Source organism: Canis lupus, chromosome 6, assembly GCF_048164855.1.
Source record: "Canis lupus baileyi chromosome 6, mCanLup2.hap1, whole genome shotgun sequence".
Classification (NCBI taxonomy): domain Eukaryota; kingdom Metazoa; phylum Chordata; class Mammalia; order Carnivora; family Canidae; genus Canis; species Canis lupus.
In genome coordinates, this window is record NC_132843.1 from 50,263,854 (window position 1) to 51,296,722 (window position 1,032,869).

Here is a 1,032,869-nt window from a genome sequence, read left to right on the forward strand (position 1 = left end):
GATAAAACAGAATTAAGTCAGAAAGGTAGGAGGGTTCTAGACAACTAAGCCAGGAGGCACTTCAGTATTCTTCATGCAGATCCAAACTGCCACCCACCCACCCCATCACCACCATATTCACAAAGCCCTGGGGGCCCAGAGTATACTCAAGGTCACAAGCCTCAGGAATTAGTAGCACAGATGCTGCTGATTTTCCCAGTAGGAAGCAAGTTTCCTTTCTTGCTGCCCCAAATCAACATTCGGCATGCTTGCAGTAGCCATGAGAGCCCGTGCTGGCCATCCATAGGACTTGATTGTTGTCCAGTATGTATGTAACCCACCCTGGGTAAATATTGGTTGGTTAATGGAGAAAGAAAAAAATCGCCAAAGTTAAAGTTGCTGGAATTAAAGTTAAAGTGGTGAATGGTAACTAAAAATAAATTCAGGGTGCCTGTGTGACTCAGCTGGCTGAGCGTCTTCCTTTTGGTCAGGTTGTGATCCCAGGGTCGAGCCCCTCATTAGGCTCCCTGCTCCGCGATGAGTCTGCTTCTCTGTCTCCCTCTGCTCCTCCCTCTTGCTCGTTCACATTCTCTCTCTCAAATAAATAAATAAATAAATCCTTTTTAAAAAATAAAAATAAATTCAGGCAATTTATAGTTAAGATTTGTGTCAGGAATTAATGGAAGGTAAGGGGAAAGTGTCATGTAAGAAATACTCTGACTGGCCCACAATACCATTACCTTCAAAGAAACAAGGTTGGTAGCAGAGGGTGGTGCTGAAGGGGAAGCGATGATCAACTTCCCTGGGCAAGGCCAGCCCTGGTCACCATTGGGGCCATTTCTCTCCTGGATGAGAGAAATGACCTGCCTGGATGACCTGCCTCTAGGCCAGCAGCCACTCAGTCCTGCTTTGCTTCTTCCACCACTTCCTGGGCTCTCTGTGCTGGGCTAGTCCATGTATTTGCTTTTTCAGGGCAAAGGACCCTATCAGGATGCCCGTGTCTCCCCACAGTGGTGACATAGGTAGTGACCACCACTGAAGGCTCCACTCAAGGCATGGCTGGTCCAGATCAACCCACAAAAAACCCGCTCTTCCAAAGTTACAGGCACTGGAGTCGTTTTCGCTACCTAGTTCACTGAATCTTTTCACCTGCTCTGTGGAGTCAGTTCTATTATTTTCCCATTTTGCATTTGAGGAAACAAAATCAGACAGGTAAGTCATGTGTGTCAGACCGCAGTTCCTGAGTGGTAGCTGTGGGACGCACACCCAGGGAGTGTGACTGTGGCGCCCAACTATTTACTCACTGTTTTCTATGAAACATAGAAGAGGGAAAGGAAGAGAATGGAAATAATGGCCAATTCCACCAACAGAGATGACTACTGGTTTCATTTCCTTCCTGCTGTCCTTATTGCAAGCTCCATCTGACATCACCGTGGCAGTAATGGCAGCTTCCCAGGCACGTTCCTGTGGGAAATTGTCTCTCTTCTTCCCTATCAGTGGCATATCTCAAGACCACCCCTGAGAAAAGCTGCACCCCTGCCCCCTCCAGGTGACCCCTGTGGGGCCCACACCAAATGAGTCTCTTGACCAGACCCAAGGCCTGTTCTGTCCTCCCTTCCCACACCAGGGCCCGGTTCCTGAAGAGGCCTGCCCTCCTTTGCGTACAGCATGGCTAACCTAATCATATCAGGTCATAATGCTGAAGCGGTAAGTCAGTTACTCCTCTTACTCCTCACAGGTGACATGTTTCTAAAGAGACAGGAATGTTTGAGAGATACTGTGGTTTTTTGCTGCAAGCCCAATGTAGAGATAACACTGGGATCCACCAGGCTTTTGGCATTTTCTTGGAGCATGTCATCTCTATTTTGAGGCTTTACCAGTGGGAAAGAAGTGTTTTCACGGTAAAAGCACCAGATGTGGAGCTGTGATGAGGAGTGGTGGCAGGTGGGCAGTGGGGAAAGATGTTTCATCTTGTAACACAGGAAATCCCCGACCTGGGAGCCACTGAGGACTCTGGTGAGGGCAGCTCATCTTGGAGGTTGTTCTTGCCTCAAAGCCTAGGCTGACTACAAGGCTCCTTCTGCCCCCAGAGCACAATTAGAGAGAACGGAGGGCCCGGGCCCGAAAATAGAGCAGTGCAGGGAGAAGGAAAGTTGGGGACAGCCCTCTCGGACACGATGCTTCCCTTTTAGGAGAAATATTTCTTAATATCCCTTTTACTCTCTGCAAATAGAATTCTTAGATAATATAACCTACCTACACACATTTTTTTAAAAAAATCAATATGATCTCCTACCTATAATATAAAGTATAAATAAAAAGAAAGTAATCATAAATAAAATGTGTTTAAATATGTGATCCTAGGGGCATCTATCTGGGTGGCTCAGTGGTTGAGCATCTGCCTTTGGCTTAGGTAACAACCCTTGGTCCTGGGATCGAGTCCCACATTGGGCTACCTGCAAGGAGGCTGCATCTCCTTCTGCCTATGTCTCTGCCTCTCTCTGTGTGTCTCTCATGAATAAATAAATAAAATCTTTAAAAAAAATACGATCCTAGCACACGAATACACTGGAGGACATAGCAAAGAGCCAGATGCTTGCACCTTCACTTAAAATCATCATGAGCACAACAGCTACAAAGATTGATATAGGTGTGGTTAAAATTGGTGAGTTAATATCAGAATAAATATTGCTGTCAGAAACATCCATTTACAAAATTGTGAACTTTAGGTAAAGTGCTAAACAAAACATAATATCATCTTCCTTTGACTCACAGTTACATTCTAGGCTCAGAGAATTATCTGTAGGATTTTCAAACATCTAGGGCAATTTCCCAAAGTCATATAAGACCCAGAAGAGCTGCTGTAAGGGAGGATTACCTTGTGCATTTCAGGAAGCTCAGCATCCTTGGTCCCCTCCCTAAAATGTCAGTGGTACCCTCCAGTCTGTGACAAACAAAACTGCTTCCATTAATTCCCATAATTCTCCCAGTGGTGTGACCATCACTGAGAATTGATGTCTGGGGAGACCTCAGGAAACTATTTGCAATAAGATCCCATGCCCTAACTCCATGTATGGTATGAATAATTCAGTAGCATCCTGGAAACAGAGGCCCAAAACCTGATAAACAGTACAGGTACATGTTGGTGACATGTTTCCCAAGAAACTAAAACTATGCTTGCCCTTAGACCAAACTATAAAATCAACATAGTAGGATTCAATCAGGGATTTGCTAAGTCATCCTAAAGAGCTAGAAGTACCTAAGACTAGAAATTTAATGCTAACCTAAATAATGGTAGTAATAAATCCAAACAACTTTAGGTAAACTTGATGAAAATCAATTCATCAAACATCAATTCACCGAAAGATAAGTCACTCAGTGACCAATTCCTCAAAAGCCAACATGTTGAAAATTAATTTGCTGAATGATTAATTTACCCCAGACTGCCAAATCTGGTACCTGAAATCTTAGGCCTCTAGATGAGCTCATCAGAGTGATTTCAGTCCAAGCCAGTTTGCTACAGGTGTGTCACTGAGGCTGGCCAACTGCTAGTGAATTTGGCACTTTGGGTCTATGTCATTGTGTAACAAGACGATTTTGTACATTTGAGATCTCATGCAGTGGGCACATCTTCAATGTCAAGGATTTGATAAATAATAAGGTAGGTTTCTCTCTGCAACTATATTTAGCCCATTGTCTTTCCTATTATCCTTAATCATGGCCTTGTGAATAAGTTCAAACAAATATATTGTGCATGTTTCAGATTTCAGACTCCTTTCACTTTAATGTCGTATATGTGGAAGAATGGTTTGCCCTTTAAACACAGTTTTATGCCAGTTTTCCCTTCCCTATTTTTGCTGACTTTATCAGTCTTTTGAACAAAAATTTTTGTCTACTTGTTAATTTTGCGTATCTATAACAAATGCGGAAACTAGAATTTTCTTTTCATGAAATGAGTTCTATATATAACTTTAGGTGTGTGGCCTATAAAATCCAAGTTATGCTTGAAGCCTCAAAACAAGAGAAGGTACGAGGCTGTGCTGCAGAGTGAGCTCACCTGTTAACATATAAAATGCTGTGCAGTGGAGATCTAAAAGTAAAAAACATAAGGCCAACATTCAACCAGGTCAGGCTGACAAACTCTCAGTAAAATTGCCGGCTGAAGCAGCTCCCATGAGCCACACCAAACAGACACTGAGAGTGACGCCGCTTCAGAGACAACTGAAGCAACGTCATACAATCCATCTGCGACAAGCTCCATGAATAGGTAGCAGAAGCAAGGTTTTGGAGAATCAATACTTTGGTAAGTGGTTCACTCTGCAAATTGAGGATTCAGGACCTGACTTTCAGCAAACTGGTATATCGGCTTTTGGAAAGTTGGTTTGCTTCACTTAAGAAGTGATGTTGTGGCGCAGCGGTTTGGCGCCTACCTTTGGCCCACGGCGCGATCCTGGAGACCCGGGATCGAATCCCACATCGGGCTCCCGGTGCATGGAGCCTGCTTCTCCCTCTGCCTGTGTCTCTGCCTCTCTCTCTCTCTGTGACTATCATAAATAAATAAAAATTAAAAAAAAAAAAGTGATGTTATAGGCAGAAGAAAATAAGAGTGACAAAAGCGAGCATGGGGGGAAGCCCTCCCAGCACAGCACATTCACGAAGGTGTCCGTTCTCATTCTGACCTGCGCGTGGATGCTCCTTGGAGACAGCGGCCTCAGGCTAGCTCAGCCGCTGCCAAGAACAGGTGACTCTCCTTGCCAATCCCTCTCTGACTCTGCACTCACCTGGAATGCTTCATGATTATAAATGATCTTCCCCAGTAGATTTCCCCTAGAGAGAGAATTTATAGGTCAAGGGTCGGAGGTACCTAGTCACCTTGGTGGACATAAATCTAAATGTGCATTAATAAAAGGGCATCTCTGTTTTGCCATCTGTATTTTATGAGCTTTGTAAAGTGTGGGTCAAAGCCACTGAGTCTGATCACCCCCAGGACCTTGGTAAGATGAATTTTTCACAGTGTCTGTGAATAATGGCTGGACCCAGGTCTGTTCTCGATTCATCCAGGTAGTTCTGCAGCCTTATTGTAAAATAATTATATAGAAATAAATAATTTCTATATTCAGGGAAAACATGGCTGAGGAGGACTCTACATTTAAAAAGTGGACCTAAAGTAATTGCAGAGAGAATAAAATATTTTTATTATATATTTTACATAAAACCCTGATGTAATCATATGCATCCAAAGCCACATTGGCCAGGAGGCTAAGATAGGGTCACATTAGCAGAAATAAACAGTATTTCTCTTCAGTGTGCTACTGTGGGCCTTGCACACACGTTATTTAGGGGGTTCCCATAGAGCTCTTGTGTGCCAGGGAAGAGACCCCTCAGCTCCCCCTGCCACTGCCCTGCCCTGCTTGGCTCCTGTCATCTGGGCCCACTGCCTAGAGAGCTCCTCACGACGTTCACAGCCAGGTGGGCACCAAAGGGCAGCCATCTGCTCTGGGGCCTTGTCCCCCTGTTTCTCCAGCTGGATCTGGATTTGCAGAAGCTCCTCCAGGTCTTCCAGGTGCCAAGACTGGGCTTTCCTTGCTGCTGTCCTCCTCCTGACACTTGTCCTCCTCCTGGCACTACAGGGAGAGTGAGGAGTAGCTCCCTCTTCTCCTTTTCATCGCAGTGGGCTCAGGACCTTGCAGCACTGCCACATGTCTCCAAAGAGTTGCCACAAACATCCGTAGGACTCAACTAAGGCTCATCCTAGGCCCAGCTAGAGGAGCGGTTGACCATCGCTATGCAGAACTGGAAGGTAAACAGGCTCCGTGCATCAGAGAATCAGGAAGTGATGCAGAATCGCCCAAAGAAGACACGTTCCATCAGCATCAGGGTAAAAGGTTGGCTTTACCCCTTGGCTGCCTCTGATCTGTCCTAGCAATCTGGAGAGAGATGGGAGCATTACCATCAAAACCACACTGAAGAACATAGGTCACTTTTATAACCATAAAAAAAAAAAAGGTAGCGTTTTAAACCATCATTGTAATAACAGCATACACTCATTTGTTTAGTTTAATGCTTTAGTTTAATGCTTAGTGAGGTGTGTGCACTGCCACCGGAAGTCCCAAGAACGTGGGTACGGCCACTCTCGATGAATCATTTTGCTGTCTCCATAAAGTCACAAGCGGACAAAACCCTTTAGGTGGTGTTGAGAGATACCCGGTCTAACTGGATCCCACTAAGAGCTGCATCCGATATTCCATCACCCTGAGTGGGCAGGCCAGGTAACGATTTTCCCATCCACCTTCTTTTCCCTGCACCTTTGGAATGGGACCTCAGTGGGGTTTGGGCCTGCCTGGCCCTGCCCAGGTTCCCTTTCCAACCCCTCCCCTCCCTCGTCATGTATCTGAACGATCATGTGCACACACACATGCACACACATGTACACACATTTTGCTCTTGGTCTGGGTGATTTCCAAGACTGCTGATCAACCCTAGTACTGCTTTCTTGATTAATAGTCACTCTATCCAGGCTTCACCTCCATAAACTTGAAGAATTTTCCCTGGTTCTGCTCTGCTGCTCCAAGAAAGCGGAGAACCTCCGAGCAGCCTGGAATCCCACCTTTCCCATGTCATTTCCAGACGGGATTCATGGAGGACATCTGTGTCCTCCGGGAGGCCTACATTCTTGTTCCACAGGTACCTCTAATTGACTTCAGCATTCCCTTTCTTGTGAAATCTTTTATTCCATGTGTCTTTCTCTCAGTCTCGCTCTTCTTTCAAACCAAGTGAGAAGAGGGACTCTGCTATTTATGGTTGACCTTATCCTGTGTTTTATAAGGTATGCTAAAGGATTTTCTCCCCACCTCTGCCACGGGGTTTTAAAATTAATTTTGAAAGAGAATGCAATTTCTGAGGCTGTCCTTCCTTGAAGGACATTTTTTATTCTCTCTGCAGAATGCGTACTGAGGATTATTCTATAGAAGAAATTGTTCCTGGACCTCTGTTTTATTTTATTCTTGGTGTTGTTTCAGAGGGGGGGGGGATAGGTGACCTGGTGACCCAACTAACAGGAAGGCAGTGTCCCCCCTCTCAGGCTGAGGTTACTTTACAACATAATCAGGGTGAGCGGTGGATATCCTGAAATACTGGCGACGCTCTCTACAAAAAACATCCTTCTGCCTCAGGCCAAACCTATTCACCTTTGCGGTTATTCTTGCTCAGTGTCTAGCATTTTGCTTTCAGCTATCATACTTGGTTCCTCAGTGATTAAAAAGAAGACACAGGGCTTGTTTTACACACACACATATACACACAGACTCTGGGAGAAATGTGCCTTCCAGAAGAGTTCCTTTTATTGCTACTCAAGCCTGAACCTCTTCCTTGAGAAGAGAAGGGCAAAAGGAGGGAGGGTGTATGTGCTGTGTGAGTTTGGGCCTGTGTTTCCTCCACCTCAGTGGTGGTCTGCAGTTGGAGTTGGAGAGGGAAGCAGTCAGAGAAGCTGAAAGCCAGCCGCCACAGGATGAGCACTTCCTTTCTCCCAGTTCCATAGCCTGGCTAACACTCCAGCACACATAGGTAGGAAGCAGAGATGGACAGCACTGCTATGTCCATATTCCTGTTGGGGACCTTTTCATACTCAAAACCAAAATATGTCATGCAGGGGACACCTGGATGACTCAGTGGTTAGACATCTGCCTTTGGCTTAGGTCATGACCCCAGGGTCCTGGGATCAAGCCCCGCATCAGACTCCCCGCAGGAAGCCTGCTTCTCCCTCTGCCTGTGTCTCTGCCTCTCTGTCTGTGTCTCTCATGAATAAATAAATAAAATCTTAAAAAATATATATGGCATGCATATATATTTCTGAGTTCCTTCTAAAGAAGTGGCAAGACCATTTGTTCATGGAAATCCTCCCAGGGTTAACTGTGAATATTGTCATTATCGGTTTGAGGTGAGCATAGTGGTGATGGGTGTGTGCCAGCATGTGGCTCTGTTTCCCCTGCTTCTCTCTCCTGGTTTCTACTTACTCTCACATTTGTCAGCACTGGCAAGGGCAGGCAATCATTCCCTATTATTACCAACCATAAAGCACACAAAACTGAAGGCAGACCACTCCTGAGTCCCTGACCACTGGTTCTACCCAACAGCATACAGCCGTTCCAGGGTGGGGATTTATCATTTACCATTCAGAGTGACCCCAAAGGCTACCACTGTAAATATACGTATCTGACTATATTTTTAAAAGAAAGTGAACCTAAACACAAACAAAACAAACAATTTGCTGAAATCCAACTAACTAGAACTCTTACTTAATTAGGATTATAAACTACAAAGAAAAGAAAGAAGCAAAATAACAAAAAAGATAAAAATTATAGCTATTTATTGTGTCACTTCTGTGCACCAGGAAGTTATTTTATAACCTATTTGTACCCACCTGTGGGAAACCCTAAGGGTCATAGAGGTTTAAGTAACCTAGACAAGATGCTACTACTACTTGCAAGTGACAGAGTCAAAATTCAAACCCAGGTTCCATTTTCTAAAGAGCTATGCTGTGTTTATCTTGTTTTTGTTGCGGTGTTTTGTTTTGTTTTGGTTTGGTTTAGTTTTTGTATTTGAACCCTCAGTCATGTAGTGGGTAAGAATTTTACATCTATAGGGATAGTTATTAGTTGTTCACCAAATATTTTCAGATCTCCACCTTTTTGGGCACAGACTTCCTGACGTCAGCTGGTTGCACAAGGCCCTGTGACCCATTCCGGCCAATGAGTTGTGAGTGGAAGTACTAATTGTGGTGTGTGTCAACACCAGACCGGGACCTCTCAGAGCTCCCTTCCCTCTGTGAATGGCCCAGTTCCAGCTCCATCAGTATAGGTCCTAAAGCGAGAACAACATTGAGCCAACCCCCAGCAGGTAGATATGCTGTGTGCTGAAATTTGGGGATTGATATTGCAGCATAGTCTAGCCTACCCTAACTGAAACAACCTAGAAAGTACAAAATGTACCTTTATTTTCTCTTAACTGAACTCTATGAGCAAGCCCTCACTTTTACCAACGTAGAAAATCTAGTCTTACTCACTCTACTCACTTTCTTTTTTTTTTTTTAAGATTTTATTTATTTATTCATGAGAGACACACAGAGAGAGAGGCAGAGACACAGGCAGAGGGAGATCTACTCACTTTCAATGTAATGGTCAGCCATTTTTTGAGGGAGGAATACTTGGTAAACTCAAGGTTCTGCTCCCTGCCTTGTCCAGTGGGGAACAGGATAGTACATCTAAGTTCTAGGCAATGGAGGAAGTGAGAAGAGAGGCACAGGGGGACCCCTTTGCTCCACAGCTTCCATTCTGCAGGCCATCATGGCCGTGTGCCTTCCCTCTCAAGCTCTGTAGTGGATGGCCAGCACTGCCAAGGCCTGCGAACACCAGATGCACCACTCTGGCACCTCCTCATCCCAATCCAAGGCCTCTGGTATCTGTTAGCCTACTCACAGCATTTCTCCTTCCCCTATGGACCGCAAGGTCTTTAAGATGCTATGAATTAGTCCTCAGGTACTTCATTCAGCCCCAGGGACCACCGTTCCGGCACCAGGCCACATCGCAGGTGATGGCAGGAGATGTCTTTCCCTAAGAACCTCACCGCCTCCCGAGGCTAGTCCTTGGGTAGCAAGGCACAAGTGTCTGCTCATCTTGGGCCCCACCTCCCTGAATCTATCAGAGGTGTCTGTCCATTTGGTCCTACCCAGTTGCTGGGATTAAGCCCAAGGAGAGGGGTCCAGGGTGGTGGTCAGGATTCCAAACATTCTCACAGGGAAGTACCACAGTGACATCTCTGTCTCTCGCCTCCTGTTCTGGGACTGAAAGTTGTCTCTTCCATCCTGCTACTCACGGTGCTGGTTTGCAACACAAGAGGGACGCTATGCTGGCATGTGAATCAACACACTGTTCCCTTCATCGAGGAAGTCTGGCTACTAAAAAAAAAAAATAATAGTGCCAACTGAACTAAGTAGTGTTCACAGTGATAAAGTTGATTTACATTCTGTTATGAGCTCTTTATCTCAGTAATAAACAGTTCTCAGGAGGCAGCCGACTCTGTCGTACATTCCTACCTATTCTGTTTTGTGGATAAATGTTATGCCCAGCTTCCTTCCAGTTTGGCTTTTGATGTTCAAAGCCAGCCTCTGAAATTTAAAAAACCTTTCTACTCTCTGGTACCTTGCCTTTCAAGACTATTGTTTCAGCTGTGACTTTGAAACAACCTCATTCAACAATCCAACCGACTTCTTCGTTCCATTTTGTATCTGCCCTCATCCTGAGAATAGTTTTTAAAAAAATCATTGCCGGGAGACTGCTGAGGAAAAGCTAACATTGATACCTTTGTGCTATTTAGCTTTTTAATTGTATTTCCTGTTTCCCTGGTTAGAACACTGCATAATTCTTAAGGTAGAGACCTTAAATGGGAATTAATTCTCTAAGTATTCAGATTAATCAAAGTTTGCCTAGCTCTTGGTATAGATGATATTTTCTTTTACCAGTCATGTTGAATCTGTTCCCTTCTAACAATACACATAATCAAAAAGTTGTCTGATTAATGTGATGTTTAGCAAGAACCTGTAATAACATGAATAAATCCTTCTTATAACTTGAACTGAAAAATGTGTGTTATAATACGGGGTACACTGTGAGAATAACTTTAAAATCGACCCAAAAAAGACTAAGAAAAAACAATAGAAAAGTATTCATATGTATTCATACTTTTAACTTATATAATGCTCTTTAATAGAAAGAATAATTTTAATTTTTTTTTTAAAAAGTGACCGAATTTCCCAATTGACTTATAACTTGAGCAACACATTATTTTTGGTTACATTTTGTCTTCTATTGTTCCTTAGTTTATCTCCTCAGCTTCTTTTCCAAGAATCTTTTCTGCCAAATTTTAACAATCTTAGAAGGTAATGAAACCCTTCAGTTATGGTACATTATTACCATCATCAACCCATTTAAGACCCTTCCCCTCATCCCTGACCATCATTCCAGCCCAATCCCAAGGACCTGTTTTTGCCGCAGGCCTAGGAAGACACACCATGCACTTTGCTCACCCAGCACCGTGTTTCGAAGATTTGTCCCATCACCAAACACTTTCCATGTCCTATCTTGGACAGTTAATATGTTATCATTTGTGACTGGCTTCTTTCACTTAGCATAGTGTTTTCAAGGGTCATGCACAATGGGACATGTATTTTATTTCTTTTACCAGTCAAGCGATGCTCCACTGCATTGATATCTAGTATCTTGTGTATCCCATTGGCCTCTACAAGGAAAAGCGTATCACTTCCAGAGCCTACACTATGGTCAGTTTGGAGATTGTTGTGATGTTTACTTTCTATCAAGTAATTCGAATAAATGATGTCTAATTTTTAGACAATTTAGGAATTTCAACAAGATGAAGGGGGAGAAAGAGACAAAAGGCTGGGGGGGGGGAGAGAAAATTTCTGTATTTTTCTATTCTTTGAGAAAAATGGAATTTTTTTCAAACCAGAAATGCTTTCCCACTTTCCCTCTGTGACCGCACGTCACGTGATGCTTTCCCCAGCCCTGAAAACAACACGCGGTGCTGTGGCAGCTGGGTGCTGAGATCCCAGCAAGTGCTGAATGAGGGATGGTGAAGAGATGAAGGCTGGCACCTGGTGCCCTCACTCCCTGCTCCCCGCCCCCCCCATACGGGTCTTTTCCTGGTGCCAGGGCTTGAGGAGGCAGCAGTGGGGAGGGTTGCAGGAGAGCTCTGGAGTTAAGCTTAATTACAAGTAAATACAATTTCTCTGGGACCGCTGGGAAAAGGCAGCAGATAAGATCAGTGAAAGTGCTCAGAGGGCCTTGGGAGGCAGCTCCTCTACAAATATGGGATTGGCTTTTATTGTTGCTGCTGTTAATAAAACAGATGTTCTCAAAACATTCCTCCAACCGCTGACAGGACTTGGAAATGGCTGTCCCTTTATTGGTTGCTGAAACCAAATAAAAATCAAATTAAAGTTTAATTTACCTCATAATTTTCTTCGTGGCAGTTCTGCTGGGCCAGCCGTGAGGCAGAGCCAACGTCCCCTCCTCCGTGGCATACATCACCTTCAGCCTGAAGCCCCCAGGGGTCACCTGCTCCTTCCCCCTCTGCCAGAGGCCCAGCGTGGGTGGTATGAGCAGCTGGCAGAAGGGCCACTGCTTAGGCCAAGATGAGAGAAGGCTGGAAGCTGCTGGATGATACCAGAGAGGACCTCCCTCCTCTTCTCCTCTTTTCCGTGGGGTCTCCATGGTAACGGGGGGAAGCTGCTAGGTATTCCAGCTATGTGACCTGGGCCGGGCATATTCCCCAGGCTCCCGAGGGGTGCTGGGCGCAGAATCTGAGGCCCATGACCTCGTCCGCCATGTTCACTCCTACATTCCTTACACCCAGGACGGCGCCTGGGATAACCGGGGCTCCATGAACACTTCACGTATCTGTTCAGTGTTCTGTTCAACTACTCCACGAATGCATGAAAGAAGAAATGAAGTCATTCTCCAGCTCTTTCCTTTTTAAATTGTCTCCATTCTTTCCTCTTCTTCCTACGTTCCTTATGTTTTTTTCCCTACAACATATGAATAGTCTAGGACTTCCAGGGCACCATTCCAACTCTGGCCGATGATTCCACACATCCTGGGAGTTAACCCCTTGCCACCAGCCGTAAACTCCGAGCTGGGCTCTGCATCAAGTGCTCTACAAATGCAAGCCAGTGATGTCTTCGTGTAAATCAGACAAGACACAAAGCCGAGGAGGTGATATCGATGGAAGCAGGTGCTGACACAGTCTTCAAGGTCAAGTGCCCCAAGGAAAACCATGGCAGTGATGCAAGAACCTCAGCGGTAAAACCCAGGCAGGGCTTCAAATCCCCCTCAGAGGTAAGGCCTGTCAGCCCCTCAGCTGGTCAGGTACCATTTCTGGGCCTGCGTGGGGACTGGACCCCCCAGGGATGAGAGTGACCAGAAGACTGATGCACGGGGGCCTGCAGGCTAGCAGGGAGGACACGGGGAAAGATGTTGTCACCCTAAAATATGAAGAGGGCTTCAGCAGAGACACAGTGTAGACAGGGTGCTGGCGGGATTCTCGGTGGGAGTAACACAGGATGGAGTAGGTTTGGTGGAGTGAAGATGAGATCAGGAGGGGCCAGAATAGGATGGAGAGAGGGTGTTTCTTGGTCATCCTTCATCTCAGTACCGTCTGAGGTGGGGACCGCCTCCACCAGGCATTTCCCTCCTGTCTTGGAGACACTCCAATGGATGAATTCAAGCAACATTGATCTTTGCACATACGACTGGAAGTTTCTCTTAAAGAGAACTAATCATGGCATATCTTCTGGCACAAGTTTAAAGAGAAGAGGATGTGGAAATGACGCCGTTGTTAAGAGAGATACTTTTCTTTCTTTTAGAGAATGTAATGCATTTTCTGAAACCGTACGCCAGCTAGACAACTTACGTTTCCTCTATCACAGAAGTAGCTGAGCAGTTAAGCATTCTGATTTCAGTTCATGAACCAGGAAATCTGTCACGGCAGATCCTGGTGAGTCTTCAGTTTGGCTGCTGACGGATACAGAAATGTGCTCTCTGCAGTCCTTTCCTCTCATCCCCTGTTCTGCTTCCCATACTCCTCAGAGCTGGCAATAGATGCTGTTGACAGTTGGCAGAAGGTAGCCGCATGCTTGGAGAGCTGAAGTTTGCTCCACAGGCAGCCCCAGAGACAGGGAAGGGCTTTTTCAGCACCATGTTGGGGTCACATGGTGGCTACATGTGCTCTGAGTGTCACTCAATGAGGCATATTTTCTTTCTATTCTTCTCCCCCACCTTTTAAAAATTTTAGCATTTCCTGGACAAGATCAGGCTAGTGCTAAAAAAAAAAAAAAAAAAAATTCAGGCTAGTGCTAGGTAAGGCTGATGTTAAGTGAAGGAGAAAATCAGGGAAGGAAATGGAAGAGGAAACGTGGGAGGGAGAGGTTGGGGAAAGGGGAGGAGGTAGAGGGTGAGGAAACTGGAGAAGCAGAGTTAAAAGAAAGGGTAGACAACAATAGTACTGACTTTCTAGCATTGTCGTGAGGGCTTACCTCAGGGCCTTTGCAATTGTTGCCTCCACCAGGAGCTCCCTCTCCTCAATGTTGTCACTTTCTCAACTCACTTCAAATGAAGTGAGGGGCACCTAGGTGGCTCAGTCGGTTAAGTGTCTGCCTTCAGCTCAGGTCATGATCTGGGGGTCCTGGGATCCAGCCCTGCGTCGGGCTCCCAACTTAGCAGGGAGTCTACTTCTCCCTTTCCCCACTGCTCCTGCTGTCTCTCTCTCTTGCTATTTCTGTCTCTCTCTTTCTCTCAAATAAATAAATAAAGATCTTAAAAAAAAAAAGTCATCTCATGATGAGGCTGTCTTGATCTCCCTATAGTCCCCTCCCTGTTATCACTCTAATTGCTTAACTGGTTCTTTTTTCTTCAAAGCAATTATCATCACCTGCCTTATGATGTTTTTTGGTTTGTTTTTCTTCCTTCAAAGAAATGTAAACTTCATCAACACGGAATTTCTCCCTCTTTTTTTGAATTACTATAAATTTTTTATCTAACTTTAAGAAAACAAGGAGTCCTAAGCGTTCCAAAACTACTCTGCAGAAATAAGAGCAATATCCTATAGCAACATTTTAATAGGAATATTTCACATAACTAATATAAACATCTGAAACACTTTGTGCTATTTTTTTTTTATTTGTCAGTGATTAACTCAGCACTGTCTAGGACATTTGTATGTCTTGGGAATTATTGAAGTATACGGTCTACCATTTTCTTTCTTTTTTTCTCTCTTTTTTTTAAACTAAGGTATATTGGCATATAACATTGTACATTCAGGTGTACAACATAATGATTTATTTGTATACATTGCAAAATGATCCCCACAATTACTGTAGTTAATCTATCACCATATATAGTCACAAACATTTTTTTTCCTGTGATGAAAATTTTAAGATCTACTGTATTGGCAACTTTTTTTAAAAAAAAGATTCTATTTATTTATCTGAAGGAGAAAGAGCATGTATGAGAGAAAGAGCATGAGTAGGGGGAGGAACAGAGGAAGAAGGAGAAGCAGACTCCCCACTGAGCCCAACTCAGGGCTCAATCCCAGGACCCTGAGATCATGACCTGAGCTGAAGGCCAACGCTTAATGGACTGAGCCACCCAGTGCCCCATTAGTAACTTTCAAATATGCAATATAATATTATTAACTATAGTCACCACATACATTACATTCCTATAACTTATTTATTTTATAACTGGAAATTTGTACCTTTTGACTCTTTCATCCATTTCTTTTTTTTTTTTTTAAGATTTTATTTATTTATTCATGAAGGACACAGAGAGGCAGAGACAGAGGCAGAGGGAGAAGCAGGCTCCATGCAGGGAGCCTGACGTGGGACTCGATCCCAGGTCTCCAGGATCATGCCCTGGGCCGAAGGCAACGCTAAACCGCTGAGCCACCCAGAGATTCCCCCTTTCATCCATTTCACTCCCCTATCCCCACCCCATTCTCTGGCAACCATCAATCTGTTCTCTGTATCTGAGGTTTTTTGTTTGTTTTTAGATTCCACATATAAGTGAGATCATAGGTATTTGTCTTTTTTTGTTTGACTTATTTCACTTAGTGTAGTACTCTCAAGGTTGAGCCATGTTGTCACATAGAGCAGGATTTCATTCTTTCTATAGCTGAATAATATTCCATTATAGATAAAATAATATATAATACACACAAAATATTTATGTTATATATATATTTATCACAATTTCTTTATCTATTCATCCATCAATTGATACTTTGTTTCCACATCTTGGCTATTGTAAATAATGCTGCAATAAACATGGGGGTGCAGATCATCTTCTCAAGCTAGTGTTCTTTTCTTCAGATAAATACTCAAGGTTTTGGCACCAAAAAAAAAAAAAGATAAATACCCAAAAGGGGAAATGCTTTATATGGTAGCATATGGTAATTCTATTTTTAACTTTCTTTTTAAGACTTCATTTATTTATTTGAGAGAGAGAGAGAGCATAAGCAGGGGGAGGGGCAGAGGCAGAGGGAAAAGCAGGCTCCTCACTGAGCGGGGAACCCAACTAGGGGTTCAACCCCAGGACCCTGAGATTACTCCCTGAGCCAAAGGCAGACACTCAACCATTAAGCCACCAAGGTGCCCCTATTTTTAACTTTTTGAGGAAGCTCTGTACTGTCTTCCACAATGCACCAGTTTGCATTTCCACCAATAGTGCACAAGGGTTCCCTTTTCTGCACATCTTTGCTAACACTTGCTATTTCTTCTTTTCTATACTAGCCTTTCTAATAGATGTGAAGTGATAACTCACTGTGGTTTTGATTTGCCTTTCTCTGATGATGAGTGGTGTTGAGCACCTTTTCATGTACTCATTGTGCTATCTGTAGGTCTTCTTTGGAAAAATGCCAATTCAGATCTTCTGCCCAATTTTAAATCAGATTGTTTGTTTTTTTTGCTATTGAATTGTATGTTTTTTTATATTTTGGGGGATATCTGATTTGTAAATATCTTCTCAGTATTTTGCCTTATAGTTTTGTTGATGGTCTTCTTTACTGTGCAGAAGCTTTTTAGTTTGATGTAGTCCCACTTGTTTATTTTTGCTTTTATTGCCTTTACTTTTGGTGCCTTTATTTTATTGCCTTTTATTTTATTTGCCTTTATTCAAAAATTGAAAATTGATGTTAAGGAGCTTACTGCCTGTTTTCATCTAGGAGTTTTATGGTTTTGGGTGCTGCATTCAAGTCTTTAATCCATTTTGAGTTAATTTTTGTGTACAGTGTAAGAAAGTGGTCCAGTTTCATTCTTTTGCATGTGGCTGTCAACTTTCCCCAGCATCATTTATTGAAGAGACTGTCTACACTGGGAAGTTTTCAATTTCATTTCTTGCTTTATCCCAAGCATCTAGAATAGTGTCTTGTACATAGTTGATGTTCAATAAGTATTTGTTGAATGAATCAATAAGTCTAGGGACTCCTTAAGAAAATAAAATAAAGCCGTCCTCCTTCCCCATCCAATCTCACAATGTCTCTAAGGAGAAAGGGAATTTTGATGTAAAATCTTTATCTCCTGGAGAGAAATTGTTTTATTTGCTTATAGTTTGAAACTTACCCTCCTTTTCATAATTTTTTCCTAACAGCACCCCAACCCCCAACAGAGAGAGTCGAAGATAGAGAAAATTTATGGATGAGGTGCATGCGCCATTAAAGGAGTCCTGTCTTTCATGGCCATCCTTTGGGACAAACGTTGTGTCTACAAGGCAAGGACACTGATGATTCCTTACCACCTCCCGGAAGAGGATGGGGAAAACCCAGTCACAAAGGGAAGAGCATGATGAGAGACAGAGCTCACATCACAGAGATCCTAGGGGATGCTATTTTTTCTCTTCTTTCTAAAGTCTCTGTAAAAAAGCTCCAGACTTTTGTTTCTGAGTTGTGACCACTTTAAAGAATGTAAAATCCGAGCTAAAGTGGCTGCCACATGATTTCACCTCTGGCTGCTGGTGTGAGACACAGGGGTGGGGCTCTGGGGGTTGACATCTGACTCTCAGCCTTGGGGAAGAATGTGGTTAGAAAGAAGGGGTCTCTGATGTGATGCTGCTGCCAGTGGAGTTTGGGGCTTTGTGCCGTAACTAGAAGCAATTCAGGCAGGAAAGGCTGGAGGAACTGATGAAAAGGAACAGCAGGCAGAAGTGGAGGGAGATGCAAGGCTGTGGAAAAAGGAGAAAATAAACAGAGGTGACTCACGCTATCTCTAATCCATGCCAAGCTCCCCTGCTCCCCTGTGTACAGGGACCAGGGGAAATCTTCAACTTAGTTTCTGGTCAGTGTAGGCCAAAAATCTACACTTGCAGTAACTCTTCATCATTTCATAAAGCTTTCTGCTCAGAGCATCTTAGTTGGTCTAATGAATTTGTAAAGGTATAAAGAATTCGTGTGATTTTTTCCCCCAGGCTCCTAGCATGGAGCTTCTAACATCCTCGGGATTTCCTGAATGATAGAAGTACCTCTGTTATTCGTGAGTCCTGTCTATCACTATGCTATCATGAAGTTAACGAGGTGACTCATTTGTGGGACCCTAAATAGCTTCAGAATGGGAGCTGGTCACCAGGAAGACTGACCGTATGATTAGAGGGTCTTTAGTTGGCTCTTTGAGCTAGCTCTGGCTCCAGGGAAAGAAGGAAGACTGGTGATTGAGTTTAACTATGGGGCCAATGATTTAATCAATTATGCCTATGTAATAAAACTCTGGATGCCAAAGCTCAGTGGAACTTTCTGACTGGTGAACACTTTGATGTGCTGGACATGATGCACCCTCACTCCATGAGAAGACTGCCCAGGACCCTCCCAGACCTCATATGTGTCTCTTCATTTGGCTGTTCCTGATCTGTATGTATTTTTTTAATAATAAAAGTGTACTCATAGTCTAGCTCTTTCCTGAGTTCTTCAGTTGTTCTAGCAAACTATCAAACTACAGTGGTCATGAGAACTCCTAAATTTATAGACAACCAGCCAGAGGGCAGGTGGTCTGGGGACCCCCTGAACTTGTGGCTGGTACATGAAGTGGGAGCAGTCTTGGGGGACTATGCTAGCTCTGGGAAGTTAGCGCCAGTCTATTTATTATCTATTACCTATAATATATCTGTATTTAAATAACAATGCACATATCTAAACATACGTACCAAGTAAATTTCTTATTCCTGACCATAAGCCCCACAGCAAAAACATATACCTCCTCAAAAAGGGGTTGTGTATGTGGGGCAACCAGGGGTACATGGGATAAAATACAAAGTGGAGGCTCAAATTGTTTGGGTTTTTTTTTTTTTTATGAGACAGAAGGGCAGGTGATATCTATTTCAAATACCTCAATGTGTATTTAGGTGCTAGAGGTAGGTAAGAAGATGCAGTGAACAGTCCTAGGAAAATCACCCATGCCCTGTCCACAGAACAGAGAATCATAGCTACTCCAGAGAGAATGCCAAATTTGTAGGGAAAATGGATGAATCTTATTATTAGTTAGTTTTTCATCTCCAGGGCTGCAATTCAGCATGGTTGTGCACAATTTCATGTCCAGCCCCAGCTTCCAAGAATCCCTTTGCACATTCCATCCCATCTTAGCCGCAGCCTGGCCCCATTCTCATCAGGGCCTCTCACCAGCCTCTCCTTAATTCCCCCTCCTCATCTCCCCCTCCTCCCTTCCTTCTGGAGCTGTAGCAGCAGCAGCTAGCTTTCTATGCCTTTAATTGGGGCTGTGAGGTGGAGGATGTGACAGGAAGGATTATATTCTGAAAGTCTTTTGAGCTTCAACATGGACTAGGATGACTGGTCTCCAAAAAGGGACAAGGTTCCAGAGAGGATCCAGATCTGAAATCAAGGTGCAGAGGCTTTTGCAAACTGGGTTCCAGCCCCAGGAAAGAGGGAAGAAGAGGGAGGGGAGTGCTGGCCCCTTGGGAAGACTGGGTCTGGGGATAATTAATGCAATTACCCCTTTGGAATTTAGCTTAGGAGATGGAAGAAACAGACCAGAGATGACAAGCTTGAATATTCTCATTTTAGTTTGTTTCCAATCCTCTGCTGCTTAAGGAGAGGAAGGAAGGAGGAAGAGGTGGAAAGACACTAAGCAAGTGTGTGAGGTGGCAAGGAGGGTGGCCACCTGTTCTCATCTGATCCTGCGGGTTAACACTGGCCCTTGGGCAAGAGTGGGTGCTAATTGTGATCTCCCAGAGGCCTGACTGTGGTTAAAATGCATGGCTATGGGGCAAGGTCTGGGTGGCAGGGAGAGCAGGGAAGCCAACCTACTTCTCTCCACAGCCAGCCAGACAGCCAGGCAGTCATGACACAGGAGCTCATGATCTCTCTCCTCACTTGAGAGATTGGTCCCTGGCTTGAGGAGGCCCAGAAACTGGGAGAAGAGCTGGATTCATTGTATCAGTGGGTGAACAGCTTCCTGCTGTCATCTCTGACCCTCAGAGCAATACTGCCTGGGCTTTTCTCAAGGTTCCAGAACAGTGGGAGCCTGAACCTGGCAATGCTCAGTGCACCTCACAAACTAGCTTGAGATGAACACTGTAGGATGCTCATATGTTAGAGGCTTTCCCCCTTTCTGGTATCTCTCAGTTAAGAGACCCACACATACCAAGCTTGAGGTTACTCTCTCAGGAGATGGTGTAAGCATGAATTCTAAGCTGGGAAAAATCTCACAAGCTTGCAGATGAGTTTGAATGCTTCTCCCTGCTTCTTCCAATTCGTTCCTTTGTTAAGAGGATAAAATCAGCAGTAAAGCCAATAAAATCTGGATGTTTGCAGACTCATCCATAAACAGCGATGCAGTAGCGTTGAATGGCCATTAGCACTCACTGGGAATGCCCACTCGCAGTTTGGAAAGGACCCTCCCTTCATTTTCCCACCTCCGCAGCCCAAGAAGGATGGCTTTTGGCAGCCAGCTACCAGTCCCTGGTTTAAAGGCAGAGTCTCTGGGTCCAAACCACCTGTTCTGATCTGATCCTGTGAGCAGCCACGTGCAGGAACGTGGGCTGGCTGAAGATACTGCTGCTCAGTGTTCCTCCGTCTGTGTGTTTGCACAGCCTGGGGCAGGACTGCAGGAGCTCCAGCTCTCTTCCCTGCATTTACCATCCCAAATATACATCAGATTTCTTTTCCATCCCCAGGAATCCTCCACTAATCTACAGCTGTGGAAGGCAGTTTGAATTTAACTTGGAATATGGACTATCTGTAGCTGCATCAGCCAGGACAGGCTGGATTGTGCTGTGATAATAAACAACTCTAAAATCTCAAGGCTGACAACCATGAAGATTTACTTCTTGTTCAAGCATCACATCCATCTTGGATCAGCTGTGTTGAGCTCTATGTTGCTTTCACTCTAAGACCTGAACTGGTGAAGCAATCTTCTTGTGGGGCATAGCTGGCATCATGATAAAGAGAAAAGAGACCATGGCAAACGCAGGCTGGCTTTGAATGACTCCGTACTGTGTGAAACAACCCACATCACTCATGTGTATTAACTACCTATGGCAGCATAACGAATCACTCCAAAAAAAAAAAATAGTGGCCCATGTATTAATAACTGTATTATCTCAGCTTCTGTGGTTCAGGAGTTCGAACAGTGCGGTTCTCTCGGTGTCTCTTATGAGAGTCCAAGCTGGGGTTGCATCATCCAAAGACTTGTCTAGAGCTGAAGACTGTCTTCCAAGGTGGTTACTCTCAAGGCTATAGAGTCGTCTCCACATGCATCTCTTCCTGGGGCTGCTTTAGTGTCCTCACAGGACAGTGGATGACCTTTCCCAGACCGAGTGATCCTACAGAGAAAGGCAAAAGCTGCCAGGCCTTTCAGAGCCTCACCTTTGAACTCATGCATTTTGCCACAACCCCTGACTCCGTGAAGACGGGGATTCCACAAGACCACAGATAACAGAAGGTGAGATCAGTCGGGGCCATATGACTACCTCGCTCACATTGCTTTTGCCAAGTTGTCTTGGAGCCAAGTTTGGCATCAGTGAAATGGCCACATGTATCCGCCTTTGGAGGGAACTGGAATATTTAGCAAGCTGAAATAGCATCTGCCATAGTGGCTCATAGACTAAGTTTCACCTTCTCTGTAAGACATCACTAACCCTGGCAGCTTTGTTTCTCCTGCTACTGCTTCTCAAAGTTCTTGCCTCTTCAATAGCATGGCCTAATCCCGCTTCACTGGGCTTAGGGACCACTTTCAGGAGAGCCATGGAAATGTAAAACCAAAAGTCCTCAGTGGGATGAAGAAGGCTAGAGATCACTGGAGTGATGACTCTTATGTCTTTTTCTGTAAGCCAAGGCTTTGGGAAGGTATGCTAAAGTCAGCTAGGTCTGCACAGAACAGTGGGAAATTATGGCAGAGCCTTGAGGTAGATCTGAGAGCTAGACATAGGCTCAAGTCAGACTTCCCTGTGCTGGCCAAAAGCAGGCAGGCGGGGCTCTCGTGGCCCAGGGCAAGAAAAAACAAATCAAACACAAGAAGAACAGAGCAGCAGAGCCAGGTGGATGTAGGTCTTGAGGAGGATGGTAAGTGCTATGCTCATGTATTATGTCAGGAAGTGAGGAGTGGAGGGTGGGGGTGGGGGTCAAGGACCAGAGTCATAGCACCAAAGAGCCCTCAGTTCTGAGAGAACTTCCTGTCTCAGACCTTAGAATAATATTGCTCTTGATTTTATCTTCTAGACATGTCCTATTTACATTCAGTACAAAACCAAGAGTGGGGTTTCTACAGTTATTATAATATTGAGTTCTGTGATTTTTATTACAATACAAAGCTCTGTCTTTGGTGGGTGCTCAATAAATGCCTATTGACTATCAATAATCTCTATCAATTTTCAAAACAAAATATATTGGAAAATGCAACACATTTTCAGGGATCGAGGTCCTGAATTTTGAGTCTCCCTCACCAGCCAAAATTAATGATCTCACCAATGAAAGGGAACGTAGGGAAGCAAATTAGAGTTATTCCCCGCCCCCCCTCAGAATCAGGGAAGGTTTGGCTGCTTTGATCAACAGAGCATGGTGGAAGCGATACTGTGCCCAAGTGGGTCTGGCCATTAGGAGAACTGACACTTCTGTCTGCCCTAAGCTGCTGTGTCTGACTCTGGAGAGACACTGTGGAAAAGCCCTGAGAAGACACAGGAGAGGAGGAGGCCCAGCTGAGCCCATCCTTCCAACTGCCCCCACCCAGCTGCCAGGGTAATGACAAAGCTGTCTTGCATCCTACAGAAAAGCCCAACTGCTACCTGAATCCTACCAAGTGACCTTCTTCAACCACATGACACACAAACACACCACAGACCCCCCACTTTGACTGAGCCCACAGACTCCAGGTGAGCATATCAGAAAACACATGTTTATTTATGTGTCAGAAATCACATTCACATTTCAAGTTTCTCACCTACAAAGCTCTTAGAGTGCTTTAAATAAGAGGCCTGCAATTGCCAAGTATCCTTACTGTTATCAGCCCCAAGCTCCACCCACAAATCCCATTACAAAAAAGCTGTACGGAAATTCTGTTTCAGCGATAATGTTTAACTGCTTACCACTCTGTCATCAAAGAAAATTAGAGGAGCCAGTTGCAGGCCAGTAGAGTGTAATTCTCACATGGGATTTAACCAAGTGGTTCCAGGATCTCCTGCCCTCAACCTACTCTCCTATTCAAGAAAGGATAAAAAGGGTCAAGATGCAAAACTTTTCAATTATAACATAATATAATGTAACTTGGAAGCTGGCATCTCCTAGAAATCCTTTTTAAATAGCTAAGCACTGGTGTGGTCCATACTTGACGGTGGTCTCATGGTGGTACCCCCAAACTCTGATGGCCAGACCAGCATTGGGCTGGCTGCCTCAACAGCACCCAGGGAGCTTATAATACAGCTTCCAGGCTCTCCCTCTGGTGACTGATTCTGTAGGTATGGCGTGGGGTCAGGGTGAAACCAAAGCATTAATGGGACTGATTAAAGCTACAAGCTAATGAGCACAGCTGCATCTTTTTACCCTTCTTTCCTTTGGCTTTCAATTTTCCTGCCTCTCCTTTGGGGAGATGGATTTGAAGCTTGCCTTCCCGTTTCCTCGTCTAGCTGCCTCTAAAACTCTTTCCTTGCTACAGGTGATGTCTCAGTTGATTCTCTTTGCTGTGCATCAGGCATACAAACTTGGGTTTGGTTACAAAAAGATGTGGATTTTTCCAAAAGCTCCCAGGTGATATTGACGCACAGCCAAGTCTGGCAACCACTAGATGAACATCAGTTTAATTCAATAAATCAGGATCCGCCTGACATATACCAAACCAACTGACACATAGAAGAGTCAATACTAGTTACACGAATGCTGAGTGATAATACTGCCCTTTGGGGAAAAGATAACAGACACCTACAACTTTATCAGTGATTGCGTGTATTTAACAGAAGCTTCAGTAAAAAAAAGGTGCTTTATTATAAAGAAACAGGACCTTACCGAACCCCAGATTGAGAAGCAATGGACTGGAATAAAAAACCAGAAAGCTGTCAGGAACCAGTGTGTCTTTCTACAACATTAAAAAACAAAACCAAACCCTCTGCTTTTGCCATTGTTCCCCTTGTTTCTCTGAAGTCTGGCTATCTCTACTCCGGATGCACAGACCAAACACAGCAACCACGGCCCCTGTCCTGCTTCCCACATACTGGCCAGAGCAAGCTCACAGGGCAAACTGGTGGTCTCTATCAGTTACAGCCAGCAACTAGGTTTGTCATGGACAACACAACTTTTTAAACGTAAAATCATTTCAACATTGTGAGATTTCATTTTTTTTAAGATTTTATTTATTTATTCATGAGAATGCACAGAGAGGAGAGAGAGAGAGGCAGAGACGCAGGCAGAGGGAGAAGCAGGCTCCATGCACCGGGAGCCCGACGCGGGATTCCATCCCGGGTCTCCAGGATCGCACCCTGGGCCAAAGGCAGGCGCCAAACCACTGCGCCACCCAGGGATCCCCATTGTGAGATTTCATATAAAAACCTGAATTGAGGACTTCTATAACATCGGAAAACCTGGCAAACTAGGCTCACATGTGACAGCATCTGGCTGGAGCTGAATAACAGCCAGCCCTTTGCATGGAGCACCAGCCCTCCAGCCTCCTGGCTCTCGCTCAGGATTGCACCTGCCCTCATCTGTCCCAGCTGCTGTCCCAAGAATGCAATAGATTGGCATCTTACACACTGCACACTGACTTCTAACAATTCTGGAGAAGTTATAGAAAATCTGAGATGAGGGTGCCAGACTGGTTGAGTTCTGCTGAGAGCCTTCTTCCTGGAAGAAAGGAGAGGAAGAGAGAGGATGCACGTTTTCTCATGTTCCTTCTTACAAGGGCACTAATCTGTTCACCAGGACCATGCCCTCATGATCCAATTATTTCCCACAGGTCTCACCTCCAAATACCATCACACTGCAGACTGGAGTTTCAACATAAGAATTTGGGGGGACACAAACATTCAATTCATAGCAGGGTCGCTGAGCCCAAGATCACACACAGGTCAGGTGAAAATTGTGCTCAGAAGTCATGTTGTTGCTTTCCTTACACCTGGCCAGCATCATTCACTACATTACCTGTTTGATCTTTACGGGCATTTGAATTTGCAACCCCTGTGACTTTTCTAAGTGTATATTCTAAACTCTCAGAAGCATTAGACTGATCCAGCATGACCACATATCTGCACCCTGGTCCAAACAATTTGGCCACAGGAGTCATGTGACACTCAGCGGGACCTGCGGGAGCAACAGTTCTGAGAAAAAGTTGAGAGCAAGTTCTGCAAGAAGACAGGAGGGGGTTGGAGGGAAAGTGATTATGGATTTTTTTAAATTTTTTATTTTGTAGGGAGACAGTGGGGAAGGACAAAGGGAGAAGGAGAGAGGGAATCTTAAGCAGCCTCCCTGCTCAGTGCAGAGCCCGATGTAGGGCTCCATCTCACGACACTGAGATCATGACCCGAGCCTAAATCAAGAGTCAGACACTTAACTGACTGAGTCACCCAGGCGCCCCATTAATGATCCTTGTATACAGGATTCATGCACTTACCCTTCCATATTTTATCTCACTTCTCTTATGACCAGAGAATAGGCATTTGCAAGGTCAACAGAGTTTAAGGATGCAACTGGGTTGGTAGACGGTGAGGAGCTCTGGGTGAAGGTTTGTTGTTAATTCCACACACTAAGAATAGTGCCGGATCCATAGACAGGCCCTATACACATGTGAATGAGGAAATCAATGAACTGAGCCCCTGCCATATACTGAAGAGCTGTGGTTCTTGGCTAGGAGTGCCCTTGGAATTATTTGGAAAGCTTTTAACAGTGCAGACTCCCTGGCCACATCTTAGAGCTATTGAAATAAAGTTTCCAGAGATAGGGCTAAAGAGTCTACATTTTTTAAAAAGCATCCCAAGGGGGTACGGATGAGCAGAGGTTATTAAAAAAAAAAAAAAGGAAAAACTCTAAGATCTTTCCTGATGTCTCAGATTGTTTTCTAAATTCCATAAAATAACTAAAGAAGCAGAGGAAGGGAGATAGAGGAGGAACAAGATAAACAGAAAAAATTGAAAAACAAGATAGAGAAAACAAGTTTTCAAGCTTTTCAAGCAAGCATTTCTAACAGTGTTTACTGAGCACAAGCTACATTAGCACCGACTGGATTTTAAATCTCTCTGAAAACACACTCTACATTAACTAACTGGAATTTAAAGAAAAACATTAGGGACACCTGTATAGCTCAGTGGTGGCACATCTGCCTTTGATTCAGGTTGTGACCCTGGGGTTGTGGGGTCGAGTCCTACATCGGGCTCCCCATAGGGAGCCTGCTTCTCCCTCTGCCTGTGTCTCTGCCTCTCCCTGTGTCTCTTATGAGTAAATTTTAAAAATAAAGTCCTTAAAGAAAAACTTTTTTTAAAAGGTTTTATTTATTTATTCATGAGAGACACAGAGAGAGAGAGAGAGAGAGGCAGAGACACAGGCAGAGGGAGAAGCAGGCTCCATGCAGGAAGCATGATGTTGGACTCGATCCCGAGACTCCAGGTCCACACCCTGGGCTGAAGGCAGGCGCTTAAACCGCTGAACCGCCCAGGCTGCCCTAAAGAAAAACTTTTAAAAAATTAATAGGTGCTGAGGATTCAGGAGCGCCCTTCCATGAGCACTGGGTGTCGTATGGAAGGGCTGAATCACTATATGGTACACCTAGAACTAATAGCACACCATATGTTAACTAACTGGAATTTGAATAAAAATTTTAAAAATAAATAAAGCTCTCTGAAAACAATTTCTCCTATTCCCATTGCGGAAAATCAAGCAGGCACTTTATAATTTGTAAGATGTTTACTCTCAGTGAATGCTTGGCTATACTGTGAGAACGTCTAAATGGTCTACCAGATTCTGTGTTGTTTGGTCTCAAAGGAATAAATTTTGCCCTAAATAAATTATAGAGAAAATAAAGCTTGAAATAAGTGTGAATGGGCATTAAGGCTAAAAATTAATCTGCCCGAGGTTGGCCAGCTGTGGTTTGATCAGAGACCTAGAAACCGCCTGCTCTGGCATCAGCCTTGGTGTCCTGGAGGCAGAGCGGGGTTTCCAATGATGCTGCCGAGCTGCAGTGAGGCCGTGCTGCTCACGTGAACCCTGGCGCCTGGCTGCCAAAAGGTCACTGGCATTTTCAGGCGTGGCCTGGGCAGATGGTCAGGCTTTGCTTTCATTACGACAAGAATGTGAGGACTGTCAGCACTGGACATCGAGAAGGCTTTGCCTCACTGTGGTGATCTTTTCCCCACGTCCCAGATGGTTGGTGATTCCGGGCTCAGGCAGGAAGCTCATGGGATGCTGAGAATGGGAATCGTGGGCACAGGGTCCCAGATTTTTGTGCAGGAACCTGACAACAGAAACAAGCTGGGGGGTGGCAGTGCAAACAGGACTCTAAAGGATCTAAGCCAGGGACGCCTGGGTGGCTCAGTGGTTGAGCATCTGCCCTCAGCTCAGGTCGTGATCCCGGGATTGATTCCTGCATTGGGCTCCCCATGGGAAGCCTGCTTCTCCCTCTGCCTATGTCTCTGCCTCTCTTTCTGTGTCTCTCATGAATAAATAAGTAAAATCTTTAAAAAATAAATAAATAAAGGATCAAAACCAGTGACCTAAGAACTCAGGGAATGAACTTACCATCTTCTTTGTTCTCATGTTGTATGTAAGTGTGAGCTGGCTGGAACCTTATACCCAGCATTTGTGTTAAAAAAGCATCCACATTTATATGTGTAAGTGGTTGCTTCCTTATGCATACGAAATCTCTGGAAAGACACGCAAAACATAGGTGATAATAGTTGTTTGCGGGGAAGGAAACTGGGTAGCTGCCAGGTTTACTTTCTTCTCCATCCTAGTGTGACTCTTGCATGTTCTGTCAAACAATAATTTTTTCACCTATTCAACAAGTTCTGTGACAGTTAAACATTGTAGCCATGGGGAGAACGTACATGTTGACGGGAACTCAGAGTTGGTACCAAGCACTGAGAACCCTACATTCTAAAGAAAACCCCTGACCCTGGGGAACAGACCACTTCCTCAGGCTCAGCAGACTGGCCCTACCAACCCCACACCTACCACCAGCATCCCTGTCCTCCAGGTTTGATAGGAGAGAGAGAGAGAGAGTCGTTGGAGCACAGGCCACTGTTCATCCTTCTGTTCGGTGGGTGTAAGCTGGCTAGCTCACCAGTCTCCTGGGGCTGGCTCCAGCTACCAGGACACCTCTAGCTACTTCAGATCAGGCTTTGTCGTGCTGAGGTGGCTTCTGGTATCAGTGGTCTGCATCCACTCAGCCCCTAGAAGGGCTAAAGACACTGACCTTCCGCAGGTTGGAAAGAATTTGTAATTTGTTTTTTTGGTTTTTTTTTTTTTTTTTAGAATTTGTAATTTGACTGAAGCTCTCACCCCGAAATTAGGGAACCTGGTAGAGGCCTGCTGGTTTGGGTACCTGTTGGGTTTGTTTTTTTTTTTTAAGATTTTATTTATTTATTCATGAGAGACACACAGAGAGGCAGAGACACAGGCAGAGGGAGAAGTAGGCTCCCTGCAGGGAGCCCAATGCAGGACTCAATCCCAGGACCTCAGGATCATGCCCTGAGCTGAAGGCTGACGCTCAACCACTAAGTCACCCAGGTGCCCCAGTACCTGTTGGTTTAACATACATTAGCAGTAAAATCCATAGACTGGGGCAACTTGGCAATTCAGCATTGTCTGTGCATCACTTAAGTATGAGCTTTGATTAAAGGATCTTCACAAACATTGACACTGCCAGCATCCAGGGAGCTAGGGAGAAGCAGCCAACCAGAGCTAGTTGCTATCATCAGTCTGGAGGGGGAAGAATCAACCACTCAATCACCCAACCAACCAAACACATGAAAAAGAGAATATTTCAAATACTGATTTGTACAATCTGTGGAGTAGTATGAGAATTGATTGATATAACCCATTATACTCAAAACCATCACTGAAGGAATTGTGCATATGAAAATATATAAAATGATTAGTTTCATTTATGTTGACTATGAATTTGTTTCGGAGAGTCAGATATACTGGGAGAAATTCATGCCCTAGTGCCTGCTGGGCCACTGGAAATATACTGGATGGATTACACTTTGTCCTTGAATGTATTTCTCTTGTTACTAGATCCTGTTACCACAATTATCTCAAAAAGAACACCGTACCTCCAGCTTGTGGCCCACTAAGACCATTAGGCCTTTCTCTTATACCATGTCTGCTTTCCATAAGGGGGAGGATGCTTCTTTGTCCAATCAACATTTTCCTCCCCCGTTTTAAAAGGTAATATTGCCTTCAAGCCTTCACAAACAACCCTATTCAATCTGTCCTCTGAAAAAGTAATGAACGTACCAAAAGTCCATCATCTAAATTGTTGATGAAGATATTAGATGCCTAGAATTAAGTTCTGCAAGACAGTCCTTAACACTATATGCTTTCATTGGCTTCACATCAGCTGGGTACCATCTAACATACTCTACGCACTAATTCCAAACCAGTGGGTCATGAATTTGGGGAGTTTGGGAAGAAAGCTGCATGGGCAAAGAGTTACCCCTAGGTTTCTGTGAATCTCTCATTGTTTGTAGATGTTTGTAAATAGTGCTTCATGCATAGGTGTATTTCTGCTTTTAAAATGTACCTGAAAGAGGCAGCCCCGATGGCACAGCGGTTTGGCGCCGCCTGCAGCCTGGGGTATGATCCTGGGGTCCCAGGATGGAGTCCCACATTGGGCTCCCTGCATGGAGCCTGCTTCTCCCTCTGCCTGTGTCTCTGCTTCTTTCTGTGTCTATGAATAAATAAATAAAATATTTTTAAAAGTAAAAAATAAATAAAATGTACCTGAAGGATATTAAGAATACTAATTCACAAATCCATTTGAAATTGTGACTAAATTCATATGAGATTTTGGTCATTATGCATTTATCAATTGATGTCCTATAGTATATTTGCTGTTTTGTAGAAATCCTCGAGCAATAGTGTATATGTCCCCAACTATCCACTACAATTTTGTTTATAATATCCCCAAAGTTGGAAATAACCTGGCTATAGATTAGTTAAGTAAATTATAGTATATAATATAATGGTATACCATTCAACTACTAAAAATGATTGTATTTATATTTATTTACACAAAAAATGTCTTAGGAGCAGGCGGCCCAGTAGGATAAGCGTCTGCCTTTGGCTCAGGTCATGATCCTGGGATCCTAGTAGCAAGCCCTGCACTGGGCTCCCTGCTCAGTGGGAAGTCTTCTCCCACTGCCCCTCACCCTGCTTGTGCTCTTTCTATATATACCCTCAAATAAATGAATAAAATCTTAAAAAAAGAAAAGAAAAGAAAAAAGAAAAGAGAAAAGAGAAAGAAAAGAAAAGAAGGAAAAGAAAAGAAAGAAAAGAAAAGAAAAGAAAGAAAAGAAAAGAAAAGAAAAGAAAAGAAAAGAAGGGACGCCTGGGTGGCTTTGTGGTGGAGCATCTGCCTTTGGCTCAAGTTGTGATCTGGGAGTCCCAGGATCGGGTCTCACATCGGGCTCCCAGCATGAAACCTGCTTTTCCCTCCGCCTGTGTCTCTGCGTCTCTCTCTCTCTCTGTGTGTCTCCCATGAATGAGTAAGTAAAATCTTAAAAAAAGAAAAAATCTTAAAAAAAAAAAAAAGAAAGAAAAATGTCTAGAACTTTTCGGGGCAGTGAAATACTATTTTATGATTTCCCGTCTTAATATTCTTTGATTTTTTTTTTTGAAATATGAGAATATAATTTTTTCTCTTTTTTTTTAAGATTTATTTATTTATTCATTCAGAGAGAGCAAAGAGAGAGGCAGAGGCACAGGCAGAGGGAGAAGCAGGCTCCATGCAGGAAGCCCGACATGGGACTCGATCCTGGATCTCGAGGATCACACCCCGAGCTGCAGGCGGCGCTAAACCGCTGCACCACTGGGGCTGCCCGAGAATATAATTTTTCAAAAGCAAGAAAACTATTGTTAAGGATTCCTACAAATACATGTTAAGTATATATATATGACCACATCTTCTTGGTTTGGCTATAGGGAAAACTCAGCAAAATTCCAATCTTCACTGTGTATCTTCTTGTCCTTTATTTGTATAACGCATCACTCAGTCATGGAAATAACTCAAATTACTTTGGCATAATGTATTCACTAGGACCCTACTTTGTGAGGGCTTTCGCATGGCTAGCATACTCACACATACGTGGAATTCAAACTTTTGCACTCCACAAACAGGAGGACACTGAACTCTCACATAGTAGCAATGCCTGCCAGTCCATTTGTTCAGCTTCAACAGCAGCATTTTTGGCTCTGAACTTGTTTTGGTTGTTTATTTAAATTTTTCTTGTTGTTACTCAAATCTCTTGTTATCTTATTTAAAAATAGAATATTAGAGACTTCTACTTCTCTAAGCATGAGTTCTTGAACACACTTTTTCATCTCTTTTTCCCCCTAAAGCCCAACTAAAATAACAGTAAAGAAATAAAAAGGTGTAAACAGAGAAAGAAAATGGAAAAGACAAACTAAAGAAACAGAAGAAGGATCTAAGAAGACAGACAATGCAGGGAGCAGAGGCTAATTCACAAAAGGCATAAGTAGTATGTACAGACAGATAAAAATATATTGCACCTATTAAGTAAGAATATGATGTTATGAAAAAAATTAGAAAATGAGAAAGATCTCTTCATAATAAAACAACTGCTATATAATATCAAAAATTAAAAGTCCAGTGGAAGGGTTGGAAGATCAAGTTGAGAAAATATCCCAGAAAATGGAGCAAAAAAAGGCAAATAGAAAACAGAAAAAAAATATATAACAATTTAATCTACAAGGTACAAAAAATCCAGAAAAGGAAAGAAGAAACGAAAGAGAAGAAATGATCAATAAACTAAAAATAATAGCAAGCCTTCCATGCTATAGGGAGAAAGATACCATTTAAAAAGTTTCTGGGAGAGAAGAAGAGAAAAGAAGGAAAGGAAGGAAAGAAAGAAAGAAAGAAAGAAAGAAAGAAAGAAAGAAAGAAAGAAAGAAAGAAAGAAAGAAAGAAAGAAAGAAAGAAAGAAAGAAAGAAAGAAAGAAAGAAAGAAAGAAAGAAAGAAAGAAAGAAGAGAGAAAAGAAAGAAAGATTCAAAGGACCAAGAATTGGAAGCTAGAAGGCATTGGAATAATGCCTTTAAAATTCTGACGGAACAGCATTGCCAACCTGAATTTCTAGTCCCAGCTAAATATTTAACTAAGTAGAGAGTAGGATTAAGATTAAGAACTCAAGAAAATAGAATAAAATAAAATAAATTATTTCTTGTGCAACTTTTCTCCAGAAGCTACTGCTGGATTTGTTTCAAAGGAGTGACAGGATAAGTCAAGGAAAAGGAAAATCTGGGGGCACCTGGGTGGCTCAGTGGTTGAGTGGGTCCATGCCTTTAGCTTAGGTGGTGATCCCAGAATCCTGGGATCAAGTCCCACATCATGCCCTCTGTGAGGATCCTGCTTCTCCCTCTGCCTATGTCTCTGCCTTTAGCTCCGTGTCTCTCATGAATAAATACATGACATCTTTAGAAAAAAAAAAAAAAGGAAAATGTAAGCTGAAGGAAGGAGGGGATACTGCAGAGGAGCACAGGGGATTCTCAGGCTGCTGGCAAAGAGAAGTTCAAGATCAGCAGGCTTCAGGGGCACCCAGTATAGGTCAGGAAGGACGGGGAGGGCCCTGGAGAGACTGCTCCAAGAAAAACACAGACATAAAATTGATAAATTTATGTTTACTGTATTTTGAAGAGTATCCTATTCCCAGAAAGTTTAGGGATGAATTCATAATTATTACATGGAAACCTAAGCAAACAAAAAAGAAGACAATTATTTACTTTGGGGGGAAAAAGGTAGTACCTAACAGTAGAGACAATCAAAGAAGATTCAGTGGTTCAACTGGGGCCTATGTCTGCCAAGTAATAAAAATGTCACATCTGATTTTAATATTGTTTAGTATAATTTTAAATGTTGATTTAATAAAAATAATAGTAACATAGATCTTTAGGTAGACAGAAAGTGAGAAAGTATGTGTATGGTGGTGGTGGGGTGGCATAAGGAAACTAAATCCTCATCCTCTATAATTGGAAGTAAATAAGCAATGTCTAAAGTAGAAAATTTTGAAAAATTAGCAATATAAGAATATTTAGAAACACGAGAGTCAAAAACAGAAGAAACAGCTAAAAGATTTTTATATGGTTGCCTCCAGGAGCAGGCAGTAGAATGGGGAAAGAGATTGGGCACATGGGTGCATTCATAAATTCTAGAAGTTGTAGTACTATTGAGTAATATGTATACATGTTTTACTTTGATATACTTAAAAAGTTTTTAATGACTGGAGAACAGGAAATAAAGTGTTCTTATTAGTGATAGGAGGCAAAGTTCTCATTAATTTAATGGACTTAAGACAAAGATGAAAATCATTGTGCTGCAGTGTCAGTCTTTAGCCTAATACAAATGTCCATTGGACTTAATGTTGTCAATGTAAACAAAACAAAACAAACCCCACACCCTAATTCTATGTGTTGAATTATAAAGGCAAAGAAAAAACATGAAAATAAAATGTTTGAAATAGATTAAAGATTCTGTCTTAAAGGCAAGGTGAAATTATGGTCCTTAGGGTATTTTTAAGATTCCAAAAATGAAACATAAATCCATTTATTCTCTATTTTATGCCTACTTTCCAGGCAGATCCTTAGAAAAATTTTATGTAAGGGTGGGGGAAAAGCATATGTGAAAGTCTAGGAATCTTGCTTAAAAGAAGCAGATCATCATAATTTTCCTCTTCAATGAAGGACACTTCATTTTATCCTTCCCATTTCTCAAAGACTCATTCCACTGATGCGTTTTTACTACATAGAATTCCTTGTAATTATTAGTCACTTGGGTTTGTACAGCAGAAGACTTCTTTCAATCAGTGGGACTTGTATGCTTCTAGTCAAGAAGAAACTGTCTTTCCTCAGATTTTCAGATTCTCTTTTGCATCTGAAATCATGGCCAGCTAGTGGACTACTGGGTTATTGCAAACTACAGATTTTGTTCAAATGATTCTCTTTCCCCCTGCCCCCAAAACCATCACCATCACCAGTCTGGACAGGTGATTCTTCTCTTTTTAAGAAAGCACAGAGCAAATGTCAGGTGTGTCAGATGTCTTATAAGAGAAACAGTGTTAGGCAATTTCACAAACTAGTGACTTCCAGCAAACCAAGTTCTCCCTTCCAGTTTATCTTGGTCTCACCAGTAGGTAGGTTTTGGCTCAGTTCATCGTGTGGCATGGAAGTGGACTAAGCTTGCTTAGTGTTCAGATTCTAAAAATATCCTGGCTAAGAGGTGCATTGGAAAGCAGAGCAGCAGGGAGTGTAACGTGTTGAGGGATGGTTTGGGCTTTCAAGAGATGGAAGAGGTAGGAGAAGGAAATATGGTGAGTAATTTGGCTGTTGTTTCTTGAGTTTCTTTGTAGCCATAGTTGCATTAAGGCAGCTTTTTAGAAGGCTTTCACAGTGAAGCAGGGAAAGATTCATCATCCTCCCTACAGTGTGAATGAACACCTGGCAGGTACTGGGTCTGCCTTTCCCTCTCAATCATGTCAGGAAGAACAGAGCTGAGAGGCTTTTCATGATCTTCTGAGATCTCCAAATAGCTGCCAAGGAGTGCTTCTCCATTCATCTTGTGAATTTTGAAAAGTCTTCACCTCCAAGTGCAGAAATCCAGATTATCTCCCCAAAGGGATCCTCCTCTCTCCAGGATGACAAGTTCCTCAGGACAGAAAAAGTTCATATACAATTTGGTGTTGGACACCACGCCCAACAAGCATCTTGTCCGTGGCAGGCACCCAGTAGATGCATGGTCAATGAGTTACTAAACATGCCTAGAGAGATGTCTTCTCAGAGCTTTGCATGTTTAAAAGTGATGATTTAAGGGGTGCCTGGAAGGCTCAGTTGGTTAAACGTCTGACTCTTGATCTCAGTTCAGGTCTTGATCTCAGGGTCGTGAGTTCAAGCCCCGTGTTGGGCTCTATACTGGGCATGGAGCCTACTTTATTTACTTCTTTTAAAGATTTTTATTTACTTATTCATGAGAGACACAGAGAGAGAGAGAGAGACAGAAACACAGGCAGAGGGAGAAGCAGGCTCCATGCAGGGAGCCCAACGTGGGACTCGATCCTGGAACTCCTGGGCCAAAGACAGGCGCTAAACCACTGAGCCACCCAGGGATCCCCTGAAGCCTACTTTAAAAAAAAATAATTAAAAAAAATTATTTGATTCAAAATCACCCGTATATTTATAGCAGCATTATTTACACTAGCTGAATTATGGAAGCAGCCCAAGTGTCCGCTGATAGATGAATGGATAAAAAGAAGAAGTGGTATATATACACAATGGAATACTATTCAGCCATAAAAAAATAATGAAATTTTCCATTTGCAATGACATCAATGGACTACAGAGTATAAAGCTAAGCAAAACAAGTCAGTCAGAGAAAGATAAAAACCAAAAAACAGACTCTTAACTATAGAAAACTTTATCACCAGAGAGGAAGGAGGTAGGGGGATGGGTGAAATAAATGATGGGGATTAAGGGGTACACTTGTCATAATGAGCACTGGGTGTTGTACAGAACTGCTGAATCACTATATTATACACCTGAAATTAATATAACACTATTATACGGTTATAACAATGTTAACTATATTGAAATTTAAGAAACATGATTATTGTTCAGGATATATATTTTCTTTTAAGATAAGAAAATAATGATCCTTCTTGTATATAGCCAATGAACAAAAATTCCAAGAAGCGATTTTAGTTTTTAAACAAACAATAGCAAAAAAAAACAATAGCTGCACTCATAAATTTTCTTCCCAACTCAGGCTAGCAAGAGAATATTTTAAGTGAAAATTAAAACTCCAAAAACATTTCTGAGGTATGATAAATATCATTAAGCCAAGAGCTCTTTTTTAGGCTGTTGGTTCTGTTATCTCTATGGAATGATCCTTATTTCCTTTAAAAAATTATCAGGACACATACAAGCTATTCCTCTGCTTTGATTACCAGGGCGCATCCCCTGATCTACCTTTAAAGCCCAACCAAGAAGTCACCTTTTCTAGGAAGCCTCCCCTGCCATTGTCTTACCTCCAAACTAAAACTAAATGAGGTTATATGCTCCTCTGTGGTTGGAACATCTTTTGATTGTTATATGAATCACTAAATTGTAATTTATTGTTTACTTTGTAAGATCCTTGAGGGCAGGGATAATGTCATATTTACATCTAGATTCCCTTGACCTAACTTAGGAACTGGCATATCATAGAGCCGTCAGTAAATGTTGGTTGAATTTAATTGAATGGTAATAGAGAATGTTTTCTTATTTGTGAATTTGATCATATGAAGCTTTACAATGATATAAAATGACTCCATATTTAGTTATATATCTAACAAATTGCCTTTATTAAAAAGATTAAAATTACTATGAAACCAGAGTATCCTGGAACATGCTAGACATATGGCCATATGGCTTTAAAGTTGCATATTACCAGCAGCTTGGACTTATTTAATTTGACAAAGTGAGGTGCTCATTGGCATTTAAAAGAAATGTCAGACAACACCATAGGGATGGGGTGGGGGGATGGCGGGGGTGGGGGAGTTGTTTCAATTAATTTCTGTTGGCAAAGGGAAGTGATTCACTTCCAAATGATTTGTTTTGACTCTGATATTATTTTCCTAGCACAGAGACTGGTCTTACATCTTCTAGTAATTGATTTAATACCATGGGGTGTTATCTGGCCCTTTTTCACATGTGCACTGAACAACTCACTTCTAAAATATAAGAAAACATTTGTTTTAAGAACTTGCTAATTAAAGAGCTAGATTCTCCTAGTTAAATCAGGTTCTCAGGGAAATTAGGAGGACTATTAGTACAGAGTTACTCTAAAAGCAGTGAAAACTATAAGGGTTAAACCAATTTGGATGATGAAAGAATAGGGGATGGTGGTGGGAATCTAATCTTTCTATGCTGAGAAACAACACCTGCAGTATAAACCATTTCATTAATTTATTTGTTCACTCAAAAAACTCATATTGAGGCTCACCAAAAGTACTGTAGTGACCATAGCATATAATAGCATCCTCCAAAAAGTGGTAGAAAGAATGTCCCAGAAGATTGACAATTTAAATGTCCTTCTCTATGAACTCAACTGAATGTCATAACTTATTTTGGTGGCTGAGGCATCAAACAAGTTATAATTGGGGTCTCAGAAGGATGGTCAACATAAAGCTGAACTCAATCCCATTTGAATTGGATTAACCCTGATATTATATCCTTAACTGTATATTTCACTGCAGACAGGACTTAATCTACAAAGAAGCACAGGTGTTAACAAGGTTTGTGTGTGCAGAATTAAACCCTGAGTTATCATTTATTTGTTTATTTGTTTGTTAATGAGTTATACTCTTCAGTATGAGATAAATAGGTGATTAAGAGTCTAGAATCTGGCTCCTTCTGGACTTCATTCTTTGTTTTCTAGAATCTCAGAATCAGATCATTGAATGTGGGTATTCATCTGAACCAACAAAGCTGTCGTATAAAAACATTTTGTACCTATTACGCCTGCGAGGCACTAAGGATGCCAAAAGTATAAGCTATGGTCTATGTCTGGGTTTATAGACTCTCAAAGGGCAGAATGTGTATAAGAAAAAAAAACATTGGAGAAACATGCAAAATGCTTACCGTAATATAGACTAAAAGTCCATATAGTCTATAGAGACTAGAGTAAGTTCAGGGGTAGGGGATAGTCTAGTTGGGGAAATGGACGAAGGAGAACTTGACAAAGGCCTTGAAAGAGGGGAATGTAGGAATTTAGGGGTGGGAGAACAGGAGGGCCTGGCAAGGAGGAGGGAACATGAGGGGTGCTGGAGAGCAATGAACAGGCTAGATCTGCTCCAGTACCAGGGGAACATAGAACAGAGTTTATTAACTGGAGCCTGATCTCTGATTTGGGGCTGTGGTATATGTGTTATTTGACCCAAATGTAGTTTGAATATTGAAAAACTGATAGAAGTCACATCAACAGTTGGCTTCTTGGTATTCTCTTAAAAATTGGGAAGTCTGGTAGTAATAGGTCTGTGTTCCTGAAAGGCCAACATCACTGCCATACCCCTTGGAGCAGAGCACAAGTTTTCCTTGGACTCAGTCCCTGCCTGGCCCATTTGCTTTACTTCCTCACTCTCATGCTTACTGTATTTAATGAGCCCACTTTTGCTAGGTTACGCTACGGTAACAAACACTCCCCAAAATCTCAGTCACAACCACAAAGTTTTATTTCTCACCCTTAATGCATGTCAGTTGGCTGTGGCTGTGCTCTGTGTCTCCTTCCTTCTGGGATCTGAAGAAACAGCACCTACTCAAGATGTACTGTTCTCAAGTGAGACAGGAAAAAGATCAGAAAAATGGCAGAACTATGAAATAGCTCTTAAAACCTTTGCTCAGACACGGCATCCATCACTTCCTCTGAGAATGCATTTGGTCAAGGCATGTGACATGTTAAGCCTATGTCAGTGGTTTGGGAAAATACAATCCTTTGACAGGGAGGTTCAGTGACTAACTGGGAACATATAATGCAATCTTCAGCAGCATTTGAATTTACCACTCCCCTGATGAGAAAACATTTTGGAGTGAGGGGTAAGAGTGAGCTGAGAATGCCAGCTACAAGGCTCATGACTGCCAACAAAGTTCCAAATGCACATCTAACAAACAGACAAACCAACAAACAGACAAACAGACGCCACCAGGGAAGGTCTGACTCTGGGAAGCAGGGCTTTCACACACGCCCTCATAAGAAGCATGCAACTGAACGTGACAGAAGCTAATAGAGGAGGAGGACAGGGTTGGATCCCTTTGCTCCTGTCTTTATTTACAGCAAAGGACAGAACACTTTGTCACCTTGGAAACAGCCAACAAAGGCAGTGTGTAAAGCTCTAAGAAATCCCTGGCTGCTCTCTCAGAGGTGGCTGGGGCTAAGTGCAGGGGTGGGGCATTCAGCCACTCGACTGCCCTGGGCCTTGGGTATTGTGTAGTCAGGCAGGTAGCTCCAGCTGGAAGAAAAAGCTGTTTGGCTTTGATGGTCACAGCTGACTGCATTATATGTACCTCCTTGTCTTTTGTATTCAAAGATAACCCTGCTGACAGAGGAGAGCGTGGCCGCAGTGTTGGAACCTGTGACCTGCACTGGGGACAGTCCACTCTCTTTGCTGTATGGCTTTTCTTTGCAAGTCCTATTGTAGTCAGTGATTTTACAACCTGTACAGCGTTTCCTCTGATTAGACCATAACAATCTGTGAGACCGCGCCGTCATTCCCAAGGTCATCTCTGTGTCACTGCTTGCATGTGGTTACTAACCTTCTCTTACCTTTTTATCCTAAGTTGCATAAACACTGCACTAATAAAATTCCTTTTTAAAAAGGTTTTTATTTCTTTATTTGAGAGAGACAAAGAGTGTGAGCAAGGGGAGAGGCAAAGGGGAGGGAGAAGGAGAGGGGGAGAGAGAGAATCTCAAGTAGACTCTGCACTGAGCCCAGAGCCCAACATGGGGCTCGATCTCATGACCCTGAGATCATGACCTGAACTGAAACCAAGACTCAGTCACCACTCAGGCATCCCACTACTAAAATTCTTAAGAAGCTCTATGTGCTTCTGTCACAAACCAGAAGAGGACTCTAAATTGGAACATTGATCACACTTATTGCTGTGTCAGCTTAGACTTGTGATGTCTAATGCCATGTTGATGCTACCCTGGCACTATCAAAATACTCTTGGCCCTTGAAATAGGGTTTTGAGCTTCTTGGACTTTCCAGATAGTATCAGTTAAGAGCACACAGTGAAGATATCTCAGCACATCTTTAGCCCACGAGGTAGTATGTCCACTCTGTAGCACTTGCATGCCTGAGGCTATTCCTACATGATAGTCATAAGTTGTGCAAATATTTTTTTTTGCATTTTGTTGGAGAAAAACACCTAGTTTGTTCAAGATCAAACATTACTGAGATCAAGACTTTATAATAAATTCCAGTTCATTTGAATACTAAACTTCAGATTATTTATATGTCTCCACATACAATATCATCGAATAGCAATGGCAGCAGATTGAAGGAAAATGAACTTTCTTTTTTTAAGATTTATTTATTTACTTGAGAGAGACAGAGAGAGAGAGAGGGATGGTGTAGAGGGACAAGGAGAGGGAATCTCAAGCAGACTCCACACTGAGCACAGAGCCCAACACAGGGCTCTACTCCACAAACCCAAGATCACGACCTGAGCCAAAACCAAGAGTCAGTGGCTCAATCAACTGCACCACCCAGGCACTCCCAAGGAGAACTTTGATTTCAGCTCAGCCACTCATTATGTGGTCGAAGACAAGTTTTTATTCCTCTATAAAGAGTGGACTAGAACAAATAAGAGACAGAAAACATACGACTAATATTCTATTACTCCTAACAACTTTACCATGGCAGACATGACTAATCAATCATAGCCCTGATTACTACCAACCCTGGAATAATCTTCAGGATACTTCTCAGTACAGAGTTCCAGGCAGCTGCTACCAGTCCCTGGACCTGACACTTAAACTGGAATCTACATACAAGTCTTGGTCTCAAAAATCTACAAAGTATGGAGATAGCATGTACAAGTGCTCTTCTATGTTGTACAAATTTAAGGTCTTTTTTTTTTTAAGATTTATGTATTTGAGACGGAGAGGAGCAGAGGGAGAGAAAGTCTTACACAGACTTTGGGTTGAGCACGGAGCCCCACTTGATCTCACAACCCTGTGATCATGACCTGAGCCAAAACCAAGGTGCACTCAATTGACTGCACCACCCATGTGCCCCCAAACTTAAGGCGGTGTTATTATTATTATTACCATTATATTAGTGATTGTTACAGAGAATTTGTACAGATTGTGTTCAGGAATATATGAGGTGTTGATGGTGATTTGTGTCTTACCAACATCATCCATAGTTGTATTCTAATAGCATATACTAAGTGCTTCTGGCATTTTTAACTAAGCATATACTAGGAAAGCAGCTTCAAAATACAGAGCAAGGACAGCCTTGGACTGCCTGGGAAGCCATCAGGGAGACATGCTAACCTGGATTTGAAGCCTGACTCCACCTTTTAAGTGTGAACACTGGGCTGTCACTCAGCCTCTCTGAGCCTCACTCATTTCTCATCTATGAAGTGGGCTTTGGAACTTCGTCTTAGGGCTGTTGCCAAGTTTAAGTGAGTTAGCATGTGTAAACTAAAAAGCAAAAACCATGATTCATAAGCAGTGCCCTATAAATGTTAGTTCCTGAGGCTGAAAAACTGGTTTATGATGAACAGCAGTCCAGGAATTCTTACTTTCTGTTTTAGCAAAAGATTAATAAACAAGAGTCAGAAAACAGGGCAGCCCAGGTGGCTCAGAGATTTAGCGTCGCCTTCAGCCCAGGGTGTGATCCTGGGGACCTGGGATCGAGGCCCATGTCAGGCTCCCTGTGTGGAGCCTGCTTCTCCCTCTGCCTGTGTTTCTGCCTCTCTCTTCCTGTCTCTCATGAATAAATAAATAAAATCTTTAAAAAAAAAGAGTCAGAAACACTTTCAGTTAGAAATAATAGTTTTTTTAGTGCAAGAGATAAGCACCCAAACTTAGATCACCATCTTGCTTCAAAAGGAAGGTAAGAGCTAGAGCACAAGCTCTCCCTCTGTGAGATTTGCGTCTTCTACCAAAAGAGATGTTGCAACTTATTTTATTTAAAACAATTAGAAAACTTCAAGGGGATGATAACTCAAAAGCTGCAAATGCTGTATGGATGGTATTCAATAAGGGGAAAATGCTGACTCAGATAATGTACTCCTAACTCCTAACTCTGCAAAGGTTTGAAACTGTCATGTTCTAAGTGCACAGTGCTTGATCATGTAGATGAGAATAATTCAAATCCCCCTGGGAATGTCTGTGCTGCTTCTCAGAGTGATCTGTGTCAAAGTTCCAAGCACCTCAAATAGAAGGCTTCTAATGTTCAAAGTCTGGACACTTCTGCTGTTTCTACCCCAAAGATGAGAATTTCTTTGAACCTGTAAACTTTGCAGTTTCTTCTGCCTCCACTATCCCTATCCTCTGCCTCCTCTTCACCAAGTTTATTATCAGTACATATTTTTCATATCTGGAGATCAAAGCTATTTTATTACACTGGGAGGAAATTTTGAGGGTACAAGCTGTATAAAGCAGGTTTCAGAGGTAGAGTTCAGTGATTCATCAGTTGCAAGTAACACCCAGTGCTCATTACATCAAGTACCCTCCTTAATGCTCATCATCCAGTTACCCCAACCGCCTACCCACCTACCAGGAGAATCACTTTTTAAACCATTACTAAATTCAATATGGAGACTACTTTAAAGATAAATGTTAGTGTGTGTGTAGACATATATACATATAATGCATGTACACATATGTAAATGTGTGTGTTGTATATATATGTATATGAGAAGCGTCATTCCTCTGCAAGTTGGAGTCATTCTAAAATACTGTTTATGTATGGGGAAATAGTTATTTCCAATTAGTCTCTTCTGCTTACAGAGACTCGTGGAAGCAAGAGTGGTGAGAAACACAAACATTTTAAATCCTCATCCTCTCTGATGCTAAAATAGGAGGTTGAATGATAGCCTCTTCAGAGTACCTCAATGTGTCTGGATGAGCAGATGTGAGCCAGAGTGGAGTCTAGAGGGTGGAAGAGTGAAGTTTTGCTGAATTCATGATAGGGAATCCGAAAAAGTGCTTAACTTCCACTAGGCCCACTGATTATTTGGATTGTTGTGAAGGCAGAAGAGAGGAAAGCCTGGCAGTGGGCTAGAAGTGAGGTCAGAGGTCAGCCAGACCAGGGCTCAGGGACAGAAGTGACCATGAGACCATTTGCTTCCAAAATTGTAATATTATATTGAGGGAAGTAGAAAGATAGGCATTGCAGTTGGCAAAAATGGAAGTTAGGTAATTATATTTAGATCTCAAGGGACCAGAATCTCTGCAGACAAAAGTACCCATTTATAATTGTTTAAGCATTGAGTCAAGTCCAGAGAATATGCACCAAACTATCCCCATCATAACCACAACTTATTTTTAGAGGTTCTAATTCATCACATTTGGGGCCCCTAAATATGTTTATTCAAAAGTTTATTCAGGGGGTGCCTGGGTGGCTCAATCGGTTAAGCATTTGCCTTCAGCTCAGGTCATGATCCTAAGGTCCTGGGATGGAACCCCATATCTGGCTCCCTGCTCAGCAGGGAGTCTGCTTCTCCTGCTGCCTCTGCTCTTTCCCCCCTGTACTCTCTGGCTTGCTCTCTATGATAAATAAATAAATAAATAAATAAATAAATAAATAAATAAATAAATAAATAAAAGTTTATAAATAAATAAACAATAAATAAATATAAAACTTTATTCAAGAAAGTTACCAAACACTGATGAGAGAAATAAAAGACCTAGGGGCGCTTAGGTGGCTCAGTCGGTTAAATGTCTGCCTTTGGCTCAGGTCATGATCCCAGGCTCCTAGTATCAAGCCTCATATTGGGCTCCCTGCTCAGTGGAGAGCCCGCTTCTCCCTCTCCCTCTGCCCCACCTCTCCACCCGCCCCACCCCTCCGCACACACACGTACTCCCTCCCTCTCTCTCTCTCTCTCTCAAATAAATAAATAAATAAAAATATAGAGACCTAAATATATACAGATATATACAATATTCATGAACTGGCATATTGAATTTTGTAAAGATATCATATCTCCCAAAAGTAATCTAGCTCAAAATCCCTCAATCAAAATCCCAACACATTTTTTTCAGAAATTCAACAATCTGGTTCTAAAATATATACAGAAATGCAACTGACGAAGAATAGCCAAGACAATCTTAAAGAAAAAGAAGAGGGGATCCCTGGGTGGCGCAGCGGTTTAGCGCCTGCCTTTGGCCCAGGGTGCGATCCTGGAGACCCGGGATCGAATCCCACGTCGGGCTCCCGGTGCATGGAGCCTGCTTCTTCCTCTCCCTCTGCCTGTGTCTCTGCCTCTCTCTCTATGTGTGACTTTCATAAATAAATAAATAAATAAAATTAAAAAAAAAAAAAAAGAAAAGAAAAAGAAGAAAGTCAGAGTACTTCTATGCTATCAGATATCATGACTTATTAAAAAGCTAAATAAATAAAATGGCACAGAAAGAGATAAAAAGATGAATGGAACACAATAAAGTCCAGAAACCAAGCTGCACAATTAATTATGACAAAGTCAACACTGCAAAGCAATGGAGAAAGTCTGGTCATTTCCATAGATAGTGCTGAGTGGTTGGTATCCATCCATAAAGGGAAGAAAATAAATGTTGGCCTCTACCTCACACCACACACAAAAAGTAAATTCCAGATGGAGTTTGATGTAAATGTTAGAGATACAGCTATAAAGCTTCTAGAAGATAACATTGGAAAATATATTTGTGACACGACAGGCCCTGTCCCTTCAAACAACAATAAGAACCACCTAGCCTAGAGTGACCAACCACTGTGGCTTACCTGGGACTGTCCTTCTTTTAGCGTTGATATCTCATATCTGGGCAACGGATTATTTGGATTGTGTTATTTCCAGACATTTTCGAATCGTTGGTCACCCTAATAACCTATAAGTGAAAATATCGACAAAGTGGACTGCATTAAAACTAAGAATTTCTGCTCATCAAAATACATCACTGAGAGAGTGAAAGGGCAAGTATTGAAATGGGAGGAGATATTTACCATACCTCTAGCCAACAATGGGTTAGTATATAATGCACTCCTACAAATCAATAAGACAATACAATACAAAAATGAACAAAAACTTGGAAAAGGCATTTCACAAAATAGCTAACAAACATACTAGAAGTTATTCAGCTCTGTAAATCCTGAGGGAGATGCAAATTAATACCACAGTGAGAAACCACTGCTCTCTCATGAGATAATAATGGGGGAAGAGGCACAGTCAGATTTTACTGATATTGTCTTCAGCCTCAAGATGCCACGGTATAGGCTGAAGAAATGTGGCAGTTCTCAGAACAGGGGGCCAGGGGCAAAGGAGCTGAGTTTCTGTGCAAGATTGGGTTTTAAGGGAGAGTTTCCATGATTACTAAAAATTTTTTTTAAATGTTATGACTCCATATAGTGGCTTTTTTAAAAAGGAATTTAAGAGTTTCAGGCACACTTTGGTGGCTCAGTCGGTTGGGCAGCTGACTCTTGATTTTGGCTCAGGTCACGATCTCAGGATCCTGGGATGGAGCCCCACAACAGGCTCCATGATCAGGTGGAGTCTGCTTGAAGATTTTCTCTCTTTCTTCTTCTGCCCCTCCCACTCTTCATGCTTGCTCTCTCCCTCCCTCTCTCTCCTTCTCTCTCACCCTCTCAAATAAATAAATAAATCTTTTTTAAAAAAGAAAAGAATTTAAGAATTCCAACCATGAAAAAAAAAAAAGAATTCCAACCACGTTATGGGGCATGATACTCTAGCTGAGCCCCAGGCCCAGCTGGTGGTTGTTGAGTAGAGCTGCTGGGCCCGTAGCTGGCAGCCCCAAAATCTGTGTTCCTTGCTATGTTTGTTGGAGAGAGGCATTTGAAAGGGAGGTTTGGGGTAAATACCTAGAGAAAAGAGGGCAAAGTGAATTAAGAATGGTGCCTGTTCCTGGGCTGAACTCAAGGGAGAGAAAGGATAGTCCGAAACCAAAGAAACAGTTTTCTTAAAGTACTTGGTGGGATTTGAGGCATGAGCAGTGATGCTTCTGGGCCAGGCGACAAATTTGAAAACAGTGGTAGAAGGGACGCCTGGGTGGCTCAGTGGTTGAGCATTTATCTCTGGCTCAGGGTGTGATCTGAGGTCCTGGGATCAAGTGCCACATTGGGCTTCCTGCATGGAGCCTGCTTCTCCCTCTGCCTATGTCACTGCCTCTCTCTCTGTGTCTCTCATGAATAAATAAATAAAATTTTTAGAAAAGAAAAGAATAGAAAACAATGGTGGAGTGAGATGTCCTGTCTCCGTGTAAGCCAAACACCCAGCACAGTAGGCCCAGGGGCTGGTGGGCAGCCCTGGGAGGCCACCTTCTCCTGCCTGGTAGGGACGGCAGGGTGGCTCTGAGCAGAGGCACACGAAAGGACAACTCCCACAGGGTGTGCTGATGTTCTGCAGTGATGGGGATTGGTGCTGTGAACAGGAGCTTTGGAATAATCAATGATAATTTGACTTCGTTTGTACCCACAGTCCAGTAGGGTCTTGAGACATCTGGGGTGTATGATATCAGTGTGATTTGTGTGATCTGTTTTTTTTAAAACAGAGAAAAGAAGATTCAACTTATGTTGTATAATAAGACCCTCACTTATTTTATATTATTAGGAAATGTGATATTCTAAGTAAGTCAATTTTCCAAACGATTGAAATAGTCCCCTAAGATTACACTATTTTAATCTTTCTGATGGAAAGATGCCAAAATACACTACACTTTGATACTTTCTTAAACAGAATAAAAGGATGAATTTAACCATTCCTTGATATCTCCAAGTCATCATGAGCACGGATTACTTTTTGTACCATGATATTGCAAGGCCCTCAGGCTCTGACATATGCAGGGCTCTGCTCTCCTAAGATAAATTGGGCTGATCTGCTCTGCTCTCTGGGTTCCTGTGTCCACTCTGATAGTTATTTCCACTTGCATGGTTATCCACTGTCCATAGACTCTTCTTGCATCTCTTGAGGAGACAGTTTCTAGGAATCTACTTTAACCTCATCATCCTTTTAATTTAATATTTAATCTGCTTTGGATCTAGAAGTCACATGACTCTTATAAACAGTCTCTCTTAAAAAAAGCAAAAAACAAAAAAACAAAAAACAAAAAAACAACTGCCTTCTGACACACTGTTGGAAAGGTTTGCCTAGGAATGGAGGGCAAGTATTTAAGATAGTTATTTGGTCTATTTGGAGGCATTTTGATTTAACTTTTGCTCTTGGCTATGTTGCCCCAAATTGAAGTTACCGGATAAGGGACTTCCATATAATTGAGATCCTGGGGAGATGGTAACAGACGACAATAGCCCACCATCTTACCCTGAGTAACATTATCCTATTCATTTTATGGAAATTGTAGTTAATATTCAGAATTAATTAGATTGTACAATCAGTTTCAAAAGCATAATGCAGTGGTGTATAAAATTTAATAATGCATAGAACTTGTTATGGAAATTTAAAATTTTAGGACCTAGATGAAATTCAAACATGAATTTTGTATGAAGAAATGAAACAAAATAGTTTTATTAGAGTAATTTGCTTTATTACAAGGGAGAACATCCACGGCATCATTTAAATACTATACCATTCATCACATGCAGTGCTTCCCAGCAAACTAATTTAAGATAGACTCCAGACTTGATAAATATCGAAAGGGTATATCACTGTCCTGCCTCTGCCTGTTTCTCTTTTGAAGATCAGCAGGCTTAGTAAAAACAGATTTTTTTTTAAATAAGCATTATCATATACAGAGAAGACTGGAAATCATAAATGATGTGAGCAACTTCCCTTGATTATGACAGGAAGCCTGCATATGTAATCTTTGTAGCGAATAAACATCTTCAATTTCTAGTATTATATCATCCAATTCCAGGAAAACATTATCATAATATGAAATAGATGAGAAAGTAAATAGCAATCAGAACTATCTGGAAATGAGAAATACTAGGTTTTTCTCTCTCCTGAGTTGGGGAAGCCTGGCTTAATAAGGAAAGCCTATGTAAGGTGCTCCTGGGTTCAAATCTCAATGCCTATGTGACTGGGCAAATTACTAAATTTCTCTCAACCTTAGTTCCTCTGAGCAATGGAAATGATCTTTCCTTCACAAGGATGGATAATGTTTCAATGAGATAGTGTACATTTAGCCCTTTCCTCCACCCTACATCCCCTCTGTTGGGAAACTGTAGTCTACACCATTGGTGTACTGGTCCTCACCTCTTCTATGTATTATCTTTGTAGGGGCTTCCGGCCACCCAACCAGGAAGCCAGTGGTTGTCTCCTCCCTCCCCTTCCTCCCACTGGCTCTGAATCACTCCTTGTCCCCATTTGAGTTAGCAGTCAGATGTGTCTACTTTGAGACTGACTGATCTACGCATACTACAAAGTGTGTACTTAACCTACACTGGTGAATAACCTAAAATTTTCTTGAGGGGAGGAATTGTAGTTTTTATATCCGGCAATGATACCTATGAAACTGAAGTAAAATAAAAGAGAAATAGCCCCAAAAAATCCCAGTTTGCTCTCTCCCTATTCCTGCTTACACTCAAGATGCTGACTTGTGTGGCTCTTGTGTGTCACTGGCTCTTGCCCTGCCAAGCCATGCAGGTCTGGTCTCCGAGGGTATTTCTGGGAACCTGTAGGTATGTCCCATGCTCCTACCACCACCTGCAATGACAGCAACACTAGAGAGCACTGTGATCTCCAGGGCATTCTTGCCTGAGGTGAAACAGTAAGGGGGAGAGGCAGAATGGGATGGATCTCAGGTCTGACTGATGTCAGAACTCACCTAACCTTCTCACTATCTTTTCTCCTTCAATACATCAGGCTGGGTGGCTCAAGTCGTGATCCTGGGGTCCTGGGGTCCTGGGTTCAGGCTCCCCACTCAGCGGGGAGCCGCCTTCTCCTCTTTCTCTACCCCTCCCCATCCTTGTGCTCTCTCCCCTTCTTTCAAATAAATAATAAATAGGTAAAATCTTTTAAGAAATGTGTCTCAGGGCAGCCCCGGTGGCACAGCGGTTTAGCGCTGCCTGCAGCCCAGGGTGTGATCCTGGAGACCCAGGATTGAGTCCTACGTCGGGCTTCCTGCATGGAGCCTGCTTCTCCCTCTGCCTGTCTCTGCCTCTCTCTCTCTCTCTGAATAAAAAAATAAATAAATCTTAAAAAAAAAAAAAAAAAGAAAAACGTCTGATCAGTTACCCATGGCATCTCCCATTTTATACCCTTTCGTTTACTTAGTCTCCTTTCCAGCACTGCAGTTTTTGATTTGCCAGAGTTGGTTGGAGTTCTCTCTCTCCCCTGCATTAACCTTGACCAGAGGAGTACCAGAGCTCCTTGTGTCTCCATGTCCTAGAGCAAGTTTCATAGAATAATCTTTATAGAAAGGGCTGAAATTCATCAAGTATGCCCTGGGAAGGCATGGGGTGCAGCTGGCATCTACTCAGATGGGTTGCTTGTCTGTTCTGTTTGGTCAATGCTCAAACCAAACTGGGTGCTAAATATTTTGAGTATCACCTCTGCTTCCAGAGCTACCTCTCCACAGGAAGCCATAGATGAGTGCTCATGGGAGTCTGAGCCAGGAGTTCAATCTGAGTTTAACCAAAGCATAGTTGCCTTTACCCTTGAAAGATCAAGATGGACTTGGATGTATGGTCAGGCTGTCAGTACCAGAATCGTTTAGGATAGTTTTTCTCTCAGAAGTTTCTTTAGAAAAAAAAAAAAAGAAGAAGAAGAAGTTTCTTTAGACCTTTAAGTAAACAGTTGTCTATTGATCCATTTCACACTGCTAGATATGTCCAGACACAGCTAAATATTAATGGTCTGCAGTTTGGGCTCGGTCTTGCCAGGGTTCCGACTCACTTGATTGTAACAAGATGGGAATGGGCATCATACTTTACATTTCTGGTTAAGCAATAATTGGGAGAAACACCTTTTTCATTGAAGTCTTCTATGCTTATGATCTTGTCAGTCTTTGTAATTTAGTTTTTATTTTATACATTTCAAGATAGGTTGTTAGTTGCATACAAATTCATAATTTTTTAAATTTGTATTTTGAAGATATTTTTATTTATTTATTCATGAGAAACCCACAGAGAGAGGCAGAGACACAAGCAGAGGGAGAAGCAGGCTCCATGCAGGGAGCCCGATGCAGGGCTCCAACCCAGGACCCCTAGTCACAACTTCAGCCAAAGGCAGATGCTCAACCACTGAGCCACCCAGGTGCCCCTGTTGTAGCTTCTTTTTTTTTTTTTTTTGTTATAGCTTCTTGATGGATTAGCCTTAACATGTATTTTTATTCCTTTGCCTTAAATTCCATTTTTTATGATATTAATATTGCTTAATAGCTTTTAAAAAATATTTTATTTATTTATTCATGAGAGACAGACTGAGAGATAGAGAGGCAGAGATACAGGCAGAGGTGGAAGCAGACTCCATGCAGGGAGCCCGATGTGGGACTCGATCCCAGGACCCCAGGATCATGCCCTGGGTCCAAGTCAGGCACTAAACCGCTGAGCCACCCAGGGATCCCCGTTTTTTTTTTTAAAGATTTTTTTTTAAATTTTTATTTATTTATGATAGTCAGAGAGAGAGAGAGAGAGGCAGAGACACAGGGAGAGGGAGAAGCAGGCTCCATGCACCGGGAGCCCGACGTGGGATTCGATCCCGGGTCTCCAGGATCACACCCTGGGCTGCAGGCCCAGGTCTCCAGGATCCTGGGCCAAAGGCAGGTGCTAAACCGCTGCGCCACCCAGGGATCCCAGGATCCCCGTTTAATAGCTTTTTATAAAGGATTTCATTCATGTTTTCTTCTGGAATTTTTATTTTTATTTTTTTACATTTAAATCTTTGAACCATTGGGAATTGATCCTGGTCTAGTTCTGAAGTACAGACCCAATTTTATATGTAATATATATTAACATGTACATACATATATTTTGCTTTTGAAATACATATATCTGTACACATACATGTGTACATATTTTTTGAAGTTTTTCTCCTTTCTCTCTCTTTTGCTGTTTAATAGTTTTGTGATTATTGTCACCCTACCTGCCAGGTCTCTAGTCTATTCTGGGTCTTCTGGTGGTGGTTAGGGTTCCAGCAATATTAGAGAATTCCAGGGAGCAGATCCATTCACTTCCCGGTTGTAAGGCTGTCTTGGTCTTCCTACTTGGCAGATCCTCAACTTCCTAAAAAGCCATAGCCTCAGGCAGCAGTCAGGAAGCAATTCTATTCAGCCTCCATTCACAAAGGTGTGTGGGAGTATGAAATGACTCAGGAAGAAGGTTGCTCACTTTGATATTGTGAGTAGCAGGAAACTTTGTATATAGCTTGTCCAGCAAGAGAGGAGGACTGGTTGAGTAAACCAGTTCACACACACCATGAAGTACACGCAGCTATAAAAAAAATGAGTAAAATCTCCATGATACGATCTTCTTAATATACAGGTACGTGAAAAAAGCAGGGTACAGAACAATATAGATGGAACCACTCTCTTTTGTGAAAGAAAAGGAGAAAAATAAGAATTTATATAGTTGCAAGAAGAGATGGATAAGGATAAGCAGCAAATATAAATGGTTTCCTAAAGAGGAGGAGAAGTGGGGAATGGGGCGAACATGGGAATTCTCTGTATCATAAAATGCTATATTTTTAAGTTGTCATTTTTGTAAGATAATCAAGATGATTTATGTAAGATAAAATTATAACAAAGCCCTACAGATACAAAAGGTGTGTGTGTGTGTGTGTGTGTGTGTGTGTGTGTGTGTTCTGGTTTGTCCTCTTTGTGGCACTAATAATACTTCAGGCACCATTGCCTGCCTCTGGGCCTATACTCTAATAGGCCCACTGCAACAGACTCACTCATGGTTTGTGTTTTGTGCTCTTCTTGATTCCTAGAAATGATAACTGCTTTTGAGCCCATTTATTTTTGGTTATCCGTCTTTGCATTTTATCTGTCATTGCTGTATATTTACAGCAGAGGAAATGCTTGTATGTGTGAAACTTCTATGGCCGTGGAAATCTTTTTCCTCTTGTTTTAACCCGTATCATTGAAAATCCCTTCAAAACATTTCTTGTCCTGCCTTAAAAAGTCTAGTATATACTCAGAATAATTAAATATTTCTTGGATGATAAAACATATCAGAATGAAATATCTAAACCATAAAAATTCATGTAAAAACCATATTTCATGGAATTTAAAATGCTACCGATTGTAAGATAGACCATTATTTTATGTACCATTAAAAAATGCTGCCAATTAAACTATGATGCAATGTTTTCCTGCACATTCTTTGTAAGATGCATCTTGATTTCAAAGATACTAAAATGTGAAAAAATGTGCATCTTAAGATAGATCAAATATAGTTATAGATACAGACTTGAAAGATAAAAAGGTTGAATTAAATGTGCACTCATCTCAAGATGTTCCAAAAATCAAAAAGAAATATTTTGCCTAGAGCAATGCCAAGCACCTGGTAGGTACCTGAAGAATACTTATGAGAGAATAAAGGCTTCTCATACACCATTGAATGGTCACTAAAATACAGAGAGAAGTATGAAAAAAAATGGTTAAACATAGACTATGTCCAGCCCCTGAGCTGTTACTTTAAGCATAAAAAAGATATAAAAAAAATGAGGACAAGATGGACCACCCCTGGAATAGTTTATACTCTAGTGAAAGAGACAAATGTAACAAACATAGTCTGATGTTGGAGGGGAAAGCAGCATGAAGGTGTAGATTTGGGGGTTGTCTTCAGAGGGATAACAGCTGAAATTGTGGGGATAGATAATGACATGAGGCTTGCAGCAATGAGGAGAGGGATGAGGGTAAATCCTTGGAGAGTACCTATATTAGATGGGGAGAAAATGAGGATCCAATGAGGAAAACCAAGACACGGTCAAGATAGCTAAGGGGAGAAATTGGAGAGCAATTTGTCACAGGCCAGAGTTAGAAAGATGGTTTTAAGAAGGGAGGAACAATCACCATTGTCAAATTGTGGAGAGATGGAGCAGGATGAGGAGTGAAGATGTTATCAGATCTGGCAGTTAGGAGGTCATCAGTGACTTCCAATAAAGTAATTTCAGGAAAATGATTGGAGCAGATGTCAGACTATAATGAGTTGATGAGTAAATGCAGGAAGAGTTTATCTAGAAAAGCTTATGAGAAGGGATAGGAAGAGGCAGGAGAAAACAGGAAGGGCAGATATGGAATCAATGAATGCAGGAAAAAGTAAGCACCAAAAAAACCTCATGGAAACAAAGCCCAGGGCTGAATGTCTAGACGTAGGCCAAATGTCAGAATGGGGAGGCAGATGGCCGGCAAGGCAGGGAGCAAATGTGGGGGCCTTAGAGAGGAAAGGCAGAGAAGGTAAGAGATCAGGCAATCTTTGGTTCAGTTCTTAGCTCTGTCCCTTACTGTATGAATTTGGGCAAATGTCTTAAAACTCTGCCCTTCAGATATTAAGAAAGAATACCCAGAAAGAAGATAGACACTCCAAAAACACTCCTACAGTAAATATGATACATTTCTCAGAGGTTTTTTTTTTCTTATGATTTTAATGTAGGCTGATGACATAAGTCCAAAGCATAATTCTAGGAAAGAAGCCTACAAGGGGACAAAATGATGTATTTCAAGTGCACAGCTTTGTGACAGTTTAGCTTTTAAGAGTATCCAGGGTTGGAATTACAAATGGATTTCATCCTGCATGCCAGCACTGATGAGATGCCAATGACTGCCTGAAGCACTGGTTGGACAGAATCATGTTTGAGGGAGTCTAGGCTCAGCATAAGAAAGGGCTATGGATTAAAGAAGTTGGCCAGAGGCTTGAGAAGGGATGGTAGGAAGAATAGGGTCATGAATTTGCTGACCCTGAACCAGGGGAGGAAAATGGGCTATGTATCCATCAGATAGTTTTCCATCAATGATATTGAGCTTTTTGATAAATATTGACTTGTTAAAAACTTCAGTGTACATTCTCTGAGGAGTACAAATACTCCACGTTATACATTAAGAGTAGAAACATAAATTGCAGCAGTCAGCTACAGCCAGTAGGTTTGACATCCTTTTATGAATATTAATATATGTGATCAGAATATATTCATTCACTTACTAGAAGCCCTCTCCACCTGTTCAAGGTAGAGGACCATGGAAGTATCTAAGGCAAGATCAAAAATCTTCCTTGGAAAAACTCCTGGTTATGAAGTAAGATGTGGAGGAAAAGGAGATTAAGCTCCTGATGCTTCATATACAATAGCCATGGATCATTTTATTTTGAAAACTTTTAAAAGTTACTATTGCTAAGCTTATATATATATATGTAAGCTCCAGGTGTATATATATACCTCCTGAATAAAGAAGAGGTAGAAGGTTGGTTTTCATCCTACCTTAAGGCCGGCCTTAAGGGCTTCACGAAACATGGCTTGGAAGCCTCTGCTGTAAGATTAATTAGTTACGAAATGCACTACCAGTCACTAAACACATTAATTTGCTCTATTAGAATGATAATGTTTATGAATGGGCAAAATGTTGGAGATATTTATAAAAAATGACCATTTTTAATTTAGTTACCTACGGTAATTACAGTCATTAGAATACATCCTCCAGAGTCTGGATTCTTCAGTCTAACAAAACTAACATAGCAGCACCCAGAGTTAAGTTCAGGTGAAGGAAGGCAATGCCACGCTCAGGCCCAGGCTTCTCTTCAGCCCATGGAGAAGATCGGATTTGCTTCTTGCTCCTCACATGGACTGATCTCTTGAGAACATCACCCCACAGCCCAAAAGATCTGCTCGAATTTTAGTCTTGGCATCTATGTTCCAGATGAGAAAAAGGGAGAAAGAGGAAGGAACGGGGTGACCCTGCTGCAAAGGCTTACGTGGTTCCCTTTAGCAAGACATACTGACACCTTCCCATTTGCATATTTCTACTGTTAATAAAGGAACACCTGGTAACAGGAATACCTAGGCCGACTTACTATCATACCGTTGACTGCTTCTATACCTGTGTGTGTGTGTATACATATGAATAAAACCATATGTATAGATTTTTATTCCCACCAGCCCAATCAGGATACAGAACAATTCCATTACCCCAAAAATCCTCTCACATGCCTATCCCTTACAGTTGCACCTTCTCCCGCCATTATCTCCTGGGAACCACTCATCTGTTTTCCATCACCATAGTTTTGGGATTTCAAGAATGTCGTACAAATGGAATCAGATAGTAGGATTCCTTTTGGGACTGCCTTCTTTCACTCAGCACAATGCCTTTGAGATTTGTTGAAGTTGGTGTGTTGGTAGTTCATCCCTTTTTATTGCTGAATAGTATTCCACAGCATGCAGGTATCCCTGTTTGTTTATTCATTCACCTGCAGAAGGACATTTGGATTGTTTCTAGTTTTTGACAGTTGTAACAGAGCTGCTATTTATGTATGTTTTTGTGTGAATGTAAGTTTTCACCCATGTCTATGTTTTTATTATGATGAGATTACATACAAGGACCTAACCATTAATATGTTCTCTTCCCACATTGAAATATATGAACCTCCAGGATTTTGCCTGATTCAAAGCAAGTAGCAGACTGGTACCATGAAGAGTAAGCTCCTGGCCTGTATACTTTTCAATAGTGGTGTGGCATTAGGCAAGTTACTTCACATCTCTATGCCTCAGTTTTCCCCGTCCTGAAAAATCGAAGCAACTGGTAGGATCCCCACGTTGGTTCCCTGACCTGTGGAGTGAGACTATTATAGCAGGAAAGGCCATATGGAAGCCACTAGATCTACTTGTATTTAGGAAAATAATACACTAAAAGCAACACTGCATATTGGAGGGATTGCAGAGATTAGTGCCACCATCAAGGATTTGAAAGATGGGGATCCCTGGGTGGCGCAGCGGTTTAGCGCCTGCCTTTGGCCCAGGGCACGATCCTGGAGACCCGGGATCGAATCCCATGTCAGGCTCCCTGCATGGAGCCTGCTTCTCCCTCTGCCTATGTCTCTGCCTCTCTCTCTCTGTCTCTCTCTGTGACTATCATAAATAAATAAAAATTAAAAAAAAAAAAAAAAGGATTTGAAAGATGTAGGGGTGGTCGTTCCCACCACATCCCCATTTAACTCTCCTATGTGGTTTGTACAGAAGACAGGTGGATCTTAGAGAATGATAGTGGATTATTGTTAAACTGAATTAGTGGTGGTTGTACTTGCAGCTGCTATACCAGATGTGGTTTTGTTGTTTGAGCAAATTAACACATATCCTGGAAACTGATATGCAGCTATTGGGCTGGCATGCTTTTTTCTTTATCCCTGTCAATAAGAACCACCAAAAGCAGTTTGCTTTCAGCTGGCAAGGCCAGCATTCTACCTTTCCTGTCCCACCTCAGAGGTATATCAACTTTCCAGCTCTATGTTCTAATTTAATTCATGGGAATCTTGATCTCCTTTCCCTTCCACAGGTTGTCACACTAATCCATTACACTGATGATACCATGCTGATTGGACATGGTGAGCAAGAAGCAGTACCCACTGTAGGCTTATTGGTAAGACATTGGAAATAAATCTGGCACAAATTGAGGGGCCTTCTATCTCAGTGAAATTTGGGGGGAATCCAGTAGTGTGGGGCATGTCAACATATCCCTTCTAAGGTAATGGATAAGTTGTTACATTTGGCCTCTCTTACAGTCAAAAAAGAGGCACAATGCTGAGTGGAACTCTTTGGATTTTGGAGGCAACATATTCCATTGGAGTGTATTATTCCAACCTATTTTCCAAGTGACTCAAAAAGCTGCTGAATGAGAAGACTCTGTAATATGTCCAGAGTGCTGTGCAAGCTGCTCTGCCATTTCCGCCATATGATCCAGCAGATCCAATGGTGCTTGAAGTGTCAGTGGCAGGTAAGGAAGCTACTAGGAGTCTCTGGCAGGTCTCAACAGGTGACCTGCAGCTCAGACTCTTAGGATTTTAGAACATCCTCTATGGATAACTATTCTCCTTTTGAAAAATAGCTCTTGGCCTGCTGCTAGACCTTAGGAGAGACTGAATGCTTAATCATAGCCACCAAATTACCATGAGACCTGAGCTCCTCATCATCTGACTTGTGAGGAGAGACGCTACATTCCAAAAGAACTGCATGAGTTTTCTAATTTATACAGACAGAAATCTGGGGAACACGTGTGAGGATGGATATTAAGGGTATGGGATAATGGTAGAAGGAACATAAAGTGACTTCTCAACCTCCAAAACTGTATAAGCAAATTCCTTATAACAAATCTCTTTCATATATACAGTTGGTCCTTGAACAACATGGGTTTGAAGTGCGCAGGTCTACTTATACATGAATTTTTTTTATCATAGAGTACTGTAAATGTATTTTCTTTTCCTTTTGATTTTAATAGCATTTTTTCTCTAGCTTACTTTATTGTAAGAATTCAGTAACACAATATATATAACATACAAATAACACACAAAATGTGGTATATTTATTTATAATACATATAATACACAAAATAGTGTTAATTCACTGTTTGACTACTTATGTTATTGGTAAGGCTTCCCCAGTCAACAGTAGGCTGTTAGCAGTTAAGTTTTTGAGGAATTAAAAGCTATACTTGAACTTTCACTTGCTTGGGAGGGTCAGCAATCCTAAACCCTGCCTTGTTCAAGTGTCAACTGCATAATGAAAGTCATTCATATATATATATATATATATATATACTCCATTGGTTTTGTTTCTCTGGAAAACCCCAATAAAGGCAAGTAATGTAAATGTAACATCTCTGTGTCTCAATTTCCTCATCCTGGAAAATTGGGATTAACAGTTTCTACCTCCCAGAGTTGTGAGGATTAAAAAAAATAATTGATACGCAGAGTTTGCTGAGGTCAAAGCAGTGTTTTCTACATTTTTTATTTTTATCACTTAGTAAAGTTGATGGCAGAATGCAGATGTTGATAAATATTTGTTGAATAAATGACTTAATCATTTTTTAAAAAATAATCTTAACATATATAACGGTATTATTCATTATTTTTATTCAGCAAATATTTATGAATACCTACTATGCCCAGGCATAAACGTTTTCATTAGGAGAAAAATGAATTATTGATATAGACTATTTTAAACTGTTTTTTTTCCTCACAGAGCTATTCTTCCTTAAATAAAAATTCATTCTATGAAAATTTCTTTTTATGGAAATGAGATACAGAATGAATAGCACATGCACAGGCTTCAATTACTTTCTGAGAGTCATATTAATTTGCTTTTTTAAACTAAAGAGCAAAACAAAGATCAAGATAGAAGACAGGAATTTAAGTATTTAGGTTCTTTTTCTTGGAGGTATTTCCTTGCCCTCAGAGCAGGGACCTGTAATTAACTTTGCTTCAAATAGGTTGAAGATTTTGAGACTTCCCCTATGGTAATGCCGGTGAATATAACTTATTTCCGGATTAATTGTAACACCATTGAAATTTGCATTTCCTTAACTGTGTGTTGGTTGGCCTGGCTTGAAATAATTAGATTATATGGTGGCCCAATTATTTGGTTTGCACAGTCAAGCACACACCCTACGGCTTAATTACCATGAATAAATCAATCCCACCCCAAATTCATTGGCTGTCACTGACAATAGCTTCATCTGTACTCGCACAGTGTAAGGAATTCAATGAGGAGGCTAAGACCCGTGATTAAAACTTTAGCCGTTAGAATAACCGTTCTCTTAGAGATCCGTTTTTCTTTTATGTGGAATCGGCAATTCTACTCCATTTAAACTTTACAGTCATTTCTCTCAAGACAATCTAGGATTGAATTTCTTTTTTATTAAACAAACAAACAAACAAACAAACAAACAAAACAACTAAGCTCTACACCAAAGGTGGGGCTTGAACTCAGGACGCTGAAATCAAGAATCACAGACTCAACCCACTGAGCCGCCCAGGGGCCTCCTGAATTTCTTTTTTTCTAACTTCACTTAGGAGAGATGCTTTTCTATTCAGCCTCAAAAACAAAGACCAAAAACAAAAACAAACAAACAAACAAACAAAAACCCAAACTGGAAAAATCTTAGGGCTTTTTTAAAAAAGAATTCGTAAAATCATTGACCTGGGTCTTGTCCAGGGAAATTTACCTTTAAAGATAAATCTTAGAACATGACTGAAATAAAAGAGATTTACAACACAAAACGCCTGCTATCTTCTTTGCTCTGAGAAACAGTGACATTCTGGATGAGGCTACCGCTGATTTCGAGATTTTTTTTTTTTTTTTTTAAGGTCATCAGTTTCCAGTTTACGGCTAGGTTTTAAGTATGTTCCCAAGCCAAAGTCAGGGGAGAACGGCTTCCCACGGCCCAGGGCGCCGGCTACGCGCTCCGGTCGGGCGAGCGGCGATCGGGGCGCAGGAAAACCCCGCCAAGGGCAGGGGCAGGGGCAGGGGCAGGGGCAGGGGCAGGGGCAGGGGCAGGCACGGGCCACTGGAGCGTCCGGCGCCCCAGAAGCGACCGGGGGTTACAAACAAGTAGAGCAGAAGGGATGGGAGGCTAATTAGAACCAGCACGAGACCCTCCCCCGCGCGCTCGCCCGGCCGGGTCTCCAGCATTCGCGGAGCTGGGGGCGGGGACTCGTTAGGATTCAAATTTAAAGCGGGACGCCCGCGCAGAGCTCAGCAGGTGCCTCCAGCCCGGCTCCCCGCGGCGGGCGTTTCCGCCCCTACCTGCCCACCGGGCCGGAAATTACCTAGCAGGGGAGCTGCCCCTCCTTTGTTGTCAGAGGTTCAACCGCGCGGAAAGCCTTAAAAAGCGCGCAGCGGAGGGGACGCCGGGGCTGGTCCTGCCCGCGGGTACTCCACGCGTTTCCACGCTCTGGGCCGCCGTGCCCCCCGCCCTTCTTTCAAAATGCCACTGTCCATTGGGGAACGCCGGAGTGAGGCTGGGAGGGCAGTGGGGCGGGAGGAGAGGGGGCATAGTAAGAAGGGACGAATGCTCAACGTGCTACACAGGTTACGCTTCAAGAAGGAGCCCAGGAGAGGTAACGCATGCGCCGCCTGCATCTCAGGCGCGTGGAAAGCGTTGCGCATGTGCAGAGCCGAGAGGGGCGGGGGGGCGGGGGGAAAGTGCAGCAAAGGGGTGACTGGCAGGTTGAGGGCGCTTTAGCTACTGGAGAGCCACGGCGACCCGGAGGCGCGTGCGCAGAGCGCCCGAAGGGGTGGGGCTCCTCCTAGGGGACGGCCTCGCGCGCCCCCTGGCGCGAGCCCGGGGAGAGGAAGGAGCGGGAGGGGGCGGAGAGGAGGGAGGAGGCACGGAGGGCGGGAGGGGGGAGGGGAGCCGGAGCGAGGGAGGGTTTATCGACCGGGCGATTTTGGTTAAAATATTCAAAATGGCGGACGGAGGAGCAGCGAGTCAAGATGAGAGTTCAGCCGCGGCGGCAGCAGCAGCAGGTAATCATTACAGCATTTTACATATTCATATTCATACTCAACCCCGGCTCCCGCTGCCCCCCCCGCGACTTAGCATAATTTATTAGTACTCAGGATTATTATAATTAACGGCGGGGAGATGGGGGGCCGGGGAGCACGGAGCCCCCGCCGGGCGCCGAACGGAGGGGAAAAGAGGCTCGGAGCGGCCAGGCGGAGGGGGAAGACAAGGGGCAAAGGGGGCTGCGATCCACCGCCCTCCTCCTGCCCCCGGCCCACCCCGCCGCCGCCGCCGCCGCCGCCGCCGCCGCTCGCCCGCCCGCCCGCCGGCACCGGCCCTCCTCCTCCGCCGGCCGCCGCCGCCTCTTCGCCGCCGTGCCCGAACCCGAGCGGGTCCTCGGCGGGGCCGCGGGGCCGGGGCACAGGGAGAGGACAATAAAGACATTTTACATATTCATAGCCGCTGGGCCGGCGGGGCGCGGGCGGGCGACCCGGGCCGGGCGGGCGCGGGGTGGGGGGGGCGTGGAGGGGGATGGAGGTGGCGGCGAGCACAATGCCGGGGAGGCGGCGGGGCCGGAGCGGACCCCGGCGGCCGGACAGCCACCCGCGTCCCCCCCGGGAGAGGGCCCGGGCGGGGGGGGGCTCGGCCCGGGGGTGCGCCCGGGGAGAGCGTTCTGCCCGCGCCCCGCCGCCGCACGGGGGTCCGAGCGGGGCTGAGCCCGGGGGTCACGGCCCCGGGCACCTCGGCCGCGCCCCGCTTGTCCCCCGTGTGGCGGCCTGACCTGAACCGGGCCTGCGCCCTAGGTGGGTAGGGGCAAGCGGTCGTGGGCGCTGTGAGGTGGCCTCGGGGCGGCGGGGGTGGGGAGCCCGCGCAGGGGTCCGCTTCGCCCCCTCCGGGGCGGACGGGCTGGGAAGGCGGCCCTCGTGGAAAGTTCCCCTCGGAGGGGGATGCCCTCCGGGGCAGCCCCATGTGTTCCGGACCGTCGGTCAGCGGTCCCCGTGGGTCGTGCTTTCCCTGGGGAGTTGGCTGGAGGTGTCTGGCGTGGTCTGATCTCCGTTCCCCCCCGCCCCCGCGCCCCTTCCCGCGCCCCCGCCCCCGCGCCCAACCCGGGCGGACCGGGCCGGGGGCCCTCGGGGGCCTCTGGCTCTCAGGCCCCAGAAGCACCCGGAGGCCTCTCAGGAACTTGGATGTAGAGAGGGCTGCCCTCCTGCCCCTGCCCGAGCACCGGCTGGCCTGACAAGTTGATAATATTCTAGATTTCCCCTCTCCTGTGGGGAGTTAGGTAGGGGCGGAGATCCCCCTCCCCGGTCCTGTGGTGTCGGTTTCTTGCTGGGTGCTCGGTCCTCTCTACTCTCGGCTTAGCCGAACCTCTCTCATTTGAATAATGTCTAATTCGGGGAGGTTTATATTATTGAAATGGCCGCCTGGCTTTCCCCGCCTCTCATGTTTAGTAATTCAGACCTTTAATAACAGCCACTCACAGCCCAACGCCGTGTTTATATTTTACATTCGCCCCATGTGCTTTTGTGGTTCGATATGATTCTTTTTTTTTTTTTTCCTTGGCAATCCACGGGGCTCTGAGATCAAACCCAGGCTGTGCTGGGAAGAGCTGGGGGAGAGCTAGGCCTTGGCTCCTCTAGCAGTTGCCTAGGCCTCATTCTCTGCCGCTTGATTTATTTACTAATAACCAAAATGACTTTCCCCTACCAACTTCCATACACATACCCGTCCTCCGCGGGCAAAACAAACCCTCCTGGGGCCTTAACCAGCAGTAAAGCAGCTCCTAGCTAGGCTTCAACTCTGTCGTGTTTTGTTTTCTCTTAAAAAGACTTTCTTACAGTTTGCAGTAATATTAGGCCTAAGGAAAGAAAATCTTCTCATTTTCAGAGGCGACTGAAACCTATTTTGATTTCATACAAATAAATCACTTTACTTTGGTGATAGTTCTCCCCTGCCCCTTGGCTTCTACCTCCAAGTTAAACACTTTCAGGCTTTGTAAAAGGTCTGCAGTATTTGTAAAACCCATAGTTTTTTTCTAGGAGTTGTAGAATAACTAAATGTTTTAGAAGTTCCAATTAACAGCACTTTCAGAATGTCTCAGTGCTGCATTTCCTTTTCAACTTCTTCATTCTAATTTAAAAGATGGCTGATATTAATTTTGTGCTATCCCTGTTAAGGTTTGCTTATTTTAATGGTAGCACTCCTAAAAACAGAAATGGGGTTATGTTTTCTTTAAGTATTTGTGTCATGGTTAAATGAGTGAACATAGTAGAATAATAAACATAGGCATTGTGTCTACCCTGATCTTGTAACTTATTCTTCTCCCAGCACACCCACCCCTCTTTAAGTTGTCAGAATTGATTTTATGTTTTATGTAGAATTAGGACAGTTGGTCTGTGAAAGTCAGGCTAACTTCCGTAATTCAGAAGAAACAGTAATTTTCATTTTTGGTCTTTCCCTTGTTAAAGTTTTCTTTCTTTTTTATTTTACATAGTTTTAGTGTTTTTTTGTTTTTTTGTTTTTTTAAAAACAGCGTTGCTTCTCATTGGTGGTTTTTTTTTTTTTTACCCCTATTAGTAAAGTACCAGAGAAGTGTTATTTAGCATTGATGTGTTAAACCTTTGAAAATATAAGGCACTTTATGGTCAGTTGCTAGGTACATATTTTGGGAGACATTAGTCTTCAGTTTAATTTCTAACAAAATTGTAGATTTGATGGGCTAAAAGCAAGCCAATTTCCAATGACCAGTTCTTATCATTTTTCCTTTTTCACCTCCACTAGGCAGGCCCCGAATGCAGCAGGGAAAAAAGTCTGTAGCTTTCATGTGAATGTTCAGGTGAATGACTGCTTCAGAGACCTGAAGCATGAGGTCGAATGGACAAAAAAGCAGTAATATGATTTCATGCCTTAAATAGCATATGTTTTTGCACCCGATTCCCAAGATGTGGTCAAACTGATGATGTCATTGGACTGAGGACAAGGTGCAGTTAATTTGATTTATTGTCCTGAGGTGAAGTGTAGCAGTGAAACCTTCTCATAGGGAAACCATTTATCTCGGGACAATTTCCTTTATAGCTGCAATTTAACCACTACCGAGGCTGTAGATATTTTATCCAGGATGATAAAATGTACGCTGCATTTTATAAACAAAATTCCACTGTTAGAATTTTTGTAATAGAGGAAAGGATGAGTACTGTTAACTGGCCTCCTATTTTGGTTGGCATTCTATGCTTTGTAAAAATTCACCCCCTCAAATTCTCAGAAGGAGACCATGGGTTTTAAGTAAGTATAATCATGGAAGTGGATCAATATAAATGCTTATTTTAGAGCTGTTCTTTGTGACCTCCCAAACTCAAGTAAGAAGCTGCCAGGCTAAAGAAGGAGAGATCATTTGCCTTAGAACCTATTTCAGTGAGTAAAGTGAAGTTGAAGAGAATGAAGGCTGTATGTTTTTAGATTGAAATTACAATGTTTCAAATAAGGTAGATACTTAGAAGAAAGTATTTGGTTTGCAAACAGGTTTTTAAAAAATAATTCAAAATTATTTTTGAATTTGTCTTTAGTCTGGACAAATTTGTTTATTTTGATAAGTAATTTTTAGAATTACATTGTGAGGTAGTGCTTCCACCTATGATTTCTGACATAGAAGACTTCTTTTAGACATTTTTCATCGTAGTTTTTACCAGTTTATCTTGAAGTGCTGAATAAAACGCCCTGGGAATGCGGTAGGATGCTGTGCTTTTTAGCCCTTTCAAGCTTGATACAGAATTTTAGATTACTGTTGAGCCTTAGTAAGTTTATAATCGGCCTGTCTCCTTATGTGTCTGTCAGGCAGCTTCTCACAAGTTTTCAGAAGACCCACTGTTGCTTCCTTCTTAACTTGCCCCACCTGTTAATTATAATGGTACTTTGAGTCCAGGTCTTGAAAATTCACGCGACAGCCGACCAAATGTTTTTAATATCTGAAAGGACCATTCTGCCTCCAAGCTATTATTGTAAAGTAATTTTTAACATCTTTCCCAAACTAATTTGATTCCTTTCATTTTGTCATTGTCGAAAACCCCAGTAGTCAAAGGAAAACAAAGTGACTATTCAGGTTTAAATTGTATAGTATTCTGTCATGTTTTAAAATGTATTATTCTCTGCATCATAAAGCAGAAGAAATAAAACATGTTTTATTTATTGTTGCCTCGATTGCAGTAATTGTTAATCTACTATATTCATCTGGTCACTGGATTTTGGAATAAGTTTAGGGCTCAGAATGTTAAATTGCTGTTATCAAGCCACCAAAGATGTTTAAACGAGCCCTGAATATCTTAGGCCAGTGCTTCTATAACGACAGAACTGGAAATTTGAAGGTTATCTTTCATAAGTATTTTGCACTAAAAATGAACTATTTGAAGTTTCTCGAATCTGAATTATTTCATCTTGGATTTAGTTGTGTGTGTATGTTTAAGTTGTTTTTAAAATTGGTCACTCACTTTCATGAGTATGTTTCCTAGTCCTAGGAAGACTATGATATTGTGTAGGGGTGATTGCCTTATTATTAATGGGTGTTTTTGCTTTGTTTTTTATGTTGAAAACCCACAGGTCTAGTCTTTGCATATAAGTCTTTCATGCACTATTAGAAATAATTTTCTTTGAAAATACTGGTACATGACTCATTAACTTGCTTTTATACAACAGTATTTGCTCAACTACAGTTTTTGTGATTAGTAAATACTTATTATGAAAGCGCGATTTTAAGCAGGATGTGTTTTCCCAATGGAAGTGATTATGTTTAGAACTATCTAAATAATTATTGTTTACTGAATGGAACAAGTCACAGACAAAACATGCTCCTTTTGGGTCACTTTGTTCTTATTTGTTTTTTCTTTTAATGTTAAATACCTGAGCAAACATGCTTATTACTTATTTCTTCAAGGAAATCCAGTGTTAGGTATTACAGTGTAGATTTGATTATTATACATTTGTCTTACTTGAGTTTCTGTATCCTTTCTGCATGAATTTTTCCTCCTCCTCTTCTCTTTTAAGAAACTGGGCAGGAGTTTTGCTTAATTTTTTTATTGTATTGCTTAAATAAGATAAATCTTTTTGAGGGGAATCAGGGTTGAAAGAGGTAATGATTACAGATCATAGAGAATAGCAGGTTCCTTATCCATCTTTTGCTCAACATTTTTGCACATTATTGACATTTTGTGACATTTTGCACATTATTGACATTTTGCAAATATCTTCTTTGCAATAGAAGATATAAACACATTTTGTGAATAAAGATAATAACTTTGCAGATTTATATTTCTTCTTAGGTTATTTACACTGATGTGAGTGTTATCTAATTGTATCCATGGAAAGAGGCAAGCTTAGGGTGCTCTTTCTTTGCCATCTTCCCAGACTCCCCCCTCTATTTCTTTTTAGTAATAAATCTGTTTTATTTTGTACTGAAATGTTTCTATGTTCTAAACTGGCTGTGAGCCCTTATAAACTCTTTCAGCACTAATAGCAAGGAAAAAAAAATAGCATGAGTGGAGCCATTGCCTGACTTTCTGATCCACTTACAGTATATTTAGAATTTGGAATATGAGAATTATCTTGTATTTCAGAGACTGCTATAAAGAAGCTCTTTACATAGTGTGCATATAGTTTAGAGAGTGCTATGTGTTTTTACTAGAGGGTGTTTGTTACTGAGCATTTGATAGGTTATCTTGTTTGTCAGTGGCTCATATAGCTTCTTTGGGATTTTGTTTTTCACAAATACCAAGTCTTCACTGTTACCTAGATTTTGCTGACAAGACTAGCACTGAGCAAAGGAAGAATCAGTAGACCTCTAGATTTATCAGATTTTTAAAAAAAATTTATTTATTTATTCATAGAGACAGAGAGAGAGAGAGAGAGGCAGAGACACAGGCAGAGGGAGAAGCAGGCTGCATGCAGGGAACCCGATGTGGGACTCGATCCTGGGTCTCCAGGATCACACCCTGGACTGAAGGCAGTGCTAAACCGCTGAGCCACTCGGGCTGCCCAGATTTTTTTTTTTTAAAGTACAGTCCAGGAAACTGGATATTCATCCAGAAAAGGATACATAAAATTAATTAAAAAAAAAAAAAAAGACAATGTAAAAAGCACAAAACTAAGCTCAATATGAGTATTGGTAGTAAGTAGCTTTACTTAATCTACAATGTTGAAAGTCATTACAAGTACAGTTTAATTTGTCACATGATTTATTTCATAATTCTCTGTAACTTTATTGGTTTTTATGTTGGAATCACAATAGTGGATAAAGTTAAATCAGAAAAATAATAAAACCTATGTAGGTTTTTTGTTTTGTTTCTTTTTTTTTTTTTTTGGACTAGTCAGCTTTCTCTTTGCAATAGAAGATATAAACACGGGGATCCCTCGGTGGCTCAGCAGTTTAGCGCCTGCCTTTAGCCCAGGGCGTGATCCTGGAGTCACGAGATCGAGTCCTGCATCAGGCTCCCTGCATGGAGCCTGCTTCTCCCTCTGCCTGTGTCTCTCTCTCTCTCTCTCTCTGTCTCTCATGAATAAATAAATAAAATCTTAAAAAAAGAAGAAAAAGAAGATATAAACAAAAATGGCTGGGAAGTGAAGTGAACATTATGTTTTTGTTTAACGTGATCACCTTAAATAATGGAGTTGTACTGACTGGTGTTGTAACTTACGGAGTAAATTTACTTTTTTAGAAAAAAAGTGACTTACCTGTTTTCTTGTTTAGTACACTTATTTTAATGGTCTGCTTAATGAAAAAAAAAGTCCTTTTTTTGCTGATTCATACTGCAGCAAGGAAGTATATTATAATCAAGCTTTTAAAGATACTTACTTCATCGCTTACAAAAGCTATTTATCTGCTGTGTACCTGGTCTTATGCCAGTTGTTTTTGGAGATAACAAGGGAAATCTAAGACTGCTGTGGAGCAGTTGGTATGTTTTCTTAGCAGGGAAAATTTAAAAACAATGTATGTAATTACATATTAAAATATATAGCAGATAATAACGATCAGAGTAGAGATCAAAGTGTGTCCAAATTTGTAGGAACCAAAGCATCCTAGAGCCGTTATAGCTGGAAGGTAATGTAGATACCATCTATCTTAAAGCCTTTATAAATGAGGAAATGCTCTCACAGTGGTTTAGTGTCTTGCCCTCAGTTTCTTAACTGTTGAGTTAGCCGTCAGAATACAAGACATCTGACTTTCTAGACTCCTCCTACCCACACCTCCAATCTCTCCCCTCTCTCTACCTCACTGCTGCCAAAGAAGACGTTAAGTAGAAGATGAGTCTTAAAGCTGAGCTTAAAAAGGCTAAAAGAATTTGGAGGAATGGGAAGACAGGGAAGCACATTGCTGGGGAAAAGTTCAGGGCTGTAGATAAAGAATGAGGCAATTGTTCTATGTGCAGGGAGTCTTTTGAAGGTTTTTGAAGTAAGGAATTCTGTGATAAAAGTGATATTTTAGGATTAATATGGTGGTGTACAAGATGGTTGGAAATAGGAAGCAGAGACTGGATCCATGGAAACCAGTATAATAAAAATTGAGGCATGTGGTTTGTTGACTAATTGCTTTAAACACTGTTAGAGCTACAAACAGGACAGTTACCTGACCTCGACAGACTTTCAGTCTAATAATAATGTAATAAAATGGAGAATCCATGATAAATATGCTGAAGATGTCCAGTTAATCACGTGGAATAGGAACCTTTGGGAAAAATTCTTGTCAGGTTTTTTTTTTTTTTTTTCTTGTCAGGAACTGTTTTATTTCTGACCAATCGTTTTGTTTTTAGTCTCTGGACATTGGATTGTCTTATTGTCTTAGTTTCCTTTTACTCAAACTGTAGTGTTTAGACCACATTATTAACCTGAAAGATGAGATAGGAATTATGGTATGCATTTTTCTTAGCCTCCTCATTCCCATTTCCATTTCATGTCCTTACACCTTTTGTTTTATATTTCTTTTATTGCTTCTATCTTGAAAGTCTTGTTATTCTATGTTTTATGTGGGCTGCCTTTATATCCTTTCTGGAGCAAGGCTGGTGTAAATAAAATTACCATCACCATGACATAATGATAATGTCTGTATTTTTATAGTACTTTAAAGTTTATAGCAGCACTCTCATTTTCATTACCTTAGTTGTTCCTTTCAGGCAAGTATTATGCCCATTTTATAGTTGAGTAAAATAAAGCCTAGATTAAGTGATTTCCCAAGGTCACGTGCTCAGTAAGCACAAAGTATATTTGGGGAACAGCAGGACTTCCAGGTTAGTTCTTACATAGGCTATACAGTGGGGTGTGGTGGAAGGTAGTTTGGGACTCTGTTCTGGAGAGCTCTGAATGCTCTGTATTGGTGGTGTAGAAGTTTGGATTTCTTTTGCGTAGGCAGTACGGAGCCATTGAATTTTTTTTTTTTTTTTTTTTCTGGACTAGCCATGATCAGAGCCCTGAATTTTAAGTGTTTAAAACGCAGCTAATTAGAGTCAAGGTGGGATGCTAAGGTTTTGGACTTCTATTTCTAGGACAGTGCCAAATGAAAGGAAGTAGGGAGGTTGGAAGGGGGAGCTCTTTGGAGAATAGGCAATGAATTCAATTTTGGAAATGTCATTTGAGACATGATTGGGTGGATATTAGGTTATAAACTCATTGTGAAGATCAGAACAGTTTTACTGAAGTAAATGTGTGATAAACATACAAATATTAGGATTGAGATTTGTGCTCATACCACAAATGTGTGTGTATGGATTGAGTCGGAGCATTGTAAATACTAGACATCTCATTTTGACTTTGCCACTGACTTCTGTGGTTGTTTCAACAGTAAGATGGTGATAATACCAGTGTTAGAGTGATGCTGTGGGGAGTAACAAATTGATAACAGAAGTATTTTTAAAGCACTGTAATAGTTTTTCTTACAGGAGCACAAGAGTAAAATCAGCAATTTCATTACTTGTATTGTTGCTGTAGTGAAGGAGAAGCGTAGCTTTAGATTGATTCTGTGGGGCACCTTACTGCAGGTTGTACATTTCCTTGTGCAGCCAGCACCTTGCAAGAGGGAGTATACTCCCTGCTACTCCTGAAAGTTTTACATGGTGGTGGTGTTGCATTGTAGCAAACATAAACTTTGAAGGTATTCTGCTATCTAGTCCCCATCCCTGCCTGTGCATCCTTATCTTATGCTACTTCCTTATAGAGCCTGACTCAACACTTCCACCCAGGAAGTCCCCTTATAGATCCGCCACACAGCTGCTTTTATCAGGTTGTCATTTTTTATTTTTTTTATTTTTTTATTTTTTTAAATTTTTTATTTATTTATGATAGTCACAGAGAGAGAGAGAGAGAGGCAGAGACACAGGCAGAGGGAGAAGCAGGCTCCATGCACTGGGAGCCCGACGTGGGATTCGATCCCGGGTCTCCAGGATCGCGCCCTGGGCCAAAGGCAGGCGCCAAACCGCTGCGCCACCCAGGGATCCCAGGTTGTCATTTTTTAAAAATCTACTTAAAATTTTGTGTTGAAGAGCTGTTCAGGGAAGGTTGCTATATTTTGTTCTGATGCTTATTTGGGCTCTTTCAACCTCCTTTCCCATCACCTACCCATCCTGCTCCACAGTCTAATCCCAGTTTGAAAGTAAACCTGATGTTTTGGTCAGGCTGGCATCTGGGATTCTTTGTGAGAACCTCTGCTCACATTGTCCCCTCCTTGGGAATGTCATAGTGTGTGACATGGTATAGTGAGCTGAGAGACCTGGGTTCTAGATCACTAATTAGCTTTGTGATTTTGGGACAAGTTACTTCACTGATGCCCCCCCCCCCCCCCGCTTTTCTTCATATTTGTAAATAAGAGTTTTTACACTTAAAAGCCATTTGAGTGTTTTGGGTTTTTTTTGTAGTTCCTATCTATCTATTTATCTATCTATCTATTTATCTATCATCTATCTATCTTAGAGTTCTTTTTAAAATGAAGTTTAGACCCCTGGGTGGCTCAGTGGTTGAGCATCTGCCTTTGGCTCGGGGTGTGATCCCCGGGTCCTGTGATCCCAGGGTCCTGGGATGAGTCCCGCATTGGGCTCCCCACAGGAAGCCTGTTTCTTCCTCTGACTATGTCTCTGCCTCTAATGAAAAAAAAAAAATCTTAAAAGAATAATAAAATGAAGTTTAGGCCGAAGCTTACTATATGAAAGCTAAGAGTGGACTTGTTCCAATGGAAATGGTTGTCAGGGCCAGAAAAGCATCCTCTCTCTCTTATCATTGTGGCCCCTAAGGCACTTCCACAGGATTCTTACAGACTCCTGCTGAGCACTGTTGGAAAGCTGTTGTTCTTGTTTATCATAAAGGACCTATCTGTTATTCTGTCTCCAAAAATAGCTGATCTCTCAAGCCTATGCTACTGTCCTAGTTTCTCTGAGTTTAGCACTTAATTTGTGTTCATTTAGCTAATTCAGCACTTCATTATACACAGTCTTATTTTCTTCTCTAATTGAGTTATATAAGTAAATCTTTTCTCCTCTAAGAGGAGAGCAAGTGTGTTCTTGAGAGCAAGAACACACTGCTAAGGACAGAATAGACATTTAGCAGATAATGTTTGATTGATTAAATTAGGGTTCTTAGTCTTTGTTGGGATAAGAATCACCCTTGGAACTTTCTCAGCATGCAAAGGCATAGGCCTTTCCTCCAGAGTTCCTAATACAGTAGAGGTATGGCCATCCACAGTTTAAAAAAGCTTTACAAATGGGGCGCGTGGGTGGCTCAGTCAGTTAAGCATCTGCCTTCGGTTCAGGTCATGATCTCAGGGTCCTGGGATGGAGCCCCACTTCTGGCTCCCTGCTCAGTGGGGAGTCTATGTCCCTCTCTGTCCCTCCCCCATCCTGCTCTCACACGCATTCTCTCTTAAATAAATACAATCTTTAAAAAAAAAAAAGTTTTATAAATTAGTAGCATTGAATGATTAGGATAATTTAAATTAGGATAGTTTCATTTCAAGACTATTGCTTAGACTATTTTGAACAGTGATTCTTGATATACTAAAGTGGCTCTACTGTGGAAAGACAAACAGAACTAGTAAACCTAGGTCCTTATTCTGTTTGTAGCACTGTGTAGCTTTCTGATGATGCTTCACTTTTCTGGCCCATAGGATTCTCACGGATATATTGTAGATTGTCTTCATACTTTTTTTTTTTTTTTTTTTTTTTTGCTTTTTAAGCTACAGAGTTCGTAATATTTCTTGGGTGAAGGCCAGTAAACAGATACTTTGAATAGCTTGGCTTTCATCTGAATACCATTTTAATAAATATATTAAAAATATAGAGCATGATAGACATGATCCTATCTTAGCAACAGAGCTAAATCATGAGATGGGTAGTCCAGAAAGGTGGAACTAAGTTTTGAAACATCTTACTACAGTGTGAATGAATAAAGACAGTAAGCTTATCAGAAACTGTAATAGTTTTCAATGTGAGCATGAACTGGATTATAATTAACCAACCTGACTGGTCCTTCTGCATTCATTTAATTCAGTAAGTATTTATAGAACTTCTTTATTCCTTGCCATGTACCCAACACTGGAGATAGAATAGTGAGAAGGATGGATATGGTTTTTGCATTCAAAGCTTACAATCTGTTGGGCAAGTCATACATTAAATAACACTGTTCCTACTTAACTGAGTAAAACATGGAAATCCGGGGTACTCTGAATAAGATAGGGTCATCAACTTAAAGATAGGGACACCTAATCTGGACAAGAGGATTTGGGACGGGCTCCCTAAGCAAGTGATGTTTATACTGAGACATGAAGGATGACAAAGTTAATCAGTCCAAGACTGAATAGGAAGTAGGATTGCAAATGTTCTAGGCAAAGGGAACAGTATAGTACATTACTCTTGAAACTCGTGGAAAGCATAGCACTTTCAAGGAACTCAAGTTGGGCCTGTCTAGTCCAGATTTAGCTAAAGAGGTGATGATGATTTTATTATAAGGCTATTTTTATGATCTTTGTCCTTTTTAATGGCTAAATATACAGGCAAAATCTGTGGAAGAGACTCCATACCCTCCACCAAATGTATTGATTTCCAGTGACAATAATAAATAACATTTACCAAGCCTTTGAGCCAGTTACAAAATGCTTGACATGCATTTTTGTATTAATCTTGACAATGACCCCATGAGGTTATGTGCAGTTGTTATCCATATCTTTCACGTGAGAAAACTGTGGTTAAAAGAGGCTAAGTGGCACATCTAGGTCTCTGGCCTATTTTGATTGTGGCAGTAGCAATTAAGAGAATTATCATGCTCTTAACCATTAAATTCTGTTTCAGGCCACTTGGATGAGAAGTATGTAGCAGCTATTACTTCTGAGTTTATCCTTAGAGCACTTAAAGCTCCCATGCCCAAACTGTGTGGTCTAGAACCAATTGTATATTCATCTCTATTTGCAATTTGGAGAGGTGGACAACTGATTACTGCCTCTATTGTTAACCTATCTTTCAGGTATCTCCAGATGTTGATTATAAAAATATCTTGCAGGGTGCCTGAGTGGCTCAGTTGGTTAAGTGTCCATCTCTTGGTTTCGGCTCAGGTCATGATCTCAGGGCATCCAGGTTCGTGTTCAGCAGAGTCTGCTTGTCCCTCTGCTCTTCCCACTGTTCTCTCTCTCTCTCTCTCAGATAATAAATAGAATCTTTAAAGAAAATATTTTGAAACTATTTGTGTACACATTGCTGAATCTGATAACCCATAAATCCTGAACATTTTGGATTTCTGTTAAGAATTATATCTAAGGGGTGCCTGGGTGGCTCAGTTGGTTAAATATCTGCCTTCAGCTCAAGTCATGATCCCAGGCTTCTGGGATTTAGCCCCACATCAGCTGCCTGCTCAGCGGGGAGCCTGCTTCCCTCTCTCAGAGCTTCTGCCCCTTCCCCTGCTTTCCCTTCCCCTGCTTTGTGCTCTCTTTCTCTTGCTCTCTCTCAAATAAACAAAAAAATAAAAAAATTAAAAAAAAAGAATTGTATTTAAAACTGAAGTTGCAGTTGTTAACAATTAGATAATTTTTATTTGGGGCATCGTTTATTTTCTATTTTTTCATGACCCAGTATGCTACATAGGAAATTAGGACTTACTCTGTTTTGTATTATTTTGATTAACATGTGTTTAAAATATTCTACAGAGAGGGAGGCAAACTGTAAGAGACTATTGACTAGAGAAAACAAATTGAAGGTTGCTGGAGGGGAGGTGGGGGGGATGGACTAAGTGGGTGATGGGAATTAAGGAGGGCACTTGTTATGATGAGCACTGGGTGTTATATGTAAGTGATGAATCCCTGAATTTTACCCCTGAAACTAGTTCTACACTGTATGTTAACTAACTTGAATTTAAATAAAATCTTGGAAGAAAATATAAATAAATAAATAAATAAAATATTTTAATGTTTAATGAGTTCTAACTTAAAATTGATATATAGGCAAATATACTATGCATTTGTTTCCCTTTCCCTTTACCCCTTACCAAACTGTTATTAAACCAGAGGTGTAGGGACACCTGGGTGGCTCAGCAGTTGAGTGTCTGTCTTTGGCTCTGGGTGTGATCCCAGAGTCCAGGATCAAGTCCCACATAGGGCTCCTTGCAGGGAGCCTGCTTCTCCCTCTGCCTATGTCTCTGCCTCTCTCTGTGTGTCTCTCATGAGTAAATAAATAAAATTTAAAAAATATAAAAATAAACTAGAGGTGTAGCTTTCAGTTGAGGAAACATGGCAGTTGAATATTATTTCTTATAAGTTAGTCATTTAATAGTATTGGTGTTCTCTATCATATATACCCTATTTAGTCTTGCTCAGTGTCACCCAGTTTAGTTGTTATACTGTTCTTGTCTGAAATATTTTTCTTTACACTACCTTGTTGAGAGCTACTCCCCTCCAGTCATCTAGTATTTTCTTACACAGTCAGCCAAGAATGCTATTTAGGGAGACTAAATATTAGGAGACTAATACACACACACACACACACACACACACACTCATACACCAATCAGTTAGAAGGGAATTGGTGAGAATCCTTTGATGTTAGATACTGTAAACATCACTATAGCCTGGGAAGATGAATTAATAATGCATATTGCTGGAAGAAATCATGTTGTGTTTTCAGGGACTTAGACTCTAGTGTCAGAGCCACTGCCCGCTCATGATGCTGGAATCATGTCTTATCAGTTATATAATGCTATAACAACCAATATAATGTTGGTTTATTTTTTTTTAAAGATTTATTTATTTATTTATGATAGAGAGAGAGAGAGAGAGAGCGAGAGCGAGGCAGAGACACACAGGAGGAGGGAGAAGCAGGCTCCATGCTGGGAGCCCGATGCAGGACTCGATCCTGGGACTCCAGGATCGCGCCCTGGGCCAAAGGCAGGCGCTAAACCGCTGAGCCACCCAGGGATCCCCTATGATGTTGGTTTAATTACTGAACCCCTTTCTGGAATGTACTTGTGAGTATGTGTAGACACATACCCATTGGTGCATAGTGCCTACACATATCCACACTTACACCACAGATGTGTCTGACTCCTCATGTATGTACATTTAATTTTAAAAAGGAATCCTAGTACACCTGTTACATAATTTGCCTCCATCCCCGTTTCTTAAATTTTTGCAAGGCTTCCTATTCAGGATTTTTTCAGGTAAACTTTTTTTATTTGCCAAGTGTAACCTTTGGGTAATTTCAAGGCTAACTTTTTTTCCTCCTCCTTTTTCTTTTAAAGATCTCTGAACTTTATTTAGTTGAGTAACTTCTAGTGGCATAAGTAACAAATGATAAATTAATTGTTGAATTATGACTCAGGGTGGCCGTAGCTGATCAAGGGTGATTCTTAGGTTAAACAGAAAGGCCCAATGAATCTTAGCAGAGGAGCAATTTTTTACCTTGTCTTATAAACTAGAAAATACTGACATGGCTACAAGTTTCAGTTTTTCTTAAGATTTTATTTATTCATTTTAGAGAGAGGAGGGGGAGGGGCATAGGGAAAGGAAGAGAAACAAGCAGATTCCCCACTGATTGGGGAGCCCTGACTTGTAGGGTGTGGTCCCAGGACCCTAAGATCCTAAATTCATGATCCGAGCCCTGAGCCAAAATCAGGAGTCTGAAACTCAACTGACTGAGCCACCCAGGTACCCCCTAACCTGCCTTTTTTTAATTTAACAGTTGTTCATAAATATTCTTCCACGTCTCACCTCATCCTTCTGAATGCTTGCATAGTACTTTATTGTATGGATGAACTAATTTAAATTTACTTGATCCCTTTTGATGTGTTAGATTTTTCCCCATAGTTACAAGCATTCCTCTATACTACTGGGTTTTTCTAAAGATTTTATTTTTAAGTAATCTCTACACCCAACATGGGTCTCTAATTCACAACCCCAAGATGGAGGTGCATGGTCCACTCACTGAGCCAGCCAGGCATGTCCCAATAGTGTATTTTTTTTTATATATAAATTAAGAATAAAAATTGTAGGATAAAAAAATTACACCTGTAAGAATTTTACATTTTGTCATTGTATATTTTTACCTATCTACAATATATATTTTATCTACAGTATTTAATAGTGTCAGTTTCTCTGTAAGTTCTTTTAAATTATTGCTATGTTGATAGATGAAAAATATTTATCAACATTTTCATATATCTATCGTAAGTTTGCATCTTTTAAAATATTTTTCTTTCATATTGCAGTGGTTCTAGCCTTTCAGAATATTTGTGGTTTTCCTGAAAATTTATAACTTAAATATTCTCTTTCTATGAGTAAGTACCTCCCCCTTCTTCCATCTAATTAATTCTTATCTGTCTTGAGAAGTAGTTTAGGGATGAGAGGAGAGATTGGGTCACCTGTTGGGAACTCAACTTCTACTGCCTTCCCCATTTCTCCCAGACTCAAAGTCCGAGTCAGAGTTAGTGACCTTTTCTGTTTCTGTAAATCCTATTTAGCCATCTATCTTAGCGCTTTTAATTACAGGTTAACTTTTTTCTCTTTTTCAGAATAGCTTAAGCTCTGTGTGGTTAAGGACTGCATTTTATCCCTGACATTTAACATATGCTTGCTGAGTATTTGGTGCTTAACAGGGATGTTTATTTATTTGTTCTCTGCTTTTACAGAATTAATTTTACACCTGTTAGACCAAACAGCATTTTAAACACTGACATACATAAACTCCTAATAAGATAAAGACAGAAGAAACAACACCATCACTTTATAGTCTTCTAGAACTATTGCAGTTTAACTTTTCATATTTGACAATGTAGACAACTAGTTTTAACAGAGAACACTTAAGCAGATATGACTGCTTTCTTAGGTAAGAATTTTACAGACATTACCTATATTACGGTGGAGCTGAAGAGCATTGGTCTTCTCCAAGCTGCACGGCGGGAACCAGCAACGGTGCAGTGGAACTTGTAGCCCTTTTCATGGCCACGGCCTTGGCGGGTTGCACATGCCAGCCCTCACGTCTCCTTGTGCTTGCTGTGGACTGGTGTGGTGAGGCACTGGGTGGCAGGAGTTCCTCTGATAGCTTTACGGAGTGGACCAATGAGGATAGCCACTGAGATCTTGCCCGCGGAATCCTCACCAACCCAGTAAGAACTGGGGACTCTGAGAGTTGCATAGCGGGGTCCAGCTTGCTCCTGGGCAAGCCCGAAGGCTTCAAGCCGCCTTGAACTGGTTTACACCCCCGCTGGCAGGCCTGGGGTGGGTGGTGCCTTAGGAGCGGGCCTTGCGGGGTGGGCGGGGCCGGGAGCGTAGGAGCCCCGCCTCCCCTCCCCGCTTCCCCGCGCGCCCTGGCCGCACCCCCGAACCTCTGGCAGCTCTTGCGCGCACTTGGAAGCTCCCATCTTGGCATCGTTTTCAGCTGATGGCTGCTGTCAGCCTGGAGGGGTCAACAAGTATTGATGGAGTGATGTTTTGATTTTCAGATTTTCTTTGATTACCGTACTTCTAGTGGAAGAGGATAATGAACTTGTATCTTTAAGAGAGCCTGGGGCTATCACAAAAATTTCGTGGCCCATATAACTAAAAATAGTAATTATGAATTCTTTATTCTCTTTTGTAATGCATTGGTGTTTGTTTTATATATCAAATATTTAAAATTATTCAACTTTGAGTAAATTTACTTTCCAGGGAGATCTAGCATGTTTATCTTGTGCCTTTGAGTACTCTCCCATCGATCCTTGGTATATTGATCTCCCGCCATAAGGAAGTGAAAGGAGCTCTGTCTCTGGAACCGGACAGATTTGGGTTGGAATCTTGGCTTTGCCATTTACTGGCTGTGGGCCAATGGGCTAGTTATTTAGTCTCTTTGTAGTACTCTACAGAATGATTCATTTTATTTAGCAAGTTTATGCATAGCATATATTTACTGAATGTTTACAGTTTTCAAGGCACTGTTCTAAGTTTGTGATTGTAATGGCCATAGTGCTTATCTTTATGGAGTATTCCATGTGCCAAGGTTCTCTTATCTGTGACTGTTACACATTTGCCCTCTTTCCCTGGATCTGTGGCTAATTTCCCTTCTACTTAACAGAGCTTCAGTGACAGACAGCCAAATTTTACTAATCTGGAAGCAGGGTATGCAGACTAACCATTGTTTAAAAGAAATACTGGGGCATCCCCGGTGGCTCAGCGATTTAGCCCTGCCTTCAACCTGGGGCCTGATCCTGGAGACCAAGGATCGAGTCTGCGTTGGGCTCCTTGCAGGGAGCCTGCTTCTCCCTCTCCCTGCATCTCTGCCTCTCTCTCTGTGTCTCTCATGAATAAATAAATAAAATCCTTAAAAATAAATAAATAAAAGGAATACTGCATGTTTGAAAGAATAAGAAATGATCAGCAGAAAAATCTAAACGATCTCTCATTGACCCCTGCATGGTAACCAATAAATGCTAGCTGTATTTATCACCTTGGTAGTCAGATACTTTCTTTTTCTAGCCATCTCTTAGCTGTCAGTCATAGAGAGGGGAGAATTGAAGTCTAGGAGGGACTGATCAGCTGTAGCACTGTAATCATGGAAAGCAGAATCCTATCTCACCCTTGTACAAAATGTTCCTTTTAGCACAGGCAACTTGAGTGAGTATAATTTTTTACTCTGTGTGCTCATAAGACATTTTGATTTTTTTTATCAAATATTTGAGAGGGAGGATGCCTAGGTGGCTCAGTGGCTTTGCCTGCCTTCAGCCCAAGACGTGATCCTGGAGTCCCCGTATGAGTCCCACATCGGGCTCCCTGTGTGGAGCCTGCTCCGCTCCCTCTGCCTCTCTCTCAGTCTGTGTGTCTCTCATGAATAAATAAAAAAATATATTTTTAAAAAAATATTTGAGAAGGGAAGAATAATAGAGGAATGGAAAGATAATGCTGTTTGGGCAGTCTAGGAGTTTATTTAGATTTGACATACTTAATAGGACTCAGTCTTTCCAGTGCTAGATTTAAGTGGGATTTAACCTTTGAGCAAACTTGGGGTTCTTGGAGGCATCAGTCTGTTTGCTTTTACAGGTAGTACCCTTTTAGCCAATTTTGTCAAGCAGTTTCTATGTTTTTCTTTATCAATGTAACTGTTATTTTTATGATGTTGAGTGATTCCTGTGGAATAATAAAGATTTCTAAATATCATATATAACTTTAACCATACAGTAGGTTTGGTTAAGTTTACAGAGTCATTTTTTTACTATCTTTTGTCTAATTTATATAAATAATTTGAGATAGTCCCTCATCTTTTCTCTGTACCTCTTCTCTTGTTAATTTCTCTTCCCTTCTTCCCCAGTTAATTGAGAGTTGGCTGGGTTTTATTTTTTTCAATCCCTACATCCTATTCTCCAAATCCTTCTTCTCCTTTGACTTCTCATATGACTCTTTTTTTCCTAACCCCTTAAATTTAAAAAGAAAATTGTCCCTATGATGCATTAATGCCGACTATCCATTTGTTTTATTTTGTCCCTTCCCCCCAAATTTAAGGTGGTTTATAAAGATTCATAAACTAGCAAGAAATGCGAGCTAAAGATGTAAAATAAAATCAAGGCTTAATATAAAAATCCAATATTTGCTTTCAGTAGAGCATAAATATTTCTCTAAAGTTCATATTAGGTGGTACAAAAAAAAAAAGAAGAAACCTGGTCGATTTATGTCCATAACATTTAAAAGCAAATACACTTTTGTTTAAAGTAAAGCACAATTCCTTGACACTAAGGTCATAAGGGAATTTTTTCTTTGAGGCTCTATAAACAGGACTCCCTGGGACGCCTGGGTAGCTCAGTGGTTGAGCATCTACCTCTGGCTCAGGGCATGATCCTAGTTCTGGGATCGAGCCCCACATTCGGCTCCCTGAGAGGAGCCTGCTTCTCTATCTTTTTCTTTGCCTCTCTCTGTGTGCCTGTCATGAATAAATAAATAAAATCTTAAAAAAAAAAACAAAAACAGGACTCCCTGTTATGGAATGAGCAGTAGCCTCATTGTAGCCCACGATGGATGCACCAGCAGACTTTGGAACACCCCTGTATAGGCCACACATCAAACAGATCACCCCATGTAAAGGCATTTATGCAGTAGAGAGGTGAGAATGATTCAGAACAGAGTCTGAGCTAAAAGAGGAAAAGGTTTTGGAATATTTAGAATGATAGAGATATTCTTATATTCATATTCTTAGTCAATCTTCTATAAATATTCCCTCTCTCAACTTTTTGTTCAAGGAGTAAGTATATCTGTGTTCACATTAGTTCAGGAGTAATGGCAGTAGGAAGTTTTGTCAGAATAAATACTGAAAATACTGAACTGCACTGTTTTTTTTAAATTTTTATTTATTTATGATAGTCACAGAGAGAGAGAGAGAGGGAGAGGCAGAGATACAGGGAGAGGGAGAAGCAGGCTCCATGCACCGGGAGCCCGGCGTGGGATTTGACCGCGGGTCTCCAGGATCGCGCCCTGGGCCAAAGGCAGGCGCCAAACCGCTGCGCCACCCAGGGATCCCTGCACTGGTTTTTAAATTGTGCGTATTATTGAAGGTAGGGAGAGAAAATGGTCTTGTTCAGGAAGACTAGTTGGCTACTCACATGGCCTCTCAGGGCAGCCCTGGTGGCGCACCGGTTTAGCGCCGCCTGCAGCCCAGGGTGTGATCCTGGAGACCCTGGATCAGTCTCACGTCGGGCTCTCTGCATGGGGCCTGCTTCTCTCTCTGCCTGTGTCTCTGCCTCTCTCTCTGTGTGTCTCTCTGAATAAATAAATAAAAATCTTAAAAAAAAAAAAAAGGGTATTACTACATTGGCAGGCTCATTGGCAGGCCTGCTTCTCTGAAACTCAGTTTTGTTACCATACTTGCAGGTAATTGGGTTCAGAGGAACTGAGTCTTGCTAACCAAATACAGGATGGGACGGAAATAGAAACAATGCTTGTGCATTTGCCTGCAGTTCAGGTCATGATTCCAGGATCCTGGGATCACGCCCTTCATAGGGCTCCCTGCTCTGCTCCCTGCTCTGCTCCCTGCTCTGCAGGGAGTCTGCTCCTTTCCCTCTCCCTTTCCCCTCTGTGTGTGCACACTCTCTCTCAGAAAAGAAAAGAAAAGAAAAAAGAAAAGAAAACAGTGCTTGTTTGTGTTAACCTAACATGAGAAGTATATTTGCATGGTGGACTAGAATTGTTGGCCATTCAGCAGTATGTATTCTTGCTTTAGGAGAAGCCAAATTATAATTAGAAGAGTTGCTTAATGACTCTTCCTTAGTCAAGGCCAAGGAAATTAATTAATTATGCTGATGATCAAGACATACCTTTCCTGCCGGCTAAGGTATATTTAACCCTGAACGGTGCTGGTCACATCCTGAAAATTTTGGGAATTTTCTAGTTTTCCCTTTCCTATTCTTTTTCTTTCTTTCTTTTCTTTTTTCTTTCTTTTCTTTTCTTTTTTTTTTTTTTTTTTTAAGATTTTATTCTTTTATTCATGAGAGACAGAGAGGCAGACACACAGGCAGAGGGAGAAGCAGACTCCCCATGAGGAGCCTGATAAGGCACTGGATCCCAGGACTCTGGGATCACTACCTGAGCCAAAGGCTCAATCACTGAGCCACCCAGGCGTCCCTCCCTTTCCTATTCTTAATCCAGGCACTGCCTTCTAAAAACATGGACAGAGAAAATTTAGTTAAATAGTCTGCTTAAAGGGTGTTATAAATAAGGGAAAAGGTTGATATTTGATATTTGGATTATATGTGAATCTCAACTCCCCATGTTGTTCTTGTTTGTCAAGCTGTTAAGGCATAGTGAGCTCTCGGTTATAATAAATATGTATAGCTTGCATAGTTTTCACTGCTTTGCCAGAGTAAAAGAGTATATCTAAAAGTGCTACCCATAGGCAGCAGTTTAGGTATTAATTTTAATGCATATGACAGGTGTACACATGCATAATTAACTGCTCTGGTGGCTTAATGGTTATATTTTGGCATTGTAGTCAAATTTGATACTCCCATTCCACCTTTCCCTTTTATTTTCAGTCTGGCAGGTGCTGGGAATGCTTGAAGCAGAATACGTAGCCCCTTGAACAACAATATGCTTTGAAAAGTGATCACTTTGATGCAGACACGAAAGTTTCTTGTCAGCATTAAACCAGAGTTTAGGAGCATGGAATGATTGAAATTGACATAGGTATAGGAACCAGGTAGTATTAGGACAGTTGGCTGTCTGAAAGAAGAAATTGTGTGTCAGGGTCATACCTTATGTAATACACAAAAATGAGTTCTGGAGATATTAAGGATTTGAATGTTTAAAGAAAAACTCAGAATAGCACTAGGACAACAGGAGGGATAATTTTAATTTAATTTTAGGAATGGAAAGCCTTTTTGACATGACACACAACTCATAGAATGAAAAGATTTGATAGATTTGTGTAAAATATATAAGGTTCTGCCTACCAAAAGAATGTACAGATATAAATAAGGTATGTAATATGTGGGAGAAAATATCAGTAGCCTATATGTTAGATTTAATTTTTCCTTAATGTATTAAATCCTCTTAGACATCAAAAATAAATGACAAATATCTCAATAGAAAAACGGTCAAAGGGATCCCTGGGTGGCGCAGCGGTTTGGCGCCTGCCTTTGGCCCAGGGCGCAATCCTGGAGACCTGGGATCGAATCCCACATCGGGCTCCCGGTGCATGGAGCCTGCTTCTCCCTCTGCCTGTGTCTCTGCCTCTCTCTCTCTCTGTGACTATCATAAAAAAAAACAAAACAAAAAAACAAACAAAAAAAAAACGGTCAAAATGTATGAATAGGCAGTTCAGTTAGGCGTATAAGCGTTTGAACCCTGATTAAGATTCTCAGCTGCAAAAACCAGAACCTTCTTCCAGTTAGATAAAAAATGAAAGATGGGGGCAGCCTGGGGTGGCTCAGCAGTTTAGTGCCACCTTCAGCCCAGGGCCTGATCCTGGAGACCCAGGATCGAGTCCCACGTCGGGCTCTGCATGGAGCCTACTTCTCCCTCTGCCTGTGTCTCTGCCCCCCTGCCCCACCTTTCTCTGTGTGTGTCTCTCATGAATAAATAAATCTTTTAAAAAAATGAAAGATGAAGACATTGGCAGATGTGTCCTTTTGGTGGGGTAATGAGGAAATTAACATGTTAGGGGAAAGAATAGAGTTTAAGTGAATTCTGGCAATTATTTAGCAGTAATTTATGAGGTTTTTTTTAATATACTTGGTAACTTTATTGCTTTAAAGGAGGAACAAATATTTAAAATCAGGAAATAGTTAAGTAGAGAAGGGATTCCTGCCATTCCTGATTTAATATGAGGGACAACAGATGAGTGATTTGGGTTTATGCCTTGCCTGAGCTTGCGCAGTAATTGTTCATTTGTTCCAAGATAAGTGTCTCACAGATAATGGAAAGTCATCTGTTGTTCTAACTCACTTTTTCTTGTGCTCCTGCACAGACATCTCTAATAAATACTTCCTGTTATTGATGAAGGTACTGTGTTGCAGTGATTTGAAGCCTCCCCGAGTTTTCCAACATTTTGTTTATGGGAATTTTATTTGGATTCAGAACTCAACTCTGCAACTTTTTTTTTTTTTTTTTTAACTCTGCAACTTTTGAGTTAAGGGATTACATGTTTTGTAATGAAATTGTCACCCAGATAGGAGTTAACCAGCAATCCTCCTTCTCTCCTCTTTTTTCATTGGCCAGTAACCTTAGCACAGTCATCTCTCTTGTTATGACCTACTTGTCTTCTCCAGGCATGACTCCAAATGATCTTACAGAATCTTTTTTCTAGTGCCAGGTGAAATAATGAAAATATTTGTTTAGAAAGGAGTCAGAAACTGCTTTGCTTCTAGGTGCTGCTTGGTTGTGAAAGTGATATCAGCAAAGTTAATTGAGGAGATGAAGTGATGCTGTTACAAGAATTTTAAAGCAAAATTTGCTATAGGTAAATAAGTTAACAGCAAATTTTGTTGCTTGAGCTAAAAAATTAGCAAACAACTTCATTTGGTGGTATTAGCTTAAGATGGAATGGTTCTGGGTTATAAAATAGCAATTTATCAGGTTTGTTTTTAGCTCATTGCCAGTCACTGGTTTTTGTGGATTATCTCATTGAATTCCCACCTCATTGAATTCCCACCTCAACACTATGATGCACACACATATTGTTACCTATGTTTTGTAGATATGGAAACTGAATCACAGGGATGTTACATAATTTTCCAGTGTTAGCATAACTAGGAATTGATGAACTAAGACTCTGAGAACTTACCTATAAGAATCCTTCCTTACAGGCAGCCCCAGTGACTCCTCCATAACTCACTCAGAGTCTCCCTGTGTCTGTCCATGTTCTAAATCATATTGCCAGTTTTCTACTCATCCTGGCTTTAAGAATCCTGAACACTGGACCTGAGATAGCAAAAGTCCTTGTTATCTGTAAGGCTTAGTGAAGAAGGGCTGGAACAGTGTTATCATATGGTTTCTGGAGCTTTGGAATTGGCAGTATCTTTTAGGTTGGAGACTAGCATGTAAGGGAAGAGGGAGCAATTTTGTGGGTCATATATCTGGGCATGGCTTAGCTGAGTCCTCTGCTTCAATCTCTCAAAAGGTTGTAATCAAGGCATTGGCCAGAATGTGGTCTCATCTGAAGGTTCAAGTGGGAAAGGAACTGCTTTCAAGTTCACCTACAGGGTTGTTGGCTGGAGGCTGCCCTCAGTTCTTTGCCATGTGGGCTTCTCCACATCACTTCATCAGAGCAAGCACATAAGAGCTAGAGGGGTGCCTGGGTGGCTCAGTCAGTTAAGCATCTGACTGGCTCAGCTTATGATCTTGGGGTCTCTGCATTGTGCTCTCCGCTCCGTAGGGAGTCTCCTTGTCCCTTTTCCTCCCCCTCTGCTTCTCCTCCTGCTTGTACTGCCTCTCAAAATCTTAAAAAAAAAAAAAAAAAAAAAAAAAAGCTAGAGAGTATACAGTTGACCTTTGAAAACCCTGTGGGCTAGGTGCCTAGCCCTGCCCCCTGCATAATTTTGCCTCCCCCAAAACTTAACTACTGGTAGCCTACTTATTGACTGGAAGCCTTACTGATAATATTAACAGTTGATTGACATATATTTTGTATGTATTATATGTTGTATTCTCAGAATAAAGTAAGCTAGAGAAAAGAAAATGTTCAGAAAAGCATAAGGACAAGAAAACATTTTTATAGTACTGTACCTATATTTATTGAGGAAAAATCTGCATATAGGTTGGCCTGGCCAGGACAGGAGTGATGGGCCTGGCTGGGGAATAGTAATGTTCTGGGTTCGTGGCCTTGGCTCAGCAGGGTCAGCTGCAGGGTGGTCTGAGGCAACAGTGGCCCGGAGGTACCCAGACAGCTATCCCAGCCACCTGGAGGTGTAGCACTGGCCATAGCCACTGGAAGCTTCAGCCAGCCACACAGTGAGCCGCCTCTGGGAGACCTCCAGACTGAGGTACTGCCCCATAAAGGGATTGATGCCTTGCTGGGAGGGGCCCCAGGTCTGCAGCCAACCTGATGCATAGCTGGGACAGGGAGTGGGGCACCCCTGCCCAGTCCAAACCTTGCCTCTGCTTCAGCCCAGCCTCCTGCCCACAAGACCCCAGGGTTCAGTCCCACCAGATCACCCACATGGGGTCCCCCAGGAGCTGTTGATGGTTTCCCTAGTACTCAAAGGGCAGCAGGTGTGACCCCTGTACTAATAGCCTTAGATTCAGTCATATGGAGACGAGTGGGCAGTTGTAAATAAATGGCTCGTGGTTTTTGCTGTCAACTCTTTAAAATAAACAAAACAAAATAAAATACTATGTATAAGTGGACCCACCCAGTTCAAACCCATGTTGTTCAAGGATCAACAGGAAAGGAGTATTAGAATTCACAGCCTTTGTAACCTAATCACAGAAATGATATCCTGTCCCTTTTGCACTATTCTGTTAGAAGCAAATCACTTGGTCTGGCCCTACACTCACAGGGAGGGGACAGCACGAAGGTACCAGTAGCAAGATTTGGGACTCGTTTGGGGCCATCTTAGAAATCTGCTTACTACAGGGCCTTTAATAATTTTTAGAGATGAAAAGGGGTCCTGAAATTAAAAAAAAAAAAAAAAAAGAGAACTGCTAATAGACATACTAAACTTATGGGCTATGTGTGGGAGATAATCCCTCCCTTGAAAAGGTATTTTTTTGGAGTCAGAACTTGGGCCTGTAGAGTGAAAATAAAATGAGAAAGCCTCTGATTTTTATGTACCTCATTTTCTGAAGAGAGGCATCCTAATATTACATATTTATTACATAGTCATTTTCCAGCAGCATCTTTTAGGAAATGACACAAACATAACAGGAAAAATAGCAAGGTTATAAAAGCCAAAACATCTCTGAAATTTATCATAGCTGCCAGGAGAACACAAAGCACAATTTTGTCCTAGTCATTGAAACTTCATGTCATTAGTGGGAGGAGAGAATGTAGATACTTAGGGTACCTGAGTGAGAGATGAAAAAATAGCATCTAACTAACATTTGTATTATCCTGTAGGACCTGAGAAGCTAAAATGCTTGGTTTCTCATCCAGATTTTGAAAAGATTCCACTATCCATTTTGCCACTGTTTACTTCTGTGGTCTTAATCTCTATGGGCAAAAATTTCTTGATGTAAATGGAGCCACGATGAAGAAGGTTCTGTCTATCTTCAAAGTTTCTGGGGCGCCTAGGTGGCTCAGTGGTTGAGTGTCTGCCTTTGGCTCAGGTCGTGATTGCAGGGTCCTGGGATCTAGTCACAAATCAGGCTCCCTGCATGGATCCTGTTTCTCCCTCTGACTGTGTCTCTGCCTCTCTGTCTCTCATGAATAAATAAATAAATCTGATAATAGTTTTTTTTTAATATTTTATTTTGGAAAGAGTTGTTTGAGTAATGTGTGTATAAGTTATTTGAATAATGTGCATGTGGCAGCCCAGGTGGCTCAGCAGTTTAGTGCGCCTTCGGCTGGGGACGTGATCCTGGAGATCCAGGATCGAGTCCCATGTCGGGCTCCCTGCATGGAGCCTGCTTCTCCCTCTCCGTGTGTCTCTGCCTCTCTCTCTCTCTGTGTCTCTCATGAATAAATAAAAAAAATCTTAAAAAAAATGTGCATGTATATTCTGAATTTAGAAACATTGCGGGAATTTATGTGTGGTAATTCTTTGGAGTGTAATGCTCTTTAAGGACTCTGGTAGTTATATTTTTTAACTTGAGAGTTTAACTGTAGCATATGTTATAAATGATAGACGTTAAGTTAGTAGATTAATTTGTTTACTCTGTTCCATAAAACAGTCCTCTAAGACTAGAATAACTGATTTACTCACTGATTTTTAACATTCATTGTTACCCGTCGAGTATGATGTTAATACTGAATTATGTACATCACTTATTCTTAAACCCCCTTAACTTTAATCAGAAAAGATAGCTCCTGTCCTGGAAGAACTCCCAATTTAGCTTGGGGGAGGGGAAAACAAATGTATCACTGAAAATTACAATACCCTGTGATAAATACTGTGAGAATGTAAACCCAGTGTGCTCTGGACAAATAGAAGAGATTCACTTAACCCAGCTGTTTAGCAGGGAGGAGGGAGAGAGCGAGCCAGGGGAGACATGTCAAAGAAGACCTGGAAGGCTAGTAAAAATTAGGTGGGGTAAAAGGGGATCAGGAAAGTCCAGTACACTCTTCTGTAGTGGACTGAACACAAAAGCATCTAAATAACATTTTAAGTTCTTAGCCAGAATAGGAGCTAACATTCCATATAATGCTTATTACGGTCCAGTCACCATTCCAAGTATGTTCTATGTATGAACTCCTTTCATTTTCACAATAACACTATTATATAGGTATTCTGTTCATCCCCATTTTACAGATGAGAAAACTGAGATGCAGAAAGATATATGAACTTGTCTGGGAAATAGCATGGCTAGGAAGTTGAAGAGCTGCAGTTGAAACCCAGGCTGTCTGATTTCAGAGTTGGGGCTTTTACTATGTGAGGAATTAAACTGTGGGTTGCATTGGAGATAAACCCTTTTCAATTAACTTGTATTACTGAAGCAAATATATTATTTCTGTAAAATGAAAGCAATGGATCCCACCCATTTCTTTCTGCTTCTGGAGGAATGTTGGACATCTTTATCTTCTCCTTGCCTCCAAAAGGCTCAGTTACCAGCTCTCTTAAACCTCAGCATGAGCCAACTTTGTTTCTGCTCCCTTGCATACCAGCCTTTTGCTTCTTATCTCCAAGCTTAGAGCATAATGTAAACTCAACTCCCTTCCTCTGCTAAACGCCTTTAATTTCTTCCTCCACTCATTAAAATCTGGGTTCTAAAGAGAGATTCATGAGGACACTTGCTGGATTGTGGAGGACCAGCCTGCAGGACTGTGCCTTCTATTTTTAATTTTGCTAATAGTGCTTGGAAGCCCAAGGTATATGAGTGGAGAAGGCAGTCAAATGGAATCTGCGAGGACTGGGCTTTGTTGGGATATATAGCAGAAGGACAAGGAAGCCAAGGAGTAGAAAATATTGACAAGAAAGTATTAATGGACCTTGTGGTCTTTGTGGAATTGAGACAGAAATGAAGAAAGGAGTTATTAATGGTCTCAGGGGAAAGAGTTTGGGGCAGGAGGTCTGCCTGACTTACTGGATGAGTTGGAGAGTAGTTGGTCTTTCATGGGGTTGAGGGAGTGACAGATCCAGGAGTAGGGTTGGATTGAGAGAGTTTAAGATATTAGAGGAAGAAGAGTTCTAGGTGGTGATGGAGTTCAGGATCTGGCCATTGATGTGAGTGACTGAAGGAACAGTTATTAAGTGGAGGCTACTGATTCCCTCTGGTGAGGAGGGGCCTTATGTGTACAGCAGTGAACACTGATGAGCCATGAAAGAATGAATGCAGAATTTGCAAAATGCTTTTTATTTATCTCTGTCCCTTGCTAGCTGTTAAATGATAGATACTCGTTTTATTAATGGGGATGTATTTACCTTTGTAATTGACATTTTATTTTTGTTTGGATAGAATAATGCAAAGGCTTCAGTGAAAAGGAACATTATTTGTATGATCAGATTCTTGTATGTGTCTTATTTTTGGTATGTTTCCTAACATAATTTCTCATGTTAGCAGTGTTTTGACCTTATCTGTCATTCTGGACAATCTGTTCTGGCATTTTCTTTCCAGAAGTCAAAGAAGAGAAAGGATATGAGATGAAGATGTGGATGGACACTCATCTTGAGCTCAGAGTGTTTGAATTATGCTGATGATTTTGGGGAATATTCACCTGAGTCAGGTAGACAGAAAGCTGTAATCATAGCTTAGGAAATATTGTTTTCTTTTTGTTGTTTTTATTTGTAGGTTCTTACCAGAATTTGAATTATGATGTTTAAATTTTAGTAAAAACGGAAAATGATGCTTAATAGTACTTTTATTTTTGAGGATGTCACCACAAGAACATCAGAGGGAAAAATGTAATCTTATGTTTGAGAGAATTAGTTTATTGTTGTTAGCCTCTCCCTGAAAGGATACCACTTTGGGGCTAAACATTGATGTATACAAGCAACAAACAAAGTTTGTTGGTTTTCTATGAGCTTTGGCATAACTATACTTTAAGTGGACTCTGGGAGTGCCACTCCCCATGCTACCCTCTACCCCCAAAGCTGCCTTTTTAAAAAAAGTCAACAGAATGGATCAAATAGAGTCTAAAAACTGGTTTCTAGTCATCTTCTAAACAGAGGAAAACTAAATGCCTGGAATATATTACATACTTCAATTTTCTTGTGTACTAGAGTATTATTTTAAAATATGTATCTTAACACCCTGTCTTTTTATTGTAAATTATTTTATTTCTTCAAATTTTATTACCTTTCCTACTTATGTTTAGATTAGATAAAAAATGAGTACACATACCCAGTCTATTTTGCTAGGATTCTATAAAAATAAATTAATGTGTTATTTTAGTAGTTTCAGAATTGTGTTCCTCAAGAGATCAGTAAAGATTTAACCAACAATAGTTTCAGGTAATAATAGTGAGATTTCTGTGTGTGAGAAAGAGAAAGGTATTAAAAGAAAATCTCATGAGCAGACTATGAGGTTTTTAGCTTTAAAAGTAATCTTGAATTCATTTGTACCTCAGAAAATTAGGGCCAATATTTACCAATATTTCCCGGAGTATGGAGAGAAATAGAGATTAGAGAAAGAGTTTCAATTAATGTTAGTGGGAAATTTTCATTTTAATTTTCTTTCATCTTCTCTCCATATCAGGTACTAGGAAAATAGCATTTTTCCATTAAAAGATCATACTTCTTAGAAATTCTCCTGGTTTGACAGCATGAGCTTGTTGTTCTGACTATAGAGTGTTTCCTGCTTGACATAGTAGGCTTTGCAAAGTGAGTGAAGACTCCATACCATTTTTGTCATCACTGAATGTATGGTGTGACAGGCTTCATGATGTATAATGTAAAATGATTTCCTGTATTTTGTCACAATTATGAGAAAATTGATATGACATAATATTAAGCTTTTCCTGTTTCTTGATATATGGATTATTTAAGTCAAACACATTTCTTTTCTAAGGGTTGGCAGTTTTCTCCCAAGTTTTCTTATATTTTATGTCATAACAAAATCGCTTTATATGCTTCTACAAATGAAGGCCATTCTATTTGCTATTAGGATTATCTGAATAGACCTCTGGAGAGACTATATTTAGAACCAGTAGTTCAGGTTTCATGTGTTCTGTCTTTGCAAATGAGGAGAAGCACAGATGTTTGCAGTTTCTTTTAGAATATCCCTACAGAACAGCAGTCCCCACCAATTCCTCCCTGAAAGACTTGAGGAATTCAAGTGGGCTTTTCCAGAGTTCTAGCCAAACTTAATTCCTGTATGGTTTTCCGTGTTGCAGAAGCTCATGCAGGAATTGCTAATAGGAAATTTTGTGGGGGGACCCAAGATCCTCAAATCTGTTTTCAGTGTTAATTTTTTTCTCACCACGAAGGGGAACTAGCACCATAATAAACTCCATTGTTGATCATCTGAGAGCACAAATCAGATAATTATCTGTATTCTGTATAATTGCATAGTTAAGTTACAGCTTTTATTAGATTTGGTTTTTTACTTTTTGCAAACTCCACACCCAAGAATGTTCATAATTGAACCACAAGTGGCCAAATGAATAGTATTTCTGGGCAGTAAGAAAGATTTAAAAAAATTCTTTCAAAGTGTAACTGTACTTGATAGTTTCTTGCTCACACCAGCATCAAGTTAACATGGATGACAAGTTTATAGCTTTCAATCTGATGCATGTTGACAGTAGGGGGGGAAAAGCATGTATCCCTCTAGGATGGCATTTCTAATACTTCCTATGCCAAAGACTGCTGCCTGGCATTTTGCCAGGAGCTTTGGGTATTGACTGATTTATGTATACATTTAATTCAAATTTACATAATCTAATTGGGCCTTTGGGTTTTAAAAATGGCCTTGTTTTATTGCAGTACAGTGTTCATTACAATGCATATTTTTAAATGGGCTGGCCCAAAGAGCCCGTTATGATGAGTTTGCTAATGAAATATGTCTGAAACTTGGACAAACTTGATCATCGAGGGACAAGTTCACTTATGAGGCCAAGAGTTTCACTTCAAAAGAGAAGCCTACAGTATTTACTTTTAATGGTTTGAATTATGTTTTTATCTCTCAACAGCCGAAGAGTTTGTATTTGAGGGTCAGAGACAAAACTTTTAGCCTTTGAGAATTTACTCTCTTGTACAACAGGTGTCATTTGTTTCCCCACTAAAATGTTTCATCCTTTATTTTTCTAGTTTTTTTTTTTCCCAAGAGTGAAACTTGGAACAATATTAAGAATTTTTTCTTTTTTAGATTTTATTTATTTTAGAGAGAGACAGAGAGTGTGCCTGAACATAAGCGAGGGGGGAGAAGCAGAAAGAGGGGGCAAGAGTGGAGCCTGATGCCGGCCTAGGTCCCAGGACCCTAAGATCCTGACCTGAACTGAACTCAGGAGCTGATAGTTAACTGACTGAGCCACCCGGTGCCCCCTATATAAGGATTTTTTTTTTTTAATTTTAAAGAAAAAAAGTTCCCCTTAGATTTTTTTAGTTTTAACTTGGTGCTAGGTTTGTTTGTCTCAGTGTGGAAAAGAATAGAAAATACTGGCTGAAGGAAATTTTGATGTCTTTGTTGTATTATTTCATTTTTTCCTATTCCCTGCTTTTACGATGCAACTAGGGGGGAAAAAAAAGGAACATCTGTTTTGTGTGGAGAGTCTTACTCCTGTCCACTTGCAGTCCCTGCCCTGATAGGTGGTTCTCACTCTGCTCTGGCATTTAGGACTGTGTACCCCTAGGCAAGCGATCGGTTCAGATGGACAGTTTCTCAAGTGAAGCCAACCACAGTTTCTGTTTGTTTTTGTTTTTAGATTTTATTTATTCATGAGAGACAGAGAGAGAGAGAGAAAGGCAGAGACACAGGCAGAAGGAGAAGCAGGCTTCATGCAGGGAGCCCAGTGTGGGACTTCATCCTGGGACTCCAGGATCACACCCTGGGCTGAAGGCAGGCACTAAACTGCTGAGCCACCCAGGGATCCTGACAGCTTCTGTTTTGGGGGGAAACTATGGAACCTAAACCCAGTCTGATGAAAGGCAAGAGTGACTGCAGTTAGCTGGGGACCATGTGACACCCAAGATTAAAGTCCAAATAAGAGAGACATGTTGAAGGGAATTAGGAGGGGTGGGAGAGGGAGAAGGAGAGAGAGTGAGTGAGTGAGAGAGAGAGAGAAATCAGGTCTTGAAGATATTGTTTGAGGGTCAGTAATATGTTCTTCTTCTGGCAATTCCAGTTACTTGCATCACCCCCACCTCCTCCTTCACCTTTTTTTTTTTTTTTTTAACTTAGCTGTGTGTATTAGGTTTCTTGTGCCTTAGAATTAATAGGATCCTTAACTGATAGAGAAACGATGATTTGTTGTTGTTTTTGAGACAGAAGAATAGATGGTGGGAGTAAGGTGAATTTGTAGCTGAGGAATTGGTAAGCATATTCACACACCAAATAACCTTGAGTTCCTAAGTTGGAAACAACTGAGGTTAGGTGACTTGTTAAAGATCAAGCATCCGACAAGTAAGAGCTGAGCCTAGAATTCAGATCTGGGACTTCCAACTCAGTGATTTTTATACCATATTATCTTACTTATGCTAACAGAGGTGTTTAAAAAAATGTTAGTCTTTTGATCAGCTGCCTGTGGATAAAGGGAGACATGAATTTTTTTTTCTTTTGGTGATGGTATTTGAAAAACTCTTTGGAATATAGCAGTACAAAGACTTTCCTGCTCTGAAGAGCCTCAGTGTATATCTATTGATATATTAGGGTCTGGGTACTCTGGTTATAGTTACACAAATCTTTATTTTGAGGCAGTCATAATTTTGAGTTGCTTCGGGGAGAGAGATACTTATAAAGCAGTAAAATCCTGTTTGAATGTAGCAGTGCCTTTTCACTGTCTGGATGTGCTTGTGGAAAATGTCTCCCTAGGACCTTTAATTTTGTTCCTAAATTTATAACAGAGTCACTTCTTGATGCTATCTATTGCTCAAGGTACTTTTGGTGATAAGATTGTTATTAAGTTGGGTAGGTGAGCTGTAGACTGTGTCCTGCAGGGAGCCATTTATTGTTTTGTACAAGAATAGGTAGTGCTGAGGAATCATGTCTCATTTTGGGCATCAAATGGTCTCTCACTTTAAAATCTGACATTGGCACTACTTTTTCCTTGATTTAAGCAGAAAAACCAGCAAATGCTCATATGAGCATGAGAAAGATAACTTAAAAACAACCCCTTTTGAGGCATTGGCTCTGTTTTATTTGTTCTATGGAAAATAAAAACGAGGAAGAACATTACAATAACATGATATATACCTATGTCCAAATGATGAGAAGTAGATGGCAGTTTGGTTCAGTGTCAGTTACTATAATTCTTTCCCCTAGAAAAATATATTTCTTTTGAGCCCCAATATTGATTTTCAGTTGGAAGTGTTGGAAATATACAGGGCTAAGAATATAGTAGCTTGAAATCTAAAGAAATTTGCTGAGAAGTAAAGTAAAGGTGTTAGTTATTAAACACTGAGGAAGAAGAGTTTTAGAGAATATGGACTATAAATGACTGGCTTTGTAGGAAATACTAAGGGATCTGTTTAGATAAGACTTTGGCAACTAGTTGTAATAATACCATCATTTATTTATCATTGATGTTGTGCCAGCACTGTGCTTAACTGTATTATTTTGTTTAATGCACAGGAGTCTTAGGATGCAGATGGTGTTTTAAACCCTCATTTTACAGCAGAGAAATCTTGAAATTTAAGTTAAATAACTTGCCCAAGGTTTCAAAGCTAAGCTATAAATATTAGAACTGAGATTTGAACCTAGGCACACTGATTCTTAGCCCCACTTTTAACCAGTATGCTCTACTGCCTCTGGTTGTGTTGTAACTTCAGAAGTGACCACAGATAAAATTTACCTCATTTTCTGTTATTTCTCATGGTGTGGGTACATCTCCATCTTTTGGGGGCAATGACTTAAGGGGACAAGAATCAGCAATTCCTCCCCATCACATATTCTTCATTTTCTTTTCTCTCTCTCTCTCTTTTTAAAGATTTTATTTTTATTTATTCATGAAGGATACAGAGAGAGAAAGAGGGAGAAGTGGGCTTCCTGCAGGGTGCCCATTGTAGGACTCCATCTTCAGACCCTGGAATCACACCCTGAACCAAAGGCAGATGTTCAACCTCGGAGCCACCCAGGCATCCCTTTTCTTCCTTTTCTGAATGTGATCATTAGGTACTTCTTGTCATCCTGGTTATTATCTACTTCTATCCTTTATTTCCTTCATAGCAATTACCATAAATTGCAAATCATTGTATAATTACATTAATTTCTTTGTTTATATTTTTTTCTTCCTCACTAGTAATATCCTGTATTTAGCCTTTCCTAGTGTCAGGTGTGTTCTGTATATTTTGACTGTTATGATTATTTCTAATAACTCTTTCAGATAGATAACAGTTAAAAAAATTAAAGCATGAGGAGTTTAAGAACTTGCTTAAATTTACACAGGATACAGCATGGCTGTTGCTCTTAGAGGCTGACAAACTTTTTCTGTAAAGAGCCAGGTGGTAAATATTTTAAGCTTTTGAGACATTTTGAAAATATGATGTAGGTTTTCTTTTTTTTTTTTTTGGATGTGAGTACTTCTATAACAAGAGAGGGAACAAATTCCATGCATTTTTATTTTTTTTCATTTTTATTTATGATAGTCACACACACACACACACACACACACACACACACACACAGAGGCAGAGACACAGGCAGAGGGAGAAGCAGGCTCCATGCACCGGGAGCCCGACGTGGGATTCGATCCCTGGTCCCCAGGATCGCGCCCTGGGCCAAAGGCAGGCGCTAAACCGCTGCGCCACCCAGGGATCCCTCCATGCATTTTTAGTCACTGAAATTCGAAATACTGTAATTGGTTAAAAATTTTTGTAATACAGATCTATTAATGAGAATAATAGAATTATTGGGGGGGTAACATTTCACTTAATTGGAGTTCAAAGTTAGTGTTCCCTATCATCAAATCAATTGAAATGTTCTTCTGTAAAAACTATTTTTAACTTGTGGACCATACAAACCAGGCAGCCGGCCAAATTTTGCATGCAGTCTGTAGTTTGCCAACTCCTGTCCTTAACTGCTACCATGGTACTTAATCTTACCAAGGTGGTGATTCTCCATACAGGGTGCATGTTACAGTTACCTGGGAGCCTTAAATTAGAATTTCTGCCAATCATTATTGTGGGAGCTAGGGAAGCAGTGACAAACACAATACAAATCCCTGCTTTTATGAAATTAGCTAGTGTTAAATGCTAAGTAGGAAAATAAAACAGGGAAGGGAATATAGGGCAAGGTGTTTTGGGAGGATTGCAATTTTAGGTAGGGTGGTTAGGGAGGTTCTCCCTGGGAAGCTTTGAGGCCCCTGTGTACCTCTCCCCAGTGTCATCTTTTCCAAACCTTCAGATAACCATCATTTTTCATAAATATGTAGTATAACTCTGAACAAGGCTTTTAAAACATGTGTAGAAAAAAAAATTAAAAAAATAAAACGTGTAGATATGATAACATATTTTTGTGCAACTTTTTATGCATAACAATATTTTAAAAATTCATTTCATATTAATATGTATCACTTTAATCCTTTTACATATCAGTTATCTATCACTTTGTAACGAATCCACAAACTTACTGACTTAAAATAACAACCATTCATTATTGCTCAAGAGACTTGGGTCAGCTAGGTGACTCACTTATCATGGCTAGGCTTGTTCATGTATATCTATGGCTAGCTGGGTTGGCTGAAGTTTTGGTAGGTCAGAATGCTTTGGTGGAGACAACTTGTTCTCTGCTTCACATATTTTATCCTGTAGGAGGTTAGCCCAACATTGACTGAGCAGGGTCACAGGAGAGCAAGAGGAAGTGTGCAAGGCCTGGAGGCTGAGGCTAGGAACTGTCACGTTCTTTTATTAATACACATTAATGCACATTTCTACTGTTTCTAATTCTTGGCACTTATAAGCAAGGCTACTGTGGATAATGTTGTGTGCATTTCCTTGGATACATGCACTGCAAGAGTTTCATTAAGGTGTGTGTGTGAACGAGAAAGAGAATGCATGTGCAAAATATGTATGTACTTACATAAACTGGAAGTGAAATTGTATGCTCATTTTTAGCTTGACTACATATTGCCAGAGTGACTGGATCAATTTACAGTCCTACTAAGTAGTGTAGTTCTCATTGATGCACATCTTTGTGAAGAAGTTTTTGTTTTTTGCCAGCCCCCAATGGGTGTGAAATGGTATCTCTTAGAAGGTTTTGTATTTTCTTTATTATTGAGGTAAGCACCTTTTCATACCCTTATTGACCATTGTGTTTATTTTGTGAATTGCCAGTTGATATATCTTACCCATTTTTTTAAGTAGTCTTTTTTTTTTTTTTTTAAGATTTTATTTATTTATTCATGAGAGACACAGAGAGAGGCAGAGACCTAGGCAGAGGGAGAAGCAGGCTCCCTGTGGAGAGCCCGATGTGAACTCGATCCCAGGACTCCGGGATCATGCCCTGAGTCAAAGGCAGACGCTCAACTGCTGAGCCACCCAGGGGTCCCTATCTTACCATTTTTAACTGGATTGTTTTATCTTTCTTTGATTTGTAGACAATTTTTTGGATTCTAATCCTTTATTGGTTTTATGTGTTATAATACCCTTTCCCAGTCTGTGATTTGTCTTTGCATTTTTTTTTTTGTCTTTGCATTTTTTTAAAAGAAGACTTTATTTGAGGGAGAGGGAGACCAAGGGGGGGAGAGGAACAGGGGGAGTGAGAGGGACAAGCCGACTTGGCAAAGCACAGAGCCAGAAGGAGGGTTCTGTTGATCCCAGGACCCTGAGATCATAACCTCTGCTGAAAACCAGGGTCAGAAGCTTAACTGACTGCCCCCCTGGTTCCTCTGTCTTTCCATTACTTAAATCTTGATTTTAAAAGTTTTTAATTTTAATACTGTTGAGGGACGCCTGGGTGGCTCAGCGGTTGAGCATCTGCCTTTGGCTCAGGGCCTGATCCCGGATTCCTGGGATCGAGTCCCACATCAGGCTCCTTGCATGGAGTCTGCTTCTCCTGTCTCTGCCTCTCTTTCTGTGTCTCTCATGAATAAATAAACAAAATCTTAGAAAAAAAAATTATTTTAATACTGTTGGATTTTAAGCCTTTTCTTTCATGGTTTGTATTTTTTATGCCTTATTAAAGAAATATTTCAGGGATCCCTGGGTGGTGCAGCGGTTTGGCACCTGCCTTTGGCCCAGGGTGCTATCCTGGAGACCCGGGATCGAATCCCACATCGGGCTCCCGGTGCACGGAGCCTGCTTCTCCCTCTGCCTGAGTCTCTGCCTCTCTCTCTCTCTCTCTCTCTCTCTCTGTGACTATCATAAATAAATTAAAAAATAAAATTAAAAAAAAATAAAGAAATATTTCTTTCCTTTTCCAATTTCAAAATCTTATATTTTCTGGAAGTTAAGAAGTTTGTTTTTTCACATTTTGGTCATAAATCAGCTTTGAATTTATTTTTGTGTATGGTGTGAGGTCAGGACATACATATGGATTTGCAGTTCTTCCAAGGCAATTTGTTGAATTGTTTTTTTCCATCTGCTTTTAAGCAATGTCAGCTCTGTCATACATTGAGTTTCTATGTGTACATAGGTTCTGCATTTCCTTTAATGTGAATTTTTTTATATAGTGTCAGGGAGGAAGACCTTCCTCTGCCCTGTAGTCCTTCCAGCTGGATGCAGAATCAAATTGACATGAGACAGATTAACAGGAGAAAATCAAATTTAATAGATGTATGTATGGGGCATCCATTCAGACATGAAATTCTGAAGACTTTAAAGCCACAGGAAGCTTCTAGGAGCTAAGGCAAAAGGGGAGGGGCTGAGCACTCATAAGGGAGAAAACTCATTAACAAAAAAATGAATGGATTTGTTTTGAAAAACAAGACTATTCTGTTATGCAAATGATGCCTTGAGTAAAGGGGGCCTCTGTTAATACACTGCTTGCTCCTTGTTACAGGCTCTCTTTTTCAGTGTAAATCTAGGCAGTTAGGGAGAAGGCAGAGAGCCTTCTTGCTTACTCTGGGTTTTTATTACTTTTAACTTGAAATCATCTTTATGCCAAAGGGGCATCTTCTGGGGCAGACTGCCCAGGCCACTACACAATAGAAATGCCTACTTTTCACTTTTGAAGCTGATACTTTTAGTTTCCTACAGTAATCCCCCATCATCTGTGGTTTTACTTTCCATGGTTTCAGTTACCTACAGTCAGCCATGGTCCAGAATCAGCTGATCCTCCTGACACTCGTCAGAAGGTCAGTAGTAGCCTAGTGCTACGTCACATGCCTACATTATTCCCTCACTTCATCTCATCACGTAGGCATTTTATCACCTCGCATCATCACAAGAAGGGTGAGTATAGCACAGTAAGATATTTTGAGAGGGTACATTCTCTTTTTTTTTTTTTAAGTTTTTTTTTTTTAAATTTTTATTTATTTATGATAGTCACAGAGAGAGAGAGGCAGAGACATAGGCAGAGGGAGAAGCAGGCTCCATGCACCGGGAGCCCGACGTAGGATTCGATCCTGGGTCTCCAGGATCACGCCCTGGGCCAAAGGCAGGCGCTAAACCGCTGTGCCACCCAGGGATCCCGAGAGGGTACATTCTCAAAACTTTTATTGCACTGTATTGTTACAACTGCTCTTTTTTTATTATTATTGTTGTTAATCTTTTACTGTGCCTAATTTTTATTTTATTTTTTTGTGCCTAATTTTTAAATTAAACTTAATCATAGTTATGCATGTATGTATGTATGTGAAGAAAAAACTAGTATATACAGGGATTCTGTACTATTGGAGGTTTCAGGCACCCAGTGGAGGTGGTGGAACATATCCACCATGGATAAGGAGTCACTGCTCTAATGTGTTATTGCCTAAGTAGTCCTGACTGAGATAGGATCCTTAATTCCTTTGGATAATAATAATAATATGTCTTTGTTGCTTAGTGTGTGCTAGATTTCTATTCTTAGTGCTTTAATGAATTTTAGTTCATTTGGTCCTCATAACCATACTATGAGTTAGCTGATTCTGTTCTCATTTTAGAGATGAATAAACTGAGGCACAGAGGAAGCCTGGGTAGCTGGGATTATGAACCCAACCCAGCTGGCCTGAGGGTCTCAGTTTTAACCACTATGCTCTGCTCTCCTTCATTTGAATGAGTTTATAAGTTACTTTTCTAATCTGAAACATTTGAACCGTAGATTTAACTATATCTCAAGGAAAAAGTTTGTCCGATTACGGATGTTTAAGGAGGTAATTATTAGAATGAGGCAGGCAGGGCCATGAAGATTTATTGTAATTTGTTTTTAAAATTTATTTGGCTTCCTAAAATGGTCATCTTTGCAATTTCCTTGTCTCCCTTCACATTGCATGTAAGGAAAATGTAGAAAATGATTTTGTGTTTTGGAAAATGTTGTGTTTTCAAATTTCTGGACTTTATTTTTATTTTATTTTATTTTTAAGATTTATTTATTTATTTATTCATGAGAAACACAGGCAGAGGGAACCCGATGCGGGACTCAATCCTGGATCCTGGGATCATGATCTGAACCAAAGGCAGGCGCCCAGCCGCTGAGCCACCCAGGCATCCCTGAAATTTCTGAGTTTTATATCTGAGTGCTAGTAGAGGACTTCTCTGTGTGCATTGAATGAGGTCAGTGAGCATGTACATTTATAGGTCAGAGACCCGGTGCTCTACTTGGGTTATTATTTTTTTAAACCAAGATCTAGGAGGAGGATATGGCTATTGGAGCAACCTGGGAACACATTGTTTTGGATAATCTTGCCTCTTCCAGCTATGACTCTCAGAAGCATTCTTCATCAAAGCCTTGCCAGCTGTGGCCTCTGCATTCTAGACTTTCATGGCACTTGTTATTTATATCAGCTCTTTTGAAATTCATAGTTTAAAATTTAATTGTTTGATAGTACTTTTATTATTTTTCTGATTGCTGTGGAAATTGTCATATGTTCCTAACATTATTAATAAGCTTCTTAGGACAGGGATGGTATTTTATAGTTATTTGTAATCATGTGTTCTCTTAGCACAGTAGCCAACTGCAGTACAGTTGCTTAATTGTGTGTATGTGTGTTTTTACAGAAAGGGAGTGGGGACAAAACCAGAAGGAGAGGGAGAGAGAGAATCCCAAGCAGGCTCCATGGTCAGGAGCTCTATCTCACAACTCTGAGATCATGACCTGAACTGAAATCAAGCACTGGATGTTTAACCAACTGAGCCACCCAGGCACCTCTGTTCTTTCTTTTAATGTGGCTCAGTGAATAAGATCTGAGTGATAAAAGGCAACTTTATGTTCAACTTAAATTTTTGTGTTTTATTCAACAAAGTTGTTTAAATACATACTTTGTTCAAAGAATTTCAAGAAACAAAAGGTGAATCAGAAACAGTTCTTGCCCTCAAAAGGAATAGGCTCTTAGAACAGTTTATAAATTGTAAATACAGTTGTTAATTTTGTGTACGTAAGTATCCATCTTTCTTTCAGAAAAGGAAGGGGCTAAAAATTATTTGTGATTTAATTAGGAAGCTCAAACCTACAAGGAAAAGGTCATCTAAGATAAGAATGTAGTAAGTTACAAAGCGCTGGGGCTCTGGGTGTCTATAGAGGAAGAAGTCATTTTGTATTAAGGATGCTGGAGAGAGACTGTGCATCTTAGAAGCATGTGAGCTGAGTCCTGAAACAGGAATGCAGGATTTTGACAGGTGGATTAGGAGTGGAGGGTAGAATTGCATTTCAGAAAGATGGAACAATATGATCCAAGGTCTGGTGGAGGCGGAAAAAGCTGGCTCTGTTGGAGCAAAAGTAGTTCAATTTGGCTAGACAGACTATAGGGTAGTAAAAGCAAATAAGTTGGGGCCAATTTATGTAGAGTCTTAAATATCAGGCTAAGGTGTTTGGACTTAATTCAGTAGACAGTGGGGAGCCACTGAAGTTTTTTGAGTAATATGATCTGAGCCATGCGTTTGGAAGATTAATCTGATTGCATTAGAAGTAATGAATGAATGGGAAAATGAAAGTATTTTCCATTGTTGGATCAGTTTTTGTTTTCTATACAAAATATAATTAAAACAAATGTATGCTTAATTTAGTCATTAAAATAATGCTAAGAATCCTCATTAATTAATAAGTAAGAAAAATATATTTGTGTTCTTCAACTGCCTTTTAAAACTAGTTGAGGCCTTATTCACCTGTTGAATTCTAATTAAAAATTTTCTGTATGACTGGCATTTCTTTGGGGGGCCTCCCCACTGTCAGAAGTACTTGTTGCATTTATTTTGTTTTAACAAAAATACAAGAGAACAAATCTACACATTTATTTACTTTTCAGTACTTGATGCTTGAGGGGTACAGCATCTCATGGACTCTGTGGCCAATGACATTAGCAGGAAGCCTGCTTCAGAATTTAGCAGGAACCATCCCATTGTTTCCATGATCACTAGTTGCTTTTCTCCAGATTATTCTGGGGTTTTTGGGTTTACCACCAGGAGTCACTGTGTTGTTGTGCTTTGCTTTGTACACATAAGCATATCTCTCGCCTAGATAGAATTCAGTTTCATCTCGAGCGTAAATACCTTCAATTTTAAGAGCTGTGTGCTCCCTCTTGTTCTGGAGACCCTGCTTATCACCAGCAAAAATGGCCTTGGACCACAGCCTTCTAGGCATGTTTGTTGTTTTAGAAGCCCTGTTCCCAGCAGGCCTCCACAGGCTCCAAGAAGGCTGAAAAAGCAGAAGTACTTGGTGCATTTGGATTCTAATTAAATTTTTGCATTCAGGGGCACCTGGGTGGCTCAGTGGCTGAGCGTCTTCCTTTGGTTCAGGTCATGATCCCGGGGTTCTGGGATCAACTTCTGGGATCGAGTCCTGCATCGGGCCCTCTAAGGGCAGCCTGCTTCTCCCTCTGCCTGTGTCTCTGCCCCTCTCTCTCTCTCTCTCTCTCTGTCTCTCATGAATAAATAAAATTTTTTTTTTTTTTTAAAGGAAGTGAATTTTTTAAGCTGAGAATTGAAATGTGAGAGCTCCAGCTATCATGTAGGCAAGGCCAAGAGTGAGAAGGGCATTTCAGGCAGAGAGAACAGTATGCTCAAAGCTCCACCCCATGGAAAAGAATTTGGAGTAGTAGAGAACCTGAAAGGACAGTGTGGCCAAAATGTATTTTGATTACTGAGAAGTAAGATGAGGCTGGAGATTTAGGCAGAGACCAGATCTTGCAGAGCTGTTTAGGCCATATTAAGGATTTTTCATTTTATATAAAGTGCAGTGGGAAAAAGGTGACAGTTGAAGGATGTTTGAGTTGAGGAGTGGCACAACTCCATTTATGTTTTAATACTAAGTTGTATTAGTATGTTTTAAAATACTAAGTTGTGATTAATAATACATCCAAAATCCAACTATTTCTTATCTTCACTAACCCACTCTGGTCTAAATCTCATAAATTAACTGGTCTCTGCTTCCACCCTTGTAGCCCTTCAGCCTATTCTTGACATAGTCACTGGTATTTTCCTTTAAAATATTACAGCATGGGACGCCTGGGTGGCTCAGCGGTTGAGTGTCTGCCTTCAACCCAGGGCATGATCTTGGAATCCCGGGATCGAGTCCCATATCAGGCTGCCTGCATGGGGCCTGCTTCTCTCTCTGCCAATGTCTTTGTCTCTCTTGGTCTCTCATGAATAAATAAATAAAATCTTTAAAAAAAATAAAAATAAAAAATAAAAAAATAAAATATTAGAGCATGATTCACCTCTGCTCCAAGTCTTCTAGTGGTTTCCCATTTTGTGCAATGTAAAGGCAGAGGCATGCCCCCAACTCAGGACCTTTGTACTTGCTGTCCTTTGCCTACAATGCTTTCTCCAATATCTACATGGTTCACTTCCTAACCTTCAGGTCTTTATATAACTGGTGAATCTATCTTTGGCCAGACCCCATCCCTGCCCATCTTTCCCTACCTTCTCTTCAAAACACTATCCTCTTATATATTTTATTTTATTTTTTTGTTTAGAGATTTTATTTATTTATTCATGAGAGACACAGAAAGAGAGAGGCAGAGACACAGGCAGAGGGAGAAGCAGGTTCCATGCAGGGACCCCGATGTGGGACTCAATCCCAGAACTCCAGGATCATGCCCTGGGCTAAAGGCAGATGCTCAACCACTGAGCCACCCAGATGTCCCTTTCTCTCACAAATTTTATATTAGAATTTAAGTTTCCCTAGGTAAAGGATTTTGTAAGAGAATTTTATGCACCAATGTTTTCTTAGTGCATGGAGTGCCTGACACATAGTAGACTTCCATGAAACTAGTTGAATGGATGAATGAATGAATAAATGAATGGAGAATGGGTTGGAAGAGTCGAAAGTAAAAGCTGAGTAGAAGCTGAGAGAACATTTAAAAAGGCTCTTTGTATGAGAGATGATGTTGGCTGAGATGAAGGTTGTCCAAGATGCAGAGAAATGATGGATTCAAGATATATTTTGGATATAGAATCAACAGGATAGTTCACAATAGTTAAAATAACTCAAGTTTTTACCTGAACAAATTTAATATTCTTTCTGTTAAACCGAATGAAACCTAATTGTTAGCTAGTAATATGTTAGTAACCAGATGAGTCTTTTTTTTTTTTTTTAAGTCTGTGTCTTTGGTGCTGTCATATTCACTGATGGCAGTAGATGTGATGAAAGTTAATAAGAATTTGATAAATATTTCGAGTGTTTAACATATTTGCATACTTTAAAAATTTAACATGTGAGATCATGCCTACGGAAGTGAGATGCATGTGATAGTTGTTTTAGTTAGCATGGAGTAGTGGTGGTTCTCAAATGGGGATGATTTTGCCCCCTAGGGGTTATGTGGCAATGTGTGGAGACATTTTTGTCGTCATAACCTGTAGTGTGGTATTCATGGCAGTAGTCATTGGAGGCCAGGTATGTTGCTAAAAAACATCCTGCAGTACACAGATCAGCCCTCCTCCCTCCAGCACAATTATCTAGTCCAGAATGTTAGCAGTGCCCAGGTTGAGAAACCCTGCCTCAGGGATTAAAGCTTTATCAGTGCCAAATTTACAGTTATTCTGTTACATCCACAGGCTGGTACAACTAGAATGGTTGTGCTTAACTAACTAACTTTCTTTCTTTCTTTCTTTCTTTCTTTCTTTCTTTCTTTCTTTCTTTCTTTCTTTCTTTTTTTTTTTTTTTTTAAGATTTTAGTTATTTATTCATGAGAGACACAGAGAGAGAAAGGCAGAGACACAGGCAAAGAGAGAAGCAGGCTCCATGCAGGGAGCCCGACATGGGACTCAATCCCGGGACTCCAGGATCACGCCCTGGGCTGAAGGCAGGCACTAAACCGCTGAGCCACCCAGGCGTCCCTGAGCTTAACTTTCAAACAAATTTAGTATAACTGACACACATGCATAGTGCATAGTATAACTGCACACACACACGGGGATCCCTGGGTGGCTCAGGGGTTGAGTGCCTGCGTTTGGCCCAGGGCATGATCCTAGAGTCTCAGGATCGAGTCCCACGTCAGGCTCCCTGCATGGAGCCTGCTTCTCTCTCTGCCTGTGTCTCTGCCTCTTCTCTCTCTCTGTGTCTCTCCCTGAATAAATAAATAAAATATAGAAAAAAAAAAAAGATTCTCTTAAAAAAAAAAAGAAAGCTACATCTTCAAAATAGTTCCCTTAAAAAGGTTATTTGTTTATGTGACCCTACCTCTTTTATAGTTGCTTTTGAGACCTGTGGGAAATTCTTTCAATCTCCTTATTGGTACCATATTTTTTTCTGAGTGTTTAGAAATATCCAGTACTTTCTGATTATACTCTGATGAATAATGAGGTTGTGTATTAATTTTATTGTAAGATGAAATTGAGATAAGTGACCGTAAAGAAATAATTGGTTCTAAACGTAGTTTAAAAGTGATGTTTCTTCTAACACAATATCTTCATCAGTAAATATTGAAGTAAATGTATATATTCTCATTTTGAAGAAGTAGTTATGTGTGAAAGTTCTAAAATGATTTTTTATTTATTTATTTATTTATTTATTTATTTATTTATTTATTTATTTATTTATTTATTTTAAAGATTTTGTTTATTTGTTCATGAGCAACACAGAGAGAGAGACAGAGAGGCAGAGACACAAGCAGGCTCCATGCAGGGAGCCCGACGCAGGACTCAATCCTGGGTCTCCAGGATCACTCTCCGGGCTGCAGGCGGCGCCAAACCGCTGCGCCACCGGGGCTGCCCTCTAAAATGATTTAAAACTAAAGCTGTGATTATTAAAATGTCAAATACTAAAAACATAGTTGTCTAGGATCATGGGAAACAGACATTCTTACATAATATTGGGAAGACAACTTGACAAAACTTTTGGACAGCAATTTGATTATACTATTAAATTTAAAAATGTTTGTACCCTTTCACTTAGGAATTCTATCTCTAGCCGTTAATTTATAGAATCATTTAGACCAGTGAGCAAAGGAACACATATATAGTAATATATAGTGCTATTTCTTAAAATTTTGTTAGTAAAGTGGAAAAAAATAGAAATAGCTCAAATATATAGTAATAGCACATTGGTCATTAATCCTTAGTGTGTCCTTTCAGTGGATTACTATATACTACCAAAAAAATTTTTTTTTAAGATTTTATTTATTCATTCATGAATGACAGAGAGAGAGAGGCAGAGAGAGAAGCAGGCTTCATGCAGGGAACTGGATGTGGAACTCGATCCCAGGACCCCAGGATCACGCCCTGAGCTGAAGGAGGAAGCTCAACTGCTGAGCCACCCAGGTGTCCCTCCCAATTTTTTGAGATTTTTAAATTTATTTATTCATGATAGACATAGAGAGAGGCAGAGACACAGGCAGAGGGAGAAGTAGGCTCCATGCTGGGAGCCCAATGTGGGACTTGATCCCAGGACTCCAGGATCATCCCTGGGCCAAAGGCAGGTGCTGAACCTCTGAGCCACCCAGGGATCCCCTCCCTCAAAATTTTTGATATGAAAATTTTGATATGATACCTGACATGAAAGGAGGTACAAAATATATTAAATCGAGGTAGGAGTGTGTAAAAACAGCAGTCCCAAACTAGTATGTGTGGTATACAATACAAAATTATGTATGTAAGATACACATAGAAGAAAGACCTGGAAGAAAAAAATACTAGATCTAACAGTAGGCGTAGAATAGCTTCCAGTATTTCAGACTTATTTGGTTGTTGTATAATGAATGTAGTGTTTTACAATCAGAAAAAAATAAATCTATTTTTAAAAAATATTTATTTACTTGAGAGAGAAGAGAGAGAGCAAGAGGAGGAGCAGAAGGAGAGGGCAGGCCCAACATGGGGCTCCATCCTAAAACCCCAAAAGACCATGACCTGAACCAAAACCAAGAGTTGGATGCCTAACCGACTGAGCCACCCAGAGCCCCCAAATAAATCAATTTTAAAGTCATGATCTTTTATTGTTTTGAAGCAACCTTTTGTATTAATACATAACATAGCTAAGGATCTTTGAGTCCTGTATTTATATTTATGAATACCTAAATTGGCCAAAGGTTCCTACATTTTTGTTCTCTATCTAAAGTTATTCACTCGTTTTTAAGAGTTTTTTAAGTCTTGACATTAAAGTGAAAGTGTCAGGGCAGGGATGGCTCAGTCAGTTAAGGGGCTGCCTTTGGCTCAGGTCATGATCTCAGGGTCCTGGGTTGGAACCCCCACATTGGGCTCCCTGCTTAGCAGGGAGCCTGCTTCTCCCTGGCCCTCTGCCCCCCTCCCCGCCCCACTCGTGCTCTCTTGCTATCTCTCATAAACAAATCTCTAAAAATCAGTCAATCAATCAATCTTAGGCTTTGAAATGTTCTAGAATGCTCATCTGTATATATCCTGCAGGTGGTGCTGGTGTTTTTGCAGTGTTCCTGGGCACTGTTTATTACTCAAGTATAATTCCCCTGAACTGGAAAATTATTTAATTATTGGTTCTGGGTATAGAATGCTATCTAATTATGTAATTGTTGAAAATCAGGTATTTTATTACTATTATTTCAAGAACTGTGGTATAGCAGAAAAAAATTGTAACTGGTTATAAGGACATAATTCATTTTGTTCCTTATTTGTCTAGGTTATTTCTCATTACAATCTCTGGAAAAATTAATTTCAACCCTGAATGATATTCTCCAATTCCTTTAAAGTTCCAAAACTTCATCAAAACTGGCAAGAGAACTAATTTTTTCAAATGAATTCCTTTTGAAGTCCCCCCCTTTCTCTTCTCTTTGTGTGTTCAACTCCCCCCGCTCTTCTCCCTCTCTTTCTCTCAGTCTGTCAAGTTCAAGAGCAGCTCAGATGCCATGAATTAGGTGAAACACAAAAGGGGGAAAGGAGACCCTTTTGAAGAACAAAGGCCTCCCATTAGGCTGCCATGTTCTTTTTTGACCAAACGTGCACCCTACATGGTTTCTATTGTTGTCCACATGCCCTGCACATAAGGTAAATACAGTAGATCCTCATTACCTCACGTTTTCCTCCTCTTCCTCCTATGCCACACACAACCAGTGAAGCTTTAGGTCTTTGATGTCTTTAAGCATTCTTATACAGTTGCTTTATCTCCTTTAAAAAACGACAGGGCTAGAAATGGAAGTGGAGAGCAATGCACACCAAGTAAAACTCCACACAGAGAGAAAATTAGCTGATAGAGAAGCTGCAACCCAAGAATCCAGGGCAGGTGGAAGGAACCAAAGATTTTACTGCTATTATTCTTCCACTCTGTGCCTTTTAATATCCTGTATTTTTAGGGCAATAACTTTGATTTACACTCCCTATAGATTGGTGAGTTAGTTTCTGCTTTCTTTGTCTATGTAACAAAACATACAAATGGGAATAAATTTAATTGCTGAGAACAGTTCTTGTAATAATGAGAAACTCTTGCTAATCTGCTCCTGCTTATTGGATGTTTGCTCTTTAGTGTCATGTAGATGGCTTAGCTGTAGGTTTGTTGTCTTAATGGTACTTTTCATTGGAATGGAACTGAGAAATAAGATTTTTTTAATAAAAAGCTTTAAATAGGAAATAACAAAAGAGATAACCTATGTAGAACAAACTTAAAACTTCAGAGAAAATTATTGAAATTTTATGTTATACATACTTGAAATTTAGCCAGCTTATGGTCAAGTTGTTTTAATGTTGCTTTTGCAAATAGTGTATGATTCTAGATATTTGCCTACTGTTAATCATTGAGAAAAACATCAAGTTAGCAAATCTTTAGAAATGGCCTTAATTCCTTGCAAAGATGATTAGAGTTTTGGACCGTGGTTTGATTTATTTTTATTCTCTTGAAGAAATTGGATAATAAGTGCTGTGTGGTAGGGTTCAGGGGACTGTCCAAAAGAGATGGAAGAGGGAGAAGGATGATGGGGGAAAAAAGAGCAGTGTTTCCCTTTATTGTATTTTTAAATTAAAAATTGCAGTGTAGTGAAGAGCAAGGTTAGAATTTCTGACAATGTGTTTTATGTTTTAGCTGATGTTAAATTAATGGCGGGCAACTTGTGACAACATGCAGTTAGGGTGTCTGTCTTTTTAGGATCATGGGAGTCATTCAGTGGAGTAAAAAGAGCATTAAAAAAGAAATTTCTTTGTAGGGACAGTAGTACCGTTTTATTTTGAAAATTTCATGAATAAGTTTTTAGTATTTGTTTCTTTCCCCACATGCATTCAAGTAAAAATACATAGTACAAGTAATCCTCCCGTCCTCTTTTTTTTTTGTCCTAAGGATTTCTTTTAGAATACTCAATCCTAGCTAGTGCACTTAAAAAAAAAAAAAAATTAAATGTGTTAACTACTAGAGGAAATGTTTTAACCTTTAATGGACCCTGGATGTTGCTTTTCAGGAACTGTATCCCTTGGTTTCTTGTTTTTGGTGGGGGGGTACAGTGGTTTGCAAGAAATCCTTTGGTTTATATACTTGACAGCAGAATAAAAGGCAAAGAGCTTCTTGCTTTGTATTGTGTAGGAAATTACCATTTCTGTTGTCTGTGCAGGATGTTGTAAAGATGTAGCCAGGGAGTCTCAGAGGGGAGAGAGAGAGAGAGAGAGAGAGAGACTTGCAGTTCTAATCTTTTCTTGCTTTTGCCTCTGGTCATAGGATGGATTGTTTTTCTGCTTTTGTTCCTTGGGGTGGCATCTGTCTTCAGGAGAAATCACTTCACAGTCAAACACAGATTGCTGAACTGTGGCATTTTTGCCCTTACTGTTATCCTGAATTCACTGGGAACTGTTTTAATATAGGTGCATTTAAACACTTGTTATTTATGAATGGGGAGAATTGGAGAGTGAAGTCTCATTCCTTATTAAATGCTCCATCTCCTGATCATCACCTTTCAAGAACACAATTCTGTCCTAGCACAAGGCTTTTTCACTAATGCCCGAATATTTATGCTAATCTGAAAGAGCCCCTGCAGCAGGGACTACACATTTACACACTTCCCACATATAAAGAGATACTTATGAAATGGATGATTTCTTGACACTTTCTAGTTTAAGATTGTACCTTTCCAAGTTTTAGTATTGATTTTAACTTATTTCAGATGTTACACTCTGATGGGTTTAATGCCTACTTACAATGGTTCAGTTATTTAAGTAATTTAACATTTTAGGACTCTGTAGCTTTAAATTTAAAGAGATGCAAGTTTTTTACATATATGAAATGTTGTCCTAGTAATGATGTTATTATAACAATAATAATAGTAATTAGAAAAGTGATAAATAATTTTAAAAATAGAAAAGAATCCTTAACCAGCAAAGTGGAAACAGAAGCATTTTAAACTAGTAGATCACCTCTTTTCTTGAGACACCATTTGAACAGTTAGTTAGTGGCAAGATTTTAAACATTAAATGTATTTGTGACTAAAACCTTCCTTCTTAAGAATGCAGCGTAACTGCCACAACCTCACAGGGGTCTCATTGTATAGAACCAGACTTAAATGGCTGAAAGAGACAGAGCATAATAAGATTGGCCAAATCTATACTTATTGAAAGATTGAGCATGAAAAGATTTGGAGCTTTACAGTAGTTCAAGGAAGTAGGATTTATAAAAAAAATTGTGATGAGTGACTTTTTTTCCTGACATGGGTAGATTTTGATTTAAAAACATCCAAGGGACTGGCAAGCTGTACCCTGGGGAGAGGGATGTGCAAGGAGGGAAGGAATCTGATGAAATAGGACTTTAGAAAGTTTCTGTGGAAGGCTTGGAACTGGGAATGGAGAAAAGAAATTAAATATTAAGAAAAATATTTTTATAGATATTTGTAAATTTTTATTTCTGCAAATGTTGATAGAAATAACACAGGAATGGCATCAAATGGACCTCTAAGAATGAATTTACATTTTTAATTGGAAGAAATAAAAAGCATGATATTTTATGACACAAAAATTCTATGAAATCGACATTTCTGTATCCATAAATAAAGTTATATTGGGACACAACCATACCCATATGTTTAGTATCATCAGTGTATTATGTATGACTGTACTTGTGCTACAGTGGCATAGGTAATTGTTCATAATGACTAAAATATTTGCTTCCTGGCCCTTTCCAGAACATATTTGCTATAATAAAGGATTGCCTGCAGGGTGGACTTTTTGCTAAGGTTAGGTATGTTTGCCATTTGTGGGTGTTTTCTGTATTTTTGTATATATTCATCAATAATCAACGCTTTTTCTAGTGAATTGTTTCATTAATTCTGCAGAATGTGAAAATAAATATGGCCCTTTGGGGGGCTCCTTATTTTGGGGTGGAGGTGTTCTTAATCTGGCTCATTAAGTATATTCCCTACTCATTAAGATTTCAGAAGATCAAACCATATTGAGGACTCATTCTAAACTTCTAAAGTCTGCTAAGAGTTTTGTTGCACTCTTTGGAGCATGGGAGATTCCACTGTTTGAACACCGGGAGAGCTGTTTACTGCTGTTACAAAATAAAATTCAGCCAAGGAAATATGAAGATGTAATTAGCTTTATTAAAGGGTTCATGAATTAGGTAGCATCCCCTGTAGTAAGTAGAGGGGAGCTCTCAGGAGTTATACAAAAATAAAAAGTTTTTATGGGAAGAAGGATAGGGTGAGAAAATTATTAGCAAAAGAAAAGAATTGTTCCAGGCAGGTTCACTTTTCCATAGGGGGGAAGAACAGGTTGTCTTATCATGCAGACTACTACATCATTTTCCTTTGGGGAGTGGAGAGGACCCTTGTGCCCCATTACTTCACCAGTGGGGGTCAGAAAATTCCTGACTAACCAGTTATGAATACATTTCTGGGTGAGGTTGAAACTGCAATCAGATTATGTATTAAACCCAGACTTGGTGACTTGGTTTAAGTGATGCCATTTGAGCCTGTGGTTTTTTGTTTTATTTATTTATTTATTTATTTATTTATTTATTTATTTATTTATTTATTTATTTATTTATTTATTTATTTATTTATTTATTTATTTATTTATTTATTTATTTATTTATGATAGGCACACAGTGAGAGAGAGAGGCAGAGACACAGGCAGAGGGAGAAGCAGGCTCCATGCACCGGGAGCCCGACGTGGGACTCGATCCCGGGTCTCCAGGATCACGCCCTGGGCCAAAGGCAGGCGCTAAACCGCTGCGCCACCCAGGGATCCCTGAGCCTGTGGTTTTTAACGCTGCTGTTAGTGAAGTTTAAGATCTTAGATTTGCACACACAAATTTTGCCCCATTGGAGCCAACTACATTGAAATGGGCAGTGAATCTTTCTTGAAAGCATTAGATCATCCAAAATTTGTAAACCAGGCATTTAAAAATGAATTTAAAGAAATGTAATGTAGACTTTTTCATTAAAATACTTGCTTTTTTGGGGTGCCTGACTGGCTCAGTCTGTACAGCTGGCGACTCTTGATCTTGGGGCAATGAATTCAGGCCCATATTGCGAGGGATAGGGTTTACTTAAAATTTACAAAAATAATGAAAATTAAAAATAAAGCTTAGATTCTCCTTGTTCTCTGGTCCAGTAGCTTCTGCTTCCCCTATTATACCTGTGAGGAATGTGGGCCTTGTTGGGAAGTAACTGGGAGCTCTCCTGGACTTCCATAGGAAAAGCTGGGATGACCCATATTACGATCTACTGATTTGCCTGTGTAGAAGAGTAGTGTAGACAAGAATTTGAACTTGCAGCCCATTTTCTCTAATTCTTCCACCTTCCTCCCTCCTCACAGCTTCACGTACTTAGGACAATAAAATTAGGGATTTTGAAATGTCACAGTGAAATAAATTATTGGGCTTAACAAAGTTATAAGAGTCATAGTTAAAAATAAGTTATTTAATTTTCTTGTATTTCTTCTCTTAAATAATTGGGCCTGAACCATGATCACATTGTTTATAACTAATCTCTTTGTAAAAAAACAAAACAAAACAAAGGTAGTAACTGTAGGTCAAACTCCTGATTTATTCTGAAGACAATAGACTGCAAATTGAGTGATTTCTTTTTCCCCTAACTAGATTTTCTTTTCCTTATCATACCTAAACAATGATAAGGTTGATATATATATTTTTAACTTGTTTTGGTTCACCCAGAATTACTCTATGCAGGATTTTTTTTTTTTAAGATTTTATTTATTCATAAGAGACAGAAAGAGGCAGAGACATAGGCAGAGGAGAAGCAGGCCCCATGCAGGGAGCCCCACGGGGGGACTCTGGGACTCCATCCTGGGTCTCCCAGGATCATGTCCTGGACTGAAGGCGGTGCTAAACCGTGGAGCCACCCAGGCTGCCCTCTATGCAGGATTTTAAAAAATACTTTATATAAGTTCTTACACGTCTTTTTCCTCATTTGTTAGAGATGTAATCTCTAGCAGGTAGTATTTTGCAGTTAATCTGTTGCTTCTGTCTCCTAGTAGCCCCCCCCCCCTCTTTTGGGTAAAGTTCAAGGAGTTTTATAATAATGTGCCTGGATAGAGAATGAGCCGTCAAAAATCCATATGGCTTTTAGAACTAATAATACTATTCAGTTTGACTATTTTAGATAATTCCTTTACCTAATTTTTCTTTCTTGTTCTTCTAGCTCTGAGTATTGCCTAAAATATACCTTTTCTGGTAAATTTGTATACGAGATGTGGCAATATTGAAGAGGCAGATTTTATTTTATTTATTTTATTTATTTATTTTAAAGATTTTATTTATTTATTCATGAGAGACACACACACACAGAGGCAGAGACAGAGGCAGAGGCAGAGGGAGAAGCAGGCTCCATGCAGGGAGCCTGACATGAGACTTGATCCCAGATCTCCAGGATCAAGCCCTGGGCTGGAGGGGCAGCGCTAAACCAGACCTACCGGGCTGCCCGGCAGACTTGATTTTAAATAAGAAGTTACCTATTCTTGCTATTTTATTGGCCCTGCTTTCTGAAGAATTTGCTGTATTTGGTGCTACATACTCTGCCTTAGAAACCAAAAGTTTACCCACTACTGTCGGTTTTAACATAGTTGATACATTTGGTAATTAGTAGGATTACCTGTCTATAGATTCAACTGTGCTGTCAAAAAGATTGGGGAGTTAAAGTAGTTTGGTGCTTATTTGTTGTTACTCAGTTGTATGTATAAACTATGAATTTTAGTAAAGTTATTCTTTTTTAAAATAATATTTTATTTATTTGGGGGAGAGAGAGAGAGAGAGCACAAGCAGTGGGGAGGGCCAGAGGTAAGAGCAGACTCTCCCCACTGAGCAGGGAGCCTGATGTGGGACTCAATCCCAGGACCCTGGGATTATGACCTGAGTGAGCCAAAGGCAGTCGCTTAAGACTGAGCCACCCAAGGAGCCCTACTCTCTCTCTCTCTCTCTGTCTCTCTTTTTTTTTTTAAATTTTTTTTTAAAATGTTTATTTATTTATGATAGTCACAGAGAGAGAAAGAGAGGCAGAGACACAGGCAGAGGGAGAAGCAGGCTCCATGCACCGGAAGCCCGATGTGGGATTCGATCCCGGGTCTCCAGGATCGCGCCCTGGGCCAAAGGCAGGCGCCAAACCGCTGCGCCACCCAGGGATCCCTTTTTTTTTTTTTTTTTTTTTTTAAATAAATCCAGTTTTTGCAAGAATTCTTGTCACTTTTCATTAATACCAACATCTCCATCTAAGAATATTGGCACTCCTCCCACTTTCCTCTGCAGTCCTTTCTTGTTCTGTCTTTTTTCTGGGCTTTCTGAAGATTCTCGTTTGGAACATGCTGCCGTTAGTCCTCAGATTTGCTACTGCTGAGTTCCAGGGTTAGTTTACCCTCAGTCAGACAAGTGTGATAGTTATAGCTGATAGGAGCACTGTGATAGGACCAATAGTTTTTTCTTCCTTTCTTTTTATTTCTTTTGGAAATACTTGTATATTGCAGCAGGAGGGTAAGGTAGGTCACTGTCACCGTAAGGAGCAGTATCAATTTGCCTAAGAGAGGAATTACAGTATTTTTGTAAGGAACATAGAGGAGTGGTTTATTTTTTTATTTTATTTTTTTAATAAAATAATTTTTATTGGTGTTCAACTTACCAACATACAGAATAACACCCAGTGCTCATCCTGTCAAGTGTCCCCCTCAGTGCCCGTCACCCACTCACCCCCACCCCCGCCCTCCTCCCCTTCCACCACCCCCAGTTCGTTTCCCAGAGTTAGGAGTCTTTATGTTCTGTCTCCCTTTCTGATATTTCCCACACATTTCTTCTCCCTTCCCCTATATTCCCTTTCACTATTATTTATATTCCCCAAATGAATGAGAACATACACTGTTTGTCCTTCTCCGATTGACTTACTTCACTCAGCATAATACCCTCCAGTTCCATCCACTTTGAAGCAAATGGTGGTATTTGTCGTTTCTAATGGCTGAGTAATATTCCATTGTATACATAAACCACATCTTCTTTATCCATTCATCTTTCGATGGACACCGAGGCTCCTTCCACAGTTTGGCTATTGTGGACATTGCTGCTATAAACATCGGGGTGCAGGTGTCCCAGCGTTTCATTGCATCTGAATCTTTGGGGTAAATCCCCAACAGTGCAAGGAGTGGTTTAAATTTTATTTTATTTTGTCATTCTTGCAATGATTGTCTTATGTTTTTTTTTCCTGCAAATTAGGAGTTTCATTTTACTGTTGTTTTTTTAAGATTTTTAAAATTTATTTATTCATGAGAGACTCAGAGAGAGAGAGAGAGAGAGAGAGAGGCAGAGACACAGGCAGAGTGAGAAGCAGGCTCCACGTGGGGAGCTCAATGCGGGACTCAATCCCAGGACTCCAGGATCACACCCTGAGCCAAAGGCAGATGCCCAACCGCTGAGCCACCCAGGCATCCCTCATTTTACTGTTTAATAACCTCCCTTGATATGTCTGTGATAAAGAAATAGGACTGATTAAACCACACAAGAAATCCAGTCTCATTATTTAATACTTCATTTCCTTTTTAAGTAATTTTTCTCCTTAACATTTATGTGTATATTTTAAAAGTCATGGTTTCCCCTACTGTTATGCATGCTCCATGAGGGCACAGGTATTGGCATGTTCTCTGTGCTATCCCCAGCACCTGAACAGTGAAGAGAGCTCACTAGGTGCTCAGAATACTTGTTGAATATAGGGCAGCCCGGGTGGCTCAGTGGTTTAGCACTGCCTTCAGCCCAGGGCGTGATCCTGGAGACCTGGGATCAAATCCCACGTCAGGCTGCCTGCATGGAAGCCTGCTTCTCCCTCTGCCTGTGTCTCTGTGTCTCTCATGAATAAATAAATAAAATCTTTTTTAAAAAAAATAGAATACTTGTTGAATAAATACACCTGTGTACACACATCACAGGCCATGGTTGGAGAGGGAGTGCTTTTGTCAGGGAGTACCTTGGTGAGAAGAGACTATGCTCCCACCAGTAATATTTTCTTAACACCAGGTCAGAGACTTAGGAGTATTACCAGTAGCCCCTCACTCTCAGCTTCAAATTCTTATTATAGCAAAATCTTCTCTTTTTTTAAGATTTTATTTATTTATTCATGCGAGACACAGAGAGAGAGGCAGAGAAGCAGGCTCCATGCACGGACTCCAGGGTCACACCCTGGGCCAAAGGGAAGCGCTAAACCGCTGAGCCACCCAGGGATCCCCAATATTATAGCAAAATCTGTAAGTTTTATATCCTTTAGTAATTCCCAAATCTGCCCATTTCTCTCAGTCCATGTTCTCTGCCCCAGTCCAAGGAGCAGCAGCATCTCTGTCTTGCAGAATAATACCAGTTCCCCCAATCTTCCTTTAATTGATTTTCTACACTGAAGCTGGGATGATCATTTGAAAATACAAATCCAGTCATGTCATTCTCCTGCTTAAGATTATTCCCCATTGCTTTTAGGATAAAGACCAGCATCTCGCATGCCTGCTTCTTTAGCCTTTCCTCCCTCTTGGTACTTGAGGCACCCAGGCCTTTGCTCACATCCTCACAGGGACCATGCTCTGACCCTCCACATCCCCTTTTGCTGAGTCAATTCCATTTAATTCTTCAGAGCTCAACACAAAGAGAGTTTCTGTAGAAAAATTGCTTCTTGAGATATATCTTTCCTTTTATAGAATTTATCATAATTTATCATTATATCTGTCTGCAATGAGACCAAAAACTCCCAAGAGGAATGAAACCTTGTCGGTTTTATTCATTGTGTTCTGAACTCCAAGTATCTCTAGCACCTGGCACCTGGTAGGTGATTAATAAATACTGGTTAAATGACTAGAGTTTGTCTTTTCTATAGATTTAAGGTATCCTTCACTGGTCTATAAATTTTACTTTTCCCATAAATTTTACTTAGGGCACAGCATAATCTTTTAGGACTCAAATTTAAGGATAGTATGCTTATCATTAACACAAGTCAGAAACTAAAGATCCAGTAAAATCAGCCAATTTTTGAGCTGGACTTGAATCTCTTCAGATTGTCTCTGAACTCTATTTTTACCTGTCCTGACATGTTTCCTTAAAGAAGATAAACTGACTTAGAGATTTTGCTTTCATTTAGCAAACATTTGAGGGCTTATATTATGCCACACACTTGGGAGACTTTAATTAGCTACTTTCCCTTTATTTGTCTTTCTATGATAATGGAATTTAAAATAATTTTAAACTTAGATTTGGTTTTCAAGACCTCTGTTTCCCCATGGTTATGTATTTGGGTTTATGGTTATGTATTTTATTTATTTGAGAGAGAGCATGAGAAAGAACCAAGAGAATGAGCACAAGTGAGGGGAGGAGGGGCGTAGGGGAGAAGCAGACTCCTTGCTGAACAGGGAAGACAGATGGGATCAGGACCTCCAGATCATGACCCCAGCAGAAGGCAGATGCCTAACCAACTGAGCCACTCAGCTGTCCCTGAGGATTCTTTAAAAAAAAAAAAAAAAAAAAGGAACTTTATGGGGATGCCTGGGTGGCTCAGGAGTTGAGTGTTTGTTTACTTTTGGCTCAGGGTGTGATCCTGGTCCCAGGATTGAGTCCGGTATGGCATCAGCATCCCCACAAGGAGCCTGCTTCTCCCTCTGCCTGTGTCTCTGCTCTCTGCCTCTTTTTGTGAATAAATTTAAAAAATCTTTAAAAAAATGCACTTTATAAATAAAATGCTTACTTGAAAACTTTTCTCACTTGACTGGTTAGTTAGTAAATTCTCTTTAATTTATACATAATTATGCATGTTAAAGGTATTCAAATGCTATTGGATTAAGGTTTGTGTCCCCGAGTTCTTCTCTTTCCCTCTGATCATGATAATATTCAATTCATATAGCATAAGCCTGACAGTATTTAATGAACACACATTATATGTAGAATACTGCCTAGATATTTGGTAGAGGTTGGCAATGTGTAACAAATGTCATTATGGGATGAGACTTAGCAAACATAATTGGGGAGCAGGGCAGGGTAGAATGCCTGGGTAACTCAGTGGTTGAGCATCTGCCTTCGGCTCAGGGCATGATCCCGGGTCCAGGTTAAAGTCCCACATTGGGCTCCATGTGAGGACCCTGCTTCTCCCTCTGCCTATGTCTCTGCCTCTCTCTCTCTGTGTCTCTCATGAATAAGTAAATCTTAAAAAAAAAAAAAAAAAAAAGCCGGGGAAGATTCAACACTGATAAAAAAATTCAGTCTCTTGTTTTACAAATATAATACACCGATTTCTACTCTAAGATACAGACCAACAACTGTTACAAGTTTTCAAATGTAGGTTTATGCTGAACCATTTCTTTTGTAGATGTCCTCCCAGCCATGATAGAATACATACTCTGGAGGTAAGGGAATAACCTGTGACCTACCCTTGCAATTCAGATAACTACAGAAATACTTGATAAATTAGTAATAAGAGCTTGAGGAATACTTAAAAGGTAAGAAGAGATATGATCTAGAGTTGGGGCAGAAATGCAGTTTTTCATAGAAGGAACTACAGCATAAATGTTTCAAAGGGAACATGCCAATATTGGTTGGATTTGGCCAATGATGACTGGGATCAAGTAGACGGCTTTTCAAGCAGGGTTCTTGTGTAGGGGAGAGAATTTTTTCCTCTGTCCTTCTAGGTTCTTTTGACTGTTTATTAATTAAATTTACATTAACAGGAGAGAACTCCAAACAGGTAATGGAGGTTTATATGCATCCTGACCTAAGGGGAAGGGGGTAAGGGTCTGGGGCCTCAAAACATACGAAGATGATTTCACAGGAAGATGAGAAGAGCAAATGTTAGGTTAACAAATATTTGTCCTACCACATGGAGACAGTGGGACACAGAGAAGAACCTGAACAAATAAGCCCTGCAAATACCCTCCAGTTTACTATGCCTACCCTGTATTCATGGTAGTTGTCCCTACTGACAACTTTCTTTCTAGACCAAGTCCTCTATCTTACAGGCAGTTACAGTGGAGGTAAACACACACACACACACACACACACACACACACACACACACAAAACACAAAACCTTTTTTCTGAGTCTTTAGGGCTTTGATCATCTTCAGGTAGAGAAAAATCCACCTGTCAAAGTGACACATTTTGGGGAGTCTCTTTTTGAACCCCTTCATTAGTATAGAGTGAAGAAAAAAGGTATTAGTTGGAATTATGATTGGAAACATAGGCTAAGAATTCTGACTTAATAAAATGATTTGTATTTAAAAACAGGACAAATTTGTGATGTAAGGAAGAATAAAACTTCCTCTGTTGGTCTTGTGAAAATGAAAGTGGACATGATAGGTAGCAAAGATATTTGATACTTGAGCTTGAGTTTTTTGTTTGCTTTGTTTTTGAGATTTTATAGCTGGTCTATTCTTTTTTTTTTTTTTTTTTTAGCTGGTCTATTCATTTGGAGAATGTGGAAAAATAACCCTGAACACTTCCCATTAGTGAACATGTTGTTAGGCTCTCAACAAAATAATTTCTACAGTCATTTGTTCTGTGCCAGTATCAGCCAAAATTACTTAAAGATACTGTTGAAGAGGAAGAGTTTCCTCTGCCCTTCAAGATCTTTATGGCTGGACTAAGAATCAGGTTGAAAGGAGACAGATGAACAGGAGAAAATCAAATTTATAGTTTCTGTCTGGGGAATTCACATAGACGTGAAATTCCAAAGACAATGAGGCTTATTGAGCCATGGAAAGGGTAGATGCCTGAAGGCACAAAAGGGAGGAGCAAGCTCATTAACAGAAGGTGAGGAGATGTTTAGAAAACAAAGATGTTGCCCTATTCAGATTGAAGAAGCATCTTTGTTAATAGCTCCCATGCTGGTAAAGCAGACGGCAGGTGAAGAGCTTTCCCTGAACCTACAGGGTTTGGATTGCTTTTAACTCAAAGTACTGTTCATGCCCAAGTACGCCATCTTGGGCAGCCTGTCTTTGGACCATACAATATGAATAGTACTATGATAGTTACCTTTACAAAGATAGTTGACATTAGGTTTTTATATGACCCTGTCTTTTTTTTTTTTTTTTTTTGGAAGGTGAATATCAGCATGTGTCACAAACCAATTTTGCTTTTCTTTGAAATTATTTTAATTTAGGCTTTTGTGAATGTTTGACTTTCTTTTTCATTGAGATGGTTTCCTTTGCATGTTCTTTCCAGTCTTAACCTTTATTTTTCAACCCCAGCTAAGCATAAAATGATCTTTCTTCTAACCTCTTCCCTGAAATTAATTGTGCTAAATTACCAGCTTCTTAGATATCAAGCAATCCTCATGCTAAAGGCATTTATTAAATGTCCATATGTGCTTGCTACTATGCTAAGTGTTGTAGTAATAAAGTAGGAACTCTCGGGACTCACATCTATTAAGTGCTTTTAAAGTGCCAGGTAACACTAATGCAAATCACATTACCAAAGGCATTCATATAAATGGTGTCCCTCTGCCCCCATCCCACCTAGCTAAGTGCCTTAAATGCTTTAAGATTGCATCCCCATAGGAGGAGGGTGGAGTGTTTAGTTTTCATTTGGGTCTGGTTTAGATGACGAAATACAAGTTATACAGTTCTCAAGAGGTCCATTTATAGACTGGTCTTACTTAAAATGTACATAAAGTATTTGGGAATACTCTCCCAGTAGCAAAATGCCTAAGACTGCGATTGTGTGAATAAGGAATAGTGGCAAAAGAGCTATAGTGTGCAAGTTTAAAATAATGTATTTGGGGACATATTCTAGTTACACTTGTTAGGATTATGGTTTTCAAGTTACTGTTAGGGAAGAGAAATGAAAAGTTATTGTTTATTATTATTGAAAATAGCAAAAAAAAAAAAAAAAAAAAAAAAGAAAGAAAATAGACTGATGTACTGTGATCAAAAGATTAGTTCCGGATTCCAAAAGAGAGCTTATTGGAAACACAAAATATTTTTCTACTCTTACACCTAAATGATCTCTGTATACTATATGTGAATTTGAACACATTGTTTCAGCAAAGAAGGAAGGTCCAGAAGATGTATGATTAAGGACCAGAAAGCCAAAATAATTACAACACTTCAATCTGGAATGAATGAATGAATGAATATATGAGATTTTATTTATTTATTTGTGAGAGACACAGAGGAGAAGCAGGCTCCCTGTGGGGAGTCTGATGCAAGACTACATCCTAGATCCTGAGATCACGACCTGAGCCAAAGGCAGACAGATGCTCAACCACTGAGCCACCCAGGTGCTCCAATCTGGATTACTTTTATAAAATTTAGGATGTTTAGGCATTCATTCAGGCAGCTATTTATTGAGGAACAACTATGTTCTAGGCCTTGTGCTGAGTTCACAAAATGTTCTTTGTTGCCTTTGTCAGACAGTATACTACTGGTCCGTGCAAACTATGCCTCACTAATTGTTTTTCTTATGCTGTTAGGGGAAAAGAAAAGAACAAGAAGTACAACACAAATAAAACTTTGGGATTATATATGATCACAGGTTATAAAATTTTGAATAGGTGGAATCAAGAGATGCAGAGTTTTTTTAAATCAACCTTTGGGACACAGAGGGGTTTGAGAAATGGGATTCTAGAGCTAGACTATCTGCATTTGAGTCTTGGGGGGCTCCCCACCCCTATGTGTCTTGGCTGCCTCATCTATAAACTAGGCTGTTCTGAGGATAATGTATGCAAAGTGTTTAGAACAGTTATTGAACCACAGTAAGGGCTCAGTAAATGGTAGCTATTAATTTGAAGAACACTAGAACTTCTTAAGGATTTGGAGAACTAGATATTGGACAAATGAAAAATAAAAAGCACCCCCACAATTAATCAGCATGTCCTTAAATAAATTTACTGGGAAACTGAAGATCAGATCCAGTGGAGAATGCCTTCCAGTAGCATGTAAATATTCATGTTTTTAGAATTCTGGGATATAATTATGGTGCTTGAGGTTTATTAAAAGGGGGTTTTAAGGGTTGTTTGAATGACAAAAGATTGGCCTGCTGAATGTAGAAGAGCATTCCAGGAATCAGGATTAGTTTATGAGAAGAGTTCAGAGCTGGAAAGATGATGTTAAATCAGTTTATATGGGTCTAGCTCAGTCAGTGTTCTCAAACATGGGCACATTTGCCTCTCGGGAGACATTTTTAATTGTATTTCCCCAAGTTGGGGGAGAAGGGTGCCACTGGCATCTTGTGGTTAGAGGCCTGGGTGCAGTTAAACATCCTACAGTGCACAGGATAGTCCCCACAGCAGAGATTTGTTAAAATTTCAGGAGTGCTGAGGTTAAGAAACAATGTTCTAGCACAAGGTATAATAAAGGCCACCTGGTAGTAGAAGCCTACATTTATAATATCTCCACCCCTTCTTGTATAAAACAAAGAATACAAATTTAGCTCAGGTTAATCTAATACGCCATGATCCATACAAACACCTCCTTACACTGACCACCCTGCTGTCAACATTATCATTTGTTTTTTCCAGTAGATTACTTTATTCTCAATGGAAGAAAATAACGATAAATTTAGATTAAACATATCAGAGATCTCATCCCAGCTTTTCCATGAATTTCCCATGTGACATCAGGCAAATTGTCCTGCTTTCCTGAGCAGACTCCACCCCAGTTTTTTCACCTTTAAAATGAGTGTAGTAACAGTTACATCCAGGGCAGCTCCTGTGGCGCAGCGGTTTAGCGCCACCTGCGGCCTGGGGTGTGATCCTGGAGATCTGGGATCAAGTCCCACGTCAGGCTCCCTGCATGGAGCCTGCTTCTCCCTCTGCCTGTGTCTCTGTCTCTCTCTCTCTCTGAATAAATAAATAAATAAATCTTAAAAAAAAAAGAAAAAAAAAACAGTTAATCCAGAGTTGATACAGGGATTAATGAATCAAGGGCAGACACTCAAATGGAAACAGATTGTCCACAGTTGTGAGGGCTCTGGAAAAAGCCTCACAAGACAGGTTTTGTTGTCATAGTTTATATGCCAAAGTTCAAGATTTAGTCTCCAGTGAGATGGGTTCAGAACCCCATTTATCAGTACATGTCTTTAGATAGGACTCTTATAAACCAGGCTCAAGAATGCCAGTTTGTAGCTTTAAATTGTTTCCATTGCTGAATCTTCCTTAATCTTCCTGACCTCTAAATGTTAGAGTGCCCAATACTCAGAATCAAACCTTTTCTCTTCTTCCTACTCTCATTCCCTGGGTATGTTCCTGGCTACAAATACATCTGCAATTTTAACTCTCAAATTTCTATATCCGGCTCTGTCTTCTCCCTTGATTTCAAGGTTTTTGGTTTGTTTGGTTTTTTGTTTGTTTTTCTTTTTTTTTTTTAATTTTTTTAAATTTTTATTTATTTATGATAGTCACAGAGAGGGAGAGAGAGAGAGAGGCAGAGACACAGGCAGAGGGAGAAGCAGGCTCCATGCACCGGGAGCCCGACGTGGGATTTGATCCTGGATCTCCAGGATCGCGCCCTGGGCCAAAGGCAGGCGCTAAACCGCTGCGCCACCCAGGGATCCCTTTTGTTTGTTTTTCAATAGATAGTAACTAATGTTACTGAAATTTCCATGATGCCAGATGCCTGGCTAAGTGTTGTGCATACTTAAAAAAAAAAAAAAATCCAGTCTAGTTAATATACAGTGTTATGTTACTTTCATGTGTACACTATAGTGATTCAACAATTCTATACATTATTCAGTGCTCATCATGATAAGTGACTTATTCTTAATCACCTTCATTTTATATACAAACACACCCCCCACCCTCACCCCCAGTAGCCACCAGTTTGCTCTCTATATTTATGTCTCACTTTTTGTTTGTCTTTTTTTTAATTCAATTAGCCAACATATAATTCATCACTAGTTTCAAATGTAGAGTTCAGTAATTCATCAGTTGCTTAGTTTGTCCTTTTTTTGTCTATTTGTTTTGCTTCTTATTCCACGAGTGAAATAATATAGTATTTGTTTTTCTCTGATTAACTTATTTCATTTAGTGATATACCATCTAGATCCATCCATGTTGTTGTTAATGTCAAGATTTCATTCTTTTTTATGATTAATACTGCATTGTATATTTATATACCATATCTTTATCCATTCATCTATGGATGGACACTTGGGTTGGTTCCATAATTTGGCTATTGTAAATACTGCTGCAGTAAACATAGGGGTGCTCTTTATTCCAAACCTGTTAGTTCAACTATTTGCTAAAACTCTGCCCTAGGTACAGCCACTTAAAGGTATCCAAACTCCTTCTTTTCCCCATCATTCCCACATTTTCCCTTCTTGTGCTCATTTTCTTAAACATTTTTTAAAATTTTTATTTATTTATGATAGTCACAGAGAGAGGGAGAGAGAGAGGCAGAGACATAGGCAGAGGGAGAAGCAGGCTCCATGCACCGGGAGCCCGACGTGGGATTCCATCCTGGGTCTCCAGGATCGTGCCCTGGGCCAAAGGCAGGTGCTAAACCGGTGTGCCACCCAGGGATCCCATTGTGCTCATTTTCCTCTGTAGCACCACCAGGGCTACTCAGGGCTCCAGCTTGAAACTCGCCGTCGCTCTGCACATCTCCTTCACTTAACTGAGCATTCAGAGTAGTACTCAATATTGTTCATACCTGTTTCTTATCCATTATCTTGGCTGCTACCTTTGTTCTAGCTTCCATTCTTCCTTCGGTTCATGTGTTGGTTCAGTTTTCAGACTGAGCCCGTATAACCTGTATTTATACAGCTATCAAGTAAACTCTCAAAAAATGTTTTTTAAAAATTATTATATTACTCTTGATTAAAACGCACACAACTTTAAGGACAAAATTTAAACTTTCAGTTGAGCTGAAAGTTAAATTTGAGGAACTTGATTCTATCCTTGCTCACTTTTCTCCTCTCACCTCCTGACATCTCCTCACCCTTCACTCTGGCCATCTCGTCGTAGATTTGCCATTTCCTGGACTTGTCCTGCCTGCCACATACATCTCTTTTCCCTTCCTGTGTTTGACGTTTTCTTTTTCCTTTATTTTTAGTTGGAGTGTAGTCGAAAATGTTCTGCTTTTTCTGTACTTGTTTACACCAACTTGTTTCACCTGTTTCTACTTCTTAAGGAAGGCTGCTCTTGACTGTTCTCTGATTGAGATGTTGCATCTCTTCTCTGCCTTTTTAGCATGCTACTGGAGAGGCTAAACACAGGGCTTGCTCCACAGGCAGTTTTAGCAAATAGTTGAATTTACAGGTCTGGGATAAAGAGTACCTCTATGTTTAACTGGTTTCATATATTTTGCTTGTGTAGATTCGTAGAAATAGAGCAGGCTGAGTAATAGCAACTTTAAACCAGATTCTTTAGGGCACCTGGGTGGCTCAGTAGTTAAGCATCTGCCTTTGGCTCAGATTGTGATCCTGGGGTCCTGAGGGGAGCCTCCTTCTCCCTCTGCCTATGTCTCTGCGTCTCTCATGAATAAATAAATAAAGTCTTTAAAAATAAATAAATAAACCAGATTCTTTAACATTTTTTTCTCCATTCTTAAGGACTCTGGCCAAAGCAATTTACCCTCTAATTTTCTATTTATGGCACTTAAACGGTTTCTTTTCCTTTTAATTTCGTTAATGATTCAATTTTCTATTTGCTCTAAATACTATATGTCTTTTTTTTTTTTTAAGATTTTATTTATTTATTCATGAGAGACACAGAGAGAGAGAGAGAGAGGCAGAGACATAGGCAGAGGGAGAAGCAGGCTCTATGCAGAGGGCCCAATGTGGGACTCGGTCCTGGGTCTCTGGGATCAAGACCTGAGCCAAAGGCAGATGCTCAACCACTGAGCCACCCAGGCATCCCTAAATAGTGTATGTCTTAAAGTTAACGTTTAATTATAGTAAATATTGTAGTAAATATTGATTTTTTAAAAATTAATTTAAGGGCAGCCCAGGTGGCTCAGCAATTTAGCGCTGCCTTCAGCCCAGGGAGTGATCCTGGGGCTCCGGGATTGAGTCCCGCATCAGGCTTCTTGCATGGAGCCTGCTTCTCCCTCTGCCTGTGTCTCTGCTTCTCTCTTTCTGTGTCTCTCATGAATAAATGGGTAAAATCTTTAAAAAAAATTAAAAATTAAAAAACTCTATAAAAATTAATTTTTTAAAAGTTAATTGGAAACCACGTGCATATTTCTAATCTGAAAGTACCAAAATGTATTTCACAGATTGGTCAACTACTTAAAATCACAAAGGTGCTTAGTAGTTTTTTGTTTTTTGGTTTTTTTTTTTTTTTTTTTTTGGTACTTAGTAGTATCTGAGAGGTAGAAGCCCAATCCTTTGGCTTCCACAGTTTTTTGCTCTCTGGTAGATCATACCGCATCTCCTGCTGTCCTGGTCTAATGGATGTTCTTTGGTGGAACTAAGATAAATGCATTTTAATATATGTAGTGCTCACCTCTGTATTCTGATTTAGAAGAAAAACCCTGCTCTGGAACCCTGCCTTGTGGAAAAAACTTGATGTCAATATTAGGTTACATTTTTCTCTTTAAAGGGATTTTTTTTTTTAAACAAAAAATGGGGACTAATTTGATGTTTATTTATTTATTTAAAAGACTTTATTTATTTATCTCACAGCACAAGCAGAAGAGCAGAGGGAGAGAGAGAAACAGGCTCTCTGCTGAGCGGGGAGCTGAAACGGGGCTTGATCCCAGACCCTGGAATCATGACCTGAGCCAAAGGCAGACTTAACAGACTGAGTCACCCAGGCGCCCCATAACTTGATGTTTAATTTTTAGTGTTAAGCTATAAATTTTCCTTCATGCTACCAATGGTAGATTCTCTGCTTTAATATTTTTCTTAGGCTTTTTCTTTTAGACATTTATTAATGTCTTTTGCAATAAATATTTGTGTTTTATTTTAAAGATTTTATTTGGGCAGCCTGGGTGGCTTAGCGGTTTAACGCTGCCATCAGCCCAGGGCCTGATCCTGGAGACCCGGGATTGAGTCCCAGGTCAGGCTGTCTGCGTGGAGCCTGCTTATCCCTCTGCCTGTCTTTCTGTGTCTCTCATGAATAAATAAATAAATAAATAAAATCTTAAAAAAATTAAAGATTTTATTTATTTATTCATGAGAGACCCAGAGAGAGGGGCAGAGACACATGCAGGGAGCCCGATGTGGGATGATCTTGGGACTCCAGGATCATGCCCTGGGCTGAAGGCAGGCGCTCAACCACTGAGACATCCAGGCGTCCCAATAAACATTTGTTGAATTGAACTTGCTGAGTAGATGAATTGTTTGGCTTTCCTGAAACAAAAATTCTTTTGCAAGTATAGAGGAATAATTTGTGGCTATTTGCTATCTATACTGGATTTATTCTTGTCTATGATATTGTTCCCTCCCCCAAAGATTTTATTTATTTATTTGTTTGTTTGTTTGTTTGAGAGCAAGGGAGAGCACTAGTGGGGCCATGGTGGGGAGGGGAGACTCCCTGCTGAGCAGGAGCCCAACATGGAGTTCAATCCCAGGACCCCAGGATCATGACCACAGTGGAAGGCAGATGCTTAACCAACTAGCCATCCAGGTGCCTCTATGATATTTTTAAAGTATTTTTTCTTACTTATTTAGATGTGGAAGTTAAATGATATTCGAAATCACTTATCAGCTGTGATGTTAGTATAAGAGCAGTAAGCTTGAAATTGAAAGATCAAGTTTGTGCCTTGACTCTGGCACTTGGATAGCATTTGTATTAGGACAACCTGCATAGATTTTTCTCATTTGTAAAAGGAAGAAGAGAGTAAGGCCTCACAGAGTTTTTGTTAGGATTAAATGGGATCACATTTAAGCTTACCTAGCACAGTATCTGGTACATGAAGAGTGAATAATAAATATTTACCAAATTAAAAAATAAATAGCGCTTCAGGTATATCTTAAGACTATTTACTAGAGATTTTATAGAATCACAAAACCTGGGGATCCCTGCGTGGCTCAGCGGTTTGGCGCCTGCCTTTGGCCCAGGGCGCGATCCTGGAGTCCCGGGATCGAGTCCCACGTCGGGCTCCTGGCATGGAGCCCGCTTCTCCCTCTGCCTGTGTCTCTGCCTCTCTCTCCTCTCTCTATGACTATCATGAATAAATAATAAAAAAAAATTTTTTTTTAAAAAAGAAGAATCACAAAACCTTAGAATTAGAGGGACTATCAGAGTTCAAGCTCAGCCTCCTTTTAAAGAACTTAATTACTTCTCTAGTATCCTTGTCAAGTGTTAATTTCTCAGCTGCTGTTAAGTTTCTTCTAAGACAGGACACTTTTAGATTTTTAGGAAGCTGCAGAGTTGTATAAGGCACATATATTCTTCTCAAGGAAATAGTTCAGGGCAGGGCCGGCTTCACGGAAGACCTGGCAGTGAAGGTAGCTCTTGAAAGATGGTTAGGATCCAGATATTTAGAGGGGTTTCTGACTACGGGAATAGGTGCAACAAAGGAAAGGATATAGGGCAGCTACAGAAAATAATGAATTTGAGTAATTCCATTTAATAGGACATTAGGGGAAGGTAAAAGGATAGTGAGAGATAAGGTTGGAAAAGATTATGGCCAGAGAGTAGAATCTTGGAGGCTGCCTTCAGATTGACCTCATACCCTCTAATGCAATACAGAGCAAAAAAAATTTTTTTTTTAATTTTATTTATTTATTAATGAGAGACACAGAGAGAGAAGCAGGCTCCATGCAGGGAGCCCGATGTGGGCTGAAGGCGGCGCTAAACCACTGAGCCATCCGGGCTGCCCCATAGAGCAAAATTTTAACTAGAAGTGATATACTCAGATTGATTCCATTTTATAATAAATGTTCTGATTTTTAAGTAGTTCTCCCTTATTATTAACTTGAAATATGCTCCCTTTTTGTAACTTTCATCTCTCTCCTCTTTAAAAAATATTTTTGTATTTATTTAACAGAGAGAAAGAGCCAGAGAGCACAAGCAGGGGGAACAGCAGAGGGAGAGGGAGAGGGAGAAGCAGCCTTCCTGCTCAGCCCTGATGTGGGGCTCAATCCCAGGACACTGGGATCATGACCTGAGCCAAAGGCAGATACTCAACCATTTGAGCTACCTGTAACTTTAATCTCTTTATTCCAGTTCATTCTCTATAGCCTTACAGAGTCGATATCTTTCTCATCCCTTATATCAAATCAGACACTTGTCAGCTCTACATCTAAAACACATATAGAATCTGTCCCTTTTGCTACCAACTGAGTTTAAGTCACCGTCATCTCTTTTCTAGATTACTGTCATACATGGCCTAGAATCAACCAGTAAGTTTACATTTCTGTTGTCCTGTTTTAGAGCACTTGTCAAAAACCCTTGTAGTCCTTCATTCTCAAAAAACCGTAGAGAGCAAGTGCAAGTCATGTCACTGCCCTTGATCCTTATCTCCAAAGTTATAGCGAAGCTAAAGAAACAATTTGCTTATTCTTATTTTCTTGTTGTAGTCCAAGCAGGAATTGCTGAGGTATAGTCATTGTTCATGCGTTCCCTCGCGTTGCTGAACACCGGGTATGTCTGTTGAAATCAGAGCAGGGAGGAGATGTCAAACTCATGACACGGTGGGGTAAAGGAAGAGCCATGACAGAGTGTGCGCTGGGTTGTGGGAACACACAGAACCTGACAAAACTCATTTAAAGCTCGCTTGTAAAGATTGAAGTTGTTTTAAAACTTATTCTCAGAGACTTCTGGCACTACAATAGATTATTCTAAAGTATTTTGCAAAACTCCTACAAATGCCTGTGATATATATCCCTTTAATGTTTGCTTGCAAGCTTAAGGATATAGGGGATTTCCCCAGGGCCAGTGAAAAGGAAAGGGTATGGTCAGTCAACCTGTGTAGTCTGGGAAATCCAGAAATAAAAAATAAAAGTGATCTTGGGCTAGAAGTGCCTCACTGGGGCAGCGACAAACTTATGGTCTTTTTGAGGGAATGCGCTTTCAATCCAGGCTTCTCAGACTCCTCCTCCAGAGCCTGTATCCCCAAATTATGGAACTTGGAAGGAACAAGCCAATATCAGAGTTGCAGCAAAGCAATCAACAATAGAGGTAGACTCCCCTTATCTCCAAGGATCTCAGATTATTGGAATTAATCAGATTTATTATTATTCAAATTAACTTACAAATGTTTTAATAATAAGAGAAGTGATTGAAAATATGGGTAAGAAACAAAGTAAAAATGACAAGGCAGATTTGGCAAAGAAACCATTTCTAGACAGGAAAATAGATAGTCATTGTAATTTTAAAAGCTCAGTGGACAAGCTAATGGTAGAATACAAACTTTTTGAAGAGTGAATTAATGATCCAGCTCAGGAAATTAACCAGATGTAGTACTAGTAGTTACAGATGAAAGACAGGAATGGGAAGGTAAGAGATCTGGAGGATGGGATGAGAAGTTTAAAATGAATCTAATTTTGGAGTTCAGAGAGAATAGAAGGAGTTCTCAGCTGTTATCAATTCAAATACTACATACTGGCTGAGAATTTTCTAGAATTGATGAAAGGCATGAATTCTAAGCTTTAAGGAAGCATAGTGAAACCCCACACAGGATAGATAAAAGTTCTATCCCTAGATATATTATAGTGAAACTACAGAAAATCAAATATAAAAAGAGTATCTTTAATAGGGGATAGGAAGAATAGATCATTGCTCATAAAAGAGCCACATTTCACAGTACTCAAGAGCAGCAATGGAATCCTGAAGACAATGAAATTATCAAATGCTGAGAGAAAATAACTACAACCTTAAAAAAATTTTTTTAAAAGATTTTATTTATTCATGAGAGACAGAGAAAGAGAGAGACAGGCAGAGGGAGAAGCAGGCTCCACACAGGGAGCCCGATGTGGGACTCGATCTTGGGACTCCAGGATCACGCCCTGGGCCAAAGGCAGGTGCTGAACCACTGAGCCACCCAGGCATCCCCCAACCTTAAAATTTTTACCCAGCTAACCTTTTATTCAAAAATAAAGATGAATTGACTTTTTTTTAAAAAAAGGTTTTATTTATTTTTTCATGAGACACAGACACAGGCAGACATGGAGAAGCAGGCTCCACGCAGGAAGCCCAACATGGGACTCGATCCCGGGTCTTCAGGATCATGCACTAGGCCGAAGGTTGTGCTAAACTGCCGAGCCACCAAGGCTGCCCTGAATTGGCATTTTTAAACAAATAAAAGCTGAATTTGCTCCCATCACACCTTAACTAAAGGAACTTGTAAATGTACATAAAGAAGGAAATTGAACTCAGATGAAAAGACCGAGATGTAAGAGGGAATGGTAAGCAAAGATGTCGATAATGTAGGTATATCTGCGTAAAGTCTACAAACCTGTGTTTAGACCTTGGCCCATAGTAAATGCTTGATTGACAGATAATTGGTCCATCAATTTTCCTGAAATAGTGTGCTCTCCTGTTCCTCAATGGCAAATAGAGGAATTAACTTCTTAATCAGAATTTTTCAAGAGACGCTGGAATTTTAACGGGATTCCCAACATAATTAGTCTTATTTTACAAAGTTAGGAGGCACGGTTGGTCTTTTAGGTGTGATTTGGAATGGCTCAGTTTCTTGAAAGATTTGTATCTATTTATTGGTGAGCAAAGTTTAATTTAGGTATTAACTAACTTTACCCCGTTTACCAAGATCCTAAATGTCACTCTTTATTTATATTTGAATCTGGAATTTCTACACAAAATGTTCTTAGATTTTTCATCCATTATTTAGAATGCAGTTCTAAATTTATTGTTTCTGAGAACTCATGCTAATCTAGGGGAAGCATTAAACATAATAATAAATAAAATAGAACTTGGTCCTCTAAATGTCCAGGAATCTCACAAACCAGAAACTGTTCTTTGTCCCTTATAGTCTTGCCTTTAAAAAGAAGTATTTGCTAGACAGAATTTTTTCTGTTGGAATTCAGATATGTTGTCAGTAGTATACTTACAGTAGGATTTTGTTAGAAGGGCCAAAATCAATAGATGAGTTCTCTCAGCATATATTTTTATGTGTTTTTGAAATAGTTTTTCTTTTTAAGGAGTGTTGTGGACTTAAGTTGATATCCCTGATCTATTATTTATTAGGCTTTCTAAGCACCATTCCTTTATTTAACAGATATTTTTGAGCACCTGTCAGATTGTCTCCTGCACAAAGGTTGCTGTAGTGAACAAGATTAATAAGGTGCCAGAGCTTGGGGAGCTTGCTTTCTGGTGGGACAAGTAAATGAGTTTTAAAATTATCAAAAGAACATAAAGAGACTAAAATAGGGTGACACAATAGTAACTGGAGGAGGGGGGCATGTGTTTTAGGTTGAACGGTCAGGGAAAGCCTTTTTGGGGAGATGACACTCAGAGCCTGGAATAGGGAGAAGAAGGCACCTGAGCAGAAGCATCTTCAGCCGAAGGAACAGAAATTGCAATATAAAGGCCTGCTGTATGGTGTTTGCTTCTGTGGGATTATAAGTGCTGAGAGAGCATATTAATGTGATGGTTTAAAATGACTTACCATTTTGTAGAAATTAATTTTGATTTTATAATGGTATGAAAATCACACCAGATTGTCATACCTTAAATTCTATCTTTTACTGACTCAAGCGTTGTTACTGTAATTTTTACTCTATTCTGTTTTCAGCCAGTGAACTCGGTAATATTTGGTTGGAGATGTTTGATATATTTGCTGGCATGTGGTCGGTTCTCATTTGGGCAGTTTTTAGTGACTCTACTGTAACATAAAAACATTAAAATATTTAGCTAAACTTGGTTGAATTACAAATCTAGGTTGTTTTTTTTTTTTTTTTTACATAGGAGACAAAGAAGAATGACAAATGATCATAGTGTTTTCATGAAGTTCTTTTTAAAGAAACTTTAAAGGCAGTATCCAAACCCTCAAATTATGCTATAGAATTTAAGCACCTAGTCTGTTTTCTTTAGAATAAACTATTTCATAAATATCTAGTTACTTATGGTTATTCTACATAAATAAGCCCTTTAAATCACCAGAAAACTGTATTTTTTGTGTTAAAACATGCATTTATTTGTACCCTTTTGTCAAAAAGTAAAAACTTTTTTTAAGCTAATTTAGCTCTAATAGAGTTCTTTTGTCTGTTCTGTCTTTTCAGTCCGCCAGACTGAAGCTTTCCAAAGTCAGAATCATGTCTAACTCATCTTTCTGATCCCATGGAGCAGAGTACAGTGCCTTATACATAATGATCTCTTAAAATTACTGGAGTGCCTGAACAAACGAATGAATGAACATATGAACGTTTATTATAAAGTTAGTGTTTGGAGAATAATTACCAATAATCAGTATACTTAAAAAGACATCACTTTTTAAAAAGTGCCTTTATAATATTATTGTTGGAAAATTTAAACATTTCTGAAGGGGAGGTGGCCATTGTGGAGAGAACTCATATGGGTTAAGAATCAGAAAATGGATCTGAATTTAAGCTGTGTGCCATCACTCACAGAGTGTTCTGAAATAAATCATGCAACCTTGCACATAATTTCCTTGTTTGTACAGTGAAGGGATTGGATTGATTGTTGCTAACATTTCTCTCTGCTCTAAAACCCTCTGATTTTTATCCTTTGCTATTTGCAAGAGCCAGGAGAGATAAAGGTTGCCTTTTATGTTAGATTTGATTCTAAATCTAATGATACAGGACAGTGGTGCTTAAATTATTTTTTGTTAAACAGTAAGGAAACGCTGAAAAAGGTTCAGTGGTAGTATGAATACACACTGTGCTTTGTTACGACTAACTGCTACTTTTATTTTAATGGCCTATACTCTTCATCTGCCTATCTAATTTTTCTCTTAGTATTATTATTTTAGCACAAACAAGGAGTGCATTTTTAAGAAGGGACTTAGCCAGTATGGTAAAATGTCTGGATCATTAAAAAATAATAATAATAAAATAAAAGATGTCTAGATAGTTGATAAGTTTCTAAGTATGAGCTAATCTACAATATAATACCTTTTTTTTAAAAACAAAAGGTCTTACTTTTTTAGGGTGGGAGGAGGTGCTAGGTACCTCTCTCTTTCAAATTCAGCCTAACATTCTCTTTTAGGGATACCTGGGTGGCTCAGCGGTTGGGTGTCTGCCTTCTGCTCAGGGCGTGATCCTGGGGTCCCAGGATCAGGTCCCACATTGGGGTTCCCTGCATGGAGCCTGCTTCTCCTTCTGCCTGTCTCTGCCATTCTCTCTGTGTCTCTCTCATGAATAAATAAAAATCTTTTTTTTTTTAATTACTCTTTTATAACATGTTAGCATGTTGTTGAGGAAGTTTTCTAAAGTGAAAATAAAATCTGTTTAGTAGCATATTCAAGTTTAGAATAGAGAATTTTATAAAAAATTCTATTTTTAAGTAATCTATATACCCAACATGGGGCTCAAACCCACAACCCCGAGATTCAGTAGTCATATGCTCTATCAACTGAGCCAGCCAGGCGCCCCAGAATGGAGAATTGTAATGGCCTCATTTTGTCTACCAAACAGGGTAAGGTGGTAGAAGATTATTTGAGTAATAACATTACGGTAGATGCTCTTGTTTCTTCCCATGTGGTAGGCAAAATGAAGCCTAGCTACCCTGTAGAAGTGCTGCTGGCTTGGAGCTCCTCGGATCCCATTTTTGTCACCCTGTCTTAACTTGTTTTCTTTCAAATTCATGTTAGAGGGATCCCTGGGTGGCGCAGCGGTTTAGCGCCTGCCTTTGGCCCAGGGCGCGATCCTGGAGACCTGGGATCGAATCCCACGTTGGGCTCCCGGTGCATGGAGCCTGCTTCTCCCTCTGCCTATGTCTCTGCCTCTCTCTCTCTCTCTCTGTGTGACTATCATAAATAAATTAAAAAAATATTTTAAAAAATTCATGTTAGAATATGCACTCACAAATATTTCTGTTGCCTTAATTATCTCTTCTTGATGCTTCTAGACTGGGGAGAAAGAGTTAGGGAGGCTTCTTACAGGCAGATTATGCTTCTTTTTTCTATCTTTTTGGTCTCCTTTGTAGCACTCTATTACAGGAGAAAGGAGTGACAGTATGGAATAAAAACAAATTCAAGACAGGTTCTTGATCTCATTTAGCTAAAATGTTCCCTGTTTGTTGATCCTTTTTCTAATTGTCATTAATTATTCCTCATTACTTGGAATTCTTATAATGACTTTCCACTTTGAAAGTTACTGGCAATTCTAACGTATGTTGGCTTTACTGTCTGGAAGGAGCACTGAGTGAACAGGGCTATAGAATCATCTGCTGTTAGGTTAATAGTTTCAGAATTTTCCTATAGGGCTTTAGAAATTCCTGCAATCATTTTTGTGGCGTACAAACATTACTTCAGAGGCCAAAATTATAATGAGTTTTATTTTTTTAATGGCATTGTGAGGAATCATTTGCTTGGTGTTGTCATAACCAGTGTAGTGTGAAAGGGTTGTAGAAGGTCTTTCTCTCTTCCATGTTGACCAAAAAGCTTTTCTACCATTTGAACCCCTTAAGGGTCGCTGTTAATATTTTGTTGCCATTTTCTGATGAATGGTTCAACTATTAAATAAGCAGAACCTCTGGCAGTCTGGGTGGCTCAGCGGTTTAGCACCTGCCTTTGGCCCTGGGGCCTGATCCTGGAGGCCCAGGATTGAGTTCCCCGTGGGGCTCCCTGCGTGGAGCCTGCCTCTCCCTCTGCCTGTGTCTCTGCCTCTCTCTCTCTCCCTCCCTCTCTGTCTCTCATGAATAAATAAATAAAATCTTAAAAATTAATTAATTAATTAATTAATTAACTAATAAGCAGAACCTATAATAGAGGTATGTTCTGGAGGTACTGCTTTCTACTAAAGATAGTGCAAAAAGGGTCTTGAGTGGCTGCCATAATATTTAAAAAAACATTAACAGGGGCACCTGGGTACCTCAGTGGTTGAGTGTCTGCTCTTAGCTCAGGACGTGATCCCAGGGTCCTGGGATCGAGTCCCACATTGGGCTCCCTGCATGGAGCTTGCTTCTCCTCCCACTGCCTCTCTCTCTGTCTCTGTCTGTCTCTCTCTCTCTGTGAATAAATAAATAAAATCTTTAAAAAACAAAATTAAATTAAAAACAAAAAAAATTAACATTTTTATTTTGTCTCAAAACAAACTGTACAAGTAGAAAATTTTGTTTACTTCTTGTATAGCTTAGTCAGGAGTTGACAAAGAATTTACCTTACTGAAGGAAATAGATTATTGTATGTTCAGAGCAAGGACAGCATTTTGAAAGTTCATCCAGTTAACATTTTTTGCATTTAGGTAAAACGAGACCTTCAGGCCAAATGTAGAGATGGTCAAAAAGAATCCAGTTTTCTATTATTTCTGAGCAATTAGAGCTTTGTTTTTGGAAAATCTTCCTTTGTATTTGCTTGTTTCCCTTAATGATAGAGCTTCCTCATATTATAACAAATTTTTATATTTAAAACCAGTATTATCAAATGCATTAAAAAAGTAAGTAATTCAGTTTAAAAATGTTTAATTTTTAACCCCACCCAGGGATCCCCTCTTTTGAAATATTATAAGCTAGAAATGTTGATGCAAATACACAAGTAGATAACTAAATTGATACATGAAATAGGAAGGAATAATTGAGACTGAAAACCTATAATTTGATCATGCACAAATAATAGGACCAAATTTTGGAAATTCCGCCTTGTACATTATGTGCTTGTACATTAAGAGTTTTGCGGAGTTAGGATGCCTGGGTGGCTCAGCGGTTAAGCGTCTGCCTTCATCTCAGGGCATGATCCTAGAGTCCCAGATCAAGTCCCACATCGGGCTCCCTGCATGGAATCTGCTTCTCTCCCTGCCTATGTCTCTGCCTTTCTCTCTGTGTCGCTCATGAATAAAAAATAAAAATCTTTAAAAAAAAAAAACACTTTTGCAGAGTTGCCTCTAACATAAGTGGCAACCACATTTCTTAGCAGATTCCAGTAACTAATTCTAATTGATGAGCACAAAATTAGTATCTCATTTAATAAATATATGTTACTGGTAGATTGCTTTCAGCTACAGATAATGGAAACTGAGTCTGGCTTAAACACAAGAGAATTGGCTTGGATCACATGATTTAGAGACCTGAAGCTTCAGGACTGGGTTCTGTATGTTCCTTTGCCCTCAGGTTCTTTCCCTGGTGGTTGCAAAACACCTGCTAGCTTCCTTATGAGAATCTGAAGAATAGAGAGTAACCACTTCTTTTCTTTTCTTTTTTTTTTTTTTTTTAAAGATTTATTTATTTATTCATGAGACAGAGAGAGAGAGAGAGAGGCAGAGACACAGGCAGAGGGAGAAGCAGGCGCCATGCAGGAAGCCCAGTGTGGGACTCGATCTTGGGACTCTGAGATCACGCCCTGAGCCAAAGGCAGTTGCTCAACTGCTGAGCCACCCAGGCCTCCCAACCACTTATTTTCTATTAAAAATGAGAATAACTCTCAGAAAGATCTAAGCTCTTTCCTTGGTTTCATTGGCTACAACTGAGTAATGTTCTGGTTTGCAGTCTATTCCTGAACAAGTCAGTAGCTACGGGGATCGGATTGATCATTTAGATCTTTCCCTGAGCTGAGGTCATATGCTAAACAGAATTACTTCTTACCCAAATGGGGAGAATTGGAATGGCAACCAGCATGTGCTTAGTATGTAGTCTGAAGTGAAACTTCAGAATGGGATTAAGAAGTACAAATTTCAGTTTTGAAATAAATAAATGATGAGGATGAAAAGTACAGCATAGCATAAGGTTATAGTCAATAACAGCCTAATAACACTGTATGGTAGCAGATGGTAACCTCACTTCTCATGATGAGCATTGTGTAATGTATAGGATTGTCAATCACTGTGTTTTACACTGAAACATATGTCAACTATATTTCAAAATAAAAAATTTTTAAAAATCAATAATTAGCATTTGGGGATCAGTTCTGGTCCACTAGTAGCACAAAGACAATACTTTGGGAATCACTGGTATAGTGAGAGTGGACTGAGGGCAGACCCTGAGCAACACCAGCATTTAACAAAGAGAACGAGAAGCCTGTGAATCAGTCTTCTTATTTAAATTTATTTTGTATGTATTTTTAATTATGAGCTACAGAAAGCTATTCATTTGGCCTTATTTAATCATTTCTAACAGCATATGTCATATTTGATTTTCCCAGTAGTTTTTCTCTATTATATCTCTCTGTGTCTGGTTACTTTAATGTCACTAGAATGGTGTTTCTTTGATATGCTGCTCATTATCTTAAAGGAAATAGGGAAATAATTATACATGGTGTCCTGAAGTTAAAAGTGAAATGTGTATTTTGTAGTACATAAAGTATCTAATGATTAAGATACTAAAGAACTGCAAGAACTGTATGCTTTTTTTTTTAAAGTTCTTATAAGTAGTTCTTTATAAGAAGTGAGTTATGTTAAAATTTATGACAAACTTCAGACTTATACCTACTACATGTTAGGTATCTTAGAAAAATTACTATTTTTTTTACTATAAAAGAATAAATGGTGAGATTTACTACCCTGTGTCTGAAGACTTTAATGATTAGAAATGGGTTGTGAGGGCGCAGCCCCAGGGGCCCAGCAGTTTGGTTTAGCACCGCCTTCAGCCAGGGGTGTGATCCTGGAGACCCGGGATCGAGTCCCACGTCCCTGGTCGGGCTCCCTGCATGGAGCCTGTTTCTCCCTCTGTGTCTCTGCCTGCCTGCCTCTCTCTCTCTCTCTCTCTCTCTCTCTGTGTGTGTCTCTCTCCTGAATAAATAAATACAATCTTAAAAAAAAAAGAAATGGGTTGTGATTTGTAGGGGGCTATGCGTGGTAGTGGATCATGTGTCTTATTTGCAGACCCTCCTCTCCTTGAGTAATCATGAGCCTACACTATAATTTTTTTTCTTGTACTTGACATGTGTAGGAAGGATAGACATGATGAACCACTGCTCATCTCTGCATATTTTTTAGGCAGTGAGTTACTAGCCAACAGAACCAATTCAGGAGGCCAGTGAGTTCTCCTTTACATTTTATTACTATGCCTCACTTAGTTCCAAGGAGTGAGGTAAGGCATTGCATTTTCTATTTCATATATCAGTCTTCTCTGAGGTTTGGCACTGTAAATCAGAAGTTCTTGAGCTTTATCATGCATAAGAATATTCTGGAGGGTTTGTGAAAAAAATTATTGCTAGGCTTCCAACCCCCAAAGTTTCTGATTCAATAGGTCTGGGGTGGAGCCTGAGAGTTTACATTCCTAATAATTTCCCAGATGATACTGATGATACTGATCCAGGTACTGTACTTTGAGAATCACTGTTGTGAAAACATTTGACATGTAATAAAAAGCAAGGAATTCAGTCATACTGAATTTATTTAAGGAAAAGATACATGGTATTTACTACTGTTTAGATTAGACTTTGTATTGCTTTTCTCTCTCTGGTTGTTGGCTACTACATTAAGTGACCCACAGGGAATATTCTCTTAAATTATGTTTCTTTACTAAAGAGTAGTTACCATTTGGCAATTGGCATCTCTTAACTTTTCACAGATGCATTGATTATTGCTGCTGGGCTGTTTCAGCAATAACCACTTTTGGCCTAGATGAAAGCACTTTGCATTATTTTGCTTGATGATCCCAAAGATAGGATTTTTTTTTTTCTATCTGTTCTTTACTAAGATATCGTAATTGTTATTTCACTCAGTAAGTATTGAAACTTTAAACCAGTCTGAGGCCAGTACAACCCCTTTGCTATTGCCAGCTGTGCATGTTTCTATGGAAACTCAATAGGGGCCAGCAGGATTACTATTGTAAGGACCACACCTGGCTTATTTGCATCCAATTTAAGTTGGGGAAATTTCAGAAGAATAAAAGGTCTGTAGATGTGTCGATGGACAGCCAGAAAGAGCTTGTTTGTAACCATCATATTGGTCTAAAGAGGAAGAGTTGGGTGGTTTTCCTTATTCATTATAGTTCATGGTTTTGGAGGGCTTTGGTGGGTATGTTAAAATTTGTATTTGTTTTGTGTATTTGTCTCGTGTTTTGTTTCTGTTTTAGGAATAGCCTTTTAAATGAAATATCCTAATTTATATCTTTAATTAAATATCCTAATTTTATGATATTAAAATTCCCTTAAAGAATTTAAAGTACATATGGATCAGACTCTTTTTCAAGGAAGAAAGAATTTACTTTCTTTCTAGTTGTATAAGGTAAAAATATCTTAGTTTTTGACACTGTTGCAGAATTATGGCAGAATTTTGTGTTGATCTCCACTTTCAAGTGTTATGAGCTGCTGTGAACCCCTTCTTTCACAAAAAATAAGACAGTTGGAATTATTTACATATTTGATTTTGTTTGCACCATTGAACTTAAGCTTTGTTTCAGAGTTTCATAAATGGTTAGGACCATCACTGAATGTATAGGAAAAAATTATATGTACTAGTTACATGAGCATAGAGTACAGTTATATAAAACTTAGATGCTTTTAATTAACGTTATACCACTCAGTTATACTAATTTATACTAGTACTAAATAGTTATGCTAATTCAAGCATAGCTATACAGTACAGGTACATGGCAAATAACAGTTAGTGCATGTACCCACTCTTCTTCCTTGGTTAAGGCTGCTTGAACTTTTTACTTGTCAGGATTCTGAGATTTTCTGGCAAAGAATGTAGTGGTCAGCCAGTGATGGTGAATCTCCACACTTGTGTGTGCCAAGTATTTCTTGTCTTCTAGAGACAAAATGTAATCCTGTACCCTTTTTTCAGAATATTTTACAGTGATAGCAATATATATTGATCACCTGCGAACTTATATGTGTGTATGTATGTATGCATATATATGTGTGTGTGTGTGTATAGTGTATGGGTGTGGATAAAGCCAGTTGAAGTAGATACTTGTACATTTGGAAGTAGGTAGCATTTTGGATTTGGGGATTTTTTTATTAGTGAAATCTACTCTGAAGAAAAAACTTTGTAGGTTATTTTATTCAGCTTTATGAGAGAGTAGCACCTTGTGTAATACATGTTCCAAGAAATTTCTATATACCTCCATGTTCCTGAAGTAAGGGCAGGTGCTAATATCCCTATTTTGTAGATGAGGAAATAGGCACAGGAGAGGGGGGCTGCCTCTAATCCCTTTATGTTTAGGCAGCTAAACACACCCTGATGGGTAGTCCAGTGTTCCCCACTGTGTATAATTGTTCCCCCTTGAAGTGTTAGGTTATTTTATACAGCTTACTCAGTCTTGCCTTTTTCTCTTTTTGTATTCATAGACTGGAAAAGTAAGAAGAGCTTTCCTGCCTTTTTAATTACCAAACTACTCTCAGTTTTCAATGAATCAATTCAAAGAAAGAATGCAGTCTTTCTATACCTGGTAAATATTTTCTGCTCCTAAAAGCTATTAATTTAGTAGCCTCTGATAAATCCAGGTGTTTGTGATGATTGCCTTTAATTTTGTGGAATGACTATAAAAATGACTTATATATATGATATGAACTCTGAAATTTATTTGATATTTATTGATATGATGGAGTGATGTTTCGAATGCCTGTGCCCTAGCCAGCAACAGAAAATATTTTAGGATTGGCCCTAGTATTTAGATTAGGTACTCTTGGGTGTTGTGAGGTTTTTTGGATTTTTTTGGAAAAAGTTGTGACATTAATGTAAATAGGATGCATAAATATATTATTTTGTTAAGTATTCTCTATTTAAAAGTACTTATAAATAATAGTTTTATAAAATTAATCTAGGAATCAGAATATTAAACCTACATTTTACCATTTTACAGATGACCTAACTGAACTTAGATCAAGTAACTTGCTTAAGAAAGTTCAGCCAGCCAATGTATAGCTGAGATCAGAATTTAGATCAGAGGCTACATATTTTGATTCCTACTCTAGTGCCTTTTAAAAATTCTTATTTTTTAAGTACCTTATTTTTTTTTATTTTTTTAAGATTTTATTTATTCATGAGAGATACAGAGAGAGGCAGAGACATAGGCAGAGAGAGAAGCAGGGTCCATGCAGGGAGCCCCACTGTGACTCAATCTCGGGTCTCCAGGATCACGCCCTGGGCCAAAGACAGGCGCTAAACCTCCGAGCCACCCAGGCATCCCTTAAGTACCTTAAATAAGAATTAACATGCCCCTAGGCAGCCCAGGTGGCTCAGCGGGCTTAGCGCCGCCTTTGGCTCATGGCGTGATCCTGGGGTCCTGGGATCGGGTCCCATGTTGGGCTCCCTGCATGGGGCCTGCTTCTCCCTCTGCCTGTGTCTCTGCCTCTCTCTCTCTCTCTTTCTCTCTCTCTCTCTGTCTATCATAAATAAATAAATACAGTCTTTTAAAAAAAAGAATTAACATGCCCAAGAGAGTGAATAAACCATAGTGAAATTTTTTTTTTTTTTTTTTTTTAAGATTTATTTATTCATGAGAGGCAGAGACATAGACAGAGGGAGAAGCAGACTCCTCACAGGGAGCCTGATGCAGGACTCAATCCTGGATCCCAGGATCACGACCTGAGCTGAAGGCAGGCGCCCAACTGCTAAGCCACCCAGGTGTCCCCCGCCATAGTGACATTTCATATGGGTCTTTTGTAAAACTTATGATGTTAATGTAAGAACACAGAAGACAAAATGGATTAATATATGCTACATAAAATATTTTATCTATTGACAGCCATTAATTAGCTTCTAGGTACCATTAAACCTTTTAAATATACTTTATTTAAGCCTGAGGTGAACCTTTGGGCATATTTTGGACCTGTTCTGCAGACGAGTAAACTGAGTCTTTCAAAGAGTGTGCTATATAGGGCAGCCCGGGTGGCTCAGTGGTTTAGCGCCGCCTTCAGCCCAGGGTGTGATCCTGGAGACCAAAGATCAAGTCCCGCGTTGGGCTCCTTGCATGGAGCCTGCTTCTCCCTCTAACTGTGTCTCTGCCTCTCTCTCTCTGTGTCTCTCATGAATAAATAAAATCTTAAAAAAAAGGGCAGCCCCGGTTTAGTGCCGCCTACAGCCTGGGGTGTGATCCTGGAGACCCGGGATCGAGTCCCACATCAGGCTTCCCGCATGGAGTCTGCTTCTCCCTCTGTCTGTGTCTCTGCCCCTCTGTCTGTGTGTCTCTATGAATAAATAAACAAAATCTTAAAAAAAAAAATCTTAAAAAAAAAAGTGTGCTATAGCTTAGGATGTTAGAAGTGGAGTTTAAACCCAGTTCTCTGTGACTTCAAAGCCCATTACTAAGCTGTAAAGCCTGTTGATTTTTTGGAATTAAAACTAATCATAAACCCAACCTCTCACATGTTAACTGATGCCGATTATGGAATAATTTCCTCTCATAATTCACCCATCCAAAAATCTGAGCATTTTAGGGACATATTAAGGTAGTATAAAGAAACCAGGTCTTCCTCTATAATGATTTTAACTATAGGAATCATATTAGCTATTTTTGTAATGTTATTTAGAGGTATAGATCTTATACCCCCTTTAAAGAAGAAAGGTATTTATGAAATATTTTATATTCTAAACATATGCTTAAACTAACTCAAGTAAGTCCAAAGGTATATTTTGTGTGACTGAACATTTGTCTCCATATTTTTACTTATTGTAGTTGATCAGTGAGCAATGATTTTTAAAATAGACCTTTCAAAATTGGTTAAGAAATCTTAATGAAAGAAATCAATGTTACAGCAAAGATATCATCCAAAAATTAATACATTTCAAATGTCTGACTGCTTGGGGATAAATAATAGCTTATTATCTTAAATGAAATTGTAATGATGAAAATATAAAGAAAGTTCCTTCTTTAGTAAAGTACCCAGAATACTGAGTTTGCCCGGACCAGGTGTATCTTTGCCTTAAAACATGACTTATACCCTGAAACTTACCTTTCCCCACGAATCTTTGACTGATTTAACACCATCACCTGCCTGGCCAAAAGAGGGTGGGGATGCATAGAATGTAGGCAATGAGATACTAAAAATTTGTTTTATTAGTACCTCATGTCAGTTAACTTTTATTTCTGGTAGTGTGGAGAACTTACAGCAAAGAAATGTAATTTACGTGCATTTTAATCTGTACTATTCAAAATGAGAAATTACATTAGCTTGCCTGGTATTTTTCTGTTTTGGGCAGTCATATGTTAGGACTCTATAAAAGGTGAGATACATTGACAAATTTCCTTATTTTTTTAGTTAAATTCTTTCTAACTAACTGGAGCTTGCAAAGATGGTGTGAAACTTATTGATATTATGACATTGTGAGAAGATTACAAAGTTGCTTCCCTACTTTTATATTGCAACTTTGTATCATCTGAGTAGAAGGGAAGGAAGTGAGGCAGGGCTGGGACAGCTAATGCATACTGAATTCCTACTCTTTTGGGCATCTACTAGGCATGTTTTTTAGTGGAAGCGTAGAAGTACAGGAAGTAGAGCAAAGAGAATTTGTACTATGTACAAAATTAAGCCTTGCATTTTGTTTAGATGCTCAGTTTATTGATCTACCATATTCCTTCATCATCTGCCTTTGGCAGCACCAAATGCTGTTGGTTGGTTGTAGTGCTCTGAGTCACAACTACCTGGGATTGCTCTTTTATTGCTTATGTGGCCATAAGGGGATCAGTGTTCTGGATTTTGTTTGGTTTTGGTTTTGGTTTTTTTGTTTTTGGTGGGGATGGGGTCAAGTTTCAAATTTTCAGAAAACTATAGTTAGCTATATTGTACTATTTAAAATTATGCTTAAAAAATTGCTTAGAGGGTAGATCTTATGTTAAATGCTCTTGCCACTCACAGAAATTTTTAATGAAGAAAAAGGAGGGAAGGAAACTTTTGGAGGTGATGGACAAGTTTATGGCCTTGTTTATACTCTCACAGGTGTATACTTATCTCTAAATTTATCAAGTTGTATACATTAAATATGTACAGCTTTTTATATGTCATTTATAACTTGACAAAGTGTTTTTCAAAAAAGGTTTTAGAAGAGAAAAATCCTACTTCTTAAATGTTATTTAAAGATCAAAACATGAGAAAAAAGCAGAAATCAGCCATGTTCAGATGGTTGTAAATTAAGTCTGTTCTTACCATATACAGCAAAGGGAATTTTTGGGCCTATGGATTAAAAGTCAATTAGAAAACATAAAAGTAAGGCAGCCTGGGTGACTTAGTGGTTTAGCGCCACCTTCAGCCCAGGCTGTAATCCTTGGGACCCAGGGTTGAGTCCCACGTCGGGTTCCCTGCATGGAGCCTGCTTCTCCCTCTGCCTGTGTCTGTGCCTCTCTCTCTCTCTCTCTCTCTCTCTCTCTGTGTCTCTCATGAATAAATAAATAAAACCTTAAAAAAAAGTTTAAAAATGGGAAAAAAAGTAGAAATGTTCAAGAGCATCACTTAAAATTTTTTATTATAACAGAAAATTTTTGACAGTGGTATTTATTAAATTATCAAAAGCATAATAATACCATTATCATTTTCATAATTATTGGTTATTTAAAAATAATTTATATTCTCATTTTAAATTTAAAAATAAGCATGAGTGATAACATGATCTTCATTTTTCAAATGAAGAGATTAAGGTTCAGATGTTATATTAAATTTTCTAGGGATGCCATAGGAAAATGCCACAAACTGGGTGGCTTGAATAACGGAAATTTCTTACCTCATAGTTCTGAGGGTAGAAATTCAAGATTAAGGTATTAGCAGGGTGTTGGTTCCTTCTGAAGGCAATGAGGGAGAATCTGTTTCATGTCTTTCTTCGCATCTTCCCTCTGTATCTGTCTCTGTGACCAAATTCTCCCTTATTATAAGGAGTTTAAATCAGTAGTGTTGGATTGGGGCCCACCTTGTTGACCTCATCTTAACTTGATCATCTGCAAAGACCCCATTTCCAACTAAGGTCACACAGATCCTTGGGGTTAGGCTTTTAGCATCTTTTGGGGGACACAATTCAACCCATAATAGATGATAAGTCTTTTGCTCAACGTCTCTAAAGTAGGAAAGTTAGATTGCATAGTAGTGCCAGTAAAATAGTAGTATTAAAAGAACGTAAAATATATATAAAATTTATTCACTGGGGCACCTGGGTGGTTCAGTGGTTGAATGTCTTTCTTAGGCTCAGGTTGTGATTCTGAGGTCCTGGGATTAAGTCTCACATTGGGCTCCCCATAGGGAGCTTGCATCTTCCTCTGCCTATGTCTGTCCCTCCGTGTCTCTCATGAATAAATAAAGTCTTAAAAATATATATTTACTGGGGATTCCTGGGTGGCTCAGCTGTTTGGCGCCTGCGTTTGACCCAGGGCGTGATCCTGGAGTCCCGGGATCGAGTCCCACGTCGGGCTCCCGACATGGAGCCTGCTTCTCCCTCCTCCTGTGTCTCTGTCTCTGTCTCTGTCTCTCTCTCTATGTCTATCATAAATCAATCAATCTTTAAAAATATATATTTACTAATATTGCCTTTTGTCTGGGTAGATTTTATTCAAAATTAACTGAGTTTCTAAAATATTTAACAGAGGGGCACCTGGGTGGTTCAGTCAGGTAATCATCTGCCTTCAGCTCAGGTCGTGATCCCAGAGTTCTGGGATCGAGCCTCCCCCCACCCTCCATCGGGTTCGCTGCTCAGCCAGGAGTCTGCTTTTCCTTCTCTGTCCTGCTTATGCTTTCTCTCTCAAATAAATAAAATCTTTTAAAAAATAAATAAAATATTTAATAGAATTTTAGGTTATGATGGGTTTCAAGCTCTTTTTTTGGTATATGATGTGTTTCCAACTGTGGAAAAGCTGTTCAGTTCTTAGTGCTTGCATATGAGCTTAAATCTGAACTTCCATTCATGCAATGTGGAGCCTTAAGATGTGGACTCCTCCTCCATACCTTGAGATGTCCATCAGAATATTGTTTAAATTGTTTCAGGTGCACTTTGACCATAGATAATCTGTGCATTTCATGATCTATAAGAATTGTAGTGTTGTCAGTGTTAATATGCACCTTGCAATCAGATTTCTGAGGGATGGAGAGGGCAGGGCTCCACTAGAAAAATAACAAAACACTGGTAGTTTGTTTAGCTGCTCCCTTCCCCCTTTTTTCTTTTCTTTCTTTGCTATTGTTTTATTTTGATTTTAAATCACTCCCAGTACTTTAGTGAATAACATAATACCACAAATAATGATGTTCTGCTGCATAGCCATGATACAAACATAAAATGTGGGAAATTAGCAGTATCACTTTACTATCCACTAATTCATAGGCCTGATTCAAATTTCACAAGTTGTCCCCAAAATATCCTTCATAGCAAAAGTATCTAATCCAGGATTTTACATAGCATATAATTATCCTATCTCTTTAGTATTCTTCAATCATAGTTCCTTAGTCTTTCCTTGATTTTCAAGACTGTGACACTTTAGAAGAATATATTTTGTGGAATGTCTTTAAATTTGTGTTTGATAGTTCCCCATGATTAGGTTCAGATTATGCATCTGTGGCAAGAATATCACAGAAGTGATGTGTTCTCTCCATCTTTTCTGATAGTGTACAATTTTGATTTGTCCTTTGACAAGTGATGTTAACTTTGATCACTTGATTAAGGTGATGTTTACCAGGCTTTTCCTCTGTAAAATTGTGTCTTTCCTTTTAATTGCTTAATATTTTGTAGGGAAACTAAATTTTTATCATCAAATTTTTGCCCACTACATAGAGTATTTTGACTAAACTTTTGATAATGATGATAATGAGAGTTTCCAAAAGCTGATTTTCTGTTATTCTTTCTATATTTACTATTTGGCAATCTGTAAGGAAAAACTTTCTCTTTTCCTTGTTTATTTATATCAACATGAATTCCTATGAGTAATGGTTACAATTTTTTCTTTTAAGATTTTGATTTATTCACTTGAGAGAGAGAGCACAGAAGGAGGGGGACAAGCAGGCTCCCCACTGAGCGAGGCTCAACACAGGGCTCAATCCCAGGACCCTGAGATGACCTGAGCTGAAGTCAGACACTTAACCAACTGAGCCACCCAGGTGCCCTGGTAATGGTTAGAATTTATTATTTTCATTTATTTTGTTCATATTGTCCAAAATTTGATCAATGGGAGGCCTTTCAAACTTGCTTCTCTGTCTTTTCCAAATATTCCCATAATTTTTAAAGCACTTCCGCTACTAATTTTTTCACCAAAACAGTAAAAGAAAAAATATAAAGTCTCAGCCTAGAAACAAAAAGCCTCAGTAAAGAAATAGAAAATATAAAGAACTACGTGTACCTGGGTGGCTCAGTGGCTGAGAATCTGCCTTTGGCTCAGGTCTTGATCCCGGAGTCCTGGGATCACGTCCTGCATCAGACTTCCTCTGGGGAGCCTGCTTCTCCCTCTGCCTATGTTTCTGCTCATCTGTCTGTGTCTCTAATGAATAAATAAATAAAATCTCTAAAAAAAAAAAAAAAGAAAAGAAAATCTAAACTAAATAGAAATTTTAGAACTGAAAAGTACAGTAACTGAAATAAAAACTCACTGGATGGGCTCACAGCAGAATAGAGGGGACATAGAACAATGGAACTGGAACGTCAAACAGTGGAAATTACCCAATCTAAGCAAGAAAGAGAAAATGGAACAGTAAATGAACAGAGAGCACAGAGACCTATGGGACTATGACAGAAGGACCACAGAGGAGGAGAGAAGAATAGGGGCAGGGCTGGAAAGCTTTGCAGAAGGACTGGCTGAAAACTTTCCAAACTGGTCAGAAGGCACAGACCTACAGATTCCAGGATCTGAGCAAGTTCCAAACAATATAAACCCAAAGAAGTAATAATAAAATGTTGAAAACTAAAGACAAGAGAAAAATCCTGAAAACCATAAAAGAGAAATGACACCTTTCCCTATGGAGAAAAACAATTCCAGTGATAGTGGATTTCTCCTCAGAAACCAAGGAGGCCAAGAGGCAGCAGCATAACATTTTTCAAGTATTCAGAAACATAAAAATTGGGGCACCTGGGTGGCTCAGTGGTTGAGCATCTGCCTTCAGCTCAGGTCATGATCCTGGGGTCCTGGGATTGAGTCCAGCATCAGGCTCCCCATAGGGAGCCTGTTTCTCTCTCTGCTTAATGTCTCTGCCTCTCTCTATGTCTCTCATGAATAAATAAATAAAATCTTTAAAAACAAAACAAAACAAAATGAAAGCTAAAAATCCCAAGTTCTTTATTCAGCAAATACATCCTTCAGGAATGAAGGGGAAATCAAGACATTCTTAGATGAAGGAAAGCAAAGTAAATTCATCTCCAGTAGACCTACCCTAAATGAATTGCTAAAGAAATGAAAAATGTAGTTTTAAATCAACAGAACATATTTAGGACTTGTGTACCAAGACTACCAAATGCTGGTGGGAGACGTCAAGGAACATACAGGGAAAAGGAGAGATACACTGTGTTCGCATGTTAGAAGACTCAACATAGGAAAGTTCACTTCTCCCCAAATTGATACACAGGTTTAATGCAATTCCTAACAGAATCCCCCCCTATGACTTTTAATAGACAAGATTATTCTAAAATTAATATAGGAATGCAAAGGAATTAGAATAGCCAGCAAAATTTTGAAAAAGAAGAAAGTAGAGAAAATCAGTTTCTCTAATTTCAAGACTTATATAGTTGCAGGAATCAGGTCTGAGGATGTTGGTGGAGAAATTGACATGTTAATCATTGGAACAGAATACAAAACCCAAATAGGTCTACACAGGCATAATTGACTGATACGTGACTAAGGTACAAAAACAGTTGGAACAGAGAAAGGAAAATCTTTTAGACAAATGATTTAAAAAAAACAAAAACCAACCTTTAATCTTCACACTAGGAAAAAAAAAAACATATAAGAAACATGATACCAGGGACACCCGGGTGGCTCAGCAGTTGGGTGTCTGCCTTTGGCTGGGGGCCTGATCCTGGAGTTCCAGGCCCACACTTTGGGCTCCCTGCATGAAGCCTGCTTCTCCCTCTGCCTATGTCTCTGCCTTTCTCTGTGTGTCTCTCATGAGTAAATAAATAAAGTCTGAAAGAAAGAAAGAGAGAGAGAGAAAGAAAAGAGAAGAGAAGAGAAAGAAAAGAAAAGAAAGAAAAGAAAAGAAAAGAAAAGAAAAGAAAAGAAAAGAAAAGAAAAGAAAAGAAACATGACACCAGAGGGGCAGCTAGCTGTTTCAACCAGTGGAGCATGCAACTCTTGATCTTGGGGTTGTGAGTTCAAACCCCATGTTGGGAGTAGAGATAACTTAAAAATAAAATTAAAAACAAAAACATGATACCAGAAATACAGCCTACAAAAGAAAAAAAAATTGAAAAAAAATTGATAAACTAGACTTTATCAAAACCAGCCATAAAAAAAGGATGAGATCTTGCCACTTGTGAAAACATGGACGGACCTAGAAGGTATTATGCTAAGTGAAATAAGCCAGACAGAGAAAGATACCATATGATTTCACTTACATGTGGAATCTAAGAAACAAATGAATAAACAAACAAAAAGTGGAATCAGATCTGTAAATACAGGAACAAACTGATGGTTGCCAGTGGGGAGGGGTTGGGGGAATAGACAAAAATGGGGAAAGGGGAACGGGAGATAACAGGCTTCCAGTTATGGAATTGAACAAATCACAGGAATAAAAGACACAGCATAAGGAATATAATCAATGGTATTGTATTAGCATTGAATGATGACAGATGATAGATACACTTGTGGTGAGCATAGCATAACATTGTTGAATCACTGTTATATTCCTGAAACTGATGTAACATGTGTCAGCTGTACTCAACCCCCCCCCCCCCCACACACACACAATGAAACTCAGTCCTAAAAATGTAAATAGTCCAGAAGGGATATTATGGATTTTTAGGAAAATCCAAAAGAATGAAATAGACATGTCACTGAAGAGGATATACTAATGGTAAATTAAGCATATGAAAATACATTCCATATTACTAGCCATTAGGGAAATGCAGATTGAGACCACTTGAGATGTCACTACATGTTAGAACAGCTACCATGAAAAATAATGACAGTACCAAATGCTGATGTAGATTTGGAGAAACCGGATCTCTCATAGATTGTGGGAATCTAAAATGGTACAGCCATTCTGGAAAATATATGGAAATTTCATTAGAAACTAAATATACACTTACCATGTGGCCCAGCAATATCACTTCTGTGCATTTATCCCAGAGAAATAAAAATATGCCCACATAAAAAGATATACATGAATATGCTTTACATATTATAGATGAAAGTCATTTACCAGACATGTCCTTTGCAAGTATTTTTTTCCCTGTGTGGAGCTTGTGATCCAATGTACATCCCAAATGTGAATGTTCGTAGCACCTTTTTTTTGGTAATAACTCAAAACTGGGAACAACTGAAAACTCTTTCAATGGGTGAATAAACAAATTATGGTACATCCATACTATGGAACATTCTGTTCAGCAGTAAATAGAAATGAACTGTTGATACACGGGACAACTTGATTAGATCTTAAGGGTATTATGTTGAATAAAATTATGCCAATCTGAAATGGTTGTATACTCTATGATTCCATTTGTATCATATTCTCAAAATGACAAAATTATAAAGATGAATGACAGATTAGTGGTTGTCAAGGATTCAGAATAGCCGGAAGGGGAGGAATGAATATGCTTATAATGGGATAGCAGGAAGGAATTCTTTGTGATGAAATAGTTCTGTATTTTGAATGGTGGTTATGTGATCTACTTATTCATGTGACAATAAAATGACATAGAACTATACATACCTTTTATACCAATGTCATTTGCCTGGATTTGATGGCATATTGTAAGATGTAACTAGTGTGGAAACTGGGTAAAGTCTTTACAAATTCTTAGGAATTTCTAACTATTTCAAACAAAAGAGAGATTGTCATTGCTATAGGATTTCAGAGAAATAGTTACCTGACAAGGAGAGGAATAAAGGAAGATCTGAGGTCATAGCTTTTGAACCTGTTTTATAGGATGGATAGACTTTTTTCATGAGTTGATTTGGGGAGGGAAAGATATTTTAGATTGGGAATCGGTAAATGTTAATGGAATGGTGCTACTATACCGTTGATACTATTAAAGCATATGAGTAACATCCAGTTAGTCAAAAGAACATTTTAATTAGTTGAGTAGAGGAATGTGTCTTTAAATTTTTTATCTCTGGGATGCCTGGGTGGCTCAGCTGTTGAGCGTGTCTGCCTTCAGCTCAGGACGTGGTCCTGGAATTCTGGGATTGAGTCCCGCATTGGGCTCCTGCATGGAGCCTGTTTCTTCTCTCTCTGCCAATGTCTGTGCCTCTCTCTTTCTGTGTCTCTCATGAATAAATAAATAAAATCTTTAAAAAATAAAAATAAAAACATAAATTTTATATCTCACATAGACTCTGAGATACTTGTTACCCTTGTATTTTCACACAAATTTATGAAACCTGAGAGTAAGAGACATAGAGAAGACACAAATCCCCAATATCATACATGAAACCTAATACTTCAAAAGGGATGGATGGGAATCATTAAAGTAGCATATGGTTTCAAAAAATAATAATAAAATAAAAGCCTGTATTTCATGGGTTTAAGAAATGGAATCAGAGAAAAAGTCACAATGCAGTTGTTAAAGTAGGAGAACTCTAATTTTAGCCAAAGATGTCAAGACAAATTATAGGCTTGTGTTAAAGCTGTGTAGTCACCTATTCTTTTACTCCATGGAATTTTCATACTTGATGATTGTGTTTTTGGATGATTGCTTAATATTTCTTTCTATTCAGTTGTAAGCTTTCTGTGGCTCAGCAGTGTATCCTCAATTCCTATCCCACTGCCTGGCAGCACCTAGTAAATATTTGTTGAATGTGCTCATGCATGAAATCAATGACTTTGCAAAAACTCTTTAAACTAGAACAAAGAAAAGACAGTTATAGAAATAAACAGGATGATAAGGAAGGCTAGACAGGTACATGTAATATGATGGTAAAACTTTGGTAGAGCTATGCGAAATTTAAACTTCACAACTAAGAAATTCAGGATTGGGTTCTGTAATGATATGTTTCCTAAAGGATGCCAACGTGTTCGATTGAGCAATAGATGAGCTACGTACATGACTGTAGTAACGTATGTTGGCAGAAATTAAGGAAAAGAGCAGAAGCACCAGCCACTGCATACTATCTGCTGTGATAGCTTTCTTAACAAACTAACACTAAATAAATGACTCATTAGATTAACTGCTGCCTTGAGGATTTCTGCTTAAAACACACCGTGATGCCCTTCAGCATGTTGAATACACTTTTCAGTATGTCTCTGCATTTCTGCTGCAACTAGTCAAATGGTATGATCAACAGGATCATGACTTGTTTGTGTTCCCAAGCCTGTTCCAACTGGTGGTACTTATTTTAGTTACATGATTTAAATCATTATATAAGCTAAGGAAAACAGAAGAGATGATGTTTCTGTGAAAACTTAAGTTGAATGTTTTGAAAAGAATAGATAAAAGGTAATGACTAAAAATACTGCTGAATTAGATATGAAAAGAGCTGTAAAATATTAGAGATAAATTAATTATTCTTTAAAAAAGAAAGAAAAAGATTCTGTACCCAGAGTGCTTGACTTGTTAAGTTCTTGCATTTTTTTAAAGATTTTATTTATTCATGAAAGACAGAGAGAGAGAGAGAGAGAGAGAGAGAGAGAGGCAGAGACATAGGCAGAAGGAGAAGCAGGCTCCATGCTAGGAGCCTGACTGGATCGCGGGTCTCAAGGATCACGCCCCTAGGCTGAAGGCGGCGCTAAACGGCTGAGCCACCTGGGCTGCCCCTTGCATTTTTTTTTTTTAAGATTTTATTTATTAATTCATGAGAGGGAGACACACACACACACACACACACACACACACACACACACACACACAGTGGCAGAGACCTAGGGAGAGAGAGAAGCAGGGTCCTTGCCGGGAGCCTGATGTGGGGCTTGATCCCGGATTCCAGGATCACACCCTGAGCCGAAGGCAGGTGCTCAACTGCTGTGCCACCCAGGTGTCCCCTTGTCTTACCGTTAAAGCAGTTTTTCAATCTGTGGGTCATCAAGTCAGTTTCGTAGGTTGAAATCAGGAACGTTTTTTTAAAAAAACAAGGATAGGGCAGCCTCGGTGGCGCAGCGGTTTAGCGCCGCCTTCAGCCCAGGGCGTAATCCTGCAGTCCCTGATCGAGTCCCACATGGGCTCCCTGCATGGAGCCTGCTTCTCCCTCTGGCTGTGTCTCTGCCCCCCCCCCCCTTTCATGATTAAATAAATAAATAAAATCTTTAAAAAATAAAAAAATAAGGATATACCAGATTACAATCATACTGCGTTACATCTAGAAAGGAGCATCATTTCACGAATTTTTTTTGAGTTTTTAATGTTCTTAATATATATGTAAACTGTGAAAAGCTTGAAAAACAAAGCTTAAGAAATTGAAAACAGAAATACTAGAGTAAGTATAAAGGATATGATTTACCCAAAAAAGGGCACTGAAATTAGTAGATTCAAATTTTTAAAGCAAGTCTACCATCAAAAGATTGTTAAATACATATTAATGTACTTTATGTTAACGTGAAATATTTAAGGTATGTATATAATGGTTGTATAGTATTTATTTTAAGTTGACCTTTTTAATTGACCAACTACAAATCTCCATGTTATGGGTAAGAGTTTTAATATATTTTATTTTACTTACTTTCATCTCATGCCTCCTCATTACATCTTTTTCTCCTGCTTTCTCTGTCACTTAATCGTGTGACCTAGAGTCATTCTTTAGGCCTCAGTTTGGTTTTTAGGAAATAAAATTATCCTTTAGATCACTTATTTGGCAGTGCTTATTTGCCAGAATGATAAATTCTATCTTGGTGTTTGCCATCTAAGATTTTTTATAAATAGCAGACATTCTGTTTTCATAAATCTTTTTTTTTTTTTTTTTTTCTTGAGCACTGAAATCCTCATATTGCAACCTTAGGGGGCATCATTCACATATATTGTGATATACAGTGCATAAGAATAGTGTTGGTGCTAATACTCATTACTTGATTCTGGATCTAAGAAATTTCCATATCCCGGAATGATCTTTTGTATTTGAGCATTAGTAAATTATTTTAGGCTGTCTGTGGGTGAGGAGTTTTGGGATTAATTTTTTTGGTAAGATAACAATTTATAATTCTTGAGGTAATAGCATTTTTATTACTGAGCATCTGCTGACACAGTGTCACTGTTTTCTGGAAGGAAGCTAATAAGGAGACTAAAGTAGTGGCAGATTTTGAAAAGAGGTGATGATTAAAAAGGATATCGATGTGTAATTGAGACTGCCTAGGAGTGAAAGCAGTGGAGCTAGGAGATGAAAAATCCTATCAAGAGGACAGTTGCTGAGTCGTACATTCCCATCCATTGGACTAGGTATACAGGCAGTCCAGGATAGCATGTACAAATGGCTGTTCATCTGGTATGTGACCAGGTTGGAATTTGATAATTTAGGTAGGTAGAGTACAGGCCTACCTCAGTTCACTCATATACAAAAGATGTATTTTAAAAAGCTAGTTTGTAATTGAGTTGATACTGTCATCAGTTGCCTTTCTAATGAGACCTAGACTAGCCCATAAGATCATGAGTGAAAAGTCACTCTAATACAGATGGTGTTAGCCATGAATTGTGGATCCTCAAATATCATTTCTTCCCCTTCCCCCTTTTAAAAGAAAAGGCTCAGGGGTGCCTGGCTGGCTCAGTTGGAAGGGCATGCAACTCTTAATCTCAGGATCATTGAGTTCAAACCTCACAGTGGATGTAGAAATTACTAAAATAATAATTAAAATTATAAAACAACTCAGTTTTAAGCATAATTTTGAAGTACGTGAATTTTAACTTTGTCTTGCAGCTCCTTTTTATCCTTCCATATGCTACTATTTACTATTTTCTACTTTCTATGAACCCTGTGCTCCCACCCCTATCCCCTGAGTCCAGGTCAGCTAAACAGCATTTACTTTATAAGAGTATTTACTGGCCTTTTTCCAGTGGGAACAATTATTACCATACTAATCAACTCCTAAATGAGGTGTTAAAGGAAAGCAGTTGAATTGGATTAATTTATGCTGAAATGTGAATGACAGTTCTACCAACTTTACAGAAATTTTCTTTTTTTTTTAAAGGGTATTCTTTTTAGGTTAAGTTTTAATCTGATATTTCAGACAGAGGACCATATAAAGTGAACACTTGAGCTTTGTGGGGAAAGCTGTCTGTTCCCTTCTTTTGGATCTAACTTTGCCATGTTGAGGGAGTCCAGGGGAGAAATAGATGGCAGCCATTCTCCCCTAATCCATCTATAGAGGCTTAGACAACCTTCTCGTATTTAAACCTGCCTTTTAGAATGTGGAGAGTACCTGCATCAAGGGTGGTGAGTGGGAGTTTTCTTGCCATCCCTGTTGTAATCAAGTCCACAGCATGGGTGAGGCTTCCTGTCACCCTGGATACCTGCATTTCAGCATCGGCCTTCTTTTGCCCCCTCTTCCTGTTCCTGGGGTGAAGATAATGACTTTTGCAGTAGAGGGGACAAGGTTCCCTCTTGGGAGAGCAGCCTCTATGATGGGGAGCTATAGGCCCCCTGCTATGCCGAGGCCCGTGGGACTCTTGGCTCAAGGGAGTAGGTTTTTACACTGCCAAGGTCCTATCCCTGCGAGGTACCTTCCGGCAAACACTTAGTTGGCAGTAATTATCTGGCTGCAGCTTCAGATCACACTTAGCTGATTTATGAAAGACCAAATTGGTATAAGAAAGATAGTTTAGAGGTGTTGATGCAAATAGCATAAAAAGTAGATGGTAAGTTGCAAAGATTGTCTATAATAAGCACAGGCAGTAAATGTAAAATTTTATGAAGACAAAAGAGGAGGGAAAGAAACATATTGATAGCTACTATTTTCCAGTCACATTCATCATTTCTTCTAATACTTTCTCACCAATAGCACTTGTATAGTCCAATGCATTCGAACCTCATTTGAATTTTATATTTCGTTGTATAATATAGTCTTGATTGTTTTACTACAAAGTGTTGTGAATTATTACTGGATAAAATTGGTGCTCTTAAAAGATGTAGCATGTTTGTCCTGTCCCCAGGTACAGCTGCATCATGCTCCACTCCATGATCTAGTCTGAGAGGCACAGGCACATTTATCCTCAGGGCAACCTCATGAATAGATATTACCATTTTACAGATGAGAAAATCAGGGTTCAAAACGGGAAGGAACTTGGTCTCACTGGGACTAAGTGAAGTGACAGTGTTCAGTTTCTCCCCTCAACTCTCTCCTCAAGGATTTTGTGCTTCTACAAAACAGAAAAGCTAGCAATATAAATAGAGTGCTTATCTAAAAGTTGAGAAGTTTTTGGTTCTGTTCCTGCATAATTTATTGACTTGTAAAGAAATCTTTTTAAAGGTCCATGATAGAAGTCTTGTCTTTCATTTCTACATATGCATGTTGAATTTAATTTCACCCTTAACGTTGGAAAAAAGTACATACATATTTTTAAAAATCAGACATTTGGCATGTTTGAAGACTAGTTTTAAATAAAAACAGTTATTAATGGGATAATACCCTGGAGAACTCTCTTCAATTCTAGTGCACTCTTCTGTGTATCTGTACAGACTTGACTTTTAAAGACAAAATCTGGGCAGCATGGGTGGCTCAGTGGTTTAGCACCTGCCTTCAGCCTGGGGCGTGATGCTGGAGACCCAGGATCGAGTGCCACATCCGGCTCCCTGCATGGAGGCTGCTTCGCCCTCTGCCTGTGTCTCTGCCTCTCTCTCTCTGTCTCTCATGAATAAATAAATAAAATCTTTAAAAAAAACCACAAAATCTTTGTCACCAACTATTAGTGTCTTCACTACACTGACAACAAGCTATTTTAATCTGCTACCTTATTTCAGCCCCCAGTGCCTTCTCCTTCCATAAGTATATAACTTGGCCACAATGTGTGATAATAGCCAAGAGCTCAGATTTTGATGTCAGTAAAATCCGATTTTAAATCCTGACTCCAGATTATTAGTGTAATATTGGTTAAAATGCTTTAGCTTGCTGCTCACTGTGCCTCAGTTTCCTTTTATTTATTTATTTTTTTAACAAAGTAGTAATACCTACTTCATGAGATTTTTTTTTTCTTACTTCATGAGATTTTTATAAATTTTCTCCCAAGTTGTCTATGGTGTTTACAGTAGAATGTCGTATCATATCATGTCATATCATGCCTAAAAAGTTTTGGGCTGATATTTTTACCTTGTAAATTCACTTTAAATTGAACAGATACATTCTTTAGTAAAGAGTATAAATATCTATATATATAAAGAGTATACATATATGTATTCATGTACATTAGATGAACTTTACTTGAAAATACTAAGTCCATAATTTATTTGACCCATTTTTTTAATGATATTGTAAAGAACAAAGTGCCTTCATACTTTAGATTGATTTTGATGGGGGAAGAATACTGCATAATATATGGCATTCAACTAATCTATTCTGTTGATTTGGTAGTATAAAAAGATTTATCGATGATGAATTTCCATACTCTTGAAAATAATTTTATAGCTCTTCCACTGCTTCTGGATTTATATTGTTGCCTTGTTTTAAAGTAAGACTTTCCCTAGTGTATGTTAATATTTGGAAAATTCCCTATCAGTAGGCTAGCACCATCTTGACAGCCCTATGTTCTGCTTCTACCTTGCTAATTGTTTCCTTGGGATTATTTGGATTGTGTAGAAAGCTTTTTGCAAATCCTCTTATTACTGAAGTCATTGTTGCCAGCAGGAATAAGATTAAAGGTGCTTAAGTCTGTAGAGTTGTTTCTAATTTGTACGTGTCATTTCAGTGCCATTTTAACAGAACTCTGTCTCCTGTCTCTCCCTTCTCCCCCGGTACTATCTCAAGTTAGGTCCGAGAAGCCAGGCCATTGGAAGAAATCTCATTTTATCCTCCTAATTATTATGCTGGCACTCAGGAGATAATTTTTCCCTTCATGCACTGCCAATTAATATGCAAATGGACTGATAAATATTTATGCAATGATTTAAATTATGCAGGGAGTGCTTTCAGTGTGTTCTGTAAATGAATTGTTCGTGGACTTCAAAGTGCTGGCTGCTGTGCTAACGAGGAGAGATTTGCATAAGGCCCTAATCACACGCATACTGATTAAGCTTCATTATGGAAACTGCCAGCTGCAATCTTTGTTTCTATTTTATTACAAAAAGGGGAACTTTTCATGCTTCAGTTGCCTTGACAATGTCAGTCCTAGCTGGTAGGAGAGACTAAAACTCCTCTGAGCAACTGAAGTTTCCTTATTCAGTTGAAGATTGCTATGGTGTAACTGAAGTTGTATTTTGCTTCTCCCCCAATCCACTTTCCACCTCCCACCCTTGTTCTCTTAAGAACATAGTGTAGATTTATTAGAAATAGTAGTACCTTCTTTCCCCCACCCCAAACTGCTACCTGTTTCTTCCTTGCTCTGGACTGTGGGAACCTCTAGAAGATTTCACAGCAATGCTGGACTGCAGTGACTATGTTCTAGGTGGGTACCAGCACAGTTCTTTCTTATAAGCTTTAATATGGAAATAGCGCGTGTGGGGTTGACTATGCATAAATACTTAATCGCATATGCAACCAACTCGGGGGAGGGGGAGAGGTGGATTGAGCAGAGAAGGAAGAAAGCATTTGCAAGGCACGAGCATACTTGAATTTGCAGTAGGTCCCTCCCTATCACTAGCTCTTCTGGTTCAGAAGACATTTTCAGTACATAGTGTAGATTTGGAATTCAACTTAAACAGAGTACATTTTTGCTTTTTGGAAATATCTATTGGGAGCATTTCATATAGTTCTAAAAAACACTCAAAATCTAAAACTGGTATAAAGTATACCTAAATAATGTGACATATTAATAAAAATGTTTTGCATACCTAATGTGAATGTCTTCTATAAAAACCAAAAGTGCATAGTGAAAAATAAGATGGAGCCATAGTGCAGAATGGCTCCCATAAATACTAATGCAGAGGGTAATTGCAGTGGTACTGCAATAGGACTGTTGATCAGTTTCCAGATTTGAGAAACCACCAAGTTTCCAAAATTTGGCTGATATTAGCCTTTTTTATTTAAAAAAAAAATCAACTTCTGTTCTTGAGAAAACAATTTTAAGTGCTGGAAAGCCTATTTTTAGAGTTTTCTCTATAGAACAGCAAACCTTTTAGGGAAGGGAGTGTGAGGCTTGATTATATAAACTGTCTTTGGTAACTGAGATTTAAAATAGATTGAGACACATTGTGGCTCATGGTGGCCCTATTTTGTGTTGAGATTTGTCTGTTTTGTATGCAAAATTCTTGAAACCTCTTTAGGTCACTCTGGTTACCTGGAGAGTCCGATGATATAAACTTTAGGTTAAAAACCTTTGCAAGTGTTTTTTTTTTTTCCTATGTCATTTTTCTCACTTGAAAATTTGTGGCTTGACCCCCATCCCCAATCTCCTTCACAGTTGCTAAGGATAAAATTAAATGATAGTTCAGAAAATGTTTACATTCTTAGGAAGAAAGAATGGCCTAAACTCAAGGCAGTAGTAATATTTGTATAGCACAATAAAAACTATGATTAAAGCAACAAACTGGTGTCAAGAATTCAATCCGAAAGTAATTTGTAGACTGTGTATTATATTCTTATACAGTCAGCTCACTGTGCCCACAGAGAGAAAAAGCTTAAATATCAAAAAAGAACTTACTTGTATTTACTCTTTTACATCTATTAAGTTGGAAAGTCAAGAAAGGAAAGAAAAAATATCTTTTTGAAATACTTTTGCATTATATTTTAGAATGAGAAATTGTATCTCTTATTTGTAATTAACAGTGTCATTTGAATAGTCTTCACACTGTTGTACAGTTAGTCAGAATTTTGATGTATTTACATGTGTATGTATGTGTGAAGTACTTTTGTTACATGTCTTAAGTTCTTGACAATTCAATAGAAAATGCTTAGAAGATTCACACAATACCTGTGACATAATTTTTAATTTAGATGTGTGGAAATTAGGATATGAATTGCACAAGGACAAGCTCATGACTTGTTAAGAATTATTCCTACTTCTCTGTGTAAAAGATATGTGGAAAAACTGTTTTTATGAATAATAACTGGTTCATATTTTTGCCACTTCTTTTAACATACATTCTGAAGGCAGTAATGAGCAGAATGTATGTTTAATGGTATATTAACATTTGTTGTGATCTTTGCTGACATTCATAAGATTTGGTTAAGTCATTCAGAAAGCTGATTTTCACTAAGTTGTACACCTGTTCCTTTCAAACCTTAGTATGCTTCCAGTGACATTTAAATTTTTCTGTACAGTAGGGGCACGGAAGTTGTAGAACTACTCTCATTTATGACCACAGAAAAACGAATTTGAACCCTTTGAACATCTGAAGAACAAACCAAAGATATGATAGAACTGCCTAAGACCATAAGACAAACTTTTAAAAAAAAATTAGAAAAGCTATTACACAGCTTCCAGGTTGGAAATGAAATTTATGGGAGGAGGACTTTTGATTCTCTCTCATCACTTACACATTTATGTAAAGCAACCATGGACAGCATGGGTGGGACTTCTCATGATTGTGATTTCCTACTTAAACATTGAAGCAGATGGCAAAATGTACTCTTCAGTGAAAAAAAAAAGCAAATAGTCTATTTAGTCTCAACTAATAATTATAGTTAAATGGTTTTTAACCCAATAGGAGAAAAGGGAGAACTTGCTTTATAGTCAACTTGAATCTAAATATGTTAAGTTTGGGTTTACAGTAGAATAGAATGAGGTATATATTAAATGTGTATTTGGGTTTTACCCTATTAAAAAGTTGGAAGAAAAGCAGACTTGTTCTTATCTCTTGTATATCCTCTGGGATAACTAATAGTGCTTCATTAAGGAGATAATGTCTGGAGGTTCATATGGGATATTGATCAGATAGGTGATATTTTTAGGTGTGTGTGGTTGTGGTTCAATTTTGAAATTATTAGATGTATCTGTTATGCCTTATGGTACAACTTCTTGTTCTGGTTTATGATTGAGATACGAATTTGACATATTCTTATTTTGACACATGGTTAGTTTGTCTGGGCAGGGAGTAAATAAGGAGTTTTTTTTTTTTTCTTAGACATGCTTTCTTATTATTCTGTTAGGTTGAGTTACTGTCCAATTTGTTATGAAGATTTTGGTTGTAATTAAGAAATACCTTTGCTTATGGAAAAATAAACTTTATTTGAGAATAATGTGTTTTAGGGACACCTAAGTGGTTCAGTGGTTGAGCATCTGCCTTTGGCTGAGGGCATGATCCCGGGGTCCTGGAATCGAATTCTGCATCAGGCTCCCTATGGGGAGTCTGCTTCTCTGCCTATGTCTCTGCTCCTCTCTCTGTGTCTCTCATGAATAAATAAATAAAATATTTTTTTAAAAGAGAGAGAATAACATGTTTTACTTTGTAGGGTGCTCGGCCTAGCTTTATTTCTGTAAAGTATTTTATGATTCATACGACATTTACTCCATTTACATGTTAGACTCTAGTATAATTTTTTCAGGTTAGATTTCAGTTATCTTTGTTAGAAGAACATTAAAATTCTTTGGAAAGACAATTTATTTGTGGATCACTTCAGGGTTAAGGGAATCCTGAATTTCTTTCAGATAAACTTTTATTACAATTTCTAGTGTTTTAGCTTGACCCTCTCTTTGAACTGTAGGACTGTAACAGTCAATATTCTTAAACCTGTCCTTTGCCACAATTTTCCCTCCCTAACCACATCTCCAATTTTTGAAAAGCTTCATTCACCTCTGATTTTGTTTTTTCACCTCTGATTTTCATTGCAGACTCGAGAATGAACAATCCGTCAGAAACCAGTAAACCATCTATGGAGAGTGGAGATGGCAACACAGGTAAGAGATGGTTCCCAGATCCAGCTTTTAAACTAGATCTAACAGAGTTAACAAAAGAAACTTTCCATTAACTGTGACTCCTGTTTGGCAAATAAAGACCAGTTGTAGTATTGAGTTGTCAAATATAATTTAGTGCTTGCAGGAACTGGTATTGTATTTGTTTAAAATTATTTGCAAATTACTTCCATCTTTTTGTTACTATTTATCAGAGAAGCTCTGAAGTAGTTCAGAGAATAGTCCTTTGGGGTCAAGTAGTTCTGGTATGAATTAGGGATTTGTGGGATGCCTGGGTGGCTCAGTGGTTGGGCATCTGCCTTTGGCTCAGGTCATGATCCCAGGATCCAGGATCAAGTCCTACATCGGACTCCCTGCGAGGAGCCTGCTTCTCCCTCTTGCCCCCCTCTCTCATGAATAAATAAATGTCTCATGAATAAATAAATGAATCTTTTTAAAAATGAATTAGGAATTTATTATTTACTGGCTTTGGACTTTGGGCAATTTCCCCAATTTTTTGAGACTACCACTATAAAATGAGGATAATATATTTCATAGGTCATTGTGAGTATTAAAGGAAATGGATTAAGCACAGTGCCAGGTACACAATAACCATTCAGTAAAAAGTTGCGTTTGTTACAGGTGTTAAAATAGTAAATGTTATCTACCACCCCCCATTCAATATAAAGTATTTGGAAGTTATAGTGTCAGTAGACAGTTAAAAACACATACTGCAGGACGCCTGGGTGGCTCAGCGGTTAAGCGTCTGCCTTCAGCTCAAGATGTGATCCTGGAGACCTGGGATCGAGTCCCACATTGGGCTTCCTGCATGGAGCCTGCTTCTCCCTCTGCCTGTGTCTTCTCCCTCTTCTCTCTGTGTCTTTCATGAATAAATAAATTAAAACACACACACTTGTTTCTATTCCTAATATGTTCTTTTATTCGGTAAGTTAAAAAAAATTTTTTTTTTATTTTTATTTATTTATGATAGTCACACAGAGAGAGAGAGAGAGAGAGAGAGAGAGGCAGAGACATAGGCAGAGGGAGAAGCAGGCTCCATGCACCGGGAGCCCAACGTGGGATTCAATCCCGGGTCTCCAGGATCGCGCCCTGCCAAAGGCGGGCACCAAACCGCTGCGCCACCCAGGGATCCCAAGTTTTAAAAATTTAAATGTAACTATTGATTAGGAGAAAATTAATATCATGTAAATGAGAAAACTGAGGCCCCCTGAGAGAAAGGTAAATCCGTGAAGGACCGAATGTCTCCACAACCCATACTCTTAATTCTTCACATTACTCAGAGGACATTTAACTGTGTGTCTTTATCATCTGCAAGAGATGGTACAGGGATTTCCCCAGTTTCTGGTGGAGACATAAAATAATGAAATGTGTGAGAAGGGAATTCTGTGGGCAGAGTTACACAAAGTAATAGTTTCTAATGTAAACTAGGTTTATCACTTGCAGAGAGGGTTGCCTCTTTGACCCATAATTTTAAAAATACCTAACTATGAGAGTTATAAGAATGAGAGTCACTCTGGAAACAGCCTTTGTTTTCCACCTCTACTGACCATAACATGTTTTAATTAGAAGTTGATGAGTTGAACCAGTATAGCAGTTCCTGCCTACATATCTTTCCATTCAAAATTGTTCTATATCTGGAGATCCTTGTTAACCTTTTCGTTTCTAAAGTATACATGTTTCTTTATGGGTCTTCCTGTTGTACCGACCATGTCACTCAAAATACTGAGGCTAGCCAGGTAGACTGCTCTAGCACCTCCTGAGGAGGAGAAAGGAAGCATTCTGCGCTGTCTAGGTGGTTAGCCGCAGCCTCATTTTTGTTGTTTCTTTGTCCTCTGTTTGGGTTGTGTCTTGCATTATTTTGTAACACTGGTCCATCTGCCAGTGCTTTGGCCATCTAGCTTAGGTGTGGGATTTGTCTGCAAAGAGAAACTGGGCAGTCGATCCTTTAAAATAAAACATTAGGGGAGAGTGTGCAGGGCACTCCTGCCTTAAAAAAACTGCTTCAAAGGAGAGGCAGGTGTTTCTAAGGGAAGAAAAACATGATGGAGAACAGTGAAAATGTCTCTACACCTTTTGAAACTCCAACTAATGAGACTTATCAATAGCTACCATTTATTGAGCACCTACATATAATAATTTCTCAATGACATGTTTTTAAAAATCTTAAGCACTGTACCCATTACTTGATTTCAGTTTTGAGGGGGTTTTTTTTGTTGTTGTTTTAAGATTTTATTTATTTATTCATGAAAGACAGAGCCAGAGACACAGGCAGAGGGAGAAGCAGGCTCCATGCAGGGAGCCCAACATGGGACTCAATCCTGGGTCTCCAGGATCAGGCCCTGGGCTGAAGGTGGCACCAAACCGCTGAGCCACCTGGGCTACCCCAGTTTTGGGTTCTTTTTTTTTTTTTTTTTTAAGATTTATTTATTTATTTATGATAGACACATACACAGAGAGAGAGAGAGAGAGAGAGAGAGCCAGAGACACAGAAGGAGGGAGAAGCAGGCTCCATGTCGGGAGCCTGATGCGAGACTCGATCCCGGGACTCCAGGACCGTGCCCTGGGCCAAAGGCAGGCGCCAAACTGCTGAGCCACCCAGGGATCCCCAGTTTTGAGGTTTTGAGTTCTTAATGACAGTACTATAAGTTAGGTATTATTATTTCAAGGAATAGGAAATTGAGACACAAAACCAGCCAGGAAATAAAGGCAGAATGAGGATTTACACTGTGCATGTGGTTTCTCCCATGAACTGCAATAAAATAAAACAAAAGCTTAAGCAATGCTTTGTATATATATTCAGGTCAAAACTATTTTCAGAACCATATATAAGAGAAATTCTAGCTGGAGCACTCGCTAAAACAGTCTCATGAATTGTTTTAATATGCAGTGCATGGCGAACTCCTAAAGCTGAGCAGCATCACTATAGATATTTACTTATTGATGTCTCTAAACTGAGCATTTGTTGCCTTTGTAAAATTATAAATCACTTCCATGTTACAGACCTTTACATGCACTTGAAGATAACTAAAATCTTGAATATCAGTTTCTGAAAAAAAATTTTTTTAAAGAATTTGTTTATTCATGAGAGACACAGAGAGAGAGGCAGAGACACAGGCAGAGGGAGAAGCAGGCCCCTCACAGGGAGCCTGATGCAGGACTCGATCCCTGGATCTTGGGATCATGCCCTGAGCTGAAGGCAGATGCTCAACCGCTGAGCCACCGAAGCTCGGGGGTCTCAATTTCTGAAATGTTAAGGGCCTATCACTAGTATCTCCCACTAATGTCAGTTTGTTAGTTTAGGAATATAAAAATTACATTTGAGTTCCAGTTTGCCTATTAAAGTACAATGTTCATTATATTAGATATAGGGCAGCCCTGGTGGCTCAGCGGTTTAGTGCCGCCTTCAGCCTAGGGCATGATCCTGGAGACCCGGGATCGAGTCCCATGTCAGGCTCCCTGCATGGAGCCTGCTTCTCAGAACTCTGCCTCTGTCTCTGCCTCTCTTTCTCTGCATCTCTCATGAATAAATAAATAAAATCTTTAAAATATATATATATATATATTAGATATAGAATTACAGTTTTTTCAGACAATTACATGCTTACAAATTGATTTTTATTTAAAAATAAAATGAACCGACCGGCAGCTTATTTAATTGTAAAGGATATATGGATTCTTAGTTTTTGCTAATTGAATAACAAGTAAAGTTTCAGTAGAAAGAACCTTTAGTGTTATAATAAAACTAAAGTCTTACCTTTTCTTGGATTTGGAATACTTTTGTGTAGATTACTGCAATTTAAAATATTTCAGGAAAAAATAAGTTTGATTTGTGACATTTTATGGGGTGTAATACTATAAAATTATTTAAAATTGTGTTTGGTATGTTTCTTCTTGCCTTTCTTCTGCCAGAGCGATCTATTTAAGTTGAGGAGATAAATCTGATGATGTACTTTTGTCAAATTGTCCTTATGTGTTCACAGAAAATCTGTAGTTTAGGTAGTCAATTTACTTATTCATTAATTGCTTGTCACATATGTAAAATATTGTATGTGGTGTTATTATAAGATGTTAGTGCAAATAAATGAGATTCCCTCAATTTTTGAAGAGTTAGCAGTCCATTAAGAAAACAGATAAACAGGAGATTCAGAGTAGATTATGGTAATTTAAGAGGAGGTATACAAAAATATAATGGTATTTTTTTGAGGAAATCTGAGTATTTTTTTGAGGTATAATTGACATAAAATGTATTAGTTTCAGGTGTGTAACATAATGATTCAATATTTGTATACACTGTGAAATTATGACCACCAAATCTAGTTTCCCTTGTCACCATATAAAGTTAGATAATATGCAGTACAGTATTGTTGAATATAGTCATCATTTACATCCCCATAACTTACTATTTTATGACTAGAAGTTTGTACCTCTTGACCCCCTTCTCCTTTTTGGCCCATCTTCCCGTCATTCATCCTTTCTGGTAACCACCAGTCTGTTCTCTGCCTTGATGAGTTTTCTTTTTGTTTGTTTGTTTCTCTTTTTAGATTCCACGTATGGTATTTGCCATTCTCTGACTTATTTCACTCAGCATAATACCCTCAAGATCCATCCATGTTATCACAAATGTCAAGACTTCATTCTTTATTATGGCCGAGTAATATTCCAATTGTGTGTATATACAACATCTTCTTTATCCATTAATCCATGAATGGATACTTTGGTTGTTTCAATATCTGTGAATGGATACTTTGGTTGTTTCCATATCTTAGCTATTGTGAATAATGCTGCAGTGAACATGGGCATGCATATATCTTTTCTAATTACTGTTTTTGTTTTGTTTTGCTTTGTTTTTTGGATAAATACCAGTAGGTGGTTGAATTTTTAGCTTTTTAAGGATCCTCCATTCTGTTTTCCACAGCGGCTGCACCAATTTACATTCCTACCAACAGTGCACTAATGTTCCCTTTTCTGCACAAGTCACCAATACTTGTTACTTCTTGTCTTTTTGATAACAGCCATTCTGACAGATGTGAGATGATACCTCATGTGGTTTTCATTTGCATTTCTCTGATGATTAGTGATGTTGAGTATCTTTTCATGTGCCTGTTGGCCATCTGTACATCATCTTTGCAAAAATTGCTAATTTATTTTATCAGATTGGTTTTTTTGTTATTGAGTTATATGAGTTCTTCATATATTTTGTCATAAATTGACCATATGTGTATGGGTTTATTTTTGGACTCTATACTGTTATGTTGATCTATGTGTCTGTTTTTATACCATACCATACTATTTAGATTATTATAGCTTTGTAATATAGTTTGAAATCAGGCAATATGATGATTCTAGCTATATCCTCCTTTTAAAAAAAGATTGATTTATTTATTTTGAAGGGAGAGAGCAAGCAAGCCGTGGTGGTGGGGGTGGGCAGGGTGGGTAGGAGGAGAGAGAATCACAAAGCATACTTCCCACTGAGCACAGAGCCATGTGCAGGGCTCTATCCCAGGACCACGAGATCATAATCAAGGCCAAAAGAGTTGGTTCAGTTGGTTAAGCATCTGACTTTGGCTCAGGTCATGATCTCTGGGTCCTGGAATCCCTGATTTCTGCACTCAGTGGGGAGTCTATTTCCCTCTCCCTCCCCCTCTGTCCCTTCCCCTACTCGGGCACTAGTGCACACACACTTTCTCTCTCAAATAAATAAATAATTTTTTAAAATAGAAGAATATGTACTCATTTTTCTACAATCGGGGAGAAGTTAGCATTGAAGAATGACAAAATTGAGGTGGAAAGAAAAAGAAATAAACAATTCATATTAGGCTGCTTTTTAAAAATTTATCATTAAAGTAGTTGAGGTGGTCATTTAAGAGGAAAACAGGGATAATGATAATAGCAGCAGTTAAAATGTGTTGAAATGTTACTAGGTATGCATGTCTAGTTACTTTATTAGGTATGCTTTATATCATAATTGTTAAAATACTCCCCTAAGGTGGTATTTTAACACGATAATGGAACTAAATTCAGAACTGTTAAGTAATTTGTGATTGTAAAGACCATGAGCCTTTCACTACTTTTCATTATCTTACATTACCTCAAAGATTGAATGAAATGGATTTGGGAGTTTGAGTAGAGTGAATGAGTTTTGACATAGCTACCTTTATGGAACTGATATAAATAAATACATAAATAAGATTAATAAGCTTTTTGAGGGTCAGGCTCAGTTTAAAGAAAACAAATATGTAGTTCATCTATCTAGCCAATAGATTATATGACCTTTTCATAGCCTCATTTAAAAAGTCCAAGATCATAAGTGAAGAAAATGAAAGATTGATTATTTTCCCAAAATAATTTCCTCTCAACAAACTTATCCATCTGGATAAGAGAATAGTAATGATATTTCTTACAGTTTGTTAGGCCAGGATGCTGCCAAGGATATTTCCCCTAGGGGAAGCAGTAACTCTCCATATCTTCCTCCTTCCAACCCTTGGTGACCTCTGATCTATTTTTTGTCTCTATGAATTTGCCTATTCTATATACTCAGTGTAAGGGGAATCATACAATATTTTTTCTTTTCATTTAGCATATTTTCAAGGTTCATCTCCATTGTAGCATGTATAACTGAATAATACTCCATTGTATATATATACCACATTTTATTTATCTGTTTATCTGTTGATGGACAACTGGATTGTTTTCCCCTTTTAGCTACAGCTACAGTAAACACTGGTGCACGAGTATCTTACAGCCTCTGTTTTCAGTTCTTTGGGCTAACCTAGCAGTAAAATTGCTGGGTAAATCACAAATTTATTATCTTTACAGTTCTGGTTAGAAGTTCTAAAATTAGAGTGTTGAAAGTTTGCATTCCTTTAGGATCCTCTGTGGAGAATCTATTTCCTTCACCTTTCTAGCTTTTGTAGGCCACCTGCCTTCATTGGTTTATGGCCTCTTCAGAGCCAGAAGTAAGGTGTCTTCAGGGCTGTCATTCTGTCTGTCTGATCCCTGCTTCCATCATCACAACTTCTTTGTCTCATTTTGCCTCCCTCTTCCTTACAAGGACCATTGTGATTACACTGGGTCCACCCAGATACACAAGCATAATCTCCCTATCTCAAGATTGTTAACTTCATCAGATCTTCAAAATCCTTTTGCTGTGTAAGGGTAACTGTTCACAGCTTCTGGGGATTGGAATGTAGACATCTTTGGCCATTGTTCTGCATACTACACTACTTTATCCTAAATTAAATCTGATCAGCTTTATTACAGATAGCAATTAGAAGAGTAAAAAAAGTTGTATAAGGTTTTATAAACATCAGTAGGGACAATCAGTGCATTTTTTGATATTAGAAATAGTGGACATAAAAAAATTAAAAAAATAAAAAAATAAAAAATAAAAAAGAAATAAAAAAAAAAGAAATAGTGGACAAATTTTAAAGTCTTGCTCACTTTTAATCAAAGGGCAGACATCTTTCATCAGTACTTCTGACCAATGGTTATCTATCCTGTGCCTGGGCTCATCCACTGACTAGGAGTAGTAGTTTTTAATACATCTTCTTCTGTCGTTACACAGCTCTATCATCTATATTCTTTTGAATTCTGCCCTTAGGAGTAACATAGATTGAAACGATTTTCCTGGTGTTCTAAAAAAAATGGAAGCTCTTCTGGAAATCATTACCATATTTTAAGTCTTATCCATTTATTTGACATTCATTTTAAAATGCTAAGTTATTATGAGATACTATAATTTATTATAGAGTAATAATTTTCCATACTGTAATATTATAATAGCAGCCATCATTAAGTATTTACTAGATGTGTTAAGCACTTTGTATAGATTGTCTCAGTTAATCTTTGTAGCAACCATATGAAGCACTGTTTTTCTCTTTATGCATCAGGGATTTGAGGCTCAGGGATGTTTGGTCACTTTATAAAGGTCACACATATACATAACCTGTTCTCTTGTCCTTTGAGCTATGTTGTTCCTTATGTTTTGTCTTTTTTTTTTTTTTAGAGGTTATGACTTTTTTTTTTAAGATTTTTTAAAATTAATTTATTCATGAGAGACACAGAGAGAGAGAGAGGCAGAGACACAGGCAGAGGGAGAAGCAGGCGCCATGCAGGGAGCCCGATGTGGGACTCGATCCCGGGTCTCCAGGATCACGCCCCAGGCTACAGGCGGCGCTAAACTGCTGCGCCACTGGGGCTGCCCATATGTTTTGTCTTCTGTGTGCAAGATGGTATACTAAGTAAGATCACTAAAGTTGAATCAAACATTGATTTTGTTCTCAATAAACTTAACTTACAGAAAAAATATCATGAAAATGTAGTAGAAGATTCATAAGAAATATACAGAGGTCCATGAGACTTCGGTGTGGGAAACTTGTTTCTAGCTGGGAGGGTGAGGGAAAGCTTTGGGAGAAGGTAGAGATGAAATTGGACTTTGAGGGCTGGACAAGATTTCAGTTTAGTGGTAGAGGCAGTGTACATGCTTAGCATGAAGAAGCAGTAAAGCTAAGATGGGAAAAGATGTGTCCTAAAGTTTTCTGATCCCTTCCAACTCTTCCATCATGCCCTAAGATTTCTAAAACCTTTATCATTCCATCGTTCTCAGAATCAGATGGAATCTAGTTCTTTATACTTAAGTGCAACCATTACCATCACCATTGGCTTATTGTTATTTTTGAAAACTAATCATTGCCTTATTGTAATTTTTTATAATTAAGGTAAAATGACATTAGATTTTTTTTTTTAAGATTTTATTTATTCATTAGAGACACAGAGAGAGAGAGAGGCAGAGACATAGGCAGAGGGAGAAGTAGGCTCCATGCAGGAAACCCAATGTGGGACTTGATCCCAGGACTCCAGAATCACACTCTGAGCCGAAGGCAGATGCTTAACCACTGAGCCCCCCAGGCGTCCCAAAATGACATTAAATTTAAATGTTTAAAATAAAAAATGTTATTGTCTTAGAATATTTAATTGTTTTGAAATACTAAAACTTATTTCAAAACTGCTAACTCACTTGCTGATTCATTGAGATTGTGGTCAATTAACTGTAAGTCTTTTTTCACCTGAATTATGATAGTGCTAAAGCTCCCCTATTCTGTCCTAATTCACTTGATTTTTCATTTTGATGATTTTTTCCCAGGATAATGTCAAGATCTTTTCGCAACTGAAAAGATCAAATAAGGTTATTAATGCAATCCAATGTATATCTATGAAATTGCATTCAAAAAATACTTTATCAGAAGTGTCTAGCAACTAGGGATATATTTGTTCTGTGAGATTTATTAGTGCTTTGCGATTTTAGCAAATTATAAGAGAGCTTGAGCAGACAACATTTTCTCCAAGATAAAGAGAAAGAATCCTGAAAGACCAGGGCACCAGTGAATATACCTGCTATTCTTCATAGTAATTGAAGAATCTTGAAGTCTTGAACCAGCCAGCACTAGTTTTGGAAAACAGTTCCAGATAAAATACAGTGTTTTTTTGAGAAGCCTCAGAAATTCACTGAGGAGCAGGCCTCTCATAAAGTTCTCATCAAAACAGTAAAGCAATTGCAGATTTCAGACTCCAAAGGGCTATTTTCCCTTTGAACTTATGTTTATCTAAGGGCCATTTCTAATATTCTTATTGCTTTTATTATTATCATTTTAAATTTATTGCATGCTTTACTGTGTAGACTACATTCTCTACTGGCCAAAGTGCTCTTATATAAGCCTGAGAGTGGAAATACCAATACTTATTTTTCTTGGAGTTCCTCATTGGGGTTACTAAAGTTTTAAATAGTGGGTAGTTTTGCTTTGTTTAAGATTTTATTTATTTATTCATGAGAGAGAGAGAGAGAGGCAGAGACACAGGCAGAGGGAAAGCAGGCTCCATGCAGAGAGCCTGACTTGGGACTTGATCCCCGGTCTCCAGGATCAGGCCCTGGGCTGAAGGCGGCGCTAAACCGTTGAGCCACCCGGGCTGCCAATAGTGGTTAGTTCTATGGGTCAATGAAACTGGCTGGCTGGAACACTTCTAGAAAGCCTCAGAAACACAGTGGAGGATATACTGTGTCCTTGGTGATCTAGAAACAAAAAGCAAATGCCTATAGGAAAGATAGATCTCCCTGTAGTGTTTGGTTTAGTAAATATCAGTTATAAGATACAGCTTCTAAGAGATTCTGACCACTACATGTTGAGAAACTTGTCCTGGCCCTGCCCCATTGGTACATGTGGAGATTTTTTTTTAGGTGTATGAGACAAGGAGCTATAATTATTGAATGTGTGAGAATACTAAGTGGCATTTGAATTAAGAATATATTTTTATTAAATGAATGAAGGAGCAAGTGATCCTTTTGCCAGGCGGCAACCCAGTAACAAATACAGAATTTTAAAAGTAGAATCCATTTCATTTTTATTCATTACCAACAGAAATTTGGAACATTAATAAAAGAGGATTTATTGCTCAAAGGCCACTGTAGGTATAAATTGTGAGATTATAATTTTCTCCTTTCTCCCTTAGAGGGCGGTTTTGTTTCCTGTCATGTTAATTTTTTGTGTGTGTTTTTTCCCCTCCAACAACTGTAAAAGAATTTTCTAGTTATGTTACACTTTACATTTTACTTGAACCTAAAGAACTAAACTCATTATTCTTTCAGTTAGATCCATGATATGGAACTCTGGCTTATAGCAGTGGCAGTGGAAGCCAGGGGTCAGATTTATTGAGCATTTGTGGGAAGAGGAGAGGACATTGAGAAGGGAGTAAACAAGGGAAGAGAGGAATCTAAAATGAGTGCCTGTATTTGGTTTGGGATGTGGATAAATGTAGTGCCATCCTGTGAAGGGGTATGCCTGAGCCCCAAGTATGCTTGATGATGGGTGATGCATCAGGTTCTGAAAATGTACTGGAGGTGTCTTGTGGTGCCTGCAGGGGAAGAAGTGAGCAATTGAAGATAGAGCTGTACTCCTGAGCAAAGAAACCTAGCTGCTTATATAGGAGTGGAAGTAGTTAGCAGGGAGACACCACTGGGAGGAAAATGGAACAAGCTAGGAAAAAAACAAAGACAGACCTCTTTCAGTGCCAGACGCTGAAAGGGCTGGCAGAGGAAGACGGGCCATGAAGGAGCCCTGTACTATCCAGGAGGATGGCCCCAGGCTACATGTGGCTGTTAACATTAAAATTTTTTTAAATTTTATTTATTTATTCATGAGAGACAGAGAGACACAGGCAGAGACATAGAGGGAGAAGCAGGCTCCTTGCAGGGAGCCCAATGTGGGGCTTGATCCTGAGACCGGGATCATGCCCTCAGCCAAAGGTAGACGCTCAACTGCTGAGCCACCCAGGTGTCCTGACTTTGAAATTAAATTACAAATTCTGTCAGGCTGGCCATATTTCTATTGCTTAGTAGCCACATGTTGCTAGAGGCTACCATATAGGGTAGCACATATATGTAGTGTTTCCATCATTACAGAAATTTCCACCGGGTGGTGCTTAAGTTGACTAAAGAGCAACCATGGAAATCAGAAATGAACCAGATGGCGATGTTCATAGTTAGTGTCTGTCCAGTGTAGTCCGGTCCAGCAGAATGATCAAGATAGGAAGCTTAAACTGTGACCTCTATATTAGTTATTATGGTGCTTTTTAAATTGCTCTAGGTAAGTGGTAGAGAAAGAAATTGCTGTGCCTAGAGAAGTGAATAATTGAGGAAGGAAAATGATAAATATAGGCAGCTCTTGTAATAGAAACTCCATGAGATGCTGTATAGCATAGTGGTTAAGAACACAGGCCCTGGAACCAAACCACCTGGATTCAGATCCCTGGTTCCTTCACTTACCAGTTATGTTACTTTGGGCAAATTATTTCTTTCTGTGACATAATTTTCTTAGCTGTAAAATGGACATAAGTAATAAATCATTGCATAAAAGTGATGTATACATTGAAAGCAAGTAGACATAGGACTCAGTAAGTACTAATTGGCAGTATTTATTCAGAATATGATGATGATATGGTAATTATATATTAAATAAAGGAAAGGAAGGAATAGGAGAGGAAATCAAGTATATTTGTATGTGAAGGAGAGGAAACAGCAGGAGAGAGTGGTGCAAAAAGGATGGATGGATGATTTAGGAATCAAAGTTCCCAAAGAGAAGGGAAGCATTAAGTTTCTGAGCATTGGTGGATGAAGTAGCTTAGAATAGAAGCGTCCCTCCTCGTCCCCCCCACTGCCACTTTAAGTTAGAGAAATGGGAGAGTGAAGGAGTTAAAGATAGATATAGATAATGCCTATAGATAAGTTTGTAGGTAGAAGGGGAAAGTAAGAGAGCACTCTGAATAGGGTTCGAAACAGAGGCAATTAGGGATGTCTTTGTCATATTAGGGAAATGAAACCAGTGAACAAAATGCAATGAAGAAGTCTGGGAGTGGTTAGTTCATCCAGATAAATAAACAATATAAGAAGGATTGATAGCAAGGAGTCATAATTCAAGCTAGGAACTTTGACATCAGATAAAATCAGAGGACCAGGAATTTCACTGCAGCTTCTCAGGCGCTCTGTGTTTCTAAAGAAGGCAGGAAACTGCCACCCTTTAGCTAGCTTACATCGTAAGGGTCAAGATGAGTAAGGAACATTTGACTAGGTTAGGGGGCAGGAGAAAGATGGATCAGAGTAAATATTTGGTAAATTTTTCTTTTCAAGAAAACTATTAGCATGATATTATAATTTTAGAATAAGGACTTTATTTCTGGTTTTCTTGGTCCTCAAAGTATTCCCTTTAGATGCTACATATTTAAGTTATTTGAAAAAGACCTGGTCTGAATAGCTGGTAGGTCACAAGTCATTCATTTTTCTACAATTAAGAATAAAGTCTGTTTTAATAATGCCTTTCATCCAGATAGACTTTGTAACAATTTGACAAACATTAACCATTTATGGAAATCTTGTTGTGTATCACTGATGTGCAGTCATCTACAAGGCAATATATAAATAAGCAATTAAAAAACAAAATGCATATCATTACTTAAATGAAGAATATACAGTATAACAGCAGTAGAGATTTTTAGTAGATAGGTAATAATCATCCATCCTGTAGAGATTTAGAGCATCGTTTCTGATTATGCTTCATGATTTGATAGTAATATAGAACTTTTCTAGAGCCATAAGGGGTTTTCTTTCTAGATTTCCATTATCCCAGATTCTTCCCATTTTATGATGGCTCATTAGGAAGTAATCACCTATACACACACACACACACACACACACACACACACACACACACATCCCCAAATGAGCACAAGCTGACTTTTCCTTGAAGATCTTTTAGCTGTTATTTATGTTAGTTATGTCCCATAGTTACATGACTTTCAGTAAACTTCTTTTAGAATCTGTGCTAGCTTGTTATGGTAATGTAGTAACAGATGCAGACATTGTTATTATTTCCTTGGAGGGCATCTGAAGTTTAAGCTCTAATTGGTAAATTTCACTTTGAGGGCCTTAAATTGATGGACAGACAAATTCCACCAGGGGTGGCTCTCACATTACTTGGTCTATAGCACAGTTTAAGTAGCTACTTGGGCCGATGAAGCTGGGTGCTATAGACGGGCAAACTCATAGGGCAGTAGAATTGGTACTGCCAGGTTTGTGCTGAGCTGCAGATTTCTCTTTGATTTTATCTAATTGAGGTGAAATGTATATAGCATGAAATTAATCATTTAAGGTAAACAATTCAGTGGCGTTTAGCATGTTCACAGTTTGTGCAGCTACTGCCTTTTTCTAGTTCTGAAATGTTTGCATCACCCCAAAAGGAACCTTCATTCATAAAGCAGTTGCCCTTCATTTTCCTCCAGCCCCAGCCCGTCTCTATATAGAGATTTACCTATTCTGGATATTTCATATAATGGGATCATGGGCTATGTGACCTTTTTTGTGTCTGGCTTCCTTCACTTGCCACAATGTCTTCGAGGTTCATCTACATTGTAGTATGTATAATACTTCATTCCTTTTAATGGCTGAATATTACTCCATTGTGTGTACATACCACAGTTTGTTTATCCAGTTGTTTGTTGATGGACATTTGGGTTGTTTCTACTTTTTAGGCTATTGTGAGTAGTGCTGCTATGAACATTAATATCAAAGGATTTATTTGAGTACCTGTTTTTACTTCTTTTGGGTATATTCCTCGCAGTAGATGGGTCATTAATAATTCTGTATTTAGCTTTTTGAAGAACCACCAAAGTCTTTTCCACAGCACCTGAATCATTTCACATTTGCATAGTCAATGTACAAGGATTCCAGTTTCTCTATTCTTCCCAACACTTGTTATTTCCTTTTTTTCCTGTTAATAGATATCCTAATGAGTTGAATAATCTACATTTATTTGTTTGTTTATTTTTAAAGATTTTATTTATTTATTCATGAGAGAGACAGGGAGGAAGAGAGAAGCAAACTCCTGGCAGGGAGCCTGTGGGACTTCATCCCTGGACCCCGGGATCACGCCCTGAGCTTAAAAAGGCAGATATCCTACCACTAAGTTACCCAGGGGCCCCTATGTATTTTTTTAAATAATGTACTTTTTTAAAGTAGCACCTCTGCACTCTTTTTTCCTCAGGGAATAAATAATATAGAAACTGAATCCCTTCTCTTGTTTCTAATAGTGTCTTTGTGCATCTCCTTCTATATTATGGTCAGAATGTCTTGCAAGAATGAGATGAGCAGTGGCAGAGTAGACAGAGTAGACAGAGTATAAACTGTCTACATCTGAACCATTACTGAACTGCCTTACTTTGTTGGGATTGGTGACTATTCTTTTTTATGTTCTGCCTTCTGTCATCTTTTTATAGATAACTCCTTTGGAGTAATCATCTTTTACATTGTAATTGTTTATTTTCTTTTTTTTTTTTAATTGTTTATTTTCTTGTCTGTCACCTGTACCTAACTGTTGAACAACTTGTGATATGGGAGCATGACTTGTTTATTTTTGTAAACCAAAGACCTAATAGAATATCTAAAATTGTTTGTTTGGATTCCTGGATGTTAAACTTGTGTCATAGTGTCTTCTACTTTTGGGAGAGAAATGCTTAATGTTTTTCTTCTTCACATAACCACTTCCTTTTATTTTTTATTATTATTATTTTTTTTAATGATAGTCACAGAGAGAGAGAGGCAGAGACACAGGCAGAGGAAGAAGCAGGCTCCATGCACCGGAAGCCCGATGTGGGATTCGATCCCGGGTCTCCAGGATCGCGCCCTGGGCCAAAGGCAGGCGCCAAACCGCTGCGCCACCCAGGGATCCCTAACCACTTCCTTTTAATTCCATCTCATCCTCTTAAGATTCAACTAAAATATTGCCTCTGAAAGAGCATTACCTTTTCCCTTAAAGTCCCCCTTATGTATCCTGGTCACATGTGAACATCTGCTGTTTTGGTTGCCGTGTTGTTTTATGAAACTGGAACCACAGTTGTTACCTCTCCACCCCCACTAGATTTTCCCTATCCCTTTGTCCTCTTTATTTTTTCCATAGCATTTATTTCTATCTAATGTTCAATACTTTTCATTTTCATTTTTATTGTCTGTTGCCCCACACTAGAATTTAAGCTCTATGAAGACATGGTTTCTGTCTCTCTTCTTTACTGTTCTATCTCCTGCATCTAGGACAGTGTCTGCCACATAGATACTCAGGAGTTTTTCTTTAATGGTGAATTAATAGGCCTGAGAACTCCTTAAGAACAAGGACTGTGGGGATTCCTGGGTGCTTAGGGGTTGAGCGTCTATCTTCGGCTCAGGGCGTGATCCTGGGGTCCTGGGATAGAGTCCTACATTGGGCTTCCTGCATGGAGCCTGCTTCTCCCTCTGCCTATGTCTCTTGCCTCTCTCTCTCTGTCTCTCATGAATGAATGAATGAATGAATGAATGAATGAATAAATAAATAAAATCTTTAAAAAATTTTTTTAATTAAAAAAGAACAAGGACTGTTCTTTTCTTCTTTATATAATCTCAGCACTTGGCACACCAATGCACAGGAAATGTTTGTTGAATGTAGCATTCATTCTTACAACAAGGTCTTTCTTCTACATGGTATATTATTGGTTCTCTTTTGTTGTTGTTTATACCTAAATAACATTTATATGTTTTATTTTTAATCTATTCCAATAGTGACTACTTTGGAATACAGATACTGAGTTTATTTGGCTATATCCTAAATGATTAACTTCTTAACCAACAGTGTTGTCCATCTTTACAGTCAAAAGAAATTTCTCCTTTCAAATGAACATTTTTATCTTTATAGGGAATATCTTTTGATAATGTAGTTATGGCTATATACATGAAATTTATGAATGAATCATCTTCCATTTGCACTGAGAGTGTTCATTTTGCTTATGTGCATTTTCTGCTTTTATATAATTATTTAGGTGTAAATATCTATATAAAATAATATATCAGATGAACCAGATTTATAAGAGGAGATCACATACACTGCAGATTAGATTAAGTTCCCAATTTAATTAGCCAATGATAACAAATGTTTTTGGAAGCAAAGTAGCTTCAGCATAGATGTAGTATATTTAATGTGGCTTCCCCTTGTCCCCAACATTATTAATTGGGTTGGGGTAAGCAGCTGACTATGACACTCTCTCTTTACAAGTAGAGTCTTATCAGATCTAAGAAGGAAGAGGGTACCTTATTCTTTTATATATTCAGAGTTTAGGCCCCCACTCAGAGTAAGTAATTTTTTATCCTCCTTTGAAATCAAGAATATTAACAAATATTTTCAGGGATTCCAGAAATCTCAGTTGTCTGTAACCAATATCTTTGATTTAATTCTGTTTTGTGATGTGTGATGTTTCTCATACTTGGTGTGAATAGCACAGTAACAATGTAACAAATCAATTTCTATGCATTAGCAAAAGAGTCTGAGGCCACTTACATTAGAAAAAAGATTTTTTTTCCTTTTTAAAACTGGCTTCCTTTAGACATAGCTGTATCCTGAAGAGATTTTTAAAATATATTACTATAAGTTTTAATTTTGGCCTTAAAGGGTTGATCTGGTTGATCTGTTTTTGTTAGGCTATATAGGCATCAAGACTGGGGAGAGATTGGTGTGCCTGGGTGGCTCAGTTGGTTGAGCATCCAACTCTTAATTTCAACTCAGGCCATAATCTCAGGGTTGTGAAATCAAGCCCTTCATTGGGCTCCATGGGACATGAAGCTTGCTTGGATTCTCTCTCACCCTCTTACCCCCCCCCCCCAAAATAAGATTTGGGAAAGATTATTTATAATTAGATTGGCCCTTAAAGAAGGTAGATTCCAGGCTGCATGTTGAATAATACCTGGACTTTCAGACATAGAGAAGATGATGGAGGACATCTACATTTGGATCCTATTGTGAGGATGTTATATTAGTTTTCTGTCTCCTCCTTCTTCCCCACATTCTTCTCCTCCTATCTTTGTACTTCCCTCCCTAGTATGTTATGTTTCCTGTCCCATTTATAAATTCTAACATTAGCATTTAGAGGGTATAGATTTCTATTCTCATTTATGGAGAAATAACAATAACAGTAGGGTAAATAAAAAACAGGTGCAGTCACAGAATTTAAATAGCAGAAGTCAGTCTAATCCAAGAGATAGTTCACTTTGGAGATGACATTGAAGGAAAGATAGAAAAGAAGCCTATTTTAGGAAATGTGAAACTGAACAAAACATTAAGTTGTTATGACCAGTTTTTTTGTTGTTATGACCAGTTATAATACCCACGATAGATCATTTGAAAAATATAGATTAATGTATCTACTATCGACATTTTGATTTGTTGCCTATTCGGAGCCCTTTTTTTGGGGGGGCCAAAAGTTTTATATAATGTGGTAATATTTTTCATGAGCTTTAAATTTGATCAACTTAAAACTTTTTACTTTATTGTAAAATAGTAAAAGTAGAGCAACAAGCTGTGAGGTAGAAACCAAAGGCTCAGATTTCTTATACTGTCATCATGTGCTATATCCTTAGCATGACCTTGGCTTCAGTTATAAGTTGGTTAATATCCTTTGCTAATGACTGTTGAATTGGACTCCTTGATCTTAGGATGGTATAGTAGAAAGAACAATGAGAAGAGAGTCAAGGATTCCGAATTTCAGTCTGGCCTTGGTAATTATCCAGCTCTGTTACTTCAGTGAACATATTTCCATATATTATTTTGTTTTTCTCATTTGTAAATTAAGGAGGTTGATTGATTCCTTTTGATGGTGCCTTTCAGTTTTGCCTTTTCCAAAATGCCATATAAATGGAATCATACTATGTAGCTATTAAGTCTGGCTTCTTTCACTTGGCTTAGTATGTTTGACATTCATCCCCCTATTGTTCTATGTATCACAGCTCAATCTCCCCTCTCGCTGCCCTCCCCAGGCTGGAGAAGTGCCAAATGTGTTGCAGTAGTATGTATATAGAAGGTACAGATTATTGCTTTTGGGTTAGAGAGCTGGGAACCATGAAGGAAGGTAGCATTTGAGCTGTGAGTTCCATTTAAAGGACTTTGAAAGCCTGACACCTGTGCAAAGCTGGGTAGTATGAACTCTTCCTTTGATTTTTATATTTGATCTTTGCTGGTTACGAAGAGAGCAACAAGAACTTCTGGGGAGATGAGGACTCCATGTACATTCAGCTGGGCCTTCACTGTAACTGGTGCTGCCTTGGATTCACCTTTTGGATTCCCTTACACATTCCCAAACCTTTTCTCTTGTCCAGAACTTTTTTTTTTCTTTCTTTTTATAAGGCTTTATTTATTTATTTATTTATTTATTTATTTATTTATTTGTCAGAGAGCGAAAGCGCACGCGCGTGCAAGCTTGTGTACAAGCAGAGGGAGCAGCAGGCAGGGAGGAAAAGCAGGCTTCTCTCTGAGCATGGAGCCCAGTGTGGTACTTGATCCCAGGACCCCGGGATCATGACCTGAGCCAAAGGCAGGCACTCAACCACTGAGCCACCCTGGCGCTCCTGTCCAGAAGTTTTCTGCCTTCTGTTTTGCTGTTTTTGTTTTCTGAAAATGACCACCTTTTGATTACTGAGAAAAATTGTAGCTGTCTCCCTCAGCTTTATATTTTTTTTTTCACTCAGCTTCTCCTTTTCACTCGCATGTAAGAAATAACCTTTTCCACTATTATGATCCTTCACATTTCACTCTTAATTCTGTCTTCTCACTTCCTTCAAGTTCTTACCCCATCTTTTCACCCCTCCTTGCATATTCAGTATATCCCTTCCCATAGAACCTTTCCTCACAGTGCTGAGGTATACATGGGTTTATCAGCCCGTAGACCCTCACAGTCCCCCACCCCCAGTCTATACCCCTTTCAAAGACCGTCTTCTCTCACTCCTGCCACTGCCAGACTTACTAAAGGATGGAGCCCCACTCAATACTTTGGCTTCATTACCACCTACTTTTTCCTTTGCTCCTTACAATCTGGATGTGTCCTTGAAATTTTATTGCAACTCTTTTGTCATGGGCGTTTTACTGTTTTAATGTAAATGTAATAATCTTAGACACCTGTATGTAAACATGCATGTATAGTTTAAGTACTCATGTGTCTCCCATTCTGATCATGAAACAGAATGTTACCCTGTCCTAGGAGGCCACTGTAGGTCCACCCTGGTTAGAGTCCCTTCTCCTGCCACAGAGGTAGAATTCATTCTAAATTTAGTGTTAATAGTCATATTGCTTTTCTTTCCAAATTTCTAATTAGTTTTTTTTTAAGATTTTATTTATTTATTCATGAGAGACACACACAGAGAGAGGCAGAGACATAGGCAGAAGGAGAAGCAGGCTCTATGCAGGGAGCCCAATGTGGGACTTGATCCGGGTACTCCAGGATCCTGCCCCGGGCCAAAGGCAGGCACACAACTGCTGAGCCACCCAGGTTTCCCTCTTTACAAATTTTTTTCATCTGTGTATTTACTATCCTCAAATAGTACTTAGATTCATCTGTTGCCATTATATAAATTGAATCAGACTATATTCTGACTGGTTTCTTTTGTTCAACATTATGTTTTTGAGATTCATCCAACTTAGTGCATATGTTTATAATTTATTTTCAGTGGATAGAATACCCCATTATATGAATATATCACAAGTTTTCTATCCATTCTATTATTTGGGTTATTTTTAGGCTTTTGCTATTACGTTATTGCTGTAAAATAATTTTGTACTTATCTCTCGATGCATTTGCATAAAAGTCTAAAAAGACTTAGTAGTGTAAGTGCTGACCTTACTCCAGTGTTACTCGGTACTGCCAGCCAGTTTTCAAAGCATTTGTACTACTTTGTATCTCTACCAACAGCAGATAAGAATTTCACAATCTGGCCAAAATTTGATATTAACCAACTTTGTAATTTTAGCCAATTTAGTGGCCATAAAAAGCCAATTTAGTGGCCATAAAATGGTATTGTATTGGGATTTTAATTTGCATTTCCCTAGCTTCCAGGGAAGCTGAACGTCTTTTCTAGTGTTTGTGCACCACTTATGTTTCTTCTTTTGTGAAATTCCTGTTCATTTCTATTGGTTTGGCATTTTTATTGGATTCATAGGAATTCTCTGTGTGTTATGAATACTAATCCTTTGTTGTTTGTATGTATTGCAAATACTTTCTTCTTTGCATTCTCTTTGTGTAGTCCTTTGATGAACAGAAGACTTTTTAAATTTTGAAGTAGTTAAACTTACATCTTCTCATTTTTTGGGTTTTGATAAAGAAATCCTTTTCCCAAGGTTATAATGATGTACTCTTAATTTGTCTTCTGAAAATGTAATAGTTTTGAACTTTACATTTAGGCCTTTAATCCTTCTGAAACTTATCTTTCTTCCTTCCTCCCTCCCTGCTTGCCTGTCTGCTTGCTTGTGTCCTTCCTTCTGTATAGTACGAATTGATCTAATTTCATTTTTTTCCCCAAATAGATACCCAGTTATCCTTTATTGGAAACTCCATCCTTTTCTCGCTGATGTGTAGTAGTACTACCTATCACGTTGCAAGTATTTAAAGTGTGGTTTCCAGACTCTACTCTGGTCTGTTCATCACTGTTCTAATACTATGCTGTTCTAATTATTGCTGTTCTATGATAATTCATAATATCTTGATAGTACAGATCCCTCCACTTGGGTTTTTTTCAAAAGCATCTTGACCCTTTGCCCTTCTATTTAAATTTTAGAATCTTGGGGCATCTAGCTGGCTCAGTTAGAAGAGCAAGCAACTCGATCTTGGGGTCATGAGTTCAAGCCCCACCACATTGGGTATAGAGATAACTGGGGGGAAAACTTTAAAATTAATAATGTTAGAATCAGATTGTCAGTTACACCCATACACCCCAACTCTGAGAAAGAGAATGAAGGAAAGAGAAAGAAAATAACTTACTGAGATTTTGATATGAAATTGCTTTGAATCCGTAGATCAGTTTGGAAAGAACTGATTGATATCTTACAATGTTGAGTTTTCCAGTAAATGAGCATTTACATATGTCTTCTTTATAATATTTAAATAAAGTTCTATAGTTTTTCGCTAATTAGGAATTGCTGTGGGCATATAGCTTTATTCTCAGGATTTTATATTTTTGAAATGTTAGAAATAAAATGTTAAAAATGTTTACCTTTGGTATATAAAAGCAATTTTGATAGTTTCATGTGCTACAACCTTATTAAACTCTCTTATTCTAGAAATAGATCATTGGATTCCTCAGTACTATATATACATTATCAAATCATCTGAAAAGAAAGTTTTATGTCTTTTCCCAACTGGTGTATTTTCTTTTCTTGCCTTGTCTGTTGGCAGAGCCATCCAGGAGCTGACACCCTTAGCTTGTTCTTAATTTTAATGCTTTTAATATTACTCTTTATCAAGTTAGGGAAGTTTCTTTCTGTTCCTTTGCCTAGAATTTTTATCATAAGTGGATATTGAATTTTATCTAAGGACTTTCTTTACCCTTTGAGATGATTATAGGATTTCTCCCCTTTAATGAAGGTGGTGAATCACGCCAATTTTTTTTTAACCCCAAACTATTTGCATTCCTGAGATAAATCCATGGTGGTCATAATATTTTATCTTATGAGATTATTTTTGCTAGCACTATTTAGGATATTTTAATATATGTTTGTGAGTAAAACTGGCATATATATTTTTTTCTTTTTTATACTCCTCTTTGTCAGGTTTTGGTAGTGAGATTATGCTGACCTCATAAAATAAGTTAGGAATTATTTCCCTTTTTTCCCCATACTCTGGAAAAGTTGTGTAAGATTGGACTTGTTTGTCCCTTGGATTTCTGGAAGCAAGCAGAGTAAAATTATCTAGGTTTTCATTTTTCCTTTTGGGAAGATTTTTTACTTACAAATTAAATTTCTTCAAATGTTGTGGGATCCTTTGGATTTTCTATTTCTTCTTGAGTTAGTCTTGATAAGTTATATTTTCTTGGGAGTAATCCTTTTTTTTAAGATTTTATTTATTTGTTTATTTATTTATTTATTTATTTATTTATTTATTTATTTATGAGAGATACAGAGAGAGAGGCAGAGACACAGGCAAAGGTAGAAGCATGCTCCATGCAGGGAGACTGATGTGGGACTCCGTCCTGGGAGTTCAGGATCTCGCCCCGGGCTGAAGGCAGGCACTAAACCACTCAGCCACCCAGGTATCCCGGGAGTAATCCATTTTTAAGTTTTAATTTTATTGACATATTTTTTATTGGTTTATGAATCTTTTTTTTTTTTAGCATCTGCAGCATTTTTTGATTGTCCTTCCTTCTGTTATCCTTAAATTCTTTGCTCCTTCTCTTTTATTTTTTTCCTTCATCTTACCAGAAGTTTGTAAGCTGTATGAATCTTTTGAAAGAACCAAGTTGGGTATTATGTGGGTTTCCCCCCCCCCGCTATTTCATTAAGTTTTTATCTTACCTTTATTACTGTCTTTCATCTATTCTCTTTGGATTAATTTCTTTCTCAGTATTTGATCCTGTTCTATACCATTTAGCAGTAGTAAACCACCCCATCCTTGTAGCCTTCTTTTGCCTGTGCCTGGCTCCTAAGGTACACTAGTCCTGAGAGATTTTTTTTTTCCTGTTTTCTAACTGCTTCCTCTCTAGTTCTCTTTGTGTTTACATCTCCTTATGTACAGACCCTCTTATCTTCTTTTCTCTATATCCACTTTTAGTTGATTGACATTTTTATTCTCCAGATTTCAACTATCACTTCTCTGTGAGTGATTACTCAGAATCAGGGGACCCTGTCCTCCACTTGGCTTTTCCACTAACTAGCTATGACATTTTGAACAATTCATGAAGACTCCTTAATCTTCACCAATAAAATAAGGAGGTTGGATTCAAGATCTCTGAGGTTCACCTAAGTAACACTGTTCTAGTGGCAACCTTATAGAATCTTTAGCTCTGGACTATGTCATTTCTAAATGCCTTCTGGATCACTTTTCTTACATGTTTTGGGGTTTCTCAAACTCTGTATATGTTATGTTAATCTTCTTACATAATTTACCTTCTCTCCCAGCCTGTTAATTCCCCTGGCTCCTTATTTGGATGTTCCTGTTGTCTCTGACACACATTTGGTTTTGGCTCCCAACATCCCTGTCTCCCTGTACTGTCTGCTTACTCAAGTCAGGTGTGTGTGTCTGTGTGTGTGCCTGTGCCTGTGTCTGTCTGTTCCACTCTCCTTTCCTTTTAGCCCAATTTATATTTTACAAGAATGATTTCTATGTAATATCTACTCTCTTCCATCCCTTACCGCCTAATGGAGCCTCAGAACTTTATTTAAAAAATGCCTGCTTTTCCATCTTAAATCTCTGCTTATCTGAATTGTTGCCCAGAACGTTCTTTTACTTACTAATTTTGGATACTATACCTCTGCATTCTCCCAAGAGGGTAAAGCCAGGCACAGTTACCTGTAGGCTACTGTAGGAGGCTCTGTCCAGAGATAGAAATTAGTCAGTTATGTCATACAGTGCTTTATGATTTACAAGGGGTATATCACTTTTATGGCAACTTGAAAGTGGAACCAGCGTGTAGAATTTTCATGGGAGTGAAATATTTGGTTCTAGAAGACTTCCTATATTGGTGATGTGTTAATCTCTAAATGCTTGTCTCTGTTTTTCAAACTCTCGTCTTCTTTTTAGCCTTGTGGATTGACTGATTTTTTAGATTTTATTTATTCATTCATGAGAGACACACAGAGAGAGAGAGAGAGAGAGAGAGAGAGAAAGAGAGAGCCAGAGACATAAGCAGAGAGAGAAACAGGCTCCATGCAGAGAGCCCCGATGTAGGACTTGATCCCAGAACTCCAGGATAACGGCCTGAGCTGAAGGCAGACACTCAACCACTGAGCCACCCAGGCGTCCCTAGCCTTGTGGATTTATGTAATATATATTAAACATAATTCTCTAATGGTGCACAATCTTAAAATCAACCTAAGTAATGATTTTCTGCATAGAAATAGAGACAGCAGCTAGTGACAGAATGTGCAACTTTAAAATAATGAAGTTTCTGTATATGGCTTGTGAAGGTGACCCTAATTTAAATTTTAATTCATACTAGTTTCTCACTACTTGATACAAGTATATATGCTCTTTTAATATTGTTAGCTATGTATGTCTAGGTAGGCCTTTCATTTTCTATTTATGGAAAACTTGGGGAAAAAAACCATAAGAGAACAATCACTATGAAGTTTTAAGTAGGTAACACTCCTTTTATAATTATCTCAAGGAAACCTTAAGTAGTTCTTTTGATTCATGTGATCTACCTCATTATTCTTATTAAAATGATACATTTGCTAGAGTTTAGTTAGGATATATAATGGCATAAGTTAGTAGCCATTTAGAAATACTACTCTAATGTGCTAGCTTCTACTGCCCTAACTGGTGTGCTCCATGTGTGCACACACAGGAGTATGGATGGACAGGTGGGTCGTTTGAATGTTAGGAAATGGAAGTTCCTGTGTCTTGATGATTCTTGCAGGTTCTTGCAGTCTTATATTTTGAGTACACGGAATTCTGGTAATTTGTAAATAATAACTCGATATATTAGATTGAAAACAATGTATTATATTCTTTAAAAATTTCTGAGTATTAGGATGGTATGCCTTTTATAAATTAGTCCTCTTCTAACATCAGATCTCAGCATAAGTGATTAAAATGCACAGGCATAACAGCTCGAAGGTTGTAATTATAGAAAAACTCTTGCTAATTAGATATATGCAGCAATCTATACTTTGGGATTGAAGAAATGAGTAAAACTATTTTATCATGTAAATGGTGGTTTTTGCCATCGGACTGTCATGTATTAAAAGCCTAAGTTAAGAATGTATCATCTTGGAAAGTCACCAGTGAATTTCTTCTGCTCATGCCAAGTATTGAGAACAGGGAGACCAAAAAAGAGCTTTAGTCCCTCCTTGGAAGTCTGTCTGTACCATTCTGTACAACAGTAGTAATGACAATAATCTCTTCCTTGATGCTCATAGGTGCCATGCTCATTCTGACCCCAATTACTACATTCACTTCTGGATTCTGTAACACTATTTTAGGATTAGAATTCATTATTTATATTTTTGTTGCTGTTTCTTAGGCTTTGTGTTCATATTTACTTGTCCAGCAGTCCTCTCTTTAAAAGATAAATCATTTTACTGTATTTTATCTATCTTTTAAATCTTATTTATGGAGGAACTTAGGAAAGCGCATATACAAAATAGATGCCTGGTAAATGCTCATGACTAAAGTCTAGTGCTTTATTTCATTTGAGTTTGTTTTTAATTAGTTAACATTATTTTGCTTGCTTTCTAGGCACACAAACCAATGGTCTGGACTTTCAGAAGCAGCCTGTGCCCGTTGGTGGAGCAATTTCAACAGCCCAGGCCCAGGCTTTCCTTGGACATCTCCATCAGGTAGAATGCTCTGCTCAACATGAGGGAGAGTAAAAACTGGAGGCACAGAATGTTAGAACCTAGGGAAGTTACTTCAGTGTGCAGGACTTTTTTTTATATTTTTAAAAATTTATTATTCAAAGAGATAAAGAGAGGCAGAGACATAGGCAGAGGGAGAAGCAGGCTCCCTCTGGGGAACCTGATGTGGGACTCGATCCCAGGGCCCTGGGATCATGCCCTGAGCCAAAGGCAGACACTCAACCACTGAGCCACCCAGGTGCCCCCAGTGTGCAGGACTTTTTAAATCAATTAAAGCCTGGTGCTAATCACATCTGATTGTGTCCTTCAGAATGGCTAGACTGGAATCATAGTGTTTAATTGACTGTATAGCTACTGACCTCACCGTTGTGTGGAAAAAACAATTCTTTGTTATGAATGGAATGTACATAACAACTGTCACTGTGGGTCTGTGATGGCTCACTGAAGGTAGTAAATTACAGTCATCCAAAAGGATGTAGCCACCATTGCCCGAGACCTACTGTGTAAGACTCTCAGTTCAGAATATGTTTTCATAAACTGTATCTTCGTATGTCTTTTGAGCTTGTAAAATATATCTTTAGACTACCTGTACTTTGTATAAAAGAAGCTCCTGCACTTGAAACAATGGAATTTTAGAAAAGTCTTCTAGGGATCCCTGGGTGGCGCAGCGGTTTAGCGTCTGCCTTTGGCCCAGGGCGTGATCCTGGAGACCCGGGATCGAATCCCATGTCGGGTTCCCGGTGCATGGAGCCTGCTTCTCCCTCTGCCTGTGTCTCTGCCTCTCTCTCTCTCTGTGTGACTATCATAAATAAATAAAGAAAAAAATATTTAAAAAAAAAATAAAAGAAAAAAAGAAAAGTCTTCTAAAGTCCATTTATTTACAAATTCAGAGGAGTAGTATGCTGGTGGCAATTAGCATACTGGAGTGATGTCCTAGTTGACACACACTTTTGCTCAAGCGGATAGCTTTGTTTGCTTTTGAAAGTAGAGGAACTTCTGAAAAAAAAAAAAAAAGTGGAGGAACTTCTATATGAAACTTCCAGGTAAAATATTAAGATGATTTAGCATCTAAAATAATTTAAGACTGTATTGTAGAAAACCAAAAATATTATTTTCATATTGATTTTCTTCTAAAAACTTTTGTAAGTGCACCTGGGTGGCTCAGTTGATTAAGCATCTGCCTATAGCTCAGATCTCAGGGTCCTGGGATCGAGCCCTGCCTCGATCTGCTTCTCTCTCTCTACCTCTGTGTGCGGGCATGCATGTGGGCGTGTGCACACACGCGCGCATACTCTCTCTCTCTTTCTTAGATAGATAGATAGATACATAGATAGATAGTCTTTTAAAAAATAAAAACATGTGTAGCCTCCAACAAGTTTTCTGGTTTTTTAGAGGAATAACATATTTGGTAGTCAATTTATGTGGTACATATTAAGCCTCTACCTGGCTTAAATTTGTGATGGTCCAAATGTGTTAAAAAAAAAAAAAAATCCCAGAAAGTACATAGATGATATGCAGTCTTTTCTCCATTGGATCTGAATTCCAAGAAGAATGCAACTCTTGCACCAGCTCCAAGGCCTCCATCTACTGATTACCAAAATCATTGAACCTTCAGTATCTCCCCAAACCAAAGAACTTTAAAATCAAGGAACTTGATATGAAATCTTGACATCACTGAATTCTCCATTAAGATGTCAGTCCCTGCAGAATTGCTCACCATCTGATTAGACACATAATTAACATAAATGTGGCACTTACCTTCTGTTTCTAGCCCTCTTATTGACCAAATTCATACTCTTTTTCCTTACCATAATTATAAATGTGTGTACACATATACAAAGTAGATGATTTTAGTTCTATCACCCCATAAATTCCATGAAGATGGGAACCTTTTTTAAATCTTTATCCCAGTATTTTCCAAAGAGCCCAAAATATAATAGATGTTCAGTCATTTTTACTGAATAAATGAATGCTAAAGTTATATGGGAATAGAGAGGTAGAAATAATTAGCTGAACCTGTACAATCAAGGACATTTATCACAGGATGACTTTGAGCTAAGTTTTGAAGGATGTTGGGAGGTAGCTAAATGAAGTGGTAAAAGGATGCTCTCACTTTTTTTTTCAACTTTCTATTTTGAACACTTTCAAATTATAGAAAAGTTATAACTGTAGAACTGTTTTTGACTGAAAGCCCCTCATCTGGAATTACCAATTATTAGTATTTGCTGTCTTTGCTGTGTGTGTGTATAAACACACATATATAAAAGTGTACATATATATTTTTTTTCAAAATCATTTTAGATAAGTAGCAGGCACTATGACCTACTTCTAAGTACTTTGTCATGTTTTTCCTAAAAAACAGAATTCTTTTATACAGCTATAACATAAATTTCAAATTCCAGAAATTTAGCATCAATGCAATACTATTATCTAATGTTCAGTCAGTATTTAAGTGTTTTCTGATCTACAGTCTAGTCCACACCTTGCATTTAGTTGTCATGTCTATTTAGGCTTCTTTGTTCTGGAACAATTCCTAGTCTATCTTCATCTTTCATGATATTGACATTTTTTAAAAGTAGAAAACAACTGTTTTGTAGAAGGCCCCTCAATTTGAGTTTAATTTTTCCCTTGTGATTGGATCCAAGTTTTTGACAGGAGCACATTAGAAATTCTGTGGTATCACCTTGTCCCATTATTGTGATATTAAATTTGATTATTTGATAAAGGTAGTGTTTCAGATTTGTCCACTATAAAGGCAGTTTTCTTCCTCTTTGTGATTAGCAAATAATCCATGAGAGGGGATATTTTAAGACCTGTAACTATCCTGTTCCTCAACAAACTTCTACCCAGAAACCACATGACTTAAATAAAATCACATAGAAACTTTACTATTTTAACGCTTTGTACCAAAACTTTCCTCTGGCTCTTTGGTTGAATTCTTAGCCTTTGGATCTTAAGCATCTTTTCAGATAATCCTTCCTTGAATGCACTACATCTAAAATGTGTTCTCTGTAAATGTCTAGGTTTATTTCTGAGGGTTATTATCTATTAACAGGACTGTTAGTTTTATTTTTTTTATTTTTTATTTTTTAAAGATTTTATTTATTTATTCATGAGAGATACAGAGAGAGAGGCAGAGACACAAGCAGAGGGAGAAGCAGGCTCCACACAAGGAGCCCAATGCGGGACTCGATTCCAGAACCCCGGGATCACGCCCTGAGCCAAAGGCAGACGCTCAACCACTGACACACCCAGGTGCCCCCAGGACTGTTAGTTTTAAATAAAGGGTAGCAGTCTATTCATTTTAGCCCTGAACTCTATACTGAGCTCCATATCAACACATATTTAACTTCAGAAAACCTCAATGCAATGTTATATATCCAAGATGGAACTCACTAGCTTTCTATCAATGATACTACCTTTTTCCAGTCTCTCAGATTTGAACCCTAGAATAATTCACGACCTTTTTCTTTATCTATATCCAGCCAGTTACTGGGATCCTATGTAGCACTTCACAGTGTCTCTCATGTTAACTACTTTTTATGCTGACTGCTGCCATTCTAATTTAGGCTTCCATTTATTTTACCCTAGTTTATTTTCTTTTTCTCCCAACATAGTCTTTCTTTGTTTTCAAGACACTGGCATTTTTGAAAAGAATACAAACTAGTTATTTTGTACATTGTTGCTCAGTTGGGGTTTGCAGAGGAATACAACGTAAAGTAACTCTGTGTTCTTTAGTGGATCAAACTGGAAGGCACATGTGTCACTAATGGTGACTTTACCTTTTGTAATTGGTAAATATGTATGGAAAGATAGTTGAGAATATGTAAATATCATGTTATTCCTCAAATTTCACCCATTAGGGCATCCATTGATGACACTTAACCAGAATCAGTTATTATTAACATGATTGCCAAATAATGATCCTGATTCTAATCATGGTTTTAACTCTCTAAATGCATGAAATATATTAAGTGTTATGACAGACTTCCATGTGTGGTTTATAAGACAGATTCTTTATTTCGGCTGGCAGTTTTGAGTTATGACTATAAATGTTTTAAGACTTAGCTATGTAGGTGTATATATAAGGTTTTTACTCTGGTATGTACATGAAAATTTTGAAATTAGAATGAGTAGATAATTCTGATTATTTATAATGATACAAATAATGTATATAAGTAGCTTGTTATTTTTTTCTAATACAAAAAATGAAAGGTGAATTAAGTTGTTAGAATCTAAGTGTCCAATGAATACAAACACGATGCTATATAAGGATTGCCTAATACCAGTGAGACATGCCTGAAGAGGCTATTTTAGTGTGGGAAAGCATTTTTTAGAGAAGAAATATTAATAGCATTTTCTGGCGGGAGTGGAGGAACTGTGAACTTGTCCATTAAGTTTTCGCCCTCTGAGATAGATCTCTTTATGTTCTCAGTTCTAACTCAGTGACATTCACTTAGTAGAGATTCTTGAAATACTTGTTGATGTCAACTTACAGTATTAGACTAGAAATTTACCTGATTACATTGCTTCTAGGTCCAGCTCGCTGGAACAAGTTTACAGGCTGCTGCTCAGTCGTTAAATGTACAGGTAAGCTGGGTCATGGGATTATGGATCAGTTTTCCTCTTTTTTACCATATTTTTCTGATTTTTTAATAATGAGCATACAATAATTCTATAATAAGAAATACTTAGAGGTATTACCCTTTTTTATTACCTAATGTTATTAAGATCCAAATAATGATAATCATTGACATTAATGAAAATCCAGTTTATATTATGCTACTGCGAATGACAAAAGGTGAACAAGAAAAGTCCTATTTTCAGAGTTAGATATGTACGTTTAGTAAAATGTTTCTAAGTCATACAGTAATAACACATACCTAAACACAAAGCCAAATAATATCTTAATGCCCTTTTGTTTCCAGATGTCTTTTTATTTGTTATTTTATAGTGTAGAGGAAAGAGCACTGGACTGAGATACAAAGGTCTTAGGTTTGTACTGTCGGACTAACTAGCTGTGTGACCTTTGGCAAGTCATTTCACCTCGTGGGGTTCCTTTTGTCTTACATTTATTTAAGTGCGGAAGTTTAGAATCTTGCCATGGTTCCTCTCTGCTCTAAAGTGCTGATTCTAAGGTTTGTAACTAAACCTGTTATAGTCATTGATAGGCTTCATATAGTCAGAATTTTCAGAACAAAAGTTAAATCGGCTACTTTTCTGATACAGACCATATGGTAAAACATGGAGAGTTCAGTTATTCTTCACTCCATCATCATTTAGTGGATCTCCTTCCTTTCGGTATAGTCTTTAGGTTACTAACAGTCAAGAGGGGAAAAACCGTATTCTAGAAGATTGATTTCAGTGTTGCTAATGACTAAAGACCTTGAGTTGAGCATTCCAGGAAACCCAGTGGAATATGGACCTAGTAACACATGGAAGCAAGAAGAGAAAAGAAAAAGAGATAATGTGACCTTCCTTTCTGAGGGAGAGGAGGCAGAAAATTGCCTTGGTTGCCATGGTAAACTTTCATCCCTTAGAGAGATGTTGGCAAACAGGCTGTATCTCCAGTGCAGCATGTTTACAGTCCTGCACTGTAATTATCTCTCAATGACTGGCAGAATTAATCAGAGCCTTTATGTTAATTAGCCTTGCTGCAGTCCCCAAAACAGGTGGTGGGAAATATGCAAATCTATGCAGAATGTTAATGCTCTGCATACCCAGTTTTAATTACCATAAAATTTCCTCTTAGTGTCCCTTTTAGGAGTGTGTTCTCTTTCCCTCCTGACTGCAGCATTTTCCCTCTAAATTTGTGTGTTACTTGTTGGGATTTGCTAAGCTTACAGTTATTTTAAATATTAGATGAAAGGTTCTGTGGGTCAAGTAATCAGTCTCTGAGACGATATATTTAAGGAAGTTTCCCACTGACCACCGAATACATCTCAGAATGTTGGGATGGAGGGTCTGATGTAGAGGTGGATTAAGAATGTGCTCTTCCCTTATTCCTTATTTCCAGAGTTGAGGATTGGGTTTTTTAAAGAATCCTGTTGATCTGGGGAGGACCAATTTTTTTTTTTTTTTCTTGGAAGTTGTAACTAGAGCAGTGGAATATTGCTCTAGTTGGAACAAACTGAGTCTATGCCAAAAAGTATAGACTCATTGGAACAAAAAGTCTATACCAAAAACTTGTATTGTGGATAATTTTTATATTTTATTTTTCTACTTTTATTTTTTTTTCTACTTTTATATGTTCCATATTTGACCATTTATACTTAGAAAACAACAAATAGTAAATGTGATTTTTAAAGGAAAAAAGTCTAAAAACTTACTATGTCAAAATTAGGAAAATACAAAGATTAATAAGAAAGGAAAAGAGGGAAACCAGAAAACCTATGACTAGATAAATTCATGTTGTAAATAATTCTTAAAATATGGAGTTTTAAGTACAGTTTTTTTAGTCAGTCACTTGAACTCTCATGTTCCTTCCTGAACTGCTCAGTCTAAATCTAATGAAGAATCCGGAGAGTCACAGCAGCCAAGCCAGCCTTCCCAGCAGCCTTCAGTGCAGGCAGCCATCCCCCAGACCCAGCTCATGCTGGCTGGAGGACAGATAACTGGGGTAAGTCTCCACTAAGAATTCTAATAAGCTTTGTGTTGGAACTGCCATTGGTCAATACCTGATTAGTACTGTTTTTTGCAGTAGGTGCGCCTGGGTGGCTTGGTCAATCGGTTAAGTGTCTGCCTTCGGCTTGAATCATGATCCCAGAGTGCTGGGATTGCCCTGCGTTGGGCTCCTGCTCAGCGAGGAGTCTTGTTTCTCCTCTCCCTCTGCTCTTCTGTCCACTTGTATGCTCTCTCTCTCTCAAATAAATAAATAAAACCCTTTAAAAATCGGGACGGGGGGAGGTAGAGGAGGATGCCTGGGTGGCTCAGTGGTTGAGTATCTGCCTTTGGCTCAACTCAGGTCCTCATCCTGGGGTCCTGGGATCAAGTCCAGGACTCCCCGCAGGGAACCTGCTTCTCCCTCTATCTGTGTGTCTGCCTTTCTCTGTGTCATTCATGAATAAATAAAGTATTTAAAAAAAAAAAAAAGAAGAAAGAAGAAGGAGAAGAAGAAGAGGAGGAGGAGGAGGAGGAGGAGGAGGAAGAAGGAGAAGAAGAAGAGGAGGAGGAGGAGGAGGAGGAGGAGGAAGAAGAAGAAGAAGAAGAAGAAAGAAGAAAGAAGAAAGAAAGAAAGAAAGAAAGAAAGAAAGAAAGAAAGAAAGAAAGAAAGAAAGAAAGAAAGGAAGAAAGGAAGAAAGGAAGAAAGAAAGAAAGAAAAATGGTTTAGAGTGGACAGTGACATGGTTTTGCCTGACACTATTTTCTGTACTGTAGGAATTTTCTGTAGGCAGCTCTGAAAAAGGAATTACCTTTGTCATAAGTTTTCAGGGTATCTTTTCTTACTTTTGCAGATGCTTTAGATAAACTAAACACTTCTTTAAACTCATGTTTCAACCGTTGCTTCATCATGCCAGTGAAGTCATCCTGTAACTGAGACCATTACATTGATGAAATTATAGTGGTTAGTTTGGAGTTCTGATATTGCTGCAGAGTAGAAGTTAAAGAACAGACCAGTACCTACAAAAGAAAAACATTTTCTTTGAAGTCACGGTGTAATGTTCTCAAATGAAACCTCTGGTCTCCTGCCCTGGCTCTGCAGTTTGCTGTCTGGGCTAATCTACTTGTCTCCCTATGCCTCATTTTTCTTTCAGTTAGATGAGGATGTTCTCCATGTAAGATGCATCTCATATTATTCAAAGGTGAAGAGTCCCAATATTTGTGAAACTCAAAGAACAGTGTTTGGCACGTAACCATCAATAAATGTCATTTACTTTTATTGGTAATAAATTGGCCTTCTCATGAATATATTAAGTTTTTAACTTTTCAGCTTTCTTTGTTTTAATACTTCAAAAATATATATTTTAAAAGATTTCATTTTATTATTTATTCATGAGAGACAGAGACAGACAGAGAGAGAGGGAGGGAGAGACAGAGACAAGGCAGAGGGAGAAGTAGGCTCCATGCAGGGAGCCCGACATGGGACTCCATCCCGGGTCTCCAGGATCACGCCCTGGGCTGAAGGCGGCGCTAAACAGGTGAGCCACCCGGGCTGCCCAAGACTCCAAAAATATTTTTCCAATGTTGAACATTTGTCTGTTACTTTGTGGGTGGAAAGGCTAGGAGAGAGATAAGAGTTGTTATTGTTCAATTCATATCACATCAGCCCACACAATGTTTTCTTTTTTCTTTTTCTTTTTCTTTTTCTTTTTTTTTTTTTTGTTAAGTATGTCTTGGTAATGGAAAAGCTCTTTTAAGAAATGTCCCAAAACTGGGACACCTGGGTGGCTCAGGGCATGATCCCAGTGCAGAGATCAAGTCCCACATCAAGCTCCCTGTGAGGAGCCTGCTTCTCCCTCTGCCTGTGTCTCTGCCTCTCTCTCTGTGTCTCTCATGAATAAATAAATAAAATCTTAAAAAAAAAAAAAAAAGAAGACATGTTGCAAAACTGTTTTTAGAAATCCCCTTAATAGAGACAAACTGTAAGAGTCTCTTAACCTTAGGAAACAAACTGAGGGTTGTTGGAGGGGAGGTGGGTGGGGGGCTGGGGTAATAGGGTGATGGGCATTAAGAAGGGCATGTGATATAATGAGCACTGGGTGTGATATGTAACTGATGAATCACTAAACTGTTCCTCTGAAACTAATAATACATTATATGTTAATTATAATTGAATTTAAATAAAATTTTTAAAATAAAAATTCCTTCAATAGAGATTGATATATTTGTGTATTATATATTATATAAAATATTTATAAGCAAATATACTTGATAGATATTAAGTTTTTGAATGGTTTGATTTTGATTCTTTTGACTCTAATATGCAGATTGTATTGGACCCTTTTAGGAGGGTTGTACCACTAAGTGAATGCACTTAAGAATATATTCCAAGGTGGGGTACCTGGCTGGCTCAGTCAGAAGAGCATGTGAATCTTGATCTCAGGGTCATGAGTTCAAACCCCATGTTGGGGGTAGAGATTATTTAAAAAAAAAAAAAAAACTTTTAAAAGTAAAAAGATATTCTAGGGTTCTTTCTTGTCTGATTAGAATATGCCACCGAAAGGAAGGCAAAACACACTACTTTGTGTTTGAAATAAGTTGCATTATGAAAGCAAGTTTAAATCTGCTCTAAATACATTTCCTGTTTTACTGTTTGGGTTTGTTTGGGGTGATTAGTGTCTACAATAGTAAGAGACACTTGGGATTCCAGGTTCTTGTGGCTGGAGCTTCTATTAAACCTGGGCATTAGGATTCATTTGCATGTAAAGAGAGCGGCTGTCACCACCTGTTTCACCGAGATAATGTGTTAGGAAGGGGATGTGAAGTTGCAGAGACCCAGTGCTTTTCAATAACAGAAAGGACTGGGTTGGGGAGGGCTGTCGGGAGACTTGGAAAAGAAACAAATGGAGCTCATATTCTTTAGTCATATCTTAGGGCATAATGGAAATGATGGAATATGGCAGAGATTCATGCTAATGGCAAGCAGCTGGGCCTTATCAGTTCTTTCCGTGGTCAGACCCAGCATCCTTGTTCCTCATTCATCTGACTAATCACTTGATGTTCTGTTTGGTGTAAATTTCTTTTCATATCCTGTCAGCATTGATTCTTTTTTTCCTTGCTTACTAGTTAATTACTTTTTTTGCCTGAACCCCAGGGCCCTGGACAAGCTTGAATGATTGTTTAAGTCCAGAGTGAGGAACACCATTTTCATTTAAATGTTCTGCTAGTAATGGTAGCTTGATTGCTGATGAATGGTTTAGTGTCATAGTAACCGTGTGAAGTTGGGTAGCCAAGGTCTTACACCACTTGAGTTACCTACACAAAGTAAATTGGCTTGCATCAGGGCCCCTTCTCCTTCAAACCTTTCAGATTGTTTGTTCTCATTTTGTTTAGCTTACTTTGACGCCAGCCCAGCAGCAGTTACTGCTACAGCAGGCCCAGGCCCAGGCCCAGCTGCTGGCTGCTGCAGTGCAGCAGCATTCCGCTAGCCAGCAGCACAGCGCTGCTGGTGCTACCATCTCAGCCTCCGCCGCCACGCCCATGACGCAGATCCCCCTGTCTCAGCCCATCCAGATCGCACAGGTGAGTGAGTAGCTCCTGGGGCTGGAGCAGGAAGTTGAGAAAAAAACGACAGGTTTTCTTTAGTATAAAATTCACTTTCTGATTGTTCATGTAGGTCCTTCAAGGCCTGGAAAGCTCTAGATCAGTGAACTATGTGGTAGCCTTCCTTACCACTGAACAAGAAGTAATATGTTTGTTTGCTTATTTGAGTTGATATTATAAACACATAACTGATTATTTGAATAACTGTTTATATTAAGTGACAATTCTTGAATAATTAGTTGGCATATTTCTGAAGCAGAGGATTACTGTATTTATTTTAATTAGCTAATTATGGCAGGCATGGGTTCTTTCATGTGCTCTGTAGTGAATGTTGACACTTGTGTGTGTGAGAGATGGCACATCATCTTTCTGCTACAGAGTGGTTAACTCCGACAGAACTGTATTAGAATGTTGTTTGGTTTCAGTTTTCACATTTTAAGGCAAGGTATCGAGAGATAATAAAAAGTTATCTAAGAGGCATAGACAGTACTACCAAGGAAGAAAGGTAAATGAAATCCTTTATTTCAAGGAGAGGAAAAAAGTACAAGTGTCATATCAGTAAGTCATACAAAGAATTCTTATGAGTCTAGTGCTAGACGAGGGTCTTTATCCCCCTAGAGAAGACTCAGAAGTGGATTTGTGTTGTAGCTAGAGTTTGATTAGATGTGGAAAAAAAAGCCAGTTAACTATATGAGTAAAGAATAGATATCACTAATCCTTATGACCATTATATACAGGTTTTATCAAGATAATGTTTAGTTTGGGGTACTTTCTTCATCACCAAATACATGTTTTTAGTGTGTAAGATTTGAGACCCTATGGTGACATTATTCTAATAAGATAATGTGCACGAAAGCAAATTGAAAATTATAAAATGCTAAAACCAAGATGAGCAAGTTTAATACACTATGGATTGGATTTTTATATGGATAGCTATTTTTAGGTATTTTTACACTGATTTCTCATACTTGTGTCAGATTTAATGAATCATTATAGATATTTTAATTTATTGATGCAAATTCAGACATAGTGCTCTCAATTTTTACTTTGAGAAAGATCAGTTGAATATTCAAATACTCTTCAAATATTCTTTTCTCACTTGATTTTAAAGCCCATATTGGTCTTTACATGTTAGAACACTCAACCGTAATCATTTGTTCTGAGGAAATTGGAAATAACTATTGGAAATTAGGTTTGGCCTAAGTTATGATGCAGCAGATACCCCCAAGAATCATAAATCCTTGGGGTGGTCCCAGGTTTCCTCCCATGCTTTGTGAACATACTCAGAGCACACCCAGTTCCCAAGAATGGAAGGATGTAAACTACTAACTCTTTTTTATGTGGGTGACACAGTTCATAATCTGGGAACCTTATGATTCAGGGAGTTTTTGTTTCAGGATCTCCAATCTGTGTTTTAATTCTGGTTTTCTAGGATCTGCAGCAACTGCAGCAGCTTCAGCAGCAGAATCTCAACCTGCAGCAGTTTGTGTTGGTGCATCCAACCACCAACTTGCAGCCAGCGCAGTTTATCATCTCACAGACACCCCAGGGCCAACAGGGTGAGCTCCTCCCCAGCAACCCCTAGCATAGCACTGCATAGGGCTGCCACTTAAGGAACCGTACATCCGCTGCTGTCATTCTGTCTATCAGCACAATGTTTTCATTTCATTTACTTTAAACTCAGTATTCAGGTGCACCTGGGTGGTTCAGTCTGTTAAGCATCTGCCTTCGGCTCAGATGACAATCCTGGGGTCCTGGGATCCAGTCCTGCATTGGGCTCTCTGCTCAGCGGGGAGTTTTCTGGTCTCTCTCCTTCTCCCCCCGATTTGTGTGTGCGCTCTCTCTCTCTCTCAAATAAATAATAAAATCTTGAAAATAAATAAATAACCTCGGTATTCATGTTAAGAAAAATATATTTTTTGGTCATGCACACCACATGTTGAAGTCGTCTTTTACTGTCTTTCATCTGTTTAATCACTAGGGGGGACCAAGAGTTTGGCCAAAAGTCTAAATGAAATCCTTCAACATAAATTACTTCTGGTATTTTGATAGTTTTTCTTGGGAATGTATTAAAAAATGTGGGCTGAGCATTAAAATCATATGCTTCTAACAATCATATATTTTCTTTTAAAGTGTGAGAAGAGTATTATATTAGAAGTTGCAGATTTTTTAGTGGTAAATATTGTCGTGTCATTTCTGTATCAGTTAAGTTCAGTCATGTTTATAGTTGGTTAATGGAATCAGTGTGGAGAGTGACAGGGTAGCGAGGCTTTCTCCCAAGGGAAAGTGCATCTCTACCAAGTCCGCATTATTTCTGTCCTTTAGCCTTCCTCTTAATGATTAATTCCAAAATCTTTTTCTTTTCTAAGATTTTATTTATTTATTCATGAGAGACCCAGAGAGAGAGAGGCAGAGACACAGGCAGAGGGAGAAGCAGGCTCCATGCAGGGAGCTTGACGTGGGACTTGATCCCGGGTCTCCAGGATCACACCCTGGGCTGAAGGCGGCACTAAACCGCTGAGCCACCCGGGCTGCCCTCCAAAATCTTTGGTTGTGTAAATATCTGTTCCACTTAATAGATAGTCTGCTCCTTTCATGAACCAGACAGTTCTCTGGTCCAACGTATACTGGCAGTTTCTACTGGATTCTGGGGTAAGATGAGCTCTTTTTTGAGTTTCAAGTTGCTTCCATTTAGAATATTTCTTCATTTTCATCTATTCCTTACTAATGTAAAGGATTGGCCAGTCAGAAAGGTCATCAGACAGGTTATCAAACACATACACATCAATTTTAGTTTGATGTCCAATTCTTCCTACTCAAGTCATGTTTAACAAGTTTGAATTTAAGGCAAATAAGACATTAAAAGTTTTAAGATCGATAAGGTTATCAAGAGATCAGTAGGAGATCTTCATTTTACTTTCTTATATTTTATTTTGCCGTATGTTCGCAATAATCTTTATTGTTTCTGATATGACATGTTTATGTTTTACAGGACTCCTGCAAGCGCAAAATCTTTTAACGCAACTACCTCAGCAAAGCCAAGCCAACCTCCTACAGTCGCAGCCAAGCATCACCCTCACCTCCCAGGTCAGTTTTCTCCCATTAAGGGTTGCTTTCTCTTGCCCTGGTGTTTTGAGGGATTCTTGAACTTTATTAAATTAAAAACAGCGAAACCCCATAATACTCTACTAAAAGTTATCCAGATAGTTTTCACAAACTGATCAAAAATTCAAAGCAAAACTCATCAGCTTGTAAAACAATGCTACCAAATTGACGTAGTCTTTGAAAATCTTCGAGGAGTTCCTATTTTCTTTTATGTTTATAAAGAATAACTTTGTTAGTGGCAGATGAGTAATGGGTTCTGACTATTTGACATCTTCTTGTCTTCTTCCACCCCTCCCTGTGGTTGGCAGTAGAGATTACCACTTGCGCTAGAAACCTAGTGCCTTAGTTGAAACACATCATTGTCCTTTGTCCTATCTCAGAAATTGCAAAGAAGCTCTGATATCTCTATTTTCTTTCCTCTCAACTTCAAGATGTTGCTTTAGCTCATTTCTACTAGAGTTTAATTATATAAAATGTGTATGTCTAGGTATCTTAAGATTTGAGCTTTAGATCTAGTTTATTTCTTAACCAGCTATGACTTTGAGCATGTCATTTCACCTCTGTGGACCGTCATTTTTTTCTTCTGTAAATTAGATGATTGAACTGACTGATCCTGAATCCCTCTTCCAGCTCTGATTCTCTTTATCTGTAATCTTGGAAGTTATCATTAGCACATTAGCACAGGTTTGACAAAATTCAACATCTGTTTAAGATAAAAATTCTTGCTAATAGGAATAGTTTTCAAACCGAGTAAAGACATCTACAAAAAAAAAAAAAACCTACATCATACTTTCCCATTAAGATCAGGAATAAGGCAAGGATGTCCGCTGTTACCACTTTTATTCAGCATTGTACTATAGGTCCTAGCAATAAGACAAGAAAAAGAAATAAAGGACATATAGATTAGAAAGGAAGATGTAAACCTGTTTTATTTAGTAGAGGACATGATCGTCTATGTACACAATCCTAAGGAATCTACAAAAAGCTGCTGGAATTAATAAGTGAATTTAGCAAGAATGTAGGATTATATTCTTATAATCAGTATTAACTATGATTGTTTGGAAGTTTTTTGTTTTTTTTTGTTTTTTTGTTTTTTGTTGTTTGGAAGTTTAAATTAAGAGGAAAAATATTTATAGTACTTATGGATAAATTTAAAACATTTTAAAATTTAAAACATTTGTAAGACTTAATTAAACATTGAAAACTACAAAATATTGCTGAGTTGAAATTAAATGGAGAGATATAATATTTTCTTGAATCAGAAGAAGTTGTTAAAATGTGAATTCTTTTCCAAATTGATCTATAAATTCAACACAATTCCAGTCAATACAATAGGCTTTTTTAAATAGAAATTTGCATGGTCTTTCTAACATTTATATGGAATTGTAGAGGACATAGAATGATCAAAACAATTTTGAAAATAAAAATATTAAAAGATTACCTCATGTCAAGAACTGTTATCAAGCTACAGTAATGCAGATAGCATGATAATGGTGCATGGATAGAAATGAAACAGAAAGAAGGTTAAGTAGACCTGTACATCTATGGCCAACTGATTTTCCACAAAGGAGCCAAAGGATTTCAGTGAGAAAAGGAAAGTCTTTGGTTATCCATCAGCAAGGGAAAAAAAAAAAGAATCTTGATTTTATTTTATGCAATTTACAATGATTAATTTGAAATAGGTTATGGACCTGACCTTCCAGAAGAAAACTTAGGGAAAAATCTTTGTTTCTTTGGAAATAAAATGGTTTTTAAAAGATTTTATTTATTTGAGAAAAAGAGAGAGCACAAGCGGTAGGGAGGGACAAAGGGAGAGAGAAGAAGCAGATTCTCCACTGACCAGGGAGCCCAGCATGGGACTTGATCCCAGGAACCCATGATCATGACCTGAGCCAAACGCAGACACTTAACTGAGCCACCCAGGTGCCCCAAAGTAATGATTTCTTAAATAGGACCCAAAAGGGGGTGCCTGGGTGTGTCAGTCAGTTAAGTGTCTGACTCTTGATTTTCAGTTTAACTCTTTTTTTTTTTTTTTTTTTTTTTCAGTTTAACTCTTGATTTCAACTCAGGTCATGATCTTGGGGTCATGGGTCAAACCCCGTATTGGTCTTCACAGTCAGCAGGGAATCTGCTTCTCTCCTCCCTTTCCTCTGCCTCTCACATGCCTGCATTCTCACTATAAAATAAATCCTTTAAAAAAAAATAGAACAGCAGCCCGGGTAGCTCAGCGGTTTAGTGCCACCCGGGTGGCTCAGCGGTTTAGTGCCGCTTTCAGCCTAGGGTGTGATCCTGGAGACCCGGGATCAAGTCCCATGTCAGGCTTCCTGCGTAGAGCCTACTTTCTCCCTATGTCTGTGCCTCTCTCTCTCTCTCTCTCTCCCTCTCTCTCTCTCTCTGTGTGTGTGTCTCATGAATAAATAAATAAAATCTTAAAAAATAAAGGACATGAAAAGCCTAATCATAAAAGAAAAATTAATAAATTTAATTTTATAAAAATTAAAAAAAATTTTTTTAAATACTAAAAGGCACAGAATGAAAGAGAATATTCTTCAAATTTATATCTGATAAAAGACTGTTCAGATTTTATAATGAATTCACACAACTCAATAATAAGACAACTTGATTTTAAAAAAAAATAAAAGGGCAGGGGGCAGCCTGGGTGGCTCAGCGGTTTAGCGCCGCCTTCACCCCAGGGCCTAATCCTGGGGACCCAGGATCGAGTCCCACGTCGGGCTCCCTGCATGGAACCTGCTTCTCCCTCTGCCTGTGTCTCTGCCTCTCTCTCTCTCTCTTTCTGTGTCTCTCGTGAATAAATAAATAAAATCTTAAAAAGAAAAAAAAAGGATGGGTATGTGCAAAATGTTTGAAAGTATTTAACCAAAGAAGATATGCAAAGCCCAGTAAACATACCAAAATAATGCTCAAAATCATTAGTCATCAGGGAAATGCAAAGGAAATAGCACTACACATCCACTAGAAAGAGCAAAATTAAAAAGACTCTGACAATACCAAGTGTAAAGCAACTGGGCTGTTTTATATATCATTAGTGGGGTTGTAAGTTGGTGCAAACAGTTTGGCAGTTTCTTTTCTTTTCTTTTCTTTTCTTTTCTTTTCTTTTCTTTTCTTTTCTTTTCAAGATTTTATTTATTTATTCATGAGAGACACAGAGAGAGAGAGGCAGAGACACAGGCAGAGGGAGAAGCAGGCTCCATGCAGGGAGCCTGACGTGGGACTCGATCCCGGGTCTCCAATCACACCCTTGGCTGAAGGTGGTGCTAAACCACTGAGCCACCCAGGCTGCCCGGCAGTTTCTTATAAAATTAAATATGCACATACGTTATGACCCAGCAGTTCTCCTCCTAGAAATGGAAGCATATGTCCACACAAAGACCTGTATATAAATGTTCAAAGCAGTTTTATTCATCATCACCCAGACCGGAAATAATCTAAATGTCCATCAGTTGGTGAATAAGTAACATGATTTTTCCATATCCATAGGATGGAATACTACTCAGCAATACAAATACTTCTGAAACATTCACCAGCATGTTTAAATTTTGGAAGCATTATGTTAAGTGAAAGAAGCGAAACATAAAAGGTCTGAATACCATATGATTCAATGTGTATGGTGTTTTAGAAGATAGAACTATAGGGATAGAAATCGTATCAGTACTGCCAGGGGCTGAGGGCTAAGGGTGGAGATTGGTAGCAAAGAGCACAAAGAAACTTTTGTAAGGGATAGAAATGTTCTGTGTTGTAATTGTCATAGCAGTTCATGACTATATACAGTTGTACACTTTATATAGAGCATTAAACTGTACACTTTTAAATTTGCATTTAATTGTGAATATGCTGCATATAAAAGTCAGGTTGGAGTTTTGAAAAAAGCCCGTACCAGCAATTCCTTCTTGGCCTCTGTGCTCTGGGCACAGTGGCAGGGCTGTTGTAGCTTTATCCTGACTCCTGCTCAGTGAACTCTACTCGACTACTTCTAGATCTAGCCCAGTCCAGCCTCAGGGATAACTTATCTGTAACCACTCCACCTGAAGGTACTCAAACTATTTTTAGTCCTTTATTATTTGAGAACGGGGCTATGTCAAGCCTGGAGATGAAGTAACAGAGAATTGAGACACACTTCTACCTATCCACCAGTCACACCAGGAAATGTACAACTGCATAGGATTTTAGTATGGTTGGTGCTACTTTTGACTCCTCCAGAATGGTCAGGTTGAAAATTACTCAGTGTCAGCAACATCTAATAGAGATGGACTTGGTTGTCTTCATTGAAGCAGGATGATAGAAAGGAGCCTACTCCATTTGTAGGCCTGTGGCGTGTCTGTTGTGTAGTTTTCTGGGCCATTTGGTTCAGCTGGAAAAAACATATTACTATCCAGCTCGAAGTTTGGGGTGTATGATGCATTTAAATGACAAGAAAATTCACAGCCACAGACTTCATCTGTAACCCTGGTTTATAATCTCTCACCTGAGCTGCTGGTCACAGGAAGGGTCAACTCTGCAACTGTTTTTGCAGTCAGGGCAACACCTTCTCCTAATGAATACTGGCAAGGGCAGGTTCTACTCAGGGCTTGTGAGTAAAACAGAGTAGCCTTGTGTTTGTGTAATAAGGAAATTTAATAGTTTCTTTAAAAGAAAAAGAAAGAGTATACCTTCATGTCCCCAAATAAATCTCAGATAGATTTAAATAAATATTTAAAAATATGTAAGAGGAAGCTAGCAGTCTATTAAAAGGAATTTTATCTGAGTTAAGAATAAGTAAAAGCTTTCTCAGATTTGAAGCAACAAGGTATTAGAAAGGAAAAGAAAAATAACCCAAATGACAATTTAAAACTTACGTACGCTGAAAAATAAAAGGAGAAAAAGCAGATTGGGAAATCTGTTTGTACTAATAAAACAGACAAGGGCTTAATCTCTAACATCTGATGAGCTCAATAAGGATGAGGATAAGGAGATCATTAATATATAGATGGGTTGTGGATATAAATAAATTGATAAAGAAATATAAGTAATAATGGGCACAGAAAAATTTTACTTTGAGTAATAAGAGAAATACAAATCAAGGCAATAGTCAAGTACCATATACTCCCTCAATTAGCAAAACATATTTAAGAACTGCTAACATAAAAAAAAAAAAAAACTGCTAACATAATCATGTGGAAGAAACTAGCATTTTATAGTGAGAACCAACATGATGTGTATCAAAAGCCATGCAACTGTTTATGGTGTACCCTTTATCCAGTTGCAGAAAATCACTTGTGAATTTATCTCAAAGAACTAATTACGATGGTGGGGTAAATTACCCTGTGCACAAAGTTTTTCATTATGGTGTTAACTATGTTAGTGAGAACATAAATGAAAATGTGTTTAGCAATGAAGAAATTATTAAATTAATTAACGATAATATTGCCTCAGCCTTTGAAAGTGATAATTGTGAAGCAGAGTATAAAATTATATGTACTGTAATTAAACTTAAGAATGTAAATAAATCTTTAAAAAAAAAGGAATGTAGATCCAAGGGAGGGATGGACTTGCCAGAGGTAATGAGTAAGTTTAGGGCATTGTGTATGGTGACAGTATATATTCGTGAATGTATACTATCTTCAGACTCATCAAGATGTACACATTAAATATATACAGCTGTTTTGTATGTCAGTCATACCTGAGTAAAAACAAAGTTTACCGTTTTGATTTTCTGCTCTGTGACCCCTTCCAATGTCTTAATCATATCATAAAAGTTACTCTGATCTGTGAGGTGTATGTTGTTATTGAAAATTTGGAAATTACTTCTAACTTGTGAAAGAAACATTTACAGATGAAACAGTGCAACAAATCAAAAACAGGATAAAAAAAGGAAAGAAATGTAGGTCTATGGGAAGAAATACACAAAAAGGAAGCTAGTAACTTATTTAAATGATAGATGATTTGCTTTTCCCTTAAAATCGTTTTAATCTTACTCTTTTTATAATACAGTGTCACAAGTTGGAGGTATGGTAGTGATAAGCAAGATTGATATGGTCCCTGCTGTTTAGAAACTTACTTACAGATTAAGGGGTCTATTTATGAAATAGATTCTTTAAAATAGAGTAATTTATTATGTATGTTCTGAACACACATATTTTATGCATACATATATTTGAAAACCCAAATATAAGGGGTTTCATTTTTCAGTACTTACTTCTTCATGGACTTATATGTTTAACTTTAACTGTAATTATAGTACACCCAATTTCACACTCTGCTTTTCTGGCTGAGCATTTTGTTGTACCTTCTACAATGTTACATGGTCTTCATAGTTCTTCATGAATAGAGCTGCTTCCTTAAGTTTTTCATTTGTGACACATTCCATGATAAACTTAAGTATCATTTTGTATGCTTGTTCTTCTCCTTCTGTTCTTTGCAACAGCCAGCAACCCCAACACGCACAATAGCAGCAACCCCAATTCAGACACTTCCACAGAGCCAGTCCACACCAAAGCGAATTGATACTCCCAGCTTGGAGGAGCCCAGTGACCTTGAGGAGCTTGAGCAATTTGCCAAGACCTTCAAACAAAGACGAATCAAACTTGGATTCACTCAGGTAGGATGACCCCACCCTTCACTTGGATCTTCCTCCTTAACTGTGTCCAGATCTGTGCTTTCTAGGTCCATAGAGGCTTCTGAGGCACAGTATGTTCCTCGGCCTTGCTGTCCCTTTGTATGTATGTATGTATTATTTATTTATTATTTATTTAAAATAAAGAGTTTATTTATTTGAGAGAGAGAGAGTGAGTGAGCAGGGCGAGAAGCAGAGAGAGAAGCAGGCTCCCCGTTGAGAAGAGTCCTCTGATGCTGGACTCAATCCCAGAACCTGGGGACCATGACCTGAGCTGAAAGCAGTTACTTAACCCACTGAGCCATTCAGGTGCCGCTGTCACTTAGTTTTATTTTATTTTTTTAAATTTTATTTATTTATTCATGAGAGACAGAGAGGCAGAGACATAGGCAGAGGGAGAAGCAGGCTCCATGCAGGGAGCCCGATGTGGGACTTGATCCTAGAACTCCAGGATCACGCCCTGAGCCAAAGGCAGACACTCAACCGCTGAGCCACCCAGGCATCCCTGTCACTTAGTTTTAGACTTCAACTTGTTCTTAGCCATTTTCTGCACTTACAAATTTAGACAGCTAGTCATATATTCAATTACAAAGTTCTGATTTAAAAAAAAAAAAAAAAAAAAAAAAAACAAAGTTCTGATTTAATGTTTGGTTAAAACCTTTAAGATTTCTCTCAGAACACAGGCCTCTGAAATCATAATTAGACCAATAAATGGTCAGAGTTTAAAAGATTGTGTTTGGGGCTACTGTAACTACAGTTAGGATTTTATTTGTAGAACATCTGGCTCTAGACCTTAGTGCTTTGTTTGTAAGATTGCAGGGCCTTTTATAGTAACTGAAAGGGAAAAAGTTTGAAAGACTTGTTTAAAAACAGATTTTGAGGAGAGAAGGGGGGCCAATGGAGACATACATACATTCATGTAAAATGATATGAGATCATTAGATGAAAAACAGTTACTGAAGTATAGATTGGAGTGGATATTACAGAATCAGGAAAAACCTGGTATTTTCTAAGAATATAATTCCTGTCTGAAGATTAAGCCACTACTGAAACACTATCTGAATTATTTTCAGTTGAAAGTAAAATAATGATTCTACCGTGGTAGATCAAAAACCAAAGATGATATCTTAATTTTCTGGTGTTTTTAAGAACAGACTTTTATTCCTTATATTTCTCTGCTCAGAAGAACTACATACATACATATTAGGAACATGAAATAATTTTTTAAGTAGATATAATTTTAGAGAAAATGAGGAATTTCAGTTGTGAAGAAACAAATTACAATTCAAAAAGAGTTTAGTACTTTTGAAACATCTCAACAGTCTGGCTTGTTTTTATTTTATTTTTTAAAGGTTTTATTTTTTTATTTATTCATGAGAGACACAGAGAGGGAAAGAGAGAGAAGCAGAGACACAGGCAGAGGGAGAAGCAAGCTCCATGCAGGGAGCCCAACGTGGGACTCTATCCTGGGTCTCCAGGATCACACCCTGGGCTGAAGGCGGCGGTAAACCGCTGAGCCACTGAGCCACCCGGGCTGCCCTTTGGCTTGTTTTTAAAAAAGAAAGCTGAAGATACAACTAGTTTGATAAGAGGGAGTTAAGCTTGAATGTTTAACTGCTAAGTATAAGGTTAGCATATCGAGCACTGCTTCAGCTTTTAGGCTATTAGCACAACATACTCTTAGGTTCCTTAAGAGATTGTTGCCTTAGTGATATGCCAAGTATATTAAGGCTTTTAAAAATCTTTAACTTTTACCCAAATAATGTTTACCCTTTCTGTGGCGTTTGACCCAACATATTTCTCTTTCTTATATGTAAAGGAGCATCCTTATGGTCTGGTGCTTTATGGTTTTTATCCTATTATTTGGCATGATTCTTCCTTTTTTTTTTTTTTTTTTCTCCAGAAAGACTGACATACCAGAGACAACATTTTGTAAAATTTAACTATGTGGATTAAACCATATATTACTGATGGAGGATGGGAAAATCAACTTTATTTTTAAGTCACATACCCCAGTTAGCTATTCAAAGATTGCTTTGTATCCTGTTGGTTTATATAAACACACAGAGGAAATTAGACATTCAAGTTATTAGTTTAAACAAACAAAAATCTCTATTCTCTGAGTAAATATACATGTTATTAGATATTTTAAACAGTGTTTCTCTTGTTTTTTTTTTAAAGATTTTATGTATGTGAGAGAGAAAGCAAGAGAGAGCATGAGCAGAGGGGAGAGGGAGAGGGAGAAGCAGACTTCCAACTGAGCAGGGAGCCTGACACAGGCCTCCAGCCCAGGACCCCCTGGGATCATGACCTGAGCTGAACGCAAATGCTTAACTGACTGAACCACCCAGGCGCCCTCTAAACAGTAATTTTCTAATTACTTAGTTGCTTAAAAGATTGCTATAAATGTCTCTCTATAATTGGGAGGCATACCATTGTATAACACTTTTGTCATATGTGATATATTCATTATTTCCTAATCCCAATCTTTGTTCCTTTTTTCCTGTTAAAAAATATCAGGGGCTTCCTGGGTGGCTCAGTCAGTTAAGTGTCTGACTTCGACTCAGGTCATGGTCTCAGGATCCTGGGATCCAGCCCTGCATTAGGTTCCCCACTCAGTCTGCTTGTCTCTCTGTCTCTGCCCCTCCTCCTTCTCTCTCTCTCTCTCTCTCTCTGTCAAATAAGTAAATAAAATCTTATCAAAGAAAAACATATCAGAGATATTATATAGTTCAGATGATGTAGGACACAACTACTTAAAACATTTACTTTTGTGAGGAAGAACTCAGCATGGTAGTAACAAGAGCACCAAACTGAGCATATATCAAATTAATGAGAATTAGTATATTAACTGAGGGGCCTGTTGCTTTTTATTCATTTAAATAATTTAGGGGCATATGGGTGGCACAGTTAAGTGTCAGCTTGTTTTTGCCTTGGGTCATGATCTCAGGATCATGAGACCGAGCCTCATGTTGAGCTCTATGCTCAGCACAGAATCTGCTTAGGATTCTCTCACTCTCCCCTCCTCTTCCTGCCCCTCCTGCTTGTTTACTCGATCTCTCTCTCAAGTCTTTTTTAAAAATTTAAATATGAAGTAAAATTGTATTATAAATTTCGCAAGGGGGGTGTACCTGGGTGGCTTATTTGGTTAAGCATTTGTCTTCAGCTCAGGTCATGATCCCAGGGTCCTGGGATCAAGTTCTATATCAGGCTCCCTGCTCAGCAGGAAATCTGCTTCTCCTCTCTCTGCCTGCCTCTCTCTGTGTGTCAAATGATAAAATCCTTAAATAAAATAAATCTCACATGGATCTGTCATAGTTGTCATGAGTTGATGGCATGGCTTTAAGTCTAGCCACCATTTTAAGGCATTGTTTATTTTTATAATGATATTTTTGATATGTTTTTGTGTACTTACCAATATTGTTACTTTTCATAGAAAGATAGAAGTTTTTCAGAAATTCTTAGCAAATTATGCAGATACAATGTCAGAAGACATTTATTTTCACCTACTACAGCAGGTCTTAAAGAATTGCAAGGTTTAGTTGGCCCAGCTTTCTGGAAGATAATAATCTAAAGAAATAAAGTGACCAAGACATGAATATATGTGACAAACAAAGCATGTTTAATGCCTGAATATACTAGGCACTTGGTAAATATTTGTTGATTAAATGAAGTAAGATTAAATAAATGTATAGAGATATCAATATAGATAAATCTTTATCTACAGATACATTTATATATAAATATCATGGATAGCATTATGCCCCACTCACACTATCCTGGTTCTTTCAGTTTTACTGTAATTGGAAGGAAATCAATAAGCAGTCCATTTCTGTTCTTAGAGATTGTGTATTCAGAGCTGTCGGTGAAACTTTCTGTGATGGTGGGAATGTTCTGTATTTGTGCTAAGCAGTACAATAGCCACTCTCCACATGTGGCTACTGAGCACTTGAAAGATGGCATGACTCTTCCCTTTTTTTTTTTAATTCCAGAAAGACTTTGACATAAGGAACTGAGTTTAAATAGAGACACCAATTGAAGTCCTGATATTCTCTAAACCTCATTTTATCATATAATTTAAACATTTAAATTTATAACTCTCTGTTAAACTTTTTATCAGAGTTGCACACCAGTAGGAAAATGGAAGTTTCTTAAAAAATGTTTTTTCCTTTCCTTAACTACAACCTAATGCAGGTGCTAATAAACAATGTGTTTTCCAAAATATGGTTGGGGAGGGGTGGGGGGAGTCAAAGGACTAAGATAATCCCAATTCAAAATAAGTGTTGCCACAGTTGTTGGGAATTGGCTGTTGCATGGTAGAATTGGCTGTGTAATACTTAGGACTAGAAATGTTGCCTTTCTGCCCCGCCACCAAACTAGCTGAAACGAGAGCATGAATCATTTAAACTCCATGTGTTTTTATTACCCGTATATAAAATAACTATTAAGATATGGCTTTTTCCAGATTTAACAAGAGCGATTCAGCCAGAAGAAAAGCACTGTATACATTTCAAAGGTTATAGGTTTATAAAGAAAGACATCTTTTGTAATATATTCAGGGGATCATTGTTCTATTGCTATAAGGTTACCAAGTTTCCAGTGCCCATGAAGGTTTAACTAAGTGGGTCAAACCTCTCTACTGTGAATTTCTGTCTCTATAATAGTTACAAAAGTAGTCTTTTAGGATATGTGTTTTTGTAACCAACTTTGAAATCCAAACTAAGGGTGGAAAATAGATTTTTTTCACTGCTTCCAGAAATATTTTATGGGAGGCGGGTAGGGGGAGTGCAGGGAGAGTGGGGCATTACTTCTAAATTTTAAAGTGATTTATAATAAGGAAGTTTGGCTAATTCAGAAATACCTGAAGTTTTATCTAAACAGTTAAATCTATTAACCCTGTAGGTGATACAGATAAATGATTTTAAGGATTATTTATTTATTTTATTATTATTATTATTATTATTTTAAAGATTTTTATTTATTTATTTATGAGAGACACAGAGAGAGGCAGAGACATAAGCAGAGGGAGGAGAAACAGGTTCCATGCAGGAACCCAATGCAGGACTCATTCCCAGAACTCCATGTCCTGAGCTGAAGGCAGACACTCAACTGCTGAGCCACCCAGTTGTCCCTTAAAGATTATTTAAATCATTGTGGGCTTGTTAGAATATTAGTATTATCTTTTGAAACTTAGAAATTCTTGATATCTTGATTGTTACATGAGGTAACAAGAAGAGACTGAAAATGCAGAGAATATGGGAGTTAAGAATTTTGTAATAATCAAGGTCTAACAGTCCTCATTGAATGCTGTGCTCAGTTTAAGGTTGGATGCTTTTGTGGGACCCAATAAATGGGATGATTGTTTAGTCTTTAGAACAGTTATTGGAGCAGCATCCTAGAATGAAGACTTTGGACATTAGTAAGATAAATCTCTTCTCTCTTCCTTTCCCCCTCCTGTTCTGTATTACTGTGCAGGGTGATGTTGGGCTCGCTATGGGTAAACTATATGGAAATGACTTCAGCCAAACTACCATCTCTCGCTTTGAAGCCTTGAACCTCAGCTTTAAGAACATGTGCAAGCTAAAGCCACTTTTGGAGAAGTGGCTAAATGACGCAGGTGAGTAAATATGTAAGACACAGGAAGTGACCAGTGAAATTTTACAGGAGAATTGTTTACACTTGGATTTGTTTCCTGTTGCATTATTGGTACTTCAGAACATTGAACCACACTGATGTTGAGAGGATCAATGTAAATTATGACTATAAATTAGAGAACTAATTTATTTAAATGTAATAATTACAACGTACACAATGAGCAAGAATTTTTAGCCTTGGCATATTTCTTGTATTTGAGCCAGGGTTAGGAATAGTTGAGGGAAGAAGATAAGTCCTATATATTTAGATACACTTGAAAAACAAATTTATAGATTCTTCCTTGATGAATTATCATGAACTTCTTTTTAAAAAAAAAAAAAGATTTTATTTATTTATTCATGAGAGACACAGAGAGAGAGAGAGAGAGAGAGAGATTGGAGCAGAGACACAGGCAGAGGGAGAAGCAAGCTCCATGCAGGGAGCCTGATGTGGGACTCGATCCTGGGTCTCCAGGATCACACCTTGAGCTGCAGGCAGCGCTAAATCGCTGTACCGCCAGGGCTGCCCTCATGAACTTATTTCTGATCATTTTTCTACTTTTGTAATTAAAAATGACCATATATTTCATATGTAAAAAGTTGAGCTGCTAGCTTTAACTTAGGTACGTTGTACTGAGATTTCCTTTTGGAAAATTTGAATTTTGAGTCACAGAATCAATAGGCTATGTGAGAACTGTAAGGAGCCATGGAGATCTCCTAGACTATAGTTCTTGTTGTAAATGTGAACAAAAGTCAGGTCTTTGGAAAAGACGAATCTGTAATGCCCACCTTTGGATGGTCTGCATCCATAGCTCTGAATGAGGCCTTAGCGTCTATAATCTTACTGAGTTCTACAGGTGAGAACATCTCATTTTATATAGTGTGTAAAGAAACTCAAAGATGTCTATGACATGACCAGGGTCATTGGTCTATTAAATAACAGAACCTTGTTTAAGCCTTAAAGAATTCAGAAAGATATGGTAGTGAATGATGTTTTAATGTAGGTTATGAAAACCCTTCCATGCTTGCTTTTAGCTTAACATATTTTGATCAGTTTTATTATTGGTAATATGTGTATTATATGCATGAATTGTGCTCCACTAACTTGGTTTCTGTGTTTTCTTCTTTCTTACAGAGAACCTCTCATCTGATTCAGGTCTCTCCAGCCCAAGTGCCCTGAATTCTCCAGGGCTAGGAATGGAAGGCTTGAACCGTAGGAGGAAGAAACGCACCAGCATAGAGACCAACATCCGTGTGGCCTTAGAGAAGAGTTTCTTGGAGGTTAATAAAGTTCTTCATGTACATGTGATTGTTTGTGTGATACTAGGTGCTGTAGATGATAAAAGATGGACTTACTTGCCTCAGTCCTTAAAGATGCTTATAACATAGTAGAGAACAAGAGACAAACCAGTTGCTGAACTTACTGAACATTGGAAACAGAACCAGAATACTTCCGGGTTGAGGAGAGTCCAGGCTCACATCCATGTGAGCACCAGGGTGACAGAAGCAGCAGCTCCCCTGGGATACATAGGACCAGGCTGGGAGAAGTGGCAGGGAAGCACTGGAAGCAGAGAAAATGCACAACCAAAGGCATCCAGAGAGGGAAAACCAAGAGGTAGAGCCGGCGACACACAAAACAGTTTGGTTTGACTAAATTCTAGCCTGTGTGCCTAGAATAGTCATTTGGGACTAGACCACTACAGGCTAGTAGTGGATCTCAGTAGTTCAAGTTAGTTCTAACAGGTATTTGGCCTCCTGTTTGTTAATTGCCTCATGGAATAACACAGTTAGAGCTTCTAATACAATTTTGACTTCTAGTTTAGAAAAGGGTTAAGCATAGTGGAAGGAACATTGAATCAGGAATCTTTACCCGTTCTACCACTTTTATTAACTGTGATTGGTCAAGTCACTTGATTTCTTATGCTAAAGTCTGTAAAACAGACTTTATCTGTAAAACACTTGCCTTTTCTGCCCCATGGGCTTACTGCCTACCTCATGGATCCTGTTGAAAGCATGTGTGTGAAGCACTGAAAAATCTCCTAAATTCCTACTAATATATACAGTTGTATTGATTATTAATTTTAGTCAAGATTAATAGCCCTTAAGATAAAAAATGAATATTCAAGGATAACTTATTCTTAATTAAATGAATAAGTTCAATAAATATATGTTCATTAGAATGTTTATCTATAGAAGTTCTTTGTTTAAAGTAGGCCAAAATGATCATATATATCGCAACTTCATTCTCTGATTTGTCCCTTCCCATTTGTTTATTTATGCCAGTAGGTTTAAAAAGTTATCCCCCCCAAAATTTTTTTAATTAAAAAAAAAATTAAAAGTTATTCCACAAGATGATTTTTCTTTTTCCCCTTTAGAATCAAAAGCCTACCTCGGAAGAGATCACCATGATTGCTGATCAGCTCAGTATGGAAAAGGAAGTGATTCGTGTTTGGTTTTGTAACCGCCGCCAGAAAGAAAAAAGAATCAACCCACCAAGCAGTGGTGGGACCAGCAGCTCACCTATCAAAGCAATTTTCCCTAGTCCAACCTCACTGGTAAGGTTAAAAAAATAGAGGATGATCTATGAAATCAATTTATTTCATGATAGTAATTTATTGTGTGTATATATACATATATATACACACACACGTATATATATACACATTCATGTTGAGTAAGTATATATAGATTTTTATTTTAAATGTTATCAAAGTAACTAAATCTCGTGTTATCATTAAGCCAAGAACTTAACTGATTTTTTAAGTGAACAATTTTAATTCTTTCCTATTTCATGATGGCTCCATTTTTCTCTTCTTTGATGTAGTTTAGTTTATTAGGTTACTCTAACTGTGGGAACAGATTTGCTAGATTCCAGTTACCTAAAAAAAAAATCTTTAGTTGCTTTTTATTCATGTTGGGTTTTGGAGTTTTTGTTTTGTTGTTTTTTGGAGAGGGAGCGAGGGAGAGGGAAAGAATCTCAAGCAGACTCCCCCACCCACACCCCCTCAGCGTGGAGCCAACATAGGGCTCCATCTCACAGCCCTAAGATCATGGAGCCAAAATCAAGGGTTAGATGATTGACCGACTAAGCCACCCAGGCTCTCCCATATTTCTATTGGGTTTTAAAGCCCAGTTTATTAAGCTTACATGAGGAAGTGACAGTAAATTCCCCAGATAGCTCTGAACTTGTATGAAAACAACCATCTCACATCTTCACTTCCAAACATGTATGGGGCCTTTCATTGATAACCTCATTGAGTAACTTCCACCAATTGCTTTGGAATAGTATTCTAGACTAAAGGGACATGCAGCGCTCAGGTACTCCCTTGATCTCTTAAGGATGACGGCAAATGTGACTCTGTATTTCCAGGCAGGCTTCCACAGATGACAGGATTGAGTTTGCATTTCTGATCTTTCCTTGTTAATTTGTTTTTATTATATTTGAATATCCATTCTGTACTGGATGGTTTTTAAACTGAAGTCATCATTAAGAATGCATACTAGTTGTTAAGAGAAGGCTGTGGTTGTTGAATGGTTGGGCTTTAATCTTGAAGTTTATGACATAGTAGTTATGAAAAAGACAGTCTTTAGACACAGTTCTGTTTTGTGTTTTGTATTTATTTGTACTAAAAGAAAGACAGTGTTTCTTATAAAACTGTAGAAATACTTTATTTCAAAAAGAAACTGTCAAAAAAAAAAAAGAAACTGTCATCTTTTTAAAATTTTGCTTCACATTCTTTCCATTATATCTTTTCATTAAAAACAAAATAAAAACAAAAACAAGACAGACCAAAATTAAAAGCAATCCAAAATCCTTGATGCTCTGATCCTATTGAATAATTTTCTTTTGTAGATTAAGTTGATAATCAGCATAATATTCCTTACTTGGAGTATTTCTTTTTAAAACCTTGGGCAGGGATCCCTGGGTGGCGCAGCGGTTTGGCGCCTGCCTTTGGCCCAGGGCGCGATCCTGGAGACCCGGGATCGAATCCCATGTCGGGCTCCCGGTGCGTGGAGCCTGCTTCTCCCTCTGCCTGTGTCTCTGCCTCTCTCTCTCTCTGTGACTATCATAAACAAATAAAAATTAAAAAAATAAAAAAAATAAAAAATAAAACCTTGGGCAAAGCTGTTTCTCTTATCCATGAAAAACCATCTTCTAATAGCTGCCTTTGAACATAGGTCTATTTTCTCAATTCCAAGATCAAAAAATGATTATAAAATTATTTCCTCTGAGGCCCTTATAATCCTGTTGTATCTAGAATTTTATTATTTTTTTAAAGATTTTATTTATTTATTCATTAGAGACACAGAGAGAGAGAGAGAGAGAGAGAGAGAGAGAGAGGCAGAGACACAGGCAGAGGGAGAAGCAGGCTCCATTCAGGGAGCCCGACATGGGACTCAATCCCAGGTCTCCAGGATCAGGCCCTGGGCTGAAGGCAGTGCTAAACTGCTGAGCCACCCGGGCCACCCTGTATCTGGAATTTTAAAGTATTTTTTATAGGCAAAATATGTCTTCAATATTGATGTAAATTTTTTTATTTTTAAAAATACTTTTGCGTATTTTCATTTCGGACCTCTAGGTGGCAACCACGCCAAGCCTTGTGCCGAGCAGCGCAGCAACTACCCTCACTGTCAATCCAGTCCTCCCGCTGACCAGCGCTGCGGTGACCAACCTCTCTGTTACAGGTAAGCAACGGCAAGGCTGTGCAGCTGGCGAGCAAACTGTAGGCCCATGACAGGTCTCTCTGAGAATTGTGAATTAAACTGCAAATTAAGGCTCTAACTAGAAATACATATTGCTTTTTTTGAAAAGTCATACATAAAAACCTGAAGTCCAAAAAAACAGGCATAATTAATTTTGTTAGAATACTTTCACATTAAGATTTTCTTATCTGTTCTTTCCCATGTTACTCTTATTTTCTACACTGTTCCCAGAAATACCTTTCAAAACTCCCAACTTTTTTTTTAAGTAACTCCTCTTCGTAAAAACCTTCAGTGGCTGCAGCTTTTTGTATTCAGGAAAGCATCCAAATTCATCATCAATTCATAGAAGGTTATTTCTAGTCTGGATCTTATCTTCCACTAGTCTTTTCTCCTTTCCACCCTCAACACACAGGAAGATTCCATCCATGCCTTTGTAAACATCTCCACTGCCTAAAATGTTATCCCAACCTGCACTTCTTTCTGATAGCAATGAAACTCTTCCAGCTTAAGTATCAGTTCTTTCTAGAAATACTCTTTAGCTTTCCCAGAAACTATTCATTTCTACCTGCTTATATTATAAATAATTATATTTTTATACTTTTGTCTTTTCCAATAGACTTTGCACTTCTTAAAAGATCTAAATATTCTTTTTGCAATCTCAGGGTCTAGTGCCTGACATTTACTATAAAATGAATAATTTTTTTTTCCTTTGGCCTCCTTTAAAATAGCACATTTCCCAAGTACATTTAAAATAACTCAGTGTTGTCATCAGAAGTTTTTTAGTGATATATGATGCATAAGGCATTCTGTAATTATTCACCAGCTTGATTATGTGCTAGTAAACTCTCGAAGAGATTTGTGATATTTCACAGTGAAACTTGAATTTAACCTAGAGTTAAGGAATTTGATTGTCTTCACTCATGTTTTAAGTTTGTTATAATACTTCTTTGGTTCTGTGATCTAATTGAATGGCTTTTAGAGTTATTAAGTTTCTAAGTCATTAGGAAATCTCATAATTTTATTTATTTATTTGTTGTAGCACTTTTTTTTTTAATAGGCTTAAAGTGGAGCCCAGAGGGGGGCTTGAACTCAAAACCCTGAGATCAAGACCTGAGCTGAGATCAAGAGTTGGATGCTTAACTGACTGAGCCACCCAGGCGCCCATAGAATAGTACTTCTTGACCTCTTTTGGGTCTTAGAGCTCCTTGAAAATTTGATGAGAGAGGTGTCTGAGTGGCTCAGTCCGTTAAACATCTGCTTTTCACTCAGGTTGTGATCCCAGGGTCCTGCTTCTCCTTCTTCCCCTCCCTGCTGCTCATGATCTCTCTCAGACTTCTTTCTCTCTCTCAAATATAAATGAATAAATAAAATCTTTTAAAAAAGAAAAGAAAATTTGATGAAAGCTTTAAACTTTCCCCTCACAAAATAGATATACTCATTATTTTTAGTAAAATGTAAGGAGGTTCATAAATAACGACTCCCATCAGTCCCCACCTCACCAGGGCCATTTTTGGATGCCTTAGGAGTAGACATTGCAAGTTAAGAACCCCATGTTTCAGAGTATATAGTATTCAGCACTTCAGCTTAGTAAGCAAACTGTGGATGATTGGTTGCTTTGTTTTAGGCAGTAGGAATGTCAAATTCCCACCTTTGAGGAACTCAACATCTACCATGGCTGCCATCGTCTGTTAAATTATGAACTGAACTTTACCTTCCCAACAAATTATAAGTTGTATTACATTAGGCCTAAAGGTAACCATTTTCCACAAAACAATTCCTAATGGTTCAAATAGAACTTAGTAGAATAGGTAGCTTTGTAGATTTTCTAAAAATGTGGAAAAAATCTGAAACAGAAGTTAATTTTTAGGAGACACACGTACTCAAAACTAGCTTAAAAATTTTCTCTCTGTTTTTCATGATCCTAACTGACTGATGACATTTTCCTGAACTCATTTAATTAGCCCACTTATGTGGATTTAGTTAGAACCATTTTCTGAGGGGCATCTGGGTGGCTCAGTCAGGTTGGGCATCTGCCTATAGCTCAGGGTCATGATCCTAGGGTCCTGGGATGGAAACCCACATCAGGCTCCCTGCTCAAATGAGGGGAGCCTGCTTCTTCCTCTCCCTCTGTTTCTCCTCCAGCTTGTGCATGTGCTCTCTCTCTCTCTCTCTCTTTATGTCAAATAAAGTCTTAAAAAAAAAAAAAAGCTATTTTCTGAAATGTTGGTGATTGGGGCACCTGGGTAGCTTAGTCAGTTAAGCATACAACTCTTGAACTCAGCTCAGGTCTTGATACCAGGGTCATGAGTTCAAGCCCAGCATGGAGCCTACTTAAAAAATAAATATAAATAAATATATAAACAATAACAATAGAAGTGTTGGTAACTTTTTTAGGATGAATTTCTTCTTTGGTTCTTAAAACAGTAGAACATTATAGGAAACTAAAATAGGAAAAATAATCACGAGCTATTTTAATTTTGCCTTTAAATCATATATATATATATATATATATATATATATATACACACACACACACACAATTCTTTTTTTTTTTCACACACACAATTCTAATAGTGTTTCTGTGTCCTAGTTTTTCTTTCTGTCTTACAATAAGTATCATTCCCTTACAGTTTTTACATTACTACTTTTGATTTGCCCTTATTGTATTTAATGGCTGTATCAGAATTTTATAAACATTTCTGCGTAGAGCCATCATAATTCAGTTCTACTTAGAATGACCAGCTTATCTAGTTTGAGTCCTGCAAATCTTGCCTCCTGAGAAACCCCTCAGTTTCTAAATCACAAAACTGGTCTTGCTTGTTCAATACCATTTCCTTTGTCTTTAGCACACTACCTAGAATGTAAGATACCCAATAACTAATTATTAAAGGAATAAAGTTTTCACTATTATAAATGATGCTATAATGAGGACCTTTGTACATATATATTTGTCTTAAATTTTCTTTCTTTTTTTTTTGTTGTTGTTTTATTTATTCATAAGAGACAGAGAGAGAGAGAGAGAGAGAGATAGAGGCAGAGGCAGAGACACAGCAGAGGGAGAAGCAGGCTCCATGCAGGGAGCCCAATGTGGGACTCAGTCCCAGGATTCCAGGATGACGCCCTGGGCCAAAAGCAGGCGCTAAACCACTGAGCCACCCAGGAATCCCCTTAAATACTTTATTTTTATGTAATTTCAGATTTATAGAAAAGTTAGAAGAATAGTTCAGAGAAATCCCACATTTCTTCCCATTCTCCAAATGGGAAAATCTTACTATTTGCTTTTTCTCTACTTTTCCTCTTTCTGTTTCTCTTTCTGGGCTGAAGGCAGCCGCTTAACTGAGTGAGCCACCCAGGTACCCCTTTCTGAACTGTTTTAAGAGCAAGTTGTGGACATGCTACTTGATTCCCAACTGCCTCATTGTGTATTTTCTAAAAAAAAAAAAAAAAAAAAAAAAGAAATTACCTCATATAGCCCGAATACAGTTATCAAAAACAGAAGATTAACATTGACTCAGTACTAATATCTAGTAAACAGTTCACATTCATATTTTACCGGCTGTGCCAATAATGTCTCATAGAAAAAAATCTTAAATCATGCATTGCATTTAGTTGCTGTTGTCTCTTTAGTCTTATTAAATTGGGGACAATATGAGTCTTTGTATTTTAGGACGTTGACTTTTTGAGGAATATAGCTGTTTATTATGTAGATGTTTTGTCTGACAGTTCCTCATGATTAGATTCAGATTATGTACTTTGGGCAAGAAGACAACAGAAGTGATGTTCAGTCCTCCTTTGTGCATGTGTCTCAACAGACACATGCTGTTGAGTAGTCCCACTACTGGTGGTATTGACTTTGATAATTTTATTAAGGTGATATATGTCAGGATTTTCTATTGTGTCATAATTATTTTACTCTTCATAGCTAGTAAATGGATTTGAAACTATACAGATATCTTGTTTTTTTTTTTTTCTAAGCCTTTGCCCACTAGTGTCCATTGATGATTTTTGCATGGATCTACTATGATTCTCAAGTAATTCTGTCATTTCTTCTACATTTTTTAGTTGCCTTTCAATTATAAGGATGAACTTTTCCTTTTCCCTATTTATCTGTCTGTATCAGTATGGACTCAGACATTCTTTCTGTCTTCAATAGGTTAGAGTTGTATCTTTTATTTTAATGTTCAAATTGTTCTGCATTTGCCAGTGGGAGCCCTTCAAAGTGACTCCTGTGCTTTTTTGACATGTCCCTACCATTCTTTGAGTGCTTCCTTATTTTTTGGTACAAGATGCTCAGCCTCATCTTAAAGTTTCTCTGATCCAGGCCTAGAATCAGCCATTTCTTCAAGAATCTCTAGTTCCTTTTAGTGTGGAGAGGTATGTAGATATCAAGATCTACATGCACTTATTGATACTGTGTTGTGATGGCTGCTAGGGCATCTTGGTAGAAACAGATAGACATATACATACATTAGTATATGTGCTTAGATATACATCTGGAAGTATATTTTTACATGTAGATCCATATCTACATGCGTTTTTTTCTTTATCTTCATTTATTAAAATCCACTCATACATACTGGTATCTCCAATTCCAGTCCAGCACCCTATAGTTTATTCTTTTCTATCCTTACCTTTTTCCATATGTTAACTCCCTTCAAAGTGACAATGAGCAACCTGGCTCCTATTATCAATAATATTGTTACTTAATTGCTCGATCCTATAGTGAAAACGAAATGGTTTCAAAATGGCTAACCTATGCCTCTGAACAAAAAAGGGCCTACTAGTTTGAGTTTCATTTTTGGGTAGCATTCTTCTCTTTAATCTGAAGGGATGTAGTCCAAATACCGTGTTCAAAGGTTGTTCAGATTAGGTTTTTTTTATGTCCTCTTCAGTGTAGTTACATTATTCATTTGAAATTCAATTTGTTTTGCTTGTATTCAGTATTAGTGTTCTTCCTCTCATCCTTGTGATTTTTATTTTTAAGTATATGAGATAATATAATAGCATATCATCAAACATTGGTTTCAAAAGGCAGGACTATACAGAAATTTCTCTTCGGAACAATGTCATTCCCTTCTGTTGTAATTCTCTTTCTCTGACAACTCTGAGCTTGGAATCTCCTCAGGGCTCTGTTGAGGTGAGTGATTCTCACTTCTGTCATAGTCTTCTGCTATGTCCTTCTGGACTCTCGGCTTCCCTACCACCCAGTTTGAACCTCTTTCTCTATCTATCTATCTATCTATCTATCTATCTATCTATCTATCTATCAAAAATCTATCTATCAAAATATCTATCAAAATCTCAAGTCCTCTGATATCTGTCCCCAGAGCTCTGCTTCCTTTTTTCTTTACCATCATTTGGAATAGGATTTTAGAAATGAAGAGAAAGAAAACATATCCTCAGTTTACTATCTTCTAAGAGAAATCTTATCTGATTGACACAGTTGCTTTTGTTTTCCAATATTTAGCATAGTGCTTGGCACATTATAGCTCCCTGGTAAACTTTCCTAGAATAAATAAAAGAATGAATATGACTATACACAGAAAGACGTGTGTTCTGATGTGTCTCAGACTTAAAAAAAAAAAAAATCAACAGCCTTTAATAATCTCAACTAACATGCTTTATCCCAATTTTTTTTTTTTTCAAAATCAATGTTTCATAATGAACCATATGCCACCCTATACCCATTTACAGTTCCTCCCCACCCTACTCCTGGCTGGTCTACTCTGTCTCTATGGGTATGCCTGTTTTGGATATTTCATACAAATAGAATAATATATTATGTGGCCTTCTGTGTATGGCATCTTCCATTTAGTATAACATTTTCCATTTTCCAAGGTTTATCCATCTTGTAGAATATATCAGTACTTCATTCCTTTTTATGGTTATGTGATATTTAATTGTATGGGTAAAACACATTTTGTTTATCATTTATGAATTGATGGACGTTTGAGCTGCTTTCAGTTTTGGGGCATTTTGAATACTGCTTTGAGCATTTGCATACAGCTTTTTATGTGGACATGTTTTCAGTTTTCTTGGATATATATTTAGGAATGGAAATGGTACATTATGTTGGCATAGTGGAATATTATGAACAACCATATGCCCCCCAAAAATAAGACAATTTAGATGAAATGATAAATTCTGAGAAAGACAAATTATCTAAACCAACTCAAATAAAAAAAAAAAAATGTAAATAGACTTAAAGCAAGAAAGTAAATGAATCATTAATATTAAAGCCTTTCCAAAAAGAAGAACCTAGGCCCAGATGACTTTAGCAGTGAGTTCTATCAGATATAAGAAAAAATAGTTAATCTTTAGCCATCTTCCAGAAGAAAGAGGAAGGATAGCTCATTGAATGAAGTCAGTATTACCTCTATACTAAAGCCAGACAAAGATACCACAAAAAAGAAAATTACAGGCCTGTATCCCTTATGAAAATATACACAAAAACACTCAGCAAATTTTAGCAAATCAAATCCAGTAACATACAGAAAAGATTATACATCACCACTTAGGGGGACTTGTCCCAGAAATGTAAGGTTTGTTTAATAATAACGGAACATCAAATAATGTAATACACCACACCGGTAGAATAAAAGACCAGAACCACATGATCATCTCAGCAGATACAGGAAAAGCATTTGACAAAATCCAACATAATAAAAACCTGGAATAGAAGGGAACTTCCTCACTTGATAAAGAATAAACAGCACCAGCTAAAATCCTACAGCTAACTGGATACTGCATGGTGAAAAGACTGAATACTTTTCCCCTAAAATTGGGAACAAAGCAAGCTCTCATAGACTTTGAATTAAAATTGTACTAGAGGTTATAACCAGTTTAACAAAGGGGAAAATTTTAAAACATCCAATTTGGGCTGCCCAGATGGCTCAGTGGTTTAGCACCTTCAGCCCAGGGCATGATCCTGGAGGCCTGGAATCTAGTCCCGCGTTGGGCTCCCTACCTGGAGCCTGCTTCTCCCTCAGCCTGTGTCTCTGCCTCTCTCTCTCTCTCTCCCTCTTTCTTTCTCTCTCTCGGTGTCTTGCTCTGTCTCTCATGAATAAATAAATAAGATCTTTAAAAAAAATAAAAATAAAACATCCAATATGAAAGAAGAGAAGTCTAAAGTCCTTATATGCATTATTCTATATATATATAAATCCCAAGGAATCCACATACCAAAGAAAACTACTAGGACTAGTAGATGAATTTAGTGCTGTTTGTTGGATACAAGATCAATATATAAAAATCAATTGCATTTGTATGTGTATCAATGAGCAGTCCAAAGATAAAATTACTAAAATAATTTTATTCATAATAGCTTCAAAAAGAATAAAATACTTGGGAATAAATCTAACAAAAGAAGTACAAAACTTACCCAGTGAAAACTGTAATTTGCTGAGAGAAATTAAAGAAAGTCTAAATAAAAGGAGATATTCCATGTTCATAGTTTGGAAGATTCAGTATTTTTAAGATGACAGTATTCTCTGAATTGATCTATAGATTCAATACAATTATAGTCAGATTTCTAGCAATTTTTTGGCAGTAATTATGATAAATTCATTCTAAAATATACATAGAAGGGAACCAGAATAGCCAAAATAATTTTGAAATAGAATGACATTGGAGGACTTAAATATCCTGATTTCAGAGTCTAGTATAAAGCTATATAATAAAGACAGTATCTGCCAGCATGAAGACAAATAATAGATTAATGGAACAGAATCAGGAGTCCAGAAAAAAACCTTTAGATATATACTCTGTTGACTTTTGACAGAGGTACCAAAGCAATTCAATAGCAAAAAGATACTGAGACAATTAGATGGTTCCAAGACAATTAGATGTCCATATACATGAAGATGAATTTAGACCCTTTCTTTATACCAGGCACAAAAATTAAGAAGGAAGGATCAAAGGCCTAAATATAAGAAATAAAACTTTTAGAAAGCAAATAGAAGATCTTTATGACCTTAGGTTAGGCAAAGAGTTTGAAGATACAGCACCAAACAATCCATAGAAGAAAAAAATTGATAAATTGGAATTTTTTTGTACTTCAAAAGCAGAATCTTTTGTTCTAAAGGAGACATTTTAAGAAAATGAAAAGATACCCACAGACTTGGAGAAAACATTTGTAAATTATATGTCTGATAAAGGAGCTGCATCTAGAGCATATAAATAAATAAGATTAAGTAGTAAAAATACAAAAATATAAACAGCCTCATTTTTTTTTTAAGATTTTATTTATTCATGAGAGGCAAACAGAGAGAGAGGCAGAGGGAGAAGCAGGCTCCATGCTGGGGGGCTTGATGTGGGACTGGATTCCAGGACTCCAGGATCATGCCCTGAGCTGGAAGGCAGACACTTAACCACTGAGCCAAAAGCCTCATTTTTAAAAGGACAAAGGTTTTTAATTTAATACACATTATACCAAAGAACATACAGAAATGGCCCAGTAGAACATGAAAAGATGCTCAACATTATTACTCATCTGAGAATTGTAAATTAAAACCATAGGTATTTTTCATACTCACTATATAATGGCTATCATCAAGAAGACCAAGAATAACAAGTGCTGCCCTAGAACCTATACACATTGCTGGGGCAGTGAAAATGATACAGCCACTTTGGAAAACACTTTGGCCGTATCTTTAAAAGTTAAATGTAAATTTTTCATTTTTGTCTGGTAAGTCCCCAAGAGAAATGAAAGCATGACCACACAAAAAATTTTGGTAGAGATGATCATAGCAGCATTATTTATAATAACCAAAAACTGGAAACAAGTCAATGCCCATCCACTGTGAATCAGTAATGGTCTATCCTCATGCAGTAGTCTACCCATCCAGTGGTACTTTCCAGCCAGAAAAAGGAAGTATTATTTTTGCTACAACATGGATAAACCTTGAAAACCGTATGCTAACTGGAAGAAGCCAGATGAAAAAGATTACAAGTCATATGATTCCATTTATGTCTAGTGTCCTGAAAAGGTAAATCTACAGAGAGAAAAGCGAATGACTAGGTGAGCTGTAGGTGGGAGTGGAATGTGACTGCAAATAGGTACAAGGGACCTTTTCTGAGTGGTGGTAGTGTCATAAACTGGGCGCAGTGAGTGATAATTATACAACTTGGTAAATATATTAGAAACCATTGAATTTTGTGTTTAAATTGGGTGTATTTTATGGCATAAATTATACCTCGAAAAATCTATTTTCTAAAAGAGAAGATGAGGTAGGAAGTGACAGGATATGCCAAACACTATATATTCTTGCATGTAACTTTCTACTAGCCTTCCAGGTAGGTGATGGCATCTTATTTTGTTGTTGAAGACAATGAAGCTCAGCAAACATCAGTTCTTTGGTCAAAGTTTCCCAAGTAATTATGTTGCCAAGAATATAAGAATATAAGGTCATAAAATGTTGATTAAAATGTGATTCACTGGCTAGGAGAATTTATTTGAAAATTACTGGTGCTCATATGACATATTCTTATTGAAAGCACCTGGGAGTGGTTTCTGGGGTCAGGTTAACTTTGCCACTGAGAATGACTGGGACTTTCTTTATATACACATGGGATTTTAAGAGAGTGACACTGAATGGTCTGTCTGAAAACAGTGGCAATGGAGAGTGAAAAAGGCCTATATTAAGCCTTTGACCTCAAGACAAGTATATATACATACATAAAAGGGTAGATAAGGTGAGAAATTGGGCAAGAAAAGATTGAAAGTGCGTTGAAATATCTTAGTAGTACAAGAGAAATGAGAAAAAACGTTTATCTTTCTAAATAGAACAAGAGGCAGGTCTTATAGGTATCAAAGTGGAAGAGTGTGAATCTGCCCAGCATAGGACCCAGCACTGCATCAGGGGCTCAGAGATAAAGAGTGATCAGGTAAATGTAGAACCGAAACAATAATGGAGCCATGATTAATGATACCCACACAAGTATAGTTGTATTTAGGGACAGAGCGATAAAGAGGAAACTTTATCTGTTTTTGAGAAGGGAGAAAGAGGAGTAAGTGGTCCCTTTTTGACTAGCAGTAAGAAAGATATGTTTATGGGATTCACTGAGACCACATAACACTTTTGTGCAGCAGTATGGGGGCGGGAAGAGTGGAGTCAGTACTGAAACAGATGATGTCGAATTTCCTCCCAGCTCCATGGTGTGTGAAAGAAACATTTCCTTAGCGTTAAAATGAGAAGATAGTTGAATTCTGGATGTTCTTAGTATAGATCAGAAGGCTCGAGAATAGATTTAGGAAGATAAAACTGATTTTTTTAAGAGAGAGTCTTCCTCAGCTTAGTGATAGATTTTATTACCAAAAGGTTATCTTTTACATAAGATCTTTGTTCCAATGTGTTTATGGGTTTGAAATATTTATTTTTGATTGGGCGAGTTCTTCTATAATTTATCAGGTCTTTTATAACCCACAGAAATATTATACTGAAAATTTATAGATGCTTTTTGTTTTTTGAGTTCTCTGTCCTGAGAAAATACCACTTAGGTTCTGTTTTATCCATCTATATGGTTGGTGATATCCTAGAACATAGTGAGTTTCAGTAAATTAAGTTCCATCTGATGTAAGCAGCCCGTGTTTGATATGTGGCATTTACTGAGAACTGACATAAGAGAGCCTGTTCTATATTGCCTTCTGTAAATAGCATCAGAATTACAGCTCACTGGGGACAGCTGGCATCTGCTTTACAGAAGGTTTTCTATCCTGTGACTGTCTGATGAGTCATTTCTACTTTAGGCCAAGAGACTACATTCTTTATATCACACTTACCTTTGTGACTCAACAGGTCTAACTTCTAGACATATTTAAGACCTGTACTGGCCAGCACTAGCCTCGCGTGCTTTATAAGCACATAAAATGGGAGTGGTTCACATGGAGATGTGCCACCAGAAGTGTAAAGTATATGCCATTTTCAAAGACTTCATATGAAAAAAATACTCTTGATACTGATTTCATGTTAAAATGATAATATTGTGGAAATATTTTAACCTAGTTCTTTTTAGTATTTTCATTAGGACCACTAGAAAACTTTAAATTATATATATTATATTTCTGTTGGACAACATTGATTATATAATTCCAGTGTGAGTGTGTTTTAGTTTTCAGCAATGCTATTTGTAAGGTCAATTTGTTGTTTGTATAGAAATGTTTGTTGTTTTCCTTACAACACAAAAGAAGTTTGATGTCTTTTTTTAAAGGTCTCTCAAATAACAATTTCCTAGAGATTCATTTTTCATGCTTTTGGTGAGATTCATAATATCCTTGTGTGTTACTGTTTCCACGAATAAAAAATATGTATATACCACAATAGGCTCTTTGAGAGCTGATTTTCATTATAAAATAGCTCCTTAAATTTTTCAATGCAAAGAAGGCATCTAGACTTGGGCCCTTATTTTCATACTATTTCTGCAGATGTTATTATTCACACTTAACTTTAGAAAATTATATAACTTTTAGTTTTTCTTACCTTCATTGTTTTGTTTTGATTTTTCTATAGAGACTAAGATTTCTGATCAAAAATGCTTTTCAGAAGCAAGGATTGTTTTGCTTCAGTGGTTCTTCCCCATACCAGTTGTATTCCATAGTTAAAGCTTCTGTGATTCTTTCTTTCATTTTTTGAATAAGAAATTGGAAATAGAAAACTGTTCTCTATTTATTTTATGGCTCTTGCCTCTTAAAGTGTAGGGTTTGTGCTTTTGGTTCTAAAATGTTAATTTCCGTAGCATTGCTAAACAAGGTGAGAGCAAAAGGACACATCCCAAGAAGGTTATTGGATGGTAGGTTAACTGGCAACTGTGGAGCCTAGAGTAGGGCTGAGCAAAGCCATGGTTCTCGCAGCATGCCCCACCAAAGGTCACTCTCTCCTCTGGTTCTGCCTCCAGGCACCACAGACAGCACCTCCAGCAACACTGCCACCGTCATCTCCACAGCGCCACCGGCTTCCTCAGCAGTCACTTCCCCCTCGCTGAGCCCCTCCCCGTCCGCCTCAGCCTCCACCTCCGAGGCATCTAGTGCCAGTGAGACCAGCACAACACAGACCACCTCCACTTTGTCCTCTCCTCTTGGGACCAGCCAGGTGATGGTGACAGCGTCAGGGTTGCAAACAGCCGCGGCTGCCGCCCTCCAGGGGGCTGCACCGCTGCCTGCAAATGCCAGTCTCGCTGCCATGGCTGCCGCTGCCGGACTGAGCCCAGGCCTGATGGCACCTTCGCAGTTTGCAGCTGGGTAAGGAGTTCCCACCCCCGATACCTCTGAAAACCAGCCAGGAGTCATCCCTCCAATTACTTGTAGGGGATACTCCCATCACCACCTTAAATGCAAAAAAAAAAAAAAAAAATCTCTTTAAACCCATTTTCTCTTTGGAACAGGTAGCTCTGTGGTAGCACAAAGGCCTTGGTTATAGCTGGACTTAGGTTTCTTAGTGCCCTGGGGAAGCAGCAATCATATTGTTATTTCCAGATGAAGACCTAGAACACCAGGCCATCAGAGTTGATCTGTGTGAGTTGTGGGTCCAGGAGGAATGCCCAGAATTCTCCATTTAAACTCTCTCAGCTGTCTGCTTTCTAATTGTCAGACACAGACATTCGATAGAGTAATAAGATCCTCAATTTTATCTTATCAAACATAATAAGGATAACTTTGTAAATATATTCCTTTCTCTGGCATTTTGTTTTGTTTTGGAAGAAAAGTGAAGTAATTCAAAGAAGAGTCAAAGTGACTGTGCAGGCTTTAGGTTTTGTGTGGATCATATCCTTATTTTGCTTTGTACAAGTAAGCATCAAAGAAAACAGTAAACTTATTCTCATAAGGAGAATAACAAATATTTCCATATACTTCCCCAGCTGTATTTTCTTCTTTCTCTTATCCCTTTGGATATATTGTGCCTACATTGTAATGAAGTGACTGCTCTTTTGGACTTGCAGAGGTGCCTTACTCAGTCTCAATCCAGGGACCCTGGGCGGTGCCCTCAGCCCAGCTCTCATGAGCAACAGTACACTGGCAACTATTCAAGGTCAGTAGAATTTTTCTTCTTACTTAGGTCTTTTTTTCTTTTTCTTTTTTTTTTTTTTTTTTTTTTTTAATGAGGGAAGTTTGCTTTGCTAGAGGTGAAGTTGATGGGGAGAGAGAGTTAAATTGATAATGCTGACTTACTTGAGGACCAAGAAGATGTCCTTGTAAAAACAATTTTCTACAAGAAGTCTAGGTGTTAGTTTGTAAGAACAGGAAATATGCTTAGTTTCTAGTATTGTAAAAAAACAGGACTCTATGTTGATATTTATTCTTTTTATTTATTCATGAGAGACACAGAGAGAGGCAGAGATATAGGCAGAGGGAGAAGCAGGCTCCATACAGGGAGCCTGATGTGGGACTTGATCCCAGGTCTCCAGGATCACGCCCTGGGCCAAAGGCAGGTGCTTAACTGCTGAGCAACCCAGGTGTCCCTGATATTTGTCTTCTTATGTGAGTAGACTTGGAGGCAGAATTTCCCCCTGATAAACTTACCTAAATAGGCATCCAAGATCCATCCTCAGGCTAACTTGACCAAGAAAAAAAAAAAAAGAAAGAAAGGAAGAAAGGAAAAGAAAAGAAAAAAGAAAAGAAAAGATCTCCTAGTCCCCAACCCCAACCCTAAGAGAGGCACATGTGAGAAGGTCCAGTAATGAATTAACATTAGAGCACATTATGCAGACTTTAGGAGTACCTTCATTGTTAGGTTCTGCCCTTTTTTATCCCCGTCAGTTTAGAGCATATATTCTCTTGGATTGTCTCATTTCCAAGCCCAGATGCATCTCTTTTGGATTTAGCATGCTATCCAGTCTAAATCCACTCATTCCATATAGGGAAGGGTTTGCCTTGTTTGGCTTCTGAGCTTTGTGTCTGAAGATGCTATGTTATGTGATTCAGGAAGACAATTTGAGACATCACTGTATTAATCAGAGAATATTTTTCTCCTTAAAATTTAAATGGTTTAACCTCTTAAATGAGACTTCCTGGGACCAAAAATAAGCTGTTAGCCAACCTCAATTAAGATTAGTGTTTTATGAATGATACCTCCACAGTATACTATAGAGAATATGAGTTACAGACAAATCTAAGACATAATTTAGATTAGATTGCTCTTTCTAGGGTTCCTAGATCCGATTCCAGCATGCCCCTCTCCACCCCTAACACCAAGCAATTCTTATATACCAGCAGGGGATCTGAGAGTTCAAATTAATTCTGATACTGTCTACCTAGAGACAGTGTCAGATTCCACAGGTTAAGAGCTCAGTCCTACAAGGCTGCTCCTGCTCTCTCCCATCAGTTGTAAGCCCAGGCTGTTACTATCAGTACTTCTGACCAAGTACAGATTGGAGGTTCTAGCAACCTCTTCCTTAGATTGTTTCTGTTACTTTGCTAGAGCAGCTCACAGAACTCAGGGAAACATTTATGTTCACCAGTTTAATAAAGGATATGATGAAGGAAAGAAATCAATAGTCAGATGAAAAGATACATAGGGAGAGGTCCCAGACAAAGGAATTTCTGTCCTCGTGGAGTTTGGGACCTGGCTCAGTGGCACGTATAAGTATTCCAGTTCTCCAAGAGTGGAAGCTCTCCAAAAAAAGACGTAAGATCTGTCCTCTTGGGTTTTTACAGAGGCTTCATGACCTAGTCATGATTGACTAAGCTATTTGCCCTTGGCTAATTCAACCTCCATCTCCTCTTCCCTCCCGTGAGGTTGGGGGTAGAATTGAAAGTTCTAGCCCTCTGATCACATGGCTGGTCCTCAAGGCAACCAGTCACTGCCCTTGGGTGGAGTCCTCAAGTTACCCGCACAGATATTAGGACCATTTCACCTTTTTGGCTCTGAAGCATTTTCAGGATCTGTGGATACAGACCAGATATATCTGAGAAATAACTAATTTGGTCATTCAGTCATTTGAATATGTATTATAAGTCATTATATGGCAGTTACCTTACATTATATTGACTTTCACATAGGATAAATGATACATAAAATTGATGATTAGACCTGTAAACCTTTTGTTATAGAAGGATTTCTTTTTGGCATAAGATTTGTGATAAATCACTTTTTCTCTTGCATGAGGGTGTACCTCTGGGCTGTAGTGATGCTACTAAGGCAGATGCCTTTCCCAGGGCACAGCTGAGTTTAGAACAAGTACCCTCTGGGAAGATCTAGAACTATTCTGTAACCCTAAGAACTATTCTGTAACTGAAACATTCCCTTCAGTCCCCCTAGCTTTCTTTATATATACTAGAGAAGAAATTAAACCAAAATTTTAATGCCGTTAGAAAACCCCTCAAATCTACATTTGAAAATGTGGTTTTATGGGTGGGAGGGTATTGGAGGGGTTGTCAGATGACAGAAGATATTGAGAGTGCAGAATTATTTCAAAGAAAAGTTCAGTGATGGCTTCTATGGAGCAGCGACAGCGTCATAGAGAAATTCTCCCTCATGAGAGCAGGCCCTGACCTCAGCTAGCCCCTAAGGCCGTCTGCCTCAGTGCCTCTCTGCTATCCTTCTCCTGTGTACAAGTAAGTCCTAGGAATCAAATCGATGCCTCGGCAAGTGAAACAGTAACCACACGTTACATTTTATTTAGTAATAGAAAATTATTTTAGAACTAAAGCCATTTTGAAGGATCGTTTTCATCCTGTACATCATACTAAAAAACAAGTACTCAAATTTATCAATGATGCCAGTTATTGGCTAAAAGCTAACCATATTTTAATGCGCAGTCACTATACCTTGTTTGTCTTTTGAATGAAAGTAGTTTAAAATCAGCAATCTTGGGATCCCTGGGTGGCGCAGCGGTTTGGCGCCTGCCTTTGGCCCAGGGCGCGATCCTGGAGACCTGGGATCGAATCCCACGTCGGGCTCCCGGTGCATGGAGCCTGCTTCTCCCTCTGCCTGTGTCTCTGCCTCTCTCTCTCTCTCTGTGACTATCATAAATAAATTTAAAAAAAATATATTTAAAAAAAAAATAAATAAAATCAGCAATCTTCCTTAAAAACAAAATAATTGGACTTAATAAATCCTTATAGGAGGATGAGGTACTCTAGGGAGATGAGGCCCCAAGACGGCAGCATGTGTGATTCAGTAGTGCTTGGCTCTCCCCTCCCCTCCGTCCTGTGTGCTCATTAAATTATTTAATAATACAGCTGCTCAGTCTCTTCCAAAATTACAAATACACTTCAGTAGGTGACAGGAAAGTGTTATAAGAGAGAACATCAATGAAGGGCTGCACTCTTTCCACCCAGGTTGTAGGAAAACTCAGTGCATTTGATGTGTTACTTGGCTTCTCTAGAATGGTTTTAACATTTTCCTTTCTGCCTGTTTGGGGGGATTTTGTCTGTAGCTCTTGCTTCCGGTGGCTCTCTTCCAATAACATCACTGGATGCAACCGGGAACCTGGTATTTGCCAATGCAGGAGGAGCCCCCAACATCGTGACTGCCCCCCTGTTCCTGAACCCTCAGAACCTCTCTCTGCTCACCAGCAACCCAGTGAGCTTGGTCTCTGCCGCTGCGGCCTCCGCAGGGAACTCTGGACCTGTAGCCAGCCTTCACGCCACCTCCACCTCTGCTGAGTCCATCCAGAACTCTCTCTTCACAGTGGCCTCTGCCGGTGGGGCCGCTTCCACCACCACCACCGCCTCCAAGGCACAGTGAGCTGGGCTGCACGGGGCTGCCACTAGCCTTTTCCACTCGCGGCATGATGGGGCTGCCAGCCAGGCTGAGACTGAAAAATGTGATTGGCTTCCTCTTGCCATGTTTCAGCAGCAAGGGAAGAAGGGAGAGAAGGAAAAAAAAAATGCATACCAGAACAACAAAAGGATGGAGACAGGACAACATTTGCCTAATTTTGTAATAAAACACTGTCTTTTCAGGATTGCTTCATGGATTGGAGAACTTTCTAACCAAAAATTTAAAAAAAAAAAAAAAAGCAGAAACAAAAAAATCAAAAACAAACAAAAAAAGAAGTGAAAGGACTACTTCTCATTTCCAGCAGTCATGGTGACAAGTTAAGGTGGGTACCAATTCCAATATAGGAAGGGGGTTTCTTGTTTGTCTAAATTTCTTTTTTTCTTAAAAAAAAAAATCATTTTTATGGGTCTGTTGTACAGGCCATTAAGTCATAACAAGGTGTTTATAATCGTATCAATTGTGTTGGGGGTTCCTTTCTTAACTGGTACAATTTAGGCAGGCCTGTATTACTGTATCTCTATTATTATTGTTGTTGTTGTTATTGTTTTTTATATATATATATAGTTTGGACATGTTTATCTCTTGCTCCTGGATCCTATTTCAGTGAGCTCCCACACTGTGGGGAGGGAGGGTTTGGGGGTCAGGGGAGACTTACGTTCTTAACTGCGGGGAATGTTCTTGCTGGTTTCCTTATCCTTGATGACTCTTACAGAGGTGCTAGAAAATTATTTTCTTTTGCCACTTATGCAAGAGGCTTGGTGCAGAAGCTGAAGGCAGTGTGTGCAAACACTCCCACTCCACACACGCCCCCTCCCCCCATCAGGTGGTGCCTTTCGAGCACTTTTGCGTAGGAAGGAATTCCTGCTGAACTGTAGCTCTCACTCACCCCAGATCATTGAATGACCCTGAGGCCCAGATCCTGCGGTGCACAGGTGCTGCTTCTGCCACTTTCAGCGGGAACGGCCATGCGTGTTGCAGGACGGGATCTGGGCCCGAAGAGCAAAGACTACTGCAGACACCTGACTTGGTGGTTCTCCTGATTTCTTATCTCCTGAAAAATGCTCCTACTGTTGGTGTGTTTGTTTGTTTGTTTGCATTTTGTGGAAGTTTTTCATCCAAACTTCCTTTCATTTACTTGGCAAAGAGCGAATTGACTGATTGAAATTGGGAAACTCCGCCCTTCTTTTGTTTTCTAAAGGAACTCCACTAGACTATTGCCATCCATTCTATATCCCCAAAGAGGTGTGATGAGAAGAGTCTGAGGCCACCACCTTTGCTCTGGCCACAGACCCCTTTTCACTGGACGGCGCGTAAATCCCTCTAGCCCTGAGACTCTCCTTGCTGCCCTGACTGGGGAACGCACTTACTAGCTGGGCATGGGGTCTTTAGAACCTTTGAAGGACTTTGAGCAGGAACTTTGCACACACCTCAAGTGTCTCCTTGGTTTGTTAGTGATGCTCCAGCTTAGGCAGGTCACAATGGAAATACACGTCTCGCTGTACAATGTAGAAAGTGATATATAGCTTCTGGAATTGTTTTCAGGGTGTTTCTAGACTATGTACATGAGCCCACAGAGAGGAAGAGTTTATGGAAGTAGATGAAGAGGAATGGAGGGTAACATGGAAATTCAGTTCCCCTTCCTGTCAGTGTGCTGTCATTACAGTATCTATACCAGAATATTTCCCGGAAGCCGGGGTCACTGCAGTGGGGCTCATGTGAGCTCCCCTCCTTATCGGAGGTCAAGGTTCCCAGTTGGCGTCTGTGGGTGCTTGCTTATGTCTGTCTCTGGTGGCCCAAGACTGCACTTGCCCCCCTTTTAAGCTGGGGTCTGAGAGAGGGTGTGTAGGTCATTTTCATTCTGATCGCTCTGCTTGTGTCCCAAGGGAGCTTGGAATCTTTGTATTTGTCTCTTCACAGTGTTGAGAAAGGCAGTGACACAGACACAGTGCATATGTTTGTGATCATCCAAGTGGGAGACAGGCACCTTAATATTAAAAGGCCAGAAACATTTTTAGTCCCTTTGTTAGTTTTTCTTTCGTTGCTTCTGTCTTCCTGTTTTATTTCACAGAGTATTTAATTATCAACCTAAATTTCCTCTTCTTACCATTCACCTTCCCTAAAATTCCTCCCAAATCAGTGAACTGCAAGCAGGGAACTAACAAATGTCCATCCACCTTTTTTATGTGTGGTGTGTTTTTTTATGTTGTCGGGGGTTTTTTTTGTTTTTGTTTTTTTTTTAACTAAGCTTGAACCAAAGTCAATTTTTAGCAAGCTGCTGTACTAATGGACTAGTTTATAAACGTGCGTTTCAGACACATTGAGGAGATAGATGCTACTGACAATTTCTTTTTTCATTTGTCTTTATTAATTTTATATAAAAGTTGCTGCTTGTTTTAATCTTTTATGTTGGTAAATTGTAATATCCTCTGGGCAGACATTAACTTGATTTTAACTAGTGTATTTAGTTTGGTGTGTAAATAGAATGGCAGTGTCAGTTACTAATTTTTCTCCTCTCCATCTTGCTATTTCTCTGATGTAGTTACATTTAATTTGTTATCCTGACTTGACATGTCTAACTTTAGTCTGCGTAAATGGTTTTAGGGCAATCGGTAATACTGTGGTGCCCGGTGGAATGAGTCCCTCCCTCGGGAGAGGTAAGTTAGGAGGAAGGATTCAGGGAGGGAAATGCTGATACCCACCATCCTGGATTAGAGGTTATAGCATTAATTTCCCAAAACTGCTACCAAAGGAAGTATGGAGTCCTCCAAGACTCAAACCCAATGGGTTAAAAGGAAGGGCAAGGAAAGGCTGTGCTTGTTTGTTTTCCTGTGTGGTTCAAAAGATGCTCCCTCTCCCAAATAAGATTCACCAACAGACTTCAATATTTTGAAAGATCTTAAGCTTTAAATGTCAGTATGATGGTCCTCTACTCCCTGCCTTGTCTGTATTCTCTAGTCAATCTGGGATAAGGAGATTCTGCCTTTTTTGTGTGTGTGGATCCACTTTAGGAGGATAAACCTTAAACCAGCATAAAAATCTGTGTTTAAAAGAAATAAATCCTTAGACAAAGGTAACTTTTTAAATTTTTTTCATTTTTTTTCTTAAAGACAAGTTGTAAAATGAAAAGTACATTTGTACATGAACACATGAAACACTAAAACCCTTTGTTGATGGGTGTTGAGCTTCAAATCACCTCCCCATCACCACCCCTAGATATTCTGCTCATCAGACTGCTTCATGACTCAACCTTTAGTCCATTTTACTTTATATTCTTTTATCATCTCAAGAAATGCATTTTGAATTGAGTGAATCTCCTCAGCTAAGGTACTCAAACTCAACTTTAAACCCCTTTATACAGAGAGTCTGGAAATTAAGGGGACCATTTGATCAAAAAGAGGCGTTTGGTAGAGTCTCTGTGTTTCTAAGCGGATGGGCCAGATAGGTCATCATAACTCATTGTACATTCTTTTTTCCTCCTAATAATTATGCAAATTTTATTTCATCCCTGAATTTGGTGAATACATATTAAACCAAAGACTAATTCTGAATGCATTTATAGTGATACTCTATTTGCCCATGGTAATGGGCCCTCCCTAGGGCGTGGTGAATGTAATTGAATCCTGCTTATCACAAGCAGTGCAGTTTGCTCGTGAACTGTATTTATATGGGTCTGAGGGACAGAGCAGAAAGACTTGGAAAAGCACTTCTTGTAGGAACAGTATTGTTGTTCCTAATTTAAGAAGTTGAGTGCTCTATTAGTTCAAATGTTTCTGAAATTATATAGGCAGCTTTTTAGAATTAAAAAAAAAAAAAAGTTCATCTCCATTACCTGACCCAATATACACTTCCTTTCATTTGGTTGATAAGAAAGACCAATACCATCCCAATTTACTCAACTTATTACTCAAGAAATGGAACCAAAGGAATACAACTTTCATTTTGTGTAGGACCATACGTGTCTGTACTTTGTGGTGGCATTATTAGACATTAACAATCTTTTTTTTAAGGGAAAATAAGGTTATAATTAAAAGATTTTTAGTGAGATTATCATGCAATTTTGTTCTACATAATTCATTCATCGTTGGGGGAAAAAAGCACAATTATACCTCTTTTTTATATTATTTTCTCCTGTTCTCATGTATATATGGGAAGGTAGGGGAAACCTTGTCTGTATTATCCAGAAGCACAGATATTGCTCAACACAATATTGAAGGTCAGCCCAATCTTCAGCATTAAATTTTCTATTTAAATTGCTGGGAATGCTGGATATATTTGCAAATATAGGAAATCATTGCAGATTTTTAAAGTTATAAATCTGATAGTAAACATTGCAATTAGTGTAGAATAAACACTTGGCTTACAGAAGAAACTCTTTATAGTTCTTGTCTCAAGTTCCCAACCCTGGTCATCCTCACAAAACTTTCTTCACCAAGAAAGAAATAAACCCGTTGAGATAGGAAGATAAGGGAGAAGTGCTGGTGTAGAGAAGTCCACAGGCACCAGGGCTGGTGGAGGCAGTGATGGTGAGGGCACCCCACAGTCAGTCTGTAGTTTGACAACCCTCAGTCAGAAGAGAGCCTCAACAATTTGTTACGATATTTTGGCCAAATACTTTTTTTATTAAATCAGCATTTAAATTAATTTAAAGTTTGTTTATTCTTCAAACCATGATTATTGGAGCTGAAAATGTCAAGAGACCATCAGTGTTGACAGAAAAAATGACTTAAGTCCGGAAATTTAAAGTTATTCAAATGGGCAAGAATTGATGGATTACTTTGATCATAACCATTATGAGTTCATTTTTGTATGTGTGTGAAAAGCATGTAATGTGTGACATTGTTCATGTGGTCGTAGCCCTGGCCATTTTGAAGACGACACTATAAAATGGTAAATCTTTCTAAGAAATTACCTTCATTTTTGAGAAGGAAAAAGAATCTTTTGCCATTCTTTAAAAAAAATAACTAAGATCCGCTATTATGCAAGTTTACATAATGGCAGACACAGTACAAATGTGAGCTTGGACAGGAATAGGATAAAGAGACTGCTTTTTTCATTAAAAGCTGATACTAATCCTGTTCTGCCTCATTCTTTTCTTAATCCAAAGGGATTAAATGGGATACCCCTGAGATTTCCAGTAAGATATTTGAAAGGATTCCATTAGGAGGGCTGGGAACATGCTTTTTCTCAGATTTGTCCTGATTTGTAACCTGGTGCTTTCTTCTAATCGTCCTTATTCATGAAGCACTTGGTTCTTGTTTTGGCTCTTCTACTCTTGGCCTTTTCTAAAAGCAGTAGCTTGAGTGAGTCTTTCTTTGATTCTGTGACCTGGAGTTCCTTTCCCTCCGCCTTCTCTTCCTTTTCTTTTTGAATGGTGATAACCTTAATCTGTGAGGGTAATGCTGGTGGGTAACAGCTAGCTTCTGGCACCTTCATAAAATACCTCAGTGTAGCTTAGCATTGTTGCAGACCTGGTTTTAATCTAAAAACCAAATAAATAAAAAGAAGAAAACTTTATAAATAGTGGAAATAATTCTAGCTGTAGCATTTAGTTGAACTGATGTTTATTATGATAAACATGATTGATGCTGTATGTATTTGGGATCCTGTTTATAGGTTACAATTTATAGGGTTAGGGAGGGTTGGGATGGGGAGAGGAGGAGTTGATTATGTTAGAAGGAAAATGTTGCTCATGTGTTTGTTTTTCCTTATATCTGTCTTGCCAAAGGAAACTTGATTATCCCTGTGATGGGTTGGGGATTCATTGGCCTCTCTGTGGTTTGACCTGCTTTGCAGTGTGTGGCGGTGGTATGCAGGTTACATATGGGTTGTCCTGGAGGTTCAGGGTCCCCTGAGGCATTCACTCCCTTCCTATGGTCACCCTTGCCACCAGACCCTGCCATTCTCCCCTAAGGACTCATTACCTCTATGTACCAAGAGCTTCGGTGAAGGGTGTATGTACGGATATCTGGGTGTGTGGTTGAGAAATAGGCAGAAATAGACATGTGCCACTTAATTTGGAGAGGAAAGAGGAGTGCATGATGTATCTTGATCGAGGAAAACTGAAGTAATACCTGTTCTTTTTGTCACCCTGTCATGTTATTGAATGTTGTGCTAATAGGCCAACATTTTAAAACCCTACTTCCTTTTTTCATACCAAGGCTATTTCTGTCTAGACCAAAAATGCAAACAGAAGTAAAACTAAACCAAGCAGTTGAAAGCCAACCTGCTTGCCTCACATATGTGATAAGCATGACCTTTAGGGATTGGTAGATTGGTGAGATTGAGGAGAGGATTGTTCTTGCTGAGAATGTGAATGAGAAATCATACTGGTTTAGGAGAAATTAAAGAGCCCCTTCTGCCCATACAGACAGACTGTCTTGGTTCCCCATGTTCAGATATGGATTGTATCTCCCCCCCCAAAAAAAAAAAAAAAAAAATCAGACTGTATCTGATTTTTAAATAAACCATCCATCTCACAGAACTTGAGTGGGATTTGGTTTAGATACCAAAGACACTGCTATGTCATTGTTCATTCTTAAATTTTTAAAACAGGCAGAAAGAATAGGAGTGAAAGGTTGAAATGTGGGAAAAGCTGTACCTATGTCTCTTTTCTCTCCTCCCTTACCCACTTTTTGAAGGAAGTCTTGTTGGTTATCCTGGCTTTAGAAGAGAGATTGATTTAGTTTCACTCTGCTGACTCTGTAAAGATGGGTAGGGTTGCTCAGTATAGCCTTGATGTTCTTGGAATTGCTGGCAAATTATGGGGGGAGAGCAAAAGATGAAGGTAAAATTTTTTTCTTTATTTCCCTTTATCTAACGCTTATAAATAGAACCAGTACAGCCTGTTTGAGTTCAGATGATACCTAGTTGTGCTATCTCTGTTGTGTCACTTGTAAAAAGGATAAGCATTTTCAAGAGCAGGATTACATGGAAAACCAAAAGACTTTCCTTTACTCTCCCAGGGAGCTTTATCTTTCCAAAATGATTTTGTACATGAGTTCTAGGGAGTTAAGAATTTCATTGTCTTGGTGTACTATTGATGGGACACAGAAAGATGAGACATTTATTGCTCTCAATATTCTGTCAAAAAATGATCAGGTTGCAGAACGTCATGAAAGCTTTACTAATAATCTAATTGTTCTGACATTATATAAAAGTGGTATTACTATTGTGTGACTTTTCAAAGTGCTAGATAGGTTTGTAAGTAGGTAATAGGGTTATAGAAGGTAAGAGCACTTGACACAGAAGTTACAGGAAACAAGGTGTGCTTGATGGAACACCACTTTGAGCACAGAAGTGAGCCTCCCCCCAGGCCAGGGAGGGAAGGTGCCAGGTCTGGTTCTTTCTCTGCATCTGCCCACTCTGCGCCCGGCTCTGTCACCCAGCACCACCTTCGGGTTCAAACCCAGGACACTGTCAAAAAGTTCAGACCCCAAAAGTAACTTATTACAAAAAAAAAAAAAAAAAAACAACAACAACAGCAACAACAACAACAACAAAAAACCATTGAGGTCTGCTGCAAAGTTCCCCCGTGTTTTCTCTCTTCACTTGTTCATCCTTGTTTTAAGTCAGCCACCACCTTGCAAAAGCAGCTTTTCGGGCTTCTTTCATCACCTGGCAGCAGCATTGAGTTCTCTAACATTATATCCTGAAGTCTGCAGGCAGACGGCCGGATACGGTGCTGGGTAAAAAAACGAAACATCAAATCCTTCTTTATAATTGGAATCTCCTTTGAATGAAAACAGTGAGAAAGGACAGAGTCCTCCCAGTGTCTTCAAGTCTGGCAATACAGCAGGAAAGGAAATGCACTTTCAGAGGCTACAATGTAGGCAGTTGTGTCAGGAAAGGCTATCTGTAGGTGGGTGCGGTACCGCGTCCCAGAGTCCAGTCCCGCACGGACTTTCCTAAGAGTGGAGCGGAATGATGCCCGCCCCGGTGGATTTAAGACTGCAGACACGGGGGGGTAGGGGGCGCGGGGAGGAAGGAGCAAGACACCTTGCAATCGTACTACAAGGGGCGCTTGGCAACATCGGAGGTGTGGGGCCCCTGAGACCAAGGGAGAGGCAAGACTTCCAGCTCCTCCCCTCTGCCGTAGGGAGCACTGCACCGTATTACTCAGCCCCCCCCCCCCCACATTAGACCGTAGTTCCAGTCCCTTTCTCTATGGTTGTAGCAAAGGCTAGGTGAGTAAGTGTGGGGCTTCTGCCCACCTCAAATCCAGGAGCTGTTGTATACCTCATTTCTAACTCGTGACTGAGTAACTTGCTTTAACTTTCTCTAAACCCTACAGAGTTGCCAAGTCTGCCCTCCCTCCTCTAAGCAATGTTGAACTCTGGCCTATAGCATCACGGGACCTGTAGCATAGGGTGGGACCTCCTAAAGCCTCTGAATGTCGCTGCTGAAAAGCTACTGCAAACTGAGGGCAAATTGCAATCTTCTATTTCTTTTTGTTGCAAGGGGTCTTCACAGGTCTCTTAACATCTCCTTTCCCTGCCACCCTGCCTTCAGGGGCTGGCCAGCTCTCCACTCCCCCACCCCCCCAGCCCACATTTTAGATTTCCCTAGTGGGTGGAGGCCATCCCCTTCCTCTCTGAGGCCTCAGGGTTCTGCTTATTTTCAGGACTTTGGGTGGAAGGGAAAAGACACCAAAGGCTCCTTTAAGCTGACTGCTGCATACACATTTCACTTTTTTTCCTTTGACATGACCAAAAAAAAAAAATCCAAATATTTAAGTTTTTATTATTATTAATATTATTATTATTTGACAATCTTGTATCCAATGGGCTCTCTAGAAGCTGCATCCCCAGCCCTTTCACCTTTTCTTTGAATGTAGTTCCCAACCTTTGATTCCCACCCCCAACGTTGAAAGAAAGCTTTGCCAGGTCTTAATACTGCTGCTATAAGCCAGGGGAGGGTGGTTTCTTTGTTTTGTTTTGTTTTTTAAATTTCCAGCCAAAACCAAAGATTCCTTAATGATTGTATAAACTCAAAACAAACAAAAAAACCAAAGAAAAGGGAAGTCTTCAGCATCAATCCAGTCTGTGGCGTCCTGGCATTTAGAGGAGTGAGGCTGGGGGTGGGACGGGGACCTCTGACCCACGGGAAGGGTAGGAGGCTCTTTTGCCGTGTTTTGGAGTTTGTGGAGGTGCATCCTCAGTAGCTTTGGCCCTGGCCAGCTCGTGAATGTGCCGTGGGGAAAATTGGCATTTCAGACTTTCTAAAACAGACGAAACGCCATCACCCGGATGCTCTACCCGACAATAACCACGGTCACCACAGGGGCTCAGCACAGGGACTGGGAGGCTGGGGATGCTGCTGGACCGCTGGACCCACAGAGTGGGGGGAAGTTGAAGACACTGGTGCAGGACTGGCTGCTCTGCTGGGTGCTTGGACCTCTGGGGTCATGACAGTGAGTACACGCCAAGGTGCCCTTCTGAGCCTTTTCTCTTTTCCTTTACTGGAACTGCTTGGAAGTGGCTGCCCTGTTTGTGAGAAAACATGCAGAACGATTACCAAGCTTTTCATGTATCCTTGCTGTAGTTGGTTTCCTTTGGCAGCACCACTGTGCAACTATGCATTGTATCTCACAACCTTTGTGCTAGGTAGATGCCTGTGACTTTTTAACTTGGGGGGTGGGGGGATTGCAAATGAAGGAACTTTTTACATGGATCTTTTTAATCTCAGTTGATTGGGGGAGGGGGGTATTTGGTTCTAGGGTCATACAAGCTCTATCCCAAAGCAAAATCCAAATGTTAATAATATTAGCCTGATGCAGATACCAAAGATGATTTCTTTCCTGCAGAACCTTAGACTTGTGTATTAAGTACGATTACCCAGCACTTGCATTAGTCTAACCTCAGTAATTCCAAAGCTTAGATGTATATTTTGGTATATTTCTGGGATATTAAAAAAAAAAATGTCGTTTAACTTCTTGTTTGTTTCAGTGTAATGCTCTTAAAGTCATAGCATGAAAATAACTGAACTGTCCTATTCTTAGTAGTTTGAAATAATAGTATTTTTGTATGTTTTGGGTGTGTCTATGTATTAACATAACAGTTTTCACTGCCTAGGTGTTCATAATAAAAAAAGAAAATGAAAAAGTTCTGAGTGTACATAATATTCAGTAATAAACTTCCACCAGGTTCAATTTGGTTTGCATATTTGCTGATTACTGTTCCCAACTGGGATTTTGTTTTGTTTTAAAGAGACAGTGATCGTGTTTTCCTAAAGATGTTTTCTCTCTCTCTTTCTCTCTCTCTCTCGTCTTTTAATATCTTAACTCTCCCCCACACTTTTTTCTGTTCTTCCTTTTTTTTTTTTTTTTTTTTTTTTTTTATATTGATTCAGGGGTGTTTTTCCACTGTTGTCAAGGGAGGGTCATAAGGGGGACTGACCCCCTGGCCTCCTAGAACTTTTTGTTTTATGTACTTAAGTTTAAAATGTGAGTTTGAGTTCTCTTTTGTGGAAACTTAAGATGTGGTGTAAATGATTCTTTCCAAAATTGTCCAGCAGCTTTAATGAGGCAGTGACAGTTTCTGAGTAGTTGGTTGGGAGTCCTTTGACATTTCTCCTTAGATAACTTTGCAGTCTGGGTGGCTATTGTGTAGCCTCACTGCCCCAGAATGCCTGCTTAGCCATTTCCCCTTGATAGGGATGTTTTCTAAGAATCTGCTGATAACTTGGAGTTTGGGGGACCTTGTTATCTGGGCCCCTGGGAAACATGTGTTTTCTTGATTTTGAAAACCCAAAACACAAGCAACTTTACATTTGGGGGAATTAGCTGATGTGCCTCCCAGAGGCTTAAGGAGGTGGTGGGGAATATGAGCGGTGCTGTCTCTTTAAAAGTGCCCTTTATATGATTCCCCCTCCTGGGGCCTCCTGCAGGGGCTGTAGGCTTGGGAGAGATTGCGTAGGTGACAGTGAATCAGAATGAAATGGTAGATTTTGTGTAGATGCATTTGTCTGCTGTAATTTTTATATATATATTAAACTTACTGTAACTGTACAGTTCGTTTCTGTTGTAAAACATCATTAAACCATTTTCCAAGTGTTTTCACATTGTTGGAGTTTCCTTGAAATTGTATGTTGGTGTTCTGGATGCTTCCCGCACAGAGGGCCACCTAGGCCTTCTGGTTGGTCTTTTCCAGAAAAGCAGGAGCTCCCAGGAGACCCAGGCACATGGGTTCCTGGGTCCTACTGTGCGTTTCCCCCTGTGCCCATGGGCCCTGCAGCCACCACACCTCTCCACCCACCTTCCCAGACCCTGGTCTAGAGCTCCCTGCCCTTCGAGTAGCTTTAGTCTCCTTCACACACCCCAGGGCTTCATGTGACCAAACACACAGACCCTTGACCGCTCCTGTGCCAGAACTCTTCAGAGCTCCCATTTCACTTGTGTCTGACGGCAGACCTGGTATTGAGCTTGACTTTTCCACACTTACTGTTTATATTCTCTTGTGCCCCTCCAGCATTTCCTGCCACATCCTGAACATCCACTAGTCCTGGACGTGGCATCCACTTCTCCTGTCAGAGGGTACACAGCTCAGCATAGCTCCCTCCCTCCGGCTTATACTAGTTCACAGGTAATGTCTTGATGCAATTTGTCATTTGAAAATGTGAATCTTAAAGTGAATTTCCCACGGAGAGCAAACCTCAGTTTGTCGAGCTTTCAGACAGAGGCATTCCTGTCCAGATAGGAGTGTATGCTCTGTGTCTCGAGACGGGCTTGCTGTCCTCTCCAGGGCCCACCGTGGGAAGGCAACAGCAGCTCTAACTCTCCGCTCCTGCATCTAAGAACCCCTCATTCTTTACCACTCTACCCCTTCTTGTATTTAGAGCTTGCACATAAGTTTGGGGAGTAGTTTCCTTAAAACAACTTGGAGTTTTCAATAGAAATCCTGTTTGGTAGAGACAGTGGCATGCTCACTAGCGTGGGAAAGACTTCAGAAAACAAACCCATTTGTCACACCCTAAAGAATGAGGGTACAGTACTGATGAGATCAGTGTCCTGTTGCCCTTTTTAAAAACGTGGTTATATTCTAACCCGCTTCTGGTTGGCATCTGCCAAGCCAAATTGGGAGATGATGTAAGTAACATCTGCTCTCATTGCCACCTTTCCTTTCTCTGAAAACTAGGGCTTGAGGTTATAGGGCATGTGTCGTTAGACAGTAGGCACAGGTTCACAGGCATGTCCAGTACCATGTCAGTGGCCGGAGTTACCCGTGGACAGGTCAACAGCTGACCAAATGACCGGGCTTTGAGTCCCCTTTGGAGCCATCCTGTACACTTGAATTGATCGTCTGTCCTGTTGTACCAGCCAAACCTGGGCTTCAGTGACTATCCTGTTTGTAAACCCAGGAGCCTTGAGTCATATTCTGGGAAGAAGAAAAACTGATCAGAAGTATTCACATCCTACCTGATTTTACTAACATCAAAGTAATGACAGTTTTGAAAAATACTCTGGAAGCTTCCATTTTCATTTACACACACTCATAAAATGTTTTGGTTCCTCAGTGCAAGTGAAATATGGACGCATCTTCATATTTTAATCCTCTTAAAATGGATGTTTATGTGAAGAGTGGTGTTTTTACTTACAGTGAGTTCCTGGCACATCTCATACAATCAGTAACTTCCTGGGATGAAAGGGATCCAGTTGTGCTTCAGGGAGAGGACGGCCAGACCCGGAGTAGGACAGGAACTGGGCAGCCCGGGGACCCTGCCCCGGGCCCTGGGGTTCGTTCTCCCGGTACAGGCTCAGCTCACCAGCTGTCTTCTCTGTGTCTTGCCTGTGGTCCCACGAGTGTCCTCGCTCGCTTGCCCACCCACATCTGCTGCAGCACCCACACCTCATTGCCAGCTCTCCTCCCTACCTCTTGAGTCAGATTCTTGACAGAAGTGGGTTAGACTCTGAATTCAAGCCAGCCACATGGGTCACATGGCCTGTGTAGAATTCAGTAGACTTTGAAACTAGGTCTGTGGTGTGAGGCCAACTGATGAACCCAACTTCAGCGTTTAGAAAGCCTGGCAAGTAGAAGATGAAGGAGTAGCAACCCAAAAGAGGCTGTTGTCTGGGATTCAAGGCAGCCAAAGCTACACACCATTTCCCACTCCCTCACCTGGTGACCAGGTCACATAATTCAGGCTGGCCGGCGTCAGAAGCCTTCTCCCATGAAACCTGCCCCATGTCTCCAGCCCCTTGTGGGACTCTGCACCCCTGCACTGGCAGCTCCGCCTCCCCGCCTGGCCGTGGGGTACCACAACACAGCCTTCCTGGGATGTGGCCGGAATCCTGTGGCAGATGTTCAGTCCCTCCCTAGTGGCTTGCAAAGTGCTGGGCACAGAAATAGGTGCAGGGTAGATATTTATTGACAAATCAAATTCCCCCTATGAGGCCAGGTTACAAAACGAATGTCTTCTCTTTATAGGTGTCCTATGTGCACCTAGTGGAGATGCGAGTCACTCCTGCTGCAATCTCAGATTCTCCAGGGCCTCTAATGGCCATGACCTTGGGTTTTTGTTTTTGTTTTTTTTTTAATTCATGATAGAGAGAGAGGCAGAGAGGCAGAGACACAGGCCGAGGGAGATGCAGGCTCCACGCAGGGAGCCCGACGTGGGACTCGATCCCGGGACCCTAGGACCGTGCCCTGGGCCAAAGGCAGGCACTAAACCGCTGAGCCACCCAGGGAACCCGACCTTGGGGTTTTGAACTCAAAGTCTACCCAGTGTTAACTGGCTGCTTGATGAGTTGGGGCCTCTTTTACAACCACTACGTTTAGAGAGAAGCTGACCTGGAAAGACCTGTCCTCTTCCAGCCTGCCCCAAACCCTACAAACCAAGGTTTTGTGCCATGACATCAGCCATTCACAACTCCCAGCACCCTCTGCTGACAGGGGCCGCTCCCTAGCCTCCCTCTGCCACGTGCCTGTACTGCAGTGGCTGGCACAGTGCTGGGTGCTAGGTGCTGGGTGCCAGAAGCCCTGCACCCTGGGCCGCATCCCAGCCGCTTCCCACAGGCCCTTCACGGCCCGGCCCGGCCTGCAGCTCCTCTGTGGCCCCGAGCAAACTGCATCTTGGATGGCAGCCCCCCGGCCCCTGGGTGCCCCTGTGCCCACCTGCAGGCCCCAAGGAGCCATCCTGCTCTCTGGGGTGTGCAGTTTCTCCCCACGGCTGAATTAGCTTCACCTGCTGGACCACCCAGAGAGAGCCCAGGGTAAAGGCAGAATTTTCACCAAAGCGTTTATTGTGCAAAAGAGTAAGTAAGGCTTTAGCAAACCAGTATAAATTAAGACCAAGCAGAACAGAGAGGGTTACACATGAGACCACCCACAGCAATGTTCTTGGTAGTCCACACAGGGTGTCCACAGGGGTGTGCGGGGCCGGGCCACCTGTGGAGTCCTCGTGGGGACAGGGAAGCTGGCCCTCCCTCCGGGTGCTTCGAACAGGTGCCTGGAGAGCGTGCCCTATTGCTCCCTTCCCTTGCCCCTACACTCTGCACTCTGTCTGCACTTCCTCTGCTCTTTGAGGCCAGTTTCTTCCCAGTTTGTGTCCCCCATGAGAGTGAGCCCCGTGAGGGCAAGCACCCTGGTTCATCGCGGGGTCCCTGGAGCACCTAGCCCCCAGGTGCTAAGCCCTGCAAGGGGGAACGGATGCCTGTCCGCCCCACGCTCCAGCCCATGCTCCCCTTCACCAGCCCCTGAGCTGCACCTGCAGAGGCTCTCCTCCCCTCCCCACCTCTACTCAGGCCTGTCACCAGGAGGCACAACAGTCCCTTGGCCTTGATTACAAGTTCCCCTGAAATGAGGCAAACAGAAGCCAAATTTACAGCAGGAGCAAAGCCATTCAAATACTGACGGAACACTAAAAACTATGAGGCTACGTGCAAACACTGGGGGGTTCTCAGGGGACCTGACAAAACAGACTGAACACGGCTGTGAGAAGTGGGTGCCCATCTCCCAGGTAAGAGCCTGGGGCTTCCAGGGTAGGGGCCCGGCCACAGTCTCCATCAAACCCGAAGAGCCCAGAGTGTCACAACTCTTCCTCGAGGACGGGCCATAAGCTTCGGGGAGCACTCCCCTACAGAGCCCGGGGACGATGGTTGAATTGGATATGACCGAATGTTACACTGCAAAGCACCCAATTCATAAAGAGGGAATACTTTGGCGGTGGAGAAATACGAGTGAACCGGGTTATAAACGCTTTATCCTGTGTCTTTAACAATCTGGGCGTCTGCGGAGCTGGCCTGTGTTCGGTGGGAGGCCTGGAGCTGTTAGCGAGGAGGCAGGGCCTGCATGTGGAGGGCATCATAGGTGTCCTTGGTGGCCGTGCTGAGCCCCTAGAAAGCAAGTCAGGAAAGAAAAGTGGGTCAGGAGCTCCGTGCGGGCACCGGCCTACCTAGAGGTCAAGTGGAACTGGACCAGTCCTCTCCTGGCGCTGGTGGGGCCGGCCCGGGGAACTGCAGGACAGAGGGTCTCCCCACTGCCGGCAGTGGCCCTGGAGCAAATCCCTCCCAGCTTCCCAAGTCCTGAGCCCTGCAGTGCGTGGCCCCAGAAGGGCTTCCCAACAGGATTGGGTCATCCCTGAACATGGAGCTGGAATCAAGGTTTGCTCCCCAGAGTTGGCCATCCCTGACACCCGGGCTTCCAGGAAGCCAGGACTTGTCACCAGGAGACGGTGGCTCCCTGACCCCAGCCTTCTCCCATCAGCCTCCTTCCCAGGCCACCCCACTACAGTTGCGTTCTTTGTCAGGGAGCAGGCAAGCTGGCCCCAATCCCACTGGAACACCTCTCCCTGGCCCAGAAGACAGATCAAAGCAGCCATACACAGAACATTCTGGGGGCCCTGTCTGACATCATTCTGGACTCGGGCAAGCTGGGCAGTCTGGCACTTTGGAGCCAGTCAAGCAAGCTGTGAAGAGCCCAAGGGAGCCAGAGGCAGCCAAATAAGAACCCACTGGGGATTATATTTTAGAGAAGTAGGTTGGGTATGTTTGTTTTGCATAATGATTCACACTGATTTGCATAAACCAGGCACTTGATTATAACAACATTTTCTTTTTAAAGTTATTCTCTCAATTTTTAAAAAAGATTTTATTTATTCATGAGAGGCAGAGACAAGTAGAGGGAGCAGCAGACTCCCTGTGGATGCAGGACTTGATCCCCAGACCCTGGGATCACACCCTGAGCCAAACGCAGATGCTCAACCACGGAGCCACCCAGGCGTCCTCTTGATTTTTTTTTTTTTCCTTCAACTTTCCCACCCATCCACCCATCTTCTTAGGTCTGAGGATACATGCAGAGCAAGGCTTCTTGCAAGGGCCCAGAGCAGCAGAGGAAGAGGCAGGAAATTGCTTGTGTGGGGACCTTTGCCTACTTCATCCCTTTGGGCAAGACCACACGGCCTCTGGGAGCTGCTGCTTATCTGGGGCCATGCCTGGGGGCTCCCACCATCTCCCGGCTGGAGCCAGCTCGGTTGGAACCAAGTCATGTCTCCAACAGCTGACTCCCAGCCATGCCCCCAGGGCCTTACTGACAGAGGTGGCACTGGGACCCGAATTAGGGCCTGGGATCTGCCCTGCCCAGCCGATGGCGTGAGATGGGTGCCACCAGCAAGCAAAATGTGGAGTCTAGCCTTGCCCTTGATTAGAGGGCTCCACCCAGGGAAGGAGCGCCCACAGTGCACACCAGAGGCACCGCAGCTTTTACCTGGTAAAGGCCATCATGCCCCTTCCCTCTCCGACGCTGGTTCTGTGGGAAGGAGACAAAAGGGCAGGAAGTCAGAGTCCTGCTCAAGGCCCTAGAAAGTCAGAGGGGACTGTCTCCCAGTTGTACCCCTGCCCCTGGAAGAGAGGGGTCCTCGGGCCACTGGCCACATCTTACTCTGCAGGTAAGGTGAGGACAGGCTTCGAGGGAGCCCAGGCTTGCTCTGCCCCATTCATGTCCCCAGAGCCCTAGAACCCAGGCTGCACGGGAGCTGGCCATGTTGCCTGCCACTTGGAATAAAGGGGCTTCCCTGCTGCTCCCAGAATTCCTGGCTACTCATCAGTGTTCCCTGGGAATGACAACCATAGAGTGGTATGAGCCCTGGCTACAGGGTCCATTACATCTGGACTCCCCCATTCACTGGCCAAGTGACCTGGAGTAAGATATTTGCCCTCCTGTGCCTTGCAGGGCACACATTTCTCATTGGGTTCTTGTGAGGATTACATGAGACCACCAACCTCATAAAGCACTGAGCAGGCCTGCTTTGGGGACATGAACTATGTGAGGGGCCCCAATTTCCAAATGGTGAGCCTGGCCCCAGAAGGGCTTCCCAACAGGATTGGGCCATCCCTGAACATGGAGCTGGAATCAAAGTTTGCTCCCCAGAGTTGGCCATCCCTGACACCTGGGCTTCCACGAAGCCCCGCTCACCATTTGGAAATTCTTTTTTTTTTTTTTTTTTAAGATTTTTATTTATTGGACACAGAGAGAGAGGCAGAGACACAGGCAGAGAGAGAAGCAGGCTCCATGCAGGGAGCCCGATGTGGGACTCGATCCCGGGACTCCAGGATTACACACCCCAGGCTGCAGGCGGCGCCAAACCGCTGCGCCACTGGGGCTGCCCATGGAAATTCTTAATCTTTTAGAAATAAGGGGCGCTGCATTATCCTTTTACCCTGAGTCCCAACGTCCTCAGCACTAAACACACCATGGCACACATTAAGCCCTTGATGGCACCAGGTATCAATGAATGGTGACAGATCTGACTGGCTTTCACAAAGCTTAGTCTTAGAATCTAGACTGGGTTCCTGAAAGAACACCAGCCTTTCCTCGCTGTCTTATGTGCTATCAAGGGGGTGAGAACTGGACTACCCCTCGCCCCTGGCAGCTGCCACGGGGGCTTCCACAGGTGATACGAGCATGGCTGCGAAGGGCCGGGATGGAAGCCTGGAAGGGTTACCTAGAAGGTGATGAGGACTCCCTGGGAGCACCCCCACCCTGACCCATCCTTAGGAATCAGCACTCACCTCGCTTTTTATCCCAATCTCACTGTAGGCCTCTGCCATCTTGTCTTTCTGCAGTGCCTGGCAAAGGAGAGGGCATGGGACACTGATTGACTAACTACTGCACAAAACAGTGGGCTTCCCTACAAGAGGAAGCCTCTCGACTTCCCAGCTGGCAGGGAGCCCCCACACTCGAGGCTCCAGTCATTCCCACAAGCATCTCTGGCCACAGCCAGCTCCAGCCTTACCCTTCTCAGCCCTTTGGACTCTTCTCTGAGCCGCCAGCCCTTTGCACCGAGCTGAGAAGCTCAGGTTAGGTTCAAAGATAAAATGTGGAATTCTAGCCAAAGAACACAAACGTGAACAAATGCGAGGGCTGGCCTGGAGTCCCCAGAACCATTTATTTGAGTAAGTTGTGTCTTTACATGGCCAAAGCCAGGGGTTGTGACTCCACCAATTGCAGGAAGGAAGGAGAGGTAGCTCTGTCTACAGGAGTGACCACCTGTGACAGTCCCCTTCGTGGCCAACCCAGATCAACAGCCTGAAAACCACAGTCAGGTCCGCACGGAGTGGTGAGGCTGACCTTCCGACAAGAGGTGGCACTCAGGAAGAGACTCGAGCCTCCAGAAGCAGGAGCCCCCCAGAGGGGCTTGCCACCCTGTCCTTCCTGGGCCTGACCCTGCTGTTCCCCAGGCCCATCTCCAGGGAAGCCCAACAGCAGACTCAGGGACCAGGGAGGGAAGGCAAGTGAAGGGGTTGTCCCCCAAACAACCAGCTGCTGCAGCCAGCAGGCAGGGTGGTCAAGGCCAGGCAGGGAGATCAAGGTCCAGTGAGGCAGACGCAAGGCAGGGAGCACTATTCCCAGAGCCCTCCGCCCACCTCCCTCCTGCACTCACATTGTACACGACCTCCTGAGGGTTCCTCTTCCTCTGCCGGGGGGGAAAAACAAGGAGGAGGTTAGAGGCGGAGAAACCAGGAGCCAGGCCCGGAAAGTTGTAAAAGCGTCCATGAACCCCCCACCCCAGGCCACCTGCCTGTCCCCCACCTCTGCTGCCCTCCCTGCTCTCCCCACCACCTGTGCCCCCTCTGCTCTCCCTGCCCTCCACACCCATGCCCCGCCCAGCCCTGCTCTCCCACACACCCATGCTCCTCCACCCTCCCTGTCCACCCCCCGTGGCCCTGCCCCCCATCCACACCCATGCCCCCCCCTCCACCCCTGCACCCGTACCACCCCCAACCCCGGCCCTCGGCCCTCGCAGCTCTGCTGCAGCACCTGCTTCCTAGTGCACACTCGCACACACCCTTGCACACTGGCTTCACCTCCCCGCATGGCCTCCCCAGTCCAGCTTTGCCCAGGGCAGGCCTTGGGGTATCTGCAGGTGGCAGTCTGTGTGTCCCATTGCAGTTACAGTGCCACACGTGTCATAAACTTACAGGTGGGGTTTCTGGCTGAAAATGAAAAGTCCTGGGCCAACCAGTGCCCAGCAAGCCCTACTGACCCCCATTACCCACCTCTTTTCACCCCTCCCCATCCAGGGTTCAGGGTCCAGATAAGAGGAGGAGAGAAGAGCTGATGCAGAGGGCAGAGGCCGAGGAAACTGCCAGGGTCTCCTCCTGCCCAGCACCCGGCTCAGACGGTGGACAGGTGTGACCAGGAACATCAGGGGCTGCTGGGCATCGTCGGGCAGCACTGCCCTAAAGCCCGGGCAGCCTGGGCCTTTGGGCTGAACCCTGCCTTTTTTTTTTGTTTTTTAAGATTTTATTTATTTATTTGAGAGAGAGAGAGAGCACGAGCAGGGGGAGGGGCAGGAGAAGCTGACTCCCCGCTGAGCAGGGAGCCCAATGGAGACTGGATCCCAGGACCCCGACATCATGACCTGAGCTGAAAGCAGACGCTTAAGTGACTGAGCCACCCAGCGCCCCTGGACCTGCGCCTAGAGGACCCTGCCTGGCCTCCTCCAGCCTCCCCTCAAGGCTGGGAGCCTGGAGCGGGAGCGCGCTCCAAGGGGGACCTGGGACCCGTCCAGTGGCCCGGGGCCCTTCCTGTAGGCACCTCTTCACCAGATCTGTCCTGGGGGGAGCCCCCCGGTGTGCATCCCAGGTGGCCAAGCAGTTTACCGGGAGGGGGTGGAGCTTGGAGCCGAGGGCCAGGCGCATTCCGGTATGGGGCGCGGCCCGCGGACCAGAATGGAGCCCTGGGGGAGGGCCCGGGCCCGGGGCCCCGCGTTGGGATGGAGCTGCCCTCGGAGCCCCCCCGCCCCGTGTCCCGCCGCGCACACCCGCGCTCGCGCAGGCCCCGGAGGGATCCCCACCTGCTTTCCTCCCATCTCCGGGTCCAGGCCGCGTCTCTTATCCAAAACCTCGTACTCCTCTCTTCCTCGCAGATTGAGCTCCTGCAGGAGGCGGGAAGACCGTCGGGGGCGCGGGGCCCTCTGGCCTGGACCCCGTGGGGCGCCCAGGGGAGCCGCGGGCCCGGTGGAGCGGAGCCGCCTCCGCCTCGGGGAGCCTCCCGGGGACAGGGCGGGGGAACCGAGCGGCCGGGCCGCCGCGCCGGGAGCCTGAGCCCCCCCCCCGCCCCCGCCCCCGCCCCCCCCCGCCCCCCCCCCCGGCGGCCCCGCGGGGCACACTTACGTTGTAGAGCTGGTTGGGGCCCTGCTGGTGCTCGGGGGCGGCCGCGCTCCTGCCGAACTGGAAGAGAGGGCGGAGGGCTGAGAACCCCCCCCGCCCCCGCCCCCGCCCCCCCGCGGGGTCCCAGCCCCCCCCCCGTGCCCCCCGCCCCCACCCCCCCGCGGGGCCCCAGCCCCAGCGTGCTCCCCCGCCCCCGCACCCCCCCAGGGGTCCCAGCCCCACCGTGCCCCCCGCCCCCCCCGCGGGGTTCCAGCCCCACCGTGCCCCCCCGCCCCCCCCGCCCCCCGCGGGGTCCCAGCCCCACCGTGCCCCCCGCCCCCGCACCCCCCCAGGGGTCCCAGCCCCACCGTGCCCCCCGCCCCGGCGCCCCCCCAGGGGTCCCAGCCCCCCCGTGCCCCCCGCCCCCACCCCCCCGCGGGGCCCCAGCCCCACCGTGCCCCCCGCCCCCGCCCCCCCAGGGGTCCCAGCCCCCCCCGTGCCCCCCCGCCCCCCCCGCGGGGCCCCAGCCTCACCGTGCCCCCCGCCCCCGCCCCCCCAGGGGTCCCAGCCACCCCCGTGCCCCCCCGCCCCCCCTGCGGGGTCCCAGCCCCACCGTGCCCCCCCCCCGCCCCACCCGCGGGGCCCCAGCTCCACCGTGCACCCCCGCCCCCGCCCCCCCAGGGGTCCCAGCCCCCCCCCGTGCCCCCCCGCCCCCCCCGCGGGGCCCCAGCCTCACCGTGCCCCCCGCCCCCGCCCCCCCAGGGGTCCCAGCCACCCCCGTGCCCCCCCGCCCCCCCGCGGGGCCCCAGCCCCACCATGCCCCCCACGGCACCGCGTCCCTGCACACCCCGCCGCGCTCTGGGGCTGTTCTCCCCAGCGTCGCAAACCCCCTAGGGATCCCCGAGGACTCATGCTTGAAAAAAGAAAGCGGGTGAGACTGCTTCACAGTCTTTTGCCAAAGTCTACAGGCCAAAAGAGCAACGGTTTGGGGGACAGAAGGGATAACCCGGCGGGAGAGGCCTTGCACCCTCCTCGGCTCCAAGGCCACCCCCAGCCGCAGCCCCTCCAAGAAACCCGCGCTCCGGGCCTGCCCTCACGGGCCCTGATAGGGGACCCGAGTTTCCAGAGACAGGCTGGGTGGGCCTCCATCTGGGAAGAAACCCTGCATTCCCCCCTCCTGCTCTTAGTTGCCTGAAGCCTACGCCCTCTCCTGCCAGCAGGAGCCCCCCCACCCCCACCCCCCCGGGGAGGCTTTGGCGGTTGCTCAGGAAGACACCCAGCATCAGGCGCTGCCTCCCAGCTGTAGGGCTGGGACACCAGCACCCATGCTGCGTGCTTGGCAGGTCCCTGGAGCCAGTGGATGCCATGCTCCAGGCACTACCTGAGCTGCAGACTTTCCAAGACTAAGGCCCTTCTGAACACCCACCAAGTAGGGGAGCCCACGCCTTCTCCCCAAAGCCCCCAGTACTTACCTTTGCTCTCAGGAACAGAGCAGTGATAATGACACCATAGATGAAGAGGACTCCATCCAGCAGGTAGCACAATTTGGGATCCAGCAGGCCTAAGCTCTGAGCCCCTGTGCCAAGAGATAAGACTGATCAGCCAGGCCCAGGGTGACAGGACACGTCCCCACCATCCCAAGGCGACCCTGTGACTGACAAGGAAACCATGACAAGGGGCCTGGATCCATTTCCCACACCCTATCTGACCGCAACTTCCCTTCCATATCCTTGGACCAGCTCTGGGGAAAACCTGGCCTCCCCAATAGCCAGACGTGACTCTGGGTGGGACCCCAGATCCTGGGAAGACCAGAAGGAAGCAGAAAGTAGGTGTCCAGTGGACACCACTGGAGCCCAGCTGCATGTAAACTCCCATAGGAACCACACACCCTGGAAACTTCTGTAATAAAATGCCTGTGTCTGGATGAATGGCACCCCCTGAATTAGGGTATGAGGCTCCCTAAGGCCTATTCACAGGGAGAAAACAAAATTGATATTTGAATGAGATTGTTAATTAGGACTGTGAGAATCTGGGTCAATTCTCCCTTCCTGGGGCACCTGGGTGGCTCAGTGGTTGAGCATCTGCCTTTGGCTCAGGTTGTGATCCCGGAATCCTGGCATCAAGTCCCTCATCAGGCTCCCCCCAGGAATCCTGCTTCTCCCTCTGCCTATATCTCCACCTCTGTGTGTGTCTCTCATGAATAAATAAATAAAATCTTAAAAAAAAAAAAAAAAAACACAAAACTCTCCCTTCCTGACTCCCAGTCTCCTTGGTGCCAGGCACTGAGCAGGGTCTCCCACTTGGGGCTGGCACTGAGCCCCAAGGAGTCTCATGAGCAATAGACAAAGGTCCATTCAGTGAACCCCTCCCAGCCTGAACCCGGCAATTCCCCTGCTCACCCCTCCCTGCTCCATGGCCTCAGTTTCATCTGTGCTTGTCCCCTTGCCCTTCCCCCCCACCCCTACTTACAATTGGGGTAACACACCTTGCCCTTCCCCTACACACTTAGAATTCCCGGGACACACCTTGCTCTTCCAGACTCTGCCTCTGTTCCCTCCACATTGTTTTCTCTCCCTTTCTCTCCCTGCAACCCTGTCACCTGGTAAAATCTGATGCTTCCTACAAAACATAGCTCAGAAATCTGTCTAGCCTGTCCCATCCCAAGCTGCAGATGAATCCCTAGCCCTCACTGCCATATTAACCTTTGTCAAGCTAGCAATGCACGTGTAGCTGGCATTTTAGTGCAATGGCATTGGGAGTCTAGTAGCTTTCCTGGTTAAATAAAAGCATTTTTATTTGTAAAGCTCACTGCACCGTGGGTGAGAAGACACGGATTTTAGATGGTTACTTCCTGCCAGGTGTGCGCTCAGCCTGCAGATGGCCTGCCCCTGCCTCCCGCCCTGCCCGCTCAGGCGGCGCGGGCTCAGCGGCTGCTTCTCCCAAGGCCACGGCGCCCTCTGGTGGCCGCCTGCAGCGCTGCGCTGCCCGGGCCGTGGGAGGGCACGCCGGGCACCTGAGCATGTCTTAACCTACCAGCGGGTTCACTTGGGGCAAGCTTCCCACCCTCTTTCAGCTGCCTCTTTGGCTAAAGAGGGTGAAAACGAACATTTCTTCAGTGTTTACTATGTGCCGGACACTTTAATGGGAAAACGAATCGGATCCTCCGGACAGCGCCAGCACCAAGGCCAGCCGGCAGCAGGCCCGCAGCGAGAGGCTGCCCCAGGACTGCGGCGGGCAGGGCGCCTGGGCTCTTCGCTCCCCGCCCCGCCGGCCCAGCTCTGACCAGGAGCCCCGCGCTGTGTGAGCACTGGCTTCCAACTCTAACGAATCCCCATCCAAACCTGTGACTCCCACCCTGAATCAGGACCCCTCTGTGCCTCAGGCAGCTGATCTCCTGGTCAGCTTAGGGAGGCCCCTGCTCAGAAACCCGTGATGACAGTCACCCGGAGCAAATCCAAGCTCCTCATCAGGCTGTAGTCCCCAGCCCCCCGGCCCAGGCCTGGCTCCCCCAAGCCCGCCCACTGCCTCTCCTGCTCCTGTAGAGGATGCGCTGCCCTTCCTTGAATTCACCAGTACTTTCCTAGCCACCTTGAGCTTGTTCCTCGTCCCCCCTGCTGGTGCTAGCACACCCCTCCACTCAGCAGGAAATGAGACTCCTGTCCTCCACCTTCACCCCGCGTTCCAGTGGCTGGTTCTGCCCCGATACAGGTGCAAGAGCCTGCCTCCCACAGAGCACCCCCCACACGATATGTCAGGTTCTGAGACTGCCCTCCACGTAGGCCCTAAACGGCTGCAGTTTGGCCTCCTCCTTCATCCTCAACAAGAGCCCCGGGGTGCACGGGAGATACTCTTTAGATGCTGTGCGATTTTTCAGGGAAGATGCTGGGGCCTGACCCAAAGTTGGCCTGCCCTCTGGCCCTGAGGCAGGGCCACCTGCCCCCACTGAGCACAGGTAGGGTCTGAAGCCCTCTGGGAGGTGAGCCACCTCCAGCAAAGGCCACCAACACCGGGGTGATTTTTTTTCTTTTAGGACTGGAGAAGAGGTGTCAGCGGAGATTTATTGGGGTGGTTGAGATTCAGAAAAAGGGCTGGAAGAAAATCGCTCAGCTGCCTGTCACATAAAATGAGGACAGAAAAATTACTGGACAGTAAATTTAGAACAAATGAGAAGAAATATTTCTTCACGTTGCACACAGCCCGCACAGCGGGGGAGGGGAACTGGTTGCCTCCCCCAGAGATAAGTAACAGGGACAGGTTTTCTCTCGCTCTTTTTAAAGAGCAGCATGATTTTATGGCCCATGACAAGTATGCTGTGTGTGGTTTGACCAAGGCGAGCAGATTAACTGCAGCATGTTTCCCAGGGTGGGGATCGCCCCTCCGCCCGGGCCAGCTGTGCTTGTGCTGGGAGTGCCGGGCTCAAGGAGGGTGGTGAGAGCACCGAGTGTTCCACAAAGGGACCCAGGACTTAATTCAATTACAAAACTGATCCATTTTTCTTGGGCACCTGCTTAATGCCAGGGAATGTCGAAACAGAAGGAGCCCCCGGTTGGGTGTCAGGTGGATTCTCTCTAGTCCTTCGCTTGCCACTAAGGAGCCGTGTGGTCCTGGACAAGTGACCTCACCTCTCTGGACCTCAGTGTCTTCATCTGTAAAATGGCTGGTAAACGTATCTACCCTAAGGGTGTGGTGAAAACAAAACGAGGGACGCCTGGGTGGCTCCGTAGTTGAGCATCTGCCTTGGGCTCAGGGCATGACCCCTGATCCAAGCAGGGTCCTACACAGAGAGCCTGCTTCTCCCTCTGCCTATGTCTCTGCCTCTCTCTGTGTCTCTCATTAATAAATAAATAAAATCTTTAGAAAAAGAAAACTAAAAGATGTATTGGTAGATGTTTTTGTATATCTCCCATAAGGACAACGATGTCTAACGTGTGGGTCAGGCCTTCCGAGTCCCTGCCCTCGCGGGGCTCATGGCTCTAGCTTACACAGCGCCGAAGGGCTTCCCGCGGATAGCAGGCAGTTTGCCAGGATGCCAACTCAAAGGCATGAGGCAGAGACACTCGCTTCCTGGTTCCGGCTCCTTCCCTGCACCCTCATCCCCAAGGCAGACACCTCTTTGCCTCCTTCCCTGATCCACTTTCACACCTTGTTCATTTAACATGCTGACGGGGGCTGCTTTCCTATAGGACTGGGACTGTTTTCTCTGACAGTTCTCCTGCTCTGCCCCAGATCCACAGCACCCAAGAGAACTCAGTGTCTGAGCAAATGCAGAAGCTGAATGAGATTCTCGCACAGACTCTCTGTCTGGCTGCGCCCCCCTTCCCGCCCCGGATTCTCACTGATTAGGTCTGCGGTACAGCCTGGGCCTGAGCCTGGGCCAGGGCACAGCCAGGGTCGCCCCTCACACGTGCAGCCGTTCCCACACATATCCTATAGTCAGAGCGGGGGATGGCATGAAGGCCTCAGTGTTCCTTATACACTGATTTGTGTACTTCTGCACTGTGTGTGCCCAACTCCTTGAAACTCTGTGCCCTTGTCTGCAAAATGGAGCTAACACGACAGTGTGTCTCATTAGGTAGCAGTGAGGATTATTTATTGCAGGTGTCAGACCCGACATGTAATAAGCGCTCCATGTGTCAGCTTATTGGGGTTTTTTCCCCCAAATCACCACTAACACTTTTTTTTTTTTTTTTTTTTTTTGAGGAAGAAAAGGTCAAATTGTATCAAGAACTTTTAAACTGGATAGGACGAGAAAGCGTCTAACTTCTGGGTGTTGACACCGCACAGCTAACCAGATGCTGTCGTCACCATTAAACCAGCGGGCATTTGATGAGGGGGATGCATTCTGAGCAGTCACATGATTTCCCATTAAGAAAATGCTGCCTTCATATCAGAGAAGTTGTGTCGAGGAGAACAAAGACACCCTCACAATAGCTTCCTGGTGCCGGCCTAGACATGACAGTGGCCAGGTGAAAGGGGACAAGCCCCATGCTTCCAGCTCTAGGCTGCAGGATGAGAGCTGGAGGTGGGATCTGATCCCATGAGCCTTTTTCCATCCAACCTGAACGTCCACAGGCCATGATCTGGCCCCCTGCAAGAGGCATACTCAGCAAATCTGGTAAATGAGGGGACTCGGTCCCAATCCCACTCCCACACCACCTTACCCAGGTCTAACAGGTGACCCCACTGTGCCAGCCCCTTGCATCCAGACGGACATGTGGCAAATATGGAAACTGAAGTCCAGCTGGGCTGGAGCACATCCAGGTGTCACAGGGTTGGGGACGTAGGCAGGGGTTCCCAGATGACCAGGCCTTATACACGGCGGCCAGGCTGAGACAGAGGTACTTTAGGTGATTCCAGTTATTCCAGGGCAAGTCACAACCCTGATGACACCTTGCAGAAAAGCCAGCTGAAGCCTGGGAAGAGCTGGCCTTGCTCACCTAGTACCACGGGTGCTGGGAACAGGATTGGAACCCTGCGAGGTGAGAGGAGGAGCCTGGCCATAGCCTGCCCTCGTCCACAGCACGGGGGTCAGTGCCCAGCATGTGCACAGCGATCCCCATCACAAACTGGTAGGGCTCCAGATGGCCAGGGCCTGGCTGACCTGGGGCCTGGACTCCGGTCCTTTCCTGTCCCCCACCCCCACCGCCACGCTGTCAGCTACCAGGCAGGCACTGATGAAATGGGCCAGCAGGTCACCGCCCCTAAGAAAACCACATCTCCCAGCTAGGGACAGGGCAGACAGATAGAATCCCAGCAGCCCCTCCTCTTCGAGAATCTTCTCAGTGGTGCTCAGCACCCAGCTGCACCTGGCCTCCCACGCCCCAAACTAGACCATGGGGTGCATGGACACGGCCTGTGGTGGGTGGCCTGCCTGTGAGGCAGTGGCCAGGCATCGTCTACAGGCGAACTCTTCCTACCATCCTTGTCAGAAAGGATGAGGATCCCTCCTGCTTGACCTCATCTGGAGGGGAAACCTCCTCACGCGGCCCCTGAGCACAGCGGGCCGGGCGTTGGACATCCCCGAGGGCTGGGGCGTGGGGCGGCCCATCCACTTGCACAGCCTACCGGCGGGTGGGGAAGCCCAGCTGCAGAGGGCCTTCCTCCCCTGCACGTTGGTCCCGGGGCTGGGGGCGCACAGCGGCCCGTGGTGCACCCGGACGAGCAGCCTCAGGGAGAGTGGTGTCTACTGCTCACGCCCCGGGCCATGAAAACACCTGTGACAGGGCCTCGGTGACCTGGGGTTGTCTCAAGCTCCAGCCCCGTCCACACTCCGTCCATCCCCGAGCCGAGGGCTGTGCCATCTGCCGACGGTGGCGCTGCCCCGTGCAGTGAATTGACCACGTACCCTGAGCCCTGGCCTCGGGCCCCCCCATGCTGCCCCTTGCCCCCCACTGCCTCACCGTGAGCTCAGGGAGCAGCTCTGCTCTGAGCACCCCCCATGGTGCCACCCCAAGCCTGGTAAGCTGGAGCTGCCTGCCTGCCTGTAGCGCCCTACCTGGAACAGGCCCGAGAGACGCCCAGAGGAGGCTCCATGGCAACCGGCAGCCCAGAGGAGCTTCCCGCAGTCTCTGTAGCCCTCTCCTTGCTACAAAAGCCGAGATCGGAAGTTTCCCGGCACTGACCTTTAGCAGAAGACTCGGGCCCCAGACGGCAGTCTCGGGGAGGCACCTGCCCTTACAGAGTCTAGTTTCTTTGGATGAGGTGCGTTTGAAAAATTATCTCCCAGCCAGACCGTGGGCTTCTGAGAGGTCTCAATCCACCTGGTCCGGCCGGAGCTGGAAGCTGGACACACCCGAGTGCCCGGCGCCCCTCTGCCAGCCTCCTGCTCCGGGACCCCCTGTTCCCGAGCAGAGGGACTGCCGGCTCCCTCGCTTCGAACTGGTTAGGATCCCTGCCATCGGAGGCCCAATGTGTATCTGTAAAATTACTTCCTGTGCCTGATGGAGCTTGCTTCTGTGGGAGTCTGGAAGGCAGGCAAGGGTCTGTTAGTGGGTGCAATTCAGCTCGGGTACAGACCCAGACCGGGGAGCACAGTAGCTTCCCCAAGGACAACAGCAGGCTAGTGGCAGAGCTGGGCGTTACTGGGCCTCCAGGCTCCGGCTACGTTTCCTGCCTCCCTGCCTGGGGTGTGCCTCACCTCTGCAGCACACGGAGTGCTCCCCTGGCTCTGCCTCACCTCTGCAGCACACGGAGTGCTCACCTGGTTCTGCCTCACCTCTGCAGCACACGGAGTGCTCCCCTGGCTCTGCCTCACCTCTGCAGCACACGGAGTGCTCGCCTGGCTCTGCCTCACCTCTGCAGCACACGGAGTGCTCGCCTGGTTCTGCCTCACCTCTGCAGCACACGGAGTGCTCGCCTGGCTCTGCCTCACCTCTGCAGCACACGGAGTGCTCGCCTGGCTCTGCCTCACCTCTGCAGCACACGGAGTGCTCGCCTGGCTCTGCCTCACCTCTGCAGCACACGGAGTGCTCGCCTGGTTCTGCCTCACCTCTGCAGCACACGGAGTGCTCCCCTGGCTCTGCCTCACCTCTGCAGCACACGGAGTGCTTCAGAAGCACAAAGAACGCAGGTTCCCCCACTTCTACAAGGCAGCCTTAAAATCTCACCCGTGTCCAGCTTGTCTCCCTCTTAATAGGAAACGCTTAGTCATCACTTGCTGTGATGACAGCAAGAACCAAGCCTTCGAGGGTAGGCCACCTGAGTACAAGTCCTGGCTCTGGCACTTCACCATCGGTGGTGAGACCATGGAGTATCTTCGCGGCTCCCTCCCCAGGGAGTAGCACCAGTGCTCATCATTTGCATCAGTCTTCATCATTCACAGTTCACTCGAATCAGCCAGATTCCAAGTCCCCCAAGTGCCTTTTGCAGCCAAACCTGGAGCCGCCCTGGTCCTGCTGCCGCCCAGCCCCACCCCCTGGGCTCAGACACAAGTAGCGATGACATGCAGGGGAAGAGTTTAGAAAACAGGAAGTCATGTGTTTTCAGGAAGGCAGTGGCAGCAGTTCTGGGGTGCCATGCTGGGTGTGATGCCCGGCTCATTGACCACAGCACCGGAGGCACCCACACCTCCCCTGCAAGGGGGCTTGCTCCCTCTCGTTGAACTACTGACTTTCACTGCAGCAGGAAAGATAGACACATCGGTAATACTGATAACCACCAGCTGAAGGTTATGTGAGTTTTCTCATTCAATCCTTCCAGGGACAGTGTCTTTATAGCTGGGGAAACTGAGGTTCAGAGAGGTTCATAAGATGCCAAAGGTCTAGATCCCGGTTGAGCTCAGGCCTGTCTAATGCTGTAAACCAGATACCATCTGGTCCAGAATCCTAACCACCATTTGGCACTGACCTTGGACCCCTTATTGGTCCTCAGGGCTGGGGAGAGGGCCTCCTCTCAAGGCCGCGGACGGAGTGTTTCCTTCTCTGAGGATCACACCATATTAGCAGGTGTGTTTCTGACTCCACACCTGGCCTTCTTTCCTTGAGGGGGCAGGAGTCTGAGAGGCCTACAGGATTAATAGGGACAGATGGCCTGCTACCAAATGTGAGGCTCCATGGGCCACTGCCTGTGGAGTCTGATCCACCTGGAGACAGCCTTGACCTGCAGAATGAGCTTATATCACTATTGGTACCACATAATTTCCTGCTACTCGCTTTGATTAGGCACAGCCTCCTCAACCGCCCTCCTTGTCAAGTGTTGGATTTCAAATACTCATGCTTCATTGTAAAGCTGAATATCTGGTCATAACTACCTACAGATTATATAATCCCATAGACAGGGATCCCAAGGCAAAGGGGAAGAAAGGAGGTTGTTTGATTTCTTAGAAGTAACAGGATTATGCAAGAATATTTCACTTCTTGTACTACTACTTCCATTACATGTGTTATGATTTCTGTAATAGTTTTTAAATTTTTCCTATGATCACTTTTTATTTTCAAGTAAATCAACTCATTGTGACAGTGCAGGAAAGTACAAAATAATCAGAATCACCTATAATACCACATTCAAATACAGCCACTAGTCATATGATGGCAGATTGATTTCCTTCCAAGGTCTTCATTATTTATAAATTAGAATTATTCTACATAAAATTTTTTCCCTGAAAAAAAAACCAATTTTTTCCTGTTAGTATTATAATTTAACGTTACATTTTCTTGTTTTTTTCACATATTTATATTTCATGTTTCATATTATTTCATAGGTCTACTGAATTCCCTTTCTAATGGTCACATAACAATTCTCCCACTACTTATTTACCATTTCTGCATTGAAGGTTGTTCGTTTCCAATTTTTCACCATTGTAAATAACTCTGATGAACAGTTCCATTCCTAGAGCTTCCTACAGGTTTAGAATTCGATCAATAAAACCTTGAAAAATGAAAGCTAAGATAACTAATCCAAGAGAAAAATCAGCAAAAGATAAACACAGGCAATCCTTAGAGGAGGAAAAACAAACTGCTTATAGCATAATAAAAAACTCTCAATCTCATTGCTGATTACTCACTATTGAAAGTACAAAATGACAGAGAGAGGGATCCCGTTGTTCCCGGATAGTCAGAAGGCCTCAGCTGTGAAGATATGTGAAGGAAGGGCACCCCTGGCAAAGGAAGAGAAGGTACAAAGGTCCTGTGGTGGATCCAGGCCTGGCGTATCTGAACCACAAGGAGGTAGATGTGGTCAGGATGGCATGAAAGAGGGAGAGTGCTAGAATGTGAGGTCAGAGGGTAGGAAGGTGGGGGCATTAGTTAGAACCTTCTCAGCCAGTGGATTTTACTCTGAATGAGATAGGGAGCCATGGCAAGGTTTTCTCTTTTTATAACAAATACACATCATTTTTGTAATTTCAAGACTGTGAATAAATTTTAAAAGAAAAAACTAGCCAATTGGAGTAAATTTGGTTCACAGTTGCCTTTGCCCAGGCACACTACAGGACAGGCCTACCATCCAGACTCTGCCACGAGGATGCCGACTGCCCCGACAAGACCATACACACACAGTTTGTCTGCATTCAACTGAACGTAGTAATCTTTATCTCTTCCTGCCCTTGCCCCATAAACCAAGCTATGGTTTCCACACAGAAAGTGGTCTATTTCTACTCAACAGGTACAAATCCCTTCATTCTTGTGTTCTTCTATCATTCATCACCAGGTTCTTTGTGATGGGCTGAATTGTGTTCCCCCCACCCCCCAAATTCATACATGGAAGTCCTAACCCTTAATCACTCAGGATGTGACTGTGTTTGGAGAGTGGCCTTTACAGAGGTGATTTGGTTCAAATGATGACCTAGGGTAGGCCCTAAGCCGACGTGACTGGTTGATCTGGGCACATCTTATTTATTCTACTTTGCAGATAAAGACACTGAAGGTCAGAGAGGTCCCGAGATGCCTATGTGGCCTGGCCTTTGTTTTTTTCCCACACAGCACACAGCCATCACATTATACTCTTGAACATTAGCACTGTTTAAAAGAAATCCACCCTATCAAACCTTCTCATGTCAAAATTCCAGGCATGATTTTGCTAATTCTCTGAGACTTTAATTTATTCTGCAGATAAACTCTCATAGGATGCACATGCAGGGCATGTGCGCACACACACACACACACACAGATGTTTATTACATAATTATCTGCAGGAGCAAAAAAAGAAAAAAGGAAACAACTTAAGCACCCACCAGCTAGGAATCTAATTAGTAAATGTAGGTATAGTCATGGGTAGCAGTTTAAAAAAATTAAAAACACAACAGATAGTTCTGTACAGGCTGCTATGGGAAGGTCTCCAAGATAATTAGATGAAAAAAAAGCAAACTCTGGAGTGTTATGCTTCTGTATGTATGAAAAAGAAGATATATATAGGCTGTGTATGTATAATAATACAGAAATCTATCTCTGATTAGAGTTTCTGTATGAGATGATGAAAAAGTTCTGGAAACTGATAGTGGTAATGACTGCACAACAACTTTATGCCACTGAATTATACACTTAAAATGGTTAAAATGGTAAAATTATATTTTTGTATACTTTACCGCAAGAAAAATGTTTATATAGGTATGTCTATATCAATATTGATGTTGCTATCAATATCTGGGTGGCTACATTCTCAAAAAATGTTCTCCACACTTAATTCAAGAGGAGTCAGGGAAGGGGGAGGTCGGGAGGAGTTTATTTTCCATGAATGACGTGAACCTTTAAATCAAACGAGGTATGTGCGGCACAGTTCTAGGCAGGGCACCAAGTGGAGGCACGGGGACTCATCCATCCAGCAAGGTTCCTCCAACTAGGCTGTGGCTCAGTGCACTTCTGGTGATGACTTACTGGGGTTTGGAAGTATCTCCAATAGATAGAAATTTTCACTATAATGGTGTTTGGGGAATATGGTTACACTTCTGAATGAACATGAAAACAATTACTGCCAGCAAACAGAATGATGATGATGATGATTTTTAAAGATTTGATTTATTTATTTGAGAGACAGAGAGAGACAGCAGGAGCAGAGGGAGGGGCAGAGGGAGAGGGAGAAGCAGGGAGCTGACGTGGGGAGCTTCCGCTGAGCAGGAAGCCCAATGTGGCGCTCAATCCCAGGACCCCGAGACCATGACCTCAGGTGAAGGTAAACACTTAACCAACCGATTACTATTGATGCTGTTATCCAGTGCTGCAGGAATGAGGGCAAAATCTCTCCCTTCCTCATCCCCACTAGGAGCACCAGCCCAGTCAGGCGGGTACAGTGAGATGAAAACAGCTCTGGCCACACAGCCTTGCCCAGCCAGAGCCACCGCCCTTGGGGAGCCAGGGACCCCAGAAGCCAAGTAGGTTTCTGGGCAGGAAGCTGAGCTCCCTGGGCAACTGAATGAAGACCCTGGGGTGGAAGGGGGGGCTGTACCCGCAGCCTCTCGAGTCCTCTGGGAGCCATCCTGCAGCCCCAGGCCACTGACAGCACCTCCTCAGGGCTCTCCCAGCACCTGTAGCAGAAACCTGCTTGCCTGATGCCCCGTCCAGCCAGCGGCCTCCGTGGCCCAGGGCCGCTCTGGGTCCAAGTCTGGAGGCCCTGTGCCTCTTACCCTGCGTGGCCACGGAGGCGCGAGCGTCCAGGAGGAGGCCCGGGGAGCAGGTCCCACTGCACCAAGCTCCTCAGAGGTTGGGGTGGGGAGGAAATGCTATTTGGGTTCTAAATCAGATACAGATCCCTCAACAGAGTAAACAACTCACTGGGATTTTCAAGAGCTGAGGCTGGCCCTCCCAGGCCACACTCTCTGTCCCTTGGGCCCTGCATGGAAAGGGGAAGGAGAAGGCGGAGCGGCTCCGGGGGCTTCTCCAGAGGTGGCCACCCTCACTCGCACTCACCACCCTCCGTGTGACCCGCAGCCACCCTGCTCAGGCTGGCACAGCCCACCCAGCGCGGTCGGGGGCTGGGCTCCTCACTCCGGCCACACCCAGAGCCCAGCCCCAAAGACGCCAACCGAATTCATACACGGCAGCCTCCGCCAAGAGGGCGAGGGAACCTGGGGCCGGGAGAGGGGCGCGGGGCCCGGCCTCTGCCTGCAGCCAGGGCGGGCTCCCCGGCGGCGGCGGCGCGCCCCCGGTGCGGTTACAGCGAGCAGCAGCCCCGCCCCTCCCGCCCGCAGCCATCTCCTCCTCGAGGTTTCCTGTTGAGCTGCCATCCAGGGCCCGGGTTATCGGGTTATCGCCCGCCCGTGATCTCCCATCTAAACTGCTCGCACTCAGGCGGCCGCCCCCACTTGCGGTCCCCTCCCCTCCCCACCGCGACCGCACCGCCCAGCCCTGCGCTGACGAGTGGCCCCGGCGGGAGCCGGCGGGGCGGGGCGGGGCGGGGGCGGGGGCGGCGGGTCGAGGGCTGGCTCCAGGCGCCGGGGCCAGCGACGCGGGGGTCCCCCCGAGGGCCCGGGGTCCGCCTGGGAGAGGCCTGGCTGGGTCACCCGGCAAACGCCCGCGCGTGCCCTCGCCGGGGCCGAGACCAAGGCGCAGGACGCGGGCCCCCGCGGAGGCCGCCCCCCCCCCGCCCCCCCGGCTCCCCGCCAGCCCTCGGGACAGGGAGGAAGCGCAGGGGGCTCTGTGCTCTCAACTGGGGGACTCCGAGTGTCGTCAAAGCTGCCACTCTCAGCCCCGACAGCCCTCTCACTTTGGAGCCCCGCGAGCACTGCCTGCGCTTCCGGGCTTTCCCGGTACGCACGCCCGGCAGGTGCACCGCGCGGGGAGGCCGCTCCGCGGGGCTGCGGGGCTGCGGGGCTGCGGGGCTGCGGGGCTGCGGGGCTGCGGGGCTGCGGGGCTGCGGGCGCCCTCCTACCCCCCCCCCCCCCCCCCCGCCCCGCGGCGGCCGCGAGGAGCCCCGCTGCAGAGGCGGTGGCCAAGGACCTGGCGACGACTGGCTTTTTCCGCTTTTCTCTGACTTGAGCTGACCAGGTCTCCTGACAAGCACAGATGTAGGGAATTTTGACTTAGAAAGAAAAAGCCAGTTGCGCTAGTTCCTGGACAAAAAGGGGCTTCTTTACTCCCCTCTTGGCCTATAGCAAAGTCCTCAGCAGTGTTTCCCTGTCTGGTCTGGGGCCTGTGTCGGGAATCACCCCCCAGCCACTGAATTAGAGTCTCTGGAGGTGAATCTAGGGATCTGGGTTTTTTTTTTATTTTTTTATTTATGATAGTCACAGAGACAGAGAGAGAGAGGCAGAGACACAGGCAGAGGGAGAAGCAGGCTCCATGCACCGGGAGCCCGATGTGGGATTCGATCCCGGGTCTCCAGGATCGTGCCCTGGGCCAAAGGCAGGCGCCAAACCGCTGCGCCACCCAGGGATCCGGGATCTGGGTTTTTAACACGCTCCCCCTGGGTTCTCATGTACACCATGCCGTGGGGACCACTGCTTTCTGGGCTAGCTGGATCTGGAAAATACTATGAATGTATCCGCCCCCCGCCCCCCCCCCACACACACCCCCAGCATTTGTGGATGGGCTGCTCCCTGAGGGAGGGCAGACCCAGAGCTCTCTGTCGCAGACACAGAGCAACCTGACTGGGACCCAGACTCACACACTCCATCTCATATGTCAGAGAGACACCCAAGGGAGCCACGACTTTAACATTGCTGATCCATCTTGTGCTCATTCTCCACATTTATCCGCACTGATGTGTAATCTCATGTGGATATCATGTCACCGAACAGGGCTGCCTTAGGATTTACCTTGTTAAAAATATACTAACAAGGGACACCTGGGTAGCTCAGGGTGTTAAGCGCCTGCCTTCAGCTCAGGTCATGATCCCGGGGTCCCCTCCCTCTGCTGCTCTCCCTGTTTGTGTGCACTCTCTCTCTCTTTCTCTCTGTCAAATAAATAAATAAAATCTTTTTAAAAAATAAAATACACTAATGAGGACAGTCCTGGGATTTTCTTTTCTCCTGCCCTGCGTTCTTCACATCCAGGCATTTGCTGAGGACCAGCTTACTGGGGTCCTGACAGGAAGGCCTCGTAGCCATCTGGGTCTCGGGAGACTCTGGGCAGCATGGGCATGACAGGCCCACCTGGGCAGGGCCAGGAATGGGAGTGGGTATCTCACGCTGCATCAGCTCTGTCTCAGAGGTGTTCTGTGCTTCTGGAAGGGAGCCACAAGCTGCTCTGGGCAAGCCGGGGACCCTGAGTGCTTTCATCAGGGCTGTGTAATGGGATGGGGGTGACCAGGTGTGCCACTCATGCTTTAACCTCTACAGGGTTAGCTGGTCACACAGAACAAGTCCAACTTCCAAACAGAATAACCAGTGAAGAAAGAAAGAACAAAGAAATGTGGCAGCCAAAATAGAGCTGGCCTCTGGCCCCTATATATCCTTCGCTGATTCATCCTGGATGCAGAAGGAGCAAAGTCACCCCCCGGCCCTGGAAGGTGAGAAGTGCTGGAGCATAGGAGCAAGCGCAGCCTGGCCTGCAAATGAGCACACCTGAGTCTCCCCAACCATTGCCCACAGTTCTCCATCCCAGTGCTGCCTTTCTCGGGGCCCTCCCTCCAGTGATCTCTCCCAGCCTTTCTCGGCAGTCACCTTCACCCATGGCTTCCTTCCATCAGAGCTCCAGGCCACACTGGCTTCCAGTGCATCAACTATTTCTAGTGCAAAGAGCACTTTATTTGTTACTCTCATTGTGTCCAACGGGTTCTTTCCTCCTCAAGTAGATTGCAGGCTGCTCAAGGTCAAAGACCATGGTTTCTCGCTTTCTGGTTTCTACTGCTGTAGGAAGCCCAGTGGTAGGCAGCGTCAGGACTGAGTAATTATATAAATGCTTGGATGACTGAGATGCTGATTGGTTGACTGACTGAGTTGTGATCATTAATGCAGTAAAATGAATGAACTTTGCCCCTTACACGTCAAAGAATCCATGAGTTGGAAGAGGCCTGGGAGAAACCATTTTTCTGGACACCTTGGCTAATGCTATCACCCAACATGTGTGTGTCCTTAGGGAAGTTACTTCACTCTGGTTTCCTTGCCTCCAAACTGAAGATGTTGATTTAATAATCTCTATGGTTCCTTGCAGTGGTGCTCAGTGTTCCAGCCAGTCATCAGAAAGAAAACTACGGAAGATTTCATAATGAGGAGCCATCACAAAGTGTCAGGTTCTCCCCAAAAAACAAAAAACAAAAAACAAAACCAAACAACAACAACAACAAAAAAACAAAGTGTCAGGTTCCCAAGTATGCTCTTCCCCACTGTCCTTATGCACCTGGGACAGGAGCCAGTAGGATGGCCATGTTGCAACTCCTGAGCCCTGAGTCCTACAGGGAGGAAGGCGGGCAGACCCCAGGCGAGCAGGCCCCCTACCCTGCCAGGCAGGCCCCCCCCTGCCACGCCAGGCAGCATCCTGCTGACACCTGAACGCAGAATGAGCCGAGGATCACCCAGAGAGGGGCTGCCCGCCTTCTGGAAGGATGACCCCCCCCTTGTCCCATTCCAGTATGCCTGTGCTTCACTTATCCCTCCATTGGACTTGCCATCTCCACAAACTATTATTCATCATTTGAGGTCCAGCTCAAATGTTACCTCCCCTGGAAACACTTCTGTACCGGCTCCAGGCAGAACTGATTCCCCCTTCAGTGGGCACCTGCTCCAATTCTATTAATCATGGGTTAAATTTATTGTTAAACAGAATATTAATTACATTTTCAAATAATATAGTCAACACGTTTTCCTTCAACCTTCAGATACCTTTCAGATGCAGTACCTCTAAATTCAGAAAAGGGTTCTAGTTGTTAACCTTGTTTAAAAAAAAAAGTACAAGAAATACAGAACTTTCTGGCAACAGGCAGTCGTGTATTTCTTGTACTTTTCCACATTAACAATTGGACTCATTACTTTCAATTTAGAAGAACTTCCTGAAAAGGTGTCTAGGGGGTTGAAGGAAACCATATTGAGCATATTTGTTTGAAAATATAGTTAACGTTCTGTTTAAAGAGAAGTCCTGCTTGATATGGCAACATTTCTGACTTCTCAGACACTGCAGTCCTTGACACATTTTTCACAAATTATTCAGTGACAGGTCTGTCCCCATTAAAAATTAAACTCCACAACATCCAGAATAGATTTCATTCTTCTTTGACTCTCCAACCTCTAGCTTGTGCCAGCATGAAGTAGGTAATCGTAAGGGTTGGATGAATGAGTTGATGATAAAGTCTGGTAGGTTTTCCTCGAACCCTTACTCTGAGGCTGAGTCCAGAGTGGGCTGCCTGCCTCATCCCTATGGTTTCAGCTCTCTCTCCCTAATCCCTCCAAAAGTTTGACAAGAAGAAGTAAGATTAAGTTTTATGTCTTCAATGTTGAGGAATAAATGTAGCGCCAGAAAAATCCGCCCCTGTATGCAGGAAGACGCCCAGAAAGACCGAGTTCTCACTCGCCAGCCTGCTGACTGGCTGCCCCTTGCAGCCCGGGGCAAGCTATTTCTGAGCTCCTCTGAGTCCCAGCTGAGGGGCCAGCGGGCAGAAGGGCCGTGTGCATTTCCAGGTCTCCTATGCAAGTGTTCCGTGAGGCCGCGGGGCTGCTGGCTGGATTGAAGCCCTGCTAAAGTGGGAAGGCTTTCTTGGAGTGTATTTGTCAGTTTGGCAACCCTTGGTGTGCCCAGCAGCCCACGCCCCACTAGCACTCGCCTGTGACGTACTTTGTTTGCATGGATCAAAGGCCCCACAAAACCTGCCACCCCTGCAGCTGGGGAGGTGCTGAGGGCCGTGGGCGATGGTGGGCAGACAGAAAGCCTGTTGGGCTATCACCTCTCTCCCAAAGAGGGAGCTCACCCTTGTGGCCTCCACACTCAGGTCGGGCCTTTCTCTTTCTAGGGGGTAATAGGATGGAAGGTGAGCCTTGGGCCTGTCACCTCCCCTCTTGCTTTGTTCCCGTAGTTTGGTTCCTAGGACGTCTCCCCAGGACCACAAGGGATCAGAGCTGATGATGGCACCTGCAGCACCCTAAAGCCATTCCTATTTGATTCCACATTTAGATTTAGAAGTCTAGACAGAGATCTAGATGTTCCTACGGAAAAGCGACTGGAAGGAAATACAGCAAAGTGTTAACAGTGGTTTCATACCTGGTTTGTGAAATTGAGGGTGATTTAAATCTTTTTTATGCCTTTCCCTGTTTTCCAAGTCCTACAATATATTATATAAGAATATAAGATTTTGAAATAAGAGAAATCGTAAAAGTACATTCTCGATGCCTGTATTAACCACCCCCCTCCTCATCCTTAGCCACACTTAAGGCCAATGACTATCTAAATTACTCTGCATTCTTCACTTAAACACCAGCGGGAGGTAGGTAGCCGATGGCATACTGGTGGTAAAGGCTGGTTCGAACCCACACACAGATCAGCAGAGGCTGCAGGAGGACAGCCGGACACTCAGTGTGGTATAAGTCACCCAGGCCTCGGCCGCCGCCCCGACTAAGCAGCGCTGAGCCTGTGTGGAGCCCAGGAAGCCAATGGGAGCACACTACCGCCTCATTCTCTGCTCACATCCTGGGCCAAGGACCAGGTTGGGGTTTGCGTTTGCTCTTGGTGTCATGGGCCAGTGTTCCCGGAGCCCCAACCAGACACAGCTCTGTCTCGGTGATGGGGGGCGGGGGGAGAGGCCTGTTTGTGCCAGGCACCAAATAGCTGGCCATGCAGCTAGACCAGTGTGGCTTTGGCAGCAAAGCTTGAGCAGGGGGCAGGAACGCTGACAAAGCTGGAGTTCTGTGGGCACCCTGAATTGGGACCTGGAAGTCTGCATGTGTGATGAATGTACCTGGACGCAGAGTGCCGGGGGAGGAGGGTCGGCCACAGGCATGTCCTGCCTCTCAGAAACTTGAAAGCAGCAGAGCAAGTGAACTAGCCCTGCGGGCCAGGGCCAAGCCCCTGCCGGGAAAGTTTGGCCTGGTGCCTCCCAAGGGCAGTCAGCTCCAGACCTGTTTGCAGAGAAGCGGCACCAGGGCCATTTCCCAGCCTAGATTCTCTCTGCAGTGTCAGAAGGTGACCAGTCAGCAGAAGGGGCAGTCAGAGTCTCCCAGCCCTGGAAGGATCTGCCCCCACCCCCACCCCACCCCCACCCCCCTGCTTCCAGGGCTGCAGCTGCGTCAGCCCTCTTCTAGCTTCCCTCCAGTGCGGTGCGGTGCGGTCCTATCTTCTTCCCTCTAGTTTTCTCTTGTTTGTCTTCTCTCCACATTTCCTCCCTGCCTCTCCCCTACCAGCTTTTTCTTTCTCTCTCCTCCTCTCTTCCTCCTTCCCCACCCCTCCTCATTCACAAGTGATCCCTTCCAGAGGTAGCATCCTGGCCTGGCACCTCAGATGGCCTGAGGTGACATGGTGCCCACCAGCCCCGGCCCTAAGGACTTGGGACCTCTTCCTTTTGCTAGCTCCAGCTCTCTGCAGGCAGTCAGCACGTCGCCCTTCCTGGCATCTGCCCACAGCTCTTCTGCACTCCTGTGGAGCAGGAGCCTCCCTGGGCTATTTAACAGAAAGGTCACTCTGTCCACTCGAGTAGAGGGAATTGCAGTCCAGTCTGTGACATGACCTCTGATCGGGGCCAGCCAGCCTTTCTTACTCCCCAGACAGGCCAGGTTTGGACGGCGACCTCAGAAACTGGCAGTTACACCAGCCACCCTTTATAGCCGCACACCAGGATGCATCCAATTAGGAGTGCTCACTCCTGCCTCTGTCTGACTTCAAATACCCAAAGCCCTGCCCATCGGGAAGCGGAGACCTGAAAAAGTCACCATTTCTTGTTTTCAAAGGAGAAGGGGGAAAGAGAGGGTAACACACATACGCTAATTCACACACACACAAAAATGAAAGTCGTTTTCAGGGAGGTAGTCTGCAGGGATATTTAGAATCTGGGTTTGTAACTTGCATCTCTTTTCTCTTGATCCTGCATGTCAGCCTCCAGTTCGGTGGGAACTGGAACTACATTTGTGCTAATTTATTAGTGGAACACAAAATTCAAAGAGTCATTATTTTTGGAAGAAACAGAATCAAACTTTTAAACTTAAAACAAAATAGATCTCATTGAAAGGAATCTTTGGAATTTGATCTGAATCTACATCAATTTATTTCCTAAGATTATGAAATTAAGGAGAATGCCAAACTATTGCCTAAATGAAAACCAGCGATTCATTTCAGCTAAAGAAGTTTTCTTTTTCTGTGAGTACTGCATCCTACAGATGTAAAGGGGGATTGTCAAGGAAATGGCGAAGAAAATGTTTGTCTTTAATGTTTTGTTTGCTGGTCTAAGAAGCACACAACCCGGGAGATGGCCTCCTTGTTCCATGAGACAAAAAAACACCCCAGAAATCCTGACTCTGGCTAACAAGCCACATTTTAATAACTGCCTCAAAAAGAAACCCCTGTACTCGAGTGTCATGTGTTTAGCTGCATATTGTTTTTCTCCAAAATGTGGCAAGCGTGGCAGGTAGCAATTGCCTTTTCATTGGGCAACCATAAAACTGTTTTTGAGTTCCCTCTTTCTTTGATAAGCTTAAATTACAAAAGGAAATAATAAGCTTATAATTCCCTCCCCCCCAGCAGGTGCCAGTCTTCTGAAACAAAACCAGCCCGGGATGGCAGGGGACCCCAGCATGTAGCCACAGCTTTTCTGCCTCCCAGTTTGTGATGTATTGAAGGCAGCGTGCTTGTTTCCCCAGCGTGGATTTCTGACTGGCTTTTTACAAACACTTAGCTCCAAACACAGCAGCTGCCTCCTTGCTGCGAGCTGTGTGTGTATGTGGGGGGGGGGGGTCCCTAAACACCCCTGGTTTGCTTCTGAGGAGGAGGAACTGAGTTTTAGTTCTGAACATCGCCTCCGCAAGGGTCCCCTTGGCAAACTCCCTGAGAGATGCTGTTCAGGATTGGCTGCCTTCTGGCCTGGGCTGGGGGGCGGGGGTGGGGAGGGGCAGTTCCTGAGGCAGGGAGTGTCCCTCCACCCCCCCCACCACCCCCCCACCACATCTTGAGCCGTCTTTCCAGCCCCCCAGCCCCTATCTGAGAGCCCCGAGCTGCCCCAGCCAGGTGAGCACAGGGGGAGGGGAAGGGGAGAAGTCTGCCTGCGGTGGATCTGGCCCCGGAACCAACACCAAGCTGAGAAACAGGTGACAGCGCTAACCCCAAACTTGAGTCATCTCTGTTTCAAAAGCAAAAATGGCCAAGTTAATGTAAAAAAGGCAACAAGAAGAACGAGAGGAGCACAGTGACTGAAGAGGCTTCATTCAAGACCTCACTATTTGGCGGCGGTGTGTGCTCTGGGAAAAGGGTGCCTGGTACTCTAACTTGGTACGGTCCCTCCCTCTCTCCCTCCCTCTCCCCGTCTCTCCCTCCCTCTGCCCATCACATATTGGCTTCTGTGTTAATTTCCCAGCCTCCTGCCTTCCTCCTCTCTTCTCCCATCTTCAGTTCAGGCTCCGGGCATCCATCCCCTCCCTTCCTTTCTCGTCTCCCCCTTCCCTTCCCTTCCCTTCCCTTCCCTTCCCTTCCCTTCCCTTCCCTTCCCTTCCCTTCCCTTCCCTTCCCTTCCAACACCCGTCCGGACACACAGTGTGTTTACAAGCCTCACATTCAGGGTTCTGGAAGATCTCGCCCTGCCCGCACCCCCCCACAGTGGCCATTGGCACCCCACTGCTCCGAGGGCGGATGAGGGCCAGGGCAGTGAGGCGGAAAGCAGCAGGTGGGTCCTCCCACCTCTCTCTGCTCCTCACCTGTGCTGTTTCCCCAGCTCCTCGCAGCCCAGAGGCCGACAAATCAAAGCACTGGTTTCCCTGAAATATTTCAGGGAATTTATTTATTTTGCAGCAGGAATTATTTATCTAGCCCCGGCTGCCAGAAAATTCTGAGCGGCTCGTCATTTGGAGGTCACTGATGACTGGCCATGCCCCCTCCATATTTCTCTGGCTCCAGTGAAAGCGGTTCTTGGAGCAGTCAGTCGGGTGATATTAACTCACTATCTTTCTTCTTTGCTAATTTGAGTGCTCAGATGATACATGGCCAGGCACAAACGCACTCCTGACAGCCGTTGCCAGAGAATATTGCTTTTTTGGACTTTGACACCAGCTCCAACTTTGAGAGGAATTTAAGTGATATTTACTGCATAGAAATTCCTCGCTGGAGCTCTGCTCTTCTGGCTTAGCCTGCTGACAACACATTAGATTTATTCTGGCATCAACTAGCCTGAGACTCAAACTTAATTAACTTCACTAGGGGCTTGGTTGCCGCTTTGGAGTTTGTGGCTCATTGCAGACCTCGTGACCGGTACCAATCACCGCGCTTAGGACCTCAAATCAGACAAATTAACAAAGAAAAGACCCCCCACCCCCACCCCCGTGCACTTGTCTGACCATTTGCCAGGTTCACTCTGACCTCCTTTGGGGGAAAAAAATCAGTCCTTCTTTGGACCAGTGGTGCTAGATGGTTTTGTGTCTTATATTTTGGTCCATCTTTATATATTAGCACTTTGACTTTTTTTAATATTATAATTGAGGACTAATGTTTTTTTTGTTTTGTTTTGTTTTGTTTTGTTTTTTGAGGACTAATGTTTTTAGGGAAATTTACACTTAGCGATAGTCTGAAGAATAATTCTTTCCCTGCTCTGCCCTTTTAACCCCAACTTTCCCCCTCAGTTTTAAGAGTCACTCAAAAAATACATTTTTAAAAAGATTTCAATTTTAAGTAATCTCCACACCCAACATGGGACTCAAACTCAGAACCCCCGAGATCAAGAGTCACATGCTCTATCAACTGAGCCCCTGAAAATAAATTTTAATTCAATTGCATTTATGAGGGGAAAAGTGTATTTATGTGTATATATACACACAGGTACATATGTATATGTAGGTATGTACATGTACTCACATGTGTATGTATTTGAGAATGTATATAACATATACCATGCAGCAGTTTCAGGTGTTCAGGGGTAGGGACTGCAAAGAGGTCAAGTAAGTGATAGCCAGGTAGCATGGGCCCGACCGGCTGGAGCACCTTGATTAGATATTTAATGTGAAAAGGCATCGGAAGGCCTGGCTCTTGTTCCTAAAGCACTTCATGCTTTTCAGCTTCCAGGCCAGAACCTGGGGGCATCAAAAGATTTGTTGCGAATGCTCATGGTAGTGTACACTCACTTTTAAACATTTTTTGTGTAATCCACACTTGTTCATAAAGATTCACCATTTGCTTCTGGCTAATTCCTGGGTGAAAACAATCTGATTTTCAGTGGCCCTTCACACAAACAGTCACGAAGCCCCTAGTGGAGGGTCCAGGGCATGAATTGTGCTTTGCTATTTTCTACCTTGTTTTTTTTTTAGCACCTGAAATCTCCCACCTCCCATTTGGAATATTTAAAGACCCGAATTCTAGAGGGGATTTTCTGTTCAACAAATAATTCTTTTGGGTTATTACCGGCATCCAGCCTGTTTCTCTGCCTTGGTGACTCAGAACATGGCACTTTGCAGATAAATAGGAAACACAGTAAAGGTTTATGCTCCCTCCTAGGGGACCCTGGAGGAGGTTGGCGCTTGCTATAATTGTCGCTCGGGGTGCAGGGCACATGTGCTGGGGGCTGGCTGCTGTGACTCGTTCTCCTCGGGCTTGCCTAGTTTTCATTCATTGTTTTGGCTAGTCCTGGGGTTCTGCTTTATTCTCAGATTTATGTGCCTGCCTGTACATCCCCCCAGCACGTCTACCCCCACCCCGAACCGACTCAGATGAAAACCAGCAGACTTGCTCACATCCCAGTGACCTAGGGCCTCTGTCTGGTTGGTTTAATATCTGTATGGTACGTCTGTGGGCTATTTCCCACCCTGGACACTTCCTCATTCCAGACATTTGGTAACAAATCGAAATTGCAGAGCCATATTACATGCCACAGTTCTCCAATCCCCTTAGCCAATTCATAATTGACTTTTAAATCATTTAGGTGCAAAAGCAAATAATAATAGCCCCACTGTTCAGTAGCTAATAAATTCTAGCTCATGAAAACTGAGGGAGAAGGCTTAGGCCATAAAAATTAAATATTTATATAGATACTATATCCACATAGACATATAAATGCACATACACACACATTGTAGACATCACTATTCATTTTTAATTTCTTCTGTGATATTCAATAAGAAGAGGGTTCTAGTGGAAAAAGAACGAAAGGAAGACTTATTGCTTCCAAATTAATATAAGAAAACACCCGTGTAATAGCATCCTCTTCCCCCGGTAAAAGAAAAAAAGGATACAAAAATATTGAATTGACAAAATTATCTTTTCTCTGTTGTGAGAAAGGTGAGTTAATATCCATAAAGAACTTAGAACTTCCTCAGTTGAAGGATGCTCTATAAATACAAAGCATCATTATAATTTATTATTGAACAGAGTCCATTTTTTCATCTGAGCCATTTTTCAAACCTCTCATAGTACAAGCCTGTCTGATGCGGACTCTGACACGGAGCCAAAACACCTCTCCTGGACACGGAGAGGACATCAATCAGTTTAATGCGAAGGCTCCTCCAAGTCAGCCTCTGGTCGCCCGGTGGGACTGAGTGGGCCGCCTTCCTTCATATCAGCCTAGCGACTTACACTCTGAGCCCATATTCCTGGGCCGAGTCCTGGGGAAGGTTCCCAACCTGGCCACCTTGCTCCCAAGAAGGGAAACCAAGGCAAGGGAATCTCATTTTTCTCTTCCCACCGTCACTGCCAGACTTGCCTTCTGCTAAGTTGTAACCAACATGTCTACAGAGGACAACCACCTCCGTTCCCAGGGAACTGGTCACTCCTAGACAGAAGTCCTCTAGCTAGCTGATGGGTCGTGAATCAAGGGGACAGGAAGATACAATATTGTCTTTCCTTCCAAGTAGTGGAAGGAAGCTACACTCTCAAGCATAGAAAAGAAGCAAACTACACTCAAACACAGGAGTTCCTAAAACAGAAAAAATGTGATCTGGCTTCAAAATAAATCGTATAAAAAAGTTTGGCAAGTGAGATTTAAGCATTTGTGAGGTTGAGCCTATTTAATGTGCTGGACCCAAACCAGAGACCCGCAGGACAGATGTATTGAATTAGAAGCTGGAGCCCCATGAGGTTTTCAGCTGAAAGATCTAGCTGCACATCGGATCACAGGATTCATCAGAGAAAAAATCAGGTCTCGGCCATCCTCCAGGACTAATCACTTCCCAGTATCCACAAGTGCTTATCATTGTTGTGGATATACTTGCATGCTAACATAGTCACAGACGTTGAATCAGCATTTTTAAAGATTTTATTTTTTAAGTAGACTCTATAACCAATATGGGGCTCAAACTCACGACCCCGAGATCAGACGTCACATGCTCTATGGACTGAGCCAGCCAGGCACCCCAGAATCAACATTTAAAAATTTTTGTTATGTGAAGACAATTTTATTCTCAAGAATGTTGCATGCTCCCCTCCCCATTTTTTTCAAGAACTGGTTCTGAAAGGAGAAAGAGATAGAAAGGAAAAGTGCAGGCAACTGATGAGAGGTTTGAGAATAGATAGTCCCATGAGTTCATTTGCTTGTCCTTTTAGTCATTGCAGACCAGTGACTAAGCATAGAAGATGGCTCCCTGGGCCTGACTCCCTTGCTAATGCCTCTCTGTCTCTCCCTGAAGGGTCAGGCTTTGGATCTCTTTTCTGATCTTCAACTCACTGCTTTTTTGACTTTACCTATTTATTCTTGGGGTTTTGAAGTACTTGCATATGCCATTTTTTAAAAGATTTTATTTATTTATTCATGAGAGACAGAGAGAGAGAGAGAGGCAGAGACATAGGCATAGGGAGAAGCAGGCTCCCCCACGGGAGCCCGATGTGGGACTTGATCCCAGGACCCCAGGATCACGACCTGAGCCAAAGGCAGATGCTCAACTACTAAGCCACCCAGGCATCCCTTGAATATGTCACTGACCCCAACAGTTATATCTCAGCTCCAGCTCCCCTGAAATGAGACTTCAACATGCACTTTGGTGTCTGGTGGACAGGGCAGCTATGCTTGTCCTAAGCAGGACTCCTGCTCCTCCCACACCAAGCCTGCTCTTTCGGGGGTCACCAGATGGCCTTAGGATGAATTTGATTTCTCAATTCAAAACTGGGGGAAATAATTTTATATTCTATATAAAATCGCTGATCACAGGACTAAAAATCTTAATTATAAAAATATAGAGAAGCAGGAATAAGAAAATTAAAATTACACACAACTGCCACCCTCAAACATAATCTCTGCCAATATTTTGCTGTATTTTCTTCCTATGTTTATTCTAATACATATATATTTTTCAAGATTGGGGTTGTATCCTTCGGGTTTTTGTTGTTTGTATTTTACTTAGGACTACCTATTTTTTGACTGTCTTTAGGTATTGTTATGTATAATTATTTAGCAAACCCCCATATTGTGAGAGTATGGGTTATTATTGATTTTTTAGTATTATAGTGTTGCAATAAATATCCTGGAACATAGATACTTTTATCCCTATGATTATTTCTTAAGAAATAAATGAAGATACATGGAAATACATAACCAAAGGGAATAAATATTTTTGAGACTCTTTCAGCTTAGAGATGAATTACTTTCCAGAAAGATGGTGCCAGTTTACACTCCGCAATTTTTGAGACTCTAATTCATTTATGCCTGCCAATGCTACATATTATCATTAAATAAAAACAAAAATGACCTACTCGGTAAACATAAAACAGAATCAAAGTTATAAATTTGCATTTCTTGGGGATCCCTGGGTGGCTCAGCGGTTAAGCGCCTGCCTTTGGCCCAGGGTGTGATCCTGGAGACCGGGGATCAAGTCCCACGTAGGGCTCCCTGCATGGAGCCTGCTTGTGTCTCTGCCTCTCTCTCTCTCTCTCTCTCTCTCTCTCTGTGTGTCTCTCATTAATAAATAAATAAAATCTTTAAAAAATAAAAAAATTTGAATTTGCGTTTCTTTGATTAGTAGTGATGTTAAACATTTTTTATGTGCTTTTTCTTCACCATGTCTGTTTTTTGCTTCATAAATTGGTGATGATCTATACTTATTACTTTTTTTGGATGTGCCTTCTTAAGAAGTGATTTCTAAAAGTGTATTACTGGAGATGTTCACCCTTTTCACATCATATGTAGTGTGACTATTTTTCTACTTTGTCATCTACCATTCACCAGGTGTCTTTGACACATAGAAATTGAAATTTAAATAGTCAAATATTTTGTTTTTACTTATATGCTTAGAAACTATTTCCTCATTTTGAGATCCAATACAAATTCGCTTATCTTTTCTTGAAGGTACTGTTTTCCAATGATGCTCCAAGAAACATTCGCAATAAAAAATTAAGCAGATCTTAGGCAGCAGCCCAGGCTGGCGAATTAGATCTATAACTAATTGTGTTTACACACACTCACAGGCACAGTTTATGCACATCAGGAAAGCAAGTCTAGGAAAATTTGATTTTTTCTATTTAAATGCAGCAAAATTAAGAAGGCACAATTGTGGATTTTTTCACAAGGACAACAACATAGGTGAGATCGCTTTTTTTTATAGCCAGGTTAGGGGTGGTGTCATGACACTTCTGATAGTATTTTACCAACACTAAAATCAGGTCCCTCTGCAGCTTATTTAACTTATCACAGTTTCTTTAAAGAAATAAAAATCAAAGGGACAGAGGCATCCGTAGGAAATACTGTATGTATTGTGTGGCTGCCTATCTCGTGTCTGATCAAGCCCCAGTGCTTGCCAGGCTTGGTGGTCCCATGGCCTAGTGACTTCACATCCTGGAGAGGGTTCCTTTTTGCCTGGTCTATGCTTTGGGCATCCTGTGTCTGTATCTGTACTTGACCTCAGTTTACCTTGTGCATTCATTAGCAAGATGTGCGCTAGGTATCAGAAAGGCCAGGGAGGTAACTTTTTGAATCTGGGAGTGCTCAAAAATGTTCCCACATACATTAATGGTAATTGCTTTTTTGCTTTATGCCACTTTGCCTTACAAACACTCTCCTTCGAGATAGTGGGGGAAACCTGTATCTGAGAGCTTAGGCCTTATACCTGGATGTCAGGTATAGACTCCTCAGGTGTTTGCCACCATTTGCTTTCTCTAAGTTTTGCGCACACACACACGCGTGCGCGCGCGCACACACACACACACACACACCTATAGTCTTAGAGAGACCTAGTCTAAGACCTTTACTTGAAAAACAATAAATCCATATTCAGCCTTACTATTAGGGCCTCTGGGTGAGTCTATCCCTAGAAATGATCGTCTGAAAAAAATTAAAAAAGAAATGACCATCTTTCCACAGATTCTCCATCCTTTCCCCACAAGCAACCTTGGCTTCTCCCTCCACTCCTCACCAAATCCTTCACCCTCCACAACAGCCTTGAGGATTGCAAAACAATAAAGAAAAAAACTGATCCGAGTGAGTTCACACAGCTTGTAAGTTGAACTGTGAGCCCTGGGCCTCTCCTCCTCTGCCATGTGCAAATTCATGCTCTCTCATGAGTGTGCTCCCAGTGGCCGCAGTGGAAGCTCCCTCCCCAGACATTCCTGACTAGAGATCTTCTGGGCTTTGTTGAACTCTCACTATGAAGAGGGCTCCCTGCTCTGTGTAGCAGCCCATCGCTCCATCAAGGGTCCTCTTCCTTCTCCCCAGCTTCCACCACCACACTGACCCACAAGGTCTAGCTGTGTCCTTGGAAGCTAACCAGTAGGCTCTTGCTCCTACTTGCTCCTACCTCACATAGCTGAGGACTGCTCTTGGCCTATACCCCTCTGGTCTTTTATGTCCTTTATGTTTTACCCTTGTCTCAGGAGTCGGAGGTGGGGTGGGGCTCTGCCTACTGTGCAAAACCCTCTACCCCCAAACCCCCTGCAAATGAAATAAAGCTGTGTGAACCCAAGGTCCCCACTACCTCCTCCTTGAATGTTTCTCTCTGATTTTGCTTGCAAGATAAATCTGCCTAAATATAGATAGATGGAGATACTGAACACTCTCACTGCCCTCCTTTCCTTCTCCTTGGTTCTGAGTCTAGGGGTGGGGTTAGCACTGGGGAGGGGGAGCCAGCCTCAAGTAAGTTACTGCCTGAGCCTTTAAAGTCAGATTTTAATCTCCTTTCCCCTCCGCCCACCTACCAGCACAGTCAACGTCTTGAGACACCTGCTTGGGTGGGGGTGGGAGGGTAGCGGTAGTGGGGTAGAGGATGGTAGAGGCACACTTGCTTGGTGTATGGGGAGGAAAATTCTGCTCTTGGCCATAGAGTCTAACTGGAGCCTCAAAGAGATCTTGTTAGGGAACGACGGCCAGGCACAAAAAAGACCCCAAGCGAAAGACAGCAGCCTACCTTGGAATAATGTCCCAGTTCAGTATAAGGAATGTACAACACGAGTAAGACTCTTGTCATAATGTCAGCAAGGGCACTATCAAAGACCACTGGACTTGTCAAAAGGAACTTTTAGGAGCTAACTTGAAGAGGGTCCCATTGGCCAATAACAGAATGGGTTAAACATCAATAAGAGGGAGGGATCAAAACACTCAAATATGTTTAAGTGCCTGTAGACATTATGACACTAAAACCAACCAACACATTTATTGCTTGCCTTTGGAGGATGCCAGCGAACTCATATTACTTACTATTTTACTAAAAAAAAAAAAAAAAAAAAAAAAAGCCCACCTCCTTTTGTTATAAACTGTATCAAACATAAGTAAAAGTAGAATAGAACGAACCTCTGTTCACCTGTTACTCTTAACTCAACAGTGATGAGCCCACAGCTCTTCTTCTAGATGCCTACCCATTCCCTCTTCCCAGAATTATTTGGAACCAAACCATAAGCATTTTATCTGTCATTTCATCGGAAGATAACAAATCACTGTAAATAAGGGGAAGGAATCAAATATTTATCCCAGGTATTTATCAGGATAACCAAATAGTTGACAAAGGGCAGTTTTTCCTTATAGAAATATTCCTCCAAATAAATGAAAGAAGAGTTAACCCCTGATAAAATAGTAGCTCTGGGTGATGATCACTAGTGGTTTTAGCATCACCCAAAGGATGGCCTCAGGATATAATGAACTTCCTGATGAGAACACACCAAACCACCTTAAGTATTCTCACTACATCATCAGACTTGAATCTAATCAAGGCTCCAGATGCAGCTTCCAGTTTATAAACATACCACAGGCAGAGGAACATGGCACAAGACACCACATGGATGCAATTTGTGAAATTCAGACTGTGGGAAATTCTCTGGGACAAATAACTCAACTTCCTCCACAAGCACAGTTCAAGGAAATAAAGGGGCTGGGGCTGGAGGTGGGGAAGGAAATTCTAAGTACGAAAGAGACTAAGTAACATATAAGCCAGTTGGCTCCCAATTCAAACTGAAAAATTTAAAGAAATGAGATAGTGGGAGAAGTTTAAACACGGAGTTGATATTTGATGATATTAAGAAATCATTGTAAATTGTATAAGGAGGATAATAGTATTGTGGTTGTGTTAAAAAAAAAAGTCCCTATCTTTTAGAGATATATACTGAAACATGTACATGCTGTTCACTTTATTATTTTCTCTGTTTTTATACATGTTTAAGACAGAAACAGCCGCCCCAGTTTCCCCTGCAGAAGTCAGAGTTGAAGCCATCAGAAAGGACAAATGGTAGGACTATTTACACTGACATGGATGGAGCTGGAGGGTATTAGGCAGAGTGAAATAAGTCAGTTGGACAAAGACAATCATCATATGGTCTCACTCATATGTGGAATATAAGAAATAGTGAAAGGGACCATAAGGGAAGGCCAGGGGACTTAGAAAGGGAGAAAAATCAGAGAGGAACACAAATCATGAGAGACTCCTGACTCTGGGAAACAAAGGATTGCAGAAGGGGAGGAGGGCAGGGACATGGGGTAACTGGGTGGTGGGCACTAACGCGGGAATGTGATGGGATCAGCCCTGAGTGTTATACTATATTCTGGCAAATTGAATTTAAATTTAAAAATGTAATAAAAGGGACGCCTGGGTGGTTCAGCAGTTCAGGACGTGATCCCCTGGTCCGAGGATCAAGTCCCACATTGGGCTCCCTGCATGGAGCCTGCTTCTCCCTCTGCCTGTGTCTCTGCCTCTCTCTGTGTGTCTCCCATAAATGAATAAATAAATAAAATCTTTTTTAAAATGTAATATAAAAAAGAAAAGAAGTCAGAGAAGTAATTAAAAATGAAGCTTCCCTGGTCGCTACAATCCTGTGTGTTGACCTGACACTTTGTCCCCCTCTGCTGACACTTTCTCTGAGATTCTGGTGACCTTGGTGAGGGTGAGTTATGAGCTCTGCGTGTCTCTTGCGCCTCTGGGGCCCCAGGCCCGGGTGTCCATCCCCTGCAGGCTATCCCTATGCCTTGCCCTGCCAAGGAAAGGGGATGATCCTCTCAGAGAGCTGGCTCTGCTCTGCAATCACTTAGCTGTGGACTTGCTCTTTCAACTCCCCTTTTTTATCTATGAAATGGGACCAATAAAACTGAATTCACAGGGTGTCATGAGGATAAAATGGCATAATGTATATGAATCGGCTCTCCATCTAAAAATAACAATTCCACTGACAATAACGGCTACCATGTACTGAGGGCTGACTGTGCTCGGCTTGGAGTCTAAGGGCTTCAGATGCATCGGGTCATTTCTTTAATTCTCGTAAAACCCTAGGAGGTGTGCACTGTCCTTCCCCTTATCTCCCCGGAGGGGACAGTGACTCGTCTCAGAGATGTCAAGGACGCCCCGTCGGGTGCTACAGTCTCTGTTCCTACTGCACAGAGATGGAAGAGAGCATTGGCCACCCCATTGTAAGCGGAGGAGCAACAGGGAATTCCCCCTCTGGCAATATCTCTAGACAGAGGTATACAGATGGTTAAGAGGTCTCTATTAACGATAGAAAATACTCTGAGAGGGCAGCTCAGTAACCACCACAAATACCTTAATACAACATTATTAAAAAAAAAAAAAAAAAAACAACAACAACAACAACATTATTTACCAGATTCCTCTCCCTCCTTTATCAGACCCTGAGAAAAAACAGGAACAGTCAGGCCAGGCACTGAGGGCCAAAGCCCATGTCCTTGGCAGTTTTACCTGGAGCCTGCCCTGACCCCAGCTCCAAGTGATCAGTGCAGGTGAAGGCAAACAAAGCTGCTTTCTCTTTCTCAAACAGACCCAGAGAAGGGAGAGGAGTGGATGCGTCCTCTGCGTGGTTCCAGCACTTTCCCCGACGGTCCCTTCTTTACTTGTCATCCCACCCACTCAGTCTCCCATCCCATACTGGCTCTTGTGACTGCTAATGACTTCTTGGTTAAAAGACAAAGGGCAAAACTTGGAGGCCATCTGGAGAAACCACAGATGATCCTGGGACAGCTGCCAGCCCTCCTTCCAGATTCTGGGTCTCTCCTCCTGCCCCAGTGACCCATTCAAGCAAGATGCTGCCATTTTGATCCCCACCAAGGGTCATGAAAGTTCTTAGCCCAGTCACACTAAGGCCCCTGGAAACTCTTGCCTTCCCTTCTTCTGGGCTGTGCTCTGCAGAACCAAGCAAAGAATCAAAAGGCTGGACGACCAGGCCATGGAGCCCATGAGGGAGCAAGAGATTTGGGAAAAGTGCTCTTTGCTCGTCACAGGTCAGCAGTTATGTGTGCACGCGTATATTGTGTGCGTGCATGCTGGAAATCAGGAGAAGCTTCACTGAGAACCGGCTGAGGAGTGTGGCGAGTAGCAAGGCAGGCACTGAAGTCCAAATGTCTAACTTTAAGTCCTGCCTTCTGTGACTTAGTCGTCTTGTCTATGAGGTGGGAATAAAGAAATAGTACTTCTCTCCAAGGGCTGCCGTGAGGTAGCATGAGATGATATACGTGAAATGCTTCGAGTGGCCTGACCCATGCTAAGTAACCAGTGTTAGGCTAGTATAATGTCCACCACTGTCAGAAAATGGAAGCTTCTATCATATGATAAGTGAAGGCAGCACGATCCAAAGTGTTTGTGGTGTGATTCCAGTTTTGTTTTGTTCTATTATTTTTAAAGATTTTATTTATTTATTCATGAGAGACACAGAGAGAGTCAGAGACACAGGCAGAGGGAGAAGCAGGCTCCCTGCAGGGAGCCTGACATGGGACTTGATTCCCCATTTCCGGGATCACGCCGTGAGCTGAAGGCGGCGCTAAACTGAGCCATGCAGGCTGCCCTCCAGTTTTGTTTTTAAAGTACACATTGAAAAAAAATAAAAATAAAGTACACATTGTTTCGGAAGAATATTGGAAGAAAATACCACAAAAGATTAGGTGATTTCTGGACAAGAGGGTTATGGAGATTTAAAGTTTTTATTTTTGAATGTTGTACTCCTTCTAGGTAACCTCATACTACTTCAATGGAAAAGGCCCCATTTTTTTAAAAGATTTATTTATTTATTTATGATAGACATAGAGAGAGAGAGAGAGGCAGAGACACAGGAGGAGGGAGAAGCAGGCTCCATGCAGGGAGCCCGACGCGGGACTCGATCCCGGGACTCCAGGATCGCGCCCTGGGCCAAAGGCAGGCGCTAAACAACTGAGCCACCCAGGGATCCCCAAGGCCCCATTTTTTAGCACTCTATTTTAGAAAGGCATAACGTGCTTGAAAAGGTAGTGAGATCCTGGTCACTAAACCACCCTGTCATTAAAAATACTCAAGCCCATAGGGCTCATGGACTGTTTAATCCCAACTGCATAAAGACTCCAGTGCATGAAGATTGGAAGGGGCTAGGTGACACCAGCAGCCACTCTGCAGAGACAGATAGGTATGGCTTGTTCCTGTCTTTCCTCTTTGTGCACCTTAAAATCTTTCTAAATTAAATGTGCATTACTTTGAAAATGGAGGGGGGCATTAACTGTAATAAAAACTAAAAATAAATCAAAAGAAAAGGTCAATCTACATTAGCTTAAAGGCCCCCATAGGCCTGCCGATCTAGTTACCATGACCATGATTCTGTGACCACAAGATGGTGGCGATTGCATCATGTGACACATCCTCCTCCATCCACCGCACACTGCAGCCCAATGCTGGCCAGGGCCCCCACCTTCAAAATAAACCACCTGGGAGTTCCGGTTTGCTTTTGCGTCACATGGCAAACCCTCCCTCCCCATGTGGCTTCAGTCTCTCATACTCTGGTCACACAACTTTCCACTGATGCTCCGTGTCCATGTCTCTCTCACTCAGCCAGGTCTGCCTCCGCGGGACCTCACTAACATCAGCCCCGTCCATGCCTCGGCTGACCCTGATGACTCACTGGGGCCCCCCCCTTCCCTCTGGTCCATCCAGGTTCCACCCATCAGTCAAGGTCACTTCTTCCAAGCCAGGTTCACAGAGCACCTCCTTCCTTACACCACATGGTCATAGCCACATCCTTCACTGCTTCTTGACCCTGAGTCTTGCCTCCCCATTTGGATGGGAGCTTCTTGACTGCAGAGCCACATTTCCTGCTTCTCTTTTGTCTTCCATGCCCCAAACCAAAGCATCCAGCTCCATGCTGAGGGAGTCCCCAAGGTGCAGCAGCTGGCCCTCGTTACCCAATGGCCACTGCCCTTGTACCTGATGCCCCAGTGTCAGCAGAGGCCAGGACCCAGTGGCGGCAGACCCAGATCTGAAAAGGCAGTGACCCTGCAGGTTAAAGGCGATTTGTCAGGGTAGCTCTGCAGGTGAGACACAGTCCTGTCCAGAGTGGAAGAAACACTGCTTTCCTGCCCTCCTCGGATCGGGGTAGTGTTCCTCAACACATGCCCAATGGAGAGGGAAAGTTCTTTTTTTTTTAAGATTTTATTTATTTATTCATAAGAGACACAGAGGGAGAAGCAGGCTGCCTGTGAAGAGCCTGATACGGGACTCCATCCCCTGATCAGGGATCATGCCCTGAGCCAAAGGCAGACGCTCAACCACTGAGCCACCCAGGTGCCCTAGAGCAGAAAGTTCTTGGCAGGAAAAGGGAAGCAGATTGGGAAATGGAGTACAAAGTAAAACAGAATAGTATCCATCTAGCTGGAGAAAGAGAGGACACTTTATAGAGTCTAACACACGAGAAGACTGTGGCAGCCCTGTGTGCCCCTGGACCACCGTCCCCATCTCAGCCTGGGGTTGCGGGGGCTTGTCCTATTCAACCAGCCCAGGAGCCCAGTCCTGCTCAACCGTGAGATCTCTCTCGGCTCTGAGACTTCAGCGTAGAGCCTCCTATATCTCAGACTATAGTCTCTAAGGCAAGTAAACAAGGATAACTCTGGAACACCTTTTCAGGTGATTTTAGAAAAAATAGAAATCTATTTTAAAGGATGGCTTAATAGGACCTTTTCAGACCTCTTACCTCTTAGAGCCACCCTACTTTAAATCGAACGGGAAGGTGCGTGCACGTTCCACATAAAATACATAGCGATTTTACTCTCAAAATATATGATAATGTTTTTATACTTTTGATTCAGAAATTATTTGGTTATAAATAATTCATTTAATTTGTAATTGGCTATGGTTTCTTGGCTTTCATCATACATTCCTGGGAATTTTTGTCATGGGAAACTAACTTAAAGCTTGTTTTTACATGGAAGATTTATGTGAGTATTTAAGTCAACAATCAGGCTGCTACAGAGCACACTTATAGTATTGCCCGAGCCTCAGTGTCTCGTGTATTGGTTCTCAGCCATAACCCATCAAGAGGTACTGCAAGAAAATTGTTATTTATAATAGAACACAAACACTTGAAAATACTCTATTAAAAAATTCAAGAGGGAGTCAAAGCTATAACTCTACTAAAATCACGTCTCCTCATTTGCTTTCCAAAAGCTTTCTTGGGGGGACACCTGGGTTGCTCAATGGTTAAGCATCTACCTTTGGCCCAGGGCGTGATCCTGGGGTCCCGGGATTGAGTCCCACGTCGGGCTCCCTGCATGAAGCTTGTTTCTCCCTCTGCCTGTGTCTCTGCCTCTCTCTCTGTGTCTCTCATGAATAAATAAATAAAATCTTAAAAAAAAAAAAAAAAAGAGAGAGAGAGAGAGAGAGCGAGAGCAGTCCCAGTGGCCCAGCGGTTTAAGCGCCACCTTCAGCCCAGGGTGTGATCCTGGAGACCCCAGATCGAGTCCCACGTTGGGTTCCCTGCATGGAGCCTGCTTCTCCCTCTGCCTGTGTCTCTGCCTCTCTCTCTCTCTCTCTCTCTGTGTGTCTCTCATGAAAAAATAAATCTTAAAAAAAAAAAGAAAGAAAGAAAAAAGAACTTTCTTGGTGGCAGAGAAATTTGGAAGTAGGTTAAAGGTGGAATTTCGTAAGCACACGGGGAGCACATGTTTTGGTGCCATCTGTAATGTGAGGTGGAGGTTGAAAGAACAGTTCAGAATTATGGCTCTGATCCTTCTCTGTAGATGCCTTCTCTCTTTTCGAAACCATCAGTTTCTTGAGGATAGATGCACTAAGTTCATGATGCCATCTAGTGCGGAGCCCCAGGAGCTTAAGAAATAGCTTAAGAATTGACCAATATGTAATCCTCCAGCTGGAGCCACATTCCACATGGGACCATTGTCCCACTGTCTCCTGGAAAAGCGGTGGGGGTCGCAAGATCCTCACTTCATTTAGTCCAGGGACTGGGTCAGACACTCCTGCTTGCCTGAGGTGCCGGGGACCAGGGCGGCGGGCTGAAGCCGGGGCTGGCACTGAGAAGGACTTCAGGCCTCCGGGAGGTTGGCTTCTGGCCTCCTGCAGTTAGGACCTGCTGTGCCCTCTCCTGGCCATGCTCCCCGCTCCCCGTCCTTTCAGAACCCCTACACTCTCCCTAGTGCTCACAAAATGTTGAGTTCCCGCAGATACCGATGGTAAAGAAGGTGGGTGGGACCTGCCCACGGACCCAAGAGGTGGCGGGACAGTTGAGCCGGACCCCGGGGTTGTGCAGGCCTTGCCTCAGCGGGGCTGGGGCTGGGTGAGCCTTCCTCCTCCCCCACCTCCACCTCATCCCTCTCCCATCTCTCACCCTCGCCAGAAGCGAAGCCTCCCCGGGCCGGGCCGGGTGCTGACATTCACGATGTGCAGCTGGCAGCAGAGTGTGGAGGAAACCCACGGCCACGGAGGCGGCAGCCAGGAAGGCCCAGGCCTTGGGTCTCCCAAGACTGCCGAGGCCTGGCGCGACATTCAGGACTCCTTCTGCCCTCGTGCCTCTTCTCTTGGAGGAGAGCCTCGAGCTGTCCCACCCGGAGTAGGCGGGGGGGGGGGGGGGGGGGGGTAGCCTATCCTGAACATCCACAGTTCATTAAGACAGACCCCAAGTCTGCTTCCAGGGGGTGAGGGACTAAAATGGCAGCAGGGAGAGATCTGGGTGAGTCTTGTTCAGCTCCCAGTCTGGGCCCTTTCTGAGCTGTCTGATCTGACCCAGGAACCCCACAGCTGTACCCACAAAGCAGCTAGTCATCTAATACCTTTAACGTATAAATTATAGCCCCCGGTAAAGAAAATCAAGCCCCTCTCAGGGATTTGGTGCGTAGGCCCTGAAAACGGCCACCCTCTGGCTCCCGCTCTGCTTTTCTCACCAACCTTGGGTATCCTCACGTCCTTTAAAACATTCTTGCTAGTTTTTTCCCCCACAAAGGAGCTGGCATTTATTACTATCTCCTCTGCTGCCGGCACTAGTTATAAATGTTTATCTCATTTAATCCTCAGAGGCTGCTCAGGGAGGTGGGTCAGAGTCTCCCCATCTTACAGATAGGAGGCAGAGGTTCAGAGAGGTGCAGCTGCTTGCCCAAGGCACATAGCCAGTAGGTAAAGGAGCTGTTCTGTGATGCGGTAAGGCCTACATCGCCTGCAGTATGCTGCAGCTGCTTCTGAGGGCCTACTTTGGGGGCGGCACGATGTGCCCCGTCATGACGATGACAATGACAGTGACAATGAAAGCACATCACATTTACGCTGCACTTTACAACAGTGTTCCTCAGCTCTGAATTCAGGGCATGAACCAAGTCCAAAAAGAAGAGCTGTTCCCCATCTCTCCTCCAGCATTGAGATCACCTGAGCCCCAGGCTCTTCCTGAGGGACTCAAGACACAGTTCTCTGGCTGGGCTGGCTCCAGTGACAGCAGGAGGTCTCCCCAAGCAAAGGCCTCCCGAGATGCCCCCAGCAAGTGTCCTGCTGTCCTGCCATGTGCATGAGGGGGACCAGGGCAGAAGGACCTCCAGTCCCAGCTCTGCTGAGCGGTGGCCATCAGAGGTGGGGCCACACTGGGTGGTGTGGGGGCGGAGGCCGCAGCTCTCCTGGGTGTCATTCCTCATGCTCTGGCACAGAGGGCTGTGGCCCCTTTTGTCTTCTCATTTCTTTGGGAAAAACTTGGCCTTGGGGAGACGGACTCCTTTACCTCCACTCATCAGGCTGATGCTGCCAGCCCACGCTTGCCCCTGTTTTCTCCCCTTCTCCACCTGCTGCCATTGGTCACACGAACAACTGGCCTGCCCCCTAGCTCCTAGCTCCCCACAGCCCCTTTCTGGCGCCTTCCCTCCAGGGGCCCAGGGGCTACAGGGGAGGTCCCAAAGTCAGGGAGTGGGGGGCAGGGGGCAGTGTGGAACCCTCTGGCTGCAGCATCCTGAGAGCTCCTCCTACGTTTAGCCCCTACCTTTGCACAAACAGAGGCAGGCCAGGGGCTGGGTGTTGCAGGGACACCACTTGCCCGGGCAGCCCTGTGGCTGGTGGGCACTGCGGCAGGGTGGAGCCTGAGGCCTGCCCCCTCCCCTGACCTTACAGGGTGGCAGCCCACAGCCCGCAGGACGATCACAGTGCAGGAGGGCAGCTGCTGAATCTCAGTCCAGCGTGCACTCTGGAGGCACAAGGCAGTGATCTGTGTGCACCTGCCTCTCTTGAATCCCCATGAGCTCCCTGAGACCTGCACCCCATCCGTCCCATCTGTCTCTCTTTTGTCGTGCTGGCAGGAACAGGGAAGGAGCAGCCTGCCAGGCAAGGTTTCCTTGACAGGTGACACTGGGGCAGGGACAGGACACATGAAGGGCGGAGCTCAGGAAACGCTCTTTTCAGGGGCATCTCTGACCCCAAGTCCCCCCTCTCCCTGTAGGTGGGTATGGCCCCTCTTAACTATTCCCCATTGAGAACAATGTGGATTTTGCTCTCTGCTTCCCTCTGGCTGAGCCCCATAGACCAGAGTGGCCACAGGGTGGGGGTGGGGAAAGAAGCCAAGGTGTTGACCAGAAGGTCCAACAACCAGGTCATTAACTGAAAAGAAAATGACCTGAGGGCTGGGACAGGGAGGAGTACAATTTGTTGTTGGCCACCTTGCAGAACCCGCCCCCGCCCTCCCTGTGCATACTGCCCCCCAGACCCCTCCAGGGAAACACCCTCACCTCTGAGGGGCAGATGGTGCAGCTCTGCTGCTGAAAACGGCCAGAGAAGAGGTAGTCAGGTCAAAGAAGTGAGCAACTTGGAAAAGTCAGTGGAAGGAAAACATGTTTTCAACACAGCAAAATCAAGAAACTTGGTCTGCTTCTTGCACCAGCCCCCTCATTTTTCACATGAGAAATCAAAGTTCAGAAGGGACACAGGCCACCACAGCTGGTGAGAGACCGCTCAGGGAGGTGGAAGGTGCCCTGGCCTCGGAGGCAGAAATGCTGTGGACGCAGGCAAGTCCCTTAACCTCTCTGAGCGTCCGAGCAGAACAGGGATGCACCAACTCCAGAGGCGCATCAACCGACACTGCTTCCGGGAGAAAGCTCCGTAAACGGAAAAGTAGGAATCAAACGCCAGGGGTCGGCGGCAGAAGTGGCACCGGGGCCCAGACCCCCACAGCCCCCGCCCGTCCAGAACCCAGTCCACCGGGCGGCAGAGCGCGCAGTTCGGCAGCCAGGCCGCCCGTGGCACGCAGCCGCGCCCACGCTGCAGAGCCTCTGCTACCACATCCCCCCTCTGGCTTGTGGGAGCCCCTGCCTGCTGAGAGGGGCAGCGCGGCATCGGCCCTCGTCCTCCCTGAAAGACTCGGACCGCTAGTGCGGGGCCTATGCCTTTGTGTGGGAGAGAAAGTATCTCTGCGGAGGGCAGGCCGAGCCCCTCCTCCAGGTGGGGGCTCCTGGACCCACACAGTGGGGGCACAGCCAGCTTCCAGGCCCCACCCGGGCCTTCGGCTGGGCTCCGACTGAAAACCATCCTTGCCTGTCCTGAGCGACCGGTGGCTGATCTCCCTGGTGAGGGTCCGACCCACTGTTCCTCCAACAACGCGGTATTCAGTGTCTTGTGACAAAGCAGCGTGACTAACTGGAGCCTACACTGGGTTGGCGGTTAGAAGATACAGGTCCTGGTCCCATAGTATTGCTCTCTAGCCGTGATCCCTTGAGAAGCTCACTCAGCCTCCCCAAACCTCAGTTTCCCCATCTGCCAAATGGGAATGTCAATCATTCTTTCAAAAGGCTTACGGTTAGGCACAGAGGAGCTGAGATGATGAGAAAGCTTTGTAAAGTGGAAGCCAGAATACGGCCATGTTATTCTACGTTCTGACAAAATCTAAAAAGTAATTTTATTGCTAAGATGACATAATATTAAGATGTATCTTAAAATTAGGGGGGAAAACCCCTAGCTGATGGAGCGAATAAATATTTCCCTTTCTGCATGTGCATGCATGCATGTGTTATGCTACATTCCTGAAGTTCAAATGGCTCTCTTTTTTTTTAAAGATTTTATTTATTTATTCATGAGAGACAGAGAGAGGCAGAGACACAGGCAGAGGGAGAAACAAGCTTCATGCAGGGAGCCCGATGTGGGACTCAATCCCAGGACTCCAGGATCACGCCCTGGGCCAAAGGTAGGCGCTAAACCACTGAGCCACCCAGGGATCCCCCTCAAGTGGCTATTAATAAAAATTCAGGAAAGTGAAAAGACGATGGGTCCTGGGCATCTCCTGCAGGAAGGGCTGTCTGGGTCGAGGGCAGCTGCTCACTCCTAACCCTGGTCGTTACCCGCCACCCCAGGAGTCCACACCTCCAGCAGACGAAACTTGAAAGGTAGGGCTGAGAAGCACATAGGGATTCATGAGGTTTTAATACCCGACAGCCTACAAAAGACTAATAAAAATCCAGGGCAGCGTTTTCCCAAGAGGGATGCGTCACTGCGGAATGCACATGGAACACATAAAGGAAATTCCTAGAAGGATTGCCCCCCGCCCCATACTCAGTGCTTATAGGGACAGATTTCATGTTCTTGGATGACAGTTTCAAATATCCATGATGTTAAATTAGTACTCCAATAACAAAAATAAAAGTGCTCACACTTCACCTTCTTTGAAAACAGGTCTTCAAATAGGATACATGTTCTCACAGGCTTTTGTGTCTGGAAAGAGGGTTGAGGAACTATTTCCTGCCTGTCTGTGAGTAGGTAACACTCCCAGTGAGATGCCAGGAATGTCTTGTCCACTTAATTGACTCCATTCATTTTCTTTCTATTCATTTAGTCCAGTGTGGAAGCCCATGGAAGTGTGACCCCCACCCTGGAAGGAGAGAGGCAAACTGAGACAGTTCATCTGGAGGCTGAAAAACGACCGGGAGGAGATGCAAGGACACAAACCCAGAGTGACTCCGGACAGACACTCGGGCCCTCTTTCCTGGACGCGATGTGCCTGCCCCCCAGGAGAGAGGCTTAGGGGTTCCTGCCCAGGGCTTTCCAAAGGGCTTGAGCCCAGCTGCGGAGGAAGCCCAGGGTGGCCCCTCCGGCCCCAAGCTTTCCCCACACCCTCTCCTCTCAGGAAATAAGCAGCTTTGGAAATGCATGAAACGCAAGCCTGACAGCCTGCTCGTCCTGCCTCTGCCCTGCACCGAGGTGTTGGGGCAGCCAGGCCAGGCTCGGTGAGGAGACAGAGTCGGCTCAGCTGTCTCTGCCCCATCCTCACCCTTTCCAGACCTTCAGGCCAGGTAAGGAAAGTGGCTTGCCCATTTTCATGTCCCTCCCAGCACAGAGACACACCATAGAGAACAGTTCGCGTCCCTCAAGCAAATACTCGCAGACGGGGCCTACGGCGGGAAGGTTGTCCTGTGTCACAAGCCAGCGGCCTCAAACTCCAAACACGATCCCCGGATGCCCCCTTGGAGCCTCTTCCCTTCACCTTGCCCGCATTTCACCTCATTCTTTCCTCCCATTCTTTTTCTTTCCCTCTCTCCTTCTCCCTTTCCTCCTTCTGACGTCTCTGAAGGAACTTACATGAGCAGTTATTACATTTGTATGTGTGTGTTAAAATCATCACTTTGTTAAATTATTTGTCACATCTAAAATCATACGTTTTTATTCTAGGTCTATAACTCCTGAAATCCTAGTTTGGGCATTTCTTCCTTTTTTTTTTTTTTTTTTTTTTAAGATTTATTTATTCATAGAGACACAGAGAGAGAGAGAGGCAGAGACACAGGCAGAGGGAGAAACAGGCACCATGCGGGGAGCCCGACGTGAGACTCGATCCCAGGACTCCAGGATCATGCCCTGGGCAGCAGGCAGCGCTAAACCGCTGAGCCACTGGGGCTGCCCGCATTTCTTCCTTTTAAACGAGAGTTGGACTACCTCTTATCCTTTCTCCAAAGGTTGTTATCAAGAAACGGAAAACACCCGGTGCTGGTGATGATGTGGAGAGAGCGGAGACCTCGTGCACTGTTGGTGGGGAAGTTAGAGGCCGCAGCCCTGCGGGAAGCACCGTGCAGCTTCCTCGGAGGTTTACAAACAGACCACCCTGGGATCCAGCAATTCCACTTCTGAGTTTACACCCAGAAGCACCAAAAGCAGAGTCCCGAGAAGATAGCTGCACACTCGTGTTTCTAATAGCATTATTCACTCCAGCCAAAAGGTGGAAACAACCCTTGACAAATACATGGCCAAGCAAAAGTGTGCTACACATGAAGAATATTAGCCATAAAAGGAGGGATCCTGACCCAAGCTAGGGCGTGGATGAACCTGGAGGACATTACGCCAAGTGAAGTCAGCCAGATACAAAAGGACCGGTATTTTATATTTCCACTTGCACGAGGTCCCTAGAGGAGTCTGATTCGTGGAGACAGAAGGGGACACTAGTGGTCAGGGGCTGGGGCAGAGGGGGGGGTGGTGGTTTGCATTTCACGAGTACAGAGTTTCAGTTTTGCAAGATGAAGAGAGCTCTGCAGCTGGATGGTGATAGTGGCTGCACAACAAGATAAAGCTTCATGCCACCGTGCGTACACTTAGAAAAGATTAAGATGGTAAATTCTATGTGTTTTTTTTTTACCACAATAAAAGCATGGGGGAGATTAAAATTATAGTTTGCCATTACAATCGTCTTAGGCACGAAGACCATTTTGTCAGTATTCCAACGTGCTCACAATCTGCATTTGTGAGGGGAGAGGACAGGAGAGGTGAGCCTGGATGAGCAGAGGCAGGCTGCTGGTGGAGGAAGGGTCTAACCCTTGCAGCACCAGGTAAAGCAGACACCTTACCTCTAAGTCCCAGGACTTTATTATTCCCCAGATGGCTATCACTTACTTTTGGGAGTCCAACATTTTCCACTGTTTTCGGAGATAAAAGTAAGCAATAGCTTATAAAATTTAGAAGCTTATGTGTGCACAAGGGGTGGGGGGGGAACCACACATTGGTGAGGTCTGGAAAGCCTCTTAGCTAGCAAGGATCGTCCTCTCCCGCGTAGGCTCCTGTCTTCAGTTTCGAATCATGAACAACCTCCCCAGCCAGGGGAAGCCCCAGGTGGGGGGCGCCCTGCTCCCCCAAACCTCCTTCTTGAACTGACAGTTCCCCCTAGTAGGAGGTGAGAAACCACTCAGATCCATGTCACAGAGAAGTCTCCTCTGGGTGGGTGGGTGGGTGGGTGGGTGAGTGGGCGGGTGACCAGGGTTGCCAGAAGGGTGTCAGCCCGGACAAGCATGCCCCACAGTTAGAGAAGGCTTCATTCCTGGGGCGCTGTGGGTCTGCTGGGGACGCAGAGGAAGGCAACAGGGGCATGTTTGGGAGTCCATACATATCATTCTACTCCTAGACAGGTGAAAATGATTCTACTGTCACCCTCAACCCTTTTCTGGCTCCTCTCTCACCCTCCTTGTTCATATTTTGTCTTTTCTTTTCTGCCCACCTTCTCCTTTCTGCCTCACAGAACAAGCACGGGTATACAAGGAACAGCTGTTACTCAGTGGAGCCCTGTCTCAGGGCCAAAGGCACCGTGGGTGTATCACAGCAGCCATGTGAGACAGAGGCTATTGGACCCATTTTACAGATGGAGATGCTAAGGCTTGGAGAGGTTAGGTAAGTTGTCTAGGGCCACACAGCTAGAGCGTGAGATTTGAATGAGCAGAGTAGGGATTTAAATGGGACCATCTGCCGTCAGAGCTCAGGCCCGTCATCGTGTTGCTATATTTTTTGCAAATTCTCTTCCTTCCTTTTCTCATTCTCTACCACAGATTCCTTTCCCCATTTTTTCCCCTTAAGGTAGTAAAGTCTGATGATAATGGTGTCAGCAGGCAACAGGGGAGAAGTTTGATGGGTAAGGACAGGAGGCAACCAGGCTCAAGCTAGCTCATGACAGGAATGTAGGTTTATTTCTTGCCTGCCTTTTCTAGAATAGCCAAGTTCCAGGGCTAGAAGGAAACTTACTCTTGGATTATCTCTGTCCAAACCGTCCACAGCATGCATGCAGAAGAAAATAGGACCAGAGACATCAAGTGAAGGCTTAACGTCGCACAGCTGGGTAGTGGCAGAACCCAAACCCAAACCTGGCCACCTAATGCCAAGACTCTTTCTGTTCTAGAGGCCTTCTCCGTGGATGGCTGTCTGCTAGGTTTACTTATCTGGAATCATTAACTCATCCAGGAAGCATTCACTAAGCACTTATCCTAGTCAGGCCTAGAATCAGTAAACCCCACAGACCTAGAACACTTGGTATGCTCTTACTTTTGCTGAATCTGTCTGCAGGTACAGCCTCGGTGACCGTAGACATTGTTTCTGGGGATCAGTCTCCCCAGAGTTATTAGAGGAGCAAGACAGCAGGGAGATGTAACTGAGACAGGAGGACGGAAGGGGTGGAGGGTGGTAAATAAAATGTGCTTCTGAAGAACCCTTGCTGTCCATCAAGTTGGAATCCCTGGAAGCCAGTTCAGCAAAGCCTCCGCCAAAATATTAGGGGTTAGTTTCAACTTTTCGGATGTTCTCCATCTACATACATGGGCAATGGTCAGGGACTTGGAATATTCTAAAGACTGTTGAATTGTCTGAAGGAGAAATATGGTGGCTCCTCTACAGCTGTATGAGCAGGACCTTGGAGAAATCATATAGCCCGCAGGGCTGTGATTCGCCTACCTGTGACATGGGAATCATTTCCTCACCCTGTTCATTTCTCAGGTCTGCTGCGAGGGTCAGATGAGTAAATGAGTGGGGAAGTAGTAGCTGGGAAATGCACTATTCCTGGGTGTGGTGGTCTCGTTGTTGTGTTGCCTTAGTTTTATTTTGCTCTGTGGCTCTACATCACCCACATTACTGGATCATTATAAGGATCAGATTAAGATCATGAATCGTGTGTTCCTCAGAGGACAGGAGCTTTGCTTTGTATTTTGTATCTTCTGGGAGGCCAGGTACAGAAAAATATTTGTTAAAGCAATGGGTGTTGAGTGTGAAGGTCTTGTCAGAAACCAAATGTGAGGGGCAAGGCCATGATCACATCGGATCTTGTACTCATCAGGTTTTATTTATTTATTTTTAATATTTATTTATTTATTCACAAGAGACAGAGAGAGAGGCAGAGACACAGGCAGAGGGAGAAGCAGGCTCCATACAGGAGCCTGATGTGGGACTCGATCCTAGACCCTGGGATCAGGCCCTGAGCCAAAAGCAGACGCTCAACTGCTGAGCCACCCAGGTGTCCCCTCATCAGGTTTTAGAGCTAGGAGGAGGATTAGAGACCTATTCCAGGGCCTTATCTTAGAGCAAAGAGGTCTGAGGTCCAGGGAGGGCGAATCGCTTGCCTCAGTGGGGCTGGGCTGGAACTCTGTTCTCACCTGCTTGGTTCTCATGTCCCCACATAGTTTGGGGGACCTTCCATTCAGACACAGTGGGAAGAGAGGAGAACTGCTGGCCCAGATGCCACCGGAAAGATTTCCGTGGACTTCTCATGCTGTCCTAGAGAGACTTGCAAAGTCCAGTGTGAGAAAAAGTTTCCAACCACGACATAGTGGTTAGGATTGCAGGCTTGGAGGAGGACAGTCCCTGGTTAGATCCAGGCTGGCTAGTGGCCAGCTGTGTAGTCTCTCTGAGCCTAGTTTCTCCATCTGTAAAATGGGCATGTTAGGGGTTCTTACTTCACAGGTTTTTGAGAGGCAAATTGCACTGATGGATGGGGTGTGTCTGGCCTGGAGCTCAACACTGGCTAAGTGTTCATTAAATGGAAGTGGGGACAGTGGTGATCCAGACCTACTGGGCAGAAGAGTTTGCTCCCTGGTGGATCCTTATCGCTTCCTTCAGTGTTTGGTACATAGGAGCTCAATAAATATTTGTTGAATAAATAACACTATTTAAGTAATACTTCTGTCCTTACTCCTCTCAGTAAATTCCAGCCCAGCGGCTAGCATGATCATGCTAAAACATAAGATTGCATCTCTTTTCCTTTCTAAGTCCTTGTCTTCCATCTCATTTGTAGGGTGTCCTTCAAGTCCATAACTAATTGCCACTCTCCTTGTACCTCCAACTGGCACCCAGTATCCCTGACCTCACACTGTACCGGCCTTCCCCTCACTCAGCCTGTCTCTCTGCAATTAGAAACTTGCCAGGCTTTCCCCAGATGTTCACTCACTTCCTTCTGGTGTGAACTCTCATGTCACCTTCTGTGCGAGGACATCCCTGAGCATCCTACCTACAACCATCCCCTCTGCCACCACCCCAACACTTCCTATGCACCTTCCCTGTGTTATTTTTCTTCTTAGCACTTCTACTACCATACTATATATTTCATCCATTCACCTTGTTTGTTGCCTGTCTCCATCTTTAAAATATTAGCTCTTTGAGGTTGGGGAACTTGGGGTTTTTTGGTTTGATTTGTTCTTGATTGTTTCCAAACACTAGAATTTTGGGGTTTTTTGGTTTGATTTGTTCATGGTTGTTTCCAAGCACCTAGAACTGTTCTTGGCATAAAATAGATAGTCAATAAATATTTGTTGAATAAACAAATTAATAAATAACATTAATGCTGGCTTTTGCTTTTGTCTTCCACAGCAAGAATTATAGAATAAGGCAGAAAATAGGTAGGTAATGAGCTGTTCATCACATAAGCGTTCCCAACCATATGGATTTCCACCCAGTCTTGGCTATGTTGGGAAAAGAGCTTGGACTTGATGGCCTTGAAGTCACCTTTGACTCTCTGGCCACTGTGCCTAGTTGGTCCTGCATGCTCTGAAGCCCTGCGTGCCACCCTGACCTCCACTTCCATGCCTCCTCCCCTGGTTAGCACTGGCATCTGCCTGGCTAAGGAGCTGCTAAAAAGCAATAGCTCGCCACCGAATCCTAAAGTGATAAGGTTTTGTGTCACTTTGACCTGAAGCCTGCTCCATCCCGTGGACAGTCTGCTTCTCTCTGTGGAGTAGGCAGGGAGTAGGAAGAAGGGGCCCGGGAGGAGGCAGTGGGAGCTCGGAGGTGCTGGGCTAAGAGCAAAGTTACAGGCCAACTGACGCACCAAGCTCCTGAATGGGGCTCAAAGGTGGACACAGGGTGGGAGGAAGGAAAAGCACAGCCAGCGATACTGCCCGGCAAGATAAGGGTCTCAGCAGGGACTGAGCTGGGTGGAAGTTGAGATACGGGGACTGTTTTCTGAGAGATGTCTTTGCACCAGAGCATAGTATCTGTGTTCCTCTGTCACCATCATAAATGCCTGGGAGGAATGACACCATTCTTGGTCTTGACCACCATAACTATAAACGGTCATCGACCCCATGCTTGGGAGAAGCCAGGAGGGATGTGGTGTGTCCCCTGTCTCATGTGAGACCTCCATCAGATGGAATTCAGGAAGCTTCACAAAGAAGATGGGGAATGTAAAGTTTAGGCTCTTGAAGGCACCAGAGGTGGGCCCCAGGGAGCAGGGACATTGGCAGTGAGGGAAGCCCTAGCAATTCCACTGCCAAGAATTTATTCCAAGGAAATAACCCCAGTTGCGGACACCCATAAATGCACAGTAGTGTCCCCAGAAGCACTGTTCATTATGTGTCAAAATGTGAAGCCATCTAAATGTCCGACAATAGGCAGTGGGAGAATAAAATGTGACATTCTATAGGCACTAAAATTGATGTAGAGAAATATTTAACAGCAAGGAAAGATGGCCATGATTTATTGTTAAGTGAGAAACACAGTTACAAAACTAAATGTACACAATCAAACCTCAAAGGACAGTCCCCAACATACTAATGAGTCTTGGTGGCAGATTTTTTTAAAAATGATTTTTGTTTTTCTTTGTTCTTTTCCATATTTTCCAAGTTTTCCACAGTAAGTAAGCTTTGACCTTGTAATCATTAAAATACTAAAAATATTTTCCTTTAAAGTGTGTGTGTCTTCGGTTCTAAAAGCAGAAAATAAAATCCATTTCATCTTAAATAAGAATAAACAGTGAGATGGCTGATTTCCAGGTCATGTTTTGCTTATTTCTCATTTTCTTCAGTCTTCTAGGGCAGGGCAATGTTCTTAGTGGTAAATTACTACTTTTAGGAGCAGCCTTAAGTAAGGACAAGAAGATTATAAGTGGGGGCACCTGGGTGGCTCAGGGGTTGAGCATCTGCCTGTGGCTCAGGTCATAATCCTGGAGTCCTAGGATCGAGTCCTGCATCAGGCTCCCTGCAGGGCCTGCTTCTCTCTCTGCCTATGTCTCTGCTTCTCTCTGAGTCTCTTATGAATGAATAAATAAAATCTCTTTTATTTATTTATTTATTTTTAAGATTTTATTTATTTATTCATGAGAGACACAGAGAGAGAGAGGAGAGAGAGAGGCAGAGACACAGGCAGAGGGAGAAGCAGGCTCCATGCAGGGAGCCCGATGTGGGACTCGATCCTGGGTTTCCAGAATCACGCCCTGGGCGGAAGGCAGGCTCTAAACCGCTGAGCCACCCAGGGATCCCTCTTTTTTTTTTTTTTTTTTTAAAGAAGAAGATTGTAAGTGTTGCCAGTATTTCTATTGAAATCAATCCTGATCTCTTTGAATACCTGTCACCCTGGAACTTCGAATTAAAACAAGACATGGGGCTGAGCAAGGTAGCCTGGCATAGCAGGAGCACTGTGCTGAGGCCCAGTCCTGGGTTGTAGATGTAGAATCACAAACTCCCAACTGAAAAAAAAAGCAAAAACCCCTATGTAAGTGGAAACCACCCCCACCCATGCCCTGACTTCCACGGGCAGCCTCTTGCTGGCTTAGCCACCAGCTTCAGGACTGCCACCTCCTTTCTCAGGGCTCGTTTCTCAGCAAAACAGAGATCGGGACCTAGGAGATCCTTTACCAACCAGAGATTCTATGATGCAGAAGGGGAAGAAAGATGGTGCCAGATAAGCCTTCTTCATCATTTTACCCAGGGCTGTCCTGGCCAGTATTCTATTGAGGACATGGCCATTTCTGCTGGGTACCTAGTAAAGACCCTGCTGCAAATGGGTGATGGGGGCCAGCAACTTAGCCTTGGGTGTCCTGGGCTGTGCAGCTCTCTGCCATCTCTGTCCTGTTGCCTCTCCTCCAGCCTTTGGCAAAGGTAGTATCTGCCCTCAAAGAGCTGCACCCATCTGTTTATACTTCCATCACTCTGGTGCATAACTTCGGTTGGTGACACTCCAAGACAGATTGGCTGCTAAGCTAACAATGCTTGGGTGTCTCTCTACATCAATCTATGCCTTCCCAAGCCTACCTTTTGGAATGCTCCAGTCCCCTAAGAGTCAGAGGAGCAGGGATATTGGAGTGAGGCCAGGTGTAGAGGGTCTTCAGGGGCTAGGGAGAGCACATGTTTCAGGGGTCATCAGGACATCTGAGAGGTCAGCCACAGATACACGTGGCCTCTGGTATTCCCACGGAGGTACCTCAGGAACGCCATTTGGCACTTCTACTTATCTGTTCAGGCATTCATCTTTTTAATTTACAGTAACAGAAAACATTTATTACACTGCTGCTGCCTTCCTAGCTCTGTCTGGACCCTCTATGCACATTATCTTCAATTCTCCCAGTGACACTTTAAGGTAGATAGAGTTATCTTCATTTAATAAGAGAGAAGATAGTTTCAGAGAGGTTGAGTCACTTGCCTAAGTCACATTGCTAAGTAGTGCTAAAGCTAGAATTTCAGTTTAGGGCTGGTTGCCTCATAAATCTCTCCTCTTTCTGCTCCCTACCGAAAACTGACCTCCCTTCGATCCTCCATCTAGATGCAAATACAGGTGGAAGATGAAGGAGTCACTTACCAACTGTGGGTACCCAATGTGAAGTGGTTGCTTTTTGTGCTTTACAACTATTCCCCTTGGGAAGAGCCATTCCCCAAGCCACGCTCAAAGGGCATTCCTGAAGCCATCATTTCAACTAATGTTGGGAAAGTGATTAGCAGTGGATTAGTTGCTAGCCTCCTGTGCTGGTCAACTTAATGGCCAAAATGAAGTCAGACTGGATTGTCCACCATAGCCTAACCATCACTGAGTGACTACAAACAAAAATTCTGACTTCAGTCATTGGGTCTCAACCAGGGCAGATTTTGCCCCCTGGATACTGGCAATGTCTGAAGACGTTTTGGGTTGTCACAACTTGGAGATGCTATGGGAATCTAGGGGGTAGAGGTCGTGGATTGGGTAGAGGCCAAATACCCTACAACGCACAGGACAGCTCCCCACGATAAAGACTCCTCTAGCTCCAAATGTCCATGCAGAAGTTTGGAAACCCTGCTGCAAATAATCAATCCAAAGGGATTTGATGCAACTGGAAATTAATTAAATATCAGAAAGAACAGCTATTTTATTCCTGGGAATCTGTGGGTAGGGTTAGCTGAGACCAGTCCATTTCCTGTTAGGCTAACCAGTGGGCATTGTATATTTTTTCCAGTTTGTCTTAATCAAGAGTGGTCCATGGAATTTACTTAGCATTTCTTTGGGTTAAAATCAAGAATGGAAAATTTAACCTCTAGGAGGAAAAGAAACAGAAAATGAAAAATACGTGTAATAATGGAAATTTGTGTGCAAACTTTAATAGCGTGTATTTCTTCTCTGTAAGGTTACTCGTCCCGCACACCACCCCTCAGGCCACAGGTATGTACCTCACCCACCCACACACAACTCATAGGAGGAAAGCTGGGGTTTGGGCCCAGAAGAATGGATTTCAAATTCCAAATTTACCACGAACTAATCTTGACCAAATCACCTTCTTTAAGCTTTAGCAGAGGCTAAAGGGCGGGTCTCTGCCTGCACATCCCAGAGAACTGTGAGTTTTTCGAAGCATAATTTACATAAAAGCCCTTGACAAAACTACAAAGTATGATTTAATTGTTTGCATGATGATGATCACACACACACAGAGGGCTTCTCCTCCATGGGGCACGTGGATTCTCTGTAGCAGATTTTCCTGCATGATCACTGCCTGTGTGGGCTTCTCCTGGGTGATTCTCCTGTTTCTTATGCCACGCTGGAGAAATACTCTCTATAGCATAAAATGGAACATTGAATTCAACTTAGTTTAATCATGTCCCAAAGGAGATTATTGCTTCCTAGAGGACAATACCTCCCATTACAACAAGAAGGCTAGGATGATCGGACTAATGATATTTATGATACAGCTTTCTAGTTTCCAAATGATGAAATCTTGACATCAGCCTCTGCTTTATTGTCCTACAGCAATTCTTCCCACTTGGAGCCAAAGTCTTATTGCTCTTCAATTCTTGTCTGCTTTTGTCTTTCCTTCACTAACAGGATGCTGGATTTTTACTTTCAAAATCAACACAATTTTAAGGGTCATAAAAAAGTTTTTAAAAGCACATGCCACCCTTACATTACAACCCGAGCTTCTGCTGTGAATTAGAGAAGTAGCCTGTACATGCATTGCTAATGAACTTGTATCTGATGATCTCAAGGCTCTTGTAGTGTTTCTGACACACATGGTTTCTCATAACTGCCCCCCTTTCTTGCCTGTAAAGTCTTGTTATGCAGAGCAGAATTATTTTGAGAACAAATGAGCTATAATTTGCAATGTGCTGTGAGTTCCTGAGAATAGAAACTCCCATGACTAAACTCTCCATGAGCAGAGCAAATCAGAGAAGAACAACAAATGCTTTTATCACTCAGGTTAGCCGAATCAGTCCGGGTTTTCCATTTCACTTGAGCGAGAAGGTAATGGCCTTGAAGACATGTGCCATTTTTGTTTTAAGCTTGGTACCTGCCCTTGATGCTCAGTGAACCCACTCCAGCTGTGCGGCTGCCTAAGGAAGCCACTTTAGGTGTCTCCCTGGTGCTATGGGATGGGAACATGCAGAGGTGGGCAGACACTTACTGGTGGGGTCTCCTTTCACATCCAGAGATGGAAAACTGAGCATTAAGAAGTAGTGAAGGTAGCTTTGGAACCAAGCATCTGACTTCTGATCATTGCTCTTAACCAAGGGTTAGCAAAGCATGGCCTGTGGCCAAATCTGAGTGGCAGCATGTATTGTAAATAGTTTTATTGGAACATCGCGAAGCTCATATATGTCCATGGCCACTTTTGTGCTATGCCAGCTGAGTCGAGGACCATATGACCCTAAAGCCTAAAATTTTTACTATCCAGTCCTTTGGAGAAAAAGTTTGCTAACCTCTGCTCCACCACTGGGTTTCATCTGAGGGAGCTCAATGGTAAATACTTCAGGTATATAGGGAACACAAACAAATGTCAGGATTCCTGCCTCAAGAATCTTCCTGTTGGAAAAGCAAAGTGTAACTACCTGAAAAATTAATTAATAATACAAGAGTCAGATGATGATGTGAGTCAGCAATCAAGGACAGTGCAGTGCGATGATCTTCTGAGCTGGCATATACCAGGCACTTATGTCCTGGGCACCAAGCCTAGTACTTTTTTTTTTTTTTTTAATTTTATTTATTTATGATAGTCACACAGAGAGAGAGAGAGGCAGAGACACAGGCAGAGGGAGAAGCAGGCTCCATGCACCGGGAGCCTGACGTGGGATTCAATTCCGGGTCTCCAGGATCGCGCCCTGGGCCAAAGGCAGGCGCCAAACCGCTGTGCCACCCAGGGATCCCAAGCCTAGTACTTTTAATGCATTACAGGGTTAGTTCCTCACAAAACCCCTTTGAGGTAAATATTATTACCCACGTTACACAAATGAAGAGTGCCAGATCCAGAGAGCCTTATTTGCCCCCAAAGACACGGCTAAAAAGTACTGAGTCCTTTGAACCCAGCACGTGTGATTCCAGGACCCATGCTCTTCACCATCAGCTGAGCGGCAGACGGTGAGGACCTCAGGAGTCTGAGCAGTGCCGGAATGGTTGTGGGCTGGGGCGAGCTACCAGGGCTTCAAAGCAGACGTGGGTCTAAGCAAAGCCAAGAAGAAGAGAGAAGAGTCTAAGAAACTGTGCCCCCCACAAGAGGGAAGACCATTTAAACATCAGTGGCTGCTAACATAAAGAGAAAAGGAATGCTGACAGTATTTTTTCTCATGAATATCCTTTCGATACATCTTCCTGTACCTTGCCTGACTTCTAATTCCCACCCCTGACCTCCTCTTTCTCTCACATGTGCACATGCATAAACACAACACACACACACACACACACACACACACTCTTCCTGCAACAGCAGAGAAACTCAAGGTCATCCCTAGGCCCTGCCTATGCACCTGTGTTGTAAACAAACACCTCACTAGAGTTAAAATTTATTCAACTAAAACACATTCACATAGCCTTTCCTTGCAAGTCAGGGCTGGACCCTAATCCGGTTTCTTGAATGCTCATTGGATGAAGGAAGCTACAGAAAGAAATGGCTAATTCATAGTGACCCTTCCCAAGAAGACAGTTGGAGCATTTCTTGACTCAGAACAAAACAAGAGCCACACTGCCTCCCAGCTGAGGCCCCCCTGGCAGCTGTGACCTGGAAACACGATTGTTTGTTCTTCTCTCCCCCTCACCCCCCGAAGCCCAGTAGAGTACACAGAAGGCAGGAGGGGCCAGCCACACCTGCCACGTTGGCCTCTCCTGCCGAAGTCCCTCTGTCAGTTCAGACCACCGCTATGGTGGAGCTGGGACAACAGGGTGGGAGCAGGGAAAAGGAGGCTCTGGAGCAGTTCAAATTGTCTAAAATCCAGAACAAGCCCCGATGGTCGAATTACCATTCAGATTCATTTCGAGATTGCAGAATGTGCTGGCGATGTTTTTCTAAAGGGCAACCCCGGTGCTCCCGAGATGGGAGGCACCCTCCCTTCTGACATACTTATTCCATTTTCCAGGGGGAGGAGGGAGGGAGGGGACAGAGCTGGCTCAGCAGCCCCATAATCTACGCCACCCATTTCAGCAGGGGCTTGATAGCCACTCAGGTTGGAAGTGAAAGTTTATGTCTTAAGCTTGAAGTGTCCTTCCCTTAATGATGCCTGATGGCGAAGACCCCCTCTATTGGATATGAACCTGCCTTTATTGGATATGAACATGCCTCTCCTTTCCTCATTGAGCCACATCATGGTGAATGGCAATCAGAGTCCAAAACAAGTAAATGGAGCCATCATAGAAAGAACTTGGCCAGATAGTCTTCAGAGAAGTTGAGAGGAGTCACTGGGACCAGGCCAGGTGGAGAGATAGGCCATGTGTCAGGGTCCTGAGGGCCGTGAGTGGGAGATATCCCCAGGCTCTCCTTCCCAGGACCCACCCTGAGCTTGGAGAATGGGGATCCAGGGATGGAGTGGGAGCCCCAGAGAGCACTCACTGGTGTTTGCTGGTTTCCTCTGGTGGGCACATTGTACCCCATCCACCAGATCTATCCTTTGCAACTCCCTCCTCCACGTGGCAAACAAAACTCAGCTCCTCCCTTGAATTCATGATAAACGTCAGGCTTTATTCCCCCCCCCCCCAGAAGCAACATGATTCGTGGTGGGGGTGGCTGCGTGGGGTCAAAGCACAGCTCTGGTGTGTGCTAGCCACATACCGCTGCCTCAGTTCCCCACCTGCTAAATGAGGACACCGGTAAAAGCGCCGCAGGATTAGTTGAGCTAATACACGGGAACAGCACATGAAGCAAGTTCCTCTCGACAAGTGTTAGCTGTTCGTGCAGTTTGTGTTACTATACTAAACCAGTCATGCGGCCATCAGCCCAAGAAAGGTGTGAGTTCTCTGAGCACAGCAGCTGGGACGTACCACCTGCAGCATCTGACACGTCCTCTGCTTGCTCAAATACTCTTAGGGCGAATTAAGGTGTGGCTGTTCTCTGAATTTTCTTTCTATCTCTGATCATGTTTCTGACAATGAGATATATTGTTAAAACACGCTCTCTTCACTAATAGGAAAATTACTTGAATTTCTCTCATTAGATTTAATCCTCTCACCCCAACTAGATTCACCTAACAGATACCCTATTATTATTAAGGCAAGTTTGGCAGCCAGAGTCTTAGATCAGTGGGTCACTGTCCTTGTGATCACTGTGGTCCTGGATAATCTCAGTAGGAGATACCATTGATCATCCACACAAAGGCACTGAACTTTCCTTTCCCTCCTGAGTGGGGTGCCAGGGTGGGGATCCCAGGTGAAATGGCATCACAAAAAACCCTTGAAGGGGAATCCTTCCAGGTCCTAGGAATCAATCCTGCCACACTAGGGAGGTGAACAACTGAAAGAAAAATCTAGGCATGTTTCTCTTTAAGAAAATTAAACATGTATGTTCATTCTATGAAAATCCAAGAAGTGAAATTTTACACTAATGAAAATAGCTAAATTAGGAAATAAATCCTTACATTACTAAGCAGCACAGGGAGCCTGGTTGGCTCAGAGGGCTAAGCGTCTGCGTTCGCTCGGGTCATAATCCTCGGGTGCTGGAATTGAGCTCCACGTCAGCCTCACTGCTCAATGGGCGGCCTGCTTCTCCCTCTCCACCGCTTGTGTTCTCTTGCACGTTCTCTCATTCTCTCTCAAGTTTTTATTTATTACTTGAGGGGGATAGGGGAGAGAGAGAGCATAGAGGGCAAAGGAGAAGCAGGCTCTCCACTGAGCAGAGTGTCTGATGCAGGGCTCCATCCCAGGACACAGGGACCCTGACCTGGCCTGAAGGCAGCCGCTTCATGGACTGAGCCACCCAGACACCCTTAAATAAAATCTTAAAAAAAAAAAAAAAGACAACAACAATTCAACAACAATCTCGTAAGTATATTTTCGGCTCATGGAGGTGATCAGTTTGCCATCATCGGGGCCTTGTGGGCAGGCTGAACTAACGGCACCTATGGTGGCCTGGTGGTGGCCATTTCAATGTGCCATGCCTCTTCACAGGCACCTAAGACCCAAGTGGCCAGCTCAGGAAGCACCATTTACTTATAACACGGCCACCCGCAGGCCCAGAACACTGAGCACCAGAGCAAGAATCCAAAAGAATCCTAAAGTCCTTGGTTCAAGTACTGACTCTGCCACTTGCTTGCTATGTGACATTCAGCTGGTTTATTGGTTTCTTAGGCACGCGTTTCTTGCCTGAAAATCTGGAAGTGGAGCTAGAATATTATCAATCCTCCCCCCAGCAAAAATATCCTGTGATTCAGCCCCATCAGGCCAGCCCCACTGTGATCATAGAAGATCTTCCCAAAGAGGCTTCATGTACTGTTCCTGTCACTGAAGGTAAAATTCACTGGCAGCATTCCAGCTCTCACCCAGACCTAATTATGATATTATCACAAGCCACTTCTTTTTTTTTTAAACTTCTTTTTAAAAGATTTTATTTATTTATTTGTGAGAGGGAGAAAGAGCACGAGCAGGGGTAGACGGAGAAGCAGGCTCTCACGAGCAGGGAGTCTGACTTGGGGCTCCACCCCAGGACCCTGGGATCATGACCTGAGCCGAAGGTAGACGCTTAACTGAGTGAGCCCATCCAGGCACCCCCATAAGCCGCTCCTGATTACAAGGTAGTTACACAAAGTGAGAAGTGTATTCTCAACGACTTTGCAAAATTAATTTCTCATAGGAATAAGTGTGAAATTAGGGTCACATTATTTTTAATAGTGCACATGAATTGAAACATTTTCATTGCATTATTTTGAGTTTGCATAATTCAAAATCCTATTACGTGTGACTTGAGTATTCTCTCTGATTTTTTAAACCTTCAAGAGAGGGAATGGAGGTGGTAGGCGAGATAGGTGATGACACAGGGCCAGACTTGATGGAGAAAGACCATGGGTTTGAAGGGATCCGGCCAGAGGAACATCCAGGACCATAGAGAGGATACCGTAGAGATGACCCAGGAGCACAATCTTGGCTCCCTTGGGTGATCACTCTGTACTGAATTTGAGATGAATGGCCAATTTGGAAGTTAGATTTCTTCTTCTTCTTTTTTTTTTTTAAATTAAAATCACTCCCAGCTTGAATGCTGCTAAAAAATGTTCAACCCCCAAATTAAAAATGCCCAAATAGCAACAACCTCCCCTTGGCCTTTGGCAAAGAGGAGCCATTTTGTGCTCTTCAGGAAGGCTGACAGGAATTTTCTGAGGACACTACGGTCTAAAAACAAACCAGGGTTAGATCAGTTTCAAGTCTGAGACTTTGTGTTTAGAACCATAGCTAGAAGCTAAAAGATGTGTTTTTTCTAAACCAGTGAAATCAAGAAATAGCCATGAAGATTTAAAAAAAAAAAAAAAAAAAAAAACAACTGTTCTCTAAATCTTCCCTTCCATGTCCTCCCGGCTGGTCCCTTTAGATTGCAGGAGTTTGTGATTATAACTTTATTCACAACCCATTTCTGGTTTTCAAGTAGCTCCCTCTCCAAGATGAGATTACAAAGCTTTGAAAATTAGAGGCACTCCTCCCCTCACCCCAAAGAGCTATCCTTGACGAGGTCCTCTGTTGAAACGGAAGGAATTTGCTTTATAGCAGCCTCCCTTGTGGAATTATGTATGGGGACCTTTAACAATACAGCATTTGCAATGGGCAGGTGAGAGCTGGCCAAGTTTTTAAAGGGGATTTCACAGACCAGGTCAGCAGGGAGGTGGATGGGTGAGCTGCAGCGGATACAATTATTTGACTTTCTGAGCTGTTCTTTTGAAGCCTCTACACTTAATAGAAAGAAAAAGAATAATCCTCTTTGCCAACCTTTTGTAGCTCAATCTTTATTGTTCCCAGTAAAGTCCAAAGAAAATGGACAAGATTCATTTTGTCCAGAAAGCATTTGTGTATTTCATATAGGTCTGAGCTTTGAAGCATTGATAGTTAAGTGGGAGAAAAGACAAAGATTTCTCTCTAATCTGAGGAAATCAGAGGGGGAATTTCTGAAACTCTCTGGCCTAACTCAAAACAGTGCTGGGTGGTATCTCCAGACATACACCTCCTTTGCTACAAAACTCAGCATGGAAATTAGCACAGGCTTACAAAATGATGAAAATTAGGCCAGACTGTAACAAAGCAAGCCTGTAGGCAAATTAAGACTTTTTCATAAAACCTGAGAACATGGTTTATAGGACCAGGGAAGCTTTCTTTTACTTACAGGCTCTTAATCACTCAACAGGCATCTCTAAGACACTGGCCTGGTCAATGGGCTGCTTGGACAACCATCTGCAAACCATCATTGTTTGACTTGGGGTACATGAGAGGTACTTGGTTAATATTTACTCACTGATACATCCAGTAGCTGATCAGATGGTTTGAATAATTGGATGTTAGAAATAACTATCGGTCTGGCAATACCAACTCTCAGTGGCCAAAGTAGGTCACCAGGAACCATGTAATTGGGTTGCTCGCTATTCTATTCTCAGGGCAGAAATGAAGAAATGCGTCACATGCATTTTGACTATTTTAGTCAGAACTCATAAGATGGCCACTGTGGAAAGAACTGGTGAGAATTTGAGGAGCGGTAACATTTTCTGCTGATGGGAGTGTTCCTGAAACTATCTGTGTGTTGAACCTCCTCTTTGAGAAAGGCTCACCATAGGGAACTACTGGTGTTGGGTTTTTATACTGAGTTCTGAGAAAAACAAACTTTCCAACTTCTTTTGTCACCTTAATGCTGATAACAATGTCAACAGTGGGCCCCGCCCTGGAGAGCCACACACATCTGGGCTTGATTTTAAGGGGACAGCTAGGGATTTCTACAGGCGGCAGTGAGGTAGAGTCAGTATTCTTAGTAGAGACAGCTGGAAGAAAGGTAGAATGAAGGACAGACAGCAGGCTCCATTGGAAGACAGGAAAGTTCTGAGGGAAGTTGAGGGACCTGGAGATTCTGCAGCTATAAGGAGGCTACTCCCACCTCTCCAAGGTCCTAGGGATTCTAGTTTGAATAGGTTTTCTTATCTCCCTTCTTCATAGAATCCCTAGAATGTACCCAGCAGCATCTCAGCCCTACTGTTCACTTCCCCAGATTGGCAGCTATGAGTTGAACCAACGTTTGCCCTTCTTTCTTCAGAGCTGTCCTGCTGCCACCAACCTCCTTTTTTTTTTTTTTTTTTTTTAGATTTTATTTATTTAGTCACAAGAGACACAGAGAGAGAGGGGCAGAGACACAGGCAGAGGGAGAAGCAGGCTCCATGCAGGGAGCTCCATGCAGAGGGAGCCCGTGGGACTTGATCTCGGGACTCCAGGATCACTCCCTGGGCCGAAGGCAGGCGCCAAACCGCTGAGCCACCAGGGATTCCCCACCGACCTCTTCTTAAATACACATTCCATACACACAACACCACTCGGTGATGCTCACCAAAACATGTATCTGCAGACACAAGACATGTCCATCAGCATGCAGATGAGCACGTACACATGCTAGGCACAGCAGTGTGTGAACACTGGATGTCAATGCAGGTGTACACACACACACACACACACACACACACACTGGAACACACCAAAACATGTACACAAACACACAGCGTCCCACATGAGCATGTGCACACTAGGGCACAGACATCTGCACTCCCACCAGAGCACAAGGGTAAGCACACACTGGCACGCGTGTTTGCCAGCACCCACCCTGAGCTATTAGCCGTAAGACTGGGCTTGGCCACAGGCTATGTCCACAGTGGATTCACTTGGCTCCGCTGCCTTCTGCCTGGAGCAGGTTGCTCTGGCCATTCTGCCTCCTGTGACAACAGGTCGCAACCTCCACCCTCACCCCCAGGCTGTCTTTTCTATTCTTTCCCCTGTAACCCCTCTTCTCTCCAATTCTCCATCATCCCTCTCAGCCCACATGATGAAAGGGCAGTTCTAACTGAGGGCCATCATTCATGTTATGTCTTAGAACCAGTACAGCATCCCATGGAAGGGACCTGGGGAAACACAGAAGCACACAGCTGAGTTCCTAGTATCTACAGCAAGAGAGAGAAGTAGGAATTCATCCTATCCCAAACGGTGGTTGCATTCTGGGTTGTCCTTCCCAACCCCAAAGTTTGCAAACCCACTCTTAGCCCAGTGCCCTACAAATGTCCCGCAGAAGCTCATGAGCACTTCACAGGCAACTTTGAGAAGGTGACAGATATTCACACATTTGGTTCTTTAGTGCTTCACGTAGTTTGCTTTGCATCGGATTTCTTATCTTGGTTTGTTTTGTGCCAGTCAAGAGCAAAAGGGTTTGCCCTCCCTGAGCTCAGATCAAGCAGATGCAAGTGGACTCAAGGCTAAGAGCTGGCAAAAACAATTGAAAGCTGATGACAGACATTTGACTTTCAAAGGCAATTCTCCTACTCCTTCAGGATTTCGTAAACAAACAAACAAACAAATAAACCTCAACTCTGTGTGTAACAGTTCACTGTTCCTTTAGAAAACCTCACACATACAAAATTTTACACGCTGTATGAAGATACGTTCTTACCAAGCAGATCAATTACAAGCTATTACTTAGAATCAAAACCTCTCAAATATAATTTTTCTTTACGCATTTGATTTTCATATACATGTAGGGCAGTGGTGGGGATGGGGCACACACGGATTGCACACGGAGGGCCATCCCTCCCAGGACAAGCTCCAAAATAGATGTATTTATTAATAGTAAAACCGATAATATAGATTTTACCAGATTTGTGGGAAATGTGAGTTCAGAATTATAGCAGCACACTGGAGAAAAACATAATTCCATGTTAACAACCAAATATTTCATACTCAGCAGAAAAATTCATATTACGTGAGTGAAGATATTCAGCATCAAAATAACTAGTTCTTAAAAAATTGAGAGGGAAATAGTGGTCAGTGCTTACTAAGCACAATATCTTCAGAAGTCTGCCTCAGAGCTCAGTCACCGGTGCATGATATTGCAAACTGCCGAGCGAAGACCCTGGGAGAGAGGCTGCATAGAATATTCTAGAATGTGTACCCTGAACGAGGGATCAGAGAAACTGTGTTTGGGGCCTGGTTCTACTCTTGGGCAAGTCATCAAACTTCTGAGCCTTATTTTCTTTGTTTACAAAAAGAGAATCCTACTACTTTATCTGCCACTGGCCACAGGATAGTGAAGAAGATCCAGCAAGTGAGGGTATAGGAAGGCACTTTGTAAATATAAAGGTCTGACTGCGTTAAGAGACCGATAGTTTCTGGACGGTCTCCATCTCTGGTCGGAGGAAGGATCTTGCTTGTCCTTGTTCTAATGCTTTCTATTTATTTTTTTCCCCTTGAGCCTGAAAATTAGTTGCTGAGTAGCACAAATCATAACAGGCAAGCAAAGTGGGCAGTGAACATTCCTAACACTCCCCCCACTGCTAGTCGGGCTGCTTCAGACAGCAATCTGCTTCCTCTTCAAGTCAACAAAGTCCTTGGGTGGCCTCCGATAAATCTGCAGCAAATGTATAAGCATAAGGGGCAAGCCAGAAATGTTGGACTACGTCCTTGGATTTTTCACAACAGAGGGTCCCTGCTAGAGAGTTACAAATATTGTGATAAGGTGGAAGTCCAGATTTTAAAAAAGTATTTAGAGCTGCAGGGAATCACGAAATTTAGTTTCCTAATTCTATGAACCAATATCAGGAGGGTGGGGGCTGATAAGTAAATGTTCTTAAAACTTTGTAATTTCAAGAACACACACAATTCATTTTGTAGGTGAAAGGGATGTTCAGCTCTCTCATACCTCATCTCACTGATGAGAAACTAGAGCCCAGAGAGAGCTGTCTGCCCAAGTTTACATTCCAATTCAGCAACAAAAAAAGGAAAAAGATGTTAGGACCAGTGTTTCCAGCTATCGCATTGGGCAAATGATGTTCTTTCTCTTTAGCAGGTTGGGAGACTCAGGCCCACATGGTTTTCAGGCTACTGAGTTCCAAGCACCTTTTTGGGTGCGTCACTTCAGAGTGGCATCTCTGCTCCATCATTCTGTGCAGGAGGTAGACATCGTTACCGCCATCTTACAGAGGAAGAAAGGCTCTGCAGGCCGGCTGCTTCCCTCGGTGGAAGGCTGGGGAGGAACCACCTCCTGAAGCCAGACCTTTCTAGCTCCATGGCCCTCTCCTTCCTTCCCCATGGTGCTGCTCCAGAGAAGATAGAAGCACTTGCAGAGGGTTGGAACCTTAGGAAAAAAAATTGTCTTTCCTCAACTGAACTTTTCTCAACACAGGCCTAAAGTATTCTGCGGAATGTTTTTTACTTTAACCTATTCTTTTAATTGTCAATCCTGGAGACATTAGCCCAAGAACATAATTCAAAAGAAATTTTAGAAGCTATGTATGTAAAGATTTTCTCGCCGGATTGGCTATAATAACAAAAATCAGAAACAGCCCAAATGTCCAACAGTAAAGAAGTAGGAAAATACGATGCATGAACTATGGAAGCTTACATAGTAATTAAAACCAATTGTGAAAGCTCAGCATAAAAAAATGCTTACAATGGATTACTAAGAAAAAACAGCACATGGAAATGCTTTTATAAGGGCAACTACATAAGATATGTATACAGTTATAAAAACTATTGGAATGGAACACAAGGAAATAAAAATAACAAGTTATTGGGTTAGCTTGTCAGATTATGGATTTAAAAAATCTATAACTTCCTCAAATGAGTTTATGATATTTTTATTAAAACACCTCAAATTAAGAGAGGGGAAAATAGCGATAGCTACTTGGAACATTTAGTTAATAACCTGGACCAAATCAGACCACATTGGTTAGGCAATCTGCCTTTTTATTCTTCACATATTTTGAGGGAATTGAATACTGTGATTTTTGCCATAATCCACAAACTTATTCTTCTCCTGGTACCTCTCATTAATTAGGTTTTTTTTTAAATTTGTTGGTTAACATTCTCCAACTGTTAGCCTTTTTTTATTTTCTGCTCTTTCCCTAGTCTTGAAGCCAAGTCAGAAAAATTAACATTTTTCTTTATTTGCTTATTTATTTTTGAGATATAATATTATTCAGATCATATGAAATTATCTTATTTGTATGTCCAAAACAAACAAATATTGGAAATTTTATATCAAAAATTTTAATAACAACAGATTTTATCTTAAACCATCCTCACAACTTATTTTGAATTATTTTGGTCACTTAAATTGCCCTGTCCCCTCCACCAGTTTAAGTTCTGTTGTTTTGCTTGGCTTAGATTTAAATGCTAAGTCCTCTAGAGGAAACTTCCAAATAATGCCACTCCAATATATTTCACACTCAATAAACCATTAAAGTTAATTTAATCACATGGAAACATCCAGATTTCTTTCACTCATCCACTATTTAATTCGTTCCACAAGTGTTTATGGTGTGTGGACTCTGCTTCCAGCAGTGCACTAAGCACCACACACCTCTCTGAGCAAGATTGAGTGGTCTCTTCCCTCAGGGAACATAGACTCACTTTTTCAGGCTGGAAGGAACAGCTAAGTACCACAGTGACTAAATAGTTTGTCTCAACTAATATGTCAAGTGACTAGTTTGATTATTTTTTTAACCAAATTGACTGAATGTTTGCTCAAATTGATTAAATCTACCATCAATTCAGTGTTAATAACTAACGTTGGCTCAAGCAGAGAAGAAGTCTATGTTGAAATATCCCTGCTGTTTATTTAATCCATTAGCTGACCGTAGGTAAATACAGCTCAGGAGAAAAAGGATTCCCAAGGTAGCGTGTTTGGACAGCTCTAATGCAAACCAGTTCCCAAGCGAGGGCCCTAACCCTTCTAAATAAAACACAAGACACGATGCTTGGGGACTCTTGAAAGTAAAAGCGTACATCCAGTAAAAGTTAAATCTAACTTTTTAAAGACGGAGGCAAAAAGAAAAAGAATTAAAAATACATACAACAGTGGTCGTTCACCTAAGCAAGAGCTTCCCAGGACTGGGCAACAGCAGCAGCTTGGTCTCTAAGCCAGCAAGTGTGAGAAATGCCAAGGGAAAAAATTTAAGGAGCTCATTTGGATGAACAGAGCCGGATGACTAGATGTTGGTGAAAATGCCGTTGAAGAAAACCTTGTCCTGGCATTACTTAGAAGTTCCCCTTACATCCAGCTCTGAGCGGTTTAAGCAAAGAGCTGGCGTTCGAGAAGTTTGCACTTAAATATCCAGTCACTGAGCACGCACACCAAACATTCAGCTATAAAATCTGGGTGGCCATCCTGACCAGTTGACGACCTGGCAGACTTTGCCTCTCATTTCCCTCCCCTAATTGTTTATATTATATATTTTGGAGTGTTTTCACTTTGGGGGAACATCCCCTACAGAATAAGTTGTCTTAGAAAATAAAAATGGCTATTTCTAAACTTCATCCTGTGGCCTGTCAAAGCTTTGAGCTTTGTTCCCGATTGGGCCCACCGCTCCGCTGGATCACCATGTTCCTGTGCTAGAATGGGTATGCTCAGAACTCAAAAGAAGGACGAGTTGGATTTCAACAGATGGAGAGAATGCCCAGTGCTGTTTACCACACAGTTGAGAGCAAATTAAGAATTCTAACCATGGGTTTCCATTTCCTGTTGCTAGATATTGAGAACAAGAAAACAGACCATGATGTAATAATAGTAATAATTAATACCACTTCCATGTATTGGCTGTCTGCTGTGTATCAAGCATATTATATTCATTTCTCATCTTTACAACTCTACAAAAAAAGTTATCCTTATTTTAGAGGGGAGAAAACTAAGGCCCAGAGAGGTTAAGCAATCTGCCTAAGGTTGCACAGCTAGAAAAGTGGCAACACTGGGATTCCATCTATGATTGGCCTGACTTTTGCCACCACATCCAGCTGCCTCCCTAAAAGTAGAGGTGCAAATAAGCCTGGGGACCTGTATTTTCCGAGGTTTTGTGTCACAGCTATAGGACCTCGCCTCGCAAGACAATGGCCACTGACCACTGGGTGCATTCTTGGCCACTTCGGGGTAGGGAGTTATAGGTACCCAGGAGCTGACGGCTCTCCAGGCAAAAGTGCGCCTGTGCTGTTAAGCACACCACCATTGTCACTTTCAGCCCCAGATCCCGGTGACCATCTAGGCAGACTCTCACCGAGGGACACCTCCTCATGTAGACAAACTGGATCACTATTTGCTTTGATCCTCATAATCTGGGCATTTCCATAAAAAGCAAATGGAAAAATCTTAGTAAAAAGTGGATTTTTAGGGGCACCTAGGTGGCTCAGCAGTTGACATCTGCCTTTGGCTTAGGTCGTGATCCTGGGGTCCTGGGATCAAATTCCGCATCAGGCTCCCTGCAGTGAGCCTTCTTCTCCCTCTGCCTGTCTCTGCTTCTCTCCGTGTGTCTCTCATGAATAAATAAATAAATAATTTTTTAAAGTGGATTTTTATAAGGAGTTTGGGGTATGGGTGACTTAATTGAGGAAGAAAAGAGAGAAGACCTCAACTCAAATTCTATCTTCACCCAGTGAAGTCGTAAAGGCCACGTGGTGCCATTTGCAGCCCTTGGTGTTAAAGGCTCAAGTCTCCCTTCACCTCGCTTCAGCTGGGTGAGATGCTTGGAAGAACTTTCATCTAGGAGCCTTATCTAAGAGAAGCTGAAATGTCCCTCTCCACCCTAGCAAAGCAAGGATCACGGAAAGATGAAAAATCCAGTCAATATAACGTTTTCCTCGTGTGTGCCAAGTGTGGAAAGGGGCACAGCCCCCATCTAGTCTGCTTGGTGGGGCTTTTGTTTGCCACTCTCAGCAGCCACCACCACCCAAGCAGCTTTTCCTTTTTCTCCTCTGACTCTACTTTGCTGCTACCTCGGCCCCCAGGCCAACGCAAATGGACTGGTGAGGAAACTCTGTGTAGCGGAATTATCTCCATGGCCTGAAGCCCAGGGTCTGAAGCAGCTACCGTCAGCTGTTGCCCTGAAATCACTGAATTCACAGGCTATGTGGTCCTCTTGTCCCCTGCACACAGGATGGGCTGCTCAGCGTTTGCAATGGAGTCCTCACCCCACAGCACCATGTGACTCATACCCAACAAGGCTTTTCTGAGAAGAAAGCTGTGATCTTACAGAAAACCCCACGATTATTCAGTCCTCAGAAGCCCTGAGGCACCAAGCTGAGGCTGTGCCATGTTCCCTGGCAAGAGCAAAAACTGCCAGTGGCCTCTCCTGCCCTCCTACCATTGTTGCTAAACGGTCTCCCCTACCCCGAGGTAACCTGTGAGGTAGAGGAAGGTCATTTATTTGTGACCACCCTCCCTTCTTTTTTTTTTTTTTTTAGATTCAAATACAGCTGGTCCTGTTTCCTATAAAAATGCCATGGCACCAATCCCCCGAGACAGCCTGTTTTGTCTTCGCATGATCTCCTTACTACGTGGCCTAGAAAACATGGTAGGAGTGAAAGGATTCTAGAAAAGCCAGGTTCCCGCGAACTAAAACAAGATGAGGAGTGAGTTCTCCTGCTGGTTGGGTGTTCCTCACAGTGGTGACTTAACAGATCACATCTTCTCATCTGTCCCTACATTCTGTCAGTATATCTAGCTTTTTGGCCTCGGATAGAGAGCTGCTTGCAGTGAGGGGCAGTAGGTGAGTCACTAACCTAATGGGTGTGTCACAGGGCAGCCTTTGGCTGTGGGATGCAGGGCAGCCATGACAGAGCTGTGTCTAGACATAGACCCCAAGGAAGACCCCTTCCCTCCTTCATTGACGCCGCTGCTTAGTCCCTGCCCCATCCAGGTGCTTCCAGTCAGCCATGATCACAGTCGTGACCCTGACGGACCAACGAGAGAAGTGTTCTTTTGGTAAAGGAAGAAGGAAAGGGGCAATGATGGCATCAGCAAGGGGGTGAAAGAAGATGCCAAGAGAAAGATGGCCTGGCTGACAGTTTCTCATCCCACCAGGCATCTGTGAGATACTCCCTTTCCTTTTCTCCACACTGGGTCTGCCCCAGCTGCTCTTCTGCCTCCTTCCACCCCATCCTCCCCCTCCATGCACTTCCTTCTCTCCTTTTATCACTGGAAAACCCTGTACTAGGGCAGGTGTGTGCTCAAGCATCTGGCTCTGAACCCAGGCCCAGCTTGGCTGTAATGAGCAGATGCCGGCATCGAGCAGGGTCCTCTCTGCTCTGCCGCCCCTTGATCTGGGGAGAACAGGATTCAACAGAGATACCAGCCCCTCACAACCCCTCCTCTTGCCCCACACACATGCACAAAGACTTTCTTAAAGCTCCTTGCCGTCAACATGTTGGGCCTTACCTGTCACCGGGAGCTGTGCCTGCAGCAGGGCCGTGATAACCAGCATCTTCCACATCATCTTGTCCTTTCCCCCAGGATGATGCCAGGAGGCCAAGGCTGTGGCAGCCATGGCTGGGACACAGAAGAGAAAAGGAGGCTGCCGCCTTTGTTCTGCTCCTGCCTCCTCAGGAAGTGGAGGACTGTGGGGCTGGTGAGAAGATAGACACCTGCCAACAGGGCCAAGAAGTTCACACTCCCCCTTTCGGTTCATCGGCAGGAAGCTCTGGAGGTTTGAGGGTTTGAGGCGTGTGTGTATCTAAATTTTTGCTTTTTCTCTCATGCAACCATTGCTTTACTCTCCTTTTATCCTAATTGTTGTCAAATTATCCCTAATTCCTGTCTTGATTGGTGACTTTAGGCCCTGGGCAAGTAGGTGTTCGTGATGCACATAAGGCTATTTGCCATTTTCCTAGACTGAGACATTTTTCTGGAGGTTGGTGAGATGGCAGGGCTCTGGATCCAGGGTCAGGATGAACACAGAGGCATAATACCTGGGCTTTCATGCCACTCTCTGCCACCTATGCACTGTGTGGCCTTAACAAAGTCACTCAGCATCTCGAGGTGTCAGCGTCCTTCCCTGTAAAGCAAGTAGCTTGGGTAGACCGGAGGCTGCAGATCAAAACTTGGCCTGAATGGAATTACCTAGTATTCAAATGCTTTTTTGGATTGTCAATATTAAAACACTGGAGTAATTTACAATAATAAGATAAATAACTAGAAATAAATGTTGCTGAAGAATGCAAAAGACCTGAGTATATGGAAAAGCCTATGGCCTTTGATAATCTTAAGAGGACCACCATTGTAAATTAATCAACCCATCCCACTAAAAATACCAACACATAAATACAATTAAACAATCAGAAAACCATTGTCCTCAAAATTAGCCAAAGATCAAAATAGATATTTCTCCAAAGAAGATATGCTAATGGCCATAAACACATGAAAAGATGCTCAACATCACTAATCATCAGGAAGTTGCAAATTAAAAGCACAATGAGATATCACCTCACACCTGTCAGAATGGCTAAAATTAAAAACACAAGAAACAAGTGTTGGCAAGGATGTGAAGAAAAAGGAACAACACTTGTGCACTGTTGGTGGGAATGTAAATTGGTGCAGCTTCTGTGGAAAACGTTATGGATGTCCCTCAAAAAATTAAAAATAGAATTACCATACGATTCAGTAATTCCACTACTGGGTATTTACCAAAAGAAAACTAAAACACTAATTTAAAAAGATATATACATCCCTATGCTTATTGCAGCAGTATTTACAGTAGCCAAGATAGGAAGCAACCCAGGTATCCACCTATTAGATGAATGGATAAAGAAGATGTGGTATATAATGGAATATTACTCAGCCATAAAAAAATGAGATCTTGGGCAGCCCAGGTGGCTCAGCAGTTGAGCATCGCCTTCAGCCCAGGGTGTGATCCTGGAGACCTGGGATCGAGTCCCACATCAGGCTCCCTGCATGGAGCCTGCTTCTCCCTCTGCCTGTGTCTGCCTCTCTCTCTCTTTCTCCTCTCTGTGTATTCTCATGAATAAATAAATATTTTTAAAAAGTGAGATCTTGCCATTTGCAATAACATGGGTGGACCTAGAGGGTATTATGCTAAGGGAAATAAGTCAGACAGAGAAAGATAAATACCACATGATTTCACTCAAATGTGGAACTTATGAAACAAAACAAATGGACAAATGAAGAGAAAAAGAGAGAAGCCGAGTCTTTGATACAGAGAAAAAACTGGTGGTTGCAAGAGATGAGGTGAGTGGGGGGATGGGTAAGACGAAAAAAGAAAGAAAAAAATCTATAGTGAGATACTACTTCATACCCCCTGGGGTGACTAAAATAAAAAAGATAGACGATTAGTGTTGGCGAGGAGGTAGAGAAATTGGAACCCTTATATGCTGCTGGTGAAAATGTCAAATAATGAAGCCCTTACAGAAAACAGCTTGTGGGGCACCAGGGTGGTTCAGTCATTTGAGCGTCTTGACTCTTGATATCGGCTCAGGTCTTGATCTCACAGTCATGAGTTCAAGCCCATGTTGGGCTCCATGCCTACTTAAAAAAAAAAAAAAAAAAAAGACTAAAGAAAAGAAAAAGAAAATGGTTTGACAGTTCCTCAAAAAGTTAAACAGAATTATCATATGATCCAGCAATTCGACCTCTAGCCATATACCCAAGAGAATTGAAAACATACGTCCACACAAAGACTCCTATCTGAATGTTCATTGTAGCATTATTCATAATAGCCCTACACTGGAAACCAGCCAACTGAGGAATAGTAAACAAATGTGGTATATCCCCAAAATGGAATATGATTCAAGCATAAAAAGGGATGAAGTATTATTACGTGCTACAACACGGATAGACCTTGAAAACATTGTGTTAAGTGAAAGAAGCCAAACAAAAGAACATGCATTGTAGACAGAAAGTAGATTAGTGGTTGCCAGGAGATGGGGAAGTGGTGAAATTCAAAATAACTGCTTATAGGTAAGAGGTTTCTTTTTGGGGTGACAGAAACATTCTAGCATTAAATGGTGGCGATAGTGTAGACACGGTGAACATAGCAAAAATCACTGAGATTACGCTTTAAAATGGTGAATTTTATGTTATGTGAAAAGTATCTTTAAACAAAAAATAATGCTAAAACAAACAATATTGATTCTGTGCTCGCAAGTAATTTCTCACTGTCTGTGGCTTCCATTTTCTTAATGGTATTTTTAAATGAAAATGTTTTAATTGGGCATCCCGGTTGGCTCAGTGGTTTAGCACTGCCTTCATCCCAGAGTGTGATCCTGGAAACCCAGGATCAAGTCCCACGTCAGGCTCCCTGCATGGAACCTGTTTCTCCCTCTGCCTATGTCTCTGCCTCTCGCTCTCTCTGTGTCTCTCCTGAATAAATAATAAATAAATAAATAAATAAATAAATAAATAAATAAATAAACAAATAAAATCTTAAAAAAAGAAAATGTTTTAATTGTGTTGATATCCAATTTATCAATTTTTTGCTTATGGTTTGTGCTTCTTATATTCTATACCATTCATTGGGCATTTTTATCATGAAAAAAATATTGTGCTTTGTTGAAAGCTTTTTTCTGCATCTATTGAGATGATTTTATGACTTTTATCTTTCATTCTATTAATGTGGCGTTTTGTATTAATGGATTTGCATGTGTCAAACCACCCTTGCATCCCAGGGATAAACTCCAATTGATTCATGATGCATGGTTCTTTTAAGAGCTGTTGAATTTGGTTGGTTAATACTTTTTTTAAGATTTTATTTATTTATTTGTGAGAGGCACAGATAGAGAGGCAGAGACATAGGCAGAGGGAGTAGCAGGCTCCATGCAGGGAGCCCGATGTGGAACTTGATTCTGGGATTCCAGGATCATGCCCTGAGCAAAAGGCAGACCTTTAACCATTGAGTCACCCAAGCATTCCGGTTGGTTAATATTTTTATTGAAAAAATTTTTTAAATTTTTGTGATATATGAAAGTAATATAACACTTTATGTTAACCATACTGGAATTAAAACCAAAACCTCATTTAAAAAAAAGAAAGAAAATTTTTGTGTCTATGTTTATCAGGGATATTGACCTACGGTTTTCTTTGCTTGTAATGTCTTTATTTGCCTTTGGTGTCAGGGTAATGCTGGCCTTGTAAACTGAGTTAGAGAGTGGTCTCTCCTCTTTAATTTTTTGAAAGAGTTTGAGGACTGCTGATAATTCTTTAAATGTTTGGTAGAGTTCCCTAGGGAGAACATTTGCTCCTGGCCTTTTCTTTGTTGGGAGACTTTGGATTACTGATTCAATCTCTACTCATTATTGGTCTGTTAAGATTTTCTATTTCTTCATGATTCAGTCTGGGTAGGTTTCATGTTCCTAGGAATTTATCCACTTCTAGGCTATCCAACTTGTTGGCATGTAATTGTTCATAGTAATTTCTTACGATCCTTTTTATTTCTGTGTTATCAGCTACAATGTCTCCTCTTTCATTTCTGATTTTTTAAAAGATTGATTGATTCATGAGAGACAGATTTTTTTTTTTAAGATTTTATTTACCCATGAGAGACACACACACAGAGGCATAGGCATAGGCAGAAGGTGAAGCAGGCTCCCTCTGGGAAGCCTGATGCGAGACTTGATCTCAGGATCCCAGGATTATAACCCAAGCCAAAGGCAGACGCTAAACCACTGAGCCACCCAGGCGTCCCTCATTTCTGATTTTATTTATTTGACTTTTCTCTTTTTTTCTTCATAGGTTTAGTTAAAGGTTTGTCATTTTGTTTTTGTTAACATACGGCTATTAGTTCCATTGATCCTTTATAATATTTCTCTTGTCTCTATTCCATTTATTTCTTCTCTGATCTTTATTATTCTCTTCCATCTGCTTTGGGCTTAGTTCTTCTTTTTCTGCTTTCTTAAAGTGTAAAATTAGGTGGTTTACTTGAAATTTTTCTTGTTTCTTAATGTGGGGAATTTATTAACTATAAACTTTCTCCTTAAAACTGTTCTTGGGGGCACTTGAGAAGAATGTGTGTTCTGCTGCTGGATGGAATGTTCTGCATGTGTCTGATAGGTTCATTTGGTCAAAAGTGTGATTCAAGCCCAATATCCTAACTGATCTTCCATCTGGATTATCCGTCCATTGTTGAAAGCAGCATATTGAAGTCTACTCTTGTTGTACTGTCTCCCTTCAGATTTGTTAGTATTTGCTCACTGTATTTAGGTGTTCTGATGTTGGCCATATATATATTTATGACCGTTATATCCTCTTGAAGAAATTACCCCTTTATTAGTATATAATGATCCTCTTTGTATTTGTTACAGTTTTTTACTTAGTCTATTTTGTCTGATATAAGTGTAACTAGCCCTGCTTTCTCTTGGCTTTGACTTGCATAGAACATCTGTTTCCACCCCTTCAAATTAAAACTGTAGTAAGTCTCTTATAAGCAACATATAGTTGGATCTTGTTTTTTTATTCATCCAGCCACTCTGTTTTCTGTTGGAAGAATGAAATCCATTTACATTTAGGGACACCTGGGTGTCTCAGTGGTTGAGCATCTGCCTTTGGCTCAGGTCACAATCCCAGGGTCCTGGGATCAAGTCCCAAATCAGGATCCCCAGAGGGAGCCTGCTTCTCCCTCTGCCTATGTCTATGCCTCTTTCTGTGTATTTCTCATGGATAAATAAAATCTAAAAAAAAAAAATCCATCTACATTTATTTTTTTTAAGATTTTATTTATTTATTCATTAGAGAAAGAGAGAGAGAGAGAGGCAGAGACACAGGCAGAGGGAGAAGCAGGCTCCATGCAGGAAGCCCGACATGGGACTCGACCCAGGGTCTCCAGGATCACGCCTGGGGCTGAAAGCAGCGCTAAACCGCTGGGCCACCTGGGCTGCCCTCCATCTACATTTAGAGTAATTATTGATAGATAAGGACTTACTAATGCCATCTTATTAATTATTTTCTGGCTGTTTTGCTGTTCCTTTGTCCCTTTCTACCTCTCTTGCTTCCTTCCTTTGTGAACTGATTTTCTGTAGTGGTAAGCTTTGAGTTCTTTCTCCTTATCTTTTGTGAATCTACTATAGATTTTTGCTTTACATTTACCATGACGCTTACTTAAAACATCTTTTAGATACAACAGTCTAATTTACACTAATAACAACTTCAATCACATACAAAACTCTACCCTTGTGCTCACCCCTTTTATGTTTTTGGTGTCACAGTTTACCTATTTTTACAACGTGTATTTATTAAAAAATTAGATCTGTAGTTATTTTTAATATTCTTGTCCTTTAACCATTATCCTAGAAGTAAGTGGTTAGCATGGTACCATAATACAGTATTAGGGTATTCTGAATGTGACTCTACATTTACTTTGAGTAGTGTATTGTACATTTTCGTATGTTTCACATTACTAATTAGCAACCTTTAATTTCAGTTTGAAAGACTCCTTTCAGATCTCTTGTAAGGCAGGTCCCCTAGTGGTGAATGCCCTCAGCTTGTTTGTCTAGGGAAATCTTTATTTCTCCTTCATTTCTGAGAGTCAACTTTCCTGGATAAAGTATTGTTGGTTGGCAGTTTTTTCTTTCAGCATTTTGAGTTTATCATCCTATTCTCTCCCTGCCTATAAGGTCTCTGCTGATAAACTTACAAGGGTTCCTTTGTAAGTTATAAACTTCTTTTTTCTTGTTGTTTTGAGATTTTTTGTCTTTTCTTTTTAACAGTTTTACTGTAATGCATCTCAGAGAAGATCTCTTTATTTTGAATTTGTTTATGACCTATGAGCTTCATAAACTTGGATATCCAAATCTCTCTCCAGATATGGAAAGTTCTTGGCTACTATTTCTTTAAGTAAACTTTCTGCCCCCTCCCCCTCTCTTCTGGGACTCCAATAATTCACAAATTGTTTTGTTTTGTTTTGTTTTTTTGCTGGCATCTCATAGATCACAGAAGCTTTCTTCAGTTTTTTTTGTTGTTGTTGTTGTTCTCTGCATAATTTCAAAGTTCCTGTCTTCCAATACAAAGATTCTCTTTTCTGCTTCATATCCTTTGCTGTTGATGTTCTTTATTGTATTTTTTCATTCATTGTATTCTTCAGCTCCAGAATGTGTTTGTTTTTTACATTTCTCTGTTAAACTTCTCATTTTGTTCATTTATCATTTTCTTGATTTTATTGAATTGTCTTTATGTGTTTACTTATAGCTCAGTGAGCTTCTTTAAACTATTTTGAATTCTTTATCAGGTACAACTCAAATCTCCATCTTTGGAATCAGTTACTGGAAAATTATTGTAAGCCTTTGGTGGCATCATATTTCATTGGTTTTTCACATTCCTTGGAAGTCTTGCGTTGCCGTCTACACATCTGAAGCGGCCAGTCTTTACTACCTGCCTTTGGGGGAAAATATCTTCTTCCATCAGCTCTGCTAGGGATTCTGAGACATTTGCAACCTTCTATGGATAGGTCTGTTCCTCACTCCTAGCTCCCTCTTGTGGCAGAATTGACACAACTGTATGCCTTCTCTCCGTCTTATACCGCACCAGGCCAAGTGCTGACAGCCTCCTTTGTGCTTTCCCAAGGGTGATGCCAAAATCTAAGTTTCTGGTCTCTCCCTGGCCCATAGATTCAGGTTGACTTTCTATGCATGCTCACTAGTCATCTGCCAACACTTGCACTCACTACTGCCATCAGGAGTGCACACAGGGAGCCAGGTATGTGGGGAGGCATGCACAGCACTGTGGTACCTGTGAGCCAGTTGGGGGCATTTATAGGCAAGGCAGCCCCAGCAGTTCATGGGCTGGTGTCTTGATGGAGCCACAATGCAGTTAGTAGGATCCACATTCCTTTAATGCCCTCCAAGTGCTTGGATCCACATTCATTTAATGCCCTCCATCTACAACTTCTGCAGTCTCTTCCTGTCCCTCGGTCATGTAGCTCATGATATGCAGTGCTCTGGATGGAACGAAAGAGAACTGGGCCTCTAGCAGCATCCCACACAGCTAGGGAAGCTGATTTCTTACTCACATGCTCTCACTTTCCCCCACAGGAGAAATCACAGGGGCTGAGAGATCTCAGCCCTAAGCCATGCCACCTCAGGGGAGGGATGATGCACATACATTCAAGCTGTGCCTCTTAACCACCCCAATGTACCCCAACTCAGGTTTTTTGTTGTTGTTGTTCAATCAGAGCATTGATCTGATTGATTGATTGTCTCAAACACTGTCTGAGACAGTATTTTCCAGGAGCTTCTGGATGATAGCTGGGAGGAGTTGGTTCACAGGTGAGACTGAGGTCCTTAGGCCTATCACCTGCTGCATAGGTGGGCAAGATTGCTCCCAGGTCCCTTGGCATATGCTGCTGAATCCCATAGCTCCCACAATGCCACTTCTGTCCATGGATGGAGGCAAAATTTTATTAAGGGTGACACGTGAATAAGGGATGTCTTATTCAGCCATGCTGTGGTTGTCACTTCATCCATTTTGTTTTGAAGAACCAACAACTCTCCCTTGGTTACAGTCTTGATGAAATTCACATACTGAAAGAGCAAGACAGGACCTGGAAACACCCCCTGTTCACTTCTTCTGTTTGGATCCATCCCAAGAACTGCTCATGTTCATGCTCTATGAACACTAGTCCAGTAAATTTCCTTTCTTCCTAAATTACTAAGTGGGCTCTTGTTGCAACCAAGTAATCCTAACTTAGACATTGAGTTTTTGGACATCGCATTAGCTTTCTATTGCTGCATAACAGATTGTCACAAGCTTGGAGGCTGAACATAACACAAATTTATTATCTCACAGTAATGTTGGTCAGAAATCCAAGAACAATATGACTAGACTCTCCACTCAGGTCCCTATGAGGCTGAAATCAAGAGACGTTGACTGGAGTGGCAGTTCTCATCTGAGGCTCAGGAACCTGTTCTAAGGTCAACGGTTGTTGGCAAAATTTATTCTCTTACAAATATAGAACTGAGATCCCAACTTTCTTTCTAATTATTGGCCAAGACTGCTCTCAGATCCTAGAGAACACCTGTAGTTACTTGAATGTGGCCCCAAAGACAGTTCACAATATGGATTTTTGCCTTTTCCCAGGCCAATTAGAGCATATCTCTGACTTCTGCAACCAGCTTGAGAAAACTGTGTTTAAAGGGTTTTCCTGATTAGGTCAGGCCCACCCAGGATAATAACAGAATCACAGAATCACAGGAGTGATATCTCATCATATTCACAGGTCCTTACCACAATCAAGGAGATTATGTAGGGCATATACACCAAAGTGTGGAAATTTTGGAGGCCATTTCATGATCCTGTCTCCCAAAGAAGAGCTATTAGAAAAGGTGCTCCTTTCTTCTTCATCTGTGAAGGAAGAGGTATGGTTCTTTCTTTCTTTCTTTCTTTCTTTCTTTCTTTCTTTCTTTCTTTCTTTCTTTCTTTCTTCTTTCTTTCTTTCTTTCTTTCTTTCTTTCTTTCTTTCTCTCTTTCTTTCAAGATTATTTATTTATTTATTCATGAAAGACAGAGAGAGAGAGGTAGAGACATAGCAGAGGGAGAAGCAGGCTCCCTCTGGGGAGCCCAATGTGGGACTCAATCCCAGGACCCAGGGATCATGACCTGAGCCATAGGCAGACGCTCAACCATTGAGCCACCCAGGCACCCCTATTTCTTTTTTTAAAGGTTTTATTTACTTATTTGAGAGTGAGTGAGTGAGTGAGTGAGAGAGAAAATATGAAGCCGACTCTGCTGAGCACAGAGCCTGATGCAGGGCTCCATCCCACAACTGTGAGATCATGACCTGAGCCGAAACTAAAAGTCAGATGCTTAACCGACTGAGCCACCCTGCACCCCAGTATCTATTTTTCTTTCTTATCAGATGGAGGAAGCTTGCCTGGGAATGAAGCCAACTGAGAGGAGAGCAAACGAGATGTGTAAAAACAAAACACTTACTGCATCCATTGACAACCTGGATCGTGCCATACCTAAAGGCTTGCCCGCAGGCTTTTCCATGTCATGAGCCAGTAACTTTTTCTTAAGCTATAGGACTTTGATTCTGTACCTTATAATTGACATCGTCTTGACTTTTACAGATGCTGAAAATGCATGGCCACCAAAGACGTGCTTGCCAATTTGCAATTGTGCTGTGTCCACTTTTTGAGAGTTTTACCTAATGGGCCCTTTCCCACACCTCAAATTATTTGTCCCTAAGAAAATTCAGCCACAAAATTGTGTTTCTTTAATGAGACATAAGCAAGGAAAAGTATGCCTAGTCTCCAAACACACAAGAAAGAAAGAAATGAGAAGACTGTATGAAGATATAAAAGATTTTCAAAGGTGGCAAGGGATGGCAGAAACAAGTTGGGTTTCGATAAAATTGAAGAGATGCTATCAAGGGAGGAGAAGAATTCTAACTGCGTATTGCTGTTGACAGTCAAGGAGCTTCCACTTTAAAAGGACTGTTTAAAAGGACTGTTTCTGCTTTAATGGAAGCCTACATGCATGTGTCACTTTCACATATATGTCAGATTTAATCTTCAGGATGACTCAGTAAGGTAGTAAACATTGGTATGCAGTTTTCATTTCATACTTAAGGAAACACAGTCAGTAAAATGAGGTAATTTGCTCGAGGTCACAAGGCCAGTGAGTGGCCGGATCAGGACTGTAACTCAGGTTTTCTGGGTGCTCGTTGGAAGAACATGAGCTGTAGAACAGCCAGCCCCAGCTTCAAGTTCCAGTCCTACGATTTACTAGCTGGTTGGCCAACAATGGGTGATTGGAGGAATGAATAAAATGATTTATGTGCCCGGAATAGAAGGTGTTGGGAAGAATTGGTTCCTTTTACATCATTCAGGGGAGGTGACAGTCCCCACCATTGCCTGGGGAAAGGACTCCAGGGGGTCATTAAATGTTTGGGGGCAGATCCTGTGTGCAAAGTCTTTCCAGGAATGACAGGAGTCCTGAGGAGTGAGGAGAGTTGTTGATGGTGGGGTGGTATGGACAAGTCCTCTGGAAGGAGGGAGATTACCCCCACCCCGGAGCAGGGCAGCCCTAGTGGCTCAGCAGTTTAGCACTGCCTTCGGCCCAGGGTATGATCCTAGAGACCCAGGATCAAGAATTGGGCTCCCTGGTGGAGCCTGCTTCTCCCTCTGCCTGTGTCTCTGCCATCAGTGTGTGTGTGTGTGTGTGTGTGTGTGTGTGTGTGTGTGTGATGAATAAATAAATAAAATCTTAAAAAAAAAAGTTCTTGAGCATCAGGTGGGAAGACAGTGCATCTGCCTTGTGTGCATTACAAACATGTGGTTCCAGTTCCTGGGCTGGTGGAGGTGATGCGTTTAGCCACAGAACACCTAGCAAGTCCATTCCTGCACATCTGAGCAAACACAAAATCATCATCTGCAATGGGCAAGCTTCCAACCCTGAGACATCAGGGCATCTGAGAGCCCAGGCCATAATTATGTGTGAGCAGTGGATATTTGTAGCAAATTCCTCACCTCTGCCAGGGCTCATCCCCTCCTCTGACTCTACCAAGTGGTGTTCCCCTCAATGTGGTGCCACTGAGAGCTGCCTCCATGGAATGCACAAAACTAGGAGCTGGCCCCTAGCTCTGACCTTGACTTGCTGTGGGGCCTTGACCAAATCACTTTACCTCCCTTGGGCCTGGTGTCCTCAGCTGCAAGATGAAGGGGCTGGATGCCAAGGTGGATTTTTTTATTACTTGAGACTGAAAAAATATCCTGAGAAATACATATATTGTGGGTTCCTCCATCAGGAAAGCAGCTTGTGAGGGCTGCCTTGTCTCATGTGACCTGGTATAGTGCCTTGTACATATTTGAAGTTCAGTATTTGTTAGATAAAAAGTGATTGTCTTTATTTGTATTTATGACCAAAGCATTAAAAATATAAAGCACTTCTTCTTCTCGTCTTCAAAAAAAAAAAAAAAAAAAAGATGGAAGGGTAAACTAAAATGGCCCTCACATGTTGACTTCTAGCTGGGAATTATATTCACGTACAATTATTCCTGCCTCTTAAATGTCCCTCCCATTTTAGCTGTACCTGCTGTTATCTACCCCCTGCACCATTTTGACTACGGGAGCAAGCCAGTGACTGCCTTGTGTCCAGGCTTCCACATGAGGGTGTTAAAAGAAACCACAAGAGGCCCAAAATGGAGTCACTTGTACTAAACCCACATCACCAAACCAAGGCTTGATACGTAACCATTTATAGTTTCAACCTTCTCCAGGAACATAGTCTTAACTGGTCAGGCTGAAATCTTCTGGTCAGTACCAGTGAGGTAATCTGCACACAGGCCCTTTTCTTCCCCCAAAGAAAGATGAGATAATCCTCTCTTTCCTTGTCCCTGCCTCGTTCTGCCTGTAAAAGCCTCCCATTTTGTATAGCTCCTGCGAGCTCCTCTCTACTTGCTGGATGAGACGCTGCCTGATTCATGAATCATTCAATAAAGCCAATTAGATCTTCACCATTTACCACCAGTTTGCAGGGCTCTGCTCCATCTTATAGCACTGGAGTGGCTCTGACCTCGTGCAGACCACATTTTGATCATTTGCAACGGGGAAGGACCAATGGGCTTGCATGGAATGGAGGTAGCTGGTGGCTTGGAAGTCCTCTCTTGGCCAACCCTGGCCATGGCCCAACTCACCCCCACACCAATCCAGGCCTGTGTCCTCCCACTCGAGGAGTAAGTCTGAGGGAAGTCCACTTCTGGGGACTGCTAGGCCAGGACAGGTGGGTTCTCACATGAGAACTTTGCAGTTCCTTTGGATGGTCACCAGCTTAAGAGAAAGGTAAGGTAGTTAAAATAGACAAATTCCAGCAGAGCAACTGGTCTGGCCCTGGCATGCGAGGATTGAACAGGATTTTCCTGCTCTGGGTGACCTTCCCTGGGCAGTTCAAGGCAGCTTGTCAGGGACCTCTAACCTTTGTCATGTCAAACTGCAGTCCCCAGGCTCTTCTGCTCCTAGCCTGGTGGGCCTGAGCTCCCATCAGGTTTTACCACAGGACCCCAGAGTTCTCATTTGTCCAATGTTTGGACATGGTACACAGCTAACACATGGTGAAAGAGGGTTTCCCCCAAAGCACAGTGGAGACCAGTGACTGATGCATGACTGGTATGACCTTGCAGAGGTATTACCAAGAAAATAACTAGTTCTTGGCTCCTCTATAGCCTCATCAGCTCATCCAGGTAATGGGTGGCCTCAGGCTATCTCACACCATGATGGAGATTAACTAATGCCAATTAATCGCCACCCATCCTAGAGATCATCTCCAACTGACAGAGGGGACCTCTAGTAGAGCACTTGCCTAAGGCCACTCGGCTAAGTGGCTGAGCTGGGATTTGAGCATACACAGCTGACACCCTTTCCTGTGCTTGACACTGCCTGCCCCAAAAGAAGTCAGTGTGCTGCCTGTGAAATCTGGACTTTTCTTACATGTGACCTTTGCCATTTCCTTTTTTTATTTTTTTAAGATTTATTTATTTGAGAGAGAGAGAGAGAGAGGGAGGGAGCAGGGTGGTGGGGGGGGAAGGGTAAGGGAAAAGGGAGAGTCTCAAGCACAGAGTCCAACACAGGGCTCAATGTCATGATGCTGAGATCACGACCTGAGCTGAAACTAAGGGTCTGATGCTGAACTGATTCCACCACCCAGGTGCCCCTGACCTGTGCCATTTCTTTACCACACACCTCTAATACAGGTGGAAAGACATTTCTTCAAAGAATCCCTATGAACCTGCCATTGAAGGGTCACTGGATTCTTAAAGGACCTTGTCCGACATGTGACAGTATAAATGCCTCCCAGCTAACTCTCTGGGGACTCCAATTGCCTCCCAAAGGAAGGAAAATAATGTGTGTCCTGTCTCCCTCTTGGGTTTGTTGCAAGGATGAGACAAAATACTGCACAGGAACTTATTTTGTAAAATTAAGTCCTAGGACAATCCTTTTATTTTTGAGAAAAGTCAACCTATGAGTTGCCAACTGATATTTGAAGCAAAGGAAAGAAAAGCAGCTAGTATCTGGGTTTTCCAATGTCTAACGTTAACAGCAACCTAAGAGTTGTCAATTAAAATAATTCTATTTTTACCTGTCAGATTCAGTGCCCTGGGTGTGCACGATCATATGAGATTTGCAGGACTAATTGACAAAGTCTTAGGAGCAACCTGGAACGAGTACTGACAGCTCTTGGCTCGGTAATTCCAGTTCTGGGCATCTCTCTAAGGAAATCAACCGAGCAGTGGAATATATTCTGTGCATAAAGCTTTCTCTCACAGCAGACAGGATCGGAAGTCACTTACAGGCAGAAAACTGGAGAAAGTGAAAACAGCACTTAGCTTCTGTGTGTCCAGTGTCCTTTCGTTAGCCCAACTTTCCGCTCCTTTCAGGAGCCCCGCCTGGGAACTGGCGGGTCCCCGCGGGCCCCCACGGTTCTGCGGGCGCCGAGGGCCCCCCCCCACCCCCCACCCCCGCGGGGCAGGGCACGTGACCCGGCGCGGCCGACGAGCGCCGCCCCCTCCCCCACGCCGCGATCCTGCAGGACCCGCTCTCTCACCAGGAGAGATGGGCCCTCTTTGCTGTGAGATTAAATTGGCTGCAATTAAAACCAACACAGTGCAAAGAGGAGCCAGGAGATGAAGGCACTTCTGAAGGAATATTTTAAGATCAATGAGCTCCTCTTTTTGCCTAAGCTGCTTTGAGGAGGGTTCCTGTCCCCGGCAGCAGCGCGCTAATACAGACCATTACTGGGGAGCCGGGGGAGCCCGTGCTGATGAAATTCTCTGCGGCCTTTCTAGCCATCCTCGTGCGTGGTTCCTGGTAACAGAACACGCTTATGATGAAGTGAAAGAGTGTGATATACGATCCGTGTACAGCATGATCTTGATTCCATTTAAAAATCGCACGGATGCAAAAATGGGAAGCGAACACATTAAAATATTAGCACCATGCTGACGGCTGAGATTATGGATTTTTAGACTTTAAAAAAATTTCCATACAGGTATATGTATCTTACAATAAGTAGTAAAGAAAAAAGCTTAGAAAAAGATCAAGTTTTGTTGGTTTATACCTTGTTTGATTCCAAAAAGGACTTAAGTTTATGATGGTCTTCTCAGATGAATATTCGTTCTCGAGTGTTTGGCTCTGAAGTGACAGTTTGGAATTCCCCTAAGAAATATTGACCTACCTGCTTTGCACAACAGTAGAACACTATTATTTTCATTAGTCAAACTGAAAACATGCCCCATTATAGGAAAGTAGACTCTGCTCTTCGATTACTTTGTGACCTGCAGTCTGAATATTACTAAGAAGGGAGGGGTGACATGAACTACACCAAATCAGATTATTTATGCACTGATTTCATTGAACCCTGCCTCATTTCATAAAGGACTATTCTCCACCCCACTCCCATGTCTCCAAGGAATCTGAACCTGAACTAGGAGACAGAAAAAAAAAAAAAAAACCCGCTAATTATTGGCCATGGCTTGGTAAAGACAAACAGCCTTGACCTACTAAGCACAGACTGAAAGCCAAGACGATATCCACCAGACAGCCAGGTGGGCACAGTAGTTTTATGCTCTGCAGTTGCTCCCTATTTTAATTCTCTTCTTGATCAGGGCCTGCCTTGCTCTCTGTGCCAAAGCCAGTCTTGATCTGAAACACTCATCCCCTATCTGGTAAAGGAAGAGCTCCGTCTCTCTTCTGCCACAGGTGGGGTGCAAAGGGACCTGAAGCAAATGACATGGAAGTAGTAAAGCCATGAAAGCCTGGCAGCAGCAGCAGACCAGCCCTCTGTTTTTTCTCCTGGCCCTGCTGGGCTGCCTTTACTCCAGTGTCCTCTCATCAAGGCCATCCACCCCTAACCTGGCTCATGGTGTCATTCTTAGGGACCTGATGGGCACTGCGGACAGGAAGCCTGCATCTCCATAAAAAGTGGTCTAAAGTGCCCTCTGGTGGTCACTCAGACATAACAGACATAATCTCAATCATGAAGCACCTACTAAAAAAACGTAGTTGACTTTCCAAATTGGATCTTACCTGAATATGTTCTTATATGGTATCAATGAATATAAAACCCACAACCAGTGAGTAAAGGGAGAAAGAGAGATATACACCCTCAACCTAATTCTATCACAAAGTACCTTGGCACCAGAGACACCATGGGAAGCCCCTTGATGAATGCTGCATTCTGGCCATCCCCCAAATTGCAGAACACCATGAGCTGTTTACCAATGGGAAAGAGTCAAATTATTCACTGTAAGCTCTGAAACAGCCAATAGGTGATTTAACATCATGCTAAAATAGAAATGCAAAAGGCTTTTGACAGCAATGAAAGTATATTAACATCTATTTAAGAAAATAAATCCAACACATTTCATGAAAATAATGCTTTTAATTATTTTGAGTGAAAAACCTATTTTACCAAGTTTAATGTAAATCATTTTTCTTAAACAGAAGCTGTTTGCTGGATTTTAGGCTCATTTTGTAGTTTTAAAACAGAACTCATATTCATCTTCTTTTCTTAGCCATTTAAGGATTCGGCAGGTTGGTTCCTGACACCCCTCTTTAGGAGGGACCTTCCATCATCTTCTGAAATCATATATATAGATAATAAAATGAAACAGTTTCTTCTTTTCTGAAGAATTGTGATTTTTTTTTTAACCTTATCTTCTCTCTCGTGACCCAATTAGGTAGTAACAGCATGGCAGCCATTTAAAGATTTAGAGAGCTGAGCCCACTGCTGAGAGCAGCATTATTTTAAAAAGCTACAGTGCAGTTGGGGGCAGCAGGTTATAGGCTTGGCTTAGGCTGGTCTATGTCCGATAAACTTTACTTACAAAAGAACACCAGAAATTACTTACACGAAATTTCCTGCATCCTTTTTTCTTTTGCAAGCCCATTTGGGGACAAAAAATAAAATAAAATAATGTGTACCTATATGTAGGTGTGTGTTTTGGGTGAAGACACAGATTATACAGTGTCCACTTAGGTGGGGAAATCAAATTCAGGAAAAGTTTTACGAACTTCTGTTCTAGGTAACTATCACTTTAGACTTGAAAAGTGGAAAAAAAAAAAAAGTTCTTCATAAGAAATAGTTTTGCCCTCTGTAGGATCAACACCACCCAGACTGTCAGACACACATGGACCACAAAGAGGAAGTCCCATTTGTGTCTCACCACGGTTTGACATGGCTGTGCACGGTAACACAGGCCACCGGACAGGCACGGGCAGCTCAGGTGTGGCCATGGGTAAGTGAGGACCTCTCCCCTGAACCTCTCCCAGGAAGTAAGGATACATTTTTTAGTACCTTCAAATGCCAATGGGCAATCTAAATCTGGCACCTGCTCCTCTTCAAGGAGTACCTTTGGGAAACTGGAGCATTTGCATTTGGAACTAATGGAACAAGATTTCCTTGATCATAATGAAAGACACCCCTCTATGAAAATGGCTTCAAAATTTGCAAAAAAAAAAAAAAAAAGAAAAGAAAAGAAAAGAAAAGTCTAGCAACCACATCTTCCAAGAAATCCAGGAATAGTCCAACTTGATTTTGTAAGTAAGCAAGCAAGCAAAGCAAACAAATCAATCTGGGAAATGTTCTGGAGAGGAACACTAAGCCCTTCAGGTCTGTATGAGCCATCCTAAGCAACCTCCCGGGTGTCATTAAAGATGCTGTATTTTGCTTCACCTAGGGAGAGGAAGAGAGAGGAAGAAGGATTATTTCATTAAACTGAGTTTAACAAATCTTACAAGTTAATCATTCTAGGGAATGATCAGAGAAACTCCTGATCCAGAAGTTTAGGATTTTGAGTTAATTTCAGTCATTTTGGTGTAGTGAAGAACTGCCCGAGTTTATGCACATTCCTGAGTGCTGGTATCAACAGGTTTAGGGTGAGGCGTCGGAAACTTCATTTTAGCCAGAAGCCCCGCCCTGTGAGTGTGGTGTCGACATGCTCCAGTAGAGGCCTGTGGGACGCAGCACTGAGGAGCAGCTGTGGCTGCTGGCTATCCCATGGAGGATACCTGACAGCTTAGCGGGTTTAAAAGACAAAAGCAGTCGAGAACAGAAGGGGCCCTGAACATTAAGCAAAACAGCGGTAACATGGCAAGTGCCCTCCCACACTGAGTCTAGCTGGGATCCCTCTTCCTGTGACAGTCTGACCACAGCTATCAGGAAATCCATCTCCAGGTGAGGGAGACCAGGTAAGTTTATAACCTGCACCTGTAACTACATGTGCCTTCGTGGGCATGTCAGAGAAGAGATGAAGCCTGGGGCAAGCATCCTGCTGCTCACACTTAACAGTGACAGGAGGCAACTGCTTATACTTGGAAGGATGGCCTGCTCAAGGGTTTCAGCAGATACGCGGTTTGACAGAAAAACCTTCCACTCCACATGCAAATATACTCGTGGCCTGGACCCAACAGTCCAATGAGCCAAACCAGATTCAGTAGGCCCCATATGAGCCCTACTAAGTGGCACTTATACGAAGCCTTTTCATAAGACTCCACCTGAATGCAACAGATTTCAGACGCAGATGGCTTTATGGCATTCAAAGAAATAGCATCTTCCAAAACTGACATGGGCAAGCTGGCCAAGACGGCTGCCATCCGGTAAAGCTCCAGAGTGCCCACGAGGCCCCTGGGAGTGGTTCCCTCCGAGCATGCAGGTTCTCAGCCCTTACAGACATCACTCTCTCCTGAGCTACTGAGCAGCTCTGATGACAAACCAGGTGGGTGGGATGGTGAGGGGCCCACTCCAGGACTCTGAAATGGACGATTAATAGTCAGACGAGTTCCTAAAAGTCAGCTTTAGGGCTGCCTCTCCCTAGGATTCTGGTGTCCTGCATAGAAGGGGTTACATCCTGGTCTAGACTTTGGTCCTCCTCTTATCTCTGAGCTGCAGAAAAGGCTCACTAGTCTGTGTAATAAAATGGGAACCTCAAATTTATCTATTTCTACTCACTTATTCAATACAAAGACTTACAGGCAAGCACATTTTTATTTTGTTATTAAAGGAAGCATTGCCCTTGGGCATGTTATTTATACAAAAATAACTGTACTGGGGATCCCTGGGTGGCTCAGCGGTTTGGGCGCCTGCCTTTGGCCCAGGGCGCAATCCTGGAGACCCGGGATCGAGTCCCACGTCGGGCTCCTGGTGCATGAAGCCTGCTTCTCCCTCTGCCTGTGTCTCTGCCTCTCTCTCTCTCTGTGTGTGACTATCATAAATAAATAAAAATTAAAAAAAAAAAAAAACTGTACTTCGGAGATTGTCACATCTTGTAAAAGTAAACTTTAACCTTGCATAGTGGGCCTGTCATCTTACTGGCCATCCTCCTGAAAAATTCACTGCCCAGTAATAATGTTATAATTGCTGCCTCTGTATTCCTATAGAGTAAGGTGGCTTTGTCAGTCCAGAAGAGAATCACTAGCCTGTGCCTCTTCACCTGCATGCTCAAAAGCAAAATAAAAGCCATGACTGCTGGATTCCTTATTCAAACAAAGAAGCTGAGAATCTTTGTCTCAAATTATCAGTCTGACAAGTAGCTAGTATTTACTAAGCACCTTCTCTGAGCCATGCACTGTCCTAAACCCTGTTTGGGAATGAAAGAATGAATGAAGAACAAATGAATAAATAAGTAAAACCCGAGCTTTGCTGTGAAGAAATTTGCAATGGTGACAGGAAGTCAAGAGTTCAGTGTGGAACTGTTCTATAAGAGAATAAGACCCAGAATAATGAAACACTGAGAATCTAAGACCTGCAAATGAGCTACAGTGTACAAGTCTGACAGTATCATCACCCTGATCTCTGCAAACAGCACTCAGCATCACAGGTAGAAGTGCATCATATGAATAATACCGGTTTAGGAGCCTGGCCAGCTAGCAGAGAGGTAAGCAGAAAAATGGGCTCTCAACCTGGTTAGAAGCAAGGTGGGGGCCCCAGAGCTAGAATGCTGGGGTCTCGATCCCAGCACCAACACGTACTGGCTGTCAGACTTCAGGCAAGTTTCTTACTTTTCTGTGCATCGGCTCTCCATCTGACAGCTGAAGAAAAATATTACCTAGCATCTTATGGGGAGAATTCAATGAGCGCAAAGCAGAGCACAGCACCAAGCCAGCACAGTGCCCTGCAAGCAACAAACACTCAGCACGCACCAGAAGTGTTACTGCTGCTGTGATCACTGGTTTCCAGGCCTGGAAGATGGCAGCTGAGGCCACTGACCCTGGGAAAAGCGCAGGCCTCTGTATTCCTTCATTCAAACCATGGCCTAATTTCAAAGGATCTAACCACACCCTTCTTCCCTGTCCTTTTCCCATCTTCAGGCTATCTTCATTCTTTCCTGGGGCCCCTTGGGTGTTGACTGCCCCCCACCCCACTCCTGCTGGGTGCCCCCTATGGCCCCTCAGCACTCACAGCACTGGGGGGGATGTGCACGGGGCTGTGTGCTCAGACTCAGATGTGGACCATTCAGAGTCTGATTCTCATAGGAAAATGCCATCACAGGCCAGCCAGGGCCCCAGAGCATTGCTTTAAAACAAGGTCTCAACCTGCTGTGCAAGCCTGTAGGCAGAGCTTGGGGGTTTGTGAACTTGGATGGAAAAAAGTATTTTCATTTTCATTAAGCTCTAATTGAAGTGTATCATTTCCTTCAATGATGAATGTAGGCAACAAACCTCAGTGGTGATAGCATATCTGTGACTGTCACCAACAGAAATAAAGAAATCACACTCTCATATTGTGTTAAGAGTCGTCGCAGATGCCTGAAAATATTCAGTCCTCACTATTCAGAAAATAGTGTAGTAATGTTATAGACGCACCATTAAACCTTATTTAATATGTTCATTAAGTCATCAACATATTACTACACTACACATTTAAAAATATTTTTTTAGGACAGCCCGGGTGGCTCAGCAGTTTAGCGTCGCCTTCAGCCCAGGGTGTGATCCTGGGGACCCGGGATCAAGTCCCACATCGGGCTCCCTGCATGGAGCCTGCTTCTCCCTCTGCCTGTGTCTCTGCCTGTGTGTCTCTTATGAATAAATAAATAAAATCTTTAAAATAAATAAATAAAATATTTTTATAAATGTATTTCAATAGAGTTGGTTTACATTGTATTTCCTGTGTATTTTATACATTTTAAATATTATTTAAATATTATTCTAAAAATATTATTTTGATGGGGGTAATAGGCTTTACCAACTTGCCAAAAGGGTCGGTCCATGGTACAGAAAGCAGCTGAGACCCCTCCCCTTGCTTTAAAAGATTGAGGACCGCTGATAAAAGTTGCAGTACTAAAAAGATGTGCAAACACTTACTGAACTGTGACATTATAATATTCTTCAGGTGTCACTATTTTTGGTCCACCAAAGTAGTCCAGGACCCAGATGTTGGTTATATTCAACTTGGCAAAGAACCAATTATGGCTGGAAGGCCAGGTCTTCATTTCAGGGTGTCGGACAAACAGTGAATGCTTGGCAAAGTCCATTTCCGTCTGATTCACCTGAGGGACATAAATGATGTGAGCAACTCATAGCAGCAACACTTGGTTTCCTCACCTGCTTAGGATAGGTGATCCTAGCATCCTACACATCCTGAAAAGTTTATTCAGTTACAAATCCTGATCTGAAACTTTAGGAATCAGGAGAAAATGAAGGAACCATAAAGGTAAGCAGACAACATCCGAGCATTCAGGTGTGAGTGGTACAGATACTGAGGTGGGAAAGCATCACAAGCACCAACTTCTGTTGCTCCATAGTCACTCTGAGCTATCAGAGAACCAGCACGTGGCATATAATAAAGTGTTCAGGTGCTTTCGTTGTGTTACATCAGCACACATATCCTATAATAAGCAGATGTTAAACATGGAGATGCAAATCCAGAAAGGACAGAAGTCTCTGGAAAAAGTGCAGTGGACCTCAAGAGCATTTGCTGCCCATCCCCCACCTCCTGTTCATGAAACGCAGCCACGGAGATGCATCCACACAGAATTTCCAGACCATTACTCTAACTTGTCTGAGGTTGTCATGAGAGATAAGGCCAAAAAGCAAATCTGCTGGCCCGGCAATTAATCAGCTGTGATACCTTGCCCTCTGCCCTGCAGCATTCACCCCACTGCCTAAATTCATGTCTAGTATTTAGTAACGGGTACCCCTCTTGGAGCTTCTATGGTATGCTCTCTGCCCTGAGCCACTGGTAAAATATGGAGACAAGGAACCCACACATGCGAGATACTGTGTGTGTGTACAACACTGCCAGGGGCAGAGAGCTCTGGTTGAACAGATGTTCCTCACAGGGAAGGTGAACAGCTGTTATATCTGTTCAGCTTCAAAAAATCCTTCATTTTCTGCCTAAGTTCTGATTGAACACCTATATGAAATCAACTGATTTAAGCCTTTGGTTTTCATGAAAGTATACACTAGAACATATTCTAACGCTGTATCTCAATCACAAATCATTTTCATTTTATACTTAAAATGTCTCTTCTTTCATTGTTCATAGATGGTGCTCTTCTCAAACCTGTCTCTGTTCTCGTGGAGTAACTACTCACCTTGGTGACGGTTCCTGACAGTATTATGTGCGCACAGAGGGGACTCTGGGGGTCAAATCCCTTCTTCCTGCAGAAGTTGGTCTGTGCCAAAGACATGGTCAGCGTAGCATGTGGATTCTCCTGCACAGAGAAAATAAAGATCCTCGTGTGTGAGATACTGTCTCTGGAGAGGTACTAAACTTCATAAGTTATGTACACACTGTCCCTAGAGCTGCATATTCTTCCATGTGAATTATAAAACACCACCTACCACTTGAGAAAATTTCTAGTGGGGTAGAGATTGAGCTTGACGTTTCCTCCCAAGAAGCAGGGGCTAGGGTTCCATTTTTAAAATTCACTGACTCAGTGAGAATTATTTTAAGACTCTTTTTTCTTAAACTCTTAATCTGTTTCATAGTCACCAGAGAAATGACTGTCACAGCATCACTGAAATACAAGGCTGCTCTAGAGCCTTTACTGAAAGGCTCGAAAGGGTTAGACTCTTAATATGCAACTGGTACATAAAAACCATTGTTCAACTAGCTAATTGTACAATTTAAGCAAGAAAGTTGCTGAATCACGTTTTTTGGTTATCTTATGCTAGCAGAAATCGTCACATGATCTCAAAATTGGAGAAGTTGTTTGTTCCTGTTTTAGTCGTAAGAATGCCTCGACTAAAAAAGTGTGAAGCAAGCAAAATTCTTCTTTCTTATTCAGAAATCAGCTTCACAAAAGACATTGTTGACAGATCACAGCAAAATTCACATGTTGCGCTTAGTGCTTTAAATTCCAAGTAGCTCGCGTGGCAAATTCTGCTATCTCATGGTGACCTAGCAAAAGGAGGAGTATGGAGAAAGCTCCTTGAAATCATGTAGCTGTAGCTAAACACTCACTGTTTGTACACTACTGGGCAAGGAGCCATAGGAGACCAAAAAAAAAAAAAAGTCTCTCCTTTCCCTGTGACTTTATAATCTGGTGGATGGAAAAGTCAGACATAAACAAAACATAACTAGTGCCTAATGACAAGAGGTCAGAAGGCATATAACTAATTGCCAGGCGAATGGATCAGTTAGGTATATTCAAAGTCTAGTACAAAGAGATGTCAACACAGCCTGGAATCGTTCGACACTCCACAGAGCCTCATAAGATATTCAAAACCAGGACAGAAGCGGGATGATGTATTAAAGAGTAAGGGAATTTCAAAAACAGAACCGGGAAAATGTGGCACATGGTTGTGAGTTGAGTAATGAGAAACCCAATCTGCTTAAAAGAGAGGCTCTGGGAGGGTTGGGGAGGATGTGAGGTTGGGGGGGGTGGGTAGTGAGGGTGGCTCAACTCCAAGCTGAGGAGTCAGGATTGTGCTATGTAGCCTGGCATCTGTCTGTGCTTTCCAAGAACCACATACATGGAGAACTTGTTAAAATGCTGGTTTCTGGGCTCCATTCCCAGCCCTGGTATTTGTATTTTTAACAAAACATCCCAAGTGAATCTTATGCAGCTCCAGGCAACCAGATGTTATTAAAGGTTTCTGGGCAGAGGGCAATGCTGAGTGGTATTTTGTTCATGTCAATCTGGTGGGTAGGGTGACAGGGAGAAGACAGAGGTCAAAAGGAGGAAAAGTAGAAAGTATATACCAACCTGACTGGTTAACTGATGGAATCAGACTAATTCTGATGTGGCCACACCTTTTCACTGCCATCGTGGAGAACCAATCCTGGATAGGTTCCTTACACTGCCTTTCTAGACCTGTCAAAGACTGGGGCTGGAGTTCGACCTGGCAGCCATTAGTGGCTGGTTACAGGTGATTCCCACACCTCTGAGTCTTAGTTTTCACCCTTCCAACAGAGCAGATGACCACATCAGCATGGGTTTAAATATAATCTTGCATACAGTGGTTTTCAATTCCTCTCCCTCATTAGAAACATCAGGGAGGGATTAGGGAGCTGTTTTTTAATAAAATGTGTTTTTTTTTTTTTTAATTTATTTATGATAGTCACACACAGAGAGAGAGAGAGAGAGGCAGAGACATAGGCAGAGGGAGAAGCAGGCTCCATGCACCGGGAGCCCGATGTGGGACTCGATCCCGGGTCTCCAGGATCGCGACCTGGGCCAAAGGCAGGCGCTAAACCGCTGCACCACCCAGGGATCCCAAAATGTGTGGTTTTTTAAAAAAGATTTTATTTATTTATTCATGAAAGACACAGAGAGAGAGAGGCAGAGACACAGGCAGAGGGAGAAGCAGGCTCCATGCAGGGAGCCTGATGTGGGACTCGATCCCGAGACTCCAGGATCACACTCTGGGCCAAAGGCAGGTGCTAAACCGCTGAGCCACCCAGGGATCCCCTAAAATGTGTTTTTAATAAAGTATCCCGGTACTGTATTTTTTAAAGTATTCCCAGATGACCGTGTTTGCAGCCAAGGTTGAGCATTGCTCACTGAGCAGAATGAGCTTGCTTTGGGCAAATGTCTGAGAGTGGGGTGGGTGGGGAATAAGAAAAGGGTGAACGAGGAGGTGCGTGTGTCTTAAAGAGCAGCAGTTTGTTTTTGCTCAGAGAATTCGGGTCCTCGGAGGTACAGATCTTCCAAGAAACTAGAAACTTAGATTTGTCATTGAAATCTCAATTTTTGAATGTTAGTAACTACACTAGCCTCTCCCCACCTTACCCACAGGGAATACAATCCAAGACCCCCTGTGGATGCCTGAAACCTTGGAGAGTACTGAACCTTATACAGACTATGCTTTTTCCTATACACACACATCCCTATGATAAAGTTTTAATTTATAAATCAGTCATAGTAAGAGACTGGCAACAATAACTAGTAATAAAATAGAACAATTATAACAATATACTGTAATAAATGTTGGGTGAATATGCTCACTCTCTCTCAAAATACCTTAGTGTCCTGTAGTCACTATTCTGATGATAATGCTGAGATGTGATCAGATACCTATCGGATCAGGTGAATCAGGGTAGGCTCTGTGACCTAGCACTAAGCTACTACTATTCGCCAGTACCTCAGGAGGAGAATCACGTGCCTCTGAAATACAGCTGACTGCAGGCAGCTGAAATCACGAAGTGTAACTGAGGATAAGGGGGGACTCCTGTAACTAGAGTTTATTTAAAAAACAAACGGGGGATCCCTGGGTGGCGCAGCAGTTTGGCGCCTGCCTTTGGCCCAGGGCGCGATCCTGGAGACCCGGGATCGAATCCCACGTCAGGCTCCCGGCATGGAGCCTGCTTCTCCCTCTGCCTATGTCTCTGCCTCTCTCTCTCTCTCTCTCTCTGTGACTACCACAAATAAATAAAAAAATTAAAAATAAATAAATAAATAAATAAAATAAAAAAAAATAAAAAACAAACGGAACTCTGTGTCAGCCAAAGAAATCCGGTCTGTGGGACATATGCAGCTCTCGTGCCACTATTCCTGTGGTCTGTATTTTGAAGGCAGACAGACTTGACATAAAATTCCAGTTTGGCTCCTGGCTCTGGGCAAGTCACTCAACCTATCCAAGCCTCAAGTTCATCTGCAGCCCACTCCTGGACTCTGTGGCTGGAGCCCCTCGGGCTGTAGAGCTGTGACACCACTCTTGGGACAGCGGGGATCCACCAAGGGCTTGTAAGCACGGCCCTGCCACCAAAGCTGGGCACAGGCTGAGCCCTAGACCTCATAACATCAGTTCTGCTCCTTTCCAGGGAAGGCAGTGTGCACAGGAGTCCTAAAAGCTGCAGTAGTCGCTCACGACGTTGTGTATTCCCTCCCTGCTGCTGAAAGGCAAATTCTTAATTCAGGAGAAGGGGAGGCCTTGTGAAATTCTAGAATACCACAACCGTGCCCCGGGGCGACCCAGGGGCGAGAGGTCCTCCGCGTAGGTGGCGGGGGCGGGGGCGTGCGTGGAATTCCCGCACTCGGTGGCGGACAGAACGCTGCGGGGCAGCCCGGGTGGCTCAGCGGTTCAGCCCAGGGCGGGATCCCGGAGACCCGGGATCGAGTCCCACGTCGGGCTCCCTGCATGGAGCCTGCTCCTCCCCCCGCCTGTGTCTCTGCCTCTCTCATGAATAAATAAATTAAATCTTTGGGAAAAGAAAAAAGAAAAAAAGAACGCTGCTCTCCCAACGCGGGGCCGGGAGGTAGGAGGCTGGGCTCCGCGGCGCGTGCACACGCTCCCCTCCGGCGCCCCCCCGCCCCCCGCCCCCCGCCAGGGCCGACCTTGGGCCCCGCGGCCGCGGCTCACCTGCAGGTTGCCCACCGACTGCTGCAGCGGGCTCAGGTAGAAGTAGGGCACGCCGCTGCCCGCGCCCGGGGGCCCGTCGCTGAGCGAGAGGACGTCGGCGAAGGCCCAGCCGCGCACCGCCGGGTCGGTGGACAGCGAGGCCAGCGCGCCCCAGTCGCACACGTGCGCCACGAAGCGGGCCACGCGCGCCGCGTCTTCGCGGGGCGGCAGCGGGGGCAGCTGCGCGGCGGCGTCCCAGTCCCCGTGACCCCGGCCGCCCCGGCCCCGCGCCGGCGACACGAGCAGCGCCGCCAGCGCCGGCGCCAGCAGGGCGGCGAGCAGCGAGCGCGCGGACCCTCGGGCCCGGCCGGCCATGACGACGACGGCGGCGACAGCCCAAAGCGCCGCGACCTCCAGGGGTCGAGGGTGAGCCGGCGCCCCTGGCCCCGCCCCCCGCGGCGCGGGCCGGCCCCGCCCCCTCCGAGGGGGCCAATCGGGAGTCCGGGAGCGGGGGGCGGGGCCGTCTGTGCGCCCCGCCCCCTGCGCGGAGCCCGCTTGTTTGTCCGGCTCCCTGCGGCTGCCGCCCGGACGCGCTTTTTTTTTTTTTTTTTTAATTTATTTATTTGCGAGAGAGAGAGAGAGAGAGAGAGAGAGAGAGGGCGTTTCTAGGGCAGCGGGAGAGGAAGAAGCAGACTCCCCGCTGAGCGGCTTGCTCCCAGCACCCCAAGATCGTGACCTCAGCCGAAATCAGACGCGCTCCCACCGAGCCTCCCAGGCGCCTCTCCCCACCGCCGCTCTTTAAGGACCGTGACGTTGTCCCAAATGTGAAGTTTGCTTTGTTTGGTAGATGGAACATGGAAATCGTCCTGTTAGGGGAAGACTGCTGGCTACACACACACACACACACCCCTTTTAAAAATACCTTTGGGGGGGATCCCGGGGTGGCGCAGCAGTTTGGCGCCTGCCTTTGGCCCAGGGCGCGATCCTGGGGATGCGGGATCGAATCCCACGTCGGGCTCCCGGTGCATGGAGCCTGCTTCTCCCTCTGCCTGTGTCTCTGCCTCTCCCTCTCTCTCTCTCTGTGACTATCATAAATAAATAAAAATTTAAAAAAAATACCTTTGGACACAGCCGCTAGGGGATTGACAGTCTACCCTCTGTATCCCATGCACAAATTTGAACTTACTGAAACCAGCTTGGGACCTGTTGAGTCATCAGAGGGGTCAGTGATTTCACAAATTTCTCACCCTTATTGACCCTCCCACGCCACGTAAATAGCATTTCCCTCTTGCTCCTGCTAAGAATCTTCTTCCAGGAGGAGCATTTGGGGCATCCCTCCCCTATGCCCCACCGCCCTTCCCTCCCTCGGTTGTGGGCATGGCTACCTCACTCGGGTCTGGATCCATTTTTTCAGGCGTGTCTGCCTTCTCATTATAATATGGGAACTGGTAAATGAACTCAGCCACCTGACCTACATTCTTTATACCTGTAAGCTTTGGTCACATCTCCAACTGAATCCTACTCTTATGGGCCTGGCCTCATAGCCCCACCTTCCTTGTTATAAATGCTGCGTGGTGATGGTGCTCGTCAGCTTTGAAAATCCGGCTCTGGCAGCTACCTGGTCGTCTGGAGCTGCATTCAATAGAGGTGAAGTAATTTCATTCAGGGGCTGTGGGCCAGTCATGTGAGCAGGTGTGGGTGACAGGTGTGTGAGCCAAAGTCCTGCCTCTGCTTTCTGTCTCAGACTCAGCCATCTTCAGCCAAGAGGGCTAGGCAGTGAGAACTTGTGTATAGAAAGAAGACTGTTTACTCTGAATAGGAGTTTCTGGTTCCCTGTGGTAGCCAAAGGATGTTATACACAGGGCTTTCACATTCAGGAAAGAGGAGTGTGAACAACCCTTGGTCAAAGTTGGGTTCCTTTTTTTAACAACTGAATTTGGAAGTGCTTCAGGCTATATGAAAAACTAAGGAGGGAGAAATTTAAGAGGAGGAAAAGCAGGTTTATAATTTTCTAAAGAAATACAAGGAATTGGGGGATCCCTAGGTGGCTCAGTGGTTTAGCGACTGCCTTCGGCCCAGGGTATGATCCTGGAGTCCTGGGATCAAGTCCCACATCAGGGTCCCTGTATGGAGCCTGCTTCTTCCACTGCCTGTGTCTCTGCCTGTGTCTCTGCCTGTGTCTCTACCTCTGTCTCTCTCTCTATCTCTGTCTTTCATGAATAAATAAAATCTTTTTAAAAAGAAGAGATACAAGTAATTTGAGTAACTGCCTTAACCTATTAAGGAAAGAGCATACATAATTTCACATTTGGAGTTCTAAATCTCAGCTCTGCCCCTATCAAGCCGTGAACTGTAGGACTTCCATTTCCCCTTGTCTGGGCTCAGTTTTCTCGCCTGAAATGAGAAGTTAAATTAGATGATACCTCTGTTGGCTCCATAATCTGTTAACATACCAATGTGGGTCTTCAGTAAGTTTCACAATGATGTTTTTCCAAGAGGACAAAAACATTTTTTTTGTTTATTGCTTTGACACTTTTTTGCTCATATACAAAATAACAAGAGGCCTAGTATAGCTCCATTGCAAAACAGGTGCCTAGAACTTGGTCTCCATGCACTTGGGCTTAAGATTGAGGTCTACAAACCCCCTAGCTTTAAGTACCTCTCCTCAGTGTCTGCCTTTGCACTCACTGTTCCCCATGCCCACTCGCTCTTCCTCAACTGTGGGCATAGCTACTTCACTGCCATCCAGATCTCCCCCAGACATGCCTCCTTGAGCACTGTTTCTAAGAGGCCTTCTTCAGTTACTCTCCAGTGGGCAACACTGTTCATTTCTTTCATAGCAATTGTCACTCTCTGTAGTAACCCTATTTGCTAGTATAGTTACTTGTCAATTGTCTCCCCCTGCTAGAACCTAAGTTCTAGGAGAGCAGGAATGTTATCTTATGCCTGTATTCCCACTGCACAGAATAGGCACTCAATAAATAAATCTGTTGAATGCCTGCCCAACTTAATAATATCCGATGGAATTATTTGCACATAGAGCCTTCCAAGATTGACAGTAGGAAGTGACGTTAACTAAATGGAGATGCTGAAGAATAACAGGAAATGCTTCAGCTCTTAATTAGCAGACCCTCCTCCTTGGAGTCTCCAGGAAAACACTTAGCCAAAGTGGGGGGATCCATCATCCAGATCCTGCTGTTCTCATCTGGACTTTCTGTCTGTATTTGAATAGATCGAGCTGCTCTCCATCCCCCACAGGCCCACCAGGAAATAGTTTCTTCTCTTTGCCTCTGGCTTTGACCCCAGTTAGGAACCCACCCTGCATGCTCCCCTCCTCACACAGTGCTGCCCTTGTCTGGGTCACTCCAATAGTGCTGTGCGAATGACTCCGTAAGGGGCCAAGGAAACAGAGGAAGACACTTGTGGAAGGCTCCTGATCAGGGGTAGTTCTCGAGTTGAGACTTGAAAAATAAATAGAAGCTTGGCAAACAATGAGAAAGTGAAGGGAAAGGGAGAGTTCTATATAGAGGAAATAGAACACACACAGGCGAGGAGACATTATGTGTCAGGGAAAGCAGTTGCAAGATGCAGGGAATGGAAAGAACCCATGGTGGGAGATAGACATGCTGAAGCCAGAGACTGCAGTCACCTCCAGGCTCCACTGGAGCTCACTCACCAGTAGGTTGCAGTCCCTGGTGTGTTTTGGATTGAGGGCCTCAGTTTCTTGCTGGGTGCTGGTTGGAAGCCTCCCCCCACTCCTTGCCACATCACCTCTCCAAAGGGCAGCTCACATCCTGGCAGCTGGTTTCAAAGCAAATGGTTGAAGGAGAAAGAGAGAGGGCCAGCAAGATGGAAGCCAGTCTTTCTATGACTTCTTTAGATCTCAGAGTGACATCCCATCACTAGAAGGAAGGGAATTAACACGGAACATGAGTGGGCCAGATAGGCATGTGGGGTTTTTGCAGTCACACGACTATGATGTTCAGTTATGAATACAGCCAGTGTGAACTCAGAAAAACATCTGCAGGGTATATTTGTCCCCCTTGCCTAACTGTATACCCTCCTTTGGTCTCATGCCTTGGTCTAGAAACAGAACATGATGGAAAGGGGAAGGAGAGACTAAAATACGCCCAACTACATAAACTGAAAGTGCATATGGTGGCAGTAATGTTTGGCAACAGCAGAGCCCCCACTTTGACGGTGCCTGGCGGCTGTCAGCTGGTACACAAATCCGCAGTGTCTGACACAGCAGTGTCCCCGAAAGTGGCTCAACTAAAGGCTCTGACAACAGAGGAAGGGCCCTCAGGCATTTATGGGTAGTGGTGGCTCAACATGGAGAGTGAGCTCTTTGTGAGCCCCTGTGAAACTCCTCGGTGACAGGAAGGCTTGGAGGGCAGGGCAGTCTCACTATCATGAGTGGAGGTGAGGACCATAAACCTAGCGTGTTACTGCTAACATGACCCATTTTGTCTGTGCAAACAAACTGGGCAAACTTACATTTATGTAGGTTAAGCTGTCATTGGAAAAAAGAGAGAACCATTGGCTAGCTAGCTAGAGACAACGTTTGAGGTGAATGCAAAGCTGGCTTTGGTCAAGGTCTTCAAGTGGCAGCCACTGGGCTGAATCTCCATGTTGTTTCTCTACAACCTCTAAGAGAGCTGGGCTTGGTGCCAAAAATCCTCACTTATCAAGAAAGTGGATGAGTGGCATGGAGAGGTGTGGGAGGAGATGGGGCTTGTGGGGCTGTTGATAGTTTTTCCTAAAAGCAAGAAGGAAGAAGAGCTAAGTAGTGGCAGAGTTGAACTGTCAAGACATTACGCGGCTTGCATATGAGGTGCTTGTGTCATTTAGATCTTCACATGCATCATTATTTAAACCAGTGTTTGATGGGCATTTCTATTTTTAATGTAAGGGGCTTTTGCACAATAGAAAAAACTATATTCCTTAGGTCACGTGCTTTATTTTGAACAATCACAGGTTTTGATAAATATGGAATGATTTGATTTTGGAGGTTAGGTTGTGACAAAAGATAATATTAGTAACTGGGTGACCCCTGGAATAGCTACAGTAAGTAGAATGAATTAAAGATCCTATAAAGGCTTCACCAGGGGTGCCTGGGTGGCTCAGTCAGTTAAGCATCAGACTCTTGATTGCAGCTCAGGTCATGATCTCAGGGTGGTGAGTTCAAGCGGCATGTTGGGCTCTGCACTGAGTGTGGAGCCTGCTGAAGATTCTCTCTCTCCTCTGCTCCCACCCTCCACTGCCAGCGCATGTGCATGCCCTCTCTTTCTCTAAGAAAACAATGATCCATGTGGCAAATACTTACTAAGCTCTAAGTGCCCAGCGCTATTCTAAACACTTTCCTGGACTATCTCATTAAATCTTCACATCCCTTGATACTCAGTACAGGTCCTCAATCTCATATCCTCATTTCCCAAATCCAAGAAGCTCTGAAAACAAGTTTTTTTTTTATACCTGTTTTTTTGTTTGTTTGTTTGTTTTTAGATTTTATTTATTTACTCATGAGAGACACAGAGAGAGAAAGAGGCAGATACACAGGCAGAGGGAGAAGCAGGCTCCATGCAGGGAGCCTGACGTGGGACTTGATCCTGGGTCTCTAGGATCATACCCTGGGCCGAAGGCAGCACTAAACTGCTGGGCCACCGGGGCTGCCCTGAAAACAAGTTTTTCTGAGTCCTTTGGCAGCAAACCTTAACCTGGGGGGAGGTTCTTTACAGTTTTTATCCTCTCCGCTTACGGAGAACACGCCTGTGTTTCAGTGTAAAATTCCAAATGTTGTGGAAGAAAAAAACCAGAGCAGCATCAGCACACACCTTTATTCCAGAACTCCAGGCTGAGAGGCCCGTAAAGGAGTGTTCTGCCTTGGAGAAGGAGGGAGGGACTGTCACAGGGACTTCCACCAGTTCTCCTTTTTTTCTTTTTAAAGATTTTATTTATTTATTATTGAGAGACAGAGAAAGAGGCAGAGATACAGGCAGAGGGAGAAGCAGGCTCCATACAGGGAGCCTGACATGGGACTCAATCCCGGGACTTCAGGATCATGCCCTGGGCCGAAGGCAGGCACCAAACTGCTGAGCCACCCAGGGATCCCCCTTTAAAAAAAAAAAAAAAAGACTTTATTTGTTCATGAGAGACACACTGAGAGGCAGAGACACAGGCAGAGGGAGAAGCAGGCTCCCTGCAGGGAGCCCAATGTGGGATTCGGGGCCCAGAAATCTGGGATCACGCCCTGAGCCAAAGGTAGGCGCTCAACTGCCGAGCCACTCAGGCGCCCCTCCACTAGTTCTCCTTTAACAGTTTCAGGAATAGTTGGTTCAAGATGGGTCTGGGAGGGGAAGGCATTCTTCCTGCTTGTCTGTAGCCAAGATTCAAGAATTTGGATTTCTTCAGGAGAGGTGGGGAGGAACAGTCAGGGGCTGAGGTCATGGGCCAGGGGGATTGGAAGAACCTGCTGAGGAGGACAAAGACTGAGAGGGCTTCCATGGACACTTCTCAATCCTTCAGGGGCCCTCACGGGGGATTTACTGCTGCAGACCATGCTGTGAGGCATTGTATAATACAAAAAACCAGACACTTATGGGCATCTTATTACCTTTCTCAGATCGGAAAAACTATGAATTCTGAGACACATCTGGCCCCATGTTTCTTGGTTAAGGGTTTCTTTTTATCAGCCCCATCTTACAGCTGAGGAAGCTGAGGGCCATAGGGGTTCAGGAGCCCACCCAAGGCCTCGCAACAGACAACTCATTTTCTGCAAGTCCCTCCCAGGTACCGCAGCAGCTGGTTGGAAGAGATGTGTGTACAGCCTCACCTGGGTGCTGTGCCCAGAGCTACTCTGCCTTGGACCTGACCTACTGCTCTGGGCTGCAGGCAGAGGCACTGCCTCTTGTCCTGAGGTCAAGGATGACCAGGGAGAAAGCCCACTCTGACATTTCTATGTCTCTTGCCTCTCTGAGGCTGGAGTAGGAAGCCTGTGGTTATCTTCCTCTCCACTTTATTTTCTCCCTGTCAGACTTTCTTGACCACTGTGACATAAATGAGAAATATATATTTGGTTTTTGTCCCCAGTTCCTGGCACAGACCTTCTAAAACTCTTGTAAGTTCCTGAGTGACTGGAGCATCTTTTGTTCTAATATTTTATTTTAGACCGAGTCCTCCACCTACTGACCTCTGGGGAGGGGAGTGGGCTAGAGATTGAGTTAATAACCAAGGGCCAATGATGTAATCAGTGGTGCCTATGTGATGAAACCTCCTCCGTAAAAACTCTAAACTGAGTTTGGAGAGCTTCCAGGATGGGAGAAGCATGCATGAGCCAGAAGTACCCCAAACTTCGTGGGGACAGAAGTGCCTGTGCTTGGGACCCTCCTGGACCTCGCTCTATGTACCTTTCACCTGGTTATTCATCTCTATCCTTTATTATATATTTTTCTTATAAAGATTTTATTTATTCATTTGACAGAGAGAGAGCATGAACGGGGTGGGGGGCAGAAGGAGTGGGAAAGCAGGCTCCTTGCTGAGCAGGGAGACTGACTTGGGGCTCTATCCCAGGACCCCAGGATCATGAGCTGAAGGCAGACACATAACTGACTGAGCCACCCAGGTGCCCCTACAATCTTTTATGATAAACCAATAAACATAAGTATTTCCTTTAGTTCTGTGAGCTGCTCTAACAAATTCTTGAACTTGAGAGGGTCGTGGTAAGCACTGACTTGTAGCCAAGTTGGACAGAAGTATGGATATCCTGGGGACCCACTACATGTGATTAGTGTCTGAAGCGGGGGGGGCGGTGGAGGGTGGGATGGAGCCACCTACTTGCAAGGCCTATGCTAACTCTGCATAGTTGGTGTCGGAATGGAACTGCAGGATACCCTGTTGGTGCCTGGAGAGTTGGAGAACCGGTTGATGTGGGAAAACCCCACATACACTTGCAATCAGAAGTGTTGTAAGTAGAAGAAAGTTTTCCTTTAGCCATTGATAATAATTTAAGTTGTTTTTTTTTTCTTTTTAAGGATTATTTAGAATAAATAAAAGTCTAAATGACTCCTTATTGAAAGTCAAAAGAAAAGTGCTCACAGAGGCTAAACGTCTGGCCTGGCCCTGAAGTTCTGACACGGAGGAAAAGGCGGCCATTCCCTGCAGCAGGGCAGCCATGGGGCAAGTCTCCCACTAACAACCTGCTTTAACACTCAGTAAATTCTCCCAGTACTTCGGGCAGCCCGGGTGGCTCAGCGGTTTAGCGCCGCCTTTGGCCTGGGGTGTGGTCCTGGAGACCCGGGATTGAGTCCCATGTTAGGGCTCCGGGCTCCCTGCATGGAGCCTGCTTGTGTCTCTGCCTCTATCTCTTGTACTCTGTGTCTCTCACGAATAAATAAATAAAATTAAAAAAAAAAAAAAGAAAGACTTAAGAAAAAATCAGTATTTCTTGTGTAAACGCGGGTAAACATTTTTTAAAAATTGAAATGTCACAAAAGTTTTAAGTAAGTCCCCTCTCAAAACACCACCAACCACCACCAAAACCAACTTAGGAAGAGTTCCACAAATCTGTATTTCACAGTACCCTCTTCACAGAACCTATTTTCTTCTGTAAACAATCTGTACCACCCATGGGCATCACCCCGAAGCTTATTGTGACCCCAAAGTCCACTTGGATTTCGAGAAATGTCATTTTCTATTTGACTGGAGGCAATTGCATGGCGTGTGGAGGTCAACTAAAGCCCTTTCAGCTCACTGGCTCCAAAGTCCTGGAGGGGCCTGGGTTGTTGAGGAAATCCCAGAACAGCTGAGGGCACTCAGGAACACAGAGCCTCAGCAGGAAACATGTCCTACCTGCTTCAACTCAGAGAGAAGTGCAGGGAGCTCATTTCAGTACTTTACTACAGCGGGGTCTTTCTTAATAAGAAGCTGACATTTCTCAAAGAAATCTACTCCAACTATGACTTTTTAAAAAAATATTTATTTATTCATGAGAGATACAGAGAGAGACAAAGACATAGGCAGAGGGTGAAGCAGGTTCCATGCAGGGACTTGATCCCTAGGACCCCATGATCACATCTTGGGCCAAAGGCAAGCACTAAACCACTGAGCCACCCAGGCATCTCCAACTATAACTTTTTAAATGTTGACCAATGATATCCTTGAAGACACCCCCCCACCTCCACCTAGAGGCCTCTACTCTTTATAAATATCTGTTAGTAGCTGGAGAGCCTCATTTTCTCTGCTTCGTAGGACAACTTTTCCCTTTAATGTTTATTTACTCATTCATTCATTCATTCATTTATAAAGATTTTATTTATTCATGAGAGACAGAGAGAGGGGTAGAGAGAGGAAAGGAGAAGAGGGAGAAGCAGGTTCCCCATGGGGAGCCCAATGTGGGACTGGAACCCAGAATCATGCCCTGAGCCAAAGGCAGACGCTCAACCACTAAGCCACTCAGGTGCCCCCCCGTTAATATTTAAATTGAAATATCTCATATACTGGGTTGGGGAATTCATTCCATTTCCCTTGCAGAATAACTGAGGATTCTCAGGGAGTTTCGTTTCTCACAACGGTTTTTTGCTAAACTCTTGATATCGCTTAGAGCATTCTCTTCTTTTTGTCCTGAATTAACTGAACAAGCATTTTTTTTTCTTAATCCACCCCCACCCCCAGCAAACACCACTTACCAGAGTGTGGCAGGGTTGTGTTGAAGGTTTGAGGGTAGAGCTAGACCACTGTGTAACCCAGTAGATTGTTCTAAATTGAATATTTGAATCTCTTTTCTAGAAAGTGTCCCTTCAAGGAGGCTGCTTCAAGAAACTATAAATTCTTGTCTCCTTAATATATACAGTAATTTAGCTCAACATCCTTTCCTAGGCCAGCCACCCTGCTTGGAGGCTATTTTTCCAGAACAAGGTGATTTTCTGGGCATTTTGTTAAGTAAAATATACTTCTTTTTCTAAATAGACACAGGGACCCACTTTTAAACTAATAGTCTTTTTTCTCTTTCTCTTATAAACTACAAAGGGAAGCTTTAAGTAGTTATTCAGTGGGTACTGATCAAATAAATTTCAAGCCTAATGATTGAGTTCATCTTATTCCTCAGTTTCAAGAGAGGGGAGACAAGGAATCTTTGGGTTGACATTCTGTGCCAAGGTCATCATGCTGTCTCTGGTAGCCATCGTGCTGCCCATAGAACATTTCAGGCCATCTGCAGCATTTCAAGGACTACAGTCTGCAACCAGCTTGGGGTTAGTAAGGTTACATGCCCAACTCTGGCCAATAAGATATAAGTGGAAATGATGTATATCACTTTCATGCTGGTGTACAGCCCTCTCTCCCTCTACCCAGGCAGCTAGCAGTGCTCTAGGATAGCCAGAAACCATGTAGAGCAGATCCTCCCCACCCCCAGGCTGATCAGCAGGGGACACAGTGAACATGTATTACCAGTGGGAAATAGCAATCAACCTTTCGTGTTGGAATTCCCAGAGACTGGGATGTTCTTTGCTACTGTGCATAATTAGCCCATTTTGACTGATGTACTGATTCTAATTCCTGCAACAACCCTACAAAGGATTATTATTATATCCATTTTTTTGGATGAAATTTCCTCAGGTCACAGAACAAATAAATGGTAGAGACAGTTTTCAAACCCACATCTGTCTGATGCCACACCGAGCCTCACCACCCTGCGTTTATAGTTCTTTTTACTAAACTTTGCTTTCCGATGAGTATTCTTACCAACTGACTCATGGCTTTTTTAAAATCTCTGTTTCTGCTGTACAGTGATATGAATAAAATAGCACTTCAGAGTTTCTACTGTACATTATTTCATTCCATCCTTTCAACAACCTTTTGATTTGGGAGGGGTTTTTTTTATATTTTATTTATTTTTTCCTGAGAAACAGAGAGAGAGAGAGAGAGAGATAAGCAGAGGGAGAAGCAGGCTCCATGCAGGGAGCCCATTGTGGGACTCAATTCTAGGACCCCAGGATCACACCCTGAGCCAAAGGCAGATGCTTACCACTGAGCCACCCACGCTCAGCATGCATCCCCCAACAACCCTTTTTGATAAGCAGTGTCTTTTCTTTTCAGATGATCCAAATGAAATTCAGAGCCAGTAACGAACGGACTTGCCCTCAGAGAGATAGGTATTATATGACAGAGTCAGGTCCTGAGCCCAAGATTTCTGACTTCAGGTGTGGTGCCATTTCTATGTTCAGAATGCCTTTCAAACCAACTAGTTTTTCTCCATTGAGTACTGTTTGCCTCATGCTGCACACACAAGGATGGTAGAGCAAGCAACAATGATTTCATTCATTCTCTCATCCACTTATCTCATCCTTCGTGAGGAGCATACTTCTTAAGCCAGACCTGTTGATAAACTCTGAAGAGAGTAAATTAGGAGAAAAGAGACAGTTTCCAGAAAGAAGTCTGTAGACTTCTGCAGAAACAGATCAGTGGTGCTCTGGAGCACACTGGTCCCAGCTCTCAAGAGTTACTTCTGCACATCTCTTCCATCTCTGAGTTTAGTGACCTTGCAGCAACTTGAAGTTGGCCAAATGGGGAGTGTTTACACCATGGAAACTGGTAAATGCTACAAATCAAGACCCTTCCTTCCTTCCTTCCTTCCTTCCTTCCTTCCTTCCTTCCTTCCTTTCTTTTTTCTTAACAGATTGTTGAACATTGATTAGCACATCATTCATGGGAGCTTTGTGTGAGTGGCAGCCTTTCCCCTAGCACTGGGGAGTGAAAACTAAGATGGAATGTGTTCCCTGGCCAACCATGCCCTTGGACTAGACAAAATTGCCCAGAGCTTCCATGCCCAATTTGGGACAAGTGTCTTATCTTTTAAGAAGTGGGAGAGGGAAAAGGGGTGACTGAGTGGCTCAGTCGGTTGAGTGTCTGCCTTCAGTTTGGGTCAGGATCTTGGGGTCCCGGAATCGAGCCCCCAGTTGGGCTCTCTGCTCAGTGGGGAGTCTGCTTCTCCCTCTCCCTCTGCTCGCTCTCTCTCTCTCTCTCTCAAAGAATTAAAATCTTAAAAAAAAAAACAAAAAACAAAAAACGAAGAAGAAGAGAGAGACATAGAGAAAGCCATGCAGGGAAGAAATGAGGAACAAGGGTTGGTAAATCTTCCTAGCAATCTAATCTACTGCCCCCAAGCCTGCTTTCTGCAGATAGGAAGCTTGAACACAAAAGGCCTCGATGGCTGAGGTGGCAGAGGGGAAGTATCCTGTCATCACAGGCAACACCTCCATGAGTGGTGGTTCCTAGAGGCTGCATCGCACAGACTATTCTGACAACAGTGGTGAGACTGGGGGCCAAGATGAGTTAGGACAACCCGACAGGGTACTGGAAGTCAAGAGAGTGAAGAAATCAATTACCCACTCTCCAAATTACTGACTCTGCTTTCACCCCACCCCTCAAGGAAGGGTTGACAGTGAGGAGTTCTTCTCTGACCCCAGGGTAATAGCAGATTTACCTCCTCCTAATGATCAGGTCTTTTCCTGCTGGTCTCTTAGCATGGGAAACTCAAGATGATGGGTGGATACGTTCCCCCTCTGGGAGCCAAGACCTCTAAAGCTGCAGAGCCTGGCAATGCGGAGCAGGAAACATGCATTTCCAAAGTGGACCACTTGGAACAAGGATAAATGGGACCTCTTATTTTCACCCCATTTTTCCAGACCCAAGTAGTCTACTGATGGGGACACTGTACCATGTAATGATTGGTGATAGGGAATGTGTACTCTGTCCAGGAGGATGACATCCGACTTCATGTGGTATCCACTCCAGCCCCGTACCTCAGCAGTGCCTCCAGAGGGCATTCCATGGCTCTCTCAGGATGGCATTTTCTGTGCGTTCTGTTCCATGATGAACCAGTGAACCCTAGGGTCATGGGCCTACTTCTGTGTCTCCTGTGCTGTAAAGTGGATCACTTGGTCCAATGTTATATTGTGGGAGATCTCGTTTCTGAGGCTCAAACACTTCTGGGCTTCCACTTTCCAGCAGATGGAATATTCCTTTTCCCTAGTCCTCCCATTAAGTACAACTGAAAACCCTGAGAATTACATATACTTTTAAAAAACATAAGACTCTAAAAGATGGAGAAAATATGGCTAACTGGCTAAAGGCCATGGGATGGGAGGAAGGACACAGTGGTGGGCTCTCTGGATTTTCTCTTCTCTAATATATCCCAAACTTGCCACTAAAGTAACTGGCAATCTGCAAGCACAATGAGCATAGGTGAGGGGTGGGGGGGAAAGCTCCTACAAAAATCTGTTCACGGGCAGCCCTGGTGGCGCAGCGGTTTAGCACCGCCTGCAGCCTGGAGTGTGATCCTGGAGACCCGGGATCAAGTCCCACATCGGGCTCGCTGCATGGAGCCAGCTTCTCCCTCTGCCTGTGTCTCTGCCTCTCTCTCTCTCTCTCTCTCTCTCTCTGTGTCTCTATGAATAAATAAATAAAATCTTTAAAAAAAAATCTGTTCTCTTTAGCCAAAGAGCAGGAATGGATCATTGTAGAAAGCAGAAACTTTTAGACAGAAATCATTCTACTCCAACCAAGTACCATAGAAAAAACTGACTCCACCCACACCAGCAAAAGCAGGTGGGGAACCTTTCTACCACCACCGAGACATAACTGTTCCCCACTCCCACACCAGGTTAGGGTCAGAAAGTAGGGCTCATGTGTCTGAACAATTCTTCCAATGTATTAGCCATTGTTTGGTCATAGAGTCTGAATAACATAATGTCAGCATAAGACGAACCAACATAATGACCATGTTGCATGGCCCAGAAATCCAGGTCCCTCTACTGCATTATTGCAGAAAGAGGGAAGGTCCTAGAGGAGCAAGAATGCCCCTCAAAAAGTACTCAAAAGTACAAGACTCCCACATGAATGAGAACTGTTTCAGATTCCCCTTTCTGACAGGGCTAGAAAGAGGTGCATAGCTAACCAAAGGCCACATCCCATGTGAAGATTAGTGGTAATTCACTCTAGCAAAGAGCATGTATGACACAGCAGCTAGAGTTGAGGTTATGACTTGGTTGACCTTGCCACAGTCTGCTGTCATCCTCCAGGACCCATGTCAGCCCAGAGTGGTAAATTAAATGGAGACATGTTGGGAGCCACCAACCCACATCCTTTATGGTTTTCAGGATGGCATGAATCACCACTGCTTGCCCCTACTATCTTGGATGGGGTAAGGGAACACTTTCAGGGGATTTCCCTGGACCTTCCCCACTATGATACCTCACTATGCAGGCCAATATAAGGTTTCTGCCAACCCTCAAGTTTGCCCATTTCAAATGATACATTTGGGGACAGGGAAAATGACCCCTAGAGAGCAGCTGTGAGCTGGACTGAGGTCAGGATGACTTATTACTTGGTCCCCACCTGCCCCTACTCTAACGAAGGGACAAGGTAAGGCTTTAGGTTTCCAGGTATCATATCAGCTTGGATCCTGTGTCCTCAAAATATTTGGTACTACCCCTTTCTCAGTGCACAGTTACCTAACTAGATAGTTCTTACTTTTGTGGGAGGGAGAGGGAACTACTGAGGGCATCATTGCCATTTATACTAGCCGTGGTGTTACAAGGCCTTTTTCCAAGAGATTCAGCCTCTCCTAGATTAGTGGGTTCTAGGTCTGCAAACTGGCTCAGGTCTGAAAACTGAAACAGAGACTTTAATTCTTTTTTTTTTTTTTTTTTGAGACTTTAATTCTTTATTGTGGTGGCTGCTCCCAGTCTCCTAATGATCCACTGTGTTGTATGTGAGGGTGATCTGACTATGATATCCGTCACCCCAGTGATCACCCTAGTGATCACCAGGGTTGATTTGGTTGGCATGTCTTGCGAGGTGGGTGTCCCCTCCCTCCCTCCTTCCTTCCTCCTAAAGCTGTGCACTTGGTTGAAGAGGATGACTTTCCCCGATAGAGGAGGACTGCTCTTTGGTCAAGGGTGTACAAGTAGCTGTTGTGCCCTGCTAGAACCTCCAAACAAGCTCTCAAGGTCCATTTGTAGGAGAATGTAGGGTCATCAAGCTTCTAAGACTCCCAATATACTCAAATGAGGCACTGCATGTGGCAGTCTGCCTTTCCAAAAAAAAAAAAAAAAAGAGTTTTTTAGAACAGTTTTAGGTTTACTGCAAAATTGAGGGGAACAAAGATTTCCCATACACACAGCCTCTCCCATTCTCAGCATTCCCCACCAGAAGGCCACGTTTGTTACAATCAGTGAAACTACACTAACATGTCATAATCACCCAAAGTCCATAGTTTACATTAGGGTTCACTCTTGGTGTTGGATATTCTGTGGGTTTGGACAGGTGTATAATGACATGCATCATCATTATGATATTATACAGAGCACTTCCACTGCCTCAGAATCCTCAGCACCACCTGCTCATCCCTCCCTCATCCCCACCACGCAGCCCCTGGCAACCACTCATCTTTTTACTGTCTCCACAATGTCATATAGTCTAGATCACATGGTATGTAGCTTGTTTCAGCTTCTTTCACTTAGTAATTGGCATTTAAAGTTCCTCCATGTCTTTTCAAGGCTGATAGCTCATTTATTTTTAGCACTCAACAATATTCCATTATCTGGATGTGCCACTGTTCATTTACCCACTGAAGAACATTTTGGTTGCTTCCAAATTTTGGCCATCATCAATAAAGCTGCTCTAAACATCTGTGTGCAGGTTTTTGTGTGAACATGAGTTTTTCAACTGCTTTGGATGAATATTAAGGGGTGCAATTGTTGGATGGTACTGATGCAAATAATCCTCTTTCCTCCCCTCCTTGGTTATTTTACTTATCTGCAAGTATGCATTAGCATGCATGTATATTAGCATGCATAATCAAGTGCATTGTTAGTATTAGTGTTTTGAACTGTTACCTGTTAGCTCGGCTAAGAATAAAAAGAAATAATAGGGATGCCTGGGTGGCACAGTTGGTTAAGCATAGGACTCTATTACCTATGAGGACACTGTCTAGATAAGTGTCAGTAAAATCACCCTCAGACTGACAAGAGCCCAAACTCGAGCACAGATGAGCTCGTGTTAGTGAAGAGCCCAAGGGAAGCTCTCCCTCCCAGAACAGCTGCACTCAGAGTTCAAGGGATATACTCCAGGTCCATTTCTTTCCACCTGCATTCTGCTCTTCCCTGTATTGGCTCCATTCTTAGGCCCCAGGTAGGGGCAAACCATCATAACCTCATATGTCCAGGGCAGGACAAGAGCATCTGTCTTGGTAGTTCTCCAAGGAGTCTTGAATTTCTTCCTGTTCGACCCAGTCCCAGTGGTGAAATGTTATACAACAATGGAAATAAATTCTCTCCAGCTGCCTGTATCACTGTCAAAGGATCCTAGAAATATGAAATTGAGTGGGCAAAGTCAAGTTGCAGAGGGTTGTCCATCATAAATGCTTTTTTTTTAAGCTCAAAAAGAAACAAAATTAAGCATACATAGTTTATAAATATATATAAATATATCTGTGTTAAAACTATTTTTTAAAGCCAAAGGAATTTAAAACACAAAATTTAGGATACCATGACCTCTAGTGGGGAGGCAGGAGGCTGAGAAAAAATAACATTGGCAGTATGGGAGGCATTGGTGATAATCTATCTGGATTAGATATTACACACATGTATATAGATACACAATATCTATATATATGTACATATAACATATTTACTTTTTTTAAACATATTTACTTTTGCATGAAAAAGAAATTTCTTTTCCCAGCCCAGCAAGCCAAAAGACAAAATAAGCTGGAGCCTGAAAGTAAAACCTGTTTTACTCAGTGACAAAAATCGCACAGCTGTTCTGTGAGTTTTGTGCACCCAGGAAGGTTTTTCTGATATTCATTTATCTTTTTCTCTCCTTGGCCTGACACACCATATAAATGACTATATTTTTCATTTTCCATTCTGCTTTGGCTGCTGGGAAGTTCCAAAGTGGATTTCTGACTTCCTGTGATTCGCTTTAGGACCCTGGGACCTGTCCTTCCATGTAGACAACCCAACTTCCTTTGTGGCCTAATTTCAGAAGATGGAATGCTGTCCCACACATCAAATCCAGGCTGTGGTTATTTTGACATGAATTTATTTTTTACCTTTTTATTGAGAGAAAGGCACAAATCCTATGTGTGGCTCCATTAAATGTTCACAAACTGCACACACACATGGAACCAGCCTAGATGAAGACCCAGAACAATTCCAGGTGATCGCGCTCATGTCTCTTTCTGTCTGTCCCCACTTCTTTGAGGAAAACCACCAACTGGCTTCTAACCTGAGAGATTCCGACTTGAAGTTTTATAAGATGGAGTTTCTAAAAGTTAGAAATCAGGAAATGTGCATTTCTACCATGCTTTGAGGAAATGGAATCAGGTGGCCTAAGCCATCTTAGAAAGGATCTGACCTCTCCAGGTCCTTCTGGGTCACCTCCTCATTTTGTCACCTACCTGGTCCATAGGTATAAGGCTTGCAACACTTGCCTGTTCCTACCTCCTAACTCCATTTTCAATGTTTTTGTACTTTTGACACCCTGAGACTTTCATACAACAAGGTGGTATTAGAAAAATAAATAAGTAAATCAAAAAGGAGGGGAAAACATTCCTCTCCTCCACTGAGTGTTCCCCTTGGTACAGAGGCCTTGGTGCTGTCCAGCCATCAGTTGTTAACAAGATAAAGAAAATTCCTGGGACGCCTGGGTGGCTCAGCGGTTGAACATCTGACTTTGGTTCAGGGCGTGATCCTGGAGTCTTGGGAATCGCTCCCTGCATGGAGCCTGCTTCTCCCACTGCCTGTGTCTCTGCCTCTCTCTGTGTGTCTCTCATGAATAACTAAATAAAATTAAAAAAAAAAAAAAAAGAAAGAAAATTCCTTAAGTCAAGTGGGGGGAAAAAAGAGCAAACCTAGGTCCATTTACATTTCCTGGCTTATATAGCAAGGAATAATTTGTGAGAACCCATTGCAATTTCTCAAGCCCTTTAACTTTCTTCTTTTTTTTTAAGGTTACTTATTTATTTATTCATGAGAGACCTGACTGAGAGACAGAGACATAGGCAGAGGGAGAGGCAGACTCCCTGTGGGAGCCCAATGTGGAAGCCCAATGTGGAACTCAATCCCAGGACCCTGGAATCATGACCTGAGCCAAAGGCAGACATTTAACTACTAAGCATCCCCAGCCCTTTAACTTTCTAACATCTGTAATCATTGACTCCCTGCCTCCCTCCTTGGGATAAATAACAGTGAAACTCCACAGTAATACAGAACAAACTAAAACAGAAGTCAGGGTAAGGAGCCTGATAAATCAGGTAACAAGTCTGAGTGGGAAACAATCTCATCTGGCAAGAAATGCCCCAAAGGGCACCAAGACTGCCCTTGAGGCAGGACTGAGGGTGGGGGCTGTGGCAATAGAGAACTTGCAGGTTTTTATCTTCTGTGCTGCTTGGGTTTGTCACAGCTATGTCACATGTGTACAGTTTTCTTTCTTTTTCATTTTTTTAGATTTTATTTATTTATCTGAGAAAGAGAGAGCACCTGTGGGGCGGGGAGCAGAGGGAGAGGGAGAAGCAGGCTCCTCACCGAGCACGGAGGCCAATGCAGGACTCAGTTCCAGGACCCTGATATTCTGACCTTAGCCCAAGGCAGACACTTAACCGGCAGAGTCATCCAGGCACCCACATGTACAGTTTTCAAAACTGTAAGAATGGAAACAAGCAGGGGTACCTGGATGGCTCAGTGATTGAGTGTCTGCCTTGGGCTCAGTCGCGATCCCAGGGTCCCGGGATCAAGTCCCACATCAGGCTCCCCACAGGGAGCCTGCTTCTCTCTCTCTCTCTCTCTCTTTCTCTCGTCTCTCATGAATACATATATAAAATCTTAAAAAAAAAAAAAGTACTAGGCTTTATTTGAGCCACTGTGACTTTTCTGTTACATGAAAACCTAATCCTAAATGACCTACTGATTGGAGTATTTCCTCTAAAATCAAATTTATTGGGATCCCTGGGTGGCGCAGCGGTTTAGCACCTGCCTTTGGCCCAGGGCACAATCCTGGAGACCCGGGATTGAATCCCATGTCGGGCTCCCGGTGCATGGAGCCTGCTTCTCCCTCTGCCTGTGACTCTGCCTCTCTCTCTCTCTCTCTCTCTCTCTCTCTCTCTCTGTGTGTGTGACTATCATCAATAAATAAAAATTAAAAAAAAAATAAATTTCAAAAAAAATAAAATCAAATTTATTTTGGCAAACATCTTCCAACACAAAATTGGCTTATAGCAGCAATTCTATGCATCAAGTTAGAACATTTAGTTCCTGAAGGAGGGGCATCATTCTAAGCTAATTTGTCCTACAGGATTTACCAGGAAATTGTAGTTTAAAATTAACATCAGTTCAAGGCATTTTACTGAGAGATTTTTGTAATCTCTCATAAACAAAATAAATCAATAAATCTATAAAAAAGTGAATGATCACTAGCAACTGCTTTGCATTTTTCCTTTCCCAACTAAATTCTCATAGCCCCACTTTAAAACAGCGTCTTGTCCTAATTGTTTCTAGAGTTTAAAGTGCAGATTCATCTATCCAGTCTAGAAGAATGAAGCCAAAATTTTGGGGGGTGGGTCCTGGGGCCCTGCATTGTAAACAAGTATCTTAGTAGGTCCTGTGCAAGTGAAAATTCAAGAATTTTTTGGTGCCTCTTTTTTTCTTTCTTTCCTTAGCTACAATTGACCCCAAACTGTTGTTTTTTTTTTGTTGTTGTTGTTTTGTTTTTTTAAGATTTTGACTCCAATTTCTAAGTCTTATTTCACCCTCTGCTGAGATGGAGTAGGGCCCCAGCCAGCCATGTGTCTGGAGGCAATCCTAAATTCTCTTCTCCTTTTCAGTTATTAAAAGCACGACAATCTTCTTTTTATCAACAACACAGATTCTTTTGAGAGATTGCAAACTCACATTCTGCCTTGTTCAGTTTTATCAAAATCTGAGTCAGGAGAAATAATATGGGTGGTAGATTTCCTAAGAACAAGCAGTCCACTCATTGTTGTAGCTATTCCTAATTTTACCCTTGAAGTGTATCAGAGTAACAGAGAATTGCCTCCTTGGATTATATAGTCGTGCATCCCCCCAACCCCCCGCCACCGCTCCCCCCCACCCCACCGCACTCCACCCCACCCTGGCCTTGTTTGGTTTTATTTTTACTGAACTCTATCCTGGAGTTACACTATCAGCCTTACTTTGAACATTGTTCTAAGGAAATGTGTTACTGTAGCTATAGCAGGGCAGTTGGTGAGAGTGTCTCCCATTGAAGCCCTCCCCTCCTGAGTCCCCATGGGGGCAATTTGTCAGGTCCTGATATCAGAAAGCACAGTCCTTCCAAAGAACAATTGTTTGTTCACCTAATGAATATGATGAACACAATTCCTAATTATTTGCTCCTCTTTGTGTTGGATTCTGAGAGATTTCACAATGAAGTATCTTGTGACCGATTTTGATTAGATGTGCAGGGATGCATTACTTTAATATTATCAACGTGTGCTTGCCTGCATCATTATGTCCCAGCCTATACATTGTGTTACTTGCAATAAGCGACTGTGGGAAGAGCAGAGAGGGATGGGTAGATCCAGATCTTCTGGATCCAAATCTGATTTTCTCTATTATATCAGGGTTTCTCTCTTTGCATACCCTCTCCACCAAAACACACACTCAAAAAGGAAGAGGCAAAATTTTTGAATAACATGAAAGAGAAAAATAAAAATGCTATGATTTGTAAGGAAATATAACTGCTTCTAAGAGTAGTTAGGGAGAGTAGAGAGGGGAAGGGGGAAAAGCAAATGAATAGAGAAAAAAATGAGAAAAAGAGAAAAAAATGGAAAATCAAGTATAAAGGAAGAAAGGGAACATATAAAGAAGTAAGGATCATTCTCAGATTGAAACAACAGAAGTTTTGATTTTCCAGGCCTTCGCAGGACATCAAGTCATTCACAGGGAGTATTCCAAGATTGGTCACCTTGTTCTCTCCTTGCTGATCCTAGCTTTAGTCATTCACCTGTGGGTGAAATTCTGCAGGTTTAGCGAGTTGTCATCATTTCTCCCCAGCATGTTTCAAAGGCATAGAAGGAAAGGGGTGGGGGGGGTGGGGAGTAAAAACTAAAGTGCTGCATAGTTTAAGATTGTTTAAAATGTGTCCTTCCCGAGTTCAAGTGTATGTTGGTTTTCTGACACACGAGGGCGCTGTTTCTACGGTTTACATTCTCGTGGGACCCGGGGCTGGGGAACCTGTGGCAGCATGGAGAGAAAAGGAGCTGCTACATGTTCCAGGGTTACCAGGTTTTCTGGAACTGGTAGGACATGTTCTAATGTCAAGGGCTGTCCTTCTGCCACAGGGCTGCTGGCTGGAACCTCCTTCAGATCAGAACCAACTGACTGCATATCACTCATCTCTGCAGTGACACAATGGGTGTATCAAAACAGGACCCGGGTCTGACCCAGAATCATCGGTGTATGGAACAAGAGGCTTAAATTCTTAGCCTAAAAAGGGAAGTGTCATCTCCTGGAGCTGTGGGAAGGACTAAATGGGATGGATGATCTATCTACAGCAGGTAAGACAGCAGAAGTCACATTAGAGGGGCTCAGCAAGTAGAAGCAAACACTAGGTGGTACTTACCAGTGCTGACATACAATGGTGCTCAATACATGTTTAAGTGAATGAATGGATGAAAAAATGGAGTGTGTAGAATTGGAAAGTTTGTACTGGACTGAGGAAAGCTAACATTTTCGAGCTTTCCTCATGCGGAGTCAGCTGGCTGAGTCACGTCAGAGTGAAGCCACCAGTCAAGTGAGTGAGTGAGTGGTAAGCACTATAGCTCTGTCAGCCTTCACTACTCCTCATTCAACTGTCCGGAAAACAGGGCTCAGAGGGGAAAAGTGATGTGCCGGAGGTGTCAGAGCTGATTGGTGAATCCAGATAAGACCCCAAGTCTCCTGAGGCCTAGCACAAAGCGCAACCCTCAGGGAGCCACCAGACATGTTGGGAGCTAAAGGGTGGGATGGGGACAGGGGAGATCTTAATGGACTGGTCCTAGAAAACAAATAGGCTATTGGTTTGGTTTGACAATGCTTGTGAGAAGCACCCTTATCCAGCAGTGACCCCACCCTGGTGTGGAAAGAGCTAGAACCACAAAAGAAGTTCATGCTTACCCTGGGGCCACCCACGGTTGGCCTCTAATCTGAGAGATCTGCAGGGAGAGCTCTCACTTCCCCAAAAGTGCTTCTTCCTGTGTCACAAGGAGCCTTGGGTCACCTCCTTCCTTTGTGCAATGAGATCCAAAGAGCAGTTTCTGACTCTGCTTCTTCCCTTTCCTGTTATCACTTTCCGTAGCTTTTCCAGGACCCGAGGGGATGCAGCCCTGCTTCAGTAGATTTTCTCTTGGGGAAGCTGCCCCAGGCCTCCTGACCTCAACAGAATAGCAGAATGACTCATGAGCCCTGAGGTCCCTCCCTTGGCCTGGGTAAAGCAGGCTGTCCTGGGCAATCCAACCTCTCTACTTTTGATCTACAGCAGGAAGCAATAAAAGGCACCTTCCACGTGCCTGCTATAACCATATTTTCCAAATTCAAGAGCAGGACTCATTACCCAACCAGCATGTGCCTTTCTAAAACTTCTGTAAAAAGACAAAACTGGACTATGCCAGAGAATCCGAGGTGGATGGTTGCCATGCACAGACCTCGTGGGAAATTCTCTCCTCTGGGGGATGCCTGCCGGAAGTGTCATCTGTTCTTGCCACCGATTCAAGACTGTAACTCAGATACCAGACACAAGGGCCATCGGTGAACTCGTGCTCAGGGCCTGCCAGGAATCTGGGCATGAACAGTTGTGTCTAGAAAACCTCCTTCCTTGATTTCACTTGTTTGTTGTATCTGTGTAAAGACCCTAGTCCCATGAAGGCTTTGCAAGGCACTTTTACCTTTCACTCTTGGAATACAGCTATGATTCTTTTAAAAATATCAATCTAACAACTTAAGTATGTCCAGTAAATACTTTAGTCACCTGTTTCACATGTCAGGTACTGTGCTGTGCACTGTCAGGGATGAAATGGTGAAAAAGGCCAGTTATTCTAACTCCTTTGGGTCCTTGCAGTAGATGTGAAATCATGCTACTGCCCAAAGGAGGATCCAAGGACTGACCAGGTGATTTCTACTCTTTCACACTCAGCTATAATAAAAATAATTATGTCATTATAGAAAAAGAGGCAGATGTGGTGTCATAGGTCTTGGGTTCAAATATTGATTCTTTTACTTGATGGCTATGTTGTCCCTAGCAAGATAGTTCAACCTCTGAGTCCTCGTCCATCAAGAAGAAAGTCATAATACCTGCAGGCCATGAGGTTGGCTGAGGGATAAATGCTGGCAAGTTGTTTATATGCTTGTGACATAAAAGATGCTGAGAAAAGATTTCCTGTCTTCCTTCCTTCCTCCCTCCCATCCTTCCTTCCTTCCTTCCTTCCTTCCTTCCTTAGGGAGCTTAGAGACCAAATTCTGCCGTAACTAATACACATTGTAGACTGTCATACAAGCTCAGTGAGGGGTGCAAAAACATGCCAAGACTGCTTTTTATGGTTTGTTGCCCATGGGGTGGAGAGAACCACTCAGAATGGCAAAGCCGGGGGCGGCTCACCAGTTTCCTCCCTGCCAGTCCTGTTCCTGGGCTCTCCACCCAAAACCATTCTGCGAGGAGTGACTTCCTGGGCCTTCATCAGCCACACATGATTAGAGCTCAGAAAGACCCTGTGGGGCAGGATGCCCATGACTGTCACTCAGGAGAAAGATAGGAGCCCACGAGCCTGGGGAAGGGTATGTGGCCATGCCAGGGCAGGCTAACCAGTGGAGGTGACTAGGACATACCTAAGTATTCCTCTGTGAGTGGAAACGCAATTCCAGGAAATTTCAGATATGTGGTTTTCACCCTAAACCAAGCTGAACAGCTAGAACCAAGTGCTCACAGCTTAAAAGCAACAACAAAAAGCCACCTTGGGGTTTCCCAGTGCAGTAGGTAGCACCCTGCTTTTCAGGTGATGATGTACCTACTCCAGGTTCTCAAAGATAGTAGTTTGTTTGAGCCTCCCAACATGCCAGTGAAGTGGGCAGATTAATTACCATTACCTAATTGTACAGAGGGGCAAACAACTTGCCAAGATTGCAACTCTTCCCAGAGTTATTGTGGGAGTGGTTATCTGTTCTCCCCAGCATCTGTTCTCTTTTTCTACAGCAATAGAAGCTCTTACTGCACACTGGCAACTCAGCTAAAGACTACATTTCCCAATTTCCCTTGCAACTACAACTGTCCATGTGATTACGTTTGGGCCAACATGAAATATAAGTAAAAGTGATATGTGTACTCTTCTAGGCCAGCCCCTTATTATTTTTTTTAAGATTTTTATTTATTCATTCATTCATGAGTGACACAGGGAGAGAGAGGCAGAGACACAGGCAGAGGGAGAAGCAGGCTCCATGCAGGGAGCCCAATGTGGGACTCGATCCCAGGTCTCCAGGATCAGGCCCCAGGATCAGGCCCTGGGCTGAAGGCGGCACTAAACCACTGAGCCACCCAGGCTGCCCAAGGCCAGCCCCTTAAAACAAAAGCCTGTGCTCTCCTTTTTCCTGATGGCAGGGATATGGAATGTGATGGCGGGAGCTGAGGAAGCCATTTTGGAGTACCACCTCTGAACTACTCACCTGAAATTTTATATGAGAGAGAAATAACTTAGTGTAAGTTATTGTATTTTGGTCTGTTACAGCAGCCGCACATTCATTCCAACTCACCTTCCCCACCCCTACAGTCTTTTGTCTCACTAGCCCACCTTGGAAAAGTACACAGGCATCCGTCAGCCCACACCAAGAGGTCTGGACTTTGATAAGCAGAGGGAGGGCCCAGAGGAATGTTGACACAATCCAGGGGTCTTCTACAAGCAGGGTAGATCAGTGAAACCTGGAGGGAAGAGAGCCTTGTGGCATTTGGGAAACACAACACTGAAAGCCATTATTTGGCTGAAGTGCTGAAATCATGATCAGAGCCTCCCGGCTCTTGGCATGACCTTTAGGGTCAGAGGTACCTGGGCAAGAATGGCTGGTTGGTTTGAGTTCAGGGCGCCCCAATTCCAATGGCTCCAGTCTCCATCAAGGAACCTGGGAAAAACTGTTGGATGGCCCAGGGACTGAAACCAAGCTGAACTGCTACCAAGTATCAGGAGAAGCTTTCCAAATAAGTCAGGAACAATTAGATATTGTGCAAGCAGGTAGATCGCAGTCTGTGTCCAAATCCCACAGTGAGTGTTCTTGGATATCAGTTTACAGTCCCCAGGGAGGTCAGGCCTCAACCCAACTAATCTGAAGCCACGTTCTTGGCACTCACCTGTCCCCATGCAGTTCATCTTGAGCAGTGGGGCCAGGAGGACCCTGGAGGGTGAGCTGTAGTCCCACTTACCTGTTTCTTACTGGGGCTTGTCCATCCTCTCCTAATCTTGTGTAGTCAAGTACAGGTTCACAAGCACATGGGGACACCTTTCTCCCCATGACCATGACTGGGGCTCCAGGCCCCTCAGGTATGAATCAGCTTAGCCCAGCCCCAGCCCAGTTCTCCTGACTTTACTGGAATTTCCCAAAGTGCGTATGCAAATTTTTTGTAGTATGGGGCTAAAAAAATTATTTTATAGGTGTTTATTTTAATTAGTACAGAAAAAATAGCACACTGAAGTGAGGATTTCATGGCTATGATTACTTAGGACAACACTAATTTAAAAATGAGCAAATGTAACATAGATCTAAAAACATACGGAGTAGATGTTGGCACAGGTGGGCTATGCCACTAAAATAAAGACGGTGCTAGGAAAGTGCTCTTCACTAGGTTTATCCTCCAACTGAGAAGGAAAACCAGGGTTGCTCAATTGACCCAAATACTCTTTCTTTTGGTTGTTATTGTTTCATTTTGTTTAAAGATTTCATTTATTTATTTGAGAGAGACAGAGAAAGGGAGAGAGAGAGAGCATGAGTGGGGAAAAAGGCAGAGGGAGACGGAGAAGCAGATTCCCTGCTGAACAGGGAGCCCATGTGGGGCTTGATCTGGGTACCCCAGGGTCATGACTTGAGATCCAGGGACCCCAGTATCATGACCTGAGCCAGAGACAGATGCTTAACAACTGAGCCACTCACATGCTCTCACCCCCACTTCTCCCCCACCCCAGACACTCTTTCTAACTAACAAGTACAGTCTCTTCCCAGGAGGATTATCTACCTAGGAAATAGCAATGCTTTAAGCAAATCAGATTTGCATTTTAGGGAAATGATTCTGAAATCAAGTTACCAGAGAAAACCCAGGACCCCCAATTCTATTTGAACGTTAGATGAATTATTGCACAGGACACATTGATACTAAAAATTATTCATTGATGATATGAAATTTAAATTTGCCTGGACATCTGTCCTGTGTTTTTGTCCCATGAACCTGGCAACCCTCCTCTGAAAGTCTTAGTTATCCTCATCTGCTCTAGCTTACCCCTGCACTACCCCTGCACCCCAGTCCTCGCTCATCAATAAGAAACTTGCCATGTCTTTCAAGTCCTCCCCTCCGTTCCAGTTTAGGTCTTTCTCATGCCTCAGCTGACGTGGCCAGGATGTCCTGATTTGTTTCCCTGTCTGCAAACATATTGCCTCCGATTCCATCTGCTGCCAGAATCATCATCCCAAAATGCAATTCTAATCCCTGCCAAACAGCCTCTCCCGGGTTGCCTCTTCTCCTATGAAAGTCCAAGCTCCTTAGCATGTCCAAAGCCCGCCCTCATTCTCCTCCACCATCCCAGCCACACTCGACTTTGCTTTTCCCTCCCTATAGTGCACACTTCCACGCATCCTCTGGCTTGCTTCTGCTGACCTCACAGTCTGGAAAAAAACCTGCTTTGGGTCTTCATCATTAATCCCAGTATCACCTCCTCAGTGAAATCTCCAAACACCTCAGCTCTCTCTGCACCTGGCAGAGGGCATCTGGAGGACACTGGCCACATCTCTAACTCTCTATCGCAGGTGTGCAGTGGAGCATCCGAGAGGAGGTGTGGGGGTGTGGTCCTGACGGCAGAAGGGGTCTGGGACCCTCAGGGCACTGGGAGGCTAGGAAGAGAGAAAAGGGATAAGTAGAAGAGGAAAAGAAGAAACCTGGACATGGTGCTTCTTCCTCCTCCTCTCCTATTATCATCATGTCTTGAGCAACAGGATCTGCACTGGCCGCTGTGTGCACAAGATCCCAGTGAACCCCCGTGACAGCCTTGCAGGCTCACCACCCCCAATTCTCGGATGTGGACATTCTCTTGTGTGACAAGAGACATTGGATGATTTGCCCCCCAATACTTAACTAGTCAGAGAAATAGCTACATTGAACACCAATAAAAAGAAAGAAAGAAAGAAAGAAAGAAAGAAAGAAAGAAAGAAAGAAAGAAAGAAAGAAAGAAAGAAAGAAAGAAGAGTAGCTACACTCGGCACCCGTCTTCTTACTGTATGTCCAGAACTATTTACAGAACTTTGCCACCTAGCCACCCACTTCTCCCCTTCCCCCAGCCCCTCACTGTCCCACAGGGGGGTCCTGGACAACAAATCGTGTCTTCTTTGCAAGCCCACATGCTCATTATTCTGTACGTGACATCTTCATTTGGCTTGGTGTGTTGAATTGGTGCTGATTAGGAATTTGCCATGAATGTTGTCAGAAAAAAAAAACAAAAATAGAAAAAATAATGGGTTCTTTAATTGCTACTGGGGCAAACAGCTGGAAAAAGAGGGCTGATGTATTTTACAAAAAGGAAAAAGCAGAATGGAAGTCTGAGGTAGAACTGGAACCCTTTCCCTGACCCCTGGACTGTAGAATATTCCAGGCAGCATTTTAAGAAGAGACTTGCTTTCGGAGTTAGGAACTTAGGTGTTTTTAGACGCTAAAATTATCTTAGATTATACCATCACTTAGGTCTCTCTTGGAAATTCCAAACACTTCAAAGATTTTCTTCTTTCTTTTCCTATTTTTACTTATTTTTAAAGGAGTTTATTTTATTGTATCATTATTATTTTTGTTATTTTTAGGGAGAGAGTGTGACCAGTGAGGGGCAGAGGGAAAAGGAGAGAGAGAATCCTAAGTGCACTCCACACAGTACAGAGCTTGACCCAGGATTTGATCTCACGACCCTGAGATCATGACCTGAACCAAAATCAAGAGTCGGATACTTACTGATTGAGCCCCTCTTTTCCTGTTTTTAAACATTATTTTTGAAATTGAATTTGGGGATGGTTCAGTGGTTGAGCATCTGCCTTCGGCTCAGGTGGTGATCCCAGGGTCTTGGGATCGAGTTTTGCATCAGGCTTCCCACAAGAAGCCTGCTTCTCCCTCTGCCTATGTCTATGCCTCTCTCTGTATGTGTCTCACGAATGAGCAAATGGAATCTTTAAAAAAATAAAATAAAATAAAACTGAATTATATATACCCTAGAATGCACAAAGCACACTGATCTTAAATGTCTGGTTTGATGGGTTCTTACATATGTGTACACCAGCCCTCAGATCAGGATGTAAGACATTTCCATCACCTCAGGAGGGTCCCTCTGCCCCTGCCCAGACAGTACCACTGCCCAGGGACGACTGTTACCCTGGCATCTGTCACCTTTAGTTAGTTGTCTGTATTCTTGAACATCACTACCCGTATTCTGTGTCTTGTCCTGCTCAGCACTGTGTGTTTGAAATTCATCTGTGTTGTCACCTGGGTCGGTAGTTTGTTTTTCACTGCTGCATTATATTCTTTTGTATAAATGATACACAATCCGTTGATCTGTTCTTTGATACTTGGATTGTTTCTAGTTTTGTACTATGGATAAATCTGATGTGAGCATTCTCGTACCTGTCTTTGATAGATGGAGCCACTCGTTTCTCTAGGTTTCTCTAGTTTGCCTAGGTGTGGGCTGCTTGGTCATGGAACTGACTCTCAAAGTTTTAAGGAAATTAATGAAGTAACTCTCTCCATAACCACATGGAGACAGCCTTCAAGCAGACCTGTAGAGCAGATAAAGACATCTTTATTGATCTCAAAGTTTTCAGTGCCCCTTCTGCCTTCTACACCAAGACTTGCTTGGGATACCTAGTCAGCTTGAGTCAGTTCACTGTCTTCTCATTATTGTGAAAACGTATAAGGATACACAATCCCAGAGAGAATAATGCTGTGAATTCCCACACGCTACACTCAGTTTCAACAATGGTTAGTGAGTTCTCAATCCCGCCTTGTCTATTCCCCTAACCATTTTTTTTTCCTGGAATATTTTAAAGCAAATCTTGGACCTCTGAAGCTTATCCATAGATACATCAGTATATACCTTTGACACATGATAACTTTTGTATATCACATCACTATCATACCTGAGAAAAGTTACATAGATTTCTGCATATCATCTGTGTTCAAATTTTCCCAACTGTCTCCAAATCATTGCTGTGTTTGAATCAGGATCCAATGAAGTTCTGCACATTGTATTTGATACTTCTCTTAAGTCTCTTTCAATTTAGAACAATTCCTTCTTTCCCTTTCTTTACTTTTTGTTTTGTTTTGTTTTTTACTCTTTTTTTTAAATGTAATTTTTTGTAGGCAAAACCAGTTCATTTGATCAATAAAAAATCCTATTCCAGGTTTTGCTGATTAAATCCTCATGGGGGGATCCCTGGGTGGTGCAGCGGTTTGGCGCCTGCCTTTGGCCCAGGGCGCGATCCTGGAGACCCGGAATCGAATCCCACGTCGGGCTCCCGGTGCATGGAGCCTGCTTCTCCCTCTGCCTGTGTCTCTGCCTCTCTCTCTCTCTCTCTCTCTCTCTGACTATCATAAGTAAATAAAAATTAAAATAAATAAATAAATAAATCCTCATGGGTCAGGGCACCTGGGTAGCTCAGTGGTTGAGTGTTTGCCTTTGGCTCAAGTCGTGATCCCAGGGTCCTGGAATCCAGTTCCACATTGGGCTCCCTGCAGGGAGCCTGCTGCTCCCTTTGCCTGTGCCTCTGCCTCTCTCTCTGTGTCTCTCATGAATAAATAAATAAAATATTTTTAAAATATTTTTAATTAAAAAAATAAGTCCTCATGGGTCATACATAAACCATATGTATTTCCTATAACTGGGAGTTAGAACTAGAAGACTCTGGTTGAATTTTTAATTACTTTGCAAATGTCACATCATAGGTGGCCCTGTGTGCTTCCTATTGCATCTTGTTAGGAGGTACATAGCATCTTGTTTCCTACTTTGTTTTTTATTTATGTATTTATGATAGTCACACAGAGAGAGAGAGAGAGAGGCAGAGACATAGGCAGAGGGAGGAGCCCGACGTGGGATTCGATCCCGGGTCTCCAGGATTGCGCCCTGGGCCAAAGGCAGGCGCCAAACCGCTGCGCCATCCAGGGATCCCTTGTTTCCTACTTTGAAAGATGCTAAAATTTGTAGTGTGCATCCCTTCCCCTTCCACTCCTCCCAAGCCTTTGCTTGCTCCCAGCTCTACCTTTGCACCTCCTTCAATGCCTGTATATTGCCCCACCCCATCCCCAACCCACAGACACACACTATAATCATTGTCCTAAACTTTATCCCCTCAACTGAGCCTTCAGGCTCCACGTGGCTTCAGGAGTTCATCTCATGGCCCAGTCAGAGAGACTGAAATAATGTGCACCACTATCATCACTTCTCATTCCAATTTGTGGTTTAGAATTCTAGAATCTCGATGTTAGGAACTACTTTGAAAATCATGTGGTTCAACTCCATCAAAACATGGATGCTCTATAACATCTCCCTAAGTGATTGCCTGAGATTGGCTTCTTAGTCCACTAGAGACCACAGTTAGAAGCCTAGTTGTTATAAAGGTGTTTTCCTTCTTGGTGATAAATATGATTTTTTAGACATTTTTACTCAGTTACTCATAGGCTTGGTCTTTGACATAAACCCACAGGTGTGGCACCAAAGAAGGTAATTCATGATTAGGCATATTCAAGCATTTATGCTTCTATTCCTCCCCTCCACCTTTTTTAGTTTTAATTGTGGTCAAAATAAAAATAAAATAAAAGCCACTCTCTTAACCATTTTTATGTGTACATTTCAGTGGTGTTAACATTCACATTCTTGTACAGCAGATCTCCAGAACTTTTCCATCTTGCAAAATGGAAAGTCTATACCAATTGAATAACAACTCCACTCTCCCTTTCGCCTCCTCCAGCTCCTGGCAACCACCATTCTACTGTCTGTTTCCATGACTTTGACTACCCTGGATATCTCATATAAGTGGAACCATACAGTAGTAGTCTTTTTGTGACTGACTTATTTCACTTAGCATAATGTCCTCAAGGTTCAAATATGTTGTAGCAGGTGAGAGATTTTCCTTTTTTAAGATAGATAGATATAGATATAGATATAGATATAGATATAGATATAGATATAAATACCACAATTTCTTTATCCATTCATTTGGCAATCGGCATTTGGGCTGCTTCTACCTCTTTGAGGAAGATTGTGAATAATTATGAATTGTGAATAATGCTTCAATAAACATAGATGTGCAAATACTTTTTTGAGATCCTATTTGTTTTTAAAGATTTAATTAATTTATTCTCAAGAGTCACACAGAGAGAGGCATAGACATAGGCAGAGGGAGAAGCAGGCTCCCTGTGGGGAGCCTGATGCAGGACTTGATCCCAGGACTCCAGGATCATGACCTAAACCAAAGGCAGACGCCTAACCACTGAGCCACCCAGGTGCCCCGAGATCCTGTTTTAAGTTCTATTGGAGGGACACCTGGGTGGCTCAGCGGTTGACACTCTGCCTTTGGCTCAGGACGTGATCCTGGAGTCTCGGGATCGAGTCCCACATCGGACTTCCTGCATAGAGTCTGCTTCTCCCCCTGCCTATGTCTCTACCTCTCTCTCTGTGTGTGTCTCAGATGAATGAATAAATAAAATCTTTTAAAAAAATAATAAATAAAGTCTTTTGGATATATACCTAGAAGTGGGATTGCTGAATCATACAGTAATTCTATTTTTGGTTTTTTGAGGAAACTACATACCATTTTGCTTAGTGGTTGCACCATTTACATTTCCACCATATTGCACAATGGTTCCAATTTTCCCACATCCTCACCAATATTTCTTATTTTGTATTTTGTGTTTTTTATAGTTCCTATCCTGATGGGTATGAAGTGATACCTCATTGTGATTCTAACTTGCATTTCTCTAATGAGTAGTGCTGTTAAGCATCTTTTCATATGCATTTTGGCCATTTGTGTATCTTCTTTGAGAAATGTCTATTCAAGCCCTTTGCCTATTTTTCAATTGAGTTATTTCATTTTTTGTTGTTGAGTAATAGGAGTTCTTTATACATTCTAGACATTAATCCCCTTATCAGATATATAATTGCTATGATTTCCCCCCATTCTCTAGATTGCCTTTTCACTCTGTTGATTGTAACCTTTAATGCACAGAAGGTTTAAAGTGTGATGTATTCCCATTTGTCTGTTTTTGCTTTTGTCGCCTGTTCTTGTGGTGTCATATCCGATAAATCGTTGCCAAATCCAATGCCATGAAGATTTTCTCCTGTGTTTTCTTCCAGGAGTTTTGTGGTTTTAAGTCTTCTGTTTAGGTCTTTAATCCATTTTGAGTTAATTTTTAAATATAGTGTAAGGTATTTACCTTCAATCTTCACACATGTGAATATCTATCCGGTTGTGCAAATACTGCATTTGTTGAAGATGCTGTCCTTTCCCCCAACGTGTGGTCTTGGCACTCTGTTGAAGATCACTTGACCATATGCACAAAGGTTGATTTCTGGGCTTTCTGTTCTATCCCATAGGTCTCTGTGTCTGTCTTCATGCCAGCACCTATTCGGATCACAGTAGCACTGTCATATGTTTTGAATGCAGGAAGTGTGAGGCCTCCAACTTTGTTCTTGTTTGTCAAGATTTTTTTTTTCAATTCAGGCAATTTGAGATTCCATATGAATTGTAGGATCTTTTTTCTATTTCTGAAAAAAAATATGCCATTAGGATTTTAAACAGAAGGGTTTTGAATCTGTAGCTTTGGGTAATATGGACATTTTAGCAATGTTAAATGTTCCAAGGTACAAACATATAACATCTTTCCATTTATTTGTGTCTTCTTTAGTTTCTTTTCACAATGTTTTATGGTTTGTAGTGTATAGATTTTCCACTTCCTTGGTTAAGTTTACTCCTAAATTTTTTTATGCCATTATAAATGGATTGTTGTCTTAATTTTCTTCTTGGATTGTTCATTCTCACTGTGTAGAAACACAGAACTGATAACAGATCCGTGTATGGGTTCTCTAGATGTGGTTTTACAGAAATATAAGGGACGATACCAGTATTATCAGCTATGTTGAGTTTCAAGTGCTTGGCAAAGCTTTTCCGATATGTGACTGTAAGTATTTGCCTCAGGTACTCCTTTAAAACCAACTCTGAAAAAATAAAAAAAATAAAAAAATAAAAATAAAAATAAGTTTTATGGTTTGTAGTGTATAGATTTTCCACTTCCTTGGTTAAGTTTACTCCTAAATTTTTTTATGCCATTATAAATGGATTGTTGTCTTAATTTTCTTCTTGGATTGTTCATTCTCACTGTGTAGAAACACAGAACTGATAACAGATCCGTGTATGGGTTCTCTAGATGTGGTTTTACAGAAATATAAGGGACGATACCAGTATTATCAGCTATGTTGAGTTTCAAGTGCTTGGCAAAGCTTTTCCGATATGTGACTGTAAGTATTTGCCTCAGGTACTCCTTTAAAACCAACTCTGAAAAAATAAAAAAAATAAAAAAATAAAAATAAGATAAACCAACTCTGGCAGTTTACACATGTATGTTTAATGGACCAGCTACTATTGTAGATGGGAGACCCTCTATTTTGGTCTGTGGGGGCAGGAGAACCTAGAGAAAGAACAATGACTAGTTTCCTTTGTAGCCATGAGGGTGCTTGAGAGACCATAGGCTCTGAGTTTAGAGGTCTTTTCCCTCTACACTTGAATGAGAGGCAGTGGAAGGAAAAGAAACCAGGACAGAAAAAATAATGCCCTGATAAGTCTTAGAACAGTGTTCTCTGGGGCACCTGAGTGGCTCAGTGGTTGAGGTCTGCCTTCGGCTCAGGTCCTGATGGGGCCCTAGGATTGAGTCGGTGTCGTGTACACACACACCCCCACCCCGGCATTGGGCTCTCCACAGGGAACCTGCTTTTCCCTCTGCCTATGTCTCTCCCTCTCTCTCAGTCTCTCATGAATAAGTAAATAAAATCTTAAAAAAAAAAAAAAATAACAGTGTTCTGTGAACAAAATTTAGATGTTCAGCAAGGAAGAACCTATGAATTGTAGCTACCAGAGATTAAGAGCACAAAGTGGGATCAAGCTGCATGTGTGAACTGTGTTGTGGTTTCCTAAGTGATAAGCTAACTAGGGATAAAAGAAAGGAGAGAAGCTTCCTGAGTGAGAATATGTATGAGTAGGGCATCTGCTGGGTAGACACTCTAGAATGTTGAAGAAAGAAGACATGCTCACACTGCACTATGAAGTAGACATAAGCACCATGAAGGGGTGAGGAGGGATGCTCTGGGCAGTGCACATTGTTAATGATTTAGGAACTCCTCCTCAACATTTACATTTCTCCTGAGTAATGATCCTGGAGCAAATAGTCATCTTACTTAGCTCATCAATTGCTACTATTACAGCCCCTAAAGCACTTTCTTGCCACCTCACTTCCTTCTTATCAATCCTAGTTCTCATTCCACTCCACTAGCTTGATGGTAACCATGACTTGGTACATGGGTGTGAGAGAAAAAGCACTAGACCGAGAAACAGATAGACCCAAGACACAGTGCCAGAGAGATAATTCATGAAGTCTTAAACACAGCTGCAGAATTAAAACAAAAATGTCAAAGGAACAGAGTGTTCCAGCTGACTTAACTTCCTGTTGATAAGTCTCAGAAGAGGAGGGGTGAAGTCTGGAGTTCTAGAATTGTGGTAGAGGGAAGGCAGGGGGCCTTGTTGCAGTGCGGGGGTGGGGGTGTGTGGAACGACACCTTTGCAGGCATGGTCATTCAAGAGTTGGGTTCCCATCTGCAAGGCTGTTGACACTTACTTCCTGGGGCTGACCATGGTCAGAAGAGGCTTTCAGCTACTGATGTGCCCAACCTACAGAAAACAGGATGTTAGGTTTCAGATCTGATTAAGCCACAAGATGCAAATTCCTTCTCCACCCCGCCCCCACCCTGCTCCGATCACTGCCACCCACACCATTCCCCTTTCCACAGCAGAGATGCCTTAATCTCCCTGAGTGACTCCCATCAGGGGTTGCCTGCCTGCCTCCTTTGTTCATTGCCAGCTGGGCTGCGTGAGGTCGGATTTAGTGCCTAACCCATTTTCAGTTGAGATTTATGGTCTTTTTCATCAGGACTTCCTTACTACATCCTCAGGTGACTGAGGAGAATCATCTTCAAATGAAGAAAGAGAATGGTGAAATAACTTCGCCCTTTAGGAAGTGCACATGTGCTAGGGTCCTGGGGTCGCCAGTCCTTGGTGTGGCCCCTCTGCCCTCAGTTGCTACAGGTGTGTGATCATCCTGTCTCTCTCCCTGCTCACCCCATGTCTTTCTTTGTTGCTGCCTAAAATTCCTGTCATGTACAAAAAGAAACAAAAAAATTGAAACAGAAGTGACTCCGCTCAAGGTCAATAATCACCTACTTTTCAGAAGCAAATACAAGTGTAAAGCACTCCCAGAACAAAACTATGGAAGCAGCCGGCCCCCTTTAAAAAGGCCAGGATGGATTTAAACATCATGCCTGCTCAAAGGGCTAATGTGTGCCCTGTTGCAGCAGAAACTGCAAACCTGAGAAGGACTGTCCAAGCTGGCATCTGACAAACCCTCCTGTCCCTCTCCACCCTCCTTGGTCTCCCAGAGCCCTTCACTCACATGGTTCTTCCACCCGAGCCCCACCATCCCCAACTCCACCAAGGGTGCCCTCGGCCAGCATCCTTTCCTCTCATTCCCAGGCCTTTCTCAGGACCCCGCAGCAGCCAGTCTTAACACTACTTCAGGCTATTTAGTATTTAGTTCAAATTATGATTCAAATGTTCAAGGGTCTACTATTCATTGCCTTCTCAGATAAATGGACACTCTTGTAAGATTGGGACCCCAGGTGGGCCTCACAGGGCTGAATGGTATTGGGTACACTAAGATGAAAAAAAATCTGTAAAAGTCTCAACTAAGGGGCTCCTGGCTGGCTCCATCAGAGGAAAGTGGGACTCTTGATCTCAGGGTCATGAGTTCAAGCCCCATGTCAGGTGTAGCGATTGCTTAAAAAGAAAATCTTTAAAAAAAAAAAAGTCTCAAGTACTATCACAGGTGGGGAAGCAGAAAAAGTGTATGAAGAGATGTGAGTGCAGGAAATGTAATAATGACATACTCCAAGACTGCAAAATCACAGGAAAGCTTTTGGCACTCAGAATTGTGAGGTTATCCCATGGGATGAGGCAAGGAAGCAAGTTGATAAGTGGTAGCATTCAGAAAGAAGGTCAAATGCTTGACTATTCCAGAAAAACCCCATAGCTTCTATGCATGACATTTATTCATTCTTTAAATGAGGGTAACTTTAAACCATTTTCCAAAATGAAGAAACACCACTCAATTCTCTTTATTCAGAATTGAAATATGAAACCCTTCCTCACCGCCCCCCTTTTTTGACATGTGCAAGCAAAAAAATGCAGAATTGAATCTGAACTTAGAATATTCAAGAACTGTTGAATAAAGTGCAAATGAGGAGAAATGTGACAAAGATGTATCTTTCCTCCAATGTGAGGCTGCAGAGAACTTAATAAGGGGTGCCTGGGTGGCTCAGTAGGTGAAGCGTCTGCCTTTGGCTCAGATCATGATCCAGCCCTGCATTGGGCTCCCCCCTTGGCAAGAAGCCCGTTTCTCCTTCTCCCCCTACCTGCCTGTTCTCTCTCTGTCAAATAAAATTTTAAAAATATTTTAAAAAAAGAAGAAGAAGAAGAAGAAGAAGAAGAAGAAGAAGAAGAAGAAGGTGGAAATCATAAGTGGATGGCTTGGAATTGAGAGATACACATGGATGGACTCTTGTTGAAGGAAGCTGCACCTCCTACTAGACCTGCCCCTGGCGATAGTCCTTTCTTCATGACATGGTATGGCTGCTGCTCCTGTTACTGCTATGTCAATCACCACCCAACATTTACCACACTTACTATTCACTGGTAACTATTTTAAGCATTTCACATGTATTAACTCATTTAATCCTTACAGCTCTATGTGGTAAATTCTATTATTATCCCCACTTTACAGATAGAGAAACAGAGGAGTAAAATGGTTAAGTAACTTGGTCAAGGTCACAGAAGGACAAAGGAAGTCTGGTTTCAATGCTGATCTTTTTCTATTTTTTTAAGATTTTATTTATTTATTTATGAGAGAGACAGAGAGAGAGAGAGAGAGAGAGGCAGAGACACAGGCAGAGGGAGAAACAGGCTCCATGTAGGGAGCCTTATGTGGGACTCGATCCCTGGACTCCAGGATCATGCCCTGGGCTGAGGGCAGGTGCTAAATCTCTGAGCCATCCAGGGATTCCCTTAATCCTGATCTTTATCAATCTCCATGCTGCCCTCTACATTACTCCTCTTTACATTCTTACTGCATTTTCAGGTGGATGGTCAAGGACTAGATTACAAAATGGATTATCTACTTCTTTTGCATGGAGCCAGTGTCCATTCATTCACCCAACATGTATTTATTCACCAAAGTTGAACCTAGCATTGCTCATAGAACCTTGACCAAGGCAGAATGGAATGTGCCTTCATGAAGCTGCAAATTCTTAGAGAGGATAAAGAAAGTAAACAGGCAATTAGAAGGCGAGCATTGCAATGACAGGAAGAGTACAGGCAGGAGGTGTGAGTGGGAAGCACATATCTGGGGGAGGCGGTGGGTGGAGGGAGGGGCAGCATGGTCAGGACCCTCTGCCTGGGGAAGCCTAACAGAGAACCAAAGGATAGGTAAGAGTTAGCTTTGTGCAAAGGAAGAAATTGTGTTCCAAGCAAAGAACAGAGCTCTTTCACAGACCTGAAAGCAGTTCAGGACATCTGGAGTGTGGAGTCCTGGGTGTTCCTTGTTGAAAAGAGGTCAGACAGGTAAGTGGGCCCTCTCGGGGAAAGGTATGAGATACATGTTTTAGAAAGATTTGCTGTCTGTAGAGTGGAAACTGTTGAGGGGAGATGGTAAGTCAGGTTGACAGCAAGCCCAACAATTAGGGGATACACAGAGACGAACGAGGACATCGTATCCAGACGACAATGGTTGGTGGGGGAAGGAGGGTAGGATGTTTTGAAGTCCAGATGGTAGCATCTGCTTGGTAAAGATAAAGGAAGAATCAAGAACAACTCTCAGGTTTCTGTCCTAACAAATGGATGAATAATGGAACCACCCCAAGAGGAAAAGATAAACTAACAGGTGGGGACACAGATTGTTTTTTGTTTGTTTTTTAATTTTATTCATTTATTCACGAGAGACACACAGAGAGAGGCAGAGACACAGGCAGAGGGAGAGGCAGGCTCCCTCCGGGGAGCCTGATGTGGGACTTGATCCCTGGACCCCAGGATCATGACCTGAGCCAAAGGCAGATGCTCAACCACTGAGCCACCCAGGTGCCCCAGGACACCGGCTTTTATTTTATTATTTTTAAGATTTATTTATTTATTTATTCATGATAGACACAGAGAGAGAGAGAGAGAGAAAGAGAGGCAGAGACACAGGCAGAGGGAGAAGCAGGCTCCATGCAGGGAGCCCAACGTGGAACTCGATCCCGGGACCCCAGGACCGTGCCCTGGGCCAAAGGCAGGCGCCAAACCGCCGAGCCACCCGGGGATCCCAGGAGTGTGGTTTTTAGTAAATTTTTGTGAATGTGCACTTTGCTGGGGTTGAAAATGAGCATGTAGTGTGCAGAAAACTTCCCACTTCATTCTTTGCCTGTTGTCCATGCAAAGAAAGTCATGGGGATGAGTGGGTAGACAGGACTTGAGTACTATTTTTTCTCATAACCTGCTTCACTTTATTGTGTAGAAACATTACAGATATTTATTCTAAGGCCATGTGGGTAACCTCTAGTTTTGGATAAGTTCCTGCCCAATCCCAGATACCGATTCATATTAGTAAATGCCTTTACTGGCAAAACTGCAACAGCACTTAACATTGCTAAAAATATCCTAAAAGAAATTGTAATACGAGATTACTCTATGAAAATATACTTCAAAAAAAAAAAACAGGGATCCCTGGGTGGCGCAACGGTTTGGCGCCTGCCTTTGGCCCAGGGCGCGATCCTGGAGATCTGGGATCGAATCCCACATTGGGCTCCCGGTGCATGGAGCCTGCTTCTCCCTCTGCCTGTGTCTCTGCCTCTCTCTCTCTCTCTCTCCCTGTGTGACTATCATAAATAAATAAAAATTAAAAAAAAAAACCCAAAACAAAAAACAAACAACAAAAAAACAGGGCTGCCCGGGTGGTTCAGCAGTTTAGCACTGCCTTTAGCCCAAGGCCTGATCCTGGAGACGTGGGATCGAGTCCCACGTTGGGCTCCCTGCATGGAGCCTGCTTCTCCCTCTGCCTGTGTCTCTGTCTCTCTCTCTCTCTCTGTGTCTCTCATGAATAAGTAAATAAAAAATCTTAAAAAAAAAAAAGAAAGAAAACATACCTTTAATTCTGTAAATATCACCCACTTTCTTTCTAGAAGAAATCAGTTATTTTTCTTTTGAAGAATAAGGGAAGTGTCTGCCTTCGGTTCAGGTCATGATCCTGGGGTCCTGAGATGTAGCCCCACATTGGGCTCCCTGCTCAGTGAGGAGTCTGCTTCTCCCTCTGCTTGTTCTCATTCTCTCTCTCTCTGTGTCCGAAAAAAAAAAAAAAGAATAAGGAAAGAGAGGCGCCTGGGTAGCTCAGTCAATTAGGCAGCCAATTCTTGGTTTTGGCTCAAGTCATGATCTCAGGGTCATGAGATCGAGCCCCACAATGAGGCTGCATATTCATCACAGTCTGCTTCTCCCTCTACCTGTTCTTCTCCCCTGCTTGTGTGCTTTCACTCTCTCTCCCCCCAAAAAAAATAAAATAAAATAAGGAAAGATAGTGATGCCCAGGTGGCTCAGTCAGTTGAGACTCCAACTCTTGGTTTTGGCTCAGGTCGTGATCTCATGGATTGTGGGATCGAGCCCTGTGTCAGGCTCCATGCTCAGCATGAGTCTGCTTGACATTTTGTCTCCCTCCCTCATGCTCTGCTCTTTTCCCTGCTTGCATTCACTCTCTCTCTAAAAATGAGTAAATAAAATATTCGGGGGAAAAAAAGAATATGGAAAGATAGAGGATTATCTACAACTACTGTCCAAAATTCAGATAGGAATTACGACACTTCACATTCTGAGTGATTAATTTTTTCAATCTAAATTTTTTTCTTCCCCAATAGGTATTAGTCAGGTTTCCCACTCTCTTTTTCTGCATCATATTCTCCCATCTGTGTGTGTGTGTGTGTGTGTGTGTGTGTGTGTGTTTCTCTCTCTGCCCTTCCATGCCAGTCTCTTTCTCCACATCTCTGCTCAACATTTTTTTGAGGAATGCTTCTTTGACTGTGCTGGCGTGTATGTCTGATTATGTCTTCTTGTAAGTTTGCATCTATCTTAATCATTGGGTGCTTTCAGCTATTACAAAACACTGTGCTCAAATAGCTTAAACTACAAAGAAATGTATTACTTCACAGAAGAAATCCAGGGGATAGTCTCTCTAGAATTGGCCAATTCAGTGCCTCCACAGTCACTGGGTTCCTTATTTGCTGAGTATTTACCGAATACTGTTGGTGCCTGGCCTTGATTTAGGTACATGGGATCGACACTGGCCAGAAAAGAAACAAAAATCTCTGTCTTTGTGGAGCTTATATTCTGGCTCTTTCCAGCTTTTCTAATGATAGCAAAATGGTTGCTGCGGCATAACATTCCAGGCATAACATTAGGTAAGAAAACACCCCATATTCACAGGGTATCGCTTCCTATGTGTTTCTTTAGCAGTTTTATCTCATTGACCAAAATCTCAGTTAATTCTTTCTAAACCAATTTCTGGCAAGAGGAATGTCATTTCCACAATTGGCTGACTATTCAGGATTTACCTCTTTACTGAAGCTTTGAAAAAACACATACCAGGTGCCACACCCTGTTGACCAGGGGTGGGACCTAGACATGGATACTTTTTTCAAAGCTCCTTGGATCACTCTAATTTATAGCTAGAAATGAGGCCAGTGCACAGGTGCTCTGGCATGATACAATAAGTCAAGAAGGTTTGTGTTTCCCTGGAGAGCTGCATAACTTCATTCCTAAACATGGGATCTGCGTCACTCAGAAGGAGAAGGCCACAATCTGCTGGGGCCTGCAGACTACCCACTTCGGGTTTTTGTCAATGCTGTTCCTTGGCATTGGTAACCAGATCAGTGTCTTAGCTGGTTCTCTTCTCCAAAATCGTAAAGATAGATGTGTTTACTATGACCACATAAAGATATCTGTACAAAGAAAGACATGAATAATCTTTACCTTCCTGTCTCCATCCCCTGTCATGCGAGAAGACTAGGTGTTGTTCTCTGGCTGTTGTCCCTCTCCAACACTGGGGACCTGGCCACCCTGTGGGTGTCTGGGGTGGGGATGGGGTGGGGAGGAACAGACGGTGGAGGGGCTGGGCAGGGAGTCAGTTGGAATCAAACAAATGGGACAGTTCAATTCTTCCCCCACCACCTTTTTCCTTCGTTTTCCAGTTTGAAATAATTTTAAACATGGAGAAAAGCTATAAGGTTAACACCAAGGACTCCCACATAGCCTTCATCCATGAGTCCTTACAGTTTTGCCAATTATCCTAATAATTTCTCTTTTTTCAGCTTTATTGGGGTATAATTGACTGATAACACTGTAGGATACTTAAATTGTACATTGCCATTATTTGATACATGTTTATACAATAACCCTTTATAACAGACTCTATAGTCAAAGGAGCCCAGAACCACACATTGACACAACGTAGTCATGTCACTTTCATCTCCTTTTGCCTAGGACTCTTCCTCATCCTTCCTTTGACTGCACTTGGAGATTATACACCAGTCACTCTGAGGAATGTCTTCCTATGTAGCTTCTCCAATGTTTCCTCATGATTAGATTCAGTTGATGCACTTTGGGCAAGAATATTCCAGAAGTGATGTTATGTTCTTGTATTCCATTGGATAGCACATAACGTCAACTTGTCCCACCATTGGTCATGTTTACTTTGATCACCTGGTTAATATGATATCTGTTATGTTTGTTCTCTGTAAAGGTACTTTTCCTCCTTTGTAATTAGTGAGTAACTTATAGGAGAGTTATTTTTAAATTATGTAAAATCCCATTCCTCATCTCATTTTTGCCCACTATATTTAACATCTAATAGTATTTCTTACCTGAAATTATGACGATGATGGTCATATGGCAATTTTCTTCTAAGCTTTGTTTCACATTTGTTCATTGGTATTGTGCTGTAAGTACTTTGTCTTCTCCTACTTCTTTACCTGTTTCTTTTTATCAGTTTGGACTCATGAATTTCTATTTTATTTCATGGGTAATACTTCATTGCTACCATTATTTCTTTTGATCCTTATATTATCCCCCAAAATTACCCCAATATTGCCAGTGGAAACTCCTGCAATCAGACTTTTGTATCCTTTTAACACCTCTTTGTCATTCATTGAGGGCTTCCACATTTTCTGTCAAAAAAAAAAAAAAAGATGTTCTGGGCTTATCTTGTTTTTTATCTGCCCAAGCCCAGTAATCAGCCATTTTCTCCAAGAAGCCCTGGTTCCTTTAGTGAAGAAGTATATTTAGAAACCAAGATCTGGGCTCTGTGTGCACTGATTGCTACTGGAGTGTCACTGCTCCTAGGCTCTCTCAGTGGCTCAAACTAAGAAATATCTGCATGTATATACATACATTGATATCTACAGCTATCTATAGGCTGAAAACCATGACTTCATATCAATACCTCTCATTCTAATCCAGCACCAAAGTTCATTCTAGTCCCTCCACCCCACCCCTGCATATTTTTCTGACCCTTGCCCATCAGTGAGAAACCTGGGTCCCATAGGCCTCAATATATCAATGTATTTGCTCTATTTCCCTATGTAGCCAATCTCCTGATCCCCAAAGGACCAAACCATTCCTCATGAGGTCTCCAATCCCTGTTGACTGTCCTCTACACACTTGAACATCTTCCCTGTGGCTCCATTGCTACCCTGCTACCTTCCTCCTCTATTTACCTTCCACACATTAAAAATAGCTAGCATCTTCTATCTCCTACCATCTGGGAACCCCTCTGTTGTGCAACTCTTTAAACGCATAAAAACTCTAAGCCTTTATGCTTTCATTTCAGTGTTTTCAACTCTGTTCCTCAATGATAGTTACAGCAGAATTAGATGTTTTGTTTTTGCCACATTCCCAGAATTTAGGGCAGAAATATATATATATGTATATATATATATTTGCAATCATACAAGAATATTTGTTTCCTGCTCTGTATTTTTTTTAAGATTTTATTTATTTATTCATGAAAGACACACAGAGAGAGGCAGAGACACAGGCAGAGGGAGAGGCAGGCTCCCTGGGGGAGCCCAATGTGGGACTCAATCCCAGGACCCGGGGATCATGACCTGAGCCAAAGGCAAATGCTCAACCAGTGAGCCACCCAAGTGCCCCTCTTGCTCTTAATTTTAAAAACGAGGGAACCCTGGGTGGCGCAGCAGTTTAGCGCCTGCCTTTGGCCCAGGGCGCGATCCTGGAGACCCAGGATCGAATCCCACGACGTCAGGCTCCCGGTGCATGGAGCCTGCTTCTCCCTCTGCCTGTGTCTCTGCCTCTCTCTCTCTCTCTCTCTCTCTCTGTGACTATCATAAATAAATAAAAAATTTAAATTTAAAAAAATAAGAAAATAAAAAAATAAAAAAGAACCATCAGCAGCACCATGTGTGGCCACTTACTAATAGCTGATTGATTGAGCTCTTGACAATTCTGTTCAAAAACTCAGTAAGTTACTGCTTAACTTATGGCCTTCAATGATCTTTAATCCCAATGGGTCTTTTCTCCCATTGAAGACCCATCTATAGAAAAGGCTTTGCCTTTGATTTAGAGACAAAGATTCTACTAATTTGCTCCATTTATTCACTTATGGGTTCATTCATTCATCAAATGTCCACTGAGGGCCTCCTGTGCGCCTGTGGCTACCTGTGGTAATATGGAGTCCAGGACACATAGTCTCCCCTGCCCTATGTCTCTAGTGTTCCTTGTTCTGCATTCTGCACTGGTTTCTTTTTTTTTTTTTTTTTTTTTTTCTGCACTGGTTTCTATTTACTGCTTGGCTGGTCAGACTGCAAGGGTGTGTGAAGGGGGCATGGGAGAAAGTAAAGGAAGTGGGTCCTCATGAGACAACCAGCCCCCCCCCCCACCCAGGGGGAGGGGAACCACCCCCTCAGAGCCACTTTTTATTCCTCTTGGGCTGTCAGCTCCTCCAGGCCCACAGAGCAGCAAGTCACAATCCCAGGTGACCCAACAAAACTATAGAGTCTTTACCAGCTGGGTTATCTGCACTCTGGCTTCCAGGAATCTGCTGGAGGAGCAAGAGGAGGGAAAGGAGGAGGCACATCCCCACACCTATCCTCTCTTCATGGCTGCTGAAACAGCTCTGGGCTGCCTGCCCCTCTGCCCCTCTGCCCATTCCCATTCCTTCCTCCAGTGAAAGCCTCTGCCACAGGCCCTAAAAGCTCTGGGGCATGTCTTGAGACTCCAAGTGTGGCAGAGGCCAAGCTTGTTTGTGCTGTGTTCTCACTGGACAAGGGAAGGCCTGAGCAGGGCGTGGGGTGCAGCTGCAAGGTACCTTGGGTGGCTGTGATGCTATCTGGGCCTAACGGTTTCCTTTGGGTAGGCACTTCCGCCCTCCTGTTTTTGAAGCCAGAAACCTGTGCTGGGGCAGCCCCCATTCTGAGCTGAAAAGAGGACTAGATAGAGGCAGAAAGAACAAGGCGCTATGAGTCAGGGTTAGAAGACACGGGAAGAGACTATGTTCCTCTTACCAGCTCAGCCATGAACTTTTAAAAGGAAGAAAGGGCTGAGTGAAGTAAGTCAGTCAGAGAAGGACAAACATTATATGTTCTCATTCATTTGGGGAATATAAATAATAGTGAAAGGGAATATAAGGGAAGGGAGAAGAAATGTGTGGGAAATATCAGAAAGGGAGACAGAACGTAAAGACTGCTAACTCTGGGAAACGAACTAGGGGTGGTAGAAGGGGAGGAGGGCGGGGGGTGGGAGTGAATGGGTGACGGGCACTGGGGGTTATTCTGTATGTTGGTAAATTGAACACCAATAAAAAATAAATAAAAAAAAAAAAGGAAGAAAGGAAAACACAAGTACAAGTATGCATTGTAAGGTACCAGGAAATTTCCTTTCCTGCTGCCAACTCTGCCCTAGAGTCCTCACCTCTGTAGCTGTGTGGCTGAAATGGGAGGGGACTCATCCTAATTCCTGGGGGTAGGGAGCCCTTTTGGGAGCCCCCCAAATGCCCTGCTCTAAATAAAAGAAATATTTGGTCCCTATTCATTTGAGCTTGTACACAAAGTGAAATATTATAAAAAGAGCTATTCTGAGTGCCAACTGAACTGTATAGGTGAGGAAGCTGAGGATCAGAGAGGTTAAGTGACTTGTCAGAGGAAACCCAGCTAGAAAGTAGCCGAGCTAGAATTCAACCCAGAGTCTGTTTCTGAAATCGAGGTCTTGCCCCTATGTTCAGAATTAGAAAAGACTTTGGTATTTGGGCGGCTAGTGTTTTAGAAAGTCAGGCTTTAGAAGGTTGTATGATAGGAAGAAGGTCTTGTTTGTAAGACTGGTACCCAACGCAGCAATCTAAGCACCTAAAAGACCATGGGTGGTGTTGGGATTAAGAGCTGAATCAGAGTAGCTCTTCTTAACATGAACAAACTCTCAACTTGTCTCTGTTATGGGATCCTTTTTTTTTTTTTAAGATTTTATTTATTTTTCATGAGAAAGAGAGGCAGAGACACAGGCAGAGGGATAAGCAGGCTCCATGCAGGGAGCCCCCACGTGGGACTCGATCTAGGGTCTCCAGGATCATGCCCTGGGCTGATACCGCACTAAACCAGTGAGCCTCCCGGGCCACCCTGTTATGGGATTCTTTGTGTATTTCCCTTTGCTGGGCTCCCCGTTGCGCACCTGGCTGTGGCCCTCTGAGATCGCCCTGCCTGTCTCAGGTGAACTGGGTGAGGCTTTGGGGACAGGGCAGAGCAGGCCAATGCTGCGGGGAAACAGAGGCATCTGTCCTGCCAGCCCAATCCCCTCCTGCTCACAGTCCTTGCCGGCATCTCCCTTCTCCTCTCTGTCCTGCGGGGAGGGTCCCAGAAGGGGCACCTAGGGCTGCTGGCCAGGACTCAAGCTGGTAGCTCAGAAATATCCCACTGCAGATTCCAGGTCCCACACCCCTCCCGCGCAGCCTCCTCTCTTCCTCAGCCTCTCCGACGCCCAGAGGCCTGGGACAGCCCCGGGGGAGGGTTGCTATGCTGGGTCTTATGGGAATCGGATGTTCAGGATCTTGCCCTTTACTCTATTTCATAGGAACGGCGCAAAGGCCCTTTAGCATGCAGCTTGTGGGAGCTGAGATTCCCACAGCATCCAATGCCTCAATCAAATCAGAGCGAGAGAAAAAAGATGTCATGCTACAGGGGACTTGAAAATTCTTTCTGGGATCCCCTGCGGTCCCCCAACCCCTCTAACTCCCCCCAGCACCCGGGCGGGCACAGAGGAGAGATGGATAGATTGATAGCGGTTTCCTGAAAACGCGAGAGTGCACGTGGAAAGGACAAGAGACGCGAAATAGGAAAGGTGGTCCTGTCGCTCCCACGCTGAGCGTGAGCGCCGAGCGGAGGTCCTGCACTCCCACGCGGCCGTGCCAGGAGGCCCAGGTATGACACGAGTGCCTATTTTTTTTTTTTTTTTAAGAAAAGGAGGCAAGAAAGCAATAAAGATGCACGTGAAAGAAAGAAGCAGTAAAGAGGGGAAGATAAGAAGAATAAACGAACGGCTTTAACTTGTAGGGCAAGCGCTAGGCGTTTTGAAGGGGGGCGAGGCTTGAGAAGAGCTGGGACCCGGGCTGAGACCGGGGTCCTGCAGAAAGTTCGCGGGGAAGAGGGGCCAGGCGGCCCGTCCCATCCCCATGTTTGGGCAGATTAATGGAGTCGTGACTCCCTCGCTCGAGTCCTGCCCTGGGAGGGGACAGTATCTGTTTAGATTTGCGTCTAAATTTAAACCCTGATCGCCGGCCTCCCTCCCCCGCTCCCCACCCCTTCCCCCTCCTGCGGCCTCCCCCGGCCTCCCCCTCCCTCGTGCTCCCGCGCAGGGCCGGGCCGCCCGCAGTCCCGAGCGAGGCAGCCGGCGCGCCGCCGCCCCCCTGCCCTGCCCTGCCCTGCCCGCCCTGCCCCAGCCCCGGCCCCTGCCCCGGCCCCTGCCCCGGCCCCTGCCCCTGCCCCTGCCCCTGCCCCGGCCCCGGCCCGCGCTGGGAGCCGAGCGCACAGCGAGCGCAGCCGCCGCGGAGCCGGCACCTGGAGACCATGGAGGTAAGGCCCCGCGCGGGCTTGAGGAGGGGCTGCGGGGCCCCGGGCCGCCCGGGAGGGGGGCGGAGCGCCCCCGGCCCAGCCCCGGGCTCCCCGGGCGGCCCCGCTGAGCGGGCGGGGGGGCGGGAGGACCGGCCGAGGGAGGGCGCGGCGTGGGGAGCGGGGCGCCCTCGGGGGCCAGGTGCTGGGGTGAGGACCTCTCCGCTCGAGAATTAAAAAGTTAGGTGCGGCCGACTTTGTAGACGGGCAGACGTGTGGGCAAAAGTGGCAGGAGCGGACGCCCCTGACCTCAAGAGATGGGCATTAAAAGAGAAACAGAACGGGCGACGTGAGGCGCTTGTGCGCCGGGCTGTGCGCTTCCCTGTTCGACTGAAGATTGACCTTCTAGAGAGTCCTCTTGCTTCTCGAGTGCCTGTGTCCGTCGCATCTTCTTTCAGAACTTCCTGCAAAGCTCCCCCGGTGGGTAGTCCAATGGCACCCTTGGCCACCAGCCTTGAGGCTCCCGTGTGTGTCCCTGCCTCCTGAGACGGCCGTGAGGAGGTGTGCTGGCCACACGTGCGGGGTGCACCGGGTGCCGCCCGGCTCCTCTGCAGGGCTCTTTCCTGGTCCCGGTCCAGCCTCCCTCCAGGGGAGGAATGCCGGGTGTATGCCCGGTCCCTCCCTTCGCCACAATTTGAGGCTTCCGCAGACTTCCCCCTTGAAATGGAGAGCTGACATTTAGCCCTCAGCCAATCCCAACAGGACAGGGCTTTTGAACAAGATGAAAGGAGAAGGTGCAGATGTTATGTAGCTTCTAAGGTGATTCCCACCCACATTCAAAAGGAAGATTGTTCCTCCTGAGGCTGTAGTCAGCAGCCACCAGGACTCCCGGCAGAAGCCCTGGCTGGCTCGCAGCTAGACCCCTGCTGGGCCTGGAAGCCCTGTGACTTCTCTGCAGGGCTGTAGGTCTGCACGGAGCAGGCCGCCTGCATTCAGGCTTGCAGCTCCACTGGTTGTCTCCAAGGAACAAGGATCATCTTCAAGGGGCCTTTAGAGTGTGGGATCCACCCTCCATAGAAACATTTGCAAGTCAGGGAAACTGATAAGCGCTGGGGAAGGGTGGTGGGGAACATGCAGCTAAGCTCAGCCCGTGGTGTCCACACTGCTCAAAGATCCTCTAAGCATAGAGCATCAGGGTTCTCTCAGGCTGGCTCTAGCTTCAGGGCAGAGGGGGCAGATGGCCCAGCCCCCCCCCCCCCCTCGACTTGTCAGGTGGTATGAATGAAGGCTCCTAAGGAAGTTGCTTGAAAAGTGGGTTCCCTCATCTGGGAAAGTACAGGGGGGGCCTCAAGCCCTAGGCTAGAGGTTCAGTATGCTTTAGGACCCGTCTCAGCTCTTGCCGAAATGGATTGGGCATAAGAGCAAAGCAAGCTTAAAAGCATGTTGCTCCTTGGGGGCCAAATGAGTATGTGAACTTTGTTCTTGGAAGATACAGAGGGACTCCTTCCACAGAGGCCCATCTTCTCCCTCAGCTGAGGAAGAAACAGGGTGTGTATGTGGTAGAGGCCCTGAAAGGGTCACCTGAGCAACTTCCTGTATGGCTGGGGGCCCGGGAAAAGACAAGGCCCTCTGGTCCCCATATGGAGGCGTGTAATAACTGCTGGGGGATTTTACCAAGTTGGGGCCTGGGAGGGATTTGCTCAGTCAGCCAGGAAACCTGTCAGTTTGCCCTGAGTCCACCGCTGGGCACTGCTGATCGGCAATGACTGTTTTTGAAGTTCCTTTGTCAGAACCACTCAGAAAAGTACTGCAGTAGCAAAGCCCTGGAAAAGGAAGTAAAGAGGAAACCCAGAGGCTGGGGAAGTGACGTTTCAATTTGCAGCCAGGAAGCAAACTTTTCATGGTGGGACACGATATGTAGCAGTGGGATTTGGGAACTCCTGGCAAATCGCAGAGTAAAAGCCTCTTTGGAGAGATGAATCCCACTTTCGAGGCATGAAGGCACCACTCTATTTGGGGAGCAACCGAGTTATATGATATCGCAGTATTAGGAATTCAAGCCAGACCAACAAGGCTTACTCAACATTCATTCTCTAGAACCCACTTACCTATTAGAAGTCTTCAGGAAATCTTTTTTTTAAAATATATTTTATTTATTTACTTGACAGAGAGAGAGCAGAAGCAGGGGAACAGTAGAGAGAAGGGAGAAGCAGGCTTCCCATTGAGCAGGGAGCCCAACGTGAGGCTCCATCCCAGGACCCTGAGATCTTGACCTGAGCCGAAGGCAGACACTTAACCAACTGAGCAACCCAGGCACCCCATCTTTTCTTTTTTTAAGCCACTATTACCATTATTGACGATCTCAATCATTGCTTCAGCCCTCATTTAAGCCCTCTGGAATAAACAAGAGAAAGATATCTTTTTAAAGCTGACAATCCAGTAGGGCAAATGAGACTTACTGGATCCCGTCATGTATGTATCTTCAAATGTGTAAATGCCAAATGAATGACTACTGTGGATCATAAGTGCTACAGTACTCGGGTGTTTGGAGGTGAGACCTGACAGAAGCCTTGAAAAAAAGGTGGGTGGTGAGGAGGAGAAGGCAGGCATAGGAATGGGTACGGGGAGAACATGCCAGCTTTGTTCAGGAAAGTAGGCCAGTTGGCTGGAGAGGAAGGTAGGGAAGCAGCGCGAGAGAAAAATGAAAGTAATAAGATAAAAACCACAGGGCCTCCAAGTATAATGGATGCTGGCCAAGTGGGTGAGTGGGAGCTGGAATCCAAGCCATCTGGAGGAAAGGGTTACTTTTTCTTCATACAAAGTCTCCTTGTCTTGCTGTGCCCCCAAAGGGGTGCCTTTTTCTAAGACAGAGGCCAGCTGTGGCCCTCAAAGGCCAGATAGGGGATGGCCCTGGGTTCTGCTCCACAGAGAGTAGGAAACTCTGCAGAGCATTTAGTAAGATGGTGGCCATGAAGAAGCAGGGATGACCTGGCAGAAATGCCAGTTCATAGAGTCAGCAGGGGAACCAGGCTGAGAAGTTTCTCTAAGTGTCCATGCAGATTCTGACTTCGAGAGAGAGTAAGGGTGGAAAAGATAGAAGAGTAAAGACCATGGGTCAAAGGAGAAATCAGAAATGACGTCCATGTTTGAGCTCCCCAGGGTGCCCAGAAGAGCGGAGTTGTCCGAGACACCAAGGAGAATGGCAGTGCAGCTTTTACGTAAGCCTATAAGCCTTTTGTAAGCAGAGTCTGTCCTGTTGGTCTTTCAGTCTCCAGAGATTAGCACAGTGCCTTGAATTATAATCATCTCACTTCTCGAGAGAAGTTTGCTTGGTAAATTAATTAACAGGAACTCCTTGACACCTCAGTCCATAGCTCTTGTGACTCCTTGGGAAGCCTTCCCAGATGCCCTCAGACTCCGTAGCTCTCTCCTCAAACACTTTGTGCAAGCTGGACCTGAGTACTAGGTCCCACTTGTAACGTCTGCCCACCTGGCTCTCTCCCTGAGAGTATCCCAACAGACACTCAATAAATGCATTCTAAATGAGTGAATAAATGATGGATGGTGAGAGAAAGATCAGGGTTTTTTTTTTTGTTTGTTTTTTTGTTTTTATAGAAACCACTCAGATGGCATCCCTTCCTTCTAGTTCCCCCCAAAGGAGAAAAAAGAACGATCATCAAGGACAAAGGGCAACACCAAAGTGACACCCAAAGCCAATTTCACGCTCAGGAAGGGACACTGCACCTCCTCTTCGTGGTTTTGGGTCCCTACACGTTCAGAGAAACTTCTCTAGTAACAAACTATAGAAATGATCCCTGAAAGTATAGTCTTAGGTTTTTTTTTTTTTAAAGCAAAATTTAGGTATATTGGTTTTGAATTGCCCCGCATTCCACAAGAAATACAGACCTCTTAGGATACAAAAAGGATTCTTCTTTAGAAGAGCTAATGGGTGACATCACTGTGGATAAGAGCCCAGAAGAGAGAAATATATAGTAAAGAAAGAGTTGGAGGCTTAGGACATCCAAATTAAATTAATATTCTTATTAATTTAAATTTAAAATGTAGGGCAGCCTGAGTGGCTCAGCGATTTAGCATCTGCCTTCGGCCCAAGGCATGATCCTGGGGTCCTGGGATCGAGTTCCACATCAGGCTCCCTGTGAGGAGCCTGCTTTGCCCTCTGCCTGTGTCTCTGCCTCTCTCTCTGTGTGTGTCTCTCATGAATAAATAAAGAAAATCTTAAAAAAAAATTTTTTTTAATGTAGGCCCTACCAAATAGCCTGAGAACACTTGCAAAAAGTTCAATCTTCACAGATGAAATCCTTCATTTGTTCAACAAATAGTAGACACATGAAAATTAACCTTATCTCCCAAAACCATATGTCTACTATTTCTTATTTTTTTAATAAGATTTTATTTATTTATTTTAACAGAGAGAGAGAGAGAGAGAGAGAGTGCAAGCAGGGAGAGGAACAGAGGGAGAGGGAGAAGCAGGCTCTTTGCTGAGAAAGGAGCCTGATGCGAGGCTCCATCCCAGGACCCTGGAATCATCACCCAAGCCAAAAGCAGATGCTTAACCCACTGAGCCACCCAGGCACCCATGCATCTACTATTTAGTTGAACATATGAAGGATTTCATCTGTGAAGATTAAACTTTCTTGCCACTGAACAGATCATTAATTTCTAATTTAGATGGAGACAATTAATGAGCCCTTTTCTCTGAGGCTATGCAAAGTCCCTTCCAGACATCATTTGTTCCTCATCCATTTATTCAGTATTTATTGAGCATTTATTACATACTGAACCTTGTGTTTGAAATGTTACTTAAAAATTACTGGACTATCCTGTTTTTTCCTCCTCACAAACTATCTGTATTACTGACAATGAGAGAGAAATGGGGTGGGGCTGGGGGATCAGAGTGTGTGTATCCATGTACCTGTGTATATAATGTGTTCAATTCGTAACCTACTTTTTTACTGATTTTTAAAAATTTCATCATATTTTTTTTACCACAATTTCACCAACAGCCTTTGCTGTTTTGGGACCCACCCTCTCACTGAGCCATATGTTGGCTGCTAGCTGGAGCTTATGGGTCATAATTAGGGATTGCATGGTTTCTGGAAGCCGGGGTTTAGCTCGGAGTACTTGTGGGCATGCCCAAGTACCCTTGCATTCCTGTGTGACTCCCCAGTGCTCTGCAGGACCCTCAAAGTAACACTGGCTTCCACTGAGCCAACACTTTTCATTCATGGGACTGCAATGACAAGAGGGAATTTGGGGCAATCTGACTTGAAGGGCCCAGGCCGGATCACAGGAGGGTGAGCATGCATTCCTGGGATGGAATCAGGTTTCAGAGCCTGATCCACAGCATGCCTCCTCACAGGAGGGTGGCGGGGGAGAGTGGCGGGCAGGCGAGAGGAACCAGAGCGGGGGTTCTGGGGTTCCGTGGGAAATCTGAACGCTGGCAGCTTAGCGGCCGGGTAATCTTATCAGGGCCACAGGGAAAAGCATTTTGGTTCCAGAGAAATCTGAAGGCAGCCCTGCTTTCCTCTAGTAATAGCTTTAGGTTTGTGGCCAGCTTGACTCCCTTCCTCGACTCGCTAGAATCGAAACATTTCAAAGCTGTGGGTGGAAGTAAACCATCTCTAGCTGCCTCCGCCACAATTGTGAGGGAGTGTGCTGGTGGACCTTTGGGAAGCCAAAGGCTTGCAGTGTTTCTCTCACCTGGGGAGCAGTACAGTCTAAGCCTTAAGAAGTAAGATCATCAGTTTCTCCACAAAAGCAATATCCACCTCATGTTTGACCTTTGGGGTTTTATCTCTGTGCAAAAGAGGACATCAGAATACTGCTGGCACAGTGTTTGGGCATGGTAGTTACCCTCAACCTTACTGTGCTAGGACTCTTCAAGAGCTCATCTCTTGAATGGATCTGCCCTTGTACCCTGGCATTTGGGCAGTGAGCTCCCCGTTTTCTCCTTTTTGGGCTTCCTCAATACCTGTCTTCTGGGAATTGTGGGAAATGACTGCTGAGCCCATGAGGCCCCCTCTCTAAAGACTCACTCGAATGGATGAGGCTGGAAGCACTGAGAAATTCCAAACAGTGGAACTGGACATTCTCTCCAGCCACGAAGCTAAGCATCTGCCTCATCAGATGTCCCCAGCCCTTTGTTTCAAAACTGCTTGTGCCATATCAGGGCCACCCTCCTGGCCTCAGGGTAACAATCACAGCTCTTTCCCAGACTGGATCTTCTGTAATCGATCACTAACCAGACATGACGGCACCCTCGCTCTTTAATTAGGCCCAAAAGACATGGGTTGATGCCAGGCACTGGCTTCACAAAGGTAAATGCCTTACTCTGCCCAGCCTTGAAGGATTCAAGTGTAGGAGTTCATGAAGACAGAGAAGAAGTGGTGTACCCAGCGCAAGGCTCAGGGGTCTTCCTGTTGGAGGCAATTTCTGAGTCTTGAGGGAGGAGTATGAGTTCTAACACAGAAAATTGGGAAGAGCATTCCAGTTGGAGAGAATGACAAGAGCAAACCCCCCAGTGCTAGAAACAACACGGTGTGCCTGGGGAACCACCCACGGTTCATTCTTGGAGGACAAAGTGAGATGAAGGCATTTGAAGTTGGGGGATGGATAGGGGGTACAAAGTAAGAGAAGTTACAGTTCCTGCCTTCAAGGAGCTCTCTTCTATTTGGGGAAACAAGATGTACACACATCACATGACACAAAAAAATATAAGATAGTATCTCGATGAGCTCTCAGGTATGTAGAGGTTCAAAGCCAGCATCTCTAATTGGAGCTAGAGAAAACTTGCTTCCTCTGCTGGGGATCCCCCCACAAATGTGGCAGCCTCCCAGCAGCCCAGGGACCATAAGGATTTCACTCCAGTGATGAGCATGCTCTGCCTTGGGTCTGCACCTCCACACTCTTGCTGAGGAAATCCATTTGAAATAGGCTCTGAATGAAAGAGGCCTCTGGGAATAACCAAACGTACAAAAAAACCACCTTGTCCTGGTTCACACCTCTACCTGCAGCCCCATTCACTCCCCCCACTTGGGTTGCACATCCTGTGGGTGTTCTGAAAAGCTAGCTTTTCTCTTCTTTGGCCCAAGGCCACGCAGGGACACAATGAGGTGGACCCTGCAGCAGCAGCAGCCAACCGCAAGCACCGGCCTGGGCCCAGAACAACAGCTTCATAGAAACAGGAAGTGGAGCCTTGTGGCCTCTATTACACAAGCCCGGCACCCACACAAGAGGTCACCGAGAATATCCATTTCACGATGTGCCACAGAGGGGCCTCCCCTCCAGACCCCCATCAGCAATCATTCATTCCAAGTACAGGAGCTAAAGGGACAGTTCCCCCACCCTGATAGGGCCACCCACCCCCACCTGGCCCTACCGCTGAAACGCATGCCCAGGCTTCAGGTCCCTGGCTCAACTTGCTTTTGAGGTGTGTTTGATGGATAATGGGAAATCATTTCTGAGCAGCCACCTTGATGTCAGTGTGGGAGAAACCTAAAGCTTGTCATCTGGGTAATCACTGCCACTTGTTGAAAGGCTACCAACTAAAAAAAAAGAAAAGAAAAAAAAAAAAAAAAAGAAAACCTACTAACTACAGGTGTTTTGCCTAAGCTTATCTTGTTTTAGTCCTCCTAAAGTCCAATTATCTCTGTTTTCTATTTTTTTAATGTTTTTTTTTAAGATTTTATTTATTTATTCATGAGAGACACAGAGAGAGAGAGAGGCAGAGACATAGGCAGAGGGGAAAGCAGGTTCCATACAGGAAGCCTGATGTGGGACTCGATTCTGGGTCTCCAGAATCACACCTCAGGCTGCAGGCGGTGCTAAACCACTGCGCCCAGGGCTGCCCGTTATCTCTGTTTTCTAGATAAGGATGCTGGGGTTTCTGTGTGATTAAATTATATGCCTGAGGTCTAGAAGTTGACTACCTGAAGCCCACATTGGAACTCACCCTGTTGGGGGGGGATCCTATGGCCTCTGTTCTTATCTCCTGCACTGGAGAAGCTCCAGCCGCCCCTATAGTGTATGTGTGCTCACAGGGAGACCACCTGCCCCTGGACCTGCCTAGTCCTCCTCCAGCTCAGGGCCAGCCCACGGTGGGAGCCAGGTGGCTCAGGGCATGAGGGGACCTCTAAGGTCTGGCAGAGATTCACTCTGAGCCCTCACTACATATCTGAAAGATGTCTGAAAGTTTCCAGCTATATCTCTGGGTGAAACTAGTGTGAATGTCTATGGCAAAAAAGAAAGTTTAAATAAAAATTAAATTTTAGGGCTTAGAGTTTTGAGAGCAAAGAGGACTGTTAACCATTTCTCCCTTCCCTTCATTTTAAAGATGAGGAAACTGCACATAAATGCTTTACCGGTGGTCACACTTAAAATCAGTTAGTGGCAGAGTCAGACCTAAGATGAAGGCCCTCCAGCCCTCAGCACAGGAACTCCCCCTGCACGGGGCACTGTAGATCATGTGTGGAAATTACTGCCTCACCGCCCCATTTCTGTGTATCGTCTCCTCGAGGCTCTCCCAAGTCCACACTGCTGGTGCTCAGTTTTCTAGGCTTTATTGAACAAGCACTGTTATCTCTGGGGGTGACACAGGGAGAAGAACAGCTTTTATTGTCATCCTTCTAGACTGCAAGGGCAAGGGATCCAGAGCTAAAGCTGGGAAGCCGAACCCCCCAGGTGCAGTGCCTTACCTCGTTCTACTAGTCTTCCTGGGGGGCTCTTCCTGGGAGAGCCCCTGACCGCTGTCTCCCAGTCATGCCTGAATGCCCTCCCGAGTGCCTGAACTGAAGTCCTCAGGAGGAGAGAAACAAGGTCGGTTCCAAGCCCTTGTGTTTTCTCCCACAAATGGGAGACTCAGAGAGACGTGATGGCCCAGGCTACAGCAGGATGCCAGAGTGCTGCCCACATGGAGAATCTAGAGCCAGTGGAGTTGGCAGGTAGATGAGCTTGCTAGGACTGCCATAACATGGCTACAAACTAGGTGGACTTAAAACATTAGAAATTTATCCTCTCAGTTCTGGAGGCCAGATATCTGAAATCAAGGTGTCCCAGGGCCACATTCCCTACCGAGGTTCCAGGGGAGGGAAGTGTTGCATGCCTCTTCTAGCTCCTGGTGGTTTCTGGCTTGTGACCACTGCAGTCCATGCCTCATGTTCACTTTACCTTCTCCTTTGTGTGTCTCTCCTAATCTATGTATCATTGGGTTTAGGATCCACACTGATAATCCAAGGTGATCTCCACATCTCAAATCTATAACCCTTTTACTAAATAAGGTAATATTCACAGGTTCCAGAGATTAGGGTGGGATCATATCTTCTTGGGGGCCACCATTTGGGCCACCATTTAGCCCATGACAGCATTATAGGGGCCGGAGACTTGGGGATTTGGCAGGGTGAATCCTTGGTTCTTGCAGGCCACATTGTGACACTACCACCTCTGTCACTGCCCTCAAGTCAATTTCTAGTGAATATTCACTTATATCTGTTATGTGACTAATTTCCTGCCTCTCGGGTAGCCTACAAGATCAGTAATGGGGTAGGTCACAAACACAGTTCTTTCTGGTCAGAGCCACATTTAAGAGAGGAGGTCTACAGGGTGCTAAGGAGCATTGCCATGAGGATCTAAGGATGGTCTCCCCTTGGTCTCTCCCAGGTAAGATAAGTACAGTGTTAACAGGCTGAGAAGAGCTACTTAAGATTATCCATGATCATCCCCACCTTCAGAAAGGATTGTGCCTGGCAAGATTATAAAACTGCATTTTAATATGTGATCTCATTTGATATTCTGCTGTCAGATACCTTATTCTTGATTCATCCCTTCATTTACTTATTTAAGGACATGTTTTGAGCAGGTACCAAATGGGAATTAATGAGACACAACACCTGCTATAAGGTCCATACAGTCTGGAGGTGGAGAGAGGGCAGAGATTGAACAAATGATACCAAACAATGTGATTGGCTCTGTACAGGCAGTGAGCAAACAGTTTGGTGGCACACGTGATGACAGGTAACTGTAAAGATTAGGACAGGCTAGTGTGTGGCTGAAAACAACACAGGTTTATTTCTCCTTTGCTACATGTCTGTCAGGAGTGGAACTGGGGGCTCTGCTCCATGTCATTGTTGTCCTCCCATGGGGACCCAGGGTGACAGCAGCTTCTGTATGCAGCACTGTCGGTTGTCATGGCAGAGGGAAGGAGAGTTCTGGAGGGTTTGCACTGGCTGTGGCTCTGGCCTGGAAAGGTCAGGAATAGCACACAGGTACACTTGACCACAGGAAAGAGGAAGAGTGATCCTCCCATGTGCCCTGAGTGATGAAAGCTGCAAGTGTTTCATGAATATCATCAGGATCCTGGCGGAATCTTACAAGACTTCCAGAGGAGATGATTTTTGAACTGGGTATGGAAGTAAGGCTGTGTCGTTTAGGCTAACAAAGGTGTGAAGGCTGAGGAAGTCTCTCACTTACTGGAGACTTACACAACTCTCATGGCTGGAGAGAGTTTCCTGATTAAAATGAAACCTGCTTCTCAAGCACAAAGAATGTTTTCAGGGAGTTATTCTTCTTCATGCTTTGGGGCGTGTTTGGAGGGGCAGGTAGGTCCGAAGGGAAAGTCATGGGGTGAACACACGCCCCATTTCCATAGGAAAATGATTTAGTGAAATATAAACATAAACCTTAGATGCAACTGTTTACAGTATTTCTCAAAGAATAAGTAAAATAAAATAAAATAAGGTCAGCCCTGGTGGCTCAGCGGTTTAGCGCCACCTTCAGCCTAGGGTGTGATCCTGGAGACCCCGGATCGAGTCCCACGTCAGGCTCCCTGCATGGCTCCTGCTTCTCCCTCTGCCTTTGTCTTCTGCCTTTCTCTCTGTGTCTCTCATGAATAAATAAATTTAAAAATCTTAATAAAATAAAATGTTGGGCAGCCCTGGTGGCTCAGCGGTTTAGCGCTGCCTTCAGTCCAGGGCGTGATCCTGGAGACCTGGGATCGAGTCCCACATCGGGCTTCCTGCATGGAGCCTGCTTCTCCCTCTGCCTGTGTCTCTGCCTCTCTCTCTCTGTGTCTCTCATGAATAAATAAATAAAATCTTCAAAAAAAAAAAGAAGCTAATGTGACGAAGAGAAAGAATGAAGGATGTGTATGGGCAATGATGAATACCTGAAGTGATTAAAATGGAGGGTCTCTTAAGGGAATGGGTGTGTGTGCAAACGTGCATACATGTGTATGTACGCAGGGGGTGTCTGTGCAAACATGCGTGCATGTGTATGTGCACAGGGACGTGTGTGCAAATGTGTATTTCTCCAGGAGAGGGGCCCCTGGGTTCCGAGGGGTGCCAGAAGGCCATTCATCCAGTCCCACCGCACAGAGGGGCAGAAGAGGAGACTCTAGAGGTTGAAAAGTACCATTCGAGGGGCCAAAGCACCAATGAGGGGTGGCCTTGAGATTGGAGCGGCAAAGAAGCTGCAGAATAAACTGTGAGAAGGATCCCCAGCATTTGGTATTTGGTTGGAGGCTGCCATGGCGGCAGTGGTGAAAGAGGCAGGTGTGCACAGTGCACAGTGACCCCACTGTCGGTCCAGGAGTAGGGGCGGGAACATTGCTGGTCTGGGCGGGGAGACACTGCGTTTGGGCTGAAGGGTTGGTAGAACATTTGGGACCTGGAACTCAGAACTGGAGCTTGGAGGGGCTTTGGGTAGAGAAGGTTTGGTGGTTACCTGCACAGAAGTGGTTGCAAAGCAGGGCGAGTGAGAGCCATTGCAAGGAGAGAATCAAGCCAGAGATGAGGTGTGGACACCCCTCCTGTGTAAGTGACAACCAGAGACTCAGGACAGTGAAGGAGCACTTTGGTTTATACACAGAGGGTAGGAAACTCTAACCCACCATAACCTTCATGTAAACTAACGAGAAGAAAGGCTGCATCTCAGGCTTTCCCTCTAGACCCCACCAATGCAGGACTAGAGTTTTTATCCTGCACAGGCGGCCTCCCTAGGTCTCTCCTTGGTGGGATCCTGACTTCCATCCCCTAATGTCTCTCAAGCCCAGGAATGGAGGCCCCGGGGACTGGGACTGTGGTAGTGAAGATAGAGAGAGCAGAGGGAGAGGGGACAGGATTCTTTATCCACCAGGCAAAGGTCTTTGAAGTGCTTTTAGTGGCAATCAGACCGCAGGTTCTACACACAGTGGGAAGGTCTGAATGAGGGGTGTTCTTGTTATTATTTGTAAAACAATGCTAAAACCACAATTAACCAAAAATCCTCTTAGAAAAACCCAGGACTTGGGCTGCCCCGGGGGACTCAATGGTTTAGCGCCGCCTTCAGTCCAGGGCCTGATTCTGGAGACCGAGGATCGAGTCCCGCGTCAGGCTCCCTACATGGAACCTGCTTCTCCCTCTGCCCCCCTCCACCCCACCCTCCGTCTGTGTGTGTGTCTCATGAATAAGTAAATAAAATCTTTAGAAAGAAAGAAAGAAAGAAAGAAAGAAAGAAAGAAAGAAAGAAAGAAAGAAAGAAAGAAAAGAAAGAAAGAAAGAAAGAAAAAGAAAACCCCAGGACTTTGTGTTCAGGGTATATGCTTTAGCTTTAAAATGTTATTTTATTATTAAACTAATAGGCATTTTAAGGTAAAATCGTAAAAATTCATCCTCCTTTTTCTTTTTCTCACACCTTTCTGATCCTCAATTTTAATCCCCTTTATCATTAAAAAAAAAAAAAAACTAGGAAAGACAACTCCACTTCATGTAACTACTTCCAACTTTTTGTGTCTTTATTACTTTCTGCCACATACATAGTTCTTACAAAATTATAATCGGTGTATATGCAAGCCTGTATCTTTTCTCTTACTATTATTTCCAAGACAATATGCTTGTTCAATATAGTCCTATTTTCATTTTAAATACTTGAGTGGTATTCTGTTCTACAAATACACCATAATTTATTTAATCCTTTTTCTATTTTGGGACATGGCATTTGCTTTTACTTTCTCCTTATTGTAAATAACAGATCTGTAAACAGCCCATGTATCTTTTTTTGTTGTTCTTTTGAATTATTTCTTTGGAAGCAATTCCCAGGAGTGGAATTATTAGGTCAAAAAACATGGATGCTTTTATGGTTCTCAATAAATGTTGCCAGATTGGCCCCCATCCTTCCTTCCTTCCTTAAAGGCTCACTGTACCTAGTGGGCACAAATTATAAGCTCAGTGAGATGTGCCAGGAAGGGAATGTGAACAGAAAGCCGCCCCTGGCGCCTGGGTCAGCACAGAGCCCTGTCCTCCCAGGTACTCCTGTGGGTCCTCCACCCCAGGGAGGGGAGGAGAGGGCAGGAAAGGGTTGTGGGCACCGTGGGAAATGAAGCAACAATCTGGTACTTCCTGCCAGAGCAGCTGCAGATGAGAAATTACATACCAGCGAAAGGGAGGCAGGGCAGAGTAAACGTGCAGCCCCAAGAACATCCCCACCCCCTCCCGCCCCGGATGAGGGCAGAACACCCTTAGTGTTTGGAATGGTCTCTAGGGAGCTGTGGACTTGCCCCTAGGAAATGCCTCAGGGTCCTGGGCAAGAGTGTTCTGGATTAGGCTGAAGAGACTCACTCCCTTGCTTGATAAATATTTGAGTGGCCACTATGTCAGGTGCTGGAAATTCTGATCCTAAAGGGAATAAAACTTGGGCTCTGCCCTCAGGGAGCTTGCAAGCCGGTAAGGAAGTCAGAAGGGTAACAGTGATTGCAACAGCATCATCACCTATCCTTACAGACCTGCGCTCGGGACACAGATCTTGGTGTGACCCAGAGGACTTAGCATGTGAGCTCCATGTGCGGCAGGCAGAGGTGATGGGCAGCATCCGAAGTGAAGGATGTTCCAGCTGGGGATGCCAAAGCAGGAGAGCGGGGAGTGCGTGAAGTGGAAGACCAGGCAAGACCCTGGGAGCCTCTTTCAGACTTGGTCGTGGAGGCCTAAGGATTCCTCTGCAGAGGCACTTAGCTCACAGTCCCAGCTGCGAGGGGGAGCCTGAGATCCTTGAAGCTGCATTTATAGCTCAGACTTTTTAACATAAATTGAATGTTTCCTGATGAGATCATGGGGACCTTTAAAGCTCTCCAAAGCCACCTCTTTGGGTCACCACTCATTTGATTCTCAGAGCAATGTGGGGGGGGGGGGGGGGGAGGAAGTCATATGACCAGATTTACATTTTAGAAAGTTCTCTGTGCTGAGGTTTGCAGAATGGATTGGAGAGACCGTGGGGTCCTTTAGGGGGCTGGTCAGTCATCCAGACCAGAGGTCAAGCAAGCCATGCTTCAGAAGGGACCGTGGGGTTTGAGGGAGGTGGAGGGGGACCCTTCCTCCCAGGGCCAAGAACTTTCTCCCTACAAGCCTCACTGAGGGTTAAGGGAAGGAACAGCCATTTCCAGGGGCCTGTGGTCCAATGGGATGCCCAGGTGCGACCATAGCATTTAATGAGAGGACAGACCTGGGGCTGGGTTTCTATGTCCATAATGAAAGGCAACTCACATGTGCCTCCCGGGCCTGTGAAGTTACACTGTGTGTGCGGGAGGAGAGCCAAGTGAGTGTTACACTGCAGCTGGAAGAAGCCAGGCACAGTGGTGACTGAGTTCAGGGCTCTGGACTAAATACCATCACTCAATCACTGTGGGATCTTGATTGGGATCAATGCCACAAGATTTGGGGTCCTCACCTGGATGATAATTCCATCCCTGTCTGGCTTATTAGGAGGATTCAGTGAGAAAATATGTCCATAGTCAAGACCTTGGAGAAGATAAAAAGGATGTCATAGATCCAGGGTGTTGTCACCTCTGTGCTTTGGAAAACATAGGGAAATATCTGGAAATAACTTAGTCCCTCAAAAGAGAGGTAGGCCCCCTGGAGCCAGAGAGAGAGAAAGAGGGGGTGGGGCATGGAGGGTGGGTGAGGGTGGGGAAGCCACAGGGTGTGCACCTCTGCTTGAGTCCCTGCTTCCTCCTCTTCTTGTGGCTTGCCTTTGAAGCTGAGGGCAGCTGTTAGATCAAAGAACAGGTTGGGCCCAGCCCAGATCACTCTGCTCAGAGGCAGAGGCCATGTTTGAAGCCACACCGAGGAAACTGGCGGGGGCTGGCAGGACTTCCGGACTCCAGGCTCTCTAGTGTTTGGACGGCTCTGACCTGACGCCCACCAGGAGGCCCTGGGGAGGAAAGGCCTGTTGTCCATACCAGGGGCACCACTGCCCCATCACTCCTGCCAGGGACTCTGTTCTAGCCACAGTCAAGGGCAAAGTTCAGGAGCTCCAGGGACCCCTCTTCTGTCCAGTGAAGTGTTTTGAGTTTTAGAAACAAAAGTACCAGGCAGCCCCAGTGGCGCAGCGGTTTGGCGCCGCCTGCAGCCTGGGGTGTGATCCTGGAGACCTGGGATCGAGTCCCACATCGGGCTCCCTGCATAGAGCCTGCTTCTCCCTCTGCCTGCCTATGTCTCTGCCTCTCTCTCTCTGTGTGTGTCTCTCATGAATAAATAAATAAAATCTTAAAAAACAAAAACAGAGCAGGGAGCAGGGAAGGCCAGAATTCCAGGCCAGCCAAAGTCTCTGCTTGTGTGAAGTTGGGCAATTTTGGTAGGGGAGAGGGATGTAAGGCACTTGGTCCTGACCCCCTGCAGAGCAAGAGCATGCACAGGCTGCTGGAGTGAGGGGGTCTTGGGGCGAGATTCAATGCCTTTGTTAGTTTGCGAGGGCCACCATCACAAGGTGCCGCTGACACAACAGAAGTATGGTTCCTCACAGCTCTGGACACCAGAAGTCTGAGGTTAACGTGTCAGCAGCGCTGGCCTCTCCTCTTGGCTTTAGTATGGGCGTCTTCTCCTGTCTCTTCATGAGTTCTCCCCTCCCTAAGATTGTGTCCTAATTTCCTTCTCTTATAAGGACACCAACCACGTTGGCTGAGGACCTCTTTCTAACTTAACTCTGTCTTTGAAGACTTGTCTCCTGAGTCTCCTTCTGAGGTATTAAGGGTTAGGACATCAACATGTGAATCTGGGGGACACCATTCAGCCCATTAAAAAAAACCCCAGATGCGGAGCCTCCCTTCCAGCCGTGGGTGAGGACAGGTTGCCATGGAGGTCACGGCCCAGCCACAGCCACGGGGCGGAGATGGAGCTGTAAGGGCTCTAAGAGCAGAGCAGTGGCCCAGAGCCCACCGTTCACTCCATGCCTGGCTACTTCTGTTACCTCTGTCATGCCTGTCCTTGGGCCATATCCTAGAAAGAGGGCAGCAGGGCAGCAGGGCACACTGAGCCCCGCACTGGCAAGGTTGCTGCCTGGCTCCCCTCACCCAGGCACAGCTTCCGCCACCTTCTCCTTGTCCCCTCTCCTGCTGATGCAAAGTGCAGTGCTGGGGACTGCAACCATGGCATTTAACAGACGCTCTGGAAAATTCTCCCAGCTTCCTGTCTTGCAGGCCTTTACCCGTGCTGGTGCCTCTGTCTGGAACCTCACTGCTCCTCACCATCACCCTGTGGGGAGTTTCATTACTGTGGGGCTCTTCCTCCCCAGTCACCATTCGATGTGGGACACCATGTCTCTCCAGCCGGGATGAAGGGTAAGGCCTGGAAGGACCATGGCTGGCATGAACCAACCCATGCCTATCTGCCCTCTGTCAACAGGGCATGGGGGCTGGCAGGAGGAGGCAGAGGCTGTGGCGGGCCCCCTCCCACTCGTTCCTCAAGGGCTGCTCTCCTCCCATCTCCTGTCTTATCTGGGGGTGGGTCCCAGATGTTTCCTCTCACACACACAGTCCCCAGTGCCTTTTCCCACAGGAACCAGCGCCCTGTTTCCAGGCCCTGGGAGGAGGTTCCCCCAGCCTGGCTCCTAGCTCTGTTCACTCTCCTGAGCCCTTGATGTCCTTCTTATCATCCAGACAGGGGAGGACTTGAGTTTAAAGGGAACTGGGCCCCTTTAAAGTTGAAACCTCACCATGACCAGATATGGGAGTGTATTTTCAGCAGGAGGCCTAGGTGAAGATACAAGCAGTTGTCAGCCTGGAACCAGGCCTGGCTCCCTCCCTTCCCCCCCGCCCAAGAGAGACACTGACCAGTTGCTGCCCCAGCTGGGGACACACATTTTCTAATTATGAAAACTGTGAACAACTTCAAAGCTGATGAACAATTTTTTTTTGGCCCATGCTTCCAAATTCACTCTCATCTTCGTCAATTTTTTTTAAAAGATTTTATTTATTTATCTATTTAATGTGAACAGGAATGGGACAGAGGGAGAAGGAGAGAAAGAATCTCAGGCAGACTGCCCTGTGAGTACAGAGCCCAACGTGGGGCTCCATCCCACAACCCTAAGATCATGACCCAAGCTGAAATCAAGAGTTGGACACTAACCAACTGAGCCACCTAGGCACCCCTTGTCTTTGTCAATGTACAAATGTAAATTTGTAAAGTTGATGTGTTTCTGTGAGTCTCATCACTGCATACAAAACACTGGATTTCTCAGCCCTGATTTTTTTTTTTTGTTCCGTACACACCTCTGTGTTAGGAACGTTAACTACTTGTCATTTTTAATAGGAGCCCAGTGTTTTACTGCCTTCATGCTCTATAGTTTACTCCTACTGTTCTCTCAAATTTAATATTCAGATGGTTTCTAATTTTCCACCTTTATGCGAATAGCAGTATCGTAGATAATTTTGTATAAACTGCATGTTTTCTTCTTTATTTTCTTAACATTTATTATAAAAATAGAGTGAGGCATTTTCAAGCTCTTGCTACACAGGGCCAGACCATTGTCTCAAGAGAGGACCAGAATTAATCAAGATGTAATACTAAGAGCAATTTTTAAAGAAACAATTTTCCCCATAATCCTGGCAACTCTGGCTGTTTATCATGATGACATATTTTGCCGATGTAATGGTTGTGCAAAGGGACCTTAAAGTTAATTTACGTTTTAGTACTGACTGTCAACATTCTGTGTCCTCCCAAATAATAACTTTGGGTTAGTATTTTCTCCCTTGGTTTTGGAAGTTTACCTGCTTTGGTTGCCTTCTGGGTGCTTATTTTACAGACATTTCACATGCATAAACATGTTGTGTGATTTCCCTTAGTGAGCTTCTATCCTGGCAGCCTTCCTCTGCTAAGTCTTCTTTAGATCAAGCAATGATTTTCAACCCTGGATGCATGTTAGAGTCGCCTGGGAGAGTTTCTAAAACACAGACGTTAGGTGTGCCTGGGTGACTCAGTTGATTAAGCATCTGTCTTTGGCTCAGGTCATGACCTCAGGGTCCTGGGATCAAGCCCTGCATCAGACTCCCTGCTCAGTGGGGAACCTGTTTCTCCCTCTCCCTCTGCTGGCTCAAACTCTCTCTCTCTCTCAAATAAATAATAAAGTCTTTAAAAAAAATACAGACCTTAGCCTCATTAGAAGTATAGAAGAGGAGCTGTTGGTTTCCTCAAACAGATAAAGACCCCGAGGCCTGGAGACTTGATCCAGAAACTAGAACGTCTATCTTTATCCAGTGGCTGATGCTTTCAAGCCAATAAATATTTGTTGCACACCTACTATGAGTTGGCCACTCTGCTAGGAAGCGGGGAGGCCCAGGTAAAATCTATGGTACATACCTTCAGCAGGGGTCACACCATTAAGAGGGACAGGCAGCTCGTTGTAGCTAGGGAAGTTTAATGGGAGAGATCCTCAAAAGCTTCTTGAAGGAAGCAAGAAGCTGGGTTTTGAATGAAGAAGAGCTACCCAGGTGGAGGGACTAAGGATGAAGGCTTTTGAAGTAGAGGAACAGCATGTGCAAAGACACAGAGGCATGAAAACGGGTAACGTGCTGGAGGCATTGCAGGGGTGCGTGGTGGGAAGAGCAGGGCATGTAGTCGGCCTGCCAGCTCCACCACAGCGTTGTCATCTTCAGCAAGTTATGTAGCCTCTCTAAGCTCCAAATCTCCCATCTATCCCATGATGATCATAATGCCTGGCTGGCTGGCTGGAGGTTGACCAAATGAGATCTTTATTGAGCCCTAGGCATTATTTTTGGTACATGGTAAATGCCCTATAACTATTGGTTGTCATTATTGAGAAGACGTAATCTTTTATGGAGAAGGGATGGACAGGGGCCTTATATTCTATACGGAGATGATCTGATCATAGAGTAAGGACTATAGAGTAGGTAAGTCACGCAAAGACATAATCAGACAGATTTAAGATAGTCTGGGCAACAGAGGGGGGAATGGACAGGAGAGAGAAGAGCAGAGGCAAAGAGGTCAAGTGACCATAATCTCTCTCCACAACCACAGGAGAGGTGATGGGGGCCTTCAGGTGCAGTGACCACTGTGAGAATGAAGAGGCCAAACCAGAAATGCAGATTAACTAGGCTTGGTGATCTGTTGGATGTGGGAAGGCAGGGGACAGGGAGCGAAATGGGATGTTTCCTCACTCCACCCCCTGCAGGTATGCTCCTGCGCTTCACCTGATCCAGCAGCCCCAACATTCCCTCTCCAAAGGGGCCCATTGTCCCTGATCTTCATGGCTCCCAGACACTGACTCCCAGGGGTTAGGCAAACTGCGAAGGAAGAGCACAGGGCCCATTTGTTCAAACATTGGCTGGAGGCTACACCTCTCCCCAAGGAAATGAGCTCAGCTTCCTTAGTCTCCCACTCCTGCAAAAGAAATCTCAAGGTTGGTGACTTGGAACCCGCTCGAGACCTTCTCTGCCGACCACCTCAGGATCCGGATATCCTGGGCTTTTGCAGCATATGGGCCAGGCCCAGCTCTGCCCGGGAAGGGTGGCCCACAGGAGGGATGTGCTTTGTGGAGAGGAAATGGCTCAAACCAGATATTGCCTTGTTTGTTTTCCCTGTGAAGAAAAGAGACCAATTTACTTTCCTCTTTTATTTATTTTTTAGGGATGAAGCAGATATTTTTAATTTCTCTAGTTTCCTGCTGTCTACAGGTGTTTCCTATGGTCTTGCTGTCAGAAAGGCATAATCAGCTCTGTTCCTGAGATTTCTAAAACGTCTCCCTGCTGTGACCTCAAATCCCCTTGGGGCGAGGCAAGGTGACTACATGGCCCCTCCATAACCTGCTTGTGTTTCCCACCATTCACCTGTGGTGCAAGCGGGGGGTTTGCTCCTAATACCTCCTGGAGAGGTGCCAATGGAGAGAGAGAGGGGAGGAGGAAGTCTCTGGCTCCAGCAGCACTCTGGGTTTTGATTCCCTGGCTATTGTGGCATTCATGACAGGGCTGCCCAGTAGCTCCAGTAAAATTAGTCTTTACTTTTCATTTGTAGGACGGTTCTCTCACCTCCAAACAATCATGACAGACTCTGTAGAACAACTATTGAAAAGGCAGAAATACTTGTTTTTTACCCCAAAAAAGTTATGCACAAACTAAAACTTTGGGGAAAGCATTGTGTTTTTCACGCACCAGAGAAGCCATTGGTGATGGGAAATCTTTTATAAAGTGAAGGGACCATCAGTAAAGCAACATAGTCTGTCTCAAACTACCTATTTTACAATACTCATGAATCTATGGAGCCTCATATCTGTCTTTCACAAGGAATGTGACTAATATTTATTGAATACTTTCATTACACAGCTTCTCTTTTAAAACCTTCACCACCATTCTGTGAGTTGGGTATTGCTGATCTGTTGTACTGAACAGGAGACAAACACTTAGACTGCGTAAAGGGTCTGGTGGCTCCATAGGGCAGGAGCAGACCTCTAACACAGGTCCCTCCCTCTCCTGTCTACAGTGGTGCACCCTCATCCCCCCATAGAATTCCATGAGGAGCCCATAATGCCTGTAATATTATTTAGTATTAAGAGCAATGAATCAGTGATGTCCTTAAAATAATTAAAAATAAATTCACATACTAAACCAAAAGATACCTCCTGGGATAACCCAGGAAAACAGGTCAAATAGGATAAAACATTCTTCCCATAAATCAGAAATAACAAACCCCTGGATCATATGCTGTAGGCAAGCATTTTCTCTCCCCAGCAAAGCTTTCTTTTTTTCTTTTTAGCTAACCTGACATTGAAAAGTAAATTCAATAGATTATATTTACAAGTCAGCCTTGTAATCTTATCCTGAAAAATCAAATCATGTGAACGATCTTTTGAGAAATGACTCAGTGTGAGCCATGTAGGTGGTGGACTGGTGCAGAGTGGCACCCCTTTGGTGTGAGTGGGCAGGGGTCTCCCCCAGTGCCCACCCACTTCTGTGCATTGCCTGCCCAGCCTCTGAGGGCATTGGACCTTGCAACACTCACCCTAGATGCTGCAGGAGAGGGGTGTGAAACACACAGTGCACAGAAGTGCACTCAGGATCAGAACAGGTCTTGCACACTGGAAAAGTCTCTTCATATCATCGACATCTGGTGTATGAATAGATTTCATAGAAGGGAGGATGGCTGTGTCATATTAAGAATTGGACTGCCCAGGGCCACCTGGATGTCTTTGGTGGTTGAGCGTCTGCCTTTGATTTGGGGTGTAGTCCTCGGGTCCCGGGATCAAGTGCCACATCGGGTTCCCCATGGGGAACCTGCTTCTCCCTCTACCTGTGTCTCTGCCTCTCTCTCTGTGTCTCTCACGAATAAATGGTTAAGATCTTTGGGGACAGGACACCTGAGCAGCTAAGCAGTTGAGTATCTGCCTTCGGACCAGGGCGTGATCCTGGGATCCCGGGATCGAGTTCCACATCAGGCTTCCTGCATGGGCCCTGCTTCTCTCTCTGCCTATGTCTCTGCCTCTCTCTGTGTGTCTCTCATGAATAAATAAATAAAATTTAAAAAAAAAAAAAAAGATCTTGGGGGGAAAAAGTCAGACTGGCCAAATTTTGAACCCAACGCTACTACAGGGCACATGACTCTGGGAAGGCTATTCACTACTGGGTTTCCTTGTCAAACAGGACTAATAGTATAGTAATTAATGTCTTCTTCACATGGCTGTTGAGGGGATTAGGCAAGGTACATCCTTGATGTGCCTTGTGCAGACTAAGCACTCAATCAGTGTTCATTCCTGTCTTCATTTTCCTTTTCCAAGCTGATAAACACATGACTTCCCTGGGGACATAATCTATTTATCACCAAAGATGTAAATAGCTATATGGTGAGTTGTCCAAAATCTGTAGAAAATCAGGGTTTGGAACCCAAAGGAAATTACCTGTTTCTCCTTTGTCTTGTCTTATAATTTGTTTTTTTTTTTGTTGTTGTTTGTTTGTTTTTTTTTTTCTGAGTATATGCTGAGCTGGAAGGGGACATTTTGGCTTCAGATTGATCATTTCCTTGAGCAGAGACAGTATGTAATAGCAACGCAACAGCACTTAAAAATGTATTCAGGGCTCCTCCAAATGGGGTAAACTGGCCTAAATTTTACTAAACCTAAAAACAGCTTTGAAGAGCATATATTTAACTTAGTGACACAATATCTTTTTTTTTCCATTTTATTTTAATTCCAGTATAGTTAACAAATAGGGTTATATTATTTTTAGGTTTACACTATAACAATTTGGCCATTCCATACATCACCAGGTGCTCATCACAGCCCATCTCGCCTCTGGTGACCATCGGTTTGTTCTCTATAGTTGAGAGTCTGTTTCTTGGTTTGTCTTTCTCCCTTTGCTTGTTTTGTTTCTTAAATTCCACATGCAAGTGAAATCATATGGTATTTGTCTTTCTCTGACTATTTCACTCAGCATTATATTCTGTAGCTCCATCCATGTCGGTGCAAATGGCAAGTTTTCATTCTTTTTATGGCTGAGTAATATTCCATTGTGTATATATACCACATATTTTTTTTTTTAATTTTAAGCAGCTTTTATTTCCTTTTTTTTTTTTTTTTGCAACTTTTATTTCCTTTGAGGAGGGTGCACCATTCCTGGAAATACTGCAATACCAGATCGATGTGTGGAGTAAACAGAGCAAGCTCCTATTCTGTCTCCTAATTCCAAAAATCCATTTAATATATTGTCCTTGGATAAAGGATGTACCAGATATTAAACTGATAAGAACAGATACTACACATAATCTTAGCCAAAAGGCCGAGAAGTGATGTATGTCACATATTATTTATTCATTCATCTATCAATGGACACTTAGGCTGCTTCCATAATTCCGCTATTGTAAATAATGCTGCTATAAATATTGGGGTGTGTGCATCTCTTTCAGTTGCATTTGTGTGTTCTTTGGATAAATACCTAGTAGTATGATTGCTGGATTATAGGTTAGTTCTATTTTTAATTTTTTGAGAAATCTCCATACTGTTTTCCACAGTGACTACACCAGTTTGCATTCCCACCAAAAGTGCAAGAGGGTTTCCCTTTTTCCACATCCTCGCCAACACCTGTTGTTTCTTGCATTTTTTATTTTTAACCATTCTAACAGGTGTGAGGTGATAACTCATTGCAGTTTTGATTTGCTTTTCCCTGATGATGAGTGATGTTGAGCATCTTTTCATGTGTCTGTTGGCCATCTGGATGTCTTCTTTGGAAAAATGTCTGTTCTTGTCATCTGCCTATTTTTAATTGGATTGTTTGTTTTTTGGGTGTTGAGCTATATCAGTTTTTTATATATTTTTTGGATACTGACCATTTGTTAGACGTCTCATTTGCCAAGTATCTTCTCCCATTCCATAGGTTGCCTTCTAGTTTTGTTGATTTTTTTCCTTCACTGTGCAAAAGCTTTTTATTTTGATGTAGTCCCAGTAGTTTATTTTTGCTTTTATTTCCCCTGCCTCAGGAGACATAACCTAGAAAACTTGCTCGGCCAGTGTCAGAGACCTTACTGCTTGTGCTCTCTTCTAGGATTTTTATGGTTTCAGATCTCACATTTAGGTCTTTAATCCATTTTGAATTTATTTTTCCATAGGGTGTAAGAAAGTGGCCTAATTTCATTCTTTCACATGTAGCTGTCCAGTTTTCCCAGCACCATATGTTGAAGAGATTGTCCTTTTCCCATTGGATATTCTTTTTCTGCTCTAAGACTAATTGACCACATAGGTGTGGGTTTCTTTCTGGGTTTTATATTCTGTTTCTTTGATCTATGTCTGTTTTTGTGCCAGTACCATACTGTGATAATTACTATAGCTTCGTAATATAACCTAAAGTCTGAAATTATGATAACAACACAGTATCTTTACGCAATTACTGACTTCACCTCCTCCTTTTCCCCCTCCCCGGGTATGTGTCCTGTCCCCTGACACTCAGGCCTTGGCTTTGATATTTTGAGAAGACTGTCAGGGGAGCTTGGGTGCCTCAGCTAGTTAAGTGTCTACCTTCTTTAGCTCAGGTCATGATCCTGGGGTCCTGGGATCAAGTTCTGCATCTGGCTTCCCATTGAGCAGGAAATCTGCTTCTCCCTCTCCCTCTGCCCCTCCCCTGTGCATGCTCATTCTCTCTCTCTCTCTCTCTCTCTCTCTCTCTCTCAAATAAATGAATAGAATCTTTAAAAAAAAAAAAAAAAGTAGACTGACAACTCACTCTAGAGTTGTTTTCAGGTATTTGTTCCCCTGCTCAAACCATACCTTCCAAAAGGATTTAGGGAGTAAAGTTCAAAACTCTCATTTCAGTATTTTTAACATTTTTCTTTTATGTTTATCTTATTATAGGTCTTGGCAGCCTTTCTTTCTTTTGAAAGCAATCATGGATGGGGTGCCTGGGTGGCTCAGTTGGTTAAGTGTCCAACTCTTGATTTCAGCTCAGGTCATGATCTCAGGATCCTGAGATTGAGACATATCTGGCTCTATGCTCAGCGAGGAGTCTGGTTGAGATTCTCTCTCCCTCTCTGTTTGCCGCTCTCCCCACTCACACTTTCTCTCAGATAAGTGAATAAAGGGATGCCCGGGTGGCTCAGCAGTTGAGCGTCTGCCTTTGGCTCAGGTCGTGATCCCGGGATCTGGGATCGAGTCCCGCATCGGGCTCCCTGCATGGAGCCTGCTTTTCTCTCTGCCTGTGTCTCTGCCTCTCTCTCTCTCTGTGTCTCTCATGAATAAATAAATAAAATATAAAAAAATAATAAAGATAAGTGAATAAAATCTTTAAAAAAAGGAAAAGAAAACAATTACAGGTAACCCTATAAATCAATTCTAATTTATTCATTCAAATACACACGTATAGTTTGACATAACTGAAATCATAGCAAGCCTGCTGTTTTTTTACAGGCAAAGTTTTTCATTTGATTTGACTCCTCCAAATCCGCTTCCCTTCCCACACCCCAGCCTCCAGAAATCCCTATAGGATACTTCATGCTCTGTAGCTTTGTAAATAATTGCTTATACAAACGCACTCATGTAGATATATACATACACACAGTATGGGGGTGGGTTGTTTAGCTGTTGCTTTATAAAACTGGGCCATATGATACAGAATTCCATGCATTTAACTGTTCTCACTTTACAATTTTTCATGGATGTTTGGAGTACTCTAATTCATTCTTCTTAATGGTTTCATAATAACCCGTTATGTGAATGGACTATAAACCTTTTCCCTCTTTATGGGTATTTGTTGTGTTCCCAGTCTTGCTGTTATAAACTTTGCTGCAATCAACCTCCACGTCCTTATATACTGGGTCTTTTATGTTTATGGAGTAGATTCTCAGGAGCATGGGCCTGAGTTACAACGTTTATGTAATCTAATTTAATAAATGTTGCCAGATAACATTCCCAAAAGGCTGTAACAACTCACATTTCCTCCAGCAACGTATGATGGTTCCTTTTTCCCAATTCCCAAACAGCAATAGCTACTTCTCTGTCTTCCCTCCTGCCTCCACAACCCCCCTGCCTGCCTGATAAGCATAAAGAAAAGTCTCAGTGTTCATTTATAGTTCTCTGACAACTTATAAATTTGAGCTTCTTTTATGTTTCTTGGACTTTGGGGGTTTGCTTTTTTCTGTGAATCGCTTATTTATAGATACATTGTTCTTGTCGTTTTGTCAGAGCACTTTATATAACAGACACCATCTCCTTTTCATCTGTGTTACAAATGCTTTCCAAATCCATTGTTTTCTCTTTACTTCATTTATATTATTTTTGCCATAAAATTTTTACTTACTTTATAGCTAGAGGCGCTTTTTATTTTTTTAATAGCTAGGATTTCTCCCTTGGTTATAAAAGGGAACTATTTCATGTTAACACTCTTTGATCCTGTACTCTGCCGTTATAACCTACACTTCAGCTAATTAATCTCAGTGCCTTCAAAATGTCATGAACCCAGAGCCAGGCGTGGGAATTCAGCAAAGCATACTGGGCACTGTTATTCCAGGCTCCCCTCAGGCCACGTGTCTATTCTCTGGCTAGATCCTATCGCTGATACCAGTCTGGAATGTTTCTCTCTCCAGCTCTGAGCCTCTGTCTTCTCTTCCCGCCCCTGACAGCTTTTCCTTCCTTTTACCAGCTCTCCTCTATATTTTGCCCTTCTTTCTGCCAGAGTAGATGTGAACTGTCCCTGAACTCTCCATGTCCTTGCTCCACGGCCTTCAAGGTCACAGGGGCCCTTCCTGCTGCCTAAGCCAGATCACCCACCCTTCCCTGAACATCCAACCCTTTCACCAGAAGGATGTCTGCACCACCATGGGGGCTGCCCTAGTACCTCTTTGCAGTGGGATTTGCATCATAAGAATTCAGGACAAATGGGTGCCCGAGTGGCTCAGTTGGTTAAGCATCTGCCTTCAACTCAGGTCATGATCCTAGAGTGCTGGGATCAAGCCTGGGCTCCCTCTCAGTGGAGAGCCTGCTTCTCCCTCCCCCTCTACTTGCTGCTCCACCTACTTGTGCTCTCCCTCTCTCTGTCAAACAAATAAAATCTTAAAAAAAAAAAAAAAAATTCAGGACAAATGTTTTTCTTTAAACTCCAGGCCAAATTTAACTCTTCAGGATAAATTCTCAATGCTTTGGCTTTATGTTTACTAATAGCCTGCATTTACTGAGCACTTATTATGTGCCCGACTCTGTGCTAGGCACTGTACCTTATGCTCTCACTTGATTCTTAGACAAGCCAGTGGGATATAAATGTTGCTATTCTCACTTTATAGATGAGGCCTCCAAAATTTAAAAAAATTAAGTTGCCTGCCTATGGTCACATAAGGAGCAAAGCAGGGATATGAATCAAACATGTCTCCAGAACACTATCTGTAAGCACTTTCTGATCCCATCTTACCCTGCATCCTTATCTGGCCACTTCTTCCTGAAGCTTCAGACTCAGGAACGCACATAGACTGTGCTGCTCCTTAGGCCTTAACCACACCCCACATGGATACAGCTTCTGTGTCACTGTCCTCTTAACTCACTCCTCATTCACTCTACTCTTGTTTCAAATTTCCCCAACTTCACTAAACAGAGCAAAGATCATGACTGCATTTCCCTATAGCCCCTCCCCTGCAAATTCATCGGTTGATTGCTTTTTATTTTTTAATTCCAATATAGTTAATATACAATATTATATTCATTTCAGGTGTACAATATGGTGATATAACAATCCTATCATTACTCAGTGCTCATCACGATAGGTGTACTCTTCATCCCCACCACCTCCCCTCTGCTGACCACTAGCGTGTTGTCTTTAGTTAAGAAGTCTGGTTTTTTTGTTGTTGTTGTTCATCTCTTTTTTCCTTTGTTCATTTATTTTGTTTCTTAAATTCCACATATGAATGAAATCATATGGCGTTCATCCTCCTGTCTGACTTACTTACCCTAATACTCTCTAGATCCATCCATTGTGTTGCAAATGGCAAGAGCTCATTCTTTTTTATAGCTGCATAATATTTCGTTATATACATATATATAATATATATTACATCTTCTTTATCCATTCATCTATGGATGGACATTTGCATCGTTTCTGTAATTTGTCTATTGTAAATAATGCTGCAATAAACATAAGGGCACATATATCTTTTCAAATTAGCGGGGTTTTTAAATATTTTTTGAACGATTTTATTTATTTATTAATGAGAGACACACACAGAGAGAGAGGCAGAGGGAGAAGCAGGCTCCATGCAGAGAACCCAATGTGGAACTCAATGCCAAGTCTCCAGGATCACGCCCTGGACCAAAGGCAACACTAAACCACTGAGTCCCGGGGCTGCCCTCAAATTTTGGTTTTTGTTTTCTTTGGATAAATACCCAGCAGTGGAATTATTGGATCATATATAATTCTATTTTTAATTTTTTGAGGACCCTCCATGCTGTCTTCCACAATGGCTGCACCAGTTTGCATTCCCACCAGCAGTGCAAGAGAGTTCCTTTTTCTTCACATCCTTGTCAACATTTGTTGTTGTATTTTTTATTTTAGCCATTCTGACAGATGTAAGGTGCTATCTTATTATAGTTTTAATTTGCATTTCCTTGGGCAGCCCCGGTGGCGCAGCAGTTTAGCGCTGCCTGCAACCTAGGGTGTGATCCTGGAGACCTGGCATCGAGTCCCACGTCAGGCTCCCTGTATGGAGCCTGCTTCTCCCTCTGCCTGTGTCTCTGCCTCTCTCCCTCTCTCTCTCTCTGTGTGTGTGTGTGTGTGTCTCTATGAATAAATAAATAAATAATCTTTTAAAAAAATAATAATAATTTGCATTTCCTTGATAGTGATGTCGAGCATCTTTTCAAGTATCTGTGGCCATCTGATTGCATTTTATTTTTCAGGCACTTTCTCTCACCTTCACTAAAATGAGGCTTAGCCACAACTTCTTTGGGGATATTAAATCTTCTTAAATCTCACTTGGCTTTAAAATACCTGCAGTGATGAACCTAGGAAGTCCCTGCTTAACTTAAATGTCTTGACTACCAAGCAAGCTCTAACCCTAAAAAGGGCCAGTTTTTGGCAATATTAAGTAAAATTGGTGGAAATCAGGAACAATAACCATTGGCCTATAAGACACTTTGCACACACATTTTATTTAATCTTCATAATCATGCTGTGTAGCAAGTCTCCTTGTTTTACAGGAAATGAAATCTAGAAGAGACAGGTCCCTGCTGACATCTGGGCAGATCTGGAAGTAGACTGTACCTGGGACTCTGGGCCCTCACACTGCATCCCCCTAGCCTGTGCTTGGAGAGCAGACTGGCTGGACCAGTCTGACCTCATTACCAGCACCGTGTTGACCCTGAAATGGATGTGACCAGCACAGCACTTCCTCTCTACTTTCTGCAGGCATTAAGAAGGTCCTTTGGCAATCCCAGATCCTCTATGTGTGAAGGGGCCTGGAAGCCACTGAGAGTGGAGCCACCTCTCTTGGAAAAGCCATAGCAACAGCCCTCCTGGGCTCCCTGGAAGCAGTTAGCAGGTGTGTGTGGGAGTCCTGGAGTGATGGGATTAAGTATTGCCTGGGGTGTCCACAGCTCCATTGTCAATAAGAAAAACCAAATCATCCTGTGAGTCATCTGCCCAGACACCTACCTAGGTGAGGAGCAGATTGGCTGGTGTCTAAAGAGAAACTTCTTGTGTGCAGGCGGTGGAGGATGGAACAGATGCAGAGAAGAGGCTAGCAGGAGGAGGTTGGTTTATTTGTGTCTTAGGCCCCATACTCATTGCTTCTTTGGCTGGGATCCATATATTTGTGTGCTCACTACTGGAAGGACCTTTCTTGGGTTTCCTGTGAGGAACTTCTGCTCAGAACCTAGGGGCCAAGTACCCTGTGGAAAGGAAGATCCATCCTCCTTCCCATGCAGGGGGTCTGTGTGACCCCTAGGGCTTCCCTGAAGACCCATGAATTCTCAGGGCCCTGGTTCCTGCCTCCGCCCTTCCTGCTTCGGAACTGCGAGGCTCTCCAGATGGCCAGGGTGCAAACCTGTCCCCTAGGTGTAGCAGGTAGCAAGAAGATGACCTGCCAAGGGATCCTGAATGAAAGAAAAGTAAACTTGCAGTCACTTGTTTGTAGGAGTTCCCCAAAACACAGACTTTAAAAGAAAATCAGAGTGAGGATTATTCTTTGCCCAGCTGGGCAGCTGCACAGGGTAGAGATTGAGATCTCTGTATTCGTTTACTTCCCCTATCCCCACCCCCCACCCACACTAAGGTCATGCATCCCTCAGCCTCCTAACCATACCCCCTCCATCTGGGGTATCAGTTGTTCTTTATTCCTGAGTTTTGACCCACTTTCTCTTTAAGTGCTAACTGCTTCCTAGACTATTTGAGCCATGCCATCTTGCTTTTCTGAGACTCTTCTTTCCAACAGAATTACTGACCCCAGTTTGCTAATTTGGAATGAAGAGATCATATCACATTACCCATTTGATTCCCAGATTGAGAATGGGAGAGGGCTCCACTCTTAGACTCTTCTCTGAAGAAAGGAGGAGGAGAGCTGTCTGGGAGGGTGTCCCAGGCGGACCACTGCATCTCCAGTTTGCTCCCATTCTGCCTGAACTTAGGCTGTCTGCCTCCATTTTTATCTACATAAGAAAGATGATCTAAGCATTCCCAGTTTTCTTCAGAGTGGTGTTAATGGGAAAAGAGAAAGATCCAGCTAGCTCCAGAGGCCTTAGCGAGCCTCTCATTTCACTGATGAGGAAACAGAAGGGCAGGGAGGGGCGGGGAGTTCACACAGCTACCCTGACTGCGGGGTCAGTGGCCTCCCGCCTCCAGGCTGCTCAGTTCTTGAAATAACTCATCTGGATATTCCCTTCTGCAGGACCGAACATGTCTTCCCAGAAACTTAACCCCTTATTCTTAATCCCTGCACCATTTGGACCCAAGCATGGTCCCTAGAGAGCTGCTCAAGCCATTGAGCCACAGTAACCACAGAGGGCACCTGCTCCCACTTGATAAATTGTCCTGGTCAGACTTGGACCTGCAGGGGCAGACACAACCCTCACCCTCTGGCTACGGGGCTTCCCTATTACGGCCCCTTCATGGTGCAGGGTCCTGGGTAAAAGGCAAGACCCCTCCCCACCTACAGGCCTGAAGCAGGCTTCCCTCTGGTGGCTGGTCCTGTCCCCATTAACCCACTCCGCATCCCCAAGACATCCACATGACCCCAGCCCATGAATGGCCCTGCTGTGAGTGACACTATTTGTGGCTGGAGTCCAGAATCACACTCGAGTTAGCCAGTCTGCTCTTTTGCGTGATTCAGAAGATTCCTGTTTGTAAATTCCCCTGACACTAAGATGCAGTGCCAACCTACCTGGTCTGCCAACTTGTTCTCCAGGGTGAGAATGAAAATGACTTGGCAGCAGCAGATCCCTGCCTAGCCCTTGCGTTCTTAAACACCAACTGGCAACAACCCGGCATCCCTGCAAGGAGCGCAAGGGAGTCCATGTTCCAGCTAGCACCTAGCGTGTGGCAATCAGTATCTTAGGTGACAACAGTGTGAGGGAAAGCTTATTATGTGCCAGGCATTATGGCCATTATCTCCTTTGAGTTTTATAACCCAAATAATATACTGTAATTGATGAGATAAGCCTTATTTTACAAGCAGGGAAACTGAGGCTCAGCAAAGTTAAGTGACTTGCCTAAGATCACACTTCTAGTAAGAGGCAGGGTTTGGATTTGAACCCAAACTGTCTAATCAAGCACTAGCTCTTAGCATCCCCATGACCTGTAGGGACTGTTATTATTCGCATTTTACAGATGAGACTCTAAGCAAGTAAGTCGATTGCCTGAGATTCCCACCACCCATGAATAGTAAAATCTTGGCACTTCAGATTCTGTGCTTTCTTCACCATTCTTCCTTCACAAGTGCTGGCAGCTGTGCTGAGCTGGCAGGAGTGGCTGAGTGTGACCCCTCCTAGAGGCTGCCAGGGGCTGCCAACCTCCAGCAGCATGGCGCCTTCTGGCCAATGCCATTGGGCCCATGGGACTGGCATCCTGGGCTAATCTGGGTCTCCGAGCTGCAGCACAAATGAAAGGCAAACTGATACAGATAAAATGCAACTCACTCCCTTTAAAATTTTTAATTTGGGGACACCTGGGTGGCTCAGTGGTTGAGCATCTGCCTTTGGCTCAGGGCGTGATCCGGGATCCAGGATCGAGTTCCGCATCAGGCTCCCCTTTGGGAGCCTACTTCTCCCTCTGTCTATGTTTCTGCTTCTCTCTTTCTATGTCTCTGATGAATAAATTAAATAAATATTTAAAATAAATAAATTTGGGGCAGCGTAGGTTGTTCAGCGATTTAGCGCCACCTTCGGCCCAGAGCATGACCCTGGAGACCTAGGATGGAGTCCCACATGGGGCTCGGCTCCCTGAATGGAGCCTGCTTCTCCTCTGCCTGTGTCTCTACCTCTCTCTCTCTCCGTGTGTCTCCCATGAATAAATAAATAAAATCTTTAAAATAAAATAAAATAAATTTTTATTTTATTTATTTTTAAGATTTTTATTTATTCGTGAGAGACACAGAGAGAGAGAGAGAGAGAGAGAGAGGCAGAGACACAGGGAGAGGGAGAAGCAGGCTTCCTGCAAGGAGCCCAATACAGGACTCAATCCTGGATCCTGGGATCACACCTTGAGCAGAAAGTAGACGCTCAACCTCTGAGCTGCCCAAGTGTCCCAAAATGAATAAATTTTTAATTTGACGAGTACTTTTAAAAAATGTTTTAAATGCTTATCACATTCATAAGGTAAAATTTATGCACAATAAAATTCACCTATTTTAAGTGTACAATGTGATGTGTTGACAAACTATATACAGTCAGGCAACCACCAGGACAAGGTATATAGTTTTTTATTTTTTAGATTTTTATTTATTTATTCATGAGAGACTGAGAGAGAGGCAGAGACATAGGCAGAAAGAGAAGCAGGCTCCCTGTGGAGAACCTGATGTGGAACTCGATCCCAGGACCCCATGATGATGACCTGAGCCAAAGACACTCAACTACTGAGCCACCCAGGTGCCTCCCACCACCACAAGATATAGATCACAATCAAGGGATAGAACATTTCCATAGCCTCAAAAGTTCCCTTGTACTCTTTGCAGTTAATCCCCTGTCCCTACCCTTGGTCCTAGATGATCAGTGATCTGCCCTCAGTCATTATGCTTTGTGTTTTTATTTATTTATTTATTTTATTTTATTTTATTTTTTGCTTTGTGTTTTAAAAATGTTATGTAAATGGAATCATACTGGTAGTGTTTTGTGTCTGGCTTCTTTCACTTGGCATACTGCTTTCAAGACTCATCTATGCCCTTGTGTGTATCACTAGTTCATTCCTTTGTGGTTGAGTAGTATTCTGTGATATGACATGCAATGTGTTTGTTTACCCACTCACTGATTGATGGACATTTAGGTTGTTTCTAGATCTGGGCTATTTATAATAAAACTGCTATATTTACATATGAGGTGTTTTTTTAAGATTTTATTTTATTCATTCATGAGAGAGAGAGAGAGAGAGAGGCAGAGACACAAGCGGAGGGAGAAGCAGGTTCTGTGCAGGGACCCCAACGTGGGACTCGATCCGGGGTCTCTAGGATCACGCCCTGGGATGAAGGCAGAGCTAAACCGCTGAGCCACCCGGGCTGCCCTACATATGAGTTTTTATGTGGACATAGGTTTTCCTTTCTCTTGGGCAAATACGTAAGAGTGGGATTGTTAGGTTGTTCAGTTAGTGTACGTTTAACTCGACGAGAAGCTGCCAAAATATTTTTCTAAGTGGTTATGCCATTTAGCATTCTCACCAATGGTATGAGCCTTCCAATTGCTCTGTAGCCTTACCAACATCTCGTAATGTCAGTTTGTTGTATCTTGGCCATCTTGTGGGTATGTAGTGTTATCTTCACAGTTCTAATTTGTGTTTACTTAATCACTAATGTGCTAATTAACCATTCATATATCTTTTCTGGTGAAGTGTCTGCTCTAATCCTTTGCCCATTTTTTTTAACTGGGTTGTTTATCTTATTATTACAAGAGTAATGTTTGATGAGTCCTTTTTAATCCCAAAACGTGAACTTCCAAATATTTTTTCTTTTCTCTTTTTTCTTTTTTTTCTTTTCTCTTTTTTCTTTTTTTTTTTTTTACTTTTCTGTTGGAGGCAACATGGTATTGTGATTAGGAACACAGGCTTGGGGATCCCTGGGTGGCGCAGCGGTTTAGCACCTGCCTTTGGCCCAGGGCGTGATCCTGGAGACCCGGGATCGAATCCCATGTCGGGCTCCCAGTGCATGGAGCCTGCTTCTCCCTCTGCCTATGTCTCTGCCTCTCTCTCTCTCTCTCTCTCTGTGACTATCATAAATAAATAAAAAATTTAAAAAAAAAAAAAAGGAACACAGGCTTTAGTAGACCATCTACATGTGGAGGCTAAGCCTGCCATGAGTAGCTGTGCAATATTGGATCCCATTATTTGCGCTCTCTGTGTTCTCATCAGCAAATTGGAGGTGATTAGGAAATCCATGTCCCAGGGCTGTTGTGAAAATTGTAAGAGACAATCTTAACATAGCACCTGGCATGATAAACATTCAACAAATGAGCTGGTTTATTACCGTTGAGAAAATACATGGCAAAAGGTTACTATTACTAATTAAAAACCAGTTTCCAAGGAGAGACATGTGAGCAATGGTAGAGGTGCGGATAGATCACTCAGAGTGTCGACCATGCTGGGTACATTGGGGACCCGAGCAGCACTGCAGTCACTTCACGCAGGTCTGGACTCAGGTGGGACTGCTGCCCTGGAGCGCGCTCAGGTAGCACCTGGAGGGACAATCCCACTGTGAATCAGCCTCAGGCCCAAAGGGAGCAGCTGGAGCGAAGGGCAGAGGAAAAAGGGAGGTCTAGCCATCCCAAGCCTTTGCAGGCTGAAGGCCAAACTCCCTATCCTTCCCAGTCTCCCCTTTTCATGCCAAGGAGGCCAGCAGTTTTGCTCTATAAAATCCAACAGACCTTTCAAGCGAAGCAACTCCATTCAGCTAGGTGATTTTTCTTTTCTCTTCTTTGAAGGATGTGGCAAGAGGACATGGGAGCAATAATTAAATAACAGCTTCAGGACCCCTTGGGCCTCATCCCAGCTGAACAGGCTACTAGGGCAGGTAGAACCTGGCTGGCCCATGCATGATGCCTCTTTGATACACCAGGGATTGTGGACTTCTTCTAGAGCAGCCCAGGCAGCAGAGGCGTGGGGGAAAGCTACAGAGATCAGCCCAAGGCTATGGTTTTCAGATCCACTGGGGCAGATATCATTCTACGTTGACATGGGACTCATGCCTCCCTTTGCCTTAGTTTGCTCCTTGATGAAATGTATCTGAAAATATCAACAGCCTACACAAAGATTGATCACTCTTGCTACAGAAATAGACACATTTTAGATGTCATGTTTTAGTATACACTGGGTTGTTAAAACTGGAGACGACAGATACCCAGGGATGGGAACATGAAATTATGATGGATTGCCTAGCTCCAAGTAGAGACTGGAGGCTTAGATTGCTAAGCATTAGATTCAGCAAGGAAGATCTCATTCTCTGCCCTCTAGTTCGTATTCCAGCAACCTTGGATGAGTCAATGAGCCTTCATGAAAATACTCAAGTGGGGTGCGCCCAGCCAACCCTGGCTGACCCTTTGTTTCCATTTTCACTTCAAGGTCCTGATCTATATTTATCAAGCTTTCACAATGTCAGCCCGGGGGTGTTGGCTAGTCCTGCAGCATCCTTCATTTTTTCCTTCATTCATTTACTGACATGTATTGAGTACTTACTATGGGCCAGGCAATGGGCTGGGGGTGGGGACATGAATAATACATGATCCCTGTGCTCAGAGGTCACAGCAGGAAGAGATGACCTTGCAAAACTGTAGGTATTGGATCAACTCTCTGAGTCCAGCCTCCTTTCATTTCCTCAAACACCTGTTCTTCTGGTTTCTTGGCCTTTGTATCAACTCTACTTGGAATGCTCCTGGCTACTTCCTGCCCTCCCTACCACACACATACCTTGCTTGCATCCCTTCTACTTATCTCCCCCCAACCTTTCCCTCTGTATCATTTTCTGCCCTAAAGAACAATTAACCCCAGGGAAAAATGATGGTGGTGGTTGAGTGTATGGCTCCATCACTAACTTCCATTATGAAAGGAGCAGTGTCCTCTGGTTCATTGTTATATTCCGGTGCAGGGCCTGGAGTACAGGAAGAATGGATGGGAGAATGAATGATTCCTAGATGTGGTCAAACAACAGGAGGGAGCAGAGGGCCCAGCAAGGTGCCCTGCCCATGGTGGCCCAAACCACAGAGCAGCCAGAGGGGCTCCCTGCTGTGAGTCCAGCTTCAGACTTGGGGGGAGGAGGGGAGGACAGGGGAGCTGCTGTAATAGGAGAGGCTGCAGCTGACTGGGAGGCAGGCCCGGGTCCTTGGGTGACTTGTTCTAATCTTAGAAGGTATGTCTCGGCTTTCTGCTTCGGCCTGAAGGACAAATGTCCTAGACCCCAGGACACTCACATACACTGTTACTCTCCCTTGAGAAGCAGAAATGGCTCCTAATTAGGCACTCATGCGAGCCTCCAGGTGGCTGCAGCTACCGCAGGGGTCTCCCTGGGCCCAACCCACCCTCAGGCTTAGAGGGGCTCTCAGTGAAGTCAGCTTTACTATGTGACTAACCAGGGCAAGAGGAGCACAGGACAGGGCACTTCTGAACTTGCTTCCTAGAGCCACGGATTGTAGATTGATTTGTCGGCCTCAGACGGAGAAATCCCCCTAAATCATCCCTGCCAGCTATGCAGAGTCACTTCTTCCACACTGTCCCGTTTGCCCTGCAAAGAAAAACTAAAAACAAGCAAAGGCCCAGCCGTTCAGAAGCTGCCTGACAGAAGAGGCTGGGTTCACTCTGCCCCTCTGCCCCGCTGGGGGTAGGAGGGCGGGGAGAGGTGACAGTGGTGTAGAAAGCCCAGTCTAGAGCCTCTTCCTCACCCCGGCACCTTCTCTGACTCTTTGCAATCTTTGCTTGCCTTCACCTTGTGGCAGGAGCCAAGTTGCAAACCAAGGGTCTGTATGACTCCAGAAACCCCTGGCGGGCACTTGGGGCAGAGGCTGTCCTCTGGCCTTCTGGGGGGGGGGGCTCTCCCTCCCAGGCCATTGCTGCCTCTCGCACCCTGCCCCCGGCTCCCTTCCTCCCCAGGCTCCCCTTTCTGGAAAGAGCACCCCTGTCCACCAGCAGCCAGAGATCTGGACAGGAATCTGACTCCTCCTGGCGCCACCTGGTCAGTCACCTATCCTGGTTTCTCCTTTCTCCTAAATTGCTTTTCACTCCTGTCCCCATGGTCCCTTCCCAGTTCAGCCACCATCCACCTTAGTTGGGCGGACTCCTGAGATCAGCAGAATGCTGGCTCCTGCCCTATAGCTATAAAGCCATCCTTACTTAAGCAGCCACTAATTCCCAAAAGGACATCTTGCTCACCGTTACCTTTGAGCCCTGTTCTCTGCCTCTGAAAAATCCTTGTCCTCACTCCCCTACAAGGCCAATAGCCCTAAGAGATCCCCCATCAAAAAATAAAATAAAAAATAAAAAAATAAAGAGATCCCCCATCAGTCCGTTCATCCATGACCCCCTGCAGCCCCCTGCTGTGTGCTAGAGACTCATTTAGATCTTCTGAGTGGGTGAATCCACAGACTCTGCATCTTGAGGCTATTCCTTTACCCACAAAAGGTGGGCTGTACACAGTTTTGATTCTCACCCTACCCCTTAAGAAAGCACCCACAAATAAAGGCTGCTGCTTACAGTATATCCTTTACTAGAGGCTGCAGTTAACGGGAGGGCCCCGATAACACTAAACATCCTACACTGTAAACTAGTGACTGCAGACTCCTGATCTTTAAGACTTTTCGGCCCCCTATCATCAGACTTTCTTTCATCCTGGCCACTGCCCCCAGACGTTGTCGACCCTCAACATTGCCTGGGCTCTCAGCCCCCTTCCCAGCCCTCTGCATTTACTCTTCCCAAATGCACCTCCTGGCTCCCTGGCAGATCCAGACCCAGCAAAAGGCTTGGCCTAGTGAAAGTGCTTTTCAGGGCCAGGATCCACTTCTATGGGCAGCAGTGGGCTGTCCATGTGCTTCCTGTCCACCTTTTATCACAATGGCAACAACCTCCAAATTGGGCTCCCTGTACCCAGCCCATCCATTTCTTAGCCAGAAGGAACATCAAAATAAATTCAATGGTTTTGCTTAAAACCCTCTGATGACTTTGCATGGCCCTTAGAGGAGGGTCCCAGCTTAGAGGGCCCTTTCCATTTTGGCCACTATTTTCACTCCAGCCTCCTCTCACCCCTCACACCTCAAGCCCTACACCAGGCTTAGGGGCTTCTTGTGCTTCCTGAGTGCCCCTGGCCTCACAGCCTCCACATATACTGCTCCCTTGAAGGGAGAGGGGCCCAGCCGTGCTCATCCCTCAAACTTGGCCAGGTTGGTACTTCCTCCTAGAAGCCTTCCCAGACACCTCTGGCCAGGTTGGTGCCCTATCCTTCTCCAATCATAGCATCCTCAACTCAATGTCACCTCTTCCCCATTCTCTTCTTCCCCTGGCCCTCCCTCTCCTCCTCAGGGAGGTCTCCTGTGACCACATGCACACAAGCAGTGCCCAGCACCCCCCGTCTCAGGCAAACCCTCCAGACCCTTAGCACCACTCTTGTATGATACATTCACTTGTTCATTTGTCCCTCCCCACCAAATGTGGGTTCCAGTGAGAGCAGTGAGAGCAGGCACTTTGTCTTCACCACCCTGTTCCCACAGCTCAGAGCATGCAGTGAGTGGGTGCTCCGCAAGCACTTGCTGGCTCACCGCATTCTTTTCCCATGGCCAGTGTAACAAACTGTAGCCTAAACGATGTAAGTCTATCACCTTGCAGTTCTGGTGGTCACAAGTTTGAAATGGGCTTCATTGCACTAAAATCAAGAGGTTGGCAGGGCTGTATTTCCTCTGGAGGCTCTAGGGGGGGAAATCATTTTCTCACCTTTGCCAGCTCTGGGGCTGCCTGCCTGGCTTCGCTGTGCCACCCCTATGCACCCCAATCTTCAGGGCCCACGGTGATGGGTTGATGGGTCAATGGGTCAGGCCCTCCCCACAGCCTTACCCTCCCAGACTCTCTCTCCCCTTCCACCCTAGTCTGCCACACCAGGAACCCTGATGGCATGAGACCACCCAACTAATGCAGGACACTCTCCCTGTTTTAAGGGCAGCTGATTAGTGACCTCAATCCAATCTGCTACCTTCCTTCCCCTTCGCCATGGAACCTACCATATTCACAGGTTCCAGGGACGAGGATGTGGACATCTTTGGGGGCCATTAATCTGCCCACCATGCAGATTTATCATACTTTAAATACATTTGAACTGTCCCTGTTCCCCAGTAGCCCATAAACTCGGGTGCAGACAGTACCCATGGTGGCCATCTCTTGTCTCCTCTCGTCTAGTGTGCATCCATCCTCATGTCCATAGGGCTTCCCAACTATCCCATGAGGAAGGTGAGGCTGGCCTCATTCCCAACGTACAGATAAGGAGGCCAAGGCTTCAGGAGCTCATCTGACTTAACCAAAATCACACAAGAAAGGGGCAGATCCAAGGCTATGCGCAGGACCTACCTAGCGTCCTTACCAGCAAGCCTCTGAGAGCTCCCTGTATGAGGTGATAGCAAGCAATACTCAGAAAGAGAAGAAAAGGGATGCCTGGGTGGCTCAGTAGCTGAACGCCTACCTTTGGCCCAGGACATGATCCTGGAGTCCTGGGATTGGGTCCCACATCGGGCTCCCTGCATGGAGCCTGCTTCTCCCTCTGCCTGTGTCTCTGCCTCTCTCTCTGTGTATGTCTCTCATAAATAAATAGATTTTTAAATATCTTATAAAAGAAAGAAGAAAAGAAGGACAAAAGGAAGATGATGATGATGATGGAGACACATGTCCCTTTTCAACAGCACCACCTTCAAAGAGCAGCAACAGATCCTTCTAGTCGCCCAGCGACTGCAGAATGGGTGGAAATATATGTTATTGTACCATCTGCTCCCAGAGTGATCCTCCTACACAGCAAATCCTATAGCCTCCAACCCCCATCACAATGTTTTATTAGCTCACCCTAGCCTGGGGAATAATGTCCACATTCTGGAGTCCAGCTGCATCACCATGGCTTTCTTGTGCATGTCCCAGGAGATGTGCGTCTAGCACAGAGGACAGTCACAGCAAATGTTGGCTACGAAGGCCACTCTCATCTCCTATCTTCCCCATCACAACACAATGAGACAGGGATTATCAACCTGATTTTCCAGTTAATGAGACTCAGAGACCTCAAGTTTGCCCAAGGTCACCCATACAGCTAAGAAATAAGTGCTAGAGCCTGAATTAAAACTTGAATATGCCTCATCCTGGACAAGCAACATCTTTCTACTTCTCTATGTCTCTTCCATCCCCTTTCCATTTAGACCAGCTTGAACCAATTAAAGTTCCCCAGAGACTTACTAGTCTTCCACACTTGGACACTTTGCACCTGCCAGTCAGTCCCCTGTGCCTGGCATGGCCTCTTCCCTCTCCCCCGACTCCCTCCTTCCCTCCTGCCACACTGTTATTTACCCTTCAAGACTGCTTAAGCATCACTTCCCCCATGAAGTTTCCCTGATTATTATTATTCTGTCTTTCAGCTAGACAAGCAGCTCCTTAAGCTCCAGGACTGTGAACTTGCAGCTTTATGTCCCCACACTTAGCCAGTGTTGGGCACATGATAGATGTTCAATAAATAGGCACTGAGTGAATAAAGAAGTGAACAACCATGAACCGAGTGCCTCCTTAGTGACAGGCCCTCACTGGGTGCTTGACATCAAACTCTTCTGTCCTCTTCACAAACCTATAAGGTACCTGATTGCATAATCGGCCCCTCCAGCAGCAAGTTGGAAGACTTCTTGTATGGATCTGCAGCTGCAAGGCATGCTGGGAGCCTGGGAAAGCCGGAGCCTATAGGTGGAGGATGCTGAACAGGAAGGAAGGGAAGTCAGGAACATAGAAACAGAGGTGGTTTCTCTCCATTGGCCTCTCCCACTCCCAAGCTAACAAGCCCTATTGAGAGAGAAATTACATACCATACAATTCACCCATTTAAAGGGTAACACTTGATGGTTTTTCATATACTCACAGAGTTGTGCAACCATCACTATGGTCAATTTTATGACATTTTTGTCACCTCACCAAAAAAGATACCCCATACCCCTTAACAGTCACCCCACCTCCTTATCTTTAACCCTCTCCAGCCCTGCACAGCCACCACTCTCTGTGGTAATCTATGACAGAGTAATCCACTACTACTAGGAATTTACGGTCTTCTCTGTCTTTAGATTTGCTTATTCTGGACATTTCAGGTAAATGGAATCATGCAGTATGTGGTCTTCAATGACTGGCTTCTCTAACCGAGCAAGCATCATGTCTTCAAGGTTCATCCACATTGTAGGATGAGCAATACTTCCTTCCTTTTTATGGCGGAGTAATAGTCCAATACATGGATATGTTACATTTGTTTCTCCATTCATCAGTCAGTGGCCATGTACGTGATATTTTGATCCAACTCTTTTGATTTGACACAGGGCTTTGGACAGCTGGGATGTGTATGTATTCATGACCTATGTTATGATCATGAAAACCATAAAAATAACAGCTTTGTTTATTGTTTTTAATCGCTCGTTACTGTGCACATCAGTCTCTCAAAGATGGCTTGAACACTCAGGGATGGAGTGTCTGTTGAGAATCTGCCTTGGTAAAAAGACAGCCAACAAAAATAGCTGAGTCAAGATAGCTCACTCCTGAACTAAGGGTGGCAGGAAACAGAGGGAGCACACCTTCGTCGTCTGGGGTTCCCCTTGAGGCCTCTGTGACCCAAAGGAAATGGCAGAGCAAGAGTAGACTGGATGAGACCTTGGACATCCCTTGGCATATTCAGGGGAGCCATGAGCCCCATAGCCAGCATTTAGTAATAGTTAACAATTCTGGAATGTTGACTTCATGCTATGCCCCATTCTAAGTATTTTACATGCATGAACTCATTAAATCCCTCCAATGACCATTTATCATAGGTGCTACCATCATCATCCCCATTTTACAGATAGAAACTGAGGCACAAAAAGCTAGGTAACCTGTCCAAGGCCACAGAACTAGTGAAGGCAGAACCAGGACTTAAACCCAAGCAGTCTGGCTCAAAAGCCTGAGCTCTGTGCTCTACTGCCTCACATAGAGCATAATAACATCATCAGCTGTGCATGCCTCCTGGGATAGACAGGGCTAATTCTGAATCTTATGGGGACTCTGGGGGATTCTAGCCCCTTCTTGGTGTCTGTGGGAGAATGATAGCACAGCCTCCAGGAGACCAGGCATGCGTTGCACACTGGGTTGGAACAAGGCTGATGGATGTTGCAAATGAGGAAACCAAGAGTCAGCAAGATCCCCGCCCAGTACATGTTAGAGCCAAGACTAGACCTCAGATCTGACTCTGAATTAGTTGCTCTTTGCACTTCTATCAAATTGTCCCTGTGCATCCCCAGCTCCACCAGACCCAAAATAAATGTGTCTTCCTTATGCTTGTCCAGTAGCTAACTGGTTTGATAGAGATTTTAGCATTCCTTGCCTCCCAAATTACACTTATAACATCCCATCACTCTAATGACACTCAGGATAAACATCTCTCTTCCACTTCTCTGTTGTCTTTGCTGTTTCCTGGGAATGCACCTGGACCCTAACCCAGCCTGTACCGCTGCTGCTAACTCTGCTGACCCCACCAGGCATCCAAGGCTGTGGGCTACACTGATTCTAAGACCACTGAGGCAGTCAGTATTGACCCACCGGCCGAGGGCTGCTAACATGTGTCCACGCAGCTGGGCTGCAGCACCACATCCTGGGAGGAAGTCGGAAGCCCTAAAGGTCCTCAGGAGGGACACACTCCCCGGATCAGAGGTCTGTGGGCTTTTCATGCCCTGGGTTTCCCCCGGAGAGAGAGTCTCAGAGGCCAAGGATCTGCAATTTTCAGATCCTTAAAGCCTACAAATGGGCAGGTAGGGGATATTTGGGACTTTTTTGGACTGGCATGAGATATCTGCTCAGTGTTCAAATACACCATTTCTATTGCTCTGCCTTATCTTGTTGCTGGACCCCCTCTCCATTCCCATCACCTCCAAAAGGCCGTTTGCTCACCAAGGGCCACACTGTCATCCCAGGGCATTCCCGTGTGGCTCTACATGTTCAGGAAATGATAAAGGGACTCAACAGCACAGATGACAGTGGTGATGTTTCTCCTGTCTGGTGACATTCCAGGATTTCTTGCCCTCTGTCACCTAAGCCACAGAGATCTGGCCCCAAGTCATCCCATCTGCAAGAAAATGTCTGTGAGGCTGGCCTTGCAGTAACAGGAGCAGCTCCCTCTCCTTTGTGAATAAAAGCTAGCTCTGTGCTGATAAGGAGGTGGCCCTGGGTTCAGTCTGTGGACCCCTTCTTTTCCCTCTTCTGTGTATCCTATGATTTTATCTAGTCCTGCAACTGCAAACAGCAGCTCTAACTAGTGACTTTCCAGTTTTGTGTCCAGCGTGGATGCCTCCTCTGAGCTCCCAGACCTGGGTATCCATTCAGCTACCTCCACTGCATCTCCACCTGGATGTCTATCGATGTTTCAGACTTTCAGGATCAGGAAAGAGTTATTCATCCCCCACCTAACCACACTCATATCACTCTCCACAGCAATCCTTCCTCAACTCAGGAAAAGTATTTCTGCATCCTGTTGTCCAAATCAAACTTTCAGACTGCTCTCTTCTCTTGCTCCCCAGACCCAGTGCATCAATAATTCTTCACTGCCCTGCCCAGACACCCCCTGCTGACTCCCTGCCAGCCACAAGCCTGGACATTCCACCGTTACCACCACCAGAGGCTCCCTCCTGGACTCTGGGCTTCCACTCCCATCCATCCTCCACAGAGAGCCTCTTACGTGTGACCTGGGTCACACCCTTCCCTGAAACCCTCTGAATGGCATTCTGTTAACTCAGAATAAAATACAGGTTGCTGCCCACATGGTGGGCCCCAGGCTGCCTCTCATCCTTACTTTCCCCTCGTCTCATGTATACAGTGTGTCTTTGCCATGCTTGTCACTCTGGCCCTCAGTCTGTTTGTGCTGTCTGCTCAGGAGTTTTCTTCCCACCTTTTCCCCAGCCAGGATTTATCTCAAATGACCCCTCCTCATAAACATCTTCCCACATCCCCAGAGATAAAATGCCCTATTTTATCTCTCGCCTAGCATTTAACGAGTCATCTTATTCACTTCTGTATATGTTTGTTGCTTGTTTCCCTCACTGGAAGACAACACTTAAGAGTAATAACTCTGTGTTGTTTACTGTTATACCCCAGGACAGCAAATGTTTATTGACGCCAGAATAAGATATCAATGGTCTAGAGTAATTTGCATATTGGTCTGGAAAGAGCTAGGGCTTTGGCATCTACATAACTCTGATGTGGACACTTTTAACTTGAATAACAAGTTATTCAGCAACCTGGGGTAGTTTCTTCTTCTGAAAGAAGTATCGTGAGAGTTACAGAAAGTATATGAAGTGCTATGAGGACAGTGCTTCCCACATAGCAGAGGTTCTAAGAATGTAGGTAGGTCAAATGGGCCTATATGGTTCCCGGTCCAATGCCATTCGCATCATCCCATTACATGGACATTGGGATGAAATGAAGAGTCAGGGAAAAGGTAAGAGTGTAAAGGAAGACTCTGGAACCATTGTGGCATCCCAAAGAGACAGTCGGTTGACCCTTTTGAAGTGACAGTTGAAGTATGATCATGTTGGCAGAGTGTGACTCTCTCTAAATGACTGTTAAAATCCATCATTCTAGAAGAGCAAAGAAGCAAGCATACCACATACTTTCAAAGCTCTGGTTTCTAGTCTGTTTCTGGTGAGCAAGAGAACCTCCCTTTTAGCCAAAAGCAAGGGTTCCTCAGCCCCTGGGGCTGAGTCTTCTCATTGCTTCTCCTCCCAAGCTGTAGATGGAAAGGCCTCTCTCGGTGCCTTGTTTCCCTAATCCAGGACCCAGACAGTGTCAGATACTTAGACCTTGGACCAAGGAGGAGGATGGAGAAACAAGGGCAGAGCCAGGGAGGTAGGTAGAGCCCAATTCAGGCCTGTACACAAAGGTTCCACTATGTGAATGGTTGGCAGCATGCAAATTGTATTTACTCAACATGGCAACAGCTTGGGGGAAGTTCCGTGCTGTCCAGACACAGGCCTCCTCAGTTCTCAGAAGAAAGTCCCATAGAAATGGAAAGTAAACACCAGAGGTGATTTTTTTCTGGCCTAGGCAGAGTCAGACAGGAACACAGGAGTGGATTACAAGCTGGCTGGCAGAGCCTGGCTGAAACGTGGCAGGGAGAGTTTGGTAAGCAAGATCTGGGCCCAGGAAAATGGAGTGGAGCCCTGCCATCTGGAAAGACGAGTGTCCACTAAAGCAGGACATGAAAGGAGATGAGTCCAGAAACAGGATTGAAGACCTAGAGATTGGCCGGAGAAGAGGGGACCAGCTGAGGTCTAAGCAGTGACTCAGGCTCAGTCCAGATGCAGGCTGGGGAGGGCCTGTGACCCGTGTGGTCCTAAAGGGTAAGTAAGTTAGGGTGTCAGTGACTCTGGGAACAGGTTCAACCCTGACCCAGCAGGCTGAGTTGGATGTGGGCAGGGGCAAGAAAGCACCCTTCCATCAAGACGTTCAACGTTCTGGCTCTGTGTTAAATACCTTATGGATGTCTTAGGGACAGAGAAAGAACACTTAATCCCAGGAAGGGGTCCCAGAAAAGTCTGGAACTAGGGCAGGGACACTGAAGTCCTTCTCCGTCAGGGTAAGAGCATGGCCCTACCAAAGCAGCCACAGTGCTGAGAGAGAAAGCTAGAGAAGTCGCTCTCTAACCTGGAACTGAGGAGTTGCCTTTGAACCACTGGTGGAGGTTAGTAGTTGCACCAGCCAGAATCATAAGGCGAAATCCAGGCAGAGCCTCAAACAGGCTGGGCCATTGACTTCTGCCCGTCTCCAAGGGTATGCTTCTCCCATTGTACCTGTGCAACCCAGTGGCTAAGAATAATTTCACTTTTTATATATAGCACTTCGCAGTTTTCAAAGCACCTTCACAAATTATACTACTCGCCTGATACCGCTTGCTGGATTATCAGGTGTTAGAGTAAAGTGTTTCATAGATTATCCTGTTTGGCTTCTCCTGTGTGACTCTGGCTAAGTTACTTGCCCTCTCTGGGCTTCTGTGTGCCAGCACAGAAGAAGAGTCTGGACAGGGACCGGTGGTGAGTGGATTTGCCAGGCTTCAACAAGCTCTGGAGTCCTTAGCCATTCTAAAGAAAAGTCATTCATTGGGCTCCAGGAAAACAAACTCAGATGTATCATAATCTTTCCTTCAACCCAGCTTTTAAGCCCTAAATGCTTCCAGAAGCCTCATAGTTCTATCATTTCTGAGCCCCTTGCCAAGCCCAGTTTTGAGACAAGGAAGTTAGGGAGGAGTTTTTTATTCCTGTACAGCTCTATTTTTATCTGGAATGTATCTTCCTGCACACCAGTGATTGGTGCCTTCGAAGCTGAGGTAAAGTACGCTGTCAGCAGGACCCGAGCAATAAATAGCCATGGACAGAGAGACTGATCTGTTATGTGGGCAGGAAGTTAGACAGATGGACAAACCAATCAGCCCAGCGTCTTTGCCAAGAGTGGCTCAGTTAATCACACTGTGCCTAAAGCCTCTCAGTAGCTCCTGAGGGACAAGATGTTTGCCTGTGACCACGCCCATCATGGCAGGTGTGGAAGGCAGACAGGTGTGAGTCCTGTGAGCACTACCCAGCAGGGCACGACTCAGTGGGCCTCAGATGCCCCCACGCCTCCCCGGCATTATGGGTAGCCCTGGCATCCTGAATGGAGATGAATCCTTTCACATCTTTGTGCAAAGTCAGTATTGGGTGTTTAGGCTGGAATGGGCTTGACCTTGAATTATAACAGGAAACAGTAAAGACCAACTGTTCTTTCCTCCAGAACAGCCTGTTCGCAGATCTGAAGGTCTGTGCTCCCAGCCATGCCTTTCCATGTCTAAGCAAAGCCTTCTCTGTGGAGCTCGGCCCCATTTACTTAACTTCACAACCAAAAGTTAGTGAGGGTTGGGGCTTGCCCTGCCCCTGGTCCAACCAGGTGGGTCTAGGACGACCAGTGACATTTGCTTTGGAGGGAGCACCCAAATAAGAAAGGCTGGAGACACCTTTGAGCACAGAAGGAGGGACCTAGAAGTGTGTGCACATGAGCTTGTTGCTCACGCATGCATGTGTGAGTGTGAGCATGCAGCCTATAGGGGCGCAAGCCTGCAACTGGAAGGAGGCATGCCTTGTCTTTGTGGGCCACAAGCCCCCTGGAGGGATAAAGAGAGACTTTCTTGGGTCAGCCAGTTTGCGGAGGGGACATGGCAGAGGGAGTTTGCAGCCATCATTGTGGTCCCAAACACCAAAAGTCTAATGTCTATAGGACTGGACACTGAAAAAATACTAAAGCCAGGTGGTTACGTGGGCCACATGCAACTCGGCAGAAGGAGGTGGCCACTGGTGGCACCCACTGACTCACTGCATGTGTCTCTGTGACCAGGGGCACGTGGGAGCCAACAGTGGCCAGGGTGCATCTCGGTCAGGTCAGCAGCCTGGAGGCACCTCGAGGGGTGGCCGCAGAGGACCAGTGACAGAGCAGGGGCACAGGCATGCTTGTGGCCAACTTGGAGAAGTCTACCCTCCAGGTGGTTCCTCCAGCACAAAGGGACAGAGTGGGAGAGGAATGAGGTCTCTCGGTGAGGACGCCGTGCAGCGCAGAAGCGCATCGTGCGCGTACCTAACCTGAATCCCCAGATCGCCGATGGCAATGACAAGCCTTCTAAAGCTCTTAAGTGAATCCTTGAATCTCGCTATTTCGCGGGTCAGAAGTGCTCCTGGCTGCACGACTCTTCCGAGGACCCACGCGGAAATCATTCAGTCCACAGACCCGCCCTAGGAGCGCTTTACGACTATTACCCTGTCGAGGCACAGAGAAGTAAAGCCATTTGCCCTGGTCACTGAGCCCATAAGACAGGGAACCACCCAGGGGTTGAGTCCAGGTGGTCCAGCTTTCATCGGCCATACTACCTGCCCCTCATATTATTTCTTTATTCATTTCTTTATTTATCAATTAATAATTTCTTATTAATTCTTTATAATTAAATATATACCACACACTTCTTTGTCCAAGGCACTCATGGAGAGAGGACAGGACATATACAGGTTAAAAGTTCAATAAAGGGCACTTGCTTACCCCATTCTATACACTACAAGCCCTGCTTTCCAAGGCATCTGCCAGCCCCCATTTCTGAAAGCCTCTTCTGACCAAGAGGAGGAGACTCCTGTGCCATCTATGCGATATCCTCTTTTCAGCCTGGGTCTTTGAAGAATGAGGAACAAGGGGCTTGTACACTTCCCAGATTCCTGGGTATCTCTTGGGGACAAGACCAAGTTTTGTTCCTCTCCAGAACCCCAGAGTCACACCCAGGACTGAGCACATCGTAAATATGCACTAAATGTGGTTGACTGGATGATTTTTAAAATCCCATGAGCTCCCTGGGTGGCTCAGTGGTTTGGCGCCTGCCTTCAGCCCAGGGAGTGATCCTGGAGACCCCAGATCGAGTCCCACGTCAGACTCCCTGCATGGAGCCTGCTTCTCCCTTTGCCTGTGTCTCTGCCTCTGTGTGTGTGTGTGTGTGTGTGTGTGTGTGTGTGTGTGTCTCATGAATAAATAAATAAAATCTTTTTTTATTTATTCATGAGAGACACACACAGAGAGAGAGAGGCAGAGATACAGGCAGAGAGAGAAGCAGACCTCCCGCAGGGAGCCTGATGTGGGACTTGATCCTGGGACCCTGGGATCACGACCTGAGCCAAAGACAGAAGCTCAACCGCTGAGCCACCCAGGTGCCCCAATAAATAAAATCTTAAAAAAAAAAATCCTCGGATGCAGGGGCCAATTGCAAGAGGCTATTGAAATACCTCATTGTCACAGCTTCCCTGCTCATGGCCACAAAACAAATGCCTTGTGTGGCACCCAGGAACAACACTTGAGAAGAGCCAAGTGTACATTTGTCGATTAACTTTCGCTTCCCTTTGGTTTGCCAGGAAAGATCAGAGCCCAGTGCCAAAGTGGATGAATCGGCGCCCCCCTCCGTGGCCCAGCTGGCTGGGCTGTTCAGGGAGCAGGCTGCTGCTGCAAAGGAGGTGAGTCAGGCGGCTTCTGAGCCCCTCTTCTGGGAGGGGGCTGGAGGAAGGGGAAGTCTGGGTCAGGCCCAGAGGAGAGGGAGGGAGGAGGCTTTGTAATTACCAAATTAGGAAGAGAAGCCAGAGAGGGGTCCCTCTGAATGTGAGGAATGTGGCCATGTGGCTGGGCCTGTGCAGGATCTTTCCCCACCAGAGTGAGGCTTACACTCTGGCCGGGAGGGAGGAGGCACAGGGCAGAGAGCTGGAAAGATGGGAGTCTGGATCCATTTCCATCTTCATCATCCACCGTGGGAGACTTAGATCCTGCCCTGCCATGCCAGGCCTGGACTGGTTCAGAATAAAGAGATGACCACGCTTGACTCCTGCCCCAGAGCCCAGGAGTCTGGAGCAAGGCAAGACCCGGGGCGGATTCCAAATGGAGAATTGAAGAGGAAGAAAAACCCTCAGGGAAGTGCATTCAGATAGGAAACCAGGGATCCAGTGACCCATGGGCTCCAGGGGGATCCTGCTGGAGAGGACAGTGTGAAAAGAGAGAGTGCTAGAGAGATCTAGTCCCACAGTATGAAGGGCTCATTAGGAGTGACAGGAAAGAGGAGCACCCCAAGGTGGGGGGTGGCCCCTTGAGGCAAACAAGGGCATAGCTATCAATCATGCTTTTTTAGGCACAGTATTTTGTGCTTTTGTTTTCCCACCTGAAAAAATCAGACAGTACAGGAATGTCATAAAGGGTGAAGAAGATAGTGTTGATCTAAGGTGCTGTCAGAGCTTGGAAGCTGGAAGCAGGTGTCATTTTGAGATGTTGTCTCAGGCCAATGAATCTCAAGTAAAAGAAGATGCTCCAGCAGAAAATGATCAGGACAGGAGCCTGGAAGTCCAAAGGGGTCGACAGTGGAATAGAATTAATGCGTATAGCTATTGGGCAGCCTTAAAGACAGGCAACGCCTCCCTCCATCCTTTCTCTCCAGACATCCCTGACCATTCCTAAAACCAGCTTCCACTTCCTTCTCTTCCTCCCTGTTGCCTGATTAGCTCTCTCTTTCTCTCTCTGTGTGTCTGTCTGTCCCCCTCCCTCTAGACACCAGCCTGTAAACCAACAAGAAGGAAACCACCCTGCTCCCTCCCTCTGTTCCCCCCCAAGGTAGAGCTGGGCCAGAATGGTGAGGAGGTAAGTGCTGTGCCAGGGCTCAGGGGACACTGGTTATGGATCTGCTTTCTCCTTCTTCTAGGAGGGGGCACAAAATGCACACATTTAGACCTTGAAACCTGTGCAGGCCATGTCTCCTTTTCAGGTTCAGGGCTGAATCTCCTCTTCTCAAGGCTTCCAGAATCCTTTACTGGGACATCAGGTTCCTTTCTACATTTTCTATGGGGCCTCCTTCAGGATTTGTCTAGGACAGGAACACTGTTTTCCAAGCCTGAGAATTTCAGCAAAGAGAACAGGCCATACAGTATTACCACGCCACCTTCGGGAGTCACAAAAGTTATATTTTACTCCAGGTCCAACTTCTATGATCTTCCTTGTGGGGAAGTCACCTGGAAAGAGAGGCTACACATACATAAGGCAGAGTCACCACACAAGAGAGTACTGTGGCTCCGTGCTATCCTTGTAATGGCTGGCTTTTGTTTTGGACCATTGGAAGAAAATCAGAGCACACAGAGGCCTCATTGCCTTCCCATATAAATAGCCAATGTTACCAACAAAAGAAAGGCTCTGGTATCACAGATCATAGGCAGCAATAGATTGCCAGACTGGGTATGTACTACCCTTATTTATCTAATTGTAGCTGTAGAGTGATTTCTCTGCGTCCTGTCCCAGCAGCTCTGTGAACCTTCACTGTAGTACATCATGGTCCTCCAGAAATGAACTTGCGTGTTCTTGTCCATCCTGGGAGGCCAACGCCAAGAGAGAGCAAGCCAGCCAAAGACAGTTCAGTTTCCAAATCCCACTTCAACTACCTCTCTCCCCCTTCCTTTTTGGGGACCAGCGACCTGACCATAAATACTAGATACCCGTGTGACTGTGAGCACCTGTTGTAGTGACCATGTGGGGTCAAGCAACAGTTTTCAAGCCTTTCCCGCCCAAGGCTTACATGCTCAACCCATCAGAGAAAGCAGGAACTCATTGCTGCTCCTGCTCTATGGGGGTGCGGGCATCTAGAGCCCCACTGCTCTGAGACTACTCCCCCCCAGGCACAGAACAAGGGTCTCCTTCGGGAGTGGGAATCCCAATCTCACAGTTTTTAAAAATTGAGGTTTTTGTTGGCATTTCTTCAAGCACTGATATGATGATTCTGTGGCTTCACGGAGTTATTAGCCAGTGCTATGGCCAAATACATTCCAACAACTTCTCTTTATGGGGTCAACTTCTCCTTGTGACTTTTAGCCCTCGGGGCTTGGTGTCTGTGCCAGGCCACCTGTTGAGGCCATGGCCATTAGGAGCCTACTGTGAGGCTGCCCTCTGATGACTTGGACTTAGCCCTGGAGAAGCCCCTGTCCTGCACCGAGCCTACTTCCTTATTTGTGAAATGGGATAGGAACACTAACCAGATGGGGACAGAACTGGGACATTTTATTCCCTGAAATAAAAGCAGAGTGAGTCAGGTTAGTTCATTGGCTCTGGGAGAAATAAATCTACAGGTTCATCCCACGGGGCACCACCCAGAAGCTAAACGGCAAGTGTGAGCCAAGGGCTAGATGAATAATAGGAGGCTAGCTTTTAGAACAAAAATCCTGCCTAGAGTGACAGGCTGCTTGCACATAGGAAGGACATTGCTTCCAGGATCAATGGAAGCACTTTCTGTCACTTGAAAATCACGTAGAAATAGAGAACAACCAGCTTTGTTTGGCTGGGCTGGATGGAGGCTGCTGCCTGCAGCTCTTCTCCACTCTTTAAGCCCAGCCTGCAGAAGCCCTAACTCTGGAAGCCTCAGGGGGCCTCAGGGTGGTGGCGGGGCAGTCAGGCTGCTGCTTAGTTCTCAATGCACAGGGCAGGGAAGGCTCTTTCCATCCCTTCTTCACTCCTGCCTCCTCCCTAGTCCTGCTCAGGCCTGAGCCAGTGGGGTGACCAGAGGAGTTAGTTATCCCTCTCTGCAGGACCCAACCTCAACAGTATTTAGTATAGCAGCAGCCCCTGCCTCTTCTGCCTGAGAAGGGCTGAAAAGCACTCCCATCTGAAAAATCAGGTTAATAATTTCTAGACATTACAGGAGTGTCATATGTACACGTATAAACTGATACACAGAGCTGGAGGCGGGTTTTTCTCCCCGGCCACTGGCCTGGAGTCCTGTGTTAAATGCCAGAGGAAATGCTGCCACCTGCTGCCATACCCAGGAACTGCACTAGCTGCTATTTTGGAATCTTCCAGCTTTGCAGTTCAATTCAAATCAACAAGGACTTTGTGGAGCAGGAGCTGGGTTCCCAGGGCTGTCCTATAGTGAACAGGCTGTGTTATTGAATGTCCACCCTCTTCAGAAGACAGTGGTCACTTGGGAAAGAGAGGAGTTTCTGGTATTACATAAAGTGAGCTTTGTAAGCAAAATCATTGTTGCAGTTCCCAAAACAGTATCTTTAGAAATACTGGCTCATGTGAAATTTCATCATAAAGCACAGAAATTAAGAACATCTGGTTTGGGGGGCACCTGGGTGGCTCAGGCGGTTAAGCCTCTGCCTTCAGCTCAGGTCATGACCTCAGGGTCTTGGAATGATCCCTTGGCTCAATGGGGAATCTGCTTCTCCCTTTCCCTCTACCTCTGCCTCCCACTCATCCTCACCTGCTCTCTCAAATAAATAAGTAAAATCTTAAAAAAAAAAAAAAAAGGGAACAACTGATTTGGGGCTAGAGGCTCTTTGTATTCATCTGGGACACATGGCTCCTTGCAAGATCGTTCTAGGAATATGTCTGACTGTGTAAACTCATGGAGCCAGAGACACCTTCAAGCGGCACAGTCCTTAGAATCATTTTTTTAATCGTATTATTTATTTGAGAGAGAGAGAGAATGAGCACAAGAACATGCATAAAGTGAGGAGAGGGGCAAAGGAAGGGAGAAGCAGACTCCCTGCAGAGCAGGGAGCCCAAAGTAGGGCTCAATCCCAGGACCCTGGGATCATGACCTGAGTGGAAATTAGTAGTCGTCCACTTACCTGACTAAGCCAGCCAGGCATCCCACGAATCATTTATTCTAACTCACCTGTCTGGGTCATGGTTGAGAAGGCTGAGGCCAGGGCACCCCTCTGGCTCCTGTCAAAGGCAGAGTCCCAGCTGGAAACTACCACTCCCATGCTTCTCACTCAGTGCTGGGCCTTAAAAAAGTCACAAGGAGTTCAATTGAGTAAGTCTTCCTCCTTCCATCACTAACAATCAGCTCCCAATAAATATCTCAGAATATTTCCAAGAGATTGGTGTTATTCTTCTTTTTATGATTCAGGTAAACTAGTACACGGGGGCGAGGAGCCCGTAACATATGCTTGATCTCCAAACTGTAGAAAAGTCCCTTTTCTGCCTTGGCCTCTGCTAAACAACGTGAAAGTCACCATCATCACCATCATCATCACTGTCATCACTCCTGCATGTTGAGGATCAGTTTACCTGTAGAACCAGACTCAAGCTGCAGGGACTTTACACAAAACAAGAAGTCCATTTTTTAGATAAAATAAAATAGAGACAGATTCCTGACATACATTCATCACAAAAATATCTCCAACTAACAGAATATATGTATGGTTTTATGCATATGTATTAGCCATTGACTGCTTCTAGAGGCCAGGGATGAAATCATACTCATATTCATATAACCAACACAATGCCTGGAATGTAGTAGATAATAAATGTTTGCTTAATTGAAATGAAGTCAATGTTTTGGAAAAGGATAATCTATAAATAACACTATTGGTGGGATTTTTCCAAAATAACATTAATTCAAGGGAGGGATTTCGGTTAACTCCATGAGGTTTCACCTTTGGTCTGTGGCTTCTTGTTTTGTTTGTGCAAACAGAACACATGGTCATTTCACCCTTTCTCTTTGGAATTCCCTCCTGTGGTTGGCTCACTTTGTTGAAAGTCATGAGGTGAAGATCTCATCCCATCAAATGGAGTCTGTTCTCTCGTAATGACCATGAAGTCATCCTTCCTGGATCAGGGGGCCTCCTGTGTTTCAGACATCTGTCCTGCCAGCTCTGATTCATAGATTCAAGTGGTCTTGTTAGCTGTGAGATGGAGGAAGGGGTGGAGGGTAGTCTATGCCAGCCCAGGCCCTGACCAGGTAAGTAGGAGAGGCTGCAGCTAAGTGGGAAAGTTTGAGACCAACTTCTGCTCCTCTTCTTCCACTTGCGCTTTGCGGACTCCAGCCAGAATGCCACCTCCCTTCACCTCACTCATTTCATTGTCTTGGTCCATTTGCTCCATAGAAATCACCATCCAATGCAAGCCATCCTCCTAAAGTCAAGGTGAAGAGCTCTCCTCTGATTGAGAAGCTTCAGGTAAGTGCAGTATGGTTACCTCTGACCCCACGCCATCTCTTATCCAACATCGGCATGTCTTTGGGGCTCCCGGGGGTAGTACCATCTGTCACCTGAAGAGTTGATCTCTGAGAACCAGCTATGGAGGATAAGGAGCTCTATCTAGGGGCCAAGGGCTAAAATAAGGATCACATCAAGCATGAGCTCATGTAGTAAACAGCTAATGGTGGTTGGTGGATAGTGGGGTGCCTCAAGAGTCTGGAAAAAGACACTATATATAGCACAGGAAACACTCCAGGACTAGCCAAGTCCTCTCTCCCAAGGTCTGAATGCCCCCACACCCCATTTTGATTTTAACACAGGACTGAAATTCAGCTGGTAGGCATTGCTTTGATGGGGCCAAATCTGTTGTTTGGAAAGCCTACCTCTCTACCTATCACCTTGTGAGCCCAGAGCCCCGCCATCGTGCTCATAGCCGACTTTCCTGGAGAGTAAATACCGAGACCTAAAGGGTGTGTAACCACCCGACTCCTACTGCTTTACGTCAGGGTTTCTCAACCTGGGCAACATTTGGTCAGGATAATTTTGTGGCAGGGCACTGCCTTGTGCATTGCAAGATGTTTAGCAGCATCCCAGTCCCTACCCACCAGGGGGCAGGAGCACTCTCCAACAAGTTGTGACAGTAAAAAAAAAAGTCTCTGGGCATTCCCAAATGTCTCCTGGACCACTGGTCTAGAATTTTAGAGCAAGAAAACAGCAGAGCAGGCAGGAGGAGTTAATGAATGGTTTATGAAACACCTATACCAAAAAAAAAAAAGAAACACCTATACCCCGTGTCAGTCCTCAAGGACGGGTTGCTGGAAAGGAAGGAGGAGGGTGCTCGTGAGGGGGGAACAGTGTGAGCTAAAGCACAGGGTATGGTTGGCGTATGTCTGGGCGGGCCCATGAAGGCCGCTCCGGCTTTAACCACAGGCTCTGTGCAAGCTCTTATACACTGTATCCTCCATCTGGGCCCAACTAAGAAAACAGCTCATCTACTTTGTTCTGGAGCCGTTATTAGGGGTGTGTCAAGACAAGTAGCCACAGCTTCTGCAATTCCACCTCTGGGAGAGCCCTGGGATTTGGCCCCCAGCCTGATTTGGGGTTAAGGAAAGCATCTCTGGTTTCTGGCCATGAGCCCATTCTGTGGAGGGTGGGAGGGGGGCTCCCCTGCCCTTGTGGCACTCCAGCTGCACAGAAGGAGTGGGGCTGTCTGTCACACTGGGAGGCTTGTAGGGATCCCATGTATGGGAGGGGGATGTCTCGGATGGGATCCAGATGTGGACATGGCCCATAGTAGCCAGCCAAGGGGTGTAGGCCAGGACCCGCACCTTTGCCTCCCTGCAGCCCACCTCAGCCCTCATCTGAGTGCCAGGAATTAGTGCGTGCATGCTCTGTGCCCACAGTCTTGGGCTCCTTCCCCTTTCCCATCAGTAAAGAGCCTCTCTGGGAAGCATAGCAACTGAGGACGAGGTTGTGTTCACCAGTCGTTCAATCTCATTAAGAATATCAGCAACAGGATGACAGTTTGGCCAGATTCCATAGGGACTTTACTTTGTTGGGAAGGATGGGGGTGGGGGAGGGGGCAAGAACTAAGAAATGCACCATCAGCTAGACTTTTCATCTAAATATTCTATTAGATGAGTTATGAAGTATGATTTTTCCTCACTGGAGTACTCCATAATTCAGAGTTCAGGTTTCCTGCTGGCTAGCGAGATGTCTTTTGTTTGCAAGCAGTCTTAGAGAGGGAACTTTCCACGCTTGGAACTGGGCAGGGAGGGAGACCTCCTTTATCACCCAGCCTAAGTATCTGCTGCCCTGAAGCCCTGTGACCAAACCTGCCCCTGGTACTCATCACATGCTGCTCCTTAACATGGCTTGTGTTCACAGCATTGCCATGTAACTTTCATATTTTTAATTCTTACCACAACTCAGTCTTGCCCATCTTCTAAGTTTTTTCTTAAAATCACAGTAGAAATACTGACACTTTTCTAAACACGAATAATGCTGTGTAGCCTGCTGGTCCTAAAGCACACACAGGAGTTCCCCAAGACAACAGAGCCCCACTGGAGGAAGGGAGCCCTGAGGGAGCTCTGGAAGGAGGGGGTGGGTGTGGGGTACGAGTGGGTGGTGGCTGGAGAGAGTGCCAGGGACTAGATCACAGAAGATTATTCAGGTCAGGCTCACTGGTTTGGACAAATAAAGAATCTGATACTCAGAAAGGCTATTTATTGGACTCACTGAAGATCACACACCTATTAAGTGAAAGATCCAAGTCTTGCAGTTAGCTCTGTATGGAGAGCTTCCCTCTGCACCATCTGCCCCTCATGCCTTTACCTTCCCTGTGAGGGCCCTGCGGTCCCCAGGACTGGAGGACGTCTCTGTACAAGGATTTGGTGACCAAGCAGGAGGAGTGCCCCTAGATGGCGCTAAAGAGCACCCGTGCTGACTGCGTTCCACACAGCTCTTCTGCACCATCTTCTCAGGGCCACCAGATGGACCTGCCCCCCACCCCCGCCTCCTCCCATACCCAATTTTTGGCTCCCTCAGACCTCAGTTCCCTTGGGGTAATCTCTCCCCTTTGTGGCCCTCCGGATTCACTTGAATCTGGTTTCACCTGCCCCACAATGGCCCAGATGGAGCACACACTGGCATCTGTTCTGCTAACTCCCTCCAAGGGCTGCGCAGCCTACTGTGTACACTACTCTGGCCATCTACCAACACGTCTTGAGAGACAAGCAGACCTGGCTTGAATCCCAGGGCAGGCTCCTTAGCTACTTTCCTGATGTGTGCAATGAGAACAAAAGGGAGTATATAGGGCTGTTGTAGAGGGAAAAGCTGCACGTGCCAGCAAATAGTAGGCATCCGGTAAGCAGAGACTACTACTGGCTCAGCCGAGAAAGCTGATAAAGGGGCTGACTTGCTGTGAGACCCTGTGCCTGCGGTGCTGGCAGTTGCTATCTCGGCCTCTGTCTATAAGCTGGGGCTGATCCAGGACATTTTTGTTGGCCCCAAATCAGTACTTTCTGGGCATTCTGGAATGAATGCAGCCTGTGGTAAGTCAGGTAGCAGGAGATGGCTTGAGTATGCAGTGCTTCCTGGGGAAGGACATGCTATGACAATGGATGGTTGGTGAGGAAGTGGCACAAAGAGCCTCATGTTACCTAGCCCCAACCAGTTGTGGGCCATGTACCCAACAAGCTCAAGCGGGAACGCTCATCTTCTCCCACCCCTATCTGAAATGTCTCACTTTCTCTTGGCAGGCCAATTTAGCTTTTGATCCAGCAGCCCTGCTACCGGGGGCCTCCCCCAAGAGTCCTGGGCTTAAGGCTGTGGTGTCACCATTCCAGAGCCCACCTTCCACCCCCAGCAGCCCCGGCGTGCGGCCTCAGGCCGGGGAGCCAGAGGAGGTGCCAGTTAGCTTTGACCAGCCTCCTGAAGGGAGCCACCTGCCTTGTTACAATAAGGTAATGTCTGGGTTCAAAGCACTGTGGCATGTATGTGGAAATGTAGGCTCTGGACAGTCCTCAATTATTTCTGCCATGATGTTGTCCTGGGGAAGGAAGGACATCTCTTCTTGCTAGTGATCTGTGACTGAGATGGCCCCTCTACCTGGCCTGCCTCTCTCATCTCCTCTCCCAGGAACTGTGCCATTCACCCAGAAGGCACACTTGGGAGATAGAGAGCTCTAGCCTTTGTGGAGAGAGGGCTGAGAATTCAGAACTGATCCCAGCTGCACAGATCATTGTGTCAAAAGTTGAAAACAAAATCTAAAGCCCTGATCAGTGATTCACACAGAGGGTGGGCAGGGTCAGTAGGACTCCAAAACACGCTGTTCTGGCTTGATGTAAACACATCTAAGTGTCCCAGTATGGGCTCAACTCATTCTTACTGCAGCTTGCCCCGTTTAAAGAGGATCCGAACTGTTCCGTTTGAAAAAGATGTACATAGGGCCTGTTTCTTTCATCAGATCCTCGGCCCTGCTATACACAGTAAGAATCAGAGGTACAATTGGATACAGCCCATGCAGGTGCTCAGCAAAGCTGGGCCAGAGCCAGGCAAGGGCCAACATAAAGGGATCTGATGCCAGGTAATGGCAAATGGAGAGAACTTTACAGGTATGGATGGAAAGGGGTGTCTTCTGGACCATTTCAGAAAATCCATGGGGAAAAAGGTCAAATGTGTAGAAACAGGAAGGACCCAAGGAAACAAACTGGTGCTAAGTCTTAAGCCTGCTGGCTGGGGATAGGGTGGAGACCCTCCAGCTCACGGTAAGCAGGGACGCCTGACAACTGAGAGGAACCCAGGCCAGAGCCTCCCCTTTTCACAAGGTGCTCTCTAGGGAGGTGGGGTCGGCAGGGAGGCGGGGCCACCCAGTTGTAATAACCGGATGGAGGCTTTAGCCTTCTGAGGCCAGCAGGGTGCAGGCAAAATTATTCCTGAACCTTGCTGACTGCGGGGGCAGGGCTAGACCTTGATAGCCTGCAGGGCTGGCCAAACTGTAGTCTCAGGAAAGAGCCCTTATATGGCAAGTATTCACTCGAAATTTCTGAGAAGGAACTAGGATCAACAAATACCAAAACATAAGCCAATGGGAAGATCAGATTTACAAAAATAAGATTTGAGTCTTATGAAATAAGATTTTTATCTACATATATAATTTTAAAAGACACACCATTTGAATAAAGTAGAGAATCCAAATAAACATCTCCACTGAACTTGTGGCAAAGTCCAGTGGGCCTAGATGAGGCCTGAGCGATCCTGAGATTCACACACTTACCAAACAGGAGATGATTTTCAGGCAGCTGGAGGCTCCTAAAGCAAGGCTTCTGTTCATGGTGGACCTGAGCCCAGGAAAGTGAAGGTGTTTCGCTGCACAGCTTTCCCAGGATTAGCCGGCTCTGGGGAGGGCTGGGAGGGCAGGCTGGGGAAGGGGACCAAGCCAGTTATTGGCTGTCCAGCTATGTGCCCATGAGGTCCCAGGCCATCTTCAGGCCCCTAATCCTCTTGTTTGTTGGGTTCACTCTTGTCAAAATATAATTTCCTAAATGTTAAAACATGACTCCTATGCAAAACAGAGAGACATTTTATGCAGTTTGTAAATTTGTGAAGAAACCTGTAAGATGGTAAACCTCATTCAAAGAACTAATTATTTATAGGCAACTGAAAAAAACAAATGTTAGGGGCTCCTGGGTAGCTCAATTGGTTAAGCATCTACCTTCAGCTCAGGTCATGATCCCCAGACTTGTCAGTCGTGAGATTGAGCCAGGAGCAAGGTTCCCTTCCCCTCAGCCTGCAGGCCTCTCTGCTTATGCACTTGCGCTCTCTCTTTCTCTCTCTGTCAAATAAATAAAACTCTTAAAAACACAAAACAAATATTAGAATTAAGTTGCTAAATTAGACACCACGCTGGTTAATGTCTTACAGGATAATAAAAGTGTAGGTTCTCTTTAGTGGATGGGAAGCATTTGCATCTTCAGGAGGTGAGGCAAAAAACGCACAGGTTACCCTTGTGATTTCACAGCCCTGGGGCTCTAGCCCAGGATACAAAGCACACAGGGGTCCCTTCTCATGGAAAATCAAATGACCCTTAAAGGCTGGCAGACAGAGCCGCCCTTCAGCCTGACACTGAAAGACATGTAGTCCCCCTCTGGAACTCTTTCACAGGTTGTGGATAATATCCCTTACCTCGTTCTTCCAGGTTCGGACGAGAGGCTCGATAAAAAGGCGCCCTCCCTCCAGGCGATTCCGAAGGTCTCAGTCAGACTGTGGGGAACTGGGAGATTACAGGGCCCCCGAGTCATCCCAGGAGAATGGTGCCAAGGAAGAGAACGGGGATGAGGTGTTCTCGTCCAAGAGCAAGGCCCCGGGGTCCCCTGCACCCAGCCAGGGGCCGGTGGGAGAGGAAGCAGGGAGGCCGCCCGGGTCCCAGGAGAAGCCTCCTCTGAGGAGGACGTCCAGCAGAACAGAGAAGCAGGAGGAGACGGGCAAGGCCCAGGACGAAGCCCAGCATCACCCGAAGGCCATGGGGGGCTCTGAAGAGGAGGCCGGCCCGCCTCCAGCTGCCAACGAGGCTGTCCCAGCAGCCCTTGCCTCCAGCCCAGAGGCAGCGAATGGGTGCGGGAGCCCCACAGAAGAAAAAGCCCCGGGAGAAAAGACAGAAGAGTCTGCAGAAGCGAAGGAGGAGAGGGCAGGAAATGAAGAGGATGAGCCCAGACAAGGTAGCCAAGGCACAGAGGTGCTGGAGGAGGAAGCTGTGGGGGAGGCCCCACCAGGCCCCACTGGAAGAGTGGAGGGCCACAGCAGTCCTGAGCAGGGGAGAGGCCAGGAGAAGGATGAAGAGGGGACCTGTCAGGAGCCAGGTGGCCACCCCTGTGATGCAGCCCCTAAGACGGAGGTAAGTGGCCTCCACGGTCAGCTGAGGCAGGCAGGGCTGGGGTGGCATGTGCATGCCCATCCTTCCTCACAAATTGGCTCTGGTGTGCAGGCACAAAGGCCCTGGCTTGAGACAGGCCGCTGTGGACAGTGAGGGACAGACAGACCATCCCTGTGCTGGCCTTCCCATGCACTCGGCGTCCTGGGGTACTCTGGGTGCATGTGGGTATCTGGCGCTCCTGAAGGCCCGGGAGGCAGGGCCCTGTACTCAGCTCAGAGATGGAGGGGGCACCTTGCCATCAACCCGGCCAGCAGGGGAGACCTGCAGCTCCTTAGGCATGCTAGAGGGCTGAGTGTGGCAGGAGCCAGGGCGTCCTCTGGGGGGAGCCCAGAGCACAAGCAAGGGAGACACAGTGAGTGTGGGTGTCTGTTTAGATCATCTACAGATTGCTAGTTATTCACCTCCTATGTTAGCTTGCGAGGGCTGCCAGAACAAATTACCACAGACTCGGTGGCTTAAAACCATAGAAATGTATTTTCTCACAATTCTGGAGGTCAGAACTCCAAAATCAAGGTGTTAGTAGGGTGGGTTCACTCTGGAGGGTCCCAGGGAAATCTGTCCCATGTCCATCCCCAAGCTTCTGATGACTGCTGGCAACCTCTGGAATCCTTCCTGGCCTCTTCCGGCTTCTGGTGGTTGTGGGCAAACATTGGCCTTCCCTGGGTTGTAGACACAGCACTGTGATCTCTGCCTCTGTCTCCATATGGTCTTTCCCTGGCTCTGTGTGTCTCAAAATCCACCCCCTTTCTCTCATGAGGATACCAGTCACTGGATGTAGGACCCACTCCAAATCCAGAATCATCTCATCTTGAGATCTTGACATTTGCAAAGATCCCAGCTCCAAGTAAGGCCACATTCACAGGTCCTGGGGGTTAAGACTGACAAATCTTTTGGGGGTATTCAACCCACTGTGCCTCCCCAGCCCCTGTCCCACTGCTTCCCCGTGTACTCCAAATAAAATCCAAATGCTTCACGAGGCCCAGAATGAGAGGCTGCTGCCCACTTGTCCCTGACCCCTCCCTCCCCTCACTGTGCTTTAACCGTGCCTGTGGTTATTTTGTTCTTCAAATATACCAAAATCAGTCCTTGCACAGAGCTCTGTCCTGCTGTCCCCCACCTGGGACACTTCTCCTGATCTTCACGTGGCCACTTCCTACACATCCTTCAGATGTCCCTTGGGCCTGTGTTGACGACTTGATTCCTCTCCTGCACCATTCTACTCTGCCATCATGGTACATATCACTATTTGACATGCTCTTATATATTTTATTTTATCATCTCTCTCTACGCTTTTTCCCTCACTGAATCCCCAACACCTATCACTGAACTTGGAGTATTGTTGTTCAACAAATATATATTTGTTGAGTGAATGAATGCATTTTTAATAGAAGAGAGAAAATTTCTTGACCCACAGGAAATAATCTCTAATGATACAACTAGAGGTATAAGAAGGGCTGATGTGTTTAGGGGAGCTCGCTGAGCACCCTCACATTACTTCCACTTAAACTAGACTGGGGAGAAGAAAGTAGGAGTCCCAAAGACTCTTGAGGTATGAGTCTCTTCTGGTTGGGCTGCTGGGCAAAGATGCTTCACGTTTCTTCAATGCCATCCATCCTAAATGAGTGATCTAATCCCATCAGCCTGGAGATCTCCACCAGATGTCCAGAAGGCAAACGCATGCCTCAAATCCTCACTTTTTTCAAGGATGAAGCCACTGAGTCCACATCGTCACCTACCAGTAGCTACATCTTATTTTCAGGCTAGGAGCTGCCTGTCTTGCCAGGAGAACTTCCCATCTCATTGGTGGCATCTTCTGGCCCTGAGGGTTTAAAAAGTTGAAAGGCTGATTCAGTAAGGGACCCCTGGGTGGCTCAGTGGTTGAGCATCTGCTTTTGGCTCAGGTTGTTATCCCAAGGTCCTGGGATCAAGTCCCGCACTGGGCTCCCTGCAGGGAACCTACTTCTCCCTCTGCCTCAGTTTCTGTCTCTGTGTCTCTCATGAATAAATAAATAAAATCTTCAAAAAAAAAAAAAAAGTAGCAACTTAAAAAATATAAAAACTTTTTTTAAAAATTTAATTGAAGGGATCCCTGGGTGGCACAGCGGTTTAGCGCCTGCCTTTAGCCCAGGGCGCGATCCTGGAGACCCAGGATCGAATCCCATGTCGGGCTCCCGGTGCATGGAGCCTGCTTCTCCCTCTGCCTAAGTCTCTGCCTCTCTCTCTCTCTCTCTCTCTCTCTCTGTGACTATCATAAATAAATAAAAATTAAAAAAAAATTTTAATTGAAAAAAAAAGAGGGCAGCCCGGTTGGCTCAGAGGTTTAGTGCTGCCTTCAGTCCAGGGCGTGATCCTGGAGACCCAGGATCGAGTCCCATATTGGGTTCCCTGCATGGAGCCTGCTTGTGTCTCTGCCTCTCTCTCTCTCTCTCTCTCTCTGTGAGTGTCTCTCATGAATAAATAAATAAAATCTTTTTTTAAAAAATTTTTAAAAAGAAAAAGAAATCCCTTTCTCCCACAGCTGATGAGATACCACCTTCTCTTGAGTCTCCTTCTGCCTTTGTCACTCCATTTACTTCCCCCTGCTGGTTACCTGGGCAGGTCCCTGCACCTCAGTTCTGGACCTTCTGTTCTCACTTCTCTTGGGACCACACTCCCCTGCTTTCCGTCTTCAGCACCCCTCTAGCTCTGGGCTGTCTCGAGCCTGCGGGAGGGGTGGCGGGGACCTGGTCTGTGGCTGCCACTGCAGTGCTGTCCTGCACCTTCATGGCCCTCTTAGCCGTGACCTACCGTGTCTTTCTGTATTAATCCACCGAGCTAAGCCCCTCTCCCTCCACCTTCTCTGCTAAGGTTCACAAAGCCATGAAATTCACAAAGCCATGCTGCCTGGATGAGCTGATTATGAACTCTTACCAACGGGGCTGAGCCACATCCATCTTCCCTGCTGCCTGGGCACCCTTTCCCTGCACATCTATCACCTGTTTTCACCCACGTTCCTCAGTTCCTCCTCCTTCATCCCCTCCTGCTCTGCAAATGACTTCATCTCCTATGTGACTGAAAGGAAGAGCAGCCAGGGTGCCACCAGCCTCATCCTCTCAAAGTATGAACCCGAGGACAGGTCCCTTCTTGACAGGACAAACCCCCATCTACTGTGATCTGGCTTCCCCCAACTACCATTTTCTGGACATTTTTACAGAACATTTACGGAAGTTGTCTGTGTATTTTGAGTGCGAGATTACACTAAGGATTTCCCATCCAACATGCACTCTTCCATGTTCCAGCTCCTCACTGGCTCACACCCTTCTGCCTACAGACCTTGCTCAGTCCTCTCCAGGAGGGAAGGAAAATCCCCCAAGTCTGCCCCTCCCCCCACACCCATCACTGTCTCCCTTTGTTTCTCCTTGCGATGCGCTCTTCACTATGTTTTGAGGCTCACAAGTGCTTCCCTGCTACCAAAGACTGAGCATCCTCGCCTTTGTGAGGGGCTGACATTGGCATCCCACCCCTGAAGCTACCTGCCACCCGTAGTTTCCATCTTGCGACTGTCCAGGCAACTTCCCTCCCTCCCTGCCCCCTAAAGAATTGCTGCCACACTCTGACCATGGCAGTCTCGCCTGGCCCCCACTGCCACACTCCAGCCATCAGGTTTTGTAAATGATTCCTAAAGTTGCACCTCAGCGTCAGCCACTGGATCACTCCTGACTGCTTAGCACCTGCCTGGCCCTAGTCCTGGCCACACACCAATGGCCCTCTGCACTTGGATGCCTGCCAGTCCCACAAATTCAAAATCAAACTCGTCCCACTTGCTCTGTTTCTTTACTTGTATTCACCTGAAACCCCACATTCCTTTGTTATCCTTACCCATCTCTGCTAATGAGATGCTCCTATTTCTTCTACTTCCCTGCCTCCTCAGCCCCCAGGTCTCAGTGTTGTTCCCAGGTAGAGCCTTTCACTCTCCCTCCTGTACTGTCTCCCCTGCTGTGACCCCCTCCCATGGTATCTCTATAATCATGACTCACTCCTAATGGAATTCCTGGTCTCCAGACCCACCCTATACATAACACCAAATTCATCTTCCAGAAAATGACATCTCAGTGTGTGCTTTCCTACCCCTTTGACACTACTCTTTGGAAAATTGAGTTCATGGCTTCTTGGCCTTTTTGTTAAGATCAAGTCGAAAAGAAAAATATCAAGTGGAAAATCGAGTTCACCCTCCTCCCCATGCAGAACTTCCCCCACCCTCTCCTTCTCCCCCATCATGGGGCTCAAGACTCCAGCCAACACCCATCGTTTCACAAGAGGCAACACATCTTCCCACCATCCCACCATCCCCTCCACCAGAAATGCCTGCACCCCCAAGCAAGATCACACTCACTGCTGCCTGGAAATGGTCTCACCCCATCTCTGTCCTCCACAGGCCTTCCCCAACTGCCCCAATGAGAAACATCCACAGTGGCTCATGTACCTCCTCACCTTCAGTATAGTGCGGTTGGGTGGCCCACAGTACATGCCACCTGATGCTGTGGGTACATTGCTAAAGGTCCCTGTTTCCCAACCAGGGAACTCATGGGCCTAGTGCAGCCTCAGCCCAGAAGGGCTAAACGCCATTCAAGGGATGAATGTTGAATAAATAGCTCTTTTTCTGTCCTTTTACTAAAGTACCCATCTTCTTTTTTTGATTATTTGTGTTCTTTTTCCACTTTCATGCTACTAAAGATTCTCGAGCAGCAGAACAGGAAGATGAAATTGAGTGGGAATGAATCAGTAGGTAAGAAGCTAGGGCACGGAGGACCTTGGAAGCCAGGCAGCAAGGAATGGGCAATGCCATCTACCAGTTGATTGGCTCAAGCTCAATCTCTGGTCCCTGGTTTTAAATCCCAACTCCCTTACTACCTAGATGGGGAAAGTCATTGACCTTTCTGTGCTTTAATTGCCCCACTTGCAGAACAGAGCTAATAGAAGTACCTAACTCATCTTGCTTTTGTGAGGAATAAATGAGTTGATGCATGTGAAAAGCTACATCATTATTATTACCATCACCTCTACTAGTGTTACAGTCCTGGCTGGATCTGGCATCTCCAAGGAGATCTGCTGAGTGTCAGGATTCCCTCACCCTCTTGCAAACTCATTCTTTTCCTTCTGTGTTCACAGGACCCCTGTCCAGGACACTAAAATGTGAAGAACTTGTGCCTAGTGACAAGGCTGCTGGAGATATCACTTTAGAAGGCGCAGCAACAAGAGTAGCAGCAAACAAAGCCATCGCCAAAGCAGAATTCGTGGAGGGTATGGAGGCAGCCTGAAGACACCCACTGTGTTGTTTCCTGGTCTCCACACAGAATATTCCCTTGCTAACAAGGATCAGTCAGAGAACAGCAGCCTTTAATCAGCTTGAGTTTGTGTCACTTGATGGACTTGGTTTAAAAAAAAAAAAAAAAACTTATTTAAAACAGTTTGCTGTGGTGACAGCTCCCAGGAATACTGGTCAACCTGGATCCTACCCACAACCACCTGTCCCTGTGGCTGACCTCGGAACTGGATTCTGATTTTGCTTCTCAAATTTTGTTTGTGTAAAGCAAGAGCCTCTTTAATGTTCTGAAGTTTTTATGATTCTCAGATGTAAGTAAAAACTAATTTCAGGTGGCTAGAAACAGAAAATAGTGTTGCTGAAAATATAAATCCCGTAAGTTACAGAAGGCCTTAAATTGTATCAAGACCCTGAGACAACCTCTCAGCTTTGTCCGAATTTGAACTGGGCAGCCGATTTTTAAAACATTGGACTGGAAAAGATACTTATTGCAACATTAACAAATATGTATCTGTTCCAGCAATAGGAGCTTTCCCTGTTCAGGAGTTTTGTAGTCCATGGTACACGGGGAGGTGACAGGCTCAGCCCACACCCTCTTCCCAGGGAGGAGGTGGAGGCAGGGAGTGAGTGAGTCTCCCACAGAAGCAGATGTCAAGGTGTCAAGGCTCTGCATGCTGCACGTCCTCATCCTGAAAGCAGAGCAAGGATACCTAAACAATGCCTGCTCTCTGATTCATCCTGGAAGGGTGAAATTTGCACTTCCAGAAGGAATTCCTTGAGCAGAGAGTAAGAGGTTTCCTGGGAGGTGCTTGAGAGCCTTGTGTTTTAAAAGGTACATAACAAAAAAACATCCTTCCTAGGTTCCCTGGGAAGCTGCTCTTGAATCAAAGCCCAGGCTCCCTTTCAACTCTGAGGAGGGGGTTGGGTCTTCAGTCTGTTTTCTCACTCCAGAACCCCCACTCTCCATTCTCATTCCCCTCCTCCCACTTTAAAGTTCTGTGTGGGAAGTGGGCTTTGCAAGGAACCAGGGCCTGACTACCTATTCTTTGACTCATTTCCTCTTCCCTCTTGATGCAATGATGTTAATCCCAATGAATGTTGAATCTTTAGGGTTGGTTCTTATCCAGATCTGAATATTGCAGTGTCTCATTGTGCTGATGCGGCAGATGGAGCGGTTGTTTTTCTGGAGGTCTGTTAGACCACTTCCTACCGTGACTTCAGAAAATAGTCTCCCAGACAAAAAGGCCTTATGTCACTGCTGGTACCTCCATGTTCTCATCCCATTATGGTTTTCCTAAGTCCGGGATGGTGTTAATATTTGGGATATATTTTTTTCTTCAGAACTTTTTAAATACACGCATCTTCTAAAACCTGTAACTTAGTCAAGCCCAGTATTATTAAGTTTTATGTTTCAGCCGAATTTGGGAGATATGTGTGTTTCAGTTATTTTGAAGTCTATATAATGCATATCTATCTATCCATCCACCCATCCATCTACATCTATCCTTCATCTCTCTATCTATCAACGGAGATGTGTACCCCCCTAAACAATACATGATTTTATTTACATCTGTCTTTGGGTTGTTTATAAACACACACACACACACTTATTCAGGCCAGAGTTTAGTGAATGTGTGCATGATTGTGAGCGTATGTGACAGATAGGGGACATCTGCCACTTTACTTGAAAAGGAATGGAACAGAAAGCATGGGATGTAGATGTGAAGATAAAATCACTTTTTTAAAGCATTTATTTATTCATGAGAGACACACAGAGAGAGGCAGAGACACAGGCAGAGGGAGAAGCAGGCTCCCTGCGAGGAGCCCGATGCAGGACTTGATCCCAGGATCACACCCGAGCCAAAGGCAGATGTTCAACCACTGAGCCACCCAGGTGCCCCAATAAAATTACTTTTCGTCTGGAGGCGCGACACCTTACAGTAGCAGATAGGTAAAGAACAATAGAAAATGCCAAAAATGTGATGCTGATGGAGCAGGTGTAATGGGTCAAAAGAGTTTCCCATCTGCCCAGTTCCCTAGTAGTCACGCTATTGGGTCTATTTTATGAAAAAAACAGAGGTCCTGTTCCCAGGGGTTGCTGTGAGTGATGGAGGCTCCTGGCAGGGAATTCATGAAGAGCCAGGACTGTTCTGGCTCCTGCTACAGTCCAGTTTATCACTCTCCTTTCCTGAAGCAACCACGATTATGCATTGCATTTGCAAATCTGGGATTTCAAGATTGGGAATCAAAGAAATCCATTTGTGTCTTAGGCAGCACAAAGTCATCACCATGCCAGGAAGACCTTTCATTTAGGCCTCCCTAATAGGCTTGAAAGAAAGCACAGATCCTTCACAGCTACAAGGCTAAAGAGAAGAGTCAGAGTCATTCCTCCTTTATCTATGTCATCCGGCTTGAATTTCAAACTGTATCTTTCCTTTCTCCAGAAAGGGAGCTAGGAAAAAACAAAAACAAAAACCTGGGTACTTTGAAGGGAAAAGCCAGTATTTAGTAGGTGCCTATTATACTGCTTCAGCTGCCTTTAGAGCCAGGTAGCCTGATGATCACAGGAAGCCCAGGGACTTCAGAATCCACTCTCCTCACCAGAACACTGAGCTCACCCAGAACAAAGCTCAGTTTGCCATACCTGTTTGGGCCTGTGACCGGTCAACTGACACACAATAAATATATGTCCAATAAAGGGATAAATTAGTGGACAGCAACCAATTCATCATCTTCTCTTGATCAGATACTCTTGGGAGTGTAACAGTTTAACACAGTGAATGAGGATCTTTAGTTGCTGATGAAAGAAACCCAACTCGACCTGGCTGATGAAAAACAGAAAACTATCTATCTATGAGTATCTTTCTCTCTCTCCCTATAAACTAAATAATATAAATTAAAAATCCATGAATAGACCTAAATATAACACTCAAGCAATTTGAAAAACCTCTCCTTGCTCTTAGTCTCTGCTTTCCTTTGTGTTGGCCATATTCCCAAGCAAGCTCTTCACAGCCTGTAAACCCAATGGAAAGAGCTTATTCTTTTCCAACCACTGGGAAAAAGTCCTGCAAAGGCTTTCTGTACACCCTGTGTGGATCACCTGTTCATACCTGAACCAGTGCTTATGACCAAGGAGTTGCGGGGATCAATTGGCCAGGCCTGGGTCATGTGACCTCCGGAGCAGGGCTCTCCGCAAGCCAATCCTGTACAATCTGCAAGGACTGAATGGGAACAATGGGTGTCAAATAGGGTACTGTTACCAAATGAAACTATGTTGGGTAGGCAAAAAACAAAACACTGTTAACAGATGTGTCCGACAGGGTAATCCCAGACACACCAAACTACTATTCCATTGCTTACTAAAACATTACATTTTGTTTGAACCCCTCTAATCAACTTGTGCTCTGTGGACAAGGTAAAAATAGTATGAACAGAATGCTTCCATTTGATATATGATCAGGTGACTTCTGAAGATACCAAGAGCACAGAGACGATGCAAGCGCTACTCAAATAAAGTAGAATTTGTTTTCATAAGCCACCCATGAATATCAGTCTCATGATTTCATGTATACAGGGCTTGTCCAGAGCTAACCTGGAGCTCCACGAGGGTATAGTTGATGTTTTCATTGTCTGTACCGTTCTTCATTATGCACAGTGCCCCATGCATTATAGGTGCTCCATAAATATTTGTTACGTAATGAATGATTAAATTGATTTCAGAGCTGGAATAGATTATTTCCAATATTGATCACTGCCTAACACCTCCCTCATCTGAAACCAAATGCCTGAAAAGTCATAATTAGCAACTATTTCCACTGGCTTCGGTCTTCTTTCCCAATCAAAATGCATGTCGTGAGAGAAGCAATATTTTAAGTTTTCCTGATCATCACATCTTGGGTTGAGTTGATTCTTGAAATACTTCCCAGAGGCATTGAAAAAAGAAGAGCAAAGTATAGAAGTCTAAAGGGCAGGAGACACCATTTTCTGATTTCCCAGCCTTGCTTGGGGGTAACTAGACTCCCACTCAGCCCAGTGATGTCCTGACCAGAGTGGGGATGGTTGCTGAGAAGAGTTTTATTCCAGCTCTGCCCTCAAATCCCAGGAGAGCTGTGAGAATTCCGGAGAGGCTCCACTGTGGTCAAATGGGGCAGGAAACTGTGGTTCTTTGAGACTCCACGGAGGGGGAAGAGACAATGTGTATGATTTATGCTTCTCAGTGAAAAGCCATGAGGGTAAAACTATCTCCCTCAAAAACTAGAGCATAAAGACTTCTTACTCCTTCTAATCCTGGAAAGTTGTGGGCTTCTCCATGGGAGCCACAGCACGCTGGTCCTGGCACTGCCAGGGAGGTGCTAAGAGGGAAACAGGATGCAGAAGGAAGGGGTTGAAATGAGCAAGAGTGCCCGTTGGCACATTTCTGTGAATAATGACGCTGGCCCTTCGGGGTGTAGTTTTACATAAAAATTTGAGAAAATTATTTGAATTTAGGCAAACCTGTAATGTCAGTTATCACACTTCTCAACTACTTCCTTTTAAGAGAATGAGTGCACTGGATTGCACTTTAGTCAGCATTCAAAAACAAGACTCTAGAATGATTATATATGGTTGGTACTCAAAAAAAAAAAAAAAAGAAAAAAGAAAAAAAGTAAGAACTTCAATACCAGTCACTACAGTTGGGCTGTCGAAGGAACCCACAGGTGCAGGATGCTGCAGTCACTTCCCCATCATGGCTGTACTTGTCCCCTCAGGAGTGACCATTACAGCTTTACTGATGGCCTCTGGAAGCAGCTGGGCTGAAAAGGCAAAAGGGCCTGCTTTGTATTGCCTCTGATTCTGTGTCTCTTTTCTTCTACCAAGCACAAAGAAACACAGGGTTCTTAAAGTGTGATTTAAAGATGTTAATTATCTTTATTTTTTCTTCTCCTTTATTTAAGATTTTATTTATTTATTCAGGAGAGACACAGAGAGAGGCAGAGATATAGGCACAGGGAGAAGCAGGCTCCTCACAGGGAGCCCGATGTGGGACTCAATCCCCAGACTCAGAATCATGCCTTGAGCCAAAGGCAGACGCCCAACCACTGAGCCACCCAGGCATCCCTAGATTTTCTTCTTATAAAAGCAATACATCAGGGATCCCTGGGTGGCGCAGCGGTTTGGCGCCTGCCTTTGGCCCGGGGCGTGATCCTGGAGACCTGGGATCGAATCCCACGTCGGGCTCCCGGTGCATGGAGCCTGCTTCTCCCTCTGCCTATGTCTCTGCTTCTCTCTCTCTCTCTGTGTGACTATAATAAATAAATAAAATAAAAAAAAAAGCAATACATCAATAAAATAAAAAAAGCAATACATCTTTATTTTACAAAATTTGTGGAGGAAAAGAAAATTAAGTACAAAAATATTTATAATTCCACTACCTAGAAATAGCTGGTATTAAAATTTTGTGGATTTTTTTCTAGGTTTTTTTTTTTTTTAGTTTTTTAATCTGTATATATATATTTGTTTTAATTCTTGCTTGTTACAAAATTAAACTCTCACTACATGTACTTGTGCATCTTTCTTTTTTGTAACAAACTACCATGAGCCTGTCTTCATAAATAATCACGCTTCTGATCGTGAAAACTACACACGTTTGTCCTTTGTAGCCAATAACAGCCAGAACGAGACCAAGTCTGGATAAAACAGAAGGACAATAAGATCCCCTGATGGAAATGGTGTTCTAGCAGAAAGTAGTTCTTGGGATGCCTGGGTGGCTCAGTGGTTGAGCATCTGCCTTCGGCTCAGGGCGTGATCTCTGGGTCCTGGGATCTAGTTCAGCATCAGGCTCCCTGCTTGGAGCCTGCTTCTCCCTCTGCCTGTGTCTCTGCCTCTCTCTCTGTCTCTCATGAATAAATAAATAAAATCTAAAAAAAAAAAAAAAAAAAAAAAAGGAAGTGGTTCTTTTCACAATCTTGGCCTTGGACTTCTATCACCTTAGGACTTCAGGCACTCTCAAAATTTAAATCAAGAGAAAACTTTTGAATGAAAAAAGAAAGGGCTGATGCTGCTCCAAAGATTCATTTCTGATGATTCAGGGGCTGCAAAATTCAGAGGAAGGCATGAGACAGACCTCAGAAAAAGAATCATTGAGGGAAACCACGTAGAAATGTTTTTAGTAAAAAGTAGCTGAAGCTATTACAGGACATTGAACTGGAGTCTGGAAAAAGACACACATTTTCAATCAGATTCAAGTTTCTGTTTGGATCAGGACATGGCTTGCGGTGGTGAAGCAAATCTGCCAGTTCTGACAACTGGGGTGGCCTGAAAGTCAGTTAGTGCCTAACTTCATGAGCAGCAAATGAGGCCCGGCACACAGCCCTGAGTCTAGTCTTGTGTGCCAAGTCAGCAGGAAGGGTTCTCTGAATGGTGACCCATGCGATTAAATTGTATTCTCACTTCCAAAAAGACCAATAACCATATCATGTCAGAACAAAGTCTGCACCACTTAGGTCTAGGTTGAGTCTGAATGCAGTAGCATGCAAACATCAGTATAAAATAGGAACTAGAGTGATTGTTAAAGCCATTTACAGTTTCAAGGCATGAACCCTGACATCATCCCAGAGTTATTCTAATCACCTCCTAATGCACCTACTCTAATTTCGTCATCCTCCTCTCATACATCTGACCCAAGTCAAAATTATCTTCAGTCATACTTTTAACATTACCACCATTCTCCAAAGCATTGATGCCACCAGATCCATTCAATAAAATTAAAATATTAAGGCATGGATTGAAATGTTGGACAGCACTTATGTAGCTTACAGGAAAATAAGAATACTGTGCTGTTGTACTGTCTTGATGGGACAGGATGGTCCTCACAAACAACTTGAGGAGAAAGCAGGCATGGGAAGTTTAATAACATCACTGCGAGTGTCACCGGCAGGGGTGAGAAGCCTCCAGCCTTGTCATCCCTGGGGGCGTCAGGGCGAGTGAGGGGGTGGGCAGCGGTGAGCCTGTGGTCTCAAGCAGAGGGCAAAGCAGGTTGCTCAGGACTGTGCTGAGAGCTCCTCCCGCCCCACGCCCACCCCGGAACCCACTGCATCCCCAACCTGGTCTCTCAAACTACAAAAGGGTGAGCTCAAAGCACTATTTAGCTCAGAAACTTTGGTTCAGTAGAAGGAAGAAAAGTGGTCTCAGACAAGGAGAAGGTGTCTCTAAAAGTTTGACGTGCAACCAAAGCAAATAGAGGGATTGACCCCCCCTCAGCCACGTCCTCCCACTCCAGGGAGCAGCAGGGCTCCGGGATCTCTACGAGTCTGGATTTCGTTTTTCAGGCTTTGTTCTTTGATCTGAGGTGTTTTCCCTTGTATGCCCTCCGCCCCTCCCGCCAAGGGCGTGAGCTCGGTCCCGACCTTGCCCTTCCGTCACTGCCAGAGACCCCAGGAGCCAGCGAGCCTCAGGAGCAAGGGGGCGGGGCGAAGCAGAGGGAGCGGGGCGGGGCTAAGAGGAGGGGCGGGGCTAGGCGGAGGGGCGGGGCTAGGCGGAGGGGCGGGGCTAAGCAGAGGGGCGGGGCGAGGCGGGGGCGCAGAGGGAGGCCCCTCCAGCCGCTGCGCGGGGCACTCGCACCGGGGCCCTCCCTGCTCCGGCAGCCGCGGGGTCCCCGGTCGCCCCCGCCCCACTCGCCGCCCCTTCCGAAGTCTTCCTCGCGCGTGACCCCAAGCGAGCTACCTGACGTGTGGGACCTGCGTTCCCTCCGCGAAGGGAGGCCGGTAGCTCCTAGGGTACGACGTCAGGAATATCCAATGAGCTCCGTACCCGGGCGGACGGTCCCATAACGAATGTTGGGAAAGGTCGCTCTCACCCCTCGTCCGGGGGTTCTTCCCGCCCGCTCCACCCGCCTTCAGCCGCGGCTCCCGGCCGAGGGCGCGCACCCGGGGCTGAGCGCAGGCGGACGGGGCCCCTCGCTACCGGCGAGCCCCGGGCGCGGCGCGGGCTGGTCCGACTCCGACCGGCCCCGCACCCCGGAGTGCGCGGCGAGAGGGGCTCCGGGGCCCACGCCTGGTTGTGTGCGCGGTCCAGGCGGCGGGAGAAGGGTCCCCGGTCGGGTCGGGCGAGGAGCGCGGCGTGAGGCGGGGCGACGCTGAAGGGAGGCGCCGGGAGCCGCTCTGCCGAGAGTGGCTCGTTGGTCTAGGGGTATGATTCTCGCTTCGGGTGCGAGAGGTCCCGGGTTCAAATCCCGGACGAGCCCAGGCTTTTCTTTCTCTCCACACCTTAAACTTATTTTTTCGCCCCCACACAGCCCATTTAGGGTTTCTATGACGCCAACCACTGTGGTGCCTTGAGCTTGAATGTTGATTCCCCTGATTTTACAGCGAGCAACCCAAATGGGATCATTTCGGACCGTTCGGCCTCTGTCCGCAGAGAGCAGGGCAGGAGAACCGCTGTACCCTTAAAGCACAGGCGCTGGGGACAGAGAGGAGCCTCGTGCGGAGTGCTGCCCCGTCGCACCCCCCCCCCCCCCGCACGTGGGCAGGGTGCCGGCGCCCAGGGGTCGGGGCCGGGGGCGCGCGGGGCCCTGCCGACGCCCAGCCCCGGCCTGCGGCGGGACGTGCGCGGAAAGCGGCGGGAGGTAAACCACACCTGCGGGCGACCGAGAACGGAACGCTGCGTCCCTTGCACACGCGCGCGACTCCGGAACGAGCAGTGGTGGGGACCGCATTTCCAGAGTATCACAAACTTTCTACGTTTTCACGTTGTCTTCTAATGGCATTTGGGTGTACAGTGCTCAAAAGTTCAACTTTGTGTTTTGCATGGACACATATTTAGTACGTATTCAAAAATTAATTCTTTCAGAAATCTTTAATTCGTCAAGGGGAAAAAAAAAAGGAGGGCTCGTCCGGGATTTGAACCCGGGACCTCTCGCACCCTAAGCGAGAATCATACCCCTAGACCAACGAGCCGGCGTGACTCTGTTCTCCCCGCCATGCTAAAGGAAGGTGATCAACTTAGTCTGGCGCCCCCAAGTGGTTATTCATATATTGTGTTTATGTCCACTTATTTCTGTCTTCTATATTGGCTTTATGTTTTCTTTCTCTTTTTTACTTTTTACCTTTACGAATCTGATACAGAAAAAAATAACTGTCTCATTACCAGTGTAATATATTTACCCTTTATTTCAACAGCCCTAATTCAGTTTATATTCATGGCTAATAAATTGCAGGATGTCTGTGCTAATGTCCCTGTGGCAGGTAAATTCCAGACTCTCTCCCTTATTGAGTTCTGGACGTTGCATTTCCCAAAAATAGTAAAATTTTTTGCTTCTTGTCTATACTTTTTATCTTAGTGCTCAAGGCCCCACTTTTCCAGCCTGTGAATTCCCATCTTTGTGTTTTTACTCAAACTCTTCAGCTGGAAAATCTCTTTTCCTCTTGGATGAATCCCAAATTCTAACCCTCCCAGAGAAAGATCCTTTAACATATTAAATTTTTTTGTGATATATAATTGGCATGCGGTCTTATTTCCTCTAATCATAATTTATTGGAGGACAAGACACCAACATGAATCCTGAAATCTGTATAATTGGCAACTAAACGTATAATTCATTATGATTGGTGTCCAATTGCCCCAATATCTTTACTGCACAGCTTGTTTACTGTATTTTACGTTCTTAAATACTTGATATTTAAGTTTATGCTAATAAAGCTGGCCCTCAGTAAATGACTGCAATTAGTTTCGAGTTCCTTAACACTACAAATTTTGGTACTTGGACAGTTAGTTAAGTGTGAACTCTCAAAAACAACTAACCAGATCAGCATCAACAAATAGAGGGGTGGCTAATCCTAAATAGACTTACTTACTTATTTTGCTTCATATCAGTTTATTAATTCATCTGATTGCTCATTCATTAAACAAACTTCAGAAGCACTATATACCGGTCACTGAATTGTCAACTTCCCTCCTATGGTTTGACACTAGCAAATTATAGTTTTGGAGCTCTCACATTCTCCACCCTTCTGTTTTATTTGAAACCGTCCTGACTTGAGTGTTGAGTTCTTCTTAGGGCTCAAGGCAAGGAGAAAAGAATACCCTTTAAAATGTTAATTAGTTCTAGATGCCAGCTCACTTTATTCATCAAAACTGAACTGGAAAAAATGTGCCCTGGACACAAGAAGTTTATATTTCTCAGGAGAATGAGGAAACTAAGAAATATAACTTGTAAGTTAAAATAATTGTAACCACTTCGTATTTCTGAAAACCTTACCTTCTACAGTTACTAAGAGGTCTCTATGCTCTCCTTTCCCTCTTGACTTTACTATAGCTATTATCATTTTTAGGGCTTTTTTTTTTTCTCCTACTGCTCTCTAGTGATTGAAAAATAGTTTGTCTATTACTCTTCAGGCTCCATTAGAGTATCTCATTTGCCGCTCACAAAACTCCGGATATCAATTGCCTAACTCATGGTGAGAAACATCTCTCTGCCAGTAAAGGAATGCCTGTGACCCTCTCCAGGGCAAATCCTTCCTGTGGTACGCAGATAGTTGCAGCATGTAAGGAGACAGAGGAACTCAAAGAACATTTTATCCCATTCACAGTGAATGAAGAAGCCTGGTGACATCTACTTTTACTGACCCCATTATTCGTGTTCCCACAACTTGGTGCCCGGAAACAGCAGAGACACTAGAATTCTAATTTTCAAATTTTCAGTATTTTCTGGCAAAAATGCAACCTTTCTCCTGACTTCAGCCATTCTGTCAATAGAAATGTTAATGAAATTGGGGTTCCTGGGTGGCTCAGTCAGTTCAGCGATCTGCCTTCTGCTAGGGTCGCGGTCCCAGCATCCTGGGATCTAGCCCCAAATAGGGCTCCCTCTTCAGTGGGGGGTTTGTTTCTCCCTCTCCCTCTGCCTCTCCCCACCTTGTGCTCTCTCACTTGTCTTCTCTCTCAATAAGTAAATTAAAAAAAAAAATTTTTTTAAAGAATGTTACTGAAATTGATTTAACTTCAGGAAAACTTTTTCATGGTGGCCTGGAATTCATCTTTGAGTCTGTCTGATATTTATTCATTAATAGTCAAATTCTCAGTGTTCCAGGAACTTCTTGCAATTGCTACCCACAGATCACAGCGTTCCAATTCCTGCGGCCACAGATTTTAGAAGACAAGGAGGAAAGGAATGCCAGTGAGATTACAGGCGGGTAGGGGAGAGAATTGTGCCACAATCACAAAGATCTGTTTGAAATTTTGGTGCCTGTCACCCTCTTTCTACTTTGTCCATTAATTCCAGCTCTAGAAAATTCTGCCCTTATATATTTGCCAGCACTTATGCTCCTGAGTGCCCTTCATCTCTATTAAGAGAAGACATTAAGCCCTGAGATGTTCCCAAGGCAAACCCCTCCTTGCTACTGCATTTATTGTGCACTGCATGAGAAAGGAAGTCTGTGAGGCAATGGGCCTGTGTTGATGAAAACTGCTATCAGGAGGCCCTGACACATAATTTTTTCTTATTATTGATGCTGTGAGGAAAATTCTCGGGAAGCCGCTGCTTTTCAGAGGCAGCTGTCCATTAAAAGGACCCTTCTGACCTCATTGGAAGTCTCCAGTTGATTCCGATTGTATTATCTGGACAGCATGAGCCGGAAAAGGGGAGTTTCCAGGAGGAAGAAAAGGTTTGTGAAGAGGGACTTTTGCTGAGTGAGGATCTCGGGCTAATAATAATGATTGGAATCCAAAGGATTTGCGTTTTTTTTGTTTTTCGCTTGTTTGTTTTCCCATTTACTCTCTGCAGCAGGATCAGGAACTACAAACTTGCATGATGTTTTTAAATTTGCAACTTCTCTAGATTAATTTAATAAATATGAATTCATCTTTTCATCCAAAATAAAAATGTATTGAGCATCTGCTTTGTGCATGCTGAATATACTTGTGAACAAAACAGAAACAGTCCCTGCCCTGGTGGAGCATACATTTTAGTGAGAGGAGACAGACAAATAATGAAGTGATTTGTATAGGGAGGGTTTGCAATTTGAACAGGGTGGGGAGGATAGGCCTCTTCACGAAGATAACACAGGAGCAAGAGCTGCAAGGGGAGGAAGGTGTGAATCATGTAGAAGCCATATCTGGAAGAACCAAATGGGTAGAGGGGAGAGCCAGCGCAAGCCCCCAGAGACATGTGTGTACCTGAAGCATTCCAGAGACAGTGATAAGGACAGTGTATCTGAGAGGAGAGGGCAAGGGTGAGAATAACAGATGAGCATTCCTAAGTGCCGGGCTCGATCTTAGGCCTTGGGAAAACAGAAAACTGTATGGCAAGTCCCTCTCGAGTCCCTCAGGAGGAGGGAGTCCCTCCCATTTTACATGGGAGACAGACAAGTGAATAGATAATAGCAACCAAATGCTGATATAATAGTAACATTTATCAAGAACTTATCACCTCATACATTATTCTCAACTGTGTTGCAAAGACCTTGAGAGATGAATCCCAATTTAAAGCCTAAAGATGATTTGTTAGGAATCTAAATGAGTACAGAGGTGTACCAGGTGAGAGTGGTCAAGCCTACATGGCAGTGTGGGGAGATATTAGAGACTGCAGGGGAACTTTCTAGGGGAATTCAACCCTCCAGTTACATTCTGAAAGATGAGAAGATAAATGTTGACCTTCAAGGGGCAGAGGGAGGCCTAAAGCGTGGGGAAGCAGTGGGAAAAGAGCCCTGTAGGCGCAGGGGGCCCCAGCATTAGAATCTTAAAACTGAAGGCAGGTTTGGTTGTGCGGCTGGAGTGTGGGGTGAAGGGCATAAGGCAGGGGCTCACAGAAGCAGCTTGCAGGGATATGTGTCCCACTCAAGCTGCTCCAACTTCATGTAAGGGCAATGAGGACCCAATGAAAAGCCCCCAGTAGGGAGTAGATGGGAAATTCATTCTGTCCATATTCTGGCAGTTGTGGAAGTTGTGAAAATATCTCAGCTGTTACAGGGGACATGGAAAGTCCAGCCCCTTGCAAAATACCTCACACTCAGGTATTCTTGCTTGTTTTCTCTGGACTGGTTTTCCTACCTGCAGGGGGTCCATGCAGGTATGGGGGACTGGAGAAGATCCGAAGATCCCCAGGGAGATGCAAGGGGAGAAGCTGGCTGGGGCCTGAAGCTAGGGAACCAAGAGGTGCTCAGTCTGGGAATAGCCATATCTGGGTGTCATCCAGGAGTCCCTAGGGAGGCCCAATAGCAACCAATGCCAGACCGACCAAGCCCTCTGACTCTTCCAAGAAAATGATGCTTCCTTTACATCAAATACTTGAAGGGAAGGACATTCTACTGACATGAGACTGATGGTCCAATGTTTCTGGTGGAACACCTTGCAGGTTCCAGGTAGTCCTTCTGAGGTTTCCTGGGGCTGCAGACCCCGGCAGCCAGCTGCCTTCTGGTTGTCCGTGGGGTGCTGTCAGCATTTTAAGCTCTGTTCATGGTCCAGCTTGTCAGCTGTCCTCGCAGACCAGCTTCTCTTCCTTGGCTTTTAGTTCTGGTTGTCTGGTAGCATCATTTTCCACTCAGGCTAGAATTGGAGGTCACATCTGTCTTTCTGAATTCTTTTCTCTTGATCAGACTTCCCACCCAATTGATACTCAGTCCTGTTGCTCTCTTACTGAAATTTTTTGGAAATCTTTTTTAAAAAAAGAAAGACCACCTCAAATTCTACATCCTTTGTGCATCTTTCCCACACACCAATTGGGCCAGGGGCTCTCAGAAGAGGAAGGTATGTGTGTTGGAGGTATATCAGTCAGAGAAACTTGTAGCATTACATGGGACTTTGAGAGCTAATGTCCTTGTTGGTCTTGGGTTTTACCTTTATTTGCCCTTCTCTTCAAGGATTTTAAAAAATTTAGCACCTGTTTGTCTACAGCGGTAGATTATGTGCTTCTTTAGAGAAAAGTCTAGGTGTTCTACATCTATAACACATAGTAGTCACTTAACACTTTGTATTCTATCCAACCTATGATACATTCCAGGCACATTTCTTAAGGATCTTGCTGAGAAAAATAGGGCACAATGGTTGTCATGCTTTTTTCATTTTCTCTCCCTACTCCTAATGATTAAGAGTTTGCTTACGAGGCTAGTAGGCTAAAACAGCAAAAATATCAATTTGTCTAAAATTGACTTCAGACAGAACCCTGAAATGAGAGGGTTACATTTGGGTGTTCTCCAGACTCTTCCCCTACTCTTGTCCAAATGGTCTACATTTTGTTCCTTCCTTGACTCTACCGGCCTCCCACCTGGATTTTTCCTTTTCTTCGCTCGCTCTCATCCTGTCCCTCCCCCTGGTGTGCCTTTTGCAGGGTGTTCTCATAAGGACACTTCCAAACCCTCTTCAGCATTCACCGGGCAACCAGTGAGCAGGGGACACACTCTGGGCCCAGGTAGCCAAGCTGAGCAGAGTCAGCCAAGGCACTTCAGGACCAGGAATTTCCCATTCCAATTTTAATCGACACATCAAGGGACATTTTGTCCGCAAAAGCAAAACAAACTAAAAAGCACATTCATTTGTGTTCCAGGTAGTAGGTAAGAGGCCCCAGTCCAGCCTTTCTTAAGCCGAAAAAAGGACTCACTCCTAAAAGGAGATTGGGGCAAGATGGAGACTTCATTTCAAGCTGGCTGATTTCTCAAATTGCAACACATAAATTACCTAGTCCAGGCGAAGGACAAGCCTTGCAAGCGGCAAGGCGGGAGATGTGTTCCATGTGGACGACTGAATCATCCCATCGTCATTCTCATTTTTTTTTTTTCCCCTTTGTAAAGGGAGCGCTGCTTTTTCTTTAGGTGAGGCTCCGAGAAACCTAGAAGGGCTGACACCGAGGCGAGAACGGAGCCGGCAAAGAGGAGGGACTATGGAGGGATCTGCGGGACTGGACCTCCGAGGCAGAGGAGACGGCGGCCGGTCCGCGGGACAGGCGGACCCCCAGGCGGGCAGAGCGCCCGGCGGCAGGAGCCCAGCCCTCGGGAGACCCCGGCCTCCAGCGCCCGGAGAAGGAGCCTGGGTGGGACCGGGGGGCCGGGCCCTCCGGACGGGGGGTGATGGACAGGCGGCGTCCTCCAATGGCGTCCTCCCGAGGCCGCGGGGCGGGCCAATGAGCGGGCCGCGGGGGCGGGCGCGGGCGCGGGGCGGGGACTGCCGCGGGGGCCAGCGGCGGGGAGCGCGGCGTGGAGGTGCCAGCGGGCGCGGGCGCGGGCGCGGGCGGCTGCAGCAGCGAGGCCGAGGTTCCTCCCGCGAGCCGAGCGGGGTGCAGTGGGGCCGGCGGCCCAGAGGCGCGGCGGCGGCGGCGGCGGCGGCGGCGGCGTTGGGAGGACGATGGCAGCACTCGCGGGAGCCGCGGCCGTGCTTGCAGCCGCAGCCCGCAGGCGCTGGCCGTGGCTGGTGCTGGCGGCGGTGCTCGGGCTGTGTGAGTGATGCGGACGCCGCGGCCGGGGCGGCGGGGCGGCGGGGCCTCCCGGGGCCGGCGCCCTCCCCCTCCTCCTCCTCCTCGCGGCGGCCGCCGAGGCGGGGAGGGGGCGCGGCCTGCGCGCTCCGGGGCCTGGAGGGCGCGCGCGGTTGGGGAGCGCCTGGTTTTCCTTCTTCCCGGTCCCTGCGTGTGCGGGAGGAGGGGCGAGCTCCCCACCTTGCTCCCTCCTGGGGGCGCTGCCGGGTGGCTGCCTGGAGCCTGCGCGGGGTCGCCCGCCTTCCCCGCCTGTGCCCCGGGGGTGCCCCGGCCCGCTGGATTCCGGTTCGGGAACCCGGGGTTCCCGACCTTTCCCACCTCAGGAAGGCGGCGGAGGAAGGAAGGTCGCAGGGTTTGCTTTCGCAGGGCCTTTGTTGGCTTGTGTCCTCGTTCTAAACGCACGTCCTCTTTGAGCCTGTAAACTCCATTTCGAATGCTCTCCAGTGCATTTTGTAAGCCTCCGGGATCGAGGAGTCCTGCAATCTCCTGGGTCTCGCCTCTAGCCGCCGAGCACCCATACCGACAGTACATCTGCATTACTTCTGGGTTGCACTGGGAATAGCACTGAAATGACCGGGCTTAAAAAGAATTTGGTCAAATCCCTAATGATTCCAGACAGAGTCACCACGGTTTGACAAGACACCAGACATTAAAAAGCTCATTTTTCCTTTTTTTTTTTTTTTTTTCTAAATGACCTTTCTTTCTTGCCAAATTTCATGGGTCAACTTAAGGTAAACCTCAGGCTCGATTTATTGCATTGGATGAGTTGTTTTATGGACATCTGAAGTGGTGTTGGCCATAGGACATTGTGCTGTTCAAAGCCGAGGACTTGTTGCTGTTTCAGAGTGCGGTTAAGTAATGGCTATAAAGAAGGCCAACTCCTAAGAAACCACGTAGACTTTTTCCTTTCTTTTGTTTCCCAAAATGTCAGTTGCATCACAGTGGCTGAATACAAGTTTACTCAGTAATTTCTCTCATAGAAAAGTCCTTAGTGTAGTCTTTGGGACCAGGAAAACTATTATTTAACCGGTGATTCCAGAGGTGGTGAGGTGTAAAGGTAAAAGCCCTCACCTTCTAGAGGTTGACAGATGAAGATATACGGTGTTTACATAAGTCAGAGTCTATTCTGTATAAATGTCTGTTCTGAGGGAAAAAAGGTTAAAAGTTTCTTGTTGGTGATGGTGCCAGTATTTGTGTTTTAAGTTAACCGGTAGGAAATAGCCTAAACATAAGGTTTATGAGAAATCTTGTGTGTGTCAGACAGAATAATTAGGAAAGTTCAGACATTGCTACTGACTCTAGGTCCTAGAAGCAGCAGAACTGACATACTGAATATTAATGGATATTAATATGAAAAGACCATCAGAATAATAACTACAAACACCTTGGATGGGCCCGGCTCTTCAGTAAGGAAAAATGAATGTTGACAGATGAAAATCAGCCACTAATGCTACTGCTTAATTTTGGGAAACTATCAAATGCTTCCTCTTGCCAAATTGTCTTTTCCTGGTTGTGGATAGTGTCTATAGCAGTCCACTTTGATAGAAGACCTTCCTGAATTTGATCCAGATACAGTTATTCAGCAAACATTGATTAAGCACCTTGTAAGTATTACAATGCACCAAACATACTTGGGAAGGATGGTCCCTGCTCTCCTGTAACTTACGGTTCAGCGGGAGAAGCACCCTGCACTAAGTCATATAAAAAGTCATTTGATGGTGGTGTGCTGTGAGAGCTTGAAGAAGGGCCATCATCTCAGACTGGAGTTGAGGGCCTGGAGGAAGGGATGCTTAAGCTGAGTAGGCACTGGGCAAGGAAACAGTAGGAGCAGAGTCCTGAATAGACCTGTTCTTACATAGGTAGGTCAGTGTGGTGGGAGATAGGTGTGTGCGGTGGGAGGGAGATGGGGGCAGTGGAGGTGGGGGAGCCAGCCAAAGGCATTAACTCACAAAGGACCTTGTAAGGCTGGTTTTTTATCCTGAGGACTTGGGGAAGCTGGTGAAGGATTTCTTTCTGGAGATGTGAAGAATGGATTGGAGGGGTGGGAGACTGAAGAAACCGGAGAGGGCTATTGTCATAATCCAGAGGTGGAGGATGAGGGGCTGAGTTAAAGCAGTGGGATATGAAGAGAGGACATGCCCGTGAGCTAGTTAGAAAGTACATTTGATAGGGCTTGGAAACGGATTTGCTGTGGCCTTGAAAGAGGAATGAAAGATAATCCTAATGTTTGGGACTTGGGAAATGGCCTATTTTTGGCAAGTGGGGCTTTTCACAGGTGAACGTGGGATTGAGGGAATAGTGTATGAGGAAGATGATGATGACGATGAAGTTACTTTTGGGTATGTTGAATTTCAGATACTGCTGAGACATCCTAACAGAGGTGGGCAGAAGACAGTAGGATAGATGGTTCTGGAGATGAGAAAGTTCTAGTTGGAACTGCAGATTTGGAATGCATCATGTAGATAGTAGTTAAAGCTACCATTGCTTGGATGAGGTCACCAATAGAGACCTGTAGAGAGTGTATTGAAGGAAATAGGAGGGCCAAGGACAGAGCCCTGGGGTATACGGAACCTGAGAAGGAGGTCTGATGAGTAAAGGAAGAACTGGAAGAATGCTGTCTTTGAAACCAAGAGATAATGAAGTTTTAAGCAAGAGGGAGTGGTGAAGAGTATAAGAAGACATTAAATATGATGAGGATTAGTTGGATTTGGCAATTGTCAGGTCTGTGGTCCCCCATAAATAGAAATGAACACACAATATATGAAGAATAAATTTCAGTAATTTGCGCTGACCATTTTATTTTTTTAAGATTTTATTTATTTCTTCATGAGAGACACAGAGAGAGAGGCAGAGACACAGGGAGAGGGAGAAGTAGGCTCCATACTGGGAACCTGATGCGGGACTTGATCCCAGGTCTCCAGGATCAGGCCCTGGGCGGAAGGCAGGCCCTAAACCGCTGAGCCACCCAGGGATCCCCTGCGCCGCCCATTTTAGTAAATGGCACCAACATGCATCTTGTTGCTCAACGCAGAAGCCTAGGATCCACCCTTGATTCCTCCCTGTCTTTCATCTAGCCCCACATCCAACATGTTCTGCCCTCTGTAAAATGCATTTGGAATTTGCCCACTAGTTTTCTCTTAGCGGTCCATTCTTAGCATTTTAGTCAGATTCACCCAGCTGGTCTTCCCGTTCCTCTATCCTGCCTCTTTTCAAAAACTTTTTATTTTTTATTTTTTAAAGATTTTATTTATTCATGAGAGACACACAAAGAGAGAGAAGGAGAGGCAGAGACACAGGCAAAGAGAGAAGCAGGCTCCATGCAGGGAGCCCGAAGTGGGACTCAATCCTGATCGTCTCAATCCTGTTGTAGCCTCATTCATGCCTTGGGCTGAAGGCGGCGCTAAACCGCTGAGCCACCCAGGTGTTCCTTAAAAACTTTTAAAAAAAGATTTTATTTATTTGAGAGAGGGCTCACGTGAGTAGTGGAAGGGGGAGGGGCAGAGGGCGAACCAGGCTCCCCACTGATCGGGAGCCAGACTCTGGCCATTCCAGGACCCTGAAATCATGACCTGAGCTGAAATATTCTGGCTCTTTTTAATTCATTCTTCACCCAACTGCAAGAATGATTTTTATAAAACTGCAATCAGATCATCTTGCTTTCTTGTTTAAAAGCCCTAATGGCTTCCCCTTACACTCTGAATGGCATACTGGCTTCTTCCATGGCCTGCAATGCTGTGTGGTCTACTTCCTGTCTCTCTGACTTCAGCTTTATGCCACTTGCCCCCCTGCCCACTATTTTCAAGCCACATGCCATCTTTTGCTTTTTGACATTCATTCTCACCTCAAGTCCTTTGCACTTGCTGCTGCTGCCTTTTCCTGTTCTTTCCCCAGAACTGCCCAGAGTTGTCTCCTTTTCATTCAGTAAGATCATAAATGTTACTTTTTTCAGAGAGGCCTTTCTCCATCCACCCTCTCCAGAGGAACTCCCTGTTATCATTCCTGGTCCTTTATTTCCCTGTTGAAATTTCTAACCACTTGGCTTTTCTTTTTTCTTCTCTCAGAATCTAGGATAGAGATAGTGTTTGTCTTGTTTGTAGAAATATTCCTAGTGCTTAGCACAGTGAATACTACAGATGCCAATGTTTGTTAAAGGGCAGTGAGGTATAGGTATGTCTTGATATCAGTTTGTTAGCAGTTTGTAATATGCAGTTAGGATTTAGCCTGGCATATGGTAGGTACTCAATAAATGTTTCTTGAAAAAAGGAATATTTGTTCCAGGTGTGATTTCACGTATTATCTGGTTATTTTCACTCTTTTAAGTACCAGTTCATATTTCTTTGGAAACGAATGAAATGAGTTAACATTCTTCAACTACTTTAAACACCATAGTTTTAGAATTACTAGTTATTGTATTTTTAAATTAATCATGGTTGTTGTAGCCTTTAAGTATTTTATCAATAGGACTTTTGATGCTTGTTGACAAAATTCAGACTTGAGACACTACCTCTGCAGTCAAAGGCCACATATTTCTTTTCTTTTTCTTTTAAAAGATTTTATATATTTATTCATGAAAGACATACAGAGAGAGGCAGAGACATAGGCAGAGGGAGAAGCAGGCTCCATGCAGGGAGCCCGATGTGGAACTTGATCCCAGGACTCCAGGATCACACCCTGAGCCGAAGGCAGACACTTAACCGCTGAGCCACCCAGGCGTCCCTTCTTTTTCTTTTTAATTTTTTATTCATTTATGATAGTCACAGAGAGAGAGAGAAGCAGGCTCCATGCACCGGGAGCCTGATGTGGGATTCGATCCCGGATCTCCAGGATCGCGCCCTGGGCCAAAGGCAGGCGCCAAACCGCTGCGCCACCCAGGGATCCCCCAGGCGTCCCTTCTTTTCTTTTTCTTTTTTTTTTTTAATTTTATTTATTTATTTGAGAGAGAGAGAGAGAGAAAGCCAGAGTGAGGGAGAGAGAGAGAGCTCACGAGCTGAGGGAGCGGCAGGAGAGGGAGAAGCAGGCTCTCTGCTGAGTAGGAAACGCTACACGGAGCTGGAATCAGGGACTCTGGGATCATGACATGAGCCGAAGGCAGATGCTTAACCAGCTGAGACACCAGGTGCCCAAAAGGCCACAAATTTCAGTACTAGTTCCCTCAGCCTTTAACTTACTCACTAGGTGGGATAATATAGTATATGTGCTGCCAAAGCGAGCACACTAGGTGGGATAATAAAATTAAACTTACTCCAGGGGCACCTGGGTGGCTCATTGGGTTAAGCATCTGCCTTCAGCTCAGGTCATGATCCTGGGGTCTTGGGCTCTAGTCCCACTTTCGGCTCCCTGCTCAGTGGGGAGTCTGCTGCGTCCTTTCTCTTCGTCCCTCTCTCCACTTGTTCTCTCTCTCAGATAAACATACAGAATCTTAAAAAAGAAAAAAACCAAAACTTAGTCCTTAAAAAAAGATACTCTATCACTTGTTTTTGCCCTAACTCTAGGGTAGTCATTAGGCTCAGATACTCCAAAGGAAGTAAAAACAAATCTTAAGTGAAAAAGAGATATATGTGAAAAGTACATGAAATGAAAATTTATGTATTTACAAAGTAAAGGCACTAAATGAAAACCTACTGGGTGCTTGGTGCTGTTTTAGTTACTGGGGATATAGCAGGGAGACTGGATCCTATACAGGATGAATATACTGAAAAAAATAAAGGACAGATTAAATTCCTAACAGTCACCACTTTTAAGAAAATATGATTCACCTGTTAAAGAAAATATGATTCACCTCTTGTGAAAATTTGCAGAATTAAACTAGAACACTTGTATTACAAAATAGATAATTTTTAAACTTACAAGAGATATGTTGTAGGATTTCATTAATGGCTGATCTTTCCTACTGAGTTTTTAAAATATGCTTTAATTGGGAAAGACTTGTTATACATGGTTTTTAAAAAACATTGCTGCATGCCCTCCATCTAGAAAATGCTGGCCTACCTGTTGAATATTTCTCACATTCTTTTCTATTCCCACTGAGGCTGATTTATGTGATTCCATGGTCACATTTTTCCTGGATGATTAGATCTTCTACAGGGCCCCAAGGGTGTTTTTATTTAAGTTCTATCTTTTATCTGAGAATTTGAATTCTCTGTGTAAGACATGCCTCTTAAGTGTACCTAAACTTTGCAAAGATTTTAATCTTGTTCTCTAGGATCTCTGGCATCATTTGAAATGAGAGAATAAAAGGTTTGCTCTGACAGAATTTATTATAGATTAGTTTGATCCTTAGGCCCCATCAAACGGAATTTAATTATTAGAAAAACTAGACATCTCTCCTGAGGTCTTAAGTATCATATAGCTTTGAGTCTTGGTTCCTAAGACCAGTAAGATATGAAGCTTTCATGTATCTTGAGTGATTTTCCTTTCTTCCTTTTCTACTCATTTTGCCAAGTGCTTGACATTAGCAATGCCCTAGAGTCCAGACCATAGTCCTTGGGATTTTGACTGCCATAACAAGGCAGAGGTCAGATGGCTTTGTGACCATTCATAGTGCCTAAATTGAGAAATTTAATTGTCTCATGGGAACCTCATTTCTTTGCCCTTAAACCACTTTATTCAATATCTTTTTGAATGCATGTGGCTTGCTGTAATTTTTATTCACTTAAAATTTTCCATTGTTCCCATTAAATCTTTTACCAAGAAAGAAAGGATGATTTCATTAATAAATTCTCCTTCAGTTAACTTATCTTTCAAACTCAGACTCTCTTTAGAAATTGTGAACTTTGCAATACCTCTGACTCTCTGGGCATATAGTTGGAATATAGTTGGTCCTTAAACGACACTGGGGTTAGAGGTACTGACCCCTACACAATCAAATTCAAGAGTAACTTTTTTTTTTCTTTAAGGATTTTATTTATTCATTCATGAGAGACAGAAGGAAAAGGAGAAGCAGACTCTCTGTGGGGAGCCTGATGTGGGACTCGAAACCAGGACCCTGGGATCACGACCTGAGCCAAAGGCAGATGCTCAACCATTGAGCCACCCAGGGCGCCCCAAGAGTAACTTTTGACTCCCAAAAACCACTAATAGCCTACTGTGGACTGGAAGCCTCACCAATAACATAAATAGTTGATTAACATATTTTGTATGTCATATGTATTATATATAGTATTCTTACAATAAAGCAGGCTAAAGAAAAGAAAATGTTAAGAAAATCATAAGGATGAGAAAATAAATATACAGTACTGTATTAAAAAACAAATGGGGGGGATCCCTGGGTGGCTCAGCGGTTTGGTGCCTGCCTTTGGCCCAGGGCGCAATCCTGGAGTCCCGGGATCGAATCCCACATCGGGTTCCCGGCATGGAGCCTGCTTCTCCCTCTGCCTGTGTCTCTGCCTCTCTCTCTCTCTCTCATAAGTAAATAAATAAATCTTAAAAAAAAATTAAAAAAAAACAAAAACAAATGTATAAGTGAACCTGTGCAGTTCAAACTGGTATTGTTCAAGACTCAACTGTAGTTGTCTTGCAACTAAGTTTAGCTAAATGGATTTAGAAATGTACTATGTCTTTGTCGAGCCTCAGTTATCATTTTTTTTTAAGTTTTTTTTTTTTAAATTTTTATTTATTTATGATAGTCACACACACACAGAGAGAGAGAGAGATAGGCAGAGGGAGAAGCAGGCTCCATGCACCGGGAGCCCGACGTGGGATTCCATCCCGGGTCTCCAGGATCGCGCCCTGGGCCAAAGGCAGGCGCCAAACCGCTGCGCCACCCAGGGATCCCGCCTCAGTTATAATTGTAGATAATTGCTGCACAGATTGAAATCCATGACTTGAGCTTTGTTCGTGTCATGCTATAACCAACTGAACAAACTTTGATTTGCAATGAACATGGTTTATGCTACGGCCCTGATACTCTACTTGGGAATCTGAGACTTTATTAAGTGCAATTTAAAAATATTTTTTAAAATGCTTTTATCAAAGTTAAAAAATGTATTCTTTTTCTCTTCAAACATTAAGGATCACAGTGTGGAGTTATGTCACTTTAATGTAATCTTGTGTTTTTCCTAAAAAAGTGAAGGTACTATGTTGTAGACTGAGCTTCAGTGAGAACCTTAGATGACCCTGTACCAGAAGGTATCTTATAGTTAGTTGCTCTTCAGTCGCGTCCAGGTCATATTTGCTATATGCCCTTCTTCAAAGAGTGTTGCTCAGAAACACTGGTAAAGGATTCCATTTCCTAAGAGAAAAATGTGTTAAAATGCAAGTATTTGGGGCATCCCGGGTGGCTCAGCGGTTTAGCGCCCCTTCGGCCCAGGGCACATCAGGCTCCCTGCATGGAGCCTACTTCTCCCTCTGCCTCTGTGCCTCTTTCTCTGTGTTTCTCATGAATAAATAAATAAAAATCTTTAAAAATAAATAAAATAAAATGCAAATATTTGAGACCTTTTTTTTTTAAGATTTTATTTATTTATTCATGAGAGACACAGACTGAGAGAGAGAGGCAGAGACACAGGCAGAGGAAGAAGCAGGCTCCATGCAGAGAGCCCGATGTGGAACTCAATCCTGGGACTCCAGGATCACACCCTGGGCCAAAGGCAGATGCTCAACCACTGAGCCACCCAGGCGTCCCAAGACCTTCTAAATGGCTAAGAAGGGCAGAGAGAAAAGGAATGAGTAGTTTAGGAGAAATTTTGAATTAATTGATACTATATCTGTCTATATAGATATAGATACAGATCCTGTGTGTGTGTGTGTCTTTTCTGCCAGGTATAGTTCTTTCTTAGCCCTTAGAATTTAGATATAAAACTAGCTTCATGCTATTTCTTTTGCTCTTCCCTCATTCACTGAGTGCTTACTATGTGCCAGGTCTGTGCTAAGCAATTTATTATTATTATTTTTTAAGATTTCATTTATTTATTCATCTGAGGCAGGGAGGGGCAGAGACACAGGCAGAGGGAGAAGCAGGCTCCATGCAGGGAGCCCAATGTGGAACTCAATCCTGGGACTCCAGGATCATGCCCTGGGCCAAAGGCAGGTGCCAAACCACTGACCCATCCGGGGATCCCCCTCTGCTAAGCAACTTAAATGCATTATCTCATCTACAATTCTGTGTGATTATTACTATTTTTATGAATTTCGCAGATGAGCAAACTAAGAATCCAGTAGCTTGTGTAACTTGTGCACAAGTCACATAAAGCTAATCCATGGTAGGGATGGGACTCAAAGCATTTATTTGCAACCTCTCTGCTATATTATAGAATTTCTCCTTCAAAGTCTCTAACCATTTCTTAGGAGGTTTTTGGCATATCTGAAATGTTTACATAGAGTCTTTCCTCTGTGCCAAGGTATCCAGTTTCCTGCTCTTTGTGGTAATGTTTGTATAAGAATCTTGATGGCTTGCTTCCTGCTGACTCTGCTGTGGAGGAACAGAGCTGCCATGTTGAAGCCATCCTTACTGACAATGCAGAATCTGTGCCACCCAATGCTCTGATACTCAGGGTGGTTTTTTGTTTTGTTTTTTAAAGATTTTATTTATTTATTTATGAGAGACAGAGAGAGAGAGAGAGAGAGAGAGAGAGAGAGGCAGAGACACAGGCAGAGGGAGAAGCAGGATGCCTGCAGGGAGCCTGATGTGGGATTCGATCCCAGGACCCCTGGATCACGATCTGAGCCCACGGCTGACACTCAGCCACTAAGCCACCCAGACGCCCCATTACTCAGGGATTTTTAATGATATGTTTTTTGTAGGTTTCTCTCTTATACTGATCCTTCTGGCTACCACACAGAGCAAGTCCATTTAACCAAGCCTCCGATACCACGCTCGGCTCAGAAAGGTCCCTTGCCCCATAGCAGAAGGCACTATGGACCAAGCCAGTGAGCCTGACCTTTTGGATTGGGTTGAGTTCTTCCCTGGAGGCTGTGTAAATCCTTCCACAGTTGAGACTTGTGTCAGGCTAGACCCCTCAGGATGTCCAATCAGGCCCTAGGGGTTTGCAGAGAGGCTCCCCACTGGCACCTTTGCCTGGCCCTCCACTCCATCAGCAGAGGTTCCAGAGCTCTGCTGCTTTGCCTGCCACAAGTCGGAGTCCCAGCCCTTGTCTCTGAACTTGTTGGGGACTTGGTCTTAACCACTTTCAGCTATTAGGAATTTAATCCTCCCTCACCACCCGCCCCCCCTGACTGTAAGTGTAGAAGAACCCCAGTGAGGCTTACTGAATTTTACAACACTGGAGAAATTAGAGAATGTATTATTTTTTTTAAGATTTTATTTATTTATTCATGAGAGATAGAGAAAGAGGCAGAGACACAGGCAGAGGGAGAAGCAGACTCTCTGCAGAAGCCCCATGTGGGACTTGATCCTGGACCCCAGGATTCCTCCCTGAGTCAAAGGCAGACACTCAACTACGAGCCACCCAGGTGTCCCCAGAGAACGTATTGGTAATGAGCAGAGGTGATAGCGATTGTAATCGGACTCTAGCATAGGGATTTCAGAACAGAACATGCTGAGAGGCAGTTTCGCATTGTCATTTCAGAGTGTAGGTCCACAGTCTCTTATCAGCAATTTAAAATGCCCAAATTGGGAGGCCTGGGTGGCTCAGCAGTTTGACACCTGCCTTCAGCCTAGGGTGTGATCCTGGAGACCTGGGATTTTTTTTTTTTTTTTTAGATTTTATTTATTTATTCATGAGAGATACACAGAGAGGCAGAGACATAGGCAGAGGGAGAGGAGAAGCAGGCTTCTTGCAGGAGGCCCAATGTGGGACTTGATCTGGGACTCTGGGATCACATCCTGAGCCAAAGGCAGATGCTCAACCGCTGAGCTGTCCAGGCATCCTGAGACCTGGGATTGAGTCCCGCGTTGGGCTCCCTGCAAGGAGCCTGCTTCTCTCTCTGCCTATGTCTCTGTCTCTCTCTCTGTGTCTCTCATGAATAAATAAATAAAATCTTTAAAAATGAATAAATAAAAATGCCCAAATCTCTGAAAACAGAAACTTTTCCCCTAAGTTTGATACAAGTTCTTTTGGCTGCAAAAGTTGACCTGTACTAAAGAGAGGCTATTATTAGTCCTGATCCCATTTGGTATGATCAATCATGTGTTTCATGACAGAAATACTAATGCATTTGACTATGGAATGCTGCCCTGAACCCTATTGAGGCTCGTAGATAACATATAGTGAATGCATTGTATTAATTTTTTTAAATCTGAAAAATTCTACATCTCAAACACAGCTGGCCTCAAGGGTTTTCAGTAAGAGGTTGTAGGCCTGTGCAGTATTTTATCTCTGACATTTTCTTCTACTCTCAGAAATACTAAGAGCTACACAAGACATTTTTAGTTCTTTAAATGTTGTGGTACATCTAACTAATTAATGGTTTGCTACTTTAACATGCCTCATTCAAATTCCTTTCTCAGTTTATGTTAGCTTGGACCTGGCCTCCCTATCATTCAGGGGTTCTGGGTCTGTAAACTGGCTCAAGTCTGGAAATTTTTTTTTTTAAATAAATTTTATTTTTTCATGAGACACAGAGAGAGAGAGAGGCAGAGACACAGGCAGAGGGAGAAACAGGCTCCACACAGGGAGCCCCACATGGGACTCGATCCTAGGTCTCCAGGATCATGCCCTGGGCTGAAGGCGGCGCCAAACCGCTCAGCCACCTGGGCTGCCCTCAAGTCTGGAAATTGATTGAGGGGTGTGACTTTCTGTTTCTGTGACTCAATTTAGACTTTCATTCACTTGACCTAGAACTTTTCTGCGTATAAAGATCAAGTAAGAATTTAGTAAGCTGCTCATCTGTATCTCATCTAGGAACACCATGATTGTCCAGCTAATGCTGAATGCAGGTCTCTGCGAGTCAGACTGTTCTGATCCCTGCTCTCATCTCATCTAACTTATTATCTGTTAGAGTAACCGTACCCCCCTCTGGCTATTGCATGCTGCCGCTTTACCCCTGCTGCTCTAGGATGCCGTTGCTTCCATTGTATTTAGGAAGCATTGTGTCCCACTGAAGGTCTGGCGCACAGAGCAGAGTGATCACAGAACTCTTCAAGGATGTGGGGCTCCTCTCACAAATTTATTTCTCACAATCATGGTGAAAGATGTGTCTTCTGGACCCTCCCATAGTGGGTGAGAGGTCTTAAATGACAAATCCACTCTTTTTTTCTTTTTTTTTTTGACAAATCCACTCTTAACATTCCAATCTCTTGGGACGCCTGGGTGGCTCAGTGGTTGAGCACCTCCCTTCAGCCCAGGGTTGGATCCTGGAGTCCCGAGATGGAGTCCCACATCGGGCACCCTTTAGGGAGCCTGCTTCTCCCTCTGCCTATGTCTCTGCCTCTCTCTGTGTCTCTCACAAATAAATAAATAAAATCTTAAAAATAAAACAAAACAAAACATTCCAATCTCCTTAAGCCTTTGAGTCCCTTCCTCTATGTTGAAGCAAGATGGATCTGGCACTTCCAAGTTCATTTACCATGGGCCACATTGTAGCCAAGGAATTGAAACAAACTATAAGAACTCTTTGACTCTCCCAGTTGCAACATGAAATGCAGAATATTTGTTTAGTGGGCCCATATCAATAAATTTGGCCTGATCCAACTTTGTTTCACTTACTGTTATCCCTCATATTTAGTATCCCATCTCACACACATTCCCTGGATTTCTGTCCGTATAAATTAGAAGAATCCAGTAATTCTTTTGGGAGTATAGTGGGTCTCCTTTGTACAGGTAGGGGCCTTCTGTGATTTGAGTCCAGTTATAAATCTGGAAGCAGGGGATCCCTGGGTGGCTCAGTGGTTTAGCACCTGCCTTCAGCCCAGGGCGTGATCCTGGGATTCGGGATTGAGTTCCGCATGGGGCTCCAGTTCCGCATCGGGCTCCCTGTGAGGAGCCTGCTTCTCCCTCTGCCTGTGTCTCTGCCTCTCTCTGTGTCTCTCATGAATAAATAAATATAAAGTCTTAAAAAAAAAATCTGGAAGCAAAGAAGAGCGGTGGGGGTGGGTCCTGAGGAGAACCAGCAGTGTCTTTCAGGGCAGCTGCCTCAGGAGAGGCCATTCCAGTTTCCTTGGGGAAAGCTCTATTCTTCTCCTTAGGGGTAGAGTGGTTACTTCTACGGGCAGAGAAGACTCTTCAGTATTTAGGGGTTCAGGTTCAGTGTTGCCAGCTTCATCAGGGTCCCCAATTTTCAGGATTCTGTTCTTAATCAGTGCCCTCACTTTATTTATTTAAAGATTTTATTTATTCATGAGAGAGACACAGAGAGAGAGAGAGAGAGAGGCAGAGACACAAGCAGAGGGAGAAGCAGGCTCCCTGCCGGGAGCCCGATGTGGGACTTGATCCCTGGACTCCAGGATCACGCCCTGAGTTGGGAGGCAGACGCTCAACCTCTGAGCCACCCAGGCATCCCAGTGACCTCACTTTAGTAGTAGATATCCTCTGAGGTTGGGGATTCAGTTTGCTTTGTAATTCAGCCACTCTCAGGTTGAGATTCTGGGTTTGGTTTCAGCAATCTCATCTCTGTGACTAAAGGAGATAAAAGTCTCTTTCAGGATAGACATAGAAGTTTTCTGATCATTTATTCAACCCTTAAAGTTGGAATTCAAAGCCCTGAGCTCATCTCTTTTCCCACTTCATCTAGTAGCATTAGGAACAATCAGTCAATATCATTATATTCACTAGTTTGATGAATGTTTAGAGGTATTATATACCTGATGACCCAGAACCTTGCCTTTTATAAGCATTTGATTAGGAGTATCCAGTGGAGATATTTTGCAGATCTCTATTACCACATCGTTCCATGGACAGTGTTCTTTTTATTACTAGAAATGGAGTCATTAGTGTCTTTAATCAGATTAGAAAGCTGATTCCAGAAACCCCAGGACCAAATTCAGAAAACTTATCATTGAGATTCTGCTCTTCTAGAACCGCTCTCTGTACCAAAATCTGTATTAGGGTCCGAGAAACAGAACCAGCAGGATGGATGGATGGTTAGATGGATGGATGAATGGATGGATGGTTGGATGGATGGATGGATGGATGGATGGATGGATAGATAGGTAATTTTAAGGAAATGGCTCACACAGTTATGGAAGCTTAGTAATTCTAAAATCAACAGGGTAGGCCAACAGACTAGAGATTCAGGGAAGTAGTATAGTTTGAGTCCAGGTACAGTATGCTGGTAGAATTCTTTTTCAGGGGTGGTTATTCTTTTGTTCTTTTAAGACCTTCAACTGATTGCGCGAGGCCCCCCTTCATTGTGAAGGATAGTCTACTCAAAATCTACTAGTTTTAGTGTTAATGTCATCTAAAAAATATCTTCATAGAAACCTCTAGATTTATCTTTGACCAAAGATTATTGGTCCAGCTGGTGACCCAACCAAGATGATATAAAATTAACCATCAATGTAAAAGATAAGGCATATCTCAAATTGTTGGTTTCCCCTGATTGTACCCAATTCTGTTCTTTGCTGTATTTCAGCATTTCCTATTCACATCTCAAGTCAGCGATGTCTGACTTTGGTCTCCTCTCACTATGTGACACTTTGATGAAGGCCACCTGATATTGCCCAGTCACATATCCTCTTCCAGGCCTTTTCTTTCTGGACTTCTTTGCTTTCCTTGACATCGTTAACCACTCTGGTCTTATTTCCTTTGTCTTTGTGACATGACTTGTGATTCTCATCGCCTTTCCCTGTCTGCTCCAAGCATTGCTCTTCCACCTGTGCCCCAGGGTTGATTTTCCTTAGGTTCTGATAGTCTCACCATGTGCTCATCTTTGGTGATCTTCTTTTTCTCTTTTTTGACTACAACCCATATTCAGTAGGTATAGGCATTCAGTAAGGGTTTGTTAAGTAAATGGTGACTCCCAAATGTATGTCCATCACTCTGAACTACAGACTCTTACCCACTGTCCATTTCCATTAGAATGTCCAGAGGCACCCCCAAACTTTGTTGAAAACTACTTCAGGACACCTGGGTGGCTCAGCAGTTGAGCATCTGCCTTTGGCTCAGGACGTAATCCTGGGGTCCCAGGTTTGAGTCCCACATCAGGCTCCCTGCATGGAGCCTGCTTCTCCCTCTGCCTATGTCTCTGTGTCTCTCATGAATAGATAAATAAAATCTTAAAAAAAAAAAACACAATAAAACTCCGTGTATCTCTTCTTTCCCACATGGGGCCTCCACTTCACTCCCCATTGTTCTCACTGTTTCCTGCTGTCTCCTTAGCCTTTTCCTCAGTCACCCAAGCCAAAAAGCTTGATCATCTTAGACTCCTCTCTTTCCCTTACACACCTCCATGGAATTTTTTTTTTAATTTAAATATTTTATTTATTCATGAGAGACGGAGAGAGAGAGAGAGAGAGAGAGAGAGAGGCAGAGACCCAGGCAGAAGAAGCAGGCCCATGCAGGGAGCCTGACCCCCGCCTGAGCCTGGCCTGAAGGCGGCGCTAAACCTCTGAGCCACCCAGGACACCCCCACCTCCATGGATTTAAATCAGTCTTGCCAGTGTTTACCTTTTATTTCTGAATCCAGCTCTTCCTTTCGCTTGTGCTAGGACAAGTTGCCAGCCATTTGAAGTCCATATTACTTCGAGAGCCTCCTAATGGTATATGTTCCCCTCAGGTCTACCCTCCCAACTGTTACCAGAGGGATCTTTCATAGGCAGATGTAATTGTGCTACTCCTGTGCCAAGACCCTCTATCCCTATTATCTCTAGGATGAGCTCAGGTCCTTAGCTTGATTCATCTGTCTTGCCCTCAGCACCTGCCATTTCCTTCTTTGCTCTTTATTGATTGTTTGCAGCATTTCTTCATGATGCTTGTTTTGTCTTGATTTTGTATATGATACGTTCACTCTCCCTCCTTTTTTTTTTTTTTTAAAGATTTTAATTTATTTATTTATGAGAGACACACAGAGAGAGGCAGAGACATAGAGGGAAAAACAGGCTCCTTGCAGGGACTCAATCCCCGGACCCGGGATCATGCCCTACTGCTGAGCCACCCAGGTGTCCCTCACTTCCTGATCATATTTACCTTTATATTTACCTGGCTAACTCCTATTTAGCCTTTCAATCTCAAGTGCATTGTCATGCAGCAGATATCCCCAGGTAAGGCCAAAACACACTGCCTCTAAGCTTCCCCTCTATCACTTCATATAAAAAATTATCTTTTATTTATTTATTAAAAATATTTATTTATTAAAGAGAGAGCACAGTGGGGCAGAGGGAGGGGCAGACTCCCTGCTGAGTAGGAGGCCACATGTGGGGCTTCATCCCAGGACCCCGAGATCGTGCCCTGAACTAACGGCAGATGCTTAACCAACTGAGCCACCCAGGTGATGTAGTTTTGGAATATAGGTGAGGTTTAGTGTGGGGTCCAGAGCCAGTGGCCAAGAAAGAATTCTTGAGATGTCTTTGGTGCAAAAAGGTGGTTTTATTAAATCTGGGGGACAAGACCCGTGGGTAGAAAGAGCTGCTGCCCTGGAGTTGTGAGAGGTGGCTGATTATATACTTGAGAGTTGGGTGAGGTAAGGAAAAGGGGGGTTTTCAAAAGAACTTTCATATGCTAAAGAGGACCTACCAGTTACTACAGGCCTTGCCTTTGTTAAGGTGGTTTTTCCCTCTAGCAAGGCATTAAGACAATTGGGAGCTTCCTGGAGGAATGTCACACATAGCACACCCAGTAAGTGTGGGGCCAGGGTGGGGGGGGGGAGGTTGCCAGGTGTCAGCTTGTGCTTTGTCCTCAGTTTCTGCTCCCTCATCACAGGCACCCCTATAAGATTACCTCTCCAAATGCAGAAACTGTGTCTTATTCACCTCTGGGTCTCCAACACTTAGCACAATACCTAGAACATGTTGAGTGTTGAATAGGTACGTGAAGTGTTAAACTGAATCCCAGGTGGGAACTATAAACATTAGAGAGTGAGTGAAAATAAGGAGGCAGGTCCTCCTAGAACTTGGGACTTCAAGATCCAGGGAGTCTAGACACTGGATTTCACAGTGATACGGCTCAGGGGGAAATGGTAAAACCGAGCTCTTAAGGGCATGACAGCCAGCAAGAACATAATGTTGGCTTATTAACTGACAGCATTGTAAATGTTGGGAGGTTAGACTGCTTATGTGGGTGGGGCTGGTAGTGCATTTTTCTCCCTGTGCAAAGGCAGACTGTCCTCATAAGATTGCCCAGGGATTATGGGATCAGCTCAGTGGATGTTTATTGAGAGACTATGATGGCTATGGTCTTCAAGGCAAGGTAGCCTGCAAAAACTTTCCATGGTAGTGATATGGTGTGAAGTGGTGGGGTTGGGAGCCCGTGGACAGGAACAAACTCTTGAGACAACTTTGGTGCAAAAGGGTGGTTTTATTTTTTTTATTTTTATTTTATTTTTTTTTTAAAGGGTGGTTTTATTAAAGCTGGGGACAGGACCCTTGGGCAGAAAGAACTGCACTGGGGTTGTGAGGAGTGGCTGATTATATACTTTTTTTTTTTTAAGATTTTATTTATTTATTCATGAGAGACACAAGGAGAGGCAGAGACACAGAGAGGGAGAAGCATGCTCCATGCAGGAAGCCCAATGTGGGACTCGAACCCAGGACTCTGGGATCATGCCCTGAGCCAAAGGCGGATGTTCAACTGCTGAGCCACCCAGTTGTCTCTGATTATATACTTTGGAGTTGGGGGAAGTGAAGACAGAGAGGTTTCCAAAAGGATTTTCGTATGCTAGAGAAGACTCACTGGACCCTGGAGGCCTTGGTGTTGTCAGGCTAAGGTTGTTTTTCCCTCTAGTGAAGCTTAAGACAGTTGGGAGTTCGTGGAGGAATGTTATATTGCCTATCTCAAGTGTTTATCAACAGGCTGCAGATTGTAAGGACATTTAATTTTATCATTAAATTTCCGACATTTCCTTCGGCCTTTGTTTCCCTCATCAGTAGGAATTTAAGTGACAGATGCAGCGTACTGGTGAAATCATGCTCTTCCCTAGAGAGTGGTACACTGCTCTCTAAGAGTCACACTCTAGACATGAAGATACCACTTAGGAAGTTTGACTGCTCTGTAGGCTTTCCTGTATCTTGAGAGTTCCCTAGACAGAGCCTGGCATTTACAGTGGATTCTCTACATCTAAATGGTGTCAGCCACTGAGTGTTCACACTTCTCATTTCAAAATACATTCACATCTTTTTCTTTTTTTAAGATTTTATTTATTCATTCATAGAGAGAGAGAGAGAGAGAGGCAGAGACACAGGCAGAGGGAGAAGCAGGCTCCATGCAGGGAGCCCGACGTGGGACTCAATCCCGGGACTCCAGGATCACACCCTGGGCTGTAGGCAGTGCTAAACTGCTGCGCCACCGGGGCTGCCCAACCTCTTTTTCTTTAAGTGATCAAGTTTTTACCAGATTTCAGGGTATTTATTATATTAATGTTACATGGAAAAAACATTGGACTTAGGAGTCAGAGTGCACAAAAAATACACACAAGTGTGGCCAATGCTCATGTCACCTAACAAGGCAATGGCCTAAAGATGAACATATCTCACTCATTTGAATTCTCCCTACTATTTATTTTTTTAAATTTTTATTTATTTATTTATTCATGAGAGACACAGAAAGGGGCAGAGACATAGACAGAGGGAGAAGCAGGCTCCTTGTTTGGACTCACACAAGGAGCCTGATGTGGGACTCAATCCTGGACCCTAGGATCACGCCCTAAGCTGAAAGCAGACTCTCAACCGCTGAGCCACCCAGGCATCCCTTATGTGTCTACTTTCTTGGCCCTCCCACTAGAGTGAAAATTTACACTAAGGCCCAGAAAAGTACCTAGAACATAATAGAAACCCAGTACATGTCTGTTGAATGTATTTGTTGGTTACCATATAACAAAGTGTTGCTATACTGTATTAAAGTTTATTAGTTTATTTTTTTTAAGATTTTATTTGTTTATTCATGACACACACACACACACACAGAGGCAGAGACACAGGCAGAGGGAGAAGTACGCTCCATGCAGGGAGCCTGATGTGGGACTCTATCCCAATCCCCAGACTCCAGGATCACGCCCTGAGCCAAAGGCAGACGTGCTTAACTGTTGAGCTACCCAGGCATCTTGAAATAGAGGAGCTTTCTGAAATTTTACTTTATTTTATTTTATCTTATTATTTATTTATTTCATTTATTATTTATTTAATTTTAATTTTTTAAAGATTTTATTTATTCATGAGAGACACAGAGAGAGAGAGAGAGAGAGAGAGAGAGGCAGAGATAGAGGAAGAGGGAGAAGCAGGCTCCATGCAGGGAGACTGATGTGGGACTTGATCCCGGATCTCCGGGATCACGATCTGAACCGAAGGTAGACATGCAACCGCTGAACCATCCAGGTGTCCCGCTTTCTGAATTTTTAAAATAAAAATTAAAACTTTCTAAAATTTTAAGGTATAACTTACTTCCTAAAAGTGTGGAAGTTGGGCCCTGAAATTCTCAGGTGCTGCCTTCCCATAAGCGTTGCCATGGCACTCCACGAAGCCTTGGGGAGCTGGATACCTGGGGAATGCAGCCAGAGAGCTTGTTTTGTACCTCAGTCTTAGGGCATGTGTGGATTTACCCTTCATTTGTCATATCCCTGTTGACCAGTCACCTGAAGGAGGTCCTCAGGTGTGCTGTCTCTTGAGGATTTGTTTCTTACTACTCTTACCATCTCTCCTACCCTCTTGTCTTTCTGAACCTTATCATTACCTGAAAATGCACCAACTCCCACATCTCACCCTATAGTTTGAGCACCGTCTCCTTAGAGTCTGACTGCAGAACTTTCTGGAACTCATTATGTCTGATGCCTCACCACTCTTTATTTACATTAGTCATTTCCTGGCTGCTCCTTTCTCCCTCTCCAACCTGGAGTGTGTGGTCCATTGTTAGAACCACCTCCTTGCACATACACCTACCTTCCTTGCCTTCTGTCTCTTCATTGTATTCAGTGAGGAAGCCTATCATCTCGTTTCATCTACTCAGAGTTTTACTGCTCTAGTTATTGCCTCTCTGTATCATGACCATATGATTTGCTCTAGAATTCCTAATCTTTAATAACCCTGGGGTCCCACAGCCCCCCTTAGCTACATTTCCAGACTCCAGCTCTCAGTGAAGTTTCTCAGGAATTGTCTGTTCTCCTTACACACCTCCTCCCTGTTCTTTTTTTTTTTTTTTTTAAAGATTTCATTTATTTATCCATGAGAAACACAGAGAGAGAGGCAGAGACACAGGCAGAGGGAGAAGCAGGCTCCATGCAGAGAGCCCGATATGGGGCTCCATCTCAGGTCTCCAGGATCATGCCTTGGGCCCAAGGCAGCGGCTAAACCACTGAGCCACGCAGGGATCCCCTCCTCCCTGTCTTCATGGAGTCCTACCTTGTCCCAGCTGCCTCTCCCTCATTGAAACTTCTCATGTCAGTGATGTAGTTTTGGAATGTGGGCAAGGTTTGGTGGGTTGCAGTCTGGAGCCAATGGCCAAGAAAGAATCCTTGAGACACCTTTGGTGTAAAATGGTGGTTTTATTAAAGCAGGGGGACAGGACCTGTGGGTAGAAAGAGCTACACAGTGGGGGTGGGGGTTTGGGGGGATGGCTGATTATATACTTGGAAGCAAAAAGGGAGGTTTTTTAAAAAATATTTTATTTATTTATTCATCAAAGACACAGAGGGAGAGAGAGAGAGGCACAGACACAGGCTGAGGGAGAGGGAGAAGCAGGCTCCATGCAGGGAGCCCAACATGGGACTCGATCCGGGGTCTCCAGGATCAGGCCCTGGGCCGAAGGCAAGCGCTAAACCGCTGAACCACCCGGGCTGCCGAAAGGGAGGTTTTCAAAAGAATTTTTGTAGCTAAAGAGGACCTACAAGATATTGGAGGCCTTGCCATTGTCAAATTAGGGTTTTTCCCTCTAGTAAAGTATTAACAGGGCAGTTGGGAGTTTCCTTCTGGAAGTTTGGTTGTTGATAAGAACACTTTTTTTTTTTTAAGATGTCATTTATTTACTCATGAGAGACATGGAGAGAGATAGGCAGAGGGAGAAGCAGGCTCCCCTGCGAGGAGCCCCATGCAAGACTCGATCCCGGCCTCACGACCTGAGCTAAAGGCAGACGCTCAACCGTTGAGCCACTCAGGTATCTTAGGATGCTTTTTTTCTTATAAATCAGTAAGACATTTGTAAACTGAGGGAGACAGGTCTTACTGGACTGTGATCTCTATTAGTTAACCATTTTCCTTTCTTAGCTTTAGGGCAGCCAGGAGTACCTGAGGAAGGTCCCACGGACCCCTCCACCTGGGAGTGGGGAAGAGGGGTTGCAGGGTGTCAGCTTGTGCTTTGTCATCAGCTTACCTTCTGCTCCCTAATCATTGGGATCGCCCATGCACTCCAGGCTGTGGTCCCTTCTTACCGTTCCTGTAGTCCTCTTCTGAGACCCCTCTGCCACTCCTCTTTCCTTGGCTTTCTGACACCCTGTTCCCTTCTCACAACCTGCTCCCTTGCGACCATCTTGGCAGGTTCTTCCCTGCCTCCATACCTGACTTTGGCAGATTCGAGTTCTGCAGACTTAAGCCTGGCCTCCTCCTCTTTGTCTACATTATTTTCTGATGTGATGACATTTTCTTCTGTGATTGGATTTGATTTTTTAAAAATATTTTTATTTATTTAGAGAGAGTCCCAGAGAGCACATGCAGGGGGAACAGCAGAGGGAGAGGAAGAAGCGGGCTTTCTGCTGACCAGGGAGCCTGATGTGGGGCTCCATCCCAGGACCCTGGGATGATGACCTGAGCTGAAAGCAGACGCTTAGCCGACTGAACCACCCAAGCACCCCTCTTCTGTGATATTTATTTATTTATTTAAGATTTTATTCATTCATTCATGAGAGACACAGGCAGAGGGAGAAGCAGGCTTCATGCAGGGAGCCCAATGTAGGACTCGATCCCAGGACTCCAGGATCACGCCCTGGGCCAAAGGCAGACACCAAACTGCTGAGCCACCCAGGGATCCCCCTCTTCTGTGATTTTAAATACCACCTGTGTATTGGTGGATACACAGGTTTATTTTTATTTATTTATTTATTAAAACATTTTTTAAAAAGATTTTATTTATTCATGAGAGACATGGAGGGAGGGTGCAGAGACACAGGCAGAGGAAGAAGCAGGCTCCATGCAAGGAGCCCAATGTGGGACTCAATCCTGGGTCTCCAGGATCACCCCCTGAGCCAAAGACAGACACCCAGCCAGTGAGCCACCCAGGCATCCCAATACACAGGTTTATACCCAGCCTAGACCTCCATAAGCTTCAGACCTGCATATCCAGGTACCCTCCATTTAAAGGTGTAGACCTCAGGATGTCTGGGTGGCTGAGTGGTTAAGTGTCTGCCTTCAACATGATCTTAGGTCTTGAGATTGATTGAGCCCCATATCAGAGTCTGTGTTCAGCGGGGAGTCTGCTTCTCCTTCTGCCCCTCCTACCTGCTTGTGTGTATGCTCATGTACATGCTCTCTCTCAAATAAAACCAAAAAACCCTTCAGTCTGATCAAATTATGTTTTTTGCTTTCTGTAATGTTGAAAGCCTTGACTATAAGTGCAAATATAAGAGTATGTCACTTAATTGTATTATTATGGGCAGGAATATTAATAACTTTCAGTAAAAGATAATTTGCAACTTTGAAAGTATGTGTATTTCCTGAAGAAAATTTTCTTTTTTAAAGATTTTATTTATTTATTTATTTATTTATTTATTTATTTATTTATTTATGAAAGTCACAGGGAGAGAGGCAGAGACATAGGCAGAGAGAGAAGCAGGCTCCTCGGGGGGAGCCCAATGTGGGACTTGATCCCAGGACCCTGGGATCATGACCTGAGCCAAAGGCAGTTGCTCAACCACTGAACCACCCAGGTGTCCCTCCTGAAGAAATTTCTGTAAGGAGTCCCTAGTCTATTATCAATCTACCATAGTCAGAACAGTAACAATAGTTTCATTTTTTAATTAGAGCCAAAACTCTTAAATATGTCATTTGTAGGTAGTGGTGGTAACTTTAAAGCAATATGTTTTGGGTCTGATATGATATAGAATTATAATTGTGACAGAGGAATATCTTTTTCCACTCATTCAGTTGATAGGTTTATTGGTATGTTTTATCACTGAAAAGCAGACACTTTGTGAGAATGTTCTCCACAGTTTTTTATGGCTGCCAGAGCCAGCTTCACAGGCATGCAGCCAGCACAGTCACGCAGGGCCCCACATTCAGAAGGACCCTATAACCAACTTGGGGTTTTTGTTTTGTTTTGTTTTCAACTTGGGTTTTAATGGTCTGAGATCACCATCTTGAAGTTTTGAATAATTTATCTTCGCATGTGTGTTTGATACATGAAATCTGATGACACAGTGGGGTATGCACAGACTTAAGAGCCTCTGCTCACATGCAAGCTTGCCTCCTGCCCCTCTCTGCTTTGCTGGGATGGGATTTTACTCAACTGCTGTCCAGCCCTCGGTGTCCTGGGTTCTGCAAGCATCTCCGCTCTGTGATTGCTGCTCTTCTACCAGGAGTCAGTGACAGGTGAATGCTCTATCTGTGGGCAGAGTAATTTGCTGACCATTCCCTTCCCAGTTTGATGGACAACTCAACAGGGACCTTCATCTTCCTGATCCAGGTACCAAGCCCTAGCTTGGGCCCTACAGGCCATGTAGCAAATGGCTGCATTGGGTGACTGGTAGCAAGTACCATGGGAAATTTCTGGACTAAGATCATATTGCCCATTCTCTGTGTTCCAGAGTTGGCAGCATGACTAATCATTTGTACCTTATTTTGGAGCATTCCCAAAGTTACTTGCTAAGAAAAGCACTGTTGTCACTTTTAAGGGGCCTACCTGTAGCTCACCTCCCACCTGTGGGCGAGATGGCCAGAGCTGGGCCACACACAGCTTTGATTTGGCACCTCAGTTTTTACAACCTGCCCTGTTCTTTGATCTGTTAAGAATGTAGGTCTGCCTTTGATAATCAATACAGACCACACTGGTGAAGAATATAACGGAAATGTTTCTCTAAACAACTTTTATCAGTAGCCCCATTAAGGGAAGTGATATTTGTAAAGGATTGTTGAAGTAATAGTACATTTATTTTTGTAGCTGTTCTATGTTTTGTCCTTGGTTTGGCTTTGTGCTTGGACACTTGTGCTTTGGTCCCTTACAAAATTGCTTTCTTTGAATTTGTTGTGGTGTCCTGTTGTTAGTGTGTGTGTTTTTTATGTTTTATTTTATTTTTTATTTTTTTGGTTGCCAGGAGAGCTTGCTTTATAAAACTCACAGTTTACTACTATATGTTGTTTCTGGGGACATGCCTCTTGCATTACTCAGCATGCCCTCCTTACATAATGTGTATGAGAAATCTCTCCTAGAACACTGGCCAGGAAAAGCTTTGTTTTAGCCTGTATATGGACCATACCTCCTGCATATCTGTGTTCTATTCTCCTATCCCCAATATTGCTCTTTTATTTTAATATATATTTTTCCCGATTTCCATAATTTATTTAATATTTATATGTATATGTACTTACAGTAAGCCACAGCAACTCCTTCATATAAGTAAGCAGAGTATAAGTAAGTAAAAGTAATGATGCCTCTTGTTTCCTGTAGTTAGGTCATATTGTTTCATTTTCCAGTGGTCTGATTCTGGTTGACTTGTCTGTCCTCTGTCTCTGGACTCTGCATGAACAATTGCTGAACAGTCTTGACTTACGGATTACTTTAGAACACTTTCCATTTCCAGAAAAATAGATCTCATTTAGGTGGACTGGGCAGCCTTTCTAGCCTCTCCTTCTAACACTGGTACACCATTGCCAAAGCTAGCCAGCCTACTAGCATTACTGGATACAGCCAAGGAGATTGGCACTGCAGAAGTGCTATGGCAGGTACAGTGCAAGAGTGTGGAGTGACCTATGTCTGCACTCAAGGTGCTTAGAGTTTATTTGGAGAGATAACAAATATGCATGAAATAAATAGAACCAACATTTTTGGACTTCTTACTAACACAGTGGTTGTTCAGAGAAGGGAGGGACAATTGTGTATTTTCATAGGTACCCCTTAGAGCCTAGAAACATCACGTTGCACAAATATTCCTAAATGTTACTGCAGCTGCTTATTTATTTATCAGAAACATGTGAGGAGCTGACCATAGGTCGGGCATTCCTCTCCTAAGTCCTTTGCATCCCTTTCGTGAGACATTAACTCATTTTGCTCTTGTAAAACCCTGTGAGATAGACACTATTATTAGAATACATTTACAGTAAACAAAGCTGGGGGGCACCTGGGAGGCTCAGAAGGTTAAGGGCCTGCCTTTGGCTCAGGTCATGATCTTAGGGTCCTGGGATCAAGACCTGAATAAGGCTCCCTGCTCAGTGGGGTGTCTGCTTCTCCCTCTACACGTTCCCTCCGCTCATGCTTGCGCTCTCTCTCAAATAATTTTTTTTTCAAATAATTTTTTTTAAAGATTTTATTTATTCATGAGAGATAGAGGCAGAGACCTAGGCAGAGAGGAAAGCAGTCTCCATGCAGGGAACCCGACGTGGACTCAAACCCGGGAATCTGGGATCACACCCTGAGCCAAAGGCAGACCCTCAACCGCTGAGCCACCCAGGCATCCCAATAAATAAAATCTTTAAAAAAATTGTTTTAAAGGAAAAAAAAAAGCCAAGACACAAAGGGGTCTTTGCCCCAGATTATACATCATTGCAATTTTATGTACTGCTCTGGTTTCCACACTGGCAGACCACAGGATCACACTGGTAGTTTTTCAGGAAAAATTGTGATACCTTGTTAAAAATATACCTTAAGGCTGAGCAACCTTTTCATATGTTCTTGGTGTCCCCTTTACAAGGGGGACAACTTTTGATATGTAAAACAAATAAGATTCATTAGAAAATGTGACTAAATGAAATCCAAGAGTTTTACACAAAGACATAAAGGCAGACCTCCCTCTGAAATTAAGTTCACATATTGGCCTTCATAAAAGTCCTTTTCGTGGGCCCTTTACAACAGTGAGTGAGCATCTTTATCTGATGGTTTCATTAAATCTGTTTCCTTTTAACTGGGAGTGAAATCACATTTGCTGCCACCAGTTCTCTTATATGTTTGGGTTAACCTTGATGCTGAAATATTTAGTATTCCCTTGGTCATTATAGACAAAGAAGTGTTGTTTTTTTTTTAAGTTTTATTTTTATGGCATTGATGACTTTTTAACTTTTATCACATTCCTTTTGTACTTTATTAGCAGGTGCTTAGTAAATAGGAACTTTTTAAAATTTAATAAATGGGATTCTTATTTTACTGTGCATATCTTGAGTTTTAGGCTTAGGTGTAGCCAGTTCTGGGCTGACTGTAGGGAAGCGGGATCAAATGTGAATAAAATCTAGACTTAGATGCCAAAGGCCTGGGAGAAACTGGGAAACAATTATCAAGAAATGTGTTATAAAAAAAAAAAAAAAAAAAAAAAAGAAATGTGTTATAGGTAAACAGTCAGAAAACAACATCTTTCCTTTTAGGATTTGGGGTTTACTGCATATCTTTAAGAGTTTTTCATATTTTAATATCTCTGACATTGGGACATGCCTTACAATTGGTGAGTTAGAACCAGCATTTTCAGTTGCCAATGGCACATAAAATAATGTGTCTTACCAGCAGTGGCCTTTTAGAAATTTTTTTTTAATTTATTTTTTATTGGTGTTCAATTTACCAACATACAGAATAACCCCCAGTGCCCGTCACCCATTCAGTCCCACCCCCCGCCCTCCTCCCCTTCTACCACCCCTAGTTCGTTTCCCAGAGTTAGCAGTCTTTACGTTCTGTCTCCCTTTCTGATATTTCCCACACATTTCTTCTCCCTTCCTTTATATTCCCTTTCACTATTATTTATATTCCCCACATGAATGAGAACATATAATGTTTGTCCTTCTCCGACTGACTTACTTACTTACTTACTCAGCGGCCTTTTAGAATTGATGAAACATGCTGGTTTTTATAACTTTATGTCTTTTCAGCATAAGTTCATTTAAACTTCAAAAAATACCCACAAACAGAACCAAGTTGAGGGAGACTTCACAAATGTGATTGTCTTGGAGTTGCCTTGAAGGAAAAGTAGGCGTTGGCCCAATTTGAGTGAGTGGGCTAGTAGAGATGGCATTCCAGACAAAGAGAATAGCATGTACAAAGCATGTTGTTGTTAAGGAATGTATTGTGTTGGAGAAAAGACGAGGACTATGGTGTGGCAGAAATGTTGGAACTAGGGTGAGATGGGGAGACTGATAACCAGGCAGAATGGTAACCTGGAGCCAGCCTTGGTGTGGCAGGCTGGGGAGTGGAGCTTGTTTGGTACACACGTGTACCTGGTATAGCAGCTGTCCCGTTTGCATCAGCGAGGGGGTGGGCAGCTTTGACATAGTAGATAGTGCTGCAAATAATGCATTATGTCAAATAAGATCAGTAGTACAGAGATCTTCCAAATGAAAGGAGCTAGCCCGATGGTGTGGGATTAAATGGAACTTCACTGTGTGGGGCTATTTCCTTCTGCCCCAGTTGAGACTGGAGCTGGGTTTTGGTGGCCTGTTCTGGAAGCCTGTTTCTATGACTGCGGGTGAAAAATAGAGAATGGCTCTCATGGGGCAATTTTAATCCAATTGGATGGAAATTTGCAGGGAAGCATTAGGAAGAGGTGTTTTTGTTTTTTTGTTTTTTAAATTATTTATTTATTTATTCATGAGAGAACACAGACCGGAAGGCAGAGACATAGAAAGAGGCAGAAGCAGGCTCCATGGGGATAGCCTATCGATCCTATCAATAGCCTATTGGTCCTATCGATCCCAGATCTCCAGGATCACACCCTGAGCCAAAGACAGACGCTCAACTGCTGAGCCACCTAGGGATCTCATGGTGTTTCTAAGCTGTATTTGGCTTTCTTCCAAGGGACATTTGTGCTTGAATTTTTTTCCTAAAGTAAAAACATTTATTATTCTCATTTTCCTCTAAAATATAACGTGGTAGAGGAAGGTTTTATTACAATTTTTTTTTAAATATTGGTTTTTGGTTTGTGTTTTTTTTTTCCCCCCCAAAGTTTGGGGATTTGATCCATTATAGGACATATTCAGTTTGGGTCTCCAAACAAAGAGGCACAGGAAGGGGCACCTGGGTGGCTCAGTGGGTTAAGCGCCTGCCTTCAGCTCAGTTCATGATTCCAGGGTCCTGGGATGGAGCCCCACATCAGGCTCCTTGCTCGGCGGGCAGCATACTTCTCCCTCTCCCCCTGGCACATGTTCACTTTCTCTCTCTCTCTCTCTCAAATAAATAAAAATCTTAAAAAAAAAAAAAAAAAAAGAGGCACAGAAAATTTGTTCATCAGAGAGCCACTGAGATACAAAGAGTTAGAAGACCAGTAAGGAAAAGTTAATGTAACCAGAACTAAACAGTATAGAGCACTGCTGATTTTTCTGTTACTTCCGGGTAATTGTAACATTCGTTCCCACCTGCAGCTCCTGAGTGTATTGTACACAGAGCTCTGCATTGTTTTTTTTTTTGTTGTTGTTGTTTTTTTATGATATTCACAGAGAGAGAAAGAGAGAGGCAGAGACATAGGCAGAGGGAGAAGCAGGCTCCATGCACCGGGAGCCCGATGTGGGATTCGATCCCGGGTCTCCAGGATCGCGCCCTGGGCCAAAGGCAGGCACCAAACCGCTGCACCACCCAGGGATCCCCTGCATTGTTAAACTAGTGGAAGAGATTAGTCTATTAAAAATTTTCTTTCGGGATCCCTGGGTGGCGCAGCGGTTTGGCGCCTGCCTTTGGCCCAGGGCGCGATTCTGGAGACCCGGGATCGAATCCCACGTCGGGCTTCCGATGCATGGAGCCCGCTTCTCTCTCTGCCTGTGTCTCTGCCCCTCTCTCTCTCTCTGTGACTATCATGAATAAATAAATAAAATCTTTAAAAAAAAAATTTTTTTCTTTCATTTCACTTCCAACGAAAATAATTTTTTAAAAATATTTTATTTATTTATTCATGAGAGAGAGAGAGAGAGAGGCAGAGACTTAGGCAGAGGGAGAAGCAGGCTTCACGCAAGGAGCCCAATGCAGAACTTGATCCCAGGATTCCGGGATCACACCCTGAGCAGAAGGCAGATGCTCAATCACTGAGCCACCCAGGCGTCCCTAACGAAAAGAATTGAACATTGCTGTATTGGCGTAGTTCAAAAGTTTAAAAAGAGAGCACACAATAGAAAATCTTCCTCTGTCTCCAGAGTCCTTGCTGAGGAGGACAACGTTGGTCTCCCGTGGATCTTTCCAGAGATATTTAATTGAGACATGAGCAAACCTGTAAGTTGATAGCATCCCATACACGTTGTTCAACAGCTTGCTCTTTTTTTTTTTTTTTTTTTTTTTAAACAGTGGTTTTATTGATAAAACTCACCTACTGGGCACCCCGGGTGGCTCAGTGGTTTAGCGCCGCCTTCAGCCCAGGGCCTTGATCCTGGAGACCCGGGATGGAGTCCCACGTCAGACTCCCTACATGGAGCCTGCTTCTCCCTCTGCCTGTGTCTCTGCCTCTCTCTCTGTGTCTCTCATGAATAAATAAATAAAAATATTTTTTATTTTTATTTTTATTTTATTTTATTTTTTTAAATTTTTTATTTATTTATGATAGTCACACACACAGAGAGAGAGAGGCAGAGACATAGGCAGAGGGAGAAGCAGGCTCCAGGCACCGGGAGCCTGATGTGGGATTTGATCCCGGGTCTCCAGGATCGCGCCCTGGGCCAAAGGCAGGCGCCAAACCGCTGCACCACCCAGGGATCCCTAAAAATATTTTTTAAAAATAAAAATAAATAAAACTCACCTACTATAAAATTTACTCCTTTAAAGTATAAATTCAATGGTTTTTAGTATATACAGAGTAGTGTGGCCATCATTACTACCTTTTTTTTTTTTTTAACTACCTAATTTTAGAACACTTTCATTACCATAAAGAAATCTGTTACTCTGGGCACTGGTTAAACATCTGCTTTAGGCTCATGTCATGATTCCAGCGTCCTGGGCTCCCTGCTGAGCAGGGAGTTTGCTTCTCCCTCTGCCCTTCCCCCTGCTTGAGCATGTGAGCTCTCTCTCTTTTTCTTTCTTTTTCTTTATCTCTATCTCTCAAATAAATAAAACTTTTTCTTTTTTTTATAAGTCCTGTGCTCACTAGTAGTTATTCCCCATTTCTCTGCCTGCAGCCCCTCTAATCTACTCTCTGTGGGTTTGCCTATTCTGGAAATTTTTTATAAATGGAATCATATAAAATGAGACCTTTTGCATCTAATTTTCCTTAAGATTATGTTTTTCTGGGGATCCCTGGGTGGATCAGCGGTTTAGCCCCTGCCTTCAGCCCAGGGTGTGATCCTGGAGTTTCAGGATCGGGTCCCACATCAGGCTCCCTGCATGGAGCCTGCTTCTCCCTCTGCCTGTGTCTCTACCTTTCTCCCCCTCTCTCTCTGTGTTTCTCATGAATAAATAAATAAAATCTTAAAAAAAATTATGTTTTCCAAGTATATCTGTGGTATAGCATGTATCAATATTTTGGTTCTTTTTATGGCTGAAAAATACTCCTTTGTGTGGATATACCTTTCTTCGTTTACCTTTTCACCGGTTGATGGGCATGTTTTCAGTTCTCTTGGATGTATACTTGCTAAGTCATAAAGTATCTCAGTGTTCTCTTGGATGTATAATTGCTAAGTCATAAAGTATCTCAGTGTTTAATCATTTGAGGAACCGCCAAACTTTTCCAAAGGGTTGTACCATTTTATATTTCCACCAGCAACATTGAGAGTTTAAATTTTGCCTTGCCCTCACTAATATTTGTTATGTGTTTTTGATGATCGTTATCCTAATTAGATGTGAAGTGGCATCTCATGTGGTTTTCATTTGCATTTCTCTAATGATTAACGATGTTTCAACATCATTTCATTTACTTGTTGGGTTATTTGTGTATCTTTTTTTTTTTTTAAAGGATTTTAGTTCTTTATGAGAGGCGCAGAGAAAGAGGCAGAGACGCAGAGGGAGAAGCAGACTTCCCACAAGGAGCCTGATGCTGGGACTTGATCCCAGATCCTGGGATCACACCCTGAGCCAAAGGCAGACACTCAACCGCTGAGCCACCCTGGCGTCCCTATTTGTGTATCTTTTTTGAAGAAATATCTATTCCAGTCCTTGCTCATTTTTAAATTGGTTTTTTTTTTTTTTTTTTTTACTGTTGATTTTAAAGTTTCTTTATATATTTTGGATACAGGCTCCTTATCATATATAAAATTTGCAAATATTTCTCCCATTTTGTGGGTTGACTTTCCTGATGGTATCCTTTGAAGCACAAAGGTTTTAATTTTGATTTAAGTCCAGTTTACCTATTTTTTTCTTTTGTTGTTCATGCTTTTGGTGTCATCTTAGAAACCATTGCTTAGGGACACCTGGGTGGCTCAGCGGTGGGTGATCCTGGGACTCCCGGGATTGAGTCCTGCGTCGGGCTCCCTGCATGGAGCCTGCCTATGTCTCTGCCTCTCTCTCTGTGTCTCTCATGAATAAATAAATAAAATTAGAAAGAAAGAAAGAAAGAAAGAAAGAAAGAAAGAAAGAAAGAAAAAGAGAGAGAGAGAGAGAGAGAAAGAAAGAAAGAAAGAAAGAAAAGAAAAGAAAAGAAAAGAAAGAAACCATTGCCTAATATAAGATCACAAAGATTTATTGTGTTTTCTTTTAAGAGTTTTATAGTTTGGGCAACCCCAGTGGCGCAGCGGTTTAGTGCTGCCTGCAGCCTAGGGTGTGATCCTGGAGACCCTGGATCGAGTCCCACATCGGGCTCCCTGCATGGTGCCTGCTTCTCCCTCTGCCTGTGTCTCTGCCTCTCTCTCTCTCTGTCTCTATGAATAAATAAATAATCTTAAAAAAAAAAAAGAGTTGTATAGTTTTAGCTCTCACAGATTGAAGTCTGTGATCCATTTTGAGTTAATTTTTGTATATGGTGTGTCTGTGTTTTGTTTTTTTCTTTTTTTTTTTTAATTTTTATTTATTTATGATAGTCACAGAGAGAGAGAGAGAGAGGCAGAGACATAGGCAGAGGGAGAAGCAGGCTCCATGCACCGGGAGCCCGATGTGGGATTCGATCCCGGGTCTCCAGGATCGCGCCCTGGGCCAAAGGCAGGCGCTAAACCGCTGCGCCACCCAGGGATCCCTGTTTTTTTCATTTAATAATATGTCTTAGAGATCATTTCATATCAACACTAAGGAACTTCCCCGTTCTTTCTTATGATACCATGCTATTCCCTTTTAGAGATACACCGACATTTATTTAAACAGTCCCCCCCTATACATAAACATTTAGATTTGGAAATTATTTCAAATATCATATGACTTGAAAAGTAATTTCCTATCAGCCTCCTCAAAATGGCAGTTTCAACCATTTGACCACTATTGTTCTAAGCAGTTCTTGCCAGCTAGAAACCTTTGAATAAATGCCAGTCCTCTGGGGAGTATGATTCCAAAGAATGGTTTCAGGAGATTTCATTTCACTAAATGTTTATAATAAGTTAGGAAGCAGAATATTCAGTTCTGTGAAAATATCTGGGGAAGATACGTTTGGAGGAATAAGGTACGCAAAAATTTTGTTGTACATTTTTTAACTATATTTGGTTACAAATGACTTAAATGAGAATTTGTCCTCCTTTTGCTTTTTTTTTTTTTTTGCTGCGTAGTTGTGTCTCACATATATAAATCTAAGTGAGTAATAATCTAAACTTTGGGCAATCAGCCAGGCACTCCATAGACTATAGAACATCTGGGGGTTATGAAATGTGGGGTTTTTTTTTTAAAGAAAGAGTAAACTCACAATGCACCAACACTCGATTAATCTGCAGAGGCTTATCTGGGTACTGGAAAGTAAGCAAAAAAAAAAGGAGGGGGGAACAGACAGCTAAGATTAATATGACAAAATCTGTTCCTTCAGTTCTTGAGCTTTACTCATAACAGTTCTTTATAAAGAAACAATTTCCTCTTACTTTATACACTGACCAAACCAGCGTGATGGGGACACCTGGGTGGCTCAGTGGTTGGGCATCTGCCTTCGGCTCAGGGTGTGATCCTGGGATCCGGATCAAGTCCCGCATCGGGCTCCCTGCATGGGCCTGCTTCTCCCTCTGCCTGTGTCTCTGCCTCTCACTCTCTCTGTGTCTCTCATGAATAAATAAAAAAATTTTTTTAAATCCTTTTTCTGTTCTTGGTAACATGGATACCTTCAATCAATTATTTACCCTCTCTGGGCTAGAGTTTTTTTCATCTTTAAAATGAATCCTGAACTACATGAGTTTTTCCATGCCCATAATAGGTTAGAACAATTAATTAGGAGGTGCAGGAGGGGCTACTGGAGGCAAGCTGCAGTCAGCTGATGACTTGATCCAAATGGAGCAGATAATAAGAAAATTAAAAGCATTTATAAAAGTTCAAAAATAATCATGCTGAGGACATCTAGATGGGGGCAAATAGTCCTACATATCTGAGTGGATCCAGAGGGCATCACTAAATTTATATTATGTTCCTGATGGTCATACTAGTCTTGTTACCAAGTAGAAAAAAGAAAAACAAAACAAAACAAAAAAAACAGTTATACAAAATACTGCATTTTTCTATTTTTGTTTTGACATAATTTCAGACTAACAAAGTGCAAAAAGAATGCAAAGAATTCCATTTGCCCTTCACCCAGATTTCTCAAATGTTAACATTTTATTACATTTTCTTAAACCTTTTCCCTCTCCCTCATGTGTGTATTTCTCAACTATATGAAAGCAGCAGAAATGATGGTCCTTAAATCCTTAAATACTTAAATACTCTGTGTGTGTGTGTGTGTATGTAGAAGACCATCATCCTTAAGCTCTTTGAAGTTTCCTAAAGACTATGGGCATTATTTTACATAACCACAGTGTAATTATCAAAATCAGGAAATTAATACTGATATAGTACAAGTACCTAATATACAGGTGTTATTGAGGTGTTGCCACTTGTCCCAATTGTGTGCATTATAGTAGAGAATCATGAGTTTCTTTGAGTTGTCAGGTCCCTTCTGTCACCTCAGTTTGCCTGAGTCTTTTTTCCTTGATTTTACATTAACATTTTTGGAGAGTACAGGCCAGTTAGATACTAGAATGCCCCTCCATCATGTTTGACGATTTGGGTTATGCACGTTTGGTGTTCTGTTCTCAGGACATGAAACAGGGAGGCATGTCTTCCCAAATTGCCCCATTACTAATGACATTACCTCTTTTTTTTTTTTTTTTAAGATTTTATTTATTCATGAGAGACACAGAGCAAGGCAGAGACATAGGCAGAGGGAGAAGCAGGCTCCCTGCAGGGAGCCCGACAGGGGACTGGATCCCAGGTCTCCAGGATCAGGCCCTGAGCTGAAGGCAGTGCTAAACCGCTGAGCTACCCAGGTGTCCCTAACATCACCTTTGATCCCCAGTTCAGATAATGTCTGCCATATTTCTGCCCTGTAAAGTAACTATTTTTCCCTTTGTATTTAATAACTATCTTGTGGAGGAATACTTTGAAACTATAAATATTGTTTCTCTGTAAACCTGTTATCTTTGTATGAAGACAGAAAAAATAATACATTTTAGCAATATTTCCATCAAAATGGTTGTGGTGTTACAAAACAACTTTGAGAAGGGGCCTGTGGGTGGCTCAGGCAGTTAAGTGTCTGCCTTCCGGCCCAGGTCATGGTGTCAGGGTCCCAGGATCCAGCCCCACGTTGGGCTCCCTGCTCAGCCAGGAGTCAGCTGCTGCTTCTCCCTCTGCCCACCCCCTGTTGTAAGTGGCACTTGCTTCCTCTCTCAAATAAATAAAATCTTTAAAAACCAAACAACTTCAAGGAACTTGTGGCAGCCATAGGACAGATCCAATCATGCAGAATCATGAATTCTTTCAAAGAAATTAGATATATGTACTTTCTAAGTTTTGTTTTTGTTTTTTTTTAAAGATTTTATTTATTCATGAGAGACAGAGACACAGGCAGAGGGAGAAGCAAGCTCCCTGCGGGGAGCCCGATGCAGGACTCAATTCTTGGACTCTGGGATCACGCTCTGAGCCGAAGGCAGACACTCAACCACTGAGCCACCCAGGTGTCCTTGCACTTCTTAGTTTTTTAAAAATATTCTTCACATACCTAAAGTCAATTTGTAAACTTACAAATGTAAAAATAATTTGGTATGTTGGTAGCATTGTTGCCTTTTTTTTTTTTTAAAGATTTTATTTATTTATTAATCACACACACAGGGAGAGAGAGAGAGGCAGGCAGAGACATAGGCAGAGGGAGACGCAGGCTCCATGCAGAGAGCCCGATGTGGGACTTGATCCCCGGACTCCAGGATCACACCCTTAGCCAAAGGCAGATGCGCTTAACTGAGCCACCCAGGTGCCTAGCATTGTTGCTTTTGAAAGATTAAGAAATGAATCACACCTGGAAGTTTTCCTTTTGTCCAGTGTTGGGGGCAGAATGAAATGAACAAAAATCTTTCAAGGGCAGAGAATCTATTAATGTCTCTTCTTTCTCTCCTTTTGCTGTTTCTTTCATATCTCCACCAAAACGTCCACTTCTACCATATTGCCTCCTTAAATATACCTGGTGGTGCCCATTTCCCACGAGATCAAGTTCCAGCTTCTCAGCATGTCTTTTCACCTTTGAAGGCTTTCTTCTATTCCAGCCAAATTAACCTACACAGTTCATTTGTAAACATCTTCGCCTTTTTCTCTCTTTGCAAAATTCCCTTCCTTTCCATCTACCTTGGTTTTTCTCAACCTTCCAGCTAAAATTCAAGTTCATTTTCCATGAAACACTCCCTTGACCTCTCCATTTTTCAAACTTTCAACTTTAACCAATATAGTGTTTTGCTAAGGAGATGCTTTCATAGGAACTTTTTAGGGAAGATAAGGTGAAACAAGAAGTAAAATACACTGGGGTGCCTGAGTAGCTCAGTTGGTTAAGCAGCTGCCTTTGGCTCGGGTCAGGCCCCGGGGTCCTGTGATCGAGCCCCATGTCTGGCTCCCTGCTCAGCAGAGAGTCTGCTTCTCCCTCTCCCTCCGCCTCTCCCCATGCTTGTGCTTGCTCTCTCTTTCTCGCTCTCTCTAATAAATAAATAAAATCTTTTTTTTTTTTTTTAAAGAAGTAAAATACAGACCTGGTAGCGTGTGACTCGTTTGGAGGACTATTTTTTTTTTTTTTTTTTTGGAGGACTATTTTATTGTGTCCGGACCCTGCATGCTGCTGGTACTCAGTGTCTGTTGATGGATGTGTATGTTCCTGCATAGTATCTAATGAGACTGCACCCCCTGCAGACCTAGCTAGTCCTGAATTTGCTATTCAGGAAATTGGTTGTTTAATTGATACTAATCTTTTTAAATTATCTTTAAATTTTTAAAAATATTTATTTATTTATTCGTGAGATGCACAGAGAGAGAGAGAGAGAGAGAGAGAGAGGCAGAGACACAGGCAGAGGGAGAAGCAGGCTCCATGCAGGGAGCCTGATGCGGAACTTGATCCAGGACTCCAGGATCACGCCCTGAGCCGAAGGCAGGCGTTAAACCGCTAAGCCACCCAGGGATCCCCCTATCTTTAAAATTTTTATTATCTTTTTTGTTGTTATTTTATTCTAGCCTGCATCTCAACAGGAAGGGGGGAGGGAAATGTTTTCAGTTCTCTCTTGTTTTATTTTCTGTCCAAGGATGAGCATTTATACTTTGAACTCTCTCTGACAGTGATAAGTTGGTGCTGATGAATCTTGTTCACTGAGGTTAATAAGCAAGTTGGTTTCTTTAATTTACTTGAGGAAAAAAAAATGTTTACGTTTCATTAACAATAACTTCACCTTATAGGAATCCTAAAAATTCAGCTGTTCTCAGGTTGTTGACTACCTTATGTGTTCTTTGAAAGCTTTGTCACCCCCAGGAAGTGTCCTGTATGTTTGGCACACAAAGGCCAAGAGGTAATTCCACCCTTTAAGGGGTCCTGAGTCTAGGAGGGGTACTCGAGATAGTTGCTGTACTAGTACCGAAAAGATTCTTGCCTCTCACTTGAAGATGCAGCTTTAATAATCAGCAGTCATAGGGCAGCCCCGGTGGCGCAGCGGTTTAGTGCCGCCTGCAGCCCAGGGCATGATCCTGGAGACCCGGGATCGAGTCCCACATCGGGCTCCCTGCATGGTGCCTGCTTCTCCCTCTGCCTGTGTCTCTGCCTCTCTCTCTAGCTGTGTCTCTATGGATAAATAAATAAAATCTTAAAAAAAAATAATCAGCAGTCATAGAGAGATGTATGACAAATACTGAGTAGTGGGGCAGAAGAGGTATTCAGGTCAGGGAGGGTTTTCTGAAGTCATGTTTAGGTGCAGTCTTGAGATTCTGTAGGATTTTAGAGATGGGCCTCATTGTGTGTCTCATGAGTAAATAAAAATCTCTCTCTCAAAAAAAATTTAGAATCACTGAGGGCTTTTTTTTTTAATTATTTTTTTTTAATTTTTATTTATGATAGTCACAGAGAGAGAGAGAGAGAGGCAGAGACACAGGCAGAGGGAGAAGCAGGCTCCATGCACCGGGAGCCCGACGTGGGATTCGATCCTGGGTCTCCTGGATCGCGCCCTGGGCCAAAGGCAGGCGCCAAACCGCTGCGCCACCCAGGGATCCCCCACTGAGGGCTTTTTAAAAATCCTGATGCCCAGGCCATACCCCATATCAGTGAAATCAGAGTCCCTGGGGCTAGAGGTGGGACTCAGACATCAGTATTTGTCTTTACTAGACTTTGTTTTTCACAGCAAAATTGAGAGAAAAGTTGTATATTCATATGCCATAGACCCATATTATCCCAGACATGGATAGCCTCGCTTGTTATAAACCTTCCCTGCATTGATACATCATAACCACCTGTAGCCCATGACTTACATTAGGGTTCGCTCTTGGTGTTATACATTCTCAGGGTTTGGACAAATGCATTATGATACGTATCCATCATTACACTGCCATGTAGGGTATTTTCAGTAGTTTCAGTAGGTATCAGTATTTCTGAAAGCTCTCTAGGTGTAGCCAAGGCTGAGAACCATTGTGCTGTATTTTTGTTCTGGGGCTTATTTATTACTATAAGTTTTGGGTACTTTTTATCTGACTTGTATGTGAAAAGTACCTTTGTCTTCTTTGTATAGTCAGTTCCCCATAAAAACCCATATTTTGTTTGAATAAAAGATTCAGTTAAAGCTTGATAATCAGAGTAGTGAAAAGAGCTAGGCTTTGGGGTCATAAAGTCCTAGATTGAACTTTTGGCTTTACATTTGCTGGATAAGGGACTTGGGCAAGTTCCTTAGTCTCTCTGAACTTTTATCCAGTAGATGACACCCAATAGTGCTGTTGAAAAATAATAAATGGGGATCCCTGGGTGGCGCAGCAGTTTGGCGCCTGCCTTTGGCCCAGGGCGCGATCCTGGAGACCCGGGATCGAATCCCACGTCGGGCTCCCGGTGCATGGAGCCTGCTTCTCTCTGCCTGTGTCTCTGCCTCTCTCTCTCTCTCTCTCTCTGTGACTATCATAAATAAATAAAAAAATTTAAAAAAAAAGAAAAATAATAAATGTTCCTTAGTTTAGTAATGCGTTACCCATAATAAGCAGTCAGTAAGTGGTGGTTTTTGCATTGCACTGTTTTTGCCTTATTTTGGAAGTGAGGAATACCCTTCTTGTCATTGGCATATTCTTTAATCACATATTCTTTTGTTGGCTCTAATATTTTGTATTGTTTTTTTCTGATTTGGATTAAATTGTGGTTCAAGTATCTTCTAACATACTGTAGACCTTCTGATAAGATCTGAGAGCTCAGAAAGACAGATTTAAGTACAGTGGTCTTTTGTTTGAATAGAAATTTTAAAAGCTGTTTCAGCACATGAGAAGTATAAAATATGTGAGAGTAGGGCAGCCCGGGTGGCTCAGCGGTTTAGCGCCGCTTTCAGCCCAGTCTGTGATCCTGGAGACCCAGGATCTAGTCCCACGTCCGGCTCCCTGTGTGGAGCCTGCTTCTCCCTCTGCCTGTGTCTCTGCCTCTCTCTCTCTCCCTCTCCCTCTCTCTCTCTCTCTCTCTCTCTCTCTCTCGGTCTCTCATGACTAAATATATATATGAGAGATGAGAGTATTATTTTTTAATGTATTAAATGTGCCCCACCCCCACCCCACCCCCAAGGTTTCAACACATTCTTTATGCTAAGCATTTTAGTCCACTAGAATCTATCAGCAGAAGATATGATTTCTTACTTTCATCTGTTTTCTAAGAACTGAGAAATGCAGGGCACTTGATGTGGACGAGACAGTTGAGGTTCAGCACATCTGCGGCATCTGTGTTGACTGCCTGACTGTATTGACAGCCCATTTGGGGTTTGGATGGAAGCCCTGCCCTGTGTAAAGTCCACAGTCTGGCCGTGTGTGTCCCAGGGGCCAGGCACCGTGCCTTTGCCTTGACACTAGGTATTTGTTTATTTGTCTTCAAGAGACTGTCAGTCTTTTAAGGGCAGAGGCTGAGTCCCAGTGTGCTCTGAAAGAATGAATCGTTGACTGAAAAAAAAGAAAAGTGGTAGCAGGAAAGCAGGATGAACAGTACATACATAGAGGGGGCAAAGAAGAAATACCAGGGCTTTAAGGAGTCAAATGATTAGTTAATGACTGGCCTGATTCAGGACCTTTTGAATGTCTCATTTGAGAAACAGAAAGACTTTTGTTAGTGCAAAAAGGTTAAAGATAGAGATGTGGCCAGCTGGACATTGACTGTGAGTGGAAGGAATTGATTCTGAGGAGTTTAGTAATCCTGTGTGTTAGTGGAAGTACACAGACTTTTCTTTTATTATTATTTTTTTCAAGATAAGTTTTTTTTTTTAATTTTACTTCACGTGTCCTTAATGTACTGCATTAGTTTCAGGTGTACAATATAGTGCTTAAACACTTCCATATATACTACTCAGTGCTCATCATGATGAATGTACTCTTAATCCCCTTCACTTACTTCACCCCTTCTCCCCCTGCACCTCTCCTCTGGTGACCATCAGTTTGTTCTTCATAGTTAAGAAGCTCTTTCTTGGTTTGTGTCTCTCCCTTTTTCTTCCCTCTGTTTTATTTGTTAAATTCCACATATGAGGGCAGCCCGGGTGGCTCGGCGGTTTAACGCAGCCTTTGGCCCGGGGTGTGATCCTGGAGACCCAGGATCGAGTCCCACGTCAGGCTCCCTGCATGGAGCCTGCTTCTCCCTCTGCCTGTGTCTCTGCCTCTCTCTCTCTCTCTCATGAATAAATAAATAAAATCTTAAAAAAAAAAATTCCACATATGAGTGAAATCATATGGTATTTGTTTTTCTCTCACTGGCTTATTTCACTTAGCATTATACTTTCTAGATCCATCCATGTTGTTGCATATGGCAAGATTTCATTCTTTGTTTTATGGCCAAATAATATTCCATTGTATTATATATACTAGATCTCTACATCCTCACCAACACTTGTTTCTTGTGTTTTTTAGCCATTCTGACAGGTGTGAGGTGATATCTCATTGTCGTTTTGATTCACATGTCCTTGATGTTGGGTGATGTGGAGCGATGTTGCGTATTGGCTGTCTGGATGTCTGTGAAGAGATGCGTGTTCACGTCTTCTGTCCAATTTTTAATTGGATTACTTGTTGAGTTTTTTGGTATTGAGTTATATAAGTTGAGCTGTGTAAGTTCTCTTTGTATTTTGTCAGATATGTCATTTGCAACTTTATTCTCCCATTCAGTAGGTTGTCTTTTAGTTTTGTTGATTGTTTGTTGCAGAAGCTTTCTATTTTGATGAAGTTTCAATAGTTTATTTTTGCTTTTGTTTCCCTTGCCTTAGGAAACATATCTAGAAAGATACAGCTGTTGTCAGAGAAATTACTACCTGTACTGTCTTTTAGGATTTTTATGGTTTCAGGTCTTAAATTTAGGTCCTTAATCCATTTTGAGTTTGTTTTTGTACATGGTATAAGAAAGTGGTCCAGTTTCATTCTTTTGCATGCTGCTTCCCAGTTTTCCCAACACCATTTGCTGAAGAGACTTTTTCCCATTGTATATTCTTGCCTCAGATGTTGAAGATTAATTGACCATATAATTGTGGAATTTTTTTCTGGGCTCTCTATTCTGTTCCATTAATCTGTATGTCTGTTTTTGTGTCCATACCATACTGGTTTGATTACTACAGTTTTGTAATATAACTTGAAATCTGGAATTGTGATGCCTTCAGTTTGGCTATTTGGGGTCTTAAAGGACATACACTTTTCTTATTGAACATTTCAAAATTTGAGTCTCCTTTGGGATTCTCTCATCTAGATTGGAAGAAAACTCTGGAAACCTATCTAAGCTTCCTGTAAGATAGTTGTCAGCATCCTAACTTGGCCCTGAGTCATCTCTGGAAATAATGTTTGGGGCATGATCCTAAAGGCATTTGTTGTGAAGCAAGTATACTTTTTATGACTGAGTTTAGTTGACATGTTTTATTTTTCTCTCTTTTCTTTCCTTCCTTTCTACTTTAAAACAAATGTTTGTTGGGATGCCTGGGTGGCTCAGCGGTTGAGCATCTGCCTTTGGCTTAGGGCCTGATCCCAGAGTTCCAGGATCAAGTCCCGCATCAGGCTTCCTGCATAGAGCCTGCTTGTCTCTGCCTCTCTCTCTATGTCTCTCATGAATAAAGAAATAAAATCTTAAAAAAAAAAAAAAAAGTTTGTTGAACACATTGACAAAAAAGCATTTGTGAAGTAAGGAGAATATGATGACAAGCAAGGTGGATACAGCCCTTAGTGCTTCCTGGTTACAGGCGGTCAGTATTCCTGCAGAGGGCAGGGGGCTTCGCGGGGAGGGCAGGGCAGGATACGAAGGAGCACAGGGTGGGGAGTTTGGCGAGATGTGAGGAAGTCACTTAGATTGAGGCCTGAAGCGTAACTGCAGACAAAGAGTGTAGAGGAATGTGTTCCTGACAAGTGAAAAGCTTAATTTATTCACATTTAGGGTTCATTGAATAGAGTATATTTTTATAGTCTCCACTTACTCTGTGTTCTCCAGCTGAGGGACATCCAAAATAGTCAACCTTGGTTCATGGAAGAGAGGAATGGCCCTGTTCCGAGCATGAGAGGCCCCTGACCTGATGACACATGCGTTGTTTCCACTGATGCACATCATCAGGTGGCTCTACTTTATCCAGCCTGATCGTAGGAGTCACAGTCAACACTCTGAGGGAATCTTGTGCTGAATACTTTCACTGGAGCATTCTGGAATTAAAGAAGTAAATCTTTTATGAGCTTACTGATGTCTTCCTTGCTTTAAAAACACAATTTTTATTGTGAAAAATAATACATATACAAAAGAATGTGTGTGTGTGTGCACACACAAACATACAGTTTGCAGAGCTGATGTTAAAATGATCTTCCATGCCCTCACTGCCCACCCTAGGAAATCAAATGTTCCCATTAGTTGTGTGCCTTTTTCATCCTACCCCCTCCACCCTCTTGCACTCAGACCTATCAGTCTGAATTGTATTCAAGTTCTTTTATTTCTCTTTTAGTATGTTTTAAAAGGTCATATTTATGCTTGTGTTAGGAGATATTACGGTATCAGATTAACACTGTGTACCAACAGCCAACAAGAGAGGTCAGAAAGCTATTTAAATAAATTACTTGATTGTACTCTTTTAGGCAGGAGAATATAATGGCAACATCAAAATGTTTCAAAAAAAAGTTCAAAACAAAAACCTCCTTTCAATTTCAAGGAAAACCGTAGTGAGGGTTGTTAAAAGGGTGAGGTTTTTACAAACCAGGGTACTGCGGATGGACCTAGCAGTAACAGGACAAGGAACTACTTCAATCGTTAAGTTTCACGATCCCTGTCTAGCCCTTGAAAGTGTTTATTCATTCATATTAATGCTATTGCAGTGTATTTCAAATGATTTTATGGTATGAGAGTTTGAATTTACTTGGAGTAGGACCTTTTGACCATGGTAGTTACAAGACATTATTGACATTGCATTACAAAATAGAAGAATATCAAATTGTGGGTATCGTATTTGATTACTGTAGAAATGACCCCTGGTGAGTTGATTCAATGAACTTTTTGATTACTCATCAAATGATTTTTCAGGCTTTTTTCATTTGAATTGATCTACAAGAAGGGTTGTCCTTATTCGTTTTCTTGCCCTTTGAATGTTAGTGTAATTTAGCAAGATTCCTTCCCACAGGAAGAGAGTAATAAGCTCAGCTCCTGTTACCATTTTGAAATTTACATGTAAGCTAATATATAACTCAGAATCCAAAGTTGGCAGGATATAAAAACATTCATATGTCACGTAATCGTTTTATTCCCTTTCATTTCTGTGTTCTTTTTCCTGAGGCAGTTGGTTTTTCCAGGATGCAACCGGAGACTTTTCCCCATCTGAGTTTTTTAATTAAAGCTTAAATACTTCTCACGGCACTAGCATAAATTGTAGGCCTAAAAGAGCCCTGTTTAATATCTCACTCAGCCGGGGATTCCAGTCCCCAGTGGCATGGAATGGTGGCCTTTACAGCAGCCGGTTCTCCGCATCTCAGGTGTACTTTACTTTACATTTGCATTGGTAGCCATTTTAACGGACTCCCTTTTAGGACTGTGAAGACAAGCCATCTGAATTCCGCAATAATTTTACTCTGTATTTCCATAATATTCCTAGTGACTTGGGGGTGGGGGGGGAAAGACTGGACAAAGCAAAGCATTCCCAATTGTTTAAGAAACCCATGAACTCCTCTCTTGCTGAAGCTGCGTGGAATGCAGTCTGGGAGAGAAACCTGTGCTTTGCCCACATGGAAGAGCCATTCCAGCAGTACCATTCCAGCCCATCGCATTTGCTCAGAAGTGCTGTGCTGTGCTTGGCAGAGTGCCTGGGTAACCGCAGGCACTTTCAGCAGGGGTGTCTCCTGAAGCTCCTCCCTGAGAGTGGCCATGCAGAGCTCCCGGCTCAGCGTTCCACACAAGGCTTACTCTTCCCTTGTCTCTCATGGCATCACAGCTTCCTGGGATACTCACATCTCTTTGTCCTTAGCATTCTCTGTGTTTGAGGGCCCTCATCACAGGCTGAGGACCAACAAAGTGACCAGGGTGGCTGCTGCAGCCTATCTGAGGAAGAAGACTGGGAGGCAAGGTCTGAGAGGGGGTTCGGAGTTCGCTCCTCCTGGCCTTTGTGGGCCTGTGAGGACTTCGCCTGATCCTGGCTAATGTGGAGAACGCTTGGGGTAGTTTGAGCAGAGGAGTGATAAGATCTGATACATATTTTAAAGAGATCTCTCTGGCCTCCCCATGGATTGGCTACAGTTAAGTGGGTGAAGGTGGAAGCAGAGACACCAGTTTAGGAAGCCACTGATATATCCCAAGTGAAAGATGGTAATGGCTTGGACCAGGATGGCAGCACTGGGAGAGGCAGGGAGAGATCGATCATTTTTGAGAGCTGTTTCTAAGTAGACACAACATGTTTTATGACAGCATGGAGATAAATCATGAGAAAGAGAGGTGTCAAGAAGGCTCAGCCACTGAAAGGCTGGTGTGTTGCCACTTACTGAAATGGAAGAGGCCATGGAATGGTGGGTTTGAGGGTGGGAATCAGGAATTCAATTTGGACATAATGAATTTGAGATGCCAGTTAGATCCAAGTGAAGTTGGTAGATGTGTGTGTGTGTGTGTGTATGTACAAGGGTCATCAGCATTCAGGAACTAATTACAGCCTTGAAACTAGATGAAGTCACCAAGAGAAGAGATAGGTCAACGGGAGGATCTGGAACTCTCCAACAGAGCTCAGGAGAACTAGGAAAGGAGCAGGCTATGAGATAAGAGAACCAAAGAGTGATGTTTCAGAAGTCAAACGGGGGGGGCGGGAAAGTGTTCCAAGTAGGAGTGATCAACTGTCCGGTGTTGCAGGTAGGTCAGTAAGGTGAAGTTTGAGAATTGACTGTAGATTTAGCCACATGGAGTCATTAGATTCTTTAACAAGAAGAGTTTTAGTGGAGTACTGGAAATAAAAGCCTGAATTGGGTTTATTCAAGAGAATATGGGAGGAGAGAAATTGGGCACAGTGAGTGTAGACTATTCTTTCAAGATTTGTAAAATAGAAGGGACAAAATGGCCATAGCTGTGGGAAGATACAGGGTCAAGATTTGTTCCCCTAAAGCTGGGATATAAATATAGGTATTTATATGGCTGATGGTAGTAAGTCAGTAGAGAGTGAAAAATTCAAGAGAAAGAGAGAGAACTGCTGGATTAACATCCTTAGCCAAGAAAAGATGAGGGAGGTCCTGTGTACAGAGGAGGGGCTGCCCTGGAGAGGAGTGACAAGTAGATGGAATAGGGAAAGGGGGAAGGATTGGTAGGCATTATTAGGAACCCCCTTTGAAGTTGATGGTCATGAACTTCAGGGGAAACCAGTTGGGGGGATTGTGTGCTTTGCTGCCTTGGTGGAGATGCAGGATGGGTAGAGGATTGGGCTGAGGTCTCGCCAGGAGAGTACACTGAGGGGAGAGGCAAGGGAGCTGATGGCACATGCCAGGGAATGAATCCAGTCATGCACTGTGGAACCAGTTTGAGGAGGACAAATGATGTGCTGAGCATGAGACAGTAAAGAGACTGGAGGGTTGATGGATATTAGGTTCTGATGTGGCTGAAGGATCAACAAAGTTCAGGATATTGGAGGAAATGCTCTGAAAAGCCAAGAGGTGGCAGAGCGTGGAGAAGCCTGAGATGGTAGAGGGGTTGCTGGTATTAATAATAGGGCCTGGGGCCATGGTTCTCATGTTTCAGTATTGGGAGACATTATTGGTTGCCACAGCGGCAAGGGGAGAAGATGCCACTGACATCTAGTAGAGGCCAGGGATTATACTAAATATCCTGTAATGCATAGGACAGCCCCTGAACAGAGAACAATCCAACCCAGTGGTTAGTAGTGCCAAGGTTGAGAAGCCCTGGCCTAGGGTATGTTTGGGAATGGGTGGCTGGGATAGGCCTGAGGTTAATATAATGGAAGAGAAGATAAACAAAGAGACCAGGGCTTTGAAAGGTTCATTTTAAGACCAATGGGATCTCCAAGACTAGGACAACAGTAGTGCTGGCAAGAAAGAGAGCCAGGGACAAGAGGATGTTAACTAGCTATGTATGGAGCATTTTATTTACTTATTTATTTTTTGGAACTGCTGATTGATGGGAGTTGGAATTCGCAATCCTGGCTATTAGAGCTGCATGTCCTAATTAGTCAAAGAGTGACTTTTTTTTTTTTTTTTTTAAAGCCACTTGTCCATTAACCAGCTCTGGTATAATTAAGTCTTTCTCAGATAGATTGTCTAAAAGCCATCTAGGGATTTGGTTAGTATTTTTTGGTCAAAATTTAGTGAACTTGGACACATGGGCTAGTTCCATCTTGAAATAACCTCTCAGGTGTCAGATTTTGCCAGCCAGCCTTGAGGCAGGAATCTGGTTTAAGAAAACCTTTGAGGAGACTTATTTATTGACTTTGCAGACCGGCTTCCCCTCAGTGTCCACCACTGTGGAGAAAACTAGTCAAAATCACACAGTAGGGCAGCCCGGGGGGCTCAGTGGTTTATCACCGCCTTCCGCCCAGGGTGTGATACTGGGGTCCCGGAATCGAGTCCCATGTCAGGCTCCCTGCATGGAGCCTGCTTCTCCCTCTGCCTGTGTCTATGCCTCTCTCTCTCTCCCTCTGTGTCTCTCATGAATAAATAAATAAAATCTTAAAAAAAAAAATCACACAGTAAATAAGGGTTATAAGCCAATGCTGCTTCCTGTAGTTAAGCTAGTCAGATCGCCTGGTCTTGTGCTTTGTCCTTCATTTTGAACTCAGATGCCTTGGGGCTGCTTTTCTGCCTACCCACAATAGCAAGGAACGTCTTTTGTTTGCTTCTTGTTTGAAAGAAGGGCTTGTTTTGAGGTTTGGGCCACAAATAATAATCCATTGTTCTCTATAATAATAATCCACCCTCTTTAGCAGAAAAAAAATCTGCTTGATGCAGTGTGGCCATCAGTTTATTTAAAAGAATAGCCAAAAGTGCCCATTGTGTTCTGAGAATAAACATTTGGAAGATGGTTGGGAGGACTGGGGGAGTACTCTTGTTCTCCTTGGCCTGGAGTCACGGTTAAGACCTCAGGAAGAAAAAATTCTTAATATGATCATCAGTCCCGGGTGACAGTACCCTTCCTTATTCTGCTCATCTGTTACATTCTAAGAATAATTAGAACACTGTAGATCTGGATTCTTTGCAAACTATTTCTTTAAAAAATATCTTATTTGGAAGATAAGCTTCTCTATATTAGCTTTAATTCATTTCATTTTTAGGCTAAATATTTTTCTTTCTAATTTTCATTGAATCCATAAAAATGTCTTTTGAGTGAAGACTATTTGATTTTATCAGCAATCCTTAAAATTCTTGTAGTTGCCTCTGACTACAGATTTGAAAAAAGGACCTATTTTTATATTCTAAGTGATAGACATTTTAATGACTATTTCTGGGCTTAGACTAACTGAATAAATTCAATGGGTGAAGTGAAGTGACCACAGGGTGGTCAGCTAGTTCTTGAATGCATATGTATCAAGCATGCTGAAATGTAATAGTAGATACGATTTCACTAAGGAAAACAAAATATGTTGTGCATGTTCCTTAAATCCCTTATAGGAAAAGGATCAGTTAAATAATAAACATGACTTTAATTTTCTTTTTTTTTTTTTTTGACTTTAATTTTCTTTAATTATTTATTTCAGAGAAGGAGGAGGGGCAGAGGGAGAAGGAAAGAGAATCTCAAGCAGACTCCCCACTGATCGCAGAGTCCAAGGGTGGAGGCACTCAGTCCCAAGACCTGGAGATTATAACCTGAGCCGAAATCAAGTGTCTGACCCTTAATGACTGAGCCACCCAGGCACCCTTAAACGTGGCTTTACATGAAGTGATACCTTATCTAGCATAATTTTAATTGTAGAGACAGCAGGGTGGCTCAGTGGTTAAGCATCTCCCCCTTCAGCTCATGGCATAATCCTGGAGACCTGGGATCGAGTCTCACATCAGGCTTCCTACATGGAGCCTGCTTCTCTCTCTGTCTATGTCTCTGCCTCTCTGTGTGTGTCTCTCATGAATAAATCAATAAAATCTTTAAAAAAGAGAGAGAGAGAATAGTTTTAATTGCATTAAATACGAAAGATGAGAAAAAGTTCAATGTGATAGCAGTTGAATTTAACAGTAAAATATGAGAACTACTTAAAGAAGTGAAGAAATTAGGGCCTCTACATTATTAAAAATAGATCATCAAGGAAACAACCGAGGGATCCCTGGGTGGCGCAGCGGTTTGGCGCCTGCCTTTGGCCCAGGGCGCGATCCTGGAGACCCGGGATCAAATCCCACATCAGGCTCCCGGTGCATGGAGCCTGCTTCTCCCTCTGCCTGTGTCTCTGCCTCTCTCTTTCTCTCTCTCTGTGACTATCATAAATAAATAAAAAAAAAAAAAAAAAAAAAGGAAACAACCGAGATGTCCTTCAAGAGGTGAATATCCATAAAATGGATATTATTCAGCAATAAAAAGAAATGAACTGTCTTGCTATAAAATGACATAGAGGAAACAAATATTGCTAAGTGATAGAAGCTAATCTGAAAAGGCTACATTTGCTGTATGATTCCAACTACATAATGATCTGGAAAAGGCAAACATAAAGAAACAGTAAAAAGATCAGCGGTTACTGGGGGTTCAGGGGAGGGAGGAGAGGATTGAATAGGTGGAAGGAACGGGGGGATGTTGAGAACAGTGAGATGATTCTGTGTTTTCCTATAATACATGTTATTATGCATTGTCAAAACCCATGAAATGTGTAACAGGGAGTGAACCCTAATGTAAATGATGAGCTTAAAAAAAAAAAGATGAGCTTTAGTAAAAAATAATGTAACAGTATTGACTCATCAACTATAACAAAAGTGTTACAGTAACAAAAGATGTTACTAATAGGTGAAACGGGGCAGGGGTGGGAGTGAGGGTGGGTGGGGATAGAGGTAATCTATGGGAACCCTCTGCTTCCTGCTCAGTGTTTCTGTAACCCTAAAACTACTCTAAGAAATAAAGAAGTTTAAAAGAAAATTTAAATGAAGAAAACATAACTTTTTTTTATTGGAGTTCAATTTGCCAACATATACCATATTACCCAGTGCTCATCCTGTCAAGTGCCCCCCTCAGTGCCTGTCAGCCAGTCACCCCAGCCCCCTGCCCACCTCCCTTTCCACTACCCCTTGTTTGTTTCCCAGAGTTAGGAGTCTCTCATGAAGAAAACATAATTTAAAAGAAATAATTTAATTTAAAAGAAAAACATTAGGTATAGCTGAACTGGTGAAAATATCTTCTTACTGAGAAACGAAAACAAAATCCCAGACCGTCAGCAGTTTATCCTGTTTACAAGAAGTACCTGGCTGTGGAATATTCTTCCAAAAATGTATAGGATGCAATGGCAACAGATAATCTATATATCACATAACTTTCTCATTATCTCTGTTGTCTTCTCTGATAAATTGCACCATAGTATTTATGCTAAATCCTAAATCTGCTTTCCTTGTTTCTCCCTCTCCAGTGACCACTGATGCATCAGGCTTGGAGGTGTATACCCCAAAAGAAATCTTCGTGGCAAATGGGACGCAAGGGAAGCTGACGTGCAAGTTCAAGTCTACTAACACTACAGGCACATTGACCTCGGTCTCCTGGAGCTTCCAGCCAGAGGGGACCGACACCACTGTGTCGGTAGGAATGCTTGCTTCCTCCTGCTGAGCCTCCCTCTGGGTTCCCAGGGCTCTGTGCTGCCCAGGTGTAATGAGCATCCGTTCTTCTGGTGGTTCACTTCCCAAACAAGTGTGTTGACACATAGATTTTAAGGTCCTTCTCTTGTCCCAAGCTCTCCGGGAAAAATTAAGTTCAGCATTTCTCTCTCTCTCTTTTTTAAAGATTTTATTTATTTATTTGAGAGAGAGAGGGAGAGAGTGGAAGCAGGGAGTGGGGCAGTGGGAGAGAGAGAACTGCATGTTGACCATCCTTTATGTATGGGTACGTGCTTTAGCAGTGTTTCACGTTTCAGGGTGTCAGCACTCGGCAGGGATAGTCGACCACTTTAAGATAGATTCTTTTGCATGATGATGAGTTACATGGTTGACCATCATCTGGATGCAGTTCCCTTGCATACCTCTGTCATATCACCTCCTCACCTGCACAGGAACAAGTGTGTTCCCCACTACAGATTGGGGAGGGGGAGTGGGAAACCACTCAAGAGGGTCATGATCTAGCCAAGATCACACCATACAGACTGGACTTGTTCAAACCCTGTTTTGTTGCCCTCTAGTTACTGTTACTTCCCTTATGTATTCTTTATCTCTCAGATGGGAAAATTTGTTAATAATGTTTACTGTCTCTAGGCTTTAGAGATTGATTAAAGCAATGTTTCTCTCTCTCTTTTTTTTTTAAGATTTATTTATTTATTCATGAGAGACAGACACTAAGAGAAAGAGAGAGGCAGAGACACAGGCAGAGGGAGAAGCAGGCTCCATGCAGGGAGTCCATGCGGAACTTGATCCCGTACCCCAGGATCATGCTCTGAGCCAAAGGCAGACGCCCAACCACTGAGCCACCCCAGCATCCCAAAGCAATATTTCCCAATCTTTCTATTCATTATCACCTTTTTAAGGAGTCTTTTTGAAACATACTTTCCTAATTTCTGTCCCCTTTCTAGAAATTTTAAGACTACATATATACTGTTACATCTCTGCTTTATGTATAAAGAGGAAGATTTTTTTCTTATTCTTCCGTGCCCTTAGAGCCAGTATTTGCCCCCACTGTGAGAGATGTCACCTCTGTGGAGAATGCATGGTCTAGAAACTTTAGAAGCTGCTATTCATCTGTGGAAGTTTTTTTTGTTTTTTGTTTTAAGATTTTATTTGTGAGACAGGAAGGCAGAGACACAGGCAGAGGGAGAAGCAGGCTCCATGCAGGGAGCCTGACTTGGGACTCGATCCCGGGTCTCCAGGATCACGCCCTGGGCTGAAGGCAGCGCTAAACCGCTGAGCCACCCGGGCTGCCCAATCTGTGGAGGTTTTGAGTGTCGTCCGTCCCCGCTCCCCCCCCCCCCCCTCGGCTCAGAGAGCCTTTGTGCTTAGAATTTCTCCTTGATTCTTTCCTGACAGAATAGAGTTGACTACCTGCCCATTATCTCTAGATCATGATTTCTGGGGAGTCTCCTTTGGGAGAACTTGGAGTGTGTATAGATGACTATAGTCCCTGGAATAAAACCAGTTTTATGTTTAGCCTAAGTAGCTTCGTTTTCATATGTGATGTCTCATTAAAGTTATATGTTTTCTGTTGAAATAGTCTCCAAAAGAAAATCTCTGTTGCACTGGATTGGAATATATATACCTGGTTTCCTAATTCTTGAGTGGACCTGTGTCCCCCAGGATTTACATTAAAAAAAGGAATAGGCCTTGGGTGTTATGCCTGAGAAGGAAGGAAGGGAGGCAGGCAGGCAGTTCACAGAAAATCAAACATCACCAGGAAGACACCCAGTGGTAATAACTTTCTCTCAAATAGTTGGCTGCATTTGTGCTCAAAACATTCTTATCAAGTAGGTTGAGGCAAATTTATATACCTAAAGAACATGCTATATTTTTGATTAGCATTTTTAGCTAATCAATTTATACTTAACCCACCAAATTGATTACAGGTAATTCCAGAATGCTTAGCTATTGATATAAGATCTTATACTTGGAAGTGTCAGAACACATTTAATAAGATGAGCAGGATGCTTTGAATGTTTACAGATTTCCAGGAAAATTCAAGTCTGACATACATACCTTAGATGGCTTTTCTGGTCTGTGGAATCAAGGTCCCCATGTCTAAACTGGAACTCGGGGCACTTGGGTGGCTCAGCGGTTGAGTGTCTGCCTTTGGCTCAGGGCGTGGTCCTGGGGTCCAAGGATCGAGTCCCACATTGGGATCCTTGTGTGGAGCCTGTTTCTCCCTCTGCCTGTGTCTCTGCGCCTCTCTCTCTGTCTCTCATGAATGAATAAATAAAATCTTTAAAAAATAAACTGGAACTCATCTTCTCTCCCCTCTGTTTACCTTCTTTGCTAGTTCTTTTTGGGTAGTTGTGTTTGTCTAAGGACCTGGTTTTAAAATCTTTTTTTTTTTTTTTTTGGTTTTAAAATCTTGAGTCTTGTGGGAGTTTTGTGGTCCTCTCCTCCCTATCTGCTCCCATTTCTTTTCCACCCCTTTTCCTAGCCCAGGAATTAAGAATGTTTGCTATTCTTAACAAGCATGTAGGTTATATTACACACAGCGTGTATGATTGATAAATTGTAGTGATAATAATATAATTGTTATTACTAATATTTTCCAGTGATCATTTAGCATCACGGAGGGTGGGTTTAGAGGAGGTTAAGGCCAGTTAAGAGGCCACAGTCCAATATGATTAGAGCATGAAATGAGGTATTATCAGTGGAGGAACTTCAATAGAGAGAAGAGAGAAACTTAAGAGGTAGAACTGACAGGGTTAGTAGGTTAACTGGGTGGGAAGGAAAGTAGAGGAATCAAGGATTATTCCAGGATTCATGGTTCAGGAGACTGGAGTAATCCACCAGTTGAGATGGGACACACAGGTGGAAGGTGACGTTTACAGGAGAAGGTGACAAACTTGGAGGTGGGGCCATTGAGTTATATAAAGTGAGTAGGCTGGAGTAGGCTGCCGGGTGAGGATTCAGAGCTCAGGGAACCACCACAGATGGAGAGAGGGGTTGAGGAGTTACCAAAATATCAACGGTCCTTAAATCAGAGGAATGGACAAGAACGCACAGAGGTTTCGCTGTGCTCAGAGGTTCTGAAAATGTTGTTTGCTTGACCACAGAGCTTGTGGTTGACTAATGCCCATTTCTACCCTGGTCCACTATGACCTCACCTGTGAATTAAAAGAAAGGTGTGAAGCCTCCTGCAAAGTGACTTGGATTGAAGCCAAGTCTCAGGCTAGATCCCCACTGACTAGGCCTTCCCTAGCTTTCAAGGTGCTGGGCTCAAGGTGCTGGGCTTGAGCGGGTTTCTTCGAGAAATGAGTTCCTTTGCTAAAAGCAAGTATGAGGAAAGTGAGCTAAAGGCTGAATCTTCGAAGAGAAGCAAGAACATTGGGGTGTCTGGGCTTCCTCTCACATGTGTACCCCTAGGAAACCAATATGTAAGAGGGAAAAAGCCTCTCAGAGTAACTGATCTGTGATAATTAGGCTTTGCTTTCTTCACGTCTTTGTATAACTAAATGGTAAGTTTTATGAATTCAGACTGAAACCTTTGGATTCACAGGCTCAATCATGATGTTGTCACTGGCTCTGAAGAGTTAGATAGTCCTGACTTTGACCTTGGATCTACCTATTGTAGTGACCTTGGGCAGATGGCTTCTTTGAGTCTTTTTTTCCTTACGTATGAAAAATGGGCAGTAATCACTACATCAGTGGCATATTGACAAGATTTGAGATGATAGATGAGTTTATCTCTTTAACTGAAAGAGGACTGAATCCTGTGATTTCTAAACTTTGGTCTGGCTTTGATTCCATAGCTTATTTGTCATATGAAGTTGTATTTCTTTCTACATGAAGTCTTTTTGAAAAAACCTTGTGCTGCATGCCTGTTAAGAGTTTAGAGCATCTGCCTTTGAGAAAAGCTCATACGTTCTTTTTTTTCTAATTGCAGTTTTTCCACTACTCCCAAGGACAAGTGTATCCTGGGAATTACCCACCATTTAAGGACAGAATCAGCTGGGCTGGAGACCTCGACAAGAAAGATGCATCAATCAACATAGAGAATATGCAGTTTATACACAATGGCACCTATATTTGTGATGTCAAAAACCCTCCTGACATTGTTGTGCAGCCAGGACACATTAGGCTCTATGTTGTAGAGAAAGGTACTTCCTTGAGTATTTTGGCAAAGGTGACACAGTCTCCTTTATCTCAGATTTAGTTGGAGAACAGAGTTACATTTCCTATTGTGTTTGCGATACAGTTACGCTCCCTGTTTCATGTACCCGTGGCTCCCCAAAATATGCCAGAGCTTGGTGGGGCGGGGGGGGGCCCTGTTTATCCAGCTGTAGTAGCTAGTTTCTTCATTTGTATACCTGGAGCCCACTGATCCAATTTTAGGAGTGTTAATTTTTCAGTATTAATTAGAAGAAGGACCTAGTTCACTATGGTTGGATGGGATGGGCAGTGGAGAATAAGATTAATACTGCTTTGATATTCTCCAAGAGAAAGTTCTAACACTTGCAGTACAGTTTTTTCTTCCCTTTTCTGGAAAATAAGGAGGAAATGCAGCTTCTGGTGTCTCACTTTGAGACAAAGTCTGCTTTGCCAGAGAGCAAATTGAGGTAAATTCACACCCCTGGAATTGCTTTGAGTTCAGAGCCTTGAGTGGGAGGGATTGAGTGTATAGAGATCCTTATTAGCTCTGTAGCTTATTCTGTATCGGTTAACATTTGTACAATATCGGTTAGACAGTGGGAGCTCATAATGTGGACAATAAAAGACGAAGTGGTCACTCCTAAAGCACTTGCTTATTAATTTAATAAAATCCCACTTCCTCTCTTGGTAGCAAAGTACCTTAAAACAATTTTGTTCTTTCTCTCTAGAGATCTTGCCCGTGTTTCCAGTTTGGGTGGTGGTGGGTATAGTTACTGCTGTGGTGCTAGGTCTCACTCTGCTCATCAGCATGATCCTGGCTGTCCTCTATAGAAGGAGAAACTCTAAAAGGGATTATACTGGGTAAGAAACACCATTTGTGGGGGAGGAGGTGGGGGAAAGAATCCAAAAACTTCTATATTTTTTTGTGCAAAAAGAATGGTGAAGAATTAGCTACTTTCACATCGGGATCGGGGGAGTCTGTCCTTCAGAGGTGTGCTGGTGCAGGCCAGCAGAAATCGGTGACCTGCTGGTGAACATGGGCCGTGCACTACTCCCCACTTCCGAACACCTGCCATGGGTTTGTGCAGTGAACCACGCAGCAATGTGGGCTCTGCGTGACAGTACCATATCATGAAACCACACACGTCACTCTCCCACTAGGACTGTCATTTGAATCTCTTGGTCATAATCTCACAAGGTTCTTCTTTTCAGTTAGGTAAATAGAAAACTCTAGTCACAGAGTTGTGCTAATAAATGACTCCAGCTGATGTCATGATGAGGGCTTTTCCTTTTCATAGTTTTGTAAGCAGTTTTATTGCTTTGATCATTCTCGAATGCATGGCTCTATTCATCCAGACTGGGGTAATAAGAGTTGGACAGCAAAATATACCAGCAATAAAGAAAAGTAGATTTTTCTTCTTGTGTATGGCTTCTCGAAAAACACCTCGGAGCAAAAGGTGTGTCTAACTGAAGAACCTTCTTTCTCCCCCTCTCCAGTGGGACACCTAGCCATGTAAGCTATGTAGAACTCATGGGGTAAGACTCAGCAGAGGCCGGATTCAGGCTGTCACACGAGCCGGGTCCCCTGTGCGCGGGCTCACCTTACCAGCCCTAAAGGACTGTGAGGGGGTTGCTTGCCCCAAACCCCCTTGCTGGTGGATGGTGGGAACCCGGGCTCTGCTGCTCTGGTTTTTAGGAGTGCTGTGTTTTAGCCAGTTTGAGTGTTCAAATTCAGATCTTGTTTGCTTGGAATGCTTCTTTTCTGCTGACTGTATCTATACCTTGGCATAGTGAGTGCTTTATGATGAAATATAACCCAAGTGTTATACCCAACATGAGAGACTAATCCAGGGTGGTGACATGCCAGTGTGTAGTTCTTGCTTTGGGGTTAATAAAGGAGCAAAAGAGTATGCCATAGAGTCCTGCATGGCATCGTGAATGCTGCTTTTCTTCTTACTATGATTTTTTTTCCCCTTGCCCTGCTTTTTCCACCTTGGTGTGCCGGGATCAGATCCTGCTTATCTTCTACTTCTTAAGAAAAGCTGACATAGACGACACACTGGGACTGTAACAGGGCTGGGGTCCTCTTCCAATCCCACTAGACACATGGTAACTAATCACATTGCCCGTTGCTGTTAACATTCATGTGTATGTATTCAGCCCATCTCCCTTGTTGACAACTAACCAGCTAGCTCTGTGCTAACACAACAGCTATTATGGTTTGTCCACAAATATGTCTTATGTTTGCATTGGCAACTTGTTGAGTGTACCATCCCAGTGAAATTGGGCTGTCAGGTTTCTCAGAGGTTTTATGATCACCTGAATATATATATATATATATATATATATATATATATATATATATATATATATTCCTCACGTAGAATGACTTTGTGTATGTGTGTGTTTTAGTGTTCTTTCATACATGAATTGTTATTGGTGGCTGAGACCCTCTTTGTGTTAGATACTCAGACCATTTTGGTTTGGGATATAGAGCTTAGAGCTTCCTGATTCAGAGAAGACGCAGTTCACAGAACACAGTTTGCTTTAGTCTTAGTTATAATCACACTAGAATGTGAACCTTCCCAAACTCCTAAGATTTTCTTTAAAAATGCGTTAACAAGGATTTAAGCTGACATGTACCATTAGAGAATCCCTAATGAGGTACCTCCTGCCATTCACTTTCCCTTATTTATTTATGAGATAATGTTTATTGTGAAAGATCCCCAGAGCCCTGAAAAAGTTCAGCCTGTGTGATGTGGCATTCCACAGTTTCTTATCATTCATGACTTCCTGGGTTTTCTTTGGTTGTATTAGTAGGGAAACTAAATATGGGGAACTAAGGAATGAAAGGAATGAGTTGAGCCAAGACTACAAGCCTGGATGTGGATCTGTAATTTTTGGAATACATTCAGCAAAGGTTTGCCTTGTTGCTATTACAAAGGCTTAGCTTGCTCCTTTAAACATCCCAGAGGAGGAGTGATAGCAGGGGAAAAACACAGAGCAGCAAAAGGATAAATGAGCATTATAGGCAGAGTCCCATTCAGCAGATAGTGTGATTGCAAAGTGGGGCAAAGAAGTTGCACTACACAGTTTCTGTACTTACCCTTAAGTAGGTTCATCAACTTCTAAGAAACAGTGTCAGGGATAAGAAATAGTCTCAAGATCTGTGATCATTTTGATACTCATTGTTCTGTTGTGTTTTGTTTTATCTGCTGCTTCACCTTGCCATCACTTGCATTTCTATATTTTTTTCCCATTTATTTTAATTTTTTTTTCTGTTTACATTTGTTCTCCAAATTGCCAACTCATCAGCTGCAGTACATCAGAGAGTGTGTCACCGGTTAAGCAGGCTCCACGGAAGTCCCCCTCCGACACAGAGGGTCTAGTAAAGAGCCTGCCTTCTGGATCCCATCAGGTAACGGCTGATTGCAGTTCTGCCCACCGTACTGTGCTCTGCAGTTTGGTGGTCTGTCACTTTCCTGGTCAGGAAAGAATACTGACCCCTGAGACAGAAAAGAGAGATAACAAGAGGGGAAATTAGAGCTGGCCTAGGAGGACCACAAGAAAATATGGGAGAAGAATCTGACTTGAGGAAAGGTTTCCACCAAAGCAACACTAACAGATGATTTACTAATAATTTGGCTCCTCTAGGCCAATTGAAATTAGGAAATGGCCCCTCAGATGTAAGATGAATTGCTTAAAGAAATAGATCTGGTGAACTAGATTCTGTTTTGAGGTGCTCTATAAGATAAGGAATTAGGAAAAGGTTGATATTCTTGGTATTGAAAATAAATTATTTTGTATGAGTTCTTTAGAAGAAATTGAAAGTAAACATTTATCTGAATAACTGGTAGGCTTGATGAACAAGGCATTGATTTCTACTTCTTTTAGAAAGTACAGAAGAGAAATATCTTTTATTTGGAACTTAGCATAGAATCTAGCATGGTGGTTAGTACTGTGTTTTGACTATGCTCTTGTGACTATAATTGCGGCATGGCAAAAATTCCATAGCTTAGTACCAATTCTGTCCTTCTGGGGTAGAAAGCAATCTAAGGAATTTGGCCAATTACAGGTTTTCCCTGAGGTGTTTTGGAGGTCAGATGGATTTAAAAGGAAATAAAGAAAAGAATAACAGTGTTCTGTGGAAGTAGTACTCAGTCTTATTCCATAACTGTTAATATGTAGTGAGGACCATGAGGCATTGTGATATTAAATCACTAAAAGCATACGCCGAGCGAATCACAGCATTAGGGCTAGAACTCAAGTTCTAGAACATTCTCTGTTAATATCATAGCGTCCGGGCTTGTGACTAATTCCTAGTCTATCTGTCTCTTTTGGATAACGGTATAACGCAGATACCTCACTTCACTAATTTGGATTGCAGATGGGAATAGGGTTAAGAATAAAGGTTTGAGAGTTAGGCATAACATTGGAAAAAGGCTTAGAAGATTTTTCTTCTACTTTTGAAGTGCTATGGGAGTTGCTCACCTGTTGAAAACAAACTAGAAAGAAAAAAAACAACAACAATGGTTTCTGATATTGGAAAGCAGGTTGTGTGGTACTGTAATCCCTGAGAGAAGGGACACAAATAAGAGGAGTCCTGTGATTGTCTGAGTTTACTGCCTTGAGGCAGTTTCCAAGCTGCAGTGCTAGGAGGGGAAGCACAAACAAACTCAGTTGTTTGAGGAATTGAGGAAGAGAAGTCAGTATTTGGGGAGGCCAAGGTTTCTAGGATTTATGAGACAAAGTTCCAGAGAAGAAGAAACTACACAGAAAAAAAAGAGATATGGAATGGCCAGGCTCCTTTGAGCCTTTTCTGAGTAGATAGAGATTTTTGGATGTATGAGAGAAAACACCTAAAACCAGAGAAAGAACCATCTGAAAAGCAGTAAGTTATATGATATCATGCAGGGCTGGGAATTGTTTGTGTTCCTAAAGGCCAGAGTGCCTCTTAATACATAGAATATTGGTTGCAGTCCTCCAAATGGTCATGCCCAGTAGTACCGGAATATAGTAGTATTACTATAATAGTAGTACCAGGCTAATGTAGCACCAGAATATGGATACTGTGGACCTGCCATAACAAAGCTTAAAAGGAGGCCTTTAAAGAATCAAACTAAACTGAAAGTATTTTAGCTGCATGCCAGTACAAAATCCAACACTCTTTACAAGAATACAACAAAATCCAGCACCTAACAGTGTAAAATTTTACGATGTCTCACACCAATCAAAAATTACCACACATATGGAGAAGCAGGAAAAAAATATGACCAGGAGAAAAGCCAATCAATAGAAACAAACCCAGAAATGACAGAACAATAGAATTCATAGAACCAGGACTTTTAAACAAGTATGAAAATCTTATAACTAATCTTAATGATGTAAAGGAAACCTTGACATAATGAGAGAAATATAAAAAAAAGACAAAATGGAAAAAACAAACAAACAAACCACCTTGGATGGCATAGACTATACAGAAGAAAAAATCCATAAGCTTGAAGACACAGCAATAGGAACTATCCAGAATAAAGCATGAAGAGGAGGGCAACTAGAGAAAATAGGCAATATCTGGAAAGAGAAGGGAATAAGAAAAAAAAAAATAGCCAGAGGCTTTCCATTCTTGGAAACTAATTTTTCTGATATTATCTTAATGTTTCCAAACAACTTTATTTTATTACTACTTCTGGATACTTCAGTTTTAGATATTAACTACCGACTCCATACTATGGAGAATGAAAATGTACATTTCTTTTTCTCCTGGCCTTTCTTCCCACACACGGTTTGTACACATACATATACACAAGCCTCCTCCCAATGAGATTGTATCACTGTATTTAAATATGTTTCAGTATTATGTGTACCTATTTTTTTCCATCATTGTACCACATATATTTGCTTCCTTTTATAATTTTTTTTTGTTTTTCATGGAGCCAATATTTGCCTTGTTTTTTATTTGCATAGTCTTCTAAGCCTGTATTTATATTCCTTCTCAAAACTCTCCACTTAAACACCTCTGCGCACATGGAAACACATGACGTGTTTTGTTGGTTTCTTTTTTTTTTTTGGAGACACACCTGTTAGGATCTTCTGCATTTGTTGTGCTTTAGGCTGCTGTATAGCAGTCATCTTGGGCCTTCTCGCCCAACAAATGTTATTTACTCATCTCTTATTTAGACTCAGTTCTTCACCTTTTTTAGTTTATTCCCATATTATGGTAGATATATCCTCCATAATTTTTTTTTCCTCCATAATTTCTTGAGAGAGAAGGCACAGGAGATAAAAATTCTGAGGCTTTGGTTGATAAGCAAAATGATCCCAACGATGTCCACATCCTAATCCCTGGAACCTGTGAGATATATTGCTTGACCTTTCCCAAGGGATTCTGCAGCTCTGGTAAAGGATCCGAGATGGGGAAATTCTCCTGGATTATCCATGCAGGCCTCGTATAATCACAAGGGTCCTCATAAGAAGGAGGCAGGAGGGTCAGGGCCAGCGATTGAAGATGTTATCCTGCCAGGCCTTGAAGACAGAGGAAGGAATCTTCAGCCAAGGAATACAGGCAGCTTCCATAAGCTGAGAAAAGGAAGCGGACTCTCCTCAGAGCCCCCAGAAGTAACACAGCCCTGCTGGTGCTTGAGGTCCTCCTGAGGGTCCTTCTGACCTCCCCAAATGTAAGAGAACCTGTTTGGTTTTAGCACGTCTAAAGTTGTTTTTATTCTCCTTCCTTAAACGTGATGGATAACTCCGTTGGGTAGGATTCCAGGTTAGAAATTGTTCTTCAAAAAAAAAAAAAAAAGAAATTGTTCTTCAGTATTTTGAGGCATTGTTGATGTTTCTAGCTTCCATTGTGAAGAAGCGAAGAGGTTGCTCTCTTCTCATTCCTGCTTCTTTGTGTGGTACCCACTTTAAGCCCCTTCTCAGAATCTTTTTTTTTTTTTTAAGATTTTATTTATTTATTCATGATAGACATAGAGAGAAAGAGAGGCAGAGACAGAAGCAGGCTCCATGCTGGGAGCCCGACGCGGGACTCGATCCTGGGACTCCAAAGGCAGGCAAACCTCTGAGCCACCCAGAGATCCCCTCAGAATCTTTTTTTATCCCTTGTATTCTAAAATTTCATAAAATTGTGGGTCCTTTTCATTCATTGTGTTTGCTATTCCGTGTGCCCTTTCAATCTGAAAAGTATGTTCCTCAGTTTTAGGATGTTTTCTCCCATTATGCTTTAGAGATTTTCCTCCTCCTATTTTCTATTCTCTCCTTTGGAAATCCCAATAGGAATTGGACCATCTCCTAGATCAGTCCTTTAGTTTTCTTATTTTTTCTGTTTTGCAGTTTTTGTCCTGCTTTCTATTAATTAATTAATTAAATAATTAATTTACTCATTCATTCATTCATTCATTCATTCATTCATTCATTTATGGGAGACACAGAGAGCGAGAGAGGCAGAGACACAGGCAGAGGGAGAAGCAGGCTCCATGCAGGGAGCCTGATGTGGGACTCCATCCCGGGTCTCCAGGATCAGGCGCTGGGCTGAAGGCAGTGCTAAACTGCCTAGCCACCTTGGTTGCCCTTTGTCCTGCTTTCTAGAAAATTTCTGTAACATTATTTTCCAACTTTAATGGAATATTAAGTTTCTATTATCTTTTTTAAAATTTTCGAAAGCTATTTCTTATTCCCTAATTATAACATCTTGTACTTGTTTTTATGAATGCATTGTGTTCTCTCAGCATATCATTTATGTTTTATGTAATTTTTAAAAATTTTATTTATGGGGATCCCTGGCTGGCTCAGCGGTTTAGCACCTACCTTTGGCCAGGGGCATGATCCTGGAGTCCTGGGATTGAGTCCCACATCGGGCTCCCTGCATGGAGCCTGCTTCTTCCTCTGCCTGTGTCTCTGCCTCTCTCTCTCTCTCTCTCTCATGAATAAAATCATAAAAAAAAAATAAAAAGAATTACCTTTTTCTCATAATTTCTGTCTTATGTTAGAAGCTTTACTCAAATACCCAATGATCTTTGGTTATCTATTGATACTTAAGTCACTCAAATCTGATCAGAAGCTCTTTCTGCAGAGAAGAGCTTCCTGGGTGGGTAGTGGGCTTCACTGTATAAAGCACTGACTGTCATCCATTTGGAGACTTAGAAAGTATCCATTGCTGAGAGTCTTTTTCTCTTGGGTTAGTCAATTTCTCTGGAAAGAAATCCCTGCTTCGGAGCTGAGTAGAGGAAGGAGAGAGATGAGGGTTCACTGTTTAATAAGCAGACTTGCTCACCTCGTTTTCAGGGCTGTGCCCCCCCCCCCCCCCCCCCCCGCCCCCTTGTCTGCTGTCCCTGAGTCAGAGACTGGCTCACTTCCTGTGAGTAAACCCCAGGGTTCTGCCCAGGCCAGACTTCGAACCCAATGGCATTTTCTAGAGGTTGGTAAGAAATAATCCAACCGTTGTATCTATCCGTATTCACATTTTTCAGCATTTGCAGGATAATACCAGATTAGCTTTGAGAGTAAAACTGGGTTCCTCACAGTTGATTCTTAGGTGATTTCCTCTGTGCTCAGGGCAGACCCCTGGAGGCCTCTTCAGCCCCCATCACATCAGGGTTTCTGCCTAGGTGGCCTATACCCAAGTATACTTTGTCTGACTCAGGTTTTTTTTTTATCAAATCATACTGTACCTTTTATTTTACAGTTGTACATCTTCAAACTAGTTTCTGCCTTACATGTTTCTGGAACTTCTAAATCCCTTGCCAGTTAACCCAAGGCTTGGAAGTAGACTATGTGATTGCCTAGCCAATCGGTCTTCTAGCTTTTGTTTTATTTAGATTTGCATTTACTGGTCATGTCCACTTACAACAGGGAATGCTATCCTAAGGTTAAAACAGTTGCTTCATTTACTCCATAAAATTCCTAAGTGCTGTAGAGCATTAGCAGGGGGTCCTAGTGTGTGCTTTAAAAAAAATGTATTTATTCAATTTATATAGAGTGTGATCAGGGGGAGGGGCAGGGGAATGAAGCTCAAGCCACACTCCCCGCTGGTGCAGAGCCCAGCCTTATGACCCATGATCATGACCTGAGCCGGAATCAAACGTGATGCTCAACTTAGTGAACTACCGAGGTGCCCCTAGTGTGTGCTTTTATTCACCATCACCCACCACCTTCAGTTTATGTATCAGGGATGCCTCTCTTTCCAGGCCCCGGAGTATTTGATGGGAGTTCAGAATCCTTATGATATACTCTTTCTTCAGTTTGTTCAAACTGAGGCTGCCAAGTTTTTCACAGTTTAGGAAAAACGTACTTGACCTGATATGTTCCATCTTATTATGGAATTTATGAGATTAATTATAAGTTGGATGCAACGAAACAGAACAGTTCTTTTAAGAATCTAATCAGGGCAGCCCAGGTGGCTCAGTGGTTTGGCGCTGCCTTCAGCCCAGGGTGTGATCCCAGAGTCCCGGGATCGAGTCCTGTGTCAGATTCCCTGCATGGAGCCTGCTTCTCCCTCTGCCTGTGTCTCTGCCTCTCTCTGTCTCTCTCTCTCTGTGTCTCTCTTGAATAAATAAATAAATAAAATCTTTTTAAAAATCTAATCATTCCTCTGGATATTCTGTTTCGATCACTTCCACATACACGTGGGTGTTTACTGTACATGCAGTGTAGACCAGACTCAGAAAGTGCGAGGATAATTAGCACCTGGACTCTGCGCTCAAGAACCTTAGAGTCTCCTGGGTGGTTAAGATCATTTTTAGGCTTTTCCCAGATGTGGAGAATTTTTTTTTAATACCCTAATGAACAGGTTTTTTGGTGTTTTTTGAATACCCTCACAAACAGCCTTGAGAAAATCTTCATATTCAGTTGAACTCCAGGGTAGTGACGTGTTACAAACTAGCACTGACTCTGGGGTCCAGACAATGGTATTAACTTGGGGAGAATTACTTGACATCAGCATCTGTTCCTCCTCTGAAATGATACGTTGGGGCAAGTTGATCTCATTTTTTTTTTCTATTTTTAATTATAAGGGCTCGTGGCACACTGTGCTTTATAAGGACAGGTATAGGTGGTTGCTGCCCATGCTAGCAATCAGATCGGTGAAGCGGGGATGTGGATGGGAATATTTGCAAACTATCCCTTGGTACTTTCTTCCAGGAGTTCTATTGTGACGCGTTCCCTGATCAGCAAAACCTTCCATCTTCTACCCTCAGGCATCATCTGAGAATCTTTTTCTTTTTTAAAGATTTTATTTATTTATTCATGAGAGACAGAGAGAGAGAGAGACAGAGACACAGGCAGAGGGAGAAGCAGGTTCCACGCAGGGAGCCCGACGTGGGACTTGATCCTGGGTCTCCAGGATCATACCCCGGGCTGAAGGTGGCGCTAAACTGCTGAGCCCCCCCCGGGCTGCCCTCATCTGAGAATCTAATTGCATTAGTAATTACTACTTGGATAAATAAATAACTCCAGGAGAGAACTTAACAGGAGTGTGCTAAGAAGGAAATTTATAGAAGATGAACCATAACACCGAAACAGGACATTAAGTTTTCTGTATTATTTTCTGTCTTTGGTCACTATTTTTGTTACCATTGATAGACTTGGTGACAGAAGGCTTGAGTAAAAGTAGCTTTAACAGACAGGTTTATTAACTCACAAGAGGTCCCAAAGCAAGGTACTTCTGTGTTCTTGAGTTCACTGGCCCAACAGTGTTAAACCATTTTACAAATGGTTTCTTCAAATCAGGATCCAAACATGTTCTTTCCACCATATTCTTTCATCTTCTGTATTTTGTCTTTGTTCTTGAGCTCCCTGCAGCCTCCAGATGGCTGCCGTGGTTTCAGGCAACACCCGAGAAGAGGCAGCCAGGAGAAGAGCTGACTCTCCTCCCATGCAGTTTTAATTATGGAGGAAAATCTTGGCCAGAAGCCCCCCCAGCAAACTTCTCTGAGTCCCCACTGGGAGCAGATCACATGCTTATGACTCTTCCAGTCCCATCTGCAAGGGGACGGGAAATATGATTGGCTTCCCCGCCCCAGGGTGGGGGGGAGGCAAGGAAGGGTGGGATCGTTTATCTGAGCAAAGGGATGGTGACCACTGAACCCAAATTAAGGTTCTTCCAGCAAGTGGAACTGGAAGGTTGGTTTGGGAAGGTTGTTAGGTAGGCACTACTTAAAGTGTTCCAGCATTAGGGATGAGAAGTAAAACTCTTTGTCAAGTTTAGTTTAACATAATTTTTTTGCGTGTGGGTATCTTTCCTGAATCCTTTTCTGGAAATGGTTAATGTTTTGTATGCACAAGGCAGGTATTGGTAGGGGGCGGGGCGGGGGGCAGTGATAGAGTGGACTAGTTACACACCTTTCGGCTGAGTCACAAAGACCCAGTAATGTTTGAAGAAGTATGCAGGCGCATCGCTTCCTCTGGTTCTCACAGCGGCCGGATGAGGTTCTTTTATCCCGTTTTACACATGAAGAAACTGAAGCTTAGTTAGATTGAGTCACTTGTTCAAGGTTACTAGTTAGTGGCAGAGCTGGTGTTAGACCTGGATCTGTCTGGCTCAAAGGCAGGTGCTTATTTTCTCCTGCCCGTCCATTTCTTTTCAAGTCCGTTTTGATAATTGGTTTCATGTATCTCAGAGTCCTAAAAGGTAACTAACTGTGTTTCACACCTATTTTTAGCAGTGGCATAAATACTAAATACTGAAAAGGGTGTTTCATGAACAGTCAGTGAGCATGTGGTAAAAGCAGATGTTCTTTCTTGGTGGTAGTGGTGCTAGAGGATCAGGTGTGATTGAGATTAGGAAGGACCGCAGAGACTACAGAAAGGGGAAGCGGGACATAGCACAGTAGCTTCTGTGTAATTAATACATGCTAACTGGCACTAAAAGAAGAGACCTGGGTCAAGCAATTTGTTTCTTGAAACATTTTCAGTAGTTAAAGACAGTCTGTGTAGTGAACAGTTGGGTAAAAATGTATCCAGAATAATTTTTCATTTGATTGCTGTAATTCTTTGGAAAAGCACCCCAACCCCACCCTGCAAAAACAAGTGGAAGGTGGTGGAGATGCGTGCCAAGATGTACAGTAAAAACATCTAGATGCTGTTCATGTATTGTTTTAATTCTCAAATACCTGAAAGTGCCTGCCTTGGTAGTGGCAGAGTCATTTCCATGTTGCTCTTCGTTTCCAGGATCCTCCATGTTCCATAGAGACCCAGAATACTTTCAGGTCCCAATAAGGTTCAGAACCCGGCTTCAAAGAGCTGTTGGAGATTGAACTAGATCTATCAGCAGATGCCTGATCTGGACCCACATCCCAGAATTCCTTTGGTCCATTACATCATCCACGCCTTCTCCAGCACCTACCGGGTCTGCCCACTACTGCTCTAGGCACTTAACTAACAAAGTCCCTGATCTTAGGACCCCATTGTAAGAGGGAAAGGGACTGAGGGCATTGGACAGTGGTAAGCAATTTGGGGAAAAAGAAAAATCCATCAGCAGGAGGGAATTCCTTTTATCTTTCAGTGTTTTCCCAGTTGCCTTCAACAAACTGTTATGTGTTCTTGCCATGAAAGACAACACCATCTCACATGAGAGATTTTACTGATATTTTAACATTTACTGATAACCTATTCTGTGTTCTTTTTCATTTTTGCTTTCTCTGTTCTCTTTCTTTTCCACTCACCTAGTGTATCTGTTACCTATTGCTGTGTAACAAACCACCCCAAAACATAATGACCTAAAACAACCACCATTTATTTGGCTCCCAGTTCTTTAGGTCGTTTGGGCAGATCATCTGGTCAGGAGCAGTTCAGCAGATCTCTGCTGGCCCACCCACATCCCTACAGTTGGCTGGACTGTCTACAGTGGTCTCAATCACAGCTGTTGATGGGCAGGCTGTTGGCCTGAGAGACAGCCCTTGAGTATTACTTTTTTTTTATTTTAAAGATTTTATTCATTCATGAGAGACACAGAGAAAGGCAGAGACATAGGCAAAGGGAGAAGCAGGCCCCCCGCAAGGAGCCCGATGCAGGATTCAATCCTGGATCTCAGGATCACGCCCTAAGCTGAAGGCAGACGTTCAACCGCTGAGCCACCCAGATGTCCCTGAGTATTACCTTGTAACTCCACTTTGGGTGCTCCCTGTACAGTGCTGACAGCTGGTGTGTCCCTCCTGGAGAAGTTGGAGTGCCTGCACATCTGCAGGATGACCCTCTAGGGGATGCAGGTTGTGGGGCTCCTGGGTGGGAATAAGATGTTTAGTTGAAACTACAGGCTTCTCGCTACTGAATTTAGGATTCCAAAGTTGAAAGCTTAAGCACAATATTTGACTTCTCAAGGAGAGTTTCCTGGATTGGGAGAAAGGTTGACTTGGGGTTATACTGAACTTGTACAATCAGGGCTATTGTGTTATTGTTGTTTATAACTTTAGAATCCCTGGGTTGGAAGGTACTTTAGGGGTCATGAAGTGCAAACATCCCTCTGGTATTTGAAACTCTTGCTGCTGTTCACACCTCCTCCCCCAGGAGTCTGAGAACTTGCTGTGTCCCCAGGCAGCCCACCTTCCCTGGCTGCTCTGGCTGGGGCCCTGGAACCCCCTTCCTCACTGCTGAGGCCAGGGGGCAGACCTCTTCTATGCTAGTCCATTTAGATTTTTCTTTATATCGCTTCAGGTCATGGCTTTTGGGTTTTCATTTTAAAACAGGAAAACCAGTTACCTGATCTTAGATATCAAAGAAGCAATACTTGTATTGGTTATGATAGGATCAGACTAAAAGAATTACACTCTAAGTAGTACATGGGAGGATATATCTGAAATGTTTTTAAGCGCCTATTTGTACAAAGTGACCCGTTCAAATTGATCATATCTTTTGAGTGACACCCAACATGCTGGTTTCTTACGTGCATCATTCTGAGGCTCACGATTTCAGTGGGTCTCAGGTTGGTAGAAGTGTACATCTTAGTCCTTAAAACTCTGATCCCAGTTACAAGGGTTGAGGAATTCTGTGGCAGGTCAGGTATGAAGATAAGGGTAATTTCCTGAGGAGGAATTTTCTATGTATAGAAATTCCCAGCTACAGAAGTAGACAGTAATGTAACATACCTCCTTGTACCAGCTTTCACAATCACAAGAACATTGTGTTCAATGTTGTGAACACCGTTGTTTTGAAGTCAGTCCTGGACATAGCGTTCATAAGAGGTCTTCTTGAAGACATTCAAAAGAAGGAACTCATTACTCTGGAACCCTAATGTTACCACTTTAATGATTGCTTCTGCACCTGCCCCTGAAGGGACCACCGATTTCCCCAAACCTCTAATTGTCCTTCTCTTCTCCAGGGCCCAGTCATATATGCGCAGTTAGACCACTCTGGTGGACATCACAGTGACAAGATTAACAAGTCAGAGTCTGTGGTGTATGCGGACATCCGGAAAAATTAAGAGAAGACCCAGAACATATCCTAAGCAAGAAACTAATCAAACAGGACGCTTGTGCAGAGAATGTAACCCATAGCCACATGTGGCCTTGGAGACCTGGGCAAGGACAAGCACATGTTTATTCATGGATGGAGAAAAAGATGTGTATAAAGGATATGTATAAATATTCTATTTAATCTGATATGGGGAGCCAATGTTGCATGATGAGAAGATGGTATGATTCTACATATATAAATTGTCTTGCTGTTTTGTACTTTCTTTCAAGGTTGTTTACAGTTGGGAAAAGTCAGAAACATTCTTGTCACTGTCATTTAGATGTGGTTTGCCTTAATGGAGACGGTAGCAGATCTTTAGTATTCCAGTAGACATGGCCCTTTTATCTAAGGGCTTAACCAGTCTTAGCATTTATCGTGGTTGGAGAGTGGAGACACAGATGGAAGTGTGTCCAGGGCGGCCTCTAACCCAGTGTCAGCACCACCTATTTGGCTGTAGGTTTTAGAAAGCCTCCATTAGTTGTGCCGCTTGAACCCAGTTTGAGAAGTTTTTTTTTTTTTTTTTTTTTTCAGTTTGAGAAGTTTTTGTGAGTGGTTTTTTTTCCTCTAAAATACAGGGCGGGTTTTTTGCTTTTATAATGTTGTGAGACCGACGTTAATGTTAAACCATTTGTCTTATCAGTTTGTGGATTCGTCCTAGCAAGACCAGCAAAGGATAAATGCCAAGGTCACGTCTTTCTAGGTACTTTTTAGATCAATACCATATACATAATTGAAGTAGGAATCCCAGCCTTGCTTGAGTACTGTACCATTTGGGGAGTAAAAGGTACCCTTACAGTCTTTGCCTAAGACCTTCCTGCTTGAAATAAGGGTCCCCATACAGCCAAAGGAGAGGAGTTTTATTTCCTTTTAAGTAGGCACAAATGGGATAATTACAAAGCCAGCCTGTAGCGTCTCAGAGCCCTCTCTAGAGAGTCCTCTTTATAGAGGGTTCCGTGGTGATTCTGGCAAGAAGCATTAGTCATGGCTCTGTAATAGCTTCAGGGCGCCTCAAAGGTTAAGGATAGTCTAGGGTTTTTTGTTGTTGTCTTGTTTTTTTTTTTTAATCAGCAGGGAGGGTTATTAGCACTTCTACTTTGTCACTGTTTTGGAGTTTTGGATAGGGTTCTTTTGATTTTATTTCCCTTTTTTGTTTTTACCTTTTTTTTTCCTTCACTTTTTCCCATTGTGTCGAATTGGTAGACAACGAGAGGAGGAAAAGTTTGGATATTCCTTCCAAGAGTTCATTTTCTTCCACTGACTACCCTCCTTACCCCATCTCAAGCTTAGGAGTTTTTATCTTTTACTGGGAGTGAAAAACATGGTGAAGGTCACCAAACATTTATATGGTCATTACCCCCTTTCTGGATGATTTGGTTGTAACAGAATTTTTTTTCCGCTTAAGAGGACGTGAAAGCCCCCGGTAGGGGTAGGGCGAGGGCGAGGACGCTGACCTGCTGGTCGCAGAGCACACCCGGTGGTGCTCGCCTTCCTCCCGGGGGGGGGCTGAGGCGGGACTCCCCGGGCGCCCCCCACCCCGAAGGGCGCGCAGGTGAAGGTGTGCACGCGGGGGCAAAACAGCCAGGGCGCGTGCGCCTCGGAACCGGCCTCCCGTCCGTCCGTCCGTCCAGCTGTCCGTCCGTCCACGCGGACTTTTATTTCCCGAGGAGCCCTTGGTGGTGGCGGCTCCGCTGCCCCCCAGCTCGCGGGGGTCGGGGCGGGGTCCGGGCCCGGCTGCCCGGAGGAGGCAAGCAGGGCCGCCAGGCCGAGCTCAGGCCCCGCGCCCGCGGGGGCGCCCAGGGCTCCCCGAGACCTTGCAGCCAAGCGGCGGCTCTGCCCTGCCCCCCAGGACTCCAGCGCCCGCTCCGAGCAGCGCAGGCGCCTCTGCGGGGAGGGGCGGTGACCGGGTCGCGCTGTCCTTGCTGCGCCTCCGCCTCCGCCTCCGCCTCGCGCGGCCGCCCGAGCCCGAGTGCGTCCCTTTATAGGTGTCACGTTAACTGACAGGCACTTTTTACCGAGAAAAGGGGCGTCCTTTCCCCGGGTCCCCGACCACAGCACGCGGCCCTAATGCCTCCCGATTGGCCTCCCTCGCCCGGGCCTGCAGCCCGGCCCCGCCCAGCGCGCCCTCGGGCGCCCCCTGCCGGCTCGCCCCGCCCCGCCCCCAGCCCGGCACCTGGCGGCAGGACCTCCTGGCTGCGGTCGCGCAGCTGGGGCGGAGCGCCCGGGGTCGGGGCCTTTTCCTGGCCTCCTCTGGGCTTTTTGGTCCCTTCTGTCGCCTCGTCCCAGTGTTCCCCTGCCTGGCCACGGATGACAACAGTGGGGGCTGCTTTCCGGGTGGCGGAACGGCCCTCTCCCTAATCGTTGGCAGAATGAGACCTCTTAAAATTGTGTGTGATAAGGGGCCACCTAGAAGGAATTTCTTAGAGGTGAAAATCCCAAACCACCTGTAGGTTTTCAGTGGAAATGTATCCAGCTAGGGAAAAAACCATCAAGTTCATTATTAGTTTTTTGTTTTTTCTTCTTCAAAATTGTTGTACTTTTGTGAATGTTTTAATACATCTTTTTCAATTACTGAGTTGTGTTGTATGCTCATTTTTAACCAACTAGAAAAAGAGATAAAAGTGTTTTCATTCATCCCACTCGGGTGGCACTGTCCTCCTCATTCTTCAGAAACACCACGCATTGCCGGCTTCAGGCCCTTTGCACCTGCCATCCCCTCTGCCCAGAGCACGCAGTGGGCACCTGTTAAGTCTCTGCTCAGAGGTCCCTCTCTGAGAGAGACCTGCCATATATAAAAGAGCAACCTCACCCCCTCCACTGGCTCTCCCAAGCCCCCTTAATCCCACTCTGTTCTTCTCTGTTTAACTGTTCTATCCCTCTACCCATGTGCTTGTCTGTTTTTCCCTGTTGGAGTTAAGCACCAGACCTTTCTGTCTTGTTCACTGCTCCATCTTTAGCACACAGAATAGTACCTGGTACTTAGCAGGGGCTCAGCAGGTGTTGACTGGTTGGATGGTGGATGTAATTAATTCACCACATATATATTGGGAACTATCCTGTGCCAGGCAAGTGTGCTAAGCATGAGGAAATAAATGAACAAGACAAAGCTCTTCAAGGACCTGCCACAGAGTCGGGGCAACAGGGGAATTAACAGTAATAGCTAATAGCTACTAAATCCTTGCTGTGTAGACACCTAACTCTGGGAAACAAGAGTTAGGTGTCTCCTACAAGGGGTAGTGGAAAGGGAGGTGGGCAGGAGGTTGGGGTGACTGGGTGACGGGCACTGAGGGGGGCACTTGGGATGAGCACTGGGTGTTAGACTAAATGTTGGCAAATCGAACTCCAATTAAAACAATTTAAAATATAAAAAATCAATCGATCAATTAATCAATCCTTGCTGTGTGCCAGGCACTACATTTCTTACTCTATAGCATTATGAGTTTAGGCTAGTTGTACTAATCTTTTATTTTATTTTAATTTTTTTTAGAGATTTTATTTATTTATTCATGATAGTCACAGAGAGAGAGAGAGAGAGAGAGAGAGGGAGAGACACAGGCAGAGGGAGAAGCGGGCTCCATGCAGGGAGCCCGATGTGGGATTCAATCCCAGGTCTCCAGGATCACACCCTGGGCCAAAGGCAGGCACCAAACCGCTGCGCCACCCAGGGATCCCTAGTTGTACTAATCTTAAACTCACTTTTAGAAAGACTGTGTCATGCTTAGAGTATATAACTCACCAAAGGTCACTCAGCTAATAAGGTCCAGAGAGGCAAGGCTGGGTCTGGGGCTACTTGATCCCACTCCTTGTTCTTAAACACCGTGCCCTGTGGCCTATCTCACCAAAAGAAATAAATTGAACTTCTTCCTTATTCAAATAAATGTGCTACATGCCTGTAAAAAGTTTCCTATGTTCTTCAGAGCTACATGGGGGTCAAGTGAGGGAGGTGGTTGTATAGATGGTAGAGACACAGAGGCCCAGGGGTCTTAACCTCGGTTTGGAAGACATTATGATGACAGTCTGTTGAGAGCTGTGTCAGAAATAATGTCTTACTAATAAGCAGTGATGTTTTCTAGTGCTTTATTAATTTTATGAATTATCATGGATGCACAAGCTCCTGGCTTGCATAACTTCATGCCTTCTTGAGTGGGAGAGGAGACATTAAGGCTGGCAGGACCGCCTGTGTATGTGGATCTCACATGAACCGTATCCCTCATGTGTGATGTGGCAAGAAGAGAGACACTTCCCCCAGGACACGAAGGCAGAGTACTGGGAAGTGACAGGTTTTCTGTGGTTCCTCTGGATTGGGAACTGAGTACTGGGGAGTTTCCTCCTGCTGGGGCCCTGGCTTCCAAGCTGCATGGGGAACATGCCAACCAAATACATACTTGTTACCTCTGAGGGCAGCCACAGCCCCAAGTGGGCTGGTTTGGCAGTATTGAAGAGGAAACCTCAGATACTTTCTTACCCCCTTAAAGCTGATCCTTCTGAGTGATTCCAGTGCTAACCAGGTTGGAAATAGGAACCAATGGCTTATTCCTCCTACCTGCCCGTGACTGCTGAGGGAACATTCTCGCAGAGGAGGAAGGTGGCATTTGTAGCGCTGGTGTAGGTGGTGTAAATAACTGACCATCTGTTTTTATGATAGGTTCCCACACACACACATCTTCCTGTGTATTCAAGATATTTTAGAATGAATTTCAAACAGGCACAAAAGAGAATAGTAAAATCCACTTCCACATATCTGTCCTCAGTGATAGCTTCATCCACTCCTTTCTTCTTTTTCCTCTTTTCTGAATCATTTTAAAACAAACCCCAAAACAGGTCAGTTCACCCCTACATTCTTTGATGGGCATCTTTTTAAAAATATGTACATTTTTCTTACATAACCATAATCTCTTGTCACATTTAACAGAAACTTTTTTTTTTAAGATTTAGGCTCAACCAACTGAGCCCCCAGGGGCCCCTAACAGAAATATTTTTAAAAAGTTTGTAAACAATAATTCCTTGATTTTATCTAATGCCTACTTCATACTCAAATTTCCCCTGGTCTCAAAACTGGCATTTTACAAATGGTTTCTTCAAATCAGGATCCAAACATGGCTCTAGTATAACGATGTCATGCCTATTTCAGAAACAAAAAGGACCATAGTACTCAACAGATTGCTTTCTCCCCTCAGCATGGTGTCAGAGAAGCTTCCATGTGAGCACAGAGAGAAAGAACTAGGCCAAGACACCTGGGTGGCTCGGTAGGTTGGGTGTCTGGCCTTGGCTCATGTCATGATCTTAGAGTCCTGGAATTGAGTACCGCCTTGGACTCCCTGCTCAGTGGGAAGCCTGCTTCTCCCTCTCCTGTGCTCTCTCTCTCCCTCTTCACTCTCTCAAATAAGTACAATCTTAAAAAAAAAAAAAAAAGAGAGAGAGAGAACTGGGCTGCGAGCCATTAACACCCAGTGGGCCTCCTCTTGGACAGATGCACCATATTTTAAACCATTTCTGACTTCCTGGGTTTTTGTTTCTAGTTGTCTTGTGTTTGTCCCTCCCAAGTGGTACTGTAATTGTCACTTGTGCTTATGAACTGGTAAGGAAAAAAGGCAAATATACATTATCTGCAACTACGGGGAGGCAGCGCAGGATGGGACGAGTCCTCTGGCCCCTTGGAAACGGGATCTGAGGGGGACAGTGGCAGCTGCTAAACTCGCCTCCCCCATCACGTCCTTCCGAGAGCCTTAGGGCTGGCAGCCTGGCCGCAGAGCATGGGGGAGTGGGGTACAGAAGGCAGGCGGGAGCCCTAGCACCTGCAGGGGCCCGGCTGTGTTTACAGGGAAGGAAACCCAAACCTTTCAAGCCGCGGGGTCCCAGAGGAGCCGCTGCTTCCAGCTTCCGTTTCCTTCTGCAAACAGGATGTTGAAACTATTGTCCCTTCTTGGCTCAGGCTTGGGTTTGATTGTCCCGCAGCCGCCCCTTCCCTGACCGGCCTGGGGGCTCCCAAGCACCGGGAAGGGCTGGAGGGCTGGGCTCTTTTTTTCTTTCTTACCTCGACCGTTGGAAGAGGAAGTCTGGCAGGTTTACTCTTCCCGTTTTGCTTTCGAGCCCTGAGCCCTGCCCTCCGGCGCGGTGGCTGACACACGTGGAGTCCCCCCTGCCCCCGTGCCCAGATCTGCGGAGGGAGTGGGCGACAGGGCAAAGCCAAGGCGGCTGGCCGAAGCCCTGAGGCTTGCCTTGCCCTGCTGCGGACTCCGAGGACGCTGAGCTTTGAATCTAGACCCATTCTTGGTTCTTTCTCCGGCTTTGAATAGGGTTATTTTTTTAATTACAGAGTTTCTTTCAACGAGATAAAAAAGAAACATAAATGTTTAACTTATTTTGTAGGGACTCTCTTAAAATGTACAACAGACCCAGAGGAATGTGGAACATTGCGCAAAAAAAAAAAAAAAAAAAAAAAAAATCAAAAAAACCCAACCAAAACACCCTGCCCTTGCTCTTGCCGGCCGGCCCCAGCAGAAGCCGCGGCACCCGCAGGGCGTGTTGATAACGTGTCCAGACGCTCCCATTTGGGTAGAGCCCGGCCTTTTCTACGTGGAAGCCATTCTTTTTTTTTTTTTTTTAATAAATTTATTTTTCATTGGTGTTCAATTTACCAACATACAGAATAACACCCAGTGCTCATCCCGTCAAGTGCCCCCCTCAGTGCCCGCCACCCAGGCACCCCCACCCCCGCCCACCTCCCCTCCACCACCCCTAGTTCGTGGAAGCCATTCCCGAAGGCAGTTGCTCTGCCAGAGGGAAGAGTATTTTGGCAAAGCTTGCTCCTGGATTTTGGTCCCAGAGGATGTCTGCGGGCCACCCCGCACTGAGTCCCCGGGCAGGAGCGCGCAGAGGGCGCAATGAATCGCTCTAACGCGGGACACCCCAGGACACGCAGGCCCTCGGAGACGGAGGCTGGGCTAACGGCTTCATGTTGGCTACGTGAGGTTGAGCAAGAGACCAGGAAGCCCTCCCGGGGTTGGGGGGCGGGGGGGGGGGGGGACAGGAAGAGAGCTCATACCTGGCTGGAAAGAACTGGCCGCCTTCCCCGTCCTCTCCAAAACATACCATGGGAGAAAGTGCAAGATTTGGGTTCCTGTTGTACATTTTGTCTATTTCAATTCATTTCAAGCTTTTCAATCTTAGGATTCTTCCAGGGTTACCTGCCTGCCTCCTCCTCCTCCAGGTCAGCAGGCGCGCATTGAAGTCACTGCAAATGCAGTCCCTGCGCATTGAAGTCACTGCAAATGCAGTCCCTGCGCTTCTGACAGGGAGGGATGGAAGTAGAAAGCAGTCCCGCCAGCGAATGACCTGGGCCTTAGACTAACACCAGATCTGCTGTCTGCCACTAGCTTGGCATCCTGGACTTAAAATAGAGAAATACATTCTTTAAAAAAAAAAAAAAAAGATTTTATTTATTTGAGAGAGAAAAAGCACACTTTAGAGAGCAGGAGAGGGAGAAGCAGGCTCCCCACTGAGCAGAGAGCTTGATGCAGAACTTGATCCCAGAAAGTGAGACTGGATCCCAGGAAGTTGATCTCAGGAAGTGGGACTTCATCCCAGGACCCTGGGATCATGACCTGAGCCAAAGGCAGAGGCTTAACCAACTGAGCTACCCAGGCACCTGGGAGAAATACATATTGATAAGAGGTTTAGCCTATCCAGCATGATACATTTTCTCTTAATATGTTAATACCTCCCCTCTGATCCACGCTGGTATTATTCTTTGCTATAGAAATGTCCCGATTCAACTTTCAGTGGTTCTGCTTTGGCATGTTAAGGTTAATGAAGTTATTGCACTGTCCCATATGGTAGTCAGTGGCCACATACAGCCATTTACATTTAAATTTGAAATTAAGTAGAATTTAAAATTCAGATCCTCAGTCACACTAACCACATTTTTTTTTAAGATTTTATTTTATTTATTCATGAGAGACACACACAGAGAGAGAGGCAGAGACACAGGCAGAGGGAGAAGCAGGGTCCATGCAGGGAGCCTGACGCAGGACTGGATCTCGGGTCTCCAGGATCACAGACTGGGCTGAAAGCGGCGCTAAACTGCTGAGCCACCCAGGGGTCCCACTGACCACATTTCAAGTGCTCAATAGCCACATGTGATTCTGGAAAGTATTGGACAGTGCAGAGATAGAACATTTTCTTCCTCACAGAAAGTTCTGTTGGCCAGCGCTGGTGAAGACCATGCAGGAACTGGCAGCCGTTCAGTCCGTTGTGCCACACACATGATCACAGGAGACCGGTGAAGGCCATTCCAGTTTGAGGGAAGAGCCCAAAGGTGCAGGAGGGGAGAGAGAGGCTGAAGTGATTGCAGCATGGGATCTGGCAGGGAGCCAGGCCTTGAAGACTTGCAGTCCCAGTTTCTTAGCTGGGATGTTGTCCTGCAGGCAAATCGGGTTTTACGCAGAGGAGTGGCACACAGGGACTTGCAGGTTAGCAAGCTCACCCCACCAGTTGGTGGGGGTGGCCATCTGAAATCACGAGAGCTGTTAATACGTCGCTATTTCAGAGCTCAGTCATGGAAAAGCAGCCGGATTTTCAGCAGCAGAGGGAAGGACACTGGTCAGGAGGGTCTGAGGAGGGCTGGGGAGACTAGGGAAGGCCTTGGGCAGAATATCGTGACTGGCAGGGGCTGGAGACCGAAGACTCCAGATGAGCAGTGATCCGCACCACGAAGAGGTGGGAAGCTGGGTTGCAAGCAGGTGATCCTGAGGGCGCTGGGGTTGGGGCAGATGGGAGCCGGAGTGATCTAATAGTCCATTTAGCAAGTTCTGGGAAGGCTTCTCCCTAGATATTACTTTGAGCATCCTCCTTGGAAAGCCAATCTCTGATCTCTGTTCTGCATCTTCTGGTATTTCTCCAATCAAAGACTTTACTTCTGTCTCCACTGCCCCCGCTCTACTGCAGACCACCTCCATTCCAGGCTTGCAACAGTCACTGCCTCCCAATCTTCGGGTGGGCAGCTCCCTTCCAGCCCTGCTCTACAAAGGGGTGGTCTTTCTAAAACAGAAATGTGGTGGTCTCCGCACTTCCTCAGGAAAGTCAGCACCTCCTGTGGTGCTGGCAGGTTAAGGTCCCAACCTGGAAGCCGCCTGGTCCACCCAGATCCCACCGGCCTCCCACATGCCTGGCTCAGCAGAGCTCCGTTCAGACCAAGTGGGAGGACCCGGCTCTCCACGGCACTGGATACCACGTCCCCTGGCTAAATCCGATTTCTTCTTCCAGGAAGCTTCCTGGAAACTTGTAAAACCACATCAGGGTGCATGCCTCTCCGTTTTGCCCTCCCGTAAACCCTGTGTGTTCCCCTCCATAATTTTGAATTTTAATTGCCCATTTGTTCCCTCTGCAGAATTCTGAGTGCCTTACCTGGATTAACCATATCAAAGGTAGATTCTATTATCATCCCTATTTTTTTTTTTAAGATTTTATTTATTTGACAGAGAGAGGGAGCACAAGCAAAGGGAGCAGCAGACAGAGGGAGTGGGAGAAGCAGACTGGCCACGGAGCAGGGAGCCCCATGGACCCTGGGATCATGACCTGAGCCAAAGGCAGGTGCTTAACTTCCTAGAGCCACCCAGGCGCCCACATCATCCCTATTTTAAAGCAAGGGAACTGCCACAGGTAGAGGTTAGCTTGCCCAAGGACACAAAGCTAGCAACCGGCAGTAGATGCAATCTAGTGAGCACCCTGCAGACAGTCCTTGGAGCCCCAGCCCCAGCGCAGAGCCTGGCCACCGCAATTGATGTTAAGTAACTTTCGTTCATCTGCAGGGGGTCCACCTAGGTTGCTCGTCCTCGAGGTGGGTGCCTGTGAGAGTGAACTTGAGATGATCAAATGAAAATGCATCAGTCCGCAAGCACCTCCGAGCGCGTCCTGTCTGCCCCGGCGGCGCCGGCGCGGGCTCGGCTCTGCAGGTGGAGGAGGAGGAGAGGCCCTGCGCTCCAGGACTTCCCGGACCTCAGGGCGGAGGGTCAAAGGCTCATGTTTGTTTGTTTTTGCTTTTGTTTTTTTTAAAGGGCTGTATCATGTCTTCTCATTCCCGTCTGCTCCTGAAGTGCTTTCTCCTCAAAGGAGGTCTAAGCCGAGTCCACGTTCTCCAGCGACGTGGCTGCAGGAGAGGAGGGCGGCCGTCGAGCAAGCAGAAGCGGCTCCCGGGGACCCAAGGCGCCGGCGCGGGCCTGGACCAGAACGTCGGCTTCGGGCGGCGGCCCCGGCCGGAGGCGGTGCTGCCCCCTGCTGGCCCGAGAGGGGAGCGCCCCTGCCCGTGCCGCCGGCCGGAGGCGGAGCCGCAGCCCGACCCGACCAGGGACGCTGGCAGGACCTGTGGGTCCCCTAGACCCGTGGCCTACATCTCTGGCAAGCTCCAAACAGCTCTTTTCTGTTGGCCAAGCAGTGCTCCAGCCTGTGGTCCCTCCTGCACGGCCAGGCTGTCCTACACCCCCTCCCACCTTCAACTCCTCTAGGAAGGGACAATGTAACCAAAATGCTGCTCTACACTCTGTTCTGATCAGGGCACGTCAGGCTCAGCGAGCTTTGCTGGGGTACCTGCTTCCTCTAATGGATTTATGAGCTTGCCTAGGTCAAGGGTTGGTCTTTTATGTCTTTTAAATCATAACTCCACTCCTTCATCAGTCCCTGGTACGTGGTGATTAGTCAAGGCATGTTAGCCGGATGAGTAAATAAGTGAATGAATAAGATGAATGATACACTAAATAATGAAGGCAGTTAGAAAGCAAGTAATTTTTATGTAGCACCATGAGAGAAGTATGCAACTTCCAGAATAACAACTTTGAAGGGGATGATACTTACAGGAAAGTTACTCTTTGATGTATTTATTTTTAAAATCAATCATCAGCCTAATACTACTAATTTTTTTTACTTGTATGATGTGTCGTCATTTCCAATTTCACCTCCATCGTCTTCTGCGACCCTCACACCCATGCACTGAACCAGGGAGGCTAGGTAATGAGCCACAGGAAAAAAGCATGTGTGGGCAGAGCTTGCCTTGAGACTTAATGCTGTAATTTCCTGGGTTGCTGTTCTTCCCACCTTGTCAGGCCACCAGGCCTCTGTGGAACCCAGTTGTGTTACCAGGATGAGAAATACACACCCTTGCTTTTTGCAGGACAATGAAATGCTGGCTTACTAAAGAAACCCCTGGATGGTGTCACTGCCTGTGGAAGTCAGTATGAGAGATCAAGGTATGCCTTAAAGCAGGACATGTGGGTCCATCAGGAGAACCTCCTTCTGGGCTCAGAAGAGGACTGGAATCAACAAATGGAAATCCTGGTGCACCTGCACAAGAGGGTCCCCTGGTCCATGGAAGGAGCCAGCACAGGGAACTATGGCAGTGCAGAGGTGGCCTGTGTCTACAGGGATTACATCTATGCCCTCAGAGGCACAAAATGCCACCCAGAACTGTTCTGTCTGCCAACAAAGGGAGACAGTGACTACACGTGGCTCTGGGGCAGTCTGGAACACGTGGCTCCAATATCTGGGAAATGAAGTTGAATGCTATTGCTTCCTTAAATAAAACAGATTTAACTCTAAGCATGTACATGTACATGCATCAGAATTACTAGTATTTCAACTTAAAAAAATCTATTTCCACAGGGCAGCCCCGGTGGCTCAGCGGTTTGGTGCCGCCTGCAGCCTGGGGTGTGATCCTGGAGACCTGGGATCGAGTCCCACGCCGGGCTCCCTGCGTGGAGCCTGCTTCTCCCTCTGCCTGTGTCTCTGCCTCTCTCTGTCTATGAATAAATAAATAAAATCTTTAAAAAAAATCTATTTCCACAGATACTTGATGCATGTGAAAGCTACAATCAGGCACCACAAAAATGTGTCTTTTCAGGGGATCCCTAGGTGGCTCAGCGGTTTAGCACCTGCCTTTGGCCCCGGACACGATTCTGGAGTCCCGGGATTGAATTCTGCATCAGGGTCCCTGCATGGACTCTGCTTATGTCTCTGCCTCTCTGTCTCTCTCTCTCATGAATAAATAAAATCTTTTTAAAAAATGTGTCTTTTCAAATCTTGCCCTTACAGACCAAGAGAAGAATTTGCCATTTGCAATATGGTGCTACAAAAAGTGGAACAACTAGACATGTAAAAATAACATTTTCAGTTTAATATATTAACTAGAAATGTATCTGTCACAACACATACCATTTTGATATTGATATTTTTCCACAGGACACACATTTTGCATGGGTCAAAATGAACAGGTCAAGTTGAAAATGAGAGCCAAAGGCAGTTTGTATAAAACTGGGAGAGAGTAAGCATGACCCTGCCGATCCTGTCTGACCCTCTAGGAAGAGGGAAGAAACCAGTGTATTTGGTTCTGTGTCTGGAACAGAAGAGAATGTGCAGGGACCTGGGGGGTGCCGGCTATGAGGAAAGGTTAATAATGGATAATCGCAAGAGAAGGAGTCTTCCTGAAATCTTTGTCCTCTTTCATGAAATGTTAGAAAGGATCGTCCAGGATATTAATTCTCATCAGGAATTTGTTTCTCTGAATATCCTGCATCTTTACCTTGTCAGATACAATTTTTTCCCATGATGGGAGACTCGAGATTGTTTTAAGCCATTGGTTTTCTGTTAACTCAGAGCTTGAGTACCACCAATCCTGCGAGTAGGGAGAAGGCAAAGGATTAATTAGTGCTCTTCAACTTGTGTGACCAAGGTTGATCTCATACAGGACTGGTTCCAGTGTCCAGCTTTCAAAACTGAGTGAACCCATTGACAAAATGTTGAATTTTGCTGCCCAAACTCAGATGCTGACACGATTCTTTAAATAAACACATATAAGCACACATCCATTCACTTGTTCAACAAATACTGAGTGCAAGGTGGGGTGCTGGATGCTACGTGTGATTTTTGCCTTCTAAGAGTTCACGTTCTCAAGGGGGAGGAAAGACATGCATAGCAACATAACACAATGTAGAGAGTGCTGAGGGCCACAACGATGGGGCAGGGATCTTCCTGAAGCAGATATGAATGTGAGGGAGATTCTATGGGAACTTGAAGGGGAAGAGACGGCACACACACCCGAACTATGGATCTCTAACCCCTTTCAGGAAGAGTCCAGAAAGGCCTGTGATGGTCTTCCATGCTTGGGGAAACCTACTAGGCAATAGGTTTCTGGGGCTTCCTTAGAAGGGTGGGCATCCCCATCCTGGCTTGCTGGATGATGGTACATACTTTGTTCATGCTCAGCCAGCATTTCTCCAGCACATTCCCCTGTGTTTCACAGAGCTGTATGGCTGTGTTCAGGAAGAGGTCACAGTTCTGCCCGTCTCCCATTAGTATACAGACATAGGCCATCAGGTGGTAGAGCCTTGGGTAGAAGACAGGACCAGTGGTATTCTGAGCCACTAGACTCTCCAAGTTCTAAAGGAAAAACAGCATATCTGAGTCAGAAATTAGTCCTTGGCCACAAAGATTTTTCCTCTGCAGATGATTTGGAACATTTCAAAGATTTAAGCAATCAAATGAAAAAGTGTATTACAGAGACATACGTACATGTCACCTTGTATGGTGACACATGTCAAGTGAAGTAGCCTCAGACCAAGAATGTGATATGGATGGGCTTACTACTCTTCTCTGCAACCACATTAAAAAAAAAATCTTTTCAGGGGTGTCTGGGTGACTCAGTCGGTTAAGCATCTCCCTTCCACCCAGGTCATGATCTTGGGGTCCTGGAGTCGAGCCTCCCCCACCTCCACACACACACTGGGCTTCCTGCTCAGTGAGGAGTCTGCTTCTTCCTCTCCTTCTGTTCCTCACCACCCCCCCACCCCTGCTCATGCTCGCTCCCTCTTTCTCTCTCAAATAAATAAATAAATAAATAAATAAATAATCTTAAAAAAATTTTTTTTGATTAGCAAGGCAATATAGTTATTGTTCAAAATTCAGGGAAAAAAGTATAGACTAAGAATTACCCATAAGCCTAGGATGGAGAAATACTTTTAATATTTGGGTCCATGCTTTCCCACTTATTTCTTTGCCTTTCTCTCTCTCTCTAAAACAACAACAAAAATAAGCAGGCTGGATGTAACATGATAAGAAGGAGAGGGGATTATGTCATACTAGAGAAGATGCGGCCTATCAAGTGTCACCTGTCAATTCCAGCCAAAGGCTGCCCTACTTTAGGACTGTGGGCTTAGAGTCACCAGGTACTCCAGTTTTTTGTGTTTGTTTGTTTCTTTGTTTTAAATATTTTTATTTATTTATCCATGAGAGACACAGATTGAGAGAGAGAGAGAGGTAGAGACACAGACTGAGGGAGAAGCAGGCTCCCCGCAAGGAGCCCAATGCAGGACTCAATCCCAGATCCCAGGATCATGCTCTGGGCCAGAGGCAGATGCTCAACCACGAACCACCCAGGCGTCCCAACATTACAGTTTTTAAAAGAAGAGTCAGAGATTCAGAATTTTTATGTCAAATATCCCAATGTTTAAATGCACCATTTCTGATTCAACCAAAGTCTTCTTTGTGAAGTATATATAGTTTTCATTTTCTCCTAGTTTTTTAATGTTATAAACCCAAGATTAATACCTTCATAGATAAGTTTTTTCTTTGCCATCAGATTTTTCCTTAGGATAATTCCCAGGAAGAGAATTAACTGATGTGCATATTTTAAAGATATTTTGCCAGAATGCTCCCAGAAAGTTTATGGGAGTCTTTCGGAGTATGAATGTGTCTTCTTTCATGTCTTTGCTAATTTGATAATCAATGAAACAGTATCTTATTGTATTTACTTCAGTATTATAGAAACGGAGTTGAACATTGAGTTTTCCTGACCAATCTGTTCCATGTCTATTTCATTCATCAGTTATTTAAGAAATGAAACCTACTGTGAACAAGACATTGTTCTGTGTCCCGTGGGAGAGTTTACAGTGGGCTCTTCACGTGTGCTCCCACGTTCCCCCAGCATCCTCTACCTAGCCTTCCCAGCCCTGGGCCCCCTCCCCCACATACTTTTCTAACTCGGTAAATCACAAAGTCCTTGAGTGCAGAGACAATATTTTTCTCATCTTTATTGTAACCCAGGAGTACCTACTCTATTTTTAACCTGTACTCTGTCTTTGGGATGGGTGAGTTTTATCACTTTACTACTCATTAAATAAAGATGTGTTTCTTTTCAGCACCTGCTAGTTTATCTATCTGGATTTTCATAATATCACTTTGGCCAAAAGTGTGGCACACCTTTATTAGTAATCAATATTTAAAAAAGATAATGACAGCCAGTTCACTTGTCATATGCAATGTGCCTGGCATTTGGAAGGAAAAAAAAAAGAATGTTTGAATAAATCATGTGTAATATGGTAAAAAACAAACAAACCTATTTTTAAAAAAAAGATTACTTATTTATTTATTTGAACAGAGAGAGTACACACTAGCAGGAGGATCAGCAGGCAGAGGGAGAGGTCCTGCTTCCAGGACCCTGAGATCATGACTCCAGCCAAAGTCAGACGCTTAATCAACTGAGCCACCCAGGTGCCTCCCCTATTTTTTCTGACCAACATGGAGTTAAGCATGTCTCAAATCCCACATAGGTCATTCTTTCAACTCAAGGAAAGACATTTACTCTATCAAATTACATGAAATTACATAATAATTACATGAAACGAAATAATACATAATAATTACATGAAATGAAATAATGTTTTTTATAAAACCAAGCAATTCCTGAGTGTGAGTCAGTAGAATGCTTTATGTATCAGAAATAATAAACACATGCTCTATGGCAAAGAGTACATATCTCTAAGCGGTGCTGACAATGACCTATAAGTGGTGTGAACAAGTTGCAGGAAGAGACACATGGGTGTTGTGTGAGTATGGTAGCTCAAGGCTCCTACCTGGGCAGATGGAAGGCTCTCTGCAGTTGGGAAAAGGACCTCCCTCCTAGTGAGGTTCTCAAGATTAAAGAAGCTACTATAGGGATGTCTGGGTGGCTCAGCAGTTGAGTGTTTGCCTTTGGGTCAGGTCATGATGCTGGGGTCCTGGGATTCGAGTCCTTCATCAGTCTCCCTTCAAGGAGCCTGCTTCTCCCTCTACCTCTCTCTGTGTGTCTCTCATGAACAAATAAATAAAATCTTAAAAAAAAAATAAAAGAGCTATAGACTTTAAGGTGCCTTGAAGTCCCAGGATGCCTTGTTTTGAAATATTTTAACATCTCTGAAATAGGGACACTCCTAAATTTTCAGCATCTGGATTCTGCTTACAAACTTAAGGAACCTGCAAGCAGTTTTTTTTCTTTTCTTTTTTTAAAGATTTTATTTATTTGAGAGAAAGAGAGAGAGGAGAGAGAAGGAGCAGGCGGAGGGGCAGAGGGAGAGGGAGAAGCAGACTCCTTGCTCAGGACTCAGAGACTCCGGGATCATGACCTAAACCAAAGGCAGATGCTTAACCAACTGAGCCACCCAGGTGCCCCCTGTGAGCAGATTCTTCCCTAGATCATGAGAAAGTAGTTTGGTCAACATCTTGATTTTAAAGATTTCTAAGACCCCTAAGCAGAGAACCCAGATAAGCCTGTCCAGACTTCTGATCTGCCAAACTGTGAGATAAAAGGTTTGTGTTATGTAAGCTGTTAGTTGTGCTAAGTGGGGACCCAGCAATAGAAAACTAATACACCTGTGCTTAGTCTTTTTTTTTTTTTAAGATTTTATTTATTCATTCATGAGAGACACACAGAGAGATTGGCAGAGACACAGGCAGAGGGAGAAGCACGCTCCATGCAGGGAGCCCAATGTGGGACTTGATCCCGGGTCTCCAGGAATCCACCCTGGGCTGAAGGTGGCGCTAAACCACTGAGCCACCTGGGCTGCCCCGTACTTAGTTTTTAAGTGAACAAGGCAAACAAGCGTCAAGTCAATACAGGAGATCCAGCCGTTTGCTCCCTTGGAGGGCTTGCCCCATCTCGGCTGTAAGCCTAGAGCCAATAGCAGGTGTAATTTGTTCCTGCCTTGTACTCCTGCTGCTGTACCTGGTGGTTACTACATATCAGCTGAATATTTTATTGATGTATGGATTTTTGCACTCAGCACAATTTTGTTCAGGGAGTGGAAGATATGCATTCTGTAATGCTTATACTGAAGTGTTTGAAGATGCATTTTACAAGTTTCTTTTAAGAAGTTAACTTAAAAGACACATTCAGGGGGTGCCTGGGTAGTTCAGTTAGTTTAGCATCTGCCTTTGGTTTGGGTCGTGATCCTGGGGTCCTGGGATCAAGCCCTGCATTGGGTTCCCTGCTCAGTGGGGAGTCTGCTTCTCATCTCTCCCTCTGCCTGCTGCTCTGCCTTCTTGTGTACTTTCTCTCTCTGTCAAATAAATAAACAAAATCTTAAAAAAAAAAAAAAAAGGAGAGAGACACATTTAAGGTCAGCTGAACAATTTAAATTTCCTCGTGCAAAGACTTAACCTATCAAGATGTTCACAGGAACAAGAATAAAATGCTACAAAAAATTTCTGTCCCAGAACAGTTTGGCATATCGTCTAACAAGATCTATGAGATTTATCTATAAGAGAAAATACTATGCTTCTTTTTAACTCATGGTATAGAAAACAATCTACTGGCATGAAATTATTCACAATATATTTTATTTGGTAGCATGTTTAAAAAATAGAAATGTGTGCCTGTGTGCATACAGAAAAAAAACTCAAGCAGTGGTGTCTCTGTAGGTAAAAAGAGGTTATCTCTGAGAAGTAAGGTTGTGGGCAATTTGTATTTTCTTCTAATCTGGGGAGAAGGAGTTATCTTAAGAATTTGTACTATAAACATATAAATTCTGGAATCCAAGAAAATTATCGGAAGGAGGCAGACAGAAATCCACTTAAGGAGTGGTCTGTCCTGGGCTTACCTTGAGTAGCTCGACTCCACTATCCTGAGCATTTTCAGATTGATCTTCAATCTGCTTTTGAAGGTAGAGAACTTGTCCCTCCATGTACCTACTGATGCCCTCATAGTATAGAGCGGTCGGTGTTCTTCTTGACACTAAGTTTTTAGCTCTATTGGAAAATATGTGAAAGTTGTCCCATTCCTGGAGCCTGGCATACCTGTGCCATCACAGAAGAAGAACACAAATCAGAGCTGCCCTTGGAATGAGCTGAGGTTCAGAAATGGGTCTCTCTGCAAGTAGAGTGCCTGGTACCCAGGCCCAGAAACCTGCCGCCCACTCCCTGGTTTGGGAAGGATGCGATATGGAGCAGGACAAGAATAGAATTTTTTGATGGTTTGAGACAAGCAGAATCCTGGGGAATGCTCAGGTAATATTAGCAACCACTTGTTTAACTCTTTGGAAACTAAATAAAGTGAAGGATCTTAGACATTTGGAGCTATACATTCTAGAGCTTGAAGAAATTGCTCCACTTCCAAAGGGAGATGGCCTAGGCCAGTGCTACTCAAAGTGTGGGCTACAGATGAGGATCACCAGCGTCACCTGGATGTCCCTTAGAAATGCAGACTTGTTGGTCCAAGACAAGTCTGAGGAATCAGACACTCTGGAGATGGGGCCAGGAATCTGTGTCAACAAGTGTTAACAAGGGATGTCTGGGTGGCTCAGTAGTTGAGTGTCTGCCTTCAGCTCCGGATCCCAGGATCCAGGATCCAGTTCCACATTGGGCTCCCCACAGCAGCCTGCTTCTCCCTCTGCCTATGTTTCTATCTCTCTCTGTCTCTCATGAATAAATAAAACCTTAAAAAAAAAAAAAAAAAAGGAGGGAGAACGGCTTATTGGTGACTGGGGAAGGAGGAGGCAGGTGGAGCCCGGTACCTGGCCTCTCTAGCCTGAGGGGCAGTGAGGCCCATAGGGTGGGAGCTTCTGGTAGCTCTTCTCTCCACCATGTGGTGGAAAGAGGTCTTTCTTGAAGGGGGAGAACTGCAGTTTTCCAGAACTTCCTGCTGCCAAGTGGGCAAGGTTAATACTGGGTTTCAAAAGTAGGAAGCCCACCTACTTGCACACATAAGCCACACCCTCCCACATCAGTTCCAGCAACAATGTTTTTCAACATAATTCCATCTTGATTGGGGCGGTGGGTGGGCAAGTGGTGCTGTTTATGAGTCTCCCTCAAACACCAAGACACACCTCCAAAGCAAATACTCTTACTCCTCTCTGTGTTACTGTGCCATGGTTTGGATGTAGTAAATGCTTGTAGCGCTGAGTGCACCTGAGGTGGTCTTGCTGGAGGGGGATGAACTAGGTGACCCCCCAGGTGCCTTTCAGATATAGCTGTCTCAAGTATAAATTATAAATTCTTTTCTTTCTATCTTTTCTTTCTTTCTTTTTTTTTTTTTTTTTTTTTTAATATCATAAGACTCTTATTCAGGATTCAACATTTTCTAATTTGGGAGTTTAGTGATATGCAAACACATTGTTACCAGATAGCAACACTGGAGTAAAGTCCCAGGAGGATTCCACTTTGGAATTTGAGGATTCTGTTGTCTTCATTTTGGTATATGAATTCCAAACATTCTTCAAATGTCTTATAAACAAAGCCTAAAACAGAAATAGGAGAGCCTGGGTGGTGGGTTGGGGTGGTCCTGTTCTGGCCTAGTAGCTCCCAGGCAGGTTTCCCACTGTGGGGAGAGGCCAGAGTCTCTGTTGACTTTATGAATTGTCCAGTGGATGGCAACCACTTTGTGAGCACACTGCCCTGTGTTCACAGAGTTCCAGCTTTTGTGGAAGTGTATGCACACAGGGCACAACTCCATAGGATTGACCAGACAGGAGTGAAGTTTAAACCAGGCCTCCCTGAGGGACCCTGGACTTCCCCATCTCCCCACTGGTGATTCCCTTGTTGGCAGCAGTATCTGTATTCCTTTTCAAGACCACATGGTGGGGAATGAATGCCCAGCTTGGCCCCACTGGTTTACTATGGACACTAAGGGCCGCCTACTTGGTGTAACCAGGAGTTATAGGGACAGAACTTGTTCTCTGAATCTCCAACAGCTACCAGGGCCTGGACTCATTAGCCATTTAACCCTTCATCCTAAAACATCAAGTTTTTAAATGTATTCTGCTAACAAGTACTCTAGTAAAAGAAACATAGTAAAACATTGTTGTCACTACCACTTGTGTGTAAATAGATCTAGATGCTAACCTGGCAGCTTCTTGTGAACTAAATTCTCTTCCTTGTTGGTCCTTCACCATCCTTGCACCTTCCAGATGGCTCCTCAGCTCTTACACCAGGCTCTCCCCCTCCCTGTCTTATATGTCTTTCCAGACCGAGCCCTAGTGGTCTCAAGACCCCAGCCCCCACAGCACCACACCGACACACATACCACATCCCCAATTTCTTGTAAATTCCAAAGCCACATTTACCAGAATAAAGCATGATGTCCAGGCAGACAAAATAGAAAAATGCTTTGCTAAAGATGTGCTCTTCCGTTATAGAAAGGTCCCACAGCCAGCCCAGCACCTGGACCAGTTGCTTGTTTCTGTGGCAAAGGAAGGTGGTAAGATTAGGAAGTGCTGGGGAGGAGAGGAAGGAGGTTAGTAATGATCTCCTCTTCATGCTACCCAGAGTTCCAGATCAAATATGGCCCTGATACAGATTTCAAAGCCACTCCCAAATCTCAAATTGGCTCTTGGCTCAAACTGTTGTCACAGACCTGTGTCTATCACAGGGCAGCCAGATTTGGGCCAAGCTGGCAGGAGCTTTGCTCCTGGCTGCTCTTCTCTGGACATTTGACTCCCCTGTGAGACTCTTCCTGTTTCCTCCCCCTGCCGATGGAGCACCCCATTCCCCACAGCAGGATGATGGGCTGACTCTCCTCCAGTCACTGACCAGAGTAGACAAACTAGGGATGATGTATGTAAGAGACTGCTGTGCAGGGGTGCCTGGCTAGCTCCATCAATGGAGCGTACAACTCTCCATCTCGGGGTTGTAAGTTTGAGCCCACATTGGATGTAGAGACTACTTTAAAAAAATAATAAAATCTTAAAAGAAAAAGAAGGCTATGCAAATAGTGGTATCCCAAAGACTATGATTATCAGTCACATCATGCCATAGATCCCACTCCCTTGTCACCCCATGGTCAGGGTAAAGTGTGCCCAGAATGCTCAATTATTATGGCTTCCTCCCTCTAATTTTGGAAAATACTTTCAGCTAAATACCTGTTTTTCAAGAAGAGAGATTTACTAAGCCAGCAGAGGACCCTATAGCGTCTGTTGGGATTCTGGAGCAGTGTCCACATCTTCTGGGCTCGAGATCCTGGGAAGAAAACAATTCCAGTGTATTTCAAGGTGTCACTTGTATCTGCATGTCCCTTCTTGCCCAGACAAACTTACCTAAGTCAATGGCCAAGTCCAAGTGACCCATTAAAAGCTTGGTGTAGCCCAGTTTATCAGCCACATATGACACGATTTCAATGCCTGAGTCTTTCAGGGGGAGACTGGAGATCTGTTCCATGGCCATGATTTCATATTTGAACCACATACCCTGGTAGCCGGCCAGTTGGTGGTACAGTGAATAGTCCAGGTAGGCCTTAATGATCTGAAATGGCAGCAGTGGAAAAGAGAAGTGGCAAAACTGAGAAGGAACCCAAAGCAGGAAGCTTGGGGACATCGCCCAATGTTGGCCAGTCCATTGAGGATGGAGCTGGTCCTTAGGCCAAGGCATGGGCTTAGGTACAGAAATTTTTTTTTTAAAGATTTTATTTATTTATTCATGAGGGAGAGAGAGAGAGAGAGAGACAGAGAGAGGCAGAGACACAGGCAGAGAGAGAAGCAGGCTCCATGCAGGGAGCCCAGACGTGGGACTGGATGTTGGACTCGATCCTGGGTCTCCAGGATCAGTCCCTGGGCTGAAGGCGGTGCTAAACCACTGAGCCACCCGGGCTGCCCTTAGGTACAGAAATTAAACTGGGTTTCTGCCACCTGTTAATTGGATTATCCAGGACAAGCTCGATGGTTCCTCTTATCCACAGAGTCCTTAAGCAAAATATAAGAGTTTTAATTTTTGTGAAAAATAAGAGCAGTGGCTTATATATGTGAATATATGATTGCGTAGCAAAAAGCCTGGAAGGACTCACTCCATGGTGCATATCTGGGGAGGAATCTGAGGGACAAGAGGGACTTTACTTTTTACTTTATACATTTATGTGATGTTTAATTTTTATAACAAGTGTGTATACTTCTATTTAACAAAAAAGAAGGGTGGGTTTGGTTTGTTTACTTTTAAAAAGAGGAAAGAGTAGTTGTAAACTGAATTGAGAGACTTCTGAGAAGTCGGTTATTTACTCTATAAGCAACTCTTTTAAATGATAAAGTTGCCCCAGAATATAAATGCTTAGGGACAGGTGAAGAGAAAGCTAAAAAAAAAAAAAAAGTGTTCCTAATGATAGAAGGAAGCCCCATTAGTGGGGAGGCATGGGGAGGCATTTAGGAGAAAACTTTTTTTTTCTGTAGAATTCTTCAAATCACACAAAATAAGCAGTCCACAAAGTCTGTGTCACAGACAGGTCTGGGGGCATTTGTTAAACCACAAAGTCAATCTGAGGAAGTTCCTGTATTCTTGTTCTGGGCTGTGTTTCAGATGCTGCTACCACAAAGGAAGGGCAGCTGGAAATTGTAGACCAGGAGAGGACCGGCGGGCAAATGAAATGTCCAAAGCTGTGACTGAGCCCAGGACTTCTTGGATCTGGACCAAGAACACAGAGTCCAATGGCTTTACTTTATGGGGAAAATACACAGCTTGGAGGTTATGTGGTTTGCCAGTGGTCACACCACAGATAGGTGAAGTTCCGGAAACTACTCTCTCGGGGCTCATTCTGGGTCTTTCTGTTATCCAACAATGAGTGTCTCATCTGCTTCTGAGCACCCAGGGGAGCACTGGCCAGGCTGCTCTGCCCTCAGTCATGGCCACATTGTTAACAAGCCTCTTTTGATTCACTTTCCAATTTTGGCTTTCCCATTATGGTCTCCTGTCCCCTAGTGCCACCATGTTTTTAAGAGACACCTCGCAAATATGAAGGGGAAGTAAAACATTTTATTCACTAAATATTTCTTGAGAATGTGCCAGACACTCTTATTGATGCTCAGGATATGACAAAGGTGACAGACAAGGTCCCCACTCTCATAGAGTTTACAGGCCAGTAGTGGACACAGGCTATACACTAACAAAGGAGCAAACAAGAAAATGTCAGATGGTACTAAGAGCTACTAAAATAGTGACAGGTTGAAGAGTCAATGGGTTAGGTGGTCAGGAAGGGCCTATGCAGGAGATGACCTTCTGCTAAGCACAGGGAGCCACAAGAGGAGGATGGGCAGAGGGCTATATTTGATGGGCTTTATGCATATTTATGTCTTCTCAGCTTTTGAAAGGTACTAATATGCTGGGGACACACTCCTGGCTAGGAATTTAAGCTCCTCCAACATTTGCAGAGTGGCTTGACCATTTCCCTTAATTCTTGATAATTAATCACTTCAAGAGAAAGTTACTGCTCCAGAAGGAACCTAGACTTGATGCATTTTTTTTAAAAGATTTTATTTATTTATTCATAGAGACACAGAGAGAGAGAAGGGCAGAGGAACAGGTAGAGGGAGAAGCAGGCTCCATGCAGGGAGCCCGATGTGGGACTTGATCCAGGGTCCCCAGGATCACACCCCAGGCTGCAGGCGGCGCTAAACCGCTGTGCCACCAGGGCTGCCCTGACTTGATGCATTTTTATAAAAGAACCAGATCATTCATTAGATGAACTGGATTTAGCTTAATAATTTCTTGATCTTGTCTCTTGGAGTTTCCTGCATCTAGCCAAAGATTTCTCAGTTTATGACCTCACAGGGCAAGGGAAGGCCACCCTGAGATGGGCCATTTTGAGATGAACATAATTTTTAGTCAAAAGCAATCAAAATCCAGCATTCAAGAAAAGTTTTTTTTTTGTTTAAACACATTTATTTGTTTTATTTTTTAAACTGAAATATAATTAACATACAGTGCTATATTAGTTTCAAAGAGCTCTTTACCTGTCGCTCAACTGCCTGCTTTACCAGGAAGAGAGCTACTAACAGAGATTCCTCTTTACCTCAGAAATTTATCTGCATAACTGAGCAACACCTTTGTTTTCCAAACATCTCACCTTCCTGCTAACCGGCTTCCTCCCCTTGGCACCTCTCTCCCCAACCCCTTCCCTAATGTGTATAAGCGTATAAGCCTCGTGTTGCCTTCTTTGAAATTTCACGTCTATGCGGACTCCCCATACATACGTTATTAAATTTTATTTTCTCCTGTTAATCTATCTCATGTCAACTTGATTCTTAGTGCAGTCAAGGAGGACTCTGAAGGGCAGAGGGCAAATTATTTTTCCCCAACAATTTAGACCAGTAGTTCTGCCACTGTGGTCCTGAGACCTCCCTAGAGCATTTCAGGGAGTGCATCAAGAGGGCAAAGCTAGCTTCAGGATATCAAGGCACTATTTGTGTCAGGAAAAATGGTGCCAGACCAAAACAAAACAAAACAAAACAAAACAAAACAAACAAAACTCGGTTGATGTCCTGTCTAGCTCACTCATTAAGGTTACCTCTGTTACCTTGTCTTTAGGCTATTTTACAGCTCTGTACGAGGCAGAAAACTGCTAATAATGTAAATTATAAATTAGCATAGAAATATAAGTGTTTAGGGGAATGCATGAGATTATTGCCTCATGACTAGACTAGTTTTACATCCAGTCATAAGTTAAATTCTCCTTGGAACCAGTTGTAACATACTAGTTCTCAGTAACTAATGTGTTTAACAGGATCTTTGATATGTATTCTTTTTGTATGTCTATGAGTCACAATTTTATCTTTTTTAAAAAAGACCTATCCTTTAACATTTTCCTTTTTTACCCTCATTCTCTACTGGCCTACAATGCAGTGTTCCAGGGGCAACATCTGATGTTGCAACAGAGTGAAAGTGGAAGCAGATTGAGAATCCAGCTATCTTCTATGAAGTCAGACATTAAGATATTTGCAGAAATTAAATACATGCCACTCTTCTCACTAAATTTTTTGTTTGGGGACATTGGTCTTTTTTCCCCCCAATTAAAATGTTGATTATGTTAATATGTAAGAGATTTATTTTTCTTTTTTCTTTTTTAAATTTTTTTGAGGTTTATTTTTCTTTAAAAATATTTTTTAAATTTCTCAGTTTTTGTTTCTTATAATTTCAGTAGATACAACCCATAGAAATAAAAAAGCCTTGAGGTCCTCAGTAATTATTAAGAGTCCAAAGTGATACTGGGACCAAAAGTGTTTGAGAACTGCTGGCCACGGCAAAACAGTCCAGCCAGGAAGGGCTTTTTACACTCTTGTGATTTTGAATCCCCATTGGCTCCCAGTAGGAGTCTCCCTCTAAATGAGATACAGAAATTTAAAAAGCAGCTACAAGAACACCCTACCTGAAAATCATCTTGAGTTTCCAGTGCTGTATTCACTTGCATCATAGCTGCCAGGTGGCCATAATACTTGTAGTGGAAAAAATAATTTAAGCTATAGATTTGCCACAGCAAGGAGAAGCAGGCTGTTTGCCTGTAGAGCTGTGCCAGCCTCCTCTTCCTATTAGATAAAATACGCACATGGAACAAAGAAAGAAGGTATTGTCACCAGCATGTTTGAGAGAAATGCAAGTAGAGTCCTCATTACTGGCTGGGTGGTCAAAGCAGATGTGAGTGTGAGTCCTGCCTCCTTTACAAGATGGTAAAGTACAGGTACGTTAATTTTTCTGAAGCACATTTTCTCCACCACATGATGGAGACCATAAGACCAACTTTGTGAGGATTCATTAAGATAATTTATGCAAATCACTTGTCCCCAGTCAGGCCACTGCCATTTAAATGAAGTTATTTAAAAAGCACATTTATATAATTCATCACATTTGATTCTGATAACAAGCCTGGAAGAAAGGAAGAAATAATGAACCCCATTTTATGTAAGCAGGTGAGACTCAGGTTAAGTGACTAACCCAAAGTCACACAGCTAGAATGTGGTGGTGCCAAGGCTCAAGCTCTGTCTACTTACAGCCTGGCCATTCCAGTGTGTCATGTCCTCCACTGAGCATAGCTAGCTCTCAACTCAATAAAGGAAATGAACATTTTTAACAATCACATTCTGTTATGATTTGAATGTATCTCAACAGTTCATATGTTGGATCCTAACCCCTAAAAGTGATGGTAACAGTAGGTGGGCCCTTTGGGAGGTAATAAGGTCATGAGGGTAGAGCCCTCATAAATGGGGTTAGGGCTCTTATAAAAGAAACCTCAGGGATGCCTGGGTGGCTCAGTGGTTGGGTGTCTGCCTTTGGCTCAGGGTGTGATCCCGGGATCCTGGATTGAGTCTCGCATAGGGCTTCCTGCAAGGAGCCTGCTTTCTCCCTCTGCCTGTTTCTGCCTCTCTCATGAATAAATACAATTTAAAAAATTAAAAAGAGAAAAGAGAGACCCCAGAGCTCTCCAGCCTGTTCCCACCATATGAAGATTAAAAAGTCTGTGGAAAAAAAAAAAAAAGTCTGTGACCCTGAAGAGGCCCCTCCCTGACCATGCTGGGACTTTGATCTCAGACTTCAGTAATAAATTTCTGCTGTCTATAGGCCACCTAGTCTATGGCATTTTGTTATGACAGCCTGAGCAGACTAAGACACATTCCAACAATGGAATGGAATGTCCCAGGAGGTGTTGAACTCCTGTGCTGGAGGTATTAAAGGGAAGGATGGATGACCACCTACGAAGAATGTGTGGATTCTCAATCTTGGCTTCAACAAGCCATTTAACTGATAATGTAGCCAACAGTCCCTTCTATTTATGATAAAAATGGGAACCAAAGCGAATTTGCTTTGATATTAGTGATTTAACAAAACCAAGAAAACAAAAGAGAATTGGAAATATTTATCAAAAAGCAGATTTTATTTTTTAAAAGGAAAAGGTTTTATTTATTTGAGAGAGAGAGAGAGGGAGAGCTCAGAGGCAGAGGGAGAGGGAGAAGCAGACTGCCCACTGAGCAGAGAGCCCAATGTGAGGCTCCATGACTGAGATCATGACCTGAGCTGAAGGCAGATGCCTAACCTACTGAGCCACCTGGGTGCCCAAAAAACACCAGGTGTTTTTATTTTAAATGAAAACAAGAAAGGAGGAAGAAAGCAATATCCTGGAGACTGCCCCCCCCCCGAAACTTTTATTTTTATTTATTTATTTTTTAAAAAAGATGTATTTATTTATTCATAGAGAGAGAAAGAGAGAGAGAAGCAGCCTCCATGCAGAGAGCCCGACTTGGGACTCAATCCCAAGGATCCAGGATCATGCCCTGGGCTGCAGGCGGCGCTAAACCGCTGCGCCACCGGGGCTGCCCGCCCTGGAGACTTTTAAAGAAGAATTCTAGGTACTTAACATTTAGGCATTGACATTGTGTTGTGGAAAGTATTTTTCAAAGCTTTTCAGGAAACATGGACAGGGTACAATTCCTTACAGCATAGGACGTTCATGAGAGACCTACATTTGAGTTGTTTCTTGTGCTCATTTTTGAGATCAGAACTTTTTGACCGGATGGTATTGGAAACCCATAGCTCTACACTTTCTTCCCCACCAGTACTTCTTTTCCCTTTTGCGAGTAACTTCTTATTCCTTTTACAAAATATGCTGTTAACTAGGCTTGTCAGATGTAGGGGATGAAAATGTGGGATGCCCAGGTAAATTTGCATTTCAAAAAACAATAAATAACTTGTTTAGAATGCATACATCCTAAATATCTTCTAGAAGATGTATATGTCTCCTAAAAAAATGATTCGGGACGCTCACGTGGCCCAGTCAGTTGAGCATCCGATTCTTGATTTCGGCTCACGTGGTGATATTGGGCTGGTGGTTTTGAGCCCCACATTAGGTCCCATGATGAGCGTGGAGCCTGCTTACGATTTTCTCTTTCTCTTTCTCCCTCTGCCCTCCCCTGTTCACACACACACACACACACACACACTCTGTCTCTCTCTCTAAAACAAAACAAAACAAGTGAAAAAATGATTAGAACTTCAAAGTTAATTAGGCATGCTGTGTTTTTTTTTTAATATTTTAAAAAAGATTTTATTTATCTATTCACGAGAGAATAGATAAATAGATAAATAGAGAGAGAAGCAGGCTCCATGCAGGGAGCCTGACGTGGGACTTGATCCCAGGACTCCAGGATCATGCCCTGGGCCAAAAACATGCATTCAACCGCTGAGCCACCCAGGTACTCGGGCATGTTGTGTTTGATCAGACAAATCTACATGTGACCAAACTCTGATTCCCTCCCACCTCTCAGAGAGATCTCTGCTGAACTCTCCCCACCACTCCCTCCTGGTGGCTCCTGAGACAGCAGGCCCTTTCCCAGGAGCCTGCCCCATAAGCTGCAAAGGAGCTCAGCTCCACCCCAGGCTTCCCCACATTTAAGGGAACACTTTTGGGAGAAGGCAGCGGGCGTGGTGGTGTGGAGAAAAGTGCTATAGCAACTGGCTCCTAGAAACAGATGTTTGCATCTCAGGCAGAACTAGTAGGGATACTGCTACTGGCCTCTCCTAACATGGGAGAGATGTCCCCGTCAGCCCTCCAAATCCCCAGCTAGGTGGCATTTCCCTTGGTACAGATTGGGATTGGTGGAATGTATCCAAAAACTCATGTTGTGGAAAATTTCAAAGATACACACAGTAAAGCAGAAAATTATCATGAACTACATGCACTGAACATGCACCTTCAACAACTACCAATGCAGGGCTTGCACTCACAGCCTGAGATCCAGGCCTGAGCTGAGACCAAGAGTCAGACGCTTAACCAACTGAGCCACCCAGGTGTCCCCTTTATTACTTTTGATGGTTCTTTATAGGCAAAATTTACATGCACTGAAATGTATAAATCTTAGTGATTTAATCATGACTGATGGACACTCCCATATCCCTATCCAGATAATAGATGAATGGGCAGTTTGTCCTCTGGCAGAGGCCTTTGGGACCTTCTATGCCATTTTGGGGGAGGGACAATACTCAGTGTCCTACCCATGAATGGAAAAGGGCTTGTGACCGAGGCCCTAGGAGCAGAGGTGCAGCTTCCAGGGGGGCACGGCTGCCCAGAGGGATTGATGGGACCGACTAGGGCCTGGCATCAGAGCTCATCTTGCAAAGGGCTCCCTGAGGTTTTTGTCATCTGGACTCATTTTCACAAAAGCTGCTGTGAAGTGTTCTGTGTTCTGGGCCAACCCCAACCTCGCTTAGTAGCCAACCCACCACCCTTCCACTCCCCCCACCCACCTACCTCCCCCCCCCCCGGCACTGGTTCCCTCCTACATCTTTGAGCCTCCATCACAGCCACCAGGCTTTCTGGTGCTTCTTAGAGGCCCAGACTTTGCAGGCAGATGGAGTATGTGCAGGTCTCTCTCGGAAGAGTGAGACCTCCCTCCTTCCCTTACCTTGGAGGTGAGTTCTCTTGGGCCTGTTGATTCACATAGTAAAAGTGTCTGCTTTTCTCTAAATGGGACTGAACAAACAGGGAGATTAAGTTGTGAGGAAGCGTTCGGTTGAGAAGCTTCAGGGCCTTCCGCAGCATTTTCTTAGCAAGCACCATCTGGCCCATGTTGAAACAGACCTGCAGTGAGAAGCAAGGGGGCGAAGAGAGAGGAAAAGGTAACTCAAGCCACAAGAACAAAATCCCCCTGTGCCTGGCATAACAGGAAATGTTTATGAATGTATGAAGGATGGCTGGATGACTAGGATTCTGCATCCCATCTTTATGTGCATGATTACCTCTGAGAACATGTTTACCCATGGATGCCCATTTTTGGAGGTAGTTAAAAAACATCTCATAAAGACAACAACCAGAAGAGCTGGCTGCTGGCAAGTGATGGCAAGGAGGTGTGAGTAGCAGGATTGAGGTTCTACAGTCCGGGGGAGGATTTTTGGCGATGGGGGGGTGGTTGCAGGAAGGACAGGGATGGGTTCTGCTGTCTCTCTATAATGTCCCCAAAATAGTGGGTGGCCATGTTTGTAATGGGTTCTTACCTGACCTTTGAGGCTATAAAATGTAGCTGACTCAAAAGTATGACTCCAGGATTTGTCGTTCTTGAGCATTTTCAGCAACCTCTCTCCTTCATTCAAATATGTGTATGCCTATAGCCAACACAGGGGCACAGAGTATTGAGTCAGTGGGGGTCTGGCCGCAGAGGGACACAGCCCAGTCTCTCTTGAGTGGAGAAAAGCAGCTGCCACGGCAGGTCTACTTTCACCCCCACCCTGGCTCCTAATGAGAAAGGGCCTCCACTCTGGCAGCTCTGGGTGGATAAAGATCCCAGTGAAGATCCTGGCCACCTGCATGCCCATCTGTGTCTGCTGGATCACTTGCTCTAGAGGAGGAATCCAGGACAGTATCCTCCTCTGAATAGTTCCACCCTCGATGGCCCCTATTTCCAACAATGTACCCACTGCTCCTGATGGGATCCCCACATCTATGAGAAGCTGGTCTCAATTTTTGGAGTGACTTATGAACCACTCCCATTTCCTTTGCCAGGGCCATCATTAGAAGGTGGAAGAGAAAGGTAAGGCCCTGAGCAACTTTCCCCACTTCATTTTATTTTATTTTATTTTATTTTACTTTATTTTATTTTTATCTTATTTTTAAGATTTTATTTACTTATTCATGAGAGACACACACACACAGAGGCAGAGACACAGGCAGAGGGAGAAGCACGTCAATGCAGGGAGCCTGATGTGAGACTCAATCCCAGGTCTACAGGATCACACCCTGGGCTGAAGGCAGTGCCAAACCGCTGAGCCACCCGGGCTGCCCTCCCCACTTCATTTTAAATCTTCTTTGACACCATTAGACAGGACAGCTTTGGTACATGTGAGTACCAAGGCAAGGTCAGATACGAAGAGTAAAATAGGGGAAGGTGATATCCTCAAGTCTCAAATAGCTAAATGGCTACGAGTGGGAGGCAGAAGAGGGAAACATGAGTTGACCACCAGTCTTCCAGTCATGGACGTAATAGCTTATTTTTGATAGGAGACAGGATGCAAATGGCACATTCTGGGTAACTTGAACCAGGGCTCTGCTTCCAATCGTTGTCTTCCTGACCATTCCTCAGTCCTTGCTAATTGAAATGCAGGTGCTTAGCAAGTTGGTCCCCCAGGGCTACATAAACCTTCTCTTTTTGGCACTCCTGGCCATATCCCCCTTTTATATATATATAATATATATATAATATATATCTCCACATATATCATATATGTTCATATCTATATCTATATTATATATTTATATGTGCATGGGCAACTTTCATCTTTAACATAAATCCTGAGAGAACTGGGGCTTACCAACATTTTTAATGATTTAATTTTTATAAAAATCTAAGGTATGAGGGTCGATTAGGCTGCTGTGATCAAAAAGCTATTGTAAATTTGGAACAGACCACCAGTGTGGACATGAACTGCAGGCATGCCTATTCAGATATGTGAAGCTATTTCTGAAGCTGGCTCGAGTCAGATGAAGCAAGGGCCAGAAGGGCACTTCTTTTAATCTATTCTTTTTCTTTCTTTCTTTCTTTCTTTCTTTCTTTCTTTCTTTCTTTCTTTCTTTCTTTCTTTCATTTATTTATTTATTTATTTTTAAAGATTTTATTTCTTTATTCATGACAGACACACACACACACACAGAGAGAGAGAGAGAGAGAGAGAAAGGGAGGCAGAGAGACACAGGCAGAGGGAGAAGCAGGCTCCATGCAGGGGGTCCGACGTGGGACTCGATCCCTGGTCTCCAGGATCATACCCCGGGCTGAAGGTGGCACCAAACTGCTGGGCCATCGGGGCTGCCCTCTTTTTTATTTAAATTCAATTAACTAACATATAATATATTATTAGTTTCAGAGGTAGAGGTCGGTGATTCATTAGACTTATATAATGCCCAGTGCTCATTACATCGTGTGCAGACAGGCATTTCCCAAAGTGAATTCATGCAATGTTAGTCTAGCTAGCTGCTCTATGAAAAGTGATCTAGGGTCAGGTAAATATGAGAAATACAGTACGCCCCAGAACTAGCCTGACCCTCTGGATGATTTGCATGTATCTTAGCACATTAATGCTATGAAATATTTGCAGTTGGGCAGCCCCGGTAGCGCAGTGGTTTAGCGCCACATGCAGCCCAGGGTGTGATCCTGGAGACCTGGGATCGAGTCCCACGTCAGGCTCCCTGCATGGAGCCTGCTTCTCCCTCTCCCTGTGTCTCTGCCTCTCTCTATCTCTCTCTCTGTGTGTCTCAAATAAATAAATAAAATTAAAAAAAAAAAAAAAAAGGGAGAGGTCTTGCATCTTAAAAAAAAAAAAAAAAAAAAAAAAAAAAAAAAAAAAAAAGAAATATTTGCAGTTAAGAAACCTATTTAGCTTTATTCAGCTCAGTGCTTCCCACCTTACTTAAGAATAAATTATTTTTATTTCATTATACATACATTGAATCCTCACATTTCTAGGGACATATTGCCCTGGAATGTTATTTACAATTATCTTGGAGAAACAATAGTGTTTTGGCGGTCTAAAGGAATGTATGGTAATTTAGCACAAATTACATGAAGACTAAAGTGGGTGAGCTCTTTTGGGGATCACAACCAGATTCATACCTATCCAAAGACCTACAGGTAGTTGAGCTTGAGCTCACGGTGTTTTTTTTTTTCTCCAAATATTTTATTTATTTATTCATGAGAGAGAGAGAGAGAAACAGGCTCCATGCAGGAAGCCTGACGCGGGACTCGATTCCAGATACCCTGGCCTGAAGGCGGCGCTAAACCACTGAGCCATCCGGGCTGCCCGAGCTCATGGTGTTTAGGGAGGACAGAAGGCAAGTGCCTTGAGGAGGAAGACTCGGCTGAAACAGCAGAATTAGTACCAATAGTCCTTTTTGCATCATTTAGAGAATGAGATATGACATCTATCCCCATCCCATAGAGGTAGACAGTTCATGGCAAGTTTCTAAAGGTGACAATATTTTAACTGATATATAATGCTAGTTTCAATTTGTTCTAACTTTCATTTCTCAATCTCAGGTCATTTCCCTTCTAAGCAATTTTCTTTTCTTTCTTTTCTTTTTAGCAATTTGATTTTCAAAGGAAAGGGGTGCTGGCAGGAGTCAAGAACATGAAATAAAGAAAGAACCCTAGGGCTTCTCTTTGGGCTCTGTGGTCTCTAACTTGTCTCAAGGGTTGGGGAGACCTCAGTAGAAACACCTTACCATGTAATTATCACCCAAGATGAGATAAGCTGATGTAATTTCTAGGAAGTAATATAAGGCTTTTTTGTTTTCTCCCAAAGCCAGAAAATGGTGGGTCAGAGGCATGATGACGATCTCTACGATCTCTTCACACTGGCAAGATTCCAGAGGAATGATGTTTTCCTTAGACGTCCTCATTTTTGTTATAACGGTGTCAAAGAAACTCAAGATTTTTTCTCTTATTTCTTCAGGTCTGTCCAAATGCAGAAATAAATAGGAGTAATAACTTATAGCTTCACTAGGCTTTTGATAGGAAAATATCTTTAAAAACGAATAAAAGAGCAAGATAATAAAATCTAATGCAGATGCTACTGACAGAAGTCACCATGCATGCACCCCAACATTTCCCCACTGTACCAATGGGGCCAAAAAGAACTGACCAGATGATTTCAAAAGTATTCTGAACTTAATGACAATTGTTTATGCTCTACCTCCTAAACAATTACAAATGCCTGTACCTGAGATTTTCAGGAAATAGCTCAGATTTCTTAGGAATCTCTATTTTGGAAAAGGTGATCTCTTCTTCAGCTAGAAAATAAACAAACAAATGAATTGCATGGATCACAGAATGTTCCACGTGGCAGAAATGTTTGGTGTCCACGAAAGACTCTTGTTCCCCTTTTCCGATACAGTTTCTGGTGCCCATCCAGGCTCTATATTTCCCAGTCTCTACTGCATCTCAGGTGAACCTGCATAAGTCATTTAAAATGGAATTCTATCATAAGAAATATATGGCACCTCTGAGCTGTTTGGTATCTTCTCTACCCTTTGCTTCCACCAGAAAGCAAACAATTTTGAGAATCTAAGGGATGGTAAAGAGACAGAATGGAAGGAGCCTGGGTCCCTGACTTATTGAGGTCAAGGCCATTTGTCAAAACTTTCTTTAGATCATTATATGTGCAGGAAAAAAATTATTCTATTGTGTCATTGGGGAGGAAGAATTTCCTCTGCCCTTCAGAGGTCCAATTAGCTGAACTAAGAATCAAATTGACATGAGACAGATAAACAGGGGAAAATCAAATTTAATAAATGCCATTGAGGGGAATACAGGCAGACATGGAAATTCCAAACACAGTGAGGAAACATGAAGTTTATATGAGCTAAGGAGAAGGAAGGTAGAGGGTCTGAGGATACAAAGGGGGAGAAAGACCATTAGCATGAAAGTGAGAGGAGATGTTTGAAAAACAAAGGTTGCCATATTGTGCACAGAAGTTTCTTAGGTTAAAAAATATCTCTATCAATAGCTCTCCTCCTGGTAAAGCAGGCAGTTGAGGGGCAGGTAAAGAGCTTTTTTTGAATCTGCTGGATTTGGATTGCTTTTATTTTATTTTAATTAAAAATATTTTTATTACTTATTCATGAGAGATATGCAGAGAGAGAGGCAGAGACACAGGCAGAGGGAGAAGCAGGCTCCATGTGGGGAGCCTGACGTGGGACTCAATCCTGGAACTCCAGGATCATGCCCTGAGCCAAAAGCAGACGCTCAACCGCTGAGCCACCCAAGTGTCCCTGGATTGCTTTTAATTCAAAATAATATTCATGCCAGAATGGCCCATCTTGGAGTGACCTGCAGTGGCTCCTACAGTGTTAAGCCACTGGCAGTTTGGTTATAGATGATAATATTATCCTAACTAATTTACCCTGCAGCAACTAATTCTAACTATGAGTAAATGATCTGTTTCCAGTGGAGGAAATACAGACGTTTAAATACATACTTCAAAGGCTAACTAAAGGACAGAGAACCTTGAATTTAAAACCTTCAGCCCATTCAGACTCCATAATGATCTTGAAACAGAAAACAAATGAGGATGGTTGGATCTAGCCACTTGTCTAATGTAGAAGGAAGGAAGAACCCCACGGAGGGGAAGGGACTGGTCTCAGATCATCTGTTAGGGATGGAGGCAGGACGAGAACCTAGGTCTCCCAGCTCCAAGGCCAGTGCATCGCTCCACAGATCTTGTAATTTATAAAAATGCAGTTTAAGCACCTAATTATCACCTTCTTTTGAAAGCCTTCTGTGCCCTTGTCCCCAGAGATCTAGTGCCTGGGTCACACGTGCCCTGAGCAGACCTACCTCATGGTCCTTATTACCATACTCTGTGAGAAATAATTTGCCCATCTCTCCTTCTAGATAGCCAGCTAGTGTATTTCTAATGACTAGATGTGAATAAATTCAATTTGGCTTTTTTCTTCTACTCTTCTAAAATCGTTCTTGTAAAGGTTACCAGTGGTTACTGTGTTGTCAGATCCAAAGGTCACATGTTTGTCCACATCTTATTACACCTCTCAGCAGCGTTAAATATCCGCTGAATAAAATGCACATTTGTTGAAAAAGATCGGTAAGAAAGTAAAATGCTATTTCTCCTTCAATATCTCTCTATATATATTTTTAATTTTTATTTATTTATGATAGTCACAGAGAGAGAGAGAGAGGCAGAGACATAGGCAGAGGGAGAAGCAGGCTCCATGCACCGGGAGCCCAACGTGGGATTCAATCCCGGGTCTCCAGGATCGCGCCCTGGGCCAAAGGTGGGTGCTAAACCGCTGCGCCACCCAGGGATCCCTATATTTTTTGTTTCAAATGGTAATAGTGATAGAATGAGATGCAGAGACCAGTAACATAGGCCAGAAAAGGGAACAAAGTTGGGGAGTACAAGATATGCTTTTTGTCATTATATCATTTACCCCTTGATGAATAATATTTTTTAGTTCTCGATTTTCTTCATTATGGACATATTTTATTAAATTTCCCTACTTTAAAGGAGATCTGTAAAATTCAAAAGGAAAAAATATATAAAAAATGATTGTAGGCTCTCAAGAAAGGAGAAAAGCAAAGATATCACTTGCTCATCTCATGGTTTCAAAGACCTAGAAATAAGATCTCAGGTTCAAGGTGACAGATTGAATTCTTTTGTTTATCTCCAGCACCTCCAGGTCCAGGACATTTTATGCCATTAAAATGAGAATAAAATAATCTTAAAAAGCTTAAACACACTATGTATAGAATGGAAGGGATCCATTCTTGTCTTAGGCAGGAGCATCCTCTTTGCCTGGAATATTCCTCCTCAGTCATCCATAAGACAAAATCTTTCACTTCCTTTGTTTTTTTGTTTGTTTTGTTTTGTTTTGTTTTTATGAATCTCACCTCTCAATGAGGACTCCACTAATGGCTCTGCATTCCTAATCCCCTTTGCCCTACCCAACACACTTTTCAGTTTTCTTCCTTGGGATGGGATTTACCCCTTGTAACATACTATAGACTTTACTTCTTTATTATGTTTTTTCCTCTATCACTTCTCCACAATAGAATGCTCTTTTGTTCACTGATGTATCCTTATGCATGCAGCAGGTCTGGCACACAGTAGAACCTCAGTATTTGTTGAATGAGTAAATGAAATGTTGGGTGGGGTTTCAACACATGTCTGGAAGACAAAGGAGCCAGAGGAGTGGTTGCTGATGAACACTGATGAAGTAGGTAGAGCGAGTTGAAGGACAGAGCCTAGGAGGAAGCCCATGGACTACAGATCTTTGGGGTTCAAAACTTAAGAAGAAAATAACAGTGTTCAAGAAGGATTGAGAGAGAATTGAAAAGAGAATAAACTTCCTATCTAATCTACACTTAATGCCATGTCTTTGAACCTCTTCCAACTACAACTGACTCTTGAACAATGCAGGGGTTTGGGGACACTGACCCTTTTCCCCTCAGCACAGACGTTAGTCAAAGACACGAGAGGTCAGAGAAGTGCTGGAGTGAAACTGCTAAGATACATTGGAGAATCCAAAAATAAATAAAGTTGCTTTCTTTGACAGCCCTAGTCAGCCTGCTTAAAACCAACTGTGGGGATGCCTGGGTGGCTCAGTCAATTGGGCATCTGATTCTTGATTGTGACTCAGGTCATGATCTTGGGGGTTGTGGGATGAAGCCCCATGCTCAGCAGGGAGTCTGCTTGGGATTCTTTCCCTCCCTTTTCCTCTGTCCCTCCCCCATCCCTAAAGTAAGTAAATAAATAAATATTAAACAAAAATCAACTGTGATTTTACCCCTCACTGCCACAAAATGTATAGATATAATTACAGATACAGACTTACCCACGGGTTCCACACAGTTTGGAATCTTCCCTCCCCTTTCTCTTTTATTTATTGTTTATATTATTTTTTTAAAGATTTTACTTATTTATTCATGAAAGACATACAGAGAGAGAGGCAGAGACATAGGCAAAGGGAGAAGCAGGCTTTGTGGTTAAGCATCATGCAGGGAGCCCGATGTGGGACTCAATCCAGGCATTCTGGGATCACACCCTGAGCTGAAGAATCATGCCTTGAGTTGAAGGCAGATGCTCAACCACTGAGCCACCCAGGAGTCCCCTATTTATTTATTTTTAAAGTAGGCTCTGCAACCAGCATGGGGTCCAACACAGAGTTTGCACTCACAACCCTGAGATCAAGACATAGGCTGAGATCAAGATTCAGATGCTTAGGGATGGCTGGGTGGCTCAGCGGTTGAGCACCTGCCTTTGGCTCAGGGTGTGACCCAGGGTCCCGGGATCGAGTCCCACATCAGGCTCTCTGCATGGATCCTGCTTCTCCCTCTGCCTGTGTCTCTGCCTCTCTCTCTCTCTCTCTGTGTCTCTCATGAATGAATAAATAAAATCTTAAAAAAAAAAAAAAAGATTCAGATGCTTAACTGACTGAGCTACCCAGGTGCCCCTTGCTTTCCCTTTCTCTTATCTCCCTCAGCCAAACCTCTCCCTCAGTACTTTCACTGGTTCCTTGAACAGGGCCCTGTGTTGGGATCGTCCCTGAAGCTTTTGGATTTGCACTTGCATCCTTGTCCACCCTCACCACCCACCCTCTGGGTGCCGGCTTTGTTGTAGGAGTCTGTCCTCTCTTGGTCCTCAAGTCCTTCTTAAAAGTTGTTATTTTCTTTGAGTCTTCCATTCTAAGGACTAAGGCTCTTCTCACCCTTCCAAGAGAATGTAGGAAGAACTTAAAATGGCTCTAGGCTGGCTTCTTCTTTCATCTGATCCAGAGAAACCCTCATGATCCAGATTCTAAGGCTCTGAACCTAAAGCCTGACTACTCTTTTTTGAAAAGGGAGACAGGCAAGATTTAGTACCGGGTCAACAATAGGTTTGTGCCACAGTGCAAAGCTGCCTTCTCTCCAATCGAGTCCTGAGAGGGCATTGCCTTCCTCACTCTCTGACTCCACTGACTGCTGTACCAAGGAACCTCTTCCAATTTCCCCTGCCAGCTTTGCCCCAAGGTCCTACCCTGCACTTTGGGAAGCTCAGGTGTACTAGGCACACCATGAGCTTGGGAATGAGACTGACCTGTGATTGAATAGTCTATCATTCATTCTGTGGCACTGGAAAAGTTATTGAATCTTCCAGAATCTCAGTTTTCTTGTGTATAAAATGAAAATAACCCTCCACCTTGAAAGGTTAACGTGAAGATCAAATGAGAATGCATGTGAAATAAAGAATGAATGAAAATAAATATTTATTTTGGGGAGTACCTGGGTAGCTCAGTTGGTTAAGCATCTGCCTTTGGCTCAGGTCATGATCCCAGAATCCTGGGATTGAGCCCCACATCGGGCTCTCTCCTCAGCAGGGAATCTGCTTCTCCCTCTTCCTCTACTCCTTCCCCCAATCGTGTTCTCTTTCTTGCTTGCTCACTCTTTCAAATAAATAATTAAAATCTTTTAAAAAATTATTTTTTGTACCTACTAGTGCTAGGCACTTTACATAAATTTCTTTCCAATTTTTTAAAAGATTTTATTTATTTATTCATGAGAGACACACACACACAGAGAGAGAGAGAGAGGCAGAGACATAGGCAGAGAGAGAAGCAGGCTCCATGCAGGGAGTCCAATGTGGGACTCAATCCCAGGACTCCAGGATAATGCCCTGGGCTGAAGGCAGATGCTTAACTACTGAGCCACCTAGGCATCCCTCTTTCCAATTTTTAATATCCATATAATATAAGAATTCTGTCTTGTGGCCTCTGCTTTCCCAACCAGATTTAGCCATAATCACCAAGGCCTTTGGCTAGAGCATGTAGCCCTCTGGTGCTCCCTGGTCAACCATGAGGGAGGGCTGAAGTTGGGGTTGCTGCCCTGAGCCTCACATCCATCATGCCTACATTAAGTGAGTCCCTAGTTCCTGATACCCCTTGAATCCTTTCCTGTGTCTTCCTAGATTGTGTGGCTGATTTGTGCTATAAGACTGTAACTTTCTCACTTTTGCTTCACAGATGGTCTTGAATCCCTGCCCTGAGCCCAAGCCCCCTTTTCTGGGGCCCTAACCTGCTTAGGTCTGCATAATTCTCCCCCACTCATATTTTTTCTCTGGTGGAACCTCATTTCAAACCTGACTGCCAAAGCAACATTCTTACCTGCCAAGAAACAGTAGTCCCTCCTGCTCTTGTTTCTGCTTCAACATGTGAGACCCCCCACCCCCATCCCCCACCCCCACCCTTGGATTCCATCCCTTGGTGTGAATTATTCTGGGTCAGTTTTATTCCTCTGGATATTCTTTGAGCTCTGATTGCACCCATTTGCCAGAGTCCCGATCCTCAAACTCTGACAGTCTCACAGTGAGACTATTTCTGGTGGACTCAGCTACTCACATGTCTCCCTTACCCACTCCAGTGACCTACACAACTCTCACCATTAGTAAAGCTTGCTTGAGTAAAGTCCCCTCAAGGGACTTGAAGCCCTCAAGGTCCACATCCACTCCGTTCTCCAGGAATAGCTAGGACTAACTAGGAATGAAGTATGTTTACCTTTAAGTCCCTGGAACTTAGCCATCCTCTTAATGGTATCCATATCCAAACTGTTGAGTCGACTGTTCACTGTGAAGTGGTGGAAGGGAATGAAGTCCCCACTTTGGCAGTGGTCACATTTATGTGCACTCTCCTCTAAGAAGCGGGCACATTTCAAGTGCATGGCTTTCTTCTGGTCCTTCAGCCACAGCTCATAGGCTGTCTTCTGCATCATTGGCCTGCAGAATCGAATGATGTGGCACTCAATTACCTCACTTTCCAGCTCACGGAGCTCTTCCTTCTCACCATGAGCTAGGGAGAACAGAAAGGCAACAGATCAGCCCCTGCGCCCTCACACACATCAGTTCTTTGATCAGATGTGCCTTTAACTGACAGAAAATGTGTGTCACTTCCAAGTTTTACTCACCCATTCCGTCACTGGGCTTCAGAGACAGGGAGCGATAATTCACTTCAAATGAGACTATATTCTGTTTTAGAGCCATTTGGAGCTCCTTGCCATTCCGGAAACAATCAAAGACGTTGGATTCCACTAGACTTGCCAGGGCCTTGATCATCATTTTCATATTCCAACAAGGGAGAATCTCAAACAACAACTCTGTAGTGAAGGTCAGGCCGATAATAGCAGCACATCTCACCAACATCTGGTGGGAAAGGTTCATGCTGTCCAACTGAACCAGAGAGATTTCTGCAGGGGGAAAGCCACACAAGAGGGAACCAGTTACCTGTCTGTAGCAAATACAACTTAGAGATGGACAACTGTCCTACTCTACACTGCTTGTTTCAAAGGAACCCAGGCACACCAAACCAAAAAAGATTTGCTTACTACCTATTTCACAGACAGCATGTGTGTTGCGAGTACAAAAGAGGGAGGTGCTGCTATCTGAAATATGCACAGCATACCGGCCAGACAAGAATGAGATGGATTTCGAGGTGTTTGGGTTTTGGGCTAAAGTGTGACAGGGTTTGTGAGAAGAGGGGAGGCCGTGGTAGGCCATGGCAGTCAGAGGAGAGCACCTGCCATCTATCTACCTGCTATGTTCACTTCTCCAGCTGGGCCTTGTCTGTCCTCCTCACTGACTCTGCCTCCTCCTAGCCACAAGCCTCCTCTCAGCCTCCCCGGAGACTCATTTGTTCTTGAGACATCTACTACTGTCTCTATGCTCATAATAAAGTGCCAGAGAGCTTTGAGCTCCATTTCCAACTTCTCACTTAAGCTTGGGTGTCACAGTCACATGGCTTCCTGGACATCTTGACCAGGATGTCCTTTCATTACATCACCTGCCTTCAGGACAAAATCTCACTTTCTCCAATTATTCACAAAACACTTGGCAGAAGCCAAGTTACCCCACCTTCCTACTTTCGTAGACATAGTGAATGAAACAAATGCTTTCCTGAAGACTTAGAACCTTGAGGTGTCCTTAAGTCATCCTTCAAACACTTTCAGTTTTTTATAGATGGCATGTCTGGAGCTTAATTCATACTAGAACATGGCTCGAAAGTCATTTTTCTTTAAAGAATAATACTGCTCAGATATAAATTCCATGCTTGTCATTTCTTATAAAAGTAAATGGCAGAAAGTTTCAGGATTTGATTTTCTCTCTCATTATTTGGCTTTGATTTAATGAAAAACGTACTGTACTTCATTTATGCAGTTGAACTAAACTTTGTTCAAATCAGACTCCAGAATATGCTCAGGGGAGCAGATGGCTCCAAAGCAGAGGCAGAAAACCTAAACCTTCCATGGCGATTTCGACTGCTTGGGGCAACAGAAAAGAACCACCACGGTCTGCTATGGTCTTTCTCTCTCCCTTGCAGACAGTCATCCTAGAAAGGACAAGGGGAGTCCAGGTCCTGGAAAAGGAACATGGGGTCAAATTTTCTTTACCTTTTAATGACGCTGGTGGTGACAAGTTTTGCAATTTGACATCACTAGTGAGGTTACAGACTTCTTCAATTTCCTCATCATTACTGAGAGTAAATATTTTTAATTCCTCTGTAGGTCTACTAAAATTCTCTGTAGGGAGATGAAAAGGAAGAAAGTTTGAGAGCCATCTGATTTTCTTTTTTTAAAAAGATTTTACTTACTTATGGGAGAGAAAGAGAGCATGAGCAGGGGAAAGGGGCAGAGGGAGAAGCAGACCTCCCTGCCAACCAGGGAGCCTAATGTAAGGGCTGGATCCCAGGACTCTGAGAGATCATGACCTTGAGCTGAAGGCAGTCACTTAACCGACTGAGCCACCCAGTCACCTTATCTTGATTTTCCAGTAAACTTCAAGATGGATCTTATGAAAGAAAGAGCAGGTAGGGATGTCCGTTGGCTTGCCAAATATTTTGGAATATCATTTTAAGTAAATTAATATATGAAAACCTAAATGGGTTCAAAATGTTCTGCTTCCCCCAAAAGTATTGGTAAGAATTATTGGAAGTCTTACATAATACATGCAGTTCTACAAAAACTTGATTCAAAGGTTATCAGGATGTATCTTATAGTATATATTAACATATATTTGCATGCACATTCAAATACCAACACTCGGATGCAAACACGTTCTGTGGGAGACTGTATTTGACTTACAACATGGTAGTCAGAAAGAGATATTTAAAATGGCAAGGTTGGGTAGCACACTTGCCTAGTAACTTTGTCTCCTGGTACTCCAAAATGCATTACCTACTTATTTCTCCAGACATTCATGTAACACTTGAATCACATGACACTGTGATATGTGATGTGGAAATACAAAGATCAACATAGTTAAGTTTCTAATCTCCTGGATAGATAAGATATGTACACAAAGAGCTAAGCTTCCAGGCAGTAAACATGTGAGTCAGAATTCAATATTGACACAGTACAGACCTTTTGTGCACCACAGCCTGTGAAGGCTATAAATGTGAATAATGCATGCTTCCAACCCTAAGGAGCTTAACATCTATAGAGACAGATACTGAAGTAATTAGTTATAATGTCAGAAAGAGTGATTCAAGAGCTAAAAAGCACAGAGCAGTGTGTTGTGAGAATAGAGAAGAGAAAAACAACTCAGTCTTGGTGGAGTCAGAAAGGCTTTATGGAGGAGAAAGTATTTTGGCTGAACCTTGAAGGATGAAGGGGTTATCCAAGTGGAAGACTGAGGGGTGATCAACGCAAGGGCATAGAAGAGGACTCTGCAAATTAGGGGACTGGAAGGAAACCAGTGCAGCTCAACTACAGCGTGTTGGATGCTGGAGCACTACTGGGGGATGGGGCACATGTCGGGAGAAAGGGTTTGGGAGCAGATTGTGGAGGGCATTTAACATCACACTATGAAGTTTGGACTTTATTCCAAAGTAAAGAGGAAATATCACAGGTTTCTGAAAGGGAGATAGCAGTCATCCACCAGCTACTTGTAGGAAGGTAACAGGGAAGTGTGTATGGGAGAAGAGAACAAAAGAGGGAAGACTATGTAAGAAACGGTATCAATGGAATATGAAGAAGTGATGGTGGGTAGGACAAGGTAGTGGTACCAAGCGTTGTATGGAGGAAATAGGTCTGAGCAAGGTGGTGATGGAGCTGAGGTGCAAATGTTGCCGAGAATCAAACTGGGAGATACAGGAGGAGGTGCAGTATGGGAGGGAGGTGCAGTATGGGAGGAGGTGCAGTATGGGAGGGAGGTGCAGTATGGGAGGGAGGGCATTAAGGTTTAAGTAGGTTGAGTTTGAGGGGGTCTAGAAGACGATCCAATGGGCAATTGGGAATATGCCCTGAGCAGGCAACAGTTGAGGGAGAGAAGAGCCAACTGTGTGAAGCACCTGAGGAGAGAGGACAGTGGTCTGAAGCGGAAAGGAGTATACTGTGTCACAGCAGCAGAAATGCCAGAAATGCAACCAATGTGGCTGGAACACATTTCAGAGCATTGATGAGTCTAGACGGAAGTGAAAGTCAGATTCTCGAGGGGTTTCCAGTCCTGGTTGGGAGGTTGGATTTCATTGTAAGCTCAGTGGGAAACCACTAAAAGTTGTGCATATGTTTCTAAAAAAATCTTTGTATTTGGAAAGTTTCAAACTTACCAAAAGTTGTAAGAATAAAACTGTGTACTAAGAATAAAGCTATGTACTCTTTATTCGAAGTTACCTATTGTTAATATTTTTCCTCATTTGCCATATCCTTTGTTTTTTCTATATGTACATATTTTTTTCTGGAGCATTTGAATGCAGATTGCATTTTTTTCTCCCAATATGGGATCAAGTCTAGGACCTTGTATTGTATTTAGTTGTCATTGTTTTTTTAAAATTTAGGTGAAATTCATATACAATTAACCATTTTAATGTTTATAATTCAATGGCATTTGGTGCATTCACATTATTGTGCAACCAAAACCTCTCTCCAGTTTCAAAATTTTTTCATCACCCCAGAAGATCCTGAACAGTTTTAGTGTTTATGTTTACATATTATCTTTTTAAGATAATATGGTTAATATATTGTTGTAACAGACCTATCTAAAAATAATGATCATAGCACTCATTGTCCACCTGATGATCCATTCTCCTTAAAACTAGTTTGAAAAAAAAAAGAAACTAGTTTGGCCAAGAGAAACCTTTCTTAACTGTTTTTAAATCATGATTACCCACAAACAAACAAACAACAACAACAAAAAAGCTTTCTTTTAAAAAGCAAACTTATGTCTCTCATTCTCTGAAAAACAAACCTCTTAACTCAACCTTGCTTTTCTCTCAGACAATTGTCTGTTTCACTTCTCTAGATGTGACCATGCTGGCCATGTGGTCCTGTGGGTCTGTCATTATACACAAAATGACAGGCAACAGATGAAGCCACAGACCAAAACACAGTTCATGGAGGGACATGAGGCCTCTGAGCTTTACTCCATCACTCAGGAGACATGGGGAAGCAAGAGGAATTTTTTGCGTGTGAAATTTCTCTTATTACCACTTTTAGGTGGTAATTTTCTATCCTGCTATGTATAGAAAACCAGCACTATAAGTTCCTTTATTACAAATATTTGTCTAAGCACGACACTGATTTTCCATTCACATGCTCACCCTTAAATGTATCTCAGTAAAGGAGTTGTTATTCCACAAGCTTAGCAATATTAGTGTGCACAGTGCTTAGAGCTATAAAAGAAACACCATCACTTACTGGAGAACTTCCATTTCTAGAAAGATGGAGTATACATGTTTTTGTCTATTCCCCCTGTTAACTACAGCTAAAAACACTGTCATTATATATAAAGCAAATATAAGAAGACACTGAAGGTGGAGAGAAGTCAGACTGGCTAGAGACACTGGGACCCAAGGAACAACACAGCAGTGAATTTCCTTATATCCCAGACTTGAGTGAAGAATCTCACAATCCAGAAATAACAAGGGTTGCAAACAATAGCCTGAACTTTCTGCCTAAGGACCAGCAAAGAGGCATCTAGCAAGACAGGAAATTGTTAGACAATAAAAATTTTACTTCAGCCAAACAAACAAACAACAAAAAATCCCCCAAACAAATAACTGTAGCCCTGTCTGCTGCCACCAGCAAAGGCTGAGGGATGAGTCTAGGCTTCCATCCCAAAAGCTGAAAGAAAAGAACTGTCAAACCAGAATCCTATATCCACCACAAAAAGCCTCCACAAATGAAGGGGAAATCAAGATAGTCTCAGATAATGGGACACTAAGACAGTTTGTAGCCAGCAGACCTACCCTGAAAGAATGACTAAAAGACATTCTCTAAACAGAAAAGAAACAATAAAAGAAGAAACAGAATATCAGAAAAGAATAAAGAATAAGATAAGCAAAAATATGGGTAAGTACAATAGATTTCACTTCTCCTTTTTAAGTCTTGTAAATTGTGTTTGCAGTTTAAACAAAAATCATAACAACTTCCTTATGTGGTTCTAAATGTATGCAGAAAAAATATTTAAAATAATTATAAATAGTAGATGGTAAAGGAATGTAAAGGGGGATAAAGTTTCCAATCTTTACTCAAACTGGTAAAAACGGTGACACCAGGAGACTGTGATAACATATGTATATATTATTTAATAGATAGAGCAATCACTAAAAAAGCTATACAAAAAGATAGCCTCAAAAATGCCATAGATTTTTTTTTTTTAAATGCCATAGATTAATCAAGATAGAATTCAAAAGAATGCGCAAATAGCTAAGGGAAATAGGAAAATAAAAAACAGTGCCATGGGGAGAAGAAAAGGAACAAAAGATAAAATGGCAGACTTAAACTCTAACATATCAATTATTGCATTAAATGTAAATGGTTCAAAATATAACAATTGAAAGATAAATCATTTGAAAGTATTTATTTTTTTATCTGAGTATATTATAGCACTAAAAATGCATGCATAAGAAAGAAATGTCTCACTGATAATCTAAACCTCCAACAATGAAGAAGAGCAAATTAAACTCAAAGTAAGCAAAAGGAAGGAAATAATAGATAAGAGCAGAAATCAAGGGACGCCTGGGTAGGTCAGCAGTTGAGTGTCTGCCTTTGGCTCAGGGTGTGATCCCAGAGGTCCAGAATCAAGTCCTGCATTGGGCTCTTTGCAGGGAGCCTGCTTCTCCCTCTGCTTATGTCTCTGTCTCTCATGAATAAATAAATAAAATCTTTTAAGAAAGGATTTCAACAATCAACAAAACAAAGGGCTGAATCTTTGGAAAGATCAAGAAAATTGACAAATCTGTAGTTAAGACTGCAAGAAAGAGAGAAAATACAAATTACCAATATCAGGAATGAAACGGGTTATCACTACAGACCTTACAGACATCAAGATGATACTAACGGAATACTATGAACAACTCCAGACACATAAATTTTTTTTTAAGATTTTATTTATTTATTCATGAGAGACACAGAGAGAGAGGCAGAGACATAGGCAGAGGGAGAAACAGGCTAGTTGCAAGGAGCCTGATGAGGGACTCAATCCCAGGACTCCAGGATCACGCTCTGAGCCAAGACATATAAATTTGAGAACTTAGAGGAAATGGACTAGTTTCTCAAAAACAAAACAAAACAAAAAACAAAAAACCACACAAAAAACCCCAACCCTACCATAATTAATACACTATAAAATAGATTATTTGAATGCCTCGTAACTATTAAGGGGATCAAAATTTTAATTTATAAACTCCCCAAAAAGATGTTGAGGTTTTTCCTTACATTTTCCTTGTCTAGCAGGCAAAATGGCAGTTTTACCTCTTGAAGACACTCCTGTCTCCCCCAGGAGCACCCTACCCATCCATAGAGCTTATGAGTCATAAGAGGAAGAGGCTTCTTCAAGATGGAGCAATGCAATACTTGTAATTTTTGTAAATGGCCCCATCTTTCAAAATGATGTCATTTCTACATTTGATATGTTTGTATTTCTGTAGGATGTATATAGTTTAGGGGATTTGTTTGTTTGTTTTTGTCTTTTAGAAAAGTTAACATGTCTGTTTTTATTTATTGCTTGAAAAAGATCATTTGAAGAAAAATACATTTTCAATCACCAAAGAAACCAACTAAACCAAAACTCCCCCCCCCAAAAAATCTCCATGGGATGCCTGGGTGGCTCAGCGGTTGAGCATCTGCCTTCGGCTCAGGGTGTGATCCCAGAGTCTGGGATTGAGTCCCACATTGGGCTCCCCCTGTAGCGGACCTGCTTCTCCCCCTGCCTATGTGTCTGCCTTTCTCTCTGTGTCTTTCATGAATAAATAAATAAATCTTAAAAAAAAAATAGGGATCCCTGGGTGGCTCAGCGGTTTAGCGCCTGCCTTTGGCCCAGGGTGTGATCCTGGGGTCCCAGGATCGAGTCCTGCATCAGGCTCCCTGCATGGACCCTGCTTCTCCCTCTAATTGTGTCTCTGCCTCTCTCTGTGTGTGTCTCTCATGAATAAATAAATAAAATCTTAAAAAAAAGAAATCTCTAGGATGGGATGGTTTCACTGGAAAATTCTACCAAACATTTAACGAAGACTATCTCCAATTCTACACAAAATTTGCCAAGAAACAGAAGAGGAGGAAACAATTTCTATTTCATTTTACAAAGCTAGTATTACCCTGATGTCAAAAACAGACAAAAACGCCAAAGAGGAAGAGGGAGAGAAAAATACAGAACAATATCCCACATGAATATAGATGGAACAATCCTTAACTCCATATTAAGCCAATAGAATTTAGCAACATACAAGAATAAGAATAAAACATGCCTAATAGGGTTTATGCCAGGGATGCAAGGCTGATTCAATATTTGAAGGGTAATCAATGTAATCTACTATACTAGCAGAAAAGAAAATTCACATAATCATAACAATCAATGCAAAAAATAACCTGATAAGATTCAAAGCTCATTCTTTTTTTTTTTTAAGATTTTATTTATTCATTTGACATAGAGAGACAGAGCAATAAACAGGGGGAGCAGCAGAGAGAGAGAGAGAAGAGAGAGAAGCAGGCTTTCTGCTGAGCAAGGAGCCCGATGCGGGGCTGGGGCGGGGGGGGCTCAATCCCAGGATCCAGGGATCATGACCTGAGCTGAAGACAGAGGCTTAGCCAACTGAGCCACCCAAGGTACCCCTCAAAGCTCATTCTTGATAAATCTCTCAGAAAAATAGAAATAAAGGAGAGCTTTCTCAACTTGAAAAAGAGCATCTACAAAAAACCTACAGCTAACAGCATACTAATGCTTGAAGATTGAATGCTTTCTCCCTAAGATCAGGAATAAGGCAAAGATGGCTACTCACACCACTCTTAAACATAGAACTGGAAGTTCTAACCAGTTGAAAAGGCCACGAAAGAAAATAAAAAGTATACAGATCAGAAGGGAAATAATAAAATTGCTCCTATTTGCAGATGACATGATTTTGTACATAAAAAATCCCAAAGACTCTACAAAATAAAAATCTCTTAGAATTAATAAGTGAGTTCAGCAAGGACACAATTCAGTTGCATTTCTACATACTACCAATGAACATGCGAACACCAAAATTAAAAACATATAACATTTACTATATATATATATATTTTAAAGATTTTATTTATTTATTCATGAGAGACACAGAGAAAGAGGCAGAGACATAGTCAGTGGGAGGAGAAGCAGGCTCCTCACAGGGAGCCTGATGTGGGACTCAATCCCGGCAGTCTGGGATCATGCCCTGAGCTGAAGGCAGACGCCCAACCACTGAGCCACCCAGGTGTCCCTTATCTTTTTAAAGAGATTTTTTTATTTATTTAAGAGAAAGAGAGAAAGTGTGCACATGTGCACGCACATGCACACACAGGGAAGGGGCAAAAGGAAGGGAAGAGAGAGTCCCAAGCAGAATTCTGCACTGAGCATGGAGCCTGACTCAGGGCTCAATCCCATGACTCTGAGCCACAACCAAGAGTCCAACACTCAACTGACTGTGTCAAGGCGCCCCTACAATATATTTTTTTAAAGGAAATATTTAAGCGTCAATCTAACAAAACATGTACAGGATTTGTATGGCTGAAAACTACAAAAGACTCATGAAAGAAATCAAAGAAAATCTAAAAATAAGTGGAGAGATGTACTGTGTTCATGGATTGGAAGACAACATAGAAAAGATGTCAATTTGCCCCAAATTGATATACAATGCAATGCATATATATTGAAATTCCTATTAAAATCTCTCCCAGGGGGCATCTGAGTGGCTCAGTCTGTTAAGCAGCTGACTCTTGGTTTCAGCTCAGGTCATGATCTCAGGGTCCTGGGAATCTGCTTCAGGATTCTCTCTCTCTCTCTCTCTCTCTCTCTCTGCACCTTCCCTGTGCTCACGTGCTCTGTCTATCTCTCTCAAATAAACAAATCTTTTTTTTTTAAGGTTTTATTTATTTATTCATGAGAGACACACACAGAGAGAGGCAGAGACACAGGCAGAGAGAGAGGTAGGCTCCACGCAGGGAGCCCGACATGGAACTTGATCCCAGGACCCCAGGATCACACCCTGGGCTGAAGGCAAGCGCTCAACTGCTCAGACACCCAGGCATCCCTAAACAAACAAATCTTTATTATTATTTTTTTTTTAACAAATCTTTAAAAAAAATCCCACCAAGATTTTTTGTAGATAAAGATGACATTATTCTAAAGACTTATTAATTTTTTGAAAGGGTGGGGGAGAGGGAGAGAATCTCAAGCCAACACCCCATTGAGTGCAGAACCCACTTGGAGCTCAATCTCATGACCTTGAAAATCATGACCTGAGCTGAATCCAAGAGTTGGATGCTTAACTGAGTGAGCCACCCAGGTGCCCCCAGACAAGATTATTCTAAATTTCATAAGGAAAGGCAAAGGAACAAGAATAGCTAAAACAATTTTGAAAAAAGAAGAATATGGGAGGAATCATTTTACATGGTTTCAAGATATAGAGTAATCAAAACTGAATGGTATTGGCAAGGGATAGACACATAGATCAATGGAACAGAATAGGGAACCAAATATACACCCCCATAAATACATCCAACTGATTTTTGCCAAAGGTGCAAAAGCAATTCAAGGAAGAAAATACAGCCTTTTAACAAATGGTGCCAGGGCAAGTGGACATCCATGGAGTGTAGGAAGGAGAAAAGAAGGGCTTCAACCTACGTCTCACACCTTATATGAGATCAAGCTTCCTTTCCAACTAGGGCCCAGCAGAATGGCTCCCACAAAGAAGGGTGGCGAGAAGAAGGGCTGTTCTGCCATCAATGAGGTAGTGACCAGAGAATACACCATCAACATTCACAAATGTATCCATGGAGTGGGTTTCAAGAAGCACTCAAAGAGATCTGGAAATTAGCCATGAAGGAGATGGGAACTCCAGATGTGCGCTTTGACACCAGGCTCAACAAAGCTGTCTGGGCCAAAGGAATAAGGAACGTTCCATACCGTACCTGTGTGCGATTGTCCAGAAAACGTAAGGAGGATGAAGATTCACCAGGCAAGCTCTATACGCTGTTACCTACGTACCTGTCACCACTTTCAAAAATCTACAGACTGTTAATGTGGATGAGAACTAATCGCTGATTGTCAAATAAAGGTATAAAACTAAAAAAAGAAAGAAAAAAAGAAAGAAAGAAGGAAGGAAAGAAAGAAAGAAAGAAAGAAAGAAAGAAAGAAAGAAAGAAAAGAAAGAAAGAAAATAAACTCAAAATGGGATCACAAACTGAATTGTAAAATGTAAAGCTTTGAAAAAAAGGAAAAACACAGAGAGGAAAACCTTTTATATCTAGAAATAATCACAAGGAGTTCTTGGATTTACATGACTCATAAAAGGAAAAATTGATAATTGAACTTTGTCAAAATTAAAACACTTTGAGAGATCCTTTGCAGAAAATGAAGAAAGGCCACAAAGAGAAAATATTTGCAAACCCACATATGACAAAGGACCCATATTTAGACTAGATTAGAAACTCTCAAAACTTGGGGCACCTGGGTGGCTGACAGGGCACTTGAGCACCTGCCTTCAGCTTAGGCTCCTAGGAAAGAGACCCCAGTCGAGTACCCTGCTCAGGGAGTCTGCTTCTCCTTCTCCCTCTGCCTCTTCCCCTGCTCATGCTCTGTCTCTGTTTCTCTCAAATAAGTAAAATCTTAAAAAGAACGAAAAAAAAAAGATACTCTCAACATTAAGAAAACATACTCAACATTAAAAAAACAAGTAATCCAATTAGAAAATGGGCAAAAAGCATGGAAAGATATTTACCAAAGATGTAGAGATGGCAAAAGAAAACATATGAAAAGGTATTCAACATCATTAGCAATTGGGGAGATGCAAATTAAAACCACAGTTAGATATCACCAGACATTTATCAGAATGGCTAAAATAAAAAACATAGTGACAACAAATGCTAGCAAGGATTGCAGAAAATTTCAGCTCCCTCCATACACTGTTACTGGTAATGTAAAATTATATAGCCACTTTGAAAATAGTTTGGCAGTTTAGGGGCGCCTGGGTGGCTCAGTCAGTTAAGTATCTGCCTTCTGCTCAGGTTATGATCCCAGGGTCCTGGGGTGGAGCTCCACATAAGGCTCCCTGCTCAATGGAGAGTCTATTTTTTCCTCTCTCTCTGCCTACCACCTTCCTCCCCTGCTCATGCTCTCTCTACCTCTCTCAAAAAAAAAAAAAAAAAAAAAAAATCTGGGATCCCTGGGTGGCTCAGCAGTTGGGCGCCTCCCTTCAGCCTAGGGTGTGATCCTGGAGTCCTGGGATCGAGTCTCACATCGGGCTTCCTGCATGGAGCCTGATGCTCTCTCTCCTATATCTCTGCCTCTCTCTCTCTGTCTCTCATGAATAAATAAATAAAATTAAAAAAATAAAATAAAATCTTGAAAAAAATAATTTGGCATTAAAAAAAAAAGAACAAAAAACTAACAATGTAACTATTGCACTCCTGGGTATTTATTCTAGAGATGTGAAAACTTAGATTCACACAAAAACATGTACACAATGCTTGTAGGAGTTTTGTTTGTAATAGCCAAAAGCTGTAAGCAGCCCAGATTCTGCAACAGACAGATGGGATAACAAACTGTGATGCATCCAAATTCTGAATACCACCCAGCAAGTAACAGCAACAAAGGACTGATACACAGGACAACCTGGAGGACCTTACAGAGTCATGATGAGTGGAAACACCAATCCCAAGAGATTACACATACTGTATGAGTCCAGTTAGACCCCATTCTCAAAATGACAGAATCACAGAAATGGAGAGGGGATTAGTGTTTGCCAGTGGTGAAGGGGGAAGGGATGGTTGACAGAAGTGAGGGTGGCTATAAAATGAGCCACAAGAGGAATGGTGATGGGAACCTTCCGTACCTTGACTGCCTCAATGTCAATACGATGGCTGTGCTATTATACTGTCACTTCCCATGGTGTTCCTAATAGGAAAACTGAGTAAGCATGCATGAAATCTCTCTATATTGTTTTTTTAAAAATGAGGTAGCTAAGTAGGTAATATTGATTTAGACACTTCATTTATATTCCAAGAGGCTCCCAGAGTTCCTCCTGTGGTGTCAGACACAGAGAAGGTGCTCAGTAGATGTTTGATGAATGAATAAATGAAGAAGGATTTCAGTTCCCTTATCCCCATTTTATAATCACTGCCTACCAAAGACGGTTGTAGCTAGTCCTCAAATATCAGCAACTAACTGGCACAGGTGGCATTGGAACTCTGGGCCCCTGGCTTCACAGTCCAAATGCTCTCTTGATCCCATCTTTTATACCCTCTCTTTCCAAGGAAGAGCTAACATCTCTTCAACCACCATAGGTCTCCTTTATGTCGAGACACATATTTTCGTTGTCGTTTGCTAGCACATGGATTTTTCTTATTACCGCCAACTCCCTAAACAAGTATGTGCACCACAGACTTTCATTGTCATTCAAGCTAGCTTTAACCCTCCACATTCTAGAACCCATCCTTACCCTGCTCTCCCTTTCTCTTCACTAATACTAATCTCCTAAAAATTCCAGCTGGCCTCCTCTCTGCGTTATCTCAGGTTTCAGCCTCTCGTATGTCTCTGCAGCATGGGAACCCTGTTGACAATCCACTTTGAGCTAGAAGTTCTACCTCTGGAAATCAAGGGATTTTGTCCCCCCAACTTAACATCTAACTTCTCTCTTCTGTGTTGATCCTGGGCTTTAAGATTCCCTAGTGTTCTTCCATGTTCTGCCCAAGAACAGCATTTGCAGTGTTCTTCCACCCAGTTCAATGAGTCACCACAATCACAGTTAAGTTCTCTATAGAGAACTTGGATATCAGGTCCAAGGCTCCTTGCCTCCCCAAACCTCCTGACCCTGTAACATGATACAGCCTATGGAAAGCCCATTCCTGCCCTCTCTGCAAAAGGAGCTAGAGAAAGAGCCTGAACTGGGGACTTACTGAACAGATTATTCCAAGACACGTTGGTCTTTTCCTCAGACTCCATCGGTTGGAAAACGAGTACCCTGTGATGGTCAAGGTTTTTTAGCAATTCTTCACAGTAAAATGGAATCCCACAGCTTCCCTCCACCAGGTATCTGCAGTGGAAACAAGACCTCTTTATACCAAACAACCATTTTTTAGGAAGCAAAAATAATTGACTCATTTAATTATTTGAAAGTAACTCTATCTGAAACTAATATTATTCTCTATTTGTTTCCGTTCGTTTTCCTTTTGTAGGGTCACTTTTTAATTTTCCTTTCATTTTTATTATTTATTTATTTTAAATATTTTATTTATTTATTCATGAGAGACAGAGAGAGGCAGAGACCCAGGCAGAGGGAGAAGCAGGCTCCCTGCGGGGAGCCTGATGCAGGACTCTATCCCAGGACCCCCGGGATCACGACCTGAACTGAAGGCAGGTGCTCAACCACTGAGCCACCCAGGTGTCCCTCTTTCATTTTTAAAAATTAAATAAAACATTTACATTTTTTCAAAGCCAACACTAGACACTCAGGTACATCAGCAGTCTTGACTCCCTTGCTCTCCTTATAAATAACCACATCAGTCAGTTTCTGGTTTATCTTTCAATGTTTCTTTTAAAAAATGTAAACAGAGGGATCCCTGGGTGGCGCAGCGGTTTAGCGCCTGCCTTTGGCCCAGGGCGTGATCCTGGAGACCCGGGATCGAATCCCACGTCGGGCTCCCGGTGCATGGAGCCTGCTTCTCCCTCTGCCTATGTCTCTGCCTCTCTCTCTCTCTCTCTCTCTCTATCATAAATTAAAAAAAAATTAAAAAAAATGTAAACAGAAACACACAGACTTATTTCACTCCTTTTTCCTTAAAAGACAGGATGTTACACATGCTGCACACTTGGCTACACCTTGTTTTTTCACCCAAGAATGTATCCTGCTCATCCCCCCATATCAGCAGATCTTTCTCATTCTTTGTAATGCCATATAGTGCTTCATTGTGTACATCCATCCTATTTTATCCTACCATCTTCTTAGAGATGGACATCTGGATTGTTCTCAGTCTTTTGCTAGTACAAATAATTCCTCAACAAACCTTTGTCCATATGTCACTTTATACTTTTGTTTAATATATCTTTGAGATAGATTCCTAGAATTGGGGTTACTAGATCAAAAGGTAAATGCTTATACATATATATATAATATATATATATAGTATATATATATATACATAGTATAAATATACATATATAAGTATATATATATGTATATACACACACACACTAAATATATACATACAAATATAGAGAGAAAGACAGAGGCAGAGCAAGAGACAAAGGAAAAGAGCATGCCAAATTCATGCCTGGAGTTATTTTAAATGAGACTGTGCAAGACATCCTTCTTCTAGAAGCAAGGCAAATCCATTAGGAAGAATGGATGTAGATACTAAGGTGGGTTGGTTTTTTTTGTTTGTTTGTTTTAGATTTATTTATTTGTTCATGAGAGACACAGAAAGAGACAGAGACATAGGCAAAAGGAGAAGCAGGCTCCCTGTGGGGAGCCCAACACAGAATTCGATCCCAGGACCCTGGGATCACAACCCGAGCCAAAGGCAGACACTCAACCACTGGAGCCACCCAGGTGCCCCACCAAGGTGGGTTGTAAACAGCCAGCTAAAGAAGGGGCCCTGCCCATGCTGTGAAGGCCACCCCTGTCTGGACCCCAGTAGGGGAGTCATTGAGAAGCTCAGAAAGCAGTAGTTCAAGAGCCAGCCTTCCACACCTGCCATAGACAGAACACCAATTCCAGCCTACCTTAAGGCCAGCTGAGTGAGACCTTGCTTATTTGCAGGCTGTGTCTTTAAAGCTTACCAGTTTGCCTGTGTGGACGCCCTCTGTCACTGTTGATTAAATTGAGCACGCCCATAGCCAGCATAATGAGAGGGAAGCAAAACTCACATCTTTGAGCAAAATTTGAGAAAGCGTAACAGGAGCACAAACAAGGAAAAGGTAAGCAGGGTCCCTCATGCCAACCATGATAAAAGGCTCTTTTGAAAGGTAGGACCAGTGAAAATATGGAAATAGGCATATTCCATATTCTTTCAGATAGATCTTAAGAAACATGATGAAGTCTGGATCTGGAGAATGGACATAGATGTGAATACCTCAGGAGAGAAACAGGATACTCACGTGTCCAGTTCCTTTGTGATGCCCCTGACATTGAGGTCCAGGCAGACCTTGTCGCGAATATCCTTTGGCTGCACGGCTCCAAGAGTGACGTAAGTGGTGTTCCTGTTCTTCATGATGGCATTGGCAGCTTCACAGGGTGTGTCAATGAAGGGAGACAGGGACATGATGATGAAGATAGGAACAGTCCGGATAAGCTTCTCCATAAAGGCCCAGGAAGCTGGATCAACAAACTGGCCCTCATCGATGATAAAAATAATCTTTTCCTCTTTCACTGTCTGCACAAGGTAGAGAAAAAGGAAAATGCTGTAGGACCTTGGGTTTTTATTCATGGGTATAGGTAAGTGTGTGTATGCACTCAGTTTTGTGGTGCTCAATTCAAATATTAAAATCTTTCCGAGGGCAGCCCCGGTGTCACAGCGGTTTAGCGCCACCTGCAGCCCAGGGTGTGATCCTGGAGACCTGGGATCGAGTCCCCATGTTGGGCTCTCTGCATGGAGCCTGCTTCTCCCTCTGCCTATGTCTCTGCCTCTCTCTCTCTGTGTGTCTCTCATGAATAAATAAATAAAATCTTAAAAAAAATAAAATCTTTCCGATACATTTGTATTAATTTAGATTCCATTAACTTGTAATTTGTGGCCATTTGGACAGAGCTGGCTGGAATGGATTCTTAGTCAAATCCTCGTGTAAAGATAATGCAAATATGGGGGATCAATGGGGTTACAGCCAAGTAAAAGCACCCACTGCATAAAAATGACTGATATGTTTACCACAAGTCATTTTAATCTCTTGACAAATGAAGATCTCCTGGCTTTATCTAATTGACATTTATTCAACCAACATGTATGTATTCAACACATACTAACTGAGCATCTACTGGGCAAGGTGCTAATACACAGTGCAGAAGGAAACTGACCTAGTTTATGTTGTTCTAGCACCAACTACGGTATATGTTACGCTTGAAAATTGATCACATGTCCCTTTCCTTGTATAGGTTCCCTTTCTCCTACTAGTCTGAATTATTTATTCGCTCATCAAGTATTTATTAAGCAGCCATCAGGGTTGGGTTTTGTTCTAGGTGCTGGGGATACAGTATTAAACAAAATAGGGGCTTACATTTTATTTTTCATTTTAAAAAATATTCTATTTATTTATTCATGAGAGACAGAGAGAGAGGCAGAGACAGGCAGAGGGAGAAGCAGGCTCCTCACAAGGGAACCCAACGTGGGACTTAATCCCCCAACCTGGGATCACGCCCTGAGCCGAAGGCAGACACTCGACCACTGAGCCACCCAGGTGTCCCAAGAGCATACATTTTAGGGTCAGCCCCTTGCAGAGCGGGCCCTGCATCCCACTGTGTGAGGTGTCTACACGGAGAGGACCTTCTCTGCTCTTACTGCTTCACACTGCTCTTCACCTCTTCTGGCTCCCTCTGGGGAGATGCTCGATTAGCCCATTCTTCCCTTCATGTTTTTATAAATGAAAGCAGCAAAGCTACTTTAAAATTTAAAATTTCACAAGACAATCATTATAAAGTATTATAATCTGTTTTATTACATATACATAATAAGTCTGACCTTACAAACCAATTCTGTGACCAGAGATTTAGCTCTTCAATGATCTGAGGACATTTTAATAGGGAAGGTAGCATTATATATATTTTTTTAATTTATTTTTTATTGGTGTTCAATTTACTAACATAGAGAATAACCCCCAGTGCCCGTCACCCATTCACTCCCACCCCCCGCCCTCCTCCCCTTCTACCACCCCTAGTTCGTTTCCCAGAGTTAGCAGTCTTTACGTTCTGTCTCCCTTTCTGATATTTCCCACACGTTTCTTCCCCCTTCCCTTATATTCCCTTTCACTATTATTTATATTCCCCAAATGAATGAGAACATATAATGTTTGTCCTTCTCCGACTGGCTTACTTCACTCAGCATAATACCCTCCAGTTCCATCCACGTTGAAGCAAATGGTGGGTATTTGTCATTTCTAATAGCTGAGTAATATTCCATTGTATACATAAACCACATCTTCTTTATCCACTCATCTTTCGTTTGACACCGAGGCTCCTTCCACAGTTTGGCTATCGTGGCCATTGCTGCTAGAAACATCGGGGTGCAGGTGTCCCGGCGTTTCATTGCATTTGTATCTTTGGGGTAAATCCCCAACAGTGCAATTGCTGGGTCGTAGGGCAGGTATATTTTTAACTGTTTGAGGAACCTCCACACAGTTTTCCAGAGTGGCGGTAGCATTATATTTATTTTGTTTTTGACTGATACCTTTATTTTCTTACTTTAAAAAAAGATTTTATTTATTTATTTGAGAGACTGAGATCACAAGTGGATGGAGCAGCAAAGGGAGAAGCAGACTCTTTGCTGAGCAGGGAGCCTCAGGCCTGGGGCTCAATCCCAGGACTCTGGAATCATGACCTGAGCTGAAGGCAGATGCCCAACCGACTGAGCCACCTGGGCACCCCTGACTGATACCTTTAAAAATATAGGGCAGATCAAAATGTGAGTTTTCACTATATGCTGGCTCTGTCAAGCAGGAGCTAGACAAGCATGAATTCCATAGTCCATCCTAGGTCCTGGTTTTTTCATATTTAAAATGAGAAGATTGAACTGGATTCTCTTTAATGTGACTAAAAGCCAACATTTACACTGCACTTACTATGTTCCAAGCACTGTGTGATGCTCTTTACATAAGTTAACTCATTTATTCCTCATAAGATTCACAGGAAGTGGTCCTATTGAATCTGTTTACTGAGAAAATTTCAGTTAAGAAACTTGCTAAGGTTGCAAAGATAGTAAATGAGCCGAAGATTACTGTCATCACACTTAGCTAAAGCATAGCTTTTGTGGTGGTTTACAAACTAGATTGCACATCAGGACCAACCGAGGAGTTTTAAAAACAAAAGCCAACAACTGAACAAATTCCTAAGCCCAATCTAAGCCCCTTTGAATCTTTAGGGGGTAAAACTCATAAATTCATGTTTATTAGTTTTTTGGGTTTTCTTCATTTTCTATAGAGGGTATTTTTATTCGAGTATAGTTAACATACAGTTTTATATTAGAAGTGGGGAAGGAGAAATTTGTATCAGAAACTTAAGACAATGCCACAAACTTGTATTGATCATTTATAATGTGCCAGATGCTGTCCTGCTCAACAGTAATACAAAAAATGAATCGGGCTCCTTGTCCTTAAGAAACTCACAGCCTCCTGAAGGAGAGAGACATACATATAAGGAACAAATTGTCATAGTGTATGGTAAATATAACAAGAAAGATGTTCAAAGTGCTACAGAATCAGGGTGGAAGAACTAGCATGCCTGGTGCTTTGGGGACTTTTCACCAAAGAAGTGATATTTAAGGATGAATAGCATTTCTCCAGGTTAAAAACAACAACAACAACAACAACTTTTGGCTTCTATGTCATTAGCCTTGGGAATTATTTGCATGTATGAAGTATGGGTTGGTGCGATCTGCCTATGCTCGGGCAGTTATATGGAGGATGAACTGGAGTGGAGAGGTATGAGGCATAAGATTAGTTGGAAGCTATGGAAATGGAATAGAGAGAAGTACAGCAAGGAACAGAGGATGGAGACATTGCAGAGACCACCCATGGGAGAAATGGTAGGAGCTGACAGCTCAGTAGATGTGGTAGCAGCGGCAACCGATGAGGAAGTGGGAGCAGAAGCAACTTTAAATGAAGCTTGAATGAATTTACCATTAATGGAATCAAGGATCAGAACTACATCCACGTGTTATATATGGAAGGTTCTTGGAAATATGGTTCTGGTGCTCATGGGAGAGGCGAGGACTGGAATATAAATTCGGTGATTGTCAACATAGAGTGGATTGTCATGAGATGACTCAGAGATCTAAGATGGGGAGAGTGCTTTTTTTTTAAAGATTTATTTATTTATTTATTTATTTATTTATTTATTTATCCATGAGAGACAGAGAGAGAGAGAGAGAGAGAGAAAGAGGCAGAGACACAGGCAGAGGGAGAAGCAGGCTCCACATAGGGAGCCTGGCATGGGACTCAATCCTGGGTCTCCAGGATCACACCCTGGGCTGAAGGCGGCGCTAAACCGCTGAGCCACCGGGGCTGCTCTGGGGAGAGTGTTTCTGATCAAGAGGCACTGTTCTATGTTCTACACAACCCTGTGAGCCAGGTACTACTGTTTCTCTGTTTTATAGATGATGAATCAAAAGCAGAGACAAGTTAAGTCATTTGCTCAAGATTACCCAGGCAGGAAGTGATAGGCCTAAGGGTTCAAATGTTGGTAGTCTGACTCCAGAGCCTACATATATAACCATTTGGATATATACTGTGTCTCATGCAGAGAGAGAAGGAAAGAGGGTTGGTTTTAAGGAGAGGCCAAACCTCGAGGAGTGATGTTCCAGGGACTCTGTTCAAGCATAGCTAAATTCTGAACACTCTTGACTTGAGGTCTGGAAGGAAGGAAGGAGGAGGAGATGCGAGATGTGTTAGGATAAAGCTTTCATACACTTCCAAGCTTCTAGCCAATGGCCTTTGAACCCCTCAGCCACCCCCCGTTAGCCTCCTCCATTGATTGACCCACAAGATGCTCTTACTTGCTCCAAAATCTTCATAAACAATGCTTCCAATTGCTTTTGCTTTCTCAAGGTGGTCATCTTGGAAACCTCTCGTGAAATAGGGAACTGTATAAAGAATTATGAGAAGATTGAGTCTGGGGGTATAGCAAAGGGAGCTACTAGCTGTGTGACTTTGGGCAAATCACTTTGCCATTCTGTGCCTTCAAATCCTCATATGTTAGATGATTCACAACATCCCTTCCAGCTGTGCTACCCTAGATCACTGAGCCTAATAGATACAGGAAGTAACAGGGCATACTCTGTCTTTGCCCTGGCAGTCACCTGAGGGAGCAGAAGGACTCTGCGTGTAGCCCCAGTTAGTAGAGTATACCTCTGATGGAAAGGTGAAGAAAAAAATGAATCAGCAGGTGGCCGTTTGGATTTTCTTGAGTATAGTATTTTTAGATACCTCCAATGTCTCAGGAGGGTGGATGTTCATTCAAGGAGGATTGGGAGTCACTTTCTTATCACCCACATGAGAAAAGGAAAAACTAATAAAATGGCAAAGGGATGCTAAGTCATCCGACCTGAGACAGGAGCTGCTGCAAGTACCCTGCACTCTTTCTTGCAGAGGTACAATCTAGCTATTTACCTGGACATGGAAGATGTCATTTAGGAGACAGTAGAACTTCTCATCCAACAGAGTCTTGACTTTATGTTGAAGGTTGGTCTGTCGTTCTTTATAATGTTTACAAGTATCCAGACCTAGTACATTGGCCATGAGTATCTGGATGGTATAAAAGTTTTGATGGAAGCTGATCTTAGTCAATGCGATAGCAATAGTCCTGTTTATAAAAAAGACAAGAAGCAGAAAAAGGTTCTTAAGTATATTTTTGGAAAATAATAAAGGCTGAAGGAGAGCCCTGACTCTTCATATTCAGTTGTTACAATAGCAATTTCCCAAACTATCTGGAAGCTGTTCATTACTCTGGCTTCAGATACACTCCTTCATTCCACTGTGTCCCTGAGCCCTCCTAAATGACCCTAGCCATGTCCTCTTCTGCAGCTCCACCTGCACCGCTTTGCTGCAAGCCCTCAGACTCTCACCCACACCACTGGGAAACATGCTACTACCCCTGCCTAGCGCCATGATTCATTGCATCACCCTTCCAGAAGCCTGGCATATCTGGATAGATACAAATCCTCTCTCCTATTTACAAGTTTTCAGTGGCTCCTACTACTGAAAGGTGTTAAGTCTAGACTTCTTTTATTTGACATACTAGGCTTTCCCAGATCTCATGATGTCATTTCTTGCCGCTCTGCCCAGCAATCTACCCTCCACCAACAAACTACTGACAGTTCCCTGCACATCCAGAGCTGTTTCTTCTTCCCAAGCCTTTGCGTAGGCTATCTCCCCTGCCAGCAGGTTACCGCTCCTCACAGCCTCATCTAATCTGCTCTCTGCTTCTCTGCAAATCTCAGCTCAGGTGCAGCCTCCTGGAAATCTTCCCCAGGTTGGGTTACAGGCCCTTCTTTGTTTTAGCTTTCATGGTACTCTATTGCACACCTCCATCACTGTCCTCAGAGCATTCTATTTTTATTTTTTCTCCTTCTCTTCCGTGAAAGCTCTTTGAGGGCAGGGATCAGATATTATTCATCTTCGGGACAGTAGCACTTGTCATGGGTTGGCTCATGTCTCCCCCACCAAATTCCTGTGTTGAAGTCAGCCCCCACTACCTCAGAATGTGGTCTTATTGGGAACAGGGTCATTAGGGATGTAATGACATAAGTTAAGATGAGGTGATACTGGCTGATGGGGCCCCTAATGCAAAGTCACTAGTGTCTTTATAAGAAGGGGAAATTGGACACAGACAAGGCACAGGGAGAAGACCATACAAAGATAACAGCAGAAGGGATCCCTGGGTAGCTCAGCGGCTTAGCGCCTGCCTTTGGCCCAGGGCATGATCCTGGAGACCTGGGATCGAGTCCTGCATCAGGCTCCCTGCATGGAGCCTGCTTCTCCCTCTGCCTGTGTCTCTGCCTCTCTCTCTCTCTCTCTCTCTGTCTCTCATGAATAAAAATCTTAAAAAAAAAAGATAACAGCAGAAATTGAGTGATGTTTCTACAGCCCAAGGAACACCAATCATTGCAAGCCAACCACCAGCAGCTGAGGACAAAGGCCTGGAGCAGACTGTGCCTTACAGCCGGCAGAAGTAACTAGCCCAGCTGGCACCTTGATCTTACACTCTTAGCCTCCAGAACGCAGAGACAATAAACTTCTGTTTGCTGAGCCAGCTTATTTGTGGTACTTTGCTACAGCAGCTCTAGCAAACTAATAGAGCACTCAACAGCTCTTGGAATATAGTAGGTACTCAATAAGTGATGGGATAAATGAGTGAATAAATATCTCTGGTTGTTATGAATGATCTCCTTAGCAATGTTAAAGATATTTATAAACTGGCCTTTCTTTTTTAAAGATTTTATTTATTTTTTATTCATGAGATACACAGAGAGAGACAGAGACACAGGCAGAGGGAGGAGCAGGCCCCTCGCAGGGAGCCTGATGTGGGACTTGATTCCAAGACCAGGATCACACTCTGAGCCAAAGGCAGATGCTCAACCGCTGAGCCACCCAGGTGTTCCTATAAACTGGCCTTTCTTAAGCTTGACATTAAAAGACATTAAGGGGCACCTGGGTGGCTTAGTCAGTTAAACATTTGCCTTTGGCTTGGGTCGTGATCTCAGGGTCCTGGGATAGAGCCACGAATCAGGTTCCCGGCTCAGCTGGGAGTCTGCTTCTCCCTCTCCCTCTGCCTACCCCCTGCTCATGCTCTCTCTCTCTCTCTCTGTCAAATAAATAAATAAAAATCTTTTAAAAATAGAGTAGAAAAACAGCTTAACAATAATATAAGGTTTATAAGCATTTTCCCCTTAAAGCTTTGAGGTTCGATGATGAAAGAATATGAGATACCATCATCCTCGTCTTAAGTCATCATCACTGTTATTGAATACCATACTATCCACTGCCTTGAGAGTACCATCAGGGCTGTCCCAAAGAGCCCTCATGACATTTTTCATAAGAAAACATATGAACAGTGCAAGATAAGTACCTTAGCCCTGTCTTCCAAAGGAAAATCCAGAGGCCTATCATTCTCTGTCCCCAGCCATAGGGCTAAATGGTTTGAACTAGTGATTCTCTGTCTGCTAGCTGGATAAATGTCTGTGTTTGTTCTGAAGACCCCATCTAGCCTTGCTCTCAATGTCTGTGCCAGGAGTTCTCAAATATTCTGCACATTGGAATTACTCCAGAAAGCTTTAAAATACTGATATCCAAGCCCTATCTTGCATTAACTTAGGATCTCCATGGGTCAGCATAGCTTCTCATTTATTAGTTCAATATGTTTATTATTATTTATTTAGTACCAAGGGCATGGCACCCAATAACTGAAAGATTGTGGGTGGTTTACATAAGGCACATAATATAAAGGAGAGGAGCATTAAAATAAGTGAAACTCTTAAGGACATCAGGTTTCTCTGGATTCATAAGAAGTGATCATTGCAAGACACTCACCTGTGGTTCTCACCTTGGGCCAGATACTCAATTTCCATAAGCATCTGGCTTTTTCCATATCCTGATAATCCTTCGTACATCAGAACTCGGCTGCAGTTGAACACCAAAAATTCCTTCATCGTACACATGAAGTATTTGATCTCCTTATCACGTCCTGTTGTTTTTATGTTTTAAAAAAGGGGCAAACCTAATCAACATAAAATAGTCTAGAGATATAAGAAAGCACATAGTGATACCACTTGTAAAAATACCTTTTGGGTTTTCCATGGAATTGTTCATGAACTTTCTTGAGATCCTGAGCACTTGAAAAAAATTTTTAAATCTTTTTCTGGAGCTTTCCAGAAATGTAGTGTTACAGTTTGTTTGATCCCCACAAGCAGTGAGGGCAAGTATTCTTATAATGATCATTATAATGTCCATTTAATTTTAGTGTAGAAAACCAAGATTTTGTGTAGCTGACTGCTTAGATTACACCACCAAAAACTAAACCAGTGTTATCTGGCCCTGAGGCTTATATTCTTTTCCTTTTTATTGTTTTCTATAATACACTAGAAGAAACCTATAGATTATTACATTGGAAAATAAATGTATTAAAGTTAGGGTTCCTATATTAAACAATTATGGATAAAATATTTCTAATTCTGGGAAAGAAACTTGCTCTTCATAAATGAGAAATTATACTAATCTCAGGGCTACTAAAAACATTATCAGTGATAAGAACATTCAATTTGCTTTCAGAATTCATGTGTAGATTATTTCTTTCATAGAAACAACCTATATTCTTAGTAAAAATAAGTTATAGTGTCTTTCTGATTATAAAACACATGCTCGCTGTGAAAAATATGGAAAACTTAGAAAAACATAAACATCACCTTGGTTACAATCTGGATGCTGTTATTTTTATGTGTTTTTAAATATATGTAATAGGATGCCCTGACTGAAGTCTCACAAACTTAGCTCACAATCTTTAAAATCTTTAAAGCCAAGAAGGAACTAGCAGAGCTGTAATTTCAAAGGAGTGAGCAATTTCTGTGGAAAGAGCTGGCGACCCCTTCAGGGCTGCTGCTTCCTCCTTTGCTGGATTGGTCACTGCTGAGGGCCCATTTTAGATGTTCATTCATAGAGTAAACACATACCCAGGTGTGGTCTAATGTCTATTGAAAACCAGGACCATTCCTCTAAGCTTCGATGTTTTATACAAAGAAGCTAAGTGTTTACTTGGTAATGTAAATTGCTGGGCATGATTTAGTTAGAACTAGCCTACGGACTATATCCCTTCTTTTGGGTGAAACATTCTCTTTCTGAAAATGCATTTGAACTTCAATATTGTGAGATGTGTCATGCTCTTCTCTGGCCTGAGGCTCACATAGGTAGTCAGAAGACAGAGCCCAGAAGGCCATAGAGCAGCATCTTCTGGCTCTCTATGTCCTATTCACATGGAACCCATAAGGTCAGACCTTATGGATTATCTTTCAACTGGGTTCTAAAACAAGGTCTAGTCACCTTGACTTGAAATACATGCACCTTGTTTCTATCTGGGACAGTTGCATGGATTTTTGATCTTAAACATTTTTTGATTATAGTTTTGTTGATATCTATGCTGTTAGCACATACAATTTCATTTACAGGAACTCTTGTAAAAGAAGGGCACTTCCTATAGTCCTAACCTCTGGCAGTCTCTTTTTGGCTAGAGCTTTAAGGAAAAGATATGTGGGCTTGATTTTTACCTCACACTGGTGGAATCAGGGAAAAAGGCAACTCAAATATGGGCATATTGGACCAATGTGTTCTAATAGGACTGCCATATTGAGTCCTTGATCTTGTAGAAGGGGGTTTGCTGTCAATCATGATCACAAGGATATCGTAGGCTGAGAAGTAAGGCTTCAGAGGAGGGGGGAGAGTGAATATTCCTTCTCCTTTTCAGCCTTCAGGAGTCTGGGCGTCTGCATTTACAAGAAGGGATTAGACTCTGAAAAACACCTGCACGCAGTGAAAATGGGCAAGGCTGCTGACCTTTTGCAGTTTGGGAATGACTGCCTTCTCTCAGACTCTGCTAAAATCAAGATTCTGTCCTGGCAGACAGTGTCCCAAAGTGTCCTCCTAACTGTCCTAACACAGGACCAGGATTTAACCTATGATGGTACTTTTAGGGTTGTTCAACTCTAACAGAAGGAAATTTCAGTGTTCCTAGAAATGGCTGCCTTCAGAATCTACGGGCCTGTCTTCAGGAGGGTCTCTTCCCATAAAGGGTATATCCATCCCTCCTTTTATGTCCACTTCCCTGTCTAGTCTAGTTTTGAGTTAGCTTTCTTACAATAGGGTCTCTGTCACCAAGAATCACAAAAATATCACTGCTACTGCCAGATAGATCACAGATCTAAAGCTAAATTTCTGGAAGAGAATCTTTTTTTTTTTTTTTTACTGGAAGAGAATCTAAAAAAATATCTTCATGACTTTTGAATGAAGAAAAATTTCTAAAAGTATACAAAAGTACTAACTATAAAAGATTGACAAAATGGATTACATTAAAATATTCTGTTCATTAAATACATAATCAACAGAGTAAAAAGGCAAGCACAGCATGGGAAAGTTATGTACCAGAAAAACAAATGACAGTATACCCATTTTTAGGATATATAAAAAATTCCAAGAGATCTATAAACATACAACCCAATTGAAAAATAGGCAAAAGATTTGCATAGATGCTTTATAAAAGATAATGTCCAAAGGGCCAATAAATATATGAAAAAGGAGCTCAACCATATTAGGGAAATGCAAATGGAAATCACAATACGACACCACTACATACCCAACAGATTGATTAAAATTACAAGGACTGTTTAAACTAAGTTGTTGGTAAGGATTAGGAGCAACTGGAAATCTCATAGCACTGTTAGTCAGAATACAAACAAATACAACCATTTTGGAGATTGTTTGGCATCACCTACCAAAACTCTGCCTTTTGTCCTGACAGTTTCACCCCTACATATGTGCTCGACAGAAACATGTACATGTGTTTGCCAAAAGACATGGATGAGAGTCTATATGGCAGTATTATTAATAAAAACCAAGAACTGGAAATAACTCAAATGTTGATCAATGATGGAATGAATAAATTGTTGTATATTTATAAAATGGAATACTACATAGTGAAGAAAGTGAATAAATTACTGCTACACCTACTACCATGATGAATTTCATAACATAAATCTGATCGAAAGAAAGCATATGTAATTACACATTGTACTTTCCCCTATAGGGATATCACAAACAGGTCTGAGTGATTTAAGGTGTTAGACATCTTGGGGAAAGGGTGAGGAATAAAGTGTGTGAGGGTTCCTGGGAGTACTGTTATTTTTCTATTTCTTTGCCTGGATGGTGGTTGTATGCTCATTTTGAAATAATTCAGTAAGATGCAGGTGTAACATTGGTGTACTTTTCTGAATGTTTTGTTATAGTTCAATAAAAAAGTTTAAAAATCAAGGTCCACTACCTACCCAGCAAAGGGTAGCCCTCATTTCTGTTGCAGATGAGATATGCCATACCAAACATGCTGAAGAGAAGGAAAGAAAAGATGTTAGAGTTAGAACAGGAAAATACCAAGAGCAAGAGGGTTTCATTCTTAGTTCCCAGAAAGTCTCCTTTTCAATCTCTAAAAACAGTCTATCTCCTGATTCAAGGACTACAGATGCCAGGGGGGAAGAGAAAAAGAGAAGTTCTTACCTGGTAATAGAGAGTCCAAACAACTTAACGTAGAGCCTTTACCATAGTGCCTGGTACAGTGTTCAATAAATGCTTGTGAGTCTGCACTGGTGGAACCGAATCCCTTTCTAGGGAAACCAGACACCATTATGGGACCCATAGACTTGGAAATATTCTATCAAGTGCTCAAACAATAATAGCCCACCTTTTGGTGAGTACCTACTATGTGCCTGGCACCATTTCAAGTGCTCTACGTGTATCATCCTTTATTCTTGACAAAAAACTTTTTAAGGAAGTACTATTATGTCCATTTTACAAATGAGAAAATTGAGTTGCAGAGAGTTTAACTTGCCCAAGATCCCATGTGTAGTAGTGACAGTGACAGAGGATACTGACAGAATAAGTAGGGGTGTCTGAGTGGTTCAGGGGTTGAGCATCTGCCTTTGGCTCAGGGCATGACCCCAGGGTCCAGGATTGAGTCCCGCATCAGGGTCCCTGCGAGGAGCCTGCTTCTCCCTCTGTCTGTGTCTCTGCCTTTTTCTGTGTGTCTCTCATGGAAAAATAAAATCTTAAAAAAAAAAAGAAGTATCTATAGAACCAGACCAGGGTATGTACACTTGGCCATTACATAATATGTAATAATATGTAAGAAATATTATTCAATATTTCTTGAAGGAGGCTTTTTGGTCCAATGGATCATTCCCTTGCCTGCACTATCATACTGTTTTGTTATGCCTTTGTTATAGCAGATGCCATCTGCTAATTTTGTATGTTGTATATGTTAGTCTTCCCCATTAAATTGTGAATTTTCAGGGCAGGAACCAGGCCCTGTTCATATTTGTATGTGTATTTCTATACTCTCTTATCTGCAGCAATGGTCTAGAAAAACTAAGAGGCAGCCAGCCTTTGGGATCAGGTAGTCCTGGGTTTCTGTGGTACACTGACTGCATGATGGCCCCATTTGCTCACCCCTACTTGTTTCTATGCCCTGTGCTACGTCACTCTGGAGTGCCCTCCTTCCCTAGGCTCAGTCTTGTGAATGCTTTACCAAAGGGATGTTATTAAACACAACAGAGAGACTTGAAAAGTGCTTGGGCTTGCTCTCTCTTGCTCTTTTGATATTGCCACAGCAACATGCTTGGGCCAGTCTGATAAAAGATGAGTCACAAAAAGCCAAACTATCCCCATTATGTCAGCCAGACTTCCCAGTTATCCCACCTGACATGGTCCTGGGTTGACCCACAACCTGTTGAGCCCCAGGCATATGAACAAGCCTAGTCAAGATCAGTCAAATCCAGCCAAGATCAATTAAGCCCCACTTCTTGGTGGGATAAATGAGTGTTTATTGTGGTACTACCACTAAGGTTTTGTGGCTGCCTATAATGCAGATTATTGGGGCATTTTGAGTCTTGGCTTTATTGCTTACTAGATTTATGACCATGGACAAGTCATTTAACATCTCTGAATCTCAGCTTCAAAATTTATAAACTGGAGATAATAATCGATTCTACCTGATATGGTTGATACTAGAGTCAATTATATATTTTGAGGTAGAGTGCCTAGCACTTAATAAGGGTCCACAAAAAATTAGTATTATTCACTCATTTATTCAAACAGCATTTTATTGATGGTCTACACATGCCAAGTACAGTGCTGCAGCCTGGGAATACAAAGGCGAATAATAAAGACTCCTTGAACCAACTGGAGCCTTGATTCTTTTTCTGATCCTTTAAGACCTAGATTCTAGCCTGCTAATATAAAGAATAATACTTCTCCACTTTCCACTTACTCATTCATTTATTCCTATGAGTGCCCACTATATGCCAAGTACTGGGCATATAAAAATGGACAAGAAACAGCCACTGTCCTCAAAGAGCTCATAATGTAGTCAGTGAAAAGCAGATCAGGTCAGTAATTGTGATGCGTATGTGGAGGAGGATAAAGCTGGATTGTCTGAGCTGGATTGGGCAACTCCAGAGCCAGCCTCATGAAGGAATAAATCCCTAAGCTAGATTTCAAAAGTTGACTGTGGTTTCCCAGTAGTCTGGGGATAGGGTGGATGATGGAGAGGACAATCTATTTAGATAGCCCAGAGAAGGGGCACAGGAGGAGATGAAGTTCGAAAAGCAGGTGGTTACCTTATACATCATTTCGAGGAATTTGAACATGATCATGAAGATGATTAGAAACCACTGAAGGATTTTAAGTACCAAGGTGATACTCATACGTCTAAGCTGGGCTTTGGAGAAATATATTTCACTAAAGACCTAGAGAAGGAACAATATCTTCTACTCTTTTGGCCCTATTGATGCCTGGCATACAGTTGGTATGATCAGCATACGGTTAATGATTGGTCACTTTGTCCATCTGGGTCCAAAGAGATACTCACAAGAGGGGATTCTCTGTTCTGTTTGTACAACATTTGAAGAATCACCCTCAGATTATCAGTAGTGATGGTGGAATGGGATCTTACACCATTTATAACATCAGTAGGATAGAGAAAGATAAAGGATTTTGAAATCTGGGCCTTGTTCTGGGAAAGGAATAGATTTTAATTTCATAAGTTGGATTCGGATCCGACATGGGGGACTGATGATTTTTGCTATCATAATTTTCCCACTTCTTTACTAAAAGATACCACAAAATCAATGCCCCACACTCACACTTTCTCATTAAGTCCCAAACACTGATAGACTGGTCCAGAATCTGCAACACCTTTCATAACCTTCTTTGGAAGCTCTTTAAAAAAGTAGGCTGGTAGGTTGCTGCCATTGTAGGTGACAGAGTCACATGTCACGATCCCTGGGTAGTACATCATCATCCTGGCAGCTATGTTGACTTTTTGACCAATTACTAAAACAGAAAGGAGAAAGGAAAAGACCAGGGAGAAAACAGACATTGAACTAGCAGAATGTAATCTGAAACATACTGTCCCCAAAGGGCATATTCGCTTGTTACTCCTTTCGCTTCTCATGAATGATACAGAAGTCTCGCCTTTGATTACCCTTATTTTGCCAATGGTTATTTAAAAATATACAGGGAGTTAACTTGATCAGCTATCAGCACAGTTTCTACCTCTCCTGGGAGGCCATGAGAACAATGTACTCAGAGATAAAAGGGTCTTGTATAAAGAGAGGGTTTTGTATGTGTGGTGGCCACAGGCCTGAGGGCTCTAGATGAGGTACAGCTACAAGACAACCACAAGCTTGGGCAGAGAAAAGTGACTTCAGGAGAGGAACAAAATTGCATCTGTAATGATCCTATATGTGCAATTTTTCATCTCATTCATTTTCGAAATCAATTAGCTTCATTTGGCAGTTTCTCTCTTTTAAAAAGATTTTATTCATTTTTGAGAGATAGAGACAGAGAGGGACAGACAGAAAGTGAGCGCATGAGCAGGGGGAGGGGCAGAGGAAGAGGCAGACTCCCCATTAAGCAGGGAGCCTGATGCGGGATTCTATCTAAGGACCCTGAGATCAGGACCTGAGCCAAAGGCAGACGCTTAACCAGCTGAGCCACTCAGGCACCCCGTGGGCAATTTCTTAAAAGTGAGTAAACAGGGCTGGGAGGGATGTGTGTGTAAGACAGACTCAGGGAATATTTTAAAGGGTAATACACTGTGGTACATAGAGTCTGTAGCAAGCTGTGCAGGTTTGATCCCCAGCTCTACCTCTACCAAATTACTCAGGCAAATTAGTACTTTCAGATTCTCCCATGCCTCCATTTCCTGATCTGTAAGTGGGGATGATAACAGTATCCCTCTCAGGGGGCAGTTTATAAAGATTAATGAGTCAATTCATGCACATCACTTTCAATAGTGCCTCAATGCTAATAAGTCTTCAATATTGCTACTAAGTAGGTATTAATTATTGCACTGTTAATATTAAATATTAACACAAACACTTCTGATCAAGATACTCTTTTAAAAAACTGCATATTATGGAAAATGCATTTATTGCATTTGGCCATGCAATAAAGCATAGTATCATGAATCTCCACATACCTGTCACTCAGTCCCCAAAGTGACAAACCCGTGGCCAATCCTGCCCCATTCTAACTCCCATCTACTTGCCACCCTGCATTATTTTGAGGAAAATCTCACACATCCTATCATTTCAGGTATAACTATTTCAGTATTTTAGATGTATTGTTTCTTAATATCTTAAACTGTAATAGAGTTGAGAAGGGAAGTAAAAGCAGTGAAATCTTGAGATAACATTTACTTTCCATTTCCTTTTGAGATTTGTATTATTTATCAAGAATACCAATATTCTTCTTTAGGATTTTTAAATTGGAATTAAGAGGTGTAACTGTCTAATGTTCACAGGAAATTATTATAAAGGCCTCCTCACTGCATGAGCTGAGGGCCTCTCCTCTGTTGCTCCCCTTGAATGACTATATATTTGATACTCATGTAGAGCCCCAGAAATGCACACTTTGTAAGCAATGAGCTGCCAATAGGCGAAGCTACATGGCTTGGTTCCTCCTGGAAGATTCTAAGCTTTAGAAGGCCATGTCTTACTTAGTTTAGCCCTTCCTCCCACAAAGCAGGGTGGCAAGGTGCGGCGAGATGAGCTAGCTCAGCACACCTGTGTACTCATGTCTCACAGAGTGTCCGATGATTCCACAGAAGACAATCCCGCTGGCCACGCCGATGGAAACAGTACTGGTGCCCGGAAGAAAGCAAGAGAGTTGTAAGGCAAAAGGGAAAGATAATGGGCAGAGAGAAAGTGGGGAGTGTGGGGACATGATGATGAATAGGGCAGGGGGACAGGGAAAGGATTTTCAACAAGTAACTGTCTTTCATTGTGGGGAATTTCAGGCCACTGTACAGGGCCTAGAAATGGGAAGGAGGAACAGTTTGAGACACAGAACTAAGTTCTTAGAAGTGATAAATCAGTTCACTTTTCTGCTATTTTTAGGTATTCATCTGAGTGACTTTTCTAGAAAATAACTTCTCATCACCTCAGGTGGACTTCCAAAATAGAGTGACTGGTTGTAAATGATTTAAGTATCTTATTGCTAGAAAGAACAAAGTCATTATTTTGAAAGGAAGGAACTCAGATATAGTATGTGGCATCAAAAGCTAACTGTGTTAACACATGAGTATGGCTGAATATATAGGTGACTAGGGGCTGACGTGGTGGAAATATTTAGAGCAAGGGGGTGATACCTGTCAAAGTAGAGCTACAAGTTGGGTCATTGGGGTGCTCAGATTGGATGACCCTGAGGGCCTGGGCTTTTAGGCAGCCAGGGCTGGGGACAGTAAATCTTATTTTCTTAACAATTTTACAGTGGGTATATCATCTTGAGGCCAGATCAATATATGAATTTCCAGCCAAAGGACTCATTGTATTTCCTAGTTATTAAAAATAAACTCAGGTCTCCTACATGGTGTTGGTAGTTCAACCTTTACCAAGAAGTAAGAGCAGAGAGACAACCCAATTAGATTTTCTTGCAAACCTGCTAAATTTAGACTTTTTAAGAGTGTCCTTTCTGCACTTTGCCTTTACTATCCCTCTATCCCTGCATCCCAGCTGGGTTGGCCCTGAATAATAAATACAAAAACAGAAGGGGTTCCAGTCAAGAACAGCCCTCTTCTTACTTCCTGTTCCCTGACACTTGTCTTATCTCCCCAGCTACTAAAAAACCTCAGGAACCACCAGATGGGATCAAGGTCAACACTCACTGGATTTTTTGAACCTGAGAGCAGAAGTCAAATATATCCACTGCACTTTCCAAGGCATGAGTGACCTCATCAGGAGCCTTTTCCCCAGGGAAGCCAAAGACACAGAGGAAGGAGCAGCCCTGTGAGGGAGAGAGTCAGCAAACATAGCTGGTGCATGGTGATCTTTATAGTGGACCAGTCCAAAGGCCCAGTGGAAGGTGGGCAGCAACTTTCACTTTTTGGATCACATTTCATCATGATTTCTCTCATATCTATTTTATTTTTAGCAAACTTCATATAATTTCTAGGGCATCAGCAACAGTAGGGCTCAAGCCTGAGGGGGGCTTGCTTTTCTGCAGAAATAATGGGTTGTACTGGGCTACATGAGCACTCACTTGTCTCTTCCCTTGCCGCCAAGATCTTATGCTACAAGGTGCTAAGTTTAAATCTGAGAAGCAGCACAGAGCAATATGCACCAGCACTGCAATCAGAAAATTTGTGTTCTCAGGCCACTTCACAATTATGGAAACTTGGTTAACCACACACTGTGAACCTCAGTTTCTCAATCTGCAAATGAATATAACAGACCTGTCAAGGTTGCTTTGGCTACTAGAATGAGGGTTGTGTGTGTGTGTGTGTGTGTATAGATACACACATATATAACTTTGTAAACTACTTTATAGTGTATATACACCTTACATAATATATATTCCATATTTTATATAGAATATATACTGTATAGTATACATATATATACTTTTGTAAATTTAATGCTATATTTGTAAAAATATGTAACATTATATACACATAGAATGTAAACTTGATATATAGTCACATTTTGTAAACTGTAATGTTCTTTTCAGATATTTTATTATTCTTAGAGATAAAGGCTTAAACTGAGAGTGGTTTTTCTTGGCATAAATTTAACTGTTCCAAGCAGAGATTAAACTCTGAAGCTTGGCATTTTTAGTTTCAATCACCTAAAAAATTAACTCAGTCAGATGCTGTTGTCTCTAAGAAAAGAGCATAATAATTAAAGGACAATGGGCTACAGATTTCAGTCTGTATATGTTATATCCAGATGAAATGCAAAAGAGAATGCCTTGATTTCTTCAACCTTCTCCAAAAAGAGTCTAAGTGTCAGATCCTAGTTGGTGCTGGGCTCTGTCTTGATGGGAGAAAGGAAGCCCTGATTCAGGTTCTGTGTAAAGACTAGGGGGTAACCCTTTCTGCAGAATGCCCAATAAATGGATGAGTGAGTGTGAGTGAGGCAGTACTTTAGTGCTCTCCTCTTTCAATGCAAAAGCACTTGAGATGGGGAATCAATTCTCACTAGCACCTCTGTGGTAATTTGTCTATGACACGTTTTTCTCTGAATTAAGAGCAGATGAAAAACACCCAGAAGCTAGAGGTGCCACCTGCCCTCTCCCTCCCTGCCATGCCCCACCCCCACCCCCACGAAGCTGGAAGGGGAACTGGCGGTGTAGATACGGCAGGTAGGGATTCTTGAAAACAGGCTTCTGGGGTGTAATGGTTACTAGACACCATACCTCAAATGCCTGGGAGATGAGGGGGTAGAGATGCACCCACAAGGAGAGCTAGTAGAGCATAGCACTTGAGGACACTACCCTGGGAAGGCACACTACCCAGGTTTGAATCTAGCCCACTCTATTCCACACTAAGTGGATGATCATGAGCAAAACTTAATCTCACCTTGTTTCAGTGTCTCAGTGACTCAGCACCTACTCTTAGAGGTGAAATGAGTTAATAGGTGTAATGCATTGAGAACAATACCTGGCACATAGTGCCGAATCCACCAGATAAGCTATTTCTGTAATTATAAATAAAAATGGATATTTTTAGGTTAAAAGTGCCTCTTCTTTCCTTCATCAATGTCTATAGGTGTGAGTGCTAACTTTAAATTATTGGTAGGTTTCCACCCCCCTTAGTTCATATTTACCTTGTCAAACATGAAAACTTTATTGATTTGACCTCGGAAGATCCTCAGGACGGAACTGATGTGCATGCAGGCATCTTGGATGGCTGAGCCTATGACTTCTGCTTTGTCTTGGTCCTTAAACACCAGGTTCACAAACACAATCGTCACTGGGCGGAGCTCAGACAAATAACCCCGAAGCTGTTTGTCATCAATCTGTGGGGACAAGAGCAGCTTTCCTTAGCATGTGTCCTTGCCAGTGGACACAACTCCACCTCCCTGACTTTATCACTGCTTGGGAACTAGCTTTTGGAGATTCTTTTTTGTTTTTTAATTAATTAATTAATTTATTTATTTATTTATTCATGAGAGACACACACAGAGAGAGAGGCAGAGACACAGGCAGAGGGAGAAGCAGGCTCCATGCAGGGAGCCTGACGTGGGACTCGATTCTGGGTCTTCAGCATCAGGCCCTGGGCTGAAGGCAGTGCTAAACCTCTGAGCCACCTGGGCTGCCTGCCTTTGGAGATTCTATAGAAAGCTGAAGTTATCATAATGCTTGTGGTACAACATGGCAGAGTCAGCCCAAAGTCGAGCAGATGGAAATGGAATGCACTATTCAAATCTCTCCCAATGTGAACCTCCATACTTCCTAGTGAACACCACAACCATGAACATCTCACCCTTGCCCCAACTGCTAGCTCCCTAGTGCGAGTATGAGCCATCACAGAAACAGAAAGAAGTATTGTTCCTTTTGGCTCTCTTACAATTTAGGGACAAGAATAGCGTATTATGTAATCCAACCTTTTTTTTTTTTAAAGATTTATTTATTTATTTATTTATTTATTTATTTATTTATTTATTTATGATAGACATAGAGAGAGAGAGAGAGGCAGAGACACAGGAGGAGGGAGAAGCAGGCTCCATGCTGGGAGCCTGACGTGGGACTCGATCCCAGGACTCCAGGATCACGCCCTGGGCCAAAGGCAGGCGCTAAACCGCTGAGCCACCCAGGGACCCCCTATGTAATCCAACCTTATATTTCACAGCCCAGGATAGTCCGTCTGGAATACTTTCTATTCTATCCCACTTTATCTTTGAAGGAAATAAAATCATATTATCCCCACTTCACTGATTAGATAACTAGGACATGGAGCAATAACACAAGTTCCCCAGGGTCACAAGGAACCCAAATCTCCAGGTTCCATTTACAGCTCACACCTGTATACCTGGGCAGTATATTTCATTCTGCTCCTTCTCTCCACATTCATCCACAACAGGCCCAGGGAAAGGAAAGAAGGGTGTTCCCAAATCATGCCTGCCTATCATCATTCTTGAATTTTGTTAAAGTTAAGTGCATAACAAACCAATGGAGGAAAATCTTTGCGTTTTCTCTTCAAATGGCACAAAAGTATCAGATGCTCCACGGATGATATAAAACATATCTTCTAGACAAAAGAGGGAATTGTGCATAGGAAATCCTGCAGTCATGCTTCCTAACTGTCTGGGACAGTCCTAGTTTCAGGTAATTTTATTCTCTTCATATAAGATGATTAAATAATTTCTAACAAATTGATGTGATGACTTTCTTTGATTTCACAAAAAAATCACTAAATAAAAATTAATATTAAATATTATTGAAGATTAAATCTAGCAAATAAACGAGTTGAAAATTATTCCATCAGACTGAGTGTTCTGAGTTATGATTTGAAAAATGCAATCTTTGCATCTCTGAGGAGTCTATTCTTTAGATGCAGGACCAGTCTTGGTTCTGTAGTGAAAGGTTTGTCTTTTGCCTCCTTTCAGCTCCCTTAACTGTATCTCTTCACCCACTGTACATCATTCCTACCCACAATTTTTCTGGTGACTCATGGAGTCTATCTTGTATCCCATTCCTGTAGACTTTGTTCTCAGCTGATTGCAGCTAAAGAAGCATAATGTAGTTATATCTCTTGGAGGTTGGAAGGGGAAGTCTTTCTGGAGCTTCAAAAATCTTGAAGAGTCAAACAATTGTAGATACTAGAGGTAGTGCTTCTAAATTGGGCTGAAGACGGAGGGGTATGTTCTGATACCACTTCCACTCACACTGTGAAGGCAGCTGCCCACTGTTCAGGCTTGCCTGAGATTTCCTCCAAGACAGAACTGCATTTTGATGGAATTAAGGGTTAAAACATGCATGTATTAGGAAGGTGTACAGCATGTGCAAAAAATGTAAGATTCAGGGGATCCCTGGGTGGCTCAGCAGTTTAGCGCCTGCCTTCAGAAGCCCAGGGCGTGATCCTGGAGACCCGGGATCGAGTCCCACGTCCGGCTCCCTGCATGGAGCCTGTTTCTCCCTCTGCCTGTGTCTCTGCCTCTCTTTCTCTCTGTCTCTCATGAATAAATAAATAAAATCTTTAAAAAAAAGTAAGATTCAGACAGAACAAAATTCAAATCCTAGCTACAGCTCTTACTTTATACCTCAGGAAAATTCCTGGTATCCTTCTGGGTCTTAGTTTTCTCACATATAAAATGGAAATAAAGATATCTAGCAAGAATTGTGAAGAATAAATACACAAGAGCAGAATGCCTGGCATATGGTGAGTGTTGAGATTCACATGAATTAATATATTTAAGAGAGCCTAGATCTAAGTGAATAAAAATGGAAAATTTTAGGGAATGGAGGTAGTTCTGGGCATTCTAATTATCTGTACTGTTAACTCCCAGAGCTCAAGATCTAAGGTGAGTGAGTTAGAGAAACAGCATACCAATGTTAATTCACTTGAGATCTTTCTGCTATGTGGCATATAGAAAGGGTGACCACATGTTATTTGCTTGGGAAAGATAGTTCCTATCTGCCTAGTTGTATAAAACACACAGTCCTGGTTTACGCCCATTGTCACAGTGTAATTATGAATAATGCCTCCTTTAATTCTTTTTTTTAAATTTTTATTTATTTATGATAGTCAGAGAGAGAGAGAGACAGAGACATAGGCAGAGGGAGAAGCAGGCTCCATGCACCAGGAGCCCGACGTGGGATTCGATCCCGGGTCTCCAGTCTCCAGGATCGCGCCCTGGGCCAAAGGCAGGCACCAAACTGCTGCGCCACCCAGGGATCCCTCCTCCTTTAATTCTTAAAAGTATACCGATTTGAAGAATACATTTTGTAGTCACCCACACATGGAGAAAGTCAGCCCCATCTCTTAATTTAATGAAACATTTTACTAGCTACTGGTTTTCTTGATCTTTCCTGATGTCCAAGATCCCTGACACCTCAAAAGCCAATAAATTAAACTGTGCAAATACCTGCTTCAATATGCTTTCCATCACATATTTTTGTAGGGACAACTCCAGCTCAGGGTCAGACTCCAGCATGCACGCAAGCCTCAAGAGGTCTAAGAGAGCAGAAGGAGGAGCAGGATCAGAAAAGGAAGCGTGGTTCTGCAGAGCTAGAGACAAGAGCCTCCCAATCCCTGTTCCCTTAGTTGGTGGTCTTCACAGTCCAGTCAGGGGACTATGGGACACCTTGTAGCCAAATAGAACCAAGGAAAATCCACGAAGAAGTTCTTTGAAGTTGCAGGTTTCCCACAATTCAGTTGCATAGAGCTCAAAACCCTGTTACAGTTGTGGTTACACTTCAGAACTTGGGGAGACTTTTATTTACAGACTTGAGCTAAAGCTATTGCCACAGAGGATGCAAATAGACAGATGAGAGTATGACCACAGAAAAGGAAGACAGAATAAAGGGGACAACAGAGGTGAAAGAGGAGCACAGGTAAGATTCAGGAGACTTCTGATATCTGGGTTTCTGATCCCTGGTTTGATACCAACTCATTGTGTGGCCTTGGACAAATCACCTCATTGCCCTGGTGGTCCCTCATTTCCTCATCTGGAAAAAAACTCAGTGAGGTTTCTTTTTTTTTTTTTTTTTTAAGATTTATTTATTTTATTCAGAGAGAGAGAGAGAGACTGAGAAGCAGAGACACAGGCAGAGGGAGAAGCAGGCTCCATGTAGGGAGCCTGACATGGGGACTCGATCCCGGGTCTCCAGGATCACACCCCAGGCTGCATGCAGTGCCAAACCGCTGCACCACCAGAGCTGCCCTCAATGGGGTTACATAATTTTTTTAAAAGATTTTATTTATTTATTCATGAGAGACACACAGAGAGAGGCAGAGACACAGGCAGAGGGAGAAGCAGGCTTCATGCAGGGAGCCCAATGTGGGACTCGATCCTGGGACTCCAGGATCACTCCCTGAGCCAAAGGCAGACACTCAGCTGTTGAGCCACCCAGGTGCCTGGGTTTCATAATTTCTATGGTTCCTATCACTATGATAGTTAACAGTTCCATACTCTAGGCTAACAGGAAGTGATAGGAATGAGCTTGAAGAAACTAAAAAAAAAAAAAAAAAAAGAGAGAGAGAGAGAGAAAATGGTGATAGGTTTTCAGCATGGAACAGAATGACAATGCAAAAAAAAAAAAGAGATGAAAACTAAAAATGAAGTCTTAAAGAATATAAATTAAGAAGCAAATTCATTTAAAACTGTTTATTGAGTGTATTCAAAGCCTAGTATATTCAAAATACCATGCTAGGGAGCACCTGGCTGGCTCAGTGGTTGAGTGTCTGCCTTTGGCTCAGGTCATGATCCTGAGGTCCTGGGATTGAGTCCCACATCAAGGTTCCCCATGGGGGAGCCTGCTTCTCCCTCTGCCTATGTCTCTGCTTCTCCCTGTGTATCTTTCATGAATAAATAAATAAAATCTTAAAAAAAAGAAAAGAAAAACCCAAAATATCATTCTACGCACTACATAGGAATAAAAAAATAATTAGGAAGCTTGGGCTTTTTCCTGGAGGCACTTACTCATTGTATGTTCAAATATAACATATGTGGAAAAGTTAAAAAGGAAAAGAAAAGGTCAAATGGGTTAATAGATTATAAAGAGGAAGAAGTTGTCAATATGAAGTGGTTTAATCAGAAAGAGGTTCACAGGAGAACTAGAGAATCTTCCTGGATCTTTTTAAAAAATTTTGTTTATTTGAGAGAGAGAGATAGTGAGAGAGCAGGAGGGTGGGGAGAGGGAGAAGCAGATTTTCCACTAATCAGGGAGCCTGACATGGGGCTCCATCCCAGGATCCTGGGATCACTACCTGAGCTGAAGGCAGGAACTCAACTGACTGAACCATCCAGGCACCCCAAGAATTTTATTGGATCTTGAATGACTCTGGCATGGTACTAGGATTGAGGAGGCCATGCCTAGCAGAGGGACCAAGTCAGTGAAACTCAAGAATGAGCACAGTATGTTCAAGGATGGTGAAGATTCTCTCCTGGCTGTGAGTACCGGAGATTAAGAAGAAATGATATGGGGCACCTAGATGGCTCAGTCAGTTAAGCGTCTGGCTCTTGGTTTTGGCTCAGGTCATGATCTCATGGGTTTTGAGATAGAACCCCAAGTATGGCTATGCGATCCGCAGGGAGTCTGCTTGAAGATTCTCTCCCTCTGCCCTTCCTCCCTTCACTGTCTCTCAAATAAATCAATAAATCTTAAAAAAAGAAGAAGAAACCATATGGAACAGACTGTGGAGGGAGGTAAGGGGGCAGGAGTTATAAAGGTCTAGGTACTATAGTGCAATGTTATGGAGAAGTAGGTGTGCCTGAAGTAAAATAAAGAATTTGGCTGGTTTTTGGTCCTGGTACCTGGGAAGTAACTTCAAAATCTTGGAATTTCTCAAACAATGGGATTGTCTTTGTTCTTCATGGTAGGACCTTTGGACCACAGCTGAATTTGTGCTAATGAGGTCTCAGGATGGGGTTGGTTATGCTGAAAACAGCAACCATGGGAGGAGAGGGTTGGGGCTTTGAACCATGTGATATGGGCCTGACTTGTGACCTCTGAGGAGGGCAAGGGTTTAAGATTGAGTTTAATCACATGGCCAATGATTTAATCAATCATGCTGACTTAATAAAACCCCAATTAAAACTGAACACCCAAAGCCTGGATGAACTGGTTTTGGTTGGTAACCACACAATAGATGTGCAGGAAGGGTGCTATCCCTGAGGACACAGAAGCCTCATGGTAGGGACTCTTCAAACTTTATCCTATGTTCCCTTGATTTGGCTGGTTCTGATTTATGTCCTTCACAATAAAAGTGACATCATAAACATAGCACCTCCTTAAGATCTGGGAGTCATTCTAGTAAATTATTGGGGGGGGAACCCCTAGATTTACAGACAGTTGTCAGAAGTGTAGGTGGCCTGGTGATCCCAGAGCTGATTGCTGGTTGGTTGCTGAAGTTGCAGGAAGCTCTTGGAGAGAACTTAACCTATGAAATCTGTGCTAACTCCAGGTCCTAGCATCAGAATTGCTTTGTGATACTGCAGTGCCCAAAACAAAGCCTGAAAGAGGTTCTGCATTGAAGGCACCCATAAGACCTAGGAGATGGGATGAGTTAGATCTCAAGGGGTGTCACTGGACCTTCTTAATCTCTGGAGCTGTAGGGTTCTTGGCCATTCCTGGTCAAGTTTCCAACAGTTTCCCTCCTGTCCCACCTCCTGCCCCATTACATACTACAGCTTAGTAAAAGTATAATCTACTATTTTTAATGTTAGAAATATGTAAGGCTTGTACTTAGATGATGAGGAAGGAGAATGATTCAAAGATGCTCCTGAAGTTTCTAGTGTGGAGGAAGAAACAATTGCTGGGGAAACACAAGTAGCATAGAGTTTAGACATTGTCGAAATAAATTTCTAGGCCCATGCTGGAGCTGCTTCTTTTGCCTGTGGTCAGCAAACCAAAACTTCGGGAACTGTCATGTCCCTGAAAATGCCTCAGTTGACCAGAAATGCAGTGTATCTAGCCAGCCAATCCTCAAATGCAAGCCAACTCTCCATCTTTTCACCCCAAATAAGGTTGACTATGTGGCCCCAGACAGTTGGATATTTTCTTTTTGTTGCTTCCTTATTCTTTACTGTAGATCTTATAAAAGTTGCTTGTCTTCCACCCCACTTTGCAGGTCTCCTAAAGGAGACTCCACTTCATGAAGCATTCAAGATTGTTTGCATCATCTAAATTGACTTTAACAACTTTTTAATAATGTGTTAATGTTGGAGTACCTGTTTGACATCTAGTGGAGATGACCCAATGGCAATTTTTTTATGAGTCTAGAAATGATGACAAAAGTCAGGGCTGAATTCTGACAGTTAGAGCTGGGTCTTATGTGAGGCAAGCAACTTGCAAGACCATGACTATTGCCTCCTTAAATTTCATGCCCTAGGCTCCTCCTTTCTCCACCCTAGTCCCAGTCTGCTGAGAGTCCTAGGGAAGTCAGGCATAAATGAATAGAATGGATTTCCAAAAGGGGAGTAGGAAAGACTAGAAGGTCAAGGATAGATCCCTAGAATTACCAACATTTAAGGAACGGGAAGGAGACTAAGCAAAGGTAGTGAAAACAGGTGGCTTAAGGTGTAAAAGCAAAACTAGGAAAGATTATTCATGAACCCGAGGAAAGAGGCGAAGCTCATGTCCAAAGAAAGAGAGTAATCTAAGGCCAACCAGCTAGCATAAGGCATGAAGACAGGTCACCTGCTTTGGCAAATTGATGGTCATTGGCCCTGCCTTCAATGGTCTCAGTAGACAGGAGAAGTGGCTAGAAGCTAGATGTCAGGGGCTCAAGACTGAAGAGTAGGTGAACACATGCCCCCCCCCCACACACACACACTAGGCATATGCAATTTTTACCCAAGTTTATTGGGTGAATAAATAAGAGAAGATAGAAGAGGAAATACAGACATATAGGTTACTCTTCTAAGAGTTTTGGTGGTGAAAATTAGGAGGGGAAAGTAGGGTTCATAGAAGTTTTATTTTTCCTTAATCATGGGGCAGACTTGCACATGTTTGGAAAATGAGGGGGAAGGCTCATTGCCAGAGCAGAGGTGGAGGGCCTAAGGAGGGTTGTACTTGGAATCGCTGTAATTAGGCATGGGAAGAGGTTCCTTTTGTGTGCTGCTGAGGACTGGGAGGTGTATTGAGGAGGCCAGCCACTTACAATAGGGCCCTTGGTGTTCATAAGACCCTATTGACTACTGGTAGAGATAAAGGCTCTTGTCCACAGAATCTACTTACTTTTGTGGTCACCAGAAGGGTAATAATTCATGAAAGTCATACACTTTGTGAAAAATTCATCAAAGTTAAAAGTAGAAGGTGGTTTTAAGAAATTAACCTAAATAAAGAAAAAAAAGAGAAGTTTTTGGTTATTCTGAGGGTTGTCTCATTCTTTGAATAGAATTTTTCAGCAGAAAGGGCAGGGAGTATGCTTTTTCATGTCCAGGACATGGAAAACAGAGACTGGCATATCTAGACAACAAAGAAAGAAAAAAATAAAAAAGAAAGAAATCCAGATTTCTTTAATCTGGATGTGCTCACATTAAAATCTTTCTGATTAGTCCTTAAGGTCTCAAACTTTAGTGTGTACACACAAGGCCACATCAGGCAGCTCACCTGTGTACTTTTCCAACTCTTGGAACTTTTTTCTTTTTTTCTTTCATAACATTTCAATGTAAATAAAATCTGGTTAAACTATATATCATTTCTTTCTTATAAGGATAAGAGGACAAAGGGGCTGATGCCTAAAAATGTAGTAGGAGCATCATCAGCAATAAGATTCATATCAAGATCAGGATCCCCATGGATCTCCATGGTTCATGGAAATGGTACAGACTCACTTCTGTGGTGTTCTCGCCTCCCACCCCATATGAATAACCTTAGTCCAATCATGAGAAAGTGTCAGGCAATACCAAAGAGAGGAACATTCACTGAAATGGTCAATATTCTTATTGAGGGACATTCACCAAAATGGTCAATATTCTATTAAGTATCAAGGTCAAATAAGATAAGGAAAAACTGAAGAATTGCTATATATTGTGGAAGACTAAGTAAAAATAACAACAAAATGCAGTGTGAGATCATGGATAGAATCCTGGAACATTCCACCGACGATATTCAGTGGGAAACTGGTGAAGTCCAAAGAAGGGTTTTAATTAGTGAATAGTATCATACCAATGCCAGTTTTCTGGTTTGTTTTTTTTTTTTAAAGATTATTTATTTATTTATTCATAGAGACACAGAGAGAGAATGAGAGGCAGAGACACAGGCAGAGGGAGAAGCAGGCTCCATGCAGAGAGCCTGACGTGGGACTTGATCCAGGGTCTCCAGGATCATGCCCTGAGCTGCAGGTGGCGCTAAACCGCTGCGCCACAGGGGCTGCCCAGTTTTCTGGTTTTGACTACTGTACTCTGATTATGAAAGATGTTAACATTGGGGGAAGCTGAGTAAGGGATATATGGAAACTATTGATTTTGAACTTTTCTGTGAGTCTAAAATTAATTAAAATTAAAACAATTTCTAAAGGTATAGGGAATGATTGAAGATGGGGAGTGGGGCATTGTGAGCCAGCGAGTTGGTGTAGCCTGGGGAGTATGGCAGGAAGAGTGATGGGTGGGTATGAGGGTGGTAGACTGATGCACGATATGGAAGAGCCTCTTGCCTTCACCAGCAGCTACCCAAATTCTCCACCTCCTCTCTGTCACCTGTTCTGGGTTCAGCTGGAGGCACAGCCCTCCTCTCTGCTGCATATGTTCCAAGTCCAGTTTCTCTAACTGGCCATATCCCAAGACAGTTCTGTTTATAGTTAGTCTCCAACTTCACCAAGGTGTTTGCTACTAGATGGGGCTGTGGGGAAAGCCTCTCTCCCCTCACTAAACAGCTGCCCCCGCTCGCCTCCTAACCTTACCCTCAGTGATCCCTGGCCCTGAGTTAGGAGGGTGTTGAGTAGCGCAAGTGATGGCCAATGGCAGCCCTCAAATGACAACCCTCTGCTCCCAGGGAATAGGCAGGAGACCCTTCCTGTTCCTTAAGCAAGGACACTAGCTCCACCAAAGGCCTCCATACCTAAAGTCCGTATCTTCAGTTAGCACAGAAGCCGAATCATTTCCTCTGGAATGTCCAGCCTTGGCTCCTGGACTAAAGCCTTGTAAGTCCAACTCAGGTGGTCTCCACTTGAGGAGCTTCCACCTCAGGAGCTTCATGGGACCAGCCTTCCCAGTGGCTTTCCTGCAGGCGACCCCTGGCACAGAGTCACAGAACTTTCTGCAAGCACAACATTGCACCTACCTTAACTGCTCTCTGATCTGGAATCCTCTCAATTTCGATCATGCTCCGGTCACAGAGCTGCCAGCAGTTTGGTGACAGAATGACATCGTTCATCTGTGCCATGTTCTGTGCCAGGCGCACATCATCTACTGCCTGACCAATCACCAGGAAGAAGTTGCGTGTTTCATCTCCAAAGACCAACATGGTGATGTGGCCAGCAGCCAGTGCTGGCAGGGAGGCAAGCACGAGAAGCTCTGGATTATTCCCCAGCAGCACTGGTTCTCAGGACAGTCAGAATCTTGATGTGACTGTACTACCTCAGAGCAAAATGTAGTTTCTAAGACTTTACACAGGAATCAGAAAATGCCTCTATGGGCCCAGGACTTCCAAAGCTCTTCTTTCTCCCAGAGCTAGAAAGTTGGCTACTAGTCTTCATCTTTCTGGACATTGCTCTCTAGATGGCCCCATCAGCCCCAAAAGTGATTTTATCTTTTCTTCAATTTACTTGTACTTCAGAGTAAGAGAATAACTTTAGTAACTCCTTTCAGAGAGGATATGTGTTTTGTCCGAGATGGAGGCTTTAACTAAGAAGAAACCTTTAGGGTTGAATTTCAGCAATAGGCAGAGGGGAAAGGAGTGGATATTTTGACAACTAGGTTCCCATTCCAACCTTGTGCCCTCTGATTGTTTTCAAGCTGAGAGCTGAAGCTTTTGGTACCTCAGTGACAGAAGACAGAATGCTGTGAAATATGACACGTATACAAAATGTGTATATGAACGACCTATAGGTGATACACAGTTCCTTTAAATTACTGTGATTGACAGCGGCAAGACCTGACAATACTAGCAGTAATAGTGATAACAAAGACTTGCAGAGTGGGTATTTATGTTAACTGCTTAAACTCACTTCTTGGAGCCTGTGAGGTAGATGTCAGGATTAGCCCAAATTCCCTTCACTAGTGAGGATGCCAAAACTCATTCTGGTTAGCCCAACCCCAAAGTTCAAGACACGATGGGTGGGCTGAGCCACTATGTTCCACCATATTCTGTGTTTTCTCTTAGGGAGAGAGACACCTCAGGGGTTGAGACCCATTTTCAGACTGCTGTAGCAGCTCCCCTTTCTCAGGACTTACCGATCTTGACTCGGATATCCAGGCCTTCTTCAGATTCCTGTGTTTCAAACAATCCATGGATCTCCAGGCTACATTTAATTACCACCGTGATAATGTTTTTCAGTTGCCTTCGCTCCACCTTCCAGAGGGCTAGCAGTGCATCACCTTGAAGAGACAGACACACTGGAGGGCTCCTGAACTGCCCTGAGGGCCAGTCTGTTTTGTCTGAAATCTATATAGACACTTCCTCTTCAGACATGCCTCAAGCCAGCCACCGCTTTCTGTGAAGCACCTCCTTTGTGAGAGCACAGGCACCTCGCACTCCTTCCTTACCACTCCCATCTCTGTGAGCCCCCATACCTGCAAATTTTAAGATGTCTCCTCCAAAAAGCAACACTTCTGAGGGGAAAAAAAAGAAAATAAGGTAAATCAAACTCTTAATTTCTTAAAACTAATAACAATTCATTCTCCATCCATGGAATAGAAATTCAGTCCAAAGAACAATTCAGAGAAAAAACTTATATTAAGGATGTCTGAGACAAGTCGCTTATACCCATTGGAGTGTGTTTCCTCAAGTATAGAATATACACATTGAACTAGATGATGCATATGCTCTGTTTCTGGGAATGCGAAAAAATAGAAAAGAAGGTGGGATTTCTGGGGAGGCCTGAGGATAACCACCTACTCCCCTGATAGTGGAATGCTTCTTACTGGTCAATCTATGTTATAAGCTGGGGCTTGAGTGACATGGGTGAGTGGATGAGTGACAGGATTCCATAGAAGTGAGAATCAGAAAATTGGGAAACCACCACTAGGGTCAACTTGGGTTTTGTATACTACCAACTTGTATTTTGTTTAGCCTTTATGACAGAAGTGGGCATTTTCCCCTCTTCTTTATGCATCATCACAAATTTGTTGAGTACCATTGTACTGAGTGGGACACAAACAGGAATTAGATACGGTTTCTGCTTTTAAGGAACATTAACTTTCGTCTAGTGGGTAATATTAAAATATTAACTAGGAAACTTACATCCTGATAAAAGACTAGACCTCGAGTTTACCTTAATAGAGTACATCTTTTTCTTCATGAATAGGTCAAATTAATAATACAAACAAGATGGCAGGCAGAGGTTGAAAAGTCAGTCGTGCTTCTAAATTCCTCATTAGAAGACAAAGCACTAATGAGTTATTTATAAATCACTTATCTATTCATACATGTAGTCTTATCTTAAAGACTACATTTGGGTTATGTTGATGCTCACTTTTTTGAGTAATTAAATATAACTAAAATTCTTTACTTTGTTTTTAAAGATTTTATTTATTTATTTGAGAGAGAGAGACAGAGAGAGAGCATGAACAGGGGATGGGCAGAGGGAGAGGGAGAAGCATGCTCCCCGCTTAGCAGGGAACCCAATGTGGGGCTAGATCCCAGGATCCTGGGATCATGACCTGTGCTGAAGTCAGATGCTCAACTGACTGAGCCATCTGGGCACACCTAAAGTTCTTTTTTTTTTTTTTTTTTAAGATTTTGTTTATTCATGAGAGAGGCAGAGATACAGACAGAGGGAGAATCAGGCTCCCAGTGGGAGCCTGGTGTGGGACTTGATCCCAGGACCCCGGGATCACACCCTGAGCCAAAGGCAGATGCTCAACCACTGAACCACCCAGGTGCCCTGCACCCCTAAAGTTCTTTAAAGGTAATCTCTAGTTCAGTCTTTTAACTGGTGCAAAACACTCTTTCCCTCAAATAGTCTGTATTAGTGAGGTCTGGTTACATTCCTTTACTTACACTATATTATATTTCAAAAGAGATTGGTTTCTTACACATTTCATGAGGAAAATAAAAATAGCATTCTAACTGGTTATAACCAAAAAATACAGAGAAACAATAGGTGAAATATACTTAAGTCAGAAACCCATGGGGACACTTACTCTCCACTATTGCACTTATGTAGTGGTTGAGGATCTCCACCAACTGCTCAGCCCCTCGGTCCATGTACATGGCTGTGCTGAACTTCTCAGTCATTGCAGTAAAACCTGTAATAAATGTTCACCTAGTTTCCTTGGCTGCTTGGAGGAACCAAGCAGAGCCAGGAAAAGAGGAACTCACTGGAGAGCACTGCGCCTCAGCTTTTAAGAATGGGCAAGGTCTCTTCTCAATGATCTTCAGCTGGTCAAGTGTCAAATATGCAGCCTCCCCTATCTAAGCTTATTATTTTAGAGGGTCAGGGAAAGATGCCAGCTACTTCTTCCCTCCAAATTTCTCACCCTTTACAGGAAAGACCGCAATTCCTTTAACTGGTATAGAACCTTCATTCCATGGTAATGAAAACACACAAAATGTAAACACTCCTGAAGAGGTGACAAGCTTACTGTTAGGATGTAAACAACATCTGAAGAGACCATTTCCTGAGGTCTAGTTTGCCTAGAGGTGTGTGGGGCTTGGGAGCTAGATTTGGTGAAATTGGGCAGGGACATGGAGCCTAAAGTTCCAAGCATGGGACTGGGGCATCTTAAAGGTTTGCCCATGACTGGACATGCTGGGTAAGGGAAGACGAAAGGGCCAGGTACACAGGGTATCCCTCCTCCATTGTTTTCTTCATGGGAATATCTGCTGTAATAGCACACAAGCTCAAAAATGACACCCCCCCCCCCCAGCAATCAAGCTGTGTGTGTTCATCCACATGAAAGAATTCCCCCTGCGCTTGCCTGAAATATCAACAAACATCAGGACTCCATCAAAATAATCCACAGAGGGTAGCTTTGGAGAGAAGTCTCCATAGACAATGAGGTCCGGTAAATGAGCTGCTATTCTGACGATGGCCCGGTCCTGTGATTCTTCTTTTCGAGTGTGCATGTTCAAGGCAAAAGTTCAGGGTCACAGCAAAAAGTCTCCAAATAGGCCTTCTACAAAGAAAAGCTGAGAATGGAGGAAATCTGACTTAAATTAATTTACTCACTTTCCTATTTCTTTTTCTCCACTTGCTTTGTTCTAAACTACAGACTACTTATTTATGTGGTGATGATGCCTGAAGGGTTGAGTCCCACTTGAAAAGGGCTACTTTTCTATATGGAGAACCCCTGACTCGCTGGGTATCCCAATCCTGAACAGCTGTGAAATATATGAGCACTATTATAAATGGAATGGGGTGAAAGAGGATAGCTGAATGAGTCCATTCATTTTCATGAAGAAATGGGCCCTCGGGACACAAGCCCTGTTGAAGAGGAGCCAGTGGCACTATCCACTCAGCTCGTGATCTTTCTCCTCCTGTCCTCATGGTTCATCCTCCTCTCTCCTTCCATTTCGGTCTCCCATTCTTTTCTTCTCCTTTCAGAAAAAAAAATATTTTTTTAAAAGATTTATCTATTTGAGAGAGAGAGGAAGAGTACAGAGAGGGAGAGAGGGAGAGGGAGAAGCAGACTCCTCATTGAGCAGAGAGCCTGACATGGGCCTTGATCCCAGGACTTGAGATCATGACCCAGCTGAAAGCAGATAACGCCCAACTGCCTGAGCCACCCAGGCTCCCCCTCCTTTTTGAAAATTAAAAAAAAGTATAGATGTGAGTTTATGTGGGTATTTATATAAAGGTGAGTAGTAAAGCAACGTATCACATATAAGCAAGAGATTAAGAGAGATTAAGTTTATTAAGGTATAGTCTTAAATAAAAAGAGGGAAGAAATTCAAAGGTGTGTGTGTGTGTGTGTGTGTTTAAGGCTTTAAATTGTAAGTAAAAGGGAGATGTTGAAATTTTAATTTATTGCCCACCTAGTTCTAAGAAAACCAGAATTTCCTAAGACTTTCCTTTAGCTGTTGGGATCAATTAAATGTTCATGCCTGAATGTTGTAAAAATCATGCTCTATGATCGTGAACAGAAATAGGACACCCGATATATTCAGAGCAATCCAAGTTCCTGGAATAAGTAATACAGATAACAAGAGAGTTTAAAAACAAAAAAGGAACTGTTACTGACCGGTTGGAACTGGTTGGTAATTTCAACCAGACACAAGTCATACTGGGGTACATGAGCATTAGAAGGAAAAAGTGAGACAGTAAACACGTATCACAGACTTAAGAAAAACATTTTTTTAACAAAACAAGGAAAACATTAGTATATTTAGCAAATTTTAAAATGTACAGAAACCTTTAAAATGGAGTACTAAATATTAGGTATTGAGTAAAGGAAAGGAAAAGCCTTGGTAAACTCAAATGTGAGAGAGTGAACAAAAGAGAAACACATACCCAAGGTTAAAAAAAGGGGCAGCATTTAAAAACTCAATTAAAAAACCACAGCATGTGCTAGGAACAATGAATAGAAAACATGTAAATCAAATAAGTAATTTCAGATACTGAATTTGATAAGTCTTATATGAAAAGTATAACAAATCTTGTTAAGACAGAATTGAACTCCAAGATAAGAAGGTATTTAAAAGCACTTATTTTAAATAAATTCAAGTAGCCAGCCTGAGATAACCTATATACACAAATATTGAAAGAATGGACAGATGTTAATCCTGGGAACAAGAGAGGAGCTGGAAAACTGGAGAGGGGCATGTCTCTTCCAAATTTCAAAAGATGTGGCTACAGAAAACACAGACTGGTAAATACAGTGTCTCAGTCAGTATAAGCTAGATTATGGTTCATTAACAAATACTCCAAAATCACAATGGCTTAAAATAAAGGCTTATTTCCTGTTCATTTTTTACTTGTGCTACATGTCTATTGTAGTCATCTGAGGCTTTGCTCTATTATTGCTTTCACATTGGGATCCAGGCTGGGACATTCTGGCTAGCAAGACAGTGGGAAAAAAGGATTTGATGGGGTAGACTCATTCTTAAAGTGTCCTCCCAAAAGTGACATATTTCTCTTCTAACTCACGTGACATTGGCTAAAGAAAATTATGTGAACGCAATTTCAAATAAGTGTGAAAGTGCAATTCTACTATGTGTGCAGTGGGAGACAGAGATGGAATATTTGTAATAATTCAAATATTTGTTAATATGTGAGCACTTAGATCAGCAAGAGGTGGTTAAAAGGAGTTAAAATAGATTTAGAGCCAAAAACAAAGTTATTTCCTTTTTTGAAGAGTTATTGAATTTTTAAATCAATAGAATGCTGTAGGTAAAATATATCTTGACTTTAACAAGGCATTTAGCCAAATTTCTCACATCCTCATGGGTAAGATACAAAATTATAAGAGTGATAAAAACACAGTTATCTTTTAACACAGTTAACAATCCGAACCTAAAGGATATTCATTTGTGTTCTGTTATCCACTCAGACAGCAGTCTCCATGGGCATGCTAGAGGACTTAAAGATGTAATTGGAGAGAGAGCTAAGGTACTTAATAACAGAATCAGGATCTTAAAATATCTTAATTGACTAAAATGATAATAAAATTTCAGAAGAACAGAGACAAACTGCTATGTGTAGAATTTTAACAAAATCAAATGCATAGGCATATGGTGTGAAAAACTAGATACATTGCAAATTCCATGCAGCTAAAAAATATCTTTTAAAAAACATTTTTATTAAAGCATAACATGTTGAGGAAAATGAACAATTCATAAGGGTATAGCTTTATGAATTATTATAAAATGAACAATCCATGTAATTCCTACTGATATCAAGAAAGAGAACATTACCACTACAGAAGCTCCTTTCATGTTATGGCCCAGGCATGCCCTCACACTTCTGCCAAAAGGTAACCCCCTCTCCTTATTTCTAACACCATAGGTCACCTTTACCAGTTTTTAAGCTTTACATAAGTAGAATCATACTATATATATGCTTTCATTTTTCTCAAATGTTTGTGATATTCATCCATGTTGTATGTGTACCAATAATGTTCCTTTTTAGAGCTGTTTAGTATTTCACCAGCTGATTAGATCACAAGAATTCATCCATTGTACTCATCCCAAGAGTATTCCCTGATGAACATTACACTTAATATTTACTTTATGTAGAATATTCCAATTTTTTACAGGGCTCATTTCATCAACTATATCAAATCTCTCCTAAAAAGTTACATCCTTGGAAAATATTTCTATTTTAATACTGACCTATTGGATGTTTCCAGTTTTAGGCTATTAGAAACAATGTTGCTAAGAACATTCTTGTACATATGTTCTGGTAACACACATGCATTTTGCTTGGGCATCTACTTAGGAGTGGAGTTGGTGGGTCACAGGATATACATATATTGAACTTGAGTAGATCCTGCCAGTTTTCCAAATTGGTCGTACCAATATACACCATATGAGCAAGATAATCAGACTTCAGAATCTCTGTCTCCCAGCCAACACGCTGCTGCCAGTCTTAAAAAATCTTAGCTATCTCGATAGGTGAGTGGTGGTATGTGTGGTTTTGTATAATCCTGGTGGTACTAATGAAATTAAGTAACTTTTCATATGCTTATTGGCCACTGGGATACGAAGCAATCTTAAGGTATACAGGTAGTGTTCAAATCTGATCTAGAGCATTGGGATTAGTTCTGGCCGTTTTATCTGAAGGTCACTAACCATGGAACATGAATGATGGGAGAGATTGGAAATGTTGTCAGGAGATGATGACATTCCAGTGAAAATGCTAGTCATCTTCAAATATTTGGAAATGTGAAAGTTGTAAAGTAGCACGAAGACACAGGTCCCTGTGCAAAGTCTAATGCAGGCCCCTGCACAAACTAATTCCTCTATTTTCTCCCTCAGGCAGGGATTCGGTGTGGCTAAGTGAGAATAAAGTTCACAAGAAGGTTGACAAGTAAAGGCAAGTTAGCTTCCTCAGTAGAGAGGATCAGTTTATCAAAGAATGGGTGATCTTAACAGTATTTCTGTAGGCATGGATGCTCTGAAGAGGCTTGCACAGGTGTGCTAAGCAGCCACAGAACTGAGGTAGGACTGAAGAGAACTGAGCAAGGCTGTAGCTCTATTCCCTCTCCTGCCATTGCTGACTTCTCAGCCATTTTGATTTTGGCTACCATTTGTGAGACTACCAGGATTAGTACAATATATAGGACATTCAATTACATTTAAATTTTAAATGAACAATGAATAATTTTTAAATATAAATATATCCCAAATATTGCATTTTATTTAGCAATGCTGCTTCTAGCCTGTCAATTCTGGTAAATACCATACTCTCCTCACATGCACAGTGTACACTCTCTTGTTCTGGTTGGAACACTGTGTGGAAGGTGGGTTAGATTTATTTTTTGTGGCTCCAAGAGGAGGAACTAGGCTCAATGGCTGGCAATCACTGGGAGGCAGATTTAAATGATGTAAACTCCCCTGCCTGGAAGTTTAGGAAGCACTGGATTTCCCCAAGAAGGGCACAGCTGTCTTCCCTGCAAGATCACGGTGATTCTTATAGTTAATGGAAGGATGATTACTTAGATTCCATTGTTTTAAATAAGGTGATTTGAGAACTTGGACAGTTTTTTAAGTTTATAACTACTAGATAAAGAAAGTAGATGCATTTGGCTACTATTTATGAGAGAAACTAGAGTAAGAAAATGATTTGTCCATGAGCTGAAGAGGCACAGATGTCTAAAATAAATGTTTGTCTTATGAACACTCAGAAGACAACAGAACATTTCTATTTTAGATTAACATTTACTTGTGGTGCACACATTTGAGACCTCTTTATGTGAAGCATTTTACATAGGTTGCCTCAAAACAGCACTGTGAGGTAGGCCCCATCCCCATTTTATAGACGCAGAAACTGAGGTTCAGAGAGATTTCCACAGCTGGAAAGCCCAGGTCGGTGGGATTTGAACATTCATGTTCTTTCTACCACACCTTGCTACATTCATTTGTTTTATGACACTTTAGGGATATAGGTCATAAAGACCTGGTGAAAAGATGTATTTAATCTTAGAGTACTTCCAATGCATATTGATGGAACTGTCATCAATTATTTGGCCAACTCAATCATAATCAAGAAGAGAGCTCGAAAAGAGCAGGCACTGAGGGTGCATGAATGCACTGAGGAATGAGGATATCTGAAAGGATGAAAGAGTAAGCAGGTGGGTGAGGCCTGAAAGATATATTAAGAAAGAGTTCTCTGAAAGAAGGAAGGAGTGCATGGCTTCATTCTAGTTAAAACTCAGCAGTATCTGAAAATGAAAATGAAATTAAAGATCAATTATATCCATCATGGTTTCTCTAAACATCTCTTTTAGAAACTTCTAACAGATTTCAGCTTTCATCTAGTTTTTCACTACTATGTCAAATCAGGCTTTATAAGAGCCCAAAGAGGAGATACTCTGAACTTAAAGGGATAATGTTGTTAGGAAATCTTGCCAGACCACTCTAGCCAAGGCAACTTTTCCTCTGAGTTATGAGGGCACTTTGTGTTATAAATGTATGTGCCTTATTTGCTATTTAGATATCCTTCCCTATCTATTGGTCTGCTTATGTCTTCTGTGATTTAAACTCCTGTTTTAGAGACCATGTTCTACATGACCTTGTTTTCTCCACAGCATTTCCTACCAACCCCCTCACACAGTTGGCATTTGCTGTTTGAGGACTGATAAAGAGGAGGCTATCATGTGAGAAGTAGCAGGAAAGGGGTAACTAAAGAGGGCAAGCCAGGTAAATAGAGCATCCAGAATAAATAGGATGAGGCAACATTTAAGACTTCAAGTTTCTAACCTCACTTGATTGACACAGATTTACATTATCTATCTATTATCTATCTATCTATCTATCTATCTATCTATCTATCTATCTATCTATCATCTACCTACCTACCTACCTACCTACCTACCTACCTACCTACCTATCATCTCTCTAGGATTCCTAGCTCAAGGACTTCCCACTTTCCTCTAAGCCAGTACCTGTCTTCTTCCCAGAGGGGTGACCTCACCTTCACCTTTGCAACCATTCTTCCTACTGGGATGCCACATACCTCCTCTTTCTCCAGGGCTGAGGGAAAGCCAGAGCCTAGATCAGGTACCAGATGTTTCAGGAGTGCAGAAAATAGAAAAGGGGCCTGGGTGACATTATTCTGAAGACAGCAGAAGTGCCATGTCCATCTATAGCTGACCCATAAAATGACAGTTTTGTCTAAAAGCCGTTTTCCAGACCACACCCTCATCAGAAGCTCATTGTTTCACGCTCACTAACTGTGCCTCTGATTGGCTGGCATGGTCCCCCCCCTCCCCCACCAGTCCCAGTGGCCTGTTACTCCTACATGGACTGGCTGGTTCACGTTCTCCATCCAGACATGTGGGGCAAGGGTCAGGGAGACTGATGGCCCCAAAGTAGTTTTTATAACTCTTTCTCTGACCTAGTAGAGGGGGGTTGAAATTAGGCAATAGTTAGTGGGTGATTATAATAAAGCCATGTATCTCCTGAATAAGCAAACACCCAATTTTGGTTAGTAATAATTATGGCTTTTATCAGGACCGTGAAATTTATCAGTTAAATATTTAGTACTTTAGGGATTTTTGTGAGGTAAATTTTTGTTTAAAGAATTACATATCCTTCTTTTTTTATTCAAGTGCACATTTCTAATCAAATTTACCCCAAAGATAACCTGCAATCCAACATGGCACTGACCATAATGTTTTTTAGGAGGGTTGCAGATTTTTTTCTAACAGCTTCAATCCTGTTTTGATTTTCTAGCTCTTCTTATATATGTCACAACTACAATTAACATTTAGTGACACATATGTAAAACTTGAATTTAAAAAAGTTGAACTTTAAAAGTAAGTAATCATTCTCAAGATGAGTCCAGCCCTATCATTAAATTTACTGTGTTTCAAAATATTGTAAAACACAGTTGTCTTAGGGAGAAAAGAGATTAATTTAATTATATTTTCTTGAGAAAATTTTGTGATGTTAGTTGTGGAAACCAGTCTTAATATAATTAGAATCATACCTCATGTAATTAAACAGACTCCTTAGGGAGAAAGCCCATCTTAATACCAGTGCTTTCTATTTTTGTTTCATCATATAAACAAGCTCCAGTAGAAACTGTTTTCCTTCATGGAGAGGAACCTGGGATTTGAGGTCAATCCTTGTTAAGATTCAACCTTTCACCATCATTTGAACAACTTAAAAAAAAAGACAACCTGTTTACTATGGAGAAATGACAGCACTGATGTACTTTGGATCAATATTTCTTTGAAATGAATGCCAAACCACAAAAAAGATAGGCTAAAGAATTTATCTTTTTTTTTTTTTTTAAAGAATTTATCTCTTCTTGAGCACTCTCCACCCTGCTTCTGGCCCCACATCACAAGCAGCATGTTTTCTGCTTTAGCCTATGAAAATCTTAAGAGTTCCAATAGCTACGACCCCCAGAAAGTGTGCAAATAGGTTAACACAGTTTATACCCTTTTTGCAGATATACTTTGGTATAAGAAAGTACTAATCCTGAAACTTCCTAATTTTACACCCATCATCGACCAAGTCCTGAGTTAAAACATTATTTCTATTAGTCTTTATAACAATCCTATTACGTAAATACTTTCACATTTCCATTTTACTCTTAAAAATACTAAAGCCCAGAGACAAAGATTAATAAGATCTCACAGTTAATATGTACCAGAGTTGAACTGAAACCCAGGCCTGTTAGACCTCGCATTGAGGACTTACCTAATAAAGCTTTCAGGGCTGGTTAGAAATTTTGATATAGAAATCAACTCAATTAGACCGATCAAGTGATCTGTACCATTGTGAAATGTACTTTTATGGACTTCAGTACCCATATTGGTAGTAAGGACTTCTGGCATATAAATTCTAAGTTTTTGAGAGTAGTTGTGAAACTGGTCGTGGACTATGTGTTTCAAGTGGTAAGAATTTTTTTATTGGAAACTTATTAGAGTCCTTTGATTTTTAAGATTCAGTAATGGAGTGGATGAATGTTTTGGGGCATAAAGAAAGCATGAGCTGGTAGTCTGTCAATGGAACTTCTGAGAACCAAAGGGAAATGTGATTGCATCTAACTGCTATAAATAGTTTGACTGACAAGTGGGGCTTAGGAGAACTCATAGGAAAGAGCAGGTTTTTATTTTATTTTATTATTTTTTAAGATTTTATTTATTTATTCATGAGAGACACAGAGAGAGAGGCAGAGACACAGACAGGGGGAGAAACAGGCTCTCAGCAAGAAGCTGATGTGGGACTTGAGCCCAGGACCCTGGGAATCACACTCTGCGCTGAAGGCAGATGCTCAACCACTGAGCCACCCAGGTGTCCCAGGAAAGAGCAGGTTTTAATGAAAAGGAAATATCAGTTCAACATATACATTTTAATAAGCCTTTTGTGTCTATGCCATATTTCTTAAGAGATGGGGCCTGCAAGTGCTAGAGGCGTGCTGGTGGAGCATACTGTCAAAGACGTGTTGCCTGCTTTGGAGAACAACACGTAGCTGATACAGAAGATCACTGAGACATTCACACAGCAGCTTCAGGCAAAGGGAAGAGGACTAAATGAATTCCAGGAAGAGTACAACATTTGTCTCATGGGGGAAGATGAGAAGCCAGCAGCCAAGGAGAACTCAGAAGGGGCTGGGTCTAAGTCCAGCTCAGCTGGAGTGTTGGTCTCTTAAGGACCACGGCCTTTGCATTTTCTTCTACCCCAACTCCCACTTCTTCTAATTTCTCTTTATTGTTATTATTATTATTTTCTCTGCTATTGTAATATTTTTTGTTAATTAAATGTTTTGGTCAGAAAAAAAGGTTTAACCGTAGGAAACACATACACATGTGTGTTCACATAGGCCAAACTAATTTAACAGCATGGTTATACAAAGAAAGCAGTGATAATTGGGCTCTTCAGGACCTCTTCACTTTTTCCTATGTCAAATTCTCTAATCCTTCCTCCTCAAAGATGGACTAAAGAGAAAGGATAACTGATAAAGTATAAGGTTTTCACTGCTAACTGCCAGATTTTGATCACATACAGTATTTTAAAAGTTCTTTTGTCATTGCTTCTTCAAACTTAGAAATAACTTGCTTTGGTGATTCCTCTGACTACAGTTCTACTCAGGACTGGCTCTTGTAGAATTTTTAGAAGGAAACCCACTACTCTAAACAGGAGCTCAAATTGAATAGACTGTTGATTATTTCTAGCACAGAATAATCTATGTTGTCTCTCTTCATAAGAGGGATAAAAGTCGTAATGTTTATAGAAGGCTGACTTATGTCCAGGGCACTCTACTAGACACTTTAATCTGCCCAAAGTCATAGATTACAAATCACAGAGCTGGGATTCAAATTTAGGACTCCAGAACCTTTTCTGCCACATTATATCAATTATGGAATGTAATTCAAAAACTCAGAGATCCTCTGTTACTCTGTGGCTATTAAAGAACTGCTAGCCATTCCATTATCCACTTCTCACTCTCTTTAGCTCTATTTCCTTTTACTTCCAGGGACTTCATCATCCTTCACTGTACAACAGATTATTTAACCTTTTAACCATCTCTGGTAGACTAGAACAGAAGGAGCAAGTATGACTTATTATGGGCAAATAGTAGAAAAGAATGTTACTCATATCCATAAATAAGTTCCTTAAGTCATATATAAAGAAACACTGTTATTAAAAGTTTGCTTTATTTTTCTGTTAAATCAAGTATTAGCCCCCAGTTTACAGTTTGATTTTTTTATGCCTTCCAAACAGTAGCACAGTTAATATCACCTTATCAACAGCCAAATTATAAATCAAATTAGTCCCAGTGGTTTATGTTCACATCTAGATTGTTCAGGTGGTCAGGAACTCTTATTTGTTTGCTTTAGTTTTTAATTCTTGGTTATATCTATAAAGGAAACAGAAAGAAAAATAATTATGAATCACAATAGATAAATGTATAATAGGAAAAGAATGGGAAGTATATTCCATGTCTTCTTTCTCACTAGTCAAGAGGCTATATATTGGGAACTACAATCTTCTCAGGGGCATGTGTGAAACAGGCAGAATAGAAAGTGACTTAAGAATTTTATTTGCATCTAGCCTCTAAATGCCAAAAAGTTTGACAACAGTTTCCTATACAAAACTATTATTTTGGTAAATATTTTCATTCTTGAATTATGTAAGAAGAGTGAAACAAATATGTGAACATATAGATAAAATTTACTAAAGTGTGGTCATCTAGAACTTTTTATTTTATACTTACAAAACATCTGTCCTAAGAATAAAATAAATTGGGAATGGGATCCTGTCTAATCACTAAAAATAAATGTATTTTTTGTGATGCAGGCAGGCTACTGGGTTGTTAGCAGTTTGTAAAAGCTGGGTTAGCAGGACAGTAAAGCTAAGTCCTATTTCCATTCTCATTAATCTAAAGAAAAATTAACCACAAAGCCATAGTCTTTTGCTTCTACAACACCCTGAGCTTCATTTATTATTCTTTCCAGATTTACAAGAGTAGAGAATATAAGCACAAAAAGTAACTTATTCCATGAAGTTTACCATACCTCCCAGATTTCTCAAAAAGTTCTGATTTTAAATACTCAACAGTGTTCTTCTAAATGCTCCAGAGTCCAACATTTATATTTTTAATTAAATCTCCCAATCTGCTATTGTGACTGAGAGGTGCCAAAAATCTTTTTGTCAAACTGCATCTGAGTTTTTGCTTTAGAAATAGTTCTGAACGTTGCACTTAGCATTTTCTTAGCTCTACTACTGAGTTAACATAAGGTTAGAATGAAATGGTGGCTGAGAAAAATACTCGTGAATAAAATCACTGTGCAAATCAAAGTTTATAGGAATATAAGTAAGCTCTAAAACTGTTAGATGATTATGAAAGAATGGAATTATAAACCCAGGGATAGTAAAGATAAATAAAATCAAGATATAATATACTCTGCAGAATAGGATGCCTTCTGAAAGGAAGGTAAATTATAACTGAGTATTTTCTATTTCTTTATTGAGATCATTTAATTTTTTTTTAGCCAAAGAACATTGTCTTGTAATTTAGAAAGGCAGTTCAAACAAACCTAGAGCCTTCATCTAAGATGAGTTCACTCCAGAATGCTAGCCAATCACTGACAAATAATGTTAACTACTGAGTATATTGGCAAATTTTGGAAACATTGTGGGTTCATTCCCAGGCCACCACAATAAAAGCAAGTATCACAATAAAGCAAGCAAATGAATATTTTGGTTTTCTGGTGCATATAAAAGTTATGTTTACACTATACTATAGTCTATTAAGTGTGCAACAGCATTATGTCTAGGAAAGAAGTACATACCTTAATTTAAGAATACTGCTAAAAATTGCTAACCACCATCTATGTTTTCAGTGAGTCGTAATCTTTTTGCTGGTGGAGGGTCTTGCCTCAATGTTGATGACTGTTGACTGACCAGGGTGGTGGTTGTGAAGACTGGGGTGGCAGTGACAGTTTCTTAAAACAGGACAACAACGAAGTTGTCATGTCAATTAACTCTTTCTTTTACACATGATTTCTCTGTAGCACACGATGCCACTTGATAGCATCTTACCACAGAAGAATTTCTTTCAAAATTGGAATCGATCCTTTCAAACTCTTCTGCTGCTTTATCAACTAAGTTTATGCAATATTCTGAATTCTTTGTTGCCATTTCAGCAGTCTTCACAGAATCTTCACCTGGAGAAGATTCTATCTCTAGAAACACTTTCTTTTGCTCATCCATAAGAATTAACTCCTCATCCATTCAAGTTTGTTCCTGAGATTGTGGCAAGTCAGTTTTATCTTCAGGCTCCACTTCTCATACTTAGTTCTCTTGCTATTTCTACCACATCTGCAGTTATTTCCCTCAGTGATGTCTTGAACCCCTCATGTCATCTATGAGGGTTGGAATCAATTCCTTCCAAACTCCTGTTCACAGTGATATTTTGACCTTTTCCCATGAATCACAAATGTTCCTAGTGGCATCTAAAATAGGGAATCCTTTCCAGAAGGTTTTCAATTTACTTTGACCAGATCCATCAGAGGAATTACAATCTATGGCCTTACAAAATATATTTCTTAAATAAGAAGACATGAAAATTGAAATGACTCCTTGATTCATGGGCTGCAGAATGGCTGTTGTCTTAGCAGGATGAAAACAACACTAATCTTGCCATACATCTTCATCAGAGCTCTTGGGTGACAAGGCACATTGTCAACGAGCAGAAATATTTTGAAAGGAACCGTTTTTCCCTGAGCACTGGGTCTCAACAATGGGTTTAAAATATTCAATAAACCATGTTGTAAACAGATGTGTTGTCAATTTATAGGGCACAGGCAGAGGAGATTTACTATTATTTATTCTTAGGTCTTTAGGATTCTCAGAATGGTAAATGAGCACTGGCTTTAACTTCAAGTCATCAGCTGCATCAGCCCCTAGCAAGAGAATCAGACTGTCCTTCAAAGCCTTAAAGCCAGGTATTGACTTCTAACTATGAAAGTCCTGGATGGCATCTTCTTCCAATATAAAGTTGTTTCACCTACACTGAAGATTTGTTGTTTGCTGTAGCTACCTTCATTACTTAATCTGGTAAATCTTCTGGAAAATTTGCTGCAGCTTCTACATCAGCACTTGCTGTTTCACTTTGTACTTGTGTGTTATGGAGATGGCTTTTCCTTGAAACACATGAACCAATCTCTATTGGCTTCAGATTTTTCTTCTGCAGCCTCTTCATCTCTCTGAGTTTCACAGAATTGAAGAGAGTGAGGATATTACTTTGGATTGGGCTTAGGCTTAAGGGAATGTTGTGGCTGTTTGATCTTCCATCCAGATCACTAACACTTTCTCCAGATCAGTGATAGGCCATTCACTTTCTTATCAATCATATATTCACTAGAGTAGCATTTTAATTTCCTTCCAGAATGTTCCTTTGCATTCACAACTTAAATGTTCAGCACGAGAGGCCACCTTTTGGCCTGTCTTGTTGGCTTTCAACATGCCTTCCTCACTAAACTTATTTCTAGCTTTTGTTTTAAAGTGAGAGATGTACAACTCTTTCCTTTCAATTGAACACTTAGAGGCATACTGCAGGCTTATTAATTGGCTTATTTTTAGTACTACTGCATCTCAGGGAATAGAGAGATCTGAGGAGGGAGAGAGATGGGGAATGGCTGGTCGGTGGCGCAGTCAGAACACACACATTTATCAGTTCAGCTCACTCACTGTCTTATGGGGGCATGGTTTGTGGTGCCCACCCCAAACAATGACAGTGGTAACATCAAAGATCAGTGATCACAGATCATCTATAACAAATATTATAATGAATACTACTCAGCCATCAGAAAGGATGAATACCCACCATTTGCTTCGACGTGGATGGAACTGGAGGGTATTATGCTGAGTGAAATAAGTCAATCAGAGGACAATCATCATATGGCTTCACTCATACGCAGAATATAAGAAATAGTGAAAGGGATTATAAGGAAAAGGAGGGAAACTGAGTGGGAAAAATTAGAGAGGGAGACAAACCATGAGAGACTCCTAACTCTGGGAAACAAAGGGTTGTGGAAGGGGAGGTGGGTGGGGGTTGGGGTGCACTGATGAGGGCACTTGATGGGATGAGTACTGGGTGTTACTATACGTTGGCAAATCGAACTTAAATAAAAACAAATGTAAAAAAATTTTTTTTAAATGATAATTTTTGAAATATTGTGAGAATTACCAAAATGTGACACACAACAGACATAAAGGGAGCAAATGCTATTGGGGAAATGGTGTCGATACTTGCTAGGTGCAGGGTTGCCACAAACCCTCAATTTGTGAAAATGTGCAATATCTATGAAGAACAATGGAGCGAAATGAAATAAAATGAGGGATGCCCTGTAAACAGTTTTAAAAACTTCCAAATGTTCCTGGAACACTTTCTGACAAGACCAGCAGCTCACTCTAAAGATCATTTCCAATACCACATAACCATACACATTTAGGTCCCATTTTATTATATATAATGATAAAAGATTCATGGAGGAAATTACTTAATATTTCATAAGTTGTGTATGTTGTCTTAGAAGATTCTATGAAAGGGCTACATATCTAGATATAATACACAGACAGATTTAAAACCTAGATAGCAAACATATTGTTTAACACTCTTAACTTAAACCCCTTGACTTTTCTGTAAATTTCTGCTTTAGGCATATCCCATCTTATCATTATACATGAATCTAAAAAAAAAAAAAAAGGCATTGCCATCTGGGTGGCTTCTGAGGCAGATTTTTCTTTTTAACACCTTTGATAGGCTTACCTCCAAATACGGAAGAGCTGAGAAGCTCCTGCTGCACCCACAAAGAAATTAACAGCAAACAGACTCCAGTTTTTGGGAATAATTACAAGTGAGTATCTTGACCAAATAAACCCTGTTGAAACAAAATATTTTTTTAATTTTTAAAAGTTTTTGTTTTTATTTATTTTAAAAGATTTTACTTATTTATTCATGAGAGACAGAGACAGGCAGAGACACAGGAAGAGGGAGAAGCAGGCTCCCCACAAGGAGCCTGATGTGGGTGGGACTCGATCCCAGACCCTGGGATCACGCCCTGAGCCGAAGGCAGGTGCTCAACTGCTGAGTCACCCAGGTGCCACAGAAACAAAATATTTTTTAAAAAGCATGGGTACTGCCGCAATATCTTTTGAACATTCAATATTAGAGTAAGATAATTATGCATAAGACCATGATAACATAATGTAGGATAAAGGAAAAAGAAATGCTGTACTTTGAGTCTTTCATAAAGTTGTTATGATTCAGTGTTACACAAAATATTTAATTCTTACATCAACAGGTAATCTTTACAGAGCAAATGTTTATTAACTTTTTCCTACTTATAAAATAGGTTCATGGCAAAAACTTAAAAAACAAAAATCCATGCAGGTACTTATTCATAGTAATTCTCTTCTGCCTTCTCCATGTATAATAATTTCCCAGAGTAAACATTGTTAATTTCTTGGTATGTGTGTGTGTATGTTTGAGTGTGTATATGTGCTTAAAACTTTAAGCTATTAAATAAATTGATGTAAAACAAAATAAATATATCACACGTCCTACATGGAATACAGAAAATATTTAACTTACCTGTGGCCATCAAAACAGCAGATTGAGCTGTGCTGAGTTTCTCTGCAGGTCTGGCCATGTCAGCCAATCCGGCACACACCAACCCCTAGAAATACATGTCAATATACAGAAAGAGAAGAGGTACCATGAGAGTGCAGTAATAATTCTTAATTTAATTAATTAATTAATTAAAAGATTTTATTTATACATGATAGACACAGAGAGGCAGAGACACAAGCAGAGAGAGAAGGAGGCTCCATGCAGGGAGCCCGATGTGGGACTCGATCCTGGGCCCACAGGATCACTCCCTGGGCCAAAGGTAGGCACTTAACCACTGAGCCACCCAGGCGTCCCTAATTCTTAATTTTACATAAAACATAAAGATTTGAGATTTCCATATGACAGTTGCTGTAATTTTAGTATCCGTGCATTAAGCAAATGTATACATATCATCATGAAAAATTATAAAGAATTCAGGAATGCTTTTTGAATTTGTGTTTTATTAACCACATCAAATAGCTTCATATACTTGAAAATCAGTAGTGTATATGTATTCTAACAAATAGTACTTCTTTCACTTATGAAATTATATATTCTTTATATATGCTGGAAACCACTGGTGTGGTGGATGCCTAAAAGCTCCTTAAGGTAATCTGTATAGATTCCTCCTTTCATGTTTTTGTCAACGTTCTTTTTTAAAAGTAGAAGTATCAGGGACACTTGGGTGGCTCAGTCGGTAAAGTGACTCTTAGTTTTCACTCAGGTCATGATCTCATGGTAGCAGGATCAAGCCCCATGTCAGGCTACATGCTCAGAGTGGACTCTGCTTGAATTTCTCTTTCCTTCTTCTGCCACCCACCCCCTCAAGTTCTCCAGTGCGCTCTTTCTCTGAAAGAGGTAAATAAATCTTTGGAAACAAAAGTGGAAGTTTCAGAAAAACTGTTATAATTTTAGTTTTGGGGTCACATTTTTCTTTAATGTCAAAGTACACAAGGTTATTTCTTCTTCTGCTGGTTTTTTTTTTTTTTATTTATTTATTTTTTTTTATAAAGATTTTACTTAGGAACGCCTGGGTGGTTCAGTGGTTAAGTGTCTGCCTTTGGCTTGGGGCGTGACCCTGGAGTCCCGGGATCCAGTCCCACATTGAGCTCTCTGCATGGAGCCTGCTTCTCTCTCTACCCGTGTCTCTGCCTCTCTCTGTGTCTCTTATGAATAAATAAAATCTTAAAAAAAATTTCATTTATTTGAGAGGGAAGAAGACAAAGTGCACAGGTGCAGGGGGAGGAAAAAGCAGACTCCCCTCTGAGCAGGAAGCCCTGAGTGAAGGCAGATGCTTAACCAATTGAGCCATCCAAGTGCCCCATCTCTGCCGTGTTTTTAACACTGTTGTATAATCCCCCTACTGATACCCTTGCCATTAGTATCACTCAGAAAATATAGTAATGAGTCTTCCTTCACTAGAGTATTAGTTATGCTTTTCTATTGTAGAGATGAGAGTATGTAATAAAATGATTTTTATTGATGAAAAATTCAAGCATACCCAAATAAGAGACGAGTACAAAGAATGCTTACAAGCCCATCACCCAGAGTTAATTATTGAAATTTTGCCACATTTGTTTCATCTCCTCTCTTCCCTTTCTTTTTTTCCTTTAAATATTTTATTAAATCAAATTCTAAATGTCATTAGAGAATATGTTTTTAAGTAATTATTTTTAGGTCTCACTGGGTTTCTAAAAGATGCTCTGACATGGAAAATATAAATCAGCAAAGGGTTTTGTTCCTATGTAGAACATAGATATACTTGTGAATTTATACACAAACTTAAACTGAATACAAAGGGGGTTTTGAATTAATAAAGTCAGCAGTACAAGAAAGCAATGATTCTGATTTTAAAAGGGGGAAATGGTTACACAGAGGAGTATAATCAGTGGCAAATCATGGCTAACACTATTTTGCCTCTTTCTATGCCACTGTTAACTTTCACCCACAGTCCTGTGATTTTTTTTCTCCCAAATACTTCCTTGATTATCTCTCCTAGATTCTTCTTCCAGGTCCCAATATGCGTTTTCTCCATTTCATATTTGTTCTGCTTCTGAGGGTAATATACTGCCATTGGGAAGGGATGAAAGGGATTGATGTCTACTATTAATCTACTGGGTAATCTACTATTACATTGCAGCTTGTTGGATAGATCTATGAACACTATAGGCTACATTCTAACTTTTTTGGGGGAAGAAGTCAGTGGTCAATGATTTTGTTTATGCTCCCAGTATACACTTTATTTTTCTGGGACTTGTTAATAATTGTTCTCTTCCATGAAGGTCTTCAGCTCTTTTCTCATGTTTCTAAAAAACTCTTTTCTATTTCTATATCACTCTACCCTTATGTAAATTACCTTAGAAAATCTCACCAAATCTAATCTCTGTCATTTACTAGCTGGTGACTTTGGTCAGATTACATTAACACTTTGCTTTAAATTCCCCATGTGTAAAATGAGACTATTAATAGCTATCCCTGCAAAAGTAATGTATGACTAAATGAGATATGTCTTAAAAGTATTTAGCACAGTGTCTAGAAAATATTAACAAGAACAAATAGTAGCTTATGTCTGTAGAGCAACAGAGAAAAAGGAATATTAGTTTTCTGTCTTTTCCTGAATTATTAGTCTCAGGATAGGAGGCAGATGGCCTGTGTTCCTTTTCATCTTTATTATGAACTTTATTCAAATGATAGAACTATATAGAGTCTATTCAGAGAGTGTTTAGAATAAGTAATAAGATTATATAAAATACTCTAACATACAAAGCAAGTACTGATCCACAACAACTATCACAACAGTATGTTTAGTATGTATATTTGAGAGAGAGAGAGAATGCACAAGCAGGGAGGTGGGGGGTGGACACAGAGGGAGAGAAGCAGGCTGCCCAAAGAGCATGCAGCCTGATGTGGGGTTTGATCCCAGGACCCTAGGATCGTGACCTGAGTTGAAGGCAAGATGGTTAACTGACTGAGTCACACAGGTGCCCTTCAGTTTTTTTTAAAGATCTATTTATTTGAGAAAGAGAGCGTGCATGCACCTGCGCATACAAACAGGGGAGAGACAGAGGGAGAGAGAATCCTCAAGTGGACTCCCATGGAGCCTGACGCAGACTGGATCCCAGGACCCCAAGACTATGACCTCAATCAAAATCAAGAGTTAGGGCTGCTCAACTGACTGAGCTACCCAGGTTCCCTGTAATCAATCCTCTTTGGCATCTTTTTATCTCCATCGGGTCGGGTAGGTATTCTCCAGATAGTATAAAACATTGTGTTTGTTTCTTTTCTTCAGTATTTTCTCATTTACTAAAAAAAAAAAAAAAAAAAAAAAAAAAAAAAAGTCTTATGACACTTTTAGAGGAATGTTAAAAAAATGAGATACCACTTTAGAATATTCCAATTTCAAATGCTTAGAGATAGCAAAGCCCTCAAGATATTTAAAAAGATTTTATTTATTTATTTATTTATGAATGAGAGAGAGCCAGTTAAGAAGGGGGAACAGGAAATGGAGAAGCATGCTCCCCACAGGGCAGGAAGCCCGATGTGGGACTTGATTCCAGGACTCTGGAATCATGATCTGAGCTCAGGAAGACCGTTAACCAACTGAGTCACCCAAGCACCCAATCCTCAAGATTCTAAGCCATTTGTTTTTTTAAAGATTTTATTTATTTACTAGAGACAGAGAGGTGGAGATGCAGGCAGAGGGAGAAGCAGGCTCCCTGCAGGGAGCCCAAAGCGGGACTCGATCCTGGGACCCCGGGATCACTACCTGAGCCAAAGGCAGATGCTCAACCACTGAGCCACCCAGGCACCCAAGATTCTAAACCATAAATTAATCTATAAATAATTCCAGCTTAAAAAGAAATAGGTATTAAAAATCTGCATGGGATCCCTGGGTGGCGCAGCGGTTTAGCGCCTGCCTTTGGCCCAGGGCGCGATCCTGGAGATCCGGGATCGAATCCCACATCAGGCTCCCGGTGCATGGAGCCTGCTTCTCCCTCTGCCTACGTCTCTGCCTCTCTCTCTCTCTCTGTGACTATCATAAATAAATAAAAATTTAAAAAAAAAAAATAAAAATAAAAATAAAAATCTGCATGGATAATCTTGAAATAGTTTGATTTATTCCTAAATTGAAGAAAAAACACAAAAATGAGCTATACAAAATGGTATATTGTTTGAGAGTTGAGTGTAACTGTGCAAAAGACTATGAACAAAAATAAAGGAAGCTCTTTGACCTTCACATAATAGTTTCCCAGGTTAGCCAAAGATCTCTAACAAGTTAGAGATCTGTAAACAAGATAACAGATGCCTGAGGCATGCTGAATACCCATGGCTCTTCATTTTATGCTGTATTCACAAATTTTTGCTCTCACTAGTTGAGGTGAATTCTTATCAACTCTGTCCTTAAACCTAATGTAGTAACTTATGAACAATTAGGTAAATAGGTGAAACACAAAAGAGGGTTGTCATTTCTATGAAAATTAAAGTGACTGCTTTGGAAAGATTGAATAAAGGCAAGTTGTTAAAGCCTGCTGTCAAATTTATGTGAACGAGACAGATATAAAAAGACTGGGTGGGAAAGCCATAAAAATCTAGCAAATTTCTGCTCTTATACTATTGTGAAATTATCTATGAAATTGCTGTGTTTCAAACAAAACTAAAGTGGAAAGTAAAAAAAAAAAATTTTTTTTAAAGTAATCTCTACCCCAAACCTGAGACTCAAACTTATGACCCTGAGTTTAAGAATCACATGCTCTATTGACTAAGCCAACCAGGCACCCCTAAAGTGAAAATTACACATGATGCACTGTGGAATAATTCATCCAAAGTAGAAAATGTGGAACTTGAAAGAATCCTTACACCAATAAAAGCCTTAGTCTTATAGATGATTGCCAAATGAATATATATTAAGTTAAAATAAAATATTTAAAGTATGTAAGGATTATCTGTTTTGTTTTTTATAATTATCCACTTTGACCTCAATGATTAATTATTTGGTTTCAACCAAATAATTAATAAAGTAGCTAATTAAGTGGCTAAGAAGGAATCCGATACAGTTAAATGTCTGAACAAGTATACTCTTAAATTCTTAATATAAAACATATGTGGCTTGGAGCAGCAACTGTCACGTGTCATGGATAGACTACCGTACATGAAGTATTATCAATTGGTCTGGAATAGTATGTATATAAATACATAACAAACAAAAGTAGTCTCCTCACCAGAGAACAAGGCACAGTTTCTACTGCTGTGCTGTCATCAGAAGACTATGTATGATTTCAACATGAACTTAAAATAGATGTTTTTAAAGGAGACAGATAACCAACAAGGCACTTATGAGTATATCATACTGTCAGTGTTTCAAAATACTGGAGGGCCAGATCAAAAAAACACCAAAGCTATTGATAAAATCAGTAAACTTTTAAGTTGTGGCAAATTTGAGGTCAAAGAGAACCCCCAAATTTATTATAAATAGAGTAAGTCATTCTTACTCTTATAATAATAATAGTGCTATAAACAACAGTTAAGCAATCAATTATATTTTATAGACATATAATTACTATATAACTTTCATTGCTGACACAGAGTAGAGGAAGAAAATAATAATATATTTTCCATTATTTAAAAAAAATCACACTAGTTTTAAATGTTTATTTTTGCTTTGATCTGCATTTTAATTAAATTATTATTTTTTAAAGATTTCATTTATTTATTTGAGAGAGAGAAGGAGAACACACAGGGAGAGTGAGAGGGAGAAGCAGACTGTCTGCTGTGCAGAGAGCCCAACGTGGGGCTCGATCCCAGGACCCTGGGATCATGACCTGAGCTGAAAACAGACGCTTAACAGACTGAGCCATCCAGGTGTCTCTGCATTTTAATTAAATTAATAAGTAGACAACACATTTTAAACATTAAAAAAAAAAAAGACATTCATACATCATACTAATGGAGTTTTCTACAGATGGACCATTAGTGTTCGGCACCAAAAATTTCAAGTGTTTTTTTTTTTTTTAACCTTTCCCCCTGACTTTTTAATTTGTCCCATCCTCAACTGCTTCATTTCTGCTCTGTAGTTATCACCATTTACGTTAAACATTTGCACAGTTTATAAAAATTATGTTAAGGGCAACTGAAGTAGTAATTTTCCTTTCTCTGCTGGTATTCTTTGTTGCGTATTTTGTCATCTCACAATAACTAGATTGCTACAATCTCTATTACCATTTAAAAACTGTCTGAAATTCCATTCTAGCCACGAGAATTAATATATAAACATATTTATTCAAACTAAACACAAAATTATGTGTAAAGTTGAATGAATAATAAAAATGAATTTTATCTTTAATGGTTACTATAATCGCTTCTTGGCCTTTTGGCTAAGATCAAGTGTGACAGTTACTGTGGAATGATTTCAATCATATCCTTTATGATTCTGAATCCCATTATATAAAGAAAGTAATTCATGTGACTGTATAATGTTTACAAATATAAGTAAGACAGCTTACAAGACAAAACTGCTATAAAAGTCTACACTAAAATTCAGTTTGGACCTTAGAATTCTTGTTCTGGGCCTCTTGTGAAGAGTCTCCATATTCATAGAGTTCTTCTACCAAACAGGAATGGTAGAACACGAGTGAACAGGTTTCAGCTGTGGAGTATAGACATATATGGAGGTAGATTACCAAACTTCAATTCCCACTCCTGGGAATAAATGTAGGATTACAATGTAATGATGGAATTTAGTGTACAGTTACCTTGATGAATCTCATTCAATTACAGAGCAAGAAAGACATAAATCAAATGTCTGTTTAACTAAGTCCCATGAGGAGTAGAAAAAATGATATTTATTGTGGGAAAAACATTAGTAAATGTACATAATTCTTGTCTTTAGTAAATTTTTTTTTTGTCTTTAGTAATTGAAAGTGAGTGAACACTACTTACTAATTGCTCACCACGTCAAGAAAAAAATCAGAATGAAATGTCAGGGAAACACATGAAGTTAAGGGCACCATTATTTACAATCACCATAAATGATTGACACTTATTCTGAAAAAAACTTTAAAGACATGAGTGATAAAAAGCAGTATTATTTCCCCCTACTTCAGTATACTACATAGTAGTTCTAAACATAGCTGTAGTACTGTCACACCAAACTAAAACTAGTGTTGAATGTTTTGAGTGAGCATAACCATTAAACATGAATATGTTGAAATTTCTTCTTCTTTTTTTTAACTGATGGGACCTTTTCTCAATATATTGTTAAAAGAAACCCACAGGCCCAAAGTGGCATCACTTAGGCCAAGTCACCAATACCTAATGTAATTGTACTTTTAACCTCCCCTTGAAATAGTCTTAACCAGTTAGGAATGTTCTGGTCAGTACCAATGAGGTAATCTTGTCACATGGGTCCTCTCCCCAACTCCCAAAGAAAGATGAGATAATTCACCTACTAAGATTCTTTTTTGGGTCTCTAAATGAAGGTGACCTCACCTGGAAATAATCCTCTTTTCTAAAAGTTTATCATTCCCTTGTCCTACCTTTAAAAATTCTCTTTCTGTAGCTCTTGGGAGCTCCCCTTTACTTGCTAAATGGGATGCTATCCCACTCATGAATCATTTAATACAGCCAATTAGATCTTCAAATTCACTTGGTTGAATTCTGATTTTTAACAATATAAATAATAATAATAATAATAATAATAATAATAATAATAATAATAAAAAGAACTACTCTTCAGTTCTCTGTAAAAGGTAGCTCCCAACCACTAATCTACTCTAGTCATTTTACAGTTAAGGAGACAAAATGGCAGATTTGACTTGCCTAAGGTCGTAAGATTGGGGGACAGTAAATTCTGACATTCTCAACTACTTAGATTTACAACTGAGTTTCTGAAACTGTTCTAACAATTTTAAATGGTGCATTTATGAAAATTAAAATAGACTACAACTCAATAACAAACAACTTGATTAAAAAATGGACAAAGGGTTTGAAAAGACATTTCTCCAAAGATATACAATGGTCAATAAGCACATGAAAAGATTCTCAGTATAACTAATCACATTAGAAAATGTAAATCAAAACCACAATGAGCTACCACTTCACACCCATTAAGATGGCTATTACAAAACAACAACAACAACAACAAAAGTAACAAGTATTGGCAGGCAATGTGGAGAAATTGGAATCCTTGTGAATTGCTGGTGGGAATGTAAAACTGTGCAGCCACGGTGGAATATAGTAGGGCAGCTGCTCAAAATAATACTGATCCAACAATTCCACCTCCAGGTATATGCCCCAAAGAACAGAAAGCAGGGACTGGAATAGATAGATGTATGCCATTACTTACAGCAGCATTATTCACAATTGCCAATAGGTGGAAGCACTTCAAGTGTTCATCAACAAATCAATGGATATGCAAAATGTGGCATCTATACAATGGAATATTATTCATACTAAAAGTTTGACACATGTTACAACATGGATAATAAACCAGAGTGCACTGTGCTAAGTGAGACAAACACAATAAAGACAAACACTGTACAATTCCACCTATTTGGGGTACCTAGAGTAGTAAAATTCATTGAGACAGAAGGTAGAATGGTGGTTGCCAAAGGCTGGGGGGAGGGAAATGAGTAGTTTAACTGGTACAGAATTTTAGTGTTGCAGGATAAAAGGAGTTCTGGAGATTGGTTGCACAAAATGTGATGTACTTAAACAAAAAAAATGGTTAACATGGTAAATTTTATGTGTAATTTACCACAATAAAAAAAAAAAGGCCACAGACCAGTATTTTCCAAATTTTAGAAGGCATCAGAATCACCAGGAGGGCTTATTAGAACACAGATTACTAGGCTCCATCCACAGAGTTTCAGATTTAGTAAAACTGAGATGGAGCCCAAAAATCTGCATTTCTAATAAATTCCTGGGCAATGGAAATGCAGCAGGTCTAGGATGACACTTTGAGAAGCACTGCTATAGGCCAAAACTGGCCCTTCCAACATAAAATCAATGTTTTATTATCTCTACAATTATCTCTTTTCAGCTAAATGAGAACTTCAGGAACGGAAACTCTGACGTAAGTTAAAAAGCACTGGTCTTGGAGTGCTTCTGATCTAGGATCAGAAGTCCTAGATTCTACCATTTACCAAATGTTAATATACACCCTTGGATGATCTTTTCTATTTTTTTGAGACTAATTTTCCTTGTCTGTATGTATTTTGGTGTTGGTATCTTCAGTTCATGTACTAAATTAATAATAAAAGTTAAGGGCAGCCCCGGTGGCACAGCGGTTTAGCGCCGCCTGCAGCCCAGGGCGTGATCCTGGAGACCCACGTCAGGCTCTCTGTATGATGCCTGCTTCTCCCTCTGGCTGTGTCTCTGCCTCTCTCTGTCTCTATGAATAAATAAATAAAATCTTAAAAAAAAAAAAAAGTTAAACTGGGGGTAGTTTCTAATTAGTTTAATGTTTTACTTAGTCATAAAATCTTAGAATGAAGTTTCAAGGGTCCACAATTACAAGCTCTTTTTTTTTTTTTAAAGATTTTATTGATCTATTTGAGACAGAGAGAGAAAATGAGAGGGGGGAGGGGCAAAGGGAAAGGAGAAGTCGACTTTCCACTTAGTAGGGAGCTGACATAGGCCTCAATCCCAGGACCCTGGGATCATGACCTGGGCAGATGCTTCTTTACCGACAGCAACACAGGTGCCCCAATTACAAGCTTTTTGATAACAATAATGTTCCTAGAAGGCCTTTTATCTATGGAGTTTAGAACAACTCTACAAGTAGGTAGTGTGCTTTACACAGTAAAAATGACACGTCTGAAATTATTTGCATGAAATCATCTCCAGGCAATGAATACTTTAAAAAGTACATACATCATAAAAGTTACTTTAAATTAGTTATTTACCTTTTTTTTTGCAGATATTTATTTACTTTTAAAAAAGATTTTATTTATCTGAAAGACAGAGAGCATAGCCAAGGGGAGGGGCAGAGGGAGAGGGAGAAGCAGGCACCTTGCTGAGGGAGAGGGGGGCTCAAACCCAGGACGCTAGGGTCTTGACTAGAGACAAAGGCAGCCTAGCCTCTCAACCAAATGAGCCACCCAGGCCCCCCAATAAGTTCCTTTTAAAGAATATTTTTTTCAGTAGTGCCTGCAAAAACTCAAGACTTACCCATTTCATAATTGGAGCCCAGAAAAAAACTGTTTTGGGACCTGAAAAAAAAAGGGAGAAAAATTTAGAAATAAACCAACTATTTTATGTCTTTTCTCAAATTTTTAATTTAAATTCTAGTTAACATACAGTGCAATATTGGTTTCATGAATAGAATTCAGTGATTCATCACTCACATACAATACCCAGTGCTCCTCATAGCAAGTGCCCTCCTAATACTCATGACCCATCTAGCCCATCGCCCATCTACTGCCCTCCATAACCCTCAGTTTGTTCTCTATCTTTAAGGGTCTTTAATGGTTTTCTATGTCTTTTTTCAGTCATCATCACATTTCAAAATCCTCAAAATTTAGCAATCTATTCCTAGTCATTTGTACTATGCTTTCTGCATTCTATGTATTAACATTTAGAAAGTCACCATAGTACCAACCTTACATACAAGTTGTTTTGATTTCCTTGTCAATTACTTGTGGTTTTGTGACTTGTTAAAAATGATCTAAAGCATAAGGGAGATAGTTTGGCAACCATTTCCAAAGCTTTGCCTTGAACATGAAATCGAATGTTAGTTAGTTCACTCAAGGATAACCTCCAAGTTGGAGAAATTAGAAACTAGAGATTTGTGAGATGAGCCTCAATAGCTATTATTCACTAATTCTATTAATATTTCTTACTATAAATGACTTGTTGCCATGTGTATGATAGTAAAAGCTCCTATAAAGAGTTTATACTTCTAGTAAAACAAAATTTTTAAAAAAGATTTTATTTATTATTTGAGAGGGGGAGAGAGAGTGCGCATGGGGAGGGGCAGAGGGAGAAGCTGACTCCATGCTGAGCAGGGAGCCTGGCCTTGGGGGTCGACCTGGGCAGAAAGCAGGTCCTTAACTAACTGAGCCACCCATGTGCGAGTAAAAAATGAGCCTAATTTTAAGGTTCACATGAGAAAGGGGAAAGACTAAGATCTATAAGCTCTGTAACAGCAGGGTTTTTACTTTAGATAGTCTGGTATCCATTGGCCTTTTGCAAAATGTTAAATAAATGTTGGTAGCATTGAAAACAATTCTGGGGTGGGATCCCTGGGTGGCTCACTGGTTTAGCGCCTGCCTTCGGCCCAGGGCCTGATCCTGGAGTCCAGGGATCGAGTCCCACATCAGGGTCCCTGCATGGAGCCTGCTTCTCCCTCTGCCTGTGTCTCTGCCTCTCTCTCTCTCTGTCTCTCATGAATAAATAAATAAAATCTTAAAAAAAGAAAAGAAAAAAGTAAAAAATTCTAGGTTCTTAGATAATGTAGAATTTGAGAAATAGGAAGTTTCAAAGCTAGAAGAAACCTCCGTTCATGTAACCTAAATCCTTCAGTTTACTAGTGAGGCTCAGAGCAGATCCATGACCTAGTACAAGTGGGCAGCCAGTAAGCAGCAGAACTGTGACTGGAACGAAGCCTTCTAGCTCTTTAACTACGAAACTGCCCACTTTTAACTCTTCCAAATCATATATCTCATTTAACTTTCAAGAAGCTACAGGGACAGGAAAGAAACAGATTTTGGTCCATGATAATTTAAAATATAACTAAGCATGCTAAATCCAACATATATCAGAGTACTTAACATGGTGAGTATTCTCTCACACACTGGGTCAACAAATCCATTTATTTCTTAACACACAAATTAAACAACTTTATATAAGAAAACTAATTTATTAGCAAATTCAAAAGTTTTAAAATATATTCATGACTATTATTGCTGCCTTAGTATTCTACTTTGCTTTGAAGGAATAAATCATTTGTTTTTATGGATCATCAAAATCATATCTAAAATGGCATCATTATCTAAGCATAATACATTTTACTTCTCTTCCTCTATCCCCAATTAATATTTCTCTTTTTTTCCCAATTAATATTTCTCAATAGTGCCAGCAGATAAAGATGCATTTATCCATTTTCCCCCTAGTAGGTGAGCAAGTGTTCACAGTCATTAATGAAAAGGAGTATTTTTGTTCAATATGTGTAAATAACATTTAAAAGATAAAACTGACTTCAACCTATTATTTAGAAACAAAACAAAATAAAGTGAAGTTGAAAAGGTAATGATTTAAATTAAGACCTAGTTGTAGTTCTGGGTTTAATTTATTGCAGATAAGACTATTCATTCACCCATAATAATTACTGCATGCTTTACAATGTACCTAGCCCTGGGTATATGTGCTGGTAAATGAATACAGGGCTGGCTTTTATTAACCAAGCACAAGAATTCTGTTCAACTAAAGTCACAACTGAAGGCTAACATTTTAGGAAAACTTAGTTTTAACATGCTTATATCAATGCTGCACTAGTTTCACAGTAGGTAATATCATCATCTCAAAGTAAAAATGAGCTCAATGATAACACTCTTTTAGGGGTTGCATTTTGGCTGAACTACTTACTATCAAGGGGGTTGGTATGGGGCACCTGGCTGGCTTAGTCAGTAGAGCACATGACTCTTGATATCAGGGTTTTAAGTTTGAGCCCCACATTGGGTGTAGAGATTACATGAAAAAAACAAAAACTGGAATGCCTGGGTGGCTCAGTGGTTAAGCGTCTGCCTTTGGCTCAGTTCGTGATCCTAGAGTCCCAGGATTGAGTCCCACATTAGACTCCCTGCATGGAGGCATGGAGCTTGCTTCTCCCTCTGCCTATGTCTCTGTCTCTCTCCCTCATCTCTCATGAATAAACAAAATCTTTAAAAATAAAAAAATAAAAACTTAGGAAACTAATTGGTTAATCTTAACCCTAAGGAGAGAAATTTGAAAAACGTAAAAATAGCATCTGCTTTCTCTATAACTTTGGCTTATTAAGTAGTTCTACCAAAGTATCACACAAATTATTGCCTGCCTTTAGCATTAAGTGATGGCAATGTTACACATTTTGGTCTATCTTCTACAACTCAACTTAGTCATTGATATTTTTTTATCCCTCCAAACTAATTCACATTGTTCTTACAGCTACTAAATTCATTAATCAATCACATTAATCATAAATGTGATTTTTATACAGAGATCTAAAAATCTACTATAGTGTAAATAATCGACTATAGTTAGTTGTATATCCATTTACCTATCAAAATTATTACCTCCTTGAAGCTAGTGGCTAAAAAGTATTCATACTTGCAGCCCTACCACCTAATGTTGAATAAAAATAAGAGTTAGCCAGCACAGTTGGAAGCAGTTTATATTAACTGGAGTTTAGACTTAAACTGTGATATATAAATATGTACACAAGTATATAAGTATGTGTGTGTATATACATAGGCAAACAATTGAAAAATCCTTTAAAATCAGAATTTTTATCAGTCTGACACTTAAATATTGAAAGTCTGGCTTATAGTCAAAAAAGAGTTTTTAAGTAAGTTTGCTGATTTTCTAGAATATTTAAACCTAACCCTAAAGTTATACTGCAATCTGTCATATTTTCTCAATTTTCAAACTCTAGAAGATCATGGCATAGACTCTCTTTCCTTGTGAGCCAAAACAATTATAATGCTAAACATTTTCTCACATAGATTGGACAGCTAGTCATCTTCCCATGTACTTTCAAGTTTTTCAATATTTTAAATTGTAGTGCAAAAGTGGACACAGTGCTGAAACCGCTCCTGGGAGAATTAAAGCTATTGAGGAGTTCTAAATTTTGACATTCTTATAACTGAGTAAAAATCTCTATATACTCAGTTTCTGGGTTACTGAACTTATCTTTTATCCAGTTCTAAGCTTTGTACTGTACTGATCAGAGCAAACATTACACTCAGAACTCTAGCCATATAACGATCCTCTCTTCTATATCTTGAACAAGATACGGAAACAATGTCCTTTCTTTGGTTAAGACTAGGTTGGAATTTCAAAAGAAATTTTTAGTGGGCTAAAGAAATATAAAAAGAAAACATGAATGCACTGAGTTCCAGAATATAAATTTCAAATCCTAATTTAATTAAATTTTAGACCAGGTCCACTGGTTCTCAACCAGAGGTGATATTGCCTCCTAGGGCACATTTAGTAATGTCTGGAGACATCTGTAGTTGTCACAACTGCAGCGGTGCTGCTGCTGCTGTTACTGATGCTTGCTGGGTACAGGCCAGGCAGGCTGTTAAACATTCTACAATGCACAGGACAGCCTCCCACAACAAGTCATCACCTAGCCCCCAAAATGTCAACAGAGCAAGGGTAAGAAACCCTAGCCTAGATGGATTGACAAGCATGCAACTAAGTTTCCTGCCATTTAATGACTCTAAATCTTAGTTTATACTTAGAATATCCCAATATTCTGACTTGTCTTCATCTGGCTAACTCCTAATATCCTTCAAAAACATATCTTAGATTTCATCTCCTCAAGGAAGCCTTAACATCTCCAGGTTACATTAGATGCACCTTCTCTAAACACCCAAAGCAGCCTGTATATTGTCTATTGTTTTCTGTGCTTAACAATTAAAATGATTTATTTATGCATCTGTCACGTGAACTAGACAAGATGAAGACAAGGCCTGTTTCTTAGTTTTCCTTAACAAATAATATTTGTGAACAGAACTGAATTGAATTAACTATGTCCAGGACAGGTGTTAAGCATAGACATGCAAATTTTTGGTTTGACCAGATATGTCTTGACACTGCTTCATCCTGAAGGGTAGAATCTGCTATTTACTCATCTCCATGGACATCAAGTTCCCTTTACATCAAGGCTGTACCAGATTTTCACTTATTAGTTACTCCACTCTTAGACCATGACACTTTCCTCTCTGGCTCCTGAAAATTCTTCCTCTAAGTCTGATGCCATAACGCACTTGATCTTATAGGTCAATCTTTTCAAACTGTCTAGTTATTTTATTTAGCTTGAGTTTCTGAGATTCCTATTACAGCACACCTGTCTTATTTTTCTTCGCCATATACAAAGTCTCTGGGTCATATGCAGTATCAATTACTAAGTTTACTTTTTAATCCCTACAGGAGGCGTGGCTTCATCACTCAAGGGTAAGTCAGCACATTGTTTTGGTCTCTGGCTTTGAACTTCTCAGCCAACTTCTCTCTTCCTATTTCAAAACTGATGCTTCCTCCTCTGCTATCCTCCAAATTGTTTCCTGAACAATGCCTCTGGGTTCTGGTTCCTTTATGAGCTTAAATATTTGATCCTTCAGAGTTTATGAACAGTAGAGCTTTTCAGTAAGTGTTTGCCTGGTAACTAATTTACTCAACTGCCTCAAGCCAAATGATAATTTAAAAATATTTCCTGTTCCTTTCCCTTACAACCAAACCAAACAGAAAAAAAAAAAAAAAACCCTACAAACATGTAATTATGGTTTCTAGAACCTGGACCAAGAGAGGTATAAATATTTTAGTTAGTGAGTAATTTTAAATTTTTTATATTTTTTTATTTTAATTTTTTTTTTTATTCATAGAGACACAGAGAGAGAGGTAGAGACACAGGCATAGGGAGAAGCAGGCTCCACGCAGGAAGCCGGATGTGGGACTCGATCCCGAGTTTCCAGGATCACACCCCAGGCTGCAGGCGGCGTTAAACCACCGTGCCACGGGGGCTGCCCAATAATTTTAAATTATAAAACAAACCTTCAATTATTTTAATAACTGCTAAGCACTGAATTTAAAAATATCATTAGAAAATATGTATTATAAAACATTCTAAATTTGTTTTTGAAGATTTTATTTATTTATTCACAAGAGACACAGAGAGGCAGAGACACAGGTAGAGGGAGAAGCAGGCTCCCTGCAGGGAGTCCGATGCAGGACTCAATCCCAGGACCCCAGGATCACAACCTGAGCCAAAGGCAGATGCTCAATCGTTGAGCTACCGAGGCGTCCCAAGACATTCTAAATTTTTAATATTTCTGAGATATCTGAGGATGCATCAGAGTGACACAAATAATCTATAAATGCAAAGAAACAATTTTCTTCATTGTTAAGAAAAGGAACCCAGCAGTTTAGCAATACCTGTCATCATACAATGGACTAACAAAAAATTTTAAAGAAAACTTATTTTAGTTTGCTTTTCCATTCTATCTTACTAATCATTTTCTACCTTAAGAGTAAAAAAGTCAAGTATATTTCGACATGTATGAATTCAGGTACAGAGGTTGTTTTCCTGAAAACAGGAATCAATAGTGGAAATGGTAATGGGGAAACATTTCAACTTACTCTAACATTTCTAAAACATAAAATTTTGACAAAACAAAGTATTTGGAAATAAGTATCAAATAATGAGAAGACAACTGTCTTTCTAGACATGGTAAAAACAAGTTCATACAATGACACAGCTATTCTTACAAAAGAGAGAAAAAAATGAGATAACTACGACACCTGAATGGATTAGAATACCTTAACATCAAGATAATCAGAAATATAAACAGAGTATCTAGCTAACATTTATTACAATGAGTAAAAAATTTCAATAGGTAGAAACTTTGAACGGCTGAAAATATACTGAATAAAAATCACCTCTTAAATTTAATTTAGAGTCCAAGATGAGGGAAATGTGTCCCCACCAAACATAAATGTGCATTCTTGGGATGCCTGGGTGGCTCAGTAGTTAAGTATCTGCCTTCAGCTCAGGGCATGATCCTGAAGTCTCGGGATCAAGTGCCACATCGGGCTCCCTTCATGGAGACTGCTTCTCCCTCTGCCTATGTCTCTGCCCCTCTCTCTCTGTGTCTCTCATGAATAAATAAATAAAATCTTAAAGAAAGAAAAAAAGGGACACCTGGGTGGCTCAGTGGTTGAGCGTCTGCCTTCAACTCAGGGCGTGATCCTGGGATCCCAAGTCGAGTCCTGCATCAGGCTCCTTGCAGGAAGCCTGCTTCTCCCTCTGCCAGTGACTCTGCCTCTCTCTCTTTCATAAATAAATAAATAAACAAACAAACTTAGTAGCTTAAAACAACCATTTAAAAAAATTAATAAATGTGCATTCTTTTAGATAAAAAATTAACAGTTAATTAACATATTTTAATCTTGTTTCTTAGAAGTCCACTCTCGGAAGTTAAAAAAGGCCTCAAATGCTGACAATTTGGAAATATCAAAGAAGAATTAAAATATATATATATATATATATATATATATATATATATATATATGCACAGCAGGGGGAACGGCAGGCAGAGGGAGAGGAAGAAGCAGGCTTCCCGCTGAGCAGGGAGCCCAGTTATGGGACTCGATCCTAGGAGGGACTCCAGGATTATGCCTTGGGCCGAAGGCAGGCGCTCAATCGCTGAGCCACCCAGGCTTCCCAGGTTTGTCTCATTTTAAACGTGAAGTTGATTGAAGGTTCAAACTTTCACAGCAGAATTTGAGAAATTCTGCAAGAGAATATCATAAACAAATATTTAAGAGACATACATTTTCAAACAAATTAACAAATCTAATGGTCTTGAAAAATTCTGATGAACCTGTTGATAAAATAATGACATACATTTACTTCCTAATTTCCTTATCTGAGAGGAATTACTGTTCATGAAATATCATATAAATTCTACCCAGGGGAAAAAAAAATTCTACCCAGGAAGTGTGTCATTTATTGCATGTATGATTCAGTGCTCGCTTCAGCAGCACATATATTGTATGTATGATTCTACCTAGGAAGGATTTTCTTCTTAGAATAACTTTATACACATGCAAACAAGCACACACACAAGTATTGTGTTGAGATGCTTACTATGAGTCAATGTGAAAAATAATGTTTCTCATTGAATGCTTTTCACTTCTTCCTTTCCCTTTCAGACTGTTTCTCTAGTGTGGAATTACCTGAATCAAATACATAGCACAGCAAGGATTAAAAACTAAGACACCTAAATCCTAACTTAACAATTATTACATAGTTTTCCCCAATGAGACCTGAGTTTCTTAAAAACTCTAAAAACTAAGAAAAGCTCTAGTAAAAATACCAAATTGAAGATTATTATAGCTGAAAAGGACCTTAAGGAAAATCCAAGCTTCCTTATTTTAACAGATGAAAAAGAAAGGCACTTAGATGTTAAGTAATCTGTCTTATCCTCAGGTAGTTCCAGATAGAGCAAGGACAAGAACATAGATCTCTTTGATCTTCCTCTTCTACTATGTCATACCATACCTTAAACATTTTCATACTCTCTTAAAACCAAAATTAATATTCTTGAATGACTTTGAAATGTCAAATTATTTATAACTTTCCTTAGGGCTTGCTTCTCCTTTGGTGTATCTGTTGAATTAAACTAGGTGATGCATAAATAGTCTTAATTTCTTAAAATTAGTTTAAAATCAGGTTAATGGACAAAAGTTATATGAAGTATCAAACTAACAGCTACAGCTGGATCATATTCCTTTTATGATCTCTTCTGAAAATACAAAATCTCTGAGTAAGGATTTTTATTTTATTCACTAACATTCCAAGTGCCAGAACAGTATCTAATACACAGTATGCCCTCAATAAATATTGAATAATTCAACATTCTTGGTAGCTACTGGTTTAAAGATATCTTACTTTTCATCAGTATCTCACAGTTGTATGTAAAATCCCAACTTTCCACTTTGGTTCTTATTCTTTAATTTTAAGGGTATGTATATATAAACATAATATATACTAGATATGATATGTAATATAATCTAGATATCTAAAATACCTATATATCTATCATAGACTGTCATTAAAATTCTTCAAATAATTGCTGAAGCAAGAAAATAAACTGTTCTAACAGAAATGCTAAAGAACTATGTTAATTCATAACTATGTGGGCATCTACACTGTTTATTTACTTGATCTACATTTGGCTTTATTTACATGTAATAAAATAATATGTACAGTGAACTAAGGTTTATTAGACTGTCTCATATAACACTATTTCCCTTAGTATTTAACTCTGAATTTTCCCTTAACGATATTCCCTTATGAACACTGATAACATGGGTTCATTTAGTATGTTTTATTTTATTTTTAAAGATTTTATTTGACACAGAGAAGGAGAGAGAGAGAGAGAGAGAGAGAGAGTGAGTTATCAAGCTCCAGTGAGGGGAGGGGCAGAGGGAGAGAATCTCAGGCAGACTCCAGGTGGAGCCATGGAAGCTGGATGCCGGGCTCGATCTCACCACCCTAAGATCACGACCTGAGCCAAAATCAAGAGTCACACACTTAACCAACTGGGCCACACAGGTGGCCCTGTTTATATTTAAAAACATATTCTTTAGGCGTTTAAGATAAAAAGGGAAAAAACAATTCTCTTACCTAGGAGAAATACAAGAATTACTGCTATTAAGATCTTAAAGTAACTCCTGTGATCCTTCAGAGGAAGAATACCATGTAATGTAGAGAGAATGATAGTCTCAGCAACAGCACACTAAGCACTGCAACTGATTTCACAGAACTATTTTTTCAAAAGATCTCACTTAAGCCAAAATGTAACTCAAGAAAAGCAAAGCGATGGTGAGGTACAAAGAATGATATGGCTCAGAAACCTCTTTTCTGGGCCGACTTAGTTGAAGGATAGTTTTTATTTATTTTTATTATCATTTTATTTCCCCCAGATTCACTGAGATAATTGACATATAACATTGTATTAGTTTAAGATGTACAACATAATGATTTGATATATATTTAACTACAAAATTATTACTACAATAAATTCAGTTAACATCAGTTGCCTCACTTCATTTTTTTTTCTTGTCATAAGAACTTTTAAGATGTACTCTCTTAGCAGTTTTCAAATACATAGTATGGTATTGTTAACTACAGTCATCATATTGTACATTATATCCCCCAAACTTATTTATTTTGTAACTGGAAGTTTATACCTTTAGACCACCTGTAGGATAGTTTTTGGATTCTTGGTCTCCTAACTACTTTTGAATATTGGACTCTATCATTAAAAAAAAGATAAAAAAAGTTTCTTTTTTAAGATTTTATTTATTTAGGGGCACCTGGAGGACTCAGTGGGTGAGCACCTGCCTTCAGCTCAGGGCATGGTCCTGGAATGTCAGGATTGAGTCCCAAATCGGGCTCTCCTTGAAAAGCAGGTTCCTTGCAGGGAGCCCGATGTGGGACTCGATCTCCAGACCCAGGATCACAACCTGAGACAAAGGCAGATGCTCGACCTCTGAGCCACCCAGGCGTCCCTCTTCCTTTTTTTCTGAGCATACATCCCCTACATATATATTGTATGTATTTATAAACTATACATATAATTTATATACATATATACATATATATGTACATATGTTGACTCCACAGAACTCAACTGTGTTCTCCATATAAATATATATATAACTAGACTAATTTATTTTTATATTATAAGATATATACAGAATAGAAAACTTAAAAGGATAAAATAATAGTACACATTAACAGAAGTTGTACTGTTTTCTTTGTACATTCCAATGTTTCATTTTGTGCATACTTCGGGACAATTCACCCTATTTTGGAACTCATAAATATACAAAGGAATGACATGCCTTCACTAACAATGTTTCTCTCCCTCAACTAAGCTTTTAAGTAAACACTGGGCAACATGACTTCAAGGTTATTTCTCTGACAAATACCTGGAATGGAGCTATACTGCTGGTTAGTGTAGAGTCATATTTTTTAGTCAGGAGGTGGTAGTGGAGAGTGATATACCTTATGAGAAGTGAACTTGTTAGGACACACATTTGATTAGAACTCTATTCTTACTTTATAGAGGTAGATCATAATGTGCCAGGAACAACATACATGAATGATGATGGCCGCAAGGTTACTATAATATATACCATTATGATATAATAATATATGACACATATAACAGTACTATAACTCTAGTATATATCTATATAAAGACATATTTTTGCTGCCTTACCAGACATTCTGCCAGTGACAAAATTATATCTCAGATATTTAGAATTCAGTGTATGATATCTGTTAATATCCTAGTCTTGCATATCATTGTATATTGTGAACTTATGTGAATTCCAGTATGTGAATTTAAACTAATGTTTAAATGAGGATTCAATAACATACTATTATGCAAAATAGTACACAAAAACCTTGAATAGTCACTCTGATGACTCTTGGAGCAATAATTAGCATTTCTTCAGATTTTATTCAATACTAATGAATTAACAGTAATATTTTTCATGCTTCTCCATTTCTACATTGGTGTGGCTACAACTTTTTAATCATAAATAATTTTGCAGGGATAGATATTCTTACTGTGTATGTTGGTTAAAAGCTTAGATGAGAGGGCACTAACATTTTTTGAGAGTCTAAGTGCAATCACTTTGCTAAATGTTTTATAGCCATTATATCATTTAATTTTCACAACAATCCTTAAATGATAATAATTACTATCCCCATTTTATAAATCAGAAAAATAAGGCTTGGGGGCTTTAAGATCAAGGTCACATAGCCAAGATTTAAACCTTAAAAGCAGAACAGGCTCTGAAGCCATACAGAGCCTATTCTTCCCCTACTCTGAAAATGGGGTTACAATAACTGAACTAATCCAAGAATACCCAGATGAAGTGCACAGTCTACAAATGAAAGGTAAATCCTCTTGATTCTCAAAGATGACTAAAGCAATAATTATAAGTGGTTAAAGCCAAGACCCCAGAAAAGATCACTATAAAACTAACCTCCACTTCTGTATTAAAGTAGTTTAAAATGATCCTCCTCTGCCCTGTCCTTATCCTACAGCCCAAATACAAAGCTGAAGAGGGTCAAAGTTGACTCTATAGAATTCAGTTGACTCTAAAACCCAGATTACTACAGAAGCATTGCTCAACTCTCCCTCCTGAAAATCTTTGTCACCAAACACAGCACAATTCCAAAAAACTGAGGGTTAAAAAAACCTAAAAGGCAAATAAACTAAATAAATTTCCTAAAGACTAATTTTATAATGGGTATGATACTGCAGTAAACAATATAATACTTAAGTATAATATTTATTTTGTATTTTAGTAAAGTATTATACTATTCATCATTTCATTATCAAACTGGAAATCAGAGTCAGGAACCATCTCAGACTCCAGAGAGCTCCTTCCTAGTCAAACGTGTGGAGAAAAGACAACTTTCCTAACGATGCCAACTGCAGAGGAAGGAAAAAAGAGTCACTTTTGGGGTGCACTTCAATCTTTCAATTTGTAACATATTTTCTCATTCACTAAATTTTAAGCTTGAAATAGACCTCAGTACCTCGGGTTTTAGTTACCAGCCAAGTAATATTACCGCCCGTTTTATAGAAGAGGTAACAAAACTCTAGGTCTTGAAGAGTTGGAAGGATTGGGATCTTCCAGTTTCTTATACTATTTTTTTTTTTCAGCCACAAGAACAGTGTTTTCCAGCAGGACAAGTGAGAGCTAACACTTGTTAGGCATTTATGAAGACTCAAACGCATGTTATCTTTAATTCTCACACTGAGCAGATTTTACAGGGACTAAACTATCTAGGATTTCGCCCAAGGTCACAGCTACATAGTAAGAGGCACAACAGAATTAAATCCGGGTCTGCCCACATGAAAAAGTCTAGGGAGAATCAGTCAGAAAGGACAGCCTTCAACAAACTGGATCTATGGGACTAGGTATGACACTGACTCGGAAAGCCGGGTAACGCATCTGCAGGCCTCGGCCAGCTGGAGCTGAGGGAAGTGTGACCTTTACTCCAAACCGGTGCGACAAGATCCGCGTGGATCAATATACACCAGTACTCGTGGAGGATAAGGGGAGAGAATGAGAATCTCGTGGGGGCCCAGGCCGATCTGTGGCCGCGGGAAGCGAAAAGGCTCAAACCCAGAGGCCCGGGCCGGGGTGTGGGTCGTGCCTAAGGGATGGGGTGCAGCAAAGGTCGCGAAGGGCACAGAATCGATAATCTCAGGTTTAACGAGAGATGTTGGAGGAGATAAAGTGAAAAGCAGGGAGGACGGGAAAGTGAGACCGGGCTCGCTTGAAGGGAAGTAGTTGGGGCTGCGGGCGATACCTCCAGCGGCGGAGTTGTCCGTGGCCGCTAAAGGTCTATTTCCGACGAGGGGGGGGAGTGAAGGTCTCGCTGAGAGCTATTCCGGGTCTGTTACCTGCCGGGTGGTTGTACAGCGGCCTCAATTTCTCCGGCAGCAGGAGCTCCACTTTATCCAGGACCCGGTGGTAGGTGGCCCGAAGGCCCCGGGCGCCAGCGGCTGACATCTCTGCGGACGAGTGGTCGTGGGCGGTCGAGAGGGAGAGCGGCCGCGTGCTGCTCCCTGGATGACAACGAAGGGCACTCGTCACTTTCTCCTGCCACAGCGCCTAGCGTCCTCCTCTCTCCGAGGTTGCCCTTCCCGCGGCTCAGGCTGCCCCCTGCGAACCACAGGGGTGGCGAGAACCCAGGAAAGCACTGAGGGGGCGGAGATACAGCGACGGCCCGCCCCGGGCCCGCCTCCTTCACTCCCGCTGCCCAGGAGGAGGAGGAGTCATGGCAACAGGTGCCTGGAGGACTGCCTCCCCACGCCAACCCGGCGCCCCGGCGGCAGCGCGCCTGCGCAAGCACGGCCGCCCCACGGTGATTGGCCCGCCTCGTGGTGCGGGCGGGGTCCAGCGCGAACCTCCAATTTCTCCTTCCTGCCCTCGAGGCCATGTTGGAGAAGGGAAAGTGAAGCTGCACGGGCTCTAATCCCCCTCCGCTTTAAGACAGCCCGCAGTTAAAATGGGCTTTCCGGGCCTTCAGTGCCCCAACTAAAGATGACGCCGCACAACGCTCTTGCTTCCCTTGGAATGAGCCTTGTGACTGAGAGACCTCACATCTCAGCTCCTCCTCTCTCTATGCCTCACTTATCCGTAGAGAATCAAGGAGTTAGCTACAGAACCCACTTTCCTAGGGTTCTGCTCGTCAGCCGTGGCGCAGACGAGCGTCAGCCCCGGGGGTGGTCGTCATCTCGCGAGAAGCGCTTGGAAGGGAGGGTGTCGAGAACGAGGAGAGGGAGGAGTCGCGGCCGCCTCCGCCTCCTCCTCCTCCTGTCGGAGGGGGGCAGAGGGAGGGGACTGTTGCTGATCTCTGGATGTTCTGGGTAGTCTGAGAAGGAGAGTATGAGGCGAGCTCCGGCCCGGGCGCGGCCGGGCTTCGGGGGCGAGGGCGCCGCCGCCATCTAACTCGCAGCGCCCGCGAGGCCCGGCGCGCGGATGGTGCCGGCGCGGCTCGGGTGTTGATCCGCGGTGTCCCCTCCCCCTTCTCCCCTCCCCCACGCGGTGGTCTCCCCTTCTACCCCGGCCCGGCAGAGCCATGTCTCGGGGTGGCTCCTGCCCACACCTGTTGTGGGACGTGAGGAAAAGGTCCCTCGGGCTGGAGGACCCGTCCCGGCTGCGGAGCCGCTACCTGGGTGAGCGGGGGCGCGGGGGCCCGGGGGCGGAGGCGCTGAGGTCGCCGCCCAGAGGGGGGGAGGGGGCCGCGCCGCGGGGGTGTTGGTGGGGAAGCGCCTCGGCGGGGCCGCCCCGGAGACCCCGGGGTGCTGGGTGGACGTTGGCTGGCGCCCCCGGTGCGGGTGTCCTCCCACGGCCAAGCCCCCTTGCGTGCTGCCGGCCGCCGCCCTTGCTGGGTTTCCCTCAGGGGGCCGGGTGGGCGGCAGACGCTACTGGCCGGGAAAGGTGTTGGGGGCGCGTGTGGAGTGCGGTTCGGGAGACTTGCCCAGCCTCCCGGAGCTGCTTCGTTTGGAGCCAAAGTTGGCGCTTGTGCTCCCCTCCAGCGCTCTCCCCGCTCCGCCGAAGGACTAAGTTTTTGTTGACAGCACTCGCCTCCCCTCAGTCTTCGGAGGGCTGGGGTGTCGGCCGCGGCGCGGCGGCCACCTTGAGGGACTTCGTGCACCACACGGACTCGGCGTAAACTGTGGTGCGGCGCCCAGCCAAAGCCCAAAAGTGATAGCCGAGCTCTCCCCACCCCCGCGCGCTTCCCCGGTTCCCCTGTGCTCTTCAGTTCGTTTTGACCGCTTTCAGGAGGTGTAGGGTTTCATGTTCCTCTTCCCACCCCTGTAAAACACACTTGGCATTTACGGTTTCTTAGTTAAGCTTTCTAAAAACAACCTTCAATACTTGAGGGAACAGTATTCCACTTTTTTTTTTTTTTTTTCCCCCCGTTTTGGGTAAATTGGTTATATGAGGATTCTGGGTCAAGCTGAGCTAGCTCAAACAGTCCAGGATCTTGAAAGTGGACGTTTTGAGTTAAGGGTCTTTTTTGGTTTCTTCCTCTGCCGTCTCTCCAGCGCCACTTTGTTCTTTTTTATTTGTCGGTAAGACATTTAAAACGTTTTTCTTTCCAGTTTTGTCACTTTCTGCTAAGGAAGTACTGTTGATGACATTTGGTTTTTGCCTTCAAGTCGGTAGAAGAAAATGAAATCTCCTTACACCTAACGGTTCTGGTTTGTAAATGATTTGAGAGAACTGAGCAAGCATTTTTTTTTTCTTATTCTTGTTTTTTAGTGTCTCAAGTGACATATGAATACATTCTCGTTGTACAGACATAATAAAAATGAAGCAGAAATCCCTGTGATTCCCTCCCATTCCAGTTTTACACACACACTTTTAGAGGTAACTGTTCTCTGTTTCCTGAATATTTTTCCAGACCTTTATCTTTCCATTTTTACAAGCACATATGTACATACAGAAATGCCAAAGTTCTGTGTGCTTTTGTGTGTCTGTGAAACTTGTATATATGGTGTCCTTTTGTAAACTTTGTTTTACAACTTACTTCTACATTAGGTCTTAGAGATCTTTCCAGGCAGTAAAAATAGACCTATTCAGTCTTTTAAACTACCACATAATGTTTAACTGTATGACAGTACAGTAGTAGACTCAAACCTTTCCTCTGGAAATAGATCTTGGTTGTTACTGAGGCATTGCACTGAACATCCTTATACATGCTTGTGCATTTGTTCTAGGATAAGTAACCTAGAGTGGTCTTAAAATTAAACATTAGTGGAGAGTGATTTTTTAAATCATTAACCTAAAAAAGATGTGCAGTATTTCTCTTAATTTTTTTTAAAGTTTATTTATTTATTCACGATAGAGAGAGAGAGAGAGAGGCAGAGACATAGGCAGAGGGTGAAGCAGGCTCCATACAGGGAGCCTGACATGGGACTCCATCCCTGGTCTCCAGGATCATGCTTTGGGCCGAAGGCAGGTGCTCAAACTGCCTTGAGCCACCCAGGCTGCCCCTCTCTTAATTTTTTTTGAAAAAGAACTTAATTTTAGTTTAATAAGACGAACCTTTTTTTTTTTTTTTTTAAGATTTTATTTATTTATTCATGAGAGACAGAGAGAGAGGCAGAGACACAGGCAGAGGGTGAAGCAGGCTCTATGCAGGGAGCCAGATACGGGACTCATCCTGGGACTTGATCCTGGGACTCTGGGATCATACCCGGAGCCAAAGGCAGACACCCAAACGCTGAGCCACCCTCAGCTCACGCCTGAGCAGGCGTCCCAAACGAATTTTAATACTGTGTGTTCTGCATGAGTAAATTTGTTTGGTCCTGTATTAGTTGGACTGTTTAAGTACTGATTTAGATAAGTTTATATATTAATGTTTTTTTCTGGTTCATTTAGTTCAGCTGTATCTATGAAATATGAGTTAAAATATGAAACTCTACATTTCCTTTTTTTCCCTTCCTCCTTTAAGTGTGATGTTTGCATTAGGTAGAGGGAAATTGAAGAGCAAGAGTTCCCTGACATCAATAGAAAGTCTGAATTACAGATTTTCAAATATCAGCATGCATGTGTGTGTGTGTGTATGAGGTTTCTTATCTTAATGTTTTAAGTGTGTGTTAATATATTCTTTATAGTGTATTCTCAAAACAGCATCCTTTAAAAGTGGTTTTCTAAGTACTTGAAAATAGCTTGTGAAGTAATTTCCTGACCTTAGTAGATCTTCTTTACACCATTATTTTATCTAACTCTCCCACACCCCTGTGCTAATCTTGGTTTAGCATTCAGGAAATAGTAAAATCCGCATTAGTAGTACCTGAATCAATGAGTTTTTAAAAAATAGTATTTTAGAAAGTAGATTCCTTTTTTATTTTGAGCCTTCAAACATTTTGGTTGTTTACAGTATTGTAGGTTATTTTTTCAATTTATTCCCATTATTTGCATTTTTAATAATGAATTACTGCTAAATAATTCACAGATAAAATTGACAGATGTTTCTTGTAACGTTTACATTTCAAATTATTTCATTATAGCATGTGTCTTTCTAATACCAGTATTCAAGCTTTGCAGGTGATTTCAAATTTGATAAATTACTACTTTTCCTCCTATCAAAGAAAACTAGAGTTCATAAAACATCTTGTTATGTTGTGGGAATGAAGATAAATAATTTTTCATAAGTTATTTAGAAGAAAACGATATATATGTTCACTTACAATCTCCAAATTCACAAGAGTCACCTGAACTAACAGATTGTTGTTTGGTTTACCATGGATTCAGAAGCTAGGCCAGCTATTGTAATCTTTATGAGCTTGATCTAAATTTCATTGTAGGATTTATCTTTTTATTTTTTAATATTTTATTTATTTATGAGAGACATAGAGAGAGAGAGAGAGAGAGAGGCAGAGAGAGAAGCAGGCTCCATGCAGGGATCCCAATGCGGGACTCAGTCCTGGGACTACAGGATCACGCCCTGAGCCAAAGGCAGTCGCTCAACCCTTGAACCACTCAGGCTTCCTGGATTTGTCTTTTTATTATCTATCTATCTATCTATCTATCTATCTATCTATCTATCTATCTATCTATCATCTATCTATTAAAGATTTTATTTATTTATTCATGAGAGACACACACAGAGAGAGAGAGAGAGAGGCAGACACACAGGCAGAGGGAGAAGCAGGCTCCTTGCAGGGAGCCTGATGTGGGACTCATCCTGGGTCTCCAGACCACGCCCCGGCCAAAGGTGGCGCTAGACTACTGAGCCACCCGGGCTGCCCACACACACAGCTTTATAAAGATAAACATTGCTTATAAAATACACTGGTTTCTGTACGTTTCCTCTTTCTATTCATATTCCTCTCATTTTAAAGACTTGCCCACAACTTGAATTTATACTTTCTAACCCTTCTGTATATAAGGACACTAACTGACAAAAGAGTAAAGAAACTTTTCTAGGGAGTTGCCATGATATATAGTATGTTTAATATAAAATGCTTAAACTATGATTAGGGAGTGTCCTGGTCAGCTTGGGCTGCTGTAACAAAATAACATAAAATGGGTAGTTTATAAACAATCGAGATTTATTCTCTCAGTTTTGGAGGCTGGAAGACTGGGAGTAAGGTGCTCACATCAGGATCTTGGTTTTGTGAGGAGGGCCAGCTTCCTGGTTCATAGCCTTTTCACTGTAACCACACAGGGCAGAAAGAGGGTGATAACTCTCTGTGGTCTCTTTTATAAGGGCACTAATCCTAACCTAATCACATCTCTAAGATCCCACCTTCTTGAAGGTTAGGATTTCAACATAGGGATTTTTGAAGGGACACAACCATTCAGACTATAGCAGGTAGCCAATGATAGCTTTATACTGGGATTAGGAAGTCTTTGTCGTTTGAATGTCATTGGAGCCAATATGTATTGAAATGGATAATTTTGCATTTGGATTATTCTTTTTAAATATTTATTTATTTTAGAGAATGTGCACAGGGGAGGGGAAGAGAGAGAGAATCTCAGACTCTGTGCTGATCATGGAGTCCAACACAGGGCTTGATCCCATGACCCTGAGCCGAAATCAAGAGTTGGATGCCTAAGTTGCTTAGCCACCCAGGCGCCCCTACTTTTAGATTATTCTTTAACATATACTGACTACATCTACATTATGTAGTTCTTCATGTGTTGCTAAGTTACAATGTATTATATGAGAGTCTGTAAATTCTGATTTATGCTTCCTTGTTAGCTACTGGGGAAAAGTTGGTGGAATATTTGTATTTTGTTTCTTTAGTCTTGAAATCTCAACGTTGAAAGATGTCTGATTTTAGTAGTGAGCAATGACTGTCAAATATGACAAATACATGTAATAGAATAAGCTGAATAATTCCTGAAGATAAGACTACCAAAGACATCAATCATAGCAACTGCAGGAGGAAAATAGCTCTATGGTGGATTTCATTTCTTCCTTGTATAGGATGAAAGTGCTTAGAAGGGATAGGAGCTACTGGTAACATAGAATTTATATTACAGGGGTGTTTTAGGTCAGTATTTCTAGAATGTTTGACCATGATCCACAGTAAAAATACATTTATATGGCAACTTGTGATACACACCTACAACTAAAATAAAAGATTTTTCGAGGTGGTGGTGTTACTACTTTCTGTTATGTATCATGTTAAAAATGGGGGTGTTGACCCAGTAGATTATTTAATGCATCTTGGCTTGAGGTTTGCAAAACTATACTAATCATTTGTATTTTTAATAATTATAATAGAATGTTATTAACTTAGTTAATAGGTTGGGTAGGTTTACCAAGTACTTGCAGCAGATTAAAAAAAAATTTAAAACACTACTGGTGGAATGTCTGCGTGGTTCAGTGGTTAAGCGTCTGCCTTTGGCTCAGGGTGTGATCCCAAGGTCCTGGGACCAAGTGCCGAATGGGGCTCCCTAAGAGGAGCCTGCTTTTCCCTCTGCCTATGTCTCTGCCTCTCTGTGTCTTTCATGAATAGATAAAAATCTTAAAAAAAAACAAACAACATTGTGGGCTAATAAAGAAAATATAAATAATGAAATCTTATTTACCCTCAGGAAAAGTAACTAGAATAGGACCCTTTTCAATTCTTATTTCTTCGTAATACCTGCAATGGGATTGCTATGTTGTATAAGTGTATTTAACTTTATAAGAAATTGCTAGACTGTTTTCCAAAATAGTTGTACCATACTGTGTTCCCACAGCACTTGGCATTGAGTCTTCCTAATTTTAGCATTTCTAGGTATGTGGGTATAATAATATTATTATTATAATTTACATTTGATTTATTCCTAATGATTAGTGATGTTGAGTATCTTTTCATGGCTTATTTGCCATCCGTATATTTGGTTAAGTGTTCAGATGTACCTTCTTAATATTGTAAGAATTCTTTATATATTCTTGATACAAGCTCTTAATCGAATACATATTTTGCAAATATTTTTCTCCCAGATTTTTCTTTTTTTAAAAAAATAAATTTATTTATTCATGAGAGACACAGAGGCAGAGACCTAGGCAGAGGGAGAAACAGGTTTCCTGCAGGGAGCCTGATGCAGGACTCAATCCTGATCCCAGGACCCTGGGATCATGACCTGAGCCAAAGGCAGATGCGCAACCACTGAGCCACCCAGGCGCCCCGTCTTGTCTTTTAACAGTGTCTTTTAGTTTATGCTTTTTCTGTCTATTTAGGAATCTTTACCTAATCCAAAGTCACAAAGATTTATACTGTCTTTTTTTTTTTTCCCTAGAAGTTTTCTATTTTCAATTCTTACATTTAGGTCTATGAACAATTTTGAGTTAATTTTTATATGTGCTGTGAGGTAAGGGTCTTTTAATTTCTTTGCATATGAATGTGCAGTTGTTCCAGCATCATCTGTGAAAAAAACGATCTTGTCCCCTTTGTTGAAAATTAATTTGCCATATATGTAAATTTATATCGCTACCATGTTCCACTGATGTAGGTGTCTGTCTTTATGCTAGTTTTTCATGTCTTTATAGTGAATATTGAAATCAGCTAGTGCAATATTTTGAACATAGTTCTCTTTGTTCAAAATTATTTTGGCTATTCTGGGTTCTTTTCATTTCCATGTAAATTTTTTTTGTTTTGTTTTAAATAAACTCCACCTCCATTATGAGGCTTGAACTTTTGACCCAAAGATCAAGAGTTACATGTTCTGTTGACTAAGCCAGCTAGGCATCTCTCATTCCCATGTAAATTTTAGAATCAGTTTGTCAATTTCTGCAAAAAAGACTATTGGGGTTTTGATTGATACTGTGTTGAATCTATATGTTATTTCAGAGAATTACAGTCTTTACAATATTGAACATTCAACACATGATGGTCATTTTTGTCTTCAATTATTTATGTATTCTTTCATTTCTCTGTTTTCTATTTCTCAGTGTACAGTCTTACTCATATTTTGTTATATTTATCCTTGTACCATAATATTTTAAATACTATTTTAGATAGTATTGTTTTTTAATTTCAGTATCCAGTTCATTTTGGGTGTATTGAAATATAGTTGATGTTTTTTTTTTTAGTTGATTTTTTTTATTAGCCTTATATCCTGCAACTTTACTAAACCTACTCATTTCTTCTTCTTTCTCTTCCTCTTCTTCTTGTAATGTCTACCCCTAACATGAAGCTTGAACTCATGACCCAGAGATCAAGAGTTGCATGCTCTACCAACTGAGCCAGCCACACACCCCAGTTACTTCTTACAACTTTTTTTTTTTTTTTTTTTTGCAGATTTAGGGGATTTTTATGTAGATGATACCACTGCATTTTAAAATAGTTTTGCTTCTTCCTTTTTTACCTGTATTTTATTTTTCTTCTTTTTCCCTTTTTCATGCTTAATTGCACTGTCCAGTATTGCCCCAGAATCTTGAGTGGAAGTACTGAGAGTGGGCATCCTTACCTCATTCCTCATCTTCGAAAACATTTGTTTTCACTATTAAATATCTTGTTAATGATGTGTTTTTTGTAGACACCCTTTGAAGAAATCTCCTTTCTTAGATTGCTGAGAATGGTTGTCATGACTAGCTGCTGAATTTTGTCAGTTTTTTTCCTGCATCTATTAAGTTGATTATATGATTTCTCTTTCATCAATTCTGTTAACTTGGCATATTGGTATATTGAATTTTTTTTTTAAGATTTTATTTATTTATTCATGAGAGACACAGAGAGGCAGAGGCACAGGCAGAGGGAGAAGCAGGCTCCATGCAGGGAACCTGATGTGGGACTCCATCCTGGGTCTCCAGGATCACACCCTGGGCTGAAGGCGGTGCCAAACCTCTGAGCCACCGGGGCTGCGGAGCTCCAGCCTTCTGATGGTGAAAGTCAATATGGCTGTTACTTTACTTCCAACCACCAGTCTTGTGTAAAGACTTCTTTCTAAGAAGTATACAGGAAAGGAATTCTGAGAATATGATTCAGTGTGAGTTGACACATTTCAATGCCAACACACAATGTTAATTATTTTTCAGATGGGAGGAGTTTCCTGCCTTTCTCTCAAGGATAGGCAATGTGGGCAATATATGCTTTTCTCTCTTTCTTGGGGTAGTTGCCGTTGCCTGAAATGAGAGTGAAAGTTTCCTGCCTCAGAGATAGGAGGCATTTGCTGAGGCCATTTCTGTCTGGAGTTTCCCCAGTGACTTTAGCTTCCCCTGAGAGAAGGGCCTGAAAAGTGAGTGGAGTTTCATTCCTGTGTCCTACCAAACTGGGACTCTTTCTTGTCTTCTGCCCTATTTTCCATGTTTCTTGTGAACTCTTGGTAGAAGCTAATGGAAAAGAGCTGGTGGCCGAATGAAGGACTCTGCCTGTCTATAATCTCAGAGATCCTCAACTGTCTCGCTAGCCCATAATTGGCCTTCAAGCATTCGGTTTGAATTTCACTGTTTTCTTCTTACACACTTTAATGGTAGCCCCCTTGTCTTGTGCTTTGTCAAAGATGAAACAGTTCTGTGTTCTGTCTCACCTCAAAGGTAGTTTTGTCACCCTTTGATTTTCAGTACTCCTGGTTAGCTGTTATGGTGCAGTAGTAGCCAAAGAGGAAGATTATTTTAAGGAGATAGCAGTTAGCTGTGACAAATTAAGACTGAGGTCATGAAAAATGTGTCTTGAAAGGGCCCACTGATTTATCAATAACCTATGATTTCTAAGAATAAAGCCTGTGGAGAGGAGGGAGCTACAGGGACAATGCAGGGGCAGGGGAAAGACCTGACAGTGAGCTCAGGAAGGCAGTATGTGGAGATGACTGGGAAGGTTGGCATAAAGACAAAGAGCTCAAAGGACAATAGAGTGAAGTAAAAAATTTTGTGTAAGTGCTTTTCTATCTCTTTCTCTCACTATCACCAGCCTTATTCTTTTTCCTTAACTGAACTTACCTCAACTCCTAAATGAGGTCATTTACCAAAAAAAAAAAAAAAAAAAAAAAAAAAATTCCTCTCTTTTCAGGCAGTATTAACTTAGAACAATACCACCTGTACATAGGGAGAGAACTTAAGTTTAGAGCTTATCAGGCACATCTATAAGTTTTGAGTATGGTGATTAATTTACTCCTGACAATCTGTTCCTATCAAATGTAAAACTTACAGAAATGTAAACAAAGGCTCTGAGAGGTTATATTTTGCCCAGCTTATGCATAGTATGTTCTAAGTTGGGCATTTGAACCTGGTTTAACACTTCTTAGCTCAAATATCTCAGAGTGTAATAAGGGAGATAGGTGTGTGAATAAATAAGTTACAAAGCTGTTTAATAAGTTATACAGCCATTAAAAATGAGCAGTAGCTCTATACTGTCATTGAAAGATGTTCACTCTGTATTATTGAGGGAAAGCATTATAGAACAGAATGAATGTTATGATCCCATTTACTTATTCATTGATTCAGCAAATGTATATCGAATGCCTATTTTGTCCTAGGTACTGTTCTAAGTAAGCATTTAGGATGCTTGGGTGAACAAGAGTGTTTCCCTTTTATTGAGCTTATATTCTATTAAGATAGAATGTCAAAGCAGTGATGGAGTTCTGAGAGACAGCATGAGTTGTAGGAAAGACTTGAGTAGAAAACCACAGGGATAGGTAAATTTACCTGTAATAATTGTGTAATTGTTGTGAGACAGTTCTCCATGTCTCTTGCATTTGTGCACATTTGTGAGCTGAGCACTGGCTGCTTTGTTCTGGACTATCTTTTCAGTGATAGATATATAGGAAATAATTTTGGAAGTTACAGTATCTCTCTGGAGCAGAGGGCAGATTTATTTATTTCTAACAAAAGTAATGTCACTCTTTGGGCAGATTTGCTTGATATTTTAAAAAATTTGGATTCCCTCACTTCAGGGTCCCCAGTTGTGATTCAAACCCACTGAATGTACAGTATTCACCTAGACTGCTCCGTATTTTCCTGTGGAAATTGGGGGACAAGGAACAAGTGTGAACCTGAGGCTTAACACTGCTTGAGTAAAAAAATCCTTTGCCTCTAACTCAGGAGACCTGTGTCTTCTGCAGGCATTCATGAGGTGGTATAGCAGGTACTTAGCTTATAAGTAGTCTAGACTTCACAGTTTTTAATAACAGGTATGAGTTTATTTTTATTTTAACTTGAGGGGGCTCAGTTTTTTAAACTTACAGTTCGTTTTTGTTTTCATTTTTTAAATTTAGATTTAATTAACATATAGTGTGATATTAGTTTCAGAGGTAAAGTTCAGTGATTCAGCAGTCTTATATAACACACAGTGCATATTTTATCACGTGCCCTCCTTAATGCCCATCACCCAGTTATCCCATCCCCCCATCTCCGTCCCCTCCAGCTATCCTGTTTCCTATGATTAAGAGTCTTTTATGGTTTGTCTCCCTCTAATTTCTCTTGTTCTATTTTGTCCTCTCTTCCCCTATGCTCCTCTGTTTTGTTTCTTAAATTCTGCATATGTGTGAGATCGTATGATAATTACTTTTCTTTTATTGACTTACTTCATTTAGCATAATACCCTCTAGTTCCATCCACATTGTTGCAGATGGCAAGTAGTGCAATTGCTGGGTCATAGGGTAGCTCTATATTCAACTTTTTGAGGAAGCTCCATGCTGCTTCCCAGAGTGGCTGCACCAGCTTGCATTCCCACTTACGGTATAAGAGGGTTCCCCTTTCCCTGCATCCTCGCCAATATCTGTCATTTCCTGATTTGTTGATTTTAATACCATTCTGACTGGTGTGAGGTGGTATCTCATTGTGGTTTTGATTTGTATTATTTCCCTGATGCTGAGTGATGTTGAGCATTCCTTCATGTGTCTGTTGGCCATTTGTAGATGTTCTTTGGAGAAATGTCCATGTCTTCTGCCCATTTCTTGATTGGTTTATTTGTTCTTTGGGTGGTAAGTTTGATAAATTCTTTATAGATTTTGGACACTAGCCTTTTACCTGATAAGACATTTGCAGATATCTTCTCCCATTCTGGTGGTTGTCTTTTGGTTTTGTTGACCATTTCCTTTGTTGTGCAAAAGGTTTTTATCTTGTGAAGTCCCAATAGTTCATTTTTCCTTTGTTTCCCTTGCCTTTGGAGATGTGTCTAGCAGGAAACTGGTGTGGCCAAGGTCACAGAGGTAGTGCTGTCTGTATTCTCTAGGATTTTGTCTGTATTCTCTAGGATTTTGATTTTCTTATCTCATGTTTAGATCTTTCATCCATTTTGAGTTTATTTTTGTGTCTGGTGTGAGGAAATGGTCAAGTGTCATTCTTTTGCATGGGACTGTGCAGTGTTACCAACACCATTTGTTGAAGAGACTGTCTTTTTTCCATAAGATTAGTTGACCCTAGTAAACTTACAGTTCTTTATGGCGTCTGTCAGCTCCTATTTTTTGGTAGTGCATTTAATTACTAAAAGGGAAAAGGAGGTTTATACTAGTTTGTTCTGGAAGCACATTTAGTGGGATGTGTGGACAACACAGTCATTTTGATCTCCAAAGTCACATACAGAAATATCATTCAGGAGCTGTTACATAACTGTAATGTCTCAGTGCATGTTTTTATGTGCAGGTTTCATGTGTAGGAGTTCTTGCTAGAAGAATTTACTGTCTTCTATTCTCATGTCCCACCACCATTTTCTTTAGACAGAGATGGCTAGAGCCCTGTTTCAAACCTAGATTTTAAAAATTTTGGGAAAAATTTTTTTGGTGCTGCTGTTGCTTTTTTTTTTAGCACTTTAATGAATTTTAATTACCATCAAGTTGTTAATTTGAATACTGTTTCTTAACTCTTAATTATATAACTCAGTGGGATTGCCAAGCCTGCCGTTGGCCAAAGGAAGAAAATTTTTTTTAATGTTTTCTGTTTACTAGTTAGCATTTTTTAAAACTGAAACTCAGATTTGAAAAGTTAATTATATAAAGTACAGCCAATTCATGAAAATACTTTACTAAATTTCTGTTGGTTGTTTTATTCCAATGTTTCAGAATCATACAGCATTCCCCCATACACAAAAAAGAAAATTCTTCAACCCACATGTTCATCCTTTACCTAGCCAGCTTACCAGTTATAAGCGAGGAGAAAGAAAGAAAACAATTTGGCTTCAGGAAGATCTTGATCTTTATGTTGAATGGCAAGAAAAAATAATAGAGAAATCTGTCCCTTGTGACAGTATACAGAGAGCATATCAAATTTAATTTTATTTGAGAGCTCATCAGCCTGATTACTTAGCTAATTATTGTTCTTTGTCATATATTCAACTTCTTTTCATTACAGCTTCTGAATAAACATGAAGCTTTTTGGTCCTTCTTTGGCAAAGATGATTCATTTTTTAAAGGGAAACATATTTCTCTTTTTCAAAGGGATTTGTTCTATTTTTGCAGTATTGTTCTACTATTGATGGACATCTAGGCTGATTTTATTTTATATTTTGCTGCCACATTTCATCATTGTAAGATGAACTTTAAAATATTTCAACATTTCTGAAATTGAGATGTGTTTAAAAATAAGTGGTATCTTACTAAACACTGTTTGCCAACCTATTTAAGATTCAAAACTCTATCACCTACTTCCAGTCCTCTCTTACCTTCTCTCTGCTTTATTTTTCCATAGAATACTTTGACCAGGTGACACATTGTTTATAGTCTTTCATAAGCTCATTAGGGTGCAGGGATCTTTTTCTGTTTTATCTCACCACTGGACTCCTAGCTCCTAGAACACGGCCTAGAGTGGAGTGAGTACTCAGTATATTTGTTGAATGAATGGTTGAATTAAGGGAATATTTAAATGATTACTGTGGTCCAGACACTATCCTTGAATGACTTAATCTCTACAATAACCACATGAGATAGGTAAGAACTACCTAATGAGGAAATGAGGGCTGAGAAGGAGGTTAAACTACTCAATATCACTCAGTTTGTAAGTGGAAGAGTTGAAATTGGAGTTTCCTCATGCTGGATCCTGGACTCTTAACTTCATTGTTACACTTTTCTCAACAAAAATGATTTATGATTTATTTAGTTCTTTCTTTTTAAACAGGAAGAAGAGAATTTATCCAAAGACTGAAACTTGAAGCAACCCTGAATGTGCATGACGGCTGTGTAAGTAATCACTATGAAGGACTTTAATACTAAGTGCTCAAATATTTGATTAAATGCCCCATCCTCCCAGAAGAGATTATGACTAACTGTAATAAAACGGGAGAATAAAGCTTTATGTTAAAACATAATGAAGTAAATTTTGAATTTAGAAAAGTATATGGGAGATTTTTTTAAGCACAGATGACTTTTCTAATATTATCAAAAGGCTTCTAAGAGAAAAAAAGACTTCTATCTCTTGTAGTCCACTGATACTTATTTTGTGAAGGTCACTAGTGATTACTTGTGATTACTTCTTAAGAAATTTAGACATTAATTAAACATATGTTCTTTTTTTGAAAGACATTTTTCTCTTGGTTTCTGCTGATACCACACTCTCTTGGTTCTCTTTGTATCTCATTGACTCACTGCATCTTCTTTGTCTTCTTAGCTGACTCCTCCTCTTCTAGACCTTTGATGTTGGATGTATCAAGACTTTGTCCTGGCTCCTCCCAGCCTCTTTTCTCTTCACTTTTCTAAGACATACTCTCCTGTCCCATTGCTAAAAAACTACAACCACTTCCATCTCTCCAATTCTTCCCAGAACTCTAGATTCATGTATCCGGCTCTCTACTTAACATTCCCTGTTGCATGTCTAATAGGCATTCCAAATTTAGCAGGGCCAAGATAGAATCCTTTTCCTTTTAATTTCTGTTATGAAAATTTTAGACATGCTTTTCATGTACTTATCAGGTGGATTTAGCAGTTACCAAGATTGGGACACATTTTCCATTTCATTTTTCTCTTTTTTTCCTTGGTGAAGTATTTCAAAGTAAATCCCAGCTATTATATCATTTCACTCTATATGTGGCCAAAAACAATGGACTTTTTTTATGTAACCAAAATGCCATTATATAATTTAACAAGATTGACAGTGTATTTTTGGTATCATCTGATACACAGTCTATAATCAGATTTCCCTCCTTGTTTAAAAATGTCTTTTTATAGTTGTTTGTTCAAAAAGGGATCTAGGCAAAGTCGCTTCCTTGATTGCCATGCCTCTTAAATCACGATTAGACTAGAGCGGGCTTCCCGTTTTTTCTCCCTGCTATTGCTTTGGTACAGATTCTGACTCAGTTTTGCTATAGACTGTCCCACATTCTGGATACTGATTTGATTTCTTGTATTGTCATTTAACTTGTTTTTATATATTTTTTATTTCCTGTAAGTGGAAGTTACTTCTGGAGGTTTGATTAGATTCAGATATAACTTTTGGGGCAGGAGTATTTACAGATGATACTATATGTTTCATATTATGTGGAATAAAGAGGCACAAATGTTTTTTTTCTATTTTTAGTAATGGTAAGATTGATCATAAGAGTGAGGTGGCTAAAACAAAGACTTGATTTTCCCTTCTAAATCTATAGCCTACATTTCAGTAAGTAGCACCACCATTTATCCAGTTATATAAAGCTAAGAAATTTCAAGTTATCCTTGATTACTCTCTTTCCCTCAACTTCCACATCTAGTCTTATCCATAGATAAATTCTCCCTCCAGAATATATCTGGAATTATTCCATTTCTGTCCCTATGCTGCCGCCTAATTTGAAGTTTCTTCCCTCGCCTGGACTATTGCAGTATCCTTGTATTGGTCTTCTCATTATTCTACTGACTCATTCAACACATAGATCCTAGAATATAAATTACTCCTTTTATGTTATTTTCTCCTTTTTACCTCTAGGATGTAAGACTTACAGTATGGTTAACGAAGGCAGAAAGTTTGAAAAATGTCTTTATCAAACAAGCCCTATGGTTTGAGTTTGCTAGGCTATTTTTTAGAAAATTTTATTTATTCATGAGAGACAGAGAGGGAGAGAGGCAGAGACATAGAGGGAGAAGCAGGCTCCCTTTGGGGAGCCTGATGCAGGTACTCAATCCCAGGGACCCGGGATGACGACACCTGAGCCAAAGGGAGATGCTCAACCACTGAGCCACCCAGGTGTCCCGCTATGCTGTTTTTTGATAACTCCCAAGAGTCAGCAGACAGTAATTACCAGCAATTACTGAAAGTCAGCATATTTATTTACATGAATAAGGGTATATTTTTCCTGTTATATTAGAATACCCTATTCATTACAGAAGTTTATCTTATCAGTATACTTATTTTTTAAAGCTATTTTTATTTTTATTTTTATTTTTTTAAAGATTTAAATTATTTGAGAGAAAGAGAGAGAACATGAACAGGGGCAAAGGCAGAGGGAGAGACAGAGGCAGAGGGAGAAGCAGATTCCCCACTGAGTAGGAAGCCCCATGTGAGGCTCGATGCTAGGACCCTGGGATCATGACCTAAGCTGAAGGCAGACACTTAACTGACTGAGCCACTCAGTCTCGCCTGTTCTTCTTCTTTCTTCTTTCTTTCTTCTTCTTCTTCTTTTTTTTTAACACTATGCTTCTAAATTGTTGTGGTATTTTTGAAAGGTACTGAGACCAAAACAAGAAAGGTAAGACTCTGAGATGTAAGGCCAAGGAAATCTATAGTCTTACAGATGCCTTGGGTAATTTTGATCTAGGTGATCCATGGATCATACTTTGGAAAATACTACTATAGCTGCCTATTGAAAGCATGAGACTTGAAAGGAAATTACAAAGGAAAAGTTACAGTGACAAGTTCCTTACTATAAAGAACCCAGCATTTAAGTAAAGAGGGAAAAAGTTTCTGTAATCCTGTCCACCAAACTTCTCTTTTTCCCATCCACAATTATGGAATTATAATTATGTTGTAAGTACAGTTTAGGTATGTATTATTTATTTTATTTATCTATTATTACTATTTTTTAAATGTAGGCTCCACCCATTGTGGAGTCCAGTGTGCGGCTTGAACTCACCACCCTGATGAGATCAAGACCTCAGCTGAGATCAAGAGTCAGATGCTTAACCAACTGAACCACCTAGGTGTCTTTATATATTTTAAAACAAAAAACACATTTGGGGGGAGCAGGTCAAAATAATATATACACATGATTAAAAACAGATCATAACAAAAAGTAATAGATGGTGTCTCATTCTCCCTATTCCTTTCTCATTGTCAGAAACAAATTCTTTTCATAATTTTTTATTTCAGATCTTCTGATGACTTTTCATATCCATGTATTATTTTTATGTTTATCTTTTTTGAATTAACAACTTCAAACATTGTCTACTGAGTTCCTGCTATGATAGAAGAGGATTTAACCTATTTATAAAATGCCCATTTTTTAAGATGTAGGCTTCTTAGAATTTTTATATTACTGTTCTTAGTCTCTACCCTGGTCAGTTGAACTTTAAACAGCATATGTAAACATCCTTTTGTCTTTCTGCCATTTAGAGATAGTATCTTTTGAATGTTCATTCTGTAAGAGACATTTAATTCTTTCATGTTTCATTCCACCTTTTTTTTTAAGATTTTATTTTATTTTTAAATATTTATTTATTCATGAGAAACAGAGAGAGAGAGGTAGAGACACTGGCAGAGGGAGAAGTAGGCTCCATGCAGGGAGCCTGACATGGGACTTGATCCCAGGTCTCCAGGATCATGCCCTGGGCCAAAAGCGGCGCTAAACTGCTGAGCCACCCAGGCTACCCTTAAGATTTTATTTTTAAGTAATTTCTCCACACCCATCATGAGGCTTGAACTCACAACCCAGAGATCAAGAGTATCGTGCTTTACTGACTGAGCCAGCCAGGCACTCCTATCCCTCCACCTTTTTATCTCTGTTTCACACCTCCATCAGCTCGTATGCTTTTATATTCTGAGTGTCAGTTACATGCACCCTTTATGCATGTCCTGGGCATCTTCTGTAACTTGTCTATGTTTTGAAAGTCAGAGTTTAGTAAACTGTGTTAATAAGTCTTATATGTATATGCACTTTCCTTACTTTTTGTTAAACTCCTCAAAATAAGGAGAGGGTGGAAAGAAAATTTATAAAGAAAACTATGTGATAGATCATCTGTTTGTAATTCTCAAGTGCTCCAAACTCTCCAGGAGGTTTCCAGCTAACTAACAATAAACCCAAGGCCTTATTGCTTGCAGGCCCTGTGATTTGGCACTTGCCTTCTCCAGTTTCATCCTGTAACTATGTTCTCAGTTACACATATTTGTTCCAGTCACACTTATCTCTTCGCTGTTCCCTACATACACCAAGTATGCCTCTGCCTTATGTATTTTATGCCTTCTCCTCAGAATCTCTTACCCCGCTGTATCTGTAAAGCTCACCTGATTTCATCTAGCTTTTAAATGTTACCTATCAGAGAAGCTTTTCCTAATCACCTTCATCAAATAGCTCCCCATCCAGATCAATATCGTTCCTTCTTCTGTTTTTTTTTTTTTTCCCCTTCATGGTACCTATCACTATCTGAAATTATAATTATACAAACACATGTATTTATTTGTTCATAGTCTATACTATACACCTGCCCCAGAACAGTGGACTAAAAAAAATCTTTAGAAATGATTTACTTCATCTAGTCTCAGAAGGAGTGCCTGGTACATACATGGTGCTTATGATTGAAGAGGCAAAGTATGTGTTATGTATTATGACTTTATATCTTTAAGAATCAAAGGTCACATCTTTGTCCTACCCAAAGGAGAATTTTCTAGTATTAATTTCAGATGGATTCTCTCATAACGGACAATTACCTGTATGATATTCTCAAATTTTTACAAGCTGTGAATTCTGTGTTTTCTCATTTTTAAATTTACTCTCAAATTTTATTGAATATATTCTCAAAATATTTTTCTAAGGATGACTGGAAAGTAAACTTTCTTATAAGCTTAACCATATGTTTTTCTGCTTTCACACTTTTTAAAACGTGTTGTCCTTATTTTTATCTTGCATTTAATTTTTAAAATAGATAATACTTTCTCATGGTATAGAAATAAATTATTTTAAAAAGTATATAAAAAGTAGCTCCCATCCTTGTTTCTGCTCCCTAATATGTACAACCACTTATTTTAGTTTTTTGGATATCTATTTTTTCCATCTCCCTTGAGATGTTATTTACCTGTATAGCATTGTGTAGGTTTAAGGTGTACAGTGTGGGGATCCCTGGGTGGCGCAGCGGTTTGGCGCCTGCCTTTGGCCCAGGGCGCGATCCTGGAGATCCGGGATCGAATCCCACATCGGGCTCCTGGTGCATGGAGCCTGCTTCTCCCTCTGCCTGTGTCTCTGCCTCTCTCTCTCTCTCTCTCTCTCTGTGACTATCATAAATAAATAAAAATTAAAAAAAAAAATTAAAAAAAAATTAAAAAAAAAGGTGTACAGTGTGATGATTTGATACACATAATGTGTTATGAAATGATTACCAAAATAGGGTTAGTTAGCACATCTGTCACCTCATGTAATTACCATTTGGTGGTGGTGAGAACATTTAAGATTTACTCTCTTAGCACCTTTTGAGTATATGACATGGTATTGTTAACTATAGCCACCAGCCATGCTGTACATTAGATCCCCAGAACTTATTCATCTTATACATTAGGTATATATTAGGTACATAGATCCCCATTTAGGTCTGTACATTAGGTCCCCAGAACTCGTCTAATAACTGGAAGTTTGTAGTTTTTCAACAACAGCTCATTTCCCAGCTGTTGGCAACCACCAACCAATCTAGTCCCTGTTTATACCAATAAGGTGTTTTTAGATTCCACATGTAAGTGGTATCAGACAGTATTTGTTATTCTCTGTCTTGCTCTCAGTGTTCATCCATGTTGTTGGGAATGACAGGATTTCCTTCTTTTATATGACTGAGTAATATCCTATCTCATATATATATATATATATATATATATATATATATATACCACATTTTCTTTGTCCATTGGTTCATAGATAGACAGGTTCTTTCTATGTCTTGGCCGTTGTGAATAATACTGTGGTGAATATGGGAGGTGCAGGTATTTCTTCAAGATAATGATTTTATTTCCTTCAGTTAAATACAGTAAGATTGCTGGATCATATGATAGTTCTATGCTGAATTTTTTGAGAAACCTCTGTACTGTTTTATTTTCCACAGTGGCTGCACTAATTTATAGCCCCACCAGCAGTACACAGGGTCTCCCTTTCCCCCACATACTTACCAGCACCTGTTCTCTTTTGTGTTGTCTTATTCTGATAATAGCCATTCTAGTGGGTGTGAGGTGACATCTCACTATGGTTTGAATTTGCATTTCCCTCATGATGAGTGATATTGAGTACCTTTTCATGTATTTTTTGACTATGTGTGCTTTTGGAAAATGTTTATATAGGTCCTTTGCCCATTTTTAAATCAGATTATTTGTGATTTTTTTTGTTAGTTATAGGAGCTCCTTTTATATATTTTGTATATTAACCCCTTATCAAATGTATGGTTTGCATATATTTTCTCCCATTCTGTAGGTTTCCTCTTCAATTTGTTGGTTTCTGTTGCTGTGCAGAAGCTTCTAAATTTGATGTAGTCCCATTTGTTCATTTTTGCTTTTGTTGCTTGCGCTTTTGGTGTCATATCCAGAAAAATCACTGCGAAGACCAAGGTCAAGGAGTTTTTCATTGTTTTCTTCTAGGAGTTTTATAGTTTCGGGTTTAATGTTTTAAGCATTCAAAACATTTCAAGTTAATTTTATTTTATTTTGCACGTGAGCATCCAGTTTTCCAAACACCGTTTACTGAGAAAACTATGCTTTCCCCACCAAGTATTTTTGGATCCTTTGTTGTAAATTAATTGACCATATATGTATGTGTTAGTTTTTGGATTCTCTATTCTGTTCCATTGATCTGTATGTCCGGTTTTATGCCAATACTGTTTTGATTATTGTAACTTTGTAATAAGTTTAAGTCAGGAAGTGTGATGCCTCCAGATTTGTTTTGCTTTCTGGAGATTCCTTTGGCTATTTGGAGTCTTCTATGGTTTCGTAACAAAGTTAAGGGTTTTTTTTTTTTTTCTGTGAAAAATGCTACTGGAATTTTGATAGGGATTGCCTTAAATTCATAGATGGCTTTGGGTAGTGTGAACATTTTAATAATATTAAGCCTTCCAATGCATGAACTTGGCATATCTTTCTATTTACTTGTGTCTTCATTGTCTTTCCATCAGTATTATGTAGATCTCAGTGTACAGATCTTTCACCTCTTTGGTTAAATTTATCCCTAAGTATTTTATTGTTTTAGATGCTTTTGTAACTCAGCATCAGATAGTGTATTGTTAGTGTGTAGACATGACATGTAACTGATATTTGTTTGTTGATTTTGTATCTTGAAACTACTAAATTCATTTATTAGTGCTAAGAGCTTTTTGGTAGTCTTCAGGGTGTTCTATGTATAAGATCATGTCATCTGTACTGTATTACTTCAGTATTACTTCATCATTTCCAATTTGGATGCCTTTTATTCCTTTTCTTGCCTAATTGTTCTGGCCAGGACTCTAATACTGTGTTAAATAAAAGTGATAAGAGTTATTTATTACTATTTTCTTGTTCCTGATTTTAGAGGAAAAAGTTTCAGCCTTTCACCATTGAGTATGATGTTAGCTATGGGCTTATCATATACAACCTTTATTATGGTGGGATATGTTCCTTCAGTACTCAATTTGTTGAGAATTTTTTATCATGAAAGATGTTGAATTTCATCAGATGTTTTTCTGCATATATTGAGATGATCATATGATTTTTATTCATTATATTAATGTGGAATATTACATTTATTGATTTGTGTATACTGAACCATCTTTGTATCTCAGAGATACACCCCACTTGTTTATGGTGTATGATCCTTTTGATGTGCTGTTGAATTTGATTTGCTAGTGTTTTGTTGAGAATATTTATATCTATATTCACAGGGAATATTGACATGAAGTTTTCTTTTTTTATAGTACCTTATCTGGCTTTGGTATCATGGTAATGCTTGCCTCAGAAAATGAGTTTGGGCATGTATCCTCTTCACTTTTTCGGAGAGTTTGAGAAGGATTGGTGTTTATTCTTCTTTAAATGTTCGGTGAATAATTAAAGCTCCTGAAGCCATCTGGTCCTGGGCTTTTTTGGTTGGTTTTTAATGGTCTTTGATTACTGATTGAATCTCCTTATTTGTTTTTGGCCTATTTGGATTTTTAATTTTTTTTTGTGATTTATTTAGTCTTGGTAGGTTATATGTTTCTAGTAGGTTGTCTCATTTATTGGTGTATAACTGTTCAGTGTATTTTCTTATAATCCTTTGTATTTTGTTATCAGTTGTAATATCTTCTTTTTCATTTATAATTTTTATTTATTTGGGTCTTCTTTTTTTCTTGGTAAGTCTAGCTAAAGGTTTGCCAATTTTGTTTATCTTTTCAAAAACAGAACTTAACACATTAATGATTGGTCTTTCTTTTTTCTTAGTGTAAGCATTATTATTATTTCTTATTATAAGCATATAATCCCTGCTTATAACTGCTTTTGCTGCATCCCATATGTTTTAATTCTATTTTCATTTATTTTGAGATATTTTTTTATTTCTTCTTGAATCCACATACTGCCAAGAGTATGTTATTTAATTTCCACATCTTGGTGAAATTTCCAGTTTTCTTGCTGTTAATTCCTAGTCTTATACCATTGTGGTCAGAAAGATTTAATTCTTCTAAAATTTGCTAATATTTGTTTTGTGATCAATCATGATTTATTCTGGAGGATGTTCAATGTGCACTTGAGGAATGTCTGCTGCTGTTTGATGGACTGTTTCATATATGTCTAAATTTTTATCTAAAATGTAGTTCAATTCTAATGTTTCTTATTGATTTTCTCTGTATGATTTATCCATTGTTGAAAATGGGCTACTGAAAGCAGCTACTGTTGTTTTTGTTCTTTGTTTCTCCCTTTAGGTCTGATATAATAATTAAAAAAGATTTTAGAGATCACTTCTCAGTCTTTTGGCTAAGATTAAGTGTAAAATACATTTAGACATTCTAGTAGGTATCTAATGATATCATGTTGTGGATTTAATTCTCTGTCCTGTCTAATCTTGCTTATTCATCTGTATCTCACAAAGTTCCTAAACTCACTTATTTTTCTAGTACTTATATTGTCTCTAATTTTCTGAAGAAATGGTACAGAATTCTCATTATTTATTTTTAAAAAATGTTTGGCAGAGTTCACCAGTAAAGCCATCTGGGCCTGGAATTTTCTTTGTGAAAAATTCTAAATTCAATGCCTTAAAAACAGACTTAAAAACAGTAAATTTTGTTTAGTATGTGTGTTTAAAGGATTTTGTCAGTTTGAATTATTGGCATAAAGTTAACCCTAGTATTCCCTTAATGTTTAGGTATTTGTAGAATGTATAGTTAGTGATGTCATCTTTCTTATTCCTTATATTGGTAGTGTGTCTCCATGTTTCCCCGCCTCCTTTCTTTTTCTTGATTAGTCAGGCTACATGTTCATTAATTTTTGTCTTGTCAGAGAACCAGCTTCTAGTGTTTTTGTGTCTCTACTTCCTCCCCCCTCGTTTTTCTGTTTTCTATTGTTTCATTGATTTCTGATCTGATACTCATTATTTCCAATCTTCTGCTGACTTTTGGTTTCTTTTTTTTTTTTTTTTTTTTTTTTTTTTTTATGACTGACTTTTGGTTTCATTTGTTCTTTTTTATAATTTTTTTGATTGGAGCTGAGAGCATTGATATGAAACCTTTATCTTACTTACCTATTACAGATATTTTAGTGCTGTAAGTTTCCAAGTACAGAGTTTAGCTGCAACCCATAAATTGAGATATGTTGTGCTTTCATTTTCGTTCAGTTCAAAATACTTTGTAATTTGTAGGATAATTTCTTTTGAATATCTGTTATTTTGTAGTTTCAAAATATTTCTTTGTATTAATGATTTTTACTTAATTCCATTTTGGTCAGAGAACATATTCTATATTCATTGAAATCTTTTAAAATTATTGAGATTTGTTTTTATGGCCCATAAATATTTTCTATATTGGTAAATATTTTTTGTGTACTTAAAAAGAAGTCTCTTCAGGGTTCCTCGGTGGCTTAGTTGGTTGATGGTCTGACTCTTGATTTTGGCTCAGGTGTTGATTTGGAGGTTATAAGATCAAGCTGCATGTCAGACTCTGTGTCAGACAAGTCCACTTTATTTTATTTTATTTTATTTATTTATTTATTTATTTATCCATTTATTTATTTATTTGAGAAAGTTTATTTGTTCATTCAAGGAGAGAGAGAGAGAGAGAGAGAGAGGGAGGCAGAGACACAGGCAGAGGGAGAAGGAGGCTCCATGCAGGTAGCCAGACGTGCGACTCCATCTTGGGTCTCCAGGATCAGGCCCTGGGCTGAAGGCGGCGCTAAACTGCTGAGCCACCGGGGCTGCCTGATTCTCTCTTCTCCCTCTCCCTCTGCCCCCCTCTCCCTGCTTGTGCACATGCTCTCTCTTGCTCACTCTCTCTAAATAAATAAATAAAATCTTTAAAAAATCTTTAAAAAACAATGCATATTCTATTTTTTAGTTGTTTAAGATGTGATAGTAAATCTGGTTCATGCTATTCCATCTTGCCTGAAGGGGAAGTCTATTTTGTTTTTTAAATTTAGATACAGTTCATATACGATAAAATTTACCCATTTTAAGTATGCAGTTCAGTGTTTTTTTAGTATATTCATAAAGTTGTACAGTTATCACAACTATCTTAATTCTAGTATATTTTCACCCTCTGAGAAAGTCCATTCCAGTTATCATTCACTCCCATTCCCCCTCTGCCAAGCTGTTGTCAGTCACTAAATCTATTTTCTTTCTCTACAGATAGGCCTAGTCTAGACTTTTAAAATATCATCATTTCATTTTGTGGCTGAATAATGTTTCATTTTATAGATATTTTATTATGAGCAAATGGATAGTCATATTTTGTTTATTCATTTATTAGTTGATAAATGTTGGGATTGCTTTCCCTTTTTGCTCTTAGGTATAATGCAGCTATGAGCTTTTATGTACAAGTTTTTGTTTAGTACATGTTTTTAGTTCTCTTGGATATTATATCCCTTATTGTGGAGTTGCTGGGTCATGGGCTAACTCTGTTTCAGTTTTTGAGGAAATGGCAAACTGTTTAGTGACGCAATTTTATATTCTTATCAGCAATGTATTAGAGTTACAATTTTTTGACACACTAGCTAACACTTATTTTGTTTTTTAAATATTATTATAGCCATCCTAATGGGTGTGAAGGGGTGATTCATTGTGTTACTAGTTTTCATAAAGATTGATATCTGTATTTCCTTCTAAGAGTTTTATAGTTTATAGGGCACTTACATTTAGATTTTTGGTCATTTTCAGTTTATTTTTGTATATTGTATTCCTTTGCTTGGGTATATCTAGTTGTCCCAGCACCATTTGTTAAAAAAAAAAAACCTCTTTTCTCCATTGAAAGGTCTGGGATCCTTTGTCAAAAATTACTTGACCATAAATGTAAGGGTTTAATTCTGGACTCTCAGTTCCATTCCATTAATTTATATGTCTGTAATCATGACAGTACCAGACAGTCTTGATTACTAAAGCTCTATAGCTCTGTAATAAGTTCTTTTAATTTTTTTTCTTTTTAGGTAGCGTTGTTTTATGTCTCTGGGTACAAAATGAATTAATTAAAATAAATTTAAACAATAAAACTTAATGACTCAGACATTTCATTGTGAATTTACAGAATATTGTGTTTGCTAAATGGCAGTATGTATTTTCAGTAGGTTAGCTGGGAAATTCCCCTTACTGTAGACACGAGATTCTTAGTGATACAAATTTTGAAACATCAGTTAACTGAAAGATGGCATACTTATTTATATGTCCAGGTTACTTAAGTTTATTTTTTGCTTTCTTTTTAGGTTAATACAATCTGTTGGAATGAGACTGGAGAATATATTTTATCTGGCTCAGATGACACCAAGTTAGTAATCAGTAATCCTTACAGCAGAAAGGTAAAGTGGCTTAAAAAATTTGTAATTTAATGAGAAAAATTAAGAAGCTAGAAATTAAGAAACTGTATATAATTATGGGAATGGGCATTTGTAATAGAATATCCTTGTTTCACTCAAGTTAGTTATGTGATTTGGAAGTTATTACATGCCTATCCCTGAATCTCCTTAAGGAAACAGTATATTTCACCCAGCTTTTGACTCTGGCAAATTGAAATATGCTTCATTTTATCCACGTGGGTAAAATTGCCAAAGGTAACATTATCCTTAGTAGACCATTCTTTGGGGGGAAAAAGGCGGTGTGATTTTTTTTTCTTTCATGTGCACAAAATCTACTTTTTAGCCAAGTGGTTTAAGAAACATTATTAGTTTGCAAAAACATTATCTAGGCTCTAGTGAAATGCTTTGTGATATCTAATACCATAAACTGCAAATCATTTGAGTTTTAGGATTATGTAATTAGGATTATGTTCTGATTTTTATTGACTCTTCTCTATATTTGGAGAAACTACATCTATTTTTGTATCAGTGAGAACTTGGTGGATTGGCAGACTAAATTGTTATTGAATAATAACAATCTTACACAATAAATTATTCATATATTTCTTATTTTTCCACATTTAAACAGTTAAGATATCAAAATAGAGGTCTTTCAGCCTGATTGAGGTTCGTATTGAAGATATCTTTGATTAAAAGAAAGGTCATAATTTTATTTCAGAGGTAGTTTTACTTAATTGTCCTGACTTAGCAGAGGGAAACTCAATGTTTTCAAATTCCACTTATGTTAGGTCTACTACCATTACTTTTAAGGTACCTGTACCAAATTCCAGTGTGGAGCTTGGGACCTGGCTTGGTGGCACATAAAAGCATTCTGATTCCCTAAGAGTGGAAGCTCTGAAAAAGGCCAAAAAGCCTCTTGGGTTTTTATAGAGACTTCATAACAGTTCTGATTGACTAAGTAATCGTTCATTGACTGATTCATCCTCCAGCCCCTCTCCCCTCCTGAGTTCCAACTCTTTAATCTCATGATTACTCCCGGCAACCAGTCCCCACCCTTTGGTGGGGTCCAAAAGTCACCTTCATTAATACTAAGATACAAGTAGGCTCTGAAGTATTTTCAAAAACCATTGACAAAGACCGTATATATGTGAGAAATACATCTGGATGACCCTTTGGTTTCTTATAAATCATTATATTGTACTAGGACAATCTTTTCCTTAAAGTGGAGGACATTTCCTGGGATGATGTATATGTGGAATGCTTTTTGACCGTCACTATCAGAATTTAATTAATTAATTTATTTTTAAAGATTTTATTTATTCATTTGAGACAGCGGGCTACAGAGAGAGAGAGAGGGAGAGAGCATGAGCATGAGCAGGGGGAGAGGAAAAGGAAGGGGAAACAGACTCCCTACTGATTCAGGAGTCCAATGTGGGACTCCATCCCAGGACCCTAAGATCATGACTTGAGCGGAAGGCAGATGCTTAACCATTTGAGCCACCCAGGCGCCCCACTATCAGAATTTTAATGCTTATGGTATTCATGGCAGTTGACTAGACACCAATGGAATAATCTTTTTGTTTTTGAAAAGATGCAGAACTTCACTGAAACAAAACTAGTAAAATACACATAAAATTAACTATCTTAATAATTTTTAATATTTCTGTTCAGTGACATTAAGTATATTTACATTGTTGATACTATCACCACATCTAGCTATAGAGCTATTTTTATCTTGCAAAACTGTAACTCTACCCATTAAACAATAACTCCTTTTTCTTCCCTCACGGCAGCTCTTGGCAACCACCATTCTACTTTTTGTGTCTCTGAATTTGACTACTATGAATACCTCATATAAGCATTTATAATAGTTGTCTTTTTGTTACTGTCTATTTCATTTATCATGATGCCCTTAACATTTAACATGTTGCAGCATGTGTCCGTTTTTCTTCTTTTTTAAGGCTGAATAATGTTCTGTTGTATGTATATACCACATGTTGTTTCCATTTATCTTTTGGTGGGTACTTGAGTTACTTCTATCATTTTGATGATGTGACTAATGCTGCTCTGAACATAGGGGTACACTTATCTCTCCAAGTCCCTACTTTCAATTATTTTGTGACTATACTCAGTGTAATAAGTTTTAGAAGATCTTGTTTCTTCTTTATACTCATATTTTTGGAAAAAGGACATTTGTTTTGATGCATGGTTCCCAATGGAATGTATATTTGAAAAGTGATTGCTCTTATTTCCAGTTTAAGAAATGAGTAATCAGATAATACTTGTAAAGAGTTAGGATATAGGACTTTATCTTTTTCATATAGTTGTCTTAATAGATCCAAATTTGCTATCCTCTAGGAATATTTAAAAAATTTTTAAAACATAGATGATTAATTACATAGGGAAATAATGTGTTTTGATCCTGAGTCACATATTACCTGTTTTTTTAAATTTTTTTTTAAGATTTTATTTTATTTATTCATGAGAGACACAGAAAGAGAGAGAGCGAGAAAGAGAGAGAGAGGTAGTGACACAGGCGGAGGGAGAAGCAGGCTCCAGGCAGGGAGCCCAATGTGGGACTTGATCCCAGGACCCTGGGATCACGCCCTGAGCTGAAGGCAGATGCTTGACCGCTGAGCCACCCAGGCATCCCAATATTAACTGTTCTTAAAGTTTGACTTTATTTTTAGGTTCTGCGAGTTCACAGAAAGATTAATTTAATGCATGGTAACACATCCTAATTTTATATGTGGTATGTCTCAAATATACGTTAAGAGCGAAGTTCCTTTTTCCAATAATTACAGTCAAGTGTATTTGGACCAATCTCCCACTGAAAACAGCTAAAATATTCTTGATTAAAGACTTTAAAAATTGTCCTAAAAAATTTGTCCTAAAAGTAATAAGTAACTGCCTTGATAATAAGGGATTATCAGTCCAAAATGGAAGGGGAAAAGCGAGTCCAGAGAAGTGAACGTGAAAGCCACTTTCTCCCTGAAGGTATTTGCCAATCCAAGCATATATAAGCTTTAGTTTTGATGGCCTTGAAGGTCAAGGTAGACAAGCAAAGCTCAGGAACTAAATCAGGTATGGATTTCTATAGCAGACTCTCCCCGGTATGCTGGGTCACCCCCCCCTCCCCCCCGCCAAGAGGTCCACCTCCTCAAGGTATAGATGAAACCAAAGAAAGGCAACCTTGTGATATCTAATATTAATCCTGAGTGTACTGAGTATGCAAAATTTTTCTTGATTTGGTCTCGCCAGCTACCTGTAAGTTCTCAGACCATAACAGGTTTCTTTACTCTGTTCTTTTGCTTGCACTGTTCTCTCTTCATGGGATGTTCTCCTGGTTTGTAATACACCTCCCACCTATTTGGCAAATTTAAATCCATCCTTCAAGTCTTGGCTCTTAGCTGTGGTATGCCTCTCTAATTGCCTTAGGCAAATGTAGGCACTACTTCCTCTATGTTCTCATTGTACTTTGTGGATAATTAGATTATTATATCATGTTTGTTTGCATGTTCCTCACCATTAGACAGTGATTTCTTTGGGAAAATGATAGCTTTTTTCTTTTTTGTTTCCTCAACACTTAGTAAATTACCTGTCACATAGTTAGGTGCCCCATAAATATAGTAAAAGGCAGGCAAGGAATTTTTGTATTCAATTCCTTAGATATGGGTATGGGTTAGGTTTAGAGAGAAGTGATTTTTACCAAGAGATTGAAGAACCAACATCTTCTATCTGGATAACCCTGGACCAAGCTTAAGGTTTTGGAAGCATTGTAAGTGACATGATGGAAAAGGAAAGATACCTGCTTGGTCTGGTAGCTTTAGCCAGAGTAATCTGATGATCAGTAAAGTCATAGATGTTACAACTAGTTCACATTCACATTTATAACTAATTGCATTTATCAATATGTTATTTACATCTTTGAGTTACTCTACCAACTTCTGCCTTTCTAGGCCATTATTCTTAGATGTTTTCTGAATAAGTATTATAATGCATTGACTCACAGAAAGCACAGAGAAGAAAATAAATCCAGCTGCCAAAAATAGTAACTGCAAGTGCACATCATTTTTAAAAAAATCAATCTTACTACTATTTACCTTCAGTAGAATGCATATCTGTATTGATTATATAGTTCAGTTTCAACAATTCTAAAATTCTGACCTTTGTTGAAATTACTGATCATATGCATATGAGTACTGTTCTTCCAACAATTATCTATTAATAAATTGGGGAGAGTGGTTCAAAATGAAATTAACGTGGTAGGCAGTGGTCAGATAGTAGGCTTAATAGGCAATATTAACGAGTTTACATTTTAGTGTAATTGAAATACTCACTGGAGTATATTAAACATTCATGGTGATATGATTTGCGTTTTTAAAAGATAGCTCTGGCTGCTATCTGGAGAGTAGAGTTTGAGTAAGATCAGAAGTGGGAGATAGGAGGCCATTGAGTCATCTCAGTGAAAAGGGATGGTAGGTTAGACAAAGGTAATGGCATTGAGTTGATGAGAAGTAATTTGGAATATATCTTAGACCTGGATTTTCTGGTGGATTTTATATAGTGGATGAGGGAAAGAAATGAAGGACGATTCTTTAGTTTTTGACTTGATCAACTGTATGGGTGGATATTGCTGCCATTGAGATAAAGATGGAGAACACTGGAAGGGTAGTAAGTTTGAAAGAGGACATCTGAAATCAAGAGATTTGTCTAAAAGGAAAAGGCTTAAAATTTTTACTCTTTAAATCTTGATCATTTTCATAAAGAAATCCATCTCAATATATGAATAATATGTGATATGTCAATACACATACTAGTGTATTGAGTGCTTTTGTTTCTTAAGCTATGCATAAACCTGTTAAGTGGAGATAAATCATGAGTCGTTAAGAATAATGTCTGCTGAATGTGACTAAAGCAAAGACAAAAGATGAAGAAATTACTATATACACTGTATGCAGTGACTTTTACATAGTTAGCTACTTGGTAAACCATGTCAAAATACCTGACAGAGGTAAAGGCCATGACACCTATTTTGTTTAAAGGCTTTACATTAATTATTCTTTGTATTATTTTTATACCTTAGTCTTGCAGATCTTAGTGTCTTATACTTGAAGAGAGGAATGAAAGAATTTAAAATACTTATTAACAGACAAATTTTATTCTTCATTGGCTTTGGTTGATATAGGTGCAAAAGATACTCCCCCACCCTGTTTTTTATTTGACTCTAATTATATGTGCTTTATATGTGTAAGACTTACTGTGGAGTAATTTATGGCACTCAGCAAATCCTTATTTTGGCCGTAACTCAGTAACCTAAATCTTAAATAAAATGAAGTGACTTAAGTATTCAAAGTGGTCAAGATAGATAGCTGCTAATAGTCATTCCAAATTTTTGTTATGATTTAGTGTGGTACTCTCTGATAAAAATTTGGCAGTTTGTGTTATACACTAAATACTTACAACCAAACCTAAAATAAAGTTGAAATATATTTTCTTAACTTTGTTTTAAAATTTAAAAACTTTCAGAAAATAAAAAAAAAAAATACAATAAACATCCACAAATAGATTTTTTTTTTAAAACAACTGAGCGTAAGTTGGAGGCATCATGCACTTTATTCATGAATACTTTGGCATATATCTACTAAGACAACATTATCCTATTTTTAAAAATAAGTAATATTGAATATGGAGTTAATCTTCATTACTTGTGAATTTCATATTTGCAGATTTGCCTATTCATTGAAATTTATTTTTATTTATTTATTATTTTTTTAAAAAGATTTTATTTATTTATTCATGAGAGACACAGAAAGAGAGGCAGAGACACAGGCAGAGGGAGAAGCAGGCTCCATGCAAGGAGCCCAATGTGGAACTCAATCCCAGAAATCCGGGATCGCATCCTGAGCCAAAGGCAGAGGCTCAACCGCTGAGCCACTCAGGTGTCCCTGAAATTTATTTTTAATTCCTAAGTTGATACTTCCATTCATGGCCATGCACATGAGCAGAGTGGAAGAGAATTAAGTCATTCAATACACAAATCAATATTTACATTACCAGCTGAGATAAACAAGGCTGACTTCTTATTTCAGCTCTCATACTGTAAACATACTATATATCTTTTTCATGGTATATTTTGTGTCACATTTTTGCATTTTTGTGCTTTTTATAATGATTTCACTGTTTTAAAATGTCCCCAGATATCATGTTGAAATACTGTCTTGTGTTCCTAAGCACAAGAAGCCTGGGATGTTTCTTACGGAGAAAAAAATGTTAGCTGAGCTTCATTAGGCATGAGTTATAACGCAACTGGCCATGAGTTCAATGTTAATGAGTGAACAGTATATATTAAATATGTCTTTATACAGAAACCTATAAAACAGTGCTGTGTATTGATTAATTAAGGAAAATGTGGCATGAGGCTCAAAGGAACCTAACCACGTATTTCCCTAGGAGCACTGATTCAGTACTTGTTATTAATTCAGTGTTGGTGGCGATTTATCAGGAATGATCAGTCATCTATATGCTATTACATACGTGATTTTCTATTTGACAGTGTATATATGCAATACATGCACATATATATGAATATGGTCTATATTCAAATTTTCTCACTTGTTTTATGCTGTTGTACTGCCATGCCTCTTTCAATCCAAGCTCCATCCATCATTTTTTTTTTTTAAAGATTTTATTTATTTATTCATGATAGTCACACACAGAGAGAGAGAGAGGCAGAGACATAGGCAGAGGGAGAAGCAGGCTTCATGCAGGGAGCCCGACGTGGGATTCGATCCCGGGTTTCCAGGATCGCGCCTTGGGCCAAAGGCAGGCGCTAAACCGCTGCGCCACCCAGGGATCCCTCCATCCATCATTTCATGCAGTTGTCATATTTCCTTAGTCTCCTTTAGGATAGTTTATCCAACTTCTTGGTCTTTTGAGACATTGAGATGATACTTATTTTATTGTATTACCATCAGAAGAACAGTTGTTTTATACAATGTTTCTCAGTTTGGATTTGTCTGATTGTTTCTTCATGAATAGATAAAAATTAAACATTATAGATAAGAAGTCTCTACAGGTGACTTTGTGGTATGTGATGTTAGTTTGTCTCCTTACTGGTGATGTTAAGTTTGAGCTCTCTATTGTATAGGAATGTTTACCCTTTGCAGTTAATAAGCTGCTTGTGAAGTGGTATGTTGAGACTGTGTGAATATTCTCTTTCATAATAATCTTTCTTACAGTGGTTTTAGTATTGATTCTTGCCTTGATCAGTTATTAAAATGTAGCTACAAAATAGTGATTTTTAATTGTCATTCCTTCTACATTTATTAATTGACATTATTTTATAAATAAGAGGATTGTCCCTACTGTTTTTTCAAAAAAATCACTTTGGGATTATGGATTTTTAAAAATTCAATATATTATGATCTATTACTGATAATATTTTTTTTATTTTTTTCATTACCCCAGTTTGGTGGGTTATTTAAAGACAAATTTGTCTGTTTTGACATATCCTTATTTTTTTAAAGCACACCAGAGTCCCACTGCATTAAATTCTCATTGTACATACAGTGTGGGGATGTACCATAATTTATTCACTAAGTCTTTTGTGATTTGCTGTAATGAATAGCTCTTTAAATAAATTTGTGCATTTTTTTTCTTGTATTGTTGGAGGTATGTCTTAAAGGTAAATTCCTAGAAATAGATTTGTCTAGTCAAAGGGTAAACACGTGTCTAGTTTTGTGAAGTGCTGCTAAATTCCTCTCCACTCATCTTGTGTACCATCTAATGCTCCACCAGAAATGTTGAAAAGCCTGTTTCCCAGGAGGCTTACTTACATAATGTATTGTCAAACTTGAATTGTTGCCAATCTGAAAATGAGAATTAGCTTTTCAGTGTAGCTTCAATTTGCATTTCCCTTATGAACAAAGTTGGATGTTTTCTCACATTCTTAAAGACCCTTTGAAAAAAAAAAAAAAAAAAAAGACCCTTTGTAGATCTTTTTGTGGACTATATAGATCTTTTGCCCATTCAGGTAAAAAACCCCAGGTTTTGTTAAGTTTCTTTCTCTCAATTTTTAAGCACTATTAGGGGAATTTGTCCTTTATCCTTACTGTATGTTGCAAATATTTAAATATTTATTTTAAACTTTATTTCTGTCACAGGAATTCTAGTCTTTATTTTTTTAAAGATTTTATTTATTTGAGAGAGAGATAGCATGAGCAGGGGAGGAATAGTGGGAGAGAGATAGGAGCAGACTCCCTGCGGAGCAGGGAGTCCAACACAGGACTCCTTCCTGGGACCCCGGGATTATGACCTGAGCCAAAGGCAGACGCTTAACCACCTGAGCCACCCAGTCGCCCCATAGTCTTTAAATATAATTAAGGAAGGAGATGTTGGGACTTCTGCTGTAGTTTCATCTTACCATTTCAGGATTCATTTAAATCAGTTTACTTTTATTTTGTTATCCTGGAAGAGAATAACTTAAAAATCATCTAGTGAACAGTTTCAGAAGTCTGTTAGGGTAGTCCTTTCTCCCCATTCCTGTACCCACTCCCCAGGCCTAAAAGTAATTTGTTTGAAGTCAATTATCTGAGGAATATAGGAAAATATTTTTAAAATAATAAAGATCATCTTCTCTGTCTCTCTCTCTCTCCCTCCCATTTATAATAGTCCTTATTTACTGAGATTTTATGAATAAGACAGATACACCAAGTAGGTGGAAATACATAATTTAATTTTCACAGCACTGTTCCTACTGATGGTACTTGCTTTTCATATCTCAGAAAGAAAAAAAGAAAATATGTGAGATTCTGATTTTTTAAAAATTATAATAGTTGAGAATCAAATGATAATTTTTTATTGAGATAGTAATGTTAATGAGAATTTATTCCTGGCTATGATTATATTAAATATGAATGTTTCTTTCTAGGAAATAATAAATCACCAAGAAGTTCTTTCTCTGTGTTGTAGGTTTTGACAACAATTCGTTCAGGGCACCGAGCAAATATATTTAGTGCAAAGTTCTTACCGTGCACAAATGATAAGCAAATTGTGTCTTGCTCTGGAGATGGAGTAATATTTTATACCAACGTTGAGCAAGATGCAGAAACCAACAGACAATGCCAATTTACGTGCCATTATGGAACTACCTATGAGGTACAGTATTTTATATATATGAAAATATATTAGTGTGTGTTTTTTTAGAAGTATGTATATGTGTAGATTTGTGTATGTAATATACATACTCATGCATATGTAGTCAGAGAAATTGACAGACGATCTAGATTTCAGTAAAGTACTTGAGAAAGTGTGTCTTGATAGACTTGTGAATAAAATTAAGAAATAAAATGTAATAGTAATAGAGTTTGTAATGTCAACCTTTAGAAATATTTCTATTACTGTGCTATAAGCCTGTATACTAGGCTTTAACCTCTTCAGCACTTTATCTCTGTCTTATATAAAGTCGTTGATGGCATGTTTATCAAATGTTCCCATGGCAGAAAGAACACTTGTACACTAGCCAAAAGAATCAGATTCCTAGAAGACATTAATAAGTTCAAACCCGGAGCTGAATTAAATGAGGTGAAATGAATTTAAGATACAATGATACTGCTTAACTTGATTCAGAAAAATTGCTTACTTTTCAGACTGCTCTTTTAGAATCTTTTCACATCATTTTTTTGCATGAAATCATTCATCGGTTTCCCATTATTTGTTAACCTGGTATGTCTTTTTCCATGATCTGAATTTCATTTCTCTGGTGACCTCATGTTTTGGTGTGTACTTACAAAAATAGCATATAGCTGCATTTTATTTTCTCATCCATTTCATAAATTTGGCTTTGAACTGGAGATTTTAGTCAATTCATGCTATTGACAATTTATTGTGAGTGGTGATATATTTGGATCTATTCATTTATTTTACTGTTTTCTGTTTGTGTTTTATTTTTTTTTAAATTTCCTCTATATGTATTATCCTTTGCCTTTATGCCTTTCTTTAAAATTGCTTGAAGATTTTGCTTTCTGTTTTGTTTCTGCTATTTGCATGGAAGATAGACATTCATGCTTTAGAAGAATAATTAACAAAGCCTAAAATCAATACTTTTGCCCTTCTGAATAAAACACTTTAGAACATTTTAATATCTTCATCCTGTTTCCAATTTTATATGCTTATATTATTCTGAATTTAGTTATATCTTTTCTCTCATAAATTATATATTACTGTCTCATTAGTTTGTATTTGTTTAGACTTGCCTACATATTTACCAATACTTTTTGGCTCTTCCACCACAGATTTTCCATGTGGGGCCATTTGTGTACCTAAAGTACTTTCTTTACCAGTTCCTCTAGTAAAAGTTTGTTAATAGAAACAATTTTCATTTCCTATTATCCTTTTCTTTTCTTCATTCCTTCCTTTTTTTTTTTTTTTTCATCTCTTTCCAGAAAATGAAGAATTTTATATCAATTCATCAAAGATAGTTTTGCTGGATATTTGCTGCATATCTATTTTTTTTTTAAGATTTTATTTATTTATTCATGAGAGACACAGAGAGAGAGAGAGAGAGGCTGAGACACAGGCAGAGGGAGAAGCAGGCTCCATGCAAGGAGCCTGATGCGGGACTTGATCCCAGGTCCCCAGGATCACACCCTGGGCTGCAGGCGGCGCTAAACTGCTGCGCCACCAGGGCTGCCCTGGATATCTAGTTTGATAGTTATTTTAATTTAGGTGCTATTCCACTGTGTTCTGACTTTATTGTTGAAGAGAACTCAGTCATCAGTCTAATTGTGATTTCTTTATAGTTAATCTGTCTCTCTTTGACTCTTTTTTTTTTTTTTTAGATGTTATTTATTTATTCATGAGAGACACAGAGAGAAGCAGAGACATAGAGGGAGAAGCAGGCTCCCTGTGGGGAGCCTGATGCAGAACTCAAGACCAGTACGCTAGGAAGGCAGACACTCAACCACTGAGCCACCCAGGCACCCCACTGCCTTTTTTTTTTAAAGAGATTTATTTGAAAGAGAGAGAGAGATAATATGAGCAGGGGGAGGGGCCAGCTCCATCCCAGGGCCCTGGGATCATTGCCTGAGCTGAAAGTAGACGCTTGACCAACTGAGCCACCCAGGCACCCCTCTTCCTTGGCTGCTTTTAATTATATTTTTCTTTACTGTGTTTTCTCCTTTATTAATGTCACCACAATATAGTTAAGTTTGGATTTCCTTTTTTATTTTTCAAACTTGGAATTTATTGATGCGTTTTTGGCATCAGGAAATTGGCATCTTGAAAAATGTGGGAAATTTGCAATCAATAGGTTTTTGGTTATTTACCATTCTCCATTTTTTTCTTTTGGAATTCTGATTACATGTATTAGATGACTTTATTCCATCTACCATTAAGCTTTTTTTTTTTTTAATTGAAGTAAAACCATTTAGGAAAAGTACATAAATCCTAAGTATATAGCTTAGTAAATTACCACAAAGTAAATCTATTCAGATAACAACTACTTAGGTCAAGAAATATAAAAGCATTAAGTATCCCAGAAGCCTCCTTGTTCTGACCTCTAATAATTTGTCAAATTCATCCATATTGGGTGCAACTATAATTTGTTCATTTTAATTGCTATAGTATTCCATTGTGTGAATATATCATGACTGATTGATTTCTTCTGTTGTTGATGAAACTTTTAAATTTGATTTCCTGCTTGGAGAACATTCCTTTACATGACTCCTAAGTACAAAATGCATGTACTTTGTTGCACATATACTTAGAAGTAAACTTGCTTGGTCATAGGATATGTATTTGTTTATTTTAGAGATATTACTAAATAATTTTCCAAAATAATTGTAACAACTTATATTCCTGCCAGTAGTATACAAGAGTTTCTATTGTTGCCCATCTTTGCCAACAATTGGTATTATTAGTCTCTAATTTTGGCAGCTTATATAGTGTCATTTTATGGTTTCAAGTGCCTTTCCCTGTTCATGCTGCTGAGGTTGTGCATCTCTCCATATGTTTTTTGGTTATTTGGATATATTCTTTTGTCAGGTGCCTATTCAAATGTCTCTCCTAATCTTTTCATTGGGTTTGTTTTCTTATTTTTGATTTATAGGAGTTTCTTAATCTCTTCTGTATATGAACCTATCTTTTCCTACTCTGTGGTTAATTTTTCACTTTCTTAATGATGTCTTTGGATGAACAGATGTTTTTAATGTTGTCTAATTTATTGATGTTTTCCTTTATTATTAGTGCTTTCTGCATCCTGGTCAAAATAGTTTTACCTTGGGGATCCCTGGGTGGCTCAGTGGTTTGGCACCTGCCTTCAGCCCAGGGCATGATCCTGGAGTCCCAGGATTGAGTTCCACATCGGGCTCCCTGCATGGAGCCTGCTTCTCCTTCTGCCTGTGTCTCTGCCTCTCTCTCTCTCTCTCTCTCTAAATCTTTAAAAAAATTTTTTTTTCCTAGTTTGAGATTATGGAAATATTCTTCTATTCTCTCTTTTAAAAAGTTTATTGTTTTGTCTTTGCATTTAGGTATTATAATTCACCTGCATTTGATTTTTGTGATAATATGAAGTTAGGGTAATTTTTTTTTCTCCTTATGGATTTTTGTATTAACATAATTTATTTCTTGGAGAATTAAATGAGAATCCCAAATAGCATACAAAGAGCATTCTCCATAAAGACATTTTAACAATGTATACCCATTAACCAAAGGTGGTTTTTTTTGCTGAATACATATAAACTGTAATGTATGTGTGAATAGGATATTTTTTCAAAGCTGAAATCTATCCATTGAACAATTCCACTATTCCCTCTTCCCCTATCACTTGCAACCTCCATTTTACTTTATTTCTGAGTTTGATTATTTTAGATACCTCATATAAGTACAATCATGCAGCATTTGTCTTTTTTTTTAAATCTTTTTTTTTTTAAGATTTTATTTATTTATTCATGAGAGACACACAGAGAGAGGCAGAGACACAGGCAGAGAGAGGGAGGAGCAGGCTCCATGCAGGGAGCCTGACACGGGACTCGATCCCGGGTCTCCAGGATCATGCCCAGGCTGAAGGCGGCGCTAAATCACTGAGCCACCGGGGCTGCCCCAGCATTTGTCTTTTTGTGACTAGCTTATTTTGGTTAGCATAATGTCCTCATGGTTCATCCAGGTCAATCTATGACAGGATTTCCTTTTCTAAGGCTTAATACTTTCCCATTGTATGTATATATCATACAATCCATTTACTTGTCATTGGACATTTGGGCTTTCTACTTCTTGGTTATTGTGAATAATGCAGTGAACATGCGGGTGCAGATATCTCTTTGGGACCCCGGTTTTGATTTTTTGGATGTATATACCCAGAAATGAGATTGCTGGATTATGTAATAATTCTATTTTTAAAAAAGATTTGTTTGAGAGAGAGAGAGAGAGAGAGAACAGGGCGAGAAACAGAGGGAAAGGGAAAGAACTTTATGCAGACTCCTCACCAAGCATGGAGCCTGATACAGGGCTCGATCCCACCGTCCTGAGATTATGACCTATGCCGAAATCAAGAGTTGGACATTCCACTGAATGAACCTAGGCGCCCCCTTATTTTTAATTCTTTAAGGAACCTCCATACTGTTTTCCATAGTGGCTGTTCCATTTTACATTCCCAACAGCAGTGCATAAGGGTTCCAATTTTTCCATATTCTTGTCAACCCTTGTTATTTTCTTTTTTTGTTCAAGAGTGACCATTTTAATGGGTGTGAGGAGATATTTCATTGTGTTTTTGATTTACATTTACTTAATGAAATGTTCTGGTTGAGTTGAATGGGTTCTTTTTATATTTCGTGTATTAACGCCTTATCAGTTTGCATGTTCTCCCATTCCATAGATTTGTTGAAGATGGCTATTGTAAATGAGACTGTTGTCCTAATTTTCTTTTCAGATTGTTTATTGATAGTATATAGAAAAAGCTGATTTTTGTAACCTGCAGCTTTGCTGTATACATTCATTAGGGTTCTTTTTTTTTTTTTTTAAGATTTTATTTATTTATTTGAGAGAGAGAGCACCAGCAGCAATGAGAGGCAGATGGAGAAGCAGGCTCCTTGCTGAGTGGGAAGCCTGACGTGGGGCTCAATCCCAGATCCTGAGATTATAACCTGAGTGGAAAGCACTCAGGCAGAGTCACCCAGGCGCCCCTCGTTTATTAGTTCTAACAGTATTTTGTATTGGGATCTTCAGCATTTTCTACATATAAGATCCTATCTTCACCAAACAATTTTACCTCTTCCTTTCTAATTTCAGTGTTGTTTTTTTTTTCCTTGCCTAATTGCTTTAGCTAGAATTCACTGCTGTATTGAATAGATGTGATAAGAGTAGGCATTTGTACCTTGTTCCTGATCTTAGTAAGAAAACTTTTAGTGTTTTACCATTGAATATGATAACTGAGATTCTATATATGGTCTTTATTAGGTTGAGGTAATTTCCTTCCATTCCTAGTTTGTTGAGATTTTTTATTGTGAAGGAGTGTTGATGTGTCAGATGCTTTTTTTGATATCAGTTATGATGATCATATGGTTTTTGTTCTTCATTATGTTAATACGGTATATCATATTGATTGATTTGCATATATTGAACTCATTTTTGCATTCCATTAGTAATTCCCACTTGATCATGCTGAATAACATGTTGTTTTGGGTTTTTTCTTTCTTTTTTTTTTTGTATTTTGTTGAAGAGTTTTACATCAGTATTCATCAGGGACATAGTTTATAGTTTTGTGTTCTTTTAGTGTTTTTGGTTTTGGTATCACAATAAAGTTGTCCTTATAGGATGAATTTGGAAGTGTTCCTGTTTCTTCAGTTTTTTTGGAAGTGTTTGGGGAGGATTGGTGTTCTTTAAGTGAAGGTAAATTTCCCCAGTAAAGCCATCTGGTTCTGGGCTTTTTTGGTTGGGATTTTTTTTTTTTTTTTTTTTTTTTGGTTGGGATATTTTTGATTAGTGATTCAATCTCCTTACTAGTTACAGATTTGTTCAAATTATTTATTTCTTCATAATTTAGTTTTGGTAGGTTGTATGTTCCTAGAAATGTATACATTTCTTCTAGAAATGTGTTGTGTAATTGTTCATATGAGTCTTAACATGCTTTTTATTTCTGTGGCATAATTAGTAAAGCCTCTTCTTCCATTTGCGGATTTTGTTGAATCTTTTCCTTTAGTCTAGGTAATAGTTTGTCAATATTGAAGATCTTTTTTAAAAAACCCAATTTAGGGGATCCCTGGGTGGCTCAGCAGTTTGGCGCCTGCCTTTGGCCCAGGGCACGATCCTGGAGTCCCGGGATCGAGTCCTGCATCGGGCTCCTAGCATGGAGCCTGCTCCTCCCTCTGCCTGTCTCTCTCTCTCTCTCTCTGTGTCTATCATAAATAAATAAATAAATCTTTAAAAAAAATAAATAAAAAACCCAACTTAGTTTCGTTGATTTTTTTTTTTTGTCTTCTATTTCCTTTATTTTTGCGGTAGTCTATTATTTCTTTCCTCTTCTAACTTTGGGTTTCATTTGTCGTTCTTTTGTTAGTTTTTTTTTTTTTAAGATTTTATTTATTTATTCATGAGGGACACAGAGAGAAAGAGAGACATAGGCAGAGGGAGAAGTAGGCTCCCTGTGGGGAGCATGATGTGGGTGGGACTCTGTCCTAGGAGCCCAGCCAGGTCACAACCTGAGCTGAAGGAAGATGCTCAACCAGTGAGCCACCCAGGTGCCTCCTTTTGTTAGTTTTTTGAAGTGTAAAGATAGATTGTTGATTTGAGATCTTTCTTATTTTCTAATGTAGGTGGTTACTGCTATAAACTTCTCTCTTGGTAGTGTACCATTTACATTAAAGTAGTTACTGATAGAGAAGTACTTGCTATTGCCATTTTACCAATTTTTTTCTGTATGTTTTGTAATGATTTTGTCACTCTTGTTTTTCTGTTTCATTGTTTTTTTTTTTTAGTGACATCCTTTGATTCTTCTTTTGTACATCCATATATTTTTTTCATTGTGGTTAAAATAAGGATTTTATAAAACATTTTATAGTTACAACAATTTATCTTAAACTGATAACAAATTAACTTCAATCACACACAAAAACTACTTCCTTTATTACATCCTGCTCCCACTATGTTACCACTATCACAGATTACATCTTTTTGTATGTTGTATTCATTGACATAGCGCATAATTTTTAATGCTTTATCCTTTTAAATATCTATGCTCAAATTAAAAGTGATCTATATATCACTATTTATAGTATCACACATTTCTGTATTTATCTGTATATTTACCTTTATCAGAAACCTTTATATTTTTATACTGTAGTGTGTTGCTATCTCATATTTTTTATTTTAACTTGAAGAATCCCTATAGCAGTTCTTTTAAGGCAGGTCTTGTGGTGATCAACTCCTTCAGCTTTTGTTTACCCGGGAAGGTCTTTATTTCTCTGTCATTTTTAAAAAACAGTTTTCCTGGATGTAGTATTCTTGGTTTGCAGGTCTTTTTGTTTCTTTTCTTTCTTTCAGCACATTGAATATATTATCCCACTCCCTTCTGGCCTATAATGTTTCTACTGAGAAATCCACTGTCTATAGGAGCTCACTTGTACATGATGATTCATGTTTCCTTTGCTGCTTTCAAGATTCTTTTTGACTTTTTTAAAATAAAGATTTTATTTTTTTATTTGAGAGAAAAAGCACAAGCAGGGAGGGGGCAGAGAGAAAGGGAGAAGCAGGCTTGATGGGTCTTGATTCTAGGAGCTGAAGGCAGACACTTAACTGACTGAGTCACCCAGGCACCCCTCTCTTTGACAAGTTGTCCTATTTAGAGTCCTTTGAGCTTCTTGAGTGTGGATATCCATTTTCATTGGGAAGATTTAGGAAGTTTTCAGCCATTATTTTTCAAATAAGCTCTCTCCCCTCCTTTTTCTCTGTCTGGAATTTCCATATATATTGCTCAGCTTATTGTGTCCTGTAAGTCCCTTAGGGCGTTCTTCAATTTTCTGCATTCTTCCTTTTCGTTTCTCTGACTGAGAATTTCAAAACAGTTGTCTTCAAGTTTGCTGATTCTTCTTTCTGCTTAATCAAGCCTGATGTTGATCCCCTCTAGTGAATTTTTAAAGTAATTATTATATTCTTCAGTTCCAAAATTTCTATTTGGTTCTTTTTCCAGTACTTATCTCATTGGTGATATTCTCATTTTGTTAATGCATTGTTTTCCTAGTTTCATAGTTGTCTATTTGTGTTGTCTTGTAGTACATTGAGCTTCCTTAGAATGATTAATTTGTAAATTCTTTTCATAGGTAAATTCTTTTCATATATTTATTAGAGTTAGTTTCTGAAGATTTATTTTGTTCCTTTGATTGGGCTCTTATCCTGTATGCTTGTGTGCCTTGTTATTTTGTTGTTGTTGTGATTTTTCTTTCGAAAAAACAGCCATCTTTCCTGGTCTTTATAGACTGGTTTTATGCAGGGGAAAGCCTTCACCAGTCAGCCTAGCTAGAGATTCTGGAGATCCCTTAAACTTTTTTATGACAATGTATCTTCTCTAGTCTTGAGTGTATAATTTTCCGTTTAGAGAGATCATGCTCCCTTTCCTGTCTGCAATACTGAAGGTTTTTTGGTGCTGCAGGGAGCCGCTGAGCTCTCTTTTGTTGTCAAGATATTCCTGTTTTATTAATGCTGAGTCAAGCAAGACAGAAACTAGTCCATTGTCAGCCTTCTACCTAGAAGCTAGAGTGTTGAACAGACATTCCACTCTTTTTTTTTTCCTTTCCAATGGAGATGCTGCAAGTTGGGCTTTTTTCCCCCACTATTGAGCTGTGCTGCCTTGGGGGAGACGCTGATATGATTGAAATGAAATAAGCTTTTCTAATTATATGATAATATATTATATATATTATCATATGTTATATATATTATATAATATGGCTGCACTTGGCTTTGAACTTACCTGGTTTACTGCTTTCTTAACTGATTTTTGGTATTCTCCTAAAGGCTTTTTGATTATTTTATTTTATTTTATTGAGAGAGAGAGAGCAAGCATAAGTTGAGGGGTTCGGTGGAGGGGCAAAGGGAGAGAATCCTAAGCATGCTCCACACTCAGTATTGAGCCCGTTTTGGAGCTTGAGCTTATGACCCTGGGATCATAACCTGAGCTGATATCAAGAGTCAACCGCTTAACCAATCAACTGAGCCATCCAAGTGCCCCAAGGCTTTTTGACTTTATATTGTTATTAAAAGTAAGTGTTTTTGTGGGAGAAATGGGTTGAGGCTTTCTGTTCTACAATCTTGCTGTTGTCACTATATTTCCATATGGATTTTACTTACCGTCTTTTACTGAAAGATTGGTTTTATTCCCCCATTGCTGTTCAACATGCCATTAATTGTAAATCAAGAGTTCATATATGCATAGATCCATTTTTTACTCTTTTTTGCGCCATTGGTCTGTTTGTATTTTATAAGTACCAAATTGTTTTAATTGCCATTGCTTTGTAATGACTCTTGATATCTAGTAGAGTACATTTTCTTGTTCCTGCTTCCAAGAACATTTTGACCATTGTTGATTCTTTGTGTTTCAATCTAACTTTTCAAACCAGCATATTATTTTCCAACAAAAAACAGTTTGCTACTTGACGGGTTGAATAACACTGGGTGTTATTCTGTATGTTGGCAAACTGAATGAACACCAATAAAAAATAAATTTATTATAAAAAAATAAAATAAAATAAAAATTCTGATCACACATACAAAAGTTTAACTGTGAGGTGATAAATGTCTAAGCTAAAAAAAACAAAAAACAAAAACAGTTTGCTGAAAATTGGATTGTGATTATACTGAATTTAAAGATAAATTTAGGGCAAACTAATACCTTACAATTATTGTATATTCCAATCAATGAAGATGATATATTTTTGCATTTTAAAGGTATTTATTTTAACTTCTCTCAATAATATTTTATAATTTTTAATGTGGCATTACTGTACAAATTTCCTTTAATTTTTTTTTAAGTATTTGATATTTTGGTACTGTTGCAAATGTTATCTTTTTAAGAATTTTACTTTTTAGGGATCCCTGGGTGGTGCAGCAGTTTGGCGCCTGCCTTTGGCCCAGGGCGCAATCCTGGAGACCCTGGATCAAATCCCACGTCGGGCTCCCGGTGCATGGAGCCTGCTTCTCCCTCTGCCTATGTCTCTGCCTCTCTCTCTCTCTGTCTCTCTCTCTCTCTGTGACTATCATAAATAAATAAAAATTAAAAAAAAAAACTAAAAAAAAGAATTTTACTTTTTAAATGTTGCTGGTATAAAAAATACAATTGACTTTATAATATTTTAAAACTGGAAATCTTTTATTCACTTATTAATTCTCATAATTCAACTGTAGATTCTTTTGGATTTCCTATATACACAGTCATATCTTTTTTGAATGTCATAACATTTTTCTTTATTTTCGACCCATATACCTGTTCCTAGTTTGCTAAGAATTTTATCTTGAATGAATGTTGCATTCAGAAGGTTCTTTATTGAGATTTAATTGATAGATCATACACTGCACACATTTAAAGTGTACAATTTGTGGAGTTTTGACAGCTTATTGTACCTTGAAATCATTTCCATAGTTCAGGATAATGGATATATCCATTATATTCAAAAATTTCCTTATTCCCATTTTTCTTTTTTTTTCTTTTTTTTTTTTAATTTTTTAAAATTTTTATTTATTTATGATAGTCACAGAGAGAGAGAGAGAGAGAGAAAGAGAGAGAGAGAGAGGCAGAGGGAGAAGCAGGCTCCATGCACCGGGAGCCCGACGTGGGATTCGATCCCGGGTCTCCAGGATCGCGCCCTGGGCCAAAGGCAGGCGCCAAACCGCTGCGCCACCCAGGGATCCCCCTTATTCCCATTTTTAATCCCTTTCTCTTGTCTCTACTTAACCCCACATCCTTGGGAAATCACTGATCTTTTAATTACTGTACTTTTTGTGGAGTTATATATGAATGAGATTATATAATCAAACCATATGTATTCTTTTGGTCTGATTTTTTTCACTTAGCATAATTTTTGAGATTCATTTATGTTGTTGAGAGTATCAATTACTAACTCTTTTTATTCCTGAGTTGTATTACCCTTCATCTTTGGATGGGCATTTGGATTGTTTCTACTTTTAGGCTGTTACAAATAATGCTGTTTTGAATATTTGTATAAATGTCTTTGATGGACATGTACTTTCCTTTTACTTTGGTAAACACATAGGAATGGAATGACTGAGTTATGTTAGAGGAATGAGTTTAACTTTTTAAGAAACTGCCAAACTTTTCCAGAGTGGTTATATCATTTTACATTTCTGTAAGCAGTGCCTGATAGTTCCAGTTGTTCTGCATCCTTTTTAACATTTGCTATGGTCAATCTTTTTTTTAGACGTCCTAAGAGATATATAATGGAATCTCTTGTGTTATTTCTCAATTATCTGATGATGTTGAGCATACTTTTTATGTGCTTATTTATCATCTTTATGTACTTGGTGAACTGTTCAAATCCTTTGCCCATTGGACTTTTATTTCTCATTATTGAGTTTTGAGGGATTTTGAAAATATGTTCTGGATATTTTTCAGGTATGTGATTTATAAGTTTTTCCTCCCAGTCAATGGCTTTTCTTCTCATTTTCTTAACGCTGTCTTTCCAAAAGAAGTTCTTAATTTTCAGGACGCCCATTTTATCAAAGTTCTTTGTTCTTATGGGCTAATGTTATAGCTAAAAACTTTATTTAACCAAAAGTCACAGGGATTTTTTTCCTAGAAGTTTTATAGTTTTATGTTTTACACTTAGATCAATGATCTATGTTGTAATAATTTTTTAAGAAAGTCTGAAGTATTGCCCGAATACTTTTTTGTTACTTTGCATATGGATATCCAGTTTTCTGACACTGTTTTTTTTTCTCCACTGAATTTCTTTATACCATTATCATAAATCACTTGGCTGTATGTATATCACCTATTTTTGGTCGGTACCTGTTCTCTTCCAGTGATTTATCAGTAAACTTCTATTATCTTAATTACTGTAGTTTTATAGTAACTCTTAAAGCTAGTAGTATAAGTCCTCTGCTCTTCTTCTTCAACTTACTTACGGTATTTTAGATCTTTTGTATTTTCACATAAACTTGATAATCAAATTGTCATTTATACCAAAAATCCCGCTGGAATTTATTTGAATCTATATATCAATTTAGGGAGAATTGACAGTATTAAATGTCCCAATCCATGAACACAATATATATCCTGTTATTTAGGACTTTTATTTTATTTTTTATAATTTTCAATGTTAACATGTCTTACATATCTTCAAGTATTTTATATTTTTCGTATTTTTTGTAAATATTATTTTTCAATTTTCAGTTTCTAATGGTTTTGTTGCTAGTATATAGACATACAATTGATTTTTATATATTGGTCTTGTATCCTGCAACTTTGCTGAATTCTAACTTATTAAATTTTTAAAAAATTAATTGCATAGGATTTTCTACATAGGTGATCAGATCATCTATGAATAGAAAAACATGTTTCTTTATTCTTTATTTTATTTTACAAAATAATAGTGATGTCTTTCAAAGCCAACTGTTTAAATGTTCAATAACATTACCTGTACTTTTGTTTTCCTATGCAGATTATGACTGTACCCAATGACCCATATACTTTTCTCTCTTGTGGTGAAGATGGAACTGTCCGGTGGTTTGATACACGTATCAAAACTAGCTGCACAAAAGAAGATTGCAAAGATGTAAGAATCAAAGTTTTATACAAATGACAAAAAAATTAAGATTATAATTAAAATTGGATGATAAGTAATCTCTGGGTTATAAGATTATGGGTAAATGTGATTGTAATAAATTTTGCTGATCTAGTATAATTGCTCAGTGTTTTAGTCTTCTATTTGGGAGTTGACTTTTAATTTTTCCTCTTCAGAATGCAATTTAATTACTCAACTATTGTTTGTTTCTTTAAGCTCTAATTAAATTTATATTTCCATATGTATTGTTTATTTTGGTTGGTTTATAAGAAAAATGTACAATACTGTACTAGAAGTCAATTTTGGAGTTGTGTAGCAAACTATAAGGAAAAAAGGAATCTCCCTTAGAGTGATAAACTGCCAAGGAGGAATATTGACTGAGTATATTTATTATGGTCTCACATAAGCTGAATTTGTTAGAAACACTGATAGAAACATGAAAAATAAATTAAAAGAAAACCATGTTGTTTTTGTCTTCTCATTATCATACTGAGTTAGGATTTCTGAGAAAGGTTATTTTCTTTTAATTAAGAGGAAAATGTTTTAAATCTTTAGAGGAGCCTCTGTACAGCAAAGCTGTATATAACTGGTGTTGTTTTATCTTTTGTAGGATATTTTAATTAACTGCCGACGTGCTGCCACATCTGTAGCTATTTGTCCACCAATACCATATTATCTTGCTGTTGGCTGTTCAGATAGCTCAGTACGAATATATGATCGGCGAATGCTGGGCACAAGAGCCACAGGTAAAAAGCTGATATTACAGAAAATATAAGATTCTGTGAGCGCAAAGAATAAATATTTATGACATATTTGCAATTTTAAAATTTCATGAGTTAGTCCTAAAATTCAGCAAATACAATGTATTTAAATAATATGGGTTATTATTAAAAAAATAGCATTTTACTAGGATGCCTGGGTTGCTTGATTAGTTAAACATCCAACTTTTGATCTTAGGGTCGTGAGTTCAAGCCCTACGTTGGACTCCACACTGGGTGTGGAGCATACATATACATGTAAAAATAGCATTTACCAAGATTTTATGACCCTATCAAGGTGATACTTTTGCAGTTTATCACTTTAAAAAGTTGTAACAGTTGATCATATTAATTTCCTAGGGCTGTGATAACAAATTACCACAAATTGGGTGGCTTAAGATAACTTCCCATCTTTCTGGAGGTTAGATATCTAAAATCAGTCTATTGTAGGGTTTTCTGCTGGTGGCTCTCAGGGAAGCTCTTGCATGCTTCTCTCCTAGTTTCTGATGATTGTTGGCAATATGGCTTTAAATGTTTCCTTTCACTCTCTCCTTCCACATTTATATACCATTCTCCTCTGTATGTATCTGAATCCACATTTTCCTCTTATTGGGACACTGGTCATATTGGAACTAGGGCTCACCCTAATCCAGTGTGGCCTCATTACATCTGCAAAGACCCTATTTCCAAATATTCCAGAATCATTCCGAGTTCTGGATGGACATGAATTTGGGGGGGACACGATTAGCCCACAACATTTGGCTTTCTAATTTCTCTTTGTGGGAGAGAGGAAAGTTAGGAAAGAACAGTGACTTGGGTATGTGTTAATGTACAGTATATACTTATGCCTAGTTAAATTACTATTAGTGATGCTGGAGCACTGAAGTTTAAGATGTCAGAAATTGATTCTTACCTTTCCAGAGGTTAGAGATCTAAAATCAGTCTTTTGTAGGGTTTTCTGCTGGTGACACTCAGGAGGCTCTTGCATGCTTCTCTCCTAGTTTCTGGTGGTTGTTAGCAATCTTGGCTTTTTAATGTTTCCTTTTATTCTCAGCTTCTACATTTATATACCATTTAAGACTGATTGTATTAAACTCATTTGCTCCTTATCCATTATGGATATTCAGACCACCTCTGAAATATCCAAATTAAAGCCAACTTATTAGCATTTTCTCAGTAAGGGGAGGCCAGGATTATATACCCACACATCCACCAAATATACATACATTATATACACATTACATATATTCGCATGTTTTATATTGCTAAAAATAAAAGTGGACTTGGCCAGAAACTAACAATGCCAATCTCAGTGTTAATTTATATCCAGTAAAAATGGACATAGATTACTGAAAGGGAAGACTAGGTTGAGGGCACCTGGGTGGCTCAGTCAGTTTTTTGTCCAACTCTTGATTTTGATGCAGGTCATGATTTCAGGGTCATGAGATTTCAGAGCCCTGCAATGGGCTCTTCTGAGCATGGAGCCTGCTTAAGATTCTCTCTCTCCTTCTCCCTCTGCCTTCTCCCATCCTCCCCACCACAAACCCCCCACTCATGTGCAGGTTCTCTCTCTCCTATTATATTGATGATTGACAAAATTATTAAAGTTGGAAATGTGTCCTCATTCTGATATCAAGAGGAAAATTTCATGACAATCAAAAATCTTTTAAAAACATAGGGGTGCCTGAGATCCCTGGGTGGCTCAGCGGTTTAGTGCCTGCCTTTGGCCCAGGGCGTGATCCTGGAGTCCTGGGATTGAGTCCCGCTTCAGGCTCCTTGCATGGAGCCTGCTTCTCCCTCTGCCTGTGTCTCTGCCCCTCTCTCTGTGTGTGTTTCTCATGAATAAATAAATAAAATCTTTAAAAAAAAAAACAAACAGGCATAGGGGTGCCTGGCTGGGTCAGTCAGAAGATCATGCAACTTTTGATCTCAGGGTCATGAATTTGGGCCCCACATTGAATGTAGAGATTAATAAGAAAAATAAATAAATCTTTTTTTAACCTGAAGCAAAAGGTAAATCATTTAAAAAGGAAAGTACACTATTTTATCTAGTATACTAATAATAAATATAACCTTAACTATTTATATTCTAAAAATTATATTACCTTCATTGGGGGAAAATTTTTGGAAGATGATTTAGTATAACTATAATCACAAATCATTTTAATTAAATGACTCATATTTTGAATAATACATTCATGTAATTTATAGAACATTTATGTAATCTATGTAATTCCAGCCACTCAGGAAATTTTTTTTTGAAGATATGTAGCCTTTATGCTATATTCTCTATTATTTTGTTATAAAATCGGGCTATTGAGAAAAGGGCCTCTTCTAGAAATAGAATATGATATTTTGGATTTTATATTGCTACATTAAATCATACATCTCATAATTTAGATTAGGAGTTTTAAAAATATTTTTCTTAAAAAATGTATATAACTTCCTGTTTTCTTATTTAGGGAATTATGCAGGTCGAGGAACTACTGGAATGGTTGCCCGTTTTATCCCTTCCCATCTCAATAATAAGTCCTGCAGGGTGACATCTCTGTGTTACAGTGAGGATGGCCAAGAGATTCTTGTTAGCTACTCCTCAGATTATATATATCTTTTTGACCCGAAAGATGATACTGCACGAGAACTTAAAACTCCTTCTGCAGAAGAAAGAAGAGAGGAGGTAAGTTTACTCAAAACCATATTCTTCTTTCAGTTCAGGAAACATTAATTCAGTGACTCCTGGGGCCTGTAGGGCTTCAAAAAATAGAATAGATTTTTAAGGCATTTATAGTCTAGGTTTTGTAAAAAGACATGGAATATACATGAAAGAACAGAGGCTAGGGATACCTAGGTGGCTCAGTTGTTGAGCATCTGCCTTTGGCTCAGGTTATGTCCCTGGGGTTCCAGGATCGAGTCCCACATCAGGCTCCCTGCATGGAGCCTGCTTCTCCCTCTGCCTGTGTCTCTGCCTTTCTCTCTCTCTGTCTTTCAAGAATAAATAAAATCTTAAAAAAAAAAAAAAAAAAGAACAGGGGCTAATAATTAAGAATCAGGCTCTAGAAAAATATTGTGAATTTTTTTTAAAGAGTATATCCACTAGCAAAATATTTAACTTTGTTGGAAGCACAGCAGCAAGCAAGAAAATCAACAGTTCTAATGGTTGCAGAAAAAGCAATTAAAATAATAAAAACTAGGATTTGTAAACTCCCAAGAGACTAAATGTTTATGTTCATACACCAATCAGAGTTTTATCTGTTAGTATTTACTATTCAAATGTCGACAGCAATCCCTTTCTCTCCTGATCGTGCTTCTCTTTCATGGTTATGAACATGCATCCCTAGGTACATTTTACAAAATACATAGGACTTAGTGAGTGGGAAAAAGGTAACTTAAAGTATATACACACACATACATATGCAAACAGTGGGGAGAGGAAGGAATTGCTGTCTACATGTGAATGGTAAATGGTAATATGTAAAATCTTGTTAAACATAAACATTTAGTCTTATTGAAGTTTATATTATCACATTTTATATCTATTATATATATACACACACACATATATATAAAATATTACATATTGAAAATTGGGTAGAAGAAATACTACCACTAAAATGACTCAAATAGTGAACCAAACCATTGGAATGCCTGGCAGGCTCAGTTAGTAGAGCCTGCAACTCTTGATCTTGGGGTCGTGAGTTTAAGTCCCACAGAGATTACTTAAAAATAAAATCTTTAAAAAAATAAAATAGCAGATCATCTTCTTATTTGTAAAAGGCAAAACCCAGAAATAATACATCCTTGAAGTATTCAGCAATAGAAGAATGATTGTTTTAACCTCACAGAAACTGCTTTCCCCAACATCTTTTGCACTTTGGATTTTTTTTTTTAATGTTTTGTGTTTAATCACTCTACTGTTTGGCTTGTAAATGTTTTTGAAATTAACTGTTGCTTTATTAATAATCAGTAACTTTTCGGTATTGGACCAACCCCTATTGAACATACCTTAAAGGTACTCAGGAACAACAATTTTCTAATTTCTACAAAACTAAATCCAGTTCTTATGATTACAGGTTTAGAAGGCTATAAAATGAGGGGAAAAAATCAGGATAACTTTATAAATATTTTTGGGAATTTTAAATATGCTAGTGTATTTAAGTGAATGAGGAAATTGACAAAGAAGAGTATGATGGCTAATGAAAGCTATTTTTGAATTTATTGGTTTAATTGAAAACATGAGATCTGCTCTTTTATTTTGTTGCTGCTGTGTAATTCCTCTTGAGATATGTGCTCTAGTGAAGTTACAGTCTAGCTTTGTGACTATTACATAATGAAAGTTGGAAATGCAGAAACATTTTTAAGTGGGCCAACCAGCTTTTATACCATAGAATATTTAGCCAAAATATGTTTACATAATCAGTGTGAATGAGGCTGAGTCATGAACACTTGGTTATTTTTTGAATGTGGTTTTCTCAGTATTCTTTGTTGAATTAACTAAATTAAGAATAATACTTCTCACAGTAGATTAAAATTACAAAAATAAATCATGCTTAGTATACTAAACCAAGCAATCACAGGTGTATATAGAAGAAGAAATTAGTAGTCTGTCCCCTTCTTAAGCTCATCAGGTTTTCTTCAGTATTTTATGCCAAATCCTTGATAGTAGCATTTGGATACATTCTACTCACCAGATCTTTATTGGGCACCTGCATATACTAGGTCCTTTAGAAACTTTAGAAATTCAAGGACAACTGTGACAAAGACATGGCCTCTTACTCAGGAATTTACAGTTTAGTGGAAAGATACAAATAAAAGAATATGTAAAACTTTAACAATAAAATTACACATGAGTTATGTTATAAGAGGAGCAGAGGAAGGAATAATGTATTTTGACTGGAAATGTAAGAAATGATTGGGGTTTTAAAATGTGAATAAAAGTTTCACATAATGATTTTTTTCTTATGTATTCATGATATTTTTATATTTTCTTAATTTGTGGAGGCTTCTTTTTCTTTCTTTATATCCTCTTATAATTTCTCTTTCATTTTTCCATTCTTTAGTATTTTTTGTCACTTCTCATTTTTCTTTTTTTGTATTCTGTTTTCTTTTTATTGTCTTTGCTGTCTTCCTTTTCCTCTCCTATCTATTTGACATTTTCCCCACTTGCCCTACTTCGTTGTTGGTCCACGTTGTTGAATCTGGTGTCTCATTTTCTGTTCTCACAGTTTGTTTCAAAAATACATATCCCAAATCTGTAGGACTACTTTGCATTCTCACTACCACTACTACCCTGATCCAAGACATCACCATCTTTCCTAGATTGTTGTGGTAGCTTTTAACCAGTCTCCTTGCTTTCACCCCCAACCTCATAGTCCTTTACTTATGTAGCACCTAAATGATCCTTTAAAATCAAGTCAAATTACGCTACTCTTCTGATCAACACTCCCAAGTGGTTCTCCATCTCACTTAAAACAAAAACTAAGGTCCCTATAGTGGCTTCAAGATCTTCTATCATGTGCTTCTTGACTTGTACTGTTTTCTCAGTACTTCTACTGTACTCTGCTCTGGTCACCTCTACTGACTTATTTAGGCAGCCTAAGCATGCTTCTCCCTTATGTTTTTGCATTTACTGCACATCAAATGGTCTTCCCACATATCTGGATTTCATCTTTTCTTACCTATTTTTAGGTTTTCACTCTTGTCACATTCTCAGTGAGGCCCTCCTTAACCTCCCATTTTAAAATCGCAGCCCTTAACTCCTAGGTACTGCCTATCACTTTTGTCTACTTAATTTTTTTTCCCCATAATACTCAACACTTTCTTTTGTATATTTTACTTTTTTTTTTTTTTTTTTTTTACCATGTGTTGTTCATCTACTCCACTAGTTTGTAAATTATGTAACATTGGAGTTTTTGTGTGATTTGTCCATTGATCTTTTCCTAATACCTAGAGTGGTACCTGGTACATAGAAGGTGCTCAGGAAAGTCTTAGTTGAATGACTGAATTAATGCTTGCACCATTTTCAGTATTCTTTTTTTTTCCCTCTTTTTTTTTTTTTTATTGGTGTTCAATTTACCAACATACAGAATAACCCCCAGTGCCCGTCACCCAATCACTCCCACCCCCCGCCCTCCTCCCCTTCTACCACCCCTAGTTCGTTTCCCAGAGTTAGCAGTCTTTACGTTATGTTTCCCTTTCTGATATTTCCCACACATTTCTTCTCCCTTCCCTTATATTCCCTTTCACTATTATTTATATTCCCCACATGAATGAGAACATATAATGTTTGTCCTTCTCCGACTGACTTACTTCACTCAGCATAATACCCTCCAGTTTCATCCACGTTGAAGCAAATGGTGGGTATTTGTCATTTCTAATAACTGAGTAATATTCCATTGTATTCATAAACCACATCTTCTTTATCCATTCATCTTTCGATGGACACTGAGGCCCCTTCCACAGTTTGACTATTGTGGCCATTGCTGCTATAAACATCGGGGTGCAGGTGTCCCGGCGTTTCATTGCATCTGTATCTTTGGGGTAAATCCCCAGCAGTGCAATTGCTGGGTCGTAGGGCAGGTCTATTGTTAACTCTTTGAGGAACCTCCACACAGTTTTCCAGAGTGGCTGCACTAGTTCACATTCCCACCAACAGTGTAAGAGGGTTCCCTTTTCTCCGCATCCTCTCCAACATTTGTTGTTTCCTGCCTTGTTAATTTGCCCCCATTCTCACTGGTGTGAGGTGGTATCTCATTGTGGTTTTGATTTGTATTTCCCTGATGGCAAGTGATGCAGAGCATTTTCTCATATGCATGTTGGCCATGTCTCTGTCTTCCTCTGTGAGATTTCTCTTCATGTCTTTTACCCATTTCATGATTGGATTGTTTGTTTCTTTGGTGTTGAGTTTAATAAGTTCTTTATAGATCTTGGAAACTAGCCCTTTATCTGATATGTCATTTGCAAATATCTTTTCCCCATTTTCAGTATTCTTGACTAGGTTATTTTGCATATCTCAAAAAGTCAAGCTTGAGACTGTTTTTAACTTGAAGACCTTGTTCCAGAAAGAGTTGCTGAAGTTAAAACACTATTTCTTTGCTTGTATAATATAAAATTCCTCTTTCATAACTATGGAGCAGGGCTCTTTTCTATTCTAAATATAGTTCACATACAGAGTGAGGCCTGCTGTTTCTGGAAATGATTATTTGTCTAAGATTTTGGACACCTGCCACACTAGGCTTTCTCTAATCTTCTGATTATTCCCTGTCACACTTGTGGCTTCCTGCAGATTTTGCTATTCTTTGTTGTTCTTAGCCACATTTATATACTTATGGAATTTGTGAAGGTTTTTTTTTTCTGTCTTCTTTGCCGAGGGTGTAAAGATTCTCTCCATCTTGTTGCTCAGTATGGTTTCCAGGGGAAAACAGAAAATTTACAGATTTCTATCAAAATCTGCTTAATTAAAAGGAAAAAAAATCAATGTTTTATTAAAAAATAAAAATAAAAGAAGTGAGCCACAAAAATGGGAGAAAATGTTTGTATATCATTGATTTATGATTTAGAATCTAGTAACCAAAATATATTGGAACCACAGTAAGGTACCATTTCACACTTACTAGGTCGACTAAAATTTTAAAGGTCAATAACAGCATTGAAGATGTGGAGAAATTGGAGCTTTCACACATTGCTGGTAGGAATGTAAAATGGTGCAGCTGCTTTGGAAAACAGCTTGGCAGTTCCTCAAAAGTTAAACATAGAGTTATCATATGATCTAGCAAATCCATTTCTAGATATATACTGAAGAGAATTGAAAACATATGTCCCCATAAAATCTTCCACATATGTTCCTAGCAGCATTGTTCACAACAGCCGAAAAATGAAAACTACTCAATGCTCATAGACTGATAAATGAATAAACAAAATATGGTATATCCAAATAATGGAATATTATTGAACCATAAAAAGAAATGATACATGGTACAACATGGATGAACTTTGAAAATACTATGCCATATGAAAAAAGCCAGATAGAACCACATATTATTCCATGTCTATGAAATGTCCAGAACAGGCATAGCCCTAGAGACAGAAAGTAGATTCATGGTCACCAGGAGCCAAGTGCTGGGAGGAGTGAGGAGCAGCTGCTCACAGTTCTAGGATTTCTCTTTGAGGTAATGAAAACATCCTGGAATTAATGGTGCAAGTGGTTGCGCAGCTTTGTGCATATGAACCACTGACCTACACGCTTTAAAAGGGTGACTATCATGTTACGTGTGTTATATCTCAATAAAAAATATTAAACATTATAAAAGTTACAGAGAATGATCAAGGGTGTTAAATGCTATAGACATCAAATGGATTAAGTTGTGAAAGGTGTGCCATTTGGATTGGCAATTGATTGTCGATCACTTTTTCACTGATCAGTGAACTTAGCAAGTAATCACTCATGGGTGACATTGATGAGAATGAATTCAGTGGAATGTTGGGAACATAAGATGACTACAGTGAATTGAGGAAGGATTAGAAGATAAAAGTGGAATAAATATAGACTTCTTTCCAAGAAGCTTGGCAATAAGGCTTCAGAAAATGGGAACGAGTATAGCTGGATAGAAATATAAAATTGAGGTGTTTTGTTTGTTAAAAATGGTAAGTATCTTCAGCATATTGTAAGGAAGAAATGAGAGAGGAAATGAATGTACGTATGGGAAAGAGCATAATTGTCAAAGCAAAGTGCTTGAGGAATTGAAGGAATAAAATGAAAAGCACAGATGGAGTTATTAAGCTTAAGCAAAATAAATGATACATCTTCTGAGAAAGGTTAGAAGGAATTAGGAGGTTGTAGACTATAGTAAGTTTGTAGGATGCAGCTGAAGTAGGAGGAAGAGTAATTAGCCAAAAATGAGGGAAACCAGATAGAGTAGAGATCCTGAAGTGAGTAATGAAGGGTTGCAGTAGATGGGGGGGAACCGGAGAGTAAACTGATAATAAAATAGTGATAATTCCTATTGTCAGGTATGTAGATACTTTACCTAGACTACATGTATCATCATCAAAACTCAGGCTCATTGGGGATCCCTGGGTGGCTCAGCGGTTTAGTTCCTGCCTTTGGCCCAGGGCGCAATCCTGAAGTCCCGGGATCAAGTCCCATGTCGGGCTCCCTGCATGGAGCCTACTTCACCCTCGGCCTGTGTCTCTGCCTCTCTCTGTGTCTCTCATGAATAAATAAATAAAATCTTAAAAAAAAAAAAAACGAACAAAACTCAAGCTCATTGCAGTTAAATAACTTTCCTGTGGTCAGTTGTAAAGTGATACAGGTGGGATTAGAAGTCACATATACATGATTTCAAAGTTGCACTCAGACTCTAATTTAGGGTGAAGATGTTAAGTGTAGGCTGTACCATCAATAGGTACCATCATTATTAAGAGCCGTCTTTCATGTTTTGACTTAGGATCTCTTTTGCATACTCAATAAAGAAAGCAAAGACATGAAAAGAATTTGTTAGACTTCAAGTATGCTTTAAGAATTGAGCAAATGAGTTTTCTCTTCATCTTTTAGTTACGACAGCCTCCAGTGAAGCGTCTGAGACTTCGTGGTGATTGGTCAGACACTGGACCCCGAGCGAGGCCTGAGAGTGAACGAGAACGAGATGGTAACTCTACTTTTCAGCCTTTCTAATATAGAATTTAAAAATTAATCTTTTAACTTATTTCTTTTCTTCTTATAAGTGATGCTGAAACAAACATCCTTGTACTTTTATCTTAATATACTTGTGCAAATGCATCTGAAGATCAATTCCTAAAAGTGGAATGAATGACTGGATCACTGGATAATACATTTACTTTTGATAGCTATCATATTACCCTCCAAAATAAGTACACTACTTTACATTTCTACTGGAAGTATGAGAATGCCCATTGCCATGTAAAACATTGGACATCATCAATCTTTTTAACTTTGCCTATTAGATATAAAGTGAAATGAAAACTTCAATTTCCAACCCAAGAGTTTTATAATAGCAGATAAATTATTTTTCTTTTATCAAGTGCTTTTGATAAGCATAAGAAACTACTTTGGGAGCCTTAAGATGGCACACTTTTAAAATAGAATTAATCTGTGTGTATGTTAATAATTGGTTGGTAGCCAAAATCTTATTTTAATGACTTTTGAATTCTTTTAAGATCAAAAGCATATTCCCCAATATATTATCCTTGTCATCATCTTATATATTTAAACTTAAAGCAACACTAAATAAAGGCAGTAAAGTATGAAATTCTATTTTCATGAAAATTCAAGAACAAATTATTTGCATTTTAAATTATATGATTATAGAATTATCTTTAATTTGATGTCATACTTAATTTGATAATTCCCTAAAGAAAACATATATTTGAAGGAGAAAAGGAGTAGAGGGAAGAGACAAATACAATACTTTCTAGTTTTTGTTAATTTCAAATATATGGAATATGCTTACAGTGTGGTGAAAATCAGTTTAAGGAAATTTGAGAGTGCAAACCTTTCTTTTAATTGATATAATTCATGAGCTGGTGGAACTAAAGATGTGGGTTGGGGGTCAGTCAGGGTGAGAGGTGTAGAGGTACTTAAGAATAGACAAAGATGAAATATAAATCCTATTCTTGAGGAACTCAAAATATAGATGGAGAGTCACTTGCAAAAATATATACTATGAAATGTGATGATAACTGATAGATTTGTGTACATTAATATAATTTATTTAGGCAATTTGATTCTTTTTTTTTTAATTGCTCTCATTTTAAAGGCCTTAATATCTGGGTTTTTGCATTAATGAAAGATCCTGACTTACTACTGAATTCACTGATAAGAACTGTATTGTGATAGGTGAGCAAAGTCCCAATGTGTCATTGATGCAGAGAATGTCTGACATGTTATCGAGGTGGTTTGAAGAAGCAAGTGAAGTGGCACAAAGCAATAGGGGGCGAGGAAGATCTCGACCAAGAGGTAATTTTTCTTAATTGAAGTCACTCAAAAGCTGGCAAAAGCTGTTTTATTGACATTTGCTTTACTTATATCATCCAGTTTATATCTATAATAATCACAGGTCCTTAACTATATTGTGTGAAGCAGTAGAGGACCAAAGGTATTGAGTATAATTTGTCCCTTCACGTTCCAGTAGACCTACCTCTTCTTTTTCGCTTTTCTCAAGAAAAGTAAGAAAACCTGATACTTCCCTTTGAAGTCTTTTTTGTATGCATTCTGAGAATGGAAATATATAAAACTCTGTAGATGAAGTTTTATATGATGAAATAGTTTAACCTTTAGGTTACTTATGCGTTGGTTATTAATTGCTGTTTCTAGTGTTAGCTGACCTATTTTCATATTTTAGTTCATTACTTTCTAGCTTTGGGCTCTTGAGCAATTAACTTAAAAAATTCCTTGGGGGCACCTGGGTGGCTCAGTGGTTGAGCATCTGCCTTCGGCTCAGGTGGTGATCTCGGGGTCCTGGGATTGAGTCCTGCGTTAGGATCCTTGTGAAGAGCCTGCATCTCCCTCTGCCTATGTCTGCCTCTCTCTTAGGGTCTCTCATGAATAAATAAGTAAAATCTTAAAAAAAAAAAGTTCCTTGGCTGCGGGTGTACTTAAGAGTTACTGAATTTGTGCTTAAGTTTAAGAAATACTTAAATCATGGTGATTAAAAGAAAAAACTTGGTATTTTGTGGTAGTTGCATCTTATAAGACATGAACTTGATTAGTCCATTCTTTCTTTTAATAACATCTAGAATTGAGGAAAATTGTTAATGTTTATGGATTATTCCTAATTATTCCTTTGCAGAAAGCACGAAGCCTAGCATTGCACATAGTAGATACTCAAGCCTTTTTGTTTATTTTTTTATTTTTTAATTTTTTAAAAGATTTTATTTATTTGAGAGACAAGGAGCAGAGTACATGAGTTGGGTGGGAGAAGAGGGAGAAGGAGAAGCAGACTCCCCGCTGAGTGGGGAGCCCAATGTGGAGCTCTATCCCAGGACCCCCAGGATCATGACCTGAGTTGAAAGCAGATGCTTACCAGACTGAGCCACCCAGTCACCTCAGTCAAGCCTTTTTAAATCATGACAGTATTATGTTAATTTAGTGGTTAAGACATTATTACTAATGAAGTAGGAATCAGGAACTAATCTTTTTGTTTCTGTTCTATTTGTATATATACTTTTATTTTTTAAATTTTATTTAAATTTATTTTATTTTAATTTTATTTTAATTTATTTTATTTAATTTAAATTAACATATAATATATTATTGGTTTCAGAAGTAGAGGCCAGTAATTCATCAGTCGTATAACACCCAATGCTCATTATATCATGTGCCCTCTTTATTTTTTTTTTTAAGATTTATTTATTTATTCAGAGAGAGAGGGGCAGAGACACAGACAGAGGGAGAAGCAGGCTCCACGCAGGAAGCCTGACGTGGGACTCGATCCCGGGTCTCCAGGATCACGCCCTAGGCTGCAGGTGGCACTAAACCGCTGCGCCACTGGGGCTGCCCATGTGCCCTCTTTAATGTCCATCAGCCAGTTACCCTATCCCCTCACCACCTCCTCTCCAGTGACCCTCAGCTTTTTCCTATGATTAAGAGTCTCTTACAGTTTGTCCCTCTCTGATTTCATCTTGTTTTATTTTTTCCTCTCTCCCTCTATGCTCCTGTTTTGTTTCTTAAATTCTACATGAGTGAAATAATATAATTGTCTTTCTCTGATTGACTTACTTCATTTAGCATAATATAGGAACTTAATCTTATTCTGGCTTATTTGTAACTTCACTCTTCCCAAAATATTTAAATATTTACCAAAGATGTTATGTTGTAGAATGGAAACATATCAATAAAATTCATTCTCGGGGCATCTACATGGCTCCATTAGTTAAGCATCTGACTCTTGATTTCAGCTCAGGTCATGATCTCAGGGTCGTGAGACTGAGCCCTGTGTGTGGCTCTGTACTGGGCATGGAGCCTGCTTAAGATTCTCTCAGGCAGCCCAGGTGGCTCAGCGGTTTTGCACCACCTTCGGCCCAGGGCATGATCCTGGAGACCTGGGATTGAGTCTCATGTCGGGCTCCTTGCATGGAGCCTGCTTCTCTCTCTGTGTGTCTCTCATGAATAAATAAATAAAATCTAAAAAAAAAAAAAGATTCTCTCACTCTGCTCCCCTCTACTTTTATGCATGCTTTCCAAAACAACAACAACAACAACAAAAAATAAAATCCATCCTGCTATTATCCAGTCATTAAATCAGAGTCATCATCTTCAAATTAAGATGTTATTTTTAGGCATTTTACAACCTATTATTTAGCTTTGTCTACATGGGGGTACCATATTGATCTTGAAAGACTGATTATTTTAACAAAAATGTTCTGTAGATAGATTTTTACCCCTCTTGATTAGCCTATTTGGTCAGAGGGATCAAACCCCCACTGAGTATTTTTGATATCCTGAAATTATATGTTCCTGTGTGTGTACATGAATGTGCAAGTGCACGTGTGTTTTCTGAACATACCTCTTTAGTGTAGCTGGTTTTGGAAAGCAGTCAGTATTTGAATTTGCATTAACATGTGTTTTTTGAAGGTGGAACGAGCCAGTCAGATGTGTCTGCACTTCCTGCGGTCCCATCAAGTACTGATTTGGAAGTGGGGGAAAGTGCAATGGAAGTAGATCCTTCAGCTGAACAGTCTCTTCAGCCTTCTACGTCCTCTGCAATGTCAGCTCAGGCTCATTCGACATCCTCTTCTACAGAAAGCCCTCATTCTACATCTTTGCTGTCTTCTCCAGACAATGAACAAAGGCAGTCTGTGGAGGCATCTGGACGCCATACTCATCATCAGTCTGGTGAGGATGCTACTCTTTAAATAGGCTGTGGTTCATCTGATCATTTCTGATTATGAATACTTCTTTATGTTCTGGTTTGAAAGATACTAAATCACATGAATTTGTTCTTGCCAGAATAAATCAAAATGACATGTTATATGTGAACATGTAATTTAAACACAAACTTCAAGTGTGCCTAACTTGCATGAATTTAACAAATATCAGTATCTTCAGTTTACCTAAGATAATTCTTTAAAAAGTGTAGGTGCCAGCAGATAGTGTTTTGACATAGCTTCATGCAGTTGATTTAAAAATTACTTTTATAAGCCATTATAGACAAAAATGTCTTTCTAGACTTAACTTGGTTCTCTGTATTTATATTTTTTATAATCTTTCTTCAAATCATGAAATACTTTAAATACATTCTATGTGGTCCTTTTAATAGCATCTCTTTTTGACAACATACACAATTTACCAAAAGATTTATTTCTCCTATACTTACATGAAAAGGATTTGTTTTAACAAGTCCTTGTCTTCTTGATACTTGATGTTAGTGGAAAAAAAAATCCACTCCTAAATTCTGTTAAAATACTATTTTCCTCCCAATATTAAAACTACTTATGTTCAACTTTTTTCCCCCCAACTATGGAATGTACTAGTATTTATAACAGTAGTTTTCAGCAGATATGACTATAGTTTACTTGGTATTTCAACTGTATACATGTAATTATAATAAGCAGTAAGATTTTATTCATATATTTCTCTGGGTTCTACTAAGGAGGCATTCACTTGACATAACAAAAAATACTAGAAACCAGAGATACAACTGGCAAGCCTAAACTTAAATCTATAAAAAATTCCTGATAGCTTAACTGCCAAGCTATCACTATTCTTCTCTGAATTCTGATACCAGATCACCAAATAAAGGATGTTTTAAATTAGGCATTTTTTTAATCAATTTATCCCATTTTTGGTCATTCATTTCAGTTTCTATGGGAATGGAAGCCAGAGTCAATTATGTAATTATTAATACTTATGCACAGTTTATCTGTAATAATAAGCTGAAAGCTGAGCTATTAAGTCAGGTTTTCCACTGTCTAATTGATATAGTTAGCATTTCAACCTATGGTAAAGTAAAATATTTTGGAGTGTTTGGGAAGTAGAATCAAAAGTTTGTCAAAGCAGATAAAATTGGTAAAAAAAAAAAAAAGAATTTTAAAGTTATGGCATTCTTGGAAATTTTCTTAAAGATTTTGATCAATTATAAGTTATCAGGAAAACTTAGTAAGAAAATTCCCTAGCTTATATTCATGTGCCACTGAATTCTAACTAATTCCAGTTGTTTTTTAAACCTATTTCTGAGTAAAGTACTTAGTTTGGAGTTTCATTTTTCTTTTTTGTTACAGATATTTAACACAATTAATATTGCATTTCAGATTGTTAAATCCCTTTTAATATTTAATGTAAGTATCAGGTAGTCATTTGAATCATTAAAATAGGGAAATGATTGATCATTACTTGGTACCTTTGCCTGTAATCTTTTTAAAGAAGTAAGGAAATATTTTTCTTTCCTTTTTTAAAGATTTTATTTATTTATTCATGAGAGACACAGAGAGAGGCAGAGACACAGGCAGAGGGAGAAGCAGGCTCCATGCAGGGATCCCGATGCGGGACTCTATCCCGGTCTCCAGGATCAGGCCCTGGGCTGAAGGCGGTGCTAAACCGCTGAGCTAGTACGGAGATATTTTTAACTGGTCTCTACCAGTTATAAGAATTTTAGTTGACTGCACTTTGGAAAATCAGAATACTTCCATATTACTCAAATAGGGTCAGTATTGAAGAAAATGATTTGATGTTAGGTGTAGTATCTAAGGATTATACCTGGAATTGTTTTGACAGCAAGCCTTTCTTTATCCCTGAGTACAACATTTTAACAATACAGACTTAATGAGTTTTTTCTGTTTTGTTTTGTTTTTTCCCCAATCTCTTTTGCACTTGTAGGTTCAGATAGGTTTATGGATACTAGGAATTCTCTGTGTGGTAGGGGGAGCTGTGATTTTTATTACAAATATATACCTCATTTTATTGTGCTTTAGTTTGTTATGTTTTGCATATTTTTTTTTTTTTACACATTGAAGGTTTGTGGCAACCCTGCGTCGAGCTAGTCTGTTGGCAGTATTTTTCCAACAGCGTTTGCTTGCTTCATGTCTGTGTCACATTTTGGTAATTCTCACAATATTTCAAACCTTTTCATTATTATCGTGTTTGTTAGGGTGATCTATGATTAGTGATCTTTGATGTTATTATTGTCATTGACTTGGAGTACCACAAATGCCACCTATATAAGACAGTGAACTTATTCTGTAAATGTGTGTGTGTTTTGACTGCTCTCTTGAACAGCTGTTCCTCTCTCTCTCTCCCTCTCCTTGGACCTCCCTATTCCCTGAGATATGACAATATTGAAAGTAGGCCAGTTGATAACCTAAAATGGCCTCTAAGTGTTCAAGTGAAAGGAAGAGTTACACATCTCTTACTTTAAATAAAAAACTAAATATGATTAAGCTCAGTGAAGAAGTCATGCTGAAAGCCTAGATAGGCAAAAAACTAGGCCTCTTGTGCCAAACAGCCAAATTGTGAATGCAAAGGAAAAGTTCATGAAGGAAATCAGAAGTGTTGCTCCAGTAAACACACAAATGGTAAGAAAGCGAAACAACCTTATCTCTGATATGGAGAAAGTTTTAGTGATCTGTGTAGAAGATCAAATAGCCACAACATTCCCTTAAGCCAAAGCCTAATCCAGAGGAAGGCTCTCACTCTCTTCATCTCTCTGAAGGCTCAGAGATGTGAGGAAGCTGCAGGAGGAAAGTTTGAAGCTAGCATTTCCCATTCTGAAAATCCTAGGTCCCTTATAGATAGATAGATAGATAGATAGATAGATAGATTTGTTTATTTATTATTTATTTATTTATTTATTTATTTATTTATTTATTTATTTATTTAAGACTTTATTTATTTATTCATGAGAGACACAGACAGAGGCAGAGTTATAGGCAGAGGGAGAAGCAGGCTCCATGCAAGGAGCCCAATGCGAGACTTGATCTCTGATCCCAGTATCATGCCTTGAGGTGAAGGCAGATGCTCAACTGCTGAGCCACCCAGGTATCCCTCCCTTAAGATATATGTTAAATCTACTCTGCCTGTGCTCTAGAAATGGAACAACAGAGCCAGGATGACAGCATGTCTGTTTACAACATGGTTCACTGAATGTATTTTTTAAAAGATTTATTTATTTATTTATTTATTCATGAGAGACACGGGGAGAGAGAGAGGCAGAGGGAGAAGCAGACTCCATGCAGGGAGCCCGATGTAGGACTCGATCCTGGGTCTACAGGATCACGCCCTTGGCCACAGGCAGGCACCAAACCACTGAGGCACCCAGGCATTCCGGTTCACTGAATATTAAATCCACTGTTGAGACCTACTGCTCAGAAAAAAAGATTCCCTTCAAAATATTCCTGCTCATTCACAATGTATCTGGTTATCCATGAGCTCTGATGGAGATGTACAAGGTTAATGTTTTTATGCCTGCTAACACAACATCCATTCTGTAGCCCTTGGGTCAAGAAGTCAAATCTTCTTATTTTAGAAATACCTTTTGTAAGGCTACAGCTGCCAAAGATAGTGATTCCTCCAATGGATCTGGGAGTAAATTGAAAACCTTCTGGAAAGGTTTCCTCATTCTAGATAACATTAAGAATATTCATGTTTCAGGGCACCTGGGTGGCTCAATCAGTTAAGTGTCCGACTCTTGATCTCAGGTTCAAGCCCCACATTAGGCCTCACACTGGGCTTGGAGCCTACTTAGAAAAATAAAGAAGAATATTCATGAGGTCAAAGTATCAACATGAATAGGAATTTGGAAGAAGTCAATTTCAACCCTCATGAATGACTTTGAGGTGTTCAAGGCTTCTTCAGTAGAGCAAATAACTGCAGATGTGGAAATAGCAAGAAAACTAGCATGAGAAGTGGAGCCGGAAGATGGGACTGACTCACCACATCTCAGGATCATACTTAAATGCATGAGGAGTTGCTTCTGGTAGATGAGCAAAGAAAGTATCTGTTGAGATAGAATCTACTCCTGGTGAACATGTGTAAAGACTGCTGAAATGACAACAAAGAATTCAGAATCTTACATAAACTTAGTTGATAAAGCAGTGGCAGAGTTGGAGAGGATTGATTCCAATTTTGAAAGAAGTTCTGTGGGGTAAAATGCTATCCAATAGTGTTGTATGCTTCTGATAAATTGTTAAAGAGTCAGTTGATGCCACAGCCATCCCACCCTTCACAGCCTGATCAGTCAGCAACCAAAAGCATCAAGGAAGATTCTCCATCAGCAAGAAGATTATGACTCACTGAAAGTCGGATGATGGTTAGCTTTTTTTTTTTTTAAAGCAATAAAGTATTTTTAAATTAAGGTATGTATATTGTCTTTTAGACAGCATGCAATTGCATACTTAATAGACTATAGAATGGTGTAAACATGACTTTTATATGCACTAGGAAACCAAAAAGTTCTTTTGACTTGCCTTATTGGATATTTGCTTTATTGTGGTGCTTTCGAACCAATCTGCAGTTTCTTGGAGGTGTGCCTCCATTGCCTTACATAGAGATAGAATGAGAAAGTGCTTCTTGCCCTGCCTTAGGTACCTCTTTATGTAAATGTTTCCCTTATGTCCCTTATATTTCCTCTGTCACATTGCTGAGGTAAAAGAAAGGCACGGTGGGAATGTGAAAATTTGCCTGGCAAAATGCCATCTGTGAACCTAATTATTTGCCCTCTTTTAGTCTGCAACTGAGTTGTGGTGAAGAAAGTAACAACTGCACATTTCATTGGGTGCTCAACACTGTGTCAGAAAAGTCTTTTAAACACTGCTGCTCAACAACTAAAAGTGTTTATTTTGCACCTTCTTGTCTCTCAGACGTTTATCACTTTCCTTTACCTTCATCCTCCCCTCCCAGCTGTCACCTTCCATTCACAGTATGTGTGTGGGGGAAGCACTCACCTTCCTACTTTTCAGTCTCTTGACACTCTCTCATTTGGGTAAGAAGTATGTCTGTTCCTGTCAAAGGCTAGTCAGTGCAATCACTATCCCTTTCCAGATTCTCCGGCTTTTGCATCATCAGTATTATCTTTTCTACTGCATTGGTCCTTTTCTACTTCAAACATGCTCTGTTACTACCTCCTTTCTTAAAAATACCTTCCCTTAATTACCCCACACTCTCCCCCAGCCTTGTGCCTTTGCTCCTCTCATGATGAGTCTTCACAAGAAGTGCTCACATATCGTTTCCACTGTCTTTCCATCTTCCATGTGTTTTCACCTAACTCCTGTCTGCCTTTCAGCTCTATATCTACTGAAGCTTTTGGTCAGAGTCACTGGTGACTTGTTAGTATCTTAGTATCTTACTAGATTTTTCATTCATTTGCATTTAACATAGTCTGACACTCTTTTCAGTTCTTTTTTTTTTTTTTTAAGATTTTACTTATTTATGTATGAGAGATGTAGAGAGAGGGGTAGAGACACAGGCAGAGGAGAAGCAGCTCCCTGTGAGGAACCTGATGTGGGACTCGATCCCAGGACCCTGGGATCACTCCCTGAGCCAAAGGCAGACACTCAACCACTGAGCCACCACCCAGGCGTCCCTGACACTCTTTTTCTTGAAACACTTTCCTTTCTTGGCATCTGTGTTACCACTTTGCCTATTTATTCTTATTACAAACTCTAGCTGATTTTCAGTAATCACTGTTGATGCTTGTTCTATTTCCTTCAGAATATTTTAGTAGAACTTCTTAGTCTGCACTCTTTTCTCTGTTCTGTAACACTGGGGGACTGCATCAATTTACATAGCTGTGAATAGCTTTTCTAAGGTGAAGATTTCTAAATGTATGTCAACAATCTGATCTTCCACTTTAAGTTACAGACTCCTATGTCCAGCTGTTCCTTTGACCCTTCTTTTTGGTTATCTCTCAGTATCTTAAGCTTAACATGTCCACACTAAAACTTAATTTAGCCTCATATCCTTCCCGTCTGCTAATCTCTTCCATCTTGGTGGTTTTATATTTTAGTAAACTTAAAACCACCTGCCCCATTTGCTTATTTTAACAGCCTATATGTTATTCTTGATTGCTTGCTTTCATGTCCCATGCTCAGTCCATCAGCAAGTCTTGTTGGTTCTGTGTCTAAAATAAATTACTCTTCTTCCATCCATCATTTTTAATCTTCTAATTGATCTCCCTGAATCTGCTGTCACTCTCTTACCATTTATTTACCATGCAGCAGTATTTTACCGTGTTAAATCAGATTATATAGCTTTGCTGTTTAAAACCCCTCAAAGACTTCTAATTGCATTTAAGAGTAGAATTACCCCCCCCCAAAAAATTGATGGATTTAAAAAAAAAATATTTTACTTATTTATTCATGAGAGACACAGAAAGAGAGAAAGGCAGAAACAGGCAGAGAGAGAAGCAGGCTCCATGCAGGGAGCTTGACGTGGGACTTGAACCTGGACTCCAGGATCACGCCCTGGGCCGAAGGCCAGATGCTCAACCACTGAGCCACCCAGGTGTCCCAAAATTAATGGATCTTAAAGAACCTACGTGGCCTGGGTTTTGTCCACCTCTCTAACCTAACCTCATTTCACAGGACTTTCTCAGTTCCCAGTGATCATTATGCTCTACCTGCAATGGTTTCCTTTATTCCATTGAATGTGCCAAGTTCTCTTCTGCATCTTTGTTTCTGATTCTGAGCCTTTGCACTTGCTGTTCTCTGTACTTAAGAAGCTCTTCCCCCTGACTTATTGCAGCCAACTTCTTTTTCTTGGTGTCTCAGTTCTGGTGTCCTTACTACCCTAGCCAGATTCATCTTCCTTTACTAAAATATTCTTTTATATAGCCCTGTTTACTTCCTGAAAAGCACTTACTAAAATTTGTAATTATTTTGTTAATTTTTGATTGATTTGTGATTTATTTTGCCTTCTTAGAATGGTTTTATTATTATAATATTTGAGAAGGTGGTTTCTTTGGATCGAATGGGGTTACCAGCACATAGAAAATTCACTTTAGATTTTCACTTTGTGAGAAGTGAGTCACCTAAGGGATCCGTGTGTGTTTAATTAAATAACCCATTCAGACCATGAGAATTTAGTTTCTGTAACATAGTATGTGATACGGCTTTTGTGTGAATTCCTGCTTTTTTACAAATGTCCAGATTTACAAATTTATATAGGTCTATTCAGAATCTTCACAGCTAAACTAAGCTCTGTAGAAAAATTGTTGAGAAATAATATGGCATAGAATAATAAACCTTTCAAAGCCCAAATATCCAGATTATAACTTCCTTAAAGGGTACCAGGGCCTATTCAGTCTAGAAGCAATATATAGATTAGAAACAAGGGGAAATATTAGATTAATGGTTACTTTGGGGAGACCAAAGAAGAGACCAGGGGAACTTGAAAGTCATTAAAGGAATGACAGTTCTAAGAGAAAAATGCACAAGGATCACCTGGACAAGAAGCAAGTTGGCATTGGAGGACAGATCCATAGCAGGCAGATAAACTACTAGCAGATTAGAGACCGAAATAATCCAGTGTCTAGGACAAAAGATGCTGTGTATTGGAGAGGCAGGATATGAAATTAGAAACAAGTGGACCTTTGTCGGGTCTACTATCAGTGGGAATGGAGTCATTACGGAGATTAGTCTGGAGTCTTTCAGAAGAAAACAAGAAAAGGGTAGGTTGTTACAGGAGATGGAAGTACAAATTTCCCATTAGCAATTCCTGACACGTTGAGGATTTTTTTGTTGTTGTTTTTAAAATTCAACCTACAGTATTCATTATATTCACTTGGCATTTTGGTTCATGTTAACAAAAACGAATTCTCAATGCATTTATTTGCATTATAAATTATATGTTTATACATTTTTAAAAGGATGTAATGTGTGTATGTCTTACCTGCCTTTAATGTTTCAGATTTCTAGCAGTACTGTTTAGTCTGCTTAGTCTGGTTGGAATTTTTAACTTAATATTTGCCCTTCCTAGTTGGCTATGTGGTGACTTCTTTCCATGGCCTCATTTTTGGTTTTAACCCAGGGGAGAAAAAGCCACATACAACCAGCCTTAAAAGTAAACAAACAAATTGTTCTTTTAAAAAGCACTGGAAGCATTGAATAAATAGTTCATGACATCATAACTAAATCTTGATTTTCCAAGGTATAGAGAGAGCCTACTATTTATATGCTGCAGCATCTAGTGGGTCTAGGTGGAGATTCTTCTGTCTCCATAAAACACGTGACAGCACAAGAGAGAGGGTTTGAAACAATAAAGTCAAGGGAATTTTCTGCGATTTTTCTGTTTTAGCAAAACATGTAATCTCTTTATGGTAATTTCTTTTGAAGTGTAAAATTAACAAACTTTATGAGTGCATAATTGTTTGTTTTATACTGCTAAAAGCATTGCTATTATGCTGTCAATAAATAAGATGTATGTATATACCTAAAAAGAAGGCACTATACCATTGAGCATCACAATTTATTAGTCAGTGAATACTGTCTTGCTTGGTACTAGAGAATTTTCTAGGAAGAACTAGCATTGAGAGACTGTGATGATACTTGAATTGTTTGCTAGATCTTTTTTTGTTTGTTTGTTTGCTAGATCTTAACTGCCAATTGACTGACTGAATAAAATTCTTTATAATTAGAGGTCATGGTAACAAGGTGTTAGTATCTCTGGCACGATTGATTCCTGAAACAATAAACCAAATGTACACCCTTATGATCTATGTAAATGAGACTGAAAGTTGTTTGGTAGTTTGTGTAATTTGCTGCCAGTGTCACTGAGAGACATAAAATTCTTTCCCCTCCACCATCAAACAAGCAGCTCTTGAATCTCTGCATTGCCTTTGCTTATAATGGATGAAGTTTTTATTTAAAACCAGTTCTTCCTCTTACTCACTGCAGCTCATCTCTTTTGGTCTACTCAAGGACATCATTCCTGCCTTTGCCCACTTCTTTTCATGTATCACGTTTTTTCCTTCCCTTAATGAAATGTTCTCCGTTAGCATACAATCATCATATCAACTAAAACATCAACTAAAACAAACCTCCCTTTTAACTCTTTACTTTTCCACCAACAATCATCCAATTTCTCTGTTCCCTTTTAGCAGCAAGACTTCTGGAAAGAGTATATATACATATATATACTTTGTGTCTCTACTTCATTATGTCGTCTTTCTCTTGAACCTGTTCCAATCGGGTTTTGGCCCTGTGATTTTTGCTGAAGCAGCTCTTGTCAAGGTTGTCAGTGACTTCCAAGGTGCAGAAGCCAGTGATAAGTTCTCAGTATCTTTTTCATTGTATCAGCGGCATTCAACACAGCTGCTCCTCCATCCTTCCTGACATACTTTCATCCCAGCCCACAGGTTCTGCTCACTCAGTCCTCTGACCTCCTCATTGGCTTCTCCTTCTTATTGTACTCGGAGATTCTTCCTTCCTGTTCAACATTGGAGTATCCCAAAGTTCAGTTCTTAGACTTCTTTATTATCACTTACACTCTAGATAACTTCCAGTAACATCACCGATGACATCCCATGTAGTGGGATGTGAATTCTATACTGTTTTATTCAGTCCCTACTCAGCGTCTCTACTGGGATACCTGTTAGTTCTCTTCCTTCTGCTACCACTTGCTCCTCCCTTTTTCCTATTACAGTAAATGACAGCTCTTATTTTTCTTAGGATGTAGGCCAAAAACTTTGGGACCATTCTGTATCTAAACTACCAGCAAATTCTTCTGCCATTACATATAATATGTAACTCACACCCAGACACACTTCCTCCTCTGAGGATTTTCACTTGCTTTTCTCTCCACCTGGAACGCTTCCTCCAGATACCCAGGTGGTTTACAACCTCAGTCCTTGAGGTCTTTGTTCAAAAATCATCTTAGGAGAGAAGCCTTCCTTAATGACCATACAGAAGACAGCAACCCCTCCTCCACTACCTCTGTCCCCCTTACCTTAACCTGCCCAACTTCCTTCACAGTAGTTGTCCTTGCTTGACACAAACACATACATGTATATTACATATATGTGTGGGTGTGAGTTCACTGATTTTTTTTTTTTCACTGATTTTTTTTTTTCCTTTCAGAACATAAATCCACTTGAGTAGGGACTATTTTGTTTAGTGTTTTATTTATTCTCCAGAGCCTAAAACAGTGCCTTGTAAATAGTAGGCAGAATTTTATGTTATATTTCTACTTTTATCTAGGACTATTGCTTTAAGAAAATATTAAGGATTATGTAAATATTTTTAGTTTAAAAATGAGTAAATGATAATTCCAACATAAAAAGAAATATTTTAGCTGAAAAATATGTAACTGACTTTTTAAAGAGCTCTTCACTAATAAATTCCAAGAATTGTTTACAAATGCATAACTTTTTCATAATTTTAATTGAATTTTAATTATTATTTGATTGAAGCTAGTAATTTTGTGTATAGATTAGATAACTGATATTTTTCAATTTTCTTTAGTATCACTTTGTTTAAAAAGATGAAATTAGTGAAGAAAGGAATATTCATTTTAAAGACTTTGCTTATGGAAGACTTTATTTTCAACCTATTTAGTTACTTAAAAATTCTTAGAGAACTATATGTGTGTAATTCATTTCTAGTTAAATAGAAGAAGCATTTGAATATGTCAGTGTGTGTTATCTCCTAACTTAATGATCATTTTTTTAATAAGTACTTTGTTTAGTATTCTTCCATGAGACATGTATTTTACCTATCTTTCTTTCTTTAATATATAATCAGATTCTTACTATTTCTATTTTGTTACTATCTCTTCACCTTTCTTTTTCCATCTGTGTCAGAATTTTTAAGGGGGCCTGAGATAGCTTTGCTCCGCAAGCGCCTACAACAACTGAGGCTTAAGAGGGCTGAACAGCAGAGGCAGCAAGAGCTAGCTGCGTGCACCCAGCAACAGCCTTCCACTTCTGGTCAGTCTTCTCATGAGGGCTCTTCCCAGGACCCTCGGGCTTCAGGTTATTACTGTCCAGTGTCCTCAAGCAGCTGGTAGAGTTGGTGTTTTAACACTGCTACTGTGTAACAAGATGCTTCCCTTTTCCCCTTGACAAAGAGCTGATGGTGCTTGCAGCTTCTCCCTCCCTTTCTTGCATATGGTGGTGTTCATCATTCCATGGCTAGAGGCAGCAGTATTTGCCAGAGAGATGAATATAAAATAACCCATTATTTTATTTGTAATATTTCTGGGAGGGGGAAGATGTTTATTACTTCTATGGCTAATGAACTACTTTCTAATAATCTAGTGAATTCAGAGCCTGTTTTGATATTTTTACTGAAATTTCTTATATGCCAAAATGATATCTATGCTCATGGCCCCTAGTTCTTCCTCCTCTTCTTTTGAAAGTTAACCAGGATTCCTATGAAGTAGTAATACTAGATTTTAGAATTATAGTGTTGTTTGGCCATACCAGCATGCTGACTCAATTATCCTCTTCTGTAATTATTTGAAAATTTTCAATATTTGCTTGCTTGTTCCTTGTATACATATCTGATATATACGGCAGCAGAAATAACCCACAGTCTCATGTTGCTGTTCTTATGCTTTTAAACTCTGATAAGACAGTGATAATCTGTGCCACTCTTTTTCTTTGAGTATTTTAATGGCCTGGTTATTTTTATGGCCAGCAAGCTCATGATGCTCAACATTTGTTGACAGAATTAATGAAAGATTTAGCATAAAATAATTTGTCAATTTAATTCTTTCAAGATGAGTAATAGGTTCTATATATTCTATTCTATAGGTACTACATGGTAAATGCTACAAATCTTTAGGAACTAGAGTGTGTCTGGGTTTTGATAGTAATAAGATTATGATACTTTGATGTACTACTTTGTTTTTCCACCCTTAGGAATGATAAGTTGGGGTATTTGTCAGTTACTTTGAGAACTCTGATTTAATTTGTTTGTATATTGGTAGAACTGAACAACCTCCACTTTATAAATATTTGTTCAACTATGTACTGGTAACAAAAGCACATTATATAATATCATGGTGAAATAAAATAGATTTAAATAACTGTAATATAGGTGTGAGGTTTGGAATAAATTCTGGACGATTTTTAATTCAATGTAATATTAGTAGAGGGAATATTGGCCAAGCAGAGATGTCTCTGACCATTTATTTTTATTTTCCTATACTTAAAACTACCTGGAGAGTTTGATTAAATTGCAGTCATGACATTTAAAAGTAAGACATTTTGTTATGATTTTGTGCTATTTATAAACCTCTAGCTTATGTGTTTCAAAAGTAAAAAATATGCAACATAAAAACCAATAAGAAGGAAGTTAAAATGCTCCTATATATACACATATTTTTATAATACTGAAATTCAGCAGGTAAGAAACTAAATATTAAAGTGAGTTTGAGTATAAAATATAATACTGTCTACATTAGCCAGAAAGAAATGAAATATACATTGTAGACATTAGAAGAATATTTTGAGACTTAGCCTTTCACATCCAGTCTACCAATTTGAATTGAAGCAAGTTCTTTTTTTTACAGAAAACTTCAGAGTGGTTATGTGGTCTCTGTAAAATAAAATGCTATTGTACCAACTCTGAGTATCCTTCCCCATTAAAAAAGTCTCTAGTTTGATAATCAGTGTATTTGTGGTAATCTTTAAAAAGCTAAAGTTCAGTAGATACCTTGCCCGGTTTTGAGGTTGAGAAACGTGTTACCTGTACTTTGGTTTTGAACAATACATTGGGCCCCTGAGGCTATCTACATGGCCAATATTAGAGACCTTTAGTGCTAACCATCCATGTATGCTGCTCCCTTCACCTACAAGATGAAGTACTTCCTCTCTGTCATATGCTTTTAGCATAGCATTCATATAAGACCCTAATAAATTTAATCTGTGACATACCCTGGGTTCATTTGATCATGCTACTTTTATTCTGTCCACACATGTGACAGGAACGCTATTCAGTAATTAAATAAGAAAAAGTTAAATAACGCATAGTTTGTTACAAAAGACCATCAATAAAATCTATTTATTTTATTCATTTAGTAAATGTGGGATAAGAGGAAAAATGAATAGGCTTAATGCAAAATTTATATCTTCAAGGACACACAAATTATAAAAATACAGAATAGGAATTAAATTTATGAAATTTAGCAGGGAGATAGGTTTTATTTGAATAACAAAACATGTTCTTAATGATTAAATATAATATTGTCTGTGTATTATGGACATTAATTGATCCACCATAGCTAACTTTTAAAAATTTCATTTCTCAAAGTCAGAATATATTATTTTAAAATATTTTTACTTTTTTTTTTTTTTTTTTTTAGCTAAAAACAAAAGTGCATTTTTCCCCTAGGCTTTTAGGAAGTACATCATAACTTCTAGGCTTTCAGTGATTTTTTTTTTAATTATAAAGGGATGAATTTGCCTTCATCATATTATTGCTTAGGTACTAGATTGGTTGAGTTCTTGTCCTGTTCCTATAACTAGATGAGCTTGAACAGGTCAGTTGGCTGCTTTATGTCTCAGTTTCCCAATTATTGATTGATTTAGATAGTATTAGCCTACCATAATTTATAGAGATAGCATAAGGATGGGGTAGAAAATACTGGATAAAATTTTTATGCTCCTAAGTAGAGAAATACACATAATAATGTACTATCTTAATTATAATATCTTTCACTTAGTACCTCAAAATTACCTCATATCACAGCCGTATACAGTTGATGGCATTCAGGGTTTTGAATGAGCATGAAGATGAGTGCCATAAACAGCTATGACAGAGGCAGTCAGCATATTGCTGATTTTAAACCCAACTCTTTTTTTCCATTTCAGGTCCCCTGAAGTCATGGGTTGCTGGCTCCTGCTCAGAGTGACAACACCCTGTGGAGTCTGCTCTACTGGCTCGACCACCACAGAGCCCCACTGGAGCATGGAGCCAGCCTAGAGAGGGTCAGGTAGGAACTGTTTTTTCACTTTATGGCACGGTTTTGCTGATTGGAAAAAAAAATTTTTTTATACCCAAAAAGGGTATAAAACATTGGTGATTATTTTTGAAAAAGGGCTTTTCAAAACTGAGCCATATTGGAAAAAATCAGCACTTACCCGATCCTGTGCAAGCAGGCTCTATACAACATCCAATTCCCCACTGTCTGTGACAATAGGCACATGTAGCACTTCTCAAATGGATGCATTTGATCCTGTTTTTAGTGCTTATAGCATAAGTAGTTAGTAAATAAGATACAATGTTGATCTAGTTCTTTAGTCTTTAGCTACCTTGAATGACCAACTCCTCAGTGCTTCAGACATGAGAATTGCTCTATATTTTTCAGAACAGCTTCCTGTCATTATTTATCATTCAATATCATGTTTCTGAAAAACAGGCAAGTAATAATAACATTAATTGACCCTTTCCTATGTGCTATCTAAGTAGTTTATGCGGATCATCTCATTAAATCTTCACAAGAACAGAATGTGGTAGATACTGTGATTATCCATATTTTACAGATGGAGAAACTGAGACATAGAGATGTTAAATGGCTTGTCCAGGTTACAGTATTACTGAGTGGAAAGGTCAGAATTGAACCCAGAAGTTTGGCTGACAAGTACTTGTTATTTGCCTTTAAAACTATAATTCCTTATTTTGTCTACAATTGAAAAAATTCTGATGAGAAAATTTTAAAAATTCTAAAGAATTTTTTCAAGACCAAAACTCTTTTTTTTAAATATACAGAAATTGGCCATGAGACACCTTGAGCTCAGCACTGCATGAATTTTTGCCTAAAGTTTATCTCTACCTTAAAAATAATATTAATAATTTTAAACACTTCCAATAAGCAGACCAATCATAATGCATTTTGTAATAAATTATCATTAGACCGTATGGTCTGATTTTTATTTGTAATGGTGCTTTCTGGAATATATTTCACAGGGAAATGGAGTAGAGCATGCAGATACCTAAAGCAATCAGCATTGAACTACTTCTATTGTGTTAATATTTGGAAATATTTCTGTAAGTTAGAAGTTATGGGTATTGTGTTTACGAATAACTTGTGGTATAAAAATGTGTTATTTCAGATGTTTATGAGACAGGAAAATAATCCTTTCAAAAACAGTTGCATGGTACCCAAGATTAAAAATAGGACAGAAGCAATAACCAAGAAGGATTTTTTTCTTAAAGATTGGTTTTTCAAGATGGAAGGAACAACAAATAATTCCCCAGATACATACAATAATGTGACAGACTGTAAAACAGTAAGGAAACCCTTTTTGTTTAATACTATTTTAACATAAACTTTGTTAATATTTTAAATCATTAAAGAGATTGAAAATACATAATTTTGAGGCAGTGACAGCATTCTTGATCCTTCATTAATGTGTTTTTTAGAGACATATTCTTTCCTAAACTTCACCTAAAAAATTAAATAAGATGCATTTTATTTCATAAGATTTGTACATTACATAGTACTTATGGAAAAATTAAATATTGGAAAAAGATTATCTGGAGAGTTGATAGTTTTTTTTAATTGATTTCTTAATTATAAATGAGAACACAATGAAATGTATAACAGATACAAAGAGACAAAAAAATTTCATAAGATACTTTTTAGGAGGATTTTCCAATATTTCACTAGGACTCAAATTTTTGTTATGTATTTCTAGACTTTAGGGAATGTAATTTTTGTTTTCTCTAAAAACCAACTTACCGGTTCTTGAAAAACAATACAGGAATGTTGTATCTAACTCTAAAATGGATAAATGAGAAGTCTTAGAAAGGAAAGGAAATACTTTATTTCCTTATTGAAATACTAGCATTCATTCTTTCTTTTTTGTATTGAAATACTAGCATTCATTCTTTCTTTTTTGTATTGTACAGATTTGTTGAACTGAATGTTTAATGAAGAGGTGATAACTAAGGATAAGTCAAAGCTATTATTCAGATAATCATGCTTTATCAAAATCTAGTCATACAAAAGTCTCTGAGCAAACAGGTTGTATCAGAAGGTAGATGATTTTAAGTTGATAGAAGTTGGTCCCAGGAACAGGATTCAGACTTTTAAATGTAGAAATTGAAGCAATCAAGTGATATAAAATTGCTGAGAATGCAGGATATATCGGAAAACTTTTCTTAGCTATTATTTTTTTTTCTTAGCTATTAAGTTGAGGATATTATCAATGCAAAATATTTTAACTACTTTTGGGACAATAAAGCCTTGATCAGTAGAACTGGTGATTATCCAAAAGTATAAAGTTTTTGTTTTATTAACATTTGTTAAGAACTGGAGCACAGGACACTAGAAACTAGGAATTATTCTGATGTTTAGGAGAGAGCTGTGTTTATTATCCACATATAGCTCTACTGGGACACTGGAACTCAAGCCAGGACTTGGTAGCCACCTCCTCCTATTCTCCAGTGTCTTGCTTAGGTTACTAGGTTCCTAGGATGTCCAGGAAGAAAGGAGATGATTAGATCTCAAAATGTCACAGACTATTTGTTGTCAGAACCAGATTTAGAATCAAAATTCACGGACTCTAGACTAGTGCTCTTTCCATTTTTATCATCCTGCCTTTCTTTATATCAGTGTTTTCCAAACAATGGAACCCATTTATAGAACAGATTCTTACACAGAAGCTCAATGCATCAAAAGGATACAAAATTAAATGTTCTATTTGAAGCCAGGGTGGAAAGCATGAAGCCCAGACCATTAAGCATACTCCTTTCCTCTGTTCTTCTTTTCCCATCAAGCCCCTAAAGAAGCCTAAGCCTTCAACCGAGTACAGTTTTAATATGTAGAACATACCTGAGAGTTTAAAAAATTACCTATATTTCTGTAATGGCAATTACTTCATTGAATTTTTCTCTTATAAACCATTTTCTTTGTCTGACATCTTCACTTGAGCTCCTATTTTCAGCCCAAGGTACATCAACCAACATCTAACAAAGTGTAGCAAGCATCTCCATTTCATGCTTTGAATCCTCCAGTCCAGAAGGAAAGCCATCTTTAAGGAGCTGGCAAGGGGTTTGAGAAGGGGAAGGAGTCTTCTGTTTAGTGAAGGAGATAGAGATACTCCAGTTCTGTTTTATCTACCATGTACCTTGTGACTGTGCTAAATTTGAATTTGATAAAAAGTATATGCATGGAAGTAGAAGAATATTTTCTTAACTCATTCTCAACGTTGCTAAATGCTTGCGTGGAATAACTGATCTGAAGCACATGGCCCCGCTTACTCACTGCTTGGGAAATATACCACAGTACTTACTTCTATTCCCTACCCTTATACATTTGTCTCTTAAGCTTAGAGTTGATCATGACATTGCTGTGCAGTTTTCTGCTGCTTACTTTTAAGTTGAAATCTCATTTTTGTTTCAGATTCTCCTTCTTCTGTGGTTAACAAACAGCTCGGATCCATGTCACTTGACGAGCAACAGGGTGCGTGCAACAGGAGATGCGCTATGCCCATCCATCCATAGTTTTATTGCATTGCATAAACCAAGCTCTCTCTCACTTTTTCATAGCATTTCATTTTGATTATGGTCTAATAATCAGTATTTTATGGGGTAAATTACCCTAAGTGGTGGTGTGTAAAAAGGTCCTCCTTGGCCTGAACAAATTACTTTCTATATAAACTAAGTTAATTTCTACCTTTGGCCCCTTATGTCAACTCTAAATTCTCTTTTTATAACAGTATTTTAATAGGTATAAGCTATATGCATTTTTAAAATTCTAGGTATGATAAAATTATGTAGAACTGTGAATGTGAGGTTACCATATTACCTAGTGGCTGATTTAGAAATGGTTATTTGAACACAGTAATATTCTCTATTACCAAATGGCTGTACTAATGGTATTTGATTTTATGTCTCACTTACCTAGTAGTCAAACTCCTGGTAGCTTTAACTAGAAGGAATACAATTATGAACTCCAAGATTAAGCTTAGGAGCCATCAATCAGAAGGGAAAATAGCTTCCATTACCACTTGTACTTTTTTGTAGTAGGAGAGGAATGAAATCAACCTGAAAGCTGTGAGCATAGCCTTATGAGGTAGACAGGCTACTTATTTATCACACTTTATTACTAGTAGAGCAAATACAGCACAGAGACGGATCGGTAGAAGAAGACATTCTGACAGTAAGAAGGGGAAACTAAAAGAAGGATCGAAAGAGGAAGACTGTAAAAAACTAATCAGCTTTTAGAATTAGGGCAAACAGCTTTACTATTGCCCCTCAGAATTCCTTGGCCATTTATAAGTGTATTGTGATGCAGAGGTTTAAAATAAAAAGGTTGATGTTATTAAGAATAACTAAATAATATTCACTTTTCTCTATTTAAAGACAGGTGATCATTTAATAGACTTTATAAATATTTTTTTAAAAATTGTAGAAAAATAACTTAGCCCTAAGCCATAAGTTTTAGTTGGCTGAAAGTTTACACATGTAGTATTACTCATTTGCCAATAGTATTTGGGAAATTAAATATTGCTGAAGTAGTGTGAAATAGATCTAATTTTAGCTATCTTCATGGAGACATATTCAGAAACTAATTTTAAAATAAATTACTTCTGATCTTAAATTATTCCCTTTAGACCTGAATTGACAAGTGTCGCTACAGGTTTTTCTGTTCTTGAGGATGAATGAATGAATGATGAATGAGTTGGTAAATGGATTTGAGAACTAAGAAATAAAGCATGTTTTTTATATATATACATTTATTGTAGCGATATTAACAGTGAAGAATAATTCCCTTATGGTAAAGTATAATTATATCATCATATTATAATGTACTATTGTTTAAAACTGCCCTCTAATCAAATAATCTTTTTTTGTAAGGATATATGAATGTAAGTAGTATATCACTACCAGAGAGTTTGTAGCCAGATTCATATTCTATTCATGACATAATTCCATAGTAATTTCCATAGATTACATTGAATATTTTATTCAGTTTAAGTTGGTACCTAATTAACTTAAGATATGGGGTATGGAGAAAAAGACAAATAAAGGATAACTGTCAGATTTTTGGCATCAAGGCCTGGGTGAATGATGATGTCGCTTAACTAGGGTAGACTAGTTTGGAGGCAAAAATCACGAGGTTCTTTGTCTTTTAGTCATAGAAGTGTTATATAAAAGGGCAAATATTGAGTAGGCTTGGCAGAAGCTGTATCAGAATAGACCATCATCAATGAACTGTGTAATAAGTCCTCTGAGCAGGTTTTTCTACTAAAGGTGAATAGTATATCCAAATGAATTAAATCCTGAGGTTGTTGGTTTTTTTTTTTTTTTTTTTTTTACATGCCTTTTTGTTCAACAGGATTACATCTTATGAAGTACTAGGGACTTCTGCATCCTGGGCTTGTATTACCTAAATATAACTTCTATAAAAATTAAGAGAAACTGCCCACCACTGTCTTTCTCACCTGGACTAATGGAATCACCTCTTACCTGGAATCCTTGTACCCACTCAGGCGATAGGTGTTGTTCCCCCACCTCCAGCAATAACCAGAGTGAACTTTTAAAAACATAAATCTAATCATGTCCTTCATCTACCTAAAACTTTTTAAATTGTGTCCCTTTGCCCTTCAAAACAACCTAAATCCATGCCTTGGTTTACAGAGCTCTATATAGCCTGGACCTCTGTCTCTCCAGCCTTATCTCAGGCTACCCCTCCCTCACTCAGCTCTTAATAAACAACCTGCTCTTGTCCTTCTGAGACTCCATTCTTCTTTGCCTCTCAAAACCCTTATTTATGCTGGTCCCTCTACCAAAGTCCTTTTGCCGGCTGCAGCTTTTATTCATCAAATCTGTTAGAAATTTCTTTCTCAAAAATAATAAGACATTTTAATTTGAAGGAATTCTGCCCTCTTTTTCTCTTTGTGACCTAGTATTTTCCTTCATTGCATTTGTCAGAATTTGTGATCATAGATTTAGGGGTTTGTTTGATTCCTATATTCTCTAAATATTGCTTTCATTCACTATTACACTTAGTACCTAATACCATATCTGTTATGCATTAATAAGTATCTGTTAAATGAGAGAGTAAATGAATTTAAGCAGTGGGATGCCATAGGCATTATTTCAGTGTGGGAGAAGCAGAACCATATTTATGTATTGGAAAGATTTTTTTGGCAGGATTATAGATGGTTTGATTGGAAGGGAGTAAAATTGAAAACTGTGAGACCATGTGAGGGGCTGTTGCAGTAGTCCAGGTGAGAGATGCTAGGGGTCCAACCTAAGGTAGTTAGTGGTGGGAAATGAGAAGAGTGGACAGATTTTGTTAAATATTTAAGAGACAGAATTGATGGCACATTGGAACTGAGTAGTTAAAAATGAATGAGGGAACCATATGCAGATATCTTGTTGGTAATATTGATGCCATCAGCCAAGATTGGGATTTCAGGAGAAACAAGCTGGTTATAGGGGAGAAGGGATCCATCAGATTTTTTTAATATGTTGAACTTGAAGTACCTTGAGATATTCAAATGGAAAAATGTTATAGACAGTTGGATGGGTATATGTTTCTGGGGGTCACTGGAGAGGCCTGAGGTGGAGATAAAAATTAGGAATCATCAGTTTATAGATAGTAGTTGAAACCAGGGGAGTGGATAAGAGTGGGAAAAGAGTGTTTTGTTTATCTTGCATTTTTGACAAAAGCACATTTGATAAATAAAAATATATTTAGTCTAAGCCTTCAGACTCATAAATGCAAATTGCCTACTTGCCTCAGTAGTTAATTTCTTTTTATCAAAGTACTTTTTAAAGAAACAGTGTCAAGGAAATAAGTATACAACATGCATATTGTTTTTATCCTGTTGTAAAATACTTTCTTATATTATGCAAATACAGACTTTGCGCACATTGACAGCCTTTTTGTGCTAATTGAGTAAGCACAATGATATCTGTCATGCATTTTGTTTAATCTAAGCAGTGTTTTAATGAGTAGTTCTGGTGTTTCTTTTTATTTAGATCTCTAATTATGTTACACTTACTGTATTATAAGGGAAATAATCTTCTGGCCTCGTGCTGATTTATTTTATGCCTATTTATTATTTTACTTATTTATTGTGCCTATTTATATTATGAAAACAAGCACTTTTTTTTTTCCTGTTAAAAATACTTGGGTCAGCGATATTCCCCTGTTAAAACAACAAAAGAGACCTGTGATCTTAGCTTTTAATTTTTGACAGGGTATAAGAAAATAATTTTACCTGAATTTTATTTAAATTTTGGCCATAACTAAAGTGAGTTGCTTTATATTCATTACAGTGATAATCATTAAGTGGAAGCTAATAATGTTTTTACATTTGAAACTTAGGCAATTGTGTATATGTTAGACACACTAATTAGTAGCTTTAGAAATATAAATGTTAACTCTCCGTTGTGAGTATTATACAAAAGCAGGCTTCTTTTGATGTTGATAAAATGTTAGAGAGTGAGACTTGTGGGTTACAGCTCTTCGACTAACTGCACTAGGGTAGATGGAAAATGGGAAAGTTGATTTTTTTATATTACTTTGTTGCTTAAGATGGAGCAACTAGACTCCTTCCCCAACTACCAAATCTAGATTCTTCTCATTAGTGATATATTTGATCATTTGGAAGTTAAATCCTATTTCATTTTTATTGCATATGCTCACTTGTCCTACTTTCATGCTAATAACCAAATCGGTATCTGTATAAATATCCAGTTAAATTGTTTTCTAACTCAGAATTGTGTATGGTAAAAAAATAACAAATTTATTGAGTTTTTAGTGTGTGGCTGGCATTGTATTAAGAATTTGACATGCATTATCTCATTTGTTCTAATATAATGAGTAGTAATAGCCTTATTTTACTGATGAAGAAAATAAGACTCTAAGAAATAATAAGGACAAGGCAAATAAGTTCTGTCATTAGTTCTGTCATTAGTTGTCATTAGTTCAATTCTTATTTAATTATCTGTTTTTACCTGTGGCAAGTACTGGGCTCAGTTTTAGGACGCATAAATGAATAAAGCTAATGCTCCCTGTGCTTGGAACATAGTGTTTATTAATATCAGCAGTGTTAATAGTAACAGACTTGATTAACCATAATAATATTATGCAGAGACCCTTATATTGCAGTCTTTGTGCCCATCATTACTTTGAAATATTTTTATATGTACGTTTACTTAATCCACGCCACAACCTTATACAGGAGGTACTGTTATTCTCCTTTTCCAGATGAGGAAACCAAGGCAAAGAGAGGTTAAGAAACTTTCCTGAGGTCACATACTGTAAGTGTATTAAGCATTATACATGTGGTTCAAACCCAAACTGGGTCTGCCATCTGTGATCATAACTGCTATGTTTTGCCTTATCTAACAGTAAAGATAGGTGGTGAAAAAATGTAAAAGTGTGATGAGTGTTATAAAAGAGGAAGTAACAAGGTTCATTGGGGGAACATGTAAGTAAGTCTTCATCTCTTCTGGTTGAGGGCCAAGTGAGGAATTCATGAGGATGAGGCATTTAAGCTGAGGTCCAAAAGAGGAGTATGAGTAAATTAGATGAAGGAGCGAGTACAGGGAAGCATGAATAGCATGTGGAAAGGCTCTGAGATAATCACATTAGCGTGGTCGCAAGAATCTCAGTGTGGCTGGAGTGTGTGTGTAGGTTCAAGAGATGGGTGGAGCCCAGATTGAGAAGGACCTTTGGGAGAGTTTAAGGTTATAGATTTTAGTTTAAGAAAGTAGGAAGCCAAGGAAGTATTTAAAGTAGAGTATGGCCTGATCTGCTTTGTTCTGAATAGATAATGGTGAATTGACTAGAGACCAAATCACTTAGGAAGTTCTCTTGGTAATAAAGATTTTGACCTGATGATAGAAGTATGGCAAGAGAACGCAAAGATTCAAGAAATATCAAGGATATAGAATAAACAGTATTTGATAATAGTCGAATGAGGCAAGGGGTTGAGGAGGAGTCCAGAGTATAAACTGCAGTAACAATTCCAGAATTTCTATATGGGAGAAGTTTAACAATGGCAAGCTGGTTGGAGAGCACAGGGTCAGACAATGTGTCTTCACATATTTGTGGCTGTTTGGGGTGTTACTGATGGAGATGAACAGATACCATTTCTACCTGCTGCAGGGGCGACTCTCAGGTTTTGATTGAGCACAGTTAAGTGGGTGGATACTTTATTAAATATATATCCTGAAAAAGGAGTAAAGTATGAGAGGAGATGCATACAAGGACATGGGCATTACAGGCTTGGTTTTGAATATGTTGATTTTAAGTTATCTGTGTGAGACACTGATGTGAGAAAAGTCAGTTAGGAGTTGATTGGATGGATATGAAGCTTAGAAAAGATGTCAGGGTTCCTGACTGGCTCAGTGAGTAGAGTTGCTATACTTGATTTCAGGGTCAGGAGTTCAAGTCCCATGCTGGGCCTGGAGCCTACTTTAAAAAACAACAAAAACGGATGCCTGGGTGGCTCAGCGGTTCTGCATCTACCCTCACCCCGGGTGTGATCCTGGAGTCCGGGATCGAGTCCCACATCAGGCTCCCTGCATTGGAGCCTGCTTCTCCCTTTGCCAGTGTCTCTGCCTCTCTCTGTGTCTGTCATGAATAAATGGATGAAATATATATATAATTTGTGTGAAGAGAGAAAGAAAAGAGAGAAAAGGAAAGGAAAAAGAAATCCCCCCCTTTTTTTTTTAAAAAGAAAGATGTCAGAGCTAGAGAAATAAATTGGAAATTGTCTGTATATAGATGGTATTTGAAGCCATAAAAGTAGGTGAAATTGACAGGATGAATATAAAAAAGTGAGGGGAGGAAGTATAATGTTTAAAATATCTCAAAATCAGAAAAATCCCCAAATTAAAGATTTTGCTAGAGGAGAGCTGGTAAAGGAGATAAAGGAGCAACCACAGAGGTCAGGGGTAGAGTAGACCAGCACAGTGTCATGAGATTAAGAGAAGAGAAATTCTCAAATACAGGAGAGCTGTGTATGTGAGTGCTGCTGATAGGGCAAGTAGTTTCCAAAATTCTCCACTAAATTAATGTGGAGGAGATTGATATTAAATTAGTGAGAGCGGTTTCACAGGCTGATAGAGACAGAGGCCACAGTAGAGCAGCAGGTGAAGAAATGGGAGATGAGAAATAAAAGCATTTCAAAATAATAAGCAAGGTGGACAATCGCTGGAGTGAAAGTGGTTAAAGAGTGTGTTCTCTGAAGCTGTCTACCGTGTTCATTTTCATCTGGAAGCACATTTTTTAACATATTAATTTGTTTAGTGTATTACAGATTTAATTTTTTATAAATATTTATTTATTTTAGAGAGAGAACAGGTGAGATAGGGAGAGCACAAGCAGGGTGAGGGTCAGAGGGAGAAGCAGACTCCCTACAGAGCAGGGAATCCCATGTTGGGCTTGATCCCGGGACTCTGGGACCATGATATGAGCGGGAGGCAGATGTGTAACCTAATGAGCCACCCAGGCGCCCCCCAGATTTAATTAAAAAAAAAAAAGATTATGCCTAGGGAAACAGTTATGAAAAGAGATACTGGATGAGGATTTTGGTAGGGCTTATGTCCCATGTGGGGTGGGCATCTTTACCTGTTTTCTTCCTGTCTGTTCTCCCTAAAGACTAAATGGGAAATAAGAATAGGGACTTTTAGGGATCCCTGGGTGGCGCAGTGGTTTAGCGCCTGCCTTTGGCCCAGGGCGCGATCCTGGAGACCCGGGATCGAATCCCACGTCGGGCTCCCGGTGCATGGAGCCTGCTTCTCCCTCTGCCTGTGTCTCTGCCTCTCTCTCTCTCTCTCTCTGTGACTATCATAAATAAATAAAAATTAAAAAAATCTTTAAAAAAAAAAAAAAAAAAGAATAGGGACTTTTATACACAGAGAGCTATAAGACTCACAGGTCTCCAGCAGGCTAAAGAGAGCGTAGGTTGTGTTAAGTGAGGTGATAGCTACGTTTCAACCCATAAATTCTAAACATCACTGGCAATATGATACCAGGCACAGTCTGAATCTATATGTATCCCAAACCCGTGCTTAAGTTCAATTTACATGTCTGTGTTATGAGATGAAACTTGGATTAAAGTTAGTATAATTGACACAAAGGTTGAGTTTTGATTTTCAGGGAGAAAATTTGACTAGAATATTCTTTCCAAAAGATTTTATAGGAGGAATTTCCTAAGAAATATCCGTATTAAAGTGAAGTTGTACTTTGTTTGGTTTTGGCTTTCATAAACATAATTTATAAAGTCAGATTGCACTAGTGAGAACACTAATTTTTTTTAGTTTATTTTTTTTGAAAACACTAATTTTTAGAATTAAACCCGGTATCTGTATGGTAGATGATTTCTGTGAAGAATCTACTCCTAAAAATAGTTTCTCCACTTTGAATCAGAATAGCCTCCTTATACAACTGTTTGGAAGAACTGGGTATCCAGTAGTCTGAGGTCTGCAGAAACGGTACAGATTCCTGACCTATAAAAGTGAAAGTTATTTCATTGTTCTAAAAACTATATTTGAAAAATTTGCCTTTCCTTCTATGTAAGCCAAGTAAGTTGGGGAACAAAATTTGGGGAGATAGTTGAACCTTATCTTTGATGTATCTACATTTTTTCAGAGAATTTAGAGAATTCAGAATTCAGAAAAAAAGTTTCCTTTTAGATTTTTTTAACATTTGACATAATGGAATGAGAAGTGTCAAATTCTTTGCATAATAGAAAATACTTTCAGTAAAGAAATAGTTTCTGTGTTATCCACAGGTTACCTAAGCTACTATGAATGATTTTTTTGTTTGTTTGTTTGTTTTTTCTATGAATGATTAATGTATGATTGTATAGTTATGATAGCGTCCCAGTGACAGAAAAATGTTGGGCAGAGCGATTCTAAACAAATTATTGTGGCCATATCCTCATTAATTATCTTCCTTTTGATTATTCTTTAAAATTACATATAGGATAGGTCACCAGGGATACCCTAGCTAAAAATCCAAGAAACATCCATAGCAATATTTAGATGATATGCAAACTTAGTTACCAGGATAGTGTATTTTGTACTATTGTTAGCACGCTTAATTTTTTGTATGTCTTTGAGCATGTTTTTTTAGAACCATAAAGGATTATAATTTCATAATGTCAGTGCACAGATTAAATGGCTTAAGTATATGTACATTACCAAAAAGTGTATTTGTGGTTCATGTGTTAAAGGCTCAAAAGGTATCTAATTATATTCCAGACCATTCTGAAGTTTTTTCCTGAGTCAATACACTAACCTGAAAGGCTCTTATACCATATCTGGACAGGGTTTTTAAAATTTGGTTTCCAGAGTCTCATGTAATTGACTATTCACTTGTAACCTCGAAAATGAGGTCTTTTACAGGATGTCGTCTTGATTTTTATGTGATTATTATTGTGCTTCTGAAACATGTGTCTTTAAATAGGTGGTAGTTTGCCTTGTTACCAGCTACTATCATCAGTTGTTTTAATAATTATTCTTACTAAGCAATATAAAATGGCCATCATTAAACTTCAGCAGTGTTCAACAACTTAAAGGGATATTCCCCACTACCCTGCCTTTGTGCTAAGAGCACCATAATTTAATTAATTTTATTCTCCTATAATGTTTTTAGAGGAAGGAGAAATAGTTCACTAAGTACCCTGCAAGAAGATACAGTGTAGTTTTCCAGTAGTCTGGGGCCAAAGTGACAATTTGGGCTATCAAAACATTTATCAGTTACATTAATATTGCTGCTATGAATTAGACAAATAGCACTACCAACAATTGATATTTCTTAACTGAAATATTTATTTAAGCAGTTTTATTTTCTACTTTTTATTCATTTCCAAGACAGCATAGCAAGTAGGAACTTCACATAGAAGGAAGCCTAGATGACTAGAATAAAAAATCTAGCTCAAAATCACCACTTTCATCATCTGTAAAGTGCACATGGGTATACATGCTGCAAAGGTTTAAACAAGAGTACTTGGATTTCCTAGGACATAGTAATGCATAATGATTTATTTTTAAAGATTTTTAAAAATTTATTCATGAAAGACACAGAGAGAGAAAGGCAGAGACATAGGCAGAGGGAGAAGTAGGCTTCATGCAGGGAGCCTGATGTGAGACTCAGTCTCTGGAATCCAGGATCACGCCCTGAGCCTAAGGCAGACCCTTAACTGCTGAGCCACCCAGGCATCCCAGTGCCTAATAAATTTTAGTTATTATTATGATGGTGCTTTTTTATATAAAATCATTTGTTTAGTTCTAACCCCATTGGCTGTTAAATTAAAACTTCTGTTGAGCAAGAAATATTTTCGTTATATATTTCTGTGCATTGTGTAAATAAGGCTTTGAATAACACAGTATTTAGATTGTGTCCAACTGCTAACAAATAGAGCAAGTTAAGGAAAATTTAAATGGTTATAAATATTTTTTCAAGTACAGTAAAAATGAAGCATTTAATTTTTTAGTTTTTTTTAAAGTAGATTTTTCTTAGGTATTTCTACCTTAAAATATGTATTTTATCAGGAAAAAAAAGTGAATTAATTCATTAGTAAGCCAGGAATCTTAAATTCTGAGAAAACTCAACATGACAGGGTACATATGATCAAGAGGAAGAGTCTGAAGTTAGGAAAGGTAGACTGGAACAAACCAAGAGATAAATCCTAAACCTTAGATAGATACTCTAATTAATGCGTCAGTTCTGCATTGTGTGGTGTTTCTGCCAGAGGCACTCATTATTTATGCACAGTCTTCAAGGAATGAACTAGACTCGGGAGTCTGAAGTTTGTGTAGCTAACAGAAGAGTGCATTCTGTTTATACAGTGATGGGCCAATTTCACCCATGGCTGGTGAGTTTATTTATAACCTAAATGTACAAATTTTGTCAACTATAGTCATTTCATAAATTAAATGAATATCACTATGTTTTGCATGATTCGCAGTATGTAGATTATATTCCTGAGAGGTTAAAGAATAACTTTGTAGTAGATACCATAAGAAAGAAGGTTTTCATTAGCATCAATCATCTCAGGAAGCTTCATGCTTTCCATGAGGGGGGTGTTGTATACATTTAAATAAGATATTTTTACACCATTTTGACCTTCAAACAGCTCTTTGTTTACTATATTCCCATAGTAATAGCATTCAGATCTCTGTCTCTTTAATTTTACTCAAAAGAGAAAATTTTGATACAGCATTTAAATGGCTTCTTAAAACAAGCATCTGTAACTGAGGTGGATGTAAGAGATTCAGTCCTGTAATTCTCTCACAGCTGCTTTTGTTTTCTATTCCTTCTTTACCATAGAAGAAAAATAAATAGCAAAGCACTTATAAAGTGTTGTGAGAGATAATTAAAGAATGAGCCCCAGCTCTGCCTCTTGGTTTCCTGCTTCATTCTCAGTCTCCACTGTCTGTCCTCGTCAGTTCTGGGTGCCTAAAATGACCGTAACTTGGGCAGCAGTAGGACAAAGATTTCAGCAACGTAATTAAGAATAAGGGGAAACTAGGTGTGGACGTGTGACCAACAGCAAATTTTTTAAGGAAGGTCAAGGGTAGGACAAATGTTTTAAAAGTCCCATTGATAATTTTATGTAAGCTAAATGTCTGTTAATTCAGTTTTATCAGAATGCCGTTTGATAAAATACCTCCTATAAAACACTGAATGTAAACCTGAATCTTTGAAAGTTGTGTAATGGATTGTTAATTTATTTCCAGCAGCTGTTTATATCAACGACATAGTCCTAGCAAAAGTAGTACAGAAACTGTTTTTACCATTTGGGAGGCCAGCTTTATAATTCACTGACACTCTTATTTTCAAATATTAATATCGGAGAGAATTTCTCGTAAGTTCTAATTGAAGACCTAAGAACTGATAGTCCTGAGTTATGTTACCAACTTGATTTCTCATCTCTTGGACAGAATCCTTTCCCCTTTCCACTGTAGTTCTATATTTGAAGTCTTGTTAATTGCCCTCTCACAGGATAAAAGTTAGAGCAGAGGTTCCTCTCAGATTCTCTCTTAATAAATCCACCAGCATCTTCAAGAGGAATGCAAAAAGACACAAGGCCTCCATTGCAATATAAAGTGAACTTAATAACTGAAAAGCCTGAGCGACTTTGGTTTTATTTTATTTTTTTTTTTTTTTGCGACTTTGGTTTTATGAAGTTGCTACTGCCTTTGTTGTTATTTTCCAAGGCAGAAGGCTTATTTTTAGTACTGTTATATCAGTTTTTGAACTGGTATCAAGAAAACGGTTGTATCACAGAAGAGTATTCTTTCTGCAAGCAACTGGCAGAAATGTTACATGTTTGATTATATAGCAGTTTGTATTTTTTATATATGTTAATGTTTCTCCAAGCTATTAATCATCATAAAAAGAAAGAAATTTTAAGCTCTATTTTATTTTGTCTTTGAATATCCATGTACTCTTTCCGGAGGAAGGGAGGGACATGGGGAAGGATGGCTTTGTACTGGTCTTTATTAATTTCTGTAGAAGTTCTTGATATTATTTGCCATTTTACAAAGATTTAATATGTTGAGATAGATATATATCATGGACATTCCCTGTCGAGTCTTATGGTGAAATTACCATTTCCATAATTGAGAAAACGAATTCCTTGCAAAATTCCTTGCAAAAGAGAAGAGGAAACATACCAAAATATATGGTCTTGTAGCAAAGAGAGTTTTAAAAGTATCAAAAGCACATTGTTTTCTTTTCCTCCCCTCCCAATAGAGTGCAGGCTATACTCCCTTCCTAGATTATAGATCTATGAATTTGAAAGAACAGAAAGAATTTCATAGACTTCAGTTGCTGCAAAATTTTTACTGAACAACTTCTTTCGGAGCCCCAGCATCTTCCTTCTCAGTGTTTCTGAAGGAGCCAATGTTAGTTATTCTTGATGCTGTAGCAACTAAAGAATAAAATAATGAGCATTCCATTAAATGAAAGTATCAGTTTCCAACATATCTCATTGCTTGTTAATATTCTTTGATTTCCTAATGACTTAGTATGGTTCTCAAATGTGTGTAATTTCCATCTGAATCAAAGGGAGTCATGTACACAAAGCTAGAATTTGATGCAATGCCACTTTGGAATAGAGTGTTTCTGTAACACTTGGCTTTTGAACTTTAAGTGAGAACCATAACAGCTGTGAGAAAGAATTATGACAAGGACAACCTAATTTAAGTTTTATAAATTTTAGGAAATGTCATCTTTTTATTGGTTTCAGAGACTTTTTCAAATGTTTTAAACACAATTTTCAGATAACAATAATGAAAAGCTGAGCCCCAAACCAGGGACAGGTGAACCAGTTTTAAGTTTGCACTACAGCACAGAAGGAACAACTACAAGCACAATAAAACTGAACTTTACAGATGAATGGTAAGTTCATAATATTTTTGTAAAGCTGTTCTTAGCCATTTTGTAGGATTGTATTAGATATTATTTTTAACACTTCATCTTTATGTTTTGTTGCTGTAATGCATTGGTTCTCAAATTGAGTGTGCTTCAGAATGGCTTGAAAAAGTTGTTAAAACAGATTATACTGGGCCCCACTCTTTGTTAAATTTGAGGTGGGATCAGAGAATTTGTATTTCCAAAGACTTCCCAGGAGACTCTGAGGTTGTTGGTCCTGGAGTATTTCTTCTGATAGAAAATACAAAAGACAAAAAAAAAAAAAATTTTTTTTTAAATCACCACTGGACTGTGAGTGCCAAAAAATAAACCTAACATTTTGAAGCTTTTTGCAGTCATGGTCCTATTAATAGGTATGTGGGTATATATGTGTGTGTGTATATATACACATATACATATACATGTATATATGATTTTGGGTTTTAAAATGTAATTTTAATTATACAGAACATATTCTGTTCTTTCTTGCATTTATTTGGCCTAACTCCATAATAAATATTCCCACATTTCTACTTAATGTTCATAAATATGAATTTACTAGCTGTGTAATATACCATCAGTTAGATTTACCATAGTTTACTTAACCATTTCCCTTTCACTGGACAGTAAATTTCTTTACCTCTTTTTAAAATAATGAAAATCTTTGTTTACAAGCTTTTTCCTACCTTTAAGATTATCGATTTGAGATGTATTTTTAAAAGTAAATTCTATGTAGGTCAAAAGATATTGCCAAATTACTTTCAGAGGGCTTTTCTGTCACCACATTTCTCCCAGCAGCATAGGAAAGTACACACATGTTGCTGTCCCCAGGCCTGTGTTCAATATTAATATATTCATTTATTTTTAATTTGTGTACTTGGTATATTTGATCTTAAAATAATTGTCATTTTTATTTAATTGATTACTAGTAAGATTGTACTTTATATTTTGTCTAGATTGTCTTTAATGACATTTTTTATTATACTTATGGCTCATTAATCTAGCTAAATCTTATGTTTAAAAAAAACAAATTATGTGAGCTTCTTATATTCTTTCACATTGTCTCATGGCTTTTTGCTTGAGACAGCATCCAAAATTTTGGATTTAAATTTATTACTATATTAATATGATTTAATACACAGATAATATAATCTTTCTTAATACATAAATAATTGATTATATATTGATATAAGTATATGATTAATATGTGGACTCAGAAGGCAAAGTGTATGTGGAGCTGGTGTGGATCAAAGAGACAGAAGAATACTTCATCGTGAGCCTGGTCCCTTACCTGGAGATGGCAAAAATAAACCACTGGTTTGGGACAACATACTAAGTATTGGCCAGGGGTGGTAAAACATTTATGCTGTTTGTTTATTTTGAACTAACCAGTTTTGTTCTTGGTGTTGGAAATTGAAATAAAGCAGTGGTCTATTTGAAAAAAAAATATATGATTAATATACTTATATTAATATAATTTCACAACCCCAGCATCTTCCTTCTCAGTGTTTCTGAAGGAGCCAATGTTAGTTATTCTTGATGCTGTAGCAACTAAAGAATAAAATAATGAGCATTCCATTAAATGAAAGTATCAGTTTCTAACATATAATTATATTAATCATCTTATAACCAATATATTAATTATCTGGTATAATTAATATATTAACATATTCAATTGTATATTATTATATATTATATGCTAGTATAATATATGAATAATATGTAGTTATATATTATTTGTTAATATATAATTATGTGTTGATACGTGATATTATTTATTCCAGTTCACTGGTTTCCATCTGTGTTTATATGTGTCTGTATTTTACATTAAAATCTTTGGTTAAGTAGTATTTTCAAATATTATTGAAATCCTTCTATGTTCCAGATATTATTCTAGACACTGGGAATACATCAGTGAAAAAAAAATTGTCAAAAAAACCCCTGTTCTATTGGAACTTATGTTCTAGGGGAAGGAAGATAGACAATAAATAGTAAATAAGTGAATTATATAGTACAGTAGGAGGTACTAAGTGCTATGGAAGAAAATAAAGCAAGTAAGGGGTGATTAGGAGACCTAGGGCAAGGGTAGGCATCATTGAGAAGATGGCATTTGGACAAAAACTTGAAGGGTAAGAAGGAGGGAGCCATGCATAAATTTGGAGGAAGAGCATTGTAGGCAGAGAAAAAGCCAGTTCAAAGGCTTTGATGCAGGAACAGACCGAGTATGTTCAAGGAACTTTAAGAAAACCACTGTAGCTAGAGTGGAGTGACCAAAGGAGAAAGTAATGGCAAAGGTCAGCCAGTAAGTAAGGAGCGTATTTAAAAGAACGTAGGATGTCTCTGATTGCTGTGTAGAGAATAGGCCATAGATAGAAGCCAGGCAACCAGTTGAAAGACTATGACAATAAAGAGAGAGGTGAGGGGTGGTGAGAAAAGTGGAAATAGTAAAAAGAAATTGGATTCTTGATATTATATTAGAAGGCTGAACAGTCAGTAGAATTTCTCTTTTCTTAATGAGCCTTAGTGTTTGAACTTAACTTCTTATAATCATTCGTGATCTCTATGGCTCTTTATCTTAATACGTAATTTAAGATCATAGAAGATTTCACTCTTTATATCTATCTCTCCTATTCTACTCTCATGTTCCTGTACAGAAAAGGCTGCTTTTTTTTTTATAAAGAATCTCATCAGAACATTTTTTAGCAAAGATCCCACTCTTCTTTTGAATATTACGTTTCCTTCTCTAAAAACTGACCGTGAATTATTCTGTCATTAGTTTCTTTTTTCTTTATCAAAAAGTACTTAGCTTTTTTTTTGATTATGAAAGAAAAAAAGAAAACAATGGTAAAAGGAAAATTCAAAAAGGTAGCAATCTTTTCATCTCTGCCAGTATGGTATCTCGCTTTTATTTTAGTTTCTTTGCTGACAGATCAGGCAATAGAGCACATTAAAAACGTAGATGTTAAACTTGACAAGCTGTTGAACCTCTCTGAATCTCAGTGTTTTCATCTGAAAATGGGCATATTTAAGAGAACCTGTTTCAGAGGTTTGTTAGGAAGGTTTAATGAGATCACCCAGTAAAGGTACTTAGCACTTAGCACACTGATGGGCAGGTGATAGGTGCAGGTGCCACCCTTATAGTTATCTTCATTTGTAAATTGCCTTTCATATCCTTTGCCCATTTTTCTACTGTAATGTTTATCTTTTTATTATTGATTTATAAGAACTATTTATTTATTATAGGATTAAGTGATGATGATACCATTTGTCTTTCATTTGTTGCAAATATTTTTCCCAGTTTGTTGTTTGTCTTTCAGTTTACTTATGGTAGTTTTTCTTTATGGTTTCAGCTTGTAAGCTCATGCTTAGAAAAGCCTGTCCTTCCCAGGATTAGGGGGAAAGTTTCTTCTTATTTTCCTCTTATGTTTCTGTGATTTTTAAAATAAAAAATACATGTTTAATCCTTCTACAATTTATTCTGCCATAAAGAATGATGTAGAGCTGTAGCTTAATTTTTCCACATGACTCTTCCTTTGTTCCGGTACCATTTACTCAATAATTTATTCTTTTTTCTGTGACTTAAAATACTGTATTAACATGCTACTTATATTTACTTGGTTACATTTGTCTTTTCCACTAATGGCTCTGTTTTCCTACATCAGTACCATAATATTTCAATTATCATAACTATTAAACACAAAGCATTTTATTTATTTGTGTATCATAGCTTTCTGAATGGAAGAAAAGATTTATATATCATATCAGCTTCTCTTTACCAAAATTGCTATATATTTCTTTCTGACTAAAAAGAAATAACATGTTTGTTGCAAAAAAATCAGAATCTAGAGAAACGTATGGAAAAACTCACTTGAAATAATCCTACTGAGATGACACTTAACATTGGTGCATATCCTTTCTGACATTTTTCTCTGCATACATACCCATGTAGATAATGTATTCTTTTACAAAATATATCATATTATACATGGGTGCCCTTTAATAAAGATCAAATTGATTTCTGCAGTTAGCCTAAAAGGGTTTTTATAAAATCTTGGCAAAAAGTCCATGATAATTTGCATTGTTTGTCGAGTCACTGCTGTAGGTCTGTAATTTACAGTTTTTAAGTTACTGTAACTCCTAAGCTGTTTTTTCTTGTTCACTTTTATTTTAAATCTAAGAATTTATTGCATTTCTATGAACTTAATTTTAACCTTAGATCATTGTACATTTTCCTCTTATTGTCTTTTCCATTCAGTCCCCACCTTACACATAGGCCATGATTTATCACAGAATATTCATTGAAAATTACTTATTTAAATCCATCTAGTATTCTGCTCTAGCCAAAAATGCTGACAGAATTATAGTCATTATCAGGTAAGTATTAAAACTAAACAAGAAGCATTACCCTAGCCTTCTACAAAACCATGGTATTCAATTACTTGCCGTATTTGAATAACCACCCAGAAGTGGAAATGATCCACACAGGGACAGTTCCAAGACCAAAGAACTATCCAGATTTCTTTTCAAGTATTAATTTAAAAGTAGCCTAGAACAATAAAATCTGAAAGGATATATGATCAAAGTCTGTGAAACCAGGAAGAATTTGGATGTGGTGAAGCATCTGTCTATATAATTATATTAAATTTTAATAGAAATGTATAGAAATATATACTTGATTATAGAAGCATCAACACCGTGAACACAAGTGGTCCTTTTATATTTTTAAACCTCTTTTTTAAAGTTAAAGAGGATAGAATAATCACTTTGATTTTGAAAGTAGTGTTTTACAAGTACTATTAAAATAATCCTACATTTTTTGTTATGAATTTTTTATTCTGTATCTCTAGTTGTAAAATATAAAAATTATCCTAAAAGTTCATATTTATTAACTTCTTGGTGGAACCACTTATTTTGTTTTGATGATAGGAGCAGTACTGCCTCAAGTTCTAGAGGAAATGGGAGCCACTGCAAATCTGAGGGTCAGGAGGGACCCTTGGCCCCACAGAGCTCTGTGCAACCACCGGGAGACAGTGACACCAGTATGGCATTGTTTTGCTTTTGTCATTACGAAACCCCAGTGTTGGATGTCTACCTACTTTCTGTTCCTTCGGTGTAGTCGTTCTGTTTCTTGTTTGTAGTAAATTATCTCTGCCTTAATAGTGCATACATTACTATTGATGAACAGATAGCAAATGCAAATGGCAGGAGCCTTACGCATTTCAGATGGGAAGTCAGAGTGAAGCACAGTGTCCCTGTCTGGACACAGTAGCCAGGACAGTGGTCATTGTACTGAAAATATGTGAGATGTAAATGTTAGTTTGAAAGACCTTACTGTTTTTATACCTAGCAGTGAAATCCAAAGTATCTGCATTGGTAGGTAGCTTGTAAAGGGGAAAAAAAGGAATAAAATTTGAATGGGTTCTCAGTGAATCTTATTTCATATAGGAGATGCCATTTAGGGACTTTTTCAGAACCCTTTCCTAGAATATTTTCCATGACCATTATGTGAAATTTAGTGTCTAGTCCAGAGCCTGGAACACAATAGATTTTCAACAGATACTTGGTAAATGAAGGAATAAATGAATTCTGCTTTTGATTAAATGAATAGATATTTTAATATAACATAGTTTACAAGAATTAAATATGTATCTGGTAAGCAGATGTGCAGTTAGGAGCAAAAAAGACTGGTCCCTAATGGGTCTTGGGGTTAAATCCCAGAAATAAGTATTTTCAGTGGCCAAAACAGAATTTATAGTAGGATTAACTATTATTTGTTCATGGTAGTTGAAATTATACCAAATACACAATAAAGGGATAGAAAAAATACTCAGTTTTTAGATTTTGTGAAGTTTAGAAAAAAGGCAAGACTGAGTAATGTCAGTTGTGAGGGATAAGCTAAAGCAGAAATTCTTCACGAAGAGTTCATGAAGGTCTATGCATGGACTTTGGGAGGAGGCAGTGGGTAGAATTGCTCATCCATCCTTGACAGTGTTTGTACAATTTGGTATGTACATGTATATTTGCATTAAACTGAGGGGAGGTTAGATCTGAGTATCAGAAGATTCTGTGATCCAAAAAGGATTAGGAACTGTTTATACAGAGGAAAGCTACAGTATTCTATTAGTGTTTATTTTTATTTAAAAAAATTGGATTTAATGATAATTTGGTTTATTTCCCAGAAGCTCTTGAAGAATCATCAGAGGATGTGACAACATATCAGGAAGGTACATCTGCAGAAAACACAATTGAGAAACGTATAGATATAGGTGAGTTGTCTTGTTCTCTTTAGACAGTTGCTTCATGTGGGAAAATAAGCTGTAATTTACATTACTCTCTTCTGAGTTGGAGGCCATTTTCAAGTAGATGTGTTAGAGAGCTTCAAGTTACATTAAACAGTGTTGCAGACATGACCAACTGTTTCTACTTTTTTTCCTGATAGCACAATCAGATAAATTAACATCTGAGCCGTTGGATTCCAGCTCAGGAGAAAGAAATGACTTCAATCTTGATAGCTCTTGTGAGGTTCCAGAAGAATCCACTTCGTCTGAACAAGGCAAGGAACCAGGAACTTCAGATCAACCCAGCACTGAAGGTGCTACCAGTCAAAATACCACCAATCCTGAGCCTCAGTCACAAACAGAAGCCATCGGGCCTTTGGCTCATGAGGAAACATTAGCCAGGGACTCTGCTCTCCAGGATACAGATGACAGTGATGATGACCCAGTCCTGATCCCAGGTGCAAGGTATCGAGCCGGACCTGGTGATAGGTTGGTAAATTTTTAATTAAAATGAATTATAAAATATACAATTCACAGGACTTTGATGTCACATAAAGGAATCTCTCCATTTTTTACAGTTGCTTTCTCTAAGGGTATCTCAGTTGTATAAACTCACAGAATTTTTTAAACTGTAAATGATTTTATGTATTACATTCTTTGAGCAAACTGTGTGTTAAGAAGGGAATAAAAAGTCTTACTGCTTTGTATCTCTAGCACTGAGACTTGCTCCTCAATTTACACATCAGGAGAAAGGAATGTGGAGAATGACCAACAGGTTGTGTACGAAGTCAGGGTTATATTTAGCTGTCAGGTCCCTGTAGACAGCCTGGCCTTTATCAGTTCTGTTTTGTTTAATAGTTTTTCTGCTTTTTATTGACCCTGGGTTAAGGTAGTGTGATAGTTCTCTTTTTGAGAACCTTATGTTTTTCTGTGTTTTCTACTAAATAACTTAGTTTAGAAAACGAAAAATTACACCAAGTAACAAATATAACTATGATAAAGAATTGCTCATGTATACTTCTTTCATATTTTATTTTGTGTGATCATACGGATACATCTTATTTTTTAGTAGATAAAATAAATCTTTTAAGGCACATAATGTTCCATACTTTTCAAAAACTGCTTCTGCAGATATGGCTATCATATCTCATTATAAGTTCTGCCCTTTTCCAGAGAATAAAATTTTATCTTTAAGTTCCTAGTTCACACAGATCTGAAGAACCATTTCACATACTTCCTTGCTCAATATACTACTGCTTTTAAAATATTCTGACATTTCTGTCAAGTGGAAAATATAATAAAAATATTATACGGCATTGCCATTCTTTAATGGTAAATTAATGATCAAAAACTTTATGACATGGATTTGAATCTTGCTTTTACTACTTAGCTGTATTTCCTCATTTAAATTCATGTTTTTGTAAGGTTTGGTTTCCTTATCTATGAAATAAGGTTATAACTATCTAGAATTGTTACAAGAATTTTTAGAAATCCATCAATCAGTAAGTAGGACCTATCCACTTTGAAAGCACTAAATAAATGATAGCTGTGTTAAACAACCTGGATGTCTGTGTGGCTACTCAGACTTAAAAAGCAATTACAATAAGTATGGCTTTAGGGGTAAAGACTGACAGAGGACGAGCAAAAATCCCAAACAGTACTGCTTGCAGTTCATCAAAACCCAGGAAAGGATAGTTCCTTTAGTTATATTTAGTCAGAATGTTTATTTCGCAGTGGCATTGTTTTACATGTAAAGGAAGTGATCTCTCCCAGTGTTTGTACTTAAAGATTTAAACAAACATCTTCTCTTTAGTCTTTAGCATTCTTAGTCTCTATTTTAGACAAGTAAAACTTAGTTCCATTTCTTTCCATACCCAGAGGGATATCACCAGTTGATGTATACAGATAAGGTTGGCAAGCAGAGCACAATTTGAAAATCAAATTGATGGTTTCTAAAACCCAAGGTAGAGAGATAGAGTCTATAATTATTTTAAGGTTGTACACTTAGGGCCTTTTATTTATATAAGTGAGCATATGTCCTTGATTTTTTCTGTACTTTGTATCTAAAAATGATGTTAAGGTCATAATTGAAAATAAAGTTTAAGTTTATACTTTCTAGTAAAATGGACCATATCACTTAACCAAGTTTATTTGTTTAAATAAGAAATTAATATATTTAATAGGTATTAGATACTTGCAAAAATCATAATTATTTAGCATCTTCTATCCAAACTAACTGATAAACACTTTTATATCAAGCCTACCTTATAACTGAGGAAACTGAGGTGCTAAGCAGAGTTTTTGTATATTCTAGACCAAAAAAGGTTTTTTGCTTGTTTATTTTTTTAAACACAGTAGTATAACATCAGTGGGAAGGGAAGATTTGGTAGGGAAAGTGGGTCCTAGAGAACCTAAAACTTCTTGTGATGTATTATCCTTAGAAACTATAATATCTTTCTATTGAGCTTTATCATTTACTTACCATTTTCATAATACTTAGATGATTTATGGTTTAGGGATTCCCCCAGGGGTTGGATCTCCCACAGAGTTGGCACCTGATAGCCTCATTGTTTCAAGAGACCCAGATGCTAAACTAGAGCAGCAGAATCTTTTAGAGGCAGGGAAATCAGGGACAGTTGCCTAGAGCTGACCCCACTCCATACACGTACTCTTGAGTTCATACTCCCAAGGTTGGATTCAGATCTGAAACCTTCTTTGGGTGAACTTACTGAAGAATAATAGAAGAATAATAAAGTTCTTACCCTTTGGGAACTAAAGAAGAGAGAACAAATCCACAAGCTAGTTATAAAAATGGGGAAAACAGTTTTAATAAATAAATGAAATACAATATTTCATATATACAAAGATGTATATACTAAGGTGATGCTAAAGGATTATAGTCACTTTCACCACTACATCAGTTCTTCTTTGAAATTTGCATTATTCTTTTCTAACTATTTGCCAAAAATTTTTAAATGGTGAAAAATCTTTCTTCTGATTTTTATCTAAATGGTTTTTATAGTTCCTAACTTTCTTAGCACCATCTTGATTAAATATTGAACTACCTATATAAGGTATATTTTTAATATTTCTGCACCTTTCTAAGGATCCTTCACCCTTGAGACAACTGCCCATTTATCTTCTCTATTTGGAGAATAGGTATGTTGACTTTTATTCTTAAGAGAGAAACTTAAGATATTTTGCTTCTTAAGAACATGAAAAGAATCATTTACCAGCTTGTAAGTAGGCATATGATTTCTGAGAATTTCTGTTTCCAAAAGGATAAAAGATTTCAAAGCTCTATTTTAAAAATCATGCCATTTGGCTCTTAGTATCTAAGGTTATAGTTCATACTTGGATGAAGTGCTCAACTAAAAAGATACAGGTCTTAAAGTTCCCTTGTTGCCGCCACTTGAGAAGCCCAGTCAAGATTAGTTTGGTTAGAGTAAAGAAATGGCCCTAAAATTAAATATGATTAGAGTATATACTTAGATCTGTACTTTAATGTGTATAAAAATTATAATAGTAGATCTCAATTTTTTGCCCCAAGTTTAATTTTTGAAATGAAAGCTGAAAAGTTTATAACTAAACCTTTTTTTTTTTTTAAGATTTTATTTATTATTCATGAGAGACAGAGAGAGAGAGAGAGAGAGGCAGAGACACAGGCAGAGGGAGAAGCAGGCTCCATGCAGGGAGCCTGACGTGGGACTCGATCCTGGGTCTCCAGGATCACGCCCTGGGCTGAAGGCGGTGCTAAACCGCTGAGCCACCTGGGCTGCCCATAACTAAGCCATTTTTGATATACATTTAATAAAAATATCAGAACAGTTCTTTGCAATGCAAAGTAATGATTTCTTTATAAAGATTTGCATTTATAATTTGGTTAGATAAATATGACTTGGTTTTTCACTTTTAGGCTGAGATCAAGCATGAGAAGGAACTGTCTTAGAAGATAAAGGCCTTAACAACTAACATAGATGTTTTAAAATGGAATGCTCTTCTCATTAACGATAGCTAGTCTCGATACAAATACAACTAGGACTCTTTATAGTAGAGGTCAGCAGACTTTTTCCTGAAAAGCCAGAGTAAATATTTAAGTTTTGCTGCCCTAGAGACAAAACGGAGGCTATTATGTAGGTACTTATATAACCATTTAAATGTAACTGTAAAATGTTTTACAAATGTAAAAACTATTCTTTGCCTACCAGCTGTTAGAAAACAGATGACTAGCTCATTTGGCCAAAAAGCCATAGTTTGCTAATTCCTATTCTATAGCAAATCAGTCTTAGAGAAGAACAGTTATAGTCTGTGGTAAAATGCCTCTACTGGTAGATATCCAGAGTTTAAAACAATGAAGTCAGTCTCTAAATTACTATGTATTTGGTCCCCTTTAACTTTGTCTAAGGCAAGAGCATAGAACATTAAATGGAAACTAAATTGAAGAAAGAAATAAACACATACTTCCAATCATGGTATTAAAAAAAAACAAATAAAAATAGTATGTGGTATCCCTTAGTGATTTTTATTTACTGGATTTAGAAATATAGGTGTGGCCCTTGGAATGAAAGGAACATGGTCAGATTTTCTATTTATATGTTTTTCACACAAACTGTTTCCATGGTGCCAAATCAATTTTTACAATAAATGGTATGATGGCCTGGCTGGTAGCTCTTTGTTTTGCCAAATCCAAGAGGTTTTTTGCTAAGAAGCATCTAAGTGAGCTTCCTGAAGAAGTTCTCACATAGTCTTTAAAGTTTTTAGTTATGGGCTCAATCAAGGTGTTCTAAAGATTTTTTCCCATAAATATTAAAGTTATTACCTGTTAACCACTTTTTTAAAAAGTATTTTTTATATGCATAGAACTGTAGTTCCACTTACTTACTCTGGACTGTGAAACGTGGCCTTTATTGGTAAAGTTCTTTGTGTTCTCTAAATTTACCACTGTCTCTTTAGCCATCATTATGATCACTCTCAGTATTTCTAATGATTCAAGTGTATTCTTTATTGAAGAAAATTGCAGAGAAAAAAGTAACTAGAGACAAAGAACTGAACTCCTAGAGAGTTAAAATCCCTGTTATTTTTGCTTGCTTGCTATACAGTCTATGGTTAGGACAAATGAGTCAGCTAAGGGCTTAATTATTTTTTTCTGAAAGAGCAGCACAGCCCCAGGAGCATAACGTAGGTGTCTCAGTGGATGATATGGTGATGTGAGTCAGAGCAGTTCCCTGCACTGTAACCAGGGAGGTTCTAATCTATTTAAAGATAAAAGAGATTAAGTGCACTGTCTTCCTTCTAATCTGTCTTCTGTGAGTGTTCTGTTCCTTTAATTTCCTCAGATACATTTAGTCAAATGACATAGTCTCACATAAGACCTTAAATCACAAAGGGAAACAAACGTTTCCTTAGATTTAGGTGATTAATGATAGAAGTGGTGACCTGAATGCTTTAAATATTTGGTTTTTTGAAGTCTTTGTGAGTGACTTTAGTTATTGTGTTCCCTTCACTAGATTTAATATCAGAGGAACAACAATAGGTGATAGAATAATGAGGTAATTCAGTATGTTCCTTCATTATTTTATTTTTTCTTTATGATGAATTTGCCAGGTCCTCTTTTTCCACAGCTAACCACCTTTCCTATTAACAGTTAATACTTCTTTAAACTTACTGAACTCTAAGTGCTAAGCATTGTAAAGCGGGTTGCTTTTCACAAACTATATTTAGCTGCATGCACTGCATGAGAATAGAATGAAAAGAAGTTTCCTGTGTGCAGATGTAACTGATGTTCACTTCAAGTGTGTCATATGATAAGGTAACTATAATCTGAAATGATGTACTTTAAAGTATTGGTCACTCATTTTGAATATTTTGTTGAAGAATGCTACTTGCTTTTTCTAAAAACTTGATTAGGCTACCAATTAGCATTAGCAACTTTTTGTTATTATTAAAATATACTCTTTTCCCTTGAGAAGCAAAAGTAGACTTGAGTCTAATTCTGTGTAGGTTTAAAATTCAGTTTTTTTTTTTTTAAAGAAAACTTTTCTTTTAAATAGCTTAATAACAATGTCACACATCAAGATGGTCTGTAACTCTGAGACACTTCTGTAATTTGAAGACTAACAGTGGGGTACATTTTTAAATATAACTTTAAACTTTAATCCCATTATTCATCTACCCCCAACCTGGTTTACTGACAAAATCAATCTTGTCCCTAATTCCAGTGACAACATGTCTGTTTTTTACCATTCATTAGTTTCTAAAACAAAGGGGATTATAAAACATAAAATGGAATTTGTTTCAGGGCTTTTTGATTTTCTGCTTCATACCTTTTATCTCAAGTATGCAAAGACAGTTTTTGCTTTTACAGTTATGAACTAATAAACAGCAGCAAAGCAGAAAATGTGATGCTTCTCTTCACTCAGCGCTGAGTTAGACTCATTCTTTACCTTACTTATTTCTTCCCTACATGGAGATCATCAGGGGTAGTTTCTCAGTAAAGATAGTTGTTTCGTGACACCGAGCATGTATTCAGTCTGCCTCCCCTTTTAGCAGATGGGGATGGCAGGGGAATGTAGGAGTTCTGCTTAAGATAAAATTAAGAAAATAGAATTAGAAACAGAATTATTACATGTTAATATCTGTACTGCTCACATAGCCAGTCTTCATTAGGGGCTGTCCAGTAGTGTTCTGTGAAGGTATTTTACTGTAATATGCTGAGATTCTGAATCATAGGTGCCATATTTGATCTATTTCTTTTAATAATAAATAAAATGGTAGTCACCCCTACTCTTCACTCAACTGCTATTACCTAATCACCTCTTACCTGGTCTCCTATCCCAATGGTCCTCCTGCTGCTTGCAGTCTGTGTCCTCATCATAGCCACTCCCACTGGCTCTCCAGTGCCTGTGCTACAGAAAAACTCCAGCTCTTTTGCCTGCTATGTAGGGCATTCTCTGTTGTAGCTGCTGCCAAAAATTGCTGAACCTCTCTACAGCAGACCTATTTGGAGTGTCTCTGAATACACTCAGTGCCTCTGTTGCTTTATTCACTTGTGCCCTCAACCTGAAATGCCCTCCTGTCACCATCACCATCAGGTTGGCCACCTTATCTCAACATTCATCTTAAGTTGCTTATTTTTAAAACTTTTCCTGGCCCATACTTTTCTTAGTCTCAGGTAGGACTGCACGTTTCTTCTGTGTGCCCTTACATGTATCTGTTATGCTGCCTTATAACACTTACTCTGCGTGTATATGTTGCCGTATAGAAGATGTAAACACCTTTAAGGCCGGCATAATAACACATACATGGATATGTAAATAAGAGTTGGCAAAGAAAACATCTTTTCATCTAAAACTCTAGCTAACTAAATTTTCCTCCGTATTTCTTTAGATGATCTGGCTTATTGTTTTCTTCCTTTGAGTTCCTAAACTTGAAATAAAGAAAAAACTATGAATTACAGTTGACCTTTGAATAACATGGATTTGAACTGTGTAGATCCACTTAGATGCAGATTTTTTTAATAAGTACAATACTAGAAGTTTACAGTACTATAAATTTTCTTTTCCTTACAATTTTCTTTATAACATTTTTTCTCCAGCTTTATTGTAAGTAGACAATATGTAATACATACAACATACAAAATACGTGTTACTCGACTATTTATGCTATCAGTAAGTCTTCTCTGGTCAATGGTAGGCTATCAGTAGGTTAATGGGGAGTCAGAAGTCTTATGCAGATTTTCAGCTGCACGGGGATGTGGGGGAGTTGGTAATTCTAAACCACACATTGTTTAAACATCAACTTGTATTGTTTCAGAGGTCCCACAACCTTCCCACATATTTGATGACTTCCTAGAAAGACTCAAAGAACTCAGATTCACTTGTAATTATGACAAAGGAAAAGACACATCAGACAGAGTCTGGAAGAATCTAAGCATAAGCTTCCAACATTCTTCTTCCCGGCATGGGCTGTATAATGTACTCCTTCCTTCAGCAATAAAATGCCGTAACACCTATGTAGTGTTTCTGTTTAGAGAAGCTTGCTTAAGATACAAAATCTGGCATTTTTATTGGGGGCTGGTTGTGTAGACATCCTCCACACCCAAACAAAACTATCTGAACTCCAGACCTAGAAGGAAAGTAGGTGTTCTCGTTATTTGTTACAGATGATCTAGGCAAGCAGGGGGCAGTGTTCCAGGCAAGCAGAACAATGTAGGGAATGTCCCCACAAATCGAGTTTCCAGACACCAGCCAAAGGCCAGCCTTGGAAGCTGACCCTTCTAAAGATAGCAGTGTCAGGCTTGCTTTCCCTTAGCTCTACTAGTACATTTTGAGGGGAAAATGCATTCCCTACCCCTACACACACACACAGCTCATGTCTAGGTCTTTTTGTATGCCCCCAAGTTGTTAGGGTTTTATGTACCACAATGAAAGTGTGCACATGAGCTTTCTATTCACTTCCCACCCTGGGTAGCCTGGGATTGAATTAGTGATTCTAATGGCCAGCTAGGTTGCTCCCCCCACAGTGTCTTTGTGGTTGTCCGAGGAAACATTGTGAGCAATCTCAGAACAGTAAGATCTCTGGACTAGGAACCTCCAGAAGTCTCTGAGCAGTACTTTTTTTTCATGTTACCCTAAGTGCTCTGGTTCTCTACCATGGTGTCACAAAATTTGGGAAATACTACATTGTGTATAACCTCTTTTGAGATTCATAAAACTGGCATAAGAAAACCTCTCAGAAAACTTGGAACCAAAAAACTGTTTAGTTTTACTTAACCCATTATTTTCCACATTCCACAAACCCATTTTGTGGAACACCTAAAAAAAAACAACTATTAATTTGGAAAATGCTCTTCCAATTTACATTCTAAAGTGTATCAAGTTCATTAGATACCTAGACTAGAAGACTCTTTCACACCTGCAAAGAATTTCTTCCTATAGGTTGACTCAGAATTCACCTGTTATGATTGTAGTCCTGTCCTTTAAGTTCTATCCTTAGTTATAGTCCTTTTATATTAAACTCCTTTGGCTAATTAAATTACTCCTTAAATCATTTAATGGTAGGTTAAATAAATCAGTCGTCTCTCAGTCTTGATTAGGCCATTTTTTTCTGCCTTAAAATTTCTTTGTTCTTCCACAAGTCATTTTAATAACACCAATAATATCAATTAATTTGTACCACTCTAGCTATATGTAATGGTGGGAGGTTTTTTTGTTTGTTTTAAGTGGGCTCCACACTGGGCGTGGACTTGAACTCACGATCTTGCGATCAAGACCTGAGCTGATATTAAGAGTCAAGACATTTAACTGACTGAGCCCCCCCAGGCACCCCTGTAATAGTGTTTTATAAAAAGATTTACCATATTAGAAACAATAGGCAAAGTAATTCATGTTTTATATTTTTAGTGCTGTTTCATTTCTTCTTATATTTTAACCTAGTTCTCTAACAACTGAATGTGCCAATTTATTTATTTTTTTAAATAGGGCTAATAGACTGTTTTTCTTTAATTTTATTTAAATTGAATTTCCTGACATATCATGTAACAGTCTCATCTCATCATGTGCCCTCCTTAATGCCCATCACCCAGTTACCCCATCTCCCCACCCTCCCTCTCCTTCTGCAACCCTTTGTTTCCCAGAGTTAGGAGACTCTCATGGTTTGTTTTCCTCTCTAGTATTTATAGACTTTTTCTGACTTTTATAACTTCTAATGGTAAGCTTGGAATTATCTTAAATTTTGCTGACCATTTAGAAACAGATTTTTCTAGAATATGTAGTATTAATAAAATGCAAAGACTCTCAGGGAAAAGGAAGGGATCTAAATAATAAACTTGGGAATCTAGGATTTAATTTTCTTAGGTCACTTATATATTAGATTCATTCTAGGTTTTTGTTTTGTTTTTTAAATGCTGTCTCCCAAATAAATAGCTGATACCTTGAGATGTTTTAGTTTTTCCTTTGAGATTCTTGGATGAATCAATTTCATATTTATTATTTTATCCATTCAATAAATCTACATGAACCAAACACCATGGCAGATGGTAGTGATATAAGATAATGACAACTCAGCCTTCATTAGCTCTTGGTTCAGTGGGATACATGGACACATATAACATAGTAATTGCAGCAATAGAGTTTTGGACAGGCACTGGCATTATTAAGGACTCTTAACCTAATTTAAGAAGGGGGAGAATTCTATTTTTGTAATTCTTGGTTTGTGACACACTATCATTGTTAATTCATGCTTGGTTCCTTTTCTTTACTCATTTTTTAATAATAAGACTACCAATAACTTAGATCCATGTGTACTGTCCTCCATTCTTTCCCCTTGCCCACCTTACCGGGGGCAAAACCATTCTTCTGAATGTCATATTTATCATGCTTTACTTTAAACAAGAAATTATGACAAACATAATTGCCAAAATAATATATCATTTAATTTGCTTTACCCACTTTTAAACTTTATAAAAAAGAATATCATACTGGATATGGGATTTAGGACTTGCCCTTTCTTTTTCATCAACATTATGTTAAGATTCATCCATGTTGTTATGTGTAGCTGATGCTCAATTTTCTGCTGTATAATAATCCATTATATGACTGTCCCATAATTTATCTCTTTTCCTGTGAATGGGCATTTAGGTTGTTTGCAGTTTTTGCTGTTATTAACAGTGCTGGTTTGAACATTCTGAAATATGTCTCCTTGGGTTTTTCTGGGGTGCATACCTAGGAATGGAAGGTTTAATTTTACAAGATAATCTCAAATTGAAAAAAAAAGATAATCTCAAATTGTTTTTCAAAATGGGGGTGTAAATTAATAAAGTCACTAAGTAATTACATTGATCCACATCTTCTCTACAACCTGGTTTTGTTACTTTTTTTGATTTTGCTAATTGATTTGGTGTACAGTGGTATCTTGTGGTTTTGATTTTCATTTCTCCATTTACAAAATGAGTTTATGCATCTCTCATTTGTTCTTTGGCCATATTAGTTTTCTACTGGGTTGTTTTAATTGACTTGTTTTACTTTTCCATGTTGATTGAGTTTTTATTATTAAGGAATTTTTAATAATTTTTATACTAATTTGCTATCATAAGTGTGCAAATATTTTTTTCTGGTTTGTGATTTATTTTATCTTTAAGTTGTCTTTTGAGGAACCATTCTTAATTTTGAATTTTATCATTCTTTAATTCATATCATTTTCTTTTATTTAAGAAATCCTTACCCTGAAATTTCAAAAATTGAAAATTTTCTTTTGAAGTTTCCTTTGGACAATTTAAGATATTAATCTATGTGGAATTGATCTTTATTTGTGATATATATTTGTGCCCACATAGCCCTATCTTCCTTGTTCATTTATTAAATGTTGAATTTCCCCAGGGAGCTGCAATGCTACCCATGTCATATTACAGAGTTCCATATAAACACAAGTCTGTTTCTGGGCTCTGTTTCATTCCATTGGACAATTGTTTGCCTCTCCATCAATACCATGCTCTTATCATTACTCTAGCTTATAGTCTTAATGTCTTCTAAGTCTCTTATTTTTCTTTAAAAGAGACTTGGCTACTCTTTGTTTCCTTAGGTCTGTTTTATGATCAACTTTTTAAGTTCCACACATGAGTCATCAGAATATGATTATAGGTGTAATAAGCCTGTAAATAAATTTGGAGAATTGATTATCCTCACAATATTAAGTTATTTCTACATTTATTTACGGTCTTTTTAAAAATGTCTTTCAGTAACATGTTATAATAGCCTACAAACAGGAATATCTTTCTTTAACTTATTTATAGACACTTTCATTTCCATTGCTGTTGTAAAGGTAATTTTTTAAAAACTTATGCTTTCTTAATAGTTGCTGATGTTTAGAAATGCAGTTGACTTGTATAATGATCCACCTAGATATTTTTCTGTTTTATCTATTAATTGGTATGTAAATTCCTAGTAGGTTTTTTGTTTTGTTTTGTTTTGTTTTGTTTTGTTTTGTTTTGTTTTGTTGTAGACAGTCATATCATTGCAAATAGGAGTTTTATTTCCTACTTTTCATTCTTACTCCTTACAATATATTGGTTAATGAGGATAGTAAGAATCACACCTTGCTCCTGATTTTGAAAAGAATGTCTGCGTGAGTTTATTTAGGTTTGTGTTTTAGGGTTTTTGCAGATACCTTCTATCAGGTTAGGGGGTTCTTTGCTGCCCTAGTTTACTAACAGTTTTATCATGAATGAATGTTGATTGACTCAAGTACATTTTTTAAATCTATTGGGTTATCATATATTTTTTCTCCTTTAATGTGCTAATACAGTAGGTAACACTTGCAGATGCCCTAATACCAAACAGTCTTTTGGGTGTGTCGTATGACCCAGAATGTAGTCTATTTTGGTGAATGTTCCATTGAGAAGAATGTGTATTGTGCTGTTGTTGGATGAAGTAGTCAGTAGATGTCCATTAAATCCAGTTGATTTGTGGTGGTGTTGAGTTCAACTGTCTTTACTGCCTCCCTCCAATGTCTGCCCCTTTCTGAGACAAGTGTGTTGAAGTTTCTAGCTATAATAATGGATTCATCTGTTTCTCCTTGCATTTCTATCCGCTTTTGCCCCATGTGTTTTGACCCTTTCTGGTTAGGCACATACGCAATAAGGATTGTTTATGGAGAACTGATTCCTTTGACATTATGTAATGCTTTTCTTATCCCTGATAAAATGTTGCTTACTTTGAAGGCTGCTGTGTCTGAAAGAAAGAGTTATTCTTGCTTTCTTTTGTTTAGTGTTAGCATGGTATATTTTTCTCCATGCATTCACTTTTAAGCTATGTCAGTTTTTATTTTGAAGTGGATTTATTGTAGACAGTGGATGGTTGGGTCATGTTTTTTGATCCACTCCGATAATCTGTGTTTTATTTTTTTATATATATATTTTAAATTTTTTATTTACTCATGAAAGACACAGAGAGAAAGAGAGAGGCAGTAACAGAGGCAGAGGGAGGGGATCCCTGGGTGGCGCAGCGGTTTGGCACCTGCCTTTGGCCCAGGGCGCAATCCTGGAGACCCGGGATCGAATCCCACGTCGGGCTCCCAGTGCATGGAGCCTGCTTCTCCCTCTGCCTGTCTCTCTGCCTCTCTCTCTCTCTCTCTGTGGCTATCATAAATAAATAAAAATTAAAAAAAAAAAAAAAAAAAACAGGCAAAGGGAGAAGTAGGCTCCATGCAGGGAGACTGATGTGGGACTCGATCCCGGGACCCCAGGATCATGCCCCGGGCTGAAGGCAGGCGCTAAACCACTGAGCCACCCAAGGATCCCCATAATCTGTGTTTTAATTGGTGTTTTTAGAACACTGATATTCAAAGCAATAATTGATATAATTGGATTAATGTTTACCATATTCTTTATTGTTCTCTGTTCTTTGTTCTTGTCTTTTTCTTTTTTTCTGCCTTTTGTGGTGTGAATCCAGTACTTTATATGACTGTATTTTCTCTCCTTTCTTAGCTTATCAGCTGTACTGCTTTTTTAAGACTTTAGTGGGTGCTCTAGAGTTTGCAGTGTACTTTTACAACTAATCCAATCCACTATCAAATAATACTATACCACTTCACAGATAGTGTGAATATCATATGATAAAAAACCTTAATTCCTTCTTCCTGTCCCTTGTATCACTGCTGTCATTCATTTCACTTTAACATAAACATTTATACATGTAAGATACATAGTGTAATACATTATTGCTATTATTATTTTGAACTTAACTGTTAGATAAACAAAGAAAAATGAAAGTTTTTATTTTATCTTCACTTATTCCTACTTTGATACTCTTCTTTGTTTCTATAGATCCATGTGTCTGATTTCATTTTTTTTCTCTATAAAGAACTTCTTTTAATATTTTTGCAAGGCAGGTCTACTGGCAACAAATTCCTTTGCTTTTTGTTTGAGAAAGTCTTTATTTCTTACTTAAGGATAATTCTACAGGGTACAAAATTCTGGGTTGGTGATTTTGTTTTCTCTCAGTGTTTTAAATATTTCACTTCGTTCTCTTCTTGCTTCATAGTTTCTGAGGAGAAGTTGGATGTGATTCTTATCTTTGTTCCTCTCTAGGTAAGATGTTTATTTTCCTCTGGCTTCTTTCAGGATTTTTTTTTTTTTAATCTTTGATTTTCTCTATTTTTAAAATGATATGCCTGGGTTGTAGGATTTTTGGTTTGGTTTGATTTTTTTGGTATTTATCCTGTTTGGTGTTCTCTAGGCTTCCTGAATCTATGATTTGGTGTCTGACATTAATTTGGGTGAAATTCTCAGTCATATTGTTTCAACTATTGCTTGTCTTTTATATTTCCTTTCTTTTCCTCTCCTTTCCTTCTTTTCTTTCCTTTCCTGACTTTCTGGAATTTTCATCATGCTTATGTTACATCAATTGTAGTTATCTCACAGTCCTTGGATATTCTGTTTGCACTTTTTCTTTCAGTCTTTGTTTCCTTTGCTTTTTGATTTTCAAGCATTCTATTAATATATCTTCTAGGTCAAGGATTTTTTTCAACCATGTCCAGTCTATTAATAAGCCTGTCAAAGGCATTCTTCATTTCTGTTTTGTTTGTTTATCTCTGGCCTTTCTTTTTTCTTAGAATTTCCAGCACTCTGCTTACATTGCTCTATTGTTGCATGTGGTACTTTATCCATTAGCGCCCTTAATAGTAATATTTTTTTTAGGATTCTATTTATGTATTTGAGAGAGAGTGAGCATGAAAGAGCATGAGCAGTGGGGAGGTGTTGAGGGAGAAGCAGGGACCCCCAATGCAGGGCTCGATCCCAGGACCTGGGGATCATGTCCTGAACTGAAGGCAGACGCTTAACCATCTGAGCTACCTAGGCTCCCCTATTCATAGTTATGTTAATCATAGTTACTTTAAACTCCTGGTCTGGTAATTCCAACTTGCTCTCTTTAAATTGCTTTTTCTCTTTTGGTGTGCCTTGTTTTTGTTTTTTTTGTTTTTTTTTTACTAGCTCTATATGATGTATTATGTAAAAGGAACTGCTCTAAATAAACATTTAGTAATATTGTGGTGAGGCATGGGGAGGGGAAGCATCCTATAGTCTTAAGAGTAGGTCTCAGTCTCTTAGTGAGCCTACATCTCTGGACTTTACAGGTGTTCCTCAGGGTTTTTTTTCTTTTCCTTCAAGTGGGATGGAATGGCCAGAGTGGCTGTAGTTGGCTTTTTTCCCTCCCTTAGGTTAGTTAGGCTTTGATTATTTATGATAATAATCCCTGCTGACTTATTAGTTAGCTAGTTAACAACTTTCCCCTAAAAACAGGCCTACTAAGAAGAATAGGGTGATCTGGCAGTTTTCAGAATGGTTCCTTTTCCTTCTCCCTGCCAGAGACTCAAGGGGATTTTTCTTCAGCATTTTGTGTGGCAATCTGGTCTGGCTCCTAGAGGCAAATCTGAAAATATTGTGGGGAGGGCCTCTATGACTGGGTTCCCCTGAAGTTTTTAAGTCTCACAGCTGTCCACACGGAGCCTCCAGCAGTTCCTCAAACACAGCTCAGGTGTTCTTACCCCCAAGTCTCTGCTCTGTTAAGCTAGGACTCCCAGTTTGCCTGTTGTCTCTCCAGTCTCAGGGACAGCAGTTTTCACTGTCTTTCCCTCTCTTACAGATCCAGGAAGACTTGTTGACTTTTTGGTCTGTTAAATTTTTTGTCAGTTTGTGGAGTGAAGACTTTCAAACTCCTTACATGTTGGGTTGAACAATCTTAATATTTCTGGGGAAAAATGAACTTGATCATGATATGATGTATTATCTTTTTGATACATTGTTGGATTTGATTTGCTGATATTTTGTGAAGGATTTTTGTATCTATATTTGGAATGAATTTTCTTGTATTTTCATGATCCTGTTTTTGGTAAAAAGTTACACTTGCATCAGAGAATTAGTAGAAAAATATTTCATATTTTCACAGTTTGTATAAGATTGGAATGATCTTTTCTTTAAAAGGTTAGTAGATCTTACCTATAAAACCATGTGGACCTTGTGTTTTCTTTTGGAGATAGTTTTTAAATATTATTTTACTTCTTTAATACCTACAGGACTGTTTACACTAGCTCTTCTTCTTTTTTTTTTTTTTTTTTTTACACTAGCTCTTCTTTTTAGTGAGTTTTAGTAGGTTTTTCAAAAAAATGTGTCAGTCCATCAAGGTTTGCAAATTTATTATGCTGTTTTTATTGTCTCTTTAATTTCTGCCATCTTGAGTTATAGCCACCTTTTTATTCATAACATTTATTTGAACTCCTTTAATTTTTTCATCATAATGGCAGAACTGTATAATATTGTTACTCTTTGTTTTGTATTTCCACTTTTTCTTTCTTTATTATTTCCTTGATCTATTTTCTTTGAGATTATTTTGTGGGACTTTTTCCCCCCTAACTCCTTTTTTATTTTTTAAGGTTTTTATGTATTTATTAATGAGAGACACACACACAGAGAGGCAGAGACATAGGCAGAGGGAGAAGCAGTCTCCCCATGGGAGCCTTATGGGACTTGATCCCAGGACCTCAGGATCACAACCTGAGCCAAAGGCAGTCAGTCACTCAACCACTGAGTCGCCCGAGTGCCCCTCCCTCTAACTTCTTAAGTTGTATACATTTAACTTTTTTTTTTTTTTTCAGTAACATCTAACTTGTGGTCAGAGAATGTGGTTGGTGTTAGATGCAGTCTTTGAAATTTATAGAAACTGACTTTGTGGCCTTGTACATGTCAAGTTTGTATCTATTTCATAGGTCCTTGAAAAGAATATTACTCTAATTTTTAATGTGGAATTTTTTATGTGATTATTAGATCAAGACCATTAATTGCGTTGTTAAAATTATTTATATTTTTGATGTTTGTGTATTTTTGTCAGCTTGGCTTATAAAATAGGGAGAGAATTGTGTTGAAATCTTCACTATTATGGTGGATTTGTCTAATTCTCCTTGCAGTTATGTCCTTTTTCTTTTTAAATGCAATTTGAGGCTACTTTTACTGGGTGTATGTTAAATTGTTATATCTTCCTGGTAAGTTGAATTTACTATATGTATGTAGTAATCCTCTCAATTCTTTTGTTTGTTTGTTTTTAAGATTTTATTCATTTATTTGAGAGAGAGCATAAAAGAAGTGAGGGAGGAGGAGGAGGCAGAGTGTGAGGGAGAAGAGACTCCTGGCTAAGCAAGGAGCCCAAAGTAGGGCTCCATCCCATGGCCCGGGCCCATTACCCAAGCCAAAGCAGACATTTAACCAACTGAGCCACCCAGGAGCCCATAGTCCTCTCTATTCTTAATCCTACTTTTTACCTTAGTCTGTTTTGTCTGATATTAATGTAGCCAAGTCACCTTTCATTTAATTAGTATTTGTGTAATATCCTTTTGCTTGAAATGTTTCCTTGTCTTTATGCTCTCAGTGTTTCTTAGACAATCTTTTTTCTCAATTGGTGAATTTACTCTATTTAAATTTACTATCATTATGGATATATATATATTTTTTTTACTATTTTTAAATTTAAATTCAATTAATTAGTAGACTAATACTCATTTCAGAGGTGGAATTCAGTGAATCATCAGTTGCATATAATACCCAGTGCTCATTACATCCCATGGCTTCCTTAATGTCCATCACCCAGTTACTCCATCCCCTCACCCCCTCCTCTTCAACTCTCAGTTTGTTTCTTATGATTAAAAGTGTTATGGTTTGTCCTTCTCTGATTTCATCTTGTTTTATTTTATCCTCTCTCCTTCTGTGCTCCTCTCTTTTCTTTCTTAAATTCCACATATGAGTGAAATCAGCATTACGGATATATTTAAACTTTTTTCCAACTTCTAATTATCCTGTTTTACCATTTTTTTGTTTTGTATTTTACTTCTTGCCTTTTTTAGGATTGATTTATCTTTTTTTTTTTAAGTTTTGCTTTTCTCTATTTTCTGCATTGGGTTTAAATTTATACTCTGTATTACTATGATTTTATTGTTTACTTTTAAAATTGTATATACATAATTAACTTTATAATGTCTTTTATGACTTTTGATTTCGGTGCCAAACTAGCATAAGCTATCATAAAAGAATGACTAATATTCTCCAGAACAACTTTGCCAATGGTAGGCTTTTAATAAATATTTGTTTGCTGATTGGTACTCTTCATATGTATGTATCATTTTCACTTTCATTTGATAAAATTTGCAAAGTAATAAAGTACACATTATTTTCAATGATATATTTTTTCACTGTTTCCTATGAAATATTCTCCAGGAAAGTTGTTTCAGTGTATTCACTTTAAGCTTATTATGTTATCTGAGTTGGACATTACGTGATTGTATATGTAAGTGTAGTATCTATTGTTACTTTTTATTTTCTAATGTGAAATTTGTGCACGTGAAACTTTTTCTCTTAGATAATTTTCCTACAGTGATATAGTGGTAGGTGCCCTAATCTTGGATCAAAACTGTATAATATAAAGCACATAACTTGAGATCTAGATTTTATTTATTTACTTTTCTCCTAATTTTTATTTAAATTCTAGTTAGTTATATAGTATAATACTGGTTTTAGGAGTAGAATTCCGTGATTCATCACTTACATACAGCACCCAGAGCTCATCACAGGTACCCTTCTTAATGCCCATCACCCGTCTAGTCCATCCTCCCAAACACCTCTCCTCCAGCAACCCTGTTCTGTCATAAAGAATCTCTTATGGTTTGTTTCCTTCTATTTTCCCCACCCATATGTTCATTGGTTTTGTTTCTTAAATTCTAAATATGAGTGAAATAATGTGGTATTTGTCTTTCTCTGAGTGACTGACTTTGTTTAGAACAATATACTTCAGCTCTGTCCACATTATTGCAAATGGCAAGATTTCATTCCGTGTTTTGATGGCTGATTAGTGGAGATCTAGATTTTAAAATTAGAATGGTTAAATTAAACAAATATTAAGCAGTAAATTAGACCATATTCTACAGCTAACTTTTTTTCTTTTCTACAGCTAACTTTTAAATGAAATGAACATTTTTGGTCTAGTACTGTCCTCACTAGTTCTTAATTATTATTACCTCATTAAGCATTCAGCTTTAATTTTGTCCACACATCTTGTTTTAAATAACTTGAGCTTCTATCTAAATTCTTAATTTATCACATAATTTATCTTCCCGTTTATAGCTCCTAAGGCCTTTTGTTTGTCAGCAAGGTCATTTGTTTCCTCTATTACCTGATACTCTGCTTTCTTAACAAAAGAGTTTTTTTATTTATTGGTTTATTTTTTTTTTTGTTTTTTGTTTTTTGTTTTTTTTTATTCATAGAGATGCAGAGAGAGAGAGGCAGAGAGAGAAGCAGAGGGAGAAGCAGGCTCCATGCAGAGAGCCTGACGTGGGACTCTATCCAGGGTCTCCAGGATCACACCCTGGAGGGTGGCGCTAAACCGCTGCGCCACCAGGGCTGCCCAGTTTTTTTTGTTTTTTTTTTTTAAAGATTTTATTTATTTATTCATGATCGACAGAGAGAGAGAGAGAGAGAGAGAGAAGCAGAGACACAGGCAGAGGGAGAAGCAGGCTCCATGCCGGGAGCCTGACACGGGACTCGATCCCGGGACTCCAGGATTGCGCCCTGGGCCAAAGGTAGGTGTCAAACCGCTGAGCCACCCAGGGATCCCTATTTATTGGTTTTTTGCTAAGCATATATTTGTATCTGATTCAGAGTGTCTTCTCTTCTACTTAAGAAGAGAGATCTAATTATATTATGTTTCTTTTGAGAGTATTTGAACTCTTAGTCCTTCTTATTATCACCTCCCAATTAGAAAGAGAAAATCAGAGTAAACATGTCACTTTTTTGCATGGAACTTCCTAATTTTATCTAATTTTATCCTAATTTTATCTAATGGAATTTATGTGTAGACCCATTTTTTTTGAATATACGAAGCACAGTATAAAGGTTTTACAGCACTTTTAAATAAGCTTGTATAACTTACAGTATATCATTTTATGAAAAAGAAAATACATTTTTACTATAAAAGTAGGAGTATGAAATTGTTATATAATTGTTTTAAAAAGTGTTACTAGGGTAGCCCGGGTGGCTCAGCGGTTTAGTGCCACCTTCAGCCCAGGGCCGGATCCTGGAGACCTGGGATCGAAACCCACATCGGGCTCCCTGCATGGAGCCTGCTTCTCCCTCTGCCTGTGTCTCTGCCTCTCTCTCTCCCTCTCTATGTGTCTGTCATGAATAAATAAATAAAATCTTTTTAAAAAAAAAAAGTGTTACTAATGATTTGGTTTCTGGTTTTCCATAGACCCTTTCTATGCATATATAGAATTGTTTCCCTAAGAATTATTCTTTTTTTTTTTTTAATTTTATTTATTTATTCATGAGAGAGACAGAGAGAGGCAGAGACACAGGCAGAGGGAGAAGTAGGCTCCATGCAGGGAGCCCGACGTGGGACTCGATCCTGGGTCCCCAGGATCATACCCTGGGCTACAGGCGGCGCTAAACCACTGTGCCACCAGGGCTGCCCCTAAGAATATTCTTTAACCAATGTTGCAGATTTGGCAGTATAATGCTAACAGTTTTCACATAGTTGCTTATGGATTCTCCATATGGTTTTTTAATTTTATTTTTGAAATATTTTAAAGTAATCTCCACTCCCAGTGTGGGACTCAGACTCACAATCCTGAGATCAAGAGTCGCACCCTCCACTGACTGAGCCAGCCAGGTGCCCCTTCCTTATCTTTTTTAATGATGGTATAAATATTCCAATATATGGATGTAACATAACTTATTTAATTAATCTATCCTTTCCATGTGAACATTTAGATTATTTCCAGTCTTTCTGAAAGTACACTACCGAAGTTTTACTACGGTAAAAATTTATATTACATAAATGTATGTATAATCTAAATATAAACAATACAAAATATATAGTATTTGTATATTTGCTTAACTTTTGTGCAGCATACATTTTTTAAAGGTAGAATTGGTGCATCAGGGATCCCTGGGTGGCGCAGCGGTTTGGCGCCTGCCTTTGGCCCAGGGCGCGATCCGAATCCCACGTCAGGCTCTCGGTGCATGGAGCCTGCTTCTCCCTCTGCCTATGTCTCTGCCTCTCTCTCTCTCTGTGACTATCATAAATAAATAAAAATGTTTAAAAAAAAATTGGTGCATCAAAGCAAATACTTTTTTTAAGTGTTTTTTTTTATTTGGGGGGAACTTGGGTGACTCGGTTGAGCAATTCCCTCTCTCTCTCTGCCCTTCCCCCCGTATCTCTCTTTCCCTCTCTCTCTCAAATAAATAAAACTTTTTTTAAAAAGTTTTTTTAAAAGTAATCTCTACATTCAGTGTGGGGCTTGAACTCATTAACCGCCAAGATCAAGAGTCCCATGTTCTACTGACTGAGACAGCCAGGTGCTCCTAGCAAATACATATTTTAAATTTTAATAGATAATATTTAATTTTTAGTGAACTGGAACACAGTATATTGTTGGTGGGAATGTAAATTGGTGTAACCACTTTCAAAAATTGTTTGGAAGTATCTATTAAAGCTGAGCATATGTACATTCTGTGGTCTAGCCATTTTCCTGGGTATATACCCAGCAGAAACATGGACATATGTTTGCCAAGGACAGTAGCACTAATTTGATAATCAGCAACTGTGAACCAACCCAGTGTCTACCAACAGTTGATTGGATACATAAATTATAATGTCTTTTTACAAAGTAGTATTCTACAGCAAAGGGGATGAATTAATTACAGCTAAATAAGACAACATGGATGAATCTTAAAAAATAATGTTAAGCTAAAGAAGCTAGACTCAAAAATATATATCCTGTGATTCCATTTAATTAGTATTCACAAATTTGCAAAAGTAATTCATACTGTTAGAAGTCAGAATAATAGTTCTCTCTCAGTGGGAGTGAAGCACTGGGAGAATTCAGGAATTCCACTTATGCTGTTTCTCACTACCAGTGCTGGTTCATGGGTTTGTTTCACTTGTGAAAATTCATTGTATTACACACTTATGATATGCCTCCCTGTGTATGTATTCTGCTTCAATGAAAAGTTTCCAGTAAAGGAGTTCACTTAGATTTTTTATATATAGAACCACTCGCCAACGCCTATTAGTAGTTCCTGTACTCTTGCCTCATAAAAAGAAGTCAACTTGTTATTTTCATCTTATTATTAGTGAGGCTCAGCATTATATTATATATTTACTGACCATTTCTTCTATAATTTCTCTGCTCTTGTCCTTTGACTATTTTTCTGTTACAGTGTTCATTTTTCTTACTGATTTGTAAACTTTTTGGTCTATTATATGTCAAAATATAATGTTTTAAATAATAAATTCAAACTAACAAGCTTATTAACTATATCATGTGTTAGGAAAAGTTTCTTCTAATAATTAAATCAGTCTTAAAAGAGCTCATTATTCTTCAATCTCCAGCACCATAACCAACTCAGTTCTTAGGAGAGTAAAATCTGCCTCATTAGCTCCAAATCTATACTTTTGTATGGAGTCCATATAGAGTAGAATCTATTTGAAAGTTCTTGATTTACTGTACATAAAATAATGTTCTCTTTTTCATGCCTAGTCTGTTCTTTGCTGGGAACATCTTTAAATCTCAAAACAAGTTTACCCACTGATATTATATGTTACACTTAATTTCTTTTGGTTTCTCTTTATGCCTTTACATTTCCTCATATGGAGAAGAGAAATGATACTGAATAGGATTTGTTTTGTTTGTAGTAAATTTCATATTAATTTTGTCTATATTACATTTTTATAAAATAGCCCTTTAAAAACCAGTGTGCCGCATGCTATTTCCTTTACTCTCTCAACCAGTACCAAATTTCTAAGTGATCTCTTCACTAAAATATTTTGTTTTAGTAACTCAACTAGTCTGATGTAGTCTCACTGTTGTGTCTGCCTTTTTATGCTTTGGTTGGGGATGCCTTATTGAGATAATATTTAGTTTAAATATTTTCTTGACTTTACTGTACTTTAATGTTCCTCATTTTGGCTCTGTAGTGACTGTGAATGTTTTTTTAATTTATTTTTGTTTTTTTTCTTTTAATATGTAATTCATAGACGCTCTGCTGTTGCCCGCATTCAGGAATTCTTCAGGCGGAGAAAAGAAAGGAAAGAAATGGAAGAATTGGATACTTTGAACATTAGAAGGCCACTAGTAAAGATGGTTTATAAGGGCCATCGCAACTCCAGGACAATGGTACCAAATGCTCATGGCACTCTTTGGAGAAATTGCAGATTCATAATATTAAATTTTTTTTCCATACTGATGATCTTCATATGTTGCTGGTGTGATTCCAGTATAGCATTATTATACCTTACCAGTTACCTCTTTACTCAAACATGGTTCTTTTAGTCCTCGAATATGTTGCCAAAGACCATTATTGTTACAAGAAAATTCTACCCTACTAAGGAAATGTTGTAGAAGGTTAAAATTTTTAGTTGGTACAAGTAACAGTTGCTTCTTTTTGGTCTCTCACACTTGCTGTCAACCTGCCTAGTAGATTTTTTTTTTTTTTTTTTTTTTTTTTTTTTTTTTTTTTTTTTTTTTTTTTTAGCTCATATTAACACCCTGGTTGATTTGGAGAGAAAGATTTAGATATATATAAAATCCAGGCTCATTGTAAAAGGTAGTCCGATTACTTTAATTATAGCAACTCTTCCTAAGATTGATAAGTGAAGATTTATTTTAGTCACTTTGTCTCTTTAGACTTTAGTGTCCTTATTTATAAATAAAAATAGACCACATGATCTCTAACATCTTTTCAAGTTTTACAGTCCATAAGTCTGTATGCCCAGTGTGATACTAATTATTTACTAAGACCATCTTGCAAGATATTAGCATAACTATTAACTCTGAAACATTCATACTTAGAAAGTGTTGTTCTCAAATATTCATTGAGTCATCCAAAAGTATCTACAGAATCAGTTTTAATCTGCTTTCTTCAGAGTCAAGAGAAAAAGTTACTTTTGGGGGAACTCCTGGCTGGCTCAGTCGGTAGAGGTAGAGCATGTGACACTTGATCTAGGGGCTCTGTGTTCAAGCACACACTGGGCACAGAGCTTACTTAAAAAAAAAGGTTACTTTGGGGTGGGGAAATAACTTAGCTCTCTCCATAGATAGCAGTGGTGGTAACAATTTAAACAGAATGCTCATTATTGATAGAAGTAATCAATGTACATTTCTTGTATTTTGCTTTTTAAAAGTTTGGATGAAAATATTTAGGGGTAAGAGTGAAAAAAGAAAAGAAGTTAAGTAAATATAACAATAGTGCAAAACTGTCTCCCCCTTTGGGTTGGCATAAATAGCAAAGTATCAGCTGTCGATGAAATGACTGAAAAAAAATCCTCAACTAAAAAGATTTTGGATGGTTCATTCAAATGCACCATTGAAAAATGTCTTCCTAACCATTCCAGTATATACTATTCCTTTGTCTCATTGCTTCATAAAAGTAAATATGTTTATATCCTTCCTTCTCAGTTGTGAGAGAATAGCTAATAAAAAGATTGGTACTTTCTGTTCTTTTGGCATAAAGCAAAATGTAAAAGGGAGCCATTCATTTTTTTCTATGATTGTTTTTATTATCTTATAAAGCTAAAATGGAACCATTTTTGGAAAGTTCAACAACATATATAGAAGTTTCCATTATACTTTCCAAAACCCAGAAATCTCATTCATTTAGCAGTTACTAATTCAGCACCTACTGTTGCCAAGTACTGTTTAAGGCCCTATAAATATAACAGTAACAGAGCAAAATCTCTATTTTCATGGGAAACTCTTCATTACTTACTGTCACATCATGCTTATTGATAAATCTCTGTCATTTTAAAATAGATGACTCTCTTCTATTTTTTATTATTTTCTAAGCCAATTAATATTTTCAATTGCAGAATAGAATAAATCTTTGTTTTAATAACTTTGATTTGAATTTTCTTATAGTTTCCTTTGTTTAAACCCTTAGATAAAAGAAGCCAATTTCTGGGGTGCTAATTTTGTAATGAGTGGTTCTGACTGTGGCCATATCTTCATCTGGGATCGTCACACTGCTGAGCATTTAATGCTTCTGGAAGCTGATAATCATGTGGTAAACTGCCTGCAGCCACATCCTTTTGACCCAAGTAAGATGGCCTCTTATAGAAATCAGTACATCAGCTCCAGTTTTATTCTAGTTGTTAATATAGAATAATGCAAATTATCCTAGAGGGCAGCCACGAGAGTCTGTTATAACTCTCATTGGGTTTAAAACAAAAAACACTTATAACCTCCCTTTGGCAGAAAGTATGGGGAAATAGATTAAAGAGTTTATTTTCTAATATTTCTTCTAAGTTTTACAAGTTGCAAGAGGTTTGACTGAACTCTGCACACTGCTTATCCAAACTGAACCTCCAAGCCTGGTTAGTCTTCACATGTGGGAGTTAATTTACCAAAACAAAGGAGCTTAGCTTATGCTTGGCTTCCACTTGATGTTGCCCATGTTTCTCAAAAGAGCAATGGATAAAAAAGAAATTTAAGTGATTTCAAAATATGGTCTTAAAATTATGTTCTAGGGTTAACTGTTAGGAAATCTTCAAAATAATATTCTTAGTTAATTAAATATATCAGTACAATTTCATGCCAGTTCAGTTTTGCTGTACATATACTACATACATGTGTGTGCACATACATATACACACATACATGCATAATGTATAACACATATGCATGTCTTACTGCTTTATATTAATATGCAACATTTTATTTCTAGTTCTAGCTTCATCTGGCATAGATTATGACATAAAGATCTGGTCACCACTAGAAGAGTCAAGGATTTTTAACCGAAAACTTGCTGATGAAGTAAGATTTTTACTTACACTTATTATAGAGCATATGCTACTTTGTTCCTGAAATGCTTTCTTTCTTTTTTTTTTTTAAAGGTATCATATTTTAAAGATTTTATTTATTTATTCATGAGAGACAGAGAGAGAGAGGCAGAGACACAGGCAGAGGGAGAAGCAGGCTCCATGCAGGGAGCCCGATGTGGGTTTCGATCCCAGGTCTCCAGGATCACGCCCTGGGCTGAAGGTGGCGCTAAACTGCTAAGCCACCCGGGCTGCCCTCCTGAAATGCTTTCTTAAGAACATACAAAGCACCTTATTATTATTTGGTAACATGAACAAGTTTATTCAATTAAGGAGGTGAAATTTTAAGAAAAAGAAAAATTAAGATAAAAACATACCTATAATATCAGCCAGGTAAAATTCAAAATATTATTTTGCTAATTATAAAATTGATCATTGGTAATACCAGATTAAGTATATTATAGTTTAAGAAAAACAGATTGTTTTTTGAGCTTTTTGCAATGAAGAATCATTTTAAAAACATCTCCTCTCGTTTTAAGGAAATTAGTTTTACTATGGCTGTCCTCCATAATCACAGCCAAAAAGAGGCAGAACAAATGATTGGAGAATCTCTTCCTTTATTGTTATATTTTAAGATTTTGAAATTTCAGCTTCTTGTTAAGCCAGCAGTTTTCAAACTGGGTTTGTGAAGCTCTAGGTTTTTTGTGGGGTTGGGAGAGAGAAGGTGGATGATACAAAAGCTAAATTCAGGGCTTTTCCTACCCAACTTCAGCTAGGGTTTTTATTAGTGGGCTTTCATATAAGATTTCTTACGAAAATAAGGGCTCATGGCATTAATCAGCTACTAACTGTGAGTGAGTGCAGCTCAAGTTGATGCTGTACCCTCTTAAAAACATAAAGTAAGGGTCTATTGCTAAAAAATGTAATTAGTAGGTTAGAAAACCGGTACTGTCAACCTAGGTTGACAGTTCACAGCACAACCCACATCTGCTTTCTAATAGACATTTATAAACGTGGTGTATATCAGGCATAGTGCTGAATTTTAAAAAATAAACCTTCCCTCAGAGCTCATGGACTGGCAGGAAAGACAGACATATGAACAGTCAGCCAGAATGCAGAGGCATGCACAGTCGTCTGGAAGCCCTTGCAAAAAAGGAGTAGATGTGCTTGTCAATGGGGTAGATGGGATGGGGGAGTCTTCACAGAGGAGGTGCGAATTGAAACCAGGCAGACAGGGAGCTAAGGAGACCTGAGAATGAAGAATCAGCAGTTTCCAAGGTGTCTAAGGTAAGTGAGCCATTTGGTGAGTGGATAAGAGAGCAGCATCTTGGGGCAAGATTGTAAAGGGCCTGGGGGTGCCCTGCCTGGCTAAAAGTATGTTGTATGAAATCACTGGGGGGCCATTGGCCACATTAGCATCTTTGTCTTCCTCTTAGCCTTTCCTGCCTTCCTTTTTTTCCTTTGCCATGTACTTTGCTGTTCTTTTTTCTTTTCCCCTTTGCCCTTGATTACACATTAGATCCCTAAGTGTTTATGGATATTCATTTAGTCCTGTCTTGGTACATAAGAGACACGCCATTGATAACTTATCCAAAAGTTTATTTTTCAAGATCACTTTGCCTCAGTCAAGTAACATTTTCTCTAAGGATCCGAGTGACCCTGCGGAAATAATTTACCACCACTGTGTCACTAAATGTATCAGGTCTACCATAGGGGAAAAGGAGCAGACAGACACAAGTAGACTGCTCTGGGAGACGAATCTCAAGTGAAAAATAAATTGAATTCTTGATGTTTTAAGTAGCCTTAAAGTTTGGCTTTTGTCTTTCTGCCAGTTGAAAGCTAGTGTTCTGTAATGTTACTCCCTCAACTGCAAGTTCAAGTAATTACCTGGCATCAAGTAGCCTTAAGGTGGAAATATATATCAACAATGAAGTACATATAAAGAATGAAGTAATTTCTCCTTAGACCTGCTGAATCCTCCTAATCCTCAAGGAAAAACTACAGTTATGTCATGGTTCCTGACATGGTTGTTAAACTTGCCTTATAGGTTATAACTCGAAACGAACTCATGCTGGAAGAGACCAGAAACACCATCACGGTGCCAGCCTCTTTCATGTTGAGGATGTTGGCTTCGCTGAATCATATCCGAGCTGGTAAGAACTGTCAGTGTATTATTAGCACCACTGTTATATCATGTCATTATTTAAGATCTGCTTTAAAGCGATTTATATAATTTTCTTTTAACCACAAAATGAAACAGTGTAACTTCTGAGCTAGGAGTTCTGTGAACTCTTGATCTTAGTACAGTAACTTATTTCCTCATGAACCAAATGTACCAAAAAGTGTCAGAATGCAAAAAACAAAGTCACTTGAAAACTTTTATCATCTGTGCTTCTCTTCTCAGAGGGGAGTATCATACCATAAACCTTAAAATATGTTATAGTAAATACCTTTTAGTGGTAGATGTGGTCAAAATTAACCCTAGCCCAGAAAAAAACAGATGTAACATGCTACTGTAAGGGTTGCAACACATAATTTCAGTAAGCTTTTTAAATAGGTTTTTGTTTTCAATGATATACTGTGAGTTTGAGTGCCAGAGGAACACAAAATATATATATATTACAAGTAATATTCAAGAAGGAAGTGAATAATCTGTTTGTAATGATAGAAAAGATCCAGTATCCATTATAAACAAAATACATTTATCAAACAGGAGCATTGTTCTTCACGATTTCATAAATGAAATTTCTTCATATGCTGGGTAGTATCTGTTATTTAATAACAACAACCATTTCTGGAGTACCTATAATGTATTAGGCATCATACTACTTATTTCACAAATTTTTTCCTAATTAGCTCCAAACGTTTACAGCGTCAATTATTACAAAAGAACTAGCCCCAGGTCACACTACTGATGAATGGTAAAGCCTTAATGTGAAATTGGCTTCCAGGCCCTTACCACCGTTTGACCTTGGAAAATTCACTTGCAGGAATACATTCAGTTCACAAATATGACATGCAGCCCTCTGGGTGATCTGAGCTCAAACTGCTCCTCAGGCTCTCTCACAGCATTCTCTACTCTTTCCAATCCATCCACTCTGGCCCTCTTTGAATTTGGGGGCATGTCAAGCTCTTTTCTACCTCAGGATCTTTAACACTATGCTGTCCCCACCCATCCTCACTCTTTGTTAGGATAACTTCTACTTATCCTTCAGGTCTCTGTAAGCAGTGGATTAATTACCACTTTCTCAGAGAGAGTGGGGAATGGAGAGAGAGTATACCGGGGAAAGGAAAGGGTAGGTAGCAATTTTCAAAGTCCTGGAGGAGAGTATGGAGCACATCTGAAGAATTAAAAGAAGCCCATATGAGATGGAGAGGAAATATTCAAATTGTAATTGTAAATTTGTAAATTGTAAATATTAACTACTACCAGGAAAGAATGAAAGTTTCAAAATAAACATGGAATAGAAACAGAAAATGTTAGTAGTCCAAAATACTTTTGCAGTAGCTTTTGGGTTCCTATATCATTAATCACTGTAACATTTTTGATCCATTTTCTTGAGTAACAGTGAGTAATTCTTAAAATTCATCCATTTAGATTTCAGATTTGAGGAGGCAGCATTTTGTAAAACAAAAACATTTGCTGATTAGGATTCCTAAAACTCACTTGTTTTTGTAAAGAGCTTATCTGGTGAATGGCTCTCCCTGAGTTTCTGTAGAAAACCATTCTTCTGATTCGTGCAGAATCTGTTTTATGCAGCTGCTGATGAGCCAGTGGTTTGTTAGCTAACAGGTACTACCCTTCTCCTTCAATTTTAGTATGAGATAAGATGTCTTATAGCATGAAGATTCCCTTCCTTCCAGTCCTTGTTGCTGTCAACCAAAAAGAGAATTTCTAATTGGTTTAGTCAACTCTCTCTCTTGCTTCTCTTATTTAAAAGACTGGAGAGAAAAAGGTATTCAAGTTGCTTTAATCTTGAAAATATCTAGTTATTTGATGAGTCACATGTTCCCCCTTCCTCTCCTTCCCTCCTGGTCTCCAGTTTTCCAAGTAGATCATGTGTGCATATTCAAGGAGAGTTAGTAACAGACTGTGGTCATGTAAGTGCAGGCTAGCCTCTGTTACTCCTCAAGGCTTCTTGGGAAGTCCAGAGAATAGATTCAGGGCAGTGCCTTCCTGGTGGAGCTGTGATTTTTAATGAAGGCTGTACTATAGATTCTCTGTTGGGCTTCTTAAACTACAAATAGTTGGATCCTAGCTCCTTTAGATTCTTACTCATTTTATCTGAATAGGGCTTGAGCTTCTGCATTTTCAAAAAACCAACCAAAGTCATGCCATGAATACTTCACTAAAGACTGTGGTGTCTTATTGTGGTATCTCTCTCAGTTGGGTGGGGGCCTCCAAATGTGGGATGAAACAGATTAGGTGAAAGGATCCACTTGAGGCAGAACAAGGGCACTGGAAGCTTGTTGAATCCGCCACCAGGGAGCGGGGGGAGGACAGCAGAGGATAGGGCCTCTGCCACAGACCCAGAGCAGATGAAGGGGCATGGCTACCTATTGCCCTTTTCTGGTAATTGCCTGGTTTAAGTAGTCAGGTAGGACCCATGGAGGGGAGTTTGGAGGTGAGTCTCCTGATGTTGAAGCGACTCTTATTTTTAGTTTTGATTTAAAAGAATTGTGTGTCTTAGACCTGCTTGGTCTGAGCTGCTTTGTAGTCTTCCTGCCTCAGAGGTACAGTTTCAGGAACAAAAGATTTCACCTAATTGATTCTTAGAAACTGGGTTTATGTTCTGAGAGAGGACTCTACAGCGGTTGTTTGAGAGGGGTTTGAGAAAAGAACAATTATTCTGCCCTCTTCCTCATTCTAGAAGCCACTGTCAGTTATTCACTGACCTATACTCGACACTCTGGGCCTCACGGGTCTCTTCAAGGCTTGCTCTGGACTTGGCAGAATTCTCACGTCTACACTCCCGGATAAAGGCTGAGACCGTTCTTGTTAACCCCCCATTTCCCCATCTTCATTAATAATGTGACAAAAGAATGTGGGTAAGAGCCTACATGCTCGGAAGTAGTCTGACACCGCCTCCTCCTGCTTCCCATGTGACAGGAATAGGTGTGTTGAATGTGGTCAGTCATCCAGGATCCCTTTCACCGTAATCTACTTCAGCTGATAGCAGCTTCATGTTTTCTTCTCTAATGGAAGTCTGTCACACAAAAAGACTGTAATCTCTTTATACTGACATTCGTTAGGTAGCCCTTAAGTGATCAGCAATTCTTCCACCGCGTGCAGAGTCCTCAGTGATATATATGAAGGTCTATCCAAATCTTGTTTTTGTTCACTTATTTTGCACATGTGTATTGAACACTTACTGTGTAATAATAGCTAAAATTTGTATAATTCAGGTTGTAAAGCATATACACATACATTATCTGATTCGTTTGGCTTTGAAATGGAGTCAGCACGGAGGGGACTTACTAATCTAGTTCAGTTGGATGGTAAAGATACAGTCCCTTCTGTATACTGCTCTTGGTCTTACTGACTTGGGATCCAGTGGGAGAGTTTAAGCTGCTCTAGGTAATAAAATTTCAGGATTCAGTCTTATTTCCACATTACCATGGGGAACTGCTTCTGTGGCAGAATGGGCTCCATCCTAATAGTGGTACTGGTTTCATACTGTTGCCTTCTTTACATACCCTAAGGTAACATATCTTAGTAAGGCTTTCATTCTGTTTATTCTACAAACTATCATTGAACATCCTGTACTAGGCTTTGAGAATGTAAGATAAAAACAAACAAACAAACAAACTCCTACCCTCCCAGGAGCTCAAAAAGCCCTTGAAGTCTGGTCTATAAGAAGACATGCAAACAAACCATCCCTGCAATTAGGATCATCGTTATACAGTAAACACAGAGTTTGGAATGTAGAGGAGGGAGTTCATCATTCTGCGAGTCGGATGTTTGAAAAAGTCCAGGAAACCTTTCACAAAGGGGATAATAGTTGCATTGAGATGAGTAAGCAGAACATTTATAGTGGAACAACTGGGGGAATGTCTCAAGCAGAGAACGACAAATATATCGTGAAAGCTTGAGAGAACAATGCCGTGTTCACTCACTAGTTTATATATTCATTTGGGTAGTTAATCTAGATAAGCTCCTTGAGGGAGAGACTACATGTATGTTTTGGCCACTATTGTATCCTTACACGACGACGCCTGGAACATGGCAGATAGAAGTTAAAAAATCGTTTTATAAACAGAAATACACAGATTCTCAAGAATGGTCCCTGGGTTCCCCCACAGCCTCCCTGTTTGGTGGCATGATACACCTCCTTAGTCTCCCAGACTCCCAAGTCCATGGTGGTGAACTGTAATACATCAAGATCTTAGGGTTTTTCTTTTTAATTGTTATATGTTTAGAATTACATGCATATTCAAAGTTATAGTGCTGTTTCCTTTATTCTGTTTGCTTCTAGCCACAAAAAATACCTACACACAGAAGTGAACTGATTTTTACATGATGATGTGTTGAACTGTATACATTTTAATCAGTTTTAAATAAAAGGTACTGAAAATTATTTTAATTATAATACTAAAAGCATTTCTTTTTGTGGGTTTCATATTATGTTTTCCAGACCGGTTGGAGGGTGACAGATCAGAAGGCTCTGGTCAGGAGAATGAAAATGAGGATGAGGAATAACCAACTCTTATTGGCAAGCACTTAGATGTTCTGAAATTTGTATAAGACATTTATTATATTTTTTCTTTACAGAGCTTTAGTGCAATTTTAAGGTTATGGTGTTTTGGAGTTTTTCCCTTTTTTTGGGATAACCTAATAACATTGGTTTGGAATGATTGTGTGCATGAATTTGGGAGAGTGTGTAAAACAAAACTAGCAAAATGTTTTAAAAACTTTTGCCATGTATGAGGAGTGCTAGAAAATGCAAAGTGCAATATTTTCCCTAACCTTCAGATATGAGAGCTTGGATCAATGTGGAAGAGTAATTTTCATTATAGTGAAAATATTGGTTCAAATAAATTTCTACACTTGCCATTTGCATGTTTGTTGCTTTCTAATTAAAGAAGTTGGTTGTTTTAAATATCATGAATTTGACTTTTATTTCATGCCTTACTACCTTGACCCACGTTTTCCAGTCTTTTCTGTAACATGAGACTTTTTCTCTATTCTAGAGTTGATAACCTTTTCTGTTCTGGCTTCTATATGATGGAATCACATAGAGGAGCTTTTATTATTTCTCCTTTTGAAGCACGTTATCTTTACTTCCAGTCATCATCTTTTCGGGATAAATGGTACCTCTGTACCGAGTACAGAAGCTAGGCTCCCAGTACAGTAGCTAGGCTTCCAATGGCAATCCAGTGGATCGCTCCCATGATAGATCTGAAAGCTCTGGCTTCTGGTCTTCTGCTTTCCAGAAAGCTGTTGATCCTCCAGTCTTAGAATTCCGCATCTTCCTTTACTGTAGTGTCTAACTCCACCCATTTTAGGCTGTCTCCACCCAGGCTATATCTTGTGAGCTGAAAATGCTCCTGGAGATTTAACCCTGCTGTCAGCCTCCCTCCCCTCTTCCAAACTGGTGTGCTCTTTTCCAGCGAGGCCATGAATGGACTTCACAGGTGTAGTCAGGCAAAGCTTCCCATTCCTGCATGGGGACCAGGCATTGCCCCTTCCCACAAGATGGCTGCAAGCCCAGGTACACCAGCTACTAAGAGAAGACAGACTGGCTTTTTGGGTTAAGAAAAAATAACTCTTCCAACTCAGTAACTTCCATTGGAATTTAGCATCTGACTCTCACCCCAGACAGGGCACATGTGTTTGCACATTAGGAAATGTGGTAAATGGTCAAAGGGAAAAGGAATTAGAACTTTAGCCAAATAGGGCAACTGCATGATTTCTGGAAAGTACAAGGGTCTTAGTTTTTGGTTACCAATTAGTTGTATGACCTGCTTAAGCCATGTGACAACTCTGGGCTTGTTTCCTCTGATCTAAAATGACAATCTTATTTGTACCACCTGTGTCCTAGGGGCTGTTAGGACCACATGAAGCCATGGAGTTTGAAGGTCTTTACAGAACAACTGAACTGACCACTAGAAGCACACATGACATCATTCCTCGCACTGTAATAAAACAGGGATTTGCTGTAGAGAGGTGCTGGAAGGCTGGTGGGGCAGAGGCTACTGGAGAGCTCAGCGGGGTCAAGGAGTAGCAGCTCTTTGACCAGAAGAGCACAGAAGAAAATGAAAATGTATGTCCACTCTGGCACAGGATATGTTCATAGTCCTGGGGGCTGGACAGAGGGGCATATGCAAATTTTGAACTTTCTGCTCAGTTTTGCTGGGAACCTTAAAACTTACTGAAAAAAAATAAGTGATATTTGTCAAAGGACTTAGGTCCCCTGCTGTTAATTGTGCAGTTTGGGTACTGTGTATTACAAAGGAGCAGGGCAGGCCCAACAAGCAGTCAAGGAGGCAGCAAAAAGAAAACATATAGGCAGAGTTGACACCTCATGACTCCCTATGTTAGGGAGACCCCAGCCAGACAGCTGGACCCTGGGGCTCACCTGCATCTGGGACTAAGGACTGTGATCTCAGTAGTGGCAGGTGAGGTGGTCAGGTTAAGGTGGTAGGTCTTGTGCCTGGGGGTTGCTAAGTCTCAGGCGCAATCTGTCACCCACCCTTTGCCTCTGGTTACGGGACAAACCTCTAGAGAGTGGGTTGCTATTCATTAAGCCTTTTTTAAGATTTTATTTGAGAGCATGAGGAGAGAGAAGCAGACTCCCGCTGAGCAGAACCCTGGAGATCATGACTTAAGCTGAAGACAGATGCTTAACTGATGGCCATCCAGGTGCCCCCTCCCACACACCCCCATTAAGCCTCCTTTAAAAGCCTTGGATTAGGAGGCACCTGGCTGGCTCAATTGGTAGAGCATCTTAAGGTTGATCTTAAGGTTGTGAGTTCCAGCCCCACGTTAGGTGTAGATATTACATGAAAAGAAAAATCTTTTACAAAGAGTGTGCCTGGGTGCCTGAGTTGTTAAATGTCTGCCTTTGACTCAGGTCATTATCCTGGGGTCCTGGGATTGAGCCCTGCATCAGGCTTCCTGCTAAATGGGGAGTCTGCTTCTCCCTCCCCCCTGCTTGTGCTCTCTTACTATCTTTCCTCTCTTTCAAAATCTTTAAAAAATTAAGTGTTCTGTATTTCTGGGTCATGTGGGGAAGTCAGTACTTTCTGAATCTAATTGTCTTGGAAGAATTTATGAACCGCATATGGATGGATGTACTGAGGTGAGTGGTGTGGACACTGCCACCTCCCAATTCTATAGCAGTGAGCTCCTTCCTCCTTGCCTTCCTCTCTTCAGCCCTTGGGAAGGGAGGCTGCACCAAGGATGTGTCTGTGCACAGTGGGGGAAAGGGCAGACACCAGGGAGTACAAGTCCAAATCCACAATACAGCTATACAGGTACCAAACAGATAATCAGGTAAATAAAACTATTCTAAATATACTTTTAATCGTTTATAAATACTGTGATTTATAATTATCCTAAACATTTTTCTTCTTTTAAAAAAAATTGTCCAAAAACTTCAAGTGGAATATATTTCAGGATTAGCTTGCTTTTGTTTTGCTTTCAAGGTTTTTGACAACTTCTGCATCCAGCACAGGGCTCTCTCAGCACATCCACATCGCAGAGTGACCTGTTTCCTGGCAGACAGGCTCTTCCCACTGCACTCAGAGGCTGTGAGGCTGCAACTTCCCTGGGAGGTGGCACATTCCATTCCCCGGGTCACCTCTGTGGGAGTGCGGGACTGGGGACTGCCTTTTCATCTGGGACATGCTAACTTGCCTGTGACTCCGGATATTTCAAAGATGGTGGGGTGAAAAACAAAACCAGAAATGGCTTCTCATTCCTAAGCTATTAATACCAATACTATTCAGGAAAAATCTCTGAGGGAAATGAACACAGCTTTGTGTATTATGTTCTCCTAAAAATAACACTGAGCAAAACCGTGCTTTTGGTAATCTCATGCAGATTTGAGTTTGTGCTTTGAAATCTTCCAAATACATCCAATCACTTTTCTTGGGTTGCAGTTTTTTGAGGTCTCGCAAGCCAGTATTTCAGGCTCCCAAGCTCTCTGGTTTAGTTTCTACCCACCTACTAAGCTCAGCTGGCCTAATGACGACTTTTAGTATCCCTCCTCCACCTCCTTCTCAGTCACATGGCCAAACATCTGACATTTGACCCAGACTCTGGCTTAATGTACTTGGGGTGGGGGTATCAGACATTCCCTAGGCCTCCCTGGATTTTGTGTGTCCCCTCTCCCCATCCCAGAGGGTGGTCAGGCTCTGTCCCCTCCTACAGTCACATATGACAGCCACTTTGCTTTAGGGTGGAAATTGTAATGTCCCTTCTGTCTCCCATGGGATTCATCTGGGTTCTGCATATGCTGTGGGTACCAGCATGGACTCCTGTGTGGCCTCTTGCCTCAGGGGCTTGGAGGATCAAAGATTCTGTGAGCCCAAGACCCGCTGCCAAGCAGTCACTGTCAGAGGGGGACACAGGTGTACTTAGCACCCAGGTCACATCTCAGGAGCTGTAAGGGAGGTCAAGGCTGAGTTCGTGCCCTGGTCTGGGACTCTACAGCAGGCCCTGGAGGTCCATCATTTTTGAATGCCATTAACCGAAAAGTTCATTTTTGCTACTTCACACATTCCTCCCTCTATTGCCTCCCCACACCCCCCTTCCCAGAAGATCTGCTTATGCTGTGTATGCAGCAAACGGGGCCATCCCCAGGGCCACAACCCTCAGCACCTCCTGTCTACCTAACAGTGGTCTCCTCAAGATCTTCCCCTTCGTGTCCTGGAGATGCCTGGGAGACCAGTCCACCGCCCCCGCCCACCGATACTGGGAAAAGGCGGTGGCCCAGCTCCAGCCACACACAGGTGCCGTGCGGGACGCTCGGGTCCGGAGGGTCCCCTAGGAAGAGGCCCACCTGCATCCCGCGTCCCCACAGAGGACTAAGTTACACCCCCTATTGTAGCGATAAGGACAGGGACCCAAGGCTGCCCGGCTCCCTCAGCGGCAGCGCCGGACGGAACTCCGAGCCTGCCGGACCCCCTCGGCCCTTCGGAGCCACGTCACCCTCCCCGGCTCCGTGGACGAGAGGCAGCGGGGCTCCAGGCTGACCACCGGCCGCGGGCAGGCCCTGGGGCCCGTCCAGAGCCCAGTCCCCCACGAGCAAGCCCTCGAACGGAGAAGCGCTCCGTCGCCAGGGCTGAACGCGCTCCTAAGGTCTCCATGTCAAAGCCCGTTCCCGTCCGAACGGCCGCCCCACGTCCCCAGCACCCATCTGGGGGCTGCGCCCCGCGGGTCCCGCGGAAGAGAGCCGCCCGCCGCCGCCGCCGCCGCCAGGAAGGCTTCGGGGTGCGGGGCGCACGGCCTCCGCGGCGCCGCAGCCGCACTGCTGCCACCTAGCGTCGCGGGCCCCGAAGGCGAGGACTCCGTGCCTCCCGCCGGGCGCGCAGCGGCGCTGTGCCGGGTAGCTTGGTACCCGGAGCACAGCAGGGGGCCCATCAAGTGGCAGTTTCAGGGATAGGGGCAGAAATGGGCAACAGCCCAAAATGTGGTTCTGTTAAAACTGGGACACGCACGACTGAGGTTTTTCAGCGACCACGTGGCCAAGTGTCCCCACCCCACCCCCGCCCTGCACAGCAGTATAAAGCCAACAGGCCCAGGCTGAGGGGGGGCAGTTGGGGTTTTGACCTTCTGCACTGAGGGCAGGGGTCCCCAAAGAGGCTCTCGGGAACGCGAGAACGTGTGGGGATTCTCTCCCTTTCCTCTCCTCCTTGCCCTGCTCCTCCCGCCCCACTTGCTCTGGCTCTCAGGCCGGAATCAAGGCAGATTTGAATTCCTGAATGCACAAAATATGGCTCTAGCTACCAAACATCCTCCCAGGCTTGGCTCACATGGTCCCCCACCTAAGTGCCCCACCTGGAAATGTTCACCTCCCCCTGGTGGACGTATTGAATAAGCATTACCTGACTGCTCTTTACTGGCATCACTACCAGCCAGGCCTCTCCCTACATTGTGTTGAGTGAAGCGCTTTGCTCTGCACCTAGTGGGCGTGCCATGTCTGGCAGTGCCAAAAGGAAAAAGAGAAAGGCAGTGAGTCCTTCTGCGACATTTCTAGATAGGCTAGGATGAAACCCTGGGATCTAGCTAGTCTGGGATCTGCCACTGGGGCCTTGAGGTTTCAGGACTCTCCCCAGACACCAGCCAATGTGCCGCTCTCACAAAAGCCTAATGGACAAGCCATCCCAGGTTAGTCCAGCCTGGAGTTGAAGATCTCTGTGCACATCAGTTGATGAGGAATATGGCCCCTTTACTAGACGAGTATAGGAAAAAAATACATACACATAGAAAACATAAAATGCCCGCAGACTTAGGAATGCCTCCCAGTAGTGGTAGCGGAATCCGTCTGACCTGCACGTATAGGCAGAGCCCACAGGTGCAACTGCTCTCTGCTCCTCTGGAAAAGCCACCTGCTCCTCCCCGCCCTCTCCAGAACCCAGACCAGTGCCCGGCACCCAGCTGACCTGGGAGCACTGCTGATGGCCTCAGTCAACACAAAGGCAGCAAGCCCCAGGACGAGTGAAAAGGCTTTAGTAAGCAGCTGGTCACTGGCTGCCACGACTGGTCACCAGGAGCCAGGTAGGCCCCAAAGAAACCACCACAGAGGGAATGTACTGTCTGGAGTAAGCTGCCTTGGAGCAGATGCAGCTGGATCTCCCCAGAATCTGCCTTCTTCTGGCCACCTAGAATTCCAAAGGCGGGGAATGTTTTGCGCTTAGCTTATTTTCCAGGAAGGGCAGATGCGAGGGATTCCCTGACTTCCCAGGTCACCACTGCACTACTGCCAGGCCACCCATCAACTGCCGTCCCAACTCAAATGGGAGACGAGCAAGTTCTAACCGTACAAATCACATTCCTGCAGCTCTACTTCCACCTCTTCCTTCACTTCTGGTTCTGGGAGGTCAGCCTTCTGTCAGGACCCTGCTAGACACAGGACGGCTGAGTTCACACTCTGTACCCACAGGGCTGCATTTGCCCGTCAGAAACCATCTCAAAAGCTGTGCTGGTGTTGGTCCAAGGGTCCACTTCCCCCCACCTCTCTCACCTACAGACTCTGACATTGAAGATGACAGCTGGAAATTATCTCGGAGGTCATTTTCTCCAACTTCCCACCCCATTATCCCACTTTCTGGATGGCTTTGAGAGGTGACTGGAAGTCCCGAAGAGTGGAAGCAGAGGAACTGGGTCAAGAGCACAAGTCCAGCGTCCTTTCTGTTTCATCCTGTCTCACACTGCCTGGGGCTGGGGAATCAGCCGCTGTTGCCCGCAGTGGGATTGCTGCCAGTGTACCTGGAAGCCAGCCACTCTGACTGGTCAAATACCACAAACAATCTAGCAGATGAGGTTTCCTTACATGAAGAACAGCCTGTTTCCCAGCTGTGCTGGGCACCACAGCCCCAGTCAGGCTTGGGAAGATTGTGCTGTGTACTAACCAAAGGGATTATCTTTTTAATTCTGGAAATGAAATATCTAGCACTTGCTCCTTTCTTGTGTCTTTTATAGTGGTTGCTCCCTTCTTTTGAAATACTGGAGAATCAGTCAATAGGGAGGTGGGCAAGGTGGCCCCATCCTCATTGACAGCAGCTGTCTGGCCTGATAGTGGCCAGCACCGGCAAGTGACTCTGCTGATTTTGAGGTCATAAGCAGGATAGAGATGTTGGGAACTCCATCTGAGGGGCTCTGCTTCCGGGCTCTCCTCTGGGGACCATTCAGTGTAGAACTGATGACCCCACGTGGCCTGCATCAACCATGCAGAAGCCCAAGGGATGATCATGCTTCGTTAGGAAGTTCTGTCCTCCAAAGTGCACAGGGAAGTGCTTACCTGCTGAGACCTCTGGGACAGTGCTCGGCTGGACTTCTAGGTCATGAAGGAAGAGGAAGTAACCCACAGGGTGGTTTCCTCCCAAGCCAGGGTCCCCCTTCTATGCCTCACTTCCAAAATGTCATGGCCACGCCTTCATCTGCTTGCCTCTGTGCCTTAGATGCCTCTGGTCCCGTTGCCAGGACCCACAAGGAGCACACGTGTGGTCTCACAAGACACTTGTTTTTTTCTGGTGTTTTTTCTGGTGGCTACACCCTAGATGTTGTTCCTTTCCCGGACGCCCCTCTGTGGGACAGTCCACCCTGAGGCCTTCATCTCTGTTCTGCAGCTAAAATGTTCCCTTCCTCGATGCTCTGCAGCTGCAACCTCTGGCTCGCTAGAGTCCTGCTGCCTCGGCGTCCCCCAAAGCCAGCCCCTGGGACAGTCCGTGCTGTGGCCAGGACCCCGGGAAGAGCCTCCTCCCCAAACAGGTTGATTTTGGCTTCGGCCTCTATGACTTTGGCCAAGCTGGCTGCATAACTGTCCAAGGACTCATGCACTTCAGCTTTCACGTGAAGAATAGGGTTCCTGGCAGCATCTGTGAGAGAAGCATAAAGAAGGTTGGCCGAGAGCTGGGACTGGTAACCGAGGGGGATATGCCTGAGGATGCTTCACCGCTTGGGGAGGGGCAGGATGCAAACTGACGGTGTGGGTTTTGTGGCCAAATTCCCTAGACTCAAATCTTTGGCTTCCCACATACTACGTAGGGAGCATGGAACTTACCTGCTTCCTCATCTGCAGAGAGGAGGTCACAGTACACCTCTTCCTAGGGTTGCAGAACCATGATCATTAATGCTTTCTGAGATGTCTAGGCCCGGCCCGTAAGAAAGCCTTGATAAATACTTCCTAGTAATGATACTAAAAATGCCACCATCTTTGGAAGAATTCTCTGGTATTTCAACTATGTAGAACCATATAACGTCTATGACTGCAAACTTGCACAAACCTGAATGCTGCCTCTCCTGAGGCCCCACCCAGGATGACGACCCCTCACAACTCAGGTGGAGAGAAAAAGAGCTCAGTCTTCATTTCACCCTCATTTCACCCACTGCTTATTATTACTATTGCCCTCGCTACCCATCTTTCCCCTGACATTTTGGGGCGACAGCTTATCCCCTACCCCTCACATTTTCTGGAGAGGGGACAACTTCTGCCCCACGTGAGGAACACGCCATCCTTCACCCCATTTCAGGGAGTCTGCAGCCACACACGGGTGCAGGGAGAGTGGAGGAGGGCCACGTGGCCGCCCCCTGCCCCGTCACCTGTGGTCTGACCGGTGCCCTCAGAGCTGCCAGCCCCGCTGAGCCGGCCGGAAGGGGCCAGACTGGCCTGTGTGGACGGGCGGACCCGCGACAGATTCATCCACTTATGGGGCAAAGGTATTAGAAAGCCCACGAGGCTGCAGGCCGCACCCTGTCCTGGGTCCACCTTGTCCGTCTGACGGGCCCCCGTCTACCGCCAGGGTCAGGACCCGAGCCCCAGACTCCGCCACAACCGCACCCAGCCGGGCCTGCGGCTGTCCTCGCGGGCTGGCATTCGGAGGACAAGGGGCACTGTGGGCGCTCTGGACGGTCCCGTCACTCTTCTCACAGCACGTCCGCACGGGAAACCAGACCCTACATTTCAGAGGCGACAAGGTGCTGGGGCTGGAATCGAGTCAGGCGGGGGACAAAAGCGTGGGCGCCGCAGCAGAGCCCCTTCCCTCTCGGAACTCGCGCCCTCACCGACTCCGGGGCGGGGCGGGGCGGCGGCCTCCGCCTCCGCCGACGGGGGACACGGTGGGGCCTGGGGCCGCAGCTGCCCTTCTCCGCGGAGGCGGCGGCTCAGGGCGGTCCGCCCGCGCCGCACCCCGCACCCACGAGGCCGAGAAGCGAGGGACGCCCCAGGCCCGGCTGCCTACGCCAGCGGCTCCCCGACGGAGGGGGCGGGAACCAGGATGCGGGCCGTGGGCGCGCACGTGCGCATGTGCGTGTCCGTGCGTCCGTGCGCGTGCGTGCCAGGGCGCACAGGGGAGCGTACGTACGCGTCCGTGCGTGGCCGTGCGCGCGTCTAGCGTTGGGCAGCCTCCCCTCCCGAGCCTGGGCGCCGCCGCTCCTCAGAGGGAGGCCTAGGGACAGGCGTGGCCGCGGGGCCGGGCGGTGGCGGCGGCGGCGGGCAAAGCGCGGAGCCCTGGGAAGTTGGGGTGCGCGGGGCCGAGCCAAGGACGGTGCCCGGGCTGTCCCACAGACCAACCTTTGATTTGTTCCACTTCATCCTCAAATGTCACGGAGCTCCTTCTCTTGGGGGGGCAAGCGCCGTGGGAGGGAGGGTTGTCGTCAGACGCGTAGTCCTCGAGCAGCATCACATCTGTTCCTAAAAGCAAGGGGGATCGTGCCCACAGACCCGGCGACGCCCGGTCCTCCTCGCCCCCCCCCCCCCCCCCCCCCGTGTGTTCATCCCGCCAGCAGGTGCGACCACCTCCGCATAGCCCCTGCCGAGAACCAGTGATTGCAGGAGGCGCGGCCGGAGACGGGGCGGGGCGGCCGCCGGAGAGGCAGGCTGCGAGCCACAGGTGGCAGGACTCGGGGTGCCGAGGGGAGGGCGGCGCCGGGACAAGGGCCTTGTGTGCTGGGGGTTCTTCTCACCATTGGAATTTCCATCACTGTTCAAATATGTTGTGCTAAATCAACATGTTAAACTTGAAAATGTAGAGTGCTTTGGGGATCAAAAAAGAGCTGAAAAATCTACCTCTCCCAGAAGCCTGGGGAAGCCAAGGCGGAGAGGGAGGGAGGGCGGGTGCGGGGCTCGGGTTGAGGCTGGCCCCTGGCCCACACCAGCTCTCAATCCTTCAAGGCCTTGCTCAGGAAGCGAGGAAGAGAGGGCAGCCCACGTCTGTCCGCTTCAGAGCAGGCTGAAGGGCATCACTGGGGCCTGCACACAGTGCTCCTTGGCCAGGCGTTAGCACTGGTGGAGCGGCCGTTCACGCCCCACAGGGACCTAGGGTCCCAGGCAGGCTCCCGAATCCCTCAGTGTCTGCAAGTCTATGAGGCGGGAGGGTAATTCGATCCACCTCCAGAGTTGCCTGAGGACTATGGGACACACACACAGCAGGTGCTGAGTCACAAGCACAGCTCCTAAGGGGTGGGGTGGGGGGGAACCCCGCAGGCTCCCTCTGTGTGGCCCCACAGGCTTGGCTCCTCTTCTGGGCCACAGGGCTGCGCCCTTGCTCCTTCTGCCTGGCCACCTCCTACCTGCTCTTTGGGTTTCAGTGTCACTCACAGAAGCCATTCTAACGCTCCCCCCAAAACACTCCCTGAACGGCCTCTCCTTCAGGAGAGTTCTCATCCTTCCTTAACGGCAGAATCACTGGAAGCACGGGGGACCACTGGCCGTCTTCCGCAGTCCATAGAAAGCTCCAGGAGGGCAGCTCACCACTCTATCTCTAGAACCTAGTTCAGTGTCTGACCAAAACCGGGGCTGGGCAAATCAGCATTTGTTGAATGAAGGAGTGTGATACCGCCTCTGGATCCTTGCTGGTTGTCCGAGAATGGTGGAGAGCCTGGGGAGTGACCCAGAGCCCGACCTTTCCTTCAAATCACACAAGGGACTTGGGGCAAGATGGGCCAGTGTGACCAGTGGTTCAGCCCATCGGCTGACAGGTGATAGAACATTCTAGGGAATATCCTGCCTCTAGGGAATACTGCCCATGACAGAAGGCCTGGTCTCAGTCCCAGCCCGCAGACCGCCCCAGCGTTCCACCCCACAGGCTCAGGCCGGGAAAAACAGGTCAAGGCAGACAGAGGTGGCAGGAATCCTCCGTGGCCCTCAGCCCAGCTTGTGGGTAAAGGCCAGCCCCAGGATGGAGAGCAGATGCCTCTGGCCACCTGCCTCTCACCGGGGCCTTGTGAGGTGCCCAGCAGCAAGGAGCCAGGGCAGGACTGAGACATCACAGGCAGCTGCCTGAAGGAGGCGGCGCCCGCCCTGCAGGATCCCCTGGGGGGCTGCTACTGGGGGACGGGGAGCATCTGTGCGGGAGATGTGTTTCTTCAGGGAGCCCGAGTTTCCCAAAGGCAGGGCACAGGGCATGCAAGGACGGTGACAAGGTGATGTGACTTCAGTAGGACTGCCCCCTGACAGAGGGATGGCTACCCCCAGGTCACAAACGGGGATGCTCCAAAGCTTAGAAAAAGAGTAAGCATCTTGCCCAAGATAACGCAGCTCGGAAAAGGCCGATCAGACACGGACACCCGAGCCTGTGCTGGCCGACAGCATGAGGATGACTGTAACAACTCGTGGTCACTAACACTTTAACTTTTCAAAGGGTTTCACTTAATTTGGATCCGACAGCCCTGGCGGTGGAGGGAACGGGAACTGAACTCCCCAATTTTATAGCGGAGGAAACGGAGGCACGGACACGCTGGCGAGGGAAAAGCCATGCCGAGAAACCCACGCCCAGGGCCTGGCCCTCCTGCCAGCTCCTCCACTGGCACCAGGGTCACGCGGGAGGCTCACCTGAGTCCTGGGAGCAGCTGAAGCCAGTGTCCCCAGTGCTGCTGCTGTTCCCCAGGGGCTGGCCGCCTGCCATAAGAGCCGTGAGGTGTGGGGACAGGCCCAGGTCTGAAAGGTAAAATCCGCACCGTCAGCACAACCCAGCTCCCACAGAGGCGGCCGCTGACCCTGCTTTTCCATTGTCCCACCCACCTCACCACCGGCCTGCCTGTCCTCTCTGTCTCCTACAATGCAGGCTCTCAGCCCCCTTTGCCTCTTGCTCCTACCCTGGGGGTGTCTGCACCAGGATTCCCTGGGTCCCCCAGAGAGGAAACTCTCAGGCCAGCAGCCCACACCAGCGAGGCAGGTGGGGTCAACAGCCCTGGGTGATGACCTTCCAGTGAAACAGGAACACGGTGCCCTGTGACCGCCTCGGATCCCCACTGAATACCAGAAGGGAATTTTTAAGAGACGGGTGTAAACTGCAAAGTGGGAGAGCATGTCCGCAAGCCAGGTGAGGGCAGGGAGCTGAGGCCGGCGGCTGCTTCTCACCCGGCGCCCCCGAAGCTCAGGAACTGGAGACCGAGGAGCCTCTGCGGCAGGCGGGGCTGGATGGAAAGCAGAGGCAGTGCGGGGGCCCCTCCACCCTCTTCCCAGCCTGGGCTCAGGGTGCTCAGCCCCCTTGTTGGCAGGGAGTGACCCAGGGGACTGGCCTCGCAGACTCCCCCGGCCACGGCCCAGGCAACACTGGGTAAGCCACGCGCATAGCCCAGGCCACAGAGTTCACAGGGGGACCCCGCCCCTCATCTTACTCTGCCTGGCCAGGGAGTGAGAACCCTTCCCAGGGCAGCTGGGCCTCCCGTGCCCCCCAGAGGGCCTCCACCCGCTCCCAGGGCCTTGCCACTAACACAGAGGATGGCCGAGGTCACTAAACACGGAGAGAGCCACTAGCCTGAGAGACAGAGATGAAAGATTACAAAAGAAAGAAAGAAAAGGGGGAAATAGATCTCAGAGGAGACAAGGGAGGGAGCTTAAGAATTAAAAAAAAAAAAAATTTACTCTCAGGAGTCCCCTGAGAAAGTTGAGAGAATAATAACTCCACGAACAAAAGAGCTGGAGGCTCTGGAGACCACGAGGTCAGGAGAAGGAGCTCCCAGCAATTACAAGCGCAGAGGGCCTGCTGCCCAGCGGACTGAATGACCTGCCGTAACGGCGGCCCAGTTCCTCCCACGGTCCACTTACAGACAGGACAGGGCTCTGTTCTTTATGTTCATCCTAATTCTCCTGAGCGTATGCGGTGATGGACAATATGCTTTCCTTCCTTCCCCGGAGCCAAGGAGGAGACGGTGGGGGGGGGGGGGGGGGGGGACAGGCTTCCTTCTGAATCACCCCTCCATGAACTTGGGGGAACTGTGCTTGTGCAGAGCACAATGGAGGAGGGGACTGGGACCAGACAAGACCCAAACGTGCTTGTCCCCATCCAGGACCTTGGCCTCAGAATATGACATCCCTGCAGGAAGCCTGGCCTGGGGAGGGCCCTGTGGGGGACAGTGCACTGCCAACCGCGATGGCCAAGGCCGTGCTGGGTTTGGGACACCGGCTCTGAGGCTGTGGTGAGAGCCAGAGCACGGCCTGGTCTCCAGCAGCGTGAGGAGCCATCTGAGCCAGCCTGCTGCGGCTGGGCTGAAAGATCTGGGGCACTGCTCTGCCCTGTGTTGATTTCGCATTTGCCACTCCACAGTGGGCACAAATACCTGGTATTTTTCACACGAAGCAATAATATATCTATTGGATTAGGCCCAATCCAAGCCTTGTTACAAAATTTTTAAAAAAAAAGGCACAAAGTGACAGGCCCTGGGGATCTGAGCAAGCCCGGGGTGAATCAGAGTCACTAGTGCCTTCAGAAGGTAAAGGAACAGTAGCACAGTTCTGAGGTGAAACAGGCACTTTGAAGTCACCAGAAAGCCTCTCGGTGGCACCAGGGAAGAAACCTGCAAACCAGGTATGAAAATTCAAAGGCCCCAGGGTGGCCTTCCCTCCCTCCAGCGCAGAGCTCTCCAAGAGGCCCTGCACCAACGTGTCTCTTCTGAGTGTGTCCACATCCTCCTCTCCAGAAGACTGCTAGAAAGGCTCTAACCCAGTTCCAGGAGCTTCGGGCACAGAGTGGCAGGCATTTGTAGAGGCTGCCTTCCCAGGGTGCCCAGGCCACCTTCCCAGCCTGGAGTGGGGGGCCCTGGGCTCTCCGCCCTGCCTGGGCTCGGCCAATGGAAGAGTTGCTGGAAGGCAGTTTGTCCTTTCTCCTGAAGGCCCCTGGTCACCCGTAGCCACCTATCAGCTTTGGGTGTGTGGTCTGGCCTCCCAACACCACATGTTAGCATCCAGCCCACCCTCTTGCACTAGAAGTCAGTGTCAGCTCCAGGGCTGACCTCTCTACCAGAGGGGGCACAGCCTGACAACCTCCAGATGGCCCAGAAATGGCCATTCCTAGCAAATTTATCAATAAGACCTCACAGGCTGAAGGCTTTTGGGGGGCTCAGTGGCAGGTGGCATCTAGGGAAAACCTCAGCTTTTGCACTTCTTCAGCTTGGGGCTAACAGAATGAGAAAACGCAGACCCGCTGATTATGGTGGAAATCTGTGTAGGAAATAAACATGACACTGTGTTTATAAAACTCCTGACATCCTAGAGACAGCTGGGAAGCTCCAGGTCTTTCTGGAGCTCCTCTCTGCCTCTGCTCACAGGCACTGTGAGGGAAGTCTCTACTTCCAGGTACCTGTTCCTTGATTAAAACTTCCCAGGTGTCCACAACACGGAGGGAGGCACAAAACCAAGCCAGAGCTTCCCAGTCCTCTCTTGCTCCTCCGCAACAGATCCACCTTCTTTCTTTCCTGGTGCTACCACCAGAGCTGGGGCACTCTCGGAGGGGAGGGAGGCGGTCCTGAAGCAGGCTCCGGGAGCCAGCAAGGACTTTGGTTCTGGAGTCTGGGTGGATGCGAGCCAGGCCCACTGAGGGGCTCAGCCAGAGGGACAGAGGCACCCCATTCTGCCCAGAAGGGCAATGAGTGATGCTGGGGCCTGCCATCCTGCTCCCTCTCCAGGACTCCCCCAGGCTGCCTGCAGCCTCCCGCCTCCGCCACCCCCACAGCCACCACCACCACCACCAGGAAAGCCAACTATGCAGAACCCCTTCATCCCCACGCTCTTCAACCCAAAAACATCCAGCAAGACTGCTTTTCCCTCAAGAGGAGACCACCAGCTGCCTTGGACTGGCCACCAAACTATAGCTGGCATGTCCCCCCATTCTCTGGCCCCATGACCTCAGCCAGCACAGTCACAGGTGCCCTGCATGGAAAATCGCAACCAAAAGCAGATTTTTTTTAAAGACTATTCATCTATTGGGTGGGGGCAGAAGGGGAGGGAGAGAAGAGAATCCGGAGCCAACTCTGCACTGAGCTCAGAGCCCAACATGGGGGCTTGATCCCACAACCTTGAGATTGTGACCTGAGCTGAAACCAAGAGTCAGACACCTAACCAACTGAGCCACCCAGGCACCCTCAAGCAGATGTTTCTTTTTTTTGTTAGCTACCCTCTCCTCCTCCATTCTCTTTCCTTATTCTTTTTCTTTCCTCATTCCTAAATTTCCATGGAATATAAAACATGTCAAATTTTTTGCCTAGAAGACAAGTGTTTTTACAAACTCTGAATAAGTTAATCAGTGAAATGAAACCTGACCCTGAATGCAGTCCTGGCTCACGAGGCATACTTGGAAATACGGAGTCGCAAAGGCTAGGGGATGGGCATTTCAGTGGTTAAAATCCTAGGATGGGGAGAGATTCTTTTTCTCCTCTGGTTAGAATAAAAAGTCCCTCTCTTGACAGGGTCATGAGTTCAAGCATGGAGCCTACCTAAAATTTAAAAAAAATTAAAAAAAAAAACAAAAAAACAAAAAACTCCCTGACTTCTTCCCTCAAGAAGTAACACTTCATTAGCTCATGAAATAAATCAATGATGCTGGTTTGTTATTGCCTCACAGAAAAGGTCTATCACCACTACCACTGAGTATTCACGATAATTATGAGCTATTTCTTTCCACCCTCTTGAGAGAGAAGTTGGAAGACTTCTCTAAATTATAATCTGAACTGGCTTTTTCCAGTTGATCTAAGTGCCTTCATAATCCCTCTTCCAGTGGCTCGTCCAGGTGACAATCACCCTCAAACATGACCCTGAAAAGCCAGCTACTTCCCCACTAGAATAACCACAGTACTAATGGCTGGAGGCAAGATCCACCAATGCACGCAAGGCTGAAGGAGAGAGAGGACCTCTGCACAGCCTTAAAGGACCTCCCCCATTGTATGTATTAATTATAATGGAAACAACAGTGACTTTACAATGGAGAAACCCAATAGATACCCCTTGAATTGTATAGACTGTATCCCCCCCAATTCATATACCCTAACCCCCAATGTGCTGGCATTTGGAAATAAGGCCTTTAGGAGGTAATCAGGAGGAGATGAGGTCCTGAGGGTGGGGTCCTCATAAGAAGAGACCACAGGGCTTGCTCTGTCCTGTCTCCCCACACCTCCACCACATGAGCCGCAGCAAGAAGACAGCTAGGAAGAGAGCTCTCACCAGAACCCAACCTCTGTAGCACCTTGACCTCAGATTTCCAGCCATCTGAACTGTGAGAAACACATGGCTGTGGTATAAGCCCCCTAATCTATGGTATTTTGTGATAGCAGCCTGAGCTAAGACATCAACTGAGACACCAAAGTAACGTGAGCGAGGTGCCCCTGACGTGATCACTACAGAGAGCATGGCACCCCCACGGCATTCCCCACGGCCAAAAAGGTATAACCTCATTCTAATCCTGAGAACGCATCAGCCCCACACATACTGCGGGGCATTCTACGAAGTCTCCAACCAATTCTCTACAAAAGCGTTACTGTCATGGAAGACAAGGGAAGAGCACAGACTTGTCAAAACTTGAAGAAGACAAAGGTAGCCATGACATGATTGTGAACCGGATCCTGGAGCAGGAAAAGGATGGGAATGGGAAAAATGGGTGAAATCCAAATCAAATGCATAGTTAATAGCACTACACCAATATTAATGTCTTAATTTTGGTAACTGCTATGGTTCGGCCAGGTGTTAACACCAGAAGAAGCAGAGCGGATGGGATTCTCTGTACATGCTTCCCAGCTCTTTTCCAAGTCTAAAATCATATCAAAATGAAAAGGATTAAAAAACGAACTACTGGGTGGCTCAATCGGCTAAGTGTCTGCATTCAGCTCAGGTCAGGATCCAGGGGTCCTGGGTTCAAGCCCTGTGTCGGGCTCCTGGCTCAGCAAGGAGCCTGATTCTCCCTCTCCCTCTGACCCCTCTCCCTCCTCATGCTTTCTCTCTCAAATAAATAAAAATTAAATCTTAAAAAAAAAATTCCATCTCTTCCTAGAGTAATTCCTCTGGGTCTCACCAAAGGTGAAAGGATTGTCTCCAGAAACCTGTTAGCTCTCAAAATCGGTTACTAGATGGAGGAGTCGCTTCACACACAGTAGACCGTGACATTTCAAGGTGAGGGCTGAGGTTTGGCACTGACACATCGTGAGTTACCGGCGACGGTGTGAGGAAACCATGGCCCAGCCAGAAAGGCCCAAGGAGGAGGAATGTGTTCAGAGATGGGCAGCTGGGGAGGGGAGGGGCCCATAAATGGAGTTCGCTTTCCAGAACACTGAAAGGAAAGGACTGGCCCAAGGTGGAGGGTAGCCCAGTCCAATGTGGTCGGGAGAAAGAGGCCGGAGGGCCGGGGCTGTGCTTGCAACACGGATTCTGAGCTCTGGCGTCCCCTGCCTCAAGCTGCTGCGCTTGGGAAAGCTGCCTGGGAAAGACGGGGGACGCTCCGGGAGCCTCTGAGCGCTCACCCTTCAACACGTGAGAGCGCCCTCGAGGCCTGCAGGCGGTTCCTGCCAGGGCGAACATCCCTTGCCCAGTGGACGCCCAAGTTACCTGTGATCCTGTTGGAAATGCTGAAGAGCCTGGACGTCCTCTGCCGCTGCACGAACGGCTCCCGGTAGTACCGATCCCCAAAGCACATGCCCAGCAGCTCCTTGCGAACCGTCTTGTTCCAGAGCCCATAGATCAGGGGGTGGCAGATGGCGCTGGTAAAGGACAGCCACGTGGCCCAGGTCTCCAGGGCCGGGGAGACGTAGTTCCTCCCCCAGAGGGCCTCGGAGGTGATGACAACCATGTAGGGGCCCCAGGTGACCATGAAGGCCCCGATGACCACCAGGATGGTGATGAGGGCTTTGCACTGGTTGGCCGAATAGACCACGCCCTGAAAGGCATTCCTCCTGCTGCCGGAGGAGGAGGTGGAGGTGCTGGAGTTCTTCCTCCCATTCCTCTGTGCATCCTCCTCCACGATGACCACAGTGCCACAGTGCACCTTGCGGGCCTTGACCCTGGCCACGCGGAAGATGAAGCCATAGCACACCAGCATGACCAGGAAGGGGAACAGGGCACACCAGATCTGCCAGAAGGCGGTATAGCCGGGCTCCCGGTGCCACGCAGCCACACACATCCACTTGAACTCGTCAAACTCCACCGACGACCAACCAAACAGAGGTGGCAGGCAGCCGATGAGGGAGTGAAGCCATATATAGACAAGCGCCATCACAGCTCGGTTCCCCGTGATCTTCATGGGATACACCATGGGGTACAGGACAGCATAGTAGCTAGAGAAAGCACAGAGGGAGACGAGAGAGGGGAGTCAAAATAGGGACCATATACCAGAATAGGCACCCTGTGCCCTCCAACATAGGGAGCTTTGCTGAATTTCTCCATCCGATCCAGCCATGTGGTACGTGCTCCTACAAGTAGCTCCTTCTCCCAACTTCTCCCCGACAAGGCACAGACTATGCTATGTTACACAGCTTTCTGGGACCCCGCTTCAGGCAAGAGCTGGGTGCCAGAGCTCAAGTGGTCCCGTTTCCAAGTCACAATGTGAGAGCCCAATCATATTTGGGGCTGTGGGTAATGTTGAGGCATCCACAGGAGTTCTAAGGGATCCTGCATGAAGCCAGATAATTTCTGGGTTGCTGACATTATTAATCCATTTAGATCAGTTTTCAGAGGGTCATTAAAAACCAGAGCAATATCAAAGGACTAAGGGGTTCATTCACTGGATGAACATTTACTGAAGGCCCGCTGTGCTAAGCGCTGTGCTATGTACTGGAAAGGCGGTGAGGAGATGTGAGGGGAGACAGACAACAGGGAGAGGTTGAGGGTCTGGAGGTAAGAGCTAACTGGAATCTTCACGACAACTGCTTGAGGTGGTGAGGATTACCATTATCCTCATTGTACAGATGAAGACACTAAAGCAGAGAAAGAAGATGTAGCCTGCCCAAAACAAGGGGAAGAAACGAGATAAACGCAGTCCCCAATGCACAGGCCAGCAGTCGCTCGTTAACCATCTCCTCCAGGAGTCCACACCATACGGGCGGCTCCCAACCCCTTGGCCGTGGGTGGAGGAGGGATGCTTGGCAGGGCACCTGTTCCAGACGGCAGGGTCAGAGCAGGCTTCCTGTGGGAGATGGCACACACATCCAGGTCTTCAAAGATCAGAAGCCCTGACCCAGGAGTAATAGGGGTGGAAGGCAGCTACGGGGAGGCATGGATGGGAGCCAGTGCCTGCCTCAGGGGAAGGCTACACAGGGTTCAATCAGGCAGGTGTGGGGCGGAGGCAGGGCGGGAGATGGAAGCCGGGGCCAGGGGTCAGGAGCCAGGGGCCAGGGGCATGTGAGCCATGGAGGCCTGACCAGACCATGGGCTGGAAATAAACCACAGTCCTCCCCACTCAGACACTTTATCCAAAGGAAATGCTGTTTAATGGGTAATAGGGTTTTCCCCATGAGGGCAGCATGTGGAAAAGACAGGGGTGGCCACATTGATGCTGCCTGGTATAGGTAGGATGTCAGAAAATGGCCGTGGCGGTGAGGGTCACACACCTCCCGGGAAGTCTCCTGCTCCACTGGGACCATCTCGAGTCACCCTTTGTTCATCAGCGGCTCCAGGACAGGGGCCACTGTCCAAACTGCCATATGCTGCTTGCTGCCTCTCCTGGGGCGGGGGGGACTGCTTCCCCCATCTGCATCCTTGTGAAGGGCCCTCCTAATCAGACATAAGCCTGGGGCTGCTGATGTTGGGCTGCGGGCTCCAGGCAAGATGGAGCCTGGAAAGACAGCGTTTCCGGGTGTGAGATCTGAAAAGATCCCGCAGGGATCTGGCACGGATTACAGCTGTCACTGCGCATGGCCTGGGGTACAACTGTCACTGTCTTATGCTGATACCTGGGCTTGCACCTTGCAATGTCCGTGCAGCCCGCAAAAGGAGCATGCCTTTGGAGTTGGAATGCCTGGGTTCAGATGGTGGCTCTGCTGTCTACTAGCTGGGTGACTTTGGGTAGCTGATTCAACCTCTCAGAGCTTCAGGTCCTTCATCTGTACCATTGCAGAAGCCCGGCCACAGGTCTGCTCCAGGAATGCAACGTGTTGGACTGAGGGAAAGGCCCAGATGGTGCCTGCTCTTCCCCTGGCAGTGGGGGCAGAGCCTGCTCTCTCTCTGACCAACCTCTCCCTCTTCTCCTGAAGATGGGGGCCCATATTGTTCATGCTGCTCCCAATGGCCATGACCAGGAAGGGACACTGGGCTCTTCTGAGTCCCGAGAGATGAACCGGGCCATTCTGGTGGTCTCCTACCTCCTGGCAGGTGATGGCCCAGACCCTGACCTGTACATCATCCCAGCAAGTGAAACGTGAGGAAGTACCTAGGGTGGGATGGAGGGGTGCCTGGGAGGTTTCCTTCACTTACACAAAACAAGGCAGAGATTTTTCTTTTTCTTTTTTTTTAGATTTGAGAGGAAGTGCATGCATGTGTGTTAGTAGGCGGAGTGTTATAGGGAGGGAGAGAATCTCAAGCAGACTCCCTGTTGAGCAAGGAGCCCAACATGAGGCTTGATCCCAGGACCCATGAGATCATGACCTGAGCTGAAACCAAGAATGGGACACTCAACTGCCTAAGCCACCCAGGTACCCCAGATTTCTTTTCTCTGCCCTCTTAAAAACTGTGCAGGCCCTCTGACCTCAGGACACTTCAGGGGCAAGGGCGCGTCCAGGTGTGGGAAGCCAAGCCTGGGGAATGTTAACTGCCCCTGGCTCCTCTGACCAACCCTGCTCTGGCAGTCGTAAAAATAATTACAATTAATAAGCTGTCCTCTGCAACATACCCTTCTGGCTATTCTTAACCCTCAGTTATTATTATTTTATGGCAAGTCTTCTCTTTATTGTAATAAATGGTATTTGCTTCATCCACTGACGGAGGTTCTGGCCATGAGCAATTCCAGTGGGACACAACAGTACTCTCTCCCAGCTGGACCCTGAGTCCCCCGGGATGCTGGGGTCAGGGGCCAGCTCCCAAGGGGTCAGTTGCCAAAGGTCAGAGGGCTGCCCCTTTATCCCCCCAGGACTATTCTAGTTTTGGGGTTTGTTTCCATCTTTTATAAAATTTATATACAATGAAATGCACAAATCTACAGCTCTATAAAGATATGAAAAAATCCCACACCTGCCCACCAAAAAAACATGGATTTCAGAGATTTGAAACGTCATTTCTTTCAACTTAGCATCATTTAGGTCTATTTGCAGGTTCAAAGGAAAATGCAGGTCACAAGCAACTCCCTGCTCCCCTGCAGGTCATTGGAGGCCAAAGCGCAGGGGTTCCTTTCGCCTTCTGGGCTCTTGCTCGTAACTGGCTTCTGGGGCTCTCAGTCTTTCCTCCAGCCACTCATTTTTACACATGAGCCCAAGCAGGACCCCCGGTCCCAAAAGAGGCTCTCACAACATCACGTGTAACTGACAAGCCATTATGCACACGGGGGCTCTAACGCGGAGCCCTCCAATAGCCACGTCTGGGTCAATGAGACAGCTCCACCTACAGATGTGAACAAAGCCCAAGGCAAGAGGAGAACACACGTTAACTCATACTGAACAATCTCCTAAAAGCACTAGTGAATTGCTTCACTATGACTAACCATCTCACAGTCCCAGCTATTTTGATTTATTAAACACGGGTTTTAGAGCTGGGGTTTCATCCATCCCAGCACAAAGTGAAAACATGAGCAGCTTCCAGGCTAAGCTAGAGGTGACCATGTCACAGACTTAGGCATGGGGAAATTCTGCCCTGGTCTAATGACGGTCCCCACCTGGCCCTATCTCCATGTGGCTGGTTTAGGATGTTGACACTTCCACCAAACTTCGCTCCAGTCAGCTACTCTTTCTTCACTTGTGTTTTTTTGCTGTCTTTTCATGAGGCCACAAAATAAACAATTTTGGTCATCTGTCAACTTATTATTTGATTGATTTATTTAGCTGGGGTTCACGACTGGGGATGACGTGTCCCCTGGAGACATGTGACGATGACTGGAGACATTCTGGGGTGTCACAACTGGAGAGGAGCTACTTGCATCTGGTGAGGAGCTCCCAGTTCAGCCCCATGCAGCAAATGTTACCGGCCCACGATATCAGCACTGTCAGGCTGAGAAACCTGGAGCTAAACTAACCACTTGTCAGACATGACCGGTGGTTCCCTGTGCAATCTCTGGAGGTGATTAAAAGCCCAGCCTCTACCTCCTCAGAACTGGACGAGCCACCTACCAGCCATGTGGGCTTGGGTGAGCTCACAAAGCCTCACAACAGCGCCTGGCAAGTGATCAGCAAGCAACCCTTTTTAGTTGAGGTCGTGACCACGGCCCCAGGTTTTCTTCTTTTCCACTTTCTTAGAAATGTAACTATTTCTCTCTTCTAGTCCCATTCTCTCTGTTCTTTGTCTCTGCGTTATTGCCTTTCCTCTTCTCTCTCCCTCCTGACCCCTCCCCATCTCTCCTTCCCTTCCTCTCTCACAGACACACACACAAGCACACATAGTTGCATCTTTAGGTTTGCAATAGACTATGGCAAATAGATGACCTCTGAAATTACCAAGATTGAGTACAATTAATTTAACAAAATTAAGCAGACAGAAGGAGTATATAAATATGTCACTTAAATGGACAAAATCAAGTTAACTGGTCCAGTCAATTTGTATCTTTAAACCACACGAATGATCAATATAAAAAAATAAATGGCACCTGCCATGAAGTTATTTGAAAACTTTTACCACATTTTACGCCAGTCCCTCCCCTGTAATCACAAGGGTCTGGTCAAGGCATCCTACTTGCTGTCCTAATGTATTCATTCAAATGCCACCTTTCCCAGAAGCACCCCTGGCCCTGCCACCCAGGGCTGGACTGGAGCTGCACCCTCGGCTATTTCGGCTTTGTGTTCACACCCACACTCCCCTGCTGCCTCTGCCTTTCGCCTGTAAACTCCTGGTGGGCGAGGTCTGTCCTGTCCGTACTTGTATCCTGCCACCCTCAGGACTCAGCACAGGGCCTCCCCTAGAGTGCCAACCAGTGCCAACCCGTGCCACAGTGGGAAAGAACAGGGTGCCGGAACAGGTCACCCATCTCAGGGACAGTGCGCTCTGACAGCACAACTGGAGGATCTGTCATGCTTGCGGAGGAACCCAACATTCAAGCAAACAACTTACAGCCCCCTAGAGCCGCCCCTGCCAAGCTGGGACAATACCCCAAGCATCCATATAGAGATGACCCCCGTGAGAGGCACTTAAGAACTAACTCCCCAGCTCTGCTCTAGCCATTCGTCCTCACTCTGTGTCCCACAGAACCCAAGGCCCAGGAAAGGATGCTCAAAGATCGCCAATTTTTTAAAAACATAGAATTTAGAACAACAGTGAGATCCCATGCCTCCCACTGCCAACAAAGTTCCAGTTTTTTTTTTAAATGTCATATAATCAGTCTTGATAGGATGCTGACAAATAGCTACAAGAGTAAAAATCTGTACCATCTTCTGAAAAACAACATGCCTTTTACACACAAAGAATCTTGAAAGTGTGTTTTATTGCTCTTACCAAAAACACAATTCCACAACATACACCTCCCTCAAACATGCTCTATATGACAGTAAGCTAAGAAGGGACTGTAAAAACAAATTCTAGTGCCTCCACAGGATGGAATACCATGGAACCATTAAACATCATGTTTCTAAAGAGCATTCACACTTGCAGGTGGGAAAACAATGCTCATGATCACTTGTTAAGTAAAAAAGCAGGTAACACAAACCACACGTGCCATAAAGCCTATTTAAAAAGTGTACTGCATGCAACCAAAGATTACTACAGGTAAATATACTAACATCAAAACAGTCATTGCTTCTGATTGGTGGGATTAGGGATAGTTCTTACTTTATCCTTCACATTTTCTGTATCATTTTCATTATTGGAAAAAAAAAGAGATTTAGAGAAGCCAACTGATTAGTTATGACCAATTTGCATTCCCCACAGCCAGAGGAGGCCAACACGGTCTGGCCTTAGGCCTGGTACAGGCCTGCACTCTGGGTGCACCATCCAGCTACCGTTCATCAGCTCAACAACAGATGGTCCTGAGGGAGCCCGCGGACCATGTCACCCAGTGACAGGAACCCCAGCTAGCCTCCTGACTCCACTGCTCCCTCCTGATCCCACAATTTCAATCTACTCTCGCCCCCCGAAGTCAAACACTTGCCTGTGATGAGTGAAGTGCCCATGAGCAAAATCCTAAGAAGCATGATGAACGGAGGGGCCCAAGCAAAGCAAGAGACAGCAGGCAGCCCTCTGTGAAGCCCTGGACCTAATCTCCCTGACAGATCACTTTCCCCAGTTTCTTTTCCTCATCTACAAAGGGTGCATCAGAGGTTTTAAGAACTTTCTTCTTAAGCATCAGAATATCTTTTTATAAAAAATAAAACTAAATGCAATAATGCAGATTAGATAAAATCAGAGGTACTCTGGTCAGAGGGATGGAGGACGAGGCCAAAGCCCCCGACATCCTCCCAAGGAACTAAGACAGTGAAAGTCACAGGACCAGATGATCTCCCAGGCTCCCCCCTCGGCACCCATTCCTTAATTCCTTGATTCTCAGAGGCAGGCTTACCGGTCGACAGCGATGACCCCGAGTGTGAGCATGCTGGCCGAGCTGATCAGCAGGTAGAGGAGGGCGGAGAAGTTGCACCAGACCACACCAAAGATCCATTCCCTCCGAATGGAGCTGGTGGCCACAAAAGGCAGCACCAGCACGGACAGCAGGAAGTTGGACAGGGTCAGGCTGAAGACGAACTTGTTGCTGAGGGTGAGGAGGTACGACTTCTTGTACAAGGTGACGGCGATGACCAGGTTGCCCAGGCAGACGAAAATGGTGATGATGATGATGGTGATGAAGTCAGTGACGACAGCGCCCCCTTCACCACTCTCCTCCTCTGTGAGGTTACTCAGCTCCTTCCTGTGGCCGAGGGAAGAGTTCAGGCTCATGGTCAGGGCACCTCGGCGTGCGGTGTGCAAAGCATGCTGGACGGCTAGAAAAAGGGGAGACCGACGGACAGGAAAAGACTCATCAGATCCTCTCACATGCACTCGACAGAAGAGCAGCAGAGGCTCCAGTCCTCTTGGCAGCCTGAGACTCTCAGCCAGGCTTCCCCGCTCAAGCTCCACAAAAGCGGCCTGTTTTCTATAACCTACTTTGTGTGGGACTCCCTGTGTCTCCTTGAACGACGTGTTCTTCCAACCTAACCCAACCTAATCACTGTTCCTGTGGCCAGTGTTCAAAGCCCGTGATGTACGGCCTGCGTGCTGGCCCAACAGCCAATTTTGGGGCCCCGCCGCACAGGGGTGGTCCCGGAGATCAGATGTCCAGCCTGGGAACCTGCACTGGAAACAAGCAGCAGGCAGGGGTCTCTGTGCTGCTCCGGGGCCCCTGCAACCCAGGGAGCTCCCTGAGCCAGCGGCAGTAGCATCCCATGGAGCCCACAGAGACCGGGAATCTCAGGCACGCCTCTGACTCCCTGAACCAGAATGTGCATATTTCTTTTTTGGTGGTTTATGGGTTTGTGGTTTTTTTCTTTTCTTTTTTTTCTTTTTTTTACATTTTTTAAAGTTTAAATTCAATTAGCCAACATAAAGTACATACTTTGTTTCAGATGCAGAATCCCATCCCCAGGTGATTTGTGTGCCTGTTCAAGTTCCAAAGCAAGCTTATCGTAGGAACTCTTCTGAGGTCCCTGAGCAGACTTTTGACATGTACAATTCATTCAGAGCCATCATCTTGGCTCTTGTCAGACACAGCAAAGGAGGGCAAGCATCGGACACTAAGCACAAATGGGGATATGTGGGCACAGGGTGAGGCCTTGGCCCACGACACCATTCTCCACACAGCGCAGCCCCTGCTCTTGGGACGCTAGCTCGAGACCTTGGCTAAAACTGAAGGTTAACATCTTAACGTTAAATTCCAAGGGCCACGTTTCTCCAAAAACTTCATCTACTTTCATCAGCCAAAAAACCCACCAATCACTTCCCCTACCTGCTCCTGTTCCCAACAAACAGAAGACACCAGAAAGGACAGCTTTCCTTCCATGAGCCAGATGACAGGACCATAGTTCCTAATCTGCCCACACAGGGCGGCAGAGGCTTTCCCCACTGCCCCTGGCTGACCTGACACCGCTGTCCACACACTTTTGGCCACAGGGAGCAGGTGGGTTCAGAGGTGGCCCTTCCCCTTCCAGCAGTCCCATGTGCTGGTCAGAGAGCTTCCTGTTCCAGGGAGCCTACCTGCTGTGGGTCCTCACCACAGACCTGAGGCCTGCTGGCTTAAGCCCCACCAAACAGTCTGAATCCCTCCTCCACTTGATAGCCTCTAAGTGCTTCCCAAGTGACTTGCTTTCCCTTCTCCAGATTTTATCTCCTGAGTCCCTGATATGAGTCCAGACTCTTGGCTAATTCAGACTCCTTGCTTTGGACCTGTTTGCAGCTAACTGTGACCTTCTTGATCCCATAGTCCCCAAAACCGAACGCATCTTCTGGATGTGGTCTGCTAAGTGTCGAGCACAAGGGGGCAATTTTCTCCATCATCAGAACAACCTCCTCCTGCTGTTCACTCTAAGAATGCATTTTCCTTCAGCAACCGTATCATCCTGTTGGGCTTATCTAACTGTGTGGTCGTCTAAAACCCAACACTTATACACATAGGAATTTCTGTGAAGGCAGCTGTCCCCAATCTTTAATTGATGGCATTAATGTTTTTAAACCTAAATACAACACATTATTTCTACTAAATTTTATTTCGTGCATTTGGGCCCATATTTCCAGGCTGCTGAAATATTCTAAATTTTTGCTCAGTTATACAGTATGTTAGTTACTCCGGCTTTGTGCAATGAATATACCTTGTAGGTATGCCTTCTACATCCGTGTCTTTGTAAGGTTGTCTCGGGGTTTTGTCTTTATTTTGTGAGTTCTGAATTTTGTTAACTTTTTTTTTTTTTTTTAATTTTGTTAACTCTTATAAGTAAATTATTTGGTGTCTCAAAACAAAGGTCATACATGAGCATATTAACTTTGCAAGTGATGACATGGTAAAGAAAACAGACGTTGAGTCATTAGACAAATGACAAAATACAAGAAAGTATTTATAATTTATGTCATAGAGAAAGGATTAATCAATTTAATTTATAAATAATTAAAAATACCCCAGAAAGGTGAAAAAACAGAAAATTGAGCAAAAGCTATAAACAGAAAAAAATGTAGCTCTCTGAGGAGATAGATATCAACAAAACTTATGGTCATTTTGCATACATTTATCCATCAAATCATTATGTCATATCCCTTAAACTTACATGATGTTATGTGCCAATTTATATTTCAATAAAAGCAGGTACAAATAGACATAAACAGTTCACAGAACAAGATATACTAATCATACTGTAAACCTATGAAAAGATGCCCAATGTCAATTAAAATAAGAGAAATGCCCACAAAACTACATGAGATACCATCTCTTAAATTTCATGCCACTAAAAACTCACGAGTGCGGCATCACTCTGTTGGTGAGGCTGCAGGGAAACATGCGTTCTCCCACACTCACTCCAAATGTGATTGCAGAAGGGAAAAGCCCTGTGGAGGGGGTTTGGCAATATCTAACAAAGCTCCATATGCATGTGCCCTTTGATCCAGCAATTCTATTTCCAGGTACCTGCCTGAAGGTATAAGTTCATAATATGAAATGACAGATGCACAAAGTTGTTTCATTTGTTGAGGCACTAATTGTAAAAAAACAAGAAATTAGAAAAATGTGAGAAAGAAGGGAAAATAAGAATGTATCCGCATATAAATATGCATAAATATTAGTTTACTTATACAAAAAGAAAAATAGTAAAGATAACTAGAAATTAAGAAACTAATGGAAGCAAAATTTCTCTTAAGTATTTTTCACAGTTTTGATTCTTGAACCATGTAAATATTTTATATGCTAAAAAATTTTTAATACAAATGAATGCAAAAAGTAAAATTGGGGCACCTGGGGGCTCGGTGGTTGAGCATCTGCCTTTGGCTCAGGTTGTGATCCCAGGGTCCTGGGATCACGGTCCACATCTGGCTCCCTGCAGGGAGCCTGCTTCTCTCCCTCTGCCTATGTCTCTGCCTCTTTCTCTCTCATGAACAAATAAATAAAATCTTTAAAAAAAAGGAGACAAAATTATTGCCAACAGAAAAATTAGGCCTAACTATATATATTCGATTGATAACATAACCATACAGACAAAAAAGTTCTATCAAGTAGCTTTTAAAATACAGTATTTTGGGGGCATCTGGGTGGCTCAGTGATTGAGCATCTGCCTTCGGCTCAGGTTGTGATCCCAGGGTGCTGGGATTGAGGTCCACATCCAGTCTCCCCACAGGGAAGTCTGTTTCTCCCACTGCCTATGCCTCTGCCTCTCTCTGTGTGTCTCTTGTGAGTAAATAAATAAAATCTTTAAAAAATAATTAAATAAAATACAGTATTTTGACTACAAATTGTTAATGGTATATATTAAAGAACTACCAAGTTTATGTAGTAGGCTTGATGATAATGGTGTTGTAATTTTATGACTATTCTGAGTGTAGAGCAACTGAGTATGTATGTCTGTGGGAGAAAGGAGGCACAGATTATGGAAGAAGAAGAGGAGAAGACGGACCCTGTAGTGTTAGGTTGGTACAGGAGGCATCAGTATGAACCTCCTATTCAAATATACAGAAACAGCTTCCAAGGAAAATCCCTGAAATGCAGTCAGAAAGATTAAGAGAATGAAACTATAAAATAAAAAAGTAAATGAGAAAATACGTGCTTTATTCCTCAAGCTAAGCAGAGTGTTTTTCACTCATTAAGGGAATCCTATCTGGCAAAATGGTGGACTCAGCCTACATGAATGTCTTTCCCACTCCAAATTCACTGAAATGCTGGCTTAAATGTGACCCCAGTTTTTAAAAAGGAAAAGAAAAGCCAAGAGAGAGAAATCCACAGGTACCAAAAATAGGGAGAAAATTCAAAGTCAGTTAAAATCCCACACCTACGGCCAAAAGAGTGTTAGATCCAGTTCAAGAGCCCTGGGACTGAGGTGGTTTATGTGGGAGGGCAACTCTGAGCTCCACAAGGCAGAGAACTGGAACCAATGCCTGTATAAACCATGGGTTCTAGAAGTGCAGCCCCCTCCGTGAATAAGAGATTAGAAAAGTTCTTCCCGCTGGCAGGGGGAAGCAAAAAAAAAAAAAAAAAAACAACACAGTCATTTACCTGAGGCTCTGGGTAGAGCATGAAAAACACCCCCTGCCATGAGAAAGCAAACACTGAGTCATGTGCCATGCTGATGCAGGTACCAAATCCATGCATTCTGCATGGGGCAGAAATCCAAACTAATAAATCCATGTAAAAATTAATGCTGACAAAAGTAAACATAAAATGGGTCTGTGGTAAATTTCCACATTCACAAAACAAACACTCAGTGAAGGTGAGTGCATAGTGTTCATCATGAGTGACAATCAGAACAAAAAACAGAATTGACATTCCAAGAACTTAAATTAATAGAAAAAGTTGAATAAGGCTATAATATAAATATTATTGAAAGCTTTAAAAAGAAAAGGGGTAAGAATCATAACGAAAGAACAAGATACCATGAAAAAATAGTAAGCAATTGAGAAAAAAAAAGAATCCTATTGAGATTTTAGAAATTAAAATTTTTGTTGTCAAAATTAAAAACTCAATGGTTATGCTGAACAGCAGATTTAACTAAAGAGAAAGATGGTAAACTGGTAGATGGCTCTGAGGAAATTACCCAAAATTCAATTAAAAAAATTAAGAAACTGAAAACATGAAAAGTCAAGATTTACGAAAGACAGATAAGAAGATCCAACATAAGTTCAATAGAAGGACAGCAAAAGAGTGAAAAATGTAGGTAGCAGATGCTGCTGGGTGCCTACCCAACCACCACTCTGGCTCTTCTCCTTACTGGCAGACCTCTGACTTGGTTCTGGTGTAATCCTCCTCCCAGTGACTCCAAGATGGTTGATCCTATCCCTAGATCTGGGAGCTAAATCCTGGTTGGTCTAAAGTAATCATTGTGTCCCTTTCTCCATGCAATCCTGGCCAAGTAGTCAAGAGGAGAAGTCGGGGGTTGGCAGGGGTGGAAATGGAGGTACTCGGGGGAAGCTACTCTGATCTCATAAAGACCCAGAAGACAAATCTTTTCCTGAGGGCCCTAAGGCAGGCATCTTGGGATCCTCAGAGGTGCTAAGCCAGCGTGCTATGCACAGCAAGGAGATGGTCAATCCTGGAGCCGCTGAATTAGCAAACCATCTAGTCACTCATCCTGGCTTGTTACAGGAAATACATTTCTTAAAATGATTTTTAGATCTATTTTCAGTTTTGTTACTTGAGTCCAAAGCACCCAACTTGCATTCAGTTGGGCCTAGACTGTCCACATCAAGGTTGACACAATTTTTAAAGGAATGACTGAACATTTTCTAGAATTAAAGGAAGATACAAGTCCTCAGAATGAAGGGTTATCTCAAATTCTAAGAGTAAATTAGAAAAAGTCTGCATCAAGGCACATCACAATGAAAAATGCCAAACATCAAGACACAGAGAAAATAGTAAAAGCAAGTTTTCTGATAAAGAAGTAACATTAAATAAACAGCAGACTCTTCTTTTGAAGAAAACAGAAAATAGAGGCCAAAAAACCGTGGAAGGATCTCTCAAAGTGATGACTGAGGAAAAGAACTCTTTCCCTAAAGTTCTATAATATCATCCAAGAGAGGGCACAATACACTTTTGAGGCAAACAAAACCTGAAAGTTTACTAATTGTAAACTGACTGAATGATCCACTTAAAGACACATTTCATGAAGGAACCCAAAATCCAAAAAATAAACAGCGTGCAAGAATCAACTGTTAGAAAAGAAACTGGCAAATTTATGCATAAATCTAAATAACAACTGCTTAAAAATGAAGCTTAAATTTAAAAAGTTAAACATCAGCCATAAATTTTATATTAAAAAAAAGAGCTAATTTAGAGGCTTTGAAACCAGGGCAAAATTAAAATACTAAGCAAAATGGAAGCTCTTAAAGGCATGGTTAGAGTAGAAAGAGTCCAGATTATTATGTACTCAGGGCAGGAACTTTGGTTAGGGCTGCTTCCCCAGCACCTGCACAAGTGTGTGGTATGTAGTTGGTACACTCAATAATTATCTGTAGATGAAGGACTAGCTTCCAGAAGTTTGTCATTGCTAAATATGAGTATTAACAATGTAAAAGAATAAAAATAGGATGCAGAACTTAAAATCCAAAAGACAGGGGAAGGGGCGCCTGAGTGGCTCAGTCAGTTAAGTGTCTTCCTTCAGCTCAGGTCATGATCCCAGGGTCCTGGGATTGAGCCCCACATCAGGCTCCCTGCTGAGCAGGGATTCTGCTTCTCCCTCCCCCTCTGCCCCTCCCCTTCCTGCTCATGCTTATGTGTACACACACTCTCTCAAATAAATAATCTTTAAAAAAACAAACAAACAGGGACACCTGGGTGGCTCAGCAGTTGAGCATCTGCCTTTGGCTCAGGGCGTGATCCTGGGATCTGGGATGGAGTCCCACATTGGGCTCCTTGCATGGAGCCTGCTTCTTTCTCCTTCTGCCTATGTCTCTGCTTCTCTCTCTATGTCTCTCATGAATGAATGAATGAATGAATGAATGAATAAATAAATAAATAAAATCTTAAAAAAAAAAAAAACAACCAAAAACGAAACCTAAACAAACAAACAAACAAAAAAACCATAGAAAGGACAGGGAAAAGAATTAATAAAGCAGTACTCTCCCCTGTTACTCTCCAGAGGCCCTACAATAGGCACACTTGTGAACTGTAGGACCAGAGAACCCAGGGCTGCCTGCAGAGCTGAGGCTCTCTGGTCCAACCTTTCCCAGGAGGCAGAAGGGGTGTGTGGGCCAAAGAGCTGCCCACCAGGGAACTCCAAAATCCCGGCCTCTGCCAGGAGGCCTCCCAACTTGTGCAGTGGGGAGGCACAACCCCAACAAATCCCCCAGGGGTGTACCTTTAAAGAACAAGAGAGAGGACTCAGATTGCCCCAGCCAGCGAAGGCGTCCTGGCAGGCAGCCCGCTTACCCAGGGCCTGACAAGCCGGGGCCCATTGAATGGAAGCAAATTCACGTGTGACTCACATTACCACTCTGTGGGCCAGTTCTGCCGCCAGACACAAAGGTGGTTCAGAACTCCCACACTCACTGTGCCCTGCCTTGTTGCCTTGTGCCGTATCTCTAAGAAACAACACATGTGTTCCATAACTGAGGTAGTTTTTTTTTTTCTTAAGATTTTATTTATTTATTTATTTGTAAAAGAGAGAGAATGAGAGGCATGACTGGGGTTTTAACAAACGAATCAGAAGTTACTCCTGACAGGTTACCAGGGAAGGCTTCACATTCCTTCCTCTTTCCTGCCATGGCTCAGTGTAGCACGGATGTACCTCTTCTGGAGTTACCTTGGCCTCTTGGCCATTCCTAGAGACGGTGAACAGTCTGCTGGGTTGGATTCCTGGCGATGGCTTCAAGTCATTCAAAGCCAAATCTTGATACAGTATTATTTTGGGTTAAAAAATAACGCAGTGTTACGGAATATTGAGACAGGTATTTATTGTGTTTTATAAACCAGTTTGCATGGTAATTTCCAAGAAGTGATCCCAGAAGTACCTTGATCTGCAGAAACAGAATTACTACAAGGTAAGGGTAGATTACCTCTCTTGTTTAATTGTGCAAATTTGGATAGGATGATCTCACCTCATATTTTTACCTAGAACTCTGATTTTCATCAAGTTGTAGTGGCCATCCTTCCTGCTCAGACCACTGTCATCTCACATTTGTCAGAAAAAGACGGTGGCCTGGAGGTGAAGTGTACAAACAGCACAGCTAAACCGCCTGGGTGTGAGGTCTAGCTTCTCTACTTATTAGATACAAAAACTTATTGTTTCCTCATCTATAAAAAGAATATATCTTCCTCGTAGTCATTATGAGAACTAAGTTTACGTTTATTTGTACCAAGTGCCTAGTGGCACACAGCAAGCTCTCCCCACAGGTCTCCCTCTCTCTAGTGTTAGCATTGGAAGGTCTACCCTGATTTCACAATGGGAAAGGATGCTTCCTCCATTTTTTGGCTATGGCCACATGACTCAGGACTTTGGCTGGATCTGCTGAAGGACAGACTAGCTACCAGAGCTTGGTCGGCTGATAAACTGGGCCTAGAGGTGGAGCAGCTGGCTCTCTGGCACTCTGAGGAGAGCGCTCATGGGCAAAGCTGAGGGAAGGATAGTGAGAGAGGGAGAGGGAATGCAATGGATCCATCCAAAGATGCTGATGAAATAATTTGAGACTCTCAATCTTCTTGTTCTTCTTGAGTACATTTTCTCCTTCACTGAGGCCAGCTAAGCTGGGTTTCTGTCACTTGCAACTTAAAGAATCCCAGCTAATATTCTGATATGCCATGGTCTTCATACAAAATGTCAAGACCCCACTTTTTTGGAGATTAATCCCGAGAACCTTCCCTTTTTTTAAGATTAGGCTGACTCCTCAGGCACAGCTCGGCCTTCCTCAGCCTCATCCTAAAAACCTTCTTATCTCTTCCTTCTTGCTGCAGACTGATGGACACAAGCATCATGGACTCCTTTTCATCCCCAGAGAGCGGTCTCTTCGGGATCAGGAGATCTGTGGCCCAGCCTACAAGCCTCTACAAAGAAAAGGAGGCCACCCCTGCCCTCCACCCCTTGTAAGTGAGGCTGTCAGAGTCAGCCTGGGGGGTACCTGGGGGGCTCAGCTGGTAAAGCGTCTGCCTTCGGCTCAGGTCATGATCTCCCGGTCCTGGAATGGAGCCCCGTGTCAGGGTCCTTATTCATCAGAGAGTCTGCTTCTACCTGTGTGCTCTCTCTCTCTCTCTCAAGTAAATAAATAAAATCTTAAAAAAAAAAAAAAAAGGTTCAGCCCAAGAGCCTGCATACAACTGGCCCTGGCTCAGGGGGCTGCTAGGAGGCCATATTGGTCAGAAGGAGACACTTCTCTAACACAGGGCTGCCAGACAGGATGAGACACACCTGTCCTCTCCCTAAGTCTTCTATAGAAAAAGATTCTTTTGGCAGAAGATTCTCTTCTGATATTCTTAATTATACCTAGTTCACTTTCTCCTCCACAGCCACCCCACTCTGTGAGCAGCCTGAGTAGGGATGCCTGGGTGGCTCAGTGGTTGAGCGTCTGCCTTCGACTCAAGTCGTGATCCCAGGGTCCTGGAATCGAGTTTCACATCAGGTTCCCCTCAAGAAGCCTGCTTCTCCCTCTGCCTGTGTCTCTGCCTCTCTCCTTGTTTCTCTCATTAATAAATAAAATCTTAAAAAAAAAAAAAAAAAAAGGAGACTGAGCAGCCCGAAAGCTGGGACCACCAGCTACCCTCTGCTAAAGAAAGTAAATGCCAATCAAGAGCCAGGCAGGTACATAAGATACTCAAATAAACAACCCTCCAGGCGAGGAAGTATTCCTAAACACCACTTCAAACAAGCCCAGGTGAGGTCAGTACAGCATTGTTTTGGCAATTCTCTCAGGTCCTCTTCATCTCAGCACCTCCAAGCGCTTTATACACAACAATCACCAGCTGGGGAGGTGCAGTTGGAAAAAAGATTCTAATAGCTACCTGGCTTTGCACCAAGGTAACTGAGATAGACAGTAAACCCCACCCCTCCCACTTTCAAACCAGACCACACAACTCACTGAGAGCCAGAGAGGGATCACAAGATGCCTGGGTTTCCCCAGGGATCCCCAGGATCCCCATCGTCCTGCCATCTTTCCCCTGCACTGACATCAAAGTTGTCCCCAAAATGGCAAGTGCGGCAAGCTGGCCTCAGCAACCCCAGAGGGAGGCCTGCCCAGCTAGCCCAGAGTCTGCTACCATGCACTGTGCACTTCGTTCCTGTCCCCACAAGGCCACCACAAACCTAGTAATGTCCTAGTTCCAAGCCTCTCACTTCACATGTAGGGCAGGTGTGAGCTCTAGTCTGCTTGGGAAAATGCACCGCAGAAGGAAAAAAAGCTACAGTCAGAATCCGAACAGCCTTACAGTCCCCGACTGGGTTCCTGGTGCGCCAGCGGGAGAGACCTGGCTTCAGTCCCCTCTGCACAAGCGTCATCCATTTGAGTACCTCACTGCCCTTCACGGCATCTATTTGTAGAGACTAGCAGGCTGGAGGTCAGGGCTCCTCACTGACTGTGACCCTGTCCCACATAGGTCAACAGTGAGTCTGCTCAAGGTCTTCCCAAAACCAAACCCTCGTTCCTCAGCACAGACATTTCCCAAGGCTTGCTCCTTGATCCATCCCTTTCTCCCTATACCCTTGAGAATCTCATCCATGTCCACAGTGTTGCTTAATTACTTTTAATAATAAAGTGTTCGGAAAATACTGTGAGACATACAACGTGCCCTTATGTGCAGCATCTCATCAGATCATCTGGGTAACTTTTAGAGGTAGGAATTATGCTTCTCCTTGTTTCAGAGAGACAGCATAACATGGTTAAGAGCATGAACTCTGGAATTAGAGAGCCTGGCTTCAAATCCCAGCTCCACTACTTACTGGCTCTGGGACCTTGACATGTTACTTAAACTCTCTGGACATGAGCTTCCCTTCTGAAAAATGGGGACAATTCTCTTGCTCAGGCACCTGCCTCATAGGGTTGGTGAGAGAAGTAAATGAGTTAGTATTTTTACAGTGTTCAGCATAGTGTTTGGAATCACGTGTTTGCTAAATAAATAAAATGGGGAAACTGAGGCTCAGAAAGGTTAAGTGCTGAGTTTGAGAGGACAATAGGTTGTAGCAGCTCTACAGCTTGGTCCAATGGCTATGATGCTACCATCTATCTACAATCTAACCATTCACCATGGGAGAAGATTCAACACGGTGTGGCCTCACCTACATTTCAAATTTCTCACCCACCAACCCGTTCGTGGGCTTTCTGCTCCAGCCTGCTAAGCCATATGTTTCCATTTCCAATTTGTTTTTGCTTCTGCCTCTCCTCTACTGGGAATACTTGCCCTGTCTGTGGAATGGCTCATAAAGATTTACTAAGTCTAAAATATGCTACTGATCTATTGGTATAATAAGTTTATTGAAAGAGGGAAAGAAACAACAAATAAATGGGAGAACAGGGTGACTGAAGCCTAAATAACCAACAAAAAATATACCAGGGATCCCTGGGTGGCGCAGCGGTTTGGCGCCTGCCTTTGGCCCAGGGCGCGATCCTGGAGACCCGGGATCGAATCCCACATCGGGCTCCCGGTGCATGGAGCCTGCTTCTTCCTCTGCCTGGGTCTCTGCCTCTCTCTCTCTCTCTGTGACTATCATAAATAAATTTAAAAAAAAAAGTCACCACATGGAATTTGGCAATCATTTCTTGGACAGGAAACAAGGGTACAGAAAGAGAAAAAAATAGACACACTGGACTTCACAAAGATTTTAAAATTCTGTACATCTAAAAGTGCTATCCACAGAGGAAGAAGGCAACACACAGGATGGGAGAACATGTTTGCAAATCATAGATCTGGTTAGGGACTAATATTTAGAATGTATTAAGAACTCCTAAAATTCAACAACCTAAAAAACATCTGTGTGTAAAAAAGAACTATAAAATGGCCAGCAGGCATATGAAAAGATGCTCAACATCACTGGGCATTAGGAAAAGCAAATAAAACTATGAGGAAATATCACCTGATACTCGTTAGAATGGCTACTATAAGGGGAAAAACCCCACAACCAGTGTTGGTGAGGATGTGGATGTGGAGAAACTGGAGCCCTTCTGCACTGCTGGTGGGAATGTACTGAAAGAGCCGCTGCAGAAAACAGCATGAGGGCTTCTCAAAAAGTCAAATACAGAATTACCATACAATCTAGCAGTTCCATTTCTGGTTATAAACCTAAAATAACTAAAAGCAAGGTCTCGAAGAGATACTTGTGCACCCATGTTCCCAACAGCATTATTCACACTAGCTAAAACGAGGCAGCACCCAAGCATCCGCTGAGTGATGACGGATAAGCAAAACACGGAACACCTACAGGCTGGAATATTATTTAGCTTTCCAAAGGAGATTCTAACGCAGGCTCCGACATGGATGAAGCTGGAGGACACTATGTCGAATGGAGTCGGCCAACCACAGAGTGACAAATATTACATGATCGCACTTAATGTGAGGTGCTCAGAGCGGCCAGAATTAGACTGAATGCAGAATGGTGGGTGCCAGGAGGGAGGGGTGGAAGGGAGGGGGATTGGTTAATGGGTTTAGTTTTACCAGATGAAAAGAGTTCTAGAGATGGACAGTGGGAAAGGCTGCACAATGTAGTCGGTACCACTGATTTGTGAAGTAACAATGACTAGGATGGCAAGCTTTATGTTAAATACAATTTTAAAAAGCTGAAAAACATATGTATCTGGATTCCTCCTCTCTCACTCCTCTGACAGGGTTTGGGGAGTCATCCAGTGAAGGCAGTGGCTATGCTCACACACTGTCAGAGGGCCCCTGGAGTCCTCTCCTCCAGCAACAGAGAGGGTGTGAGCTGTGTCCGGCCTGGACCATCCTCACCGGCTCCTCGGGCACAGTGACCCCACAGCTGAGCACCCTAAGGAAAACCCTTCGTCTCCAGCAAGATGAAATTCAACTTTCTGGTCATCAGACTCCTTTGTTGCAGTTGTCGTGCACGGTGGAGGATGTGAGAACACTCAGTACCGCGCCAAGCTGGATGTGGAGCTGTGGGCTGTCTGCTGAATTTTTTCAAAGGGTCACTGGCCTGTGTCCCAGGCCGCCATCAGCAACACCAGCCGCTGCCAGCATCACCCTGGTGTTTCCCAGTCAACGGGGACAGGGGATGGTCCATTTTGCCTCCCAGAGAGTCCACAAGCAGCCAGCTGCAGTCTCGATGAAGACAACTCACCAGGGGAGAGTCCTAAGTCCAGAGAGAAAAGGCAGGGAGGGCAGTGTGGAGGGTGTGACCACAGACAGCTCTCTGGGCAAGTTTTAGCAGCCTGAAGGTCGTGCAAGACCTACTAAAGAAACTGTTCTTCCAGTTGCACACAAGGCGGCTAGCTTTCCTGTGCCAGGGCCACTGGACAGCCCAGCCCAGACCACATGATACCCCTGGGTGGGAGAATAGCAGAAACGCCAGCTTTTCCAGGGCAGGCTCGGGAAAGCCTCCGCCGTGCTGGCCCGCAGCCATCCTGCCTGGAACTGGGACCCAGCAGCTCCCAAAGGCAAAGCTGGGTCAGGCCAGGTCAGGACTGCCCAAGGCGGCTCCCAATTACCTGCCGCTGCTGCCAGACATGAGTGTGGTGGGCCAATGGTCCCGGCAGGATCTCTCGCTCTGGCAGAGAGAAGCCAGTGCCACTCCCCCAGAGCTCCCGACTCATAGGTGCAAGTGGCGACTCCACATCTCCAGTCAGATGTCACCAGCATGGCATGCCTAGCACGTCCGGAACTAGATTCTCTCAGACCTCTCTTTTCAAGTTCTTCTTTCTCATGTTATGGCTCCCCCATCCTCCCAGTTGCTCAAACCCTAAACTGAGGAGTCACTCCTGACTCCTTACTCTCTCTCTCTCTCTCTCTCTCACCTCCTATCTGATTTATTAGCAAATCTACGGGCTCTGATTTTGAAATGCTTCTAGAATTCAACTATGTTTTACTATCTTTGCTACCATCACTCTGGTCCAGGCTATGTTATACCTTCTCTCTGGATTATTAAAATACCTTCCTCGCTAGCCTACCTGCATCTACCATAGTGTCCCCATTCTCAACACAGCAACCAGAATGAGCCTGTTCAGAGGCCAAAACAAATGAACAAGTCACTGCTTTACTCATAATCCTAAAGAGGTATCACTCAGAATAAGCCCTGCAGTTTCCTAGATGATGTAGCTCTCCATTACTGTTCAACCTTGTAATAAAACCTGCTTTTTATACCCACTTCAACCACACTGGCTCCTCACTATTGCACAGATACATCAACACACATCTACCACAGGGCCTTTGCACTTACTATTTCTATGCCTGGAATGCCCTTATCCTAGATATCTTTGGGGGCTGCTCTTCCATTTCCTCTAGGTTTTAATTCAAACCACCTTTTGGGCAAGGCCTTCTCAGCCCACACTGCTTTTCATAACCCTCTCCAACACTTTGTGGCTCCAGTCCTTTCCTTACTTTTTCTCTTTAGTACAGATGTACATATTTATTTATCTTGTTAATTAATGCCTTTCTCTCCCTCAAGACTATATGCTTCATGAGCACAAGAAATTCTGTCCTGCAAATTTCCTCACCAGTTAGAATAGTGACTGACAAATTACAGGTACTCAATATATGTGATAAATAATTGAATATGTGAATGAACCATGGGACACAGGGCATCCTGGCACACTAGGTAGTTCTACCATGAGATAAACAATGTTATTATGTTAATTGGCTTTTACCCTTATTTGTTTTATTCATTATCTTCCTAGAGCCTAGCAAGCTAAATTCATATTGCTAAAATTGAGGACATTGTTTAAATGTTTTAAAGTAGTATCACTTCTAAATCTTTTGGAAAATTGTAATGTTAGACCTTCACTGTATAGTATATTTGTCTGCACTTACGTATCCAGCTTTCTGGTGGTATAAAATCTAACTAACGAGGCTCAACAATATTGCAGTTTCCTTCTTGCTACTTAAAAAAATACTAAAATTAGGGCACCTGGGTGTCTCAGTGGTTGAGCGTCTACCTTTTGCTCAGGTAGTGATCCTGGGATCCTGGGATCGAGTCCTGCATCGGGCTCCTCACAGGGAGCCTGCTTCTCCCTCTGCCTATGCCTCTGCCTCTCTCTCTGTGTCTCTCATGAATAAATAAATAAGATCTTAAAAATTTTTTTCCAAAAGGCCAAGCCTACTTCTTGAAGAGACAGACCCTACCTGCCCTGGCCTGTGTAACAAGGCAGAGTGTTACTAGTTCTTGGATATCTTCCCTTTTATTTCCTCTACAAACTATCCTATCACACATCCTCAAAGTCATGCTTTCCAGACTGTGGGTGGCAGTTAACTGTCTGTAGACCAAACAAATGAAGTCTTGCATATGGAACTACTATTCTTCAAATGTCTACAGATGCCATTGTGGTCGATAAAATTAACATTCGTTTTTCACATCGTTATTGATTCAAAGCAGCTTTTTGTAATTAAGCATTTTCTCCAGCTGAAGTGATGTTAAAAGGAGAGGAGGATCCACACAGCCTGGGAAGCTTGGAAAGCACTACCATATGCCATTCCTGGTCCCTGACCTTTGTTGCCACTTATGTGAATAATATCTAGCTCAAGATCTCCCTTAACAGTAAAATTTTGAAGAAAACTTTCTGGAACATTCCACCTCCACAGTGACCCTTCCTATGTCTTACTACCTATAGCTTTCCTTTTACATTTTAGTTATTCTGTCAAAATATGCAGGTCTTAGCACAAGTTTTTATTTTAGGTAAGGACATTTACTCCTCCAGAAAACTTATTAATTCTTCCTCAGTTTCCCCTATGAATTCCCAACAGCACCTTGCATGTGGGAGAAAATATTTTATATGCCCCCTACTCTTTAATATCTAAGTTGATCTGATATTCAATATAAAAACCAGTTTTTGGAACCTTGACAGAAACTAGGTTTGAATTTCATATGACCTGTGTATGTCATGTAACCTCTCTAAGCTTCAAATTCCCCAACAGGAAAAAGAGAGTGAAATTAACCTACTTTATGTGATTGTCAAGAGGATTATATGACTTTGCCAGAGCAGCTAGGCAATAAAAAGAAATAAAAGGCATCTAAATTGCAAAGGAAAGAGTAAAACTGGAGGTGCCTGGCGGCTCAGCAGGTTAAGCATCTGCCTTCAGCTCAGGTCATGATCCCAGGGCCCTGGGATGGAAACCCACTTCAGGCTCCTTGCTTAGTGGGGAGCCTGCTTCTCCCTCTGCCTGCCATTCCCCTGGTTGTGTTCTCTCTCAATTTAAAAAAAAAAAATCTTAAAAAGCAAACATTAATGAATGAATTCAGTAAAGTCCCAGGATACTAAATTAACACACAGAAATCAGATGCATTTCTATACACTAGTAATGAGCTACCAAAAAAAGAAATAAATGGGTGCCAGGGCAGCTCAGTCAGGTAGGTGTTTGACTCTTGATTTTGGCTCAGGTCATGGTCTCAAGGTTATGAGATCGAGCCCCACAATGGACTTCACATTGGGTCAGTAGGTTTTTTTTTCTAATGACTATATCTGAGACAGAGGCCATCACAAAAAGCCCTGAGGAATACAGAATGTCCCCTCCCACCCTTACCACATTGCCACGGGTTCCTGGATACTCCGAGCTTCCCCCTTCCCATCCGTCACTCAGCGACCCCCAGAAAGGTTTCCTGAATTCCTACTTTGTGCTAAGCCACTAGGACACAGAACTGAAAATGGAACCGAAATCTCTCTTCCGGAGCTCACATTCATGGGTGAGGAGATACAGACCGTAAACAAAGAGACAATAAATACACAAAATAATTACAGATAGTGGTAGATGCCATGAAGAAAGAGCAGGGTGAAAGGGGAAGGAATGGGTGATTGGGGGAGTGGGTAGTCAGAAGGTCTCTCCCAGGAGAGAGTTGATCAAAGCAGAAAACAATGCAAAGGAATTTCAGGCCAAGGGAAGAACCTGTTCAAAGGCCCTAAGGCAGAATGAGATTGCTGAGTTTAAGGAATGGTGAGAATGCTGGGGCGAAGTAGAAGAGGGACCAGCAGACCAGCTAGATGACATCACAGAGGGTACCAGACCGTGGTGAGGAGCATGGATAAAAGCCCATGTGTGACAGAGACCCCTGGAGCAATGTGACTGACATGTTTTAAAAGGGTCACATTGCTACTGGGTCAAGAACAGATGTGGGGGGATGGTAGAGGCAGGAACACCAGTTAGAAGGTGGCTGCTGAAGCCTAAGTGATAGGTGAAGGCTTGGACCAGAGTTGTGGTAACAAGGTGGTTTGAAGTGATGAGATTCATTCATCTCCAGCATTTCAGAACTAAAAGAGGCCACAGGAGCAATTCAGTGTAGCCATGTTATCTTACAGATGATGAAAGAGAAGCCCAGAGAAGTGAGTGAGTTACTTAGCTACATATGTGATTACCGTAATCATCGGTAGAGCCCAATGTCCTGTCACTACAGCTCCGCAGAACCGTGGGGTGTAGAATGCAGGTAGGAAGGTGAGCCCTCTAGAAGGCAGTCCCTGTCAAGTGTCAAACAGATGACTGTCTTTATTTTGAGCAAGGATGACTTCTTCACCAAATCCAACATGCCTCCTTAAGCGCCCGTCAGTGCCACTGCTTACCAGGATGCCCTCTGCCACACTACTTCTTCCTCTCCCATCTGTAGAGGAAATTAACTGCTTATCCCCCTATATCCCTTTGCTCTGAGAGCTGTCCCCAAGTCTCTCCTGGAGAGTCACCCTTTGTAGACCTGAAGTCCATGTGCCTTCACGGATATGGCATATGCTTTATGCCGCGCCAACCAGTACATTCCGACTCCCTCTGAGCCACTGAGTTTATGAGGCATAGGGCCTGTTGCTGGGGTAGCTGGGAGAAAGACATCCCTCTCCCACTGGATTTGAACCTGGTAGCATTCCCTAGCCATCTTGAAGGGAGAGCCTGAGACCAGAGCAGGTAAGAAAATGAGTCCCAACAAAATCGTTTGAACCTGGAACCCATGCCTGAAGCCACTCTTGAGCTTTTTAGTGGTGTGAGCCAATAACTTTCCTTTCTGCTTAAGCCAATGTAAACTGGATCTTCATCACTTGTAAAAGGAGTCCCATTCAATACCTAGCATCTCTCTCGGTGTGCTCTCTCTATATACCAACTTAAATGGTGAGGACTCCAAAATCCCCATCTATATCCTGGACAACTCTTTGGAATTCCCGATTCATATCCACCCACCCAGTGAGTGTTTCCTCCCATATGTCACACCCAGGCACCTCAGCTAGAACACGTGCAAAATGGAATTCATCGTCTCTGCGTCTACCATCTCAATATGCTATTCTTCATGTTTTTCACTACTCTAGGAAAAACATCACCACCCACCCAGATCACTCAACACAGAAACCTAGGACATCAGAGAGTACTCGTGCTAGGTAATCCTGAGGGGGCTAAGGCCCTGACTAACATTTTCTGAGTGTGTGACCTTGGGGAGGTTAATAAACATATCTGAGCCTTAAATTTTCATAGGACTTGCTAGGTTTCAGTGAGATGCTGTACGTAAAGCAATAAATGTTGGCTGGTTCCATTCCTTATCACAGACATCTACTGCATCAGTAAATTCTAACTCAAAATTCATGGTCACTGCCACTACCCCAGCTCCAAGCCTCACCATCTTTCCCCACAATGACTACCGGACATTTCTATTTCATCTTCTTACCTCTGGTCTCCCTCACCACTCCCCAGCGCTGCTAGACTGATCGACTCCTAACCAGCGTGGTCAGGCCAGGCCTGGCCCAGCCACCTGCACAACACATTCATTTGCAGCACCCTCCACTGCAGCTCTCTGAATCACTCCCACTTCTCCAAACACCCAGTGCTATTCCTCTGTTCCATGACTTTGCACAGCAATGTGTCTGCTGAGAATGCCCATTTTCCATCTTCTCCCACCCAGGAAAGAGCCCATCCTTAAGACCTGATTTAAAAACAAAAAAGTTCCTCTAAAACATGAAAGAAAACAGAGCTCCCGTATGGACTAACGAGGCTCACAGGCAAATTCAAACCCCGACTTCCCCAGTGTCATAGATGAGGGAACCTGAGAAAAGACAGAAGAAAAGAAACATTAATGTAAAATACGTTTCAATGAACAAAAGCAAAGAAAGAATGGAAGGAAAAGAGAAAATATTAGAACAGGTAATCTTGAGATAGGAGACAGCTTCCCAAGCAGGCCCAAAAACTTGAAGTTCCACAGAAAAGCAATACAGATTCAGCTGCGTAAAGTCATCACTTGGGCACATCAAAGGCATAGCAAAGCAAAACTGGGGAGGAACACATAAAAGGCAAGATATGTGATGTATTAACAAGAAAAGAATTAAAGTCCAGAATTTAGGAAGAGCCTCAAAAATTGATGAAATCACAATTCGACAGGAAAACTGGAAAAGGATTTCATGGGGCAATGTGAAGGAGTGTACATTGATTAATCTTTTTTTTTTTTTTTAAATGTAAACTTGGGAGAACCTAAAATGCATAGAACTTCGATAGGGAATGGTCTCTAAGAGGTTTGTTAACTTTGTAAAACTCCATAAGCAGAATGAGGTAGCAGAATAGAATACTACTATATTTATTTTTTAGAAGGAGAAAACAGAAGACACATTTTATTTGCCTACAGATGCACAGACTATCTCCAGATAAATACACAAAAACTGGAAAAATTAGTTGCGTCCAAAAAGGGAAAAAGGGCTGAGGTAGGAGGAAGGTATTACCTTTTACACCCTTTGAATGTTGTGCTTTATATATACTATCTATCCCCAAAGTAAACCTAAGTAAATAAATTCAATCTTTTTTCCTGCATAATCACCAGATCCCAGTAAACAAAGGGAAATCTACTTAAATAAATGCTTAAAGTAAAATACCCTTTGGCTTACCAGCTTCACTTGGAGGAGTAAGTTTTATCCAGAAATACTCTCATGTACACAGAGATGTGTGTTCACAATAGCATTACTTGTAAGAGAGGAGCTTGGAATGGGTCTAAGGGCCCATAAATAACCTATTGTTTAAATGAATTATGGTTAATCTATACTACGAAATACTATGCAGCCATTAAAAAGAATGAAGTATATCTATGTCCTTTGTTCTTTTTTTTCTTTTTTTTTTTTAAAGATTTTATTTATTTATTCATGAGAGACACACACATACAGAGGCAGAGACACAGGCAGAGGGAGAAGCAGGCTCCTATGCAGGGGGCCTGACATGGGACTCGATCCTGAGTCTCCAGAATCACACCCTTGGGTTAAAGGTGACACTAAACTGCTGAGCCACCCGGGCTACCCCTGTTCTTTTTTTTCTTTTAAGGATTTCATTTATTCATTTAAGAGAAAGAGAGTGCATGAGCGGGGGCAGGGGGAGGGAGGAGAGCAGAAGGAGAGGGAGAAGCAGACTCCAGCTGAGCAGGGAACCCAACTTTGAGCTCGATTCCAGGACCCTTAGACCACGACCTAAGCTGAAGGAAGACACTCAACCAACTGAGGAATGCAGGTGCCCCTCTATTTCTTTTTAAGTAATCTCTGTACCTAACATAGGGCTTGAACTTATGACCCAAGATCAAGAGTCACACATTTCACTGACTAAGCCAGCCAGGCACCCCTATGTTTTTGATACTGGAAGACATCCAAGTCCCATTGTTTAGTCAAAAAAATAAGTCAAAGAGCACACAATAATATATGATCCCCATATGTATCTTTAAAAATGTTTTCAGGGATCCCTGGGTGGCGCAGCGGTTTGGCGCCTGCCTTTGGCCCAGGGCGCGATCCTGGATACCCGGGATCGAATCCCACATCGGGCTCCCGGTGCATGGAGCCTGCTTCTCCCTCTGTGTCTCTACCTCTCTCTCTCTGTGACTATCATAAATAAATAAAAATTTATAAAAAAAAAAAATTAAAAAAAATAAAAATAAAAATAAAAATGTTTTCAATATATTAAGGTTGGTCCTAAAGTTGGAAATACAGAGAATATTTTATCACGTTTTATAATATAGTATCAATAAACTATGTGTTACATATTCAACTATACCTCCAGGCTCCGTTGGCATATACTCAGGCACTGAGGAAGACCTAGAAAATCATATACTTACAGTGGTTCCCTCTCAGCCAGGACAGGGAATGGAGCAGAAGTGCAGGGAATTTTATTTATCTATACATTTAAAAAATCTCTTATAATAATTCATGTTTTTAAAAAAGTTACTACACTCTAGGCATGCTTTCTATCATTTATCCAAGGTCACAGGTTTGTTAAATGGCAGGGATAGGTACAGGCTGCCTGGCTTCAGATTCTGCTCTTGATGTAGCACTCCCTCACCTGCTACTTGAGTAAAAAACAAACCCAAGCCCAAATTTGATGTGCCTCCTGCTGTTTTACTCCAGCTCACATAGAACACGCCTTCCTTTATGCTCCCAGCTTCCCTGAACATATCTGCCCTGAATGCCTGCTGGGCCCATAACTGGCCAAGGAAACAGATAATACCCGTTGTAAGCATTCTCATGGTGTAAGACTAGAATCAGATGAGATTAGCACTGGCTGAATGAATGAAGTACTGAGTCATAAAGTCAACCCTTCCTCCAAACTCAGACAGGACTGATAGCCATCTCCAGCTTTGTTGATGTTTTTTGTTCTCAAGGAAAAACAGCTAGAAGACACCACTCCTCCCCTCAAGTCATGCTTTATTGCATCCCATTGCTTCCTGAGGTCTAACCCAGAGGTTGTAAGCTGGCAGTCTGCAAACAACCAGCCTGCACACATAATTTGGTTGCCCTGCACATTTTGAAAACTGTTTTGAATTGGTTACCAACTTTTAAAACATGAGATTTTTATTCCCATGAAAATTTACAGCTTCCCCTAAAATCCAGGTCAAGCAATAATGTGCTAGAGTTCTGGGGCACCTGCATGTCTTTTTATAACGAGTCATGCTCCCAGCCAGCAATGGGCACCCCCCCAACCCCTTGCCAGCCCTCCTCCTGCAGCAAGGCTTACCGACCAGCCCAGGTAGCAGCAGAGTTTACACCACAGAACTGTACCTCCTTTGGTGGACATTTAGGTCAGTTCCAGTTCAGCCCATTCTGCCTTCCGTGGAACCCAAACAAAGAGCTCAGCCCCTCTGACCACACAGTCCTCCGTCTCTGATACTCCCACCACACAGGGCTGCAACACAAAGAGAATGGTATAAGTACCAGAGGCTTTGGATTTGGTTTCTAAAATGCTAAGCAGGCCTCTTCTTGAGGAGTCCCTAATCTCCCTGCCACGGTGGTAGAACTCTGGGGCCGGGAGAAGTCCTGCGTTCAAGGACCTGCCTGTGTGAAAAGCGCTGCCAAAGTCAAAAGACCTGAGTTCGATCCTGGCCCCTGAGCCGAGTACTTACCTCTCTTGAGTCTGTTTCCCTACCTATAAAACAGGCTAATTGCACTTCACCGGCTGTTAAGTAAATGATATTAAAAAGTGTATATGACAAGTGCTTACAAACATCTTACAGGTACAAAACAGGATAGGTGTGGACCAGAACAAGAAAAGAGGGGAGCTTTGGAAGAAGTGACAGGAATGGGTGACACAAATCCCAGTTAAAGAAAGGTGGCTGAAGAGCCTGTGTCTGTGTGATCTGAAGTCCTCCTGCCTCCTCTTTCTGCTTGAAGGGCCTGGGAAATGCCTCTTCTCACCTGTCTCAGTGGCTGCAGTAAGATGGGTCAGAAGGGAAGGCCACTTATTTCCCTGATGCAGTGACTCTCCCCAGCTCAGCTCCAGGGCCAGGTCACTGGGAGAGAGGAGGCTGGGGTGAACCCCAAAAAAGAGACCCGGTGACGTCCATCCTCCCCAGCCTCTAGCACGCTGAGATAGGCTTGCCCGAAGTTACCATTACCCCCACTGGACTCAGCAAGGCACTAAGGTCCCTTCCCTCCAAAACCACACCACCTCCCTACTCTACAGTGAAGAAGATCAAATGACCTGCTCTTGAAAGCACTTCGAAAAAGCGGATGAAAGGTACAACAGCGAACAAAAAAGCCCACAGAGATGTGCTATAAAGTGATGCCAATGCCCAGCTGTGTGGTTACTGGAAAGCAGACCTCTCGGAAGCGCACCAGGGCGTCCCAGCTATCCAACAGACGTTCTCATCTCACATGCCTTTGTTGAAAGGTGGCACGGGGTGAAGCTGTGGCCCGGGACGCTGGCCAAGTCCCCCCAAAGCTACCCCAATCTCCCTCTGACAGATGAGTGGGGCCGAGGCGCCCACCCCGCGTCGGCCCGGCGACTTCTGGGCGCGCTTCCCACCCAGCCTCGGGGAGACAGCGCCCCGAGCCCGGCCGCGAGGATGGGAGGACGGGAGGACGGGAGGACGGGAGGACGGGAGGATGGGAGGACGGGAGGATGGGGCTCCCCCGGTGCGCGCGGATTCCAGCCGCCGGGCGCGGCCGCTCCGCTCCCCCCGCCCCCACGTCTGTCCCCGAGCGCGGCGTGAGCCCCCTGCCCGGAGCGAGCACGGCCCCTGTCGGCCCGCGCGTGCAAGCCCTGCCCTCCCTCCCGGGGGGCTTAGAAAGGGGCTGCGGGCGGCGTGGGGAATCGGCGCGGGCCGGGAAAGGCCTGTCCGAAGCCCCCGGCCGCAGCGGAGGGGCGCGCCCCCAAGGTCTTCCCACAAAGGGCTCGGGCTCCCCACCCGCAGGCGGAGCGCGGCCGGGGGGGGCGCGGGGAAAGAAGAGCGCCGTGGGCCGGGGAGGCGAGGGCGAAGGGGCGCCGAGACCCTCCCGCCTTCCCCCGCCCGGAACTCCGCCCGGCTCCCGCCCGGCCCGCGGACCCCGCCGGCTCACCGCGCCGCCGCCGCCGCCGCCGCCGCTCAGGGCCCGGCCCCGCCGCCTCTCGCCTCGGCCGCCGCCGCCGCCGCCGCCGCCGCCGCCGCTTCCTTCCTCCCCGCCGCGCTCGCAGACTGGAGGTTTCGGGTTTCAGTCCGCCGAGCCCCGCCGCGCTCCTCCCGCCGCCCGCCGCCCGCCGCCAGCACGCGGACCCCGGCGGGCGCAGGCCAAGTAACTTTGCGGCGCTCGCGCCCCTCCTCCGCCGGCCCGCCCCCCCCGGGCCCGCCCCGCGCCCCCTCCCCACGCGCTCTCCCCCCCCCGCCCCCCCCACCCCGGCCCCGCGCCGCCCCCCCCCCGGGCCCGCCCTCCCCGCGCGCTCTTCCCCGCCTTCCCACGACCCGCCGCGCCCGCCGCTCTTTGTCTCGCCCCCCGCCCGGGCCCTCCCTGAGCCGGTCGCCCCGTCCCAGTCCCGGCCCTCGGGCCGTCCGTCCCCCTTCGCTGCCCGCGCCTTCGCGCTCACACTTTCGGCGTCGCCGGGGGCTCCGCGCCGCCCCACCCTCCTGGCGGTCGCCCCGCGCCCCCGGCCGGCCTGTGCTGCTCACCTCACCTCTCCTCGTCCCGCCGGCCCTGGACCCACAGCCCGCGGCGCGGCTCCGCTCCTCTCCGGACCGCGAGGCCCAGCGGCGATCAGGACGGCGCGCAGAGCCCGGCGCCGCCAGCTCCGACGGCAGAACCCTTCCTTCTCGTGCTGTTGTCTCCGTCGGTCTGGACCGGCCGCTGGCCTCCTGCGTCTTCTGTGCTGCAGCCTAAATAAGGGGAAGAAAAGTTGAGACCGATGGTGAACTGCATAAGGGAAGGAGGGAGAGAGAAAGAGAAACCCGGTCTGCAAGACTCAGGTCAGAATTTAGAAAGCGCAGTTCACCAAACTCCAGCGAAAACTGATGCCGTGCCCAGGGCAGGACCCAGATTCCTCCGAAATCCATCTGCTTTGATGAAGGCATTAAGTATTCCCTTATCTACCGGTTGGGACTGTGGGAGCTGCTTCCTTATTGTTATTAGGCCACTGAAGCACCATTTAAAGCAATAATTTACTGTCTAGCACTTCCCAAACACCAGCTCGTCTTCAGGGACAAATGGAATAATGGGGAGGGAAAAAAAAAAAAAAGTTAATGGATGCCTTAATATTCCTATGGGATGGATGCTTTATTTGGTCCAAAACCGGAAGCTGAAACTTCTCTCAGAGTCTAGGTCACCAGAGACCCAGATGCTGAAGAAGCTTAAAGCAGTGTGTTAAAGCAGATTATTTTAAACTTTTATTCTGAAGTCCCTAGTTTATTTGTTTGTTTTAATCAGCATGGACTGTGGCACTGGCTAATCTTTGTGACCCCGAGGGAGTTATTTATTTAACCTTTCTGAATCTCAGCTTATTCATATATAAAATAGGCATACTCATACCTATCAGTTGCATTTAAAAAGATAAAATGAGATAATGTAAGTAAGACATCTGGTGCCACAGAGCCTGAGAGCTGAGAGAGAGCCCTTTTGAAAGTTGTTATTTAAGAAAGGTCTGAGAAGATACACAATAGGTTGGCGCGGAGAGAATAAGAAAAACAATTATGGATCTTGTGCCTTCATATCCACTCATGATGTAAAAAGACACCCTTCCCATACTTCTTCTATTTCATTTTGAACTCTTCAACTGAAAGCCTTTGCTCCCCTGATGCTCGTTATCAAATATATTATTTATCACAAAGGTTTTTCTTCCCATAGCTCATAAGCTTAGAACATGCAAGGATAGAAATTGCTGCCAACAAATGCATTTTTTCAATTGCTCTCTTAAGATTTTTTTTTTCCTTCTGGAGCTAATAATGAGCTGTAAGCAGTAGTCACTTGGAGGCAGAGAAAAGATAGAAAAATTGTTATCAGTTATTTCACTTAAGTCATGTATAGTTGTGTGAAAAACATGACATGGATTTTGTGTGAGAATTGTTTTCAAGAAAAGAGAGATACATAGTAAGTCTCCTTTTCCGAGGCACCGTCATAAGTAATTCCTTTTGGAGTCCCCCAAAGATTTCTGAACTAAGATAATGAGAGGCTTTGTCCAAGTGAATCCTAAATGCTGTTTGAGGAATCTGCATATGGTAAGACATCTTGAAAATAAAGTATTTTTCCAATCCAGTAGTCTGCATAAAACTAGTCAAAGCAAAACTGTGAGTATGCTGTTCCTTCTGCAAAAAATATTATTCCCCTACTCTTCAAAGATTGACTCCTTACCCTTCACATCTTCAGTGTCACCTCCTCAAAGAAGTCTTCCCTGACCAGTCCAAAAGAGGTTCTCTAACCTTTGCTCTCTCTCAGAGCTCCCTATGCTTTTTCTATATAAAATTTATTTCAATGTATAGCATATCTAATTTTTTTTTTTATTTACTTATAGTATGCCACCATTGGTAGATACAAACTCCATGAGAGCAGGAACCCTATCTGGCTTATTCACCACTATAGGACCAGGGCCAACTTTTTAAATAAATTAAATGAAAAAAATAAAAATAGCTAAAATCTGTCTTAAGGGGCATCTGGTTCTCAAACTTTAGGATTCTCAAGAATCCCTAAGAGATTTCTTAGCTGCAACACCAGAAGCACAAGTGATTAAAGAGAGGTTTGATGTGTTGGATTTCATCAAAATTAAAAACTTCAGTGCTTCCCAGGACACCATGAAAAAAAAGACAACTCACAGAATAGGAAAATAAAGGACTTGGGACGCCTGGGTGGCTCAGCGGTTGAGCATCTGCCTTCGGCCCAGGGCCTAATCCTGGAGACCTGGGATCGAGTTCCATGTCTGGCTCCCTGCATGGAGCCTGCTTCTCTCTCTGCCTGTGTCTCTGCCTCTCTCTCTCTCTCTCTCTCTCTCTCTGTGTGTGTGTGTGTGTGTGTGTGTGTGTGTGTCTCATGAATAAATAAATAAAATCTTTAAAAAAAAGGAAAATAAAGGACTTATATCCAGAATCTATAAAGAACTTCTACACCTCAATGATAAAAAGAAAAACATTCTACTTTAAAAAGGGTAAAGGATCTAAACACTTCCTCAAAGAAGGTATAGAAAGAGCCTATAAGCACACGCTGGACATCACTAATCAGCAGGGAAATGTATATGAAAACAAATGAGATTCCACTTCACAAGCATTAAGATGTCTATAATGAAAAAGATGATGACCAGCGTTGTGGAAGATAGGGAAGACTTAGAACCCTACACTGCAGGTGAGAATGCAAAATAATGCAGCCACTTTAGAAAAGTTTGTTAGTTCCTCAAAATGTTAGACATAAAGTTACCACATGACCCAGCAATTCCACTTGCAGGTATTAAATCACGAGAGAAAAACCTACATCCACCCAAAAATCTATATATGAATGCTCATGGCAGCATAATTCATAATAGCTAAAGAGCAGAAACAAACCCAATTGCCTGTCAATTGACGACTGGTTACAAAATGTGGTCTATCCATGTGGTGGAATATTACTCGGTCATAGAAAGGGATGAAGTATTGATGCACGCTCCAACATGAGCAGACCTTGAAACCATGGGGCTAAGTGAAAGAAGCCAAACAGAAAAGGCCGCATATTGTTATGATTCCATTGATATGTAATAGCTGGGAGAGGTAAATACATAGAGACAGGTTAATGATCCCCTAGGGCTGCGGTGGGGTGGTAGCAGGTGACTGCTGGTGGATACAAAGTTTCCCTTAAAGGGGAGGAAATGTTATAAAATTAGATTATGGTGATGATTGTACAAGGCTGTGAGTATACCCAAAACCCATGACTCGTACATTTTAAAGGGATGAAATTTATGGTATGTAAATTATGTCCAATAAAGCTCTTTTAAAATAAAAAGAATCTCATATGGAGTTTGTTAGAATGCTGTTTCAGGCCCTCCTCCTGGAGAGACTGACTCGGCAGGAGTTAGGGGAGCTGCTGTTTGCTGCTCTGCACCCGTTCCCTCTCCCAAGGGTAATATGCCCTCAAATTTCCTTTGGGAAACCATTGCTTCCCCCAGGGGGTCAGTCATGAGGTTTGCACAGGATGACCTCTCCCCAACCCCAGGGCTGGACTCTCATTGTCAGCATTTCATACTTTTTCCAGCCAGATGCTTGGCTCAGGGATGGAGATAAGCCGCAGGCCTCTTGGGTCAGGATGAAGCCTCTAGGACATTTTGGTGAGATTGCTGGGTAGGTGGAACCAACATCTGAGGAAAGAGAGAATGAGAAATAGTAGAACTGAGGTGCCAGCTAAATCATTTGATCCTTGATGAAGCCTTCCCTGAAGTTGATATACCCCCAGACTGATCAGCTATAGGAAGCAAAAAATATTATTTTATTAAGCCACTGCAGGTTTAATTTCTGTTATTTGAAACAGAAAACATCTAACTCAGCAGCTCTCAATATGACATTTTGGAAATCTCTGGGAGCATTTTGGGATTGTCACAATGATTAGAGGGTACTCTAGACATTTAGTGGATAAGGCCAAGGATACCAGATATCTTGAAGTATGTGACAAGGAGAACAATTGCCTTTACATGTGATTTTTAAAAGACCCACAAAGTGGTTATTTTCCAAGTCTAGAGTCAAACTATTTACAACTAAGCACAAAGAAGTTGGTTTTTGTTTTGTTTTGTTTTGTTTTGTTTTGTTTTGTTTTGTTACATACCAGTGCGTCCAGGAATGCTATTCCTGTGTAATTTGAAAGGAAGAGCGTACTTTGATTTGTTCAAACCTCACTAAGACTTATCAGTTTGGAAAATCACATCCTTGTTAACAATGCTCCCCATGGTATTGGATTTACCAACAAAAATTCAGTGACCCGGTCTGCATTTATATATGTCACAGTCACCGGGATCTTATCTACAACTTCAAGTGTCTGACCAATTCACAGTGTCATATAGTAGGATTAACATATTGAAATGAGCATCATGTTGCTATTCATTCATTCAACAACAGTTTTCTGAGTACCATATGCCAGTGCCTGGCCCTAAAATTACAACAGTAAACAAGAAAGACAACAATCCCTGACATCATGGAGCTTATATTTGGATGAGGGAGACACAGTAAAAAAGATAATAAAATAGAGCAAAATATATTCTATTTTAGACAGTGATAAAGTGCTTAAAAAATAATAAGAAGAAAGCCAGGAAGGAGAAATGAAGTTCAGGAGTGGGGGTGGGGCTTGAAAGGTTAAAGAGTCATCAGGGAAAGCTTCACTGAGAAGGTAGGTATCTTATTTCAAATTTATTACAAAGTTATAGAGATCAAAACAGTATGGCACTGGTATAAAATCTGACATAGATCAATGAAATGGAATTCAGAGTCCAGAAGTAAACTCACAGATAAATGGTCAACAAATAAATATTTTTTCAATAATAATTTTTTTTATTGGTGTTCAATTTGCCAACATACAGAATAACACCCAGTGCTCATCCCGTCAAGTGCCCCCCTCAGTGCCTGTCACCCATTCACCCCCACTCCCCGCCCTCCTCCCCTTCCACCACCCCTAGTTCATTTCCCAGAGTTAGGAGTCTTTATGTTCTGTCTCCCTTTCTGATATTTCCTACCCATTTCTTCTCCCTTCCCTTCTATTCCCTTTCACTATTATTTATATTCCCCAAATGAATGAGAACATATAATGTTTGTCCTTCTCCAATTGACTCATTTCACTCAGCATAATACCCTCCAGTGCCATCCACCTTGAAGCAGATGGTGGGTATTTGTCGTTTCTAACGGCTGAGTAATATTCCATTGTATACATAAACCACATCTTCTTTATCCATTCATCTTTCTTTTGAGAGAATGCTTGATGTTAAGGAGTCAGCCCAGTAGGCATCTGAGAAAGCATGTTTCAGGCATGGAGAAAGGCAGTGCAAAGGCCCCAAGGAGGCAATCTATCTAGGCTGTTTAAGAAATAGTGATGAGACCAGTGTGGCTTGAGAAGCATGCTTAGGAGGTAGAAAAATAGGATATGAGTTCAGACAGGAAACAGGAGACCAGATTGTGCAAAGTCTTACAGATCCTTTGGTTTTTCTGGATGTGATGAAAATTATGGCTAGAAGAGTGATATAATCACCTCCCATTATTACTAATATTAAGAGTTTCAAAATTCGGTGTGTAAATAGATTGTTATTATGAATTCTATTTCAAGATACTAAAAGGTTGTTATATCTGTTATTTTAAAAGGGTGTGTTAGACTTCAGAATTACCTCTCTATCGAGTGTATAAGGTCTAGGGTAGCATGCTGGAAGTCTGCATCTTGCCGAGCACATCCCTCAGGTGATCCTGATGCACAGGATAACATGGAAACAAGCCTCCAAACTTTCTCCTTAGTTCCTCCTTCTTTTGTGATATCACACATGTAAGTAGTTTTCTCTTCTGTCTTGACACTGTGCGTATTTCTAGAAAATGCTGAAGTCTTATAAAAGAAGACATGAACACATTATGGCTGATAAAATAGCTCTAGCACACTGAAAACCATATATAAAGAAGAGGGAGCAATGTATCTACAAACTGGTTTCACAGGCATGGGCGTACTCTGGGTCATGTCCACCTGTGAGCAAAGCCATCCATGAGTCTGTGTCTGCAGACTCACTGGAAGGTGTCTTGTCTCTGCACTCTGCCTCATATTTGAGGGTGAGAACAGGGTGTGTGTGTGTACGTGTGTGTGTGTTTGTGTGTGTGTGTGTATACAGGTTGGCAAGAGAGAAGGAAGAAGAATCTGTCCAAAATTATAGGAAATATAGGTATTTGAAAATTTCTGTAGAATATCTTTTGCTGTCAGGATGGTAGATTCTCTGTGTCGGTCAAACCCAGGCAACTTTGTCAAAGATGGTCTCTATAGGGAAGTAGACAATCCTATTTGACAAATATATATTGGGCTCCTACTATGTATCAATTTCCTTATTTGGCATTTTATTTGCATTATTTCATTTATTTTTTTAAAATATTCTATTTATTTATTCATGAGAGACACAGAGAGAGAGAGAGACAGAGACACAGGCAGAGAGAGAAGCAGGCTCCATGCAGGGAGCCTGATGTGGGACTCGATCCTGGGACTCCAGAACCACACCCCGGGGCCAAAGGCAGGTGCTAAACCGCTGAGCTACCCAAGGATCCCCTGCATTATTTCATTTAGTCACCATGATGACTTACTGCTAGTTGATAGACATCTCCATTCATTAAATTCAAAATTAAGGACTTCAATTCTTTCTTTCTCTCACTCCTACCAAGACATCTTATGTACCTTCTCTCTTCCTCAACATCCACATCTATCATCTGAGGATCACTGTTGTACTAAGTCCTTGTGAGGATTAAATGACACAATGAGTGGAAATCCTACACATAGTAGGTGTCCGGTAAATGTCAATGTGTAGATACATGCACGCACACACTGCTATGGACTGAATGTTTGTGGCCCCCCCACTCCAAATTCCTATGTTGAAGCCTAATCCCCTCTATAATGGTATTTGGAGGTAGGGACTGTGGGAGGTGATTTGGGAGGGGATTGGTACCCTTTAAGAAAATGTCCAACAGAGCTTACCTCTCTCTGTCTGAACTCTACCACGGGTAGGTACAAAAATAAATAGCCACCTGCAAATCAGAAAGCAGATCCTCATCCGATGTGAGACCTATTGGCACCTTGGTCTTGGACTTCCCAGCCTCCACAACTGGGGAAATAGATATTTGTTGCTTAAGCCAGTCTATGGTATACACAACAGTATGAACTGATTAAGACATACTCTTCTACATGCAAACATGTACATATAGAATGGATTGTAACAGTACCTAGGAAGATTAGATGAGTTAATAATCACAAAGCAATTAGAATGAGGCCTGGTATATAGTAAGTTCTATGTTAAGTGTTAAGTAAAAGTGAAAATGTAGAGAGGCTGGGGGACTGCAAGGTCCTGAATCAGTGAAAGTAGAAATATTTGGCAAGGAATAGATTTGAGTACTTCCAAGTGTTGTACAGAAACTAAAAGTAGGCTACCAAAAAGTACTCAGGATTCTCCTAATACAGGCTCCTTTTGTCAGCTGCTCAATAAGCATAGAAGCTGTTTTTCAGCACACTGCCTCTACAGCCTAACCTGTTTTGGGGAGACCTGCTTCTGCAAAGTGTGTCTCTGGGTGGAGTAGGACAGGGGAGGCAGAGTTGGTATCATCCAAAGAGCTCTGCCCTTCCAATCTCAAACTAATTTAGTAAATGGTAGAGAATTGCCTCTGGTTAACACACACACACACACACATATATGTATATGTGTGTGTGTGTATATATATATATACACATACATACAAAATACATCATATATACATACAAAATAACAAAATACATCATTTAAAAATAAATGGGCCTTCTCTAGTATTATCTTTATTAAATGATAATAGAAAAGTATTGATTTTCTTAAATTCTTCATTAGTAATATTATTTGCAAATAACTTGTTTTGCAATTCTTTTCTTTATAGATAAAGGTAAACTGGGTCAACCTTTTTTCCTAAATATCTTAAATCTCAAATTAAAAATTGATTAATTGGGTTTAAATTAAATAATTTTTTAAAAAATTTGATGAAGTTTTCCTAGCATAAAATTCTAGGTAATGGCAACCTCCACAAACCAATGACTTATTCATTAAAAAATATCTCAGCTATCCATGTAGTAGAACACATGGAACAATGAAAAACTAAATAGATCTACCTGTGTTTACGTAGAAAGTTGTCTGTGATATAGTAAATGAAAAGGTTTTAGAAAATATGTAAGTATATGGTCCCATCTTTATAAACATATTTGTATCTGTGTGCATGTCTGTATGCGCATTAAGAGAAATCTGGAAGAGTAGACAGCAAATCAGAGATAGTGATTACATTTAGATGTGGGTTAGTAGAAACAGATACTTTTTACTTTATACAATTTCTGTATTGAATTCTTTATAATAAGTGTGTATTATTGTATTTTAAAAACATAGTTTTAAAATAAAAATGCACTTAAGCTCCTGATAAATATATCCAAATGTACATAATAATGTGTGTGTTTTCATCTACAGCAAATACTTATTGAACACAGATCATGTGTTCTTGAGATACACCAGTGAGCAAAGCAGACAAAGACCCCTGTCCCCAAGAAGCTTATATTCCAACCAAAATTAGAGCAGGATATGGAAGACCTGGATGCAAAGGATAGAGGGTAGTTTTTAATATTAAATTTGGTGGTCAGGATAGGGCATACTGATAATCTGATGCTTGAGCAAAGACTTGAAGGAGGAGAATAAATTAATCATTAGGATGTGTGAGGAAGGCATTCTGGACAGATGGACCAACTAATACAAAGAATCTAAGGTTGGTGACACCTGGGTGGCTCACCAGTTGAGCATCTGCCTTTGGCTCAAGGCATGATCCCAGGGTCCTGGGATCGAGTCCTGCATCAGGCTCCTTGCAGGAAGCCTGCTTCTCCATCAGCCTATGTCTCTGCCTCTCTCTCTCTCTCTCATGAATAAATAAATAAATCTTTGAGGAAAAAAAAAAGAATCGAAGGTGGGAGTGTACCTTGCATCTTTGAAGTAGAGTGAGTAGGCTGGGGTGGCTAGAGCAGAGCAAGCAAGCCAGAAGCAGTAGGAGAGGGCCAGGTAGGTAATAGAGAAGAGGGGATTTGTATAGGATCTCACAGATCATGGAAGGACTTTGGCTTCTGCTAGGAGTAGAATGGAAGGATTTGGAGCAGAGAATGATGGTGTTGGACCAAGATGTTATCAGGAGATGAGAAAGGGTTGGATTCTGGCTATATTTTCTAAGTGGATGTAATAAGATTTCCTTAGATGTTGGATGTGGGGTACAAGAGAAAAAGAAGTGTCAGGATTGACTCCAGGGCTATTTGAGTAGCAGAAGGTTGGAGTTTCCATCACCTAAGATGCAGAACCTGAAGGTAGAGGTAAGTGAAGACATCAGAAATTCAGTCTGGACATGTCCTGTTGGAGATGTCTATTAGTTATCTAAGTGAGGATGTGAAGTAAAGAGCTGGAAAGTGGTGTGAGTCATAGGTTTAAGTTTGGGAATCTTCAGCATATAGTTTCTTTTCTTTTCTTTTTTTAATCAGATTATAGGGATACCTGAGGGGCTCACTCAATTAAGCATCCCAATTCTTTTTATTTTTTTTAAGATTTTATTTATTTATTCATGAGAGACACACACAGAGAGAGAGGCAGAGACATAGGCAGAGGGAGAAGCAGGCTCCATGCAGGGAGCCCGATGTGGGACTCTTATCTCGGTCTCTAGGATCAGCTCCAGGCTGCAGGCGGCGCTAAACAGCTGCGCCACTGGGGCTGCCCTAGTTTCTTTTTTAAAATTTTTTTTTTTATTATTTGAGAGAGAGAGAGAGAGCACACACAAGCAGGGGGAGGGGCAGAGGGAGAAGAAGAAGGAGACTCCCTGCTGAGCAGGGAGCCCAACTTGGGGACTGGATCCCAGGACCCTGAGATCATGACCTGAGCCAGAGGCAGAGGCTGAACCACCCGGTACTCCAGCATACAGTTTTTAGAGCTACAAGATTTGGTGTGTTTCCTAACATCTGTGATAATAAAGTGCCTCAAACTGGGTGGCTTAAAATAAAAAAATTATTATTGACTCACAGTTTTGGAGGTTATGCATCCTAAAATAAATGTACTGTATTGGAATAAAAGGTTATAATAATTTTCACCATTATTATGACTGTCCTTGGAAAATAGAATATACCAAACCAATAAAGTTTGTGCCCAGGAGGTGATATAAGAGTTTGTGTATGGGGTAGATGCCAATGGGTCAGAGATCAAAATGTCAAAAATGAAACTCAAATAAATTCCAACTCAAATAGGAAAACTAGAATTCCTTCCTTAATAACCTGGAAGCAGAAAAAACTTTCCTAATTATGATGCCCAGAACCACAGTAATAATAATAGGAAAGATACATTTGATACATTTGACTGCACAATTAAAAAAAAGTAATTTCATGAAAAAAAATCACCACAACCAAGTTAAAGGAAAAATGGGAAACTGAGGAAAAACTATGTGCGATTTATGTCAAAGAAGTATGTGGTAATTAGCATGCTGAACCAGAATTCACTCCCAAATGGCTCAAGTAAGGAGATTTTAATGAAGGAAGTACATGCAGAGCCACAACCAGATGTAAGCACCCAGAGACAAGTGGCATCAGGATGTCCTCAGCTCCCCTAGAGCTGAAGAGACAAGGGGTAGAAATGATGTTACCCGAGCCCACTGGGAGCTGAACTTTTGAGGAGGAAGTGCTTGTGACAGCTTTATCAAGGGAAGTGTAGTCACTGCTGAAGCAAGGAAGAAGAGGGGAAACAGCTCAGCTGACCCTCCATCCTTCTCCCAGGGCCTCTCACTGGCCAAATTCAACCAGAAGCCAACTTACCACAGAGTCAGGTGATGGAATATACCAGTTTGGGGATCCCTGGGTGGCTCAGTGGTTTAGCGCCTGCCTTCGGCCCAAGGCATGATCCTGGAGTCCCCAGATCAAGTCCCACATTGGGCTCCCAGCATGGACCCTGCTTCTCCCTCTGCCTGTGTCTCTGCCTCTCTCTCTCTCTCTCTCTCTCTCTCTCTCTCAGTCTCTGTCTCTCATGAATAAATAAATAAAATCTTTAAAAAAAATCAGTACAGGCTAGTATCTCTAATTTCTAAAAAGCTGTTAACAATTTGGAAGCAAGGAGTGCCTAGATGGCTCTGTTGGTTGAATGTCTGACTCTTGATTTCAGCTTGGGTCATAATATCAGGGTTGTGAGATCGAGCCCCAAGTTGGGCTCTGTGCTGGGTATGAAGACTGGAGATTCTGTCTATCTCTCCCTCTCTAAAAAAAAAATAATAATAATAAAGTCTAAAAAATTTTTAAAGCAAAAATACCAAACACCTAAATAAAAATGGGCAAATGTTGAATATAGTCCATAAAAAAGTGTAAAATGCCTGTAAGGCATATGTTTATAAAACATATGAAAAAATGTTGTTTCACTCCTAATAAGTGAAATGCAAATTCAAACAAGACTAGGGCCAAATGTTGACAAGGATGTGGAGCAACCAATACTGTCCTACACTGCTGCTGGGAGTGTAAATTGGTATGACCACTTTGCAGAACTATGAACCATTATCTACTAAACTTAAACATACATACATTATGACTTGTAATTCCACTTCTAGCAGAAATACGTGTACGTGTTCACAAAAGGTGCATATTGGAATGTTTATAGCAGCACTGTTTACAACAGCCCCAACCAGAAGCTATCTAAAGGCTCCTCAATAATAGAATGTAGAAATTAATTGTAAAATACTTACATAATACAATACCAGGTACGCAGTGATGAGAATGAATAACTTACAACCTTATACGATAATATAGTATAGGAGAATCTCACAAGCATAATGAGAAGTTTGAAAAAAATACCCTAAGGATCTGTATTATATGATTCCATTTATTAAAAGTACAGAGGTCAAAATAATCCCTGCTATTAGGAGTCAGGTGGTGGGTGCAGCGAGGTGAGGAGTGACAGGAGGGAATGTGAAGACAGGAGAGTAGTGCTGGCAACTTCCTGTTTTTTGATCTGGGTGTTGGGGGTACAGATACATTCATTGTGGAAATTTAGTGAGATGTAAACTTGTGGTATATGTGCTTCCCGTATATACGTTACTACTCTAATAAATAAATTACTACAAAAAATAGTTTTTAGAAATGACACTAACATACTATTTTTCACCTAACAGATTGACAAAAATCCAAAAGTTTGACACCATGCTTTGTGCAAAGGCTGTAGGGAAACAGACACTGCTACATATTTCTGGAGAGGGCACAGAAGCTCTGCATACCCTTATACCTTGCCCTATGCGTCTCTTCCATCTGACTGTTCCTGGGTTTTACCCTTTTTAATAAATTGGCAATAGTAAGAACACTCTTTCCTGAATTCTGTGAGTCATAGCAGATACTGAACCCAAGAGGGAAGCATCATGGGAACCCCTGTATTTGTGGGTAACCTACCTGACAGAACTGTGGGTAGACTGGGCATCCCATTTGCAACCAGTTTCTGAAGTGGGGGCAGTCTTATGGGACCAAATACTTAAAGTATGGGATCTGATCTGACTCCAGAAGTTATTGTCGGAGTTGAATTGAATTGTCAGACAGCCAGTTGGTGTTAGGGAATCAGGTAATTGTTGCTGTTGGAAAAGCTACCATGCATTTGGTGTTGGGGGAGAAAGGCCCCCAATTACATACACTTGTACCCTTTGATCTATAACAGTAGCACTTCCAGGACTTTATCCCAGATAAAAAAAAAAATGTTGTCTTTAAAAGCCAGAATTATTTATAATTACAGAAGATTGAAAATACTAAAATGTCTGTCAACAGGGTATTGATTGAATACCTTATTCTTCGGTAGAACAAAGAAGTGAAGAAAATTTCTGTAAACCATTATGGATTGGCCACCAAGATATGTTGTTAAATGAAAAACGCAAGGTACAGGAGTCTTTACTTATTATATTATTATCTTTTGTGTGAGAAAAGGAAAGAATATGAATATAAAGGTATTTGCTTATTTTTTAAAGAACAAAACTTTCAGTTATAAAATATATGTCACAGAGATTAAAGATACAGCATAGAGTATATGTTCAATAAAATTATAATAACATTGTGCAGTGACAGTGGCCACACTCAATGTAAGGATCATGGAGAAATGTATAGAATTGCCTAATCACTATGCTGTAAAACTGAAACTGTATGTCAACTATACATCAATAAATCAAGTAAAAAAAAAAAAGGAAGAACAACCCCAAAACTGAATAGATGATTTCCAATAAAAGAAAGGGAGAAACAGGGGAGAAAACAGAGAAGGAAGCAAGATTTCTAGAAATGTTCTGATTGTATGGTTTTGACTCTGAAACTAAGCATATATTTTACAAAACTGAAGAGAATTAACTCAAAAGAAAAAAATCAACCCTGAAAAACTGAAGAAAAACAAATATCACCTATCAATATAAATGGGGTTGGCAGTGGAGTGCCTGAGTGACTCAGTCAGCTAAGCATCCAACTCTTGATTTCAGCTCAGGTCATGATCTCAGGGTCGTGACATTGAGCTCCACATGGGGCTCTGTACTCAGCTCAGCATGGAGTTTGCTTGGGATTCTCTCTCTCCTTTTCTCCCTTTCTCTGCCCCCCCCACCATACACCTGCATTCTCTCTCTCTCTCTCTCTTTCTCTCTCTAACAAAATAAATAGGGGCACCTGGGTGACTCCGTTGGTTAAGCATCTGCCTTCGTCTTGGGTCGTGATCCCAGGGTCCTGGAATTGAGCTCCTCGTCAGGCTCCCTGCTCAGTGGGGAGCCTGCTTCTCTCTCTTCCTCTGCTGCTACCCCCGCTTATGTGCTCTCTCTCTCTCTCAAATAAATAATAAAATCTTAAATAAATAAATAAATAAATAAATAAATAAATAAATAAATAAAATCTTTTTAAAAAATAAATGGGATTGGTGGTGTAAGAGCTTCACTAGTTTTCTAATGCTGCATAACAGGCTACCACGAATTCAGCAGCTTAAAACAACACCCATTTATTACCTCATAGTTTAGGGAGAAGTCCGGGTGGCTCAGCTGGGTTCTCTGCTCATGTGCTCACAAGGCCAAAAGCAAGGTGCTGGCCAGGCTGGGCTCTTACCTGGCAGCTCTGAGGGAGAATCTGCTTCCACACCACTCCGGCCATTGGCAAAACATGGTTCCTTCCATCTGTGGGGCTGAGGTCCCCATTTTCTTGCTAGTTGGCAGGTGGGGGCCACTCTGCTCCTAGCGACTGCCTGCATCCTCCTGTGGTGCTTCCACCTCAGGGCCAGCAAGGTGTGTCCTGTCCTCATAGGCTCAACTCTCTGGCTTCCTGTTAGTCGCCTTTCAGACAGACAGAGCCCTTTGCTCTGTAGCGCTCTGGTGACTGGGTCAGGCGTACCCATATAGTAGCCCTATTTTAGAGTCAGCTGTGTCCTCTAACATAGTCAAGGGGGTCACATCTCATTGTATTCACAGATTCAGGGATTAGGATCAGATTTCTCTGTGAGGCCATCTTCAAATTCTGCTACAACAACAGAGTGAAAAAATTTCAAGTGAGTTTGGAATACGGTATTTTAACTATACTTCTCCAGTGGGTTATGTTTTCTTTCTCTCTCTCTCTCTTTTAAGATTTTATTTATTTATTTGTGAGAGACAGAGAGAGAGGCAGAGACATAGGCAGAGGGAGAAGCAGGATCCCCAAGGGAAGCCTGATGCGGGACTGAATCCCAAGGTCCTGGGATCACAACCTGAGCCCAAGGCTGACACTCAACCACTGAGCCACCCAGGTGCCCTGGGATTTGTTCTAAAGACAAAAAGAACCTCTGAAAAATCCTAAACTCATCCAGTCATTTTATGTCAGTGGTGGTTGGTATTGTTGTTTGAAAATATTATAAATACTATGTAGAAAAAGCAAATAAATAATTGTGTTTATGTTGTATGTTGTGGGACCTGAGATTTTCAGTGATGGAAAAGGAAAATTAACTATAAAATTGAGGAGGTTAAGCAAAATACCTGCAAAAAGTAATTTGCATTGGAAATGTCAGTATGATCTCATGATTTTTTTTCCTCTTAAAAACTCTGTTTCCTAACTCTGACTGCTCAAAAAGCAAGAAAAAAATGACAACCCAAAAGCAATGAGCGCTCTGGAGCAATGAGCACCCCTAGCAACCAGATACAGTCTCAAAATATCATTTCTCATAAAGAGGAACTAAATTTCCTTGCAGAAATGGCTAATTATTGTGCTGGACTAGAAAACGTATAAAATGGGCCTAGAACATTTTTCTTGTATCAGAAAAGAAAAGAGATTTCAAAGATGAATGAAGTCATTTCAAAAAGACACAAGAGCCAAAGTAAAGGGTCAATTTGACCATCAAAAAGAATAACTGCAGTGGATTGGAACATACCCAATAAATAAAATCCTTGCTTTTGTAGTTAAATCCTGTGGTCACCACTGGTGATTGCTAAGAAACTGACTAATTTCTCAGAAAAATTAATAAATAAAAGGAAGGAATCAAACATTTGTTCCATCTTTTCTATAAGAATTACATGTCAGTGTAACCTAAAAGTCGGTGAAGGAAATGTTCTTTTTGATAGAAAAATTCCGGCAAATAGCTACAGAAAGAAGAATAGAATTTTTAAATCACCACTTTGCAATGGTTAATGAAAAACTTGGTTGTAGGCCACAATCATCATTTGATACTAAAATCATTAGGCAAATGGTTGATGGACAGCTGATCGATCTTAATATCACACAAAATGGGATGCAATAGGAAGTATCCAGAGCTGTTTAGGAAGTGTTCCTGCATAAATCTTATGATACGGGTGGATGCTCAGCAGGAAAAAGAAATTAAAAAAAAATTGCCGTTAAACTTCAAGTAATAATTACTGATTTAGTTGACTACCAGCTGAGAAAAAGTTCCAGTGGAACAAGAGACAAAGCCAGGACTGTTAGCAACACTGACCCTCTTACCTTATGATTTTACAGTGTACAGGCTTTCTTTTCACTGTTTGTCAGTTTGCTGCCTTGCTAATATCAAGATGCCTCTTAAGGATTGGCTTTGGCCAGCAATGAAATGCAAATCCACGGTACTTGGAGGGTACCCTGTCAGATTAAAATGGGAGTCCATTTTACACTGCAGGGTAGAGAAAACCGGTATATTTCAATGAAACTCTGAACCAGCCAAGAAAGCAAAGATATATATATATATTTTTTTTCTGTACACTTAATTTGTTCAGCTTTACAACTCAAGATCTTTCAGTGTTTGCCAACATTTTAAGTACATATCTTTCTATTCTTATTGCCACTGTTACTATATATATATATATATATATATATATATATATATACACATAATATATATTATATATATATATGGGATTTGGGGAAATTCAATATATCCCATATATATGTGTGTGTGTGTTACTGTTACTATAATATATGTATATTTCTTTTCTAAGGAGGGCTTGTGGTATAAATGACAATCTACAGTTTGGGAATCAAAAGAGTTGGGCTCTGATCCTGACTCAGCCCCAACCTTGCTGATAGCTCCGGAGTTCACTGTGAGATGAGGATTAAGAGTCAGATTGGATACTAGCAAGAGGAGAGGTTGGAGGTGGGACTCCCAATGCTGACAGCCATAGAGACCTCTGAGTGGGCTGAAGAAACACCCACAGTTCTGATGCAGGATGCCCAGGACACCTTTCCTCCCAGCCAGTGGAGGGAACGTCAGAGATCAGGATGGTTTCAGAGGAAATGCTCCCCAGTAAGGAGAGGCAGAAGCGGGGAGAGCCCTCCCAAAGTCAAGCCAAGAGGGATAATTAAGAACTAGTGTTGAGGATCAGTAAGGTTCTTTCCTGCGAACTCTCATACCGTGGCCAATTTAATTTATGGTTGCTTTTTGCTCCCTCAGATGGGGAAGAAAAGGAACCAAGGCTGGAGCCAGTTAGCTCTATCAATCAAGAGACTAGGTTTTGGTCATCTTAAACTCAGGACCTGTATTTGCCGTTTGGGGAACCTTTTAAAAATTTCTTTTACTTCCACTTGGTTCATAGGAGGATATTCTTTTGAAAATACCCATGAGACTTATTTCTATTAAGAACGTTGGAAAAGAGAAAAGACATTTTTTTTTTCTCCCTGCAGGCCAGGGGAGCAGAGTGCCCCCTCGTGGCCAATGTTGGAGCTGCAGCAGCCCCCGCGGACCTGGTTGGTGGTCGTGGTGTGAAGGAGGGGTTGGAACCGGCAGGTGGGGAGGGAGAGACTGGGAGGAAGGGAAGGAGGAAGAATAGAAAAGAATAGCATGAAGAGGGACGCCTGGGTGGCTCAGCGGTTGAGCATCTGCCTTCAGCCCAGGGTGTGATCCTGGAGTCCCGGGTTTGAGTCCCACATCAGGCTCTCTGCCTGCCTCTCCCTCTGCCTATGTCTCTGCCTCTCTGTGTCTCTCATAAATAAATAAAATCTTAAAAAAGAATGAAGAAATGCCAATACAGGATCATAAAACATATGGTATATTCAACAGCTACTTTTAGCAAGCACAATAATTTTACTCAATACAATGTCATAATTTGTTTCTGTACAGAAAAATTAACACATCAAAGTATTTTTTATATAAAGGTTAGAACTTCTATAGAAAAATAATATTGCTGAAAGAATTGTTCAATTACTGTTGGAATGATGGTCACATGTTATACAGAAGCTATACACTTCATTGAATTTAAAATACTTCCCCCGCAGGGACACCTGGGTGGCTCAGTGGTTGAGCGCTTACTTTCCCCAAGGCGCGATCCTGAAGTTCCAGGATTGAGTTCCACGTCGGGCTCCCTGCATGGAGCCTGCTTCTCCCTCTGCCTGTGTCTCTGCCTCTCTCTCTCTCTCTCTCTCTCTGTGTCTCATGAATAAATAAATAAAATCTTAAAAAATAGATAAATAAAATGCTCCATCACAATGGCCATGTTCTACCATATAATTGTGCTAGCAACAAAAATTTATTAAAAGATAAATGTTACCAGTGGGGTGGACAGATCATGAGATACAAATTTAAGATTGAACTGTTAATACTTTCTTTTTTCAGTCCTCTGTCAGGGTGTATCTGTTACTTATAATTTTATTTAGTGATAATGCAAAAAGTTTAATTGGAGTCTCTTTGTAAAAGGGAGTCCCCATCAGATCGCTTTCCTGATCTCTGTCCCTTATTTCTCCTGCATGGTAAATCCTGCAGAGGCAAACTTGTGAGTCCCAAATCTTAGTACCTATTAAAATTACATGGAGAGCTTTGAAAAAAATTCAGACTCCTGGGTCTCTCCCAACACCTACTACAATGGTCATTACATGAGATGATCTCAGGCTAGCATTTGGAGATATGGCCCTGCACTCTCCTACACTGCTGGTAAAGTGTATATTTGCATAGCCATTGAAAATCAATCTGGCAAAAAAAATAATAAAAAAAATAAATAAAAATAAATTAAGAAAAAGAAAATCAATCTGGCAATATCTATTAAATGGTAATATATGCCTTTTGACCCAGAAATCCTACTCCTGGGAATCTATCCCATAAAAATAAAAGCACCAATACAGAAGAATATACATATGCAGGAAAGTTTATCGCAACATTCTCTTTTGTGGCAAAAAAATACAAACAAAGTAAATACCCATTCATAGAGGAGAGGTTGAATAAACTAGAATAACCATACTATGGATTATATTATTAACTAATAAAGAGTTAAAGTGGTATCAATTGATCTGGAAGGATTTTCACTATTGTTAAGTAAATATAGCAATAAGTATGTGTGTGTATGTGTGTGTGTATATATATATATGCATAGTAGTGTATGAAACCCTATATGGTAAGAAGTATATGAAACAAACAACAGCCAATATTTTTTTCTTTTTTAAATTTTATTTATTTATTCATGAGAGACACAGAGAGAGGCAGAGACATAGGCAGAGGGAGGAGCAGGCACCTTGCAGGAAGCTCGATGTGGGACTCGATCCCAGGACCACAGAATCACACCCTGAGGCAAAGGCAGATGCTCAGCCGCTGAGCCACCCAGGTGACCCACTATGGCCAATTTCTTAATAGCACCAGGGAGAAATGTATGAGAAATATACACCAAGCTGCAATCGGTTCTGTTGCGGGGGAGGTGTGGACACAGGGAGGGGGCAAGAGTGGCGTAACAGAAAAAATAATAAGATTATAGAAATATGAGGATCCCTGGGTGGCTCGGTGGTTTAGTGCTGCCTTCAGCCCAGGGTGTGATCCTAGAGTCCCGGGATCGAGTCCCACATTGGGATCCCTGCATGGGGCCTGCTTCTCCCTCCGCCTGTCTCTGCCTCTCTCTCTCTCTCTCTGTCTCTCATGAATAAATAAAATATTTTTTAAAAGATTATAGAAATATATGCATGTGTATGTGTGAGAAATAAAAATTTATAATTTATATGTGATATATAGAATATATGAAATAAATTAAAACAATAAAACTTAGCAGTAGAGTGGCAATTGAGAATGTGTACTATAAAATTCTGTTATTATGGTAAATCCACAAAAAGTAAGTATGCAAATACAAAGTTCTAGAAAGTGATAAGGACAAATGAAAACTGATGTGAATTTTTATGTGATCCAAAGTAAGTTTCTTCTTCAATTTGTTATTTAATACAGAATCTGTAATCATGTAGGTTTCACTTTTTTTTTTTTTTAAGAGAATGAAAAAAGAAACCTCTGCTCTGATACTAGAGGGGATGCATTCTTCCCTTATATGGCATAGCCAAGAGAACTTAGACTTTCCAGCCAGACATTCTTGAGCTTAACTTTTAATTCTATCACTTAGGAGTCTTGTGATCTTAAGACACTTGACTTCTTTCAGCTCTGGTTTCTTTAACTATAAAGTAGAGATAATAATTGTACCTACCTTGTAGGTAAAAGGCTTTAGTAGAGTCCCTGGCACACAGCAAACTTAAAAAAAAATGGATAGCTTTGTTGTAGATTAATTTATTGTAATACTAATAGGAATCTTATTTTTCTTTTTACCGCTGTGGAATTGTCCAAGAGAAAAAGCTACCTGTGCTGTACTGTCAGTATTTCTCTCCCTGATTCCAAAAGGGCTTCTTGTTTCAGGGGAGATTTGCATCCTTTGGTGAGAGAGAAAGTGACGAGGGGAGGGGAAGTGGGAGATAGGTAAAAACAGAGACACTGAGATTTCTCCAAACTAAAAAAGATCTGGGGAGTTAGGGAAACCATGAGTGGCAGAGACCTCCCTGCCTGCCCTCCTCCATACATGCTGAAGCCTGGGAGAGGGCAGGATCCCCAAGCAGTGGAACTCTCAGGAGGCTGAGCACAGACAGCAAAGCTTCTGTACTTGATGAAGGTTGCAGGCTGGGGCTGTGGGCATCTCTGGGGTAAACATGTAGGCCAAGACCAGACAGGCCTCCTCAAGCATTTTTCCCTGAATGGGATCTTGAACTCTAAGACCTTTGCATTATCCTAAGGATAGGGCTGGATTGCCTTGGGATGAGGAGTTCCTAATCTACTTGGCTGAAGACCTGAGTTGAATTTAAAGAAAATACATAGGCTGTATCTTGTATGGTTGCAAATATCTTCCATATTTTATTCCTTTTCTTATTTGCTTTATTACTATGTGAAAGTGGGGAGGTCGGTTATTGAACTCTTAGGCTCAGCTTCCTCATCTGTAGAATGGGCAGTAATAATTCATAGATCACAGGGTTGTGGGATGCAGAGATCCAGTGGGAGGGTGTCTATGGCACTGTCTATAACATTCTGTAACTGGCCACTACTCCTGCCCCTTTTATCATTCTCTTGGGCATTCTGAGCTCTTGGCCTCTGGACATGATGCTTTAGCACTTGGAGTCATTTTTCCTCTTCTGCTATTTGAATCCTACTTTGTCAGTAAGTCCTGAGGAAAGCACCGTCCAGTTATGCCTTCTCTGACCACAGGCAACATTCATTTCTCTGGACTCTGGAGGCATTTATTTATCTCGCTCAATTCTTTCACTAATCTGACATTTCTGAAGCACTCTCTGAGTGGCGGACATCCTGAGCTGAAGAAGACAAAGTCTTGGCCGGCACAGAGCTCACATAGGCAGATTGTGTCCATGTCCTATTGTCTTCCCCAACAGTTGTCAAAATTTTATTTACCACAAAGAAAGTTTACACGTGAGTGAACTATCTATTCACTTCCCACTCTAAGTAGCCTGAGATTGAGTTGGTGACTCTGAGGGCCAGTTGTGTTGCTCTTTCCACAATGGCTCTGTGGTTCTCCGAGGAAACATTGTGAGCAATCTCAGAACAGTAAGATCTGTAAGTGAGTGCTTCCAGCTCCTTAATGTTGTGGACCAGAAACATCCCGAAGCCTCTGGGCACCATGTGCTTTGTTTTCCTGTTGCCCCAGAACCATTGTTGGGCATTACCATCTGGCCCTTGAGGGTGGCCATGATGCTGAGTAGGACGCAGTTGCCACCTCAGTGGCAGACAGCGTATTTGGGAAATGACACGGGCTCTCTCTCACACTGCCTGCTTCCTAAGGTCAGAAGCGATGTCTTTTACCTCAGTATTATCTAGCGCACAGAACACAGTATTATTCTAGAGCCTAGAATGCAGAAGGTACAAAATGGATGCTCTCTTGACTGTGTGTGCCCTTAGTCAAGAGATTCCCCCTTTCCTTTTCTTACACATCTAGACTCCCCCATCTATCAGTAAGTCTGAAGTGGGTCTTCTTCCCAGGCGTTGTGACCCATATAGCTGGGCTGTTTTCCCAATCTAGCACAAACTAAGCTCATACATGCTGGAATACACAGAATAATACAATCTTTGAAAGACAGCTGAGGATTGGGGTGTGGTCTGGGGCATGGACCTGACAAAGTAGACAGCGAGGATTCTGGGAAGAAGTTCCTATCCAGTTCTTATCTGTTCTGTCACTGAGTGGCTTCAGAATTACTCTTAGATTTCTAGTGGAACAAAGAGATAAAATCATTGGGATTTCTAGAATTCTACGTTAGGGTCAAGAAATAATTCCCTGCATCTTGATTGCCTCACAATCAAGAAAACAGAGGTGTGTGTTTGAGCATTTTAATCATTATGGTAATTGACATTTGTCTAGCATTAATGGTATATGAAGGGCCACCACATTTGGGAGGAAGCTAAGGGAGATCATTCTATCATCATCATTATTATTACTATCTCTATTATGTCACAAAAATACAGATTGGAAACATTATCTAAAGCCATTATAGAATAGCAAGGCAGTAGCAGATTCAGAAAACTGGTCGACGAGTCTAAGTCACACAGATTTTTCACGCTACATCACATAGATTTTTGCATAAGTTTCCCAGAAGCCCACTTCCTCTAGCTCTCAAAGATTTTTTTCATTGTTTAAGAAGGACACAGGTTTTTACATTGGGTCACTTCTTGACAAACCCAGTTTTACAGCCAAGCTTAAGTAACCACCCTTGGTTTCAAATACCCTGCCATTTATTTAGTGAACAACCACTCTAACTCCCAGCTTTCACGTGAGGTGTATTTCACAGGAAAGAAAAAAAAGAAAGACATTTCTTAGGAGGTTCAGTAACAGGAAAGAGACTGAGAAACAATGTGATATTGCAATCGAGTTGATTGGTTAATTGTGCCTTTTTAAGGAAATATTTGTTAAACTGAATTATGATTATGCAGAAATCAATTAGCTCTAGCTCTGTTAGGAAAAGATAATTGTTTTTTTTTTTTGAGGTAATAATAAAGCCCAATATAATCTGGGCCTCTTTATTTGTTCTGCAAGTTAAGTCAGCTAATATGTTTCTCTGATAGCCCCTGAGTGTTTGCAATGGTTGGCTTTTATTTTTCCTTTTCTAATGAGTTAGCATTATTTCCAAGTCATGGTACAAGTGAAAGTAGGCAACGTTGATTTTTAAAAAATAAATTTGGGGGGATCCCTGGGTGGCTCAGTGGTTTAGTGCCTGCCTTCGGCCCAGGACATGATCCTGGAGTCCCAGGATCGAGTCCCACATCGGGCTCTCTGCATGGAGCCTGCTTCTCCCTCTGCCTGTGTCTCTGCCTCTCCCTCTCTCTCTCTTTCTCTGTGTCGCTCATGAATAAATAAATAAAATCTTAAAAATAAATAAATAAATTTGGATGCAGTCAATTCTGCTCTTCCCACAGCTCCTCAAATTCCATGGGTTTCCTATGTTCCCTCCCTCAACCACTTACTTTGCTGTAATATTTATATTCTCATTTTTAGCCTGCTCCTCCCTTCCTTTTTGAGTTCTTCAAAGTCAGAATTCTTGCATTCTCTCATTCTACTCCCCCCCACCTCTGCAGAACCCGGCCTCCCTTTCACATTTTATGTGAAAACGTGGGGATGAGGGGCTGTGGATAGGGTTACTCAAGGAGATGTTGAAAGTAGGTTCTTGTTTCCACTGAGCTCTTTGGCGGTAAGGAATGGAGACTTCCTCAAGTGTTTTCAAGTTCTGAGGGACTTGATCTGATGATACACATGATGAGGAAAATGGTCTCAGCTCGGGGACTGAGTTCTTCTCTTGTTTCTCCATGACTAAGCCTCTGTGTTGAACTATGGATCCCTCTTTTCTCCTTATGTGTCTGATGCTTTGACACCATTCTTCGTTTGTCACAGTAAACATTCTGTGGATGGGGTCCTGCCTTCCCCTCTTTCTGCTGTGGAATCAGAGTCCTGCTCTTGGTCCTCAGGTCTGTGACTGGATCTTCAGCCTGGATCACCCCTACCAATGATGTGTTCCCAGATGAGCAAGAGCTTCTCTCCTTCTCTCCTGTTAGATTTCTCCTGAGGGGGTCACTGTCTCCCTGGACTTCCTCCCACCAACTACCTATGGAATGAATCCATCCTAATCCCTGCCTTGACCCTGGGAGTCCTTCTAGTCCCCAGCCTGGCCCTTCCTACCACTGTTCAAACCCTAGATCATCTGTCTCTTCCCTTGAATGGTTTGTTGAATGACTACTGTATCATTCACAGTCCCAAACAGGCTTTGAGGCCATAAATATGAGTAAGACAAAGGTCCCTGTCCTTGAGGGGCTCAAAATTGAGAAATTTTAATAATAGATTCAACTCAATGGGTAAATCAATGAGGAATTGGAAGTTATTTTGAATTGGGAGCAAGAGGACTAAGAAGGCAATAAGCAGACCAAAGGAAGTAGGATGGAGTATTTGTGACCTGAGGGTGACATAGGTTATGTAAAGGCAGCCCTGTAGAACTACAGTTTGATTCAGTAGGGCTCATTTGGAAGGTAGAATCACACTGTTAAGATACAAAGCAATTATTTTATTGCTCATTCTTCCTATTGAGACTCACAGGAAATTGAACAGAGTAGAAAAATTTTCACTGCTGGGTCATTTTACCTGTATTTATATAGATACCAGCCCCAATCCTCCCATATGTGTGTCACGGGTACTTTTCACCAAGGGGATTCTGAAAGATGAGTTGAGTTCTAAGCTGACTCTTCCTGACACTTAGAAGATTCTTGGGTCCCATTCCTCCCATCAGAGTTTCTCAGGCAAAGTGAAGCCAAATGTAAAGGACTTCCGTATTATTTTGTTTTACTAGAAATGTGGTTTCATTATTGAGATCTTAGAATAATCGAGTTGTCAGAAATCTCTTTTGATATGTTATAAAATTAGTTATCCTAATGAGACAAACCTTTATTAATTGCTTAACTCTAGCATGACCAAAAAACTCCACCAAAACCCAAAACTCCTAATGGTTTCTAAATAAGAATAAAGTATGTGGATATAGTCTAGCCTCCTCCCAAACTCCTTGTAGTTTACCTAAGACATTACACTGTTCTTTCTTCTTCCCTTCTCCATGAGGGATTCATAGCTTGTTTTTGGGTCTGCTTTCACGTGAGAATCATTCCAGTCTGGTCAGTGGCTCCTTCCTCTGTATTTAACAGTGCTTCACGCATGTGTCTATTGGTGTTATTGACACTGTTTATGTGTCTGTCTCCTACGTGTAGAAGTAAGTTCCTGAGGATATGTGCACCCTGACCTACTCATCTTTGATTCCTCAGGACCTAGCCAGTGCCTGCATTATGGTTGGTTCTCGATAAATGCTTATGAATCAATGAATAAGTCTAGGCACAGGGCTAAACTTTTTGAAAAGAATACTTTTAAATGCCTTACAAAAAGGCATTGAAGAAGTCTGTTAAAATATAAATTTATAATTAAACTGGAGGGACATGCAAATCACTAATACTAAACCACTAGTACACTTGTTTTAATTTAAACATAATTAATCACTAACATTATTTAATCATAAACTGATTTGTTTATGATTTATTTTTGAAGTTACCTGATGAGTACTGAGATAATGGGACATAAGGAAAATGGGTTTTAACTGGTGAAGGTAGGCAGCAAAGAAGCAGGTTTGCAAAGCGGAGCCTGGGACAGCAGACTTAGATAAGTTTCTGCAATGATCAGACCTGCATCAGGAAGACAGAGGAAGCTGTAAGGGACTCACTGCTCATAGGGGCTGATGTTAACAGAACAAGTAGAAGAAAGGAGGATGGAGGCTATGATGAAACCAGAGACAAAGCTTGCTTAATATTCTTGAAAATCCAATGAACTTTCTTGATTCATTTATTCAACAAATATCCATTGAAGATTTATCACATGCCAGACACTGCGCTAGAAATTGGGGAACATCAACCCACAGCCTCTCCCACACAAGTTCTTGATGTATGTTATTTGGACCAGCAACATCAGTATCACGTTGGAACTTACTAGAAATGCAAATTATCAAAGCTCTCTAGACAGAGTAATTTGGCACTCTGGGGGCGGGCCCAGCAATCTGTCGTAATAAACCCTCTAAGTAACTCTGCCACACACTAACATTTGCAAGTGACTAGCTTATAGTATGTTGAGAGAAACAGAGGACCAAGCAGACAGTGTATGATGAGAGAAGAGCTTTGATGATGCTTGATAGAAGGTATGGTGACAGCACTAACGAGGCATTTCATTCTGACAGGGGAGAGGGGGAGGGAATGATGGGGAAGAAGATTTTCTCAAAAGACAGAACACTGGGGCCTGCTTCTGAAGGAACATGTGAGTGAGCCAGATGGAGCAGAATGAGGGGGCATTCTCAGCCCAGGAGGGGTTTGTGCAAAGGGAAATAGAGAGAAAGGGAATGAAAGGGAGAGAAGGGGAGAGAAGGGGAGAGAAAGGAAGAGGATGGCAGTACTGTTCACCAATACCCATAAGAAACAAATTCTTACATACATTTTTAAACTGTTTATAGACCATGCCTTTCAAATTCCTTAACTGAAATCTTGTCTTTCTGAGAGGACCCTGCTTCCTTCATTGCCCTCGTGACCTGCGCAGCTCATTTTTCATTAATCCCATGTACCTCCATGATGGTGGTGGGCTTCAGTCTCCTCACTCCACCCTGATGCATCAGAAACATTGCTTTTCTAACTCTGCTTAAAACCCCCACCCTATGAGGCCAAATCACCCCACTTTCCCATTCTCTCACCCTCCTCTTCTCTGTCACCCTCAGGACTGTCAGATGGATTTGGCAACTGGCCTTCTGTGGCCTTTCTCTGCTAAGCCCTGCCATTATCTGGGTGACTTCAATGCTCAGCAGATAGTCTATCCATCCACAATAGTAGCAGGAAATTCCCAGAAGCTGTTTTAATTATTTGTAGCCCTTTTGCTGAAATTAGGATACCCTGCTCGTAGGTTGGCAGGACATGGGTCATGGTCTATGGTAGTAACATCAGGTGTCTCACAAACACGGATAGCTGCATCTGAGATCATAACATGTTTTTGAATAAAAAAAGAGTGTATGTTAAATTTTATTCATGTTAAGAATTAAATGAACTCAATTTGTAAATAACTTATCACAGTGCCTGGCACAGAATAGTGTCCAATAAATCATTGCGGCCATCATCACTATTTGTATCAGCAGCCTCCAGTCATCTCTCTTCAAAGTATACACGTGGGCGTGCACACAAACATACTCCTCCTCATGGAAGAAAACCACTGTGTTTAGCAATTTGTAGGAACATCACATTTTATCCCAATGGCTTCTACTCTCTCTGGTGAATGCTCTAGCTTTTTAGCAGCCTCTGGGGTTATCATGGTCTGAGAATTCTGAGTTTAGTGTACATAAGATTAATGTGAGGATCTTGTTAAAAATGAATCCTCCTTTCAAATCAGATCCCACTCTTATAGATTCTGAATTAGCAGGTCTGGGAGGAGCAATAGGAATGTAATTTTTAATCAAGCATTTCAGGCAATTCTGATGCATGTGGCCTCAGGACCACACTTGGAGAATGAGGATCACTCAGAATGACCAGCATGCATGACTCCATTCATACCCTGGATAGTTTATTGAATAAGTACCTCTGTGAGGCACTGTGCTAGATTAGATACTCCTATATATTCTCTTGTTTAACTTTCCTGACCATCCTATGATATATGTCATTATTGGGAATGACCATAAGAAAAAATAATGAGCAAAGTGAGGGTTGGCAGAGGCCACACAACTAGCAAGTGAGGAGAGAAGGTTGGAGCCCAGGCAGCCTGACTCTGGATCCCTGGTGCTTATCCATTTATGTTCCCCCTCAAAAGCCTGTTTAGATTTTTCCCATTTCAAGGGAAATGTTGAAGATTCCACTTGCCAAAGCCTATTCATTTTTTCATCTCTTCTCAGGGTAGTCTGATTGACCACACCCAATGACATCAATAACCCCTGAAGATGTTTTTCTTTTCATTTTAACATCACCTTCATTTTAACAACTCACACTCTAGTGATGGGGCTCTGCCTCTAGGTCTGCAGGCCATAGCCCATGCACAGCCTCCTGCTTGTGTCTACCAAGGGAGATGACGCCTGATTCCAACTCAGAATCTCCCCTCATCGCACCTCTACCAGCTCGTACCCTCCTCCAGATTCTGAACTTGCATTTAAACCTATACCTTCAGAAAGAAACCCTATTTGTCCATCCAAATTCCCTGCATGTGACTTGAGTAGGTTTCTTTTATCCTTGTTTGGGCCCCAAAATAAGCAGGAAAAAGAAAGAAAAATATTTTGGCCATGTTCCATTTGTTTTGTTTTTAATCCCTGTTTCTCGGGTAGCTGTCTTAAAATCCGTGGTTCACTTGCTCATTTCTGTCCCTGAGTAAATCTGTGCATCCTCTGGAATATTATGGCTTAGCATTTCTGTTACCTGAATTTAAAGCACACACATATAAAAATCTACCTTTACTCAACTCTACTGCTACAAAAACACTTTTGAGAGTATAGTGTGTCATATTTAGGAATTATCCAGTAATTTTTCTTTTAACATAACATTTGAATCAAGGTCTCTTGTGTGTTTACGTTTTCCTGAGTCCCCCAATGGATGCCCATTTATACTAAAACAACACCAATTCTCTATGAAATTGGACAAGTGACTCCAACAGTTAACATGAACAATTATCACAAAGATATAGTGCAATTGATTCTCTTTGTAAACGGTTCTAAAATAATGTGTTTACTGTTATTCCATCAGCTTTTTTGCCATTGTCGTGTGCTATACACTTAAATCTACACTCACAATGGGTCCCTGTATCTAATATATTACACAATAAAGCACTATCATATTTGTATAATAAAAACTTTAATGCCAAAAATTAACACCAAGGACCAAAAAATTAATGAAAACGCTACTGATTCCTGCATCATCCCCACTATCAGCCATTAGAGAGCTCTGAGAGCCAGCCTCAACCAGGTGGGGACCTCTACCTGGCTGGCCACATGGTGGCTCCTGCTTGGGACGCTCAGCTGTTCTCCCAGCAGGTGAAAAGTCACAGGGTCCTTCTTGTAAATTCAAAGAAATGCCTCAGCAGCCTAAGTAAGAATGTGAATTCTCATAAATTGGATTTCTCATAAGCCAAATGGGTGTATATTGGGTTATATCACTGTAGCTATTAAATACCTAGAACACTGATCTCTAAGTAGATACTCCCCTGTTTTACATATTTTGTGAGCCTACATAGTTTTAATTTTGGCTTTTGATATAACCTATTGCTCACCTTTAATTCATCCTTTTGTGGGTCCCCAAACCTTGCCAAGGTGTCGCTTAAATGTTAGGTCTGTGTTTGGTCACAGAAAACTGTAAAGTAGGTAGAGGTTAAATTCTATAACTTCTCTTTCAACTTCTCTTTTCATGTTCCATTCTGCTAATATTTTCTGTCCCCACTGGGTCTTCCCTAAATTAAGAGTACCACATACTTAAAAACCCTTCTGTTCCTGCCCTAAACAGCCCAAAGCCCACTGTTACAGATCTTGGGGGCAGGGTGTGCAGACTCTATCTCTCTCTCAGAACCATTGTCTCCAAAGTTGGCGGGGGGTGCTTGTACCAGCATGGCCCCATTTAGTCACCCTAACTGGGTTATGGTGGTCACCTGACTCAGGCTGAGCCAGTCAGATCTTCTCTTCTGGAAATTTAAAATGTGAACCCAGAGACAGCTATCAAGATGTCTACCGAGAGGCTCTGGGAGGAGAGAGGGTTGTTCACTTTCGCAGCACATTCCAGGAGGTAACCCTGGATTCTTAAATATATAGGATAGAGTACTTAGCTAAAGCTAGTTTGAAGAGGTTTTCTATTACTTTCAATCAAGAGGAACTTGATTAAGATGCTCCCTTAGGGATTATACTTTAGTGTTTAGCCTTCTCTTTCTCAATAAGTTGAGGCATACAGAGGCCTCCTGCAGGCATTTTATTCAGGAGATACTTCTAGGCCCTGGCTTAACCCCCTGAAAACTGCTCTCTCTGCTGCAGGGGCTCCACCAGCCATCTCACTTGTCTGCTGCTTCTCTACCTTTTGCAAGAACTTTTCTTCTTGCCTACCTCAGGATGGAACAAAGGAGGATGCCACCTCCTTTCTTTTGTTTTGATATAAGCACAATTCCTTTTGAGGGTTTTTGAAAAAAAAATAATTTAGATAGCTAGTAAAAACAGGGAGCCAGAGAATGGATTTTTTTTTTCTTTTTCAAAGCAAAGGAGGCAAATAACATGAAGTGAGTTGGGTGGTCGGGATGAAAGCATTCCAAGACCCTATGGTGTTTGAGAGGAGGGTGGTAATATAAACAAATAGGCTTTGTTAAGTATGCATGTTGAAACTGTCAGGGTAAACCGTTAAACAGAAACAGAATATATAACTTAAATCCTTGGCTTAGCTCATTGTGAGAAAACTAGCAAGTTTCTCAGGTGGCCTGTTATAAGTATCTCTGGCCTCTTCTAGCTAATGAACTAAAAGAGCACAAAATTAGCCACATTGATGGTCTTGCAGATGGCTGACTTTCAACATAGGTTTAATTTTCAGGCTTGCAGACCTCTCATGTGACTTTAGAACATTTAGACCAAGAGTGGGGACATTGAGTTGAGGCAGTAAGATTTGGGGAAACTAAGTACCCTGATCCTGCAATCCCCAGCCCCTTTCCTCTCTCTAAGATGGTCCTAATTTGCTTCAAGGCTCCAGGATGACCTCAGCTGAGGTAGACACCTTGCAAGAGGGTGCCATTTCTCTTTGTGCCCAACACTAACCACTTTTCATTGCTTAACCACATCCACTGTCAGTGCATCCAGAGGACAAGATGCAAAAATCACATCCAGAACTTGAAAATAGCAAACAAATTGCAGTATTTTGCTAATTTATATTGGCAAAATTCCAGAAAGCAAGCGTGGGATTTTTTAAAAAAGACTTTATTTATTTATTTGAGAGAGAGAGAGAGGCACACCCCCCACTGGATGCACAGGGCTCAATCCCAGGACCCTGGGATCATGACCTGAGCCAAAAGGCAGACACTTAATCAACTGAGCACCCAGGCGCCCCATGTGTGGGAATTTTTATTTCCACACTGAGGATGCTGGTCCAGTAAAGGAAGAATATAATTTTAGAGAGAGCCGAATGTGTTGATAAATGGATTCAATGTGCTGGTGTGAACAGCTGGGACTTGTTTGTTCAGTAGGCTCACTGAAACCTGATCTCAACCATGACCCTAGATGCCAGAAGTAGAAATATAGATTTTCTTTGGCTTAATGTAGAAGTAATGCAAAAACATAGGGAGATAAGAATGCTGGAATGGATTTCTCTCATGTAACCTGCTTATCCACCTCCTAATTATGTCCCCTGAGAGGACTGGAGTACATGTCCATTACCAAGAAATACACTGATGAAAGGGACACCACCATCCTTCAAAAGAGCTTCATTGGCTTATTTTTACAATGGAGGGATGGAGATGAGAGACCTTCCATTAGAATAGACTCCATGATTTCCATAGGACTGACTACAGTGATGTCCAAGATGGCAAAAGGCAAATAGGAGTATTTAATTGATCAGAGGCAATATGAGTATGATAACTACAATAGGCAGCAAGGGTGGAGTGATCACCAAAATGGATTGACCCACAGAGATCTTGGGCAAGGGTAACTGATGGTGAGTCTCTAGGCTAGAAATAGATGAACAGTACATTAAGGTTCTACTTGGTCTGTACTACCAGCACAACAAAACAAAACAAAAATGAAAGCAAAACTTGGATTGCATCAATCACCATGAAAGCCATAACCCCTCTCTAGTTCCCAGATATGAGTCAGTTCACAGATCCTGAGCCCCTTAAATGAAGGGAAAGCTGGGTAGCTTTGTAGATGGGTAATTTGGCCAAATTGTTTGCATTTTTTTTAAAAGTAGGCTCCATGCCCAGAGGGGAGTCCAACACAGGGCTTGAACTCAGAACCCCAAGATCAAGACCTGAGATGGAGGGTTGGATGCTTAACCAAGCCACCCAGACTCCCCTCTTTGCAGTTTTAAGATCAATCTTTCGGCAAGCTATCCTGTAGTGCAGAAAGGAATCACTCTGACACAGAAGAGACAGTTAAATTACAACTGATGCAGTATACAAATTTAAACAATATTGATTTTCTTTAATGACTGTGATCATTCTTTCAGATGCCCCTACATTGCACAGATTTTAGCATTCAGATATTAGCATTGTATAGAATTTCACATATGAGGGAACAAAGGGAGTCAGACTTCATTGCCACAGCTCTTCTCTCTTTTTATATGACCATGTCTTTTCTCTTGATGGTCCTTGTCTTTCTTTGTCATCACAGAACAGAACACACAGGTCTGTGACAGGTACTCTGATTATGATGTTGTGATCTCCAGGCCACTTATTGGATGTGTCTCCCCTTGTACTCAGTCAGTCACCTAGTCCTCTCCCATACCTATCCTCTTCTCTCTCACCCCCCTACTACTGCCTTCAGCTAGGCCAATAGTCCACAAAGTTATTTAATCATTTCCCATTAATATCTGTAAAAAAAAATGTATCCCAATATTTGTTTGAAAATAAAATGCATATGAATATTATAGAACTTGTGCACAATGGAACTAAAAAAACGAAAAAAATATAAATAGAAGTATTAATGTTTTCTTCCTTCCCTCCAATGCATCTTGCTGTATGATAACATGTATGTGTATCTCACTTTGAAGAAACAAGTTTAGGCCATCATACTCCCTCACCGAGGCAGTGACCTCTAATCATTCATTGGGAAAAGTCCCAAGTTCTTTTTTTTTTTTTCTTTTTCTTTCCTTCTTTTTTTTTTTCTTTTTTTTTCCAAGTTCTTTAGCATGGCATCATCAAGTTCCTTCTTGATGTGCCCCATGCCTACATTTCTCCATTCATCTACACGCTCCCAGTAATAGGCTCTTCTGATCACTCCATCTATACCAGTCTACTTTCTATACCCAAACACACACATACTCAATCACACACACACACACACACACACACACACACACACACACACACATAACCCTTTCCACCTAAGCTGCTTAATGTTCTGCACAGAATTTATCCCAGACTGAAATCACAAATTTTCTTTACTTTCTTATTACTTGTCTTCTCCATTGTAGTATGAGCCTTGAAATGAAAGGGATCTCGCCTGTTTTATTTCCTGCTGTGTCCTTATACCTAAAACAGATTCTGGCACCATAGTGGGCGCCCCCAAAAACCCGTGTAATGAGCAAATTTCTTTAATAACCAGTTGGTTGTTCTCAGAACTAAATCTTGGCAAACTAGCACAGTAGATGGTTTGATTGGGTGGCTCTTGAAAAATCAAGTCCCAGGTATTACTCCTTCCCCAAACCCAGCTTTATATGCAGATAGTTGTTGCATGATAGTACTTGAATGGCACAGACAATACCCAGTTTACGCCTAACTATTTCTCTTTCTAATGTGTGAGTGCATTAAATTATACCTTTAAAGATTTTTTTTATACCTTTAAAGATTTGTTTCTTTGTACCCTCAAAGAATTTTAGTCTTAAAGTCTCTAATAAGATGCTGAATTGGAGGCCATAGAAACAAGGGGCTTAATTGTTAGATTTTAAGTTTGGATACAAATATCCTTCTAATAGGAAGTCTTCACTGTAGCCTGCCTAGGAAAATTTGGGAAGGGGACAAATGTTTTGAAAGGGTAGGTGGGAAAGCACTGGCTGGGGTCTGGATAGTGTGGCCTGGTACTTTCCTATCAAGGTTAGTGCATAGAAAATGATATAATAAAATCATTTAGACTAAATTGTAAGTAACTGATTAAGCAAATCATGGCCCATTTCCCTACTTGAAGCCATTGAAATTTTAAATGAAACTGGATAGGTAACATACATTTTGAGAGGAAAGAGGTCCTGCCTTGTATCACTGAAACGATGTCTCAGAATTCCATTGTCAAAATCCATTACAAGAGAGGGTGAGAATGCTATTTTGTTATAAAACAAATGCTTGGCAAATCTCAGGTGCTCACATTTTGATATTCATTTGGATGAATGAGTGGACGCTGAAGTTTTCTTAAGTTAACATGTTGGCTCAGAGGAAGAAGTAAGTAACCCAGCTCCAGGGCTTAGGGAAAGCCTTTTGAAAATGTATCCGTGCAAGGCAAATCATTCCTTGGCTAGGGTGAGGCATGGGGGCTGGAGAATCTACATTTTCCGAAGATGCCACGTTGAGTTTGAAAAGGGATGCGTCTGAATAGGCTTAATAGGTTTAAGGGAGAGAACAGCAAGAATAAGGGCTTAGAAGTAGGGCTGAGTGCACGTGGGTAGAGCTGAGACAGAGGTTCTGGAAATGAGGCCAGAAAGACAAGATTCGGGAGATGTCCTAGCATGAAGCCATCTTGTTCTGAGGCAACTGAAGCCAAAGTCATTAGTTAAGACGTTTGCCCAAGGATGCCCAAAACAGCACTGCAAAAGTGGATTTAATGCCAATTTCTCCCGTGTTGCTTCCACTATACCAGGGACCTAGAATAGGAAAGCCTTGAACTGTCCGAAGTCTGAAATTTTTGATAAGGAGTCTTAGTCAACAATTGTTAGATGTCCACTTCTGAATCACGTAACATTTGGTGCTGGACCTCTCAATTCTAAGGGATTTCTGGGTTTTTGGCCTCAACAGAAAAACATACGGCATTTTCTCTGCACGCTGATTCGCCAACATGGACGTAATCACAGCACTTTGCGAGTTCTGTAAAGATCTTGTTGAATTCGCCTCCATCACGGCCGTTCTGTGAAAATACTCCCAGGTGACGTCATCCAAGCAGTCTGGCGGGAGGGGCGGTGCGTCATTGACCACACCCCCTGCCGCCGAAGCCCCACCCCTCAGTAGTTTCGCCCCCTTTTTTGTTTTCCGGTGCCTCGTGACGTAAGACGTAGGTCACGCAACATTAGCAACTGGCCCCGGAAGTAAAGCTCGAAGAGGCGGAGAATGCGGAAAGGAGGGCCGGCGTCCGGGTAGGACGGCAGGGGGCGGGGCGGCAGGGGCCGGGCATGGTAACGGCTCGGAAGCCGAGGGGGCTGGGCCTGGCGGAGGCGGAGAAACCCGTGTCTGCCTTCGCCGCCGCTGCCGCCGCTCGTCCAGCGTGTTCCGTGAGGTCAGCGCCGGCGCCGCCTCGGCCATGATGATCCACGGCTTCCAGAGCAGCCACCAGGACTTCTCCTTCGGGCCCTGGAAGCTGACGGCGGCGAAGACCCACATCATGAAGTCAGCGGATGTGGAGAAGTGAGGCTCCGGGGCTCCGGGACTCGGGGCGCGGGCCGGGAGCTGGGCCTGGGCGGGAGGCAGGGCGAGCCGCGCGCAGCCAACCCCCGGGGGCGGGGGCTCCGTCCCTGAGGATGGGACCCTCGCGCGACGCGGAGAGAATCCTGGCGCCACCCCTGTCTTCGGCGGGGGTCGCCTGGCGTGCGTTCGTGCAACTGTCAGTCCGCCCGGGTTTGAGCGGAGCGTGACTGTGCTGGTGGACTTCGCCCTCGCCGGACGTCCCTACCTGTCCCAGCCTGCGGCTCCTTTCCACCGTTTCTTTCCGGGCGGGGGCGGGGGCGGGGGTGGTGGTGGTGGCGGTGGTGGCGGGGGCGATACTTGTGCTTGGTTTTTAGAATGTCAGGTGCTGTGCCAGGACTTGAGATACGAAAGGTGGAAGAGCCTCTGCTTCCAGGAATGCAGCCTTATGGGAGAGCCAGGCCTTTGTAACACCGTGTGAATAACTGAATAACATCTTTATCAAGATGTACAGGCGGGATTATTTGAGACCGTTGGGAGGCACACGGGCTCCGGGAAATTCGGATGCCTGAGTGAATCTGGATAAAGTCGACGGGATGGGGTGGGGATGGGCGCACGTGTGAAGCCCCGAGGCCAGGCATGGTGCGAGCCGTGCGGCGTTTGTGACGCCTGAACTGAATTTGGACAGAGCTTGGGGGCGTCGGGGACACGTGTAAAGCCAGGAGCGCGAGCCTGGGTTTTTTTTTGAAGAACCGTTTGTTTCTGTGTGGTTGCAGCGTGGGGTTCCAGAGGGGGAGTAATGGGAAGTGGGAGGTAGGGCCCAGGGGAGTGGAGATGGAGGGAATTTGTAGGCCAGGCTAAGGAGTTAGTATTGTGTGTGACTACCACCGGTGTGATTTTATACAAAGGAGTGACATTGTCAGATGTATACTCTGAAAGATTTCTCTGCGGGTGATGTAGAGGATGGATTGGAGGGCTGCAGGACTGGGAAAGGAGACCCGTTAGAAGAGGAGGCAAAAGGGAGGTTTTAGAAGGTTAGGTACCTGGATTTGATGGTTGACAGCAAGAGGGAAGAAGGAGGAGGAGTCTATAGTGATGACAAGATTTCTTGCTTGAGCTATTGCACGGGAAGCTTTGTCATTGAACAAGGTGAGAAATAGGAGGAAGAACAGATTGGGGCAATGATTGAATAGAGGATGAGTTGAGATCGCCGAACTGTGTGAGTTGTGTGGGGGTCATAAAGTGACCGTGCGGCAAGCATTTATCTTGGACCTCAACATGACTGTCCATGGGTTTAGGTTTGGGTATCATCAGCTTGTATGGCACCTGGAGCCTTGGGAGCGGACTAAATCTTGTAGAAGTCATCCAGAAGAAAAGGAAAAAGTTACGGGATGGTAGCGTGGGGCACACTTGAGATTTAGGCAGAGGTAAGTGACCAGGGAGTCATGAAAGGATGTTTAGCAGTGTAAATTAGAGACTAATTATTTTACATATATAACTGGAATATTTTGTAGGATCACCAGATTTTTCCGGATATACTGGGGAAAATTCAGAGAATCACATCTCATATTATTTCATATACATTGTTCAGTAGTTACAATTTACTTAATTGGATGTTTTTTATGGAATATTTATTCCAGTATACTCAATCTAAATCCTATTAAATTTTTAAAGTGTTTAATATTTTCTTTTTTTAAAAGATTTTATTTGTTCATGAGAGACACACACACACACATAGAGAGAGAGAGGCAGAGAGACACAGGCAGAGGGAGAAGCAGGCTCCATGCAGGGAGCCCAACGTGGGACCAGATCCCAGGACTCCAGGATCACACCCTGAGCCAAAGGCAGGCGTTAAACTGCTGAGCCACCCAGGGATCCCCTAATATTTTTTTTTTAAAAATTTTGTTTTATTGTAGTAGGAACACTTAACATGAGATCCTCATTCTTAAATTTTTTTCCCCTTGGAAGTTTGTGCTTTTTTCTTGGAAATATGTGTGTATATATATTTACATCTATATCTTTATCCATTCATCTTTCGATGGATACCCAGGTTGCTTTCATATCTCAGCTATTGTAGATAATGCTGCAGTGGACATAGAGTGCATGTATTTTTTTTTTCAAATCAGCGTTTTTATTTAGTTCAAATAAATACCCAGAAGTGGAATTGCTGAATTATATGGTAGTTTTGTTTTTAATTTTTTGAGGAACCTCTAGGGTTCTTCAAATCGCTGTACCATTTTGCATTCCCACCAACAGGGTGGGAGGGTTCCCTTTTCTCCACATCCTCACCAACACTTGTTATTTCTCGTCTTTTTAATAATAGCCATTCTCACAGGTGTGAGGTGATATCTCATTGTGGTTTTGATTTGCATTTCCTTGATAATTAGTAATGTTCAACATCTTTTCGTGTGTCTCTGTGTCTTTGGAGAAATGTCTTTTCAGCTGCTCTGCCCATTTCTAGATTGTTTTTGTGTGTGTGTGTGTATTGAGTTGTGTGAGTTCTTTATATATTTTGGATATTAATCCCTTATTGAGTATATCACTTGCAAATATCTGCTGTTCAGTAGATTGTCTTTTCATTTTATTGATGATTTCCTTTGCTCTGCAAAAGCTTTTTAGTTTTACGTACTCCCATTTATTTATTCTTGTTTTTGTTGCTCTTGCTTGAGGAGACATATCCACAAAATATTGCTAAGACTGATATGAAGGAGCTTATTGCCTAATGCTTTCTTCTAGAAGTTTTATAGTTTCTGGTCTTACATTTATTTTTTTTAAAAGATTAAAAAATTTTTTTATTCATGAGAGACAGAGAGAGAGAGGCAGAGACATAAGCAGAGGGAGAAGCAGGCGCCCCATGCCCCACAAGGAGCCCGAAGTGGAACTTGATCCTGGACCCTGGGATCATGCCCGGGGCCGAAGGCAGACGCTCAACCGCTGAGCCACCCAGGCGTCCCTGGTCTTACATTTAGGTCTTTAATCTATTTTGAATTTATTTTTGTGTATAGTGTAAGGAAGTAGTTCAGTTTCCTTCTTTTGCATGTGATTTTCCAGTTTTCCCAGCATCATTTATTGAAGAGACTGTTTTTTCCTCATTGTATGTTCTTGCCTCCTTTGTCAAAGATTAATTGACCATATAAGTGTGGGTTTAAAGATTTATTTATCTGAGAGAGAGAGATCATGTGAGTGGACATGCAAACAGGGAGGAGGAGGAGCAGACGGAGTGGAGGAGGAGCAGACGGAGTCAAGCAGACTCCCCCCTATTGCCGAGTCTTATGTGGGGGTCAGTCTCACAACCCTGAGATCATGACCTGAGCTGAAATCAAGAGTCAGAAGCTTAACCACCTGGGCCACCCGGGAATTCCATAAGTGGGTTTATTTCTGGACTCTCTAGTCTGTTTCATTGATCAATGTGTATGTTTTTGTGCCAGCACCACACTGTTTTGGCTATTATAGCTTTGTAGTATAGATTGAAATTAGGAAGCATGTTACCTCTAGCTACTTTCTCAAGATTGCCTTGCTATTCAGGGTCTTTTGTGGTTCTCCTCTTAACAAATTTTTAAGTGTATAATACATCATTATTAATTATGGTATAGTGTTGTACAGCAGATCTCTAGAGCTTATTCATCTTACTTGACTAAAGATTTATGTCTATTGATTAGTAACTTATTCCCACCGCCAGCCTCTAGCAATCACCATTCCACTGTTTGATTCTACAAATTTGACTATTATTATTTTTAAAAAGGCTTTACTTATTTATTTATATATTTATTTATTTTATATATAGAGAGAGCATGTGCGAGCAGGGGAAGGGGCAGAGGCAGAGAAGGAGAGAGAATCTCAAGCAGACTATGCGCTGAAGCGCAGAGCCCAGCTTGGGGCTCAGTCTCTCAACTCTGAGATTATGACCTTAGCCAAAATCAAGAATTTGGCATTTAACCAATTTAGCCACCCAGACACCTCAAAATTTGACTATTTTAGGTACCTCATATACATAGAATCATGTAGTATTTGTCTTTCTGTGACTGGCTTATTTTACTTAGCATAATGTCCTCAAAGTTCATCCATGTTGCATATTGCAGGATTTCTTTCCTTTTTAAAGATTGCCTTGTATTCCATTGTATGTATAAATCATGTTTTCTTTATCTCTATATCTGTGGATGGACACTTAGGTTGTTTCCAGATCTTGGCTATTGTGAGTAGTGTTGTAGTGGACATAGGAAGGTTAATTTCTCTAGCACTTAGTATTTTCTAGCTCCTAATAACTAAGAATAAATTTTATTCACATTTATGATGAAAAATTAACATTATTAGATATCATACTAAAGATGTAACTTAAAATGTTAGATCACTGATATATATACATCCAGTTTTTTCTTACTATTGTATCATAATCATTTTTTCTACTTTATTATATTTTCTCTTTAAACATTTCTGATGATCCTATAATATTGCATCATATGGATATACTGTAGTTTATATAACCATTTATTTATTTATAAATGGACATCCAAGTACTTCTTTTTACTATTATAAATAAGATGGTTATGAGTATTAAAGTGTATAGCTTTTTTCTACACTGGGGATTCTCTCTCTTTTTTTTTTTTTTTAATTTTTATTTATTTATGATAGTCACAGAGAGAGAGAGAGGCAGAGACACAGGCAGAGGGAGAAGCAGGCTCCATGCACCGGGAGCCTGACGTGGGATTCGATCCCGGGTCTCCAGGATCGCGCCCTGGGCCAAAGGCAGGCGCCAAACCGCTGCGCCACCCAGGGATCCCTTTTTTTTTTTTTTTTTTAAGATTTTATTCATTTATTCATGAGGGACAGCGAGAGAGGCAGAGACATAGGAAGAGGGAGAAACAGGCTCGCTGCAGAGCCTGATGTGGTCTTGATCCCAGAACTCCGGGGTCATGCCCTGAGCCAGAGGCCAATGCTCAACTGCTGAGCCATCCAGGTGTCCCGGGGATTATTTCCTTATTACAGATTTCCCAAAACGGATATTTTGAGTCAATATGAATTTAAGTTCTTGGTACTTATTGCTCAATTGGTGCCCCAGTGGACAGAATGTACATTGACACAGTCCTTCCAGAAATCCATGTAAGCAAGTGCTGGTTTCCCTCATTAGTACTGGCGCTTTTGCCGTCATCACCACCTTTTAAAACTTGTGACAAGTTGAAAATTATATTAGAAAAGTTGTTTTCTTACAGGAAACAGGCTAATATAATTGTTGTGGAAGAACAAAAAGTCTATCAGAAACATGAAGCTTATGGAACCATAATACTGTGGTACCTTAAGTCATCTCCTAGGCAGTCGTAGTAGAATTAGAACCTGTATTTATTCTTGATAAATAATAGAAGTGGTGGTGGGCCTTCTGTGATCCAGGGGTGAAACAGATGTTTCTAATAAGAATCAGTATTTTTTCTTTTGTTTAATTTGTTCATGCAGGATTTTTTTGCTTATTTGTTTTTAATATATATGCAAGATTTAATTGGTATATATGATTAGAAATAGATCTAAAACAATTGGAAAAAGGGTAATTATGGTCTTAGGATATGTATAGATCCTTTGTTGGCTTTATGTAAGAATATATCTTTCAATATGATGTTATTTTACCTTACCTAACAATAATAGCTGTGTAGCTATTCAAAAATCCAGAAGTCTTAAAAAAGAAAATGGAAAAGAAAGGCTTCTGATCTGCTAGAGTATCTGTCATAGAGCACTTGCACTGAAGTCTTGTGCTTTCTTTTGGTCCCTTAGAACTTCACTCAGAGCACATTCATTTTTATTTATTTATTTATTTTTTAAATATTTTTGAGAGAGGGTAGTTGTTTTTTTTTTTTTTTAAGATTGATTTATTTATTTATGATAGAGAGAGAGAGAGAGAGGCAGAGACACAGGAGGAGGGAGAAGCAGGCTCCATGCCGGGAGCCCGATGTGGGACTCGATCCCGGGACTCCAGGATCGCGTCCTGGGCCAAAGGCAGGCGCTAAACCGCACTCAGAGCACATTTAAACTTTTGCCTCTGTTGCACACTTTGTGATTATAACATATGGAACTATCACCTGACTTTTGGTTATGCGTAGGTTAGCTGATGAATTACATATGCCATCTCTCCCTGAAATGATGTTTGGAGACAACGTTTTAAGAATCCAGCATGGCTCTGGCTTTGGGATTGAGTTCAATGCTACAGATGCATTAAGATGTGTAAACAACTATCAAGGAATGCTTAAAGTAGCCTGTGCTGAAGAGTGGCAGGAAAGCAGGTGAGAATCCGGGCAGTTACGGGTTAAATGAAAAAGAAAAGTGGAAAGACATCTTCAGTCATGTTTTGTGTATTTTATTAGAGTGAAAGGCAAGTGTTATTATTAAACTTGGTAGTTCAATCATTCTAGGATTCATTTTTCTCTTCCATAAAATGGAGATTAGTTACTCCACCTATTGAATACTTGTTGAGTTAATTGAATTACAGTTGAGCTGAGCTATGTAAGGTTTACATTTTTTGAGCTTTCAGTGTTCTTTAGTGAAGAGGGGGTACGCTGTGTACTTTAATGTTCCTGTTTTTGAGAAAAATGTTTACTTGTGATTTGCATTGTAAATGTGAGGAACTTTGAAATAGAGAAAAATGTATTTTCTTTGATAATCAAATTAGCAATTATTATCTATTATGTACTAGGTACCTTGGAGGAATCAACTTTTAAACCATGCCCTTAGGCAGTATACAGACTAATGGGAGAGACTTTATCAGCTATGACAAGTTTAACAACAAATATGCAGGAAAAAAAATATGCAGGAAAAACAAGAAAGATCTTGTATTAGTGAATTTTGGCAAATATATATATTAGGATATTTATATTATTCGTAGAGTGTAATTTGGTGTGTTATATGAATACAGATGGTCTATATTCTGCATCACTGATTATAATCCTTCTCATTTTGATATTTGAGGACGGAGGGTGAACACTCCAAGGAAGTTATTAAACCATACGATTGGACCTATACAACAGATTATAAGGGGACATTACTTGGAGAATCACTTAAGTTAAAGGTAAATCTTATTTTTTGCTTTTATGATAAAGTCAATAATTGTCTTGGGCAGTCTCAGCATTAGAACTTTTTAATGGTTATTTTTGCTGCTACTTTCATCCCACTTTCTATTGAGGAAAGCTTTAGAACCTAATGTGAAGGGATTTTGCTTTTTGATTATAAGCAAAAGATAAGAAGGCCATAGTGGAATAGTTTTTATTCTCAAAGTATGTTTAGTAGCAATAGCAAACTGCCTTGATGTTACCATTATTTTTCAAGAAGCATTAAAATATGTATCTGCCCTTGGTATAATGAATTAGGCAACTTAGAACCTGCTGGTTAGCAGCTTACAATTGTACAGATGAACAGGAAGGTGGGCAGATAGGACTTCTGGTCAGACAGCTTGGGTCTTTGTCCTGCTTGCACTGTCTGGGGCCTGGTATGACTCTAGGAAGCTACTTACTCTGAGTCTCAACTTTCTTAGTAAATTGGGTAAACAGAAACAATGACCTCCCAATAGAGTTTTGATATGAGCTAATTTGTGGGAAAGCTCTCGATAAATTCTAAAGCTCTACATTAATCATGCATCTGTGTAAACTGTGCTTAAGAAGAGATTGACTTTATGGTGAATGACGCTGGGAAAGTGGAATTGGTATGTCTCATATTAGGAACTTTTGAAATCCTACAGTTTGACTGAAATGAAGAAAATTTGGCTTAGGTTGCATTCTCTAATGATCACATTCAATTACAGAGAACAAAATCATTTTAGTGTAAATAAAGTAATTATTAGAGACCCTATATCATATGTTGGCTCTTAGACAGAAATGTTAAGGAGATAGAGCTATGTATGGGCTCCTTGTCTCTGCAGAGATCTTTAGAGTCTTGGAAAGACAGAAGTTCATGGAAGGAACTCTGTTCTCTTTAGTTTCTGCCTCTCATGTAATCCAGGGTTTAACTTTTTCTCTGCTGCTTCCAAGACAATATACATTTTTAGAGAGAACATGTATGCATTTATTCATTCATTCACTCATTCTTGAGCTCTTCCTCTGAGCTATGCACTAATTCTAGGAGCTGTGGATACAGCAAAGAACAGAAATCCCTCCTTTATGGTCTAATGGGGAGCAAGGTTCTTTCAGTCCCTAATACTTCCCAGAGTAATGTTCTTTCTTCTGATTGAGAAACTTTGTAAAGAACATAGTCCATTTGATCTTTCATTGCCAGGCATAAGGAAATGGGAACTTGTTTTATTCCTTTGTAGGAGTGATGACTTACAAAAGGCCTCCTGTGGGTTATGAAGTAGCATTAGCTGTGTTGGAGGAGCAAGAAGCACAGCAGTAGAAACAGGGAGGATGAGAGTTGGAGGTGAAAAGCACGTGTGTTCAGTACTCTTACTGACACGTTCACCTGAGATGTAATTTGTTTTGAGGTATTGTTGACAAATGTCAGTGTGAACACCCCCTCACTGGTAGTAATGAGCTCAGGCTTTGGCAGGCCTGGGTTCAAATCCCAGAACCATTACTTAACTTGGAAAAGCAGTTTATTTATTTTTTATTTTATTATTATTTTTTAAAGATTTTATTTATTTATTTATGAGAGACAGAGATTGAGAGAGAGGCAGAGACACAGGCAGAGGGAGAAGCAGGCTCCACCCAGGGAGCCCGACGGGAGTGAGACTCGATCCCAGGTCTCCAGGATCAGGCCCTGGGCTGAAGGTGGCGCTAAACCGCCGAGCCTCCGGGGCTGCCCAGAAAAGCAGTTTAATCTTGCTAAACATTATTTATCACTTTGGTAAACTGGATAATAACAGTTGTAAGGAAATGATTATGTAAAGTGTTTAGCACAGTGTCTGTTACATAGCAAGAGTCCATAAATGGTAGCTGCTATTATTATTATGATAATATTATATCTCAAATGTCAAGGGAACTAAGTTAATATTGAAATACCAAGACCAAAATATTAGACTAGATATATGCCAAGATACTATCAAAAGATATATATTAGGTATTATTGAAATACCAAGACTAGATATATTGTTTATTTTTATTTTTATTTTTTTAAAGATTATTTATCTATTTATTCATGAGAGACACAGAGAGAGAGAGCGAGGCAGAGACATAGGCAGAGGGAGAAGCAGGCTCCATGGAAGGAGCCCGATGCGGGACTCGATCCTGGGTCCCCAGGATCATGCCCTGGGCTGAAGGTGGAACTAACCGCTGAGCCACCCGGGCTGCCCCTAGATATATTGTTTAAATATTTATATTTGCTTTATGATCTAAACAAGTTGATGGTTATGTTCGTTTATTGCCCTAAAAAATCAAGTAACTGTTTTCTAGGCAAAACTGTTAGAACTTTGTTGCTTAATCCTCAAAATAACCTTATATCATAGGCATTCTTATCCTCATTTTGCGGATGAAGAAATGGGTTCAAGATCTTAAAGTATGTATCTCTTAACAATATAATACCAATGTGGTAGCTTATTGTTAAGCATGTTTGTTGTATGGGGAAGATCATCCTATAGGAACATTTTCTGCTTTTGACTTTCTCGATATGTAAGGATTTTTTAACCTATATCATTACTTGGGATTTTAAATTATTTAATTCTTCACCTTTTCTGAAAACAAAAGTCCTGTTATGTATAGAAAATATATGCCCATGGAAGAGAATATATTTTATATGAATAATAAGAATGTCACAGAATGAGACATTAGAATGAAGCCTTTCCTTTTGGCCTTAAATTCTTGCCTTTTAATTGCTGGAGGCTGCTGGTGTGTGTGTGTGTGTGTGTGTGTGTGTGTGTAGCATTTCTCACCCTTCTTGGGTTGTTTTGCCGATTACTCTGTGAGTTGTAGCATAGTGTAAGAGAAGAAAGTCAGTCATAGACTTTTGTACTGCCTAGATTCAAATCCAGCCTTGCTATTTATTAGCTGGGCCACCCTCGGAACATCTCTGAGATTATGGTGTAAGAATGTTATGAGGTCAGATGCTTGATATGTACCTGACAATATGTGGTCGTTTTCTTCATTCCAGTTAAAAAATAAATTTACTTTCCAGGAGACTAGAAGTGGAAGACTGCCTCTTCTAGTTGTATTGCCTTTTAGGAATAGAATGTGTATGATGTCCATGCATTTAAAAAAGCATTTTTAGGGATGCTAAAAAAATGCTTTTTTAGGGATCCCTGGGTGGCTCAGCGGTTTAGTGCCTGCCTTCAGCCCAGGGTGTGATCCTGGAGTCCCGGGATCGAGTCCCATGTCAGGCTTCTGCATGGAGCCTGCTTCTCCCTCGGCCTGTGTCTCTGCCTCTCGCTCTCTCTTTCTCTATGTCTCTCATGAATAAATAAATAAAAATTAAAAAAAATAAAAATAAAAAAGCATTTTAAAAAAAGATTTATTTGAAAGAGAGCGAGAAAAAGAGATAGCTGGAGCCGGAGGAGGGGCAGAGGGAAAGGGGAAGAGAGAATCTTCAAGTTGACTCCCCACTGAGCCTGGAACTAGACAGGCTCGATTCCAGGCCCCTGAGATCATAACCTGAGCTGAAACCAAGAGTCAGATGCTTAGCTAACTGAGCCACCCAGGTGCCCCTAAAAAAGCATTTTTTTTAAAAGCATGTTGGAACATTTGCAAATTCATTCAGTGTAAATTAATATTTTGAACTATTTTCCTCTTTCCTTTTTTTTACTGTAATAAAAAACATATTACAAAATTTGCCATCTTAATTTCTATGTATATTAACTTAGTGTTAAGTGTAATCATATTGTTGTGCAACAATTTCCAGAACTTTTTCATGGTGAAAAACAAACTCAGTATCTGTTAAACAATAACTCCCCACTTCCTCCTCCCCCAGCCCCTGGCAACCACCATTCTATTTTCTGTTTCTATGAATTTGACTACTCTAGATACTTCAGATAAGTGGAATCATACAATATTTGTCTTTTGTGACTGGCTTATTTCACTTAGCATAGTGTCCTTAAGGTTCATCAATATAACACGTGTCAGACTTTCCATCATATTTAAGGGTGAATAATATTTCTGTATACTTGTATACCATATTTTATTTATCCACTTATTCATCAATGAGCATTTGGGTTGCTTGTCCTTGGCTATAATAGTGCTATGGACATAGGTGTGCAAAAATCTCTTTGAGATCTGGCTTTTAGTTTTTTGGTTATATACCCAGAAGTGGAATTGCGGGATCACATGACAATTCTTTTTTAATCTTTTGAAGAACCTTCATACTGTTTTCTACAGTGACTGAACCATTTTATATTTCCATCAACAATGTATGAGGAATTTTGATTCGTACTTCTCTAATGATTAGTGATGTTGAGCATCTTTTATATGCTTATTGGCCATTTATATATGATCTTTAATATCTTCAGCTTTTCAAAGTACATTTTTAAGGGGGACTGTATAGACTTAAACATTGGAAATGAATGGACTTTATTAGTCTAAGGCAAAAGGAGCGATAGAAGTATCATATCCTAGTTGATAAAGTTTTTTTCCACAGGGGTATGGGTTAACAATTCTTTTTTTTTTTTTTTAAGATTTTATTTATTTATTCATGAGAGACACACAAAGAGAGGCAGAGACATAGGCCGAGGGAGAAGCAGGCTCCCTGCGGTGAGCCTGATGTGGGACTCGATCCCAGGACCCCAGAATCACAACCTGAGCCAAAGGCAGACTCTCAGCCACTGAGCCACCCAGGTGTCCCTGGGTTAACAATTCTGATATTATTTCATTTTGCAAGATGAAAAAGTTCTGGAGATCTGTTTGACATCAATGTGAGTATAGTCAACATTACTGAATTATAAACTTAAAAATGGTTAAGATGGTAGATCTCATGTTACATAGTTTGGCTGCAATTAAAAAAAAAGTTAAACATACAGATACCGTATAACATGCAATTCTGCTCCCTTGGTTTACATTCAAGAGAATTGAAAACATATCCATGCAAGAACTTGTACCCCACTGTTCATGGCAGCATTATTCATAATAGCTAAAATGTGGAAAACACCCAAATAATCATCAGTGGATAAGTAGAACTGGTGTATCTAGACAGTGGAATATTATTTAGTCTTGAAAAATGAGTGAAATGCAATACGTGCTGCAACATGGATGAAACTTGAAACATGCTAAGTGAAAGAAGTCAGACACAAAACACACATGTGTGATTCTAGAATGATTTACAGAGAAGGCAAATTTGTAGAAACAGAAATTAGAGTAGTGGTTTCCAGGAGCTAGGGAAAGGAGGGAATGAAGAGTTACTGCTAATTAAGGTATGGGAGTTTCTCTTTGGGATAATGCAGTGTTCTGGAGTTAGATAGTGGTGAGGAATGTACAATCTTGTGAAAATACTAAAAACCACCGAATTGTACACTTTCAAAATGTGAACCTTGTATAGTATTGAAGTTATATCTTAATTTTTTTAAAAAAAGAAAAAAAATCACTGTATAACAGCAACTTCACTATATGTTCCTAATGGTATGTACTATAGAAACAAAAAGAAAATATTTTTTCTTATATGTATTACATATATATAAAGATAAATATATATCTTTACACACACAAACCACTTGATTTTTTTTTTAAGATTTTATTCATTTATTCATGAGAGAGAGAGAGAAGCATCAACACAGGCAGAGGGAGAGGTAGGCTTCTTGCAGGGAGCTGACATGGGACTTGATCCCGGGACTCCAGGATCAGGCCCTGGGCTAAAGGCGGCACTAGACCGCTGAGCCACCCGGGCTTCCCAAACCACTTAATTTTTAAAGAGGAAATTTTTAAGAAGGAAATTTAACATAGGGTTCTTAGCATTTACCATTGATTAACTTTGTACAATAAACTAAAAATATTTTTATAAGTTGAGTAATTTCCTTATCATAAGCCTTCATCTGATGTGAGGGAGGTCCTATTTGAAAGAGGTGAGTAGGACTCACTTTTCTTGTAAGGTATCAAGAATGTTTGTAGTATCCCATATCTTTTTTAAGCCAATAACTCAGAAAACACGAAGGTACAGTTTAATGAATTGTGAAATGTAGCCACCCAGGAAAAGAAATAAAATGCTGCAAGCACCCTCCAGCAGGACCCTTCCTGATCACAATTCTTTTTAAAAAATATGTTCTAGTATGATTTGAATTTTTTTACTTTAGCCTTTATTTCCTTGGAACTAGTGTGCATTGTTGTTTTACAGCTTTGGCCTCATTTTCAGTATCTGGAGTCCCTAAGGTCTTTTATTGTCTTGTTATTTCTGTTAGTTCTGGTTTATGGTGTCTAAGCTCCTAATACATCTCCTTATTTTTGTTTAAATCCCAAGATGATTTTTTTTTTCCTCAGAAGAGATTTTTGTCATTTCTAACAGTCACCTGAGGAGGATATATATTTTTTAAATATTTTATTTATTTATTCATGAGAGACACAGAGAGGCAGAGGCACAGGCAGAGGGAGAAGCAGGCTTCCTGTGAGGAGCCCAATGCAGGACTCGATCCCAGGACCCCGGGATCACAACCTGAGCTGAAGTCAGACATTCAGCCACTGACCCACCCAGGCGTCCCCATCTGAGGGTATTCATGTCAAGGACATAGTTCTACAAACATTCTGTAAAGATAGTAAATGTTGTAGATTTTGAGGTTTATAGAGTTTATGATACAGCTGCTCAGCTGTGCTACTGTAGTTGAAAGCAGCCATAGACAATAAGTAAATTAATAGACAGGGCTTTGTTTTGTAAACTTTTACTTAGGAACATGGAAATTTAAATTTCAGATAGTGAAATATATATGAATTCATATATATATTCATAAAATGAATTTGAATTTCATGTGTCATGAAATATTATTTTTAAAAAATTTAGCTGCTTTTTCCAGTTATTTAAGAACAGTAAAAATGATTCTTAGCTCACAATTCATGCAAAAATAGGTGATGGACCACATTTGGCCACATTTGGCCCAAGGTTTGGGACCAGTATTTGAGTTTACTGGGCTGGTAATATAGGAAGTTGTGAAACCAGTGTTGCATTAGAAGGTATCATCCCAAGATTGGGAGGGGCGCAGGGAATTCTCCCCGGTCCTTCCATTGAGCAGCAATGGAGCCAAAAACCTAGCAGAGCTGAGCTTCTCCCCTAGATCAGCCATTCCAGATACCTCCAGGCCCAAACCAACCAACTCCAGGCTCACTTGCACTTTTTCTGGGCTCCAGTCCTCTTTCAGAGCTCAGTCTAGTAATTCTTCGGCATCTTGACCATTTGATGTTTTTAAAAAGTTACTGTTTTTCATCCAGGTTTTAAGTTGTCTTCAGCAAGAGGATTTGTCTGGGTTTTTTATTCTGACATTGTTAGAAGCCAGAAGAGTTTGATCTGTTTTAAATGTAGCTGTTAGTTTTGGGGTTTTCCCTCTTTTCAGATTCCTGAGTTTAGGGAGGACATAAATAGAATTGAAGAAGAGAAAAGAGAAAAAGAAAATATGTTTTAAATGTATTTGTTCTTACAAATGAAGAAGATAGTGTGAATTAAATATAATGAGTATCCCTAACCCATGTTTTATCTAATTGTTTTCTTTCTCTTTCAAATATTTTATAAGAATGTTTTCTATTTTATTTTTACACTTTATATTTTATAAGAATATTTCAAAAGTAAATGGCAAAAGCTATAGATTCATTTTCACTGGTCACTTATGAAGGTATATATGAAATACTAGTGAAATATTAGCCTTTTACTAATGAGAAAATTGATAGAATGATTGGTTGATTTTTTGGAAGTCAGGTGTTTTTATAAGGAGGATCTTACAAATGTGTTCCTTTGTAAAGCTAAATAAAAAGTAAGGAATTAAGGGGATCCCTGGGTGGCTTAGCGGTTTAGCGCCTGCCTTCAGCCCAGGGCGTGATGCTGGAGACCCAGGATCGAGTCCCACATCGGGCTCCCTGCGTGGAGCCTGCTTCTTCCTCTGCCTGTGTCTCTGCCTCTCTCTCTCTATCTCTCATGAATAAATAAATAAAGTCTTAAAAAAAAAAAGTAAAGAATTAAGAAGTTGTGTTTATTTAATATTGACTAAAGTTTTATGCTCTTGGGCAGTCCTAGAAGCACCAGCTTTTGTCTTAAATAGAATACAAACATACAGGTGACCAAGACGTTGGTTGTATGCTGCCCTATTGCCGCTCCTCATCTCCCTTCCCACTCCCAGTTTTCTCCTTTGTATGTAGTCTCAGGTCTGCTCCAGATACATTTTGGAATAAAATTACAGAGAGCTTTAGCTCTCTGTGAGTGAGTGAACATGGAAGAATTATGGACATTTTTTCACCTCTTGGAACTCCTATACACACTGCTACTTTCTTTTTATCATAATCTTTCCCCTCTACATCATATAATACTCCTTTAGACTATTCCTTTTTTTTTTTAATTTTTTTTTAAATTTTTATTTATTTATGATAGTCACAGAGAGAGAGAGAGAGAGGCAGAGACACAGGCAGAGGGAGAAGCAGGCTCCACGCACCAGGAGCCTGATGTGGGATTCGATCCCGGGTCTCCAGGATCGCGCCCTGGGCCAAAGGCAGGCGCTAAACCACTGCGCCACCCAGGGATCCCTCCTTTAGACTATTCCCCAGTCCATATAGTCTCTTGAACATCCTTTATCATGTTCTTCTAATTCTCATTCAGTTTTCTCAAACTATTCTCCATTTGGTAATGCTATCCATGAGTCAAACAAACTATTTCCTCATGGCGACTATGTAAAGTAAAATAATAGCTACTGTTTATTGAACACCTGTGGCTTGACAAGCATTGTTTTGCTTATTTATGATACAACTATGCCAAAGAATAGAAAAGCTGAACATTTTTTAGTGAAATTGGGTGGAGTAAGGAATGATCTCAGATCATACTCTACAGCTGTTAGGAGACACCTGGACTTAGTGAGCTGTGTATATGACCTGTCTTATTAACATTGTTGATCCTCTTGTTAAGTTCTGAATATGTGTGCCTGTGAGCCCCAAAATAATATAGTGGAAAAAATGACCAGCATCGTCTAAAGCCCTTTGGAATGCTAGGAGTTTTTCCCTCAGAATTTCTCTGAAAGTTCTTATTTAACTCATTATTTAAAGTACTATTTGTAAGTTCAGGGGAGCGAGGCTGGGAATCTAAAATATGTAACAAGATTCAAATGGGAATTTTTAAAGTTCCAGACCAGTGTTTTAAAAGTGGACTTTCACAGCACAAAACTGCTTTGGATGTCTATGACAGTAGTAGTTCATCACACTAATTTTCAGATGATTAATTTTCTCATAATCACAACAGAACACTTGATTTTAATTTGACTCATATGAAAGATGATGAATTTTGACTCTATGTTTTGTGAAGCTATAGTTCCAGCCATCTCTAGTATCTTTTTTTTTTTCAGAAACAAGGAATGAATATAGCTCCTCTTTTGTGTCTACTGATGATAGCCAAACGTAGAACTGTGTGTCTGTCTATGCAGAAAAGGCTGGTAGGAAAGCTTTTCTTCTGTGTCTAGCTTTATAAATGTTTATGTGTTCCTTCTTAAATTTTTTCTTTCAGGTCGTACCTACAACAGATCATATAGATACAGAGAAATTGAAAGCCAGAGAACAGATTAAATTTTTTGAAGAAGTTCTCCTGTTTGAGGATGAACTTCATGATCATGGAGTTTCAAGTCTGAGTGTTAAAATTGTGAGTACTATGATTTTTGCTTCAAATTAACTACTTTCTTCCATTCTTACCATTGGTCAGAAATATAAGCCTCACTTAGAATCACACTGTCTTAATATGGTATCATGTGAAGTATCACTTGTGTCTAGAGTACATCTTCATATCCACTACAAAGTTCACAAAATCTTGATATACTCCTAAGACTTTAGTTTAGCAGAATACTTTCTTTTAAGAGGTGTCTGGCTACTTTGTAGTTTGCTTACTATTTAACTTGAATGAAAATTATGACTTAATTTTCACTGTTGAATGAAATATTATATTGAAAGGATCTGCAGACAGCACCATGGATGTTAGAATTTCAGTGTACCAGAAATAGCACTTCCATCTTCAGCACAAAGGCGGAAACCAGAAACGACATTTGTAAATTCCCTTCTCCCTTTGTATTCTTTTCTATCTGGAGGACACACCACTTCCATTTACAATGTTATTGGTGGAACATGTTTAAAAAGAATAACAGGGGCACCTGGGTGGCTCATTGAGTTAAGCATCTGCCTTTGGCTCAGGTTATGATCCTGGGGTCCTGGGATTGAGCCCCATGTCGACCTGCTGGCTCAATGGGGAGTCTGCTTCTCCCTCTCCCCCCCTGCTCTCTCTCTCTTTCTCTCTCACTATCTTTCTCTCTTTCAAGTAAAATAAAAAATTTTTAAATCTTTTTAAAAATTAATTAAAATAATTAATTAAAAAAAAGTAATACATAGGTCATTAGAAGTTACTTCTATGTGTTTACAAGTAGGTCATAATTGGGGTTCTAACACTACAGAAAAACTTCAACTGAGACTTTGTATTACATGCCTTATCCCTCAAGACAAGCTAAAATGTCATGTCCTCTGTAAGGCACACAGCAGCTCTCCTAGGCAGAATTAAGTCTTCCTCTGCCAGACCCCTATAAATGCTTTTTTAAAACCCCTCGATTATAGCACTTACCATAAGGTCTGTCAAAGACAGGGCTCCAGCATCAGCAATTGTTCTTGGAGCATAATGATTGTAGATGTTGTGATTGAAATGATAAGGTATGAAAACAATAAATCAAAATAGCAATATAGTTTTAAAGTCAAGTTTTTCTATACAATCACAATTTTAGAATTATAATGAATGTGTAAAGAATCAGTTAATTTAATTTCTTTGTTTTGTAGACAAGGCCCAAAAGTTTAGTTTATCTAAGGTCATGAAACTAATTAGTGACAGTTTTCTTTGTACCATCTGATATATATCATTACCATTAGATAATTGTTTTATTAGTACCTTACTCCCTTGTTCACCTATAACCCCCCCCAATTTAGCTTTTGTCATTTAGATTTGTTCACTTTTCCAACTTACCCAGTCATGCACCTTTCCACTTGCCTACCCACCTACTATGACTAATTGACTATGTGGACTGTTCCTTATGAGTTCCTATATTTGGGTGCATTTGTATCCAAGTAGGTGGCTATTCCTTGATGTATACAAGTGGGTAGTTATATGGGGAGCACATGTGTTTTTGTGGATGAAGGAGTGGGAGAGGATGGGCCTAAATTATGTTTGTACCAGAGTAATAGTGACTAAGTCTCAAACTGAAGGTTAACATCATCTTAACATGTTCTTTTTTTTTTTTTTTACCTTGTATAACTCTTTATTTATTTTTTTTACAAGATTTATTTATTTGAGAGAGAGCGAGCATGCACAGGTGCAAGGAGGGGCAGAGGGAAGGGGCAGAGGGAGAGAGAGAATCTCAAGCCAACTCTGCACTGAGCTCCATAGCCTCACGTAGGGCTCAGTCTCATGAACCTTAGATCACGACCTGAGCCAAAACCAAGAATCCAATGCTCAACAGATTTCACCACCCAGACACCTTTGACCTCCCCTTGTCTTGTGTAATTTTAAAAGTTATGCGTGATAGATAGGGTTGTATTTTAAGAATGCCTGGAATGATTTCATTAGAATAGTGTCCGTTTTGGGTTGGTTTCTTTCTAACAACCTAACCCATAGTGCTATAAATAAATGCCATAGCTCCTGGTTTAGTGGTAGGGTATGAACAGATGAAGTTCCCTTTATTTTTAAAAGATTTTATTTATTTATTTTAAAAGAGAATGCTTGCAGGAGACAGAGGAGGGACAGAGGGAGAGGGCGGAAGATAAGCAGATGGAGGAGCCAGAGGTGGGGCTTAACACAGGGCTCCATCGATTGCAAGACCCAGAGATCATGACCTAAGCCAAAATCAAGACCCAGATGCTCAACTGACTGAGCCACCCAGGTTCCCCCCCAAATGAAGTTTCTTCTATAGAAGCAAAGACTAGCCCGTTAAATATAAACATAGTTTATGGTGGTGCCTGGGAAGCTAAGGAAGCAGAGCTTTTCAAGAAGGTCATGAAGGTGGTCAGTATCATGCAGTAAAGAGATCTTAGAATGGGATGGTGTCCACTAGACTGAAAACCTTGTTTATTGGTTTTAGCAAGTAAGATATTGTTATTCATGCTGGCAAGTGCAGTTTAGGTTACATGGTGGGGGGGAGGGTGGTAAGTGAAAGATGTGGAGGTGGAGACAAACTTCCAAAAACCTTCCCTGGATGAAAAGAACAGAAAATGTCTAAGAGAGGACAGGAGGTTGATGGAGGTGTGCATGCTTTTTGTTTTTTTAAATATGGGGAAGACTATCATGTTCAGGTACTCACAGGAAGGAGTCATTGTGGAGAGAGGGGAGAAAATGAATGGAGTGAGGTTTCAGAGGAGGGGAGTAAGAGGAAGGCTTCGAGCTGTGTGTGAGACACCAGATTAGAAGAACTGCGGTCTTCTCCTCCTACGTGTCTTCTTTACTCTCACACTCAGAATGCTTCTGACATCAGATGTGTAGGTTTTTTCCTCACACCAAGAATTCTATGACATTAGTGCAGTGTCCTGCAATGTAACTTACTGTCTACTTGGAAATAGTGTCAGATCCCACAGGTTAAGGGCTTAAACCCACAAGACTACCATCCCCAACCCTACCTCTTCAGTGCCAGCCATAAGTAGTAGGTTTTCAGATTACCCACAACTTTTGTCCATTTGGCTACAAATTAGAGGTTTCCATGACCTCTTCCTTTTTTTTTTTTTTAAGATTTTATTTATTTATTCATGATAGACACAGAGAGAGGTAGAGGGAAAAGCAGTCTCCCCATGGGGAGCCCAATGCAGGACTCGATCCCAGGACCCCAGGATTCATGCCCTGAGCTGAAGGCAGACGCTCAACCACTGAGCCACCCAGGTGTCCCATCTCTTCCCTCGGATTTGATTATTTGCTAGTACAGCTCACAGAACTGAGGGAAGCTGACTTATGTTTACCAGTTTATTAAAGGATATGGTTACAGAGATATAGACGAACAGCCAGATGGGAGATACATGGGAAGTATGGGATGGTCCCACGTGCAAGACCTCTGCCCATTTGGAATTGGCATACATTACTCTCCTGGTATATATATGTGTTCACCAACCTGGAAACTCTCTGAACCTCATACTATCAGGATTTTATGGAGGCTTCCTCACATAGGCATAGTCAATTATTAACTACATTTCCAACTCCTCTCTTGTCTCTGGAAAGTGAGCATGGGAACTGAAAATCCAAGCCTCTGATCATGGCCTGGTCTTCCTGGGGACAATTCCCCGACCCAGGTGCCCACTTAGATTTGCTTCATTAGGACAAAAGATGTTCCTAAGTGCTCTTATCACTTAAGAATTTAAAAGCGTTTTAGAAGCCCTCTGTCAGGCACCAGAAGCAGAGACAAATATATATATTTTCTATTATTTCACAGACACCGTGTTGGATACTTATCTATATTAGATCATTTATCCTTACGGAAATTCTACACAATAAGCAGAAATGGAGGGTCAGAGATATTTAGTAACTTGCCCAAGATGAATCACAGTGGATCAGTTTGACTCTGCATTGGCTCATAATATTCTAGGATCTAGATCATGGGAGGAAAGAGTAGCCTTAGATAGAAGAGATGTTTCTTCCATGGTGATAGGAGGAAAGGGGGGACAGGATGTAGGTAAGCCTGCCTCTAGTCTGTGATGCCCAAACCTGGAATTTTATCAGAATTACCTAGGCAGAATTTATCAAGATTTAGTTATCCCTTAACACTATGGGACAAAGAATATTTCTTCTCTGACTATCCATAGTACAATTGCTGTATGCATGTTGACTAGAAAGCTGGGTAGACACGTGGAAATGGAGAGAATAGGCCAGGAAAGGTTTTATAGAGAAGCTGATCCCGATCTGAGTCTTAGGTGTATAAATTACCCAGTCAGACCAGGGAGGGACCTAGTAGTAGAACACACTGATACTGAAGTATTTTCTGAACTGGTTGTTTGTGAGAATTGCTAATAGCTTCAGGCTGTCACATTATCATAATGAAGTAGGACAGTCATTTCCAGAGCCCTTGTTAGGTGCTTTCCACTGAAGCTTGCTTGAGGCCACTTAATTGGCCTTTTACAAAGAGTGTTTTCTGACTTAAAATCTACATTTTTCCCAATTGCTTTCAGATAAAATGTGAACCATCTCACATTATTTTTAGTTTAACAGAGCTCTCCAAGGAACTTCTAAAAATAAGTATAAAATTTTAAGGACTACTTTTTATCTTTCCCTGTGGCTAGGAGTTTGGGGGTATGGAATAAACAGCTGATCCTTGAACAGTGTGGGAATTGGGGATACCAATAATCCTCCCTCAGAAGTTGAAAAATCTTTGTATAACTTTTGATTCCCCCCAAATATAACTAATAGCCTACTGTTGACCGGAAGTCTTGCTGATAACATAACAGTTGATTGCACGTATTTTGCATATTATATGTGTTATATACTGTATCTTTACAATAAAGTAAGCTAGAGAAAAGAAAATGTTATTAAGAATATCATACGGAAGAGAAAATACATTTACAGTACTATACTGGTATTTATTTAAAAAACGGCTTATAGGTGGATTCGCACAGTTCACATCTTTGTTGTTCAAGGGATAACTGTATAGATATCTTTCACTTTCAAAACCTTCTTGGAATCATCTGGGATAATGGTAATAATATTCATTGCCTTTATTTGGTATTTTAACCTTGGCCAGAAAACCGCTAAAAAGCTCTTGTTTTAGAATTGTAAAGCTTGTTGCTTATGAATGTTTGGTTTTTCAATTTCCATAGTAATTATAAAACACTCTGAAAAGAAACGATCCTGAAATGTGGTAGCTACTTATATTAAGCAAAGTAACTTACTTTAGATTCCTGATATTGTTAGATGGAGCCTTTTAGGTTGCTTTTAATTTATTTAATTGTTTCAGGGTTTGAAGTGTTTTTACCATCTTAATTTTTAATTCGAAACCTAGACAATTTTAATTAAAAAGAAAAATGCTTGTGGCACAGCTCCCCAGGGAGAAAGAGTAGATTTAGAGTTCTGTGCACCGTGAGGTCTGGGATGTTTTTGGATTTGCTTTAGTGAGTTTCTGAGGAGTTTTGATAATTTTGTGTGAGTGATATTACCTATATCTAATTGTAAGATACTTCAGAAATTAATTTTTGTTTTTTTTTCTAAATTAGCTTCTTTTGTAATGTTTGTTTTTAGGTTAGGATTTTGTGTTCTAATACACTGTCCTTGGTAGGGTTTACTGTTGATAGGACTCCTCTGACAAAAATCTAAAGAAAATCTATTTTCATGCTAATAAGTAAATTTTTAAGTTTCAGAGGAAATAAATTTCCCATCTCCCAAATACTTACAGTGCTATTATGTTCCGTAATGGTGTTTACAGCTAATGGTTAGTTCTGTTCTGAGTATAGAGTGAGGAGGCAATGTTGTCCATCTTCTGCTTCTATGTTTTACTTAAGAATCCAAGAGTCCGAGTATGCCAGGTAGGAACATATCTTTCATCGCTGGGGGACAAAATATTCCACAGTGCCTCTGCAGATGTAGCTTTTGTTGGAATGTAGTCCTATTGAAATGTCATATTTTACAGAGACAGAGCCTAAGAAATTGTTTCTTCACATCCCCTGTTTTTATAGATGAAGGAGACCTTGGGTGGTTTAGCTAATAATTTGCTCTAAGTTAGTGGTTCTCAACCTGATTACACTCATTGCTCCACTGTTGTTTTACCAAATACTTTAAGTACCCCCTCCCTTTTATTACCTTGAAATGAAATTCATAGATAATATAACCTACTTTCTTTCCAATAAATTAACATAATGTCCTAATTATAAAAGAGAAATAAAGGGAAATTGATTTAGAATAAAATATGTAATTTGGTATGTAAATGCATAATATGACTGCACTAAAGACATAAAGTCGTCAGGGGCTTACATTTGCATAATGAATCACTGTGAATATGACAGCAAGAAGTGTAGGCTGGCAGAGGTGTGAGGTGTCAGTCAGTGACTCTCATAACACAATCACTGCCATTGGTGATGGCGATTTTTTAAAAAAATGGTGAACAACCCTAAAATAAAGTTCCAAGTAAAGCCAAGTATAATCTGTCCTTGATTTACAAGGTAATTGCGTTCCTGGAAATTGAGTGAATTTTGCATTTATATGTAAAATGGAATTAAATTCCAAGATCAGATCAATATAAATTGTTGTTTTGTTTTGTTTAACCCATATGAATGCCAGGTTAAGATATTTGGAAGTTTTGTGGGATGCAGGATTGAATTTTGTTTATAGGATTGTCTTGTGCATTTTAGAACATCTAACATCTCTGGTCTTAATCTGCAAAATATTGCAATTGCTCATCATTTTGATAAAAAACACCCTCAAAAATTTCCAAATATTCCCCTACAAGAGAACTATTGACTTAAAATATACAGTTGAATTGTGGAAATGGGACTAGAACCTGGTCTTCTAATTCCTAGTCTCCCCTCTGTGTGCTGAAATGATACTTCAGCTTATGTCCTGTGTTGTGCCCAGTGCGACTGTTAATAGCTAATTTGGAAATCTGAAAAAATGTTACCAGTCTTTCCAATCTTTCCAGTAATTACAAATAGCACTCTATCAAGTAATGATCTGCTTCCTGGTCAGTTTGTTGTGACACAGCAAGTGGTCACAGCTCAGGTTCTTCCTCCAAGATCTTCTTTATTCTAAGTCTTGCTTTTTCAGTCTGTTGTTGATAATCCTATCAGAGGGCAGTATGACTGAACCTTTTCCAGAAAAGATAGCTCTAGGGATCCCTGGGTGGCGCAGCGGTTTGGCGCCTGCCTTTGGCCCAGGGCGCGATCCTGGAGACCTGGGATCGAGTCCCACGTTGGGTTCCCGGTGCATGGAGCCTGCTCCTCCCTCTGCCTGTGTCTCTGCCTCTCTCTCTCTCTCTCTGTGTGACTATCACAAATAAATAAAAATTAAAAAAAAAGAAAAAGAAAAGATAGCTCTAGCCTGTCTCATTAGCAGTTGCTAATAAGCACTAGCTATTACTACTAGCTACTTGTCTAGGCAGTAGGGACACAGTGATGGCACAAAACAGATATTCTCACTGATATGTTGCCTACAGTCAAGTGGAGGGACGTGGGCTGTAAGCAAGTAAACCCACAAACAGATATAGCTATAAATCTGTTAATTTATAAGGAAGAGAAGATAACGAGAAATCAACTGTGATTATGGAATGGTAGGAAAGGCTTCTCTGTAGAAGTGACATTTATACTGAGCTCTGAAGACAAGTGTTAGGTCTGGCAAAAGTGTGCCTTACGGCAGGGCACCTGGGTGGCTTGGTCAGTTAAGCTTCGGCTTTCAGCTCAGGTCATGATCTCAGGGTCCTGGGATAGAGCCCCGCATCAGACTCTGCACTCAGTGGGGAGTTTGTTCAAGATTCTCTCTCTCCCTCTACCCCCCACCTCCCACCCTTCCCACCCCCGCTCTCTCTCTCAGATAAATAAATCTTAACAAAAAAAGGTCCTAAGGAAGGAGAGCTTAGCCTGTGGCTGGTGACTGTCTAGGCAGTAAAGCCACTATTATTAGTGGGTTATCTTGTTATTTCTTTATTCTTCATTAATACTGCCCTGAGGTTGTATGGAGTTGTAGGTAGTTCCCTGAATATATCTTCCTATTTGATGCCTCAAAACTTTGTATACCTACTTTTTCCTCTTTGTGGAATTCTCCTTCCCACCCCAGCTCTTCCTTCCATGGTCACTTTGCACTGCCTTCTCTTTCTCCAGCCGACTTAGGTACTTCTTTCTTTGAGTGCTTATTGAACCCGTGCATACCCCTGTTACTATAGCTACCACATCATTTTTCTCTGTTTCCCTCTTTGATAAACTTCCTGATGATTGGGATTGTATCTTTTTATTTATATAAATTCAAGACCTACTATAGTAAGAACTGGACAGTTAATAGACAAATATTTATTTAGTAAATGGTCAAGCATTTTTTTTAAAGAAATGGCCTTTATTTTATTTTATTTTATTTTATTTAAGTAATCTCTACCCCCAACGTGGGACTTGAACTCATGACCCTGAGATCAAGGGCTGTATGCTCTACTGACTAAGCCAGCCAGGTTCAGCCAGGTTCCCCCAAACATTTTTCTCTTCTGTTCTCTTCTTTTTCCTTTCCTTTCCTTTCCTTTCCTTTCCTTTCCTTTCCTTCCCTTCCCTTCCCTTCCCTTCCCTTTCCCTTTCCCTTTCCCTTTCCCTTTCCCTTTCCCTTTCCCTTTCCCTTTCCCTTTCCTTCTTTTTCTTTATTAAAAAGAGGGAGAGAGATGGTGGGGAGGGACAGAGGGAAAGAGAATCTTAAGCAGGCTCCATGCCCAGTGTGAAGCCCAATATGGGTCTCAGTCTCATAATCCTGAGATCATCACCTAAGCTGAAATCAGGGGTTGGACACCTAACCAACTGAGCCACCCAGCTGCCCCAAAATACTCTTTTTGAAGATCTAAAACACTATCCAGCCCCTCTTTCCCTGCCTCCAGGACCAACCTCATGCTCTCTGCTATCCCTGGCTTTCTCACTTTCCTCAATTGTGTACACTTGGAAAACAAATGTGTAGATATGACACAGATGAAAGATGTTAAGAACATATAATGATCTGATAAACCAGTCTTTGGCAGTATAAAATAGTACTTAATTGGTTGTACTGAAGTAGACCATTCCATTTAAGGTCTTTTCTCTTTATTTTATCTTTTATTTTTTATTTTTTTTATTTTCTCTTTATTTAATGTAAAGTGAGTAAGAGACAAGCAACGACAAAGAAATAGGTTATTTCATTTTGGTATTACCGGTGTTGACATTTACTGTAAGTACTGTCAGTTTTTAAAGTGAACATTGTAATTTGCTCTTTGCTTAGGTATTTTTAAAGTCTTTTTTAACTTCAATATCTTTTGACCTAAAAAATATTTTTGTATTGTAGGAAATTGAAGCCAGGATGTTTATATTATAATACAATATATTGAGCCTTATTTGAAGCTATGACAAAGAACCTCTAGTTTAGAGATTTCTATATACTGCTTATTCAGCCTTCCTTTGATGCCTCTGAAAAAAATTTATTTTCAAAAAAAAGTATTTTCTTTTAGCAGAGTAATAACATTTAATTTTCATTAAAATACTACCTTACTGTTTTTTCAGAGAGTAATGCCTTCTAGCTTTTTCCTGCTGTTGCGATTTTTCTTGAGAATCGATGGGGTGCTTATCAGAATGAATGACACAAGACTTTACCACGAGGTATTTATTCTTATATAATGAATATACTAGTTGATGTTGGGCTTGTTCATGTTGTTTCATTGAGAATTTGAAATGAAATAGTGCTTTATATTTTATGGCAGTCCTTCTAACCTTTAAGATTGGGTGTTCTACATTTACTGTTGACTGCCCAGTTAATGAAATATCACATCTTTTCTGAAAATTCTGTTAGCTAAAAATTAAAAATGTTTTCTAAAAGACACTCCCCAGTAGGGGATGTCTGATGCTTCTAAAAAAATCTCATGTATACTTGATCTGTGTTTAAGAAAACTGTCCCCTAACTCTTACCTTTATCATATGTATTGTTTATATAATATCTTGATATTAAAAATACCAATCACATGGCCTCCTGATATTTGTATCACATAATCATTTTGGTAGTTATTCTAAAGTTTCAGAGCTCTGTACTTCATCTGTAGAAACTATTGACATACAAGGTTTTCAAAAAAGTGTTAAAAAAAAAAAGGGAGGCTTAAACTGAGTCATGGAAATTCTTCTAGTAGCTTATAGCAGCCTGTCCTTTTGGAATGGATTTGTAACCTCTGATTTGGATCATTTAGAATGGTGAATTAGAGAAGAGATACCAGTGTCAGTAGGGCAGTGATAGTAACAGTGAACTCTCATAACCACCCTGTGAAATAAAAACTGTCATTATTTCTGTTTATAGCTGAGGCATCTGTAGCAAAGAGATTAAGTCACTTGCCCAAGTTCTACAGTTAATAGGTGGCAGAAGTGAGATTTGAACCCAATAGGATGGGGTTGAATTGGTGTTTTCCCAAATCCTGCTCTTGGGGATAGGTGGATTTTTTCCCTTGAAATAACATGGTAACTGTGATCTTTTTAAAAGTGGTACCAAGGTACTAAAGATAGACTGCATTTTTCTGTCTCAGAAAAAGATGAAATCTAAATTTTATGCTTTAAATCAACAGTATTTCTTAGGAATGTATCCTAAAAACATTCTCATATATAGTAATCCACAAATATTAATCAGGCAATTGTATATATTTTATACGCACACACACACGGATGTTCATGGCAGTGCTATTGTTTAAAATAGCAAAAAGGAGAGAAGGAAGGAGCTTCATAAGGTCCACTGAATGGACACCAATATGAATTATTTAATTTACATCCATATAATAGGAAAGTATACATCTGTTAAAATTAATGGCAGAGAGTAATACTTAACTGATATATAAAGATATGCCTCTCAGTGTTGAATTTTAAAAAGTGAGTATGAATCTATATAAAATTTTGTATAGAAATTTCTAAATGTTAAGGATAGTATTATCTATAGAAGCTGTGGTTGCTCTATACTTTTCTATTATCTGATTTTTTTAGTGAACATTAATCTTTTTATTTCCTTTCCTTAATATAAAAGATTAAAATATGTATTTATTGATTAAAATTTTAAGAGACTTTAATCTTGTGTGATTTTTCTTATATTGAATAATGTTCCACCAAAAAACAAATTGTAATAAATTACTTTCTAAAACCTAACTTTGAAAAGTTGGAAATGAGAAAAATTGAAGTACCAAATATGTGACTTATTAAATAAGGAATTTGATAAGAATTTTGTAGAAATGGGAGAGAATAAATTTTGTTTAACCTTTTTTTTTTAAACATGGAATAGCCATGATTATGAAGGTAGATGATAATACAGCTGAAGGAAAAGATGCCATTCCAAACATTAAGTAGTATTAAAATCTCTTGCATTTCTCATTTGCAAATATACATATTTTTTCAAAGTAAAACTTGCTTGTGTTTCTCTTACATGGTAATTATTAAATCTGTTTACATATGATAATCACTGATTTACAGAGATTGGCATTAGTAATTCAGAATTATTGGTGAGAATTCGTTATCTCACTGCAGAATTAGATATTCTTGTCAGACTCCATACTGCTTTTGCAACCTGTCCTGTTGTCATAGGCAGTTTTGTGTAACAGAAAGGATTTTGTAACCATAGAAATAGATTTATTCCAACCCTCTTTTATTTTTCAACATAGGCCGACAAGACCTACATGTTACGAGAATATACGTCACGAGAGAGCAAAATTGCTAATTTAATGGTACAGTATTTAATATCAGCTTTTAGAAGTAGACTTTTAATGTTTCATTTTGTATGTTTCCATCTAAATCTGTGTCCCTAAATTTTATCGATTCACCTAATAAGCCTCTGTTGGATAAATCCTCCTGGAGCATAACTTTTCTGAACTCACTTTCAATGCAAAACCAGTTCCAGTTCCAGTTGGTATAGGTACCAGAACCATTATCTGATCTAATTTCCACATTTTATTCTGGAAAATGTGACTCACTCTATGTCATGCAACTTTTTGGTGGTGGGTCTGCACCTGGGACCAGCTGGATGCTCTTTCCATTTAACACTTTGTCACCCTATAATTTCTACCCAGTCTATGTTTTTATTCTTAAAATGTGGTAATTCTATACCATACCTTGTTTTGGCCTAATTTCCTTTTTTTTTTTTTTTTTTTTTTTCTCCTCTGGGACTTATGAAGGGCTTCTACAAGTCTGTAGGATTCTATAATAGGTTGCTTCAAAAGTGATACCTTTTTGCAAATTCGTTATTAATCTTTTTTCACTTGTAGTGCTTATTTCTGTATGGGTTAGGAAAGTTGCTTAGAGTCCACGGTAGACCACATTCTGGGCTCTATGTGAAGGCTACTGCTTTCTTTCTTTTTTTTTTAATTTAAGATTTTATTTATTTATTCATGAGACACACAGAGAGAGGCAGAGACATAGGCAGAGGGAGAAGCAGTCTCCTTGCATGGAGCCCGATGTGGGACTCATTCCCCTGACCGGGATCACACCCTAAGCTGAAGGCAGATGCTCAACCGCTGAGCCACCCAGGTGTCCCTGAAGGCTAGTGCTTTCAAGGTACAAAAGCAGGAGGGAAAGGGGATTAGATGAAGGTGTCATAAAAAAAAATTTTTTTAAAGTAGGTACCACACTCAGCTTAACCGACTGAACCTCCCAGGTACCCCAAGATGGATTAAATTCTTAATACATCTGTGAGAGCATTATAAATAACATCTCCCTATGAGCTTTGAGGGGCTCATTCAGTAAGAGGTCTGCATGATTCAGTAACAAAAGATACTTATTATCATTAGAAATACCTTATGATGCTCTGTTTTCTAATGTATATATTAAGGTCATTTTAACATTGGTGTGCTGGGGTGCCTGGGTGGTACAATGGTTAAACAGCCGACTCTTGATCTCAGCTCAGGTCTTGATCTCAGAGTCATGAGTTTAAGCCCTGTATCAGGCTGTATCAGCCTCTGCGCTCAGCATGGAGTCTGCTTGAGATTCTCCCTCTGCCCCTCCCATTAGTTTTCTCTCTGAAATATATAAATCTTTAAAAAATAAAATCGGTGTGCTTTTAATGCTTGAACCAAAGCATTTCCAAAAAGTACCAGTGTAATAACTGAATATGTACTAACCTAGTTTGTATGTGTTTCCTAGCATGTTTCACCTTCCCTCTTCACGGAACCTAATGAAATATCACAGTATTTACCGATAAAGGAGGCAGTTTGTGAGAAGCTACTATTTCCAGAAAGAATTGATCCCAACCCTGCAGACTCACAAGAAAGTAGACCTGTGGAATAGAATGTGCTACAGTATATATTCACCATGGAATTTGACTGGAGACCTTAGCTATTTGGAGGGGAGGGGGTATTTTTATTATGAGAATTAATGGCCTCATTTGTGTGCAGATTTTCTGTAGCCTTAAAGGAAAAAGAAAGGATTGTTCCAGGGAGGTTCACTCAACTGTTGTTTGTACTGTCTGTCTTCCAGTTCATATTCCAGATTTGTATTTTCTGGAGTTAAATTCGGATTTCTAAATTATTACAAAGTGGGATCTCACTGGTAGTGACGTATGTATGTCTCTCGAGCAGTGGGTGCAGTCTGTACCCATCATGAAACACTGTTTCCGCCCCAAGGAGGTTACTGTAAATCACAGAAACACAGCACCTGCTGACTCTCACGAGATTCCTGCTCGTGCATGTTGATGTACCAGCTCTTTACTTTGGGCTTTTGGTGTTTATTCGTACTTCTGGAGAGTCATGAGTTGCCTTTTAGGAAATTGATGTCATACTTTAATGATCTTTACCCAAAACAAATTTAAAAAAAAAATTTCCCCTCTAAATTTAAATTGGCTTTTGAAGTCTTTGAGAAAATTTCAGACACAGAACTGAATCATCCAGGGTTCTGGCAAACCGAAAGTGGTGTATCCACGGAAACACCTGAATGTGCTTTGCCACCCACAGGTAGGATGTCAGAGCTGTCCTTCCTCCACCTTTAGGTGCTTTTTCTTATGTGTGGTTCTACTTGTATGGACAGTTTTTTACTTCATTTTCCATGCAACCTTGGAATGAATAAATCCATTGAATATTGAATTTATATTGTTGTCTATCTAATTTATTGGCTAAATTTTGTCACAAGTGATTTTGGTATTTGTTTGCCTTCTGCTACATCACCTGCAAAGTATAGGAAATCAGGATTTTGTTGGCTTTAAGAAAATACATGGCATGTTCACTGTATATTAAATACACCTGTATGTAATGTTTTCTCTTAGGGCAGAAAAGTGTATATATTGTATTCAGCTTTCTGTTGTATTTTATTTGCCATGCAGATTTGAACAGAATAGACTCTTTATTCATACAAGATATAAGAAATGAAAAACTTGTAAGAATATTCATTAGTTGAAGTTTCTGGGCAACATCATTATATATATACTTAACTTGAATCAGTTGTCTTAGTCTCTGAGTCAGGTTTAGATTACTTATTTTGAGAATCCATTGTTTAAAATTGTGGGAAATTAAAAGAACTGACCTTTTTTATAGAGGATGGGAAGTTGATAGGATGAGTGTATTTCTGGAAGCTCCTCCAGTTTATTCCTGTGGAGAATACCCAGGAATAAATATTTGCCCATTGCTAAATAAGACATATGCCGTTTTATATTTATTTGTTCCAAGTGTCTTTTTGTAAGAAAAGAATAAACAATGAGGAATTACTGACCTATGTTTTGCTATTTCATTTATTTCCGTTTTTCCTGAAGCTTAATTTTAAAAAATGGTTTGGTATACTTTTTTCATTTGTGCTTTGTTTGGAACTTGGTCAGCATTATAGCCAGATTCTGCAGTCAGATTATCATAGAAATCTAAAGATAGTTCAGAATATAATCTCCCAGTGTAGCTTTTGGGCTCTTGTTCCTCTTCCTCTGCCTTCCCTACAGCCAGTACTTCTATGGATGTTTTAATCAGCCAGTGTTTGCTGTATGATGGGTTGTTGGTTTTTTTTTTTTAATTTTCTTTATTTATTTATGATAGAGAGAGAGAGAGAGGCAGAGACACAGGCAGAGGGAGAAGCAGGCACCATGCACCGGGAGCCCGATGTGGGATTCGATCCCGGGTCTCCAGGATCGCGCCCTGGGCCAAAGGCAGGCGCCAAACCGCTGCGCCACCCAGGGATCCCCGGGTTGTTGTTTTTGAAAATAGAGATACCTGTCATTAGTATCATTCCGTTTAGTTTTAAGTGAAGTGCCGTGTATCCAATACTGACTGCACTAGGTACAAGGGATTACAATAATGAAGAGCTATAGTATATATATATGTCTTCACAGAGGTAAAGTTTAATGAAGGAAACAAGGTAAAAATAATTACAAATTTTAACAACTCTGATGGAAATAATACTGATTTCATGGGCAGCCCCTGTGGCTTAGCAGTTTAGCGCCGCTTGCAGCCCAGGGCGTGACCCGGGAGACCCTGGATCGAGTCCCACGTCAGGCTCTCTGCATGGAGCCTGCTTCTCCCTCTGCCTGTGTCTCTGCCTCTCATTCTCTCTCTGTGTCTCTATGAATAAATAAATAAAATCTTAAAAAAAAAAAAAAGGAAATAATACTGATTTCAGAAAATAACAAAATCACCTTTAGGAGAGGTAGTCAGAATTCTGCTTCTGAACAAGGAGTAGAAAGCTTCAAGAGACTGTCACTCCTAACTTCACAAGGAAAAAAAGCTGGATAATCTGCAGAGTTACAGCTTTTCTTGAGCATGTCAGAGAGCTGAAGTTGGGGGACAAGGCAGACCGAATCCCAGAGGGTGATAAGCAACAGGTGGGACACACACATTTTTCATTTTAGAAAGAAGGGTTAAAGAACAAAGTAGCTGCTATACAAGCAGCTAAACATAATCTAGAACATTAAACTCCTAAAGGAATTTAAGAACTTGGAATCCCTGAGAGTTTCAAATAAGGGGACTTAACACACACAAGTTCTTTCCCAATGGCCTACACCAAGTGCTCACAAGAAACACTGGGCCAGGGCAGGGGACCAGAAAGTCCCTGTTAGTGGTTCAGGCATGCAGGAGGTACTTGGCTACTGCTGAGAAACCCTGCCCACTTCTCCAGACCGTTTTCGTGAAGGATGCAAAAGCTTTAGGCTGCTGAGGGAGGTGCTCCAAATCATATCACCCTTACTAGAGGAGAGGCAGAAATATAGTATTTCTAGAGGAGGAATAAAGACAAAACCCACTTGTTTCTGGGCATGGGAAATATTCTGCCTTTGGACACAGGCAAGGAGCCATTATGGCTGGAGAAGGAGTACAAATATCCTCCAACCTTGGCGGAGGGACAGAAAAACCTGGGCCCAGGATCCTACATAGATAATTTCATGCCCGTGGGTTGGGCATGAAGTTTACACAACAGTACAATGCACACTGTCTTCAAGTGTATACAGAACATTTACCAAGGTAGAGAATATTCTAGACCATAAAACAAAGTCATATGAAGTTTGTTCTCTGACCATAACAATTAACCAGTAAAATCCAGTAACAAGAAGATATCTGGGAAATCCCAAATAACTTCCCATGAGAGAAATTAAGGAAGTCCTGAGTAAAGGGAAACAAATACCATATTTGTAGGATGAAAGATTCAAGATGTTAATACACCAATTCTTACCCGATTGATCTATAGTCAGTGTAATCCCATTCAAAATCCTAGCAGGCTTTTTCGTTAGAAATTTATAAGATGATTCTAAAATGTGTATGGAAATCCAAAGAATCTAGATAGCCAAAACAATTTTGTAAAAGCAAAGTTGGAGAATTCAAATTACCTGATTTCAAGACAGTCTAGAGTTATAGTAATCAAGATTGTGTAGCAACTGTGTTAGGATTGACACAAGGATCACTTAAACAGAATAGTGAATCAAATTGACCTACACTGGGATCACTTAAACAGAATAGTGAATCAAATTGACCTACACCTGGCTGGCTCAGTTTGAGGAGCATGCAACTCTTGATCTCAGGGTTGTGAATTTGAGCCCCCTGTTGGGTATAGAGATTGCTAAAAATAAACTAAAAAAAAAAAAAAGATAGACACATACATATCTGATTGATTTTGAATAGTATACAAAGGTGATTCAGTGGAGAAAGGATAGTCTTTTCAACAAATAGTGCTAGAACATTCAGACATCCACATCCAAAGAAGAGAATCTTGAACTTTACCTCACAGCATGTACAAAAATTACCTCAAAATGAATCAAGACCTCAATGTAAAACATAAAAAGGTTGTGGAAGTAAACCAGAAAATCTTAGGGACTCTGGGTAGGTGAAGATTTCTTCAATAAAATCCAAAAAGCCCTAATTACAAGAAAACATTGATGAAATGGGTTTCATTAAAACAAAACAAAACAAAAAAAAACTTGTTTTTGAAAAACATTCTTAAAGAATATCAACAGATAAGCCACGGACTGGGAGGAAATATTTCCAAGACACATGTGTGACCTAGGACTTGTTATCTAGAATACATAACTCTTGTAACAATAGTAAAACATAACCCAATTTAAAAATGAGTAGGGGGACCTGGGTGGCTCAGTGGTTGAACATCTGCCTTTGGCTCACGTTGTCCTAGGGCCCTGGGATGGAGCCCCACATCAGGCTCCCTGCGGAGAGCCTGCTTCTCCCTCTGCCTATGTGTCTGTGTCTCTCATGAATAAATAAATTCTTTAAAAATAAATAAAAATGGGTAAAAGTTGTGGATGTTAATTAAGCTTATGAAAATAGGTTCAAAATCATCAACTATTAGGCAAATGCAAATGAAAATTTCAGTGAGATACTACTGCACTTATAATGGCTAGAATTAAAAAATGGATGAGACAAATGTCAGGGTGTGAAACAGCTGGAATCTCCAACATTGCTAGTGAGAATGGTCAACCACTTTTGGGAAACTGGCAGTTTCTCGTAAAGGTAAACAAACGTTCACTCACCTTTCAAGTCAGCAATCTTACTCCTAGATGAAACATGACCACCCAAAGGCCCATATACAAATGTTTATAACAACTTTATTCGTAATTGCCAAAAGCTGGAAGCAATGTAAAATTGCTTCAGTTTGGGACTTCTCAGTCCATATGACTGTGTGTGTGTGTGTTGGCATATACACACGCACATGTATGTGCATTTTTATCACTCAGCCATAAAATGGAACTAATAGCTAATAGTGGATGAATCTCAAAACCATTATGCTAAGTGAAAGAAGTGAGACATGCAAGAATACATACTGTATGATCTCACTTGTATTAGGGTTCTTTGGAGAAACAGAACCAATGTATGTATCTCCTCCATAGAAGTATGTATGTATATGTATATATGTGCATACATGTGTGTGTGTATATGCCAACACACACACACACACACACACACACACACACACACACACTCATATGGACTGAGAAGTCCCAAGATCTGCAGTTAGCAAGCTGGAGACCCAGGAGAACCAATGGTGTGATTTCCGGTCTGAAACCTAGCAGGCTCCGGACCCAAGGAGAGCCATGTTTCAGTTTAGGTTTCAAGGGTAGGGAAAGACCTTTGTTCCAGCCTAACAGGCGGGAGGAGTTCACTCCCACTCAGATTTTAATTCCATTCAAGTCTTTAATTGGCTGGGTGAGACCCACCCACACGAGGGAGGACCATCTGCTCTACTGGGTGTACCAATTCAAATGTTAATCTTTTTCAGAAACACCCCCACAGACACACCCAGAGTGATGTCTGACCAAATGCCTTGGCACCCTGTGTCCTGGCCAAACTGACAAAAAATTAACCATCACAATAGCGTTCTAGAAAAGGCAACACTTTATAGGGCAGAAATCAGATCAGTGGTGGCAGGAGAAAGGGAGGCTGCTGAACACAAAGGGGTAGGAGGGAAATGTGGTAAAAGTGATGGAATACACTATTTTTATGTGGTGGTTACACAACCACAAATATTTGTCAGAAGTCGTTGAATTGGTGAATTCCCTTATATGTAATTGTACCTCAACAAACAAAAAACCCCACAAAATTTGAGGAGCCATTTAAAGAAGGAGAAGAAGAGGTAGTCTGGGAACTATTCTGAGGACATGTCACTGAGGTTGCAACCTGAATGATGAATATAATCTACCTATGGGATTTGTTCAGGGCAGAAAGGGCTTTCGAAGAGAGGAGCGGTATGAGAAAAGACCTTGAGGCAGGACAGATTGGCATATTCATGGAAGTGGAAGGAGCACAAGATGAGGCCAAAGGGATGAGCTGAGGCCAGTTGAGAACAACTTAGGGATTTCTAGTCCTCTTTTAAGGAAGACAGAGTTTAATGCAATGAGAAACAGGGGAAGTTAAGCATAAATTGATTTGACTTACATCTTATATTCACTTTAGCTGCAGCATAAGGATGGATGGAAGGTGTTAGGAGGAGAAGCAGAGCATCAATCGAGGAGGCGAACAGCCAGCCAGGTGTTCGCCTGCCTTTTTGAACCAGGGTTGCAGCAGTGCCTACGAAGAGAACTGGACTCAGAATATATTTTGAAGGCTGGATTTAATGGATTTCCTGATAAATTCAACATGAGGAATGAAAAAAATGGAGGGATTAGGGGGATGTTTAGATTTTTGTCTCCCCAAGTGGGGAGATGTCAGTGGAAACAGGCAGGAAAGACAAGTTGGGGGGATGAAGGTTCTGTGTGAACATGTTGGGTCTGGAGTGGCTATGGGCCATCCACATGGCAATGTGTATGTGGCTCACATGTGCTTTCATGGGTAGTGAAGTGTGCAGTTCAGGAGATGTCTGAGCTGAAGAAAGAAGCTGGGAGATATTCACCAACACGGGTCACGTTGAAAGTCACAGCAGTAGGGCAGCCCGGGTGGCTCAGCAGTTTAGCGCCGCCTTGGGCCCAGGGTGTGATCCTGGGGACCCGGAATCAAGTCCCACATCGGGCTCCCTGTATGGAGCCTGCTTTTCCCTCTGCCTGTGTCTCTGACTCGTGTCTCTGACTCTCTCTCTCTGTCTCTCATGAATAAATAAATAAAATCTTAAAAAAAAGAAAGAAAGAAAGAAAGAAAAAGAAAGAAAGAAAGAAAGAAAGAAAGAAAGAAAGAAAGAAAGAAAGAAAGAAAGAAAGAAAGTCACAGCAGTGAGAGGAAAGAAAGATCTGCCAGTGGGAAGGTAGAAACCAGAGGAGTGTGGTGTCATGGAAGCCAAGCAAAGAGCACAATGTTTTAAAAAAGGAGTTGGTAGAGTGTCTGACTCTCGGTTTCAGTTCAGGTCATGATCTCAGGGTTGTGGGTTTGAGCCCTGTGATAGGCTCCGCAGGGAGTCTGCTTGAGACTTTCTCCCCCTCTCCCTCCCCATCGCTTGCTCACTCTCTCTCTCTCAAATAAATAAATAAATCTTAAAAAAATTTAAAAAGGAGTTGTCACCTGTGTTGAATGCTCTAAGGTAATATGACAGAGTTTCTATCAGCAGCATGGAGGTATCACCGACTTTGACACAGTTTTGAGGGAGTGGGGGGAGCAGAAGCCAGACTGGGCCATGAAACCAAACATGGAGATAACTATTTCAACAAACCTGCTCTCACAGAATTGGGCTGGTGGCTGGGGAGCTGTGGGGACAGTCATGTCTGTGGTGGTAACAGTCTAGGGATTAGTTGGGTGGTTCAAAAAGGGATAACCAGCAGAGCAAGCAGTGCCACTGCAACGAGGGTGATTTAAAGCCTCATGATTGTTTCTTAGCCATTTCTCACAGTAACTTTGTGAAGAATTGTTAATAAGTTAATAAACCTTATCAAAACAAGGTTCCAGAAACCAGAAATAATCTAGTTTCTTTCCTTCCATGCTTAACTACCTCGCTTCCCTCAGTGATTCACAAAATACTAAATTCTTTATTATTATTTTTTCAGATTTTATTTATTCATGAGAGACACACAAAGAGAGAGGCAGAAACCTAGGCAGAGGGAGAAGCTGACTCCCTGCAAGGAGCCTGATGTAGGACTGGATCCCAGGATCCCAGGATCACAGCCTGAGCCAAAGGTAGATGTTCAACCGCTAAGTCACCCAGGCCTCCCCAAATACCAAATTCTTTCTTCAGTCTTTCCCTTGAGTGCACACTTAGCTGTCCCTGGGATGTGATAGTCATGTAAATGTGAGGCCTGTTCTTGTTTTAGAGCTTTAGTGAGTTGCATTATAACTGCAGTGTCAGGCGGTGCTTGTGGAAAATCTGCCTGTCCTGGTATCATCTCCAGTAAACATCTTTAGGTATGTGGGTTTCCCTATTTATGATGTATTTAGGGCACTAGCAGAGGAAACACCTAATTGGATTTGAAGGCTGGACCTAGTGTTGCGGTGACAGGCCTTGCAAGGTATGGGTGTGAGACCTGAATCTGTCACAAGCAGAAATAAAAGCCCATTATGGCAAATATTACCCTGTCTCGATGTGGATGTCCTCCAAAGCATAGCTTGTCCTGAGACAAGCACCAGGGGCAGGTAGTTTGGAAGGTAATCTCAGGAGGAACAAGTTAGAAAGTAGGGAAAGAGATAAAGGAGAAAAGGCAAAAAGGTGGAGTGCCAGATGCAGAGGTCCTGCTGTGATCACCTGGGCTTAATATTGCTGGAGAATTCTGAGATACTGTGTGGACCATGTCTCAGATTCGCCCACCAGAGGAGGGGTGGCTGGGCCATTTATATCTCCATCCTGTTAACTCCCCCATCCCAGCTCCAGGGTGGTAACACCCCGCCCCCAAAACACACACGTGCACACATGCGCACATGAAAAGGCACTTGAGGATGTCTACCCCAGGTGTAGGTGGATTCAGGTAGGTAAGGGAACATGAGGTGGGGCGTTATGACACAGCCCATGTTACAACCTCCAAATTTATGTATTGCAAAAGATATCCCCTGCAGTGGTGACCAGAAGAGTCTTGTTGGTATTAACTCCAATTCTGGGTACTCCTGAACACTTCATGGATTCCTTGGTTTCTGTCCACATAACTCTTCCTTTATCAGTAAGCTGGATTGTAATTGATAAAGGGCCTACAGGGTGGGGAGAAGCCCTGAAGACTAATAATGAGACATCAAGCCATTGCTCTTCAGTAGCCTTTCCTACCTTTCAGTGATCATGCCTCTCCCCGGAGAGCTTTTGGAAAAATTATCCAACCTCTCACCACCACCAAGCTGGTAGGTGTCTGTTTTCCCTTACGCCTGGGGTTCTCAATCAGGGATCCACAGCCAATGGCTGAGCTTCTGGTCTTCATAACCGCCCTAGAACCTTTGTTAACTTTTCTGCATATGGGCATATGAAGAGAGGCTCTGTGGCAGTCATATTCTTGAGAAGGTCTGTGACACCAAAGTAGAATAAGAACCACTATCCTGGTTGGTTAAGCAAGGGTCTTTTTTCTATTGTACTTATTAACTTCATGTAGAAGGTTCGAGAAAAGGCAAGAATGCTCACTGGAAATAGAGGGGAAGCCTGGCTGCCAAAACAAATCCCCACAGGGTAGCACCCCCACCCCCGCCCCCAGAGTCCTCCATACTTGCCACAGGTCCAAGGTCTAACTTGAGATCATGTAGAGGACATCTTCCTAGATGTAGGCTATAATGAGGGAGGCTTCCAGGGAAGCAAGAGATCAGAACAAAGGAATAAAGCTCTGGATTTGCACCGTCCACAACGCCAGGCTCTCACAGTTGTGATGGGGATGTTCCTGCCTCAGGTGGAACCCGGGCCTCAGAACACGTCTTACCTGCTCTGTGTGTAACTGGGGTTTGCCAACCGTGCCTTTGAGTCTCCTGTTGCTCACCTCCAGGATTAGCCAGTCTGAGGATTTGCCTTTCTTTCCCTCTTAGGACATTCAATCTTGATATCTTTAGGTCTTTTTCTTGAAAAATCACCAAGAATGCATATCTCAGCTCCAGTTTTTTCTATGTTAATTTCATACATTAATGCCCACAGTGCCGCCCTTTTTCCTGCTCCCTGAATACAGACTCCTTAGAGACTCTGAGAACCCTTTTTTGTTCTTGTTGAGGGGAGGATGCAATTTGACAAGGCACGGGTAAAATTTCATCAAAAGCCACCTGCTTGTCCACCCTGGCAAGGCAGATGTACAGAAGAGCTGTGCGGGGCCGCGCCCTCGGCCAGGAGGACTTGTTGGCTTCTGCGCCGCTCACAGCACAGTGAGGAGCCAGGACGATGGCTAACCCACGCCATCTGGGCAGGGACCGCGGTAGGTTATTTAGCACCTGCTATGCGTCCCAGGCACAGTGCTTGGTGCTGGCAACGCAAAGACAAATAAGACAGGGTCTGTGACCTGCTGTGACCTCTGTGTGAATGAGAGAAACGGCAGATGAACAAACCAGAGCATACTGTCCTGTTAGGATAGAGGTAAGAGTAAGGTGACTGGGGAGCACTGTGTGTGTGGGGGGAGAAGTGCGGGGGCCCAGGATGGGAAGAGAATAGGCATTTTCCAGGACAAGGTGGGGAGTGGCGTCAGGAACACAGGCAGAGGGAGAAGCAGGCCCCATGCAGGGAGCCCAATGTGGGCCTCTATCCCGGGACTCCAGGACCACGCACCCAGCTGAAGGCAGGCGCTAAACCGCTGAGCCACCCAGGGACCCCATCTTTTTCTTTTTTAAGAAGAAAAAAAATTTATTTATTTATTCATGAGAGACACACAGAGAGAGGTAGAGACACAGGCAGGGGGAGAAGCAGGCTCCATGCAGGGAGCCCGATGCGGGACTTGATCTCAGGACCCTGGGATCAGGCCCTGAGCCCAAGGCAGACACTCAACCACTGAGCCACCCAGGCGTCCCAGGAATTCTGTTTTCTTATGCTTGGAGGCTAGGGTGCGTGAGCAAAAGGAGAGAGGAGTCCCAAAAAGAAGGTACGAATCATCGAGAAGTCGCTCACAATTCAACTGTAGGTGGTGTGGACCCACATGCATTAGCTTCCTGGGGCTGTTGTAAGAAATTACAACAAACTTGATGGCTTGAAACCCCAGAAACTCATTCTCAGGAGAAAGCCTGAAATTGAGGAGGTATTGGTGGGCCTGCGCTCGTGCAGGGGCTTGAGGGGATTCTTTCTCTGCTTCTTCCGGCATCTAGCAGCTGCCAGACTCAAATTCCTTTGCTTTGTGGCCCTTTGGTGTCTTCCCCAGGGTCATCACCTCACCTTCCCTCCCGCTGTGTGAGTATCCCTCCACCTCCTGCTTACAGGATACACATGGATCATGTGGGGGCCACCCGGATACACCAGGATGATCTACCCAACTCTTGATTTTTTTAAAAAATTTATTTATTTACTTATGAGAGAGAGAGAGACAGAGACAGAGACATCGGCAGAGGGATAAGCAGGCTCCCCAAGGGGATCCCGATGCGGGACTAGATCCCAGGACCTCAGGATCATGACCTGAGCCAAAGGCAGATGCTCAACCACTGAGCCACCACGGCGGCCGGCCAACTTGAGATTCTTAATCACGTGGGCTGAAGTCCTTTTCTTTCCCTGCCGTATAAGATAACATTTTTGGATTCCAGACGTTAGACACAGATTATCTTGTGGGGTCAGTTTTCAGTTTTCTGCATTGTGGGAGATTTTAGCAAGGCAACAGCTCAACTGACTTCAGTTCACAAAGATCCCTCAGGCGATGGTGTGGCGCATCGGAAAGGACATCATTTACTAAGAGCTGCGGAACAGTGTGGTGAGTGGAGGGGAGCCACGGCAAGGTCAGTGTGTCTAGCCAGGGTGGCAGCCTGGGGGTTGCTCAGGGAGGGACTCAGGAATCCCAGTGCACGATGCCAAGCCTCAGCGTCCTCATCTGTGAAAGCTGGATTATCACAACTGTACCCACCTCTCGGGCCTGCCGGAGGGAGAGAGCTAAATGTGACACAAGCCAGGTGACGGGCGCATGAGCAGGACTCCCCAAAGCACACTGATTCTGACTTGCATTCTGGAATCAGGCTCCTGAGCACAGATGGCTCGAAAGCGGTGAGATGGGGCACATTCCATCCCCTGGCCTCTGACCGACTGGTCGGCAGAATTCTGGTACTTGGTGGGATGCTTTTGCTGCATTCACAGGCAGAAATCACCTACAAGTCATGCTTTCTTAGACCTCCAGAGCCTGCCAATGACTTTGAACTCTAAATTTCATACACATTTAGCAGGAATAATGCATTTTTCATTTTAAAGTGTATTGTTGGGCAGCCCTGGTGGCTCAGTGGTTTAGCACCAACTTCAGCCCAGGGGTGTGATCCTGGAGACCCGGGATTGAGTCCCACATGGGGCTCCCTGCATGGAGTCTGCTTCTCCCTCTGCCTGTGTCTCAGCCTCTCTCTCCCTGTCTCTCTCTCATGAATAAATAAATAAAATCTTTAAAAAAAACAAAACTAAACTAAAGTGTAGTGTTTACAGGAGCGCCTGGGTGGCTCACTCGGTGAAGTGTCTGCCTTTGGCTCAGGTTGTGATTCCGGGGTTCTGGGATTGAGACCCAGTCCAGCCCCATGCTCAGTGGGGAGTCTGCTTCTCTGTCTGCCCCTCCCCTCTGCTCCTGCACTCTCTCTCTCTCAAATAAATAAAATCTTTTTTTTTAAAAAAGTGTAGTGTTTACAGTCAATCAGTATGTATTAGTTAAGGAGTATGTGCAGTTGACTATGCTTGAGTGATTGTGTCAGGAGGCCAGGCTGGAAAGTCCTTTGGCCCCATTTAAAGGGTCCTTGAGTGTCAGTTGAGGCCTTCAGACTTGACGATGAGGCAGTGAGAGGCCAATGGGCACCCCTGAGTAGAGGGTGTGACCCAATGGACAGGGCGCAGGAAGGTGATCACAGCTGTGGTAGTGGCTGGTTGGGTTTTAGGGAGAAGTAAGGCCGAGGCAGGGAGGTCCTTCTGGAAGCTGGTGCAACTCTTGTATGTGAGGTGACTGGGATGGAAGCACAGGGAATGGAGGGGAGAGAAAGACTTGCTGGGAATCGGCTTTCAGAGGACTAGTGTGTGACAGGGCAGGTTCACGTGGCAGGCAACAGAATTGTAACAACACAACTTGGGAGGGATTGGCAGGCAGAGTTGCTGCAGGTTTTTCTTGCCCTGGTGGTAGGAGTGTCTTAGGAGGAGCGAGTTACCAGATGTTTGTGGAGACTGGAAGTTCTGGGGGTCCCTGAAGAAGACCAGGCTCTACCCCTACTGTCCTGGGAGAATAATCAGCCTTCTGTGCTGACTGTTAAAAGAAGAGGCTGCCTGGCCATGAGGGGGCTACAGAGCCTTGTAGGCAACTGGATGGGAGTGGCTGCAGATGCAGGAGGGGCTGGGGGCAGCTGAGTGTTCAAGTCCTTGAAGGGGGGCTCTGAGGAGGGGTGGGTGGGGGAAGGATCCTTCCATGGCCATGGCATGGGGATGGCGGTGGTGGGTGAAGGAGCCCCTAGTTGAAATACAGGCCCTGGACATCAGAGGGGAGCACCCACCTATCTGCTCTGGTGCCCATCCCAGTACCTGGTCTTCTCACTCCTAATCTCCATCACTATGACAACTGTCTCTTCCCTCAGTTCCTTACTCAGCTCGGGCCTCTGCATAGAACCTGTTTGTTCAAAACCCCCCAGGCTAGCTGCTGCTCTGGGATGGAACTTCTACACCCTCTTGGCCACTCCCTCCCTCCCTTTCCTGTCTTTTTCTCCCTCTTTTCCTTTCCTTACCCTCTTTTAAAAATAATCTTTTGAGGCGAAATGTACATAACACAAAATTAACCTTTTCAAAGTGAACAATTCAGTTGTATTTAGTGCGTTCACAATACTGTGCAATAACCACCTCTATCTTGTTCCAAAATATTTTCATCTCCTTGACCAGTGTCTCCCCAGTCCTCCTCTCCCTATAGCCCCTAGCAACCACCAATCTGCTTTCTGTTTCCATAGATTCATCTGTTCTGGATATTTCATATAAATAGCATCACGTAATATGTAACTTTTTGTGTCTATATTTATTTTGAATAGCAGGTAGATTCACAAGGTACATAATTGAAAAGTCAGTAGATACGCAGTGAAAAATTCTCTGCTCCATGGTCACCTAATCTTTCTCCTGGAGGTAAAGAGTGACCTCAGTAGTTTTTGTTTGTTTATTCTTTTTGTTTTTCTATCCTTCCAGATACAGTTTATGCAAATATAAGTAAATGTAGATATGTCTACACACATTCTCTCTGTCATCTACTTATCTCTTTAGGTCTGATTTTTTTTTTCTCCTAACAATATATCTTGGACATAATTCCATATCAACATATAAAGAGCTTCCTCCTTCTTCTTTAATGACTGTTTTGTATTCTTGTGAATGGATATACCATAATTTATGTAACCATTTTTCCCTGATGGACTTTTAGGTTGTTTCCAATCTTTGGGTATTATAAACAATGTAACAATGAGTCACTTGCACATGGGCCAATATATAGATAAATCAGGAGTCTGATATTTTGGTTTCGAACTTTGATACATTTAGGGAAAAATAAGAGTGGAGTCCTGTTATATTATATAATAAGGAACATTCATGGATTGGGAAATATTGGGAAAGACACTGTGCAAAGCATTTTTAAGCAGCTTTTATTGTGTGATACAATTTATATACCATAAAATTCACTCATTTAAAGTGTACAATTTAATGTTTTTTAGTATTTTTCAGAGTTATGCAACCGTCATCATAATCGATTTTAGAACATTTTACCACCCCAGAAGAAACCCTTTACCCACTAGCTATCACTTCCCATGCTCCTCTGCCCCCAAACGGTGGAAACCACATTTTCTTCTTGTCTCTGGATTTGCCCATTATGGGCATCTCATACAGATGAAATCATACGATATGTGGTCTTTTATGTGTGGCTTCTCTCCTTTAGCACAATGTTTTCAAGGTTCATCCATGTTGTAACAATTGTCATTATTCCTTTCCTTTTTATTGAAGAATAATATTTCATTGTATGGAATTACCACACTTTGTTTATCCATTCATCAGTTGATGTATATTTGCTTATGGTGTAGGAAAGCGGTTCAGTGTCATTCTGTCTTACATGAATCTTCAGCTGTCCCAGCATCATTTGTTGAAAAGATATGCTATGCATTTTATACTCATTATCTCATTCACTTCCGGTAAGACTCTATGAGCAGGTATTACTAATATTCTCCTTTTACAAATGAAAAAAAACAAGTGTTAGAAAGATTAAATAACTTTTCCACGGTCACTAATAAATGGAGAAGTCTAGAATTTAAACACATGTCCTCTGATGCCTGAGGATAAAGGTCTAAAGGATTTTGTAAGGTGTAAAGGCCTGGAGAAATGTGTTGTTGTTGAAACCCTGGAAGGAATAAGCTTTCCAAAGGTGAGTGTGTAAAGAGAGAAAATAGAGGGTAGACAACTCAGCCTTGAGAAATACCCATTCTAGGTTTGGGAAAAAGAAAGGAAGCTAAAGAACTGGTTGTTGAGACGGGCTCACGGGACCACTGCTTCTCAGACTTATGGACTTCACAGATGTAGTTTTCACAACGTAACAACTAATACTTTGACATTTTACCATACTATGTATGCAGCTCACAGAGGTATCAGGGCAAGGCACATGAACAGAGTTATGGAAGACGAAAATATTTATTATGCTAAGAATATGAAAAGAAAACCCTACATTTTCCTATCATTATCATTCCAGAAAATCAACAGATTTTACAGAAAAAAGAACAATTCTTCCCACATGTGCATATTATATCAACACGCATGCATTACAGCTTGTCATATACATCATATTAAATATTTCCTAAGCATTCATCTATCTGTGCCATGTAGGTACTGTGGCATTATTTTAGTCTTTTTTCATTTCCCTGATAAAATGGTCAAACCTCACCACAGACTGGCATTTTTGACTTTATCCACCTTGACAGCAGAAACTGAATATTTCTTCATTGGCACATAACATTCAATAAATGTTTTCCAAGCGAATTACAGACAGACTAAAAGAATGAATTTGCAACCTTGAGAACAAGAGAAAGAGAAAGTTTTAAGATGGTCACGTGTAATGTTCCTCAGACATTATATAACTACTAGCATAGCTGCAGAACTAGTAAAATTGGCTCCAGTGCAAATCCTAATATTTTGTCTCCTTTCCTCTTCTAGTCCCGAGAACAACTCAAAGTGCTTCCCTCCTCTTTCCAGCAGGAAAGGAGGTTGGTCTCTAACGTTCCTTGAAGGCAGGGATAATGTCCGTTTAGTTCTACATCTGCATGTCAAACATCTGGTATTGTGCCAGGTATTCAGTAGGTGCTCAATCAACGTGGAAGGAATGAATGACTATGTGAGGCTAAGTCAGTGGGGAGACAGGGAGGCTGCCCTGGAGAGGGGACCTGGAGTGATCTCCCAGGGAAAAGGGACCAGAACCAGGCTTTCCCTGCAGTAAGGTCCACACACGCTCGCATCCTGCCTCATGTAGAGCTGCCTCTCCCTTCCACATCAGGCTGAGAGAGCCTGCATTAAGAGCTCTGCTATAGACACAGCTGCCTGGGCTACAGGGTCTGTAAATCTCCTGCTCTGGTAATTTCATCACCACTAAACAGAAAATCTGTTCACTGATGCTTTGGTGGCAGGCTTGATTTTCTCCTATTTGGAAACATGTCTTTTTACATCTAGAACTAAGCTAACATTTTCACCTAGGCAACCCAAGTTCTTTGACCAGGCCTGGGAAACAGAAAAAATGGGAGCCCCTATGTCAGATGCCTAAATCCTTAAAAGCTGTAAATCAAGCTAATCAGTTGTTCAATAAATTATGTTTGATCCTCCTACATTGACAGATAAGTATGGCTTTTATATGACTAAAAATTGGAAAAATATCAAAGATGACAAATATCAATTGTTATTACCAAATTAGACTATATTATAGTAATATAAATTCAATTTCAAAATAAAAGCTATGATTTATTTTTTAAAAATATTTTATTTTTTTTAAAGATTTATTTATTTATTTATTCATTCATTCAGAGAGAGAGAGACAGGCAGAGGGAGAAGCGGGCTCCATGCAGGGAGCCCAACCTGGGACTCGATCACAGGCCTCCAGGATCACGCCCTGGGCTGCAGGTGGTGCTAAACCGCTGCACCACCAGGGCTGCCCTATTTATTTTTTAATGAGAGACACACAGAGAGAAGCAGAGATATAGGCAGAGGGAGAAGCAGGGTTCCTGCAGAGAGCCTGATGCTGAACCTGATGCTGGACCTCTGGATCACGCCCTGAGCAGAAGGCAGACGCTCAACCACTGAGCCACCCAGGTGCCCCAAAAGCTATTTTTTTAAAAAAGATTTTATTTATTTGAGAGAGAGAGAATGAGCAGGGGAGAGAGAGAAGCAGGCTGCCCATTGAGCAGGGAGTCTGACTCAGGGCTGCATCCCAGGACCCAGGATCATGACCTGAGCTGAAGGCAGAGGCTTAACCGACTGAGCCACTCAGGTGCCCCCAAAGCTATTTTTTAAGTTTTCAAGAGCTATTTTTCTAAAATATTAAAAATCATCCACAAAAGTTAAAGGAAAGAAATATAATTTATAATTAACATGTTAAAAATTAAATTTTAAGTATTTACAGTTAAAATTTTTGACTTTGAAAATGTAATGAAATCTTTTTAAATGTTATTATGAAAAAGCTATTTGTTTCCATGTCTTTGAATTAGTCCCATATTCCATGTATGTTATACCTAGACGTACATATATACACATTAGAGAGTAATATGAAGTGTTTAATAATGAAAAATATTTCTTAGCCTCTGTGAACCGTTGCAATTTCTGCACTAATTTTTGGGAGTACCTCTGGAATTTTATATTAGAGAAACAGAAAAATGGAGACTTGGTGCTGCCAGGAAACAGCATGCTGTTATATAAGCATCTATTGCATTCAAGGTGCCTCAGTGGAAGGATATGACAGGTGGATTTGTTTTCTAAGTGTTGCCCTTCCTGCCAATCTGTTACAATTCACACAACTGCAAAAGCATTCACGAAGTTTCTCCTTCCCTCCTTCCTTCTTTCACTTAATGATATTTACTGAGCACTATTTTCTAGGTGCTTTTCTGGATTGTCAGGATAAAGAATGCGTGGAACTGTGAGGACCTCACAAGGAGACGCTTGAACATGAATAACGGTAATAGTGTGAGATTTAAAATGTGGTGGGAGCACAGAGGATGGAGCAACTGCCGTGTCAGTGTGGGCTGAGCTGGAGAAGGCTTCAGAGGAGATAGCAGAGTAGAACTGGCTTCCATTAGATGCCACAGGATGCCTACCGCATTCCAGGCTCTCCCTGCACACCGCCACGTGTACTTTGCACAAAAACTTTCAGAGGTACTCATTCATGTCCATTTTACAGACGAGAATATTGAGGACCAGAAAGGTTAAGGAACTTGTTCAATGCCACATTGCTGGTAAGCGATGGTTATATCGTTCCAACTCCCAGATCTTCCTAACTTCACGATGGATGAACTTCCCACTCTGCCTGAGTATTTGAGGAGTCTCGAAGGATGTGTCGGAATTTACCTGAGTGGAACAAGGGGGGTAAGGATCAACAGGGAAAACACAACAGCATTTTTTAAAAAAATTTATTCATGATAGTCATCAGAGAGAGAGAGAGAGAGAGAGAGAGAGAGAGAGGCAGAGACACAGGCAGAGGGAGAAGCAGGCTCCATGCACCGGGAGCCCGACGTGGGATTCGATCCCGGGTCTCCAGGATCACGCCCTGGGCCAAAGGCAGGCGCCAAACCGCTGCGCCACCCAGGGATCCCCACAACAGCATTTGTTATTGGAGATCTGAGATGTAAACTAGAATTATGCCTAAGCAGGTTTGAGTCTCCATACAGATGAAATCACGTTAAGGGGTGTAACTACAGCCATCTGAGTGACTTGAATAGGGTCCCGAGCAAATCCCTTTGCCTGATTTATAATTCTTAACAGGACCAAGTGCTTGGTAACATCTCAATTCTCTCCACCCAGACACACATTCCTACTCTTTCACTAGTGTTGTATGTGTGTGTGTGTGTGTGTGTGTGTGTGTTGGGGGGGGGGTTGTTGGGGGCCAGCAGCGGGGCAGATTCTCCAGCGTGTGCTCCCGGCAGCCTCACTGTGGATTTGCTTTTCTGAGCCGAGCTAATCTTGAAGTTAGCTTCCCAGGCATTCCCGGGCAGCGGCCCGAGATGAGATGCGAGCCTGCGTGCTGCCTGTCCGGGGCCTGTCCGGGGCTACGCGGGCCACCCGGATTCTCCCGCGGGGGACCATCGGCGCAGGAGCCGGTTCCAGCGCAGCTCCGCAGGCTACTAGGCCTTTCCCCACGCCCTCACCCAAGTTCTTCAAGTTTTTGCCCAGATCACACCTCTAGCAGCGTTTTCAGTTGGGATCACAGTAGCTCGGTCTAGACTAAGTCACAAGTGATTTAAAAATAAATCGTTTCCCTGGAAGCCACCTGGAGTAAGTTCAATCTAGAGCAGGCTGTGCGGCAACGTTAAGGAGAAAAACACTCCGACGCCTGGAAGGGACGCAGCGTGGGTGGACCGAGCCCCGAAGGGCCGGGAAGGGGGCGTGTCCGGCTTGGACCTCGGCGCGGGAGCAGCTCCAGGCGGGGCCGACCCCGGGGCCGATCCCGCCCCCCCCCCCCCCCCCCCCCGCAGTCGGCCCGGGAGCCGCTGGGCGCCTGCGCGGGCGGCCGCCAGGTGGGCAGGTACCTGGGCGGGGCGCGCCGTGGTTGGCGGGCGGCGGCGGGGGCGGCCCGGGCACCCGGAAGAGCCGCCGACTCCGCGGGCGCGACAGGCGCAACAGGCGGCCGAGCGGGGCTGCGCCGTGCGGACCCGGCCCGGGATGGACAAGCTGAAGAAGGTGCTGAGCGGCCAGGACACCGAGGACCGGGGCGGCCTGGCCGAGGTGAGCGCGCTGGCTGCGGGCCCGCGGGAACCGGGCGGGGCTTCCAGGCTTTTCCTGGAAAGCGGCGCGGTCCCCGTGCGCCACCCACCCCCGTGCACCCTCCCCGTGCGCCCCCCCGTGCCCCCCCCCGCGGGTCCTCCCCGTGCGCCCCCCCCCGGGGGTCCTCCCCGTGCCCCCCCCACGCGGGTCCTCCCCGTGCGCCCTCCCCGCGGGTCCTCCCCGTGCCCCCCCCCCGCGGGTCCTCCCCGTGCGCGCCACCCCCGCGGGTCCTCCCCGTGCGCCCTCCCCGCGGGTCCTCCCCGTGCGCCCTCCCCGCGGTCCTCCCCGTGCCCCCCCCCGCGGGTCCTCCCCGTGCGCCCCCCCCCCGCGGTCCTCCCCGTGCGCCCCCCCGCCCCCGCGGGTCCTCCCCGTGCGCCGCCCCCCCCCCCGCGGTCCTCCCCGTGCGCCCCCCCGCGGGTCCTCCCGGCTCCTCTCGCAGGTGCCGCGCTCCCGGCCCTGCGCCCCGGGCGGTGCTGCCCCGCGCCCCTCTGCGGTCCCCGCCCGAGCGGCCCACTCCGGAGGGCGGCGCCGCCCCGGGAACGGCAGCCTGGCGGAGGGGGCCCGCGTCCCGGTAGGTAGCCTGGGCCGGGCGGGGGGCTGCAGCTTCCCCTGCCCGCTGCCCGCTCCGGCGGCGCTTAGCTGTGGCTGTGACACTCCCGCCCGACCTTGGGCACCTGTTGTCGTTGTGACGCGTCTCCGCCGCCGAACCGGGAACTCCTGGAGGGCAGGGCCCGCTCTGGTTCCCCTGAGCCCGCCGTCTGCCCGGGACCGGGAGGTACTGCCCGCGCGTTTGTGGGCCTGCTGCGAGAGAGGGCCGGGGCCCACCTGGAACCTGGGCACTCGGGCCCTGTGTTCTAGAGCCACGCCGAATGTTCACTTCCTATTTCCAGTGCTTTTTTTCGCCTTTGTGTTTGTTTTCCTTTCTGGATGACAAAATGACATTTTACTTTGGGGTGTGCGTTCCATGGGCCCCAGGTTTCCCAGATATAAACTGAAGGTGTTGAACGTTTGAAACGTTAAGGCTTCCTTCAGCTCGAAGCCCATGTTTTCCTTCTAACCTGAATCGGTGTCTCTCGTGGTTTGTTCTCAGCCAACTGCTTTCACCCGCTTTTGCCGTTGCTGATTTCTTCTGCATTTTGTGTGACGCTGCTACCTTCACCTCCTCCGTGAAATCTTAGAACTCAGAAGCTTACTCTCTGAATCTTCATCTTGAAGAAGTAACGCTATAAGAACTGAACTGAGTATTACAGGAATTGGAGTTTATCTTTTTTTTTTTTTTTTTTAACATTTCAAAACAGCTCTGTGGGTTCTTTTGTAATTGGTTGCCTTTATTAATTGGTCAAGGCTCAGGAGTAATTTCATGAATTGTTTTGGTTTTGGTTTCTGGCTTCTGTTATGAACTGTGAAGTCAAACCCCAGGCCCAGCCTAAGAGAACTCGGTAGTTGACAGTCATTTGTATCTGAAAGCATTATGCCCTGTGGACTGTCATTCATCACGCTTTTATGAGCAGCTAGGGTTCAAGAAGGAGACACTTTATCATCCTGAAGACGCTTGGGGGAGGAGTGTTGACAGATGATGCAGATATTATATATTTAGAAAATAATCATGAAGCAGACCCTTAAGAATGAGTGATTAGTACAGACTGAAAATATAAATGCTGAGTTTTTTTTTTTTTTAACCTAAAATGGTTCATGCCTGTGTTGGACATAGTGAAGGGCTTTAAAGTGTTGTAAGCTCAGCCACCTCTTAAATCTATTTAAAAAAAGAGTGGGTGCTGCTCTCTTGTTCTGAAGTAGTGTTGTCTATTTCCTCTTTCCAGGTGTGATTTCCAGTTTACATACATCAATGTAGCCATTTCCTGAGTCCCAGACTCCTGGGAAACATTTTGTAGCTGGCTGAACTCATTTTCAGGATTGTTTTTGGCTTGATTTTTACTAATTTGGGCTTCCTTTAAATTGTTGGTATTGATTCGATTGTCTCACATTTCCCATGGCTTGAAGTTGGCAAAGCTGGAGAACTGTGTGCTGAAATTTCTGTTTTGTAAGCTGGGCTACGTGGCCTACAGGCTCTTCAAATAAAATTATTGCAGTTGTCAGAAGGCACCATAAATGAGTGCTTTTCAAATTTTTATTCTTTTAATGTGAACAATAAAAGCATGACTAGTTCAGTTTCTCCTACACAGGAAACTAGGTATAAAAACTGCTTGGCAGTGCTTCATTACGAAGAGCCTTATGACGAGGTTTTTAATTGATACCTCACCATCATAAATACGCCTTCAACCTTTAGTTTTAGTGGGCTTATTTTTAAAAGTATAGGTTTTATTTTTGCCATAAAGAATTCCAGGGATGAGGAAGGAATGAGTGGGATCTGGTTTGAAAGTCCGGGAATGAAGCAGATTCCTTTCTCACCTTCTTCTGGTTATCAGCCCTCTTTCCTCAAACAGTTCTTAGCTTTCCTTCATTTTGGCAAGAACCTTTCTTCTCTCTACATCCCAGAGTCAAAGGGACCTTTGTTCCTAACCTCCAATCAGACAGCTTGTGTGCAGATTGCCTGCAAATTCTATCCAGGTACTATTTTAGCCTCTCTAATTTCCAGAAAGTGCCCCAGCACAGTTTCCAGCAGCCACGAATTTAGAGAGGCATTTTCTATCAACTGAGTTCATTTTTGTAAATTGGCGAAAAGGAGTGCTTAGCTCTCACTGAGACCAGTTGGAAGAAGTGGAACAGCACTTTCCTCTTGCTGTGACCAAGCGTGTAAAAGACTTGCAGTGACTCTGGGTGGGAAAGCACACGGATGAATAGTTATCTGTCCCTCTCCCCCCATTTTGCCAAGTAGGATGACGTGTGGATGGAAATTCAGCTTGAGGGACTTGTAGAATCAACATGTCACTTTCCTTTCTGAAGGAAGAAACCAGAACTGCTTTTTCCTTGTGTCAGCTTGATCTTTACGAGGACTGGAATCTCACTGTCCTGTTGAGACCTTTTAGTACTCTAAATGCCAAGGCCACCTCAAACTTGACACTTAACCTTATGGTTTATCCTCTTAAAATATCCCTCCTGATGCCAAATAGTGCTCGAGCCATGAATCTAATCCAGTTCTGTTGCCACACTTGTCTCCCTGTGCGCAGGTCAGTTCTTACTTTCCACCTTGGCAAAGTAAGCTCTTTGTTTCTTGCATGAGTAGGAAGAGTGGTGTCTTCTGATTTTATTTTCTTCTTGATGGCATCTTGAATATGTTAGAAGTCAGACCTGATTGTCCAGGTGCCTGTCCAGCCTGGTGACAGGGCATCATGTACCTCATTTTGGAGGAGGGGTTTTCCTCAGCGTGGAAGCAGGTGGCCCATCTGTGAGGTCCCGATATCCTGTTCCTACTGTGTGTTACCATCCCCAGTGGTGCCTTTCTGTGCAGTGTCCATTGGTGCCACATGCTTCTGCAAGTGCTGTGTGTGTGATGGGGAATTGCAGTGTCATGAACCCCCTTTAAATATGTGTGAATAGAGGCGCGCCTGGGTAGCTTAGTCGGTGAGGCATCCGACTTGTGATTTTGGCTCATATTATGATCTCAGGGTGGTGAGAGCGAGCCCTGTGTCAGGCTCTGTGCTAGGCGTGGAGCCTGCTGAAGGTCCTCTATTGCTCCTTCTGTCTGTCCCCCTCTCCCTTTCTTAAAACGAAACAAAAATATATGATTATATATAGTTGGAGGAAAAGCTGTTTTGATAACCTGCCCTGAATACTACCTTTCTCCCGAAGAAATGAAGCCATTCTGTAGCAATGCTGGCCACCCCTGGGAGAGCCACTAGTCCTTCTCTTCAAGCTTCTAGTTTGGTAGGAAGTTTGGAGACACGATTGAGAACAGTCCCTGAGCTGGGAACAGTCAAGGCTGAAGGAGTTGCCGGTCCAGCGGCCCTTGCAGCTTCTGCTACCACTTTCCTTCTTGAGCTGGTGGGAGTGTTTTCTGGCAGCTTTCTCTCATTGCGGGATGGAGACTGGGGGGCCAGACAAGGTGAGCCTTGTGTGAATACACTGGCTGGCTAGGCAGGACCTGCAGTCTCAGTGGCAGCTGCCTGTCCCCAGCTTGAAGCAGCCATGGCCCCTTTCATGAGGTGGACAGACTAGGAAGGTCTCTTGCCTAAGTTCTCTACACATGGGGGAAAAACTTGTGGGGGCTACTTGCAGGCTGCCCTGTTTTAGCAGAGCTGTTTTGGGAAATCTTGGCATCCTCTGAACTTTGCTCTGGGGAGGGATTAATTACAGTCAGATGAGTGGGGCAGTAATGAATTAACTAGGATTTGTCTCCCACTTGGGTGACTTGGCTGGTGCCAGAAGTGAATAGATTCAGCTGAAAGCCCTGGCACAGATGACAGCTGTTAATCCTTTGGGCTCTCAGAGATGCTGCTGTCTGCTGTCTTGCCCCCGCTTGCCGGGCCCCTGCCTGGCGGGGGTCGTGCCTGTGCAGTTGTCCTTGTCCTGCCACGGCTATGGCAAGGGTTCTGGCTTCTCTAGGGCCTACTGTCTTGCCTTACTGTGTGCGAAGTGGTTGTGCTTCAGGTGGAGAGTTTCCACCTCTGGGGATGTTCATCTAGAAGCTCAGTAACCTCTTAGCCGCTGCTGGAGAAGATTCATGGATGGATAAGGAGCTGGATTCCATGACTCGGCTCCTGTAGCTCTGAGTGAGTGAGTCGGATTCTTTGCTCCTGCCTTCCTCAGCACAGACTCACACACTACATCTCACTACTAAATCTCATTGTTTTTGGTGCTCAAATATGCATATACATGTATGTAATCAGTTTTTAAAAAATTTCAGGTTGTTGAGGCATCTTCATTAAGCTGGAGTACCAGAATAAAAGGCTTCATCGCGTGTTTTGCCGCAGGAATTGTCTGCTCACTACTGGTAAGATGTTCCTCCCCCCCACCCCCCTCAGCTTTTCCCCACCCTGTCCCTCCTTCCCTCCATCTCTGTTGTTCACTTCCTTCTCTCTTTTGCTCTTTGTGAGAAGCATGGCTGGGAGAGAGAGATAAGGGAGGTGCTGAGGGCGGTGGGAGGGGAGAGTGGGTGTCTCTGTCCACCCTTGATTATATGGCTGTGGCAGGAGGGCTTTCTCCCCGTGCAAACGCCCTGTGCTTTACCTTCCAGGGAACTCTTCTGCTCTGGGTGCCCAGGAAGGGACTGTACCTCTTTGCAGTGTTTTATACCTTTGGTAACATCGCATCAATTGGGAGGTAACTGTTTATTTATTTTTAATCTAACCATAGCCAATCACTAGATGGGACAATGGGTGTGGATTGTGCTCAAGGAAGATGAAGGAGGATGCTTTATTTTTTTTAAATTTTATTTTTTAAAGATTTATTTATTCATGATAGACTCAACAGAGAGAGGCAGAGACATAGGTAGAGGGAGAAGCAGGCTCCTTGCAGGAAGCCCGATACAGGACTCGATCCCAAATCCTGGGATCATATCCTGAGCCACCCAGGTATCCCAGGAGGATGCTTTAATAGTTCGAAGGATGTGGTGAGTAGTAGTTAAAATACATCACATCCCCCCCAAAATAACATACATCTTATATCCTATCCCTTCAAAATATTTTAGCATATATATGTATTTTTTAAAGATTTTATTTTGAGATGGCTGGGTGGCTCAGTTGTTTAAGCATCTGACTTTGGCTTGAGTCATGATTTTGGGGTCCTGGGATCTAACACTGCATTGGGACTCCCCACTGAGCCTGCTTCTCCTTCTGTCTCTCCCCCTGCTTGTGCTCTCTTTCAAATAAATACATAAATAAAATCTTGTTTTTGAGAGGGAGAGAGAGGGATTGTGCATGAGCGCATGAGGGGTTTATAGGGGAGGAGCAGAAGAGAGGGACAAGCAGACTCCGGGGTTAGTGTGGATCCCGACACAGGGCTCGATCCCACAACCCTCAGATCATGACCAAAATCAAGTTTTCGGACATTTAACTGACTGAGCCACCCAGGCGCCCCACCCTGATATTTTTTATCTTAGTTTATTTTTGAAATCCCCTGGGATAAATTTATTGTGATTTTTATATATGAGGGAACCGTGGCACACAGTGGTTGAATGATTTCTTCCGGCTTGACAGCACGATCCTCTCTGCACTCTGGCCTGCAGCTGCCAGAGATTGAGTGGTGGTTTTAAAAGGCTCACCGCACCAGAGGCTGCAGGTGTGATGTATTATTATTCTGTCCAGATAAGACCATCTCAGACCTGGCTCTTGGCTCATGAGGGCAGGGCAGCTAACAGAGTACCCCCTGGAGGTGGACAGCCTATTTTGCATGCTGCAGGTGCACAGATATCCCAGGTCAAGTGCAATTCACGCTTCAGCCACACTTGTATGCTGATGGCACCAGTCCTGTTCCCAGCCGGAAGTGCTGGCCTGACTTCTACCTGCTTGGCCCCCTGGAACCTGAACTCTGTGACCCTTCCTTTCCTTCTCCTTTCCCTTGTATGTCAGTGAATGGCCTCCGAGTCCTGGGCGTCAAAGCCCTGGACCCTGTTATTACTCACGATGGCTTGGTGCTGACCTCTTAATGGCTCCTTCCTCTTTGTCTCCATGGCTGTTGTCCCTGACTGTTGGGCTCACGTGCTCAGTGAGTAAGCCTTGATCACACCCTGGGCTGGGCTCTGAGCACTCACAGACAAGTGTGGTTTGCTTCCTGCCGCAGTGGAGCTTACTGGGCAGCCAGGCAGGCGGACAGATAGATGAACTGATAACCTAATAGGGGGTGGAGAAAGACTGCTCAGGGAGGGGTGGCTGTCATGCTCTGACCTGGGGAGTGGGAGGCACCTGAGCTGCCTAGAGATGGTGGCACTTGAGCTGCTCTTCGCTCTGGCTTGTATCGCTTCCCACCTGAACTACTACAGGGTTCCTCTGCCAGCTTCTCTGCCTCCTTCATTCTTGTCCAGGCCATTTCCTACAGACCTGTAGAGAGCCGTTTGGTTGTAGCCCTGTCTCCCTTTCTTTAGTGGTACCCATTCCCCCTGCAGGTGCATGCATGCAGGAGAGGCCCTTTGAGATGTGGCTTTACCCAGTCCCACTCCCCAGCCAGGCTGACCTTCTTGAATCCCCCCAAATGTCCTTGTGTCAGTTCTGGGGCTAATTTCTCTGCCTCACGTGCTGCCCCATTACATCTTCCTCTTTGTATCCTGCCCCCTCCATTAAGCGAATCCTTGCTTTGTCAAGATTTGGCTCAGAAGTCACCATTTCTATTCAGTGTCTCCTCTTACCTCTCCCCACCCCCACCCAGAATCAATGACCTCTTCTTTCCTATGGGACTCTGCATATCCCAATATATTTATATGACAGCACAGATAGCATTTTATTACACTGATTTTGTTACAAGTCTCTGAGCCACTTGACAAGGGCTGTACCTCTGCTTTACCTATTTGTAATTGTTCCCAAACCTAGCTCTGTTTTGGGCTGCAAATATTAACCAGATGTTTGAGTACACAACTCTAGTTACCTTCTAGAAGCTTACTTTATGAATGCTTGTGATAGTAAATTGCTGGCTGTCAGAGATGTCTAATTTTGCCTCTAAAGCCGTCTCAAATACTAACTTTTGGAGGGCTTTGCTTTGGGCAGACAGTGTTGGTTGAATGTAGAGTCTGTAAATAGAGTATAAATACAGGAGTGTGTTGGTTAGTGCAGAGAACTATTTAGCAAACCCTAATAGGATCGCCTCTTGGTAGCAATGCTTACAGAAGTAATAAAGGGATCAAACAGTTATTTCCAGGATGCTGTCTAGGAGTTTATGGCTTTACTTATAGTCTGTTATATTTTTGTATATATGCTACATTTAATTTTTTTTTTTTTATGATAGTCGCACAGAGAGAGAGAGAGAGAGAGAGAGAGAGAGAGGCAGAGACACAGGCAGAGGGAGAAGCAGGCTCCATGCACCGGGAGCCTGACGTGGGATTCGATCCCAGGTCTCCAGGACTGCGCCCTGGGCCAAAGGCAGGCGCTAAACCGCTGCGCCACCCAGGGATCCCTACATTTAATTTTTATGGGCAGCCTTGGCTCTTGCTTCTTGTTCACTGTTGGGTAAAGAGTGCACTCAGCTCAAATACCTGAGCTAAGAGTGTGGCCATGAATTCAGGTTGAAACTTAATGGCGCTTTAAAGAGAGGTGGACTTACTTTTTAAATTTGTTTTTACCAAATACCTGGTAGCTCATATTAAATGCTGGCTGTTACAGGCAACTGCCGGGGTGATGCCACATGGGGTGATGCCAAAAGTGATGCCACACTTTTGCCAGGAATCTAGAGACGTGAGAGACCCAACGCTTGAGTTCAGCCTGGGGGTCTGCTCTTATTATTTTATTTTTATTTTATTATTCCATTCACGTGGAAATCACTAGATGTCTTTTGGCACTTTGGATCTAGTAGATGTGGGTTTGAATGCTGGCTCTCCTAGCTTTGTGACTGTGGATAAGTAAATTAACCTTTCTGAGCTTCATTTTTCTCATCTCTCAAGTAAATAAGTGTAATAACACCTAACTCACAGAGTTACTGGGCTATGAAATGAGGTCAAGTGTGTCCTATCTAGCATTTAGCAAACACTGAACAAATAATAGGTGATACCATCAGTAGAATTATTCTCTGGAGACTATGAAAGAAAGTGAAATGCTCTACTTTTTAGTATCAGCAACCTGAACCTGTCAGGTGTGGTTTTTCTTTTTTAAAATTACCCGAGTCTTGAGGCACCTGGGTGGCTCAGTGGTTGCCATTGGCTCAGGTCATGATCCTGGGGTCCCAGGATCGAGTCCCGCATTGGGCTCCCCATGGGGAGCCTGCTTCTCCCTTTGCCTATGTCTCTGCCTCTATCTTTGTGTCTCTGATGAATGAATAAATAAAATCTTAAAATTACCCAAGTTTTTGGTTTGGTTTGTGGATGGTGAAGGAGGCAAGGTGGCAGGCACCTCTTAGAGGGGTCCTGTAACGTGGTTCTGGGTGTGGTTCTGGAATCAGACGCCATGTACTTCCAGCGTGAGGAGTTGGGGGTTCCTGGGTAGGTAACAGATCGTTTGGGGCTTCAATTTCTTCTTCTGCACAGTAAGTATGATGATTCGTGTCATCACCGCCACAGGTTATTAAAGGATTAGATGAGAAGAAAGCGCAAAAGGCCTGTAACAGTAGCAGTTGGCATGTAGTAAGGACTTCTCAGGTGTCGACTGCTCTTGCTGCTGTGATCACCATGGGTGATCCTGGGGGGTGATGGAGAGGCAGCGGGGCGTGCCTGGTGCAGGTCTGGTCTGAACGGCTTGTGTATGTTTGCCTTTTAGCACTGTCTTCCTCATGGGGCCGATGAAGCAGCTGAAGCGAATGTTTGAGCCGACGCGTTTGATTGCAACCATCATGGTGCTGGTAAGGCCTGCCTTTCAGCTGCACTTGTGAGATAGGACTTTTTATTTTTGCTCTATGGAATCTTTTTTCATCTTCAACCTAAAAACCTCTTTTCTTTATCCTTTCATCTTAACGTACTGCCCAATGCCTGTAACCACTGTGGCAGAGGGAGAATTCTGTGTCTGATGATTATTCCCCTGGTGTTTTGGATGGTGTATCCTGGCAGCTCTGTACCCCCAGAGGGCTGGTCAGAGTAGCCGAACAGATGTGGTGGCAAGAGAACTGGGACGTCTTCCTGGTGACAGGTGAAGCCACCTGGGCAAAGCTTGGAGGAAGTACTTCAGAGTGGCTCCACTCTGGAGTGGGCGTCTGGTGTCCTGGAGCTCATTCTTGTCTCAGCATTATCTGACTGTGCCACTGTGTGTGTTTTTGTCCATTTTTCTGATGCGGGTCTGCTATCCTCATGGCCTGTCACACCTGTTCCCTGCTCGGGCAACAGTGCCTTCAGCGTGTCGTCCCATTTCTCTTTGGGCTGCTGTCTTCTTTGTGGCTGTCAAAATCATTCCAGACCACATTCACTGGCCTTCTGTTACAGTTACCTTTATTGCAACATCTGGGACTTGATCAGTGCACTTTTATTTTTAGTTTCATTTCTGTCCATGTCATTTGTTCAAATGGTAAGTTCTCTAGGGCTGTGTCCATGTTTGCTGTTGATTACATGTCCTTTTGGAGCTTTGGACACAATACTGGACACAGAGGAAATCTTTAGGACATATTTATTGGTAGCTACGTTATAGAAGAGGTGAGGACAGGTGTGACCGTCAGCTCAAGTGCCGTTGTTCTCGGCCAGTCCTGGATATGGATGGTCCAGACAAGTCTCTTGTAGAAAGAACTTTCTAAGAAAGGACTCAGAGAAGGTGTTAGGTGACATGTAAACAAATAACCAACTGTCTGATGTCTCATGTTACCCTTTGTCCTTGCGTGCCTTTTCTGCTCCAGACACAAGTTTTTTGATGGGGGTTAAAATACAGAGGTGTATGTTCTACCTATTTTAGTACATTTGAAGGAAAAGATGGATCGATGAGGGTGACCGACCAGTGATGTGATTTTATTTTCTGGGCAGAGAATTTGGGAAAACTTGAAAGTCAAAGAGGATTCATTTCTTTTTATTCTGCATCAGTTCTTATTTGGCTGATTTCATTTCATTGGGACTTTTAACTCTTCTGCCAAACATGGGTGCTTACCTGGGTCCAGTGCTTTGAAAGGAAGGATACCTTTGGTTGTGGGGATCATCACAGAATCTGGTTACTGCAGTGGGGTGAGGATTTTAAGTTTGCCAAGAATGGTGAAGTCTTAAGAGTATTTTCCTCCATGTTGTCATCGTATTCATTATTGTTCTTCCCCTCTCTCCAGTTGTGTTTTGCACTCACCCTGTGTTCCGCCTTTTGGGTAAGTATGTATTTTAATTTTCCTGAGTCTTTGTGGCGCGTGCCTCCCATCACAGCCTGCGCTCTAACCACCTGTTGTTCTTTCAGTGGCATATCAAGGGGCTCGCACTCATCTTCTGTATCTTGCAGTCCTTGGCCCTGACGTGGTAAGTGATGTTTTAAATACCCTCTGCCCACGTCCCTGTCTAACGCAGCCAAAGGAGATGAAATCCCACGTGGTGTGGGTAGGGTAGGAGGCTAGAAAAGCATAGAAACTTTTCAATTTAAGAATTCTCAATGATGCCGGTGAAATCAGACTCCAGAGTGAAATCCTGTTGACTCAGCCCAGTGCCGATAGATGGCATTAGTGGTCTTAGGTGGGCAGGGAAGGCTGTTTGCCTGCTGCAGTAGTTTTTAGCAGAGCTCATGGTTGATTTTGAGGTATTATAACTGTTATTCAGTCACTTCTGTCTGGTAGGAACAAAGATGATGAAGTATTACAGGGGCTAGTAGAACAAGGCTTGTGAGTCAGATAGGAGGAAGGCGAGTGGTAAGGAGCGATGAGTTACATTTGTGATGGAATGGATCATTTAGCAGATGCACAAAGAGGGAATTGTCAGCAGGAGATGAGGGATGGTGAATGACGAAAGGCAAAACCACATGGCTGTGGGTGGTAGGGTCGTGTGTGCGCTGGAGGCCGTTGGCAAGACCAGGGAGGGAGTTGTAGCTCAGGAGCCATGTGTAGTGAAAGGGGTGCTGGAGACCTTGTTCCTGGGGGCCAGGGGTGGGGTTATAGGTTCCTGTTCCTTCTAAACCGGTCCAACATCAGAGTGAGAGCAGTGCTGGCAGACCCAGAATTGATGGCTTCTGAGACATTGCTATAATCCTTCCAGAGTTTATCAGAGGAGGAGACCTGAACAGTTTCCATAGATGTGTGCTGCTTCAGAAAAAAAATGTTTTCTCTAGTGGAAAGGAGAGAGGACTGGAAGTTTTAAAGCTTCCAAAGATCAACTATATCCCTGTTTGGTGGTACAGAAAAGACCCAGAAATGGGTCTTTGGACTACAAGCTGAGCACCCACCCTCCCTTTTAGTAATTTTGGACTCTTGGATAAAGAAACTTCCCAAATGCTTTTTGGAATGTACTGTGCTCACAAGTAAATGAGGTTCTGTGTGTGGGGAGTATAAGAAGAAAGACTGGCCTGCTTTTAATGACACACATGTTTTGGGAGTAGGTACCAAAAGGCCTAGTTTGATGGCTTATATTTATATTTTGTTTTTTCCAGGGGGATGCAATTGGTACCCATATGTACATGCCTTTTCATGCCTATAGACTGAATTTGAACCTAGTTTTCAGAGGTTTAGCGTTTATATGGGCTTGAGCAAATGGCAATATCCCCTCCAACACTGTTTTGTGTTTTTCTCAGGGCCGACCAACTTACTACCTGCCTGGTACATCACGCCTGGTCCTTTAGGGTTGTGGTGTCCTCCCTCGTGGGCCTTCTTTGGGTGAGGGCGTTGAGCTACCAGGGATCACCAAGATATCTTTGGGCTTCGGTTCTTGAAGGATCACAGCTAATATTTTTATCCATAGTGTAGTTGGTAGTAGGGTTTTTCCTTTCTGTTCTCTCTTCTTTTAAAATTTATAGGAGAGAACAGAAAATTATCCCAGTCAGATAGATGTTATATTCTGTTGAGGATTTGTGAAATATTAGAATATAACTGATCAGGGTTTTATTTGGTAGTTTCAGAGTAGGGCTCTGTGCCTTCCAGATGTGTGGGATCTGCTGGCTCATTTGGTTAAAGCTGGTGGGGTGGCCCTGTGAAGCTGAGGTCACAGGGTTGCCTCTACATGGGCCTTTTGCTCTTCTCTGGCCACCGATGACACCCCCCCTGCCTTCATGCATGGCAGGGCATGTGTGTTCACATGTGTGTGCGAGTGTGCATATGTGTGCATGCATCCTGCACGCTGAGGAGAGGGACAGGGTCTGGGCCAATCAGGGCAGGTGCCCTCACAGCTCAGGGGTCATTCCTTCTGGTGACTCCCTCCATTTGATTTTGTCTCTTCTGTGTTCTCATTGCAGGTACAGCCTTTCCTTCATACCCTATGCAAGGTAAGACTAACTGTATTTAGGACTGTGACTTCTGTCACTGGGGGATGACAGTATATTTGCAAAGGGCCTTTTGTTTCGAGTGTTTTCAGAGAACACATACTATTTTATCATTACTAAAATTCTTTCAGACAAATAGGTAAATGTTGTATTCCTCTTTACAGCTTAGTAAGCTGAGGGTCCCCTCCATCCCTCCTCTGTGGTACAGGGACGATGGGCATTGGCACAGGACCACCAGTTCTGGTTGCGTGTATGTTCTCCTGTGATAGGTAGTGCGTATGTTCACATAATCACTCTTTGAACTTGTAGCTTTGTGGAGATCGTCTCAAAGGTGAATGTCACTTTGGTATCACTGAGGAAGGAGGGATCTGAGCTCATTTACTTGAAGTACCCCCATTGATGAGAATATTTCAGCAGAGTTCATGAAGGGAAAGTCAGGGCCAGGGTTCAGAGGACCAGAGTTTCCTAATTAGCAGTGTGACCTTGAGCAGCTCCCTGGACCCTTGTGGCCTGGGAGGACTCAGGGATAAGCAGAGTGGGCTGGGCCAGGTCATTGCCAGAGGCCCCTTCCAGCCTCCACACCTCCTTTAATTGTCACTTTCAGTGATGGGCTGGCCTCTCAGAACTGGCCGTGTGATCTTTGCCTGACTCTGCTCTCATGCAGCAGTTTAATTTCCATACATCTCTGTCATTACCTGGTAGCTAAAAAGCAGCTTTTCTTTAGCTGGGTTGAAAACGTGAGAAATCGCATGGGAGCAAGGGAGGAGAAAGAGCAGGCTTGCTTCTAATACATTCCGACTCTGCTTCTGACAGTGATTTGAAGATGCTGGGGAGTATCAGATGAGAAGTTCACAAGCCCATCAACATAAAGGCAGCCATGTGGCTTGGGAATGGATTCTAGGGGGGTAGCAGTTAGGAACTACTCTGCTGACCCAGCCAGTTTGGGAGGATGGTGGCTTGTCTGAGAAGAGTACAGTGGTGCTGTCTTGGGAAATAAGCCAGAACCTATCATCCCTGAGCATCCAGTGATCTATTTATCTGTTTGCTAACAATTTGAATCACGGACCAGTTCCATAATTTTCAGGGCGCAGTGCAAAACGTAAATGTGGGCTCCTTATTAAAAAATGATTGAGAATTTCAAGATGGCAACCACAGAGCATTAAACCAGGTGTGAAACCTTTGAAGTACAGGACCCAGTGAAACCGCACGTGGCTCTGGACCCATGAAGCTGGGCCTGCTTGGCGCTATCCTTCAGGACTGCAGACTTGACCTGGGTTGGCATTTACAGAGCTTACGTACAAGTGATGGACCAAATGATAGAAGGTTGCTGTAGCAGTGAGTTTTATGTGCTGAAGTAGTGGGCCAGGATCCTAGAGGTAGGCCCTGCAGTTCTGTTTGTACCTTCCCCTGGAGTAGCCTTTCCACAGTGTTCCAAGGAATAGTGGTTACACAGTAGAGCAGGGTTCCATGGTCAAATAAGCTTGGGAAAGGGTTAAGCAAAATTACATGGGTTCCTTGTTACGCAAATTTCCAGGTCCTTTAATATGTGTGTTGTTAGCTGCCACGAGGGATCTTATTTGGCTGTAAAACCCTTTCTTGTGCAGAGTATCTCCTGGGACTACAGTACAGAGCATATCCTAAGAAATGGTGCTCTAGAATTATCTTACTATTAAAGCACTGTGTCCGCCCATGTAAATGCATTCACTCACCTCTCCCTCCCTTCGTGACTTCCATATCCTTCCTGTAAGCACAGCTGAGAGCAGAGGGACAGAGCAGGGGTGGGAAGCCCTAGCACGTAGCCATGTGTGGTGTGGAGATGGGCATGCTTGCCTGAATAGGACAGTAATTCATTGAGCACACACTTTTTCCTTGCATCTTGAGGAGTATGCTCCTGGGATAGGCCTGCCGCAGCAAGGTAACAAGTGCTCAGTCACTGTAGAAAGAATCTTTTGTGCTCAGGAACTCCGGAAAGCCGTCACTTAGTAAGTCTCTGCTGTTTGCTGAAAGAAAGGCCCAAGTAACTGTTGGATCTAATGTGTCCAGTGCATCTGGTGGTTCTGGTTGACCTCAAGGTGCATAATCCTACATTCTTGGTTTTTGATAATCTTTACATTCTTCTGGTCTTCCCTTTTGGTTATCATGAGTAGCTATCAGTTATTTAATACTTACTCTATTCACTGTATTAGTTCCTGCGACTGGTCTTTAGGGTAAGTGGGATATCCCCTTATACAGATGAGGAATTTGGAACTCAGTAAGACAAATGACTTGCCCACAATACTACTACTGATGTTGAAGTTGGTGTTTGATGCCAGGTAGGTCGACCCCATAGTCTAGGTGCTTTCTGCTCTGCTAGGTGCTACTCTGGGCACCCAGGAAATCTGCAGGGGCCTTTGGGGTGATGGTCTCCCATTGATCTTTATATTTTTTTTCTCCTAGGGATGCTGTGAAGAAGTGTTTTGCTGTATGTCTTGCATAACACATGGGCAGTTGTGCAAAACTTTGGAAGGCGCTGTGGAAGGAAGCTGGTGGACAGTTCTGTAAATAACTTCTAAACCTCTGTCTTACAGACACGTGCCTTTTCTCTTGCAGCAATGTGTTGCTTGTGATCTGAACATTTGAGGATTGCTTTCAGAGGCAGTGTTGTGTTCCCAAACCCAGATGTCTGTAGCACGGTATGAAAGGGGTTCTGTGTCTTATGGAGTAGAATATTTGTTACGCACCTGTTTCCTCTTTAGATGGTATTCCACTGAAATCTCCTAAATAAAACCCTCAGTAAGCAGCCACAGATCAGCCTTGGGAGCCAGTGCTTCCCAGGTGATGACAGGCAGCCCCGTCAGAGGTGGCAGGGGTACAGCAACAAGGGACAGAGTTTTGGGATCATCAGGGGCTTTGTGGACTTGCCCTCAGCATGGAGAGCGCCACCCCGCCTCACCCAGCATGGACGTGCTTCTACTCTGGAGTCTGGGAGTGCGTGATTCTGCTCCCCTCACAGCTGCATGCAAGCCCATGGACAGCCTGGTCGTGGAGTGACATAGCACAGGATAATGTGTTGTTTTAAAATCTGAACTGGTGTTGGCTTCGTTCTTTGGATTCCACACCTGATGGTGGAATGTGTCCTCTTCAGGACACGTGTTCTGTGCACGCTCTTTTTCTCTTGAGGTTTTCTTTCTGTCGCCCCCTTCACATATCTTTTCTCATGACCTCCTGGAACTGGATTGGGGACAGTGCATGGACAGAACAGACACTGTTTGCTCTTGCACAAGAGCTCACGGAAGCTGAAAATCTTGCTGCTTTCCACTGTTATCTTGTTTTCATTATTTATAAATGTTGCTTTTAAACTGATTCTATTTTCCGATCTCCGGAATGGGGCCAGGGAAGAGTGGGTGGGAAGACAGGGCCCACAGGTAGGAGGCATGCCTGTCCAGTGGCCTGGAAACAGTGCCCGAGATACAAACACTGGGGAGGGGGCAATGGACAGTAGCGTGGTTCCCTTGCAGCCCCTGTCTAACCACACATGCTGCTTGGTGCCCAGGACCCCATCTAGTCCTCACAAGAACCTTGGGATGAAGCGCTGATGGTCATCTCGCTGGGCAGTCATGGAAATCAGGCCCAGAGGGGTTAGAGGGCTCCCCCAAAGCGACAGTGGTGGCAGAGCTGGGCTGAGAGCCTGGGCTCCCTGGCTTCAGTCTCCTCTCTGGCCCCGTGTTTCCAGGGGCAGCTCTGGAGGCCTGTCCTCTATTTCACCTGTTCTCATTAGCCCAACCTGTGCCTTCCTTGGTCCCAGTCTCTTTATGTCATTGTGCTGTCTTCTGCCCATTTGCCCTTTGGGGAGGCTTCCTGCTGCATCTGTGGGATCTCCATTGTTCATTTGTGTGCCCTTTTAGCTCTTCCTTGCTGCCTGTCGTAAGTGCTCCATCTAGATTGCTAAAGTTCTTGGTATTGCAGAGCCTCTAAAGCAAGCCCGCCAATGAAGTCTCTTTGGGGTTGCTTTTCTGTTCTTTACCCAGGCCTAGCTCGTCTACTTGGGTGCTTGCTTTGGAATTTCCAAACCAAAGGCTGTGTGGCCCACTTGTCTCCTTGCTTGTGGCCAGTTGCTAAATTCTTTATCCTGTTGCAGGTGAGACCTCAGATGGGCTAGCCTTTTCCTCTGAGCTGAGGAGGTGTGAGCAGGTCCCATAGGGCAGAGTGAGCAGCCAGGCTTACCAGGTCCTCTCTAGGCTCTGGAGGGCATCTGGTCTTATCCCGAGGTTCCTAACCTGCCTTCAGCCAGGAAGGGAAATTATGTGCTACCGTCTGGTTTTGTGGAGTTTTTTCACATCTGACGCGCCTCCAGGAGATAACTCAGATCTTGGAAGCACTCTAGGAAGGGACCCAAAGGAGTTCAGGAGTGTCCATTGTTCTCTTTCTTTTAAGAACTGATGTGAGGCTGGCCTGTCTCTATGAACTCCAGCCAGCCTGAGTAACTAGAAGGCTGATGGCTCTTTTCAGTGTCTGGACTTGACTTTGTGGGTCATGAGGTCAAAATGCCTTTTGAGATGTCACCAGGGTTGTGGTAGTTAGTGGATGTGGGCTTCGACTGCACACAGGTCTGGGTGTGAGCTGTGGCTCAGTCACATAAGCTCTGGCTTCTCTGTTTAAAAATACCAGAGATAACAGTTCCTGCTGGATCATTGTCCGTCAGTGGGTGTGTGTCAGGTGCTTAGCCTGGAGCCCAGTGTACGTGGATGATATCTCAGTAAAAGGAAGGTATTAATACTTAGTCCCAGAGTAATCGATGACCTTTGAAGGTAACAGGTGAATGTATCTGATCATTAATTTATCTAAGAAATACGTATCTAGCATTATATGTCCAGCACGGTAGAGTTGCCAGGCATGGTTTCATTTAATATCCACAGTGACTTTGCAGGCTGGTGGTCTTGTTTCCCTTACAGAAGACAGGCAGAGGGTAGGGGTCTCTCCAGATCTCACCAGTAGAGGGCGGTGGTACTCATGTTAAAGTGCCTGCTTTGCCCTAATGTGAGGCCTGTGGCCAGTTTGCACAGACGGCTCCAGTCAGAACACTGGGCAGCTTTGGATGGTCCTGCCATTCATTCAGGGTCTTCTGGACTCCTGCATCTCCCTCCTGCCACCTCACCCTTTGGTTTTCCCTACACTTGTTTTTGTCTGGTGCAAAGTGGGAGGGAGAAATCCATGTGAAATCTGTAGAAAGCTGTTCCCAGGCAACAGAGCTGTTGCAAGAACCCTCCTTGTTGAGAGTGGGGAATTAGGGTTCAGATCCTCTGGCTTGCAGGCCGCCAGTGGTTTCTGTTTCCTGCCTCCCTCCCTCCTTCCCCCTGCCTGCCATCCTACCTGTTTACTGCTGAGGGAAGGAGAGGTCATTGCATTTTTGGCATGAAAGGAATCATTGAGATGACCCTTGCATGGCAAAGTGTGCTCCCTAGAGGTGAGGTGGTCCCTCCAACTGCATGTGAGCAGTGCCCTGAGCACTCTTCCCTCTGTGGGCACTGTTTTGGGGCCGTGCTAATCCCCACACCCAGACAGCCTTCTCTGGGCCCTCAGAGCCTGCTGTGTGGCTCTCTCCCACCCATTTCATTACCTAGCAGTTTCCTCTTCTGCCAGTCATACTTGTGGGCAACTCTGGCTTCCAGATCCTGTGTATGGCTGTGCCCCTGGCTGCCTCTGCCCAGGGCAGAGGTTCCCTGGGAAGGTGGGATACCATTCCCCATGGAGCATTTCCACTGGGTTGGTGATCTCAGTGCTCAGAACTTCTCTCCATCATTCTTGTATAGGGACTTTGGGGATTATCCCCTGACTGCATCTCCCTCCCACCCTAATCAAAGTTTGCTTGTTCATGAACAAATACATTCATGAAATGAATCTAAATAAATGACTTTTGGATACTTGCATTAGAAAAGATGATTAAGAAGTGGGGCATACCTTGAAAAAAAGGGTGTGGGAGATACTGGTTTGGCTGCTTCTGCTTTTGACGGTTCTCGAGAGCGACAGGTGTGGCGGTGTGACACATGGGTGAGTGAATTGGGAAACAGAACTCAGCCCATGGCTGTGCATTCCCTTCTCTGTGGGGTGGCCTGCCCACACCAGCCTGCCCTGCCTTCTCTTCCCTCAGACATCTGACTCAAGTCAGCTGCAGGATTGCAAACTGGTTAAAAATTTGACCCTCATTTTCAGGAAATAAATGAAAAAATTCTGTGTTTACTCAGTTTTTGGCATAGTTTATTTTAAAACTTAAGATTTTAGGGGGATGTTTTAAGAGGTACTGTAGTTTTTTTGCAGATAGCAGTTTTTAAGAAGCTCATAGACCTACGACTGAAGTTAACTACAGATTTCTATTGAAAGTCTTGATAGGATATTAAAAGAATTTAGAATTTTTTGATTTTTTGGAAATTCTTATTTATAAAGTCAGATGGGAGGTTAAATCATGTGACTTTATAGTGCCTCCTGATTCATAGTTTACAAATTATATGAAATTCTGAGATCTTGGGCATTTGTAGTGTAAGTGTGGTGCAGTTAATTTGATCCCAATTCCCTCAAGATAGGCCATTTAGTTCTACTTTGGTCTGTTTCCAACTCTTCCCTCTTGAGTCTCTGGAGCACTTAAGCTGTGTTGTGGGTTGCTCGGGTTTCTGTGGCGCAGAAAGGCCTCACGAAGCCTGGGCAGAGATCTCACACTAGAGCTTGTGAGTGGAGCTCAGTGAGGCACACGGGAGCCCCAGAGCCTTTGTTAATGCACGTTGACCCCAAATTCCATTCTTCCTAGCAGGAGCTGATGGGCTGATAATGGGCTTAGAAATGCACAAAACCTTTTCTGTGGGATGGGATGAGCTGAAAGCAGAGAAGAGTGAGTTCACCAGACAGGTGCAGTATCGTCCTCCTGTGGACCAGACATGGCTATTTGAAATGAAAAGTCAATCCACAGCTTTGTAATAAACACCTAATGCTGGTGTGTGTGTTTACAACAAGGTAATGTTACTATAGTTAGTATGAAAAAACTCAATAATATGTCACGGACAAACATTCCCTGATAAAAATGGGCTGCCTGGGCTTAACAACCTTGTGAGGTATCCTTCAAGACCAAATTAAGACTGGTATGTGGGCAGAATGTTCTCTGTGTGTTGAACTTTCCATACTGCAGGTAATGAGCCTTATTCTAAGTACAAGCTAATCATGTGTTTGTAAAATATCCTAAAGAAGAAACCTAGTTTACATTCAATCTTGTGGTCTTTCTGCTATGAGAAGTGTTTATTTTGCCTTTTTCACTATGTTTGCTTGACTTAGCCACCTTGAACAAGGAAAGGAAAAATTAAAAATCCTCTCGACCCTCTCCTTTTGCTGCTTTTGTAAATTCTGATTGTGAAGTTGGGGATAAAGATGTTTAAAAGCCCGTGGAGAATTTACATGCCTTCGGAACATTGTGCCTGTTCTCATAAGATGAGCTTTTAAAACACTGTTAAAACATGAATCAATTTTTGTAATTGTATAAAGATACTCAACTCAATTTTGAATGCTGGTGATTGCAGAACTGAGTTTTTTATATCTAAAAATATATTCTTATGTGCTACTTTTGCTACCTGGATATTCTCTTTCATACAACAAATGTTTTCTTTTTACTGATGCATTTTGAAAAGAAAGAATTTTGCTGGTAATTAAGCTGTTTTTTTCCACCAGACATCATAGACCTACCTTAATCTTAAAATTAAGACCTGTTCTTAATTTTACTTGTTTTGCTTTTTGTTTCCTTCTCCAATAAATGATAGCATTTTGATCTTTAATAAATCTAGTATTGTCTCTTATTCGTGTTTGTTTCCCCAGGAGTCACTAAACCAAATGAAGATTGTATGACTACAAGAAGAGGCGATGTTCTTATTTTACATTTATAGTGTGTAGCATGTGTTATAAGCACTTACAGTTATTTTTGAGCTAAATTGATATGTAGTCCTCTCTTCCCATTGATATGGGGATAACGGTCTAAGTTTTGAAGATTTTTGAAAGTAAGAAATGTCAGATGTTTTTATTTTTTTTAAGATTTTATTTATTTATGAGAGACACAGAGAGAAAGAGACAGAGAGAGACAGAGACACAGGCAGAGGGAGAAGCAGGCTCCATGCAGGGAGACCAATGTGGGACTTGATCCCAGGTCTCCAGGATCACACCCTGGGCTGAAGGCGGCGCTCAACTGCTGAGCCACCTGGGCTGACCCAGATGTTTTTATTTTGGAGTATTCTTGCACACCTACCTGCCTGATCTAGTCACTGCTAAGACTAGGTTGTTAAATTAGGTTGTTCTGTGACTAGGTTGTTCATAATATTTCTATATTCTTTCAATGTTCCAAAATTTATAGTTATGATCATTCTTTCTGTGCTGATACTGGTAATTTGTGTCTCTTCGCTTTATCTTGGTCAGTTTGGCTTGGAGTTAATGATTTTATTGATCGTTTCAAAGACAAACTAGTTAAAAAGATTTGAGCAGATAAAAGTATATGAACAGCCAACAAATACATCTAATATATACTGTATTATCATATAAGTCAAAAAATAGGTAAAACCCAATTCTAGACTAAAGATGCATTTTTAGGTGATAAAATTATACTGAAAAGTAGGACGTTTACACAAAGGTAGTGAAGACTTTGGGGGTATGGAGAGGTTAGTAATTGGGAAGGGACACAGTGTGAAAGGGGACTCTGCGTGCTGGTTGTCCTATTGTTTGTTTCTTTCTTTTCTTTTCTTTCTTTTCTTTTCTCTTTTCTTTTCTTTTCTTTCTTTTCCTTTCTTTCTTTTTTTGAGAGAGAGTGAGCACTCAAGTGGGTGGGGAGGGTCAGAGGTTGAGAGTGAGCAAGAATCAAGTAGGTTTCACACTCAGGGCAGAGCCTGACACAGGGCTTGATCTCATGGCTCTGAGATCATGACCTGAGCCAAAATCAAGTTGGACACTGGACTGACTGAGCCACCCAGGTGCCCTGGTCCTATTTTCTTTTCTTTTTCTTTTCTTTTCTTTTTTCTTTTCTTTTCTTTTCTTTTCTTTTCTTTTCTTTTCTTTTTCTTTTCTTCTCTTTTCTTTTTTTCTTTCTTTTCTTTTTTTTCTTTTTTCTTTTTCTTTCTTTTCTCTTTTCTTTCCTTTCTTTTTTAAGATTTATTTATTTATTCATGAGAGATACACAGAGAGAGGCAGAGACACAGGCAGAGGGAGAAGCAGGCTCCCTGTGGGGATCCCGATGCAGGACTTGATCCCAGGACCCCGGGATCACGACCTGAACCGAAGGCAGGCACTCAACCACTGAGGCACTCAGGTGTCCCCTATTTCTTGATCAAGTGGTACTTACTAGGTATTCATTCTGGTAAATCATTATGCTGTGCTTTTGTGTATGTGCACTAATATGGTGTGTTATATTTTATAATAAACCTTTGATTTCATTGGTTTTCACTACTGATTGTCTTTTTTTTTTTAAATTTAATTGATTTCTTACCTTTATTATGTTTTTCCTTATACTAACTTTGGGTTTAACTTAAATCCTCTAGCTTTTTAAGGTGGGAGCTTAAATAACTGATTTTAGATCTTTTCTGATATAATTCTATAAATTTCCTTCCAAGTGTAGCTTTAATTGCATCTCACAAATTTTGATATGTTGTGTTTTTGTTTTAATAAAGTTCAAAATACCATCCACCTCTGGACTGCCTCCTTAATCCCAGCCCACCACCCCATCTTCCCTAGTCTCCCCCTTTCCCCCGCCCGCCTGCACTGCCACTGCCTTCACCACCTTCTCCCTTACCATCTCCTCACCTCTCTTGCCTCTCCTCCCTGCTTTTCCCCACTTCCTACTTCTACCTCCCACCCCATCTCCACCCCCTCCTGCCCCTCCCAAACATGGCCTGCCCCAGTTCAAAATACTTTATTTTCTTGCGATTTCTTCTTTGATCCATTGATTACTTAGATGTATGTTTAATTTTCAAATGTTTGAGGATTTTCCAGGTATGTTACTGGTTTATAATTTAATTTGGTTGTAGTTAGAGAACATATTCTTTTTTTATTTTAAATAATTTATTTGGGACTTGTCTTAGACCCAGTATATAGTCTGTTTTAGTAGATACTCCGTGTGTGTGTGTTTTTTTTTAAGATTTATTTATTTATTTATTTATTTATTTATTTATTTATTTATTTATTTATTTATTTATTCATTCATTCATGAGAGACACACAGAGAGAGGCAGAGACACAGGTAGAGGGAGAAGCAGGCTCCCTGCAGGGAACCCAACGTGGGACTCATGGGACTCAATCCAGGGTTTCCAGGATCACTCCCTGGGCTGAAGGCGGTGCTAAACCGCTGGCCCACTGGGGCTGTCCCCTCCGTGTGTATTTGAAAAGAATGTGTATTCAGCAGTTGAGTGAAGTGTTCTAGAAATACCAAATTGGTTGACAGTGATGTTCAGGTTCTAACCATACTGATTTTGTCTACTTCTATCAATTATTAAGAGAGACATGTAAATTATAATGTGGATTTAACTGGCTTTTCCATTCTATTAGTCTAAAAAATTTTAAACATAAAAAAATAAGATGAAGCAAAATAAAATACAAAACACAAAAATGTACAGCTCAATGAATGCTCTCAAAGTGATGGTGTAACTGGCACCCAAGTCAAGGAATAGAGCATGGCCAGCATCCCAGCGTTCCCTTAGACTTCCTGTGTCCCTCCTTCATAAGGATTCCACTGTCCTGCCTTTATAGTGCCACTGCCTTGGTTTTCTTTGGAGTTATTTCCTTTCAGTTTTTTTTTTTCCTTTCAGTTTTATTGAGAGTTAATTGACATACAGAACGGTAAGTTTAAGGTGTACAGCATCACGATTTCACTTACATGTATTATAAATGATTACCCCATCAGCTATAGATACACCAAAAAAGGTACATATGTTTTTTTTCTTGTGATGAGAACTTTTAGAATCTACTCTTAGTGTGTTAACTATAGTCATCATGTTGGATGTTACATCTCCTGTTTGTATTTAGAACTGAAAGGTGGTGCCTTCTGACTGCCTTCCTACTCCCGCCTCTCATGCCCACTTCTGGCAACACAACCACAAATCTGATCTTTTTCTATGAATTTGTTTTTTTTGTAAATATTTTTTATTTGTCTATTTATGAGAGAGAGAGGTAGAGACACAGCGGGGAGAAGCCCGCTCCCTACAGGAATCCTGATGTGGGACTTGATCCTGGACCTGGGATCACACCTTGAACAAAGGCAGATGCTCAACCACTGAGCCACCTGGGTGTCCCTGAATTTGTTTTTAGATTCCACGTATATGTGTGACATACAGGCTTTCTCTGACTGATTTTACTTAGCACAATGTCCTCAAGGCTCACTCATGTCACAAATGGCAGGGTTTTCTTTCTTATGGGTGAATAGTATTCTGTTGTGTCTTTATGCCATGTTTTTTTTTTTTTTTAATCTGTTCATCCATTGATGGGTGCTTGGGTTATTTCCCTATCTTGGCTATTGTAAATAATGCTCTAATGAACTTGGGGGTGCAGATATTTCTTTGACAAAGCTTTTGTTTCCTGGGATTTTAATTCTCAGAAGTGGAATTACTGGATCATATGATAATTCCATGTTTAGTTATTTTTTTCCATGTTTAGTTTTTTAAGGAAACTCCATACTGTTTTCCACAGTGGCTGTACCAACTTATATTCCCATCAACAGTGCATAACATTCCCTGTTTTCCACAACCATGCTGACACCTGTTCTTATCTTTGTGATCAGAGCCATTTTAATAGATGTGAAGTGGTATCTCATTGTGGTTTTGATTTGCGTTTCCCTAATGGTTAGTGATGTTAACCATCTTTTCATGTACCTGCTGGCTGCTTGAATAATTTTGGAAATTGGCCTTTTGTTGGATTTTTTGACTTTTAATTGGATTTTTAATTAGAGTACTTTTTAATTGGAGTTTTAATTGGATTTCTTGTGGTTTTGTTATTGAATTCTTTGAGTTCTTTATAGATTTTGGATATTAACCATGTGTCAAATATATGGTTTGAAATTATTTTTTACAATGAAAACCACAAAACATTGCTGAAATTAAAGACATAAATGAATGGAAATATATCCCATGTACACTGATTAGAAGTCTTGGTAAGTTGAAGACAGACACATAGAAAGTAAAACTCTTTAGAATTTCATCACCCACATATGTAATTTTTGCTATTTAGAAAAATTGTAAAATATGGATAACAAAATTTACCATCTTAATCATTTTTTTACATGTATAGTTCAGTGGTATTAAATATGTTCATATCATTATCTAATGTGAAATTTTGCCTCATGTTTTCTTCTAGGAATTTTATAGTTTTAGGTCTTGTAATTAGGTCTTTGATCTATTTTTGGTTAATTATTATATTGTGTTAAGTAAAGATTCAACTTCGTTCTTTTGCATATGATTATCTGGTTTTCTTAGCACCATTTGTTGAAAAGACTGTCCTTTCACTATTGAATGGTCTTGGCATCCTTGTTAAAGATCATTTGACCACATATGTGAGGTTTTATCTCTAGGCTCTTTATGCCATTCCATTGGGCTATGTGTCTGTCTTCATCTTATCAAGACTTCTAATCAGTGTACATAGGATATATTTCCATTCATTTATATCTTTAATTTCTTTCAGCAATGTTTTGTGGTTTTCATTGTACAAGTCTCTCACCTCCTTGGTTAGGTTAATTTCTAAATATTTTGTTCTTTTTGATACTATTATAAATGGAGTTGGTTTTATAATTTCCTGTTCAGAATGTTCATTGTTACTGTATAGAAATGCAACTGATTTTTGCGTGTTGACTTTGTACCCTGTTACTTGGATTCATTTATTAGCTGTAACAGGTCTTGTGTGTGTCACATCTTTAGGTTCTACATGTAAGATCATATCTGCAAACAAGGACAATTTTACTTCCTCCTTTTCAGTTTGGATGCTATTTATTTCTCTTTCTTGTCCAATTGTTCTGGATAGAAGTGGGCATGCCTCCTTTTTGTTCATGATCTTAGAGGAAATGCTTTCAGATTTGTCCCATTGAGTATGTTAGCTGTGGATTTTTCATATGCAACTTTTATACTGAGATTGTTTCCTTCTATTTCTAGTTACTGAGCGTTTTTATTATGAAAAGGTGTTGAATTTTGTCAGATGCCTTTTCTGCATCAATTGTGATGATCATGTGTTTTGGTTTTTTTTTGCCTTCATTCTGTTAATGTGGTGTATTATACTGATTGATTTTCCTATGATGAGCCATCTTGAATCAAGTAATAATCCCATTTGGTTATGGTGTGTCATCCTTTTAATATGCTGCTAAATTCATCCTTTTAATATGCTGCTAAATTCAGTTTATTAGTATTTTGTGGAGGTTTTTTTTGCAATGATGTTCATAAGGGATAATGGTCTGTAGTTTCCTCTTTTAGTGTCTTTGGCTTTACAGAATGAATTAGGAAGTCATCCTTCTCTTCAAGTTTTTTTTTTTTTTTAAAGATATTATTTATTCATGAGACACACACACAGAGAGAGAGAGAGAGAGAGAGAGAGAGGCGCAGAGACACAGGCAGAGGGAGAAGCAGGCCCCATGCAGGGAGCCTGACATGGGACTCAATCCCGGGACTCCAGAATCACATCCTAGGCAGGAGCTAAACCACAGAGCCACCCAGGGATCCCCCTCTTCAAGTTTTTGGAAAAATTTTTGAGGGATTAATTCTTTAAATGATTCATAGAACTCACCAGTAAAGTCATTAGGTCCAGGACTTCTTTTGGAAGGAGATATTTTCTTTTAAAGATTTATTTATTTTAGAGAGCAAGTGAGTGAGAGAAGGGGCAGAGGGAGAAGTTGAGGAAGAGAATCAGACTCCTTGCTGAGTGGGGAGCCTGATGCAGGGCTCAATATGACCCCAAGATCATGACCTGAGCCTAATTCAGGAGTCAGATGCTCAACCGACTGAGCCACCCAGACACCCATGGCAGATTTTTGAATACTGATTCTATCTTCTTATTAGTTAATAGTCTATTCAGATTTTTTTATTTCTTCATGGTTTAGTTTTGGTAGGTTTTTTGTTTTTAGAAATTTGTCCACTTAGATTGTCCTATTTTTTGCATATAATTGTGCATAGCATAGTATGTTCATAATTCTTTTTATTTCTGTGGGATTGGTAGTAATGTCCTATTTTGATTTCTGCTCTTAGTAATTTAAGTCTTTTTTCTTATTTCATCTGGTAAATAGTTTGTGAGTTTTGTTAATCTTTTCAAAGAACCAACTTTTTTCATTGATTTTCCCCTTTCTTTTTCTTTTCTCTATTTCATTTATTTCTGTTCCAATCTTTATTTCCTTCTTTTTCCTAGCTTTGGGTTTAGATTGATATTTTTTCTAGTTCCTTAAGCTGTAAAGTTGTTGATTTGAGATCTTTCATGGTTTTTTAATATAAACATTTATAGCTATACATTTCCCCTTAGCACTTTTGCTGCATACCATGAATTTTGGTATATTGTGTTTTTGTTTTCATTCATCTCTAAGTATTTTCTAATTTCCTTTGTGATTTATTCTTTGATCCATTAGTTGTTTAAAAGTGTGTTTAATTTTGACAGTTTTGTGAGTTTTCTCATTTTCTTTATGTTACTGATTTCTAATTTCGTTCCACTGAGGTGAGAAGATACTTCGTATTTTATCTTAATAAATTTTAAAAAATATATTTTTATTTTTATTTTTATTATTTTATTTTTTTAAAATATTTTATTTATTTATTCATGAGAGACAGAGAGAGAGAGAGAGAGAGAGAGAGAGAGGCAGAGACACAGGTGAAGGGAGAAGCAGGCTCCATGCAGGGAGCCCGACGTGGGACTCGATCCCGGGTCTCCTGGATCAGGCCCTGGGCTGAAGGCAGCGCTAAACCGCTAAGCCACCCGGGCTGCCCCAGATTTTTATTTTTAAAATTTATTTTAAAATCTATTGAGAATTCATGGCCTAACATATGTTCTATTGTAGAAGACGTCCCATGTGTACTTGGGAAGAATGCTGTTGTTTTTGGGTAGAGTATTCTATATTTGTCTATTAGATTGAGTTATATTCTTTATGTCCTTGTTATCCTAACTTCTGTCTGGTTTTTCTGTCCATTATTCCAAGTAGGGTATTGATACCTCCAACGATTATTATAGGATTGTCTATTTCTCTCATCAATTCTGTCAGGTTTTTTTTTCGTGTATTTTGATGGTCTGTCTTTGGGTGTGTAAATGTTTATAATTATTATATATTCTTGCCATATTGAACTTTTGATTAATATATAGTGTTCTGCACCTCTTGTAAACTTTTAAAAATATTTTATTTATTTATTTGAGAATGAATGAGAGAGAGAGAGCACACAAGCAAGGGCAGAGGCAGAGGGAGAGAGAGAAAGAGGGTTCCCTACTCCCTGCTGAGTAGGAAGCCCGACATGGAGCTTGATCCCAGGCCTTGGGATCATGACCTGAGCCAAAGGCAGATGCTTAACTGAATGAGTCACCCAGGTGCCCCTCTTGTAAACTTTTTTGATTTAAAGTCTATTTTTCTATTATGAGAATAGTTACATCTAGTTATTTTTGGTTACTACTTGCATGGAGTATCTTTTTCCATCCTTCATTTTCAACTTGTTTATGTGTTTGGATCTCAAATGAGTGTCTTACAGACAGCATATACTTGGAATATGCATTTTTTATTCATTCTGACAATCTCTGTCTTTTGATTAGAGAGTTTAATATCCTTACATTAAGAGTAATTACTGGCTACCTGGGTGGCTCAGTTGGTTAGTTCTGTTCTTTTCTGTGCTATTGTTTTTTATATAGTTCTGTTCTTTTCTGTGATATTGTTTTTTATAGGCCCCATAGCTTTTTTTTTTTCCCCCTGATTTCTTGCATTCCTGTCTTTTTTTGTGCTTGGTTGATTTTTTTAAATTTTAGTATATGTGCTGCCGAAGTGAGCACAGGTTGATTTTTTTGTAGTGAAATATTTAAATGCCTTTTTGATTTCCTTTTGTGTATATTCTATAGTGATTTCTTTGTGGTTTCTGTGGGGGATTACATTTACATCCGAAAGTTGTAACATTCTAAGTTGAATGTATAGCCCCTTAATTTCAACAGCACACTAAAACTACTTCTTTATAGCTGTGTACCCAGCTATTCTGGTTGTTGATGTTGCAAAATTATACGTCTGTATACATTGTGTGCTCCCAAACATAACAATAATTCTTTTAAATGCATTAATATCCTGAACCGGATTTGGAATTACAAGCCAAAGTTACAATAATACTAGCTTTTCCAGTAATCTTCTTCTTCTTCTTCTTTTTTTTTTTTTTTACTTTAAATATATTTAAGTATCTTAGTGTCTAAAATCATGTAGAAAACAAAAATATAATTACAAACCATTCTTTTTTTTTCTTTTAAGATTTTATTTATTTATTCATGAGAGACACACAGAGAGAGGCAGAGACATAGGCAGAGGGAGAAGCAGGCTCCCTGCAGGGAGCCCGATGTGGGACTTGATCCCAGGACCTGGGATCCTGAACTAAGCCAAAGGCAGATGCTCAACTGCTGACCCCACAAACCATTCTTATAACAAAATTAGCTTTCATAATTGCTTGTGCGTTTTCATTTATTGAGATCTTATTTCATTTGTTGAGATCTTATTTCTCCATATGGTTTTGAGGTATTGTCTAGTGTGTTTTCATTTGTGGGCATTCTTGCAGGCAGGTCTAGTAGTCATGAACTTCCTCAGCTTTTGTTTCTCTGTGAATGTCCTGATTTCTCTCCACTTTTGAAGGGCAATTTTGTTGGATATAGAATTCTTAGTTGACAGGTTTTTGTTTTTTTTCTTAGCACTTTGAATAAATTGGCTGTCTTCTAACTTCCAAAGTTTCTGATGAGAAATTTGCAGATAATTTTACTGAGGTTCCTGTGTATGTGATGATTCATTTTTCTCTTGCTGTAGTCAAGATTCACTTCATGTCTTTGTCTTTTGAAATTTTGATTATAATGTGTCTTGGTGTGGGTCTCAGAGTTAATTTTACTTGGAGTTTGTTGAGCTTCTTGGATGTTTATATTCATATCTTCTCATCAAATTTGGGAAGTTTTCAGTTATTATTTCTTCAGATACTCTCTCTGTTCCTTTCTCTCTTTGGGGACACTCATAGTGCATATGTTGGTCCAGTTGATGGTATCCCAGTGGTTCCTTAGGCTCTGTTCACTTCAATTTTTTTCTGTTTTTCAGTCTTGATAATTTTTATTCTATCTTCAAGTTTACTAATTCTTCCTTCTACCTGCTCAAATCTGCCTTTGAATCTCTCTAGTGAATTTTTCATTTCAATTATTGTACTTTTCAGTCCCAGAATTACTTGCTTTTTTAAAGGCTTTCTATCTCTTTATTGATATTTCATTTTGTTTGTTCATCATCTTTTTGACTGTCTTCACATCTTCTTTGGCTCTTTAAGCCTGTTTAGGACAGTTGTTTTAAAGTCTTCGTCTGATCTATCTGTCATTAAGTGTTTTTCAGTGATAGATGCTGTTGAATTATTTCTTGCCTTTGAATGGGCCATACTTTCCTGTCCTTGTATGCCTTGTGATTTTTTTTTGTTGTTGTTGTTGAACACTGGACATTCGAGTATAGTAATGTGGTCATCCAGAATCAGATTTTCTCTCTCCTCCAGGGTTTGCTGTTTTGTTTTGAAGTAGGCTCCAGAACAGATCCCAAAGGGGCTCAAACCCACAGCCCTGAGATTAAGACCTGAGCTGAGATTAACAGCTGGGATGCTCAACTGACAACCAGGCGCCCCTTGTTTTTATTTATTTTCTGATTGTTATAGAGGGTCTCTGTGCCAAGGATATGCCTGAGCTGTAGTCATTTCTGAGACTTTCCTTGGATGTGCACTTTCTGCTTTCCTAGTATATGTCTTGTTTTTGAATGTCTTAGTCCTGAATGTATGGCTCCTAGAGGGGAAAAGAAAAGAATGAAGGTGGGTGAGGAGAGGGTGCTGGCCCTTTAAATTTTCTGGAAGTGACTTCAGCTGGAGAGGGTGGGGCTTGCAGTAAGTAGGGGGAGATGCAGAATAATGGCTGCTTGCCTCTTTGTGTGCACCTCTGTGATAAAGAGCAGCAATCAGCCATCAGAGGACACAGCTCCAATATTTAGAGGTCAGGGTCCTTCTTATCTGCCGTAGCTTTCATGATCTGTGTGTAGCTGCCCCAGGAACCTGTGCACGGGGGCCTGCCAGGTGCCCAGGGGTCAGGGACAGGAGGCTATTCCTGTGCCAAGAGCTGAAATTCACTGACATAAACTGCCTTTACTGTCCAAGCCTTCCCCTGGAAGTTGTAAGCCTTCAACAGATTCCAGGGTTTCAAAATAGTTCTATCAGATTCTGCCAGTAGAGTTGTTGTCTAGGTGGGAAGACAGAGTTCTGGTTCTTCCTAGTGTGCCATCTTCCCAGAATCCTCCTCAGCAGACTGTTGCCCTTTTACTTTCATTGTTTCTGTGAAGAAGTCTGTTTTATGATAACTGGTACGTCTTTGAAGGCAGTCTCTTTTTCAACATCTTTGTACTTAGTTTTCAGTATGTTACTGTGATGTATTTGGATATCAGTGTCTTTTTAGGATCATTGTAGGAGTTCTTAGGGCTTTGTGAACCTTTAGCTCATTGTCTTTCATTAGTTTTGGAAAGGTCTTCGCCTTTATCTCTTCAACTATTGCTTCATTATTTTTCTCCGCCTTCTGGGGCTCTTACTGTGATATCTCTCACCCTCTTCTCTGTGTGCTGTAGTTCTTTTGTTTCTTCATACTTCATTCTAGATATCCTGACCTCTTCCAGTGTACGTGGTTTTCAGCTGTGTCTAATAGATCATTGAACCTATCCACACTGAGTTCTTATTTTCAGTTATATTTTTAGTACTAGAATTTCCATTTAGTCCTTTTAAGAATAGTTTTCCGTTTCCTTTGGAAGAATCCCTACACTGTCTTTTATCTCCCTGATAATGGTCGGCATGTGTCTGTCAAATCCATTGTCAAAGCCCATAGAGTTCTGTTTATAGTGTCCTTTTGTTTTTCTGCTGTTCTTCATATTGTCTTTTTTCCTTGTTTGCCTATTTTTATTATAGGCATTGGTGTCGCATTTGCAGAATGTTCAGTTGAAATAATTTGAAGCCTGGAATCTTCCAGAGACAATTTATAATTGCTCTGGCACTGGCTGGGGGTACCAGCACTCACGGTAAATTCAAGGTGATTAGTAGCTAAGTCACTCCTTTTTTTTTTTTTTTTTTAAGGATTTTTATTTATTTATTCCTTTAGACGTACACATATACACCCAGAGAGAGAGAGAGACAGAGAGGCAGAGGCAGAGACACAGGCAGAGGGAGAAGCAGGCTCCATGCAGCGATCCCAACACGGACTCGATCCCTGGTCTCCAGGATCACACCCCAGGCCAAAGGCAGCGCTAAACCGCTGAGCCACTGGGGCTGACCTAAGTCACTCCTTTTTTACCCATCTGGGACACAGCTTTTCAAGGCCAAATCCAGAGATAAGGAGGATGTATCAGTTGTTTGACCTCTTTCCACCCTCGTCTCCCTGCCCCCTAGACTCAGGAGGCCTTCAAAGTGCTTGTCAGATTGTTAGCCTTCTCTTTGGAAATCAGCAAAATCTTCCCAGGAAAAGCACTGCAAACCACTCGATCACTTCTCTACCTTCTGTCTTCCTTTGTATCCTGACCTTGTAATTCTTTGCCACCTTATTGGCTCTCTAATGACTTTAAGTAGATGATTTTATTTTTATATTTTGTACAGATTACCTATTTGTCCTCAGCACGAAGACTTGTTCTGGATTATTTAGTTTGCCATTAATGGAAACAAAAATACCCTCCTATTAACTTCTGAGAGTCTATCATAGCCTCAAATGGCCTTTTTATGTTTTTTATAATTCTTAAGCTTTTGACTAATTGACTAATAAGGGTAATGACCATTTTAGTTCCCTTCCTGGCTTTTTTTTTTTTTTCTCAGCTCTCCCATTTTCTTCCTTTATTTGCCATTTTCTTTCAAGTCTATCGAAGCTAATGCAAAACAAAACAAAACAGTTAAATATTGTGAATATGTCTGTGTAGGCAGTGTGAAATTTGATTTCATTCTTTCTACTTTCCTCGTAACCAGAGTAGTTTGCTGGGCTGCCTTTTTCTGCTTCAGAGTTTAGTTTTAGAAGATAACATTACGTTTAATTTAGGTAAAATGCTTCAGTTGTATGTTAAAAAAAAAAAAAAACCTGTTCATTTGGTTCCTCATACATATGTATATATGTTTTTTATTATAAAAGACAATTCTCATTAGACTTACACATTTATATACATAGTGGGTAATTAACAGTCTTTTTTGGGGGGGCTCCTGAGTGGTGCAGTCAGTTAAGCATTGGACGCTTGGTTTTGGCTCAGGTCATGATCTCGGTTGTGAAATCAAGCCCCAAGTTGGGCTCGACACTCAGTTTGAAGTCTGCATAGTTTCTCTCTCTCTCTCTCCCTTTATACTTTCCCCTCCTTTATTTATTACATAAATATTCATTTATTTGGGAGAGCACGAGCAGGAGGAGGAGCAAAGGGGGGGAGAGAGAGAGAGAAAAGCAAACTTCTCACTCATTGTGATCTCATGACCCTGAGATCACCACCTGAACCAGGATCAAGAGTCAGAAGCTTAAGTAAGAAAACAGGTGCCCCCCTCCCAAAGTCTCTTTTATAAATTTATTTTTATTTATTCATTCATTTTGATTGAAGTATAGCTGACACAATATTAGTTTCAGGTATACAACAGAGTGATTTGACAATTATATACATTAGGAAATGCTCACATGGTAAATATAGTTCCCATCTGCCACCATTCAAAGTTATTATATTATTGACTATACTCCCTATGCTGTACTTTTCATCCCTGTAGCTGGTTTTATAACTAGAAGTTTGCACTTCTTGATCTTCATCTATTTGCACATCTTATTTTCTTCTGAACAGTTGGATAGAACTCATGCTTCTGTTTTCTGGAGTCAAGTTTATCTTTAACTCATGAAGAAGGAAGAAATGTTCACTTCTAGTTAGAATGTCAAAAAGCTTGACTAAAGGTAGATAAGACAATCAACCAATGGACAGTATCTAAAAAAAATTAACAAGTTTCTATATAGAAATGTTTTCTAAACAAATAAAACTATTAAGTTACAGTGGGATTGAGGGGATTAAATAAAGAAGGGAATGTGTCAAATAGGTCCACTGAGGAGTATCAAAATTGAAATTACTTCTATTTTAATGTTTTCATAAGCATTCCTCAAAAGGAAGTATAAGGTGAAATTGAGAAATTTATAGATAATGCAAAGTTCACCTGAAAATGAAAATTCTGCAGCTGATGCAAAAGTGCAGGAAAATCCACAAGCAATTTTTATGAGTGGGCAGGAAAGTGATTGACAAAGCATGTAGTGAAAAGCAGTGCAAACTCTGTGTGTATGGCTCTAATTTGCCATGAATGCCTTTGGATGTTCTTGTGGACACTGGAGGGCAAGTATTGTTGACAGAGCAGAAAATCCTTGCATGGTGTCTTTGTACCAAAACCCTGGGAACAAATGATGGCTCACCTCGAGAAATCTGTGATAGAGCTGGAAATTGTTCACAAATTTCCAGGGTTTGTGAATAGGGTCAGAAGAGAAAGGTTTTGGTCTTTATAAAGAAAGACCTGTTCTGGCTAACAGGCTATGTGTGGACGCTATGGGTATGGAGAGGATGGGAGTCCTAGAAGAAAGCAAACACAGGCCAGCGCCCTAGATTCTTGAGACCAAGAGCTGGAGCTATTCCTTGAGAACCAAAGGAGGTGATTTTAGATTTGAGTTACGGCCGTACAGCTGGGGAGTAACATGACCTTGTGATCCTGAGAGGTTGTGCAGCAGGGCCAGCCACCAACGTCACTTGTTGGAGGTAAGGAAACGCCCCTAATTTAGTCACCCCTCTAATACATTCCCTTCGTGGTAAACAGCATGGTCTTTTCAAAATGCATTACTTTTAGGATGATGCACTGTTTTATACTCTGACCCACCAGACTATGGTGTTGTGTGGTAGTACCCCTACCTCCCTGCCCACCTTCCTTTGGCCGTCATTAGTCTCTTGCCGTGTGGGCCTTGCGTAGGTGGTTCCATCTGCCTCTGTTTCTCCTCTTTGCCCAGTGATTTCCTACTTGCCCTTCAGATTTCAGAGGTAGCCTTGATTCCTCTGGGAGCCCTAGCATCACCTCTCTGCCTTGAGCTCCTGTCCTTAGCAGACTCACTTCCATGAGGCATGGGCTGCATCTGTTTTTGCCAACTGCTGTATCCTGGTCCTAAGCACAACACGTAAGGGAGAATGGGCCCTGGAGACATATTTGTTGAATGAGTGAGAGAATAAATAGGTAAAGGAGGCCACAGATGGGCAGACAGACTGAGTCTGTAGGCACATTTCGTTTATCCACCACACAACATTTACAATTTCTTTTGACACCTTTGGATAGGCATGTGTCTCTCCACTTCCCCGGCCCCTACGTGCTCAGCCTTCATTTGCATTGTCAGCGTGTTTGTATCCTCAGTTTAGCTGTAGTGGGGGTGGTGGTGGTGGTAGATATATGGTGGGTAGGGAAGGCATAGATCTTTAAACTTCCCTTCTATAGGGAAGGCATAGATCTTTAAACTTTGTCCACATGGAGAACAGTCATGTTCCTATCCCCGTGCTGTTCCTTCTTAACATTGTCAGAGACTTAATTGGGGATTTAGAATGACATTCTCATAGACACCTAGAAACTCAGAGCAGAATTTATTTTGGGGTGATCTTTCTGATGAAAAATTGCAGCTATTTGGAGAGTCTGACTATAGATAGTAGGTTGCCAATGGCTTTGTAAAATCTAACCTTTCAGACCTGAAAAGGGATGGGCTGTTGGCGTAGGAGGGTATCTTAAGAGTCTCTGATGACATTGTATTGGAACTGGCCCCAGACACTAATGAAAGAGTAATCCTCCCTAAATCACCCAAAAGCTAGTAATCCCCAGGGCTGCATGTTGGTGATTAAAAACGAAAGGTAGGAGCAGCTGTCTTTTTGTTCAGTTTAATTATGACCAATACCTAGGTGAGTGTTAATTTCCTGGTACCACTGGAGGTGGGTGGAGAAAGGTGTTAGGTTTCCGCAGGCTGCAGGGACTGAATGTGCAGACACGGGTTCTGCGGGTGTGCTTGGGAGCCGGGCTGGTTCGGGGAGCTCAAGCCCATGAGCTCAGGTTGCGTGGCTTTCAATTTCTGCTCTTTAAGTCTAAGGCATGGGCCGCTGTGTGCCAGAGGACACGGCAGTGCTATCAGGTGTCAGCTAGACTGCACACCTTAATTAATAACCCCCAGCCCCTTGCCTGGCAGCGGGGCAGCTGCCGGGCCTGTGAGATGGAACTTCATTGAGTCTTCAGGCAGAAGAGGAACATTTCGTCCTCTTAACCCCTCACCAGCGTTGAGGCCGGAGGTCACAGAACCGGGCATCTACTTTGCCCAGCAACCAGTTCCAAATATTCTGGTGTCCCAAGGGTGTGTTCACAGCCAGCCTGTGCTGAGTCTTTGTGGAAGTGAATGCCCCTGCCTGTGGGGAACATGCAAGCCATTCCTCTGGCTCTTGTCTGTGTTCTGTCCTGGAGAAGGGTCTGGCCACCTGCCTGGCCGTCCAGCCAGATGCTTGAGCGTGACCGCAGGTGCCTCCTCCTTTGACTGCTGGACCAGGGGCAGCAGCTTCTGTGGCTCCCAGCCTCTCAGGAGTGCTCACCCCTGCAGAGTCCTCCCTCCTCGTTACCCCTCCTTGTTCTCCTGCACCCTCTCCAGGGCTGCAGCTGCTCTCCCTAGCTCTCTCAGCTAGCTCCTACCTTGCCTAAAGTGCTCGCCCTAAAATGTTGTTCTCATCAGCTTGTGTGCTTGCTTGAAATCAGCCCGAAACTCCTCATCATGCATGGCAGCCTTGGCTAAACGCTGGTCATCTCACTGCCTTTGTGAGGTTCAATTTTTACCTTCACTATTGCTTTATTATTTTTTAATTTATTAAGATTTTAAGATTTTATTTATTCATGAGAGACACAGAGAGAGAGAGAGGAGAGAGAGAGAGAGAGAGGCAGAGACACAGGCAGAGACACAGGCAGAGGGAGAAGCAGGCTCCCTGCAGGGAGCCTGATGTGGGACTCGATCCCAGGACCCCAGGATCATGACCTGAGCCGAAGGCAGAAGCTCAACCACTGAGCCACCCAGGTGCCCCACTTCATTAATATTTTAATTTAAACTACATCTCTTTTCTAATTTTGCTTTTTACTTGTCCTAAGAAATACTATCCTAAAAGGCATGGGTTTCACATCCAGTGCATGTTTCCCTATGAGAAAAACCAGTGTTCTAGAATAACGTGCCACCTGAAATTGTTTCCTCATGGGAAATGCTGACCCATCCAAAGCCTGCTGTCATTTCCCACGTGGTCTAATGTTCCGTGGTTGGACTTGATGTTATTTAAATACTCAATGTTTTTATTCCTCTGACCTTTTTATCAGATATTCTCTCTTCCTGGAATATAGTTCCTTCTGCGCTTGAGGCAAACTGCTGGTCTTTCAAGACTCAGCTTGAGTGTCCCCTGCTCTGTGAAGTGTCCCCTGGCTCTCCCTTTCCCATCCCTGCTTGCACTGCCAAACTTGTACTGCACACTTGCACTGCAGGTGGCTTGTCAGTCTCCACCCACCATGAGCTCCTTGAGGTCACACGTGGTGCCTCACAGAGAGTAAGCAGTAAGCTGTCTTCAAAGCAGGCCTAGAAGTGAAAATCCAGATCTACACGAGATTCTTGGTGGGGGGGTAGATTTTTACAGAAGGAGGTCTTTGCTTTTTTATAGAGTTTACAATAGAATTGCTTACACAACAAGTTTCCTCGTTGCACTTCAGATGCTCTGTAAAGAGGATTTGGGCACATGGGTTGTGTAGTCATGTATCTGTTTCTTCGTGAGGAACGTGGGGCAGCCCCTGTACACCACTCGTGCCTGTTGGGAAGCGTTGGTGAAAAGCTGGAGCAGCAATCACACTGGTGGATTGTGGATGTGACATGGTGTGTGGCTGAGCACACCGGAGTGTTGGTTGTCTCTGCACAGCTAGCGAGGGGCCAGGATTTTAGGTGCTTAGGGTTGTATGTGACATCTCCATTCTAATGTCAAATCACCAGGACCTAGCTTCTTCACAGATTAGGAATAGTATATATATTTTGAATTGTGTTGAGTTTTTTTGGTTGTGTGTTTTTGTTTAGTTATTTTTGACACTTTGTTGAAAGTGCAGCATTTCCCAATCTAAGAAGAACCATGTAATATTTGACTTAAAACCTACTAGTTTCTTTTTAAGATTTTATTTATTTATCCATGAGAGACATAGATAGACACAGGCAGAGGGAGAAGCAGGCTCCCTGCAGAAAGCCTGATGCGGAACTCCATCCCAGGACCCCAGGATCACTATCTGAGCCGAAGGCAGATGCTCAACCACTCAGCTACTCAGGTGCTCTAAAACCAATAGTTTTATTATTCATTATTTTCCTTTAAAATATTTTTAGCCTTATTAATCAAATATTATCTTTCAGCGTTTTTCATCAAAATACCTTTAGGTTATCTCAAAGATAGCAATATGTTTTAAAAACAAAAATATTCTTGAAAAAAATGCTAATGAAGTAATAGTTTTCTCTTAAAAGTATCTCAATAAATATAATGCCTTTGAAAGCATATAATTTAACAAAAGGAATGATTTTTTTCTTAAATTTCAGTTTCTACCTCATTGCATCTTGATATATTAAACAATAATTATAGAGGGCCTTCTGGCTGGCTGCTAGGTTTTAGGTGAAAATATGGCATATGATCCTGGAGGCAAAACAGTTTAGTGATTTAGCCCTAGGATGCAGGTATGAGGTTCTGTTTTTAAATGTTGAAGATATGACATTAAATCATGTATTATCTAAGACTGAACTCTGCATTTCAGGAAAGTGTTGTGCTGCAAAGACATCTGAAGAGAGTATGGATGAGTGATTTGTTTTCTAAAAAACTTGACCAGAACCCCTACTTATAAAATGTGCCAGGGATGCAAAAGAGAGGCGCTTAGAGAATGATTCAGAAAGTGGCAACCCACTGTAATAGAAAGCCAGAGGAGCAAATTATCTCTGAGCAAGACAAGCGTTCCATAAGAGGTTCTGAGCCTTTTTTTTTTTTTTAATATATATGGTGATTGATCCCTTGCTAGTAGGTAAAATAACAGTAGCCTTTGGAATGAGAATAATGGAATGAAATGACTTTACCATTTACTTGATATGTGACATGAGCAGGGTATGTATTTCCTTAGAGCCTGAGCGCCCTGTTTTGTTTTTTTTTTTAAAGGATGGTGTGATGGCAATGATTCTTCACAAGGTTATGAATATTATATGAGATCATGTAGATAAATATATAATACAGGGCTAAGTAGTTAGAGAATATAACATAATGCTTAAGAGAATAAACTACTGCTTGGGGTCGAATACTGGCCTACTAGTCACTGGCTAGATACCTGTGGAAAAATTACTTAAAACCACTCTGAACTTCAATTTTCTCACCTAAAAGTGGATATAAGCATAGCATTGACCTTATAAGAGTGTTATAAGGATTAAATGAGGTAATGCATATGAAGTGCTTAGCATATTTTGTTCTCAACAGCTAGCATTATTTCTGAAAATACAGTGTAAGAAAATAATCATGGATGTTCCCAAATATTGTCTAGAATTTTTGTCAAATTGTTTAAAATTATTAAAACAACCCAGAGAACTAGTAAATATTTAAGAATAGAAGATAGGTTAAATAAAGCATGACTCACTCTTAAGATGAAATTATTTATAAACATTAAAGTAATGTAGAATATTATTTGATAATGTTGGAAAATATTGCTTACAAACTGTTAAATTAAAAAAATTGGATTATAAAATAAATTTTATTAGTGTTTTATTTACTCATATGGTTAAAAACTTATAAGAAAAAAAACAGCATTCCTCTGTTTCTTTCTTTCCAGAGGCGATCACTTTCCTCTCTTTTTGCTGTTACTTCTGTCAGTTTTTTCCAGATTTCTAAACATTACATTTATACTGCTGTTTCCTGATTTTTCAGTTTTAGGTATTATTTACTATCTTCCTACTATAGGAGATGAGAATTTAGTACCCTTTTTTCCTTGCAGTATAAATTTATCCTTCTCTCACCATCTTAATATCATGATTTTTGTTTAAATATATATTTAATATTTATGTTTTTACAATTGTGTTTCCAGTTAAGCCACAGTATTGTGATTACATTTTTTTCTTGGACAGCTTGTTTTTGTCCCTTGTAGTTTGTACTTGCTTCAGGTTTTCTACTTGTTTTCTTGCTTGTTTATTTTTAGTGTACTCTGGTAGGCAGAATTTGAAGATGGCTGCCAAGATTTCTGTGTTTGGTGGAAATGCCCCATATAATCCCCTCCTTTTGAGTGTTGGTAGGACCTCTGAATATGATGAGATATCTCTCCTGTGATTATGTTACCTTATATGGCCAAAAGAACTTTGCAGATGTAATTAAGATTCCTAATCAGTTGACTTTGGTTTAATATAATGGAGATCATCTTGGGTGGGTCTGACCTAATCATGTCAATTCTTAAAAGCAAAAAGAAGCAGCAGCAGATGTTCTTTTGCTGGCCTGGAGGAAAAAAAGCAAACAGCCAAGTTCTGAAATACTAATGGAGAGGAGTGGCTTCTAGGAGCTCAGCCTTCAGTCAGAAGGAACAGAATTCTGCCAACAATCAGAATGAGGTTGGATAAGGACACCAAATCTCAAGGCAGGATTACAGAATGGTCTTTGTTTCCTTAGAATTCCTTTTTTAATTTATTTTTTTCCTTTGGTCTGACTGGCATGTCTGAATCTGATGATATGTATGGTTATATTTAAGCGTGAGACATATAAATGCTGATGGAATACCTATGTGCACGGGTAGGGCTTTACAAATGTTGATTTTCCCCATTTGATTGGCATCAATGGTAATTGGGCTGGGTCATTTCACTGAGGACTCATCAAATGTGTTAACTAAGGAGTGTGTTTTAACCCTCTGTTTTCCATCAGGTCTTTGCCCCTGCCCCCATCAGTGACTGCTGTCTCTGAGTACAAATTCTCTCAAACCCTCTCTCTTTTCAAAGTCAGTCTCTTGTTTTCTGCTGCAATAGGGGAGGGACAATTGCCACCTGATGGGGTGGGGATTTCAAAAACTTAACTCTTTCTTATATAAAATTTCAAGGCCTCTTCCTGTTTGGTCCTAGCCAGAAGCACCTACCCCTCCATTTCAGAGGTGTGTGATGTACCCATTTGCCTGAGATATTTCAGAGTTCTGTGGCACACATTAGCTTGCTTCTTACTGGCTTCTGCCTGCAAAGCTTAGATTTCAACTTTCTCAGATCTGCTCCATCAGTCACCACTCAGCCATTTGTTTTGTCAGTTTCCAGCATTTGTTGACATCTCTTATCTGCCCCCATTTCTTCTTTCATACTTTTCAACTTTGTGGGTTTACATTTTATATTTCCTTAGTGCCATTTTAGAGGGGCTTGGTGGGAAGCAGCTGTAAAAGCATGTGTTCAATCTACCATGCTATTTATAAATCCCATTTTTAAAAAATATTTTATTTATTTATTTGAGAGAGAGATAGTGAGAACATGAGCAGGGGGGTGAGGGAGAAGCAGGCTCCTCACTGAGCAGGGAGCCTGACGTGGGGCTTGATCTCAGGACCCTGGGATCATTGGCCAGAGCCACCTGCAGCAATGGTAGATGCTTAACTGACTAAGCCACCAGACACCCCTAAATCACACTTTTTAAAAGCAGAAAGTATGTGTATATTTGTAGGGAAAAAATATCTATGCCAGACTTGTTAACAGAAGTCATCTCTGAGAGTCGAGATTATGGTAGTTTTTATTTTCTTGCTTATGTTTCTCAAAGTCATCTATAATAAGATACCTAGCACCTAGGAAACAATTATTCAAGTAAAAAGGTATTGTTATATATATATCAGTCAAGGTATTTTATATTAGTTTCAAATGCAAGAATTAGGTTGAGCCATATGAAATTGCTGTTTTTTTTTTTTTTTTTTTTTCAGGTAAAACAAAGGTTGAGTATTAGCAGTTTCATGTTGTTCCATATAAAATATCTACTATAATACAGATCTTAGAAGAGAAATAGCCTAGGAAGTGGATTAACTGTTTAGAGAGGCCAGACTTAAAGCCAAGAGAGTGTAAACCATTTTTTATTGCTAGGGAACCCTCTCTTGGGGCTTGCCCCAGGGCCCTTGCCTGTACTGTACCCTAAGAGCCATTCCTTCCTGGGTCCCCAGGTTGAAGAGACTCATGAGCTAAACTGCTAATGTAGTTTTTAGGAGCTGACAATTTGGGATATAACTGTCAAGAACACTATTATTTCCTACTTTTCTTCCTTATTGGTACTTCCAAAACACTTTGCATACTTTGTATTAGAGTTTCCTGGGCTTATGCCTTTTTTTCCCTCTTAGATTGTTAAATTCTTTGATGGTACGGAGCCTCATCTTACTGATATTATGGACCATTTGGGGAAACATTGTTCACTGTATCACTCAGTGCCTTCTTTCTTTCTTTCTTTCTTTCTTTCTTTCTTTCTTTCTTTCTTTCTTTCTTTCTTTCTTTTTCTTTCTTTCTTTCTTTCTTTTTTTTTTTCCTTCTTTATTATAAAGATTTGTGGGAAAAAATTTTCCCAGGCAAATGGCTTGGTTTTATTTTAGGGACACAGAGTAATTATGCCAGATTTTATCACCCCTCTTTGCATTGGTTCAGAGGAAGCTCAGAGCCACACTTATGCTGTGGTTCTAAGCAGTGCCTTCTTGAAATCTCCACTTGGATGCATGTGTTCTGGTCTTTGTATTGGTTTCTTATTGTTGCTGTAACAAAGTGCCACAAACTTAGTGTTTCAATACAACACAAATTTATATTATATTCTATTTCTGGAGGTTCAAAGTCTTAAATCAGTGTCACTGGGCTAAGATCCGGGTGTTGGCAGATGCTCCTTCTAGAAGCTCTAGGGAGAATTCATTTCCTTGTCTTCATCTTTTTGTTGTTGTTGTTGTTAAAGATTTTATTTATTTATTCATGAGAGACAGACAGACAGAGAGAGAGAGAGAGAGAGAGGCAGAGACACAGGCAGAGGGAGAAGCAGGCTCCATGCAGGGAACCTGACGTGGGACTTGATCCTGGGACTCCAGGATCATACCCTGGGCTGAAGACAGGTGTTAAACCACCGAGCCACCCAGGGATTCCCCTTTGTCTTCATCTTTTGGAGGCTTATTACATTTTGGCTTGTGACTCCTCCCTCCCTTTTCTTTCTTTCTTTTTCAAGATTTTATTTATTTATTCATGAGAGATGCAGAGACATAGGCAGAAGGAGAAGCAGGCTCCCTGCAGGGAGCCTGATGTGGGATTTGATCCCAGGACCCCGGGATCATGACCTGAGCTAGAGGCAGATGCTCAACAACTGAGCCATCCAGGCGTTTCTCCTTTCTCCATTTTCAAAGCCAGCAGTGTAGCATCTTCTCTCTTCTGACCTCTGCTTTCAATTCTTACACCTTCTGTGTTTGACTCTGATCCTTTTGTTCTTCCATATAAAGAACCCATTACTTGGGTTCTCCCTGATAATTCTGGATAACCTCCCCATCTCCAGATCCTGAACTTAGTCACATATGCATGGTGCTCTCCCACTCCCTGCCCTAATAGAGTTTAGTTTGTAGAGCAGTTTTAACTTTACAGCAAAATTGAGCTGAGAGTATATAGGGAAGTTTTCCCATATGCCTTCTCCCCACCCCTACCCCCACCCCCGCACCCCCACGCATAGCCTCCTCTGCTTTCAACATCCTGCACCAGAAATGGTAAATTTGTTATAATTGATTAACTACCCTGACACATCATCGTTACCCCAAGTCCAGGGTTTTCAGTGCAATAACTTCTTGGTGTTGTCCATTCTGTGGATTTGGACAAATGTATAATGAATGGCATGTGTCCATCATTGTAGCAGCTTGTGGAGTATTTTCTCTACCCTAAAAATTCTCTGTGCTCTACCTATTCATCCTTCTTTCTCCCCAGCTCCTGACAACCACCAATCTTTTCACTGTCTCCATAGTTTTGCCTTTTCTAAAATGTCATATACTGGAATTACACAGTATGTGGTCTTTTCAAATGGACTTCTTTCACTTTGTAGTGTGAATTTAAGATTCCTCACTTCTTTTTAGTGTTGAGTAGTATTCCGTTGTCTGGATATACCATAGTTTATTTATCCATTCACCTATTAAAAAACATCTTGGTTGCTTCCAACTTTTGGCAATTATAAATAAAGCTGCTAAAACCTCTGTGTGCAATGTACATAAATTTTCAGTGACTTTGGATAAATACCAAGGAAAGGGATTGCTGGTTCATATAGTAAGAGTATATTTAGTTGTTTTTTTTTTAAAGATAGGTAGATAGAGGGATGCCTGGGTGGCTCAGCGGTTGAGCATCTGCCTTTGGCTCAGGTTGTGATCCTGGGGTCCTGGGATCGAGTCCCACATAGGGCTCCTTGCATGGAGCCTGTTTCTCCCTCTGCCTGTGTCTCTTGCCTCTCTCTCTCTCTGTCTCTCTTATGAATATATAAATAAAATCTTAAAAAAAAAAAGCTAGCTAGATAGATTGATTGATTTAGAGCACCAGTGAGGTGAGGGGTGGAGAAAGAGGGAGAACCTCAAGCAGACTCCCTGTTGAGCACAGAGCCCAACACGGGGCTTGATTCCAGGAAGCTAACATCATGACCTGAGCCAAAATCACGAACCAGACGCCCAATCAACTGAGCCACCCAGGAGTTCTTGTGCTGAGCGCATTTTAAATATTATCTTTACTCTGACTTCATTTTTTTGCTTTTATTTTCCTTTCATTTTGATCCTCTTTTGGTTGTTCTGAGAGAGAAACACATAACCCGCAGGATCTACTCAGGGTTGGGAAAGTAGAGCTGGCTAGCTCTGTCTTTTTCTTTCACCTCCCCAGTTTGTAGTGTGTGTCATGGGTAAAAGAAGCATTTTCTACTAGTAGTATGTTGCCAGGGAATGTGGGGATTCATCCTAGAATGCCAGATAGGTCATGGACTGTGTAAAAGGAAAGCCAGAGAGCCCCTCTGGAGCCCTTCTGGATCTTTCTAGATCAAAGTTGCTCTGCACGGTGATGTGAACAGCTTATTTTCATTCACAGAGATCCTATACACACACAGGCAGAGAGTGCCTCCTTAGAGAGAGTAATATGATGCTAAATGAGTTTTTTTCTCCCTCTGGTGAGGGCCGGACAGAAACAAATTGGGGCTTTGAATTCTAGGGAAAGACAAGGTTCAGAGCTCTTCTGTTTGCAGGAGGGGCTGAGGGCCCTTGGGATGAGCAGGGCCTGTGTGTGTATAGGATCCTCAGGAAGGAGACGAGCAGTAGGGGGTGTCTGGGGAGACAGCAGACCTTGGCTCTTTCCTTTTCTCTGGATCTCTGACCCTTGAGTGAGTGGCACACGGAGCATCTCCCTTCACTCTGGTACGGTTGTCATATTCCCTGGCACAGTGCCTTTGGCCTTCCATCTGGGGTTAGAAGATAGCGGAAGGATTTGGGTTCTTGACTGTGTCCGGAAAGCCTGTTTTGGCAAGTTTGCCGATTCTCCCTAGGACCTCTTTTCCTATAGGTGCCACATGCCATGATTTATACACAAACATGATTTGCCTGATTGTTGCAGTCTGGGCCTGGAACAATTTTAATTAATGGGAAAATGGTCCTCAAAACAGTGATTAGACCTCTTCAGGTACAACAAGATAAAAGCCTGATAATTTGGATGGAGTACTCTTCTTAAACATCTATTCTATGCACAGCAGCCAATGGGAAAGCCAGGCTCTCTCCCACCTGATCCAATGAGTAATTAAGAGAAGGCTTTTTCTTCCTACCTCTCCCCTCCCTCCCCCTCCCCTCTAAAGCTTAACAGGTTGGTGGTATAATTTGGAGACTTTAAGGGGTGTCATGCTAGGAGCTTAGGCAAGAGCCAGGGCATCTTCTCTCCAGCTCCCCAGGCACTGCCCAGCTGGGTCTAAAAAGCAGGCAAGTGAGAGGAGGAAGGAGGTGGTAGCAGGCGAGCTAGGGAACGCTTCTCCGCCAAGTTTGAGCGGGGCCTATGGCCATGAGCGAGCTGGGCATCCAGAAGACCAGTGATGGTACTGTTTCCCGCCTGCTCAATGTGGTAGAAAGTGAGCTTCAGGCAGGGAGGGAAAAAGGCGACCCTACCGAGAAGCAACTTCAGATCATCCTGGAGGATGCGCCTCTCTGGCAGAGATTCAAGGAAGTCACTAATGAAATGATCGTGACCAAGAACGGCAGGTGAGTTTCTCTGCGGCCCTGCTTGGGCTGGCAGGGCTCTGCAAGGGAGGCGAGCCCCTGAATATTGAAGTGAATATTGAAGACGCTGCCCTTCTTCACTCAGAGGCAGGGGGGCTGATTAAAATGCTCATGAGAAGGACAGTCTCACTGGGCTTTCCCCCAGCCAACTTAATTTCCCGAGATCAGCAGAGAAGTAGAGGATGAAGCCCCCTTGCCTGCATTTTCAATGGGGAAATTCTGGGAAGTTACCATAAATGGGGGGCATGCCCTATGAGTTAGGAAAATGAGTCCAAAGATGATAATATTTTTTGACTGCCTGCATATCTTGGAGCAGACCTGAGCTCCAACTCAGTTCAGATAAGACGAAAGTCAACTTTATTTGGAAGCTGGATGTTTTCTCTTAAGTATAGCAAACTTGCCAGAAATCCTGGGCTAGCTGAAGATGGGAGCCAAAGGGCAAATTTAATCTCATTGCCAATTACTACATCTGCTTAACTGGTGTGTGTTTGTGGTGAGTGTTCATTGGAGATTGTGTATGTTTGTGACGATGTGAGAACCCGTGCAGTAATAATACCATAATGAAGCCATAATACACTGCTCGAGAAAAGATACCTTCTTTTTTCTCATTGCAACAAATTAGAGATGAACGGAAACTAATCTCTGTTGGCATTTCTTGGATTCTATTAAATCCAGCCCTGCTAAGTGGCTCTCAAGGTAATAGTGGGAGCTTTCACTGGAGGAAATGCAAATATTTTGAAAGAAAATCTCTGCTCCCAGCTTGGCCAGACTGGTTCCCAATATTCGGCTGATGCCCACAGATCCTTTGGCTCACGAGGTTAAAACGCATATAAGTCAGAAGGCATTTTCAGTATGGTTAGTGTTAGCAGGACAGCAGGACTCCAGTGGTGGCCTCTAGGAGAAATTCTGCTAACAGAAAAGTTGAGGACTTCTGGCGGGCTTTTGTCCTTGTGCAGAATGCTCCTGGTCTTGATATCTGTCTTGTTTTCCTATTTTTGAATAAAATGCACAGTGTAGAAAATGAAACATGCCTTGCCTCTCTGGGAGAATGATGAACTCCAGCTCTGTTGCATGGTGTTAAAGTGCTTTATAAGGGGGAAGTGTACCAGAAATAAGGGCATCTCAATAAATTGTGATTATTCACAGTAGAAGGAATACCAAACTTACTTGGAATACCAACAAAACAAGCTTGATATTTATATTTTCTGTCTCTAAATGGGTCCCCTACTTATTTCATGTATAGGATTTGTTACTTTTAATATTTGCAATTGTAATTATGCCAGTTCCTGCTCTTGAGCTGTAATTTATACATTATTTTTGTTAGAAAGAAATATAAAAATCCATTTTTAACTTCAAAGAATCACCCCAAATTTCTTATTGGATTTCTTTTCTTTCCTTTCAAAGCTGAATGGTGATGCAAGTGTAAGAATTTTATGACATCCAGTAATAGATGGAACTTACTGTTTATTATTCTTTGTACTTAGTGGATGGTAGTTGTGCTATTTAGCCTTACACTATCTATTTGACTGTCCAAGTGGCCATCTATGAAAGTAAAATGAGCACAGTCACCAAATAAAAATGCGGTTCATCTGTTCCAATGAGGAATACATAAAATTTCTGAAACCATTTGAAATTCAATTTAATAATATGACATATTGGCATGTACTTTTGCAATTTAGGAAGAGCTTTCTCTTGCCTGTGTTCACCTATATAATTCTTTTCTGTGTATTTAAAATGTAAAATTCTTCCCATGATTAACGTCTTTTAATATTAAATATGTAAACAATATTCTTTGTAGAAAAGTCTCATTATGATCAATTTGGTTATTCTTCTCTGTGGAGGTCCTGCAGCCATTTCCCTTCTCCAGTGAACTGAATCTTTTCTCAGGTTCTCGTAAGGTCTCTGAACCTCTTGGGGTCACGATTTTGAGAGGAGAGAGAGGGTTCCCTTCACACTTCAGATAAAGAAGCGAAGACACATGACTAAGAAATTGATGTGGCTGATAATGAATGAGCTTGGCCTGGAATTACTTTCAATCTCTTATTTTCGCAGATTAGATTGTTAGTGACACCTTATTGTTCTTGATACAGAAAGGTCTTGTATCCTGCCCCGTCTTCTTCTCTTATGCATCTATTTCAGCATTCTCTTTTGTACCCCCTGTCCTCTGCCTACAGACCTAATACGTCACTTCCAAGGGCTTCATCTCTGCCTCTCAGGTCAACTCCTGAGCCGGGGGCACTTGCCCCTCAGCCCCCTGTGGCCCTTCTTTGTGAAGATGAGTTCTCTGGTATTTAACACCCAACTCCAGCCCTTTTCATTCACACAACCCACCAACCCCTGAGGGCAGACTTTTAGATTTCTAGATTACCCCATCAGTGGCTTTCTGTCCACTCTAAGAGACTCTGAACTCTAGGAAACACACTGATGGTCGCTGGAGGGGAGGGGATGGAGGGGCCAGGGTAACTGAGTGATGGGCATTAAGGAGGGCACGTGATGTAATGAGCACTGAATGTGATATGCAACTGATGAATCACTGAACTCTACCTCTGAGACTCGTTACACACTCTAAATTAATTAATTAATTTTAAATAAAATAAAAAAAGAGAAAGTCTTAAAATAACATAGGATGGGCTGATGAAAGAATTCAGTCCCATTTTCAAATGGAGACCCGTTTGTATATATGGATAGGAGGCTTGCCTCTGACATGAGTCAGAACTAGTAAAGAGAGGATATTCCCCTGGATTGTCCCCAGAAACTCAGATCCTGACGACCTTCATTCCTCCCTCCGCCCCTCCTGCCTCCCTCTCTCTCCCTTTTTTCCTTCCCTCTTTTTAGATATAACTTTTAGTTTTATACATTCATTTGTCTGTCAGATATAACAACAGCAATGATAATACCTCCCTAGAGCTCATTTGAATCCTCTATAGTGTGTCCAGCTTGTGAGTCTTCTCTTTCCTCTCTGTCCTTTGAGTGAGAAACTTCTATTTCAGGTTGAAGGAAAAAAAAAAACTTATTTCAGGTTTCTGAGGTAAATATGTGCCATCTCTTGCCCCTTTTGTTTTCCTTTCTAGAACACCTTCACTTCAGCGGAAAATGCTTTATTTCAGATGTATGTCCATTCAGTTAAATAATTTCAACTCAATTATGATTCGATTTGCCTTGAACAGGTTTTCAGAAATTGCACGCATTTCCAAATGTAACTGGTGCATCCATTTGTTATAAAAAAATAAATGTTGGGAATCAGTAAGTTGAATTTTCCAGTGATTAAAGGGCAGCAAGCTGAGATCCTCACGGATCTTGCACGAGGGGAGAAAATGGAGGTTGTGCATCAGGAAAATAGATTTTGATGCCTTTATAGTCCACATTTTTCTCCCAAGTTTACAATTAGGATTCATGAGGATTTGTGTTTGTGTTACCTGCCTCTAACCAGGCTGTTGTGGTTTCCCTGCTGCTACTCTGGAGGCTGCTCACCTTCACCTAAGCTTCAGTACACACAGGTACATGTGCCACACACACACACACACACACACACACACACTCACTCAAATGCTCTGATGAGTATTTCATGAATATGAGTCTATTGACACAATGTAGCATTAGTGTCAGGTATACAACATAGTGATTTGACAAATTTATATATTATGCTATGCCCACCACAAGTGTAGCTGTGTAAGAAAATAAAAATAATTATAAAATTCTTGGCAAATGAAGTACTAAAGAGAATAAAGCATTCTTTAACTTTTCACAAAGTTTTTTTAAAGTAGATCCCACACCCAGTGTGGAGCCCAGTGTGGGGCTTGAACTCACAATCCAGAGATCATGACCTGAGTGGAGACCAAGGGTCTGACACTTAACCAACTTTTCAGATGTGTCCTTCTAAAAGCCAGGGCACTATGGCCTCTTTACTTTTTAAAAGAGCTTTATTGTGATAATTCACATACTATACAATTTAGGCATTGAAAGTATATAATTCAGGGGCACCTGGGTGGCTCAGTGGTTGAGCATCTGCCTTCGGCTCAGGGCTCAGGTGGTGATCCCAGGGTCAAGTCCCATATCAGGCTCCCTGTGGGGAGCCTACTTCTCCGAACTCTGCCTATGTCTCTGCCTCTCTCTCTGTGTGTCTCTCATGAATAAATAGATAAAAATCTTAAAAAAAGAAAGTGTACAATTCAATGGTGTTTGATATATTCACAAAGTTATACATATATTCCCACAAATATTTTTTTTTTTTAACATTTTCATTATCCTCCAAAGAAATCCTGCATCCCTAGCCATCACCCTCCTATTCCCCCATCCTATTCAGCCCTAACAGCCATTAATCTTCTTTCAATCTCTATGGATTTGCCTACTTTGGACATTTCCTATGAATGGAATCATACAATATGTGGTCCTTTGTAACTGGTTTCTTTCACTTAGCATAATGTCTTCAATGTTCATTCATGCTGTAGCATTTTTTATTGCCAAATAATATTCCATTGTGTCCTATTTTGTTTATTTATTCATCAATTGATGGGCATGTGGGTTGTTCTCACTTTTTTTGCTATTATGAATAATGCTGCTGTGAACATTTATGTCCAAGTTTTTGTGTAAGTGGATGTTCTCATTTCTCTTGCATTTTTTTCTAGGAATGGAATTACTGGGTCCTCTGGCAGCTCTGTCTTTAAGTGGTTGAGGAACAACCAGACTGTTTTCCAAAGTGGTTCCACCATTTTGCATTCCCACCAGCAATGTGGGAATTGGTTACTGGTTACTGTTATCCACTTTTTTTTTTTTTTTTATCACAGCCATCCTAGTGAATGTGAAATGATTCCTCACTGCACTTTTGATTTGCATTTCTCTGATAGCTGATGATGTTGAGAATCCTTCCATGTGATCCTAGGTTCTTTAGAACATCAGGTGTAGTTCCTGAATATAGCATGAAAAGAGAAAAGCCATTACATATCCCCTTATTCTGGAATTAAAGGTCATGCTACGTTGTTTGTAAGACCTGGCATGGTACAATTAGGAAAAAGCAGAAATGAAAATGAGATTTTACTCCTCCTCATTTTACCTTAGTCACACTGGTCTTCTCTTTCTTCAGTAGTCCTCAATAGTCCAGGCTTATTTGTACCCCAGGGCCATTGTACTTGCTATTTCTTTTGTGTGTAGTTGCTTTTCTAGTAGTCATTTCTGGCATTTGTAGGACTCATTTCTTCTCCTTATTTGGGTTCTAATTTAATGTACCCCTAGACCTACTAAGATCCATCTAGAGTAGTTTCTTACTTTTAATTTCCCTAGGTGACATCACCCACTTTTGTTCCTTCATAGCACTCTTGCAGTTTAAAATTATCCTCTACATTTAAAAAGAAACCTGTTTATATTTTTGTTGCCTGACTCTTGTGTTAGAATGTAAGCTTCATGAACAAGACACAGGGTCTGTATTTTTTTTTCACCTGTGAACCCCTACCTAGGACAGTTCCTGCCATAGGGCAGGCACTCAAAAATCATTCTTTTAAGGAGCAAATAAATCTAATTAGGTATTAAGATTTAGGAAAGCATTGAGGGGATTTTTCCTTTCCTTGTGACCCATATTTACTTTCTAGAAAGATCAAAAAGAGAAACTATGTTGTACACCTGAAACTAATGTAATGTTGTGTGTCAACTATACTTCAATTTAAAAGAGAGAGAGAAAAGATGTGGTGAATGTAATAAAAGAGAAGGCAGTGGGGCAGTCAGAGGAGCATGAACTCATACTTCGTAAACCCCAGGTACCTCATCTGGTAAAATGGGCATAGGAACATTTACTTCCTTGGGCCAAAGATTCAAGTGAGTGTATATATGTTCAGTCCTGGGAGCAGACTGAAATTCAATATTTAGCTATCGCCATTTGAAAAACTACCTTTCATTAAATCATCTTTTCAGTCTTAAGGTTATGTGAAACTTCCTAACATTTCACACCATGAAGATAACAGCCATGCCACATGCATGAAGAACTGTGTTCTTACTCTGGCAGTTTAATGTATGGGGGAGATATGTTATATGAACTTTCTTTTCATATTCTTTTTTTACTTTTGCATATACTACATATCCTTATTGAGAAAAATTTCAGTACTTTTTAATTTTATATGTGAAATGACAATTACACATTTCATTCCTGTGTTTTCTTAAAAAACAAACAAACAAACCCCAAAACCAAACAACTTAAGCATTTCAGAAAAAGCAATGGACCAGAAATCAGACCATCTCTCGTATATGTCATAGAAACAAGCTGGCCCTCTGGCTGTCACAATGACCCAGTGTGACCTCCTAGGATCATTTCTGATGTCCACTTTTGTGATTCTTTGCAAATGGCATTTGTGCTTTCAGGGGCCTTCTGCTTTCTATACTTGGTCAATATTATTAAAATAATTGAAAAAGTTAAAATATGTTGTGGAAGGGAATAGTTTCATCTGATATGAAAAGAATGGATGAAATCCTTCTTTTGAAGAAAAAGTGAAAGAATATGCAAGTGGAAGAATTTTGATGCCATAGGTAGCTCCCCAGGGGAGAACCATCATTTTCCTTCACATGAAAGAACCATCATGTCTTTAAGGGAGAGGAGTGATGAGGTGAGTAACGCAGCACTCAGGTAGGACCTGGACTTGAGATGCATCATCTGACACAGGTTTTCCCCTATGAGTTTCATTTAATGCAGATACTTGTCATAACCTCCTATTTAGATTTTCTCTCTTCCGAGTCCTCCAAGACTGAGGGAGGGGAGGGAGCCTTCAGCATTTCCCCGTGAGTCCCAACGGCAGGGTGGCAGGGTCTCCTTGGAAATGACTGTGATCCAGCTGGAGAATAAGAGCTGAGGAGGTGTAAGTTATCAATTTGCTCTGTTTTTGAAAAATAATTCATATGCCATCAAATTCACCCTTCGTTAGTATATAATTCAGTAGCTTTGAGAATAGTCACAAAGTTGTACAACCATCACTATCTAATTCCAGAACATTTTCATCATCCCTAAGAAAAAACCCAAAGCCATTAGCAGTCACTCCCTTTTCTGCTTAGACTTTTCTCCTGAGAGGGAAGTGGGGGCGGTGGCGAGGCCAGGTGGGAGGGAGGCGAAGCTGACGTCCTTTGTTTCCAACTTCCGGAGTCACTGCCCCGAAGTGGGATTCTGGAGCAGAAGCCGAGCTGGGCCAGCTGAGGCGCTGGGTGTAATGACAATAGTGAACACTTGCAGAGCACTTACTAGGTGGCAGGGTTAGAACACGCACTTGGATGAATTTCCTCCTGGAGTTCTTGCCACAACTCAGTGAGGCTGGGTGAGCCAGACCATGAAATTGAAGTTTGGAGAGCAGCCTCAGGAAGGGCAGGAGTCGGAGCCAGAAGCTTCCCTCAGAGGCACTCTTCTGTTTGGCCTCTTGGAGGCCAGGGGTGTGGACCAGAGACGTGGACCAGGCTCTGTATCCTGTCCAAGCAGTTGGGAAGTGGTCTCTAAGGCAGCACACAAAAACAGAGCCCCACCAGCATCCTCAGCCAGAGGACTAGGTTGGAAGAGGAGTCAGGAAAGGGATTATCAGTGAGGTGGGGTGAGCCCCGGGAAAACAATTCCCATCTATTCCAGATTGCTCAGGAAGCTCACGTGGTTTCAGCTCAGGAGACTGGGAGCCCCATGTGGCTGGAACTCCCAGCTCGAGGTCCATCCCTTGTCATCTGCCTGTCAATTCCTTCATTTTCCATTCGTATCAATTCCTCTCAACACTGGGAACTTCTGGCCACAGTTGGATGTCCCTGGTGACCCTCTAGATCCTTATGTGTGCCCCTCCCTGCCCTCAACACCCCACTCCTGGCATCCTCTGACCCCTCCTCTCAGCAGGCAGCCCATCCATCCCAGCTTCCCCTTCAGCTCCCTCCACCTCCACCCCCCATTCTCCCAGCCTCATCAGGAGCACAGTCCTCTGACCCTCACTCCCTTGCAAATCTTAGTTATTTTCTGAAAAGCGCACGATGCTCTATACCAGTACATCTTAAGCTTTAATGTTCCTGTGATTCACCTGGAGATTTGGGAAAAGCACAGCTGCTGAATATGTAGGTCGAGAGAGGTCTGAGGTTCTGCATTTCTAGTGGACTTCCAGCTGATCCCAATGCTGCCAGTTGGGGGACCACTTTGAGTAGCAAGTGTCTAGACTCTAGGTTGTTAGCTTCTTAGTTTGGGGATTCTGATTTTAAAAGAGGCATTGACAAATAAAACAGTATCTGGGGTGATCAAGCTGTGGTGATCAGACTGTGAGGCAAGTCTGGAAATGAGGTCTTTTAAGGGTGGTTTGGAGCAATTTAGTACATTTGGTAAAGGAAAAACAAACCAAAGGGAATGAGAAGCCAGGTGAGGAGCCTCTCCAAATAGGTGAGAGCAAACTTGCTGGTCCTGTCCTAGAGGATAGAAGAAGGACCAAGCAATCCAGATCGATGTGTCTTGAGCACAAATTCCCACAAAATGCTCAGTGAAAGGATGCTTCCACAGTCCTGTAAATTCAGTGTGCACACAGTGTCTATCTTCTCAGAGGTTTTTTTTTTTAAAATATTTATTTATTCATGAAAGACACACAGAGAGAGGCAGAGACATAGGCAGAGGGAGAAGGAGGTTCCTCTCAGGGAGCCCGATGTGAGACTCAATCCTAGGACCCCGGGATCATGACCTAAGCCAAAGGCAGATGCTCAACCACTGAGCCACCCAGGTGCCCCTTTTCAGAGGTTTATAGAGTACATGAGTATATTAAAGGCTCTGAGAAGTCATGCAGGGAAGGAACTGGTCTAACTCTGTAGAGCCATGAAACCACATTTTCACTGCTAATACCCTTAACTGTCATCCAGTAGTGGTGTTCTCTGTGAGAGGGGAAAGGACTGGTTTGTGGCAGCAGCATAAAAACCCATGTATGCCAGGAGGAAGTCTCTGAAGAAAGCTCTCCTTGAATGTGGCATCTGACGATATACTTTGGGTTCTGGGTTCCTCTGTCAAATGACTAGATCAGTGGTTTTCAGACTTTAAACTTGGGCACGTGATTTAAAGTAAAAATGTGGTGCAAAATGCATTTGTAAAGAGAGGCTCTGTGGGAATCAGGGCTGGGGCCCCAGGCCCTTCACGGAAGCTGTCCCCAGAGCAGAGATGGCTGCACTAGGCCCCGGGTGCCCCCAGCAGGCCAGCGTCCCTCCTGTGACTCTGTGTCTGCCTTTGCTTTATTTATTTATTATTTATTATTAAAGATTTTATTCGTTTGTTCATGAGACACACAGAGAGAGAGACAGAGACAGAGAGAGGCAGAGACACAGGCAGAGGGAGAAGCAGGCTCCATGCAGGGAGCCTGATGTGGGACTCGATCCCTGGACTCCAGGATCAGGCCCTGGGCCGAAGGCAGGCGCTAAACTGCTGAGCCACCCAGGGATCCCCTGCCTTTGCTTTTAGACGGATGTTCCCCGTCCTGAAGATTAGTGTCTCGGGGCTGGACCCCAACGCCATGTACTCCCTCCTGCTGGACTTTGTGCCCACGGACAGTCACCGCTGGAAGTACGTCAACGGGGAGTGGGTTCCCGCAGGCAAGCCAGAGGTCTCCAGCCACAGCTGCGTCTACATCCACCCGGACTCCCCCAACTTCGGGGCCCACTGGATGAAAGCCCCCATCTCCTTCAGCAAAGTGAAGCTGACCAACAAGCTCAACGGAGGTGGGCAGGTAGGATCTGGCCGCCCGGCCGCAGCACTGCACCAATCAAGAAATATCAAGGGTGCATTTAGGCAATTAGAGGGGTCCTCACCGGCCTCTTCTCCCACGGAAGCCAATTATTCCCCGGAGTCCAAATGTGAACGGGAATAAACAGCTCTTAATTGGTACTTTCAGTTTTTAATGGACTTCCTGATGTGAAGAGAGAGTGAGAGAGTGCAGGAGTTGACTTAATCATCCAGGGCCCTTTCATAGTTCCGTCTTGTGTGTGGTGCTTTTTACCCAGTGCGGGGAGGAGATGTTTGTGGGTACCGGGGTTTTGTTGTGCTCTCTCCTCTTTTTTGGTGTAAGTGGCATGTTGGCAATAGACAAAGACCTTGATAAAAAGCTGCTCCTAAATGAAATAATTGCTGCCTCCACTTGGGCATTATGATAATTGTCAATAGAATACTGAAGCGGCTTTGGGTTTTCAGAAAAACAAACAAGCCTTAAATAAGGAAGGTTTTACTTAAGGTCTCCGATTAGAGTAAACAAGAATTCGGGGCTTTCTCCTCTTTTATTTTCTCCGGGAGGCTTGTGAATACTAGCATCCTGTGAAAGGTCATGATTTATAGGATGTAGCCGCTTTGGGGACAGAGCCGAGGCTCCCTGCTCTCTGTGTCGTCAGCCCCTGTGGCCCTGGGCCTTGGACCTCGCCTCCTCTGAGCCCCCTGCTTAGCCAGCAGGGAGCCCCCCCACCCCGGGGGACGAGGAGGAAGAGGTGAGCTGCCCAGATCTGGGCAATGTTCCGAAGGTCCCAGTTCTCTATTAAAATAGGAAACTGAAAAGTAAACTGTTCTTGCCTCCCCCATTTCACAAAGCTCTGTATGAACCACAAGGAGCCGCTCTGGGTGACGGGCAGGTGTCAGGTGTTGGATATTATCACTCTTGACACAGTGGCTTGCGAGGTGCAGCCATGCCAGCATGTGGAGATACTAGGATTCCTCCTGTGAGGAAAAGGACTATGTTTTAATGGATTGAAATCCACATTGTTCTGGAAATAGGGAGAGGGAAAAAGAAAGGATGGCAAGATTGGGGCAGAGAACTGACACACTTTAGAACAACTTTCTGGCAACCCTGGCATAAGCTCTGATGTTATGCTCTCTGGGAGCTTCTGAAAAACTATCCTCCCCACCCCCCCATTCAGATCTCAGATGAGGGAATCAGGGAATCGAAGGACCCGCTTGGTGGCCCTGACCTGGCCGGGGGCTGGGCCCGGGCTAACAGAGACGCCAGCTGGTTATCACCCCTGCTACCACAGGCTCTGCATGGCGTCTCCTTCTCTCCTTCTCCCACTTCAACAGATAATGTTGAATTCCCTGCATAAATATGAACCCCAGGTTCACATAGTGCGTGTTGGAGGCGCCCACCGAATGGTGATGAACTGCTCCTTCCCTGAAACCCAGTTCATAGCTGTGACTGCCTATCAGAATGAGGAGGTAAGTGTCTGTGGCTGCGTGTGTGTAAACATCCCCCAGAAGAGTGTGGGAGGATGGGGACCCAGTGTGGATGGAAGGTGGGTTTTCCAGGATCTCAGAGATCTCAGCAGAGATGAAACTCAATACTGGGTAGCCCTTTCCATTCCGTCTCGCCTGTTTGCAGAAGGCCTGTGGGTGCTTCCCCTCCAGGAGCCTGGAAGGCACGCATGTGCTTGGCTGAAGCCAACAGAAGCCCTGGGGTCTTTGGTTTTGGGCCCAGTGTGCCCTTGGCCTGCTCAGAGCTGGGTGAGCTCCTGTGCTGGGAGCAGGTCTGTGAGGCTTGATCCACGTGTGCCCTCCTCTGGGTTGGTTATGCTGTCTGTCTTGTTTGCACACTCTAGGGCTCCCCAGGCCTGCTGGTCATCAGAAGCCCTGGGGAGGGTTGGATTCTTTCTGACTAAACTTAAAAAAATTTTTTTTTAAGTAATACGTGTTGGGGCACCTGGGTGGCTCAGTGGTTGAGTGTCTGCCTTTAGCTCAGGTTGTGATCCTGGGGTCCTGAGATCGAGTCCCACATCAGGTTCCCCGTGGGGAGCTTGCTTCTCCCTATGACTATGTCTCTGCCTCTCTGTCTCTTTTGAATAAATAAGTAAAATCTTTTAAAAAAGGTAAAATAATATGTTTGTTAAAGAAACCCCCACATAATAAATAGTACAGAAGTATGTTCAGTGAAAATAAAAAGGAAAAAGATAAAAGTGATCTCTTTTCCTCCTACCTTTTGAATCCCATTCCCCAAGGACCTCACAAATAATAGCTTAAAATATTCCCCCCCATATTCTATGTATATATAAATGTGTATGAGAATATAGACTTCCTCACATAAATTGGCTCATGTTATATATATTAGTCTGCAAGTTTCTTTTTTTTTCTATTTAACTGTATATTATGGATATATTCTCTGTAGTTAGATTTAAGCCTATCTCTTTTTTCTGAAGTGCCTGCAGAAGATATACCATATTTTAGCCAATCAGCTCCCCACTGACGGACATTTGGTGATTTACAGTTAGTTGTTTTATTTGCTATTATAAGTAATGCTGCAAAGAATATCCCGGGACATCCACAACCACTGTTGTTTGCTTGCATGGATGGACACCTAGAAATGGCATTGCTTGTCAAGGAGAGTGTGGGTTTAGAATCCCGAGATATCACCAAATGGCCTCCTACAAAGAGCATTACTCATCTGCAGTCCCCGTACCATTTCTGACACTGGTGATTATCAGCCTTTTTTCAGCTTTGATAATCTGATAGGTAAAACAGAACAAAACAAACCAGAAACCCAAAAGGTACCTTTTTGCTGCTTTCATCTACATTTCTTTATTTGGAAACTTTAAAAGATTTTGGGCTCCCACCCAGCCAACTGAGTCAGAATCTCCAGGGATGGCACCCAGAATCCGTAGTTTCTAGAGTCTTCCTAAAGGATTCTGATGAGCATTCAGGTTTGCAAACTACTCCCTTAGTGCCTATAGGTACAATTGAGCTGTAGACTGAACTCCCATCACAGATGTGCAGAGAAAATGTCATTTCTTTTCTACAAGAAAAGGATCTCAGAGACCTCAGCAGAGATGAAGCTAAACAGTGGGGTAGCCCTTTCCATTGCCTCTTGGCTTATTTGAGGAAGGTCTATGGGTACTTCCCCTCTGGGAGCCTAGAAGGCACACTTTTGCATTGAAGCCAACAGAAGCCCTGGGGTCTGGGCTCTTGGCTGAGCCCCTCCAGCAGGCTGGTGGGAATAGAAGTTAAATATTTGATCATTTCAACAGGCCCTCAGGTGGTACTGTGTTCCAGATGGCCCTCCCTCTCCTGCTTCTGTCCCTAGGATGGAGTTTGGGTCTTTGAGGGGAGGGTGTGATTTTTGCAACTCTAGAGGGTGCGTGTGGGTGTTGGGGACCGTGTGTGAGCCACCTCTGGTCTCCAGGGCAATGACCCTGCCCACTTCTTGCTGCCTGCTCCCTTAGTCCACAGCCAGCAGAATTTGTCATCTGGTTGTCCGCTGGGTGAGTGCCCCGAGCTCTTCCTGGATACATGCTAGCCAGTCCCCTCTGAACCACCAGCCTGGCTAAGGCTGCTTCTCAGGCAGGCTACCCAGCCTGAGGTCATATTCTAGCTGTGATTATGCCCCATGGGAATCAAGCCCAGGAGAATCCAACCTCGGAGCCTCCCTCTGCTGCCAACACTTTTCTGCCAAGTTGATGTTGATGCACCATGAGAGGGAGCGGGCCGTTGGTGGATGTTGGTCTCTCTATGCACCTGACTCCTCCAGGTTTAGACAGGGAGAAAGACCAGGGCATGCACATCAGACTCTGGCTCTCCTGCTTCCCCTGATTTCTTCCCCATTCCCGGGTCAGAAAGAGTGGTGCTTTTATTTAACTTTTCTTCCTTGTACTAGGCCCTTGCTGAAATAAATGTTTTTTTCTTTTTTAAAAGATTTTATTTATTAATTTGGCAGAAAAAGAGAGAGTGAGTGAGCACAAGCAGGGGGAGCCACAGACAGAGGGAGAGGGGGAAGCAGGCTCCTCGTTGAGCAGAGAAGCTAGCTGATGTGGGGCTCAATCCCAGGACCCCAGGATCATGACCTGAGCAGAAGCAGATGCTTAACCGACTGAGCCACCCAGGTGCCCCATAAACATCCTTTTCAATGCTTATTTATTCAACAAATATTTGTTGACTATTATTGCCTGCTAGGAATAGTGCGATGGGCATCACAGATGTGTGTGCTGCCCTCAAGCCCGTACATCCCTGGAGGAGAAGCCATAAGCAGACAGACCTCATATATGTGTATATGCTGTCTGGTGGCTCTGAAGAAGAATGAAGCCAGTGAAGGCCGGCGGGATGGAGTGACAGCGGGTGGGAGTGATAATCAGTGTTTGTATTAACGTGGCCTGAGTAAGTGATCACTTAAGACTTAGGGAGTGATGCTGGACCGTGCTCTCTGGGAGACGTGGATTCACACCAGCATCACTCTGACTGTTTCCAGTGACTAGAAAAGTAAGTGACATGGTGGGAGAGGTGGGGGGTGGTGTTCAATAATTTAAAAAAAGTTGATGAATAAATAAAAGAAGGAATGCCAGATTTAGCACATTGGACTCTGCATATTTCTAACGCTTCAGCCTTTCTTTGCTCACTTCACACTGCGTTTCCCATTTTCACCTCAGGCCACAACACAAGGCTCTTTGTCAGAGAGTGCTAGTAATTTAGTGCAGAAGTAAGCAAAGAAACATGGAGAGGGAGAAAAAGAGAGAGGGGAATTATACTGATTTTACAGAAATTCACAGGCAAAGACAAAGGTGTTCATCCATGTTCTACCTTCACTAATGCTTCTTGTCTTTGTAAACATAAGATAACAGCTCTCAAAATCAAGTACAACCCTTTTGCCAAAGCCTTCTTGGATGCCAAGGAAAGGTGAGTAGAGAAATGTCAGTAAAATCTTCTGAGCTGACTTCTGCAAATGTGAAATTTATGCTCATCTTGAAAGGAACTTGCATTACCTTTGATAGAATTAGGTATGTTAACATTCAATTCCATATTCAACAAAATCAATGAAATTCAACAAACTCTAATGATCTGTCCCTTGTAACAGAGCTCTAGGAGAACCTCTAACTGGCAAATGTTTGGTCAACTCTGTTTTACTACCAATTATTGAAAGTAACACAAGCGCATATTAAAAAATAAGTAATTTAAATTTTTAATAATTCACTCTGCCCTTCCTCCAATTATCTCTGAGTTGCATGGTTTCAATAATTTTTTTAACCGCATGTAATCCAGGAGAGGTGAGTGATTCATATGACTAGTTCATAAAGGTCAGATCTTCATATCTGTCAGGTCTGAGAGAAGACCACACAGAGACTTCTGGGGATCACTTCTCTGCCTTTTGGCTAAGATCAAGTGTCATATCTGTTCTTATCATTTCAGAGACTTCTGGGATGGTGGATGGTAATGCTATCACTTTAGTGGCTCCATATCTTTGTGTTTTTCCTTTCCATTCTAGAAAAAAAATAAAAGAATAATGGTCCTTATTGACTTCTATTAAAGGGCTTTGTCCTGTTAATATTTGATTTAATTTAATTTTGGATAACTAAAGGGCTAAAGAAAATCTGATGTGTGAGATGAATAAGACTTTGAGTAGGTCGTCCTGACTTGAACTCCTGTCTTGGCCATTTCCTGGCTATTTGATCTTATATAAGTCACTTTACCTCTCTGAGATCCACTTTTCAAATCTGCCAAGTGGGGATAGCAATATTTTCCTTGTGGGATTATTGATGGATCTAGCATATCACAGGTGTGCTTGTGCCCTAGGTCCTATGCAAGTCCTAGCTGTTGTTATTGCTTGAATTTTGTCAGGCCGGAGCACTAAGTGCAAGCCACTGAGATCAAACTAAATAGGAATAGCTATAAATACGGCAAATTAGAGTCACATCAAATTGCAATTCAAAGAGGGATTGATTAGATTATTAGATAAAGTACCCTGGATGAAGAAGAGGGGAGAGATTTGAGATAAGAGGTGTTTGATTTTCTTATTCTAAGAAATGTGTTGCTTTCCAAAGAGAATTTGGGGTAGACTTTTGGCTGGACTTGGGTAATATGCTGGACAGCGATGGTGCCCTTTTCCTTCTCTTTCAGGAATCACCTAAAAGACATTCCGGAAGCTGTCTCTGAGAGCCAGCATGTGGCCTATTCTCACTGTGAGTTGGGTGAACACTGGGTGGGCCACACCTGGGGGACACTGGGAGCCATCTTCCACCCTACTTAGACTCCACCTGTTGTGAATGCTCATGGCCCTTTCCAAAGCTTCTCTCAAGACTCAACAGGTTATTTCTTCCACTCGAGACAAGTGTGTGCCCTTTCCAGAATTCCCAGAAAAAACCGGTGTTCCTGAGGGGCTGGACCGGATCTCAGGTGGGAGATAGGAACGGGAGTGATGGATCTCTCATACTCGAGTTTTCATGTCCCAGAGGCTGACTGTCTCAGGTGCATTCTGGGAGTATCTCCACTCTCCACTCTTGTTGGTCTGGCCTGGATTGCCCTGTTCTTAGTGTTCACTTATTTTTGAGTTGGTTGGCAGCACGATGCTTCAGGCAGGCTGTGGCCTTACATGTGGCGAGGAGTCTGGGAGGCTGCCTGGACAGCCACAGGTATGCTGCTGGGGACTCTGTGGGTGCTGGGTGTCCCCAACAGGGTGCTGGCCTCCCCATGTCTGGATGGCAGGGGAGACTCTATGAGGGAGGAAGTCCCCTAAAGCTGCAGCAGAAACCCAGGCCAGTGATGTCAGAGCAGAATGTTAACCCGGGTGTTGTAGAAACTTTAATGAGAATTGTGGTTCTCTCAGGTGTTCTCTGCCATCGTCCAGCTCTGGGCTTCTCTTCTCACACCTCTTCCCCTAAGCATTTGCACGTGTTCCAGTGCAGAGCTACAGCAGCCCAGAAAGTGAGCAGCTCTCAGAAAAACACCTTTTAAAGTGACCTGTATTATAATAGTAACAGCCCAAACATTTTTTTTATTTATTTATGAGAGAGAGAGAGAGAGAGAGGAAGAGGGGCAGAGACACAGGCAGAGGGAGAAGCAGGCTCCATGCAGGGAGCCCGATGTGGGACTTGATCCTGGGACTCCAGGATCATGCCCTGGGGCGAAGGCAGGCACTAAACCGCTGAGCCACCTAGGGATCCCAGAACTGCATCATTTTTAAGCTCACGTGTTACAGTCTTCTCAGCGAACTTCTTGCGGGGGGGGGGGGGGGGGGGGAGGGGTGTCTATTATTTGTGGCAAACCAAGTGGGCAGGAGCCTGGTTCGGGGTGACCCCCTGCCTGGCTTTGCCCACTGGACACCTGCATTGAGAACATTTTCTTTCTTTCCAATTTGGATTCCTTTTCTTCTTTCTTTCCTTTTTCATTCAAAAACAAATTTCTTTCTTTTTTTTTTTTTTTAACAAATTTCTTTTTTAAAAAATATTTACTTATTTATTCATGAGAGACACAGACTGAGAGAGAGGCAGAGACCTAGGCAGAGGGAGAAGCAGGCTCCTCGCAGGGATCCCGATGTGGGACTCGATCCCAGATCCCAGATCGTGACCTAAACCGAAGGCAGGCACCCAACTGAGCCACCCAGGCATCCCCCAAAACAAATTTCTATGAAATGTTTTATAGCCTTCCAAAATGTTCTGCAAGATTCCTGCTTGGGTGTGCCAGCCAGCTCCCCTACTTGTTGCTTTCAGAATCCTCTGTGGGGTGACGAGGGGAGCCATCGTGCCTCCTCTTGCTTGGAGTGGGAGCTAGAGACACTTTCCCACCGGGCAGAAAGCGACCTTCCCTCCTGTGTAACCACATTAAACATTCCCTAGTAGCTGGCGATCACCCATACATCTAACGTCCCCTTCTCAGACCAACTTTTAATTTGACTCAAGTTAAGTCAGAAGCAACTTAACTTTTGCATTTCTGTCACTTATTCATTCAAATGGTTTTTTGTATAGCTCTGTTCCAGGGTTCCTCAAGAGGCTTTCCAAACTTTGATAGGAACTGCCGTCCTTCTCCAAAGAGGCCAGCCTGTCTGCTAACGTGGAGGGGGAGTGACGGTGGGGGTGGTCTCCGTCTCTACCTGGGCCGACATTCCGTGTCGTTCACACAGGGTCACCATGTGTAAAGTGGCTGGAAACCTGACTTCTGGTGTGGAAGTTCAGGCTCTGTGTCTTCCTCTTGTCTATTCCAGTGGGAGGCTGGATCTTTTCCAATCCGGATGGAGTGTGCGCAGCAGGAAATGCCAATTACCAGTATGCTACCCCCTTGCCTCTGTCTGCTCCCCACACCCACCACGGCTGCGAGCCCTATCCTGGCCTCCGAGGGCACCGGCAGGCTCCCTACCCTTCGGCCTACATGCATAGAAACCATTCTCCCTCAGGTGTGTGATTTTGCTAATTAAACCCTTGGGTGTAGGGGTGAGGGGCGGGGGTGGTGGTGCAGAGAAATGGTCAACAGCAAGTAGTAAAAAGAAGTATCTGAAGCTGGTATCCCTTTCATCTCATATATGTAATAGTATTGTATATTATTATTTTGATGTTTTATTTTATATACACTAGTAGTTGATTATGTAATTATGACATTATTGGTGTTTTATAATTATTTCATAAGACAGTCTCCTGGTTTCTAATGGGTGTGAAGGGCCCCCTCCCAGGGCACCAGTGTACTCTGCATTTCAGGATGTGTGTCCAAAAGCCAAGTTGTGGGGGCTCCAGGATACCCAGCTCACTGCTTTCACCTGGCTGTTTTCTACACTTGTATTACATGGCTCCATCCAGGGGATACTGGGCCCAGTATTAGAGAGCTTTTAGGAAGATCTCTGGGAAGCTGGGTGACTCTACAACCAGACTTTTGTTTGGTTCAGTTGGAGACAGGCAAACTGGCTCTGATAATAACTTTTACAGTCTGCTTATCTAAGCTGATGCTGGTGGTTGTGTGCTTCTACCTCACTGACTGCTGTGTAGCCTCCCTTGGGCTTGGGAAAGCCCAGACCTTGCCTGCTTGTTAGATTTGTAGGGAGGAAGGGAGAAGGCAAGCCAAGGGCTGATTTCCCATTCAATTATTCATGTGACAGGTATTTATTGAGGGCTATCTGTGTGCTGGGTTCTGTCCATGAACAAATTAGAAAAATACCTTACCCTGCAGAGATTCTATTCTCATGTGGGGAGATTATCAGTAAATGAAAGAAAGAAATGATTCATGGCATGGGAGATGGAGGAGAGTGTTAAGATTCCACCCTTAGGGCCACCCTGAGCTCTACCTACAGAGGGCTTTCCTGGTCACCAGCTGCCTGGCTGTGTGTCCCTTTACATCCAACTCCTAGCAACCTTGAAATCTGCTTTCAGGAAGGAAGGAATAAAATGCAGCTTGATGATATCACAAAGTGGGCAGCATTCTCATTCTGTGTCCTGGTTCTTTCCTGGTCACAGCTTCTGAGCACCTGCTATGCACCAGGCCCTCTTCTAGATGGTGGGGATAGGAGGAGGACAAAGGTACAGTTTCTTCCCTGAAGAAGCTCAGGGCTACACGAATATAAAAATAATGAATTATAACACGGTGTAGTGAGAGCTCTCATGTGGTCCTCAGACCTGTTGTAGCATCACCTGGGAACTTGTTAGAAATGTAGACTCTCGGGTTCTCCTTCTGAAAGAGTCTACATTTTAACAAGATCCCTAGGTGATTCTCATGCACACTAAAGTTTGAGAAACATTCTGTGAAACACACAAGCCAAGGTGCTGTGGGAACGAAGGAAAAAGAACAACTAGAGTGGCCTAGAGGGATCAATGTTGAAGTTGAGATTTGCAGGATGAGTGGAAGCAGACAGAGGTGGGCGTGGGTAGGAGGGAAGGAGGATGGCAAGGGACCCAGGAGAGGCAAAGGCCATTCCAAGGAAGAGTAGTGTGAGCACAGGCATGAGGGGGGGAGGGCCTGGGGAGTCTGGGGGGGTGGATTTGGAACCAAGGGTAGCAGGAGAGGTAGAAGAGGCAGAGCTGAGGCTCAAGAGGCTGCAAATGCCACATCCTGAGGAGGAATGACTTGGCCAGCCAGGTGTATACACCAGAATCTTCTTCCTTGCTCTCCTCTTTCTCCCCCACTTCCTTTCTCTTATGTATGCACTAATGATGCAAATGGAGATTCAAAGACATAGAAGACACTGTTCTTGAGATGTTTAAATGTACTTGGGGTTGCTGAGAAGAGTAAGGCGCTGGTCCTCAGAAATTTCCTCTGGGGCACTGGTGGGTCTTTCGGCTTGTGCTGAGGGGATATTAACATGGGTCCTTTCTTAAAGGGGAGTGAATGTGATAGAGTGAATCAGACAGATCTGCATCACAAAAGGCATCCTCCAGGTCTCTGAGTTTCATCTATAAAGCAGAGAGGATGGCTCATTGCTGTGAAGATTAAAATATGAACAGTGTGTGGCATATGGTTGACATGGTATATCTGAGCCTGCTTCTTTTCTGCTAACTGGCCTCTGTAGCACCAACCATGGCTATATTTTGTCCTAAAATAATATCATTGGTCATCTTTATATGTTCTCTGAGCTTCATCAACTGAACTGTTGTTATTTCCCCAAAGTGAATTTGATAGAAAGCTCCAGCAATAACCTGCAAGTTTTCTCTGGACCTGACAGCTGGACTTCCTTGTCCTCCACACCCCACACCAGCATCCTGTCTGTACCCCACACCAGCGGGCCAATCAATCCAGGGCCTAGGTAAGACCAACTCCAGCAACTTCCTCATTGGTGGTCTTGGGGGTTTACATGAGCACTGGAGACTCAATTCGTTCTTTTTTCTTAGAGTGGCTTGCTTTAAGCCATTGTCCTGACTCCTAAGCCACTAGGAAGTGAAGCTAACAACAGGAAGGACTTTTCTATCTCAAGGAGAAGGGAGAGAAAAGCACCTGCTCACTTGTATGCTCTTTGTTTTGTGGTTTTGGTATTCTGTTTTCAAAGGGAAAAGACATCATGGCCTGGAATCATTTGTCTTGAACCAGTCAGAAATATTGTAAACTGTGGTGGTAGCAGATAGACCCTGACAGTAGAATTGAAGGCAAAATGTGTAAATAGACACTGACGATGGTCCGTGTTCTCATAAGCCACCTGTTCTATCAGGGGGATGGGCTGTGGGTGCCTGGCCTACAACCCAGGTAATAGAGCAGAGTGTGGCAGGTAGGGCCTGTGGCATAACTTGCACACCAGAGACCAGCGTTTCATTCTGGCTTCTGGAAATGGGTGTAGAAGGGAGGACAGGAAGGGACCTTGGAGCTTGATGGGCGTGGGCTTTAGTCTGGGTTTTGCCTCTTATTGACTTCGTACCTTCAGGTGGTTTTCTTGGCCTCACTGAGCTCCGCCTTTCTTATCGCTAAAATGGATATAATAGGGGTGACTCTGTAGGTTATGGTGAACCCAAAAGGAGAAAATGCATTAAAATGCTTGGTGAGCAGTAATGTCTACATAAATATCAGCTGTTACATTCAACACAGGTAGGCAGAATTTTGAGAAGGTCCAAAATAGGATTCAAAGTGAAAAGGTGGGTCTTGTGATTTGCTGGTCAAGAGAACGTTAGGAGAACATAGTGTTTTGGACTATGGCAAGGCTGTTCACGCTTCAGTGTGTGTTAGAATCACCTGGAAGGTTAAAATGCACAATCTGATGAACAGGGCTGGATTGGAGCTTGAGATTCTGCATTTGAACGAGCTCTTGTGTGTTGCTGGTGTTGCTGTTGGCTGTGACCTTGGTGGTTTTGACACTGATGCTGCCGTGGCGGTGAGCGTCTAGTGCTGTGCTGCCCCGTGCAGCTGCCACCGGCCGCCTGTGGCCACTGAAGCCCTTGCAATGCAGCGGGTCCCAGTGGAGGTGGGTGGTGTGGCACACATGCGAGCTTGAAGACTTAGTAGGATCAAAGAATAAGAATCTCAACCTTTTTTTTTTCCAACTTTTTTTTTAACTTCAAATGCATGTTTAAATGACAATATTTTGAACATTTTTTTGGATAAAATATGATTAACAATAAGTTTATTTTTTTCTTTTTCTTTCTTTTCTTTTTTTTTTTTTTAATATATGGCTACTAGAAAATTTAGCCTTGTGGTTGTGGCTCATGTTTTCTATCTGTTGGACAGTGCTCGAGTGGATTATCTAAGGGAAAAGCACAGATTTGGGTTGTGGCAGGAAGTGAGAAAGTGAGTCCTTGAACCTATTAAATGATCGTGTGGCAGATTCTGTCCTAGATACTCTATGGAAGTCATTTATGGTATTCAAAGACATCCGCAGGCTGGCATTAAAATTCCTATTTTACTGTTGGACAGATGAAAGCTCAGAAGCATTAGACATGTCCTGAAGGTCACACAGTAAAGTAACTGCATGGTTTTCCCACTGGCCCGTGAAGCATCAGGAAGGGGCCCTGCCCTGAGCAATGTTATAGAAGCGTCTCTTCTGGAGATCAGGCCCCAAATCTCAGCAAGCTGAGCTGGCTAAAACCCAAACAAGCAACCAGCAAACACCCCAAGCCTGGGCTTCTGCAGGTTTCCTATGGCCCAGTGAGGTCCGTAGTCTCCAGACTGCAGCACAGACGCCAGCGTGGCATTGCTACCTCTGGTTCCCTCCAGTAGTGTGTTTAACCCACTACTGACTCCATAAAGATTTTGCTAGAGAATAGCGAAATGTGCCCGGTACCATCATTACATAATGAGCCTAGTCTCACGCAGTGTAGTATCTGGTGATGCAGAGAATCTAAAATGTCAGGACATGGGGATGGCTGAAGGCTTAGAGCATTGGCGTTTATCGTGCCTGTTCCAACGGCAGGCATTTTTGTCTCTGTTCAGGTGCAAAAATTGCTACCCCTTACAATCCACTGGAAAGCTTGTAAAGATCCTGATACCTGGGCTGCATGCCAGATTGGTTGAATCAGGATCTCTGGTGGTAACACCCAGGCCTCAGTATTTTGCAACCTGTTAGGTGATGCCAATGTGCAGCCAGGTTTGCACTGGCTTTAGAATGAAAGAAGTCCAAGGAGGTGGTCTAGCTCCCCCAGCCTTTCTGCCAGGCACCAGAGCTATTGGGTGGAGACCAGGAATGGAAGAGTTGCTTATAACAACCACCCTTTGGTGAGTGCCGTGTGCTCTCCTGTGCTCACATCTTCTTATTCGATTGTCATAATAGTATCTGTAATGTGCACATAATCATTGCTCTGTCTTGAAGATGGAAGCTGGGACTCAGAGGTGTGATTGGACAAAGGTCATGGAGGCAGTAGGCAGGGGAGCTGGGATGCGAACCCAACTTTTCTGACACCTGTGTGTCCTGGTTGCTCTGCTATGTCAGCTCTCTTGCCAGTGAGGGGTCTCCCTTGCAGGCTTGCTGTCCAGATTCCCTCCTTTTGCTCTCCTGCTCTTCCACGCAGGCTGCAGGGCAGGCCTCCAGAAATGAGATGCTGTGTTCCAAATCAAACTTGCTAGGGGCAGGGCCAAGCATGGAAATTCAGGTCAGGACAGCTATTGTACGCTTATCCCACTACATTTCACTACTTCCCTTGGCTTCTCCACAAAAACAGGGCCCTTCTGTGTCAGAGCTAGAAACAAAGCTGTGGCTAGGCGCCCTCTTCCTAGGCCTGGGCCCCTCGCACTGCGTTTGTGCAGAGCAGCATGCAGGTCTTTCTGGCAGCGTCATCAAGCATTCTGTGTCTCTCTCTGCAGCCCCTACCCGTGCCTGTGGACCATCAGCAACAGTGGCGGGGGCCCTGCCGGGCCAGGCCCAGACGTGCACGCCAGCTCCCCGGGAGCATTTCTTCTGGGTGGCCCAGCGGTGACTTCGCCCCTCTCTGCCCAGGCACCCACTTCAGCAGGTGTGGAGGTTCTGGGGGAGCCCTCGCTGACCAGCATCGCTGTGTCTACTTGGACAGCGGTGGCCTCACATCCCTTCTCGGGCTGGGGTGGCCCGGGTGGGGGAGGGCACCATTCTCCCTCCTCACTGGATAGTTAGGCAGGATCCTAGGGCAGGGGTCAGTGGAGAACCTTCTCTGTGTAGAGCATTTAGAAACCCCATGTACTGATTCTAGTGAGTTAGACTGCAGGGCTCCCCACCCAGTGAGCTGGAGGGTGGGGTGGATTATGGCAGATGGTTTAGTTTGGTGATGTGCCCTGGTTTCTTTTTGCACTCCCATTTTCTCTGCAGCTCATCTGTGACATGCTTAGGTAACCAAAGTTCATGGACATCCTTCCCTGGCCCTGCCCCTTACTTTCAAATGATTCTAGAAGGCCCCACTTCCTGTTCTGTGGAGGTGGTGCAAAGCTGTTAAGTGAGCTCTGAGTTTACCTAGATGAAGGCTTCCTAGGCTTGTGCAGCCCTGGAAAGTATCTGTGGCCACAGGGCTGCTGCTCTGAGACCAAGAGAGGGTGTAAGTCCCCAGAGTGAAGTTAACAAAAACAGAGCTAATCATGTATTACAGCAACGAGCCTGTAATTGAGGAAATTAGATCATGTCCTTCCCTTACTCGGAGACCTTCCATGGCACACCATTGCCCACAGAACGAAGTCATACCTCCTGACTATAAGGACACCCCCCTGCCATCTAGCCGCAGACCACATTCCCAGCTCCAGCTCCCTTCATCATCCCATTGGCAACCTGTGTTTCAGTGAAGGCAGACATTCTACCCCCATTGGCAAAACATTCGGTGTACTTTCCCACCTCTATGCCCCCCATGCCTGAAATATACTCTGTTCAGTCCCACCTGTGGGAATCCTGCCCATCCCCCGGGGACTGGCCAATGTGCCACTGCCTGTATCAGATGCCGGATGTGCCTAGCCTCGTTTACCTTGTCCGGCTCCCAGCCCTCCCATGGGTTTTGCCTGTTATTGAGCTCACCCCACTCTGCCTTGTGTTTTTGTTACCTGTGAGTGTGTCTCTCTCCCCCTAGACTGTGAGCCCCTTGGGGGGCGAGGACTAGCCTTCTTGTCTTCGTACCTCGCAGCACCTGGTACTGTGCCTTGTCTATAGTAGGTGCCCAATAAACTGAGTGCAATCGGTGTGCAGTGCATGTCTGCTGAAAGGACAGCTGTGGAGCTCACTGGGAGGCAGAGCTTGGAGACTCGCATCCGAGGCAGGGTAGTACATCAGGGTTGGGAACCCAGAACATGCTGGGTGTTATCCCAGGTTCCCTGTCTGAGGCACAGCAGGTTTGCAATGATTGATGACATGGAGACAGTGTGGGCTAGAGCGGTTACTTCCAAATATTGGTCCTTGGATCCCCTGTGCCAGGATCCCCAAGAGCAGCCGTTAGAAACACAGATTCCTGGGCACACTCCACGCCTACCGGATCAGAGTCTGTAGGGCTGGAGTCCAGGGATCTGCATGTCAAACACGTGCTCCAGGTAGCAGTTACAGAGCCAAGTTTGGAACCTCCCTGCCTAGAATAGAGAAGGAGAGTGATAAATATTGCAGGAACCTCATTTCAGATAAGAGTTTCAACCTCTTTCCCAGCCAAGGTTGTTGCTACAGCAGTAATGTAGCCAGTGAGCAAAGTCACTGTTTCTTGGGCTTGCCTTTTACCTTCTCTACCACTGCTGGACATGCTGAAAACTATGGGAATGAAGCTTCCAGACCTGCATGATGCACAACTGTTATCACCCTGCACTGACTGAACGGTCACTTGGGGTATGGAAGAAGGTTCTGCTCAGACCCTGGCAGTGGCTCAGCTGCTCCCACTACTGTTCCATCTGCTGAGCCCACACAAGTGCACCCCATGTGCAGACAGGACACTAATGAGTCCTTGGCTCTTTCTACAGGGAAGGGTCCTTAACATGCTATGCCTACCACTGTCTGATATTCCTGTGCCATTACATTTTTGGACTCAGATCTCTGGAAAGAGCGCCCCTCCAGCCATGTGGTGTCCCAGGAAGCCACCTTATGCTCTCAGGGTTGCCCGCGCAGTGCTCCAGGTCCCTAACTGGCTTGTGAGTGACCGAGGCACAATGTACCAACACGGCTGCACTTTGAGGAGCTGCCTGTTCAGCACGTCCCTGAGGCAGGAGGGCTTTGGGTTCTCTAGTTCCCCTGTGACAGCAAAGAGGCCATTAAGATATTAATATATCAGCATATCTGCAAGATGCTCTTTTGGTGAGTCTTAAAAAGTGGCTATTTCTCATTCTGATAGAAGGCCTAGCAGAGGTCACCAAAGCCAATAGTTAGGGACCCGAGGCTCGGTAAATACCATTAGGTCCATGAACCTGTCTCTAATCTTGCCCTTTCTACACCCCTCCCCCCAGTCTGGAGCAGATGAGAAATGGGCCCAGGTCAGAGAGCAAAAAAGAAGCTGGTAACCTTCTTTTTTCATTCATCTTGCTCAAGTGACTGGGTCCTCTGCAGAATGACAACGTAAGCATTAGCTGAGTTTGGAGTGATTATATCGCCTCCATCTTCTAAGATGCTCAGTGATGATTTTTATACACATGACATGATAGCTGGTTCTGTGTAAAAGGTCTCTTTGCAACATGTTAGCCCTGCAGCCAAAGCTACATGCTTTCTGGTGTTTTCTCCAGGTGGTCTGGGGCTAATTTCTGATTGGGAGAACAAACCTTGGTGGCTCAAGTCATTTTAATGAACGGCAGAGTCTCAGATGTACTAGACCAACTTTGGAGCCTTTTTTTTTTTTTTTTTGGGCTCTTTGGAGCCTTTGATACCACTTCTTTGCTCAGGCATCCTCCATACCCAGCTCATTATAAAACAACAGTGATGCCACTTCAGAGGTTTAGTCCTGTTACGTTGAATTTAAGAGAAACTTAAATCCCACTAGTATAGGAGCACCGGGTGGCTCAGAGGGTTAAGCATCCAACTCTTGGTTTCAGCTCAGGTCATGATCTCAGAGTTGTGAGATTGAGGCCTGTGTTGAGCCCTGCTTTGGGTTCTGCACTCAGGGGGGAGTCTGCTGGAGATCCTCCCTTTCCCTCTACTCCTTCCCTGCATTCTCTCTCTCTCAAATAAATAGATAAATAAATAAATAAATAAATAAATAAATAAATAAATAAATCTTAAAAAAATAACACTGGAATCAAGAGTTAAACAATTCTTTTAGCCAGGTAATAACTCACCCCAACGCCCACTCTGTGAAGGTGTCCCCCTTGTGGGGCCTTTGTTTGGTATGTGTGGCTTCCAGCTCTCCCTCTCTGGTGAGCCAGCCTTGTCACCAAACCCCTAAGCCCACCATACCTAGGCCAGGTGCTTCCAAGTGCTTCCTGCCACTCAGGGGGCACCTCCTAGGACTGGGAAGAAGGAGGGAATAGGACGAGAGTGAAAAAAGATGTTGTTAAGGTTAATTAATTGAATTTAAATTAAAAAAGGGAAAATGGATAAACATGATATAATTTAAATAAGGGAATATTATATAGTAATAATGATTGATCAATTGCTACACAAAATAACATGGAGGAAATTTATTTTTTTTAATTTTAAAAAAGGATTTTATTTATTCATGAGACACAGAGAAAGGCAGAGACATAGGCAGTGGGAGAAGCAGACTCCCTGTGGACAGCCTGATGTGGGACTCAAACCCAGGATCCCGGGATCATGACCTGAGCCAAAGGTGGGTGCTCAACCACTGAGCCAACCCAGGCATCTAGCATGGAGGAAATTTAAAAGCATAGTATTATAAACAATATGGTAAATATAATATTACAAAAATAAGAGACAAGATACAAACATTACATATTGTTTGATTTAAATTCCATAAAAATTTGAAGCTTTTATACTATTCAACAATACTAGAAAACAGAATAATGGTTATCTTTGGAAACTGAGGAGAGACAGGAAGGCGAATAAAAAGGAATCCTCTTGAGATTCCTCTACAGTTATATTTCTTAAGCTACATATATGGTTTTACATGTATGTTCATTTTGTGAAAACTTACCTGAACGCTAAGATTTGTAAACTTTTTTCTATATATTGAAGGCCAATAAAAAGTTAAAATATAAAGCGCCCATTAACAACTGGGAAAGTATTTGCATTTCCTACTATGGTAGGCATTTTCCTTAATATATAAAGTGTGCCTATGAATATGTAAAAAGAAAACCACCATCAACATCTTTTTATCATCACCAATGACATGGGCGGTGTTCATAAAGATGGAAACAAAAAAGTATTCACAAATACTGAAAAAAAACCTCAATAAAAGATATTTGAAGCCTAGTAGGTATTTGCCACTTTCCCCCAAGACTGGAATAAATTTGGATGAATATCAGCAAGTTAAAATATCATATTTGTGAAGAATATGAATTCTCTTTTATGAACTGCATGTCAAAGTTGGAGAACAGCAATTAGGGTGTTCCACTGACACTTGTTTCAACCCTTCCCTTTTATTTTCTTTACCCATTCCCACCTCACCAGCCCCTTGGTGGCTCCTGGCCCAGGTGGTACACAGAGCAAGCACGGGCCTCCCGGAACAGAGGTCTGGGCAGGGATACACGATGCCGACAAAAGTGTAAGGGAAGAGCCTCTGTGGTCTGGAGATAGTAGATCTTTTCTAGCCTTTATTTGAGACATCTATGGCTACCCAGCACCCCAAACTTCTGGCACAAGAATCCCACACCCCCCTCCCCACACTCATGAGGGAACCCCTCCTCCCACCCCTATAGGTTTTCAGTGGGGGCCACCATATTCACATTCCATCCTACTGAGTTGGTTGGTTTGGGGGTTTCTGTCACTCGCTACTGGTGTCCCATTCACTACCGGGAGACACACAGCCCAACATGGTCAAACACACAGAGGCTCGTTAATTCCAAGTTTCACTATGTTATAGGCTGTGGTAGGCCTGTGGAAATGCCCTAAAAATGCCTTCAGAATCGAAGAAATGGAGCTGAAACTTGACATTTATTGTGAACAAAATGGAATTGGAAACACCTATGACGGCAAATGGTTAAAAGCTGTGGCAAGTAGAAAGCTTTGTTAGCACACATGACTAGTCTAGCCTTGAAAAGAGACCTTTAGGGATCCCTGGGTGGCTCAGCGGTTTAGCACCTGCCTTCGGCCCAGGGCATGATCCTGGAGTCCCGGGATCAAGTCCCATGTCAGGCTCCCTGCATGGAGCCTGCTTCTCCCTCTGCCTGTGTCTCTGCCTCTGTCTGTCTCTCATGAATAAATAATAAAAATAAAATCTTAAAAAAAAGAAAAGAGACCTTTAGGTAAAGATTTTCCCATTGGAGAATCCAACACACTGGCTGGATTCTATGCTAAGCACAACTCACACTCTAATTGGACAAACCTCTCTCTTATTGACTTGTGGAGACTATCTCCTTGCTGTGGCTGGGTCCTGGTTGGGGTATGCTCATTGTCCTACTGCTCAGCTTGTCTGCCTGATAATACCACACACGTCTTGATTCTTAGGCTGCTGTTAGGGTCTTGGATCAAGAGTACCAGAGTACAGAAGGGGCTGCAAGGAAAACCCCTGATCACATCAGCACAATCGAACCCAGATCCATGTCGGTTGGCGACGGAGGGAGAATGTTCTGTGAGGAGGGGCAGTTAGATTTTGCAACTTCTAGTTTTCTGATGAATATTTCAAATCACCACAGCCTCTGCTGCACTGGGCTCTGAGGCTGGCTCAGGTGTGGACACAAGTCCACAACGATACTCAAACCAAGCTGTAATGTCTTTTTTCCTAAAGGCTTAGTGCTTATAGAGGGAAATGAATGTTTATAACAGGTTACATGCATCTAGAAAACTTTGTAGAATTGAATCACCTTCAATTTATTGGAGTCTATTTAAAATTTTTTTATTTGTATTGAGATGTAACATTTGGTAAGTAAACAAATCTTAAGGGTACAGCTTGATGAATGTTTACAAATGTATCTACTTATAAAACCTCCAACAAGATCAAAATATAGAACATTTCCAGCATCCCAGAAGGCTCACTCCTAAGATAAACACTCTTGATAGCTACCAATGTGTATAAGTTTAACCTATTCTTGACCATCATATAAGCGGAATCCAACGGGAGGGACTCTTGTGTATGAATACTGTGTCTGTAGTGCCCTGTCTTGCTCCCACCTAGCCCCCCTCATTCTGGAAGATTATCTTTTTATTCAGTTGTTGAAATACCCTCAGAGGATAAGTAAATTCTTTGATATCCAAACCAAGACTGATGTCCAGAAGAAAGTAGGCCTTTTTTCTTCTATGATTTCCACCCTCTCTCTGGAGATCACTAGCAGAGTGAGTGTACCTTCTTTTCACAGATGCTTTCTCTCTTCCTCCCCCCGAATGACAACCACATTGCAGTGTGGCATAGTAAATTCAACCCTTGCGCACTTCTGATTGTCGTAGGATTGTTTTTTTTAACAAGGGCTTTAGAATGCATTTATTGTAGTCCATTGTCTTTTCAGATGAGAAAACATTGGTTCAGCATCACCCATGAATGGAGTTGGTCACAGTATGTGAGAGGATTTGAAAGTCAATGAAAACGGACCCCCTAAGTATGTCCTGACCTACGCCAGTTTTTTCCCCAATTTGTGTTTCTTTTGAGTGAGACAAAAAACCTCTTTTATTATGTAAATATAATCTGTGGTAAATATCTAAGTCAATTTTCTATTGCATACAATACTGCAGACAATAGAAATTATCATATTATTTAGCTAGTAATTAAGCGGGTTCCTGAGGGAAGGATATCAAGTTGAAGTGAAGAGATTATTGATGACTGCATGAAACTTAGCTGATGTTTGGCAGCCAGGAGACCGTAAGAGAGCACAGAATGCGGAGAGAACCAACAGGTATGGAAGGCATGTGTAGCAATCATTTTTACCGAGGGCCATTTTTTCCCCTCCCTCTGCAGTTGGTGGTGATGGCAGATAGGACCAGGGACAGAATAATAAATGAGCAGGAAACCCACTTTTAAATTGTCAATCAATGTGTCCACAAAGTACATGGAATTGGATTAGGGGCAATAGAATTGACCATTTTTATTACAGAAGCTCAGTAGGGCTTTGGCATTTGACAGGTAGGTGTTTGCATCTGTGCAGAATAATTGAACCTACAACCCCAAGATCTAGAGTTGCATACTCTACCAACTAAGCCAGCCAGGTTCCCCAAGGATTTTTAAGTTTAATGCTATAAGAAGTAATGATTCTCTGTAGTGAAGATCTTGAAGACCAATAAAATTTCATCTCCGATGAATGTTGGCCTAGAAAGTACGGAGGGAAGAGCCCTGGGAGCAATGGGTGCAGAGGAAGAAGCCCGGATTTACCTCTCAGCTCTGTCCCTGGCACTGAGCAACTTACCTCACTTTACTGAACCTCACTTTCCTCACCTAGAAAACAATGTCTGACAGCAGCAGATTTTCCAGAGTAAGATGGCCTCTGTATTGTCAGCTTTCCCCTGGTGAAACAGAACCAGTAGATTATGTATGTATGTATGTGTTTATCTATAAATAAAATTATAAAAGTTTGAGGTTCCTCAGCTATCATCAAAACCCATTGTGTGGGCGGCATCCCCCTGGGCCCCTTAGCATCATCCTTGTGGGTGCTGGGAGGCAAAAGGAACTGATACAGACATGGAGTACATGCAGCCTACTCTGCCTTGAGTGATGAAGTCCTTTGTCTCTGACCCAGGAATCCTGTGTCTTTTGCCAGCATCCCTGATGCTGGAAGGCTAAATTATTAGTTTGTGAGGAGGGCAGAATTTTAGATCCTTCGCAATTTTTGACAATAACCATAATCTTAAAGTTGATATGTATCATTCCCATGCATGTTCTGGTAAATTTCCTAGTATATATGAATCTACAGCTAATGCAAACAATTGTTTGATGTATCTTCAATTACAGGTAAATAATATTAACCTCTACCTCATCTGCCGTATATTTAACAACAAATGATTTAAAATTATATTCATATTTATAAACCTAGATACAGTGAATTCATTTCAATAGTTCTATCATCATTTATCACATAGTTTTCAATTTTATGAACAAATCTTACTCTATTTGTCACTCTGGTACCTAGGACAGTTAATCTCTACTTGCTTTCTGTTATAAACAGTGCTGCATTGAACATCCTTGTGTATGTCTCTTGTACACATGTATGAGAGTGTCTATAGGACGAACTCCCAAGTGTGGTTCCTCAATTTGGAGTATGTGCAGCTCAACTTTGTTTATTATTAAATTATCCTCTAGATTGGTTGTATCAATTTACAATCCAGTAGTAATATATAAAATTCCAACTCTGCCAACATCCTTTATTACTGAGCTGTTAGTATGATTCAATTTGAATGGCATACAATTTTATCTGGTTGTCTTGGTTTTCATGTTTTTGAGGTTGAATATTATTGCATAGCATGGTGGCCATTTGGGCTCTCTCAAATATGAAAAGCTGTTTAATTTCTTGTGTCTGTAATTCTTATGAGTAGTTTATCTTTCCTTACAGGTTTTTTTTTCATTAGCTCTTCAGTTCTATCTGTTTGTTTTTGTACAAAGTCTATTTGAGCAAGGGTCTGCTCTTTCTGTACTTCCAGTTCTAAGAGATTTCTGCAAATCAAAGTAGGTAGTCATATAGAGATAATGCTGTTGTCAGAAAATTTGGACTCCATAAAATAAAATGTTTATAACAAGAAGTCACATGCTAGATAGTTCCCCACTGAAGTGAATGGCATCCATTTTTATTTTCTTAGGGTCTTTCTTTCTTTCTTTCTTTCTTTCTTTCTTTCTTTCTTTCTTTCTTTTCTTTCTTTCTTTCTTTCTTTCTTTCTTTCTTTCTTTCTTTCTTTCTTTCTTTCTTTCTTTCTTTCTTTCTTTCTTTCTTTCTTTCTTTCTTCTTTCTTCTTCTCTCTCTCTCTCTTTTGCATAAGCATTAATCAGAAATGTGGGTCTAATTAGGAAAGGCTTAAATCAATGGTCTCAAAATTAGGATCCATGAAGGTATCCTTGAGGATTTGTATATTCTTTAAGATTATTAAAATTTTCCTTTTATTTTGGTGATAAAATATAAACATAATGTAGATCATAAGAATGACCACCTTAAAACTGAGACATGCCATAATTTTGCTGCCAATGTTTGTTTTTGTTTAGTTTATTAGAGCTAAATAGAACTTATATCTTTTTAGTCAATTTAACTTTAGCTAAACATTATCACCTGTCAAATTAATGTCAGTTGGAATTTTATGGGTTTGTCATTATTTGTATTTGATTCCTTTTAGTCTTTTTTTTTTTTTTTAAGATTTTATTTATTCATTCCTGAGACTGAGAGAGAGAGGCAAAAACATATGCAGAGGGAGAAGCAGGCTCGCTACGGGGAGCCCAAAGAAGGACTCAATCCCAGGACCCTAGGATCACTGCCTGAACCAAAGGCAGACATTCAACTGCTAAGCCATGCAGATGCCCAATTCCTTTTAGTCTTATAGTTTAATAAGATCCATGACAGTAAGAAAACTATACCTCGTTTTATACTTAGTAGAATATAAAAGTACAATATAGAAACAGCTTAATGCTAGGTTTATTTTCTTCAAAAGGATTCTACTATTTAAGCTTGAGAAATACTATCTTGGATTAATGCTTTGTAAATAGTAAGTGCTTAGAAAATTTTGTCAACTAAGATGGGTCAAGTTCAAGGTGGAGCAGAAGTCCTGAGTCAGTCTTAAGTCAATACTCATGTGCCAAATCGCCTCAGTTTTTGGAGGCAGGAAGTCATTTAGCCTTGTTAGGTACTTGTTGGTAGAGTTGGGTCTACTGTATAGCTAATGACACTTAGCCTTAGGACCCCTTGTTTATATAAGCCTCTTCCAATGCCCCAGGAGGGAGCATAGTGATATGTTCATACGATTGTATGTTTTCGTAAAATTTACAAAAGTAAGATATTTTTATGCCATTTGGTTAAGGCCATTTTTTCTTTTCACCCACTCCTGTAACACCTCTCTTTGTGTTGAGCAGTATTTGGTATTTCTGGAATCTGACTAAAGGGAAACTGAGCTGGAAACACATTTAGTTTGGATTTAGTGAAATATGTGTATGAGGTTCTCAGTTATTTCTATGTTTTTGCTGGCCCCCTGTAATAGACATGGTATCCAGCCAGACTCTTACTGCTCGTGACATGAAAATGCAGGGCCAGAGACTGTACTGTGATACAAACATGTCCTATGGCACCTGGCTAATGGAGGAGAAACAAGATCAAAACATAGGGACTCAGAAGCCGCTATGTGGAAATTTTATCCAATCATCCTGTGTACGGATCTATAAGTAGAAGGACTTGGTGATCATTGACACCTAATCGAAATGGAAATTCTCTCCTGCCAGGAATATACTCAATAAAGCATAAAAAATAATCATAAGTGCACCATACTCTTTCTTTTTTGACAAAAGTTATATAAAATGGAATGTATTAGAGTTTCTGTGTTGGTAAGGCACAAACCTGTAGCAGTAATACAAATATACAAATAGCGGGTATATGTGTAAAGGCTCAGATGTTAAAAGAGACTTGACACGAGTTTTCCAAAATTTGACAATTCTAGAAATTTCCATGAAATTAACAATAGCTAGTTGTAAAGAGGAAAGAAACTACTCTAAAATATTAGTACCAACTCTCTGTCAAACAAAAAACAAACCCGCCACACCATTTTGATCAGTTAGTTATGTGAGTTATTGTTCGCATTTCTCTATAGAAAAAATGATTGTATGAAGAGGTGATCAAAGTATATAGCTTAAAAAGTATAGGCAGTTAGTTAATATAAATATTATGCCATTTCTGGCAGCCTAGAATTGAGGTGGGAGCCTAGGGCTGCTGTAACAAAGCATCACACACAAGGTGGCTTCCAACAATAGAAATTTATTCTCTCACAGTTTTGGAGGCTGGAAGTCTGAAAGCAAGGTTTTGGTAGAGCCATGCTCTCCCAGAAGTTTCTGGGGAGGATCCTTCCTTGCCTGATCCTACCTTGTAGCGGTTGACAGCAATTACTGGTGTTCCTTGGGCTTGTAGGTGCCTCACTCTGATGTCTGCCCCTGTCATCACATGGTGTTCTTCCTGTGTGTGTATCTGTCTGTGTCTCTCTTTCCTCTTCTTATAAGGACACCAGACACTGGAGTTGAGCCCACCCCAATGAATATCATCTCATCTTATCTAATTACATCTGCAAAGATCTTTTTCCAAATAAAGTCACATTCTGAGGTTCCAGGTGGACAGGAATTTTTCAGGGACACTACTGACCCAATACAGGCTCTAAGCAAACTTTCATGTGTAACTTCTGGGAAGTGTTCTTAAAGGGAGAAGGTGAGATCTTCTCAACCCTTCTCTTGTTGGCTAGAATGCAGATGTAGTAACTGGACCTTGACAGTTATCTTGATCCATGAAGTGGAAAGCCACGATTTGAGAATGATGGAAGAACAAGATGAAAAGATTCTGAGTTCACCAACCTCTTTGAAACCCTCATATCAGCCCCAGACCTCTTTCTTCAGAGCTTTGTCTACATTAGAAAAAAAATAACCTTCTATCTTAAGTCAGTTGTTGTTGGTTCTGTGTTATTAGCAGCAGCAAAATCTATTTCTAATTTTTACAATAGCTTGTTATTTTTAATAATTTTAAATCACTTCAACGATACTTTTGTGGTCTTCCTGATCTTGGTTTCTTGGAGACTAATTCTCCAGCTTATTGAGTCACTGCCTTGTGTTTATGATAGACTTCTTATGTATTTGTACTTTGATTGGTTTGAGTTGTGAGAGTGTTTTTTTCAAAAAGGTTTACAGGGATCCCTGGGTGGCGCAGCGGTTTCGCGCCTGCCTTTGGCCCAGGGCGCGATCCTGGAGACCCGGGATCGAATCCCACATCGGGCTCCCGGTGCATGGAGCCTGCTTCTCCCTCTGCCTATGTCTCTGCCTCTCTCTCTCTCACACTGTGTGCCTATCATAAATGAAAAAAAAAAATCAAAAAGGTTTACATTTGCTTCTATTCTCTACATCTGGCTCATCCCCAGCTGTTCTGGTTACTACTTGTGTATAACTAACCACCTCAAGCCTAGTGGCATGAAACGACCACCATTCATAATGCATATGGCTTCTGTGGGATAGGAATTCAAAATGGACAGAGCAAGGATGGCTGGTCTCTGCTCCACAATATCTGGAATCTCAGCTGAAAAGAACCAAAGGCTGGGTGCTGAATCATCTGAAGGCTTGTGAATCATGGGTCTGGTAGGTGCTCTGGCTGTAGGCTGGGACCTCAGCTGGAATTGTTGGCTGGAATGCCTACATATGGCCTTTGCAAGTAACTGCTTGGGCTCAAGGCACAGTGGCTGAACATGAACGAACATCCTGAAGAGAACCAGGAAGAAGCTGGTTAAAAGAGTCGTGGTTACAGTAAAAACAGCAGTGGGTGCCAGGGACTGAGGGGGAGAGAGGATGAACAAGGGGAGCATAGTGGATTTCTAGGATGGTGAATAGTATCTTTATAGTATATTTAGGGCAGATAGGATCTGTATGGACACTGTAACAATGGATATGTGTCATCCATTTGTCCAACCCATGGAATGTACACCACCAAGTGTGAACCCTAATGTGAACTGTGGAGTAGGGGTTCCTTTTGATGGTGTCAGTGTAGTTTCATCAATCGTAACAACTCTGTTGGGAGACAATTATAATGGGAAGGCTATGCATGTGTGAAGGCGTAGGGATATGGGACATCTCTGTAGCTTCCTCTCAATGTTTCTTTTTTTTTTAAAAATTTTTTTTTTATTTATTTATGATAGTCTCACAGAGAGAGAGAGGCAGAGACACAGGCAGAGGGAGAAGCAGGCTCCATGCACCGGGAGCCCAACGTGGGATTCGATCCCGGGTCTCCAGGATCGCGCCCTGGGCCAAAGGCAGGCGCCAAACCGCTGCGCCACCCAGGGATCCCCCCTCTCAATGTTTCTGTGAATTAGAACTACTCTAATAAATAAGGCTATTTAGGGGTGCCTGGATGGCTCAGTTGGTTAAGCATCCAACTGAATTTCAGCTCAAATCATGATCTCAGAGTCATGAAATTGAGCCCTGTCATGGGCTCTACACTGGTGATGGGGCCTGCTTGGGATTCTCTCTCCCTCTGATGCTACTCCTACTCCCTCATGCATGCATGAGCACTCTCTCTCAAAAAAAAAATAGTCTGTTTTAAAAAAATACCATCTTGCCTTTTATGGCCTGGCCTTGGAAGTCACAGCATCATTTTTGTCCTAGTCCCAACCAATCCAGATTTAAGGGGGAGGGAATGTGGACTCTAACTTTTGATAGTAGGCATGCCAGAGCCATACTGGGAGAAGAGAATGTGACATAGGAAATGTTCATTGTTGAAAAACACATCTGCCACAGTAGTCCAGTTTTTATTTTAATACTACTTTTGCAACTTGGGGTTTGCTTGTTCCCAAATGTTAAACCAATGCTAAGTCTAGAGTCTCAGGTCCAAGGTTTAAGACTAACCAACCCTAAATCCAATGTCTCAGTTCAAAGTTTTCAACTATGAAGGGAGAAATTTTCTCCCACTCAGATCCCAAAGATGGATAGTGTTCCATGTAATTCTTCTTGTACCAGTTGGGACTCTCCCAAGTTCCCCTGTTATGGACAATGTTGCCTTTTAATTTTTTAAGGCATCTCTCCCACACTGGATGAAGCTCCCCCAGAACGGCAGCTGTATTTCTTTTTTTTAAGATTTTATTTATTTATCCATGATAGAGACAGAGAGAGACACACAGAGAGAGAGAGAGAGAGGCAGAGACACAGGCAGAGGGAGAAGCAGGCTCCATGCTGGGAGCCCCATGCAGGACCCGATCCTGGGACTCCAGGATTGCGCCCTGGGCCAAAGGCAGGCGCTAAACTGCTGAGCCACCCAGGGATCCCCAATCTTTGTATTTCTAACAATGAACATAAACACCCGTTTGTGGGCTCAGAGTGTTTTTGAATGGAAATGAACTCTTTTCTATTTTGACCTCTTGTTTTTGTTCTTTAAGTATCCATTCATTCCTGCTCACTTCATTATTTTATTTTGATATTTTTTTAAGTTATTCGTTGTTTAAAGATTCCCTGACGTTCCTGGAGATAAAGGCCTGTAGATATCCAATAAATTAATAATGTTATGAGTTTAGCATTTATATAATTCTGTATATTTGCTAAGCAGCAAGCATAAATATTTCAGTACAATGCACTTAAAACATAGCAGGGTAGATGAGCATCTCCCTGGTTCCATGCCCCTGTGGGGTGACTCTTCCATTCCTGCTCTATGCACATTTAAAAGAAAATACAAATTCCATACCTCCATCCTACAGTGTATCCCTTATGGACATTGAGAATACTTTAAAAAGCCTGTGGCCTCCAAAAGTGTGCTAGGTTTGGAGGCTTATAGCTGTTCCCCTCAGTCCTGGCTGAGCACTATATGTTACCATGTCAGCAAAGCTTTGGATCAGTTTTTTTCTGATGCAATTTGTGGATCTAATTGATGAAGAGTAGGGGATAAATGAAGTTAGGAGAAATAGGCCATGGAGAAAGTGTATTTAAAATAAAATTTTATGGGGTGACTCAGTGGCTCAGAAGGTTAAGCATCTGACTCGATCTCGGCTCAGGTCTTGATTTTAGGATCATGAATTTAAGCCCAGCATGGAGCCTACTTAAAAATAAAATAAAATAAAATAAAATAAAATTTTATGATCACTAATAGTATACTTACTATTGTTTATGGCAGAAGCTTTTCAACAATTCCAAGAATATCTCTTCTGTGCATCTTTTCAACCCCTCAGCAAATGTTCTCCATGTGTTCTCATGGGGATGACCCAGAATTCTCTATGCTAATGGGGAGCCTGGGAGAGTTTTACAAATTAGTCTCCCAATCTCACTCCAGTCACAGTTTCATCTTTTGCCCCCTTCCCACAATCCAACTATTTTGTAGGTTGCTTGATTAAGCAGCAAACATTGGCTTATTGGAACCCTGTCACCTTTTTTTACATTTAATAATGTGAATAGTAACAAGAATAATGAGGGATATTTATACCAAGCTTTGGAATTTACAGCACATTTACACATTATCTCATGAATTAGATGTGACAGATCCATGAAGGATTGTCTGGAAACGCTGCTGTCGTTCAGATACTTGTCACCATATTCCTGGGCTGTGGCCACTGATCCCACTCTGCACCTTCCTGGCACCCTATAATGCTGGCAGCACTGTTTTCTCTCTGGATTGTGTCACCCCTCTGCTCAGAAATCTTCAAGGACCCACAGTAGCTGATGTAATTATAGAGGTCACATTCCATAGCCTGCTGTTTAAAATATTCCAAAATCGAGCTTGCCATACAATTCTGGTCTAATCTCCCATTATTCTTTTGCATAGAATTTATGCTCCAGCCCATCTACTATTATCCTGTCCACATCTTATTTTGGCTTTTACTGTTCTCTTTATGTGAGACAGTCTCCTTTCAACCTTTCCTATTAAAACTCTAACTTTAAATGTTCAGCACTAAATCCATCCTGGAATTTTCTCTGATGACCAAACAGATGTTTAGATGTTTCCCTCATTAGCTTCTTATCCCACATTGTTTGTATGATCCCTATTACTGATTTTAAAAAAAACAAACTGGTTAATTTTAAATGTATCTAATTTTCCTTCCTGCATATGTAGGTCTGTGTCTTTGTTAAGGACCTGGATGCTGCAGCAGGTAAAACTCTGAATCTCAGTGGTTTTATACAAGACTGTAGCTGTCACTCATGTGATCTTCCCATGTGGCTTCCCAGATGGAAGAAGCCATTTTGCTTCACAAGGGGTGTGGATACAGAGAGGAGTGACAAATTTGGGTCATTTTTGTACCCATTCTACTGCAGTGAGTGTGCTCCACATCAAGAAATTTAGGAATGAGGACCATCCAAGGCCTTGGCATTTTGCAACTGAGGCTTCATCTCTTGTTTTTGGGATCAAATTTTCTCTGTTCCAAGGAAGGGCTTTGCTCTAATCTGTATGGCAACTACTTCCTATTGCAGTTTTTCGTAGGAAATGACCAAAATGATGACACGATGGTAACTCTACTTAAAAAATAAAGTCCTGGAGGGATGCCTGGGTGGCTCAGTGGTGGAGCATCTGCCTTCAGCTCAGGGCTTGATTCCAAGGTTTGGGAATTGTGTCCTACATGGGGTTCCCTGCAGGGAGCCTGTTTCTCCCTCTGCCTATGTCTCCGCCTCTTTTTCTGTGTCTCTCATGAATAAATAAAATCTTAAAAAAAATAAAGTCCTGGGAATGAAAAGGCATGGGGCTCACAGTGTGGTGATTCAGGTGCTCAGAGGCGGTTTGTGATACCTCTGCTTGTAGGCACTCAAACCCTACCGTGGGGATGGGTGGCTTTCTTCTTGTCAGGCTACTCTGGGATGGGCAAGAGTTATATCATCTTGATGTATCCGAGTTATAACTGTAATGGGCTCTTCTAGAGACACCTGGACCTCTTTCTTGTAACAACAAGAATCTACTAACAGTTCAATCTTGATAATTTAACCCTAATCCATTACAGATCCCCTGTGTTATTGGGAAGAATGTTATTTATTTGTCAGTTCATTGTCTTGTGGCCTTCAGATGCAGCTTAATTGGCATGAACCATGCAAAGGACTGAGGCTTTTTGATCTCGAATGGAGAACAGCTTCAGGGCTAGGCCTTGGACAGGTATTAGTTGAATAAAACACGGTGTGCCAACCCTCAAAAAGGCCACTTGGAAAATCTGCTGACAAAGCAAAGCTGAATTTATTACTTGTTGCAGTAAAAGAATAACATGTCACCTTGACAGAGTCTTAATAGTCTTAGAAAAAAAAAAAGATAAGGATGAATGTTTATAGGATTTGAGGGTCTGATTTAAGGTGGGCATTTCAATGATGATATTTGATCAGGAATGGACAAAGCCCATGATATAACAGTTTAAGATTGGCAGAAACAGTGACGTGAGGCTTTTGAAGCAGGTCTTTTTTTTTTTTTTTTTAAAGATTTTATTTATTTATTCATGAGAAACACACAGAGAGAGGCAGAGACATAGACAGAGGGAGAAGCAGGCTCCTCATAGGGAGCCCAATGTGGGACTCAATCCCAGGACCTTGGGATCATGCCCTGAATAGAAGGCAGACACTCAACGGCTGAGCCACCCAGGTGTCCCGTTGAAGCAGATCTTGATGAATAAATAATTTAATAAGCAAATGGTTTGTTTAGTTGCCTGAGAAAGGGACTATTTGAGTGATGCATTATTCAGTTGCATGGATTTTTAGGACGTTACTGAAGCAAACAATAGTGTAATTTGCCACTTCATTATCCTGGGAAAGAATATCCTGTAATAGTAAAGTCATGTTAATGTGGACAGTCTTAGACCTTCATCCTGTCATGCTGTGGGGTTGTAGGCAGGATGTTCTCCAGAATAGTAAGACTTATTGAGTATTGAATCTGTGCCAAATATGGGGCATCTGAATGGGAGAAAGATTGAACAAATGGATCTGGTACTACTGGTCATCAAAAGAAGACCTCTCTTTAGGTAAGCTGTACTGAATTCTAAAGTAAATGCAAACTACTAAAAAGAAGGTGAAATACATATGGTTTGCAAATGCACATCTGCTTGAATACCTCGGATTTCAACTAAATGCAGTACCGTGCACTAAATGCTCACTGGGCACTGGCTCTGCCAGGCACAGATGCTGGTGACACTGAGCTGATGAAACCCCGCTCCTGTTCATGTGGACGGAGACAGCCACACTGTGAACGTGGAGCTCTGCCCAACGTGGTGAGAACGGAGGCCACAGTGATGACTTCTGGGGCGGATCAGGAAGCCTTCATCCATGCAGGAGCTGATTCTGTGTCTGAGGGTTAAGAGTCATCCCTATTTCTCTAGCCACTAGATGGACATCTCAGCCTGAATATCAACCATCATGTTGGTCATACGTTCTAATCTCTGGAGAAGATGGGAGTGCTTTCCAAAGAGCAAAGCCTCGGCCAAGGACAGACTGGGCTCCTCAAGGGATCTCTGAGAAGGGACTTGAGCTTCTACTGGGAGGAGTAAAGGAGTTAGAAAGGGAACAAGATTTGGGCCAGTGCTATCACCAAGCAATCCCTCAAGGACTTACTGTAGCAAGAACCCAGTCAGGTGATCTATATGGAGTGATCTGTGATCATTTTTGCAGTTAGTCTGTTTATTACCTTAGATTGTTATTTACCTTTCAATGAGTACACCCTGTCGTCCTGACTACTCTGTAATCTCTTTATAGATAGGGATCATCTCTTTGTGTTTCAAATGGCCCATCAGCATGCCCTGCACATAGAAAGTTTCAAAACTTGGGGCCTATGGATCCAGCTGGAAAGGCACTTCTTGGTATGAGAACCCTCAGCTGGAGAACCAGAAGCTTGCTCCAGATTTGCTATCTGCCAATGAGCTTCATGTCATTGGGCAGCTGCTTCAGCTTCCCCTGCATGGGGCTTTGGGATGGTCCCAGCTCTCCTCAGCTGCCAGGCATTGGGCGAGGTGAGCCAGCTGCTCGTTTGGCTGGGGCTCTTCCATGGTCCAGGATGATGCCTCTTAGCACGGAGCAAAGGGGCAATTTAATATATGGCACTCCAGTGTTCCAGATGCAAGATTGCCCCCAGCTGGGATCTATGTGGGCAAATTCAAGACTGAAGCCAAGACATGGATCCAGCAAATGTGTCCAGTGATAGCATGGGCAATATTCTATGGGGAATATAAGAAGAGCTGGTGGTTGGCTAATGAGAGGAAGAGATATGTGAATCTAGGGCGATTGATAAGTTGAAATTGGGCTTGACTATATTTCACACCTTTAATTCCTGAGCCTGTGAGAAAGGACAGAGTATAGTTACCTTTCATGCAACCTTAATAGTGAATATTCTCATATTCAGTCATGCCCTATGGGAACGCCAGAAGTTGGCTATGGCCACACTATCTACTTTCTTCCCCCTTTGTTGCCCACTCTCCCTTTTTAGAAAGTCTTTTGGATTCCTATATCTCTGGTCGCTGAGGAAAGGGCCCTAGTTATATACATCATGGTCCTCTTATTTCTAAATTATCTCTGAAATGAAGCAGAATAAAACTGAGATTCTCTACAACCCCTGAAGTCATTACCTGAACCTTCCCTGTTGGCATGTGTTACTTTCCCCTACCCCACACATTTGACACACATCAGCTTTTGTGACCCAAAATAGGCTCTCACAACTTGTAAAAGTATTTTTGAGAGAAAAAGGTATTTGATTTGGAAAGACCAGAAGAACCAGGGTATCACTACCTGTGTAATAAACAGTAGACAGGAAGGACAGGTAAGGACACAGGTGTAGAGCAGACTAGTGTTCTCAGGTGAAATAAATGTTGGCTGGGCAAAAAAGAGGCATGGTGGGGATCTCTGAGAGCCAGAACCATATATACTGCCCCTCACACAGTGCTGAAACTCTAAGGGGGGTTTGTTAGAACCCTCAAATAAGTTTTAGGAAATATGAACCTGATTAGCATGTGAGCCAATGAACTCTTCTCCCTCAGATGGCATCAGAAGGTGTCCTTGGTCCTGACAGTCCTGCAGGTGACTGGCAAAGGGCTTGGCATGGTGTAAACCCATTTCCTTTACTGATGAAAATGCTCTTCATGAATACGGGTGAATCACACATGCTTTGACTCCTTTACTCCCAGGGGAGTTGAGAACCTTGACAGCGATGTTTATAGAAGATGCTCCTTCACCTCCACTGTTCTTCCTGACCCAAGCTAGGCTCTTGGCCCTCTCTTTCCCAGGAATCTGGAATGAGTCTTCAGATTCCAGTTGTTTCAGCTGGTCTTTCAGTGGAAGAGATA

At 42.0% G+C, this 1,032,869-nt stretch overlaps 12 protein-coding genes, 7 long non-coding RNA genes, 4 other non-coding genes and 2 pseudogenes across 62 annotated transcripts; 11 read left to right on the forward strand and 14 right to left on the reverse strand.

The window, feature by feature from the left end:
• Nucleotides 1-5,147: 5,147 nt before the first annotated feature.
• LOC140635592 (uncharacterized) lies at nt 5,148-77,043 on the reverse strand. The gene is made up of 4 exons (XR_012032939.1): nt 76,675-77,043; nt 44,714-44,817; nt 12,001-13,869; nt 5,148-5,906 (listed from the first exon to the last, which is right to left on the reverse strand). It is a non-coding gene; the product is annotated as an uncharacterized lncRNA (long non-coding RNA).
• On the forward strand, nt 12,026-18,312 carry LOC140635593 (uncharacterized). The gene is made up of 2 exons (XR_012032940.1): nt 12,026-12,887; nt 17,193-18,312. It is a non-coding gene; the product is annotated as an uncharacterized lncRNA (long non-coding RNA).
• Nucleotides 60,233-247,238, forward strand: POU2F1 (POU class 2 homeobox 1). Of its 5 annotated transcripts, none has more exons than XM_072830450.1 (17): nt 60,248-60,350; nt 141,631-141,731; nt 163,238-163,303; nt 189,095-189,195; nt 193,750-193,803; nt 195,713-195,832; nt 199,207-199,395; nt 200,849-200,975; nt 202,409-202,503; nt 208,943-209,116; nt 214,607-214,748; nt 215,900-216,045; nt 217,140-217,319; nt 219,345-219,450; nt 231,361-231,703; nt 232,402-232,490; nt 235,840-247,238. In XM_072830450.1, exons 3-17 carry the CDS (start codon nt 163,246-163,248, stop codon nt 236,148-236,150), a joined length of 2,235 nt encoding a protein of 744 aa, XP_072686551.1. In that variant the 5' UTR covers nt 60,248-60,350; nt 141,631-141,731; nt 163,238-163,245; the 3' UTR covers nt 236,151-247,238. The 5 variants fall into 5 exon arrangements, with proteins under 5 accessions (XP_072686549.1, XP_072686553.1, XP_072686551.1 ...); XM_072830451.1 differs by lacking the exon at nt 141,631-141,731 and adding an exon at nt 88,994-89,102 and having other exon boundaries at nt 60,258-60,350; XM_072830448.1 differs by lacking the exon at nt 141,631-141,731 and having other exon boundaries at nt 60,233-60,350.
• Nucleotides 101,843-102,276, reverse strand: LOC140634832 (large ribosomal subunit protein eL33 pseudogene; annotated as a pseudogene).
• A 3,166-nt stretch (nt 247,239-250,404) lies between the features above and the next one.
• Nucleotides 250,405-325,200, reverse strand: CD247 (CD247 molecule). Its single transcript, XM_072830453.1, has 8 exons — nt 324,936-325,200; nt 258,243-258,346; nt 256,795-256,851; nt 256,476-256,556; nt 255,060-255,092; nt 254,188-254,244; nt 252,884-252,925; nt 250,405-251,514 (listed from the first exon to the last, which is right to left on the reverse strand). The coding sequence occupies exons 1-8, from the start codon at nt 325,183-325,185 to the stop codon at nt 251,449-251,451; spliced, it is 690 nt and encodes a 229-aa protein (XP_072686554.1). The 5' UTR covers nt 325,186-325,200; the 3' UTR covers nt 250,405-251,448.
• A 15,654-nt stretch (nt 325,201-340,854) lies between these two features.
• Nucleotides 340,855-351,607, reverse strand: CREG1 (cellular repressor of E1A stimulated genes 1). Of its 3 annotated transcripts, none has more exons than XM_072830456.1 (4): nt 351,239-351,607; nt 347,026-347,145; nt 345,794-345,978; nt 340,855-342,167 (listed from the first exon to the last, which is right to left on the reverse strand). In XM_072830456.1, the coding sequence occupies exons 1-4, from the start codon at nt 351,590-351,592 to the stop codon at nt 342,164-342,166; spliced, it is 663 nt and encodes a 220-aa protein (XP_072686557.1). In that variant the 5' UTR covers nt 351,593-351,607; the 3' UTR covers nt 340,855-342,163. The 3 variants fall into 3 exon arrangements, with proteins under 3 accessions (XP_072686557.1, XP_072686556.1, XP_072686558.1); XM_072830455.1 differs by lacking the exon at nt 340,855-342,167 and adding an exon at nt 344,607-344,700; XM_072830457.1 differs by lacking the exon at nt 340,855-342,167 and having other exon boundaries at nt 345,790-345,978.
• A 21,163-nt stretch (nt 351,608-372,770) lies between these two features.
• RCSD1 (RCSD domain containing 1) lies at nt 372,771-466,886 on the forward strand. Of its 5 annotated transcripts, none has more exons than XM_072830460.1 (7): nt 372,771-372,809; nt 447,990-448,088; nt 449,164-449,253; nt 453,492-453,563; nt 456,845-457,048; nt 459,283-459,978; nt 465,166-466,886. In XM_072830460.1, exons 1-7 carry the CDS (start codon nt 372,783-372,785, stop codon nt 465,184-465,186), a joined length of 1,209 nt encoding a protein of 402 aa, XP_072686561.1. In that variant the 5' UTR covers nt 372,771-372,782; the 3' UTR covers nt 465,187-466,886. The 5 variants fall into 5 exon arrangements, with proteins under 5 accessions (XP_072686561.1, XP_072686562.1, XP_072686564.1 ...); XM_072830461.1 differs by lacking the exon at nt 372,771-372,809 and adding an exon at nt 398,763-398,969; XM_072830458.1 differs by lacking the exon at nt 372,771-372,809 and adding an exon at nt 441,634-441,741.
• LOC140635597 (uncharacterized) lies at nt 384,960-391,906 on the reverse strand. The gene is made up of 3 exons (XR_012032943.1): nt 390,996-391,906; nt 386,387-386,439; nt 384,960-385,053 (listed from the first exon to the last, which is right to left on the reverse strand). It is a non-coding gene; the product is annotated as an uncharacterized lncRNA (long non-coding RNA).
• Nucleotides 402,563-402,776, reverse strand: LOC140636161 (small nucleolar RNA U3). Its single transcript, XR_012033478.1, has one exon. It is a non-coding gene; the product is annotated as a small nucleolar RNA U3 (small nucleolar RNA).
• On the reverse strand, nt 421,805-421,995 carry LOC140636158 (U2 spliceosomal RNA). Its single transcript, XR_012033476.1, has one exon. It is a non-coding gene; the product is annotated as a U2 spliceosomal RNA (small nuclear RNA).
• LOC140635596 (uncharacterized) lies at nt 460,486-473,350 on the reverse strand. 2 transcript variants are annotated; one of them, XR_012032941.1, is made up of 4 exons: nt 473,021-473,349; nt 469,981-470,112; nt 468,430-468,540; nt 460,486-461,836 (listed from the first exon to the last, which is right to left on the reverse strand). It is a non-coding gene; the product is annotated as an uncharacterized lncRNA (long non-coding RNA). The 2 variants fall into 2 exon arrangements; XR_012032942.1 differs by lacking the exon at nt 460,486-461,836 and adding an exon at nt 466,896-467,771 and having other exon boundaries at nt 473,021-473,350.
• A 118-nt stretch (nt 473,351-473,468) lies between these two features.
• TRNAP-CGG (transfer RNA proline (anticodon CGG)) lies at nt 473,469-473,540 on the forward strand. The gene has a single exon. It is a non-coding gene; the product is annotated as a tRNA-Pro (tRNA).
• A 640-nt stretch (nt 473,541-474,180) lies between these two features.
• Nucleotides 474,181-474,252, reverse strand: TRNAP-AGG (transfer RNA proline (anticodon AGG)). Its single transcript has one exon. It is a non-coding gene; the product is annotated as a tRNA-Pro (tRNA).
• Nucleotides 474,253-480,164: 5,912 nt separating this feature from the next.
• On the forward strand, nt 480,165-551,809 carry MPZL1 (myelin protein zero like 1). Its single transcript, XM_072831535.1, has 7 exons — nt 480,165-480,314; nt 480,389-480,716; nt 530,449-530,615; nt 534,588-534,801; nt 535,522-535,654; nt 538,109-538,211; nt 549,108-551,809. The coding sequence occupies exons 1-7, from the start codon at nt 480,165-480,167 to the stop codon at nt 549,207-549,209; spliced, it is 1,197 nt and encodes a 398-aa protein (XP_072687636.1). The 3' UTR covers nt 549,210-551,809.
• Nucleotides 551,810-555,981: 4,172 nt separating this feature from the next.
• On the forward strand, nt 555,982-560,151 carry LOC140635606 (uncharacterized). The gene is made up of 2 exons (XR_012032944.1): nt 555,982-558,825; nt 559,048-560,151. It is a non-coding gene; the product is annotated as an uncharacterized lncRNA (long non-coding RNA).
• A 1,229-nt stretch (nt 560,152-561,380) lies between these two features.
• Nucleotides 561,381-645,763, reverse strand: ADCY10 (adenylate cyclase 10). Of its 3 annotated transcripts, none has more exons than XM_072830465.1 (33): nt 644,925-645,763; nt 638,728-638,938; nt 637,951-638,055; nt 636,379-636,417; nt 636,040-636,183; nt 634,928-635,133; nt 632,882-632,978; nt 628,066-628,154; nt 624,805-624,996; nt 622,866-622,984; nt 621,766-621,842; nt 619,840-620,029; nt 616,972-617,027; nt 613,475-613,628; nt 610,556-610,748; nt 609,943-610,029; nt 605,342-605,616; nt 603,142-603,278; nt 591,187-591,315; nt 589,708-589,986; nt 589,302-589,592; nt 582,977-583,046; nt 582,480-582,711; nt 579,266-579,373; nt 578,677-578,852; nt 574,653-574,809; nt 570,565-570,769; nt 570,391-570,487; nt 569,596-569,711; nt 568,653-568,770; nt 567,136-567,331; nt 562,475-562,663; nt 561,381-561,899 (listed from the first exon to the last, which is right to left on the reverse strand). In XM_072830465.1, exons 2-33 carry the CDS (start codon nt 638,873-638,875, stop codon nt 561,738-561,740), a joined length of 4,833 nt encoding a protein of 1,610 aa, XP_072686566.1. In that variant the 5' UTR covers nt 638,876-638,938; nt 644,925-645,763; the 3' UTR covers nt 561,381-561,737. The 3 variants fall into 3 exon arrangements, with proteins under 3 accessions (XP_072686566.1, XP_072686565.1, XP_072686567.1); XM_072830464.1 differs by having other exon boundaries at nt 638,728-638,925; nt 644,925-645,762; XM_072830466.1 differs by lacking the exon at nt 609,943-610,029 and having other exon boundaries at nt 638,728-638,925; nt 644,925-645,762.
• Nucleotides 645,764-648,560: 2,797 nt separating this feature from the next.
• Nucleotides 648,561-677,673, reverse strand: MPC2 (mitochondrial pyruvate carrier 2). The gene is made up of 5 exons (XM_072830498.1): nt 677,237-677,673; nt 664,209-664,249; nt 654,024-654,108; nt 653,199-653,310; nt 648,561-648,782 (listed from the first exon to the last, which is right to left on the reverse strand). Exons 1-5 carry the CDS (start codon nt 677,343-677,345, stop codon nt 648,746-648,748), a joined length of 384 nt encoding a protein of 127 aa, XP_072686599.1. The 5' UTR covers nt 677,346-677,673; the 3' UTR covers nt 648,561-648,745.
• On the reverse strand, nt 657,029-664,181 carry LOC140635607 (uncharacterized). The gene is made up of 2 exons (XR_012032946.1): nt 660,587-664,181; nt 657,029-657,344 (listed from the first exon to the last, which is right to left on the reverse strand). It is a non-coding gene; the product is annotated as an uncharacterized lncRNA (long non-coding RNA).
• A 429-nt stretch (nt 677,674-678,102) lies between the features above and the next one.
• DCAF6 (DDB1 and CUL4 associated factor 6) lies at nt 678,103-809,366 on the forward strand. 16 transcript variants are annotated; one of them, XM_072830468.1, is made up of 23 exons: nt 678,103-678,514; nt 691,339-691,400; nt 703,219-703,311; nt 712,282-712,467; nt 724,974-725,087; nt 725,707-725,842; nt 728,317-728,531; nt 735,405-735,498; nt 736,707-736,826; nt 739,443-739,703; nt 750,598-750,723; nt 754,709-754,789; nt 757,149-757,208; nt 770,009-770,126; nt 775,065-775,177; nt 776,321-776,404; nt 776,578-776,905; nt 781,924-781,965; nt 799,489-799,627; nt 801,390-801,546; nt 802,173-802,261; nt 804,314-804,419; nt 808,902-809,366. In XM_072830468.1, the coding sequence occupies exons 1-23, from the start codon at nt 678,418-678,420 to the stop codon at nt 808,964-808,966; spliced, it is 2,886 nt and encodes a 961-aa protein (XP_072686569.1). In that variant the 5' UTR covers nt 678,103-678,417; the 3' UTR covers nt 808,967-809,366. The 16 variants fall into 16 exon arrangements, with proteins under 16 accessions (XP_072686569.1, XP_072686568.1, XP_072686571.1 ...); XM_072830467.1 differs by having other exon boundaries at nt 678,104-678,514; nt 776,318-776,404; XM_072830470.1 differs by lacking the exon at nt 754,709-754,789 and having other exon boundaries at nt 678,104-678,514; nt 750,598-750,768; nt 776,318-776,404.
• On the reverse strand, nt 803,849-862,034 carry GPR161 (G protein-coupled receptor 161). 6 transcript variants are annotated; one of them, XM_072830487.1, is made up of 8 exons: nt 861,921-862,034; nt 858,403-858,601; nt 856,038-856,161; nt 833,818-834,235; nt 826,743-827,467; nt 820,764-820,868; nt 818,505-818,624; nt 803,849-816,810 (listed from the first exon to the last, which is right to left on the reverse strand). In XM_072830487.1, exons 3-8 carry the CDS (start codon nt 856,051-856,053, stop codon nt 816,545-816,547), a joined length of 1,650 nt encoding a protein of 549 aa, XP_072686588.1. In that variant the 5' UTR covers nt 856,054-856,161; nt 858,403-858,601; nt 861,921-862,034; the 3' UTR covers nt 803,849-816,544. The 6 variants fall into 6 exon arrangements, with proteins under 6 accessions (XP_072686588.1, XP_072686586.1, XP_072686589.1 ...); XM_072830485.1 differs by having other exon boundaries at nt 858,398-858,601; XM_072830488.1 differs by lacking the exons at nt 858,403-858,601; nt 861,921-862,034 and adding an exon at nt 857,814-857,857.
• Nucleotides 862,035-893,134: 31,100 nt separating this feature from the next.
• On the forward strand, nt 893,135-931,092 carry TIPRL (TOR signaling pathway regulator). 4 transcript variants are annotated; one of them, XM_072830492.1, is made up of 7 exons: nt 893,135-893,175; nt 899,524-899,703; nt 900,386-900,485; nt 909,998-910,129; nt 919,693-919,788; nt 921,813-921,875; nt 923,287-924,842. In XM_072830492.1, the coding sequence occupies exons 1-7, from the start codon at nt 893,150-893,152 to the stop codon at nt 923,428-923,430; spliced, it is 741 nt and encodes a 246-aa protein (XP_072686593.1). In that variant the 5' UTR covers nt 893,135-893,149; the 3' UTR covers nt 923,431-924,842. The 4 variants fall into 4 exon arrangements, with proteins under 4 accessions (XP_072686593.1, XP_072686596.1, XP_072686594.1 ...); XM_072830495.1 differs by lacking the exon at nt 893,135-893,175 and adding an exon at nt 893,192-893,443; XM_072830493.1 differs by lacking the exons at nt 893,135-893,175; nt 923,287-924,842 and adding exons at nt 893,201-893,443; nt 931,019-931,092.
• Nucleotides 931,093-937,659: 6,567 nt separating this feature from the next.
• LOC140635608 (uncharacterized) lies at nt 937,660-944,534 on the reverse strand. The gene is made up of 2 exons (XR_012032947.1): nt 943,707-944,534; nt 937,660-941,619 (listed from the first exon to the last, which is right to left on the reverse strand). It is a non-coding gene; the product is annotated as an uncharacterized lncRNA (long non-coding RNA).
• On the forward strand, nt 941,166-963,716 carry SFT2D2 (SFT2 domain containing 2). Of its 2 annotated transcripts, XM_072830496.1 has the most exons (9): nt 941,166-941,427; nt 941,540-941,637; nt 947,837-947,923; nt 948,167-948,252; nt 952,326-952,407; nt 953,800-953,835; nt 953,922-953,980; nt 955,896-955,925; nt 958,359-963,716. In XM_072830496.1, the coding sequence occupies exons 1-9, from the start codon at nt 941,352-941,354 to the stop codon at nt 958,396-958,398; spliced, it is 594 nt and encodes a 197-aa protein (XP_072686597.1). In that variant the 5' UTR covers nt 941,166-941,351; the 3' UTR covers nt 958,399-963,716. The 2 variants fall into 2 exon arrangements, with proteins under 2 accessions (XP_072686597.1, XP_072686598.1); XM_072830497.1 differs by lacking the exons at nt 941,166-941,427; nt 941,540-941,637 and adding an exon at nt 942,833-942,993.
• A 10,275-nt stretch (nt 963,717-973,991) lies between these two features.
• TBX19 (T-box transcription factor 19) lies at nt 973,992-1,023,368 on the forward strand. 3 transcript variants are annotated; one of them, XM_072830501.1, is made up of 9 exons: nt 973,992-974,098; nt 998,828-999,092; nt 1,000,424-1,000,558; nt 1,003,935-1,003,996; nt 1,005,215-1,005,276; nt 1,007,295-1,007,483; nt 1,009,679-1,009,814; nt 1,012,790-1,012,938; nt 1,023,117-1,023,368. In XM_072830501.1, the coding sequence occupies exons 2-9, from the start codon at nt 998,832-998,834 to the stop codon at nt 1,023,299-1,023,301; spliced, it is 1,179 nt and encodes a 392-aa protein (XP_072686602.1). In that variant the 5' UTR covers nt 973,992-974,098; nt 998,828-998,831; the 3' UTR covers nt 1,023,302-1,023,368. The 3 variants fall into 3 exon arrangements, with proteins under 3 accessions (XP_072686602.1, XP_072686600.1, XP_072686601.1); XM_072830500.1 differs by lacking the exon at nt 973,992-974,098 and adding an exon at nt 995,687-995,990; XM_072830499.1 differs by lacking the exons at nt 973,992-974,098; nt 1,023,117-1,023,368 and adding an exon at nt 988,953-989,385 and having other exon boundaries at nt 1,012,790-1,014,118.
• LOC140636160 (U2 spliceosomal RNA) lies at nt 1,004,450-1,004,601 on the forward strand (annotated as a pseudogene).
• Nucleotides 1,023,369-1,032,869: the final 9,501 nt, after the last annotated feature.

Excerpts from the sequence above, each read along its gene's own strand:
- POU2F1 (XM_072830448.1), top strand. The coding sequence starts at position 60,290 with ATGGCGGACGGAGGAGCAGCGAGTCAAGATGAGAGTTCAGCCGCGGCG. Across the intron at positions 163,304-189,094 it reads GAGTGGAGATGGCAACACAG|GCACACAAACCAATGGTCTG; the intron begins GTAAGAGATGGT and ends CTTGCTTTCTAG. Across the intron at positions 200,976-202,408 it reads GACACCCCAGGGCCAACAGG|GACTCCTGCAAGCGCAAAAT; the intron begins GTGAGCTCCTCC and ends TATGTTTTACAG.
- CD247 (XM_072830453.1), bottom strand. The coding sequence starts at position 325,185 with ATGAACCGAAAGGGGGAGTGTGAACTTCTTGGCCCTGTTGGCAGGTGT. Across the intron at positions 256,852-258,242 it reads CTCTGTTCCTGAGAGCAAAG|TTCGGCAGGAGCGCGGCCGC; the intron begins GTAAGTACTGGG and ends CCTCTCTTCCAG. Across the intron at positions 252,926-254,187 it reads AGATTGGGATAAAAAGCGAG|AACCAGCGTCGGAGAGGGAA; the intron begins GTGAGTGCTGAT and ends TCCTTCCCACAG.
- CREG1 (XM_072830455.1), bottom strand. The coding sequence starts at position 351,592 with ATGGCCGGCCGGGCCCGAGGGTCCGCGCGCTCGCTGCTCGCCGCCCTG. Across the intron at positions 347,146-351,238 it reads AGTCGGTGGGCAACCTGCAG|GAGAATCCACATGCTACGCT; the intron begins GTGAGCCGCGGC and ends TTCTCTGTGCAG. Across the intron at positions 345,979-347,025 it reads TGTCAGGAACCGTCACCAAG|GTGAATCAGACGGAAATGGA; the intron begins GTGAGTAGTTAC and ends TATGTCCCTCAG.
- RCSD1 (XM_072830458.1), top strand. The coding sequence starts at position 441,649 with ATGTGTCCACGCAGCTGGGCTGCAGCACCACATCCTGGGAGGAAGTCG. Across the intron at positions 441,742-447,989 it reads ACACACTCCCCGGATCAGAG|GAAAGATCAGAGCCCAGTGC; the intron begins GTCTGTGGGCTT and ends TTGGTTTGCCAG. Across the intron at positions 453,564-456,844 it reads CTCTGATTGAGAAGCTTCAG|GCCAATTTAGCTTTTGATCC; the intron begins GTAAGTGCAGTA and ends TTCTCTTGGCAG.
- MPZL1 (XM_072831535.1), top strand. The coding sequence starts at position 480,165 with ATGGAGGGATCTGCGGGACTGGACCTCCGAGGCAGAGGAGACGGCGGC. Across the intron at positions 535,655-538,108 it reads TCTAAAAGGGATTATACTGG|CTGCAGTACATCAGAGAGTG; the intron begins GTAAGAAACACC and ends CCAACTCATCAG. Across the intron at positions 538,212-549,107 it reads TGCCTTCTGGATCCCATCAG|GGCCCAGTCATATATGCGCA; the intron begins GTAACGGCTGAT and ends TCTCTTCTCCAG.
- ADCY10 (XM_072830465.1), bottom strand. The coding sequence starts at position 638,875 with ATGCACACTCGAAAAGAAGAATCACAGGACCGGGCCATCGTCAGAATA. Across the intron at positions 579,374-582,479 it reads TCTTGGGTGATAATTACATG|GCATACACATATTTGAATGA; the intron begins GTAAGGTGTTTC and ends TGTTGGCTATAG. Across the intron at positions 570,488-570,564 it reads GGACTTGGCCATTGACTTAG|GATCTCGAGCCCAGAAGATG; the intron begins GTAAGTTTGTCT and ends TTTTCTTCCCAG.
- MPC2 (XM_072830498.1), bottom strand. The coding sequence starts at position 677,345 with ATGTCAGCCGCTGGCGCCCGGGGCCTTCGGGCCACCTACCACCGGGTC. Across the intron at positions 664,250-677,236 it reads GCTGTACAACCACCCGGCAG|GTCCCAAAACAGTTTTTTTC; the intron begins GTAACAGACCCG and ends TTTTTTTTTCAG. Across the intron at positions 653,311-654,023 it reads TGCTGTTTTGATGGCCACAG|GGTTTATTTGGTCAAGATAC; the intron begins GTAAGTTAAATA and ends TTGTTTCAACAG.
- DCAF6 (XM_072830467.1), top strand. The coding sequence starts at position 678,418 with ATGTCTCGGGGTGGCTCCTGCCCACACCTGTTGTGGGACGTGAGGAAA. Across the intron at positions 678,515-691,338 it reads GCTGCGGAGCCGCTACCTGG|GAAGAAGAGAATTTATCCAA; the intron begins GTGAGCGGGGGC and ends CTTTTTAAACAG. Across the intron at positions 725,088-725,706 it reads CAAAAGAAGATTGCAAAGAT|GATATTTTAATTAACTGCCG; the intron begins GTAAGAATCAAA and ends TATCTTTTGTAG.
- GPR161 (XM_072830487.1), bottom strand. Across the intron at positions 820,869-826,742 it reads CATTTCCAACAGGATCACAG|ACCTGGGCCTGTCCCCACAC; the intron begins GTAACTTGGGCG and ends TTTACCTTTCAG. Across the intron at positions 816,811-818,504 it reads TGAAGTGGAACAAATCAAAG|ATGCTGCCAGGAACCCTATT; the intron begins GTTGGTCTGTGG and ends CTTCTCTCACAG.
- TIPRL (XM_072830495.1), top strand. The coding sequence starts at position 893,340 with ATGATGATCCACGGCTTCCAGAGCAGCCACCAGGACTTCTCCTTCGGG. Across the intron at positions 899,704-900,385 it reads GAAGAGTGGCAGGAAAGCAG|GACGGAGGGTGAACACTCCA; the intron begins GTGAGAATCCGG and ends TTGATATTTGAG. Across the intron at positions 900,486-909,997 it reads GAGAATCACTTAAGTTAAAG|GTCGTACCTACAACAGATCA; the intron begins GTAAATCTTATT and ends TTTTTCTTTCAG.
- SFT2D2 (XM_072830496.1), top strand. The coding sequence starts at position 941,352 with ATGCCACAGGATGCCTACCGCATTCCAGGCTCTCCCTGCACACCGCCA. Across the intron at positions 948,253-952,325 it reads AACATCGCATCAATTGGGAG|CACTGTCTTCCTCATGGGGC; the intron begins GTAACTGTTTAT and ends TTTGCCTTTTAG. Across the intron at positions 952,408-953,799 it reads TTGCAACCATCATGGTGCTG|TTGTGTTTTGCACTCACCCT; the intron begins GTAAGGCCTGCC and ends CCCTCTCTCCAG.
- TBX19 (XM_072830499.1), top strand. The coding sequence starts at position 989,183 with ATGGCCATGAGCGAGCTGGGCATCCAGAAGACCAGTGATGGTACTGTT. Across the intron at positions 1,005,277-1,007,294 it reads GCATGTGGCCTATTCTCACT|TGGGAGGCTGGATCTTTTCC; the intron begins GTGAGTTGGGTG and ends TGTCTATTCCAG. Across the intron at positions 1,007,484-1,009,678 it reads TAGAAACCATTCTCCCTCAG|TGAATTTGATAGAAAGCTCC; the intron begins GTGTGTGATTTT and ends ATTTCCCCAAAG.